The 1,153,433-nt window shown below is 40.8% G+C and overlaps 10 protein-coding genes across 18 annotated transcripts; 7 read left to right on the forward strand and 3 right to left on the reverse strand.

Annotated features, from left to right (window-relative positions):
• Positions 1-30,285: 30,285 nt before the first annotated feature.
• phkb (phosphorylase kinase, beta) lies at positions 30,286-311,461 on the reverse strand. 4 transcript variants are annotated; one of them, XM_063066928.1, is made up of 32 exons: positions 311,232-311,458; positions 310,031-310,117; positions 303,085-303,171; positions 296,265-296,403; positions 257,448-257,547; positions 246,109-246,216; positions 245,889-245,969; positions 223,204-223,319; positions 218,350-218,413; positions 215,116-215,211; positions 213,413-213,610; positions 206,675-206,732; positions 202,091-202,168; positions 182,562-182,720; positions 179,916-180,010; positions 125,077-125,132; positions 124,749-124,842; positions 100,708-100,791; positions 100,124-100,228; positions 98,084-98,166; positions 97,893-97,983; positions 90,276-90,337; positions 90,030-90,192; positions 84,278-84,359; positions 68,521-68,578; positions 50,436-50,526; positions 48,571-48,773; positions 44,890-45,024; positions 36,243-36,372; positions 35,198-35,305; positions 32,856-32,996; positions 30,286-30,774 (listed from the first exon to the last, which is right to left on the reverse strand). In XM_063066928.1, the coding sequence occupies exons 2-32, from the start codon at positions 310,086-310,088 to the stop codon at positions 30,640-30,642; spliced, it is 3,258 nt and encodes a 1,085-aa protein (XP_062922998.1). In that variant the 5' UTR covers positions 310,089-310,117; positions 311,232-311,458; the 3' UTR covers positions 30,286-30,639. The 4 variants fall into 4 exon arrangements, with proteins under 4 accessions (XP_062922998.1, XP_062922999.1, XP_062923000.1 ...); XM_063066929.1 differs by lacking the exon at positions 50,436-50,526 and adding an exon at positions 63,692-63,782; XM_063066930.1 differs by lacking the exon at positions 310,031-310,117 and having other exon boundaries at positions 311,232-311,461.
• A 24-nt stretch (positions 311,462-311,485) lies between these two features.
• itfg1 (integrin alpha FG-GAP repeat containing 1) lies at positions 311,486-577,997 on the forward strand. Its single transcript, XM_063066932.1, has 18 exons — positions 311,486-311,734; positions 345,414-345,492; positions 345,579-345,706; positions 346,320-346,377; positions 349,490-349,570; positions 385,326-385,420; positions 406,034-406,092; positions 412,561-412,651; positions 433,476-433,570; positions 449,309-449,457; positions 472,824-472,974; positions 482,328-482,433; positions 508,138-508,181; positions 538,865-538,943; positions 561,433-561,557; positions 563,615-563,697; positions 566,651-566,768; positions 577,555-577,997. Exons 1-18 carry the CDS (start codon positions 311,551-311,553, stop codon positions 577,612-577,614), a joined length of 1,785 nt encoding a protein of 594 aa, XP_062923002.1. The 5' UTR covers positions 311,486-311,550; the 3' UTR covers positions 577,615-577,997.
• Positions 577,998-580,368: 2,371 nt separating this feature from the next.
• Positions 580,369-626,529, forward strand: LOC134356492 (neuropilin and tolloid-like protein 2). Its single transcript, XM_063067449.1, has 9 exons — positions 580,369-580,955; positions 585,112-585,165; positions 603,907-604,047; positions 604,318-604,566; positions 610,750-610,794; positions 610,902-611,029; positions 616,057-616,285; positions 617,264-617,377; positions 625,383-626,529. The coding sequence occupies exons 1-9, from the start codon at positions 580,919-580,921 to the stop codon at positions 625,964-625,966; spliced, it is 1,581 nt and encodes a 526-aa protein (XP_062923519.1). The 5' UTR covers positions 580,369-580,918; the 3' UTR covers positions 625,967-626,529.
• Positions 626,530-685,318: 58,789 nt separating this feature from the next.
• On the forward strand, positions 685,319-706,032 carry dnaja2a (DnaJ heat shock protein family (Hsp40) member A2a). The gene is made up of 9 exons (XM_063066933.1): positions 685,319-685,450; positions 689,109-689,168; positions 690,999-691,222; positions 691,300-691,380; positions 692,131-692,264; positions 693,505-693,701; positions 701,990-702,134; positions 704,715-704,842; positions 705,006-706,032. Exons 1-9 carry the CDS (start codon positions 685,373-685,375, stop codon positions 705,195-705,197), a joined length of 1,239 nt encoding a protein of 412 aa, XP_062923003.1. The 5' UTR covers positions 685,319-685,372; the 3' UTR covers positions 705,198-706,032.
• A 51,590-nt stretch (positions 706,033-757,622) lies between these two features.
• gpt2 (glutamic pyruvate transaminase (alanine aminotransferase) 2) lies at positions 757,623-847,258 on the reverse strand. 3 transcript variants are annotated; one of them, XM_063066935.1, is made up of 12 exons: positions 847,120-847,258; positions 841,829-841,941; positions 790,679-790,768; positions 777,623-777,731; positions 776,639-776,772; positions 776,242-776,485; positions 770,364-770,443; positions 770,116-770,252; positions 766,003-766,177; positions 763,204-763,359; positions 759,637-759,749; positions 757,623-758,441 (listed from the first exon to the last, which is right to left on the reverse strand). In XM_063066935.1, the coding sequence occupies exons 3-12, from the start codon at positions 790,709-790,711 to the stop codon at positions 758,351-758,353; spliced, it is 1,272 nt and encodes a 423-aa protein (XP_062923005.1). In that variant the 5' UTR covers positions 790,712-790,768; positions 841,829-841,941; positions 847,120-847,258; the 3' UTR covers positions 757,623-758,350. The 3 variants fall into 3 exon arrangements, with proteins under 3 accessions (XP_062923005.1, XP_062923006.1, XP_062923004.1); XM_063066936.1 differs by lacking the exon at positions 841,829-841,941 and having other exon boundaries at positions 847,120-847,253; XM_063066934.1 differs by lacking the exons at positions 841,829-841,941; positions 847,120-847,258 and adding an exon at positions 821,562-821,983 and having other exon boundaries at positions 757,625-758,441.
• A 633-nt stretch (positions 847,259-847,891) lies between these two features.
• On the forward strand, positions 847,892-860,204 carry c14h16orf87 (chromosome 14 C16orf87 homolog). The gene is made up of 4 exons (XM_063066937.1): positions 847,892-848,023; positions 849,223-849,322; positions 857,924-858,106; positions 859,328-860,204. The coding sequence occupies exons 1-4, from the start codon at positions 847,955-847,957 to the stop codon at positions 859,444-859,446; spliced, it is 471 nt and encodes a 156-aa protein (XP_062923007.1). The 5' UTR covers positions 847,892-847,954; the 3' UTR covers positions 859,447-860,204.
• Positions 860,205-905,430: 45,226 nt separating this feature from the next.
• Positions 905,431-1,001,375, forward strand: mylk3 (myosin light chain kinase 3). Of its 2 annotated transcripts, none has more exons than XM_063066940.1 (13): positions 905,431-905,560; positions 955,292-955,385; positions 965,137-965,593; positions 968,392-968,909; positions 969,020-969,125; positions 973,534-973,627; positions 976,653-976,762; positions 979,161-979,302; positions 979,837-979,907; positions 982,874-983,002; positions 990,771-990,923; positions 997,262-997,394; positions 1,001,243-1,001,375. In XM_063066940.1, the coding sequence occupies exons 1-13, from the start codon at positions 905,468-905,470 to the stop codon at positions 1,001,315-1,001,317; spliced, it is 2,175 nt and encodes a 724-aa protein (XP_062923010.1). In that variant the 5' UTR covers positions 905,431-905,467; the 3' UTR covers positions 1,001,318-1,001,375. The 2 variants fall into 2 exon arrangements, with proteins under 2 accessions (XP_062923010.1, XP_062923008.1); XM_063066938.1 differs by lacking the exon at positions 905,431-905,560 and adding an exon at positions 950,748-951,526.
• A 6,033-nt stretch (positions 1,001,376-1,007,408) lies between these two features.
• Positions 1,007,409-1,039,174, reverse strand: orc6 (origin recognition complex, subunit 6). 2 transcript variants are annotated; one of them, XM_063066941.1, is made up of 7 exons: positions 1,039,051-1,039,174; positions 1,032,247-1,032,376; positions 1,029,435-1,029,598; positions 1,013,059-1,013,148; positions 1,010,640-1,010,752; positions 1,010,467-1,010,538; positions 1,007,413-1,009,772 (listed from the first exon to the last, which is right to left on the reverse strand). In XM_063066941.1, the coding sequence occupies exons 1-7, from the start codon at positions 1,039,113-1,039,115 to the stop codon at positions 1,009,645-1,009,647; spliced, it is 762 nt and encodes a 253-aa protein (XP_062923011.1). In that variant the 5' UTR covers positions 1,039,116-1,039,174; the 3' UTR covers positions 1,007,413-1,009,644. The 2 variants fall into 2 exon arrangements, with proteins under 2 accessions (XP_062923012.1, XP_062923011.1); XM_063066942.1 differs by lacking the exon at positions 1,013,059-1,013,148 and having other exon boundaries at positions 1,007,409-1,009,772.
• Positions 1,039,175-1,039,450: 276 nt separating this feature from the next.
• Positions 1,039,451-1,083,843, forward strand: vps35 (VPS35 retromer complex component). The gene is made up of 17 exons (XM_063066943.1): positions 1,039,451-1,039,569; positions 1,052,227-1,052,325; positions 1,054,130-1,054,226; positions 1,054,862-1,054,985; positions 1,055,602-1,055,784; positions 1,057,226-1,057,439; positions 1,060,712-1,060,795; positions 1,061,603-1,061,712; positions 1,062,240-1,062,336; positions 1,066,638-1,066,786; positions 1,066,937-1,067,144; positions 1,068,489-1,068,644; positions 1,069,272-1,069,394; positions 1,075,484-1,075,663; positions 1,075,952-1,076,191; positions 1,077,830-1,077,973; positions 1,080,837-1,083,843. The coding sequence occupies exons 1-17, from the start codon at positions 1,039,567-1,039,569 to the stop codon at positions 1,081,014-1,081,016; spliced, it is 2,391 nt and encodes a 796-aa protein (XP_062923013.1). The 5' UTR covers positions 1,039,451-1,039,566; the 3' UTR covers positions 1,081,017-1,083,843.
• A 12,368-nt stretch (positions 1,083,844-1,096,211) lies between these two features.
• On the forward strand, positions 1,096,212-1,133,695 carry shcbp1 (SHC SH2-domain binding protein 1). Of its 2 annotated transcripts, none has more exons than XM_063067451.1 (13): positions 1,096,212-1,096,438; positions 1,098,931-1,099,098; positions 1,099,715-1,099,830; positions 1,100,163-1,100,371; positions 1,101,332-1,101,427; positions 1,110,722-1,110,955; positions 1,111,326-1,111,500; positions 1,113,961-1,114,081; positions 1,117,966-1,118,097; positions 1,125,449-1,125,567; positions 1,128,689-1,128,775; positions 1,131,643-1,131,787; positions 1,132,277-1,133,695. In XM_063067451.1, the coding sequence occupies exons 1-13, from the start codon at positions 1,096,303-1,096,305 to the stop codon at positions 1,132,630-1,132,632; spliced, it is 2,094 nt and encodes a 697-aa protein (XP_062923521.1). In that variant the 5' UTR covers positions 1,096,212-1,096,302; the 3' UTR covers positions 1,132,633-1,133,695. The 2 variants fall into 2 exon arrangements, with proteins under 2 accessions (XP_062923521.1, XP_062923520.1); XM_063067450.1 differs by lacking the exon at positions 1,096,212-1,096,438 and adding an exon at positions 1,096,776-1,097,037.
• The last annotated feature ends 19,738 nt before the right edge of the window (positions 1,133,696-1,153,433 follow it).

Consider the following 1,153,433-nt stretch of genomic DNA (forward strand, 5'->3'; position numbering starts at 1 on the left):
TAAACCTTCTCCTCTCAATCACTTATTTTAGATAAAGTGGTTTGGCACAGTGTCAAATCTGCAACATGCTCTCCGCAGTGGAGAAACCAAGCACAGAACACCACTGCGTTAATCACTTCTCTTCAGCCTACAAAGAGTGATTACTGATTTTTCAGTTGCTTTCAGCTTTCACCCATTCTGCCTTTGTTAGAACTGGCCACTTCTGATACAAACTGCAAAGGCTAGGTATTTCTGCTTGAAGAACCATCGTAGAAGGCAAATGGTTAAACTTGAGGTAAATGGCCATTGTTGCAGTGGCCTTTGTTGGAATGGACAGATTTAAAGTGGAGATTTGGAGGCTTTAGCTCTCTGAGGCTTCAGTCAGAGAAGGCAAAATAAAATGCTGTAGGCAGAGTTCTCCCCCCACCCCTTACATTTTTTTCCATTAGAACAGCAGAGATGCAGAGATGCTAGGCAGGTTACTGGAATGCTCTTTTTGCAGAAGGACCTCCAGTATCCGTGACCTCTACATTTGTGGGAAGTGCATCTTCTTTCATGCCTCGCAAAGGAATTGGAGCTGGAAATGGATGAACTCCGGATCATTTGGGAGGCCGAGGGTGTGATTGGTAGGACATATAGAGACACCCAAGGTGCAGGACGCTGAAAACTGGGTGACAGTCAGGAAGGGGAAAGGGGTTAAGGAGACAGCGCAGAATACCCCTGTGGCCACCCCCCTCAACAACAGGTACATCACCTTGGGTGATGTTTGGGGCAGATGACCAAGCAGAGTAAAGTCAGGGCTCCGGCACTGAGTCTAACTTTGCAATACAGAATGGAAGTGGGGAGAAGAGGTGAGATGTGGTGATAGGAGATTATTTAGTTAGGGGTACAGAAAGGAGGTTCTGCTGACAAGAATGAGATTCCCAGCTGGTATGGTGCCTCCAGGACACCAGGTTCCATGATATATCAGATCGCATACTCAGCATTCAGAAGTGGATGGTGAACAGCCAGGGGTCTTGCTCCAATTAGGTACCAATGATGTGGGTAGGAAGAGTGATGAGGTTCTGCAAAAAGAGTCCAAGAAGTTGAGACCTTAGAAGCTCCAGTGCTGTGATCTCAGATTGTTACTCTTGCCACATACTAATGAGGCCAGAAATAGATAGGTTATACAATGGTTATAACACGTGTTTAAGGAGTTGGAGTAGGAGGGAAGGCATAAGATTTTTGGATCATTGGGCTCTTCCAGGGAAGGTGGGACCTGTACGGAAGAGATGGATTGCACCTGAACTGGAAGGGAACTAATACCCTAGCAGGAAGGTTTGCTAATTGCTGCACAGTGGGGTTTAAGCTAGAGTAGCAGGGAGATGGGAACAGAGTGTGCAGATGTTGATAAGACCTCAGACAAAAACAGGAATCAAAAGGGTGAACATGGTATGATTTGTGGCCTGAGCAGTGTATATTTCAATGCAAGAACGATTGTTGGAAAGGCAGATGATCTCAGGGCTTGGATCAACACCTAGAATTATAATATTGTGGCCATTAGTGAGACTTGGTTGCAGGAGGAGCAGTTCTGACAGCTCAATGTTCTGGTGTTCTGTTGTTTTAGACGCAACAGAACAGGAGGGATTAAGGGACGGGAAGTGGGATTACTAGTCAAGGAAAATACCACAGCAGTTCTCAGTCAGGACAGACTGGAGAACTCATCTAATGAGGCTTTATGGGTGGCTGAGAAACAAGAAATGTACGACCACGTTAATGGGCTATATTACAGGCTACTGAACGGTCTGTAGGAATTAGAGGAACAAATTTGTTGAGAGATCGCCGAGTGTTCCCAGAAACATAAGGTTGTTATAGTAGGTGATTTTAACTTTCCACATATTGACTGGGACTCCCAAACTGTAAAGGTGGCTAGATAGGATGGAGTTTGTCAAATACATTCAGGGAAGTTTACTTAATCAGTACATAGAAGTCCCAACGATAAGGGTATGTGATACTTGATCTGCTACTAGGGAATAAGACAGGGCAGGTGATAGGAATTTGTGCAGGGAAACACTTTGCATCTAGTGATCACAATGCCACTAGTTTCAAAGTAAATATATAGAAAGTAGGTCTGCTCTGCAGGTTGAGATTCTGAACTGGAGAAAGGCCAGTTTCAAAGGTATCAGAAGTAATCCGGCAAGTGTGGATTAGGACAGGCTGTTTTCCAGCAAAGGAGTACTTGGTAAGTGGGAGGCCTTCAAAAGTAAAATTTTGAGAACACAAAGCTTGTATGTGTCTGTCAGAATACAAGGTAACGATAACAAGTGCAGGGAACTTTGGTTTTCAAGAGATATTGAGGCCCTGGTTAAGGAAAGAAAGGAGATGCATAGCAGGTATAGGCAGGTAGGAACAAATAAGGTGCTTTTGGAGTATAAGAAATGCAAGAGAACACTTAATAGAGAAATCAGGAGGACTAAAAGAAGACATGAGGTTCCCCTAGCAAACAAGGTGAAGGAGAATCCAAAGGGATTCTGCAGATATGTTAACAGCAAAAAGATTGTAAGGGACAAACTTGGTCCTCTGAAAGATCAGATTTGTAAAGTGTAAGGGAAGCCAAAAGAGATGGGGGTGATCTTAAATAATTTTCTTGCATTTGTATTTACTCAGAAGATGGACATAGAGTCTATAAAAGTGAGGCAAAGCAGCATCAACTTCATGGACTCTATACAGAGTAAAGAGGAGGAGGTGATTGGTATTCTGTGGCAAATCAGGGAGGATAAATTCTCAGGGCCTGATGAGGTGTTCTCTCGGACCTGACGGGAGGCAAGTACAGAAACTGCTGGGGCTCTAGCAGAGATATTTAATTCATCCTTAGCAACAAGAGAGATTGGAGGATAGCCAATGTTGTTTGGCTGTCTAAGAAAGGCTCTAAACGTAAACCAGGAAATTATAGACCCGTGATTCTGACATCAGTAGTGGGAAAGTTATTGGAAGGTATTCAGAGAGACTGGACTTATAGGTATTTGCATAGACATAGTCATTTTAAGGATAGTCAGTATGGTTTCGTGTGTGGTTGGTCAAGCCTAACCAATCTTATGGAGTTTTTCGAGGAAGTTACCAGGAAATTGGATGAAGACAAGGCAGTGGATGTTGTCTACGTGGACTTTAGCAAGGCATTTGACAAGGTCCCACATGGAAGGTTGGTCAAGAACTTGCAGTCGCTCGGCATTCAAAATGAAATAGTAAATTGGATTAGCGATTGGCTTTGTGGGAGTAGCCAGAGAGTTGTAGTGGAGTCTTGCCTCTCTGACTGGAGGCCTGTGACTAGTGGAGTGCCACAGGGAATGGTGCTGGGTCCATTTTTGTTTGTCATTTATATTAACGGTCTGGATAACAGTGCAGTTAACTGGATCAGAAAATTTGCGTATGGCACCAGGATTGGGGCAGTAGTGCACAGCAAGGAAGGCTATCATGGCTTGCCGAGGGATCTGGATCAGCTGGAAACATGGGCTGAGAAATGGCAGATGGTATTTAATGCAGACAAGTGCAAAGTGTTCCACTTCGGTAGGACCAGCCAGCGAACAGCAGGGCACTGAGAAGTGTGGTAGAACAAAGGAATCTGGGAGTACAGGGCCATAATTCTTTAAAAGTGGCATAACATTGTAGATAGGGTCATAAAGAAAGCTTTTGGCACATCTGCCTTCGTAAATCAAAGTATTGAGTACAGGAGATGGGATGTTATGTTGAAGTTGTATAAGATATTGGTGAGGTCTAATTTGGAGTATTGTGTGCAGCTTTGGTCACCTACAGGAAATACGTAAACAAGGTTGGAAGAGTACAGAGAAAATTTGCAAGGATGTTGCCAGGTCTGGAGGACCTGAGTTGTAAGAAAAGGTTGAATATGTTAGGACTTTATTCCTTAGAATGTAGAAGATTGAGGGGAGATTAATTATGAGGAATATAGACAGAATAAATGCAAGCATGTAGCGATGTGCTACACACAACGCTAGAATAACCACACGGAGTCGGTGAGTTAGAGTTGCGATGAAAGAGATTTATTCAAACTTCGCGGCCTGCTTTAAAGCCTTCCCGTTCCCGCCCTCCCTGGGCGGGATTACTGTGGGGAATGCATATTCCCAGACCCTTTCTGCGTGCGGGATTTTCCCCCTGCTGGTGAAGATGGCCTGGCGCCCTTTTTGGGGCCGGCCCTCTGCCTGTGCGTGCTGTTGTGAGCCGGTTCGTGTGTGCCAGAGAGTGGGTCGCCACATAACACCCCCCCAGAACCGGTGATACCTCCCCCAATGTCCACAGTCTGGATCGGCCTCTGTTTGGGAGGTCTGTCCCTGCGCCGCAGTGCCTGAGCCTGGACCGGTTGCGCCAAGTCCACATGGGCCAGTTTGAGTCCGTCCACCATGAATACCTCCTCTCTCCCCCCAATGTCCAGCACGAACGTGGACCCGTTGTTCCTGATCAGCTTAAACGGTCCCTCGTAGGGCCACTGTAGCAGTGCCCGGTGTCCGCCCCATCATACAAAAAGAAACTTACAGTTCTGCAGGACTTTGGGTACGCAGGTCGGGCTCTGTCCATGCTGTGAAGTGGGTATGGGGGCCAGGTTACCGAGCCTCTCCCGTAGTCTGTCCAGGACTGCTGTGGGTTCTTCCTCTTGCCCCCTTGGGGCTGGTATGAACTCTCCTGGGACGACCAGGGGCGCGCCGTACACCAACTCAGCCGACGAGGTGTGCAGATCCTCTTTGGGCACCGTGCGGATTCCAAGCAGGACCCAGGGAAGTTCGTCCACCCAGTTAGGCCCCTCCAGGCGGGCCATGAGAGCCGATTTCAGGTGACGGTGGAAGCGCTCCACGAGTCCGTTCGACTGTGGGTGGTAGGCAGTTGTGTGGTGTAGCTGTGTTCCTAAAAGGCTGGCCATAGCCGACCACAGGCTGGAGGTGAACTGGGCGCCCCTGTTGGAGGTAATGTGGGCCGGTACCCCAAAGCGTGCTACCCAGGTTGCGATCAGTACTCGGGCGCAGGATTCGGAGGTGGTGTCGCTGAGCGGGACTGCCTCTGGCCATCTGGTGAACCGGTCTATCATAGTTAGGAGGTACCGCGCTCCTCGTGACACTGGCAGGGGCCCCACGATATCCACATGAATGTGGTCGAACCTCTGGCGGGTGGGTTTGAACCGCTGCGGTGGAGCCTTGGTGTGCCGCTGCACCTTGGCCGTTTGGCACTGCATGCACGTTTTGGCCCATTCACTGACCTGTTTACGAAGTCCATGCCACACGAACCTGTTGGCGACCAGCCGGACGGTTGTCCTGATGGAGGGGTGCACTAAGTTGTGAATGGACTCGAAAACCCGCCAGTGCCAGGCTGCTGGGACGACAGGGCGGGGTTGGCTGGTAGCGACGTCACATAGTAGGGTCCTCTCACCTGGGCCTACGGGGAGGTCTTGAAGCTGCAAACCGGAGACTGCAGTCCTGTAACTAGGGATCTCAGTGTCTGCCTGCTGTGCCTCTGCCAGCGCTGCATAGTCCACCCCCTGGGACAGGGCCTGTATGGTAGGTCTGGAAAGTGCGTCCACCACGACTTTGTCCTTTCCAGAGACATGCCGGATGTCCGTCGTGTACTCGGAGATGTAGGACAGATGCCGCTGCTGGCGGGACGACCAGGGGTCGGACACCTTCATGAACGCAAAGGTAAGCGGTTTGTGGTCTGTGAACGCGGTGAAGGGCCTACCTTCTAAGAAGTACCTGAAATGCCGGATTGCCAGGTATAGTGCCAATAGCTCCCGGTCAAAAGCACTGTATTTGAGTTCGGGTGGTCATAGGTGTTTGCTGAAGAAAGCCAGAGGTTGCCAGCGACCCTCGATGAGTTGTTCCAGCACTCCACCGACCGCTGTGTTGGATGCGTCCACCGTGAGGGCAGTAGGAACGTCCGTTCTGGGGTGCACTAGCATCGCAGCGTTTGCTAAGGCTTCTTTGGTTTTAACGAAAGCGGTTGCGGCCTCTTCATCCCAGGTAATGTCCTTGCCCTTACCTGACATCAGGGTGAACAGGGGGCGCATGGTTCGGGCTGCTGAGGGGAGGAAACGGTGGTAAAAATTCACCATACCCACGAATTCCTGCAAGCCTTTGATTGTGTTGGGTCGGGGGAAGTGGCAGACCGCGTCTACCTTGGCGGGCAGCGGGTTGCCCCGTCTTTAGTAATCCTGTGGCCCAGGAAGTCGATGGTGTCGAGTCCGAACTGGCATTTGGCTGGGTTGATTGTAAGGCCGAATTCGCTCAGGTGGGAGTAGAGCTGGCGGAGGTGGGACAGATGCTCTTGCCGACTACTGCTGGCTATGAGGATGTCGTCCAAATAGATCAATGCAAAGTCCAGGTCGCGTCCCACCGCGTCCATTAGCCGCTGGAAAGTCTGTGCGGCATTCTTTAGACCAAACGGCATTCGGAGGAATTCGAAATGTCCGAACGGGGTGATAAGTGCTGTTTTGGGGATGTCGTCCGGATGTACAGGGATTTGATGGTATCCCCGGATGAGGTCTACCTTGGAAAAGATCCTTGCGCCGTGTAGGTTTGCTGCGAAGTCTTGAATGTGCGGCACAGGGTAGCGGTCTGGCGTTGTAGCCTCATTCAGTCTGCGGTGGTCACCGCATGGTCTCCAGCCCCCCGTTGCCTTGGGCACCATGTGAAGGGGGGAGGCCCATGGGCTGTCGGACTGTCATATGATCCCCAATTCCTCCATCTTCTTGAACTCCTCCTTCGCCAGTCGGAGCTTATCCGGGGGAAGCCTTCGAGCACGGGCGTGGAGGGGTGGTCCCTGGGTCGGGATGTGGTGCTGTACTCCGTGTCTGGGCATGGCTGCCGTGAACTGCGGTGTCAGTACTGATGGGAAATCCACCAGGACCCTGGTGAATTCATCGTCGGACAGCGTGATGGAGTCCAGGTGTGGGGCTGGCAACTGTGCTTCATCCAGGGAGAACGTTTGAAAAGTCTTGGCGTGGGCTAATCGCTTCCCTTGCAGGTCGACCAGCAGGCTGTGGGCTCGTAGAAAATCTGCCCCCAGCAGTGGTTGGGCCACGGCGGCCAGTGTGAAGTCCCACATGAACCGGCTGGAGCTGAACTGTAGCCGCACTGTGCGGGTGCCGTAGGTTCGTATTGTGCTGCCATTTGCGGCCCTCAGGGTGGGTCCCGTTTCTCTGTTGCGGGTGTCGTAACTCGTTGGAGGTAAGACGCTGATCTCCGCTCCGGTGTCGACCAAAAAGCGGCGTCCCGACTGCTTGTCCCAGACGTACAGGAGGCTGTCCTGATGGCCAGCCGCCGTAGCCATCAGCGGCAGCTGGCCCTGGCGTTTCCCGGGAATTTGCAGGGTGGTCTACAGCGGCAGGCCTCTGTGCCCCACCGCTGGTGGTATAAACACCATTGTTCGTTGGGCTCACGGCTTGGTGATCTGTGCGACGGATGCCCCTCTCTCTTTCCTGGCATTCCACAGCACATCTGCTCGGGCCACCACCTCCCGGGGGTTGCTGAAATCTGCGTCGGACAGCAGCAGGCATATGTCCTCGGGCAGTTGCTCTAGGAACGCCTGCTCAAACATGAGGCAGGGTTTGTGTCCTTCAGCCAGGGCCAGCATCTCGTTCATTAATGCTGACGGCGGCCTGTCTCCCAAACCATCCAGGTGCATTAAGCGGGCAGCTCGTTTGCGCCGTGAGAGTCCGAAAGTCCTTATGAGCAGGGCTTTGAATGCTGTGTGTTTGCCGTCCTCCAGGGATGACTGTATAAACTCCTCAACTTGTGCAGCTGTCTCCTGGTCGAGGGAGCTCAGCACGTAGTAGTTGCGAGTGTACTCCGAGGTTATCTGCCGAATGTGGAATTGTGCTTCTGCTTGTTCGAACCATAATTGGAATCGCAGCGTCCAGAAGCTTGGCAGTTTTAACGAAACTGCGTGGACAGATGCAGTGTCGGTCATCTCTGGTCCAAATATCGTTTGGGCCGTCGGGGTCACCAATTGTAGCGGTGTGCTACACACAGCGCTAGAATAACCACACGGAGTCGGTGAGTTAGAGTTGCGATGAAAGAGATTTATTCAAACTTCGCGGCCTGCTTTAAAGCCTTCCCGTTCCCGCCCTCCCTGGGGCTGGACTGCTGTGGGGAATGCATATTCCCAGACCCTTTCTGCGCACGGGATTTTCCCCCTGCTGGTGAAGATGGCCTGGTGCCCTTTTTGGGGCCGGCCCTCTGCCTGCGCGCGCTGTTGTGAGCCGGTTCGTGGGTGCCAGAAAGTGGGTCGCCACAAGCAAACTTTTTCTACTGAGGTTGGGTGGGGCTACAACCAGAAGTTATGGGTTAAGGGTGACAGGTGAAAAGTTTAAGGGGAACAGAGGGGAAACTTCTTCACTCAGAGGGTCGTGAGAGAGTGGAATGAGCTGCCAGCACAAGTGGTGCATGCAGACAAAGTTTGGATAGGTACATGGATGGAGGGCTATGGTCTCAGTGCAGGTTGATGGGAGTAGGCAGTTTAAATGGCTTTGGCACGGACTAGGTGGGACAAAGGGCTGCTTCTGTGCTGTCCTTTTCTATGACTCCATGGCTTATGAAGGGCTACACCAACCTCTGGAATCTTTGCACCTGCGGCTTTGCTTTTTTCATTGGATTAACAATGTTCAGAATGAAGGGTGTGTGAGGGACACAATTTGGAGATGATGGACACATCTCAGCTACTGAAGAAAGGTGATGAGCTCATCTGCTTAAATCGGACGCACCTGCTTTCATCGAGAAGAATTGATCTGGTGATTGATCCTTCATTGTCGTCCCTCCATCACTAGAATTTCCTTGAAAATCAAAAATCCTGCAGATGCTAGATAGCCTCGATAATAAGAAAAAACAATAGATGCTGGAAACAAACAGAACTCAACTCTCCCGGAAGATCTTTGACCTGAAGCATAGGCTCAGTTTCTCTAACCATGGGTCCTACCTGACCTGCTGAATGTTTCCGCCATTTTCTCTTTCTTAACAAGTGCATCCATCCTTAGGTGGGGAGACCAGACACAGCTCATTCTCACCAGGCCCTACACAGCAGCAGTGTAAAGTCTTCACTTTTGTATCCTAAACATCTTGCAATCAAATCCAACATGCTGTTTGCCTTTATTATTGTTCGCTGCACCTACATGTTAACTTTAAAGGTCAAGGAGACCTAGTTCCCTCTAAAAATGACTTTACTTTTCTATTATCTTTATATCAAACACTTCTCATTTCTTGACATTTTAATCCATCTGTCACGTCCTCAACTATTCAGGAATTTGGCTTGTCTGTAATCCCTTGAGGCCTCACTATATCCTCATAACTCACATCACCACAAATGTACGTTTCTGGGTGTACAGAGTGGGATTGAGAGATTGGTAGGCCATATTACTCAAAGGAATGAAGCAATGTGTGCAAGAGGTCTTTGCAGAATGTATAGGTCTACATGTAGGTGATACTAACAGATGATACAGGCCTACATGTAGGTGATACTGGCAGGTTGCTTTTGTTAGAAGCAATATTCTCTGCACTGCTGGCCTGTGTTGCAAAAAAAAACTTCACAAAATTAGTCGGGATGAATCCACACAACTAAAGGTTTCATCACATCTTCAACCCTTAAGCAGTAGGGTTTGGACCTGGGCTAAGAAATCATAACAATGGGAGATGGGTTTACTAGGAATGAAAGGAGGCTATTCCAGCTGCAGCTATGTTGATTCCACAGTGCCCTTCTAGTTCCCAAGTTTTCTTGACAAATGTTTCCACCACCCACCTGTACTCACTTTCTACCACCAGTACTCCATCCTGATTTGTCCTGATTTCTTTCTTAAAACAAATAACAATTGTGACTCCCTTGAGCCTTTTCATCAAGCAGAAAGAAATTCGTTTCTATTTAATAAAAATACAAATACTGAAAATACCCGTCTCACAGAGTACATGTGGGAACTCCTTAATGGCGGCCACAAACTGGCATCTGAATTTAAAACTGACACATTGAATTGAAAATGCCACTGGGACTCATATTCAACCAGCGATATAAACGGAGAGCTTGTAAAACTCAGTGGCAGCTATGAAATGAAAAGTTGCTCCAGAAAAAAAAGAAAAGGTGCTTTCATTTTAGCAATGAAGAAGTGAAAAATTCCTGTGTAAATTGAATTCAGTGAGAATTGTTGCTTTCCTGTATAAGGAAGAGCATATCCCAATCTTTGTTGCATTTACCCTGCTGTTTTTTTAACTTCACATTGTCAGTGAAAATATTGCTGAAAATATTAAGCTTTTATAATACATACTATAAACTATTTTTCATTCTTTCTTTGTAAGAATGGCCTTCATCACTACTTCACATCCCATCACATAATTGTTCCACTTATTCAAATTACCCTCTGTCACAAGTTTAATCTGTACTCGCTTTCTCACGTTCAAATCGCCAGTTATCTATTTATCAGTTCTGTACTCTGTATCGTGCATTATGGTAGCTGTTTACCCTGACGTGGTGGTTTCCGCTTCCTATGACTTAATTTTCAAATGGTCCAGCTCCTCACCTTCATGTGTGGCTTAGTTACCAAGTCCGGCGGAACCGTTTCTACTGACCGGAGAAAGGGCTAAAGCAGGGGACTGGTGCCTTAAAACCACTCGCTTTGGGCAGATGGGGCTCGTCAGCCATGGCTGGAGGCTCATCTAGGAGAAGGAAAACTCTGATCTCAAACCTCCGCTGCCTTGCGGCCATACCCGATCATGGGGAAGGCTTCGGGAATAAACCCAGCCCTGAGGGAAGATTACGGAGCTGCAGCCCCTCAGGCAGACCTACACTGAGTTCAACACTGACTGGCAACTCCTGCGACGAGGCTGGAACCAAACCACATCGGTCTCTTTTGGGTGTATCAGATGCATGGAGACGGGGAGCTTGCTGCATGAGCAACAGCTTGCTCTGCTTATCCATATAAGCCCAGGCTTGTGTATCTAGACACCGAGGACGCAATATCCATCATCACCTCCGACCGATGGAGGCCCTCATTTGAATAAGACCCAGCCCCCCTCTCTCTTGTGTTTTCAGCTGCCGCAGCCAAAGCAACAAAGGGGAAATACCTGCAGCTTCCTAAAAGTTGTATTTTGTGGAATGGGAGCAGGTTCGAGTGGTTGTGTACTACTTGAACCTGCTCAAGTAGAAGCCATCAGTGAGGGGCAGCCGAGCGGGTAAGGGCAGGCAGGGTCTTCCTTACTATTAGTCTCCTTATGAAAGTAGATGTGATGGCATTCGGAGTGTTGGCATGCTCCTCTGGCAGGAGGTCAGTGAGGCTTGCCAATGTCCCTGATGACTTCACCTGTAGGAAGTGTGCCTGCTGCAGCTGCTGGCAGACCATGTGAAGGAACTAGAGCTGGGGCTGGACGTATTTACAATCATTCTAGATGCTGAGAGATTCATTAACAAGAATTTTAGAGAGGTGGCCACTGTTGTGTATTTATTATTTCAGTAGCGTTTGAGTGATATTGTAAATATATTGTTTGATTAAGCATTCTTGTTAGGAAGCTCTCCAAGTACGCAGGACTGGTCAGCAACTGCCAGCAGGCTGGATGGAGAGCGAGGTGTCTCCCAGTGGAGGTTGGTTGTAGGGGATTCGTAGCCTGTTCTTTAGTTAGACCCTTCAGCATTTTGGGCATCGAGAGAGAGAAGAAGAGGAGAGCCATCGGCAGTACCACCGATGCGGCAGAGAGGGCCTCAAGATGGCTGTGGCTCAAAAATGGGGAGCCATGGAGTCATAAGTAGCTAGCCATCTGGACACAAGCTGGGGTCTGATCAGCCCCGGCTGGGTCATCTGGAGGAGGTTGTATGATGTTGAAAGACCCGAAACACCCGATGATTCCAGGAACATCACAGAAGATGTGTCCAGAAGCATCAATAGATGTATGTACACAGTTGTTAGTTTAAATAATTCATTATTGGTTATATGTTAAAATAGGTGAATTGCATATGTCATGACACTACCACATGATATGTGCATACTTCGCTTAGAGTAAACACGGAGTTAGATATGTTATTATAGACTCCCTTGTTTTATTTCAAATAATTTTTTACGTTTTGGAGTTACAAATTGTAACAGTGGTGTCGTGGTTACGTGAAAACAAACCCAAACCGCTCAGAGACTAAACATGGGGTTGACACTGTCTGATATGATATCCACAATAACAAAGTTCCAAAGTTCGAAAGAGCGCATTTGATCCTTTATTGGGAAGCCAGTAAAGATGAACAATCGTGTAGTGATAAAAATCTAACAAAACTAAAATTAGCGATATAACGAAATAATAACAATTTAATGGCAATTCCAATGTGACTTGGTTGTTTGGATTCAGAATTGCCTTGCTCATAGAAGACCGGATGGTCATTGTTAGGATTTATTTAGGCTGGAGATCTGTATTCCATAGGGATCTATACTGAGACCTCTGCTGCTTGTGATATTTTTATATTACCTGAATGAAAATAGAGATGGCTGGGTTAGTCATTTGCAGATGATACAAAAATTAGTGCAATGGATAGTGTAGAAGATTGCCAAAGTATACTATAGGATATATTGTAGGTCAGTTGCAGAAATGGGCAGAGAAATGGCAGATGGAGTTTAATCTAGGTGGGTGTGAGGAGTTGCACTTTGGGAAATCAAAGGGAAAGGGAAAGTATACTGTGAATGGCAAGACCCTTAACATTGTGGATGGACAGAAGGATCTTGGGGGTCAAGACTATAATTCTCTGAAAGTGGCTGCATGGGTTGATAATGGCGGTCAGGCAGGCATATGGCATGCTTGCCATTATTTGTCAAGACATTCAGAGTCGCCAAGTTCTGTTGCAGCTTTATACAACTAGTTAGGCCACATCTGGGGTATTGCATTCAATTCTGACCACTCCATCATAGGAATGATGTCGAAGCTTTGGAATGGGTGAAGAAAACATTTACCAGGATGCTGTCTGGATTAGCAGGCTTGTTAAGGGGAGGCTGCACACAACTGTGTTATTTTCCCGCGAGCAACAGGAGCTGAGGGGAGACCTGTTATTTATAAGATCGTGAGAAGCATAAACTGAGAGCTGGCATGTTCTTTCAAGGAATGAAATGTCTAATACTAGAGGGCATGCACAAGCTGAGAGGGACAAGTTCAATGGAGATGTGCAGGACATTTTTTTCCCCACAGAAAGTAGTGAATGGCTGGAATGTGCTGCCCGGGGTGGTTGTGACGGCAAGTACAACAGAGGTGTTTCTAACGCTTTTACATAGGCACGTGAATGTGCAGAATATAGATATTGTATTGGCAGAAAGGTTTAGTTCAGTTAGACATTTAATCATTTGGGACAACATCATGGACCAAAGGATGTTTCTGTACTGTGAAATTCTATGTCCAACGTTCTACCTCACTCTGTCTCTCTCTCACACACACACACACTCATTCATGAACACACATACATATACCTACACACACAGTTCTCCCTCAACCAACCTTCCTGCCACGCCAATCCAAGCTCTCTCTCATCGCACCAAGTTACACTCCCACACCTGGACTCGGCAGTACATTTTATCCATCACCCCATTAATCCCCTGACAATCTTGACTCCTTTCCTTGGATTCAAAAATGGAAAGCCACAACATCGTATCTATTTAATCCTTTTTCATGGTTATTCTCCATTGAAGGCAAAGACCAGGAACAGACACCTGTCACTCTAGATTGACAGCCGTCTTATCACCCTTTGTTGACAGAATGCTGAAGCTGATGGCAGCAGGAAGGGCAAAGCTACCATGAGCTCCCATTGGTGTGAAATCATTGCACTTAGCGAAACCTCCCTCAGTAGTACATGTTTTGTCACCTGTGGGATGATCCATAATTAAGGGGATTAATTTTTAATCCTCTTAATTGGCAGAGCCTCGTACTGTACATTAGTAGGACATTAAGTTAGTACAATAGCCAGAAGCAAATAATATCCCATATCACACACATCACTGAGGTGTGTTGGATAAGCAGAACTCACAATGGAATAATAAGTTATGCATTGCAAAGTTGGGATATTTGCACTAACTTCTCAATTGAGCTATGTCAGTAGATCATCAATCCTCCATGTTCACTGGAATGATAAGCAAACCAGTGGGCTCAGTTCTCTGGCACAATTAGCAAATGATTTTAAAGTCATTACTTGCAAAAGGCTGCATGCTGACACACACAACCAAGTGTTCTAAACTCAGCTATAAGGCACGGTTGGTGATGGTACATTATCCTTTTGGCTCAACCAGCTGCTGGAGCACAACACACATCAAAGTTGCTGGTGAACGCAGCAGGCCAGGCAGCATCTCTAGGAAGAGGTACAGTCGATGTTTCAGGCCGAGACCCTTCGTCAGGACTAACTGAAGGAAGAGTTAGTAAGAGATTTGAAAGTGAGAGGGGGAGGGGGAGATCCAAAATGATAGGAGAAGACATGGGGGGGGGGAATGGAGCCAAGAGCTGGACAGTTGATTGGTAAAAGGGATATGAGAGGATCATGGGACAGGAGGCCCAGGGAGAAGGAAAAGGGGGAGGGGAGCCCAGAGGATGGGCAAGGGGTATAGTCAGAGGGACAGAGGGAGAAAAAGGAGAGAGAGAAAAGAATGTATGTATATAAATAAATAACGGATGGGGTACGAGGGGGAGGTGGGGCATTAGCGGAAGTTAGAGAAGCTAATGCCCCACCTCCCCCTTGTACCCCATCTGTTATTTATTTATATACACACATTCTTTCTCTCTCTCTCCTTTTCGTCCCTCTGACTATACTCCTTGCCCATCCTCTGGGTTTCCCCCCCTCCCCCTTTTCCTTCTTTCTGGGCCTCCTGTCCCATGATCCTCTCATATCCCTTTTGCCAATCACCTGTCCAGCTCTTGGCTCTATCCCTCCCTCTCCTGTCTTCTCCTATCATTTTGGATCTCCCCCTCCCCCTCCCACTTTCAAATCTTTTACTAGCTCTTCCTTCAGTTAGTCCTGACGAAGGGTCTCGGCCCGAAACGTCGACTGTACCTCTTCCTAGAGATGCTGCCTGGTCTGCTGTGTTCACCAGCAACTTTTATGTGTGTTGCTTGAATTTCCAGCATCTGCAGAATTCCTCGTGTCAACATGTATCACCTTCCTTTTCCAGATTTCCTCAAAGAGGAAGGGGTGGCCTGAGCTACAGCCTGCCTCTCCAAAGGAGCCACCAGAATTAGCTGAAGAGCGGAAGATGTAGTGGGAAAACAATGCTTGCACTCAGCTTGCAGTACATCAGCTCAGGGAATGACAGCAGGGTGGGGTGGTGGGGGGTGGGGAGAGGATAGCCTACAAGAGTTCATCTCACAGGAGCAGTCACAGGAGTATGGCAGAAGGGGAAAGAGAGCAGTTGCTTCTGTTCCATACGGGCATAGTCCAGTCAGTAGTGCTGGTTTTGGAGGGTTGAGTCAATCCTCGAAGAGCCTTGGATAGGGATTCTGATGCAGAATTCAGCTCATCAGGTTGGCAAGACATGAATGGCTAGGAGGGTAAAGAAGTCCCACCTCCCCACACTAGTTTTCTGTCCTTCTGGTATAATGTTTGATCATTCCTCAAAAAATTCGTCAACGAATTATTCAAAGAGAAGGATAGTGTGTTTAGCAGTGTGAGAGCAATTTAGGGTGCCAAACATAACCTCTTGTGAAGTTACCCGGACAATGGAGTTTGTTCAGCAAACAAAGCTCCCTGTGGGGCTGCTATTGTTGGTTTCCCTTACAGCACTATGTTTTTATTACAGCAATTACAGTGGACTTGTGCAGATGGCTCAATGATAATCAACTACAGGAGGCAGGATTTCTTCACATATTTTAAGTATTACAGAGGGAAAGCATGACAAGAATGATTCCAGTGGCACAGCAAGTAGCAGGTGCTCTGATGGAGCCTTTGGATGCCTAACTTCAAGTTAATGGTTCTACTGACCAATAGAAAATCTTATAACATGCCTTTCTCTTGTGAGAATTGTTTACATTGAAAAATTATATTGTTTGTATTGTTTGAGGGTTCATGGAAGGGTGGCAGTAGAGTTATCTGACTGAAACATATTGTGCACGTTTCTTTCAGAGGAGGAGGACCTGAGTGTGCTGTCAAATTCCGAACCTAAGCCTGTAACCAAGGAGACGGATGTTATTGTTGTCACTTCAAGTGAAACTATGAGGCTACTGCCTATACGTTCTGATGAAGTGAAATGATAATCATTTCCATCTGTTGCTCAAGTACTCCAGTGAACAGAAGCAAGATAAGTGCCTTGCGTGTTCGTTCAATACTCTTAATTTGTATCGTTCCAATCGTAAGTGACCATTACTGTATTTGACTGCAGTGCTCTTAAGCAAGCCATTTGGTGAGCAACTACAAGGGTTGCGAAAGTGAAGATCAGTTTGCTATGCGGTTTTTAAACCTCTAAGATTAGTACAAGATGCAGAGTTATTAGGCATGGAAGGTGAATGCGTGGCACAGAATAACATTCATTTTATTTATGAAAGGCTGGATGTTGGGTCACTCAGCCAAGTTAAATAGATCTGGGAAAGCCCAATGTCTGGCTGAGATTGTAAATTGAATTATTGTATGGCTGCAGTGCACGGTGCCACTAACTGATTAAATCACAGTCTCTTAAGGTGCTGTAGAGGCTTAGATAACCCAAGGGTTGTGAAGTAGAGTGAGAGAGGCGAGATGTAGAAGAAGAGAGCAGGATGGAATTAAAGTGAAAGAGATTTTAGCTAAATCCAAGCCAGCCTTGACTTGGCATTTTCACCAGCTCAAGAGAATGAGCAAGAAAAATCCACTGCTAAAATAAAGACCCCCTGGTGCTTCTTAGCCATGTTCAGAATCACAAACAGGTTTAATATCGCTGGCAAATGATGTGAAATTTGTTGTTTTGTGGCAACAGTACAATGCAATATGTAAAGCCCATTAATTCCAAAAAGTATTATATATTGTATGTCTCTCTTTCTTTCTCTCTCTCATATATAAATATGAGGGCTGATTGAGAAGTTCGTGGCCTAAGGTAGAAGGAGTCAATTTTAGAAAACCTAGCACATTTACTTTTCCTACATTTACACACTTAGTCCAGCGGTTGTGGAGCATATGGATCCCTTCATTGCAGAAGTCGGCGTCTTGGACCTCCAGAACGTGGTCCACAGCAGGGGTGATTAATAAGTTCATGGCTTAAGTTAGAAGGAGATGAGTTATTAAAATCAAACTTTGTGCATTTTCACTCAGAGTTGAACTGCACGTGCATGTAATGAGAGCTGTATAACTCATCGCCTTCTATCTTAGGCCACAAACTTATCAATCATCCCTGCTGTGGACCACCTGGTGGTCCAAGACACTCTCGTTACATGCACGTGCAGTTCAACTCTTTGAGTGAAAATGCAGAAAATTTGAAGTTAATAACTCATCTCCTTCTACCTTAGGCCACAAACTTATCAATCACCCCAGCTGTGGACCACTTCTACAAAGGAGGGATCTGTATGCTTCACGACCGCTGGACTAATCACGAACTTATCAATCACCCCTCATATATCATTCTGCACTACGTATTTTGCTTATATAATGCATTAAATAAGTAATGCAAAAAGAGAGCCAAAAAATTAGTGAGACAGTGTTCATTGCCTGTTCAGAAATCTACTGGCAGAGGGGAAGAAGCTGTTCCTAAAACGTTGAGAGTCTCTTCAAGCAGTTGTTCCATCTGTTACAGATTTTATGTCTATCTTATTTATAATCATATTTTATACCTTATACTTTATTGTCGCCAAACAATTGATACCAAAATGTACAATCATCATAGCGATATTTGATTCTGCGCTTCCTGCTTCCTGGATTACAAATCGATAGTAAATATTAAAAATTTAAATTATAAATCATAAATAGAAAAATTAGAAAAGTGGAAAGTAAGGTAGTACAAAAAAACTGAGATGCAGGTCCGGATATTTGGAGGATACGGCCCAGGTCCGGGTCGGGATCCGTTCAGCAGTCTTACCACAGTTGGAAAGAAGCATAATAATAAAATAATCATATTTTAATAATGGTAATTGTGCATTTAAGTTGTGTAGGTTGTGGATGGAAGCAGATGGATGGGAACTCAATTTAGAGTAGTTAGTATGAACATGGCCAGCCGCAGACTGATTGTACTGTTGTGGATTTCTCTTCCTGTATAATGCTGTGACACCCTGCAATATATCAAGGGTGCAAAACTTCTTTAGATCTTAATATTTTGGTTTACACTTTCCGTGTACAAGATTTACAGATTGAATTATATCAGTGATTTCTTTTAAAGCTCATGTATGATTCCTTTACAAGGATGAGCAAGGACGTTGAATGATTCATAGTCGTACTCCATAGTGTCGACCAGCATTCACAGCCACTGTGGCAAAGGTGATGCAATTTGTGGCATGAGATGCCTGCAGTAAGCACATGTCCCCTGAGAGGGGATGTTCAGTTTCGATGACAGGCCTGAAGCAAATCTCTGCATGGTAACATGCTGGAGACATTGACCCTCAGCTTTCTGCGGTCAAAATCAAAAAATAGCTTCTGGAAAGCAATCAAATTTTGAACCAAAACAGGAGGCACAGCTCCTGGCCCAGTGCAAGAAGCTAATGAAGTCAGAGATCAGGACTTGTAATTATAAATTGGCTAGAGAGAGACATGCCAAAACAATCACGTTAATCCATGCAAAGACCACGGGATGTGATCTATTACTTTTCCTAATTATTTAAAAGAAGTTGAATTGAACCAAATTTGATTTATTGATACCTTGTAAATTCACTTACTGTTTGCAAAATGGAAATACTTTCATGGCATGTATCTGGCTTCAACTTAATTCCCAGGTCAGAAATATTTATCTCAAAACATCTGACTGCAACAAAAAAAGAGTTATATTTCCAAAATACAGTGGAATTATCTTGAAAATAATCTTGGAAACCTTTGAAAGTAAGTCAATTAACCAACCTGAACAGCTCACGCATAAAATATCCGATTCACTTTGTTAAAATGAAATACATTCAAAAGATTAGATGTGATTATAGTTTTTCACCATATTTAAACAATCTCATCAACAAATATTATGTCAGAGAAAAATAAGTCAGCCAAGATGACATACTTACTGGTTCTTTCACTTTACTGTACAATTAGTCTTCTATGTTTGCAGCATTATAACAAATACTAATGTGCTTTAGTCAATGGAGGAACAAGTGAAAACGTTTAGTGTATGAAAAGTCAAGCTTTCAAACAACCATATGCCTTGATATTCCATCTAATAAGTATTATCTCTGAAACAGCATGCATGCAAAATTGAATTAGTTAATGGCTTTTTTAATGAGGTGCTGCAAGGGCACCATTCTGGAGCTTTAAAAGCTTGTGTCATGGTGTCATCCACAGTAAGATGCCTAGCTGTTGAAGTGATCAGACTATAAACTCCGAAAGAGAGCAGCCTAGGCATTTCATGACATCAAAGTCTGGTGTTTTGCAATTCAATACTTCAAGTACAAGGGACTGCAAGTGATGGAAACTAGAGCAAAAAAAAACAAACTGCTGGAGGAACTCAGTGGGTCAGGCAGCATCTGGGAAGTGAAATGGACAATCAATGTGTGGGGTCAATACCTGCCAAATGAAGGGACTCAACACAAAATGTTGACTGTTCATTTCCATCCACAGATGCTGCTTGACCTGCTGAGTTCCTCCAGCATTTTGCTTTCTCACTTGAAATATCAACCTGGTCCAAATGTTAATTGGCTGCAAGTTTCAAAGATCATAGCACCATTGCTCTTTAAGTAGGATGGTTGGATGAATTGTTCTGTATGTTGCATTAATCTCACAAACCTCGCTGACTTTCCAAAGTTGGCTGAAGTTTGAGAAGTCCACAAGGTGTTAGGCCATGCTGAAGAAATTTATTTGCAACCACAGTTCCAAATGGTATTGACTACAGGATATTCTTTGCCGTAAGAGTAGATGAATAAGTGCAGGGCATGCAGAAGAGGCTAAACAGCTGGAGGAGGCAGATGGAGCTGCCTTGATATCCCAAAAGCCGTCAAACTAATAAATATTGTCAATAGTAGTAATTGTGGAGAGAAACGGAGTACATGGAGATAGGAAAGAGAAGAAGAGAGAAAGTCTGGGGTGGGTGGGGTCTATGATTATGTTGGCTCCTTCACCGAGGTAGATAATCTGCTTTAATGCTGATCGTCAATAGATAAATTTTGACTACAGTGGATAATCATTGACCAGGACTGGGAATAATTCCACTGCTTTTCTTCATAGTGGCAAGGGATCTCTAATGACCATATAAGTAAACAGACATAGCCACAGTATATCATCTCATCTGAGTGGCAACAATTCCTCTTGTGCAGCGCACTCTCAGTACTATCCTTTCACCTCATCACCTCAGGGAAAAGTTCATAAAAATTCTCCATTCTCAAAGAGATCATATGGCACAATGAAATAACTTGGGTCTCTCATCTCAACATCATTTGGTGTGGATGAGAGCATCATGCTGCTTAAACTGACAGGGAAAATATTAATATGGCAAATGAAGGGAGAAGAAAAATTCTGTTAAGATACATCAAGGCAAACTTCACTTTTCCAGTTTTGCAAGAGTTACATTTCACTTATACGTTTTAATCTTCTGCAATGCAGAATCATGCAACTGTATATTTTGAAAAAAAAAACACCAATAGTTCGGCACTTACTATAAGCTGAATTTGGAAGGCATTGTGCTATCAGGGATAAGGGAACAGGACAAAGTTACCTAGCTCTAGAGAGCACATCTAGTACTCGAGGGAATAATGTTTCAAAATTTATAGCTTAGATAGAAATAGAAATCTTGTGTTAAAGGAATTGCTCAAATCCAATGAAATTTGGAATGAAGGGCTGTTGTAATGTGCTAGGAAACACTGTGAACATAAGGAAGTACATATGTCACTCTATGGAAACAGAAGAGGAACGGAGTAGCAGAAAAATTGTTTGGACAATTCAAATCAGCTCTGATATAAATAAGTAAAATTAAAGTTTTCTGGAGCCAGAGCTTGCAGATTTAATACATGCACAGTTGGAATGATTGAAAAGGCAGAAAAAATTGTGCACATCTTAAGCATTCCCAACAGCAGGGTGATTTCATTAACTGTTATCCAGATTACAGAAATGAGAGCAATCAGATATACAATCTCAAAAAGATTAATATCAAAGAAATGAGACAGCAGAAACAAAAGTAATTTCAATCTGTTCTCATTCATAACATAAAATTGAACTACCGGAGACAAAACATTAACAACCCACCTACAGTGGCCTTTTCTTGTTTTACTTCTGCAGTAGTAAGTGGTTCTAGCTCCATCCAGCTTTTGTCTAAAATTGAATCAAGTTCTTTTGTACCTCACACCCCCTGATTTGCCAGCTGTAAGGTGAGGGATGTTTATGTGATTGTGACGAGGAAAGTCCCAGGAAGTATGGCAGCCGGTGGGATCTGAGCATTGAGAAGACAGTAACTTCAAGACAGCTTATTTGGCTTGCCATTCCTTTGTTTTCATAGCAGATCAAGTTAAAGTCTGTCCTATTGACACAGATTTTAGGAGAGCTTTACATCTTCTGATATTTTTGAAATCATTAAATGGCTTTTAAAAAATCCTTAAGAGATTACTTGGTGCTACAGCTGGTAGAATTCACATCCCCATTGACCCAGGTTCAATGTTCAAAACTAACACTTGAGCTGAGGAGTTTGCAGGGTTGGTAGGTTAAATGACAACTGTGAGTACTCCTAGCATGTAGAACCTGGATGAGTTGATGAGGATGTGGAGACATAGAAATATGATTAATGTGAATGGGTACTTGATGGTTGTCATGGACCCAGGAGGCCAAGGAGCCTGTTTCTATGCTGTATGACTCAATTTTAGATGTAGAGGAAGTAATGTTTAGTTAATGTAGTTTTTAAAAATTTTTCCCTATATTTTTCTTAACTTTTTACACCAACACCATATATTGTGGACAATGTTTTCCATTAATAATCTTGGATCCTCTACTGAATTATTTCCTGTAGACCTGCCCATTTGTTTTGTGTTTTCATGACCTTCAACTTGCCAATAGCTTCAACATTTTGCATGTTTCCTCCATGAAGCAATAAATCCCAGGTTTAGGCAGTTCTAGATCCATCAGCAATAGATCTGGTTGTCACAAAGACTTCAATAGAGGATATCTGAGGTTGAAGCTGCTCTAAAGCTAAAGCTGATATTATTTGCTGTCAAGGAAGAAAGAGTAACCAAAGATGTGTTGCTTACCTGAACCCCGCATTAGGTGGGTTTCAGACCTGATAAGAATTCAGAAAAGGAATTGTGGGCTTCAGCTATTGTGTGGCATATCAGAACAAATGATAAAGAGGAGAGGTTATCAATGAATAATCAATGCGAGTCCACTGCCTTCCACAGCTGCATCAACTACAACTACTTGGATCGAGGAATGACTGCGCAGGCACTTGGACATCAGCCAGTTAGACTGGCAGGAAGAGTTTAAAAAGAAGACAGCTTTAGAGTGGGCGTCAAAGAGTGGGCAACAGAGTAGAGGGAGTCTGAGTAGGATGGCTTTAGCTGAACGGGGCTTCGGCAATAATGCGTCAAGGCAAGGTAACTTACTTGTGAGGAATAGGAATAGGAAGTATGTCTGTGAGGCCGGTGTTCTGTACTGGGTGTCAGATGTGGGATGTCCAGGAGACTCCCAGCATCCCGGACGGCCACATCTGTGCCAGGTGTGCTGAGCTGCAGCTCCTTAGGGACCGGGTTAGGGAAATGGAGATGCAGCTCGATGACCTTCGTCTGGTCAGGGAAAGTGAGGAGGTGATAGAGAGGAGCTATAGGCAAGTAGTCACACTGGGGCCTGGGGAGACAGATAAGTGGGTAGCAGTCAGGAGAGGGAAGGCCAAGAGTCAGATACCAGAGAGCACCCCTGTGGCTGTCCCCCTTAACAATAAGTACTCCTGTTTGAGTACTGTTGTGGGGGGGATGACTTACCTGGGAGAAGCAACTGTGGCAGCACCTCTGGCACGGAGACTGGCCCTGTGGCTCAGAAGGGTAGGGAAAGGAAGAGGATGGCTGCAGTGATAGGGGACTCTATAGTTAGGGGGTCAGACAGGCGATTCTGTGGACGCAGAAAAGAAACACAGATGGCAGATTGCCTCCCAGGTGCCAGGGTCCAGGATGTTTCTGATCGTGTCCACGATATCCTGAAGTGGGATGGTGAACAGCCAGAGGCTGTGGTACATATTGGTACCAACGACATAGGAAGGAGGAAAAGGGAGGAGATCCTGAAAACAGACTACAGGGAGTTAGGAAGGAAGTTGAAAAACAGGACCTCAAAGATAGCGATCTCCGGATTATTGCCTGTGCCACGCGGCAGTGAATATAGGAATAGAGTGAGGTGGAGGATAAATGCGTGGCTGAGAGATTGGAGCAGAGGGCAGGGATTCAGATTTCTGGATCATTGGGACCTCTTTTGCGGCAGGAGCGACCTGTACAAAAAGGATGGGTTGCACTTGAATCCAAAGGGGCCAATATCCTGGCAAGGAGGTTTGCTAAGGCTATTGGGGAGAGTTTAAACTAGAATTGCTGGGGGGTGGGAATCAAACTGAAGAGACGGAGGAAGGGGTGGTTACCTCACAAATAGAGAAAGCTTGGAGACAGTGTGAGAGACAGGATAGGCAGATGATAGAGAAGGGATATGCTCAGACTGATGGTTTGCGATGTGTCTATTTTAATGCAAGGGGTATCATGAACAAAGCGGATAAGCTTAGAGCATGGATCAGTACTTGAAGCTATGATGTTGTGGCCATTACAGAGACTTGGATGGCTCAGGGGCACAAATGGCTACTTTGAGTGCCAGGCTATAGATGTTTCAGAAAGGGCAGGCAGAGAGGCAAAAGAGGTGGGGGTGTGGCACTGCTGATCAGAGATCGTGTCATGGTTGCAGAAAAGGAAGAAGTCATGGAGGGATTGTCTACGAAGTCTCTGGGTGGAAGTTAGGAACAAGAAGGGTTCAATAACTCTACTGGGTGCTTTTTATCGACCACCCAATAGTAATAGGGATGTGGGAGAATGTTTTGGAGACAGTGATCACAATTCTACTTCCTTTACCATACCATTGGAGAGAGATAAGAACAGACAAGTTAGGAAAGCATTTAATTGGAGTAAGGGGAAATATGAAGCTATCAGGCAGGAACTTGGAAGCATAAATTGGGAACAGATGTTCTCAGGGAAATGTATGGAAGAAATGTGGCAAATATTCAGGGAATTTTTGCGTGGTGTTCTGTATAGGTATGTTCCAATGAGACAGGGAAAGGATGGTAGAGTAGAGGAACGATGGAGTACAAAGGCCGTTGAAAATCTAGTTAAGAAGAAAAGCTTACAAAAGGTTCAAAAGACTAGGTAATGATAGAGATCAATCAAGTGTGACAGTGGAAAAGTATGTATAAAACGGAGGAGATAGTAGAGATAATTAATGAATACTTTGCTTCAGTATTCACTATGGAAAAGGATCTTGGCGATTGTAGGGATGGCTTACAGTGGATTGAAAAGCTTGAGCTTATAGACATTAAGAAAGAGGATGTGCTGGAGCTTTTGGAAGGCATCAAGTTGGATAAGTCTTGGGGACCGGATAAGATATACCCTAGGTTACTGTGGAAGGCAAGGGAGGAGGTTGCTGAACTTCTAACAATGATCTCTGCATTATCAATGGGGATGGGAGAGGTTCTGGAGGATTGGAGGGTTACAGATATTGTTCTCTTATTCAAAAAAAGGAGTAGATCTAGCCCAGGAAATTATAGACCAGTGAGTCTTACTTCAGTGGTTGGCAAGTTGTTGGAAGAGATTCTGAGAGGCAGGATTTATGAACATTTGGAGAGGCATAATATGACTAGGAATAGTCAGCATGGCTTTCTGAAAGGTAGGTTGTGTCTTAGGAGCCTGACTGAATTTTTTGAGGATGTGACTAAACACATTGATGAAGGTAGAGTAGTGGATGTAGTGTATATTGTTTTAGCAAGGCATTTGATAAGGTACCCCATGTAAGGCTTATTGAGAAAGTAAGGAACATGGGATCCAAGGGGACCTTGCTTTGTGGATCCAGAATTGGCTTGCTCACAGAAGGCAAAGAGTGGTTGTAGACAGGTCATATTCTGCATGGAGGTTGGTGACCAGTGGTGTACCTCAGGGATCTGTTCTCGGACCCTTACTCTTCGTGATTTTTATAAATAACCTGGATGAGGAAGTGGAGGGATGGGTTGGTAAATTTGCTGATGACACAAAGATTGGGGGTGTTGTGGATAGTGTCAAGGGCTGTCAGAGGTTACAGCGGGACATCAACAGGGTGCAAAAGTGGGCTGAGAAGTGGCAGATGGAGTTCAACCCAGATTAAGTGTGAGGTAGTTCATTTTGGTTGGTCAAATATGATGGCAAAATATAGTATTAATTGTAAGACTCTTGGCAATGTGGAGGATCAGAGAGATCTTAGGGTCCGAGTCCATAGGACACTCAAAGCTGCTGTGCAGGTTGACTCTGTGGTTAAGAACGTATACGGTGCTTTGGCCTTCATCAACCATGGGATTCAGTTTAAGAGCCGAGTGGTAATATTACAGGTATATAGGACACTGGTCAGACTCCACTTGGAGTACTGTGCTCAGTTCTGGTCACCTCGCCACAGGAAGGATGTGGAAACTATAGGAAGGGTGCAGAGGAGGTTTACAAGGATGTTGCCTGGATTGGGGAGCATGCCTTATGAGAATAGGTTGAGTAAACTCGGCCTTTTCTCCTTGGAGCGACAGAGGATGAGAGGTGACCTGATAGAGGTGTATAAGATGATGAGAGGCATTGATCGTGTGGATAGTCAGAGGCTTTTTCCCAGGGCTGAAATGGCTAACACGAGAGGGTGTAGTTTTAAGGTGCTTGGAAGTAGATACAGAGATGTCGGGAGTAAATTTTTTATGCAGAGAGTGGTGAGTGCATTGAATGGGCTGCCAGCAACAGTGATGGAGGCAGATACGATAGAGTCTTTTAAGAGACTCCTGGATAGGTACATGGAGCTGAAAAAAATAGAGGGCTATGGGTAAACCTAGGTAATTTCTAAATTAAGTACGTGTTTGGCACAGCATTGTGGGCTGAAGGGCTGTAGGTTTTCTATGTTTAAGTCCCACCATCTTGTCTCATATATTGGACTCCATACATTCTACCAACTTCTCTAGCTCCTGTTCTCATAATGATTCTTTCCCTGCTGGTGCGCCAGACACACCTTTGTTTCCCCTTAAATATGGTTTCATCTCCACCATCGTTAGCAAGGCATAGTCCCATTTCCAGCTCTCCTGCTTTTTGCCCTTCCACTTGGAGCAAGGGTTCCCACTTACTGATTAACAGATATTTAGATAGGGGCATGAACATATAGAGAATGAAGAGGTGTGGATCATGTGCAGGCAGGTGCAGTTAAATCAATTGAGCTCCAGGGCAGGCACAGACACTGTGGGCTGAAGGGTCTGTTCCTGTGCTGAACTGTTCTTTTTCCTGATAGCCCACCAGCCTCCACATTCATATCAATTCCCAACATAGACATCTGATCTAAATCTTTAACACAGTTTCTCTCTCCATACACACCTCCTGGCCAAAATCTTCAATTTCTCTTTCAGATTTCCAGCATCTCCTGTAATTTTGCTTTCTAACCAAGGATATAGTCAATCGCACTAACGAAGTATTCGGGTTTTGGAACTAAGTTGAAAAGCAGGCCTTTACTTGAATTAAAAGTGATGATTGAGGTCATGTGTAAATTTACATTGAGACAGAAAAAATAAAGAAAACAACGTGTGACTGAAAGAGATGCTTCAGAAGAAGGGGGTATATTTTGTAAAGCATTGCAAAGGGCCCTGGGACAGAAGAAAGTTTTATCATTAAGTATTACAGCAGGCATGGTCCTAGTAGAAAAGAGAAATAGAGCAATAAATAACATTTTAAATTATCAATATAAGGAAGGGCTGCTGTGAGAAGGGAGAGATATTTCATCATAAAAGAATCAGGACGAGGGAATAAAGGAGAAACTAAAGGAAGGTTAATATGAATGGACAGAACTTAGATAAGTTCTTGGTTACATAACGATTAAAAAAATCTAAATGCAAAAATAATAAATATGAACTTGATATAGCAAAGGATGAACCGGAGGCAATAATCTGTAAATGGAAAGGAAGAGTGAAATATGGAATAAAGAGAATGGAACTGGCAACTTGATATTGCAGGATATAACATATTTAAGAAGGAAAGTAAAGGAAGGCAGTTTAGAGATGATCTTGTTAAGGTTTTGATGGATATATATGCAATTGAATTCCAGAGAAACAATAAATCGCTGGAGCAAAGGAGTCTTGATTCAAGTTTAGATGACAAAACAGTTAAGGTACAATTTTATTGTAATAGTTTACCCCGAGACTGCAATCTGATGGAATATATTACCATTGGAATATAAATAGAATTTTACAGTCATAAAAATCGAAGAATACGATAATTAAAGTGCAGTTAGAAGTCTTTATCATTTAAGATTATCTGATGAATGGAATGTTTTTACAGGTCTTCAAATTTTCTGCATTTCCAATGACAACAGGGTACCTGTATGTTGATGGGAAGAATGAGTGGTTTAAAAAAAAATCTACTGATTTAGGATGGATAGTGTGCTTTTCTAGATCTTGGTCAAAATCTCAGAGAGCAAAGAGAGAACAATTCAAATGTCTGTCTAAAATTGGCTGCAGTCTTTTCTTTAATTTTTTCAGCTTAGGGTAATTGACATGAAGGTAGCATTTGCCCAGGTGTGGATTTGAGGATCCCTGATATCAATGAGGATCAAGCAGAAAACATTCCAATAGTTGGAGTCATGCCTTATTTAATGATTGTGGTTGTTAAAGGTCAATCAATGCAGCCTTAGAGCATTACTATAGGAGCTACTCAAGTCAGTATGTCGGAGCAACATCTTGAGCTGCTTCCATCACAAGGTCAGAAGTGGGAACATTCCTTGATGATTGTAAAACATTTCATTCCACTTGCTTGACACATCAACTACCCTAAATATTCAGTCACTCCACACAGTGGAGTCACGCAATGACTGCAGTGCTCCAAATAAAAATTTCATTGCAGTTACTCTTCAGCACCTCAGGATCTGCGTTCACTTACACCAGGTACATAAGATGGTACCTCATGCAGGCATCCTAAGTTGTATGCTATCCTGCAATAGAAATATATCACCAGCATGGCATCATTGTTGGCTCTAAATTATGGAACTCCCTGCCCAACATCAGATGGGAGCCCCTACACCACCTTCAGAAATGCAAATAGGGATAAGCAATGAATGTTTACCTTGCCAGGAAAACATCCTTGAATGCCTTCCATGCGATTTTCTCCAGTCCCACTAGAAGTTCTTCAAATTGTCTGTCATTGATGACCTGTTTGATTTATGGACTAACAAAAGTGTTTTCCTTAATCTTGGCATCATTTATTCTGGGAAACATTTGTCTTAAAATTGAAATCTTTCTCAGAAATTTAAAGCCTTTCTAAAGCCAGTATCCATCCTGCCTAAGCATGCCCAGGCATGCCTGGACAAGATAGAAAACTTTTCTGCTTACATTGCGGGCAACATTTTAATTAACTTGAATTATAAATTGAAATGTATAATTCAAGCCCAGCAGTGTCTCTACTTTCTGCGAAGGCTGAGAAAAGTCCATCTCCCACCCCCCATCCTCACCACATTCTACAGAGGTTGTATTGAGAGCATCCTGAGCAGCTGCATCACTGCCTGGTTTGGAAATTGCACCATCTCGGATCGCAAGACCCTGCAGCGGATAGTGAGGTCAGCTGAGAAGATCATCAGGGTCCCTCTTCCCGCCATCACAGACATTTACACTGCACGCTGCATCCGTTAAGCAAACAGCATTATGAAGGACCCCATGCACCCCTCATACAAACTCTTCTCCCTCCTGCCATCTGGAAAAAGGCACCTAAGCATTCGGGCTCTCACGACCAGACTATGTAACAGTTTCTTCCCCCAAGCCATCAGACTCCTCAATACCCAGAGCCTGGCTTGACACCAACCTAATATACCCTCTACTGTGCCTATTGTCTTGTTTATTATTTATTATTATTTATTGTAGTGCCTGCACTGTTTTGTGCACTTTATGCAGTCCTGGATAGGTCTGTAGTCTAGTGTAGTTTTTGTGTTTTTTCTTACGTAGTTCAGTGTAGTTTTTGTATTGTTTAATGTAGCACCATGGTCCTGGAAAACATTGTCTCATTTTTACTATGTTCTGTACCAGCAGTTATGGTTGAAATGACAATAAGAAGTGACTTGACTTGACTTGATTTGACTTGAAATTGTAAATTTAGGTGATTTTAAAAAATGGTGCGTGAGAAGGAAATTCCCGGTGATTCTCATGATCAGCAACTCAAAATCCATAAGATACACCCAACAGTATTTAGGAAGCAAAATCTTTGTTGTCCAGTGTAATTAGGATGGTTCTACCTTGCACCACACTCACTGATGAGCAAGAGGTGTAGTTTATACCTTTTTCTGCCATTTGACCTTATTCTAGCTCAGTGCACTATGCAAAGATTTGATCTGTATAAACAGTGCAAGACAAGCATTTCACTGTATCCGGGTACCTGTTTCTGCCATTCCGTTCATGTATTCAGATAGTATCCAAGGGCCAGGCTGATTTCGCGCGCTCTTCTGCGACTGTTCATTCCTCTCTCCGTGGGACTGGGGGGCAGTGAACTGATCTAGCTGCTCTGTGTTTTTACCCTGCTGCTGTGATGATCTGGGACCAAAGCTTGGGCTTAATCTGGCTGCTCAGGGAGCGGATCTGGGGACTGAGTCAGGTTTGGAATACTGTTGGCTTGCTTCTATTGTTTACATGATTTGTGTTTTTTTAGGGTTTCAGATTTGGGTTTCTTGCTTTGTGGCTGCCTGTACGCAGACAAATTTCAAGGTGTATAATTTATACATTCCTTTATAATGAATATGCTTTGAATCTTTGGATCTTTTCTAAAGAGGAAGAACCACTGCTTTCCAGCAGGGTGCGCTGTTTAGCTCTGCCATCACAGAGAGCGGGAAACAAACTGAGATTGTGTTGCAATTCTACAGGATGCAGACAGAATCAGAAGAAATTCTGAAAATAAGACCAGTGAATAAAATATTCTGCTTTGTATTTTTGTGAATGAAGCACTTATAAAACACTTCAGATTTTTAAATCAGGGAATGTCATATGACAACAAATCATAAATTGACACACAAGATTTTCAAATATAGATTTACAATATCTAGTTTTAAACACCCCATTTTTATTGAACAATTATAAACATTCTAAACATTTTACAGCAAATAACTTTATATAAAGCAACACACTCACTAAACAGTGTAAATTAATGCTTCATTTATCAAGTATTATTTCTTTCATACACATGCAACATTTAAATTAGCTCACTTTCTTGTCTCTGGAGAACACATCAGCAGTTTAATGAAATCATTCTTATTGCACAAAAACAGCTGAAGCCTGGTAAACTGATGTATGCGTCTCAAATTACTTTGAGAGATATCATGGTATGAGCATGCGTTCATACACATAAATCACCTGTACGTGCATACTCTTCTAGTTCATTTTCTTTAACATATCACACAGGGATCATCTGGGCCTGATCTAACTTCACCCTCAAGTAATGAGTTCATCACAGCCTTCATCAAGTAGCTGGCTGTTCCTCTTATACCCAGTGGAGGAGTATTGTAGAAATTGGTCATGTCCTGTGAATAAATACAAGATAAATAAGGTAACAAGACCCAATAGTACCTTTTCTTTCACCCTAACGGAGATAAGATTCAGAAATGGAGCAACCAATGTTCGGCAGCTCTAGCTTAGACATCTCAGAGACCTTGGAAATAAACAGCACGTGCAGGACTCAAGGAAACAAAAGAAATTCAAAATCTGTCTGATGAACTGAACACTTTACTTTGTTCTTCTCTACCTGCTGACTATAATGAGGTAAAGGGACAGGGTATAATGAGGATCCTTTACCTCATTACACTCACCAGGATGCATGAATATGGACTAAAGAGATGCTGGAGATCCAGTGCAACACACACAAAATGCTGGAGGGACTCAGCAGGTCAGGCAGTATCCATGGAAATGAGTAGATAGTCGACGTTTTGGTACAAGACCATTCGTCAGGACTGGAAATGAAGGGGAAAGATGCCAGTATAAGTTAGTGGGGGACAAGCTAAAAGGTGACAGGTAAATGAAGGTGGGTGGGGGAGGGGAATGAAGAAAGAAGCTGGGAAAGGTAAGAGGAGATGTCTGAGAATTGCCACCTGGCCTCAGCTAGGTAGAAGTCAGTCTGCCATATTATAACAGCACCCCCTTTGTTTGTGGGTTAATGGTGAGGTTGAGACTGGTGTGACAGAATTTGGTCTGAGATTGAAACTAAAATTTGGACAATAAGTGGGGTCACAACCCATGCATAGTGCCTTTTGTTGTCTCTTTTGAAAGAGTATTGAAGGTGTGTAGTCATAACACTCACAACACGCTGGAGGAACTCAGCAGGTTGGGCAGCATCCGTGGAAACGATCAGTCAACGTTTCGGGCCGGAACCCTTCGTCAGGACTGAAGAGGGAGGGGGCAGAGGCCCTATAAAGAAGGTGGGGGGAGGGTGGGAAGGAGAAGGCTGGTAGGTTGCAGATGAAAAACCAGTAAGGGGAAAGATAAAGGGGTGGGGGAGGGGAAGCAGGGAGGTAATAGGCAGGAAAGGTGAAGAAGGAATAGGGGAAAACACAATGGGTAGTAGAAGGAGGTGGAACCATGAGGGAGGTGATAGGCAGCTGGGTGAGGGGGCAGAGTGAAATAGGGATAGGGGAAGGGAGGGGGAGGGAATTACCGGAAGTTGGAGAATTCTATGTTCATTACAAGGGGCTGGAGACTACCTAGATGGTATATGAGGTGTTGCTCCTCCAACCTGAGTTTAGCCTCATCATGGCAGTAGAGGAGGCCATGTATGGACATATCCGAATGGGAATGGGAAGCAGAGTTGAAGTGGGTGGCAACCGGGAGATCCTGTATGTTGCGGCGGACGGAGCGGAGGTGCTCAACGAAGCAGTCCCCCAATCTGCGTCGGGTTTCACCGATATAGAGGAGGCCGCACCGGGTGCAATAGATGCCCCCAACAGACTCACAAGTGAAATGTTCCCTCACTTTGACCCCAGCATCTGAAGAGTATTTTGTGTAGTCATAATTTCTTCTGCATGATATAATTATTTGATCTGTAATAGTAAATTGCTGGTGTACATTTTGTTTGCTCATTAATATTTTCTGCTGAAAACCATAAGTAAATTGAAGTGTCCAAATGTAATCTGTTCTCATTCAACCACCACACAAGCTCAAAGTTCTAGATTGATAAACCGTAGAAGTGGCTGTCTAGACTAAGGCTACTTGCAGGTGTGTCCAGCATTTTGTCCGATGCATTTCTGATTAGGAGAAATAATCAGAGACTAGATGCTCCAATTAAATTTGCTGACTCTTATGTATCTAACTGTGTGGAAGTTTGTGACTCCTGAGTGAAAGTCAACAGCCACTTAACCACTGTTCTCTTGAGCTGAGGAACACATCCATCCTAGACACAGGAGGGTTTGAAGGCAGGTAGTTGGTCGTTTCAGCAACTTGTCAGTAATTGGCATATTTGAGCCCAATGATAACTTCAGCTGTACCAAAAGTAATCTGTCTTCCTTTGTACGGGTTACAAGCTTACTTTAGGCAAATTACACTAACAGAAAAATAGCACAATTTAGCAAAAACTCACATGTGAAGTTCACATTTAAATGTGAAGTTTACTTACTTTAATTTCAACATGCTCCAGCCTTCGTTTGTCATCCTTAAACTCGTCAAAAGCGCTTTTGACCAGATTGTCCAAATTTACTTCAGTGGCAAACTCAAGTTCAGGATTGCGCTCCAACACAGCAGAAACTACCATAAGCAACTGCATCAACAATAACTGAATATTATTTCCAATACACCAATTCAAAATCCTCAAAGAAAATATATATTCAAATTATCTCACTCCAAAATGTGTTATCAAACGTTCTCTGGTGGTGATGGTGGTGGGGCAGAGGGTGGAATGAGGTGGGGAAAAGTACCTGTCCATTTAAGTTGACTGTAATGGCCACACATATTTTCTACATCACTTCCATTGTGTAGCTTTGTGACACCTACCTTTCACAATGAATGGGTGGGATCAGATGGGAACTGGGTGAGGGTTTGGGAAGGATGTCATTAGGTTCAAATACCCCTACTGAATGCTAATTGAATATTCAAAGGGAGAGAACTGACCTTTATTTTCAAACAGAAATGAGGGTATCATGATTGAATCAGATTGGACGTGAGAGTTAGTAAGTCACTAGATACCCAAAAACAAAATACTGCAGAAACGATAAAGCATTTCAAAATCTAGTCCCTGTTTTACATGCAGCACAGAAGGAGGCCGTTTGTGCTGGCTCTTGAGAGGAGCTTTCAGCTACTTCCAGTGCCTGACTATTAAAAGCAGTGGAAGACAGTCAAAAGTGAGACAAGATGACCTACTGATCCAGGCTAGCACAACATGTCCCTTATTTTTTATTATGCCTTCAAAATTGATTGAGTCAGCTAATTATATCATTGGAGCTTATTACTCTACATGCTTACTTTTGTGTGAAATAAAGCCGAGCAATAACTTGCATTTATCTTATGCAATTGTAGAATGGAGTGATTCCTATTTTGTACTATTAGTCAAAGTTTTCATGTGGATTGGATGCTGTTCCTTACACAGTACTGTGGAAAAAATTATCTTAATCATTCATGTCTGGCCTCATTTCATTTCATTAGCAGAGCTGTTGCTAAATCTGATTATGAATAATGAAATTAATCAATTAGATGAGCTTAATGTGGGTGATGCATCAAGTTTATTCTCATGTGGAGTCTTAGCGCGTAGATCCCTTCCAGTAGGCACAGACTGGTTAAATAAACATATGAAATAGCGATGTAATTTTGGTAGGAAGGCAATAGGAAGACAAGGAGACAATAGGAATTAAGTGTTCTATGAGATGAAGGAATAGAAGTAGTTGCGAGTATCTTTGAAGGTATAAGGACAAATGGAGAGGATAGGAAGGATATAAATATACATTATGAGGAGATTTGACAGAAATGCCCAAAATGGAAGAACAGAGATACAGAACCTCAAATGTAGGATAACCTTTTATGAAATTCTGGTTCGGCCTCACTTAGAGTTCAGTCTAGCCACCATATTTCAGGAAGGGAGGTAAACTTTTAGAGAGAGTACAGAAGAGAAAAGCGCCATGAGGAATTATGAATTATGACAGAAGAAGCTAGTGTTGTTCTCCTTACAGCAGGCAAGGTTAAGAGGAGATTTGACAGCGGTGTTCAGAGCCAGGAATGGCTTTGGCTGGGTGGATACAGAAGAACAAAGGCTTGGATTCAATGTGATTACTGACAAAACCAGGGAAACATTTATTTTTACACAATGAGCTGCTGTTATCTCAAATACACTAAAAGGGTGGCGAAACCAGACTCAATAATAACATTTGAAAGAGAACTGAAAAATAAAATACAGGACTACAACTGCTCAATCTATGACTTGGCATATGGATAATAGGCCAAAGAATTTCCTTCTGTGAACTCTGCTGCTATCTAACATTCAATAACACTCAATTCCATACTAAAATTTTCAGCACCCTACCATTATTGTTTAATTTGATCTATAGTAGAGTATGGACTGCTCAGTTTGAGTCTGATGAAACTGTGAGCTGGGGAAGAAAGAAATAAGTTTGTGTTCTTGATTGGACTATGGCAGCGTGGGCTAGCTTAGTGCTGTATTTAAATGCACTCGCCACATTTTAACAAATATTTTTTTCTCTGCCTGATTGCTGGGTCACATGTTTGGAATGGGATTTTTCCAGAACCAGGTATTTACGACAAAGACAAGGTCAGGTGTGGGATAAACAATTAGTCCTCAGGCTTGGTTTGGCTGTGGTCAAGTCAGGTTTCAGATTTACAGCCAAGTAGATCATTCAGGATTTATTTTATAAAATGATGCAAAACATCTTCCCTTGTCACAGCTTAAATATGTATACAGTTGTTGACTTGTTGGCAATTTTGGATAGGCTAAAATAAGACACTGATCAGCACCTCAACAATGATCTGTCGATATTCAGGCTGTACGATGTCTTGCAATGTGTCTTCCACAAGGAGGGAAAAGTTCATCTCGTACATGGCCATATCTGACAAAGTTGGTTGCTGTAGAAAGGAAACAAGAGAGAAACATTTCTCCTGATGGAAAACAACATAATTTATCTAGCATGTATAGAGAGTAATTTTCATTTTTCATTTTGGTAAGCTATCAACTCAGTTTTCACAACTGTACTAAACTTTCACTTAGTTATTTTCCAATTAAAATGATCGCCCATTGCAGTGGAACTACTTCAGTATTTGTGGATTGTTCTAAAAAAAGACAAAATATGGCAGATTTTCCTTTGCAGCTACTTATTTGTCTCAGTGTAAATTCAGCAGACAGGCAATAAGTCAAAGGTTTTAAGCCATCCATTTGATTTCAAACTCTCCACCATGCACTTCCGAGATTCTTCTCAAGAAATGACTAGACAGAGGATAAACATCCCTAAAATATGGAGATGTATTCTAACTGGATGCAAATTACAGCATTAAGTTACATATGTTTCCTGTCATTTGTGCCATAGCAACAAGTAATACGTATTGGAAATGCAGGCATATTTTTGGTGTTCCGTTGCTATGTCTGTAGATAGACTCTTTCAGAATTTAAAGGCTTATTTTACAATTTACCATGGGGTAATGCATATTATACATCAAGCTGACATTTTAGAAACATGTTTGGGGATTGGCACCAATATCACATGAGGTGTGGGTTCTGAGATCTGCTACAGCCCGTATAGTTCGCTCGTTTGTATTCTTCAAATGGAATTGATGACGGAAGTAGAAATCTACTGAAAATGGGCTACATAGTTTGACTCCGCCTGGAAAATAGGCCATCACCAGTAGTGTGGTTGAAAAGCCAAATACATTGATACACATTGTCCTAATTGCAATAATGAAAATTTCCAGCCATGTTATTTGGAACTTGCTTTCTTCATCAATATGCTGCACTTGAAGATGGTTTGAAATTACACGAAAATAACATTTGTTTCATTGAAACAATTACTTGGGGCAGGTGTTTTCCAGTCACTTTGATGCCCTCTGGTGTTCTTTCCAGAATCTGCCATACTCTGTCATAAAAACCCTTTGGAGTACGGTTTAAAGAGCCATCAAGATGACGCCTGTTCAGCCATGACCTAAAGGAGAAAAATGCTCTCTAATTATTATGTACGCCCATTGATATTTAATATCCATATGTGAAATTACTACATAATTCTTAAGAATATGAATTTCATATTTCATTGCATTTTTAATCCAGGATGATTCATAAACACTATGAATGAAATGTATAAAATAAAAAACTCAGGACAGAAAAGCCATTCACAGTGTTAATGTAAAGAAATAACAATTTCTTTCACATGGATCAAAAGAACTGTAACTAAAAGATAACTTTCTATTTGAAACTTTGCACCTTGCTTTCTATAAGTAATTGTTGTATTTGCACATACATCAATTTTATCACAATAGCTGTTTGGTGTATTTTGAAAATCCAACAATGCAAAATAAAATATGTTTGGAACTGACTTTTCTTCGCTTTAACTTGGTATTGCACCTTCTCGAGCTGAGTAGGATGAAGCCTTTTGTTCTTTTCTGGTTGTAAGGGCCCTTCATGATGAGAGTTTTAGCAGTTAGTTTCAGTAGAAATGCACATTACTTAGTAATTTTACTCATGATGGTTAAAGGGCAGTTGGAAAGTAAAACAAAGGAGCAACTCTTTTAAAGATATAGCAAAGATATAAACTTCACTTTCAGTGGTGAAATATCATTACTCAAAATTAAAGAATGCTGCCCATAAAGATCTGCTAATCTCCATGATTCCTTTCCTGGCATCGGTTGCTACCAAATGCCAGCTGAAGGGCATATTTGGCACCCAGGAAGAAAGAAGTCTTTAAGCAGATTGATCAGTTAATGCACAATAGGGTACTTACTGAGCAATCCAAGAATTTTAAACTAACTTGACAGGTATCTTACCAAGGTCAACGTTAAGATTGGACATACATGGCATTAAAATTGATGCTGAAAAGTTAACAATATCATATTTTAAAACTTTTTAAATGAAGGGATTGTGGAATTTTGAAATAAGTTTCTGTAAAAGTCAGACTCCACATATAAAACTAGTACTATAGGGCCAGAAAGGCTGCTGGAGAATAATTATGACTTACAAAGCTGCTGAAACCTCCATTATCAAGACATAATGTTCAGGGAGCTTTCACAGACAAAATATTTCACTTTAATTCTGCAATTTATGTGGAGAGAACTGCAATCCCATGAGGAAAATGGAATCATAATCAGCTACTTCTGGAGTAAGCTGACAGATCAAAGTGACATGTACATCATCATCTGTCACTCATCTGGTCTGTTTTATGGTGGGGCTCTAATCTCCAAGACTCGCATGTCAGCAGCCTTTCAGAATTGCAGGCTGCACCCAGTCCAATATTTGGATAAAATAGAACTTTATTAGTTTTGCTCTCTGAATTGGAAATCCTTCACAAGTTACTTAAAATAGAAAAGGTTCTTTCCTACAATACTTGCTAGATTCATTATTGTTACAAAATATCATAAATGTACAAGTATGAAGTTTGGGTATAATTTCAAACAGCAAGATGTTTAATGATACATATAGTTAATGTATGTTTAAATTTCCATATTTTATTTCTCCTAAATGAAGCAGAACCCAAGTTGAGGAAGCAAGACATCAATGCCTAATTAGAGAGCAGAATGGTCAAATAACAAGCATTCTGACTAAACAATGAACAGACATATAAAGTGTTATTCAGTAGCTGGGAGCACCTAGCTACAGGATTGATGCAAGACTCTAATCTTATTCCTATTCTTTATCAACTGAACCACCAGCCTGGAACAGTAGCTGTAATCTTGGCAAGTATGTCAGTGCTCACTGCCATCCCCCTGTAAATCTGACAGCACCGTTTGGTGTCTGCATATATGTTCAAACAAAAATATCCAGATGTTTCTGTTATCAACTGGCTGCTCCTCTACAGAGTGCATGATTGTAGCTTGCTAGACACAATCAGTCGTGTGAACTACAACTTTTACACAGTATGCTCACAATAAAAACATTTAACATTTTAGGCTGTAGCTGCTGCATGAGTATTGAGTAAAATTCACTTGCAGGATATGAGCAGCACTAACTGGCCATCCATGGGCCCCTTTGAGAAGGTGGTCCTTGAAATACAACAGCCCTTGCATCGACAGAACTAAAGAATAGCTGCTAGGAATGGAATTCCAGTATTTTGATGATGAAATAATGCCAATAATATTCTCAAACCAAGGTGGTATCTAACTTGGACAAATTTATTGTAGCTGATAAGACCATAAAACATTGGAGCAGAATTATGTCATTTGGCCCATTGAGTCTGCTCCGCCATTTCATCATTTTCCCCCTCAGCCCCAATCTCCTGCTTTCTCCCCGTATCCCTTCATGCCCTGACCAATCAAGAATCTATCAAATTCTGCCTTAAATATACATAAAGACCTGGCCTCCAAAGCTGCCTGTGGTAAAGAATTCCACTATCTGGCTAAAGAAATTCCTCCTCATCTCCATTTTAAAAGGACGCTCCTCTGTTTTGAGGCTGTGTCCTCTGGTCTTAGACTCTCCCACCACAGGAAACATCCCCTCCACATCCACTCTATCAAGGCCTTTCAACATTTGATAGCTTTCAATTAGGTCACCCCGCATTCTTCTGAATTCCAATGAGTACAAGCCCAGAGCCATCAAATGCTCTTCATATGATAGACCATTCAATTCTGGAATAATTTTCGTGAAACTCCTTTGAACCCTCTCTAGTATTAGCATTTCTTTCTAAGATAAGGGGCCCAAAACTGCTCACAATACTCCAAGAAAGGCCTCACCAATACTTTATAAATCCTCAACATTACATCCTTGCTTTTATTTTGTAGTCCTCTTGAAATGAATGCTAATATTGCATTTGACTTCCTCACCACAGACTCAACTTGCTAATTAACCTTTAGGGAATCCTGCACATGACTCCCAAGTCCCTTTGCAGATTTTTAAAAATTTTCTCTTCACTTAGAAAATAGTTTATGCCTTTATTTTTTCTACCAGTGCATGATCAGACACTTCTTGACACTGTATTCCATCTGCCACTTCTTTGCCCATTCTCCTAATCTGTCTGTCCTTCTGTAGCTACTCCACTTCCTCAAAACTACCTGTCCCTCCACCTATCTTTGTATCATCTGCAAACTTTGCAACAAAGACAGCAATTCCATCATCCAAGTCATTATAATGTAAAACGAATTAGTCCCAACAGAGACTGTGTGGAACACCACTCATCACCAGCAGCTAGTCAGAAAAGGCTCCCTTTATTCCCACTCTTTGCCTCCTGCCAATCCGCCACTGCTTTATCCATGTTAGTATCTTTCCTGTAATACCATTGGCTCTTAACTTGTTAAGTAGCCTCATGTAGCACCTTGTTAAAGGCCTTTTGAAAATCCAAGTACACGCTATTCACCGATTCTCCTTTGTCTATCCTACTTGTTATTTTGTCAAAGAATTTCAACAGATTTGTCAGGCAAGATTTTTCCTTGAGTAAACTATGCTGACTATAGCCTATTTTATCATGTGCCTCCAAGTACACTGAAACCACATCCTTAACAATTGACTCCAACATCTTCCCAACCAATGAGGTCAGACTAACTGGCCTATAGTTTCCTTCCTTCTGCCATGCTCCTTTCTGAAAGATTAGAGTGACATTTGCAATTTTTCAGTCTTACAGAACCATTCCAGAATCTAGTGATTCTTGAAAGACCATTACTAACGCCTCCACAATCTCTTCGGCCGTCTTTTTTAAAACTCTGCGGTGTACACCAGCTAGTCCAGGTGACTTATCTACCTTCAGATCATTCATTTTCCCAAGAATCTTCTCCCTAGTAATGGCAACTTCACACACTTCTGATGCCTGACATTCTGGATCTTCCACCATACTGCTAGTGTCTTCCACAGTGAAGACTGATGTAAAATACTTATTCACTTCATCTGCCATTTCCTTGTCCCCTATTAGTACCTCTGCAACATCGTTTTCCAGCAGTCTGGTATCCACCCTCGACTCTTGACTCTCTTTTACACTTTTGTTATCCACTTTACTATTGGCTAGCTTACTTGTGTATTCCATCTTTTCTTAATGACTTTTTTAGTTGCCTTCTAATGCTTTTTCAAAGCATCCCAGTTCCCTTACTTCACACTAGTTTTTGCTCTATTGTACGTCCTCTCTTCATCTTTCATGTTGGCTTTGACTTCTCTTGTTAGCCGTGGTTGTGTCATTTTGCCTTTAGAGTACTCATTCCTCAATGGGACGCATACATCCTGTGCCTTCCGAATTGCTTCCAGAAATTCTAGCTATTGCTGCTCTAACTTCATCCTTGCCAGTGTTCTTTTCCAATCAATTTTGGCTAACTCCACTCTCATGTATTCTCTTTACTGCACTGTAAAACTGATACATCTGACTTTAGCTTCTCTTTCTCAAATTTCAGAGTGAATTCTATCATATTATCACTTATGCCTAAGGGTTCTTTTACCTTAAGCTCTTTAATCAATTCTGGTTCATTGCACAACACCCAATACAGAATAGCTAGTCCCCCAGTGGGTTCAACCACGAGCTGTTCTAAAAAGCCATCTCCTAGGCATTCTAGAAAATCCCCTTCTTGGGATCCAGCACCAACCTGATTTTCCCAATCTACCCGCATATTGAAATCCCCCCGCCCCGCCCAATTATTGTAACATTGCCCTTTTGGCATGCATTCTATCTTCTGTTGTAATTTGTAGACCACATCCTTACTATTGTTTGGGGATCTCTATATAACTCCCATCAGGGTCTCTTTACCCTTGCAGTTCGTTAGCTCTACCCACAAAGATTCAACACCTTCTGACCCTATGTCATCTCTTTCTATGATTTGATTTAATTTTTTACCAACAGAGCCACACCACCTCCTCTACCTACCTGCCTGTCCTTTCGATACAATGTGTATCCTTGGTTGTTAAACCCCCAGCTATAATCTTCTTTCAGCCATAACTCAGTGATGCCTGCAACATCATACATGCCAATCTGTAACTGTGCTACAAGTTCATCTACCTGTTCCGTATACTGTGTGCAAGTCATTGCTGTTGCTCTAGTGCTTTCACGTGGTATTAGGTAGATGTTTGGAAGGTGCCAGTGAGAAAAATTTCATTCTTTCACAAGACGTGGATAACACTGGCCATGCAAACATTTATTGTCCAATCCTTCCTGTACTTGAACTGAGAAGACACATTCACAGGTTTTGAGTCAGACATCGGCCAGACCAGGTAATCTCTGATGGATGTTATAAAAGCCCTCCTGGTTCAGTAACAATCTAATAGGTCCATGGTTACCATTAGTTCATGCAGCATTAAAAAAAATAAGCTTGCTTCATTTAAGATAAATTTGCTAGCTGCCATAGTGGAGTTTGCAGTGAAGTCTTTGGATCCAGTTACTCAGGGCTATGCTACCATACTTGTTACATTGCATTAGGTGGACATTATATATATAATGTGGACATGGCATACAGGTAGAAGAAGGTATGAATGGGCTGCTTTCATCCTATGTGTTGTCAGACTTTCTGGAAATTTATCCATCTGAGAAAAGAAAGTGATATTCCACCAACATTATAGATGGTAGAAAGACGGCGGGGGGGGTGGGGGGGTGGAAATCACATGTTTGGTAACCCACCATAGAAAAACATGCCTTGCATGCACAATATTTATCTAGCAATTAAAGTTCTGGTCAAAAGTGACTCCCATATTGCTGGCAGTCACTTTTAAAGTTTTGTTGCTGTGTGAACTTCCAACATAACCTTTTGCATATATCCCAATTAAAAATTAAAGTTTAATTCGTGTTTTTCAGTTGCTGTTTTTCTGGCTCTCAGAACTCTTCAATCTGATTGTCTCTTTAGCTTGCCTGCTGATTTTGCTATCTTTGAGGAACAAGTGCTTAATTCCTGTCATGTAGAAATAGAGGGAATCACTGTTACAGAGCCTACTAAACTAGCTTTTACTAAAGTTAGTGGCAAGTAATCCTTTCAAAGTTGACCACAAAATTTTAGCCAATAATTTCATTTGTCAGAGTATGAATATCTGACTAATCAACATGAAACTGTTGTCAGCACTGTTATTCAAGCAGAAGCTGAGGTACTTTGGTACTTTCTGATTGAATAACTGAGAGGTTTACAGTCTCAGCATAAGCATTTTAAGCTTAAGGGGAGGTTTTTTGTAATAACGTTTGTTATCTTACCTTTCCAGCCACAAAAATCATTCAAGTAAAAGCTTTCAGAAAACAATCTTATGCAGACTTATCTAAAATACCTACATGTTAGTTTACTTTAGTGATCTACATGCTATCAGTTTCAAGGTGTTAAAGTAGTGATTTTTATTTTATATCTCTACAAATCCCAGCATTATTTTCTAACTTCTGAGTTCACTCTTTCACTTAATACTGACATACAAGTTTCCTACAGATTGCCGATATGATCAAAATTAATCTAATTATCTTTGGTAACCAGGTAATTAGTTACTGAACTTAAGTGCCATATACTTGTGTGCGTTTAGGGATATTTGGATAAGTTGAATAAATATGTAGCTAAAGTGATTCTATGGTAGGGAGAGCTTTATATCACTGGGCCACTGGTTCTATTTCTGTGGAAAGTGGATTTATATATGGGAGGTTTGCCATTGCTGCTGGGGTGGGGCTGAGGGGTTTAAACTCATTTGGCAAGGGAATGGGACACGGAGAAGATGCAGACATGATGTGGGGCAAGGGAGAGAGCCTTGATGCATTTGAATATATGAGAAAAACTAAGCCTGTCTAATAAGCCGGAATATTTATTTATTTACGGACATGACATAAAGTGTGGAATAGGTCCTTACAGTCCTTCGAGCCACTCCACCCAGCACTCCCCCAATTTAACCCTAGACTAATCACAGGACAGATGACAATGATCAATTAACTGGCACATCTTTGGACTGTGGGAGGAGACTGGAGGACACGGAGGTCACGGGAAAGACGTACAAACTCCTTACAGACAATGGCAAGAATTGAACCTGGGTCACCAGTACCGTAAAAGTGTTGTGTTAGCCACTATGCTACTGTGCCCCCTCACTAGACATGTATATGTCAAGACACATGGGAGGAACACAAGGTTAAAATGCATCTGTTTCAAAGCAAGAAGTTTGACTGGTAAGGTATGTGAAGTTAAGGATGCTGATCCATACATGAGAAGATGATTTTGTTTCTGTTAAAGACACTTTGTTGAAAGAAGCGCAGGACCAGCATCAACATCGAATATTCAGGTGCTACTTGGGGAGATGTAAAAGAGAGGTGGCATTGCACTATTGATTCGGAAACCATCAATGAGATACTGAAGGGTTCCTGCCACTGCCTGTAAGGAGCGTGGATGTTCTTCTCGTGACCGCATAGGTTTCCTCCGGGTGCTCTGGCTTCCTCCTACAGTCCAAAGATGTACCGGTTGGTAGGTTAACTGGTCATTGTAAACTGTCCTGTGATTAGGCTAGGATTAAATTGGGGGACTGCTGCACAGCACAGCTTAAATGGCTGGGAGGACCAACTCTGCAATGTATCTCAATAAATAAATAAATATCCAAGAATGGTCTTTAAATGAAGCCGTATGGGTAGAGTTAAGAACAATAAAAAAGAGGGTGATCACATTTCTGAGGATATACTACTGGCAGAGAAATTCTAGAAAAGGTTATGATTAAAAAGGAGGACATTTTAGATGCTTTAGTGAAATTAAATGGGGAAATCCCCAGGACTTGATGAGACATCCAAGGAAGCTGATACCACTAGTGGATAGAGGGCTCTGGGCCTTATGTTGATAAATAGATATAGTATAGACAAATACTCTGTAATCACCATGAACATGGTCGATCTTTCTCTGTGCTATGATTCTGTATTCAATTTGCCATTCAATTATTTCCCACATGGATCCAGGACAGCTACATGTCACTCAATGAAGGAAGAGATTGTTAGCTAAAGGTAATTCATATTGATGATAAATTGATAATGTAGCTCTAAAGTGTATTTGGTAGACATTTCTTGCTGATGAACCCAGTAATTATAACCACAATGGACAAAATTAATTTCCTTTTAATTCGAAACTTCATATGAAATAAATAATTTGCATTTGAAATAATGCAATTTTTCAATTTTCATTTAATGTTCTACATTAACCTATCGAGATCTTCTGACCCCTCCAGAAAAAATCACCACCTCCCTGCATCAAAACAGCATTATTCATTCAAGAACAATACTCCTCTGAAGCTGCGAGTGACACCTGTTTTGTGGTATGCCCCATTAAGGGCTGTCTGCAAAGATTTCCTTTGTGAAGCTAAATGCTGACAGCTGCATGAACTTAGAACACACCATTAGGGACTGACAATATCAATTTCAAGACAGCGTTACACAGGGAAACCCAGTAATGTTTTTCTGTGTACCTTGCAAATGGAGATCTTGACTTTCAGTCACTTACAAAAAAATTGCACAATCCTCAATTTTGGCTTAATGTCATTAAAACATAGCAATATAATATTTAGATTAGTATCTCTGATGATATTCAATCTACAATATTACTTTGCTGTTTCAGATTACCTTTCCTTTTCATCAGCCTGCAGAACATCCAGTAAAAGCTTTTTAACATCACTTGGTGACATCTGGTACAGATAATCCGTGGGTAGATCCTCACCTCGAACTTTAAGAGCATGTTTCATGGCGTGGATGATCCATCTGAAATAGATGAGAAAACTCAGACTTATGACATTACTCACCACCATATAGATAAAAGAACATGGCATTGAATTGAGCATCTGTATCTAAACATCAAAGCAAAGCAGATTTTAAAATTCAAAGAACATTGACCTGTGTTACGATTATAGATCAATTCTATGTACTTTCACTGGCAGTTTTGTTAATACCCACTACATTGACCTACTTTGATGTTACCAGAACCTGAAGCGGGAATAATAAAATGATGAGAAATTATGTCATTTGGAATTTATTAAGATCTTTCAATCTTTGACATTATCTTAAATCATCATATATCTTTCTGGCATTATTTGCAAACATTACTTAACAACATATTATTTGACACTACCTTACTTACATATTTAATGCCTGTAATAGTCAACAGGTTTAGTCTTTACTGTTTTATGCCAAGGTCATCATTACCCTAAGTCCTTTAATACTGCCAGGACTTGGCTGGGCATTGGAATAAGGTGGCAAAGTATTGTTGAACGGTTGCTTAAGGCCAGCAAATATGACAATTTTATCATTAACAACATTGCTTAAAGCTACTGAGTGGCCAGGTCTGCTTCACACGGGGACACAGCAGCACTAACTTCATGCATACAGTAGTCTATTCACCCCCCAAAATAAATGAGTACTTGTGAAAAGGAAGGAATTCCTGAAAGGAACCAAAACTTACTTAAAACATATTTCTCAAAGAAACTTTAATGAATACGAATGTACACAACAAAGTAAACTTTTTCTATTACTTCTACACAGCCACAGAAGATATGGAGGGAAGTTACTTTTTTTCAGTGCTCTCACCGCTAAGAAGTTTATTTACTTATTTATTTTACTGACATACAGCATGGAATAGGGTCTTCCAGCCCTTCGAACCCCTCTGTCGAGCAATCCACTGATTTAATCCTAGCCTAATCACAGGACAATTTACAATGACCAATTCAAAATTCTTGGCTGATGTTAGAATTTTAGACACAAGGAGAAACTGTGAAGAGTTGCAGTGGAGCAAGGAAATATTAATGCACCGTGCTTTCATTTCTTTCCACATCATACTACTACTACTACTGTGATGGAGAACATTTTGGACAAATCAGTGATACAAATCAGGCCAGGGCTGAGGTTTTTTGCCAATCTATTAAAGGTGTGCATCAACCACTTTATCTACTTAAAGTGAGTATCACGCCTAGTAACCCTACTATAGAGGCTGTGGGTGGTTGTGCACCAGTTGATATTTTGTATATGGGCATGTGACGATCAAAAGAACTGGCTCTCTTCATTGAAGGACATTATCATCTGATCAATTTGTACCTTCACTTATGGTAAATTAATTTATAAGGCCCGTCAATCCATGTTACACTGTATGGTAATGCTCTTTGTCAATGTTTTAAAATATAGCAACAATGTGCAGCTGAGCAGCTTAGATCAGTCAGTCCCCTTGAATTTATTCATTCGAGGGATGAGTGCTTCATAAGCTCAGCTAGCATTTGAGAAGGTGGTGGTGAGCTCAGTTCTTAAACTGCTGCACTTGTTGACATGTGGGCATACCCATAATACTGTTAGGGAGAGAATTCCAGGATTTTTACCAGTGACAGTGGATGAACAGCAATATATGTCCAAGTCAGATGGCGTGTGGCTTTCAGACATGGTGTGTATGACTACTCCAGTTCAGTTTCTGCTCGATGGTAACACCCTGGATATTGATAGTTGGGAATTCAGTGATGACAATGCCATTGTATGTGAGGGTGACAACTGTTTTCTCAAGTTGGCCATTCGTATTGCCTAGCAGCTGCGTGACATGTGTATTACTTGCTACCCGTCAGTCCAGTTCTGTATACTGACCACCTGGTTTGATGGTGATGGTTGACTGGGGATGTGCGGCTGAGAACAGCTTTGCTGCAGCTGAGGGCCCACAGCACCTCATGGATGCCCAGTCTGAAGTCACTAGATCTGTTTGCAGTATGCCCCATTTAGCATGGCAGTTGTGCCCCCCAACACAATGAAGTGCGTAACGCTATGAAGACAATATCTTGTCTCCATGACTGGGTGGTGGTCACTCCTACAGATACTGTGGATGCATTCATGATAGGTGGATTGGCGAGGATGAGATCAAGAAGGTTTTCCCTCTTGTTGGGTCTCTCACCTCTGCAATATAACAGTAATGTCAGTCATCACTCAGCTAGCTTGATCAGTAGTTGTGCTTCCAAGCCACTCTTGGTGATGGACACTGAAGTTCCCCACCGAGTACATTCACCTCCTCTCCATTCTGAGTGCTTCCACCTTACTCCAGGGGATGCACTGAGGTGGGAAGAAATAGGATAGATGACAGTCAGCAGAAGGTTTTCTTGCTTGCGTTTAACCTGATGCCATGAGATTTTGTGGGATCTAAAAGTCAATGGCGAGGATTCTGAGAACTTTTCCTCCCTACTATATAGCACTGTCCTCAGATGGTGGGACAGGGCACAACCAGGCATGGGGATGGTGGTATCTGGGACACTGACAGTAAGGAATAATTCCACGAGTGTGACTATATCAGGCTGTTGCTTGACATGTTTTTAGATGGATCTCCCAATTTTGGCATAGTTTTGCCAGGGTAAATTTCAGGAGATCCATTTGGTTCCATTTTTTTTTTGTGGCTATCTAGTAGTTTGTTACAACTGAATAACTTTGCAGGCCATTTCAGAGGGCAGTTGAGGGTGAATCACATAGCTGTAGGTTTGGAGTTATGTGTATGCTATACCAGGGAAAGATGGCAGATTGCATTCTCTACAGGACATTAGTGAACCAGATGGATCTTCACAATAAATGGCAGTCATTTTCATGGTCAATTTCAGAAATCAAATTTGAATTCATCACCATCTGCATGGTGAAATCAAACCCATCTGCATTGCCCTGGGTATCTAGATTATTAATCCAGTGATAATACCATGGCACTGCTGCCCTCCCATTAACTCAAATGAGGATTGGCCATGAGTCTCCCTGAAACACTTTCTAGTCTTGGTCTTCCAAAATGAAAGTGTAATCATCTACCTTTATGGTTCCACCATGAGTTACTTTGCTGTTGCAAGTTCTACTTAGAAGGACTCAGCAACTTTGAAAAAATACCAAGCATAACTTCCATTGGGATTGGTTCAATGGGATTTTAAATACATGAATTAGATTTGGCAAGGTAACAGTATAGAGTTTGAAAACAGTAGAGATTAACTACAATAGTCTCAGAAAGTTGAAGTTGATCTCCAGCAATACAAGACGGCTTGCTTGTTTGCACAAAATTAATTAATCCTGAATGATACACCGTTGCTTCCCCTGTACTTTCAGTTCCCAAGTGCCTGTGGTGTTATCAGCCCATATTTTCAACACTGCAAAATATTGAGATTAAGTGACAAACTCGACAAGCTTAACGGTATTCAATCCAAAGCAAACTATAGCCAACTATTGTTCATGAATCTTTGACGCCTACACTTTAAAATAAAACCAGTTTCAGTCTCGAAAGTGATTTGCTTCAAAGATAAATACCACACAATCACATACCCAATTCTAAATTTCAGCATGCCATGGAAGAGTTCTGGAGAATTAGAGATAAGCCAACCAATATGAATGACAAGTTCTTGTTGAAGCACTGCCTCCCTCACATCATGTTTGGCGCATTTATTAAAGACAATGTTCTTTATTTCTGCTGGCGACAAGGGGTTTGAAATAACCTCCTCCTTTTGACCAAATACCCCAATCGTCACCTGTTAGGAACAAAATTAGTGAAGAAAGAAAATGGAGTAGCATGTAGGTATATTAATGTGAACTGAGTTTTAAGATATAATATCTTATAAAATTTTAAAATCTAGTACAATAGCATTTGTAGATCTTTTTTTCAAATGATGCAAGCTCACACCAACTGAAGAAAAATAAGCATTTCTTCTATAATAATATTTATATAGAAAATTCATCTGTAACAGACAGAAAATGAACTACATTTTACACACTTAAAGGCTACAAACACTAAAACTACTAGGGCAAGTTTAAATATACCAAATAATTTCTCATTTTTGTGTTCAGAATCACTTTATGTCTTTAAGAAATTGCGCACATCTTTACGTGTGAAAGTGACTATTTCAGCAGCTAAGTGGTGGCAGCTAGAAGCTTTCAGCACATTGCAGCATACCATGCACAATATCCATTCACTCAAGATGCATTTTGAATGGGATGAAAAAACTTCACAGACTATCGGTTTCCTTTAGGCTTTCATTTTGTTTAAAATATATATTTTGGTATGTATTGGCAAAATATCTCACAGCAGAAACATGAGAATATTTGTGGAAACTAACAATGGTTTCTGTATCTAATACAGTGAAGACCAGTTGTTTAAAGATTAAATAATCAGATTACAACTCCTTTTAAAAATGTTCTAAACCTAATGAAAGCATTTGTTATTTTGCAGTCCAGCTGCACTGGAAAAAATCTTCTTAATTAGTGAGCCTTAACAAGCTAGAAACTTACACAAAAAAATTCTTTGCTTCAAAAGTCTTATTCTTCAATTTTGCATAACTGTCTCCATAAATCATGGGTAATTCAAGCAAAATCATGCAATTTTTTAATATGGGTGATGGTATGTCAATGTGAATTAGAACACATGAGCTTTCATCAATGGGATCCGGGCCTGAATCCAGCTCTTGTAGTTAAAAAGAAATAACTACTTTTGCAATGGACATCTAATTACTCTGGAGGTACTGAACACAATGAATTTTAATCAAATTGCTCTTGTATCCAGTAGATATGAGTGCACAGCAGAAAACTCTCCATAATTTTCTCCTTGATTTGAAAAATTCAGTCAATAAGAGCTGAAAGGATGCACATTTCCTGGGAAGTCAGATGTGCTGTGGATCTGAAGACAAACCACCGTAATAAGTATAGCCTGTGTGTATAGAAACAGCTGCAGCCTATCCATGGGTGACAGGAACATTTCAGACTGTGAATATTTCACAGTTACCTTTTGGACAGCGGACATGATCAAACTTCAAAATAAAAATTGAACATTATCATCTCTAATTTTTACTGGAGAATATAAAACTAAAACAGGAGGCTGTTCCAAACTGAAGATTCCAGTTATTCTTCAAAAGGAAAGACGGTTTCAAACTGTGGAATACTTTGGCTTTCTATTGTTAAGGAATAAGTGACTTCTATGGTGACAATATCAACAAAATTGGGCATGAAATTGATTATGTGTGTGGAATATTTTACAAGGTCAGGAAAAATTATATTTGGTGGTTCAAATTTGAAAACACATTGTGATTTTGCATGACTTACCCAAGATACATAAATTATAATATGAAAGAAGCTTAGAAACAAATTGCAAATAATCAAGTTACATTACTGTTAAACAGTTGAGTAAGGCGTATACTTACTTGTTTACCCTGAACTAAAACCCTAGTAATTGATGGAGCAAGGCTGTCCACTTGTTTACCTAAAACACTTGCTGTGAAGCGTACATTAGACCTGGTAAACAAAAAAACATAATTCTACTAGATATTGGTTGCATAAAGCAATTTATAGGCAACTAATCCTAATGTTTTCAAATATATACTTCATGAGACTATTAGGACTCTCATACAGCATAAACTTTTAAAAAGCTGAACGAATGAACAAACCAATTAAATATTGTAAATGCTACTCTGCAAAGGGTAATCACAACCACATTTTCCAACACTGCATAACCAAATAGCTAAATACTTGTAATCAGAAAAGTGATATCTATTAACCATTGCCCCCCTATGCAGTAAGACCTTACAACACAGGAGCAGAATTCAGCCATTCAGCCCACTGAGTCTGCTCTGCTATTCCATCGTGGCTGATTTATTATCCCTGCCTTCTCCCTGAAACTTTGGACACTCTGACTAATCAAGAATCTATCAAGCTCTACTTTAAATATACACAATGATTTGATCTCCACTGCGACTGTGGCAATGAATTCCACAGATTCACTATCCTCTGTCTAAAGGAATTTCTCATCAACTCTGTTCTAAATGAATATCCTTCTACTCTGAGTCTAGGCCTTCTGGTCCTAGATTTTCTACTATAGGAAACATCTTCACATCTACTCTAGGCCTTACATTATTCTACAGATTTCAATGAGATCTCCCCCCAATTCTTCTAAACTTCAGTGAGTACAGACCTAGAGCCATCAAACACTCCTCATATGGTAACCCTTTTATTCCGAGGATCATTCTCATGAACTTCCTCTGGACGCTCTCCAATGTCAGCATACCTTTTCTTAGATAAGGAGCCCAAAACTACTCATAATACTCCATATGTGGTCTGACCAATGTCTTATAAAGCCTCAGCATTACATCCTTGTTTTATATTCTTGTCCTTTCTGACCAATGTCTGTAGCTCTTCTGATACTTTCTGTTACCTAAGTTTCCTAAATTTTGGTCCTATCCATTTCATTTTTTACTTATAGGCATCCATTAGTCTCATGAGACCATGGATTTGCGCCTTGGAAGGTTTCCAGGAGGCAATTAGGACTCTCATACAGCATAAACTTTTAAAAAGCTGAATGAATGAACAAACCAATTAAATATTGTAAATGCTACTCTGCAAAGGGTATGGAACCTTGCAAGGTTGTATGGAAGATTGTCAGTTGCCCATGCTGCAAATCTCCCCACTCCACGCTACCGATGTTGTCCAAGGGAAGGACATTAGGACCCATACAGCTTGGCACCGGTGTCATCGCAGAGCAATGTGTGGTTAAGTGCCTTGCTCAAGGACATACACGCTGCCTCAGCCAAGACTCGAACTAGCGACCTTCAAATCACTAGACAAACGCCTTAACCACTTAGCCACGCGCCAACACATTTACTATGGTTTACCAAATCCCCCCACATCTCAAGTTTTGATCAAGACAGCCTTTGCTTCTTCTTCGAAGGGAGGCCAATCCAATCTCTACCCATCACCACCACTCTTTGTTCTGACAAGGCGACTCCTTCCTGGATCCTTAACTGTTTCTTTTCCACAGGTGGGGGTCTGAACTGTCCTCAGCATTTTCTGTTTTTGTTTCAGATTTCCTGCATTAGAAGTTTTTTTAATGTTTCCTACCAACAGTCTCCTCTACTTCGCTGACCACTGTCATTTTGAACAACATCATCTACCAAAAAAGGGAATCACATAGGGGTGAGCTGTGCCTGCTTTTCTGTGATATATATCTGAAAGTCTCTTTATTCTATTCCTACCCCAGCATCCCCTCCTTCACTTCCTCTGATAACTGTATCAATGCAATTGCACTCTCTTTATCAGATTTGAAGAAAGTGATCGACTTGTACCATCTTGCACCTTTGGATGGTTAATTTTTGATTGTTTCCTTCTTCTTTTGATCACACCAAGTGAACCACTGGAGTATTACTTTCCTTTCCATGTATGATCAGGAAAGCACTCCGCGTACCTTCACCTTCCCCATCATCACACACGCCGTACACATATATCAGGAGGAACCAATTTACACTCAATTTTGGATAATGCTTCGGAAGCTTGCAATTCTATTTCCCCTAGAATGAATAGGGAAAATAATACAATCACTCCTTCCCTGATTTCTGCAAAGTTTAATAAAGTTCAAAAGCCTTATCTTTCAATCCACCTTCACATGTAAGAGTGAGTTGAGAAAAATGCATTAAACTGCCTATCCCACTTAACACTTCACTATTGTTCATTTTCATTAACACGAGAAGATCTGCAGGTGCTGGAAATCCAAAGCAACACACACAAAGTGCTGGAAGAACTCAAGTGGCAGATGGAATACAGTGTCGGGAAGTGTATGGTCATGCACTATGGTAGAAGAAATAAAGGGTAGACTATTTGTAAAGAGAGAAAATTCAAACATCTGAGGTGCAAAGGGATTTGGGAGTCCTTGTGCAGGATTCCTTTAAGGTTAATTTGCAGATGGGGAATAGAGGAAGTGGGGAGAGGGGGATTTTGTTTACTGAAAGGAGAAATCAGTTCCCCTATCTCCTTCCAGCTAGCCTCCTCCCTCCCCCCCCGCCCACCTTTTATTCTGGCGTCTTTCCCCTTCCTTCTTAGTCTTGGCTTGAAATGTCGACTATCTACACATTTCCACGGATGCTGCCTGACCTGCTGAGTTTCTCCAGCATTGTGTGTGTGAGGTGCATTCATCTTCAGTTTGTTTTCTTGACGGTAACATTCATCTTTTGTCCCTTTTCTCAGTTAATATCCCACCTTCTACTCTATGGTGCTTTTCCTATTTTTTGTTTGTTTTCTTCCCCATCTTCCTTCTACCTGTCACTGGATCTATTTGTACACAAACTTTTCTCAATTATAATGACGGATTAACTTATAACAGTAAGAATGTTTCCTTCTCCATATGTTGTCCTGCCTTTACTTTAGGTTTCTGGTATTTGTAATATCATGCTTTTGAATAAAACAGTTACTGCATACATAATATACAAAAACTAATTTTTAATGAATCTCTTTCAATTTATATCAAGATTAGACAAAAAGACTAGAGATTATTCTAAGAGATCTTTTGGTTTAACGAAGACATCTTTTTAGAAGGATATTTAACTTTGAACTTCTTATCAGGGTACAAAATATCTGAAAAGACACCAACAGCAGCAGTGAAACAAATCAAAATACTGCCTTTGATTATTAGTGAAGGTCAGCAAAGACAAGTGTAAAACTGCAATAGTCAGAGTAGCAATGGAGATACATGAATCCAGAATCCAGAAAATAGAACACTACAGTACAAGGGATCCATGGACACACTGACCAATACAAACCTACGCCACGATCAACCTGAAGTGAAATATAAACCGCTCAAGGAATTCAGCAGGTCAGGCACTATCTTTGGGGTTGGGGTTGGGTGGGGTGGGGTGGGTAATGAGGGAGAAGGCATTATCCTGATGCAGACAATTTGACGCCCCGCCTCACCCTCCACCAGCACAGGTGCTTCTCAGCTCGCTGAGTTTCTCCAGCCGCTTATTTGCTCCAGAATACAAAATGAATATTGCATTCATTTGTTAAGAATAATAAATGTATCCAAGTAACAGCTTATTAAAAATGAAAGCAGTGTAAACTTGCAGTAAAGGACATCAACTGTTCAACCTAAAGGCATTGACAAAGAACATGGAAGGTAAGAGCAGCACTTTGGCTAAAAATAAGAAAAATTGCATTGACATTATTATAATTATGCAGTTCTGGTTGTTACATTAAAGGAAGGCTGTAATTATGCTGGACAGGGTGCAGAGGAGGATACTGCCTGGATTGTAGCATTTTAATTGGAAGGAGAGACCAGATGGGTTGTGTTTGATTCTCCTGGAGTGGAAGGTGCAGAGGGGTGACATGAGGGGGATAGAAAGGATAGAGAGTTGGGGTACATTGCAAAAATTCTTTTCTCAAGCTGGAGATGTCAAAGATAAAAAAGCATAGTTTTAAGGTGAGAGGTAGAAGGTTTCAAGGCAATCTGATGAGAACATTTTTGCACTCAGAGGGTAGTAGGGATCTGAAATGCACTCTCTGAAGGCACAGGATTACTGTAGGCAGGTACAAAAGAATGGTGTGCACATAGTGGGCCAAAGAGCCTACTTCTGGGCTGTAGAACTCGAAGACTACAAGTTTCAGTTTCAATCATGACTAATATTTTCACTTCCCATTACTGGTATCTGACACTTTTTTTTAAGATTCACCGAGTGAAAACTAAACTCACTGTTGTTTATGAAAAAACATGCAGCAATTCTGACAACAAACAGATGCTTAACTAAATGTGACCATCTAGAATTTGCTGTTCAAGTAGTGCCACACCAAAACTAGCCTCGCAAAAGTTGCACCTCACTGTAAATCTTGCTACTGATGTGCATTAAAATTCATGAAGTTTCTTTAATATTCTGATGTAATGTCCTACAAACTGTGCAAGGAGTGCAATCAGATAAGTTCATTTAATGTTGATTTTATCTGAATATAGCAGGAAACATGGACAGCCTTAGAAGAAAAATGGAAAATTAAAAATGAAGTGTTACATGCAAAGTCAACACAAATTAAGGTGAAACTTCAACTAGCATACACTAAAGCTAACAAGAAAGTGAAGAGACTTGTAAGGAAGGATAAAAGAGTCTACGTGAAGATCTTGCAGTGGAGGCTGAAGCAGCAGCCAGTCAAGGTAATCGTGAAACATATACAAGATTTCAAAATTGGTATGTGGGAAGTTCCAGGCCAGATCCAGTGGTCCCGTGAGAGATAACAACAGTCTGCTTTTGACAGCTGAGAAAGAGCAAGAAGCACAATGGACAAGGTACTTCAGGAAACTACTGAATAGACCACCACCAGCTGACATAGAAGAACCTGACATACAAGAGCTAGAAGAAGACCATGACATCAACACCGATCCACACAAGAAAGAAGAGATTGTTGTTGTAATTAAATGATTAGAGAACAGCAAAGATCCAGGACATGACAATTTTAAATGCTGAGCTGTTTAAAGCTGAACCAAAAGTTGTAGCAGCCATTCTGCAACCACTGTTTACTATAATCTGGGAAGGGGGACAAGTATCCAAGAATTGGACAAAGGGAGTTATTGCTAGGATCTCCAGGGAAGGAATGCTAAGTGATTGTAACAACTGGCGTGGCATTGCACTTTTGTTAGTGGCCAGCAAGATTCTCGGCAAAATCACTGCCCGATGGATTACAGATGCTGTCGATGTGTGCTTGAGGGAGGAGCAAGCTGGCTTCAGGAAGAACAGAGGCTGTATTGGCCAGATCTTCCTGCTGTGTAACATCATACAGCAGTGCACAGAGTGGCAGAGACAACTGTATGTGAATTTCGTGGACTTTGAAAAGGCTTTTGATAGCATCCACAGGGGGAGCCTTTGGCAAATTCTCAGATCATAGAGGATCCCTTCCAAAATTGTCCAGCTTATCCAGAATTGCTATGCTAATTTCACCCGCACAGTTGGGGACTGTAATTTGAGCTTCGAAGTCAAGACAGGAGACAGGCAAGGCTGTGTGATGTCAGCAAAGCTGATGATTGACTAGGTTATGAGGCAAACAGCAAAAGGTAAGTAGAGAGGCATGAAGTGAACTTTATTCTCTACTTTAGAAGACCTTGACTTTGTGGATAACCTTGCATTACTATCACATTCACACTAGCACATGCAAGAGAAAATTCAGCGCCTGTGTACCTCTGCTGAACAGAGTGGATTCAGAGTCAGCCAGAGAAATACTGGGACCATGACTCTCCTTCTCCCGTCAAGGCATATGGCGTTGCCTTACCCAGTACTGGTAGTTTTGCCTACGTGGGCAGCATCATTTGGCAGGATGGTGGGACCAAGACTGACACCCAGTGCAGACTCAGCAAAGCTAGCAATGTCTTCAGATCAATGAGCAACATATAGGGATCAACCAAGTGCAGCGTCCACAACAAGGTGAAGCTGTACCAGAGCTGTGTTTTGTTCACACTCCTGTGTGGGTCAGAATGTAGGGGCAGGACAGAGAGTGATGTTGCCAAGTTGTCATCATTCCATACCATGAGCCTCCGGAAGGTCCTCTGTATTTTCTGGCCGAGAATGATCTCCAACCACACCCTATTGCTTCAGTGTCACTAAGAGGACATGGCCACAATCATCATAAGGAAATGTTGAAGATGGATTGGGCATGTCATGAGAAGAAGAGAGGCCAAATCCATCATCACTTCATTGGACCCCTGAGGGCAGAAGAAATGAGGGAGACCAAAACCAACTTGCCACCGTATTATAGAGGCAGAAGTTAGGACCCTGAACCACACTTGGGCACAATAGAGAGGATGGCCAAGGACAGAGAAGGAGGACCTTGATTGTTGCCCTAAACACCTGTGGCATAATGGGGAGTAAGTATTGTATAGATAGTCACATTTCTAAGAAGAGGGCAAAAATACAGGATTGCTCTGCAATCAGCTAACTGCAATCTATGTGTTTGTAATATCCATTATGGTGTTGATGAAGATCAACAAGAGAGCTAAAAGCAAAGGAGAGGGCATATAATATAGCAAAAATTAGTAGGAAGTTGGAGGACTGGGAAGCTTTTAAAAATCAACAGAAGGAAAATAAAAAAGCAATAAGGAGAGAAGAGATGAAGTATGAAGATAAGCTAGCCAATAATATAAAAGAGGATACCAATTTTTTTTTGGATATATACAATGTAAAACAGAAGCAAAAGTGGATATTGAACTGTTGGAAATGACACTAGAGAGGTAGGAATGGAGGGAAAAAAGATGGTGGATTAATTGACTAAGTAGTTTGTGTCAGTCTTCACTGATTATGCCACACATTCAAGACTATCAGAGGACAGGAGTGAGTGTAACTGCTATTACTCAGGAGAAGATACTTGGGAAGCTGAAAGATCTGAAGGTAGATAAATCACTAGACCAGATGAACTACACCCCAAGGTTTTGAAAAAGGTGGCTGAAGAGATTGTGGAGGCATCAGTAATGAACTTTCAAGAATCTAAAATGATTCTAGAGAACTGCAAAATTGTAAATGTCACTCCATATTTTAAGAAGGGAGGGAGGCAAAAGACAGGAAATTATAGGCCAGTTAGCCTGACTTTAGTGGTTGGGAAGATGCTGGTGTCTATTATAAAGAATGAGGTTCCAGGGTGCTTGGAGGCACATGATAAAATAGGCCAAAGTTAACATGGTTTCCTTAAGGGGAAATGTTGCTTGACAAATCTGTTGGAATTTTTTGAGGTATTAAGAGGCAGGATAGACAAAGAAGAGTCAGTGAATGTTGTTTACATGGACCTTCAGAAGACCTTTGAGAAGGTGCTGCACATAAGGCTGCTTAACAAGATAAAAGCCAATGTAATACAGTAAAGATATGAGCATGGACAGAAGTTTGGCTGACTGGTAGGAGTGGGAATAAAGTGTGCCTTTTCTGGTTGGCTGTTGGTAACCAGTGGCATTCTGTAGGGGTCAGTTTTGGGAAAACTACTTTTCATGTTATATGTTGATAATCTGGATAATGGAATTGTTGGCTTTGTGGCAATTTTTTTGGATGATGCCAAAATAGGTGGAGGGACAGGTAGTGTTGTGGAAGCAGGGAATTTGAAGTAGGTCTTGGGACAGATTGGGGAATGGGCAAAGAAGCGGCAAATAGAATATAGTGTAAGTAAATATTTGGTCATGCACTTTGGTAGAAAAAATAAAGGTGCAAACTATTATCTAATTGGGGAGAAAATTTAGAAATCAGAGTTGCAAAGGTACTTGGGAGTTCTCATGCAGAATTCCATTAAGGTTAATTTGCTGTTTGAGTCAGTGGTAAGGAAATTAAATGCAATGTTGGCATTCATTTCGAGAGGACTAGAATATAAAAGTGAAGATATAATGCAGATATAAGGCATTCATAAGACTGCACGGAGTATTGTGGGCAGTTTTGGGCCCCTTATCTATGAATGAATGTGCTGGCATAGGAGAGTGATCCTGGGGATGAAAGGGTAAATGCATGAGGATCGTTTGATGACTCTAGGCCTGTACTCGCTGCAGTTTAGAAGAATGCGGAGGGATCTCATTGAAGGCTATCGAATATTGAAAGGCTGAGATAAAGTAGGTGTGGACAGTATGCTTCTATAGTGGGGGAGTGTAGGACCAGAGGGCACAGCCTCAGAATAGAAGAAGTCCCTCTAGAACAGAAATGGGGTGGAATTTCTTTGGCCAGAGGGTGGTGAATCTGTGGAATTCATTGCCACAGATGGCTGTGGAGGCCGAGTCATTGGGTATACTTAAAATGGAAGTTGATACATTCTTGATTAGTAAGAGTACCAAAGATTATGGAGAAAAGCAGGAGAATGGGGTTGAGGGGGAATAATAAATCAGTCATGATGGAATAGTGAGCAGACTCAATGGGTCAAGTGGCCTAATTCTACTCCTCTGTCTTATGGTCTATGGTCTAAATTATTTTAGCACAGACAATATCTTACAACACCATTTGAAATGTTCTTTAAATTCAATTTTTGGATTTTCAATAAATACTTCTCAGGAGCAACCAGAAAAGCAGAATCAACATTGGATTTATTATTACTGACATATGATGTGAAATTTGTTGTTTTGTGACAGCAGTGCATTGCAAAGCCATAAAAATTACTATAAAGTTCATGGACCCTTCAGAAATCTGATGGTAGAAGGGACAAAGCTGTTCTTAAATCTTTGAATGTGGGCCTTCAGGTTCCTGTACCTCGTTCCTAATGGTAGTAACGACAAGAGGACCTATCTTGAATGTTGAGGGTTCTTAGTGACTGCTGCCACCTTCTTAAAACACCATCTCTATGTACTCGATAGTGGGGGGGCGGGGGTTGTGTCTTTGATGGAGCTCGCTGATTCTATAGCCTTTTGCTGCCTCTTGTGATCCTATGCCTCAGAGCCCGATGCAACCACACAGAATGCTCTCCATTTGTAGAAATTTGAAAGTCTTTGATTATCAAATCTCCTCAAATTCCTAACAGAGCCATCAACTGTGCCGTCTTCCTGATTGCATCAATGTGTAGAGCCCAGGACAGATCCTCTGAGGTATTGAAACCCAGGAACCTGAAGCTGCTCATCCTTTCCATCACTGACCTGTCAATTAAGGACTGCTGTGTGTTCTCCAGACTTCCCTCCCTAAAGTCCGCAATCAGCCCTTGGTCTTGTTGATGTTCAGTGTGAGGTTGTTGTTGCAAAAGTACTCAATCAGCCGATCTATCTTGCTCCTGTAAATCTCATCATTATTTGAGATTATATCAACATCAGTGGGGTCCTTAGTAAACTAATAGATGGTTTTTGAGCTGTGCTCAACCATTCAGTCATGAGTGTAGAGTAGAGAAGTGGGCTACCACACCTCCACAGGTTACACCTGTGCTGCGTGTCAGCGAGGAGATATTATGACTGATTTGTACTGACTGTGGTCTCTAATTGAGGATCCAGCTGCAGAGGGAGGAAGGAGGTACAAAGGCCCAGGTCTTGAAGCTTACTGGTACTGACTGAACGATGGTATTGAATGCCAAGCTGTAATCAATTATCTGTAGCCTGTTCGAAATGGTTAGCACAACGCTTTACAGTACAGAACACCACTGCCTGTAAGGAGTTTGTACGTTCTCTCTGTCACAGGATGCTCCAATTTCCTCCTAGTCCAAAGGCATACTGGTTGATAGGTTAATTGGTCATTGTAAATTGTCCTGTGACCAGGCCAGGATAAAACTGGGGGACTGCTGGGTGATGTGGCTTGAAGGGCCGGAAGGGCCTATTAAGCACTAATTTCAATAAATAAAAGAAATAAATATAATGTTGACTGTTCATTTTCCTCCATAGATACTGCTTGACCTGCTGAGTTCCTCTAGCATTTTGTGTGTGTTGATCCAGATTTCCAGCAGGTGCTGTCTCTCTTGTGTCAGCCTGACATATATTTTGCTGCTGACTAGTTGCTCCAAAGCAGAGTGGAGAACCAGTGAGAATGTATCTGCTGTAGACTTGTGTTGGTAGGCAAATTGCAGCAGGTCCAGTCAGGGAATTAATTCTAGCCATAACCAACTTCTTGAAGCAGTAGTCTGATTCAGATCTTAAAGTACTGCAATTGACAGTATCCTACATGAGCCCTAAGCTACCTGTTGTCAGAGATGCTAAGTTTTCAGACCAAAACAATTTTCCGCCCCAAGATCTTTAACTATTAACTTATAAAATTAGAAGCACAGGTAGGGTATTCGGGATCTCAAATCTGCTTCACCTTGTCTGACCCAAATGAAGCCTGAATTCAACATTCCATATATATACATGGAGAAACCTCTGTATTTATCAATTAGCTATCAACCTCTCCCTTAAAAACTTTCAAAGACACTGCTTCACAGTCCTTTGAGGATGAGGATTTGAAGATTACAGCTCTATAATAAATTATTTCATCTCATCTATCCAAAATAGGTAACCTCTAATCTCTGAACAGTGACCCCTAAGACCTTCCCATAAGAAGATGATCCGATCAAAGCCCTCAGGTATCTCATATCAAGCCACCTATCCCGCTCTGAATCTCTGCAGATAAAAACCTAGCCTATCTTCATAAGACAGCAATTTCATTCCAGGTTGTAATTGAATAAACCTTCACCAAACTGCTTACAAGCGCACATGGAAAATAATACAATGCGCAACACTCCAGATGTGGTCTCACCAATGCCCTATGAAACTGATGGGTATCCTTGTTACTTTTGCATTTAACTCTCCCTGCAATAATTGATAAAATGTATTAACTTTCCAATTCATTTGGATTACCTTCATCATTTAGATAAAATACTTTTGCCAAAATGGACAATTTCATTTTCCCAAAGATCCTTCTTTTGCCAGATCATTCTCCTCTCTGCTAACCCATCTATATTTTTTAATTCTCTTGACAACTTACCTTCCAATCTATCCTTGTGTCATCAGCAAATTTAGAAGCCACACAATCTTTCAACTCATTGAAATCCAAGCACCGAACACTGGAGCAAACCACTTACCAAAAGAAGGCCTATTGATGCTTGTATTCTTTTCATTTTAGCCAGCCAATTTCTTTCTCCATGTTTATGCTAGTCATTACAACAGGAGTTTTTAGTTACTGCAATCCTTAATGAGGCCTCTTATAGGCATTCTAGAAACCTAAATATAGTGATGGATCTCCACCCATAGCACATAGTAGTTCAAGATTTCCCTTTGCCCTTCACTCATTACTTTATTTTTTTTATTAAGTGTCCCACTATGTTATCTTTATTAAGTGCCTCTAACATATGAGAGATGTTATGCTCTGGATGCTTCCGGTGAGGACACAATATTAAGTGATTTGCATTCAATGCGTATGCGCATGAGGGCAGTCAGCAATTAAGATACAAATTTTATTCAAAATTATGTTAGATTACAAAATTTTCATGCAAGTTTTCACCAAAAATTAGTTGCGTAATTGTAATCAAACTACCTCCTATAAGCCAGCAATTTGAAAATAAAATCAGTTCATATCAAAAATATTGCTTGATGCATAAAGTCATTAAACTGTTGAAATTTTATTCATCGACCTGAAAATTGTTTTATCAGAGAAATAAATAATTTTAATTGAAAAATCTAATTTTGAGTTACCCGATTTCAAATAACAATGAAAAAGTACAGAATTATTTACCAATTAACATTAAAATCGCTATTTTCAGTAAACTTTAAAAGATGGTCATTAATGGTCTTGCAGGAGAAGAAAAGTCCTCTCAAGAGGTTACAAACAGATGGCAATTAGCAGAACCACAATATGGCAATCTGTTTTTGTGGCCAGAGACCGTTTCTATCACAAAAAAACATATTAGATACTCGATTTGCAGTCAATTTGATATGTGCGTAACATTTGCTTGTTCTTTTACTGTTTGGACAATTTTAAGAAATGATGTTGGATTACTAAAGTACCCTAACGAAACTCTGCTGCAATATGTCAAGATGCATGGTAAGCTTGGTAGCATACATATTTACTACAAATTACAACTTTTACTACACTGCCCTGGAGCTCAGCTGTAGAATTGGGAACAGTATGCTTGCTTCATGTGCAAACTCTACATATTAGGGACTGCTTTCTTTCACTAACTACCACATGAATAAACCCAACTTACTAGGAACTTTATTTCACCAACTTGAAGGAGAAATATCAGCAAAACTAGTGCAGCTGTACTGGGAACAACAAGCAAAAAAAATGGTTTTTGTATTTGACAACTGGTGCTCTTTAAGGGTTAAAAGGAAGTCAAGCATTAACAGCTTTCAGCTTGGCAAATCAGTTCCATAAATCCCCTCTAGAAGTTAAAATTAGCTCATGACCCACATTTCACAGCATAGAATATGTTACAATACATAACAACTACTGCCAACAAGCTCAGCTCCTCCTTTTCATTATCACACAGTATTACTGTGGAATATGGACTTCAGTGTATATGCATTATAAATGTTCCCACATTTATTTTCAATCAAACATCTAGCAAGTATCTATCCTGGTCTGAAAAAAAGACGTTGACATGAAGTGTCACTTCTATTTTCATCTCCAGAGATACCACCTAACCACTCATTACTTATATTCTTCTTAGTTTTAAATTCAAATTTTCAGCATCACAATACTTTAGCACAAATATATTTCTACTTGACAACTAAATCTCACCATCAGCTATTGTTTTTCTGACATAATACTCATAGAAAATTAAATTCCCAAATTTTTAAATAATGTGCTGGACGAAATAACTTAAAAACAGCTTTGATCAAAAATGCTGACCTATACAGTACATCATGAGACAATGTGACGATGCAAGAGATGTCATGATATGAAGGCAATGAAACATTGACAAAAGATGATGCACACTCACAGCTCACATTTTTGCAAGGCATTTATACATAAGAACCACAACTGGATGTATACTCATTAAAATTAATAAATATTATTAAATGGGAAGATTTTTTCCCAACAAAATCAAGCAGTCAAGATAAACCCATGCATGCTCAAAATCTAGCACAAAACTAGTGAGAAGCTGTTAATAATTTCAGAGTATACATTTCCTGTAGTGGTTGTTAGAAAAGCACTAAAGCCAAATTATGCAGTGCAAGACATCCATTAAACAAATTTGGGTGATACTGTTACAGTCTGACAAAGGCACCAAATCTTACATATGCTGTCCTAATTACCTGCTTCCCATGTACCAGCAGTGAGGTAATATTTGGGGCTATAGAGGCAGCAACCATCTCTAAAATTGCAGCACTGTAACGTACAGTCAACCTAAATATATTGCATAATCATTATATAAGGATATGGGTATTGCAGAAAATATTATCAGATCTGTAAACATGTTACTATGTAAAGATTAGATTTATAGATTTCTGACTAGTTCAGTTTAGCAGCTCTAACATTTAGTTATATACAGTAATAAAGTAGTATTTGCAGAGGACAACAAATCATGAAGTACTGCTCACACATTTGAGATTACAATTAAACATTAAAACATCTATTTGCATTAGTGTGGAGGGACGCCTCAAACTCATCAAAGTTGATCCAGCAGTGGTTAATATCTTGAACAATACAATGAATTTTAATTAACAGAGGAAGATCTTTGAGTTCCTTGTTAATAAAATCATGACTTTAGTGCAAACTGTTAAAGCAGGTTGCCAGTTCATTAATCATTATTTAAATACAAGTAGTAATCAGTAAAACAACTTAAATACAATATAAATAGCAAAAGATAGCTGAAATGTAAACATTTTAACAGGCAACAGTGATTCACTGTAAGGAAAGCAGTGTTAAATAAATAACTGAGAAACAGTAATGACATAAATTAAAACCATTCCAATAATCAGTAAAAGGATATGTCACAGGAAGGAGATGATGAACACTGAGATTAGAACTTGTGATAATTATCAGAGATGAAAATGGGCAAATATCAAAACAATGTTAATAGAAAATCATGAATTACTTTCTGTTTAATATATCCTGACAATTTTAAGGTGATTACTACTGAAAAATAAAAGATTATAAGTATAAGAAAGGAAACGGGGATAAATCTGGAAATTATGGACCAGTGAGTCACATGTCAATGATAGGGAAGATATTGGAGAGGATTCTCAGGAACAGAATGTGGGGCATTTGGAAAAGCATCACCCAATTAGCGTCAGTCGGCAAAATTTTGTGAGGGGCAGGTCAAACTTGATTGAGTTTTTCAAGAAGGTGATGAAGGTGATGAAGATGCCGAGTGTTGTCTACACAGATTTTGGTAAAATATTCAACATAGTCTTTCATGGTATGCTCATCCAGAAGATTAAGATGAATGGGATCCACAGTGAGACAGCCATTTCAATTTGATGGGTCTTATTCTGTGATTAGTAGTGATCCGCAGTGATCCATACCGGGATCTCTGCTGTTTGGGACAGGTGCAACTAACCTGGGTGAAAATGTGGATTGATGGATTTGTAAGTTTGCAGATGACACAAAGATTGATGGTGTTGTGGACTGTTTGGAAGGGTGCCAAAGGATGCAACGGGATATAAATCAGTTTCAGATATGGTGGAAAATTACCAGATGGAGTTAAATCTGGGCAACTATGAGGTTTTTGACTTTGGGAAATCAAAAGTAAAGAAAAATTACACCATCAATAGTTAACAGTTTTTAAGTACAGAAGGGTTTTGGGATGCAACTCCTGAAAAAGGCCACACAATTTGATAGGGCGATAAGTTCAAGAGACAGGAAGTATGATAGAGGCATTTAGGATGCCCTTGGATTAGTATATGAACGTGCAGAGAATAGCAGGATATGGAGTATGATGGCATTAGTTCAATTAGTTTGGTATAATATTGTGGGCCAACGGCCTTGTTCCTGTACTGTACTGTTCGCTGTCTTAAGTAAATATATTTTTAGTCAAAGGGATGTGGCCGTTTGGAGACTAAGGGATCACCTTACATTTGAGAATAAGGAATAGCAAGAAAATGGAAGCAGGAGTAAGCCACCTTGTCCCTCAAACATGCCCTTCATTCAATATTGATCAGCTCCAGGCCACTTATCTTCCATGCCAGCTCTCCATAGTCCTCAATTCCCTAATTTTTCAAAAAATGTATCCAACCTCTTCTTGTAATACACTAGTGGGAAGACCTTGATGTCTTGCCTCCTGAAGAACTTTGATGTTTCCTCATTCTTCTGAACTCCAAGGAATATCGATCCAATTTCTTTGGCTTTTCGTGAATAGAACAACCCTTTCATCTCACAAGTGAGTCTGGAGAATCACTTTTAGTCTACCTCCAATGCTAGTAATAGCCTTCAAATTGTGGAACCAAAACTGAGCTCACAACCATGTACAGATATAACTATAGTTCCCTGTTTTGAAACTCTAACCTTCTTGCAGTAAAGGGTAATTCCTTTCCTGACCACTTACTGCACCTGCCAAATTTTAATCATTTGTACACACTCTTTCATCCCCCTTTAATCTTCCTCTTTTTTCCATTTGAACAGCAGTCACCTTTAAATTCCTCTTATATTAGTGGATGACTTCACTCTTTCTCACATCAAACTTTTTGTCTTTCACTCAACATTTCTATATCTGGTTGCAGAGTTCAAGTGTCTTCACTGCAATGTGCTTGCCCACCTATTTTTGTGTCATTGGCAAACTTGGATACCTGACATTCTGCCTCCTCCCGTTGTTTATCAATAATAGATACCTGAGCTTTGGTGATCTATACTAATTACATTCTTCTAGCCTAAAATGAACTATTTATTCTAACTCTCTGGCTTCTGTGTTTTACCTAGCCTTCAATCTATTCCAAATCAACTCTCCTACCACATGCCTTTTTAGTGCTCCTTGTCAAATGTCTCCAAGAACATCAATTCTACAGACTGAGTTAACTTTATTTATACAAGATAAATTGTAGCTTGGATCCAAAAGTAATTAGAAGCTAACTTTTAAAAGCCACCTACCTCAGACGGTGAGTGCTTAGAATTTTCCAAAGCTATCTGTAAATGGAAATTGCAGCAAAGGACTGGAAGTTTAGGATTGTTATACTTCTGTTAAAGATACTGGAAAGGCACAGATGGAAATTATAATTTGACCTCATTTCTGGGAAGGGAGGCAGCTCTTGGTATCATGCAATCCCAAAATGATATGCACAGACTGAAGCCATACAGTCCATTGAGCCAGTGCCTGCTCTCTGAAACAGTTACCTACATATCCCCAATCACATACTCTTTGCATACAACTAACCAAACCTTATTCCTTTCATGCATTTATCTAATATTTCTTAAAAGTTACTAGGTCACACTTTGATGTTGAAAATTATAGCAAGACAAATGGCTTTCTTTTATTTATGTACAGATATTGTATAAATAGAGCAGATAAACAGTTAAACGGAGCAATTTAAAGTTGTTATGTACAACTCTACTATCTCATAATCATCTTGCAGTCTGCCTCTCCACTGGAATGCACTGATTAGCATGAAGTTGTATTGGTAGAGTAAATTCAAACTTCATTGGCTCTTAGAGTTCAGATTTGTCCATTACAATCAAGATAACATTTTAATATGACAATTCTACAAAGTATCTCTACACCGAAAGCACACTACTTCAAGCAGAGATGCATTACCAGTGGCTTTTTTTGTTATAAATTTGAAGAAGTACTACATTTAATATTAATCCATTGTTATTTTTCCATTATGTCTTTTTTACATAATGGAAATTGCAATTTCAATCCAATATCTCTCTTTCTTTATTTCTCTTTTACTACTGGATTTGACATTGAAAGCATCTATTCAAATCTGGAGTTATTTGTCAATGTTTGTGCTAATAACTGCAATTCATGCCCTGTTCACTCAGTTCCTCGATGACTACTTTACCATACTATGCAATTTCAAAACCTTTGTCACCACATACTATGATTATGCAGTCAGTGGAAAGTCAATGACAGATGCCCTTTTTTCAAACTCTGCTGAAGCAACTCCAGGCTTCTGAGTGGAACAACATCCCCTTATATCATAACAACGTACAGCATTAAAAGAAGGTCATCTCACCTATGGTGCTTTCACCTGTTATCTTAAATTTGTGACCTCTGCTTTCTGGCCATTTTGTCACTGCCAACAATCATAGGCTTCTGATTCTATCAAAATGCTTCAATCAAATTGAATATGACAATAAAAATCTCTTTAACAATCGGCAGGCTAAGGAGAAGAGAGTCAATTTCCCTTGTCTTGTGAGATAACTGAAGTTTATGATAAGATCCCCTTTCTATTCTCTCTCAAGTCTCAACATTCTCCTAAAGGTTCAGTGCCTTGAAATAAGCACCAAGTTTCATATGGAAACCAAGCAGTTCTTGCATTAAGTCCTGGATAGGTTTCCTATGCAACCCAATTCAATAAAAAATAACTGTGTAGGGAACAAAAGAATTTAGCAGCATAGGTTCACAAAGGTTTTCAAAAAAGTAGGCCAGGTCAAATGTGATTTAATAAAAGTTAAATTTATAGACTTTACACAGGTATAAAGAAGCAAATATGCATAAGATTTATTAGACTACACTTAAGATATTCTGTAGACCACCATAGATTGGGCCTAGCAATTTATAAGATTGTGAGAATGAATCGAAGGTTTTACTTCTGTAAAATCAGTAACTGGAGTGATGGTGGGGTGGAGAGTTGATGAACAGGTGCAGAATTATTACTAGTAAAATAAAGGGGAAATGGTAGAAAAAAATCTATTTGCACACTATTGTTTTGCCAAAGATGGAATTGTGGTGGAAATAAAACATAACTGATAAGTTAGATGGATAAGAATTTGACAAGACAAACTGCAAAAGAACATTCAGAAAATAAATGGGAGTTGTATAGTGCAGTTGTCGAATCTAAACAATTTTTGGCAGCATGGTTTAATGCACACAGATCTGTGGTGGTGTGCATGATTCCAGTACTACTGTAAGATTTTTATTCTAATCATCTCCTATGGAAGACATAGACATGTAACATTATGCATAAACACATAGTGCCATACAGACCAGTGTTTCCTGCTGCCTGAGCGTTGATAAATCTTTTCCAAATGATCGATAACAGTACCTGCAAATGAATCACTGGACATCAGAAAAAAATAGAAATATTAAATAAACTATCAAAATCTACAATAATTTATCACCAATTACATTGTTCATGGAACTGATCTGGGATTAAATGACCAGTACTTGGAATAGCATGGTACTCAGGATAGCCTTGCAAGTGCCACTATGGAATTATTGTGCCAGTTAAAAACTAGACAGATCTTTAAATCCCATGCCTGTGCTACTGCTGGCCTTACACCAGGGGACTCGTCATGTCAACAGAACAGCTTAAGCTTTTGCAGAATAGTAGAGCTATCAAACAGATGAGAGGCACTGGTTGTTGGGAATTTCAATGGTTTAATTGTTTTTAAGTGAGTGTTGTTTAAATGTAAAAATATTTGTTTCAATTTTTGTTGGAAACATGCCACAAATATTACTTAATATTTGTGATATTCATCTTGAGTTAACACTGGTGAGTTTGAAACTCCACACAACCCCCCCAAACACTCCTTTCTGAACAGAAAGTACCCCAAAAGGAGTAATAAACCTGCAAAATCTTAATCTTAAATTAATGGGGAGGTTTTCATCAATTTTTCTTTTCTTTCCTTTCCTTTCCTATATATTCAGAATCAGAATCAGGTTTAGTATCACCAGCATGTATCGTATTGTGAAATTTATTAACTTTGCAGCAGCAGTAAAATGCAATACATGATAACAAAGAAAAAATAAATAAGTAGATCAATTGCAGTAAATATATATATATAAAATAGTTAAATTACAAATAGTGCAAAAACAGCAATAATAAAAAAGTGAGGTAGTGTTTACAGGTTCAATGTCCATTTAGGAATCAGGTGGCAGAAGTGAAGAAGCTGTTCCTGAATTGTTGAGTGTGCGCCTTCGGGCTTCTGTACCTCCTTCCCAAAGGTAACAATGAGAAGGGTGCATTGTCCTGGGTGAATGGACGCCGCCTTTCTGAGGCATCGCTCCTTGAAGATAGAGCTCACTAATTTTACAACTTCCTGTAGCTTCGTTCGATCCTGTGCAGCAGCCCCCCCAACCTACCCATACCAGACAGTGATATAGCCTGTCAGAATGCTCTCCACAGTACAAGTAGAAGTGTCTTATGTGCCAAACCAAATCTCCTCAAACTCCTAATGAAATATAGCCACTGTCTTGCCTTCTTTATAGCTGCATCGATATGTTGGGACCAGGTTAGATCCACAGAGATCGTGGCACCCAGGAACTTGAAATGGCTCACTCTCTCCACTTCTGATCCTTTTATGAGGATTGGTTCATGTTCCCTCGTCTTACCCTTCCTGGATTCCACAATCAGCTCTTTGGTCTTGCTGATGTTGTGTGCAAGGTTATTGCTGTGATACCACTCAACCAGATGGTATATCTCACTCCTGTACATCCTCTTGTCTCCAACTAAGATTCTACCAACAATGGTAGATGGAATTTGAACCAAATGTAGCCACACAGTCCCCTTCCCCTCATTATTTTTCATTCAATTAGTTTCTAGTTTGTTCTACTTCCTTCTTTATTATTTCTCCATTTCTTTCTTCATCTTTAATCATAGAACAAAGAACATAAAAAAGTATAGCAGAGAACTGGAACCTTAGCCCATCATATCTGCGGTGACCATTTTGCCATTCTAAGTAATCACATCAGCTTGTTCTGGTCTGGATCACTATTTTCTGTCTTTTAAAATGCCTCTTAAATATTGCAATATTGGTTTCTACTACCTCGCCTGGCTGTGCATTCCAAGCACCTACCACTCTCTGTTAAAAAAAAACGCCACGCAAAGCTTGCCTAAACCTTTCCCCTTTCACCTTAAGCTTATGGCCTGTGGTATTTGACATATTGACCCTAGGAAAAAAGATTCTATGTATGCCTCTCTTAGTCTTACATACATCATTTAGTTTGATTACCATCCTGCAAAGCTCCCGAGAAAACAATCTAAGTTTGTTCAGTCTCTCTTTATAGCTAATACTTTATGAACCAGTCAACATCCTCGTGAATCTCTTAAAAATCTCCATCTTTACCAAACTCAATATTCCAAATCAAAATCAGTTAAGAAAAAACAGACCATTGCTTATAATGCCCATGAAAATCCCGATGAGCTGCAAAAGCAAAAAAAAAACATTTTCATTTCCCAACTCGAAAGTGAAATCTAATGAGAAGGAAGGGCAGTTCAATTGATGCCATTTACAGGGATGGACCTGTTGAATATTTTCTGGGCCAAGGCTTCATCAGTATCAGAAACATACTGTAGTCATGTAAAATAAGAGAACCATACCAGCAGTAAGTAACAAGCAATGAGAAATTTAGACTGACAGACCAATACCATTAAGCCCTAAATGACAAAATACTTTTATTTAATAATGGTAATAATCTATCTTCAGGTAAAAGACATTTCCTCTCTACGTAAAATTCAATTAATTTAAACTACGTTTGTAATTTACATGGGATCTTGCAGAGAGAATCTGGTGCAGTACTGACAATCACAAAGTGATTTTCTCTCCCGGTGCTCCTTTGTATTTTAACAAACTCAAGGAGATAGAAATGGAGGTTTTCAGTGGTGTGGATGATACCTTTCATTGGTAAGGATCTAATGGCATTATATAAACTCTTGTTGAGCTACAAGCTGATGTAAATATACCCTTAATTATGTACGAATACGAACTTTGCTATGTTGCCTGAGACTACGTGACATTAAAATAAATAATTTTTTTGGAACCTGTGCATCACTGGCGAAGCCAGCACTTACCACCCTTCTCTAACTGCTTTAGAGAATGTGTTTGTGAGTTATCTTCTTATACTGCTGCACCCCTTTAGGTGAAGGCATCCCAACTATGCTATTGAATGGAGAAATTTTACAACTTAGACCCAGCTCTCAAAAGAAGTGCCATATGTTTCTAATTCAGGATGGCTTGCAGCTTGGATGAACACGTACTGTAGGTGTCGGTGATTACCTTGTCCTGTTGAGACTAAAGTCTGTAGGTTTAGGAATTGCTGTCAGTGTAGATTCTTTTTTTCTCCCCCAAATAGTATGCACTGCAGCCACTGTGCAATGCTGGAAGATGGAATGAATGACTGCAAGATGGCACTCGTGAAACACAGCAAAACATTGAAATATACTTCTTCTGAACTACTCTCACTGCAATCTGCAGGCTGTAATTTTCCTTTAAGTAACACATTTTTAAACTGTCTTGGCAAACTAGTGATTTCACAATCCTCTGAAGGACTAGATGGAGTTAACTCTCAAGAATGTAGGTATGACATATTTAAGCAGACAAAGGTATATCGCCATGGCCGAAAGGAAGGGAAGAGGGGAGGCTCCAAGCTAGACTAAATCACCAGTGTATGAAACTGGTAGTATCTTACCAGTATCTTGCTAGCAAAGGTACAGTTGCTGGAGAGTAAGACTGAAGACCTACGGGCAAGATTGCTGTATAGGAAGGAAATAAGCGACTGCTGCATTCCCTGTTTCATGGAGACGGCTCACACAGGATGCATTCAGCGATCAGACCTGAGGGCTTCTTGATACCTAGAATGGAGTGGACTGCTGATTCGGAGAAGGCAAAAGGTGGGGATCTGTGATTCATGATAATCTCTTACAGGTTCTCAGATACAACGCTCTTGTTCCCCAGACCTGGAACATCTAATGATTAAGTACCAAGAGAGTTCTCCTCCAGGATCCTGACCATAGTTTACATAGCGCCAGTGGCCAATGTTAAGCAGGCACTTGAGCAACTAAGTCCTGCCATTTACAGACAATAAACAGCCTACCACAATACCTTTCAAATCATTGCCGGGGACTTCAACCAAGCTTGTTTGAAGAAATCTCTGCCCAATTATCATCAACGTTTCACCTGCAGCATCAGGGGTCCCAACACACTTGACCACTATTAAAATACCTATCATTTGATCCTCAGACCAATTTTGGGAAATCTGATCATTTGGCTACCCTCCTCTTACCTGGAGGCAGAGACTAAGCAGCAACTTTAGTCCTTACTTCCAGAGTTAACGACAATGAAGAGGTGATCACGGGAGTCAGAAGAGTGGCTACGGGATTGTTTTGAGTCAGTGGATTTGGCTGTGTTCCAGGATTCGAGGAACGGAATGAATACACCACAGTTGTCACAGACTTCCATAAAAAAAAATGTTGTAGAAACGTGTCCCCACAAAATCATGCAGTTTCCCCCAACCAGAAGCCCAACATCAGCTATGAAATCTCCAATCTGCTGAAGGCTAGATCACTGACTTTCAGGCCTGGCGACAAGAGTTCCAGGTACAATCTTCAGAAAGCCACCTCACATATGAAGTTGCAATTCTAGACCAAACTGAATCTCTGAAGGATGCTTGACAGCTTGTGCAGGGCTTGAATGCTATCACCTCCTGCAAAGTGAAACTAAGTGACATAGGTGACAACCAGGGTTTGCTCCCAGATGAGCTCAAAGCCTTGTATGCTTGCTCTGACCTTCAAAACATGGAGGCATCTTCACAAATTCCCACAGCTCCCAATAACCCTGTGATTTCAGTCTCTGAGGCTGACAAAGACCTTCATTCAGGAGGGTGAACACATGGAAATCATCCGGCTCAGACGAGGTACCTGAAATGAGTACTAAAGATCTGTGCTGATTAATTGGCTGGAGTGCTCATTGATACCTTTAACCTCTTGTTTCAGCAGTCTGAGGTATACAACTGCTTCAAGCAGTCTTCAATTATACCGGAGCCTAAGAAGAACGAGGTCATCAGCATCAATGACTATTGTTCAGTAGCACTTACACCCATTGTGATGAAATGCTTTGAGTGGTTGGCGATGAAACAGATCAGCTCCGGCCTGAGAAGCCACTTGAATCTGCCCTTATTTGCCTTCCTCACAATAGGTCAACAGTAGAAGCCATTTCATTGGCTCTTCATTGAACCCTGGAATATCCGGACAGTGAAGATGCACACATCATGATGCTCTTCATTGACTACAGCTAGCCATTCAATACTATTATTCCCTCAAATAAGCTCCAAGACCTTGGGCTCAGTACTTCCTTATGCAACTGGATTCTCGATTTCCTCACTTGCAGACCTCAGACGGATCAGATTGGCATCATCTTCTTCACAATCACCATCATCACGAGTGCACCATAAGGCTGCGTGCTTAGCTCCTGATATACTTACTTTATACTTATGACTGTGAGGCTAAGTTCAGCTCCAATGCCATACTGAAGTTTGCTGATGACATTACTGTTGTTGGCTGAATCACAGGTGCTGGTGAATCAGTGTATAGGAGGAAGATTCAAAATCTGGCTGAGTGGTGCTCCAACAACGACCTCTTATTCAATGTTAGCAAGACCAATGTCATCAGGAGGAGGAAAAAGGATGTCCATGAGTCAGGTTTCATCAGGGGATCAGAGGTCAGCAACTTTAAGTTTCTCAATGTTATAATTTCAGACAATCTGCCGTGGGTCCAGTACACAAGAGCCATTACAAGGAAAGAATGACAGTTCTTCTACTTTCTTAAAAGTTTGCAAAAATTTGGCATGCCATTTAAAACTTTGAGAAACTTCTATAAATGTGCGCTGGAGACTATATGACTGGTTGCATCATGGCCTGGTATGGAAACACCAATACCCTTAAATGGAAAAGCCTAAAAAAAGTAGTGGATACAGCCAAGTTCATCATGGATAAAGCCCTCCCCATCGTTGAGCACATCCACATGGAGTGCTGTCATCAAGGACCCCTATGTTATAGGTTATGCTCTCTTCTCACTGCTGCCATCGGAAATGAGATATAGCAGCCTCAGGACCTACACCACTGGGTTCAGAAACAGCTATTACCACAACCATCAGGTTGTTGAATCAGAATGGACATCTTTACTCAACTTCACTTACCCCATCACTAAAATGTTCCCACAACTTATGGAGTCACTTTGAAAGACTCTACATCTCATGTTCTCAATATTTAATGTTAATTAATTATCCACTATTTCTGTTTTTCTTTTTGCGTTTGCGGTTCGTTGTCTTTTGAACATTGGTCATTTGTTATATCTGGTATGGTCCTTCATTGATTCTATTGTGTTTCTTGTATTTACTGTGAATTACCACAAGACAATGAATCTCAGGGCTGTATGTGGTGACATACATGTACTTCGATAATAAATTTACTTTGAGCTTTGTTTTGGGTGGCAAGGCTCTGTCAAATGTAGTCTTGATGTCTAGGGCATTACCTTCAGCTCACCCTTTTGTTCATGTCTGAAGCATGGCTGTGATTAGGACTACATCCAAATGGATCTGGTAAAACCGAGACTGGTTATAGTGGCATTTGATTGTGTTGTTGACCGTATCTTCGATCTCTGCTAATGATTGAGAATTTAAGTAGTGACCGGATCTTGCAAACAGGCACACCTGGGCAATTTTTCATATTTTTGGATCAATGTCAGTACCCACTTTTACCTTTACAGCCATGCATTTGAAATAGGAGACTTATAAGAAAGAGGCCAGGCATATTTATGCTTCATGTTGGCTCTCTCTTTAATGGATGCAGTCAAAACCATTTAAGATTTGAGCAACCCAGTGAGTGATAGGACCTCCTAGCTGCCTTTGGTGATGAGAAATTTAAATCCTTCATGTGCCTTATTACTTTTGTTGCTTCTTACAAGTGCTGTCAACAGATCACCAATCATACTATGCATTTTTAAAGCATTTATGGGACCGGTATTAAACGCCTGTCCATGAAAGCCCTCAAGAAATGCCACATCTGGAACAGCTATATTCTATGTAGAGAATCATTCATGAATTTCCATCCAATTCCTGCCTCATGCCTTGTAGATGGTAAAGAGACTCTGCGGGTCAGGGGATAGAACATAGAATAGTATAGCACAGTACAGGCCCTTCGGCCCACAATGTTGTGCCGACCCTCAAACCCTGCCTCCCATATAAGCCCCCACCTTAGATTCCTCCATATACCTGTCTAGCAGTCTCTTCAACTTCACTAGTATATCTGCCTCCATCACTGACTCAGGCAGTGCATTCCACGCACCAACCACTCTCTGAGTAAAAAACCTTCCTCTAATATCCCCCTTGAACTTCCAACCCCTTACCTTAAAGCCATGTCCTCTTGTATTGAGCAGTGGTGCCCTGGGGAAAAGGCACTGGCTATCCACTCTATCTATTCCTCTTATTATCTTGTACACCTCTATCATGTCTCCTCTCATCCTCCTTCTCTCCAAAGAGTAAAGCCCTAGCTCCCTTAATCTCTGATCATAATGCATACTTTCTAAACCAGGCAGCATCCTGGTAAATCTCCTCTGTACCCTTTCCAATGCTTCCACATCCTTCCTATAGTGAGGTGACCAGAACTGGACACAGTACTCCAAGTGTGGCCTAACCAGAGTTTTATAGAGCTGCATCATTACATCGCGACTCTTAAACTCTATCCCTCGACTTATCCAAGCTAACACTCCATAAGCTTTCTTAACTACCCTATCCACCTGTGAGGCAACTTTCAGGGATCTGTGGACATGTACCCTGAGATTCCTCTGCTCCTCCACACTACCAAGTATCCTGCCATTTACTTTGTACTCTGCCTTGGAGTTTGTCCTTCCAAAGTGTACCACCTCACACTTCTCCGGGCTGAACTCCATCTGCCACTTCTCAGCCTACTCCTGCATCCTATCAATGTCTCTCTGCAATCTTTGACAATCCTCTACACTATCTACAACATCACTAACTTTTGTGTCATCTGCAAACTTGCCAACCCACCCTTCTACCCCCACATCCAGGTCGTTAATAAAAATCACGAAAAGTAGAGGTCCCAGAACAAATCCTTGTGGGACACCACTAGTCACAATCCTCCAATCTGAATGTACTCCCTCCACCACCACCTTCTGCCTTCTGCAGGCAAGCCAATTCTGAATCCACCTGGCCAAACTCCCCTGGATCCCATGCCTTCTAACTTTCTGAATAAGCCTACGGTGTGGAACCTTATCAAATGCCTTAGTAAAGTCCATATAGATCACATCCACTGCACTACTCTCATCTATATGCCTGGTCAGCTCCTCAAAGAACTCTATCAGGCTTGTTAGACACGATCTGCCCTTCACAAAGCCATGCTGTCCCTGATCAGACCATGATTCTCTAAATGCCTATAGATCCTAAGAATCTTTTCTAACAGCTTTCCCACCACAGACGTAAGGCTCACTGGTCTATAATTACCCGGACTATCCCTACTACCTTTTTTGAACAAGGGGACAACATTCGCCTCCCTCCAATCCTCCGGTACCATTCCTGTGGACAACGAGGACATAAAGATCCTAGCCAGAGGCTCAGCAATCTCTTCTCTCGCCTCGTGGAGCAGCCTGGGGAACATTCCGTCAGGCTCCGGGGACTTATCTGTCCTAATGTATTTTAACAACTCCAACACCTCCTCTCCCTTAATATCAACATGCTCCAGAACATCAACCTCACTCATATTGTCCTCACCGTCATCAAGTTCCGTCTCATTGGTGAATACTGAAGAGAAGTATTCATTGAGGACCTCGCTCACTTCCACAGCCTCCAGGCACATCTTCCCACCTTTATCTCTAATTGGTCCTACCTTCACTCCTGTCATCCATTTTTTCATCACATAATTGAAGAATGCCTTGGGGTTTTCCTTTACCCTACTCGCCAAGGCCTTCTCATGCCCCCTTCTTGCTCTTCTCAGCCCCTTCTTAAGCTCCTTTCTTGCTTCCCTATATTCCTCAATAGACCCATCTGATCCTTGCTTCCTAAACCTCATGTATGCTGCCTTCTTCCACCTGACTAGATTTTCCACCTCACTTGTCACCCATGGTTCCTTCACCCTACCACTCTTTATCTTCCTCACCGGGACAAATTTATCCCTAACATCCCACAAGAGATCTCTAAACATTGATCACATGTCCATAGTACATTTCCCTGCAAAAACATCATCCCAATTCACACCCGCAAGTTCTAGCCTTATAGCCTCATAATTTGCCTTTCCCCAATTAAAAATTTTCCTGTCCTCTCTAATTCTATCCTTTTCCATGATAATGCTAAAGGCCAGGGAGCGGTGGTCACTGTCCCCCAGATGCTCACCCACTGAGAGATCTGTGACCTGACCCGGTTCATTACCTAGTACTAGATCTAGTATGGCATTCCCCCGGTCGGCCTGTCCACATACTGTGACAGGAGTCCGTCCTGGACACACTTAACAAACTCTGCCCCAGCTAAACCCTTGGAACTAATCAGGTGCCAATCAATATTAGGGAAGTTAAATTCACCCATGATAACAACCCTGTTATTTTTGCACCTTTCCAAAATCTGCCTCCCAATCTGCTCCTCTGTATCTCTGCTGCTACCAGGGGGCCTATAGAATACCCCCAATAGAGTAACTGCTCCCTTCCTGTTCCTGACTTCCACCCATATTGACTCAAAAGAGGATCCTGCTACATTTCCTGCCCTTTCTGCAGCTGTAATAGTATCCCTGACCAATAATGCCACCCCTCCTCTCCTTTTTCCGCCCTCTCTATCCCTTTTAAAGCACTGAAATCCAGGAATATTGAGAATCCATTCCTGCCCTGGTGCCAGCCAAGTCTCCGTAATGGCCACTACATCATAATTCCATGTATGTATCCAAGCTCTCAATTCATCACCTTTGTTCCTGATGCATTGAGGTACACACACTTCAGCCCTTCTACCTTACTGTCTTTACACCGTTTATTCTGCTTCTCTTTCCTCAAAGCCTCTCTGTATGTTAGATCTGGCTTTACTCCATGCACTTCTTTCACTGCTCTATTGCTCTGGGTCCCATCCCCGTCACAAATTAGTTTAAACCCTCCCGAACCATGCTAGCAAACCTACCTGCAAGGATATTGCTCCCCCTCGAGTTCAGGTGCAATCTATCCAATCTGTACAGGTCCCACCTTCCCCAGAAGAGATCCCAATGATCTAAAAATCTAAAACCCTGCTCCCTGCACCAACTCCTCAGCCACGCATTCAACTGCCATCTCCTCCAATTCTTACCATCACTGTCACATAGCACTGGCAGCAATCCTGAGAACGCCACCCTTGAGTCCTGTTCTTCAGCCTTCTGCCTAGTTCCTGAAACTCACATTTCAGGACCTCATCCCTCTTCCTGCCTATGTCGTTGGTCCCAACATGTATCACGACTTCTGGTTGCTTTCCCTCTCGTACCAGGATGTCGTGCACCCGGTCAGAGACATCCCGGACCCTGGCACTCGGGAGGCAACAAACCATGCGGGTATCCTTCTCACGTCCACAAAATCTCCTGTCTGCTCCCCTGACTATAGAGTCTCCAATGACAATAGCTCCCCTCTTCTCCATCCCACCCTTCTGTACCACAGGGTCAGACTCAGTGCTGGAGGCCCTGCCACCGTGGCTCACCCCTGGTCGGTCGTCCTTGCCAACTGTATCCAGGACGGTAAACTTATTATTCAGGGAAATGGCTACAGGGATGCTCTGCACTACCCATCTGCTCACCTTCGCTTTCCCCCAACAACCTGTTTCCGGCAGCCTAAGTGTGACTACCTCCCTGTAGCTCTCATCTATGACTGCCTCATTCTCCCTTATGAGTCGAAGGTCATCCAGCTGCTGCTCCAGATTCCTTACACGGTCTTCCAGATCGCCCAGCCATATGCACTTCTGGCAGATGTGACTCTGCAGGAGAGGGGAGTTCCCCCAAGACTGCCACATCTCACATGAGAAGCACATCACCGTCTCAGGAGACATTGTAAAAACTTTTTTTTACTAAAAAATTTTTTCAAAAATTCTAGCAACTAGGTTAGAGAAGGTGTTACCTCAAATTATTTCCATGGATCAAACCGGATTTATTAAAAATCGCTATTCATCCTTTAATATTAGGAGGTTAATGAATATTGTTTATACCCCCTCACTTACTACCCCGGAATGTATTATCTCATTAGATGCTGAGAAAGCCTTTGACAGAGTTGAATGGCCTTATTTATTTAATGTTCTTGAGAAATTTAATTTTAATTTGACATTTATATCTTGGATTAAATTGTTATATTACTCCCCAGTAGCCTCGGTTTGTACAAATAATTATAGATCTTTTTTTCGTCTTTTTCGTGGTACTAGGCAAGGTTGCCCTCTTAGTCCTTTACTATTCAATATTGCTCTTGAACCTTTAGCAATTGCTATTCGTGACTCGCCAAATATTGTTGGTATTACCCGTGGAAACGAAATACATAAATTATCATTATATGCAGATGATTTGTTGTTATACATCTCTAACCCGGAGAAGTCGATTCCTGCTATTCTAGGTCTGTTGGCTCAGTTTAGTAACTTCTCTGGTTACAAATTGAATCTTAATAAGAGTGAATTATTCCCTTTAAATAAGCAAGTACCTATTTATGGATGTTTACCATTTAAATTGGTTACTGATTCATTTATATATTTAGGGATAACAATTACAAAAAAATATAAAATTTATTTAAAGCTAATTTTTTTACCTTTAATTGATCAGATTAAACTTTTATTTACTAAATGGTCACCAATCTCTTTGTCTTTAATTGGTTGGATTAATGCTATTAAGATGATCATTTTGCCCAAATTTTTGTATATATTTCAATCGGTTCCAATTTTTATCCCAAAATCCTTTTTTTGATAACGTAGATTCAAAAATTTCCTCATATATTTGGCAGAACAAAAATCCTAGGTTAGGTAAAAGGTATCTACAGAAATTTAAAAAGGAGGGGGGCTCGCCCTCCCAAATTTTAGATTCTATTACTGGGCAATTAATATTCGATATTTAAAATTTTGGTTACGAGATTTGGACATATCTTTAAACCCTCATTGGGTAAATCTTGAATCTAATTCATTACAAGGGTTTTCCTTGGGTTCAGTTTTAGGAACTTTACTTCCTTTTACTTCTTTTAAATCGTATAAACAAATGAATAACCCAATAGTTAAGCATACTTTACGTATATGGTTTCAATTCCGAAGATTTTTTGGGTTTAATCAATTTATTCTAGCAAGTCCCATTATATCAAATTTTCTTTTTCAACCTTCCACTTTGGATCAAGCTTACTTTGATTGGAAAACCAAAGGTATAATATCTTTTCGCGATTTATATTTGGATAATTGTTTTATGTCTTTTGATCAACTCTCTAATAAATATAACTTACCCACATCTCACTTTTTTAGATATCTACAGATTAGAAACTTTTTAATTACTGTCTCCCCTAATTTTCCACACCCATATCCAATGGACACTTTGGAAACAATTTTAGATTTAAATCTCTCTCAGAAAAGTGTAGTAGCAATTATATATAATTATGAATTTATGTCCTGATGCTTCTAATAAAATTAAAGCTGACTGGGAAAGAGAACTTGAGATTAATATACCGACTGAGAAATGGGAAAAAATTCTTCAGTTGGTGAATTCATCCTCTGTATGTGCTAAGCATAGGTTGATACAGTTTAAAGTAGTGCACAGGCCTCATATGTCCAAAGATAAACTATCTCGTTATTACTCTTATATTAATCCAATATGTGACAGATGTCATTTCGAGATAGCTTCTTTAACCCACATGTTTTGGTCATGTCCTTTGTTGGAGAAATATTGGAAAGATATTTTTGATATTATTTCAACGGTCCTAAACATAGACTTACAACCTCATCCAATTACTGCTATCTTTGGACTACCAATGATAGATTTAAATAATTTAACCTCTTCATCACGAAGGATGATTGTATTTTTTACTTTAATGGCTAGAAGGTCCATTTTGTTGAATTGGAAAGAGATTAAACCTCCTAATGTACTTCATTGGTTTTCACAAACTATGGTGTGTTTGAATTTGGAGAAAATTAGAAGTGTGGTTTATGACCCTTCCATTAAGTTTGAAAAAACTTGGAGGCCATTCATTCAGCATTTTCATTTGATGTAATTTGATCATTTCCAAACTTGTTTTATCTCCCTGTACTGTTGTTGGAGGGGAATGGAGTCATCGACACTAAGGTTTTCTTCTTTTCCATTTTTAAGCTGTTAGTTTTGCCCAAGTCTTTTAGTTTAGTTTATTAATTCTGTTTTTCTTTGGGGATGGGGTTTATTTTTTTTTTGTTTTGTTTTTTTTTTCTTTTTCATGGTTTTTTTTCCCAGTTTTTTTTTGCTTTGTATTATCCGTTGTTAGTTCTACATGATTGGGAGCTTTGTTAATTTACACTATTTGGTTTTGCAATTACTTTTTTAGGTGTAACAATATATCTCCTACTATTTGTACTACTGCTATGTTTTGTTTCTATATTTTGAAATTAATAAAAAGATTGAAAAAGAAAAGGAGACATTGTAAAAACTAACTGCGAGCTAGCTTGTCCGCCTCTTCTCGTCGAAGCCTCTCGAGTCAAAGCCTCAAAGCTCCACTCCTTCACTGGCCCTGATGAGTCACCGATTGCAGCAATTCCAGCTACAATACGCCACTGTTGTTTAGTGGAAAGGCTTTGGAGTGTCAAAGGTGGTTCAATTGCAGCTGGATATCCAACCTCTGACCGGCTAATGTAGACACAGTGATTCATCCACTTCTAAATGTTACTTTCTGCTTTTGTCGTCATCTGAATATTATTTATTCCTCGCTGTATGCCAGCATTATGCTTCATTTACTAGGAGCTGACAATGAATTGAACACTATGTAATCATCAGTAAACAACATAATTTTTAACATGATGATAGAAGATCATTATAAAATATATGAAGGCAGTTGACCCTTGGGCAATATCTTTAAGATCACCTGCAATTAGATCCTAAAATTGGATGATTGGGTTTCAACAATCAGAAGTATCATACCTTACATAAGTTATGATGCCAGCTAATGGAAAGCAAAAAAAAAATGCCGAAAATACCTAGCTGGGCAGCACTATAAGGAGAGCGTTCATATTGCTAACTGACGATCCTTCATTACAATTGCTAATTCTGTGAACACTGTTACTCACTCCTTAAGCTGATCTATGTAGTCTATCCAGCATTTTTTGTTTGATTTCTCATTGAGTTCAATTTCACCAGTGCGACCCGAAGCCACGCCTGGTTAACTAGCATTCTGAGGTCAAGCGAGTGACTCTCTCCTCATATTTAGAATTCAGTTCTTTAGTTCATGTTTGAAACGAGGTCTGGAGCTGAACGGTCCTGAGAAAATCACACTTAGTATCAGTACGTAGGTTATAGGAGAGTAGAGACCTTGAAACTAATTTACTTATTGACAACACTTCCTACCATTTTTTTTAAGATAGGGTCTAGTATTTATGCTTCCTTTTATAGATACAATATAACTGGGCAATATTCCTTTTTTTTGTGAATGTATTGGCTTTTTTTGTGAACAGTTTGGCTAGTTCAGAACATAATTTCTTGGTGATAACAAGGATGTTTTTTTGAGTCTGTAGCTTTTGTGCATCCAGTGCTTTCAGCCATTTGTTGATGTTATGAGGAGCTTGCAACTTCAGCTAATCAGGAAACACATGAAAAGCATAAATTCATTGTTAATCCTGGAGGTCATGAATGCCTACAACAGCAGAGTATCAGAAAAATGTTCAGTTTGTGAATCATCAGGATGTATCTGATTATGGCTTCTTTGCATCTCTACTTATCCACCATTAACAGAAAAATGCTTAAAACATCTGCCTCCTATCTTATATTTTCTATTTACATCTACTAATAGCATCTCTGAAATCTCTATTTCTGACAAAGCTTTTAGTTTCCTCTCCTAACTTTCTACAATCCATTTATTTATTAATTCCTGATACCAAGTGATTCTTTTTTATTTTTAAAAGCAACACATAAATCAAAAAAAAAAGATAAAAAGGCACTTAAAATTGCTCAGGACCAGGGCTTTATATCAGGATAGGCACGATTGTGACTCAATTTAGCTTGGGAAAAAATTACAGGGAGATTTGCTCCAATATATTTAAAAGTTGAGGGTACTCTTCAAAGGGATTCTAGTCACCGGAGCAACCAGAGTGATTTCTACAGCTGTTAAGCCTTTCACCATCAGACTAAAATCTGGTGTTTTATATACATAAAGCTGAATAAAATCATAAATTTGAAAAAAATAATAAATGTATCAAATGGTCTCAATGTAACAAGGTTCTCAAAGTTTGGTAAAATAACATACCAACTAAACTACCAAGTAAATGATTGCCACTGATTTGATGTGTGCTTCTCAACACTACAGGCTAAGATAGGATATCAGCTGGAAATTGTTTTCCATGGAAGACTGCTGATATGGTGCTTCCCTATTGTAGAACTAGTTCCCTTCACAATATGCAAGGTTATTGAAACTGAAACAACATAATGAAATGCCTAAAATTTTCAACTGTTAACAAAAAATGCTGGAATTATTTTCAAATCTTGACTACTGTACTATTTTAAAAGACTGCATTGCCTCATTGTTATGACTAGACCTAAGTTTTACTTCTTGATATTGTCTGTTGCACATTATTCCTCCTGGTTTTGAACTGATCTGCTCAATGCCAGGTCTGAAGTTCTTTCCCAATAGTCTCAGACCGCTTCCACTCCAAATAAATGCTGCATCAAATAGATCAATCCCTTTCAAAGATATAATTTCTTCATGCAGTTTTAGGATTAGTATTTAGACTGTCAGTAAAATAAATTCAACAGTGTGAAACCTTGCACTGCAAACTATACAAACACATGAAATAAGTGTAATTAATATCATTATATCTGAACAACTCACCTTCTCCAGTTATGAAATTAGGTCCCTCTCGCTTCAGTAAAATACTCAAGAGCATAGCTTGGGAGGCTAGAGAGGTGGATTCCTAAATAAACAGTAAAACTTTGCTGAAACACTGCACCTCTTTGAGTAATCCAGTGATCTAAAATAATTTTAGCTTAATATTTTAAATTATCAACAGTGGAATTTACTTTCAATTCATCAATCCAAGGTCTGAGTAGAATTACATCACTATTGGTTATTAACAATAGTGATAAAAACATATTCAATAGTAATATAAACATGTTAAAATACACTTATTAGTATATTTCTTGGAAATATATATTGACAGTTCTTTTACACAGCACAAGAGAACAAATACAAACTGGTACATTTAAATAGTTCCCATTCAGATAAGCAGGGCAACACTGAGGATCACGTTTTTTGATTTCTCAAGTGCCTTCAATACCATACAGCCCCCATTGCTGGGGGAAAAGCTCCATTCAATGCAGGTTGGCACTTCCATTGTATCCTAGATAATGGACTACTTGACTGGCAGATCACAGCTTGTGCGGTTTCAGAACTGTGTCAGACATGGCTATAAGCAGCACTGGGGTCCCACAGGGGACTTCACTGGCTCTCTTCCTATTTTACCTTGTACACCTTCGACTTTAAATAAAACACTGAGTCATGTCATCTGCAGAAATTCTCTGACGACTCAGCAACAGTTGGGTGTACAAAGGGAGGACAGGAGGATGAATACAGGGCCCTGGTGGGGGACTTTGTCAAATGGTGCAAGCTGAATCATCTGCAGTTCAACATCAGTAAGACAAAGGAGATGGTGAGGGACTCTAGGAAGACTAAGCCTGCACTGACAATAGACAATAGGTGCAGGAGTAGGCCATTCAGCCCTTCGAGCCAGCACCACCATTCACTGTGATCATGGCTGATCATCCACAATCAGTATCCAGTTCCTGCCTTGTCCCCATAACCTTTGATTCCGCTTTCTTTAAGAACTCTATCCATCTCTTTCTTGAAAGCATCCACAGACTTGGCCTCCACAGCCTTCTGGGGCAGAGCATTCCATATATCCACCACTCTCTGGGTGAAAAAGTTTTTCCTCAACTCCGTTCTAAATGGCCTATCCCTTATTCTTAAACTGTGGCCTCTGGTTCTGGACTCACCCATCAGTGGGAATGTGCTTCCTGCCTCCAGCGTGTCCAATCCCTTAATAATCTTATATGTTTCAATAAGATCCTCTCGCAGCCTTCTAAATTCCAGAGTATACAAGCCCAGTCGCTCCAATCTTTCGACATATGACAGTCCCGCCATCCCGGGAATTAACCCAGTGAACCTACGCTGCACTCCCTCAATAGCAAGAATGTCTTTCCTCAAATTTGGAGGCCAAAACTGCACACAGTACTCCAGGTGTGGTCTCACCAGGGCCCTGTACAGCTGAAGAAGGACTTCTTTGTTCTTATATTCAATTCCCCTTGTTATGAAGGCCAGCATGCCATTAGCTTTCTTCACTGCCTGCTGTACTTGCATGCTTGCTTTCAGTGACTGATGTACAAGAACACCTAGATCTCATTGTACTTCCCCTTTTCCTAACTTGACTCCATTTAGATAATAATCTGCCTTCCTGTTCTTACCACCAAAGTGGATAACCTTACATTTATCCACATTAAACTGCATCTGCCCACTCACCCAGCCTGTCCAAGTCACCCCGCATTCTCATAACATCCTCTTCACATTTCACACTGCCACCCAGCTTTGTGTCATCGGCAAATTTGCTAATGTTACTTTTAATTCCCTCATCTAAATCATTAATATATATTGTAAACAGCTGTGGTCCCAGCACTGAACCCTGCGGTACCCCACTGGTCACCGCCTGCCATTCCGAAAGCTCCCTGGTACTATTGATGATGAGGATGTGGACGTGGTGAGGACCTGCAAGCACCTGGATGACAAACTTGAGTGCAGCACCAACATAGAGACTATGTACAAGAAGGGCCAGAGTCGCATCTACTTCCTGAGGAGATTGAAGTCCTTTGGAGTATGAAGGCCTATCCTTCACATGTTCTACTAGTCTGTTATTGCCAGTACAATCTTCTGTGTGGTGGTGTGCTGGGGGGATGACGTCACTCGGGGAATGACATCAACATGGGTGATACCAACAGGCTCAACAGACTGATTAGAAAGTCTGGCTCTGTTATAGGAGTTAAACTGTACACACTGGAGGCTGTGGTAGAACAAAGGACCCTAAGGAAAATCCTGGCAATTCTGAACAATATTTCTCACCCTCTGCATGCAACCTTAGTTGAACAGAGAAGCACTTTCAGTAATAGACTAAGACAACCGCGTTGCTCCAAAGAGCGCTATAGGAGGTCATTCTGACCCTTGACCATGAGGCTCGATAATGAGTTAACCTATAGCTGGGGAAGCGATGACCTCCTCCTGTTAGACTGCTTGAGGTAACTTATTTTTTATTCTTTTTTACTTCTCTTCTAATATTTGTACATCTGTGCACTTGTGATGCTACCGTGACACCGTAATTTCCTTTGGGATGAATAAAGTATCTATCTAATCCAGTCAGATACATCCTGTTAACACATTGCTAAGGTCTAACACTGATAATCTATTTATTTCATGCTGTCATTTTTTTTTTATCATTCTGTTGCTTGCTTCTGGGGGAGGTATAGTCCTGAAGCTTAATATCTAGGCCCTGAGCAGTGGCAGGACTGTGGATGATATAGAAGGGAAGTGTGCATAGGCTTGAATGTACCATACCTCTAAAAGCAGATAAGTGACAGCAAAGCATAGCAACCATCATTGCCGTTGGTTAAAATTATAATGGCTTTTCAATTTAAAAACATGAAAAATTAACAAAAATATAGGATTGTATAAATAAAATCAACTGAAAAACTACCCTTTTAAAATAATCTATGGAAAAGAGTATAGTCAACATTTCGGGCCAAAATCCTTCAGCAGTCCTCTTTTCCATTGATGCTACCTGACCTGCTGAGTTCCTCCGGCATTTTGAGTGTGTTTTGCTTGGATTTCCAGCATTTGCAAATTTTCTCTTCTTTATTTTTAAAATAATTATGGCTGAGTAGCAAAAGGCAAAGAGAGGGAGTAAAGGAGGCCTTTATACGTTCATGATCTGGATGATGGAATTTTGTGGCCAGGTTTGAGGATGATTCAAAGATAGGTGGAGGGCAGATAGCACTGAGGGAGCAGGAAGTCGGCAGAAGGATATGGACAGATTAGGAGAATGAACAAAGAAGTGGTCATGCAAGCTGGTAGAAGGAATAAAGGTGTAGACTATGTTCTAAATGGGGAGTGAATTCAAAAATTAGGGGCGCAAAGCGACTTGGGAGCCCTTGTGCAGGATTCCCTAAGGCTTAACTTGCAGTTTGAGTCAGTAGTAAGGAAGGCGAGGACAAAAATATAAAAGCAAATATGTAATGCTGAAGTTTCATAAGATATTGGTCAGACTGTATTTGGAGTATTGTAAACAGTTTTGGGCCACATACCTAAGATAGGATGTGTAACAGTGGGTCCGAAGGAGGTTTATGCGAATGATCCTGGGAATGAAAAGGTTAACATGTGAGTAATGTTTGATGGCTCTGAGCCTGTACTCACTGGAGTTTAGAAAAATGAGGAAGGGGGGGCGATCTCATTGAAACCTACTGAATATTGAAACTACTAGATACAACAGAGGTAGAAAAGATGTTTTCAACAGTGAGAGTCTAGGATCAGAGGGAAGAGCCTCAGAACAGAAGGACATCTCGCTAGAACAGAGAAGATGAGGAATTTCTTTCGCCAGAGTTTGGTGAATCTGTAGAATTCATTCTCACAGCTGTGGAGGCCAAGTCATTGGGTATTTTTAAAGCTGAGGTTCATAGTTCTTGACTAGTAAGGGTGCCAAGGTTATGAGGAGAAGGCAGGAGAATGGAGGTGAGAGGGAAGATAATTCAACAGAAGTCAAATGGCAGAAAAAACTTGATGGGTTGAATGGCCTAATTCTGCTCCTATATCTTATGGTCTTGTGGTATTTTCTGCTTTTGTTTCAGATTCCAACGCCTGCACTTTTTCTCCTTTTCAATATATGTCCTTTTACTTCTGCAGTCCCTCCACCTCTGGACATTTTACTTATAATGCTTTTCCAATCTATTTCATTTTCCTTCCAAAAGCATTATTTCCTACTGCCTCTGTCCATTAGCAATTCCTTTGGCTAATTCCTTTCCTTATTCATATATGGTGTCGAGTGTTAATGGAATCTTCATCCTCAGCAATTTTAGTTTTCATTTAAATTTTACAATCCACCAATCCACTATTTTTTGCATTCTTTGCAACCCTACCCCCTAACATCTTTGTTCATTGAAAAATGTCCTCACATGATACTCTTTGTCAGCAATAAATCACTGACAGGCACCTCAGGTCATTTCCACTTTTCCCTCTGTGTCTCCTTTGTCCTGCCTTTCTCCAAACTCTCTGAATTTTCTCAGCTCCAGCTCCCTCCCCTATGCTCTTTCCAACATCCATCTGGAAATATAGACTCAGTTGAACAATATCTGGAAATTAAAATGACAATGCCTTCATAAAAACTCAGTGGTTCACAGATTACGTTAGGTCCAGCTGATTCAATTCACATCTCCCAGCCTACAATGATCGAGAAGGTGGCTCTCAGGTACCTGATCAGTAGATTAATTTTAGGCTTATCGAGAACAGCCACTATCATCAGTAGCAACACACACACAAAGAAACTCAGCATGTCAGGCAGCAACTATGGAAAAGAATAAATAGACAACATTTCGGGCCGAGACCCTTCTTCAGGACTTATTATCAGTACTCATTTTGGCTGAAGAACATCTGCTATGCTTCAACTCCCATGTGACTCCGAGGCACAATTTTTAAACTCAGCAACTTCTGCCTCTATTCCATAACCATAATGCTGAACCTCTACCAATGTTCTTTTCACCAGTTTCTTAAATTAGAATCTGGAGAAAATATAGGTGATAAAGAATAATTCCTTATTTTCTTTGCCCCTCTTCCCCAACAAATTTCTGTGCTGCTGTCCTCATGCACATCAAACATACGTACATGTTTCTACCTACCCCTACCTCAGAAACATCCCATCACTTAGATTCACTGAAATTCTCTTTCCCCTTTTGGTCCAACTTTTGTCATCAACGACTTTAGTCTTGTACTTAGTAATATTTTCCCTAAATATATTTGCTCTGCCATCATTCACTTCCTTACAACTGTTCCAGACCTGTCTTAAAATATCCTCATCTACTCCATATTATCTCCTTTCATTGTCTGTTATCTACAAATACTTTTTTTTAACAAGATGAAAATTATATAAATGCAGCCTGTTGATGTGCATTATTTTTTGTATTTTTTGCATGGATTAAAAGATAACTAGATTAAAAAATAAATTTACCTACAAAATATACAGGCAGTTGTAAATAAGAAAAACATTAAAAAGTTTACAGATCTGGAATGACAGATGAATAATACTTTCATAACATGATAAATTAAAACATGACAACTGTTAGACAGAAAACTACCACAAGGTGATAAAAGAATTAATAATTGTTGGGACAAGTAATCAATTAAAAGAGGAGGAGGAAAAGGTGTTTTGTTTGTTTTGATATTCTATAGCAACTCAACAATTCTCAATGGCATAAAGCAGATATGTGATTGTAAGAAGACTACACTGTATATTTCAATATAAAATTTACAGTATTAATGTAACTTATTTCCTTACAGATAGTTTCTGGAGAATGTCTGATGTGGGGGAAAACATCCAATCATTCAGATTTATTTCCATATGTTCCACCAGGTCAGTACCAGCTGCTAAACTTGGCTTACGCTTCACTTTTGAATGCTTTGGGAACTCCAGCTCCTCTAGACTTACAAATTGTGGAATTCTGAAAAATAGTTTTCTTTTGTAAGTCATGCCGAGGAAAGAGAAAACAAAAGAAAATCTTTAAAAGCACTAGTTGGAACATACTCTTCCTCGTCACTTATCCGAAGGAAATCAAGCTGTTCTACCATTGCTCCGGATATTAATGTCTGCAATACAAACATAAAGAACAGTTTGCTAAATGAAAAGTAATGTAATATCAACAATCTGTTTTTATGTTGTGAACATTATGCTATCACAATCTAGTTACAATTAGCAAGGAAATTAAATCAATTCATTTATATCAAAGCTCATCAAAACAAATGCTGTAAAATGCACAATGGGATATTTCTTTATAAATTCTATTACATATAATAGGAACATTGCAGCATACAGAAAAAGGTAACAGTTTAAAATTCAATTGATGATGAAATCCTGAATAGATGTAAGATTTACAAAATATTGTCATTTCTGTATCAACTATACTCGCATGGGAGGGATGGCTACACATGTTTGGCAAAGATTTCTCATGCAATACTTCATTCACCATTATATACTAAATATTATATCACCATTTATTTATGACTAGATAATACAAGAGATTTTATCTTAAAAGATAATTTCCTGGAAGCATTTTGCCTGGAGTAACACCAGATTGTAACACTTCTAGGCTGCATGACACCATTCTGGAAAGTGTACATCAGTCACATACCTAGTGATGGCAATCGTCACGGAGCATCGTTTTGCTCTTCGGTAACAGGCGACATTAGCTGACAGCGAACTGTGGTTAAGCAGTCATAAAGCATAAGGACATTATCACACTCAACTTCATAGACTTGGCTTTCTATCAGGTCACCACAGCTGATACATGCCATACTTTACAGTTTGCCACCCATCAAAAAGGTAAGGTCATTAACGCTCTCTGCTCCAGGAAAGGACCTTTCTTTGATTTCTCTGTTAGCGAAGAAAATGAGCCTGATCCAAAATGAGGATTGCCGGACATTGCCAGCTTCTCCAAAATTCAGGAAGTGATAAACTGCTGTTTTGTGACACTCATTGACTCACAGAACTTTTCACAAATTTTTGGAGTTGTGGTCGATTATGAGAGGAATTTTATCCTGGAAGCTCCTGACTTCTTCATTCAGAATAAATCATCTTTGCCAAACAAATTCTGGGGAACGTTTTCCCTGAGGAGCGAACCTTAGGAAATGAATGATACCTTTTACGTCATTGCCTTCTGTTTCCTGCGTGTGTAGCATCAAATTTTCGTCAGTGTTGCTACAATAACTGCATGGCCTACTCAAAATAAGGTGCACTGACTGTACAGTACAGAACCTGTACAGATCAACAAAGCCTTTATACTTTATGATCATCGGCTACAAATTATGTAGCATACCCAACAGGAGAGGTACTTACTTGTGGGACTACATATAAATTACAGATCAGGAGCAGGAGGAGGTCACTCTGTCTTCTGAGCCAGGTCTGTATTTTTATTCCTGGTAACTTTTTGCTATCTTTGCCTATTCCCTTAAATCACAGCAGGTATTATACATTGAACCAACTGAAAAAAACTGCATGAGAGAAATGTCTGCAGGAAAATTTCGGTCATGTATCTTATATCATTGTATCCTTGATGCCAAAAAAATTCTTTGCAGGTGGAAACAACCAGCAAAGTCTTATAGTTAAAACTCACTATATTGTGTATTTTGGCTGAGGGGGTTCTTTAAAAGAATTATCATAACATCATATCAGCTGACTCATAGCACCTGTGGTTATAGGCACCACATATCAAGTAAGGAGTGTTGCCTCAAAGGAATAAATTACTGTCATTCAGGATCCTTTAGTATTTCAGAAGTTGTGTTAAGTAATCATTCCTGGAGGCACTACACCAGATAAATATCTGCTTTAGGGTAAAGAACCATTACAATCATTCCTAATAGGTCGATCATGACATTCCCTTAACGTAATTGTTTGAGTTAGTGCCAAGTAGAAACATAATGACCAACAACTGACCCAATTAAAGGTCCAACCTCTGCAATGAATACAGTTTTCAAACCAATTAGATGGAATACTGAGTTATGGGGAAAAAAACCTCTGGGAAATTGATCTGTACTTTTCTCATAACCAACATCCCTTCTGGGCACAACTCAGAGCCACCGAGCTCTGTATCAGACAAACCTGCGACAAGAGAAAACCTTCATCAATGCGAAGAGCTCACATTTCTAATATAGAGTCGTTGCTTTGCTTAGAGCACCAAACCATTATCACATCAGCAATTGTGTTTTTTTGTGACTCAAGCTAAGGAGAAGTCTTGATAATGAATTATCTGACTTTGGACCCCATGTATCAATGTAATAAATTGCTGTTATAACATTTTTAAAGGGGTCTGTTTCTGACAAGTAAGATTATTTGCTATCAGTTTATCCACAGTCTGATTAACTTGCTGCAGTTCATCATGGAACAATAACCATAATGGCTAAGTTATGGGGCTCCTCTGTGTCATCCTTGTACATCTGTGGGATGACTGGGTACATCTAAAGAAGAAATATTACCTTACTCTACTTACATATTTCAGAATCAGTGGAAGCTTTGCTAAGCATTAATCTAATCAGTGTTATGAGTTTATGCAATCAAGAAGCAATCATGACCAATAGAATGGCCTCATTTCCCTGGGTGCTCTGAATAATTATTGCATAACTCCATTCAATACTGCAACAGAGGTCACTCAGTTATGAGAAAAGGAACAGTCCATTGGCAGAGACGCCTGAACAATTTAAGAATATCATTTATCCTCTCTAATCTCTCGCTGACCTCAAACATCTAAATGAACAATAAATTTTAAAAAATAACAATGGGAAAGCAGTTAATTCTTCATTCAGTATTCTGCAAACCCTTCAACATAAACATTTTGGTTCCAGTGACCACAATTCTATTAGTTTTAAAATGGTAATGGAAAGTGATAGAACAGGACCACAGGTTAAAGTCCTGAATTGCAGTAGGAATAACATTAGGCAGGATCTAGCTAGGGTCAACTGGGTGACTCTATTGAAAGGCAAAGTAACAGATAGCAAGTGAGAGGATTTTAAAAGGGTCATCTCAAGAGTATAGGGGAAGCATGTTCCAATTAGGATGAAGGGTAGACATACCAAGTTAAGGAACACTGGCTGACAAGAGATATCAAAGCTCTACTCGGAAAAAAGAACAAAGTATAAGATGATGAGAGGCATTGATCGTGTGGATATTCAGAGGCTTTTTCCCAGGGCTGAAATGGCTAACACGAGAGGGCACAGTTTTAAGGTGCTTGGAAGTAGGTACAGAGGAGATGTCAGGGGTAAGTATTTTACACTGAGAGTTGTGAGTGCATGGAATGGGCTGCTGGCGACGGTGATGGAGGCGGATACGATAGGTACATGGAGCTCAGGAAATGGGTGCACAAATAGGCAGGGTGGCATTTAGGACACTGGGCTTCATCAGTCAAGGCATTGGATTTAGGAAAAGGAACATTATGTTGCAGTTATACAAGTCACTGGTGAGATTGCACTTGGGGTATTGTGTACAGTTTTGACCACCCTGTTATAAGAAAGACATTGTCAAATTGAAGAGATTTACAAGGATGCTACCAGGATTAGAGGGCATGAATGAAAGGCAGCAGTTGGCCACGCTGGATCTGTATCCCTTGGAGCAGCAGTCTCCAACCACCGGGCCGTGGACCGGAACCGGGCCGCAAAGCATGCGCTACCGGGCTGCGAGGAAACGATATGATTTGGCGATAGGAGTCAGCTGCACCTTTCCTCATTCCCTGTCACGGCCACTGATTAGCCATTACACATGCGAGGTCAATACCCGCGCGTCATCCATGTCAGCACGGAAAGAAGATCAACTCCTCGAGCTTGCAAATGACGGCGGGCTGAAAAGTACGTTTGACATAACATCTCTGCCGGCATTCTGGATCTCAAAGTCAAGGCTAAATATCCTGAGATAGCCACGAAAGCACTGAAAACGTTGCTTCCATTTCCAACATATCTCTGCAATGAATGCAACAAAAACCAAATTGCAGAATAGACTGGACATAAGGAACCTCCTTCGAGTATCGCTGTCTCCCATCACCCCTCGATGGGACCATCTTCCCTTGATGGGACCATTTTGTTGCAGGGAAACAAGCATTCAGCCCAGGGCTCCCACTGATTCAGCGATATTGGTGTGTTGCAATGATTTTATATGTTCATACGGGGAAAATATGTGCTGTGTGTTTAATATCCAAATGTTACTTAAAATGTTATGATGCTATTGACTTACTAATATAACCATATAACAATTACAGCACGGAAATAGGCGATCTCGGCCCTTCTAGTCCGTGCCGAAAGCTACTCTCACCCACTCCCACTGACCTGCACTCAGCCCATAACCATCCATTCCTTTCCTGTCCATACACCTATCCAATTTTTCTTTAAACAACATCGAACCTGCCTCTACCACTTCTACTGGAAGTTCGTTCAACACTTATTTCAAGCGCCCCTGTCCGTCCCTGATAATTGACTTACCGCTATATTCATGCGAGGAAAATATGCGCTGTGTTTTTAATATTAAATTCGTTAGTTAAACCCTTTTAGAAACGAAATTAAGTGTATTAGCCACTTCTCACCTGTATTCCGGTCGTGATTAACACCATCCCCCACCCCCGTACAGAATCGCCAAAAACGATTTGTAGAAAAAAATCGGCACGTACACGCATGCCCAAATCATGCATGCGCAGTGGTGCCCGCACAAGGCTTCATGGTCATTGTAGTCTCGCGGTGTAAACAACGTATTTGGCTCTACTCTTGTCCGTTGGCAACCCTACCACCCCACCCCCCGGTCAGCCGGTCCGCAAGAATATTGTCAATATGAAACCGGTCCGCAGTGCAAAAAAGGTTGGGGACCTCTGCCTTGGAGCATAGCAGAATGAGAGGTGACTTCAAAGAAACTTTTAAAATCATGAAGTGTATTGATAAGGTGGAGGGTCATAACCTTTTCCATAGGGTGGAGGGCATAGATACAAGATAAGAAGATAGAAGGTTAAAAGAGGTGTGACAGATAACTTCTTTACACAGAGGGCAGTAAGTACATGGAATGCACTGCCAGAGGCAGGTGCAGTTGTAATACTTAAGAGGCATTTGGATAAGAACAAGGAGCTTGGAGGGTTATGAGCTAAATGCAGGGGCTAGCAGGGAGGATGCAGTTGCTGCATGCACCATTTGGCCAAAGAGCCTGTTTCCAGGCTGTATTGTTGAAACAAGAAGATAATTAATCTCCTTGTCACAATGAATAATACCACCTCTACCCTTTTTCTAGTTATCCAGGTCAAACATCCCCAAAATAATCTTCCCATTGCTATAGCAATTTTGCATACTTTTCTGATTTATTTCCTATTTCCTCTCAGTTTATCTTGTTCAAAAGTCACATTTTCTGCCCCTTTTTAATCCTATAACTTACTTCCACTACAACACTATTGAGCAAGTGAAATCAAAACTTGAAGAATTTGCAAATCTGAAATTTAAAAAATGGTGAAAACACCTAGGTCAGGCAAGAGAGAAAGAAACAGAATTAATGTTGCAGATCAGACACAAATAGTTCAGATGAACGATCTCCAACCTGAAATATTAAGTTGTTTCTCTCTCCATGCTGAAAGATTCCAGCATTTTCATTTCAAACTACTGACCAATTTCTTTCCTGTCACCATGTTAGCTGATACTATTATTGACCCTAATGAGATCCATCCTCCTCCCCATTAGGTTGGTCATCATCAACAGTCCTCAGCAAACCAAATCTTGAGCTCTACTGTCTTTGTTAATTGCAAGACCGATCTCCTGTTTCTCTGCAGAGTACGTGTGTACATCACAGCTTCCAAAATACATCTTATTCACTCTCACAACTCCATGTATGAACCTTTAGATGTAGTTTTCACCCATACCAAAGGCTGTGATGCTGATAAACTATCTTTCCCCATACTTCTCAACTTGCCTGAAGCTTTTTGCGCCCCATCCTTGCCAGCTTCTATTATCTTAAACAGTTGCAGTCAGAGTATCATTTACATTACCTTCTTTTCCTGCCATTGTGTCATTATTTATGGGTTCTTCCAGGGATTTATCTTTGGGCTTCCCTCAATTCTCATCTGTTAGAAACTGAACCTTGTCATTTGTTCCCTTTTTGTCACTGAGGTGAGTTTCAACGACACTGACTGTATCAGTGGGTTCAATTATTTTGGTGTGCTAATCATTTCCATCATTTTCTAATTCCAACTCTCCTCTGGTCTTATTTCATCAGCGCTGTAACCATGGCATACATCACTATCCCAATTTTCCCCAGGCTATGTTCCTATGTTACTCTCCAATAAAACTGCACTCATTCAAAACCTTGCAGCCCATTCCCTAATTTACATAAAGTCTCACTCATTGTGCTTGCTAGCCAACACTTGCTCTTGATCCAACAAAAGCGAAGCTTTGCTTTCAAGTTCTTCAAGGTCATGCTCCCTCCCCTCCCCCCATTTTGATAACCTCCTCAAGTCATAGAAACCATTGAGATACCTTTTCACTTCCAGTTCTGCCTTCTTGATTTCATTCTTTCTCCCTGTGTCTAGGCTCTGGAATATTCTCTCTAAACATCTCTCCCTTACTACTTCCAGTTAAGTGGTCTGCCCTGGAATTCTATTCCCAAACTGCGCTGTGGAGGTACTTCATAAAAATGACTTACGCAGTTCAAGAAGTCTGCTCACCACTATTTTCATAGGTGATGAAGGATGGGCAATAAATACTGCCCTTCCCTGTGATACGCTGATCCAAAAAGATGAATAAACAATTGTGAAAATCTGTCATTTTGATCAAGACTTTCAGTTATCTGTCCTAATATGTCCTTACATGATCTGAAGTTAGTAAGTACCTTTGGACATACAAAAGACACAAAAAAATGTATGTTATTGTTATACACAACTGGATGGGCCATTTTTTTTTCTAGGCTCCGCATTTTCTACATCCCTATTTATTCAATGAGGTAGTAAAACAAATCATCTGACCCAACTAGCATAGAAGTAAAAGCTGATTATCTAGAAAATTTCCCATGCTTGGCAATATTTTAGATTCAGGGAGCAAGCAGAAGTACAGAATTTCCCAAGAGGAAAATAAAACAAAATTGTGATACATATGTTCTTTTTTTCATAGTAATATAGGAAACTATTCCGTTAGGACAAATCATTATATTTTTATTTGGATGTTTTCACTTAAAGCACTTACAGCTACAATATCATGAAACAGAAAAAAAGATCTATGTAGCAAATTGAATCACTTCGCATTGCCTGGAAACTGCCTACATACTTAGTTGTAATGTTGGAGACACAGAAGTCAACTTGTGTGCAGAAAATTGCCAAAAGGAAAATAACATTGATTGCAGTATAAATACTAGCCAGGACATAAATATATTTGCTCAATAAAATGTATATAATTTAACAAATCTCAAAATATATTAACAAATTAATTGTGTTTAAGGACCAATAAAGTAATTAAGTCAACTAGATTCCATGATATGTTTCTGAAATGTATTGTTTTTATACCATTTGGATAAACATAAAGTGGGCAGATGTTTTGGTTCAACTATTAATTATTCATTATATGTACATTACCAATAGCCATAGATTTTATTCATGATGATTTAATATACAATACATACAAAGTTTAGATTTTGATCCTAACATACCTGAAGTCTATCAACATGAACTTTTACTCCTCCAACATTGCCATTTTTAAAAGCTGCCAACATATCCAAAATGGGATTGAGTCGACTCCCCCTAAATGAGAAAAGTTTTCAACTAATTTAGATTTCCGAATATCAAATTAATAGACATAAAGGAATGTGACAAAAGTAATCCTAACTGAAGAGCTTCTTACTTTATGTTATCTTCACGGATCAGCACAAGGAATAGAGGACGCCGATTCATTTTCCAATACTGCTTAATAAACAGTAGTAAATTCTGGAGATCAAATTGATAAATATTACAAGGATTAGGTACATTGCAAGGAATACCAATGTATATACATACAATTATTTATTTGTTCTTTAGAGATTAGAACAGCTTAGAACAAGCCTTCCAGCTCAATGAGCCATGCTATCCAGCAAAGCACCTATTCTAACTTTTGCCTAATCACAGGAAAGTTTACGATGACCAATTAACTGGTCTTTGAACTGTGGGAGGGAGCAGGAGCACCTGGGGAAACCCATGCCATCATGGGGAGAACGTAGAAACTCCTTATAGAATACACCAAAATTGAGCTCTGAACTCAGACACAATGAGCTGTAATAGCGTCATGCTAACCGCTTTGCCACCACAGTACCCCCAACTATTTATGAATAGTGAGCATCATATGACCTATGTGATCTGATCACACTGTGGAACTTTTGTACATGCAAAACTGTATTATACAACTATCTCAAATCTCATCACAGAATCATGGAGCTAGACAGCACAGAAACGTGACCTTTGGCCCAACTGACCTAACTGTTGACCTGAGCTAGTCCTATTTGCCTGGTTTTGGCCGGCATCCCTCAAAAACATTTCCATCCGTGTACCAGTCTAAATGTATCATACCCATCTCTACAGCTTCCTCTGACAGCTGATTCCAAATACCCACCTCACTCCTTGCGAAAAAGTTGCCCTCAGGTCCCTTTTACATCTTTCTCCTCTCATCTTAAACCTATACTCTCTAGTTTTACACTCTTCTTCCATAGGGGTTGGCAGGAACTATAAACATGCACCTTAGCTCTGCTTCTCATAATGTTATATATCTTTTATAAAACAGCAAAAACACAACATAACTAAATGTCTATGGAATACCCAATCTACAGAAATCATAAAACTCTAGAAACTACAGGCTATCAACTAAAGTGATTAATTAAATCAAACTGATCATTTTATTTTCTTCAATAGTCTCATGTGCAATCTTATCTTCTTCCCTAATCTAAGTAAATATCATTGGAGGTAATGTTTGTAACATAATAAATTATTAGAGTGTTACATACAATGTTTGAAATATAATAAATTAGTTGTATTTATATGTTCCCTATACCTTTGGCCATGAATTTTATTGGCTATGTAAGAAACCTAAAAACCTTACTGAATCTTGCTGATTTTCAAACCACTCATGCTGAAAGTCCTCAAATTACTACCTATAGACATCACGAGGATGAATGAAACCAAATTTATTTACTATATTTCTAGATTAAACTGGCTGTCAAGCACCTGGGCTATTGTGAATTTTACCCATTTTGAGAAATACACAAAATATTAAAAGTTAAAATATAATAAAAGTTTTCAATCTAAAACACAAATTTACCAGACAACACTTCAAACAATGATCACATTTTAACTAACTCTATCAATTCTACAAATGTAAAATTACTCCCAAAAATTGTCATGATTATTGTTAAACCAAAGCAGTCCATAATTACAACTTGATGAATCACCATAAGTATAAATTGAGAACTGGTTCACAGAGAAAATATACAAGGTGGAGTAATACAAGGTATTATTAATAAACTGACTTTCTTTGCAGCGTAGTTTCATAATTTTGTCTACACCTACAATATAAATTATTGCTGACTTCACACAACTTCCACCAGGAATTTGCTTTCTTGACTTTAATTTAGGTATGACTTAATTTCAATGTCATTGCTACATTTTATGAGCACTCAAAGCCCAGAAAAATAACACACTCAATCTTGATGTCATTGACATTTGTTATTTTCCCCTGGAAGTTAAGCCATTAAACTAATTGATGCAGGATTAAGTACAAATGAACACCATTTGTTTTATTATCCTCATCAGCTGTTTGCATATTGATACATTTGTTGTTTGCACTTTAGGTGAAGCAAACTTTAAGGTGTTTATCCTTGATCTGCAGTTCAGATATCTACAGAGCTTAACACAATACCTTAATGTCATCTATCAGCAGCATAACATCTTGAGCCATGTAAAAGTCACTCAAATCAAAAACAATGGGATAACACACAATCGTTTTTCCCAGAATTCTATAAAGCTGTGGATAAAACAGAATTTAAATGTTATTTGTATTTCAGAACATAGATGAATGAGAAAAATACAGCAAATTTAATACATTTTTGGCATTTGTGTTATATGAATGCTTTCTATGAATGGATTAGTGTTGGATCATAAATCTCAGTGAATATATTAACCATGATGAGTGATTGTTATAAGCTGATACCATACTTTGAAAATTAACATACCATTAAAATTTATTTGAAATTAAGATTGCATTTTAAAATTTATCAAAACATAAGAAATACAATTAATTCACTTACATCATGAAATCTCATCATTAATATTGTTAAGTAATGGATTCTACTACAAAAGTAAATCAAAATATATTCATTTTAACTAAGCTATTTTTCATATCTACCCCTGTCAACTAATTACATTAAAATACACTAAAGTACATTTCATTTTCTGTGATCAATCACTACCTGAACTAGCAAGGAAAATAATTGGATTACTGACCTTTGATGTTCCAATGCATCCAATGGGTCTGTTTGGTCTTCCAGACAATTTAAGTTTTTTATTAACACCCAGATGGAGATAGGCCTGCAAGTACAGTAATGAAGAAATAATATTTTTCTCAAAATATCTTGTACAAAAGTAACAAACGAAAAAATTGTTGAACAACTCCATTTAAAAATTTCGAATCTATTATGTGCAATTCATAGCATTAAAATAAGCAGTCATTATAATTTTAAACTGTGCATAATCAAAATTGAAAATCTAATCATTATATTCATAATAATACACAAAGCCAAAATATACATAATGCTTCATAAGCGACATATAAGTAAGCTAGAATGCACATTATTGTCTGGCAACATTTTAAATATTTATTGTGGTTCCACATAATCTTTCCCTTCCATTTCCGACTGTTCTTAATTTTATTAGGCATTGATAATATTCATTACATTAGTAGTAGTAGTTCATTCATTGTGCAGTGATGATAACCACTCTAGTCATCCGTGATTTGTAGGGGCAGGACTGGTCTGTCGGTACGCAGATAACTGGAGAGTCTAATCCACGCTCAAAATGTTCTTTGGCAGTGTGGACCAAAGATGGCAGCCACGTTGGGTTGGGGGGTTGCTAGCTCAGGCTTTCATGGCCAGCCAACATCTCTCCATTGCAATTGACTTTACAGTCTTGTGTGTCACTGCATCCTCGTGGAGGGAGGACTGCTACTCAACCTGATCATGGGCGTTATATTCCTATTAGTCTGGGTTGATGCCAAAGGCTCTTAGTGAAGTTTTCATCGTGTCTTTATAGCATTTCATTTCGCATTCCCGGGAACACTTCCCTTTCTGTAGTTCGCCATTAAGCAGTTTCTTAGGGAGCCGAAGGTCTGGCATATGAGCTACATAGCCTGTGCAGCGTAACTGGGACTACATCAGGATAGTGTGGATACTGGGCAGGCCCACCTTGGTAAGCACCTCAGGGTCAGGGATTCTGTCGTGCCATTTAATGCTGAGGAACATTCTGAGGCACTGAATGGTTATGGTTCAGTTTTCTGGCATGCTGTTGCTACATTGTCCATGTTTCACAGGAGTAAAGCAGAGAGGGAAATACTATGGCCCTATACATCTTCAGCTTTGTCACCAGACTTTTGCTTCTTCTATTTCAGATGTTGGTATAAAGCCTACCGAAGGTTGCACTTGCTTTGGCGATCCTGGCATTCAACACCATAGACTATGTTCTGGTACAGTATGCTGCCAAGAAATGTGAACCTGTTCAGTGGGTTTAGTCTTTGACCGTTGATTGTGATGTTTGGCTCAATGTATGAATCCCTGGAAATGGCTGATGCATTACTTCAGTCTTCTTGGTGTTGATGGAAAGTTCAAAGTTAGTACACACATCAGAAAACTTGTTGACACAATGCTACATAACTTCTTTTGAACTAGCATTGAGAGCATAGTCTACAGCAAAAAAGAAGTCTCTAATGATGTGTCTCATAATCTTAATCTTTTCTTGGAGCCTCCTGAGGTGGAACAGCTTCTTATCAGCGCAGAGTCTGATGCCGATGCCTACGTCACATCTCTAAAGGCATCAGTTAATATGGCAGAAAACACCAGGGCGAATGGTGCTGGCACCAAGACGGTCTTCCAGAACGTCAACAAAAGACTGTTTTGTGTTCCTGCTTTTCATCTTGGAGATGTACAGCTGTCTTGGGGTTTTCTTTCCATGTGGGCACCACTTGGGCTGGATATGACTGCTCAGTTTAGAAACAATGAGATGGAGGTCTGTCCAGTAGCCAGCACTACACATAGATTTTGTCACTCTTCCATCCTGCCTATCTCTCTTCCTGACGATGACGTCGTCAATTAGATGCCAGTACTGACAGTGAGGATGCATCCACAAAGTTCTGTTATGGGTGGAAAGGCGGAAGATGGTGTTGGTGGAGTAGTAGAAGACCGTTGCTGTTGCCGTGGCCAGTGCCATACTTCTCAAAGACCCAATCTCAGGAGATGTTGTCAGAGCCTACTCTTGCACTGAAGTCACCAGGAATGGCAACTGTCCGCTTTAGGAGCAGTGACAATAATTGAGTGCAGTTCTTCATAGAACTTATCCTTAACATCACCTGTGTTTGCCATGATTGGGGCATAAGTGCTGTCAATGGTGCCATGCTGCCTATCATGCGATGGAAGGAACTTCATAGTCATGAGCCAGTCATTCATGCCCATTGAAGGTCCAGCAAGCTTGTCAGCAATCTCCATTTTCACTGCAAATCCAACCCCAGCCTTACGCTGGTCTTGGTTTTCTCTTCCAATACCCCTCAGAACAGTTACTACCCTCAATGATCAAGCTCTTGAATAAAAGGGGATAACTACACTCAACTTCACGTGCCCCATTACTTAAATGTTCCCACAACCAATGATCTCACTTTCAAGGACTCTTTACTTCATTATCCCTTGTTCTTGTTATTTACTGTTATTTACTTATATTCGTACTATCACATTTTCTCGATTTCTGCACTCTGGTCGATCTTTCATTAATCCTGTTATTGGTACTATTCTGTAGATTTTCTGAGTATGCCTAAAGAAAATGAATCTCAGGGTTGTATATGGTGAAATACATGTACTTATACCTATCAATCTCTGCCTTAAGTACACCCAACGACCTGGCCTCCACAGCTGCATGTGGCAACAAATTCCACAAATTCATCACCCTTTGGCAAAAGAAATTTCTTCGCATCTCTGTTTTGAAAGGGTGCCCCTCTATCCTGAGGCTGTGCCCCCTTGTCCTAGACTCTCCCACCATGGGAAACACCCTTTCCACATCTACTCTAACCTTTCAACATTTCAAAGGTTTCATTGAGAACCCCCCCATCCTTCTGAATTCCAGTGAGTACAGACCCACAGCCATCAAAGGTTCTTCGTATGATAACCCTTTCATTCCTGGAATCATCCTTGTGAACCTCTTCTGGACCCTCTCCAATGCCAGCACATCTTTTCTAAGATGAGGCGCCCAAAACTGTTCACAGTACTCAAGGTGAGGCCTCAGCAGTGTCTTATAAAGCCTCAGCATCACATCCTTGCTCTTGTATTCTAGACCTCTTGAACTGAACGCTAACATGGCATTTGCCTTCCTCACCACGACTCAACCTGAAAGTTAACCTTCAGGGTGTTCTGCACAAGGACTCCCAAGTCCATCTGCATCTCAGATTCCTGGATTTTCTCCTTGTTTAGAAAATAGTCCGCACATTTGTTTCTACTACTAAAGTACATGACCATGCGTTTTCCAACATCGCATTTCATTTACCACTTTCTTGCCCATTCTCATAATCTGTCTTAAGTCCTTCTGTAGCCTACTTGTTTCCTCAACACTACCTGCTCCTCCACTAATCTTCATATCATCTGCAAACTTGGCAACAAGGCCATCTATTCCATCACCTAAATAATTTATAAACAGCATTAAAAAAAAGTGGTCCTAACACTGACCCCTGCGGAACACCACTAGTCACTGACAGCCAACCAGAAAAGGATCCTTTTATTCCCACTTGCTGCTTCCTACCTATCAGCCAATGCTCTATCCATGTTAGTAACTTTCCTGTAATAGCATGGGTTTTTAACTTGGTAAGTAGCCTCATGTGTGGCACCTTGTTAAACGCCTTCTGAAAGTCCAAATATGCAACATCCACTGCATCTCCTTTATCTATCCTATTTATAATCTCAAAGAATTCTGATAGGTTAGTCAGGCAGGATTTTCCCTGAAGGAAACCATGCTGACTTTGTACTATCTTGTCCTATGTCACCAAGTACTCCATAACCTTATCCTTAACAATTAACTCTAACATCTTCCCAACCACTGAGGTCAGGCTAACTGGTCTATAACTTCCTTCCTCTTGCCTTCCTCCTTTCTTAAAGGGTGGAGTAACACTTGCAATTTTCCAGTCCTTTGGCACCATGCCAGAGTCCAATGATTTTTGAAAGATTATCTCTAACGCTACCACAATCTCTAACACTACCTCTTTCAGAACCCTAGGGTATAGTTCCTCTGGTCTGGGTGACTTATATACCTTTTGGTCTTTCAGCTTTTTGAGCACTTTCTCTCTTGTAACAGTAAGTGCACCCACTTCTCTTCCTTCACACACTAAAATATCAGGCATATTGCTAGTGTCTTCCACAGTGAAGACTGATGCAAAATACTCATTTAGTTCATAAGCCATCTCCTTGTCCCTCATTATTATTTCTCCTGCCTCATTTTCTAGCAGTCCTATATACACTCTCATTTCCTTTTTATTTTTAACATAATTGAAAAAACTTTTACTATCCACTTTGATATTATTTGCTAGTTTGCTTTCACATTTCATCTTGTCCCTTCTCATAATTTTTTAAGTTGCTCTCTTAGTCGATGAGCCAGGACCCCAAATTTGGGCCACCGGTACCATCAGGGGGGAATAATTCTTATAGTGATTTTGGCAAGGTATACACCCCTAGTGCTAGAAAATATGTGATAGCGTTTCAGCAGTGGTAGCTTTCTGTGAGGGGGACTGGGAGTTGCATCTCCATGCTATAAGAACCATGATCCCATGGTGCTTTGCCAATGATAAGATGAATTATGCCAGGTACCTGTCCCCTTACTTTGCTCAGATGATGAACCTCCCAGAGAAGAATCCTTCTGTGTATGAGGCCTTCGAGACAGGCCAATTCTCAGTGCAGCTGTCAAGTAACAACCCCTTTGGGCAGATTCCTGTGGACCAGGCCATTGAAGCCACAGTGAACAAAGACACACGGACTCCTGGAGGCACATCACAGTTCAGCATGAATGCTGGAGCTATCAAGCATTACGGCATAACAGCTGAGCACCACAGTACATTCCTGGGACAGTTAAGGGAGATGGTGCAAGGCAACAAATCAGAGCTTTGTCATGCGGAGCTACAGCAGCCAAGAATCCAGAAAGATGAGGAAGCAGTTTTAGCAGTGGTTACCCTCATACATGAATGAATCAACCCATTTGCAGAGAAGCAGGACCTCATTAGCATCTCTACGGCAAAGGCAGTCCCCAAGGACATTGCCTCCGACCTGATGAAGGCATATGAGACTGGTGAGCAATGCTACGCAACCTTCAGGGATGAGAGACTAGAGGAAGACCCACCAGCAAAGAAATTCCATGACCCAAAGAAAACCAACAAGCTGAAAACATTCAGTGATATGTGTAAGAAGGGAGAAGTGAAATCAAATGGGAAGGCGATGATCTTGAAAGCAGACAGGTCTTTGTTTCGGCAACACACACACATTGCTGTTGGAATGCAGGAGGCCAGACAGTATCCATAGGAAGAAGCACAAATGACGTTTCAGGCCGAGACCCTTCAGCAGTACTAACTGAAACGGTTGGGTCTCGCCAATATAAAGAAGGCCGCATCGGGAGCACCGGACACAGTATATCACCCCAGCTGACTCACAGGTGAAGTGTCGCCTCACCTAGAAGGACTGTCTGGGGCCCTGAATAGTGGTAAGGGAGGAAGTATAAGGGCATGTGTAGCACTTGTTCCACTTACAAAGATAAGTGCTGGGAGGGAGATCGGTGGGAAGGGATGGGGGGGATGAATGGACAAGGGAGTCACATAGGGAGCGATCCCTGCGGAAAGCAGAAAGGGGGGGGGAGGGAAAGATGTGCTTGGTGGTGGGGTCCCATGAGGTGACGGAAGTTACAGAGAATTATATGTTGGACCTGGAGGCTGGTGGGGTAGTAGGTGAGGACTAGGGGAACCCTATTCCTAGTGGGGTGGCGGGAGGATGGGTTGAAAGCAGGTGTGCGTGAAATGGGAGAGACGTGTTTGAGAGCAGGCCTTCTATATATTGGTATATACTGCATCCGGTGGTCCCAGTGCGGCCTTCTATATATTGGTGATATGCTGCGTCTGGTGCTCCAGGTGCGGCCTTCTATATATTGGTGAGACCCGACGCAAACTGGGAGACCGTTTCACTGAACACCTACGCTCTGTCCGCCAGAGAAAGCAGGATCTCCCAGTGGCCACACATTTTAATTCCACGTCCCATTCCTATTCTGATATGTCTATCCATGGCCTCCTCTACTGTCAAGATGAAGCCACACTCAGGTTGGAAGAACAACACCTTATATTTTGTCTGGGTAGCCTTCAACCTGGTGGCATGAACATTGACTTCTCTAACTTCCATTAATGCCCCTCCTCCCGTTCTCACCCCATCCCTTCTTTCTTTCTTTCTTTCTTTATTAATTATTTTCCCCCTTTTTTTCTCTCTCTGTCCCTCTCACAATTACTCCTTACCTGCTCTCCATCTTCCTCTGGTGCTCCCCTCTCCCTTTCTTTCTCCCTAGGCTTCCCGTCCCATGATCCTCTCCCTTCTCCAGCCTTGTATCCCTTTTGCCAATTAACTTTCCAGCTCTTAGCTCTATCCCTCCCCCTCCTACTTTCAAATCTCTTACTATCTCTTCTTTCAGTTAGTCCTGACGAAGGGTCTCGGCCTGAAAGATCGACTGTGCTTCTTCCTATAGATGCTGTCTGGCCTGCTGCATTCCACCAGCATTGTGTGCGTGTTGCTTGAATTTCCAGCATCTGCAGATTTCCTCGTGTTTAGGTCTTTATTTGGACGCATCATAGTGATGGCACAAGGGCGCAGTCTATGTATGGAAGGTATCCTTTCTCATCCCCTTGGACCATTGCCCTGGGCCCTGTCCACACCGGAAGGATTGCTGAGAAAGACAAATAGAGCTACTTTAGCCACAACCTTGCAGAAAAATGTAGCAGTAGAAGAGCAACTCCCAGGAAACTCTGCTTCAGTGGTTGATGGAACGAACTTGGTCCAAAGAGTGAAAGGTGATCAAGTTACTTTCAGAGATGTTGCCACAACAATTCTGGGTATGGCTCTGAGGGAAGGCAGTCAGAGTAGCAGAAGAGATGTTGTGTTCGACACATACAAGGAGAACTCTATGACGAATAGTGCAAGATCTCTACAGGGTGAAGAGACTGGTCATGAGTTGCAAGGTATCACAGGCAGACAGATGGTGAGGCAGTGGAGGAGCTTCCTGACCAAAGTCAGTAACAAAAGTAGTCTCATTAGCTTCATAGCCCATGAATGGAGGAAGGCGGAGTACAGAGCAAAGCTACAGGAGAAGATTCTGTATGCAACTATGAATGACAAATGTTACAGAATCACATCTCAAGACAGTGAGGAGGTGTCAGCTCTTCAGTGTCAACAAGAAGAAGCATATGGCCACCTACTTCTCCATGCTGCCCATGCTACAAGAGAGGGATATGAATCTGTAGTGATCTGCTCAGAAAACACAGATGTCTTTATCATGTCTTTAGCATTTTGTGACAAGATTAAGGCCCCATTGTTCCAGAAGTGTGGCACTAGAACCCATACAAGGCTTGTAGACATCAGGAAGGTTGCTGCCACTGTTGGCATAGAGGTTTGTAGGGCTCTCATTGGGTTGCACACATATACAGGATGTGACGCTGTAAGCGCTTTTGCAGGCAAAGGGAAGACAAGCACCCTAAAATTTCTGACCAGCAACAGGGAAACTCAGGACACATTCTCAGAGTTGGGTCGGGAATGGGACCTCTCCCCAGAACTGATGGACAAACTGGAGGCATTTACATGTCTCCTGTATGCCCCAAAAGCATTGACCACCAAGGTCAATGAGCTCAGGTATCACCTTTTCTGTGCCAAAAAAGTGAAATCGAAAGTCATCAACTCCTACCATGCAAGGACTGCTTAACAAAACATGCACAGAGAGCCAACTATCAGGCTGATGTACGGAGAAGATGTTTGGAGAAGGACCCACAAGTGCCAAGTCCTGTTGGCAGAGGATGGAAGATGAAGAGAGAAGAGGAAGCTGAACAGTTGGTGGTGCACTGGATGGAAGGCCAGCCAGCACCTGATGCTATCCTGGATTTATTGGCCTGTAACTGTCCAAAAAAATGTTCACTCCCAAAATGTATGTGTGTTGCAAATGCACATCTCAGGTGTACTGACATGTGTACACTGGCAGACTGAGAACCAGGCATCCACCTCAGAGAGTGTGGAAACTTCAGATGAAGATGTGGAAGACGTGGAAGACTTGGAAAATTATTATGATTATTAATAGGTTATGAAAGTATGGAAAACAAAGTATGGAAAGCAGTCTTTGATTAAATATATTCATTTTCCAACCAAATGGGGCCTAGGTTATGGCTGTGTGGAAACCCACATTTGAACTATTGTACTGTAATTCTATATGCTATGACAAAAGCTTAAGATTGTTTTGATTTGATACAACAATATAGAAAATATTATGGCATTGATAAAACTCCAGAAATCTCTCCAAATGAGTTTTTTTTTTACCTTGGGGGGGGGTAACATTTTCTGCTGTACTGATGTTAATCTACAAAAAGTGATTACTTATTTGAATTCCTGAATAAATTCTATACAAATCCATGTGATTATATGTGTCCTAGGCTTTTATTGACTTTTCCAAAATAAACAACAGACAAATATTTTTCTAAAAATGAAATGATTCACTCTACTGAAATTGGGCACTGTACTGCAAGTGCCACCAAAGACATAGTTTTCAATGTAGAATTTTATAACAACATTTGGCGAAAAGTGCTTGAACTCAGCTATCATTGTGACAAATTTCAATGTTGAGGGATCACTGATGACAAAATACCACTAGGTTGAATACATATGTTGTACTTTATATTGGCCAAGTTTCAGAAATGCTTATATTGGGGTAGTGTTATAAAATGCATGATAGCACACATAAAGCTACCACTGGTGCAATGCTATCACATATTTTCTAACTCTAGAGATCTATACCTTGCCAAAAATCACTATGAGCATTATTCCCCTCAGATGGTACCGACCAACCCTACTGACTCATGGACTATCTGTAGGTTTTTAAAAACTTCCCAGTGCTCTACCCTCCCACTAATTTTTGCTTTGTTGTATGCCCTTTCTTTTGCTTTTACAACAGCTTTGACTTCCCTTGTCAGCCACGGTTGTACTATTTTACCATTTGAGTGTTTCTTCATTTGGAATACACATGTCTGCACCTTCCTCATTTTTCCCAGAAACGCATGCCATTGCTGCTCTGCTGACATCCCTGCCAGCAGCTCCTTCCAATTTACTCTGGCCAACTCCTCTCTCATACCACTGTAATTTCCCTTACTCCACTGAAATACTGCTACATCACACTTTACTTTCTCCCGAACAAATTTCAAGTTGAACACAATCACATTGTGATCACTGGTTCCTTAGGTTCTTTTACCTTAAGCTCCCTAATTGCCTCCAGGGTTGCCAGATTGAAATTTTAATTTAAAAGCCAAACAATACTAGGGAAAAAACCAGAAAAAAGCCGAACAAATTTCAGTATATTTTTCATACTCACATCACATGAAAAATTCCAGATCTAGGTCATTATTATCCTCTTCACTGGAATGAGTGGAACATACGGCATAAACCTTGTCCGGTGTAAAGTTTTTTAGCATTTCTGGAGATGCAGTGAAGTCTTTGCAACATTTGCTTGAAGGCAATAGTTCTGCCCTGATTCTCACAATAACATCAAGAAGATTCAGCTGCATTCTGTTTCTTGCCTTCCTTTTAACGGAGGATACAAGAGAAAATATCCTCTCAACTACAGCATTGCTGACAGGGGTTATTAGGCAAGTAAGGGCAAAGGTGGCGACCTCTTTAAATGCCTGATGGTGAAGTACACCAATCCAAGACTGTTCAGTGTCTGTAGGGAGTCCATCTTTCTTAAATAGAACTTCTTCTTTTGTGTTGGGCACTTGGCCAAGTGGTTAAGGCGTTCGTCTAGTGACCTGAAGGTCGCTAGCTTGAGCCTCAGCTGTGGCAGCGTGTTTGTGTCCCTGAGCAAGGCACCTAACCACACATTGCTCTAGTGTCTGTGCGAGGAGTGGTGCTCCACACAGACTTCCAATCTGCGCCTTGTAAGGCATGAAAATGCCCAAAGCAGGCCTCTTATGGTCTGAGTTGATGTCCTTTCCCCGACTTCTTTCCAATTGACAAAGGGCATTTTTCTGTATTGTTCTTTAATAGTGCTGACGTTGTTTCCTGCAAGATGTATAAAGGGTAACTCGGAAAACATGGGCCTTGAAACTTGATTTAAAATTATCACAGGGCTCATTTTGATAAACTTTCAAATGTCTCTCTCGCCGATGGAAGTCTACCTGTAACTTGACTCAGAGCTTCTCCTAGCATAGACATACATCTTTCTTTGACATTTTTTATTTCTAGATGGGCCTCAGCACTGTTGTTCTGCTGTACGAACTTATTACATGCTGTTAAGAATCTGACACCAAAATCAACTTCATGAATTTTTTTTTTCTGTCTTTTGGCATCATACAGTCTGTTCTGAAGACTCTTCTGGTGTAGGAATATTTGTTGGTACAATTCATGAGGATCAGCTCTGGTTTGCTGAAAAAGGCTGTTCGGTCTTTCAAATTCCTGCACAGCAGGTGTTGCAAACTCAAAGAACGAGTAGTTTTTGTAGTCTGACAACATTTCCTTTAGGAGTCTTGCTTTGAATTTTGTATCAAACTTTGATTGGTCTAGTTCAGCAAAAGTGAAATAAGCCTTTAAACTCTTCCCAGCTCATCAAAATATTAAACATGACTTTTTCACGCACAAGCCACTGAGTAGATGAAGGATTTTCAAAGGGGAGGGGGCAGTTCGGGTTAGCTCAAATTCTGTAGCTGTGTTCATCACTCTAAACAATTCTTTGTACGCTTCTCGTCTTAATTCACTATGGCAAAACCAGCTGGGTATTTCTGACAGCAAAAATCCAATATTTGATGGTAGCTTGGATACTGCATATTGAATGCACAGTGCCAGTGAATGACAGGTACATTTAAGTTGCACACAGAAAGGAGACATATCTTTTAGCCTAGACCACACAGAATTGTTGCACCCAATCATGTTTGATGCACCATCCGATGCAAAACGAAAGCAATTTGCAAGACTCTGGCCATATCTTTTGATTTCCTCAAAAAATTAAATTGAGTATGTTTTCTCCTGTAGCCTCTTGCACCGGAATTAAAACTAGAAATCCAGTTACAATTTCCTTTGTCCTATCACTTAAAAATCGAACTAAAATACACAAGTGTTTTTGTGTTGAAGTGTCAGTAGATTCATCTATAATGATGGCATATTTCTTGTTCTGAAAGTCATCAATGAGATCAGTTTTCAGTGCAGGCAAAATGATGTTTTTGATTAAGCATGCACATTTATTTTTATGTAACTTTATGTGCTCCAGTGTACTCCCATGCCCATGTGCTATCATGATTTCACTCAGGTGGTCAACTGTACGTATTGCAAAATGGCAGGTCATGCTTACAGCAATTTGCAGCTCTACTGCCTTAACTTTATCATTACTCTCTTGCCTTTGTTACATTAAGCTGCGTCTGGCCTGTTGATGGAGTTCTCCGCTTGTGTTTCTCCGATTTTTCATGATTTGAAAGTTTGCTAATTCTTGGTACAATGTTGCAGTGGCACAATTTACAATAAGCTGCCTCCGATCCATCAGCAGCCTTTTGGACCCATACAAATGTTTCTTCCCATTTGCTATTGTACTTATGATAAGAAGCTTTCCACTTCTTTGACGACATGGCCATGGGTGTTGATAATAAATCATTTAAAAAAATAGCCGAAGACGTCACAGTTTCACCACAAAACATTATTACATATAGAAAATACACTCCACGGTCCATTTGTATGATTATAAATCACATCCAAACACTTCGGAGGTCCGAGACAAACTGGACCCAGATGTGACTGTGTTGCCGACTTGCTGGTTGGCGCCTTCTTGCCCAGACTCTTGGTGGCAGAAATATTGCCAAATGTAACTGACCAAAAACCATTTTTCTTAAAGGAAAATGTTTTAGAACAAAGATGTTATGTAATTTTCGTGCAGATAATTTTAGCAAGTCAAAAAACCATAAAGCCAAATGAATTTTCTGACGCCAACCAAATTGGAAAAAAGCCAGATTTCTGGAATTTGGCGCTGAAAAAGTCAATCTGGTAACCCTGATCGCCTCTGATTCATTACATAACACCCAATCCAGTATAGCTGATCCCTAGTAGGCTCAATGACAAACTGCTCTAAAAAGCCATCTCTTTGGCATTCAACAAACACTCTCTTGAGATCCATTACCAACCTGATTTTCCCAATTGACCTGCATGTTAAAATTTCCCATGTCTACTATAACATTGCCCTTTTGACTCACCTTTTCTGTTTCCTGCTCTAACCTACGGACCAGCTCCCAGCCACTGTTGGGAGGCCTGTATATAACTGCCATCAATGTCCTTTTACCCTTGCAGTTTCTTAACTCAACCCACAAGGGTTCAACATCTTCCGATCCTATGTCATATCTTTTTACTGGTTTGATGCCATTCTTTAGCAGTAGAGCCACACCACCCCCTTTGCCTACCTCTCTATCCCTCCAATATAACATGTAACCTTGGACATTTAGCACCCCACTACAATCATCCTTCAGCTACGATTCAGTGATGGCCACAACATCATACCTGGCAATATGTAATATTGCAACAAGATCATCCACCTTATTTCTTATACTAGACGCATTTAACTACAACACCTTGAGTCCTATATTTGCTATACTTTCTGATTCTGCATCCCTAATGACTTGATACTCAGCCTGTTAGCTGAAACTAAGTCCCATCACCTGCCTGCCCTTCCTGACAATCTGACTGCATGCTATCTTTATTTTTTACCATCTGTCCTTTCCTGAGTAAGACAGCAAGACAGCAAGACCATAAGACAGCAAAAAACAGGAGCAGAATTAGGCCATTGCACCCATCAGATCTGCTCTGCCATTACATCATGGTTGATTTATTATCCCTCTCAACTACATTCTCCTGCCTTCTCCTCATAATCTTTGACACCCTGACTAAACAAGAAAATTAGTCTGATTCTGAGTATATATTATCCAGTGACGACTGTACCTGAAACATACCTTCAATCCGGTTCACACCCCGCTGCTAAGTTAGTTTAAACCCTCCCCAACAGCTCTAACAAACCTGCCTGCCAGAGAATTGCTTCCCTTCGGGTTCAGGTGCCACCTGTCACTTTTGAACAGGTCATACCTCACCCAGAAGAGATCCCAATTATCCAAGAACCTGAAGCCCTGCCCCCTGCACCAGCTTCTCAGCCACGCATTGCCAAATCATCCTATTTATACCCTCACTGGCGCGTAGCACAGGTAGCAATCCAGAAATTACTACCCGGGAAGTCCTGCTTCTCAGCTTTCTACCAGCTCTCTAAATTTTCTTTTCAGGATATCACTGATTTTCCTTCCTTTGTCACTGGTACCCATATGTACCAACACATCCGGCTGCTCCCCCTCCCTCTCCAAAATGTTGTTGATGTGATCTGAGACATCCCTGACCCTGGCACCTGGGAGGCAACATACCATCCAGGAGTCCCGTTCACCTCCACAGATTCTCCTGTTTGTTCCCCTTACTGTCGAGTCCCCTACCACTAACACTCCCTTCCTCTCTCTCTTTCCCTTCTGCACCACTGACCCGTGTTCGGTGTCTGTAACCCGGTCGCCGTGGTATTTTCCCGGGAGGTCATACCCCACAAAAGTATCCAAAGCGGTATACTTTTTTTTGAGGGGAATGGCCACAGAGGTGCTCTGCTCTAACTGCATATTTCCATTTCTCCTGCCAGTCACCCAGTTACTTTCCTCCTGCAACTTCAGGGTGACTACTTCCCTGTAACTTTGATCAATTATATCCTCGCTCTCCCGTACAAGCCAAAGATAATCCAGTTGTTGCTCCAGATCCCTAACATGGTCTTCAAGGAGCTGCAGCCGGATGCACTTCACGCAGGTGTAGTTCCCTGGGAGACTCTGGGTTTCCCAAGACTCCAAGTTCTGGCACGAAGAACACCCCACAGCTGTTCAAATGGTACAGTAAGACAGGGCAAAAAGATAAAAAGGAAACCTTAACAGACACTTTACACAGAGTTAATGCCTCCTCCAAACTGAAGACCAGTTTGAGCCAAAGCCTATCGCTCTACTCTCACCACTGGCCTACTCCTGACAATGGCCGCTCCGCTTATCCCTTCTGCACTTTTATTTAATTCGCAGAGCTCTGTTGACGCTGCTGATAGGCCACATACAATGAACAAACACCCTTGAGGCTCCCTTTTTAAATAACCACTGCCAACCTGTGAGAAACGCCTCCTGGTAGAGCTCTGTTGATGCTGCTGATGGGCCATGTACACTGTCGTATATCGTCAGGACTTGATTATTAACTATGGAAGTTTTGTTTTTAAACATTCTGTGTTATGCAAAATCAAAATTATACATTTCATTTAAATATATCTTGCTACATGTGACTCTGGAAAATGGAAACAAATACAAAATACCAGTTTTCACTCAAGACTACTTGGCAGATATATTTCAGCATTAGAATTTTTGCATAGCAAGAAATCCATGAAATTATAAATCACTGAACCATCCAATATACACAATAAGGAAACTAAATTTAAACTGTTGCAATTACTTCAGACAAATAAAACACTTCAGAATTAATTACTGAGTATCTCTGATCTATAAAAGAGTTTAAGCCAATGCTTAATCCATCAAGAACTTTATCTTGGACACTGCTTATAAAAGGCATGCTTAGAGAAACATTTCCAACATTTGTGGCCTCATTTTTGGTTCTTAAAAGAGACATTAAAATGCCCAACATTCTTCCTTTAAGTATTTAGCATGCATCCTTTAATAAATGTTGGCGTGGACCACCATTTCTCCACCGTCTCCATCCTCCCAAGCTGAATTTCCTATAGCTCTATTTTACTCAAATAGGTGAATCTGTCTTCAGGAAGACTGTAGAAAAATAAGTTGCTGACACATTGTATAAAATATGAAACTAGACCGAATGAAAACTAATTTGGCTGAATTCAAAACTGCAAGAAAATAAATGAGAGTTATATTTGAAGTGGGTGAAGCTGAGGAGGATAATGATGCCTAACGGCAACTCCTTTACTTGCATCTTCAGAAACAGCTCTACTTCTATTCTTGATATCTCCTTTATCCCTTTCAAAGTTCTTTTGAAGACCCTGACCTGGAGTTACACGCTGACTTCGGTTCTTTGCGGAAATGGGACCGGCTCTCAGGGCCTCAGGGCCGACTGCTTTTCAATATGCTAAGGACACAGTCTGGAAGAGAAGCACACCTTCAGGGTGCCGGATTTTTAAGGCTCTGGAGACAGGCTGATTCAAGGTCCATGCTGCCGTCTGATGTGTTGTGGAGTACACGGAAGATCAAAAGCAGCAAGCTGGCTACTAGCTGTGTGCCCAGAGACCCGAGTTCTTTGGGCACAAAGTTTGGAAAAAGCGACGCAACAGACCTTTAACACCATAAATCAGCCAGCTGTTTTGTTATGTCTCCCCTTTCGCTGTGAAACGGGGGCATCTCTTTTTCCCTTATTAGGGAGAGAACACGCCTGTGGTATGTCGAATACCAGGTGAACAAGTAGCCTTTGGGGTACTGCAAATCTGTGTCTTTATTGATGCTTTGCTGCATGCTTGAGTGCTCGGTGGGTTTTGCTGGTGGGGAGGGGGGGTCATTGCTTTGCTGCTGCTTGTGCGTGGGAGTTGGGGGGGTCTTTGGAGTTCTAATATTTAACTGTCACTCATTCTGGGGCACTCTTCTGTTTTCAGGGATGTTTGCGAAGACAAAGAATTTCAGAATGTATTCTGTATACATTTCTCTTATATTAAATTAACCTATTGAAAGAGTTCAGATTAAAAAATAAAAGAACTATAAAGAAAATAATGGTCCTAAATATGGACCGTCCAGCTCATTGTTTTCTTGCTATCTGCTTCCTGCTACTTCTGTGTTAGGGGCAAAAGAAGAACTGGACAAGAGAGAGGCCTTTGTGTTATTACAAATTCTTGTGATATGTTTAGAAAATGGTGACTCACAGTGTCAACATTACAAATATATGAAATTCAATAAAGACTGGAATTTCTTCGCTTTAAAAAAGGATCAATAAAGTAGTTCTAATTTGTGCATGAAACAAAAATGATGTTTCATTTCCAATATTGATTTTTTTTTGTATGCAGCCTTCAGCACTGGCGGTTACTGGATATGCAAGCTGATTAATAGCAAGGACAGAGAAACCAGACACTTGGGACCTACAGTATAGTGTACTTCCTAACAAACAAAACTTAAGTATTAAATGACTTTCAGTTACAGAAAACTACTTCAAGTACAATGAATAAAACTAGGTAGGGCAACTGAGGTAAGTCAATTCAGTAAATTTTCTTCATTACCTAATGTGAGGAACCCATCCCAGTCCAGTCAAGCAGTAACCCTGATAGCATTGAATAAAATCTGAAACTACACCGAATGTAAACCAATCTGGCTAAATTCAAAACTGCAAGAAAATAAATGAACCATCAAACATACTCAGTGAATAATAGCTTACAACCAGTACTTCAGATTGCGCTCTCCCATGGGCAGCATTGTCAAATTACTTATATACAGTCAGCAGGAGTCACCCAAGGAGTAGATAATCATTAATTCCAGAACTAATGAATTCTCAAAACTTCAGGTCAGATTCATGCTTATTACCATCTATAGCCTTCGCCTCCTTCAAATCTAAATTCCTCTAAGTTAAGTACCACTGAGGGTAAAACAAAACAGAATATCCTTCACTTTCATAATACCATCAATTCAATAATCCCACCAAAGTTGTTCCTTGACCACAGGTCATTGGCCAATTTGCACCGATCAATACTGCACTTTGTTTAAATGTTTCATTTTAGCATGCTCAAAGTCACCACTCACTCACTATACTAGCACTTATATTTTGAATTTAATAGGATTTGTATAACATTAAACATTTAATCATGCAGATAATTTAATGCCTCCAAAATAAAATGTGGAATTACATTCCAACGATGGCGACTCATTGGTTAGGGGGCACAAACTGCGGCACAAAAGCGATTCCAAAATGGGGTTTTGCCTCCCTGGTGCCAGGGTCCTTGATGTTACAGGGTAGCTGCAGAACATTTTCAAAGGAGAGGAGTAGCTGCCAGAAGTTGTGCATATTGGCACAAATGACAAAGAAAAAGGGTTGAGGTCCTACAGAGTGAACATAGGGAGCTAGGGAAGATGTTAAAAAGCAGGACCTCGATGGTAGTCACCCCTGGACCACATGCTATTAAGGGTAAGAATAGTAGAATATGGAAAATTAATCTGTGGCCGGAAAATTGGTGAAGAGACCAGGGATGAGGATCAGAATTAGATTTATTATCACAAATATATTTTGTGAAATTTTTCATTTTGCAGCAACAGTACAGTGCCATACATAAAACTACTATAAACTACAATAAGACATAGATATAAAAATGAATTCAATAAGTAGTGCAAAAAGCAAAGCATAAGTAGTGACACACATCAAAGTTGCTGGTGAACGCAGCAGGCCAGGCAGCATCTATAGGAAGAGGTGCAGTCGACGTTTCAGGCCGAGACCCTTCGTCAGGACTAACTGAAGGAAGAGTGAGTAAGGGATTTGAAAGCTGGAGGGGGAGGGGGAGATGCAAAATGATAGGAGAAGACAGGAGGGGGAGGGATGGAGCCGAGAGCTGGACAGGTGATAGGCAGAAGGGGATACGAGAGGATCATGGGACAGGAGGTCCGGGAAGAAAGACGGAGGGGGGGGGGTGACCCAGAGGATGGGCAAGAGGTATATTCAGAGGGACAGAGGGAGAAAAAGGAGAGTGAGAGAAAGAATGTGTGCATAAAAAAGAGTAACAGATGGGGTACGAGGGGGAGGTGGGGCCTAGCGGAAGTTAGAGAAGTCAATGTTCATGCCATCAGGTTGGAGGCTACCCATACGGAATATAAGGTGTTGTTCCTCCAACCTGAGTGTGGCTTCATCTTTACAGTAGAGGAGGCCGTGGATAGACATGTCAGAATGGGAATGGGATGTGGAATTAAAATGTGTGGCCACTGGGAGATCCTGCTTTCTCTGGCGGACAGAGCGTAGATGTTCAGCAAAGCGGTCTCCCAGTCTGCGTCGGGTCTCACCAATATATAAAAGGCCACATCGGGAGCACCGGACGCAGTATATCACCCCAGTCGACTCACAGGTGAAGTGATGCCTCACCTGGAAGGACTGTTTGGGGCCCTGAATGGTGGTAAGGGAGGAAGTGTAAGGGCATGTGTAGCACTTGTTCCGCTTACACGGATAAGTGCCAGGAGGGAGATCAGTGGGGAGGGATGGGGGGGACGAATGGACAAGGGAGTTGTGTAGGAAGCGATCCCTGCGGAATGCAGAGAGAGGGGGGGAGGGAAAGATATGCTTAGTGGTGGGATCCCGTTGGAGGTGGCGGAAGTTACGGAGAATAATATGTTGGACCCGGAGGCTGGTGGGGTGGTAGGTGAGAACCAGGGGAACCCTATTCCTAGTGGGGTGGTGGGAGGATGGAGTGAGAGCAGATGTACGTGAAATGGGGGAGATGCGTTTAAGAGCAGAGTTGATAGTGGAGGAAGGGAAGCCCCTTTCTTTAAAAAATGAAGACATCTCCCTCGTCCTAGAATGAAAAGCCTCATCCTGAGAGCAGATGCGGCGGAGACGGAGGAATTGCGAGAAGGGGATGGCGTTTTTGCAAGAGACAGGGTGAGAAGAGGAATAGTCCAGATAGCTGTGAGAGTCAGTAGGCTTATAGTAGACATCAGTGGATAAGCTGTCTCCAGAGACAGAGACAGAAAGATCTAGAAAGGGGAGGGAGGTGTCGGAAATGGACCAGGTAAACTTGAGGGCAGGGTGAAAGTTGGAGGCAAAGTTAATAAAGTCAACGAGTTCTGCATGCGTGCAGGAAGCAGCGCCAATGCAGTCGTCGATGTAGCGAAGGAAAAGTGGGGGACAGATACCAGAATAGGCACGGAACATAGATTGTTCCACAAACCCAACAAAAAGGCAGGCATAGCTAGGACCCATACGGGTGCCCATAGCTACACCTTTAGTTTGGAGGAAATGGGAGGAGCAAAAGGAGAAATTATTAAGAGTAAGGACTAATTCTGCTAGACGGAGCAGAGTGGTGGTAGAGGGGAACTGATTAGGTCTGGAATCCAAAAAGAAGCATAGAGCTTTGAGACCTTCCTGATGGGGGATGGAAGTATATAGGGACTGGACATCCATGGTGAAAATAAAGCGGTGGGGGCCAGGGAACTTAAAATCATCGAAAAGTTTAAGAGCGTGAGAAGTGTCACGAACATAGGTCGGAAGGGATTGAACAAGGGGTGATAAAACAGTGTTGAGGTATGCAGAAACGAGTTCGGTGGGGCAGGAGCAAGCTGAGACAATAGGTCGGCCAGGACAGGCAGGTTTGTGGATCTTGGGTAGGAGGTAGAAACGGGAAGTGCGGGGTGTGGGAACTATAAGGTTGGTAGCAGTGGATGGGAGATCCCCTGAGCGGATAAAGTCGTTGATAGTGTGGGAGACAATGGCCTGGTGCTCCTTAGTGGGGTCACGATCGAGGGGTAAATAAGAGGAGGTATCCGCGAGTTGTCGCTGTGCCTCGGCAAGGTAGAGTAGTGAGGTAGCATTCATGGGTTGATTCATTGCCTGTCCAGAAATCTGATGGCGGAGGAGATTCAAATTTTGGACCATTGTGATTTCATAAAGTCATTAGAGCCATTATGGGCATGTGGCTAAGGGAAAGACAGAGAGGTTGAACTTTGCCCTCTCTTAATGCTCTAGGGTACCGGTTCTTTAGGGTGGATTGAGGCGGAATCCAGTACGGCTAAATAGACGTAACGAGGAAGAAGAAGAGGATGATCACATTGGTGGGATTGTACTATAGGCCCCCAAACTGTCAACGGAAGTTAGAAGAACAAACATGCATGGACATAGGGCAGAGTTGTAATAATAGGGTTGTCACAACAGGGGAGGTTAACTTTCCGAACATAGACAGGGACTTTCCATACTGTTAAGAGCTTAGGTGAGGTGGAAGTGTACTCCCTTGGGCAATAAAGAGAGGGCCCTTCTAGGGAGAGGGCAAAGATCAATCTATTCTTAGGTAATAGGGCAGGGCAAATGACTGAAGTGACAGTGCAGGAGCACTTTGGGACCAGTGACCATAGTTTTATTAGTCGTAAAATAGTTATGGAAAGTGATAAAACTGGTCCACAGGTTCAAGCTCTACACTGGGGAAAGGTAAATCTTGATGGTACGAGAGAGAAACTTGTGAAGTTTTATTGGAGTAGGTTGTTTGTAGGCAAAGGGACCACAGGCAAGAAGGAGGCTTTTACAGATAAGATAGTGAGAGCTTAAGAACTGCATGTTCCTGAGGAGTGAAGAGCAAAACTTGACAGGAGTAGGGAACTTTGGATGACAAAGGATATTGAGGGCCTGGCCAGGAAAAAGGAGGAGTAATGGGTCAGATACAGGCAGCTGTTATCAATTGATTCTCCGGAGCAGTATAAGAGATGCAGGAAAGCAGTCAAGAAAAGAATCAGGCGAGCAGAAAGGTGTGGTGGAAATGGTTAAAACTAGCGTATGATGGGATACTTGACCATTCTGGAACAGCTGGATTTAAGACTGCTGATGCGAGTCGAGAATAACCTTGGACGATAAGTGCAGTACTAGGAACTCGAATAAACAAGATACTAGGCCCTTGGAACCAGGTGGGAGAAAGTGTCTGGGGGTAAATTATGAGTCCCGATAACTTGGAGCAAAGAGAACTGTTAGACTTGCACTCAGAGGTAAATCATGATTCCTGATAACAGGGAACAAAGAGGACTGTTAGACTCGCACTGAAAGATAATTGACATGTCTTTTAAATGATTGATCATGTACTGACTATGGATGCTAAACAAAGTTATGTGAAGTTGTTTGTCTTGCTGTATAAATATGAGCTCTGTGTAATCTAAAAATCAGAGCTCTGGTGGAGGTGGAGACTGCTGCAGACGCTCCATGATATCATGTTAATAAGCTCTTAAAACGAAACTTGAACTCACTCTGGCATTCTTAGTTAGTGTTTCCACAACAAAAGGTGTCATGAGTTAACTTCCGCAGAGAAGCTCAAGGAAAATCCAAAGAGATTTCGTAAGGATGTTAAGGAAGAAAGACTAGCTACAAAGAGAATAGAACCATTCAAAGACCATCTACAGGAGATGGCATCTTCATGAATAGTTCTCTGTTTTTACCATGGAGAAAAACATGAAACCTCTGAACTAAGAAAAGTAAATGGAGAAGTTGTGAAGATATACTGCATTATAGTAGCTGAGCTGCTTGATACATAAAAAACATGAAGGTTGACAAATGTTCAGGGCCTAATCAGGTATGTCAGTGGGAGACTAGAGAAGAAATGGCAGGAGCCCTGGTTACGATATTTGCATCGTCATTGGACAGGGGGAGGTGGTGTTAGACTGGAGGGTAACAAAGGAAAATCTTGGGGACTCTGGGCTGCTATGTCTAATATTTATGGCAGGTAAGTTACTGGAGAGGATTCTAAGGGATAAGATTTGTGTACTTCTGGAAAACGGGTTCATCAGAAGTGGAAACTATGGCTTTGTGCCTTGGAGATCACGTTTTATGAACATGACTGAGCTTTTTGATGAGATGACCAAGAAAGTTGATGAGGGCAAGGTTGTAGATGCAGTTTATACGGACTTCAGTAAAGCCTTTGATAAGGTTCCACACGGTAGGCTGCTCTGGAAGTTTTGATTGCAGGGAATTCAGGGAAATCTGGCTAACTGTAAACACAACTGCATACCAAAAGTTTCTTCTGATATATAAAGTGTAAAAGAGAGGCAAGAGTAGATATTGGACTGCTGCAAAACGATGCTGTAAGGTAGTAATGGGTTCCCTAAAGGTTAACTTACAAGTTGAAACAGGGATGAGGAAGGCAAATGCGATGTTAGCATTTATTTCAAGAGGACTAAAATATAGAAGTAAGGATGTAATGTTGAGACTTTATAAAGCACTGATGAGGCCTCACTTGGAGAACTGTGAGCATTTTTGGTCTCTTTATCTAAGAAAGGATGTGCTGACATTGGAGAAGGTTCAAAGGAGGTTCATAAAAATGATTCCGGGATTGAAAGGCTTATCATATGGGGAGCGTTTGATGGCTCCGATACTCTACTCCCTTGAACTCAGAAGAATGAGAGGTGACCTCATTGAAACTTGATGAACGTTGAACGGCCTCAGTAGAATGGATGTGGACAGGATGCTTCCTATGATGGGGGAAGCTAAGACCAGAGGACACAGCATCAAAATAGAGGGCCATCCTATTAGAATGGAGATGAGGAGAAATTTCTTTAGACAGAAAGTGGTGAATCTGTGGAATTTGTTGCCACAGATGGCTGTGGAGGGAAGTCACTGGGTATATTTAAGGCAGAAGTTGATAGATTCTTGATTAATCAGGGCATGAAGGGATACAGGAAGAAAGCAGGAGATTGGGGCTGAGAAGGAAAATGGATCAGCAATGATGAAATGGCAGAGCAGACTTGATGGGCCAAATGGCCTAATTCTACTTGCATTTTGTGGTCTATGGTCTTAATTCACATAATTACAAGGAAAATCAAATCCAGCTAGGACTTTCACAGTGTACATCAGGACTCTGGGGAGTGTTGTAGAACAGAGGGTTGTTGGGGTACTAGAACATGGTTCATTGAAAGTGGAGTCATGGATAACTTGGTTGGTGAAGGTGACTTTTAGCACACCTGCCTTCATAGATCAGAACACTAAATATAAACAGTGAGAGGTCATCGTGCAGGTAACTTTTTTTTGGACTCAAAGCGTGGTATGTATAAGGAATCAGCTGCCAAAAGAAGTGGTTGAGGCAAGTACAATAATAGATTTTAAAGGACAACTGGGCTGATACGTGTTCTTGAAAGTTTTAGAAATCATCTGTCAAACACTGGCAAATAGGACTAATTTGGATGGCACATCTTGGTCAGCATGGACTATGTACCAAAGGGCTTGCTGCCATGCTGTATAACTTTGATTCTATTCTATGACTCTATGAGTGGACAGCCAGTGCCTTTTACCCAGGGCAGAAATGACTATTACGAGAGGGTATAATTTTAGGAAAGTACAGGGGCATATATGAGAGATAAGTATTTTTTACACAGAGAATAGTAGGTGCATGGATTGAAGGTAGAGTTGGATACATTAGAAACATTTCAGAGACCTGTAGACAGGCACATGATGAAACGAAAATAGAGGGAAGCGTTAGATTGATCTTCGAGTATAATGGTCAGCATAATTTTGTGGGTCGAAGAATCTGTAATGTGCTGTACTATGCTATGTGCTATACTAACTTCCGTTCCTATAATCAGAAAAATCAAAGTATCTATCTTCTCTTCAGGATTTAAGTATTTTGGTCCAGGATAATATCTTTTCATCCTCCAATTCAGTACAACATTTTTCTTGCCTTGAGAGACAGGTCTATATTAAGTCCTTAATTTACTTGTAAGGGAAAGTATACACATACTTTCAGATGCTCACTTTATATATAAGATATCATAACAAACAGAATTGTCTGATGTAATGACCATTTATAATTGTGTTAGATTTTATTCATTCTATAATTTTATACATCACAACATTTAGGCAAATCTTTCTTAGGGGAAAAAAGCTCTGTTACGTAAATTAATTTTACAATGTTGTGACTACATTTTTTTATGCAGGTGGTCATACTGCTCATTGGCATTCAGAGCAGAAAGATGAAACGTTAACACATATATTGGGGAATAGTAGGTCAAACATTTGGAATGATAGAGTATTTGTTGTAATCAACTTTTTATGAAACCGAGAAGCTGTTATTGCAGCATAGTTTTTGCTCAGTCCAAGGACTGCAGCCATTTATCACAATACTTAATAGGTTAGGTTATAAGCACAACATTGGTTGCATAGCAATGTAATCATATGCTATTTACAAAGTATTAACTGAGCATTCTCAGTGAAGCATTTCTGTCTAATAGCTACAAACACTTTGACTGCAACATTCAAAGAGCAGATACTACCATTTACCTTCACAAGCTCCTGTTGAGGCCATATTTGGATGGGCTCCACCTGCTGAGGTGTCTGTGTTTGTATTCCGTATGTGTTGAGAAATACTTGAAGGCTACAAACAGAGCATGATAACTTTCATAATAATATAACACATACTAATGAAAACCTTGTAAAATTCATCAACTGATTTATCAATGCAGGTTATTAATGCCTAAGGGCACAACTTATAACTAAATTAGTATTCACAGTGCGATAGTTGTATAATCATTTGGCTACAGAACAAACAAATACCATAGATAAAGCAGAGGCTTATAATAGCCTATCTCATGGGCTATGCATTACATACCGCTGGCTTTCAGCAATCAGGGACACATGAACAACCACATCATTTTCTGAGAGACCCTGAAAGACAATAATAGTAAATAAATATCAAGTATCAAGCAAATAATAAAATTATTATATTAACTTAGAAACAGAAGCAGAAAAGTAAAAAGGAACAAAATATATTGATTACTCTGCCGCTTTAATGCTGACAGAGCACTGCAAAACTGTAGCTAAAATTTATTAATCTAGCACCACCAAAGGGGTTTATCGTCAATGTTATTTTGTGTGATGCACAATCTGGTGTTTGGTGACATACATTCTCCTATGCTATCAACAGAATGTCATTTCAAAGCTCTGAGTGTAATGGTGCAAAGCATAAACCATTTGTGATACACTGTATATTATTAACCAGTTTATTTCTGTAGTCGTAAATATAAAGCCACGGGATTACAGTACATTGAAAATGCCTTATATTGAAGATATCGTGCTGTAATTGGTTGCCTGAAAATACAAAATTTTACTGATTTATTTACTTCAGCAATATAGCACGAAGTATACCCTTCTGGGTCTTCGAGCCACACTGCCTCAGCAACCCTCAACAAACCCGACTAACCATAACCTGGTCATGGCACAGTTTACACTGACCAATTAACCTATCTTTAGACAGTGGGAAGAAATCAAAGGACCCGGAGAAAACCCATGCACTCCACAGGGAGGACGTGCAGAGACTCCTTACACAATGGTGTCGGAATTGAACACCGAACTCCAGAGTGCTCCAAGCAATTTTATGCTGCCAATAGAGAAAACAGCACTTTAAATTATTTTTGAACTGTTTGCTGTAAAAACTATGTTGGGAACTTCTTGCAACACACATCAACTTTGATGTGTGTTGTTGGGAACTTCTTGTTAGGTCCTTCGAATCCAAACACTGTCTTTCCAAAAAGAAAAGTATTGTAAATTTCTGTCATGTTTATACTTATAACCTCAGCTAATTAAGTTTTAATTGCCCTAATTAGGTACGACTTGTATTTTTGTTTCAGTTAAATTCTGTAAAATGAAAAGCAAAACCTCAGGTGGGAGTTTAGAAATGGCATATTCATGCAAATTCTCTCTTACGTCTCTTTGAATTGTATTCAAAGAATTCAGTATCCTTGAAAATAGCAAATAGATTCACAAACTCTACGTGAACATCTATGACTAAACTTGCTGAAAGACTTTAAATTACTAAGGTCATTTCTGAATAATAACTGAGTCAAAATCCCAAACTCCTCCTCACCACCACAAAGAGAGTAATTCAAGAATGTTGCTCCACAAGGGGAATTAAGATTGAGGATTAGATGCTGGTTTGTTAATAACATCTGCATCATGAATTAAAACATAAAGAGATTGTCTTGCATAAATATAAAAGCTGAGTGAGAAATTCAAAACTGTTACATTGTATACTCTCTAAGCACATCAAAAATAAAGCAGGATAATGAATATAACAGGTGATCTTTGACTTACTGTTCATGTTATACTTATACCAGCTTCATTACATTCTTCATTTGCAGACTGCAATACTAATTCCTGAACTATATACAGCGCCTAAAAAAACATTCACCCCCTTGGAAGTTTTCATGCTTTATTGTTTCACATTACTGAATCACAGTGGCTTTTTTGACATTGTTCAAAAGAAAGAAAAACTTTTTTGTGTCAAAGTGAAAACAGATCTCTACAAAGTGATCTAAATTAATTACAAATGTAAAACACAAAACAAAAACTGATTACATAAGTGTTCACTACCTTTAATACGACACACCAAATTATCACTGGTGCAGTCAATTAGCTTTCAAAGGCACATCATTAGTTAAATGGAGATCACTGTTGTGCAGTCAAGATGCTTCAATTGATTATAGTTAAAAATATGGCTGTATCTGGAAGGTCCACCTGCTGGTGAGTCCCTATCCTGGCAAAAGTCAAGTCACTTTTTATTGTCATTTCGACCATAACTGCTGGTACAGTACACAGTAAAAACGAGACAATGCTTTTCAGGACCATGGTGCTACATGAAACAATACAAAATCTACACTGAACTACGTAAAACAACACTAAAATTTTTACAAGTGACAGGAAGGGAAGAGGTACAAGTCAAGCTGACTGCGAGAGTCAGTAGATTTGCAAAATCTATCAGTAGATATCTGTCTCCAGAGATAGAGACAAAGAGAACGAGAAAGAGAAGAGAGGTATCAGAGATGGAGCAAGTAAATTTAAGGACAGAGTGGAAATCAGAGGCAAAGTTGATGATATTGACAAGCTCAGCATGGATACATGAAGCAGCACTGATGAAGTCATCAATGTAGTGTACATAGTAAGAGTTGGGAGTGTTACCAGCATTAGCTTGGAATATAGACTAACGTAAAGACAGGTATAACAGGAGCTTATAGTTGAGGACCATCTTGGGTTTGGAGAAAGTGGGAGGAGTTGAAATGATATTAAGTATTTTTTCTATTTTTATGTGAGCAACAAAGTTCAAAGTAAATTTATTATCAAAGTACATATGTCACCACATACAACCCTGAGATTCATTTTTTGTGGGCATTCACAATAAATACAAGAAACACAATGAAAGACCATACAAAACAGGTTGGACAGACAACCATATGCAAAAGAAATGTTGGTAGTTGAAGATTTTATTATGAGAATTAAAATCAGAATAAACATTCTTTCATGCACCTGAGCTAAGTTTCAAATCATAGAGTTATATTCATTTACGTCAATAAACTCTTCCTTCTAAAAAAAGGTTCTGAGAAGTGCAATATGAATTATTAATATAGAATGTTGAGAACTTAGGACCATAAGACCATAAGATATAGGAGCAGAATTAGGCTATTTGGCCCATCAAGTCGGCTCCACAGTTCAATCGTGGCTGATCCTTTTTTCCCCTCCTCAGCCCTATTCCCCAGCTTTCACCCTATAACCTTTCATGCCGTGTCCAATCAAGAGCCTATCAAGCTCTGCCTTAAATACACCTGATGACCTGGCCTCCACAGCTGCCTATGGTAACAAATTCCACGAAGTTACCACCCTCTGACTAAAGAAATTTCTCCATATCTCTGCTTTAAATGTATGCCCCTCTATCCTGAAGCTGTGCTTTCTTGTCCTAGATTCCCCCACCATGGGAAACATCCTTTCCACATCTACTCCACCTTTCAACATTCAAAAGGTAGCAATGAGATCCCCCCCCGCCATCCTTCTAAATTCCAGTGAGTACAGACCCAGAGCTATCAAACATTCCTCATATGATAACCCTCTCATTTCCAGAATTATTCTTGTGAACCTCCTCTGAATTCTCTCCAATGTCAGCACATCTTTTCTTAGATGAGGAGCCCAAAACCATTAACAGTACTCAAAGTGAAGTCTCACAAGTGCCTTATAAAGCCTCATCATCACATCCCCACTCTTGTATTAAACTTTGTATTTAAATCTTGTATTTGATTTACAGGTTGCGTCTCTGGTAAAGAAGGCAAATGCAAACCCGGCATTTACAGTGGCATGCAAATGTTTGGGCATCCCTGGTCAAAATTTCTGTTACTCTGAATAGTTAAGTGAGTAGAAGATGAACTGATTTCCAAAATTCATAAAATTAAAGATGAAACATCCTTTTCAACATTTTAAGCCAGAATCTGTTCTATGTTCTATAGACAAGTATATGGAGGAATTTAAGGTGGAGGGTTATATGGGAGGTAGGGTTTAAAGGTCAGCACAATATTGTGGGCCGAAGGGCCTGTACTGTTCTATATTCTATGTTCTATTAGTGTATTGTTTTTGTTTTGTACAATTTTACAGTGGAAAAAAAGGGAAGGAGGACCATGCAAAAGTTTGGGCACCCCAAGAGATTTGAACTCTCAGATAACTTTTATCAAGGTCTCATACCTTAATTAGCTTGTTAGGGCTATGGCTTGTTGACAATAATCATTAGGAAAGGCCAGGTGATGCAAATTTCAAAGCTTTATAAATACCCTGACTCCTCAAACCTTGTCCCCACACTCAGCAGCCATGGGCTGCCTAGCACTCTGAAAATTAAAATAAATGATGCCCACAAAGCAGGACAAGGCTATAAGAATGTAGCAAAGTGTTTTCAGGTAGCTGTTTCCTCAGTTCGTAATGTAATTAAGAAATGGCAGTTAACAGGAACGGTGGAGGTCAAGTTGAGGTCTGCAAAAGACCTTCAGGAAGATTTAGCAGACTCTGGAGTGGTGGTGCACTGTTCTACTGTGCAGCGACACCTGCACAAATATGACCTCATGAAAGAGTCATCAGAAGAAAACCTTCCCTGCGTCCTCAGCACAAAATTCAGCATCAGAGGTTTGCAAAGGAATATCTAAACAAGCCTGATGCATTTTGGAAACAAGTCCTGTGGACTGATGAAGTTAAAATAGAACTATTTGGCCGCAATGAGCAAAGGTATGTTTGGAGAAAAAAGGGTGCCGAATTTCATGAAAAGAACACCTCTCCAACTGTTAAGCACGGGGGTGAATCGATCATGCTTTGGGGTTGTGTTGTAGCCAGTGGCATGGGGAACATTTCACTGGTAGAGGGAAGAATGAATTCAATTAAATACCAGCAAATTCTGGAAGGAAACAACACATCATCTGTAAAAAAAAAAGCTGAAGATGAAAAGAGGATGGCTTCTACAACAGGATAATGATCCTAAACACATCTCAAAATCCACAATGGACTACCTCAAGAGGCGCAAGCTGAAGGTTTTGCCATGGCCCTCACAGTCCTTTGACCTAAACATCATCAGGAATCTGTGGATAGACCTCAAAAGAACAGTGCATGCAAGATGGCCCAAAAATCTCACAGAACTAGAAGCCTTTTGCAAGGAAGAATGGGTGAAAATCCCCCAAACAAGAACTGAAAGACTCTTAGTTGGCTACAGAAAGCGTTTACAAGCTGTGATACTTGCCAAAGAGGGTGTTACTAAGTACTGACCATGCAGGGTGCCCAAACTTTTGCTTCGGGCCCTTTTTTTTTGTTATTTTGAAACTGTGAAAGATAGAAATAAAAAAGTAATCTTGCTTAAAATATTAAAGAAATGTGTCATCTTTAACTTTATGCCTTTTGGAAATCAGGTCATCTCTTACTCGCTTAGCTATTCACAGTAACAGAAATTTTGACCAGGGGTGCCCAAACTTTTGCATGCCACTGTATTTCAAGGGAAATAGAATATAAAAGCAAGGAGATAATGCTGAGCCTTTCTAAAACACTAGTCAGGCCACATTTAGAGTATTTTCAAGAGTTTTGGGCCCCTTATCTCAGAAAGGATGTGTTGTCATTTGAGGGAGGCCAGAGGAGGTTCATGAGGATGATTCCAGGAATGAAGCGGTTAACATTTGAGGAGCATTTGACAGCTTTGGGCCTGTACTCGTGGGAATTTAGAAGAATGTGGAGGGGGTGCGATCTCATTGAAACCTACTGAATGTTGAAAGGACTAGATAGGTTGGATGTGGAGATAATTTTTCCTATGGTGAGGGTAACCAGAATTTGAGGGCACAGCCTCAAAACTGAGGGGCGACCCTTTAGAACAAAGGTAAGAAGGATTTTTTTTAGCCAGACAGTAGTAAATCTGTGGAATGCTCTGCCACAGACTGCGGTGGAGGTCAAGTCCATGAACACAATTAAGGCGAATGTTGATTGTTTTCTGATCGGTCAGGGCATCAAATGATATAGGAAGAAGGCAAGAAGTATAGGGTTTAGTGCAATCTGGGATCAGCCATAATGGAATGGCAGAGCAGACTCAATGGGTTAAATGGCCTGATTCTGCTCCCATGTCTTATGGTATTCTAGACCTCTTGAAATGAATGATAACATTGCATTTGTCTTCCTCACCACTGACTCTACTTGCAAGATAACCTTTAAGGTCTTCTGCACAAGGACTGCTAAGTAATTTTGCATCTCAGATTTCTGGATTTTCTCCCTGTTTAGAAAACGTCTGTAAGTTTATTTCTACTACCAAAGTACATGACCATGCATCTACCACCATAGTATTTCTTTTGCCACTTTCTTGCCTATTCTCCTAATCTGTCTAAGTCCTTCTGCAGCCTTCTTGTTTCCTCAACACTAGCTGCCCCTCCACCAATCTTCGTATCATCTGCAAACTTGGCAATAAAGCCATCTACTCAATCATCCAAATCATTGATATAGACAGCATAAAAAGAAGCGGTCCTAACACCAGTCCCTGCGGAACACCACTAGTCTCTGGCAGCCAACCAGAAAAGGATCCTTTTATTCCCACTTGTTGCCAATGCTCTAACCATACCAGTAACTTTCTTGTAATACCATGGGCTCTTAACTTGGTAAGCAGTCTCATGTGTGGCTCCTTGTCAAAGGCCTTCTGAAAGTCCAAATATACAACATCCACCGCCTCCCCTTTACTCCATAACCTCGTCCTTAACAATTGGCTCCAACATCTTCCCAACCACTGAGGTCAGGCTAACAAGTCTATAATTTCCTTTCTGCTGCCTTCCTCCTTTCTTAAAGAGTGGAGTGACACTTGCAATTTTCCAGTCCTCTGGCACCATGCCAGGGTCCAATGATTTTTTGAAAGATCATTACTAATGCCTCCATAATCTCTACCTCTACCTCTTTTAGAACCCTAGGGTGCAGTTCATCTGATCCGGGTGACTTATGTACCGTTAGGTCTCAGCTTTCTGAGCACCTTCTCCCTTGTAATATTAACTGCACTGTCTTCTCTTCTCTCACACCCTTCAACACCTGGCATGTGGTGAGTGTCTTCCACAGCGAAGACTGAAGCAAAATACTCATTTAGTTCATCTGCCATCTCCTTTTCCCCTGTTACTATTTTCCTGGCCTCATTTTCTAGCAGTCCTATATCCACTCTCTTCTCTCGTTTATTTTGTACATCCTTGAAAGAGCTTTTACTACCCATTGTCATATTTTTGTTAGCTTGCTTTCACATTTCATCTTTTCCCTCCTAATGATTGTTTCAGTTGCTTTCTGTAGGGTTTTAAAAGTTTTGCTTTGTTGTATGCCTTCTCTTTTGCTTTTACAATAGCTTTGACTTCCCTTGTCAGCCATGGTTGTACTATTTTGCCATTTGAATATTTCTTGAATATTTAATATGTTCAAAAAAGGTAGTAGGGATAGTCCGGGTAATTATAGACCAGTGAGCCTTACGTCTGTGGTGGGAAAGCTGTTGGAAAAGATTCTTAGAGATACGATCTATGGGCATTTAGAGAATCATGGTCTGATCAGGGACAGTCAGCATGGCTTTGTGAAGGGCAGATCGTGTCTAACAAGCCTGATAGAGTTTTTTGAGGAGGTGACCAGTCATATAGATGAAGGTAGTGCAGTGGATGTGATCTACATGGATTTTAGTAAGGCATTTGACAAGGTTCCACACGATAGGCTTATTCAGAAAGTCAGAAGGCATGGGATCCAGGGAAGTTTGGCCAGGTGGATTCAGAATTGGCTTGCCTGCAGAAGGCAGAGGGTCATGGTAGAGGGAGTACATTCGGATTGGAGGGTTTTGACTAGTGGTGTCCCATAAGGATCAGTTCTGGGACGTCTACGTTTCGTGATTTTTATTAATGACCGGGTTGTGGGGGTAGAAGGGTGGGTTGGCAAGTTTGCAGACAACACAAAGGTTGGTGGTGTTGTAGATAACGTAAAGGATTGTTGAAGATTCAGAGAGACATTGATAGGTTGCAGAAGTGGGCTGAGAAGTGGCAGACGGAGTTCAACCCAGAGAAGTGTGAGGTGGCACACTTTGGAAGGACAAACTCCAAGGCAGAGTACGAAGTAAATGGCAGGATACTTGGTAGTGTGGAGGAGCAGAGTGATCTGGGGGTACATGTCCACAGATCCTGAAAGTTAACTCACAGGTGGATAGGGTAGTTAAGAACGCTTATGGGGTGTTAGCTTTCATAAGTTGAGGGATAGAGTTTAAGATTCACGAGGTAATGATGCAGTTCTATAAAACTCTGGTTAGGCCACACTTGGAGTACTGTGTCTAGTTCTGGTCGCCTCACTATAGGAAGGATGTGAAAGCATTGGAAAGGGTACAGAGGAGATTTACCAGGATGCTGCCTGGTTTAGAGAGTATGCATTATGATCAGAGATCAAGGGAGCTAGGGCTTTACTCTTTGGAGAGAAGGAGGATGAGAGGAGACATGATAGAGGTGCACAAGATAATAAGAGGAATAGATAGAGTGGATAGCCAGTGCCTCTTCCCCAGGGCACCACTGCTCAATACAAGAGGACATGGCTTTAAGGGAAGGGGTGGGAAGTTCAAGGGGGATATTAGAGGAAGGTTTTTCACTCAGAGAGTGGTTGGTGCGTGGAATGCACTGCCTGAGTCAGTGGCGGAGGCAGATACACTAGTGAAGTTTAAGAGACTACTAGACAGGTATATGGAGGAACTTAAGGTGGGGGGTTATATGGGAGGCAGGGTTTGAGGGTCGGCACAACATTGTGGGTGAAGGGCCTGTAATGTGCTGTACTAGAAACCATAGAAAACTACAGCACAGAAACAGGCCTTTTGACCCTTCTTGGCTGTGCCAAACCATTTTCTGCCTAGTCCCACTGACCTGCACATGGTCCATATCCCTCCATACACCTCCCATCCATGTATCTGTCCAATTGCTTCTTAAATGTTAAAAAAGAACCCGCATTTACCACCTCGTCTGGCAGCTCATTCCATACTCCCACCACTCTCTGTATGAAGAAGCCCCCCTTAATGTTCCCTTTAAACTTTTCCCCCCTCGCCCTTAACCCATGTCCTCTGGTTTTTTTCTCTTCTTGCCTCAGTGGAAAAAGCCTGCTTGCATTCACTCTATCAATACCCATTATAATTTTATATACCTCTATCAAATCTCCCCTCATTCTTCTACGCTCCAGGGAATAAAGTCCTAACCTATTCAACCTTTCTCTGTAACTGAGTTTCTCAAGTCCTGGCAACATCCTTGTAAACCTTCTCTGCACTCTTTCAACCTTATTTATACCCTTGCTGTAATTTGATGACCAAAACTGAACACAACACTCCAGATTCGGCCTCACCAATGCCTTATACAACCTCATCATAACATTCCAGCTCTTATACTCAATACTTTGATTAATCAAGGCCAATGTACCAAAAGCTCTCTTTACGACCCTATCTACCTGTGACGCCACTTGTAGGGAATTTTGTATCTGTATTCTCAGATCCCTCTGTTCCACTGCACTCCTCAGTGCCTTACCATTAACCCTGTATGTTCTACCTTGGTTTGTCCTTCCAACATGCAATACCTCACACTTGTCTGTATTAAACTCATCTGCCATTTTTCAGCCCATTTTTCCAGCTGGTCCAAGTCCCTTTGCAGGCTCTGAAAACCTTCCTCACTGTCTACTACACCTCCAACCTTTGTATCATCAGCAAATTTGCTGATCCAATTTACCACATTATCATCCAGATCATTGATATAGATGACAAATAACAATGGACCCAGCACTGATCCCTGTGGCACACCACTAGTCACAGGCCTCCACTCGGAGAAGCAATTCTCTACTACCACTCTTTGGCTTCTTCCATTGAGCCAATGTCTAATCCAATTTACCACCTCTCTCATGTATACCTAGCGACTGAATTTTCCTAACTAACCTCCCATGCGGGACCTTGTCAAAGGCCTTACTGAAGTCCATGTAGACAATATCCACTGCCTTCCCTTCATCCACTTTCCTGGTAACCTCCTCGAAAAACTCCAATAGATTACATGATCTACCACGCACAAAGTCATGTTGACTCTCCCTATTAAGTCCCCGTCTATCCAAATGCTTGTAGATTCTGTCTCTTAGTACTCCCTCCAATAACTTACCAACTAGCGATGTTAAACTTACTGGCCTATAATTTCCCGGATTACTTTTCGATCCTCTTTTAAACAACGGAACAACATGAGCCACTCTCCAATCCTCTGGCACCTCACCCGTAGACAGCGACATTTTAAATATTTCTGCCAGGGCCCCTGCAATTTCAACACTAGTCTCCTTCAAGGTCCGAGGGAACACCCTGTCAGGTCTCGGGGTATACACTTTAATTTTCCTCAAGACAGCAAGGACCTCCTCCTTTTCGATCTGTACAGTTTCCATGATCTCACTGCTTGTTTCCCTTAATTCCATAGGCTTCATGCCAATTTCCTTAGTAAAAACAGACGCAAAAAACCTATTTAAGATCTCCCCCATTTCCTTTGGTTCCTCACATAGCCAACCACTCTGATCTTCAAGAGGACCAATTTTATCCCTTACAATCCTTTTGCTCTTAATACACCTGTAAAAGCTCTTTGGATTATCCTTCACTTTGACTGCCAAGGCAACCTCATGTCTTCTTTTAGCCCTCCTGATTTCTTTCTTAAGTATTTTCTTGCACTTCTTATACTCCACAAGCACCTTATTTACTCCCTGTTTCCTATACATGTCATACAACTCCCTCTTCTTCTTTATCAGAGTTGCAATATCCCTTGAGAACCAAGGTTCCTTATTCCTATTCACTTTGCCTTTAATCCTGACAGGAACATACAAATTCTGCACTCTCAAAATTTCTCCTTTGAAGGCTTCCCACCTACCGATCACATCCTTGCCAGAGGAAAATCTGTCCTAATCCACGCTTTTTAGATCCTTCCTCATTTCTTCAAATTTGGCCTTCTTTCAGTTAAGAACCTCAACCCTAGGACCAGATCTATCCTTGTCCATGATCAAGCTGAAACTATTGGTGTTATGATCTCTGGAACCAAGGTGCTCCCCTACACAGACTTCCGTCACTTGTCCTAACTCGTTTCCTAACAGGAGATCCAATATTGCATCCCCTCCAGTTGGTCCCTCTATATATTGATTTAGAAAACTTTCCTGAACACATTTTACAAACTCTAAACCATCTAGATCCCTAACAGTATGGGAGACCCAATTAATATATGGAAAATTAAAATCCCCTACCACCACAACTTTATGTTTCCTGCAGTTGCCTGCTATCTCTCTGCAGATTTGCTCTTCCAATTCTCATTGACTATTGGGTGGTCTGTAATACAATCCCACTAATGTGGCCATACCTTTCCTGTTTCTCAGCTCCACCCATAAGGACTCAGTAGACAAGCCCTCTAATCTGTCTGGCCTGAGCACTGCTGTAATATTTTCCCTAACAAGCAAAGCTACCCCCCGCACCCCCACCTTTCATTCCTCTGCCTCGAGCACATCTGAAACATCGGAACCCTGGAATATTAAGCTGCCAGTCCTGCCCCTCCTGTAGCCAAGTTTCACTAATTGCTATAACGTCATAATTCCACGTGTCAATCCACGCCCTCAGCTCATCCGCCTTCCCCGCAATACTCTTAGCATTGAAATATATACACCTCAGAAGATTTTTACCACCACTTACAACCTTTCTATTAGCGGATTTGCTTGAACTTTTAACATCATTTATTTTCACCGCAACAACACTGTCAGCTCTGGCACTCTGGTTCCCATCCCCCTGCAAATCTAGTTTAAAGCCTCCCCAACAGGATTAACAAACCTCCCTGAAAGGATATTGGTCCCCCTGTAGTTCAAGTGTAACCCGTCTCTCTTGTACAGGTCCCACCTGCCCCAGAAGAGGTCCCAATTATCCTGAAATCTGAAACCCTGCTCCCTACACCAGTTCCTCAGCCACTTGTTCATCCTCCAAGGCATCCTATTCCTACCCTCACTGGCATGTAGCACAGGTAGCAATCCTGAGATTACCACCCTCGAGGTCCTGCTTTTCAACTTCCTACCAAGCTCTCTATACTCACTCTCCAGGACCTCCTCACTCTTCCTTGCTATGTCATTGGTACCAATGTGCACCATGACATCTGGCTGATCACCCTCCCACTTCAGAATGTCATGCAAGCGATCAGAGACATCCTTGACCCTGGCACCCGGGAGGGAACAAATCATCCTGGATTCTCTGTCACGACCACAGAACCTCCTATCTGCACCTCTAACTATCGAGTCCCCTATCACTACCGCTCTCCTCTTTCTCTCCCCTCCCTTCTGCACTGCAGAGCCAGACTCAGTGCCAGAGATCCGGCTACTGCAGCTTGTCCCAGATAAGTCATCCCCCCCAACAGTATCCAATGCGGTATTCTTGTTGTTGAGGGGAATGGCCACAGGGGAACCCTGCTCTGCCTGCCCTTTCCTCTTACTATTCTATGTTCTTCATTTTTGGAATACATCTATCCTGCACCTTCCTCATTTTTCCCAGAAACTCATGCCACTGTAATTTCCTTTACTCCTTTATTTCCTTTAATGCTACATCAGACTACTTTCTCCCTATCAAATTTCAAGTTGAACTCAATCACATTGTGATCACTGTCTCCAAAGGGTTCTTTTACTTTAAGCTCCCCAATCACTTCCAGTTTATCACATAACATCCAATCCAGTATAGCTGATTCCCTAGTAGGCTAAATGAGAAATTGCTCTAAAAAGCCATCTTGTAGGCATTCAATAAACTCACTCTCTTGAAATCCATTACCAACCTGATTTTCCCCAATCGACCTGCACATTGGAATCTCCCATGACTATCAAAACATTGCCCTTTTGACACGCCTTTTCTATTTTTGTTGTAATCTGTGGTCCACATCCCAGGTGCTGTTGCAGGCCTGCATATAACTGCTATCAGGGTCCTTTTACCCTTGCACTTCCTTAACTGAACCCACAAGGACCATTCATATGCTGCAGTCAAAAAGATTCTAGGACATCAAAAATTCTATTCTCTCCCTAATAATATTTCAGAAATCTGGATTAGGAATATGGATATTTAAGTAATTTGTATGAGATAGATTTCTGGAATTCTGTTTGATCTCATTTTCCATTCAGAGAACTGCCAGATAAAAAGGATCATCCTTTACCCTTCCTAGCTCCTCAAGTGTGATGCCACTATCAGAACCATCTTTCCCTTCACTTCACAATTGAAATAGCATCAGAATCCACCAAACACACCTCCTCACTCAACTTCAGTAGGCACAGCTATCATCCTATTTCTTCTCTTCCTAATACCTGTATTCCTAACAGCCTTTCTAAGTGAAATATTGAGCCACTTGCACTCCTTCAATTCAGTTTTCTGCATTTGCTGCTCAAGGTCATCTTCACTAGAGAGCACAGCCAAAACAAAAATAACATACTGCTTTAAATATGGAAAAAAACATGCCTCTGCAATACCAATTCATAAATTTTAAGTAAAATATTGTACAGAAACAGGAAGCAAAGTCTGCCCTTCTCTAAAGTATATTTCTCTGCTTCAAAAATACATGTTAATTGTACTCAAAAATTTCTTCATGTTATGAGAAGATGACGATGCCTACAGCTTCTTCTCTTCTACCATTAGATCTAAGAACAATCCATGAACACTACCTCGTTCTTTTGCATTCTTTTTGCACTAGCTTTTAAAAAATATTTCCTAATGTAACTGAGAGAAATTTTTACGTATTGTACTATACTGCTGCTGAAAATCATAAATCTCACAACATACAGTATGTCAGTGATAATAAACCTGATTCTGATTCTGACATGGGGTTGAGAGTTACAGTGGAGCACAAAATAACATATGTTCCATTACATAAAGGGAATACTTCATTCAAAATTAACCATAAGCAAATTAAGATAATGAAACACACATTGGGCGCACCATGTACTTACCAGTCCACAGTAACACATCAAAATGTAGGAGGAACTCAGCAGGCCAGGTGGCATATAAGACCATAAGACATTGGAGCAGAATTAGGCCATTCAGCCCATCGAGTCTGCTCTGTCAATCCATCAATCCATCATGGCTGATCCTGGATCCCACTCAACTACATACTCCCGCCTTCTTGCCATATTCTTTGTTGCCCTGACCAATCAGGAAACTATCAACTTCCACCTGAAATATACCCATGGACTTGGCCTCCACCACAGTCCGTGGCAGAGCATTCCACAGATTCACTACTCTCTGGTTAAAACTTTCCCTCTTACCTTTGTTCTAAAAGGTCACCCCTCAAATTTGAGGCTGTGCTTTCGAGCTCTGGATACCCCCACCATAGAAAACATTCTCTACACATCCACTCTATCTAGTCCTTTCAACATTCGGTAGGTTTCAATAAGATCCCCCTGCATTCTTCTAAATTCCAGTGAGTACAGGCCCAAAGCTGCTAAACACTCTTCATATGTTAACCTCTTCATTCCTGGATTCATCCTCGTGAACCTCCTTTGGATTCTCTCTAATGGCAACACATCCTTTTTGAGATATGGGACCCAAAGCTGTTGACAATACTCCAAGTGCGGCCTTACTTGGAGTAAGGAAAGGAATATTCTTTTATTTCTTTCCAAAGGCGTTGCCTGACATGTTGAGTTCCTCCAGCATTTTGTGTGTGTTACTCTGGCCTTCCAACATCAGTAAAATATCTTGTGTTTATGTACCAGTCTATTTTGTTTTAAAGAGTTGAATTTAGTGAGGCATCCAAGTGAAGTTAAACTGGTAAGTGATTATCTTGAGGTTTTGCCAACTGATATCTTTAGAGATACGTGTCTTCTGCTGTATATACCAACACATAAATTTAAAAATTTAGGCTATAATGATCCGTGTACTTTTAGAGCAGTGTTTTGATGTACTTGGATGCGACTCTATAGATATACTTTAAACTTACTTGATCAGATAGTCTTCAAATTAAGAAGTGATCCACAAATTATATTGCATAACTGCCATCAGCAAAGTACTGTATTTTACTGGAAATACTTGACTTCCATAAACTCACTATTTCTTTTCAAGTTCAGGTGACAGTAGAGGTTGCTGTTGAGTTTTGTTAAAATACAATATTACATTTTGCAGCTGCTATTCTTGACTGTGGGACCTTCATACTTGAAGTTTTGATTTGAACCCGCCCTGCTCTGACTCAGCTTGCTTCTCCCAAAGCACTCATTTTACTATACATTTCATAATAGAAAAACAAGGTAACTTGCAGCTTTTAATACCTCAAGCCTTAATCAAGTTGCTGAGAAAATGGATCATTATAGAACAAACAGCCAAATAAATATGCACTGTTACAACATAAACATTAAGAAAAGTTTCACAGTGACATTGATACAGGTTCCACTTATTTAAATGAGTACCCTAGAGCCTAAATGACTCATATACCATGTAAACAAAAGTAATGTGGTCTATTTTTGGAACGAAGATGAATTCAGCCTACAGATAAATGCCCTATTCTAATTGAAATGCACATCCTTTATTGTCAAAAGTTGCATTAGCAGAAAAATTGAAATGTACGAGAATCGATGGCAAAACGTAAGCATCTGTTTCTATTTTAACTACAATTCTCTTGTATTTTTTGGCAATTTGCTCATTGCAGTAGGTAAGATTTCTTGAATGTTTTTCAATGAATTTTACATGGTCTGTGATTGTCCCAGGCACTGCACGTTGTACAGCTGTAAATGTTGTGTGAAAAAAGAGCAGTGCTAGCAGAAATATAAGTAGATATTGACTAGAGTGCAGCATGTACAAACTAAATATAGGTCTGTACCAGTGAAAAGGTTAAAGTTAATCAGCTGATAACTGCACAAGATCTCAAGGATGTGCCAAAATCAGAATCTCAGTATTCCACTGGGTAAATTAATTCAATGCGATTAGCTACCAAAATGTGCAAGGTGAATGACAATAAATATAAAATTGACATTTCAAAAGACTATATTTAGAATTTGAATGGGTAGTTAGGTTTCCTTCGTGAGACCCAGAGATCTAAATTAGGCATTTCAGTAATAATTGTATTCACAAGTTTCACACTACACAAAATGATTTATTGTGTTACGGCATCACATTTTTCAAGCTTCAGATTTGAACATTGGCTGAACTGCTATCCCACTTGCAGGAATTAAACATTTTTAAAAATTCCCTTGAGAAATGTGGGGAATGCTAGTAAGACCAACGTTATCTCCCGTAAAAATAGCAGTCACCACAAAAACTTCCTGTTAAAATGAGCAATATGATGAAATTATTTAAAACTGGAAATATATTTCTAACATACTCATAAAAAACTATGGCCTAGGATACTTGTATGTCAGGAATAGAAGTACAGCCAGGTGCTTGGACTTGGGAGATGTCATAGACATATGGTCACAGCCAGAGATCGATGCTGCAATGCACAGGATTCTGGACTCAGCCAGCTGCAACACAGCGACAACCCTCCTTACCATCGAGGACATCTTCAAAAGATGGTGCTTCAAGAAGATGGAGTCCATCAGTAAGGATCCTTGCCATCCAGAAGATGCTCTCTTCTTGTTGGCTACATCAGAGAGGAAGCACAGGAGCTTGAAGACCCACGCTCCATGAACCAGAAACAACTTCTTCCTCGCCATCTGATTAGCAATCAGTCTATAAGCAGGAGCTCATTATTCCTTTATTTTGCAATATTTATTTACTTAATAATTTATAATTTTATGTTTGCCGCCACACAACAAATTTTATGTTATATAAGACAATAATAAACCTGATTCTGATTAGACCATAAGACTATAAGACACAGGAGCAGAATTAGGCCATTCAGCGCATCAAATCTTCTCTGCCATTCTGCCCATCAAATCTGCTCTGCCATTACATCATGCAACACACATCAAAGTTGCTGGTGAACGCAGCAGGCCAAGCAGCATCTGTAGGAAGAGGTGCAGTCACCTCTTCCTACAGATGCTGCTTGGCCTGCTGCGTTCACCAGCAACTTTGATGTGTGTTGCTTGAATTTCCAGCATCTGCAGAATTCCTGTTGTTTGCCATTACATCATGGTTGATTTATTATTCCTCTCAACCATATTTTCCTGCCTTCTCCTCATAACCTTTGACACACTGACTAAACAAGAAAATTAGACTGATTCTGAGTATTTATTATCCAGTGATGACTGTACCTGGAACTAACACATTAACAATGGTTGCCAGGGTATCTGTGTCCTAAAGAGAATTTGTTGTGGCACTTCCTGTGTAAATCACACATCCATTATCTATTTTCTATTTGTGGTATACATGTAATGATTTCAATCCTCACACAAAACTGTTTCAGATATTTTATGTTCTACTGTGCCTCTATTGTTCGCATTCTCAACACATTTTGATTTTTATTGTGTTGTCACTTTGTAATATTCACTTTCTGTTCTACCTTCTGCAGTCTGCAGCTTGAGCTTTCAGCTGTCTGAATGTTCATTCTGAATCTTATTTCCATTGATCTGTTGCCTGTTGCTATTCCAAAGCTTGGAACTTCCTTATATGAGTACTGCTAGGGTTTCACCGCGGGCCGTGGTCGAGTGGTCGGCGACTTGAGCTGGCTCCCCCACCGGACTTAGTCTGGTGAGGAGAGTGTGAGGACACCCAGCAGGACTGTAAAAGACAAGATCTGACCAAGGGTGGATGAGCTTCTTGTGAGCCAACGGTCATCTTCCGTGGAAGAGATTAACGCCTCACCACGTATCTACGAATCGTATGCTATGCACCTAGTTAGAAGAGACATGATGAACTTGGGTGCTGCACCGTGTGCCTGTGCCTGCCCAAGGCCTCCACCTAAGGAAGGGCCGAGCTTGAAGAAGTGGCCGCGGCTGGAGGCCGACACGGCCTCGAGCTCGAGTTCAGCGAGGGCGGCAGCGGGCAGTGCCAAGGCGTCCAGCGAGAACAAACTGGAGGAGAGGCTGTACTTGGTGCTGTTGCAAGATTGAAGAAGATAGAGGTGCATAGCTGCCAACCCCGGATTCGGGACGGCACCCACTGACTGACTGACTGACTGAGGGTTTCACCACAGATAGCATCTCCTCCACATGTAATCATGCTAATCTATTGAAGCCCATGGACCATGGATTCAAATGAACAGGAGACAATGCTGCCATGGCCACCACATGAATCAGAGCTGACTGCAAGCAGTAACCAGGACTCAGATGGCTGATCTCAAGATCTACCCTGTTCTGCATAATGATCTGTCTTTGCTCTAATGCCTTTTCAACTGTTTCAAAAAATGAATCTGTAATCAGTAACAGAGCAGTTGCAATAAATTTGAATAATTAAATATTAAAATTCAGTATTTGATGAAGACAAATTAATTAATAAATTTTATACTGTTTATCTTTTCCATCCAAAGTACTGACCTCATTCAAATAAATGGGTCTGTGCTACCTTTGCAAGCTTAAGGGCTAAATACAAGGGATATCCAGCCTGTCAGCATAGAATGGCTAGGCACCATTTTTGTTCTTTCCGGGTGGCTATACCTGATACGGTGGTTTGTTACTCAATGCAGCATTTGGGGGACACTGAAGTTCCATTCTTCAGGAGAAATACCTAAGAGAAAATTGCGTCAATTTTCACAGCAGAGATACAATATTTACCGGATGTATTAGAGAGCCCATTAAGAGTGAGGAGCATAAGGGACAAAGCATCATTCAAGATATAATAATGAAGAAGTTGTTGAGCTTGAAGGCTGACAAATCCAAGATACCTGATTATTTACAATCCAAGTTTTGAAACAAATGGCTTTAAAAGATGTCCTGATAACCTTTTTAAGGTAGTGTAATATCTGGAATTGTAGCAATGTGACCACCCTACAAACAATCCACCACCTCTCCTACACACCAAATCCAGAAAGGAAAGAGAAAGTAAACAGGAAGTTCCTACTTTCTAGTTTAACATCAGTGGTAGGGTAAATCTTCCAATGTGTAATGAAAGGTTTGTTGGGAAGAACAGGATTGAGCAGAGCCGACAAGTTATCTTAACCTTCAGTGAACTTCATACATAGGAACAACACTCACGAGTGTCCAAGAGCTTCAGCTCAGAACCACATAGTATTTGCTGCATTGTTCATGGAACGATAATCCCCAAAAAGTCAGATGCATAATCAGCCAATTTATGTTTATATTCTTTGAAGTTTCAGTGGACTCAACAGTGAAATCTTCTTAAAATAATTTAGCACTATAGCATACTTGCTTTGTAGAATCAGTCAGTTTTAATATCACTGACATTTGCTGTGAAATTCATTGTTTTGTAGTAGCGATACATAGTAATAAAAATCAATATATTACAAAAAGAAATATATACAGTATATACAGTTGCAAGAAAAAGTGTGTGAACCCTTTGCGATTATCTGGTTTTCTGCATTAATTACTAATAAAACCAGCAAAAAGGAATAGTGAAATGGTGTTCATGGGTTCATTGTCCATTCAGATATCTGATGGCAGAGGGGAAAATGTCGCTGAAATGTTGAGTGTGAGCCTTCAGGCTTCTGTATCTCCTCCTTGAAAGCAGCAATGAGAAGAAGACATGTCCTGGGTGAAGGGTGTCTTTGATGATAGATGCTGCTCTTTTGAGGCATCACCTTTTGAATATGTCCTGGTTCTGGAGAGGCCAATGTCCATGATGGAGCTGGCTGAGTTTACAACTTTTTGCAGCTTTTTCCGATGCTGTTTAGTGGGCCCTCCATACCAGAGAGTAATGCAACCAGTTAGAATGCTCTCCATGGTTCACCTGTAGAAATTTACGAGAGTCTTTGGACACATACCAGGTCTCCTCAACCGCTAATGATGTATAGCCACTGCCATGCCTTCTTTGTAATTACATCAATGTGCTGGACCTACAATAGATCTTCAGAAATGTTGACACCCAGGAACTCGAAACTACTCACCCTTTCCACTGTCGATCCCTGGCTGATTCCTGGTGTGTGTAGCCTCGACTTCCTTTTCTTGAGGTCCACAATCAATTCCTTGGTCTTACTGATGTTGAGAACAAGATTGTTGTTGTGACACCACTCAGCCAACTGATCTATCTCAGTCCTGTGCGCCTCCTCGTCACCATCTGAAATTCTGCCAACAACAGTTGTGTCATCGGCAAACTTATAGGTGACATTTGATTTGTGCCTAGCCACACATTCCTGGGTGTAGAGAGAGTAGAGAAGTGGGCTAAGCATGCATCCTTGAGGTGCACCAGTGTTGATTGTCAGCAAGGATGAGATGTTACTTCTGATCTGCACAGACTGTGGTCTCCCATTGAGGGGGTCAAGGATCCAGTTGCAGAGGGAGGTACAGAGGCCCGGGATTTGGAGCTTGTTGATTAGAGGAAGTCACTCTGCTCCTCTTGAGCACAATGATTGTCACCCATTTGAAGTAGGTGGGGACCTCAGTCTGCAGCAGACAGAGATTTAAGATGTCCTTGAACACTCCCGCCAGTTGGTTGGCACAGTTTTTCAATACCCTAGAAGGTACACCATCTTATGCTTGTGAGGGTTCATCCTCTTGGAATATGTTCTGACATTGGCCAATACAGAGATGACAAGGTCACCAGATGCTGCAGGGATTTGTACAGGTGTAGTTTTATTCTCCCATTCAAAGCGTCCACAAGAGGCACGTCTGAGCTTGTCTGGGAGTGAAGCATCACAACCATTCATGATGTTTGGTTTTGCCTTGGAGGAAACAGTGGCCTGCAAACCCTGCCTGAGTTGACATACATCTAAGTCAGTCTCTAACATCAATCGGAATCTTTTTTCTCACGCTTAAAATAGCCTTATGAAGGTCGTACCCGGACTTCTTGTATTGAGTGGGTCACCTGTCTTGAATTTGTCACTGATTTATCAGAAGACTACGAATCTCCAGGTTCATCAGCAGCTTTTGGTTTGGGTATGTCCGGTATGTTCTCAAGGGCACACCCTTATCCACACAGGTTTTGATGAAGTTGGGAACAACTGTGGCGTATTCTTTCAGATTTGAAGATGAGTTCCTGAATATCCTCCAGTCCACTGACTCAAAGCAGTCCTGTCATGCTCCTCCGCCATCCTTGACCATACTTTCTTGATCCTCATCACTGGTGTTGCGGTCTTTACTACCACTACCAACCAACAAGTATTGCATCTCACTTCACTTTAAATAATCCAACAAAGAGCCTGGGAGGTATCTGCTTTGACAAATTTGTCCGCAATAGCATTATAACTGGTAGGTGAATTATAAGATCTCTGTAATACAGTTGTTAGAAGTAATCCCATTAATAACTATAATAGGTAGATGATGAGACATTTATGTGGTCAATTTCTAACTAAATAATTTGTATGGTTACAGGGAAATAATGACAGGGAGAATAGAACAAATGGAGCTGCTACCAATGCTAAGAACGTGGTAATCTGCCTCAATGAATATCATCCAGTAGCACTTACATCCACTGTGATGAAGTGTTTTGAGAGGTTGGTGATAAAACATCAACTACTGCCTGAGAAGCGACTTGGATCCACTTCAATTTTCCTACTAGCACAACAGTTGCATTTCATTGGCTCTTCACTCAACCCTGGAACATCAGTACAGCACCGTGTAAGGAATCTGGAGCAGCAGCTGGATGACCTTCGACTCATAAGGGAGAATGAGGCAGTCATAGATGAGAGCTACAGGGAGGTAGTCACACCTAGGCTGTCGGAAGCAGGTCGTTGGGTGACAGTCAGAGGGGGGAAAGCAAAGGTGAGCAGACAGGTAGTGCAGAGCACCCCTGTAGCCATTCCCCTGAATAATAAGTTTACCGTCCTGGATACTGTTGGCGGGGATGACCGACCAGGTGTGAGCCACAGTGGCAGGGCCTCCGGCACTGAGTCTGACCCTGTGGTGCAGAAGGATGGGACGGAGAAGAGGAGAGCTGTTGTCATTGGAGACTCTATAGTCAGGGGAGCAGACAGGAGATTTTGTGGACGTGAGAAGGACACCTGCATGGTTTGTTGCCTCCCGGATGCCAGGGTCCAGGATGTCTCTGACTGGGTGCACGACACCCTGGAAAGAGAGGGAAAGCAACCAGAAGTCGTGATACATGTTGGGACCAACGACATAGGCAGGAAGAGGGATGAGCTCCTGAAGTGTGAGTTTCGGGAATTAGGCAGAAGGCTGAATAACAGGACCTCAAGGGTGACGTTCTCAGCATTGCTGCCAGTGCTACGTGACAGAGATGGTAAGAATTGGAGGAGATGGCAGTTGAATGCGTGGCTGAGGAGTTGGTGCAAGCAGCAGGGTTTTAGATTTTTAGATCATTGGGATCTCTTCTGGGGAAGGTGGGACCTGTACAGATTGGATGGGTTGCACCTGAACTCAAGGGGGAGCAATATCCTTGCAGGTAGGTTTGCTAGCATGGTTCGGGAGGGTTTAAACTAATTTGCGAGGGGGATGGGACCCAGAGCGATAGAGCAGTGAAAGAAGTGCATGGAGTAAAGCCAGATCTAACATACAGAGAGTCTTTGAGGAAAGAGAAGCAGAATAAACGGTGTAAAGACAGTAAGGTAGAAGAGCCGAAATATGTGTACCTCAATGCAAGAAGCATCAGGAACAAAGGTGATGAACTGAGAGCTTGGATACATACATGGAATTATGATGTAGTGGCCATTACAGAGACTTGGCTGGCACCAGGGCAGGAATGAATTCTCAATATTCCTGGATTTCAGTGCTTTAAAAGGGATAGAGAGGGCGGAAAAAGGGGAGGAGGGGTGGCATTACTGGTCAGGGATACTATTACAGCTATAGAAAGGGTGGAAAATGTAGCAGGATCCTCTTTTGAGTCAATATGGGTGGAAGTCAGGAACAGGAAGGGAGCAGTTACTCTACTGGGGGTATTCTATAGGCCCCCTGGTGGCAGCAGCAGAGATACAGAGGAGCAGATTGGGAGGCAGATTTTGGAAAGGTGCAAAAATAACAGGGTTGTTATCATGGGTGACTTTAACTTCCCTAATATTGATTGGCACCTGATTAGTTCCAAGGGTTTAGATGGGGCAGAATTTGTTAAGTGTGTCCAGGATGGATTCCTGTCACAGTATGTGGACAGGCCGACCAGGGGGAATGCCATACTAGACCTAGTACTAGGTAATGAACAGGGTCAGGTCACAGATCTCTCAGTGGGTGAGCATCTGGGGGACAGTGACCACCGCTCCCTGGTCTTCATAATTATCATGGTAAAGGATAGAATCAAAGAGGACAGGAAAATTTTTAATTGGGGAAAGGCAAATTATGTGGCTATAAGGCTAGAACTTGCGGGTGTGAATTGGGATGATGTTTTTGCAGGGAAATGTACTATGGACATGTGGTCAATGTTTAGAGATCTCTTGCGGGATGTTAGGGATAAATTTGTCCCGGTGAGGAAGATAAAGAATGGTAGGGTGAAGGAACCATGGGTGACAAGTGAGGTGGAAGAAGGCAGCATACATGAGGTTTAGGAAGCAAGGATCAGATGGTTCTATTGAGGAATATAGGGTATCAAGAAAGGAGCTTAAGAAGGGGCTGAGAAGAGCAAGAAGGGGGCATGAAAAGGCCTTGGCGAGTAGGGTAAAGGAAAACCCCAAGGCATTCTTCAATTATGTAAAGAAAAAAAGGATGACAGGAGTGAAGGTAGGACCGATTAGAGATAAAGGTGGGAAGATGTGCCTGGAGGCTGTGGAAGTAAGCGAGGTCCTCAATGAATACTTCTCTTTGGTATTCACCAATGAGAGGGAACTTGATGATGGTGAGGACAATATGAGTGAGGTTGATGTTCTCGAGCATGTTGATATTAAGGGAGAGGAGGTGTTGGAGTTGATAAAATACATTAGGACAGATAAGTCCCCGGGGCCTGACGGAATATTCCCCAGGCTGCTCCACGAGGCGAGAGAAGAGATTGCTGAGCCTCTGGCTAGGATCTTTATGTCCTCGTTGTCCACAGGAATGATACCGGAGGATTGGAGGGAGGCGAATGTTGTTCCCTTGTTCAAAAAAGGTAGTAGGGATAGTCCGGGTAATTATAGACCAGTGAGCCTTACGACTGTGGTGGGAAAGCTGTTGGAAAAGATTCTTAGAGATAGGATCTCTGGGCATTTAGAGAATCATGGTCTGATCAGGGACAGTCAGCATGGCTTTGTGAAGGGCAGATCGTGTCTAACAAGCCTGATAGAGTTCTTTGAGGAGCTGACCAGGCATATAGATGAGGGTAGTTCAGTGGATGTGATCTATATGGATTTTAGTAAGGCATTTGACAAGGTTCCACACAGTAGGCTTATTCAGAAAGTTAGAAGGCATGGGATCCAGGGAAGTTTGGCCAGGTGGATTCAGAATTGGCTTGCCTGCAGAAGGCAGAAGGTGGTGGTGGAGGGAGTACATTCAGATTGGAGGATTGTGACTAGTGGTGTCCCACAAGGATCAGTTCTGGGACCTCTACTTTTCATGATTTTTATTAACGACCTGGATGTGGGGGTAGAAGGGTGGGTTGGCAAGTTTGCAGATGACACAAAGATTGGTGCTGTTGTAGATAGTGTAGAGGATTGTCAAAGATTGCAGACAGACATTGATAGGATGCAGAAGTGGGCTGAGAAGTGGCAGATGGAGTTCAACCCGGAGAAGTGTGAGGTGGTACACTTTGGAAGGACAAACTCCAAGGCAGAGTACAAAGTAAATGGCAGGATACTTGGTAGTGTGGAGGAGCAGAGGGATCTCAGGGTACATGTCCACAGATCCCTGAAAGTTGCCTCACAGGTGGATAGGGTAGTTAAGAAAGCTTATGGGGTGTTAGTTTTCGTAAGTCGAGGGATAGAGTTTAAGAGTCGTGATGTAATGACGCAGCTCTATAAAACTCTGGTTAGGCCACACTTGGAGTACTGTGTCCAGTTCTGGTCACCTCACTGTAGGAAGGATGTGGAAGCATTGGAAAGGGTACAGAGGAGATTTACCAGGATGCTGCCTGGTTTAGAAAGTATGCATTATGATCAGAGATTAAGGGAGCTAGGGCTTTACTCTTTGGAGAGAAGGAGGATGAGAGGAGACATGATAGAGGTGTACAAGATAATAAGAGGAATAGATAGAGTGGATAGCCAGCGCCTCTTCCCCAGGGCACCACTGCTCAATACAAGAGGACATGGCTTTAAGGTAAGGGGTGGGAATTTCAAGGGGGTTTATTAGAGGAAGGTTTTTTACTCAGAGAGTGGTTGGTGAGTGGAATGCACTGCCTGAGTCAGTGGTGGAGGCAAATACACTAGTGAAGTTTAAGAGACTACTAGACAGGTATATGGAAGAATCTAAGGTGGGGGCTTATATGGGAGGCAGGGTTTGAGGGTCGGCACAACATTGTGGGCCGAAGGGCTTGTACTGTGCTGTACTATTCTATGTTCTATGTTCAAAGATGCATACAGCAGGATGCTCTTTATCAACTACAGCTCAGCATTCAATCCTGTTATCTCCTCAAAATTAATCAATAAGCTTTAAGACTTTACTCTCTACATCTCCTTGTACAACTGGATCTTTGATTTCCTCACGTTCAGACCCCAGTCAGTTCAGATTGGCACCATCTCCGCCACAATCTCCATCATCACAGGTTCTCCATCACTGGGGACCCAAGACACCCCAAATACAAACTGTTCCAGCTGCTATCATCTGGGAAATGGTACAGTAGCATAAAAGCCAGGACCAACAGGCTCCGGAACAGCTTCTTCCACCAGGCCGTCAGATGGATTAATCCATGCTGATACAATTGTATTTCTATGTTATATTGACTGTCCTGTTGTACATACTATTTATTATAAATTACTATAAATTGCACATTTCCTATTTAGCTGGAGATGTAACGTAAAGATTTTTACTCCTCATGTATATGAAGGGTGTAAGTAATAAAGTTAATTCAATCCAAAGCTGTGTGCTTAGCCCCGACATACTCGCTTTATACTTATGACTGTGAAGCTAAGCACAGTTCCAATGCTATACTTAAGTTTGTTGATGACACCATTGTTGTTGGCTAAATAAAAGGTGGTGACGAATCAGCATGTAGGACAGAAATTGAAAATCTGGCTGAGTGGTGCACACCAACAACCTCTCACTCAATGTCAGCAAGACCAAGGAGCTGAATACTGATGTCAGGAGGAGGAAACCAGAGGACCATGAGCCAGTCCTCATCAGGGAATCAGAGGTGGAGAGCGTCAGCAACTTTAAATTCCTTCATGTTTTTATTTCAGAGGATCTGTCCTGGGCCCAGCCTGAAGTGCAATTATGAAGAAAGCATGGCAGAGCCTCTACTACCTTAGAAGTTTGTAAAGATTCAGCATGACATATAAAAGTTTGACAAACTTCTATAGATGTGTGGTGGAGAGTATATTGACTGGTTGCATTACGGCCTGGAACGGAAAATCCTACAAAAAGTAGTGGATATGGCCCAGTCCATCACAGGTAAAGCCCTCCATACCATTGAGTACATCCTCACAGAGTACTGTCACAGGAAAACTGCATCCATCCTCAAGGACCCTCACTACCCAGGCTTTGGAATATTTAAATCTGATAAGCCCTTTTCTTCCAAGACCACATCTGTGACACAAGGCCCTCAAGACCAAGCAAGTCGTTGTCATTAAAAGTTGGCTGGACACTCTGCACTACACAAGCCACCATGCTTTTTAGCCTCCAAACTTGAATTTGGTCTCATTTCCAACTGGAACTGTCTCCACAGCCTCAAAGTTTGCTGTTGCTGGCTACTTTGACCATTGATCCAATAATCATATTTTACATCAATTATGGCAGGTCACAGGAATCAGGTACCATTTTTCCATTAACCTTGGTCTCAAAATTAACAGGCTCTGCTAATGGACAGGGAGATGGTACAATAACAACACAGTCCTTATTTATTTATTTAAAGATAGAGTGCGAAGTAGGACCTACCAGCTCTTCGAGCCATACCGCCTCAACAACCCCTAACCCTAGTTTAATCACAGGATAATTCACAATAACCAATTAATTCAAAATAACTGGTACTTCTTTGGACTACAGACATGAAAGAATCTGCAAATGCTGGAAATCCACGGTAAAACTCAAAAAGTGCAGGGAAACTCAGCAGGTCAAGCAGCATTTATGGAAACGAATAAACAGTCAACAGTCATCAGGATTGCTAAAGGGTCTCACCTGAAACATCAAATGTTTATTCATTTCCATAGATGCTGCCTGACCTGCTGAGCTCCTCTAGCTTTTGTGTGTTCTACCTTGGTACATCATTGGACAATGGGAGGAAGCTGGGACACGAGGAGAAAATCATGGGAAGAACATACAGATTTCTTACAGATGACATCGAATTGTACTCTGATGCCCCAAGCTGCAATTGTGTTGTGCAAAGCACTACATAGTAATTTAGGTAATTAGTTGTTTGAAGCAATAGATTATTTTGGCCCCTGTGGTTATGAAGGTAAAAATGCTTAGACTTTACCACATTCATCAATCAATTACCTTGCAATGAATATGCTATTCTGAATTATTTTTCATTGTTTAACACTTCACACCAATTTTAGAATCACTAAACGTATGTTTCCTGAGGAGGTTATGATGGTACAGCTTTATGTGCACTCTGAATATATTGTTACCATTATTCCCTTTAAAACTGTTAGACTACCTTCTCTTTTATTATGGAGAGTGGAAAAGTGAATTGCATCAGTGTCACAATGATTTCTGAATTCCTTCCATGTTACCAAAGTTGATTGACAATTCTAATTGCAATGAGGACTGCAATAAAAGGCACATTCATTTTTCTTAGGCTTTTTTTATTAGATTACTGACAGCCTGTTTGAATCAAAGGATTTTGCCTGAAATAAAGATGAATGAATTAAAATTAGTTAGTTAATAAATATCCTGGTGCTTTCCTTGGTGAGTGCCTTCCTGTTTGACATTGCGGATTCATTTCTTGCTTGCTGTGATTTTCTTGTGGCTGTCACCAGATTATTACCTTCAGATGCCCATGCTGGAAATCCATGATGAGCTTTTCTACTGCGAGTACTCACTTCAAAGCTGTACAGATCCACCCTGGTACGGATGGCTATGGGGATCTGCAAGGGTAATGCCTAAGAGCTAGAGGCAGGAAAAAAAAACATCCTGAGAAAGGGCTGCATATTCAAGGTCTGCACTACCACTGGAACAGCGACCCAGAATATATAAATGCTAGACCTAAGCCAATAGTGGCTGACCAAGAAAATATCATGTGTAAAGTAACAGTCTACCCACCTGGCAGTGATATTTAAAGTCTTTACCATCACCCTCATGATCAATCCCCTGGTGTCATAGCTTCACTTCCATGGACTTTGTCCATACTTCCCACTGCCTTAGTCAAGCAGCCATCAAAGACTCCACCCATTCTAGATATTCTTTTTCTTCCCTATCCCATCAGGTAAAAGATACAAAAGTTTTAAAGCATGCACCACCAGGTTCAAAGACAGCTTCTATCCTGTTGTTTTGCTCCCTAATACAATATAGGCATTTGACGTCACACTCTATCTCATTATCACCTTGCACCTCACTGTCTATATTTAAGGCAGAAGTTAATCGATTCTTGATTGGTCAGGGCATGAAGGGATACAGGGAGAAGGCAGGAGATTAGGGCTGAAAGGAAAATTGGATCAGCAATGATGAAATGGTGGAGCAGACTGGATGGGTAAAATGGCCTAATTCTGCTCCTATATCTTATGGCCTTATGGTCTAAAACACACTAAGAAGGCTAACGTTTGTATTCTTTCAATATTGCAACAGAAGTTAGCTTAAGTTTGCATCTACCTTGTTACTGTCATTCAAGTGCCTCTTTCAGAATGCAACCCCATTTCATCAAAGAAGCAAATACCTCCTAATGATAACCTGATCACCATCCAACAAGAGCCTACAGGCTGGTACGTACCTCTTGCAACATAGGAAAAACTGAAGTCTGGTGTGTTGTAAGGGTTAAAACTAGGCGGCTTGATGTGTTCATATTCACTTATGAGAACAATACAAGGTAAGTTATTAGCTAAATGCCAAATATACAGCTGAATCATCAGAAGTGTTGTGCAAAAGTTGGCTGTCTTTATGGAGGAAACAGATTAAGTAGGGCAGCGAAGAAACTGGGAAGGTATTGCAGTTCAGAACCCTCATAGCCGCAGTAAGTTGGTTTGGCAGAGAACAGCCTAGCTGTGATAAATACGTATTACATAAGACCCAAGAAAGGAGATGATTAGAAATACACATTTTAAAAAGTGCAATATATTGCATAAAATTCTTAAGAACACAAATCAACTTTTGTTAATCCCAACAATACACCTGAAGTGCATATAGACATCATTTACTTTGATGCGAACATTCATGACAGCCATTAATCTTCTGACAGCTTCACTGAACAGAAATATGGACGTCTTATTATGAATTTCACTCAGCAAATTGCTCTTGCAAAACTGCTATCCCTGCCGACTGCTATAATTAACACAAATCAGTTTAAAGAAGTCCCTCTGGAGTACCAAATAATTCATCATTATCACCTTCCGTGCAGCACACTGACAGCTTCTGCACTGATTTTATCTATAATAAAATACAAAATGTAGAAGTAAATGTTGAAGTTACCTTTAATATATTGTATTGCTTTGCACACAGCAGGGTTGCAAATTAATAACATTGCATTGCACATATTTATCTCTGCCCTTTTCATCAATAATTGCTGTTACATTCCATTTGGAAGCATTGAAACTGTTAAGCTGCATTCATAAACTTACAAATTAACTAAATGTACATTAAATTTGGCATGTGGGACATTTGTATCATTGGAAATAAAAGTTGTGCCTTGTCTCTATGGCTAAAATTATGGTACCTACAGTAACAGAAATGAAGATCAGAACTCATGATATAATGCATGACCATAATAATCATGTTTCAAAGAGTTTGGCCTTCTCACCTACTCCTGTTACCTCAGCAACACATTCCCTCATAAATGTCTTACTGCTTCATTCCATTAATATCTAATTCCAAAAGGTTCACTACTGTCCATGTGAAGAACTTAGAATGGTACTACATAGAAGTAGGCTCTTCGGTCCAAAATGCTGTGCTAAACTAATTAAGTTAGTAATCAAACGCTCAACTAAACTAATCCCTACTGTCCATACCCCGACATTTCCTGCACATTTATTTGTCTAACTATCGTATTTGTCTTCACCGCTACCACCCCAGACTGCACAGTCCAGGAACCCACCATTCTCTGTAAAAATATTTTGAAACTTATCCCTCTCACTGTAAATGCATGGCCTGTGGTATTAGACACTTAGAACATAGACCATTACAGCACAATACAGGCCCTTCAGTCCATGATGATGTAATGACCTAATAACCAACTCTAAGGTCAATCTAGCTCTTCCTTTCAACATCTATATACTACTAAAACTCTCATGCTCTGTCTGTCTGTTTGTGACCTCCAATTAGCACAAACGGTGCATTAGAGCGGCACTTTTTTTGGATAAATAAAATTAAAATGCGCTAACTTACAGAATGCAGGCAAAGTTCAGGGTTATATATGCGTATAAAATTGCTTATTCGCCAAAAATCAACAGGCTGCCTTTCACCCGAGACCCGATCGGCCATTATGGAAATTGGGACGCCACAGCCCGACGCAGGCGCATGGCCAGCCTCAGCAGCGTCTCACAATGATCAGAGCTGGTTCCACCTTCCATGGAGACCGCGACACCACAGCCCGATGCAGGCGCACGGCCAGCCTCAGCAGCGCATCACAATGCTCACAGAGCCGGCTCCACCTTCCATGGAGACCGCGACTCTACACCACGACGCATGCGCACAGCCAACCTCAGCAGCGCATCACAATGCTCACAGAGCCTCTTTAATCTTCCATGGAGACCGCGACTCCACACCACGACGCATGCGCACAGCCAGCCTCAGCAGCGCATCACAATGCTCACAGAGCCGGCTCCACCTTCCATGGAGACCGCGACTCCACACCACGACGCATGCGCACAGCCAACCTCAGCAGCGCATCACAATGCTCACAGAGCCTCTTTAACCTTCCATGGAGACCGCGACTCCACACCACGACGCATGCGCACAGCCAGCCTCAGCAGCGCATCACAATGCTCACAGAGCCTCTTTAACCTTCCATGGAGACCACGACACCACACCACAACGCATGCAGATGGCCAGCCTCAGCAGCTTAGAGGCTTTGGTGTTACTGCTTCCTATCTTCTATTAAGCATTAGGGTTAAAATATATGGATAGCCTAATTATGCTGTGTGGAAAGAGAAGGGGGACATTATGGTCAAGAGATGACGCCAAATGTCGTCGGAAAGCGGCAAGGAGAGGGAGAGAACAACAATCGGATGAGGCCATGGCTGCATGACTCCAGGATGAAAGAGTCAGGCCAAAAAAGATGAGAGAAGATGAGACAGAGGAGGATAGGCATGCACATCTCCAAAATGCCAACAATAGGCACAGACGGAGGAGAGAACAAGAATCCGATTAGGCCAGGGCCGCACGACTCCAGGATCAGAGAGAAAGAACAAATGGTAGAAGAGATGAAGAGATAAAGGATGAGAGGGCTGCGTGTCTCCAGAATGACAAAAAAAGGCAGAGGAGGAGGAGAGAGGAAAAGACAGAGGAGAAAAGGAAAGATCAACTCGAGAATATACGGCACAGAGTAATTATTGCGAGAGTTGCTGAAGACGACAATGGCCGCTTTCGACGACAATACCTCGTCAGAGAAAGAGCAAGGCAAAATGCACGACTCGCTTGCCGTCACATTTTTGCTGATGTTGGTTCGATGACCAAAGTATGTCCTCACTGTTGTGCCTTCCTATTCACATTTCTGCTGTATGAAGGGACAGGTCAGGATAGGCAATTTGCAACCTCTACCTAATGAACTCCTCAATTTGTACAGCAATGATGAACCTATTGCAAACGAGGTCAGGAAGAACATCAGACAATACAATTGCCTCTTCCAAATGACATCCTTTGGTGCCAAAGAAGTCATTTCTGTGAAAAAGAATGAGGAGTTGGTGGTAGACCTGAGGAGAGCTAAGGTACCAGTGACCCCTGTTTCCATCCAGGGGAACAGTGTGGACATGGTGGAGGATTACAAATACCTGGGGATACGAATTGACAATAAACTGGACTGGTCAAAGAACACTGAGGCTATCTACAAGAAGGGTCAGAGCCGTCTCTATTTCCTGAGGAGACTGAGGTCCTTTAACATCTGCTGGACGATGCTGAGGATGTTCTACGAGTCTGTGGTGGTCAGTGCTATCATGTTTGCTATTGTGTGCTGGGGCAGCAGGCTGAGGGGAGCAGACACCAACAGAATTAATAAACTCATTCGTAAGGCCAGTGATGTTGTGGGGATAGAACTGGACTCTGTCACGGTGGTGTCTGAAAAGAGGATGCTGTTCAAGTTGCATCCCATCTTGGACAATTTCTCCCATCCACTACATAATGTACTGGGTGGGCACAGGAGTACATTCAGCCAGAGACTCATTCCACCGAGATGCAACACAGAGCGTCATAGGAAGTCATTCCTGCCTGTGGCCATCAAACTTTACAACTCATCCCTTGGAGGGTCAGACACCCTGAACCAATAGGCCGGTCCTGGACTTATTTCCTGGCATAATTTACATTTTACTATTTAACTATTTATGGTTTTATTACTATTTATTGTTTATGGTGCAACTGTAACGAAAACCAATTTCCCCTGGGATCAATAAAGTATGACTATGACCATGACTATGACTATTCCAACTAGGAATCAACAGAATCCTTCTGTGATTATTCAAGGTCAAATCCATCATTACATCGGACATTTAATTCCAGACCCGACCCAGCAAGCCTGATTCCTTCAAATTTATTTCATGGATACTTAATGTTCATTCTGGTTACATATTTATCTTGCTATGCATCTTTATTCTTTAATAAGCTGAGTTTTTCTTCTTTAATTTCCGAATCAAATAGATAGCAATAGCATTCAGGAAAATGTAATGTTCATTCTGGTCACATCTGACTGCACTACCCTTCTCTCAAAGGGTGCCCCAACAGGTCACCCCGCTGTCTAGTATTCCTCTATTATTCGATAACCTTATGCCCATTTTAAATGCTCCTGATGCATCTGCCTCAGCCACCACCCCTGACAAGATGTTCCACGCATTCACCACTGTGTAAAAAACTTATCTCTGACATCTCCTCTATACTTCACTCAAATCAGCAAAATTATGCCCCTTCATAGTAGCCATTTCTACCATGGAAAACGTCTTTAGCCATTGATTACAACCCTGGGAAAAAAAGGTACTGGCTGTCTACTCTGTCTGAGCTTCTCATAATTTTATAACCCTTTATGAAATCTTTCCTTAGCCTCTGCTGTGCCTGGGAAAACAACCTAAGTGTTTCTGAACTCTCTACTTAGCATGTGCCCTCTAATCCATGCAGCAGCCTGGCAAACCCCTTCTACATCCTCTCCAAAAGCTCAACATCCTTCCTGTAACGGGATGACTAGAACTGAATGAGTACCCTAGATGTGGCCTTACTAAAGTTTTATGAAGCTGCAATATGAGTTGCTGACTCCTGAACTCAATTCCTCATCAAACATACCTTGCTTACTACCCTATCAAGACCACTAGACACAGACTTTCAGCTAGAATAAATCCTATTGACCATTATCCTCTGTCTTTTATGGTCAATTCTGAGTCCAAACAGCCAATTCATCATGTATCCCATGCATCTTAATCTCTTGACTGAACCTCCTATAAAAGCACTACTCTTGCCTGGCTCACTCTGTTTATGGGGCTGTGATTATTGGTTCTTGATAGTTCAGTTATAGGAAACACCATTCATTCAAGATCAACAATCTGGCATGTTTTCAAAAAAATGACCTCTTCTTCTGTGGCAACCTTCACTTACAGAAAGAATTTACAATCATGATTCAGATTCTGCTGAGCAGATTTCCTGTGAAGTCTTTTTTTTGCATCCTTCTCCGATTTTCTTTTTACTTTTTATATTGAACTTCCCAAGTTAAATTTTCTAACATCCTCTTGCATCCTTGTCCACTCAATTTACATCATTTTCTGACTTCCACTGAATTTGGTCAAATAAAGTTCCTTAGGTCTAGCTCTGGTGTATCGATACATGCAAATACTATTGAATCCGTGAATATACCAGCACAGGAGATCAGACCAATAAAAATCCGGAAGATCAATTGGTTCATTCAGTTCACCTTATCCCTTGTCACCAGTATCCTCCACTGTGATACTATTTCCACACAAGGTCTCCTTTTACTTTTACTTAAAATTTAGTTTGAAGGTTGAGGTCTAACTAGCATAGCTTAGTTGGGTGGATTCTCCTACATAGTGCTCAGGAACTGTTTCAGTTTGTGCTCTGTCTCTGGACAGTACGAGCGTTCAATGCCTAAGGTGCATCCTTTCCTTTAAAACAAATGCGAACAGCTGACAGCAGCTTAAGGATTTCCATGAGAACACAGAAATCCAAATTTATAGTCACTTAAGCTTGTAAATGACAATTCCATAGTTAGCGGCCAATATTTTCCCATAACCATCTGACCCATGAATTTTATGTGATTTGTATTTCTCGTACTGCTTATTTTTCTAACTTAATTAAATCGTTATTGCAGATTTTCAGCCTGTATGGAAGACTAAACTAGCCATTAGCTTATGTGCAGATCATTTTCTCTGTCTTGACATTCTTTCAACCAAGAATGCTTTTCAATTTTGTATGAAGTTATATCCTCATGTCACATAGAATTTTATTCATGTCAAATAATCAGCCAGAACAGCAGCAATGAATTTCCATGTTTCAGAGAATCAAATTACGGTGCAAGAAATCTGTTACTGAGATGAGGAGAAATTTTCTTCTCTCGGAGCGTGGTGAACCTATGGAACTATTTACCACAGATGGTGTAGAAGCTAAGTTGCTGAAGAGTTTTAAGGAGAAAGATAAATTTCAGGGTAAGAAAAACATCAACGAGCATAAGGAGAGAGCAGGAAAATGATATAAGGTCAAAGACCGATTAGGAATAGTCAGCATGCCTTTGGGCTTAGGAAATCACATCTTGTGGATTTTATTGAGCCTTTTGAAGAGGTGACCAAAAGGATCGACAAAGACAGAGCAAAAAACACATTATCTACGTGGACTTTAGCATTGCCTTTTACAAGGTCCCACATGGTAGGCTGGTCTGGAAAGTTAGAACACAAGGGATCCAGTGTGAGTAAGTAAACTGGATACAAAATTAACTTTGTGGTAGGAAGCTGAGGAAGGTAATGATAGACTGTTTTCCATATTAGAGACCTCTGATTAGTGCAGTGCCACAGGATTGGGTGCTGGGCTCCTCTTGTTTGCCATATATATTAATGATTAGAATCAGAAGGCCAGTGACACTTTAGTGGCATGGGAGCAGCAAGAAAAGCTGTCTAAGATTACAGCAGGAGCTAGCTCAACTGGGACAGTGAGCAAGGAAATGGCAGATAGAATTTAACTCAGATACGTGTGGAGTGATGCATTTAGGGAAGTTATCATAGGGTAGGACACTCACAGTGTATGGCAGGACTCCAGGAAGTGTTGTTGAACAGAGAAAATGAAACACTGGGAGACAGGGTGGTGAGGAAGGCTTGCTTTCATTGGGCGACACACTGAGTACAAGAGTTGGGACATCACACTACAGTTGTACTAAATGATGATTAAGTCGCACGTGGAGCATTGCGTGCACCTCTGTTCACTGCACTCTTGGAAGGCTGCGATTAAGCCAGAGGGTGCAGAAAGGATTCACACAGATTTTATTTGGATCTGGAGGGCTTGGGTTATCAGAGAAGTTTGGATTGACTGGGTCTATTCTCCCTAGAGCATAAGAAACTGAGAGGTGACATATAGATTTATGCGCGGCTCATACAAGATACATAGCGAATGTCTGTTTACCTGGTAGAGGTATTTCAAAGTAGAGTACACAGGCTTAACGTAAGAGACAGGAAATTAAAAGGGAATCTGAGGAGTAAATTTTTCCATACAAAGAGCAGTTAATATCTGGAATGAACTGCCAGAGGAGTTGGTGGATACAGGAACATTAACAACATCAAAGAGGCATCTTGACAGGTACTTGAATGAGGAAGTCACGAGCAGATATAGAAATAAAGCAGACAAGTGGGATTATTCTAAAGAAATACCATGTCATTTTTAATCTTGGCCAAAAAGTCTGTTTCTATGCTGTAGACTCTATGACTCTATGATACTGAGATGGATAAACAAACTGAATGGCAGAACAGGCTTCAAATCATCTTATTTTCTGCTGTGTACATACATCTATTGATGCTTCTGGACACATCTTCAGTGATGTTCCTGGAATCATCAGGTGTTTCGGGTCTTTCAACATCATATAACCTCCTCCAGATGACCCAGCCGGGGCTGATCAGACCCCAGCTTGTGTCCAGATGGCTAGCTACTTATGACTCCATGGCTCCCCTCTTTTGAGCCACAGCCATCTTGAGGCCCTCAAGATGGCTGTGGCTCAAAAGAGGGGAGCCATGGAGTCATAACATTTTTGTGTTATTGTATACAATTGCTACCACTTGACCTTGCTTAAGCTATCACACAGGAAATGAAAACACTTATTGTTAAACATCCATTAGCCCAGAAAAACACTCTGATAATGATTACTGTTGAAGAAAAATATAATTTTAGGAGTATTAGTTTTTCACAAGTCACTAATCGTATTCTATAAATAAATCAAAAGTGCATGTGTATTTCAATGCTGTAAAAAGTTTAATTAGTGCCAAACAACCTTTCTGGCATGAAATTCATTTTAAACAAACATGACATGGTATTTTTTTAGAGTATCATTATTGCCAGAGGCTTTTAAATTTTTAATTAAAGCTGATAATTTTGTTTTATCTTTCATCACTATGAATGTAATCTTTCATTACAGTATACCTATTTATTGGGCTTCTGTGCATTATTTTGCAATTAATTATTCCAATTTGTACATTTCAGTTTAGAAGAGGTGATAGACAGGAGCTACAGGCAGGTAGTCACCTCAAGGCTGCAGGAGACAGATAAATGGATGACTGTCAGGAGAGGGAAGGGAAAGCACCCCAGTAAGAACTTCATTTTGAGTACTGCTGGGGGGGAACAACCTACCTGAGGGAACCCCTGTGGCTCAGAAGGATAGGGAACTGAGGAGGATGGCACAATAATAGGGGACTCTATAGTCAGGGGACAGATAGGCGATTCTGTGGACACAAAAAAGAAACACAGATGGCAGTTTGGCCCCCAGGTACCAGGATCCACAATATTTCTTAACATGTCCACAATATCCTGAAAAGGAGGGTCAGCAGTCATAAGTCATGGTACATATTGGTACCAATGACATAAAAAAAAAAGGGAGGAGGCCCAGAAAACAGAACACAGGGAGTTAGAGAGGAAGCTGAGAAGCAGGAGCTCAGGAGTAGTAATCTCGGGATTGCTGCCAGTGCCACGCAGTGAGAATAGGAATAAAATGAAGTGGCAGATAAATGTGTGACTGAAGAATTGGAGCAGGGGTCAGGGATTCAGATTTCCAGATAATTGTGACCGCTTCTGGGGCAGGTGTGACCTGTACAAAAGGGACCAGTTGCACCTGAATCCAAGGGGGAAAACTATTCTTGTAGGTAGGTTTAGTAGAGCTGCTGGGAATGGTTTAAACTAAAATACGGCAGAGGGGTGGAACCAGTATGATAGAGCTGAGGATGAGCTGACAGGTTTACAAGTAGATGATGGGTGTAACATGAATGTAAGGAAGGATAAGCCAATGACTGGGTACAAATGCAGACAGAGCAAAGTGCTGTGATCACTCTTTCCAAGAGGATCCCTAATTACAAGATCACTAATTTTACCTGTCTCATTGGACAGGACCAGATCTAAGATAGCACGTTCTCTTGTAGGTTCAGTAACATGTTGTTCAAGAAAGTCATCATGATGTATTCTATGAAGTCCTCCTCAAGACTGCCTCAACCAACTTGATTCACCCAATCTATGTGCAAGTTGAAGTCCCCCATGATAACTGCTGTTCCATTCTTACATGCCTCAGAGATTTCTCTGTTTATTGCCCGTGCCACTGTCATGTTGTTTTTCTGTGGCCGATAGACAAATCCCACCACTGACTTCCTTCCTTTACTATTCCTAATCTCTACCCAGATGGATTCAACACTCTGCACCTTAGATTTTATATCGTCTCTCACTATTGCCCTGATGTCATCCTTAATTAAGAACACTACTCCACCTGATATCCTTGGATATTTAATTTCCAATCCTCTCCACCCTGCAACCACATCTCTGTAATGGCCACTAAATCATACCTCTTTGTACTGATTTGTGCCATGAGTTCACTGACCTTGTTTCGAATACTGTGGGCATTCAAATAAAGTGCCCTTACACTCATTGTGCTTTTAAAATCTTGTAGTCTTTTACTCTTTTGCACTTGAGTTTTCTTCACTGCACTCTTACTTTTCTCTTTTTTATCCTCAGATTTTTCTTTATCTTTATCCACACTTTTCTTTTTTACTTTACCCATACTTCTCCAATCTATTGAACCCAACCCCCTACTATTTAGTTTAAAGCTCTAGTTACGTGATTCGCTAGGATCCAGGTCCCATTACAGTTCAGGTGGAGACCGTCCCATTGGTGCAGCTCCCTCCTTCCCCAATATTGGTGCCAATTTCCCATGAATTCAAACCCACTTCTCCCACACCAATCCTTGAGCCGCGCATTAAACTCTCTAATATTCTTGACCCTATGCCAATATGCACATGGCTCAGGTAATAATCCAAATATTACTATCTTTTTGATTCTACTCTTTTAGTCCCTAGCTGCTCAAATTCCCTCAGCAGAACTTCTTTCTTCATTCTACCTGCGTCAGTGGTACCCAGATGGACCATGACAACTGGATCTTTCCCCTCCCACTGCAAGTTTCTCTGCAGCTCAGATAAGATGTCCTGAACCTGGGCACAGGGCAGGCAACGCAGCCTTCGGGATGCTCTATCCTCGTGACAGAGAACTCTGTCTATTCCCCTGACTATACTATCCCCAATTACCACATTTCTCTTTTTTCCCACCTCTTGAATGCCTCCCTGAATTACAGTGCCACAGTTACATAGAACATAGAAGTTTATAGCACATTACAGGCTCCTCGGCCTACCATGTTGTGCTGACCATGTAAACTACTTTAGAAACTCCCTCGAATTTCCCTAGTGCTTAGACCTCTATTTTTCTAAGCTCCGTGTACCTATCTAAGAGGATCTTACAGTACCCTATTGTAGCTGCTTCCACCACCGCTGCCGGCAGTGCATTCCACGCACCCAACACTCTCTGTCTGGAAAAACTTGCCCCTGATACTCCTCGGTACCTATTTCCAAGCACCTTAAAACCATGCCCCCTCATGTTAGCCATTTCAGCCCTGGGAAAAAGCTTCCAGCTATCCACAAGATCAATGCCCCTCATCACCTTGTACACCTCAACCAGGTCATCTCTCATCCTCCGTCACTCCAAATAGAAAAGGCCAAGTACACTCAACCTATTATCATAAGGTATGACCTCCAATTCAGGCAACATCCTCTGCACTCTCTTGATAGTATCCACATCCACATCCTTCCTGTAGTGAAGTGACCAGAACTGAACACATTTACTCCATGTGGGGTCTGACCAAGGTCTCATATAGCTGTAACATTACCTCATGGCTCTTGATCTCATTCCACGGTTGATGAATGCCAACACACCATACGCCTTCTTAACAACACTGTCAACCCGTGCAGCAGCTTTGATGTCCTATCGACATGGACCCCAAGATCTCTCCGATCCTCCACACTGCCAACAGTCTTACCATTTATATTATATTCTGTCTTGAAATTGGACCTACCAAAATGAATTACTTCACACTTATCTGTGTAAGCCCATCTGCTACTTCTCAGCCCAGCTCTGCATCCTATCGTTGTCCCGCTGTAACCTCTGATAGCCCTCCACACTATCCACAACACCCCCAACCTTTGTGTCATCAGCAAATTTACTAACCCACCCTTGCACTTCTTCATCCAGGTCATTTATAAAAATCACAAAGAGGAGGGGTCCCAGAACAGATCCCTGCGGAACACCACTGGTCACTGACCTCCATGCAGAATATGAACCATCTACAACCACCCTTTGCCTTCTGTTGGCAAGCCAGTTCAGGATCCACGAAGCAAGGTGTCCTTGTATCCCATGCCTCCTTACTTTCTGAAGGAGCCTAGCATGGGGAACCTTATCAAATGCCTTACTGAAATCCATGTACACTACATCCACTGCTCTACCTTCATCAATATGTTTTGCTACATCCTCGTAAGACACAACCTGCCCTTGGCAAAGCCATGCTGACTATCCCTAATCAGATTATGTCTCTCCAAATGCTCATAAACTCTGCCTCTCAGGATATTCTTCAACAACTTGCCCACCACTGAAGTAAGACTCACTGGTAAATAATTTCCTGGGTTATCTCTACTCCTTTTCTTGAACAAGGGAACAACATTGACAACCCTCTAATCCTCTGATAGTTCTCCTGTCCCTATTGATGATGCAAGGACCATCACATGATGTTCAGCAATCTCTCCCCTTGCTTCTCACAGTAGCCTGGGGTATATCTCAGACTGTCCCAGTGACTTATTTAATTTAATGCTTTTCAAAAGCTCCAGCACATCCTCTTTCTTAATGTCTACAAGCTCAAGCGTTTCAGTCCACTGTAAGCCATCCCCACAATTGCCACGGTTCTTTCCCCTGGTGAATACTGAAGGAAAGTATTCATTAAGTCCCTCCGCTATCTCCTCTGACTCCATGCACGTTTCCACTATCGCACCTGACTGGTCCTATTCTCACACGGATCATTCTCTTGCCCTTCACATACTTGTAGAATGCCTTGGGGTTTTCCTTAATCATGCTCACCAAGGCCTTCTCATGGCTCCTTCTGACTCTCCTAATTCCATTCTTAAGCTCCTTCCCAGCAACATTATAATTTTCTAGAGCTCTAACAGTACCGAGTACTTGAACCTTTTGTAAGCTTTTCTTTTCTTCTTAACTAGATTTTCTATATACTTTGTACACCATGGTTCTTTAACCCTACCATCCTTTCCCTACCTCAATGGAACATACCTATGCAGAACTCCATGCAAATGTTCCCTGAACATTTGCTGCATTTCTGCTTTATACTTCCCTAAGAACATCTGCTCCCAAGTTCCTGCCTAATAGCATCATATTTCCCCCTATCCATATTAAATGTTTTCCCAAATTGTCTGCTCCTATCCCTCTCCAGTGCTACGGTGAAGGAGATAAGAGTTGTGGTCACTACCTCCAAATGCTCTCCCACTGAGAGACCTGACACCTGACCAGGTTCATTTCCAATAGCTGATCAAGTACAGCCTCGCCTCGATTTGGCTTATCTACATTTTGCGTCAGGACACCTTCCTGAACACATCTAACAAACTCCACCCCATCTAAACCCCTTGCGCTAAGGAGAAGCCAATCAATATTAGGAAAGTTAAAATCACCCATTTGAGGTTGGTTGCTCATCCTTCCTACAGTCGCCACTGTCATCCTCACAAACAGCAAAAATCTCAGACTTGCTGGACAAGCTGAAGGGCTGAGCTTAAGTAAACACTGGAGTTCAGTAGAATGCAAGTGGGGAGGTGGGGTGACCTCACTGAAACCCACTGAATGTTGAAAGGTAGATAAAGTGGATGTGGAGATGATGTTTCCTATAGTAGCAGTATCCAGAACTAGAGGGCACAGCCTCAAAATTGAGGGGTGACCTTTTAGAACGGAAGTAAGGAGGAATTGTTTTAGCCAGGCAGTAGTGTATCTGTGGAATGCCCTGTCACAGACTGTGGTGGAGGCCAAGTTCATGGGTATATTTAAAGTGGAAGCTGACAGTCTCCTGATTGGTCAGGGAATCAAAGGATATGGCAAGAAGTCAGTCGATGGGGTTGAGTGGGATCTGGGATCAGCCATAATGGAACAGCAGAGTAGACTCAATGGCTGAATGGCCTAATTCTGCTCCTTCTGGACTCTGCATATTTGAGGACTTATTAATCTAACTGCTTCTAAAGTCTCTTTTCTATTTTAACTTTTCATGCACACGACTGATTTCCTTTTGAGGCCAGGTGTTTCAGATTTTTTTGAAATTTGGAATATTTGTAACTATATAAGAGATACCCTGGGGATGGGACCAAACTCTAAACACTAAATCCATTTACATTACATATATAGCTTGTACACATATCCTGAAGGTAGTTTTATACAATATTTTTAATAGCTATCACTACCTCAGCCAGCCAGGTGGACTGTCAGTGGCTGTTTGGCATCACCATCAGTACAAACTCTGAATTTATGTACGACTGGTAAGCAGCCTTCATCACACATCTGGCACGTACCGATGCAACCATTCAGTGTGTTAGATTTTCATCAGTGACAACTTTGGCAAACTCATCAATGAATTCCTCTGCTGCTTCGTGATCAACAGATGCTTTATCACCAGAAATCTTTAAAAATTTAATGCTGTGATTTTTCTTAAATTTCTGCAACCAGCCTGCTGAATAATCACAATTAACTTCAATTTTCAATTCACCATGATAGATCTTTGCTTGTTTCATGATCAGCAATTAAGTGACATATGTTCACTCCGACGCTGATAAATACACTCTTTCAATACATGTACAAGATCTTCAGTTTTATCCTTGTGCAGTGTCTGTCTATTTTTCATTAACTTCTGTTCAATGCGTATGTGAGGTCACTTTTCAGAAAGTTCTGTGGAGTACAGAGACCTGTGTCTTGCCTGGGAACATTCCCAGTGTCTTATGGAATTTTCCATTTGTGATGTAACAACCTGGTATGGAAGTTGTCCTGTCCAAGACTGGAAGAAGCTGCAGAAGATCGTGAACACGGTGCAGCACATCACACAAACCAATCTTCCGTCCTTGGACTCACGTTACACCACACGCTGTCGGAGCAGTGCTGCCAGGATAATCAAGGACACGACCCACCCAGCCAACACACTTTTCGTCCCTCTTCCTTCCGGGAGAAGGCTCAGGGCTTGAAGACTCGTACGGCCAGATTTGGGAACAGCTTCTTTCCAACTGTGATAAGACTGCTGAACGGATCCTGACCCGGATCTAGGCCGTACCCTCCAAATATCTGGACCAGCCTCTCTTTTTTTTTTGCACTATCTTACTTTCCATTTTTCTATTTTCTATTTATGATTTATAATTAAAAATTTTAATATTTACTAATTTTAACTATTTTTAATATTTTTAATATTTAATATTTGTAATCCAGGGAGCGGGAAGCGCAGAATCAAATATCGCTGTGATGATTGTACATTCTAGTATCAATTGTTTGGCGACAATAAAGTATAAAGTATGTCAGTGTTCAAAAATATTTTCGATTTCAGAGGTTTTCACATCTTGGAATTTTGGATAAGAGGTGCTCAACCTGTATTAGGCCACTGTTTACTCACCTAAAGCTTCTGAGAGTCAAACAACTCCTTTGTAATTCCATCATTTATAAGGGTATGCTCTTTATCCTTCCTTTTGTAACATAGAAGTCCTTAACTTGTTTTAACGTCACATACAAAATCTTAGAAGTTTAACAAAATCCCTTCTCACTTACTGTACATTAAGCTTTCACTTATGACATAGCATTTGTTTACTGGTCAATGTTAGAATTTTTACAACTCTAAACCATTAATGGTAATAAAAATTTATCAGTGAAAATATTTAACATACACTTTATCATTCATTAGCTGGGCAAGTTGTACTGTGGAATATGAAATGTCTTGATGTTTCCCTGAAGTAAATTTTACCATGTTAAAGAAGGATAGGGCTTTCCCCAGATGGGTAGGCACAAAAGCTTGGAAAAGTATGGTTAAGGAAAAGGGGGTGCAGGGGAGGTTACTGAATTCTCCAGAATAGATAGATAGTTAGATAGATATACTTTATTGATCCCGAGGGAAATTGGGTTTCATTATAGCTGCATCAAACAAGAATAGAGCATAAATATAGCAATACAAAAACCACAAACAATCAAACAACAATATGCAAACTATGCCAGATGGAAATAAGTCCAGGACCAGCCTATTGGCTCAGGGTGTCTGACCCTCCACAGGAGGAGCATAAAGAAAAAATTGAAAAGAAGGGTGGTGAATACAGGGCTGGTGTTATATTTGAATGCCTTCAGCATACAAAATAAAATAGATAACTTTGTAGCACAGTTAGAAATTGGCAGGTGCAATGCTTTGGCCATTACAGAATCGTGGTTGAAAGAAAATCTCAGCTGGAGGCTTAATGTCCAGTATACACATCTTATTCAAAGAACAGGCAGGTGGACAGAGGGAGTGGGGTAGCTTTGTTGGTAAAAAAGGGAAATCAAATACATAGAAAGTAACACATAATCAGATATAGAATCTTTGTGGGAATATTTAAGAAACTGTCAGGGTAGAGAGCCCCTGATGGGATTATATATAGGCCTTCTAAAAGTAGCCAAGATGCCGGATACAAATTACAATGTAAGGAAAGAAATGACTAAAAGGGCAATGTTACGATGGAAATGGGGAATTTCCAAAAAAGCAGATAGACTAGGAAAATCAGCCTGGTGCTGGATCCCAAGAGAAGGAAATTGCACAATTGCCTACAAGATGGCATTTTAGAGCAGCCTCTCAATTAAGCCCACTAGGGGAAAGGCAATTCAGGACTGGATGACGAGTACTATACCAGATTTGATTAGGCAGCTTAAGGTATAGAAATCCCTAGGAGGCATTGATGATAATATGATAACATTTACCCTGCAGTTTGAGACTGAGATGCTATTAACAGATATATTGGTATTACATTTGAATAAAGGTAATTACATGAGAGAGGAGCTCTCAATCAAAGTTGATTGGGAGGGGACACAACTAGGAGGTTTGTAGCACAATAATGCTTGGAGATTTTGGGAGTAATTTGGAAGACACTGGATCAGCATACTCACCAACTGCATCTCAGTGTGGTATGGCAATTGTCCCGTATCGGACCGCAAAGCACTCCAGCGTGTGGTGAAAACTGCCCAGCGGATTATCGGTACCCAATTGCCCACCATTGAGAACATCTACCATAAACGCTGCCTGGGCAGGGCAAAAAGCATTATCAAGGATGTATCTCACCCTAACCATGGACTTTTTACTCTCCTCCCATCCGGTAGGCGCTACAGGAGCCTCTGTTCCTGCACCAGCAGGCACAGGAAGAGCTTCTCCCCTGAGGTTGTGACCGTGATGATCCTCACATCACAGCGCTAAGCAGTATTGCACCCGTATTGTACTGTCTCAGTACTTTTATATTTGTGTGCTGTAGCACTTACTTTTTATTTGCAGTTATTCTGTAAATAACACTATTCTTTGCATTTCTGGTTAGATGGCTTTGTATCAGGGAGGTTGAAGTAGCTGTGACTGACAAAGGAAGTCAAAGACAACAACATAGAAGCAAAACAGAGGGTATACAATATAACCAAAATTAGTGGGCAGCTAGAGGATTTGGAAGCTTTTAAAAACCAACAGAAGGCAACTAAAGAGTAATAAGGAGAGAAAAGATGAAATATAAAGGTAAGCTAGCCAATAATATAAAAAAGGGATACCAAAAGCTTTTTTCAGACATACAAAGAGTAAAAAAGAGGAGTGGACATCAGATTGCTGGAAAATGACATGAGAAAGGAAGTAATGGGGAACACAGGAATGACAGATGAACTCAGTAAGAAGTATTTTACATCAGTCTTCACCATGGAAGACATGCCAGAGGTTTAAGTGTCAGGGGCAGAAATGAGTGCAGTTGCGATTACTAAGGAGTAGGTGCTTGGGAAGCTTAAAGGCTTGAAGTCTTCTGACCAGATGGACTACACCCCAGGGTTCTGAAAGAGGTAGCTGAAGAAATTGTGGAGGCCTTAGTAGTGATCTTTTAAAACCATTCTGAAATGGTTTTAGAGGACTGGAAGATTGCAAATGTCACTCCACCCTTTCAGAAAAGGTGTAAAAGACAGGAAATTATGGGCCACTTAACCAGACTTCAGTGGTTGGGAAGATGTTGAAGACAATTATTAAGGATCAAGTTTTAGGCTCACTTTGAGGCATACAATGAAATAGGCCAAAGTCAGCTTGGATTCCTTAATTGGAAATCTTACCTAACAAATTTGTCGAAATTCTTTGAGGAAGTAATAGGCAGGACAGACAAAGAAGAGTCAGTAGATGTGTACTTGGATTTTCAGAAGGACTATGTAAAGGTGCCACACATGTGGTTGCTCAACAAGAGCACATGGTATCACAGGAAAGATGCTGGCATAGACAGAAGATCAGCTGACAGGCAAAAGGCGAAGAGTGGGAATAAAGGGGGCCTTTACTGGTTGGATGCTGGTGACTAGTGGTGTTCTGCAGGGATTGGTGCTGGGAACACTACTTTTCACTTTATATGTTAATCATCTGGATGATGGAATTGATGGCTTTGTGGCCAAGTTTGGGATGATATAAAGATAAGTGAAGGGGTAGGTAATATTCAGGAAGCAGGGAGTCTGCAGAAGGACTTGAACGGATTGGGATAATGAGCAAAGAAGTGGCAGATAGATTACAGAAATACTCGGGAGTATATGGTCATGCATTTTGATAGAAGGAACAAAAGTAGACTGCTTTTTAAATGGGGAGCAAATTCAGAAATTGAAGGTGCAAAAGAACTTGGGAGTCCTAGTGCAGGATTCCCTAAAGGTTGACTTGCAGGTTAAATGGTAGCAGGGAAGGTAAATATAATGTTAGCATTCATTTTGAGAGGATTAGACCACAAAAGCAAAGATGTAATGCTGAAGCTTTATAAAGAATTGGTCAGACCACTGTACTGATTTTGTTCATTTACAGTCAATCAAAAGAACATGGCAGCATACACTGGATTAATTCCTCCATTAACAAATATTAGGAAGTAATACACAGTTTTATAGTACTGTAGTAGTTTTTATAATGCTCTAAGTTGTTCTGTTTTTCATTTAAATACATAATTTGTTACTCTGTTAAACAGTAATTTGTCTTTTATATATCTTTTAACTATTTCCAGGTAACTTTGACTAATTGAGTCAAAATGTACTGGCCCTGATGTGTTCTAATTAACTGGAATCCACTGTATTTCCAAATCAGGATGTTGTAGGTGAATCTGCATGTGATAGTGTTGCCATGTACCTGCTGCCCTGGTCATCGTAGATGTTGTGGGTTTGGGAGGTGAGAGTCAGATTAGCCTCAGTAAATAAAAAGCATTGTATTAGGTAAATGATGTGCACTGCAGCAAATGTACAGTATAATGGTGGTAGATATAGAGTAGCGAATGGGGTGTCAATTAAGTAAGCAGTCTCAATTTAGTTATTTCACTTCACAACACTCCAATCTTGCATTGTGTTGTGTAAGCCTGAGCTGTAACTTTGTGCCATTAATATTGAACCTAGGAAAGACAGCATTAAAATAAAAACACAAGTTGACAGAAATACTCAGTCGGTCAGGCAGCATCTGCGTAAGGAAAAATGGTTATCGTTTCAGACCGAAGAATTGGTAAAGTGAGAATACAAGTTTGTTTTTATTATAACAAGCATGGGAATGGATGCTTGGGACATAGAAAATGTCCATAGTAGGATTCTGAAAACAGTATTCAGATTCAGATTCATTTAAGCATCATGTGTACATTGAAACTTACATTTAAATGCATTGCTTGCATTAACAACCGACAAAGCTTAAGGGTGTTCTGGGGGCAGCCCAACACAAAACACAACAAAACAGAACATAACAAGCAACAAAACAACAGCAAAATAAGCCCTTCCCTCTCTCCTACCCACCTACGTACATGGACAATCCCAGGGACAAGCTTCCAGGCTTCCAGTCTCCAGTCTCCAAACAAAGGAGAACTGGACTTCCAATTAACATTCAGGCATTGATCGTTGGTATCAACCCCAGGCTACCTAACCACGAGACCCCAAACTCCAGGCTTTGAACACCAGGTTTGATGACTCACTGGCCCTGATGCCTCCTGCTCATATAGACACCTAATTCCAGGATTCATTGACCTGGAAATGTCCTCCATCACACATCCATGTCGCTGACCTTTTGAGTGCGGAACGGAGGCCTGGATTCGAGATGTCTTTTGTACCCCATCCACATCGCTGGTGTTTGAACACAGATGTATAGTGTCGTGTCTAACAGCCATACAAGTTCAAATGACTGACATGAGTTAGAAACTGTTCGGCAACAGTCTCCTGCTCCAATTAAATGGCATAGTATCCCAACTAAATTAAGGGAATCCTGGCTGATTTCTTGATTACTTTTTGTTCTTTAAGAGTTGGCCTAAATAAGCGGCTGCCCTGATTAACTGATGGCCCAATTTACAAGAATCCACTGTATATCTCCAGTCTTTCATCACTGCAGGAGTTCAACAGAGTGACTCACCACTACCATCAGGTCCAATCAAGGATGGGCAATAAATGCTAGCATTCCCACCATTACTCCTGTTTCAGGAAAATTTTACAACCATCAACAGGTCTGGCAGTATTTACCTACATCAGAATCATGGCTGGGCAAGTCAAGGTAGTTGACTGCTGATACTGCATCAAGCAAAAGTTTATTTGACACATAAGCCACCATTCATCATCATCATCAGGTGCCATGCCCAGTTTGAGTTTTGACTGCCACGGCCCACACACTCCTGTTTCGGGTCAAGTGGATCAATTCATTGGTATTCATTTCCAGTTCTCTGGCTGCTGTCTCCATCATCATTTGTCTGTCTTCCTCTTGCTTTCTTCCCTTCAATCTTTCCCATAATTACCATGCATTCTAACTCCTCTTTCCTAATCACATGTCCAATGAAGTTACGTTGCCTTTTCATGATCTCATACATTATTTCTCTTTTTGTGTTTGCTCTGTTCATGACATCCTCGTTAGGTATTCCTTTCATCCATGATATTCTTTGTATCCTCCTCAAAAACCACATCTCTGCTGCTTCAATTTGTTTCCTCATGTTACTAGATATTGTCCAACATTCTAAGCCATATAACGTAACAGGATAACATTTCAGTACTCTGAGGTGGGTTGTCATGCCCAGTTTAGTATTGGTCAGTATACTGTTTATTCTCGTAAAGGTGTCTTTCGCCATCCCTATTCTTCTTTTGATGTCCATGTCGCACCTGCCATCTGATGTCACCCAGCTTCCTAAGTAGCAAAAGTTCTGTACTTGTCTTATGTCCTCCCTGTTTATTCTCAGCCTGCAGATAGGATTCTCCTTCTTTTTGGATATCACCATACAATCTGTCTTTTTGCAATTGTTAGATAGACCCATTTTTGCACTTTCTTCAACAACTATATCAATTAAGTTTTGTAGTTCTCCCTCCGTACTTGCAATTAACACAGTGTCGTCTGCATATCTGAAATTATTGATGTTTTCACCGCCAACTTTGATTCCCAGGATGCCTCTTATTTTTTGTAATAGTGTTTCACTGTACACATTAAATAAATCAGGGGAGGAACGCCTCTCCTGATTTTTGTAAACTGACTCACTTCTCCATTTATTCTTACAGTGGCAGTTTGTTCCCAGTACAGATTTCTGATTAGGAGAAGGTCTTTTGAACCTAGGGCTAGAGTTTTCTGTAATATTTCAAATAACTCATTGTGCTTCACTTTAACAAACAAATCTTTTTGCACTTGAATAGCTCGTTCTGATAGTATTCTTAACATCAATATTGCATTTCTTGTACTTTTGTCTTTCACAAAACCACATTGCTCTTCACCCATTTCAGCTTGTATCTTACTTTTAGCTCTTGTCATCAAAATTCTTAGAAGTACCTTGGTGATATAACTTATTAAACTTATGGTCCTATGTAATTCACATTCTATTGCTCCAGGTTTCTTAGGAAGAGTGAAAAATACTGATTTCTCATATAGAATATAGAATCATATAGAATATAAATCCTTAGATAAAAAAGTTAAAAGCTTATGTCAAAAAGCCAAAGAAGAATGGTTAAACCAGGAATGTGAACAAATAGAAAGAATCCCTATTACTGATCCAAAAAGGTTACATCAACAAATCAAGAATATCACCGGTAAAAAGCTTCTCTGTTCTACAGGTGGATGTTTGAAAGCAAAGGATGGTACCTTTATCATGGAAAAAGATGAAATTATGAATAGATGGACTGAGTATATTCAGGAATTGTTTGAAGACGATCGAAGCGAAAAACCAGAAATTCAGAAAAATATTGAAGGTCCAAGTATTTTAAAATCTGAAGTTCGTAATGCAATAAGTAAGATGAAGAAAGGAAAGGCAGCAGGTCCTGATGAATTAGTAATAGAACAAATTATCGCCCTTGAAGATTATGGAATTGAAAAACTTACTGATTTAATCAATGACATTTATGAGACTGGAATAATACCAGAAGAGATTGAAAAATCAGTACTTATCATTCTTCCTAAGAAACCTGGAGCGATAGAATGTGAATTACACAGGACCATAAGTTTAATGAATCATAAGCCACCGTTGCCCAGGCAAAAAATATTTAGTCCTTTTGCAGTCGGAAGGCAATGCAAAGAGGTTCAGATTGGGAGGTCAGTGGCAGGACTGGAGCAGGGTCTGGCTGTGGTGGACACAGAAGAAACAAGTGTTGGTTTGTGAACAACCTGTTGACTGTGATTGTTATAATACAGCCAGAAATTAGCTTCAGAAGCGGATCTAGATGTCCGCAAACAATAAGAATAATCAATGGAGAGTCAAATGCAGAATAGAATGGGAGGGGGAGGAGGAGGAGAAGATTGGAGGGCGTGGGACAGGGTTCTGAAATAGAGAATGTGAGAGAGTACTGAGGAACAAAGGTGAACAGGGAGGAAATGTATGGAGAAGGTAAGAAATTATGGGCAAAAATTCAAGTGTTCTGCATATTTCTATGTGCCTGAGAAGCAAGTGCGTGTGCTGGTGGATTAGCATATGTGGACTTTTATGCTTATCATCTATTTTGTGCCTATTCTGTCAATTGAGCAGAGCAGGTTTTCCGGTCAGCTTTTACCTCCTTACTATTGCTACAACCAAGTTCAGCCAAGAACGTGTCACAACTGGTATGTGATGGTGTCCCACATTGAACAAATACACATGCATGGACCTTTCATTCTTCAAAAATAATTCCTAGACTTGGAATAACAGACATTTAATTGGAGGAGAGGAGAAGATGGCGGCACGACGCAGTGCGCGTAGCCTTTCCGGTGAAATGATAATCATATTTGTCAGTAGGACGCCGTGCACAATTCTGATTTTATGAAGACAGACGTGAGAAGCAGAGGAACATCTGGAGAAATTTCTGAAATGCCCGGTTCGCTGCTGCTGCTACTGTGTGATCGAGAATCTCCGGAGGGAAGGCCACAAAATCCCCAGTTTTGCCTGCTACTGGCAACCGAGGCTGAGGTCGAAGCGTTTGGATAGAGATGGTGCTCAGTACTCAGTGTCGGAGGGCTGATCAGAGCTCGAAGTTTTCGGACGACTCAGAGTCCGACTGTGGTCGGGCATGGCAGGGAGAGTTTTCTTCCTTCTCTCGTCTGCGTGAGATGCGGGACTTTCGAGAGACTTTGAACTTTTTTACTGTGCCATGGCCTGTTCTTCATCAAGTTATGGTATTGTTGCACTGTTGTAACTATATGTTATAATTATGTGGTTTTGTTAGTTTTTCAGTCTTGGTCTGTCCTGTGTTTCTGTGATATCACACCAGAGGAATATTGTATCATTTCTTAATGCATGCATTACTAAATGACAATAAAAGAGGACCGCATGTCCTCATAATCTAATAATCTAATCTAATCTAATCTCATAGAGAACCTTCACAGTGATATACCTGAACACCGCACCAGAATCAAAGCCAAGGAACTTGGGACACTGAAACAGATTGGCCCATTGTGGGTGAGACACAACACGTATAAGTGGATATACTACCTCTTGGAAGAAGAGAATCCTCTCATAAAAGGTTTTACCATCAAGATCAAGTTTCTGAGGCTGCTTGGTGATTCTTCCTTGGAGTTATTAACAGGTTAATTAGTCATTGTAAGTTGTCCTGTGATTAGGCCAAATGGGTGGGTTGTTGGGTGGTGTGGCTCATTGGGCAGGAAGGGTATGCTCCGTGCTGTATTTGTAAATAAAAATAAAATTGTGACGTTTCAGTTCCCTCTAAGGTGGATTAAATATTATGTTCATCAGTGGATATCCAATTTTTCAAGCAATGGATGAGGCCATTAAGGAATTGGTCTCTAACCTTAAACAATCACTGGCCCTACTTCCAATGACAGACAAGCCAATCTTTCTTGGTAATGCCATTGCCACAGCTACAAAGGATGTGTTGCCCTAGATCTTCCATTGGTTTGAAACAAAACCTATCCAACAAAAGATGCAGTCCTAGTGATGTTCTAAAACCGAATACTAAGCAAAGGAATATATTGTAAGTACTGCTCATTGATGTAACATAGAAATACACAATATTTGGGGAGGACATAAGAGACATAAAGATGCTTCTTCAAAAATAAATTGAATACTTTTAGAAGAGAAAATATACATATATATATATATATTGAAAATAATGAATAAAATAAGGTAAAGTGTTAGAAAATGATACTCAAACACGAGGAACTCTGCAGATGCTGGAAATTCAAGCAACACACATCAAAGTTGCTGGTGAATGCAGCAGGCCAGGCAGCATCTCTAGGAAGAGGTACAGTCAACGTTTCGGGCCGAGACCCTTCGTCAGGACTGAAACGTCGACTGTACCTCTTCCTAGAAAATGATACTGTATGTTTTATAAATAGCACTTTCAAGATCAAAGGGCTTTTCACTAACACATGCAACACGTCATGCCCTGACAAACTAGGAAAGGAATTAACTAAAGATTTACAAAAATGGCAATTTAAAAGTACATAATATATCCTCATTATCTAATATTTTTCTTATTCATACTCATTACACAGTTCCTATTTGTAAGATAATGCCTAAACTTTGAACAGCAGTAATGGATATTTCACTATTTCATTCTACATTGCATTAGATCTAAAAGCCTGCGCATGTTAGCAGTAATATTCATCATATTCATAGTTTATTCTTTTGCTAAATGAACTACCACTGGTAAAATAAATGGGTCTTGAGGAACCCTGCTCATAAAACAATTGAAATAAATGTTAAGAGCTTCCCTAATAAAACACAACTTTTTCATTCTGGTTGAAAGAATTTGTTTTCTACCAATGATACCGACTTATTATATTTTTGCTAAACAGTTTTCTTTATGTTTCTTTCTAACATAATGTTCATATCCAGGTTGTCCCACTTGCTTGAGAATAGGACAGGACTATATAATGGTAATTGGACAGAGCAGATGGTGGCCAGGGAGCCTAATAGATATGTCATAGCAAGTAAATGATTTGTTTGGCATCTAGTTTGGTCTTTGTGATGTATTCCTACTCTGACTGAAGCACAAGTGGTCCTGTAAGGACACCTACTTTGAATTCAGCCTTTCTGCCCTCCTTTGCTTCCGAGAGCCTGTAATTCCCAGGCGCCAGAAGTGAAAAATCAGAAAGTTGGTTAAAATGAAAATGAGACACCTCATTAAAATATGTAGGTGACCATCCTGCTTCCCATGAGCAAAATAGTTGGCTGTTTCTCGTCCAATTTACATTAATGTGTCAACAGGTTTGAGGCAGTTTGGGTTTCTATTGCTGAATGTTTTGGAATGCTAATCTCTGCTCCAGTAATAATCTACTGCCTATTGCAATTCAGTCCATTTTATTCCATCTTATTGCAGCCAATGATGTATACTTCCATATTTACATGTAACCTTCTCACCGTAGGCTCATAATGAGTTAGCTGTTACTCCGAATACAAACTAACAGCAACATGACTCGACAATGCATGGGAATAACGACGAAAAGGCCATTTCCAATAAATAAGCACATCCAGGGTAAATATGATACGGGTAAATACAAACATAAAAGTTTGAATGTTCTTTCCACGAGAAAATGAAGGCAATTACTTGTATGAATACTGATACATCCAAGCAAATTTACCATTCAGCAGGAAGCAATAATTTAACTCACACCAGTATAAACTTAGATCGAAATTGTATTAACAACATATTTTAAGCTATAACAAACAAAATAAAGGAAAAGGGCCCATTACATATATATTAGTCTATAGTGTGCACACAACTGTTGGAGCTCATTGCTGCATAATTAATCCAGTTTGCTTCGCTTCATTTACTCATGGTACCGAAATGGTTCTGCGCTGAAAACCCAGTCCAAGCGAAACATAAATATCCACACAATGCTCAAGAAAAGGTGTTGAACTTTCTACAAGGTTGTATGCTAACTAGCTAACTAAAAGTTATCTGCACATTCTCCGCGAGACCAAAGTCTGCATGCGGATTTTTCCGACCTCTGTATCTGTGTTTCTAAATGGGTTCTGTGAGCATTTCACCATGTTCTTCTACAATGTTTGTTGTCTGTTTCCATTTTCCTTCTTTCCCATCCTTGGATCCTGCACTTTCCCAGAAAAATGGCTACCTTGTCTCTTTTTTTCCCTGCACTCTCTCAATAAAATATATTAACAAGACAAATCCTATTGGCTAATACAACAGGCCTAATTTCATCAACTGAAAAAAAGGAATACACAATTGTATAATGTAATTAAAGGAACACTTCGTGCATTTTGAGAAAATCTGCAGAAAATAAATTACCCTACAGCATAACTGTATTAATAACATCTTAAACCAGGGTAAGATGTACATATTGATCATCTTTTTAATTCTTAACTGGTCCACATAAGATAATTCCAAATTGGATGTTCAATTTCACAGAAGCACCATAGTTGTTTCTTAGACATCAATTTTGTCATGCAAACCAGTTTCAGTATGATTACCAAAATTAATAAACAAAGAATTTGAGAGGCACAATATCTTTCTGAAGCATCTTTTTTTATTCTAAGTTTCATTTTCTTACACCTTTCATCATTTGTAATAAAAAAAAACAAAACTAAAGAATATTGGCATCATTATCTTTGAACTAACCTGGTTGGAATACCTCAAGCTTATATTCCTTTGTTCCTTAGGAGGAATGTAACGCCTACATGGATCCAGGTCCTGTGGGCTGATCAGTTCATCCACTATTAAGGATAACACATAAGAAAGTAGTTTAATTTTTACTAAAACTTAAGAATATTTTATTATGCTAATCCATAATCTATCATCTATTCATTTTGAAAAATAAAGAGTCTTTATCATTGGACACAATTTGTGGGTGTTCAAAGATACAGACTAGATTGTAACTGAGAGTGACTAATTAGAGGCTAGACAACTAGAATCAACAAATTATTGTGTGGATATCATAGCCAAAGTTCATAGTATCTGAGAATTCATAAGTTGCTTGGCAACAACATTACTCAACAAATGATATGCTTTACATTTCTAAAAATGCTACGTTTTCCTACAAATTCAGACCTCATAAAATGGGATGTAAATAATGGTCTGAATCAAGGTCATAGGTAATCTATCCTGTGATCGTAATACATTAAGCCTCCTTATTCATTGGAGTGTTTTAAAGCCTTTGATTAAATCTATCAAGTCAAGCCTCCATACCATCCAACTTTTCAATTACATTCAACATTTTTCACCAATAGTACCTAATTCAACCATAAACCAGCACTTATTATCCCCTCAATCCAAAAATTGACTCCTGACTGGCTCCTCTAATCAGAGACAATATGGGATGGACAAAACATTATGACATTGGCAGCAATGCCCTTGAAATGTGAAAAATAAAAAAAAACTCAATTTCCTTCAACAATCCACTCCTGATTTGCCTCCCTTTTCCTATCTGCATTTACTTGTTTCTTTTTGACATCAACATCTTGCTTCATCAAATTCTCATTTTCCACCATCTTTCTCAACTATTCACTGCTTTTACTCATAGACTAATTACTCAATATCAAGATAGTTACTAAATTCATCCACGAGAAAGAATTTGTCTACATCTTCAGGTCACAGGGATTCCATTCCATTTCCCAGTTTCTGACTTGAACTGAGCCATAATTTTTGCAATTTTGGCATTATGCTCAACACTGCTGTATTCCATGACAAAAGGCCGCATGTAAACAACATTGTGCAATCTAGCCTTGGTTAACTTCCTGTGAAACCATGCCTTTATTAGTTCTACATTTGGTTACTTTGCTCCTTCTTAATTTCTGATACTCTATATTCGAACCTCTTCACATTTCATCCTGCTCTGTGCCAAGTCTGGTTCAGCCATTATTCGTGACCCTACTGACTACATGATCCATCAGTACCTCGCATTTGAAAGTAGCATCCTAGTTGTATTAAAATCTTACCCAAGCCTGTTAGAGAAACTTCTTTGTTTTACAAAACCCCCTCTCTCTATCGGATTCCATCCTTTTGAATAACTCCCCAACTTTTGCTCCATCAGTTATAGCTGTGCTCCAAGTTATTGAAGTCAAATCCTGTTGAAGTTTCTCCATGTTTTGTCCCCTTTACTTTCTATAATAATCTTCTTAAAATATACCTATTAGACTACACTTCGATTACACTTCTTAATCCCTGTCACAGCTTTGGCTTTATTGACAGATATATAATATACACACACATAATTAGATTCATTGTTATAGAATATAACACAGAAACAGGCACTTCAGCCCATCTAGTTCATGCTGAAATATTGATCAGTCTAGTTCTATCAACCTGCACCCGGAACATAGCCCTCCATATCACTTGCAGCCATGTACCTACCCAAATTTCTTTTAAATGTTGTTATTAAACCTGTATCTATCACTTCTGCTGGTAGCTCATTCCACACTCTCATCACTGAATGAAGAAATTCCCCTACATGTTCCCTTTAAACATTTTACCTTCCACCCTTAACGCAGACCTGCAGTTCTAGTCTCACCCAAATTCAGTGCAAAAAGCCTACATGTATTTACACTGTCTATACCCCTCACTATTAAGTTTGTCCTTTTATACCTTTTTAACTACTTCCATGAAACTTCAGCTAATTGGGACAACCGCTTACATGGGCCAAAATGGACTGGTCCCAACATATCCTGATTAACCGAATCAACAGTACCTTAGTTCTATAGAATACCTTCCAATAACTTACTCACTACTGATGTCAGGCTCATAAACAAAAGAAAATCTGCAGATGCTGGAAGTCAAAGTAACACATACAAAATACTGGAAGAACTCAGCAGGCCAGGCGGCATCTATGGAAAAGGGTAAACAGTCGACATTTTGGGCAGAGACCCTTCATCGGGACCCACCACCTTATAGTTTCCTGGCTTATTCTTACAGCCTTTCTTAAACAACAGAACAACATTAGCTATCCTCCAATCCTCCAGCACCTCACGCGAGGCCTAAAGATGTTTTAAATATCTCTGCTAGGGCCACTTGCAATTTCTGCACCAGTCTCTCACAGGGCTTGAGGGAACACCTTGACAGGTGCTGAGGATTTATCCACCTGAATTTGCGGCTAGACAGTTAACGCCTTCTCGTCTGTAATCTATATATGGTCCACAACTTCATTGCTGCATTGCCTCACTTATACAGACTCTGTGTCAGTCTCCCGATGAACATTGGGATGCTTTTGTACTAAAACTTGCTATCATTATAAGTTCAGGATGCTAGCTGCAGACTTAATAAGTTACTTACCAAGCAACTTTGCAATTATGTACAAAGCCTGTCCCCACAAGAAAAGATTTCCATCACGCCCAGAGCTGCTAGGAAAACGCTTTTGACTGCCAGGTGATTCTCTTTCTAATGCAATAAAGTCAGCTGGTACATAATAGTACTTCGGTATGAGAGAAAACCCTATACAAATAAAGAACACATATTAAAGATCAGCACTTCTGAATAAAGTGAAGAAATTTAAATTCAGAATGGAAATAGGTAAGCTAGCTTTGAAGAACTTGGCTTGTGAGAGGGTGATGGCAAAATGTAAACTGATTTCCATATTTATTTTGTCATGCTTCCTGCAATTACCTCTGCTAACAAGGTTGATGCAAATTGTACTCAATTTACAATTACAGTTTCAAAATAGAGTGACACTGAAAACTATTATAATTTAGAATTCTAAATGCTGTTTTCTCCTTAAAATTTTTTGTTAGGTTCAATCCCATTACCCAATCTCATTCAACAACAGTACTGCTGTCTGACAAAGATGTCAAAGTTTTACAATATTTCTTAAAGTCATTGATACTGAGAAACATTTAATTAATTTTATAGATCCTATGATAGGTTTCATCTGGATCATAACACAAGGTACAATCCAGGGTAAATGTCTGGGAATCTCAGCATGCTTTTGCTTTGCTACTACACTAGTCTATGGGGAATAAAAATGGCTGGATGGGCTTGGCCAATCCCAGCAAAACCTGAGGTAGATTTATCAAGAAATCAACATTCAACAGAGATCTGTAGGAAAGAGAGTGTGCTAATCACAGTTTGCCAACTTGTCTGGCAAATAATCAAGCAATGCTCATATTTAAAGTCTTTGTTAGGTACTTTGAAACACATATCGAACGGAACCATGGTAGTGTGCAACAAAGATGCAATGTAATTACAAGCAGATGATATCAGATCATCACTCAAACCAAAGAATCCTGATCATTTTTGTAAAAGTCCTTGGAAACCAAAGACAGAATTATAGCTAGAAATGTACTCAGTGCCTTGTTTTGATTCATTTCAGCTTCTCTTAATTTAAAATCAAAACACATTATGTTTTGGGAATGCATGCTATAAGACATAGTAATACAGGCTCCAGCTTCTTAGTTTAAAAGCCTTAACTATCTGGAACTGTCCTAAAGCAGGTTTTTTCTAAACACTTCCATACTACCACACATCATGAACATTAAAAGATATCGTTGACAGTTATATAGATTAAAATAGGTACAATTTTATTGTTTGAAACACCAGCATAGTGATTATTTAATTATTGCAAATTCAGTGTATTATATAAAGAGTGTGTTACAAGCATCTATATTAATTATGTGAATTACATTAGTAGCATACACGACTAAACTGTCTATTAAAATACACAATTTCTTCACCTCAAAACTGGTACAAAACTCATGAGTTACTTTTTTCAACAACCACCTTTGTAACAAAATTTATATATCTGTCTAGAAGAATTATCAATGCTTTCGTAAGCTACAAATGTTCTCTCAAAATACAGTTTAAAAACTTTTTGTTACATAATACAGGTGATGACCTCATCCATCATCAGCAGAGAAAACAAGGAGATTCCTTCTCATTGGATTCAAGTAATAGTTTGGAAACTACAAAATATTCACAGCTATCAAATGTAATCCCACTAGAAATGCATTTCACATTTTTACTTCACTCTGAAATTGATTTTATTATAGTGTCTTCCAGCAGGTAGAATTTTATATGATTCCCTGCTGACAGCAAGACATGCAAAATCTGTACAGACAGCCGTTAAATACAGGTGGTTAGGTAGAAGTCTGTATGGTTAACTATCCAAGTCAAGACATAATGGTGAGACCATAGCAGCATTATAAGATGACAGTTATACTATTGTAAATTCTGGATTATATGTTTTCCAAAGAATTATGAATCATTTGCAAGAATAAACTGCATATTCATAAGAATATTGACACAAGAGACTACGTGGTTGGAATCTGGATTGAACACAAACACTGCAGATGCTGGAATCTGGATCACAAACAATGTGCTGAGGAATTCAACAGCTCATGCTGCACCTTTGGAAGCAAATTGTAATATTTTGGGTCAACAAGTTTTTTCCTTCTACAGAGGCTGCATGACCCACTGAGTTTCTACAGCACACTGTTATGTAAGAACGCTGTTTGGTGTGAAGCAACACAAACATAATGAGAGACATCAAAAATTGTATCTTTTTAACTGAGGAAATATTTAAAATTGCAAAAGGATCAGACACAGAAGTTATGAAAATCCATAGCCTCTGCTGATGCATAGTTTTGAGTGGAATGATTTAAACATTGAATGGCTAGTCTTCATTCTGACACAAGGTCAAACAGTATTATACTCTCCAGCCAAAATCTACCCTACAAAAACTCTTAGGCCTGGGTCCTAATGTGAGGTACAATCTGCTGTTTGGACCATCTAAATACTGGCTCATATAGACTGGAAAGGCAGGATGTTGAGAGTTGGGCAAGGTTGGATTGCTCTGGGAGCCGAGCCGATTTGGAGAGGTTGAGAACAGCCTCTTCAGCAGCGAAATCTAGGCCTGAAGCAAATTGCTGGGCAGCATATCTAGGCCCAGAATGATTCACGGCGGCATGGCCCAGGCTCTAGCGTGAGGTTCGATCCACTGTTCAGAGAACTTAAAAACCGGCCCAGTTAGACTTTTTTTACAAAATATCTTTATTACAAATTTAGTGCTACAATATGCCCAAATAGACTGGGGGCTCCTCTCTCCGCAATGCTAAGGCAGTGAGACTGCCTCCCGGTTGTCGTACTTTGTGTCTGTGAACTTTGCAGTGATTTGTCCCGCTAATCTGATGAACTGAATACTGAGGCTTTGGGCCTACTCCAGATTGTTCCAGGAATTAGGCTCCAAGGACTCAATTTGTTTCAGAATGATGTTGCTATCGCTTACATGATTTGATTTCTCTCTTTCTCTGTGCGTATTGGGGGTTGGTCTTTATTGTTCTTAATTGGGTTCTTTTAGGTTCCTTGCTTTGCGACTGTAAGCAAACAAATCTCAAGGGAGTATAATTTATACATTCTTTGATTATAAATGTACTTTGAGCTATCTTATGCTTCAATGGGATAACTTCTCATTCTTCCAAATATGGACTTATCTTCCCCAAAAGACAACCTGTTCATCTCAGGAATCTATGTACTTTCTCTCTACTCTCCCCTTAGGTAAGGATATCAAAACTTTATCCTGTACTCTAGAACTAGACTTTTCATTGTTATGTTTTGTAACTCCAGAAACTAATTGAAAGAAAAACACAGGAGCCCAGGAAGCTTGTCTACTAGTTTTTCTTTAGTGAGACATTCACATATGACGTGATGGTGTTACGATGTATACCATTCACAGACTTTTACATATAACCCATAACAAATTATGCAAACAAAGGATGCTTAATCAAACAATATATTTACAATATTACTGAAATATTAAATACACAACACTCCTCCCTGTATAGCTATAAACTCCAACACAATATAGAATACATCGTAACTCGAATAGAATACATAACATATTGCTCTGTCATCTTAGATACACATTATACTATAGAATACAACTACTAAATACACATCCACAGAATAGTAAATTTTAAGTTGTCCTATTCAGGCCTAAAGATTTCATTGCTGTGGAGGATTTCTTACTCTTGTGAGATAACATCTTTCCTGACAAAAGGGGGCCACTCTGCTTGGTAGGTGAGACTTGGGGCAGTGAAACAATCCAAAGTTCTGAGACCTCCTTTGTGATGGTTGTAGGAGTTGATTCTGGGACTGCAAGGAGTTGGTCTGACAGCTCTGGACACCTTTCTTCTCCAACAATTGCACCTGCTCTCCTCAACCGATTGATGTGTCATCTCCAGATGACATTAGATGCAATCTCCACTGTGTAGGAGAGTGGTCCAGTTCTGTCTTTAATACTTGTAAGTATCCACTTTTGATCACCTTGGTAGTCCATCGACAGAACTGCTTGTCCAGGAGTGAAACATTGAACCTCCTTGTTTGAGAAGCCCTCAATTTGTCTCAGCTATTTGTCCTGCATAATCCTTCTGAGATTGGGTTTGAGAAGATCCAAGCTTGAGTGAGTGCAAGTGGTGATGGAGGAGCAGCACTGCTGGTGAATTGTTGGCTATTTAGTGTGTTGCATTGTGATGGGAAAGGGTAATTTGATTGAAAATTTCAAAACATCAAATGAACTGATAACACACATCAAAGTTGCTGGTGAACGCAGCAGGCCAGGCAGCATCTGTAGGAAGAGGTGCAGTCAACGTTTCAGGCCGAGACGTTGACTGCACCTCTTCCTACAGATGCTGCCTGGCCTGCTGCGTTCACCAGCAACTTTGATGTGTGTTGCTTGAATTTCCAGCATCTGCAGAATTCCTGTTGTTTGCGAAATGAACTGATAAGCTATGTAGAGGGAAACTCTTTCAGTTGAATGTAGATGCTATGACTGGAGGGATTTCCTATCAATTAAAACTAGACCCTTGAGGAGCGAAGCTTAGAAACAATTCACTTGTGCATCCAGATCCTCGATTTCCTCACTAGCAGATCCCAGTAGCCAGTTTGAATTGGCATCATCTCATGCTCTTGATATTTATTACTATTATTGCTCATTTATTATTATTTCTTTTTTTTCATTTTGTACTTACACAGGTCGTTGCTTTTATACAATGCACAACTCTCAATCCCCACATAAGGCAACTGGCATCGGGGGCAAGTTCATCCTGGTGCTGGTAAAAAATGGGGTAACTAGAATTTCTGCTGCACATTCCAGCCACTTTGGGTGGACACGTAGGCCTGAAACAGGGTGAGGTGAGTTTTCCTGTGCCACCCTTGAACACTGCTGTGGTACCATCCAGTACCTTTCTTAATACACTTTCAGTTGACTCTTTTGCAGGGGAAGTAGCATGCAAATAATGGATGATCTCCAATCAAGTTGTAGTTGTCTTGGCCGATCAAGGCTCCACAATGCTAGCCCTTCAGTTTTTTTTTCCAACCACACCAAGCCCAATGTGGCTTGTTGGTTGTTGTATTTCACTGCTACAAACTTCATTCCCATACTTTTTTCCAGTATATGTTAATAGTTGGATATCTGCAGGCTTCAGATCAGTATCTTTGAAATGCCGTTCAAACTCATTTTGTGAAATGTCTGAAATAGCCGAGCCAGTGTCCAATTGCATTTTACTTAATTTGCCATTCACTTCAGGTGTAAGCCATATTGCTTGTCTCTTGTTCATTTTCACACTGTAAATCTCAAGGCTACTCAGTCCTGTATCACTCATTATTATCAGACTTTCATCAACAGCATCAGATTAGTACTTTTTGGAAGTGCAACTTAACTCTTTTAGCGTTTTCTCTTTCCTGTGCTGTCCATTTGTTTTTGTCTGCGCAACATGCTCTTTATATGTGTTTTACTTGTTGTATTTTTTGCAATGTTTGCCTTTAAACCTGCTTTGGTCTGATGTATGTGAATCCCTGCCACAATGGGAATACAACTTTTTTGTCCAGGCAGGTTTCCCTTTCGACATTGCATGTTTTTTTACGCACACTTTCATTCCTGACAGCAACTCAGTTGCATCTCTGGCTGCTGTTTCCATTAATACAGCAATTTCAACTGTTCTTTTAAATGTGAGTTATGCTTCAGTTAGGAGCCACTTTTGAATGCTTTGTTGTAAGATTCTACAAACTAAACTATCTTTCAGTGCACCATTAGGCCTATTGACTAAACTGACAATGCTCGGTCAATTTCTTCTATTCAGCCATGTACACTGAAATGTACCCTCTTTCCTTTTGACTCCTAAAGAGTTCTGCAATCAACAACAATGTCAGTTCTAAATGTTCCTGCGTTACATTCGCAATATCAGCAAAGGTAATTTTGGATGGCTTGCTTGGAGCAGTTAATCCTCAAAACAAACTACGATTTTCGGATCATTATCATTTTGGATCTCCCCTTCCTCCTCCCACTTTCAAATCTCTTACTAGCTCTTCTTTCAGTTAGCTCTGATGAAGGGTCTCAGCCTGAAACGTCAACTGTACCTCTTCCTAGAGATGCTGCCTGGCCTGCTGCGTTCACCAGCAACTTTTAGGTGTGTTGCTTGAAATTCCAGCATCTGCAGATTTCCTTGTGTTTGATTTTCCAACTACTGCACTCAGCAAAACTGGCACTCATTTCTTATCGGCTACTCCATTTGTTTTAAAGTACTGCTCAATTACTTCAATATACATCACCCAGTTTTCTGTTGTGTAATTGAATGTCTATTTTTTTTGATACAGCCAGCCACTTCTGCCTTTTATTTATTATTACCCAGTAATCATTGTTCATGAACCTGTAACTTTTTCCATTTTCTGTCTTTATTAAAAAACTCGAACATCTCTATCTCTTTCCAAAAAAAAAACATGATGTGCTTTTTTTTAAAACTTGAATGCCTCTCTCCCCTTCTGAAGAAAAATGTGTTGCACTCCAAATAGACAGGTAGTCGTCTTGGGTTCATTTTCAAACTTCCCCATCGCCACTGTGATATATTGTAATTCCAGAAACTAACTGAAAGAAAACTTGTCTGCTTAGTTTTTCTTTAGTGAGGTGCTCACACATGACATGGTAGCATAATGACGTATGCCATTTATGTACTTTTATATATAACCCATAATGAATTATGTAAACAAAGAATGAAATGAATTGTCTTTATTACTTACATCAGTCACATACATAAAGAGTAAAAACTCTTTACATCTCTAAATGTGCATGTGTAACTTAAATCGTAATTTGTAATAAATAGTATGTACAACCAGTCAGTCAATATAACATAGAAAAACAATTGTATCAGCATGAATTAATCAGTCTGATGGCCTGGTGGAAGAAGCTGTTGGTCCTGGCTTTTATGCTGCAGTACAGTTTCCAAGATAGTAGCAGCTGGAACAGTTTGTGGTTGGGGTGACTCAGGTCCCCAGTGATCCTTCAGGCCTTTTTTACACACCTGTCTTTGTAAATGTCCTGAATAGTGGGAAGTTCACTTCTACATATTCGCTGGGCTATCCAGACCACTCTCTGCAGGGTCCCGCGACTGAGGTAAGTACAGTACAATTCCCATACCAAGCAGTGATACAGCCAGGTAGGATGCTCTTAATTGCCCCCCCCCCCCGTAGAAAGTTCTTAGGATTTGGGAACCCATACCAAACTTCTTCAACCGTCTGAGCTGAAAGAGGCGCTGTTGTGCTTTTTTCATGACAAAGCTGGTGTGTACAGACCATGTGAGATCCTCGTTGATGAGTATGCCGAGAAACTTAAACCTGTTCACTCTCTCAGCCCCAGATCCATTGATGTCAATAGGGGTTAGCTTGCCTCCATTCCTCCTGTAGTCCACAACCAGCTCCTTTCTTTTTGTGACATTGAGGGAGAGGTTGTTTTCTTGACACCACTGTGTCAGGGTAATGACGTCTCTATAGGCTGCCTCACTATTATTTGATATTAGGTCAATCAATGTGGTATCATCAGCAAATTTAATTAGCAGATTGGAGTTGTGGGTGGCAACACAGTCATGGGTATACAGAGAATAATGGAGGGGGCTTAGGACACAGCACTGAAGGGCACCTGGGTTGAGGGCCAGAGGGGCAGAGGTGAGGGAGTCCACTCTTATCACCTGCCAGTGACCTGACAGGAAGTCCAGGATCCAGCTACACAAGGCAGGGGGAAGACCGAGGTCTGTGAGCTTCTTGTCAATTCTGGAGGGTATTATGGTGTTGAATGCTGAACTGTAATCCAAGAACAGCATTCTCACATAAGCATCCTTCTTCTCCAGGTGTGTAAGGATGGTGTGTAGAGCTGTGGCTATTGCTTCATCTGTTGATCGGTTGTGGCGGTAGGGGAATTGTAGTGGGTCCAGTGTGAGAGGTAGCATATTGCAGATGTAGTCCTTGACCAGCCTCTCAAAGCATTTGTTTATTATGAAGGTGAGCACAACAGGACACCAGTCATTCAGACATGTTACCTTGGTCTTATTAGGTACAGGGACAATGTTCTGAATGCAAAAATCAACAAATATATTTACAATGTTACTCAAATATCAAATACTTTACATCCACGGTCTTATAAAAACAAATGGCTCAAGATTGTTCTACTCCAATTCCAGTGCATGGCATACCATGTTTCCCAAATTGTTTATGGAATCTATATGCTAACTTTCAGTAATTCTTTCACAAGGACACACGGATTCCTCTGAATACTAATATTTCCTTGTTACTCACTATCTAAAATACATGGTGGTTTTCTATTTTTCCTACCAAAACACTATGTGATATACAGTGTTCCACATCCTTTTCTCGATGTATCTCATCTCTGGTCCTTTATAACCATGAGGCATTTGCTTAAGAATATACTTTCCCTCTAAACTTCAAACAACTATCAAATTCCCTCTCTTTTAAATCAATGATATACATTATACAGTGTATACCTGAGGTCCAAACACTGCTCCCTGCAACACTCAACTAGTTAGTGTAGTTGCTACAATTTGGACATTAATCAGTGCTAAATGATAGTGATAAACACAAGGGATTCTGCAGATGCTGGAAATCCAGAGTAGTACACACAAAATGGTGAAGGGACTCAGGAGATCAGGCAGGCATCTGGAGAGGGATAAACAGCCAAAGTTTTAAACCCAGATGCTTCATCAGGACTGGAAAGGAGGGGGAAGAAGTGTTGATAATATGTTACTGAAATCCCATTCCTAATTTCGAGCAATAACCTCTCTACTCATACCTTACTGAATATTTTTCACTACCATTTCCCTTTCTGCATGCTTCTGGTGATAAAAGATTTGTCAAACATAATTTCACTTTCAGGACTCTGTTTAATTTATCCAGTCTTATTGTGATTTTATAAATACCATCATGCCATGCCCTAATAATAGGATGTAGCATTTTCCCTATGACAGATGTCAGGCTAATAGGCTTATGATTCACTGTTTTCTCTCTTCCCCTCCTTTCATCCTTGTGAACCTAACAGAGCTTCAATGTAGCACCTCTTTCATATCACCCTTTTACATCATCCAGCAATTTGAACACTCCTTTCAAATGAAGCAGCTATTCATGTGCTCTTCTTCCAGTCTAGTTTACTGCATTAGGTACTGACAATTCGGTTGCCACATTGGAGAAACTAAATGCAGATTGAATTGCAACCTTGCAGAATACTTCTGCTCAGTTCACAAGGGTGATCCTAGCTGTGAAATTAATTATTGCCATATAACAACAGGAATTCTGCAGATGCTGGAAATTCAAGCAACACACATCAAAGTTGCTGGTGAACGCAGCAGGCCAAGCAGCATCTATAGGAAGAGGCGCAGTCGACGTTTCAGGCCGAGACCCTTCGTCAGGAAGGGTCTCGGCCTGAAACGTCGACTGCGCCTCTTCCTATAGATGCTGCTTGGCCTGCTGCGTTCACCAGCAACTTTGATGTGTGTTGCTTCTATTGCCATATATACCAGGTTTGACAAAACTTGTTGCTTATGTGAAGCCAAAGAATAAATAGAGTACATGGTAATAATAAATACAACTGCTGAGCTGACCTATAACAGTGGTTTCCTCAGAGAATGGGAACATTGAGTTGATATTGTATCTGGCTACACAGCCATGGGTGTAGATGGAGTAGAGCAGGGGACTGAGCACACAATCTGGGAGCACCTGTATTAAAAGTCGCTGAAGATGAAATGTTATAGCTAATTCTAAGCATCTGAGGTCTGCCAGCTAGAAAATCCGGAAGCCAATAATAGATGAGGTCCCAAGAAACTGGTTGCAAAAGCTTAATGATATGCATATTAGGTATTATGGTGCAGAAGGCTGAGCTGTAATTAATGCATAATATCCTGGCATGTATTCTGATTATCAAGGTGATGGTAGTGCAAGAAGAATGGTGTCCTCTGGAAAATCATCTTCCTGTATTCTGATTGCAGTGGATTAAAGTATAAGATGACATTTTACTTTCTAAGGGACTGGGATGATGGAAGTTTCTTTGAAGCAGATGGAGACAACAGACTGTTAGAGTGAGAGGTTGAAGATCTTGGTGAGTATAGAGGCTGGCTGATTAGCACATGATTTCCGAACCCAACCAGAGGCTCTATATATGCCAGCTGCTTTCTGAGATTTATATGAAAGACGAGGAAACCCTCAGGCTAATGTGCAGTGTCTACTGCATAATAGAGAAAGAAGCCATCACCGATCTCCCTTTGAAATAGCAGACTGTTTGGAGTTCTTCAAGGATTGAATGTTAGCAGAAGTAGGCTGGTGAGGGGAGCCAAAATCCCCACCCTGCCAGCTGCCATGATTCCGAAGCTTGTTTATACTCTCAGTTGTTTAGGGAGCAGCTACTGTGATAGAGATTGGTAATGCAGATACTTCCTTTGAATCAGCAACAGCTGGCAGAAAACTTTCAGCATCGAATGACTTCCTCAAACTGGATCTGGCTGATATTAGTGAAAAACGATCCTAGGAGGGTGCTTTAAGAGAAACTGCAGCAAAATGTCACTACTCTAACGTTATTTTTCTTTGATAAACGCAGCAATGATAAATACAGATCCCGTGCTTCTATTTGCGTGTCACATAAATTTCCCCTCCCACTCAGTCTTGGTCTCTCAATGCTTGGCATCTTATGCTCCTCCAAAGCAGTATAACACAAGCCCAAGGAACAACTTCTGATCTCCTGATGACAACCTTCAAGACTGCAGAATGAAGTCAACAATTTCAGATAACTAACCTTTTCAGTATCTGTTCTTGTAGATCACCTATCTGTAGTATTAACTGCTTTTCTTTCAATGCCGATGCTGACTGCAATGCTGAGTATTTCCAGAATTCTACTTCAGATTTCCTGCAACTGCAATACTTTGCAAAATAAATTTTTCCTCCTTCTTCTGTTCTCATTGATTTCTCTCAGTAAAAGTCTCCTCCTTCAGGCCACCTGCAATGGACTCGCCTTAATGCCTTCTCTCTGCTGGCAATCCACAATTTTTGTATTTCCATCATTTTCTGTTTTTATTTCAGATTTCCAGCAATTGTTGTTTTTGCTTTTAACTTACTTTCACGTTTTACTTTCGCTCACTCTGTTTCTGAATAGAAAATATGGTGAAAAAGCTAGTAATATTCAGACTTCCACACAGTTTACAAATTCATTAGTCTTTCGTTTAATGAGGGATGGACAGCCCTTCTTGTGGAATCCAGTTCTCAAACCCAGTTTTGTTAAGATTTCAACAATTCCATGTCACCTCCAGCATTAAGTTCCTATACCAAGCTGGAACTGGCACAGAATTGGAGACTCAACTGATTTCAGTGGAGATTTCAGGCCTCTAGATTAGGAGTCAGAGGAGGCAAATAATCTCTTTAATCAGTTGTAATCCTTTTTTAAGATTATTTCATTGTAGTAATAATTTAATATACATTAAACCAATAGTTTATAAAGCTTTTAATTAACTTTAACTTTTTTTAGTTTTTGATAATTTTTTATAGGTCTAAGATCATCTGGTCCATTCCCAAGGGGTTTCTACTGTTAATTTTCTGGTTATCACCTTGATTCAACGACCTTGCTCCGAAATGTGGAGGATTAGCGAACTCAGCTCTCCACATTTGGGCCAGGTGATGGCTGGTCGGTAGAGTTGGTGGGAACTCCAGACCACAGGCCAGTTCCAACACAACTTGATCCGATTTGTTTCTTCCTTTTAACTAATGCCACATTTAACTTATTTTATTAGTAACCATTAGACTATTCTGTACCGTTTCTTTTTTTCGTAAATTAAATATTTTTTTGTAAATTATAACTATCTTTGAATGCCTTTCATAAACTCAACTAAAATCATAATTTTTAACCTTGTGCCCAGATCTACCCTAGCCAATTTTCTCCCTTACACCTACAGAGCTGGCTTTGTTCAGATTTAAGATCCTAGTTGTGAATGTAACAATATCTCTTTCAAACACAGTATAAAATTCAATGCATTTTTCTACCTTGACACATTTTCAGTGAGGTTTCATTAATCTTGATTCACTGCACGTGAGCAAGCTCCCTAGTTTGTTTCATTACATACAAATGTAAAGAACTATGTTTACAGCTGTACACACCCTAACCTCTCTCTTTGAAAAGTCATATACCTAAATTGAGTGTTTCGTTCACGACAATGTCATTATGTACCTTTCTATGTGATGGTTACGATTTTAAAACAATTATTTTTTCAGTGTTATTAATTAATCCATTTTGTTGCTTTGCACAGATATATTGCCTTTAGATTTAACTGAATTCTATTTTTTCCTGAATTTCACTGTTTGAAGCTCACCAGCCTGTAACCATGGCTCTTTAATCAAATTTATACTAATGCATTCATTTTGTTGCAAATGCTTTGTATATTCACACACAGTGCCTTGAAGTTTGATGCTTTCTGCTTTTTCCTGATGCCATATTAGTTATTGATAAACCGTCACTTGTTGACTTTCTCTGCTTATTTTTATTACCCCAAACCATACTCTGTTGTGAGCTTTTAATATTTCTCTTACTAATTTTAAATTTATTCTTTCTTGATTCATATCCCCAATGATCCTCATTATTTCAAAGCCCTGTAAACTACTCTAGGTACTCAGTTTACAAGGACCCTAGTTCAAAACATCTGAAAAGAACAGCATTGGTGCTGACGCAAGTACCCTATGGATCAAAACCCTCCTATCAACACCATTTTGAGCCAGGTATTCAATTTTATAAAAGTTCTTTCCCACAGAACATCCAAGTTCAAAGCAAATTCATTACCACCATATACATTCCTGAGATTCATTTTCTTGCGGGCATTCAGAGTAAATAGAAGAAACACAATAGAATCAACGAAAGAACGCACCCAACGGGATGGACAAGCAACCAATGTGCAAACAACAACAAACAGTGCAAATACAAAAAAAAGAAAATAATAATAATAATAATAATAATAAATAAATTAGCAAAAAATATCGAGAACATGAGATGAAGTGAGCCATAAGATTGTTGGAACAATTTCAGTGATAGGGTCAGTGAAGTTATCCACTCTGATTCATGAGTTTGATGGATGAGGGATAATAATTGCTCCTGAACCTGGTGGTGTGGGTCCTGAGGCTCCTGTACCTCCTTCCTGATGGCAGCAGCAAGAAGGGAGCTTGGCCTACAAGGTGAGGTCCTTGATGATAGATGCTGCTTTCCTGAGACAGTGCTCCATCAGATGTGCTCAATGATGGGAAGGGCTTCACCTGTGATGAAGTGGGCTATATACACTACTTTTCGTAGGTTTTTCCATACAAGGGTATTGGTGTTTACATACCAGACCGTGATGCAGCTAGAGAATATAGTCCCCACCGCATATCTATAGAAGTTTTTTTTAAAAAATTTAAAATGACATGCTGAATCTTTGCAAACATTTAAGAAAGTAGAGATGGTGTGTGCTTTCTTCGTAATGGTACTTGCGTGCTGGATTCAGGACAGATCCTCTGAAATGATAACACCTGAGGAATTTAAAGGTGGCGTGGTATACAGTAGCATAACACTTTATAACAGGGGTCCTCAACATTTTTTGCACCGCGGACCAGTTTAATATTGACAATATTCTTGCGGACCGGCCAATGGGGGTGAGGGGGTGTTCAAGTTCAACAGTGCGTGACAGGGAATGAGGAAAGGTGCAGCTGACTCATATCGTTTCATATCGCCAAATCATATTGTTTCCTCGCAGCCAGTAGCAAATGCTTTGCAGCCCAGTGGTTGAGGACCACTGCTTTACAATACCAATGACCCAGGTTCATTTCCTTCCGCTGCCTGTAAGGAGTATATTCTCCTTGTGACCGCATGGGTTTCCTCCAGGTGCTCAAGTTTCCTCTCACAGTCCAAAGACATACCGATTGGGAGGTTAATTGTTGCGTAACTAGGCTAGGATTAAAATTGGGGATTGCTGTGCTGTAACTCAATACATAAATAAAGTCGTTGACCCTCTCCACTTCTGATCCCCCGATGAGGACTGGCTCATGGACCTTACGTTGCTTCCTCCTGAAGTCAATTATCAACTCCTTGGTCTTGCTGACATTGAGTGAGGTGTTGTTGTGGCAACACTTAACTAGATTTTTAATCTCCCTCCTATATGCTGATTCATCACCATCTTTGATTCAGCCAACGACTGTGGTGTCATCATCAAACTTACAACTGGTATTAGAGCTGTGGTTAGCCTCACAGTCATAAGTTTGCCTTCACTTTCCAGAAGTGGCGGTGTTACCTTGGCTTCACTAGAAGAGAGATCAAGTCAACCAGCAGGGCTGTAGCTGAGGCAGCAGAGAAAGGATCAGCATGGGTATGTCTAGAGGGGCAGATAGTCAGACAGTGTACACATATCTTGTAAACCCTTCAGTAGTTGCTTAGACACCTGAACAGCAGACTGTCTGTTGGATGGAAGTGACCAACAACTCTGATAGAGGCAGATGCCAAGTTTTTAAGCTCACCAGTGGGAGGTGGTGCTTTAGCACTGCTAGCCCACCGCCTCGAGGGAGTCTTGATCATAAGCGGGCCGAAACTCCAGAGGACAGGTGGCATTTCACTGATGATCCCACTGATGATAGCACTAGACAGTTAACATCCTAGTCCGTGTGTATTTTCAATTCTATAAAAAGAGTACAGCAGGAGGCTGAGCCACAGCCTTGTGGTGCATCTGTGCTGATAGTGATTGTGGCGATGCCATTGCCAATCCAAACTGACTGGGTCCTGCAAGTGTGGAAATATGTAGAACAGTATAGCACAGTACAAGCCCTCCAGTCCACGATATTGTGCTGAACCTTTAACCTACTCCGAGATCAATCTAAACCTTTCCTCGCACATAGCCCTCCATTTTCCTTCCATCCATATATTCAAGAGTCTTCTCAGTGTCTCTAATGTATCTGGCTCTAGCACTACCCCCAGCTGTGCATTTTATATTCTTAAAACTCTCTACATAAAAAAGCTACCTCAACATCCCCTCTATACTTTCCTCCAATCTGCTTTAAAGTACGTCTATTCATATTAGTCATTGCCACCCTGGCTGTTCCCTCCATCTATGTCTCTTATTACCTTAAAAACATCTATCAAGTCACTTCTCATTCTCCTTCATTCCAATGGAAAAAGCTCTAGTTCGCATAATCTTTCCTTATAAGTCGTGCTCTTTCATCCAGGCAGCAACGTGATAAAATCTCTTCTGCACTCTTTCTAATGCTTCCACATCCTTCCAATAATGAGGTGACCAGCACTGAACACAACAGGCCAAGTGTGGTTAAACCAGGTACTTTTTATATAAGAGCTGCAACATTACCTTGTGACTCTTGAATTCAATCCCCCAACTAATGAAGGCCAGCATACCACACATCTTCTTAACCAACCTTTCAACATGTACAGCAACCTTTTGGGATATATGGATCTGATCTAAGCCAACCCTGCCCCGGGCGTCTGGGGGTCTCTTTCACAGCCACATAATTTCTGTCTGTTCCCCTAACTACTGAATTCTCTGTCAACACTATTTGCTCTTCTCCCACCCCCCTTCCTTTCTGAGCCATGGAGTCAGACTCAGTACCAGATGCTGAGTTTTCCCCCAGTAGGTTACCACCCCCCCCCACAAAATTATCCAAAGGAGTATATTTGTTATTGGGGGGAATGGCCACAGACTCTACAATGTCTGCCTACTTCCCTTCCCTGTCCTGATAGTCACCCAGCTACCTGCCTCCTGCAACGTAGGTGTGACTGCCTCCCTGTTGCTCCTATCGACTCTTCATTCTCCTGAATGATCTGTAGTTTATTTTGGTCCATTCCCTAACATGGTCCATAAGGAGCTGCAGCCAGATGCTCTTCTCACAGATGTAGTCATCAGGGACCCTGGGAGTTTCCCAGACTTCACGCATCGTGCAAGAGGACAAGACAACCCAACCCATGGTAATTAGTATGCTCTCATTTTTCTATTGTAGGGAACTGGTAAAAGTATTGATGCCTGTGTGGATAAGGGAAAAGTAGCCGGGTGATTTCAAATAAATATTTTAATTGAAATGTATCTCAAACATCATACAAGAAAACATTTTATATGCATTTTCCACTTTCAAAAAGTGGTATTATTTACCATTCAATTGCATACAAAGCATGAGTTATTTTCTGGAATATAAACCATTATTTCCAACTTGCCCATTTGACAGCGAGACAGGAAGCTCTTTCCTCATCATGTTCCAAATTAGGCATTTTAATTGACATTACCAAATACTATTCTTCCCTTTGCTTAGCCATAGCAGTAAAATTCAATAGACCGTATGCTAGCCCAAATATAACCGTTTATAAGGGCAAGACCGGGAAACAACTGTTAACTGAGTAAACAGCATGGAATGACAGGGTAAAAGTTCAGAATGTGATATAGTAGTATACCAGATTACGAGGGGCAAGATAGATCTAACAGCAAGAAACTGGATCCCCATAAAGTGACAGAAGGATTTAATAAATCAATATCATTTTCCATCAAGATTACAAAAAGTAGTGGATACAGCCCAGTCCATCACAGATAAAGCTGTCCAAATCACTGGCATCCATTAGTCTTGCGAGAACATGGATCTGCACCTGGAAAGTCTTCTCTCTCCAGGGCGCAGGCCTGGGCAAGGTTTTATGGAAGACTGGCAGTTGCCCATGCTGCAAGTCTCCCCTCTCCACGCCACCGATGTTGTCCAAGGGAAGGGCAAGGGCCAATACAGCTTGGCACCAGTCTTGTCGCAGAGCACTGTGTGGTTAAATGCCTTGCTCAAGGACACAACACACTACCTCGGCTGGGGCTCGAACTCATGACCTTCAGGTCGCTAGTCGAATGCCTTAACCACTTGGCCACATGCCCACACTGAACGCATATACAAACAGCATTGTCAAATCATTCATCATTAAAGACCCCCACCATCTAGGCCATGCTCTCTTTTCTCTGCTCCCAACAGGAAGGAGCTGCAGAAGTATTAGGTCCCCACACTACCAGGCTCCTGAACCAAAGTGGATAACTTCACTCACCCCAACCCATTACTGATTCCACAACTGATGGACTCACTAGCAAAGACACTACAATTCTTGTTCTCAATATTATTTATTATTATTATTTTGTTTTTTTCTGTTTTACATTTGCCCAATTTGTTGTTGTTTGCAATTTAGTTGTCCGTCTTTGTTTGTGTGCAACTTGTCATTGATTCTTTTGTGTTTCTTCGTACTTACTGCAAATACCATCAGGGTAGCATATGGTGACATATATGTATATTGATAATAAATTTATCTTGAACTTAAATTTATTTTGAACATTGCTTTCTCAATAAATTAAGTTCTAGGAATCAAAGTCAACTTTTATTACTGTACTCATTAATAATTTCTTGTGGGACAAAAGATTTAGACAAATAATGCATTATTAGCTTGATTAAGAAATAATATATTTGCCCTACAATAATCTGTAAAGCTTTTGCCAAAATGAAAACAACTCTTCAAGATAAATGTGATCTTCACATTAAAAATGTAGCATTTTTAAGACATCAAATTATATATGTGTCACTTTTCACCATGTCGTCCTTTGGGATTATCTAACACACACAACAGTTCCAGAGAAATACCCTCAATACTGCACTGGCACTTGGTCAAAAATTAATGTGTGAAATTTTATCACAGCTTTAAGCCAGTTTACTACTAAATAATGCGTCTGCCAAGTCTGTACACGGGAGAATTAAAACATGCTGTATTAATTGCTTCATATTAGTCAGTGGCTGGTTTCTCTTCATCCACTGTGAAAGAGTTGTACAGAATAACCCTGCTGGGTACTCTACGAGAAACATGATACATGAATGCCCTAGCAGAAATGAGCTGGAACACAGAACTGTCAAATCAACTTCTTATATGTCATAATTCTCCCAGCAAGCAAAATTTAAGCGTGACTTGGGTTCTGATAAATACAGTAGAGGAACGGTTGTTTAGACTCTTCTCCTAGTGAGATGGAATGCTTCACTGAGAGTACAATCACTGGCAGAAAGTTTAGGTTTTTGGAATGGTAATTTAGCAAATCATAAGCTGTACAAAAAGAGTTGAACTCCACAGTAGCAGTCTTACTCCATTTGCTTCTTCGGAAGCCTCTTTAACCTAGTTCTGCTAGTAAATGGAACCTAAACATTTGCCTACATTTTTCCTTTGACATTTTCCCTCCGATAGAACAACTTAGTCATGCAAGTAAATTGCTACAAAAAGATAAATCTTTGAAAGAACATTATGGTAACACTAACTCCATCTTGCTTTCTTCTATTTATTCACAGGATGAGGGCATTACTGGCAAGGTCAGTACTTACCGTAAATTCTTAATTTCCCTGCAGAAGATGACTCTGAAACATCCTTCTGCAATCTGGTGAAGGAGCTCAACAGCAACAGCTTTCAGGACTTATACACAGTGACAATTATGGAATAGTGATATACTTCCTGATCAGGATGGTGCATCTCAGCTTGCTGGGGAACCAGCAAGTAATGGTGTTCACGGTCAAAGTCTTTGATTTGGCAGCTGCTTTTCAAAGTGGTCCAAGTGAGCTCTTGTAGTGTGGTTTGCAAGTGATGCACACTCCTGTCACGATGCATAAATTGTAGAGATGATGCCACTCCAGTGGCTGTTTAGTCCTACAATGTGTCACATTGCGTTTTACAGATGATGAGTAGGTTTTGGCAGGAGTAGGGGCGGGGGGTGGGGGGTAGGGTACCGTTGTCAGGAGTGGAATTATTATAATGTGTACCTGACCTGGTCTTATTGCCAGTTTATACGTCTGACCAAATGGTTCAAATGGTTCCATTTATTATTAGAGAATGTATAGTGTACAACCTGAAATACTGGTTACCAGTTAAATTTCTAGTCAATGTTATGAATAGACCATCAAAACCACAGAAGTTATGTCCAAACATATGTTGCATACCACTGTATAGCACTGCATAAGCTAAGGGATATTTATGTGCTGGTGGGTTAGATGTATGGAAGACCCGAAAAGGAACGTGTGGACTTTGCAGCCCCATTTGGCTTTACGGGCCCTACTGAACAAAATCAGATTCCTGTTATTAGGTTATCACTTTTCTACTGAACTCCAATTTGTGCTGATTGGTTTTAGGCTCATATTTTTAAAAATGCACCTCACCGCTCCCCACCCCACCACACAGCGTTCATATTCCATTTATAAATCAGTTGCCCAACTTGTTGAAGATGAAGCTGCAAGGATGAATGCTCAGCTTTAGGTTGGACTTGTAAATGAGCTGTTTTTGCAATGTAACGCGATCCTGCAGTACACAAATTGATATTTTGAATGAACTCCTAAATTCACGGATTACAAATATAACTAATGACTTACTTATAAAGTAATGCAATAAATATATTGGCTCAAAATTTTGCAGAATTGCCACAGTAAATATGCCTGAAAATTACAGGTCTATAACAAAGAACTGTATCTTGCTTCAGTATAATCATGAGAATTTCCTTTACCTTCATATGATTGATGCAGCAATGGCTCAAGGAGCTTCATGTATTTTTTCACTTCATCAGGTTTTCCTCTAAATACACCTAAAAAAAGCCCCAAGCCATTATTACATTTTAAAAACTATTTTTCAAAAATCTCATATTTGCCTCTAAGTTGAATTTACCCTTAAATTTTAGTGGACTAACATTTTAAGAAATCATTAATGTGGTGAGTGCTGTGAGTCAATCAGTTAAGCACTGAATTCAAACATTAGAAAGGGAGGGAGAGTGGGACGTGAAGGCAGGTAATGGACCAAGACCCACCTGAGCACTGAGTGTGCTGAAAGTGCCTCAGAGAAACATGTCCCTGCAATTAGTTGCACCATTGTCTTCATATATCAAGTAATAAATGAACTGCACTATCAGTTTACATTATTCTGTACCAAGACCTGCCAGCATTAGATATTATAATAATAAATATTATAATAATCTTCTACATGCACAAATGGAATCACAAGGAATATATTTTAAATCATGTTTTTCTGCTCCTTATTGAAATGTGAGATAATAACAAGGATCATTAGTAGCAGTAATTTGATCTAATTTATACTGGCAATGTATTGATGACTTTGGAAATAACATTGGCATTAAGTGAATACAGCAGAAACTGCTTGGTCCAATTTCTAGGCCATTTTCTTGTAATATTTACTATTTATAATATTACAATATATTGCAAACTGCATTTATAGAAATTTTATACATTCATAAATATAAACATTAGTTGTGGCAACTACATCTGTTAAATATAGTTCACCATAGTACAGATAATGTGGAAAGATAACAAGTCCCCTATTACTTACCATGTAGCACAGTGAGATTACTCAAATTTTAGTAATTTTATGATAGCATAAAATTTCATCATTGTGGTAGAGAAATTTCACAGAAATGTCACACAGATCAATAAAGACACAATGGTGATAGAAATTGTATTGCATGATGCCAGGGTTTTACTTGATATGTGATAACTTTTAGGGAAGAAAACCATAAAATATTAACTGTTTCTCTCTTCACAGGTGCATCAAGAACTGTGAAAGGGTTTATACAATTTTCTATTTTTATAATTATCCCTTTAAACGGTTTTAGGTGGTCAGGCGTGCTTTTTGCAATGTTTAACCATGCAAAATTAATAGAGGGAATTAGCTGAGTTCCAAGATGACAAGACTGGTGTCAAATCAGAGTTCAATAACAACTAATGTCATGGCTTGCCTGTTCTGCAGGTTTTGGGCATAACACTGTACAAATGTTGAGTACACCTTATCCAAAATGCCTGGGGCCGGAAGAGCTTCAGATTTTGGAATACATAATGAGATAGCTTGGGATCGCCGTAATTTCCTACTGAATTTTATGTGCTACCAGTAAGCAGTCTTTGTCTTATACTACCTCATCACACAGAAGTACTGATGCAGCCATTGAGCGTGTTCGATTTTCATCAGCGCCGATTTTGGCAAACACATGAATGAATTTTCCTGCTGCTTTGTGATCAGCAGATACTTTAACACCACAAATCTTTACAAATTTAATACTGTGCCTTTATTTAAATATCTGCCACCAGCCTAATGAATATTCAATTACCTTCAATTGTCAGTTTGTCATGATGGATATTTGGTTGCTTTATGATCAACACACCAGTAAGCGGCATATGTTCACCCTGACGCTGACAAATCTGCTCTTTCAACAGATGATCGAGATTTTTATTTCTTGCCTTATGCAATGTTTTTCTATTTTTCATTAACTTATGTTCATTACATACGTGAGGTCACATCGCAGAATTGGCTGTGGTATGCACATCACCTGGGAACCTTCCAAGTGCCTTGTGGAATTTTCCATTGTGACATCAAGTCAGTGCTCAAAATAAATTTCAGGGGTTTCGGAGGTCTTCGGATTTTTAAATTGTGGATAAGGGGTACTTAACTGTAACATGGTTGACATCTCTAACATGGTCTATACAGACAAAAAATAAAATTCCTGAGGATACTTGCCAACTCTGTTTCTTGTGTGGTAGAAGTTCATTTCCACCATCTTGTCATTTCAATGAAACGTTCATATCCAAAATGCCCAGGTATGTGGGAAATCAAGAGTACTCAGCTATGAAAATTTAGCCCTCTAGTTCAAAACAGCACGTTGTTTATTTTTGAGTCCGAAAGCTACAAAAGAAGTGCAGGTACAAGTGATGATGAGAGACACTGTAGGATCCTGGCAGCCTGCTAATATACGGAACAGATGCCACCAGTCCCCAGTAATGACTCCGGATCACTGCACTGACGGCAGGGCAGCCCTGAGAATCATGTCACAGCCCGCCCAACAGCAGCCCTCAAAGGCAGCCTTGCCACACTGAGCTGCAGAGCAACTTGTTGTTGGCTTTGTACCAGGTTCTTGTCCGAGTAACAGGCGGCAATAAAAAGGAATGGTGTTAGTACCGAGCTGCTGACGTGGCAACCTGCAGACAGAGTACAAGATTACATACCTATGAATGCTTAGATTGGAGGATTAATGGAGCAGCATTCTGTGGGAAAGGATGAAGTGGGGTCCGAGCGCAACCTTCCATTATAACCTAGGTGGCATCCTATTCCTGACACATATTAGACTAATGATTACTTCCAATTATTTCTCTCCCCCCACCCCCCCCCCCAAGTATTACTTTATAGTGTGTTTTCCCAGTTGCAGTCCAGGCATTTCTCTATGTTAACAGACTCAATAGGACAGGGAGAGATGTGCATCCAAAGAAAAGGGAGGGAATGAGGTGCTGAGGGGGTGCAGGTAGAACAGTAAGTGATGAGAGAGACTAGAGGATCATGCCAACAGTCAGCTCATGGAGCAGTCACTGCCAATCTCTAGCAATGATCCACACTTGTTGCGCTGGCCAAGACGCAGCTCCAAGCCCCACATCTTTGGTGCTAAAGTGGCTAGCGCAACACTATTTCAGCTCAGAGAGGAATTTCAAATTCAATTCTGACACTAACTGTAAGGAGCTTGTATGTCCCTCCTGTGAGTGTGAGTCCCTCCTTTGGGTGCTCTGGTTTCCTCCCACATTCCAAAGATGTACCAGCTAGTAGGCTAATCGGTCGCTGTAAGTTGAACTGTGATTGGGCTACGGTTAAGCAGATAGGTGGTTGAGCAGTGTGGCTCATTGGGCCTGAAGGACCTGTTCCATGCTGTATCTCTAAATAAGTAAATCTTGTTGCTAAGTAGAAGCATCACTTGCCACAGCCTGACCCACACCTACTTAACAGGCAGCCTCTCCACACCTACCCAGTGCTGATTCTATGCTGCAACTGAACCTGTAAGTGTACATTCTTACATCAGGTTCCTATCACAGCAGAACCATCTCTCTCTATATAATAATATTTACAAACATATAAATGACCTCTCTTCAGATTGATTCCACTGCTTGTTCCTGCAGAAGTGCTTTGAGTAACACACCAATGAACTGCTACACTTTATTTTAAACTGTTATTGTTTTACTTTTTTCTACCTCAAGGCACTGTGTAATGATTTGATCTGTATGAACAGTAGGCAAGGCAAGCTTTTCACTGCATTCAAAGTTTTCCACTGTATTTCACTAACTAGTTTTTTGATCATTAAGGATAAAGAATCAACATCAGGTAATGGGGTGGGATTTAATTTTGTCTAAACCAGATGAGTTGCAGACATCAATAAATCAGGGGAATTGTGAGACTAGAAATTTCCAAGTTTAAATCTGATTTCACGGTCAGTCCAAAGTTATGCCACTGATTTACTAACACCACAAACTGCAGTAGCTTAAATACCTTAATAACCAAATACTTATATTGTAATACATAATGACAGCTATGTACAAGGTTTTTTTAAAAAGAGAAATGGTAGGGAATTCTTCTTTTCCCACAAAAATATGAGGTGTATGATGTTTCGTTAGCAGTAAACTAAGAAGTGAGGTGCCCCTTCCAGCACAGACAAGAAAATAAACACCATCTTGACGTAATGGAACCTGTCAGGTAATTTAATAACAGAAATTCACTCTCCTTTCAAGGTGATTGCAGTGCAACCAATTAAATTCAGTGAACCTGAGGATAATAGAATATTACACTTCAGAATGATACCCTAGTAGTTATTGTGCTGATTTTTTTTGGAAGAGTGATTCAGTTAACCTACTTTCTTTTCAAAGTTAATATTAAATACTATTAAATACTATTATCGTATGAGGTGATGCATTCTATATGCTCACCTGGTACAGTGTAGTAATGCTCTTTTTCAATTTAATTTGGTGTTTTTTAGGCTAATCATGGTATATCTGTGCCTTCGAGTTATCAGCACTTTCTCTTTATTAACTCTATTCTCATTCTGCCTTTCAATCCACTTTGAATAAATTGATTTCTGAGAGGATAAATATCACGCACCATGAGAATAATTTTATCACTGAATAATAAATTGAACTCAGCAACTTTGAAAACTAGCCAGGTAATTTGATGTAAATAATATTTGCCTCCAATTCAAAATGAACCCAGAAATAACGCTAATCAATATATCTGAAATAGAATTACTTTACAAATCAAGCAATTTGTACATTTTACTTACCATCAATTGCCAAATAAATGTAAAACAGAGGAAATTCACATTCAATGCCATCAAACAACTAGAAAAGAAACATTAATAAAATTAATAATAATAGTTAATGAAGTATATATTATAGAAAATGCAACAGCAAGTTGACTAAAAGAGACTCTTCTTAAAGCAATTAGAATTTGAAATTCAAATTTGACATAATTTTGAGAATAAAGATATATGAAGTTTTTAATAAAAGCATGGAGAGTTCAATGAAAGCGTTTTCAATGTAATAACATCCAAACCCTTTGGCATCTTGGAGCCAGCAATAGGAAACACCAGTATAACTAACAACTGTATGATGACTATATTTAATAAAGGCATGAGTGACATGAGAAGGAGGGGGCCAATGGTCTGCTCTATTATTCAATAAGAACTTGGTACTTGAAGTAGGTGTTCCAAACCTGCTCTTTATATCGCTTTCCTGCACTCACCTCAGACTCATTCACTCTCTTATAGATTAAATATCTCTCAATTTCCAACTTGACTAAATTTTCAATTACTACACATCTACAGCTTGCTGGAAAACAAATTTCTAAAGAGTCATGAACCACTGAGTGAAGAATTTCTTTTCAAATCTCCATCTGAATTACGTGATTCCTTATGTTGAAACCAAGACCTGTAATTTTGAATACCACCATTAGGGAACATCTCAACCTTCATATATCAGAGACACTTAAGAGCTCTAACATTGTCTTGGTGACTTGGACAACAGTCAAGGTTTTGGCTTCCATTACGAATCATCAGGAGAACCCAAGGATGAAGGGGTGAATGATTTGCCTAATGAGGTCAGGTTACTGCTTCAGAGTGTGGGATTAGAATAGGCAAACTATTGGACATACTGTATGCATTCATGAGAGATTATTGAAAGCTAGGGAAAATATGGTGTCGTGACTACGGACAGCTGGCTAAATTGAGCATGATTTGGTCACTCACACGATACTCTAGGCACTTCAGGATAGAGGGATGTTGTACATGTATTTAAATGAACAACTATTTAGTGGGTGGGAGAGAGATCAAGACACCACAAGTAAACATATATTCTCCAACTCTAATCCAACTTTAATTTCTCTTGTACAAATTGTGGTTGGCCATATTTTAAACAGAGTTCTTCCAGAGGACATATTCCACAATGCTATAAGGCAGGAGTTCTAGGACTTAAGTCAGCGACAATGAAGGAACTGCAATATATTTCCAAGTCAGGATGGTATGCACTTTGGGGTGAAGATAAAGTGGGTGATGTGCCCTAATGTTTATTGTTTATCTCATTCCTGTTGGCAATAGGCTACGGTATGTATGGCAGTTCCTGTTAAAACAAAGTACAATGTAAAATTTATTATCAGAGTACATATATGTCACCACATACAACCCTGAGATTACTTTACCTGCAGGCATACTTAGCTAAACTATAGAACAGTAAATGTAAACAGGATCAATGAAAAACAAACTGTGAAAATGCAAATATAAATAGTAATAAATAACGAGTATGAAATAACAATATAAAGGGTTTTTAAAGTAAGACCATCAGCTGTGCGAACACCAGAAAAAGACAGAACAAGAGAAACTTTTTGTTTACACGATGCATTTTTTTCTCCAATCCTGCCGAAAGATTTAATGGGTTTTCAAAGCAGCAACCATCATTCCAGTGCCAAAGAAGGCAACAGTAACCTGTCTAAATGACTTTCATCGGTGGCATTAACGTCAACCATTTTGAAATGCTTTGAGCTGTTGGTCATGGAGCACATTAAAGCCTTTCTCCCGGCTATACTGGACCCTTTCCAGTTTGCTTATCACTCAAATCGATTCCCTGACGATGCAATAGCCTCTGCCCTCCACTCTGTTCTGTCCCAACTGGAAAATGGCGTCTCATATGCCAGGTTTATAGACTTCAGTTCAACATTCAACACCATCATTCCCCAGAAACTGGTGGGAAACTGTCCTTGCTGGGTCTCAACACCTTCCTCTGCAATTGAATACTGGACTTCTTAACAGAAAGGCTAGCCAGTCCATGGGAAGTAATGTCTCTAGTCCCATTATGCTGAGCACTGGCGCTCCCCAAGGCTGTGTGCTCAGCTCACTGCTGACGCATGACTGTGTCGCAGGATCCAGCTCAAACCGTGTCATCGAGTTTGCGGATGACACAACAGTGGTCATCAAGATGGGGTGGAAAGAGGAAGTGGAGTGGCTGGTGGATTGGTGTGAGAAGAACAACCTAAGCCTGAACAAAGAGAAGACAAAGGAAATCATTGTGGACTTCAGGAAGATGCAGACGAACCAACCCCCTATGTGAATACATGGGTCCACCATAGAGAGTTAAGTGCACCAGGTTCCTGAGAGTTCACATCACGGTTGACTTCACCTGGTCCCTTAATATCACCTCCCTGAACAAGAAGGCACAGCAGTACCTCCACTTCCTAAGAAGATTGAAGCAAGCAAGGCTCCTCTCCCCAACTGTCCCATCTTAACTGCATTTCACAAGAGCACAATTGAGAGTCTCCTGATAAGTTGCATCTCCATCTGGTATGGGAGCAGTCGAGCATTGGGCCAGAAGTCCATACAAAGGCCTGTGAGAACAGCTGAAGGGACCATTCACTGGGGATAATTATCAGGAGCACAGCATATGCAGGGCCCTGAGTATTATTAAGTATCCTACCCATTCATCCAACATCCCCCTTTGACTTTCTACCATGAGGCAGGAGACTATGATGCATAAAAACAAGAACAGTCTGGATGAGAAACAGTTTCTTCCCCCCCAGGCCATCAGGCTTCTGAATTCCCTGCTTCATTATATTTAAAGTGTCATTAGTTAATCTGTTCCAGTACAATACTTCATGTTTATGTTATTTATGTGTGATTCATCTGATCTGTAGATCTCACCTGGTCCCTCAACACCAGCTCCATAGCAAAGAAAGCCCAGCAGCTTCTCTACTTTCTGCGAAGGCTGAGAAAAGTCCATCTCCCACCCCCCATCCTCACCACATTCTACAGAAGTTGTATTGAGTACATCCTGAGCAGCTGCATCACTGTCTGGTTCGGAAATTGCACCATCTCGGATCGCAAGACCCTGCAGCGGATAGTGAGGTCAGCTGAGAAGATCATCGGGGTCTCTCTTCCCGTCATTACAGACATTTACACCATACACTGCATCCGCAAAGCAAACAGCATTATGAAGGACCCCACACACCCCTCATACAAACTCTTCTCCCTCCTGCCATCTGGCAAAAGGCACCAAAGCATTCGGGCTCTCACGACCAGACTATGTAACAGTTTCTTCCCCCAAGCCATCAGACTCCTCAATAACCAGAGCCTGGAATGACACCAACCTACTGCCCTCTACTGTGCCTACTGTCTTGTTTATTATTTATTGTAATGCCTGTACTGTTTTGTGCACTTTACGCAGTCCTGGGTAGGTCTGTAGTCTAGTGTAGTTTTTGTGTTGTTTTACGCAGTTCAGTGTAGATTTTGTATTGTTTAATGTAGCACCATGGTCCTGAAAAACATTGTCTCATTTTTACTGTGTACTGTACCAGCAGCTATGGTCGAAATGACAATAAAAAGTGACTTGACTTGACTTGAATTGACTTGACTTTATCCTTACCTTCATAAGTTATCGTGTGTTATGTGTACTACTGTGTTTTACAACCTGGTTTGGAGAAACGTTGTCTTGTTTCTATACACACTATATGGTTATGCAAGTTATATACATGTATCTGGTTAAATGACAATAAACTTGACTTGGTCAAATGCTACTCTGATGTCAAGAACAATCACTTTCACTTCACCTCTAGAATTCAGCTATTAGGTTGTTAGAGAGATGATTAAGGATTTTATTATGACTGTGATGAGATCTCCCATTAGATTGACTGGGTGGTAGTTAGCTGGATAGGATAATGCTCTTTTATGTATTGGACATACCAAGGCAACTTTCCAAATATTTGAGTGAATTGTTGTAATTGCATTGCAGTAAGTTGGCTAGAGGAGTAGTTAGTTCTGGACTATAAGAGTTCAGCAGTGTAACTGGGAAATGATTTAGGCACAAGGCCATACTCTATCCAGTCCTCTCAGGTATTTCTTGATATCACATGGAGTGAATTGAATTGGTTGAAGACTGACTTCTGCAACAGTGAGGATTTCGGAAGGTAGGCAAGATGGATCATGAACTCAGCACTTTTGGATAAACGGGGTTACAAACACTTTAGCCTTCTCTTTAGTAATAATGTGGAAGGCCTTGACATCATTGATGACAGGATATTCTGGAAGTCCTCCTCCCGTGCACATGCAATTGTCCACTTATAAATAGATGCAGCAGATGTGCAGATCTTAGATCTGATCGATTGTGTGATCACTCGACACTTCCAATTGCTTGTATTTATTGTTTAAACTCATCTAGATCCATATCATTACTTTGCCAATTAGCATTTAAATTTAGGAGGCAGCTTCCTTATTTACATTTGGCTTGAAGCTAGGAGATGTCATGGGGTCTTCAACTGATGCTGAAAACATTCTGGTCACATTTATCCACCTGTGCATTTTTGTACCACCAATTTTGGTGGGTCTACCTTAACACTGGAATGAAACGTACACAGCGATTACTCTTAATGTGTAATGATAATACTATGTAAGCCATCACTAATGGATCACTATCCACACTGACATACCAAATAGATTTATTTCTGGTACAACATAGCTGAAGTTACTTAGAGGCATAAGGATAGGTCACTTCAGACGTGACAATTGAAGCTGCAGACTGGCAAAAAGTGAACTAGAAATACTGATCAGTCTACCTTCCCAATGTATTCCAGTAGCCTCTCTCATCCCAATTATCTAATAAATGTGAAGTTAATCAACTTTGTTTCTGTTCTCAACTTGCATTGTTTATATAGAATTAATGGCACCAGCAATGAATGTATGCCAGGTCAATACATTTAAAGGTATCCTTTCTTTTCTCTGATTTAGCCAAATTTTAGCTTGAATTAAATTGTCCCAGAAGAGACCTTCTAGTCTAATTTATGCTGTGGCATAATATTGTTAAAATATAAATAAATCACCCCCAGGAACATAAGAATAATTGGTCTGTCTTTTCATTCTGCTGGTTTTATAATATTGATAATGCAGTGGCTAATTAATTGTTGCAATCAATTATAACCAATTCATCAAAAAGAAAAATTGTTGCAGTGAAAAAAAAAATCCAGGGTTGCAAATATAATCACTTGTTCCTCGATTATACTATACTTACCCAGTGGCATATCTCAAGTCACCTCTACACAGTATTTTATAGTGTAATTTTCTGAAACAGATCTTCTTAATATCCTTGCAGGCAAGTTTGCTAGAGTTGTTGGGTAGGGATTAAAGGTAATATTCAAAGGGTTGGGAATCGGAGTGACAGAGCTGAAGGTTGGGCAGTTGGTATACAAGTCAATGCAACGTGTAATGAGACTGTGAGGAGGGACAGGCAGCTGACAGGGCAAAATTGCAGTCAGTAGGATGAGTTCAAGTGTAATATGTGTAATAAGTGTAACTGTCAGGATACGTGTAATGAGACTGTGAGGAGACTGTAAAGACAGGCAGATGACAAGGCAAAATTGCAGTCAGTGGGATGAGTTCAAGTGTAATATGGGGGCAAAACCAAAAATGAAGAAGCAAATAGGACTAGAGGTGTTATATTTGAATGCACACAGTTTATGGAGTAAGGTAGATGATCTTGTATGCAGCTAGAGATTGGCAGGTATTGTGGGCATGACTGAGTTGTAGCTGAAAGTAGATCACAGTTGGGAGCTTAACATTCAATATTGCATTGAAAGGACGGGCAGGTAGGCAGGTGTCAAGGGGACTTTGTTGCAGGAAATGAAACTAAATCCTTAGAAAGAGGTGAAATAGGATCAGAAGATATAGAATCCTTGCAAGCTGAGTTTAGAAACTGCAAAGGTAAAAAGACCCTGAGCTATAGACAGGCCTCTGAACAGTAGCCAGGATGTGGGATACCAATTAAGTGGGAGACAGAAAAGGCAAGTAAAAGGGGCAGTGTTATGATAATCATGGGGGATTTCAATCTGCTAGTAGACTGGGAAAATCAGGTTGGTGCTGGATCCCAAGAGAAGGAATTTGTACGATGCCTAAGAGTTGGCTTTTTATAACATCTGATTGAACAGACTAGGGAAAGGCAATTCTAGACTGTGTGTTGTGTAATGAACCAGATTTGATTAGGGAGCTTAAGGTAAAGGAACTCTCCCTGTAGTTTGAGGGAGAAGCTGAAGTCAGATGTATCAGTATTACAATAGAGTAAAGGAATTTACAGGGGCATGAGAGAGCAACTGGACAAAGATGATTGGAAGGGAACAATACCAGGGATGACAGCAGAACAGAAATGGCTGGAGTTTCTGGGGGCAGTTCAGAAGTCACAGGATAGATACATCGCAAAATTGAAGAAGTATTCTAAACGGAGGATGACACAACCATGGCTGACATGGGAAGTCAAAGACAGCATAAATAGAAAAGAGAGAGCATATAATGTAGCAAAAATCAGTGGAAAGTTAGAGGATTGGGAAGCTTTTAAAAACCAATAGAAGGCTACAAAAAAAAGCCATACAGAGAAAAAAATTGTAACATAAAGGTAAGCTATCCAATAATATCAAAGGGGATACAAAAACTTTTTTCAGATACATAAAGAGACGCGAGCGTGGATTTATGAAAATTTAAATCTGCCCAAACTACCTTGATTTCAGCTGGTTTGTAATAACGTCGCGAATGGTCCTCCAATCCAGTTCTGTATCCATCTCTTGAGAAGCGTTTCAATCCATATTTCCCTTTCAGTTTGCGAACAACTTTGTCAAGAGTTTGATCAAACAAGGCATCGTCGTCCACTGCAAATGCAGGGTAACTTATACATGGCAGCAGGGCAGCATCAGTATTCTGAATCAATATTAGAGAATGCAGTTAATCTTCTTACTGCGATTAACAACAAAATGTTTTCATTGCTTTAACTTTCTCATAATTTATGAAATGATATTTAATATTTTGTTCAATATATATTCACAGAAAAATGATTGTATAATAGGAAAAGTGTGTACTTGTACTACTGTATATTAGTCCTTAAACTGCATTTTGCCTTGGGGGGATATTTGTGGATTAAGCTCAGCAGAAGACCCTATGCTCTACCACTAGCACCAAGTCACAATATCAGCTAGTTTAAGTTGCACTCCTTATGGTTAAAAATCCAACGTTTCAGAGCAGTATTGAAAAAATACTACACTGTCAGAAGTTCTGTCTTTTGGATGAGATGATAAACCAAGGATAAATCAGTTGATAAATCCACCAGCCTCTCACCAATACAGTATCTCTCAGATCTGGGTGAGATTTATATCTAGATCAACATTAAATCAGAAAATCAGGACACTATACTTTCCTGCTTATGGCAGCTTGCTATGAATCAGAATCAGGTTTAACGTCACCAGTAGATATTGTGAAATGTGTTGTTTTGTGGCAGCAGTACATTTCCCACAATACCACCGTGACTTCAATCACAGTAATGTGTTTGAAGGGTCACAAAGGAACAAGGAAAGATTCTGTATGAATAAAGTCTGTTGCTTTTATTTAATGTTCCTCTATTAAGAAACAGAGATGGTCGGCAGGTCACATTAAAAAGAGCCAAATGACAAGGAACTGAAGCTGTCTTATTTTCGCCACAGACTTGTTGCTTTATAAAATGAATAAAACTATAGTTTTTGAACCATGTTTCTGTGGGTCTAGCCTGTACAAACAATAAATGCAATTTACAAATAGTAGAACATATATGTGAATGAAAATAATTATATTTAAACATTCACATTTATAACCCCAATAACTAATATTTTTGATCATTCTCATCAGTCTCAAAATAATATAACTCAAGCATTTTAGGTCTTTGAATTGGTCTAATTCAAGTCTTCACTGCAAGATGGCATTTCAAGGTACTCATATTTTATTCACATTGAAGCACTCATTTGAATATTCCCAGAGAATTTAGGGAAAGCTACATATACTTAATATTGCTGTTGACAAGCTCTATATAAATAAAAGACACTGTTGAACTTTCAAATAAGGATTAGCAAATGTTTGCAAACTTTACACAAAAAGCACAAAAAAGTTTGGTGTTGAGATTATCATGGCTTTGTTCACACAGCATAAGACTAAGTAAACTCTTCAAAGGATCTATTATTATGCCAAAATACTAACTCCAGTTGAAAACTGTTGATCCACAGGTACTAGCAGCAGCCAATATATGTTTAAATATGAAAATTAGAAGGTAATTTTGTAAAAATACACTTTCTAGCCCTCTAAACCAATGCATGATTTGAAACAATGAGGTGAGTTCTGCAGAAAAGTGTAAAACAGTTAATTCTTTTCATGAAATGCTTATCACCTTCAGAAATACTTACATGGGATCTAGATTCCCGTGGAAGGAGTGAACAAAACGTTTGTCTGTTTCGATTGTGCGCATCAAAATCAACAAAAATGACAGACCAAGAGCAACCCTAAATAAGGTCAAAAGGATATAAATTTTATGATTAAACACATGCATAGACTGTACATACACAATATATACAAACCAGTAATTATCTCTTTCTCACTTTTATTTTGGAAATAATGATGATTGCAATAACTTGCAATTATATGTTATATTAAACATAATAAAGCATTTCTACTGATTTCACAACACTGATTTACAATCAAAACATTAACACTCGAGATCAAAATTGAGAATTTTACATCAAATAATTGCTTAGGTGTTTCTTAAACCAAAACTTTTTAAGATAATGATGCAGGAGCAAGAACAGTCTTTAAATAATTGGAAAAAAATTTCTAGCACATTTAAAAGAGCATAGCTGATCTCTGGTATTAACCACAATAATTCTGAGGAACGATTCGTAATCCTATCCTCTTCAGCATTGAAGGCATGACTTAATAGGTATCTCTCAGAACTAAATTTTATTTGGCTGCTAGATGAAATAAACTCAAAATGTACTGGTTTATCAAAGTAACAGAATGACATTACACAAGTTTGACGTTATAAATTTCAAATTAGGATTGATATATCACAGAGAAAAGGTTAAAATTGATTTATGCTGCAAAGCAGCATATTTGAGATCTGGACTGTAGATATTTAAGAAATGAAAGTTGAAATAGGAAAATATACCAGTTACAAATATGACAAAGATAACCTTAAACTGAAGAATTTAGTATTTGATGGAACTTGTGGGTCCAATGCTTTCAGTACTATACAGCCAACACTAATGGCCAGAACTGAGTATTAAAAAGCTGTATACCAGAATTACATTCTTAACCTATGAAACTCAAAGAATAATTTTGTAAATCAAGATATATTTATTATTTTCCACTCATCGTGAATTAAAGAAATGCAAGTGATTCTACAGTGCTGCAAATAGCTTGAAATTTCTTTGTACTCCTGAATGTTTATTTCAATGTGCCCCTTCCCTTCACCCCATGGAAGGTATTTATGTCTCTAGACCTTTTACAGCCTTCTTCAGCCAGTACTCCTCCCACCCCTTCTTTAGGTATTTGTTTAAAACATCACGTTTTGACAGGATTCCAGACTGCTCGCTCCTTCTTTGGATAGTATTAACTTTTTATTTTCCCTTTCTACCCACTACAAGCATTTTGGCATCTGATCCATGTAAAATCTACTTAATAGGTCCCAAATAAATACAAAATTCCATTGACTGGTTCACTATTATTTCATACTTTTTTAGTTAAAATGCTCAGAAAGAGGTCTCTTCTATTTGAACATTTTTTTTAAATTATAAAAATTGACTTTTATCTGAATTAGTGTTCCTTCTTTGTTGGTTCATTTCAACCACACTCAGGCCAAACATTTCAAGTTTTACCTCTGCTTTCTGTTAAGTTAGATTGATCCACAGGCATTCAATCCGACACTGATTTAAAAGGTCTCTTTATTGCTCAAGCAACACAAAATGCTGGAGGAACTCAGCAGGACAGCAACTTGCTCCTCCAGCATTTTGTGTGTGTTGCTTAGACTTTCAGCATTGGCAGACTTTCTCTTCTTTATCGATCAAAATGTATTTAGGTAAAGTCAAACAACAGGAATTCTGCAGATGCTGGAAATTCAAGCAACACACATCAAAGTTGCTGGTGAACGCAGCAGGCCAAGCAGCATCTATAGGAAGAGGCGCAGTCGACGTTTCAGGCCAAGACCCTTCGTCAGGACTCCTGACAAAGGGTCTCGGCCTGAAACGTCGACTGCGCCTCTTCCTATAGATGCTGCTTGGCCTGCTGCGTTCACCAGCAACTTTGATGTGTGTTGCTTAGGTAAAGTCAATATAGGAGATTGAATACAACAGTCCTCCAAAATTAATTCAGTAATTGTGATGCACACCTGAAGTAACTTCCTGAAATACTGAAAAAAATGGTACAAAATGAGGGATACAGTGCCCTTTGGAATCTTCTGATGCTGCCCTGAACTAGATATGAAACAAATTTCGGAAGTCAGCTTTCTGATATATTTTCCCCTTCATAAGCTGAAAAATTCTGTATTTATGCAAATCTCTATTGAGATAATCAAAGTACAATTTCAAATCCATTTACAGCAAAATGTTTATGCAAAATCAACCTTGAGGGTCCATAGTTAGCAACTCAACAAAATGAGCACCTATTAAATATTATGTAGAGTTTAATTTAGAAATAGATTTGCTGTTAAATAATAAATATGATTTTAATAAAGTGTCTCTTGATAGTTTATGCATACACTTATTGGTATTTGCATTGGATTTATGTTAATACAATAATAAGTCTCTTTAATAACAATAAACTGTTAAAAGAAGCTTCTGTTGTTTCGTGTATTAAGTGAAATTTTGGTGACATTGATAATGGTCCCATGTTTTCACACCACTTAAGTCAACCAAAGATTATAACTCCTGTTATATTTCATCTCAGTGGTTCTGCATTCTCTAAAAATATATGCATGAGGGTGTCTATTATTCACGTTTTCAACAACTGTGCAACTGTCCACAAATTCTACCCTCAGTTCTGGTTTGAGGTTTCAAGTAGAAATTGTCATCCTTGCTCACTTTACAAAAGTAATGTAAATTTACAGCATCCTTCTAAATTTCATTAGAATCAGGTTAAACAAATATAACATTTAACACAATTATTTCACCATAAATATGTCTATTATTTTATTAAAAGTTTATTACATATCATTCAAAAATATTTTATACACAAGTTAAATTGCCTTTGCAACTAGCAAATTTAATTAGATTTACAAACATACTCAGATAATTATTTAACCATTAAAGGATGAATACATTTCTCTTATGTGTTGGAACAAAGATCTAATTTATATTTTGTACCTTCCTGCAAATCATTTGTAAATTAGATTTCTTCACCAAAGATCACGCAAAACCATGAAAATGCAATTGCTAACTTCAGTAAATTAAGTTTCCATTGCTGGGTGATGTTTACTAATTAGCTCTTCACTTAAATTATAAATAGCATCCTACATAAACATTAGACTGTAGAAAATAATATACTATTATGACCTTGCATGATTTCTTATTTTGCATTTGTAAATGGATAACTAACCGTTACTAATTAAGATATTAAAATTGAAAACTGACAGATCTAATTAAGAATACCTGATTTCCAAAGAGATTAAATCCATTGATTGCTTCCAAAGCAGCTTTGGCCATACCAACTGAACTATTGAAATAAAAAACATGATTGAAATTTCAAAATCAATACAAGCACAAGATCAATATAATACAAACATTTTAGAAATGAATGACACTAGGTAGGTTTTTCTGCTGACATGGCAAATACAGAGGCATTACACAGTGCAGAATGGTTGTGGCAAGGGGGAAGAGTGCAGAAAAATTCAGAGAAATGCTAACAAATCCCAGCGTTATAAATTAATGCATGTTAAGCAGTGGTTCCCAGAGGCCAATAAAGATAAAAGTGGCTGTTGAGGGGAGGGGGAGTGTGTGTGCTTGGTAGCAAGCTGAGAGATTACAGGCTTAATGTAAGAAACGAATTTACATATTATAAGCATTTGATCCTCATAACTGATTATAATGATCAAGTAATCACCTCATTTCTTGCTAGCCCACTGTTCTCTTAAACTTCGCTTGAAACTCATTATAGTTGTTGAAAAGCAATGTACGGTTTCTGTACTTGCCATACCATAGGAAATCTGAACTGCAGAAACCATCCAGGCCTAGCCCGTGCATTATGGCCATTCACTACTGTAGTACAGGGTTACCCAATACTCTAATCATGCAGTGACACAATTCTTGTAAATTACAGCAGCGCATTCAATGGGGTAAAGGTTAGATCTGCTGTTTCAAATGGTCTTGACCATATTTCTCTAGCCCTGTGCCCAGCGGAGATATTGATTCCCTACATTACATATCTGCTATTATTGCTTACTTTATGTGAGTGACTTACAGGACTACTTCAAGTTGCTGGACTGGGCCAGGTTCAAGAAATCATCAGATGATTTGAACAAAGACACCTCGGTTGTCGGGGATTTTCATAAAAGCAGTTGTAGGCGAGTGTCCCCCCACAAAATCATTCAGTCTTCACCGACCAAAAGCACTGGACGAATCATTAGATCCGCAATCTGTTGAGGGCCAAATTGGTGGCGTTCAGGTGTTTGTGACCAAGGAAAATACAAGAGGTCCAGGTACGAAATCTGGAAAGCCATCTCATAAATGACGTGGTAATTCCGGACCAAACGCATCGCTGAAATCTGCTCAGCAGCTGTGGCAGGGCTTGAATGCTATCTCCTCCTACAAAGTGAAACTAAGTGACATAAGTCACAACAAGGTTTCACTCCCAGATGAACTCAAAGCCTTTTATGCTCACTTTGACTGTCAAAACCTGGAAGCACTTTCACGAACTCCCACAGCCCTTAATGACCCAGTGATTTCCGTCTCTGAGGCCAATGTGATAGCATCCTTCAGGAGGGTGAAATCGAAAGCATCCAGCCCAGATGGGCTAACAGGATGTGTACTAAAGCTCTGTGCTGATTAACTGGCTGGAGCTCTCACTGATAGCTTTAACCTCTCGTTTCGGCAGTCTGAAGCAAGCAGGGTTCAATTATCCCAGTGCCTAAGAACAGTGTGGTAACCTGCCTCAGTGACCATCATCCAGTAGCACTTAGATCCACTGTGATGAAGGGCTGTGAGAGGCTGGTGATGAAGCACATCAACTCCTGCCTGAGAAGCAACTTGGATCCATTACAGTTTGCCTACCATTACAACAGGTTGACAGCAGATGTTATCTCATTGGCTCTTCACATTAGAACATCTGGACAGTGAAGATGCATATATCAGGATGCTCTTCATTGATTACAGCTCAACATTCAATGCTATCATCCCCTCAAAACTAAACAATAAGCTCCAAGACCTCAATATCTCCTTATGCAACTGGATCCTCGATTTCCTCACTTGCAAATTCCAGTTAGTTCAGATTGGCAACATCATCTCCTCCACAATCACCATCATCACAGGTGCACCACAAGGCTGTGTGCTTAGCCTCCTGCCCTGTACGCTTTATACTTATGACTATGAGGCTAAGCACAGTTCCAATGCCATATTTAAGTTTGCTAATGACACCAATGTAGGCCAAATCAAAGGTGGTGAGTGCCATTACACAGAAAGCACAACAGCACCTCTACTTTCTTATAAGTTTGTGAAGATTTGGCATGTTTTCTAAAACTTTGACACTTCTATAGATACGTAGTGGAGGGTATATTGACTGGTTGCATCATGGCCTGGTACAGAAACACCAATGCTCGTGAAGGGAAAAGTCTACAAAAAAAGTTGTGGATTCAGCTCAGTTCATCACAAGTAAAGCCATCCCCACCAATAAGGACACCTACATGGAGTGCTGATGCAGGAAAGCAGCATCCATCATCAAGGACTCCACCATTCGGGTCATGTGCCCTTCTCGCTGCTGTCATCAAGGAGGAAGTAACAGGAGCCTCTGGACTCATGCCACCAGGTTCAGGAACAGTTATTACCCCTCAATCAACAGGGTCTTGACCCAGAGTGGATAACATTACTTATCTTCACTCATCCCATCACTGAACAGTTCCCACATCCTATGGACTCACTTTCAAGGACTCTACATCTCACGTTTTCGATATTTCAGCTAGGGGTGTCGGAGTCAGGAGTTCAATTTCAGCATCCTCTGTAAGGAGTTTGTACGTCCTCTGCAGGAATGCGTGGATTTTCTCCGGATGTTTTGGCTTCCTCCCACAGACCAAAGACGTACCAGTTAGTAGGTTAATTGGTCATTCTAAATTGTCCCACGATTAGGCGAGAGTTAAATTGGGGTTTGCTGGGCAATGCGGTTCGAAAGGCCTGAAGGACCCGATGAGTCAGGAAGGGAAGAAAGGAGGGAGTGAGAGGGAAATAGTTAATTGGTCATTGTAAACTCTCCCATGATTAGGTTAGTGTTAATCAGGGTTGTGGGGTTACTGGGGTGCTGTGGCTCAAGGGGCCATTAGGGACTGACTACACAAGACCTGTATCTTTAAATAAAGATAAATGAATAAATATAAAAGCAAGGCTATATAAGACAATAGTCTGACTGCATTTGGAGTACTGTGAGAGTTTTGGGCACCTTATCCAAGAAAAAAAGTGCTGGCATTGGAGAGGGTCCAGAGAAGGTTCACGAGAATGATTCTGGAAATTAGAAGATTAAAGTATGAGGAATGTTTGATGGTTCTGGGCCTGCATTCACTGGAGTTTAGAAGAATGGGGCGGGGGGGGGGGTCTCATTGAAACCTATTGAATATCAAATATTGAACTGTCCAGATAGAGTGGATGTGGGGAGGATGTTTGCTATAGTAGGGGAGTCTAGGACCTGAGGGTACAGCATCAGAATAAAGGGATGTCCATTTAGAACAGAGATATGGAGGCATTTCTCTAGCCAGAGGGTAGTAAACCTTTGGAATTCAATAGAAGTCATTAGGGATCTTTTAAGAGGAAGTTGATAAGTTTCTGAATTAGTCAGAGTATCAAAGGTTATGGGGAGAATGGGGTTGAAAGGGATAATAAATCAGCCATAATGGAATGGTGGAACAGACTCAATGTGCCAACTGACCAACTTCTGCTTCTATGTCCTGTGGTCTTATGCTCTATTGTATGGAGTATAGTATTGTTACAAACGAGAAGACATTTGGCTCATTGAGTCATGTCTTTGCAGCATTAATGCAGTTGACTAAATTGCCTCACTTTTTCACCCCACATCCTGCATTTTTTCTTTTAACCTTGTTTGCCTGTCCAATTTACTTTGAAAGTCAAGATCAACACATTGCAGCTCCTGAACATTGTTGTCCAAGTGGTTGTGTAGCACACGCATGTGCAATAAGTAATTACGTTTTCACCTTAATTTGCATTGAATGTTGTTTTCTCAGCAGAACTTGTTAGTAATGCTACCTTAAAATTCATTGTATTAGGATGTGGGTAATAAAAGAACTCCAATTGTGTTCTTGGGTGAGGAGTTTCAGTATTCGGAGCTAGTAGTAAAGAAGAAATGGCAACACACTTTGAAGTCAGATGGGAGGCAAATTGGAGGGGAAAATGATGGAGGTTTTCTCATGTACCTGCTGTCTCTATCCTTCTGGATAGGTTTAAAAGGTGCTGACAGAGTAGTTCCAGTTACCAACAATGTACTGTGTAGCTGATACATGTTGAGCTTCAGTGCGCAGGTGATGGAAGAAATTAACACCTTTCATGGGGTTTCTGCATGATGTTGAGCTTCTTGAATATTGTTATAGCTGTCCTCACAAACACATATGGACAATATTTCATCTCCCTAATTTGTACCCTTTAGAAAGTGAAAATGATTTGGGAAGTCCATCTTATGAACAGAATTTGTATGTCAGGTACAGTTGAGACTCCAGTTAAGAGTAATTATCCAGGATGTGTTTGTTTTAAAATTTAGTAGTGTCACCATTACTAAGGGCAGGTAATCAGAATCTATTTTCACAGACATGGCTTTTGGCCAGCACCTCCATTGCACGGACTGTGTCATTTTCTGAGAAGTTATGAATGGAAGTGAACATTTTGTGCATTCTCATTTCTGACCTCATGGAGGGAAGCTCATTGATGAAGAAGTTGAAGACAATTTAGTCAATGGCATTGTCCTAAAGAAACCCCACAGTAATATACTGGAGCTGAAATGACTGATTTCTGAAATCATACCTATCTCCAGGTATCTGCATCGATGCCTACAGACTTTGGTTTCACCAGGGCTCCCTAATATTCTTAAAACCACAGGATGAAATTAAGATTTTTACAATAGAAACAAAACGGGAGTTACCAATGAAAACAAAATTGCATATTTTATGCTGCTTCAAGAAGTTGTAATTGTTCATTATAATAGAATCTGAGTAATTTTCTATTTTAGTTTTGCATTTGGTCAACATATTAGAGTTACTAAAAATTATTGTGCAATAGCAATCATGTGCAAAGCCCTACCTTGAGTGTAGTTCAGTGCTCCCATTGTTGTACTTGCTTCCTCTTTCCCACATACCAAAATCTGGTCTACGGTAACTTCTTTCCACACAGAAAACAAGATTTTGAATGAAAGATACCTATTAAAAAAAAAACAACTGAGCAGAGGCTGACAACATTCAATAATTATTTTAGATCTGACTAAACAACAATGCTTCTTGCCCCCCCCCCAATATTTAAGAGAAATCTTCCCTAACTCTCTTGCCTATTTTGCTTAATCAAGCAAACAAAGTTGAATATCATGATACCATAACTTGGATTATTTTTTCCTTCATTTTGTGCTTGATACTGGCACTTTTATGCAAAGTCTTTCCATAAATTGTTTACAGACATTTTTATTTTGTCTCTAGTTTCCATTCAAACACCCATTGAAATTTAAGAGGTAAATCATTCTGCACTTGCCTATATACATCACAACAAAAAAATCTTCAATTGCAAACAGTGTAGAACATCTTATTTTGTCAGACAATTAATACATCTCCCAAACCTGTAACTTCTAGCACCCAGAAGAAGAGAAGCAAGTTCATAAAAACACCAGGATCCCAAACCACATCACCATTTCTTCAGCAGTAGTGAGTTTACGTACTAGAATGACCAACCCAGTATTATAAACTTTACTGGTTCTCGGCAACATCTCATCACTATCTTTCCAAAAGCAATTTACAAATGAACAGTAAATGCTAGCTCCACTCTGATGCCTATATTGCATAAAGTAATAAAAAATTTTGAATTCAAATGTCACTTATAATAGTCAAATACCGAGCTTACTTTTCAGTCAGATGTTAATTTTGAAACATATGATTCAGTAAGCGCCATATTTTTTGCAGTTGTGTTTAATACTGCACATTGGTTGTATTAAGAATTGACAAGTTCACCATGTCCATCATAATTGTATCAACTACCTCTGTTATCAGATGCCAAAAGGCTAATGCCTGTTCAAAGGTGTACATTCAAATTCATTTCACCTCATCTTAGTGCCTTGTATTTCTGGCTACAGACAATTCTGATTTTGATTTGAGATGCTTCATTAGTCCTTCTGATGCCTTTAAATCTTTTTCCCTCTATGTAATTCTCCAGAGCTTATGCCACTTCAGATTTCTCCTATGCATAATTTCCTATTCTATATGTAACACTCAAACAAAATTGAGTCTTCAGCATTGCTAATGAGGTGACTTTGCTAAATGGACAAAAGCCTGTACATTTCCATCTGAGTTAATATCCTATTAAGCATCAATAGAACAAAACATTCGTCTTAGTGTTTAACATGCGATTGAACAATATAAAACCAGGAAATGTAAACCAACCAAACAGCTACTGAATAAGATACAGTCAGCAACTGATCAGTTGATGGTTATCATCTCCTAGCATTGTGAAATAGTATAATTCTTATGTAAGGAAAAATGACATGACTGAGAGCAAAAATCCTTCAGTGTTCATTTGTGATAAAGTGGTAAGTGTAGGACCCAATAAAAAGCAACAACATCAAATCAATCAAGATAAACTGGTAAGGGCAACAGTTCTGAGGAAAGGAGGTGTTCTGTGTTGATGGATGTTACTACTACTGTTTCAGACCAATGACCTACCTAGGTAACTAGCAGTAGACACTGGTTTAAAGTGATAATGAAGGAAGGTTACCACTACTACTACTACATTGACTCAGGCCTAGGGGGCCGGCGTCGAGCACGATGATGGACTCTCCACTTCTCCCTCATCAGTGTGTTCAGTTCATCTACATTAGCCGCGCCGCTGTCTTCTAGGATCCTGTTGACCATAGTCTTGGGAGGGCGCCCAGGGTTCATCCTTCCATGCTTGGGCTCCCATATGATGACTAGGCTAGTAGGTAGCTCGAGGTGGCGTAGACAGTGTCCCACTAGTTGCAGTCTTCTCACCTCAATTTTAGTGGAGAGCATCGGTAGGTTGTTATAGAGCAAACATTCGTCGTGCTGTTGTCAACTCACGTCAAGAGCCATCCGGAGCATTCGTGTATAGCAACCATCTAGAGACTTCCGCATCGTCTTGGTGAGTGTCCACGTCTCGCATCCGTACGTGAGAATGGACTCTATGACTGCTATGAAAATCCTCTTTTTAAGCCCTCGGGTCAGGTTCGACTTCCAGATTTCCTTCATGTCGTTCATAGCCCTCCACGCCAGTGCTTTCCGTATCTTTATGTCCTTCTCCGAACTCATCATTCTTGACCCGAGGTTCAGGGAATGATAACTTTGTGTTTCCATGAAGTATGTAGATTATTGGGTAAAATCAAGCACACTGTGAAAGGAACGATCACAAAGATCAGCAATGGCATTAGAGTTTAACGTCCAAGTTCCACATCGAGGAAACTGTATAAAAAATTAAGGTTCAACATCAGAATTCACCATGTTTTTGTAACAATATATTAATCAGAAGAATTAATTGTACACACAGGAAAAAAACAGGGATATTTGGACCCACAAGCTTGAAATGATGTGGCTGTCTTGAGTCATTGACAAACAGCTACTATGAAGGTAAGCTAGGAAATTATACAAAGATTTAATAGTGGAATAACAATAAACATTGAAATAATTCACAACAAATACACATTCCGTCACAATAAAAACAAATATAATCATGGCTTACGAAAGGAGGCCTGTTATGTCCTTCTTGATTTAGTTTGTTATTTTATTTTAAATTACTAGATCTCACTGTTGTAACCTGCAAAGGAGGGCTCTAACCTCTACGGTCCGTGGTGGGCATGGAACAGCTAACTGACAATGATGATAGATCAAACTCACCAGGTTATTCAGCTGAGAGGGCTCACCAGTCTTATTATGCTTATACCCACCCAACAGCAGACACTGAAGACTTAAGCCAACCAATCAGGACTGAATGGGGGGGGGGGCCTCGTCTTCCCCAAGATAACGCACCACAACTCGACACCTTTTACCCAAATGGGACAGAACAGAGTCTGCATCTCTCACACCCTCGTACTCACACTGAACTGGCAGATATCTTAAAACGTCCAATGACAGCATTCACTTGCCCATAGATATGAAAGAGAAGGACAGCCATGTAGCAGTAGACTCCAAAGCTCATATATACCAATGCATAACTCAGCTGCTCAGCGTTCTGTTAAGGTGCACACACCGCCTATGAAACTTGCGATATTCATAGACCTATCATGATCTGCTGACAGGCAGACTCACCAAATTTGATAAGCCAGAAAATTACTGAGCTTGGGAGACCACATTCTCCAATGGCACTGAAGACCTCAACTTCAAGTCTAGTGAAGAACTCGACACGCTAGGGAAGTGGCCTGGACCCAGATCTGCTAAATATACAAGCAAAATAAGGTCAGTTCACATCAAACACCCCAGTGACACTCTCAGTTTAGTCTGGCAAAGACTGGAAGAGTGCAATGGATCTGCAGAGGCAATGGAGACCACACTCTTCAACAAACTCGAGTCCTTCCCCAAGATTTCTGGCAGGGAATCCCAACGTCTCCTGCAAGAGCTAGGAGACCTGCTATTGGAGTTGGAGGCAGCCAAAGTCAAAGGCAATTTTCCTGGCTTGTCTTACCTCAACACTGCATGAGTCATTAGTCCTATCTTGCAGAAACTCCTCTTTAGTCTACAGGAGAAATGGATGTCACAGGGTACCAGAAACAAACTGGAAAATTGAGTCAGCTTCCCACCCTTATTTTATTTTCTAGTTTCAGCCAGGATGAAGCCAAAATGAGGAACTTTATTGTGCTTTATCAACTATACTGTGACCACCTCTAGCTCAGCATCACTTAAATCAGAGAAATCTGTTAGAGGCCTTGTCATGGTGCACATAACTGAAGTGGACAATGCTGGCAAAAGGATGATTCTAAGATGTCAGAAGATACTAACAAACAGTGCCCTCTACATCGGAAACCACACCTTCTGCGGAAGAATAGAAGCTTCAGGGAGAAACATCTAGAGGAGTGAAGGACCTTCTTTAAAGAGCAAGCTTCAACCACCACTGGGTGCAGGACTGTAATGCTGTCAGCCAGTGCTCTGAAAGTGACAGCGACAAACACACGGCAGCTCTTCATGTTGGCCAGCTCCCTGGTCTGTGAAGAACACAAGTACTTCCTTACAGCATTGTGGGGCAGGGAGTCGAATTCACTTTCTCTCTAGTTGCTAGCTCTTCCTGTACTGAAGCCTGTGGGGAAAACTCCACCAGTAAGCCATGTTCAAAGATCTGTCTCATCAATGTTTACCTAGAAGGCCACTGTGAGGAGAGGATGAGGGTTATATTGTCTTGGATGATCAGAGCAACAAGTCTTTAGCCAGATCATCTTTTTTCAATGTCCTTAACATAAACGATGGTGCGTACCCTTACATACTTAAAATATGTACAGATGTATCATGGATGGTTGGGCAAAGAGTAAGAGGCTTCATTCATGAATCTGTTGATGAAAAGATGTGTTTAGCTCTCCTCACACTCACTGAGTGCAACGAGCTTCCAGACAACATCCCCACTCTAGAAGCAGCGACTCACCACCCTCACGCCAAGTCTCTAGCCAGCAAGATCTGTCACTCGACCCAAAGGCCGCGATCCTGCTCCTGCTGCAAAGAGATATTCGAGCAAGGTAATGGGCTATCAGATGCTCCCATTGCACCGAAGTTACCACAGGGGTGGGTTATAGCAGGAGACGTTTGCCCAGGGAGTGCATACAAACCCTCACCTATAAACATCTTCAGAACTAGCATTCTTGAAAATGGGTCCCCGAAGTCTCATGACTCCCTGCCTTAGCAACATCCACGTCACGGACAGCATTGGCCTGTCCTGCCAGCCTCCAGTCTCTCTCTCCTTAACCTTGCAACAAAGAGCTTTGACAAACAACATAGCAAGTATGGGTGAATCAGTCTTTGTCCATACAAAGGATGACAACAAACCAACTCCTTCACCCTTCCGTCCTGAGGGTGATGGATAATGGGTTCCATAAAGACAGCTCAAATAGCTAGGTGGGACTGACACCCTTCTGTAGCCCCTGACATGGCCTCCCAAACATCCGTGAGCAAGCAAGCAGCCTCTTTCCTTCACTTACACGCATACTCATGGAACATCGTGAAATTACTGTCCCATGGTTCAAACTCTGCGCTGCTGTCCAAGAAGTAGAAGTGGCTGACGTCAGGTCTCACTGATAAACAGGAGGCCACACTAGGAGTACTGGACACAGTATATGACCCTAGCAGTCCACAGGTGAAGTGTTGCCTCACCTGGAAGGACTGTTTAGGGCCCTGAATGGTAGTGAGGGAGGAGGTGTAGGGGTAGGTGTAGCACTTGTTCTGCTTGCAAGGGCAACTGCCAGGAAGGACAACAGCAGGGAGGGACGAATGGACAAGGGAGTCGCATAGGGAGTGACCTCTGCTAAAAGCAAAAAGTGTGTGTGTGGGGGGGGCGTGGAATATAAATGTGTGGTGAGGCCATACTCAGTGGAAGGAACAACACCTTATATTCCGTCTGGGTAGCATCCAACCTGATGCCCTCCCCTACACCATTCCCTATCCCCTTTTCCATCTCTCACCTTATCTCCTTGCCCACTCATTGCCTCCCTCTGGTACTCCTCCCCCCTTTTTTCCTTCCATGGACTTCTGTCCTCTCCTTTTAGATTCCTTCTTCTCCAGCCCCGTATCTCATTCAACAATCTGATTCCCAGCTCTTTACTTCCCCCTCCCCCTCCCAGTTTCACCTATCACCTTGTGTTCCTCCCTCCCCTCCCCCCACATTTTAAATCTGCTCATCTTTTTTTTCCCAGTCATGTTGAAGGGTCTTGGCCCAAAATATTGTCTTTTCCATAGGTGCTGCCTGGCCTGCTAAATTCCAGCAGAATTTTTTGTGTATTGCTTGAATATCCAGTTATCTGTAGATTTTTTCTTGTTTATATATTTCCTGTAATTGATTTACTTTTTGTTTTTTTTTCTTTCTATATTTATCGTGTATTGCTGCTAAGTTAACAAATTTCACGACACATGCCGGTGATAATAAACCTGATTCTGATTCTGATTCTGAATGAGGGAATAACAAAAATGCTAACAGCTATTTTGCAAGTACTTTTACAGTACAACCTATAAAGGAATGAACTAAAAATTCAGACGTCTTGGGAGACCTCAAGTGAGAACTTTTAAATGTGCCTGATAAATCCGAATCAGAATTATTTTCACTGACCTATGTCGTGAAATTTGTTGTTACTGAAAGTATACTGAAAAATATTAATTATACCAATATCTGACTATCTAAATCCTAGAGTTACCACAAAGTGGCTGTGGAAATATTGAATCCATGGATTTAGATACCAGAGCAATCCCATAGGAACGAAGATAGCAAAACTAAGGTAACATTCAAGAATAAGCCGGAGGGAGAACAATGAACTGTAGCAGACATCTGTGGTATGCAAACAGCTAAAGTCTACTGTTATTAATATGCAATTCGGCACAAGGAAAATTTAAAAAATGATTCAGCAGACTTGAGACTGTCCAGTTATAAAAAATTGCGGTATTTATGAACAAGCTTAATTGTAAAATACCCTGAAAATGCTTTGTCCTCTTGAATTATGTCTGGATGACATTTTAATGACACACTAAGTCATAAATACCTTATAGAAAAATCTTTGGTCCTTAAAATTAAATGTTATGAATATGTATTCTTATCCCATCGGATAACTAATAATGTTTATTCATGATATTTCAGCTTCAATATTAATATGTATATGTTCCAATCTATAAACATTTTACAGAGCATGAAATAAAGTACTAATTGGAAATAAGGATTCTTTTTCCTGGTTTGTTGTTTATGATAATCTTTTGAAAAAGCTGCTCAACCAGCTTAATGGTTCACAGCTGTAGAATGTAAGGAATCCCTTTCACTAATGTCTAATAGCTTAAGGGAAAATCCAAAACACAGAGACTGCCATATCCAGTCAAGGTCAGTAGCAAGTACTATTGTTTACTGCTGTCTGCAAAATCCAGTGCATTTTACCATTTTCAAACATATTTGATAGGGAGTCATTTTTTTAAAAAATGACACAAAAATAATAAGTAAAGAAAACTTATTAAGGAGTCAGAAACGAAAAAGGAATAAATAGACAGCAGCATTGTGTAACCAGTGAAAGGATGCCAATATCTGTGCCTTTATTTGCCACATATACATCGAAACGTACAGTGAAACGCGTCATTTGCAGCAAATCATTGGGGACTGTGCAGGGGAGCCCGCAAGTGTCACCACACTTCTGGCACCAACTTAGCATGCCCACAATTCATTAACCCTTACTGTATGCCTTTCAATTGTGGGAGGAAACCAGAGCATCTGGAGGAAACCCAAGTGGTCACAGAGAGAATGTACTAACTCCTTATAGACAACAGCGGGAATCAAACCACGATCTTAGCTGCTGAAAAGCACAGAACTAACTGCTACACTTCTGTACTGCCCCAAAATAGAAAATAATTATTTACTGTCTATTACAATGAAACAAGGACTGTGTAATGTATCCAAGTTTAATGCAGTATAAAGTTGGATTGCCATGTGAGGAGGATGCAGGATATAGAGATGGCACATTGAATACATAACAAAATTTTATATTTCCATAGTACATTGAGTTAAAAAAAGCACCCTAAGACATATCACTTCAAAGTTGCTGGTGAACGTAGCAGGCCAGACAGCATCTCTAGGAAGAGTTACAGTCAACGTTTCGGGCCGAGACCCTTCGTCAGGACTAACTGAAAGAAGAGCTTACTAGATTACTAGCTTACTTTGATGTGTGTTCCTTGAATTTCCAGCATCTGCAGATTTTCTCGTGTTTGCAAAGACATATCACTAGAGCTTTATCAAAAAAGAATTAATGTTGACCCACATAATGTTAGGACAAATATTGAAGTGTTTGGACAAGGAATAGGAAGGGGAGATTTAAAGAATTCGAGAGATTAGATCCTTGGTAAATGAAGGCATAGCCACCAAAGTTGTATCAAATAACTCACAGTATGAGTAAGAAATCAAAATTAGGCAAGGCATTGAGAACTCAGAAAAAAAATACAGCAATCGGTAGTGATTTGAAAACAGTCAAAATATTACAAACAATTAACTAAATGAGGCCTCATACAGATCCACAAGCAGACACCTGATGGGGAATTGGTTTTTCATGGTTGTTGAGATATACTCAAAGGAGTTTTGGATAAACTCAGGGTAACAAAAAATAGAACAAGGCCAGGTCACCTGAAATGCATCAAAACAGATTCTTACAGAAACACCTGCATGATGCTAAGCTAGGGCACATCATCAGTGACGTTACCTGGGGTCGTAAGGTGTTTCGGGTCTTCCAACATCATACACACTCGCCCAGGCGACCCGACAGGGGATGACCAAACCCCGACCTGTGTCCTAGCAGCAACTCACGGATCTGCCCTCTAATTTAGAGTCATTTTGATGCCTTCTCCGCTATGTCTGTGGTGGTAGAAATGGCTCTCCTTCTTTTCTCTCCCATGATTCCAAGTGCAGTGTATATTTTGAAGAGCAACTGGCCTGCAAAGCTACGACACCCGACCTCCACAGGCCAACACTTTGCTCTCCAGCCTCTTCTTTGGCAGTTGTTCTTCAGATCTCCATACTTGGCTCTTTTCCACTCGTAGGTCTCCTCCACGCGTTCTTCCCAAGGCACGGTAAGCTCAAGCATAAGAACGTGCTTCGATGAGTTAAGTATAAAAAAAGAAAATCAAAGAATTGTTGTATGAGCTATTTGGGGGAAGTTTGCAATTACCTACATTGTTACAGCTATATAAGACCTTAGTTAAATCCCACTTGGAGTACTGTGATTGAACCTGACTGAATTCTTTGTGGATGTAACAAAACACACTGATGAACGTAGAGCAGTGGATGTAGTGTATATGGATTTCAGTAACACATTTGATAAGGTTCCCCATGCAAGGCTCATTCAGAAAGTACGAAGGCATGGGATCCAAGGACACCTTGCTTTATGGATCCAGAAGGCAAAGTCATAGTCATACTTCATTGATCCTGAGGGAAATTGGTTTTTGTTACAGTTACACCATAGATAATAAAGTAGTAATGAAACCATAAATAATTAAATAGTAATATGTAAATTATGTCAGGAAATAAGTCCAGGACCAGCCTATTGGCTCAGGGTGTCTGACCCTCCTAGGGAGGAGTTGTAAAGTTTGATGGCCACAGGCAGGAATGACTTCCTATGACGCTCAGTGTTGCATCTCGGTGGAATGAGTCTCTGGCTGAATGTACTCCTGTGCCCAACCAGTACATTATGTAGTGAATGGGTGACATTGTCCAAGATGGCATGCAACTTGGACAGCATCCTCTTTTCAAACACTACCATCAGAGAGTCCAGTTCCATCCCCACAACATCACTGGCCATACGAATGAGTTTGTTGACTCTGTTGGTGTCTGCTACCCTCAGCCTGCTGCCCCAGCACACAACAGCAAACATGATAGCACTGGCCACCACAGACTCGTAGAACATCCTCACTATCGTCTGACAGATGTTAAAGGACCTCAGTCTCCTCAGGAAATGGAGACAGCTCTGACCCTTCTTGTAGACAGCCTCAGTGTTCTTTGACCAGTCCAGTTTATTATCAATTCGTATCCCCAGGTATTTGTAATCCTCCACCATGTCCACACTGTCCCCCTGGATGGAAACAGGGGTCACCGGTGCCTTAGCCCTCCTCAGGTCTACCACCAGCTCCTTAGTCTTTTTCACAGTAAGCTGCAGATAATTCTGCTCACACCATGTGACAGTTTCCTACCGTAGCCCTGTACTCAGCCTCATCTCCCTTGCTCATGCATCCAACTATGATAGAGTCATCAGAAAACTTCTGAAGATGACAAGACTCTGTGCAGTAGTTGAAGTCCGAGGTGTAAGTGGTGAAGAGAAAGGGAGACAAGACAGTCCCCTGTGGAGCCCCAGTGCTGCTGATCACTCTGTCAGACACACAGTGTTGCAAGCACACATACTGTGGTCTGCCAGTCAGGTAATCAATAACCCATGACACCAGGAAAGCATCCACCTCCATCGCTGTCAGCTTCTCCCCCAGCAGAGCAGGGCGGATGGTGTTGAACGCACTGGAGAAGTCAAAAAACATGACCCTCACAGTGCTCGCTGGCTTGTCCAGGTGGGCGTAGACACAGTTCAGCAGGTAGACAATGGCATCCTCAACTCCTAGTCGGGACTGGTAGGCGAACTGGAGGGGATCTAGGTGTGGCCTGACCATAGACCGGAGCAGCTCCAGAACAAGTCTCTCCAGGGTCTTCATGACGTGAGAGGTCAATGCCACCGGTCTGTAGTCATTGAGGCTGCTGGGGCACGGCGTCTTCGGCACAGGGACGAGGCAGGACATCTTCCACAGTACAGGAACCCTCCGGAGCCTCAGGCTCAGGTTGAAGACATGGCAAAGTACTTCACATAGCTGAGGGGCACAGGCTTTGAACACCCTGGTACTGACACCATCCGGGCCTGCAGCCTTGCTACAAAGGGTAGTTGTAGGTGGTTCGTATTCCGCATGAAGGATGGCAACAAGTGGTGTTCCACATGGATCTGTTCTGGGACCCCTCCTCTGTCTGATTTTTATAAACAACCTGAATGAAGAAGTAGAAGGATGGGTTCGTAAGTCTGCTGATGACACAAAAGTTGGGGGTGTTGTGGATAGACTGGAGGGGTGTCAGTGGTTACAGTGGGACACTGATAGGATGCAGAACTGGGCTGAGAAATCACAGATGGAGTTCAACGAAGATAACTGTGAAGTGGTTCATCTTGGTAGGTCAAATTTGAAGACAGAATATAATATTAATGATAAGACCCTTGGCAGCGTGGAGTAACGGAGAGATCTTGGGGTCCATGTCGATAGGGCGCTCAAAGCAGGTTGACAGCGATGTTAGGAAGGCATATATTGTGTTGTCCTTCATCAGCCATGGGACTGAGTTCAAGGGCCGTGAAGTAATGTTACAGCTATGTAAGACATTAGTTAGACCCCATTTGGAGTACTGTGTTCGGTTCTGGTCACCTCATTACAGATAAGAGTGTGGATACTATAGAGAGAGTGCAGAGGAGATATACAAGGATTTTGCCTGGATTTGAGAGCATGCTTTATGGGAATAGGATAAGTGACCTTGGCCTTTTCTCCTTGGAGCGATGGAAGATGAGAGGTGACCTGATAGAGGTGTATAATATGATGAGAGGCATTGACTGTGTGGATACCCATAGGACTTTTGCCAGGGCTGAAATGGCTAACATAAGAGGGCATAGTTTTAAAGTGCTTGGAAGTAGATACAAGGGGGATGTCAGAGGTAAGTTTTTCCACACAGAGAGCGGTGGGTGCCAGGAATGCACTGCCAGTGAAGGTGGTAGAGGCGGATACAATAGGGTCTTTTAAGAGACTCTTAAATAGGTATATAGAGCTTAGAAAAAGAGAAGGCTATGCGGTAGGGACACTGTAGGCAGCCTCTAGAGTAGGATACATGATTGGCACAACACTGTGGCTTGAAGGGCCTGTAATGTGCTGTAGATTTCTATATCTCTATGTAGGAAAATTGGAAAAGCTGCCATCTTTTCTAAAACATAGAAACATAGAAAATAGGTGCAGGAGTAGGCCCTTCGGCCCTTCGAGCATGCACCGCCATTCAGTATGATCATGGCTGATCATCCAACTCAGAACCCTGTACCAGCCTTCCCTCCATACCCCCTGAACCCTTTAGCCACAAGGGTCATATCTAACTCCCTCTTAAATATAGCAAATGAACTGGCCTCAACTGTTTCCTGTGGCAGAGAATTCCACAGATTCACCACTCTCTGTGTGAAGAGGCTTTTCCTAATCTCGGTCCTAAAAGGTTTCCCCTTTATCCTCAAACTGTGACCCCTCGTTCTGGACTTCCTCAACATTAGGAACAAACTTCCTGCATCTAGCCTGTCCAATTCCTTTAGGATTTTATATGTTTCAATAAGATCCCCCCTCAATCTTCTAAATTCCAACGAGTATAAGCCTAGTCAATCCAGTCTTTCATCATATGAAAGTCCTGCCATCCCAGGAATCAATCTGGTGAACCTTCTTTGTACTCCCTCTATGGCAAGGATATCTTTCCTCAGATTAGGGAACCAAAACTGCACACAATACTCCAGGTGTGGTCTCACCAAGGCCTTGTACAACTGCAGTAGTACCTCCCTGCTCCTGTACTCAAATCCTCTTGCTATGAATGCCAGCATACCATTCGCCTTTTTCACCTCCTGCTGTACCTGCATGCCCACTTTCAATGACTGGTGTATAATGACACCCAGGTCTCGTTGCACCTCCCCTTTTCCTAATCGGCCACGATTCAAATAATAATCTGTTTTCCTGTTTTTGCCACCAAAGTGGATAACCTCACATTTATCCACATTAAATTGCATCTGCCATGAATTTGCCCACTCACCTAACCTATCCAAGTCACCCTGCATCCTCTTAGCATCTTCCTCACAGCTAACACTGCCGCCCAGCTTCGTGTCATCCGCAAACTTGGAGATGCTGCATTAATTCCCTCATCTAAGTCATTAATATATATTGTAAACAACTGGGGTCCCAGCACTGAGCCTTGCGGTACCCCACTAGTCACTGCCTGCCATTCTCAAAAGGTCCCGTTTATTCCCACTCTTTGCTTCCTGTCTGCCGACCAATTCTCTATCCACATCAATACCTTACCCCCAATACCGTGTGCTGTAAGTTTGCACACTAATCTCCTGTGTGGGACCTTGTCAAAAGCCTTTTAAAAATCCAAATATACCACATCCACTGGTTCTCCCCTATCCACTCTACTAGTTACATCCTCAAAAAACTCTATGAGAGTTGTCAGACATGATTTTCCTTTCACAAATCCATGCTGACTTTGTCCGATGATTTCACCGCTTTCCAAATGTGCTGTTATCACATCTTTGATAACTGACTCTAGCATTTTCCCCACCACCGATGTCAGGCTAACCGGTCTATAATTCCCCGGTTTCTCTCTTCCTCCTCTTTTAAAAAGTGGGGTTACATTAGCCACCCTCCAATCCTCAGGAACTAGTCCAGAATCTAAAGAGTTTTGAAAAATTATCACTAATGCATCCACTATTTCTTGGGCTACTTCCTTAAGCACTCTGGGATGCAGACCATCTGGCCCTGGGGATTTATCTGTCTTTAATCCCTTCAATTTACCTAACACCACTTCCCTACTAACATGTATTTCCCTCAGTTCCTCCATCTCACTGGACCCTCTGTCCCCTACTATTTCCGGAAGATTATTTATGTCCTCCTTTGTGAAGACAGAACCAAAGTAGTTATTCAATTGGTCTGCCATGTCCTTGTTCCCCATAATCAATCCACCTGTTTCTGTCTGTAGGGGACCTACATTTGTCTTAACCAATCTTTTTCTTTTCTCATATCTATAAAAGCTTTTACAGTCAGTTTTTATGTTCCCTGCCAGTTTTCTCTCATAATCTTTTTTCCCCTTCCTAATTAAGCCCTTTGTCCTCCTCTGCTGGACTCTGAATTTCTCCCAGTCCTCAGGTGAGCCACTTTTTCTGGCTAATTTGTATGCTTCTTCTTTGGAATTGATACGATCTCTAATTTCCCTTGTCAGCCACGGGTGCACTACCTTCCTTGATTTATTCTTCTGCCAAACTGGGATGAACAATTGTTGTAGTTCATCCATGCGATCTTTAAATGCTTGCCATTGCATATCCACTGTCAATCCTTTAAGTGTCATTTGCCAGTCTATCTTAGCTAATTCACGTCTCATACCTTCAAAGTTACCCGTCTTTAAGTTCAGAACCTTTGTTTCTGAATTAATTATGTCACTCTCCATCTTAATAAAGAATTCCACCATATTATGGTCACTCTTACCCAAGGGGCCTCTCACGACAAGATTGCTAATTAACCCTTCCTCATTGATCAATACCCAGTCTAGAAAAGCCTGCTCTCTAGTTGGTTCCTTGACATGCTGGTTCAAAAACCATCCCGCATACATTCCAAGAAATCCTCTTCCTCAGCACCCTTACCAATTTGGTTCACCCAATCTATATATAGATTGAAGTCACCCATTATAACTGCTGTTCCTTTATTGCATACATTTCTAATTTCCTGTTTAATACCATCCCCAACCTCACTACTACTGTTAGGTGGCCTGTACACAACTCCCACCAGCGTTTTTCTACCCCTTAGTGTTATGCAGCTCTACCCATATCGATTCCACATCCTCCCGGCTAATGTCCTTCCTTTCTATTGCGTTAATCTCCTCTCTAACCAGCAACGCCACCCCACCTCCTTTTCTTTCATGTCTATCCCTCCTGAATACTGAATATCCCTGAATGTTGAGCTCCCATCCTTGGTCACCCTGGAGCCATGTCTCTGTGATCCCAACTATATCATATTCTTTAATAACAATCTGCACTTTTAATTCATCCACCTTGTTACAAATGCTCCTTGCATTGACACACAAAGCCTTCAGCCTCGCTTTTACAACACTCTTAGCCCTTGTACAATAATAAGGAGGAGAGTGATTGCTAGTATTCAGAATGAATTGAGAATTCCTGTTTAAAAATAATTGAATGTTAATTCTGGATGCAGGCAAGAAATCAGAAAAGAAAAATAAAGTTTTGTGTCTGAAAGCATGGAATTTTGCTCCAATTATAAATGATTTTTTGGGCTGTTATACCTACATAGTTTTTAAATCTGAACCTAAATCTGTACTCACCATCAGGATCAAAAATTCAGTACATTAACTTGTACATTGAGAACACTAGGAAAACAAACATGAATAGAGTGTACTATTCCTAAAATTATTTTTTTTTTCTGGAGGTGTTAACAGGATAGATAATGGATTTTCTGCTTTCCCTGTCTGAATCATCCAGCACCTACAGTATCCGAATGAAAGGCATCTCATTTGGGACTGAGATGAAGAAATATTTCTCCACTCAAAGAATTCTTATACTTTATTACCTAAAAGAGCTGAAGGGCGTGCGGCCACACAGTAACTGAAATGCTCCAGCGCACATAGCCTTTGTTGTCACGCAGCTGGAATTGGATGCAGCTACAAAAAGTTTACAAAATGTGAACAGATTTTCTATGTGTATTGTAGTCATTATACCCTTCAATTACTAAATAAAATCAAAAGTATGCAATTTTTCAACTTTAATTCTAAATATTCAGTGTATGCATAATAGAAAAAAACACTTAAAGTGCCATGCAGTTTTCAGGAGGTGTAAAAATTTCCTGCTCAGAACGATGGTTGGTTCGTGCAGCTGTGAAATAAAGAGGGAACGTTGGTTCAGTCGTTATATATACACAAACTTGAGATCAGTAATACAGATAATGAAGCAGAAATTCAACTATCTATTAATTAAAATCCAAATAAGGGATCAAGGGTCCATTTAACCTTCTGCTCCTAATTTTGTTATCTATATTTTCACTACTTACAGACTGTTGAATTTTATTAATCACTAGTTATCTGGAACAAGTTAGCATTATGTAACTATAAACTTTTCCATGGTGAATATCCTTTTTCATTTTCTTTTGTACATATTTGCACTTCCACCTCCAAATAGAAAACACCTGAGAAGGTAGTTGAGATCCTGTAGGGCTTCCAAATACAGACTGATCAACAGGTACTGGCCAACCAACCAGACAGCAAAATATTGGACACGGAACAGAAGAAAGCAATAGTAATAGATGTGACAATCCCAAATGACAGTAACATCAGGATGAAAGAATATGAGAAGCTGGAGTAATACCAGGGCTTGAAAGAGCAGATAAAACAGATGTGGAAGGTTAAAGCCAGAGTAATTCCAGTGGTAACAGAAGCTCTTGGAGCTGTGACACCTGGACTGAGAGAGTGACTCCAACAAATTCTGGAACACCATCTGAGATCTCGGTCCAACAATGCACTACTAAGAACAGCAAGGATACTGTACTGAACCCTCAAGCTCCCAGACCATGGTCGAGGACCCGAGATTGAGGGAAAAATACACATATGCACCACCCATACACACACACACACACAAAATATCCAATAATGCTTCTATTTCAAAACTATAATTATTCTGCTTTAATCTGTAGGAAAAAAACTCATCCAATTAGGTACATAGCTCTGCACCACTATATATAATTGATGGAGTTGTTAATGTAAGGAAAGATATCACAGATTTCCTTGAGTCCAGCTCTTAAGGAAGTGAATATGAATATTTCATGGATATGAAAGTACAATGATCTCAGTATTACTGTTCATTTCACCATTGGCACTGGAATACAAGACATGATTTCAAAGTTTTCAGATTTTAGCCTAAACTGGAATATGATGTTCAATACAGTGTTTCATAACTTAGGCTATGCCCACACTAGATTGGATAAATCTGTAACTGAAGCTTTTTCTCTTCATTTTGACCCTCCGTCCATACTGAAACGGTGCTTTCCTCCCCCAAAAACGGAGCTTTTCTAAAACGCTCTCCAGAGTGTGTAAATCTGAAAACGCTGGTTGGGCAGTGTATTGTGTATGGGGTAACTGGAGCTTTTTAAAATCGCTATCATGACGTGCCGGAACAGATGGTGGCGGCAGCACGGTGTTTCATTGTTTTCTTGAACGCAACCTCCAACACCACAACAACAATGGCGGACAGCTTCATGCATGTATTGTTTACTTTATTGTCTACGTTAATAGCTGCTTTTTCCAGCGGAGGTTTTCTTTGTATTCCTCGAAGACATTGTTAAAAATTTTCTTTCACTGTTGTTGTAGGTACTCTAGTTTTTGACCAATGGAATTGGCACAATGCCGCCGCAGAAATGGAAATAGTATACCGTTTCCTCTTCGCTTGTTTTCTGTAGATGTGTCCAAATACCCGTTTTAATGGTGACGGAGGTATTTTCAAAAACGTCTGGTGTGGACGCCTATCGTTTTTACACGAAACCGGCATTTTCAAAATTATCCGGTCTAGTGTGGACGTAGCCTTAGGCAAGTCATGAAGACTTTGGAGAGGATACAGAACTGATTTACTAGGATAGTTCCAGGAATAAGATTAAATCACGGAGACTGAGTAAATTGGAATTGTTCTCAATATACAGGAGAGAAGATTAACAGGACATTAGATGGAATTATTTAAAACAATGAAGAGTTTTAATGGTGTTAACAAGGGAAATTATTTCCACTGGCTTGAATTTCCTTCAAATCTGCAATCAGCTTTCGTCTCAACAAAAATTATATTCTTGATTCCTTTAATCTTGCATACTGCAACCTCCTTTTTCTGTTGGAATTCCTTCAACATTTTGAGGCCTACTTGCTTTTTTCATATTGCATATTCAAGTATCTTCTGCTCCCACCACAATATTGAAACAATTCTCAGACAGCAAGTTATTTGCAATAATTTCCCGTCCCATACCTGCAATAGAGGTCTGATGTCTCCAAGCTTCCTTTCTTGGGCCCCTCTATGTCAGCATTTTTGGTAATATCATCCAACAACATATCAGGGCTCATATTTTTAGAAGACAATTACTGCAGGTGCTGGAAGTCTGCACCTCTCCATAGATGTTGCCTGCCTTGTCTATAATACAAAATCTTTCTGCTTAATTTATGCTTCCAAGTAACACTGATGCCACTTGGCTCCATCTCTCAATACAAAGAAAGAGATGAGTTATACAGCTCTCGTTACGTGCACGTGCAGTTCAACTTCTTGAGTGATTATGCAGAAAGTTTGAAGCTCATTTCCTTCTACCTTAGGCCATGAACTTATCAATCAGCCCTGCTGTGGACCACTTTCTGGAGGTCCAAGACACCAACTCCTACAAAGAAAGGATCCGTATGCTCCACGACTGCTGGACTAAGTGTGTAAATGTAGGAGGGGACTATGTTGAAAAATAAATGTGCTAGGTTTTCTAAAATTGACTCCTTCTACATTAGGCCACAAACTTATTAATCACCCCCCCCCCCCACCCCGTACATTTGACCTTCCACTGCTGGCAGAGATCTAAGACTATAGGAGCAAAATGTTCCTCCAACTGAAATTTTTGACCATTGTCTTTTGACTCTGCAGTAAAATCAATACTCTGACCAATATTTCCATTCCTCTCCCTGCCAGATATCTGAAACTGAGCCAGACTATTTTTAGCCATGGTGTTATGTTTCACCAAGATAAGCTTATGACCACTTTAGGAGCAGGTTTAAATTAGCTTAGTTGGGAATGGGAATCTGAAAAGACAGTCAGAAGAGAGCATTACAAAGAAAGCTCGAAGTGGAAGTCAAAAAAGCAAAATAAATATATAGAGGAAGAAAAGGCAACGTATTTTATTCAATGTGGAAGGAGTAATTTATAACCTTATCATAAAGCAGACTCTTGGAAAAAGCAAAGTGATAGAATGATTGCTCTTTCCTTAAAATTTATATGGCAGTTACAATTGCAAGAAAAAGTTTGTGAACCCTTTACAATTACCTGGTTTTCTGCAGTAATTACACATAAAAAGTGGTCTGATCTTCATCTAAGTTACAATAATAGACAAACACAATCTGCCTAAAATAATAACACACAAACAATTGTATTTTTCATGTCTTTATTGGAATCATTATTTAGTCATTCATAGTCCAGGCTGGAAAAAGTATGTGAACCCTTGTATTTGATAACTGGTAGAACCTCCTATAGCAGCAATAACCTCCACCAAACATTTCATGTGGCTACTGATCAGACTTGCATGATGGTGAGGATGAATTTTAGAGCATTCCTCTAGACAAAACTGTTTCAGTTCATCAATATTTCTGGGATACCTTGCAGGAACAGCCCTCTTCAGGTCCTGTCACAGCATCTCAATTGGGTTAAGGTTCCGGACTCTGACTGAACCATTCCAAAACACAAATTTTCTTCTTTTTAAACCATTCTGTTATTGATTTACTCTTCTATTTCGGATCATTGTCTTTTTGCATCATCTAACTTCTATTAAGCTTCAGGTGACTGAACGCTACCCTGACATTCTCATGTAAAATGTCTTAATAAAATTTTGAATTCATTGTTTCCTTAACAATTGCAAGCTGTCCAGGCCTTGAGGGAGCAAAGCAGCCCAAAAACCATAATGCTCCTTCCACCAGAAAGTTTTACAGTGGGATCAGGTTTTGGTGTCAGTGTGCAGTACCCCTTTTTTCCTCCAAACATAGTGGTGTGCATTTCCGCAAAAAAGTTCAACTTTTGTCTCATCTGTCCATAAAATATTGCCCCAGAAGCATTGTGGAACATCCAGGAGACTTTTGCAAACTTGAGATATGCAACAATGTTTTTTTTTGGAGAGCAGTGGCTTCCACTGTGGTGTCCTTGAGAGAGAGTCCATAGGTTGTGGAAACAGATCAGCGTTGGGCTGAGTGAAGTTGGGTGAAGCTATCCCTTCTGGTTCAAGAGAATGATAGTTGAGGGGTAATAACTGTTCCTGGTGGTGTGGGTCCTGAGGCTCTTGTACTTCTTTCTTGATGGCAGCAGTGAGAAGAGAGCATAGCCTGGATGGTGGGAGTCCTCGATGATGGATGCTGCTTTCCTGTGACAGCAGTCTGTGTGGATGTGCTAAATTGTGGGGAGGGTTTTACCCTTGATGGATTGGGCAGTATCCAGTACTTTTTGTAGATTCTTCCATTCAAGGTCATTGGTGTTTCCATACTAGGCACAGGTGCAACCAGTCAATTAACTCTTCACTGCATATCTATGGAAGTATGTCAAATTTTTAGATGATATTATGAATCTTCACAAACTTCTAAAAAAGTTAGAGGCACTGCCGTGCTTACTTTGCAGTAGCACTCTGTCACTGATCCCAATGAGGAATGGCTCATGAACCTCCAGTTTCCTACTGCTGTAGTCAATAATCAGATCCTTGGTCTTGCTGATATGGGTGAGAAGTTGTTATTGTGGTATCACACAGCCACATTTTCAGTCACCCTTCTATATGCTGATTCCAATGGTGTCGTCAGCAAACTTAAATGCAGCATTAGAGCTGCACTTACCCTCAGAGTCATAAGTATTAAGTGAGTAGAGCAGGGGGCTAAGCATACTGCCCTGTGGTGCACTTGTGCTGATGGTTATTGTGAAGGAAGTGCTATTGTCAATCCAAACTGAATGCAGTTTGTAATAGAAGAGGTCAAGGATCCAGCTACACAAAGGGGTATTGAAGTCTAGGTCCTGGGTAGCCTACTGTATGCAATTTTGGTCTCTCTGCCACAGAGGGAGTGAGTGAAGATTTACGCAACTAGTTTCTAGATGCCAGGTCTGTTAAACAAGGAAATACTGTGTAGGGCTATGAAGCTTAGAGTATGATAAGTGACTTCACTGAAACATTCAAAATTCTAGGAAGACCCATCAAGATAAATTCAGAAATAATAGAAGTATCAAAGCAAGGAAATGACCATCTAAAACTGAAAGAAAAAATGTCTTCATTCAGAGGATAGCAAATCTTTGAAATTCTCTCCCGAGTAGGGAAAATGGTGGTGCATAGATCTGGTATTATCTTGGGCCAAATGAACAATCTCCTGGTCCTATTTTTAAATTTTTAGTTCAGCTCCATTAACAAAATTACGTAGCTCTGTCCCCACAAACTCACCCCATTCCAGCCATGCCTTCAACACTCATATCTTAGTAACCTCTAGAGTTGACTATGCCATTGTTCACCTGGTCAATTTTCAATGTTCTACCGAACATAAGCCCATACCAATCCAAAGTGCTGCTGTCAATATTTTAACTTACAGTAAAATGTATTCCCTAGTCACCTTGCAGTTGTTGGGCTATACTGTCACTTGGTCCCACAACATCTTGTTTTGCTTTATTTAATGACCTCAGTTCTCATTTCTTGGTGTCGGGGCTGGAGGCGAGAGACGGGCCAATTCAGCTCGCTACTCCACAAGGTTTACTTGTCTCTGAACTGAACTGAGGCTGTTCGTTTCTTTGTTTTGTGGCTGCCTGTAGGAGAGCAATCTCAAAGTTGCATATGGTATACATGCTTTGATAATAAATGTACTTTGAACTTTTGAACTTATAATTTCTAGAACCACCTCCAACTCTACAAGCCACAAGAACACTGCATTATTATTCTGTACATTGCTGACGTTAATTACTCTGCTACTGGCTATCATGGGTACAACTATCGAGGCCCTAAACTCTGAAATACCATCTTCCAGATTCTATTCTTCATTAAAACCCATCTAGTTCATCAAGATTGTGGACAAATTGTCCAGATATATTTTTCTGTGAGAAGTACCTTTTGCATCACCCTTTTCAATATACATTTGTTCCACGTTAAAGCTAAAATAAAAATGGAAGGTTTCTCTGTTTAGATGATCACCCAAGCAACATTTTAAGTGATTTGCAAGGTTCAAACAGAAGGAATAACTTTTTTAAATGTAATGAGAGGTTAAAATTTGGAATACATGGCTGACAAGCTGATGCCAACAGGCTTATCAGGCATTTTCAAAAGTGTTACTGTAAATACTTCCTATTTTCCGGATATAACTGCCAAACACTAAGACTGCAGAGAAAGAGAAAAGGAATAGGGTTTGTTACATATGTCAATCAAAGAACACTCAGGCGTAATGAACCAAACATCTTCTATCAGTGCTCTATTTATCCCGCTCAAATTTTTTTACGCAGATACATTCAGTTTAATAACTCTTAAAGGACATTTAATTATCAATAATCAAAACAGATTTTTTACTCATTTAATCCTATTCAATATAATAAAATTGTGAGAAGGGCCATCTTCAAATGCAGCAGTAATCCTTTCTAGGGTAACATTCATTGCAGATCAGGGATTAACTTCAAAGTTGTCAGCTCTATGGTGACACGTTTATGATCTGTGCATTGCTGGAGGGAACCAGAGATCCAACAAACTTTCACACAGCCTTCTTTCTCTCTCTTCATGTTCTTGTCGCTATCTCCAATTCTTAGTGTAGCACTACCCATGACCCGGCCTACGAGACAAATCCTCCTTGTGCAAAGAAAGTGCCCTTATTCAGTTATTTTGAAGTCCCGGCAAAACTCGAAAATAGCTCCTACCCCAGTACCTTCCCATAATAAAGCATTATTTGGTATCCTATATTTCAGCATATATCAAGTAGGAATCACATTTAACTCTTTCCTTATGAAAACACTAGCTCATACCACCAAAAATTCAATCCTGCACCTCCTGGCTTGAGAGTTGTTTGAAAATTTGGAAATTCATAGACAACTCTATAGCATAAATGAAGAAAGTTTCAATTTCCAGTATTACTCTGGAAATCAGATCACAATGACCATTAACGGTTACTGTTGAGGCAACCTTGCTTTTAAAGTGCCAGCTATTCCATGCACACAAGCCATTTAGGCCCATGGACAGTATCTCTCTAATACATTACCTTTCCTTTCCCAACTCTTTGATTTTCCCACAATTTGACCAACCCTGACATCCTGATCATGCTGAGACCCTTAGTGCCTGGCACATTAATGGACCCATATTCCTCTCTCTGCAAGGCTACAACCCCACCGCTTCTTCACATTCCTTCATTCTAACTACTACATAAACCTGCACGTTGGAGCCCCTTAGTGAATATATTTTCAACAGTAATTCAAACTAACTTCAACATTTTTTTGAAAATCAAGTTGCTCGTTTGTCTTAATGTATTTGTCTCTTTAACAATACCTCATCTGTATTGTAGATAATCTGTAATCCTGAGGAAATCATCTCCACCAAGTACAGCAAGAACAAAGATACAGCATCAATCTGGAGGGAAAAGCAACAAACAAGATCTATGAAATTTTAACAAATCAGTCAGTCGACTATCTTACAGCTGGGGCAAATACTCCAACAATATTTACTTATTTGTCAAAAGAATCGGAATTGTGAGCTAGCATCAGTTTACCTGAAGATGCCCGTAGTCATCGTAAGATAGCAGTTCGTCACCTGTGTGGACATTGAACACAGAATGCAGGCAGTTTGATGGACTTGGGTTGTGCTTGAAACTTTCCACCTATTTAAAGCAATTTGATTAAATGAGCACTTGGATTGAATACAAATTGATAAAAGTTGATTAAACTGCCTGACTTTCTCCCCCACACTTCCAAGAAACCAGTGATATGATGGATAAGACAGTACATGTAGATGTTGTATATTGTGATTACCAAAAGTATTTTATAAAGTTGCATATAAGAAATTATTTGAGAAACAACAGTAAAGGATAAAATCTCATAAAACATGCTGACAGGTAATCAAAGGGAAAAGAAAGCTGAAAGGAAGATAATCTGATTGGCATTGTGAAGACAGCATTGTCCAGGGATTTGTAGTGGTGCTCAATCTTTTCAACATATATATCAATAACATGAATGAATAAACTGCATGCCGTATTCACATTGACAGAAGTAACAAGGTAAAAGGAGCAATAAATTGCTGATGAACACACAAAATTACAACAGAACCTAAGACAGTTTGAGTGAGTGATTTACTTTGTGCAACATGCTACAACCTTTAGAACTGAAAATGGAAAATATATTTTATCAAAGGCAGGAAAGAAGAAACCATGGAGAACTAAAAGAGCTTAGGTGCCCAATATAGCAATCAAATGCAAAGTGATCAAAATGCTTATTAATGTCAGAAATCACCTTAAAGAATCTGGAAATTATAGGGAAGTTATATTTCAGTTGTCAACATGTTAATTTAGAATTAAGGAGGAGGAGGAGATAGCGGCATGACGCAGCACGCAGCGGCCACTCTGGTGAATATCTGTTATCTGTCAAGTAGGGTATCGTGCAGACGCGGTGCAGACGCGAGACAGACGCGAGAGCACAGAGGAATATCTGGAGAAAATTCTGAAATGCCTTCTTCGCTGCCGCTACTACTGTGTGATCCAGAATCTCCGGAGGAGAAGGCCGCGAGTCCTCGGCTTTGCTTGTTGCTTGGCGGCCGGGGCAGGATCGAAGCGCTCAGCAGAGGATGGTGCTCGGGAGGCTGTATAGGAGGGGCTGGTCAGAGGCTCGAAGTCTTCGGACGGACTCAGAGTCAGCTGTGGTTGGGTGCTTCCAATGCATCAGCAGTAGTCGGCGCCTGGGGGTTTATGGCAGGGAGAGTTTCTCCCCTTTACCGCCTACTATCGGGACTATCGGGAGTCCATCGAAACTTAGAGACTTTTTTTTTTACTGTGCCCATGGTCTGCTCTTTATCAAATTATGGTATTGCTTTGCACTGCTGTAACTATATGTTATAATTATGTGGTCTTGTCAGTGTTAGTCTTTAGTTTGTCCTGTTTTTTTGTTTATCACTGTGGAGGAACATTGTATCATTTCTTAATGCATGCATTTCTAAATGACAATAAATGAGGACTGAGTGTCCTCATAATCTAATCTAATTTAAATTTTAGATCCTTTCATAAATGCTTGATTTTGTACATTAAGAAGCATACACAGTAGATTCCAGTTAACTGGGACACATCAGGAACAACATCACATCACATTTTGACCCAATTAAGTGGCTGCCCCAATTATTTAGCCAGTTTCATGGAAATAGTTAAAAGGTGATAATAAAGACAAACTACCATTTAACTGAATAACAATGTATGCATTTAAATGAAATACAGAAATAGGAGCACTATTAATACCTTTACTGTAATATTAAACTCTATTAGTTCCTAATAGTTATCTAAATTTCAGCAAGTACAGGTCCAGAGCCATTACACATTCCTCATATGATAACCTTTTCATTCCCAGAATCATCCTTGTAAACCTCCTCTGAACCCTCTCCAACGTCAGCACATCTTTTCTTAGATAAGGAGTCCAAAACTGTTCACAATACTCAAGGTGAGGCCTCACCAGTGCCTTATAAAGCCTCAGCATCACATCCTTGCTCTTGTTTTCTAGACCTTTTGAAATGAATGCTAACGTTGCATTGCCTTCCTCACCACCGACTCTACCTGCAAGTTAATCTTTCAGAGTGTTCTACACAAGGAATCCCAAGTCCTTTGGGAGAAACTATCCTGTTTGGTAACTTGCTTCAAGGAAGGACTTCAAAAGATCCCTCTGTGGCTTTAAAAGTGAATGAGCATCACAGTAAATTTTGCTTTAGGTTTAAAGTGAAAGAAGCCTATTTTATAATAGATGAACAAGTACATAAGTTACTAGGTGAGTTATTTATTTACAAAAGCAACTTTTCACCTACTTCTTTCACTGAGTAAATTATTTATGAATTAAGTTCATCCACTGAACATCATAAAAATTAATTTGGTGCATGTCTTGGTTGCAAAATATCATGACAGGAGGCTTTTTGATATCTTAAGGAAACTACCGTTTTTGACTTCAATCTCTCTCATTGAAAAGCAGCTTCAAGGATTACTGGATTTGGAAAATCTGACCTCTTCAAACTCAAAGCGTAGCAGTCAGTTATATAGAAACTGAACCACTTAGAAGAATGGCAGCCAAAATCTTATAAAAGTCCTCACCATTTCCAGGCTCAAATCTTAAATATTAACTCTCAACATAGTATACTGCCCAGACTACAATCCAAATTTTCAAATCCATACCAATTACTCGAATACTCGCTGCTCGATTTTTGTGAAATGCCATCTACAATATCCTCAATATCCTCAGTCTTTTCAGAGCAAAACTCAACCTTTAAATAGTCATTACAACTCCACATTCGCAATGCTTTCCTCATCCAAACTACTCTCTATTCTTCCCAGCCCTGTAACAGTTGTAAATCACAAATCCTTACAATCCCTAAGGCTTTATTAACGTAACCAACATCATACCAGATCCACCCTCCTACAACTCACATGTGCTAAAATAGCATAAAAATCAAACAAGTGTGTTTTTTATTTAGATCCAAGTATCTATGATGATGAAGGCAAGGCTCCAGATTCAGGCTAATAAAATTGTAAGCAATCGTACTTCACTGCAAAACAAGAGATTATTCAAACAAGAGAAAATCTGAAGATGCTGGAAATCCAAGCAACACACACAAAATGCTGGAGAAACTCAGTAGGCCAGGCAATATCTATGCAAGAGTACAGTCGTTGTTTCGGACCAAGACCCTTCAGCAGGCCTGGAGAGAAAAGGTGAGGAATCAGAGTACAGGTGAAACCTGATGGGGGGGGGGGGGTGCGATGAAGTAAAGACTAGGGAAGTTGATGGTGAAAGAGATACTGGGCTGGAGAAGGGGAAATCTAACAGAAGAGGAAAGAAGGCCATGGAAGAAAGAAAAAAGGGTGAGTTTCCCTCTCACACTATCTCCTTGCCTGACCATCGCATTCCTCTGGTGCCACTTTTCCCTGCTCTTTCTTCCATGGCCTTCTGTCCTCTCCTATTAAACTCCCCCTTCTAAAGCTCTGTATCTCTTTCACCAATCAACTTTGCAGCTCTTTATTTCACCCCTCCACCTCCTAGTTTCACCTATCACTTTGTGTTTCTCTCTCCCCTTTCCCCAGCTTTTAAATCTATTCATCATTTTTCTCCAGTCATGCTGAAGGGTCTCGGCATGAAACGTCGAAGGTACTCTTTTCCATAGATGCTGCCTGGCCTGCTGAGTTCCTCCAGCATTTTATGTGCGTTGGTTGAAGAGGTTATTCATGAAGGCAAAAAGATATAGTTGGTGGCAGCAGCAAGCCATTTGATTATTGAAGAATAGGTGGCATTTCCAGATGTATAACTGTGTTCATAGAATCCTTCGTTTAGGAATGTGACAATGCACGACAAAGGAATTTACAGAAAGAGAAAGCCATAATTTCCAAATGAAGTAGAAGCCATTTAGAAATGAAAGAGCAATGTTATAGCGAAAGCAGAAAAAATCAAGATACAGAACACGCTGAAATTAAAGACCTCGTGTGGTAATTGCAAAATTATCTCTTCTTGGCTATTTTATTACATTGTCTTGCATAATATAATGCAGTAATTTTCTAACAAGTAATCTGCAATTGAACCTTACTGAACTACAGTATTTCTGAAAATGTACATTAATGCAGGATCCCCTTCTTTCAATCTAACTGGTTATAAAATAACATGACAAACTTGTTTTCAATAAATGTATACAGGGACACCCTTCACAAATCTTTCATCATGGTTTTACCTGTAGTAGAATTGATGATAGGCCATCTGGTGTGTCAATATATATTTAAAGCTCTTTCATACTTTATAATTTTTTCTTAAATGAAAAGCATGAATACTACTTTCCATTCCAACAACAGAATTTGCATATCTAAGATAACAATAAAAGCTGTGATTGGAGTATTTACTATCCATTACCTTTTAACATCCAAAATACAATGATGAATCATACACAGCCTTCTGTGGCTGACAGTTCTAAAGACTTCATTTCTGCTCATGTCAGGCACACCTATTCCTTATCTTGATTTTACTTCATCCTTCTTTACTCTCTATCTTTCCATTACTCTTGGCTGTGATTGCTCAACTAATACTCTTAATACTCAATGTACTCTGCACGTAAATTGGCTCTAGCTTGGTTTAGGCTGTTGGCTCTTAGTGTAATCTTCTTGTTCCAGAACTTACTCCAGGATCCCAATAACATTAAACTATAATGATCCCTTTGTCCCTTTCTCACATCTCCATCATGTTTGAACTCCGAGGGAAAACTGGAATGAGCAGTTTTCCAAGCAGCAGTTTGTCCTCACCTTTCTTACTGTAGAAGTCACAGATAAATCTGGCAAGTAACTGCAGTGCATTTTGTTAATTGAGAACTCTGCAACTAGGGTGAACTACTGGTGAAGGGAATGAGTGTTTAGGTGGTTAGGTGTGCCATTTAAGTGGGTTTCCTTATTTTGGATGATCTTCAACTTTAAAAAAAAAAAAAAATTTTTATACACAGAAATGATTGGCCTGGGGTTTTTTTTCAGTGGGAGGTTAGGGTGGATACTAATCTTACATGATATTATTTTGGGTGCTTTTTTTATTGTTATGTATTATATATTGGACTGGTTTGTTTTGGACTGTATAAATCTCCATTTTGTTGATGGGTTTTTTTCTGTAGCTCTATTGTATTTAATAATTTTAAAAAAAGAAAAAAAGAGTGCTGGTGGACAACACTCAAGAAAATGGAGAGTACTCAATACACTCATAATATGTCTTAAGGATGACAAAAAAGTTTTTCTGTGTCAGAAGGCAAGTTAGTTTCTGCTGGATGCTCCTGGAGCCATGATATTAATGCGATTGGGACAAATGAGTTTACTATCCGTAGTGACACCCAGGGTGTAGTTTATGGGAAATTGGCAATGGTAATGCCTTTGAATATCAGGACTAGGTGGTCAGAATTGGTCACTTCCTAACATTCGCACATTCAGAATGTTATAGTTGAAGTTGTCTTGCTTATAACAAAACAATATCTTTACACCTTGCTTGCAGCACCTCCATAGTGAGAGATCTGGCGCTAATTATAACTGTTCAAACAGGTGGAAGAAAGTCTGCTGTGAAAATGAAATTTGACAAAGGAAAGTAAATGCAAACAATATGTACTGTTAACTGTTTTGTAACATTGTAGGTATAGTGACTGCACAAATCTTGGAAGGTGAACCATAATTCAAAAAATAAGACTGTATTTGTCATATGTACATCAAACCATATAGTGAAATGCATCGTTTGTGTCGATGGCCAACACAATCTGAGGATTCCTGGGGCAGCACACAAGTGTCACAAGCTTCTGGTGCCAACATAGTGTAAAGCATTGTAAGGTTTTACTGCTAATGTAATGGCCTCTCTGTAATGTTTCACTGCTAAGGCAATGGCTTCTCTGCAGCAGCAATGTTTGGGTTATGACTAGAGATAATGAGGGCTTTGGAATGTGTGCTATCCAATGAGAGGCATGTTGTTTTTTCTTGTGGGTATGGGAGCAGGGATTTCGCAGTCTTTTGTCGGCAAGAGATGAAGAGAGAAGATGCGAAAGAAAAGAGTTGGTAGACCAGCGGACGCAGTGGACTTGGAGCGTGGGGCTGGCGGCCAGCGATGCTCGGAGACAGTCGATGGGGAATGAATGGACGAATCAGTGAGCTCCAAGGTGCACATCAGACTGTTTCATTAAAATGGGCCTTTTTTCTTTTTATTTTCTTTATTAACCCTATAATCAGATTAAGATTTATAAAGTTCAATCATTTAATTGCATATGGTGTACTGTCTGATATTCTGCGGTTCGGAATTGTAACCAGGCAACATATCACGTAGCATCCACACAAATGAGATTTCTCAGTTTGGCTGGGCCAGAGGCTGTCTTCCCCCTAGACAAACGCATGCTGGCCAAACCTGCGGGTAACAATAACATGCCTACAATTTACTAATCCTGTCCCTTATATCAAAATGTCATTGTTCAGCAAATGACACATCAACAGCAATGAATTATTTTGTGTTAATGGTTTCTGGAGAAACATTTGGCTGTTTCAAGATTAACTCTATATCCTAAAAGTCTCAGACCTCTACAGAATTAATTCCAATACTACTGTACTTAAATGGATTTGAATAGTTTTTATTTCTTACGTCCTTCACATACATGAATAAAAACCTTTATGCTACGTCTCTGTCTAAATGTGCAATATACAATGATAGTAATTTATAATAATTTACAATAAATAGAACAGTCAATGTAATATAGAGTACACACAAATCAGCGTGAGTTCATCAGTCTGATGGCCTGGTGGAAGAAGCTGTCCCAGAGCCTGTTGGTCCTGGCTTTTATGCTGCGGTACTGTTTCCCAGATGGTAGCAGCTGGAACAATTTGTGGTTGGGTTGACTCGGGTGCCCAATGATCCTCCGGGCCCTTTTCACACCTGTCTCTGTAATGTCCTGAATCATGGGAAGTTCACAACTACAGATGCGCTGGGCTGTACGCACCACTCTCTGCAAAATCCTGCAATTAAGGGAGGTACAATTCCCATACCAGGCAGTGATGCAGCCAGTCAGGATGCTCTCAATTGTGCCCCTGTAGAAAGTTCTTAGGATTTGGGGACCCATACCAAATTTCCTCAACCGTCTGAGGTGAAAGAGGCACTGTTGTGCCTTTTTCACCACACAGCTGGTGTGCATACACCACGTGAGGTCCTCGGTGATGTGGATGCCAAGGAATTTAAAGCTGTTTACCCTCTCATACTTGTGCAGGTGTTGCTGCACAGTAGAACAGTGCACCACCACTCCAGAGTCTGCTAAACCTTCCTGAAGATCTTTTGCAGTCAAACGGGGGTTTTGATTTGCCTTTCTAGCAATCCTACGAGCAGTTCTCTCAGAAAGTTTTCTTGGTCTTCCAGACCGCAACTTGACCTCCACTGTTCCTGTTAACTGCCATTTCTTAATTACACTACGAACTGAGGAAACAGCTACCTCAAAACGCTTTGCTATCTTCTTATAGCCTTCTCCTGCTTTGTGGGCATCATTTATTTTAATTTTCAGAGTGCTAGGCAGCTGCTTAGAGGAGCCCATGGCTGCTGATTGTTGGGACAAGGTTTGAGGAGTCAGGGTATTTATAAAGCTTTGAAATTTGAATCACCTGGCCTTTCCTAACGATGACTGTGAACAAACCATAGCCCTAACAAGCTAATTAAGGTCTGAGACCTTGATAAAAGTTATCAGAGAGCTCAAATCTCTTGGGGTGCCCAAACTTTTGCATGCTGCTCCTTTCATTTTTTTCACTCTAAAATTATACAAAACAAAAAAAAATACACCAATCTTGCTTCAAATATTGAAAAGAATGTTTCATCTTTAACTTTATGATTTTTGGAGATCAGTTCACCTTCTACTCATTAACTATTCACAGTAACAGAAATTTTGACCAGGGTGCCCAAACTTTTGCGTGCCACTGTATGCAGCCCTCGCCACAAGTCACGTGTGTTATTCGTTGTGAATCTTGACTCAATCTTTTTATTAGCACCTACGCTCTGTCCGCCAGAGAAAGCAGGATCTCCCAGTGGCCACACATTTTAATTCCACATCCCATTCTGATATGTCTATCCACGGCCTCCTCTGCTGTAAAGACGAAGCCACACTCAGGTTGGAGGAACACCTTATATTCCGTCTGGGTAGTCTCCAACCTGATGGCATGAAAATTGACTTCTTTAACTTCCGCTAATGCCTCACCTCCTCCTCGTACCCCATCCATTATTTATTTATATACACACATTCTTTCTCTCACTCTCCTTTTTTCTCCCTCTGTTCCTCTGACTATACCCATTGCCCATCCGCTGGGTTCCCCCCACCCTTTTCCTTCTCCCTGGGCCTCCTGTCCCATGATCCTCTCATATCCCTTTTGCCAATCACCTGTCCAGCTCTTGGCTCCATCCCTCCCCCTCCTGTCTTCTCCTATCATTTCGGATCTCCCCCTCCCCCTCCCACTTTCAAATCTCTTACTAACTCTTCCTTCAGTTAGTCCTGACGAAGGGTCTCGGCACGAAACGTCGACTGTACCTCTTCCTAGAGATGCTGCCTGGCCTGCTGCGTTCACCAGCAACTTTGATGAGTGTTGCTTGAATTTCCAGCATCTGCACAATTCCTCCTGTTTCAATCTTTTTATTATTTTCTTTATCTTTAATATTACCACTTCCATTATAAACCATTAGATATTAGCCATTTTTTATTATCGCAATCAATATACCTTATATTTCACATTATTAAGCATTTATAGAACTATTATTCACAGGCTGCTTTAGTTTTCATTTCTCTGTGATGGAGTATCTTACTAATTTAATCATACCAAGAACAGACACTACAATAAAGACGTATTTTTTCCTACTCAAAATTATTAGCTTGAGAACGTACCAAGCAATGAATCTGCCTGGAACGAGCAGTGTGTGACTCAATGCCTACAATGGTCACATATATATGTAATTGATTGACACTTATCTCATTCACATTCTTAAGGTGTTTAACAATTAATGAGAGAAAACTACATCTGTAAGCATAGGATGTGTGGTCTATTTGTGAGATATCTATCACATTTGTCGAATTAATTCACAATGACACTGTCCACAGAGCACTGCTGTTCCTCACAAGTTTTGATTAGCTTTATTTCACAACTTCTCTATTTCTTTTTATCTTTCCCTCTTCAGCTTGGTTTCCTTTCTTTCTCGCCTCTATTTTCATTCATCTATTCCTTTCTTTCTGATATCCTCTATTCTTTTTAGATGGAAGATAAGAAATGAAGGATCACAGCCTAATTTGGATACAGTGGTTAAACTGGTTCAGGAAGATATCTGACATAAGTGCAAGTTTGCAGACCAGAAGTGGTTTGGATGGAATGCACGCAGAAAGTATCCAGAGCGTGGGTGTCATTTATCAGATTTGGGTGTGGATCACAGGTTAACACCTGGCAAAATTCCCCACATTATAATTGTGATTACGCATCAAACACTTTACTAACTGAACAGCACTTTGCAAAGACCTGTTATTGTGAAAGACGCTATATAACTAATTTCCTAAATAGGGAAAATAAATGTTTTTTCTATGCTTTCCTCAATTGTTTCCATTAGTTCAGAGGACAGATCTATCTCAGATTTTCCAAGATTGCTACTAATTCCACTTTACTAGGCAGATTTATGGAAAAAAAACATTAATAATACCTGTACATAGTTTAAATGAGGTGCACTTGTTTAGAAAAAAGAAAATCATCAGTTATACATCATACAACATATGCTTTCCAGTATCACCACCCTTTCAAGCAGTAAGTTCGACACCCTAACTTCTCTACAAATTGCTTCCTATCTATGCCCCCTGGCCTTTTCCCTTTCCTCAATGGGCAATGGGTCCTTTTAATTTTGTTTGCTTAAGCGCATCATAATTTTATATATCACAATTAAGTATTGGTATCCAAAGAAAATTACAGTAAGTTATCCAATCATAAATACAATTTGCATTCCCACCAAAATCTATGTAGATGTCCGCAGCCTCATCAGTGCATTCACATCTTTACTGTAACATGATCAGCTGCCATTGCCGATAACTGGACTCTGAAAACTTGCTCTCATTCCTCAAACAAGCTTTATTTACTTGTGCACAAAGTTCAAAGTAAATTTAATTTCAAAGTGCACGTATCTTGCTGTCACCTGCAGCTGTGGAGGCCAGGTTGTTGGGTGTATTTAAGGCAGAGATTGCTAAGTTCTTCATTGGACATGGCATCAAAGGTCGGGAAAGAAGGCTGGGAACTGGGGTTGAGCCATGATTGAATGGCAGATCAGACTTGATGGGCGAGATTGCCTAATTCTGCTCTTATGTCTGCTTACGGTCTTACCTCAACATATACTACCTTGATTCATTTCCTTGCATGTATTTACAGGAACAAAAGAAATACAATAGAATTTCTTTAAAAAGTATGAATAACAAAGACAAACAACAACCAATAAATAACAGACAAATGCAAATAATAAAAAAAGTAAATGTATAACAGAGATCATATAGTTGTAGCGTCCCTGAAAGTGAGTCTATAGGTTGTGGAGTCAGTTTGACCGAGGTGAGTGAAGTTATCTATGTTGGTGCAGGAGCCTGATGGTTGTAGGATAATAACTGTTACTGAACATGCTGATAGAGAACCTGGGGCTCCTGTACCTACAACCACACCCCTGGCCCCAGCGACAGTAGTAGCAAGAACTGAGCATGGTCCAGATGATGGAAGTCCTTCATAATGGATGTTTATTTCTTGTGGTAGAACTCCTTATAAAGGAGAACAACATGGTCCTGGTCCTAGTTCATAGTTGGACAAAGAAATGCCATTTTTCTACAAAAATTGACTAGTGGATATAGATATTGATCAATATATAACCTTGTAAATGTTCAGATTCCTCATGTGTATCATCAAACATCAATCTCACTACAATGATATAGGCATTAATAGCCAATACAAACTACACACTAACAGCCAATGATACAGTAAAACAATTATCCAATAACTGGTGTGTGGCTTGCATCCTTTGTTTGCATCCTTAGCTTGGCTCAGTATCACATGGCTCCAGTCCCCTGTTGTGCAAAAGGAAAGCAAAGTTCTGCAAAGACTTCTTTTTCCTGGGTTGACTGCACTCTATCTGTTCACTATCCCTGCCTGCACATTATCTTAGCCCTTGCCTTGTCACAACACCCACAACCAAAGACTACTCACAGATAGTAAAAGGGAATTCAATTTTACTTTGCAAATTGGTGGGATCTTCTGGATATTACAAGCCTTTAAAAGTATCTGGAAGGACTGCAAATAAATGAAACTTAAGTAAGAGATAAATACTCATGCCCACACATTGGGGTTACCTTATCAGCTTGACGCATGTAGCAGTAAAGAATTCCACGCATGCATTTTATAGCAGAATATTCCAACTCATGAGTCCTTCCCTTATCATCGTCAATACGCCTATGTAAGACAAGACAAAACAGAACAGTTTATTAAAATAAAGATGGATTACAAAGTACACTATATTTGTGAATTATGGGCAGTAATAGCGTTCTAAATCAATATTAAAACTGATATATTTATGTTGACTAAAACAAATCTCTTCTGCATCTCCATATAAACTGAACAGATTATGATGATTTAAAATTTGTACTGTACCATAAATATGACCGAGCAGCAAGACCATGAAAATATAATGAGCAAGCTGGTCTTCACATACATTATCTCATCTGTGCTGATAATTTTCTTTATAACATAAATACAAATGTAATTATTCATGAGATTTAAAACAGCACAAGGTTCCCAAATTTTTAAAAAATGCAAGACAGCAAGTAACTCATGGAACTACATCTTTTTTCCCATTTAAAACAAATTACTGACAGATGTTTTACAAATTTGAAAGAATGGGACAGAATAAATAAATCGAATGTTTATTTGCTTACGTTAAATGAACACTGAGACAGCCAGATGTTTTGTCCATGTTTCTGCTTATATTTTGATTCAGCGCTACAGTAGGTATTAGAAATCAAAAGTTCTTAATACTCAAAGTGATTCACCCATGAAAACCTTGTAAAACAAGATTTTTGTAAAAAAATGAAGAACATAAAGGGGTCATTTAAGCCATTGAGTGTGTGGTTGTCAAATGAATTAGACCTGGAGCTACTAACAATCATAACTAAGAAGGTAATCTTTAAAAATCATCTGTCATATTTTGTCTACTAGCTTCCCTTAGAACTCAACCAAAGTGCTTCTTCATTAATTTGTAGCAAAATTGCCAAATTAACTAACTACTTTAATGGGTAGTTTTTGAACATAGAACAGTACAGCACAGGCCCTTTGGCCCATAATGTTGTGCTGATCATTTAACCCACTGCAAGGATAATGTAACCCATTCCTCCCAAAGAGGCCTCAATTTTTGTTCCAACCATGTATCTTTCTTGTCCTTAATGTATCTACCCATCCCTGGCAGACTATGTCATGCACTTACCACTTTATGTGTAAAAGAAGGCTAGCTACCTCTAATATCCTGCTGGAGGGCTGGAGAAGAAGGAATCTGATAGGAGAGGACAGTGAACCATAGGAGAAGGAAAAGGAGAAAGAGAAAGAGGAGGGGACCCAGGGGGAAGTCATAGGTAGGTGAGAAGAGGTCAAAGGCCACAGTGGGGAACAGATTAAGAGGGGAAAGGAAAGGAATTATTTTTACTGGAAGGAGAAATTGATATTCATGCCATCTGGTTGGAGGCTACCCAGATGGAATAGGGTAGCCTCATCTTGGCACAAGAGGAGGCCATGGAGGTGTTGGAACTGGAATGGGAATCAGAATTAAAATGTTTGGCCATTGGGAGCTGCCAATTTTGGTGGATAGAGTGGAGGTGCTCGACAGAATAGTCTCCCAACTTACTATGGTTCTCACTAGTGTAGAGGAGGCTGCATTGGGAGCACCGGACACAATAAACTACCCCAGCAGATTCGCAGGTGAAGTTTTGTCTCACTTAGAAGGACTGTTTGAGGCCCTGAATGGAGCTGAGGAAGGAGGTGAATGGGCAGGTGTAGCACTTAGTCCTCTGGCAGGACTAAGTGTCAGGAAGAACAAATGGACAAAGGAATCACAGAGGAAGTGATCCCTGCAGAAAGTGGAGAATAGGGGGATATAAAGATATGTCTCATGGTTGGATCCCTTTGGAGATGGCAGAAGTTGCAGAGAACAATATGTTGGATGCAAAGCACATGGGTGGTAGGTAAGGACAAGAGGAACTCGTATCACTGTTAAGGTGGCAGGAAGATGGAGTGAGTGCAATGTTGGGAAAGTGGAGGAGATGCAGGTGAGGACAGCTTCAATAGTGGAGGAAGGGAAACCTGGTTCTTTGAAATAATAGGACATCTCTGATACCTTGGAATGGAAAATCGCATCCTGGGAACAGATACGTTGGAGACGAAGGAACTGAGAGCAGGGAATGGCATTTTTAGAGGAGATAAGGTGGAAAGAGGTATTGTCAAGATAACCATGAAAATTGGTAAGGTTTATAAAGGAGGTTGGTTGGCATTTTGTCTCTAGAAATGGAGACAGGGAGATCGAGAAAGGAGAGGGAAGGGTCAGAATTGGACCAAGTGCATTTAAGGGCAGGGTGGAAGCTAGAGGTGAAAGTGGAAATTGACGAGCTCAGCATGGGTGCATGAAGCAGCACCAATGCAGTTCTCAATGTTGCAGAGGAAAAGCTGGGGAGTATTTTCAGGGAAGGCTTTGAACATGGAGTGTTCTATGCAGCCAGCGAGGTGGCAGGCATAGCCGGGGCCCATGTGGGTGCATGTGGCTACCCTAAGTCTGGAGAAAGTGGGAAAAGACGAAGAAAAAGTTGTTGAGAGTGAGGACCAGTTCTGCCAGACAGAAGAGGGTGGTAGTGGAAGGAAACTGGTTGGTTATTTTGTTAAGAAAGAAGTGCAGATCTTGATGTGGGGGATAGATGTGTATAGGGACTGAACATCCATAGTGAAAATGGAGCAGTCAGGGCCAGGGAATTGAAAGTTACTGCGGAGATCAACAGCATGAGAAGTGTCATGGATGTAGATGAGAAGGGACTGAACCAAGGGGGAGAAAATGGAATCAAGGAATGAGGACACGTGTTCACGTGTTGCAGGAGCAGGCAGAGACAATAGGCCTAGCTAGACGGTCCAGTTTTGGATCTTGGGCAGGAGGTAGATGCGAATAGTGCATGGTAAGGGAACTATGAGTTTGGTGGCAATGGATGGGAGTTCTCCAGAGTTAATGAGGTCAGTGATGGTGTCGGAGACAGCTTACTGATGGTCCGGAGTGGGGTCCTCTTCAAGAGGTGGGTATGAGGAGGTGTTTAAGAGTTGTCGCCTGGCCTCAGCAAGGCAGAGGTTACGGAGCCACACTACAAAAGCACCCCTGTACCGGTAAGGTTGGAATTGGTACGGAAAGATTGGAGGGCAGTGTGATCAAAGGGGGTAAGGAGAAAGGAGTGCTAAAGTCAAGACAGTTGATGTCTTGTCAGCAGTTCGAGATGGAAAGATCCAGAGCAGGCACAGAACCAGAGCGGGGTGTCCAAGAAGAGGAGGAGGGTTAAAGAAATTTTGTAAGTACTTTTCTTTTACAGAATTACACCTATCATTACTATATCAGAAAATATCTGCAGAATACAAGTAACGTTCAGTAATTTCATATCTATGTTTTTTTTCAAGTACAGTACCTTAATTAACTGGTCTGAATAACAATAGAAATGAAAATTTGAGTGACATTTACATTGATTCTGTGACCCTCATACACATAAATCATCTTGATCAAAAGAATACTTTTCACATGCAAACTCAGTAGTAAAACAATATGTCAAGCTTAGTGTTATTTTTAAAATGATTAATGAATTCTGCCATTTGAAACAAGCCATTCAAAATAGAAATATGTAAAATAATGTACAAATTATAAACTGACATCATCTTCAAAAACTTTGTAATAGTTTTAATAGACTTGCTATCTACTTCAGTAGCCAAAATAAAAAAATGTATTTCAACTCTATTTGTTCCCAAAAACAAATACAAGTAAGATTTTCTGCATATTCAAAGGATGTATGAAGACTGCCAAAACACACTTCATGATAGTAAAATCAATTCCTTTGAGCAAAATGCAATATAGTCAGAATCATTTTAATCATTACAGAGTAAAAAGGATCCATGTGACAATGCACCACCAAAAGATGACCTTTGTATTTCACCCACTGGTCTTCCTGCAGTCTTATAAAACTATTTTTGAATCTATACAAGATCCATCATCAAGATCATTTACGATCACTTCGGGTTTTTAACTATAAAAGTTGGTTCATAGCTTCCTAGCATTATCAGGCTCTATATGATTTCTATAATAATATTATGCTCCAATCTGCCAATTAGATTTGCCAATGTCACTACATTGATTGGTCTTACCTCAAACAATAACGAGGTGGCCTACAGGGAAGAAGTCAGCTCTCTAACACAGTGGTGTTAAGAAAACAATCTCTCCCTCAATGTCGTAAAAACAAAGGAGCTGGTTGTGGATTACAGGAGGAATGGAGACGGGCTAATCCCTATTGACATCAATGGATCTGCGATTGAGAGGGTAAACAGTTTCAAGTTCCTCGGCATCCACATCACCGAGGACCTCACGTGGTCTGTACACACCAGCTGTGTGGTGAAAAAGGCACAACAGCGCCTCTTTCACTTCAAACGGTTGAGAAAGTTTGGTATGAGCACCCAAGTCCTAAGATTTTCTACAGGAGCACAACTGAGAGCATCCTGACTGGCTGCATCACTGCCTGGTATGGGAACCGTACCTCCCTTAATCACAGGCCTCTACAGAGAGTGGTGCGGACAGCCCCGCGCATATGTAGTTGTGAACTTCCCATAATTCAGGATATTTACAAGGACAGGTGTGTAAAAAGGGGCCGTAGGATTACTGAGGACCCAAGCCATCCTAACCACAATCTATTACAGCTGCTATAATCCGGGAAGTGGTACTACAGTATAAAAGCCAGACCCAACAGGCGTGGGGACAGCTTCTTCCACCAGGCCATGTCACACTGACTTGAGTGTACTCTGTATTACATTGATTGTTCTTATTATAAATTACTTTGATTGCATATTGCACATTTAGATGGAGCCGCAACGTAAAGATGTTTACTCCTCACGGATGTGAAGGATGAAAGAAATAAAGCCAATTCAATTCAATTTCTAGATACTACTGGAGGAGGAAAAAAAAGAAAAGTAGGCATTGGAACATAATTTTCAGATATTTAACATTTTGATCTCAAATCAGTACACAAAATATACTCAGTTTCAAAAGTTTCCCATTTTCCACAATTCAATCAAAAAAATCTTGGAACATACAATCCAGAATGCTTTAATCATCCTTACTATCTTACAAAATGTACCCAATTTTAGATATTATATCAGTGCTTCGATAAGTTTATTCTTGAAATCAAAGTTCTTTTTTGGAACAAGACTGATTTTCCCTCTTCAAACTTTTTACTAAACTGGGACTTGTTTTTGCCGGTAAACAAATGATTACCTATGCAACCGAATTGTTTAACATAACGCAATTGAACCACAACCTGTACTTGTGTTCAATATATGATAAAGGCATTTTGAAGATTTCAGAAATAAATCCAGTTCAAAGAAGGAAACAAGAAAAAAAATCGGTTTTCCACTGCTTACTTCTATTAACCTCTCTGTTTTATGTTAGTTTTCACGTACACTAACCTAATTATTAAGTAATTTCAATTTTCAGTGGAATAATTAGCATGGAAATCATTGCTGTAGGTTGGAATGAGAAAATTCATGCCTACTGTACATATTTTCTGTATGAGCTCTTAAATATGTTCTTATTTAGATTTTTTTCTTAATTAGGAACGGTTCATGCACGTCCTCTGTGACTTGCTTCTCCAAGCTCAATTAGTAATAAACTGGGGAAGCTAACTGTTAAATAAATTGATGAATATTAGGAAAATTGTTTTAATTTATGGGAAGTTTTAATTTAAAATATTCTCTGTCCAATATTTTTTAAAAATTTACCTTAAAATTATCAAATGAAGCACTTATTTTGAAATACAACCTTTCAGAGAAAGCTTTATATAAAACTTCAATGAATGTTGCCTAATGATCCAGAAAATCAACTTAAGTTCCAAAATTTTAAATGGCTCATCTCACTAATAATCATTAATGAAGCTCTTGATAAGGATAAATTAATTGGAATATATTAAACAAAAACTAAACTAATTTGGAGCATTAACAAACTTTTCAGGTATGCAATGAAGAGTAATCATAAATGAGGGCTAGAAAAAGACATAAAAGCTCAAGGCTTTTAACAAAAGCAATATATTTACTGTCATAGTTAAGTATATACCTACCATCTGTAATTTTAATTATCACAGTCACCCTAATATTTGTTGATATGCTAATGAACTACCATGTACATGGTAAAAATGTAACCACAGCTCATTTCATATACATTGTTTGATATATTTCTATTAGAATAATTTTTAAAAATATCAACACAGTCCTTGTGGGCTTTCAAAAGAATACACATACCCATTAAAATTATGTCATCAGGGAAATTCTAACTTTGAGAAATTTATGGACTTGAGTGCTGGTAGGGCACAAAATTGCAAGTTCCTCAAGAAAATGATTCCAAACCAACCTACATTTATCTCGGGAATGTTAAATTACTTGTTTGTAAACCCTCAAAAGATTCGACCAAAGGGTAACAGGAATAATCCAGGTATTTAAAGGCCAGTAGGCCTTACACCAGTGGTAGAAAAATTATTGGAGAAGGTTTTTCAAGATAGGATTTACTCACGATTGCAAAAATATGTATTTATGAAGAATTGTCAACATGTCTTTGTGCAGGGAAAGTCACATCCATCAAATTTCAAATTTGATTTATTTTCAGATGATGACAGAAGTAATTAATGAAGATTGGACAGTGGATATTATCTACATGGACAGGAGGCAAGTGTTTGATGAAGTCTTTCATGGTAAACTTAATCCAGGAGATTAAGCCACATGTATCACCTGGCCTTTTCTAACGATGACTGCAAACAAGCCATAGCCCTAACAAGCTAATTAAGGTCTGAGATCTTGGTAAAAGTTATCTGAGAGCTCAAATCTCTAGGGGTGCCCAAACTTTTGCAGAGTGTTCCTTTCTTTTTTTCACTCTAAAATTGTATAAAACAAAAATAATACACTAGTCTTGCTTAAAATGTTGAAAAGAATGTTTCATCTTTAACTTTACGACTTTTGGAGATCAGTTCATCTTATACTCACTAACAATTCACAGTAACAGAAATTTTGACTGGGATGCCCAAACTTTTGCATGCCACTGCATATAAAGCTTTAGTTAGACTGTACTTGGAGTACCAAGTGTGTTTCTGGTCATTTCATTACAGGAAGAATGTGGAGACTGTACAGAGAGCGCAAAAGAAGCTTACCAGGTTGCTACCTGAATTACAGGGTCTGAGCTACAAGGAAAGATTGGACAATTTGGGTGGTTCTCTTTAAGAGTGTTGGAGACTAAAGGGACACCAGATAGAAATTTTTAACATTACGAAAGGTATGGATAGGTACAGTCAAAATCTTTCCCTCAGGGTCGAAATGTCAAATATCAGTAGGCATGCTTTTAAGGTTAGAGGGAGGATCTTTAAAAGCAACGTGAGCAACAAGTTTATTTTTGAAAACGGAGATGATAGTAGAGCCTGGAATGGGTCACCATGGTTAGTAGTGGAAGCAGGAAGTTTGGTGGAATTCAAAAGACCTTTAGATATGAGGAAACATGAATATGAAGGGTAGGGAGGGATACAGATGATACCCAAGAGGACATTTAATACAGATTGGTATAATGATCAGCACAACATTATGGAGTGAGTGGTCTGCTCAGTGCTATACCATTCTATGTTCACACAATCACCCCCATATTTTACTTTGCCAGTTGTGTTGCATCCCTGTAACTGATACTGATTCATGGAACATGGAAGTGATTGTTTCTGACAGTTCATACCAGGTCTTCATTCTCAAAGCCAGGACTTATTGTTTAGTTATTTTGTTGTTGCAATTTAGGCCTTCAAATATCTCTTTTCACCAAAAATAACAGTTTCTACTGTTGGGGCTTTATATACCAATGAAGATGACATAAAGTAGACCTGTTCTGTCTCATTACAATCAAATGGAATTCGTGCTGGTTTCATTCATCTGGTGATCAATTCCGGAAATTCATTCCATCAATTAAGTTGTTTTTAATCTCCAAAATTATACTTTCTTAACATTCTTATAGAAGTAAACAGCCCATCAATTACAAATATAGATGGCAATCTCCAACTGTCTGTTAGAGCTGTTCACACTGTATCTTATTCTATTCAATGGTGACCATTTTAACTCTCTGGATACCACAATGCCTTTATAACATTCAAGTGAAAGAAGGGTAAAAATATGTTGACAATTGAGAAGTATTGATTCAAACTCCTGGAAGTAACACAAAATATTTGCAATTCACAAGCATGGTTTAAAAAGTTAAAAAACCTATTATCAGGCTTACGACGCACTTAGCTGTCAAGACATTCTCAGGACTTATTAGACAGGATGTCCAGAACTTTAGTAGATAATAATGCATAGTAGTGAGGCTTATGTGCAGAACATGTAATGTGTATACAATTTCAAGAGACGGAAGCCGGCAAAAGTAAGGATGGTATGCAACATTAATCAAGCACATTACTGCCAGGGATGCCAAAGGACTACTAAGAATGGGCAAGGGACAGCATTCAAAAATAAAAAAGCACCAGAAACAGCAAGATTTACAAGGATGTTGCAAGGGTGAAAGAATGACTAGGCTGGCGTTTTCTTCTTTGGAACAAAAGGGGATTGAAGGAAAGTTTCATTGAAATATTTAAAACAAGGCAAATTAAGATGGAACAGGAAAATCAACTTCCCTTGGCAGAGAGCTCAACGATTTGGGAATAAAAGTTTAAGATTATTACATGTAAGGAATAGAATTAGTTGAGAAAGATACTTTCATCCAAAAACAGAAGTGTGGAACTCGCTGCCTGAAATGAACCAAGGAACTCCTCCCATGGCATAAATTTCCATGATTCTATCATGCAAAACGTGTGATTAAAATGAAAAGAAGACACCAAACATTTTCATGTTCACCAAGACATTATTGCACCCACTTGTCTCCTCCTGGTTCAACTTTATTAAGCCTAGGGTATGTGGACAGTCAGAATATTATCCCTCATGTTTATTGATCTAATTATTGGAGATTTAGTGTCATTGGACTCTGAAACTGAGAGGGGTTTCGGATTTGGGCTTGTTTGAATTATGAATGTGGGGTGGAAGGGGCTGGGAGTCAGGGGGTATCTAGTGGGGTCGATGGTGGTGTATTGGGTTGAGGGGTGCTGATTAGGACGTTTATGCTTAGGGGATGTGCTTAGGTTAAGGTGGTGTTGATTAGGGTTAAGTGATGCTTAGGATTAGGGTTGTAGCACCTGATTGGTTGGGATGGTGCATTGGATTAGTTGGGGTGTATATTTGGGTATGTTAGGGCTGGGATGGAAGGGTGTTGCGGTGAGGATGTGGAATGCATGGAAGTGTATGTGGGGTCACATGGAATGCGTACCGCCTAGTTGGTATAAGAGGAAGGTGCCTGGGAGACAATGTTACTGTATAGTTACATATAGGATGATGGGATGATTGGGGGGTGGGGGCGATATCACTTGAAGTTGTTGTATTGAGGGAGCTACCTGTGGCCCAGGTGTAATGACATAGGGCAATAAAAGGATGACTACACAGAGTAAGAGTCCGAGGGGAGAAGCGCACGGGCGCAAGGGACTGAGCGGAGGAGGGCGCGGGCGCAAGGGACCGAGCGGAGGAGCAGGCAGAGTAAGAAGGTATGTGTGTTGCTTGGCCTGTAGATGCCCAGGAATCCAATATGGGTGTTTACTGTAGTACGCGTGATGTTAGGGGATTTCATCTGTACTGGTCTGTGTTGAGTGATCTGTCTGGGACCAATGTATATGTGTGTAGGAGGAGTGTACAGGGGTCAGAGGAGTGTGTGCCGCTTGGTCTATATGGGGGAAGATGTCTGATGACACCATTTTGTTACATCGGTATGTACAGGATCAGGTGGGCAGCTACCATAGATTCTTACTTGTGGCTCCGGCTAGCATTAGGATTTCCTCCAGGTGCTCTGGTTTCCTCCTACATTCCAAAGACATACTGGTTGAAGTTCACAAGTTGTAGTCATATTATAATATGCCAGAGGCATAGCACCACTTGTGGGCTGCCCCAGCACATCCTTGGACTGTGTTAATCACTGACGCAAATGACACATTTCATTGTGTGTTTCAATGCACGTGTGACAAATAAAGCTAATCCTTATCTTTGCTGAATTGGCAAGGTCATTACAAGAGGTAATTACAATTAGAAAAAAAATGGATTGACATGACTAGCAAAACTCTGAAGGAGGGAGGGAACAGTCAATAGACAATAGGTGCAGGAGTAGGCCCTTCGGGCCAGCACCACCATTCACTGTGATCATGGCTGATCATCCACAATCAGTACCCTGTTCCTGCCTTCTGCCCATATCCCTTGACTCTGCTATCTTTAAGAGCTCTATCTAACTCTTTCTTGAAAGAATCCAGAGAATTGGCCTCCACTGCCTTCTGAGGCAGAGCATTTCACAGATCCACAACCCTCTGTGTGAAAAAGTTTTTCCTCAACTCCGTTCTAAATGGTCTACCCCTTATTCTTAAGCTGTGGCCTCTGGTTCTAGACTCCCCCAATATCGGGAACATGGTTCCTGACTCTAGCGTGTCCAATCCCTTAATAATCTTATATGTTTCAATCAGATCACCTCTCATCCTTCTAAACTCCAGTGTATACAAGCCCAGTAACTCCAATCTTTCAACATATGACATTCCCGCCAGCCCTGGAATTAACCCAGTGAACCAACGCTGCACTCACTCCATAACAAGAATGTCCTTCCTCAAATTTGGAGACCAAAACTGCACACAATACTCCAGGTGGGGTCTCACCAGGGCCTTGTACAACTGGAGAAGGACCTCTTTGCTCCTAAACTCAACTCCCCTTGTTATGAAGGCCAACATGCCATTAGCTTTCTTCACTACCTGCTGTACCTGCATGCTTTCAGTGACTGATGAACAAGGACACCCAGATCTCGTTGTATTTCCCTTTTTCCTAACTTAACACCATTCAGATAGTAATCTGCCTTCCTGTTCTTGCCACCAAAACTGCATCCGCCATGCATCTGCCCACTCACCCAACCTGTCCAAGTCACCCTGCATTTTCATAACATCCTCCTCACATTTCACACTGTCACCCAGCTTTGCGTCATCTGCAAATTTGCTAATGTTACTTTTAATCCCTTCATCTAAATCATTAATGTATATTGTAAACAGCTGCGGTCCCAGCACTGAGCCTTACGGTACCCCACTAGTCACTGCCTGCCATTCTGAAAAGGACCCGTTAATCCCTACTCTTTGTTTCCTACCTGCCTACCAATTTTCTATCCATGTCAGCACCCAACCTCCAATACCATGTGCTCTAATTTTGCCCACTAACCTCCTATGCGGGACCTTATCAAAGGTTTTCTTAAAGTCCAGGTACACTACATCCACTGGCTTTCCCCATGTTCATTTTGATAGTTACATCCTCAAAAAATTCCAGAAGATTAGTCAAGCATGATTTCCCCTTCGTAAATCCACGCTGACTTGGACCGATCCTGTTACTGCTATCCAAATGTGCCGCTATTTCATCTTTTATAATCGACTCCAGCATCTTCTCCCCCCCCCCCACTGATCCCCCACTGATGTCAGACTAACTGGTCTATAATTGCCTGTTTTCTCTCTCCCTCCTTTCTTAAAAAGTGGGATAACATTAGCTACCCTCCAATCCACAGGAACCGATCCTGAATCTATAGAACATTGGAAAATAATTAGCAATGCGTCCACAATTTCTAGAGCCACCTCCTTGAGTACCCTGGGATGCAGACCATCAGGCCCTTAGGATTTATCAGCCTTCAGTCCCTTCAGTTTACCCAACACCATTTTCTGCCTAATGCGAATTTCCTTCAGTTCCTCTGTTACCCTAGGTCCTCTAGCCACTGTTACATCTGGGAGATTGTTTGTGTCTTCCCTAGTGAAGACATATCCAAAGTACCTGTTCAGCTCGTCAGCCAATTCCTTGTTCCCCATAATAATTTCACCCGTTTCTGTCTTCAAGGGCCCAACTTTGGTCTTAACTAATTTTTTCTTCTTCACATACCTAAAGAAGCTTTTACTATCCTCCTTTATATTCTTGGCTAGCTTACCTTCGTACCTCATCTTTTCCCCCCGTATTGCCTTTTTAGTTATCTTTCGTTGCTCCTTAAAAGTCTCCCAATCCTCTGGCTTCCCACTCATCCTTGCTATGTACTTCCTCTCTTATTTTCATACTGTCCTCAACTTCCCTTGTCATCCACGGTCGCCCCTTACTCCCCTTAGAATCTTTCTTCCTCTTTGGAATGAACTGATCCTGTACCTTCTGTATTATTCCCAGAAATACCTGCCATTGTTGTTCCACTATCATCCCTGCTAGGGTATCTTTCCAATCAACTTTGGCCAGCTCCTCCCTCATGGGTCCATAGTCCCCTTTGTTCAACTGTAATACTGACACTTCCGATCTTCCCTTCTCCCTCTCAAATAGTAGATTAAACCTTACCATATTATGGTCACAACCTCCTAATGGCTCCTTTACCTCGAGTTCCCTTATCAAATCTGGCTCATTACACAACACTAAGTCCAGAATTGCCTTCTCCCTGGTAGGCTCTAATACAAGCTGCTCTAAGAATCCATCTCTGAGGCATTCCACAAACTCCCTTTCTTGGGGTTCAGTACCAACCTGATTTTCCCAGTCTACCTGCATGTTGAAATCCCCCCATAACAACCATAGTATTACCTCTGCGACAAGCCAATTTTAACGCTTGATTTAACTTGCACCCTATATCTAGGCTACTGTTTGGGGGCCTGTAGATAACTCCCATTAGGGTCTTTTTGCCCTTACAGTTTCTCAGTTCTATCCATACTGACTCTACATCTCCCGATTCTATGTCCCCCCCTCGCAAATCAATGCTAATACAGTCAAAAACGATGGAATAGGAAGATTTTTCTATTCAGCTCATCCATTTTTCTACTCCTAATACATTCTGCTTCAGTCTGTTTTTAGTTTCCTATATCCTTCCTCTGGTTCCATTTCTCCTTTCCATCTCCCTCCCATACCCTCATTCACTCTCACGTTCCCACCTTCACCCTCTACTTTTCTTCGCTCCTGCACACTTTATTTTCCATCATCCTAGATCTCCTATCCTCCAACCTCTTCTTTTTTCACTCCCCTCACCATTTTTGTCCCTGCAGTTAACCTTGTTCTTCATAACCTGCAACATCCTAAAACTTCTATTTGGGTGTGAAGTGTTATCAGTGATCAAGGAGAAAGGCAACATTGCTGTTGAGCATTGGCAATGTGTTTTAGACTTGCAAAATGATGCCCATATCAAAATGGTGCAACTAAATTAATAAAGCAGCTACGACAGAAAATACAATAAAAAAAATTCAGTGATGCCAGTCAATCTGAAGTCATCAGGATTTGTGGTTCCTAAAGGTTTGAAGTAACTGTTTTTGCCAGCTACAAGCTATAATTTAAGCAGAAGTTTATCTTCTCACAAATCTGGCACTTTATTTGAGAATGATTCCTGTCCAAAAAATCTTGGAACTCTTGGAGAGTAGATGAAGTAACAGTAAAAAGAAATTGGCATAACTTCATAGGTAAGATATTGGAAAATTAGTTAATATCTAATGAGTTCTGCAAATTAATATACCTTACAATGACGTCTTAGGCTCAAAATGTCACTTGCCTGTTGACACTAATATGAACTGTAAGTTCTGACATATTTATCCCCAATTCTTCAGCACTCTTGTAAAGTTGGCAACAGATCAGGCCTAATTTGGAGTGTTGTGTGCAATTTTGGTCACCTAAGGACGAGAAAGATGTGAATAAGATTGAAAGAGTAGAGAGAAAATTTACAAGAATTTGCTGAGACTGGAGGACCTGAGTTATAAGGGAAGATTGAATAGGCTAGTAGTTTATTCCCTAGAACATAGAAGTTTGAGGGGAGATTTGATAGAAGTTTATAAAATTGAGGGGCATAGATAGGGGAAATGCAAGCAGGCTTTTCCCACTATGGTTGGGTGAGAATAGAACTGGAGGTAAGGGTGAAAGGTTAAATACTTAAGGGGTTACAGGAGGAGGAGGAACTACTTCACTCAGAGGGTAATGAGAATGGAACGAGCTGGCTGCCAGTGCAAGTGTTAGATGATGGCTAGATTTCAACATTTAGGAGTGTTACGAGAATACACATAAAATTAAGATGTTTGCTGGCCTGGGTTAGCATCAGTGACATCAGCAAGTGGTCTGCCACCTGCCCTCAGGGGAAGGAGAGATGAGGAACAATGGAGCAGCGTCTGGAGATGTGTAATGAAGGGACGGGGGAGAGAGAGCTGTCTGGAGCGGCTCCCCCTTTGAACCCTGAACTGTTTGAAGTGGTGGACAGGCGATGCCCCAGCAGGGGGATAAAAAGGGACAGGTTCGCTAAGGCTGGACACACGCCACCCGAGGTAACGAGACCCTGGAAGCGGTGCGCCTCTCACGAGTGGGTGAGAAGTACCAGATAACGACAAGGGTGGAAAGGTACGATCAGCGGGAACCCGGTGTGTGTCCGCCCTTGCCTGGGTGCCGGGTTCACTGCAGAGGATCGACCGCATCTGGAGGAGGGGTCACAGTCGGTGACCTCAGGTGACATCACCAAGGACCCGCCCAAAAGTTGCTTGTGAGCAATCTCACTGGTCTGTGAGTGAAGCAGTGTTCTGAATGATCAGTTGTTCCCGTTCTCTCTCTCTCTCCCCCCACGTTGTCCCTCGCCATGGCAACGATTACTGCGAACTGAACTGGACTGAACTTTGAGTCATTTTGAAATTTGGTCATTTACCCCCTAGACAACGATAGAGTTTGATTGATGCTGTTATCTTAATTCTGTGCACATGTGTGGTTATCATTGTTGAACTGTTGCATTTATTATCCTTTCGATTACTGTGTTGCTTGTTTCTTTAATAAAACTTTCTTAGTTCTAGTACTCCAGACTCCAACTGAGTGATCCATTTCTGCTGGTTTGGCAACCCAGTTACGGGGTACGTAACAGGAGAAATTTGGATAGGTAAATAGATGGGAGGGTTATGGAGGGCTATGGTCTTGGTGTAGGTCAATGGGACTAGGCAGATTAATTGTTCGGCATAGACTGGTTGGGACAGAGAGCCTATTTCTGTGCTGCAGTGTTCTGTAACTCTATGATAATTATGGAGATATTAAAGATAAATCATAAGGCTGTACTCCCAGAACTAACCTGGCTGCCCATCACACGTATGCTGACCTTTTTCTCTGTACACAGCAATCCAATTTGCCTGCATTTGGGTCTCTATCCTTCTGTTCCTTACTTAAGTGCTTATCTAAATGTAATGATTTTTACTGACTACTACTTCCTTTGGTGCCAAGTTTCAAACGTTAACCACTCACCATATGAAACAAGAAGTTCCTCTTGAGTGATCTAAACCTCTTTCATCTCTACTTGAAGCTTGGGCATCGTGTTTTTGATTCCAAGAAAAAAACATTTTAATTATCTAGTTTATCTGTGCCATATAAATTTATGTATGCTCACCAAATAACACTCCACTCCAGGAAAACACATCCAGTCTATTCAATCCCTCCCTGTAACTAAGGTTCTCCAATCCAGGCAACACCTTCAGTTCTGACGAAGGGTCTCGGCCCAAAACGTCGACTGTACCTCTTCCTAGAGATGCTGCCTGGCTTGCTGCGTTCACCAGCAACGTTTATGTGTTGCTTGAACATCTTTAGAATCTCTTCTGCAGTGCAGCTATGTGTCTCTTCCAGAAGTGTGGTGACCATACCTGTGCTCAGTGCTCTAACCATTTTTTATAAACTTGCAACATCCTAATTTTTACATTTTATACATAGTAGAGTGAAGACAAGCTAGTCCTATGCTGTCATCACCCTAACTACCTATGTTGTTACTTTCAAGGAACTGTGGACTTGAACTCTAAGGCTCCTCTATCAGTAATTTACAGTATACTTTTCATCATTATTTAGGTTCTCAAAATACATCACCTTGTTGTAGGATTAATTTCCATCTGCTCTCTAACCTGCTGTACCCTTCGGCAACCTTTCCTGCTATCCACTGTGCCCCCAATATTTATGTCATCCGCCAATTTATTAATCATATCTTCTATTTCGTATGCCGGTAGTTAAAATCTATAATAAAAAATAACAAGGGTTTCAATACTAGGAAAGTACGCTTCCACCATTTCCCTCTGCTTATCTACTGACTTCATTTCTGAAAATTAATTTTATAATTTCAGTATCAATTTACATTAATGAAGTACTTTTTAAGTAAAGAATTATTACAGCAAACAGAAGTGACCTTGTATTCCACTGAAATTGTATTGGCTGTTTGTAAGCTTAATCTGGTTAATACCATGTATTTGCTTTCCCACCTTTGGGCTACGGTCAGTGGTATTTGTTTCATGATGCTATAATGTGAAGTAGTAGTTTTATTGCTGGTTGAAAGCCATTCTTACCATGCTAATCTTTGATTGGCCCATCTGAGGGATGCAGCAGCTCTTTCCCATTGATTGCCTTGCAATCTGGGAAGCCTCTGCTTCTGGGCAACTCAAATTAATAATAAAAAAAAAGCACTTGTGAGACTCACAGGGTTTTCCTTTGTCTTCAGGGCTTCTCTTCACACTGAGGTCATGACCAGTGTTGAAGAACCATTAGAAAAGTATGCTGCAAGTATTGAAGGGCCCATACATGCACTTAGCTAGATATCTGTTAATATTTAGTTTTGTAGTTGGGTAACTTGGGTAGACTTAATGAAGTACCTGTTGAGTTTGAAGTGTTACTGAATATTTAGTGTCATAGTTTTTGTAACTTGGGGTAGGATCGGGTGGCAGAAGTGGTCAGGGTCAGGTGAGTGGAACTTAAAGCCTTTGATAGAGTGGGGCACGGTAGAAGAAGGAACTGAAGCTCTTTGCCAGTGGGCTCTAATTATAGGTTTATTCGATGATAGTGATAGCTTGCCAGAGGATTCTGACCTAACCCCTGCTTTAATAGGTCACTTAGTTATGGCAGCGACTCTCCACTTGAAAGGAGTGGTGCTGTCTCTAATGGGACAGGTAGTTGGGCAGTATATACAGCCATTCAGTTGTTGGAGAATCCCCGTAATTTAATTATGCAGCCTGTGGGTGTTGGGGCCTGCTTGACTTGTGAGTCCTGATGAAAGGTCTTGGCCCAAAATGTCAACTGTCTGCTCTTTAACATGGGTGCTGCCTGGCCTGCTGAGTTCATCCAGCATCTTATGTGTGTGACTTGTAAGGAAATGTTTTTGGTGTTGCTCAAAGCCGAGGTTCCCGAAGGAGGAGGTAAACAGGGTTTCCGCTCCCATCCTTTATGCCATATAGAAGGAACACTGCCAGGGGAAAAGAAGACAGAGGCCATTGGTGGGGGAGGGAAGGGACATCTTTGAAGCCCTCTTCCGATAAGGTCTCCTGTCCTGTACTGAATTCCTTCCATTCCATTCATGATTCCCTATATCCCTTGCTGGAGGCTCTGCAATAGGCATTGGCGGACTTTCAGTTGCAGCAGGGGTCGGGGTGCGTGGCATCTTCCCGCCTCATTACCATAGAGAGGGAGTCCTGGCATCCACACCCATGTATAATAAAGTGTGAATGGTTTGAGTTTGGAGGGAAAAATGTTGCATGAGGTGCGGCCACACAGGAGTTTGTGTGTGTGTCTATACGTGCGCAAAGTCTGTCTCGCGTATGCTAGATCTGTATCAGAACAGTATTTGAATTAATCCTATGCTTCAGTGGAAAAGGTGACCGATTGAAATATTTTGCTACTTGAAGTGAATTTGTAGGTGCTCTTGTGTTTTGGAAGGCTTGTGTGAATGCGGTAATCCACCGGCTGCTTCCCATCCAGCAGTCTTCCTGTGTTCTTTGGAAAATGTGTTAGTTTTTCACTGTGGGAATTAACTGCAGTTACTTACGATGGTTCTGAAGGTAAAAAAGTCCAAGCGTTGATTTTTCATTGTCCTATCTGTGTTTTTAGTTTGTTACTTTATCTGTTTTCCATGGAATTGGTTTTAGAGAGAGACCCAGACAGCACACCGGCCATGTGGAATCCAAGTTAAGTTGATGAAACTCTGTGTATCTTTATTGTGGATATGAGATGTCCATATTTCAGAGGGAAATGGGCATTTGGAGAAATTGCGGATTTGTGGACAGTTAAATTAGAAATTTAGAATTCATGTTTTGGATGATTTGGGGACTAATCCTAAAAGTTGTTGTTTTTGCTGACAAAGACTGTTTTGTACCTAAATGCCCAGTGACTAATCAGGAGCGTTTGAGTTTGTGTCTCCCTACATTATAGAATGGCAAAGTGGTAGATGCTGATGTCAGTGGTAATGACGCTGACCTGTGGTGGTGGTGGGGAGGTCTTGTAACACATTCCTGTGGGTTATGTGTATAAATATGCAAACAGTACCAACATGTGGAGTTGGTGGATTTGTATGAGGACTTCTAACCACACTACGAGCAGGATACCATTAATACCAATCCCTTTTGATGACAAAGAAAAGGACTTGGAAATTGGCCAGCTTCTCAGGTTTTGGCATTCTGTTTTGGGGGAAGCTGGGGGGGAGTGGTCTATTCCAGCCAACCTCGCCCCATAGCAGCATTAAGGATCTCGAGCCTTAGTAATCCCTGGTGGAGTATGTTCTTTTAAGGGCTGTTTTTTCCCTATGTAGGATTTGTTAAATTCAAAGGCCCCAATTCTGAAAGTGATTTCCCCATCCAACAGGAAAGGGAAAGGAATGTTGGTGTAGGTGATATGATGAGCACAGGTCCAACCAGTCAGTGGGATACAGTGAGTGTGAGCAGGAACGATGCCCTGGGATAACAGTGTCTATGCCAAATGGTACTTTGTAGGAGGGTTCTCCCTGGGCACTGAATGGCACCTACTGGACATGTGGCTCCTGGTCCTACCCATGGCTCCCCACGAGGTGGTATGGCTGCTGCTGTCTGAGATATGTGGTGCTGTAAGTAGGACTGTTTGAGTATGCAGTATGAATCACAATTTTTATAAGTACGGTGGCTTCTGGTTAATTGGGGCAACTGCTTATTTGGGACAAGTCTTAAAGAACAAAACTGATCAAGAAAATAGCTGGGATTCCCTTTTTTGGGACACTATGCCACTTAATTGGGACAAGAGACTTGTCGAACAGTTTCTGACAAGCATCAGACATGCACTTGTGTGGCCATTAGATGCTGTTACGGAGTATTCTGGAGTTGTGTGAATATAGCAGGTGTTAATTCAAACAAGAACTGGGCTGCAATTCTTATTGTAAATGTAAGTAAGTTCAGAAAGCTTGCAATTAGCCTTAATTTTTTTTTGCTGTTTGCAGGCAGTAAATTGAAGTTTAAAAGCACAGGCTGCTTCATAGATTGAGATTACATATGCAAGAGCTAAATATTAAAGAATGGGTTTGTGTTAATTGGCTTGCCTCAAACCTGACAACATGGCTAAGTTATTTGCACCATTTTGACTTGAGTGCAAGCTGGCAGATCCGATGGATGTTGTCTCTTAGCATATCAAACATGGCCACAGGTATAGGCAATCAATAGCTTTTGTGTACTTAACATATTTGTGTACTCGGAGACAGCCCTGACAACATTAATTTTGTATACCTGGCTCTCTGTTGTTTCAGAATATTTGTGATAATTAGTTTCTCCCAAAGGTGTTTAGACTTTCAGACGTGTCTTATCGGTTACAATGTGCTTCCCGCTGTGTATCTCAAAGGAGCCATTTGTCATTATGATGTCATTGTAACTATTGAAATTGTATTGAATTATCTGTTTTTGGCGATCTTAAGAGTATAAAAATGCAATGTACTTTTGGGTTTGTGAGCCTCTACCAAGAGTGTCTCCAGAATGATGCCTGCATGTTGTGATAAATAAAGACTTCTATATCACCGGCTTCAGTGTCTTCAATGACTTCAATCACATAAGAGTGAATATTCCACCAGGTGTGTGTGCTTGTGTTGAAGAGCAAAGATTTTTGTCACTAGTAGTTGGCGAGAAATAAGCACTAAGACAATTCAGAACTGTTTTGCTCACTGCGGTTTCAAGCATTCAGGCTTGGTGATGCCGTAAACAGGCAGGAGTGAAAATGAAACTATTTCACTACTTCAGCAAGTTAGGAACTACAAAGAAGTTGAAGGTGCAAACAATCATTTTGAATATTACGATGAAAATGAATATTTGGAGGATGTAGTCGTCAAATTGTATTGAGGCAGTCCATTATCTACACTAGGTGTCTGCCCTGGTTTTGTTCATTTGCAGTCAACCAAAAGAACTATACACTTATCTGTCGATAATTGTTTGGAACTAATACAGTTTTATAGCACTGTAGTAGTATTGATAGTGTTCTAATTTATTCTGTATTTCATTTATACACATAATTTGTTACTCAAATGGTAGTGTGTCTTTTTTATACCTTGTTAACTATTTCTTTGAAGCTTTGGCTAATTGGGGTAGTCACTTACATTGGGACCAGTACATTTGGTCCTATTATCTCAATTAACTGGATTCCGCTGTATTTATGCAATTGTTGCAACATTATTAAGATGCAGGTCAAAACAATGTACATTTAAACCCTGAGGAAATGATTGGATGAGCAACTAAACCCACAAGATTAAAATGTCTTGGATTTAATCCATAAATATACAAGTTAATTGGTCTCAGCTGTAATAGTATATAGTACTGGCTGAGAAAGAGAGAAGTCAGTTCACTTTCATTACTGCTGTTTAGAGCTCATTAAAGTGCACAGGTAAATGTATAATCGGATATGGATAGTATCAAGCTACATTGCTTATTTTCATGGCAGTCCTGACCCTCAACCAGCCACAGCACAAGTACATGGCCAAGCTAAAATTTAACTAGAGTCATACAGCATGGAAGCAGGCCCTTCAGCTGCATTTGTCCTTGCCAACTGTGTTAGCCAGTTCCATCTGCCTGCATTGGCCCATACCCCTCTAAACCTCTCTTGTCCATGGACTTAACAGATGGCTTTTAAACGTTGATATTGTGCTTTCTTCAACCCCTGCTTCCCACATCTCATTCCAAATATGCACCGCCCTTTGCTTGAAGAAGCTGCCCTGGACAACTGTGTCAATGCGTCTCATGAACTTGTATACCTATATCAGGTCACCCCTTCATCTCCTTCTATCCTAGTTTAAACAACCCCTCCTTGTAAATCAAAGCCCCCACGTCAAGGCAACAACCTAGTCAATCTTTTCTGCACTATTTCAGGTTTAGTAACATCTTTCCAAGAGCAATGTGACCAAAACTCAATACTCCTCTGACCTTACCGACATCTTGTATACCTGCATCATTACTCTCCAACTCCTCTACTCATTATCTTGGCTGATGAAGTGCAGCATGCCAAATGCTGCCTTTGCTACCTTATCTATATGTGATGCCACTTTCAGTGAACTGTGCGCTTGTACTACACAGGTCCCTCTGTACCATATCACTCCCCAGGGCCGACCATTCACTGTGTAAGTCATCCTGGGTAGATTTCCCCAAATATGTTTGTTTAAATTAAAAGCCCACTGCCAGTCCTCAGCACACGTAGCAGCTGATCTAGATCCCCCTGTAACTATTCATATCTTTGTACACTATCTACAACACCACCTGTCTTAGTGTCATGTACAAACTTACTAACCAAAATTACTGTCCTTAAGTCTGTATGGGAGCAGTTGCAATGTGACAGAGAAATGAATTGTGACCACCATTTTTTTTTTGGAACTAGCACTGGGTTCATATTTAGAATTAGTTTGAAGATTGAGATGAGAAAATCAATATTATATATTGTAAACCATGTCATAGGGTAGCCACATAGCATGTTAAAAAAAGAATATTCTGCTACCTAGATTACCAAATTCCATTATCTGCAGCCAACCAACCATTCCACTTCAAATACATTAAAACTATCGCTATTAAACCGGTCAGCCGGGTGATAACAATGGCATTTTTGGTGTTCTTACAACAAAATCTTAATAAGAGATTGTCACAGTACATAAATTTAAATTGAAAAAAATTTGCAGAAAATAACGATCCTGCTGTATCAAATTTTATAATAATAGTGCAACTTAAGGTGAGCAGCATATTAATTGGATTTTAAAAGTTTTTTTTGAAAAAGGGGTTGGGGAAAACTATCCTTTTGAGGAGTCTTTTCTCATTGAACTGATAATTTTACAACTTTGTCACACTGCAAATTTCCACTGAAACTATTTCATATCATAAATATTAACTCATACACAGGCAACAGTATGGACTTCTTATTTAATGCTTACTTCTGAATATGGCAAGATGGGGAGGGCTGCAAACTCCAATTTGGTTGATTGATTGCAAGCATTTAGCTACTTACAGCTTGCTGCTTCTACTTTTCAGCAAACACATGGTCTTATGGAGCCTAGCAATCCCCGTAGCAAGGCTACAACTAAAATGAAATTAAAATGCAACATCTTTAAAAATATCAGCACAGGCTGGTTGTTCTTGCTCAACTTCATTAAAATCTGAATTGAGAGGCCTTCTTTTGGGATCATGATCAAAAACTTTACATTTTTAGCTGAAGGCTACTCATTTCTGGATGTTCAAATAAGTACAGAAAAATGCAAATAAACTTATACCAACAATCTGTACTTACTGATTATTTCTTATGGCCCAAAATGTACTTGCCTTTTGCTTATGGTTGTATGAGGTGCTCCTCCTGTGTCGGGTCATCTCTGAGTTCCATAATTTGATACAAATCAAACATATGTCTGTACATTGACTCAGAATGGAGTCTAGTGACAGAGAACTAACATCCCGAGAATAGGAGCTGCACTCTGCATCTAGCTACTCACTTTCACAACAGCAATAGCATGACTGCATTTATTTGAATGGAGTCACTGACCTGCATCAAGCATATAAATCTGGATTGAACAAATGACTACAGTGCAACTGGGGAAGCTGCTACCCCACAGTGCCAGAACCCCAGGTTCAATTCTGACCTTGGACACTGTCACGTGGAGTTTGCATGTTCTCCCTGTGTCCAGGAGCTTCAGTTTCCTCCCACATCCAAAGCTGTACAGATTGATAGGACCACTGCGAAATTGCCCCTGGTGAATAGGTAAATGTTAGAATCATGGGGGGGGGGGAGGGAGAGGGAGTGGGAGGTGATGAGAATGTGGGGAGAATATTTTAAAAAATGGATTAACATAGATGTTTAAATGGTTGATAGCTGGCACAGACTTAGTGGACTGACTCTGTAAATTGTTCATTTGGTTTATTTATTTTATTTGATCTTAGTGTTTTTAATTACATTGTAATTTCAGTAATTTTCTTTACCTTATTAAGGTTTTATGTAAAATACTTGAATCTTTCTTAACATGACTTGCTGAGCTACAAAAAAAATCTGGAAAAATAGTGCAGCAGGAAAGTACCAAAGCTAAGCTGGATTTTCATATCTCCCTTGTAAGTGTAATGCTGAATTGTAAAGAAATTTGCCTACCACCTACCCTACCTGAAATTTATTTAAATAATATCAAGAGAAAAGTAGGTTAAAGCTGTTATGTCTTTAAGACAGTGTGAAAGCACATGGTTCAATCCCTGAACAGCAATACAGAAGTTGATCTCAGCCTAATCAGTACTACTAGATGACATCATTATGCTCATCACCAAGAGCATGAAGTGCAAAACAGGCTGGGTCAGTGGGTGGGAGAAAATAATAACTGATCTTCCAGTACCTTCTAAACCAAATTCCCTCCATCATAATCAAACCAAAGATAAATGTTGACTTAAAGGTGTTTTTGAGCTTAGTCACTCATAAGTACTCAAGGGCACATTAATATATGACTATATTAGTCCCCAACTTTAGGATCAAACAAACCTCTTGTACATAAGCACAGCATGAGTCATTGCCTGCAGGCGAGGAGGTGGAGAAAAAAATCCTTCTGCCACCAAAATTGTTGGTTTTGGAAGGAGATATTTAACAAAATAGCTGGGCTGACGCTGATAGCATACACCCACCAACACTTATAAAGCAAGTTATATCGCTGTTCCTGCTGCCATTGATTTAACAATTCAGTAAAAATGCTCATTATTTCTTTTAAAAACCTCAAGCTTAGTTAACAAATAGAAGGCTCACCCCAAGCCATAGGTTGGCAATAACATTTCTAAAAAAAAATAAATTGAGTACTCCAGGAAAATGAGAAATGTGGCAAAAAGTGGAGAAATAATTGGCTATGTTTCTCGGATCTTCTCCACATTACTGATTTTCAAAGAATACGCACTCAATTTAGAGATACAAAGATATAAAATTAGTAAAATACATTAAAAAGATAAAAAAAACATTATTTATCCATTTTCCCTCTGAGAAAGACCAGGTGGAAATACTATAATCTATTCAGGCAAAAAGTTCACAAGCTGCTACATATTCTTTTATGTATGCAGATTTAACAAAGATGGAGAGAGGCAGCTATTGTTGGAGAAGCAGGGTGTTTGCAGAAGTAATACTTGGAATTCATTACCACAGATGGCTGTGAAGGATATGTACGTACACACACACACATTCTTGATGAATAAGGGTGTCAAAGGTTACAGAGAAAAGGCAGCAGAATGCCATTCAACCACGATTGAATGGTGGAGTGACGATGAGCTGGATAGCCTAATTCTGTTCCTTTATCTTGGTCTTATGTAGACAATCACAGATAGCAGTTACTGCCCAAAATGATCCCACCACCACCACCACCAAGACAGGGTGTTTGATCTACTAGTCTTATAAAATCAGCAGCGGCCACCAAACAGTAAATCCATCAGATTTTCTGTACGCTTGGACTCAAAATGCAGCCTTAAAGCAGTAGGATTAACAGTGCTCTTCAACAAATTAGAACCTAACGTAATGTTTTAGCACATGGGTAAGGGGAGCGACAGAGATGGGGCGGGGAAAGAGCGAACAGAGTGGGGGAGAGAGGGTGCGCAAACTGTGCACAGAATCAGAGGTCAGGATCAAACACAAATTGCTGGAGCTACAGTAATATCAACAAACTATTGTAGAAATCTTGGAAAGTTGAAGTAATCCACGTGCCATGACAGTGTAATCAGAGCAACTCATCCAATAATTCAATATAACTGATTTCCCCCCCCCCCCACAGTCCCTTGATTAAGGCATCCCAGAAAATAGCTACTTACTCCTGGGATTATAATATATGGGAGCGAAACAGTGAGCAACTTGCAGAATTAATATGCCAATTTTTCTTCAAATAAATATTGTTTCTAAGTATAATAATTTCCCTGGGAGAACCAGCAAAGGAACAAGACAATACGAAATGTAAAGGCAATTATTACAGGTTGAGTACCCCTTATCCACTATGGCAAAATCCAAAAACCTTCGAAATCAGAACTTTTTTTTAGCGCTAACATCACAAATTAAAATTTCCACAAAATGCTGGGAAGGTTCCCAGGTGATGCACGGTTCTCTGCACACTACAGACAGTTCTGAGAAGTGACCTCACATACGTAATGAACAGAAATTAATGAAAATAGAAAAACAATGCATGAAGCACAAAATAAAGATCTCAATCAAGCACTGAAAGAGTGCATTCATCAGCAGAGTGAACATATATGGCCTAAAGGTATGCTGATCATGAAACAAGCAAAGACCTATCCCAACAAAATGAAAATTGAAAGGTGCACAACATTGTTTTTTTTTGAATACTTTATTTTCAAAATTTTTCCAAAAAAACCCAATAAAATCAACAAGAACATACCAGTTCAGACATGTATAAAAAAGAAATAAGCAAAAAATGGACGTAACATTAGGGGGGTGGCTATTGTACAAAGTGCTCAAAAATACTAAACATTAAATCTCAAATGAGGGCCGTGAGAAATCAGCTGGGGGGAAATTGCTCATCCACCCCCAGCCTCGTCCAGGTAGGCAAGAAATGGATCCCAGATAGCCGAAAATTTTTTAATTGAATTGGTTCTCAAGAACCTAAGTTTCTCCATCTGTATGACTGAGATCGTATCAGTCATCCATCTCCAAAAGGAAGGGGGAGAAGGTGATTTCCAAAAAGTCTTTTGGCAACAATCATCCCCAGCATCAGAGACTGTTGTATGGCTGCAGGGAAACAAATAGTAGATTGCGAGCAGCCAAATATAGCGAGACCAGCTTCCAAGAGGAAGGATCTTTTATAGGCCTTTAAGTACCAGTCGAATATTTTGGACCAAAATCCAGTCAGTAATGGGCAAAACCAAAAGGTGTGTGACAACGTGGCTTCCGTCCCTTGGCATCTATCACACATTGGCGATACAGAAGGGTAAATCCCATGCAATCTAAGCTTAGAATAGTGGACATCTTTAAACTGGATCAGTTGGTGCCTGCTGTTAACAGAGCAAGCCTGTATCATAGACAAATATTTATCCCAGGCAGCTTCAGATAATTCAATGCCCAACTCCTCTCTCCAGGCGTCTCTAATCTTCACAGTAGGTGCTACAGTGCAATTATCAAACAAATGTACAAACTTAGAAACAAGATACCTGGAGTCAGGAGGGTTCTTTAAAATATCAAAAAAAACATGTTTCCCTGGAAGGATTTCAAAATTACAAATCTTAGATTGAATGTAGTGTCTAATTTGTAAGTAATGAAAAAAGTGCAAATGAGGCAGCTCAAATTTCTCTTTTAGCAGACTAAATGTTGCAAACCGTCCCTCTGTGTACAGGTCTTCAATAGAAACTAGACCTCCCTCCCTCCAAGCATAGTAGGTTTTCTCTGACCATGAGGGTAGAAAGGAGTGATTGAAACAGATTGGTGTTTATACAGAGGTCTCTGGTAAATTCAGAACGCTCCTAATCTGATTTAGAATTCTGATGGAATATTTCAAAACAAAACTCAAACTTTTTGATGTCCCAGGCTTCTTTAACTTAGAGAACAGCATGGCTGGCAAGGAGGAATTGACAACAGAGTTAGACTCCATACATAGCCACAAGGGAGCCCCAGGGGCTAGGCTATCTGGAGCCCCCTGTTGCCAAAACATTAAAGCCCTAGAATTGACAGCCCAATAACAATGTCTAAATACAGGTAATCCCAGCCCTCCTTCAGACTTGGGCTTTTGTAAATGAATTTTCGAAATCCTGTGATTCTTATAATTCCAGATATAAGACAATATTATGGAGTGCAATTCTTTAAAGAAAGTTGATGTAAGAAAAATGGGGAGATTTTGACAAAGATAGAGAAACCTAGGAAGGGAAACCATTTTAATTGAATTTATACAACCAATCATGGACCGAGGTAGGGTTTTCCAACTTTCTATATTCTGTTTAAGTTTTGAAATAAACTCCACGAAGTTTAATTTGAATATTAATTTAGGATCTTTGGGGATTGTCAAGCCAAGATAAGTAAAGTGATCTTTAACTACTTTGAATGGGACACTTGCCAAAAAACCCCACGTGTAGTCGTTGGAGAGGGGCACAAAGTCACTTTTTGTCCAATTGATTGAGTATCCCGATGGTCTGCCAAAAGAGGTGAGTAAATCTAGAAGAAGAGGGACTGACTTTTGAGAGTTTTGTAAGTAGAGTATCACATTGTCAGCATATAAACTAATAAAGTGTTTCAATATCTCCCACTTTCAAACCCAGAATATTTGGGTGACTTCTTATTTTTAGGGCAAGGGGCTCTACCATGATGGCAAAAAGGGCCGGCGAGAGAGGGCACCCCGCTGGACTGAACGGTGTAGGGGAAACTGAGTTGAATTGTCACCATTAGTTATAATAGAACACATTGGGCTGGCATATAACAGTTTTACCCAAGGTACAAATAACTCCCCAAACACAAACCTGTAGAGTGACTCAAATGTGTAAGTCCACTCAATCTGGTCAAAAGCCTTCTGTGCATCAAGGGATAAAATTGCTGCCCCACTAGCTTTCCCATGATCAGCATATATAGTATTAAGGAGGCATCTGACATTGGAAAAAGAGAACCTACCCGGGACAAATCCTGTCTGATCAGGATGAATGATAGATGACAAATGCTTATTTAGTCAGTTAGCCAGCATTTTAGTAATTACCTTTCTATCGAAATTCTGAAGTGCAATGGGCCTATAGCTGGCCGGGTCTGTTTCCTCTTTACCTTTCTTTAAATTGAGGGAAATGTTAGCCTCGTACAATGTTCTAGGCAAGGCTTTGTCTCTCTTAGAGCAAGATATCATTCTGAGGAGAAGTGGGGCAAGAGAATCACAGCATTTCTTATGAAGTTCACAGCCAAATCCATCTGGCCTAGCAGCCTTGCAAGATGGAAATGACTTAATGGCAGAAGTTATTTCTTCCAATGTGAAGTCAAAATCTAAGTCCTCCCTAGCAGCGTCACTAAGTTTCGGCATTACAAAAGAATCAAAGAGGTCATTCAAATCAGATTGAGTGGCATTGCATTTAGAAGTTCACAGTAAAATTCTTTAAAACAGTCATTTATCTCCTTGGGGGTTAGCTAACAAGGTACCCGCCCTCGATCTAATGCAATGAATTGATCTTAGGGCCTGGGCGCCCCTAAACTGCCGCGCCAAGAGCTTCTCAGGCTTGTCCCCCATTTCGAAATACTTTTGTCTTAATTTTAAGAGGAGGTTATTTATTTGACTACCCAAAACACAATTGTACTCATATTTAAGCTTCATTATTTTATTATAATCTTCAGAGGATTTCAAAGCCTGGTATGTCGCTTCGAGGGTTGGGAGAGTATTCTCAATCACTAATAATTGCCCTTCTCTCTCCCTCTTAGCAGCGGATTCATATGAAATTGTACATCCATGAATTACAACTTTTAATGTCTCCCAGAGTGCGGAATCTGACACCTCGCCGTTATCGTTAATTTCTATAAAATCTTTTAATCTGGTGGTGATATATTCTACAAATTTCTTATCGGCGAGTAGGGAGGGGTTAAAACGCCAGGAATAGATTTGTTTGGAAAGGGAGAGATTTAGGGACATTGTCAGGGGCTATGGTCAGAAATTAATCTATTATATTTTGTATTGGTAACACGAGATATTAAATGAGTCAACCAAAAAATAGTCTATTCTACTATAAGATTTGTGAACATGAGAATAATAAAGATAGTCCTTGTCGGTGGGATATTGAACTCGCCAAATATCTACTGAATTCCTAGATCTAATCAAATTATTTAGGACCTGCACTGACACGCTATTTGAGGGCGGGCGGGAGGACAACCTATCTAAACATGGATCTAGGTAGCAATTCAAGTCACCGCCAATTATTATATTTGAATTACTGGCATCCGGAAGTAAATCAAAAAAAAACTTTCATAAACAAATTTGGCTCGTCTGTGTTTGGACCATAAATATTAAGGAAGGTTAGCGAAAACGAATTAATGTTGCCAGAGATCATAATAAACCTGCCGAGAGGATCCGTGGTCATGGAAGTGAGATGAAATGGAAAATTTTTCCTAAAGAGGATAGCCACACCACAGGCATGAGAAGTAAATGGTAACTGGTAAACCTGCGATATCCAGCTAGATCTCAATCTACGTTGCTCAGTTACTTTGATACCGGGTTCCTGTAGAAAAATCACATCTGCAGATAGAGATTTGAGGTGTCTAAAAACTTTATCCCTCTTAACAACATGACCAAGGCCCTTAACATTCCACGAGACTATTGTAATATCTTTACCCCCCAGCTGCGTTCTACTGCAAGGCCTCTGCATATGAGAATAAAAAAGGGATTATTAGAGTTAAGGCACAAACATAGCAAACAATGCAAAATAACTGGCAGCCTCATAACAACACAACATACACAAAAAAAAATGTCTGAGCTATAAACAAGAACAACACACACCCGAACCTACCCCCTTCATGTCTCCCTAAACCAGACACATAGTTCCCCATTTCCATCCCAAAAGGAGCTGCTGGGCAGGTAACTAACATTACACAATTATCACAAACCCCCTCTCTGAGAAAATTTATAACACAAATTATATAATACCGTTAAACAAATGCTATTAGGGCTGGGGAGAGTTATCCAATGTCCGTACCTGAAGCTGAACATTCATGACACCAACTCAAATTTAACCCTTATAATAACAAAATTATTTAGAACATTCTTTGCAATTAAATCCCAGTGCGGCATGCAGCATTGCAAAACTACATATAACAATCAGGTCCCTCCCCTTATCCCAACATGGAAACCGGCACAAATATAAACTGAGTAAACAGTGTTAATATATCTACTCCCTTTTGCGTGCATTATTCCTTTCCAAGAATTGTGCTGCTTCTATCGGGTCGTCGTATACTTTAGGCGCTCTTCCATCTTGATGATAAATATAGAGCCTAGCTGGATACTGCAGGGTGTGCTTGATTCCTCCATCACGCAGAGTTTGCAGTGCATCACGAAAGGCACGACGTTGAGTCATCACCTCATTAGTATAGTCCGGGAAGATCAAGACCTTGTTTCCCTTGTACTCCATGGGATGTAGTCTGCTGTGGCGCAGGATCAGCTCTTTCACTTGAAAGCGATGGATACGTGCCAAGATGGTGCACGGTTTAGCTCCGGCAGCCGGCTTTGGCAGGAGAGAGCGATGTGCACAATCGACTTTAACTGGATACGGGAAATGCTCTTCCCTGAGCAACTTGGGAATCAGTATGGAAACAAATTCAGTAGGTTTACCATCCTCCTCACCCTCTTGTATCCCTACAATCTTAATATTATGTCTCTGGGAACGAGCCTCTAGGTCATGCACTTTAGCTTCAAACTGGCTATTTTGTCTCATTAGCTTTGAATACTTAGTTTCAAGCTCTTGCACGTGTGCTTCAAGGTCGCTAGTGGTTAGTTCTTAATTAGCCACACGGGCTTGTAAGTCAGCCTGTGAGGCCACAAGCATCTGAAACTTGGTCTCAAAAACATCAATGCGGTTGTTAATGCCGCACAGAACTGACTCAGAAATCTCGTGACCTAATTCCTTGCAAATGGCCTAAGTTTTATCTGGCGGTATCTCAGACGCGGAGAAGTTCTTTACTTCGGTAGTTTGGCAGTCGGCAGCCTTGGCTTTATTTGCCTTTGGCATTGTCAAACTTTTCCAGACACTTAGTTTAGACATACACTGTTGGCCTATGAATGAATAAAACATGGTATAATAGTAATTTTATCAAGGCCTTGGAGGGCAGCGATGACCAAACACGTCTAATCCATACGCATGTGCACTAGCGCCCCCCACAACATTGTTAGAAATATTACAGAAAACTACCCACCCCCACCCTCCCGCCCCCAATTGTAGTTTCTATGGAACAGGCAGCTGTTTGAAATCGTTGGGGGACATGAAGACAATTGCAGCACTGGAACCTGATTTTAGACGTAGTCGGAGATGTTTATTCAACTCCAACAGTCTGTGGAGGACTCAGCTCCATCATGTCAGACTGTTCCAACTGCGGACTGCTCACTCCAAGCTACGCATAAGTCGTATAAGTAGTGTAAATGGATTTCGTGATTAGACTTGTAATTCCCAAGGTATCTCATCATATAGATGCAATATTCCAACATTTGATAAAACCTGAAATCTAAAACACTTGCAGGCCCAAGCGCTGCAGATAAGGAATGCTGAACCTGAAATAGCAATTAATATACTTCTGGGAAAAAAGTTTCAAGATACATTTACTATCAAAGTAAGCATGCAGTATACAACGCTGAGATTTGGCTTCTCCAGGCAGCCACGAAACAATGAAAACCGTGGAAGCCATCTAAAGAAAAACTTCAATTGCAGTCTAATTGAACTACAGGCTAATCCATAAACTGTAGACCCAGAACTTTGGTACCATCTTCATGAAGCATCGAGGGACAAAGAGAGATTGTCATATGCATACACCTCCCTCCAAAGGCAGCGAGTGAGAGGCTGGTAGACTGAGCTGAACACTTGCTTGCCTTCCGCATTTGCCTCAATGTCTCAAACTTCCTCAATGCTTTAAATTGGAGAGATCAACAAGAAATGGAGTCGATCATGGGCTCGCTAAGCCTCTTTGCCTTGAGCCCACTTGCCTGGCACCTTCTCAGAGACAGCAAAGCACATATCAATTCTGAAAACACACCTTCAAACCATAGATCATAGGCTCCAACAGTATCAGAAATAGATTTAAAGGAAAAAGATGCAAAAGGACTGAAACAGTTTCGTGGACTATCTGGTAGTTGTCACTCGAAGTAGCGTAGTTCACAATTATATTTTTACCACGATAAAGTTGTAGTAGAGACACTATTCGAAGAAGGAAGTCTGAGAGTCGGAGCGGGAGTGCGGAGGAAGACATTTTTGCGGGAGTGCAGAGGAAGACATTTTTGAATTTTTCAGTTTTTTTTCCCATCGGCGTTCAGAGAGGCAGGACTGCGCAGGCGTGTGACGTCAGGCAGCGAAGCGTGGAAGATTTAAAAGGAACAGAGCCTCATACAGCGGGCAGTGTAGTTTGCGGGCAGCGGAGTGAGCCGGGAGCAGAGTGAAGGCTTAAGGGTTTCGGCTCAACGGGCTTAGGCGGAAACGGGCGAGGCGAGGAAGCTTTGGTATTCATTTTTTGTTGTTATTTGAGGAGAGGGGCAGTATGAGTGTGAGGGCAGTTTGTTGTTCTCTGTGCCGGATGTGGGAGGCCCTGGAGTCTCCAAGCCTCCCGGACGTCCACATCTGCGCCAGGTGCGCTGAGATGCAGCTCCTAAGGGACCGCGTTAGGGAACTGGAGTTGCAGCTCGATGACCTTCGTCTGGTCAGGGAGAGTGAGGAGTTGATAGAGAGGAGTTACAGGCAGGTGGTCACACCGGGGCCACGGGAGGCGGACCAGTGGGTCACAGTTAGGAGGGGGAAGGGGAAGAGTAGGTAATAGAGAGTACCCCAATGGCAGTGCCCCTTGACAATAGGTACTCCTGTTTGAGTACTTTTGGGGGGGGGGGGGACAGCTTACCTGGGGGAAGCGACAGTCGCCGTGCCTCTGGCACAGAGTCCAGCCCTGTAGCTCAGAAGGGTAGGGAAAGGAAGAGGAGGGCAGTTGTAATAGGGGACTCGATAGTAAAGGGGTCAGATAGGCGATTCTGTGGACGCAGTCCAGAGACCCGGATGGTAGTTTGCCTCCCTAGTGCTAGGGTCCGGGATATTTCTGATCGTGTCCAAGATATCCTGAAGTGGGAGGGTGAGGAGCCAGAGGTCGTGGTATATATAGGTACCAATGACATAGGTAGGAAAAGGGAAGAGGTCCTGAAAGGAGAATATAGGGAGCTAGGAAGGGAGTTGAGAAAAAGGACCGCAAAGGTAGTAATCTCGGGATTACTGCCTGTGCCACGCGACAGTGAGAGTAGGAATGCAATGAGGTGGAGGATAAATGCGTAGCTGAAGGATTGGAGCAGGGGGCAGGGATTCAAGTTTTTGGATCATTGGGACCTCTTTTGGCACAGGCGTGACCTGTACAAAAAGAACGGGTTACACTTGAATCCTAGGGGGACCAATATCCTGGCAGGGAGATTAGCGAGGGCTACTGAGGTGACCTTAAACTAGAATGGTTGAGGGGTGGGAATCAAATAAAAGAGGCTAGGCAAGAGGAGGTTAGTTCACAACAGGGGACGGGAACCAGTGCAGAGAGACAGAGGGGTGTAAAATGAGGGTAGAAGCAAAAAGTAGTAAGGTGAAAAGTAAAAGTGGCAGGCTGACAAATCCAGGGCAAGCATCAAAAAGGGCCACTTTTCAACATAATCGTATAAGGGCTAAGAGTGTTGTAAAAGCGAGCCTGAAGGCTTTGTGTGTCAATGCAAGGAGCATTCGTAACAAGGTGGATGAATTAAAAGTGCAGATTGTTATTAATGAATATGATATAGTTGGGATCACAGAGATATGGCTCCAGTGTGACCAAGGATGGGAGCTCAACATTCAGGGATATTCAATATTCAGGAGGGATAGACATGAAAGAAAAGGAGGTGGGGTGGCGTTGCTGGTTAGAGAGGAGATTAATGCAATAGAAAGGGAGGGCATAAACCGGGAGGATGTGGAATTGATATGGGTAGAGCTGCATAACACTAAGGGGCAGAAAACGCAGGTGGGAGTTGTGTACAGGCCACCTAACAGTAGTAGTGAGGTTGGGGATGGTATTAAACAGGAAATTAGAAATGTGTGCAATAAAGGAACAGAAGTTATAATGGGTGACTTCAATCTACATGTAGATTGGGTGAATCAAATTGGTAAGGGTGCTGAGGAAGAGGATTTCTTGGAATGTATGCGGGATGGTTTCTTGAACCAACATGTCGAGGAACCAACTAGAGAGCAGGCTATTCTAGACTGGGTATTGAGCAATGAGGAAGGGTTAATTAGCAATCTTGTCGTAAGAGGCCTCTTGGGTAAGAGGGACCATAATATGGTGGAATTCTTCATTAAGATGGAGAGTGACATAGTTAATTCAGAAACAAAGTTTCTGAACTTAAAGAAGGGTAACTTTGAAGGTATGAGACGTGAATTAGCTAAGATAGACTGGCAAATGACACTTAAAGGGTTGACGGTGGATATGCAATGGCAAGCATTTAAAGATCGCATGGATGAACTAAAACAATTGTTCATCCCAGTTTGGCAAAAGAATAAATCACGGAAGGTAGTGCACCCGTGGCTGACAAGGGAAATTAGGGATAATATCAATTCCAGAGAAGAAGCATACAAATTAGCCAGAAAAAGTGGCTCACCTGAGGACTGGGAGAAATTCAGAGTTCAGCAGAGGAGGACAAAGGGCTTAATTAGGAAGGGGAAAAAAAGATTATGAGAGAAAACCGGCAGGGAACATAAAAACTGACTGTAAAAGCTTTTATAGATATGTGAAAAGAAAAAGAATGGTTAAGACAAATGTAGGTCCCCAACAGACAGAAACAGGTGAATTGATTATGGGGAACAAGGACATGGCAGACCAATTGAATAACTACTTTGGTTCTGTCTTCACAAAGGAGGACATAAATAATCTACTGGAAATCGTAGGGGACAGAGGGTCCAGTGAGATGGAGGAACTCAAGGAAATACATGTTAGTAGGGAAGTGGTGTTAGGTAAATTGAAGGGATTAAAGACGGATAAATCCCCAGGGCCAGATGGTCTGCATCCCAGAGTGCTTAAGGAAATAGCCCAAGAAATAGTGGATGCATTAGTGATAATTTTTCAAAACTCTTTAGATTCTGGACTAGTTCCTGAGGATTGGAGGGTGGCTAATGTAACCCCTCTTTTTAAAAAAGGAGGGAGAGAGAAACCAGGGAATTATAGACCGGTTAGCCCAACATCGGTGGTGGGGAAACTGCTAGAGTCAGTTATCAAAGATGTGATAACAGCACATTTGGAAAACGGTGAAATCATCGGACAAAGTCAACATGGATTTGTGAAAGGAAAATCATGTCTGACGAATCTCATAGAATTTTTTGAGGATGTAATTGGTAGAGTGGATAGGGGAGAACCAGTGGATGTGGTATATTTGGATTTTCAAAAGGCTTTTGACAAGGTCCCACACAGGAGATTAGTGTGCAAACTTAAAGCAGACGGTATTGGGGGTAAGGTATTGATGTGGATAGAGAATTGGTTGGCAGACAGGAAGCAAAGAGTGGGAATAAACGGGACCTTTTCAGAATGGCAGGCAGTGACTAGTGGGGTACCGCAAGGCTCAGTGCTGGGACCCCAGTTGTTTACAATATATATTAATGACTTGGATGAGGGAATTAACTGCAGCATCTCCAAGTTTGCGGATGACACGAAGCTGGGCGGCAGTGTTAGCTGTGAGGAGGATGCTAAGAGGATGCAGGGTGACTTGGATAGGTTGGGTGAGTGGGCAAATTCATGGCAGATGCAATTTAATGTGGATAAATGTGAGGTTATCCACTTTGGTGGCAAAAATAGGAAAACAGATTATTATCTGAATGGTGGCCGATTAGGAAAAGGGGAGGTGCAACGAGACCTGGGTGTCATTATACACCAGTCATTGAAAGTGGGCATGCAGGTACAGCAGGCGGTGAAAAAGGCGAATGGTATGCTGGCACTTATAGCAAGAGGATTCGAGTACAGGAGCAGGGAGGTACTACTGCAGTTGTACAAGGCCTTGGTGAGACCACACCTGGAGTATTGTGTGCAGTTTTGGTCCCCTAATCTGAGGAAAGACATCCTTGCCATAGAGGGAGTACAAAGAAGGTTCACCAGATTGATTCCTGGGATGGCAGGACTTTCATATGATGAGATTGGATGAACTAGGCTTATACTCGTTGGAATTTAGAAGATTGAGGGGGGGTCTTATCGAAACGTATAAAATCCTAAAGGGATTGGACAGGCTGGATGCAGGAAGATTGTTCCCAATGTTGGGGAAGTCCAGAACGAGGGGTACAGGGTTCTGAGTTGGATGATCAGCCATGATCATACTGAATGGCGGTGCAGGCTCGAGGGGCCGAATGGCCTACTCCTGCACCTATTTTCTATGTTTCTATGTTTCTATTACCAAGCGTTATGTAAACAATACCAAAATGGACTGACCAAAATGGTGTCACAGCAGGTATTCAACTATAACATTTTATCACAGCAATAACATGAATTTTGTGAGGTGGTAAATCAAGACTTACACATCATCATACTTAAAAGGAGTAGTTGGTTTTGAATTTGCTTTAACTTGAATTTAACTGTTACAAATTAAGCAAAATGCTTGAAATTTACATTTACTTATATCTGACATCCGATTGGACTTCAAGGTGGTAAACTAAATATATGCCTACAAATATTTAAATCTCAACTGGGTGATATGCTCACAGCCTTGGACCTCCAGTCAAGGCAACACGTTATACAACTTCCCAACTACTAACACCAACTTCTGTGGCACACTACCAGTTATGCATCTCCAATATGGTACTACAAATAAATTTATTCATAAATGAATAATGGACCCTCAGCTTTAGTTCAATGGTAACCGGCCTAACTGAGGCAATGATATTGCCACAAGTGTAAATAGATTAACCCTGTCATAGGAAGTGGTCATTTGCACTTCAAAAAGTTAACACTATGTTATTTATTGCTTTTAATCTATGGCTTAATGTTGACTTAAGTTTGACGACATTCAGAACTTGCCAATTTTCATTGGCAGCTCTTCAGAAGATTATGCAACCATCAGCAATCATCCCCATCGTGAATAGACATTTCTGAAGCACACAGAGAATGTCAACCTTACAGTACTGACAAAAGTAGATGTGCCCAATGGAATGGGACCAAATATTTTTTATTAAATCAATACTCAAAAGGGAATATTAATTTCAAATTCCACCTGAGCAAGACCTTTTCAGGCCAATTGCATTGGCGGATGCAGAGTCACGTGTACATGCATCAGATGAACAATAAGATTTTTCAGCAATAAATTGGCTGCAGTACAAGTACTAATAATATCAGGAACACTTGCTTTTACAAAAGAGCACATGAAAATAGAAGCACTTGTAGGCCTCCCCAAGTCTGTGCTGCCATTCAAAATGAACATGGCTGATCAATTCTGACTTCCAACTCCTCTTATGTTCCAATTCCCCATAGCACTTAATTCCTTAAACCTTTCAAATAGTCAACCATCTGCACATCAAATGTATCTAGTCATCTGGCTCCCACCAACCTCAGTGACAGAATTGCAGAGAGTCTCTACAATTCTGTAGCAGAAATTTCTATGCAACTCGGTTTAAAATGACCAGTATATTTTAGTTATGTTCTCTTGTTTGCGATTCATCCATGAGTGAAAATATCAACACCTAACCTGTCAAGTTCCTTAGGATCTTGTATGTTTAAATAAGGTCATCACTCATTCTTGAAAACTCCAAGGACTTTCCAGACTCTCTTGGCAGGACAACAATCTCATCACAAGAATTCACATGGTGAATTTCCTTTCAACTGTTTCCAATGCTACTGTATTCTTTTCATGGGTAAGGGAACTAAAAGCACGCATAGTATTTCAGGTGTGGCTTCAATAACACTGTTACAAACCACTCCCCCCACCATACTTAACTCCAATCCCTTTGCAATAAAGGCCAACATGCTGTCTGCCTTCTAAACCACAATTGGACCTGTAGACTAACCTTTTGTAATTCATAGTCACAAACACCTATGCTCCCTCCAAATTACTCTTAAATCACAGAACCTGACCTTGCACTTTCCACTTTAAACTCCACGTGCCAGATTTTTGTCCAATCACTCAGCTAAGTATAACCCACTGCAAAAATCACAATGCCCACATCAAATATGCCCTTCCAATTAATTTCCTATCAGTGGCAATTCCTACATTTTGTTCCTTCCTTCAGGCCATTAGTGTAAATAAATGAAAGCCAAGAACCAATACCTGGTTTTTTTTGCGTCCAGTTACATCATTCGAGCCTGAAAATAACTCATTTAATCCAACTCTGTTTCATGTAACAGAGAGTTTTCAATCCATGCTAACACACTCCCCCCAGTATACGAGTCCCTTGGACTCAAACACAGTCTCTAATGTGGCATCTTGGAAATCTAAATATATTCCATTAACAAGCTCCATACAATCAACTCTCCCTGTCACATTCTCAAATTCAAGCAAGTTTGACAAATACAATTTACCATTCTTAAACTACATTGACTAAGTTTAATTATATTCAGCTTTACTCAATGACTGGTTAGTTGTCTTTGATCGTTGACTGCAACAGCTTGAAACAATAAAAGTCAAACTGACTTATAGCTTGCCTTCCATTTTTGTCTTTTTAAAGTAATGTTTTTAGCAGATTTAATTAATTACTTCCATTTGGTGTACTGATCCTGGATCTACAATCCACGCTCTAGAAACAGATTACCAATTACTAGGAACTATTTATCTGACATGATGACTGAACTTCAATGACCAAGTCGTACAAAGACAAAACCTATAAAATTTGATATTAAATCAAAAAATACACAAGAAATGCACCTACCTATAAGCTAGTGCAACAGCCCAAATACCAGCAGCACAATAAAGGCAATCTCGAACTTTTGCTTTATTATAATTGCCAACTGTTTTGTTGGGGAATAGGCCTGTGGCAGCACTCTGATAGTTCAATACAGTCGATTTTACTGAAAGAAAGCAGAAAGAGATTCAAAATTAGCTCAGCAAATGCGTGTCTATACTCTGTAGATTATCAAAAAAGTATAATACAAGAATACTGGTTAAAAATTTAAAATATATTATCATCCATTAGCAAACAATAAATTTATCAGCACAAATAAAAATCTGAGAACCATAGCGAGGGGGAAAACAATAATCAGCCTACTGCCTCAAAGCCAAGTTTGATATTTATACAAACTATAATTTTCATGTAAAAAAAACATGTAAATTTCATGTAAAAATAAGACTGGGAGCGACACAAGCCCAGATGAAGTCAATGCTTCTTATGCTCAATTTGACTGTCAAAACAAGAAAGCACCTTCATGAAATCCCAAAGACCCTGTCTCTGAGGTCAACATGAAAGCATCCTTCAAGAGGGTGAATCCATGGAAAGCATCCAGCCCAGATGGGGTTCCTGGCCGAATACTGAACACCTGTGCTGATCAATTGGCTGGGCTGTTCTCTGATATCTTTAACCTCTCGCTTCAGCAGTCTGAGGTACCCACCTGCTTCAATTATACCATTGCCTCAATGACGATCATCCAGTAGCACTTAGATCCACTGTGATGAAGTGCTTTGAGAGGTTGGTGATGAAGCACATCAACTCCTGCCTGAGAAGTGATTTGCTTGCCATTTAACAGCAGATGCCATTTCATTCAGTATTCACTCAACCCCAGAAAATCTGAACGGTGAAGATGCATTCATCAACTTCACTGACTACAGCTCAGCATTCAATACCATCATCCCCTCAAAACTAATCAGTGAGCTCCAAGACCTAGCCCTCAATATCTCCTTGTGCAACTGCATCCTTGAATTCCTCACTTGCAGATCCCAGTCAGTTTGGATTGGCAACAACATCTCCTCCACAATCATCATCAGCACAGGAGCATCACAAGACTGTGTGCTTAGTCCCAGCACTACTCACTTTATACTTACAACAGTGAAGCTAAGCACACTTCTAATGCTATAATGTTTGTTAATAACACCACTGTGGTTGACTGAATTAAAGGTGGTGATAAATCAGCATTTTGGACAGAGAATGAAAATCTGGCAGAGTGGTGCCACAATAACCACCTCTGACTCAATGTGAGAAAGACCAAGGAGCTGATTATTGACTATTGAAGCAGTAAACTAGAAGCCCATGAGTCAGTCCTCATGGGGATCAGAAGTGGAGAGAGGTTATCAAATTAAATTCCTTGGTGTGATCATTTCAGAGGATTTGTCCTGTGTCCAGCATGTAAATGCCATTACAAAAAGAAAAGCACACCAGTACCTCTACTTTCTTAGAAGTTTGCAAAGATTCCGCATGACATCTAAAACTTTGACTATCTTCAATAGATGTGTGGTGAAAAGTATGTTGACTGGCTGCACCACAACCCAGTATGGAAACACAACTGCCCTTGAAAGGGGAAACCTACAAAAAGCAGTGGATATAGCCCAGTCCATCATGGGTAATGCCCTCCCATCACTGAGCAAATCTACATGAACTGCTGTTGCAGGAGTGAACGTTCATCAGCAAGGACCCCCACCATCCAGGCGATGCTCTCTTCTTGCTGCTGCCATCAGGAAAGAGGTACAGGAGCTTTGAGACCCACACTACCAGGTTCAGGAACAATTATTACCCCACAACCATGTTTCAATCTTCACTCAACTTCACACACCAACACTGAACTATTCCTACAACCTATGGACTCACTTTCAAGGACTCTTCATCTCATGTTCTCTCAGGGTTGTATATGCACTCTGACAATGAAATTATTTTGAACTGTGATGTCTGATTTGTTATGTACCTGTACCAAGTGTGTTGCTCTTTCTTTTTCTTTCATTATGTGCTCTTTTAATTCTTATTCTGAATAATTTTATGATAAAGATGCAAACAGCGAATACATTTTAAGTCTAGGCCCTACTAAAATGCAAGGAAAATGTGTAGATCATACATTAACAGTAAAGTCGCAGAAACAACCAAATTATTTACCTCTTTAAAAAAATTTGTTGACTGATTGAGTATTTTATATATCAATGATTGATAGCTTGCTTTTTGCCTCCAAATAATGACATAGCCTGCAGCACTAGTTCAAAACCATGAGGAAAAGGTTTCAACACACAAGATCCAGGGTGAGCCAGCCAACTGATACAAAGAGCATATCGGTGGAGACTTGCTTTCCAGATTTGAAGCTTGTGTCCAATGATGTGCTTCAGGGATCAATGCTAGGTCCTCTGTTGATTATCATATACAGTGGATTCTTGTTGATTGGGACACATTGGGACCAGTACATTTTGGTCCAATTAAGCCGACATTTCATGGAAATAGTTTTTAAAAAAGTATTAAAAAAAGACAGCCATTTAACTGAGTAACAAATTCAAAACAATTTAGAACATTATCAATACTACTACAGTACTATAAAACTGTGAATTAGTTCCTAACAGGTATCGGCAGAGAAATTCAACCTGTGTATGCTGCAATGTATAGGGTGTTACGTACCCTGTAACTGGTTTGCCAAACCAGCAGAAATGGACCACTAGTTGGAGTCTGGATTACTGGAAGCTAATAAAGTTTTATTAAAGAAATAAGTAACACAGTACTCTAATCGTACAGATGTAAATGCAACAGGTTAGCAATTATAAAACACACATGTACACAGAACTAGGGTAATAGGAATCAACCAAGCTCTATCGCAGTCTAGGGGTAAAATGATCAGTCTTAAGTGACGCAGAGTTCAGTTCAGCTTAGTACAGTTCACAGTAATTGCTGTTGGAGAGAGCGAGAGAGCGAGAGAGAAAATGTTGATTCAAACAGACCTTTGATGTTCTTCGCAGTTAGCTTTCAGGCAAACCCTTTTATGTCTTCTGTGGTCACCGACTGTGACCCCTCCGTTCCGGATACGACCGTTCTTCCACGGTGAACCCGGCACCCAGGCAAGGGCGGACACACACACACCAGGTTCCCGCCGATCATCCGTTTTCACCCTGTCAGTCTATGGTCGGTTCCCTCGAAGCAGACCTCCAACTCCCACCAACTTGTGGGGGCACACCGCTCCTCCTGGGTCTCGTTATCTCGTGATCTCATGGTGTGTGTCGTGCCTTAGCGAACCTGTTCTTTTTATCCCCCTGCTGGGGTATCGCCTGTCCATCAAACTTCAAACAGTTCAGGTTCAAAGCAACCAGTCTGTCAATATTCTGAAATGTGTTTCTTTCTCGTTAATCTCTCTCTTCTCCCTTATTAGCATTTTGAATGTTTCTCCATTGTCTCACTTATCTCTCTCTCATTAGCATCAATCTTCTGATAACTTGGTTTTTCATCACAAGGACGTCTAGGGAGAGGTAGCTCTGATGAAGGAGCTTGTTGAGTCCATTCTGGGGCAGCTCACTCACCTTTGGTCTCCACTGACACTAAGCTCTCACCTGCGGTTTCAAGTAGCTGTTTGCATGCGGACAGCAGTCACACACCAGTACACCACTTCGACAGGTGAGCTAAACCAGTGGGCCTCAAACCCTGGTGAAATAGGGGCACGCCTGTCCTAGCACGTGAAGTCAGTTCTGGCAGACTGGGTGGATGAGATCAACAGTGGGGGTTCTGCAACGTTTTGTGGAGAGCAAAGGGCATGAGAAGGCATAGAAGAAGTCATGATTATCCAATGCAACCAAAGAAGACCCCCCCCCCCCAATTTGTGATATCTACTCGTACTGCTGGACCTGGACTCGGACTCTTGAGGTTGAGGGTAGAACTGTCTCAGTGCAACGGCTTTTCCACTTTAAAGCTCTCCCACACTGGTTTCACTGTCATCATCAGATACCATGGACAACCAACACACTGGACAGCCCACGACCAAGCACATCTTTCCCACCCCACTTTCCACAGGGATTGCACACAACGTGATGCCCTTGCCCACTCGACCCTCCGCACTGATCTCCCTCCTAGTACTTATCCTTGGAAGTGGAACAAGGGCCACTTCTGTCTCTACAACTCCTCCCTTACTACCACTCAGGGCCCCAAACAGTTCTCTTAGGTGAAGCAACGCTTCAACTGCAAGTCTATTGGGGTCATCTACTGTTTCTGGTGCTCCCAGTGTGGCCTCCTGTATATTGGGGAGACTAGATGTAAACCGCTTTGCTGAGTGCCTTCACCCATCCACCACAAAAAGCTGGATTTCTCAGTGGCCACCCATTTCAATTCTACCTTCCACTCCCATTCCAACAGGGCAGTACACAGATTTCTCCAGAACAGACGAAGGCTTTGGCACAAAACTTTGACTGTTTGCTCTTTCCCACAGATGCTTCCTGACCCGCTGAGTTCCTTCAGTAGTTTGTGTGTGTTGCTTCGGACTTCCACCATCTGCAGGTTTTCTTGTGTTGTTGTCCAGCAATCACCTACCACCTTATACTTCTTCCTCCCCTCCTCCCACCTTCTTATTCTGACTTTTCCCCTTCTTTTCCAGTCCTAATGAAGGGTCCCGACCTGAAACATCGACTGTTTACTCTTTTCCATAGTTGCTGCCTGAACTGCTGAGGTCCTCCAGCATTTTTGTGTGTGCGTTGCTTCAGATTTCCAACATCTGCAGATTTTCTCGTGTTTGTAATGCACTGCCATGTTTCTTTGATTGACTGTAGATGAACAGAATCAGCCTTATGCAGATAACAGATCGCCTTCATGCAATGCTTTTGATGATATCTTCCAAATCTTCATTTTTATTGTATCATTCAAGATAATTGTCGATATCTTCAAATTCTTCATAGCTCCTAACTTGAAGTAGTGAAAACTTTTCATTTTCACTCCTGACCGTTTCTGGCATCTCCAAGATTGAATGCTTGAAACTGCAGTGAGCAAAACTATTCCAAAATGCCTTACTGCTTATTTCTTACCAACTACCAGTAACAAAAATCACTGTTTTATTGAGCACAAACACATGCAAATTACATTATTTAAAACTGTTCGCTCTAAGCATGGTGCAGCGTCTAACAGCCACACAGGTCCATGAGACTGAAGATAGTTAGAAAACAACCAGCCGTCTCCTATCCCAATTAAGTGACATAGTGTCCCAAATAAACAAGGAGAATCCTGGCTATTTTTTCCGATTAGTTTGTGTTCTTTGAGAGTTGTCCCAAATAAGCAGCTGCCCTGATTAACTGATGGATTAATTAACTGGAAATCACTGTATATTAATGATGGGATGAAAACACTGGTGGATGGTTAGAAAGTACACAGGTGACATAAAGTAGGTGGTATAGTATTCAGTGAAGAATGTTATCCAAGGTTACAAGGGGGTATAGATCGACTGGGGAAGGTAGTTGGAACTAGCTCGGGCTAGTCTGAAGAGGTGCATTTTGAGAAGTTAAACCAGGCTAAGTAGTACACAATGCATGCCAGTGTACTGGGGAATGTTGTTGAACACAGACCTGAAGGTGGCAGCACAGGTATACCAGGCAGTAAAGGAGGTACAAGGCAGGGGTGGCCAACCTTTTACATTCCATGCGTCAATTTTTTCACTCACGAGTGCAGATGCGCCATACAACTCTTGTACCCTCATTCAATTCTTGTAAAAATGTTAATATACAACTCGCGTGTGGAAAAAATCACATCTGAACTCGTGCATGAAAAAATTGATGGATGGAATGTAAAAGGTTGGCCACCCCTGGTATAAGGCATGCTTGCCTTCATCAGCAGAGACACCCAGTACAAGAGATGACAACATCATACTCCAGTTGTACAAGACATTGGTTAGGCACATGTAAGGAAAGATGTAATTAATCTGGTGAAGGTGTAGTAAAGATTCACAAGGATGTTGCCCAAGTTATCAGGAGAGTTTGGATAAACTGGCTCTGAAGCTAAGGAGACAGATGTTACAGGATAAAACTATATAAAATTATGAAGGACAAGGATAGGGCAGCATTGTAAGTTTTAGATGTTAGAAAAGTTACAAATTAATTGAAAAGTAGAATAAACATTTTACCCTAAACAAAACTATCTATATTTAAATAAAGTAATTAATTTGGCATAAAATAAAACTGAATATTTTTTGATAAAAATGTCCAATGGGATTTAAGAATACTGAATAGTGAGATATTCATATTAATAATTATTTTAATCTTCCCTTAGTCCTCAGCATTTGTCATAATAATTCTAAGAAGTCCCATGCCTGGACCTAAAATGCAAACGTATTAATCTGTACAGAGAACAAACGTCTCATGAAAATATTCTACACAAGACTCTTGGGGATTTGGAAGAGGGGCTGGGGGGGTGGGTGGTGGGGAAGAGAAATCAATTTTTTCCATGTTTCAACTGTTGAGATATAATCCTTGACTTCTAGTGCATTGTCATCCCTCAAAACAGCAGAAAACTGCACAGATCTTGTTGGTCTTCTAATTCTACCTTCCTTCATTTTACCAAATTTCAGTTATGAAAGAAACTAAATGAATACTCTTTGTGAAATTCATATTATAAAATAGTAGCAAAGAGAATTAAGTTCTCTAAACATTGAAAACAGAAGTTACAAATCCATTAGGTCTCTTCAGTACTTACACAATCACATTTAACACAACTGTGACAAAATAGACCATTAAGTTTATTCACTAATCACCCACTATTTTGCAGAAATTTATAAATATTACAATTAACAGGCCAGTGGTATAAAATTTGCACTGTAACATCTTACCATAACTGTAATATTTGTCAAGTTTGTCTGAGAAATTTTCAGACTCCAATACCTGGATTACAGTTTTAGCAGGTTCATATACAGAATCTAAAGAGAAACAAAATCATATTAGAGGATAAAATAAATTGTGCCAAAATGTATCAATGCACGTTAGTTTCATATTGCAGAAATAATTTGATGCACATCAAAAAATGACAACTGTTAACATTACACGTCCTTAACTAATCTTGAAAAAAGGAGTGTTTAATTGTCTGGCTAACTAAATTAAATACCCTGGGGTTAAGCAACAAATTCATTGTTGCACCTGTCCAATCCTAACAGCTTGGAGAAAAGGAGGGTACCGAAAATTCTAATTCCAATAACCATGCTTTAAAGTCTCATTTGTCTTCAATATCTACTTCAGAAATAGAATTAGCATTAATCTGTAACGATTCCAATAAAAGAGACCTTTAAATGCAAATTTGTAAAACCCATACAAGTAATGATTCGATGGCAAGCCTAGACAGAGTAATTTGGAAATACCAGAAGTTTTCACCTGTTAATGAGATAATGCTGAGGAACATTATAAGTCTGATGGGAAGTAATCCAAAGGTGCATGAAAATAGTACAAAATTGCAACAGCAAATTTAAGGATGAGGTTTTTGATAGCAAACGGTTAGTAGCAGGACAAGGCCTGGTAACTGTAGACTCCTCCTGAAATCAGAATCTCGGAGCTTACTTTGGAAGCCAAGAGACAAAGGAAATCCATTCAGTGCCTTGTTCCTGCTCCTCCATTCAGTAAGTGTTGGTGCGTGGCCAAGTGGATAAGGCGTTCGTCTAGTGACCTGAAGTTCGAGCTAGTTCGAGCAGAATCTGTGCAGTTCGAGCCAAGGCTAGTTCGAGCCTTGGCTGAGGCAGCGTGTTGTATCCTTGAGCAAGGCACTTAACCACACATTGCTCTGCCGGTGCCAAGCTGTATGGGCCCTAATGCCCTTCCCTTGGACAACATTGGTGGCGTGGAGAGGGGAGACTTGCAGCATGGGCAACTACCGGTCTTCCATACAACCCAGGCGCAAATCCATGGTCTCACGAGATTAACGGATGTCTATTATTATTATTCAGTAAGATCACAGCACTACCTTCTTGCACTTGTTCCATTTCCATTGACTCCATTATTACTCAAAAAAGCTGACATTTTCTATCCTGAACATGGCCATTAAGCCAACCAGATCAACCCTATGTCTACTCTGTAAAGTCCCATTGGAATTCTGGATATTTCAATATGATCATTCAACATTCTTCCAAATTCTAGAAGCTATCAGCAAAGTCTGCCATGGGACAACACATCTAATCTATGAATTATTCTGCTGAACTTTAACTTCTCACCTTGGATCATAAGCATATTTCACCTCAGACCTGTACACAATTTTCCAGAATTCACCAGAGTCCTATACAATTATAGTAAGAAACTTTTCCTCTCCTACTCAAATCCTCTTGAAATACAAGGCAACTGCATACAATTTGTTCTGAACTGTTTACCCTACCAACAAGTTATCTTCCAGTGCTTTGCACACATGGTAACCAAGATCCATCTCAACACCAACAGCTTTGAGTCTCTCACAATTTACAAATTACTGTGCATTTTTTTTTGTTATCAACGTAAATGACTTCACAATTTCCCATGATATATTTCATCTGCTATGTCCTTGGCAATTCAAATAGTTTGCCCATACTTCCATCTCTGAATTGTCTCAAGACCCATCCAGAAAACATGGATACAATTTATCTGGTTACCACATCTAAATCATTGATATATATCGTGAGTGTTAGTAGCAAGCTCTAATCCCACAGTAATACACCAGTCAGAATCTCCCAGTTTATCCCAGCTCTGTTTCTGCTAGCAACACATCTTCATACCACATCAGTACATTACCTCCAATTCCATGGCTCTAATTTTGTTAGCAACCTTGTCAATGGCAGTTTTTGATGACCTTTTAAAACTACAAATACAACAAATTGGTCGCCTCTTATCCACAATGCTTAGAATAATGTCAAAAAACACATCGGTCCCAAGTGATCTCCCACTCATATCAATGTGAACCTCCAACCAACCCTGTTTTCTATGTGTCCAGTTACTGCTAAATTAATTTGGTCCAGTATTTTCCTTACTACTGACGTCAGACTACCCCATCCATGGACTTAAGTCTTCTTCTTTCCCCAAATTGGGGCTCAGGAGCTAATTTCCAACCTGCTGCAATATTTCTAAAATCAGTTTTGAAAAACGATGATTAATGCATGATTCACATTCATAGCCAATTGTTTCAAAACTTTTGAGATGCAGGTTATCAGCTGCATGGAATGTATTAGCTTCTCTGCAATAGATTTTTACACTTTCCTAAGTTTCTTTTCTCTCCTCATTATTGTAGCTCTGTTATCCTCCACCATTTGAGAGAGTTTTTTTTTAATCTTCTTTGTGAAAGATAAATATTTTAGCTCAGCTTTCTTAAAAAAAAGTCACACTTAAAAATTAACTTTCCACCTATATTTCCTCGGATAGTAATCATCGACACATTTACTTTATTCTTTTTATCCCCACACCTCTATTAAAATGGAAGTCTAGTTTGTCTTCTCTCCTAATATGGTTGACAGAGCCAAAACTTCTCAAATATTATTTCAAAATCTAAAATACATGTTTCATATGATTTTCCAAAGGGTGCTTCTTTTCAGTTACAAGTGTGTATTTTGGAAAGTCTTTGCTCAACTCTGAGCAGTAAATGATCACTCTTGTACAAACACATAAGCAGTCTAACAATTGATGGAAGACACTTCTTGAGAAATATTTTAAACCTTGTGTCACTTTCTCAACAGCATCATTGCCACTGGCTTGTCCATCACACTACAAGAAACAATCATTTGTTTTGTGGTGTTCTACAGGCTGAGTGAACTGAATGCCAATCAGGTTTTGAAATGCCTCCATTTCAACATATTTCAATGGTGTGATATACATCATTTATCACTGTAGGGCAATGCATTTAAGAATGAGCTACTCTGTACAAATGATCCATAAATGCCCAGTCCGAAGGCCTATCCTCCCTAGGTTGAGGCAAGGTAAAAGCAGCAGTGGCTGCAATTAATCCAAAGCAGCAAATGAAATTAATCAACCCCATAAGAAAACTAAAGGCAAGAGAGAAGAACAGAGCTTTGATCTTCTGAATTAAATAGGCCTCGAGTTGGAATAGCCTTACTTAGAATTCTCTATAACAAATTTGATTTTCCACAGGGACTAGATGTATTAGTTTTTACATCTGAAAAAATAATCATCAGTTTGGCTGTGCCTGAAGTACACATGGGTTTTGAAAGAAGTAAAAGCAGCCACTTAGTCCTTCAAACTTGTTCACCAATTCACACACACAAAGTACCGGAGGACCTCAGCAGGCCAGACTTTGTTCTCCAATTCAAAGGGATAATGACCCATCTCCCTCTCCCAAAAGCACCAAAACTCCTGCATACTTCCAGCTAAATTATGTTTAAACTTACTAATATAATTTTCATAGCTACATGACAGGCTGCATCATTGTCTAGTATGGGGGGCGGGGGGGCTACAGCACAGGACCGAAAGAAGCTGCAGAGGGTTATAAATCTAGTCAGCTCCATCTTGGGTACTAGCCTACAAAGTACCCAGGACATCTTCAGGGAGGGATGTCTCAGAAAGGCGGTGTCCATTATTAAGGACCTCCAGCACCCAGGACATGCCTTTTCTCACAGTTACCATCAGGTAGGAGGTACAGAAGCTTGAAGGCACACACTCAGCCATTCACGAACAGCTATTTCCCCTCTGCCATGATTCCTAAATGGGCATTTTACCCTTGGACACTACCTCACTTTTTTTTAAATATACAGTATTCTTTTTTTTGCATATTTTTTAAATCTATTCAACATAGGAACTGTAATTTACTTATTATTTTTATTTTAGTTTTTTTTCTCTTCTGTATTATGTATTGCATTGAACTGCTGCTGCTAAGTTAACACATTTCACATCACATGCCGATGATAATAAACCTGATTCTGAGAGAATTCAGGATCACCCTTACCATTAGAGTGAAATCCTCTATAATTAATCCTGTGAAATCCAAGCTTGAGTTGTCAAATGCACATTGGGTGTTCACTTTAAGGAGAACATAAGAAATAAGAGCAGGAGTAGGCCATGCAGCCCATCGAGCCTGCCCCACCATTCAATAAGATCATGGTTGATCTGTCCACAAACTCAGCTCCATCTACCTGCCTTTTCTCCATAACCCTTAAATTCCTTACTATGTAAAAACCTATCTAACTGTTTCTTAAATATATTTAGTGAGGAAGCCTCAACTGCTTCCCTGGGCAGAGAATTCTACCGATTCACCACTCCCTGGGAAAAACAGTTTCTCCTCATCGCTGTTCTAAATCTTTTCACCTGAATCTTGAGGCAATGTCCCCTAGTTCTAGTCTCACCTACCAATGGAAACAACTTTCCTGCCTCTATCTTATCTATCCCTTTCATAATTTTATACGTTTCTATAAGATCTCCTCTCATTCTTCTGAATTCCAGAGAGTATAGTCCCTGGCGACTCAACCTTTCCTCATAGGTTAACCCCTTCATCTCTGGAATCAACCTGGTGAACCTCCTCTGCACTGCCTCCAAAGCCAGTATATCCTTCCTCAAGTATGGAGACCACAACTGCACACGGTACTCCAGGTGCGGCCTCACCAGTACCCTGTATAGTTGCAGCATGGCCTCCTTGCTCTTGAATACAATCCCTCTAGCAATGAAGGCCAACATTCCATTTGCCTTCTTAATAACCCGTTGTACCTGCAAGCCAACATTTTACGATTCATGAACAAGCACCCCCAAGTCCCTCTGCACAACAGCATGCTGCAATCTTTCACCATTTAAATAATAACCTGCTCCTCTATTATTCCTTCCAAAATGGATGATCTCGCATTTACCAATGTTCTATTCCATCTGCCAGGCCCTGACCCACTCACTTAACCCATCTATATCCCTCTGCAGACTCTCCACGTCCACTGTACAATTTGCTTTTCCACTCAGTTTAGTGTCATCAGCAAATTTAGCTCCAATTACCTGCCACATTAATTCTCTACCCTACTGGTGCCTTGGTACTGTCAGAGAGAGACCTAATGTAAGCATAGGGAACAATAACTCACCTTCCATCTAAGAGCATTGCTGCCTTCTGCACTTAAATATAGAATTCTGCAACATCAAGACACTTGATTTCTGTCTGTATTAGTCATCTATCTGTGATTTCAGCTCAACTTGTTTGTTTTTTTTAAACTCCTCAATTTTCCCCCTCATGAAATAAAGGACATACCAAGCCCAAGCTGCTGGGCATTTCTCCTTACTCTGCAGTTCACATCTCCTGTTTCTTATCGAGGTTCTTTTATGTATGTCACTAACTGCTCTCAGTTACTCATTGAACAGATAACATTGTTTATAGGTTATCTTCATGATTACCCTGGCTTTGCCCTATCATGGCTATTCCCCCCAAAGCCACCCTCCCTCGCCGGAGCCTTTGTCTGTCTCCTTCCCAGCACTTTAGCCCAAAATGTTTGCTTTTTCTCTTTCTGCAGATGCAGCCTGAATATTTCCAGCATTTTTTGCTTTTATTTCAGATTTCTAGCATCTGCAGTTCATTTGATTTTGCTGATTTTTTGCCTGGTAGAAACAAATACGGCAGTCAAATACTAAACATCAGACCATCTGTGGATCGTACTTTATAGATCAACTGACACAGATAAAAGAATACCATTATCTTGGTCCCAAAGATCAGTCTTCTCCTTGTACTTGATAATTCATCCTGTGTTTTAATTTCTTTTCCTTTACATGTTCCTAGGTCAAGTTAAGAGTCATACAACTGAAACCAGAAGAGTATGTTCTGACAAATTCTCAAAAGAAGAATACTTCCTCTTGGAAGCATAGCTCAAATTTGTATTAATATAGCATAGAAATGTCATTATTATTTTCTCTCTTCTAGTCCCAGGGCAACAACTATTCTTTACATTTTACATAAAACACATCTGTCCTTGCCAGACACCACTGGTCACAGACCACCACTCAAAATCATACCCCTCCACCATGATCCTCTATCTTCGACAGCCATGTTCATTTATTATTTTTCAATACACTAACAGTATGATGGAAGTCTAAGTACATGCTTCACAATCCTTGTAAAATGAACATTAACTGTCTAGTAGAGAGCTCGTCAAACACTTCTAAGGTAAAAGCAGGTAAATATCCCATCTTTCTTGATGTGATACCTATGACTTGGTACACCAATTATCATGATCAGTTCTCTATCTTCAATAAGACATGCCTAACCTACAAAATAGAATTATTAGAAATACTGCCACTAGTCATGCTTCCTTAGGCTTACAAATGGGAGACAAATGAAAACATATCAAGTTCAAACATGAACTAGAGTTAAGAATTTATCTGGAAAACAGTTCAGTTGTACTATTCGCACAATATGCCTATACAGGAAAGAAGAAAATGGGAAATCTTGAAAGCATCTCTTACAAGGCTGAAATCCATAAGCAACTATACATTAAACATGCAGTGTTTTTTCTCCTCTCAGGGTGATATAAAGCTGGTGCTAATCAATGAGATTCTGTCCAATACTGAGCTTTTTTTTAAATGGAGGAGTCTTCAGGGACTAGAAAAGAAGCAATTTACCATTGTGATCAAAATCCAAATGCTTACTGGGATAAGGAGATGTTAAAGACACTAGGTAAAACATTTCAGACTTACATTCTTGGAAATCGAAGAGGAGTTACTGGAATTTTTAAGCTAATGCTTAATACCAGTAAATGTATTGTTCTTCCAAACAAATTTACAAACATTTGCAGATGACAAGGACATTTCCAGGATGCCCATTGCAAAATAAATATGAATTAAGCTGCAGCAACAACTTACCTAGTGGTGTGTAATTATGAATGTAGGTGGTGTTGTCATCAAAGTTGGTTATCTCCATTTTCAACTTTCAAAAACAGGCTTCTCTTGCTGCAGTACATTACAGCAATTCACACAGGTTAAATAATTAATTTGCACGTGCCAAATTAGTAATTCTTTTGCACTGATATCAATAAACATACATACAATTCCCATTACATTTTGCAACACTCCAACTGATCACAAGTGTACACATTTGTAATTAAAATCAGGCCTTAAATGTGAATTCAAAGTCAACTTGTTCTTTTAACATTATTTTCATATTTTTGAACAATATTGTACAATGTGAAAGCAGCAACGACGTCGTGACTATGGAAAGTGTAGCAAAATGTAAGTTATAGATTGAAATGGAGAGAATTAAATCTGTTTAGTACAAGGGTAGAAGCCATATGCATTTTGTAACAGAATTTGCGATTGCTTCAAATAACTATGTTTAAATATAGTTTGGTTGGTCGAACTAGGAACTGTGTATTTTTAACATATTCAAAGTAAATGTTACTCTATCAATTGTTACATGGCTATGTGAATATTTCAGTTTCCTTTACACATCGCGAATGTTGTACATTCATGCCAATTACATTTTCAGCTTAAATAGTTTTAACAGCAAAGCCTAAACGTTTTAGAAGTTGTGTGGCCCTCTTCGAGGAGGTTATATTTCAGGTAGTAATAGTAGATGTAACTATCACCAAAATAATCTGGTACATTTATATTTAGACTGTTAAAGAAGATTAGTATGCTCAATTATGCTTAATGGCTGCTTCCCGATTTTAGTTAAGGGTTTGATTACGTGAGAATAAAATGTGCATTTAGAAACTGCATGCAAAACCTGAAAATAACAACGGAACTAACATCCACAGCCAATGAGACCAGAACAGTCGTCCTACAATCTAACAGGGGCCTATAATACAAACGTGATTTGCACAATAATGCAAAAACAACGACTTTCCCTAAATGTGTATATGCATAAGCATTCACATACAGGGCATGCTTATATGCATTTGCAATCAAATTGTGTTAAAACGGTAACTAAAACTTAGGCAAGGACAAGACCAAGTGACGTGACAAACCAAACACACATCGTACAAAGCCAAAAACAAGCCCCCAAGCTACAAACGAGGCACCATCGTGAAAATTTTCTCACTCAATCAACTTATTTATTGCAAACCTGAACGTTTTACTCGTTTTCTGAAATCTGTCAATATCCAGCGCATATCACCCATACTGGTTGAAAATTTCTCTCTGACGGCACTATCGCAAAGTGTATACTTAAAGTTTTCTCGAGGATCCGAGTTAAGTTTCGCGTTTAAGTGTGTTCGTACGACATCTTTTGAGTTTTAGTTTCGTGACGCGGCGTTAACCCCGTTTGATTGGGCGACTGTCGTGGTGCAGCCCGGTTCGCAGCAAGGTTGCGGTGGTTTCCGGCCGTAAAGCAGTTTGTGCGTTGCTAGGTGTCTGCGGCGGGGCTGCTCTGCCACTGCCCGGCCATGGGCCCTACATTCATCCTCGGCGTTTTCTTGTCTGCTGTCGCCTTTCTTCTCCGACATCCCGCAGTCTCCGCGTTGCAGGAGGTCACTGATGAGCTTTTCGGGTCGGAGGCAAGAGGAATCGTGGCTGCTTTCGGAGACTTTAACTCAGATAAACAAACCGACATCTTTCTAATCAGACCAAGTGAGTAGCTCTAAGCAGCCTCTGCATCTTATTGTTGTACTAAAGGTAACAGGTTAATAGGGTATACTCAAGTTTATTTATATCCATTGTTACTGTAGCATCTCTTGAGTTCTACAGAAATTCCAAGGCTGATTGTATTTTTTGTTGATTTATTAAGTAACAAGGTGTGGTTTAAACGCAAACAACAGGAATTCTGCAGATGCTGGAAATTCAAGCAACATACATCAAAGTTGCTGGTGAACGCAGCATGCCAGGCAGCATCTATAGGAAGAGGCGCAGTCGACGTTTCAGGCCGAGACCCTTCGTCAGGTAGTCCTGACGAAGGGTCTCGGCCTGAAACGTCGACTGCGCCTCTTCCTATAGATGCTGCCTGGCCTGCTGCGTTCACCAGCAACTTTGAGGTGTGGTTTAAACATTGTCTACGTTACAATATTCAAATAAGTAATGTAGAGGCTACATTATAGTTAAAAGTACTTCTATGAAATAGTTAAAGTATATTTTTGTTTATTTCAATTGTGATAGGTGAATAGTGTAATCATTGTTCAACTCTGAGCCCTGATACTAACTTGTTTTGGTCGTGACCCTGTCCCCCAAAGTGATGGCATCTGATTCCTTTCTGCCTCTGTCAGCTGATCCAAATTTGACTGGCTTGGTAATCCTTTGTTGAATATTTTTTAACTAATATTTCAAAATTATTTACTGTTAGTAGACCTATGGTTATATAGCCAAGCATTTAGATTCAGCAATTTCAGGTAATGAAAAGCATCATGCAATGTCTTGGAGAATCTTTAGCTGGCACATAACTTTAAATCCATACTAAATATGGTATGTTTTAGTACAAACTCTGGAGCAGGGTACTGTACTGAGGTTTGAGTCCATTGTTCTACAGATGCGAGATTGAATCCCACCATAATTTTTTTTTCTCAGGAGGGAATTTGTTATTCTGGCTTCTGAGATTCCTGACTCACCTCTGATATGACCAATGAGCTGCTCATTTCAAGGTGCAACTAGACATTGCAATTAAATTCTGGCTTTAACAACAGTGCACAATCCTGGATAAATAACAGGAAATGTGCATGTCTAAGTGATCCAGGAAGAAATGGGAAAAGATGTTTGCAAATACAAATGTTTGTAAGTATCTGGTTTTGCCAAGGTTACTATGCTGTAATTTTCAGTGTGCTGTTGGACAATATCTAATTTATTATGACAGGAAGAAGTAAATTCTGAAGATGATTCCAAAACTTATGTTTTGGTGTTGTAATTCTGCGGGCATTCTGAACAGAAAGCCAATCTCTTAGCTATAGACTTTGATTCATGCAGAAATATACAGATTATGAGTAGGTTCAATAGTTTGCTTGAAGCCTTAAGCACAAGGGATGACGTAATGGCACAGTGGCTAGAACTGCGGCTTCACAATTACAGCACACTGGATTCAGTTCAGAAACTTGGGTCCTGTTCCTGGAGTTTTTATTTTCTGTCAAACCATGTGAATTCTCTCTAGGTGCTCAAAGATTCCTCTTGTATCTCAAAGACATGGAATTCCCCCTTGTGTATAAACGAATGGTACAATCTATGGGCTGATAGAAACGAGGAGAGAATGAAATGGGATTAGTGTGAGTGCTGAATGTTTGGTATGCACTTGGTGAGCTGAATACTTCCGTGCTTTATGACTATGTGAATATCTGTGATGGTTCAGTTGTCAGTTGTAGATAAGGTCAGGAATCACAGAGTAGTTACAGCACAAGAGCAGGCTAAATGGCCTATTGAGTACATACAGGGCCTGTTTAAGAGTAATTCGTTTCTCCCTCTCTCTATTACTTACTTAATCATTTCTCTTTTGAATGCCACAATTGAATCAATCTCCACAAAGTATCTGTGGCAGTGCATTTGGATCCAAGCTACCTGATGTGTTTCATCTTAAATTATCTTCTTGTCACTTGCAATTCTATTACCTAACACTTAACTTTGTCTTTTGGTTCCTGAACTTTCCTGCAATTATTCTAAGCAGAATTTTAAATATTTCATGGAACAGAGAACAGGCACAGGAGCAGGCTATTTCGCCCACAATGTTGTGCCGAACCAGCCAAAAAGCAAATCAAGAACACCCAAACACTAATCCCTCCTACCTGCACCATGTCCATATCCCTGCATCTTCCTTATATCCATGTGCCATATCCAAAGATCTCTTAAAAGCCTCTAATGTATTTGCCTTCACCACCATACCAGGCAGCACATTCTAGGTATCCACAACTGTACGAATAAAAAAAAACTTACCTCTCACATCCTACTTGAACCTACCATCTCTCACCTTCGATGCATGCCCTCTGGTATTAGACATTTCAACCTTGGGAAACAGATACTCTGTCCACTTTATCTATGCCTCTCATAATCTTGGAAACCTCTATCAGATCTCCCCTCAGCCTCCGATGCTCCAGAGAAAACAATTCAAGTTTATCCAGCCTCTCATGATAGCACATGCCCTCTAAACCAGGCAACATCCTGATAAACCAAATTAAGAGATCCAGCTTGGACTGGGGGACTTCAGTTAAGCAAGGATTGGATAGGCTAGTATTGTTCTTACTGGCGTGTAGGAGGCAGAGATGTGACCTTAAGGAAGTTCATACTATTGCGAGGAGCATGGGGTAGAAAGTTGATCTTTGTCCAAGGGTAGGGGAATTTAAAACTAATATAAAACTTAAATTAGAGAAGAGAAATATTTCAAGAATATCTGGATAAATTTCTCACAAAAAACATAATTGGTATCTAGGATGAGCTATCAGAGGAAGTAGTGGAGGCAAGTATACTCATAGTATTTAAAAGGCATTTCAACAGATACGTAGACAGGGAAGAAATAGAGGGATATGAACCTGATGCAAGAAAATGGGATAGCGTTAAGTAGTTGGTATGAACGAGTCAAGCTGAAGGGCCTGTTTCTGTACTGTTTGACTGAATGATATTCCCCTCACAAGGGGAACAATCTTTTTCTCTCATTTGTCCATATAACTGAAGTCCTTCATCTCTGTAAGTCTTCCAGTAAATTTACATCCCTGTTTTTCTCTAAAGTATGATATCCAGACCTGAATGCAATATTCTGATTTTTAACCAAACCAAGCTCAAGCCTTAAGTTCAAATTTATTATCAAACTTTTTATATCATATATAATGTTAAGGTCCATCTTTTTACACGCACTCACAAAACAAACACAATAGAATACACACATGCATGTGCACGTGTGCCTTCTACATATCCAATTTGCAAATGAGGACAAATTGAGCAAGTAGTGATTTTAAAAATAAGTAAACAAAAACACATGGAACATGAACTGCAGAGTCCACAGCTGTGGAGCCCGTTCAGTATGAGGTGGGTGCAGCCGATCTCGGAGCCTGATGGCTGCAGGGCAACAACTGCTCCCAAACCTAGCAGCGTGGGACCAAGACCCCTGCACCTCCCACCTGACGATAGTAGTGAGAAGAGAGGGAGACAGGTCAAATGCAGGCAGATGGTGCTGATCACCTGTGTGCGTTCCACTCTTGATCGCGCCAATTTTCATCTTGCTTGATGCTTTAATCAGTGTGGAGTAATGGAGCCGACCACTGGTTTGTCTTTCACTATCAGGCCTTGATGCATCGTCCAACCCCAGTAATGGACACCCCAGCCGTACCTGCGCTCTCAAAAGTCTAGTTTGCTGAAACCTCAAGGAGATGGCAAAAGTGCTAGATCATTTTGTTGGTTCTAAAGTACATGTTTAAAATATGAATTATTTATGGTAGATGACAAATGGCACTTGTATCATAAAAATTACTATTCCTGAATATCCACCCTTAACATTAAATGTTGTTATCAACTCCAAATCCTCCAATCAACATCATGTGAGTTACTGTTGACCAGAAATTCAACTGAACCAACCACATAACTATCATGATTTATTTATTTATCTGTTTGTTCATTTTTAATATCTGGCGTCAACTGTCAAGGTTGACCTCTTGGTCTAAGTTCTGGAATTCCTTACCCAACAGTTCTGCAAGTACTTTCACGGAAGAATAAACAGGCATTGAATCACTATTCCTCTCAAGGGCCATTAGTGATGGGAAGTACTGCCAGCCTTGAGAACAATGTGCATATGTTGATAAATAAGCAAGTTTACTGTGAGGCTGGATATCCTGTAGTGAGTGACTCACCTTAAGGTGTTCCACCCTCTACCTGGCACAGCTCTAAGTGGAATATATTGCATATTCTATGATAAGAGCAGATTCAAAAACACTTGAAGCTCAATACAATCCAGGAGAAATAAGTCTGCTATCTATCATTCTGACTGTTCATTTCCTCTAACAATTGCTGTAGTTATAGATAAATAGATACTTTATTGATCCCAAAGGAACTTATTGTCACTAGCATGACAAATGCACAGATATATACATTTAAGAAGAGAAGTAAGAAAAAATTTTAAACAGTTACCTCAAACAGTGTAATAGGAGGGTGTCATTACTTCCCCAGCTCATTGTAGAGCCTAATGGCTGAGGGTAAGAATGACCTCATATAGCACTCTGGAGCAGTGCAGTTGTCTTGGTCTATTACTAAAAGTGCTCCTCTGTTCAACCAAGGTGGCATGCAGAGGGTGAGAAACATTGTTCAGAATTGCCAGGATTTTCTGTACGGTCCCTAGTTCTACCACATCCTCCAGTGACTTCTATAACAGAGCCAGCCTTTCTAATCAGTTTATTGAGCCTGTTGGCATCACCAGCATTGATGCCTTTGCCCCAGAACACCATCGCATAGAAGATTGTACTAGCGACAACAGACTGGTAGAACATATGAAAGAGAGGCCTGCGTACTCCAATGGACCTCAGTCTTATCAGGAAGTAGAGGTAACTCTGGCCCTTCTTGTACACAGCCTCTGTGTTAGTGCTCCACTGAAGTCTGTCATCCAGGTGCACCCTCAGGTACTTGTTTATCAATGTCATGCAAAAGACACCTCCCAAACTAAGAGTCACAGTCACATGGAAGCATCATACCCTACAGTTTTCCCTCCAAGTTGCACACTGAACTGATTTGGAAGTATGTTGCACGTCCTTTTTATTTCTGTTACTAAATTCTGGAACTCCTCACTCGGTAACATTGCACGTGTGCCTCCACCAGAAGAAGCTACTACCTTCTCAAGGCCAAGTAGGAATGGAAACCAATGCCAGCCATGATGGTGATGTTCAGATGATAAGTAAATACAGCTTCTATCTATACCTTGCACAGAATGTTGGAGGAACTTCCTTTCCAATCCTGATGAAGGGTCACAGCCTGAAAAATTGACTGTTTATTTCTCTATTAGATGCTACGTGACCTGCTGAGTTCCTCTAGCAGTTTGTTTGCATTGCTCAATACTTTCAGGATCGTCAGAATTTATTGTATCTCTATTCCAGTATCCTTTTTAAATTCTGCCCACTAGTTTGTATTGTATCTCCTTGGTCAACCTTAGAAAACCATAACTCCACATTTTCCTGTATTAAATTTCATTTGCTATGTATCCCCTCAGCCTCCTCAAAATGGTACTGATAAAGTGGTGACTTTGCATGCAGCTCAGATGGGAATCAGCAGATATTCCCATTTAGGACTAGTATAGCTGAAATCCACAATCACAGTCAAGTGAGCAACATAATTTTATGATATTTAAAAAATCTATCGATATTTAAATCTGGCAATATTGGCAGGATCCCAGACTGCAGGCTTGGCTTGCAAGTGCAGTTCCCCTTTAAGAAAATGGAAGCATGGAAGACAGGCCAGCCTGCAGGTATGACTGAAGTACAGAGGTCGTAGTCTACCACAACCCCCAAGTCCTGACTATACTGCAGGCAAACACAGTGTCTCCGGAGAATGAAATTGAAGACCACTGAGCCAGAGGGACCGCTGTGTGCTTGCTGACTTCTGCCATTTCAGAAGCAGTGTTACAGCCTGATGAGTTCACCATTCTCCGCAAAGGCAGGACATCTCAGTCTTTTAAAGGTAGAGGAGTTGGAGTATGTTTTATGATTAACTCATCACGGCTTTGTCTCACTCGACCTGGAATATCTAGTGGTCAAATGTCGTTCATTTTATCTGCCTAGGGAATTTTCTGCCATCACCCTGGTAGTGGTGTACGTTCCACCTCAGGCCAATATCAGGCAGACGCTGGAGAAACTAAGCAGTCATGAAACAGCGTACCCGGATGCTTTCCCTACCGTTGCGGGGAATTTCAACCAGGCCAGTTTGAAGTAGTTTCTTAACAACTATAACCAACTTTTCGCCTGTGGTACCAGAGGAGCCAACACACTTGACCATTGTTATACGTCCATCCCATACCCACACTTTGGAAAGTCTGATCACCTGGCTTTACTTCTACTCTCAGCGTTTAGGCAGAGAATAAAGACCACAGCTCCAGTGGTGAGAACCAAGAAGGTATGGTCAAGGGAGGTGAAGGAGTGCTTACTGGATTGCTTTGAGTCGGTGAAGTGGACAACATTCAGGGATTCATCTTCAAGTCTGAATGAATATGCCACAGTTGTTACCCACTTCATCAAGACCTGTGTGGATGTGTGTGTGTGTGGCTTCAAGACCATGCCAGATATACCCAAGCCAAAAGCCGTGGATAAAACAGGAGATTCGTTGGCTGCTGCAGGCTAGATCTGTGCCATTCAAGACCAGTGATCCAGAATTGTGGAAGTAGTCCAGGTATGACCTGTGAAAGGCTTTTTTAAGAGCAATAAAACAATTCAGATTGAAGTTAGAGATGACATTGGTGTATACAGCTCCGGCAGGATTTACAGGCCATTACTTCCTACAAAACAAAACCTAACATCATAAATGGCTGTGATGCTTCACTCACAGATGAGTTCAACACTTTTTATGCATACTTTGAATGGGAGAATAAAACATCCCCTATGTGTATCCCTGCAGCATCGGGTGATCCTGTGATCTCTGTTTGGAGGCTGGTGTCAGAGCATTTTTGAAGAGGGCCAACCTTCGCCATCGTGGTCAGGCTGTGATGGTGTACCTGGTAGGGCATTGAAAACTTGTGTCAAGCAATTAGAAGGAATGTTCAAGGACATCTTCAATCTTTCACTGCTGCATTGGTGGTTCCCAGCTGCTTCAAAATGGTGACAATCATACCAATGCCCAGAAAAAGCAAGGTGAGCTGCCTCATCAACAATCACACAGTTATATTCGCGTCTACTTTGATGAAATGTTTTCAGAGTGGTCATAGCCAGAATCAACTCCTGCCCAAGCAAGGACCTGGACAGGCTGCAATTTGCCTATCAGCACAATAGGTCTGTAGCAGATGTAATCTCACTGTCTTGCCACTCAGCCTTGCATCACCTGGCCAAAAGCAATATCTACTTCAGGCTGCTGTTTATTGATTACAACTCAGTGTTCAACACAGTCATACCCTCAGTTCTAATCAACAATATCCAAAACCTGGGCCTGTGTACTTGCCTCTGCAACTGGATCCATGACTTCTTCATTGGGAGACCACAGTCAGTGCGATTCGGAAATAACATCTTCAGTTCACTGACAGTCTACACTGGCACACCTCAAGGATGCTCTCTACACCCATGATGATGTGGCTAGGCACAGCTCAAATGCCAACTATAAATTGACTGATGCCACAACTATTGTTGGGAGAATTTCAGATGGTAATGAGGTGTACAGAACAAGAGAGATCAGCTGGTTGAGTGGTTTTACAACAACTTTGCACTCAATGTCAGTAAGACCAAGGAATTGATTGTGAATTTCAGAAAGGAGCACGCATTAGTCCTCCGTGAGGGATCAGCAGTGTAAAGGGTGAGCAGTGTTAGGTTCCTGGGTGTCAATATTTCTGATTGCAAAGAAGGCATGACAATGGCTATATTTCAGTAGGAGTTTGAGGTTCAAAAGTACAATTTAATGTCAGAGAAATGTATACAATATACATCCTGAAATGCTTTTTTTTTTGCAACCATCCATGAAAACAGACGAGTGCCCTAAAGAATGAATGACAGTTAAATGTTAGAGCCACAAAATCTCCATTTTCCCAGTGAGGGGGAAGACATAACAAACAACTCACTGGTTTACGATGTTAAAAGCCCGTACGTCGCTTTTTTCAAGCTCTGTGCCTGAAGATCGCAAATATCCCGGCTCTCCAGGCATACAGCAGATATTCCGACGACACACGGGTCTCCTGTCATGACACCTATCCTCGATCTGCCTATCTCCAGAGCCCCGAGATCCTAGGCTTCCGAAGTTGAGCAGGACTTTTAGGCCGACCCTTTTGCATGCCGAACAACGGACAGTTATGGAACCCCGAGAGGGGTCCCATTCCTGCAAAGAACCATAGTTAGTGTGTAACTCCAGGTCAGGGTCTTCAAAAGAACCCTGAAAGGGAAAAATAGAGATATCAAAGATGGAAATAGAGCTGTTTCCGAAGATGCAAGCAAAGGAGTCGCCATTAACCCTCCTAAGCTCCGCCTTTTAGTATGTCACCAAAGTATCTCGCAAATTTCTACAGGTGTACATGGAGAGCATTCTAACTGGTTGTATCGTCGTCCGGTGTGGAGGGGCCACTGCTCAGTCAACTCCATCATGGGCACAAGGCTCCCCCAGCATCGTGGACACCTCAAGAAGGTGGCATCCATCATTAAGGACCCTAACACCCATGTCTGATCCAACTGTCTAATTTTAATTGTCATTTCCTTTGCAGTTTAACAATTAATTACCTGCTTGTATTTTAAGTAGTTTTTATATGCATAACAGTTTTATATGCCTCTTGTGGCTATACAAAGTGTAATTCTGAAGCATCTTTGTACTTTCATTAAATGAAGGAATATTTTGGTTAATTTTACTGCAATATTGAATACGTATTTTCTAATTGGTTGTCTCTTGTCTGTGGATTTGAATGGAATTTCCTTATTTCTGAGTATAAAAGTAGCAGCTTTATGCTAGGCATCTTGTTTAGTTTCTCTCTTTTTCAATCAGTAAGATCCTCTGTCAATGTTCTGTTCCCGTTCACTTCGTTCTATGAACTTTTAGTAAAACCATACTGAAGCAACAACTTTTATGCCTCATTCTTGACTTCTAAAAGAACCTTGGATTTAAACACCAGAATCCAAAATCTAGGATATGTCCTCTTTTCATTGCTACCATCAAGAAGAAACAAGAGCCTGAAGATATGCACTCAATGGTTCAGGAGCAGCTTTTTCTCTTCCGCTGTCAGATTTCTGAATGGATAGTGAACCCTTGAACCCTTTTTTGCTCTTTTTGCACTATTTAATTTTTATATACATTTCTTATTGTAATTTATAGTTTTTATTATTATGTATTGCCATGTACTGTGGCCACAAAACAAATTTCATGACATATGCCAGTGATATTAAACCTGATTATGATTCTGATTTTGAACCTACTAGCTAGTTTGTATTATTTAGCATTATTGCTATGTTTACAGTTTACAATATCTCCAGGTTTTCTTGCATACAAATTTGGAACATGTGCCCTGTATATCCAAGTAATTAGTGACAACGATAATCATGGTCCCAATTGCCAGGAAAGAACATTATAAACTTCCCACCAGTCTTATCAAGCAACTATTCATAATTATCCTCTGTTTCATCATTTAGCCAAATTGTTCTGAGCCCTTATCTCCATCGGCTTTAATTTTGATGACAAGTCTTTGATATTTCCCTTTAATAGTTTCATAGAACAGCATCGTACAGGCCCTTTGGCCTACGTATGATATTGTGCTAACCTATATAAACCTGTTCCACGATCAATCTATCCCTTCCCTCCTACACAACCCATAACCCTCCATACCTCCTCCATCTATGCGCCCATCTAAGTAAGGGTCTTTTAAATGTCCTTATTGTATCTATCTCACCCCACAGCAGGCACCTATCACTGTGGTTATTTTTTTTTAAGTACTACCATTGATATCTCCCCTAAACTTTCCTTCACTCATCTTAAACTAATGTCCTTTGTTACTGGTCATTGCCGTCCTGGATAAGAGACACTGGCTGTCCACTCTATCTATGCCTCTGATAATTCTATTGTGTCTCTTTAAAGTGGAGGTTGATAGATTTTTGATTAGCAAAGGTGCCAAAGATTATGAGGGGAAAGCAGGAAAATGGGGTTGGGAAGGAAAATAAATCAGCTGTGATTGAATGCTGGAGCAGACTCAGTGAACTAAATGGCCTAATTCTGCTTCTATGTCTTGTGGTATAATACACCACTATCAAATCATCTTTCACCCTCCTAACTCCAAAAAGAAAACCCTTAGCTTGCTTAACCTTTCTTCATAAGGCTTGCTCTCTAATCCAGGTAGCATCCTGGTGTATTCCATTGTGCCCTATCTAATGCTTCCACATCCTTCCTATAATGAGGTGGAGAGAACGGTTCACGATACTCCAGATATATTCTAAACAGTTCTATATAACTGCAATGTTCCCTTTCAGATTCACATAGATCAAATCAACTAGACTTCTCTATTAACCCCTCATCAAAGAGTCTTATAAAGTTAGACAAACATAATTTGGCAAAAATCGATGCTGTCTTTCCTTAACTAATCTGCATTTGTCCAATTAGTTGATAATCTTATCCCCAATTATCATTTCCAGACATTTCCCCTCTGTGGCAGTTAACTGACTGTTGTAGAGTTACTTGCATCCTTTTTTGAACTGGGGTGCAAGTTTAAAATAATTACAAAAGTGTATTTATAAAAAAAAAGTTAATTGAAAAACTATTGCCATTAGATTTAAAATTTACCTCAGTAAAGGAAATAACAATGGATGGTCCTGGTCTCATGGGTTCCAGCAGAGATTATCTTTGTGTTTGTGGCACACAAAGTGAAATGAGCCAGAAATCTATTGCTGTTGCATTTGCACATGATTCAAGTTCAAATTTAATTGTCATTCAACCAGACACATAAATACAGCCAAACAAAACAGCATTTCTCTGGGGCCAAGGTACAAAACACAGAACCACAGCCACACACAGTGCATATAATTATGATTTCAGAAAAATGTATGGTTACAAAAAATATGTATAAAATAGATAATATAGCCCAAGTCCCTGAGAGTCATGGTCTGTAGATTGATGGTGCGTGGATGTTGTCCTGGTACCACATTCTTGGAAGAACAGCCCACTGCAATTCGTCATATCATTCATTGGAACACAGTCCAGCTTGTTTTCCACCGACCAAACACTGGATGACAACACCGACAGGAGGGGCCAGCCTCCAACCCGGCGCGGAATCCAGCGGCACACAGCCACTTCGGGCATCTCCTTCCTCGGTGGCCACAACAGGTGACACCAAGTCATGAATGAGGCCTGGTCTGCACTACTACTGAGGTCCAGCTCCCCGCCATTGGTCTCGCCAATGCACCAGTGAATCAGACTCAAAGCATTCTACATGACCAATGTCCAAAAGTGTCTTGCAGTCATGACAAAAATTTCTTAAGACAATCACCTCTGTCCAATAGACAGCGCTCCTTGTCCCACTGCTTATACCTTCTTTCCTGGGTTGCTAAGGAACAACCATCTTCAGCTGCTTCATCAATGATCTTCCTGCCATCATAAGGTCAGGTTGTCGCAGGTGACTGCACAACCTTCTGCACCACTCCTCAGATAGTGAAGCAGTTCGTACCCAAATGCAGCAGGACCTGGACAATATCCAGGCTTGGTCTGACAAGTGGCAAATAATTTTCAGGCCACACAAGTTCCATGCAATGACCATCTCCAGCAAGAGGCTCTAACCATTGTCCCTTGACATTCAGTGGCATCACCATCACTGAATCCTCTTGTATCAACATCCTGGGGGTTTCCATTGACAGGAAACTGAACCGGTCTAGCCATATAAACACTGTGGCTACCAGAGCAGGTCAAAAGCAAGGAATCCTGCGGCCTGTAACTCGCCTCCTGACTCCCCAAAGTCTGTCCACCATCTATAAGGCTCAGGTTAGGAGTGTAATGGAATACTCGCCACTCGCCTGGATAAGTGCAGCTCCATCAACACTCAAGAAGCTTGACACCATCCAGAACAAGGCAGCCCACTTGATTGGTACCCCTTCCACAAGCATCCAATCCCTCCACCATTGACAAACAGTTGCAGCAGTGTGTACTATTAACAAGATGCACTGCAACAGCACATCAAAGTTCCTAAGGCAACACCTTCCAGACCCACGACCACTACCATCTAGAAGGACGAGAACAGCAGATACCTGGGAACACCACCACTTGGAAATCCCCCTCCAAATCGCTCACCACCTTGACTTGGAAACATTGCTGTTCCTTCATTGTCACTGGGTCAAAATCATGGAATTCACTCCCTAACAGCACTGTGGGTGTACCTACACCTCAGGGAAGGCAGCGGTTCAAGAAGGCAGCTCATTACCTCCTTCTCAAGGGCAACTAGGGATGGGCAATAAATGCTGGCCTAGCTGGTGATGTCCATATCCCATAAAATGAATAAATAAAAAAAAAGAAGCAGGTGGCAACACGGTATGCAGCCATTCCAGTTCCATCGCCATCCTGCAACTTGCTGGTGGGGTCGACCCACAGTGTTTGATGTCCTTGATAACCAGAAGTGTCTTGTGGTCATGAAAAATATGTAAAGGATGAATGATCACAACTTTGATTGGATCCAGAGAGGCTGTTGCATTTGAGCACATTGCCATCTTACTGGCATATAGTAACTCGTATTGTAAAAAAATTACCAGTAATATAATTTTGAGTATGGGGAATGAACAGTCACAGAAGAAATTGCATCCAGTCAAATCATTATGTACTGTATTAGCCTTGGCTTTGAATAATTTATCAAACATTGTTATTCAGCCAAAAAATGGTGATCAACTTTAAATTTCAAATTCTGATAGTTTTAAACTGCACCCATGTTTGCTACTATATGTCTACTAAGAGTTTTGTCAGATTGAAAGGTTTTTGGTTATTTGTTTAATGGGAAAATAACTACAGCTTCAGTTACCAAAGAGTATATCTGTGTTGCTCATATTCAACATGACCCAATCCTTGTGCATTAGATGCTTTGCAGTACTGTAGACCTTGGTCATAACTTCTTAAGACCATAAGACGTAGGAGCAGAATTAGGCCATTTGGCCCATCGAGTCTGCTCTGCCATTTAATCATGGCTGATCCTTTACTTTTCTCCTCCTCGACCCCATTTCCAGGCCTTCTCCTCGTAACGTGTGATGCCATGTCCAATCAAGGATCTATCAATCTCTGCCTTAAATACACCCAATGACCTGGCCTCCACAGCTGCACGTGGCAACAAATTCCACAAATTCACCACCCTCTGGCTAAAGAAATTTCTCCGCATCTGTTTTGAATGGATACCCCTCTATCCTGAGGCTGTGACCCCTTGTCCTAGACTCTCCCACCATGGGAGACATCCTTCCACATTTACTCTGTATAGGCCTTTCAACATTCAAAAGGTTTCAATGAGATCCCCCCACCCCATCCGTTTGAATTCCAGTGAGTACTAACCCAGAGTCATCACATGTTCCTCATATGATAACCCTTTCATTCCCAGAATCATCCTTGTGAACCTCCTGTGGACCCTCTCCAATGCCAGCACATCTTTTCTTAGATGAGGGACCCAAAACTGTTCACAGTACTCAAGGTGAGGCCTCACCAGTGCCTTATAAAGCCTCAGCATCACATCCCTGTCCTTGTATTCTAGACCTCTTGACATGAATGCTAACATTGCATTTGCCTTCCTCACCACCGACTCAACCTGCAAATTAACCTTTCGGGTGTTCTGCACAAGGACTTTCAAGTCCGTTTACATCTCAGATTTTTGGATTTTCTCCCCGTTTAGAAAATAATCCACAGATTTATTTCTACTACCAAAGTGCATGACCTTGCATTTTCCAACATTATAATTCATTTGCCACTTTCTTGCCATTCTGTTAATCTATCTAAGTCCTTCTGCATCCTACCTGTTTCCTCAACACTGCCTGCCCCTCCACCAATCTTCGTATCATCTGCAAACTTGGTAACAAAGCAGTCAGTTTCATCATCTAAATCATTTTATATACATTATAAAAAGAAGTGGTCCCAACACCGACCCCTGCGGAGCACCACTAGTCACTGGCAGGCAACCAGATGAAGATCCTTTTTATTCCCACTCGCTGCCTTCTTCCAATCAGCCAATGCTCTAACCATGTTAGTAACTTTCCTAGAATATCACGGGCTCTTAACTTGGTAAGCAGCCTCATGTGTGGCACCTTGTCAAAGGCCTTCTGAAAGTCCAACTATACAACATCCGCTGCTTCACCTTTATCTATCATACTTGTAATCTCCTCAGAGAATTCCAACAGGTTTGTCAGGCAGGATTTTCCCTTAAGGAAATCATGCTGACTTTGTCCTATCTTGTCTTGTGTCACCAAGCACTCCATAGCTTAGTCCTTAACAATTGACTCTAACATCTTCCCAACCACTGAGGTTAGGCTAACTGGTCTATAATTTCCTTTCTGCTATCTTCCTCATTTCTTAATGAGTGGAATGATATTTGCAATTTTCCAGTCCTCTGGCACCATGCCAGAGTCCAATGATTTTAGAAAGATCATTGCTAATGCCACCACAATCTCTAATGCTACCTCTTTCAGAACCCTAGAGTGCAGTTCAACTGGTCTGCGTGACTTGTGTACCCCTAGGTCTCGCAGCTTTTTGAACACCTTCTCCCTTACAATAGGAACTGCACCCACTTCTTTTCCTTCACACACTACAACATCTGTCATACTGCTGCTGTCTTCCACAGTGGAAGACTGATGCTAAATACTCATTTAGTTCATCCGCCATCTCCTAGTCCCTCATTATTATTTCTCCTGCCTTATTTTCTAGCAGTCCTATATCCACTCTCATCTCTTATTTCTTTACATACTTGAAAAAAGCTTTTACTATCCACTTTTATATTATTTGCTAGCTTGCTTTGATATTTCACCTTTTCCCTTCTAGTAATTAACCATATAACAATTACAGCACGGAAACAGGCCATCTCAGCCCTTCTAGTCCGTGCTGAACTCCTACTCTCACCTAGTCCCACCGGCCTGCACTCGGTCTGTAACCCTCCATTCCCTTCCTGTCCATATAGCTGTCCAACTTAACTTTAAGCGACAACATCGAACCTACCTCAGCCACTTCTGCTGGAAGCTCATTCCACACAACTACCACTCTCTGAGTAAAGAAGTTCCCCCTCATGTTACCCCTAAACTTTTGCCCCTTAACTCTCAACTCATGTCCTCTTGTTTGAATCTCCCCCACTCTCAATGGAAAAAGCCTATTCACGTCAACTCTATCTATCTCCCTCATAATTTTAAATACTTCTATAAAGTACCCCCTCAACCTTCTATGTTCCAAAGAATAAAGACCTAACTTGTTCGACCTTTCTCTGTAACTTAGGAGATGAAACCCAGGCAACATTTCAGTAAGCCTCCTCTGTACTCTCTCAATTTTATTGACATCTTTCCTATAATTTGGTGACCAGAACTGTACATAATACTCCAAATTTGGCCTTACCAATGCCTTATACAGTTTCAACATTGCATCCCAACTCCTATACTCAATGCTCTGATTGATAAAGGCCAGCATACCAAAAGCTTTCTTCACCATCCTATCCACACGAGATTCCACCTTCAGGGAACTATGCAGCATTATTCCTCAATCCCTATGTTCTACAGCATTCTTCAATGCCCTACCATTTACCATGTATGTCCTATTTTGATTAGTCCTACCAAAATGTAGCACCTCACATTTTTCGGCATTAAACTCCATCTGCCATCTTTCAGCCCACTCTTCTAACTGGCCTGAATCTCTCTGCAAGCTTTGAAAACCTGCTTCACTATCCACAACACCACCTATCTTAGTATCATCTGCATACTTACTAAATGAGTCCGTAGGTTGTGGAATCAGTTTAGTACTGAAGTGAGTGAAGTTATCCACGCTGGTCCAGCAGCCGGATGGTTGAACGGTAATAAGTGGCCTTGATCTGGTGGTGTGACCCTCAGGCTCCTGTACCTCCTGCTCAATGGCAGCAGTGTGAAGAGAGCATGGTCTGGATGGTGGGTTCCTTGATGATGGATGCTGCTTTCTTGTGTCTACACTCCTTGTAAATGTGGCCACTGGTGGGGAGAGTGTCTCTTGAGATTGAGTGGGCAGTATTCATAGATAGATAGATATACTTTATTAATCCCAAGGGAAATTTGGTTTCATTACAGCCGCACCAACCAAGAATAGAGCATAAGTATAGCAATACAAAAACCACCAACAATCAAACAACAAAATGCAAACTATGCCAGATGGAAAATAAGTCCAGGACCAGTCTATTGGCTCAGGGTGTCTGACCCTCCACGGAAGGAGCTGCGCGTTCGATGGCCACAGGCAGGAACAGCCTCCCGCGCCGCCAAGTGTTGTGTGACGGTGGAATGTGGCCGAAGTCCAACAGTAAAAAATTCAATATCCGGTCTGCAAACACGTTCCTCGATCGTAATATGCCCCGGATTGCACCATCCGTTGTTAGCCAGAACAGTAAGCACCCGACTCCTTTACGCTTACCGCTCTCAGTGCACTTCCGATCAGCCGGAATGGTATTACCCACCGAACTCCTCTTCTCCATAAGTCTCTGTTGTCTCAACCCGGTCCTCTTTCCTCAGCTTTGTGATCCCTCTCTGTGTGTTTTCCTCCGGATTTCAGCAGGGGTGTCCGCCGCTCTGCTCGCTAAACCAGCCGGCATTATCTGGTTTCTGGAATACATAATGCGACCTTGTTTCTGTCCCACGTGTCAGGATGTAACCATTTCCAGCGCTAAAAAAGACCCAAATAAAACTCTCTCTTCACCGCTTTTTATAGGCCTCTCCATTCTTGTACATTGGTGTGAGACAGGGACAGATCAACCAGTGAGTGGCAGTCTGGACTTGGGGGTAGGCCAAATTCCTCTTGCTCCTGGTGTGTTGTCCTCTTACAACACGAGATGGAGGGGTCTCAGGAGGTGACTCTAGAGCAGGATGTCCTGGTTTCATTCCACACGCTGATCAGAAGATTAATTGACCACAGAAAACTGCCTCCTGGGAAGGTGGAGACAATAACTTGGGATTAGCATAGGATCAGTGTCAATGGTGTTCGATGGTTGGCATGTACTCAGTGGGTCAAAGAGCCTGTTTCTGTGTTGTGTGACTCTGCGACATTCTCCCTCCTCTCTCACCTCCACTGTCTTTCACTTTCCTACTTTCCCCATCACCCCCTCAACACCTCACATTATACTAATGCTTCACCTTTCACCCTGTGACCTTTCCTCAAATGTTACCTATCTCTATCATGTGAAACTCATTTGTTCTCAGTCTGTTTGCATCCAGTGGCAAACAAGAGAACAGAACAGGGCAGAATTAACCAGAGGGATGTTCCTATTAGATTAGTAATGGCCACAGAAGCAAGAGTGAATAATTTGTAAAGTTTTGCAAGGTATTACGTAACCGGCAACAATGAATATCAATCGAGACAAGTTATATAAAAACAACCAAACATTTATTAAACACGGATAAACGATAAGGAAAAAAACAAACGAAAATTTTAACCGGAAATTAACCGCTATGCAGTCGTTCAACAACTCATCACTGGTTCTTAAAGCGTTAAATGCAAAAACAGTTCTTAAAGCGATAAAGTCAAATATAGTTCTTAAAATGGTAAATTCGAAAGTCCAACAGATTTATACGTTCAATTGAGAGAGACTTCTCTGGAGAAGGATTTCTTCACAGACGCGACTTTCCTGCTGGTTCTATCCGCAGGATTCATGATTCAGTAAATAAACAGTTTAAAACAACTGACCTTAAATTCTTTTAGAGAGAGAGCAAACCTTTGCATGAACTCCTTGTTCTTTTTCACAAGAGTTATCTCGATGCAGGTCACTACTCCTTCAATGAAGACTCAATAAGGTCGATCCTTTGTTAAACTCCTCTCAATCCTTCAGTCCTGTACTGCAATAAATTCTTCACTCTCCCTTCCTTGGTTTTTTACAAACTTTTCAACCCTCTATCTTCCCACAAATTTTTGCTTTGTTGTATGCCCTGTCTTGTGTTTTTACATTAGCTTTGACTTTCCTTGTCAGCCACTGTTGTACTATTTTGCCATTTGAAGATTTCTTCATTTTTGGAATACACATGTCCTGCACCTTCCTCATTTTTCCCCTGAAACCATTGCTGCTCTGCTGTCATCCCTGCCAGCAGCTCCTTCCAATTTACTTTGGCCAACTGCTTTCTCATACCACTGTAATTTCCCTTACTCCACTGAAATACTGCTACATCAGACTTTACTTTCTTCTTGTCAAATTTCAAGTAGAACTCAATCATATTGTGACCACTGCTTCCTAAGGGTTCCTTTACTTTAAGCTCCCTAATCACCTGTAGTTCATTACATAACACCTAATCCAATATAGCTGATCCCTAGTAGGCTTAACGACAAACTGCTCTAAAAAGCCGTTTCTTAGGCATTTAACAAACTCACTCTCATGAGATTCCATTACCAAACTGATTTTCCCAATCGATCTTCATGTTAAAATCTCCCATGACTATCATAATATTACCCTTTTGACATGCCTTTTCTATGTCCTGTTGTGATCTGTAGTCCACATCCCAGCCACGATTGGGAGGCCCATATATAACTGCCAGCAGGGTCCTTTTACCCTTGCATTTTCTTAACTCAACCCACAAGGATTCAGCATCTTCTGTCACATCCTTCTATTGACTTGATGCCATTCTTTACCAGTAGAGCCACACCTCCCCCTCTGCCTACCTTCCTATCCCTCTGATACAACTTCAGTAGTCCCTTCCTATACCTCTCTACTTCAATCTTCAGATTATCATACTCCATAATGTACACTTCATAACTTAATCAAATTGCACATTATCTCCTAAATGTGTGTAATTGGTTCTTGGTAAGATGTAACAATTTTGATTACGTGAGAAGTAATGTCACTTTAAAATTTGTTTCATGCAATGTAAAAAGTTTTATTTAAGGGTTGGAAAAATTTGTACACAAGATGAAAGAATGCAGCGATGGTTGTGATATGCCTTAAAGTGTGTACTGAAAAAACTGCATTGTAACTTGCATTGCACTTTCCATAATCTTTCAAACCTATAGATCAGGTTTCCCAACCCTTATAAGCCATGGGAGAGTACTGTACCAGAAGGCAAGGGGTTTGTGGACCCCTGGTTGGGAACCCCTGTTTAGATTTTAGTGCATTAGAAAGCCATGGTATGATTAGTCTCATTGGTCTTGTGATATGAGGGCAGAGAATATAAAATATTACTTAGAAGTTACCTGATCGTAGAAATTGCATTTGCATATTTTGTCTGGAGGTCGTCCCCAAATTATGAATGCCCAATTTATGGGTACCCCTCCCTGTAACCCCTCACCTCCATCTCTTCCTCTCCATTTGTATTTTTTCTTTCTTTATCAGTCTTATGTGTTTTTATTCTATTCTTTACAATACTGTTGAATGTACGGTTATGATATTAGGCAAGAACAGGCTTGGGCAAGCGCAGCGAAGGTTCTAAGTTTCTAGTAAGTTTTTTTTCTGTTAGTACACGGCTAGTGCACAGAGAATGGGTCCAGAGATTGTGATAGGTTTTTTGTGTGAGGTGTGGGAATATTGGGAGATCTCCAGTCTCCCTGATAACTATGTTTGCCCTAAGTGCACTGAGCTACAACTCCTTAGAAACATGTTGAGGGACTGGAGCTTTGGTAAGGGTAAATGAGGTGATAGGAGCTACAGGGAGGGAATCACCCCTAAATTCCAGGAGGCAGGTACCTGGACGACTGTCAGGAGAGGGAAAGGGAATAGGCAGCCAGTGCAGATTACCTGTGTGGCTATTCCTCTCAATAATAAGTATATTGCTTTGGATACTGTTCAGGGGGACAACCTACCGGGGGAAACCTCAATGACCTGATCTCTGGCACAGAGTCTGTCTGAGCTCAGAAGGGAAGGTGGGAGTAGAGGACTACAGCTACAATAGTGATAGGGGATTCCACAGTTAGAGGAGATTCTGTAGATGTGAAAGAGACACCCCAATGGTAAGTGCCAGAGTCAGGGATGTCTCAGATCGAGTTCACAGCATTCTGAAAGAGGAAGTTGAACAGCTAGAAGTCGTGGTGCATATTGGTATCAACAACATAGGTAGAAAAAGGACGGAGGTCCTGAAGAGGGAATATAGGCAGTTAGGTAGAAAGCTGAAAAACAAGGCCTCTTGGGTAGTAATCTCTGGATTGCTGCCTGTGCCATGCGTTACTGAGGATAAGAATAGGATAATTTAACAGATGAATGCATGGCTGAAGAATTGGTGCAGGGGGCAAGATTTCACATTCTTGGATCATTGTGATTTCCTTTGGGGAAATTATGACCTGTGCAAAAGTGATGGGTTACACCTAAACCCAAGGCGGACCAATATCCTTGTGGGCAAGTTTGCTAGAGCTGTTAGGGAGAGTTTAGACTAATTTGACAAGAAGTTGGGAACCAGTGCTAGAGCTGAGGATGGGGCAGTTGGTATATAACTAGATGCAGTGTGTAGTAAGGCTGTACGGAAGGATAGGCAGATGATAGGCCAAAATTGCAGTCAGTTGCTTGAGTTGAAGAGAAATATGGCAACAAAATTGAAAAGGATGAGAAATACAGAACTGGAGGTGTTATATTTGAATGCACACTGTATACGGAATAAGATGGGTGATCTTGTAGCACAGTTGGAGTTCAGCAGGTAGGATGTGGGCATTGCTGAGTCATGACTGAAAGACGATCTTTTAGTTGGGAGGTTAATATTCAAGGATGCATATTGTATGGAAAGTACAGGCAGGTGGGCAGAGAGGTCAGGGTGGCTCTGTTGGTAAAAAAAAATGAAATCAAATCCTTAGAGATAACATTGGATCGGAACATGTTGAATCCTTGTGTGTAGAGTTAAGGACTGTAAGGGGAAATAGAATGTGATGGAAGTTGTTTACAGGTCTCTGAACAGTAGCCAAGATGTGGGCTACAAATTACACATGGGAGAAAGAAAAGGCATGTAAAAAAGGCAATGTTATGATAGTAATAGGGGATTTCAATATTCAAGCAGATTTGGAAAATCAGGTTGGTGCTGGATCCCAAGAGATGGATGCCTACAGGATGGCTTTTTCGAGCAGTTTGTGATTGAGTTGTATTGAGTGCTATGTAGTGACCTAGATTTGATAATTTAATTTTACCAAGCATAAGGTAAAGAAACCCTTAGGAGGCAGTGATCATCATATGATAGAATTTGTCCTGCATTTTGAATAGGAGAAGCTAAAAGATGTATTAGTATTACAGTGGAATAAAGAGGATTACAGAGGCACGAGAGAGGAACTGGCCGAAGTTGATTGGAAGGGGATACTAGCAGGGATGATGGCATCTTTTTATGGGTTTTTTTTTATGGCTTGATGTGGTTTTTATTCTCTGCTGTTGGGTGTTTAGACAGTCTATTATTGTGATTTAGATGAAGATCAAACCACATTTTATGAGTAATTCATGCAATAACCAGGTAATCGCAAAGGGTTCACAAATTTTTTTCTTGCAGCTGCATGTACTCTACTACAGGTCCACAATCCCTTATCCAAAAAGCTCCGAAAACCTGAAGTTTTTTTGTTGAGTGTGGAGCGTGTCATAACAAGGCTTGTTTGGCGCACCAACAGCTGACGTCACTCAGGTGTTACGTGGCAGCACTAGCAGAGGCCGCCAGACGTCAGTTGTGGCTCAGCGCTCGTACTGGTTACACGTGCATTTGCTGTTCGCTGATATTTTGTGTTTACTGTTGACTTTGTGCTTAATTTCACTGTGAAAATGTCAAAAAAGAACTACAGATACCCCTATGGGTAACAATGAGAAAAAGAGAAAGAAGCACCTATCATTATCAATAATGCAGAAACGAGGGTTGGCTGCAGAAACTTAAGAAGCATCGTGGTGTAAAATATCTGAAAAATTGTGGTGAAAAAACTGCTGATCATGAAGCAGCTGAAAATTACATTGACGAATTTGCCAAGATAATATCTGATGAAAACCTTAGCCCTGAACAAATTTACAATGCTGATGAAACAGCTTTGTACTGGCACTACGTTCCTAGAAAAACATTAACTACGGCTGATGACGATATGGTGAAAATGTGTGATCAGTTAATTGCTGGCCTTGAACAACGTGCATTTATCAGTGAGCAAGAGATTATGGCAGTTTACTCAGTTAAAGAGAGATTGCTTAGACATAAACCTATGTTAACGAGACAGATGACATTTGAAGAAGTCTTTAAAAATGCCGTCTATCGTAATGCTGCTTCATAACTTGAGAATCCTGTGCCTGGCCCATCAGGTACCTGTAGAGTATTTAGCTTTGTTTGCCAGACATAATACAACTTAACTGGAGGTACCTGTACGTATTTAGCTTAGTTTAAACCTATATCTGTCCTAGAGTATTTGCGTTCTACGTTTGAAGCTGTATAAGAAATTTGGCCTGTCCCCTAAAACCCTCACTAATTTTTATAGATGCACCATAGAAAGTATTCTTCCAGGGTGCATCACAACCTGGTATGGAAGTTGTCCTGTCCAAGACTGGAAGAAGCTGCAGAAGATCATGAACACAGCCCAGCACATTACACAAACCAATTTTCCGACGTTGGACTCACTTTACACCACACGCTGTCGGAGCAGTGCTGCCAGGATAATCAAGGACACGACCCACCCAGCCAGCACACTTTTTGCCCCTCTTCCCTCCGGGAGAAGGCTCAGGAGCTTGAAAACTCGTATCGCCAGATTTGGGAACGGCTTCTTTCCAACTGTGATAAGACTGCTGAACGGATCCTGACCCGGATCTGGGCCGTACCCTCCAAACATCCAGACCTGTCTCTTGGTTTTTTTGCACAACCTTACTTTCCCTTTACTATTTATGATTTATAATTTAAGTTTTTAATACTTACTATCGATTTGTACTCCAGGGAGCGCGAAGCGCAGAATCAAATATCGCTGTGATGATTGTACATTCCAGTATCAATTGTTTGGCGACAATAAAGTATAAAGTACAAACGCTTGTATATTTTTATGTTTTATTGAATGTTTTTGTTGGAAATAGAATGTACTAGTGTATTTATGGTTTATAATTATCCCACTATTTCATTTATCAGTATATTACTCTATAAATAAACTGTAATAGTATTTGTAAAAGAGCGTGGATCGGGAAAACCCAGAAGTTCTCTCTCCAGCACTCGTTGTTTAAGAATGTACTAGTTTTTTTTTGAAGGCTCTTATTGGTTTTCATCACAACTTCACCATATTGAACCTTCTTGAATCTGTTTACCCCGCCTTTCACCATAAACTTCTAACAGGAGAAATTCACAACATATTTTTAAAATAGAAACCATAGAAACTACAGCACAGAAACAGGCCTTTTGGCCCTTCTTGGCTGTGCCGAACCATTTTCTACCTAGTCCCACTGACCTGCACACGGGCCATATCCCTCCATACCTCTCCCATCCATGTATCTGTCCAATTTATTCTTAAATGTTAAAAAAGAACCCGCATTTACCACCTCGTCTGGCAGCTCATTCCATACTCCCACTACTCTCTGTGTAAAGAAGCCCCCCAAATGTTCCCTTTAAACTTTTCCCCCCTCACCCTTAACCCATGTCCTCTGGTTTTTTTCTCCTCTTGCCTCAGTGAAAAAAGCCTGCTTGCATTCACTCTATACCCATCATAATTTTATATACCTCTATCAAATCTCCCCTCATTCTTCTACGCTCCAGGGAATAAAGTCCTAACCTATTCAACCTTTCTCTGTAACTCAGTTTCTCAAGTCCCAGCAACATCCTTGTAAACCTTCTCTGCACTCTTTCAACCTTATTTATGTCCTTCCTGTAATTTGGTGACCAAAACTGAACACAATACTCCAGATTCAGCCTCACCAATGCCTTATACAACCTCATCATAACATTCCAGCTCTTATACTCAATACTTTGATTAATAAAGGCCAATGTACCAAAAACTCTCTTTACGACCCTATCTACCTGTGACACCACTTTTAGGGAATTTTGTATCTGTATTCCCAGATCCCTCTGTTCCACTGCACTCCTCAGTGCCTTACCATTAACCCTGTATGTTCTACCTTGGTTTGTCCTTCCAACGTGCAATACCTCACACTTGTCAGTATTAAACTCCATCTGCCATTTTTCAGCCCATTTTTCCAGCTGGTCCAAGTCCCTCTGCAGGCTCTGAAAACTCTGTCTACTATACCTCCAATCTTTGTATCATCAGCAAATTTGCTGATCCAATTTACCACATTATTATCCAGATCATTGATATAGATGACAAATAACAATGGACCCAGCACTGATCCCTGTGGCACACCACTAGTCACAGGCCTCCACTCAGAGAAGCAATTCTCTACTACCACTCTTTGGCTTCTTCCATTGAGCTAATGTCTAATCCAATTTACCACCTCTCCATGTATACCTAGCGACTGAATTTTCCTAACTAACCTCCCACGCGGGACCTTGTCAAAGGCCTTACTGAAGTCCATGTAGACAATATCCACTGCCTTCCCTTCATCCACTTTCCTGGTAACCTCCTCAAAAAACTCCAATAGATTGGTTAAACATGACCTACCACGCACAAAGCCATGTTGACTCTCCCTATTAAGTCCCTGTCTATCCAAATGCTTGTAGATTCTGTCTCTTAGTACTCCCTCCAATAACTTACCTACTACCGACGTTAAACTTACCGGCCTGTACTTTCCCGGATTACTTTTCGATCCTTTTTTAAACAACGGAACAACATGAGCCACTCTCCAATCCTCCGGCACCTCACCTGTAGACAGTGACATTTTAAATACTTCTGCCAGGGCCCCTGCAATTTCAACACTAGTCTCCTTCAAGGTCCAAGGGAACACCCTGTCAGGTCCCGGGGATTTATCCACTTTAATTTTCCTCAAGACAGCAAGGACCTCCTCCTTTTTCGATCTGTACAGTTTCCATGATCTCACTACTTGTTTCCCTTAATTCCATAGACTTCATGCCAGTTTCCTTAGTAAATACAGACGCAAAAAACCTATTTAAGATCTCCCCCATTCCCTTTGGTTCCGCACATAGCCAACCACTCTGATCTTCAAGAGGACCAATTTTATCCCTTACAATCCTTTTGCTCTTAATATACCTGTAAAAGCTCTTTGGATTATCCTTCACTTTGACTGCCAAGGCAACCTCATGTCTTCTTTTAGCCCTCCTGATTTCTTTCTTAAGTATTTTCTTGCACGTCTTATACTCCTCAAGCACCTTATTTACTCCCTGTTTCCTATACATGTCATACAACTCCCTCTTCTTCATCATCAGAGTTGCAATATCCTTTGAGAACCAAGGTTCCTTATTCCTATTCACTTTGCCTTTAATCCTGACAGGAACATACAAATTCTCTACTCTCAAAATTTCTCCTTTGAAGGCTTCCCACCTACCGATCACATCCTTGCCAGAGAACAAAGTGTCCCGATCCACGCTTTTTAGATCCTTTCTCATTTCTTCAAATTTGTCCGCCTTCCAGTTAAGAACCTCAACCCTAGGACCAGATCTATCCTTGTCCATGATCAAGTTGAAACTAATGGTGTCATGATCACTGGAACCAAAGTGCTCCCCCACACAGGCTTCCGTCACTTGTCCTAACTCGTCTCCTAACAGGAGATCCAATATTGCATCCCCTCTAGTTGGTCCCTCTATATATTGATTTAGAAAACTTTCCTGAACACATTTTACAAACTCTAAACCATCTGGATCCCTAACAGTATGGGAGTCCCAATCAATATACGGAAAATTAAAATCCCCTACCACCACAACTTTATGTTTCCTGCAGTTGCCTGCTATCTCTCTGCAGATTTGCTCTTCCAATTCTCGTTGACTATTGGGTGGTCTGTAATACAATCCCACTAATGTGGCCATACCTTTCCTGTTTCTCAGCTCTACCCATAAGGACTCAGTAGACAAGCCCTCTAATCTGTCCTGCCTGAGCACTGCTGTAATATTTTCCCTAACAAGCAATGCTACTCCCCCACCTTTCATTCCTCTGCCTCGATCACATACTTATAAGAATTTGATATTCTTTACACCCCTGGGTTATAGAATAAATGTTGAGAAGTAAGGTAGATCTTTATTGTCTGGTGTGAGCACAATATACCCATGTGCTATAAACTTCCCTTAAATTTTTTACAAATTTGTATTCTGTTCTTTCTTTGACATTTATGAAGTATATAATTGCCTAATCATAGCAGTAAATTTAATTTTCCAACTCCATACCTATCCTGCTGATTTAACTGTCTTCCCGATGACCTTCTGTAGTTCTCCCTGCTGGTTACCAAGCTACCAACTTTTGAGATTGTACTCAGTATACACAAATCAAAATCACCTACATTTACAAAGGCCAAAAATAATACAGCCCTAGCTGATGTAGAAGACTGCATCTTTTGCGTTTTTATTGCCTATGCTACCTAATATGCCAAATGCAGCTAAACATGCAAATTCCATTCATCATTCATTGGTAGGCTAAAGAAGTGGGTGCATAACCATATGGCTGAGGCAAGAGAGAATAATTCATGTTTCTGGGTCATTGGAACAAAAATTAAATTTTAAGAAGAGTAAGATTAAAGGGAGTGGCTTTTAATTTAATCAGTACCATCGAAACAGTATTGCAGAGGGTGAACAGGGTCTTAAGAGTTGATTCAAATAAACATGATATAAAAGTTTTTTGGCAGTCTTAAGTTTGAGAGAGAATACCATTTATATAGAAATATATTTAGGTAAAACAGATTGCTTTGAAGGAAAGAGCAAGGAAGGAATATAAACAAGAAACTTGCCAGGAGTAATTAAAGGGGAGAGAAGATTGTAAATACACATTAAAATAAAAGAAAGAAGTTAGAAATTAATGATTGAGATAACTATAATGCAGATGTGACTTGGAATTGAATAAGAATTGGAATTTAATATAAGGAAAAAATTGGCAAAAGAGGGCTATATTATATGAAAGATGACAGTGGTGACTATATTCAATGAAGAATTCTCCTATTGGATGAAGTCCTAACATTAAGAATCTTTGTGGCTAAAATTAAGAAACAGAAAGGGAAAAGCCATTACTGGCGGCATTAATCATGATGTTAACCTTTTTATTGTGCATTCCTCATTTGGAAGTACTCTTTAGAATAGTATCAGTTACGTTACTGGACAAAAAAGAAAGCATGGATTCATTTAGGGAAATGGATTAGTGGGAAATAATTGAGGTGAGAATAGTTCAGAAATTCTCTTCATATACGAAGGATAAAGTGTATGCAAAGGATAATGGGTAAATAAGGACCCTGAAGTGTAAAAAGAGGAAGATCACTGATGTGATGGAAAAGTTCTGAAATGGATTTAATGGATTAATGGGAATAAACTGAGGCACAAAGGGGCAGCACCACAGAACAGAGCTGTTGTTAAAAAATTAGTTAAAATCATTTGGATCAAGTTACTAATTAAAAAGGTTATGTATTTTCGTTACAAGAAAATATTACAAGTGAGAACGTTTTTTAAATATTTCAGGAAAGGACTGTTCTCACAATGAATGGGGAGGTACATGCAAAAGTTCATTGTGAATGCCTATGAGTTAATACATTTTATGAGTATACAGTGATTGTAAAGATGTTAAATGAAAAATGAGAACATCGATAAGAAAATGAACAGCAAGATATAGGATCTCTAATGAATCATTTGATGCACACATAAATATAATCATAAGTGTTACATAGATTATACAAATTGTGTAAGGGCATACCTATAATGAAGAAATTTGAAATAGTAATATTACTCCCTCTGAAGTAGGTAAATCCTAATTGGAATATTCAAGTTTCAACAATTTTGAAGGCTTTTGATAGACTGTTGTTATTGGACATTGAACTAATGATAAGAGAAATCGTTCATTTTAAACTGTCACCTGGAAAAGTGAGATCTGAAAAAAAATGCAGCTATTGGTGGACCATTGAATCTTTTGGCAATTGTGTATTCCATGCCGAGAATAGTTCAATAGTTCAGCAGTTCCATTTAATATCAGAGAATGTAAACAATATAGAACTTGAAATCCTTGTGCTTAGCAGACATCCACGAAAACAGAGAGTATCCCAAGGGAGGAGTGACAGTAAAAATGTTAGAAACCCAAAGCCCGCTCTACTGCCCCCTCCCATGCTTTGCTGCTGCTTGTGCATCAGGACCCTCCACTCACCAAATAAACAGTAACAAAGCCCCCAAGAAAGGCCAGTACAGTACAACAAAAACTAATAGTTCACCCGAGAATTTGACATACCACAGGCTCTCTCTCTCCCCCTAATAAAGGGGCAGAGAGCGTCACACAATGAGAGGGGTGATTAAAAAGACAAAAAAAACACTTGCTGATTTACAATGTTAAAGTATGCTGCATGGCCTTTTTTTATTCTCGAGTTCTCCAACTTGAGAATCGCCAACAGACTCACCCTCACCAGGGAGGGAGAGGGGGAGATTTGCTGAGGATTGATTGTCAACAATGTTGAGCTGTTATTACCAATCAGGCATCTCCTGATTGAGGAAGTCAAGGATCCAGTTGCAGAGGGAGATATAGAGGCTTGCGTTTTGAAGCTTTTTGATTAGTACTGAGGTGAGAATGGTCTTGAACGCTGAGCTGTAATCAATAAATGGCACCCTGATACATATAATGCTGTTGTCCAGGTGTTCCGAAGCCAAGAGGAGAGCAACGAAGCACAAGTCCACTGTAGACCTGTTGTACTAGGCAAAGTACAGTGTGTTCAGGTCCTTGCTCAGGCAAGAGTTAATTCTAGCCATGACCAACCTCTCAAAGCACTAGTTGTGAGTGCTGCTGGGTGAGAATCATTAAAGGAGCTCACCCTGCTCTTCTTGGGCACCAGTATAATTGATGCCCTTTTGAAGCAAATGAGAACCTCTGACAGTAGTAGAGGCAATGAAAAGAGTCATCCTTTAGTTGTTTTTAAACGCAAACAACAGGAATTCTGCAGATGCTGGAAATTCAAGCAACACACATCAAAGTTGCTAGTGAACGCAGCAGGCCAAGCAGCATCTATAGGAAGAGGCGCAGTCGACGTTTCAGGCAGAGACCCTTCGTCAGGACTAACTGAAGGAAGAGTGAGTAAGGGATTTGAAAGCTGGAAGGGGAGGGGGAGATGCAAAATGATAGGAGAAGACAGGAGGGGGAGGGATAGAGCCGAGAGCTGGACAGGTGATAGGCAAAAGGGGATACGAGAGGATCATGGGACAGGAGGTCCGGGAAGAAAGACGGGGGGGGGGGTGACCCAGAGGATGGGCAAGAGGTATATTCAGAGGGACAGAGGGAGAAAAAGGAGAGTGAGAGAAAGAATGTGTGCATAAAAAAGAGTAACAGATGGGGTACGAGGGGGAGGTGGGGCCTAGCGGAAGTTAGAGAAGTCAATGTTCATGCCATCAGGTTGGAGGCTACCCATACGGAATATAAGGTGTTGTTCCTCCAACCTGAGTGTGGCTTCATCTTTACAGTAGAGGAGGCCGTGGATAGACATGTCAGAATGGGAATGGGATGTGGAATTAAAATGTGTGGCCACTGGGAGATCCTGCTTTCTCTGGCGGACAGAGCGTAGATGTTCAGCAAAGCGGTCTCCCAGTCTGCGTCGGGTCTCACCAATATATAAAAGGCCACATCGGGAGCACCGGACGCAGTATATCACCCCAGTCGACTCACAGGTGAAGTGATGCCTCACCTGGAAGGACTGTTTGGGGCCCTGAATGGTGGTAAGGGAGGAAGTGTAAGGGCATGTGTAGCACTTGTTCCGCTTACACGGATAAGTGCCAGGAGGGAGATCAGTGGGGAGGGATGGGGGGGACGAATGGACAAGGGAGTTGTGTAGGGAGCGATCCCTGCGGAATGCAGAGAGAGGGGGGGAGGGAAAGATGTGCTTAGTGATGGGATCCCGTTGGAGGTGGCGGAAGTTACGGAGAATAATATGTTGGACCCGGAGGCTGGTGGGGTGGTAGGTGAGGACCAGGGGAACCCTATTCCTAGTGGGGTGGTGGGAGGATGGAGTGAGAGCAGATGTACGTGAAATGGGGGAGATGCGTTTAAGAGCAGAGTTGATAGTGGAGGAAGGGAAGCCCCTTTCTTTAAAAAATGAAGACATCTCCCTCGTCCTAGAATGAAAAGCCTCATCCTGAGAGCAGATGCGGCGGAGACGGAGGAATTGCGAGAAGGGGATGGCGTTTTTGCAAGAGACAGGGTGAGAAGAGGAATAGTCCAGATAGCTGTGAGAGTCAGTAGGCTTATAGTAGACATCAGTGGATAAGCTGTCTCCAGAGACAGAGACAGAAAGATCTAGAAAGGGGAGGGAGGTGTCGGAAATGGACCAGGTAAACTTGAGGGCAGGGTGAAAGTTGGAGGCAAAGTTAATAAAGTCAACGAGTTCTGCATGCGTGCAGGAAGCAGCGCCAATGCAGTCGTCGATGTAGCGAAGGAAAAGTGGGGGACAGATACCAGAATAGGCACGGAACATAGATTGTTCCACAAACCCAACAAAAAGGCAGGCATAGCTAGGACCCATACGGGTGCCCATAGCTACACCTTTAGTTTGGAGGAAATGGGAGGAGCAAAAGGAGAAATTATTAAGAGTAAGGACTAATTCTGCTAGACGGAGCAGAGTGGTGGTAGAGGGGAACTGATTAGGTCTGGAATCCAAAAAGAAGCATAGAGCTTTGAGACCTTCCTGATGGGGGATGGAAGTATATAGGGACTGGACATCCATGGTGAAAATAAAGCGGTGGGGGCCAGGGAACTTAAAATCATCGAAAAGTTTAAGAGCGTGAGAAGTGTCACGAACATAGGTCGGAAGGGATTGAACAAGGGGTGATAAAACAGTGTTGAGGTATGCAGAAACGAGTTCGGTGGGGCAGGAGCAAGCTGAGACAATAGGTCGGCCAGGACAGGCAGGTTTGTGGATCTTGGGTAGGAGGTAGAAACGGGAAGTGCGGGGTGTGGGAACTATAAGGTTGGTAGCAGTGGATGGGAGATCCCCTGAGCGGATAAAGTCGTTGATAGTGTGGGAGACAATGGCCTGGTGCTCCTTAGTGGGGTCACGATCGAGGGGTAAATAAGAGGAGGTATCCGCGAGTTGTCGCTGTGCCTCGGCAAGGTAGAGGTCAGTACGCCAGACTACAACAGCACCCCCTTTATCAGCGGGTTTAATAATAATGTTAGGATTAGTGCGGAGGGAGTGGAGAGCAGAGCGTTCCGAAGGAGTGAGGTTGGAATGGGGACAAGGTACGGTGAAGTCGAGACGGTTGATGTCCCGTCGGCAGTTGGCAATAAAGAGATCCAGAGCAGGCAGAAGACCAGAGCGGGGTGTCCATGAAGAAGAGGAGGGTTGAAGACGGGAGAAGGGGTCATCGGTGCGGGTGGAAGAGTCCTTGCCGAAGAAGTAGGCTCGGAGACGGAGATGGCGGAAGAAAAGTTCCGCATCATGGCGAACACGGAACTCGCTGAGGTGTGGGCGAAGGGGGACAAACGTGAGGCCCTTACTGAGAACAGAGCGTTCTGCCTCCGACAGTTGAAGGTCGGAGGGGATGGTAAAGACCCGGCACGGATGAGAGCTGGGATCAGAGGGGGGAGGGGGGAGGCTGGGGGTGTCAATGGAGAGTGGAGGGTTGGGGTGAGAGGAAGATGGAGCCTCTGAGGGCCCAGGAGTTGACGGTGGGATCTGAGGAAGACGGGGCTGCGGAGTGGTGGTGGGGGAAGGGGAGACGGGAGTATGGGTCCTAGCTATGCCTGCCTTTTTGTTGGGTTTGTGGAACAATCTATGTTCCGTGCCTATTCTGGTATCTGTCCCCCACTTTTCCTTCGCTACATCGACAACTGCATTGGCGCTGCTTCCTGCACGCATGCAGAACTCGTTGACTTTATTAACTTTGCCTCCAACTTTCACCCTGCCCTCAAGTTTACCTGGTCCATTTCCGACACCTCCCTCCCCTTTCTAGATCTTTCTGTCTCTGTCTCTGGAGACAGCTTATCCACTGATGTCTACTATAAGCCTACTGACTCTCACAGCTATCTGGACTATTCCTCTTCTCACCCTGTCTCTTGCAAAAACGCCATCTCCTTCTCGCAATTCCTCCGTCTCCGCTGCATCTGCTCTCAGGATGAGGCTTTTCGTTCTAGGATGAGGGAGATGTCTCATTTTTTAAAGAAAGGGGCTTCCCTTCCTCCACTATCAACTCTGCTCTTAAACGCATCTCCCCCATTTCACGTACATCTGCTCTCACTCCATCCTCCCACCACCCCACTAGGAATAGGGTTCCCCTGGTCCTCACCTACCACCCCACCAGCCTCCGGGTCCAACATATTATTCTCCGTAACTTCCGCCACCTCCAACGGGATCCCACCACTAAGCACATCTTTCCCTCCCCCCCCCCTCTGCATTCCGCAGGGATCGCTCCCTACACAACTCCCTTGTCCATTCGTCCCCCCCATCCCTCCCCACTGATCTCCCTCCTGGCACTTATCCGTGTAAGCGGAACAAGTGCTACACATGCCCTTACACTTCCTCCCTTACCACCATTCAGGGCCCCTAACAGTCCTTCCAGGTGAGGCATCACTTCACCTGTGAGTCGACTGGGGTGATATACTGCGTCCGGTGCTCCCGATGTGGCTTTTTATATATTGGTGAGACCCGACGCAGACTGGGAGACCGCTTTGCTGAACATCTACGCTCTGTCCGCCAGAGAAAGCAGGATCTCCCAGTGGCCACACATTTTAATTCCACATCCCATTCCCATTCTGACATGTCTATCCACGGCCTCCTCTACTGTAAAGATGAAGCCACACTCAGGTTGGAGGAACAACACCTTATATTCCGTCTGGGTAGCCTCCAACCTGATGGCATGAACATTGACTTCTCTAACTTCCGCTAGGCCCCACCTCCCCCTCGTACCCCATCTGTTACTCTTTTTTATGCACACATTCTTTCTCTCACTCTCCTTTTTCTCCCTCTGTCCCTCTGAATATACCTCTTGCCCATCCTCTGGGTCACCCCCCCCCCGTCTTTCTTCCCGGACCTCCTGTCCCATGATCCTCTCGTATCCCCTTTTGCCTATCACCTGTCCAGCTCTCGGCTCTATCCCTCCCCCTCCTGTCTTCTCCTATCATTTTGCATCTCCCCCTCCCCCTCCAGCTTTCAAATCCCTTACTCACTCTTCCTTCAGTTAGTCCTGACGAAGGGTCTCGGCCTGAAACGTCGACTGCGCCTCTTCCTATAGATGCTGCTTGGCCTGCTGCGTTCACCAGCAACTTTGATGTGTGATCCTTTAGTTGTTGTTCGAGTTCTGTCTTCAGATATCTTTGCTGGCCCCGGATTCTCAGAGGCAATCAATTTTTCAGTTTGCAATTCTTGGTTGAATTCTCATTCACCACTTTGAGTTGATCTTATACTTTTGAGTTCATTAGAAGGGGAAAAATGATTTATTATTGTCTTCCTATTTTAAACAATTCTTTCAAGATTTTCCCATCATATAGTATTAAAAGAGACAACTTAAATTCTTGATGTATTAAATATTGCATACAATAGAATTCTGTTACTCAATCCTATTTTTTATTTTTGCAATTTTAGAAAATCAATTGGTAATCTTGTTTGCTGATGTAAAGGCGCCCTATTTCAAGCCAAAACCAAAAGTGGTGATACAATTGAAGTGAGTATTGTGTCTCTCTTGCTTTTATATTTTTATGGTGGTGGGGAAAAACAGATTGTCAAATAATTGTACATTTTTTCTTTCAGGGATCAAGTGATTACCAGTGTGGTACCGGGAGACTATGATGGGGATTCACAAATGGATGTCCTCCTCACTCTCAGTTCTGTTCCCACCATCACTGCTGTTATTTTCTGGGGAAATAATCAAACGTTAGGTAAGCTTGGGTTTTCTTTATATTTTAAAAAAACATTCTACCAAGATAGTTCTTTCAAATTTCTGTCACTGAGACAAAAGGTTTTTCCAAAATTGAACTACTTTAGAAATTTTCTCTTGATTGTATTTTAGTATATATATATTAGTGCAAAATTATTCCAATGTTATTTCATGTTAAGTAATGTAAATGTTATCAAGAATTTACTTATTAAAATTTAATTAATCACAATTAGAATTATGTATCTTGATTTTATGGTAGACTTATTTATTTCAAACTGATTTCAGTTTCTCTCAATGTGAAATCTCAGATCTAATTCAATAATTAAAACTTGAAAAAGTGGGAAATATTACGTGGGTCAGGAAAAATATTGGGTTTTAAAATCTTATGGAAGGATCTTTAACCTGAAAATTACCTTTTTTCTCTTTCCACTGTTGCTGCCCTCATTGATTGTTTCTAGCTTTTTTTGCTTTTATTATGATTCAATTCATGGTGAGAGGGAGGAGTACAGAGGAAAAAGGAAAACGTATTTAAAAATTGTTAATTTAATGACAAAACTGTGTACCTAGTGCTATACTAGTTATCATTTACTTGTATGTTATTTATTTTTTCTCAGATCCAAAGCTTTTCACCTCTTTAAGTCAGAAATTTTTGGATGAGCCACTAGTACTGGAGTAAGTACTGTACATATTTTAATCTATACTTGAGCATAAATAACTATTCAGCAGTCAATGTTATTTCATCGCTATAGTTAACTTGTTCAACCCCAAAACTGAGAAAAATTATTTGTTGCTTTAAGTCTTTCTTGCTTCCCTTGTAGGAAAAATAAGAACCAAACACTTTGGGCCATTTAGTATGAGAGTCAAGAAGTCACACTGTAGCTGTATAAACTTTTGTAATGCCAAACTTGGCTTATTGTGTGCAGTTCTGCAACCATTACAGGAAGGGAATGGAGGCTTTGGAAAAGGTGTAAAAGAGGCTTAAAAGAGTGTGCTGCCTTAATAAAGTGTTTTTAGCTTCAACAAGAGATTGGATGAACTTGTATTATTTTCTCTTAAGTGCTGAAGACTGAGGGAAGACCAGATAGAAGTTTATAAAGTTATGAGAGGCAGAAATAAGGTAGAGAGTCAAATCATTTTCCCAGGGTAGAAATGTCAAATACTAGAAGGTATATTTTCCAGTTGAGAGGGGGAAGTTCAAAAGTAGTAATGGCAGATGAACTTAATAAGTACTTTACATCAGTCTTCACTGTGGAAGACATGAGCAGTGCACCAGACGTCTATGAGTGTCAGGGAGCAGGAGTGAGTGCCATTGCTATTACAAAGGAAAAAGTGCTAGGCAAACTGAAAGGTCTTAAATGACTTGGACCAGATGGACTACCTGAAAGAGGTTTCTGAAGAGATAGCAGATACATTGGTTATGATCTTTCAAGAATCATTTGATTTTGGCATGGTTACAGAGGACTGGAAAATTGCAATGTCACTCCACTCTTTAAGAAAGGAGGAAGGCAAATGATAGGGAATTCTAGGCCAGTTAGCCTAACCTCAGTGGTTGGGAAAGTTTTGGAGTCCATTATTAAGGATGAGGTTTCAGGGTACTTGGAGACTAGTGATAAAATAAGTCAAAACCAGCATGGTTTCTGTAAAGGGAAATCTTGCCTGACAAATCTGTTAGGAATACTTTGAGGAAGTAACAAGCTGGGTGGACAAAGGAGAGGCAGTGGAAATAATTTACTTGAATTTTCAGAAGGCATTTGATAAGGTGCTACACATGAAACTGCTTAACAAGATAAAAATCCTATGGTGTTACAGGAAATATACTAGCATGAATAAAGGAATGGCTGACAGGCAGAAGGCAGTGAGCGGGAATTAAAGGGTTCTTTTCTGGTTAGCTGCCAGAGACTAGTGGTGTTCCTCAGGGGTCAGTATTGGGACCGCTACTTTTCACTTTGTTTGTCAGTGATTTAGATAATGGAATTGATGGCTTTGTGGCAATTTATGCAGGTGATACAAAGATAGGTGGAGGGGTTGGTGGTAGTGCTGAGGAAGCAATGTGATTACAGCGGGACTTAGACAAATTGGAAAGTAGGCAAAAAAGTGGCAGATGTAATACAGTGATGGGAAAAGTATGATAATACATTTTGGTAAAAGGAACAAAAGTGCAGATTATTATCTAAATGGGAAGAAAATTCAAACATCAGAGGTGCAAAAGAACTTTGAAGCCCTCATGCAAGACTCCCAGAAAGTTAATTCACAGGTTGACTCTGTGGTAGAGAAGGCAAATGCAATGTTGGCATTTATCTCAAAGGGAATGGAAGACAAAAAGAAGAAGATAATGCTGAGGCTTTATAAGGTACTAGTCAGGCCACACTTGGAGAACTTTCAACAGTTTTGGGCCCCATCTCTCAAAATGGAATGTTGTCATTGGAGAGAGTCCAGACAAGGTTCATGATGATGATTTCAGGAATGAAGGGGTTAATATATGAGTAACGTTTGGCAACTTTGAACCTGGACTCACTGAATTTAGAAGAATGCAGGGGGATCTCATTGAAACCTACCAAATGTTGAAAGGACTAGCTAAGGTGGATGTGGAGAGGATGTTTCCTATGGTGGGCATGTCCATAACCAGAGAGCACAGCCTCAAAATTGAGGGCAACCCTTTAGAACAGAGGTAAGGAAAATCTTTTTTAACCAGAGAGTAGTGAATCTGTAGAGTGCTCTGCCATAGACAGCTTGGATGCCAAGACCATAAGTATATTTAACGTGAAAATTGATTGTTTACTAATTGGTCGGAGCATCAAAGGTTATGGCAAGAAAGCAGGTGTATGGGTTTGAAACGCAAATAACAGGAGTTCTGCAGATGCTGGAAATTCAAGCAACACACATCAAAGTTGCTGGTGAACGCAACAGGCCAGGCAGCATCTCCAGGAAGAGGTACAGTCGACGTTTAAGGCCAAGACCCTTCATTAGTCCTAACGAAGGGTCTCAGCCTGAAAAGTCAACTGTACCTCTTCTGGAGATGCTGCCTGGCCTGCTGCGTTCACCAGCAACTTTGATGTGTGTTGTATGGGTTTGAGTTGGATTTGGGATCAGCCATGATTGAAAGGCAGAGCAGGCTCGATGAACTAAATAGCCTAATTCTGCTCCTGTGTGTTACAGCCTTAAGGCTAAAAGGCTATCCCTTCTAAACATGAACTTTATTTCTTCTGACTTGATTGTTTTTATCTCAAATGCGACAACTGAAATAAATGCTGTAGCACAATCTCAGCAAAAAAGCCAGTGTAGTTGATCTGTTCGTGTGGGGGGAAGAGGGATCTATTAGCTAGATTTATCAATTGAAAAATTATCAAAAAAACTATTTGCTAGTAACTATTGAAAGCAAAACAAAATGGAAGCTTGGGGAGTTGATAAATATCTTAACATCTTTACAGTGAAACAATCAGAATTTTCTATTTGTGCTCTTTCTTTCTTGGCTTTACGTTATCTTTCATTCACCAGCTTATTAATTTGGTATTCTTCATTAGTGAATCTGCATAGTAAATATTGATATAGAATAATTGTAAAGGCTGGAATGCTCAGCAGGTCAGAAATCATCAGCGGAGAAAGAAAATTTACTTTTCAATGTAATAATCTTGGGAATAGAAAAATAATGTTGCGGGTTTAAGGAGTGCAAAGTAGGGAAGGAAGAAGAGGCATAAAAACTTGAAATTGATAGTGCAATTTCATTGCAATTGTTTGCTGATGTTTTAAATCTTTTTCGTCAAAACCTATATTTATTCCATTTCAGTTTTAATGGCGATATGATACCTGATATTTTTGGAACTGTCGAGGGAAATCCAAAGCCACAGATATGTTCCCTGATTGGAAGGTAAGAATATTCATGTTATATGCTGTTGAATAAATTTATGAATCCTAAACCACCTGAAGGAATTTTATTTATCGAATGAAATAACTGGTTTGCATATTTATTGTTCTCTTTATTTGAATAAATATTTAATTACACTCCTGAATATTAAATCAAACAAGCAATTAAATTCCATGTTGAAACATTAATTATTGAATTAAAGAATTTCATTATTGGGACATGTTTTGTACAGATAATACCTATATATTATAAAAGAAATGTACTTTTTCCATTTTAAATCCATCATGATCTAATATATCACAGCAATAGCTATGAGCAGTTTGGTTAGAAAATTAAGTTATTTCTGAGTACTTTGGATGAAAACCTGCTGTAGTGTGTTCTCATTTATCAGTGTATATTGCTTTTGTTAGCAGAACCAATTGTGAGCTTGTCTACAGAGTGCATTTCGCTGTTGGCATTGCTCTCTTCCTCAATATTCGGAACATTGACTATCTGATTACATAACATTGCTTGGAAGGATTGGACAATGACCCAAACTTACATTGCTTCCCATATGGAGATTAGCTACAAGTTGTTTCAGGATATAGATATTGCAAGTTATCCCTGATGTAATTATTGACAAATTGATTATTGCTTGGGTGCATTAGATTTCTGTTAGGTTGTGACATAATCTGCAGGCAAATACAAATGGATTTTTCTGCTTCTGAAATTCTTGTCCACATTTTTGTTATCTTTCAGATTTTACTATTCCACATACTCATAGGTTATTTCTTACTCTGCTCTCCATAAACTTGAAGCCACTCAGATTGCATCTTTATTCCTGAGTTCTGTTCACTCATTATCCTTGTGCTTATTGGTTTCACACTTAAATTAACATTCTTTACAGCCCTCCTAGATATCTGTTCTGTTCAGAATTTTGCCTGTTGCAGAGACCTGGATTAATCTTTGTTTGCTCTTCCTTCTGCTACCAAGATGCTCTACTCTGAATCATCTTCCTTAAGTCTCTCCATTTTGACTTTCCTTTCCAAGCTCATCTTCTGTTCTATGCATTGATCATTTGATCATTTTAGCCCTTGGCCCAATTCATAAAACAGAAGATTGAATCTTAATTTTCACATTATAATGTGGTTGCATCCCACAACTATTTTAGTATGTTTTGAAATGAAGAGGTAATCAAAAAAAAAGTGGTTCTCCTTTAGGGAAGATTATTATGCAGTTTTAATTAACTTACCCTTACTATTAAAATTATCATCAAGCCTTTGCAGTGAAATGGATTACAAATTAAGTTTAAATGTCAGTTTGTAAATGGACATTGAATTAAAACTTAATTTTGAATTCAATGGGAAACTTCTATTTGGAGTATTTGTATATCTGTAGGATTGTACTGAATTAATTATTGTCAACATAGCTTAATCAGCCTCCCATTTTTTTTATTCTTCTTTGAACACCAATCCTTCCTTCCTTGAGAGCATAAGCAGATGAACCATATCACGTTCTGTGCCTAGTACTGAACTACATTGGAATTTTTTTTCCAATCCCTTTCTCAATACTTTTTGTAATTAAATACCAAGTTATACAGTCGGCCCTCCTTATCCACGAGGGATTGGTTCCAGGACCCCTCGCAGATACCAAAAAACGCGGATGCTCAAGTCCCTTATTCAACCTGTCTAAATGCTGTCTGGATCTTCAACCTATCTGGATCTTAGGACCCAGCAGAACCCCAGACCTTATTTAACCTTTCTCAGTGCGGTGGACATTAGGACCCGGCGGTGGAGCTCTGAATCCGCAGTGTTTCTGTTCACGAAAATAATCACGATCGTGATTTAAAATAAAGTGGAAATAATAAAGCGATCGGAAAGAGGTGAAACGCCATCGGTCATTGGAAAAGCGTTAGGCTACAGTCAGTCAACGATCGGAACAATTATAAAGGATAAAGTGAGAAAAACCCTACCCAGATTAAAGCTACAATTATTTTTTAAGCAACGCAGTGGTTTAATTATTGGGTTTTGGGTTTTTGATCCTTCACATCTCTGGAGCGGTCTGTCACTGGATCGAACTCAGGAATTTCCGTTCCCGAGCCCGGCACTGAAACTTAACGTTTCTTAAGTGTTTTATATGCATGGAAAGGTAAAATACATACTATATACTAAGATAAACGTTTGACTAAGTGACGCTAAATAATACCGGATGTACCTGTTCCGACTTACTTAGTAAGATAACTTCTGGTTTTTTTTTTATCCCGATCCACGACAACCTACGCACAGCCTCCCGTATACTTTAAATCATCTCTAGATTACTTATAATACCTAATACAATGTAAATACTATGTAAAATAGTTGTTATACTGCATTGTTTAGGGAATAATGACAAGCAAAAAAAAGTGTACATGTTTGAACAACAGGTGCTGGAAGAGCACTTCCAGGTTTTCTCGATTCTTGGTTGGTTGAATTCGCGCATGTGGAACTTGCGGATAAGGAGGGCCGACTATACTCTGACATCTTTTCAAAAACCTTTCTGAGGTTAGAGCCTCATAATGTTGGAAATAAGGGAGGGATTGATTGCCTTAATATCAGTATTGCTGATTCATTATAAATGGATGCATTTTTAATAGAATATTTCTCTTCTAAGAATCACAAAATAGTGACTATTCCTTTTTCACATACCCCCTTTAAAAGGCAATTAATTCTTATGATTTGACAATTAATTGAACTGTTAGCAGGTTCAATCAACTCGTAATCTCAGCTACTGCATGAAGCAAATTGCTACACCAGGAGATGTGACAATTTGATTACCTCAGTGTTTTCTTTCTTAGTTGAAAATAAAACGTGTAGTTTTTTAACACTGAATTTTTAATGACATGTTGAGTTGGTAAAATAATAATAACAAGGCAAGATGGCGCCAATGAACCACAGCGACATTCTACAGGCTGAGTACAAATGCTTCTATATATACCTCTTTTGAATTACTCTCACTACAATTAGCAGTATGTAATTTCCTTTTAAGTAATCTACTTTTGAATCAACTTAATGAACTACAGATTTCACGTTTTCTGAAGGACAGTGAATTTAACTCTCAAGCAAGCGGGTATGACAGCTTTAAGTGGATGAAAGTTCATCACCATTGATGGAAACGAGGCAGAGACTCCAAGCCAGGCCAAAAAGCAGAGGGATGAGGCCACCTCTATCCAGTATCTGGTTAGAAAATGTGCAATCACGAGAGACCAAAATTGAAGACGTGAGAGCAAGATTGCTGTATTGGAGGGAAATGAGAGTTTGTATATGTAGGGTTCTCAGTAATATTAACTGGACTGTTAACTGTTTATTATAAAATAGCTTCTCTCAAGTGTTATAATGAAATGACTTCTTTGTAATGCTAACTCTGAGGTAATGTTCTCTGTAGCTGAAATGTTTGGGTTATAGTTATAGATAAGAGGAACTAACCAATGGAAGCTATGTTATGCTATCTTGTATGTGTATGCTGAGCTGGGGCTCGGGGGCTTTTTCGGGAGGCGAGCGGAGAGGATGGACGTGTGGGGAACAGACAGCGGTTCCAGGGCGGCAGATAACCGGGCCTCGGCGGTTCGGATGGTGGCCAAAGTCTCGGAAGGACGTTGTGGATGGAATCGGAGGCATGAGCTCCAATGTACTAAAATATTATGTGAACAAGACTGATAAGTTCACTCATGTGGCGCCTTTTCTTTTAGTTGTTTCTACTAACCCATCACCAAGAATTACTATAAAGTATATTTCTTTACTTGCACTTTGTACGTTTGATATTTGTGTCGGGGCTAATATTTGGGTGCCTCACACCGTATCCACACCAAAGCATTTGCACTTTTTGGCGGGGTCGACGGCTATTCACCCTAGGCAACGGCAAGTCAGTTGGGGTTACAGACGGTACGTTGTGGGTTGCTCATCCGCGGTTTGAATTCTGTCGGATACAGTGTAGGTTGCCCAATTTAAATTAGAAGAGATGGACTCGGATAAGATTGAACTTTGGTGTGAGATCAAGGAAGTACTGGTTAATCATGCCTGCGTATTAAGTGGGGTGGATATGCGTACCTCAGAAGATGTGTTAATTCGATATTTGAGTACGGTCAGAGCTGTCGGTAAGGTTGAAATTGTAAGCAGAAAGGTTGGTAAAACGGGGTATTCAGCCTTTGTGCTGGTAAAGACTGGTGCTGACATCAAGGAGTTTGGACTGCCGCCGTGTATCAGTGACCTCGGTGAGGTGGGGCTATGGGGCATGCACACTGTCACAGAGGAAGGGTCTGAAGGGACACCAGAGGAGTTGCCCGAAGCTGGGGGTGGAGATTTTAGAGAGCAAGTCCAATCGTTTTTGAAGGATGAAGGAAGGGAGTGGTCAGATTTGGAGAATGTAATTAGTTCTCATTCCTCACGGAAGGGGGAAGACACTGAGTTGGCCTCAGCCATTAACTCCCTGGTGAACAGGGCGGTGGGTCCGCGTCAGAAGTTAAGAATTTTCTCAGGAAGGACTCCCATCCCCGAGGGGGAAGAGGATTACGAGTCCTGGATAGAACATACCTCTCAGCTGCTCGGTGAGTGGCAGTGTTCTGAGGAGGAATAGCAGCAAAGATTGAGCGAAAGTTTGAGAGGGGTGGCAGCTGAGGTGGTAAAAGGTGTGAAAGCTAACCAGCCCTTGGCTTCTTGGAAGGAGTGTCTAGAAGCTTTAGAGGAGGCTTTTCTGCTAACGGGGGGCACGGTGGAGCTTTTAGGGGGGATTCAGAATCTGCGTCAGGAGAAAGGGGAAAAGCTTTGAGTATCTTTTCCGGCTAGAGCGAAGGCTAAATTGCTTGAGGTGCCGGGGGGGTCATTCAAAGGAATGAGGTGGATCGGATAAGGATCAACCACGTTGTCAGAGGTGCGCAGAGACATGATGTGATTGCTACGAGCCCCCGGCAGTCTCGTAGATCGCATCTCTCCCCCCCCCACCCCACCTGCGTCTTTTGTTCAGTTGCTCAGAGAGGTAAGGGAGGAGGAGGATGCATTGAAAGTGGAAGAGGGCTCCATTCGTACGGTGCAGTCCTCGGCAGTATCTCCTTGTGGTGAAATGACCAGGCCTGCTCTCGTGGGAGATAACAAAAGGGGTCACGGCAGGTGGAGTCCCTCCGTGTGAGGGGACTAGCGGAGAAGGCCCCTCACTGAAGGGAAGGATGGTACTGAGGCCAGGCGGAAGCCGGGGTCTCATGAGACAAGGCGTATTCTATAACTGCGGTGAAGAGCGGCACTTCAGGCAGGTCTGTGAACAGCAGGGAGCCCCTCGCAGGGAGAGCCTATGGGTGTCCCAGCAGGAAGGGGGGTTGGGAAACTTAGAAGAGACTCAGTGAGGGAACGGACTGGCGTCTCTGGGAAAATACGTTCCCAACAATGTGCCGGGGAGCCCTAGAGAGGAAAAGACCCTATCCCAGAAGGATTGGCGGAACCCCGATCCAGCGTGTCGATACAGATAGAGGGGATAGATGCAAAAGTCATACTCGACACCGGGTCTCAGGTCACATTACTGTACCAGTCGTTCTACGATCAGTGTCTGGCGCATTTACCCTTGACGCCTTTTAGTGCAGTGGAAATTTGGGGTATCAGTGATGATGTTTACCCGTACGATGGCTATTTGTCTGTGAAACTAGAGTTCCTGGAAGCTGAGGTGAGGGTGTCTGAGGCTCATGAGACCCTGGTGCTGGTTTGTCCAGACCCCGGTGAGACTGGGGGTGTGACAATTCTGGTGAGGACCAACACCCCTATTGTGCGGAGACTCCTGGGAACCTGTAAGGAGAAGGCAGATGAAGACTTTTTGGAGACCCTGTCAGTGCACCCAGTGTTCCGAGCTGCTTTGGAGGAAGCGTGGGGTCGCCCTGGGTTGGACGAGGCATGTGAACAAGGCACTGTGGTATGCCCAGTCGAAGCCCAGGATGGTGCGGCCAGGTGAAGTAGCGAGAGTGATGGGGATCCCTAGGTTCCCGGGAGTGCCTGAGGGTGAAGCCCTTTTAGTGGACACCCCAGAAGATCTCGAGGGGGAGATGAGATTCCCTGCTAGGGTGCTGGTGAGACCCGAGTTGCAGAAGCCCTCGGTGGTACAGGCACGCAGGCTGGTGGTGATCGTCAGGAACACCACAAAATGGGAGGTCACTTTTAAGCAAGGGATGCCTCTGGTGCATTTGTTACCGGTGATGGTGATATATAGCACCCCTGTGAGGCCAGTTGGGGAAGAGCTGTTGGGAAAAGGGTCTAAGTTGACTGCTGAAGCTTTTGACCTTTGAGGCATCGCCTGTGCCGGGAGGTTGGAAGCAGAGGCTGGTGGAGAAGATGTTGACGTGACGGATGTTTTTTCCATTGACGAATTTGATGTAGGTTGTTCCAGGAGCACTCGCCATACCATACAGGTGACTGAGGATACTCCGTTTAGAGAAAGATCACGGCGAATGGCTCCTGCAGATGTAGAAGACGTGCGGCAGCACTTGTGTAAGTTGGAGGAGGCTGGGATCATCACGGAGTCCCGAACCCCTTATGCATCTCCTATCGTAGTGGCCCGGAAGAAGAATAGGAAGGTTCGTATGTGTGTGGACTATAGAATACTGAACAGGCGCACGGTCCCTGATCAGTACACAGTCCCCCGGGTCGAAGACATGCTGGCCTGCCTAAGTGGGGCGAAGTAGTTTAGTGTGTTGGATTTGAGGAGTGGATATTACCGGATCCTGATGAGTGAGGCCGATAAGAAGACGGCCTTCATATGCCCGCTGAGATTTTACTAGTTTGAAAGGATGCCCCGGGCATATCGGGGGCCCCTGCCACCTTCCAGAGGGTCATGGAGAAGTCAGTGGGGGATATGAACCTGCTCGAAGTGCTAGTGTATTTGGATGATCTCATTGTATTTGGAGTTAAGCCCTGAGGAAGTGGCCGCTGCTCAGCGAGATGACCCGGGCATTGGCCCTGTCTGGCACACCGTGGAAGAGGGAGATGTGACAAGGGCGGAGAAGGCTAAACACATTTCAATGTCTCTGTTCCTGAGAGAATGGCTTCAGTTGAGGTTGAAGAACCAGATGTTATACCGAGTAACGTCACCCCCGGACCAACCTCGGTGTTGGCAGCTGGTCCTGCCTGAGAATTATCGGAAGGTTGTGATGAAATCCGTCCATGATGACTCTGGACGTTTGAGGGTGGAAAAGACCTATGGATTGCTCAAGGACCGGTTTTACTGGCCCCGAATGAGGACGGAGGTCGAAGAGTACTGCAAGTCCTGCATTCGTTGCATACGGTGGAAAACACTGCCGGGGCAGGCTGCCCCTTTGTCCCACTTGCAGAGTGCGGAGCCCCTGGACCTGGTGTGTATGGATTTCCTGGCCATGGAACCCGATGCCAGCAAAACTGGGCTGAGAAGTGGCAGATGGAGTTCAACCCAGATAAGTGTAAAGTGGTTCATTTTGGTAGGTCAAATATGATGGCAGAATATAGTTTTAATGGTAAGACTCTTGAAAGTATGGAGGATCAGAGGGATCTTGGGGTCCGAGTCCGTAAGACACTCAAAGCTGCTACGCAAGTTGACTCTGTGGTTAAGATGGCATGCGGTGCATTGGCCTTCATCAATCGTGGGATTGAGTTTAAGAGCCAAGAGGTAATGTTGCAGCTCTATAGGATCCTGGTCAGAACCCACTTGGAGTACTGTGCTCAGTTCTGGTCGCCTCACTACAGGAAGGATGTGGAAGCCATAGAAAGGGTGCAGAGGAGATTTATAAGGATGTTGCCTGGATTGGGGAGCATGCCTTATGAGAATAGGTTGAGCGAATGCGGCCTTTTCTCCTTGGAGCGACAGAGGCTGAGAGGTGACCTGATAGAGGTGTGTAAGATGATGAGAGGCATTGATCATGTGGATAGTCTGAGGCTTTTTCCCAGGGCGGAAATGGTTGCTACAAGAGGACACAGGTTTAAGGTGCTGGGGAGTAGGTACAGAGGAGATGTCAGGGGTAAGTTTTTTACGCAGAGAGTGGTGAGTGCGTGGAATGGGCTGCCAGCAACAGTGGTGGAGGCGGATACGATAGGATCTTCTAAGAGACTTTTGGATAGGTACATGGAGCTTAGAAAAATAGAGGGCTATGGGTAAGCCTAGTAATTTCTAAGGTAGGGACATGTTTGGCACAACTTTGTGGGCCGAAGGGCCTGTATTGTGTTGTAGGTTTTCTATGTTTCTATGACTTCAACCAGGCTTGTGTGAAGAAATCCCTGCCTAATTACCATCAACAATATAACCTACAGCACCAGCAGTCCCAACGCAGTAGGCCACTGTTATACTAAGATAAGCAATGCCTGCCGTTCCATGCCCGGACCATCTTTTGGGAAACTTGATCACTTGGTTGTCCTGCTACCGGCATACAGGCAGAGGCTAAAGATTAAAGCTCTAGAGATTAAGACAACAAAGAGGTGGTCGGGGAAAGCAGAGGAGCAGCTATGGAATTGCTTTGAGTCAGCGGACTAGGCGGTATTCAAGAAAGCATCAGTGGATCTGAATGAGTACAGCCTGGTTGTCACGGACTTTATAAAAACTGTTGCAGACAAGTATGCCCCAACAAAATTATTCAGAGTCTTCCCCATCCAAAAGCCCTGGATGAACCATGAGATGTGCAATCTGTTGAGGGCCAGATCAGTGGCATTCTGGTCTGGTGACCAAGTAAAATACAAGATCCATGTACTATCTCTGAAAACCCACCTCTCATGTGAAGTGGCAATTCCAGACTAAACCTGTATCAACGAAAGATGCTCATCAGTTGTAGCAGGGCTTGAATAGTATCACCTCTTATAAAGTAAAATCAAGTGACATCGGTGACAACAGGGCTTCACTTTGTGATGAGTCCAATGCCTTCTATGCTTGCTTTGACTGTCAAAACATGGAGGAAACATCACAAACTCCCACAGTCCCCAATGATCCTGTGATTTCAGTCTCTGAGTCCGATGTGCGAGTAACCTTCAGGAGGATGAACCCGCAAAAAACTTCTGGCCCAGACTGGTACGTGGCCAAGTACTAAAGACCTATTCTGATCAACTAAGTGGAATGTTCACTGAGATCTTTAACCTCTTGCTTCGATAATCTGAGGTACCCACCTGTTTCAGGCAGGTTTGGCTTATACCAGTGTGTAAGAAAATGTAGTAACCTGCTTCAATGACTATCATTCAGTAACACTTAATCACAATGATGAAATGTTTAAAGAGGTTGGTGATGAAACATATCAACTCCTGCCTGAGGAGTGACTTGGATCTGCTCCATTTTGCCTACCGATGCAAAAGGCCCACAGCAAATGCCATTTTATTGCCTCTTCAATTAACCCAGGAATATCTGGACAGCAAAGATACATAATCTTTATAAAGTTGCTCTTTATCGGCTACAGCTCAGCATTCAATAGCTTCATCCCCTCAAAACTAATCAACATGCTTCAAGACCTTGGCCTCTACGTCCCGGTGCAATTAGATCCTTGATTTCCTCATCTGCATATGTCAGTCAGTTCAGATTGGCAACCACATCTCCTCCGCAAGCTCAATCAGCACAGGTTCGCCCCCTGCTCTATTCACTTTACAGTTCTGACTTTGTGCCCAAGCATAGGTCCAATGCCATATTCAAGTTTGCTGATGACACCATTGTCATAGCCTGGATGAAAGGTGACGAATCAGCATATAGGAAAGAGATTAAAAATTTGGCTGTGTGGTGCCATACAACAACCTCTTACTCAATGTCAGAGAGACCAAGTAGCTGATTATTGACTTCAGAGGTCCATGAACCAGTCATTATCGGGGGTTTAGAGGTGGAGAGAGTCAGCAGCTTTAAATTCTTTGGTGTTATAATTTCAGAGGACCGGTCCTGGGCCCATCATATTTCAAAGGTACATTTAATGTGTTACATGCCTCAAGGATATCTGTGATTTTTTTTTGTGAGAATGATGTAATGGTCTTTTGGAGGTCACCTGATGTAATTTTCCAGCCGATGTGAGGTCACGTGACGACATGTGCACCACGGGTATATAAGGGTAGACCCCAGATGACGCAGTTAGTTTTTAGTTTGTAGATTTCCAGGTAGAGTATGCTGTGTCTCCGTTCCTGTTGCATGTTTGTTTTTGTGACGCAGTTTCATTTTTGAAACGGTTGTGCATTCTATCGCAAGATACAATATCATTGGACTGGAAATTTTTGGCTAGATGTGCTGATTTACCCTATTCCAGCAGTAGAAGGGGGAGTGAAGACTTTATCGCAGGACCGAAGGATTGAGAGGAGTCGGCATTGTTCAGCAGTTTAACAAAGGATCGACCTTATTGAGTCTTCGTTGAAGGAGTAGCGACCTGTATTGAAGATAACGCTTGCCAAAAGAGCAAAAAGTTCATGCAAAGGTTTGCTCTCTCTAAAAGAATTTAAGGTCAGTTGTTTTAAACTGTTTATTTACTGCATCATGAATCCTTTGGACAGAACCAGCAGGAAAGTCACGTCTATGAAATCCTTCTCCAGAGAAGTCTCTCTCAATTGAACTATAAATCTGTTGGACTCTCGAATTTACCATTTTAAGAACTATATCTGACTTTATCGCTTTAAGAACTGTTTTCGCATTTAACGCTTTAAGAACCAGTGCCAAGTGACGATTTGTTGAACGGCTGCATAACGGTTAACTTCTGGTTAAAGTTTTCGTTTGTTTTTTTTTTACTGTTTATCCGTGTTTAATAAATGTTTGGTTGTTTTTATATAACCTAACTCGATTGATATTCATTGCTGCCGGTTATGTAACAAGTGTCAAAGAAATATATTCAATATACATCCTGAAATTCTTTTTCTTCGCAACCATCCACAAAAACAAAGGAGTGCCCCCAGAGAATGAAGGACAGTTAAATGTTAGAACCTCAAAGTCCCCCCCGCTCCCCCCCACGCGTAAGCAGCTGCCCACCAGCAAAAAAAAGCATTGGCACCCACCACCGATCACTGAAGCGTGCAGCAAAGCAACAGCAAAGACACAGACTTGCAGTACCCCAAAGACTACTCGTTCACCCGGTATTTGACATACTACAGGCTTGCTCTCTCTCCCTAATAAAGGAGAAAGGTGTGTCTCCGTTTCACAGCAAGAGGGGAGACATAACAAACAACTCACTGATTTATGATGTTAAAAGTCCATTGCATTCCTTTTTCCGAGCTCTGTGCCCAAAGATCTCGAGTCTCTGGGCACACAGCCAGAGACCTCCCGTCTTCTGGGACACAGCGTTTTCCTGCCAGGACACCGACCTTTGGTGTGCCTGTCTCCAGGTTCACAAGATCCCTGAACTCCGAAGGAGAGCTAATCTCTTGGGCTGCATCCTTGGCATATCCTATAAAGTCCAGTCATGAAACCCGGAGAATGGGTCCCATTCCTGCAAAGAACCAAAGTGAGCATGTAACTCCAGGTCAGGGTCTTCAAAACAACCCTGAAAGGGAAAAATAGAGATATTAAAGATGGAAATGGAGCTGTTTCCAAAGATGGAAGCAAAAGAGTTGCAGTTAGGTGCCATTGTCCCCTCCTGTAAGTGCAATTGCGAAGAAAGAACAGCAGCACCTCTACTTCCTTAGAAGTTTGCGAAGATTTGGCAGGACATCTAAAACTTTGACAAACTTCTATAGATTTATGGTGGATAGTATATTGACTGGCTGCATCAGAGCCTGGTATGGAAACATCAATGCCTTTGAATGGAAAATCCTACAAAAGTAATGGTTATGACCCAGTCATCACAGGTAAAGCACTTTCCACCATTAAGCACATCTACGCAGAAGCGTTGTCATAGAAAAGCAGCATCCATCATCAGGGACTTCCAGAACCTAGGGTATTTGTTCTTCTCGCTGCTGCCATCAGGAAGCAGGTACAGGAGCATCAGAACTCACACCAACAGGTTCATGAATAGTTATTATCCCTCAACCATCAGGCTTTTGAGCCAAAGGGGATAACTTCACTCAACTTCACTTTCCCCTTCACTGAAATATTCCCACAACCTATGGACTTATTTTCAAGGACTCTTCACCTCATGTTCTCTATTTATTGATTATTTATTTATTATTATTATTTCTCTCTTTTTGTATTTGGAGCTGGTTGTCTTTTGCACACTGGTTGAATGTCCAATTTTGTGTTGTCTTTCATTGATTCTATTATAGTTATTCTATTGTGGATTTGTTGAGTATGCCCACAAGAAAATGAATCTCAGCATAGTGTATGGTGATGTAAAATGTTCTTCGAGAATAAACTTACTTTGAACCTTGAAATGCTTATAACTAAAATTTACATAAGTGAAACTCTTTCTGGTGCATATATTAAGCTGATCACATTCTGGTTATATGCTCCAAAAATGTACACTTGTGTGAATATAGTAGTTATGTTCTTGGATCAGTGATACCAAAGCTTGGAATAACAAAATGGGATGTGTGTTCAAATCCCTGCATTGTATATGGGAAAGCAGACTCCTCAATGCTCAGTCTAGACTGATATCTACATCATTTATGATTATATTGTAATTTGTCCTCTACCGTGCCTGTTGTCCTGTTTATTAAGCATTGTACTGCCCTGCACTGTTTTGTGCGCTTCATGTAGTCCTGTGCAGGTCTGTAGTCTAGTGCCGTTTTTATGTTTGTTTCACATAGTCTAGTGTAGCCTTGTGCTGTCTCACATAGTCTAGTGTAGTTTTGTGTTGTTACATGTAACACCAGGGTCCTGGAGGAACGTTGTTTCGTTTTTACTGTGAACTGTACCAGCAGCTTATGGTTGAAATGATGATAAACTTGACTTGAGTTGTTAAGTGCTTTTGATTATGGTGGCTATCAACTTGCCATCCTCTTCTTCACTCATGCCTTTTAGGGATAGAAAATTCTGCTCCACTTTATCTCTAGAAATGGGATTGATCTTAATTGTGCTCTGAAATGATGTAGCATAGGCTATAATTGCTGCAAAGGAATTAAAATCATATTTTATGATTTGTTGGAAGTGTAGGAAGGATATTGAGACCCATGGTGCTATAAAGAGGAATTGGATGGTCAATTGCAAGAACGTATTGTTATTACACTTTTTTATCCTCCATGTTCCTCCAATAATGTATACTTCAAAAGGTCTTTACTATTTTTGCAAGAATTATCTCAGCTAAAATGTGAAGAGCAAGATTCCAAAAAAACAGCAATGGAATAATGATAAAATCTGTTTTAGTGATGTTGATTGTGTGATAAATATTGACCTTGGCAATCAGGAGGGCAGCTTTCTCCTCAATGAAAACTGGCATGCAATGTGAAATTGACTTAATAGGATGTCAGTCTCTGGGGTTCTATGAAGTTTTTAGAAGTCGGAGATGAGGACCTCCTCTCCATTGCAGCTTTGAACCTTGACAGGAATGAAATAAAGAAAATATTTCACTTCAAAACCTTTCAGAAATACATCAGCAAAATATTCTAATAAAAATGTGACATGGTTGGAAGCTGTAAGATTGTTTTAGTTATATTAGCAACACACACAAAATGCTGAAGGAACTCAGCAGGCCAGGCAGCGTCTATGGAAAAAGTACTGTTGACGTTTTGGGCCAAGACCCTTCAGCAGAACTGCATCAGCAGTAGGCTTTCCATCGATGCTGCCTGGCCTGCTGAGTTCCTTCAGCATTTTGTGTGTGTTGCTTGGATTTCCAGCATCTTCAAATTTTCTCTTGTTTTGTTATACTTGCTCTTTTTTGCTTTTCACAAAGAGTGGGAAAACTGGGTGAAGTTTTTGCTAGGTTTGAAAACTTTTGGAGGTAATTTTAGAGATGAAAATCCAAGAGGAGGTATGAAAATTGTAATACCACTGGTATTACATGTATAGGAACATCAGGAGGTTTTTATGTCTTAGAGTATTAGGGGAGAAGTGAAATGCTTTGGGGATATACAGAGCTACAGTTGCAAGAAAAAGTTTGTGAACCCTTTGCAAGTGCATGGTTTTCTGCATTAATTACCCATAGAATGTGGTCTCATCTTCATTAAAGTCACAATAATAGACAAACACAATCTGCCTAAACTAATAAAAATAACACAATAACAATTGTATTTCTTCTCATCAATACTGAGTACACCATTTAAATAATTACAGTCTAGGCTCAAACAGGTATGTGAACCTCTGGGCTAATGCCTTCTACAAAAATTTGGAGTCAGGTGCTCCAATCAAAAGGATGAGTTGTAGAGGTGCCCTATTTTAAAAGAAGACAAAGCCAGGTTTTTGACAGAGGCTGCTCTTCTCAAGAAGGATCTGTTTATGTGTACCCTGCCTCAATCAAAACAACTTTAAGGGGAAGACAAATTGTAGAGATGCATGAAGCTGGAAAAGGGTACAAAAGCTTTTAAACACCTGAGTGTTCATTAGTCCACGGTAAGAGAAATTGTCCAGAAATGGAGGAAATTCAGTACTGGTGCCGCTTTCCCCAAGAGTGGGTGTCCTGCAAAGATCACACCAAGAGCACAACATGCAATGCTGAAGGAGGTGAGAAAGAACCCAAGGGTAACAGCAAAAGACCTGCAGCAATCTCTAGAACTTGCTAAAGTCTCTGTTCGTGTGTCCACTATCCACTATAAGAAAAACACTGAACAAGAGTGGTGTTCATGGAAGGACACCATGGAGGAAACCACTGACATCCAACAATGCAAAAGACCACCTGGATGTTCCACAACACTTCTGGGACAATATTCTGTGGACACATGAGACAAAATTTGAACTTTTTTTGGCAGAAGTGCACACTACTGTGGTTGGAGGAAAGGGGACACTGCATACCAACAACAAAACTTCATTCCAGCTGTGAAACATGGTGGAAGGAGCATCATGGTTTGGGACTGCTTTGCTGCCTCAGGGCCTGGACAGCTTGCAATTGTTAATGAAACAACGAATTCAAAATTGTATCAGGACATTTTACTGGCAAATGTCTGGGTAGCAGTCTGTCACCTGAAGCTTAATAGTTGGATGATGCAGCAAGACACTGATCTGACACTCTAGAGTCAATCAACAATAGAATAGTTCAAACAGAAGGAAATCCTTGTTTTGGACTGGCCAAGTCAGAGTCCAGACCTTAACCTAATTGAGATGCTGTGGCATGACCTGAAGAGGGCTGTTCATGCAAGGTATCCCAGAAATATTGATGAAATGAAACAGTTTTGTACGGAGGAATGATATAAAATTCCTCCTTGCCAGTGTGCAAGTCTGAGCAGCAGCTACAAGAAATGCCTGGTGAAGGTTATACCAGTTATTAAATACAAGTGTTCACATTTTCCAGCCTGGACTGTGAATGATTTAACAGTGAGTTCAATAAAGACATGAAAAGTATAATTGCCAGTATGTTATTAGTTTAGACAGATTGTATTTGTCTATTATTGTAACTTAGATGAAGATCAGACCACTTTTTATGGCTAATTACTGCAGAAAACCAGGTATTTGCAAAAGGTTCATAAACTTTTTTTGCAACAGTATTTGTTTCAGTATCATGGGAAACAGAAGCAGAAATTCGAATATCTTGAGCAGTTGATGTGTAGAGAGGCTATCTGGCACTCAGTCTGTTGTAGTATTGAATGGTCATGGAACTACTTTTTCCACTTGTGAGGCAGAGTAAAAGAATGAAGTCAGTAAGCCTTCATTTAGTCCATGTGTTTCTAATGAATTTGGTGTATTTGGGTTCTAGTGGTTTCTGAGAGTTCAAGCTGATTGCAGTGCTGGACAACTTCTGATTTAAAATGGACATCAGTTTGGTGTATTTCTCATTTGCTGTGCTCAGTTTCCATTACCGACTACAGGTTTCCCCCGCCATCCGAAGGTAGAGCGTTCCTATGAAACAGTTCATAAGCCGAAATGTCGTAAATCGAAGAAGCAATTAGCATTTATTTATGTGGGAAAAATTTGTGAGCGTTCGCAGACCCAAAAATAACCTACCAAATCATGCCAAATAACACATAAAATCTAAAATAACAGTAACATATAGTAAAAGCAGGAATGATACGATAAATACACAGCCTATATAAAGTAGAAATACTTTTCCACAATCATTACTGAACTGTTCTCCGTAGCGAAAATCTCATGCAAGTGCTGTCGGCAGAAAATCTCACGCAAGTACCGTTGGCAAAAACACGGCGCAAGGGCTCTCCGGTAACATTTAAGCTATGAAGCTGCCAAATCATACCAAATAACACCTAAAAATACACAGCCTATATAAATAGAAATAATGTATGTACAGTGTAGTATCACTTACCGGAATCGGGAAGACAGCGCCGAGCACACGGATAATGGTGTGTTAGACTGAGTCGTCGCAGGTTGGGTGGTGCAGTGGCCCCCACCTTCCAGGCAGCCGAGCGATACATTGCCGCGAAGCATGCAGGGGTGCAGCGGTAGCTGGGAGGCACACAGCACAGCTTTAAGAAAAAAAGCCAAAACAAACATGCTAATTAATTAGGTGCCGCCTAGCATGTAATTGTCAGCCCAGATCAGTGCTGATTTCCAATTGCGTCGTCTCTGATCTGGGCCGACAATTACGTGTCGGCGGCACCTAATTAATTAGCATGTTTATTTCAGCTTTTTTCTTAAAGATGTGCTGTGTGCCTCCCGGCTACCGTTGCGTTCTCCACGAATCGGTATCTGTCCGTGGCCAGGGGGTTGGGGTGGTGTGACACTGGGGTGTCATCTCTTCGTCTGTTTCCATTTCAGCAGGCAGCTCCTCTTCTCCTATGACTAGCAACACACATCAAAGTTGCAGCAGGCCAGGCAGCATCTCTAGGAAGGGGTACAGTTGACGTTTCAGGCCGAGACCCTTCGTCTAGTCCTGACGAAGGGTCTCGGCCTGAAACATCGACTGTACCTCTTCCTAGAGATGCTGCCTGGCCTGCTGCGTTCACCAGCAACTTTGATGTGTGTTGCTTGAATTCCCAGCATCTGCAGAATTCCTGTTGTTTGCGTTCTCCTATGACTGTTCACCTCGGTGTCGAAGGTCGAGGGTCGTCGTCTGCTGTGGCTGATGTGGAAAGCTTGCTTGACTGCTGAGCCTCATGCATTTTTCTATCACACAGTTCTTTGTAAGGACTCAAACCATCTTGCAAATATCCCCTAAACCGACGTACCCTTTCAAAATTAAAGTTTAATTTATCATTACTCATTCGGTTTCGATTTTTATCCTTTCCTCTTCCAATTGCATCAGCTCTTCATCTGTCAGTTCTTGGTATGGGATGCCAAAACCTCTTCAATATCATGTTCGTCAGCTTCCACAAGCCAAGCTCACTTTGTCCTTACTTCGTTCACCACAACTGAAATGCTTAATTATGTCTAGTTTTACGCTAAGTGTAACACCCTTACGAACTCTGTTAGGCTTTTCAAATACCATACCATCTTGCAAACGGCTGCTCACAGGCACGTGTTAAAGCAATGCCGTTCTGAATCTGGGGGGAGCAGCTGCTCGGGGCGCGCACTGCCTTTTATCGCGCTGCCTTTTTTCCGTAACAGTGAAAACACCTTCTGAAAGCGAAAACAGGGTACTAATGTAGGTCTTTCGTAACAGAGAGGTTTCGTAAAGCGAACTTTCGAAAAGCAGGGGACACATGTACTGCGTTTCTGGTCTTCAGCCTTGCCAGTTTCTTTGTGCCTCTTCAGAAAAGCTAGGATGGCATATCTTGAAATTCCTGTCTGCTGCAAAATTTTTGCTTAGGAGATGCAGGGTGACCACTTTGTATCTTGTTGCTATGCCCATTCTTGCCGTGGTGTAAGAATTGATGATTTGAAACTTAAACTGTCACATCTACCAAACCCTCTCTTTTTAGTTTGTTTGTCCTTTGCCCATTTGCTTTATTTAATCAGTTTAGATTATTCAACTCATTATGTTTGTTATCTTTATTTAATCGTGTACCGGGCTATATACCTTCAAAGTAATCAAGTTTTTATTTGAAAAATGGTCTGTCACTTAATATGTTATTTTCTTTAACAAACAAGAAAAAAATCTCTTAACATTTAATTTTTTGGAAAATGAACGTTTGGAAATCTAAAATTTGCTCCCTTCTATTGACTCACTTATGCAGAAGACAAAAAATAAACTTCTAAAACAAAATGTATATTTAAAAAAAAACTAGGGTTCCTAAACTTTTGCACAGTATTGTACATATACAATATACTGTATAATTAATACAACTACCATATACACATTCACAGAAGAGTAAATTTTAAATTGTCATAATCGAACCTAAAGATTTAATCACTATGCAGGATTTCTTACTCTTGTAGGATAACATCTTTCCTGAAGTGGCCGGGGGGGATGTCATTTTCTTAGCAGGTGTGACTTGTGGCTGTGAAACAAACTCAGGTTCTGGGGCCTCTTCCATGGTGGTAATAGGAAATCTCTCAGGGGCTGCAGGAAGTGGTTCTGACAGCTCTGGACACCTTTCTTTTGGACATGTTGGCATCCTGAACAGTGCTTGGCAAGCTGCTCGATCTGTTGATCTATCCTAGAGCACCAGACAAAGCTTTCATTTTGACCACACCTAGATGACTGGCATGAGACTCCTCCAACACTTCAGCTCTCCACTTGGATGGTATAACAACTCTGAATCCCCACATAGAACAATCTCCGTCAAGGACATTTTTACCCAGAGCTGTTAAAAATGGGGGAGCCGTTTCACATTCTAGCCATTTTGAGTGGCCATGTAGACTTGAGATAACATGGAGTCATATCTGCTTTCCTTTTGGATTGTCTCTGGCGTAATAGGCAGACTTTCAATTTGCATTAGGGAGAATACATCCAAAGGAGTGTCCACTTTTGTAAACTTTTCAGCTATTTCCTTTTACAAGGGTAGACATAATCTGGTTGATGGTGACCTGAAAATCACCAGACTCACTCTTGGCTACTGGGACCACTGGCATTGCCCATGGACTTCACTCAGCCTTGGAAAGAATTCCTTCAGTCTCCATGCGATATTTAGATATTTAGAAACATAGAAAACCTACAGCACAATATAGGCCCTTCGGCCCACAGAGCTGTGCCAAACGTGTCCTTACCTTAGAACTACCTAGGCTTACCCATAGCCCTCTATTTTTCTAAGCTCCATGTATCCATCCAGCAGTCCCTTAAAAGACCCTGTTGTTTCCACCTCCACCACTGCCGCCGGCAGCCCATTCCACACACTCACCACTCTGAGTTTTAAAAAAAATCTTACCTCTGACATCTCCTCTGTACCTACTTCCAAGCACCTTAAAACTATGCCCTCTCATTCTAACTATTTCAGCCCTGGGAAAAAGCCTCTGACTATCCACACGATCCAATGCCTCTCATTATCTTGTACACCTCTATCAGGTCACCTCATTCTCCGTTGCTCCAAGGAGAAAAGGCTGAGTTCACTCAACCTATTCTCATAAGGCATGCTCCTCAATCCAGGAAACATCCTTGTAAATCTCCTCTGCATCCTTTCTATAGTTTCCATGTCCTTCCTGTAGTGTGGCGACCAGAATTGAGCACAATACTCCAACTGGGGTCTGACCAGGGTTCTATATAGCTGCAACATTACCTCTCAGCTCTTAAACTCAATCCCACGATTGATGAAGGCCAATGCACCGTGTACCTTTTTAACTATGGAGTCAACCTGCAGAACAGCTTTGAGTGTCCTGTAGACTCAGACCCCAAGATCCCTCTGATCCTCCACACGGCCAAGAGTCTTGCCATTAATACTATATTCTACCATCATATTTGACCTACCAAAATGAACCACCTCACATTTACCTGGGTTGAACTCCATCTGCCATTCTCAGCCCATTTCTGCATCCTATCGATGACCCGCTGTAACCTCTGACAGCCCTCCACACTATCCACAACACCCCCAACCTTTGTGTCATCAGCAAATTTACTAACCCATCCCTCCACTTCCTCATCCAGGTCATTTATAAAAATCACAAAGATCTCACTGGCTACTTTGTCACAGATAGTATAAGGAACCTGGCACCTTTCTAAAACTTGAGTTTGGCATTTTTATTTAACACTATTTACCCCTTGATATGTTTGAGTTTTCCATTGCCATCCTTGAACACTACTGTGGCATTATCCACTACTTTTCTTAATTTGCTTCCAGTTGACTCTATTGCAGGGTGATGTGGCATGCAAATCGTGGATGGATCTCCAATCAAGTTTGAGCTGTCTTCAGCCAGTCACAACCCCACAATACTGGCCTTCCTGTTTTTACCGTATACAAGCACAATGTGGCTTATTGGTTGTTTTATTTTCACTGTTACAAATGCCATTCCCATGGGAGATTTTTTCCTCCATAAGTTTTTAGTTCAATATCTGCAGGCTTCTGTTCAATATCTTTAAAATGCATTCAAACTCATTTTGTGGAATGACTGAAACAGCTGAGACTGTATCCAATTCCACCTTAATTTACTGATCACTTCTGGTGTTAGCCATATTACTTGTCTGTTGTTACTTTTCACTATATAAGTCTAAAGACTACACAGTCCAGAGTCACTCTCATCATTATCATATTTTTGATCAACAGCATAGAGATTAGTGCTCTTTTAGAAACTGCAACTTGACTGAGACTGAGACCGAGACCCTTCGTCTGTAGATGCTGGAAATTCAAGCAGCACACGTCAAAGTTGCTGGTGAATGCATCAGGCCAGGCAGCATCTCTAGGAAGAGGTACAGTCGACGTTTCAGGCCAAGACCCTTCGTCAGGACTAACTGAAGGAAGAGCTAGTAAGAGATTTGAAAGTGGGAGGGGGAGGAGGAGATCCGAAATGATAGGAGAAGACAGGAGGGGGAGGGATGGAGCTAAGAGCTGGAAAGTTGATGGGCAAAAGGGATATGAGAGGACAATAGACAATAGGTGCAGAAGTAGACCATTCGGCCCTTCGAGCCTGCACCGCCATTCTGAGATCATGGCTGATCATCTACTATCAATACCCGGTTCCTGCCTTGTCCCCATAACCCTTGATTCCCCTATCCATAAGATACCTATCTAGCTCCTTCTTGAAACCATCCAGAGAATTGGCCTCCACTGCCTTCTGAGGCAGTGCGTTCCACACCTCCACAACTCTCTGGGAGAAGAAGTTCCTCCTCAACTTGTCCTAAATGACCTACCCCTTATTCTTAAACCATGCCCTCTGGTACTGGACTCTCCCAGCATCTGGAACATATTTCCTGCCTCTATTTTGTCCAATCCTTTAATAATTTTATATGTCTCAATCAGATCCCCCCTCAATCTCCTTAATTCCAGCATGTACAAGCCCAGTCTCTCTAACCTCTCTGCGTAAGACAGTCCGGACATCCCAGGAATTAACCCAGTGAACCTACGCTGCACCTCCTCCACAGCCAGGATGTCCTTCCTTAACCCTGGAGACCAAAACTGCACACAATACTCCAGGTGTGGTCTCACCCGGGCCCTGTTCAAATGCAAAAGGATTTCCTTGCTCTTGTACTCCATTCCCTTTGCAATAAAGGCCAACATTCCATTAGCCTTCTTCACTGACTGCTGCACTTGCTCATTCACCTTCAGAGACTGATGAACAAGTACTCCTAGATCTCTTTGTATTTCTCCCTTACCTAACTCCACACAGTTCAGATAATAATCTGCCTTCCTGCTCTTGCTCCCAAAGTGAATAACCTCACACTTATTCACATTAAACGCCATCTGCCAAGTTTCTGCCCACTCACCCAGCCTATCCAAGTCACCTTGAATTCTCCTAACATCCTCATCATATGTCAAACTGCCACCCAGCTTAGTATCATCAGCAAACTTGCTGATGTTATTCACAATGCCTTCCTCTAAATCGTTGACGTAAATCATAAACAGCTGTGGTCCAAATACCGAGCCTTGTGGCACCCCACTAGTCACCACCTGCCATTCCAAGAAACACCCATTCACTGCTACCCTTTGCTTTCTATCTGCCAACCAGTTTTCTATCCATGTCAATATCCTCCCCCCAATGTCATGAGCTCTGATTTTACCCACCAATCTCCTATGTGGTACCTTATCGAATGCCTTCTGAAAGTCAAGGTACACCACATCCACTGGATCTCCCGCGTCTATCTTCCTGGTTACATCCTCGAAAAACTCCAATAGATTAGTCAAGCATGATTTGCCCTTGGTAAATCCATGCTGGCTCGGCCCAATCCTATCACTCCTATCAAGATATGCCACTATTTCATCTTTAATAATGGACTCTAGCATCTTCCCCACTACTGATGTTAGGCTAACAGGGCAATAGTTCTGTTTTCTCCCTCCCTCCTTTCTTAAAAAGTGGGATAACATTAGCCATTCGCCAATCCTCAGGAACTGGTCCTGAATCTAAGGAACATTGAAAAATGATCACCAATGCATCAGCAATTTCCAGAGCCACCTTCTTTAGTACCCTAGGATGCAGACCATCTGGACCTGGGGATTTGTTAGCCTTCAGTCCCATCAGTCTACTCATCACCATTTCCTTCCTAATTTCAATCTGTTTCAGTTCCTCTGTACCCTATGTCCTTGGCCCATCCATACATCTGGGAGATTGCTTGTGTCTTCCCTAGTGAAGACAGATCCAAAGTACTTATTAAATTCATCTGCCATTTCTCTGTTTCCCATAACAATTTCTCCCAATTCATTCTTCAAGGGCCCAACATTGTTCTTAACTATCTTCCTTCTCTTCACATACCTAAAAAAAAAACTTTTGCTATCCTCCTTTATATTCCTAGCTAGCTTGCGTTCATACCTCATTTTTTCTCCCCATATTGCCTTTTTTGTTAAGTTTTGTTGCTCCTTAAAAATTTCCCAATCATCCGTCTTCCCACTCAACTTAGCTCTGTTATACTTCTTTTTTAATGCTATGCTATCTCTGACTTGTTTTGTCAACCACTGTGGCCACTTTCCCCCCTTTGAATCCTTCCTTCTCCGGGAGATGAACTGATTTTGCACCTTATGCATTATTCCCAAGAATATCTGCCATTGCTGTTCCACTGTCTTTTCTGCTAGGATATCCGACCAGTCAACTTTGGCCAGCTCCTCCCTCATGGCTCCATAGTCTCCTTTGTTCAACTGCAATACTGACACTTCTGATCTGCCCTTATCCCTCTCAACTTGCGGATAAAAACTTATCATATTATGGTCACTACCTCCTAATGGCTCCTTTACTTCAAGATCACTTATCAAATCCTGTTCATTGCACAACACTAAATCCAGAATAGCCTTATCCCTGGTCGGCTCTCGTACAAGCTGCTACAAAAAATGCATCCCATAGGCACTCTACAAACTCCCTATCCTGGGGTCCAGTACCAACCTGAATTTCCCAGTTCACCTGCATGTTGAAATCCCCCGTAACTACTGCGACATTTCCTTTGCCACATGCCATTGTTAACTCCCTATTCAACTTGCACCCAATATCCATGCTACTGTTTGGGGGCCTGTAGATAACACCTATTAGGGTCTTTTTGTCCTTACTGTTCCTCAGTTCTATCCACACTGATTCTACTTCTCCTGATTCTGTGTCCCACCTTGCAATGGACTGAATCTCATTCCTCACCAACAGGGCCACCCCACCCCCTCTGCCCACCTTTCTGTCCCTTCGATTGCATGTATACCCTTGTACATTCAATTCGCAGGCTTGATCCCCCTGCAGCCATGTCTCCGTTATCCCAACAACATCACAGTTACCCATTCGCACCTGAGCTTCAAGCTCATCCACCTTATTTCTGACACTTCGTGCATTCAGATATAGAATTTTTAACCCATTTCTCCTCTCTCTGTTTAAATCGCTGCCTATTGTGCATAACCCAGCTCCCCGAACTCTCACCGGGCTATACGCCCCTTGAATTTTGTCGTCCTTCTTAAATTTACTTACTCTTTCTGCACATTTAACTCCATGCTCCGTCAGACCATCCCTCTGCACATGTATCCTCCTTATCACTCGTTCCGCCTCACCTTTCTCTACTTCACACTTAATATTCCGGAACTGTGTAGTCCCCACCTGTCCTTTATACTTCATCTCGCTATCCTCTCTCACATTCTGGATCCCTGCCCCCTGCAAATTTAGTTTAAACCCCCCCCCCCCCAAGCAGCACTAGCAAACTTTCCTGCAAGAATGTTAGTACCCCTCCAGTTCAGGTGTAAACCGTCCCGTCGGAACAGATCCCACCTTCCCTGGAACAAAGCCCAATTATCTAAAAACCTGAAGCCCTCCCTCCTGCACCATCCTCTCAGCCACGTATTGATCTGTATAATCCTTCTGTTCCTTGCCTCACTCGCACGTGGCACAAGTAGCAATCCCGAGATTGTTACCCTGGAGGTCCTGCCCTTCAGCTTCGCACCTAACTCCCTGAACTCACTACACAGGACCCCCTCACTCTTCCTACCCACGTCGTTGGTCCCTACATGGACCACAACATCTGGATTCTTGCCCTCCCTCTCGAGAATAACCTGCACCCGATCTGAGATGTCCCGGACCCCGGCACCAGGGAGACAACGTACCATCCGAGACTCCCGATCTCCCCCACTAAATCTCCTATCTTCCCCCCTGACTATAGAATCCCCTATCACTACCGCTGTCCTCTCTTCCCTCCTCCCCTTCTGAGTCGAGGGTCCAACCTCAGTGCCAGAGACAGGACCACTGCAACTTGTTCCTGGTAGGTCATCCCCACCAACAGTATCCAAAACGGTATAGTTATTGATGATGGGAATGGCCACAGGGGTGCTCTGCTCTCTCTGCCTGCTCCCCCTCCATCTCCTGACAGTCACCCAGTTGCCTGTCTCCCGTCTTTTCAGTGTGACTACCGCCCGATAACTCTTATCTATCTCTGTCTCTGCCTCCCGAATGATCCGTAGTTCATCCAGCTGCAGCTCCAATTCCCTAACTCGCTCTGATAGGAGCTGCAGCTGGATGCACCTTCTGCAGGTGTGGTCATCAGGGACAACTGCGTTGACCCTGACCTCCCACATACTGCATACGGAGCACACCACTGCTCTAACTATCTCCCCCATTACCTGATCCCAGATTAATCAGAATAAATGAAAAAGTACCTACCGACCTTACCTTTTTTCCGCGGCAAGCACGTACTCAGGCTCACTGATTACCTCTCACCGAAGACCCCCTTACGCTGAAGCCCACTGAGCCAAAGCCCAGCACTCTGCTCCTGCGCACTCAGCTGCCCGCACCTGAAAGTGGGCCTGTTTTTAAACTCCGCGCTCGCCGCTGACGTCACCCACGCCCGCGCAATTTTACCTTCCTCCTTAGGTAATGCCTAGGTCGTCCCGATCTTCCTCGGCCTACCTACAACAGCTGATCCTCCGATCTCCAGTCATCCGTCGACCTCGAGCACTCCTTGCTCCCACACCGACGCTGCCCGCGCCTAAAAGTGAGCCTCTTTTTAAACTCAGCGCTCGCCGCTGATGTCATCCGCGCCTGCGCAGTTTTACCTTCCTCTTCAGGTAATGCCTAGGTAGCCCCGATCTTCCTCGGCCTACCTACAACGGCTGATCCTCCGATCTCCAGTCGTCTGTCGACCTCAAGCACTCCTTGCCCCCGCACTGACGCCAATCATGGGACAGGAGGCCTAGGGAGAAAGAAAAGGGGGAGGGGGAAGCCAAGGGGTTTAGTGAGAGGGACAGAGGGAGAAAAAGGAGAGAGAGAAAAAGAAAGTGTGTATATAAATAAATAAATAATGGATGGGGTATGAGGGGGAGGTGGGGCATTAGCAGAAGTTTGAGGTGGGGCATTAGCAGAAGTGTTCATGCCATCAGCTTGGAGGCTACCCAGACGGAATATAAGGTGTTGTTCCTCCAACCTGAGTGTGGCTTCATCTTTACAGTAAAGGAGGCTGTGGATAGACATATCAGAATGGGAATGGGAATGGGAAGTGGGATTAAAATGTGTGGTCACTGGGAGATCCTGCTTTCCTAATAGGCAGTCTGTTCTTTAGTGCATTCTGTGGCATTAGGCAGGCAAACTAGTCATTGGCATCAGTACTAGAATTTGATATTTTCATATAATTGATTCATGTTCTTGGAAGTCATGTATCAATTACATGTTCTAAGCAATAGACAGAAGTGAAATTGTAATTGTATTCCTGTCTTTCTGTCTTAAATTATATATTAGGATTTAGGATGAGAGTCAGGACAGTTTTTGTAAATTAAGTACTTCAAAACTCATGTGCAAAACAATATCATTACATACTCTAAAATCAATGAAAACTGCAGAATGAAATATTGGCAGAAAATGCAATATATGCTCAGCAGATCATCAGGATCTGTGAAAAGAAAATCTGGTCAGGAACTGTTGTTCGTTACTGAATGTTCATCAATTGACTGACTATGTTCCTTTATCAAAATAGACAACAAATTAGGCGTCCTCATCTTTGGAGTATCTATTTTGAATCCACCTGTTTAAAAATTGGAATAGCAGTGGTAATGAACAAGGGAGAAATATGAAAGATGGTAAGCCAGCATCAAGATTATGTTTGAAAAATTGTACAAACTTGATGAACAGCTGCTAGAGCATTATGAATTTCCCCATTTGAAAAGTTTGGTGCTGTTCTTTTGCCATACTTTGCTATTCTGGCATTGATACTCCCTAAGAAGATTAGGAAGTCAATTTGAGACTCTTGACATTTAGGGTTCCAACTAGATTTCATAGGAGAGGAATATACTTGGAAGTCATAGAGATCTACCATATCCAAGCCAAGCAGAGGGCATCCATTTGAATTAATCCCAAATCCCAACACTTAGCCCATTCTTTTCTATGCCTGAGTAATTTGAAGTGCTCATCCAGAGTTTTAAAAGATGCTGCTCCCATTGTTCTCTTGGGTAGTACACTCCAAGTCCTCCCCACTCTCTGGGTGAACGAGGTATACTTCAGATCCCTTCCCACTTAAGCTAAATCCAGTTCCACCCATTTTCATTTTCTTTTGAATTCTTCCAACTATACAGATTAGATATCTGAAAGTAAATGTTCTTAGTCAGCCTTAGCCAAGCCTTGTCTTATTCTAATGTAATGGCCATTCCCTATTTTAAGATGTTATTTCAATTCCAGCATATCTTTTTCCATAATCATTTTGAAATATATGGAATTATGATCACTACTCGCAAAATGCTTCTTTCGCTGACAGTCTGTCCACTTGACCAGCTTCATTCCCCAACATAAGGTTCAGTAATGCTTCTTCACTTGTTGGCCTATATACTTAGTCAAAAAATTCTCTTCAACACTCCCCTCTGAGCATTTAATACTAAAGCTATCCTGGTTAATAATAAGGAAATTAAATCTCCTTGAACTGTGAATGCTTTTTTTCATTTTCTCTGATATCTGTCCAGATGTCTTCCCCCATGTAAATTACAACTTTTAAGTTCACCTACACACTCCTTGCACTAAAATAAACCCAACTTAGCTTTGAATTCTCCTGACATATACTTGTGCTGTTTTTCTGTTTACTGGTTTTTTTCTCCTCTTACTGATTTACACTCCATCTGAGCATTTACTTTGAGCCCCATTCCCTACCAATTCCAACATCACCGGCAAACCACCACTTAAGGATAGTGGTGCCATTCTGATTAAGGTATGCACCATCCTGCTGGTACAGATCTCATTTTCCCCAGAACTGATATCACTGATCAGGAATGTAAAGCCCAACCCAATGCACCCATCTTATCAGCCACCTATTCATCTGTCTTATCCGTCTATTCCCAACTCCCCTCATTCTGTTCTTATAGTGTCCAACTCAATAAACATAGTCTACCTTAATTTCCACATCTCAGATACTCCATAGGGAGTCTACTAACAGCACCAGCTCTTTTATGCTATCAGCCAGGCGTAGATATACTTCATACAGGGACATTGATCCTGGATCTCCCACATTCTGCAGGAGGAGCATAACACTGCCCCTGCCCTCATTTTTTATTGCAGTCCCTTTTATTAAGAAAGACAGGATTAGAAAATCATTACCCGGTTGCTAGGCTCACTGGTTATCAAAGCTCAGTCTGATCTCAACACTTCAACCCTCTCAACCCTTCACAAGGTGGCTGCTCCTGCTCCAAATTAGTGCTCCTTTTATATCTTGCCTTTTTCAACTTTGCATAATGCAACTTTGCATTGCATTATTTCTGGTCCCATAAATAACTAGGTCTTGCTTCTCTTGTACTTCGTGATCCCTCTCAGGCCAGGACAATGGCTTTTATTATTAGATTTTGCAACATTGTCATACCAAGTTGGAGACTTCCATGGAGAGAAGTGGACAAGTATTAAAACATCCAAATAATGGAGGTGTTCAAAAGAAGCTATTAAGAATTAGATGAGTTCCCCTGAAGATTACATTTCATGAAAGGTTTTGGTATAAAATTCATCGCTACTCCCTGCAGCCGTCTTTTTCAGAAGAAATATTCTTAGTTAGTAATACTTCATCCAGAGAAAAGGCAACACTTCTCAAAGCATTTGAATTGGATTGAACGTTTTCATTATGATGCAGCTGCCAGTGTAATTTTTTGACTTGCTGAACTCACTTCTGAATTCTGTCAAAGGAACATCTTCAAAAGATGGTGCCTCGAGAAAGCAGCATTGTTTATAAAGAATTGTCACCATCCAGGACATGTCAGTAATAATAAAGCTAATTCTGCAAAATTAGATAAATAACTGGTCTAATCTAGGCTGCTTTACCTCAAAGAGCAGTAATGATTCAAACATGGTGCCGAAATTTTCCTGAACCTGACAAATAGATTATTTCATGAATCTGCAAATTCAAAATGGGTGTTAATGCTTTTGATATCTTCCATTTTGAGGCCAAATAGAGAATGGTTTTCAAGCTAGACATGCCCAGCATCTGCAGAATCCCTTGTGTTAACAGTTTTTAAGCAATAAACCTTGAGTAGAAGTTCCTTTCTTTTTGGTCTCTGCCTCTGTTCTGCTTTCTATTTGGAAGGGATAAATGTATTTTTGTGCTGGCCTTGCAGAATTTCTTAATCTTGGCAGAAAAATACTAAATCTAATGAATTCACTTGGTCAAATTAGACAAGGAGTTTAACAGTTGAGTATTCACTTGGCAGTCACCCCCTCTGGCTCCCAGGGTAGAAAACAAAAAAAGAATACAATAGAAGAAAAAGTGGTGGAATTGGGGGAAAATGTTTGAATTCTTAATGTTCTTAACATTTGAGGCTGTGTGGCAGTCAGTTTAAGAGTACAGCATTGTATGGTGTGAACCGAGGGAAAGAGAGAAGGGAAGAGTAATTTAAGAAGTAGATAAGTTCCCTTGAAAGTTACAGTTTATTAGAGATTTCCTTATAAAATTAATTACTACTTTCTGCAGCAGACCTTTTCAGAAGAAATATTCCTATTTAGAAATACTAGATCCAGAGGAAAAAAAGAACACGTTTCAGAGCATTTAAAAATGGATTGAATGTTTTCATTATAATCCAGCTGTCAATGTGATTCTTTTCAGCCTACTGAACACGCTTCTGAGTCATAAGGAAATGTCACCTTAATTGCTTGTGAAATTGAATCCAGGCCCTAAATTAAATTAACATCTGGAATAAAATATTTTAAAATCTGGTTTTCACTTTGGGTATTTGCTGAGAGTGTTAAAGCCTTTTCGAGTTAGCTTTCATCTGGGAAGCAAATACACTTTCCAGCTGTTGATATTGTATACCAATTAAAACACTTTAATCAGCATATGTTACTATAATGCCATAGTATAAACAGTGGAAGGAACATTTTCAAATAAAAGTTAAAATTTATAACATTCAGCTGACAAATTAGTTGAGATGGAAATCAAAATGAAGTAATAAAAACAAACTGATGAATCCATTCACATTAATGAATCCATGCTAACTGCACCATCTTTGGTTTATGTGAAGTTAATAGGCTCTGGCAGAGTAAGTCACAGAATGTCCCAAAATAAAAACAGAAAAGGTTGTAAACACTACTTTAGCAAGAGAAGCAGAGTTAAATTTTTAGATTGAAGATTCACAAGAAGGTCTGCTGAATGTTTCCAGAAATTTCTGTTTTGATTTTCACATGATAAAGTGGTAATTCCAAGGGGAAGTGAGAGATCAGACATGCTTATATTTGGCCTTCATTGCATTCTGTACTATTTTGACAATGGGAAGGTGCAGAAATCTGGAATGTGCTGTCAGGCACATTGCAACAACCAGGAGTGCCTTTTGTAACTGTCAACCAGTCATCACCCTGTTCCCACCAATATCCTGCCTGGTGTTAAATTGTCTGGGAAGGTTCATGATAGCAAAACTCACTGATTTATGAACTAAACTATGTAGTGTCCATCACAATTTCTTCTGCATGGACTATTTTGTAAAGTAGCATATCAAACTGATCTTAGAACAATTACAATGAATTACAATTTACTTCAGAATGTATTATATAGGCCCATGTTGCAAATGTGTAATTTCTGTCATTGCTACTTAAATTCTCTATTGTTGAGGTGTAATTATTGGAAACTATAGTACAATATAATTGTAGCTACAGGAATTTGATAGTTTGCAGATCATTATAAATACAATGCTCATTTACAGTGTTGTTTCTTTTAATTTAGTATTCACTACAAACCACGATTCAAAGACAGCAATTGGAAAACTACTTTTTGCAAACATATAATTGAATTATTGATGATTTATCCTTAGTCCACTATACTTTCACCAATATTTTCTAATGGCCGGAGTTAATCACAGAGGACCTGTTCCATATGTATGGAAAAATCTTCACAATTAATTACTAAATAATGTCAAATAGATTATGTGCTCTACAGCCTCTTTTCACCTTCAGTTCCTGCTGACCAAACTACCAAAAAATCACTTCTTTCAAATGCCTGGACATATCCTGTGGAGCACGCTAATGTTTTAAATCTCTGACAGTTAAATACTGTGAAATAGAGATTTTGGTATACAACTTTCAGCGGATCAGTGGCATGTAAAAAATCCTGTGAGTATTTTTTTCTCTAGTGAGGAAATTCAGCAAATCAATTCTGCCGTTCTTGGATTCTTGGATTTTCTTATATTCACACTTGCATAATGCTAAGTCCCCAGTTTACACCATTGTAAGAAATCCCTTATGTGAAATCCTGAACCGGTTAGCCTGACGTCAGTGGTAGGAAAGATGCTGGAATCAATTATAAAAGATGAAATTACGACACATTTGGATGGCAGTAACAGGATAGGTCCGAGTCAGCATGGATTTACGAAGGGGATATCGTGCTTGACTAATCTCCTGGAATTTTTTGAGGATGTAACTATGAAAATGGACAACGGAGAGCCAGTGGATGTAATGTACCTGGACTTTCAGAACGCCTTTGATAAAGCCCCACATAGGAGATTAGTGGGCAAAATTAGGGCACATGGTATTGGGGGCAGAGTACTGACATGGGTTGAAAATTGGCTGGCTGACAGGAAACAAAGAGTAGCGATTAACGGGTCCCTTTCACAATGGCAGGCGGTGACCAGTGGGGTACGCAGCTGTTTACAATATACATTAATGACTTAGATGAAGAGATTAAAAGTAACATTAGCAAATTTGCAGGTGACGCAAAGCTGGGTGGCAGTGTGAAATGTGAGGAGGATGTTATAATAATGCAGGGTGACTTGGACAGGCTGCGTGAGTGGGCAGATGCATGGCAGATGCAGTTTAATGTGGATAAATGTGAGGTTATCCACTTTGGTGGTAAGAACAGGAAGACAGATTATTATCTAAATGGAGTCAAGTTAGGAAAAGGGGAAGTACAACGAGATCTAGGTGTTCTTATACATCAGTCACTGAAAGCAAGCATGCCAGTACAGCAGGCAGTGAAGAAAGCTCATGGCATGCTGGCCTTCATAACAAGGGGAATTGAGTACAGGAGCAAAGAGATCCTTCTGCAGCTGTACAGGGCCCTGGTGAGACCACACCTGGAGTATTGTGTGCAGTTTTGGTCTCCAAATTTGAGGAAGGACATTCTTGCTATTGAGGGAGTGCAGCGTATGTTCACAAGGTTAATTCCCAGGATGGAGGGACTGTCATATGTTGAAAGATTGGAGCGACTGGGCTTGTATACACTGGAATTTAGAAGGATGAGAGGGGATCTGATTGAAACATATAAGATTATAAAGGGATTGGATATACCGGAGGCAGGAAACCTGTTCCCGCTGATGGGTGAGTCCAGAACCAGAAGCCACAGTTTAAGACTAAGGGGTAGGCCATTTAGAACGGAGTTGAGGAAAAACTTTTTCACCCAGAGAGTGGTGGATATGTGGAATGCTCTGCCCCAGAAGGCAGTAGAGGCCAAGTCTCTGGATGTTTTCAAGAAAGAGAGGGATATAGCTCTTAAATATAGAAGAATCAAAGGTTATGGGGATAAGGCAGGAACTGGATACTGATTGTGGATGATCAGCCATGATCACAGTGAATGGCGGTGCTGGCTCAAAGGGCCGAATAGCCTACTCCTGCACCTATTTTCTGTTGTTTTACAATCTAGAACTATTGTGGTCATGGGCATCTCTTCAATTGGATCCTCAATTTCTTCACTGGGAGATGACCATCAGTACAGACTAGAAACCTTATCTCCTCCTCCCTAGCCATCAACACAGCCACAGCTCAGGGCTGAGTGCTTAACCCTGCTCTACTCTCTATACCTATGATTCTGTGGCTATGCATTGTTGCAATAGCTTCTACAAATTCACCAGAGGTGCTACTGTTGACCCAAGAATCAGGAGGTAAACAAAGGTTAGCTGGTTGAGTGTTGGCATAACGACAGACTTGTGCTCAACATAGGCAAAACTAAGGAACTGATTGTGGAATTTAGGAAGGGGAAATCAGGCAAACCAACACCAGTCCTCATTGAATGGTCTGTGATGAAAGGGTGAGCAACTTAATGTTCCTTGGTACTGACATCTAGGAGGGATCTATCCAGGCCCAGTATGTAGATGCAACTAGGAGGAGGGCTTACCAATGCCTCAGCTTTCTTAGAAATTTAAGACACAGTGAAGACTCTGACAAACTTCTACAACTGTACCATGAAAGGCATTCTGACTAGTTACCTAATGATCTAGTTTAAGAACTGCAACACACATGTTTGAAGAGGCTACAGAGAGCACTGGAATTGGTCAGTTCCAATTTAGGAATAGCTCTCCCCATTATTGAGGACATTTGCAGGATATGATATCTCATTAAGGACCTCAACATCCTGGACAAGCCCTCTTCTCATTGGAGGTATAGGAGCCTACACCCACACCTCAAGGTACAACAACAGTAATTTCCCTAGTGCCATCAGGTTCTCAAACCAACCTGGATAAACTAATTTCTACCTTGGAGTATATTTCCTTCAAATTGCACGTTTTGTTCCTCTCTGCACCTTGTGGTGTATCAGGTGGCAACCTTGCTGTTTCTTTAGCAGTTGTCTGTTTTTTATGAGGCGGAGTCGCTAGCTTGGTGCTCAATCCAGCAAGGATGGAAAACGTGCAAGGAGCTGGCTAGATTTGAACCCAGGGCCATTTGCCTTGACGTCCAATGCAGATGCCACTACACCACCAGCCAGCTAACTTGCATGTATCTCATTAAGATTTTTGTTTATGTCATGTAAATTACTGTATATTCCGGAGTATAAGCCAACCCTCCCCCCCCCCCATTTTCAACGTTAAAAAAGTGACTTTTTCATGTTACCTTTGTATAGGCCTACCCCTTTTGTAGAGGTTTTCGATTTAACCAGAAAAGACCACAAGATCTCACATGCCGGTTCTCAGCTTTGCTGGATCCGGAACCTGGAAATTTTGTGAACCAGTACCTGCTAAGAAAACAGGCCTACACATTGTAGAGCGTTATAAGCGAATTCTTAATAAATAAGTCAGGGAGGGAAATTTTGGATTCGGTCTCCAATGGTAAAGAATCCTCTGGAATGTAACCCCCATGAAACCATTTAGCACCCATCGTAATCTCGTTAAAACATAACATGGGGTGGTGGGATCAGTACGTGTACTCAGTATTGAGTTTGAGACCACCATGTACAAAAGATTAAGACGAATGTGATATGATGCTGGCTTCAAGCTGAAGGTTGTTGATTTTGCTAAAGGAACAAATAATTCTGCAGCTGCTAAGAAGTTTAGTATAAACGAGAAACAAGTGAGAGAGTGGAGAAAGGCAGAGGACACGCTGAGGGAAATGCCAAAGATGAAATGTGCAAACCGCGGGAAAACATGCCAGTGGCCAGGACTGGAAGAAAAACTTTTAGAGTGGGTGAATCACCAGCGATCGTCTGGATACATTGTTACCAGAGAAATGTTTCGAGTTCACGCGTTGAAATGGGACGAAAAACACCGTGGGGTCAGCGAAAATTTCAAAGCTACGCGAAGTTGGTGCACCCGATTTATGAATAGAAGTGATCTTGTGTTGAGACAAAAATCAAAGATTGCTCAGAAAATTCTCACGGGGTGTTGTTGTTTCCATCCAAAAACACTTCTGGATGGACAAAGCGGGTTGCTTGAAGTGGATTAAAGAGGTGTGGCATCCACATCCTGAAGGTTTCGGGAAGGAAAAGTTGCTACTTGTCTGGGACATATTCAAAGCGCACTTGTCAGGTGAGACAAAAGCAGCTGAAAATACAGACATTGCGGTCATCCCCGGTGGTTTGATGTCCGTGCTCCAGCCACTAGATGTGAGTTTAAACAAACCATTCAAAGAATTCATGCATCAACAGTGGAACGAATTTGACTCAAAAACAGCCAATAAATACGTCCTGTCTTCCGTGTATTCATTTTTCCAAAGTTGGCACCCTCTGTATAAGCCGACCCCTTAATTTTAGGACCAAAATTTAGGGCCAAATTCTTGGCTTATACACCGGAATTTACGGTATACCAAATTTAGGTCAATTTATGTTCATATAATTTCTCTTTGTAATGCACTGTTCTGCAAAAAAGGAAATTCTGTGGTATTTGTTGTAGCGTGGATGAAATTACCGGAGAGACAGTCACTGGTAGATACAAAGCAGCTTCTTTATTCGACACAACAAAGTACAGCAGGCATCTCGAGACACTTTCCGCAGAAAGGTCTGCTAGCTAAAATGTGGGCTCGATATTTATATGCTAAACACAAAGGCAATCGCTACTTAAAAAGTTACAGACAATGCTTCCTTTTGAAGTTACATACAAACATCACACCTTCAGATTTCATCCTTTCCTTCTGACACCAACATGTCTGTGCTGGTATCCACAGCCTTTAGTTCAATCCACAATACATTTATTTGGCATTTTACGTGCTAACATAGAAGACAATTAATATTTATAATGTATAGATAATACTGTCTTCGAAACTACGGCATCAGGCACCAGAAGCATCTGGAGTTTACACCTTTTAGGAAGCCCATTGTGGTGGACTCAATCCACAGTCCTTTGTCAAACAGTTAAAAAGAAGTCTGGTGGCCAAAGTCATTTAAGTGTTAACAAATCATCTACCCAAAAAGAAATCCACTCTAACAGTATTTATACTCTGGGTATATATGCCCAAAGCAGTAAACTTAAACCCGAGGTGTGTCCCATTGTCAAAAATGTGTCTTCATTGACTAATTATGTGAAGTTGCTGAATTCTTGCTTTCACTTCAGTGATTTCAGGAGAATTGTCTATTTGGTATCCTTGGCATAGCCATAAAATGTTTTCTCTCTTATTTGCTCCAACTGTATTGAAAATTAAAACTGCCAACTGAAGCTAAAATTTTAATTTACTAACATGGTTTGAACTCTTTGCATACTGGTGATTTTCAAATGTGTTTTAGCTGATGAAGTTGTTGTGACCTTGAATACATTAATATTTTTATTTTCAGGAATCAAACCTGGTTCACTGCCTTGGATTCTGTTGTAAAAATGTACAAACCGCATTCTCATGCTTTCATTGACCTGAACAAAGATTTCACTGCAGGTAAGTTCATTAAATTTTCCAGGTAAACTAAAATAAAATTAATATATGTGTTGTCATTTCATGGCAATAAAGATACTAAGCTTAATGCGTGTCTTTAATGACACGAACATTATCGCTCTGCATGAAATCTTTTAAATAAGTGTATTTATAATACAACAGACATTTTGTATTAGAATTTATGTAATGTTGTCGGTATACCTATGGAAATCTCTAAATTTGCTTCCAACAGATAAAAACATTTGTTTTCTTTTTCTCTCCATCTCTCTGTTCTGATATTCATCCACCCAAGGAGTCAATGAAGCTGAGGCAACTCTGCTCAAAAGAACTGCACTGCATTTCATTCCTAGAGACAAAACTGGATACTTATGCATGTGCATAAAATCATAAAATAATTGTTTATTTTTCTTCTGATCAAAAGTATAGCATTTTGTTTTTTTTTGGGAGGGAGATTGCAGATGGCTGAATTAGATTTTTTTGATCCACTTGGGTTATTCTCTTAAAGTTTTATAAGGCAGAACCAACCCACAGCACAACTCTGTCATCATAAGCATTAGCATTACAAAGGCAAGTGGGGATAGTGAAAAAGTGATACTGGAGATTCCAATTCAAAATACACCATTGTGCCTTTGCAATAGGCTATGTCCACACGAGACCGGATAAATTCCTAACCGAGCTTTTTCTCTTCGTTGTGACCCTCCGTCCACACTGAAACAGTGTTTTCCTTCCCTGAAAACGGAGCTTTTCTAAAACACCCTCCAGAGTGTTTAAATCTGAAAACGCCGGTTGGGCAGTGTAGTGTGTACGGGGTAACGGGAGCTTTTTAAAGTTGCTGTCATGACGTGCCGGAACAGATGGTGGCGGCAGCACGGTGTTTCATTGTTTTCTTAAACACAACTTCCAACACCACAACAACAATATCTGACAATAGATGTGTAACAGCCTAATGTAACATTGTATGCAAATACAAGATAACACTGATGCAGACACGTTTTATACATTCAACAAGGTGCTTTATTAACGCATTGCTTGTGCAAACATTCAATAGATGTAATTGTCACTACTTCCAAAATGTCATTTTTAAGTAGTAGCTTATGTTTGGCATAGACATGAAAAATGTTAAGGCCAAAAAAGGAAAATTGTTAGTTTCACTTTTACTCAGGTAAAAATAAAATCACTTTTGCCCAGTAACTCATTTTATTGCACATGTTAAATATAGCAAAATAATACAGAAAGACGTGGCAAAAGTAAAGGCAAACAAATGAGGTAACAGCAAATTTCACTTTTGCCCAGTAACAAGCCTTATTGCATTTAGTTGTAGCTGTCGTCCCTTTTATCGGTGAGGAGACTATGGCTGTAGGAAATGTTTCCAGGGTGACCCCTCTGTGGGAGTGGAGAAGATGTTGGTGGGGCCACCCAGGGGTCTGTGTGTCCGTATGTGTAACTATTGTAGTGGCTGTGAGGCTGGTATTGTGGCGGTGAAAAGTACTGGGGGAGAGCCATCATATTCCTCATCATTGCAAATCACTCTGCAACAGAGTTAGTCAGTTTTTCAATGTTCGTCATCAGCCAGGTCATACTGTCCGTGAACTCCCTGTCAGTTGCCTCCATACGCTTCAGTATTTGTTTTTTTAGTTTTAAGTCCTCCTGCGTGAGAGCCAACAGCTGTCCATCGTTTGGCAATTTCCAAGTTTTTCTTGTCTGTAACTGGACAAACGCGCACCGTATACCGTTTCCTCTTCGCTTATTTTCTGTAGATGTGTCCTGTGCATGCCCAGTAGGAGGAGATTCGCCCAAATACCCGTTTTAAAACATCTGGTGTGGACACCTATCGTTTTTACGTGAAACTGGCGTTTTCAAAATTATCCAGTCTAGTGTGGACATAGCCATAGTTTGAGTTGGAAGATCCCATATTACTATGGTGTTAAAGAGGAACTAGAGTGGTTGGACTACTTTATACAAATGACATGATACACAATATTGAAAATTTCAGTTAATACAGACCAAATAGCATGTCAATTGCAATATTGTTACATAGATGTGCAGGTTTGTAGCCGTATAGTCGCATAAATCAGTATTAAGCTTGCATGATAACTGTACCACCATATAATACTGTCTTTACTAGATGAAATTTTTTCCTGGTCAGTATCAATTGACACTCATGCACTCTATGTAAAGTTTTATAGTTTGTCATTATTTTTTCATGTTTTGCTTTAATGTCATTTAAAGCACGATGACAAAATCTTAGTCTCTACAGTTGGTTGTAATGCACTGTCTTAGGAAATGGGTAACTAATCAAGCTCCCTGTTCTTGAATGTAATATTTTAATCTTTACAAAATTATTAGATAAAAAGTTAAATAAATTTTGGCTACCTTCAAGTTGAGAGCAGTGTTAGCACTTCATATCAAGTATCTTGATTAAACAAACTTTCTAAAAGCACAACCACTCCCAAAGGAAATGTAAACAGGTAACAATCTAGAAGAGAAAGAGAAAATTAGTAGAAAAGGGATGAAAGACATTTTTGAAAAAGAAACACATACCAACTTTTGTTGTGTTATCTACAGGTAATGGATAATTCCTTTGTTGAGCAAATAGCACTGAATTATTAATACCTGGTTGACTGGATTACTCTGACTTGCTTTTTTCAAACGAAATCAAAAGAATGATCATTTGTTCAAACGAATCAGCAGCAGCAAAACAATTGATTTGCATCTTAATATTTTTATTTTCAAGATAAATCTGATGTGGTTCATATTTATATGAAAGGCACAAAACAAAATATATCATTTAGCAAGAATTTTTTTTTCCAAAGGCCTTGAATTTATATTCACCACAGCTGTTGCCTTTTCCAGATGGTTTTAAAAGCATTTATTTTCCTGTCACTGCATGGTGCTCAACTGGAGTTATTTTAGAGAGATTGAGAGCATGTCACCTTGCTTCAATGTGTTCAGGGAATTAAGTATATCATTGTTATTTAAGTATTAGTATATGTTTGGCTGCAGACAACAATTTTAACATGAATATAATTACACTTAATGGACTCATTATTAGGCCATATGATGGAATAACTGGTTTGCTTCCAAGTCAATGTTGGAAGAAAATACTTTGCACAATATTGCTGTGTCTCCTCGGTTTCCGCTGAACTTATAGCAATAACAGTGCAAAATTGCAAGAATTCTATGTTGTGGTTCATTTACGAAAGGAAATGTTTCTACTTCCTCATCAATAATTGCTAACGTAAGATAAGAAACTAATCTAATTATTCCCAACGCCTTGCACCTCCATTCACCCAAGCACCTTGAGCAAACCTCATCCAGCCTCAACAACAAAGCCCAGTCTTAAGTTCCATCCTGAAATGAGCCTCCAGCTTTCATGCTTGCTCTCTGTCCTCTGCATGATCCCCACCAAAAGTGGGACCTCCATCTGCCTCTTTGATAGACAGTGCAGCCTCTCCCCAAATGTAGGAAATTACTTTTATATAAATATTATTGATCATTAGCGGCTTGAATTCCAGTTGCTTTCGTAGTCCTGTGTTATTGAGATCTAAAGTTTCTGCTCAAACTATTATCTATTAGCAGTTAATTAAAAATAATACAGATCAAGTAGTGGGCATTTGGCATCATCCTTCACAATGAGATACAATCTTTTCTTTAAATTCTGCACTCCAAAATTACCTATGCAGAGACAACCAAGTTATCACACTGTTTTTGTGTAACTGCATGCCGAGCTGGGAAGGTATGTCCTTGAAAATAGTACAGAATCAACAAATGATTACTATTAGCTATTGGTAACTCAATTCTAGATGGAAAAAATTCAATGAGATGGTGTTTTTTCCGATTATAGTAAATTAAACAACCGCTTCAGGAAAGTGTGCCAAAAATTACAGAAGTTGCCAAGATGCATTCAATTTTTTTGACCAGTGTAGATAAAAACTAAAATTGACACTGAATGTTAAGTATTGTTCATTCCAGTCTGTATCTGTATATGATAATTATTGCTGATACATTTCTGCTAAGTGTTGCCCCTCAGAAATGTTATTTTTCACAAATAATCTGTTGACATCCAGTTGCTTTTCACTACCATATTTTTCATTTACTGTTTCTAAATCATAGGCTGTTTGTCTGGCAGCCAATACAGGATGAGAAGAAAATTATTACAGTAACTATTGTGGGCTAACAGCTAGAGGTGATCACTTGTGAAGTTTGGAATCACATTTCCAAGTATTCACTCCTACTGCCCATCTTTAATTTTGCTTAATTCAACTTCACCTCAGCAAATTGCAATCATCATAATTTGGCCTTTTAACACATTTGCAAGTTTGCATCCATATACATGATTTATCAATTCCATGTGGATATTGTTTTCTTAATTGTTTTCAAATAATTATATTCTTTCCATTCTTAGAAATCCAGTTTTAATGGAATTACGATTTTTTAAAACTAAAAATATGTGACTAATTTTGTGAAGAATTGCTAGACTTGAATAGTTTGGCTATTAAGCCTTAAGCATGTTTATTTTACCAGCTCATGTTTCACTCTGGACCAGTGACCAAACTTTGGAGTTGCTTAGTAAATTACTTTGATCCAACCAGCAAAAGTAATCTTTGAATTCATACTAGTTGAGTAGAATAGCAAAGTTTGCTAAGAATTAGGGGTTACGGGTATAGATCAATTTAGCAAATATATTTTGTCAATTTGTAGGTGTGGCTGCAAAACAAGTTAGTTAGCATGTATTTGAAAACCTGGAGTTTTAAAATCACAATAAAGAGCAAAAAGGTAATTGGCAATTGAGATCCTCTATTGGTCAGGGTCTACCATGGAGAGAGTCCAGAGAAAGGTCACAAGGATGATTCCAGGAATGAAATGGTTATCATACGAGGAACATTTGATGGCTCTGCGTCTGTACTCGTTGGAATTTAGAAGGATGGGAGGGTGGGGGGAATCTCACTGAAACCCTTCGAATGTTGAAAGGCCTAGACAGAGTAGATGTGGAAAGGATGTTTCCCATGGTGGGAGAGTCTAGTACAAGAGGGTATAGCCTCAGGATAGAGGGGTGCCCTTTCAAAACAGAGATGCGAAGACATTTCTTTAGCCAGAGGGTGGTGAATTTGTTGAATTTGTTGCCACATGCAGCTGTGGAGGCCAGGTCGTTGGGTGTATTAAAGGCAGGGGTCCCCCCAACCTTTTTTGCACCGCGGACCGGTTTAATATTGACAATATTCTTGCAGACCAGCCGACCGGGGCGGGGGGGGGGGGGCGGTGTTGTTAATCATGACCGGAATATAGATGATAAGTCAACTATAAGTCACTTATCAGTGGCTAATATGCTCAATTTTGTTTCTAAAAGGGATTTTCTAACGAATTTAATATTAAACACACAGCGCATAGTTTTCTCACATGAATATAGTGATAAGTCAATTATAAGTCATAAGGGGGTCCAGTCTATTCCATAATTTAGTTTTCGTTGCATTCATTGCAGAAAACTCCGCTTCGCAGAGATATGATGTTGGAAATGGAAGCAACGTTTTCAATGCTTTCATGGCTATCTCAGGTTATTCAGCCTTGACTTTGATCTAGAATGCCGGCAGAGATGTTATGTCAAACGTACTTCTCAGCCCAACGTCATTTGCAAGCTCGAGAAGTTGATTTTCTTCCCGCGCTGACATGGATGAATCACCAGGGACATTCACAAATGGGTCACGGACCCATTCCTTTGCATGTCTTGGTCATTTGTGGTTGCGGGTAACGCTTGAATTCTGTGGACAGCGAAGATAAGTGTTCGCGCACCAGCTGTGAGCCTCAGTCTCTCCCAAGTTCCCAGCTAATGTTGGGAACATGTCAAATATGCCCCTCTCCACTCGCTGTCCCCACAGTTCCAGTTTGGCTCTGAAAGCAGACACTTTATCTGCCAACTTGAAGACAGTTGTCATTCTCCCCTGAAGTGACAAATTGAGTTCATTGAGCAGGTTGAAGATGTCACACAGATAAGCGAGTTTTGCTATCCGCTTCTCATCACTGAAGTGTGCTGCCAGTGGTGACTTTTTTCCTGAAAGAAATCTTTGTAGCTGCTCTCTTAACTCAAAAACTCTGGCCAGGGCTCTCCCCTTTGATAGCCACCTGACTTCAGTGTGTAAGAGAAAGTGTTTGTGCTCTGCATCCATTTCCTCGCAAAGCTGCTCAAACAGACATGAGTTAAGGGCTTTTGCTTTGATGTGATTGATAACTTCAACAACGTCACTCAATACGCTGTTAACATCAGGTGACATTTTTCGGCTAGCCAGCATTTCCCTGGGTGTGACTCAGTGTGTAGACTGGCCTTTAGGAGCAACCTCTTGGACTCAAGAGGTGAAACCAGACTCGTTAAGTCATTCCAACAGCTGTGCTTCGATGTCCTCCACTATGTCATCGATTTTCTTTGAAACTGGTAGCTGAAAGAGAAACCTGTGCCATCTTGTGACCTGCAGCTTCTCCCAACAGTTCACAGCACATGACCTTGGCAGCAGGCAGAATAAGTTCTTTACCAACAGTAAAGGTTTCTTAGCCTTAGCAATACGGCTAGCCACTAAGTACAACGCTCTCAGAGCAGCAGCATTTGTGGAGGTGGTGGCTCTCAGCACTTGCTTCCGTCCCGCTTGCTCACGTTTTTTCTGCTCAGAAAACTCATCGGGTTTGTCTGTAAGTGCAGGATGCTTGGACTCAAGGTTCCGAAGCAGTTTTGAGGGCTTCATTGCCTCATTAGACAGCTTGTCTCCACATATCACACACAGGAGGCTTGGAGTGTGCGAGTGACCGGTCGCAATAAAGCCATATTTTATGTACGATTCGTATTTTCTGTTGAAGGAAGCTTTTTTTTTTGCAGTCTCTGCCTCAGCCGTCTGTGCATTATCATCATAGTTAGGCCTTTTTTGTCCCCTACCACCTCTTCCAAAGAAACTCAAGCAACGTTTGTTTTTTACTCATCGAGTAGTTGTAGGTTAATAACCGACTGATGTCCTCATATGCGTTCAAGTTCAACAGTGGGTGTGACAGGGAATGAGGAAAGGTGCAGTTGACTCGTATCGTTTCCTCGCGGCCCGGTAGCACATGCTTTGCGGCCCGGTGGTCGGGGACCACTGATTTAAGGCAGAGATTGATAGGTTCTTGATTTGACATGGCAGCAAAGGTTACGAGGAGAAGGCCGAGAAGTGAGGTTGAGGAGGAGATCGAAAAAAAGGATCAGCCATAATTGAATGGTGGAGCAGACTCGATGGGTCCGGTGGCCTCATTCTGTCCCTATGTCTTATGGTCTAAATGAACGCTAGTATCATATTTGCCTTCCTCATCACATACTCAACCTGCAAATTAACCTTCAGGGAATCCTGCACAAGGACTCCCAAATCCCCTTGTGCTTCAAATTTTTGTTTTTTTCTCTCCATTTTGAAAATGGTCAACCCTTTCCTCTACTGAAGTGCATGACCATACCGCTTCCCAACACTGTATTCCATCTGCCACTTTTTGCCCATTCTTCTAAACTGTCTAAGTCCTTCTGTAGCCTCTCTATTGCCCCAAAACTACCTGCCCTTCCACCTAACTTCATGTTGTCTGCAAATTTTGCCACAAAGCCATCAATTCCATCATCCAAATCATTGACATGTAACGTAAAAATAATCGGTCCCAACACAGACCCCTGTGGAACACCACTAGTTACCAGCAGTCAGCCAGAAAAGGCTCCATTTATTCCCACACTTCGTCTGTGCCAATCAGTCAATGCTATATCCATGCTCGAATCTTTCCTGTAATACCATGAGCTCCTAGCTTGTTTAGCAGCCTCATGTGTCAAGCACCTTGTCAAAGGCCTTCAGGAAATCCAAGTACACAACATGACCTGATTCTCCTTTGTCTATCCTATTTGTTATTTCTTCAAAGAATTCCAACAGATTTGTTGGGCAAGATTTTCCCTTGATGAAACCATGCTGACTACGGCTTACTTTATTCAGTTTGGCCCCCATTTCCTTGTCCCCCTTTACTACCTTTCCAGCACCATTTTCCAGCAGTCTAATATCCACTCTCGACTCTTGACCCTGTTTTACACTTTCTGTATCTGAAGAAACTTTTGTTATCCTCTGTAATATTCTTGGGTAGTTTACCTTTGTATTCCATCTTTTCCTTGATGACATTTTTAGTTGCATTCTGTTTATTTTTAAAAGCTTCCCAATCCACTAACTTCCCACTAATTTTTGCATCATTATATGCCCTTTGGCTTTTATATTGACTTTGACTTCTCTTGTTAGCCAAGGTTGTCTTATCTTGCCTTTAGAATACTTCTTCCTCTTTGAGATGTACAGAGCTGTGCAAAAGTTTGGGCACCCCCGGTCAAAATTTCTCCAACTGTGAATAGCTAAGCGAGTAAAAGATGACCTGATTTCCGAAAGGCATAAAGTTAAAGATGACACATTTCTTTAATATTTTAAGCAAGATTATTTTTTTATTTCCATCTTTCACAGTCTCAAAATAACAAAAAAGGAAAAGGGCCCGAGGCAAAAGTTTGGGCACCCGGCATGGCAGTACTTAGTAACACCACCTTTGGCAAGTATCACAGCTTGTAAATGCTTTTTATAGCCAGCTAAGAGTCTTTCAATTCTTGTTTGGGGGATTTTCGCCCATTCTTCCTTGCAAAAGGCTTCTAGTTCTGTGAGATTCTTGGGCCGTCTTGCATGCACTGCTCTTTTGAGGTCTATCCACAGATTCTCGATGATGTTTAGGTCAGGGCCATGGCAAAACCTTCAGCTTGTGCCTCTTGAGGTAGTCCATTGTGGATTTTGAGGTGTGTTAGGATCATTATCCTGTTGTAGAAGCCATCCTCTTTTCATCTTCAGCTTTTATACAGGTGGTGTGATGTTTGCTTCCAGAATTTGCTGGTATTTAATTGAATTCATTCTTCCCTCTACCAGTGAAATGTTCCCTGTGCCACTGGCTGCAACACAAGCCCAAAGCATGATCGATCCACCCCTGTGCTTAACAGTTGGAGAGGTGTTCTTTTCATGAAATTCTGCACCCTTTTTTTCTCCAAACGTACCTTTGCTCATTGTGGCCAAAAAGTTCTATTTTAACTTCATCAGTCCACAGGACTTGTTTCCAAAATGCATCAGGCTTGTTTAGATGTTCCTTTGCAAACTTCTGACGCTGAATTTTGTGGTGATGACGCAGGAAAGGTTTTCTTCTGATGACTCTTCCATGAGGGTCATATTTGTGCAGGTGTCACTGCACAGTAGAACAGTGCACCACCACTCCAGAGTCTGCTAAATCTTCCTGAAGGTCTTTTGCAGTCAAACAGGGGTTTTGATTTGCCTTTCTAGCAATCCTACGAGCAGTTCTCTCAGAAAGTTTTCTTGGTCTTCCAGACCTCAACTTGATCTGCACCGTTCCTGTTAACTGCCATTTCTTAATTACATTATGAACTGAGGAAACGGCTACCTGAAAACACTTTGCTATCTTCTTATGGCCTTGTCCTGCTTTGTGGGCATCATTTATTTGAATTTTCGGAGTGCTAGACAGCTGGTTAGAGGAGCTCGTGGCTGCTGATTGTTGTGATAAAGTTTGAGGAGTCAGGGTATTTATAAAGCTTTGAAATTGGCATCACCTGGCCTTTTCTAACGCTGACTGTGAACAAGCCATTGCCCTAACAAAGCTAATTAAGGTCTGAGACCTTGGTAAAAGTTATCTGAGAGCTCAAATCTTTTGGGGTGCCCAAACTTTTGCATGGTGTTCCTTTCCTTTTTTTCACTCTAAAATAGTACAAAACAAAAATAATACACTAATCTTGCTTACAATATTGAAAAGAATGTTTCATCTTTAACTTTGACTTTTGGAGATCAGTTCCTCTTCTACTCACTTAACTATTCACAGTAACAGAAATTTTGACTGGGGTGCCCAAACTTCTGCCTGCCACTGTATCTTGTATCCTGTGCCTTCCGAATTGCTTCCAGAAATTCCAACAATTCCAGCCATTGCTGTTCTGCCGTCATCCCTGCCAGTGTTCTTTGCCAATCATAAACACAAAATAATCTGCAGATGCTGTGATCAAAGCAACACTTTCAGTACACTGGATGAACTCAGCAGGTCGGGCAGCATCAGTTAGAAACGATGAGTCGACGTTTTGGGCCGGAACCCTTCATCAGGACTGAAGAATGAAAGAAGGGGAAGGATTTGAAGAATGCTTGTAGCTTCAGTTGAAAGACCAGTAATTTGAAAGACAAAGGGGTGGGGGAGGGGAAGCATTGACGTCATAGCCCTGAAAACAATGGGTAGTAGAAGAAGGAGGCAGAATTTGAATTCTTTTCCAATCACTTCTGACCAGCTCCTCTCTCATATCTCTGTAATTCTCTTTACTCCACTGTAATACTGAAACATCTGACTTTAACTTCTCTGTCTCAAATTTCAGGGTAAATTCGATCACCATTATGATCACTTGCCCCTTAAGGTTCTTCTATCCTAAGCTCTGTAATTAATTCTGGTTCACTGCACAACACACAATCCACAATAGCTGATCCCCTCTTGAGATCCAGCACTAATCTGATTATCTCAATCTACCTGCATATTGAAATCCCCTTTGACTATTGTAAGATTGTCCTTTTGGCATGCATTTTCTATCTCCTGTTATAATTTGCTGACTGCATCCTTGCTACTGTTTGGGGTCTGTATACAACTCCCACCAGTGTCTTTTTACCCTTGCAGTTTCTTAGCTCTATATCCACAATGATCCAGCACCTTCCAACCCTATGTCACCTCTTTCATTTTTTACCATTTTGCCCCCTCTGCATTCCTGCCTATCCTTTGGATACAATGTGTATCTTTGGACATTAAGCTCCCAGCTATAATCTTCTTTCAGCTAAGATTCAGTGATGCCTACAACATCATACATGCCATTCTGTAACTGCTACAAGTTCGTCACCCTTATTCTGTACACTGCGTGCATTCAAATATAGCACCTTCAGTCTTGTATTCCCCCTTTTCATTTTTTCTGCCTTTTCATTGCAACTCATCCTATTGACTGCAATTTTGCCTTATCAGCGGCGTCTCTTCACTGCACATTGCCTCTGTTTGTCAACCAGCTCCCTCAGCTTCAGCACTGTCATCCACCTTTCCTACGATACTTGTTGCTTGAATTAGCAGCTCAGGACACTAGTTGCACCATGCTCAACCTTTCAATTTCTCACATTACCAACAACTGCCAGCACAACCTATCCGCTGACTGTTCTGGCACTCTGATTCCCATACCCCTGCTCCTCTAGTTTAAACCCCATCATGCAGCATTAACAAATCTTCCCGTCAGGTTATTAGTCCTCCTCCAGTTCAGATGTAAACTGTCCCTTCTGTACAGGTCCCATCTTACCTGGAAGAGAACCCAATGATCCAAAAATCTAATGTCCTCCCTCCTACACCTGCTCCTTAGCCACATATTAAACTGTACAATCTTCCTTGTTCTGGCCTCAGTAGCACATGGTGCGGGTAGCAATACTGAGATCACAGCTACTGTGCCACCCCAAGCAAGTTCTGTAACAACTACAAGGGAGGTTTTGTTACAGTACTACAAAGTGTTGGGGAGACCATATTAGAATACTGTGCACAAATTTGGTTCCCTTATGTAAAAAGAATAAAGTGGCATTATAGACAGTACAAAACTTCCCTATTCTTGAACTCTAAACCTCTTTGCACTAAAGGTTAACATATATTGTACTTTCTTAATCTCTAGTTGGACCTGCCTGCTAAATTATTGTGATTCATGCACTAGAGCACCTGGCTCCCACTGATCTTCACTAATTTGCAGTGTCTTTCCATTTAGATAATTTGCCTTTTGATCCCTCTTGCCACAGTGTATGACCTCACATTTCTGCACATTAAACCATGTTTACCAGGTTTTTGCCAATGACTCAATCTATTTATAAACCACAGCAGGAAATTCACCTGACTAATATCTGATGGTTGTGCAATGTTGAGAGGCTAGGCAGTTTTAGTCTGCATTCCTTGGAGTTTAGAGGAATAAAGGATGAATTTATTTAAATATGCACTATCCTACAGGGGTTTGACAGGATATATGTTGAAATGCTTTCAGAGGAAGAGAATCAAAACAAGGGAAAACATCTATAGAGTAAAGTGCCAGTCTTCAAGATCAACATATGTAAATGTTTTTTTCTCAAGAAGATATTTAAGACGACGATTTATAAGTATTTGAAAGACCGAGGAATTGATTGTTACAGGGATTTCGTACAGAAGAGGAGTTAAGGCTGGTATTGATTAGTCATGATTATATTGAAAGATAGGGCAGGCCTGAGGAGCATGCTAGTCTGCTCCTATTTATGTAATAGTCTTTTAACTTGTGCAAAATTAACTAAATGATATATTCTATGGCATGAATGACCTGAATAAATAAACGGCAATGCTAACATATTGAATACATTTTTTTCTTTATAGCTATTATCCATTCTGGGCAGTAAGGGAAACATTGTTTATACCACTTAATAAACACTATTCTACGTTTTTGTTTGTTTATAGAAGAGCTTTGGATTCATTTTCATGTTTCTGCCAAGTCTCACAATGTTTATGTAGTTAATGTCAAAGTTTTAAATGGTGTTATCAAAATGTTTTACTGCAACACTGTGAGGAGGCCAACAGGAACATATTCAGTAGCCATGACTTTTTAATACAATAAATCATATGTGATTGCTACAGAATGCTGTGAAACACCCCTTTTTGTTCTTTCGGCCAAAGTGTACAAATTTAATTTCCCAATATTAAATTTCATCTGCTATTTGTCTGCCTTTTCAAGTAGCTTATCTATGTCTCCTTGTTGTGCAAAACTATCCTTCTCGCTTCTGGCAAACTCTGCTCCACAGCCCCATTTGTTATTATATATTTTACTTGTGTACTTGATTGGAATAAAATATCAATGGCCCCAGTGCTGACTCCTGGAGTCTACAAATATCTGACCTCCAGTCTAACAAAATAAAGTACATTTACTCTTAGCTTTAAACCTTTTAAGATAACTTGCTATGCATGCTGGTGACCCTTTCTTTCCACTCTCTCTACTCTGGCACTAAAGTATGTATGTATCTCCAGTTCATCTACTATGTCCCTTATCAATCTGATAAAGTTGTATAGCATAGAAACTGAGCTGATCATCATGCCTATTTATACTAATGTCTCCTGCCTGCATCAGTTTATGTGGCACAATTTGCAGTATTTTAGGTCATTTTTTTCTGAAAGTTAAGGCCAAAGATTCTTTAATTGTAGATGATATTTGATGTTGATTATGCTATAACGTTTGTCATACAGTCTAAGAAGCAAAAAGTCCACTTGGAAGATTATCAAATAATGAGAACTACATGTGTAGTTTGAAAAATTGACATGCTTGTATTTCTTTTGAAACAGCTAACAACATTTTTTCTTAGAATATATTTCCTCAATGGTGTTAAAAGCATAACTTAGTTCTTTAAGAAGAACTTGATACATACATATAGTCTTTCTTACTACCTCCCCAATTAACTTTTCAAATTTCATCACTCTCTTAAGCACAGGGCCATTAAATGATGTTTCCTTTCACTTCGTCCTCCTCCTCATTTTAATATCTTTCTGAGAAAGTGGGAAAATCATCCATCAATGTCACTAGCACAATCAATCTTGTGATCATGCGATAGATATTGTTCTTGTCGCTATATAACAAGCATGCCAAATAAACTGTCTCAGCGGAGATTCAACTGATGTCTTTCCAGATTGACAGTTTGAATGATTGAAAGCCTAAAGCTTTCTAATACCACCATTTGGAAATTGTAAAGTGGAAGTTCTCTTATTCTGTCAATCAGTTCAAATGGAAAAACAAACTAAAATTATTTAGTAGTAATGGATCAGCCAAGCTATCAATTTAGTATGTTGTTTTCTTGTACCTGAGCTTTTAAAAAGTAGAGACTTAATCCTGATATAATTTTTCCTGATCTGATGAAGGGTTTCAATACTAAATGTTGGCAATTCTTTTTTCAATTCCTAAGATGCTCCTTAATCCACTGAGTTGCACTAGCAGGTTGTTTGTTACTCCAATGATTTGTTCGTTTCTCTAGATTCCAACACCTGCAATCTATGAAATCTCCATTAGGTTATTTTCCTTGATAGATTCTAACATTTTGTCAATTATTGATATTGGGCGAACTGATATGACCATATAACCATATAACAATTACAGCACAGAAACAGGCCATCTCAGCCATTCTAGTCCATGCCGAACGCTTACTCTCACCTAGTACCACCAACCTGCACTCAGCCCATAACCCTCCATTCCTTTCCTGTCCATATAGCTATCCAATTTAACTTTAACTAACAATATCGAACCTACCTCAACCACTTCTGCTGGAAGCTCGTTCCACACAGCTACCACTCTCTGAGTAAAGAAGGTCCCCCTCATGTTACCCCTGAACTTTTGCCCTTTAACTCTCAACTCATGTCCTCTTGTTTGAATCTCCCCTACTCTGAATGGAAAAAGCCTATCCACGTCAACTCTATCTATCCCCCTCATAATTTTAAATACCTCTATCAAGTCCCCCCTCAACCTTCTACGCTCCAAAGAATTAAGATCCAACTTGTTCAACCTTCCTCTGTAACTTAGGTGATGAAACCCAGGTAACATTCTAGTAAATCTTCTCTGTACTCTCCCTATTTTGTTGACATCTTTCCTATAATTCGGTGACCAGAACTGTACACAATACTCCAAATTTGGCCTTACCAATGCCCTATACAATTTCAACATTACATCCCAACTCCTATACTCAATGCTCTGATTTATAAAGGCCAGCATACCAAAAGCTTTCTTCACCACCCTATCCACATGAGATTCCACCTTCAGGGAACGATGCACCATTATTCCTAGATCCCTGTGTTCTACTGCATTCTTCAATGCCCAACAATTTACCATGTATGTCCTATTTTGATTAGTCCTACCAAAATGTAGCACCTCACATTTATCAGCATTAAACTCCATCTGCCAACTTTCAGCCCACTTTTCTAACTGGCCTAAATCTCTCTGCAAGCTTTGAAAACCTACTTCATTATCCACAACTCCGCCTATCTTAGTATCATCTGCATACTTACTAATCCAATTTATCAGCCCAACATCCAGATCATTAATGTATATGACAAACAACACTGGATCCAGTACAGATCCCTGAGGCACACCACTAGTCACCGGCCCCCAATCTGACAAACAGTTATCCACCACTACTCTCTGGCGTTTCCCATCCAGCCACTGCTGAATCCATTTTACTACTTCAATATTAAAACCTAACGATTGAACCTTCCTAACTAACCTTCCATGTGGAACCTTGTCAAAGGCCTTATTGAAGTTCATATAGACAACATCCACCGTTTTACCATCATCAACTTTCCTAGTAACCTCTTCAAAAAATTCAATAAGATTTGTCAAACTTGACCATCCACGCACAAATCCATGTTGACTGTTCCGAATCAGACCCTGTCTATCCAGATAATTATATATACCATCTCTAAGAATACTTTCCATCAATTTACCCACCACTGACATCAAACTCACAGGCTGATAATTGCTAGGTTTACTCTGAGAACCCTTTTTAAACAATGGAACAACATGAACCTCTAATCCTCCGGCACCATCCCCGTTTCTAATGACATTTGAAATATTTCTGTCAGAGCCCCTGCTATTTCCACACTAACTTCCCTCAAGATCCTAGGGGATATCCTGTCAAGACCCGGAGACTTATCCACTTCTATATTCCTTAAGAGCGCCAGTACTTGCTCTTCTTTAATCATCACAGTTTCCATAACTTCCCTATCTGTTCCTCTTCCCTTACACAATTCAATATCCTTCTCCTTAGTGAATACCGAAGAAAAGAAATTGTTTAAAATCTCCCCCATCTCTTTTGGCTCCACACATAGCTGTCCACTCTGATTCTCCAAGGAACCAATTTTATCCCTTGCTATCCTTTTGCTATTAGTATAACTGTAAAAACCCTTTGGATTTATTTTCACCTTACTTGCCAAAGCAACCTCGTATCTTCTTTTAGCTTTCCTAATTTCGTTCTTAAGATTCTTTTTACATTCTTTATATTCCTTGAGCACCTCATTTACTCCATGCTGCCTATATTTATTGTAGATATCTCTCTTTTTCCGAACTAAGTTTCCAACATACCTTGAAAACCATGGCTCTCTCAAACTTTTAACCTCTCCTTTCAACCTAACAGGAACGTAAAGATTCTGTACCCTCAAAATTTCACCTTTAAATGACCTCCATTTCTCTATTACATCCTTCTCATAAAACAAATTGTCCCAATCCACTCCTTCTAAATCCTTTCACATCTCCTTAAAGTTAGCCTTTCTCCAATCAAAAATCTCAACTCTGGGTCCAGACCTATCCTTCTCCATAATTATATTGAAACTAACAGCATTGTGATCACTGGACCCGAAGTGCTTCCCAACACAAACCTCCGTCACCTGACCTATCTCATTCCCTAACAGAAGATCCAACACTGCCCCTTCTCGAGTTGGTACCTCTATGTATTGCTGCAAAAAACTATCCTGCACACATTTTACAACTCCAAACCATCCAGCCCTTTTACAGTATGGGCTTCCCAGTCTCTATGTGGAAAGTTAAAATCTCCCACAATCACAAAGTTGTGCTTACTACAAATATCTGCTATCTCCTTACAAATTTGCTCCTCCAATTAGGTGGTCGATAATACACCCCTATAAGTGTTACTACACCTTTCCCATTCCTCAATTCCACCCAAATAGCATCCCTAGACGAGCCCTCTAATCTATCCTGTCAGAGCACTGCTGTAATATTTTCTCTGACAAGCAGTGCAACACCTCCCCCTCTTGCCCCTCCGATTCTATCACACCTGAAGCAATGAAATTCAGGAATATTTAGTTGCCAATCACACCCCTCCTGTAACCATGTTTCACTAATAGCTACCACATCACACTTCCAGGTATCAATCCATGCTTTAAGCTCATCCACCTTTCTTATAATGCTCCTAGCATTAAAATAAATGCACTTATGAAATTTTCCACCTCTTACTCTCTGTTTAATGTTAACGGTGCTAACAACTTTACTGTCTCCTTTTTCTTCCTTCTCCCCTACATCTTTTCCTACACTCTGGTTCCCCTCCCCCTTTGTACTTAGTTTAAATCCACTGGAGCCTCTCTAGCAAACCTATCTGCAAGAATATTTGTCCCCCTCCAGTTCAGATGTAAACCGTCCTGCCGGAACAGGTCCCATCTTCCCTGGAAAACTGCCCAATTATCTATAAATCTGAAGCCCTCCCTCCTGCAACATGTCTTCAGCCACGCGCTGATCTGCACTATCTTGCTATTTCTAAACCTGCCTGCACGTGGCACTGGTAGCAATCCTGAGATTGCTATCCTGGAGGTCCTGTCCTTTAACTTGGCGCTTAACTCCCTAAACTCACCTTTCAGGACCTCCTCACTCTTCCTACCCACGTCATTGGTCCCTACATGGACCATGACATCCAGCTGCTCACCCTCCCTCTTGAAAATACCGAGAACCCGATCCGAGGTATCGTGGACCTTGACACCAGGGAGGCAACAGACCATGCGGGATTCTCGATCTCTTCCACAGAACCTCTTATCTGTCCCCCTAACTATCTAATCCCCTATCACTACTGCTCTCCTCTTTTCCCTCCTTCCCTTCTGAGCTGAGGGTCCCATCTCGGTGCCAGAGACGCAACCACTGCAACTTGTCCCTGGTTGGTTGTCCTCATCAACAGTATCCAAAATGATATACTTATTATTGGTGAACTGTCTTTGAAAATAATTATTATCTCTGGTTAATGAAAATGTCTTTTTGGGCAAGTCAGGAAAAATTTATTTGATAATAACAACCTGAAACCTGGCAGAAAACTTACAGCCTTCTAGGCAGCAGATCTCACAATCCATAAAAGTCACTGTAAAATTCTCTGCAAAATACTTCAAGTTCATTAAAATGGGCAAACAAACCGACATCTCTGTCCTCTGTTCAGGCCAACATTCTCAGCATTGAGTCCCTAAAAGATATTACATCTGTAAATTCCTCCTTATGGACAGTAAATTAAGAGTCAGTTGGAGATGTAAAATGATTTTTGTTTCAATTTGAAAAAGAATATTTTCCAAGATGATATTGTTTTCTTTTCATATTTCTGATCTCCAACTATAAAGGAATTCAGTACTATTTATTTATTTTTCATAGACATGTAGACCTTTATTGTGTGATATTTGGTGCGGATTTTGCTTGCTTTTGCTGGCAGTTCAGCATACAACTGCTGGGTTTTCTACAAGTGCAGAGACGTTTTATGACTCCCACTCAAATACATAAGTCTTCAGCCCATTGGTCAAGCTGCAGCAGCCACTTCCAAACTGCTCTAATCTCTGCTGAGTCTAACAGCAGAGTAGAAGCTTGTTAGCAATGTTCCTTGCTTGCATAGGAGCATCTTCTTTTGGATATGCCATGGGTAATAAACTCACCAATGCCTCTGCTTCCTTGAGAGGCGAAAAGAATTTGGCATATCACCATCTTATCAATTTTTATTTATGCACTTTTGGAGGCATACTGTCTGATTGCATAAGGGCTTGGTATGGTAACTGCTCTGCACATGACTGCAGGAAACCGCGGAGTTGTGGTCATAACTTAGCGCATCATAGGCTCCCCTGGATGGACTCAGCCTATACTTCTCGCTGTTTCAGTAAAGCAATCAGTGTAATCAAAGATTCCGCCCCCCCCCCCAACCTCTCCACAAACATTCTCCCTCTTTCCCTCTCCCATTGGACATAAAATACAGAAGCCCGAATGTACATACCAAAAGGCTCAGGGACAGCTTCTATCCTACTGTTATCAGACTCTTGTACACATGGCTCTCGCATAAGATGAACTCTTGGCCTCAAAATCTTTCTCATTATGATCTTGCACTTTACTGTTTATCTGTACAGCACTTTTTTTTTGCTAGTTTTTACACTTTATTCTGCATTGTTTTTTTTTACCTTATTCCAGATCAATGATTTGATCTGCATGAACAGTGTGCAAAACAAGCTTTTTACTGTATCTTGGTACATGTGACAATTATATAAAAAAAGCAATGTACAATTTACCCCACAAAGACATAGAAGTATAATAACTGGTCAGAATTTAAATGCTGTTGATGGGGATAGATACCTGAGTTGACTACCAAGATTGCTTCAAACATAAGAGTGGCACATACCCAGGATACTCTAATGGTTGTAGACATTTGGTATTACAAAAAGTGTATGAAAGTTTCCATATTAAAGCATGCTTATCTACACTTCAGTGATAGTTCCCCTTGTCCTTGCCTCCAACCCATGAGCCTCCTTATCCAAACATTCTGTGCAACTTCCCCATCTCCAAGGGATCCTACCACAAAATATATTTTAACCTCTTTCACACCCTCCCCCCCCCCCCCCCCGGTCTCTGCAGATTTCCTTGTCCATTTGTCCCTTTGTTCCTCCTGGCACTTAGTGCTACACCTGTCCTTTTATCTCTTCCCTCACTTCCCTTCAGGGCCTCAAGCAGTCCTTCCAGATAAGGGAACACGTCACCTGCGAATCTGCTGGGGTCTTCTTTTGTGTCCAGTGCTCCCAATGCGGCCTCTACATTGGTGAGACCCATCATAAATTGGGGGACTACTTCATTGAGCACCTCTGCTCCATGCGCCACAAGCTGAACTTCCCTGTGGCCAAACGTTTTAAATCCAGTTCTTGTTCTGCCCTGTTCATCCATGGCTGCTGCTTGTTCCCAGATGAGGCTCCTGTCAGGGTGGACGAGTACCTTCTTATATTCCATCTGTGTAGCCTCCAAGCTGATGGCATGAATGCTGATTTCTCTTTCTGGTTCAAAAAAAAAACTTCTCTTTCCCCTACCTTCTTCTTCTATTCCCCACTCTGACCTCTTGCTGCTTCTCACCTACCTATCACTTCCCCCTGGGTCTTCTCCTCCTTCTCTTTCTTCTATGGACCACGCTACTCTCCTTGAGATTCCTTCTCCTGCACTTTGTCTTTCCAACCCACCTGACTTCACCTATCACCTTCGAGCTACCCTCCTTCCCCACCCCCTACCTTTTTATTTTGGCGTCTTTCCCCTTCCTTTCCAGTCCTGAAGAACGGTTTTGGCTCAAAGCGTCAACTGTTTACTCATTTCCATAGGTGTTCCCTGACCTCCTGTTTGGGTATGTTGCTTTGGATTTCCAGCCTGTACGCTTTCTCGTGTTTATGCTTAGCTACATTGCTGCAATACTGCATATTATGGTTATAATGACACCGAAAGAGACCAATCAGTCCAGTGAGTCCATGATGATATCTGGAAAGCCAAGCAAAAAGTCAGATTCACCATTTCCTTATTTTGCTGTACCCCTGCAACTCATTCTCTCTCAGATATGTCCTTCCTTCCCCCATTCAGAACTTTTGTATTTGGTATTGTATCCATTGCAATTTAATAACTAACATTTTTTATATAAAAACTTGATAACTATGTATTTTTAAGTATGTATTGTTCATGTTTGAGTAAGTTAGTAATTGATTTCTGTTTTGTCTAAACATATTTATATTTTATTCTAGATTTGTTTCTTACCACCATGGATGCTGGTGATATTCACTTTGAGATATGGTTAAACAAGGTATTCCATAATGGTTTTGACTCCCTTAATAAATGAAGTGATTGACCAGTGGAATAAGTGACACTTTAAATCATTGGTTCATGACTTGGATGACAAGATTGTCAAATAAACTGGTCAGAATGATAACTGCAAAAGCTATTATTGCAAGATTTTTTAAAAATCGTATGCATTGAATTTAGTATACAAAACATAAGCAGTTTTGTGATTTAGCGTCCTGATGAAGGGTCTTGGCCCAAAACATTGACTGTTTATTCCTCACCATAGATGCTGTCTGACCTGCTGAGTTCCTGCAACATTTTGTATGTGTTGCCTATGATTTAGTTAATTTAAGAGAAGTAATCGTTTAAACAATAAAACAGTATGTAAACTGCTTCTAGCAGCTATTCAAATAAAGTAGCACCGCTTAGAAACTAGGCGAAAGGGAGATTAATCCTGATTGACGCGACTTTTATAGAGTCCAATAATATTAATGTTCTAAGTCAGAGAAATGTATTTGATTCTTTCTTAAGAACTAGCAAAACAATCTTGAAATGATGAAGCTTACAAAACTAAATGTTCTTAACTGGAATAAGTGAAGTTAAGCATTCAACAAAAAAGATATCACACCCAGCAGTGTCTAGCTCTAACTGTCCCAAACAAAGCATGAATGCATAATTAAACTCTGCTTTTACCATGCCCCCACCCATGTGATTAGCTACCGTGGTAAGCATAATAAACGCGCAACCCAGAATATAATAGAAGACAGGATGCATGGCTCCTGCATCCCAGCCCCATAATTATTATACTATAATAATTACAACTACGTATAACCAAAACACAGGAGACATGGAATCTTAACCTTCTCACAAATGTCCTCTTTTTTCTTCCAAACAAGTTATGCAATACTCATCTAGGCCAGAGATTACTAGCACTTAGCCAGGAACTGATTGATCATCTACTTCTCTCTGACAAGATAGAATCGTGAAACTTCTAGAGCTGTAGCTCCTCCAACTTCTGTCTCCTGTAGAAGACAAATCTTCGTTATAAGTTGATCCAAACACCTGGTCTTGGTCTTGATTCATACCAATTGCACAAATCCTTTTCTGTCTGGAAAAACTTGAACTATTCTTCCCCGATCCAGAAGTTTCAAAGTGCTGTGTCATCAACTATAAGAACAATATCTTCATCAACTATAAGAACAATATCTCCAGGGAGGAAATTGTGACTTATACTTGACACCTTCTGACGTTCTTGTAGCTGGGGTAAATATTCCTTGATCCACCATTTCCAAAACAAGTTAGTCCATATATGACAAGCCTAAATGCCTTCCTTTTGGAGCTCTCCTGGTGATAAGGATGGTGAGATTTTCAGAAGCAACAGATGATTCCAAATCATTGGAATCAGATGGTTCTTTAGTAATCAGACAACCATTGATAAGAGCCTCTAATTCACAAAGGAATGTGTGAAGACCCTGTTCATCAAGATTCTGCACCTTCATGGTAGAACTGAGAACCTTCCTTATCGACCTGATCAATCTCTTACATGCCCCTCCATGATTGAGCCAGCTGGAAGGGGGTAAAATTCCACTTAGTTTCTTTCTGAAGAAATGCATCACTGATCTGTAGATGATTCCACTTCCACCAACTCTCAGGATACCATCTTCAAGTACTGGATTAAGCTTGAAAATATGACTGTTCCTTTTCACATCTTCTCCCCTTTGCAAACTCAAGAATTCATCTGGAAATCTCTTTTTTTTGGGACAAAAACTAACGATCTCCAATTCAGGCTTTCTGAGCTCCTCCACTGTGAGAAAATCTCAGCCAATTTGATCTTTGGCCTTCTCCATCTCCTCTCCATAGAATGCCCTTGTTGTTTGCCATCCAAGTCAGACTAAGAAATATTCAATTGCTTCCTCTTCTGACTAAGAAATAAGAGCAAGTTCTTATTCCTAAGAATCTAAGACAGGCCTCTGTCTTCCTCAAACTGGTCCAAGAAGAGAAGTGATGGGTAGTACACATTACTGCTTCCAATTCCTTTTCAATCTGCATGACGTTCTTCTGGATCATCTAGCAGAAGTTCTTCAGAACAATTGGCAGGCAACTGGCATTTCAGTCTCTCTTGTTACTTTAATCTGTGAACAATGGAAGCTTTAATCAACGAAATGGAGTCGAACATCTTGCTATCCCATCACGATGTTCCATATCATCTGCTGGCACTCCTTCAGCATAACCTTTTGGAGATGACGACCTTTATGAAAGCTATGTAGTCTGTGTGAAATGACAAATCTTTCTGGAACCTCTTCCTTAGATTTATGTAACTCAGAAATCTTTCTATTACGTATGTTAATATCCTTCTTTCTCAGAGGTAAACTGATCTGGTAGTGACCATCCACCAGTTTTGCACAACTTGCTACCAGCTCCTTGAACTTGTGATCTTCTCTTGACAAACCAGGTTGTTCAATCTGACTGCATTCAGGGAAATCTACATTGAATTGCTGCTGCCATGGCTGATCCAAGTTCAAAGCTGAAGTCCTGTTAACTGTTAGCTCTGGCAGAGCATAGTCTCTTCCACCACCATGGTCACCACCACTTTCTCCTCTGCCATCCAGTTCCTAAATGGACATTGAACCCATGATCACCACCGCACTTTATTATATTATTTCTGTTTTTGCACTATTTTTAATTTATCTATTTAATATACTTACTGTAATTGACATTTATTTTTTCTATATTATCACGGATTGCATTATACTCCTGCTACAAAGTTAACAAATTAAATTACATATGCCAGTAATATTAAAGCTGATTCTTATTCTGATTCCTTTCAATGGTCCATTTGCACCCCAACCCAATATTATTCTGACTACATAGAGTCCATCATTAACACCGTTAGTCACTGGCAATGGCTTCAGTGCTTTAGGCACATTCTTCCCTATCAGCAGCTCAATTTCTGAATCAATTTCTGGCAAATGAATATGCTTCAGGTGAGACTATTCCTGAAGATCCCTCTGATGAGGAATGTTCCCTTTGTGGACAGGTGTGCTTGTCTGCATATAGATGTTAAGCAGGTCACAGTGGTTTACACTATCTAAGCCAACCACTTCCAATCCTGAAACCACATCAATCCTCACAACCTTCCGTTGACCCATAATGCGTAAGGGAATGCGTGCTCTTTTTCCTGTCAGGTTGAGCTTGTTCATGAGGCTCTCTGTACAGAACAGTGCTATACTTCCTTGATTTAGGAAAGCATAAGTCACCACTGTCTTGTTACCTTTTTTAGACTTCACCTGAACTGGAATTATAAGAAGATTACAATCATGATCGCCAGCCCCCATTTGGTCATTACATACCAGGGTGTTACTCACTGCTGGGTTTAATTCTTTCACAGCTTGTCTTGATTCTGTACCCTTTCCGTTAGAGTGAATATAAAGCACGCTGGGATGCTTGCCACTGTATACCTTGCATGAAAGGCACTTCCTGCAATCCTACCCAAATAACCAAAGCAGATATCATTTACAATCTTCTCATTATGAACCTTTTTCTCCAGCTGAGAACACAAATCCAAAGTATGTTCATCCTAGAAGAATCGACAAACCAATTTGGCTGATGAGACCAATAGTTCTCAGCTCAGTTTTAGCTTTCCTTATCACAGTAGTTACCATGGTGGCAAAGCTGCTTCCTTTAGCTTCAGAATAAATTTGTGACTTAGTTTTGTTTATACCTTTGCATATTGTCGGTGATGTAGCATCTTGTATATTCCAAAATCCTTGGTGTGTAACAATCTTTACTTGCCTTTCAATAAAATCAGCAATGTTAGTGAAAGTAATCTTACAGTTGTGCTTTTTTTTGGCAATTTACAAACCACTATTCTCCATTTATCCCTAACCATATAGGCAATTTCTTTTAGACAATTGACATATTAGCAGGCATATGCAGCTCTCACATATGTACTGCGCTTCTTCCATGGCATTGCAACAGTCTCTAAGGAAAAGACTATGGTCTTGAAGAGCTTTCACATCTTCAGATTTAATACGTGGCCAAGAAAGACAGGCCACTGCAATTTGCTGCTCATTACCAAAATGTTCCTGCAGTAAAGCTTTGGCCTTTAGATATCTTTGCTCTGGGATGGCTAGCTGGCAACTTCTCACAAGCTCTCTAGGGCGACCTCCAGTGAACTGTTCAAGGAAATAGAGCCAGTTGCCGTAATCGCTGGTCTTGCCTTCAATGCTGTTCTTGAAAGCCCTCATAGATGCATGATATTACAATCGATTGCCATCAAAGATTTAAGTTTCTTTTAGGCAGAGGTGCACTAGGTTGCCATTTCCTTTTGCATTCTTATGGCCTCCAGCACACTACTTAAACTGTTATCATCTGACACTTGATTGTTACCATACTGTAAATTGATATCCTCAGAAGCATCTTGTGCTGTTGGATATGACATAGGTTCAGAGTGCTTCCTTACTGCAAGTTGAGAGTGGACACCCTGAACTACCCCTTCGGGTCCCAGCTCATGGCTCATAGACACTTCAAGAACAAATGTATCCACATTGACATCAAGTATGTTGGATTTTCACTGCGCCATGTCAGCATAGGAACTCATGCCATAGAACTGTCCTGCTGGAGCATCTTTAGCACCCACAGCACTTGAAGCTTTCAGCGCTTTCACTTTGGCCAATTTGACTCCAATTTTCTCCTGCAACTTCTACTGCTCTTCCCTTCTTCGTATCTGCTCTTGTTCTTCCAACACGTTTATCCTTCAATATTTGTTGCCTTTGTGCATAACTGGGCTAGATCAGCCTGCATTCTAATGTGCTCCAAGGAGGTATCATGCACATGGTGCTTTGCTTACAATACAATCTTCCTAATGAGACTGCACTTGCAAGACATTTTCCTTTTCTTGCATAAAACTCCTAATTAATCGTATTAAATCTTTAATCTTAACAATTTTATAATATTCCTTTCAAACACTGTCAATTCACCTCACCAAAGCTTTTTCAGTCATTTTTATTTCTCCTTTAGTCCTGATTTCAAGGACATTGCTTTCAGCTTGACTCATGGTGCTTTCCAAGTGCGCGAACAGCTTAAACAACGTTCAGTTCAAATATCAGCAATCAAAATATTTCAGCATTTCAACAAATCCAAGTGACGAACTCTTAAGGCTGATTTATACTTCTGCGTAGTAGCCTACACAAGTGGCCTACGCTGTTGTGAGCATCTATACTTGTGTGCTGGTGTGTCTGTGTCGCTCTGCAATTCACCGCCAAAACGCTAGTTGACGGTGGGGTTTCTATGCCGCTCAACACAAAGAAACTCAAACTTCAAACAATGGCGACTGAAACTGAAGGAGGGTGAATTTTCTGTGCTTGTCCGGCCACTGAGAGACATGGATGAGGAAATGCATTTCAAATATTTTCGGATGTCAGCAGGTAGATTTGACGATTTGGTTCATCGTCGCCAACCATTTATTTCGCATCATTGTACGCACACTATACTCAGAGACTGGCAATCACCATTTGACTTTTAGCTTCAGGTGGAAGTCAACAGGCTGTAGTAGCTAGCTACAAACTGGCGTCAAGCATGGGGTCCTCCATAATTTCGGAGGTCTGTAAAGCTTTATGGAAAGCATTGCAGCCAGAGTTCCTTCCCTGCCCTTCAGCTGCCCAATGGGAAGCTATTGCAGCATAGGAGGAAATGCGATGCTACCAAGCAGACCAATCACAGTTGTTGCGGTCTGCATCGCCGCGACACATAGTTACATTTTTGGGAGGTGCGCGTTAGGCTACAGCGTAGGCAAACGCCACACTATAGAGCATACAGTCAGTGATGACCTTTTCAAACTGTGTCCCAACCTCAAACACGTAGTATGAAATGAACCAAAGTGCATTACTTGAAGCAAGCTGCTCCTGGCTTATCAATGTTGATAATATCAATTCTAATTTCACTGACATGTTCAAATGCTGATTTTCATTTGGTGCAACTGTCAAAATCTCTTAGTTGACAAAACGTAGCGGCTATTCGAACAAACCAACACTGCACAGAGACTAGGCACGGGCGTGGGGGCGGTTAATCCTGATTAATGCATCTTCCATAGAATCCAGTAATAATAATGTTCAAATTCGAAGAAATGTGTTAGATCCTTTATTAAGAAACTAGCAAATCAAACAATCTTGAAATGATAAAACTAATGAGATTAACTGTATTTAAGCGGAATTAAGCAAAGAAAAGCAAAGTTAAGCGGTCAGCAGAAAGATATCACACCCAGCAGTCTCTAGCTCTGAGTGCCCCAGACAAAGCATGAATATGTAACTAAAATCTTTGCTTTTACCACACCCCTACCCACATGGCAAATTACCATAATGCACATAATAAATGCACAACACAGGCTACAGTAGCAAATAGATATGTGACTCCTACACTGCTCATAGATAAATGTTGCTTCAAATCTGTGTCAAGAACTTCAATAATTGTTCAAAAATTTTCCTGCTAACAGGATGGAAATTTTTCCAAAGCTCCTGGTCCATATGCCGTGAATAAACCTCCAAATACCAAGAAAACTGGCCAATCTACTTTTGCGGATTTTGGTATGATTTGCTTTTTTAATGCATTTCAATAAACAATGATTGAACATACAGTATGCTTGTTAAGTATTAAGTGCAGAAAAGTGGAAGTTCTTACACTGCAGTTAATATTTTGCATTTTGTTGCTATAAGAATTGCATTAAATGTTGACCTTCCCTATTGTTCTTGTTATTCAATTACCTTTACTAAACCACTGAAGAATTTTCTGTTTTTTGATCTTGTAATATAATGAAGCTACTTTGATTTTTTTTAAGAGGTTATGTATGTGATGTAATACATTCATATAGGTTTTAGAAGCAAGCTGTTGGGCTTGTAATCAATAAACATAAATTCAGTATATCAAAGTAAATAATGTGAATACTACAAATGGTGGCTAACCGCTGCACTGATGCCCATTTATTTAAAAAAAAAAGTAAATTTCTACCCTTACCCATCCTAGCCCATAATGTGAATATCAGCTGCCTTTTGAAATAATCAGGAAGTTCATTCAGTTCAAGGAAAATGCTGGCCTTGTCAGCAAAGGTTACATCTTGTGACTAAATTTTTTAAAAAAGCGATTTCTAATTGAGATAGCAGATTTTATATTTTTAGCTTGTAAGTTCCTTTTAATAAATATCCCTTTCTTTTATAATATCTCTAAATCTGCTTATTATTCAACCACTCAGTTATGCTGCAGTGAGGTGATTTTTTTTTGAGGTGAAAAGTTGTGTTCTGTTTTATCAGGTCCCTGATGTTTTCTTCAACAAGAGTCATGGTGATCATTATACTGGGCCACTAAACTGAATTCCAAGCTTAAGTGATAATTTATAGTCATGTATGTGTAACACCTGTATAGCGCTTGTCTTATCTTGTGTGAATGGTAGCCGCACTCTTTCTCAGAAAATTCTACTTGTATAGTACTACACTAGGTGCTAGTAGGCCATCAGAAGGTCTAGGTATCGGAAGCAGGCAGTGGATAGAAAACACACACTTCTGGAGGTAAGTTTTTGTAAAAATAGCAATATATACAAAATATTTACATGAGTAAGAACAATTCAAAATTTCAGCATTCTGTTTAGGTTCCAAATCTCAGATATTAAATGAAAACAAAATTCCCATTTATTTAGAATCAGTGAGGTTCATTAGAATAACCTTTATTGCTCCAATTTCTCTCAGTAGATCTCGTGTTATTCCCTATTTAAAGGTTTACAGACTAACCTTTCCTTTTTACTTATCCCTAGTTAGTTACGAAACTAATTGAATTCCTAATCTCAAGTATTATGGTTAGCTTCAGTTTCAGTTCAGATCAGGAGGTCTATAAATTCAAGCCTAAAAGATAAGGTTTCATTGCTAATGTAATGGTTTTTCTGTAGCATCAATGTTTTTGTTCTGACCAGAGATAACAGGGCTTTGGAATGTGGGGCTATCCAATGAGAGGGATGTTGTTCGTTCTTGTGGGTCTGGGCGCAGGGATTACGTGGTCTTTTGCCAGGGAGAGATGAGAGAAGACGCGAATGGAAAGAGTTGGTAGACCGCCGGACAGAGTGGACTTGGAGGGAGGGTCTGAAGGTCAGTGATGCTCGGAGGAGGTCGATGGTAGACAAGCGGCCTTATCAGTGAGCTCCAACGTTGCGCATTAGACTGTTTCATGAGAATGGGCCCTTTTCTTTTTTTTTTCTTTACTAACCATATAGTCAAATTAAGAATTATAAAGCTCAATCGTCTAATTGTATATTGTGTACTGTTCGTTATTTCATGGTACTGATTTGTAACTGGGGACACATCGCACAGCATCCACCCAAACAAGATTTCTTAAGTTTGACAGGGCCAAGGGCTGTCTTTCCCTAGATTAAGCCACAAGCTGAACCAAGAGTATTTTAATTACAGGTTTCCCCAACCATCCGAAGGTAGAGCGTTCCTATGAAACGGTTCGTAAGCCGGAATGTCATAAAGCGAAGAAGCAATTACCATTTATTTATATGGGAAAAATTCGTGAGCGTTCGCAGACCCAAAAATAACCTACCAAATCATGCCAAATAACACATAAAACCTAAAATAACAGTAACATATAGTAAAAGCAGGAATGATATGATAAATACACAGCCAATATAAATTAGAAATACTTCTCTACGATTGCATGCACTGTTCTCCGTAGCGAAAATCTCACGCAAGCGCTTTCGGCAGAAAATTTCACGCAAACGCTGCTGGCAAAACACTCTCTCCGTAACCTTTAGGCTATGAAGTTGCCAAATCATACCAAATAACACGTAAAAATACACAGCCTATATAAAGTAGAAATAATGTATGTTCAGTGTAGTATCACTTACCAGAACTGGGACAGCGCCGAGCACACTGATGATGGTGTGTTAGTCTAAGTTGTCAGAGGTTGGGGTGGTGCAGTGGTCCCCAACCTCCAGGCCGCTGACTGATACCGATCCGCGAAGAATGCAGGGCTACAGCAGTAGCCGGGACGCACCCAGCACATCTTTAAGAAGAAAAGCCGAAATAAACAAGCTAATTAATTAGGTGCCGCCCAACACGTAATTAATTAGCATGTTTATTTCGGCTTTTTTCTTAAAGATGTGCTGTGTGCCTCCTGGCTACCGCTGCATTCTCCGCAAATCGGTATCTGTCTGCGGCCTGGGGGTTGGGGTGGTGGGACACTGGGGTGTCATCTCATCGTCGTCTGTTTCCATTAGGGTGGGCAGGTCATCTTCTATGTCTGCCCGCCTCGAAGTCAAAGGTCAAGGATCGTCGTCTGCTGTGGCTGATGTGGAAGGCTTGCTTGACTGCTTAGCCTCGCGCATTTTTCTATCATACAGTTCTTTGTAAGGACTCAGACCATCTTGTAAATAGCCCCTAAGCCGACATACCCTTTCAAAATTAAAGTCGTACTTTATCATTGCAGCGAAAATCTCACACAGGCACTTTCGGTCCGTTCGCTACTGCATTTGGTTTCGATTGTTATCCTTTCCTCTTCCAATTGCATCCGCTCTTCATCTATCAGTTCTTGCTCGTGGGATGCCAAAACCTCTTCAACATCATCTTCGTCAATGTCCACAAGCCAAACTCACTTCGCTCACCATGATCGAAACGCTTAATTATGTCTAGTTTTACGCTAAGTGTAACACCCTTACGAGCTCTTTTAGGCTTTTCTGATACCTTAGAACTCATCTTGCTAACGGCTGCTCACAGGCATGTGTTTAAGCAATGCCGGCGAGAATGCCGTTCCGAATCCGGGGGAGAGCGGCTACTCGGGGCACGCGCTGATTTTTTCCCGTGCGCTCCCTTTTTTCGTAACAGTGAAAACACCTTCTGTTAGCGAAAACAGGGAACTAATGTAGGTCTTTCGTAACAGTGAGGTTTCGTAAAGCGAACGTTCGAAAGGCGGGGGACACCTGTGTATATATATCTTAACTCCTTTCACGACTAATTCTCCATCATCACAACTTCAAACAACGTAAATCTCATTAAATAATCAGTTCTTGCAGAAAACTAAATTCAGATCCTTCAAATGAAAAATAAATTTATACATCCAACCCTATTAAATTCTCTACGTCTTGAAACATTTTGTTTCCACACTGGTTCTTCGATCTTGGGTGGCTCGCCATCTTGTTTCTTGGGTGGCTCGCCATCTTGTTTCTTGGGTGGCTCGCCATCTTGTTTCTTGGGTGGCTCGCCATCTTGTTTCTTGGGTGGCTCGCCATCTTGTTTCTTGGGTGGCTCGCCATCTTGTTTCTTGGGTGGCTCGCCATCTTGTTTCTTGGGTGGCTCGCCATCTTGTTTCTTGGGTGGCTCGCCATCTTGTTTCTTGGGTGGCTCGCCATCTTGTTTCTTGGGTGGCTCGCCATCTTGTTTCTTGGGTGGCTCGCCATCTTGTTTCTTGGGTGGCTCGCCATCTTGTTTCTTGGGTGGCTCGCCATCTTGTTTCTTGGGTGGCTCGCCATCTTGTTTCTTGGGTGGTTGGATGAAATAGTTGGTCATCCACAGAAAGTTGATTCACAAAACTCATACAAAAAAAAAGACCGATTATACGACAGGATTACAATCTGTAAATTCTTATAAGTATTCTAATGAATTCTGTTTTCTAATTCAAGTAACTCAATATCCCATTGTCAGTTCCAAACATTTCTCAGTTGCAACACTACTGATCATATTTCACACAAAAATTATACACTCGGAACAGTAAAAGTGTTTTAATTCTGCAAATCTTTTGGTATGATTTAACATAACTAATTCTCCGTTACATGGTAGAGATCTCGGACACTCGTTGCTGCCAAAATTGTCTCACTATAGCTGTTTATTATAGCCATAGCGTTAATAAATCTTTTATTGATATCATCTCCCCTCCAGGGGTTTCACCCTGAGGTTTTTAAGTAAGTAGGTAGAGATACTCACTACTAATTCTACTTTTAACAGTTTATACAGTGGCATGCAAAAGTTTGGGCACCCCGGTCAAAATTTCTGTTACTGTGAATAGTTAAGTGAGTAGAAGATGAACTGATCTCCAAAAGTCATAAAGTTAAAGATGAAACATTCTTTTCAACATTTTAAGCAAGATTAGTGTATTATTTTTTTTACATAATTTTAGAGTGGGGAAAAAAGGGAAAGGAGCACAATGCAAAAGTTTGCGCACTCCAAGAGATTTGCAAATTTCAAAGCTTTATAAATACCCTGACTCCTCAAACCTTGTTCCAACAATCAGCAGCCATGGGCTCCTCTAAGCAGCTGCCTAGCACTCTGAAAATTAAAATAAATGATGCCCACAAAGCAGGAGAAGGTTATAAGAAGATAGCAAAGTGTTTTCAGGTAGCCATTTCCTCAGTTCGTAATGTAATTAAGAAATGGCAGTTAACAGGAACGGTGGAGGTCAAGTTGAGGTTTGGAAGACTAAGAAAACTTTCCGAGAGAGCTGCTCGTAGGGACAAATCAAAACCCCAGTTTGACTGCAAAAGATCTTCAGGGAGATTTAGCAGACTCTGGAGTGGTGGTGCACTGTTCTACTGTGCAGCGACACCTGCACAAATATGACCTTCATGGAAGAGTCATCAGAAGAAAACCTTTCCTGCGTCTTCACCACAAAATTCAGTGTCAGAAGTTTGCAAAGGAACATCTAAACAAGCCTGATACGTTTTGGAAACAAGTCCTGTGGACTGATGAAGTTAAAATAAAACTTCTTGGCCGCAATGAGCAAAGGTATGTTTGGAGAAAAAAGGATGCAGAATTTCATGAAAAGGACACCTCTCCAACTGTTAAGCACAGGGTTGGATCAATCATGCTTTGGGCTTGTGTTGCAGCCAGTGGCACGGGGAACATTTCACTGGTAGAGGGAAGAATGGATTCAATTAAATACCAGCAAATTCTGGAAGCAAACATCACACCACCTGTATAAAAGCTGAAGATGAAAAGAGGATGGCTTCTACAACAGGATAATGATCCTAAACACACCTCAAAACCCACAATGGACTACCTCAAGAGGCGCAGGCTGAAGGTTTTGCCATGACCCTCACAGTCCCCTGACCTAAACATCGTTGAAAATCTGTGGATAGACCTCAAAAGAGCAATGCATGCAAGACGGAAGTAGAAGCCGTTTGTAAGGAAGAATGGGCGAAAATACCCCAAACAAGAATTGAAAGACTCTTAGCTGGCTACGGAAAACGTTTACAAGCTGTGATACTTGCCAAAGAGGATGTTACTAAGTACTGACCATGCAGGGTGCCCAAACTTTTGCTTCGGGCCCTTTCCCTGTTTTGTTATTTTGAGACTGTAAAAGATGGAAATGAAAAAGTAATCATGCTTAAAATATTAAAGAAATGTGTCATCTTTAACTTTATGCCTTTTGGAAATCAGGTCATCTTTTACTCACTTAGCTATTCACAGTAACAGAAATTTTGACCAGGGGTGCCCAAACTTTTGCATGCTGCTGTATCTTTAGTTAGTTTCTAATAGTTTGCTGCATTTCTCTTGCTTATCAGTGCCTGCATCAGCCACGCCTCGTTCTCGCATAGCTTTGTTTCCCCAATTTCTCTCTTTTATTTTTAAATTTAATAAACCTCATTTTCATCCCACCACAGGTGGAGCTTTCTAGCATTACATCTTTGGGTTTAATTAACCTGGGTTACATATGCATGTAACCCATTTTTCTCCCAACTAATATGGAATTAAAACTATACTATCTGGAAACTGAAAATATATCCTTCAGTCTTCTATGAAGCTGACAGAAGAGGTTTGACGTAGCGGGCCCAATTTACATTGTATGGAAAACATGTTGACTTGTATGGCAATTTTATTTTAAAGAAAGATATAAGGTCACATTATTTAGTGCAACAGAAGTTGCTCCAAAGCAGCTGAAAAGTAATTGAATAGATTTGTAATTTCAATTTGCAATTTCACCTGGACTCTTTGGGCAAAAGGAACTGTATCCATGCTGTTTTTCTCTATAACTCTAAATACTGTCTCGCATTTTATAATAAATTTTGCACTGAGGAAATCTGGGTCATTCATCTGATTTATTTTGGAAGTATGTCCAATGCATTTTAAGACGTTCAGTGAGCATGTGCAAAATCAGTGAATGAATGCAATTTACCTCTTCAGAAATCACCTGTCATTTTATTTGTCTTTAGTGCTAACTTAGTTTTACTAAATTCCTCTCTCATTCCTGGGTAGGACCAGACATATGTAGAAAGGACATCAAAAGTGAAGCATATGATTAGTCTGACTGTGTTTTTTGTCCCATTTCTGTTGCTTTAGCTGTTATGTTCAGCTGTAAAATTTACACTTTTACTTGTTGGATCCAAGAAAAGATTTCAGCTATTGGGAATTCCCCACAAATTTCTTGTAGCAAAAGCAAGATGTGGGACTAGAGGTGAGAAAAATAAATAACAAGGATTTGAAGATGCATGCAAGTGCTGGAATAGGATAAAAAATGTGGTCTTTGGCAAGCCTTGTTCCATTGAAATAACATGGACATCATAAGTTATGCATGGAACAGCAATTTTATAGTTCTTTTTAACAATGAAGCTATACTGCCTTCTGCTATAGTGATTGAATTCATCACTACATCGCATATTTCATTGCTCAAAACTCTGAAGGCAACGCTAAATTCCAAAATGTGACGTAAAGGAACATTAGACATTTTATGGCGCATGCCTCTTTCAAGCAGAGTATAATGTGCTCTTTGACAGTAAATTATCCCTGAGCCAGGTTATTGATGTAACCCTCAGGTTCAGCCAGCATGCATTTGTTTAGGGGAAGACGGCCTCCAGTCCAGCCAAATTTGAGAAATTTTGTTTGTGTGGATGCTGCGTGATGTGTTGCCCAGTTACAAATCCGTATCACAAAATATCAGACAGTACTCCATGGGCAATTAAACGTTTGAGCTTTATAATTCTTAATTTGACTGTAGGTTTAGTAAAGAAAAAAAAAGAAAAAGGGCCCATTTTAATGGAACAGTCTAATGCGCATGTTGGAGCTCACGATTTTCCGTCCATTCTTTCCCCATCGACCTCCTCCAAGTGTCATCGGCTCCTGGGCCCTCACTCCGTCTACTCCGCCCTACAGTATACTAACTCTCTCCACTCACATCTTCTCCGTCTTCATCTCTCACCGACAAAAGCCTGCGAAATCCCTTCTCTCGGGCACATAAGAAAGAAAAACATCTCCCATCATTGGCCAGCGCACATTCTACAGCCCCTGTTATCTCTAGTCATAACCCAAACACTGCAGCTACAGCGAAACCATTACATTAGCAGTGAGCCCTTTCCTACCATATTTAGTCATGTCCTCATGACTTTGAGATAATTTGCCAACCCTTCCTGCAAAACACAAAGTCCAACCCATAGCTCCCCAAAGCGATAGGGGCCACACACTGTTCTCCCGGTGCTATCGGTGATCTCCTAATTCTCTGAGAACTCCGTTCCCCATCATCTAACTCTTCAGGTTCCGACACTACTGGGGGTACTTCTGGTCTACGGGGCAAGGCCTCCCCCGGCCTATCACTCATGCCTACCTGTATCTCGGACCCCTCTGTCCCTTGGCCAAGCCCTGCTTCATCCCTTGCAGAGTCCCACTGCAACCCAGGCTGTCCACAGATAGCCCCCCCCCGATTTCACCTGACTCAGTGGGAGTCTCTTCCTCAAATGCAGCTCAAGACACCAGGTACACGGACTACGTTCCCAAAAAACTCCCAAGCCTTCTCTTCACAAGAGGGATGTTTCCCCCACCAGAAATGAAACGTTGCCCTTCTCAGCGGGGTCCGGACAAACCAGCACCAATGTATCAGGAACCTCAGACACTCCCACATCAGCCTCCGAGAACTCCAGCGTCACTGACAAATAACCGTCGTTATGGACAATCACCAGCACTAAGACCCCAGATCTCCAGTGCATTGAACGTTGTCAATGGTAAATGCTCCAGATACTTGTTGTGAAATGGATTGTACAACAATGTGACCTGTGACCCATGACCCAGTGTCGAGTGTGGCTTTGGCATAAATACCCTCTAAAGCAATACACGGGAACATGGCCTCACTGAGCCTTCAGGAATACGGTCTTTCGCTCTCAGGGGTTTCTTCGTATATTGATGGGAACGTGTTCCCCCGATGCACCAGGCCATTCCCTCACTAGGTCTCCTCTAAGTTTCCTGACGTCTCTCTCTGCTTGGGTATCCGAGGGCTCACTCTCCCACCTGAAGTATCCCTCTTCATCACAGTTATAACAGACAATACCGGCCACCCCCCTTCTTGCAGAACCCCAGCCACCTGCAACCCTCTGTGTAATCCATCCCCTTAGGGGATCCCCCTCACTATTAGTCCTATCATATGGTGAGTCCACATACGTAGGCAGAAAGCTTCTCCCCCTTCTTCTGCCGCATGATCTGAAACCCTGTCATGAGCTCCATTGGACCCCCTGTTGTACCAAATTACATTTTCCAATGCTTCCAAGGATATCGGCAGTGTTGGCTAGGGGGTATCGAGTTTTCACAGCTCTCACCATGTCAGCAGCCCGCCCCCTCAAACTCTCAACCAATCTCTGTGGCTTTATGTCATCAGAGCACTGCCACTCATCTAGCAACTGAGAGGTCTGCTCTGCCCAAGTCTCATACTCCTCTTCCCCCTCGGGGGTGGGCATTTTTCCAGAGAATATTCTTAGTTTCTGGTGGGGACCCTCTGCCTGTGCACTGGGCCACTCATTCACCAGAGAGGTAAGGTCTGATGCCAACTCAGAACTCTCACTCCTCACTGGGGGATGGGGACTACTTAGACATTCCAAATCCGACCACTCCTCCCCCTCACTCCTCAAACGATAGAACCCTGTCTTTGAAGTCTCCACCCCCAGCTACGAGAAGCTCGACTTTTGACTCAGCCCACTCTGCTACACTCCCCTCCTCCCTGACAGTATGGACAACCATGGCCCCACTTCACCTGGGGCACTAATAAAGTAGCGGGCAGTCCCATTGCTGTTACGTCAACACTAGTCTGAACTAAAACAAGGTCTGTGCCTGCCACTTTATCAAACCTCCGCCCTGCAATCGTAACTTTGCCATCAACTTTAACGGTACTCAAAAGTCGAATTAACAGTTCATCCGGGGTACCCTACTAAACATGTACACATTAGTTACCGGTAACCCCATGGAGGTACACCACCGCTCCACCCCAGCAGCATCCATACCAGTACAGACTTAAACACACAACCCACTGGTTCAGTGTTCAGGGCAATCACGCAGCATCCATCGAAATCCCGAACGATACCCCCGCAATTGTAACCTTCAGGTTCAGCTGGCATGCTTTTGTCTAGGGGAAGACAGCCTCTGGCCCAGCCAGACTTGAGAAATCTTGTTTGTGTGGATGCTGCATGATGTGTTGCCCAGTTACAAATCTGTACCACAAAATATCAGATAGTACAGTATATGCAATTAAAAGATTGACCTTTATAATTCTTAATTTGACTATAGGGTTAGTAAAGAAAAAGGGCCCATTTTAATGAAGCAGTCTAGTGTGCACATTGGAGCTCACGTTTTTCCGTCCATTCGTTCCCCATCGATCTGCTCCAAACGTCATCGACTCCCGGACCCTCACTCCAAGTCCACTCTGTCCTGCAGTCTACCGACTCACTCCACTCGTATCTTCTCACTCTTCATCTCTTGCCGACAAAAGCCATTACATTAGCAGTGAACCCTTTCCCGGGGCGTTACATTGACGTAATCATCTGAAATTAGGCCAATTGCTGAATGTTTGCAAGTGAATTTTGGGATATGTAACTATGGCCAATGATTGCTTTTTTTGGTGATCTGTCAAAGAGCTTGAGTGAAGAAGTTGCTAAGTTTACCCTGTTTAATGGGAATTATGGAAAGAGAAGAGGTGGGAAAATTTAATTTTCTACTCATGCAGACACCTCAATCTGCACTTTAGGGAATGCTGGAAGATGGGTAAAAGATATTTGGGATCTTGCAGTCAGAAGAAAGGGAAGACTAAATGTTTTACTTTCACTAATCGGGCAGACTTCTCCTTTCCAATCTTGCTGTCCTATCATTACAAGGGGTGATTGATAAGTTCGTAGCCTAAGGTAGAAGGAGATGAGTTATCTCTTCAACTTCAAACTTTTTGCATAATCACTCAGAGTTGAACTGCATGTGCATGTAACAGAAGCTGTATAATTCATCTCCTTCTACCTTAGGCCATGAACTTACCAATCACTCCTGCTGTGGGCACTTTCTGGAGGTCCAAGATCCGTATGCTCCACGACCACTGGACTAAGTGTGTACATGTAGGAGGGGACTATGTTGAAAATTAAATGTGCTAGGTTTTCTAAATTTGACTCCTTCTATCTTAGGCCACGAACTTATCAATTACTCCTCGTACGTCATAAATAAAAATGCAGCTGTTCTTTCATGGTCCACAATGCAAGCTGTGCCAAGCCTTTTTAACAAAGATTGTTGTACTTTGCCAGTGCTCACTCCACACTAGACTTTCAGCACATGTAGACTTGCAGGATGGTTCTTGGGAACAAAAAAACCTTAGATCAAATTGCTTACAATACCTGTCAGGAACCCATAGACAGATGTTGAAAAAACATGATGTAATGACAAATTAAAGGCACCACATTAGATTATACTTTATACTTTATTGTCGCCAAACAATTGGTACTAGAACATACAATCATCACAGCGATATTTGATTCTGCGCTTCACACTCCCTGGATTACAAATATTGAATATTAAAAATAGTTTAAATTAGTAAATATTAAAAATTTAAATTATAAATCATAAATAGAAAATAGAGAAAAATGGGAAGTAAGGTAGCGCAAAAAAACCGAGAGCCAGGTCCGAATATTTGGAGGGTACGGCCCAGATCCGGGTTAGGATCCGTTAAGCAGTCTTATCACAGTTGGAAAGAAGCTGTTTCCAAATCTGGCCGTACGAGTTCAAGCTCCTGAACCTTCTCCCGGAGGGAAGAGGGACGAAAAGTCTGTTGGCTGGGTTGGTCGAGTCCTTGATTATCCTGGCAGCAGTGCTCCGACAGCGTGCGGTGTAAAGTGAGTCCACGGACGGAAGATTGGTTTGTGTGATGTGCTGCACCGTGTTCACGATCTTCTGCAGCTTCTTTCGGTCTTGGACAGGACAATTACCATACCAGGTTGTGATGCACCCTTGAAGAATGCTTTCTCCAGTGCATCTATAAAAATTAGTGAGGGTTTTAGGGGACAGGCCAAATTTCTTTAATTTTCTCAGGAAGTAAAGGCGCTGGTGGGCCTTCTTGGCAGTGAACTCTGCTTGGTTGGACCAAGTCAGGTCATTTGTGGTATTGACCCCGAGGAACTTAAAGCTTTTGACCTGTTCCACTTGCGCACCACCAATGTAAATTGGGTCATGCAGTCCGCTACTCCTTCTGAAGTCAACAACCAATTCCTTCGTCTTGCTGACGTTGAGGGATAGGTTATTGCCTTCGCACCATGCCACCAGGTTCTTAATTTCCTCTCTGTACTGAAAGTCATCATTACCCAAGATACGGCCTACAATTGATTAGATTAGATTATGAGGACACGCAGTCCTCTTTTATTGTCATTTAGTAATGCATGCATTAAGAAATGATACAATATTCCTCCGGTGTGATATCACAGAAACACAGGACAGACCAAGACTGAAAAACTAACAAAAATCATATAATTATAACATATAGTTACAACAGTGCAACAATACCATAACTTGATGAAGAACAGGCCATGACACAGTAAAACAGTTCAAAGTTCCTCGAAAGTCCCACATCTCACGCAGACGGGAGAAGGAAGAAAACTCCCTGTCATGCCCGACCACAGTCCAACTCTGCGTCGTCCGAAAACTTCGAGCTCTGATCAGCCCTCTGACACCGAGTACCGAGCACCATCTCTATCCGAACGCTTCGACCTCAGCCTCGGTTGCCAGCAGCAGGCAAAGCCGGGGATTTTGGGGCCTTCCCTCCGGAGATTCTCGATTGCACAGTAGCAGCGGCAGCGAACCGGGCATTTCAGGAATTTCTTCAGATGTTTCTCTGTGCTTCTCACGTCTGTCTCCATCAAATCATAATTGTCCACGGCCCCTATTTAACAGATACGATATTATTTCACCGGAGAGTTGCATGCGCTGCGTCGCGCTGCCACCTTCTCCTCCCACCTCAGGTTAAATGATCAGACCTAGAAGTCAAACTTGAAATTGACTTTTATTGTAAACAGTTAATTAAATTAGTGGTTCTTAACCAATTTATCCAGAAAGAAATTCTACTAATGGGTAATCTTTCATTAATTTACAAATTGTATTTTAATTTCCCAAAAGTAAAATACTGCAAATCATGGAAATCTGAAATGAAAACAAAAAATGCTAGAATATGCAACAATTTAGTTACTGTATGGCAAAAACAACTGCATTCATGTATAAAAATGCTAAGCTAGCTCTTTTAAGCAATGCAGACCCAAGAAGCGGCACTCAGAATTATTTTTGGAAGATGAAACAAACATTCCGCAATTGGAAGTGTGGATTCTGTTCCGGTAATAGATATGGAATTGTAAACCTGCTGTGAAACAGCAAGATGCTGATGAAGACATGTGACTGCTTCTTTTATGTTTTACTAAAGTAGAGATTCTGCTAAAAAAAAAACAACTAAGATTCATAAATGAATACGAATTCAACATTTTGTAGATATATTGTTTTGTTGCTAGCCGGTGAACTTTCTACTCCACTTGCTTATTTAGGCAATTTAAGCATGACATTTTTTGTGCTAATTATTGGTCCCACTGAGCAGGTCTCTGTGCATCTGCAAGTGCTTGTCCCTGAGGCTTTATTTGCATTTAATTAGGAAGCCTAATTTCCTGGGAACAGACTTGGCACAACAACTGCATATTGAATGGCTTAAGCATAATTCTAGATGGTAAATAGCTTTGGAACTCCGGTAACCTGAATGACCAAGTCAGCACAGAAGCTCATCTGAAAATTAACAGAAATGACTTCACAGAAAATAGATAGTTCCTTTGTAAACAAAATAGGACATCAGTTCCTGTTGTTAAGAACAGTCTAAAGTGGTCAGAAAATCATATATTCAGACTGAAGTGATAGTAAACTACAGTCACGGTATTGAGCATATAACAGATCTTTGTGATCTTCCCTAGTGATTGGCTCAATTCAAGTATGTTTATTTTGATGCGAATTAACACTAACTTAACTGTTCAGTATAAGTGTGTATAACCCCCTGGTAAGCCTCAGGTTCGCTCAATTCGCTTTCGTCTAGGGGGAGCAGCCTTCGGCCCCGCCAAACTGGGTAATAAAGTTTGTGTGCATGCTGTGTGATGTACCCCACCCCCCCAAATAACAGACGATACACCATATGTGATTAAATGATTACACTTTATGGATCTTACTGGAACTATGTAATTAATAGAGATAAAATATAAAAGGCGCCGAACTTATCAAAGTTCAACCACTTCGTGCACAACAGTTAGATCTCAATTAACGGAGTCTTCTTTCCACCATTCGATCCCCTCCGATCGCCTGGGATCAACCACGGTGGTCGACCAGATGCTCCACATGAGTCTGTCCTCGTCTCCTCTCCGCGTCGAAGACCCTGGCCCTCGGACTCCCATCGGCCAGCTTACAGCATCGCGTCTCCTCTCTCTGTCCCCATCACGCCTTCTCCCTCAAAGCCCGCGAACTATAGCTTACAGACACACAAGAAAGAATAACATCTATCCCAATTGGTTAGCAAATAAATACAATTCTCTTTTTAACCCAAACAAGCTGCTAGAGAGAGAACTTTCTCAACGTTTATTATTACAGAAAAGCCATTTTAATTATATCATAACAAAGAAGCCATTTTGTCAGCCTTCGCAGTAACATAAAAGAAGAAACCCCTTACATGTGTATATTGTTCTTGGCCATCCCAGTACACCAAAATACCATTTTAATCTATTGTTCTGGTAAATATAAAAATCAACTTTCTAAAAACATTTGCAGGCTTTATTGTTCATTCAATGCTGTCTTTAGAACGGGGTTGCCAACCAGGGGTTGAACCCCTCGGTTAATAGTAGAGGTCCATGGTATAAAAAAGGTTGGGAACCCCTGCTTTAGAATATAGTGAAGAGTCACCTCTTGAACAGCTACATTTCTTAATATAAAGAGCACTGCTCGGATGAGAGTTCCAGACTTTAGATCAGTGAATATGAAGGAGCTCTGATATATTTGCACATTGGAATGATGTGTATTTTGGAAAAGAACAGAAAGATGGTGGTGTTTTCAAACACATGCTACCTTTGTCTTTGGTGGCGGAGCATCTTCAACTGCTGAACAGTTTCAAAAAGTAAAATTAATTATTATAGAATAATGGTGAATACACTACTTCTGACCTAATGATGAAAAGTAGGTAATGACGCAGCTGAGGATGATAAGGTCTAGGAACTCCCCTAAGTAATCTCCGCAGTAATAACAAGGATGATGGACCTCAAAAGCCATCTTCCTTTGTTCAAGGTTTAAGCTAGCCATTGAAGAGATTTCTCCTTGATATACTTAACTAGTGTCCCTTAAAGCCTCATTCAGGTAAATACTATCTTGTCTATAAAATTCAACTGTTGTCTTTGTACTAAGTGGACTGGAGCAGAATGATCGTTGCAAAATTGAAATTGGGCATTTCCCACTGAGATCCAACTCAAAATTTCAAATTTTCATTTTGCATTCTGTTTTCAAATAGAGATTAGTAATAAATAGATGGATAAGAATTGAACAATGGAAAATATGATCCACCCACTTGGATAACTGAATAAGTGTTCAAGGTAAATGGTCATGGATTAGCACAGTGTGAAAACAGGCTTTCAGTCCAGCTAGTCCACACTAATTATTATGTACCCATCTCACTAAACTCATTTGAACCTCCCCATTTTCCCATTGACAACCTCTAGTTTCTAGTGGGCCCTCAGAGAAGCCAATTAACCTGCCGACCCATCATCTTTGTGATGTCGGAGTTAACCCAGGCAGTCACAGGGATAATGTACAAACTCCAGCAGACAGCGTTGGATGTTAGGATTGAGGATGAGTTACTGGCTCTATGAGGCAGCTGGATGTTAGGATTGAGGATGAGTTACTGGCTCTATGAGGCAGCTGGATGTTAGGATTGAGGATGAGTTACTGGCACTATGAGGCAGCTGGATGTTAGGATTGAAGATGAGTTACTGGCTCTATGAGGCAGCTGGATGTTAGGATTGAAGATGAGTTACTGGCTCTATGAGGCAGCTGGATGTTAGGATTGAAGATGAGTTACTGGCACTATGAGGCAGCTGGATGTTAGGATTGAGGATGAGTTACTGGCACTATGAGGCAGCTGGATGTTAGGATTGAAGATGAGTTACTGGCACTATGAGGCAGCTGGATGTTAGGATTGAGGATGAGTTACTGGCACTATGAGGCAGCTGGATGTTAGGATTGAGGATGAGTTACTGGCACTATGAGGCAGCTGGATGTTAGGATTGAGGATGAGTTACTGGCACTATGAGGCAGCTGGATGTTAGGATTGAGGATGAGTTACTGGCACTATGAGGCAGCACCACTGTGCTTACGGCCTGAAGCTCATGCTCTCAACCAAAGCACCAGTTATTGTCAGGTTACAAACAGTCCACTGGAGAAACTCAGCAGATCAAGTAATACTTGTCAGGGTTGCAGGGCTGAGTGGGAGATGAATTAGGACATAGTATAACACAGTACAGGCCTTTGGCCCAAGGTATGGTCGTGACCTTTATCAACCTACTCCCTTGTCAATGTTTTGTGACAACCTGCATCAGGACTGCTCACCACTAACACTTATCAGGCCACTAGCACTTTCCTTACTCTTTGATATGTCCTTCAAGTCTCTTGTGTCAGCCTATTAAAGGAATTTAGAAAGGGACTTGAGCATGGAGAGTGGCAGTATTTTGCAAGGATGGATTATTACATTTGAAATACTTGTTACTTGTGACATACACCTGTTAGGGTGCATTCTCCAGTTACCTTATAAAGTAACCATAGCCTTCAGCCAGGAGCAGATGTCATCAGGTGGTTCCCAACCTTCACTGAGTGTTTCGACCCTTAACCACGACACTCTCCAGTTGGTGGGCCGGCAGTGGTGGCCAAATCACTGCCCATCTGTTCCTGGCTTCCAGCTCCCCTCCTCTCGCCTACTCCAAATCCAAAAAGAGGCTCGTTCTGCTTCTTCCCCCATCCTACGAGCTGCTTGTTTTTTGCTCCTTTCGTCCAGGCCCGGATCTGACAACAACCTCCACGCTGATTTGGCTGGGAAACCTCTGCAGCCGATCTCCACAGGGAACAACCATGCCTGCCATCCCTTGTCTTTACACTCCTGCAGTAAGGGCTGGTACTTCAAGGCCTTTCTCTCGTGGGCCTCTTCCCACCCCTCCTCCCACGGCACAGTCAACTCAACCAGAATTATTTTCTTGTCTTCGGCTGACCACAGTACAATGTCCGGGCGTAGGGTTGTGTGCACCACATCGGGGAACTGCAACCTCCTTCCCACATCCACCCTCATCTCCCAGGACCTGGCCGTTAGCAGCAGATTGGGCTTTGGTTGTTTGATTACGAAAGGCCTAGCTCCCTCTTTGATGAAGGTGATGGCCTTCCTCAAATCTGTGCCAGCCGTCCTCTTGTTGCATCTCTCCCGCTCTGGTGTGTCAGCAAGAGCCAGAAGCACCTTATCATGGCGCCACCTATACTGTCCTTGAGTTAGAGCTGTTTTACACCCGGACAGTAAGCCAGTGTCCCCTTTTGACCACAGGGCTTACAGTTCAGGTCCTCTGTCATCCCCCATGTGTACAGATGTAATGGTGAAGGAAGGGTGTCATACACGGATCGCAAGAGGAAGGAAATACGGAAGGGCTCGAGTCTCCATAACTCTGCCCATGAGATCTTGCGCTTAGGCAGATCCCATTTTGTCCAGGCACCCTGGGACCCTTGTTCCACTGCCTTTGAAATCCACTTCTCTTCCTCACGGATCAGTTCTTCTGCCTGTATCATGTTTCGCCTGTTCCTTATGCTTGCGATTCCCCACTTCTGGAAGTGAACTGAGCCGAGGCCTTGCCGCCTAACGCAGGGGTTGCCGATGATATCTCGCAGCTTCAGAGAACACATTGCCTCCTCCACAGCTGCATTGGCTGCCCACTTGCGCCCAGATCTGGTTGTAACACCTGCTTGCTTTACCAAGACGTCATTAGAATCTCTCAAGCTTAATAAAGCTCTGCATTTTGCCACCTTGAATTCCTCCACAACAGATGACAGGGGAAGCTGCAGTTGCCCAGAACGAATGTGGAGGCCCACTGAAGAGAAGCTTGGGGGAACTCCCAACCATCTCTGCAGGTGCTTGTTGGTTTTCCTCTCGATGCACTCTACGACAGTCATGGGGGACTCATAAAGTGTGAAGAGCCAGAGAAGCCTGGGCAGAATGCCGTATTGGTACAGCCAGGTCTTGAATTTACCCAGAAGTCCTGATTTGTCAATCTTCTTCAGCCATTCCTCTGTCTGCTTCACAGCATTGGTGACATTGGCCCCATCTGTCAGTGACACATTAAACCACTTCCCCAAGCATTTTATCAGGTTATCTTTGATGGAAGGGATGACCTCACCCTGAAACTGGAGGCTAAACTTGCTAGTAACTTTGCCCTTTCTGATCACCATGCACCTGGACTTCTTAGCCTTGAAGGACATCCTCGCCCAAGTGGCTCCATTACCCAGGGTTTCCAATACCCATCTTGCTTGCACTTGTGACACAGTTGTTATAGTGATGTCGTCCATGAACCCTCGTAGAGCCGGCTGAACAATGCCTGACTCCAGCATCGGGCCGCGGGTTACATCTTCTGCTGCTGATAATAGGAGATTCATTCCCATAATAAATAGGATGGGGGAGATGGTGCACCCTGTTGAAATCCCCTTCTGGAGGTCCTGCCAACTAGTTGTGAAATGGGCTGATGTAATTCTGAGTTTGAACGCTCCTAGGTAGCTGGTGATCATGTCTTGAATAGTCACTGGGATATAGTAGTGGTCGAGTCCTTCTAGGATGAGGTCATGTGGAATAGACCCATAGGCGTTCGCGAGGTCTAACCAGATAACTGTTAGTTTGCCTTTTTTCTGCTTGGCCTCAGGGATCAAATGGCCAGTCATTGAGGTGTGCTCCAGACACCCCGAAAAGCCTGGAATACCGCCTTTCTGGATGGATGTGTTGATATAGTGGTTCTGCGTCATGTAAGAAGTCAGTCTTCTTGCGAGCACAGAAAAGAAAATCTTACATTCCACATCCAGGAGAGAAATTGTCCGAAACTGGGCAATTGTGGAAGAAACATCATCCTTTGGAATAAAGCATCCCTCTGCCAATTTCCAACTTGATGGAATAGTACCTTTGGCCCAGATCTTTCTCATGACCTTCCACAGCCTCTGAAGAAGCTTTGGGCATTTCTTATACACCTTATAAGGTATGCCACTTGAGCCTGGGGCAGCTGATGCTTTAGCTTTCCGGAAGATGTCCTGGATTTCCTGCCATGTAGGCTCCTTCACATTCAGCTCAATTGATGGATTTTCCAGTCTACGCACAGTTCCTGGTCCCTCACCCCTCCATGGGTCGCTGTGTGCCTCCCGCAGAAACTCCTCTACCTCTGGCTTCGAGCTAGATGGTATACCAGATTTTTGTTGGCCAAGAAGAGTCCTGGTGAAGCTGAATGGATCTCTCACAAACTGCACTCGCCTTTTCTCTTTCTTCCTTCTTTGCTGTCACAGATGTTCCGCCCTCCGGAGTTTGCACAGCTTTTCCTGCAGCATACTGGTTAAGTCCTTGATACCTTCTTTTTCGGCCAGTGAGCTGGTTTTAAACCTCTTGTTGAGCGCCTTTAATTTGCCTCTTAAGCGACGAATATCCGTTTCCCTCCTATATGGTTGCCACGGTAACTCCGGCTGGCTTTTCCACTCCATTCGGCCAAGTCGTTCCTTAGTTAGATTGTACGCTATGGCTGTGAGTGAGTCGATCTTTCTGTGTACTGGACCTGCTCAGGCAACTTCCAGGATGCCGTCTAGATCATCATCGAACTGCACCCAGGCGACGTTATCTGACGATCTAGGCCATTTGATCCTGTCTTTCCTTAACGAATGGATTGGGGTAGTGGAAGAGGAACTCACTAGGTCTGTTGTTCGGTGCTGAGGCTACTCAAGTGCGGAGAGATCTTCAGCTCTGTGGAGTGCTTCCCGGCTGGAATTCTCCTTTGTCTCACCAGACACTAAGTCTGTGCGCTGCACTTGAGTCCCATTGATCCATGTCTAGACTTGCTCTGGTGTATCTTGAGCCCTCTGATGTTTCTGCAGACTTTCCCGCAATGACTCCTTACCATGAATTCCTCTCCAGTCAGTGTTGTTTGCTTTAGCTTCCTCGTCCTGCCCTCGTCATGTTTCCTGTCCTGGCCGTTGCCGGTATGACCGTCCTTTTGAGTCTCTCATTCCACCGCCCCCCCCCCCCCCGGGAGACTCTGGGGGTATTGCTCTGCGTGTTCAGTTGTAGCTTGAGTGTCTCTCCAGTTTATTTCATTCTTTCTCTTCAGTGATGCTTGGTTACTTAGATAAAGCTTGGTTTCCTCCATTTCGATTGTATCTATTATGTCTTCTGAAGTGATGATAGGTACAAAATATTTAAGTGCCTCAACTGCTTCTTTCTTCTGCATTGTATTCTCTCATGTTACCAACCCTATACAACCCACCTTTTTTGGCTTTTTTTGTTAAAGTGTTCTCCAAATAATTTTTGATCACAATTGCTGTTTCTTCAAAATCTTATACTCCTTAGACTTACTACTTTTTTAATACTCTTTTTGGCAGCATTATAAGCTTCTTTTAATTAAGTGCCATATTTAATCTGCTTAGTAAGCTATTGTGAATTCAATTTTTGCATCACAATATCTACATTCTCCAACAAATGTGAAAGCCATATAATTTAATGAAAAATGTTCAGAAAAACACCTCAAGGGGAGAAATGTGCGGGGAAAAATATATATGATTTCAACAAGTCTATTGCAGTTACTACCTTTTGCTTTTAGAGATTAAGTCTACCTTCCCAGAAACAGTTCAATTCACTTTAAAAGGAACTCAGTGAAACAGTAACTACCAGACAACCCAATAACCTATTTCAGGGTTCCCTTAGTCCCTCTTTGAAGTTCTAAACAAGTTCTGGCATTGCATAAATAAAAATTAATAATATGTACAGGTATTTATTATGCTTTATCATTATGATTGCTTTCCTTGTTTACATTGATATATAATTTACTTTCATGACAATTACTTTCAAGCACTTAAGTAAGTTGAAGATTTATCTCTCTTACAGATGGAGATGGACAGCAGGAACATTTATTGCCTGTATGCACAGACGAGAACTGCCATGAAAGTGCCATTTATCGGACTGTGCCAGGCTCTGAACAGGTATGGCCAGCATATTAATGCCTGACATTAATTTTAAAGAGAAGTAGTATATTTTGGTATTATAATATTGAAACCCCGCTGATTTCCTTGGCTGTGCAAGTCTAGGGAATACACACTCCGGTCCCGCCAAACCAGTGAAATTGAGACTGCACTCCCACCCCAAACTGCGGTTTGTGTGGATGCTATGTAATTTGCTACCCTGTTAAAGCTCAGTGCCAAGAAACAACAGACAGCACACTGCATACGATTAAAGGAATTATATTTGTGGATCTTAACTGAAAGGTTATTTTAAAAAAAAGAAAGGGAAAACAGAAAGGTCCCATTATAATTAAACAGTTAAATGTGCACCAGTTGGAGCTCAATTCACCGATCCTCAGTCAATCTTGGCACCTGGCTCCATCGAAACACGATCTCCCCACCGGGTCATATCCTATGACTGGTTCTCTCCGGTGTCTTCTCTCTTTATCTCCTGCTGAACAGCCCCAACTCACATTCCAAAGCACCCATTATCTTTAACCATAACTCAAACATTGCTTCTACAGAAAGATCATTACATTAGCAGTGAAACCTTTCCCAGGGTGTTAGGGTGTTACAAAATAAAATAGATTTTTTAAATGTGCTTAGGATTTTCTTAATAATTACCGAATGGATTAAGGTACCAATTAGACTAATAACAGAACAAAAAAAAATGTTAGAAGAATTGAATGAGTTAAGCAGCATCTTTGGAGGGAAATGATGCTTACTCTTATAATTGGTTAAAATTTAAATACATCTTTATTAAAAAAATAAGCCATGTTTAATGAAACTCCTTGTACTACAGTGGAAATCAGAAGGTAGTGGTAGAATCTTATAAACTTCCCAATAGTTATGGGATTTAGAGGTCCAAATTTGTAGAGATAGACGTATTGCAGAAATATAAGGTTATGATAGTAGGTGATTTTAACTTTCCACATACTGACTGGGATTGTAAAGGGATTTTAGTGAAATGTGTTCAGAAACTTTTCCTTATTCATTATGTAGAGATACGAACTAGAGAGTGCAGTATTGGACTTCTCTTGGGGAATGAAACAGGGCAGGTAACAGAAGTGTGTGTAGGGGGAACACTTCGGATCAAGCCATCATAATTCCGCTAATTTCAAGATAATTATGAAGAAGGACAGGACTGGTCCTCGGGTTGAGATTCTAAATTGAAGTAATGCCAATTTTGATGGCATCAGTGGTGAATTTTGGATAGGTTTTTTTCGGCAAAAAGATACTGGATAAGTGGAGGCTTTCAAGAGTGAAATATTGTGACTACAGCATCTGTATGCTCCTGTTAAAATAAAAGGCAAGGCTAGAAGGTTTAGGGAGCCTTCGTCATGAGGGATATTAATGCCCTGGTAACAAAATAGAAGGTAGCACATATAGACAGTTATGTTCAAATAAGATGTTGAGGATAAGAAATGCAAGAGAACACTTAAGAGAAACCAGGTGGGCTAAAAGAGGACATGAGGCTGCTCTTGCAGACAAATTGAAAGAGGATCCCAAGGATATCTATAGCTGAATAAGGGATAGCAAGGGACAAAACTGGTCCTTGTGAAGATCAGCATGGTCATCATATACATGTAGCTGAAAGAGAGGGGGAGATCTTAAATGAATTTTTTGCATTGTCTTTACTCTGGAGACAGACACAGAGACTATAAAACTGAGGTAAAAGAGTAGTAAAGTCGCTTGGATTCTGCACTTTGCAGACCTTTAAGTGACCTTTGCAGTCTTCCGTACTCATTTTTAACAGGATATGTCTAATTTAAAAGCCATGTTCTGCTATATTTCCTTATGTAGCAGATGCACTCCAAAGGTAATGACTACAAAAAGAAAGATAATTTAACAACATTCCAGTTCTTTGTTTTCTTGTAATGTGGCAGATCCAACACTGATGGCCAAGTCTACAAGAAATTGGTGAACTGAAGGCACAGCATTGATATCTCAGTCAGAAGCAAGTTTATTTACACTGTCATATATGACAGGAAATTTGTTGTACACTGAATACAAAAACATAAGATTACATATTACAAAATAAATAGTGCAAAAGAAAAGGATTAATGAGTAACACACATTGCTGGAGGAACAAAGCAAGTCAGGCAGCATCTGTGGAGGGGATAATTCGTGGGTTCTTGGACCATTCAGAAATCTGATGGGAAAGGGTGAAAAATTGTTCCTGAATCACTGAGTATGTATCTTCAAGTTCCATGAACTCCTCCCTGATGTTAATACGAAGAGGAGTTCATGTCTCAGATGGTGAAGGTCCTTAATGATAGATGCTGCTTTCTTGAGGCACTGCCTCATGAATATGTCCTCCATTGTGGGGATGGTTACACTCATGATGGAGCTGTCTGAGTCTACAATCCTCTGCAGCCTCTTGTGATCCTGGGCATTGGAGGATTTGTCTCAAGCTGTCATGCAACCAGTTAGAATGGTGTCTATCATACATCTATAGAAATTTGGAAAAGTCTTTGATATGTTACGTACCCCGTATCGGGTTAAAGAACCAGCAGAAATAGAAAGCACCTTGGAGTCTGGTATTGCTGTTAACTAATGCTATTTATTAGTAACTACACAATACAGTAATATAAATTCAGGTAAATCAAACAGGTTAGCAAAGCTCATGCATATATAAGTGTGGAAATATAAAAAACCAAGCTTCTTCAAGCCTAGGGGATAAATGGATACAGTCTTATGATGATGGGTAAATGAAATCAGTTCAGTTCATGATATTGAGTTGTGTAGTGATGGAGAGAGAGAGGTGTTGTGGTTGTCTGAGTAAGCCGATGCTGTCGATTCTTCCCATTGTTTTCCGAAACTTCCAAGTTAGCCAAACTTGACCAACTTAAGAGCGCCGTCTTCAAGTGATAGCCTACCAACCCAGGCAAAGGTTAGGCACACGGGTAGACTCCACAGGGTCGCTCTTTCATGCACTAATTATCACAGATCGATCCCTCACAATCGATCTTCAGTCCCACACTCATGGGCACCTGAACAGGATAGTGGTACTTCACCACACCTTAGTGCGTCTGCCTGTCCTGTGAAACAAGCAATTACGCTGGTTTAAATAGTGTTGTGCTGAACACCAGCTGTCCATCAAGTAGCTCCTCTCTTCTCTCTTTGTAGGAACTCAGAAGCTGGCAGTGTCCTTGCAAACAATCCCAAACAAACTGTAAGCAGTCTTCACCCCTCTCTCTCTCGGTAACAAGCTGTTTGTGCTGTACAGCTGCACACTCTCTCTCTTTTTAAAGGCACAGTCCATAAGAGATAATTCAGGATCTCGTCACAGGTGCTATACCAAATATGTTCAAAATCCTAACACAGTACAGCCAATGGCATGATTTCCATGTGATTGCATCAATGGGCCTAGGACAGATCCTCAGAGATGTTGACACCCAGAAACTTAAAGCTGCTCAACCTTTCCATCACTGACCCTTCAATGAGGCCAGATCCTTGCTCAGACAGGGGTTAATTCTAGCCATAACCAACCTATTGAAGTATTTCTTTACAATAGATGTGAGTGCTACTGGTCAATAATCGTTGTGTCAGCTTGCAGTACTCTTCTTGGTCACCAGTATGATTGTTGCCATTTGAAGCAGGAAAGAATCTCAGATCACAACATTGTTGAAGATGCCCTTGAATACGCCAGCCTTTTGGTTGGCACAGGTTTTCAGTACACTGCCAAATACGCCAACGTTGTGACCTGACATCTTGCACAGGTCCACCCTCTTGAAGGATGCTTGGATATCAGCCTCAGAGATAGAGATCACACAGTCACTGGTGTTTTGCATGAGTGTAGTGTTATTTTCTCTTTCCAAGCTTGTATAAAAAGGCATTGATTTATTGGGGAGTTAAACATAACTGCTGCTTATGTTGTTTGGTTTCACCTTATAGGAAGTAATGGCATGCAAACCCTTGTATAGCCGAATGTCTCTCTAATTTCATATGAAATTGCCTTTTCACTCTCAAGATGGCCTTCCGTAAGTTGAACCTAGACCTCCTGTAGGGTTCTGGATCATCAGAATTGATCACTACAGATCTTTCCCTCAGTAAACTGCAAATCTCCTAGTTCATCCAGGGCTTTTGGTCTGGGAAAACTTGGTATGACCTCAAAAGCGCATACTCAACTATGCAGGTCTTGTAGAAGTCATTGTTGGCCGCTGCATATGCTTTCAGATCCAAAGATTAATCACTGACGTGATCATGTCCACCAATTGAATGCAGTCCGATAAACACTCCTATGCCTCCCTTGACCATACCTTCACAGTCCTCACGGTCCTTGGTCTTTACCTATATGCCTGGAGTAGAAGTACGGCCAAGTGAACTGGACCTGCCAAGGTGCAGGCATGGAATGGTACAGTAAGTGTACTTGATGGAACTGTATCAGTGATAGAGTCTGTTGGCTCCTTGATTCATGTTGGTGACATGTTGGTGTTAGTTCATCAGGGACTTCAGGCTGGGCTAGTTGAAGTCACCTGCGATGATTTTGAAGGCATTATCTCTTTTGAGTGCACTATCTCATAGCTGTTGGTCACGGTGCTGAGATCCTCCAGTTCCAGCTTGACACTTGTCAGGGGTGGAATGTACACCACAGCTAGGATGACAGCAAAAGAACTGCCTTGGAAGATAGAATGTACAACACTCGATCACCAGATGTTCCAGGTCAGAGAGCAGGACTGAGACAGACTGCTACTTCTGAGAACCACTATGAGTTAATCATAAAGCAAACGAAACCAGCTCTGCTTTTACCTGATGCCACCATCCAGTCCATGCATGAGCAGCTCCCAGATTGGAGCATTCTATCTGGAATGCTAGGAGTGACTTACGTCTCCGTGAAGCAGAGTACACAAAGTCACTGATGATCCTCTGGTACTGTAATTTTGCCCTGAGGTCTTCAATTTTATTATACAGAGTCTACATATGAGCCAGGAAAATGGTGGGAAGGGGGTGGGGGAGGAAGTTGGCCCTTGTGTTTCAGTTTTACCTGCAGTGTTCCCCAGCAGCCATGTTTTCTGCACCCGCTCCTAAATGTTCTGCTGTCCCTAATCTGTCAGTTCTGAAGATTGTTAGTTCTTTTAAATGACTTGAAATGATGTACTTACTGTGGTGTCTACAGCTACAGATTTCAGCTGTAATATTTTTAAACAGGTATGATTGATGATTCCCTTGGAAGCTGCATATAAAAAAATCCCCTCTCTAGTACCAACTTTTTTTCTATATTACATTGTTTTCATTTGTTCTTTGTCAAGTACTATTACTCAGGAGATGAAAAGAATGCTCCTACTTCTTACCCCAGATTTAAGCAGTTATGAAACAACCTGTTGTCAGCAATATCTGGTGAATTAAAACATGTTAGATTGCATGTAATCCTGGGTAGCAAAGCCTAGGTATTAAATTGTAACAATTTTTTTCTGCATCTGTCATTAGAATGCTGAATATAATTTCCATAAAACCATATGTCAGTTTAAGGCCCATTCCTTATCGATGTGGTGTGGAGTTTGGCTTGTTTTTAATGCTTTTTGAGGATGTTTTCCAGTTCAAATCTGTTTTCCTAAGCATGACTACACAAGATATAATTAGCTTTTTGCAACAACAAAACAAAACATAAACAAAAGTTAACATGAACTTAAATTAGCATAATGAGATTGGTTTCTCAATATGGACCTGTATGTTCAAGATCAGCTTTAAAGTTAAGGCAAACATTATAACACCAACTTGGTAATAATAACAAGTATTAGAATTCTAAAGCTAAAGAATGTTTTATGGACTGAGCTATAAATATTGTGCAGTGGTTTAGATTCCACCAGCAGCAGAGTAGCAGTGGTACTCACTGCTATCCTCACTAAAAGGGCTTGCCACAAAGATCGGGCAGTCTCTGATGCATGAACTTCCAGTGTTGATTTTTGCCAGGCATCTATTCATTTGGATCTCTGGCATCCGGCAGTGTTGCTATCATGAACATGACAATCAGTTTTGTGAAGGAACTGCCACAGGCAATTAAGAGCTTAAAATATTTTTGATCTAATATTATAAAATATTTTACAAATCAGTAAAAAAATTGGAAGAACTGATTGAGATAGTAAATGAAATATAAATTCTTTGCAAAGTTATTTTATTTTATAATCTATAATTGAAATGTTTATGTGAACAGATTATAATTATGTAAAATAGTTCATATTAAAAGATTACTCTAGGGACCCAAGGAATCTATTAGGAAAAAAATATGTGTTTGTATACCATTAAAATCTCATTCAGAGCTCATGCAACAAAGCACACTATTTTCAGCATATTTTCCTTTGTAAATACCTTAAGCTCGTTTCAAGTTAAGTTGATTTTTCGTGACGCTGTTGAAGGCAGCAATCTATGTTGCATGTGAAAGTAGTTTCATATTATGTTCCTGATACCCTCGTAGTTGGAGGAAATCAAAATCATCGTGGTAAAATACAAGACCAGGATTTTGTATTGGATCATTTTTTTGCTGTTACATGAAGCCCACAGGATCCGTAGTGTTCTCGTGCAGTGTGTTGAAACTCTGACTAAACACCAAGTTAAACCGGAGCCAATGAAGACAGAGTCATAGTAAGGTCAACCATTTACTGTTCACTCTTCCACATTAACATTGTATGGTGAAAACTGTTGATAAAAAAACACATATACAGTGTCCATTTCATTCTGGAGACCACGCGCGCAGTCTTCTTTTAGCGAGTGTCTCCAGCCGCCCCGAGTAGCAGGCGAGGGGGTCGCGTCAAACAGCCATCGGCTCGAGCCAACCCCGCGTTTGAAATTGAAAAGCCGGCACACGCACCGCCCCAGCCGCCGCTTCCTTAACAGAATCCGCGTTAATATTTTTACTACAAATACATTCTTATCAACTTACGGCGTTGCTTCTATAATGTTTCTTTGTGGGTGGACACGGAGCTCTTCACGATCATGCACCCACCTTCACACTTTCCTGAACCAAGACGCCATGAAACCGGAGGTGATGTCATCGCATGCCGCCATATACCGTAGGCAATGGATTTACCTTTGTTATACTGTAACTTAATTATAAACCTTTAACTTTAACTAGAAAATAGTTACAAACACATCATTTAAAACGTAGATCCAACAAAGTCAAATAAATGCCTTAGGGGCAACACGGAATCTGTTCAAGTGGGAAAATTCTGATAGATGAAAGACCATTTCAAGTTCACAAGGCAGATGCAGACTGATAAACTTTGGCATAGCTGACTTATCTAAAGGTAATTAGTGCACATTTGGACCTAAACCTTGGCATAGCTGACTTATCTAAGGTTAATTGGCTCACATTTGAACTAATGTGACATGATAGCAAGGAAGAAATGTGGTGCTGGTGTCCAGAAAACAAGGAAGGCATGGATTCAGTAGCTCAACAGGAACAGATCATGCAGCTGATCAGCACACAATGGTGATAAATAATGGGTTGCTTGGATTTTACAGCTGGAAGATGAACCAGGCTAAAAAGTTAGATTCTAAAACTATACATCTGGCCCAGAATGATTACCAATCTATGTGTAGAGCAATGTACAGGAGATCGGTGCTGAGTCTGTAAGAATGTTAGGGCACTTAGCGGTCAGGGAGGAGGAAGTGTTGGGTCTCCTAATGAGAATTATAGTGGATAAGTCCCTAGGGTCTGATGGGATTTACCACAAATTATTGAAGAAGGCAAGGGATGAGATTGCTGGGGCCTTGACCAGTATCTTCGTGTACTCTCCAGGCACAGACAAGGTCCTGGAGGACTGGCGAGTGGCTGATTTGTACCTCTGTTTAAGAAAGGAACAAGGGAAAATCCTGGGAGCTATAGACTGGAGAGTTTCATGTCAGTTGTAGGGAAATTACTGGAAAAATTCTTAGAGGATATATGAGCATTTAGAAACCCATGGCCTAATTAGGGGGAGCCAGCGTGGCTTTGTGCGGGGCAAGTTGTGTCTTACCAACTTGATTGAGTTTTTTGACAAAGTGACAAGAGAGATTGATGAAGGTAGGGCAGTGGATGTTGTCTATATAGATTTTAGTAAAGTGTTTGACAAAGTCCCTCATGGGAGGTTAATCCAGAAGATTAAGATGCCTGGGGTCCACAGCGAATTGGCTGTTTGGTTTCAGAACTGTCTTGCCCATTAGAAGACAGATGGTAGTGGTTGAAGGACTTACTCGAGCTGGAGGTCTGTAATTAATGGTGTTCCACAGGGATCTGTGCTGGGACCTCTGCTATTTGTGATGTATATAAATTACCTGGATGAAAATATAAATGGATGTGTTAGTAAGTTTGCAGATAATACCAAGATTGGTGGAGTTGTGGATATTGTAGAAGACTGACAAAGAATTTAGAGCGCTATAAATCAGTTGCAAATATGGGCAGAGAAATGGCAGATGGAGTTGAACCCAGATAAGTGTTGCACCTTGGTAGGGGAAATGCAAGTGGACAGTATACTGTTAAGGGCAAGATCCTTAACAGTGTTGCTGAGCAGAGATCTTGGGATCCAAGTTCATAGCTCCATGAAAGTGACTTATACAGGTCAATAAAGTGCTTAAGAAGGCTTGTGGAATGCTTGCTTTTATTAGTCGAGGCAATCAGTTCAAAAATCAGGAGGTTATGTTGCAACTTTATAAAACTCTGGTTAGGCCACGTCTGGAATATTGCATACAGTTCTAGTTACCTCATTACAGGAAGGATGTTGAGGCTTTGGAGAGGGTTCAGTAGAGGTTTACCAGGATGCTGCCTGATTTAGAGGGCATGAGAGGCTGGATAAATTTGGGTTGTTTTCTTTGGAGTGACTGAGAGTGAGAGGAGATCTGATAGATGTTTATAAGATTCTGAGATACATAGATAGAGTAGACAGGGAGTATCTTTTCCCCAGGGTAAAAATGTCTAATACCAGAGTGAATGCAGCGAAGATGAGAGGGGTTAGGTTCAAAAGGATGTGGGGTAAGATTTTACACATAGAGTGGTGGATGCCTGGAAGGCACTGCCTGGTATGGTGGTAGAGGCAAATACATTAGAGGCTTTTAAGTGACGTTTAGATAGAGGAAAATGGACATTGTGTAGGTAGGAGGGATTAGTTTTTGAGGATTTTTTGATTTACTTATTAGCTGGTTCAGCACAACATTGTGGGCCAAAGGATCAGTTCCTGTGTTCCTCTTGTATGTTCTATGTTTTAAGTGATATGCCACAGTGGTAATAATAATTCTAAAAATAATAGTTATGGTTCACAAAGAATCTAATAAGAAAAAAATATGCCTTTGTATGCTATTAAAATCTCATTCAAAAGATTAATCATTCATATTGTGATAAATTACTACAAAGCATAAAAATTGTTGTAGACTTATCCCACTGAAGCACTAACAGCACTTTAGGGCTTCTGCTTTAAATTTCATGCTTGCAGAAATCCAAAAATTATTCTTCTTTATATGGCACAAGGATGGTGATTGCCAATCATTTTACCATCATCATTACTGCAAAAATATAGGCGCGTGGCCAAGTGGTTAAGGCGTTCGTCTGGTGATCTGAAGGTCGCTAGTTCGAGCCTTGGCTGAGGCAGCGTGTTGTATCCTTGAGCAAGGCATTTAACCACAAATTGCTCTGCAACGACACCGGTGCCAAGCTGTATGGGTCCTGGTAGCAGCAGAGATACAGAGGAGCAGATTGGGAGGCAGATTTTGAAAAGGTGCAAAAATAACAGGGTTGTTATCATGGGTGACTTTAACTTCCCTAATATTGATTGGCACCTGATTAGTTCCAAGGGTTTAGATGGGGCAGAGTTTGTTAAGTGTGTCCAGGATGGACTCCTGTCACAGTATGTGGACACGCTGACCAGGGGGAATGCCATACTAGATCTAGTACTAGGTAATGAACCGGGTCAGGTCACAGATCTCTCAGTGGGTGAGCATCTGGGGGACAGTGACCACCGCTCCCTGGCCTTTATAATTATCATGGAAAAGGATAGAATCAAAGAGGACAGAAAATTTTTAATTGGGGAAAGGCAAATTATGAGGCTATAAGGCTAGAACTTGCGGGTGTGAATTGGGATGATGTTTTTGCAGGGAAATGTACTATGGACATGTGGTTGATGTTTAGAGATCTCTTGCGGGATGTAAGGGATAGATTTGTCCCAGTGAGGAAGATAAAGAATGGTAAGGTGAAGGAACCATGGGTGACAAGTGAGGTGGAAAATCTAGTCAGGTGGAAGAAGGCAGCATACATGAGGTTTAGGAAGCAAGGATCAGATGGGTCTATTGAGGAATATAGGGAAGCAAGAAAGGAGCTTAAGAAGGGGCTGAGAAGAGCAAGAAGGGAGCATGAGAAGGCCTTGGCGAGTAGGGTAAAGGAAAACCCCAAGGCATTCTTCAATTATGTGAAGAAAAAAAGGATGACAGGAGTGAAGGTAGGACCGATTAGAGATAAAGGTGGGAAGATGTGCCTGGAGACTGTGGAAGTGAGCGAGGTCCTCAATGAATACTTCTCTTCGGTATTCACCAATGAGAGGGAACTTGATGATGGTGAGGACAATATGAGTGAGGTTGATGTTCTGGAGCATGTTGATATTAAGGGAGAGGAGGTGTTGGAGTTGTTAAAATACATTAGGACAGATAAGTCCCCGGGGCCTGACGGAATATTCCCCAGGCTGCTCCACGAGGCGAGAAAAGAGATTGCTGAGCCTCTGGCTAGGATCTTTATGTCCTCGTTGTCCACGGGAATGGTACCGGAGGATTGGAGGGAGGCGAATGTTGTTCCCTTGTTCAAAAAAGGTAGTAGGGCTAGTCCGGGTAATTATAGACCAGTGAGCCTTATGTCTGTGGTGGGAAAGCTGTTAGAAAAGATTCTTAGAGATAGGATCTATAGGCATTTAGAGAATCATGGTCTGATCAGGGACAGTCAGCATGGCTTTGTGAAGGGCAGATCGTGTCTAACAAGCCTGACAGCGTTCTCTGAGGAGGTGACCAGGCATGTAGATGAGGGTAGTGCAGTGGATGTGATCTATATGGATTTTAGTAAGGCATTTGACAAGGTTCCACATGGTAGGCTTATTCAGAAAGTTAGAAGGCATGGGATCCAGGGAAGTTTGGCCAGGTGGATTCAGAATTGGCTTGCCTGCAGAAGGCAGAGGGTGGTGGTGGAGGGAGTACATTCAGATTGGAGGATTGTGACTAGTGGTGTCCCACAAGAATCTGTTCTGGGACCTCTACTTTTCGTGATTTTTATTAACGACCTGGATGTGGGGGTAGAAGGGTGGGTTGGCAAGTTTGCAGACAACACAAGGGTTGGTGGTGTTGTAGATAGTGTAGAGGATTGTCAAAGATTGCAGAGAAACATTGATAGGATGCAGAAGTGGGCTGAGAAGTGGCAAGATGGAGTTCAACTCGGAGAAGTGTGAGGTGGTACACTTTGGAAGGACAAACTCCAAGGCAGAGTACAAAGTAAATGGCAGGATACTTGGTAGTGTGGAGGAGCAGAGGGATGTCAGGGTACATGTCCACAGATCCCTGAAAGTTGCCTCACAGGTGGATAGGGTAGTTAAGAAAGCTTATGGGGTGTTAGCTTTCATAAGTCGAGGGATAGAGTTTAAGAGTCGCGATGTAATGATGCAGCTCTATAAAACTCTGGTTAGGCCACACTTGGAGTACTGTGTCCAGTTCTGGTCACCTCAATATAGGAAGGATGTGGAAGCAATGGAAAGGGTACAGAGGAGATTTACCAGGATGCTGCCTGGTTTAGGGGAGTATGGATTATGATCAGAGATTAAGAGAGCTAGGGCTTTACTCTTTGGAGAGAAGGAGGATGAGAGGAGACATGATAGAGGTGTACAAGATAATAAGAAGAATAGATAGAGTGGATAGCCAGTGCCTCTTTCCCAGGGCACCACTGCTCAATACAAGAGGACATGGCTTTAAGGTAAGGGGTGGGAAGTTCAAGGGGGTTTATTAGATGAAGGTTTTTTACTCAGAGAGTGGTTGGTGCGTGGAATGCACTGCCTGAGTCAGTGGTGGAGGCAGATACACTAGTGAAGTTTAAGAGACTACTAGACAGGTATATGGAGGAATCTAAGGTGGGGGCTTATATGGGAGGCAGGGTTTGAGGGTCGGCACAACACTGTGGGCCGAAGGGCCTGTACTGTGCTGTACTATTCTATGTTCTATGTAATGCCCTTCCCTTGGAAAACATTGGTGGCTTGGAGAGGGGAGACTTGCAGCATGGACAACTGCCGGTCTTCCATACAACCTTGCCCAGGACTACGCCCTGGAAACTTTCTAAGGGGCAAATCCATGGTCTCACGAGACTAATGGATGCCTATTTTTAAAAAAATAGGCCAATATCTTGTTATGAAGTAATTCATCTGGTCTTATCTACTTAAGAGAGAAACCCTGAACAGAAGGACACTATCAGAAGAAAATGGGTGAAAAGTACTATCACTAAATAATTTAATTTGATTATCACAACTCTATAGCGAGTTACTTTCAATTGTGCATGTGATGGAATCTACATCTAGAGTTTCTGGGGTAGATTGATTTGCACTATGAGTAGATTTGCAATTCAGGAGGAGTTTCTATTCCCTGATATTCATTTACTTTTTTTTACTTCCTATTACAACTTGTTTGTGATTGTTTCTCATATCTTTACCAGACATTACAACCTAATTTATTGCCTTCAGTTTGAAAGTCCATGTTGCAATATAAAATGTGTTGCAGATTCAGTCTATCAGATCAAAACATAAAACGTTGGAAATACTCGGAATGTCAGGCAGGATCTGTGAAAAGGTAAAGAACCTTTCAAGGGATGACCTTTCGTCAATAGGAGGAAAAGTTGAAATGAAGCAAGTTTAAAATAGTCAAGAGAACACAAGTGAGGGTCTGTGGTTAGATTAGTGGATAACTGATCAGTCACACATACCCTAATGTTTGGTGTTCTAGGTAAAGCAGCCCACAGTTGCAACGTATTGATACCTGGTTACCTTGCACATTTTTATTCATATGATTTAGAGAAGATAATTTATTTTGCTGCCAAGTGTTGGTACCTACGGCTTATATAATCTTTATTCAAACCTGATTAAATACAAGAAAATACTTGAGAGAAATTTAAAATAGTAATATATCATTTCTCTAACTATAGAGTACAGAGTTTAGCAGTAGAGCATTGTCTCATTATTTTGTCATTGTGTAATAGAAAAGTAAAATGAAAACAAGAAATGTCAGAAATACTCAGCCAGCAGTGGAAAAAGAAACAGTTGATGTTTTGGTTCAGAAACTCTTCAGCAGAACTTGAAGGGAGACAAAAGAAGTTTCCTTTATTACAGAGAAGTTGGGGGAGGGATATTGTCTGATAGGGTGAAGCCGGGTTTAACTTGGGAGTAAGCTGTTTAACAAGGTTGTCTGTCCAGTGAGTAAATGAGAGCAGCTGGAGAATGAAAACATAGACAAACAAGCATTGATATAACAATGTAGGAGCTGCAAAAGCAGGAAAGACATGCCCAGCTGATGAAAAAACGGAAACAAACTAAACGAGCTCGCGGCAGATGGTCATCTGATGCAGTCAGAGAAATCAAGTTAACTGAAGTTGTAAAATGTTATTAGTATCGAAGTCTAGAAAGTTACAAATTGCCAGACAGAAGATTAGGTGGTATTCCTCAGTCTTCTGTTGGTCCTCATTGTAGCAATGCAGGAAGCCACAGAACAAATAGATCTGAGTGGGATGTCGAACTAGTGGCTGGCAAAGGGAAGCTCAAAGGCACCCCTATGGACCAAATGCAGATGCTCTGCAAAGCAGTCAACCAACCTGAGTTTGGTGTCTCCATTGTCAGAGAGCACTTGGTGAACAGCAAATTTAATACACTACTTTGGAAGTGAACCCCTAGGATTGTGGGAAGGGAAGAATGAACCATGGAGTATCGTGAGAAGAAAGCTGGCTTTAGAGTATGGAAGAATTGACCAGGGAGTTGTGCAGAGGAGTAGGGAAGATGTACCTGCTCACGGTATTTCTTCAAAGGAGGCAGAAATTGCACAGAAAGGTTTGTTGAATGCTTCTGGGTTGGAAGGTGAGGACCAGGATAACTCTATCTTAGTTCTATCCTGGAAGAAATCAGATGAGAATCCTTCTGCAATGGAAATGGATGAGATGTGTACAAAGGCCTTATTAGCAATGGTAAAGGGGAAGTTGTGGTTCAGGAAGAAAGGGATGTCTTGGAAGCAACTTCACTCTCCAGAAGTGGCTGCGTGACCTTGGCTTCACTAGAAGAGAGATCAAGTCAACCAGCAGGGCTGTAACTGAGGCAGCAGAGAAAGGATCAGCATGGGTGTGGACGAACTATGTCCAGAGGGGCAGATAGTCAGACAGTGTATACATATCTTGCAAACCCTTCAGTAGTTGCATAGACACCTGAGGAGTAGACTATCTGTTGGATGGAAGTGACCAACAACTCTGATAGAGGCAGATGCCAAGTTTTTAAGCTCACCAGTGGAAGGTAGTGCTTTAGCACTGCTGGCCCACCACCTCGAGGGAGTCTTGATCATAAGCGGGCCGAAACTCCTGAAGACAGGTGGCAGATCAACTGATGATCCCACTGGTGATAGCACAGGACAGTTAATATCTTAGTCCACGTGTATTTTGTAACTCAGTCTCATCATCAAAGATTTAAAGTACATTTATTACCAAAGTATGTATTGCAGTATACAACCCTGAGATTCATCTTCCACAGACAGCTATGAAACAAGGAAAACCATGGATCCTGTTCAAAGAAAAACATTAAACCCCCAACGCACATAAAAAGGAAGAAATCATGCAAACAGCAAAAAACACAGAATATAAACACACCAAACCATAAAGTCAGCAAAAGTCTCCAAGTTTATTCAACCAGCTCAGTTCAGCCCAACCCAGTGCTGTATCTTTGATATCTGCAAACCACAGAACCAGTCCACCCCGATCAAAATCCCACAAAATGGCAACAAAAAAAAAGGATCGACCAGGAACACAACATAACATAGAGTCCAATTCACAAATCGCGTCTATTAAACTTTGCCCAAGACTCAGGACCCAGGACTCTGGCAGCATCAATTGAGCGAGAGAGAGAGAGAGAGGAGGTTCGTACACTGGCTCCTTCCTCTAGAAACAAAGGAAGGAAGAGACCAGTCATCCGCAAGTAGTTGGCACTGAGCACCCGCCTGCCTTCCATTCTCATCCTTGTTGATTTCAGTCTTCCTCAACGCCTTAATCGGCGAGAAATGTAGTCGATCATGGGCTCACGCCCTGTCTCCAGGCCACACATTTAACTTGAAACTTTATAGAACTCCCTCAGAATCAGCGAAGCACCAGATTGCTCAATTGACCTAAAAGCACACCAAAATGTAGGTCACGGGCTGCAACAGTAGTAGAACCACATTTGAAAGGAAAAGAAGTAGTAAAGGAAGTTGTTTCGCGAACCACCTGGAAGATGTTGCCCTTGGTTGCGTTGTTCGCTGGTGCCATCTTCTTCATTGGATCAAGTACTGTAGTGATGGGAGCTGGGAGAATGGAATAGAGCCTTTACAGGAGGCATAGTGGGATAAAGTTATGTAGTCAATGTAGTGATCTGAGTCAGTGGACATGTAGAGAGTGTTTATGAATTAATTCTTATTTGTGAGAAAGGGGAACAAGAAATGATATGAAGTGTTAATTTATGTTTGGTCTTCGTAGTCTTTTCCTAAAAATATATGTATTTTTAATTTTAACAGTGGATACCTATTTTGTCAAATCTGAAGAATGGGGATACCCTTTGGGGATTTGCCTCACAAGAGCAATTTCCAATCTCAATTCATTTAGGGGACTATAATATGGATGGATTTCCTGATGCATTGGCCATACTGAAGAATACTTCAGGGAGGTAGGCTGATATTTTTTTTCTTCTTTTGAATAAGCTTTCTAAGGGTGGTTAAAGTGCTCTCTGAATAATTAAGTTTATTAAAAGATGCAATGCATGTACAAATACGCAAATCATAAAATACTCGTATTTCAAAACTTCATTGTGCAACAGAAAGATTGCTCTTAATAAATGTACAAGGGAATTACTTCAAAGTGACGTGATAAGTTTAACTCATTTTTAATATATGACACTTCCGGGAATTGCATGTTGTCATTCTGTAATCATGTTTTTCTTTCTGTGCAAACAGAAAAACCCTATAACCTTCCAAGTGTGGCATAGAAATTGCAATCGTACATCAGTGAAAACAGACTTGTCCTGACTTATTACAGTTCTACCTCATATTTCCTTTACTTGCATGAAAAGAGGTTTGGGGGTTCAGAAGAATACAAATGTACAATTTCTCATTGTAAATTTTAAGAGCTGCACTCTAATGCTTCAGAATGTATAGTATATTTATTTTGAGAATTGTCCCGTGGTATGTTTGATTAGTGGTGCTTTCCAGTTTTTTTGATTTGTCTTCTGAGGTTGGGTATCTGATATTATTTCATTCTTTCGTCGGATGGCAAAATCATCCTAAATCTCCCTTGAACCAAGTACCTGTTGGACCAAATCAATGGTCAACCTGGCTGTCACATATAGATAAGAATGAAAAATGCTGCATTTCCTTCTCTGAAGTGAACAAGATAATCTTGACTAACAGCCCTATAGTTTTATGGCCATCATTGCTGATATCCAAGTTTCATGGTATCAACTGAATTTAAATTCCCCAGCTAAAATATGAATTAAGGTTCTGGACGCATTAATCCCGGTAATCCAGGTGACCCAGCTGCTAAACAGACTAGGTAAAAGTTTCATTCAGTATTGACTTAATTCATTAACCAAGTCCACAAATTGTGAATATCATCATGAAGTGGTACTAGTTTGCAAGTATGCAAAGGGCCCGTGTATTCCACATATTCTAAATTCAGATTAGAGTCTTCGATGCTAACTTTAAGTGTGGAATTTGCAGGATCTCCCTGTGATATTAGTTTCCTTTCACCATAAAACCTAAGATACAGACGCAGAATTAGGCCATTTCGGCAACTGCAATCACTTCTGACCCTTGAAGCACTGGAAATTCCACCATACTACCTGTGTTTTCAACAGTGAAGACTGATACAAAATACTTACTCAGTTTGTCTGCCATTTCCCTGTCCCTCATTACTACCTCTCCAGCATCATTTTCCAGTGGTCTGATAGCCAATCTCGCCTCTCCTTTACATTTTATGTATCTGAAAAAATTTTGGTATCCTCTTTAATATTATTGGCTAACTTACTTTCGTGTTCCATCTTTTTCATCTTAATGACTTTTTAAAATGACTTTGGGTACTCAAATTGCTCCCACATTCCAAAGAAAATAAATTGCCTGTTGCGCTGTACTGTATATTATATCTTTTCAGTTATCAAAAAACACTTAAATACTACTGAGCTACTCTTATTTCTAACCACTTCCCTATTTACCTATATGCAGTACCATGCAAAAGTCTTAGGTGCCATAGCTATATATACATGCCTAAGACTTTTGCACAGTACCGTGAATGACAACTTGTGTAGGAGAAGCAGGATGGAGTTAATGAGGTTGGAAGAGAAGATTGGTAAAGAGAAGTAAGGGGAGGATGGGATTATTGTGATTGCTTTGAGAGACAGCTAGCATAAGTCAGTTGGGCTGAATAGTTTTCTATGAGAAGATATAAAATGTGACACATAGAAAGTACAATCTATGTATACAAGCTATCTTGTGCATTTATATTTATTGTGTTTTATATTATTGTGTTTTTTGTACTACATCAGATCTGGAAAAACAATTATTTCGTTCTCCTTCACATTTGTGTACTGGAAAAGACATTAAACAATTTTGAACATGTGCAAATGAGAAGTTGGTTTAGAAAAGACATTTCAAGCCTTCCATTTATTTTAATTGTAATACTAAGCCTTTTAGAATAAGTAGTTTCTTGCCTCCACTACATGAATAAAAATAAACAAAATTACATCTTCCAAACTATCCCATGATTAATAAATTATAAACTAATCGTAATGTTTAGATATTGATTAATGATTATATTGAAACTTTTTAAATTAAAATCTCTAATTTGTGTAGTTTCATTTAAATAATAAGGATTTTTATTATCTAATTTCAGTGTTATATATTTTCTTGCGCCTTGAAATTTGCTTTAATCTAAACTAATACAAAGTATAGCAGTAAATTTTCTGGTGAAATAAATCCTTTTAAAGCAATGTAAAACAAAATTAAAAGTTGATTGCTTTACATTATAATGAAATGTTGATTACCATGGTAACAGATTATAACTATTTCTACCTTTTATAGCTGATACAAACTATAATCCACATTTAATGCATGAAGTAGTTGTTCCAAACCATGTTTTCCATGGCTTCATTTCTTACATGGTAATTGTACAAGAGTAATTAAAATGTCAGGACCTATTGTATATTGACTTTTTTAAAAAAGAAAGTCACTGTCTTCTGTAAATTTTACAGCTGGAGTGTGAAATGAGAAAAAAACAAATTACATGAATTCCCATTGTCAAGCACCCAATTAACTTTATTGATCAGTAGCAGAAAATGACCCTGCCAATTCAAATGCAAGTTGATCCAAGCATTTCTTTCACTTGTAGCAACTTGAATGAAGTGATGTATTTTGACCCAACTCATTGGCAAACAATGTAACTCTGCCAAATTCTTCCTTATTGGCAATACATTTTAATCCATTTCTTGCAACTTACTCTAATTTAAACTCTTTATGGGCGGTTCCACACCATCCTGAATACAACTGATCATAACCAATCAGAGGCAGAAAGAGCAATGATAGGTGTGAATGCCGATTTTATCTGGAGATGTACAAGTTTGTACAAATAGAAGGATAATGACAACACTCTGCCTTTAGCACTCGTTTTACACTCTTGAATGTGCTCAGTCTCTGCTATCTCCCCTCTAAGTAAAACCAGATACTCGAACCACCAGCTACAATATTTCCTCCTACTCTCCCTATGGAACAGTATGTCTGCAGTGTGGGCTAGCTACAAAATGCACTGTTTTTTCTCACCAAACAGCACTGACAGCATCTTGCAAAGATATGGTGTCCATTGAATAGAAGGGCAAGGACACCCAGAAAACACAACTGTGTATCTTGACCTGTAAATATACAATCATACCTGCATGGTTACTGCAACTAAATCAGGAACACCTTATCCGATAATATTTGAGGCATGGCTTTATCTAAGTGTGCTGCATGCTAGCAGCTCATCATTGAATGGAAAATAGATGGTGGCCTTTCCTGCAAAAACCTGGAAATCAGCAGCCGTTTGGCTGGTGTCGAGTTATTGATTTAGAGATATAGTGTGGAGTAGGCCCTTCTGACCCTTTGAGCTGCAGCACCCAGCAATCCCCGACGATCCAGATTTAACCCTAACTTAATCTCGGGACAATTTACAATCATCAATTAACCTACCCGGTATATCTTTGGACTGTGGGAGGAAACCGCAAAGTTTTCTGGTAAAATGGGTGGTGTACTATACTGACACCATCAGGTGATGACGGGTAATCCTACGCACCTGGTAGGATCACTGGTGATAGAAGCGTGAGAGATTAGTGCTGAAAGCAGAGTAGCAAAACAAAAGCCCCCAACAGTGGAGCAGTTAATTTTCAAAACAAGATTTAAATCATCATCTGGAGATGTGAGCGCCAGTGTTGGCTGAGATTTGAACTCATGGACTCATATCATTGGGAAGAATGGTGCTGAAAAGGCCATTTCCTAAGTTATTCTCCAAGTTCGCAAATACTTTGCTTAATTGATGTGTTGACACAAAGCCATAAGACACAGAACAGCATACCTCTTGCCACCTCCCAAAAATCTCCCCCATTGTCAGAAAACTTTGAGATATAAAAGGAATTCAAAGTACACATTTCTTCAGAAAAACGGATGGCTGCTAAACTGGCAATCACGATAATATCATTAGTGGCATCCATCAGAGTTGTAGTAAAACTCAAAAAGCAACCTAAATTGTTTTGAAGGCAGTACAAAAGTAAGTGCTAATACTCGTGAAGGCATCCAAGCACAACTCAGTGGCAAAGTCGTAGAATTTAAAACTATTGAAAAATGCCAGTGAGGCATACACGGAAGCAATAGGCTTTATCTTATTTGCAACTTACACCATCTCCAGCGGGATCCCACCCGTGAGCACATCTTTCCCTCCTCCCCACTTTCTGCTTTCGCAGGAATTGCTTCCTATGCAACTCTCTTCTCCATTTGTCCCTCCCCACTGATCTCCCTCCTAGCACTTAACCTTGCAAGCAGAACAAGTGCTGCACCTGCCCTTACACCTCCTACCTCACTGCCATTCAGGGCCCCAAACATTTGTTCCAGTTGAGGCAATACTTTACCTGTGAGTCTGCTGGGGTCATATACTGCCTCCTGTATTCCTGGTGTGGGCTCCTGTATATCGGTGAGACCCAACGTAGATTGTGAGACCGCTTCACTGAGTACCTATGCTCCGTCTGCCAGGAGAAGTGGAATCTCCCAGTAGCCACCTATTTTAATTTCACTTCCCATTCCCATTCCAATATGTCTATCCATGCCTCCTCTACTGTCGCCACACTCGGATTGGAGGAACAACACCTTGTATTCTGTCTGAATAACCTCCAACCTGATGGCATGAACATCAATTTCTCAAACTTGTGGTAATGCCCCCCCTTCACCATTCCCCCAATCCCTTTTCCTTCTCTCACATTTCTTTGCTTGCCATTGCCTCTCAGTCGTGCTCCTCCCCCTTTTCTTTCTTCCATGGCCTTCTATCCTCTCCTATTAGATTCCCCCTTCTCCAGCTCTGTATCTCTTTCACCAATCAACTTCCCAGCTCTTTACTTCACCCCTCCCGGTTTTACCTATCACCTTGTGCTTCTCCCTCGCTTCCCCCCACCTTTCAACTCTGCTCCTCAGCTTTTTTTCTCCAGTCCTTATTAAAGGTCTCAGCCTGAAACATTAACTGTACTCTTTTCCATATATGCTACCTGGCCTGCTGAGCTCCTTCAGCATTTTGTGCATGTGACTTCATCTTCTGCCATTTTTGGATTAGTTTGATGTAATTGATGCAGGATTAAATGACTTCATGATTTGAAGAAGGAAGTACTCTGTGACTGGCAGAATCACTTTGTATCAAACCAAAAACATGTAACCTATCAAGGGCTTAAAGTTGAAGTCTATGGGTAGTTTTAAGTAATCAGAAGCAAATCATGATCGGATAAGGCAAAAGAATTTCAGCAATTTGCTTAAGTGCAACCAAGATCTCGTGGATTCACCATGTCAAGATCTTTGAAGATGACAGAATGCTGTTGAAAGAGGTGCTTTGAAGAGTGCTGGAAAGAGCACTATCACAAATTTCTGAACCAGGAGGCAGTGGTGACACAGTCTAGTCCATTCACAGCATCGTGTTTGGGATGCTTTATGTAGACCTAAGAAAACTGATGAGCAATAAAGCAGATGACTCACAACAAAGTACTTGGAACTGATAGCTTGCCTGTTGAAGTTTGGCCAACCAATTATATAATTGTTCTTAAAATCTGGAAAACTACAGAAATTGCAATCTCACCAGGAAAGCCAACATTTTCAAGAAAAAAGGAACTAGGTCTGGCTTTGATTGCTATCTAGGTATCGCCATCCTCTGCATTGCTGGAAGGATCTTGTGCAAGTCATTCACAAACAACTTCTCCATATTATTTATTAATTTGCAGAGAACCATTGTTCTTTGCATTGTATAAAGGCATTTCATGGCCAAACAGATGCAGGAAAATTGTAAAAAAACAACATCAGGTGTGACCTTCTGGATAACCATATAGCCCGATGGAAAACCTGACTGAAGTTTAACTGAAGTAGAAATTCAGTACCGTATTTCTTGTTCTCATCAGCATGTCATCAGTATCAAGCACATGATGAATTGAAAACCTTTTAGACTGATTCCTGGGGGCAGTCTACGAGTAACATCTTTCCCATCTGAATATTAGAAATTTATTCCAGCTCTCTGTTTTTTATGTGATAACTAGTCTTTTATCATTGCCAATACATTTATCCCAGCATTATGAACTCTTATGCATTAGCCTTTACAGAGAGGAGAAAAGAAATGATGAAAGACCTGGACAGCCATATTCTGACTTTTTGTAACATCCATTAGACTTTCTGGCTTGAAGACCAGGCATTTGATCAATCAAAACAATCCCCCACAACTTTCAACTGGATCCTTGGAGAAGATTGTCCTCAACTGTGAAAGACCACAGATTACTGTTAATTGCATAGTTGCGAGAAAACTCATACCAGAGGCACATATGTGTGTACTTATGAATTATTCTTGTCTGTTACTGACTTTAGGTTCATCATCTTTTTCATTGCTGTATTCGGTATCCTCCAGATTTGGCTGCTAGGATGAATTTTTAGAAAAAGCAAATTTCTTTTGGAATTAACAAACTAGAAATTGGCTAAATCTTCACCATCCTGGAAACAAAGGCAGGAGGAACTTAATGCAATATATCATTTGCTTCCCTGTTCTTTCTCAATTTATTCCACTCATTCAAAATTATTCATACCCACTAAGTAGGACAACTACCTGGAAAGATGGAAGCACCTTCACTCCAGGATAAAACAGCCTGATTTTTTAATATCTGGTTATCAGATCATAAATTAGGGAAAGTAAATACATTTATTTCCTGAGTATGTAGAAAATCCTGAATATCCAAAGACATAAATCACATACAGCACAGCAGCTGGTGCATGTTCTTGAAACTTCTGAATGATTTTTTTGCCTCCAAAGTCATTGTTTTGGTGTGTGCTGCAATGGTATACTGTATTTAAAAAGTAATTTGGAAGCTTGGTCTTCAATTCCTATGAATTTTGCTGTACTGTGAATGTTAGAGATACAATATGCAATGGACATTATTAGTTTATTAGTTTCCCAGAACAGTTAAATTTTGTCCCCAAATTCAGCGGGTAATTTCTTCTGAAAATGGCAGATTAGTTTTTTGGATTATGGTACTGTGCAAAAGTCTTAGACAGCTATATTGTATAGCTACAGTGAGTAGGACTTTTGCACTGTACCATATATTATGTTTTTCCAGTTATCAAAAAACACTTAATACCACTGAGCTAAGTACTCTAATTTCTGTTTCCCAACTACCTTCCTATTTTAACCAATCTACAGCACTATGCAATAGTGTTAGGCACCCTAGCTGTATATATGTGCCTAAGACATTTGCACAGTGCTGTATGTTCTTTAAATATTCCAATGCTTCTTTACTTTTGTAAACTTTAATTGAAAGCAGGTGTTAGCTTTCACCTCCCCTTTACGCAAAGGCACCACTACAGCTACATGCTTAATTTTAAGTGATTGCTTGGCTAGAATGTCTGCCACCTCATTTCCTTCAATCCCAACATGGGCAAGGACCCATAAGAACTGGATACACAAGCATATACCCTGCAGCCTCAACGGAGGTTGTCCATCAGCAGGTGTTAAATTGCCTGTTGCAAAGATTCAAGTTATTCGTTTTTCTAAAAGAAACATTACAGCTACAATTGACCTTGAGTTTTATAGTGAATATCTTAAATAAGAGTCGGTAGTAACATTTCTAGGTATGTAGATAGACCCAAGGCTAGCATGGAAGGTGCTCGTGAATAAAACTCTAGAGAAGTGTAATTAAAAAACCCTCACTGTGCTCAGGTGCTTAGGTGGGTGTAATTGGGGTGCGAGTAGGAGGTCACTTAAACAAATGTATATTGCTTTAATCAGATCTATTTTTCATTATGGATGTGTTGATTATGGGTTAGCCTCACCAGCAATCTTGAATGAAGCCCCTAGATAAAGTTCAAGCTAAATCATCTCCAATGCAGGCATTACTGGTAGAAATGGATGAAATACCTTTACATCTATGCAGGTGACGGTTAGCAACGGTTCATTGGGTTAATCTAAGAGAACATTAAGTTGGTCATCCAATATTGGCAACATTAGTAGAGTGTTGTGAACACTGTATTTGTAAGATCTTCAGTTTTGGGTAGATGGGAAATGCATGCGCACAAAATCTTGGTTGTTTAATGTGGAATATGATCCCAGTGTACCCCTTTCTGTCACTCCTCTATGGTTTTTCCCTTTGACTGTGGTTGATTTAAGCCTTCAAGAAAAGATCAAGATGAAGGTTTATTGCATATCAGTGGTACAGGTACTTCAGCGATATATGCAAGGCAAATATTATGGTTTCTTGCATCTCCATACAGATGGGTCAAAAGATCCATTGACAGATCTTTCAGGTGTTTCTATTTACGTTCCGAAGTTTCAGATAACTATTAAGAAAAGGTTATCAGTGTTCACATCTGAGATGGTTACCATTATTTTAGCCTTGGAATGAGTCAAAGAAGTGCTCCCTGATTATTAGATTAGATTATGAGGACACGCAGTCCTCTTTTATTGTCATTTAGTAATGCATGCAATAAGAAATGATACAATGTTTTTCCAGAATGATATCACAGAAGCACATGACAAACCGACTTAAAAACTAACAAAACCACATAATTATAACATATAGTTACAACAGTGCAAAGCAATACCGTAATTTGATAAGGTAAAAGTCTCAAAGTCTCTCGAAAGTCCCATCGTCTCATGCAGATGGTGAACCTGCGGCGCCACAAACTTGCTGATGCAGCATACTGGAAGCATCTGTCCATAGTCCAACTCCAAGTCCGTCCGAAAACTCCGAGCCTCCAACCATTTCTCCAGCACCGAGCACCATCTCTGCCGAGCGCTCCGACCCCAGCCCCGGCAACAGGCAATAGGCAAACCCGAGGATTTGGGGCCTTCCCCTCCGGAGATTCTTGATCGCACAGTAGCAGCGGCAACGAAGCCGGCATTTCAGAAGTTATTCCAGGTGTTCCTCTGTGTTTTTCACAGCTGTCTCCATCAAATCCGGATTGTGCACGGCCCCCTAGTTAACACATATGATATTCATTTGGAACGGCCACGCGCACTGCGTCGCGCCGCCATCCTCTCCTCCCTCCTCCTATGTACTTCTGTGCTCCAATTCATTTTTGATTTTCACATCTATTAAAACAGGCATTTTAAATTGTAGATCTGACATTCTTCTTGAGATTGGACAACCTCTGTTGAGGCTGCAGGGTATATGCTTGTGTATCCAGTTCTTATGGGTCCTTGTCCATGTTGAGATTGAAAGAAATGAGGTAGCAGACATTCTAGCCAAGCAATCACTTAAAATTAAGGATGTAGATGTAGAGGTGCCTTTGCATAAAGGGGAGGTGAAAGCCATATTTTAAAAGTCTATTAAATAATGGTACAGTATATATTGTTCAAATGCAGATCCTAGGTGGTGCAAAGGAAACATCTAATTGTCAAATTGACACACCTAGAAAACAAGGACACTTATGTCAGAATGCCACTTCTGGATTTCAGTTTGGCATTCAACACTACTGTCCCACAGACCTTGGTGAGCAAACTCCTACTCTTCAGTCTAAATACACCACTGTGCAACTGGATGTTGGACTTCGTAATCAACAGAACTCATAGTCAGGATGCACAATGCTCCTCCCTCCCCATCATTATCAACACAGGTGCTCCCCAGGGCTATGTGCTGAGCCCATTGCAGTATATTCTGCTCACACATGACTGCATGGCCAAAAATTCGGGTAATCACCTTGTCAAGTTAGCTAATACATAGAAGCATAGAAAATCTACAGCACAATACAGGCCCTTCGGCCCACAGAGTTGTGCTGAACATGTCCCTACCTTAGAAATTACTAGGCTTACCTATAGCCCTCTATTTTACTAAGCTCCATGTACCCATCTAAAAGTCTCTTAAAAGACCCTATCGTGTCCACCTCCACCGCCGTTGCTGGCAGCCCAGTCGACGCACTCATCACTCGCTGAGTAAAAAACTTACCGCTGACATCTCCTCTGTACCTACTCCCCAGCACCTTAAACCTGTGTCCTCTTGTGGCAACCATTTCAGCCCTGGGAAAAAGCCTCTGACTATCCACACAATCAATGCCTCTCATCTTATACACCTCTATCAGGTCACCTCACATCCTCCGTCGCTCCAAGGAGAAAAGGCTGAGTTCACTCAACCTATTCTCATAAGGCATGCTCACGAATCGAGGCAACATCTTTGTATGACACACCAGTGGTGGGACTCGCCACCAACAACGATGAGACGGCCTACAGAGAGGAGCTGGAAAAGCTAGAGGCCTGGTACCAGACAAATAACCTCCTCCTTAATGTCAACAAGACAAAGAAAATGGTTATCGACCTTTATATCAGCTGCACAGCAGAGGAAGCTAGAAGCAGTTTCAAACTCCTGGGAGTGCACTTTACGCAAAACCTCTCATAGTCCCAGAACTCATCCTACAAGATCAGAACAGCTCACCAATGCATCTACTTTATTACGAGGCGGAAGAGAGCTGGACTATGCACATCCCTACTCACATCATTCTACAGATGCACAGTAGAGAGGATCCTAACAAGATGCATCACTGAATGGTACAGAAACCGCACTGCAACTAACAGGAAGGCTCTACAAGTAGTCAAAGCTGCCTTGCACATCTCCAGCAGCAGTCTAACCGCCATCAAGGACATATATACAGAAAGGTGTCTGAAAAGGGCCAGTAACATCATGAAGGATCCCACCCACCCTGCTCATGAACTGTTTGTCCCACTGCCTTCAGGGAGGAGGCTATGTAGCATCCATACCAGGACCACCAGACTCAAAAACAGTTACTTTCTTCAAGCAGTAATGGTTGATCGACACCTCCACTACTAACCCAACCCTCCATATCAGTCACCTTATGTACAGTTATTCCTGTGCCTACCATTACGTTACAGACATACAATTAATCTGTGTAGAGTATATAAACCATCTTATGCATTTATGTTTATTGTGTTTTATTATTGTTATTATTGTGTTCTTTATCTTTTGTGGGGTTTCTTTTGTGCTGTGTCCAACCTGGAGTAACAATTATTTCATTCTCCTTTACATTTGTCTGCAAGAAATGACATTAAACATTCTTGAATCTTGCATCCTGATCTTTCGGATGGTCACAGTTTAACATGGAAATTTAGTTAGGATATCAATGCTGTTGTAATATATAGAGTATTTGACTTTCTGAAATGCATTGGACTTTTTGATATTATTTGAGGTTTTTTTGGGAGGGGGATTTGGTGAGTATACTTCCTGTCTCTTTGCCTGCAACTCAGTAGGTCTATGTTGATCTGCCAACTGCCTTTAAACTTTACAAGAAGAAGAAGAAAAACATTTGGAGTTTTGTGAACAATTTTGGGCTCCATATCCAATAAATGATGTGCTGACATTGGAGAGAGTCCTGAAGAGGTTTATGAGAATGATCTTGTAAATGAAAGAGTTAATATATGAGGAACATTTTATGAGTCTGGGCCTGTATTCGCTGGAGTTTAGAAGAAGGAGAGGAGATGTTATTGAAACCTACCGAATATTGAAAATCTTAGAGTGAACGTAGACATGGTTCCAGTAGTGGAAGACTCAAGGATCAGAGGACACAGCCTCAGAACAGAAGGACATACCTTTAGAACAGAGATAAGGAGGAATTTCTTTAGACAGAAAATCATGAATCTGTGGAATTTGTTACTACAGATGACTGCAGAGGCTAAGTCATTGGGTATCTTTAAAGCACAGGTAGATAGATTCTTGATTAGTCAGGACAGTACGGGTTATGGGGAGTAGACAGGAGAATGGGGTTGAGAGGGAAAATAAATCAACCATGATTGAATGATGGAGCAGACTCAGTAGGCCAAATGGCCTAATTCTTCTGCTATATGTTATAGTCTTAAGCAGATAATTATTTAATAAGGTAGGTTCCATTTTGTATAACAGTTGCAAAAAAAAGTCTGACTTATCTATAGACTTCTTGCAAACTTTTCACTTGATTTATTGCTGATGAGTAGCACAGGCAAAACAAGCATTTGAATTAGGCAAATGCAGCAGGTATGGTTGCAGATATGGCTTTAAACTAATGTGCAGAGTGAAGGCTTTTGGTGAGTTATGGAAGATTCTAAGTATCAGTGAAAGTAGAGGATGTGCGGGAAGTGGGGAGGATGTCGGAGGAAGTTTAAGTGGGAAGGGAGGTTGTGATGAATGGCATCTAAGAAAGATGAAAGGAAAACACAAGTTAGTTGCGCATGACAGTGAAAGAGATTACAATAACTAAACTTGCAGGGAGGGGAGGGAGCTTACACACATAAAATACATCTGAAAATAGAACTCCAAAAGAGGAAAATAGTAAAAGAATAAAATTAAAGCCTCCTTATCAGAAGAAAGTGGCGATTGCAATGAGATGGATGAACTGATGGCAGAAATAGAAATAAATGGTATGATTGTGTAACCTTTTCAGTTAGAGTTGTAAGGTGATCAAAATTGTGAACTAATTATTGATTCTTAACATTTGAGAGGGTTGGCAGAAAGGAGAAGAATTCAGTCACTGTTAAGAGAAATGAGATCTATCTTTAATAGATCAAGATATAAAGATGGAGGTGGTTCAGAGAATGTTCAGTGTACCTCATGAGGAAGATTGTATAGGTGATATTGTAATATAAGATTCTGAGGGGGCTTGACCAGGGAGATACAATGAGAATGTGTCCCTTCATCAGTTATCAGAACTAGGCAGACATTTTCAAAATCAGGGATTACACAGGACGGTGATGAATGGGAATTTTTTTCCCTTAGCTAGTGATGAATATTTAGATTTCTATGCCACAGCAAGATGTTCATCAGGAAGTCAAGATTTGTGGGTTTAAGGAGGGAGATGGAGCTAAAGTCATGACCTTATTGAATGCCAGTACACACTGTGGGGGCCCATATGACTACTACTGCTCCGATTTCTTATGTTTTGATTCTTAGAATCTCCTTTCTTTTGAGTTACGACACTCATTATGAGAATGTTTCTGGGAATGAAAGGGTTAATGTATGAGGAGCATTTAATGGCTCCGGGCTCTTACTTGCTGGAGTTTAGAGGAATGAGGGGGGATCTCATTGAAACCTCTTGTATAGTAAAAGGCCTAGACAGAGTTGATGTGGAGAGGTTGTTTCCTATAGCAGTTGAGTCCAGGACCAGAGGGCACAGCTTCAGAATAGGGAGATGTCCATTTAGAACAGAGATGGTGAGGAATTTCTTTAGCCAGAAGGTGATGAATTTGTGGAATTCATTGCCATGGATGACTGTGGAGACCAAGTTATTTAGTATATTTAAAGCAGAAGTTGATAGATTCATGATTAGTCAGGGCATTAAAGGTTATGAGAAGAAGGCAGGAGAATGGGATTGAGGGAGATAATAAATTAGCCATGATGAAATGCTGGTGCAGAATCGCTGGAGCAAATGGCCTAATTCTGCTTCTATGGCTATGGTCTTATGTACCTAGAAATAGAGTCATAGAAAAGTACAGCATAGAAACAGGCCCTTCAGCCCAGCTAGTCAATCCAAACCATTTAAACTGCCTACTTCCATCAATCTGCATCGATGCCATAGCCCTCCAAACCCGGACCATCCATGTACATATCCAAACTTCTCTTTAACATTGAAATCAAGCTTGCATGCACCACTTCTGTTGGCAGCTCATTCCACACTCTCGTGACCCTCTGAGTGAAGAAGTTTCCCCTCATATTCCCCTTAAACTTTTCACCTTTTACCTTTCACCTTTAACCTATGACCTCTGGTTGTAGTCCTTCCCAACCTCAGCGGAAAAAAATCTGCTAGCATTTACCCTATCTATACCCTCCATAATTTTGTATACCTCTATCAAGTCTCCTCTCACTCCTCTACATTCCAAGGAATAAAGTCCTAACCTATTTGATCTTTCCTTATAACTCAGGTCTTCCAGACCTGGCAACATCCTTGTAAATTTACTCTGTACTCTTTCAACTTTACTTACACCTTTCCTGTAGATAGGTGACCAAAACTGCACACAGTATTCCAAATTAGGCCTCACCAATGTCTTACACAATTTCAACGTAATATTTATGAAGGCCAATGTGCCAAAAGCTTTCTTTATGACCCTATCTACCTGTGAATTATGGGCCTGTGTTCCCATATCCCTTTGTTCTACGTACTCCTCAGTGCCCTACCATTCACTGTGTAAGACCTACCCTGTTTGGTCCTATTGAAGTGCAACTGACGAAGATAGGGTTGAGTGATAGGTGGAAACTTGACAAAGGAAATTAATCTTTGAAAGTGTGAGATTGAGGTCCTGTTCATTGGTGGGAGAAATCAAAAGGAAGACTATTATCTAAACTTGGAGTATTATGTTCAGTTCTGGTTGCCTCATTATAGAAAGGATGTATAGAAAGCATGCGCGTACGTGCCGATTTTTTTCCACTAATCAGTTTTGACTTAATCTTCCCGACTACACTGTATATACATTATTTCTACTTTATATAGGCTGTGTATTTATCATATCATTCCTGCTTTTACTATATGTTAGTGTTATTTTAGGTTTTATGTGTTATTTGAAATGATTTGGTAGGTTATTTTTTGGGTCTGGGAACGCTCATAAAAATTTTTCCCATATAAATTAATAGATTAATGGTAATTGCTTCTGCGCTTTATGCCATTTCTGCATGAAAGGTTTCATAGGAATGCTCTACCTTAGCGGGGGGAAATACGGGACAAGGGCGGTCCCGTATGGGACAAAGCTATTTAGCCCAATATACGGGATGTCCCGGCAATACGGGACAGTTGGCAACCCTGTGTTCAAGTTCAACAGTGCATGATAGGGAATGAGGAAAGGTGCAGCTGATTTATATCGTTTCCTTGCGGCCCGGTAGCACATGCTTTGCAGCCTGGTACCGCGGCCTGGTGGTTGGTGCTTTAGAGAAGATGCAGAGGAGATTTACCTGGATGCTGCTTGGATTAGGGAACATGTCATATGAGGAAAGATTGAGCGAGCTTTTTCATTTGGAGAAAAGGAGGATGAGAGATGAATTGATGGAGGTGCATAAGATTATAAGAGACATGGATAGAATGGACACCCAGGACCTTTTTCTCTGGGTGTCAGTGGTCAATATCTAAAGACATCCTTTCAAGATGAATGGAGGAAAGTTTAGGGGAGATGTCAGTGGTAAGTGCTTAGAATGCACTGCCAAGTGATGATTAGAGACTGATACATTTGGAACATTTAAGTTTTGTTCCAATTGTTAAGGCTACACCTGGAGCACTGCAACAAATTTTGGTGTCCTATTCCAATACAGAAATTAGGAGCATAAAAAGCAATGCAATGCTAAAAGCACAGTGACCCATTCCTTTGCTTGTATGGTCATTCTTGTCTACATTGATCTTCCTGCAGAATAATTGCTAGCAGCAACTGCATTTAGAGCTCACTCCGCTCTTTAAAGATGGTCATCCCTGCTTAATTTTTGCAATTGTGAAATTACTCATGCTTAACATGAAAAATGGAAAACCCAGTATGAATACCACCTCCAAATCGTACATGTCCTTATACAAGGTAGGCTTATAAATGCCACACACCAGGGATATCAGGACAACTGAAGCAAGACTTGATATGGACTCCTATATAGTTCAATTATGCTATGTTAGGGATGAAATGGTTAAGTCAGATATGGTAATAGAATGTGTGTATCTGATATTTGTATGACTTTGAAATAATGTGTTAAAGGATTGGGTTAGGGAGCATGTTAACTGATACAGCTTGGGATTAGTCTTTGTCATTCTTTAATTTTGCCTATAAATCTCAATCCTTTATTTTGTCTCTTTTGCTAGCTTTATATAAATCTGCATACCCAAAATTTTTCCCATTGGTTTCAAAGGGACATTGTCAATGTTAATAATTATAATTTATTCTGAATTATCTACCAGTTAGAAGTGAAAGAATACCTGAGAAAATGTGACATCACTTTATGCAGATTTCTTTAGTAGCTTTCTCACCTTTTGTATAAGTAAAAGCATGGCTACATTCAGAGCAAAATATGTCGGTTGATGAAGCACATCTTCCTCCCTACAATCCAAACTCTTCCTCCCTTCTCCCCAAGGAAGGTGTGCTGTTGACCTTCAATTTTTGACCTGTTTTTAAAAATAAATTGGTGGATTTTTAGCTAGGTATTTGACTTCCTATCTGAATACAAGGTTACATCTTGTTATTAAAGAAGTCACTTAATGATTATAAATTTTATTTGAAAACTGTCTAGAAATTTGAGATTACAGTAGTTTCCAACATTCTACATAACTCAGTAACAAAGTAGTTATGAATTTAATGCTTTGCCTTAATTAAATTAATGTCTTAAGTTTTAGTCACTAGTAACGGAAAGAATTTTCAAAAATAATGTTCTGTTTTTAATTGATCAATTAGATCCAAGTGCATTACAGTTTAATAATGTGGAATCTACTAAAAATGTATTACTGCATTTACCTACTTTTTTTTACTGTGCTGTTGAATTAAAAAGCTTTATATATGATTTAATGTATTCATTGAATTCATAGACTGTGTCTTGAAAGGCACTGAGCTACAATTACCGCTGCCTGTTTCACAAATTTCCAGTGCTTCCTTGCCAGAATAGGAAGCATATCTAAGAAACAGATTGAAGTGAAGATGTTTCTCCCCAGGAATCATAGCAACATGTCAAATGATCATAGCTGAGAACTGGTTAGCTGTTTTTGCAAAGCTTCTATTAATTGAAGCAAGTCATTCAACCTTCTTGCCACAAGCAATATCAATGCAGTAAAATTAATCAACCAGGCTTTTTTTTTTGCATTTGGTTTGGTTCTAATATTTGCAAGGAAAGAAGACTGTAAGCTCTTGTGCTGGGACATATTCGCTTCAGAAATGGTAGCTCTTAAAAATCAGTTCCATTTTGCGTCCTTGGACCTTTTTTTGGTGTTCTCAGATGTCAAAAAGAATCACACATTATAATAATCCATTGCTAAGATGGAAACTAGACACATAGAAAAACTACAGCATAATACAGGCCCTTCGACCCACAATGCTGTGCCAAACATGAACTTACTTTGGAAATTACCTAGCCCTCTATTACTCATAGCCCTCTATTTTTCTAAGCTCATGTGCCTATCCAGGAATCTCTTAAAAGACCCTATCACAAGGAAAATCTTAAATCTTTTCTGTGTCACAGAACAACTTTAAGCTTATTTAGACTTCAAAAATCTCAAAACGATGAAAATTTTCTGCTCCAACCATTCTATATTTATTCATTAGGACTAGGTACATCTGCTCCAAATCTTTCATCATCGTCATTATCATCAGCCCTTGACTCAAAAATCCTTGACCCACATGCCTGAATATCTTTCCTCTCCAAAGTTTTTCAACATTTATGTTCTTGTAAATTCTTGCCTCTCTTACTCTCAACAATGTTTTGAATCTTTCTTGCATGGTTCCAGCCCTAACACAGAAACAAAATTGTTCTGATTGAAGTCACTAATAACTTCTAAGTAATTGTAAAACAAAAGATAAGCTATTTCTCCTGTTTTTGCTGCCTGTATTGAACTACAAGATCTTTCTGCAATGCACCCAACTGTCATTCAGTCAGTGAAAGCATGTTTGCCTTGCTCTGTTCTTACCTTTATGGTCTATACCAGAGAATGAGAAATAATGGCTTCTATTCTAGTGTTTTCATTGTTACATTTGTTCTTCTGAATTTTCATATACGTGCTGCTCCAGGTCGTATCGGGGGATATGGGATTTTGTGTTTAGAGTTCACAATTGCATATCAGAATTTTAAAAATCCACCAACATGCTGAAAATTATTTAGCTCATATGACGCCTATAAATCAATTAAATGCCGATTGTAAAAAACAAAGGAAAAGTGTTGACAGACCATCAACCAGTTCTAATTGGTACTATAACCCTGTGTTTCTATTCCACTGAAATATACGTGAATTGCCTGATACTAGGTCAAGAGTCAGAAAATGGATAAAAATATAGAACCGCAGAAATTGAAAGTTGAATTGAAAGCCTGACTCTGTAGTTCAGCAAATAAGTGTCAGCTTTGCCAGTACTCCTACGTTTTGATTTCATATACATGCTTCATGAGAGGAGGAGAAGGGAAAAGAGTCAATTACTCACCTGGGGTTTAACGACTGTCGTCCTCTAAATACCAGCTTGACGATCCAACTGTCAACAGCTTGGCTAGTTTAACTAGTCAGTTAAATATACATCACACACAAAATACTGGAGGAACTCAGCAGACCAGGCAGCATCTATGGAAAAGAGTACGGTTAGCCCTGCTGAAGGATCTCAGCCTGAAGCATTGACTGTACTCTTTTTCCATATATACTGCCTGACCTGCTGAGTTCCTCCAGCATTTTGTGTGTGTTATTTGATTTCCAGCATCTGCAGATTTCCTCTCATTTGTGAGCTAAATATGCATTTTAGTTCTGTAATATAATTAATATTAAATAAATAGACTTAGTTTGTGCTTTAATAAAAAGTGAATCCGCTGTTAGTTGAAAGGAAGGTTCAGGACTCAAGTCCAATCCAGAGACTTGATTATAGAAATCTAAACTGATGAACCAGTTAGCTATTGAGAAGGTGGTACTTTCTCAGAAGTGCAGTAATTAAGATGAAATGATAAGCCAATGGCACTTCTCCCCCATCTGAGTATTTTAACATTTTGAAGAGAAGAAAAGCTGTCCTTCAATAAACTAAACACAAGATTACGGCATTGCTGTTTACAAGTTCCAGCTGTTTAACTGCTGTAATTTGTCTGTGGCCATTTAGAGTTGGTTGAGGTATTTCAGTGTGAAGTTGCCCAATCTGCACTACTGGAAATTGGTTTGATGGAATTATTTGATTTGTGATTCAGTCATAACAGTAATTTCTAAATTTAGCTGGTAATCAGCCTGAATTGAATGGACTATGGCAAATGGTAATGTTTTGATGTTCTTAATATTGACAGTTGATGATATCAGTAAATCTAGCCTCAGTGATTTAAGAACTGATATTTAGCCAATAAAATTCCTCTTTTTAAAAACACTTTTAGTATCTAACATTAATCACATCTATTTGTCCAAAGTCTCTCAATCAAACATTATGTGCAATCAACTTAATTGTTTGGCTGCATGCCATATTTACTTTTATTTGATCTATAGATGAGAATTCTTGATAAAATAGGGACTCCCAGAATTCCCATTCAAGATATATAAACCCAAGGTATCAGCAGCACAAAAATATGTGGATATCTCTGAGAAAGCAAGTTGGACAAAGACTGTCGGCAGCAAATTTAGGGCAGAATGTGAAGAAACCAAGAAAGGTGATTTATAAAGGTGAGAGCTAGAAATTGTGTTTTGGGTAGAAGAAATACAGGTGATTGTTTTGGTGGAAGAGAAGAGTTCGCTGATTCTTTGAGGTACATGATGATGATGTACATCACAATTGAAAGGATATAGGAAAAAGAAACATCAGATGGAAAAGGAATATGGATTTTGGATCAGTCAGAGTGAATCAGAATGAATTGGGTGGTGAGCACTAAAGGGAAATGCTGGCATAAATTGGCGATGTTATGCTGGTGGTACAGAAGAATAATCTGTTAGGATTGAAAGGAATATTAATGCAGTAGGGGAAGCCAGAGGAAAACACCCTGGTGGAAATAATGAAGAAAAGGAATTGCAAAATTCCTGCACTGTGTTGGGGTAGGGCTTATAAACTAGTTTAAGGGGAAATGGAGAGATTGATTGAATAAAAGTATACATTTCAATGCTGTATTTATTTATTTTTAAAAATCTTTGAAGGGATTTTAGAAAAGTTCATAGAGGTGGTTTAAGCAGAGGAACCATGACTGTTTCAGAGTAATGGAAATGGACAGTATTGCTGTACAGTGTTCTGTAGGGAATCATTTTGTTACTATTATACATGATTGATTTTAACTTGGAAGTACAGTCAAAGTTCGCAGAATTCTGCAAAAAGAGTGGGTCATAAATCATTTGAAGAACCAAAGTAACATCTACGAGGGTTTGATGGAATGACCAAAAATGTAGCAGATAGAGTTCTTTGTCTACAATGTTAAATGTTCCATTTAATTTCAAAATTACCCATAGAGTAAAGGTGGGTGATGCACAGTTTCCAGCCATTGAAGGAGCTTTGAGGAAGAGATGTGTGTTTATAAAATGAAATCCAAGAGATTTCAAGCAATAACCGGGAGAAACTTTTGATTAAATATATAAATGTTGAATAGTGGAAGGGGGTTAAAAGAGATGTGGTATATAACATAGGATAAGGACCAATCATGAATGACTAAAGATTAAAGGAGTGGTTGGGCCAATTGGCATTTCATCGTTACTTGTATAATTCTTATTTTTTTAAAGGTAGTTTGTTACTTTGTGAGGAACTGGATTCAAAGCTAGTAAAAGCTTGCTTCTCCCTCCAACTCCAACCCCTAAGGATTTTTTTGCAAATATCTTGATAGCTTTAAATATTGAAGAATTGGGCTGTGAGAAGTGAATACACCCAAGAAAGGGTTGATTCCATTATCTTTCATTTCATAAGTCTTAGCACTGCAGATGAGAGTCAAATGGGATTGTTTGAGGAGGTAATTTTCATGAAGAAATCATTTAGGTCTAAATCTATAAAATTGATACTTGGACCACTTCAGGAAACTTTTTATTTAAAAAAAAATAACATAAAGGAAAAGTTACTAATATAAATCAAAGATTCAAGAAGCTTCAAAGGTTCATTTATTAACAAAGTATGTATGTAGCATACAACTCTGAGATTCATCTTCTTCAGATAGCCATGAAACTAAGAAAACCATGGAAATCTTCGAGAGCAAACCCTATGCAAAAAAAGAATGGCAACACCTCCCCCCATTCCCACACACACACGCACGCACACCAAGAACATTGGCCCCCAAATCACCCTCCCCCACACAAAATGCATCAAGAATATCGATCCCCCCCTCCCCTACACAAAACTGAACAAGAACATTGACTCCCAAACACCCCTCCCTCGCACAAGCACATCAAGAACATTGACCCCCAAACCACCCCTCCCCCATACAACAAACTTAACAAAATGGCAACAAGAACATCAACTCCCAAACTCTTCTCCCCATTCAAAAAAACTAACAAAAACACAAGAAAAGCAACCCCAAAACCCCACCCTACATGAAATGCATCAAGAACATTGACCCCCCCAACCCCCCCGCGCAAAATGCAACAAGAATATCAACCCCCAAACCTCCCTTCCCCTGCACAAAAAAACGAGAACGAACAGGTGAAAACACAGAATATAAAAACTTTAAGACTGAAAAAGTCTACAGTCCATGTTATAATCATAACAATGTTGCAGTTACATAAATCTTTAATACTGCTGTTTTGAATATAGAGCTTTCTCTACTTCATGTCATAGTTCAGGTGAAATTTTCACAATAAATTATGTTACATTTTTGTTCACCCACTCCCACCCCCCAGTCAGTCTTTTGAAATCTTAAATAATTTAAATTTGCATTCTCTGTTGTGAACTTGTCATTGTCTCAGTCATAATCATGCTATCTTCTGAAAAGCAACATTCAATTCTTGGCAAACTTCAGCTGGGGAAGGAGAGAAATGAGTGAATTGTCACAGGTTGCTGGTGTTACAGCATTTTGTAGAATGCTGAGTACAGTTCTAATGTCTCTAGATTTGGCAAATTAATAATATGGTAAGAAGTTAATAAAATGTACTCTTGCACTAAGTGCTATATAATAGTTTTTTGAAATCAGGTTTAGTTCCATCCTTTTTAAATAAATAGATCTTGGAGAGTAATATAAATGTTGCTGAAAGTATTCATTATTGATGTTCTGTAAATCATATTGTTTTATTTCTAACAAAGTCTAAGCTGGCTTTCTGGGCATCTGGAGTTTATGAAGGGTTAATAACAGTGTTTGTAATTATAGCCCAAACACTTTAATTATTAGGCGTACTGTGTGACATCATCCTGTACCTTGAAGTTGTCACTGACAGAAATGAAAAAGCCAGATGGTGTGTGATTATAGTTAGTCCTCCAAAATGTGTTTTAAAAGCAATTAAAAGGTTAGGACCCCCTCCTAGTGATCTGCTTATCTGTGATGAGATATTTTTGCACATCTTCCATCATGATACAAACTGGTCACTCCTGACAGAAATAAATTATGAAAGCTTAGGAAGGCTGTAATATCAATTTAGATTTTTCAGGAAATTACAGATTTTGGAAGAATTCTGTTTGGAACTATGGCTTATCTGAAAGGAAGTAATAAGTAATCTGTAATCCTTCATTGGAAATGCATTTGCATTTTGAAAGCTTCTGCGATTAGGAACAGATGGATTGTTATCTCTTTGAAATTGTGTAGTAGGTTGTAAACAAGCTTGCATGTATAAAATAACTGCAGCTTTTGATCTGCTTTCTTTATGTTAATCTATTTTTCTTTGAAGAATTTGGTGGCTTAAGAGTTAGCTAGAAGAAACAAAATTGAGAGGTAAAGATGTAATAATCTGCTAAAGTTGCCTCCAAACTTCCAATAATTTCTACACCTGTTATTTAAATCGATGTTCAAAATGGTATTCAACAGGACTGATAACATCCTAGACAAAGAACATACCTGATTCATCATGCTTCAGCCAATATCCAACAGTATTAACAGACTATATTAGATACAAATACAGAAAAAAATTACAGGTGGTATGGGAGTGATGTAAGATTGCTCTTTTTTATTTTGATGGTGGAATCATTATACATTTTTTTTTAAAACAACGCCATCTTTGGGGATGTCATTTCATCTCTGGAGCTGTATTCAAGATAACCCAGAGTAACAAAGTAACTGATTTTGATATTTCATTGGGCAAGGCATCAAACAGTTTGAGCAATCTAAAATTAAATCCTGTTAGGTAGGAATCTACAACAGAAAGCTACCTCAGATTCAGCAAAGCTAGCAAGGTCACTGGGAGAGCAGTGTTTCCGATTTGGGAATGACGAAAAGATGTCACACTGTTCAACAGCTAGTTCTCTTCTGAGATCAACAATGCAAAGGAATTTAACTTCTGGATCACTACCTGATGCTGTATATCAGATAGTTACTTATGGAGCTCACCAGTACAATTTAGATCAAGTTAGAGGGACTGATTTTGCTTTGTCAAGAAAGAAAAATCAGGTGAGTTGTATTTGTAGTTCTCCAACTAATTTAATAATGCTCAATTCAGAGTTACATTGCCTCTGTAAATTCTACATTCAACTAACAAATTGTGCTTTGCTTTAAATAAAAACCTCTAAAGATCTCAATTCTTTTTACAGCAACAAACAAGCTTTTCTTCTGGAAAATGTTCCATGCAGTGATGCAAGTTGCAAGCCGGTAGGCCGAATGTTCAGGGTCCTCTGGGAATTGTCTGATTTAAACCATATCAAGAATGCTGTTATGGCGACCTTCTTTGACATTTATGAAGATGTAAGTTCATTACTGTGTTTATTGAAAAATTTTTACTCATTGTTAATTTGAATTCTCATCAAGCTTTCCACGAGTGCTTGGTTTGGGAATTTCACAGATATTTGGTTCATGTCCCCATTTATTAATGGTTTCTACCGGCTAAAGAAGTGTTTGGATTCAATCCCTGGAGTATGTTTTGTGCAGTTCCTTGCAAGCATAGCCAGATAAAATAAGCTGGCAAATTGGAAAAGTCAGCCAAGCCACAGAGTGTTGTCTGCTGATGCTTGCTAGAAAAGACATATATTTTTCTGCTGGTAAAGACAAAATTAGATTTGGCTTTAATGTTATTTACATCTGATTTACCTGTTCTGGTACTTTAATGTAAAATAATTTTTGAAAAATCCTTATACACATTATTTCCATTTAAATGCGTTCTTTACTAGAGCTTTTACAGAAGATAGAACCAACATCCATGGAACTTGTAGGAGATTAATTGGGGAAATGTGCTATTTCCTGTCATATTTATTTTGTGTTGGTAGCTGACATCTTAACATGGCGCATGAATAAATCTTCTCCTTATATATTGTGCTGTCACCTTGATAATCTTGTATACTTTATGTTCAGTAATGTAGTTTAGTAGTTAATTATTGAGAAAAGAAAGCTAATTTGCGGAAGAATCTTTTAAAGCTTAATTTAGAAACTTACAGCTGAATAAATTTGAAACTTTACTCACTTAGGAAAGGTAACTAATGCTGGAGATATGTCTGAGAGTCATAATTCATTGAGATTGCAGGCAACAATTGATGATTCAGAGATAAGCCATTTTCTTATTCATGAATTCCTTTGAAATATAACGTTAGAAATTTTGGCAATCGCTAATATAACCCATGTGATTTCCACTATTAATAAATGGTGGGAATTGAAACCAACTTTTAAATGCACAAAGCTATCAAAATTTTAAGCAAGCAATAAAAAGACCATTGAAAAGAATGAATGTTTGCTCTGTCAGCAGCACGTAAGCAACCTCTACATATAAAATGTGATGAAAGTTAAGTCTATAGTGATGAAAAAGGATATTTTCAATTTTAGCAATATTTTATTGAATTGTTTATTGATACCTTAAATAGCAACTAGACTTCACAGCCATAGTTTATTAATGTAGTTATTGCAACTGGTAGTCGTGAAGCTAAGAAACAAATACTTCATCTACTATAAAACTTTACATTCTTCCCATTTAAGATGGTTTCAAGCACCTTAGCTATTGATTCAAGTGTTGGTATGAAAATTAGCATTGCTCCAATAATTTTAATTATTGAAGTGTATAATCAACCAAAAAATATTATCCATATGAATATTTAACTCTTCAGTGGCCTAAATTTTCTGGTCTTGTGTAGACCTCATAAATACTTCCCACAAATATTCAATGGGCTCTATGGCCTGGACTACTTATTTTCTGACCCAAGTTACTACCTAGTCAAACAACAGGAATTCTGCAGATGCTGGAAATTCAAGCAACACACATCAAAGTTGCTGGTGAACGCAGCAGGCCAGGCAGCATCTCTAGGAAGAGGTACAGTCGACGTTTCAGGCCGAGACCCTTCGTCAGGACGAAGGGTCTCGGCCTGAAACGTCGACTGTACCTCTTCCTAGAGATGCTGCCTGGCCTGCTACTTACTACCTAGTGTCATCTTTATCAAGATTTGTGACATTCAGTCAATTTGATTACGTGGATTCTGGTTAATTGGCACGCATCAGGACAGTACATTTTGGCCCAATTATGTGGGTTCTCCAATGAAAACGTGTACCAGGGTATGGTTGCTGTCACATGCAGCTACTTGGAGCTGCAGGTGAGTGCTAAGTGTCAGGGTGGAGACTAAAGTTGAGTGAGCTGCCCCAGAATGCTCACGACTAGTCTCGTCACCAGAGATGTTCTCCTCCTTGGATAGATAGTGTACTGTTTTCATACAATGCGTTTGTTTGCATCCTTCAAATTCTTCATAGTTTCTAACTTGTTGAAATAGTGAAATTGTTTCATTTTCACTCCCAGCCATTCCGAGCATGAATGTTTGAAAGCATTGTGAGCAAAATAGTTCTGTATTGTCTTACTACTTACTTCTCACCAACTATCGGTGACAAAAATCACTGCTTTTTGAACACAACCACACACAACTGATGCCATTTTAAAACTGTTCACTCAGAGCACGGTGTAGTGTCTAATGGCCACGGAAGTGCACACGATTGACACCAGTTAGAAGCTGTTTGACAGCAATCTCCTGTCCCAATTAAGTGGCATAGTGTCCCAAATAAACAAAGGAAATCCTGGCTACTTTCACAACTAGTTTTTGTTCTATAAGAGTTTTCCCAACTAAACGGCTGTCCCGATTAGCCAATGGCCCAATTAATTAGAATCCACTGTTTTAGCAAGGTAACCGGTCTGTGGCCAGCAGACTGCCCCTTAAGACAGCAGTGAAAACAAGGACGTCACAGTGGGCTAATGGGGCATTTAAAAAAAACAATGTTTTCGACTCCCTATACCAATTATTTTGCTGGCAAACATGCAGTCCCTGGTAAATAAAATTGAAGATGTCAGAGCTAGGGTATTGTATCAGTGGGACATTAGAACCGCTTGCGTCTTTTGTTTCGTGGGATGTTGTTTAACCTCTTGATGCAGCGATTCTTATTGCTTGCTTCATGATCAATTCCTCATGGTGTAAAAACACGACGGTGCTCTCCCACTCCAGTTCACCAGATTTGGAATACCACGTGATTAAGTGCCGGCCATTTTACCTGCCATGGGTGAATTCAACGATCATTTTGGTAGCAGTGTACATCCCACCAGAGGCCAATGTAAGTCAGGTTCTAGACGAACTGAGCGATGTGATCAATGGGCATGAGACAACACATCCTGATGCCTTCTCCATCATTTGGGGGATTTTAACCAACCAGCTTAAAAAAGTAACTGAATAATTATTACCAACAAATCGCTTGTAGTACTAGAGGAAACATCACACTGGACCACTGTTACACTACCAAGAGCTATAGCACGTTCACACTTTGGAAAGTCTGATCACCTGCTGTACTTCTACTCCCTGAGTACAGGCGAAGACTGAAGTCTGCCACACCAGTAATAAGGACCAAGACGGTATGGACAAGGGAAGCACAGAAGTGCTTACAGGACTGCTTTGAATCAGTGGACTGGACTGTATTCAGCGATTCATCTTTGAGTCTGGATGAGTACACTGCAGTTGTCATCAATTTCATTAAAACCTGTGTGGATGAGTGTGAGTCTACAAAAGTTTGCTGTATGTTCACAAACCAAAAGCCGTGGATGAACCAGAGCATTTGTGGTCTGTTGAGGGTTAGATCTGTGCCATTTAAGTCTGGCGACCCATGGCTGTACAAGAAAACCAAGTATGACTTGCAGAGGGCTATTTCAAGAGCCAAGAAACAATTCCGAGTAAGGTTGGAGGCGACATTCGATACATGTCAATTCTGGCAGGGTTTGCAGGACATTACTTTGTACAAAGCCAAACCCAACATCATGAATGCCAGCAGTGCTTCACCACCAGATGAGCTTAATGCCTTTTCTGCTCACTTTGAGAGGGAGAATAAAACTATAGCTGTGAGGATCCCTGCTGCACCTGGTGACCTTGTAATCTTTGTCTTGGAGACCGACGCCAGGCTGTCTTTTCAGGAGGTGAACCCTTGCAAGGGTAAGGCTCTGAAAACTTGTGCCAACCAACTGGCAGGGGTTTTCAAAAACATTTTCAATCTCTCACTGCTGTGGTCAGAAGTACTCTCCTGCTTCAAAAGGGCAACAATTATACCAGTTCCCAAGAAGAGCACCTCACTACTGGAAGGATGTGGAAACTATAGAACGGGTGCAAAAGAGATTTACAAGGATGTTGCCTGGAGTGGGGAGCATGCCTTATGAGAATAGGTTGAGTGAACTTTTCTCCTTGGAGTGATGGAGGATGAGCGGTCACCTGATAGAGGTGTATAAGATGATGAAAGGCATTGATTGTGTGGATAGCTTTTTCCCAGGGCTGAAATGGTTAACACAAGAGGGCACAGTTTTAAGGTACTTGGAAGTAGGTACAGAAGAGATGTCAGGGGTAAGTTTTTTACGCAGAAAGTGGTGAGTAATTGGAATGGGTTGCCAGCGACACTGGTGGAGGCGGATACGATGAGGTCTTTTAAGAGACTCCTGGATAGGTACATGGAGCTTAGAAAAATAGAGGACTATGCGTAACCCTAGGTAATTTCTAAAGTAAGTACATGTTTGGCACAGAAATGTGGGCCCAAGGGCCTGTATTGTGCTGTAGGTTTTCTATGATTCTTAGAGCTATGTAGCCTGCCTTAACGAATCTTGGCCAGTAGCACTCGCATCTATGATGATGAAATGCTTTGAGAGGTTGGCCATGGCTAGAATCAACTCCTGCTTCAGCAAGGACCTGGACCCACTGCAATTTGCCTGTTGCCCCAATAGGTCTACAGCAAGTGAGATATCAGAACTTCTCCACGGGGCCTAGGATCACTTGGACAATACAAGTACCTATTTCAGGATGCTGTTCATTGACTATAGCTCAGCATTTAACACCATCATTCCTACAGTCTTGATCGAAAAGCTACAGAACTTGGGCCTCTCTACCTCCCTCTGCAACTGGATCCTCAACTTCCTAACTGGAAGAACACAATCTGTGCAGATTAGTAATAACAGCCCCTCCCGCTGATGGTCAACACTGGCGCACCTCAGGGATGTGTGTTTAGCCCATTACTTTACTCTCTTTATACCAACATCGGTGTGGCTAGTCATAGCTCAATTGCCATCTATAAGTATGCTGATGATACAGCCACTGTTGGCAGAAACTCAAATGGTGACAAGAGGGTGTACAGGAGCAAGATATACCAGCTAGTTGAGTGGTGTCACAATAACAACCTTGCACTCAATGTCAGTAAGACCAACGAGCTGATTCAGGACTTCAGCAAGGGTAAGACGAGGGAATACAAACCAATTCTCAAAGAGTGATCAGAAGTAGAGACAGTGAGCAATTTCAACTTCCTGGGTGATAATAATCTCTGAGGATCTAACCCGGTTCCAACATATCCGTGCAGTTATAAAGAAGGCAAGACAGCGGCTATATTTCATCAGGAATTTGAGGAGACTTGGTTTGTCACTTAAAACACCCAAAAACTTCTGCAGTTATACCGTGGAGAGTATTCTGACAGGCTGCATCACCGTCTGGTATTGAAGGACTACTGCATAGAATCATAAAAAGCTGCAGAGTGTTGTAAAATTAGTCAGCTCCATCATGGGTACTAGCCTCCATAGTATCCAAGACATCTTCAAGGAACAGTGCCTCAGAAGAGTGGCTTCCATGATCAAGGACCCCCATCACCAAGGACATGCCCTCTTCTTATTGTTATCATCAGGAAGGAGGTACAGAAGCTTGAAGGCACACACTCAGCAATTCAGGAATATCTTCTTCCCCTTTGCCATCCAATTTCTAAGTGGACATTGAATCCATGAACACTATCTCACTGCTATTTTTTAATTTCTGTTTTTTTCCACTACTTATAATAATTTATCTATTTACTATAGATATATATACTTGCAGTAATTCTTTTTTTTCTGTATTCATCAAATATTGCACTCTACTGCTGCCGCAGAGTTAACAAATTTTACAACATATGCTAGTGATGTTAAATCTGATTCTAGTGCCTAAGCAAACAATCAGATTGCAATCTGATCACAAACCAAAGAAAAAAACAATCTTTCATGTTTTAATGTTATTAAGTTGAAAGTTATTGCAACATGCTCTTGGGTTCAGTAAAAAGTATAAATTAATAGATACTTTTTTCAGAATAACATTAAAAATAATAATTGTGGTAAATTAGACCCATTCCTGCAAGGAGAAGGAGGAGAAGATGGCGGCGCGATGCAGTGCGCGCGGCCTCTCCGGTGAATGATATCTGTAACCTGTCAAGTAGGGTACCTTGCACAATCCTGATTTGATGGAGACAGACGTGAGAGTACGGAGGAACATCTGGAGAAACTTCTGAAATGCCCGCATCGCTGCCGCTGCTACTGTGTGGTAACCAGAATCTCCGGAGCAGAAGGCCCCGAATCCTCGGCTTTGCTTGTTTCGGCGGCCGGGGCAAGGTCAAAGGCGCTTGGCAGAGGATGGCGCTCGGGAGGTTCTATCGGAGGGGCTGGTCGGAGGCTCGAAGTTTTTGGATGGACGGACTCAGTGTCGGCTGCGGTCGGGTGCTTCCAATACATTGGCAAGTTGTCGGTGCCTGGAGGTTTATGGCAGGGAGTTTCTCCCTTTTGCTGCCTACTATCGGGGACTCGGCAGTCGATCGGGACTTGAGACTTTTTTTTACCGTGCCCATGGTCTGTTCTTTATCAAATTATGGTATTGCTTTGCACTGCTGTAACTATATGTTATAATTATGTGGTTCTGTCAGTGTCAGTCTTTGGTTTGTCCTGTTTTTCTGTGATATCACTCTGGAGGAACATTGTATCATTTCTCAATGCATGTATGCATTTCTAAATGACAATAAAAGAGGACTGAGTATTCTCATAATCTAAAAAAGTTGATTTTTCAGGACCAGAAGTATTGTGTAAGCGACATTGGTTTTTTTTTAATATAAGAAAAGTATTGTGTAAAGTTTACATCAAACTTTGCCTCAGTAAGTAATGCAGCAGCATACTTTGAGGAGGAACAGAATCTCACCTTCAGCAGTCTCTGGGTTTATGTGTTTCACTGTACATGTGTGAACATCCGAAGTTGCACTTTTGTAGAATATTAAAAGGTGTTGTGAACAGTTTTCAAGCCCTTGGAACCAGAAAGTTAAGGCCATTATGTTTCTCAGTGAAACATATTTCAGACTCTGTTAGCGCTGATAAAATTAAAGACAGCTGTACCAGGCATTAAGTAATTGTTTTTGATTCCTCATGGTAAAAGATATATTTGTCTTCAGATCACAGAATATTTGTCTTTAATGTTTACAAGTGCTTCAAATGCATTAAAACTGTGTAGCTGTGTTCACAAACGTTTTGAGTTCTATTTCTGTCTTGGGGAAATGGACATTTCAAGACAGAAAAATACCTAGTTTATATTCCACTACAGAAGTATTAATGAAGTTAAATGAAATTGTCAGCAAACCATACCAATAGCAAGCCACTCAGTTGTGCCATTACCACTGCCTTCAAACAGAGAAAGAAAAACAACATGACATACCTGACACAGCACTGTGCTTCACCAAAAGGACTGCAGTGATCCAAGAGGCAGATCACAACCATTACAATAAGGCATGGCCAATGAAAGCAAGTGTTAGTAGAAATAGTACCGAATTTTGAAATATATTCAAATATTTCATTTGAATGGATTGGTTTATTCAGCTTCAAAGTATAAATCTTCATTGTTGAACAAGGATAATTTACAGAAGAATTTGAATATGTATTTTATAAAGTATAATTTCTTTGATCTGAGAGACGTTAGTACCACATTTATACTGGAGGCATTTAGTAACAAGAGAAAGGATGAATTTCATTTACATTGTTCCTCTTGTGTTACTCCTCCTGTGGACTTCTCCAGCACATTTTCAGTCTGAGTCTCGGCCTGAAAAGGATCCTGACTGTTTGGAAAACGTGTGGTCCCAGTATCCAAAAAGGGACAACTGAAAGTCTTGAATGACTTCCGTCCAGAGGCTTTGACCTCAAACATTGAAGACCATAAAGAGATTCGTCCTGGCTCACCTCCGACTCCGGTTCTGATCAGCCTTCGATCCCCTGCAGTTTGCCTACCAGGAGTACGTTGGAATCAATGATGCTGTCATCTACCTGCTGAACAGAGCCTACTCCCATCTGGATAAACAGGACAGCATTGTGAGGATCATGTTTTTGTTTTTCTCAAGTGCCTTCAATATCATACAGCCCTCATTGGGGAAAAAACTCCATTCAATGCAGGTTGGCACTTCCACTGTATCCTGGATAATGAACTACCTGACTGGCAGACCACAGTTTGTGCGGTTTCAGAGCAGTGTGTCAGACATGGCTACAAGCAGCACTGTTCCTGTTTACCATGCATACCTCAGACTTTAGATACAACACTGAGTCATGTCATCTGCAGAAATTCTGTGATGTCTCTGCAATAGTTGGGTGTATAAAGGAAGGACGAGAGGGTGAGTACAGGGCCCTGGTAGCAGATTTTGTCAAATGATGCAAGCTGAATCATCTGCAGCTCAACATCAGTAAGACAAAGGAGATGGTGATGGGCTTTAGGAAGACTAAGCTGCACTGCTCCATACCGTTGATGGTAAGGACTTTCAAGTACCTGGAGGTGCGCCTGGGTGACAGACTTTAGTGGAGCACTAACATAGAGAGTACGTACAAGAAGGGCCAGCGTCTCCTCTGCTTCCTGAGGAGACTGAGGTCCTTTGCAGGCCTCTCCTTCACATGTTCTACCAGTCTGTTGTCACCAGTACAATCTTCAATGTGGTGGTGTGCTGGGGCAATGGCATCAATGTGGTTGATGCCACCTGGCTAAATAAACTGATTAGAAAGGCTGGCTCTGTTATAGCAGTCAAACTGGACACACTGGAGGCTGTGGTAGAATAAAGGACTCGGTGAAAAATCCTGCAATTCTGAACAATGTTTCTCACCCTCTGGTGCATGCCACCTTGGCTGAAGAGGGGAACAATTTTAGTAATAGACTAAGATAACTGTGCTGCTTCAGAGAGCGCTGTATGAGGTCATTCTTACCCTCGGCCATTCAGCTTTATAATGAGTCAACCTATAGCCAGGGAAGTGATGACTCCTTCCTGTTAGACAGTTTGAGGTAACTTATCTCTTATTCTTTCTTACTCCTCTCCTATTATTTGTATACCTGTGCACTTGTAATGCTACTGTGACACTAATTTCCTTTGGGATCAATGAAGTATCTATCTGTCTATCTCTAGTCACATCAGATAAGTCTCAGATATAAAACGGGGAACACCATAGCCACTTTCATTCAGCAACAACCCACAAAAAGCAATGTGAAAATAACCAGATAATCATGTATGTAATGTTAGTTGAATGTAAGCGCTGGCCAAGATATCACTCAAGAAATAATGCAACAGGATATTTTGTGTTCACTTGGGATGGAATTTGGAACTCAGTTCAATGATTCATCCAAATGCAGAAACTTCCAACAAAGCTGCACTTGCTCAGTAGAACATCTAAATGCAGCCTAAATATTTGTCCTCAGGTGTGTACTCAGAGCCCATGGAGATGCTACATGGTGAGCCATGGCTTACACTGTAATCAATAGGGTCAGAAGATACTATTTCTGCAAAACAAATATTTTCTATTTTTTTAATTGCAGGGTATCTTGGATGTGCTTGTATTAAATGAAAAAGAAAATTCAGAATTCACCATCCACGCTTTGCGAAATAACTTTGATGCTGACGCTTACTTTGTTAAGGTCATTGGTAAGTGAGAATGATCACATCAGCACAATTTTGAAATCAAACTGGTTGTTATCAAATTAAAATGAAACTGCTCATAGATAATTAAAGGTTTATTTTAGTATTGTTGATCAATCAGTATTGCAATCAAATGAAACCAAGGAGCATAGAAGTAGTTTTGCTGAAATAATGAAGTTGTTATCTTCAATTCCCAGGACTGCTTTTCACTGAGACTTATTATTGCAATGCTGAAATATAATCATTTTTCTGTTTTCACTTAATATGCAGCACATTGAAATACCATAGTAACATTTTTTGAAAACAGAAAAATGATTATATTTCTAACTCTGTACTTGAAATTAAAAACCCTTTAATAGACCTAAAAATTAAGATATTAACAAATTCTTTGGAAACTTTAAAGTATATTCATTCTAGTAAAATCTTGCCTAATTTCCATAAGTATAAACTATTAGCTGGTGTTACCCTTCTCCAATTCTAATAATGCAGGTGGTCTTTAAGATTCTCTGCCCCCCATTTACATGTGCTGAACAGTATTACTCTATGACAAGTCAGTAAGAGGCAAAACGTTCACAGTAAATAATTTTCCTTGCCACACAAGTTTTTGATCCTCAGAACATCTTGTAGTGAAATAGTATGGACTTTTTTTCAACTCAAAATGTTTGTGATACCTTAACACTCTTGAAGATTTATGTAAATTCACAGTAGTCATTGCATGTATATCAAAGAAACTGCAAAGAAATTGGAGAACAAATTAATTTGTAGTTTCAGGCTGTAACAATTCCTGAATCCTTGATGTGGCCTGATGGGAATGTTATATATGTTATTTTAAACTGCTATTCGTGAAGATCTTGAATATATGCTTTGTGTTTGCATTACTTGTAGGCAGCACTTTGAAAATATCTGATTCAGCTTTGTTGATGATTTCAATTTGATGCAACATAGAAAAATACCATTTGTTCTTTTTTTTTTATTCATTTGTGGTGTCTCCAGCAAGGCCAGCAATTATAGCCCATTCCTAATTATCCTTGACAATGATCTGGTGAGCTGCTGCCTGAAACTGCTACAGTCATTCTAGAGAGGGTGCTCCCATGGTGCTCAAAGGAAGAGAGTTCCACAACTGACTGGTGACAGTGAAGGACCAGTGACATACTTCCAAATCAGAACTTCTAGAAGAGAATCTGCATGTGATAATGTTCATATCTCCCTGCTATCTTTGTCCTTGTTGAGGTAAAGGTTACAGGTTTTGGGAGATGTTGTTTAATTATTGTAGACATATGATTATGGTACTTTATGCAGATGGTACAGTTGCAACTATTGTTTACAGATGGTTGAGGAACTGATTGTCTGTGGTGGTTGATGGAATGTCACTCAAACATGGTCCTTTGTTGTGGATAGTGTCAAGCCTTTTAGAGTGTGATGGCACTGTACTCATTCAGTCAAGAAGAGAGTATTCCATCACACTTCTGGTTTGTTCCTGATAGTGTTCTTGGGTATAAGGAGATTAGTCATTTGCTACTGCATACCCAGCCTCTGGCCTGCCTTAGTTGCCATGATATTTATATGCTTTATGCAGTTGAGTTTCTGGTCAGTGGTGACCCCAGTGCCATTGAATTACAAGGAGTAGTGGTTAGACCCTCCCTAGCATTGCATAGATAGTTAAGGATAAAAGGTGCTTCCCAGGGATATGAATAATCTGAATAAATGGTTAACAATACAGCAAATTTAGTAAAGTGTGAAAATACAAGTTATCTGCTTCAATAGAAAATCCTAAAAAACTCTGCTTTTTTTTGTTTTCAAATGGAGAGTATAAAATATTGATATTCAAAAGGACAAAGGTGTCTTTGTACACATTACTGAAAGCTAACATGCAAGTGTAAATACAGTAAGAAAGATAAATGGTATGTTGCCCTTTATTGCCAGAAGCTTTTAAAACAATTCTGTCGGACCATGGTGAACTTACCTCTTGGGCACTGTGTACAATTTTCATCACTTTAGTTAAAGAGAAATGTACTTGCTACAGAGAAAGTGCGGCAAAGTTTCAATAGAACCATTTCTGGGATGGCAGATATGTTATATAAAAGAGATTGTGTAGGCTATGCTTCTGTTCTCTAAAGTTTAGAAGAATGAACGGTGACTTCTTGAGACAATATAAAATTTTCAGAGTAAAATGTTACACCTGTTTGAGCTTAGAACCAGACAGTTACAGTATCAAAATAAAAGGTATTTTAACTTGTATTTATTTTTCACTCAATGGGACGTGAATCATTGGGATCCTTTTCCCCTGAGTGCTGTGGAGGATCAATTATCGATCATTAATGCTCAATCGTTAAAACAGAGATCAATGCTATTCTGCAAATAAAAAGAATCTGGGGTAGTGCTGAGAAATGGTGTTTGAGGTAGAACAAGGGTCATCTCGTTTAATGGCAGAGTTGGTTCAAATGACTGAACAGCCTACTGCTGGTTTTTTTTATATATTATTATGAGTTATTCGAGTCAACAAAGTTGATTTAATATATTCAGTTTCACTTCCAGAAACATTGAAACATCATGACCCAAGCTTCTTTCTTACCAAGAAGGTTGATGTAGGAAAGGCCGTGGACATTGTCTGCGTGGACTTTAGCAAAGCCTTTGACAAGTCTTGCATGAGAGGCTGCTCCGGCAGGTTAAGTCACTTAGCATTAAGGATGAAGTAGTCATCTGGATCCATTGACTCAGCAGGAGAAATGAGAGAGTGGTACTAGATGGTTGTCTGTCTGACTGGATCCGTTGTTACTTCTGTATTAATGATTTAGATGATAATGTGGTAAACTGGGACAGCAAATTTTCAGATTAAAATTTGCAGTATGATCTTGAATAGCTGGGAAAATGGGCTGAAAAATAACAGATGGAATTTTATGTTGACAAGTGTGAGGTGTTGCACTTTGGGAGGACAAACCAGTGCAAGACTTGCACAGAATCAGAATCAGGTTTATTATCTCCAGCATGTGACAAGAAATTTGTCAAACATAGCAGCAGCAGTTCAATGCAATACATAATCTAGCAGAGAGAAAAAAATAACAATAATAATAAATAAAATTTGAAAAAATAAATAAACAAGTAAATCAATTACGTATATTGAATAGATTTTAAAAACCATGCAAAAACAGAAATACTGTATATTTTTTAAAAAGTGAGGTAGTGTCCAAAGCTTCAATGTCCATTTAGGAATCAGATAGCAGAGGGGAAGAAGCTGTTTATGAATCACTGAGTGTGTGCCTTCAGGCTTTTATACCTCCTACCTGATGGTAACAGTGAGAAAAGGGCATGCCCTGGATGCTGGAGGTTCTTAATAATGGACGCTGCCTTTCTGAGACACTGCTCCCTAAAGGTGGCCTGGGTACTTTGTAGGCTAGTGCCCAAGATGGAGCTGACTAGATTTACAACCTTCTGCAGGTTCTTTTGGTCCTGTGCAGTAGCCCCTCCATACCAGATGGTGATGCAGCCTGTCAGAATGCTCTCCACGGTATGTCTATAGAAGTTTTTGAGTGTGTTTGTTGACATACCTAATCTCTTCAAACTACTAATAAAGTATAGCTGCCGTCTTGCCTTCTTTATGACTACATCAATATATTAGATCCTCAGAGATCTTGACACCCAGGATCTTGAAGCTGCTCACTCTATCCACTTCTGACCCCTCTATGAGGATTGGTATCTGTTCCTACATCTTGCCCTTCCTGAAGTCCACAATCAGCTCTTCAGTCTTACTGACGTTGAGTGTCAGGTTGTTGCTGCAGCACCATTCCACAGTTGGCATATCTCACTCCTGTACGCCCTTTCATCACCACCTGAGATTCTACCAACAGTGGTTGTATTGTCAGCAAATTTATAGATGGTATTTGAGCTATGTCTAGCCACACAGTCATGTGTATATAGAGAGTAGAGCAGTGGGCTGAGCACACACCCCTGAGGTGCGCCAGTGTTGATCATCAGCGAGGAGGATATGTTATTACCAATACGCATAAACTGTGGTCTTCTGGTTAGGAAGTCAAGGATCCAATTGCAGAGGGAGGTACAGAGGCCCAGGTTCTCCAACTTCTCAATCAGGATTGTGGGAATGATGGTACTAAATGTTGTGCTGTTGTCGATGAACAGCATCCTGACGTAGGTGTTTGTGTTGTCTAGGTTGTCTAAAGCTGTGTGGAGAGCCATTGAGATTACATCTGCCGTTGACCTATTCCTAGGTCCAGGTCCTTGCTGAGACAGGAGTTCAATCTATTCATGACCAACCTCTCAAACATTTCATCACTGACGACGTGAGTGCTACCGGGCCATAGACAATAGACAATATGTGCAGGAGTAGGCCATTCAGCCCTTCGAGCCAGCACCGCCATTCACTGTGATCATGGCTGATCATCCACAATCAGTATCCAGTTCCTGCCTTATCCCCATAACCTTTGATTCTGCTATCTTTAAGAGCTCTATCCATCTCTTTCTTGAAAACATCCAGAGACTTGGCCTCCACTGCCTTCTGGAGCAGAGCATTCCACATATCCACCACTCTCTGGGTGAAAAAGTTTTTCCTCAACTCCATTCTAAATGGCCTACACCTTATTCTTAAACTGTGGCCTCTGGTTCTGGACTCACCCATCAGCAGGAACATGTTTCCTGCCTCCAGTGTGTCCAATCCCTTTATAATCTTATATGTTTCAATCAGATCCCCTCTCATCCTTCTAAGTTCCAGAGCATACAAGCCCAGTCGCTCCAATCTTTCAACATATGACAGTCCCGCCATCCCGGGAATTAACCTTGTGAACCTACGCTGCACTCCCTCAATAGCAAGAATGTCCTTCCTCAAATTTGGAGACCAAAACTGCACACAATACTCTAGGTGTGGTCTCACCAGGGCCCTGTACAGCTGCAGAAGGACCTCTTTGCTCCTATACTCAGTTCCTTTGTTATGAAGGCCAGCATGCCATTAGCTTTCTTCACTGCTTGCTGTACCTGCATGCTTGCTTTCAGTGACTGATGTACAAGAATACCTAGATCTCGTTGTACTTCCCCTTTTCCTGACTTGACCATTTAGATAATAATCTGCCTTCCTGTTCTTACGACCAAAGTGGATAACCTCACATTTAACCACATTAAACTGCATCTGCCCACTCACCCAGCCTGTCCAAGTCACCCTGCATTCTCATAACATCCTCCTCACATTTCACACTGCCAACCAGCTTTGTGTCATCTGCAAATTTTCTGATGTTACCTTTCATCCCTTCATCTAAATCATTAATGTATATTGTAAACAGCTGCGGTCCCAGCACTGAACCCTGCAGTACCCCACTGGTCACCGCCTGCCATTCCGAAAGGGACCCGTTAATCGCTACTCTTTGTTTCTTGTCAGCCAGCCAATTTTCAGTCCATGTCAGTACTCTTCCCCCAATACCATATGCCCTAATTTTGCCCACTAATCTCCTATGTGGGACTTTATCAAAGGCTTTCTGAAGGTCCAGGTACACTACATCCACTGGCTCTCCCTTGTCCATTTTCATAATTACATCCTCAAAAAATTCCAGAAGATTAGTAAAGCACGATTTCCCCTTCGTAAATCCATGCTGACTCGGACCTGTCCTGTTACTGCCATCCAAATGTGTCGTAATTTCATCTTTTATAATTGACTCCAGCATCTTTCCCACCACTGACGTCAGGCTCACCGGTCTATAATTCCACCACTATCCCACCACTAAGCAAATCTTTCCCTCCCCACCTCTCTCTGCATTCTACAGGGATCGCTCCCTACGCAACTCCCTTGTCCATTCGTCCCCCCCATCCCTCCCCACTGATCTCCCTCCTGGCACTTAACCGTGTAAGCAGAACAAGTGCTACACATGCCCTTACACTTCCTCCCTTACTACCATTCAGGGCCCCAAACAGTCCTTCCAGGTGAGGCAACACTTCACCTGTGAGTCGACTGGGGTGATATACTGCGTCCGGTGCTCCCGATGTGGCCTTTTATATATTGGCGAGACCCGACACAGACTGGGACACCGCTTTGCTGAACATCTACGCTCTGTCCGCCAGAGAAAGCAGGATCTCCCAGTGGCCACACATTTTAATTCCACATCCCATTCCCATTCTGACATGTCTATCCACGGCCTCCTCTACTGTAAAGATGAAGCCACACTCAGGTTGGAGGAACAACATCTTATATTCCGTCTGGGTAGCCTCCAACCTGATGGCATGAACATCGACTTCTCTAACTTCCGCTAATGCCCCACCTCCCCCTCGTACCCCATCTGTTACTTATTTTTATGCACACATTCTTTCTCTCACTCTCCTTTTTCTCCCTCTGTCCCTCTGAATGTACCTCTTGCCCATCCTCTGGGTCCCCACGCCCCTTGTCTTTCTTCCTGGACCTCCTGTCCCATGATCCTCTCGTATCCCCTTTTGCCTATCACCTGTCCAGCTCTTGGCTCTATCCCTCCCCCTCCTGTCTTCTCCTATCGCTTTGGATCTCCCCCTCCCCCTCCAACTTTCAAATCCCTTACTCACTCTTCCTTCAGTTAGTCCTGACGAAGGGTCTCAGCCTGAAACGTCGACTGCACCTCTTCCTAGAGATGCTGCCTGGCCTGCTGCGTTCACCAGCAACTTTGATGTGTGTTGCTTGAATTTCCAGCATCTGCAGAATTCCTGTTGTTTGCGGTCTATAATTCCCTGTTTTCTCTCTTCCTCCTTTCTTGAAAAGTGGGACAACATTAGCCATCCTCCAATCCACAGGAACTGATTCTGAATCTATAGAACATTGGAAAATGATTACCAATGCGTCCACGATTTCTAAAGCCACCGCCTTAATTACCCTGGGATGCAGACCATCAGGTCCCGGGGACTTATTAGCCTTCAGACCCAACAGTCTATCCAACACCATATCCTGCCCAATACAAATTTCCTTCAGTTCATCCATTACCCTAGGTCCTTTGGCCACTATTATATCTGTGAGATTGTTTTTGTGTTCCCTAGTGAAGACAAATCCAAAGCACCTGTTCAACTCCTCTGCCATTTCCTTGTTCCCCATAATAAATTCACCCGCTTCTGTCTTCAAGGGCCCAATTTTGGTCTTAACTATTTTCTTCCTTTTCGCATACCTGAAGAAGCTTTTACTATCCTCCTTTATATTCTTGGCTAGTTTACCTTCATACCTCATTTTTTCTCCACGTATTACCTAGTAGTCATTAAGGCAGCCCACATTATTCTTCTTAGGCATTGGTATAATTGTTGCCTTTTTGAAGCAAGTTGAACTTCCGCCCATAGCAGTGAGAGGTTGAAAATGTCCTTGAACACTCCTGCTACTTGGTTGGCACAGGTTTTCAGAGCCTTACCAGGTACTCCATCGGGACCTTCTGCCTTGAGAGGGTTCACTCTCTTTAACAACAATCTAACATTGGCCTCTGAGACGGATATCACAGGGTCATCAGGTGCAGCAGGGATTTTCACAGCTGTAGTTGTGTTCTCCCTTTCAAAGCGTGCATAGAAGGTGTTGAGTTCATCTGGTAGTGAAGCATCACTGCCACTCCTACTATTGGTACAGTAAAAGGTGGGGCTCTGTGATGTGCCATGGAACAAACAGACCAGGGATTACAGATTCATAATTCCTTGAAAGCTGAATCATGGGTAGATTGTTGTAAATAATTATTTACAATTATAGCTATTTTTAGCCAGACCATAAAGCAAACTTTAATCAGGGCATTGGCTGCAAGAGTTGGGATTTTAATCTGAAGCTCTACAAGATGTTGATGAGGCCAAATTTAGAGTATGGTTTGCAGTTCTAGCCACATACCTGCAGGAAAGATGTAAATCAGCTTGAAAGAGCACAGGTGGAAATTTGCAGGGTTGTTGCCAGGCCTTGAGGACCTGAGATATAGGGAAATGTTGACTAGGCTAGTACTTGGTTCCCTGGAGCGCAGGAGAATGAGGGAGGATTTCATATAGGTATACAAAATTATGAGGGGTAGAGATAGAATGAATGCATGCAGGGTTTTCCCATCAGGTGGGGTGAGACTAGAAGCAGAGGTGGTAGATTTGGGGTGAAAGAAATGTTCAAAGGAATTAGAGGAGAAACTTCTTCACAGAGGATGGTGCAAGTGTGGAATGAGCTGTCAGCAGAAGTGGTAGAGGCTGGTTCAATTGTAACAAGAGAAGTTTTCATGGGTACATGGATGGGTGGGATTTGGAGGGATATGGCCCAGGTGCAGGTCGATGACACAAGGCAGAATATCAGGTCAGCATGGACTAAGGAGACTGAAGGTCCTGTTTCTGTGCTATAGTATTCTGATTCTATGGCTCTACTAGTTGCACTTGCCAACAGTTTAGGTGCCTTATTAGACAATTTGGATCAAGCTAAGAAACCACAAAGATCAGAGAACATGGATAGTTGTTTTTAGTGGTAAGGCATACACAGGAGATTAGTTGAGCGCATGATAGAATAATACTGTGGGAACTTGAATAAATATGGAAACCTGATCTGCATGTACAAACATTTGTAGACTGATAATTCAAATTAGTTGTAATAAGAGAGAGGATGCATTTATGGAACGTAGCAGAGATGGTTTTCTAGTTGAGTGTTGAGGGATCAGGAAAAGAGCTAAATTGTGCAATGGGAAGACTTACTTATTTACTGCCTCTTATGATGTTGGTATTTAGGGCAGTAATGAAGGTCCTCCATCTCTGGCAGTGTTCAAGGCTTCCTTCACCATGCCAGTAGCCTTCCTCTCAGCTTTCACTACTGTCATTCATGCAGGTCCTGGGTGGAGACTCAGGAACATCATCGCATTCAGATGTAGAAGGATCTTTCATTAACACAAAATACTCTGCAGATGCTGGGGTCAAAGCAACATGCACAACACGCTGGAGGAACTCAGCAGGTCGGGCAGCATCCGTGGAAACGAACAGTCAACGTCTCAGCCCGAAACGTCGACTGTTTGTTTCCACGGATGCTGCCCAACCTGCTGAGTTCCTCCAGAGCATTCTTCATTGCTGTTTCCATAACAGTTTTGTTTTACCAGTCAGGGTTGTTAGCCCTGAGCTGAACCCCAAAACCTGGAGGACCAGTTGACCACTCATAGTCCAGAGTCTGCTCTTTGATCTGTTTGGTATGGATGACCCTTTGCTCAAAGCTCACATTTTGCTTTTCATTTTAGCAATTAATTGAATGAATGTAGTCATTCTCATATTTCATCTTTCTCATTTTTCCTTATGACAAAGGAAGAGGCTAGATGGCTCATTAAGTCTGTGTCAGCTTTGAGTCATCCCATTTCTTCACTTATTTCATTGACCTCTATTGTCTTATTTATCCGTTAACTCCACCCTTCCCCACCCCTCCTTAATTTTTCTGCCACCTCCTTACATTGGGGGTAATTAACAGTTAGAGCATCTTTAGTAACACCCAGGAAAACGTATAGAAATCAGATGGAGACCCTGCAAACCACCCAGATGCTTTGAGGTCAGGTTTGAATCCCTGCCACCAGAGCTATGAGGCAGCAGCTAGTATAGATCGATAGATACTTTGTCAATTCCAAAGCGTCATAGTAACATTACAAGTGCACAGATATACAAATATATAAATTTTAGAAGAGAAGTAAGAAAGAATAAAGAAATAAGTTACCTCAAACAGTCTAACAGGATGAGGTCATCACTTCCTCAGCTATAGGTTGACTCATTATAGAGTTTAATGGTCGAGGGTAAGAATGACCTCACGTAGCGCTCTTTGGAGCAGCGCAGTTGTCTTATTCAACTACTAAAAGTGCTCCTTTGTTAGCATGCAGAGGGTGAGAAACATTGTCCAGAATTTCCAGTATTTTCTGTAGAGTCCTTTTGTTCTACCACAGCCTTCAGTGTGACCAGTTTGGCTCTTATAACAGAGCAGCGTTTCTAATCAGTCTATTGAGCCCATGCTGATGCCATTGCCGTAGCATACCACCCCATAGAAGATAGTACTGGCAACAACAGATTAGTAGAACATGTGAAGGAGAGGTCTGCATACTCCGAAGGACCTCAGTCTCCTCAGGAAGTAGAGCCAACTCTGGCCCTTCTTGTACACAGCCTCTGTGTTGGTGCTCCACTCTGTCATCCAAGTACTTGTTGGTCCTCACCACATCCACATCCTCACATCAGTACTAACAGGAAGCAGTGCAGGCTTAGTTTTCCTAAAGTTCATCAACATCTCCGTTGTCTTAGTGATGTTGAACTGCAGATGATTCCGCTTGCACCATTTGACAACATCCTCCACCAATGCTCTGTATTCATCCTATATCTGATAATATGTGGGACAGCACAGTCTTGTCATGGTTAAATGCTAGCTGTATTTTCACCTGGTTAAAAAGGTCAGGACTTAAAAAGTATTATTAAAGTTTTAAGCATAAATTGTATTCTATCCTTTGCCCAAGATATTAAGACAGAATGAGATATCTACCACTAAACGAAGATAAAAGATCTTGTAACATGATTTTGAAGAGCAGAATTCTTAACTTATTGAGGCCCTTCGAGCCACGCCACCCAGCAATCCCCCAATTTAATCCTAGCCAAAACAAGGGACAATTTACAATGATCAATTAACCTACCAACTGGTACATCTTTAGACTCTGGGAGGAAACTGGAGCATTCAGGGGAAACCCATGCAGTCACAGGGAGAACATACAAACTCCTTGCAGGCAATGGCAGGAATTGAACACCACTCACTTGCACTATAAAGCATTATACTAACCACTGCGCTACTGTTATATTCCTTAATGTCTAAGACAATATTTATGTTTCAACAACTTCAGAAGACAATACATTATTATCAATTTTATTGGTTTATAGAGATTTGCTGAATAAAAATTGATTGCTCCATTTCGTAATTTGCTAATTATAGACCATTTTGGGGCAACCTGATTCTCTTTGAACGCTACATAAACATATATGTGCCTTTCTGTAACATGTATTCATGAAATGTGTGTGTGTGTGTGTGTGTGTGTGTAAATTTATTTAAAAACATGAAAAAATAGTGGATCCAACACTGATTCCTGTAGAACACCACTCTTCAGGACGTAAATTCAGTACTTTGATGAATGTTTAAGTAGCTGTAAGTTGTCCTGTATTCAGTTAATATTATCTTTATAAATTAGGTTCAATTTCTTACTTGCATCAGGCAAACTTTGCTATATATCATTAAGCTTAATAGGTCCAAATTTAATAGAAACATTTAATTCTTAAAGTTAATTTTTTTGAATGGAAAAATACCCATAGTTACAGATGACCTGTCTCTGTGCTATAACACAATATCAGAACTGAGAGATCACAGCTGTTGGGACAGATCTTCATTATTAAGAAAATCTATATTTGGAAGACATAACATTAAATTAAAATAGTTTATTTAATTTCATATCTTCATGTAGGTATAATATGATAGTTTATTTTGTACAACAGAGGACAGTGATTTCTGCAATCGAAGAGGTAGAGGTTTCAAATCTCATTGTAGTATGTTTTGAAAGTGAATTCAGTACAATTTTGGGATCGCAAATGAAAATGAGATAGAAAGTTTTTAAAAACGTAAATGAGGAATTCTGCAGATGCTGGAAATTCAAGCAACACACATCAAATTTGCTAGTGAACGCAACAGGCCAGGTAGCACTATATATTGGCGAGACCCGATGCAGGCTGGGAGATCGTTTTGCTGAACACCTACGCTCTGTCCGCCAGAGAAAGCAGGATCTCCCAGTGCCCACACATTTTAATTCCACATCCCATTCCCATTCTGATATATCTATCCACGGCCTCCTCTACTGTAAAGATGAAGCCACACTCAGGTTGGAGGAGCAACACCTTATATTCCGTCTGGGTAGCCTCCAACCTGATGGCATGAACATTGACTTCTCTAACTTCCGCTAATGCCCCACCTCCCCCCCGTACCCCATCCGTTATTTATTTATATACTCACATTCTTTCTCTCTCTCTCCTTTTTCTCCCTCTATCCCTCTGACTATACCCCTTGCCCATCCTCTGGGTTTTTTTTCCCCCTCTCCCTTTTCCTTCTCCCTGGGCCTCCTGTCCCATGATCCTCTCATATCCCTTTTGCCAATCAACTGTCCAGCTCTTGGCTCCATCCCTCCCCCTCCTGTCTTCTCCTATCATTTTGGATCTCCCCCTCCCCCTCCCACTTTCAAATCTCTCACTAGCTCTTCCTTCAGTTAGTCCTGACGAAGGGTCTCAGCCCGAAACATCAACTGTACCTCTTCCTAGAAATGCGCCTGGCCTGCTGTGTTCACCAGCAACTTTGATGTGTGTTGCTAGAAAGTTTTTAAATTGTTATAAGAATCTAAATAACTTATTAATGCCCTGTAATGTAGAGAATCTACTCTGCATAATTTGCACATTATTTCTTTCCCAAACCATTGCATTCACTGTTAGTACCTTTGAGATAATGTGTCATCATCATCATCATCATCAGGTGCCGTGCCCAGTTTGAGTTTTGACTGCCATGGCCCACACACTCCTGTTTCGAGTCAAGTGGATCAATTCATTGGTATTCATTTCCAGTTCTCTGGCTGCTGTCTGCATCATCATTTGTCTTTGTCTTCCTTTTGCTTTCTTCCCTTCAATCTTTCCCATAATTACCGTGCATTCTAACTCCTCTTTCCTAATCACATGTCCAATGAAGTTATGTTGCCATTTCATGATCTCATACATTATTTCTCTTTTTGTTTGCTCTGTTCATGACATCCTTGCTAGATATTCGTTTCATCCATGATATTCTTTGTATTCTCCTCAAAAACCACATCTCTGCTGCTTCCATTCATTTCCTTATGTTACTAGATATTGTCCAACATTCTGAGCCATATAACATAACTGGATAAACGTAACATTTCAGTACTCTGAGGCGGGTTGTCGTGCCTAGTTTAGTATTGGTCAGTATACCCTTCATTCTCGTAAAGGTGACTTTTGCCATCCCTATTCTTTTTTTGATGTCCATCTCACACCTGCCATCTGATGTCACCCAGCTTCCTAAGTAACAAAAGTTCTGTAGTTGTTTTATGTCTTCCCTGTTTATTCTTAGCCTGCAGATAGGATTCTCCTTCTTTTTGGATATCACCATGCATTCTCTCTTTTTGCAATTGATAGATAGACCCATTTTTGCACTTTCTTCAACAACTACAGGCTTCCCCCGCTATCCGAAGGTAGAGCGTTCCTATGAAACGGTTCGTAAGCCAAAATGTCGTAAAGTGAATAAGCAATTACCATTTATTAATATGGGAAAAAATTTTGAGCGTTCCCAGACCCAAAAAATAACCTACAAAATCATGCCAAATAACACATAAAACCTAAAATAACAGTAACATATAGTAAAAGCAGGAATGATATGATAAACACACAGCCTATATAAAGTAGAAATACTTTTCTGCAGCGCTGTCTAGCGCAGCGAAAATCTTGCAGAAGTGCTCTCGGCAAAAACAGGGCGCAAGCACTATCAGCTGAAACACTCTCTCCAGTAACCTTTAAGCTATGAAGCTGCCAAATCATACCAAACAACACATAAAAATGCACAGCCTACATAAAGTAGGAATAATGTATGTGCAGTGTAGTTTCACTTACCGGAATCAGGAAGACTCCAATAAATTGCAGATTTGTCACAGTTAAACACTTGCTTATATGAATAACCACCCGACGCAATCAGCAATCGCCTCTGATCTGGGCCGACATTTATGTGCTGGGCAGCACCTAATTAATTAGTTTGTTTATTTCGGCTTTTTTCTTAAAGATGTGCTGTGTGCGTTCTGACTACCTCTGCACCACTGCATTCATTGCGGCAATGTATCGGTTGGCGGCCCGGAAGTTTGGGACAACTGCTTAAACCATGAAGCTGCCCTCGCCTCAGAAACCAATCAAACCACCCATGACTACCTTTAAATTCCACTTTCATCACCATCGTCCAGTACTTTCTGTTTCAGCTTATTAAAAAGACTGACTGATTTCTCCTTAAGTAGAAGAAAACTTAACGGAGCACCACGGTTTATGCACCCATCAATCCACTCAAGCAATAGACTTTCCATTTTATCCTTTATTGGATGCTGACTAAGAGAGACCACTTTGCTACGAGCAGAACCAACAGTAACATCGACAACTTTCAAAATTCTTTCTCTCTGCGCATAAATAGTGTGAATGGTGGACACAGGCAAGTTCAACGCGCGGACAGTGTCCTTACTTCGTTCACCACGATCAAAACGCTTAATTATGTCTAATTTTACACTAAGTGTAACACCCTTACGAGTTCTTTTAGGCTTTCCGATACCTTAGAACTCATCTTACTAATGGATGCACAAAATAAATCGAGATAAAGCACGTGTTTAAGCACTGTCGGCTAGAATGCAGTTCCGGGGGAAGAGCTTGGCTGTTTGGGCGCGCTGCCTTTTTTTCGTAACAGTGAAAACACCTTCTGTTAGCGAAAACAGGTAACTAATATAGGTCTTTCATAACAGCGAGGTTTCGTAAAGCGAACGTTCAGAAAACGGGGGCCACCTGTATATCAATTAAGTTTTGTAGTTCTTCCTCCGTACTTGCAATTAACACAGATAACTTAGGATAAGCAATAAACGCTACCATACCGAGTTGCCCACATCCTAAGAACAATGAAGGTTCAATTACTGAATGATCAAAATATGTTTCCAGTAAAATGTAATTGTTAAAGTGGTGCGGTTATTATCTTTACTGGAAATTGTTCTGCAAATTTAATTCTCTTTAATTATCCCACCTATATTATTACTGAGTCAATTTATGTATAACCATTAATCTAAAGGTAAAAGATTAGCTTTATTTGTCACGTGTACATTGAAACATACAGTGAGATGCATCGTTTGCGTCAATGACCAACATAGTCTGAGGATTGCGCTGGAGGCAGCCCACAGGTGTCATTACAATTCCAATGCCAGCACAGAATGACCACAACTCACTAATGTTAACAGCTGGAGCACCCAAAGGAAACACACACAGTCACGGGGAGAGCGTACAAACTCCTCACAGACAGTGGTGGGAATTGGACCCTGATTGGTGGTTGTGGGCACTATGAAGTGTTGCACTAACCACTGCGCTACATGCTGCCTATGGTACGGCTGAGTAGTTATAAACATTAATGTATTTCTTTTTATTATGTTTGCTTCTTATCCATATTCTTAAATTTTCACTAAATTAAATTAGCTTCTGTAAAACAAAGTTGATTGGAATGGGACACTAGTAGAGATGATGGAAGAGAAGTGATGTTGGAGTTTCTGGGAGTAATTAGGAAGATGCAGGATCAGTTCATCCCAAAGAAGAAGAAGCATTCTAAATGGAGGATAAGGTAATTGTGGGTGACAAGAGAAGTCAAAGACAACATAAAAGTCAAAAAAGAGGCTTTCAATATAACAAACATTAGTGGGAAGCCAGAGAATTGGGAAAATTTTAAGGATGTGTTAACGTTGGAGAAGGTCCAGAGGAGGTTTACAAGAATAATCCCAGGAATGAAAGGGTTAATGTGTGAGGAACATTTGATGGCTCTGCCCCTATACTCACTGGAGTTCAGAAGATTCAGTTGGGCTTTCAGTAAAACCTACCAAATATTGAAAGACCTGGATAGAGTGGACTTAAAGAGGAAATGTCTTCAATAGTGAGAAAGTCTAGGACCAGAGAGCAGAGCCTCAGAACAGAAAGGCATCCCATTAGAACAGAGATGAGGAGGAATTTCTTTAGCCAGAGGATAGAGAATCTGAGGAATCCATTGCCACTAATGCCTATGGAGACCAAGTCATTGGGCACTTTTAAAGCCGAAGTTTGATAAGTTCTTGATTAGTAAGGTTGTCAAAGGTTGCAGGGAAAATTCAGATGAATCTGGTTGAGAGGAAAATGAATCGTCCATGATTGAATGGTGGAGCAGACTTGATGGACTGAATGACCTAATTCTGCTCCTACGTCTTATGGTGTAGAACATTTTTTTTTAGAATTTGAAGAATGGACCTTAAATGAAGTCCTAGTTAGGTTGTAGACTTCATGATAATTTCCTTGTTAAAGCCATCAAAATGTATATATTATTTTCACAACTTACCACAATAGTTTGAATCTTTAATCATAAGGCCTCTGTATGTTGTACAGTAGCTTAAGAGATTTTAGGAACTATTTTCTTTATAAGTATATGTGGATAATATGAAAATATGTGTCAAGATTTGCAAATTATGCCAAATTGTGGTGGCCGTGGAATTTGTGGTAGCCGAACGTGCTACTGTTTAAGAATGTTATGAATACAAGACATTAGAAAACTTGTAGAATTGGCAGTTTAACAGAGTTAAACATGAGGTGTGATATATTTTGGCTTAGAAAAATAGTAATACTACCTGTTTAAGTAGGAAGCTTGTGCTGCAGAATAAGTAAAGTGAGTCAGGAATAGACAAATGAATCAGTACTGGCATCGCAAGTCAACAAAACAATTAAAATGCTAATAATGCACAAGGATTTAATCCTTGGCTATAGAAGTCAGAAACAATGAAGATTACTTGAACATGCAGGTACTGAAACCAGTTCTGTTCATTGTTATAGAAAAAGCATAGATGTTCAGAAGAAAGTGAAAAACAAAATTACAAATGCAATACCAGAACTGACAAATCATAACTTTCAGGATAAATCTAGTAGGTTGGAGTTGATGCCTCAAAAAAAGATAAATTAGACATGGCCTGATAGAGCACTTAAAAGTTATAATGTTGGACAAGTATATATGGTGAGAATACAAAAAAAATGATTTCATAAATTGCTACTGATAAATTCAAAACAAAACTAAAGAGTTTCTTCCATCTATGGTTGGAATATAAATATCATCACATCAGGAAATGGTTGAGGCAAATGTCTTAAATAATTTCCTTTAGAGAGCAAATAAGGACCGAAGAGAAAGATGTGAGGAAAGCCTGAAATATGCTAGGCAGAATTAGAGGAGACCATGTAGAGCATAGATACTGTAATGGACTACCTATGACAAATTACCTTCTAAGTGCTTTCTGATAAAAAAAAGAACTACTGAATTTATTTTGAACAGTCAGTTATGATTAATCAAAATTATAGACCAGTGAAAGGCACTGCTCTTAGTGTTTATTCCTGATGTGGATCTGATTTAGAGACCTTTAGTCAAATATTTTGAACAGGCTTTACTTGTTTTATTTCTTTTATAGTTTTAGTTAGACTTCATAATCTGGCGGGTCTTTATATGATTCATTGTATGCCATGTACAACCACCACGTCCTGGATTATGCTTAAGTAGAAATTCTACAATTGGTTTCAACCACTATAGTTTAAGAAGGATCAAATCATCTAGAACTCATACTATACTCTGAAGCTCCCAAGAAGGTGACTTTGATGAAAAGGTCCATCAGCAGACAAAAAGCCACTCAGCCCTTCATTGCTAACAAAGTGGGCAGCTATATGGCACCAGAATGTGTGACAATACTTCCAGGCTATCCCCAGCACACCCTTGGTTATGTTAGTTGTTAATGCAAACCACACATTTCACTGTATGTTTTGATATACATGTGATAAATAAATGAATCTGAGTTGCTAAGAAGATGCCAATGCAAAGGAACAGTTCGTATTCTATAGGTAGCTTTCAACGCAGTGGTATGAGCATTGAAAGTTTCAAACTCAGGGACCCACACCCACTATTGTTCTTCTCCCACACACACTCATCCATCCACTTAGTTTTCTTCTCCTTTTGTTCACCTTTCCCATCCAGTGCCCTCCCCCACCTGGTTTCATTTGCCTCCATTCCCCTCCCCATATGGTTCCACCTATCACCTATCAGTCTGTCCCACCTCAATCCCATTGCCTCATATTGATCATAAAATATGGGAGCAGAATTGGGCCATTCAACCCATCAAGTCTGCTCAACCATTTCATCATGGCTGATCTGGGATCCCACTCAACTCCATACACTTGCCCTCTTGCCATATCCTTTGATTACTCATCAGGAAACATTCAAATTCTGCCTTAAATGTACCCACTGACTTGGCCTCCCACAGTCTGTGGCAGAGCATTCCACAGATTTACTACACTCTGGCTAAAAGAATTCCTCCTTACCTCTGTTCTAAAGGGTCACCCTTCAATTTTGGGGCTGTGCCCTCTAGTTCTGGATATCTTCACCAGAGAAACATCCTCTCCACCTCCACCTTACCCAAGTCCTTTCAGCGTTCAGGAGGATTCAATGAGATCCCCCCACATTCTTCTAAATTCTAGTTAGTACAGGTTCAAAGCTGCCAAACACTCCTCATTGGTTAAGCCCTTCATTCCCGGAATCATCCTTGTGAACCTCCTTGGACTCTCTCCAAGGACAGCACATTCTTTCAGAGATATGGGGCCCAAAACTGTTGACGGTACTCCAGTTGCGGCCTGACTAGTGTCTTATAGAGGTTCAGCATGGCCTCCTTGCTTTTATATTGTATTCCCCTTGAAATAAATGCCAACATTGCATTTGTCTTCTTTACCACAGTCTCAACCTGTAAGTTAACCTTCTGGGAAAGTCCCTTTGTACCCCTGATGTTTGAAGCTTCTCCCCATTTAGATAATAATCCAGATTATTGTTCCTGTTACCAAAATGCATTATCCCACATTTCACAATACTGTATTCCATCTGCCACTTTCTTGTCCTTTCTTCCAATTTGTTTAAATCTTACTGCAATTGCATGCTTCCTCTGCACTACAAACTCCTCCACCTATCTGCATATCATCTGCAAACTTTGCCAGAAAACCATCAATTCTATTATCTAAATCACTGACAAACAATATGAAAAGTAGTGGTCCTAATACTGACCCCTGAGGAACACCACTTGTCACTGGCAGTCAACCAGAAAAGTCCCCTTTACTCCCACTCTCTGCCTCCTGTTTGTCAGCCATTCCGCTATCCATGCCAATATCTTTCCAATAACACCATAGGATTTTATCTTCTTAACCAGCCTCATGTGTGGCACCTTATCAAATGCCTTCTGAAAATCCACGTAAATGACATCCACTGCCTCTCTCATGTCCACCCTGCTTGTTACTTCCTCGAAGAACTCTTTAACAGATTTGTCAGGCAAGATTTCTTAAAGAGTAGAGTGACATTTGCAACCTTCCAGTCCTCCAGGACCATGCCAGAATCAAGTGATTCTTGAATGAGCATGACCAATGCATCCGTTATCTCTTCAACAACTTCTCTCAGGATCCTAGGATGCAGTCCATCAGGCTTATGTGACTTATCCACCTTAAGACCTTTGAGTTTGCCTAACGTGCTTTCCTTTGTAATAGCAATGACACTCATTCCGCTCCCTGACACTCACGGACCTCTGGCACACTGCTAGTGTCTTCTACAACAAAGACAGATATAAAGTGCCTATTAAGTTCATCTACCATTTCTTTGTCCCTCATTACTACCTCACCAGCATAATTTTCCAGTGGTCCAATATCAACTCTCACCTCCCTTTTATTCTTTATATTACTGAAAAACTTTAGGTATCCTGCATTATATTATTGACTGGTCTGCCCTCATATTTCATCTTTTCCCTTCTTATTGTTTTTTTAGTTACTTCTTGTTAAATTTTAAAAGCTTCCCAATCATCCAACTTCCCACTCACTTTTGCTTCCTTATCTGCCCTTTCCTTGGCTTTTATGCAGTCCTTAACTTCCTTTGTCAGCCATGGTTGTCTACCCCTGCCATTTTCAAACTTCTCCCTCTGTGGGACATACCCTGCACATTGTGAACTATTCCAAGAAACTTTATGGATCTCTGCTGTGCCGTCATTCCCGCCAGTATCCTCATCCAGTCCACCTAGGCAAGCGCCTCTCTCATGCCTCTGTAATTCTCTTTATTCCACTGCGATACTGTATGTGCTAGCAATCTTTCCTCTAATCCCCTCAGTCCTGATGCAGCGTCTGGATCTGAAAAAAGTAACTTGAACTGTTTCTTTCTCAGTAAAAGAACCAACCAGTTACCCTCTACCACCAACCTCCTCAATCTAGCAGAATTGGTCCTCACCCTCAACAAATTTTCCTTTCACTCCACCCATTTTCTCCAGACTCAAGGGGTAGCCATGGGCACCTGCATGAGTCCTAACTATGCCTGCCTCTCCATTGGCTGTGCAGACCAGTCCATGGTTCAAACCTTCCCTGGTAATGCTACCCAACTCTCCCTCCATTACATTGACAGCTGTATTACTGTTGCTTCATGCACCCATGCCGATCTTGTCAATTTCATTAACTTCGCCTCTAACTTCCACTCTGACCTTAAATTCACTTGGACCATTTCTGACACCACCCTCTCCTTTCTTGATATCACTGTCTCCGTCTCTGGAGACAAACGGTTGACCAACATCTTTTATAAAACTACTGATCCTTACAGTTATCTTGGCTATACCTTTTACCCAACTTATCTCCTATATAAAAAAAATGCTATTCCCTTTTCTCAGTTCCTTTGTCTCCACCACATCTGCTCCCGGTATGCGACTTTCCTTTCAAGGACATCATAGATGTCCTCCTTCTTCAAAGAACAGGGTTTTCCTTCCTCCACCATTGATACTGCCCTGATCTGCATCTCCTCCATTTCCTGAGCATTTTCCAGCCACCTTAACAGCAATAGTTCCTTTTGTCCTTACCTATCACCCCATGAGCCTAGGCATTCCAAAATATCATGCACCGCAACTTCCTCCATCTCCTAAGGGATCTTACCTCCAAAAATATCTTTACTTCTCCACCCCCCTTTCCACTGGGATCACCACCTCTGTAATTCCCTTGTCCACTTGTCCCTCCCAGCACTTATCCCTGCTAGCAGTCAAAGTGCTACACGTGCCCATTCACCTCCACTCAGAACTCCAAACAGTCCTTCCAGTTGAGACGACGCTTCACTTCACCTGCGAATCCGCTGGGAGTCGTCTTTTATGTCTGGCAGTCCCAGTGCAGCCTCCTCAACATTTGTGTGACCTGTCGAAAATTGGAGGAGCATTTCATCTAGCACCTCTGCCCTATCTGCCAAAAACAGAGCTTCCCAGTGGCCAAACATGTTCCACTGTGTCATTCCATAGCCACCTCTCGTGCCAAGATGAGGCCACCCTTAGCGTAGAGGAGCAACACCTTGCATTCCCTCAGGCCTCCAACCTGATGGCATGAATATCAATTTCTCCTTCCAGTAAAAAAAATACCCTCCCAACTCCCCTCTTCTACTTCCCTTCACTCTAGCCACTTGCCTCTTCTCACCTGCCTATCATCTCATCTTCCCCTTTTGTCTATGGACACTCTCCTCTCCTTTCACAATCTTTTCTCCCCAACCCTTTATCTTTCTTACACACTCCCCACCTGGCTTCACCTATCACCTTCAAGCTATTCTCTGTTCCCTCCCACCACCTTAATCTGCCATCTTCCCCCTTTCCAGTCCTAAAGAAGAGTCTCGGTCTGAAACATCAACTGTTTATTCATTTAAATGGATGCTTCCTGACCTGCTGAGTTTCTCTGGCATTCTGGATATGTTAATTTGATCCTTTTGCCTCCACAGATGCTGCTGAACTTGCTGAATTCTTCCACCTTTCTGTTGATAGATGCACATTGTGACAACTGCAGCCTCTTTTGTCTTTCCACTGCTTAAGGTTATTTTGCCAATGAGTGAGACCACAGCTGATGTACTGTATAGCTTGGTTCCATTCATCTACTTTGACTGTTTTATCTTTTTATGTTCCCAGCATGCAACAAACTACCAGTCTCAGGTTTCAAATTATTAATTATGCAAGCATTTTTTCCATTTTCTATACTTTTGGGTAAAGAATGCTTCTTTTCTCCTGAATGACTAACATCTATTCAGCCCTAAAAGCCTAAAGCAATTCATCCTACAAAATTATTTATTTCAGGAATATGGCCAAGTTTATAAAAACTTACTTCCAAATCCATCCATTCATCACTCAGAGTTTTTCTAATATTCTGGTGAATCTATGCTGTATTCCTTCTAAGGTCCTGTAGATGAGTTTTGCATCATAGCTGCAAACGATTTCCTTTTCTTCACATTCTATTCATCCAATTTATAAGGGTGAACATTTTTAAAGCCTAATAAATGTTGCTGATCTAGTTATAAGGAACCTTTAAATCACATTATATCCTCGATAACAAGAATGCAAGAAAATAAGTGTTGCCCGCCCCCTCAAGCCTCCTGGGTCATTTAGTATCATTATTGCTGATCTATTATGATCCTACCTTATGAATGAGATGTTTAATTATCTTCAAATGAGAAAAATCTGCAGATGCAGGAAATCCAAGCAACACGCACAAAATGCTTCCTTTCTTCCATGGCCTTCTGAACTCTCCTATCAGATTCCCCCTTCTCCAGCCCTGTATCTCTTTCACCAATCAACTTCCCAGCTCTTTACTTCACCCCTTCCCCACCGGATTTCATTTATCACCTTGTGTTTCTTCATCCCCTCCCCCCACCTTCTAACTCTGACTCCTCATCTTTTTTTCTCCAGTCCAGATGATGGGTCTGTACTCTTTTCTGTTCCTCCAGCTTTTGTGCTGTGTTGTTTAATTATCTACCAGTACTCGAATGTCTCTGACAATTCCATCTTCATACCATTGTAATTGCCCTTTTTTAAGTTGAAAACACTGATATGGACCTGGAGAGTTCACCTTCAGACTGTATCTGGAACAGTACCATGCGGTCGTCTCTGCTTCTGAAGGGATTCTTAGCCACAAAATCTCTATTAATCTTCCTCTTTACAAAAGACCAAGTCTAAAATAAAACTTTTCCCAGGTAGGTCATGTATATCAGGGGTCCCCAACCTTTTTTGCACCGCGGACCGGTTTATTATTGACAATATTCTTGCAGACTGGGGGGATGGGCGGCAGAAGGGTTGCCAACAGACAAGAGTAGCAGTCAAATACATTGTGTTTACCCTGAGAAAGACTACCATGACCATGAAGCCTTGTGCGGGCACCTGAGTGCACATGCGTGTACGTGCCAATTTTTTTCTACAAATCGTTTTTGGCTATTCTATTCAGTGAAACTACACTGTACATACATTATTTCTACTTTATATGGGCTGTGTATTTATCATATCATTCCTGCTTTTACTATATGTTAGTGTTACTTTAGGTTTTATGTGTTATTTGGTATGATTTGGTAGGTTACTTTTTGGGTCTGGGAACGCTCAAAAATTTTCCCATATAAATTAATGGTAATTGCTTCTTCACTTTACGCCATTTCGGCACAAAAGGTTTTATAGGAACGCTCTACCTTAGCGGGGGAAATACAGGACAAATCAATTTAGCCCAATATACGGGATATCCGGCTAATATGGGACAGTTGGCAACCCTGGGGTGGGAGGCGGGGGGGTGGTTAATCACGACCGGAATATAGGTGATAAGTCAACTATAAATCACTTATAAGTGGCTAATACACTCAATTTTGTTTCTAAAAGGGTTTATCTAACAAATTTAATCTTAAACACAGCGCATATTTTCCTCGCCTGAATATAATGATGTCAGTTATAAGCCACTTATAAGTCAATAGCATCATAACATTTTAAGTAACGTTTGGATATTAAACACACAACACATATTTTCCCCATATGAACATATAAAATCATTGCAACACACCAGTATCGCTGAATCAGTGGGAGCCCTGAGCTTGTTTTCCTGCAACAAGACGGTCCCATCGAGGGGTGATGGGAGATAGCGATACTCAAAGGGTGTTCCTTATGTCCAGTCTATTCTGCAATTTAGTTTTCGTTGCATTCATTGCAGAAAACTCCACTTCGCAGAGATATGTTGGAAATGGAAACAACGTTTTCAGTGCTTTCATAGAAACATAGAAAATAGTTGCAGGAGTAGGCCATTCGGCCCTTCGAGCCTGCACCGCCATTCAGTATGATCATGGCTGACCAACCAACTCAGAACCCTGTACCTGCCTTCTCTCCATACCCCCGATCCCTTTAGCCACAAGGGCCATATCTAACTCCCATTAAATATAGCCAATGAACTGGCCTCAACTGTTTCCTGTGGCAGAGAATTCCACAGATTCACCACTTTCTGTATGAAGAAGCTTTTCCTAATCTCGGTCCTAAAAGGCTTCCCCTTTATCCTCAAACTGTGACCCCTCGTTCTCGACTTCCCCAACATCGGGAACAATCTTCCTGCATCTAGCCTGTCCAATCCCTTTAGGATTTTATATGTTTCAATAAGATCCCCCCTCAATCTTCTAAATTCCAAAGAGTATAAGCCTAGGATAGCCACCTTTCGTGGCTATCTCAGGATATTTAGCCTCAACTTTGATCCAGAATGCTGGCAGAGATGTTATGTCAAACATACTTTTCAGCCTGCCGTCATTTGCAAGCTCAAGGAGTTGATCTTCTTCCCGCGCTGACATGGATGACATGTGTGTAATGACCTCGCATGCGTTCAAGTTCAACAGTGAGCGTGACAGGGAATGAGGAAAGGTGCAGCTGACTCATATCACCAAATCATATCGTTTCCTCGTAGCACATGCTTTGCGGCCCAGTACCGGTCCGCGGCCCGGTGATTAGGGACCACTGATGTAATATACTGCTCTAAGAAGCAATCACTGGCAGACTCCACAAATTAATTTTCTGTGATACCCTTGCCAGTTTGGTTTGTCAAATCAATATGTTGTTTGAAATCTCCCATGCTAAATTGCTGATCAAAATCTTAATCCTATCTTAAAAAGTTAAATTGAACATTAGTTAATGCACTCAAGATTTTTAGAAGCGACACTCTGGATATTAGGAAGAATTATTAGTAATTTTGCGGCATTTAGATGTAAATGTGCATTTGTTTTTACTGATTGATTAGAGACCTGCAGCAGAATTTCATTGAAAGTTTATTTGTCTGGCAGAATATCAGCTTAATGTTCAGAAAATGTGAGCATTCAGGGTAAAAATATAAAAGGTAATATGCATATTTTAATTCTGTGATAGTGTTGTGGGTGGTAGACAGAAAGAATCTAAATTGAAACCAAAGCAATGTACATTGCTTAAGAAAAAAAAATACTTTTGAAGCTCCATGTGCAATACTAGATGCGGGGAATTTCTTAACAATATAAATCGTCCATACTGGACTACTACATCAACCTAGCATTTACAAACCTTCAGTTATTGGAGCTAATAGTGCAAAATAGTCTTCCATTGGGTAATCTTTAATTTTTTTAAATTAATTTTTGTGTTAATTGAAATTTAAAGAAATATTTTGGAATTGTTTAAGCATTTTGCTATCAAAATACAGAAAATAATATTTCAATTATTATATCCAATATGTCTCTTCTGCCTATAAAACATTACTGGTGTTTTTGTCATTCTTTTATATCAGCTATTTCCATTATTAGTAATTGGATTTATAATGTAGTTGCCCGTGGAGTTTATTGTTGCATGATTTCACTTTCTAGCTCGTAGTGAATTTCAAACTTCGTCAATTTTTACTGCAGAGAAACTTGCACTCTTAGCTTGCTACTTTTGGATTCACTTTGTTTCATTATTTAACTAAATTTAAAACTGCAATTTCCAAACTAAAAATGTAGATCTAATAACTTGTATATCTTACTTGTCCTCTGTCCAGGCTTCGCTGGAAGAACATTTGTACTTCATTCTCCATGTGCAAACTCTTCGTCAAAATCTAGTTCATCAATGTCAATTTTAAGCCTTGCTTTTAACATCAATTATTTCATTTTGTCTTTAGTTCTCAGTGGACTGTGTTCCAGTGATTGTCCTCACAAAGTAACAGTAAGTACTGCTTTGTTACTATATCTAAATAAAGCAATGTTTAATTTCACCGTTATTGCAAGTTCAAAAGCTTGAACAGGATGGAAATGGTTTTTGAAAAATGTTTGATCCATATCATTACTAAGCATTTTGCTTTGCAGCATGTGTTGTTAAAGCTTCCCTTTTACATGACATCATGAAATTACAAAGTTGGTTCGATTAGAAAATAACACAACTCAAGTTCTTAAGTGTTGTTCTTTTGACCACAGCACTAGTGCTTTACATATTAAATTGATAGAGGTCATTTGAACAGTTATTGATTAAAAATAGTTAAAATGAACCCAATATAGAAATGGCCAATAATTACAAAAAAGGGTTATATGTTAAAGTTATTTAATACGATAAGAATAGCCATGCGAAAATAATAAATTGAATAGATTAGATCGTTTTCCCAAATCTGAATTGTTTTTGTTCAAATAATCAAAGTTTACTACACTTGAATATGGAGGAAGAATCTAATATGTTGGTGTCCTTCTCACAATAATGTAATCAAAATAATTTGAGATAGTTTCAAAAATGGATCCATTTCTCATGGATGTTCTACCTATTATATGAGTGACTTTGTTTTCTTGGACTGAAATATGACAATAGCAATCTTTTTCTACTCTGTAGGAGATATGAATTCTTTGTATAATAGTTAAATTACACTTTGAGGGTTAGAATTACAATTACTATCCCATCCTTGTTCCCTGGGATTGCAAAGCTAGTCAGGCATCTTGAAGATTGTATTGTGATGAATATGACCATAAAATTTTTGGCTCACCTTATCATCCTCAAAGGCTTAGGTGTTTTACAATGCACAAGTCTGATTAATGACAGGGGAACATTTAAATCCTGCTTCGCAAGCTTACAGTATGTGAGGAATCTCAGTACATTTCAAAGTCTCCAAGCCTAGACTAAGAGAAATACAATATATTTCTACATTAGAATTGAACCTCTTTATATATTTTATTTGCTGTCTTTATTTTCAAGATATCACAAACTAAAGTGATTCAGTATAGATGTGATCATTTTAGTAGTTCCCAAATGAAATGTAATTTAAGTTTCCAAGCTTGCTGATAGTGTATTACAGGTGTTATGTAATCCGCTCTATTTACTTTCCTCTAACTCACTTCAATGCTTACGTGATATTTAATAAGCTAGTTTTTACTTCTTCCCTGATATATTATTTTCCTTTACTCCAAGCTATTTTTCTTTTATTCATGTTGGTTACATTATAATCTACAATTGATTTCATCTGACAGCCTACACCTAGTAATATGCATTGCATTAAGAGCTTCATTTCTCACTTTGCTATTATGGTTAAATTTTACAAACAAAAAGGACTTAAAGATACAGGCAATTTCTTTACACCTGTTTTATTATGACAGTTTGCAGTTTTTGCACCTATGCCACAGTTGTCTACATGTACTTGTAACTGTTTAGAAATTAACAGTAGCACTGATTGTTTTCAGTTTCTTGTAAAGGGATTTGAGATTGCCACAGCCAGTCTATTCACTTCAGTCAATGTCCTGTGTGTTTCAACATGTTGAAAATACAAGTCTAAAAGGTTTGCAGATGTGTCTGTTTAAATTTGATCCTAATGAATAACTAATGAGAATACAGTTCATTTGGAGTGAAGGAGCCAGTGAATGCATTTGATGGTTTGCTAGAAGTTGCTTACATTAACTCAGTAAATATAAATAATACTTGACAAGAATTGTGGTAAATTGTTTTAGAAATTCCCTTTTTGCTGTACAGCTATATGATAATAAATTTAAAGTAAAGAAAGCATGAATGAGGAGAATTGTACTTCTGTACATAGTGTTCGTGTAGAGAAACATCAGTGTCAGCACTATAAGATATATGTCTCTGTATGATCAATGAAGCAATGTTCTAAATTATCTACAATGATGAAAGTGTGGGTATCAAAGATTCATTTTCACCTGTTTGAAAATAGTGATAAAATGATGTAATTTGAGAGCAGCACAGTGAAAACCAATGTATAAGCGTACAACAGCGTTCATACAGTTTTGTTGAATGAAGTAACAATTGTTTCAGTAATGGATCTTAAGAAGGAACATACTGAAGCAAATTAACTGTAAGACATAAACTCCTTCAAAAATATGAGACAAATAGGCATATAACTGCCAGTTCAGCTCCCCGACTCAAGCTGTCCATCTCCATTGTCTGACACCCAAATAACGCGTATTATTATTATTATGCCAGAACCTGATACACAAGCATCTTTCTTTCATTGGTAACACTTAAAATCTCACCTTCCCAGAAAAGTTAAAAGGAAGTAAGAATTTGGATGGTAGTCATTAGTAATCCCAATAAATAAAAACATCATAGATAATTATATGGAACCTAAAAAATAAAATTGTGTCTGTGAAAATGTTCATTTGCTTTACAAATAGTCTATGATATCTAGCAGCTTTCCTAAATTAATCAAAATGGTAGATGCAGGCTAAGTAGTAATGACATTTTCCACATATTTGATAACTTTTTCCAACCTCATTAATACTGGTATAGTTGTCTGCTGAACTCATATGGTAGTAGCCTTATTTTTGAGCCTGGAAATTCACTTTCAGAAGATGTAATCAAAGCAAAAGATGGATGTGACATTTGACTGCATAAGTGTTTTGCCTATGTGCCTTGAAAATTATGGGAATGACCAGTCTTTGATTGTGTGTTGGAAAGTCATCTTCTCCTCTCACAATTCATTGGATCTTCTTCTTTCATAATTAACCCTTTATTGTGTTTGCCACATTGTACCAACAAAGGTAGCCACGTCATCTTTGATTTGGATTTTGTTCAGGTCAGTCCAGGAGTAATGAAGAAGAGCTATTCTGGGGTGTGATTCTGTAGGGTCAATGATAGACCTTTGTCTGTGACTTTGTACTTCCATTGGTCTTTACTGTTAAAGAAGGTGTATCATTGTAGTTAATCCCATGAGGATTTCTTCAATTTGAAATGTGATCTAAGTATGCTTTTTGACTGACAGTGGATCATGTGTGGTGAGCTTGCAAAAATGCAATTGGCAAAATAGCTAATGGAGGCTTCACTGTCAGGGGAAGTGATATTTACTAGTACCAAAGCCAGTGCAACAAAAACTGACTTAAGTGCTCCAGCAATGAAATAAATTGTCCTCCTTGGTTGTAGATCTAACACCTTGCTGCTATGACTATGATTGAGGAAGGAGCACTGTACTCCATAGTGGAGCTCGTCATGGTCAAATTGGAGGCTTGGAGAATATTTTTGTTTGTCTTGCAGTACTTGTTCTTGGGTTTTCAAAAGTGAGAAAACTCCCAGGAATGACAGGTGCTGCAATCCCCACAAGAGCCTGATACCTTTTCTCTTTTCTTCTGGTGTTTAATGAGTATTGCTTGAAGATAAGGATGTAATGCAGCTACTTCATGGAGAGTACATTTTCCATCATTGCCCCTGTGGAAGCTGCTGTCTGGCTTCTAAGCAGTTTTATGATGGAGATAAAATGCTGTTGTTTTGATTTGGACAAATCAGGGCATAATTTTCAACAAAGGAAGTGCTTCTGCGATTCTCATTTTTATTCAGTGGGGCACTTTCTTGTCCATTATCCATGACCATGCAATTTATTCCGTGTCAGCACGGTGTGTGAATTTGGTGAAGCTGTGTCAAGAATGTCATTCACATAAATAATCAGGAGGGGATGGGGCTGAAAATGATTCTTTTGGGGATCCATGTGGGCACAGTTGATGTACCTCCAAGGTAAACATGAAATTAGCAGAAAAGAACTCCTTTTCCCCGGCTATAAGCATTTTGTTTCCTCATCTTTGAAGTCTGTTTTGTCTTTTGCCTCATGTATTCCTTGTGCTCATTTCAACATCCAAAAATGAATTGAATTCCCATCCTTAATGCTATTCTTACTGAACAATTGTTTTATTTTCATATATAAGCAGACTTAACTTATTCAACCTAACAAATCTTCTCTAGCATTCAATCATGGCTGAGTTTTTCTCCTTAATCCCATTTTCTCACTTTCTCCCTGTAACCCTTAATACCTTTATCAATCAGGAAGTTACCAATCTTTGCTTAAATGCACGCATTGACTTGGCCTCTATAGTTCTCTGTGACAAGCCCCACCAATTTATCACCCACTGGCTGAAAAAAATTACTCTTCATCTCAGTTCTAAACAGGTATCTTTTTATACTGAGGCTGTGCCCTCAGATCCTAGACTCTCCTACTCAGGGAACTATCCTCTCCACATCCACTCTGTTCAGGCCTTTCAGTATGTTCTGATATATCATGAAACGGGATTTTTGTATGCTTCCTGTCGGCCTACTTTAGTACTTTGTTTACTGATGTATATTCAGCTTTTATGGTTTACTTATTTGCCTTGAAACCACTTTACAAATTTGAAGATTAAATTTCATTATCTGCTGTAAACACTGCTACCTTTGTCAGACAGTATATTCTGACTTACCACAAGGAACCAAAAAAGAAATGCAAACTTTAGATCATGAAGTGGCTTGACAACATGTTAAGACATTTTCGCTAGTGGGAAAATCATGAACAAGAGGTTGTAACTACGAAGTAAGGGGCTAGTCAATCAAAACTGAGGTTCATGGAAATTTTTCAAAGTATAGTGAATCTCTGAAATGTTCAGCCACCAAGGTGGCCTGATCGTTTAATGTATTTGAAGAGGACATGGTAATTATTTGAATGAAGAATTAAGGGTTCAGGGGAATGGACATTGAAATGAGTTAGGCCAGCATAGAGCAGCATGATTATGTTGAATGGTGGGACTGGCTTCAGGGTCTGATGGCCTGCCCCTATTTTCTTATGTTCTGTGTAAATAGTTGGTAATTTTTTTTGAAGAAGTGTAAACATTTGACTTACTCTGAATGGATAAGTTGACCTCATTTTGAGTTGAACTGACAGCTGCTCTGTATTCATTTAGCATTTAGTTTCATGCTCACAGAAGTCTTGCACTAGAAAGTGTTGTACATCATGAAAAATCATGTTTTCAGTTCTTGAAAATCTTTTAAATAACAGTGCTAAATTAGTATTAGTATACAATCTGTAAAGTCTTTGAACATTTTTGTTCTACCCCATCTCTCCTTGTAGATTAATATTTACATCAACTGGCAAAGACCAAAGGCCATGTGGAGGGTTTGAATGTTCTATGTAGCATTTAAATTTGTCAACCATATGTACATTTAGCTCAGCCAGTTCTTAGCTTGGCATCATGCAGTACTTTTCAGTTGTTAAAATGTGGTGTTCTGATCATCATGGTTCCTACTGGGTGTACCTTATGTTGGCGGCGTGGCTGCTCATGCATCAAAATGAAAGGACAGCCTATAACTGTTTCCCTTCATGAGCAGAGAAATTACACTTGGTGATCTGTATGTTTCACAGAAGGAAAAAGAAAACAGTAAAGAAGAATGTACTCATATATTAATGTAATAAAATATTTGGCTTTTGATATAAGACAGGAAAGATCAGCAGAGCCAGTTCTCTTCATTTATTGAGTGAGATTATTACCGGACAACAATGCATCTAGAAACCATCATGTAACAGAGAGCAAGGCAACCAGTTTAAAAAATCCAAAGATTATTTCAATAATGTCAGCATAGATTTATAAAGGAAAGTGAAGTAAGATCAATTCATAAATGTTTTAAAGTCATTGAAATGTTGAAAAACACCACAAGCTTAATGTTTAGGAATTATGCTTTGAATGAAATTACCTAAAAGCTGTTTCACTCTTTTTGATATGTTGCATTACAGAAATCGACTTTAATTTGCTTATTTTCCAAACCCTTTGACATATTTAATTTTTTTCTAGTTGATGTGAAATAGTTGGCTCTTTAATGACAATTATTGCCACTCCATTTTTGGTCACTTTTAAATATTTTTGGTGGATGGTAAAGGAATAGCGTATGCTGAATTTCATGTAAATCAAAGTTACAAGACACAGTAAATAATATAGTTGAAAACAAGAAGTTAAGAGATGATCTAGTTGCATCAAGTCAACAAAACAGCAGCAGAGTTTATTTATTCCACACAAAACAGAGAAAATTCAAAATACTTTCTAAATGCTGATAAATTAGGAATCATGTAGCAGGAAAGACATTTTGAGTCTAAGAAATAACAGACAGATGTGAAAAGTATTCTAGAAGACTAATGCAACTTCAGTCTTTCTTTCAAGGAGACTGGAGTGATATGGGACAGTTGAATAGAGCCTTGTTTGGAATACTGCATTGAGTTTTGAGCCCTACAGAATAAGTGAAAGTAGTTCTTGGAGAAGCTCACCAGAGATTCAACAATTTGTAGTTTAATTGTTCTAAGACTGTAAGATATAGGAGCAGAATGAGGCCAGTCAGCCCATCGAGTCTGCTGCGCCATTCCATCATGGCTGAATTATTATCCTTTTCAGTCCCATTCTCCTGCCTTCTCCCCATAACCTTAGATGCCCTGATTAACCAAGAACCTGCATTTTAAACATATTCAATGACTTCGCTCTCACAGGTGTCTATAGCAATGAATTCCACTGATTCACTACCCTGTGGCTAAAGAAATTTCCCTTCATGTCAGTTCTAAATAGACTTCACTCCACTCTGAGGGTGTGTCCTCCGGTCCTAGACTCACTATAGGAAACATTCTCCCCACACCCACTCTGTTCAGGCCTTTCAATATTCAATAGGTTTCAAAGAGATTCCCCTCCTTCCCCCCCCCCCCCCGATTCTTCTAAACCCCAACGAGTTCAGGCCCTGACCCATCAAATGCTTATTATATCTTAACCCTTTCATTCCCAGATTGTTCTTGTGTATCTCCTCTGGACGCTCTCCAGTGCCGATCCTTTCTTAGATAAGAGGCCCAAAGCTGCTCACAGTGTTCTAAGTGCAGTATAAGCAATGCTTATAAAGCCTCAGCATTACATCCTTGCTCTTGTATTCTAATCCACTTGAAATCCCAAGGCTCTTTGCAGCTCTGATTTTTTTAATTTTCTCCCTATTTAGAAAATAGTCTATGCATTTATTCCTTGACCAAAGTGCAAGACCATACACTTCCCTACACTATGTTCCATCTGCCACTTCTTTGCCCATTCTTCCAGTCCTGGGCAGACTACCTGCCCCTCCACCTATCTTCATATCATCAGCAAACTTGGCTACAGAGCCATCAATTCTGTCATCCAAATTACTGATGTATAATGTGAAAAGAAGCAGCCCCAACACTGATCCCTGCAGAACACCATTATTCACCGGCAGCCAAACTGAAAAGGCCCCCTTTATTCCCACTCTTTGCTTCCTGCCAGTCACTCAAACTTCTATCTATCACAACAGGAGATAATCTGCAGTTGCTGGAAATCCAAGCGACGCACATAAAATGCTGGAGGAACTCAGCAAACCAGACAGCATCCATGAAAAAAAGTACAGTTGGCGTTTTGATCCGAAACCCTTCAGTATCTTTCCTGTAATACCGTGGGCTCTTATCTTGTTAAACAGCCTCACATACAGCACCTTGTCAAAGGCTTTCTGAAAATCCAAGTAAACAATATCCACTAACTCTCCTTTGCCTATCCTGCCTGTTATTTCTTCAACGAATTCCAACAGATTTGTCAAGCAAGATTACCCTTTAAGGCAATTATGCTGACTTTGGCCTACTTTATCATGTGCCTGAAAGTAACCCAAAAATTCATCCTTAATAATGGACTGCAACATCTTCGCAATTACTGAAGTCAGGCTAACAGGCCTATAATTTCCTTTCTTCTGCCTCCCTCCATTCTTAAAGAGTGCAGTGACATTTGCAATTTTCCAGACCTCTGGACTTAACTACCTTCAGACCTTTCAGTTTCCCAAGCACCACCTTCATAGTAATAGTAACTACATTCATTTCTGCTCTCTGACGCAAATTTCTGACATACTGCTAGTGTCATCCACAGTGAACACTGAAACAGAATATATTAAATTCATCTGCCATTTTTTGTCCCCCATTGCTTCTTCTCCAGTGTCATTTTCCAGCAGTCCAATATCTACTCCCAACTCTCTTTTTACTCTTTATATATCTGAAAAAAGTTTTGTTATTCTCTTTTCTGTATTGGCTAGCTTGCCTTCATATTTCATCTTCTCTCTTCTTAGGGCTTCTTTAGTTGCCCTCTGTTGGTTTTTAAAAGCTTCACAATTCTCTAACTTCCCTCTAATTTTTGCTATATTATATGCCCTCTTTTGTTTTTATGCTCTTAGACTTCCCTTCTCAGCCATGGTTGCCTCATCCTCCCTTTAGAATACTTCTTCATCTTTGGGATGTATCTGTCCTGCGCCTTCTGAATTTCCCCCCTGTAACTCCAGCCGTTGCTGTTCTGCTGTCATCCCGAACAATGTCCCCTTCCAATCAACTTTGGCCGGCTGCCCTTTCATACCCTTGTAATTCTTTTTACTCCACTGTAATACTGATACATCTGACTTTAGCTTCTCCCTCAAACTACAGGGGGAATTCTATTATTTTATCATCACTGTTTCCTAAGGATTCCTTTACCGAAAGCTCCCTAATCAAATTTGGTTCATTGCACAACACCCAAACCAGAATTGCCTTTCTCCTATTGGGCTCAACCACAAGCTGTTCTAAAGAGCTATTTCGTAGGCATTCCCTCTCTTGGGATGCAGCACCAATCTGATTTTCCCAATCAACCTGCATATTGAAATCCCCCACAGGTGCTCTTCTTGCATGCTTTTTCTATCTCACATTTTAATTGGTGCCCCACATACTGTCTACTATTCCAGAGGCCTGTATATAACCCCCATCAGGGTGTTTTCACCCTTGCAATTATTTAACTCAACCTTCAAGGATTCTGCATCTTCTGATCCTATGTCACCTCCTTCTAAGGATTTGATTTCAGTTTTTACCAATTGAGCCACCCCAGCCCTTCTGCCTACCTGTCTGTCCTTTCAAAACAAGGTATGTCCTTTGATGTTAAGCTCCCAGCTATGATCTGCTTTCAGGCACGACTCAGTGATGCCAATGTTGTACTTGCCAGTCTCTAACTTCTACAAGAACATCTACCTCATTCTATATACTGCATGTATTCAAATATAACAACTTCAGTCAAGCATTCATCGCCTTTTTTAATTTTGCCTGCGTGGTGCACCTCAACTCATGCCACTAACTACGATTTTGGCCTTTCATTTGCCTGTCCTTCCATACAATCACACTACGCACTGCATCAACTTGTATACCAACTGCCTCATCCCCAGCCCTATCATTCCAGTTCCCATCCATCTGCCAAAGGTAGTGTAAACCCTCCCCAACAGCTCTAGCATGCCCACCTGCAAGGATGTTAGAACCTTCGAGTTCGGGTGTAACCATCCTTTTTGTACAGGTCATACCTTCCCTAAAGAGATCCCATTGATCCAGAAACCTGAAGCCTTCCCCCTATACCAACTAACTCCTCAGTCATACTTTGTCGCTCAGTTACTCAATGTGTGGCTAAAGAATTGGTGCAGGGAGACTATGAAGAATCAAACTTATGAAGAAGACTACATACGTATTCCCTTGACCAGAAAATAGACGAGATTTTAAAAATGTTCAGAGAATTTCATGTCTAAATATACCCTGTGAATGGATGAAGAATGCAATATAATAAACTGTGAGTTACCCATTCAGGAACTTTTATACAAAGTTTAATGGACATTTATCAATCTTCTTAAGACACTTGACAATTAATTACTTTTTTAAAAAATCTTTGATGATTTTTCTTCCTTCTGCATAATACTGTATTGCTCTATCTTAGTCCAGTAAGTCAGGGGTCCCCAACCTTTTTCGCACTGCGGACCGGTTTCATATTGACAATATTCTTGTGGACCGGCCGACCAAGGGGGGTGGGGGGAAGGGGGCAGGGGAGAGGTGGTGGTGGTAGGGTTGCCAACAGCCAAGAGTAGCAGTCAAATACGCTGGGTTTACCCCGATAAAGACTACAATGACCATGAAGCCTTGCGCGGGCACCAGCGCGCATGCATAACTTGCGCATGCGTGTACGTTTTTTACTACAAATCATTTTTGGCGATTCTGTTCGGGGGGGGGGAGGTGTTAATCACGACCGGAATATTGGTGATAATTAGCTAATACACTCAATTTCGTTTCTAAAAGGGTTTATCTAACGAATTTAATACTAAACACACAGCGCATATTTTCTTCGCATGAATATAGTGATGTCAATTATCAGGGGAGGACAGGGGAGCTTGAAGTAAGTATTGAACAAACTTCCAGTAGAAGTGGTAGAGGCAGGTTCGATATTATCATTTAAAGAAAAATTGGATAGGTATATGGACAGGAAAGGAATGGAGGGTTATGAGTTGAGTGCAGGTCGGTGGGACTAGGTGAGAGTAGCGTTCGGCATGGACTAGAAGGGCAGAGATCGCCTGTTTCCATGCTGTAATTGTTATATGGTTATATAAGTCAATAGCATCGTAACGTTTGGATATTAAAGACACAGCGCATATTTTCCCCGTATGAACATATAAAATCATTGCAACACACCAATATCGCTGAATCAGTGGGAGCCCTGGGCTTGTTTTCCTGCAACAAGACGGTCTTATAGAAGGGTGATGGGAGACAGCGATACTCGAGGGGGTTCCTTATGTCCAGTCTATTCTGCAATTTAGTTTTCATTGCATTCATTGCAGAGATATGTTGGAAATGGAAGCAACGTTTTCAGTGCTTTCGTGGCTATCTCAGGATTTTTTGCTTTGACTTTTGATCCAGAATGCCGGCAGAGATGTTATGTCAAACATACTTTTCAGCCTGCTGTCATTTACAAGCTCAAGGAGTTGATCTCCTTCCCGTGCTGAAAAGCATGACACGTGCGTAATGGCTCAACAGTGGGCGTGACAGGGAACGAGGAAAGGTGCAGCTGACTCCTATCGCCAAATCATATCGTTTCCTCGCGGCCCGGTAGCACCTGCTTTGCGGCCCGGTGGTTGGGGACCACTGCAGTAAGTCATCATGATCAATACTGTTAGTTGAATTAATGCCTAATTACGAATCAAATTTATAGAGAATCAAATTACATCTTTTTAAAACATTATAGTAACAACCGCTCAGTGGAAAATCTGTAGAAGTTATGCTGCTCTTTGTTGTTTTTCTTTCACTCCAATCCAAGTTGCTATCTGGTACAACTGTTGCCTAAGGGGGTCATACAGCTGTATGACGGGAATTTTTTGATGTTGCAGTAATTGTGCATGATCAAGAATTCCCATCTGCAGTGTGCAACAGCAACACAAGATTGGAGTGGGAGCTGGAGCTGCAGTACAGGAGAGAATTATCACTGGTTCAGTGAACATGAGAAATGAGAAGAAGGGGGAAAAAACTGCATGAGCTAGAAGAATTGTGCAGTACGATATGGATAAGGAGAAATAGAGTGGCTTTTTAAATTGGAAAAGGCAGCAGGGATTTAATGAACAATTGTAAAACACAGTAATCAGATTGAACAGCAGAGAGTGATGGTACATGTCCTTGATAGCCTGCTATTTCTCCGAAATAAATTAAACTATTTGCCAACATCTTCAGTTTTCATACTAGCTCTGCTCATAACTTGTTATTGGCACAGATTTCGTAAGGAAAACAAAAGGATGATTGCACAGTTTAACACGTGGCTGAGGAGTTGGTGTAGGAGGGAGAGCATCAGATTTTGGATCATTGGGCTCTCTTCCAGGGAAGGTGGGACTTGTACAGAAGAGACATTTTGCACCTGAACTGGAGGGGCACTAATATCCTAGTGGGTAGGTTTACTAGTGCTCACTAGGGTGGTTTAAACTAGAGATGCACATAGATGGCAACCAGGGTGCAGGGACAGATAATGGAGAGGTTGTAGAGATTGATGTTGTTAAGGTCTGAGACAAAGTCAGGAATCGGAAGGTTGAGCATGGTGCAACTAATGTCCTGAGCTGCGTATATTTCAGTGCAAGAAGTATCAGAGGAAAGGCAGATGATGAGCTCAGGGCACAAGAAAACACATAGAAGTATGATATTGTAGCCAGTTGTGAGACTTGGTTTCAGGACTGGCAGCTCATTGTTCCGGGATTCTGTTATTTTAGACGAGACAGAGCAGGAGGGATTAAAGGGGAAGGGCTGGCATTACTAGTCATGGCAGTGCTCGTTCAGGGCAGACTTGGGAGGCTTTATGGGTGGAATTGAGACAGTAGCTTCCCTGTCGGACTAGAGATTTTGAACCACCTGTATGACCTGGCATTTTTACGGTGGGAACTGAAGTCTCAAAAGTGTAGAACGGTTGCGGTGCGGCGTGTACAAGCTGAATCGAGGCGGTAGGGTCCAGATTGGAGAGCAGGGAATGAGCCAATGTTCAGCTGATGCGGACTTGGAGTCAATTCGATTCGGCAGATCTGAGGCGACGAGAGTGGAGGCAATGCAGAGTCAAAGCAGTGGGGCCCAAACCTGCACCTGAGAGTGAGGAAAGATCCATGGTTTGATCGATTTGAGCGCCAAGCCAAATTGGAAAAGTTGGGTACGGGCTGAATAGAGGTGGCAGGGCACTGGCCCAAGAGCATATCAAAGCGCCATGGTCTGGGTCCAAGAACAAGGCCTGGATGACTTAAGCACCATACCAGATCGAAAAGGATGAAGAGTCCGGAGGCGATGGGCGGGCCGGTTCAAATCACTGCTCCACAAGGTTTACTCATCTCTGCACCGAATTGTGATTGTGGCCTGTAACTATCACAGTGTGGACTCCCTTTTGTGAACTTCAGTCCAGAATGCTATTTGCTTACTTTTATTGTTCGCACGTTTTTTTCATTTTTTTTCTCTGCACGTTGGGTGTTTGACGTTCTTCTTTTGTTTTTAATGGGTCCTATTGGATTTCACTGTTTTGCAGCTGCCTGTAAGAAGGCGAATTTCAAGGTTGTGTAAAGTATGCATACTTTGATAATAAATATACTTTGACTTTGAATAAGAAAGGTGTGACCATGTTAATGGGGCTATATTACAGACCATACAATAGTCTGTGGGATTTAGAGCAACAAATTTATAAGGAGATCACAGACTTTTGCAAGAAACAAGGTTGTTATAGTAGGTGGTTTTAGCTTTCTACATAATGACGATACGTAAGGACTGGATGGGATAGAGTTTGTCAAATGTGTTCAAGAAGGTTTTTTTAATCATTACATGGAAGTCCCAGTGAGAGAGTGCGTGATACTTTGATCAGGGCAGGTGACAGAAGTTTGTGTAGGGAAGCACAAACTTCTAGTGATTGTAACGCCATTAGTTTAAAAGTGAGTAGGGAAAAAGATAGGTCTGGCCTGTAGGTTGAGACTCTTAATTGGAGAAAAGCCAATTTTGATGGTATCAGAAAGGGTCTTGCAAATGTGAAATGGGATAGGCTGTTTTTCTGGCAAGTGGGAGGTCTTCAAAAGTGAAATTGTGAGAGTACAAAGCTTGTATGTGCCTGTTAGAATAAAAGGTAAAGATAACAGGTTTAGGGAACCTTGGTTTTCAGGAGATATTAAGGTCCTGGTTAGGAAAAAAAGAGGAGGGGCATAGCAGGTATAGACAGGTAGAAGCAAATGAGGTCCTTATGGAGTGTAAGAAATGCAAAAGAACACAAGAAGGAAATCAGGAGGGCTAAAAGGAGGCATGAGGTTTTTCTTGCAGACAAGGTGAAGGAGAATCCCAAGGGATTCTACAGATATGTTAAGAGCAAAAGAATTGCAAGGGAAGATCAAAATGGTAATCTATGTGTATAGCTAAAAGGGATGAGGGGGGTCTTAAATAGATTTTTTGCATTTGTATTTACTCCCGAGGCGGACACGGAGTCTATAAAATAGAGGCAAAGCAGCAGTGAGGTCATGGACCCTATACACATTACAGAGGAGTAGACGTTTGCTGTCTTGAAGCAAATTAGGGTAGGTAAATCCCCAGGGCCTGACGAGGTGTTCTCTCAGACCTGTGGGTGGCAAGTGCAGAAATTGCATGGGCCCTAGCAGAGCATTTAAGTCATCCTTAACAACATGTGAGGTATCGGAGTATTGGAAAATAGCTAATGTTGTTCTGCTGTTTAAGAAAGGCTCTAACAATAAGCAGGAAATTATAGGCTGGTGCGCCTGACATCAGTAGTGCGAAAGATTGGAAGGTATTCTATGGGACTGGATATATGAGTACTTGGATAGACTGATTACAGAGAGTTAGCATGGGGCTTTGTGCATGGTAGGTCATGTGTAACCAATCTTATAGAGTTTTTTGAGGACTTTACTAGGAAAACTGATAAAAGCAAGGCAACAGATGTTGTCTACATGGACTTTAGCAATGCATTTGATAAGGTCTTGCATGGGAGGTTAATCAGGGAAGTTCAGTCGCTCGACATTCAAGATGAGGTAGTAAATTGGGTTAGATATTGGCTTTGTGGGAGAAGCCAGCTAGTGGTAGCAAATAGTTGCCTCTCTGGCTGGTGGCCTGTGACTAGTGGAGTTCCACAGGAATCGGTGCTGGGCCCATTATTGTTTGTCATCTGGATGATGATGCAGTTAACTAATTCGGCAAATTTGCAGATGACACCAAGATTGGGGATATAGTGGATAGCGAGGAAGACTTTCAGAGCTAGCAGAGGAATCTGAACCAGCTGGGAAAATGGACTGAAAAATGGCAGATGGAATTCAACACAGACAATTGCAAGGTGTCGCACGTTGGTAGGACCAAGCAGGGTAAGTCTTACACATTGAATGATCGGGCAGTGAGGAGTGCAGCAGACTAAAGAGATCTGGGAATGCAAGTCCATAATTCATTGAAAGTGGCAGCACAGGTAGATAGAGTTGTGAAGTTTTTGGCACATTGGCGTTCATAAATCAAAGTAATTAGTACAGGAGATGGGATGTTATATTGAAGTTGTATAAGACCTAATTTGGTTAGCCCTAATTTGAAGTATTGCACGCAGTTTTGGCCACCTACCTATAGGAAACATATAAATAAGCTTGAAAGAGTATAAAGAAAATTTATAAGGATGTTGCCAGGACTGGAGGACTTGTGTTAGAAGGAAAGATTGAATAGGTTAGGACTTTATTCCTTGGAATGTAGAAGATTCAGGGGAGATTTGATACAGGTAGACAGTATTATGAGCGATATTGATGGGTAAATGCAAGTAGGTCTTTTCCACTGAGGTTGGGTAGGACTACAAATAAAGACTGAGGTAGGTCCCTCAATGTCGCAAAACAAAGGAACTGGTTGTGGACTGCAGGAGGAATGGATCTGGGGTTGAGAGGTTGAACAGCTTTAAGTTCCTTGGCATAAACATCACCGAGGATCTCACGTGGTCTGTACATACTGGCTATGTGGTGAAAAAGGCACAACAGCGCCTCTTTCACTTCAGACAGTTGAAGAAGTTTGGTATGGGCCCCCAAAATCCTAAGAACTTTCGATAGGGGCACAATTGAGAGCATCCTGACTGGCTGTATCACCGCCTGGTATGGGAACTGTACTTCCCTCAATCACAGGACTCTGCAGAGAGTGGTGCGGACAGCCCAGTACAGCTGTAGATGTGAACTTCCCACTATTCAGGACATTTACAAAGACAGGTGTATAAAAAGGGCTCAAAGGATCACTGGGGAATCAAGTCATGCCAACCACAAACTGTTCTAGCTGGTACCATCCGGGAAGTGGTACTGCAGCATAAAAGCCAGAACCAACAGCCTCCGGGATAGCTTCTTCCACCAGGCCATCAGACTACTTAATTCATGCTGACACAATTGTATTTCTATGTTATATTGACTGTCCTGTTGTACACACTATTTTTTATAAATTACTATAAATTGCATATTGCACATTTAGATGGAGATATAACGTAAAGATTTTTGCTCCTTGTGTATATGAAGGATCTAAGTAATAATTCAATTCAAGAGTGAAAGGTGAAAAGTTTAAAGGGAACATGAGGGGAAATCTACAAGGAGTGCAGCTATGATCTCCAAAAAGGCAAGGAAGACAAAGAGACCAGGCACATAGGAACACCCTGAAAATTGCTCTCCAAGTTACATCCAATCCTAACTTGGAAACACATTGGTTGTCTTTCATCATTGCTGTATCTAAATTGTGGAACTCCCTTTCCAACCTCGTTGTGGAAGTGCCTTCACCAAAGTGATTACAGTGGTCAAGATGACAGTAATTAGAGATGGGCAATAAATGGCAGTCTTGCCAGTGACTCCCAGATCCTAATAATTAATAATAAAATAAACATTAGTTCATCACAAAGATTGGGTCACATGTTCTCTTAAACCTTCTGTTCTAGGCATTTTGTATCATTAGAAATCTTGTACCTCACAGCCTTCTACTTGTGACCTAGATTTTTAGGCAATTAGATTAAAGATGACTTTTTGAATTGAACAGGATTTGAACCAAGCAATTCTATCTGGCTGTTCTATGTCAGGACTAGATCATGTAAAAAAAATGAATATTAAAACAGATTTTAAAGAAGTTTCAAGATAGAAAGAAAAATAGGAGTAGGACTGCCATAGTGGAATTTGTTAAGTGTGTTCAGGAGCATTTCCTTGGGCAATATATGGAAGACCCTGCAAGGAGGGGGCAAAGATTAACCTTCTGTTGGGAAGTAGGGCAGGACAAGTGACTGTTCTGTTAGAGTGAAGGGAAAAGCTGGCAGGAGCAGGGAACCCCCTGCATGATGAGGGGTATTGAGGGTCTGGTATGTTAAAAGAAGGAAGCATGGGCCAAGTACAGGCAGCTGAAATCAAGCGAATCCCAGGAGAAGTATTGGGGCTTTAGATATATACTTAAGAAGGAAATCAGAAGGGCAAAAAGGACACATGATCTAGGTTTAGGTTTAGTAAAGAAGATTAAGCAGAATCCTAAGCACTTATATTAAGTACAAAAGAGTAACTAGAGAGTGAACAGGGTCCTTCAAAGACCAAAGTGGACTTCTTTATGTGGAGACGCAGGAGACGGGCAAGATCTTCAATGAATACTTCTGCTTAGAGTTTGTAGGAAAGATGCCATTAAGCTGGAAAGAATGCAAAGGAGATTTACTAGGATGTAGTTGAGATCAAGGGACTGAGTTATGCAAAGAGGTTGAGAACAGTCAAAGATATTTCATGACATATGTGACTGATGATAAACCTAATTCTAATATGAATATGAATATTGTGGACTGAAAGTGGGAAGGGGGCAGGAGAGGAGGGGAAGCAGGAAGCACTAGAGAAAAATTCCATGAAAATCAATAAACCAATTGTTTGGAATCAAATGACCTTGCCTGGTATCTCAGTTGTGTGTGTCTCTGCACCCACACCTCCACCCCTCCCACAGCGCTCTACTCTCACCATTCCCAGTATACTTTGCTCCCGGTAGATTTACAAACTTGCTCTCCACTCCACGTTGACAAATACAGTACTGTGCACTTGTGTGACAAACAAGGGAAAATCTGCAGATACTGGAAATTCAAAGGAAAACACAAAATGCTGGAGGAACTCAACAGGCCAGGCAGCATTTAAGGAAAAGAGTAAACAGGAGGGTGTCTGCCCAAAACATTAACTGTTTACTCTTTTCCATAGATGCTGCCTGGCCTGCTGAGTTCCTCCAGCATTTTGTGTGTGACACACTTGTACAACACTTGTATCCGTATGCCATTTTTCCAGCTCCTGCTGTAAGCTTTGATGGCCTTCCTCTTTGTCCACTGTACCCTCAATCTTGGTGTCATCCGCAAATATATTGATCCAGTTTACTAGATTATCATCCAAACTGGTGATATAACTGATGAACAACAATGGACCCAGCACCAATCCCTGCAGCACACTACAAGTCACAGGCCACCAGTTAAGGAAGCAACCGTCTACTGCCACCCTCTGGCTTCTCTCACGAAACCGTGTCAGATCCAATTTAGTACTTCATTTGAATGCCAAGCGACTGAACTCTCTTGACCAACCTCCATGTGAGTCCTTGTCGAAGGCCTTGCTACTATCTAGGTAGACAACATCCACCGCCTTTTCTTCATCATGCACATGGCCAGGTTGACTATCCCTAATCATTCCCTGAGCCGAAGGGCCTATTTCTATGCTCCTTGACAATCAAGGATGATAGTCTATCTCAGTACTTCCATATTCCTGCTCTTTTGCTCATATACTCAGAAGTATGTTTGTGTCTAGAACTTTCAAAATTAATTTTTAAGATATAGAAAAATATAAATAATCTCAGCACAAGAATGGTTGTTTGGCAATAATTAATACCACGCTGTTTGAAATTTTATTTACACTTTGTGGCACACACCCTAGCATTCCTTGGTCACATCTTGCAAATTCCTGTGTTAAGTATATTTTTTGCTGAGTCGTTTGGTAATACAAAGCTTCCAGATGAGTAAGGACACTTGGACAGCAACATCCATCTAACTCAATAAAGGCTACTTGTTTTGCCCTGCATCATTGAGCACTGAGCTTTTAACCACAAAATTCTGGATTGAAAACATAATCCCAAAATGTTGCAGGATTTTTTTACAGTATCTTACATTTATTATAAAATATTATAAATAATCATAAATATTAATAAGCTGGAAGATCGCACTCTACTAGATTTCTTATAACTGTTGAGTGTCAGACTATTAAAACAATAGACACCAAAGCAGAGGAGTCCCCAGCAGCACACTATTCATCATCCAGACAGCAGTGCTCTCACTGAAATCAAGTCTACAGCTATTGTCAGCCTCCTAGCAGAAAAAAAGGATTTGGAAATTATTCTTCATATGAAAAAAAATCATCTCACACTCTATTGTTACATTGCATAATTCAGCAGTGGATACTTTCTCAATGCAGGGCACCTAGTTGCAATACATTTTGGTGTGAAAATTGCCTGCACTAGAGGACTTCAGCTATGAGGAGAGACTGGGTAGGCTGGGCATGCTTTTCCCTGGAAGGAGGAAAGCTGAGGAATGACCTGTTAGACTTCTATAAAATTATTAGTGGGGTAGACATCAGAATCTTTTTCCCATGGTAAAGGTATGATAAACAAGAGGACTCAACGAATAAACTCTTCTCAGGCTTCAAACTGGGTACTGGTATCAATTATCACCAACATTTCAACGACAAACTCTGCCATCTTCTTCAAGGATGATGCCTGGGTAAATCTAGTCCAGTGGTAGTTATACTCCCACAGTCCATCCCTCCTGTTTGGTTAGTCCTCATCTAGCAAGGTTTCTGCTCTTCCAGTTTGTTTACAATCAAATTCCATTTCTTACTTAGAGTGAGACCCTCGCCTTTGTTAAAATTCTTTTCCTCTAGTTTTATTTCAATGGCTTCCTTTACCCAGGTGGTCCCAAAGCCATTGGCACAGGCATCATCCCTGAAAAAGGTGACAGGGTTTGTCATCGAAACATCAGTTATAATCAATACCTGTGCCTAGCTTGAAGCCCGAGATGAGTTTATTCATCATATAAACTGCTGGAGTCAGTTATCAAAGATGTGATAACAGCACATTTGGAAAGCAGTGAAATCATCGGACAAAGTCAGTATGGATTTGTGAAAGGAAAATTATGTCTGACGAATCTCATAGAATTTTTTGAGGATGTAACTAGTAGAGTGGATAGGGGAGAACCAGTGGATGTGGTATATTTGGATTTTCAACAGGCTTTTGACAAGGTCCCACACAGGAGATTAGTGTGCAAACTTAAAGCACACGGTATTGGGGGTAAGGTATTGATGTGGATGGAGAATTGGTTAGCAGACAGGAAGCAAAGAGTGGGAATAAACGGGACCTTTTCAGAATGGCAGGCGGTGACTAGTGGGGTACCGCAAGGCTCAGTGCTGGGACCCCAGTTGTTTACAATATATATTAATGACTTGGTTGAGGGAATTAAATGCAGCATCTCCAAGTTTGCGGATGACACGAAGCTGGGTGGCAGTGTTAGCTGTGAGGAGGATGCTAAGAGGATGCAGGGTGACTTGGATAGGTTGGGTGAGTGGGCAAATTCATGGCAGATGCAATTTAATGTGGATAAATGTGAAGTTATCCACTTTGGTGGCAAAAATAGGAAAACAGATTATTATCTGAATGGTGGCCGATTAGGAAAAGGGGAGGTGCAACGACACCTGGGTGTCATTATACACCAGTCATTGAAAGTGGGCATGCAGGTACAGCAGGCGGTGAAAAAGGCGAATGGTATGCTGGCATTTATAGCGAGAGGATTCGAGTACAGGAGCAGGGAGGTACTACTGCAGTTGTACAAGGCCTTGGTGAGACCACACCTGGAGTATTGTGTGCAGTTTTGGTCTCCTAATCTGAGGAAAGACATCCTTGCCATAGAGGGAGTACAAAGAAGGTTCACCAGATTGATTCCTGGGATGGCAGGACTTTCATATGAAGAAAGACTGGATGAACTGGGCTTGTACTCGTTGGAATTTAGAAGATTGAGGGGGGATCTGATTGAAACGTATAAAATCCTAAAGGGATTGGACAGGCTAGATGCAGGAAGATTGTTCCCGATGTTGGGGAAGTCCAGAACGAGGGGTCACAGTTTGAGGATAAAGGGGAAGCCTTTTAGGACCGAGATTAGGAAAAACTTCTTCACACAGTGATTGGTGAATCTGTGGAATTCTCTGCCACAGGAAACAGTTGAGGCCAGTTCATTGGCTATATTTAAGAGGGAGTTAGATATGGCCCTTGTGGCTACGAGGATCAGGGGGTATGGAGGGAAGGCTGGGGCGGGGTTCTGAGTTGGATGATCAGCCATGATCATAATAAATGGCGGTGCAGGCTCGAAGGGCTGAATGGCCTACTCCTGCACCTATTTTCTATGTTTCTATATATGTCGGGAAAGCACTAGATCCTTTTTCAAGAGGGCATAAGTTTAAGTTGGGAGGAAGAGGGTTTGAGGAGAAAGTTTTTTTTTCTGGAGTAATCAGTACCTGGAACTCAGAGGAAAAGAAATCACATGCAGTCATTATATTTGAAAGTGGTGGGACGGAGATACATCTCTACCAAAGGGGGTGTAAGGTGCTCCTTCCCCACTAGCCTGCAGGTCATCTTTAGGCAAGGTGTAGCACCTGCTTAGCCCCTCCCCCAAAAAAAATCAGGGTCATGTGAAGCCATGGGAGCAGGTGGTGGATGGTCGTAAGAGCAGCTCGTACATATCACAATTCCTGGTTATGCAACCACGGACGCCAGGCAGATGATGTTTGAAGAGTATTGATAATGGCTGGGGTCACCTGTCTTGTAAAGGTGCTGCCCAGAAGAAGGCAATCGCAAACCACTTCTGCAGAAAAATTTGCCAGGAACAATCATGGTCATGGAGATCATGATCTCCTATATCATATGACACGGCACATGACAAACAAATGAATGTTATACTTAAGTAATATTAGGTATTTGAATAAAAGGATACAGATAATACTGGCAAATGGAATTCGTGTAGATGGGCTAAAAGAACAAAAGGGCCTATTTCTGTGCCATTCTGATTATAATTAACAAGAAGGGCCCTTCACACATTGCCTTTTAGGAGTGGTTTAATTTATTAAATTCTATTTGTTTTGACTTTATTGAACAGAAGTAATAAATAGATTTCAAAAATGTTTTGAAGCAGTGAAAAACATTTTCAAAAAGTAAGGAGTAGATTTCTGCTGCTGTCTGATGTAGTTTGGCTCCAGAAATACAACCTGGATGTGACAGGTTGCTAAAATAAATAGCACATTGTAACAAAAAGCAAGTATTATTCAATTTCTACTTGAAGTGGTAATTTGAAAGCCAGCCAGACTTTATTGTGAAGACACGCTGTCATTCTATAAGCAGAAAATTGTCTCTAGTTCAAGTAAAGATCTTGAAATAGAATAAAATGATTATTGGATGTTACTTTTCAAAAAATTGAGAGGAAGATGAAAAAGGAAATTTTCCTGGATCTACAGCTAACTGCTCTGGATTCCCTGATCAAATGCTGTAAAATCAGGCAAGGCAGAGTGCACTATAGTTAAAGGAGCCGATCATTTTTCTCTTTATTTATCTAACTGGGGTAGCATCAAGTAAGTTCCTCAGCAGGTGTGTGTTTCATCTCCCCTTATCTTTGAGTGTTCACTGCATCAGATGATTTAAAGAGTACAATCAAGGAAATTCTTTTTATATGACCATATTAAACCTCTGTGAAGCAGATTTTTCATAATTCCTGGCATGGAGGCCATTTGACCCATCGAGACTGCCATTTACAATGCAATTTATAGTATTAAGGTGGAAACAGCATTTAATTCTGCATTATTACTCCAACTAGCTGTAACCATGAGGGAAGCAAACTGTGAAAAATGCAGAAACAAAATACTATTTCTGTGGGTTGTACTCTCAGTTAAAAGCTAAAAAATAATTATTTTATCTTCCATTATTAACTAACGGTAGACTCTCACAAGATTTAGTCTGTGTTCAAATTTTTTCATGTGTAAAGAGTAAATTCTCAAAATAATTTTTTTCATTTATCAATGATTATGGCTGGCTGAGCATGCTTTTTTCCCCCTTAATATAAAACTCTCTGAAGCATAAACACTTTTAAGTATTTTGCTAGCAAAGACTTCCTCTGCCTGGTGATAGTCCCCCTACTTTGATACCAATCTCTAATTTTCATTGTCCCTTTTACTCAGAGTCTGAACCCTTCAGGCTCTAAACATGGAGCAGAGTCCCAGAAAATCTTGGGTGCTGGACCTTCAAAGACATTGAGGGGACGCATCACAGGTCATATTGTTCTGTGGTGGCTTCCAGGAAGAGTGGTTTGGCTGTCAACCAGACTACACTAAATGCTGGCATGGTCCTTCTGGTTGCATAAATGTACGTATATGTTTAATGAGGATAATAGTAAGTCAAGCAGCTTTCAGAAGTGACAACAGGGTGGATGTTACACTATAATAAAAATGCTGTACTTCACCATTTTTGAATTATACTTGGGCATCCAAATGATTTGCAGTTTGATCTTTTGTCATCATAGCGCTATAAATTTCTGCATTGCATGCTGCCAGCTGAAGCACTTGCTCTTCAATCGTAATAAATTCAGAAATGCAGACTTGTGGCTAAATCAGCACATTTTAAGCAGTTTAATCCTGTCAAGATCTTAATTTCTTTGAAAGATGAACACGCTTAGATTCGTCTTTGTATTTATAAATAATAAACTGCTGTGCAGTTTGTTCAGAGTACAGGAAAGAAATGACAGAACATGCAAAAGAGATTTAGAAAGACACTGCCAAAGGAAAAGAAATGTGGCTGTGAAGAAAGATAAGCCAGAGCAGTTTCCTGAACAGCTTAACATGATTAGAGCCAACATAAGCATGATTCCAAGAATGAATGGGTTAACATATGAGGAGTATTTGGAAGCTTTGGTCCTATACTCAGCAGAATTTAGAAGAATGCAGGTGGATCTGATTGAAATGTAACGAATGTTGAAAGGACTCACTCAGGTGGATGTAGAGAGGATGATCCCTATTGTAGGGGTATCCAGAACTAGAGGACACAGCCTCAAAACTGAGGGACAACCCTTTATAACAGAGGTAAGGAGGATTTTTTTTTTAGCCAGAAAGTAGTGAATCCGGGGAATGCTCTGCCACAGACTGCGGTGGAAGCCAAGTCCATGTGTATATTTAAAGCTGAAGTTGATAGTTTCCCGACTGGTCAGAGCATCAAAATTATGGCAAGAAGGCAGGTATATGGGGTTGAGTGGGAACTGGGATAGAATAGTAAGCAGATTCGATGGACTGAATTCCCTAATACTACTGCTCCTATGTCTTGTGGTCTGTGAAAGGGAAATTACGTTAGATTTTTTTTGTTTGGGAATGTAAGTAAATATAAATAATTTTCTCATAATATATTTATATTTTTCTATAGAGCTTTAACAAGATTTTGCATAACCTACAGTCTCATGGAAATGTGTGTATTAGCAAGGGAAGGATTGGTTAATGGGCAGAAAAAGATGTGCCACAAAAGTTGGTTCTTAAGTCTCAGCTGTTTGTAATCTGATGGCCAGTTATAATATATTCAAGTTTTCTTATAATACAAAAGTTAAATGGAGACAGTAAGCTTGGAGGTGGTGGGGCGAGGGTACTTGAAGTATTAAATGAATGGGCAAGAGGTGCATGCAAATCTAAGATACACTTTTATTAAAAAGTTTAAAAATGGTAAACAGTTATTAAATTTTCTTGTTCTGTCTGAGAAATGTGGATATCCTTGTACAAGCAACAAAAGATAAGTATCTAGGTACAGCAAGCAAGCCATCAGGAAAGCAAGCAGTATGTTCTTTTTTATGAGGGGTTTGCGGTGCTTGATACTAAAGGTCTTGCTTGAGATCATAGGATGTAGCTGTTTTAGCCTCTTTATTTTGGGAGACGTACAGGTCGAAATTCTCTTGTCCGTCACCCTCGGGACCTGAATGGTAAGTGGCCACAGAAAATTCAGTTCAAAGTTCAAAGTAAGTCATTATCAAAGTACATGCTGGATATGTCACCATATACAACCCCGAAATCCATTTTCTTGCAGACACACTCAGTAAATCCATTAACCATAACAGAATCAACGGGCGTACATCCTGTGTGCAAAAGACTACAAACTGTTCAAATAGAAAAGGAAAGAAATAATTAATCAATCAATTAATTAATTAATTAATTAATGGGTAAATAAATAACTAAATAGATAGACAAACAAGTATGCAATAAGCATTGAGAATGTAAGATGAAGAGTCCTTGAAAGTTAGCCCATAGGTTGTGGGATCATTTCAACAATGGGGCAAGTAAAGTTATCCACTTTGGTTCTTGAGCCTGATGAATGAGGGGTAATAACTGTTTCCGAACCTGATTTTGAGTCCTGAGGCTCCAGTACCTTCTTCCTGATGGCAGCAACAGGAAGAGAGCATGACCTGGGTGGCAGGGTTCCCTGAAGATGGATGCGGCTTTCCTACAATAGCACTCCATATAGATGTACTCAGTGGTGGAAAGGGCTTTACCTGTGATGAACTAGGCCACATCCACTACTTCTATAGGATTTTCCATTCAAGGACATTGGTGTTTCCATACTATGCTGGAGTGCAGCCAGTCAATATACTCTCCACCACACATCTATAGAAGTTTGTGAGTTTTAGATGTCGTACCAAATCTTCATAAACTTCGAAGGAAGTTGACACACTGCCGTGCTTTCCTCATAATTGCACTTGCGTTGGGCCCAGAACAGATCCTCCAAGATAATACACCAAGGAATTTAAAGTTGCTGTCACTCTCCACCCCTGATCCCCCAGTGAGGACTGGCTCATGGACCTCTGGTTTCCTCCTCTGGAAGTCAATAATCATCTCCTTGGTCTTGCTGGCATTGATTAAGAGGTTGTTGTTGTAGCACCACTCCGCCAGATTTTCAATCTCCCTCCTATATGCTGATTCATCAGCAAACTTGAATATGGCATTGGAGCTCTGCGTAGCCACACAGTCATAAGTGTAAAGTGGGTAGAACAAAGGTCTAAGCACACACACTTGTGATGCCCCTGTGCTGATGGAGATGCTGTTGCCAGTCTGAACAGACTGAGGTCTGCCAGTGAAGAAATCGAGATCCAATTACACAAGGAGGTATTGAGGCCAAGGTCTTAAAGCTTATTTATTAGTTTTGAGGGAATGATAGTATTGAATGATGAGCTGGAGTTGATAAGCAGCATCCTGGCGTATGCGTCTTTGCTGTCTAGGTATTCCAGGGTTGAGTGAAGGCCAATGAGATGTCATTTGTTGTAATGGTTGGCAAACTGGAGTGGATCCAAGTCCCTTCTTAAGCAGGAGCTGATATGTTTCATCGCCATCCTCTCAAAACACATCATCACTACTGGACAATAATCATTGAGACAAGCTACCGTATTCTTCTTAGATACTGTTATGACTGAAGCTTGCTTGAAGCATTTGAGTACCTCAGACTGCCAAAGCCAGAAGTTAAAAATTTCAGTGAACACTCTAGCAAGTTGATCAGCACAGGTCTTTAATACTCGGCCAGGTACCCCATGTGGGCTGGATGCTTTCTGTGGGTTCACTCTCGTGAAGGATGTTCACAAGTTGGTCTCAGAGACTGAGATCACAGGATCGTCGGGGGCTTTGGAATTTGTGATGGATCCTCCATGTTTTGACAGTCGAAGCAAGCATAGAAGGTATTGAGCTGATTTGGAAGCAAAGCCTTGTTGTCACCTAATTTAGCATTTAAGCCCTGCCACAACTGTCGTGCATCTTTCATTGATTCAAGTTTTGACCAGATTTGTTACTTCACGTGTGAGATGATTTTCCGGAGATTGTATCTGGACCTCTTGTAACTTTCCTGGTTGCCAGACTTGAATGCTTCTGATCTGGTCCTCAGCAAATTGCGGATCTCATGGTTCATCCAGGGGAAGGTGTTGAATGATTTTGCAGGGCACCCTCGTCTACAACCGTTTTTATAAAGTGATGACTATGGTGTATTCATTTAGATCCACAGATGAGTTCTTGAACATGGCCCAGTCCACCAACTCGAAGAAATCCCATAACTGCTCCTCTGCCTCCAGTGACCACCTCTTTCTTGGCCTTTTCTTGAACCATGCTCTTTAGCCTCAACTAGTATGCAGGTAGGACAGCCGAGTGATCAGATTTCTCAAGATGCGATCTGGGCATGGAAATTGCCGTTGTCACATTCCTCTGAGGAGGAACACTATTCTTTTAAAGAGTAGACCCTCCCTGGGTCACATAACAGCTCTGAGTACTGTCTGTAACCACTGTTAATTTAGATCACTGTTGACTGAGATTAAAAGAATTGTAGGTTAATTGCTACAGAATAGTACAGATCTTAGTTAATTTAGATTTTAGATTTTCATTATAATTACTTAATTAGTATGGATTCAAAGCATGCTGAACCATAGGCCTTCCTCAATCACAGGAAGTGGGAGTTTCAGCCTGATGGTTCCACAGCCCTATACCGCCCATTTCTACCTTTTACCCACGATTCGCAGACCATTAGTGTCTTGGTGGAGCCATTGTTTCTGCCTGCTCTTGCATCATTGAACTTATCTCCACATAATGCGACTCTGCCTTGTTACCTTTCCGTGGACTCTGTATTACAGACGTACTTTGCCAACACTCCCCAGTTTTTATTCTCCACCACATCGATGACTGCATTGTTATTACCTCCTGCACCCATGTGGAATGGCACTTTCATGACTTTCACTACCTACTTACAGAAAATCATTCTTTGTCATATCTGCAACAGGATCCTACCAGCAGCCACACCTTGTCTTAACCCAACCTTTTCTGCTTTTCTCTGGGGCCACTCTCTCCGTGACAACCTATATCAGTCATCCTTCCCCACCCACCCACCCCTCTACTTCCCCAGGCACTTTCCCCTGAAACGGTGGGGGTGTAACACCCTCCTCCCTCACCACCGTCCAGGGACCGGAACAACCCTTCCAGGTGAGGCAGAGGTTTGCATGTACCTACCTCAATCTTGATTACTGTGTCTGGTGCTCCTGATTTGTCCTCTTCTAATCAGTGAGACCAAGTGAAGACTGAGCCACTGTTTTATCGAGCACCTGCATGTCCGCCCTAACCATTTGGAGCTCCTAGTTGCAAACCACGTTAATCCCCCTCCCCACTCCCAAATGAATCTGTCTGTTGTTGCCTTCCTCCACTACCAGGATAAGACCAAATGCAAATTGGGAGGAATAGCTGCTCATGCTACATCAGCGTATCCTATAATCCCAGTGGCATGAACATGACCTGCTCCCTATCTGTCCAGTTTTTTCTCTCATGTTCATCTATTCAGTTCCTCCTGCACTCAGCCAATTCCCTCCAGTCCCCACTCACACTGATACTTTTCCCCTTCACTTACTCCAATCAGTTAGATATTCCATCTGCCCACCCCATCTCCCTATTTGCTTCACTTTCCTTTCCTACCAGTTTCCATCATCTGCAGCCCATTGTTGCCTCCATCTTTGTCCTCCCAGCCTCTGTTGCTATTTCACTTCTTTTTGCTATTTGTCCTCCTTACCTGAATCCATCTATCATTGTTCTGTCCCTTCTCATCAGCTCTTTATACTGGCTACCTCCCCTGTATTCTTTCAATCCAGATGAAGAACCTTGATCTGAAATGTCAACTGTTCATTTCTTTCCAGACATGCTGGGTGAACCGTTGGGTTCCTCCAGCAATTTTTTTTACTCCAGATTTCAGCAGTCTTGTATGCTTCGAGATTGAGCTTGTATTTGCCGAAGATTCACTGATTTGACTGGTTTAATTCCTAGGAAGCAGCCTGCCCTATGAGGATAGATTGTGCAGAATGGACTAAGATTTTCTGGCATTCAAAAAAATGACACATGAGTTAGAAAGATCATCACAGGACGAACCTGTCAGGGTTGGCATAAGCGATTGGCTGGAGGGTTAAAAGATGGAGCATTGTCTCAAAATAAGACTTCCATTCAGGAATGAGATGGGAAGAAATGCCTTTACCTAGAGAACAGTGAATATTTGGACTACTCTACCCCAGATCACCATTTATTGCAGATTTTTGGATATCATGCCCCTCTGTCTCGGGGAATTGAAGGATATGAGGATCAGACAGGAGGATGGTGTCGAGGTGGAAAAGCAACTTTCCTCTTGTTGAATGACGGAGCAGCTCAAAAGGATGCTTAGCTTACTCCTTCTCCAATATCACGTGTTCTCGTACCCCAAGAAGACTATTTTAGTCTTTCCTATAAGTGAATACCCCTCATTGCTGGTAACATTTTTGTGATTTCTCTTTGCCTTTACTCCAGAACTTTTCTTTTTTTTTGAATAGGGAAATGAAAGCTATTCCTAAGTGTGGTCTAACAGACTTTCTATATGAATTTAATATTGATCTTCTCTTTTCCTATTTCCAAATCTTTGCTTCTCTGTCACATTTAGCTTTTTCTCTTCCATTGGTGAGGGACCATTCCATTACTCTAGCCAAAATAAACCACACTTTGTTGGATTGAATTACCTATGTCATTTATGTGTCCATAGCCAGCTGGTGGCGTAGTGGTATCAACGCCAGACTTCGGAGCGAAGGCTCCTGAGTTCAAATCCAGCAAGCTCCCTTGGCACACTTTCCATCTGTGCTGGGTTGAGCGTCGAGCTAGCAACTCTGCCTCGTAAAAGTAAGAAAGCCTGCTAAAAGAACGCCGTCATGACGGCGTCCCAATGACTCCACTTGGACTTAAGGGCTTTCTTCTTCTTCATTGATGTGTCCATTCTTCAGGTTTGCTTATGTCTTCCTCTTTTTTTTAGTGTAATCCTCTTCATTATCAGTTACTCCCCACTCCCCATTACCATCAATCTCAAAGTTTGCTGTTATTTCCTAATTTCAACACTAAAGTTTGCTCAGATTTCCAGCATCTGCAGATTTTCTCTTCTTTGTGGTTTGATCAACACTAAAGCGTTTGATTTCTGAGTTTAGATTACTTGTGTAATTAACACATTGATGTTGATGGAAAGCTTCTTCATAACTTTTGCCAGCTAGGGAAGTTTATCTTACTCACTAGCCTCTGTTTTTGTGCAGATAGTCTAGACTGGAATCTCGGCATTACTGAATTATGTATTTTAAGACTGTAATGTAATGAGGTTAAATAGATTTTTATTTTGGGGGTTCTACTTAGTGATCTTTGTTCCAAAAATATTGAACCCATATTGACTTTATTGTACTGTATTTTAAGATAACAAATTTCAATTTAAGATCAATTAAACGTGATTGTTTTTTCTAACTCTGCTTGGCACACAACCCTAAGCCACATCGAGCTGGGAGCTTCCAGCACAGCTAGAATGCAGACTATGCATTGTCAATGTGTTACCAAGGATGCAGCTGATATTATCTTCATCTCAGATAGGATACTGCCAGAGCTAGTTCCCATGGAAGAGTTAATACACGATAGTGGAAGATTGAAAGATTATCAGTACTGGCTGGTTCTCTTAATGGGTGGATAATTCCTCTTGTAGTTTATTTTAAAAGTAATTTTCTACCTGAATTTAAGTTTCAATTCAGTGTAAATTCACTTAAACTGTGAAACAGTGATTATGCTAAGACATTGAAACAATGGAAAGGGAGAACATAAGAACATGAGAAATTGGAGCAGGAGTAGGCCATATGGCTCATCGAGCCTGCAGCACTTTTCATTAAGATCTTGGCTGACCTGGCCATAGACTCATCTCCACCTGCCTGCCTTTTCCCCATAACCCTTCATTCCCATACTATGCAACTACTTGGGAGTTGAGATGGTGTCATTGTGTTTTTCATTAGAACAATGAATTCTTAGAAGATATTTAGTAATTTCAGAATTGTGTTATCAAAAAGAAGTACTCCGGCTGAAATAAAGGTGGTCTGCAAATTTCGAAACTATTGAAAATAAATTGCAAGTAGAAGGTGAAGGCCACTACAGCAAATAAAAGAAAAATTATGAAAATATTTGAAGCAGTCTATATAGGAACTTAAAATCATAAGATATGGGAGAAAAATTAGGCCATTAACCCCATTGAGTCTGCTCTGCCATTTGATCATTGCTCAGTTTTATTTCAATCCCATCTCCCCACTCTCCCCACCTGATTGAACACTTACAGGCAAATGAGTGCAAATTGCTTTAACTTCAGTTGCAGGTAAAATAAAACCTCACTTTAAAAACCTTCTTTAATGACTTTGTTTTGCTCAGTTCATTGTTATGTAATCAAATCTTCTCTCTTCCTATAGCCATTTGGTGTGAACCAGCCTGGGCCTTATATCATGTACACAACAGCAGATGCCAATGGATATCTGAAGAATGCATCAGGTGGGTACTTGAAGCTCAAACCTAATGTAACTTAAATTATGAGCGTAGTTTGAAGTAATTTTAATAATACAAATTAGTGAGAAAACAAAAAGAAATGAGTAAGGGTGAATTGAACACAGTGAATGGCAGTGCTGGCTCGAAGGGCCGAATGGCCTACTCCTGCACCTATTGTCTATTGAACCAATATACCAGGTGATAACTCCGTAAGAGGATTCTAGATATAGGTCTTATAACATCCTGGCTGTTGTAATGTCAGGACTTGTTGCTACTCTAAGCCAGCCTGTTCCGAAACTATAATGACATTTGCCAAAAAATATAAAAATGACCTAAGTACTACCTGCAAAGAAAAAGCAAGGCAAGTCCAATCCAGCTCAATACTGCTCCATTATTCTATTCTTACCCATAAGCAAAATGGCAAAGGTACTGTTGGCAATGCTCAGTTTTGTTTCTTTAGATTATGAAGACACGCAGTCCTCTTTTATTGTCATTTAGTAATGTATGCACAAGAAATGATACAATACAATATTTCCTCCGGTGTGATATCACAAAACACAAGACAGACCAAGACTGAAAAAACTAACAAAACCACGTAATTATAACATATAGTTACAACAGTGTAACAATATCATAACTTGATGAAGAACAGTCCATGAGCACAGTAAAGAGTTCAAAGTCTCTCAAATGTCCCACATCTCACGCAGACGGGAGAAGGAAGAAAAACTCTCCCTGCCATGCCCGACCACAGTCCGACTCTGAGTCGTCCGAAAACTTCGAGTCTCCGACACCAAGTACCGAGCACCATCTCTATCCGAACGATTCAACCTCAATCTCAGTCACCCACAGCAAGTAAAGCTGGGGATTTTGAGGCCTTCCCTCCGGAAGATTCTCGATCGCGCAGTAACCACAGCAGCGAACGGGCGTTTCAGAAATTTCTCCAGATGTTCCTCTGTGCTTTCACGTCTGTCTCCATCAAATCAGAATAGTCTACGGCCCCTACTTAACGGATACGATATCATTTTCACCGGAGGGCTGCACACTCGCGGCGCGTTGCTGTCTTTCTAGCAGAACCATCAAGTTCAAGCATTGATTCAGACTTGGATAAAAAAGCTGAATCCCAGAAATGAGGTTGAAGTAATTCCTTTTGCTGTAGAGGTAGTGTTTGAATAACTGTGACATCAAAGAACCTTGGTAAAATTGTTACATAGCGAATAAGGGAAAGATACATGAATGTTGAAGTTATACCAAGTATAAAGAAAGATGTTCGTAATTACTAGAGATCAATCTTATCAGCCCAAAACATTGCTACAAAAATTCTTCGACGAAGAGCTGCAACAGTGTGTACTATCTACAAGATATACTGCAACAACACACCAAAGTTCCTAAGGCAGCACCTTCCAGACCTTCAACCACTACCATTTAGAAGGACAAGAACAGCAGATACCTGGGAACACCACCACTTGGAAATCCCCCTCCAAGTCACTCATCATCCTGACTTGGAAATGTATCACTGTTCCTTCATTGTCACTGGGTCAAAGTCATGGAATTCCCTCCCTAACAGCACTGTGGGTATACCTACACCTCAGGGACTGCAGCTGTTCAAGAAGGCAGCTCATCACCACCTTCTCAAGGGCAACTATGGACGGGCAAAAAAAACACTGGCTTAGCTGGTGACGCCCACATCCCATTACTGAATAAATTTTAGAAAATCATCCTGCATTTCTTAGTAATTTTCTGCAATACTTTTGTTTCTGTAGGAAACCAGTCCCCCTTACATATCATAAATTTAAGTCATATGATTCAATTTGAGTCTGTTGTCTATCTGTATACAGTTAATTTCTTCCTAATTGCCTGTGTCAGCCTGCACATTTCACCAAGTACTTTAATCATTTGATGTTCAATGAACTAAACCACAATGCTTTCAGCTCACATCATATTGTTCAGTTCTTTTTAACTGCTATCTCTGAAACCTATGCTCAGTGGTGTATCAATCCATCTGCTTCAAAACAACATTTATATTCTTAAGCTCAGTGATAATATTGACATGTTTAAGTTTGCATTTTTCACACTTTGATCATAAATGTTCATTGGTAAGCTAGAGAAAGTTGTAAAATTGGTCAGCTCCATCATGGGTATTAGCCTCCATAGTACCCAAGACGTCTTCAAGGAGTGTTGCCTTAGGAAGGCAATGCCTGTCATTAAGGACTCCCATTATCCAGGACATGTCCTCTTGTCATTGTTACTATAGTGAAGGAGGTACTGAAGCTTGAAGGCACACACTCAGTGATTCAGGAACAGTTTCTTCCCCTCTGCCATCTGCTTTCCAAATGGACAATAAACTAATGAATACTTCCTTACTTTTATTATTTATGTTTTTGCACTGTTGTTAAATTAACTGTTTAATATACATATATATACTTACTGTAATTGATTTACTTAATTATTTTTTCTATATTATCGTGTATTGCATTATCTTGCTGCCACTAAATTAACAAATTTCATGACATATATTGATGATATTAAACCTGATTCTGATTCTGATATAATGAAAATGTTACAGGACAAATGTACATCAATATACAGCATTGTTAGGCATCTAACCTAATTTAAATTAAGGCTAACAACACATATTACAATGCCACCTTAATTGTTTACACACACAGTACTTAATGGCATGAATAATTATGGTGATGATAATATGGATGTCATCGGTGCTTACTGCTATTGGGGCATAAATGAGGTACCAATTTGTGGCATTCACCTATGCTGGGGTAAATCCAGACATCCAGAAGCTGACTACCCAATTTGTTGTGCTTCTCCTGAAACGTTGCCACACTTGCACAGCACTAACTACTTTGTCATTGAAATAAATGTAAGAATATGATAGTTCAGTTAATAGCTTACTACGTACTGAACATCTACAAAATTTTTGGTCTTTCCCAACTTAAGTACAAGGAATCTTCCTTCTCTGTTCCTTAGATAATAATTATTGTTGGAGATGTATAAAGTTTAACTTAGTCTCTAATGTTTCTCTTAACCCCATTTTATTTCTCTTTCTATTTCTTTAATTTTATTTTATGATTTTGATTTAAATGATTTTAAATATTGTAGCTTAGGATTTCAAGGTCAGTCTCTACTCATCATAGAACTTTATAGCGTAGGAATGGGTCTTTTTCACTCACCACTGCCGACCATGATGCCAATCTACACTGAGCCTATTTTCCTGTATTAGGCTTCTATCCCTCAACATCTCTCCCATGTACGTGCCTGTCCAAATGTCTTTTAAATATTGTAATTGTATTGTCCTCTGCCACCTCCTCTGGCTGCTTGTTCCTGATAACTACCATCTTCTGTATGGAAAAAGTTGCCCCTCAAGTGTCCTTTAAATTTCCCCCTTTCAGGTGAAAACTGTGCCATCCATTTCTAGACTCCCTTCTCCGGGAAAAGGCTCTGACTATCCACTATGTCTATGACTGTCATAATTTTATAGACCTTTAAGGGCATTTGACAGCCTCCTACATTCTGGTGAAACTAAACTCAGCCTATCCAGTTTCTACTTATATCTACAGCCCTCCATCTTGGTGAATCTCTTATGTACCTTCTCAATAGCAGGAGTTCCCAACTAACTTGAGGTCCATGGACCCCTCTGTTAATGGTAGGGGTACGTGGCATAAAAAATGGTTGAGAACCCGTGCTCTATAGCTACCACATTCTTACTGTAGTGTGGCAAGTAATCGTGAGAGTTAAAACTTAATTGGTTAAGAAGACAAGCAGTAGCATGCATGAATATCTGCTGTGCTCTGCTTTTCTAATTTACAATAATAAGTTGCTCATAAATTCACAGAAGTTCTGTGGACTGCTGTAAATATGAATAAAGAAATGTTCAGTTGCCAGTGACTATAAAATTTCAGCAATTATCATTCTCTGTCAGTACCTTAGGGATAGTTAAATTAGTTTTAAACTAAAAGAAGTATTGAGGTGAGCAGTGAATATCCAATTTTTATTTCATCTTCATGAATGATGAAAACGTCAATGTAGTCATAAAGTACCTATCACATAAGTGTCACAACCATATTCGATAGTTGAGGTGAAAAGATTTGATGCATTCAAAAGCAGCTCAATAAATATGAGAGAGAAAGATTAGAAATATATGCTGATATGATGGTGTGGAACATAATTAAATTGAGCCAAATGACTTATTGATCCATTATTCCATGCAGCTTCAAATATTTAATAATTACTATTATTTAGTGAAAAATACTTCGACCGTACTGGTACTTAATTTACTCAGTGGTGAAAGGGCTCAGCCAGTTGAACTTTCACTAAAATGATTGAATTGAAAATTCTGCTACCTTTGTGAATAAATTTGATATAATTGCCTACATGTCTCATCTGTGAAAAATCCAGGATGAGTAAAAGGACATGTGGCAACATTGTTCTAAAATATATTACCTACATTATGATTCCATATAGAAAGTGTCCTAAATTATTTCTTGCACATTTTAATTGTGTCATTTGTAGTTATCACAAGTTTGGCAGTACGGTAAGTTATAGTTTGCCACTTTGAAGTCCGAGTTTCTCCAAATCATGTATAACCTGAATAACACTAACTTGTTGAGGGAATAGGTATCAAGTTCCTACATTGTGAGCTGCAGGGCTTAGCAAGTTGTCAAATACTCTGTCAATATAGCTGTAGGCTAAAATGCAAGATAAACTAATTGTGCCAACTATTGAAGCTCTGCAGTTTAGAGATATCATAAGCATTCGGAATACCAGACACCAGAATCTAAATTATCAGGGTTCAAGTTACTTTGGAGTATCTGGCCTCACCAAACAACTTGGAATCATTTCTTTCTTCTGGATTTTTGGAACACCGTTTGTTCAGTCAAATTTATCCAATTTTCCTGAACTTGAGTGATCCCCAAATAACAGTCTATTCATGGATTTGGCCAAAGCTACCACTCATTGGATAATAATGTGTGATATCCATGTGGGATAAGGTGGGATGGGGTTTGGTTTTAACTAGGAAGAGGCATTGAGAAATAGCTATACTCATCACTAGTTGTAACGTATTTTGGGACACATAGTGAACTGATTGACAAGTAGACAAACCTACTATATAGTCCATTGGGCACCAAGACCTTCAAGATAATGTTCACTTACCGGTTGCCCATACCCAAAACTGTAGTCACGACTGGTCAGTGGTAATAGTTCAGAGCAAAATTTGGTGCTGGGCTCAGAAGTCCCCTACCTGGAATACATACCATGCCCTTTCTAATGTATGCTTCTTCCAAGCACCTTCAACATGGAGAAATAAGACATTGTTGAAGGACAATATTCAGAATCATCCAAAGGCTTTCTTACATGTATTTGAGCTAGATGTAAAACAATCTGAGATAAAGAGTAAATGTTTCAATACTCAGCACCACTTCTTCTTGCCTATATATATCACTATGCTGCTAATTCTAGTAGGTCCGTGTTATCAAGACGTATGCAAGCGTTGTGATGAAGTAGTTCAGGATGTTGGCTGAAAGTTATTATTCTGTTAGTATGACTATTGTCAGTTACTTGCAGTGCCATAGGAGTAAAGGTGGTTTTCACTCCACGCACCTGTTTTCTGGTTTTTGGCAGTCATCTGGGGTCTAAACATTTCTAACTAACTGCCCAATCTCAAGCTTCAATGCTGGTGCATCAGGAAATTGCACATAACGTAGATTGCAAAGTAAGTTTGGGTAGGTTTGCGGATTAGATATTAAGGGACTGTCAATATTTAATCAAAATTTATTTGCATCTCTGGCCCAGGAGTAGAATTGTACTCGACAGAGAAGATCTTTTAAAAGGATTGAAATTTGCAGTTTTGTTGCTTGTACTGTACCCTCTGTCACCACTGAGTCAGACATGTGGATTCTCTGGTAGATAGATCCTCTTTTTAGGTTTTTACTTAATGCTTGCTCCCATGTCATTATCCCTGGTTACTAACATCATTCAGATCACTGTTAATAGCAGCAGGCACTCAGATTAATAACCGATCTGAGTATTCTCCTGAACCAGTTACTTTTTCAATCCCTTCTCTTTAATCCAGCTCTTCCCTGATTCTCTGGATATCACAGGAAAAATTCCTTGAGAAAATTAACAGGGTATAGAATTCAGAGAAAGTTAAATTTAGTTAGAAAAGAGAATACATGAGATTAATAGAGTGGTTGTGAAAACTCTTTACTTCCATTTCAGTTACTAGCTCGAACATCACACCAGATAACAATATCGACAACACTACTATTCAAATAGGTGAAAATCTAATGATAGTAAATGCCTTTAAACCTCTAAATAAGGAATGACCAAATCCACTGTTACCAAAGATTAAAGACCCAGCAATATTCCTTGGAGACTTCAACAGCCATCATTAAGATTGGGGATACTCAGAAAACAACACAGCCAGAGAAGCGATCAATCATTGGGCATCTAATAACGACTTCCAACTACTTACTATACAATCCTAAAGATAAAGGAACATTCTTCTCAGCTAGATGGCAACAAAATTACATACCAGACCTCTGTTTTGTAACAATAAACAATCAGCTATCCGAGAAATCCTTGCTGATTTTCCTCATGGTCAGAACAGATCCATGCTAATAATGGTTGGATCCCAAATACCCACTCATCTCTCTATCCCAAAAACCAGATGGAACTTCAGAAAAGCAAACTGGGAAAATTTCACCTCGCAAGTCAACAATACATAGAAGAATACCACTCACCATCGAAAATTTCTACCGATTTCATAGACTCGTGCTAGAATGCGCGAAAGAGGCAATACAGAGGAGCCATCAACAAGAATATATTCCTTGTTGGTCTGAAGAAGGCAAAGAACTATTTCAAGAGTTTAAAACAACAGCCGAAATGACTACAGCTAATGATCTCCTCAAATCGCTCCACAACGCCAGGCAAAATAGAAGGGTGGAAACTGTCAAAAACATGGACTTCACTCATTCCAGCAAATCAGCATGGACCCTCCCCAAAAAAACTAGATCCCAACACAGCACCAAAGCAACAAGTCACTCAGTGCAGACACAGTAGCAAAACACATCAGACAAAGAGGAATGCATACTCCTAATCATAAATTTAAAACACGTCAGACACGAATACCAGAAACTTTACAATAGTGCGCCAGAAGCTGATGACAGACTTACACTTCCAATAACATAATAACATCAGCCGAAGAGTAAGTCCGCCTTGCAAAGTACTAAATCAGCAAAATCAACCAGCATCAAAGATATCTATCTAGAAATGTTGAAACATCTCAGAGAGGAGGGTATCAAGTGGTATCACTGACACGTCGTAATAGAAGTAAAATACCCCGACACTTGGGAACGTGCCAAAGTCATTGCAATAGCTAAACCAGGAAAGCCTGCAAATAATCCATCAAGTTACTGCCCAATTTCTCTCCTCTGCTGTACCTACAAACTTCTAGAGCATGTTATTTTACCCAGAATATTACCTCCAATAGGTCCTTACATACCGATCGAACAAGCTGGCTTCAGACAACACCACAATACCAGTGAAGGAGTTCTCATTCACATCGTACATCAAATCAGGCTTTGAACTCAGAAGGAAAACTGAAGCATTTTTTATCGATTTATCGGCTGCATATGACACCATTTGGAGCCAAGGCTTAATGTTAAAACTAGTTCAGACCATCCCATGTCAAATGATCCTGCGTCTCGTCCACAGAATGACAGGCGCCCGTTCTTTCTTCACCTGCCTAGGAATTGACACCAGTCACATTATGAAATTTCGCAATGGTGTCCCCACAGGGTTAGTCTGGCTCCAACCTTGTTCGGTCTGTATCTCACTGACCTCCCTGAAACCAAATCTAATGTGTTGGTGACTGGGCCAAAGCCTTCCAATTGAACAACGTCAAATCCATTGAAAGAAAACCTTACCCAAGTTATCAACTCCCTATCCAACTACCTCTCAAAGTGGTACCTAAATATAAATGTCAACAAAACAGTAACTTCCATATTTCAACTGAACAACTGACTAACCAAACTTAAACTTAATGACAAACTGCTACCCAACGATCCACACCCAAAGTACTTAGGAGTCACACTAGATCGAACTCTCTTATACAAGATACACCTTCTCATACAAATGTTGCAAAGAAACTAAAATCCAGAATGGCCATGATCAGGAATATAGCAGGAAACAAATGGGGTGTTAACCAATAAGTCCTACAAACATCTCGCCTATCACTATATTTCTCAGTCGCCGAATATTGCACACCCACCTAGGAGAGAAGTGCTCACACAAACATCATCAGTACACAGCTTCATACTTCTATGAGAATAATCTCAGGAGCCCTAAGATCCACACCTGTCCAATGGCTCCCAACAATGAGTGGAATAGCACCCCCGGAGATCTGTAGAAGAGCAGCTTCAGCAAAATTCTACAGACATATCCAAGCTACGTCCAACATTCCAGTTCATAAACTCATTAAAAATGCTCATCCACCTTCCCAACTCAAAACCCGAAAACCTTTCTACAACTTGAAAAAACCTCAACTCCTATGACAACACACTGAAGGGCGCCAGTACTGGCACACTAACACATCCCACCCCCCTACCCAACGGAGATCTGATTGACGGCTCCACCTCGCTCCTCCCGGGGTTTCCTACAGCTACCAGAAAAGGCTGGAGAGCTGCAAATAGACTCGTAAGTCAACATGCCAAAACAGCACAAACACTACATCACTGGGGCACCCAGCAAACCCCAGCACGCCGCTGTGATGCCCCAACCCAGGGAGTCCTCCACTTGGTCCAAACATGCCCTCTCACCAAGGTCCGAGACAGTTTTGCTGCAGTTCATTGGGGCAGCCAGGAGCTGGAGGAGTGGCTTGACAAAAACCAATTAGAAGTGTGAAGAGAAAAATACCTGCCATATGAAACAACATAATCCTTCCAGATATAAGCTAAGGAAGAGCTGTAAGGAATTAGCTGTACCCTTACTCTGCCTAATCTGCAATGTAAAAATTGCAGATTATGGCAGAGTAAGGGTACAGCTAATTTTTCAGAAGTCAAAAGTAAGCTGCAAAATAAATTGTGGCATGATAGGCCAATGGGCCGAAGGGTGGTATTGTTAGAGTAATTGCAATATGGTGGCAGAACTAGCAGCCACACTGATGTACTATGAATAGATAGAAGCTTGGTGCTGTAGAAAGCACAGATGGACTTGGGGGAGAGATATGCAAATCAGTAAAGACAGCATCTATGAGAAATGTTTAGTTTAAAAGTACTATAGGACTTCTAGGTCGGATCATGCAGCAAACAAACTCTGAAAATTTTTTATGGAACTTAATATGACTTGGTATTCAGTTCTACACCAGAGGAAGCATTGAGTTCTGCACACAGTAGAATGTTATTTGGTATTAAAATATAGAAATGTACATGAATTATAAGAAAACATAATAAAGTTGTTTAAAATTAAGAAATGATTGATCAGAGTAATGGAAGCCAGCTGTCTTCTATATTTGAGCATCAGAAATAAAGAGCATTGATGCAGATTTGCAATGAAGTATAAGACAATCTTCTTTTGACAGAGAATCGTGAGACTATGCAATTCGCTGCTGGGGTTTGTGATTGAGGCAGAAAGTCGGTCAGCCTTAAAAATGACAGTGAAGGAGAAGTGAGAGAAGGGTGTGAAAATGTGTAATTACATAAATATGATTAACCATTTGTTTTTGTGGAGCACAAGCATCAAACTGAATCATGTGAGCTAAATTAACTATTTTTGTGTTGTAAATACTTCGCATTTCTTTGCTAAAAGTGACAAACTGGTATGGAGAGATGAAAAGGGTTGAATCTGTTATTGTCACCATACTCATGAAATTGGATACACCTTCAGCAATTGCAAGATATTGTTGGGTTTCCAATTTAAAAGTAGTGGATAAACCAGTACAACATGTGCGCAAAGGTATTTTCTTTGGCCAGTGAATGTGGCTGGTGAGATTTGAGGTTAATAGCTGCTTCTTCTGAAACCTTTTCTATGTTGCTGTCAAAATATGCCATTTACCCCTAGAAATGAACAGTCGATGTATTGGGCCAAAATGTCAACTGTTTGTTCACTTCCTTGGATGGTATCCGACCTGCTGAACTCCTTAGCATTTTGTGTGTGTTGCTTTGGATTTCCAACATCTGCAGGTTTTATCATGTTTGTTATTTACCTCTAGAGTTGTGCAGTATTTAAGAATGTGTTTCTAATTTCTGCATTAAGAACAAAATCTACCACATATCGAAAGGTGGAATTCTGGTAGAATTTTATTAGTAGCTAAAAATTCTAGCCGCACCTGATTCTAGAAAGAGGTGCATTTTTGACAATATTTGGTACGCTCTCTATGCATACGCTGATTTTAAATAAAGGGCATGCCTTTAAACATTTATATATTCATCAGTTTCATCACTAAAATACTTCTGGTTGGTTCCAAAGCCAAAAGAGATAAAACTTCTTGATAAACTTGGGGACTTGGCTTCCCTTGTAAAATCAGAAATAACTAGCCTGGGCATTATCCCTGATTCAGATTTGAATTTAAAACCCACATAAAGACCAGAGCAGCAATTCTACACTTAAGGAATATTGCAAATGTATGTACGTTTCTGTCATGTAGTGATGCTGAAAAACTAATTCACGTCTTTCTATCGAAAAGACTACATTCCTGCAGTGAATTTTTTATTGACCTTCCAAAGCAATCTATTGACAGACTTCAACTCATTCAGAAAGCTGCTGCTAGACTTTTAACCAAAACCAGGATGAGGGAACATATCACTCCCACCCCAGCTACTTTGCATTGGCTTCCTCTATCTTGATTTTAACATCCTCTTACTTATTTAAAAAGCTCTTAATGGTCTGGGACTGGAATACATCACAGAATTGTTTGCATTTTATAATCCAGCTCAAGCTCTCAGATATTCTTCCGCTGGTCTCTTAAATTTAAACAACGTCCCTCAAAACATAAACAACAGGAATTCTGCAGATGCTGGAAATTCAAGCAACACACATCAAAGTTGCTGGTGAACGCAGCAGGCCAGGCAGCATCTCTAGGAAGAGGTGCAGTCGACGTTTCAGGCCGAGACCCTTCGTCAGGACTAACTGAAGGAAGAGTGAGTAAGAGATTTGAAAGTTGGAGGGGGAGGGGGAGATCCAAAATGATAGGAGAAGACAGGAGGGGGAGGGATAGAGCCAAGAGCTGGACAGGTGATAGGCAAAAGGGGATACGAGAGGATCATGGGACAGGAGGTCCGGGAAGAAAGACAAGGGGCGTGGGGACCCAGAGGATGGGCAAGAGGTATATTCAGAGGGACAGAGGGAGAAAAAGGAGAGTGAGAGAAAGAATGTGTGCATAAAAACAAGTAACAGATGGGGTATGAGGGGGAGGTGGGGCCTTAGCGGAAGTTAGAGAAGTCGATGTTCATGCCATCAGGTTGGAGGCTACCGAGACGGATATAAGGTGTTGTTCCTCCAACCTGAGTGTGGCTTCATCTTTACAGTAGAGGAGGCCGTGGATAGATATGTCAGAATGGGAATGGGATGTGGAATTAAAATGTGTGGCCACTGGGAGATCCTGCTTTCTCTGGCGGACAGAGCGTAGATGTTCAGAAAAGCGGTCTCCCAGTCTGCGTCGGGTCTCGCCAATATATAAAAGGCCACATCGGGAGCACCGGACGCAGTGTATCACCCCAGTCGACTCACAGGTGAAGTGTTGCCTCACCTAGAAGGACTGTTTGGGGCCCTGAATGGTGGTAAGGGAGGAAGTGTAAGAGCATGTGTAGCACTTGTTCCGCTTACACAGATAAGTGTCAGGAGGGAGATCAGTGGGGAGGGATGGGGGCGACGAATGGACAAGGGAGTTGCGTAGGGAGCGATCCCTGCGGAATGCAGAGGGGGGAGGAGGGAAAGATGTGCTTAGCGGTGGGATCCCGTTGGAGGTGGCGGAAGTTACGGAGAATAATATGTTGGACCCAGAGGCTGGTGGGGTGGTAGGTGAGGACCAGGGGAACCCTATTCCTAATGGGGTGGCAGGAGGATGGAGTGAGAGCAGGTGTACATGAAATGGGGGAGGTGCGTTTAAGAGCAGAGTTGATAGTGGAGGAAGGGAAGCCCCTTTCTTTAAAAAAGGAAGACATCTCCCTCGTCCTAGAATGAAAAGCCTCATCCTGAGAGCAGATGCGGCGGAGACGGAGGAATTGCGAGAAGGGGATGGCGTTTTTGCAAGAGACAGGGTGAGAAGAGGAATAGTCCAGATAGCTGTGAGAGTCAGTAGGCTTATAGTAGACATCAGTGGAGAAGCTGTCTCCAGAGACAGAGACAGAAAGATCTAGAAAGGGGAGGGAGGTGTTGGAAATGGACCAGGTAAACTTGAGGGCAGGGTGAAAGTTGGAAGCAAAGTTATATTCCGTCTGGGTAGCCTCCAACCTGATGGCATGAACATCGACTTCTCTAACTTCCGCTAAGGCCCCACCTCCCCCTCGTACCCCATCTGTTACTTATTTTTATGCACACATTCTTTCTCTCACTCTCCTTTTTCTCCCTCTGTCCCTCTGAATATACCTCTTGCCCGTCCTCTGGGTCCCCACCCCCCCCCCCCCGTCTTTCTTCCCGGACCTCCTGTCCCATGATCCTCTCGTATCCCCTTTTGCCTATCACCTGTCCAGCTCTTGGCTCTATCCCTCCCCCTCCTGTCTTCTCCTATCATTTTGGATCTCCCCCTCCCCCTCCAACTTTCAAATCCCTTACTCACTCTTCCTTCAGTTAGTCCTGACAAAGGGTCTCGGCCTGAAACGTCGACTGCACCTCTTCCTACAGATGCCGCCTGGCCTGCTGCGTTCACCAGCAACTTTGATGTGTGTTCCCTCAAAAGATAATTAGCAGGTCAGCTTTTTTTTCAACTATGCACCTAAACTGTGGATTTCAGTACCCAAACTATAATTAATGCAGACTCAGTTGACACTTTAAAATGCCAGATCGAAACCTATTTATTTAATCTTCCTTTTAACTCACATCTTTTTGTCCTTTATTTTCATTTTTTTTTATTTTCATGTTTGCACTTTTGCTGCATTGTAAAGCATAATGAGCCACATTGTCAAGAAACGTGCTTGATAAATAAAGTTGTTGTTATTATTTTAGAGTGCAGTGGACAATAAATTTAAGAAAGTAATATTTAAAAGCTTAGTGTTGGTAAAAATGCATGCTTAGTTTTATGATTCTTTAAACATCCAGTGTTGGTGGAAGCGCAAGGTGATGATAAATTCATTCTAGGACACAGTTAGTTTGTAGGCTGCGTTAACTTGGTTTCTTGAAGTTTCTTAAACTGGTACAAAGGCTCTCAGTTGCTCATCCTTACCACACCTGTTTTCCATCATGATCCAACTATCATTCTCTCATAGTTTCCTCCCAGTTCTGTATGTTTTCTTGCCCAACCCCTGAGGATGCTATCCTATTTCTTAACTCCCTACTGATTGTACTATTCTGTCACCTAAGACACAAGTGTTTGGGTAAGTCAGTGAATTATTTAATAGCCAAAGTTACTCTATATAATCGTAGAAAAAAGGAATAAACTTACTTCATGAATAACTTTGAAATGACAAGTCATTTGGTAACTATTTAACAATATGGAATAGAAAAAATCAGTGAATAAAACTGTTGAATATGAGCAAAAGGTTTAATTCTGATATTGAAATCCAGACTTTTTGTAGCTGTATTCATCCCGTCTAGTTAGGAATATTCCCATATACTTCTGATTAATACCTTGTAGATAATGGAAAGATTTTGGAGAATAGGAGTGTGAGTTAGCCTTCTGCTAAAAGATGAATCAGGATATTGATGGAGGGATATTCAAAACCTGAAAATTTGTAGTTGACTATTATAGTGGAGATGCTTAGTGTCTCTTTCATTTGCACTTTCGTATTGCAAGTTTTATTTGCCAATTACCAGCCTGTTTCTGTTTATTGCCGTAGTCTTCGGCAGGTAAGTTTATGAAGTACATTATCTAAGGAGAAACAGTGCAATTATCTGGAACATGTGAAGATGCCCTTAAGCATACTCACGGTGATGTCCGGGCTGAGATAACTAATTTCCAATAACTAAAACTGTCCTCTTTCTGCTAGTTACTAGTGGAGAATTTTCCCTGATTGCCATTAAATTTAATATTAATCAAGTGTGAATAATCTAGAACAGCTGTCCCTTGGATGTTACTGGTGATGTTTTTGTAAGGTTAAACAGAGCACTTTGAACTTTGTCATGATAGATCAATGTAAGTGATCTAATTGGCTTTACAGTTATGTTTAGGTAACAGAGTGACTTACTGGACCAATTAAGAGTCCTCCACATAAATTTAGTGTCACATTTAAAGCAGACTCGGTAAGGAAGGCTGGTTATCTTTCCAAAAGGACAACAGTGAACTAGCTAAATTTTATAATAACTCTATAGTTTCATGGTCGCAGTGCCAACACAAGCTTCTTTTTGTTCCAAGTTGATTTAATTATCTGAATTTAAATTCACCAGATGCTTTGTTAGAGTTTGAACTCAAGCTCCAAGTCCTTCATCCAGGTCTTTAGATTACTAGTTATGTAACTAGAATCTTACAGCACCATGTAATGTGTAGGTTTTTATCAGACTGCCTATGACCACAAGGTGTACAAGATGTATATATCAGTATCATAGAGGATTAGGGGGAAGTATTAGCTCAATAAGTAAAACTAAATGTATATCTGTAGTGTAACAATTGTCTGCCTTCCCTCCGATCTATAGTATACAATGCTGTTAGTTTGTGTCACCAGCTCTGGAGATGAACACGCTGTATTTTCAAAATCTAGGATTGCTGTGTGATGATTCATTCTGCAGAGCAGTCGTTGATCTCCAATTGTGCACAAAAGCTGCTGCAGTAAAGCTGCACCGGCAGGGATAACTGTAGAGTTTCAGATGAGGCTGGGTTGTAAGAACACCTACACAAAGCTATTTGTCAGACAGAAACTGCATAACAGAGACGGCAGCACCAACATGTAAAACATGAGATGGTGAATACTGAAAAAAAATGCAGCTGATCCAGACAGTCTTTCCATTGTTTATTTAAGAATTTTCATGGGAGTTCAATTAAAACTTTGCAATAAGAGACTAATCCTTTTTACATCTATCAAAACACATTTGTTAAAAATTTTCAAAATAGTTAAATAGACTTGCATAAAAGATTTATTCTACTGGAGTCTTCTTAGAATACTGTTCTTTATAAAGCTCATTATCTCCTGTTCACTAACCATTGACAATACTGCAGTGTTTTACTGCAACAAGCTGTCTTCTTTATTTATATCAGTAGTAGCTGCAGACTTGACAATAACAATTCCTCAATACTTAATATATACTGCAATGTCAAAAAATTTAGTTGTGAATAACGATAAAATGAAATAAGGTTGCTTTTATGTACAGAAATTCTGTAAAAGGACTCCTCTGTAATTTGTTAGACAACATATCCTTCATTAAAATATGAAATTCAGTTGTTTAACATTTAAATGATGCCATAGTCTATTATCACTATCTACTGCAAGCTAGAGCACTTCTCCGGTAGACTCTTCTGCAGATCCTCATGAGTCAGAATGTCTTGAAGGGAGTACTGTTATACTTCTTTCACATTGAATTTGCCTGTTGACAACACCTCACGGCAATCAGGACATTCATGAAGTATCTAATATGATGGAGAATTGCTGGAAGCATTTAAAACTTGCTATTCTCATGGCATATGCTGAATCCATATGCTAAATGTTCTGCCATACCAAGATTGATTTTGAAGGAAGAAAATAATAAAGGTATAAGAACAAATTAGCAGAATGTTAAATTCTGCAGGCATATGACAGCTGTGGCATGTGCCTGCTGTTTTTAATCTATTAAATCTTTCAGGATGTGTAGTAAGAGTGAGTGGTGTCATCGATTGGAGAATGGGAGGACAAATGAGTCTTCCAATACACTTGGGACAGATGGGTTTTTGGCTGGTGCTAACCACAACTGAGGTTAGTGTATATTGTCCAAGATCATCAGAAAACAGTGAGCAATAATAGTAATGCCTGAGATTGTGAGGAATTACAGCAGCAAGCACCAAGTACCTGGATAGAATGATAGTGTGGAGAAAGTTCTTGGTATATGTCTCGGTTATGACTGTTCAGGGTATTCGATTAACCCAGCACAGCATGATCAGGTAGGGCTATAAGGGGTCAATAATATCAGCAATGGCTGACCATAAGTCATCTTCATGTGATTGGCTCTGAGCTGATAACAGATTGATAATCTTCATTGGATGAAGATGTCATCTGATATTGTGTCATGTCTAGCAATTGTGTATATAAAATAAAGCCATGCTTTCTATTATCAGGGCAAGAGTAAGGACCTTACTGAGTAATATGAAAGGGCCTTTCATCCACTTGTAAGTTTAAAATTGATCATCATAAACATACTTTTGTTTAACCTTGAAGGGAAAGTGTGAGTAATTTTTTGCTCTATCATAGTATGATGAGAATTGCACTGATATTTGGGGCACATTCAAACAGAGAAGCAAAGCCCATCACAAATGGGCAAAATGACAGTTCTTTCCCGCAAAAGTAACAGTATTACCAGCCACTCAGGAATGAAGCCAAAAGGAAGCTTTGTCATGGAAGGTAAGTAGTGGCAAGTAAAGGCCAAGGAGATTGGGTTGTATGCTTATAAATAAAATGTTTAGGAGTTTTTCCACATACTATAATATCAAATCTCTCATGGTGCCACACTCCTCTGAGCACATCTTTAAGAAAAACCAGATGAAAGGAATATTTTGACTCCCTCCCAAACCTTGAGTCATCTTGATAGATACTGCTATCAAATCCATTTATCTAATTCCCACTAATCCCAGGCACTGCCCACCACATCCATGAAGAAGTCAGATGCACTACCATGCAAACCAAGAACCACAAGGGAGCAGAGCCAGATTACGTAACAACTGAAGTGTGCAAAGTCAGAGTTAAAGAATCATTACAGAAATAGTACACTTTCCTCATTTGTGGTGCAATGAGAAGATTCTGAACGATGAGAATAAAACGTTTGCAATCTTTAAGTTAGTAATTAAATCAGAATCTGGAAATTACTGAATCATTACTTCACTTTCTACAAAAGTCTTGCCTGTGTCTTCTTTAGTGGAATTCTCCTTGCCACAGTAAAGATGCTGGAATATCATTGTTGATTTAAACCGTTTTCAAGATAACTGTTGTCTGTCACATGTCCTTCATTGCTTTGACAACATTTTTTATTCCTTCAGTTGCAAAGCTTTCTGGAAAATTCTGGTCAGATATGGGTGCCCTTTAAAATTTATAAATTTAAGGCTTCTTTCCAATTAGATGTTTACCACCAACGTTTGGGGTTGTGCGGTTTTACCATTGCCCAAAGACCAACATTGCTCCATCACTTTGTCAGTCATCCTTACTCTGAAGAATTCCTCTGTACTGGAATTGATTTCCACTACGGCTTTTAAATCTTTGTTCTCTTTGCCCAATGACAAGCACCTCTAAATAATCCATTACTAATCTTTTAATGACCTCATTGTGCACAATGCGAATGATCTTCAGTGTAACTCTTGCTTCGGCTAGCGGCTTAATATAGGGGGTGATAGCCCCTGGCCCAGCCAAAATTAAGAAATCTCGTTTGGGTGGATGCTACATGATGTGTCTCCTGTTACAAATCAGTACCCCAAAATAACAAACAGTACACCATATGCAATTAAATGATTAAGGTTTTATAATTCTTACTTTGACTATATGGTTAGTAAAGAAAACAAAGAAAAAAAGAAAAAGGGCCTAATCTTGTGAAACAGTCTAATGCGCAATGGTGGAGCTCACTGATAAGCCGATTGTCTACCATCGACCTCCTCCGATCGTCACTGCTCTTCAGACCCTCGCTCCAAGTCCACCCTGTCCGGCGGTCTACCAACTCTCTCCATTTGCGTCTTCTCTCCGCATCTCTCCCCAGCAAAAAACCGCAAAAATCTCCCTTCCAGACTCTCAAGAAAGAACAGCATTCCAAACCCCATTATCTCTAGTCATAACCCAAACATTGTTGCTACAGAGAAACCATTACATTATCAGTGAAACCCTACAGCATGTTACATCAGTCAAACTGAATTCTTTTCACAGAGTTACCCTAGCCTAAGATTCCTACTTAACACAGCACATAGCCTGCCTCAGGACTTAATCATGTCCCATCACAAATCATTACCAAGTGAAGAGCTTGGAGGCAATTGGGCATGACCAATATCCCTGATAGACCCATTTTTCAGAGTGATGATGCTGACATTGAGATTCCACACAAAATCTGGTGCACAAAACTTCTGGTGTTTGCTGAACATAAAGTGCTAAAGCACACCAGTTTCCAGGTCTGTAATTCAGTTGTCATTCCTACATTACTCTATGGATGTGAGACCTCAGCGAGCTATCAACCAGAGCACAAGAAGCTGGAACAATGCCACCACCCATCCCTGTCAATGCTCCTGCAATTATGGGTAGATTGCCACAATGTTGCTAACATGTAGATGCTAGGTTTTCATCTTCCCAAAGAAGCCCAATTTGCCCAAAGATTCTTGGATGGTCAGAGGATATGGTTACTTTTGGAATGAATACTGAAAAAAAGCAGATGTAGATATTGTGCGAGTCCCGTCCTCAGTGGTTCCAGTACCATAAGCTACATTAAGCAATAGAGGGGAAGAATTGTTGCTAGCAGATCCCTGGCTTATGAGAAAATGTTTGTACCTTCTGTAAATATGTTTGTGAGTTCATGATTAGACTCTTGTGACATCTCAGGACTCAATTATAATAGAGGTCTTCCTTAAATCATGCTGACAGTAATAAAGAGGAAAGTTACAGCTTTAGGCCAAGTAAAATCTTTAGTGCATCTTCTAACATGTTTCACATCTCACATTAATTTCATGTTTTCTCATAACATAGAAGAAAGCTATTCTGCCATCAAATCTGTGCCACCTCTTGGAGCAACCATCAATCCCATTCTCCCCACTTTACTCCCTTTTCATTCAATACCCCTAATTCTCCTGGAAACCACCTCAACTCTTTTGAGTTGCATCATCTCTTTGACGATAAGACCTGTGGTAAATGGTTCACAAAAGAAAAGCTCAGAACGGAGGAAGAATTAAGAATCATAATTAAATGCATTAAGTAGGAATAAGGAGATGATCACAAGGATAAGGTTGATGAGCAAACAGAACAGGATAAAGTTTTAGAGTTGAGAGGGAATTATATATTATAGGCTCAAAGCTAAGAGTGCACCAAAGGTGGGCAGGTAAATCATGTTGGTGGTGACAAAGGCATGACTGAGAAATTGAGGGAAGTTCAAGTTGGGAAGGTGAGGGTAATGTGCAGAGGTTACTTCAATCTCTGTGAGACCAATATATTAGTTGCTGCTGGCAGGAGAATCCCTTTTAAGGCAGTAACTTTATAACTTTATAAGATCGAGAAGTTATTTTGAAACAAGATAATAAACTCATGTGGTTTGAAGCTGTAAACTGCAAATTATTTAATTTTTCAAATTTATTTGAGTAAAGAGTAAAATAATTTACTTTTACTTTGCTAGTTTTGGTTTTTAGCAGTGAATTCAAATAGCTGTATAATTTCTATGAGATTGTACACCATCCCCTTGAACGGGTTAAGAAGTCAAGATCAGGCTCAACTTTATTATTATCTGACAGTACATACTGTATAACCAAACGAAACATCGTACTTCCGAACCACAGTGCACCCGCAAAACATATCAGACCCAGCACATCATACAAAATATTACCATAAATAAGTTAATAAAATATAATTCAAAGTGCATGTAATAAATACACAACACAGGTAAACAGTAAATGATACAGTAAGCAGCTTGCTGTCCTGGTGGCAAGACCTCGGTGGTGGCCGGGTGTTCATTAGTCTCACAGCCTGAGGGAGGAAGCTGTTACCCAGTTGGCAGCCCTAGTCCTGATGCTCCTCTACCTCCTTCCTGGTGGTGGTAGGTTAAAGAGATTGTGGGATGGGCATTAGGGATCATCAACAATATTCCCAATAAATGTCTCAAATGTGGACGGGGGCCAGGGGAGGAAAATCCCAGTGATCCTCTCGGCGGTTTTTCCTATACTCTGTAGGTCTTGCGATCTGATGTCTTGCAGCTTCCGTACCGTACAATGATTCATTGATCAGGATACTCTTGAATATTCAGGTACTCTGTTAGAATGGGGGCAGGCCTTGTATGCCTCAATCTCTTCAGAACGTGTAGACCCCTTGACTAATGAAGAGGTGATATGGATCCAGGTTAGATCATCCATGATGTGCACACCAAGGAACGGCAGAACCATTGATGAGCAATGGAGTGCGATCAACCTGTGCTTTCCTGTAGTCCGTAATCGTCTCTTTTATTTTGTCCATGTTGAGATTCTGGTTGTTGTTCTCACACCATTTGATAAGCCTTTCTACCTCCTCTCTGTATGCCAACTCATCATTGTTGCTGATGAGGTCAATCACCATTGTATCCTCAGCAAACTTGATGATGCAGTTTGAGCAATTTGGTATCTCTTTGAACAAATCTGATCAAAGAATTGTAAATGAAAGGTGCAGAATCTGAAGCAGTAGTATCACGGAAAATATTTAATTCATTTTCAAATCAGCTACAGGAAGAAAAATCAATGGAATGTGGGAAATGAAATGTGAATTTGAGAGAAAAGCAGATAAAAGGGACTGAAGACAAAGTTACAAAATTGTAACCTCAACACCCATGAAAATTAATTTCCAAGGCAAGAAGTTGTTTGGTAATTAAGACTTACATGCATTTTAAAAAGTTGCTTACATTGGAATAAATTATGCCTAATATTTCCTGGTGAGTTCAATGGGCACATGCTGTTTTGTCTAAGTGAACACGTTCATACTTTCTAATATATTTAAATATGACATCTATCAGCAGAGTAATGTTATAGTTTTTAAAGAAGCAGTACAAAGTGGACAGCAGATTTTCGCATTTAACTAGGCCAGAAATCCCTGATCTACTTAAACTTTAATGATTGATCACTGTCAATCTCATCGCTATTTCTACAGCAAAATCTGATCTATTAGCTGTACATCCATGACTGACAGAAAACTTTAAGATCATATTAAATCCACAGAAGAGGCATATAAAACGGCCAGAAATTGCTGTGGGGCTGATGATTCAAAGCATTTTGAGAATCAGCAAAGGATCAGGAAACTGGTAAAGAAAACCAAGATAGAATATTAGGATAAATTATAGAAGTATGTACCAAATAAAATATGAGTTTATTGTAAATATATGGATCTCCTATAGACAGAAATAGGAAAATATATAATAGGAAAACAAGGAAATGTCAGAGGAATTAAACCTATCTTCACAGAGCAAGGCCCAAAACACTTAGCAGTATCAGAGACTCAAGGGACTAATAAGAACAAGAAATCAAAGAAAATTCAGTATATACTAGTAAACAAAATTTAAAAATTGGTGAGCATTAAGGCCAACTGATCCACAGATCAGTATCCCAGAGGTTTGAAAGAGGTGGCTACAGAAACAGTGAAAGCTCTGGTTGTCATCTTCTAAAATGTCATAGATCGAAGATTGAAAGGAAGCAAATGTGAATTCTCACAATTCCCTGGAATCCCAACATTCAAATACAGCAAGCAATAATTAAGGCAATTTCTATTAAGGCCTTTATTACATGGGAATTTAAGTATAGAAGTAAAGATTTCTTTATTAGCTAGTGACACAATTTAGGTCTCCTTATCTAAAAATGATAGTCTAGCCATAGAGAGCGTGCAGCAATGGTTCAATAATCTGGGTGCGGGAATGCCAGATTTGCTGTCTGAGGAGTGATTGAGTCGACTAGACCTCTATCCTCGAGAATTTAATTTTTTATAGGGCTTTAAGGAGCTTGTTTCCCCTGGTTGAGCGACCTAAATCCAGGGATTGCAATCTCAGTAAAGGGGTAGGTTATTTAGGAATGAGTGTCACAGAGAAGCTGGTAAATATTTAGGCTTTTTTGCACTAGAGGACAACAGAGACTCAATTATTGGTTAAATCAAAACAGAAACTGGTAGATTTCTGCATATCAAAGGAATTGGGGGATGTGGGAATACTGTAGGAAGACAGAGTGTTGAGGTGGAAAATCATGACATTGATAAATAATTGAGCCAACATAAAGCATGATATGGTTAACTCTTGCTCTTATTTTTATGCATGAGTTATTTAATTTACAACCTTGAAGATTTGTGCTTACGACAGGAAAAGAAATACAGGGAAAACTTCAGTTTTTAAAGTCATAGTTGACCTAAGCTGAAATATGAAACAATTATGTGAGGCACCTATATCTAGACCCTTTGAAATTTCACTTCCATCATGTATCCCTGTCTTCTTGTATTTTTATGCTTTTATTATTGATCTGATCTCTCTGCAGCTGGACAGCTTAGCCAGTCAGCACATTTTGCTCTTCAGCTTCCCTATGTAGTCCTTGGTCTAGGACGTAGTGCAAACTTTCTCGACCATCTTTTTGTTGGGATTCCTCGTCCTATTGGAGAAAAGGTAATATCACAGCTGGAAACTGTTGTTATTATTTTCATTCTGATATATGCACACGCAGTGGCCACTTTATTTGGTACACCTGTATACCTGCTCATTAATGTGAATAATCACCTAATCATGTGGCGGCAACTCAATGCATAAAAGCATGCAAGTATGGTCAGTTGTTGTTCAGACTAAACATCAGAATGGGGAACAAATGTGAGCAAAGTACTTTTACCATGGAATGATTGCTTTTGCCAGACAAGGCCGTTTGAGTAACTCAGAAACTATTGATCTCTTGAGATTTTCACACACAGCAGTCACTAGAGTTTACTGAGAATAGTGCAAAAAAAAAAGTCCAATGATCAGCAGTTCTGTGGGTGAAAACCATGAGAGAGGTCAGAGGAGAATGGCCAGCTGGTTTATGCTGACAGGAAGGTGACAGTGACTCAGATAACCACACATTATAACAGTGGTGTGCAGAAGAGCATCTCTGAACCCACAACAGATCAAACCTTGAAATGGATGGGCTACAGCAGCAGAAGACCATGAAGTTCCTAATAAAGTGGCCACTGAATGTATATTACTGAATTATTTGAATTGAATGCAAATTCAAATGTGTTAGCAGCTTCAAAGACTCTTAGTACAAAGTGATAAGAATGAAAAAAATTGAGTAAATTTTCTTCTCTAGTTGCTTTCCTCAGCCAGTGATGCATCCCCTCAGTCATTGAGTTGGAGATGTCAGTGGGCTTCTGTTTGACATAAATTCAGAAACAGTTTCTTTCAGAGTTCGAGTAAATTTATTATCAAAGTGCATGTACTACCTTGAGAATTAATTTCCTTGAAGTAATTTAAAGGAAAAAAAAGAAATAGGTTATAAATATAGGAAAAGCTATGCGTAAACAAAGACTGACAAACGCCAATGAAATTAATACTGAGAACATTTAATCAGAGCTTCAGTAAACTGCAACAAACAGAAATCATGATTAAGTTGCAGCAAAATAAAACCAGAGCTCTTTCCTTATAGAAAAGCAAGAATGAGGAATAGTTTAGTACTACAGATCGAGAGTAAAATCAACCCTATGCACCAGGGCAGTGCAGACTTCAGACATGATTCATGGTACCCAATCATTTCTAAGCTTTCTAGAATGATCACTGCATTATATTAGCTTTACAATGAAAGGCCTTTACAGTTTAAAATGTTAAGTCATTGATTTTTTTTTAGTTCTATTGCTTTAGGCATAAATCTGGTGCTGGGAGAATGTGTGGTGCTTTTTTCCTCAAGCCTTTGTCAATTCTATATTGCAGTTGACAACTGTTTGGAAGCCCAGAAATGTAGGTTATCTTGCACCCCCTTTGTTTAGGGAAGTAACTCAGTAGGACGTACTGTAGATAGAAAGCCACTATATTGTAACAAAAGACAGGCTGTTTAAATATTTACAGTTAGTTTTTTACACAGTCATAATCTGTCAAATAATAGTAGATAATGACTGATACTTAGTATTAGGTGCTCGGTTTTAAAAAGCTTAATTTCTTTGTTCACCTGAAGTCTGTGTCACTGGCAAGAGCTGCCTTTATTGCCTTTGAACTTCTGGACAGTTAAGAGTTAATCACATTGTGGTGGGTCTGTTGTCATACATAGACTAGACCAGATATTCTTCCCCAAATATCTAGTAGCTCCCAGTGTAATTTTTTTTTGGACATAATTATTTACTTAAATTTAAACTCCCACCTCTAGAGGTGGCATTCGGATCCATTGTCCAGGGTTCTGATTAAAGTCCAGTAACTTCAGCAGTCTTTTTTTCTCTACCACTCTCCATTTCCTTTAAAATGCTTGCACTTCACCTGTGTTTGCAGTTTGAATATAATTGTCCATAGACTTCAAAGTTTTAGGGACATATCAGCCTTGTATTACTAACATTACTGTAAAGCTGTCAGCAAAAAATCATGTTACTGTTAGTGCTGCATCGGTGTAATGTGCCATACTGTCTAATGATTTCACTTATTTTAAATATTTAACGCCATTTTGAAGTGATATTCTGCCTAATTATTTTCTGCTCTGTTTTCACTTTTAACAGTCTGTAAGAAAACAAGAATGGACAGCTATCATTCCAAATTCTCAGCTTATAGTAATTCCATATCCTCATAATTCACCAAAAAGGTAAAAGTAATTTTATTTCTCTGCAGTAGTAGTCAATCTGATGGTGCGTGTGAAAATAAGTTGTTCACCTGACCAAGCTCCCAAAATATCGGGTTATTCCTCCTAATAACTGTACATATTACTTTAAAATTACTGTGCAATAATCCAATTTTAAATTAATATCCATGTAGTCATTAATGCTAAGATTCTTTGAATCTTATTTCATAACAATGGTAATTTCTGTGTCAGCAAGTACATTGCCTAATTTACCAGACAACGATTTTGTATGTGGAACTTTGCTGAATATTGTACACAGTGTTTCTCTTTTAATTCTGCACAAGGAAGAGCTCTAATATATTTCATGGAGAATCTCATCAAGTGCATTTGCAATTAGAGTATTAAGAAGAAATACCAAAATACGTCCCTGTATTCTAACTTTAAATGTTATCACTCAAACCTTTGCTCTGATTGAGCAACAGTTACCTGGTCCATTTGAAAGTCATTCTTGAGACCCAAGGCAGCTGTCTTATGTTGGTCTAACTTTTAGCAGTAGGCTTAAAGTAAGTCTATTTGTTAAAGGAATAAACCAAAGAGGAGCTTTCTGTGTCCTGTACATTCACAGCAAATGGTTGACTTGTAGAGCTCTTCCCCGGGCTGCTCATTCTATTTTGTAACTTTCTGACAGCAATAGTGTTATCTGAGGTAAATTAATTAAGTACTAAAGCTGGAGTTTATCAAGCATTCTCTCTTTTAAAGTGCTAATTATTTCTTATCATGTTGTACACCTCTATCAAGCCACCTCGCATCTTTGTTCACTCTAAAGAGAAAAGCCCTAGCTCGCTCAACCTACCCTCCAATCCAGGCAGCTCAGTTGTACCCAAAAACTGAGATTGTCATTCTAAGCGCGGAGCATTTATTGTCGAGACCCAATGCCTTCTATATATTGGCGAGACCCGACGCAGACTGGGAGACCGCTTTGCTGAACACCTATGCTCTGTCCGCCAGAGAAAGCAGGATCTCCCAGTGGCCACATATTTTAATTCCACATCCCATTCCCATTCTGACATATCTATCCACGGCCTCCTCTACTGTAAAGGTGAAGCCACACTCAGGTTGGAGGAACAACACCTTATTATCCGTCTGGGTAGCCTCCAACCTGATGGCATGAACATCGACTTCTCTAACTTCCACTAATGCCCCACCTCCCCCTCGTACCCCATCCGTTATTTATTTTTATACACACATTCTTTCTCTCACTCTCCTTTTACTCCCTCTGTCCCTCTTGCCCATCCTCTGGGTTTTTTCTCCCCTCCCCTTTTTCTTTCTCCCTGGGCCTCCTGTCCCATGATCCTCTCATATCCCTTTCGCCAATCACCTGTCCAGCTCTTGGCTCCATCCCTCTCCCTCCTGTCTTCTCCTATGATTTTGGATCTCCCCCTCCCCCTCCCACTTTCAAATCTCTTACTAACTCTTCCTTCAGTTAGTCCTGACGAAGGGTCTCGGCCCGAAACGTCAACTGTACCTCTTCCTAGAGATGCTGCCTGGCCTGCTGCGTTCACCAGCAACTTTGATGTGTGTTGCTTGAGCAATTGTTGTATAGATTTACAATACTTTTGCTTTAGTGCATTACATAAACTGGTTCTAGGGTAGGATTTTAACACCTTAAAAATTATTCTCTCTGAAGAATATTGTATTTCAGTCACTAAATTATTTTACTAGTGTGTATTGTCATCCTTTCTTACCCTATAATGCCTTATTATTTTAGCATTTTCATTAGACTATTGTCTTTGCAGCCTACTTTCCCCAAGTCTTCCTGAAGTCACCTCACGTTGCTCACCCTGTGTATCCATGCTAGGTAACATACTGAGAGCAGGACAAAGAAACAAAGTGGTTTAAAACCCAAAATGGGGTGATGATGGGAGCTACTAACCAGGCATCTTGCAGATTTATTCTGGGTTCTATGCTGAGTTAGATGTGATAGATCTAAAGGATAGTGATAGAACCTTTAGACAGTTTTGTCAACCATATTAGGGGGGGGATGAGAAAGTGTTGTTACTTTGCTGTCTAAAATCCAGTGACACATCTTGATATGAATGAAAAGGTTCTGCTATTGTCAGAGAGCACAGGAAATATAGCCACTGAAGTATGAAAAGGGAGATACTGACCATGTCATCTTATGAGTTGGTACCTTCAAGGAAGAAAAAACAAGCCTGGCACAATCTTTATAACTAACACATATGATAAACATTCTTGGTAATTTACGGTCCTGATTGATGACAAAACCTAACACTAAATCTATACAAATATTATTTAAGCTTTATCTGCATATGGTCCCCAATTTTCATGAACCAATGAAATGGGTCATGTACTTGCATTCTGTGCAGAGTCTATTTAAGAGAATTGGTTAGAAGATGGAGGATTTCAGTTGTGTAAAGTAACATAAGAAATTGAGGATGTTCTCTCAGAATAAACAGGGTTGAGAGGAGCTGTAATAGAAAACGTCAATATCATGCCAAATTTTGATAAATAAGGAAGGATTTTTTTTCATCAAAGAATCGCAGAGTGGTTAGAATTTTGATTTTCACAGTGTTATTGCTTTTATGATCTATAATGTGTTGCTTGAGAGGATAACAAGTGGATTCAACAGAACTTTAAATGGAATTTAGTATGTTCGTGAAAAGAAACGATGTGAGTGTTGTATGAAAAGAACAAGAGATTGCAGCTAATTGGAGAGCAATTTCTGAGTCAGTACACCATGATCAAATGGCCTCCAAATAAATCATATGATAATATGATACTGATTTTCTTAGATTACACTTAAAATGTAAATATTTAGAACACTTTCTATTATGAGGTATTTATTTATTGAAGGAAATATCAGCCATAAATTATTTGAAATAAGAGGATAGTATTGAGCACAAAATAGTTACTGAACTATAAACTTTATTAATTTTTTCTGCTTTTCTTTTCACAGCTGGAGTGCCAAATTATATCTTACTCCCAGTAACATTGTACTGCTCACCGCCATAGCCTTAATTGGAGTCTGCCTTTTCATTTTGGCTATAATCGGTATTTTACACTGGCAGGAAAAGGTACTTCTCTCAGATTTCAGTTGGTAGTTCTGCAATATGCACAAGTAGTAAGATTTTGTGTCTTATTAAACAATATTGGAACAAATATCAAAACTATTCAAATATTATATTTACAGTGGCATGCAAAAGTTTGGGCACCCCTGGTCAAAATTGCTGTTACTGGGAATAGCTAAGCGAGTAAAAGATTTAACTGATTTCCAAAAGGCGTAAAGTTAAAGATGACACATTTCTTTAATATCTTAAGCAAGAAAACTTTTTTATTTCCATCTTTTACAGTTTCAAAATAACAAAAACGGAAAAGGGCCCGAAGCAAAAGTTTGGGCACCCTGCATGGCAGTACTTAGTAGCACCCCCTTTGGCAAATATCACAGCTTGTAAATGCTTTCTACAGCCAGCTAAGAGACTTTCAATTCTTGTTTGGGGGATTTTTGCCCATTCTTCCTTGCAAAAGGCTCCTAGTTCTGTGAAATTCTTGGGTCGTCTTGCATGCACTGCTCTTTTGAGGTCTATCCACAGATTCTCAATGATGTTTAGGTCAGGGGACTGTGAGGGCCATGGCAAAACCTTCAGCTTGCGCCTCTTGAGGTAGTCCATTGTGGATTTTGAGGTGTGTTTAGGTTCATTATCCTGTTGTAGAAGCCATCCTCTTTTCATCTTCGGCTTTTTTACAGACAGTGTGATGTTTGCTTCTAGAATTTGCTGGTATTTAATTGAATTCATTCTTCCCTCCACCAGTAAATGTTCCCCGTGCCACTGGCTGCAACACAAGCCCAAAGCGTGATCGATCCACCCCTGTGCTTAACAGTTGGAGAGGTGTTCTTTTCATGAAATTCTGCACCCTTTTTTCTCCAAACATACCTTTGCTCATTGCGGCCAAAAAGTTGTATTCAAAAGGTTCAAAGGAACATCTAAACAAGCCTGATGCATTTTGGAAGCAAGTCCTGTGGGCTGATGAAGTTAAAATAGAACTTTTTGGCCGCAATGAGCAAAGGTATGTTTGGAGAAAAAAGGGTACAGAATTTCATGAAAAGAACACCTCTCCAACTGTTAAGCACAGGGGTGAATCGATCATGCTTTGGGGTTGTGTTGCAGCTAGTGGCATGAGCAACGTTTCACTGGTGGAGGAAAGGATGAATTCAATTAAATACCAGCAAATTCTGGAAGCAAACATCACACCGTCTGTAAAAAAGCCGAAGATGAAAAGAGGATGGCTTCTACAACAGGATAATGAACCTAAACACACCTCAAAATCCACAATGGACTACCTCAAGAGGCGCAAGCTGAGGGTTTTGCCATGGCCTTCACAGTCCCCTGACCTAAACATCATTGAGAATCTGTGGTTAGACCTCAAAAGAGCAATGCATGCAAGACGACCCAAGAATCTCACAGAACTAGAAGCCTTTTGCAAGGAAGAATGGGCGAAAATCCCCCAAACAAGAATTGAAAGACTCTTAGCTAGCTACAAAAAGCATTTACAAGCTGTGATACTTACCAAAGGGGCGTTACTAAGTACTGCCATGCAGGGTGCCCAAACTTTTGCCTTGGGCCCTTTTTTGTTATTTTGAAACTGTAAAAGATGGAAATAAAAAAGTTTTCTTGCTTAATATATTAAAGAAATGTGTCATCTCTAACTTTATGCCTTTTGGAAATCAGTTCATCTTTTACTATCTATCCACGGCCTCCTCTACTGTAAAGATGAAGCCACACTCAGGTTGGAGGAACAACACCTTATATTCCGTCTGGGTAGCCTGCAACCTGATGGCATGAACATCGACTTCTCTAACTTCCGCTAATGCCCCACCACCCCCTCGTACCTCATCTGTTACTCATTTTTATGCACACATTCTTTCTCTCACTCTCCTTTTTCTCCCTCTGTCCCTCTGAATATACCTCTTGCCCATCCTCTGGGCCCCCCCCACCTTGTCTTTCTTCCCGGACCTCCTGTCCCATGATCCTCTCGTATCCCCTTTTGCCTATCATCCGTCCAGCTCTTGGCTCTATCCCTCCCCCTCCTGTCTTCTCCTATCATTTTGGATCTCCCCCTCCCCCTCCAACTTTCAAATCCCTTACTCACTCTTCCTTCAGTTAGTCCTGACGAAGGGTCTCGGCCTGAAACGTCGACCGTACCTCTTCCTAGAGATGCTGCCTGGCCTGCTGCGTTCACCAGCAACTTTGATGTGTGTTGCTTGAATTTCCAGCATCTGCAGAATTCCTGTTGTTCACCTTTTACTTGCTTAGCTATCACAGTAACAGAAATTTTGACCAGGGGTGCCCAAACTTTTGCATGCCACTGTATATATGAATCAATGCCTTTAGCAAATTGATATATATGGATGTAAGGAATATGGTCCTTTCTCATCCTCAGCATGTCCAAGAGGCTTTAACAACCAGTTAAATATCTTTCTTAAATCAGCTCACTTTTGTAATCTAGAAACTATTGCAGCTAAATTTTGTCCATGAAGCACCCGTGATCAGGAACATAATAATGACCATGGTATCTCTTTTAGTGTATTAATTGAGGGAGGGGTAAGTATTGACCAAGACATCAGGAGTATCTTCTTTGCTGTTCTTAGAAAAGTGGCATCGTAGGCAAAAACTGTGAAGACACACAGTAACTACGCAAGTAACTATTTACAAAAAAAAATCATAGAAAGATTGGAAGTAAGGGTTTTTATCATGTGGTGTGTGAAAGAAGCTTGCAGGGTAGATAATTGTACCTCAATTATTGATTACACAAATTTATATTTTTACAAATCTGAAAAAGTTGTACCTAGAACAAGTCTAAGCATATCACTGTGGGTCAGAAGTTCCCACAAAAGCACAGAAAGTTATTTTAATGTTTAAAATGATCACATAAATGTTTAATTGAAGACTTGGAAATATCTATTGTAACCTTTTATACCTTCCCTTAATAACTACAGAATCTTCCAAGTAGTATTGGAAGGAGGTAGCACTAACTAAGTGGTACAATTTACAACCATGAAGGAGCAGCAACTGCAACAAGTGTCCCAGTGCCCTGACATCATTAAAAGTGGCAATGTTGCGGTTTTGTGGATAGGTTGGAGGAAAGGGGAGAAAGTTAAACTTGTCGAAAAGTTGAAATTCATTGTGTTTTAATGAAGTGACAATGAATTGATAACCAGAAGTACTAGATAGGGATGGTGATAAATGCAGCAGATACAAAGTGAGAATTTTTGTTAGGTACGGTGAATTATCGCAATGTGGAAATACAGTGTTTATTTACTGATTCTAAAATTTGGAGGTTCTCTGTTTACAAGTGATAATGGAAGTGTAAAATACCTTCAGTTAGGTATTTGTGTTAACTACATGTCTTTCAATGGTATTTTGGTTAAATTTCACAGTTCTAATTTGGCCAAGATAAATGCATCATGATGAAAGACAATTCAATAAGATCTCTGTAAAGTCTTAACAGTGTTGAATTGATCAATGTTGGGAAGTATAAAAATACCAAAAAGGGACTAGTAAACAATTGAAAAAAGCACAAATCATTGAAATAACCATTAAAAGCTATGGCAGCTTGGGTAATATCAGACAGGCCACATATATCCTTGGGTTAGCCATGAGTACAAATGACAATTTACAATGCCTATGTCACAAAGAATAGATTGCAGGAGAACAAAAGTTATCTCCACCAATATAGTAGTGGGGCTTAGCTATGAATATCAGAAGTGGTTGCTGAGGTAGCCTCTGCCCAATGCTTAACTAGGTAATCTACAAAGAAGGCAACAGGTTCCTCCCCAAATTCCTGCCCACCCAACAGCAATAAAGGTAAAAAGCTTCTGGGACTGCTGCCACAGAGGTCTCTTCTAGAGCTCCAGATGAAAACAACCAGCTTTACAGAAACATCCTTTAAATCAATGGGACCAGATTAATTGAATTAAATTTTACAACTTGCCATAGTGAGATTTGAGCCCTGATCATTGGATTATTGGTCCAGTATCCAAGTTATTAGGTTACAACCTACTGTTGTGTCTCTACGTATGTGTTTGTTCATCTTTGTGAAGTAATTTTCTATTTTAAGTGTGATGCATGGAACTGATGTAATGCTCTGCTGCTTTCAGTGCCTGGAATCCAATCTTATGAAGGTATTAAACACAGGCACCCCACAAGCTCAACTATCCAAATGAACTCTTATTAATCTGTGTTCAAAGTCATAAACTTGTCTAGACTTATATTTCCCTAGTAGGGTATTAGAATTCACCCATGAGATTGTTCCAAGATCTAAGTCCATGCAGCAACATAGGCTGATTGTATTTGACATTCCTGCTCTCACAAACTTCACATCAGTCAAAGTACCTCCTCCTGAGCCCACATTGAGTTTTGTCTTTGTGTATTGCCCGAGGAACCCTTTACATTATCATTAGACATATCCATGTGGAATCACTATTTAGAAGAGGTACTGGGAACTACTAGTGTCAGTAAAACTGCATTTCGTTCTTCAGGGATAAAATGGGACATTTTTTCAAAATGGTTCATTGCTAGTCTGATGATGCAGTCTGTTTTTCTGCACATCACACTGACAACACAGTGTAATCCCTCCAGAAGCAATGCCCTTCAGAACATTTAAGGAAATTCATATCGTCAAAACAATGAAGGCAGATGAATATTAAACTGTTAGCTTTGGTGTTTCAACGAGTTAACAGACTGTATTTTCTCATAGGTTGAAGCAATGTGTCTTGTTTATTGATTTACAGTTTTTAGGAATCATACGTTTTGGGCAGTTTTAATTTTTTTTGTGATAGTTATTTGAAATGAAAATGATGATTGATTTAGTGCAACACTGTGTAGAACAGTCAGGAAAACGTTCTGGTTAGCAAAGTGATTAGTCCCAGCATAGCACAAGCAAGTGGGGACTGAGATTGGGCAAAGATTTATGTTGTTACTACTCCACCCAAATCATGCAGTACTTAATCCTCTCGCCAATCTGAAATGTATTCTTAAATTCATGAGCTCAGTGAACCCATATGAAATCAGCAGTGAAGGGAAGTATGTTCTGAACGGTTGAGAGTTTTTAAAGATGTATTGTTTTTTCACTGCTGCAACTTAAATTCTTCAAATAAATACTGATAGAGAGACAGATGAAGGGTGTGGTAAGCATACTTACTTCACACAGAAGCTGCTGTCTGGATCAGTTTTTGCCAGATCTATAATTACCAGAAGATCTTCAGAGATTTCAGATCACAGAAAAAGCAATAGCCATGTTTTATCACCTGCTGGAATCTGTCAAACAATCTCTGCCTCTGCTTCAGGTTCATTCCACCATCAGCAATATAATTATAATTCTCAGCGTAAAGACAAACTAAGCAAATTATTCACGCTCTCACTATGAAATGTGGAATTTTATTGAGAAAGTAACGTGCAGATATTTCAGCACTACAGTATTTCAAAGTACATAACTGTTACCATAAACAACCCTGAGGTTTGTTTCCTTGCGGGCATACTCAGTAAAATCCAAGAATCATAATAGAGTCAATGAAAGACTGCACCCAACAGGGCAGACAAACAACCAATGTGCAAAAGTCAACAAAATTGTGCAAATACAAAAGAAAAAAGAAATAATAATAAGTAAGTAAGTAATAAATACCAAGAACATGAGTGAAGAGTCCTTGGAAGTGAGTCCATAGGTTATGGGAACAGTTCAATGATGGGGCGAGTGAAGTGATCCACAGTGGTTCAAGAACCTGATGCTTCATGCATAATAACTGTTCCTGAACCTGGTGGTGTGAGTCCTGACGCTCCTATACCTTCTACCTGATGGCAGCAGTGAGAAGAGAGGATAACCTGGGTGGGGGAGTCCCTGATGATGGATGCTTCTTTCCTGCAAAAGCACTCAGTGTAGATGTGCTCAGTGGTATGGAAAGTTTTACCCGTGATGGACTGGGCTGTAACCACTACTTTTTGAAGGATTTTCTGTTAACAGGCATTGGTGTTTCCATACCAGGCTATGATGCAGCTAGTCAATATACTCTTCACCACACATCTGTAAAAGTCTGTCAGAGTTTTAGATGTCATGCCAAATCTTTGCAAACTCCTAAGTATGTAGAGCCACTGCATGCTTTCTTCAAAATTGCACTTACATGCTGGGCCAGGACAGATGCTCTGCAATGATAGCACCAAGGAACTTAAAGCTGCTGACCCTCTCCACCTCTGATCCCCCAATGAGGACTAGCTCATGGACCTCCAGTTTCCTCCTCCTGAAGTCAATAATCAGCTCTTTGGTCTTGCTGACATTGAGTGAGATGTTGACTTCCTGAAGTCAAGGCTTTTTTAAAATTTGGAACCCTTTAGGCCCATCACAGAAGCTGATATATTTCTTCCACATCATCATTACCAGGTGAGCTGCTAGTGAAGAGCAGGATCTTGCAAGTGTTTGTCCTTTCCTAGGCAGATCATTCCACTGTAGAGAAATTAGAATCAAGAGATTTGATTTTTGGACACTGCTTATAATCCTAGAGTTCCAAGGTAGTTCACTGTTCTGGAGTGAATTGTGCAGTATGGCATATTGGTGAAGACATCCATTGCAAATAGATGGATCATGCTGTGCATAATATAATAATGCTACATCAATAATCTATGTCATTTTAGATCCTGATATTTAATCTGATATCCCATTCTAATTTAAAATGTCTGTAAATGTGGCCAGCGCCATTCTTTGTGTTCCCCTCTGTCTTGGTCCTTACCTAAATTTGGTTTACACATATACGAATGCTTCACTCAGTGTGTAAAACATTCAAATTATGTGACAATCAGTATGTGGAAAGTGTAAGCTATGATCTGAGATTGTAGCAATTCTTCCAGTGCGAGAATGCAGTAAGAACAAGGATTTTTAAATTTCAGATTTATATAGAGTATTGATAAGTTGTTGGTGTTGTTACGTTGAGCACAGCTTGAGCTCTCGTTGCAGTAAAATAAGGTATTTGAAGATTCATTCACTAGCCTTGACCACTCATGAGACTTTACTGAACCCCTTTTGACACAGCATCGCGATCTGCTGAGCTTTATTTCTTAAATTCGTAATGTGGTTCTCTGTATCTACTACCATCGAAGCATGCATTTGAAAAATTTCGGGACCTGTGCAAATAGAAGACATCTCTGCTATCTTCCATCTTCTGTGCAATGTTTCCCTAAACCTTGGCACTTACTTGCTCTCACAACATCCCACACATCATTTTTTCTCAGGTAAAACATATTTGCTGAAAAACTGTCAGCATGCAGTCCCACTCCCTCTGAGAAGTGCACAATAGTTTTAACTAGAGCTTACCACCATTGTTGTATCCAGACATCCAGCTAATCAGTTAGTGCTGGCTGGGTAGTGAAATCATTGTAATGAGCACACAATGCCAAGCTGGTGTACTGCCTGCATTGCAATTGATCGACATGGGTTCATTGGCCACGTACCTGCATCTATTTTCAGGAGCCATCAAAGTTTGCTTCTCAAGTCAAGCCAAGTCACTTTTTATTGTCATTTCGACCATAACTGCTGGTACAGTACACAGTAAAAACGAGACAACGTTTTTCAGGACCATGGTGCTACATGAAACAATACAAAAACTACACTGAACTACATAAAGCAACGCAAAAACTATGCTAGGCTACAGACCTACCCAGGACTGCGTAAAGTGCACAAAACAGTGCAGGCATTACAATAAATAATAAACAAGACAATATGCACAGTAGAGGGCAGTAGGTTGGTGTCAGTCCAGGCTTTGGGTGTTGAGGAGTCTGATGGCTTGGGGGAAGAAACTGTTACATAGTCTGGTCGAGAGAGCCCGAAAACTTTGGTACCTTTTGCCAGATGGCAGGAGGGAGAAGAGTTTGTATGAGGGGTGCGTGGGGTCCTTTATAATGCTGTTTGCTTTACGGATGCAGCGTGTGGTGTAAATATCTGTAATGGCGGGAGAGAGACCCCAATGATCTTCTCAGCTGCCCTCAGTATCTGCTTCAGGGTCTTGTGATCCGAAATGGTGCAATTTCCGAACGAGGCAGTGATGCAGCTGCTCAGGATGCTCTCAATACAACCTCTGTAGAATGTGGTGAGAATGAGGGGTGGGAGATGGACTTTTCTCAGCCTTCGCAGAAAGTAGAGACGCTGCTGGGCTTTCTTTCCTATGGAGCTGGTGTTGAGGGACCAGGTGAGATTCTCCGCTAGGTGAACACCAAGAAATGTGGTGCTCTTAACGATCTCTATGAAGGAGTCGTCGATGCTCAGCGGAGAGTGATCACTCCGTGTCCTCCTGAAATCAACAACCATCTCTTTTGTTCACATTCAAAGACAGGTTGTTGGCTCTGCACCAGTCCGTTAGCCGCTGCACCTCTCCTCTGTGTGCTGAGCCATCATTCTTGCTGATGAGACCCACCACGGTTGTGTCATCGGCAAACTTGATGATGTGGTTCAAGCTGTGTGTTGCAGCACAGTCATGGGTCAGCAGAGTGAACAGCAGTGGACTGAGCACACAGCCCTGGGGGGGCCCCCGTGCTCAGTGTGATGGTGTTGGAGATGCTGCTTCCAATCCGGACTGACTGAGGTCTCCCAGTCAGGAAGTCTAGGATCCAGTTGCAGAGGGAGGTGTTCAGGCCCAGTAGGCTCAGCTTTCCAATCAATTTCTGAGGAATGATTGTGTTGAATGCTGAACTGAAGTCTATGAACAGCAGTCGAATGTACCTGTCTTTTTTGTGTGCTTCCTTAGTTTAACGGACAAAGTAGTTAAGAAGAATACTTTGTGGAATTGGGGGCTTGTACGGTTCAGCGCTGCCTCATGACAGAAAATGGTGGCACATAAAATGAGGCTTGGCATAGAGATCTTTGTGCAACACCCCCAATACTTGGTCAGATCTGGGACTTTATACGACACAGAGGTGTAGAGATTATCTTTCTCTCTGTTCTCCATGTCAAGGACTTTATTTTATGTCCTGGTGTAGTTAAAGGGAGGGATCTCCAAGGCCTTTCCCCTTGTGAATTCTATTTGATGCTGTGTGTTGTTCTGCCAATAGCATTGAGATGTTGCAAATGAAGGAATACCAACAGTGACACCAAGTGTCGGTTGGTGAAGATAGATTTTAACAGAAGTTTACTTTGGCTCTGTCAGATTGCATGGGGATCATGACTGAACAGCCCTTTTCAAGTCCAGCCCCAAATTCTCAATTGGATTGAGGTCTGGACTCTGATTTAGCCACTCCAGGGCATTAAGTTTGTTGTTTTTAAGCCATTCCTGTGTAGCTTCAGCTTTATGCTTGGGGTTATTGTCTCGCAGGAAAACAAATCTCCTAACTTGCAGTTCTCTTGCAGACTGCATCAGGTTTTCCTCCAGGATTTCCCTGTATTTTGCTGCATTCATTTTACCCTCTACCTTCAGAAGCCTTCCAGGGCCAGCTGCAGTGAAGCATCCCCACAGCATCATGCAGCCACCACATTGCTTCGCGGTAGGGATGGTGTGTTTTTGGTGATGTGGAGTGTTTAGTCTGATGGCCAAAAAGCTCAATTTTGCTTTCATCAGACTATAGAACCTTTCAGCTGACTTCGGAATCTCCCCCGTGCCTTCTGACAAACTTTAGCTGAGATTTCATGTGAAATTTTTTTCAACAGTGGCTTTCTCTTTGCCACTCTCTCATAAAGCTGCAACTGACGAAGCACCCATGGCACCAGTTGTTGTATGCGCAGTCTCTCCCATCTCAGCCACTGAAGCTTGTAACTCCTCCAAAGTTGTCATAGATCTCTTGGTGGCCTCCCTTACTAGTCCCCTCCTTGCATTGTCACTCAGTTTTTGAGGACGGCTTGCTCTCAGCAATTTTTTTCCATTTTCTTTCCATTTCTTGATGATTAACAATGTGTATTCCAAGGGATATTCTCTGACTTGGAAATTTCCTTGTATCCATCTCCTGACTTGTGCTTTTCAATAACCTTTTCGCGGAGTTGCTTGGAGCGTTCTTTTGGAGTGAACCAGGATACTGACTCACCAGCAGTTGGACCTTCCAGATATAGGTGTATTTTTACTACAATCAATTGAAACACCTTGACTGCACACAGGTCTCCAAAAACAGATCGTCATTTAACTAATTATGTGACTTCTGAATCCAGTCGGCTGCACCAGTGATGCTTTAGTGTGTCATATTAAAGGGGATGAATACTTATGCAAACAATTATTTTGTGTTTTATACTTGTCATTAATTTAGATCACTTTGTAGAGGTCTGTTTTCACTTTGACACAGAAGAGGCTTTTTCTGTTGATCAGTGTCAAAAGAGCCAAATTACGTCCACTGTGATTCAAAGTAGTAAAACAATAAAACATTAAAACTTCCAAGAGGGTGAATACTTTCTATAGGCGGTGTACTTCCAGTCTGAGTTGCCTTCATTGTCTTGGTTATCTAAATGAGCACCATCATGTTAGCCTTTTGAAGCACTTCTTGCTTAATATGACGGATTCTCCTCTGTGGAAAGATATTCTCCTGTGTTCAAGAGGACATTCTCCCTTTAATCCACGTGTAATCTCATTGCATTATCATTTAATGCTCTAGTTATTTTTTTAACTTGCATTTAGCTGTTAGAGATTTTGCAGAGAAAGACCAAAACCCTGTCTCCTTTCATGTATTCTCATTGTTTAATTACAGCACAGGTCTTTATTCAAAAATTTGCTTCAGCCTGGTTAAGTACCTACAGAGCAAGTTCAATCTAGGATTAAAAAAATAAGTTAGAGCAAACTATTATACTCATACTATGCTGTGTGATAAATGATATTTGTTTTTAATCATCATTTTCCTTTAATTCCAGAAAGCAGACGACCGGGAAAAGCGCCAGGAAGCACACAGATTCCATTTTGATGCCATGTGAAATACAATGGCTCCTGAGGAACAATTGTTACAATGCTAGATCTAAAATATTACTTCCAATCAGCAGTAAATGGTGAATGTTTAATGTTGAATTGTACATAGTTTAATTGCTTCCTCATTTTTATTAATTAAAATCATTTTTTCTGGTTTTCTGGGCAGGGGTTGCAAATAACTCAAGATGTATATTTTGGGAATTAAGAATAATTTAAAGCTAAATTATGCATTTTGTTGTAATACTGAATATTTGAAAATGTGTGTTTGTGTTGTTCGAATATGGTGAATTGTTCTGTTATTAATGTCTTCAAATGTTTACTTAAATGGTCTTTGTGGAATGCATGTTTATTAATTCTGGTTGCTAAAAATCATACATTAAACTTTAATGATTTAAAATTAATGTTTCAAATTCTTTTTTATACTACTGTAATACAACACTCAGACTGATACCTTTCTGTGAGACTGGATGACCCTTGAGTTCCACTAATTAAATACATACACTGCTAACTATTTTCTGGCAAGATCCATAACTTTAAATTATGCATGCATATGGATGGCTAACGTACTTCACAATAAATAGACAGCAGGTTGATTGAACCGCAAACAACAGGAATTCTGCAGATGCTGGAAATTCAAGCAACACACATCAAAGTTGCTGGTGAACACAGCAGGCCAGGCAGCATCTCTAGGAAGAGGTGCCGTCGACGTTTCAGGCCGAGACCCTTCGTCAGGACTAACGGAAGGAAGAGTGAGTAAGGGATTTGAAAGTTGGAGGGGGAGGGGGAGATCCAAAATGGTAGGAGAAGACAGGAGGGAGAGGGATGGAGCCAAGAGCTGGACAGGTGATAGGCAAAAGGGATACGAGAGGATCATGGGACAGGAGGTCTGGGAAGAAAGACAAGGAGGTGGGGGGGGGGGACCCAGAGGATGGGCAAGGGGTATATTCAGAGGGACAGAGGGAGAAAAAGGAGAGTGAGAGAAAGAATGTGTGTATAAAAATAAGTAACAGATGGGGTACAAGGGGAAGGTGGGGCATTAGCGGAAGTTAGAGAAGTCGATGTTCATGCCATCAGGTTGGAGGCTACCCAGACGGAATATAAGGTGTTGCTCCTCCAACCTGAGTGTGGCTTCATCTTTACAGTAGAGGAGGCCGTGGATGTGACTACAACTAGTTTTATTTCAGAATGTTACAAAGCTTTTATAAAAAGCAATAAACCTGCATCCCTTGTTTCATTTAGTATCAACTGGTGTCCAAGTCTAACAATTTTGTACATTTCATTGACACGTTATACCTTTCTTCAAAAGACAAGTAATTTCTGCATAATTTCACTTTCTGAGGCAATCCTTCCCCAGTACATCCTAGGATTCAATCTGAAGAACCTTCACTGCACTCTCTCCATTGCAGTTATACAAAAGAACTCAGTTGAAGTTAGTATAGGAAGGTAACACAAAGAGAAAAGCCATGAGCTTATTAAATGGCAAAGTCAACACAGGAGCTGAATGACTTCTTCCTGCTATTTTTCATGTTATTTTCCTCAGAAACAGAGAGCAGACAGACAGTCACACAATATTCCAGGTGTCAGTTTATCGGGGCCCTACACAACTGGAGCAAGATACCTGTACTTTTCCTAATTGTTCACTGTTAACTTTCACTGATTCATATAAATAAATTCCTTGATCCCTTTGGATACCTTTCAGTCTCTTATTTCTTAAAGATATCCTGCCTTTTGAGGGGTTTTATGTACTAAAATGGACACTTTGGTGTTGATGGCCTTATGTTTGTTACACATTATATTCTGTTTGTCATGTTATCGCCATTTGCTTAACCCTTATTATTTGTTAGATTAATCTTGGAGTAGGTTAAAAGGTCAGCACAACATTGTGGGCCGAAGGGCCTGTACTGTGCTCTATTGTTCTATGTTTATGCTGCTGAAGTCAGCGCCCCTCCCTCACCCTGTACAGTCACTTAGCTTCGTACCGTCAGCATACGTGTGTGTTACTACATTTGATTCTCATCCAAAGGATGTAAATTGTGGATAGCTTTAACCCCAGCAGCACCCCACTGCTCACAGCCTCCTAATACAAAGGTGTCCCATTTATTCTTGCACTTTTTGTTGATCGATTTTCAGTCCTTGTCCATATGTTGTCCCTAATGCCATGAGTCGTTTTAATAACCTCTTGTATGGTACTCTGCCGAAGTTCAAATTCATCACTCTTGTCTGTTCTGCTTATTATAACCTCAAATATTCTAGCAAATTTATCTTTCATAAATCTGTAGTATATTAACATTTTTTCCTAAGGATCTATGTTGACACCTCAACATATAAATATACGGTAAAAATGAATGAACGGCATGTGTTTTTCAAGTACCTATCCTTCCCGATCAATAGTTTCTCTGAAAACACTTGGACACTCAACACTGCTCACTGTAAAGCAAAATCTAATGGATGCACTGATTTGTATATATTATATATCTGCCCCGCAAGATCCGCCAAACCACCACGGAGTTCAGAACTCTGAAATGTTTTAAATAGTCTTCATTATTGTGACCCTCAAAACAATAGAGAACTTGTAGCGGCTTCATTAACGATCTGTTCTTGGTTGCTGCCGTCGTGTTTGAAGGTGTGTGTGTGGAATTGGAAACAGCAGGCTGCAGCTTGGTGTGTAATGTGGAGTTGGGTGCATGCGTACAAGCTGCTTGCTGAAGCATAGCACGTCGATCCGAAAATGAGACTCATTCATTCGCTAAACAGTTCTTCCATCCAGCGGGGAGCTGGAGTGGCTCTTGCAGGCTCTCTAAAGATCGATAGACCCTTCCTGCTGCTTTGCACCCTGGAACGGACTTTGGCATCTTCAGAAACAATTCATATTTTCCTAGATGCCCTGTCCTGCGTTAAAAGCACTTGAAAAGTCATTGTAAAAATACAGCTACTGAACATTTCTGAAGGACTATCGCGGTCTCCGTGGAGGAATTACTCGAGGGACAAAAGATGGGATTAACCCAGTGTGGAAAGTTTGTTTTCCAGGAGAGAAGTCCATCCTCCAGCAGGGGAAAGGGATGGTTTGTGTAATGAACATCAAGAAATTGGATGTGAAATTGATCAATGAATGTAGGTAAGTATCGGGGGAGAAAAGCAACCGAATAGAAATCTCGTTTCCTTAATTCGGATAACGTGGATTCTTTGAGCACACAACGCCGACTAGGAAATGCTGTGAACCTAGCGACTGAGTCCACTGGGCTTTGCAGACTGCCTCCTTAATAGACCCGAAGAGGCATCGAGGAAAACCGGCATCTTCCTGATCGAGAGAGAATGGTGCTGGAAAGACGCTTTTTCCTCATGTTCAAAGGTGAGTCACAAATAAAACATAAAATAACGTCGCCATCTACAGGACTGTTGTGCTTCGTAAAACAACCAGTCTTGGCGAAAATAACAGCTCTTGAAAACTTGCCTGCCTTTCTGTTTCATTGTAAAAGCTTTTGTTTCAGTGCATTAGCGTTAATATTGGTTTTCCCACGGGCCGTGTATATCCGTTTTAAACTGACTGAGAACGAGTGTATTTCGGCTCGGTTGTGTTCAAACTATTTGAAACAAATCCATACAAGATCATGCCCGACATGGTTGTTTTCCCGAACGATTTAAACTCACAAGTTTACACAAATATGTATAACGGTGTAGAAGCGTAAACATCAGAAAGCCTTTTAAATTCGATAAAACAATGCGGGCACAGGGAAAGTGAAGCGGATTATAAAATGGAGCGATTCGACCGCTCATGAGCAAAGATCTCGGTCCCACGGGGATGTAATTGTGGAACCGCCGGAACTCAGATACTAGAGGTTTGGAAAAACATGGCAAAACGGGAGAGGCGAGTCCAAACGCGGCTGTCTTAATTAGTGGCGGATAAGATTGGAAAGGAACTGCCTGTATCTGTTACTGAAGATGAGTGAGGGTTTAAATGGAAACCGGCTGATGTTTCTTTCCCGATGTCTGCAGCTTTGCGGGAAGTGCTGAACAGCTCCACGTGGTGCTGCGGCTTGGTCCGAGCACCTCGAGGACAGCGAGCCCAGCCTTCGATCCCTCCGCACGCTGCCCGCCGCAGCTTTCTCGCCCAATGTCTGCCCCCAGCTGAAAAGCGCCGTCTTAAGTATCTACTTTTCCCTGTCACCAACCCCATTCTCGTTCTACCGATATCAAATGTCTTCGTATACAACGCATTCAGAAAATTGTACGATCTATGCTATTGGAGCAGGTGTACTAGTAACGACGGAGAGGAGAAGGCGCTGAATTCACGCTCGACCTAATACCCTACGGCGTATTGCCGAGGTTCAAATGCAATCGCTTACACTTCATTGGCAGCTTTTATGAACAAAATGTCAGAGGCGTTCACCACGATTTCTACATTAGTAGTGCCTCATTTCTTGGCTGGATTAAATGGTCAATATTGGAGAATATTGCTGAGCACTAAACATAAAGCACGGTAACTCCCGCCATCGGCTCAAGTGTTGGAGTGTATTTTTTGCGCGGTCCCCGAACATTTTAAAAATGGACGAATGCACTTCCATGTTCTCCTTGGTAAATAATTAATGGATTGAATGTGTGTACACGTTACAGGCTTGAAGTCGCCCATATTAAAATTGGGCAAATTCCAAACGAAATAGACTCAAATTAGGGGAAATCAGTTGTTTTGGAAGTTGTTTCCTCATACGATCTCAGAAAATGTTTCCGAATCGTCAGGAAGGGCCATGAAGTCAACACTTCAGCCAGGAATCTCTGTGAATCTTGAGGAGTCAGTACTCCAAACGGTTGCCTAAGCTGAGTATATCCAAGGCTAGTAGTTCTAAAGGAATAAAGGGACCTGGGGACTGGCTAGGAAGCTGCTGAATGTGGACGGTGCTCCCAGCGCCAGAGCCTGTATGGTCCTCTCCATCCTCATACTGTCCACAACGTCCTCGCGTCCATTGACTCCATTTGCACCGAACGTCTGCGCTTGTCTTGTGCAAGTCAATCAGTCGCTTAACATTGGAACAGATATAGTGCATTTCCCTCCGATTTATGCAGCGTCCACCTGCTGCCACGTAACATTCACTTCTGCCCGAAAATAGGGAACTTTTCCTGCTGACCCAGCTGCTGCCACCGGATTTCCAGCCAGATCCCAGGACAGCAGGGAATTGCGCAGTAAATTAGAATGTACTGATGATTTCATGTATTGGACACAAACTTTTAATACAGGCGAGCTGATGACTAATGAAGCTCACCACACAGCGAAGTGTTCCTAATTCTGAAAACCACGCATCCAGCCCCGGTTCAAACCAAGGCTTTCAACTTTAATGGAAAGAACTACGTAGTTCTGGCACAATCTCAGTTCCAATATCTCAAGAATGTAGCTAAATTTTATCATTTATTCAGAAAGTTCAGCCAGCTCTTTCAGTAAGATATTCCGTTTATGTATCGGAATTAAAGGCGTATTTAGCGGTGTCCAATCTGATATTTGGAACCAGCGAAGCTAGACCCAAGCATATCCATCCGTGCGAAAACGGGTAAATATTAATTTAAATTGGCATTAAATATTTTAAGATCTTAATTATTGGAGGATCAAGTAGAATTTCTAAGTTGTCTGAACTTCGTTTCTGGTGTCATGGAGTCTGTTAATATAATTACATGCTGTAACTTCTCTTGGCTCGCAATTATTCGCTGTTTATGCTGTAATATGCTTATTCTCTCGGACATCTTATGAATCTCAAGCTCTAAACATAACAATCGCGATTTTATTATTTGTGTCCGCAATTCTTTAAAATAGGTGTCAAATGGAAATCTGTGACACTGACAATTGGCTCTGATAAAATAAACCTTCGTTTATGGGGCAAATATGCAAAGACTTTTCTCATTATTCAACAGTGGTTTTATAATCTCCTTACAATGGTTTTAGAGTGTCTGATAATCTCTGTAATAATACATGCCCCAATACATAATCCTTAACCAATCGTTTCATGCAGGAAATGTGGCCGGCCGCGCATTTATCGTGTGGTAGCCACGTTAATCAGAACCACTTTATTGCCAGTATGTGAAACATATCAGAATTGAGTATGGTTCGTTACCAAGCATTAAACACGAGACAATATCATAACATTCAACACAACAGCAACCAACAATTTACTAGACAATAGTGCAAACGGCCAAGAGCAATCAGCAATTAGCGGAACGATCATACGTGCAAACGTCAATAATCAAATTTAAATAAATATGCACATATGAACATTCTCAATAGTTATCAACAGATAAAAAAGTAGAGCAGGAAAGGCCATTTAATGGATGTGTGCAGGGACAGTGAGGGTTTGCTGAGAAGCTGGAAAGCTACATATGTGCAGCCCTGTTGGTGATGGACTCCCAGATGGCAATTTGGTGAATAGGTGACTGCTGGGATAGGTGGAGTCAGCATTAATGTTTTTTTTCCCAGTTCTCTTCTTCGCTCTGGCGATGAACAGGGTCATTCAATGTCAGCAGCTGACGGACAATGAATGATCTTCCCCTCGAAGTGGACCGTTCGCAGCATCGTAGACTTGGGGGGTGGGGGGCGGGGAGCGGGAAACCAAAAGGTGATAGAGGTGGTGACAAGACTGAGTGAAAATTCGACAGGATACCTCCTGAGATGTTGAATTTCCTAAGGTGGTGTGGGAAGGCCAATCTCTGCTGGGCTTTCCCAGCGACCAGTGTAACATGTTTCTCCCACTTCCATGTATTGGTAATTGGAATTTGAATGACTCGACCACAGCCTGACCATTCATTTCCAAGCAGGGGGCAGGTGGGGGCGGCGGAATTATTTAAACACCTATCGATCATCCATTGAAAACGTTCTCTAACTATACCGTATTTAGTTCCTCACCATAATTCCAACTATTTCCTGAAAAAAAAGTTGGGGTCCAGACAATGGCACGGTTTCTAATTGCACCTTATTGAAGAAGCGAGATAAACCTCACTCTTGGCTGACACAGAATCCTAATTTTAAGAATTCTTACAGACACTCAATTATAAAACTACTATTTGACCAAACATAACCTCTTTTTCTTACACTCTAGATAAGAAATAAAATCACGTTAAGTTGTTCAGTGCATGCAGTGAGTTCAGGGAGACATTGTATAAGTATCCCGGGGCTGACTACTTCACCACCGGTTCCAGGCACAATGTAGCACATACTTATCGACGGCAAGAGGCAAACTACCCTGAAACATTTTCCCGCAACCCTTCTTATTTACTGCTGAGGAAGAGTACTTCATAAGAGTACCTTTACTGCTGTACGGCGTATCTAGAGCACAGATCCTGCATGTTAGATTTCTTCTTTGTTTAATATTTATTGGGAATACTTTATGCAATAAATACCTTATTTTGTATCCCATGTTTTCAAATTTAAGATTACACTTCATATTCTCTGTAAATTCTGCCCAGTTTTCTACGTTTGAGTGGCAGTGTTATGTGACATCCACACACTGAAACCTAATTCTCTTTTCCAGTGTGGTCGATCATTGTTCTCACCGGAGGGATCGCTTCTATACAAAAGGCAGAAGGTGAGTTTCTAATTCTGTTTTTTTGCTAGTAATTCACTTGATCGCATTGATCTGGTTAGAATCCTTTGGCGAGTATACCGGCAGCCATCTGATTAATAAAAGGCAAAATAAGAGGCGCCTCTTATTCCCCGGTTGGCGAGAACAATTCAATTTGACTGGAGCAGCCGGAAATATATCGGCACTCCGATTATTGCCGTCCAGCATTAGAACCCAGTTATATATCGATCTGGCGTTTACCACCTTAATGTTAGCACTGTCTTACCGCGCCTACACTTACGCACATTATTACCCTAATATATTCAGAAATATACATGCCGCTACTAAATACGTGTATGTTAGTGCCAGGAGGAGAACATGACAGCCACTTATTGTCTGTGCATCAGCCATTAACCATTTACTCGCCGCATTATTTTTCACTCAAGCGCCATCAGAGATACATTTATTATCTGCGACCGCCTGTCGTGAGTCCGGAGACCCCCAAGCCCCTCCACTGCGCGCTGGCGTCCACGCCAGTTCCGTGTCCCCAATCCCTTTCGGAGTGGTACTGTTGTAAGAAGCCATCTGAGGCAGGCAGTTGTGTAAATGACTTTCAAATTTCAGTTTTGTGGAAACTGAAACTATGGCAATTTAAATCCTTTAAATAATAACTGACGGCGGGAAGTATTTACACCGAAAACAATGATTAAAGTTACAAAGACCTTTTTGCCTTTTAAAATGTGTCCAATGGCCCATAAAATCTTGAACCCAATGCAATCTAAGGGGGGGAGGGGGAAGTTTTCCATGAATACAATCATGCGATGTAGTTTTTAAAATATAATTATTGCTTCTGGAAAACCTTGTGGATGAAATGTCATTTCCAGAGTTCTGAAAAACAAGGGGCAGTGGATTCTATCAATTTTCCATTCTTTTCTCTAAATAAAAGCTTGTTTCTAAGTAAAATAATCCCTGCAGTGAATTGAAATGTTTCTGAATGTACATTTATTGACAAGTATTTAAGAGAAATCTAACCTAAAATTATTTGTTAGAATTAATCTTGTGCTTTGGAAACCATTTATTTAAAAAGTAATTCTTTAACTTCACTTGAAGTGTTGAACATCCTGGAACACAGCAACAGGGAATCCATGGTGCTCGCAGAAAATTATGACTTTTATCTGCATTTGTAGAATATTTGTTGATGCAAGTCAAAGTTTTCAAATGAAGGAAAGGTAAATAATCACCAAATGGGCAGCACCATGAAGTTTTCAGTAAGTCTGTACTGAAATTTAAGCAGAAATGATGCAGGTTTTGTAGCATCTGTGTGTGCCATCGGTTCAAGTAGTCCGATACATCTGCATCTCCATTCGGAATAATTACGTTGATTAAAATTTGAAGCGTTGCCAAGACATCTGCTGTAAAGTGCAGAGTAAACCCTGTCCACTATTCATACGGCATGTAACAAGAATCAGACGGCTCACCTGCTAGATTCTTCAGCATTGAGAGCTCCCACTTCTCACAAGCCAGACATTAGACTGGTTAGAATGAAGCTGATTTATTTACACGTAGTGGTCACTTGTTAAGTACATCTGTACACCTGCTTGTTAATGCAAGTATCTAATCAGCCAATCATGTGGCAGCAACTCAATGCATAAAAGCACACAGACGTAGTCAGGAGGTTCAGTTGCTATTCAGAGCAAATATCAGAATAGGGAAGAAATGTGGTCTAAGCGGCTTTGTCCGTGGTATGATTGCTGGTGCCAGATGGGGTGGTTTGAGTATCTCAGAATCTGCTGACCTCCTGGGATTTTCATGCACAACAGTCTCTAGAGTTTATAGAGAATGGTGCAAAAACAAAGAAAAAATCCAGTGAGTAACAGTTATGTTGGTGAAAATGCCTTGTTAATGAGAGAGGTCAGAGGAGAATGGCCAGACTGGTTCAAGCTGACCGGAAGGTGACAATAACTCAAGTAACCGTGTGTTACAACAGTGATGTGCAGAAGAGCATTTCTGAATGCACAGCACGTCAAACCTTGAAGTGGGTGGGTTCCAGCAGCAGACAACCAGAAACATACACTCAGTGGCTGCTTTATTAGGAACAAAAGGTACCTTTTATGTCTGAAATTGTGATGGTTCTAAATGATTTGTTTATTACAGGTGTCAATGTTCCATGGTCAAAGTAGTGTGTTGGTAATTTGCTGATGTTCATGTTGCATATGTTTACACAGTAAATGAAGCTTTTCAAGACCAAACACAAATATATATTCTGGTTTCGACCATGGGCATATTAGGTAAAATACATATTAGTTTGTTACTGGAGAATTATTACAAGAATCACATGAAGATATGTAGAAATTGAGTTCATTATTCATTGAGCATCTTTATAACATCTCTGGCTTCACATCAATATCTTGCAATCACAGATAATGGATTATTTTCTGCACCCTGTACTTTAACAGCTCTGGAATTGCAAATTTCCTTCAACATGATATGCAGAGCCAGAGAATTCACATTCAAAATATAACCGCCTCATTCTAAGGCAGAATGTTTTGTTTTGCCATTTTAGGCATTTATTCAAAATAGTGCTTGAGTTAGTTTTCTTAACAAATGATAAGACTACAGTGATATCCCATGTTAATGATTTGGATAGTACACAAACATTCGAATGGGGAACAGGATACAGCTGCTCAGTTTCTCTGAAATAATGTCATGTTGGATATGATCGTATACCGAGCTTCATATTCTTTCCTACTCTAGGTAGCCTTTCACCCTGCATTTCGGCAGGACAAAAGGGTCTTGGCCCAAAACTTCAACTGTTTACTGTTTTCCATAGATGCAGCCTGGTCTGCTGAGTTCCTCCAGCATTTTGTGTGTGTTGCTTTGGATTTCCAGCATCTGCAAATTTTCTCTTGTTTGTGATTCTACTCATCTTCAAGTTGTTTCAGAGTACTGCATAATCACAGGCTTTCTATGCACATGTCAATTCATAATGGAAGTGTCCTCTTGCTTTTATTTAAGTTTCAGATGATGTGGCCTTGCTCAGTGGCTTGGGGTATTTCTCACCGTTGTTTTATACACAATGAGGAGATAGGTTCTGCAGTGCACAATGAATGCCTTGCTCTGGAATGGCCGCATTAGACTATGTTCCTCTGCCCTTTACATCTGAGCAACTCAAAGAACTAACATTCTTGCATCACAATGTACTGTTGCCCCTTCTTCTCATCAAATTACAGAGGAACTAAATGATTTAAATTCACTTACAGGTTATGAGGCTGAAATCACCACCATTCCATGAATTGATATAAAGATAAACAGATCAACAAAGTGGTAAAAAAAAATCAAAGACAGATCATATTCTCATATGAATTAATATTTTAGTGGATTTAGTATAAATATAATTTTCATTTTAGTGGGGTTTCCGTTCCAAAAACTTGTGCTTAAGTAAGCCTCAATTTAATTATATATTTGTTTCTTTTCTGCAAACTATCCCTGTGATCTGTTCCAAGGAAGGGTTTCAATGATTGTGGTTGTAATATGTGGCAACATTTTAAATTTTTGTTTACAAAAGCACATTTGCGCCTAATTCTGATCCCCAGTAGTCTGATCATTTTATTCATAAACTATTGCTACAACTCTGGTGCAAAACAGACATCATGCATGCCCTCTGAAACACACTTGGAAGAGCGGCCTTTGTAATCCGGCCCTATTTGCCCCTGAGAAAGTAGAGACGAAATGGTTCCATCTGTCTGGTGAAGCGATGCCCATGCTGCTGTCAAGTAGAGCATTCCAAGGTACTGAGCCTGCAAAAATAGAGGAAAGGCGTGAGTTATAAGAAAAACTTGTAGACAGTGAATGGTGTGCATCTGGTTTCCTTGCCTTCTAGAGATTGATGGCTTGGAAATTGCCAACAAAGAATTTTACAACAGTTTGTTTAACCACTGACCTTAGTGATAGGACCACTTTCTGCATGCATGGCGTGCAGTCCTTGGGCTTATATAATGACCTTAAGTTAATCAGCAGCTTTCTTATGAAGCTTCTTCAATCCAGTAGGATACTTACGTTGGCAACTTCACCACTAATTTTACCCAAATGACTTTTTAGTGTGTACTATAGGCAGCTTAGATCTAATATTTCATTATTGCACACAGTACTGTGCAAAAGTCTCAGGCACACTGTGCTGCTGTCACAAAGGAAAAAAAAATTTCATGATTTATGCGAAGAAGCGTGATTCTGATATGGGTCTCTATTGTGGACTGGGAGTGGGAAGGGGTCAGGGAAAGGGGAATCATGGTTGGGAAAAGGGGGGAGGGGGGGCAGGAAGCACCAGAAAGACAGTTTGTAATGACTAATAATCCAATTGTTTGGAATCAAATGACCTTGCCTGGTGTATCAGGGCTGGGTGTGTCTGCACCCATGCCAACCCCCTCCCCTGGCACGCCTTCTCTGCCACCTGTCCTACATCCCTCTTGCGGTGCTCCACCCTCGCCATTCCTGACATCCTTTGTTCCCGCCAGATTTACAAACTCGCTCTCCGCTCCATGTTGACAAATACAGTACAGCAAAAATGTCTTAGGCACCCCCTTGCTACATATATATCTGCTGTAGATCTACAGTAATGTAAGTTTATAATGTCTCAAGTCAGTAGTTTGAGTTAACTGTGTATGTATTGCCTAAACCACAAAGTAACTGCATGTATATTCTGCAGTATGCATAGAATCAAAGAGCGTTGCATAATGAAGTTCCAGACTGGGTGTGATTCTTTCTCTAGTGAAGCATTTTCTACTGTCTCTATCAGGCTATCTGACCCAGTATGATACATTTGGAGATGATGGATATTTTTCTATTTCCCATCACAAAGATAAGTTTTATGTTGGGAGGTAGATTTATGATTGAACAGCAGGTGAACATTAACTTGTACATTTGAAATAGACCTTTTTCAATTTTCTGCTGCACCACTCATCGCTGTGTCTTCCATCATTTCAATGTATGATAAACATGCACAACCAAAAGGGCCAAGGGTAAAGAAATTAGATAATCAATGCACTGAAGTATATCAGGCAGAAACATTGGTGTGGACATGGTGAGCTGAGAGGGTCCGGTCTCTCTATGCTAGAACATAGAACAGTACAGCACAGTACAGGCCCTTCAGCCCACAATGTTGAGCCAACCCTTAAACCCTGCCTCCCATATAACCCCCCCCACCTTAAATTCCTCCATATACCTGTCAGTAGTCTCTTAAATTTCACTAGTGCATCTGCCTCCACCACTGACTCAGGCAGTGCATTCCACGCACCAACCACTCTCTGAGTAAAAAACCTTCCTCTGATATCCCCCTTGAACTTCTCACCCCTTACCTTAAAGCCATGTCCACTTATATTGAGTAGTGATGCCCTGGGGAAGAGGCGCTGGCTATCCACTCTATCTATTCCTCTTAATATCTTGTATACCTCTATCATGTCTCCTCTCATCCTCCTTCTCTCCAAAGAGTAAAGCCCTAACTTTCTTAATCTCTGATCATAATGCATACTCTCTAAACCAGGCAGCATCCTGGTAAATCTCCTCTGTACCCCTTCCAATGCTTCCACATCCTTCCTATAGTGAGGCGACCAGAACTGGACATAGTACTCCAGGTGTGGCCTAACCAGAGTTTTATAGAGCTGCATCATTACAACGCGACTCTTAAACTCTATCCCTCGACTTATGAAAGCTAACACCCTATAAGCTTTCTTAACTACCCTATCTACCTGTGAGGCAACTTTCAGGGATCTGTGGACATGTACCCCGATTCCCTCTGCTCCTCCACACTACCAAGTATCCTGCCATTTACTTTGTATTCTGCCTTGGAGTTTGTCCTTCCAAAGTGTACCACCTCACACTTCTCCGGGTTGAACTCCATCTGCCACTTCTCAGCCCACTTCTGCATCCTATCAATGTCTCTCTGCAATCTTCGACAATCCTCTTCCGCGGGTAAGGCATCCGTTAGTCTTGCGAGACCATGGATCTGCACCTGGAAAGTCTTCACTCTCCAGGGTGCAGGCCTGGGCAAGGTTGTATGGAAGACCGGCAGTTGCCCATGCTACAAGTCTCCCCTCTCCATGACACCGATGTTGTCCAAGGGAACGGCAAGGGCCAATACAGCTTGGCACCAGTGTCGTCGCAGAGCAATGTGTGGTTAAGTGCCTTGCTCACGGACACAACACGCTGCCTCAGCTGGGGCTCGAACTCATAACCTTCAGGTCGCTGGTTGAATGCCTTAACCACTTGGCCACGTGCCCACGACCCTATCTACAACATATGTTGGACTCTATGACTTTGAGTGATTCTCTTCCCAGATATGAGATAATTGATTCATTCCTAGACAACTGGGACTTGTATTTACCAACTTTTGTTGGAGGTATTCTACGGGCCCTAAATGCTGATCATGCTGGTGACATTGACATCTGGGAATGAGTAAATAAAAAATAGTTGCACCACTTTGACTCAGTATACATGGACTTTGACCATCTATCTGATGGTTGAAGAATGGTCTTCCAATCTTCCAGTTCATCTGCCCTAACTCCAAGCACAAACATACCTCAATCAGTGAGAATTGGTAACAACATCTCCTCCTCTCTGATTATCAACACAGGTGCACCTTAAGGCTGCATGCAAAGCCCCCTGCTCTACTCCCTACCCACACAAGACTGTGTGGATAAGCACAGCTTCGATGCCATCTTCAAATTTGCTGGCAAGGCTGTTGCTGTCGGGCAACTCATAGCTGGTGAGGAGTCAGCTTACCCGAGTGAGATAGGATACCTGGTTGAGTGGTGCTACACCACTCTGTCGCTCAAAGTCTGCCAAACTAAAGAGCGGATTGTTGACTTTGAAAGGAGAAGGAGGGTGAAAATGTGCCAGTCTACATTGGCAGTGGAAATAATCAGAAACTTTAAATTTCTGAGTATTATCAGGTGACCTGTCCTGGGCGCAGCACATAGATGTAATCACAAATATTTTCTTGGAAGCTGAAAGAGGTCCGTCTTGTTATTGTACACTCTGACAAATTTCTACAGATGTACTGTTGGACATATACCTGATGGGTTGCAGTATGGTCTGGTATGGCAATTCAAATGCACAGGAATGTAAGAAGCTCAGAGAGAAGTGGTCTCTGCTCAATAAATCAAGGGGACGTCCCTCCCCATTACTGGTAGCCTCTACAGATAGTGCCACTTCAAGAAGGCAACTTCGAACACCTAACCTCCCAATCATCTGAGCTATGCCATCTTTTCCCAGCGATCATTGGGCAGGGGGTACGGAAGCCTACAATTCCATGCCATCAGGTTCAAGAACAGCTACTTCTGTTCAGCCTGAACCAACCAAAGCAATACTGATCTTTACAGTTTAGCAACACTATGACTTCTTTAACCATTTTGCACTAAAAGGGACTTCAGTTTTTTTTTGTTCTAATTGTGTTTTCTTGTAAAATTTGGGTGTCAGTTTTTTTTTTCTTGTGAATGTTGCTTATATGATGCCATGTGCTTGTGATACTCCTGAAAGTTAGTTTTTGGTTGCACTCATGCTTATATGTACTTGTGCTTATGACAATATTTCGTGACTTTACCACAAAACTGTAGTTCCTATTCTTCCCCGAATTAGGCTGTGCAGGATCGTTTTCAGTTACGGGCTGGTCAGTCAATCACATTTTACAATTTCTCAAATTGAAAATATTGTTTATAAATCCAGTATTCCTTTTTAACTAGCAGAGATTAATGGACATTCTATCATGTTGTGTACTTGCATTATCCACCGTGCCAACAGAAACAGGTAATGTAAGTAAGAGATTTGACAACCGTTAAATCCCTTAATACTTCTAGCTGGTTCATAATTCACCTCCCTTTGCATAATCCTCTTTCAAATATTAGCTGAATTTCACTTGAAGTGTTACCATTGTCAAGGCAGTGATTTCGGACTTTTTTTTAATGCTCCGAAGGAAGCTTTAGATTTGCATATTATTTCCAGTCAATTTCTTTTGAACGGAGAATATCAGAGTAGACAATCATGCAAGGTCCTTTTACAACCAACTTTGCTTTTTATCACAATCAATATAACAAATGCAACACTGGCACTTAAATCCTTGTGAATTTTTATTGAAAATTATTATGTTTTTGCCTATTATCCCAGAACTGTTCCAATAAAATCTCCTAATTGAACTATTTATTAAAAAAAGAGAATAAGTAGAGGAATGCCAGGAAGGTCAGGCTGCATTGGATGCACTTATGGCTCACTGTCAGTTTTGATAAACCTTTATCTTTGGATAGAAATGACCATTAGCCAGAAGTTATTAGGTAATTCTGGCAGTTTCAGCAGTTTCAACAGTCCAATCAAACATGGGTGTCTCAAACAATCACAGACTTGCTGGTTGTTTTCCACTGGCACTTTTCCAACTGCATTCCAGTGCTGAACTCTGATGTTACACTGAGAAGTCTGCAAACTGTGTCTGCATCAGACTCACTGCAGGAACAGTAAGTCCATTCATTTGAATAGAAAGCAATGGTTGCCAAGAGTCTTGGTAAGTACAAGGTTACTTACGTAATTGTTTGGATTAATTGAATCTTCCATAATGTTTTGATGGTTTAAAAGTGTTTTTTAAGTTTTTTATACTTTCATTTGCTAACTTATTCATTGCTTTTTTTGTGTAAGTTAGTTCGTGCTTCAGTTTGGCTTGATATGTTGTTCATGTAAGATGGCATTATGTTGTTCAATGTCACACTGCTGTACAGAGCCATGCTCTGGGTTGGTGCACATGGGTTGGTACAAATTCAGGAAGTAAGTAGATACCAAAGGATTCAGAAACTCAGTGGATGTGTCTTCGAGAGCAGATCAGAGGCGATGCATTCTGCAGGGAGTGACTAACTCACCTCCTAACTTCCCAACACCTGTCCACACCAGACAGGAATGTGATGAAATATCTGACGGTTTGAATGCAGCTTCAGTAACAGTCCAGAAGTGTGACACCATACAGAACAGCGCACCCACTCACAACTGTTCAGATACTCACCGCCAATACACAGTAAATGTTGTTTGTACCAGCTACAGTATGCACTGCAGCATCTCACCAGCACTCTTAAGGCAGCACCTTACAAGCCCATGGCCTCTGCCAGCTAGAAGAGCAAAGCACGAGAACACCACCACCAGGAACACAAACCACACACCATCCTGACATAGAAGTACAGTATATTGCTGTCGGTTGTCGCTGGGTCATAATCCTGGAATCCCCTCCCCACATCTCAAGGACTGCAACAATTCAGGGAGGCAAATGACCTTCACCTGCTCAAGGGGAGTTAGGGATGGACAATTAAATGCCATCTCAATCTGGAAAGCACACATCCACTTGCATCAATAGGAAAGAAACTAGGTCACCCCGTAACCCATGGGTCAGTAGTGAATGTGAACAGCTTATATATCACTTCATTCTGAAAGCTTCTATTCCAAAAATTGATAGTAGGAAAATCTGGATGACCTGGTGGTGTAACTAGTAGACTAGCTGCCTCACAGTTCCAGGGGACCTAAGTTTATTCCTTATCTCTGGTGCTGTCCATGGGGAGTTTGCACTAACTCCCTATAACCACGTTGGTTCCTCCAGCTCTACCGATTTCCTGCTAAATCAAAAGAAATTGTGGGTGCAAGTTAATTGTTCTGTCTAAATTATCCCTAGTGTGTAGATGAGTGGTATAATCTAGTGAGGAGTTGAAGGGAATGTGAGAGGCTATTAAGGGGTTAGGGTAGAATTTGTGTAACCAGAGTGATTGGTGGTCAACACCAATTCAGTGGGTCAACAGGCCTTTTTCTATGTTGTATCTGTCTGTGACTTTGTGACTCTAGATAATGACAAGCTATTTTAAAAAATGACATCACTTGATGTAGAAAGTCACTCTTTCCAACGAGTCTAGAATGCTGAAGAAAGTAGGAGTAGGATAATATTTGTTCATGACAAATTATTATCATCTATTGGAACGGGAGAGGTAGTTAAAGGTCAAAAACAAATGCGTTGGTTTAAATTTTGTGATCGACTACTTAAGTCAAAATTAATTTACACTTAGAAAAATATGGATTTCATATATCATTTCTTAAGCAAAATTGTGTTTTCATTGATTTGTTTGAGATTCTCAATAAAGTCAGAGGAAGGATCTATTAGGATTGTCATTTTTTGTGTATGCATGTTCAATTTTTCTTAATCATTTAATGATTTGTGTTTAAGTACACAGGGCACGATTTCAAAATTTACAGATATCAGCAAACCCTGAAAAATAGCGAAGGGCAGTGACAGGAATAGTTTTCAGGATGACAGACTAAGTGATGATATTGCACCAATGTATCAGATGAGCTTTTGCCTCATTCTACCAAAATGTTGCCTTCTAGGAGAATGAGAGACTCAATATGAACTAAAAGGTCCAGGAACAAAGAGAAATTGGGAATTAATGTACCTAATTTTTCAAAAGATGTGAAAGCTTAGAGAGGATATCTAAGATATTTATTGAAATTATGCCAAAACTGAAAGACATTAGTTGTGTAGAGCAACAGGATATAAAACTAATTGAAACAGCCTTTCTGCTAATCTCGCCTGTTGTGCTTTTTTATTGAATCATAGATCTATCAGTCTGTTTCCTATAATCGTTGATACAATTCAATAAAAAACTACCACCCTCATAGTTAAAATTGTCTGAGCATTAATTGCCACTTGTGCTCAGGCAATGGCAGTGTTGTCCAGCATCACTTCTGACATCCCTGGCTCTGAAGTAAGGTAATACTTTGTATCTTAGATTTCCCCAACTACCTAATAGATTCTTCCTACTTACCATATCACTTTTCATTAATGGCTTGCAAGTTTCTTCATAATAACTTGAAACATTGGGACCATGTTTCTTACAATGAACATGTTATGAGCAACTTCTTTAAGACAATAAGACCATAAGACATAGGAGTAGAATGAGGCCATTTGACCCATCGAGTCTGCTCCACCATTCAATCATAGCTCATCCTTTTCTCCCCCTCCTCAACCCCACTTTCCGGCATTCCCCCCCACCCCCGTAAACTTTGATGCCTAGTCCCATCAAGAACCTATCATGTTCTCCCTTAAATACACCCAGCGACCTGGCCTCCACTGCTTCATGTGGTAACAAGTTCCACAAATTCACCACCCTCTGGCTAAAGAAATTTCTCTGCATCTCTGTTTTAAATGGATACCCGTTTACACTGAGGCTGTGCCCTCTTGTCCTGGACTCCCAAACCATGGGAAACGCCTTTTCCACATGTTCTCTGTCTATGCCTTTTAACATTCAAAGGATTTCAATCAGATCCCCTCTCTTCCTTCTAAATTCCAGTGAGTACAGACCCAGAGCCATCAAACGTTCCTCGTATGGTAACCCTCTCATTCCCAAAATCATCTTTGTGAACCTCCTCTGGACTCTCTTCAATGCCAGCACCTCTTTTCTTGGATGAGGAGCCCAAAACTGTTCACAATACTCAAGGTGAGGCCTCACCAGTGCCTTATAAAGCCTCAGCATCACATCCCTGCTTTTATATTCTAGACCTCTTGACATGAATACCCTCATTGCATTTGCCTTCCTCACCACTGACTCAAACTGTGAGTTAACCTTCAGGGTGTTCTGCACAAGGAATCCCAAGTCACTTTGCATCTCAGATTTTTGGATTTTCTCCTCGTTTAGAAAATAGTCCGCACTTTTATTTCTACTACAATAGTGCATGACTGTGCATTTTCCAACATTGTATTTCATTTGCCACTTTCTTTCCCAGTCTCTTAATCTATCTAAGTCCTCCTGCAGTCTACCCTGTTTCATCAACACTACCTGTCCCTCCACTAATCTTAGTATCATCTGCAAAATTGGCAACAAAACCATCTATTTCATTGTCTAAATCATTTATATGCAGCATATAAAGAAGTGGTCCCAACACCGACCCGTGTAGAACACCACTAGTCACTGGCAGCCAACCAGACAAGGATCCTTTTATTCCCATTCGCTGCCTCCTACCAATCAGCCAATGCTCTAACCATGTTAGTAACTTTCCTGTAAGACCATGGGTTCTTAACTTTGTAAGCAGCCCCATGTGTGGCACCTTGTCAAAGGGTTTTTGAAAGTCCAAATATACCACTGTATAGCATCCCCTTTATCGATCCTACTTGTAATCTCCTTAAAGCATTCCAACAGGTTTGTCCAGCAAGGTTTTCACTTAAGGAAACCATGCTGACTTTGTCCTATCTTGTCCTGTGTCACCAAGTACTCCATAACCTCATCCTTAACAATTGACTCCAACATCTTCCCAAACATTGATGTCAGGCTAACTGGTCTGTAATTTCCTTCCTGCTGCTTTCATCCTTTCTTAAAGAGTGGAGTGACATTTGCAATTTTCCAGACCTCTAGCTCCATGCCAGAGTCCTGTCATCTGCCTGCCCTTCCTGACAGTCTGACTGCAGGCTATCTTTACTTTTTTACCATCAGTCACATCCTGCGTCCCTTCACTCTGGTTCCCACACCCTGCCAAATTAGTTTAAACCCTCCCCAACAGCTCAAACAAACCTGCCCGCCAGAATGTTGGTCCCCCTCAGGTTCACGTGCAACCTGTCCCTTTTGTACAGGTCAAACCTCCCCCAGAAGAGATCCCAATGATCCAAGAACCTGAAACCCTGCCCCCTACACCAGCTTCTCAGCCATGCATTTATCTGCCAAATCATCCTGTTTCTACGCTCACTAGCACATGGCACAGGTAGCAATCCAGAATTTACTATCCTGGACGTCCTGCTTCTGCCTAGCTCACTAAATTCTCCCTTCAGGGCCCCTTTACTTTTCCTTCCTATGTCATTGGCACCAATATGTACCAAGTCATCTGGCTGCTCACCCTCCCTCTCTAAAATGCTGTGGACGCGATCCACGACGTTCCTGACCCTGGCACCTCTGGGAAACAACATACCATCCGGGTGGCTCATTCATGTCCACAGAATCTCCTGTCTGTTCCTCTGACTACTTAGTCCCCTATCACTACCACTCCCCACTTCTCCCTCTTTCCCTTCTGCACCACAGACCCCTGCTCAGTCATTAATCGTGAATGGTTTCGATAGAGTAAGTCATGAGCAATTGTTTTTGTGGCAGAGTGGACAGAAACCGGAGAACACAGATTAATGTAACTGATAAAATGTTGAGAGTGGACATCCAAGAAAGTATATGCAGGAAATTGTTGTGACTTGGGATGCATTCTTTGAAATTATGGTAGGAAGCAAATTCAAAGGAGACATTTAAAAGGAAATCAGATGATTATTTGAAGTGAAAAATAAGAGTAGAGGAATAATTAGATGTTTTATTTAAAGACAGGATGAGTCATAAGTTCTCCTGGATTGAATCATTCTATTGGATGGATTGGCACCAGTATAATAGCTGAACGCCTGACTAACCACAACTCTGAATGCATGCCCAGCCCCTGTATCTTACACTCTGGAGTAGAGCTGCATGAGAGGAAGTAACCCCCATGATGAACAGCCTGGATAACCTCACAGCCTACACTCAGCATGATATTGTCAGTCAGAAGGAAAAGCCTAGGCGTATCTATCTGACAGTGGACGTGCTGACTCATTTTCACAGACTCCAGCACCAGAGCTATGCCATCCCTGCACATAGAGATGGCACCCCCTGATGGTAATGGTAAGCTGTATTCTGGACTTGGTTCCTTCTCCTTACCGGCATGCTTCAGTGCTGACTAGGGAGAATCTCCTAGTTAACCAGTACAAATAGTTGGCCGGTGGTGCAGCGGCTTCCCCCCAGATTTCAATGCAAGTGGTCCTGGGTTCGAATCCGGCCAGTTCCTTTCCATCCACGCTGGGTTGAGTGTCGAGCTAGCAACTCGGCTTCGTTAAAAAAAACAGACAAATGCTAAGAAAATGGCAAAGGTTGCTGTCTGATGCTCCAGAAGGCACAGAGAAGAACAACATCAGCCAGTACAAAGGGATAAGCTATCCCTTGCCTGCTTACACATACATTCACCTGGGCTTTTCACTCCCATTCCTTGTTTTTCTGGCATGCCATTCTGCACTAATAAATGGCCAAGATCTCCTAAATGTTTTCAGTAATTGTTTACAGCCTGTTAGCAAATGGATCGGACATTAAACAAATGTTGCTTATATGAAGCTATGTGGCTCTGCTGCAAAAAAAAATTCATTGCATCTGTGCATACATGTACATGTGTACATGACATTAAACTTGATGTTGACTAATAATATTGTCATTGGTAGCACATGTTAGTCAATAAACATCAAGTCCCCTAATGCAGATACTGGTCTTATGTTCTCAATCCATTTCACAGAGAAAAAGAATTGCTAGTGAGTTCGACACCAATTTAAATTGATCTTAACAATGCACTGCATAAAAAAAGTCAGTGCAGGTCAGTTAAATTTCTAGTCTGTTGACTTTTGAAGTTTATACCTTGGACTGCTTATTGCTGCAAAGTATAAATACCACGTTACTCTACTCTCCAATGAGATCATAGTTGGTCCCTGCATCTAGATACACTCAGCTACTATTTTTTTTTTAATCTGTACCTTTTTACATTTACTTTGATGAGTCCATTCCTTACAAGATAGACAATAACAAAAAAAAATCAATATAGAAATTTTGCGTAATTAAAAGACATCCGTTTTAAATAAAACTCATCTATTGATTGCCTTTGAAGTCTTCCAGATCTCCTTACAAGTTTTGGTATCATATTAACCATTCAACTGGCTTGGATTTGCACTATAAGATAGTCCTGCTTCTTCGTCAGGCTTGCTTAGATTTCATAGTTCATTCCCAGAAATGACTAAGTGGTTCAACTCTCACATCATCTCTGGCTCAGATCATTTGATCCATATTAACGTTCTGGTCATACTTGGTTCTGCAAACCACTGCTAGACCTGTTACCTACCACTTGTATGAGTCTGATCTGGTGACGAGGCTGGGAAAATTAATGCAATTGTTCATGAAACAGTATTTCTCTGATAAGTGTCATAGCAGCATCTCTGACTCAATCACTTCTGTTCTTGAAACCAAATTTGGCAATACCTAAAAAATTTTGTTCAATAAAGCTACATTTGGTGGAACAAAGTTCATGCATATTACCAATCTGCATCTCATCGATAGTTTTGCAGAAGGTACCTCGTGGTATTGTCAAGAGTTGTCCTGATCTTAACGGAGCACTGACCAAGCAATGTATTATGCTGATATAAATATCCTTACTTGAATCCTTATTTAGCTATTTTGATTATCCTGTCTTGTGCTCTATCTAAATGATATGAAGAAACAAGAAGATGTTTGATAGCATTCAATTTCATAAGATTTTAAGGGTATTTCGAAGCTGTGAGATCATAAGAAAAAGACTCCACCAGTAAGCAATAACATTCAATTATTACGTCAGTACTCATACACAAAAACTCAGTTTTTTCTTTACTTGACTTCATTTTGACTGACTAGCAGGTCAGCACCAGGAAATAGTCATTTTTTATACACAAAAGTCTGCATACCATTCCTTGTATACAAAAGTGTGAAAAGATTTGGTAGGGCATGACCATGACTATAAAACAGCTCTGGTTGGTTTGTTACCAGATTTTTGGCAATTTCTGCACTTGGCTATCAATGATTTGGGGTCATTGTCCAAATGATGCCAGTAAGCAATAATTCTTGCAGCCGCATCATGCTTGCATGTGTTCAGTATGAAGTATGACCAAGCTGGCTCCCTGATGTATTGGGACTTTCCGGGCTTGGCTGTGATTTCAGACAGTTACTAGAAAATCCTCAAGATTTCCAACATTAACATTCTCAAATGGTAGACATGACTAAGTATTTACAATGACAATTCACTTGAGATTCATTGTCATTGTCATTGAAGGATTTCCTCATCTTCATAGTCTTGATTTCATCACACTATGTTTCATTGCTTTGGAGTTTAATATTTCTAATTGTGGCTTATGATCTGTTGCCGGCATAAAGGATCTCCCTAGTAAACAGTGACAGAATTTCTTGATTCCAAACTTAATTCAAAGTGCTTCTTTCTCAAGTTGTGCATGATTTATCTTACGTCTTGTGAGGGAATAAGAACAAAAGTAATGGGTGTCTTCTGCCCATCAAAAAAACTTATTTGTACACCTACCTCATAATAAGCATCACATGCCAATTTCAACACACACAGAATATCAGTGAAAAAAGAACTTCACTTGCTAAGACTTCCTTGAACTCTTCTTGTTTCTGGCTCCACCTTCATTTTGCATCTGTGTTAGTGTGAGCACTGTCATAAGATCAGGAAGGATCAGAACTCCTGTTGTGTGATTTAATGGCATCCCAGGGCAGGTACTCAAGATGTGCACGGCACAACTGGCAGGTGTGTTTACAGACATTTTTAATCTCTCCCTCTCCCATTGTAGTGCTCTCTTGCTTCAAAACATCCACCATTGTTCCTGTACCTAAAAAGGCCAAGGTAACATGTCTGAATGACTGGCGCCCTGTCGCACTCACCTCTATAACAAGCAAATGTTTGGGAGGCTGGTCAAGGATTACGTCTGCGGCTTGGTACCACCCACAGTGGATCCCCTACAATTCGCCTACTGACACAACCGATTGACAGATGATACAATAGTCACAGCTCTACACACCATCCTTACACATCTGGAGAAGAAGGATGCTTATGTGAGAATGCTGTTCTTGGGCTACAGTTCAGCATTCAACACCATATTTCCCTCCAGACTTGACAAGAAGCTCAGAGACCTTGGCCTTGACCCTGCCTTGTGCAGCTGGATCCTGGACTTCCTGTCAGATCACCGGCAGGTGATAAGAATGGGCTTCCTCACCTCTGCCCCTCTGACCCTCAACACAGTAGCCCCCCCAGAGCTGTGTCCTAAGCCCCCTCCTTTACTCTCTGTATACCCATCTCTGTGACACCACCCACAGCAGCAATCTGCTAATTAAATTTACTACATAGATTGGTCTTATCTCAAATAATAATGAGCGAGCCTATAGAGAAGAAGTCATCACCCTGACACAGTGGTGTTAAGAAAACAACCTCTCCCTCAATGTCGTAAAAACAAAGGAGCTGGTTGTGGACTACAGGAGGAATGGAGACAGGCTAACCCCTATAGACATCAATGGATCTGGGGTTGAGAGGGTGAACAGCTTTAAGTTCCTTGGCATACACATCACTGAGGATCTCACGTGGTCTGTACATACTGGCTGTGCGGTGAAAAAGCACAACAGCGCCTCTTTCACTCAGACGGTTGAAGAAGTTTGTCATCAGTCCCCAGATCCTAAGAACTTTCTATAGGGGCACAACTGAGAGCATCCTGACTGGCTGCATCACAGCCTGGTATGGGAACTGTACTTCCCTCAATCACAGGACTCTGCTGAGAGTGGTGCAGACAGCCCAGTACATCTGTGGATGTGAACTTCCCACTGTTCAGGACGTTTACAGAGACAGGTATGTAAAAAGGGCCTGAAGGATCATTGGGGACCCAAGTCACCCCAACCACAAGCTGTTCCAGCTGCTACCATCTGGGAAACAGTATGCAGCATTAAAGCCAGGACCAACAGGCTCCGGGACAGCTTCTTCCACCAGGCCATCAGACTGATTAATTCACACTGATACAACTGTATTTCTATGCTATATTGACTGTCCTGTTGTACACACTATTTATTACAAATTACTATAAATTGCACATTGCACACTTAGACGGAGCCATAACGTAAAGATTTTTACTCCTCAAGTATGTAAAGGATGTAAGTAATAAAGTCAGTTCAATTCAAAGACATGTTTCCTTTGCTTTGACTTCACATGGGTACTCAGGACGTCTCCTGACAATCAGCACATCAATTACAACACAAACAATGACCCGCTCATTGAAGTATTTTAACCAAGGTGACTAGAAAACCTTTGATAAAGACATGATTCCATTGGAAAACCTAATATATGAGAAGAATCCTTATATCAAGGTTAAAGGATAGTGTGTGTTGCTGGTTAGCATTGTTGACATCTAATTGTATGTAGCTGCAAAAGAGGTCCACATCTATGATTTCTTATGACTGTGATAAAACAATGTACTTTTCCAAGGTGGGTGGCAGATACTGTTCATCATCTTCAGCCTTGTAATAGCCACACTGATCTGACTGTCTTAGTCATGTACACATTTTGCCCTGCATGGGCTGTGAGCCCTAAGTGTGTGTGCCCTGCTATATTGCTGAATCTTGGAGAGTGGAGTGAATCACAGAAGTTAGAATTGAGCCCTGACTGGTCAGCTAATATGGAAATTGGACAAATATGACCGTTGCAATGGCTGTTGCATTTGACATTGTGTTCCCTGACAACTGCATGAATGAATTGATTGATTCTCTGGATCACTACAGTAATGTCCTTGAAGCTTAAGTCCTAGCATTGACTAACATAATTATCTGGTCTAATGGCTTTTGAGAGTTTATTAAGATGGTCGTCAGTGAGTAGAACACATCTCTCCTTGTTTCTACAGCTAGTGTAGTCGTTGCTGGGTACATGCAGCTGTCACGTTAATCGTAAGGTTGGTATTTTGACTGCAATGTATTCAGCACTGTGTTTCAAACACATTGTTATATCAGCTATCAAACTAGTGCATCAATCTCTATTCAATGCATTTTACTTTCAGCATTTAGCAACAGCCATGTCCCAAGCATATACCAACCTGCCACACACTGAGCTTTGAGTTTAAAACAAAGTGTATTTGCTTCATTTTTACAGAAGGACAGAACTTCATACCGCATCATAAGTCAGGAAAACAATGCGGAATTTGGGTCCGGAATGACAATGGCGGATATTTTGCTTCACCAAACTACCCAAATGCCTACCCTCCCAACAGAGAATGCATCTATATTCTGGAAGGTAATGAAATTTCCACTTACTCGAAGCCTGGTGTCAGCGCCCTACAAAGATGTTTTCACAGTATATAAGGGATTAACTACAGTATTTAGTTGAAGAATGACTCCGTATAATTTGATACACCTACTAAACTGTAATTGGTTTTTTCCACCCTTGTTCAAAATGTTCCAGAAAATGACAAGATTACTTCGTCCACTGATAACCTTGATATCTGAGGTAATCCTAGCCTTGTTAGAACTATGTACATTTACTAGCATTTTGTTGTATCTGCAGCGGCCCCTCGTCAAAGAATTGAACTCACGTTCGACGAACCCTATAGCATTGAACCTTCCTGGGACTGTCGATTTGACAACTTGGAAGTCAGGGATGGACCATTTGGATTCTCTCATCTCATAAACCATTACTGTGGTCAGCAAGCTCCGTCACTCATTAAATCATCTGGAAGATTCTTATGGGTAAAATTTACCTCAGATGAAGAATTAGAAGGCTTCGGATTTCGAGCAAAATACACTTTTGTACCAGGTAACTAATTTACCACAATGTGCACTGTGGTCTAAGTAAATATGTATAATATCTCATTGGATGACACATTTGGTTAAACGTGTATCATTATACACATCTGAGAAAGACCTTAAGTAACCAGATACACCTTTTGGAGCTCTCTGTGTTTTCCACCTGTAATTTCTACAAAATTGCTTTTCCATAAATATATCATAAATTCCACACATTGCTTATGCCTTACACAAGTGATGAGGATGTGACAGAGAGAAAAGAATGAAACTTTTGAAATATTCTTGAATGTATCAAGTTTCTGTATCGTCATGGAAAATGGGCAAACCTAAACCCTTCAGCAGGGGTGGTGAACCTTTTTGAGAGTATGTGCCCGAATTGGTGCTAACCTTCTAAAAAATTTCTTGTGCACCATGGTAATTAGTACAGGCTGAGTACACCTTATCTGAAATTCCAAAATCTGAAAAGATCTGAAATCCAATATTTTTTGAGCGCCGACATGACATTACAAATGGAAAATTCCACGAAGCGCTGGTTAGGTTCCCAGGCGATGTGTGGGTCTCTGGGCATCGCAGACATTTCTGGGATACCACCTCACATATGTAAAGAACAGAAGTTAATGAATTTTTTTAAAAAACACTGCATAAAGTGAGAAATTAAGATCTCAGTGGTGTATCGAAAAAATGGATTTGTCAGCGTTGGAGTGAACACATGCTGCTTAACGGTATGCTGATTATGAAACAAGCAAAGAACTATCACGACAAACTGAAAATTGAAGGCAATCATGAATGTTCAGCAGACAGATTGCAGAAATTTCAGAAAAGGCACACACATTGAATTTTTAAGGATCATCACTGATGAAAATCTAACACCAGAGCAAGTCTACAATGTCAATTGTTTTTATACTTTACATAAACACCCCAAAAAAAGGCAAAATATAAATACAGTGTGCTGTAACCTTTTAATCAAATCATGGCATCTTAGGTGGAGACTGAAAGCTTGTCGTTGTTTGTTGTTGATCAACAGCTGATTCAGGTATTCTCTCCCGATGCTGCTGAGCTGCTTTTGTTACCCTGTCCCTGCACACATTTATTTTCATTTTATTAATGGTATGCAATAATTTGACTGTTCAGTACACATGTGTGCTGAACAAGTGTAAGATAAAGATTGTTTACTGCTAGCACATAAATTCAGAGTCAGAAATGATGGTGATCCCAAGCTATCCCGTTATATATTCCAAAATCCAAAAAAATCCAAAATCCAAAGCACTTCTGGCCCCAAGCATTTAGGATAAGGGGTACTCAACCTGTAACAATAGTTATGGGCTTTTTTTAAGGAAAAAGGATGAGTCCTGTGGCATATTTGCATGTATTTATTGTTTTACTATTAATAAAAATATAATAGAGACAGATTGAAATAAATGAAGTATTTTAGAAAACATTAAAAAATATTAATATATAATCTTTTTAAATGACAATTGAAAAATAACATCATTTCCGAATTGCATTGTTGTATCTCATATGTAACATAAGAAATGTGAATGTGAAATTATCAGCTTTGGTGCACATTCATGAAAGATCAAGGAAAGAATCATAAGCGCTCATTACTCTCAATGAGACTTTTGTTGGCGCACTAATGATGACAAATGTTTTATATCTGGTATATATTTGGTTGTTCTGAGAGTTGTGCACTAGTTTCATCAGTAAGTCTACTCCTATAATTCAACTTGACCTAGTTTATCATTGAAAATAATGACTCACGGACATATGTTGATGAAAATACCGGTAACATTGCCATTGCAAAACAAATGGAAGCGCTAAACTACATGCAGTACTTACCATGATCATCACTGAATAACTAGTGTTCACTCACAAATGACAAAAGGAAAGCATATAAGCAGAGTGAAGTCAATGCCATCTAGCCCAACTGTTTTACTATCCAAATACTGATGTGTACACCAGATCTGTGAGGATTTCAAAATGTATCATCCAATGTCACACGTTTTTGCAACAGTCTAGCTTGTGCCAAACCAGCTCGAGATATTTCCTGTGAAAACATCTCACTGCTGTCAAAAAAACATTCACTTCTTCTTTTGGGAGTAAAGATAATCATTGTGCATTATTTTTTACGGGTGGAGCTTATAGAATTGAGGGGCTGCATCCCAACATATTTCTTGTGCGTGCCATAGGTTCGCCACTGCTGACAGACCAGAAATGACAAGACTTGGCCTCATACTCAAGCATAGGAGGAATAAGGGGCAGGGCATACTGATTGTTAAGTGTAAGCTTTGTAACTATTAAAACAGGAATAAACTGAGGCCGGAGCTCACCACCCAACCCAGGAATTCTGGTGTTTATCAGACTTAAGTAGAAGAGATGGAGATGTTCTTCAGGATAAGTAATACTGGTGAAAGTGACAAAGAGGGTGAAGGTAACTACTTAAAGCATTTCTATATGAGAACAGGAGAGAGTATTTTTTCTGACTGAAGAATGAGAAATCCACTACAGCAGGCTTCTGATGACAAACAACACGAAAGTCTTTTAGCTCAATGATGTGATTGTAGACTATAGAATTCCAGTAAACTGACACCACTGGTGGCTGCAGAAATTCATAAGCAGTGAGACCATTGATTATACTACTGCTGTGCTGAAGAACTAGCCTTTTCGCTGTCATTTTTCACCTGCATTGACGACTGCTGGCAAATTTGTGTCCCCTTTTACAGCAAGCAAGTTCAGGCTAAGTAATTAAATGCACAAGAATTATAGTTTAAACATGCATATAAAATCACCACATTGATAGACATTTTGCCAAACATGCTAAAGCATTTCAGCCATGGTGAAGTGTTAATGATGTGAGTGATTTTGGTGCAAATGACAGGTCTCATAGTGAAAGTGCTTACTAATATGCTGGAGGTCATCCATGATGGGTATGTCACTTTACAGCAGTGAAGTAGTCCAACTTAACAAGAAATATAACTCAGCACGTGTAAGACCAGACCCAAGCCTGCAAGCCAGAGTAATGTCTGTCCCCAAGTAGGTTCTTAATTTGAAGGGGGGGGGGGTGAGACGCCACAAAAGAGAGACTTAGTGTTATAAGACTCATTGAGAGATATAGCATGAGTACAGGCCCCTCAGCCCAACAACTGCATGTCAACCAGGGTGCTCACCCAGCTAGTCCCAATTTCCTGTGTTTAGGCCATGTCCGCCCCTTCACCTACCTGCTCAAGTGCTTCTTAAATAATACTATTGTACCTGCCTCAACCACTGCTTCTGACAGCTCGTTCCAGGTACTCACTAACCTCTGCATGGAAGGGTTGACCCTCAGGTCCCTTTTACATCTTTCCCCTCTCAACCTAAATTGATGCCCTTTGATTTTGGAGTCTCCTCTCCTGGGGAATACATTGTTACCATCTGTTTTACCTGCACCTCTCATAATTTTAAACATTTCCCTAAGGTAGTGTAGTGTAGTGCGGAGGAGCAGAGGGATCTCAGGGTACATGTCCACAGGTCCCTGAAAGTTGCCTCACAGGTGGATAGGGTAGTGAAGAAAGCTTATGGAGTGTTAGCTTTCATAAGTCGAGGGATAGTGTTTAAGAGTCGCGATGTAATGACGCAGCTCTATAAAACTCTGGTTAGGCCACACTTGGAGTACTGTGTCCAGTTTTGGTCACCTCACTATAGGAAGGATGTGGAAGCATTGGAAAGGGTACAGAGGAGATTTACCAGGATGCTGCCTGGTTTAGGGGAGTATGGATTATGATCAGAGATTAAGGGAGCTAGGGCTTTACTCTTTGGAGAGAAGGAGGATGAGAGGAGACATGATAGAGGTGTACAAGATTTTAAGAGGGATAGATAGAATGGATAGCCAGCGCCTCTTCCCCAGGGCACCACTGCTCAATACAAGAGGACATGGCTTTAAGGTAAGGGGTGGGAAGTTCAAGGGGGATATTAGAGGAAGGTTTTTTACCCAGAGAGTGGTTGGTGCGTGGAATGCACTGCCTGAGTCAGTGATGGAGGCAGATACACTAGTGAAGTTTAAGAGACTACTAGACAGGTATATGGAGGGATTTAGGGTGGGGGGTTATATGGGAGGCAGGGTTTGAGGGTCGGCACAACATTGTGGGCCGAAGGGCCTGTACTGTGCTGTACTATTCTATGTTCTATGTTCACCCCCTCATTCTCCTATGTTCCAAGGAATAAGGATCTAGCCTCTCTTACTATAACTCGGGGCAACATCCTTGTAATTTTTTTCTGCATTCTTCAGTCTAACCACTTCCTTTCTATAAAAGGGTGACCAATACTGAACATGGTATTCCAAGTGCAGCTCACCTTCTGCTTGTACAACTGCAACATAATGTCCCAACTCCTGTACTCAGTGTCCTGACAGGCACTCGGACTTGTCCATTATTAAGCTGATTAAAGAGACATAAAACCTAAATAGCATAGATACTATATTAGAGAGAAATGCGGTAATTTTAATATTAAAGTAAAGTTAACGATCAGCCAATCTATATGAACATTGATCCAGCTAGTGACAGCTCAGTTACTGGTAGTCCGACATACATCAACGATGAAAGCAAAATTCCATTCACAAAAAGCAGGCTAAATCTGGAGATGTTTTCTGGCAAAAGATTTAGATTTTTCTACGTCAAATGTGATGTGCAGCTACTCATAATTGTCAAAGGGTGAAGGTACCAATTATATTCTCGTCATCGCCTTATAAATCTCCTTCACCTCTATGTCTACATTTCATTGAAGTGTAGAATCCCAGCCATTCCAGCCCTCAGGGGGAGTTTATGCACCAACAATAAAACAAAACTAAAATCACGCAGATGATGGAAATATGAAATAAAAACAGGAAATGTTGAAATCCTCAGCAGGTTAGGCAGCATGATGAGAAGAGAAACAGATTTAGTATTTCCAAAATGTTCAAAATTAAGGATGCTTTCAGATCCAGAAACAGGAAAGAAGAAAAGAGAGAGGAAAAGAAAAAGACGCTATGATCTAGTGAAATGCAGGAGATTTTAAGTGACAAAAGGGTGACAGTACAAGATGAATTAGTGTAGTAAAGAGATTAGTGGATAATAAAGAGTTATTCTTTTCTGGATGTGTCAGCCACCAACAATGATGTCGAGTAACTAGTTCCAGCAAAAAGAAGGAGCTCTCAGTTGTTCCTTCCATGATGCAATCTAACTTAAAGGGGAGCTTGGAGATGCCTGTATTTTCACAATATTGCAACAGGGATTTGTAGAGAAGGGAGATATTTTAGAGGAATCTTTCTCAAGATGAAGTGATGTATGCTAGGATATCGGTAACTGAATAGTGAGTGCAGAGCACCAACAACAATCAAGTGTATTGCTGAGACCTGGATGGTTGCAAGTCTTTTTTATGTGGTTAAAGCCCGTCCATTCAAGCAAGAAGTCAATATTGCTTTGCAATGCTGACTTGATGGAGGAGGATCTTTTGAGAGATAATGAGCAAGTTACTTGTTAAGTTTACCCCTTATGAAATCTGCTCTTATAGATTAAACGTCGGGCTGTTTAATCGAAAATGACCCCAAAATGTTATTGCAAGAATATATATTGATATTCTGTATACATTGATCATCTGAATGTTGACCAATTATCCCTGTAGCCAATTCTGTTCTCAAGAAACCAGAATAACCATGTCCCAGGAATGTGGTGACTGGTCTTTTAGAACCATGACCACTTCCCTTCTTTAGATATTGCCTTCTGCTGACTTTCTCTAGCACTTTGTGTGTGTTGCTCTAGATTTCCAGCAACTGCAGAATCCCTTATGTTTATGATTTCTTGCTCCACTGCAAGGTCTCTTTGAGGTATGCATCAAGCAGAAGATTAAATCTTCCATTTCATAGTTCAGCGAGACCCTCTCTCACTGCTGCCCGTCTGTAATCTCTGCTACTATCACCTGCCAGCTTGTACTCCTTCCCTTCCCTCCATCTTCTTATTTTGAGTTCCGCCCCCTTCATTTCTCATCCTGATGAGAGTCTTGGCCCAAAACACTACCTGTTTATTCCCTTCCACAGATCACTCGCTGAGTTCCTCCAACATTTTGCATGTGTTGCTCTATCATATCACTTAGTGTCATGTTCCTTCAAACAAAATAAAGCAAAATATTTTAAATTTGAATGTTAGTTGTAAGACGACAAAACAATCAAATGGTCCTATTTTTGCAGATCCTGACTTTATCTATCTTGGTGGAATCTTGAATCCTATTCCAGGTATGATAACCCTTACATATTCAAAATGACTCTTTAACATTAGCCTAATTGAATAAAATCTCAATGTTTTCTTTTTTCTAACCACTCTTACCAATATGTCTCTCCAGATTGCCAGTTTCAGTTATCAGGGTCTGATGGGATCATATACTCCAGTCAAGTGGAAAAGGAGGGGAAAATAAAACCAGGAGAAGCCATTGACTGCATCTGGACAATTAGAGCCCCTGCAAAATCTAAAGTATGTTACACTTCCTCTTTACACAGGGCAATGTTCAATGAGAGACCTGTATGCTAGAACATTTGTTATAAGATGTTTAGACTAAAAAAATCATAGCAATTCTTGGCCAGGCTAGTTCAAAATGAAGAGGACACTGTTTATGAGTAGATTTGTTAGTCTTGTTATAAGTATGGAGAGGCATAGATTATACTGAAATCATTGCTGATTTATCCACATTGTTTCGAGTTCTGCAATAAATTCAAATCTCAAAGGATAGAAAGTCGATAGCAAGGAAGCTTAACTTACTCTTATTGATCTTTCTTGGAAATAATTTTAAACTCTTCACAAATGGTACATAAAGAAAATCCAATGAAACTTCCTCTGTTAATACCAGAAAAAATATCGAAGATAGAATAAAATTTGTAGGTCTCTCTCATGTGCACACTTCTTAAAATAGTGAATGCTAACAGGAAAATTACATTCTGGAAGTAACATTTCCTTCATTTTAAGCTATTAATTGGTGGATAATTCAGTTTTATGGGTTGTTCTACAATTGTATGTTGTGACTATGGCATTATAGCAATCCACGCACTATGCCACTGTTCTTCTTAAGAAACAATTGAAATTAATCTCAATCTGTTATTAAAACTTTTTCTTCAATTAAAATGCAATATTGGAAGCAGTGTATTAGTGCACTTTCTCTTGTACTTTCCAGACTGATTTTCTTTAGTGAAAATGTGTGGGAATGTTAGTTAATTTCACAGCTCAAAATATAGCTATGCATTTTACTTTGATTATAAAGAAATTTCATCAAATGTTAATAGTTAATATTAAAATATTTACAGCCTCAGCTTAATGAATACCAATAACATCCCGACATATTACAGACTGAAACCTATTATAGAAAAATGATATTACATAAATAGCATTAAGAACCATGCTGCCAGAGAGAAAAATTCCTACCTGGCTAATATACATTTGCAACCATACATTGCTATAATTTTGAAAAGATTGCTTACTCTACTAAAAGTCGTTTGTTTTCATTACTGATTAATAGGAATTGTCCCCGAGGCAGGGAAATTGGAATTTGCAAGTCAACTGTCATTTGACCTCCAACCACTATTTAAAAATTATATTCAATCATTCTACTTCCTTATTTGGCAGGTAGCCATTTGATATTTTCTTCAAGTATGCTCGTCATGTCCTGCAGAATAATACAATCAGTACCAAAGTTTCTAGTTTGAACAACTAATTATACCTTGGGCATTATAGTAACTTCCATGAATTACTTTAATTGTCATTGACATTGAAAGCTCTGCTGTTTCTAAGTATGATAAACAATTTACTGCATCACGCATGATAGATACAATTCATTACTCGGTAGCACTGGGATCCCATGAGACTAAGCTAGTTCATTTAGACTTAGTATTGAACGATTAAGTTTATCCACAAGTCAACATTGATTACTGGAATTTGTCTTATGCAGATTAGCATTAGATAAGACTCAGAGGCTAACACTAAGAAAAGTTTTCAATTAATGCTAGAAGAAATAATTAAAATGCTAAACTATTCTTTGTAATCAACAGACATGTTGCAGAATATAAATGTGTTTTCTAACAGTTTCATTGGGGTTTCTTCGTGCTTTGCTTTACTGGAAAATATATCTACATATAAGACAATCAAGTGCATGTAATAGTGTGTATTATATGTAATTTGAGATGACTCCATAGTCTTACATAGTAAGGCCATTTAATGCTATATATATATTTAACATTAGTGTTCAAACTTCTTTTATATAAAAAATCAAAATTAAATATTATTGTGTATTGATAATTATATTGCCAACCCTTTAAATGAATGGGTATGAATCTTTCTTAACTCAGTTGCTCTTTAATTCTGTGTCCCAAAGGAACCGAAAAGAACATAACCACAATGGCATCATAGATTTGTACGCAAATGGTCTCCCTTAATGTCAATATACAGTATACACTGTCAACCTCTGATAGTAAAAGAACAGGAAGGATGTAGATACAATTGAGAGCGTGCAGAGGAGATTTACAAGGATGTTGCCTGGATTGGAGAGCGTGCCTTATAAGAATAGGTTGTGAACTTGGAGCGATGGAGGATGAGAGGTGACCTGATGAAAGGCATTGATTGTGTGGATAGTCAAAGGCTTTTTCCCAGGGCTGAAATAGCTAACACGAGGGGGCATAGTTTTAAGGTGCTTGGAAGTAGGTACAGGGGGGATGTCAGAGGTAAGTTTTTCACACAGAGTGGTGAGTGTGTGGAATGTACTGCCAGCAAAGGTGGTAGAGGTGGATACAATCGGGTCTTTTAAGAGACTATTAGATAGGTGTACGTGGAGCTTAGAAAAATAGAGGGCTATGCAGTAGAGAAATTCTAGGCAGTTCCTAGAGTAGGTTACATGGTCGGCACTACATTGTTGGCCAAAGGGCCTGTAATGTGCTGTAGATTTCTATGGTTTATGTTCTATGTAACTCAACTACCCTAATATTGCAAAGCTACACAAGATAATCGATGTTGATAAATTATACTTTGTCAGCTTCATTTTCATATACCAATTTTGGATGGCGGTAATAATTTCTGCGGCACACAAGAAACAGTGCAGAGACTCTGGCCTAGAAATTAGATTGGCACAAAAGGGAATGTCTTAAGTAATGTTGTGGAGAGATGGGAATAGGGATTGCCCTAGTTTTATAGGAGATACCCCTGCTACAAAATTTTGCTATGGATGAGGCTTAAAGTATTTTGTGATTTAGAATACCATCTGATGCAGAATATGCCTTGCACACTTGCTTTGGTTACTTCGTGAAGGACATTAGATAGGCTCCAGGTTGAGTGTATAAAAGGTTTATACCAGTGCTGGATGTCAGGACAAGATGGAGAGATGATTTGAGGCTGAGGTTCAGCTCCAGGTGACCAGGAAGTTGGGCAGATAGGCGATTATTGATGGAGGTCAGGCAGAAAGGGTTGATCAAACAGAAATCTGACTGTGATGTAATTTGGTTAAAGAGCTGAGCTGCAATCTTTAAGACATCAGCAGAAAGTTGGGGGTGGGGGGAGATGCCTTCACCTGGAAGGTATCTTGCACTCTTAAACAGTGGACTAGGCAAGTTTGGAACCTTCTAACCAATTCAGGTCTCAATTACCCATTTCAGTCTGCTTTGGTGTGAAGGAATCATGTTCAAGTGTCATTACAGTCAAATTGTACTACTACTGGCATGGTAGCTCAGTTAGCAGAACTGCTAAGCAATAGCACCGGAGACCCAAGTTCAATTCAGTGCTGCCTAAGTGGAGTTTGCATGCTCTACCTGTGACTGCATGGATATCCTTCAGATGCTTTCTTTTCCTCCCATACCGCAAAGATGTGTGGGTTGGTGTGTTAATTGGCCACTGTAAAATGTGTAGGTGAATGCTCTGTGTGTGAGTCTGAGGGGGGAGATGAAGAAAGTGTGCGGAGATTAAAACCTAAGCTTAACATAGGATCAGTGGAAATGAGTGGTTGCTAATATGTATGGACTCACAGGGCAGAGGAGTCGTTTGCCATGCTGATTTCCTTACGACTCCACGACCAATGATGTCACCGAGATTTCTGTAAATCTCTCTTCATACTGACATCAAACATACAGATGCTCATCACACTTTCTCAAAGTGTGCAGCCAATGCATCAGGTAGCTGCCTGCATTTAGTGATAGACATTCTCAAACATTCCAAGCATGTAATAAACAAAATCTTTATATTTCAATCTTAAAAAAAGTCCATCACTTGACAATGAATTTATTTTCTACTTAATGAAGCTCAGGTTCAATGTTCAGTACATACTAAGTCCTTGTATCTGTACATTTCTGTGTAAATCGGTGAATAAGTTGGTTTAATGTGGGAAACTGGTGGCTTACTGGCACAAGAGGGATTATTCCCCAGACACAGAATAAAAGAAGCATCGTGTTTGATCTGAGAGATACCAGTTTGACCATGAACCTCCAGGTCTAATATGCCCACATTGATACACGTGAAATCTAAAATTTAAAATGTCTAAAAATTCAGTCAAAATCTAAAATACTGTGGATTCTGCTAAATAGGGACACATTGGGGCTAGTAGATTTTGGCCCAATTAGCTGAAGTTTCATGGAAATAGTTTAAAAGGTATAAAAAAAGACAAACTACTGTTTAACAAATTATGTATTTAAATGAAATACAGAATAAATTAGAACATTACCAAAACTATGACAGTACTATAAAACAGTATATTAGTTCCTAATATCTATTGACAGAGGAATTCATTCAACGTATGCTGAGAATTCTTTTGATTAACTGTAGATGGACAAAATCAGTGCAGAACCTAGTGCAGGTAGTGGACTGCCTTCAAACAGTGCTTTCAACAATTGCATCCTCCAAATCTTTACTTTAATTGTAATATTCAAAATGATTGTCGATACCTTCACGTTCTTCATAGTCCCTAACTTGTTGAAATAGTGAAATCATTTCATTTTAACTCCCAGCTATTTCTGGCATCTCTAAGACTCAATGCTTGAAACTACAGTGAGCAAAACAGTTCTGAATTGTCTTACAGTTTATTGCTCGCCAACGATCGGTGACAAAAATCACGGATATTTCAACACCAACACAAAAACTGTTCACTGTAAGCACAGTGTATTGTGTAAAGGCCACACAAGTGCACATGACTGACACTAGTTAGAAAATGTTCAGCAGGAGTCTCCTCCCCAGTTAAGCAGCGTAGTGCCCCAAATAAACAAAGGGCTGTTTTCTCAATTAGTTTTTGTTCTTTAAGAGTTGACCTAAATAAGCAGCTGTTCCGGTTAACCAATGGCCCAATTAACCGGAATCCACTGTATTTATTAATGGTTAACCCTTGGAGAAGTGATATCACCAGCCTCCTTGATACATGGTTGTGATGGGCCTGCTGTTTGCCGACTCTTTCTTTAGCTGTGAAAATATGAAATAATAACCTTGAAAGAACAGCGAAGAGAAAAATCTGTTACTGAAATTCAACGTCTTTCTGTTGGCAGATTTATTTACGTTTTATCGACTATCAAATGGATCACTCCAACGAATGCAAGAGAAATTTTGTCGCTGTGTATGATGGGAGCAGTGCCATTGAAAACTTAAAGGCCAAGTTCTGTAGCACTGTAGCCAATGACGTAATGCTGCAAACTGGGGTGGGCGTGGTTCGCATGTGGGCCGACGAGGGCAGTAGGCGCAGCAGATTCCAAATGCTCTTTACTTCATTTGTGGATCGTAAGTGAATGCAGCCTGCTGATGTTAGCACGATTCCGTTTCTTGCGAGATTCTCACACAATAGATTGCCTCAGGTGGTAATGCTTTTACAAAATATCCGCCACATTCTAATATGGCAGCAGAATTTTAATATCAATATCAAAAATGCAAGATTGGAAATTATGCAGTGCAATACTTGCGCGATTGGGTTCAATGTGATTCCCCAGCCATCGCAAACCAGAAGCAGTCAAGTGAATGCAAAAATACTTATTAAACCACATTTATAAATATTTTCAGTGATATTTATAGAGTTATATCATCTCTTCCAGTTTTAGATTAGGTATATAAAAATGCATACTTCAATAGGGCTTTTTCATTAATAATGAAGAGCACATCTGAGCCCATAAACCCTTTCATGTTATGTTCCTGTCTCGTGTATTTTACAACATACCTGTAGACACTAATGTTGTAAATTATTCATAGTAGATGCCGCATGCATGAAGATAAATCTGTACTTTTAACTCTGGCAACTTAACACCTGCAGAGTAATCAACAATTCCAGGTAGTCTGACACATGCACTTACTTTCTGTCCGAGCATTCTAAAAAAGCAATTGATCCACATAAATTCCTGAAAAGATCACCATGAAAAATTGGATCTCTGGGTACAAAATATTCCGCATCATAACACATTTTAATGGTGCATCACTCCATTATAGTTTTGTTGTTTTCTGATTCATTTCCCCTATTTAAGAATGCTGGTAACTGAAGTGTTGTGAGGGAGATTCGGTTAATAAATCTCCCTCAGTGAATAATGAAGCCATGACCAGTTTACCTAAATGGGACATAAAAGTCACGACCTTTTCAAAGTGCCCATTTACTGTGTTTACTTGTTCATGGTTAAATGGCCATACATAATACTATGCCACATCGCTTGTATAAGATTCTAAAAGACAGTCGCTGTGCTATAATTTATAGTGACACTAACCTTTGCTTCACAGCTCCCTGCCAAGACAACACATTTTTTTGCCACAGCAACATGTGCATCAATAATTCGTTGGTTTGTAATGGAGTCCAGAACTGCGTGTACCCATGGGACGAAAATCATTGCAAAGGTAACATTGTTTCTCTTGCATTGTGAGAGCATTTGTAAAGAAGAAAAGTCTTCCCTTCATCAGACCTGACAAAGGCCATTTCTCGCCGACAGTTGTATTTATGGATTAAATCAGTATATTTATCTCATTCAAAGATTCCATTAAGCACTGGTTTGCCAGCCCTAACAGATCTTAACCAGTTTTGACACTTCCACAGCCATTATATAGAAGTCTGATTTAATAGCTCATTTCATTCCCTAATAAAATCTGAAAAGTTCAGTTCAGTTACAAAATGGTGGTCTGTCACCAAGTAAAAATGGGCAGGACATTTGGCTTACTTAGAATGTGATATAAGATTTGATAAATAATATTCTACTCTTGCAAGTTGTAACCTATGCTGCTCCCCTTCTGTGATAGTGGTGTAACTGCTGATGTTAAGAGTTAACGGTGAAGATATTTAGCTTTTCCTTGTTCTTTGTCATTGTTGGTCAGTTAATAACATTGGTGTATCTATACAGTCAGCATTTTGTTCCTTCTTCTTGTCACAAATATGAAGTGACAAACGTATCACCAACACGGAGGTTTGTGGGGTCAGAGGAGGTATATACAGGCTGGAGGAGGGGTGGGGGGAGCGCGTCAAAATGTAAACTCAGTGTTGTTATCTTCCGGCACCTTCATTACGTGGAAGCACAGACTGCTGAAAACAACTCTGCAATGTTAAAGGTGTTGTCAGTTCCCAAGATACTGGTTAGTTTAATTGTAGATCAGAGGACACGGTGGGTGATATTATCCTGATTCAGTGCATCGAATAAACATGTAAAATGAACAAATAGCAATATAGACATACTGCCATTGAGCAAACAGTATATTTTCCTTTATGATGGAATATAGACAGAAAGTAACTAAACACTGTACTAAGAGATGGCCCTTGCCAAACTCCGAGGTTGACTTGAACCGATATCAGCTGTGAAGTGAAGAAAAATTAACCACTTTGCAGGCTCCTTGGGGAGCTATTACACCATCATCCTTACACTAGTTGTGCTAAGAGCATTCAATTCAAAAGCAAATCAGCTCTGTGCATAGAGATCTAATTATTAACTAAATTAACTATTGTATCCTAATGGACGCTACATATGCAGTAAATTGCTGTCAAAGATTGGATATAGAGCTTTCATTTAAAACTGCAGATTGTCCTCCTATCCCTAAAGGCCTGTAGGATGATGTTTCTGAATGTTTAGGTGCCCTATAAAACGTCGCCATTAAAAGCTTAGCAAAAACATTCATGTTAACCATGCTATATCAACACAAACCCACACCAATTCTGAATTTAATGTTTTAATTTCATGGCAAGATTAAACTAACTCTTTAGTAGAAGTAAACCATATACTGTATATTGTTTTAAATAGGTAGCTCACCCTGACAATAGGCTTTATTGATACACAACCCCATCAACATCTATCGAATGTTGGAATACTAGAAATTCTGTTGCTTGTCTACATTGTTAGTGCCTGAAATTGAAGTTACTTTAAAAAAATTGGAGACTTAATGCATGAATTGCAAAGTTCCTGATTTTTCACTTGAGTCCTGAGTTCATCTAGCTCTCCTCCTAGCAAAGTTCTCCTAGTTCTTCTTCTGTGATGTTCACACTTCTGCGGAGACAAGTGAAATCCATTTCCTGGTAGTTTAAAGGATACCTTTCTGAGCAGATACTAGATTGTAGAGTCAGGCTATAGATTAGTTCACATTAACATAGAAACTTACACTTTGCATTGGTTCCTACTCAAGTCTAATCCTCATTAACCAATTGCAACACTTACCTCCAAACCCAGTCATGCTCCAACAACCCTTCAGCAGCCATTCACCACTTTGGAATACACCCAACAACCTGTTCACACCTTCTTACACACCTGAACCTCCAGCAGTCACGGGCAGCCTTGCCTACTCACCACACCAAACCCATGACAACCCTCAAGTTTCCAACTTCATTCACTTTAGCTCACATCCCGCCCTGGAATCTGACTTGCTTTATCCCACAGGCCATTCGGCAGAGTTTGTAGAGAAAGGGATATGAGATTGATTCTTTTTCTGCAATAGAAATTTGTAGTATTGGTCTGACTGCATTTCTGTTTTCAATGCCAGACTTCTATTGAAAAGGGAAAGGAAATATTTCAAGTCCTCAAAACAACTGGGCTTCCAAAGTATACTCACTTACAACAACTTGGTTCAGGGCAGCAGCACCTTTAACCTAAAAGTTGAGGCAATGCTCAACTCAAAGCTGCCGCGCAGGTTGACTCTGTGGTTAAGAAGGCATATGGGGCATTGGCCTTCATCAATCGTGGGATTGAGTTTAAGAGCCGAGAGGTAATGTTGTAGCTATATAGGACCCTGATCAGACCCCACTTGGAGTACTGTGCTCGGTTCTGGTCATCTCACTACAGGAAGGATGTGGAAACTATAGAAAGGGTGCAGAGGAGATTTACAAGGATGTTGCCTGGTTTGGGGAGCATGCCTTATGAAAACAGGTTGGGTGAACTCAGCCTATTCTTGGAGCGACGGAGGATGAGAGGTGACCTGATAGAGGTGTATAAGATGATGAGAGGTACTGATCGTGTGGACAGTCAGAGACTTTTTCCCAGGGCTGAAATGGCTAATACGAGAGGGCACAGTTTTAAGGTGCTTGGAAGTAGGTACAGAGGAGATGTCAGGGGTAAGTTTTTTATGTAGAGTGGTGAGTGCGTGGAATAGGCTGCCGGCGATAGTGGTGGAGGCGGATATGATAGGATCTTTTAAGATACTCCTGGATAGGTACATGAAGCATAGAAAAATAGAGGGCTATGGGTAACACCAGGTAATTTCTAAGGTAAGGACATGTTCGGCACAGCTTTGTGGGCTGAAGGGCCTGTATTGTGCTGTAGGTTTTCTATATTTCTATGTTTCTAAAATTAGCCATGGAAATAAAAGTTAAGAGTCTCGTGCCAGTACAAGTGGTTATTGCCATCCTGGCCTTTGAGTTATTCTCTAAACACCACAGGTAAAGAACCACAAAAGCCAAAGGAACCAGTAAGCTTCCACTTACCTTTTTAGTCATTTGTAACTTTGCCGCCTGCTACCATGGGAGTCAATGGTAGTGAATAAGCATATAGGAGAATAACTTGTCCTAGACACAAACACTCCATCCCAGTCTCCAAGTAAATCTTGGGACAACACAAACAGGGTAAAAACCTGGCTTCATAGGTCCCAGTTGTTCTTCCACTTGGTTTTCCTTGTCATAGTGACATCAGGTTTAAAAAATACTGGTAATTGTTACCAGAATAAAGCGTTTATAATCTGCAATCTGTCATTCCCAGGACTTTCATTATATTCTTGTGATTGATTAAATAATTAAGAAAGGCATAGACATTCATGTGAGTCATACCAATTTAAGTGTGTACCTGCGAAAAGCACTGAGAGTTATTTGCTGAGGACGTATTGCCTCAACTCAGAAAACGTATATTGGAGGAACTATTAAGGTTTATCCAACTCCATTATTTTACATTACTTCGATTTTCTAAAATCTCTTTATAAACTGGGGCAGTGCAGATGCGAGTGCATCAGAATAAATTGCATTTGATGGGTTTTCCAATAATGGATGCGGTTTTTCTCTGAAGAATGGCAATCGCTTGCCGTCACTCTGCACACTCGACTACGTGCACGGCTTTATTGCTGATTCATTAAACTCAAGCTGATGAATGTTCATTCTGCATCGATAAAGTCTATGGACACTCAATTTTTTAAAAAAGGAAAAGAATTGTAATTTTGTCCTAGATTTCTTCGTTGTATTGTGAGATAATAAATACCTTCTCTTTGTATGTAGATCAACTATTTTGGTAAAAAATGAAAGTTATCCTGGTGATGTATTTAGTTTATCCATGTTTAATTTCACCAGTTAATTTTCACACTTTATGGTAAAATTCATGCATTTAGAAAGACTTTTAGTTGCAACTGTCAAGCTGAGAGACTGAGGTGCTCTTATAATATTTGCAATTTTAACATTAAATGTTATGTAGGTCAGTGCATGTTAAAAAATTGGATGTGTGAATGCCATGCCTTTTAAAAGATTTGCCTGAATTTAATCTAAATAATGTAAACCAGGGCAGGTGGGTTCTGTAGTTCTTGGGCTAGAGTTGCCATGAAGATAACACTGTCTATTTTTATTCATTTAAATTAGGGAAAGAAAATAAAAGCTCTAGTTCTCTAATAGTTTGGAAAATTCTCAGGAAATTAAGTCAGAGCAATGAGATGGTTGTTACATTTTTCAGACCTGTAGAAGGTAGAGCGGTTCTCACAGCTCCTATGCCTTCTAATCCTGTCAAACACTATTCGCCAATTGATCTTCAGTTTCCTGTGCACTGGGACTCGTCCACAGTTTCTCTCTCAGGGAATCAAGATGCCAGCCAATAACATACATGAATTAAGTAGACCATCTCTCCATTTATATGCAGTCACTCTGTGGTTACTGAAGCACATTTATCAAAGCTACCCAGATGCAGATCTGTGTGCCTGGACCTTATCACTTCAGTTGGTTTAGGGAATGCAGAAAATGAGACACGTGGAATAGCACAACACCTTGTGCTTGATCTGCCGTTCAGTAAGTTCATGCCTAATCTCTTACAACAGCACCACCTTCCTTCAATGATCCCATATTCAATGATTCCCTTAATCATTAAATCATCGAATAATTTCTACTCAGTAACTGCAGATCTCCAGGTCTCTTGTGTAGGGAATTCATTTCAATGCAAGTCTTTCATTTTTCACAATCTTAGATCCTACACACAGTTCATTTCCTGAAGTGGCTTTTGGGCTATTGGTAGATAGTGTTGCATACTTTCTTTAATATGATAGAAGTAAAATAAAATGGCAGAAGAATACATGTTTATGGACATATTAACTAAAACCAGAACTAGGCAGCTTTGTCCCTAAAGCCTGGTCTACCATTTTACAAAATCATGACTGATTTGATTGTAACCTCAGTTCTACATTTGCATCTACCTGCATTAACTTTTCACTCTCTTCCTTATAAGGTATCCACCTATTTCTTTATTAAATGGTTGACCACTCCCCCCCCCATCCCCCTCCCACACGTGTTTTTAAACAGTAACTTCTGGTTCTAGATTCTCCCACAAGCAGAAATATCCTTCCTACATTTCGCAAGACCTCGCAAGAACCCGCCTGTTTAAATCAAGTGCTCTCTCACCAGCCAATACAAGAAACACAAGGAGACTGCCGATGCTGGAATCTGGAACAACACACAAAACACTGGAGTTCAGGCAGCATCTATGGTGAGAAATGGTCAATGGATGCTTCAAGGTCAAGACCCTTCATCTGGAGTTTCCAAACTTGACACAGGTAGTGCCGGAAGTCAGGATCGAACCTGTGAGGCAGCAGCTCTCCCAGCTGTGCCACGTACCACCCAACCTCAACACAGTGCTGTCTGTGTATCAACAAGTGAAGATTGATGCTGGATCCTCAGATGTTGTTGCTGAAGCACTCCCACCAAGATGCCGAGCTCCTCTTCTGTCACTAACACTGCCACGCCTACTTCTTCAGCAAGGATTTCTCAACCCCTACTGAGCAGCTCCAACTCTTCTAAAGTGAAGAGCAATGCAGATGAAGGGTCTCAATGGGAAACATTGACTCTTAGATGCTACCTGACCCACTGATTTCCATCAACGGTTAGCATGTTGCTCTAGCCAATTCAAGTTTATCCTCTCCAACCTTCCCTCCTGAGCCAACCCACCCATACAAGGTATTAGTCTATTAAACCTATTCAATAAAAAGTTTCCATATTTCCGCTGATGCATTAAGGGATGAAGTATGTGGTGGTGCAAAACATAAACAGTTTCCACTTATACAATAGCAAAGTACCTTAAAGCATTTACATTATTAAAGAAAGTTTGATACTGACCTATGCAAGTTTAAATAAGGACAGATAAAATAAGAAGTAAGTTTTGAGGAGAGTATAAAAGGTGGAACAAAAGATACTGTATTTCAGAAACTAAGGCTATGAAGAGCAAAGTTAGTTTCCTCTCTCTCTCACCACTTTAAGTAATTGTTATTCTTTATCAGTCTTATGGGCTATTGATGTCATCCATTACAAAACTGTAGGTATAGTTACCAGGTCGATATTTTCTGACCTGCAGATAAAATTGATTACAGAGGTTTATAAAATTGGAACCCATTTGTTACCCAGGACAACCTGTAATAGCATGGAGTGACAATGAAGTTCATGAATGATCAAGAGACAATACTGGATCAACAAAGACGTCTCAGGGCTGGAGCTGACTAAAGTCATGTAGATGTTTAAAAACAAGAATAAGATGTTAATAAAGGTGCCTTTTCCGAACAGGAGCCAACGCTGGTCAGCGAGTGGAAGGGTATTGGATAGGCCCGATAATGCCGTAGAGTTTGGAATTGCTTGAAGATTACTGGGAACAATGCAAAGAAAGCTAGGCAGGCGTGCTTTGGGGAAATCAAGTCCAGAAAAAACAAATGAATGGATGAAAATTGTAGCAGCAGAAGCTGTGACGCAGTCTCTCAGGCAGTGTTTTGGAGGTGGAAAGTGTGGATATGTAATTAAAATGCACCCTGGATTAAACAAGACTCTGAGTTTCTATATTGTTAGTTTCAGATGCCAGGGAGAGGGACGGAATTAGTGACAAGGGAGCAGAGGTTATGATGGGGACTAAAGATGGTACATTTATTCTTCCAAATATTAATTTATGGAACTTTTCTTCATTCAGTCGAGGAAGTCAAGCAAGCTGACAATTTAAGGGCAGTGGAAGGGCCAAAAGAAGTGCTATGTTGCTGAGGGTGGCGTGAAGAAGAATAAAAAAAACAGAGTCAAGGAGAGAACTTTGGTGGTGATAGTGTAAACAGAAGAGGGACCTTTGAAGATGATTCGCTGGTTTCAACTAACTTGATAAATATATTCTGCACTTTGTTATTGTTGTTCCCTGTTTGCTACCTTGAATTACTTATGTTTTGAAATGATCTTCACGGAATGCATGCAAGACAGAATCTTCCACTGTATCCTGGTACTTGTGACACTAATAAGCAGGCAAGTGCAGTTCCTCCCATTGAACCATACACAGAGGCATTGGGTGAGGATGGTATGGTCAACTACTGTACATTAAAGTTTGCAGACACCAGGAAGGATAAGGATGGTTAGCTGACGTTTGTCGTCATAACATGGTATGTCAGTCGTGACTTTGATCAGATCCTTCTTGGTAATAAGATGGGAACAAAAAGAATCAATTAAAATTTTGAGGAAAAATGAGCATGAGTTTTCCAATCCACAACTTTGGAGAAGGAAGAGATTGGGAATCAAATGGCTCTTTCAAGGAAGGAGTAGTGAAGTGTTAGTTTTTTTTGAGAAAAGTGCAAACTCCACATAAATTCTTTTCTAAGATTATTTCTTTTGTAGGACCCAGGAACTGAGGACAACATGGATAAAATAAAATAAAATCATTCATGAGAATGTTCATAATACAGCTTCAGATTGGGGAAGTTTCTGAATATTGCTGATGTAATTAAAGGTTTACACATATAAGTGGACACTTTACTTCAATGTTATATCCTCAAAGAGAAGTAAATCCACATATTTTCAAATCACAATTTACAATAGAATTGTAAATTAAGTAAATTAGAAGATAGCAATGATATCATTGTAGAAAATTGGAAACATCGCATTGAAATGGAACAATTATGTGAGGTCGGTCTAGCTTATAAACTCATCAGAATTCATTTGAAGCTTTGAGATTTTGATAACACATTCATTTTAAAACGACTGTGAAAGTGGAAGCCAAGATTTCTCTTATAGCCAAGAGATACGATTGTTACAATTATATGATTCATATGCTGAGCTGTAGTTAAAGCAAGAACAGTTGTCTAATTTTTTTCCAGATGATTCATTTTTCTTTAATATGGTACAAGTTTGAATGTGTCTAGGTTACTGATGTTTTCACCTTGGGATACTTGTACTTCACAGAAAAGAAGACGCCTGGCCTCTTTCACCAGATCACCAAGACTCATGGAACAGTCATCGGCATTTCATCAGGAATTGTTCTAGTTCTTCTTGTCATTTCAGTGCTGGTCCAAGTCAAACAACCTCGCAAGAAGGTTTTAGCTCGCAAAACGACAATAAACAAATCGGGATTTCAAGAAGTATTCGATCCCCCTCATTATGAACTCTTTTCCCTGAGAGACAAAGAAATAACAGCAGATTTGGCTGATTTATCCGAGGACTTTGAAAACTATCATAAACTGAGGCGTTCCTCCTCCAGTGCCTCCAGGTGCATTCACGACCACCACTGTGGCTCCCAGCCACCAAGCATCAAGCAAAGCAGGACTAATTTAAGCACAATGGATCTCCCATTTCGAAATGATTTCTCTCAGCCTCAGCCAATGAAAACATTTAACAGCACCTTCAAGAAAAGCTGCTACACTTTAAAGCACTCACAGGATAGTCCAGAGCGAGTCATGGAAGACAGGGTGATGGAGGAGATTCCATCTGAGATTTACGTACGTGGCAGAAATGACACTGTTCAGCGTTCGATGTCCATTGACTTTTGAAACGGAACTGCCGTGTCATTACTGAGCACTTTGGTTTGGTCTGCTATCTCTTGAAACTGCTGCTCTGTTACTTTGATATTTTAATATACCCTGAGTATCAGCCCACAGATGAGGAATTATGCTCACCTGACTCTTATTGACTTTCTGTGAGGTGAACTGTCAAGAACAATTCTAAATATCAGAATTATAATTGTGTTCTGAAGCTTGTTAATGTTGTATCGCTGGTTTATAATTACTTACTGTAAATAAGCTAAAGGTTTAATTCTTTGATCTCCTGCTGTTAGCCCATTAATTGCTCCAGTTCACTGGAGAGAAGTTTTTCAATTTAAGTATGAAAACAGCATTACAGTAACATCAAAATTCCTTTAAAATAGCCTTTTTTTACTTAAAAGGAAAGAATAAAATTTTTGATCTTGCTAGTCTATGGTCTTGAATGGCAACATTATCCCTTTGTAATGGCTAGTTTTTTTAACAAATTAACCAGATTATTTAGATCATTTAATCCATGTGAATAAAGTTATCGTTAGCGAACTCACGGAATTGTGTCAGTACCAGTTCAAATAAAAAAGCTTGTTGAAATGTAAAATTATTTCTCTGTGTATACTATTGACAACATGGTTATCCATTTTCATGTAAATATTCGGCACTTTCGTTTAACATTTAAAATTCCACTTCTGTGACCTTACTGCGATAAAGAAGAGATATATTTTAAAAGCTCTGTGGTACGCAAGCGATGGCTGGAGAGAAGGTGAAATGTGAATCTAAGTGGTAAAAGTAAGTGGTCAATCAACAGTCCCAGATGTTTGTGTGGGTAACAAGGCAGGGGGACGGACATGATCCCAACACAGCTCGGGTCCGATGCACACCTCACTGGGTTATAAACTTAAACTTGAACAGTAACTTCACCGTCTGGGTTGTAAATACCGTAAATCTTCTGTGAACTCTCTATAGTGGGAACAATCGAGTCCTGATTCCAGATGATTGGAGAGAGGTGCCGAGGGAATAGCCGCTGGAGACAGAATAGGACCACTTTTAAACTTTGTTCTGAGAACCTGGCAAAGATCTGTTAAAACTCAATGCTTTGCCCAGAACGGCCAAATTAAGAGCTCCACTCAATTATCAAGATTGGAGGATATGTTCTGCCATGACGTTTGGTTGCCATATTTCTCATTTCACCTCCCTTCCACACATTTGTGGCTCAGCGGTACAGCAGGCGGCAGAGTGGTGCTGCAGCTAGGGATCTGGATTCCATCCTGACCTCAGGTCTTGTCTATATTGAATTTGCATGTTTGTTCCATTACTGCATGGGATTTCTCTGGGAACGGTGGTCGCTAGGTTTACTGGCTACTGAAAATAATCCCTAGTGTGAGTTGGTGGCCATGGGATTGGAGGGAATTGATGGACAAGCGAGAGAGACTAGGTTGCAGGGAAATAAATGGGAGAATAAGACAAATTGGAATACACTAAGAGCCAGTACTGGCTCGATGGACTGAGTGGCCTCCTATTTTATATGAAAACATACAAAACTGATTTGCACAGAATCCTGGTACTATGTAGAATTATTACTTACCATCATGTTTTCATTCGCTCTACAACACAGAGGCAGGCCATTTGATCCATTGAGTCTGTACTGGCCCTAAGCATAATTTTATCGATCTCATTAGACCGCTTATTTCCCTGTAACATGCTTTCTCATATTTGTCCATAATCGTCTACAGTGGACAATTAACCTAACAACCAGCAAATCTTGCAATGTGAGGATTGGAGGGGAAGTCACACAGTCACAGGGGGAGCACACAAGCTCTACAAAGACACCCGAATCAAAAGAGGTCTACACTGGGAGGATCTCCAAGCTTGAGTTCAAAGCAACATGGGCAGGCCAAAGGATGAATTCACCACAGGGTAATTTGTGACCTGATACCTATTTCAGGTACGAATGAAGCTATTTGGAGCAATGGCTATAAAAGATCGGGGAAGGGAAAGGCAAAGCATCGTGTATCATTTTCATAAAGCATGCGATCACCTTTCTGTACAGCACGATGAATCATTGCAAAAAATGAACCTCAGGGTCTTATATGGTGACATATATGTACTTCAATAATAAATTATTTTGAACTTTAAACCATTTCCATGGGCTCTAGCATTCCCCATATATTGAATCCAGAATCTCCAAATCATCTAATCATTCCCATTTGATTTGCACAGAAAGTGTGGTGCTGACAGCCAGCCTCGAGTGAATATCAGTAACTCCGTAGGAGTGGCACACAATTTACCTTTTCAGGTTGACAGGATCCTAACACTGCTGTAATTGGTGCGAGTGCTGGCACCATGAAGCAAGGTAGATTAAAGAATGTTCGACCACAGTCCAGCAGCTGTGGTCTGTGGCCCATGCTCACAGCTTTGTGATCAGAATCAGAATCAGGATTAACATCACCGCCATATGACATGAAACTTGTTATGCGATGGCAGTACGTTGCAACACATAATAATAAAAGCTGTAAATTACTGTAAATATATATATATTTAAAAAGTTAAATTAAATAAGCAGTGTAAAAAGAGAAAAAAAAGTAATACTGAGGTAGTGCTCATGGGTTCAATGTCCATTCAGAAATCTGATAGCAGTGGGGAAGAAGCCATTCCTGAATCACTGAGTGTGTGTCTTCAGCCTCCCGTACCTCCTCCCTGATGGCAGCAATGAGAAGAGGCCATGTCCTGGGTGATGAATGTCACCTTTTTGAGGCATCGCTCCTTGACCATGTCCTGGATGCCGGGGGAGGCTAGTGCCCATGCTGGAGCTGACTGAGTTTACAACTTCCTGCAGCTTACAGTACAGGTATTTCAATCCTGTGCAGTGGTCCCCTCACACCAGCAGACAGTTAGAATGTTCTCCACTGTACATCTGCAGAAGTTTGCAAGTGGTCTTTGGTGACATACCAAATTTCCTCAAACACCTCATGAAATATAGCCACTGTCATGCCTTCTTTGGAACTGCTTCGATATGTTGGACCCAGAATGCTGACACCCAGGAACATGAAATTGCTCACTCTTTCCACTTTTGATCCCTCAATGAAGACTGGCGTGTATTCCCTCGTCTTACCCTTTCTGAAGTCCACAATCAATTCTCTGGTCTTATTGACGTTGAGTGCAAGGTTGTTGCAGCGACACCACTCAACCAGCTGATCTATCTTACACCTTCTCATCACCATCTGAAATTCTGCCAACATAGTTGTGTCATCAGCAAATTTATAGGTGGCATTTGGGCTGTGCCTAGCCACACAGTCAGGGGTGTAGAGAGAGCAGAGCAGTGGGATAAGCACACATCCTTGATGTGCACCAGTGCTGATTGTCAGCGAGATGGAGATGTTACTTCTGATCTGCACAGACTGTGGTCTTCCATTGAGGGGCTCAAGGATCCACTTGCAGAGGGAGGTACAGAGGCCCGGGTTTTGGAGCATTTTGATCAGATCTGTGGGAATGATTATGTTAAAAGCTGAGCTGTAGTTAATAAACAATAGCCCACTAACACTTAAAATCGGCTAACAAATTCATATTTAACTGCCGCTGAGGATCCGCTGAAGTACTACTAGGATATGATCCCCGTCAACTGTTCCTACTTTGTATTTGGAAGAAGGTTTTGAATCAGAAGCCAAGGAAGTTGCAAATGCTGGCATAGTATGCTGGACTGTGTGTATTATGAATCAGATTTGTCCCTGTATACCAAAAAAAATGTACCAAATGCAAAATGGCACTGCACATGCTTTTGTAGAAATTTGGCAAGTAAACTTGCCGCTCAAAATTAGGACGTCTAATACTCATTTGTATGAAAACTTGGAGGAAATTTAAGCCATTCTGATGAAAGGTTATCAACTTCAAATGTCAACTCGACATTCATGTTCACTGATATTTCTAGACCTGATGAGTATCTCAAGCTTTGTCCATTAGTGAATGATTTGAAAATCCCCTTCTTAAAAATTTGAGCAGGAAGAGCTTGCAAGAAAGCAAATAATGTATTCTCTGGCCTTTTGCCTCCAGATAGATCATGGTCTTTGGCAAGGAGAAGGTGGAAGTGTCAAAGACGTGTAGTGAAGACTGATAAATTTTCCTTTATTAGCTGAGGTATAAGATGTAAGAGCAAGGGGTTATGCCAGAACTGTGTACAATAATAACCAAATCACAGTTTGAGCACTGCATGCAGTTCTGGGCAATACATTGCAAGAAGAATGTGAATCACTGGAAAAGGGTGCAGTGAAAATCTAAAAGAATATTGCCAGGAATGGAAAATTGTGACTGTAGAGAAAGGGTTGTGTTCTCAGAGAAAATTAAGGCTGAAGTGGATATTTCTGTGTGCCTAATTAAAGGGACCTGGATAGAGTAACAAGGGATAATTTGCTTAGCAAAAAAAACAGAATGTGTCAGTTTAATTAATTGTTGGAAGGATTAAAGCAGAGCTGGAGAAATATTATGTCACTCAGAGGATGGTAGAGATGTGGAATTCACTGCGGTGAAAGAATGGTAGAGGGAGAAACACACATCACATTTAAAGGGTATCTAAATGTGTACTTAAAGAGCAATGACCCGCAGAGCTCGGGACCAAACAACTGGGATTAAGATGGCCAAATCTTTGTCTACTAATATAGACACAAAGGACCAAATGGCCTCCTTTTGCATTCTAACTTTCCTATGGTTTTTATGACACACTGCAAGTAACCATGCAGCATTGGAAAATAATGATTAAAAAAGGGAAAAGGGATTGTCATCAATATTCTTTGTGTATGAGATGGGCAGTGCTGGATTTGAGCTCCCCTATGGTGGCACAGGGTGAGGACCCATGCAGAAATTTAGAGGAAATAGCAGGCGGAATAGACTAAGAAGAGTCAGTGAATGCTGTTTACTTGGGTTTTCAGAAGGCCTTTGTCAAGGTGCCACACATTAGACTGCTCTACAGGATAAGAGACCGTGGTATTACAGTAAAGATATAGCATGGATAGAAGTTGGGCAGAGTGGGAATAAAGGAGGTCTTTTCTGTGTGGCTGTCGGTAATTAATGGTGTTCGGCAGGTGTTGGTGTTTGGACTGCTTCTTTGCATGTTATATGTCTATGATTTGGGTGATGGAACTGATAGCTTTGTGGTCAAGTTTGCAGACAATACAAATAAAGGCGGAGGTACAGTTAGTATTGAGGAAGCAGGGAGTCTGCAGAAGGGTTTAGGCAGATTAGGAGAATGGGCAAGGATGGTTCGGGTGGAATACATTGTGAGGAATTGTATGGCCATGCATTTTGGTAGAAGGAATAAAAGATTAGATTATTTTCTACACAGGGAGAATATTCAGAATTCAGCGGTGCAAAGGGACTTGGGAGACTTTGTGCAGGATTTCCTAAGGGTTGACTTGCAAGTTGAGTTGGTGGTAAGGAAAGCAAATGTAATGTTAGCATTCATTTTAGGACTAGAATATAAAAACAAGGTTGCAATGCTGAGGCTTTATGAGGCATTGGTTTGGCTGCATATGAAGTATTGTCAGCAGTTTTGGGCCCCTTATCTAAGAAAAGATTTGCTGGCATTGGAGAGGGTCCAGAGGAGATTAATTTTGTAGCCTGAGGAAAAGTGCACACTCAGGACAACAAATACTTTCTCGGGTTTTAATTCCTTTATCTGTTTTAGATGTTTTAGTGCCGGAGGAGGGTCTCAAAACAAAACGAATGAATTTACAACCAGTTCCTGCCGTTACAATCTCAGTTTAACTTTCGATCCACACCCTTGTGCATCGACGAATTGCGTATGTAGTATAAAAATACATAAAGCAAACCGCACAAAACTAATACGGCAGTGGCATTTCTGAAGGAACGCAATACAAACAACATCAGAATCCCACCAACTCTGTACCTTATACATAGCGGTGAAAATGTAAGTGAATACATCTCATCTAAGATGCTACTCCCTTTTAGTATGCACGTGCTTAACTTCCAAACAGAGACTAAACATACACGTTACGCTGTTACATTCACAATCAGTCATGATACAATAAAGTTGGACGAAAGGTACACTTTGGCACAACTTTTACAAGATATTGTCTGGTAGTTAAATTACAGGAAGACTGACCTATTTGGCCGATCAGGAACTTTGCACAAGCCACACTACCCAGCGCCGACGCCTTCACTCGTGAAAATCTAAAGCACCCACATGGAAAACATGTCAAATTACTGATATTCTCGAGTCGCCAACAAGCATAAACAAATTCACATGGATATCGTCAATTAATACTCATCGTTCCTCACCATGCCCAGTATCTCTGGGAGGAACTTAATCCCAAAGCCCCACCAGCTTCTTCTGCAGAAAACAAAAATGGTCTCCCCACTATCCCGCGCATGTGTAATGACATCACCGTCTCCACTTAAAGGCACAGACAACTATTCTAGCATTACCCAGATGAATGCCTAAGTACACTTTTAACGATAATGAATAAGATTTGACGGTCACCCGGTTACATTCGCCCCTGCATTCGAGTAATCGTCCTCGATTACTCGCTCACTACAAGGGCACTTTTAACCTCCTTAACTGCTTCTCTAAAGGGAACTGAACTGAGACTAGCCAGTATCTCAGACACAGCTGCCGGACTTATGGAGGCCTCATCAAAGACTGAGCTTGGTTCGCGATGTGGGTTAGGGTGCTTTCCAGCATTTACTCATTTAAATGCAGGAGGGAACCGACCTCCGCCCCTGCATTAGCAGTCGTCGGCTCCCCAGTCTCAGTTCCAGAAGGTGTCATATTTTCGGAAGATACGCTGTCTAGGCTAGGGTCAAGACTCTGTACACCCTGTTCTGACATATCTCCTACCACTATCACACCATTCTCTGAATCCTCAGAATCTGATTCATGCCCCAGGGGTGAGCTGGCCTGAGTTACTGGAGTTTGCAGTCTACTTCGGGTAGCTGGAGTGGGATGGTTCTCACAGGGCCTGATGTCTACGCTGTTCACCCTCTTGCTGGGCCCACCCTCCCAAGGTTCCACAGTGTATGTGTTGCCCAGTTCTCTACCAACCTGTAGACGGTTGAGTGCCAAGCATCCTGGATCTTATTACGGCCTAGTGGTCTGTTCCTCAAGTAAACCAGCGCATTCACATCAACTTTGGGACAGTAAACTTTGTCCTCCTGCCAGGCAATGCGTTCTGCTGCCTTCTGTTCAGAGTATTCTTTTGCTCTGGCATGCGCATCCCTCAGCCGGCTCTGGTGTACAGCTAGCCAGTCATGTTTCCGGTCCACCGTCTGTTCCTGCCCCAGCAGAGCAACCACAGGCAAGTGGGAATCCACCCCAAACAACAGATAGTAAGGTGAATACCCGGTGGTTGCGTGAGGTGTCGCATTATATGCATACACCAACTCGGGTAGATGTTCTGGCCATCTGCGCTTCTTTTCTGGAGGCAACGTACGCAACAAATCATGCATCGTCCTGTTGAAACGCTCACACTGTGCGTTTCCAGTAGGATGATGAGGTGCGGCACGGCTTTTCTTTACCCCGTATAGTTTGCAAAGCTCAGCTATGACCTCACTTTCGAAGTTACGGCCCTGGTCAGAATGCAATCTCTCAGGGACACCCTACTTCATGAACCATTCCCTCAAGAGCACCCTTGCTGTGGTATCCGCCTTTTGATGCCGAGTCGGAAATGCTTGGGTGAATTTAGTGAAAACGTCCGTGACCACTAAGACATTCTCACGCCCGTCACTTGCCGGCTCCAACTCAGTGAAATCTACCGCTACAACTTCAAGTGGCCTTGAAGCCAGAAATGACTTCATGGGGGGGATCCTAGGCTGTGGGATCTTAGTTAGTACACAACGTGGACAATTTTTGACCCACCGTGCCACATCCTTGTGTATGCCCACCCAAAAACATCGGCTTCGCAACAACTGCAGGGTACGTTCTACGCCTTGATGGCCCATAGAGTCATGTACATACTCTAACACTTTGCTCCTCAAGTTGATAGGTACCAGAAGCTGGTAACACTCCCCAAGCTTCTCATCCTCAACTACCCTATGCAGTAACCTTTACGCTCCTTGATACTGTCCCAGTGCTTTAACAGAGACAAAACGGGGTTAGGCAGAGTTTTACACTCCTGGCCACTCAGCTTCCTTTTCTGATCCCATAAGTCTCTCAGGACACCTAACACCGGGTCTTGCTGCTGAAAAGTATGCAAGTACTCATTAGAATAACCTGGGAGGGTTGGAGTGTCCCCTTGAATCAGACCACTTACCTCACTAGTACCAGCTTCCCAGGCTCGAATCTGCTTAACCCTACAGCTGTTGTAACCAGTGCTGGGTCAAGGGCAGTGCAGCGATTGATCAAACTACCGATCGCCACAGACCTATCAAACTCCGCATCCTCTGAGACAGGCTCAGGCTCCCCTGCAAATGGCTGCCTAGAGAGTGCATCAGCCACAGTATTGCTCCGACCTGGACGATACTGGACATCGAAGTCAAACACTGACAGCTGTGAGATCCATCTCTGCTCCACTGCTCCCAACTTGGCAGTTTTCAAGTGGGATAGGGGGTTATTGTCAGTGATTACAGTGAATTTGGAACCCAACTAGTATCCACGAAACTTCTCTACTACAGCCCACTTAAGTGCAAGCAGCTCCAATTTCATGCTGCTATAATTCCTATCATTCTTTTCGGCATTTCTTAATTGCCGGCTTGCATAGGCAATAACCCTCTTTCCCCCTCCCTGCTGTTGGTATAACACAGCTCCTAGCCCATGATTGCTGGCATCGGTCTCCACTATAAAAGGCTGGGAGAAATCAGCAAAGCCAAGGATCAGGGAATTGGTGAGTTTCTCTTTGAGCAAGTCAAAGGTAGTTTGACAGTCTTCCATCCAAGACTGTTGTATCAGCCAGTTTGTTTTACTTGGACTCCCTACATTAGTACACAAATTCACTACTTCATGCAGTGGATCTGCAACCTTTGAGAATCCGTGAATGAATCGCCAATAATAACTGCAAAAGCCAAGGAATGATCTTAAGTCCTTAACTGTCAATGGTGCTGGCCACTGCTGATCAGCTGAGACCTTCTCAGGATCGGTGCCTATCCCCTTGGCTGATATCTGGTGTCCTAAGAACTTGACCGCTGACTGCAGAAAATGACACTTCTCCAGTTTTACCTTCAGACCAGTCTTCTGGAGGCACTTAAGCACAGTGTCGAGCCTCTCCAAGTGTTCCTGGAAAGTCTGTGAATACACCAGAATATCATCCGAGTACATAAGCATGATTTGGAAGGCTATGTCATTCATGGTTGCCTGCATGAGCCTTTGACAAGTCGCCGGTCCATTGCAGATCCCAAACGGCATGCGAAGATATTCACACAGACCAAACGGGGTCGAGAAAGCAGCCTTATGCCTATCACGCTCCTCTACCACCACTTGGTGATAACCACTCGCGAGGTCTATTGTCGAGAAAAATTGCGCTCCCCGCAGGGCATCAAAGTTCGCATCAATACGTGGGAGCGGGAACGTGTCCTTTCTGGTCTTAGGATTCAGTCTCAGATAACCTACACACAGTCTTATGCTACCGTCAGCCTTCTGGACCAACACCACAGGTGAGGCATACGCACTATTTCTCTCCTGAATCACACCCTTCTTCAACAACTTTGAGATGTGCTCTTTCATTTCATTGTACTGATTCGGCAGAACGTGACTGTATGGCTGTGAAACAGGCTTGTCATCAATTAACAGAATTTCATGCTCGACCTTGTCAGTGTACCCAAGGTCTTCCTCTTCAATTGCAAAGATATCCAGGTACTTAACCAGTAAAAGCTCTTAGCTGAGCTTGTTGTCCTTCACTACCCCCAGTATCGAGCTTGTCTAGAATTGACTTTAACTTGTGATTACTACACTCCTCCTTTACACCCACGGTCACGTGATCAATGCTAGCATGTGGCAGGGTGGGAAGAGGTATAGTTGAGTTAGTTATGAGAGTCAGTGGGCTTGTAGAAGATGTCAGTGGACAGTCTGTCTCCAGAGATGGAGACCGAGAGATCAAGGAAGGGGAGAGAATTGTCCGAGATAGACCAAGTGAATTTGAGGGCTGGGTGGAAGTTAGAAGTAAAGTCGATGAAATTGACGAGCTCAGCATGGGTGCAGAAAGCAGCACCAATGTAGTCGTCAATGTACTGAAGGAAAAGTTGGGGAGCAGTACCAGAACAGGTTTGGAGCACAGACTGTTCCACATAACCAACGAAGAGGCAGGCATAGCTAGGGCCAATGCAAGTTCCCATAGCTACACCCTTAGTCTGAAGAAAGTGGGAAGAGCCGAAAGAGAAGTTATTGAGTGTGAGAACCAGTTCTGCCAACTGGAGGAGGGTAGTGGTGGTGGGGAACTGGTGAGGTCTATTATCCAGAAAGTAGCGGAGGGCTTTGAGGCCTTCTTGATGGGGAATAGAGGTATATAGGGATTGGACATCCATAGTGAAAATGAAGCGGTCGGGACTGGGGAACTGTAAGTTATTGAAGAGGTGGAGGGCATGGGATGTATCGCGGATGTAGGTGGGGAGGGACTGAACTATGGGTGACAAAATGGAGTCCAGGTAGGCAGATACAAGTTCGGTGGGACAGGAGCAGGCAGAAGCTATGGGTCTACTGGGACAGTCAGGCTTGTGTATCTTTGGGAGGAGGTAAAACCGAGCGGTACGGGATGTGGGAATAATGAGTTTAGCGGCTGAGGATGGAACATCTCCGGAGTTGATAAGGGTGGTGATTGTGCGGGAGACAATGGTTTGATGTTTTTTGGTGGGGTCCTGTTCCAGGGGTAAGTAAGAGGAGGTGTCAGAGAGCTGCCGTTTGGCCTCAGTGAGGTAGAGGTCCGTCCGCCAGACTACTACGGCACCACCTTTGTCAGCAGGTTTGATGGTGAGGTTGGGATTAGTGTGGAGAGAGTGGAGGGCAGTGCGTTCAGAGGGAGTGAGGTTGGAACAGGAGAGAGGAGTGATGAAGTTGAGACAGTTGATGTCTCGGCGACAGTTGGAGATAAAAAGATCGAGTGCAGGTACAAGGCCCAGGCGGGGTGTCCAGGAGGAGGAGGAGGGTTGAAGATGGGAGAAGGGGTCCTCAGTAGGGGGAAGGGAATCCTTGCCAAAGAAGTAGGCTCGGAGACGTAGGCGACGGAAGAAGAGTTCAACGTCATGGCGGGCACGGAACTCTCTGAGGTGTGGACGGAGGGGGACAACGGTGAGGCCCTTGCTCAAAACAGAACGTTCTGCCTCAGAGAGGGGAAGGTCAGATTGGAGGGACCGCTTCGTCGAGCACCTCCAATCCGTCCGCCAAAACAGACAGGATCTCCCAGTAACCACCCACTTCAACTCTGCTTCCCACTCCCGTTCAGATATGTCCATACATGGCCTCCTCTACTGCCATGATGAAGCTAAGCTCAGGTTGGAGGAGCAACACCTCATGTACCGTCTAGGTAGCCTCCAGCCCCTTGGTATGAACATAGAATTCTCCAGCTTCCGGTAATTCCCTCCCCCTCCCTTCCCCTATCCCTATGTCACTCTGCCCCCTCACCCAGCTGCCTATCACCTGCCTCATGGTTCCGCCTCCTTCTACTACCCATTGTGCTTTCCCCTATTCCTTCTTCACCTTTCCTGCCTATCACCTCCCTGCCTCCCTTCCCCCACCCCTTTATCTTTCCCCTTACTGGTTTTTCACCTGGAACCTACCAGCCTTCTCCTTCCCACCCTCCCCCCACCTTCTTTATAGGGCCTCTGCCCCTTCCCTCTACAGTCCTGACTAGGGGTTCCGGCCCGAAACATCGACTGATCTTTTCCACGGATGCTGCCCGACCTGCTGAGTTCCTCCAGCGTATTGTGAGTGTTGCTTTGACCCCAGCATCTGCAGATTATTTTGTGTTTACGTACCTCTATCTCTAGATACCCAAGGTAGGGAATATCAAGACTGTTTGCAGCTGTTAGCCTAAGCCAGCCAGCAGTGGACAATATATCCTCGTCCTCTCCATTCAAGTGTTCTCGAAAGAACTGCTCGGTCAGGGTGCTTACTTGACTACCTGTGTCCAACAGACAACAGTCAGTGACACCTGATATTTCAAGCTCAACAACTGGACATGTTCCTATGGCGACCTGCAGCAACTGGTCACGGGATAGCTGTACATTATCCATATCTATGAGGTTCCGCCGAATTGCCCGACTCCCAACCTCTTGAGGGCAGGAGAATGCAGACTCCACTTCCCTTGTACCCCGCTTCTGTGGGAAATCCTTGGCCAAATGCCCTCCCACCTGACAATGGAAACATATTGCTTGCCCATCTTCTGTGAACCTAGGCTGTGAATTACATCTGTCACTAGTAGAGCGTGTGAAATCCCTCCACACAGTGAGATCTTTCACTGCTTGAGTCAATTCACAAAGGGCTTTGCCCTGCTCTGCGACCACTTTAAGGACATCATCTAGTGTGACAGACTCAGATTCCTGAGCTTTAACAATCGAGCACTGTGCCTGGCCACTGCTACACTTTGACTTTCCAGACCTTGTATTTCCCAGGGGCTCCTCTACGAGCCACAGACGAGCCTCCTCCCTCACTTCTATCATTGAGGACTCAGGGTGAAATCCCGCACGAATCTGTGGAGCTCCCTTCTGAGGGAAGGATCCCTGATCCCCTCTATAAATTGATCTCTTAGCACCACCCTCTTATCGGTCACGGCATTAGGGAAGTGCTTCGGTATCAAGTTAAGAGCTTGGGCTAGGGCGTGTGAAAACTCTCTGACATCTTCACCCTCACACTGTTTGCGACTGTAGAAGCCATGCCACAGCTGGGGTGCACTATGCTTGTCTCTGAAAGCTTCCCTGAGATAGGTGAACAAGTCATTAGCATGGTCTTCCTCAGCATACATGCTTCCTCTAAGGCTGCACCCCTGAGCAGGGACATAACAAAGTCATACTGATCCTGGTCAGACTGATTTCTACCATGAAGTGCACGTTGTACTTCTTCAATAAAGTCATCAACAGACCTCCCATCTTTCTCAATGTCCCCCGTAAATGGAACAATGTGTCTTTCCCTTGCGACATATACATAGGACCTTCTGCTTAATTTATCTATGGTTGCCATGGCTTCATCATACCTACAATGCAATTCCCTAATTTGTTCATTCAAATCAGGTTCAACTGGTGTGTCCTCTGAGTGTAACATAGTAAAAGCTCAAGTCTTTAAAGTTTTCACAACAAGTCTGCAAAAGGAGTTGCTATTTTCCTTTGCTGCAAACACGATGGCTTCACGGCCCGCAGCTCCCTGGATTAACATCTCCGTTCTGCATCCTGACGTCCCAGCCCATTCCCGAGGCTCTACCACGCTCTCCACGAGGCAACAGGCGCTCCCTCCTTCCACCCGACGGGAACAGCGGTCCTGGTCTTCACCACTACCGTATTAGGTATTGTATATTATACTGCATACAACAATCAGAGACCCTCTAAACTGGCTTGGAATTATCCCCAATCCTGGTACCAAATTTCGTAGCCTGGGGAAAAGTACACACTCAGGACAACAAATACTTTTTCGGGTTTTAATTCCTTTATCTGTTTCAGATGTTTTAGTGCCAGAGGAGGGTCTCAAAACAAAACGAATGAATTTACAACCAGTTCCTGCCGTTACAATCTCAGTTTAACTTTCGATCCACACCCTTGTGCATCGACGAATTGCGTATGTAGTATAAAAATACATAAAGCAAACCGCACAAAACTAATACGGCAGTGGCATTTCTGAAGGAACATTAGAATCCCACCAACTCTGTACCTTATACATAGCAGTGAAAATGTAAGTGAATACATCTCATCTAAGATGCTACTCCCTTTTAGTACACCCATGCTTAACTTCCAAACAGAGACTAAACATACACGTTACGCTGTTACATTCACAATCAGTCATGATACAATAAAGTTAGACAAAAAGTACACTTTGGCACAACTTTTACAAGATATTGCCTGGTAGTTAAATTACAGGAAGACTGACCTACTTGGCCGATAAGGAACTTTGCACAAGCCACGTTGTCCAGCGCCGATGCCTTCACTCGTGAAAATCTAAAGCACCCACATGTAAAACATGTCAAATTACTGATATTCTCGATTCGCCAACAAGCATAAACAAATTCACATGGATATCGTCAATTAATACTCACCATTCCTCACCATGCCCAGTATCTCTGGGAGGAACTTATTCCCAAAGCCCCACCAGCTTCTTCTGCAGAAAACAAAAATGGTCTCCCCACTATCCCGCACATGTGTAATGACATCACCGTCTCCACTTAAAGGCACAGACAACTATTCTAGCATTTTCCGGATAGATGCCTAAGTACACTTTTAACGATAATGAATAAGATTCGACGGTCACCCGGTTACATTCATGAGAATTATTTAGATGTATGTGGGTGGGCGGGGGGAGTCTCTAGTGAAAGGCTTAGAAAGAGTAGACGTGGAGACTTGCCCCTCTCCTATGGTGGGTGAGTCTAAGACCGGAGGGCACAGGCTCAGAATGCAAGGATATCCATTTAGAACAGAGATGAGGAGGAACTCCTTTACCCAGAGAGTGGTGAATCTGAGGAATTCATTATAACAGAGGGCTGTGCAGGCCAAGTCACTCAGCATAGTTAGAGTGGAAGTTGACAAGTTCTTGGTGAGTGAGGGCATCAGAGGTTACGGAGAGAAGGTAGGAGAACAGGATTGAGAGAGATAGTATAGCAGCAATGATGGAACAACAGAGCAGACTCGATGGTCCCAGAGTCCTAGTTCTGCTCCTTACTGTCTAAGCCTAACAGGAAAATGGTGATAGTTTTCAGAGCATGAAAAGGCAAGAAGGCATCAGCAAGGGTCTCAGACAGGAAACTATCACTTCCTCTTATACTTAGTATCTAATCTCAACTATGTTTTCTTTATCGCAACACACATAACAGTTGCTGGTGAACGCAGCAGGCCAGGCAGCATCTATAAGAAGAAGTACAGTCGATGTTTCGGGCTGAGACCCTTCATGAGGACGAACTGAAAGAAGAGATAGTAAGAGATTTCCTTACACACTTTCTTATCCCAGGATGTCAGTGAACTCTTATATCCTGTAATAATTGCTGTCAATGTGAAAAATAGTAACAACTCAAGTGCTATCAATAACACAAACTTCAAATGTATTGCTATATTTTGTGAAGAGTGAGTTATGTTACAGAAATCTTAAATGCCTCCATAGCTTTTTAACCATTAGCATTATCTTCTTTGTTTAATAAATTCTTAGATTGCTGGATCTCCTGCTAGGGCATCAAGGTGAACCTGGAAGAGAAACAAAGGAAATTACACAACATGTATTTATGCAACAGAAATCTTTGCAAGGTGTAATCAATATCATTTCTGAGCTGTCAGATCTGCAGAAAACTGAGTGTACTCTTCAGACTTCATCCATTCCTCTCTGCTTTCCCAAAAATGACATGTTTGTTAATTTTATTGACGGATATGATAAGTGACTTTTAGCCTCTAAAATGCATCCTGTTACAGCAGGTAATTATCCCAAGCCTATGGAAAATAAGTGAAAATTGTAAAATGTGCTGAATATGAATTATTTGAATATAAGAAGTTCATTTACCCAGAGTAGGAATAGTAGGTACTGAAGCCTGTACTCAGCATTTTGCTTTATTCTCATCCACAGCGCCAAGTAATACCTTCAGTTGACAAATTAATATTAATTGCCTAATTTAGCTGCTTTTTTCAGTACCAATCTAGAACTCCAGAGGATTATCAAAGAGGAAGTCAATTTTCACAAATATTTCCGTCACTTCTACGTCTTCTTAATTCCTTTCATTTATTTAATGTTTTATATACTAAAACATATGACCTTGCAATATAAGCTAAAAATCAAAATTGCTTTCTCCTCAATGGAGTACTGCAAAGGGAATAAATACAATAAGTTCAAAATTACTAAATTATGTGCTCCACATAACTATGCATTTATTTAAAGAAATCTGAGTCAAGAAGCACTACCTATACTTATATGCAGCCTCTCAGCTTCCTAGATATTCTTAAAGTACTTCAGAGACATTGAATTATCTTTTGAAGCAGAACGACTGTTTTGCAGACAGATGGATGTCTAATATATGCATCCCAAGCTCTCACAAACAGTAATGCTCTGAATGTACAAACACTCTGCTTTTGACAGTGTTGATTGAAAGCTCACAAGCACACAAAAAAAACCTCATCTTTTCTTTACACTTCTCCTTCCGTATGTGCAGATTTCACATTTCATCCAACAGGTGTACGTCTGGCAGTGCAGCATTTCTGCAGTATCCCGTTGAAATGTTGGCCAAGGTTTCATGACCATCACATTCCAACACAAGAGTGGGAGGAAAGGACCATAATGTAGGGTCTTTCTGGTCCTGAAGGCTTCTCTTTATTGATTACAACTCAGCATTTAATATCATCATCCCCTCAAAACTAACCAATAAACTCCAACACCTTGGCCTCAATAGCTCCTTGTGCAATTGGATCCTGGATTTCCTCACTTGTAGACCACAGTCAGTTCAGATTGGCAACAGCATCTCCTCCACAATCTCCACCAGCAGAGGTGCACCACAGGGATGTGTGCTTAGCCTCCCTCTCGACTCGCTTTACACCTATGACTGTGTGGCTGAGCACAGATCCAATGCCATATTCAAATTTGCAGATAACATCACTGTTCTGGGCCGAATCAAAGGTGCTGATGAATCAGCGTACGTGAAGAAGATTGAAATTTTGGCTGAGTGGTGTCAGAACAACAAACTCACACAATGGCAGCAAGACTAGGGAATTGATTGCAGACTCAAGAGAGGGAAACAAGAGGTCCATGAGCCAGTTCTCGTCAGAAGATCAGAGGTGCAGAGGGGGTTGTTGTTGTTGAATGCCATTGGGTCGAGGAGAGGGATTAGCAACTTTAAATTTCTGGGTTGTTCTATTTCAGAGGATCTGTCCTGAACCCAGCACCTCAGTGCAATTGTGATGAAAGCATAGCAGCGTCTCTACTTCCTTAGGAGTCTGCGGAGATAAGGCACGATATCTGAAACTTCTATAGATGTGCTGTGGAGACTGTATTGACTGGCTGCATCACAGCCTTGTATGGAAACACCAATGCCTTTGAATGGAAAATCCAACAAAAGGTAGTGGATTTGGCCCAGTACCTCACAGATGAAGCCCTTCCAAACACTGGCCACAGGTAAAGCCCTTCCAAACATTGAGCTGTCGTAGGAAAGAAGCATCCGTCATCAGAGATGCTCACCGCCCAGGCCATGCTTTTTTCTTGCTGCTGCCATCAGGTCGAAGGTACAAGAGCCTCAGGACTCGCACCACCAGGTTCAAGGCAGTTACTACCCCGCAACCCTCAAGCTCTTGAACAAAGAGAATGACTACACTCACTTGCCCATCCATTGAGATGTTCCCACAACCAATGATCTCACTTTAAGGACTCTTTACCTTGTTCTTGTTATTTATTGCTATTTACTTGTATCTGCATTTGCACAGCTTGTTGTCTTCTGCACTCCAGTTGATCCTGTTAGAGTTATAATTCTATAGATTTGCTGAGTCTGCCCACAGGAAAAGAAGAATCTCTGAGTTGTATATAGTGTAATTTATGTACCTTGATAATAAAATGTACTTTGAACATTGAACTTCTGAACTACTGGAGAGGGAGGGGCCAGTCTGGGGGAAGAAGCCTCTCAATGCGATGATGTCACTAAGTGGCAACTCTTCGTGTGCGGCTCCAATGGGCATCATCAAGTATTCCAGTTTAAGATTACTACAGCTGAAATCCCAGTCAAAGCCGTGGGTACTTCAGTAAGCAGCTTTGTTTTAAGATGTTTAAAAACTCAATTGATAGTCAAAATTGATGAACTTTGGACTGTAGACTTGTGGGGGGGGGGCGAGTGCAGTTCCCCTTTAAGAAATTGGAAGCGGAAATACCACGCTGATCTACAAGTGCAATTGAAACACAGAAGCTTTAGGCTTCCACTTCCAACTATCTGGCTGGCAAATAAAATCGATGACATCAGGAAAATAAAATTGAAGACCTCAGAGTTGTACGAGACGGACATCAGGGACTGATGTGTACTCTGCTTTACAGAAACATAGCTCATGCCATTAACTTTGGGCACAACAATGAAGCCCGATGGCTACAGCATTCTCTGCAAAGACAGGACTGCTCAATCTTTTAAACACAGAGGAGGTGGAGCATGCTTTATGATTAACTCATCATGGTTCTTTCTTACCTGACTTGAAACATCCAGCAGTCAAATGTTGTCCACTTTATCTGCTGAGGGAGTTTTCTGCCATCATCCTGGTAGTGGTGTGCATTCAGGCCAATATCAGTCCGGCACTGCAGGTGCTGAGCAACGTAATCTGCTAGCACAAAACCGCGAACTCCAATGCCTTCCCGATCATTGCAGGAGATTTCAACCAGGCCACCTTGAAGAAGTTTCTGAACAACAACCGCCAATATCCCATCTGTGGAACCAAAGCCAACACACCTGACCACTGTTGTACAACAATCAAGAACGTTTGCCGTGCCATCCCACAGCCACACTTTGGAAAGTCCACTCACCTGGTTGTACTTCTACTTCCAGTGTGCAGGCAGAGACTAAAGACCAGTGGTGAGGGCCAAGAAGGTATGGTCAAGGGAGGCAGGGGAGAGCCTACAGCACTGTTTTGACTCAGCGGACTGGAAAATATTCAAGGATTTGTCTTCAAATCCGAATGAATATGCCACAGTTGTCATTGATTTCGCCAAGACCTGTATGGATGAGTGTGTGCTTTTGAGACCATTTCAGGCATACATAAGACAAAAGGAAATGGACAAACCAGGAGATTTGTAGTCTGCTGAGGGCTAGATCTGGGGCAATCAAGACTGATGACCTAAAACTAAACAAGAATTCCAAGTACGACTTACAAAGGGCTAGCTTAAGGGTGAAAAAAAAATAATTCCAATGATGTTAGAGATGGAATCAGATGCATGGCAGTACTGGCAGGGTTTACAGGCCATCACTTCCTACAAGTGAAGCCTAACATCATGAATGGCTGTGTTGCTTCACTCCCAGACGAGCTCAATGCTTTCTATGCTCGTTTTCAATGGGAGAATAAAACTACAGCTTCGAGGATCCCTGCAGCACTGGTGACTCTGTGATCTCTGTCCCAGAGGCCGACATCAGAACATCTTTCAAGAGAGCCAACCTTCGCAAGGCGTCAGGCCCTGATGGTGTACCTGGTAGGGCTCTGAGAACCCCTGACAACCAATTGTCAGGACTGTTCAAGGACATGTCCAATCTCTCACTGCTGCAGTCGGAGGCTCCCACCTGCTTCAAAAGGGCGACAATCATATCCTCAGTTCTCATCAGCGAGCTCCAAAACTTGGGCCTCTGGACCTCCCTCTGCAACAAGATCCCTGTCAGTCTGTGTGGATTGGAAATAGCATCTTCTCCTCGCTGAAAATCAATACTGGTGCGTCTCAAGGATGCATGCTTACTCACTCAACACCCAAAATTGTGTGATTGTGTGACTCAGCACACCTCAAATGCCATCTATAAATATGCCAACAACACAACTATTGTTGGCAGAATTTCAGACGGTGACAAGAAGACATACAGGAGCAGGATAGATCAGCTGGATGAGTGTAATGCAGCAACAACTTTGCACTCAATATCATTAAGACCAAGGAATTGATTGCGGACTTCAGGAAGAGGAAGTCGAGGGAACACACACCAGTCCTCATCAATGAATCAGAAGTGGATAAGGTGAGCAGTTTCAAATTCCTGGATGTCAGCATCTCTGAGGATCTATCCTGGGCCCAACATATTGATGCAATTACAAAGAAGTTACAACAGCGGCTATATTTCATGAGGAGATTGAAGAGTATTGCAATGTCACCAAAGACACTCGCAAATTTCTAGGTGATCGTACGGAGCATTCTGACTGGTTGCATCACCCTCTGATAGGCAGGGGCCCCTGCACAAAATCAGAAAAAGCTGCAGAAAGTTGTGAACTCAGCCAGCTCCATCATGGGCACCAGCCTCCCCAGGATCCAGGACACCTTCAGAAGGCAATACCTCAAAAAGGCGACCTCCATCACCCAGGACATGTCTTCTTCACATTGCTGCCATCAGGGAGGAGGTACAGGAGTTCTTCCACCACTGGAGAGAGAGAGACCATGTTGGGTGAGGTATGCAGTAGGACACCACCCTGGAGTGGCAGCAATGCTATTGATGTGTAGGAATGCAATAGAGCAGGACTGAAAGCATTGACTATGAACGTAAAGAGCGAAAAGGCATTGCACAGTTCACTATTGTAATATTTTATTACAAATAAAGATTATTTTGATTTTTAAAAAGCGATGGTTATACCACTTCATTAACAAATTAACAGTTGGTAATGTAATCAAATAGCTTGCTCTGTAGATATAGAGACTTGGCCGAACAATTATCAATTTTTATATTAGGTGCCTGTGAACAACACTTAATACATTCTCATATCTGAATGAATAAGCAGATTTCTGACGTCTTTATGAGAAACTTCCATTTTAAAGAATAAAAGGTTTGCATTCATACCCTGATGGAGAAGTACTTGACTGGTGTCCTAATAGATGAATGGTCAGCTGGAGGCCGCATCTGCTCTCTGAAGTGAATACAAAAGATCCGATGGCACAATTCAAAGAGATTGGGCATCCTTGCACTATCACAGCTGACGTCTGTTCCTCGGCCAACATTACAAAGAAAGATTAACTTGCCATCACCGCCTTGTTATTTGTTGAAATTTGTGGTGCTTAGATTTTCTGTGATCTCTGGATATACCAAAGTGCTTTACAGTTAATTAAGTATATTTAGAATGTGATCACTAATACAGTGTAGGAAATGTTGCAGCTAATTTCTACATCACAAAATCCAGCAAATGGCAAAACCATGATGGCAAATTATTCTTTCTTCATGATGCTGGCTGAGAGACAAATGGCAGCTGATGCATTGTGAGAATACCCACCTCTTTGGGACTGGGTCCAGTATGTAAGCACCATTGCAAAGAAAGTGTGGCAGCACATTACTTGCTTAGACGTTTGCAAAGATTCAGCATGTCATTTAAAACTTTGACAAATTTCTATAAATGTGTGGCGGAAAGTACTTTGACTGGTTGCATCTTCACCTGGTATGGAAACACCTATGCTCTTGAACAGAAAAACCTACAAAAAGTAGTGGATACAGCCCAGTCCATCACAGGTAAAGCCCTCCCACCATTCAGCACGTCTATATGAAGTATTGTCTCAGGAAAGAGGCATCCATCATCAAAGAACCCCACCATTCAGGCCATGCTCTATTCCCACTGCTGCCAGCAGGAAGAAGGTACAGGAGCCTTAGGTTCCACACCTTCAAGTTAAGGAACAGTTATTACTCCTAGCCTTCAAGCTCTTGAACCAGAGGGGATAACTTCACTCAACTTCATTTGCCCCATCATTGAACTGTTCCCACACCTGTGGACTCACTTTCAAATCTTCATCTCATATTCTTGGTATTTATTTATTATATCATTATTTTTCTTTTGGTATTTGCACAATTTGTTGTCTTTTGCACATGGGTTGTTTGCCCATCTTGCTGGGTGCAGCCTTTCGTTGATTCTACTGAGCTTCTTGTGAATGCCCACAAGAAAATGAATCTCAGGGTTCTATTATGTGACATACAGTAAATGTACTTTGATAATAAATTTGCTTACACTAGGCTTCTGAGCGCTCCTGATGCGCAGAAACGAGATACTCAATGTCACCACAAATACTCCAACTTGACCTATCATGGGCCAAGGATTCCCAGGAGCTAATGGGATGTTCACAAAACCTCCCTGAAAATAGACAGAAATTTAACAAATTCATGAGCCAGTACCTCTTTCTTTTCAACATGAAGGTTCAAAGCCCACTTTCCTAATTTACATCAGAGTAACAACTACAAGGAGCTATTTTTTTCTTGAATAAAATTGGGAAGAATGTCTGTGCCTTGTTTTTAGACTTCATTGAGAATTGTGCTACCGGCAGAGATTAATCACTTAATTAGAGCATACACGTTACATGAGCAGATCTACTTCAATGTTTTAGGAAGGGCAATTTGGAATATAGCGGAATCTGAAAGAAAAGAGAAAGTGTGGGACCAATATGAGAATCATATGCTTATTTTCATGTTTATCGATTTGCCCAGTATGGTAAATTAGCTCGCCAGACACAGGAACATATTAACTCTCTGGATTTCTCTTCTTTAAAAATGGTCGAAGTAGTCCATAAATATCCTTGTGGGCATTTGTAGAGAAATATTTGATAAACAGGAGAGTGAAAGGTTACTATTGATAGAGAGAATGCAGAGTTGGGGTTGCAGTCAGGTTAGCCCTGACGTTATTAAATGGAGTAGCAGGCTGTAGGGGCTGAGTAGTGTTCCTCTGCTTCTAATTTATTAATTCATATGCATATTCATGTGTACATATGATTGTTATTGTATGCCCATGTACACATATTCATGTGTACATGGGCATACAATAACAATCATGATATAACACCTAGATGTATTTGTACATTTATTTTACTGATAAATACCAAACTTCAGAGAAAAAAAGGAGGTAACATTATCTCGCAAGGTGACCCAAACAATGTCAACCACCGGTGCATTAACTGTTATCAATCACATTTGAACCTGAACCTAATGCGGAATTACCCACAAGAGAAGATTATTGATTCTGAGGAAGGACGTGAGCTATAAAGAACATTTGATGAAACCACACTCTGAATTCATGTCCAAAGCCCTAAATTGTGGTACTTCTGTATCACCTCACAGATGCCCAATTTAAGTACTTGCTAATTTCTATCATGACAATGTGCTCATTAAAAGTGTCATGGTGATTCTGGTTTCAGAATGAGCAGTTTCCAGAGTGTTATGAAGATCAATCTGGTTTGTGAATGGCCAGCAATCGGTAACCATTGGAAAAATATGATCGAATTTCACCAACATTGAAAAAGCTTTGCATTAGGATTAAGCCAACATGTGCATGCCTGGAAAAAGCATCACTCATGCAACCTCTGTTGATTTTCCAGAAAGAATTGGAAAAGGCAGCTTATGCTGAAAATACCATGTCACATGCTTAAATTTCTCAGTCATAACCTGTGCAATATGTTCTTCATCCCACACTTTTCAGTCCCAAGGAACCTCAATCTCCTGTCCCTTTCCCAAAATTAATAGGGAGGAAAATTGAGTCCTCTTCACAAATCACTTTTTTTTCAACTGGTGGTATAGGTCCAAAACTACCCCTGTGTTACTCAGATCCATTCTTGAGAAAATTCTTTACTTTTTATAGGTGACTCTACGGCCGCAGAATTTTTTTAAAGATTCATTTGGTGAGCAAAATGAGAGTATTCACAGACCTTTCGCAGATGTTAGTTAGGTAATTTTTGTAATACACAAACCACCTTTTGTAGTAGTGCCATCACTCAAGTCAAGTACGATGTTCTCCTAAGGGGTTGTCTATTGCTGGGGCTTCAGGTGGCTGCAGAGGCGATCAGGGACCCATATATTCCGGTGCAGTGCGGGCAACAGTGTGTGCCTGTGGTTAGTGGTTGGTCTTTTAGTTGTTCAGTCCCTGCGTTTGGAGCTGCCACTGGTTCTCTGCGGCACAGCAGAGGTCAATCTCAAGTAGCACAGCTCAGGCTTGAGCAGATTTCCTCCAGGTGTATCTATCAAGTGTAATGTCTTCTCAGTTTTTAGATGTGATGTTGAATTTCTTCAGGCTGATTTTGATGTCTGTCTTTGCAACATTTCATTTGCCTACCAGGGGCTCACTGACCTTCCTTCATTTGGGAATAAAGGATTACAGGCATTAGTACTAGATTTACTGCCTCTTTATTCCACACAAGGCGTCAGAAGAGAAACATATTGTTAGTTGCCTTTTTTCTGATTGGCCACACAGTGCTGCATTAGCTACATGTATACATTCAGCAAGTACAGCTACAGTGCTCTGGTGACACCATGTGGTTATCATTTTAAGTGGCACAGAGGAATAATGAAAATGTCCAAATGTATATTCCTTTCAATTATTATCAAAAATTGTGCACTGAATGTACAGTATATATATTATATGAATGTCAAAATCCCATCACCCCTTGTATATGGCTAAAAGATGGAAATAAAAAGGAATGAAAAACAAATAACTGAACAAAGCTGCAACCACTCCCTCACCTTCCATGGTTGCTATTCATTTTAAACACTCACCCTCCCTTCCACCACCCACCAAATACCTAAACTTCAAACTCATAATATTTAATGTCGAATGGCTTCAGCTTCTGACATAGTGGCTTCTATTTTATGCATCTTTACATACATGTTCTCCCTTTCTTCTGGTCAAATCCAATGAAGAGTGGAAATGTTACATAATCTCAAGCATAATTCACTGTCAGGACCATTAACTTAGGGTGAGACCATTGGGAAGGCATATATTTTAAAACTGTATTTTTGCCAAACGTTTTACAGATAAAATTTTAGAAATGACTATTTAGTGCGAAAGCTGTAAACAGGTCCTACATGGTATCGTAGCAGTCAGAACGATGCTATTACAGCGAAGGGCATTCCAGATTCAGAGTTCAATTCTAGTACTGTTCTGTAAGGAGTCTCTGTAAATCCTTCCCGTGGAATGTGTGGGTTTCCTCCGGGTGCTCTGGTTTCCTCCCACAGTCCAAAGACGTACTGGGTAGTTAATTGGTCAGTTAATTGTCCTGTGGTTAGGTTAGGGTTAATCAGAATTGTGGGGTTGCCGGGGCAACATGGCCCAATGGCCCAGAAGGGCCTACCCCGTGCTGTAACGCTAGATAAAGTAGCCTGACTCCTTCATGGCTTTGACTTGAGGATCTTCAAACCATATAATAGCATTAACTTAATCAAAATTTATGTCAGTAAGAACTCCTGCAATTTCTATGTCTTGACAGACTGGAAGCTTACATACCACATAACAACCAAAGGGAATGGTCACAGTGTGTCTCTGGTCACAAGAAACAAGAAATTAAAAGTCATAACAATTGAAATGTTTCTAGCTTTTTTATTGCAGATGTTACGATATTACAAACACTGATTTATCTTTCACTGCTTTATGTTTCTTTGTGGTCCATCTGATCCTGTTTCATTATTTCACTTTTGCAATTTCAAATCTAAATTACATGTGCTCAAATAACTCTATTTATGTTATCTTCTCTAGTGTAAAGTGGCAATTTCAGTCAGTTGTTCTTTTCAAAAATTTGCTTTTTGGATTGTGCAATTTTGTTCTAAATGTATGCATTTGTTTTGCCAGGTGTTTACTTACAACCATCCCATTAAGATTTACACTTACTTGCTGTCACAAAATAACAAATTTTATGACATGTCAGTGAAAATAATCCTGGTTCTAATTTGATTCTGAGATTTGTAGTTTTACTGTAACGTCATAGTTATTTAACATTTTTCCTGATAATATACAGGAACTAAGTGATTATCTACTGAGCATATATATTATCTATAGTTGTTAGGAAACATAAATGTAAATTTATCAAAGTAAATTTATTATCAACAGACTTATGTTGCCGTATGCTACCCTGAGATTCATTTTCTCGCAGGCATTCACAGTAGAACAAAGAAATACAATAGATTCAATGAAAATTACACACAAATAAATACTGACAACTAATGTGCAAAAGAAGACAAACTGAACAAATACAAAAATGGATAAATAAATAATACTGAGAACATGGGCTGTAGAGTCCTTGAAATTATCCATGCTGATTCTGGGGCCTGATGGTAGAAGGATAATCACCGTTCCTAAACTCGGCGGTAAAAGGCTCCTGTACCTCCTTTCCGATGACAGCAGTGAGAAGAGGGTACAGCCTGGGTGGTGGGGTCCTGGATGATGGATGCTGCTACAGGAATGTTGTATCAATATAGTTGTCAGTGGCAAATAAACTGATTCTAACAAATGATATATTTCAAATTAAAGAGATGTCAATGGTTAGTTAAAATACTTTTTAGCCTTCCAGCACTAACATCAATAAAGAATAATAAGTAATCAAAACTGTACAATATGAGAATGCCATTGATGTGAAATGTAAGGCACTTTGTCTATTTCCTTTCAAGTAGTAAATGGTTTAATGGGGGGTTTAATTTATCAACAGGAGGATGAAGAGACTTTTTTAGGATGACGAATCACTGAAAAGGGGATCTTAAATTTTAAACACAAAATAATCTGCAGATGCTGGGGTCAAAGCAACACTCACAACACGCTGGAGGAACTCAGCAGGTTGGGCAGCATCCGTGGAAATGATCAGTCAATGTTTCGGGCCGGAACCCTTCGTCAGGACTGAAGAGGGAGGGGGCAGAGGCCCTATAAAGAAGGTAGGGGGAGGGTGGGAAGGAGAAGGCTGGTAGGTTCCAGGTGAAAAACCAGTAAGGGGAAAGATAAAGGGGTGGGGGAGGGGAGGCAGGGAGGGTATAGGCAGGAAAGGTGAAGAAGGAATAGGGGAAAGCACAATAGGTAGTAGAAGGAGGCGGAAACATGAGGGAGGTAGTAAGCAGCTCAAATGTCCTCTTTAAGGATCGTAGTTTCCCTTCTGCCATCATCAATTATGCCCTCACCCGCATCTCCTCCATTTCCCGCACTTCAGCCCTCACCCCATCCTCCCGTCACCACAACAGGGACAGAGTTCCCCTTGTCCTCACCTACCACCCCACCAGCCTCCGGATCCAGCAGATTATCCTCCGCAACTTCCGCCACCTCCAACAGGACCCCACCACTGAGCACATCTTTCCCTCTCCACCCCTCTCCGCTTTCCACAGGGATCAGTCCCTCCGCGACTCTCTGGTCCACACATCCCTCCCCACGGATCTCCCAACCGGCACTTATCCCTGTAAGCGTAAGTGCTACACCTGTCCCTACACCTCCTCTCTTGCCGCCATTCAGGGCCCCAAACAGTCCTTCCAGGTGAGGCAACACTTGCGAATCTGTTGGGGTCACCTATTGCATCTGGTGCTCCCAGTGTGGCCTCTTCTACATTGGTGAAACCCGATGCAGATTGGGGGACCGCTTCGTCGAGCACCTCCGCTCCGTCCGCCAAAACAGACAGAATCTCCCAGTAGCCACCCACTTCAACTCTGCTTCTCACTCCCTTTCAGATACCTCCATACATGGCCTCCTCTACTGCCATGATGAGGCTAAACTCAGGTTGGAGGAGCAACACCTCATATACCGTCTAGGTAGTCCCCAGCCCCTTGGTATGAACATCGAATTCTCCAACTTCCGGTAATTCCCTCCCCCTCCCTTCCCCAATCCCTATTTCACTCTGCCCCCTCCCCCAGCTGCCTATCACCTCCCTCATGGTTCCGCCTCCTTCTACTACCCATTGTGCTTTCCCCTATTCCTTCTTCACCTTTCCTGCCTATCACCTCCCTGCCTCCCCTCCCCCACCCCTTTACCTTTCCCCTTACTGGTTTTTCACCTGGAACCTACCAGCCTTCTCCTTCCCACCCTCCCCCCACCTTCTTTATAGGGCCTCTGCCCCTTCCCCCTACAGTCCCGACGAAGGGTTCTGGCCCGAAACATCGACTGATCGTTTCCACGGATGCTGCCCGACCTGCTGAGTTCCTCCAGCGTGTTGTGATCATAAATTTTAAATTGTTGCAAAGTGAGATGAGAGGCAGGAAGAAAAGGCCTTACGGCGAGGATAGACAGGGGAATGCTTTTCCACTGGGGGTGGTTAAAATAACTAATATTAGATCTTTTAAGAGAAAGGTAGGTGTGGTGATAAGAACACAACAGTTGAAGGAGAAGCAAGCAAATTGATTAATGCTGCAAAAAGGTGTCAAAAAACAGATGACCTCTGCATGCTTTGAACACTTCCTGGATTCTCTGAATATTCTATGAAAAATGAACACATAGAATTTTGGCAGTTGTCTTTAGACTACTTGCAGATTTATTTTATTCATATGTAGGAGATATGACCCATTTAATATGCATTTATATTTGTTTTCTTTAAATTATATTTTGAAGGTTTTGTTTCATTTCATATGCTGCTTGGGAAATAGTGGTTGGGAGCTGGAGCTTTGCCTCCTTACTTCCAAAATAAATAAATACATATATACTTTTTAAATTCATTTTTGGGTGATTTAAACACTAATAGCAAGGTCAACACTTACAGCCAACTCCTAATTGCTCCTGAGGATGTTGTGGTGAGCCACCCACTTGAACCACAGCTGCTCTTCTGGTGAACGTACTGTAAAGTGTTCCAGCAATTTGACCCAATAAACATAAAGGACCAAAAACATGTTTCCGAGTCTGGATGCTGTCCAACACGGAGAGGAGTCTGCAGATAGTATTCCAAAGTGCCTGCTGTCCTTGTCCTTCTTCGCCGAACACCTTTGCTCCATCTGCCACAAAAAGTGGGATCTCCCAGTGGCCACCCATTTCAATTCTACTTCCCATTCCCATTCCGACATGTCAGTCTATGGCCTCCTCTATTGCTGTGTTGGAGGAGCAACAGCTTATATTCCATTTGGGTAGCCTCCAACCTGATGGCATGAAGATTGATTTCTTGAACTTCTCCCCGCGCCCCCCCCCCACCATTCCCCATTCCTGATTCCCTCCCTCATCTTATTTCCTTACCTGCCCATCACCTCCTCCTGGTGCTCCTCCCCCTCCCTTTCTTCCATGACCTTCAGTATCTCCTATCAGACTCCCCCTTCTCTAGCCCTGTATCTCTTTCACCAATCAACTTCCCAGCTCCTTACCTCACCCCCTCCCCATCTCCCGGTTTCACCTAGCACCTTGAGTTTTTTCCTCCTCTCCCCCACCTTCTTGTTCTGACTTCTCCTCTTCCTTTCCTGTCCTGATGAAGGGTCTCAGCCCGAAATGTCAACTGTTTATTCTTTTCCATAGATGCAACTTGGCCTGCTGAGTTCCTCCAGCATTTTGTGTGTGTTGCTTTAGACTTGCAGCATCTGCAGATTTTCTTGTGTCTATGAGCTATTGTATTCTGCCACGAACACAAGAGTCCAGTAATTGCCTAAACATGTAAACCAGCAGTCCATTGACAAAACAAGGAGGGGGAGAAACCTTGGGAGCAGGGGACAAGGGACTGGAAAGTACAGGCTTGAGGTGAGAGTCATGAAAGATGGGATGGATACGTAAGGATCGGGATAATTATAAGCAATATGTCACTGGACTGATTCTTCAGAGAAGCTTAAAAGGGCCATCGTACTTGGGAGCCAAATTCCAAAATTCCAGCCACACGGAAAGGTCCCGGCTGGAAATGAAGGATCTGGTCATTTTCGCTGGTCAGCCTGTTGCTGCTGCTGCTGAGAGTTGGCCGTTAAAGTCAATCTTGCCTTAGACCATGTCTGCCTGCATCTCTTAACCAATTACTCAGCATCAGGGATACCCTCCTCAGATTCCTGCTCTGAGAACTGCAGCCAAACTAATATTTGAAAGGGGCCATCCCAACGGAGGAGTGAAAAAGTTTATTGTGCTCAAATTCTGCCGAAATCACTCCGTGGAACTCCAGTTGGGTCGTCCCGAGAACAGGCAGCTTCGGGATCTCTCTATATCCTGGTTCACCCTTTCTGTCTGCCCGTTGGTTTGTGGGTAGAATCCTAAAGGTAAACCAACAGTTGCCCCTCTGCGAAGACAAAAGGCCCTCCAGAATTTGGAAGTTGGAAGTGAATCGCAGGCCACGGTCTGAGGTGATATCCTGGGGGAAGCGGTGAATTTGGAAGATATTTTGCATCATTAGTTTGGCTGGCTCTGCCGTCATGGGTAGTGTGGGGAGAGAAACAAAGTGTCAGGCCTTCGAGAACTGGTCCACCTCAACCATAGCGACAGTATTCCCTTGGGATGGAGGAAGGCGAGTGATAAAGTCCATTGAAATCTGTGCCCAGGGATGAGTGGGAATAGGGAGAGGCTATAAAAGCCCTTGGGCATTGCTCTGGGCAGTCACATTGCATGATGAAGCATAGTTTTTTCTATCTTTAGTCATGCCTGGACACCAGAATCACCTCCTTATAAACGCCAGAGTACATGAAACTGACCATGCCCCCGATTCAATACCTCAGTGCAGACAACCTCAAAGATGAAGATATGACCAGGTGGCTCATTGTCAGGATCAGCCTTATGTTGTTGCTGGGCCTTCCACACCGTGGAATCCATCCCCCACCTAATGGGGCCACCAGCCTTGAATTGAGGCGTCCGCCTTACCTCCTTCTCTGGGACGTCCTCCTTACCTGCGTTTCAAGCTGCCTAGAGAGAGTGTCCGGTTTCTGATTCTTGGAAACAGGTTTGTATGTAAGATAAATTTGAACCTATTGAAGAAAAATGACCAGCTTGCCTGATGAGAGCTCAGTCTCTTAGCATCCTGGATATAAGCTGGGTTCTTATGATCAGTCCAAACCAAAAAGGGGTGTTTGGCTCCCTCCAGCCATTGCCCTCATTCTTCAAGTGCCAACGTGACAGCAAGCAACTCTGTTGCCAACATCATAGTTCATCTGGGTGGGAGAGAGACATCTGGAGAAGAAAGCACATGGGTGTAGCTTCTGACCTGAGATGGTTCATTGAAATAGCACAGCTCCTTCTCCGATGTTTGAGGCACCAACCTCCACTACAAAAGGTAGATCTACATCAGGGGAAACAAGTACAGCAGCCTCAGTAAATATGTTCTTAACATCTGTTTCTGGAGTCCAATATTGCCCAGTAGCTCTTTCAGGGAGGTTGGTAAGTGGAGCTGCAATTGCATTTCAATTGTGAATGAAATTCTAATAGAAATTGGGAAACCCTAAAAAGCATTGGAGCTGTTTGACTGATGTAGGTTGTGGCCAATTTTGTACCGCTTGGGTCTTATTAGGGTCCATTTATAAATTCCTTTTGGAATTGACAAAACCCAAAAAAGAAACTTTAGGGATTTGAAATTCACTATTTTCAAGTTTAACAAAAAGTTGGTTCTTGAGTAGGTGTTCAAGAACACGCCATACATAGTGGACATGTTCCTGAAGCAACTGAGAAAAAGTAAGAATATTGCCCAAATAAACACAAAGTGGTTAAGTATCTCCCAGTGTGCATCATTGATGAAGTTCTGAAAGATTGCTGGAGAATTAACTAAACTGAATGACATCACCAGGCACTCATAAAATCCGGCGGGAATATTGAAGGCTGTCTTCCAATCATCTCCCTCTCAAATCGGTATCAGGCTGTAGGTATTCTGGAGGTCTAGTTAGTGAAGACCATGGTTCTTTGTAATAGTCAAATGCATATTCATTAGATATGCAAAAAGACCAATTAATCCAAGGATTATGAAATGTAAGCGTGTACCAGCTCTTAATTTTAATTCTATTTAGATCTCTGTAATTGATACATGGTCTCAATTCACTGTCCTTCTTGGATACGAAAAAGAATCCCCCTCCACAGGCAAAGTAGACCGTCAGATAACCCCAGATGTCAAAGCCTCCTTAATGTAATCCTCCATTATATTTGCTCCATGGGATTTCCCTAGGGAGGACATGTACCAAGTAGTAAATTGATGGCACAATCGTAATCCTTATATGGGGGAAGTGTAGTGGCCCTCCTCTTACTGAACACCTCCAACAAGTCCAAATACTATGAAGGCACTCCAGACAACTCCATTGAGTTCAAGTCCAGTCTTCGGGAATCAGGAAGCAACTCAACTGACGACTCGACATCATTCACTGAAGATCATTTGGAAACTCGGGCAGGCACCTTGGAACCTTGGGAAGGCTTCTCAGGACCTCTAGGAAGGTACTTATCCCGGTATAGGGTCAACCAACCCTGAATGGTGAAAAAAGACCAATTAATCCAAGGATTATGAAGATGTAACCATGGATTAAGGGAATGTCTGGAGAATGAGTAAGATGGAAATGAACCATCTCTTCGTGCCTTCCAACAGCCAACTTGAGAACAACGGAAAGATAAAAGATTTGTCCAGGTCCCTATAGTCTACCATCCAGAGCTGTAGCTAAGATAGGCTGGTCAAGGTGTACCTTAGGAATTTGGATTCTCTCTGGACATTGACATCTCTCAATGTCCAAAAAAATTCCCCGCCAAACCAGAATCTACCAAGGCTGTCACAGAATGTTGATGTCTTACCCAAGACAATAGGGATAGTAAAACTGCTCTGGGACTCGACGAAGCAGGAGTGAGACTCGATACCATTACAGTTCTCCCCTCACTAGACAGTCCTCGGAGTTTTCCCGACAAATTGAGGCGGGTGACTTGGAAGTGACCAGCCTTACCACAGTAGAGGCAACACCTCTGCCTCATATGTCTCTCTAGGGCTGCTGGGGGAATCCGGGCCCTTCCAATTTGCATGGGTTATTCTTAACTATGAAGATTTATATGGAGAATAATGCGAGGAATAATCCAACTAAGAGCTCACTTACTTGGGACATGAGCACACAGAATGGTGGCTCACACAGAATGCGAGTCCAGGACTCATCGATGAGCGCTTGTCCAGAAGAACATAAACCACAGCAAATCCCTGCAGTTCAAAATAAGAAGCTAAAAACGAGAAGCTTAAGGAAACTATATTCACATAACAAGTGTCATGAAAAACACAGTGACAGCTTAATGATAAAGAAGTCATTAAGCAACTCGAAAAAAACTCAAATAAATGAAAGTCAGGTGCACAAAACCTGCTGCTATCTGGCAACCTCTCTCAAAAGCAGAGGTGGTGGAGTATGCCTCATGATCAATTCTTCTCGGTGCACAAATATATCAGTGCTGTCCCAATTCTGCTCACCAGACCTGGAATATCTAGCAGTTCTGTCCTTCCTACCTACCACGGGAATTCTCCAGGGTCATTTTCATAGCAGTACACATTTCACCTCAGGCCAATGTCAATCAGGCTTTCGATGATCTGAGCAATGGGATAGAAACATTGAAACATAGAAAACCTACAGCACAATACAGGCCCTTCGATCCACGAAGTTGTGCCAAACATGTCCCTACCTTAGAAATTTCTAGGCTTACCTATAGCCCTCTATTGTCCTAAGCTCCATGTACCTATCCAAAGGTCTCTTAAAAGACCCTATGGAATCCGCCTCCACCACCGTTGCTGGCAGCCCATTCCACGCACTCACCACTCTCTGAGTAAAAAACTTACCCCTGACATCTCCTCTGTGCCTACTCCCCAGCAGCTTAAACCTGTGTCCTCTTGTGGCAACCATTTCAGCCCTGGGAAAAGCCTCTGACTATCCACATGATCAATCCCTCTCATCATCTTATATACCTCTATCAGGTCACCTCTCATCCTCCGTCGCTCCAAGGCGAAAAGGCCGTGTTCACTCAACCTATTCTCATAAGGCATGCTCCCCAATCCAGGTGATATCCTTGTAAATCTCCTCTGCACCCTTTCTATGGCTTCCACATCCTTCCTGTAGTGAGGCGACCAGAACTGAGCACAGTACTCCACGTGGCGTCTGACCAGGGTCCTATATAGCTGCAACATTACCTCTCAGCTCCTAAATTCAATTCCATGACTGATGAAGGCTAATACACCATATGCCTTCTTAACCACAGTGTCAACCTGTGCAGCTGCTTTGAACGTCCTATGGACTCGGACCTCAAGATCCCTCTGATCCTCCACACTGCCAAGTATTACCATTAATACTATATTCTGTCATCATATTTGACCTACCAAAATGAACCACTTCACACTTATCTGGGTTGAACTCCATCTGTCACTTCTCAGCCCAGTTTAGCATCCTATCAATGTCCTGCTGTAACCCCTGACATCCCTCCACACTATCCACAACACCTCCAACCTTTGTGTCATCAGCAAACTTACTAACCCATCCCTCCACTTCCTCATCCAGGTCATTTATAAAAATCACGAAGAGTAGGGGTCCCAGAACAGATCCCTGAGGCACACCACTGGTGACCGACCTCCATGCAGAATATGACCCATCTACAACCACTTTTTGCCTTCTGTGGGCAAGCCAGTTCTGGATCCACAAAGCAATGTTCCCTTGGATCCCATGCCTCCTTACTTTCTCAATAAGCCTTGCATGGGGTACCTTATCAAATGCCTTGCTGAAATCCATATACACTACATCTACTGCTCTTCCTTCATCAACGTGTTCAGTCACATCCTCAAAAAATTCAGTCAGGCTTGTAGGGCACAACCTGCCCTTGACAAAGCCATGCTGACTATTCCTAATCATATATCCAAATGTTCATAAATCCTGCCTCTCAGGATTTCCTCCATCAAATTCTTCTTCTTGGGTTGTCCATCGATCTTTGCTGTTGACAGAGGCCCGGACAAGGTTGTATGGAAGACTGGCAGTTGCCCATGCCGCAAGTCTCCCCTCTCTATGCCACCGATGTTGTCCAAGGGAAGGGCACTAGGACCCATACAGCTTGGCACCGGTGTTGTCGCAGAGCAATGTGTGGTTAAGTGCCTTGCTCAAGGACACAACACACTGCCTCAGCTGAGGCTCGAACTAGCGGCCTTCAGATCACTAGACTGATGCCTTAACCACCTAGCCACGCGCCACACACTGGTAAGACTCACTGGTCTATAACTTCCTGGGCTATCTCTACTCCCTTTCTTGAATAAAGGAACAACATCCGCAACCCTCCAATCCTCTGGAACCTCTCCCATCCCCATTGATGATGCAAAGACAATCATCAGAGGCTCAGCAATCCTCTCCCTCGCCTCCCACAGTACCTTTGGGGTACATCTCATCCGGTCCCGGCGACTTATCCAACTTGATGCTTTCCGAAAGTTCCAGCACATCCTCTTTCTTAATATCTACATGCTCAAGCTTTTCAGTCTGCTGCAGGTCATCCCTACAATCACCAAGGTCCTTTTCCATAGTGAATACTGAAGTAAAGTATTCATTAAGTACCTCTGCTATTTCCTCCGGTTCCATACTTATTTTCCCACTGTCACGCTTGATAGGTTCTATTATTTCACGTCTTGCTCTTCACATTCTTTTAGAATGCCTTGGGGTTTTCCTTAATCCTGCCCACCAAGGCCTTCTCATGGTCCCTTCTGGCTCTCCTAATTTCCTTCTTAAGCTCCTTCCTATTAGCCTTATAATCTTCTAGATCTCTGACATTACCTAGCTCTCTGAACCTTTTGTAAGCTTTTCTTTTCTTCTTGACTAGATTTATTACAGCCTTTGTATATCACGGTTCCTGTACCCTACCATAACTTCCCTGTCTCATTGGAACGTACCTATGCAGAACTCCACACAAATATCCCCTGAACATTCGCCACAATTCTTCCATACTTTTCCCTGAGAATATCTGTTTCTAGTTTAAGCTTCCAATTTCCTACCTGATAGCCTCATAATTCCCCTCACTCCAATTAAACACTTTTCCAACTTGTCTGTTCTTACCTCTCTCCAATGCTATTGTAAAGGAGATAGAATTATGATCACTATCTCCAAAATGCTCTCCCACTGAGAGATCTGACACCTGACCAGGTTCATTTCCCAATACCAGATGATGTACAGCCTCTCCTCTTGTAGGCTTATAGAAACATAGAAACATAGAAAATAGGTGCAGGAGTAGGCCATTCGGCCCTTCGAGCCTGCACCGCCATTTATTATGATCATGGTTGATCATCCAACTCAGAACCCTGTACCAGCCTTCCCTCCATACCCCCTGATCCCCGTAGCCACAAGGGCCATATCTAACTCCCTCTTAAATATAGCCAATGAACTGGCCTCAACTGTTTCCTGTGGCAGAGAATTCCACAGATTCACCACTCTCTGTGTGAAGAAGTTTTTCCTAATCTCGGTCCTAAAAGGCTTCCCCTCTATCCTCAGTGAACCAGTGGATGAACCAGTGGTATATTTGGATTTTCAAAAGGCTTTTGACAAGGTCCCACACAGGAGATTAGTGCGCAAACTTAAAGCACACGGTATTGGGGGTAAGGTATTGATGTGGATGGAGAATTGGTTAGTAGACAGGAAGCAAAGAGTGGGAATAAACGGGACCTTTTCAGAATGGCAGGCAGTGACTAGTGGGGTACCGCAAGGCTCAGTGCTGGGACCCCAGTTGTTTACAATATATATTAATGACTTGGATGAGGGAATTAAATGCAGCATCTCCAAGTTTGCGGATGACACGAAGCTGGGTGGCAGTGTTAGCTGTGAGGAGGATGCTAAGAGGATGCAGAGTGACTTGGATAGGTTGGGTGAGTGGGCAAATTCATGGCAGATGCAATTTAATGTGGATAAATGTGAAGTTATCCACTTTGGTGGCAAAAACAGGAAAACAGATTATTATCTGAATGGTGGCCGATTAGGAAAAGGGGAGGTGCAACGGGACCTGGGTGTCATTATACACCAGTCATTGAAAGTGGGCATGCAGGTACAGCAGGCGGTGAAAAAGGCGAATGGTATGCTGGCATTTATAGCGAGAGGATTCGAGTACAGGAGCAGAGAGGTACTACTGCAGTTGTACAAGGCCTTGGTGAGACCACACCTGGAGTATTGTGTGCAGTTTTGGTCCCCTAATCTGAGGAAAGACATCCTTGCCATAGAGGGAGTACAAAGAAGGTTCACCAGATTGATTCCTGGGATGGCAGGACTTTCATATGAAGAAAGATTGGATGAACTGGGCTTGTACTCGTTGGAATTTAGAAGATTGAGGGGGGATCTGATTGAAACGTATAAAATCCTAAAGGGATTGGACAGGCTAGATGCAGGAAGATTGTTTCCGATGTTGGGGAAGTCCAGAACGAGGGGTCACAGTTTGAGGATAAAGGGGAGGCCTTTTAGGACCGAGATTAGGAAAAACTTCTTCACACAGAGAGTGGTGAATCTGTGGAATTCTCTGCCACAGGAAACAGTTGAGGCCAGTTCATTGGCTATATTTAAGAGGGAGTTAGATATGGCCCTTGTGGCTACGGGGATCAGGGGATATGGAGGGAAGGCTGGTGCAGGGTTCTGAGTTGGATGATCAGCCATGATCATAATAAATGGCGGTGCAGGCTCAAAGGGCCGAATGGCCTACTCCTGCACCTATTTTCTATGTTTCTATGTTTCTATGTGACCCCTTGTTCTGGACTTCCCAACATCGGGAACAATCTTCGTGCATCTAGCCTGTCCAATCCCTTTAGGATTTTATACGTTTCAATCAGATCCCCCCTCAATCTTCTAAATTCCAATGAGTACAACCCCAGTTCATCCAGTCTTTCTTCATATGAAAGTCCTGCCATCCCAGGAATCAATCTGGTGAACCTTCTTTGTACTCCCTCTATGGCAGGGATGTCTTTCCTCAGATTAGGGGACCAAAACTGCACACAATACTCCAGGTGTGGTCTCACCAAGGCCTTGTACAACTGCAGTAGTACCCCCCTGCTCCTGTACTCGAATCCTCTCGCTATAAATGCCAGCATACCATTCGCCTTTTTCACCGCCTGCTGTACCTGCATATTGTGTCAAGAAACCTTCCTGAACACACCTAACAAACTCCACCTCATCTAAACTCTTTGCTCTAGGGAGATGTCAATTGATATTTGGGAAATTAAAATCTCCCATCACGACAACTCTGTTATTATTAAACCTTTCCAGGATCTGTTTCCCTATCTGCTTCTCCATATCCCTGTCACTATGGGCGGCCTATAAAAAACACCCAGTAAAGTTATTGACCCCTTCCTGTTCCTAACCTTCACCCAGAGACTCAGTAGACAATCCCTCCACGGCGTCCACCTTTTCAGCAGCTGTGACACTATCTCTGATCAACAGTGCCACACCCCCACCCCTTTTGCCTCCCTCCCTGTCCTTTCTGAAACATCTAAAACCCGGCACTTGAAGTAACCATTCCTGTCCCTGAGCCATTCAAGTCTCCACATGGCCACCACATCATATCTCCAAGTACTGATCTACGCCCTAAGCTCATCCGCTTTGTTCACAACACACCTTGCGTTAAAATAGCCGCATCTCAAACCTTCAGTCTGAGCGTGTCTCTTCTCTATCACCTGCCTATCCTACCTCTCACACTGTCTACAAGTTTTCTCTATTTGTGAATCAACCGCCTCTTCGCAGTCTCTTCAGTTCCCAAAAGGGAATAGTTAGGATGATTGTTGGGGACTTCAAACAATTGGGCTGCTTTGTCCTGTATGGTGTTGAGTTTCTTAAGAGTTGTTGGAGCCGCTTTCCTCCAGGTAAGTAAAGAGTATTCCATCGTGCTTCTGATACGTAACTTGAAGACAGTGGAAAGGCTCTGGGTTGTCAGGAGGTGACAGGATACAGAAACTCCAGCTACTCCAGTTGCCACAGTGAGAGGTCCAGCTGAGTTTCTGTTCAATGAAATCAGCAAGATATTAGTGACAGTGAACTCCAATAATGACAATACCATTGGTTGTCAACTATAAATAGTTAGACCAATCATGGTGGAGGTGAACATTGCCTTCTATTTTTGTGACACAAGTAGTTCTTGCCATTTTATCAGGCCAGGCCTAAATATTTTCTAGGCCCTGCTGTATGAAAACTTGGCTTGCTTCATTTGCTAAGGGGTTGTGAATGGGATTAACTACAGTGCAATTATTACCAAACATTTACACTTCTGTCTTTAGGATGGAAAGCAGATCATTGATAAAACAGTTGAAGATCTTTGCACCCAGGACAGCAAGGAACTGCTGACGTGCCTAACAGTACATGACATTTTAACAATTAGTACCATAAGACCATATAACATAAGAACATTCAGCACATTGAGTCTGCTCTGCCATTCCACCATGGCTGATTTTTTATTCCTCTCAGCCTCATTCTCTTGCCTTTATATAGGCTGTGTATTTATCATATCATTCCTGATTTTACTATATGTCAATGTTATTTATTTTAGGTTTTATGTGTTATGTGGTACGATTTGTTCGGTTATTTTTTGAGTCTGGGAATGCTCAAAATTTTTTCCCATATAAATTAATGGTAATTGCTTCTTCACTTCACGGCATTTCGGCACAAAAGGTTTCATAGAAATGCTCTACTTTAGCGGGGGGAAACGGTACAAACCAATTTAGCCCAATATACGGGATGTCCCGGCAAATATGGGACAGTTGCCAACCCTATGTTCAAGTTCAACAGTGCGTGACAGGGAATGAGGAAAGGTGCAGCTGACTCATATCGTTTCCTCACGGCCCGGTAGCACATGCTTTGCGGCCCGGTACCGATCCGCGGCCCGGCGGTTGGGGACCGCTGCCTTATAAAGCCTCAGCATCACATCCTTGCTCTTACATTCTAGTCCTCTTGAAATGTATGCTAACATTGCATTTGCTTTCCTTACCGCTGACTCAACCTGCAAATTAAACTCCAGGGAATCCCGCACAAGGATTCCCCAGTCCCTTTGCACCTCTGATTTTAAAATTTTCTCCACGTTTAGAAAATATTCTATGCCTTTATTCCTTCTATCAAAGTGCATGACTATACACTTCCCTACACTATATTCTATCTGCCACTTCTTTGTCCATTCTCCCAATCTGTCTAAGTCCTTCTGTCTAAGCCCTGCTTCCTCAGCACTACAGTATCTGCCCCTCTACCTATTTTTGTATCATCAGCAAGCTTAGTCACAAAGCCATCAATTCCATTAACCAAATCATTGCCATATAACATGAAAAGAAGTGGTTCCAATACTGACCCCTGTGGAACACCATTAGTCACCAGCAGCTATCCAAATAAGACCTCTTTTGTGTATTATATTTCAGTAATATTTGAGTAATACTGTAAATATATTGTTTGAGTCCTCACTGAGTCGTGGCTGAAAGAAGGCCATAGTTGAGAGGTTAACATCAAAGTATATACTTTGTATCATAGAAACATAGAGAATCGGTGCAGGAGTAGGCCATTTGGCCCTTGGAGCCTGCACCGCCATTCAGTACAATCATGGCTGATCATTCAACTCAGAACCCTGTACCTGCCTTCTCTCCATACCCCCTGATCCCTTTAGCCACAAGGGCCACATCTAACTCCCTCTTAAATATAGCCAATGAACTGGCTTCAACTGTTTCCTGTGGCAGAGAATTCCACAGATTCACCACTCTGTGTGAAGAAGTTTTTCCTCATCTTGGTCCTAAAAGGCTTCCCCTTTATCCTCAAACTGTGACCCCTCATTCTGGACTTCCCCAACATTGGGAACAATCTTCCTGCATCTAGCCTGTCCAATCCCTTTAGAATTTTATACGTTTCAATCAGATCCCCCCTCAATCTTCTAAATTCCAGAGAGTATAAGCCTAGTCAATCCAGTCTTTCATCATATGAAAGTCCTGCCATCTCAGGAATCAATCTGGTGAACCTTCTTTGTACTCCCTCTATGGCAAGGATGTCTTTCCTCAGATTAGGGGACCAAAACTGCACTCAAAGGAAGACACAGGCTCTGTTGATAAGAGATGGAATTACACCTTTAGAAAGAGGTGAATCATTGTGGCTGGAGTTAGGAAACTGCAAGCGTTAAAAAACTATTATGGGAATTATATATAGGCCTCCAAATAGTAGCCATGATGTGGGGTTGAGATTGCAAAGGGAGCTGGAAAAGGCATGTAATAAGGGTAATGTCACAATTGTACTGGGGGACTTCAATATGCAAGGGGATTGGGAAAATCAGGTTTATATCAGATTGCAAGAGAGGGAATTTGTTGAACACCTGTGAGATGGCTTTTCTTTCCCTTTTTCCAATATTTTTATTAAATTTATTAAATTTCATATATATAAATACAGAATTCATAAGGATACTTATTATATATCAAAATAAGGTAGCACATAATGCACTATATATAAATCAGGCTGATACGATCACGGTATCCCATATTAATGATCAATCAAATAAAATAAATTGAATTATGAAATACAATAATATGGTTAATTATATTATTAAAAAACATCTACACCCACCACCAAGACAAAGCTTGTTGGTAAAAAAAAACCCAAAAAAAGAGTATTTTACCATATAGTGTTTTATAATAATAGCCCAGATCTATACTTTAATAACGATAACAATTCAACGATTTTCAAAATAGTTCAGAAAGGGTCCCCATAACGTTTGAAAATCTTGATTAGAATCAGAAATCAAGCAACGAATCAGCTCTAAATTTAAACATGACATAACATCGCATAACCATTGAGCATGTGTGGGGGGGGCAACCTCCTTCCATTTAAGCAAGATCGCCCTCCTAGCCTTAAGAGAAATAAAAGCCAGTACCCGCAAATGAGAAGGCTCCTAAATTATAGCTCTTTCCTCAACAATACCAAATAAGGCAGTCAGAGGATTGGGTTTAAAATTAACTTTAAAAAGTACAGAAAAAGTTTGGGATACATCTTTCCAATATTTTTCAAGGCTCGAACATGACCAAAACATATGAATTAATGAAGCCTCTCCATTATTACATCTGTCACAATAAGGAGATATATCTGCAAAAAAACCAGAGAGCTTGTCTTTAGACATATGAGACCTATGTTCCACTTTAAATTGTAGGAGGGAATGACGAGCACATAATGATGAAGAATTAACCATTTTGAAAATAGCCCTCCAGGTTTCAACAGATAACGAAGTCTGTAAATGCTTTTCCCAATCTTTTTAAATTTTGTCTGAAGGAGCCATTCTCACTCCCAACAACAGACCATAAATATAAGATATTGAGCCATTATCAAAAGGTTTCAAATTAAAGATTACATCTATTATGTTCTTTTCCAGGCTGGTAGGAAATATATGTAGTTTAGATCTTAAAAAATCTCTAATCTGTAGATATCGAAGGTGGGTATTTGGTAAGTTATATTTCACTGAAAGCTGCTCAGAAGAAGAAAGATGCCCTCCAACAAACAGATCCTGAAATAGTTTAATGCCTAATCTATCCCATTCTCTAAAAAAACAGATCGGTCGTAGATAGTTTAAAAAGAACTAGAAAAAATAGGACTAGAAAGAGAAAATCTCAATAAACCAAAATGTTTTCTAAACTGTAGCCAGATCCTCAAAATGTGTTTAACCACATAACTGTCAGATAATTTATTTAAAGATAAAGGAAGAGAGGTTCTGAGAAGAGAGATAATAGAAAATGTCGTAACAGAGTTTGCTTCCAAAAAGACCCATATTGGACAATCCTCACGATTAATATAATATAACCAGAACGTGAGATTTCATATGTTAATTGCCCAATAATATAACCTAAAATTGGGTAGAGTATCACCCCCATTCTTTTTAATTTTTTGAAGGTGGGCTTTATTTAATCGGGGTTTTCTGTTCTTCCATATATAGGAAGAAAGACTCGAATCTAAAGAATCAAAAAAAGACTTAGGAATAAAAACAGGTACAGCTTGAAAAAGGTATATAAATTTAGGTAAAATATTCATTTTAATAGAATTAATTCCACCAATCATTGATAAAGAGAGAGGTGACCAATTAGAAAGTGTCTTTTTCATGGCTTTTTAGAGCAGCTTGTGCATGAGCCTACTAGGGGAAAGGTTATCTTAGATTGGGTGTTGTGTAATAACCCAGATATTATTAGGGAGCTTAACGTAAAGGAACCCTTTGGAGGCAATGATCATAAAATGACTGAATTCATACTGCAATTTGAGAGGGAGAAGCACAAGTCACATGTATCAGTACCACAATGGAATAAAGTGAATTACAGAGGCATGAGACAGGAGCTTGCCCAGGTGGATTGGAGGAGGATTCTGGCGGGGATGACAGCAGAATAGAGGTGGCTGAAGTTTCTGGGAATAGTTCACAAGGCGCAGGATAGATATGTCCCACAGAAGAAAAAGTTCTCAAAGGCAGGGTAGGCAACTATCGCTGACAAGAGAAGTTAAGGACTGCACAAAAGCCAAAGAAAGGGCATATAAGAGTGGGAAGTTGGATGAATGGGAAGCTTTTAAAGTCCAACAAAAGGCAAATAAAAAAGCTATAAGAAGGGAAAAGGTGAAAGTGTTGGCGCGTGGCCAAGTGGTTAAGGTGTTCGTCTGGTGATCTGAAGGTCGCTAGTTCGAGCCTTGGCTGAGGCAGCGTGTGTGTCCTTGAGTGAGGCACTTAACCACACATTGCTCTGCGATTACACTGGTGCCAAACTGTGTGGGTCCTAATGCCCTTCCCTTGGACAACATCGGTGGCGTGGAGAGGGGAGACTTGCAGCATTGGCAACTGCCGGTCTTCCATACAACCTTGCCCAGGCCTGCGCTCTGGAAACCTTCCAAGGCGCAAATCCATGGTCTCAAGAGTCTAACGGATGCCTATAAAAAGAAGGGAAAAGATAAAATACGAGGGCAAACTAGCCAATAATATAAAGCAGGATACTAAAATGTTTTCAGTTATATAAAGAGTAAAAGGGAGGTGAGAGTTGATATTGGACCATTGGAATTTTTGTTTTATTATCAACATATACCTTATTCACAATAAAATTATTTACAATAAACTATTCAATAACTCTAAATTCTTTACAGACATTACCATTACATTCCATACAGTTTAAAAATTTCAGCCACTCATATTATACAATACACCCATAGTTGAGTGATATACTCCCAACCATTCCAACCCTCCCACTCCCACAGGAGAAGAACCCTAAACTGTGGTCCTTCCCTACCGGGTCCTTGCAGTGGCTGCACCAAGTTTCAGTGCATCCCTCAGTACGTACTCCTGCAGCTGAGAATGTGCCAGTCAGCAGCCATTCTGCCACGGACATCTCAATATGCTGGAAGACCATCAAGTTTCAGACTGACCAAAGAGCGTCCTTCACCGAATTGATGATCTGCCAGCAACACCAGATGCTTGTCTGTGTATGTGTCCCCGGGAAGAGCCCGTAGATCAGAGAGTCCTCTGTTATGCAGCTACTGGTGGTGGAGAAGACGCTAGCCCTTTCATCCTCCTCCACACCTTCTCCATGAACCCACATTGTGCAAAGAGCTGGGCTACTGATTCCTCCTCACTGAGGTCCTCCCGTGGACAGCAGAATGTGGAGACGATGATCCAGGCATACAGGAGGGATCTGACTGGGAGGGCCCCTCTCACCGCCAGCCAGGCGAGGTCCTGGTGCCTGTTGGTGAGGTCTGGTGATGAGGCATTTTGCCAGATGAACTGGAAGGTCTGCTCAGGGAACCACCCCACTGTGTCCATCACGTCCTTCTCCTGCAGTGCCTGCAGGACATTCCGTGTCGACCACTGCCTGATAGCCCTGTGGTGAAAGGCGTTGTTTTGGAAGAACTTCTCCACGAAGGACAGATAATGCAGCAATGTCCAGTTGACTGGGGCATTGCACGGCAACGGGGCCAGACCCATCCTTCATAAGCAGGAAATGTTTTTGCCCCCATTGTCCAGGGGCTTGTGCATGGCAGCCCGTCTGACCCGCTCCATCTTAGATCACCAGATGAACCTGAAGACGGCTCAGGTGATTTCCAAGCTTCAGGAGCAGGGGATGGACCACATTTGTGCCAAGTACAGCAGCCCTGAGAGCACCTCACACCTGATGACCAGGCTCTTGCCCGTTATCGACAGGGAGCACCCTCCCCACAGTCCTAGTTTCTGTTTCACCTTGGCAGTCCATTCCAGCCAATTCTCATTACTCACCTCGGCCCCCCGAACAGGATCACCAACACCTTCACGTAATCAGACCTGATAGTGAAGGGGACACTGGATTGGTCGGGCCAGTTGCCAAAGAGCACGGCTTCGCTCTTCGTGCGGTTGACCCTGGCCACTGACGCCAGCTCAAACTGCTTGCAGTTGCTAATTAGCCTGCAAACAGACCTCAGATCAGATCCAAAGATGGTGACATCGTCCATGTACAGAGAGGTTTGCACTTGGTTCCCTCCACTGCCTGGCAGCATCACCCCTCTTATGCCCTCATCCCTCCTGATGGCTTTGGCAAAGGGTTCTATACAGCACACAAACATGACCGGAGAGAGGCAGCCCTGCCTGACTCTAGATTTGATGAGGAAGCTGTCTGTTTCCCACCCATTAACCTGGATTGCACTACAGATGTCTGTGTAGAGCAGTTTGATCCAATTCCTGATTCCCTCCCCAAATCCCATTTTGGAGAGTTCATCCATCACGTACGTGTATGATATCCTGTCGAAGGCTTTTTCCTGGTCCAAGGTGGCCAGACAGGGGTCCACCCCCTGTCCTACACATAGGCAGGACCTCACGCTGTCCCTCTACAGCGTGAGGATAACTGAGATCTTCCTGCCTGGTATAGCACAGGTTTGGTCCGGGTGGATCACCTGACCCAGAACAGACTTGGCCACGTTGCCGATACCCTTGGACAGCATCTTATTGTCCACATTCAGGACCTCCAATGTTTAATGTCATCCCTTTCCCCCTTCTGCTTGTAGATGAGGGTAATGATGCTCTTCCTCATTGATTCCAACATGTTGCCCCGGCTAGAAGCATAGCGTGAAAATGATGCTGCTGAGGCAGTAATGGGGGACAAAGAAATGGCAGATGAACTTAATGAGTACTTTGCATCTGTCTTCACTGTGGAAAACACTAGCAGTGTGCCAGAGGTCAGTGAGTGTCAGGGAGCAGGAGTGAGTGCCATTGCTATTACAGAGGGAAAAGTGCTAGGCAAACTGAAAGGTCTTAAGGTGGACAAGTCACCTGGACCAGATGGACTACATCCCAGAGTCTAGAGAAAGGTTGCTGAAGAGGTAACGGATGCACTGGTCATGATATTTCAAGAATCACTTGATTATGGCATGGTCCCGGGGGACTGGAAGACTGCAAATGTTACTCCACTCTTTAAGAAGGGAGAAAGGCAAAAGAAAGGAAATTTTTAGGCCAGTTAGCCTAACCTTAGTGGTTGGGGAAGTGTTGGAGTCTAATATTAAGGATGAGGTTTCGGGGTACTTGGTGACTAAAGATAAAATAAGTCAAAGTCAGCATGGTTTCTGTGAAGGGAAATCTTGCCTGACAAATCTGTTAAGAGTTCTTTGAGGAAGTAACAAGCAGGGTGGACAAAGGACAGGCAATGGATGTCATTTACTTGGATTTTCAGAAGGCACTTGATAAGGTGCCACACATGAGGCTGCTTAACAAGATAAAATCCTATGCCGTTACAAGAAAGATACTGGAATGAATAGAGAAATGGCAGGTTTCTGGTTGGCTGCCAGTGACTAGTGGTGCTCCTCAGGGGTCATTCCAAGGACCGCTACTTTGCACATTGTTTGTCAATGATTTAGATAATAGAATTGACGGCTTTGTGGCAAAGTTTGTGGATGATATGAAGACAGGTGAAGGGGTAGGCAGTGCTGAGGAAGTAATGTGATTGCAGCAGGACTTAGACAAGTTGGAAGAATGGGCAAAAAAGTGGCAGATGGGTACAGTGTTAGGAAATGTATGATAATGCATTTTGGTAAATGGAATAGTGTGGACTATTATCTAAATGGGGAGAAAATTCAAACATCATAGGTGTAGAGGAATTTAGGAGTCTTCATGCAAGACTCCCAGAAGGGTAATTTACAGGTTGAGTCTGTGGTAAAGAAGGCAAATACAACATTGGCATTCATTTAAAGTGGAATAGAATACAAAAGCAAGGAGAAAATGCTGAGGCTTCATAAGACTAATTTAAGCCACACCTGGAGCATTGTCAACAATTTTGGTCCTGAGCATCCTAACTGGCTGCATCACTGTCTGGTATGAGAGCTGTACCTCCCTTAATTGCAGGACTATGCAGAGAGTGGTGCAGACAGCCCAGCACATCTGTAGTTGTGAACTTCCTATGATTCAGGTCGTTTACAAATACAAGTGTGAAGGATCATTGGGGACCCGAGTCACCTCAACCATTGTCTATTCCAGTTGCTACCATCGGGAAGTGGTACAAAGCCAGGACCAACAGGCTCCGGGACAGTTTCTTCCACCTGCCCATCAGACTGATTAATTCATGCTGATACAGTTGTATTTCTATGTTATATTGACTGTTCTATTTATTATAAATTATCATGATTGCACATTGCACATTTAGACAGAGATGTAATGTAAAGATTTTTATTCCTTATGTATGTGAAGGATATAAGAAATAAAATCAATTCAATTGTCATTGGAGAGAGCCCAGATGAGGTTCACGGGGATGATTCTGGGAATTAAGGGGTTAACAAATGAGAAGTGTTGGTAGCTTTGGGCCTGTACTCACTGAAATTTAGAATAATGTGGAAGGATCTCATTGAAACCTACTGAATCTTGAAAGGACTAGATAAGGTGGATGCGGAGAGGATGTTTCTGCTGGTGGGGTATCCAGAACTAGAGGGCATAGCCTCAAAATCGAAGGGTGACCTTTTAGAACAAAGATAAGGAAGAATTTTTTTAGCCAGATGGGTGAATCTGTGGAATACTCTGTCACAGACTAAGGTGGAGGCCAAGTCCTTGGGTATATTTAAAGCGGAAGTTGATAGTTTCCTGATTGGTTAGGGCAACAAAAGATATGGCGAGAAGGCAAGTGTATGGGGTTGAGTGGGATCCAGGATCAGCCATGATGGAATGACGATGCAGACTTGATGGGCTGAATGGCCTAGTTCTGCTCCTATGTCTTATGGTCTTTTTACGGATTATATGTAAAAATACATGAATTGCGCACCTTACTTAAAAGTAAAAATGAATGTACACAATTTATCTCTTTCTCTATGTTTTCCTTTCAATTAGTTTCATGCAAATGAATTACAAAACATAACAGTGGTGACGAGGTACTTTTGGAACAAACCTGAAACAACTACTTACCCATTGAAGTGCAGCAAGACATTCGAGTTAAAACAAAAGTGCAGCAAGAAATGGTCAAGTTTTAAAAAAAGCAGCATGTTCTTTTTCTTCAAGCAGCATGTTTTCTTCGCCAAAAGAAGAACAATCAAGTAAAGAAAAGGTAGAAAATGGAAGAATTCACAGGTTCATAAACAGTGAGTACCGGGTGATGATAAACATAACAAAAGAACAGAAATGGCTGGCTGCATCGGAAAGATTCATGCATTTGATTACGAAACAGATAATTGGAATAAGTATATTGAATGGATTCAGCAGTATTTTAAAGCAAACGTAATGTTGTGGAATATTACAAACATTCAAAAATGGCTCCTAATTGAAGCACAACTTACATTGAAAAAAGCAGTTGAAATAGCTGTATCTATGGAAACAGCAGACAGAGAAACATTTGAGTTGCAGTCAGGAATGAAAGTTAGCATGAAAAAAATTACAATGTCTAAACAGAAACTGGCCTGGCCAAACAAATTGTGTCACCATTGTGGTCGAGACTCACATACACCAGACCAATACAGGTTTAAAGGTGAAACTTGCAGAAAATGCAACAAAGTAGGACACATACAAGAGTATGCTAGGCAGACAAAATAAATGAACTAAACATGGAAAAGAAAAAAAAAATCAAGTTGCAGTCTCAAAAAGAGCACTAATCTGCATACTGTTGATGAAAGACATTAAGAAAACCATGCTGATTTCAGTCTGTTTTATCATGTGCTTCCAGGTACCCCGAAAACTCTTTCTTAATAATGCACTCCAACATTTTCCAAAGCATTGAAGTAGGGCTAATTGGCCTATAGTTTCCTTTCATCCACCTAAATCGCTTCTTAAAGAGTGCAGTAACATTTACAATTTTCCAGTGCTCTGGAACCATTCCAGAAACTAGTGATTTCTGAAGAGATTATGGAGGCATCATTACAAATGCCTTCACAATTTCTTCAGTTACCTCTTCCAGAACCCTAGGGTATAATCCACCTGGTCCAAGTAACTTATCTACCTTTAGGTCTTGTAGCTTCCCGAGCACATTCCCCTTAGTAATAGCAACTACATTCACTTCTGCCCCCTGACACTCTCGAATTTCTGGCAATGTAGTTGTTGTCTTTCACAAAATACTTACTAAATTCGTCTGCTATTTCTTTGTCCCCCATTACTACCCCTGCAGTGTCACTTTCCAGTGGTCCAATATCCACTCGTGCCTTTCTTTTACTCTTTATATATCTGAAAATCTTTTGGTATCCTATTTTATAATGTTGGTGAGCTTCCCTTCATATTTCATCTTTTTTCTCCTTACAGCTTTTTCAGTTGCCTTCTGTTGATTTTTCAAAGCTTCCCAATCCTCTAACTTCCCACTAATATCTGTTTGATTTTATGCCTTCTCTTTTCTTTTTATGTTCCTTCACTTCCCCTGTCAGCTACAGTTATGTCATCCTCCCTTTAGAATATTTCTTCTTCTTTGGGATGAACAGTAGCTAGCCTGCACCTTCCAAATTGCCCCAGAAGCTTTGCCTTATTCCATGTGCTGTGTGAATTTAAGTACAGCGTCTTCAGTCCTGTATCCATTACCCTTTTCAATTTTACCCCCATGTTACACTTCAACTCACCCCACTGATTGCAATTTTGCCCTGTCATCTGCCTGTCCTTCCTTACAGTCTCATTATACAATGCATGAACATGTAATTCAACTCCCCATCCTCAGCCCTATCACTCCAGTTCCCATCCCCCCGCTAAGTTAATTTATACCTCCCAACAGCCCTAACAAACTTGACTGCGGGGATATTAGTTCCCCTTGTGTTCAGGTGTAATCTGTCTTTTTGTACCAGTCATATTTTCCTCAGAAGAGGAAACCCTGCATCCTGCACCACTCCCTCAGTCACCCATTCATCCTGTTCCAGCCCTGATTAGCACATGGTACAGGGAGTAATCGAGAGATCACCACCTTGAAGGTCCTCTCTTCAGCCTTTTCCTTAAATCCCTATACTCACCGAACAGGACCCCTCACCCCTTTCTACCTACTGTACATCATTGGTGCCAATGTACACTATGGCCTCTGGCTGACCTTGAGAATCTTCTGCAGTCGGTCTGAGACATCCTGGACTCTAGCACCTGGGAGGCAACACAACAATCCTGGCATCGCTTTCGTGACCACAGGATCTCCTGTCTGTTCCCCCAATTATCGAGTCTCCTATCGCTATTGCTGTGCCTGACTTTTCCTTTCCCAGCTGATCCTCAGAGTGGGCCATAGTGTCACTGGCCTGGCTGTTGCTGCTGTGCCCTGATAGGTCACACCCCCCCCCCCCCCACCGCCGTATCCAAATGGGTTTACTTGTTGCTGAGGGGAATGGCCATAGGGGAACCCTGCACTAATTGCTTACTCCCCTTACTTCTCCTGGTGATCGCCCATCTACTATCTGAAGCCTGCACTCTGGATGTGACCACCTCAATAAATGTCCCACCTGTTCTTGAGTCCATCCAGCACCAGCCCAACTTGTCAGACAGGAGTTAAATTTGAATGCACTTTCTGCAGATGTAATTCGTTATTAGGAAGACTGGCAGGTACCCAGAAATCCTACATCTCACAGGGTGATCTTTCCATTGTCTTAACTACCATTCTGCCTACCCTTGTTACACCTCTAACTTCTCAAGCTTAAGTTCTAGCCTGTGCCTGTTCTCGCCGAAGCCTGTTGAGCCAAAGCCTGGCCGCTCTGTCTACTCACACAATGGCTGCTCTGCTCACACCTCACTTCTTTTCATTGGCTCCTACCGAGTGCCTAAGAGATCATTATGATTGCAGCCCATGGAAAAGTTCTGAAAAGGCCGAGCTCTTTTTGAACTTTGCACTGCCTCACCAGCAAATAACTTCTCGTGATGTTTGCAACCTGTCATAAAGTTTTGAAAGGCCCTGAGCTCTTTTAAGCCTCGCTCTGCCTCACCAGTAATCAACTTCGCATGAAGATTGCAGTCCACTGAAAAATGACTCAGTTACTTCAATGTTACGGCAATGATTCTGATTTTATTTTGCATGGAACTTTTGTGCGATCTATATAATTGACAATTTAAGTGTACACACTGAATTAACTTAATGAAGGGTTGTTTTCTTCAATTTCACAAAAACATGCTACATTTTAATTAGTATATTTTTAAGCTGCAGATCAATTCTGTGCAAGCCAAATAATCCTTAATAAATCTTAAATCATGGTAGAGATTAAACTGAAATCAACTAGAGTCTAGACAAATAGAGACAGTATTGCCAGTTTTAGAGTTGCCAGGATTAAAAAGACATCAGTTCATAGGGTGATAAATTTAGCAAACATTGAAGCAAACGGATTGTCCCTTTTCATGCACCTTTCTAAAGATTTATACACATTGTGTAATGGAAATCTAAATGCCTGATTTGCAAAAGAAGGCAAAACAATATTAGAATTCCAATAAAGCCCTTCTTTTAAACTTTACCATAAGAGATAGGAGCAGAATGTGATCCATTGAGTCTGCTGCACCATTCCATCATGGCTGATTTACTATCCCTCTCATTCTGACTTTTCCTCATAACCTTTGATACACTGACTAATCAAGAAACCTATCAACCTCTGTTTTGAATATACTCAATTCTTGGTCTCCACTGCCACTATGGCGATAAATTCAACTGATTCACTATCCTCTGGCTAAAGAAATTCCTCCTCATCTCTGTTCTAAATGGACACCCCTCTTATTATGAGGCTGTGCTCTCTGGCCCTAGATTCACCCACTATAAGAAACATCCTCACCACATCCACTCGATCCAGGCCTTTCAATATTCAATAGGTTTCAATAAGACTCCGCCCCCGCCCCCCCACCATTCCACTAAACCCCAGCAAGTACAGCAAGTATAGCTATCAAATGCTTATCATACATTTATGCTTTTATTCCTGGATTTATTCTTGTGAACCTCCTCTAGAACTTCTCCAAAGCCAACCTTTTCCTAGATAAGGGGTTGAAAACTGTTCACAGTTCTCCAAATGCAGTCTGACCAATGCCTTATAAAGCCTCAGCATTACATCCTTGCTCTTACATTCTAGTTCACTTGAAATCAACGTGAATATTGCATTTGCCTTCCTTACCAATGACCATTGTGTTTTGTGCAATGAGCCAGAATTGATTAGAGAGCTTAAGGTAAAAGAAACCCTTGGGGACAAATGATCATAATATGATCAAATTCACCTTCTCATCACCCTGAGAAGGAGATTCTCTGAAATTTGTATCAGTATTACAGTGCGGAAAAGGGAATTACAGAGGCATGAGAAAAAGGTTGGCAAGAATTGATTGGAAAAGAACACTGGCAGGGATGATGGCAGAGCATCATTGGCTGGAATTTCTGGAAGCAATTCAGGCTACGTCCACACTACGCCAGATAATTTTGAAAACAAAGCTTTTTCTCTTCGTTTTGACCCTCTGTCCACACTGAAATGGCGTTTTCATCCCCCGGAAACAGAGATTTTCGAAAACACTCTCCAGCATGTGTAAATTTGAAAACGGTTGTTTCGCGTTGTAGTGTGGATGGGGTAAACATAGAGATTTTAAAATGTTGTCATGACAACACCACAACAACAATGCTTTTTCTGCTTCTGCTTAGTATTACGCAAACGCTGCCGGACGGCTGTTATAACGCGCAGTCGGTGTGAACAGCATGAGAGTTAAATTGTAAAGTGAGTTTTTTTGACTAGATCCCCTAAATTGATTTGATTGAGTCTATCTTTAAAAATATTAATGTCAGAAATACTGTGCAGGTCTGGCGGCAGAAGATTCCACTCTCTTGTTGATCTTGGGTAGAGGACGGCTTCATGCGTGTGTTGTTTACTTTATTGTCTACGTTAATAGCTTGTTTGGAATTAAACATCTCCACTGCTTTGCTGACTTTGTAGTCATTTGTAACTCGCAGAAACAGCTCGACTTCATTGTCTGTCTAAACGAAGAAGTCCGGTCTGCTTTATCCAGCGGAGGTTTTCTTTGTATTCCTCGAAGACATTGTTGAAAACTCTCTTTCACTGTTGTTGTTGGTACTCTAGTTTTATTCTATGGAAATAGCACAACGCCGCTGCGGAAACATAAATATTATACCGTTTCCTCTTCGCTTGTTTTCTGTAGATGTATCTGCGCATGCCCAGTAGGAGTAGATTCACCCAAATATCCATTTTGGTGTGGACAGAGATATTTTGAAAAACGCATAGTATGGACGCCTGTCGTTTTTACTCGAAACTGACATTTTCAAAATTATCCGGTCCAGTGTGGACATAGCCTCAGAAGACACAGGAAATATACATCCCAAAAAGGAATAAGTATTCTAAAGGAAAGATGACATAACTGTGGCTAACAACAGAAACCAAAGCCAACATAAGAGCCAAAGGAAGGGCATATAATAGAGCAAAAATTAGTGGGAACTTAGAGGACTAGGAAACTTTTAAAAACCAACAGAAGGCAACTAAAAAAGTAATTAAGAAGGTAAAGATGGAATATGAAAGTAAGCTAGCCAATAACATGAAAGAGGATACCAAAAGTTTCTTCAGATACATAAAACGTACAAGAGAGTCAAGAGTTGAGACTGGATATCGGACCATTCGAAACAATGCTGGAGAGGTAGTAATGGGGGACAACGAAATGGTGGATGAACTGAATTTGTATTTTGCGTCAAACTTCACTGTGGAAGATAGTAGCAGTTTGATTGAAGTTCCAATTGTCAGGGGTCATGAAGTGTGAGACGTTACCATAACTAGAGAGAAGGTTCTTGGGAAACCGAAAAGTCTGAAGGTGGATAAGTGGACCAAATTGTGTACACCCCAGCATTCTGAAAGAGGTGGCTAAAGAGATCATGAAGTCATTAGTAATGAACTTTCAAGAATCACTAGATTCTGGAATGGTTCTGGAAAACTGGAAAATTGCAGATGTCACTTCACTCTTCAAGAAGGGGGAGAGGCAGAAGAAAGGAAAGTATAGGCCAGTTAGTCTGACCTTAGTGGTTGGGAAGATGTTGGAATCGACTGCCAAGAATATGGTTTCAGGTTACTTGGAGGGACATGATAAAATAGGCAATAACCAGCATGGTTTCCTCAGTGGAAAATCTTGCTTGACAAATCTGTTGGAATTCTTTGAAGAAATAACGAGCCAGATTGACAAAAGAGAATCAGCTAATTTTGTATACTTGGATTTTCAGTAGGCCTTTGACAAGGTGCCACACATGATGCTACTTAACAAGCTATGAGCCCATGGTACTACATGAAAGATTCTAGCATGGATAAAGCAGTGGCTGATTGGCAGGATGCAAAGAATGGGAATAAAGGGAGCCTTTCCTGTTTGGCTACCAGTGACTATTGGTGTTCCACCGGGGTTTGTGTTGGGATCGATTCTTTTAATGTTGTATGTCAATGATTTAGATGATGGAATTCATGGCTTTGTTGCAAAGTTTGCAGATGATATGAAGATAGGTAGAGGGGAAGGTAGTTTTGAGGAAGTAGTGAGGCTACAGAAGGACTTAGACAGCTTAGGAAGATGGGCAAATAAATGGCAGATGGAATACAGTGTCGGAAAATGTATGGCCATGCACTTTGGTAGAAGAAATGAAAGGGTAGACCATTTTCTAAATGGAGAGAAAATACAAATAACTGAGGTTCAAAGGGACTTGGAGTCCTTGTGCAGGATTTCCTAAAGGTTAATTTGCGGATGAATGTCTGGTGAGGAAGGCAAATGCAATATTAGCATTCATTTCAAGAGGACTAAAATATTAAAGCAAGGAGGCACTGGTGAAGCCTCACTTGGAGTATTGTGAGCAGCTGTGGGCCCCTTATGTTCAAAAGGATGTGCTGAAACTGGAGAGGGTTCAAAGGAGGTTCACGAAAATGATTCCAGGATTGAATGGCGTCATATGAAGAGTGTTTAGTGGCTTTGGCCTGTATTCACTAGAATTCAGTGCTAACTTCATTGAAACCTATCAAATGGTGAAAGGCCTTGATAGAGTGGATGTGGAGAGGATGTTTCCTATAGTGGGGGAGTCTAAGACCAGAGGACACAGCTTTAGAATACAGGGACGTGCTTTTAGAACAGAGATGAGGAGGAATTTATTTAGCCAGAGAGTGGTGAACCTGTGGAACTCTCTGCCACAGGCAGCTGTGTAGGCCAAGCCTTTATGTATACTTAAGGCAGAGGTTGATAGATTCTTGATTGGTCAGGGCATGAAAGAATACAGGGAGAACACAGGAGATTGGGGCAGAGAGAAAGTTTGGATCAGCCATGATAAAATGGTGGAATAGACTTGATGGGTCAAATGGCCTAATTCTGCTCCTATATCTTGTGGTCTTATGGATTCAACCTGCAAGTTAACTTTTAGAGAATACTACACAAGGACTCCTAAGTCCCTTGGTATCTCTGATTTTTGAATTTTCTCCCCATTTAGAAAATAGGCTACACCTTTATTCCTTTAACCAAAGTCTATGACCATACACTTCCCTACACTATATTTGATCTTCCACTTCTCTGTCCATTCTTCCAGTCTGTCCCAAGTCCTCTGCAAACTTCCTGCCTCTCTACCTTTCATGCCCTGACTAATCAAGAACCTACCAACCTCTGCCTTAAATACACCCAATGAGCTGGCCTCCACAGCTGTTTGTGGCAATGAATTCCATCGATTCACCATCATCTGGTTAAAGAAATTCCTCCAATTCTCAATGGGCATCCCTCTATTCTGAGACTGTGCCCTCTGATCCTAGATTCCCCTACTAGAGAAAACATCCTTTTCACATTCACTTTATCTAGGCCTTTCAACATGCGATAGGTTTCAATGAGATCCCCCCTCATTCTTTTAAATTCCAGTGAGTATGGGCCCAGTCCCATCAAACGCTCCCCATTCGACAATCCCTTCATTCCCAGAATCATTCTCATGAACCTCCATTGAAACCTCCCCAAAGTCAGCACAATCTTTCTTAGATATGGGCCCGAAACAGCCCACAATATTCCAGGTGAGGCCTCACCAATGTCTTCTAAAGCCTCAGCATTACATCCTTGCTTTTATTTTCTAGTCCTCTCAAAAGGAATGCTAACATTGCATTTGCCTTCCTCACCACTGACTCAACCTGCAAGGTAACCTTCAGGGAATCCTGCACGAGGTCGCTCAAGTGCCTTTGCACCTCATTCTTCAAAAATTTCTGCCAGTTTAAAAAATAGTCTGTGCTTTTGTTCCTTCTACCAAAATGCATGACCATACACTTGTCAGCACTGTATTCCATCTGCCACTTCTTTGTCCATTCTTCTAATCTGTCTAAGTCCTTCTGCAGAGTCCCTGCTTCTGCAAAACTACCTGCCCCTCTACCTATCTTCAAAGTCATCAATTCCATTATCCAAATCATTAATAGATAACCTGAAAAGAAGTGATCCCCACACTAACCTTTGCAGAATACCACTAGTCACCAGCAGCCAACAGAAAAGGCTCCCTTTATTCCCACAAACACGAGGAGATCTGCAGATACTGGAATTTCAAGCAATACACATCAAAGTTGCTGGTGAACGCAGCAGGCCAGGCAGCATCTCTAGGAAGAGGTACAGTCGACGTTTTGGGCCGAGACCCTTCATCAGGACTAACTGAAGGAAGAGCTAGTAAGGGATTTGAAAGTGGGAGGGGGAGGGGGAGATCCGAAATGATAGGAGAAGACAGGAGAGGGAGGGATGGAGCCAAGAGCTGGACAGGTGATTGGCAAAAGGGATATGAGAGGATCATGGGACAGGAGGCCCAGAAAGAAGGAAAAGGGGGAGGGGGGGAAACCCAGAGGATGGGCAAGGGGTGTAGTGAGAAGGACAGAGGGAGAAAAAGGAGAGAGAGAAAAAGAATGTGTGTATATAAATAAATAACGGATGGGGTACGAGGGGGAGGTGGGGCATTAGCGGAAGTTTGAGAAGTCAATGTTCATGCCATCAGGTTGGAGGCTACCCAGACGGAATATAAGGTGTTGTTCCTCCAACCTGAGTGTGGCTTCATCTTTACAGTAGAGGAGGCCATGGATAGACATATCAGAATGGGAGTGGGACGTGGAATTAAAATGTGTGGCCACTGGGAGATCCTGCTTTCTCTGGCGGACAGAGCGTAGGTGTTCAGCAAAACGATCTCCCAGTCTGCGTTGGGTCTCCCCAATATATAGAAGGCCGCATCGGGAGCACCGGACGCAGTATATCACCCCAGCCGTCTCACAAGTGAAGTGTCGCCTCACCTGGAAGGACTGTCTGGGGCCCTGAATGGTAGTGAGGGAGGAAGTGTAAGGGCATGTAACCCTTTATTCCCACTCAGATTAGGTCATCTTGCCTTTAGAATATTTCTAATTCTTTGGGATGTATCTATCCTGCACCTTCTGAAATGCTCCCAGAAATTCTACCCATTGCTGTTCTGCTGTCTTCCCTGCTAGTGTCCCCTTCGAATCAACTTTGGCCAGCCAGCTCCTCTCTCATGCCTTCATAATTCATTCTATTCCATTGTAATACTGATACATTTGACTTTAGTTTCTCCTTCCCAAATTGCAGGGTGAAGTCTACCAGGGTTCCTTTACCTTAAGTTTCCTCATGAAATCCAGTTCATTACATAACAACCAACCCAGAATAGTCTTTTCCTTACATCACCCACAAGCTGCTCTAAAAAGACATCTTGTATGCATTCTACAAATTCTTTCTCTTTGTATCCAGCACCAGCCTGATTTTCCCAGTCCACCTGCATACTGACATCCCCCATGACTATCGGAACATTGCCCTTTTAACATGTGTTTTCCATCACCCATTGCAATTTGTAGCCCACATCCTTGCTACTGTTCAGAGGCCTTTATATAACTCCCATTAGGGTCTTTTTACATTTGCATTTCCTTAAATCTACCCACAAAGGTTCTATATCTTCCTTTTTCTACATCTACATCTATGTCACCTCTTTTTAAGGATTTGTTTTTCATTTGTTACCAACAACCAACAGTGTCACCCTGTTGCCTCTGTCTACCTGCCTGAACTCCAGATAAAAGGTGTATCCATGGATGTTAAGCTCCCAACTATGATCTTTCCGCCACGAAGCAGTGATGCCCACAAGACCTGGTAAGTTGATTGGTGAAAGAGATACAGGGCTGGAGAAGGGGGAATCTAATAGGAGAGGACAGAAGGCCATGGAAGAAAGAAAAGGGGGAAGCACCAGAGGGAGTGGGTATAGTATTTTGTTATTTCAATGCTAATTACTTTTACTCTTTCATTTAATTTGTTCATAAGGACTAGGTCACCATCCATTGGGTTCACCAGCTCCTCTGACATGTGCTAAAACTGAAATTGCCAGTCCTGGCTTGATTGCCAGACCTTCGCCATCACAGATTATAAGAGATTCTGTAAGTATATAAAATGGAAACGGCTAGAGAGGACAAATGTAGTCCGGATGCTAGAACACAACACTCTGGGAATATACTTCAAGAAGGCAGTTCACCACCATCCTTCAAAGAGGGATGGACAGTAAGTGCTGGTCTGCCAGGCAACATCTAGAAAATAAACAGATAATAAAAAAGTAGAAGATAATCTTAGCAAGTGTGTGTGATATTGCGGTGCTCCTGGGGAGCCGTGATCGACAACTCGCCCCAGCATTCCTGGCAGCCGGCACTGTTGTTCTTTTTTAAAAATGCTTTTGTGGGATTATGGTGGGATGTTCAAGTTTATTTGTTGTTACATTTAGCTTGGGTTATACAGTTATTGGCTTGAGTGTTTGAGGGTCAGCCTGACTGTAACCAGGGTGTGTCGTAATCAACTCCTCTGTCTGTATGAAACTGAGCAGTTCTCTCCCCGGGTCATCGCGCCCGGATTGGTTTTGTTGCTCTTCACAACAAAACCGGCACTTGAGTTAAACGAGCTTTTCTCGTCTGTCATCATGGACCAAATGCTTGCCACAATATTTTAGGTGCAATAGATGTACGACTTTAATTGTCAAGGCATGGAAAGCCAATCCCGATGAAAGGTGCTGACCAAAGTATCAACCATCCGTTTCTTTCCTCGGATGCTGCCTGATCCCCAGTTTCTCCAGCATGTTTGGTTCTTGCTGCAGACCTGCCGTTTTATGTATCTCCAGCGAAGGTCATGTTGGTAAATGGCAGCAACAGACACAAAAATCTGAAGGAGCTCAGCAGCTCAGGCAGTATCTATGGAGGGAAATGTACAGTCAACATTTTGAGTTAGTACCTTCAGCTGGTCTCTTATATGGGATTATTAGTATAGAGGGTACTTCATGGTCAGATGGACACGGTGGGTTGAAGGACCTGTTTCTCTGCTGTGAACTCCATAACTTTTTTTGTATTATCCATTTGCACCTATATCTGTATGCAATATTTGTGTATAATTATATAAAATAACTTTGCATGATATTTTTCATTACACATACAGGATTTGCATCATAATAAACGTGAGTGCCTACTCATCTATTATAATACGCATATCTGCCACTTTTCTGTGATCCATTTGCAGGAGTCCATACCAGGTATGACCACCGTTCAGCCCCTCTGCAGAGACCTGCCTCTACTCACAATGAAGCCACTCCCCTCCCCTCCCCCAAGCCACGCCGATCCACGATGACGTAAACGCGCTCTATGTGAGGAAAGGGGCCGACGTCACTTCCGCAGCCTGTCTCCTTGCGACCGGTGCTCGAGCTCCTTCCTCTCTGTCACGATGGCGTCGGTAGCTGACACAAAGCTCTATGATATTCTCGGGGTTCAGCCTGGCGCCACGGAGAACGAGCTCAAGAAGGTCGGTAACCATCAGGGTGGAGGGGAAGTCAGAGAAAGCGGAGAGGATGCAGCGCTCTGGGCGGCCGACTGAGCCGGCGCCGGTCAGTTAGTGGGGGTGGGGAGGGGGAGGCGATGACTGGCCGGGAGGGGGGGGGGTTGGGCGACGGGAGGGAGGGAACAAGTTGAAGCCTCGCCGGCTAGGCCGCGTTAGAGGCCCCGGCGTCAGGTAGACGGGCTGCCCGCTCTGGAGAGACTTTCCTCTGGGTGTGATAAATCCGTCGCTGTCGGCGGGAGGAGCGAGGTGCTCCCGCCGACAGTCGCGGCCATCATGGGGGTTTGACGGAGTAGTGAGGGGTAGAAGTGGCAGCTCTCTGCCTGGCCTCGCAGTGGGGCGCTTGGTGCGGATTTGGAAGGCCGCCGGGCTCGCTGGTGAACCCGACACCACGACACCATTTTGTTCATGTCGTTGTCGCCGCAGAGGTTGAATCCTGTTGGCTCCCCCTCTGAAATACCGGTGACTGCGGAGGCCATTTGCAGAGGTGCCGTGATCACCAGACCTGACACAATTGGTCGCTGGAGCTAAGTTACGCCTGTTCTGGAAGGACACAAGGAAACTGGAATTACATTCTACTGGCGTTATGTTTTAAGTCTGATGCGATGACAAACAGTATGAACATTACGTCTGGCATTGTATTTTCAATTTCATGTTTGCTGAAAAGCAACCTACAGCTGAATGACACGCAAGGCAACTATGTAGCGTAATTTCTGCTTATAAAATGTATGCTATTTAGTAAACGTAGTTGGAGCTACAATCCATTGAAATCTAAACACTGGTGTTTGCCCACCACTGCGCCTTACCCTGAAGTTTTTAGTCCAATCATTGAATGTTCTCTACAGAACTGATCTATTGCTAGATAACTGAAAGAAAGTGTAATAAGGGTTCCCTTGTTACCCCTCCTGATTGTGAGGACATAATTTACTGCTTCAGTCACTATCCTTTGCTGAGTTAGCTGATCTTCAACATCTCTTTTGAACCTGAAATTTGTGGCGTGAAATTATTTTTTGATGATCCTGGATATCCATGCGTGGAAACGTTTGTTGAAGCTTCCATTCTGTTGGCATTTGTTGGTGCAGTTCTTATTTATCAACTGCAGTCTTGTCAATAATGAATTAGCAATTTTGGTAAGGCAGACAATTGGGAGAAGCACCATGTAGTTTATTTTTTTAATTGGTGTTTTAACATACTTTTGCACTAAATATGAACGAAGTGTACTTTCTGATAGAAGAGTGGGAAAGAAATATATATTTTTTTTCTGAGAAGGAGATCTGAGACCACTAAAATGTCTGGTTTGGTTTGAAGGTTCACTGTGTGTGAGCTGAAATTAATGAGAAATAAACTTATCTGTTGGAAATACAAGTCCTAACACATTCAACTTGCTTAATTTATTGATGGAATGTAGGTGCTACTGTCAAGCCTAGTATTCATTGCCCTGACTTGGTGAGCTAATATTTTCAGCTGATATAGTCCTTCAGGTGAAGAGATTTTTGCTGTTTTGTAGTGATTCAGGGGTTTGACATTCCTTCCCACACTATCCCTCTGGTATTCAGTGTCCTTTCTCCATCAGATAGAACATTTTTTTCTACCAAAACATTGTTTCTCTCCTTGTCACCTGTAATTCTCCTGTTTGTTGCTGATTATTGCAGTAGAATTGGGCAACCTCCATCTTCAATGTACTCTGAACTTTGGTTAATTAATCCAAAATTGCACATATCCTACCCCGCTCCAAGTGTTTCTCCCTCATAACCATTGACCTCATAGATCCAGGTGTCTTATCACTTGGGTTCTTTACCTACTTTATTGCCCAAGGTATTCTTTACTGTTAATTTACTGGTCTGTAATCTTTGTCTTGGTGATTCAAAAGCTCATCTGAGATATCTTTAATGTTTTTTTAATATATATTTATATATTTGTAGTAAGAGTCCCAGCACCAATATCTGTGATATATCACTAGTCAAAACCTTCCAATTACAAAAAAAAAGAAATCTGCTTCCTGTTCCCAAGTCATTTTTGGAATTTTGGATCCAATCTGTCATCTTCCTTTGGATCCCATTCTTGGGTTCTTTACCTACTTTATTACCCAAGGTATTCTTTAGGTATTTCCCGTGTGACATCTTGTCATATCCCTTTCTGGAGTTCAGGAATTACCTCAGAGAAAATTCCATCCTCTGACAAAATCTACCATGCATTTCCAGTTTTTTTTAGTTTGCCTGCTGCTATTTAGTCTGAATGACTGCTGCTGTCAGTCAGTCATCTGTTAACTTATCCTGTAGTTAACAAATGAGAAGGTACAAATATGATCCAATGATATCTTCATTTGACCACAAAATATATGAGCAGGATTAGGCCATTTCTCTCATTGAGTCTGATCTGCCATTTAGTTGTTGCTGATTTTCTTCTACCTGTAACCACTAATCCTTTACCAATCAAGGACCCATCAGTCTCTGATTTGTATACACTCAATAGCTTAGCCTTCACAATACTTCGTAGAAATTAATTCTGCGGGTGTACCACCCTCTGGCCAAACAACTTCCTCCTCCTCTGAGTTTTAAAGGGGCATCCTTTTATTCCAAGCTGTGCATCTAGGCATCTGGTAGGGTATTTTCTGATTATTTGTATTAATTCACTTGCATTGAATTGACAGTCAAGCTACTTGATCACTTTGAAGGGGACATTGTACTTTTTATCATGGTGCAGTAGATAAGTTATAATAGGAAATATTTTCCACTGTTATTGTTGCATCCCAGAACAATTAAAACTTAGTTCTACATGTCCTATTAAAGCTTTAGGCTTTACTTCCCCTTAGACAAATTGTGCTTCAGTATCTTCAATTTAATGACATCAGCCCACCCCACCACTACCAATAGCTTTTCGAAGGGGCCATTCGCTCTTCCTTCTCCATCACTCTCTTCACACACAGGACATCTGCTATCTCTTCCTTTCCAGCCAAGGTCCAAACTTTCAGTTGTCGTTTTGTGGTGTATGTTGTATGAAGTGGAGTTGGAAGCATTGAGTTTGCATTGGAAGCAAAAAAAAAAGTGTTTAGCAGGCTGAGATGGCAGAATCATTTAAGCAGAATCTGTGGCAGAAGGACCTGAGTGGATAACTTGGAGTGTCTGTCCTTTGGCTTGAAAGTTTACTGCAGCAACCAGGCCTGATTCAATGTTCCTTGCCTTGTAGATGTTCTTTCAAGGTTGAATTTGGTCTTGACTCTATCTCAACAAGATGTGATTATCCATCATACAGTATCCTAATGTGACCTGTATACCTTTGGGAGTAGTATGCAGAAGGGAAAGAGATGCTCATTGATGTATAATTTTAATTTTTAGAGAACACCATTTTGTTGCTTTAGTATATGATTGCACTGATATGTATGTATTGTTGCGGTATGGTCTTAAATCGTAATTCCTTTTAATACTCTATTTGACACATACTTTGGGATTTTTTTGTGAGTTGGATTTTTCCAATATTGCAGTATTTGTCAATATTATTAATATACAATGAACATTAAGAGCACAATTTCTTATGCAAGTTTTTAAACAAGCAAGTTAATGTGCAAGGTACTGGCCAAATTGAATATTTTTGTACCAATTCATTTGTTCTGTACTTTATTTTTAAGGCATACCGCAAGTTGGCTAAGGAATACCATCCAGATAAAAACCCAAATGCTGGTGATAAGGTAAAGATGAGCATTATTTATTTTTTAACTGAAGATAAGGTAAGATGAGAAATATTAGCCATTTGGCCCATGGAGTCTTCTACCATTTCATCATAACTGATCCATTTCCCTATCAACCCCAATTTCCCACCTTTTTCCTGTACCCCTCCATGCCCTGACTAATCAAGAATCTGTCAACCTCTGCCTTAAATATACCCAATAACTTGGCCTTGACAGCCACCTGTGGCACAGATTCACCCCTCTGGCTAAAGAAACTCACATCTATCCTAAAGGTTAGCCCCTCTATTTAGAGGCTATGCCTTCTGGTAATGGACTCTCTCACCATAGGAAATATCCTCTCCACCCTCCCCCTTCTGAATTCCAGTGAGTACAGGTCCAGAGCCACAAATGCTTGTCATATGATAAGGCTTTCGATCTCAGAATCATTTTTGTGAATCTCCTTTGAACTCTTCCTTAGATAAGAGGCCCAAAACTGTTCGCAATACTCCAAGTAAGGTCCTTGTTTTCATATTCTAGTCCTCTTGAAGTGAATGCTAATATTGCACTTGCCTTTATCACCACCAACTCAACCTGCACATCAATCTTCAGGGAATCCTGCACGAGGACTCCCAAGTCCCTTCACACTTAAAATTTTTGAATAGTCCCTCTTTAGAAAATAGTCACCCCTTTCATTTCTTTTACCAAAGTGCATGCCCATACACTACTTGATACTAATCCATATGCCACTTCTTTGACCATTCTCCTAATCTGTCCCAAGTCCTTCTGTAACCTCACTTTTTCCTTAAAACTACCTGCCCTTCCACCTACCTTTGTATATTCCGCAAATCCATCAATTTCATCATCCAAACCATTGATGTAATTAATATAAAGCAAAGTGGTTCCAGCGCAGACCCCTGTGGAACACCAGTCACTGGCAGCCAACTAGAAAAGGTTCCCTGTCTTTCTACTCTTTGCCTCCTGCCAATCAGTCACTGCTTTATCCATGCTACTGTCTTTCTTGTAATGTAACTTGTTAAGCAGCCTCGTGTGTGGCACCTTTTCAAAGGTCTTCTGAAAATCCAAGTACCCAGTATCTACCGATGCCTGTGTCTATCCTGCTTGTTATTTCTTCAGAGTTCCAACAGATCTGTCAGGCGAGATCTTCCCTCAAGAAAACCGTACTGATGTCGGCTTGCTTTGTCATGTGCCTCCGAATACCCCAATACTACATCCTTAACAATTAAATCCAACGTCTGCCCAGCTCCTGAGGGTGCATTAGGTGTCTGCGCTGATTTTTAGAGTCAGTTAAAAGAACGTGAGCGAAGGCTGGATGTCTATAACTATTAAGGAACTAGTACAGTTTTATATTACTGTTGTAATTTTGATAGTGTTCTGATTTTTTTCTACGTTTCATTTAACTACATAATTTGTTACTCAGTTAAACAGTAGCTTTTTATACCTTTTTTGTTTATTTTCATTAAACTTTGGCTAATTGGGACAGGTTTAATTTGGCCAAGATTTACTGGTCCTGATGTGTCCCAATTAACCAAAATCTACTGTACCTTCCTGTGTATTCACTTTGAAGTTAATTTTTACTGTAGCTCTTCAGTGCCATTAGGTAAAAATGTGCTGAACAAAATGCTGTTGGTGTTAGCTTCATGGTTTATATAGAGCAGGTTTTTATATTCTGTAAAACTTAATGTTTTCATAGTGAAAGGCTTATTATGGTGTGAAATGATTTTGGTGTTCCTTGTATTTTCCTGCTACTGTTATACAGGTGTCCAATGTTTTATTTTGGGAATGGGAATTGCTTTAGCTCTAAGATTACTCAAACGTTTTTGTCATCTACAGTTTAAAGAAATAAGCTTTGCTTATGAAGTTTTATCGAATCCAGAGAAACGGGAACTTTATGATCGCTATGGTGAACAAGGTCTACGTGAGAGTGGTGGCGGCGGAGGTGGAATGGATGATATTTTCTCACATATCTTTGGTGGAGGTCTCTTCGGGTTCATGGGCGGTCAAGGTAGAAACCGCAACAGCAGACGAAGGGGAGAGGATATGGTGCATCCCCTCAAGTGAGTGGATTTTTAATTTATTTCTAAAGCTCTCTTAGTGTCTCTATTACTATGCTAATTTTTTTCCAATTCAACAGGGTTTCTTTAGAAGACTTGTATAATGCAAAGACAACAAAACTACAGCTGAGCAAAAATGTCCTATGCAGTTCATGTAGTGGGTAAGTTGTACATTATTTAAGAATATGCAAGTTTAAACTAGAACTGTTTTAAATCTTTGATTTTTAAAGTCTGTTTTTGATTAGAATAAGACAGAAAATCTACTTCATTTATGCAGAGCCTTACCACAAACTGCAATTGGCCAGTTTTAGGGCTGGGGTACAGTATTGTCAAGGTGTCAGAGCTTGGTGCTCTTTATTTAATATGCTGGGAACGAGAAGGTAAATACCTTGACAATTTTGAATTTGAATGAAGTCTATATTGCATGTCTTTACTATGTAAACACCAGAACATGAGGCAGTGTGATGAAGTTTGTAAGGAGATTTTTAATTGCTGCTCTGAATTTCAGCAATAAACTTCCCATTTATACTTTTCAAAAAAAATTTAATATGTTTTAAGATGAAGTATTCCCATTAAAATGTACTGGTGATGAGGTGTATTTCTAAGGTTGTAGTTTTCAACTAATTAGTAAAAGTGGCCATGTGTTGATTACATACAAGCACAAATGTTGATGTGGTGTTTATTTTTCAGCAAGGTTTCTGTTGTGGTTCAACAAAATGTTATGAAAAGGGTAATCTTTTATGCCCAAGTATTCTTCGTATCCTTTTTTAGATCTTAATTGCCGTGGGTTATTTCTTCATGATTGAGCTGGAATACATTTGCCTACATTTTTGTGAATTTCTTTGTCAATAAGTGCATTATCTAAATCAGACACAGAACATTTATTTGCTGATGTATTTTGTTTTAAACAGTCAAGGAGGCAAGGCAGGAGCTGTTCAGAAGTGTAATGTTTGCAGGGGTCGAGGTATACGGATCATGATCAGACAGTTAGCACCAGGAATGGTTCAGCAGATGCAGTCTGTGTGTACCGATTGTAATGGAGAAGGTAAGTCCATTTTTAGTGTTTACAGATACCACATAGAGATTATGCTTTCACTTTTTCTTAATGTGATATATTTGCCAGACTGAAAACATCTGAATTTGATATTTGAGGAGACAACAATTTTAATTAATTTATTACATATATGTTGGGTCATGAGAATTTGGTCTTGGCTGTACTTCCGTGAATGTGAAGGTAATTTGTTGTGCTGGATTGTCTCGTCCATAATGACTAACAGGAAAAACACTAGGCTGATGGAGAGACTCTTTGCTAATGTAGTTAAATGGTCAAACAATCAAAGTGCAGGTCACAGGAGGATACTGTTAGAGTTACTTATCTGAATTATTTTGTTTTTACTATCTTGTGTCCAGTGCTTATAAATTCAACAACAACTAAAGTTTTCAGATAAGAATGCATAATAATGAAGCTTACTCTAGTATTTGTGACTGAGGAGCCTAATAACCATAAGTTGGAGCAGATCATAAGACATCTGAGCCTCAGTGATGGGTTCTGTGGATCTGTCTCCCAATCACTAGCTTTACAGCATACTTAATGCTGTTAAAGATCTTTGACGTTTTCTTGATGACTGATCAATGTCATTTAGCAGCAATTGGAATTAGCTTTATTACTTTTAAATTGATCTCCTTTGACTTGCGACAAGATATTACTTATAACCATGAAGATAAAGGAAACAGTCTACATTTCCATTTTTTTTTTAGTCAAGTTGAGTGATTTTCAAGTGAATAGGCTTGAGCTCATGGCTGCAGAGTTCTGTCTGGCCCTCCACACAGTATGGGTACTCTGTTGAACCAGTAGCCAGAGGCTGGCGTATTTGGCCTTGTGAATGCATCTAGATTTGGAATTATTTTAAAGTTACTTCATTTCTAATAGTTTGTAAACGTGTGTGGAAGCACTTGAGAATTGTTGGTTAATCCTCGTAGTTTCATAACTATCAAAGTTAATGCTGGCTTTCAGAGATCTTCTGAGGACAGCTTCAGTGTGCCATTGGAACCATGCCACCACTCAAGGTGCTTTGAACTGTCCGCACACAGCAAGCTTAGTTTGTTAGAGTTCTTTGAAATAGTTTATATGCATGTATATGTGGCTTATCCTTTATATTGCAAAGTCTAATTTTCAATATTTTCTTAATGTAAACAGAGTTAACTGATGACATGATTTGAATCCTTTGAAAGTTTGCTTTGTGAGACTGTTTCCTAACTTGTGCTATATTTTGGGAATATTACAGGTGAAGTTATCAATGAAAAGGATCGATGCAAAAAATGTGAGGGGAAGAAGGTGGTGAAGGAAGTGAAGATTCTAGAAGTTCATATAGACAAAGGCATGAAGCATGGACAACGTATTACATTTAGTGGAGAAGCAGACCAATCTCCTGGTGTAGAACCTGGTGACATTATCCTTATACTGCAAGAGAAAGAACATGAGGTGTGTGACTGCAAGTTGAAAGATTTGATGCTACTTTTTATTTGTGTCAAAACTTAAAGTTATGTTGTGGTCAGATGATTTTGAAAGAGTTGACCTAATGTCTCAAGAAATCCTGATGCTATTTACAGCTGATTCATTATTGGGATCAGGGAGAAATCAGTTGATTCCATATTCTATAGTATATTGGAGAGTGTAATAGAGGTTCTCTTGAATTTTGCATGGATTGGGGTGTTGGTCCATGATGGGTGTTAGTCAAAATTGGATTGCTTTGAGGCGGAGGAGTGACCTAATGAAAGTTTATAAAATTATGAGAGGTATAGATAGGAAAAAATTATGTGGAAGTGTCATTATTATTCAAACTGTTTCAATACTTGGCTGGCCTAAGACCAAATTGAGAACTAAATTCTTTTTTCTACCTGTATCAAGTGATCAAATAAGAATTTTCTTCCCTCTGCAAAGTACCACAACCTGAAGATACAAGGCAAAAGAACACATTTGTGTGCTTTGAATAACTAATTCACCCTTGATAGTTTTTCGAAAACTTTTAAATGATTTGTGCTTCAAACTCACAAAGTTGTAATTTCTGAAAGAAATCCACAGTGCAGGAATTAAAGGACTAGTTACACAAAAAAAAAATCGAATTCATAAACTACTGGAAGAGAAATGTGCCCATTTGCATGGCATACTTTCTAAATCAGTTTGCAGTCCAAAATTTGAACATGCTTTTTTTTCCAAATTCTTATGCGGAGTTAAAAGTCTAATGTAGACAAAGCCCTCAAATCATTGAGGTACTTTGTCTCATGAGTTCCAAGCAGTTAACATCTGTCAGCCACGTTTATTATCTCACTCTTCTCCAGCTTTAGGTTATTTAGGAAATGGAAAGCAGCATTTTCAGAGTTTACTTATAATATTTTTACATCCTTTGTAACAAATTCCAAATTCCTGTCCCTAATATGACATCATGGAGTGGAGCATATTTTGGTTGGATGGAATCTGGTACACAGATCAGCTATTCCGTTGGAAATTTCAGCAACATTACCAATATTTTATCTCCAACTCCAACTGAATGGCTACATTTAAATCCTGGTGTATTTTGAAGAATTTAGCATGAAGCAATTTGTGAATATATGACCCTTCTTTCATGGGTCTGGCTTCCATGAAACATAGAACAGTACAGGCACTTCAGTTGACGATGTTGTGCCAATATTTAAACTATTCCAAGATCAATCTAACACTTTTCCTCCCACGTAGTTCTCCATTTTTCTTTCATCACCTATTTCTGACCATTTCCCAATACTTTCCCCTGATCACCTTAAAATTATACCCTCTTTTATTAGCCATTTCTGTTTTGGGAAAAGGCGTGGACTATCAATGTCTCTTGTATACCTCAATCAAGTCACCTCTCATTGTTTAAAAGAGAAGCCCAAACTTTCTGAGCCCTTCCTCGTAAGTCATCAGTCTAATCCAAGCAGCATCCTGGTAAATCTCCTCTGGACCCCCTTGAAGGCTTCCGCATCCTTCCTACGAGATAACCAGAAATAAAATACTCCAAGTGTAGTCTAACCAGAGTTTTGTCAAGCTGCAGCATTGCCTTGCAGCTCTTGAACTCAATCTCCTGACCAATGAAGGCGAACACTCCATATGCCTTCTTTCAAACCTATCAATTTGTTTAACAACTTTGAGGGATCTATGGAAGTGGATGCCGTGATCTCTGTTCATCCACACTGCTAAGAATCCTACCATTAACCTGTATTAGAAACATAGAAACATAGAAAATAGGTGCAGGAGTAGGCCATTCGGCCCCTCGAGCCTGCACCGCCATTTATTATGATCATGGCTGATCATCCAACTCAGAACCCAGCCGTCCCTCCATACCCCCTGACCCCTGTAGCCACAAGGGCCATATCTAACTCCCTCTTAAACATAGCCAATGAACTGGCCTCAACAGTTTGCTGTGGCAGAGAATTCCACAGATTCACCACTCTCTGTGTGAAGAAGTTTTTCCTAATCTCGGTCCTAAAAGGCTTCCCCTCTATCCTCAAACTGTGACCCCTCGTTCTGGACCTCCCCAACATCGGGAACAATCTTCCCGCATCTAGCCTGTCCAATCCCTTTAGAATCTTATACGTTTCAATCAGATCCCCCCTCAATCTTCTAAATTCCAACGAGTACAAGCCCAGTTCATCCAGTCTTTCTTCATATGAAAGACCTGCCATCCCAGGAATCAATCTGGTGAACCTTCTTTGTACTCCCTCTATGGCAAAGATGTCTTTCCTCAGATTAGGAGACCAAAACTGCACACAATACTCCAGGTGTGGTCTCACCAAGGCCTTGTACAACTGCAGTAGTACCTCCCTGCTCCTGTACTCGAATCCTCTCGCTATAAATGCCAGCATACCGTTCGCCTTTTTCACCGCCTGCTGTACCTGCATGCCCACTTTCAATGACTGGTGTATAATGACACCCAGGTCTCGTTGCACCTCCCCTTTTCCTAATCGGCCACCATTCAGATAATAATCTGTTTTCCTATTTTTGCCACCAAAGTGGATAACTTCACATTTATCCACATTAAATTGCATCTGCCATGAGTTTGCCCACTCACCCAACCTATCCAAGTCACCCTGCATCCTCTTAGCATCCTCCTCACTGCTAACACTGCCACCCAGCTTCGTGTCATCCGCAAACTTGGAGATGCTGCATTTAATTCCCTCATCCAAGTCATTAATATATATTGTAAACAACTGGGGTCCCAGCACTGAGCCTTGCGGTACCCCACTAGTCACCGCCTGCCATTCTGAAAAGGTCCCGTTTATTCCCACTCTTTGCTTCCTGTCTGCTAACCAATTCTCCACCCACACCAATACCTTACCCCCAATACCGTGTGCTTTAAGTTTGCACACTAATCTCCTGTGTGGTACCTTGTCAAAAGCCTTTTGAAAATCCAAATATACCACATCCACTGGTTCTCCCCTATCCACTCTACTAGTTACATCCTCAAAAAATTCTATGAGATTCGTCAGACATGATTTTCCTTTCACAAATCCATGCTGACTTTGTCCGATCATTTCACCGCTTTCCAAATGTGCTGTTATCACATCCTTGATAACTGACTCCAGCAGTTTCCCCACCACCGACGTTAGGCTAACCGGCCTATAATTCCCCGGTTTCTCTCTCCCTCCTTTTTTAAAAAGTGGGGTTACATTAGCCACCCTCCAAGCCTCAGGAACTAGTCCAGAATCTAACGAGTTTTGAAAAATTATCACTAATGCATCCACTATTTCTTGGGCTACTTCCTTAAGCACTCTGGGATGCAGACCATCTGGCCCTGGGGATTTATCTGCCTTCAATTCCTTCAATTTACCTAACACCACTTCCCTACTAACATGTATTTCACTCAGTTCCTCCATCTCACTGGACCCTCTGTCCCTTACTATTTCTGGAAGATTATTTATGTCCTCCTTAGTGAAGACAGAACCAAAGTAATTATTCAATTGGTCTGCCATGTCCTTGCTCCCCATAATCAATTCACCTGTTTCTGTCTGCAGGGGACCTACATTTGTCTTTATCAGTCTTTTCCTTTTTACATATCTATAAAAGCTTTTACAGTCCGTTTTTATGTTCTCTGCCAGTTTTCTCTCATAATCTTTTTTCCCCTTCCTAATTAAGCCCTTTGTCCTCCTCTGCTGAACTCTGAATTTCTCCCAGTCCTCAGGTGAGCCACTTTCTCTGGCTAATTTGTATGCTACTTCTTTGGAATTGATACTATCCCTAATTTCTCTTGTCAGCCTTCTGCCTTTGTGTTTGACCTTCCAAAGTGTATCACTTCACATTTTTCCAGATTGAACTCCATTTGCCTCTTCTCAGCCCAGCTCTACATCCTATCAATCTCCTAATGTAACATAACCTTTACTTCCCCATTTAAGTCATTTACAGTGCCTATAAAAAGTATTTCCCCCATTCCCTGGAAGCTTTCATGTGTTACTGTTTTACAACATTGAATCACAGTAGATTTAGTTTGGCTTTTTTAAACTGATCAACAAGAAAAGACTTGTGTCAAAGTGAAAACAGATCTCTACAAAGTGATCTAAATTATTTACAAATATAAAACACAAAATGATGGCAAAAGTGTTCACCCCCCCCCCCCAACAATAATATGACACACCAAATCATCACTGGTGCCGCCACTTGGTTTCCGAATTCACACAATTAGTTAAGTGGAGATCTGTTTTTGAGACTTGGTGCAGTCAAGGTGTTTCAATTGATTGTAGTAAAAATATACCTGTATCTGGAAGGTCCAACTGCTAGTGAGTCAGTATCCTGGCAAAAACTACACCTTGAAGACAAAATAACACTCTAAGCAACTCCAAAAAAAGGTTACTGAAAAGCACAAGTCTGGAGATGGATACAAGAAAATTTCCAAGACATTGAATATCCCTTGGAGTAGAGTTATATCAATCATCAAGAAATAAAAAGAATATGGCACAGCTGTAAATCTGCATAGAGCAGGCCGTACTCAAAAACTGAGTGGCCTTGCGAGAAGGTGAGTAGTGAGGGAGGCCACCTAGAGACCTATGACAACACAGGAGGGGTTACAAGTTTTAGTGGCTGAGATGGGAGAGGCTGTGCATATAACAACTGCTGCTCAGGCGGGAGAGTGGCAAAGAGAAAGCCACTGTTGAAATAAACTATCATGAAATCTTGGCTCGAGTTTGCCAGAAGGGATACTCCAAAGTCAGTTGGAAGAAAGTGCTATGGTCTGATGAAACCAAAATTGGGTTTTTTGGCCATCAGACTAAATGCTATATTTGACATAAGCCAAACACCACACATCATCCAAAACACATCATCCCTACCGTGAAGCAGTGTGGTTGCATCATGTTGTGGGGATGCTTCACTGCAGCTGACCCTGGAAGTCTTGTGAAGGTAGAGGGTAAAATGAATGCAGCAAAATACAGGGAAATCCTGGAGGAAAACCTGGTGCAGTCTGCAAGAGAACTGCAACTTGGGAGAAGATTTGTTTTCCTGCGAGACAATAACCCCAAGCATAAAGCCAAAGCTACACAGTAATGGCTTAAAAACAAGAAAGTCGATGTCCTGGAGTGGCCAAGTCAGAGTCCAGATCTCAATCCCATTGAGGATTTGTGGCTGGACTTGAAAAGGGCTGGTCACTCACTGTCTCCCATGCAGTCGGACAGAGTTTGAGCAGTTTTGTAAAGAAGAATGGGGAAAAATTGCAGTGTCCAGATGTCCAAAGCTGAGAGAGACCTATCCACACTGACTTAAGTCTGCAATTGCTGCCAAAAATGCATCTACTAAGTACTAACTTGAAGGAGGTGAATACTTAAGCAATCAATTATTTTTTGTTATATTTGTAACTCATTTAGATCACTTTGTAGAGGTCTGCTTTCACTTTGACATGAAAGAGTCTTTTTCTGTTGATCAGTGTCAAAAAAGCCAAATTAAATCCACTGCGGTTCAATGTTGTAAAACAATAAAATATAAAAACTTCAAGAGGGATGAATACTTTTTATAGGCACTGTATGGAAAAACACAGTGGGTCCTGGAACAGATCCCTGCAGGACACCAGTAGTTGCCAATCTCCAGGCAGAATACTGTCCAACTACTACCACACTTTGCCTTCTGTGGGCAAGCTAATTCTGAATCCACAGTCAAGTTTCCTTGGATCCCTGTCTCCGACCTAATATGGAGAACCTTGTTGAATGCCCTACTAAAATAAATACTCGGTGGCCACTTTATTAGGTACACCTTATTAATGCAATATTTATTCAGCCAATCATGTGGCTGTAAGTTCAGTTGTTCAGACCAAACATCAGAGTGAAAGAGATATGTGATTCAAGATTGTCAAGAAGTCATTTTCCGTATAAAATGTAAAGGAGAATGAATTAATTTTACTCTGGATTTGATGCAGCGCGAAGAACATAATAAATCTAAATGCATGAGATAACATATGCATCGATTGTATGTCCATAAAGTGATGCTGGGTACACCAGTGTCTATACATAGGGTGACAGATTGGAAATGATAAAAGTAGTGGTGGGTGGAGGTGTTGATCACTGCTTAGGGAGATTTATTGCTTTTCATTCTTGTGGTTCCGGTGTAGCCTCATCCCTGACGGGACTCAGATAGGCAGGGCAAGTGGGATCCTTCACTTCTCTGGCATCTCTGAACGCACAACACGTCAAACAAACCTTGAAGTGGATGGGCTCAGCAGCGAAAGACCGTGGACGTACACGCAGTTGCCACTTTATTATGTACAGGAGGTACGTAATAAAGTGGCCACTCGCCCACTGCTTTACCTTCGTCAGTTTGTTTAGTCACTACCTTCGATCATGCTCATGAGGTGATCTCTCCTCTCATAAGGCCATGCTAACTATCCCTAATGAGATTATGCTTCTCCAAATTGTTCTTGTATCCTATCTCTGAGGATCCTTTCCAAAAGTTTGCCCACCACTAAAACTTGCTGGTTTATAATTCCCCGGTTTATCCTTATTATTTATTTTGAACAAAAGAATAAATTTGCCACCCTTCAGTCTTTTTGTACTACTGTGCCTAGTGAGGATACAAAGGTTATCACCAAAAGTACAGCAATCTCTTCCCTTCTATTAACAATGGTATAGCCTATTCAACCCTGGGGATTTATCTGTCCTACTGTTTTCCCAAAAGTTCCAGCCTCTTAATGTTGACATGTTCCAGCATATTAACCTCTTCTTCACTGTTCTCACATTCGTCAAGGTCCCTCTCACTAGTGAAGAATGAAGCTAAGTATTCTATAAGGACCTCTCCTATCTGCTTTGACTACAGCCAGATTTGCTCTTTTATCCCTTTGGATTGGTCCTACCCTCATCATAGTCATCCTCCTATTCTTCACATATGTGTAGAATGCCTTGGAGTTTCCCTTAATCCTACTCAACCAAGTCCTCATTTCCTCTTCTAACTCCCAAGTCCCTGGCTACCTTGTAACAAAGGAGCCCTGTCTGATCTTGCTTCCTAGATGTTAAGTGAGATTCCTTCTTCCTCTACTAAATTTTCGTCATCTCATGTCAACCATGGTTCCTTCACCATTCCATCCTTTCCTTGCATCAGTGGGGACAAACTTATCCAGAACCCCATGCAAGTGCTCCCTAAACAATATCCATGTTTCTGTAGTACATTTATGCGTACATCTGTTCCCAAGTTCCTGCATAATAGCATCATAGCTTGTTATTACTGGCTCCATAACCAGCTGATAGGCATTTGCCCCATCTAGACATTCTGCCTATTTTAATATTTTTTGATGGGTGGTGTTGGGCCTCTGGCTTGATGCAAATCTTGAAAACTAAGTCAGAACACTTTTAGAAGGGAATTTAGTCAGTTATGCTGCCTTTATGCAAGGCCCTTCTTTGCAGATTCCATGCTGGGGGAAAAAATCCAGAATCATGTTGAAATGCTTTACTCATTCTTGTCCCAGTGTTCTCATCCAGAACTTGTGTTGTGGATATGCAGTCTGCCATAACTTGCTTATTTCCCATCAATTTTGTGTTGTATTTAAAGCAAAAGTAAAAATATTGATGCAATTCACTTCCGATTACTATTGATACATGAACTCAGGTTTTACTTGAGCACAATTCAATTAGTGACCAAGTATAATTGTCATGAATAATTGCTTTATATTTTTTGTTTATGGAGGAATCAAGAAAATGCTGAAAAAACTTGGTGGTTCACGTAGCTGTTGTAACATTAGTTTTGCATGTAACGATGCATTTCCCTTAATACAATTTTCAAAGAAAAGTAAATAATCTTGCAATGTCAGTGTTGTAAACTGATTTAACTGATTTAAGCCAAGGCAATTGAATTATATCTCAAAAGTAGTGATACGTGCAGTGGTTGTTTTTCAAATGAAATTAAATCCTATATTTGTTTCTTTTATAATGAATTGAAATTTGAAATTGTCCACAAAAATACATGAAGCACAGCTGTGGTGCACTGATGAAAAGCAAACAGTTACAAATGTTGGAGATATGAAATAAAATAAGTGGGCTGGAAATATTCAGGTCGGGAGGTTTCTGTAAAGAAAGGGAGAACAGCATTAATATTCTGTCAACTTTGAATATATTGTCTGCTTCTCTGCCCATAGATGCTATCTGCCAGTTGAGTATACCCAGCATTTCACTTTTATTCTGGAGTCTGTCTATCAGACTGTATCATACCCAAGCTGTTACCATTTACTTCACTCTTAAACTGGTCATGCTTCTTTATAGGACCACTAAGGAGAGTTATTGTTTTTCTAGGTGTTTCAGAGAGAGGGAAATGACTTGCACATGACCCACAAAATTGGTCTTGTTGAAGCACTCTGTGGTTTTCAATTCACATTCCAACATTTGGATGGTCGGCATATTGTTGTGAAGTATCCTCCAGGAAAAGTTATTGAACCAGGTACCAGTGCAAAAGTTATTGATGTTTTATATTTACTGATGTTCAACTGGTATATTTTTAAGCTGGTACATGAGTTTTTATTGAATGATTTGTGAAGTGACAATTGTAAGTATTCTTGTGTTAAAGTTGCAATATAAATAGTCACTTTTACACCACCTTATCTGTGGAGATAACCACATCTAAGGAGAAATCATGCAAGTTTTCAAAGGTTCAATTTAATGTCAGAGAAATGTATACAATATACATCCTGAAATGCTTTTTTTTTGCAAATCATCCACGAAAACAGAAGTGCCCCAAAGAATGAACAACAGTTAAACGTGAGAACCCCAAAGTTCCCCCCCGCTTCCCCCTCACGCATGTAAGCGGTAGCGAGCAACAATCACCCCCCTCCCCCCACCAGCAATACAAACAGTGCACCCGCTACCAAGCACAAGCGTGAGCTAAGCCATAGCAAAGACACAGACCTTGCAGTTACCCCAAAGACTATCACAATTCATCCAGCATTTGGCAACCCACAGGTTTTCTCTCTCTCCCTAATTAGGGAGAGGGAGGTGTCCCCCATTTTCACAGCGAGCAGGAGACAGAACAACAACCCGCTGGTTTACAATGTTAAAAGTCCGTTTCATTGCTTTTTTACAAGCTCTGTGCCTAAAATATTGCAAAGATCTCAGGTTTTCAGGCCCACAGCAAAAGATTTTCTGGCCTCCCCGATGACACACAAGTCTCCTGCTGTGACACTGACCTTCGATCTGCCTGTCTCCAGAGCCCCGAGATCTTAGGCTTCCAAACACTAGGCCAACTCCTTAGCATACTGAACATTGTCCAGTCCTGAAACCCCGAGAATGGGTCCCATTCCCGCAAAGAACCAAGTCAGCGTGTAACTCCAGGTCAGGGTCTTCAAAAGAACCCTGACAGGGAAAAATAAAGATAATAAAGATGGAAATGGAGCTGTTTCCAGAGATGCAAGTAAAGGAGTCGCCGTTCAGCGCTCTCTTAACTCACTTCCGTCCTGATAGTTCCTATATTCCCATAACACTGGAGGCCACTTAGCCTCTCGGGTCTCTGTGGCACTTAGCTTGCCCGTCAGTCCAATCTTTCCCATTTTTCTGCCTGCACCTTGTTCTCTCTCAATGTGCTCATCAGCTGTCCTCAAATTATCCTATCATCCACCTACACAAGGAGCTATTTACAGTCACAATTTAACCTATCGCTATGAAGTCAAATTAAAAATGTATAACCTGCTTCACTGAGGCTCTGATGCAGTAGCAAAAATAGCTGGATCACTGGTCTACCTTGGGTTCATGGGGGTATGGTATAATGCTTTGTTTCATTAGTCATCTGGACTGTGCTGAAAGTACTAAGTATGCAGTGACATCAATGGCTCGGTTTGTGCTATGATAAAATTCAGAATAATGGTATTTGGGATTTCCTTGTTTCTTGATGCCAACATGTTTAGTTTCTCTGGGGATACTCGCTACTGGTATATTTGTCTTTCCTTAGTTTTACCATTTACTCATAACTCAATACATTTGCAGAAGAAATCATTTCATTTCATTTCTTTCAATCATATTCAGTCTTCATGTTGTGCAACATAAACATGAAGCCCTTAGTGTCCATAAAGTGTGTACTGACGATCAGGCACCTAATTACACTAATCTACTCCATCAGATAGCTGTGGATTCTAACTCTTCCACCACATTCCCCTTTGCAGATTTGAAAGCATGTAATCTCTACCAGTGGTCAGGTGTAGGTTACTGGATCTATGAAGCAACAGCTCTACCAACTGTGCCATTGTGCAGTCCTTAAAATCTTAGCATAAAATCAGAACTGTTCGTCTGAATAAGCATGAGGAATGGATACAGGGTGGTGGAATTTGAATTAGATAAAATTGAATGACCAACAGGACCACAGCTAAGAGAGTTTGCAAGGTGTCTTTAAATACCGTCAACTCCATTTTAGTGGCCAATTGTGCAAAGTGGAATATGACACAATCCTCGTCCTTGATGAGGTACCATTAAATAATTAAAACTGATCTTGAACTACGTTAATGAATCTAGATTCTGTTAAATCACCCTGTCTGAATGTTGTGTTTTTGGCTAGATTTTTTTTATGTTGGGGGTGCTGTTGCTGATGGGAGAGTGGTAATTTAAGGGCAGTTGTAAGCTTTAGAAGTATGTCTTCAGTTACTGTTTGACCAGTGGCATGTAAAGAAAAAAAAACGGTTTTGGTATTAATTGTGCTGTATAGTAGGGTTCAGCCTTAAAGATGAATTGATTCATGGTTGAGTGGGAAAACTGAACTCTTGGGGAAAAATCATAAATTGGCTCTAGTATCCAAATGGGATTGGGACCAATAGGTTTTCTTTTCTGTGTTCTTGATAATGGACACCTTGCCACCAAATTGCCTTAAATCTGTGTACAAGTGTTTGCAGGACTGAATGATTTGTTTTCACTGATCTTTCGACGTGTTTAGTTATTCATTGTAGTTTTTAACACTTAGTGGTATCCCATTCGTGATACAAATAAATTTCTTATGTCTTTTATACCATTCTGTTAAACTTGGTTGTTCTTTCGACCATAGGTTGTGTTCGTGTTGTTAAAGGGGAAGGAATGCCGCAGTATCGTAATCCGTTTGAAAAAGGAGACTTGTTTGTCAAATTTGATGTTCAGTTCCCTGAGCATAATTGGATTAACCCTGACAAGATAGCTGTAAGTAGGGAAGTTTGAAAATTAATTTGTTGGTTTCATTCCGTGATTCAGTCAGATTTTCTGCATCTAATATTGTACAACTTTGTAAGTTTTATTTTGAGAAGCTTTTTTAAACCACTTATTAGCAAAAATGAAGTGTAAAATTAATACTTTTTGTTTCCAGGAACTGGAATATCTACTCCCAGCCAGGCCGGATGTCCCTGAGATGATTGGTGACATTGAGGAGGTTGACCTGCAGGAGTTTGACAATACACGTGGCTCGGCCGGAGGGCACCGGCGGGAGGCCTACAATGATAGTTCTGATGAGGAAAGTGGCCACCACACTGGCCCTGGTGTACAGTGTGCTCACCAGTAAACTTTGATAGAACACTTGCAAAACATGTTCTGTTCAGTTTTGGATATTTTCAGGTTTCATCTGATTTTGCTAAGCCAAACTGGACTTTGTCACAACTCAATCCAGAGGAACTCTGATGGACATCTCTTCGCTGTATATGTAACTTTTAATTATATTTACTGAATGTATAATTTAAAGTCAACTAACCATGGCACAGTGTGAGGTGCTCAATTCTTTTGAGGCCCATGCAGGGGAGCAGCTGGTGAGAATTAAACGTATATCACAAATTTGTCCTTGTATCTCTGCTTTTTTTTAAAGGAACAAATTTCTGTACATTTGCTTTCTGCTGCCATTTAAAAAAAAAAAGTTTTGATGTTTTAAGGCCCTTATTTGTGTACACTTGATGTATGGGCTGTAATCACATGAGCTGCTAACATAGTAAAAGAATTTAGTGATGCACATTTCTCCAAATAGCTGCATGTCAACCCAAGTGGAACCTCATCCATAAGTTTAAGAGCTTCAAAAAAACAATGTGGTAATAAGATTCTTTTCTAGAATCTTAGTTCTGTGGTTAAGTAATAAATTTAAATGGCAACAGTGGAACATTTTTTATTCTGAATCTGTGCTTGTGAGCAAGGCCCATTCTGTTTGCTTTATAAAGCTTGGGCAGTGTTTATTTTGCTTTCTTTTTCCTTTCCCTCCCATTGCCTTAAATTCTGGCAAAGCCTTTGGACCATTCTATATTGTAACACTGACAATGTTTTATTTCCATTTTCAAGCTGTTATTTCTGAAGTCCAAGATTGAGTCATTTGTTAAACTGTTTGTTCAAATTAAAAGGTTTTGGAAAAGTTACAATCATTTGTATGCACTGTTAAATATATGGCTGGTTTAACTATTTTGAAGCAGGCATGTTAAACATGTAAACATTTACTGGAAATGCTGTGAGGTCTGATTTAAAAACGAATATATATATATAGCAAATTATAAACTTGAAACAGGGCCTGCAACAAGAGAAATAGGTGGAATTGATTAAAGATAATGATTGGGGATTTATTTTGGTATCATTGTGCACAGACTGTGAATATATCATTTGAACTCTGATGTTGCTCGGAATCTATTCTTTTTAAACTTGAATGAAACACTGCTGGGTCTCTGTAAATATTGTCTGCGTCACCTATTTCTGCTCACAAGCAAGCTGCCTGCATTGTTTTAAAATGTTTTACTGTGTTCAAGTAGCTTAAAGAAAAGCAAAATTAACACCAAGTCAAAGGAGTTGCCAAAGGATCTTGGAGACCTCGAGTGAAATTGTAGAGGAGTGGTATGACCTACCCTGGTTGAAAATTTTGAAAGCTTGCCTTATGAAAGTGTTTAAATGTGAGATTTTCAATCTCAAGTTTATTGTATATATCTGTTGCCACTAGGCTTGTACTTTTGCATACCTGTGCAGAAGGCAAAGAAAGGGAATTTGGTCCATAAGTTTCTGCTGCAGTCACCCAGTTTTCCTGTCACCAAGTATTGATTGTGTTTAGTTACTGAATGCAACCTGTTTTGGAGAGTAATCCAAAAGCAAAATACACGAGATGCTGGAAATCTGAAATAAAAACAATGTGCTGGAAATTACTTAGCTGTTTCTCTCGATAAATGATGCCCCACTAGGCTTTCAGGTTGCTAAATTGGGGAAAACTTTTTTTTTAAACAGTTTAGAAGTTGAAGTGTAAATTCAAGATTGTTTGAAAGTGTAAAGGAGAAGGAAGTAGTTGTTACTCTGGATCCAATGCAGCACAAAAAAACACTTCAGCTCAGGTAGAGAACACAATAAAAAAACACAAATATAAGTACATACACTGGCTTATATATGTAGAATGATCGAACTTAGAATGCTTGATACAGGAGTGCACATTCATTGGTGGGATGGGTTAGTAGGTGGAGGTGATTGTCAAAATTGCTGCTTGGGGAAAGGAACTAGAGTCTGGTGGTCCTGATGTTGATGCTATGTAGCCTCCTTCCTAAAGGGAGTGGGACAAACAGTCCACGAGCAGGGTGGGTGGGATCCTTAATGGTATTGCTAGCCTTTTAACAGTATTTTTATGTCCATGTCGGCAGGTAGTCTGGTGCCAGTGATGCTTTGGTCAGTTTTGACTACCCGTTGTGGTGCCTTCCTGTCTGCCACGTTAGTTTCCATGCCGTGCATTACTGTGTTTCTGTAGAAGGTCATGAGTGCTTGGTCTAGTTCTCTTCAGCCTACTCAAAGTAGCTTTTTTGATCTGTGAGATGAGATGTCCCAGAGTAAAGGGAGGATGTGCTGAGGGGACATTATTCCATCTGAAAGGCTGGCAAATTCATCAAGCAACAAAAGATGGGTTGAAGTGGTGTTATACAGAAACCAGTGAATGAAATCTGAAACTGACGGGAGAGAAAAGGGCTAGGATAATTGCATGAATCAGCATTATTGTGTCAGTGAAAGCTGAGACTGATCTTGAGCTTTATTCAAACAGCAAGAGATTGGACCAGTGGGATTAGTGGTGTGCAGGTTGATGCATAAAGTATTCATCCAAGCTGGATTTGGTCTCTACTGAGCAACAAACACACTATACTAAATTAAAGGTAGTACATGTAAACACTGCTTCTGTGGAAAATAGCCTCAGGAAAGGAAAGAAGTTGAACAACCTCATAGCAAAAAAAAACCTTTGAACAGATGCCGGGAAATCAAAAAAATCTTATGACATTGGTAATGGAAGATCCAGATCCTCTAGCTTTATCTTGTTATTCACTACCCATCCATTCAATTACAAATCTTCCCTCCACTCTCCAGCTGCTCTCTTTCTGCAGCTTCAACTCTTAGTTCTGATGATAGTTCAGCAACTTGAAATGCAAGCAGTTTGTCTCCAAGGTTTCTGCTTGATATTTTGAATATTTCTATTATTCTGTATTCTTGTAGGATATTGAGAATTACAAACAAAAATTATTTGCATTGGGTAGTTGACATTCCTCCATTTGTAACTGTTGGGTATAGCTTGCTTCTCGCTTTACTGAAAACTTACCAGTGTTGGATAAATCAGTGCATTAGCATTTTCTTCACTTCTGTTTTGAAACATTGTGTTTTCTGTTCTCATTGGATGTTTATATTCAGAGCCTCAATACGTTGCATTAAGTGGATAGTATCTCCATATATGACACAGAATGATGGTGACCGCTTGAATTCCTGACTGGCTCCAATGTGCTGTAGCATGTTTTTACATTTTAGAACTGCTCCACCATGTGGCTGTAGCATGTTGTACATTTTAGAATTGCACCAATTCCCAAAACAAAAGGTCAGCGTTATGGTATTTTACAAAAATAAATACTTGGCAAAGACTAAATGGAGAAAGGATGCAAAATGAGGTTAATGATTTAAAAATAACATTGACCCTGAAGGTCTTTGCAGATGTTCACTGTACATTGTGTGACGACCAGCAATGTAAACAAACTATATACCAACATTATTTAAATAACAAATGTAAAATAAGTAAATTAGAAATGTCAATGTGTTTACTAAATTATCTAATATTCTTAAATGCCTGTATGTGACTAATAGTATTCATGTGATTCTTGCTATTTGAAAGCACTTTGTTGGAGTCGGAGCAACCTCTCAGTAACACCCGAACCCGAGGGGGACCAATATCCTTGCAGGCAGGTTTGCTGCAGATTCTGGGGCGGGTATAAATTAAGTTGGTAGGGGAATTGGAACACGAATGAGAAGGCAGTTGGTATACAAGTCGATGCAGTGTATATTGAGACTGATGATAGATTCACTCGGTTGAATTCTCATTCATCCGAATGAATTCACGGATAGTCAGATGGAGTTTCATTGCTGCCATCAAGCAGGTGGTACACGAGCAGCAAGACACTCAACGTTTCAGGAACCGCTTCTGCCCCTCCGTCATCAGATTTCTGAGTGGACAAGAACACTACCTTACTTTTTTTGCAGCACTTATTTAATTTTCTTTGTACAGTACATACCTATTGTAATTTAGTTTTCATTACTATATATTGCAATGTTCTGCTGCCGCAAAACAACAAATTTCATGATTTCAATGCCAGTGATATTAAGCCTATTCCTAATTCTGACAGGTAGCTGATGGGGCAAAATGTAGTCAGAGGGATGTGCTGAACTGTAACCCGATGGCAAAATTGAAAAATTGACAAAAGGTTGATGAATACAGTACTGGTGCTATATTTGAATGCACGCAGTATACGCAATAAGGCAGATGATCTTGTAGCACAGTCAAAGGTCGGCAGGTGTGACATTGTGGCATCACTAAGACGTTGCTGAAAGAAGATCATAGTTGAGAGTTTAACATCCAAGGCTACACATTGTATTGAAAGGACAGACAGGTCGGTACAGGTGGTGGGTTTTGGTTTTTTAAAAATCAAATCCATAGAATCAGAAGATAGAAACATAGAAAATAGGTGCAGGAGTAGGCCATTCGGCCCTTCGAGCCTGCACCGCCATTCAGTATGATCATGGCTGATCATCCAACTCAGAACCCTGTACCAGCCTTCCCTCCACACCCCCTGATCCCTTTAGCCACAAGGCCCATATCTAACTCCCTCTTAAATATAGCCAATGAACTGGCCTCAACTGTTTCCTGTGGTAGAGAATACCACAGATTCACCAATCTCTGTGTGAAGAAGTTTTTCCTAATCTTGGTCCTAAAAGGCTTCCCCTCTATTCTCAAACTGTGACCCCTCGTTCTGGACTTCCCCAACATCAGGAACAATCTTCCTGCATCTAGCCTGTCCAATCCCTTTAGGATTTTATACGTTTCAATAAGATCCCCCCTCAATCTTCTAAATTCCAACGAGTACAAGCCCAGTTCATCCAGTCTTTCTTCATATGAAAGTCCTGCCAACCCAGGAATCAATCTGGTGAACCTTCTTTGTACTCCCTCTATGGCAAGGATGTCTTTCCTCATATTAGGGGACCAAAACTGCATACAATACTCCAGGTGTGGTCTCACCAAGGCCTTGTACAACTGCAATAGTACCTCCCTGCTCCTGTACTCGAATCCTCTTGCTATAAATGCCAGCATACCATTCGCCTTTTTCACCACCTGCTGTACCTGCATGCCCACTTTCAATAACTGTGTATAATGACGCCCAGGTCTCGTTGCACCTCCCCTTTTCCTAATCGGCCACCATTCAGATGATAATCTGTTTTCCTGTTTTTGCCACCAAGGTGGATAACCTCACATTTATCCACATTAAATTGCATCTGCCATGAATTTGCCCACTCACCTAACCTATCCAAGTTACCCTGCATCCTCCTCACAGCTAACACTGCCGCCCAGCTTAGTGTCATCCGCAAACTTGGAGATGCTGCATTTAATTCCCTCATCTAAGTCATTAATATACATCGTAAACAACTGGGGTCCCAGCACTGAGCCTTGCGGTACCCCACTAGTCACTGCCTGCCATTCTGAAAAGGTCCCGTTTATTCCCACTCTTTGCTTCCTGCCTGCCAACCAATTCTCTATCCACATCAATACTATACCCCCAATACTGTCTGCTTTAAGTTTGCACACCAATCTCCCGTGTGGGACCTTGTCAAAAGCCTTTTGAAAATCCAAATATACCACATCTACTGGTTCTCCCCTATCCACTCTACTAGTTACATCCTCAAAAAATTCTATGAGATTCATCAGACATGATTTTCCTTTCACAAATCCATGCTGACTTTGTAGGTAGATGTAGGTAGAATCCTTGTGGGGGGAGTTAAGAAACTGCAAGAGTAAAAAGTCCCTAATAGTTTTATATAGGTCCCTGAACAGTAGCCTGGAAGTGGGATATAATTTTCAATGGGAAATAGAAAAGGCATGTAAATAAGTGCTATGATAGTTATGGGTGGGGTGGCGGGGGTGGCTCCAATATGCAGGTAGATTGGGAAAATCAGGTTGGTGCTGGATACCAAGAGAGGGAATTTGTAGAATGCCTACAGGATGGCTTTTTAGAGCAGCTGGGGATTGAGGCCACTAGGGGAAAGATAGTTCTGGATTGGATGTTGTGCTCTTAACCTGATTTGATTAGGCAGTTTAAGGTATAGGAGCTCTTGGGAAGCAATTTTTCACAATGTGATAAAATTCATGCTGCGGATTGAGAGGGAGAAGATAAAGTCAGGTATATTTGTATTACGTTGAAGTAAAAGGAATTACAGAGGCATGAGACAGTGGGGGGGAGCAAAGCTGATTAGAAGGGGAAATAACAGGGCAGAATAGTGATGGCTGGAATTTCTGGCAGCAATTCAGAAGGCAAAGGGTCGATACATACCAAAGATGAAGTGTTCTAAAGGGAGGATGAGGCAACCGTGGAATGCACAGGAAGTCAAAGACAGCATTAAAACAAAAGAAAGCGCATATGAGATAGCAAAAATTACTGGGTAGTTAGAGGACTGGGAAGCTTATAAAAACCAAAAGAAAGCAACAAAAAATTGAGAGAGAAAATATGAAATATGAAGGCAAGCTAGCTAATAATATAAAAGAGGTCAGCTTTTCGCACACCACTGTTCCGTGGAAACATCAGATTGTGTAGAGGAAGAAAGTTTAAAAAGGCGAGTGGGGACCATCGGCACACTTGGTATGCCACAGTTCCCAAAAGGTTCAAAGTGTGTATACTGTATAGAACTCTGGGATTCTTCATCTCCTGATAGCAACGAAAAGAAAACCACGGCTGTTAGTTCAAGGAGAAAAAGCAAACTTATCCCCTCCCCACTGCACGAAAAAATGCAATACAATCATCAACTCCCCTCCCCTGCACTGAACACAACTAGAACATCAGCCCACCAAGTACCCTCTCGCCCCCCCGCCCACCAAATGCAACAGGAATATTGGCTTCCCAAATCCCCCTCCCTCAGGAAAAAAAACTAACAAAAATGCAACAAAAACATAGCCCCCAAGCCCCCACCCCGACACAGAATATAAAAACTATCAGCTGAAAAAGTCCTGAAGGGACTTTGGATAATGAATAATTAGACACTTGGCAGGAGCCAATAAAAATAAGCTACGTTTAAGTGGAGCACCCATAGTGTGAGTGGGCCAGTGTTGGAGTAGGGAGTCAAGGCTTTGGCAAGGAGAAGCAAAGGCCAAATGAGATTTTGTTTCATTATTAATTCTTTATTTCTTTCTTATTGAACAGCCAGAGCAGTGGAGATGCCAGACAGGATCCTCAAATACTCCTCTTGTGGGATGTGGGAAGACACGGAGACATCTACTGTCCATGATAACTTCACCTGCAGGCAGTGCATTCAGCTGCATCTTCTAACTGATCACAATGAGGAGATGGAGCTGGAACAAGATGAACACTGGCTCATTCAGGAGGCGGCTGAATAATTAATAGACAGGACATATGGGGAGCTAACACCCAAGGTGCAGGACACATATCTGGGTGACCGTCTGATAAGCAACCCATGGCTGTTCCCCTCAACAGTGGGTATTCAGTTTGAAGGGGTTTGGGGAAAGAGGGAATGACCTACCAGAAGAAAACTACAGCAGTCAGATCTTTGGCAATCTGAATCTTTGTGACTCAGAAGCAAAGGGGGAAGAGAAAGCAATCTGTAGTGAAAGGTGATTTGTAGGTTAGGAGAACAGAAAGGAGGTTCTGCAGATGGGAATGAGATTGCCAGATGGTTTGTTGCCTCCCAGCTGTCAGGGTCATCTTGAATCGAATCCTCAGCTTTCTTGTGAGAGGGTGAGCAGCCAGAGGTTACGGTTCACACCAGAACCAATGACATGGGTGGGATGGGTGATAAGCTCCTGCAAACTGCGTTCCAGGAATTAAGTTGAAAGACAGAACTTCGAGAATAGTGATCTCAGGATTGCTATCCGTGCCTCATGCTAGTGAGGCCAGAAACAGGAAGATTAAACAGCTTGACACGTGGCCTAGGAGTTGGTGCAGGAGGGAAGGCTTCAGGTTTTTGGATCATTGGGCTTTCTTTTGGGGAAGGTGGGACCTGTACAGAAGGGACAATTTGCACCTGAACCGGAGGGAGACTAATTTCCTTTGGGGTGGGGGGGGGGGGGAAGAAGAGAGGAGAGAAGGTTTGCAAGTGCTGCATTGGGGAGTTTAAACTAGTGTTGCAGGGGGATGGAAGCCAGAGTACCTGATCAAATAAACAAATAGTGGAGTGGTTATGGACAAAGATGTTCTTAAGTCCACATATAAAGTCAGGAATCAAAAGGTTGAGCAGGGTGGGCCTAATGTTCTGAGCTGCGTATATTTCAATACAAGGAGTATTGTAGGAAAGCCAGTGAGGTTAAGACATGGATCAACATGTGGAATTATGACTAGCCATTCATGAGACTTGGTTGCAGGAGCAGCACGACTGGGTTCTGTTTTCTTAGACATGGTAGAGCAGGTAGGATTAAAGGAGGAGGGGTGGCTTTACTAGTCAGGGAAAATGTCACGGCAGTGCTCAGTCAGGATAGACTGGAGAGTTTGGCTAGTGAGGTTTTATGGGTGGGACAGCTATTCTGGATTGGGCGTTGTGCAATTAACCAGAATTGATTAGAAAGCTCGAGGCAAAGGAGCCCTTACGAAACAGTGATCATAATATGATGGAATTCACCCTGCAATTTGAGAAGAACAACCCAAAGACAGGGGAGTAAAGGGAAATACAGAAGCATGACAGAGGAGCTGGCCGAAGTTGAAGTACAAACAGAGCAGCAATGGCTGGAATTTCTGGGAGCAGAAATATTCTAATGTATTCTAAAGGCAGCATGACACAACTACAGCCGAGAAGAAAAGACAAAACTTACCTAAAAGCTAAAGAGAGGGCATATAATTGAGCAAAAATTACTGATAAGGTAGAGTACTGGGAAGCTTTTCAAAACTAACTGAAAGCAACAACAACAAAAAAGACAAAGAAGGAAAAGATAGATACAAAGGTAAGCCGGCCAATAATATTAAAGAGGATACCAAAAGTTTCTTCAGATATATAAAGTGCAAATAGAGGTGAGAGTAGGTATCAGACTGCTGGAAAATGTTGCTAGAGACAGTAACAGTGACAAGAAAAAGGAGGATGAACTGAATAAGCATTTTTGCATCAGTCTTCTCTGTGGAATATACTCGAAGCATGCCGGATGTTCAAGTGTGTCGGGGCAGAAGTATGTATGTTACCATAAATAGGTAGAAGGTTCTTGGGAAACCAAAAGGTCTGAAGGTAGGCAAGTCACTTGGACCGGATGTTCTACACTCCAGGGTTCTGAAAGTGGTGGCTGAAGAGATTGTGGAGGCGTTAGTAATGATCTTTCAAGAATCAGTTGATTGTTCCAGAGAATGGAAAGTTGCAAATGTCACTCCACTCTTCAAAAAGGGAGAGGCAAAAGAAAGGAGAGGCCAGTTAGTCGGAGCTCAGTGGTTGGGAAGATGCTGGAGTCAATTGTGAAGGATATGGTTTTGGGGTACTTGGAGGCACTTGATAAAATAGGCTGTAGTCAGCATGGTTTCCTTAAGGAAAAATCTTGTCTGACAACTATGTTGGAAGTCTTTGAAGGAATAATAAGCAGGATAAACAAAGGAGAATCAGTTGATGTTGGGTACTTGGATTTTCAGAAGGCCTTTGACAAGGTGTCACGCATGAGGCTGCTAAACAAGTTAAGAGCCCATGGTATTACAGGGAAGATACTAGCACAGATAGAGCATTGGATGATTGGCAGGAGGCAAAGAGTAGGAATAAAGGGAGCCTTTTCTGGCTGGCTGCCGGTGACTAGTGGTGTTCCACAAAGTTCTGTGTTGGGAGCCGCTTCTGTTTACGTTACATGTCAATGTAGGGATTGATGGCTTTGTGGCCAGATTTGTGGATGGTACAAAGATAGGTTCAGGGGCAAGTAGTTTTGAAGCAGTAAAGGCTACAAATTGGGAAAATGGGCAAAGTACCAGACGGACTAGAATGTTGGGAAGTGTATGGTCCTGCATTTTTGGTAGAAGAAATAAAAGCTTAAGAGTATTTTCTAAATGGAGAGAGAAAAAGAAATTTTTTTTAAAAAGGTGCAAAGGGGCTTGGGAGACCTCGAGCAGAATTTCTTGAAGGTTAATTTGTAGGTTGAGTCAGTGGTGAAAGTGGCAAATGCAATGTTAGCATTCATTTTTAAAGGATTAGAATATAAAGACAAGGATGCAGTATCAAGGCTTTATAAAGTACTGGTGAGGCCTCGTGTGGAGTATTGTGAGCAGTTTGGGCCACTTATCTTGGAAAGGATGTGCTGAAACTGAAGGGGATTCAAAGGTTCACAAGAATGATTCCAGGATTGAATGGCTTGTCATAGGAAGGGTTTCTGATGGCTCTGGGCCTGTATTCACAAGAATTTAGAAGAATGAGTGTGACCTCACTGAAACCAATCAAATGGCGAAAGACCCCAATAGAGTGGGTGTGGAGAGGATGTTTCCTATGGTGGGGGAAGTCCAAGATCAGAGGACACAGGCTCAGAATAGAGGGACTTACTTTTGGATCGGAGATGAAGAGGAATTTCTTTCATGAGAGTGGTGAATGTGTGGAATTCGTTGCCACAGGAGGCTGTGGAGGCCAAGTCATCAGGTATTTTTCAGGCAGAGGTTGATAGATTCTTGATTAGTCAGGGAGAAAGCAGGAGATTGGGACCAAAAGGAAAAATGGATCGGGTACGATGAAATGGCAGGGCAAACTCAATGGGCCAAATGGCCTAATTCTGCTCCTATATCTATGGTCATTTGCTTATTCTGATACACACATTGTATTGGTACCTGCTCAACTTGAGCTATCCTCTCATTGTCCACTTATGGAGGATACATACAACATGTGAAAGCAGAAGCAGGAGACCTTACCATGTTTTACAACTCAGTTTGGTAACATGAATGCAACTCAGTCATTGAATATCACAGATATCTTCAGGTCATTTTAATTTTGTACTTGTGCTCAGATGGGAATCAAATGTCCAAAACAAACCTTTGATTAAATTTCTATGCCATGAACACACAAAAGCATGTCAGAGAAGGATTTTCCTGAAGACATACAAGCCACCGCACTGTCAAAAATACAAATGGAATTAAGTACTCTTCCCACCTTTTAAATCAAACAAGACTAAATGAACTGGTTTTAAGCTGTGCTTTAAAATTAATAATTATTGAGTGATTATTTGAAATACTGATTGAACATTAAATTTGTGGTTACTGTTCTAACCAGGTAAAAGAAAGCAAACTATTGATATTATTGACATATGAAATTGCACTCGCTGAAGAATAATCCAAATATTTGACTATAGCCCAGTACCAAAATATATTTTTCCATTTTCTGTACACTCAGAATAAACCCCAGTTCATAATAATATTTCAATTATTTTTTCACTACACTCCTCACTAAAATGCCTAGCAATTCATTTTAAAAATACTCTCATCCATCAATCACAGTCATCAGTCTTGTAAACATCTGAATTGCAGCCAATGAGTTCCATCAATCTTTAAACAAGGACAGTAACACTGTACATATAGTCATGCTTTAAATGTACCTTGGCTCTATAGGGTACTGGAAAGGGTACATCCCTAGCACCATATGACTAATAAATATCTATTAGCTTTCTCCTTTGGTAATTAGTTAGATCAAGTCAAAGTTCATAATCACATCTAAGAATCTTGGAAAACTTAATTAACTAAGGAATGTTGTAGCTCATACAAACCTCCTGCATGGAACAAAATTTCTGTTTTCTAAATACATTTTGGTGGATTTTGGCTGCTGATCATGGGAATCAGCATAAAATTTCCTTATCAGGCACATTTTTTTTTTGAAATTGCCAGTATGTGTTATTTCAATTCATAATTCAAGTCAGAATAACTGATGCCAAGATTAAGGAAGACATTTTGTTGATCCACAAATCAAACAGGTTTTTCCAAATGACAGGCAATACAAAGAGCTGCTAGTGGAGCTGGAGAAAAATCATATGGAAGACATGCAAGGATGTTGTTGAAGATTTTCTCGGCAACTACAGAACACTAAACTACGTGCAGCTGGTCAACAACATGCTTCAAGAAACAAAACCACTAAGTACAACATGTCACTAAAGATTCATTCTCTGCACTCCCATTTAGACTTCTTCCCTGCCAACATTGGCACTGTCAATGACAAGCATAGTGAAAGGTTTCACAGGACTTTGCGGTCATGGAGAAACCGTATCAAGGCAACCAGAATGTATTAATGCTGGCTGGGTATTGTAGCAAGAAGCCTCATATACTGAGTGCAAATGAAAATTATCAACAAAATGCTTTAAGCATAGTTGAACTATTGCAAAGTGCCAGCACCATTATGCAATGAAATGCATTATATTCAATGAAAGTTAATTTAATTCCTATGTGACACAAGTAGTTTGAAATTATATTTCTGTTCAGCTTCAAGCAGTTTATTATAAACAATAAATTAAGGAGCAACACATTCAAAAAAATTGTCATCCAGTGTTAGCAGTGCCTAGATAATTTCACTTTAATTTTTTGCAGAACATTTGTATTTTTAGCTAGGACAGTATGTGTTACTTAGTCCTTATTGCCATTGTGAAGGCAATGGTGAGCTGCATCAGACTCGTTTTCGTACTTAGATTATTCTCCCTCTCCCAGCTGAGCATCTTATATTAATCACTGCACTATTGCCTGGGGCTTCAGCTGCCTGCTGGAATTCCCACCACTATGCTGTTGCAGAGATTGATAGTATAAAATTGTTTCTACAGAAATTGGCTCAAGAGATTGAAGAAAGCCTACACAATAGCTTTTTATAGCAGACTGTGGTTTAGCACACCAGCAAAAAAAAAGCGCAATTAGGGAGCTTAAGGTAAAGGGACTCCTATGAGACAGTGATCACAGAATGTTGAATTCACCCTGTCATTTGAGAGAGAGAAGTCAAGTCAGATGTATTTGTATTACACTGGAGAATCACAGAGGCACGGGGGGGTTGGGGGGAGAAAGAGATCTGGCCAAAGTTGAATGGAAGGGGACAATATCAGGGAAAAACAGGTGAACAGCAATGGCTGGATTTTTAAAAAAAATATAAATAAAAAGAGCATTTGGGAAGGCACAGGCTAGATTAATCACAAGGAAGTATTTTAAAGAATGGGGCAACCGTGGCTGACAAGTCAAGGACAGCATAAAAGAGAGGGCATATCATATAGCAAAAATTAGTTGGAAGTTAGTGGATTGGGAAGCTTTTAAAAGATAACAGAACTAGAAAAAGCAATGAGGAGAGAAAAAAATTAAATATAAAGGTAAGTAAGCCAATAATAAAGAGGGTACCAAGAGTTTTTCCAGATATACAAATAGAAAACGAGATGCAAGAGTGGATATCAGACCGCTGGAAAATAAAACTGGAGAGGTAGTAATGGGGAACAAACTAAGTATTTTGTGTCAGTCTTCACTGTGGAAAACACTAGCAATACGTCAGAGATTCAAGAGTGTCAGGGACAGAAGTGAGCATCATTGCTGTTACTAAGGAGGTGGTGCTTGGGAAACAAGGATCTGAAGGTAGATAAGTCACCTGGACCAGATTAACACCCCAGATGTCCCTTTAGAACAGATGAAGAGGAATTTATTTAGAGGATAGTGAATCTGTGGAATTCATCGCCACAGTTGCTGCGGAGGCCAAGCCACTGGGTATATTTAACGTGGAGGTTGATAAGTAAGGGCATCCAAGGTTTCAGGAAGCAGGCAGGAGAATGGAGATGAGGGATCATATACCAACCATGACAGAATGGCCGAGCAGACTTGATGGGCCAAATGCTCCAATCCTGCTTCTATGTATTATGGTCTTATGGACATTTTACTACAATAAAAGTATTATAGAAAGGGACACGACATTAAGTAAGATGAATTGAAAATATCATCTGATGGACTATTTAAGTACTGGGAATAGTTAACTTGAATAGTGACTGCTCAGGCACATATTGACATCGCAAGGAATCTGCGCATATTTCCCACAGCAAAGCTACTTGGAGATCAAGAACACAGATTTAGTAAGATACTGGCTTCATGCACAACTCCAACCCAATGAACAGGGGTCATTCACAAAAAAGGGCAGAGAATGAAATCCTCCAGGCTGTATGCCGAGGATGAAAAGTAGCAGCAACAACACAAGGGATTTATGGCAGACCCTTCATCTACTTGGATTGGGTTCTCAGGAGATTAGGTCACCATCTCATACAACTTCCAAGTCACAACATCATTCCCCAGTACAGCAGGTGATCAATATTAGATTTCAGCTTGATGTTTATCGCAATATTGAAAGGACAAGGTCCAAAATGGAAATAAACCAAAACACCGTTAATTTTATTTGCCACATTTGCTCAATTCCTTCCCAAGTCTAAAAAATTTAAAAAAGTTTTCTAATAACACAATTACTTAAATATAATAGAACAAAAGTCCATCCAAATTTATTGGAGGAATGCAAATTTTAAAAAGTCACGGATGCATATACTCATATGCTGCTGGCATGCTTGGTACTGTTTTGAGCCTTTTCACACAAGGCTGATAGTCGCGTCTGCAGGGAAGAAAGAAAATAGTTCAACATCAAGTTATCCAACTTAAAAAAAAATCTTCTCCAGTTCAGGGATTAAATCTCTATTTTAGATAAAAAAAAAAGTCATACTTGTAATTAGGGTCAAATGCAAGCAGGGATACACTGTTTTGTTCTAATTGAAGCCTTAGTAGATTAGTAGATGAGCAACAACTCTTTGTTTACAAATCCAGAGTATTGGTCCAAATCATTTATGGAAAAACGAACAGATTCAGCATAAAAAGAGATTGGTTTTTGAGTTAGGCAGGAATTAATTCTGTGTCCAATTCTCCATTTCTGATTTGGAGAGGCAGCAAGTCTAGAAAAGTATTAAAATAAAGGGCTGTATGTTGAAAACCCTGTTACCCACAATTGGTTAGAATTTCAATCTTTGTGGATAGATTTGGAATGATTGGTTTGGGGGTATCTGGAGGAGATTTTCAGATTATCCAGGCTTTGCTGGGGGTCTTCCTTTCCAAAAAGATCTAAAATAATTGATCTGTGCAGTGGACAATATGCCACAGTTGTGAGTTCCAAGACCCGTGAACAAACGGGTTGACAAGATTGCTCATCTTTTACAATCAGTTTTTGATTGCCTTTAGTTAGACATCAGAAGGCAGTTTTCTGATTCCAGGGTCTCTTTGCCTCTGAGGTTTATAGCAAAGAGAGAATATCTGTTTCATACAGTATGACAAGTTCTTTGAATAATTGATCCTTAACCTTACACGTCTTTCATCACAGGATTTGATTGCAAGTAATCATTGATCAGGCACTCACTGGAATAATAGAGCAAATTTTCAAACAAATGTGTTGTTCTTTTATATCTGATTTAAATTTGCCCTTGAACCAAACATCCTTCCCACAAATTGCATGATCCCTCACTGCTTTTGGATTAATCTGTGTTCCTACACTTCTTACCCAACTGCAGCATTGGAATTAGAAATATGATGTAGCGACCCTTGCAACATTTCCAGAAACTTTACTTACTGTGCCCAATATTTCCTGCATGATTTAAACAGATCCAACTTGTAAATGGATCAATTATATAGCAAATCTGGAAGTTCTTTTCCCTTCAGAAGGATTTCCATCACCAGCACCACCTTTGTTCCTTTACACAACTCATTGTCATTCAATTGACATTAGTCCTCAACTATTGGCAATACAATTGAACTTCTAGCCAAACTCTCAATCAGTAATAATTCTGGAATTGTTCATACCACCTTCCAGACCAATGACAATGTAGAATTACTAGATAAGCTAAAATTTCAGCCTAATTGTATTTTTTGCAATTTTTCCTTAAGGAAAAATCCATGTTCTGGCCTACTTTCAGTTGAGACTTTCCCACCACCCCCAAAATATTTTCTACTCCCAGACACCCTTTTATGCAAACAAGTGCTGAAGTCAAAACTTTGCCCCCAATATTCAGAAACATTGAAATCTATTATAATGATGTTCATCACAAAATAGCTTCATCTTAAAAATACTAAAAATTTTCTATGAACCCCATTCAGGAATGGGAGCTCTTATAACTGACCCTTTTTTTGAATTCATTTCATTGATTTCAAGGTGCCTACAAGGACACTACAATGACAGGGCTGCCCTGCCATACTTGTTGGACTCCTACCCAAAGTCTGGCTATGAAGCCGACATGACAGATGCACCATCAAGTCCCAGACATTGCACATCCAACTGCAGTGAAGCAAGGCTCCAAAACTTAATGTAGTTTTAAATAGTTGAAATCAAAGGCTCTAATTGGAACTATTGACTCCAGTCAGCATGGAATTATCATCACCCTTGTTTACCCCATGTTGAGAGGACATTTCTGCCTTTCCTGCAAATCACTACCAGACAAGCTAACAATTTAGAGGCAGTAGGAACTGAAAGATGGATGGGACCAAGTGCTGTCAGCTGTTATTAGTGGAAGCCAACTTTACTGATCACCACTACGAGACAGCATGTAAATCAATACTCAAACTGCATTGATTCGGTCAAAAGCTTCAAGTGAAAGATTTAATCATTCAAAGAGTTGGTGAAAATGATCCTTGCCGTCTTATTTGAAAGCTGTGTGAGCAAGTTAAATTTTTTTTTTTAAAAAAAAGATTTAAAACAATCCTTTCAGAGCTTTAGCAGGGCATCAATTTTCACAAAATAGTTTGAAGCAAAGAAAGACGCTTACCACTAGCAACTGAATCCCCTGAAGGGCTTGCGGATCAAGTGACTGCACATCAATATTATTTACTTCCTCGCCAGCAGCACTAATTGCCTTGGTAGTAAAGTTTGAAACATCACAACTGTCAGTAAATCCATTTGCACATCCAGAGTAATTAAATAACCCGAGTAGCTGCTTTAGACATGCAAAAAAAAACAAATAAATAATCCACCAGCTTTCACCTTTCCAAAGTACCAAGGTCTTTTCCCTAAATTATGTACAGGAAAATACAAGACGTTCCTAGTTCTGGAAATCTCAGAAGCAAAATTACTGGTTATACCACCAGTGGAGAGGGGGAACAGGGAAATCATCCTCACTCTCAGATGTGAGGTTGTCAAATCTCAAACAGAAGAGGGGAGAAAAAGAATGCTTTTCTTAAAATGAAAAGCACTCCCAAAACAAGTTCCATTTTACAGCACATGCCCCAAAACAGAGCCTTCGGCATGGATTTTATTCCAGCACTTGCTCATGTGTCCAGAGCCAAAAAAAAATACTTTTGTCATCCATATTCTGATTGGAAGAGTCTCAAATGCATGCATTTACATCCATAGCAAAAAAAAGTTTTAAAAACAGGGAATTCACTGGCAAGTATTCAGTGGACTCAAGTTCATTAGTTTATAGATGTTAATCGGAGAGATCTCAGAAGAAACTTATGTGCAGGACTAATACAGCATGCAGAAAGAATTATAATACCTCGTAACAAGGTCAAGAATGACCCGTCCAGCTGCAGAAACAAAGCCAAAGTTTGTCTGAATAAATGAAAGCATGGAGTATTTGGACAGACAAAGGTGCAAAGAAAAAAAACATGCTGATTTTAATTACTAAAATGGATAGTCTTTTTGATAAATTATCCATCACTTAAGGTCTCACAACAAAACATTCGACTGGAAGATGGAAGAGAATTATTAAAAAGCTAACCTCAAGGGCCATTCCAATAATAGAAAGCATCGATTCACATTCCTGATTCGTCTTGTAGATGTTTAGATGAATTGCTTGCCACAGAAAAGCCTCTCTCAGAGCCACAGTATGTGGCTGGTCTATTTAAAAACCTTTGCTGATAAAAGCCCAGAATATCAAGAGTAGGAGATTTTGAAAATGCTGGTTGTCAAAAGGGTTGGGTTTTGATGGAAGTAATTAAGCCCTGGAACCTGGAGCTACTCATTCATGGAATGAACTTTTAGGTACAATACTGGCTGAGAGAGTGTGCAGGTAAACAGACGGGAGGAATGAGGAATAGAGGTCAGGTTATTGAAATAACACAAGGACAAATTGTAGAGTCCTTGAAGGGGTTTATAGCCGAAACATTCTGCAGAGTTGAAGCACCAAATCAAGATTGCAGATATAGATTTCAATCATTACAGGAAAAAATGATATTCAATAAACTTGGCATTCAAGAATTCAAATTTGTAGTAGATTTTGGGGCTACATGCAGTAACATCTGCATTTCTAGGTATCGTACAGTAGATTAGAGCTACTCGATAAAATTAGCCAAAGTGAAATTGGGAATTAAATAATGGTCTTGTTCAAGAATTGGGAATGGAATAGAAAATTCCAGAACATTCCCGAATTTTGAAAGCTCAAGGCCAAACATTTCTGAAGAGATGATGCATAAAGCATGAGTATAATTAAAGACATCTTTAAAAATTAACCCAACCTACACTTGAAAGACACTTACCTGTCCATCAGCCAAATGTATTTTGATAATTGGCAGTGACCTATTCACACGTGAAGGATACGAACATTTACTTGTTTTTGGTCCACTTCTGATTTAAAAAAAAAATAGGATCAGAAGTTTCTACAAATATTTTTACACAACAGCTAAAGTTATAAATGTTCTGATTGATCTCAAAAAGCTAAATGAGTGTTTCCACCATGACCCTGACGTGTATTATCCACACAGTTAAAATACAAAATGGAAAGAGCAATCAAGTTGAAATCCAAAAGAATCTCAAGAAAGACACTTTAATATACTGCAGACACTGTGGGACAGGGTACTGATGGATTCTGTCAGTTTTCTCCCTGAACAAATGGTCCAAGCCATATGACACAATGCTTTACCACCAGATCGGACAACAAGCTAGACTGCATTTTGCTCGTATGAGAGGTACCCACCCAGTCAGAGTTTTCCTAAACAAACATATCCCACCCACCCCCCCCACAAGTATACGCTGCCCTCAGGACAGTGTGATGGGAAAGAAGTGGCCACCCACTTATTTGCTGTGGGTGTGGAGACAGATGCAAGGGACTGTGTCCCAGTTCACCCCCAACAGCTGTCTAACAGACTCTCAGATCTACAGGCTGTGCCCAGGGATGTATATTAAGACAGAGAACAACAAAGGTCAACAACTCATTTAGGGATAGCTTTTGGTCTTCACGAAAAATGCTGGTCTTCCAGCACAGCGAGATTTTTGCAAGGGAAAGCTGCCGACTGGCACAGTCCAGGCTTCAGGACTGAGTGCTGAGGAATGCACGGAAGCTTGAAGCAGCCAGTGCCAAAGCTCTTTGAGGAGGGAGCATAGTTCAGTTCCTTCCACTACTGCACACAGAGAGACAGAGCTGGAATGGGGAAAATCACTTGAACAATGAAAGGGACATCAGTTCAAGGAGCCACATGACAAGCAATGATGCTATACTTGTTTTATCTCCTTTAAATTTTATACTGCGGAATGCAATGTCTGTGAATGTAAAGGTTAAAAAATACTTTACTCCTTTGTGCATATTTTAATCATGAACAAATTTATTTTCTGAAATAAAAAAGACTGCAAATATTGGAATCTGCACACACACACACACACACACACACACACACACACACACACACACACACACACACACACACAGTTCTTCCAGCATCGGTAAGAGGAAAGAAATTGTTGATGTTTCAGGCCAAAACCCTGCCTCAAAACCGAGTAGAAAGGTGAGATGGTCAGCTCAGAGGGGAGAGGGGGACAAAAGAAAGGACCCGAGGCAATTGGTGGACTGAGGAGATGAGACGCAGATGGTGCCAGGTAGAGGTGGTGAGCGGGACTGGAGATGGAAGATTCAGGCAGACAAGTAAAAGTTAAAAAGCAGCAGGTTGAGCAGAGTGAGGTCAGTGGGGAGGGGATTGCAAAGATGTGATACAGCTGTGGAGGGAGATGAGCAGCAACACCAATGCTGGATCCTGATAAGTAAAGAAGGTGAAGAAGAGAACCCGAGGAGAAGGGAGAGGTGAACAACTATCAGAACCTGGAGGCCAGAAACTGTGAACGAGAAATTAGTGGATGGAGAAGGGGAAAGGGCAACAAAAATGGCAGCACCAGATGAGAAGGAGAAATACAGGAGAAAGGAAAAAAAAGAGTAAAATTGAAAAAGTCAATATTTGTGCTACAGTGTTGTAAATTACTCAGGCAAAGATTAGGTGCTGCTCCTCCAGATCTGTTGGGCTTCATCCTGGCAGCAGAGAAAACCAAAGATGGACAGGTCAGAGGGGGAGTGGAGAGGGAAGTTGAAACGGTCAGCAAATGGGAGTTCCAGATGGCCATTGTGGACTGAGTGTAGGTGTTCTGCAAAACTTTGAAATCTAAATTACTTTACTATCTTAAATAAAAGGGGAAGTAGGGAGGGGGGAGAGAAAACAAGTAGCTGGGTTTATTTGGTTGTCAGGGGCCCACATTTGACCAGTTTCGTAAAAACATTCCAAAGTTGCACCAAAACAGTAAATCAATTCAGAAAATAAGCTTGGCCCTTTGTTAAACATCAGGACTTAAGAAATCATTAAACATCAATTTGTTAAAGGTCACTTCTAAAATGGTCTTAAAAATATGCTAAACATGGGTTCTCACCTTCTGTCGCTCAAAGGGTTCTTTGTTGAGGCTCCTTGATGAATGCAAGTCTTTTTGTTGCCTGGTTTTGGACTACTGCGTATACGGGAGAAAAAAAAAGGATATTGAATAGACAAAAAAAAAGTTGGCAAACATATGTTCGGTATTTATGTTTGACATTGAAGACAGACATTTAAAGTGTTGTACTTCTCAATTAGATACCAGTACCTTCTAATGCACATTTCCTTGTCGTGGTTGAAGAATGAACTTTTGGTTTGCTGTACCTGCAATAAAGTTTAGATGCAGTGTTTAGTGTAGATCATACTGCAAACCATGGCAATGGCAAGCAACATGTGGTTTCTCAGTCGCAAACAAATACTCTTCCTAAATTTTGTTCCACTCTTCTCTTTTTGTTACCATACAAAAACAAGTTCCTGCAAAGTGAAAACCATGAACATTTGGGATGAGGTGTAGTGTCCTTTTAAGCTAGGCCAAGGAAAACTAAATAATAGGTTTAATTCAAGGGCTCTCATCTTGCCACGATAACTTCACAAGGCTACAGCTTAAAACCTCGAGATGTTAGCAATCTTTGAACAAAAAAGAAAGTTTTTTGGCAGAAAACTTCAATCACCACCCTTTCATTCTCTATACAACCATTTAGAAGTCAATGTGGATAGCAAATCCAAACTCAGAAACCAAAGAATCAGAAAGTCTCAAAACAATGAAAGAAACCAAGAATCTCACATCAAGCTACTAATTCAATAAATTATCATAAGGCAAATTAGCACATTCCTTATTAACAGGTTATTTGAGATAAACATGCTCCAAGACTTGTACATGGGGACTTACTTTTGGAACTGAGAGAGATTTTGCACTTGATGCCTTTGTTCCACCTTTCAGTTCTGTAGTACTTGAAATCACTGGAGCTTTATCTGAAAAAGATACCTTTTGTTGGCATTAAACTATCTATAATTATACATAAACTGCCTGTCTTTGCACTGCGAACATACCTCTTTTCTTTGCCTTTTTGGCAAGCGTGGCAATTATTCCTTCATCTGGAAGATCAGCCTTTGAACACAAAAATACTTCCTGTTACCCTCAAAAGATGGGTTTTAGATTACTGATTTAAATATTTAAAAAATCTAGTGCTTGCATTTGATTATCAAACCAAAAAAACCTCCAACAGGCAGTCTTTCCCATCTTGGTTCCTGGATCCACAATGCTCAAGAGAAAGGCTGAACACCCAGTCCAACTGATTCAATGCTTCTCCACTTCACATGATGAAATTAGGAGCATTCCATTTCTGTTGCTCCCTGAACATGTCCAAATTATCCTTCAACTGCAGGTCAACGTTCTTGCTTGTGGAAAGTATCAATGGCACAGACACAATTAGCACTCAAGGGATTAAGAGGATTTTTGCATCGTGCAATTTGACTGCTTATCCTCTGTTCTCATCTTCCAGCTAACAGTTACACTCAGTGGCCACTTGATTTGGTATACCTGCTTGTTAATGCAAACATTTAATCAACCAGTTGTGTTGTCGCAACTCAGAGCACTTAAGCACGCAGGCATGGACAAGAGGTTCAGCTGTTGTTCAGGCCAAGCATCAGAATGGGGAAGAAATGTGATCCAGCTGACTTTGACTGTGGAATGATTATTGGTGCCAGACAGGGTGGCTCAAGTACCTCAGAACTGTTGATCTCCTGGGATTTTCATGCACAAGTCTCTAGAGCAGTGGTTTCCAAGCTGGGGTCCATGGAGCCCTTAGTTAATGGTAGGCACCCATGGCATAAAAAAGATTGGAAACCCCCGCTCCAGAGTTCACAGAGAAAAGTGTGGAAAAACAAAGTCAGTAAGTGATGGTTCTGTGGGCAGAAACAACTCGTATGGGAATGGTTAGAGGAGAATGGCCAGATTGACTCAAGCTATCAGGAAGGAGACAGAAACACAAATTACCATGTGTTACAGTTTTGTGCAGAGGCGCATCTCTGAATGCACAACACACCAATCTTTGAAGTGGATGGGCTACAGCATCAGAAGACACAAACATACACTCAGTGGCTGCTTCGTTAGCTGCAGGAGGTACCCAAATACAGTAGCCACTATATCGCAAGTTACTTTCTCCACCCAACATTTCAGAGCCATACAACACGGAAACAGGCCATCATGTCCACACTCTACTCTGCACATTTATACTGATTCAATTAGATTACATTTAATCCATAGCCTTCTATGCCATGGCAAGTCAAATGCTTGTCCAGAAAATTCTAGAATGTCATGGCCATTATTGCTTCTACCAATTCAGGCAGCATATCCACTCTGAACAAATTCCCTCTCAGATCCCATCGAAACAAATTATCTGTCATTTTACACCTTGCTGTATGCCATCTTGTCTTAAACAGAAAAATTTTACTATCTTCCCATTCCTCCCCCAATTTTATAGATATTTCTAACACCTCCTTATGCTCCTCCGCTCCAGGGTAAACCAACAAATTTCTCCTTGTCACTCCTTATCTGCCCATCCCTCCCTCTGGTGTCTTCCCGCTTTTCTTTCTCCCATGGCCTTCTGTCCTCCATCAGATTCCCCCCCCCCCACAGCCCTGTATCTCTTTCAACAATGGGAGGGGGAGGTGCACATGTGGGGGGGGTGATGGGTGAATTGAGGCGAGGTGGAAGATACTGGAGGTAGATGGGGAAGGGGGAAGCGTGAAGGAAGTGATCCAAGAAGCTGGCAAGTGATAGGCAGAAGAGCTGAAGAAATCTAATAGAAGATGATAGATTACAGAAATAAAGAGGTGGGGGAGCCAGATGAAGGTGACTGACAGGCCTCGTGAGGGTTAGGGGTGGGGAAAGAGAAGGTTTAAAGGTGCCAGAGGGGTTAGGGAAAATACAGTAAAGGGACAAAGACGGCAGGGAGTTACTAGAAGTTAGAGAAATTGATGTTGATGGAGACTACCAAGATGAAAATATGAAGTGTAAATATGAAGTGTTGCTCCTCCAGTCTGTGGCTGGCCTCAATGTGGCCATGGACAGATATGTCAGTGTGAGAGTGGGAAGTGCTTAGCCACCTACATTCCGTGCCTCACCGAGTTTCCCAACATGGAAGCAATCCAAACCACAGCATACACTTCCTTAACAAAATATAGATTTGACCTTGGGTTAAAGATTCATGGCCAGCTCACACACACTGCCCTCTTCTGTAGCAGATCACCCAGTTCTTCACCCTCCACACACATCGTGTTTCCTCAAGATATGACTTCTTTAATCATCTGTTCTTCATTTTGACCACTTTTCCGCCAGTTTATTTTGGATTATTTTCCTCAGTGAAAATGATAAACCAGAAAGCCCAAACCTGGCTTCTCTCCTTGGATACCACTGGATCAAAAACATTCCTCTTTCAGGGAGTGTATGTGTTGACTTCCTGTGAGACGTCTCATCCCCACATCACCCTGCCCTTGATTATTACAGACACAATAGCTAACGTAGTTGGATACTACATTGCTATAATTAGATCCCTCAGCATTAATGAGGGCTGTAAAAGGCATGCCTAGAATAACAGTCAAGATCTTCTGACTCGTTAAATGCACCATCACCCTGGAGTTGGCACTTATGGAGGAAATAAAATCTGGTAGCAAAGTTCTACAAGTGCCCAGGACAGAGTAAAATGTAATCAAGAGCAAATATGCATTTTAAACTAAATGGCAGAGCACTGGTAGTTTCGGGTGCACAAGTAATCTTCTTACCATCACTGCAGCAACCGGAACCTGATCTGTTCCTCCGGTAACTAAAATATAACAAGGAAGGAAGAGCAAAGCAAATGCATTACAGATCAAAGACATGAAAGTCCAGTCACCTGGGCACCTTCACTGCTATTGCACAAATCAAACTGCATTAATTATCTTCCTGAATCAACCCTCGCCTCTGACCATTTGTCTGTAAGCTGACTAGCATGAAGGGGTTTTACTTGGATCATATCCTGTATTCTTTATCCAAAACACCACTCAGATCGATTATTATTTTACTTTGGTATTTTTCCTCCTGTTCAGCTTCTGCCATGGATTGATTCATACCTGGAGGGGGTACACGGCTCCGCAGTCCTCGACACAGATCCTATTGATACTTCTGTCCAAATCAACAATTCAGGTGAACTAAAATGACAACTGGAGATCCCGAATTAAACAGCAAGACCAGAAGTGATTACAACCATGGCTGCTTGGCAACATTTAGCATATTAATTGTTGGGGAAAAGAATCTTTCCCCAACTTCAAGGGCGCAGAGGCTAATTGTGGAGCTGAACTCAGTTGTGATCAGTTAACTTAGAACTGAGGAAACCCCATCGGTGTGACATTGCTGCTCACAATCATGCTAAAGCAATTCAACTAATATCTAAAATGCATTTTTGGTAGAGCAAGAGTGATAAATGGGCTGGAATGAACTATTTCATATACAGATACACAAATGATGACAGCTTAATGTGAGCGACAAAACTCTATTGATTTCCATGACGAAAGAAATGTAGAGATTAAATGCATAAAAGACTAAACTGAATGGGAAGACATCTCAATCATTCCTGGTTAGCACAAGAGCTTGGAAGAGACAAGGTAGAGGGACGACGGAGGATCTTTTCACTTGCAGGGAGAAAAACAGAATTAACAGATAGATATCTTTACTGCAAAGCTTCTAGAATGTGAAATTGCCATCACAAGTGTACTTATAGTCACAGCAAGGAAAAGCAGAATAAACACTTCCAACTTCCCTCACCAAGAGGATCTGTCCTGGGATTAGTACACGAGTGCCTCTTCAAAGAGGGTGTGGTAGAACCTCTACTTTCTTAAAGGTCTGAGCAAATTCAGCACGTCATCCAAAACTTGGACAGGTTCTATGGATGCACAGTGCAGTGTTTCACAGTCTGGTATGGAAACAATAAAGCCCATGAACAGAAAAGCCCAAGTAGTAGTGTATACAGCCAATAGAGAAAAAAGCCCTCCCCACCATTGAGCACATCTACAAGGAGCGCTGCCATAAAGAGCAGCATCCATCATCTAGTACCTCCACCATCCAGGCCAGGCTCTCTTCTCACTGCTGCCATCAGGAAAGAGGTACAGGAACCTCAAGTCCTACAGCACAAGATTCAGGAAAAGTTATTACTGTCCAGCCATCAGGCTCCTGAACCAGCATAGATAACATCACTTACTTCACAGAGCAGATTCCACAACCTATTGACTCACTTTCAAGGAATCGACAACTCGTTCTCAACATTATTTATAATTACAGTTTCTTTACTTTTGCACATTGACTGTTAATGTTTGCTTATGTGTAGTTTTTCATTAATTCTATTATATTTCTTTGGTCTACTGTGAATGCCCACAAGAAATTCTGCAGCTGCTGGAAACCCAGAGCAACACAGAATGCTGGAGAAACTCAGCAGGTCAAGAGCATCTATGAAAATGAATAAACACTTGCAAGTTCTCAGCCAAGACCCTTCATCGGGACTGGAAAGGAAGAGGGAAGATGCCAGAATAAAAAGGCGGGGAAGGGGAAGGAGGACAAGCTGGATGATGGGTGAAGCCAGTTTGATGAGGGAGTGGGGATGAAGTTAGAAGCTGGGAGGTGATAGGTGGAAAAGACAGCTGGAGAAGATGGATTCTGATAGGAGGAGAGTAGATCACGGGAGAGAAAGGGAAGAAGGGTCACCAAGGGGAGGTGAAAGGTCAGTGAGAACAGGCAAGTCCAGAGTGGAAAAGCAGAGTGAAGGGGGAGGGGGAAATTGCCAGAAGTTGGAGAAATCGATGTTCATGCCATCAGGTTGGATACAGATGGAATATGAGGTGTTGTTTCTCCATCCAGAGAGCGGCCTCATTGTTGTAAAAGAGAAGGCCACAGACCAACACATCAGAATGGGACTAGGAATTAAAATAGTTGGCCATCAGGAAATTCTGTTCTTTGCGGATAGAGCAGAGGTGCTCAACAAAGCTGTATCTCAATGTACATTGGGTCTCACCAATGAAGAGGAGACCGCTTTGGGAAGATCAGATACACCTGTATGACCCCAACAGATTCACAGGTGAAGTGTTGCCTCATGTTTGGGGCCCTGAAAGGAGACGAGGGAGGAGGTGAATGGCCAGGTGTATGATATAGTCAAAAAGAATGAGACTGATGCACTGAGTAACTTATGTGATGCACACATCACCATGCACCTGTCTGGGGAGGGCTTTCTTTCTACAATGCAGTTTCTAAAATTGGCATTAAATAAAAGTGTTACCAAGGAAATCTTTCAGCTTTATTCTTTTGATTGCTGCTGGCATCTTCAGCAGGTAAACAGCCGAGACACTCCCAACCATGTCTATTAGCTTTCCAAAAGTTTGTTCCATTTCCCTTATTTTCTCGTTTGCTGCAATTGAGAAAAGTAATTAATTGCATCAAAGATGGTACGGTACTGCTGCCACAAAACAAGCTTCCCGACACAAGACAGCGGTAATGAAACAGATTAAAACAACTAAAAGCTCAAACTCAAAGTACGATCAGCCCAAATACAGTATTGAAAGTGCTCAGATAGATTCAACTTAAATAACAGAATGCTGATCTGTACGATCAGGAAGGGTCAAAGGGAGGACAGAGCTGGAAGAATATGCATCCTGCACCTTCCTTGGCACTCAGAACGGAAGCTGTCTCATCAGCAGATTAACTTCGCGATTAGACTCTGGTCATTTCTAGAAGTGAACACCATGTTCTTGCTATATCCCTAATCAGTCAATGAACTGTGAAATCTGAAGTCATTAATATTAAGTAATCTTACAGCATAAATATTCCAATAAGTCTTATTTTTTTTTTTAAATGTTGCAGCAATTCTTTTGGGTTTGGAGGAAACAAGTATTTTGACCTGATTTGACCTATTGAGTTTGCCTGCAGATACTAGAATGACCCAAATAGGATGGCGTTTCTAAATGAAGTTAAAATTAATAGTATTCTATTAACTCCATTGGCAAATGCCTTTGATCACATGCTGTGAAGTGTTGGACATAGAAACATTCACTGCACCAAAGCCTCCCAGATGAAGCAGCAAATCTTACGGAATAATTCTATTTCATAGATAATGTTGCCCTGGATAAAGATGGGCAAATCAGTGAATTATCCAGGTTTAAAGAAACCAACCACAGACCGAAGGGTGTTCTTTTAAAACAATATTATTTAAGCACTGCCAACTTAACATTGGCATTGGCTTGCAGGATTGGATTCGGATATCAGATATAGTGCCGTCAGAAGCCACTCGTGGGTGACTTCATGTCCAGAGAACAACAGCTGCTCCCTTATGTTACAAAGGGGACATTGCAGACAATTGGAAGAACCCCAATGCAAGTGTCATGGGATTGGGACTGAGAGCAGCAGAGGATGCAAAGGCTCCAGAGACAGATTGATTATTTTTTTGTGCAAGTACAATAACATGAGGTGGTTAAATGAGTTAAAGTAACATGGGGGTGGGGGAGGGATGGTCGATGCTTTTGCTGCTGGTGTGTGGGAGGGGGTGCTTGGGGGGTTCTAATGACTTTCTGTCATTCACTCTGTTTTCTCTGCTTTATGGATGTCTGCAAAGAGTAAGAACTTCAGATTGTATACATTCTCTGATATTAAATTGAACAATTGTCAAATAAATGAGGTTAGCTACTTTGGTGGCAAAACAGGAAAGTGGGCTATTTGAATGCAAGAAATGCTGCAGGCAAGCACACCAGCCAAATAAAGCGAGCGTGCAGATGGTGGAGGTGCAAATATTGAAATGAAATACACAGACAGGGTTGTCTTTCTGAAAATAGAATAGTACAGCACAGTACAGGCCCTTCGGCCCACAATGTTGTGCTGACCCTCAAACCTTGCCTCCCATATAAGCCCCCACCTTAGATTCCTCCATATACCTGTCCAGTAGTCTCTTAAACTTCACTAGTGTATCTGCCTCCACCACTGACTCAGGAAGTGCATTCCACGCACCAACCACTCTCTGAGTAAAAAACCTTCCTCTAATATCCCCCTTGAACTTCCCACCCCTTACCTTAAAGCCATGTCCTCTTGTATTGAGCAGTGGCGTCCTGGGGAAGAGGCGCTGGCTAGCCACTCTATCTATTCCTCTTATTATCTTGTACACCTCTATCATGTCTCCTCTCATCCTCCTCCTCTCCAAAGGGTAAAGCCCTAGCTCCCTTAATCTCTGATCATAATGCATACTTTCTAAACCAGGCAGCATCCTGGTAAATCTCCTCTGTACCCTTTCCAATGCTTCCACATCCTTCCTATAGTGAGGTGACCAGAACTGGACACAATACTCCAAGTGTGGCCTAACCAGAGTTTTATAGAGCTGCATCATTACATCGCGACTCTTAAACTCTATCCCTCGACTTATCCAAGCTAACACTCCATAAGCTTTCCTAACTACCCTATCCACCTGTGAGGCAACTTTCAGGGATCTGTGGACATGTACCCCCAAATCCCTCTGCTCCTCCACACTACCAAGTATCCTGCCATTTACTTTGTACTCTGCCCTGGAGTTTGTCCTTCCAAAGTGTACCACCTCACACTTCTCCGGGTTGATCTCCATCTGCCACTTCTCAGCCCACTCCTGCATCCTATCAATGTCTCTCTGCAATCTTTGACAATCCTCTACACTATCTACAACACCACCAACCTTTGTGTCATCTGCAAACTTGCCAACCCACCCTTCTACCCCCACATCCAGGTCGTTAATAAAAATCACGAAAAGTAGAGGTCCCAGAACAGATCCTTGTGGGACACCACTAGTCACAATCCTCCAATCTGAATGTACTCCCTCCACCACCACCCTCTGCCTTCTGCAGGCAAGCCAATTCTGAATCTACCTGGCCAAACTTCCCTGGATCCCATGCCTTCTAACTTTCTGAATAAGCCTACCGTGTGGAACCTTGTCAAATGCCTTACTAAAATCCATGTAGATCACATCCACTGCACTACCCTCATCTATATGCCTGGTCACCTCCTCAAAGAACTCTATCAGGCTTGTTCGATACGATCTGCCCTTCACAAAGTCATGCTGACTGTCCGATCAGACCATGATTCTCTAAATGCCTATAGATCCTATCTCCAAGAATCTTTTCCAACAGCTTTCCCACCACAGACGTAAGGCTCACTGGTCTATAATTACCCGGGCTATCCCTACTACCTTTCTGCAGTTGTGATGAGATTTTGTGAAACCACACCTCGTGTATTGTGTGTCATTTTGCATCCCTTATCAGAGAGAATATGTTCTTGCAATGAAAGAAGTCCAGTGTGTACCAGACCAACTCCTCCACACAGCAGGACAGATGATAGGATTGTGATTATAGTCACTGGGCTTTAGAAGAGTGAAATAAAACATCACTGAATGTTACAATCGTGATAAAACTCTACAGCAAGCTGCAACAAAGATGCTGTGGATGTCTGGGAAGCCGAGGCTCAGAATGGGCTGAGCTTTAGAGTACAGACATGGGAGGGACTGGCATTTTTCACTCCAGAGTGGAGAACCTGTGCAATTTTATACCACAGGAAGCAGTTGAGGAAAAAAAAATCACTAAATATGTTGAAGTTCAATATTGCACTAACTTCTTGCAAAATCAAAAAATGTGAGGAGGAAGAACAGGGCCCAGAATTAAATGTCAGAGCAGGTTTGCCCTACTCCTCATTTCTATGTTGTTCTGAGGGAAATCAATTTCAGTAATCAAATACATACAAAACAGGAGGATCCCAGTCTGGGAGGTTTAAATTCCAGTGGGCAAAATAAATGGAACTCAGTCTTGCATGTTTTGAAAATGTCACTTTCGTTATTGAAAATTCATACGTGGATTTCAGATGCAACTCCGGGTTTATTCGCTTGTCAATCGAGACAAATAATCGGGAATGGCTACAGTTCTCTATGCCACGTTCGCCTCCTTCCTCCATAACCTATTACCCCGGTTCATTATTACTTATAATCGAATGCGTTTAATTACAGCCGTTCCATTAGGGAATAAAGGAGCAACCAGACAGGGGCAGAAAGCCGCCAGTAGCCCCTGCTTAAAAATAATCGTGCAGTTAGTGAGAAAGCAAGCTCTCACTCTTTGGTGAGATGCCTGGGTATAACACGTCAGTAGATACATTAGCAGCTCCCAATACCAAGGTTGCCACTCCGAAATTAGAGATACCAAGTGCAAATAAAACGGACGGAAAAAGGGGGAAAATGGAGACGAACCAAACATACCTTTTGCATCGAAATACTTCATAAACAGTTGTATTTTTTCATCCTTTGCCTCTTGGGAGAGGACGGTTTGCTCCGAGGCCGCATCATCCAAACTGTGGACTTGTTCCGCTCTGGTCCCCGAGGCCATCATCCGTACCTTCTAAAATTCAGATTGGGGCGTGAAAATAGAACCGAGCCACATTCATATTTAATGCACTTCCAGTTTGTAATAATTGTTTAATTGACGATATCAAACTTAATCCATCTAATATCGATAATGTGACATATCTTAGTGCTCCGTTACGAGTGAGAGGTCACAATACGCTGGGTTGTCGCGTCAGCTGCTCTTTTTTAGTGTTAATTGGCACCATGTATCTATCTGTACAATTGCGTGGGACTTCGGCACCGGCCACTGATCAGTTTATGATTGCTGATTCGTCTGGTAACCAGAGAAGTATTAGGGAACGTGTGTCATTTCAAACGAAAATGGGCTTTGTTGCTGAATATGTGTGTGAGAATTACTCTCCTGCACGATTTCCCTCTCGGACTAATGTAATTGGCGGTAATTATCGCGAAGGGAACATCTCTAGCGCAGTGTTGCTCTGAACTGCCAGTCAAGCCTCCAAACCCAGTCTGACGGTGTTAGAGGTACCAACTTTAAAATGGAAGCTTCTGTTTTCATATTCATCTCTCAAACTAATTCAGATTATTGCCACCGGATTAGTTAAGATTCTCTGCAGAATGGCTGCAGAGAAATTTGATGTTCAATATCGGCCCCGTGCAGAATGCAATCCTGAAAAAAAAAAGTTCCCAAAATCTTTAACATTACGCCGAATAATATTTTTTTTCAAAACTGGCTTGACTCGCAGGATTAGGAAAGACCTGTGTGTCTTTATTTTCTGGAGCGCGGGAGAATGAGGGGAGATCTCAGAGGTGTACAGAATTATCATGAGGCGTGTGGAGATAGAGCGAATACACACGGGCTTTGCCCACTCAGGTCGGGCGAGACCAGAACTGGAGGCCAAAGGCTGAGGGTGTAGGGTGAACTATTTAAGGAGAATTTGAGGGGTGGTGCGAGTGTGGAAAGAGCTGCCAACGGCAGGTGTAGATACTGGTTCAGTCGAGAAATTTGGATAGATACATAGATGGAAAGGGTTTGGAGCGATATGCTCCATGCGCAGGTAGATCTGTCCAAGCAGAAGATCAGGTCAGCATAGCAGAACGGTCTATCATACTTTACGCTCCGTCAAGGCCGTCAACTTTTGAAGAAGAGTGACTGATGAGTGCATATTAAAGCGATTAGCTAATTGTTATTTAGATTTTCTTCTTAACGTCTAATTACTTTTGTGGGTATAACGGCTTGCGGCTAATAGCCTTGTATCATATAAAACCCTATAGTAATAAAAGTAAACAGGGAGCAGTTCTGTATTTTTATTCCTCGTCGATTGTCTTCCCGGCCCACAGCAGTGAACGACAACAGTCTCTATTGGAGTCCTTCACTGATTTTAAAAGGTCCGGAGTGGTATTGAGGGAAGCCGCCCAATTTAATTGCTTGGATAATGATTACCACATCGTTTGGTTATTGCCAAGAGGAAGTTAGAGGTTGACACATTCGTTTGACTATGTTCGTCGAGCAAAAAAAAATTATTAAAAATAAAGAACTATTTACAATTGTCTATCCTAAGAGCACCCAAAGGCTGGGGCTGGGAGGCCACCTCGAGTAAAATTTATCTGGAAGCTGACTTAGAGTCATAGAAAACCTACAGCGCAATACAGGCCTTTCGGCCCACAAAGCTCTGCTGAACACGTCCTTACCTCAGGAATTACCTAGGGTTACCCATAGCCCTCTATTTTACTGAACTCCTTGTACCCATCCAGGAGTCTCTTAAAAGACCCTATCAACTTCTCTGGTATCAGTTAAGATTTCACTCTGTCTAGAGCACAAAAATATGTTACTATTCGGCTATTTTCATTTTTCAGTACAAACTGGCATGGTAGCGTAGTGGCTAGCACAACGCTTTACGGTACCAGCGACTCAGGTCCAATTCCCGTCGCTGTCTGTAAGGTCCTCCCCGTGACCATGTGGGGGTCCTCTCACGTTCCAAAGTCGCTTAATTGATTGTTGTAAACTGTCCCGTGATTAGGCTCGGATTAAATCGGGGGATTGATAGGGGGCAGGGCCTAAACGGCCGGAAGTCCTACTCCATGCTGTAGCCAATACATGTCTTGGGTTTATACATAAACTGTCCAATTTGAATGCAAGGCAACAGCGCTTAAGATTTTAAAATGGGAGCCAAGTAGCTTTTTAAAAAAATGCTATGTATTAGTAACTTCTGAAAGAAATGTAACAAATATACTGCAATGTGAAATTAAAAATCTGCCACAATTTAGTGTGTTAACCATGTAAATAGTAGATTTAAAGTTGCATCCTCTCGTGCGGTGATGGTCTGTATGTTTTGACCACTAAGGCGGCTGAAAGCAGTGAGACGGTGGCTGTGACTGCAGGGAGTTGGGCTGGTTGATTGGTTGAGTGAGTGGGTGGGGACTTTGGTGTGGAGGAGCCTAGTAGTTTGGAAAGGGTTAGTTTGTAGCCTATGGCTGCAAAAGGGGGGGGGGGGGGCTAGAGACTGTGGAATACTCCAGAAGTAAGGGTAGCCAAAAAAGGGGTGCATCAAATGAAAGACCTGAAGTAATGGGGGACAACAAATTGAGGAAAATGGGTGAATTGGAGGAATTTATAGTTCTGTATAAAATTAAAGGTCAGAAGGAAGGAGAAGGAGGATTTAGAGCCCTTAATCCTTTGAAAGTGGCAGCAGCATTACAGAACCAAATAGGTAAAGGATTCCAGGAACACACATCAAAGTTGCTGGTGAATGCAGCAGGCCAGGCAGCATCTCTAGGAAGAGCTACAGTCGACGTTTCAGGCTGAGACCCTTCGTCAGGACTTGACGAATTGATTCACTTGATTCGTAAGTCCTGACGAAGGGTCTGGGCCTGAAACGTCGACTGTACCTCTTCCTAGAGATGCTGCCTGGCCTGCTGCGTTCACCAACAACTTTGATGTGTGTTGCTTGAATTTCCAGCATCTGCAGAATTCCTATTGTTTGCATTTTTTTAAAGGATTCCAGGCCAAGATTTCGTCTAATGGATTGCTGAAAGTTTGTTGCAAACATATTGACCAATATAACAGTGCTAAAATGGCGGGAAAATTGGTTGTGAAAGTGGAGTGTATTACTCTGAAAGAAGGGAAGGGAGTTAAGGAGGTAGTGTATGGTATCTGGTCTGGCATGACTGAAAAGGAAATTTTGGACAATATTAAAGGTGGTCGAGTGATTGAAGCCAAACGATTAAAATCAAGAGAAGGTGGTAATTGGGATTCCCCTGTTCTTCTGGTTTTTGCAGGTGATGTTCTTCCAACTAGAGTCTATCTTGGGTGCATGTCTTATCAAGTTAGAGAATATATTAGGCCTCCCTTACGCTGTTATAATTGCCAGAGATTTGGACATGTTGCTGGTTCATGTCGAGGTAAAAGAAGATGTATGAAATGAGGAGAGGATCATGATATTAAAGCATGTAAGGCAGCGGTGCCTAAATGCAGTAACTGTGGAGGGGACCATATAGTGGCGTTCAGAGGATGTGAGTATTTTAGTCAGGCAAAGCAGATTCAGGATGTTAGTATCCAACAAAAACTATCATATGCTGAAGCAGTAAAGAAAGTTGACAGAGAGCAAAGGATAAGTAAAGAAAAGATTGGAATGATGGGGAGTCAGTTCATTCCAAGTTCTCCAACTATGGTTCCTTCAGGCATGTTGTTGATGACTGAAGAGTCTTTTTTGGTGTTTGTTTTTGATGTACTAGTCGGGGCTAAGACTACAGCCAAGAGGACGTTTATGATAAAAGTAGTTGTTGGAGCTGCAGAGAGATTCCTTGATATAAAACAGATTTCACCAGAAAAATTACATGAGCATATGACAGACAATCACTGAATACTTCCTAGTTGTCAGGATCAGAGAGTACGAGGAGCTTTATGTGGATGAAGAGCCCAATAAGTATTTCAATGTTTTTGATATTACAATGGATTGCAAGAAGTTATCTGCAAATGGTCAAGAATTAAAAAGTTTGTTGGAACTTTTAAAGACAAGCCTGATTTGATCTGTATACAGGAGACGTAGTTAAAGCCTCATTTAGATTTTGTGATCCCTGGATATGATAGTTTGAGAGCTGCCAGAACAGGTAAATCTGGTGGAGGGTGTGCAACCTTCATAAAAACAGGACTCCAGTTTGGAAGACTTGATATTAAATCTAACGTTGAAATTGTGGCTGTGGAGGTTTGGAGCTCTTGTGGTCAAAAAACTTTGATCAACTTTTATAATCCAGGTAATATGATGTTATCAGATTTGGATGAAATTATGAATAAGGTAAGATCCCCAGTGATCTGGGTTGGAGATTTCAATGCCCATAATCCTATATGGGGTAGTGAAAGTAAAGATAGTAATGGAGTGGTAATAGAGGAGTTTCTAGATAAATACAACATGGTACTGCTAAATGACGGAAGGCCTACAAGATTTAATATTGTGAAGGATACTTGTAGTCACTTAGACTTATCTATCACTTCCTCAAACTTAGCTAGGGTTGGGGAATGGGATGTTATGGACACATACATACTAGGAAGTGATCACTATCCTATATTATGTCGATTTGGTAGAAATTTGATAGTAGAAGTTGAGGAGAGGTCTGCTAGGTATAATTTTTCTTTGGCCCATTGGGATGAGTACCAGGAGAAGGCTGTGGATATAATAGAAGAGATTAATAGCGAGGGCTCCATAGATTTTTGGAATGAATCCCTCTGTTCTATAATTCATAAAGTTGCTCAGTTGACTATTCCGCTACAGAATGTATTTAAGGCTCAAGCATTAGTTCCGTGGTGGAATAAAAATTGTGATATAGCAGTAAGAAACAGAAATAGAGCTTACAGGAAATTAAGAAAGTACCCAGTGTTAGATAATGTTATGGAGTATAAAAAGGAAAGAGCAGTAGCAAGGAGAGTAATTAAAAATGCAAAGAGGGATAGTTGGAGAAGATTTTGTGGAACCCTGGGCCCTGAGACACCTATAGAGCAGCTATGGATGATCATTCACAGAACGTCAGGGATATATAGGAAACCATCTATCCCTGCTTTGCTGGATGGAGATATTGAAGCGGTAGCCAATAAGGAAAAGGCTGATATGTTTGTAGAGGTGTTCCAAGCGTTACACAGTTCTGGAGAGTTAGGTGATTTGAGAAAGGAAATTATGTTAAAGGAAAGTTGGAAATTGGACAGGAGTTTGGATGATAATAGCTCAATAAATTTGTTTTTCTCCCTTCAGGAATTGCAGGAAGCTGTCCAATCAGGTTTAAACACTTCTTCTGGTAGGGACGGACTGTGTTATGAATTGCTTAAGCATTTAGATGACTCTGTATTAATAGAAATTCTAGCATTGTTTAATTCAGTGTGGAAAGAAGGAAAATTACCAGTAGAATGGAAGCATACGGTGGTAGTTCCAGTTTTAAAGCCAGGTAAGGATGCGTCTAGGCCTAGTTCGTATCGGCCTATAGCTTTAACGTCAGTGCTTTGTAAAACTATGGAATGAATGGTCACCAACAGACTTGTTTATTTTTTGGAAAATAAGGGACATTTTGCTGCCTATCAATATGGTTTTAGAACTGGAAGATCAACAATGGAATCTATTACCCTTTTAGATCATGATATTAAAAAAGCATTTCAAAATAGAGAAGTAATGGTAAGTGTATTTCTAGATATTGAAGGAGCATATGACTCACTATGGAAGGATGGCTTATTAATTAAACTCGATGATGCGGGAATTAGAGGTAGAATGTTTAATTGGATCAAAGATTTCCTTAAGGAGAGGACAATTCAAGTAAGAATAGGTGGAACAAGCTCCAAATCAGTTAAAATAGGTAATGGTACCCCTCAAGGAAGTGTCATTAGTCCACTTCTCTTTCATGTCATGATAAATGTTATCATTGATCAGGTAGGGACAGGATTTGACAAATCATTGTTTGCGGACAATGGTGCAATCTGGAAAAGAGGAAGAAACATCAGGTATATATTAAGGCAGGTACAAAAGGCTTTAAGATCAGTTGAAAACTGAGCTAATAAATGGGGTTTCAGGATTTCTGCTTCTAAGTCCAAATACATGACTTTTGGCTTTAGAAGAAAGATTCCTGATTGTGAATTGTGTCTATATGATTCTCCACTAGAAAGAGTCAAAGTATTCAAGTTTTTAGGTGTCTGGTTTGATGAAAGACTTACTTGGAGGGTTCATATAGATAAAACAATTGGAAAGTGTGAGAAAGTTTTAAATATTATGAGGAGTATTGCTGGATGCGACGGGGGGGTGGGAAACTATGTACTTAATATATCTAGCTATGATTAGATCAGTTATAGATTATGGTTGTATTGTTTATGGTTCAGCTGCTACGGCAGTGGTTGGAAAACTAGACACTGTGCAGTCCAAAGCACTTAGACTCTGTTGTGGAGTTTTTAGAGCAACATCAGTCCTGGCATTATGTGTGGAGATGGGGGAAGTGCCTCTGCATTTAAGACGAGTTCAGTTGGGCCTGCAGTATTGGGTAAAACTAAATGGATTCAATCACAGCTGTCCATCAAAGTGTCTTTTGCAGGGGAAGTCGGAGTGCCAAAGTAAAATTAAAAGATACCCGTTTTTAGATTTGGTCAATAACTGGGCTGTGAAATTGAAACTGACTGAGGAAGACATAGTTGGCCAAATTTGCCTGCCACCCATCCCTTTTTGGCTCTTTCCAGAACCAGAAGTAGACCTATTCCTCCTTTTTCAGCTTAAAGGAAGCAGTGCAATTTCATCAGCGCTGATCACAAATGAATATTTAAATAATAAATGGGGATCTTATCTGAAGATTTTTACTGATGGCTCAGTGGACCCAGAGAGCAGTAGGGCAGGATTTGGGATGTGTGTGTCTCAACTTGGAGTTAAGATTGGTCACCGGGTTTCAGATGGTGTTTCTGTCTTTGCAACAGAATTATTAGCAATCCTCTGGGCCTTATGATGGATAGGAGACTCTCGACCACGTAGGGTTATCATCTGTTCGGATTCTGCTGTGGCCTTAGAGTCTATAAAAGGGAGTAAATCAAAAGCTCGTCCTGACATAGTTATTGAGATTCTCTTAGTGTTGTTTAGAGTAGGGAAGATGGGTTGTGCAGTTAGATTTTCATGGATACCTGGGGATGCTGGGGTGGAGGGAAATGAAATTGTGGATGGCATTGCAAAGTCTTCTTTACAGAGCAGGCAAGTAGAAATTAGAGTTCCTCTAGGCAGAGCAGAATTGAGAAGTAGGATTAAAAAAGGTATAGAGAAGAAGTGGCAGGAGGATTAGAAAAATGAATTGAGGGGCAGGCATTATTTTTCTAGTCACCCACTAGTTAAAAAGGTCTCAGACAGTTACCTTTTAAGTCATAGAGATATGGTGAAATTTACAAGACTTAGGTTGGGGCATTGTGGGCTAAACTATTACTTAAAGATAGTAGGAAAACATCCTACTAGATTATGTGACTGTGGTAGTCCAGAGACAGTCCAGCATGTTTTGCTGAGCTGTAATCGATACAAAATTGAAAGAAGCATGCTGTTCAAGAGGCTATCTGGCTTAAATTTATTTTGGTTTTCTATTCAATCTTTGTTTGGCCATCAAGAGAATCAACATCTGATTGAAGAGTCTATCATTCAGTTTATACGTGAGACTAGGTTGTATTCGAGAATTTGAGTTCCTTGAAGTTCTGTAATTAATTATACATCCTGCAGAGGGCTGTAATATGCCAAGATGCATCTAAACAGCCGGAAATAGAAGAAGAAGAAGTCCTCATTGGCTCGAGAGGTAGCAGCTGTAAATTTCGTTAATTTTGGGCAGCTGAACCTCAATGCTTTTAAACATGGTGTTCATTAAGATTAAAATTAATACAAGGACGAAAAACTTGACCAGTGACAAGGAACGATCTTTCTCTAACCACTACTGCCTCATATGCAGAAATTCTATTTGTCGTTTTCTTTTTCGACTTTAATGTGGGGATCAAAATCAGTTTCATTATAACCACTTTATAAAGATCCTTCCGGAGACACAAGCCGGTTTTAGACCATGTGGAGCAATCGACATGATCTTCACAATGCGACAACTACAAGAAAAATGTCGTCAACAGCTTCAACCTTTGTACATGGCATGCATCGACCTCACCAAAGCCTTTGACTCAGTATCAGGGGAACTCCTATGGGATGTCCTCTCCTCCTAAGGATGCCCTGAAAAGTACATTCCAGTCCTGAGACTCCTCCACGATGGCATGCTTGCCACAGTCATGGTCAGCAACAGTAACTGTGAGTCTTTTCAAGTTAGATCAGGAGTAAAGCAGGGATGCGTGATTGCCCCAACTTTGTTCACCACCTTCATTGCGACAATCATCCACATTATCAAGGACGACCTACCCCCAGGAATCAAAATTGTTTACAGAACAGATGGCAGACTTTTCAATCTTGCCCATCTCAGATCCAAAACGAAGACATCCACGAGTTCCCTCATCAAGTTCCAATATGCAGATGACAACAATGTTGCAGCTCTTTCAGAAAACCACCTACAACAGATTCTGACTGCCTTCAACCATGCATACACGAAACTTGGACTTACCATCAATTCCAAGAAGACTCAGATCATCTACCAACCATCACCAACTGAGGCAAATCGGATGGAACCATCAATTCAACTTGGCGATATAACCCTGGAAAATGTGGACCACTTTCCGTATCTTGGAAGTCACCTCTTCTCCAATGTCAACCTTCATGACGAGATCCAACATCGTCTTAAATGCATTGGAACAGCTTTTGGACGTCTCTGAACAAGAGTCTTTCATGATCATGACATCCGAACAGACACCAAAATGTTAGTGTACAAAGCAGTGGTAATCCCAACGCTCCTGTATGCATCAGAAACCTGGACAACATACCGATGACATCTGAAGGCTCTCGAAAAGTTTAATCAACGCTGTCTTTGAAACATCTTAAATATCAGCAGGGAAGGTAGAAGAACCAACGTCAGCATACTAAATGAAGCAAAAACAACAAGCATTAAAGCCTACGTCATCAAGAACCAACTAAGATGGAGCGGTCATGTTGTTTGGATGAAAGACAAACGTCTGCCGGAACAAATCTTCTGCTCCCAGCTTAAAGAAGGCAAATGTAAAAGGCACAGACAACAGAAGAGATCCAAAGACGTCTTAAAAGCCAACATGAAGGAATGTAGCATTGACATCAACAATTGGGAATCCAATGCCAAGGACAGGAAACTCTGGCAAGCCATCATCCGAGAAGGAACAACAACTTCCGAAGCCAACAGATGTGCAGAATTAGAAGAAAAGAGAAGAAAATGGAAAGAGAGGCAGCAACAACCAAAGCCCGATCAGCCATCTGGAACTACCTGTCCTGAATGCAGAAGAACTTTCAAAGCCAGGATTGGACTCATAAGCCACTTGAGAGCCCATAAATAGATCAACAGAACGAAGGCCATCATCCTTGACCTCGAGGGATAGCCACGACGACGGCGACAACTTATATGACCAGTAATTTGTTGTTTTGGAAAAACAAAATTACTATATTTTACAAAATTACCACCATCTGTTTCAGAGTCTTTGTGTATTAGAACATAAGACAAAAAAGGTGAATTAGGCCATTCAGTCTATCGTGCTTTTTCCACTGTTTAATCATGGCTGTTTCATTTTCCCTCTCAACCCCATTTTCTGCCTTCTCCCCATAACCTTTGACATTAATACCCATCAACTCCTGCTTAAATATTCTGATTCTGAAGCAGATATCTAATTTCCTTTTGAGTAGAGCCTCTAATTATTAATTTATGGAAGTTTTTTTCTCTACTTAATTAAATTTAAATTACTTTGTTCCCCCCCCCACCCCCCAATCTGGACCTTTAATTTAATATCTCGCCAACCAACAGGATCTATACATTTAGTACTTTATGATAAATCTGACTCCTGAAGGCCAATGTGAAGTTACTACTTACCAGGCAGCAAATGTCACTCCACTCTTTAAGAAAGGAGGAAGGCAACAGAAAGGAAATTATAGACCAATTAGCCTGACTTCACTAGTTGGGAAGATATTGGAGTCAATTGTTAAGAATGAGGTACTTGGTGACACAGGGCAAGATAGGACAAAGTCAGCATGGTTTCCTTAAGGGAAAATCTTGCCTGATGAACCTGTTGGAATTCTTTGAGATGACAAGTAGGATAGATGAGGTGAAGGGGTTGTCGTGGATGTTGTATATCTGGACTTTCAGAAGGCCTTTGACAAGGTGCCACACATGAGGCTGCTAACCCATTTAAGAGCCCATGGTATTACAGGAAAGTTACTGGCATGGTTAGAGCATCGGCTGATTGGTGCGAGGCAGCAAGTGGGAATAAAAGGATCCTTTTCTGGTTGGCTGCCAGTGACTAGTAGTGTTCCGCAGGGGTTGGTGTTGGGATCACTCCTTTTTATACTGTGTATTAATGATTTAGATGATGGAATAGATGGCTTTGTTGGCAAGTTTACAGATGATACGAAGCTTGGTGGAGGGGCAGGTAGTGTTGAGGGAACGGGTAGGATGCAGAAGGACTTAGACAGATTAGGAAGATGGGCAAGAGAGTGGAAAATGAAATACAATGTTGGAAAATGCATAGTCATGCACCTCGGTAGTAGAAATAAATGTGCGGACTATTTTCTAAAAGGGGAGAAGATCCAAAAAATCTGAGATGCAAAGGTTCTTGTGCAGAACACCCTAAAGCTTAACTTGCAGGTTAAGTTGCTGGTGAGGAAGGCAAATGCCATGTTAGCATTCATTTCGAGAGGTCTAGAATACGAGAGCAGGGATGTGATGCTGAGGATTTATAAGGTACTGGTGTGACCTCACTTTGAGTATTGTGAACAGTTTTGGTCTCCTCATCTAAGAAAAGATGTGCTAGCATTGGAGGGGGTCCAGAGGAGATTCACAAGGATGATTCCGGGAATGAAAGGGTTGTCATATGGGGAATATTTGATAGCTCTGGGCCTGTGCTCACTGGAATTTAGGACGAGGGGGGGATTTCAATGAAACATTTCAAATGTTAAAAGCCCTAGACAGAGTAGATGTGGAAAGGATGTTTCCCATGGTGGGGGAGCCTACCTGAGGCTGTGCCCTCTTGTCCTAGAGAGGCGTCAATTTTAAACAGATGCAGAGAAATGTCTTTAGCTAAAAGGTGGTAAATTTGTGGAATTTGTTACCACAGGAAGCTGTGGAGGTCAGGGCATTGGGTGTACCTAAGGCAGAGATTGATAGGTTCTTGATTCGCCACAGCGTTAAAGGTTATGGGGAGAAGGCCGGGAGTGTTGAAAGGTCTAAATGGAGTAGTTGTGGAAAGGATATTTCCCATGGTGGGAGTGTTTAGGACAAGAGGGCCCAGCCTCAGGATAGAGGGGTGTCCATTTTAAACAGATGCAGAGAAATTTCTTTAGCTAAAAGGGGGTAAATTTATGGAATTTGTTACTACAGGAAACTGTGGAGACCAGGTCATTGGGTGTATTTAAGGGAGAGATTATAAGATTCTTGATTGGACATGGCATCACAGGTTACGGGGACAAGGCTGGGAAGGGGAAGAAAGGATCAGCCATGAATGGTAGCACAGTCTCGATGGGCCAAATGGCCTAATTCTGCTCCTATGTCTTATGGTCTTACCCAACTCTCAGGTCTTCGTTGGCAGTAAAATGCCAGTAAATCTATGTTTGAATCTGCCAACAGGTGACATTGGACTTCTGCTCGTTCTCTGTCAAGGCATCAACTAGGGAGCTGTTTATACCGGGTGAAATTGATATGCGTGTCATAGGATGAAGGAGCAGATATACTTTGCTAATGACGTTCTTTTGCTGGAGCTATCAAGTTTAAACTCCCCTTCACCGTCCCCTGCATGGTAAAAAAAAAAAATCCCTTACAGCACTTATCCAATTATTATCATACTTCTGCTGCTATCTGGTTGAAGGTAAGTTGTTTCCATCTAACCGTTCAGGCCATTAGGTTACCTGCAGCCTCTTCTACAAGTTTTGACAGAAACTGCTTGAAGGGGTAGAGATCAGAATCCATGAAAAAATGGTGTTATTACTTAACCACATTTCAAGACTAGCAAGAGATCAATAATTGGTGGCCCATCTTACTGCTTAATGTGTCTCTACCAATTGAATCAGTTCTGTTCTGGAGCTGGCAAATCACTTGAATCTAACCTGCTCTGATCTTTGATGCCACGTAATACTCAGGGGCACGACTGCTTGTGTGACAGTGGGGGTGTAAACTGGGCATTTTAGCCTGATGTGCTCTCCATCTGGTCTACACATACACAGAAGAGGAAGCTCAACAATAGGAAACTAAAAGCTTCCTGGTCAGACTTAAGAGTTGGACTAAGGTGCTCTCTCTCTCTCTCTCTCGTCTTGTGCATGGCACAGTCCATTGGGAAGAATGTGAGTTTAAGAGGGATGATGATTCCGGGCAGCAACAACAGTCTAATCAGATGGACATCTCTGTCCACTGTTTGAATCTATTGTCCACCCAGAGCTGTACTGAGTTTGTGCTATTCCCTGGGGCCAGAGTGAATTGAAGGAAAAACGAACCCTGATTCTATGGCAGCATCCAGCTCTTTCATGGTCCAGCCCAATTACCTGAACGTGCTGGGAATCCAGCTTAAAGGAGTTGGGACATGGACCAAGAACTGGGTGAAGCACACAGCTAAGCTGAAACAGAAACTTGGATTGTGGGGAAGGACGTTACCTCTTAATCGCAGGAAGGAAACCGATCATCAACTGCAAGGTGTGTTTTTGTGTGTGTGTGTATGGCTGATGCCCACCGCTGAGCTGCAGCAGTCGTCCATGCCATCTTCCCCTCCTTCTAGAGATATTATGCACGGATCTTCAGAGGGAAGAGGCTTGATGTAGACATGGCTCCCTCCCAATATCTACATCAAGCTGTGCATAGACACTGCCTGCACAAACATCAAGCATCAGCATGCTAGAGTCTAGCTGTCCCTGATGTGGTCCAGGTTGTCACTTGTTACTGGCCATTAGGGAATGGTACAAGAGGAATAGACAATAGCAGATGTTATTCCCTTACTGGTTTAGCTTATTCTTTAAAGTAAATCATATTTAATGAATGCATTTTGATGAGGTAGTAGTTGATGTTGTGTACACGAACTTACAGAAAGCTTTTGTTGTTGTTCCTTTTCGCATCTTGTGGCGCATCAGGCGGCTTTTTTTGCCGTTTCCCTTCTATTTGTCTGTTTTTACGAGGCTGAGTTGCTAGGTTGAAGCTATCCAGCACGGATAGAAAGTGTGCAAGGAGCTGGCCGGATTTGAACCTGGGACCTTTCGGTTCCAAGTCTAATGTTGATGCCACCACACCACCAGCCGGCATAAAAAGCTTTTAGGTACCACATAACAAGACTATCGGTAAAGTTGAATTAGATGGTATAAAAGGGACAGCGGGAGCATGGTAGCAGGCAACAAAGTTAAGATGAATATTTTGATTTGAGAGCTGTGACTGAAAGAAGGTGAACAATGGTATTTCTCGGGTATTGGTCATTCTCTAAGATCTAAACTATTGACCAAGACATCAGGGGTGTAAGCCATAATTTCTAAATTTGCAGATAACACAAACCTGGCGTTAATGTGAACAGCAAAGAAATTAAAGCAATTTATGAACGCAAACATGAGGAGATCTGCAGATCCTGGAATTTCAAGCAACACACATAAAAATTGCTGATGAACACAGCAGGCCAGGCAGCATCTATAGGAAGAGGTACAGTCAACGTTTTGGGCTGAGACCCTTCGTCAGGACTAATTGAAAGAATAGATAGTAAGAGATTTGAAACCCTGCGTTCACCAGCAATTTTTGTGTGTGTTGACAGCAATTTATAAATTGACTGGAATGGGAAGATGTATGACAGATAATTTTTAACACAGAGAAATGTTAAGTAATATATTTGAATAGGAAGAATGGGGAGAGATAATATGGTATAAAGGATACTGTTTCAAGGAGGTGCAGGAACAGAGGGACTGGAGATATGTTTGTGCAAATCATTGGAAGTGTAAATGAAATAGTTAACAAAGAATACAAAATTCTGGGCGTTATTGATTAGAGGCATGGAGTATAAAAATAACACAATTATGCTCAATCTTTATCAAATGCTGGCCTAGCCTCAACTTAAGCATTGTTGCCACATTATAGAAGAATGTAAATTAAAGGGTCCAGAAAAAAAAATGGAATGCTTCCTGGGATGAGATATTAGTTACAGGGACAGATTAAAAGGCTGAGGGGAGACATCATAGAAGCATGTAAAACGAGGACAGAAGAGATAGTGGGAGGCCGTTATCTATGGCAGAGGACTGGAGAACAAAGTATAAAGGGGTAGGGAATTAAGAGTGAAATGAGCAAAACATTTTTAAAAGTATCTGTGATTGGAATCAGGAGTATATTGTGTCACATGACCGGCAACAATGAATATAGAATAGAATTGAGTCAGGTTTTATAAAAACAATTCAACATTTATTAAACACTGCTCAATATATAAAAAAAAACAAACTAAAAATCTTAACCAGAAGTAAACTGCTATGCAGCCATTTAACAAACCGCCACTCAGTACTAGTTCTTAAAGCGATAAATGCAAAAACAGTTTTTAAAGCGGTAAATTCAAACACAGTTCTTAGAATGGTAAATTGGAAAGTCCAAGAGATTTATACAGTCGATTAGGAGAGACTTTCCTGAAGTAAAGAATTCCTCGAAGACACGATGTCACGTCAATCCCAGCCGGATCATGCCTTGTCTGCAGAATTCACGACGCTGGAAATAAAATGGTTTATAGGCACTGACCTTTCCCTCTGGATACTAGATCCTGCACAGCCTTTTCTGCAACTTTTAGCAGAGGCTATCTCATGCAGATCACTCTTTCTTGAACGAATTCAATAATGGTCGATTCTCTCCAAAACCGTCGAACGACTCCTTCAGGTTCCTGTTTTCACTCTCTAATGTTACTGAAAAGATACACCAACAAACCTGGCAGAAATTGGTTAAACTGCCGGTCCAGCACTTTTGTACCTTACAATAGAACGTAACACTCCATTTTAAATCAAAACTGCATCATAAGGCAAATATGCAGCAGAGCGGAGTCTCTGGCTGACGTTCTAACTGGAAAACTAACTGCGTCACCCCAAGGGTCTCCTTTTATATCCGTGGTGAACATGTCATCACGTGACCTCACATCGGCGGGAAAATTACATCATGTGACCACCGCAAGACCATTACATCATCCTCATAGGACAGTCACAAGATATCCATGAGGTATGTAACAATTGCCTGCATATGTGGAGAGGGCAGGTTCAATTATGGCCTTCAAGAGGGGATTGGAGGGGTAAAATTTGCAAGGCTGCAGAAAGGGCCAGGGGATGGAGCAACAGAATTGCTGTGGTAGAGAACATGCATAGACATGATGCTCCAAATGACCCTGTGCATTATCATCATTTATGTGATTCTTTCTATCACTCCCTGGCTTATGCTGAATCAGATTCTTGGCAGCCTGAGTGTTCTATTAGACTACCACCCCACTGCCAAGCTGTTTTCTATCTATACGACTGCCTCATCTCACCACCTGTTAAAACTATCACCCATCCCTCTATTACCTCTATACTCATTCCAAACCATTCCTGAATAGGCTCCAGTTTTCTACTCATGGCCTCCATTGTTGTTGTAAGTATTCTGAATCTTTGAATTCAAGAGTCAGGAAGTTATGCAGCACTTGGTGAAACTCTGGTTAGGCCACATCTGGAATATTGTATTCAGTTTTGGTCAGCCCATTAGAGGACTGATGTGGAAGCTTTGGAAAGGACAGAAGAGGTTTACCAGGATTAGAGTGCATGTGCTACAAGTAGAGATGGGATAAATTTAGATTTTTTTTTCTCTGGAGTAGCAGACTGAGGGGAGACACAATAAAAAGAATTATAAAAATATCTGTTACAAAGTTAGCCAGCCAGTATCTCTTTCCAAGATCTAATACTAGAGGCATACATTTAAGGTTGGAGCAGGCATGTTCAAAGGGGGTGTGCAGAACAAGGTTTTTTTTTTACACAATGGGAGGTACCTGGAATGCAATGCTGGGGTGGTAATGAAGGCAAATAAGAGAGGTATTTAAAATGCTTTTAGATAAGCACATTTGTGGATACTATAGAGAGAGTGCAGAGGAGATTTATAAAGATGTTGCCTGGATTAGAGAGCTTGCCTTATGAGAATAGGTGGAGTGAACTTGTCCTTGGAGCGATAGAGGGTGAAAGGTAGCCTGGTAGAGGTGTAGAAGATGATGACAAGCATTGATTATGTGTGCTAATTCTGGTCTCTACCGTTTAGATTTTAATCTAACCACCACCAGTAACCCTTGGCTCCTACAGACAACTTACTAAGATTTTGCTGGTCTTCGTAAATATCTTTTCTCTTCCAACATTTTTGAGAAACTATGCCCTAGTGAACATTAATGTGAAGTATTTTACAATAAGGGCTAGTTATGTTGCATGTTAATGTTGCTTTAAAGATAAATAGTTGTTTAAATGGAGTTACTTGTGGTGCTAAGCTGCAAGATGCATCAGGGTTTCTCTTAGATGACTGAGGATCATGAAGAATATGTTGATATCTTTGCTATCCAATATTTAGGTACACAATAATATAGTCTATTGAACTTGATTGGTGTTCTACTGCATGCAAAGATAACAATCTTGCCAGTGATCCATATGCATATTTCATCTTCTAAGGCAAATACAAAAACTTGAGACGATCTCAATTCCTGATACAAAAACACTTAAACACGAAAGATAATTGATCAAAATTATACACTGATTTTAAGAACACAGGTGAGATTAACCAATTTTGCAGTCACCCTCATACTGAAAATTTGTTATGTAAACTTTGAATCTTTTCTAATTATATCATGGGGTTATAACTCAATTTAACATACTGAAAACTGTTAGCTAGATCCAGGAATTACGTTTAAAAAGAATCTCTGCTTTCCAGTAGAGATTCACATAAAAAAGCCTATTATATCATCTAGACTGCAATGGAACTGTTATGTTTCATTAGGCATACCGAGAAAAATAATCAATAGACTCAGCATAATCTACAACTTTTTGTATTGGAATAATTACTCCTCTATTGTTTCAAACAAATACAGCACATTGTAATAGAGCACTCATTTTCCTTCAAGGTGGGTCGTTATTACCTTTGGCACCTGTGGTGTATCCATCTCTTGACTTGATGGCAAAAATCTGACGAACTAGAACTCTGGAAATTAACTACTTAAAACTGAGCCTCTAATGACTGCATTATGCAAACAATACTTGAAGTAGGTGATATGAAGTAAATGTGATAAGTCTTCCATGCATTTTCTTTGTAAGTGTATTGAATGAATATATTTCATGCTCTGCTCTGCTGTGTTGATATGTTTATCTCTTGGTTATTATTTTAAAGTTATTCACTAATAAAATGACAAATCAAATAAAATTAAAAATTTAGTGACTCTATTTAACAGCCCTGAAAGAAAAAAAAGACTGCATTGTATAGATTTCTTATATATTCCTTATCAAGCTCCATGCTCCACTCATTTACAAATTGTTTCATACTAGGGACTAAAAGGAAATTTCTCTAAAATATAATTTGAAGAAGTTCCTGGATTTGAATAATCAACCCACAGTGAAGAAAATCAGTTGTTTCTCCATCTGCCCCTGCAGAAAGAAAGCTAATTCTTTAAGTTTTACAAAGCATCATTCAAACTTGTAACATTTAAATTGTGATTAGCCAGATCTTTCTTTGAAATCAAGAGAATCAATTTTGTCTCTACAACACTACAACTTTCGTTCTGTTCTCTTATTCTTCCATAAGTTAATAACCCAGCCCTCATTACTACCATCCGGGAGGAGATTGAAAAACCACACTCAAAAAGTTCAGAACTGATTCTTCCTCTTTGCCCTCAGATTTCTAAATGATCCATGAACATTACGTACTTCATGTTTTTTGTAATTTATAGTAACTTTGTACTAGAAACATAGAAAACCTGCAGCACAATACAGGCCCTTCGGCCCACAAAGCTGTGCCGAACATGTCTTTACCTTAGAAATTACCTAGGGTTACCCATAGCCCTCTATTTTACTAAGCTCCATGTACCCATCCAGGAGTCTCTTAAAAGACCCTATTGTATCCGCGGCTGCGAAACCACTAATTTCACATCATAAGATAGTGATAATAAATCTGATTCTTTGTGCATTAATTGAAGCTGATTTGCTGGTACAATGCTGTGCCACTTCTTATGACATTCAAAAGGATGGTCAAAATGCACAGGCTCGCCTAGTAGCTTAACCAACATAAGGAGCAGTTTTGCTAGAGCTGTTGAGGCATTGATCGTGTGGATAGTCAGAGGCTTTTTCCCAGGGCTGAAATGGCTAGCATGAGAGGGCACAGTTTTAAGGTGCTTGGAAATAAGTACAGAGGCGATGTCAGGGGTGAGTTTTTTTATGCAGAGAGTGGTGAGAGTGTGGAATAGGCTGCTGGCGACTGTGGTGGAGGTGAAAACGATAGGGTCTCTTATCTTGCTAAGCAGCCTCATGTGCGGCACCTTGTCAAAGGCCTTCTGAAAATCCAAGTACACCACATCTACTGCATCTCCTTGGTCTACCCTGCTTGTAACTTCCTGCAGTAGGTTATTCAGGCACAATTTTCCTTTCAGGAAACCATGCTGACTTTGGCCTATCTTGTCATGTGCCTCCAGGTATTCCGTAATCTCATCCCTAACAATCGATTCCAACAACTTCCCAACCGCTGATGTCAGGCTAGCAGGTCTATAGTTTCCTTTCTGCTGCCTCCCACCCTTCTTAAATAGCAGTGTAACATTTGCAATTTTCCAGTCATCCGGTACAATGCCAGAATCTATCGATTCTAGAAAGATCATTGTTAATGCCTTCTCAATTTCTCCAGCTACTTCCTTCAGAACCTGGGGGTGCATTCCATCAGTTTCAGGAGATTTATCCACCCTCAGACCATTAAGCTTCCTAAGCACCTTCTCAGTCATAATTTTCACTGCACATACTTCACTTCCCTGACACTCTTGAATGTCCGGTATACTACAGATGTCTTCCACTGTGAGACTGATGCAAAATACACATTAAGTTCCTCTGCAATCTCTGCATCTCTCATTACAATATCTCCAGCATCTTTTTCTATTGGTCCTATATCTATCCTCAACTCTTTTTTACCCTTTATATACTTAAAAAGGCTTTTAGTATCTTCTTTGATATTAGTCACCAGCTTCCTTTCACAATTCATAGTTTCCTTCTGCAAGTTTTAAAAAAGTTTCCCAATCCTCTATCTTCCCACTCACTTTGGCTTCCTTGTATGCCCTCTCTTTTGCTTTTACTTTAGCTCTGACTTCACTTGTCAGCCACGGTAGTGTCCTTCTTTCATTTGAAAATTTCTTATTTGGAATATGTGTCTTGCACTTCCCTCATTTCTCACAGAAACTCCAGCCTTTGCTGCTCTGCTGTCCTTCCTGCCAGTTCCCCTCTCATGCCATTGTAGTTTCCTTTATTCCACTGAAAAATTGACACATTGAAATTTAATTTCTCCTTCTCAAATTTCAAAGTGAACTCTATCATATTGTGATCACTATTCCCTAAGGGTTCCTTAACCTTAAGCTCTCTTATCACCTCTGGATCATTGCTCAACACCCAATCCAGCAGAGCCGATCCCCAAGTGGGCTCAACAACAAGCTGTTCTAAAAAGCCATCCCTTAGACATTCTACAAGTTCTCTCTGGAGGTCCAGTACTGGGTGGTTTTCCCAATCCACTTGCATGTTAAAATCCCCAACAATTATTGTGACATTGCCCTTCTGACACACTTTTTCTATTTCCTGCTGTAATTTGTAATCCACATCCCAGCTGCTGTTTGGAGGCCTGTATTCAGCTGCCATTAGGGTCCTTTTACCCTTGCCACTTCTTAACCCATAGAGACTACATCTTCCGATCCAATGTCATCCGTTTCCAATGATTTAATATTATTTCTTATACACAGGGCCACACCACCCCCCTCTGCCTGCTAACCTATCTTTCCGATACACTGTATGTCCTTGGACATTCAGCTCCCAATGGCAGCCATCCTTTAGCCAAGTTTCAGAGATGGCCATGACGTCATACTTGCCAATCTGTAGCTGAATTTCAAGATTGTCCATTTTATTTCTTATGCTGTGTGCATTCAAATACAACACTCTCAGTCCAGATTTTATTGCTTTCTTTTTTTTAAACTACACCACACCCTCTATTGTCATGTAACTCATCCCACTGGCTGTGATTATGCCTCATGTTCTGCCTGTCCTTTCCATCATCTCTGTTGCATGCTATCTTTGATTTATTTCTGTTTTCCCGTTCCTCAGACCTATCATTCCAGTTCCCATCCCCCTGCCAAATTAGTTTAAATTCTCCCTAACAGCTCTATTAATCCTGCCTGCTAGGATATTGGACCCCTTTGGGTTCACATATGAGGAGTGTTTGGCAGCTTTGTGCCTGTATTCACTGGAATTTAGAAGAATGTGGGGGGTGGATCTCATTGAAACTACTGAATGTTGAAAGGACTAGATGAGGTGGATGTGGAGAGGATGTTTCCTCTGATAGGGATATCCAGAACTGAAGGGCACAGCCTCAAAATTGATGAGTGAACTTTTACAACAGAGATGAGGAGGAATTTTTTAGCCAAAGAGTCACAAATCTGTGGAATGCTCTGCCACAGACTGCGGTGGAAGCCAAGTCCGTCAGTATATTCAAAGCGGAAGTTGATGGATTCCTGATTGGTCAGGGCATCAAAGGATATGGTGAGAGGGCAGGTGTATGGGGTTGAATGGGATCCGGGATCAGCCATGAAATGGCAGAGTGGATTTGATGGGCCGAATGGCCTAATTCTGCTCCTATGTCTTATGGTCTTAATTTCTTGCCTTGGGTTTGTTAATGAATGTTTATCTTTTTAATCGAAGTAGCTGTTACATTATCCATAGTACAATCAACTAATTCAGCAAGGATCATTTGACACTGTGACCTCTCCCAAGTGTTCTTATCCACTGAAGACTTGAGGGAACAATTGCTTATTCTTCAGACTTGCAGTTGCATGCTGGTAACTGAACTAACTTTTCATTGAAGAAACATGAAGTTTGACTACTGTATAACTGTATTGAGCATACAGATATTTTCCTGGTTTCTCTGGAGTTTCTGAAGTTTTGTCAGATGATCAGGAGCCAGATCCAGCCTCCCTCCTATCAATGGGGAATTTTCAGGGCTCCAGTTAACTTATATAATCATTACACATTGACAGATGAGAATGACTAATACAATATAATGTGTCTTACATTAAATCAAAGACAGAACTTTAGATATTTAACAGCTTGGAAAGTCAACTTTGCTTAAATAGGAAGCACAGCACATATGCAGCTCATTTTGACCCCTACATTAACTGAAGCAAATAGAAAGTATTTCCATAGTGGGGAGAAAGCCATATGAAAATCACTTTTCAAAAAAAGAGAATCTTAGCAGTCATATTTGGGAAACCAATCTTTATTTTCTATTTCTAAATCTATCTACATGAAAGGTCATGAAAAGAAATAAGTTTAGTTTCATAACTTACAAAGTCTGGCCACTTATAAATACTCATCCCTGTAAACATTACATCTTGATTATTCAAGGGGGTTGTGACAGAATCTTCTGCCATATGTTTTCAATTATGATAAAATCCATTTGCATGGCAGTGTTAAAGTTAACATTCTGTTAGACAATCCGGAGCGAGTTTTTATTAGCTAATATTTTGCTGAACATCCAACAGCATACACAGTAAAAAGTTCACATATGGTGAGGATACAGATGTTATACAAATGCAAATCTGTTTATGAGTCAACTTAATGCATTGCGATATGAGAATGACAAAATAAGGCACTACCAGTAAATTTTTCTGGCAATTTGAGATTAGAGGCTTGAATTTCTGCAACATTTCTAGTACCAGATATGAGGATGTTAGTCTGTTCAATAAGAAAACTACCAAAAAGTACCAAAGAATTCCAGCATTACTATTTCACTGTAAACAGAAGTGTTCTCAAAAATGCAAAAGAGTTATACAAAATAATGGTATTCACAATACCAAACTGACAAACAGTTGCAGCTATTGTTTCTCCATTTCTTCTTAGCAAATGTCAATTTGACATTTTGGTAGGACTGACGGATGGATTAACATTAATAATGTGGATTTCTCCAGTAAACAATATCAACAGTGTTCATGCATATTTCTGAAGAAATTTACCATGAAAATCCTTTACGTTCTGCAATAGCACTTTTAGCTTCTCAATTGGAAGAAGAATAGTCATTCTAGAAGGGGACAAGATGCAAATATCAATACACATTTGATAAAAACTATAACTGCCAAATTTAAAACTCCAACCACTAACATTGCTATATTAATTCCTTTGGTTTTACACTCATGTATTATACTTTTTAATTTATTCCCCTACTTCTTTAAATCAAGTGTTTAAAGTGATTGATCATATATAGATTCTGAATCAGTAGTAAAATTGTAGGATTGTGGATGATTAATGGGGAAATCTTACTTGCAAGTTAAAAGGAAAAATAAAAAAAAATCAAGATTAAAGAGACAGTAAATAAACAGCCAAGATTTATGCAATTAAATTCCTCTTAAAATAGAAGAGCTGTGCTGTATTGGAGGTAATCATAGCACTATTTCTTCACTGAGCAGAATGGGCAAAATTCTGGCAATTTTTTTTTCCTACAACAACATTTCCGGGGGTTAGAAAGCAGATTTATATTCACAAATGCAAGGAAGGCATGGATAGAATTAACTGTGCTGACAAGCAGCTTCTTGAATTTTTAAAAATTCTATTAATTTTTGTATTATTTTAAATATATACCACAAGCATGGGTCACTTAGCTCAAATGATCTCTGCAAGTGTTTATGTTCCTCAAACCTCACTCCATCCTACAAGATCTCTTTACCAGCATATCCTTCAATTTCCTTCTCCCTCCCGATCATCTGGAATTTAATTTTTTTTAAAACTACACCCATGCCTTTGCCTGAACTCCTTTTGGAAGTATCTTCCAAAACTCCCTATCTCATCTAAACTGATCTCTCCTTGGACTCTAGTTTTACTCTCCCAGACAACTGGAAATATCTTCTGTCTCAAACTCTTAAACTATGTGTGTGTGTGTGTGTGTATATAGTAGAAATCAATACTGCTGCAAGTAAACTTTTCATTAGATCTGTGCAAATGTATTATTGTGCATCTGACAATGAAATTAACTTTAAATTTTGAACTGTTAATCTGACACATTTAGGACTTTAACAGTGCAGGACTAGCAGATTTTAAAGATGTTACTTACTAAATACTCTCACATTTTTTACTCTTGTTTTAGAGAGATGTTACACAGTCACATTTTAGTGAACAGAGGAAGTATTAGGGGAATATGTGGAGAGGGTATAAAATTCAATTATACATAAAATCTATTTACAAACCAATTTTTACTATGCTTGCCAAGACTTGGGAATTACCTGAAATGGTAAGTTTCTTCCTTTTGCCCAAATCCACTGCCAGGTACCACACAGATTCCAGTTTCCTCCAAGAGCTTCATGCAGTAAAACATATCTGGAGCCATGCCATTGGCCTAAACAAGAATAATTTAAGACAGGTAAAACAAACTTATGTAAATATTAATAAATCTCTATTTTTTTGTAAGCCAGTTGTAAAGGTTGTTGCAATTACACTTGTAATAACAAGTCAAGATGTTTACAATGCAACCCATCTAGAAATTCACTGGCAATTTTGCTAAGATTAAGTGTCCATGCCAGATTTAAAAAAAACAAAACTAGGCTGCTAGTCAAAGACTCTTTATTCCTGGTGTGAAATGGTCACGGTTTATTTCCCTTCACAGGTGCTGCCTAAACTTCCCAGTTATTCCAGCATTTTGCATATGTTATGTTGCTCCTGGTTTCCAGCATTTGCAGTTTCTCTTTTTGCCTCTGAAGCTTTCGAAAGTCTACTTCACTCTTGGACAAAATTCCTGAATTCACTTATTCCACAAGACCAATGTATAATATGGGATTATAGCAACACCTATGCTCTTTGAAATATATGCTGTGACAAGAATACATCCCAGTCTTTTGATTTTAAGAGAAGATGGACCCTCTCTGTTTAATCCCAATTATACAAGAACCAGACCACTACAGGAATCGTCTGGTGAACCTTCGCAACACTATCACATTTTAAGTAGGGAGACTAGACCTGTATATAATATTATAGAGATTATCTCAATAGGCCTCATAATTGCAGCAATACCTCTCTACCTATGACTCAAATCTTTTTGTAATTAAAAAAAATTGTCTGACTTGTTTTCCAAAATGCTTGCCATACCTGCATTTAACTTTCACATACAAGGTCATCCCAGTGCCTCTGAACACCTACAACATTCAACTTCTCAGCATTTAAAAAACCTCCCTTTCTATTCTCCATACACAAAGTAACCTGACATTTTTCCACATTATATATCGAAATGTATGCCATGTCCTTGTTGATGCACAATTCATATCCCTCCTAAAACTTCATGCATCCTACTCACAGCTCACATTACCATCTAACTTTGATATCATGCTTTTAATCTCCTTCACTGAAATCACTTAAACAGATTGTACACAGGTCAGTGAGGCATCTCACTGGCCACATTCCCTCCCCCACCCCCCGGCCAAAAATGATTCATTTACACTTTCTCTATTTTTTGGTTGCTACCTTAATCAATGCCAATTAACCCCCAATATTGAACCGTGTAATTTTGTATATTTTCTTGTAGGTAACCATAACATGACTTCTCCCAAAGTTCAAATACACCAGCTGATTCATCCTCAGAGTTATCAAGCCCCAAACTCTAAACACTAACAAATTTGTCACGCACATTTTTCCTTTCAAAAATCCAGACTGCCCAGTCTTGATATAATTTTCTTAGAGACGTGTCACCATTTGGTTAACAATGGATTCTAGCAATTTCCCTACAAGTGTTGCCGTGCCCCTTTTCTTTCTCTTACACTCCTTTCTTAATTAGTGGTGTTACCTGTGCTACTTTCTGATCGAAGAGAACCATTCTAGAGTCTAATGAACTTTGGAAGATGACAGCCACTGCATCCACCACTTACAGATTCCTAAAATGCAGGAACTTAGATCTGGAAATAGAATTGCTTTTCAATCTTGTTCACTTCTCCAATTCTATTTCTTTTTAAACTAATCCTGTTTCTTTCAATTCCTCATTCATTCTAAATGTAGTTTATAATAGTTCTAGGAGGATATTTTTTGGTACTCTCTTCAGAACATAGGAAATAACTGTTTATTTTCTCTGCTACTTACTTATTTCCCAATATAATTTCACGTCTCAGTCTGCAATGCTCATTTTAATTAATCATTTTCTTTCTACTTATCTTTAGAAACTCTTAGCCTGTTTCTTCATTGATCTCAATTTATCAGAATCAGATTTAGTGTCACTAGTATATGTCATGAAATTTGTTAACTTTGTAGCAGCAGTATAATGCAATCCATGATAACAGCGAGGGAAACGTGTATTACAGTGAGTAATGCAAAAAAAAAAGTAGTAATGTAGTGTTCATGTGTTCAATGTCCATTCAGAGGGGTAGAAGCTGTTCCTGAATCATTGAGTGTGTGCCTTCAGGATTCTGGACCTCCTTCCTGAAGGTAGCAATGAGAAGAGTGAATGTCCTGGGTGGTGGGGGTCCTTAATAATGAATACCACTTTTTTGAAGCACCGCTCCTTGAGGATGTCCTGGATACTACAGAGGCTAGTACCTTTGATGGAGCTCAATAAATTAAGAACTGTCTGCAGCTTATATTGATTATGTGCAGTAGCCACCCCCCACCCCCATACCAGTTAGAATGCTGTCCACAGTACATCTGTAGAAATTTGAGTGTTTTTGATGACATGCCAAATCTCCTCAAATTCCTAATGAAATATAGCCTTGGTCTTGTCTTCTTGTTGCATCGATATGTTGGGTTCAGATTAGGTCCTTGGAGATATTGACAGGAACTTCAAATTGCTCCCTCTCTCCTTTTCTGATCCCTCTGTGAGGACTGCTGTGTGACTAGCTGGTATATCTCGCTCCTATATGCCATCTTGTCACCATCTGAGATTCTGCCAACAATGATTGTATCGTCAGCAAATTTACAGATGACATTTCAGCAATGTCTAGCCACACAGTCATGGGTATAGAGAGAGAGTAGAGCAGTGGGCTAAGCTCACCTCCTTGAGGTGTGCCAGTGTTGGTTGTCAGTGAGGTGGAGATGTTATTTCCAATCTGCACAGAATGTGGTCTTCCGGTTAGGAAGTCAAGGATCCAGCTGCAGAAGGAGGTGCATAAGCCCAGGTTCTGGAGCTTCTTGATCAGAACTGTAGGAATGATGGTGTTAATGCTGAGCTGTAGTCAACAAACTGCAGCCTAATATACTGTAGATATTTGTATGGTCCTGGTTATCCAAGGCCGCATTTGTTTATCCCTTGTTCTTAAAAGAAAAATGGATCAAATTTCTGCCAAAACTTATCAATCTTCAGATGAGCATTGTCATTAAACATCATTTCCAGTAGGTTAAATGCTTATTCTTTCATAAGAAGCACCACAACAGTAAAGTGAAGAGAAACTTTGCATGTTATCAAATGGGACAAACGAATGCCAAGGCTGAAAAGAAAGACATAAATGTACAGGTAATAGCAAAGAAGAAACATCAAATTACTAAGCTCCTGAAAACAGCAAATCTATAATTGTGGCAACTGATTTCAACCTCTCTTGTAAATAATTTGACAAGGATATTTGATAAATAGTGTAATGGCATTTAGCATGGATGACTGCAAGTTCAACCCTGTTCTAAAGCTCAGTAAAGTCAATGGAATTTCATCTTTGTAAATTATACCGGAATGTGATAGGAATTTGTAATCTTGTGGGGGCTACTGTAGGTCATGTTTTACCATATTCCTTTTAAAAATGTAAAGCAATAATCCACCCCAAAATTATATGAGACACTTAGCCATTCAAGTACAGTAATTACACATTATTGCCAGAATCACAAACCTGGGCTTCTCTGATAGCTTTGGCAGGAATAAAAATTCTTGGAAATGCATACATTGCACCTTGCAAAGGGTTGCAGTGCATTCCAGGAATGGTATTCAAGACTTCTTCCGTTAGCTTGGCTTTCTCAGCAAGATTTTGCAATACCATCATCTTCTCCTATGTAGTAAACAAATACACATAATTAATAGCTGAAGTAAGTTGTTACATTTTAATTCAATCAACACAAAAAGAATAGCCTTGACCTCTGCAAATATTAAACGGGAATAAATAAATATATATAAATATATACCCCTCGAAAACCAATTTTCCCCGGGATCAATAAAATATGACTATGACTTAAAGGAAAAGCTATACAGATCAATTACTTAGATTCTACATCCTATACGAAGTTCATTTTGCCCAATATTTATAGCAGCTATTTTAGTATGGATCTATTAGCTTAATCTAAAGAAATATTATTCATTTTTTGTGCACTAAATGTGTGCAGATTGTCTGACAGATGCCTTGGAGAGCACACACATCTTCCTTGTGATAGAAGAATTCAAATCCCTGATTAACTCAAGAACCTAGGGTTCTGAAAGAGGTAGCTGAAGAGAATGTGGAGACATTAGTAATCATCTTTCAAAAATCACTAGATTCTGGAACAATTCCAGAGGACTGGAAAATTGCAAATGTCACTCCACTCTTTAAGAAGGGAGGGAGACAGAAGAAAGGAAATTATAGACCAGTTTGCCTGACTTCAGTGCTTGGGAAAACGTTGAGTCCATTATTAAAGGATGAAGTTTTATGGTACTTGGAGGCACTTGATAAAGTAGGCCAAAATAAGCAAGGTTTCCCTTGTGGGAGAAATCTTGCCTGACAAATATCTGTTGGAATTCTTTGAGGAAGTAACAGGCAGGATAGACAAAGGAGAGTCAAGAGATGCTGTTTATTTGGATTTATGTTGTTGTTCCTTTTCATGCTTTGTGATGCATTGGGTGGTATTTTTTGCCGTTTCCTTAGCATTTGTCTCTCCTTTTTTTTAAGACAAGGCCGAGTTGCCAACTCGATACTCAACATGGATGAATAATGTGTAAGTGTGCCAGATTCGAACCTGGGACCATTCACCTCAAAGTCCAGTGCTGATGCCACTATACCACTGCATTTTTTTAAGAGAAGGCTTTTGACAAGGTACTGCACATGGCTGCCAAACAAGGTAAAAGCCCATGCTATTACAGGACAGATACTAGCATGGATAGAAAATTTGCTGACTGGCAGGAGGCAAAATATGGGAATAAATAGGACCCTTTTCTAGTTGGCTGTTGGTGACTAGTGGTGTCCTGTAGGGGTTGAAATTGGGACCTCTTCTTTTCACATTGTATGTCAATGGTTGGGATGATGGAATTGATGGCATTGTGACCAAGTTTGTAGATGATACAAAGGTAGGTGGAGGGGCAGGTATGCTGAGGAAGCAGGGAGTCTGCAAAAGGACTTAGGTTAGAAGAATATGCAAGTAAGTGGTAGATGGAATATACAGTAGGAAATGTATGGTCATGTATTTGGTAGAAGGAATAAAGTCATAATTTTTTAAATGGGAAGAAAATTCAAAAGTCAGAGATGCAAAGGGACTTGGAAGTCCCTGTGCAGGATTCCCTAAAGGCCACCTTGCACGTCGAATAGGTGGTAAGGAAGACAAATGCAATGTAGGCATTCATTTCGAGACGACTAGAATACAAGAGCAAGGATGTGATGCTGAGGTTTCATAATGCATTGGTCAGACTGCACTTGAGTAACTCTGGGCCCCTTACCTAAGAAACGATGTGCTGGCGTTGGAGAGGGTCTGTAGGAGGTTTATGAGAATGATTTTGGGAATGAAACAGTTAACATATGAGGAGTGTTTGATGGCTCTGAGCCTGTACTCACTGAAGTTTAGAAGAACTAGTGGGGATCTCATTGAAACCTATCCAATATTGAAAGGCTTCAATAGAATGGATGTGGAAAGGATATTTTCCTATAGTGGATGAGACCAGGACCAGAAGGCACAGCCTCAGAATAGAGGAGCATCCATTTAGAACAGAGATGAGAAGGAATTTCTTTAGCCAGAGGATGGTGAATCTGTGGAATTCATTGCAATGGATGACAGTGGAAGCCAAGTCATTGAGTATTTCAGGCGGAGGTTGCTAGGTTCATAACTGGTAGGGTGTCAAAGGTTATGGGGAGAAGGTAGGAGAACGTGGTTGTGAAGGATAATAAATCAGCCACAATGAAATGGTGGAGCACACTCGATGGGCCAAATGGCCCAATTCTGCTCCTATGTCTTATGGTCTTAAAATTCTAACTGATAATGCATTGACTCAGTCAAAATGCTACCATACCCTGGCATCTTTGGATAGTTTTCTGACAGAACAATCAATTTTATGAAAAGAAAGAAAAACTTGAAATAATTGTTTTTCTACTTTGCAGTTTAAGATGCTGAAGCACATTGTGACTAGAAATTGTTTAAGATCTATGGATTCTAGTAAAGTCTCATTTATCGTGGAGCATATCCTTAAAAGAATACTGCCAATTCAACAAGATCTACTTGCATCTTGCTAAGTGATTGAAAAATTACATAGATAAACATAGATAAAAGCCTGCATAGTATTATGTTAAAGGATGATAGCTAATAGGTGTCCAAATTTATTGGCAGATTTTCTCATTTTCAACTTGTAGTGATTTCTTCAACATTTTGAAATAGAAAAAATGCATGTTATTCTAAGCAAATGACTAGTAATAGAAAAGAACAGAGGCAGTGCAAGGATAGGCATAAAGCAGACGAACCATTTTAAATGTCTTGTAAGATTCCTCTCCAGGCTTTGGAGGATTTACCACAACATCCATGGCTACTTGCCCTGGAACAGGGGCACACAGACGAACCGAGAGCAGTTTTTCAAAATGAGCCTTAACCTCAGGGTCCATGTTGATAACTTCCAAATAGCCACCTCTAAATCCACACCTAAAAAATAAAAAAGTTTGGTAAGAAGCTTACTTGAAGGAGAAATAATATAAACACCTAAGCAGTCACAAAACAAAAAATTAACTTCCTTGACACAAATGATATTAGTCATACCGTAAAACATATTTTGATACCAAATCTTCAGGATAAATCAGCAACAAACATTTCAAAACCTTGGAAGGCAAAATATTTTTAAAAAGAATATTTAAGTCCAAAACAGAAGATAAATTCTTCATAAGAACAACAAAGCTTGGTGGTGCAACGTGAAAGTGAGTCAGATATCAGACACCACTAATTCAATCATCAGTTTATGCTGAGTTAGAATGAGTACTAAAGTCACATCATTTTCAGGGTTCTGGAGGGTCAAATCAATTAACTTTTCACTTTTGTGCATTTTATTATGTTTCACAGGCTAAGTATCATGCAAATGTCTGGCAAGATTAGGATAATGTAATGTGTCTATATCCCTGTAAGTTCAGTGACTCCTAGGTATTGTCATGTTTTTCGTGTTCGTCCATCGTTGCCGATGACGACTTCGACACTGATTGATGGTGTTGAGACTAGCGTGTGATTTGGATTTAAGTGAGGGAGAGTTGCGCAGCGTCAGCCTCACTTTCTCTTCTCAATTCCCATCTGGATCCAGTGGCAAGACAAGAGTCGAGGTGGCTGGAGATGGGACTAGGCGCAGTGGATGACCAGGACGTCTTCTGTGTCTAGTCGTGCTCTACGCGTTCCACAACACTTGCAGAGACCGACTTCTTGACCGTTGGACCTTCCATTGGTCTCGTCCGCTCAATCCGCCGGAGTCTTCACATGCTGGGATAGACAACTCCCTATCTCACCGAGTGTTTGAGACCCGTCGGCTACCCTCACCTGGTTTAGCCGGCTTGTCGAAGCCACTGCCTGGGGTGTGGCCGCTTGTCACATGCAAACAGCTACGGGGAGCCACAGGAGAGAGCCTCCAGGTGGGGACCAAAGGTGGACAAACCGCCTTGAAAAGGACGCGACGTGTTCCCCCACTGGAGGTGCTACCCCTCCCTGACATCCCATACACCCTTTTATTGAATTATACAAAACATAAATGAGTGAGTACAAGGGATCTACAAATATGTTACTCTTAGTTTCCCATAGAATCTTTGCTAATTATTAGGAAAATGAATTAGGACATTTGCTCTAAATATGTACGCTAGCCAATTATTTTAATGACAAAGTTCAAATCAAGGTGGGGAAAGCCCGGTTGTTATGAAGCAGAATTGTAAAAGTTCGTTAATTGGTTTATTATTGTCATTTGTACCAAAGCGCAGTGAAAAACTGTTTTTTCATTTGGTCCATTCAGATCATTTCATTACAACAGTGCAATGAGATAGTTTATGCCAAAGCAATAATGAAGTGCAGAATAAAGTGTACAGTTACAGAGAAAGTGTAGCGAAAGTAGACAATAAGGTGGAAGGCCATAAAGTAAATTGTGAAGTCAAGACCCCAGAGCACCATTCCATCCTCTTACAACAGTGGGGTAGAAGCTTGAGTCTGGTGGTAGGTTCTTTTGTATCTTCTACCTAATGGGAAGAGGGAGAACATGGAACAGTACAGCATAGCACAATACAGGCCCTTTGGCCCATAATGGGGTGCCAACCTTTAAACCTACTCCCAAGATCAATCTTGCAAACACGAGGAAATCTGCAGATGCTGGAATTTCAAGCAACACACATAAAAGTTGCCCACCACGAACACCTACACTCTGTCCACCAGAGAAAGCAGGATCTCCCAGTGGCCACACATTTTAATTCCACATCCCATTCCCATTCTGACATGTCTATCCACGGCCTCCTCTACTGTAAAGATGAAGCCACACTCAGGTTGGAGGAACAACACCTTATATTCCGTCTGGGTAGCCTCCAACCTGATGGCATGAACACTGACTTCTCTAACTTCCGCTAATGCCCCACCTCCCCCTCATACCCCATCCATTATTTATTTATATACACACATTCTTTTTCTCCCTCTGTCCCCCTCACTATACTCCTTGCCCATCCTCTGGTTCCCCCCCCCCTTTTCTTTCTCCCTGGGCCTCCTGTCCCATGATCCTCTCATATCCCTTTCGCCAATCACCTGTCCAGCTCTTGGCTCCATCCCTCCCCCTCCTGTCTTCTCCTATCATTTTAGATCTCCCCCTCCCCCTCCCCCTCCCACTTTCAAATCTCTTACTAGCTCTTCTTTCAGTTTGTCCTGACGAAGGGTCTCGGCCCGAAACGTCGACTGTACCTCTTCCTAGAGATGCTGCCTGGCTTGCTGCGTTCACCAGCAACTTTTAAGTGTGTTGCCCAAGATCAATCTAATGCTTCTCTCCTTCCTAGTCCTCCAATTTTCTTTTATCCATGTGCCCACCTAAGAGTCCCTAATGTATCTGCTTCTACCACTACCCCTGGCAGGGCATTCCATGTACCTACAACTAATTGTGTAAAAACCAACATTTGACATTCTCCCTACACTTTCCTCCAATCACCTTAAAATGATGCCCTCTCGTATTAGCCATTTCTGCCCTGGGAAAAGGGTACTGACTGTCAACTCAATGTACACTCAGTGGCCACTTTATTAGGGGCACTTGCTCACTAATGTAAATATCTAATCAGTCAAATAATGTAGCAGCAACTCAATGCATAAAAGCAAGCAGATATTGTCGAGGTTCATCTGTTCAGATCAAATATCAGGATGGGGAAGAAATGTGATCTAAATGACTTTGATCATGGAATGATTGCTGGTGTCAGATGGGGTGGTCTGAGCATCTCAGAAACTGCTGATTCCCTGGGATTTTCACATACAATTTTCGAGTTTACAGAGAATGATGTGGAAAACAAAATACATCCAGTGAGTGGTAGCTCTGTGGGTGAAAATACTTTGATAATGAGAGAGGTCAGAGGAGAATGGACAGACTGATTCAAGCTGACAGGAAGCGACAGAAGCTCGAATAACCACGCATTCAAACAGTGGTGTGCAGAACAGCATTTCTGAATATACAATATTTTGAACCTTGAAATGGATGGGCTACAGCAGCAGATGACCACACTGAGTTCCACTGCTGTACGTAATAAAGTGGCTACTGATTGCATAAAATTGTACCCCCTTATTCTTGATTGCCTTGCCACTAAATTTGTTTAAATAAATGGAATTCCTTTTATTTGGAATACTATGCTGCTTAACTGGAATGGGAGACTATAGCTGAAGAGTTTCTAATTAGCATCAGTCATGTGCACTTGTGTAGCTATTAGAAACTACACCGTGCTTGGAGTGAACAGTTTTTAAATAGTGCAATTTGCATATGTTCATGTTATCCATTTGGGCCAAAAGACCACCAATTCTAGAAGAAGTGATTTTTCTTTTCAATTTTTAAAATTTTCTTTTCAATATTTTTATTAATTTTCTACATAGGAGAACACAGAGTTCAAGAAAAAGAAATATACCAAACACATTATACTGAATCGCACATACAAACTCCTTACTCTATATTCATAAAGGTGATTTTTGATCATTTTGAACCAGAAATTTTTTGTTGGAATACAACACTACTCATGAAGCAAGGCAATGAAGGCTGTCCACTATCTGCACTAGGTGGCTGTGCTGGTTTTGTTCATTTACAGTCAATAAAAAGTCAGTGTAGACTGGATGAATTCCTCCATCAAAAACAATTAGGAAGTAATACAGTTTTCAACTACTGTAAAAGTATTGGTAATGTTCTAATTCATTTTGTATTTAATTTAATTACATAATTTGGGACTCAGTTAAACGGTAGTTTGTAATTTTTAGACCTTTTTAACTATTTGTATGAAACTTCAGCTATTCGGGGCAGTACACCAAAATGTACTGGTCCCCATGTATCCCAATTAACCCCAATCCACTGTAGTTTGTTTTGAAAATTCAAAGTCAGTTTATGATATACTTACTCTCCTGTGTATCCTTTAGATGTGGAATGAAAAGAGGCCAATTCCACTGTGTTGAAGTACTCAGCACCCATCTCATACAGTACTTTCTTGAATGAGTAAAATGTACATTCTTCTGAATATATATTTTCCTGATAAACCTGAAATACAGAAAATAAAGCATACAATTTTACTGTTGAACAATATACTGAGAATATGCCAGGCTCTCAAAATTATGCTACATTTAATTAATTTCCATAAGTAAACCTCACCTCATCAGCTAGAAGGAAGAGTTTTTCTTCATAAGCGAAACGAATCACATCCTCAATACATTTTTTGCTTTGTACTTGGCCTGTGTGATTATTTAAAAAAAGGGTTGTTTAAAAATTCAAATTTCTTTGAACAATTTCAATTCAGAATTTTCTTACACCCTTTTGGTAAATTCACCCATCCATCTCCAGCTAATTTTTAAAACAGCGGTACTGTATAAATAGCCAATTGATCATTTAATTGGAGAGGTTTTCTGAATTTGTTTACTTCCCTAAAACACTTACAGCGGCTGATATAGAAGTCTCTAGATGGACTTTTGTGCAATAACATGCATAATTACATGGAGTAAGAACAGGGACTGGGCTAAATCCAGAAAATCTGTGTTGTGCTTACATTTAACAACAGGACATCAATCAATTTCCAATTCTGTTTTCCAACCAGATTTGACAGACTGACTGTAAGATAACTGCGGGATGGAATGCTGGTAATGGGGGGAAGAAAGTATGACAGATTGGTTGGAGGATGAAGGAGGAGTGGGAACATCAATTAGGTCATCCTAGGAGTCACTCTTCCAAATTCACGAAGAATTCCAGAGTGCTTCAGACCTAGACCGGTGCTGTGAATTACTGATGGTATACTACATTTCTGAAAGTGCAGCCTTTTAGAAGGGATGTCATCTCATAAGCTTGGAGAAGTGCTTATCATTATGGCCTGGAACATGCTTATCATTAAATCATTATCACTAAACAAATTGCAGCAGTATTACCTTGTCTTTTACCAGACCTTGCTGTGCACAAATTGTCTGCCATATTTTAGACTTCAGTCAATGTCACAAACATTGTAATAAACACCTACCTTTTGTTGGAGGAAGGACAGCTAGGACAAGACAGTCAGAAACATGACCAACATTTTCAATAAGAGTGGCAACAAAGCATCAACCACTAATTTAAAGGGAGCCCATTAACTCTCAGGGTCTGGAGTTTGCTTGGAATAATAGTATTGAAGGCAGAACTGTAGTCAATTACAAAAGGGCAGATGAACTTAGTAAGTACTTTGCTTCAGTTTATACCGTGGAATACACTAGCTGTATACCAGAGGTCCGTGAGCAGGAGTGATTGTCAATGCTATTACAAAGGAACAATATGCTATGCAAACTGAAAGGTGTTAAGGTAGATAAGTCACCTGAACCAGATGGACTACATCCTAAAGTCCTGAAAGAGGTTGCTGAAGAGAAAACGGATGCTTTGGTCATGATTTTTCAAGAATCATTTAATTCTGGCATGGTTCCAGAAGACTGGAAAATTGGAAATGTCACTCCACTCTTTAAGAAGGGAGGAAGACAAAAGAGGGGAAGTTATAGGCCAGGTAGCCTAACTTCAGTGGTTGAAAAAGTGTTGGAGTCCATTACTAAGGACAAGGTTTCAGGGTACTTGGAGACTAATGATAAACTAAGTCAAAGTCAGCATAGTGTCTGTAAAGGGAATTCTCACCTGCCAAATCTGTTAGAGTTCTTTGAGGAAGTAACAAGTAGGGTGGACAAAGGAGAAGCAGTGGGTGTCGTTTACTTAGATTTTCAGAAGGCATTTGATAAATGGCCTCACATGAGGTTGCTTAACAAGATAAAATCCTATGCCGTTACAGGAAAGTTACTAGCATGGGTAGAGGAATGGCTGACAGGCTGGAGGCAGTGAGTGGGAATAAAAGGGGCCTTTTCTGGTCGGCTACCAGTGACTAGTGGTGTTCCTCAGGGGGTCAGTATTGGGACCCCTACTTTTCACATTGTTTGTCAATGATTTAAATAATCGAAATGATGGCTTTGTGGCAAAGTTTGTGGATGATATGTAGATGGGTGGCGGTGTAGGTAGTGCTGAGGAAGCAATGCAATTGCAGCAGGGCTTACACAAATTGGAAGAATGGGCAAAAAATGGCAGATGGAATATAGTGTTGGGAAATGTATGATAATGCGTTTTGGTATAAAAGGAGTAATAGTGTAGACTATTATCTAAATGGGGAGAAAATTCAAACATCAGAAGTACTAAGGGACTTAAAGGTCCTCGTGCAAGACTCCCAGGTGGTCAATTCACAGGATGAGTCTTTGGTAAAGGCGGCAAATGCAATGTTGGCATTTATTTCAAGGGGAATAGTCAAACCACACTTGGAGTATTGTCAACAGTTTTGGGCCTCATCTCTGAAAGGATGTGTTATCATGGGAGAGAGTCCAGAGGAGGTTCACGAGGATTATTCTGGAAATGAAGGGGTTAACATATGAGGAGCATTTGGCAGCTTTGGGCCTGTACTCACTGGAATTTAGAAGAACACATGGAGATCTCATTGAAGCCTACCGAATGTTGAAAGGACTAGATAAGGTGGATGTGGAGAGGATGTTTCACTTGCTGGGGGTATCCAGAACTAGAGGGCACAGCCTCAAAATTGAGGGGTGGCCTTTTCAAACAGAAGGAAGGAGGAATTTTTTTTTTAAGCCAGTGTCATGAATCTGTCGAATGCTGTGCCACAGACTGTGGTGGAGGACGAGTCTGTGGGTATATTTAAAGTGGAAGTTGATAGATTCCTGATTGGTCGGAGCATCATGGATATGGTGAGAGGGCAGGTGTACGGGGCTAAATGGGATCCGGGATCAGCCATGATGAAATGATGGAGTGGACTCGGTGGGCTGAATGGCCTAATTTTGCTCTTGCGTCTTATGGTCTTATGCCACACCTAAGAAAGCTCACCAACACCTCTACATCCACAGGCTTCAGAAATTTGGCATGTTCCTATTGGCACTTGCCAATTTTTATCAATGCACCACAGAAACCATTCCCTGGATGCATAATGGCTTTGTATGGCAACTGCTCTTCATGTGACTACAAGAAACAACAAAAGGTTTTTGGACACAGCTCAGCATATCACAGGAACCATCCTCTTCTCTATGAACTCTGTCTATACTTCTCACTGCTTCAGTACAGTAGCCAGCTTAATCAAAGACCCTACCCACCCTGAATATCCTCTCTTCTCCCCTTTCTCACTGGGCAGATGATACAAATCCTGAGGCACACACCACCAGGCATAAGGAGAGCTTCCATCTAGAGCAACACACACAAAATAGTGGATGAACGCAGTTCAGGCTACATCTATGGAAATGAATGAACAGTTGATGTTTCGGGCCGAGACTATTCAACTCTTATCAGACTCTTTAATGGACCTTTTGTATGATAAGTGGACTCTACCTCAATCTAAAAAATGCTGGTGAATGCAGCAGGCCAGGCAGCATCTATAGGGAGAGGTACAGTCAACGTTTCGGGCCAAGACCCTTCGTCAGGACTAACTGAAAGAAGAGATAGAAAGAGATTTGAAGGTGGGAGGGGGAGGGGGAGATCCGAAATGTAGGAGAAGACAGGAGGGGGAGGGATGGAGCTAAGTGCTGGGAAGTTGATTGGCAAAAGGGACACGAGGCTAGAGAAGGGAGAGGATCATGGGATGGGAGGCCTAGGGAGAAAGAAAGGGGGAGGGGAGCCCGGAGGATGGGCAAGGAGTTCTAGTGAGAGATGCATTTGAGAGCAGAGTTGATGGTGGAGGAAGGGAAGCCCCTTTCTTTAAAAAAGGAGGACATCTCCTTTGTCCTGAAATGAAAAGCCTCATCCTGAGAGCAGATGCAGCAGAGACAGAGGAATTGCGAGAAGGGGATGGCATTTTTGCAAGAGACAGGGTAGGAAGAGAAATAGTCCAGGTAGCTGTGAGCGTCCGTAGGCTTATAGTAGACATCAGTAGATAAGTTGTCTCCAGAGACAGAAAGATCAAGAAAGGGTCCAGAAGCTTCCCTTCCTCCACCATCAACTCTGCTCTCAATCGCATCTCTCCCATTTCACGCACATCTGCTCTCACCCCATCCTCCTGCCACCCAACTAGGAATAGGGTTCCCCTTGTCCTCACCTACCACCTCACCAGCCTCCGTTTCAACATATAATTCTCCATAACTTCCACCACCTCTAACAGGATCCCACCACCAAGCACATCTTTCCCTCCCCCTCCTGCTTTCTCCAGGGATCGCTCCCTAAGTGACTCCCTTGTCCATTCGTTCCCCCCATCCCTTCCCACCGATCTCCCTCCTGGCACTTATCCTTGTAAGCGGAACAAGTGCTACGCATGCCTTTACACTTCCTCCCTCACCACCATTCAGGGCCCCAGACAGTCCTTCCAGGTGAGGCGACACTTCACCTGTGAGTCGACTGGGGTGATATACTGCGTCCAGTGCTCTCGATGTGGCGAGACCTGACGCAGGCTGGGATACCGTTTCACTGAACACCTACGCTCTGTCCGCCAGAGAAAGCAGGATCTCCCAGTGGCCACACATTTTAATTCCACGTCCCATTCCCATTCTGATATGTCTATCCATGGCCTCCTCTACTGTCAAGATGAAGCCACACTCAGGTTGGAGGAACAACACCTTATATTCCGTCTGGGTAGCCTCCAACCTGATGGCATGAACATTGACTTCTCTAACTTCCGTTAATGCCCCACCTCCCCTTCGTACCCCATCCCTTATTTATTTATTTTTCTTTCCTTTTTCTTCCTCTGTCCCTCTCATTATAAGTCCTTGCCCATCCTCTGGGCTGCCCTCCCCCTTTCTTTCCCCCAGGCCTCCCATCACATGATCCTCTCCCTTCTCCAGCTTTGTATCCCTTTTGCCAATCACCTGTCCAGCTCTTAGCTCCATCCCTCCCCCTCCTGTCTTCTCCTATCATTTTGGATCTCCCCCTCCCCCTCCAACTTTCAAATCTCTTTCTATCTCTTCTTTCAGTTAGTCCTGACGAAGGGTCTCGGCCCGAAATGTCGACTGTACTTCTTCCTAGAGATGCTGCCTGGCCTGCTGCATTCACCAGCGTTTTTTATGTGTGTTGCTTGAATTTCCAGCATCTGCAGATTTCCTCGTGTCTACCTCAACCTACCCAGTTATGGTTCTGCACTTTATTTTATTTTTAATCTGACCGCACTTTATCAGCAGCTTTTACACTTTATTCTGCATTGTTATTGTTTTCCTTTATTCTAGCTCAATGCACTGTGTAAATGAGTTGATTTGTATAAACACTATGACAAGCTTTTCATTGTATTTTGGTACATGTGACAATAATAAAACAATACCAGTATTTGCAATGACACAGGAGGAGACATCAACTCCATGCTGGCCATTAACCACACCTAATTTAAAGACACACATGGATTGGCTCTCCTTTGATTCCTTTCCTCATTAATCTATTCCAAGATGCAGCTGGTAAAGCACTTAACCTACCAGCCTACCTTTAGGGTAGGTGAGGAAGCAGAGCACCCAGGAGAAATCCACACAATCATGGAAAGATGCAAACTGCACCAGGAATCAGGAGTGAACCCAAGTGCTTGCAGCTGTGAGACAACAGCACTAACGGCTGCACCACTACGCTGCTCTACATAAATCTCATTCACAACAGCATGGTCACTAAACTAGACCAGATGAAATCTCTCTTCTGTCCTAGAAGTAAACAGCATCATCATTATATACAGTCTCTCATTAACGTGGGATGTATTTATAAATGTACATGTGAATGGCTTGAATAAATATTTATTTCAAGTGTCATTTAAAAAGCGCAAACTGCTGAGTTGCAGCACCCTAGGTACAACTCAGAAGTGACCTCCTAGATTAGGTGCTCCAGTTTTGAAACTGAACTTCAACCCACAGACTTCTCTCATGAAGTACAGGAGCTACAACTGACCAAACACCATGAATAAAATATGACCAACTTAAAAACAAGTAGGCTCTTTTAATGTCATTCTTCATTATTAGTGAAGCATCTAAGTGTATTCAAACATAAGCATGCATTTTATTTTTGAAATAGTTAAGTAAAGTACCAGTAGGGTTTCCGGGGTTAATAATGCAAAGAACTTTAGGGAAGCAATATTCTTTGGCCTTGTTCAAGCTTCGCTTCAATTCACTTTTATCCAGAGCCCAATTATTTTCTTCATCCAGGTAATAGTTGACTTGGGCAGCACCTAGCTCTGAGATGGCTGCAGAGTACAGGGGATACTGTGGAATTGGAATCATTACCCCAGTTCGCATTCTGCCTTCTCCAGACAAAAGGAGTTTCAAAACAGACTGGGAAAAAAAAAGACATACAATTCAGAAAATCTAAAACTACACTGATTTATATATAGTTTACTTGAAGAACAGTTCCAAAATTAGTTACAAAAATTTAGTGTTGCTTTTAGTGAATAAAGAAGTTGGTCATTAAAACGCTGATATACATACCATTATTCCATCACTTGCTCCAGTGGTAATGTAAATATTATCAGGATCTACAGGAACTCCTCCATCTCTTGACTCTATATATTTTGCAATATCTTGTCTTATACAATTCAGACCCTGGCTTGCACTGTAGGAACCTGAAATTATTTTTTTACAAAAAAATTTCATGTGATCAATGTTGGTGTTTAATATTACATCATAAATTTAATTAGATAAAATTTAAGGAAGCTCAGACCCCAAGACTATTCCCTCGCTACCTGTGCCCACAGATCAAATACAAATAACATCTAAGATACTTACAATGTACAGTAGCAGCTTGTTTTGGAACATAATGTACCATCCTAGTTGATTGCTTTTCTCTGCATTTTCAAAGGTCAACCGAAGGATGTTATATGAATACAAGTGCTTACTTAGCTCTGATCTGTTTGTCAATTGGCCAGAATTTCAAAAAAATATCTGTTTAATTGTCCATTCATTAATGGGTTGGCTGTAGACTCCAACGTGCTGCTCACTCATTTGTGAGAGGTTGTCAAAGTCTAGGTAAATTATAGCTGAGTGATGATTATCTGCAGAAATCACTGATCTTGTTTTAGCATTTTATCTGTTAGCTTTCATTCTAATTGATAACCATAGCTATGGTAAACTATTCATCCACACAATCCAAGGTGTGCCAGTATCTGCCCAGTTTACAATTTGAGGAAGTTTAGTACTCATAAAAAATAATTCAGGAAAATGCTTCCTGGTTTATCAAACTCATGTAGCATACACTGAAAGCCGGACACAGCCATTATCAGAATTGTTCCTTGTTCCATCAATAGATCTTTGGAATAAATTAGACTCTGAATTGGATCTTTAATAGCACACGAAGTTCCACTACAGATTTGCCATAGATCTTCATACTCATTATTCACTGATGACCTCAAGGTTCCTGAACAACACTTGCCTAAATGTGAATACAGTAGCACAAATAGGGATAAGCAGATGTACCTAGACTATGTCCTCCACAATCCTGTAAGATACGTTGGGCTCTCTCTTTTGCATCAGCAGGAAAGTCAGGACTATCAATCAGTTCAGGACAAGTACAAAGAGCAACAACCTGAATTGGGAAAGAAACATAAGTGAACATTCAAATGGATTTTGTGTTAGTATTTTTCCTACTTCCAAAAATGTTAATAACCAATCAGCTACAAATCTAATCACTGGTTTCAAAACAATCACTCATTTCAGTCATTGCTTATGAATACTTATCAGGAACTACAAAATAATTTACTGAAGACTAAACTGATTTAGAATTTCTGTGTGGCATTCAAAGGCCTCAGTGTTATTTTTTTGTTGGACAAAATGATGCTTTTGATATTCCTTCAACTTTACATAAGCAGAACATCAAACACATTTTTTCTGGCATGCTTAAACTTGGTCTTCTATTCCCATTTGTTACCCTTGTCTCTTTGATTATTGCAGTCATTAATTTATCTGTTAGCTGAGTTTAGTGGCACTGTTGTAACCAAATTTATATCCTTTAAAACAAATTAACTATTTTTCAAGTTTTATATTTATAACATGCACAAGATTTTGAAATAGCTCTAAATTAATTCTGGCGGCCCAATCAGCGGCGGGAGCAGCACAGACAGGAAGCTTCTCACAGGTCGGCAGCGCTTCTTTAAAAGGTGAGCTTTGTGGGTGATCGGTGTCATTCCGATGGCCCAATCAGTGGCAGGAGCAGCATAGAGAGGAGTAAATAAAAGCACAGAAGGGTTGGGAGTGGGCCAGTGGTGAGAGTGGGAGTATCAAACTTTGGCTCATAGAAAGCATTGCCTTGGTGTAGGTTGTCTGGGCAAGTTTCTGTTAAGTTTCCCTTTTTAAAAAAAAAATGTCAGAGGTACTTAGTGTAGTTTAAATGGCTGTCGTGTGTTCTTCATGCTGGATGTTGGAGTCCTGGGAGACCTAGAGTCTCCCAGGGAACTACGTCTGCGTGAAGTGCATCCAGCCGCAGCTCCTTGAAGACTGTGTTAGGGATCTGGAGCAGCTGCTAGATGACCCTCAGGAGAGTGAGGAGATCATCGACTGGAGTTACAGGGAAGTGGTCACCCCTAAGTTGCAGGAGGCGGGTAGCTGGGTGACTGTCAGGAGAAGGAATGTGAAGGTCAATAGGCAGTTAGCGCAGAGCACTCCTGTGGCCATTCCCCTCGATATTAAGTACACCATTTTGGATACTTTTGTTGGGGGGGGGGGAATGACCTCCCAGGGGAATGCCATGGAGATGAGGTTACTGGCACAGACCATGGGTCCGTGATGCAGAAGGGAAAGAGAAAGTAAAGGGGAGCAGTAGTGATATGGGACTCAATAGTCAGAGGAACTGACAGGAGATTCTGTGGATGTGAGCAGGACACCTGGATGGTATGTTACCTCCCAGGTGCCAGTGTAAGGGACGTCTTGGATCGCGTCCACAGCATTTTGGAGGGGGAGGGAGCGCAGCCAGTTGTCTTGGTACATATTGATACCAATGACATAGGAAGGAAAAGCAAAGAGGTCCTGAAGAGAGAATTTACAGAGCTAGGCAGAAAGCTGAGAAACAGGACCTCCAGGGTAGTAATTTCTGGATTGCTCCCTGTGTCATGCACCAGTGAGGGTAGAAACAGGATGGTCTTGTAGATAAATGTGTGGCTGAGAAGCAGGTGGAGGGGACAGGGCTTCAAGTTCTTGGATCATTAGGATCTCTTCTGGGGGAGTTTAACCTGTCCAAAAGGGACGAGTTGCACCTGAACCTGAGGAGGGTCAATATTCTCGCAGGCAGGTTTGTTAGCGTTGTGGGCGGGGGGTGGAAACTGGAGTGAAGAGACTCAGGGTATGATGGATGGTTAAAAAAAAGAAAATGTGCAGTCAGACTGCCAAGAAGGGCAGAGAGATGACAGGACAAAATTGTAGGAATGCAGAATCAAAAAGGGTAGCAAATACAGCACTCAAAATGTCGTATCTCAATGCACAGAGTACAAGAAATAAGGTGGATGATCTTGTTGCACTTTTACAGATTGTTGGGTATGATGCTGTGGCCATCACTGAATCGTGGCTGAAGAATGGTTGTAGTTGGGAGCTGAATGTCCAAGGCTATACACTGTATTGGAGGAATAGGAAGGTAGGCAGAGGAGGTGACATGGCGTGGCTCGTCTGGTAAAGAATGGCATCAAATCATGAGAAATATGTGACATAGGATTGGAAGATGTGGAATCCTTACGGGTTGAGTTAAGAAACTACAAGGGTATAAGAACCCCAACAATGACAGTTACATACAGGCCTCCAAACAGTAGTTGGGACGTGTACTACAGATTAGGTACTAGAAAAGGCACATCAAAAGGGCACTGTTAAGGTAGTCATAGGAGGTTTTAGCAAACAGGTACAGTAGACTGGGAAAATCAGGTTGTTAATGGATCTCAATAGAGTGAACAGCTGTACTGGATTGGATGTTATGTAATGAACTGGAGGCGACTATACTTTATACTTTATTAGGGAGATTAAAGTAAAGGCACCCTTATGAGGCTGTGATCACAATATGATTGAGTTCTACTTGAAATTTATAGACAATAGACAATAGGTGCAGGAGTAGGCCATTCAGCCCTTCGAGCCAGCACCACCATTCACTGTGATCATGGCTGATCATCCACAATCAGTATCCAGTTCCTGCCTTATCCCCATAACCTTTGATTCCGCTATCTTTAAGAGCTCTATCCATCTCTTTCTTGAAAACATCCAGAGACTTGGCCTCTACTGCCTTCTGGGGCAGAGCATTCCACATATCCACCACTCTCTGGGTGAAAAAGTTTTTCCTCAGCTCCGTTCTAAATGGCCTACCCCTTATTCTTAAACTGTGGCCTCTGGTTCTGGACTCACCCATCAGCCGGAACATGCTTCCTGCCTCCAGCGTGTCCAATCCCTTAATAATCTTATATGTTTCAATCAGATCCCCTCTCATCCTTCTAAATTCCAGTGTATACAAGCCCAGTCACTCCAATCTTTCGACATATGACAGTCCCGCCATCCCGGGAATTAACCTTATGAACCTGCGCTGCACTCCCTCAATAGCAAGAATATCCTTCCTCAAATTTGGAGACCAAGACAGCACACAATACTCCAGGTGTGGTCTCACCAGGGCCCTGTACAGCTGCAGAAGGACCTCTTTGCTCTTATACTCAATTTCCCTTGTTATGAAGGCCAGCATGCCATTAGCTTTCTTCACTGCCTGCTGTACCTGCATGCTTGCTTTCAGTGACTGATGTATAAGAACACCTAGATCTCGTGGTACTTCCCCTTTTCCTAACTTGACTCCATTTAGATAATAATCTGCCTTCCTGTTCTTACCACCAAAGTGAATAACCTAACATTTATCCATATTAAACTGCATCTGCCATGCATTCGCCCACTCAACCAGCCTGTCCAAGTCACCCTGCATTCTCATAACATCCTCCTCACATTTCACACTGCCATCCAGCTTTGTGTCATCTGCAAATTTGCTAATGTTACTTTTAATCCCTCCATCTAAATCATTAATGTATATTGTAAACAGTTGCGGTCCCAGCACTGAACCCTGCAGTACCCCACTGGTCACCGCCTACCATTCCGAAAGGGACCCACTAATCGCTACTCTTGTTTCCTGTCAGCCAGCCAATTTTCAATAAACGTCAGTACTCTGCCCCCAATACCACGTGCCCTAATTTTGCCCACTAATCTCCTATGTGGGACTTTATCAAAGGCTTTCTAAAAGTCCAGGTACACTACATCCACTGGCTCTCCCTTGTCCATTTTCATAGTTACATCCTCAAAAAATTCCAAAAGATTAGTCAAGCTCGATTTCCCCTTCGTAAATCCGTGCTGACTCGGACCTATCCTGTTACTGCCATCCAAATGTGTTGTAATTTCATCTTTTATAATTGACTCCAGCATCTTTCCCACCACTGACGTCCAGGCTAACCCGTCTATAACCGGTCTCCCTGTTTTCTCTCTCCCTCCTTTCTTGAAAAGTGGGACAACATTAGCCACCCTCCAATCCACAGGAACTGATCCTGAACCTACAGAACATTGGAAAATGATTACCAATGCATCCACGATTTCTAAAGCCACCTCAAGTACCCTGGGATGCAGACCATCAGGTCTCAGGGACGTATCAGCCTTCAGACCCAACAGTCTATCCAACACCATTTCCTGCCTAATATAAATTTCCTTCAGTTCATCCATTACCCTAGATCCTTTGGCCACTATTATATCTGGGAGATTGTTTGTGTCTTCCCTAGTGAAGACAGATCCAAAGTACCTGTTCAACTCCTCTGCCATTTGCTTGTTCCCATAATAAATTCACCCTTTTCTGTCTTCAAGGGCCCAATTTTGGTCTTAACTATTTTTTTCCTTGTCGCATACCTAAAGAAGCTTTTACTTTCCTCCTTTATATTCTTGGCTAGTTTACCTTGGTACCTCATTTTTTCTCCGCGTATTACCTTTTAGTTACCTTCTGTTGCTCTTTAAAAGTTTTCCAATCCTCTGGCTTCCCACTCATCTTTGCTATGTTATACTTCTTTTTATCATTATACTGTCCTTTACTTCCCTTGTCAGCCACAGCCTCCCCTTACTCCCCTGAGGATCTTTCTTCCTCTTTGGACTGAACTGATCCTGCACCTTCTGCATTATTCCCAGAAATACCTGCCATTGTTGTTCTACTGTCATCCTTGCTAGGATATTGTTCCATTGAACTTTGGCCAGCTCCTCCCTCATGTGTCCATAGTCCCCTTTGTTCAACTGTAATACTGACACTTCCGATCTTCCCTTCTCCCTCTCAAATTGTAGATTAAAACTTATATTATGGTCACTACCTCCTAATGGCTCCTTTACCTCGAGGTCCCTGTTCAAATCCGGTTCATTGCACAACACTAAATCTAGAATTGGCTTCTCTCTGGTAGGCTCCAGTACAGCTGTTCTAAGGATCCATCTCGGAGGGACTCTACAAACTCCCTTTCTTGGGGTCCAGTACCAACCTGATTCTTCCAGTCTACCTGCATGTTGAAATCCCCCATAACAACTGTAGCATTACCTTCGCTACATGCCAATTTTAACTCTTGATTCAACTTACACCCTACATCCAGACTACTGTATGGGGGCCTGCAGATAACTCCCATTAGGGTCTTTCTACCCTTAGAATTTCTCAGTTCTATCCATACTGACTCTACGTCTCCTGATTCTACGTCCCCCTCGCAAGGGACTGAATATCATTCCTCACTAACAGAGCCACCTCACCCCCTCTGCCCATCAGTCTGTCCTTTCGATAGGATGTATACCCTTGAATATTCATTTCCTAGGCCCTGTCCACTTGAAGCCATGTCTCTGTTATTCCCACAACATCATACTTACCAATTTCCAACTGTGCCTCAAGCTCATCTACTTTATTTCTTATACTCCGTGCATTCATATACAATACTTTTAATTCATTACTCCCCTCACCTCCCATATCAATTCCTATTTCACTTGGCCATACTGTACAATCCCTTCTTGAGCTTTCTGCTCCGTTGATTCTGCTGTCTTTCTTAACTTTTCTTATTCTCACTTTCCCTTTATCTCCATCCTTATATTTTCAGTTCGTCCCCTCCCCCCCACTACTTAGTTTAAACACACCCGTGTTGCAGAGGCAAACCTGCCTGCCAGAATGCTGGTGCCCTGCTTATTAGGGTGCAACCCATCCCTTTTGTACAATTCATCCTTACCACAAAACATACCCCAGTGGTCCAAGAATGTAAACCCTTGCTTCCTGCACCAGTTCCTCAGCCACACATTCAGATCCATTATCTCCCTGTTCCTGCCCTCTCCAGCACGAAGAACTGGAAGCAAACTGGATAACCACCCTGGAAGTCCTGCTTTTCAGCCTTCTTCCGAGTTCTCTGAAGTCACGCTGTAGAATGCCTTTCCTCTTCTTCCCCACATCATTTGTGCCGACATGCACCACCAGTTCCGGATGTTCACCTTCACTCTTGAGGATTCCCTGCACCTGGTCTGTGACGTCCCGGATCCTGGCACCAGGGAGGCCTCTCACTATGGAGTCCCCTACTACCACAGCTCTGCCTGACGTCTGTCTCCTTGGCTTTGCTTCAGAGCCAATTTTCCACTCGCAGACCTGACCGCCTCTTAGGCTGGCAGTGTCTTCTGTCCCGACAGCTTCCAAGAGGGTGAACCTGTTTACAAGAGGTACATCCCCCGGGATGTCCAGTACTTCAAGCATCCTTTCGTTCCTCATCGTCACCCCCCCTTCTCTCTTCCGGTATCCTCGATGTAACGACCTCACTGTAGGTCCTGTCCAGAAAACTCTCGTTTTCCTGGATGAACCTAAGGTCATCCAGTTGCTTCTCCAGTGCTGCAACATGGTCCTTCAGAAGCTGAATCTGGACACATTTTCCACAGTTGTAGGAGCCAGAGGCACCATCAGTGTCCCTGACCTCCCACATCATGCACGCAGCACACTGAATCAGCCTAGCGGTCATTTCTTCACTACTTCTCCCCCTCTCCAACTGTGGTGTAGTCTCCTCTCTCAGCCTCCTCGCCAAAGACTCGCACTTTTCTACAAGGCACTTCCACGATAAGGCCGCTCCCCGACATTTGATAATTTGATAAAGAGAAAGTAAAACCTGATGTAGCAGTATTTCAGTGGTGTAAATGCATTTACAGTGGTATGAGAGAGGCGTTGGCCAAAGTAAATTGAAAGGAGATGCTGGCAGGGATGACAGCAAACAGCAGTGGCTTGAGTTTCTGGGAAAAATGAGGAAGGTGCAGGATAGATGTATTCCAAAAACAAAGAAATACTCACAATAGTACAACTGTGGCTCACATGTGAAGTCGAAGCTGATGTAAAAGCAAAAGAGGGGGTATACAACAAAGCAAAAATCAGCGGGAAGATAGAGGACTGGGAAGCTTTTAAAAATTTACAGAAAGCAACTAAAATAATCATTAGGAGGGGAAAAGATTAAATATGAAAGCAAGCTAGCAGACAATATCAAGGTGGACAGAAAAAGCTTTTCCAAGTATATAAAAAAAGAGATAAAATTTAGGACTGCTTGAAATGAGGCCGGAGAAATACTAACAACGGGGGACAAGGTGATCGTAGATGAACTAAATCAGTGGTCCCCAACCACCGGGCCGCGGACTGGTACCGGACCGCAAAGCATTTGCTATCGGGCCGCGAGGAAACGATATGATTTGGTGATAGGAGTCAGCTGCACCTTTCCTCATTCCCTGTCACGCCCACTGTTGAGCTTGAACACACGCGAGGTCATTACGCACTCGTCATCCATGTCAGCGCAGGAAGGAGATCAACTTCTCGAGCTCGCAAATGATGGTGGGCTGAAAAGCATGTTTGACATAATACGTCTGCCAGCATCCTGGATCAAAGTCAAGGCTAAATATCCTGAGATAGCCACGAAAGCACTGAAAGCGTTGCTTCCATTTCCAACATATCTCTGCAATGAATGCAATGAGACTTCCGGTAGCGCTCATGGAGTGAAGTCGCGTTCTTGACTCGCTCCATTACCTCTGAGTTTTTTTTCTCTATGGTCAGCTATACTTTAATTAACCATTAAGGCATCAATTTTTACAATACTTTGAATTAAACTGAATTCTCTGACAATTGGAAGATACTTAGATCTGCTATGTCTAAGAACGGGAAAAATGGCAAGGATGGTAAACCTCCGGTTAAACCGAAAGCTACGGATCTCCCTCCGACTGAATCACCGGTGACTTTGAAAGCGATATCGGAGTTAATTCAGAGGGAAATTTCAACCTCTGTTAGGGAGATGATTCGTACGGAAATTGCACGCTTTGTTAAAGACCTGATTCATACGGAGATCTCAACTAATTTCCAGAAAATTGCCGATTTAATTGATAAGATGCAAACATGTATTGCGGAACATCAGTCGGCTATATCTGATCTTCAAAAATTCGCGCAACAAAGTGAGCTTAAGATGGGGAAAATCGAAGAAACAATTAATGTAATGAAGAAGAAACTTGACTTTTTGACTTTTAAAAACTCTGACTTGGAATCTAGAAAGCGACGGCAGAATTTACGAATGATTGGCGTGAGGGAAGCCGTTGAAGCTAACAACCCCATGAAATATTTCTCTCAGCTTTTAAAAGATGCATTCCCTACTGTATTTCCTGACCAACCACCGCTACTGGATCGTGTTCACAGAATCCCATCATACTCGTCTAGGTCAGATAGACCTAGGCATGTTATCTTACGTTTTCATTACTTTCAAGACAAGGAGAGACTGTTTCGATTCGCTCGATCTGCCATTTCTACTGGAAGTTCGTTCAACACTTACTTCACGCTCCCCTGATAATTGACTTATCGCTTTATTCATGCGAGGAAAATATGCGCTGTGTGTTTAATATTAAATTCATTAGATAAACCCTTTTAGAAATGAAATTGAGTGTATTAGCCACTTATCACCTATATTGTGTTTGTGATTAACACCCCCCCACCGAACAGAATCGCCAAAAACGATTTGTAGAAAAAAATCGGCACGTACACGCGTGCGCACTGGTGCCCACGCAAGGCTTCATGGTCATTGTAGTCTTTCTCGGGGTCAACCCAACGTATTTGACTGCTGCTCTTGTTCGTTGGCAACCCTACTACCCCCCTCAGCCCCGGTCTGCAAGAATATTGTCAATATGAAACCGGTCCGCAGTGCGAGAAATGTTGGGGACCCCTGAACTAAATGAGTATTTTGTATTAGTCTTCAATGAGGAAGATACTAGCAGTGTGCCAGGTGTTGAAGGGTGTGAGGGAAGAGGAGTGAGTGCAGTTACTATTACAAGGGAGGTGGTACTAAAAAAGCTGAAAGACCTAAAGGTACACAAGTCACCTGGACCAAATGAACTGCACCATAGGGTTCTGATATATGTAGCGGTGGAGATTATGGAGGCATTAGTAATGACCTTTCAAGAATCACTGGACTCTGGCATAGTTCAGGACAACTGGAAAATTGCAAATGTCGCTCCACTCTTTAGGAAAGGAGGGAGGCAACAGAAAGGAAATTATAGACCAGTTTGCTTGACCTCAGTGACTGGGAAGATGTTGGACTCAATTCTTATGGATGAGGTTATGGAGTACTTGCTGACACAGGGCAAGATAGGACATATTCAACATGGTTTTCTTAAGCGAAAATCTTTCCTAACAAACCTGATGGAATTTTTTGAGGAGATTGCAAGTAGGATAGATAAAGAGGATGCTTTGTTGCTAAGTTTGCAGATGATATGAAGATTGGTGGAGGGGCAGGTAGTGTTGAGGAAACAGGTAGGCTGCAGAAGGACTTAGATTAGGAGAATGGGCAAGAAAGTGGCAAATGAAATACAATGTTGGAAAATACATTGTCATGCACATTGGTAGTGGAAATAAATGTGCTATTTTAAGAAAATCCAAAAATCTGAGTTGCAAAGGGACTTAGGAATCCTTGTCAAAAACATCCAAAAGGTTAACTTGCAGGTAAAGCCAGTGGTGAGGAATGCAAATGCAATGTTAGCATTCATTTCAAGAGGTCTAGAACACAAGAGCAGGGACGTTTTATAAAGCACTAGTGAGGCCTCACCTGAGTATTTTGAACAGCTTTGGGCTCCTCATCTAAAAGATGCGCTGGCACTGGAGAGGGTTCAGAGGAGGTTCATAAGGATGATTGCAGGAATGAATGGGTTATCATATGAGGAATGTTTGAAGGCTCTGGGCCTGTACTCACTGGAATTTAGAATAGATGGGCGGGAGGGCGGGGTGGGATCTCTATGAAACCTTTCAAATGTTAAAAGGCCTAGACAGAGTAGAAGTGGAAAGGATGTTTCCCATGGTGGGGCAGTCTATCTGAGGCTGTGCCCTCTTGTCCTAGAGAGGCATCCATTTAAAACAGAAATGCAGAGAAATTTCTTTAGTCAGAAGGTGGTGAATTTGTGGAATTTGTTACCACAGGCAGCTGTGGAGGCCAGGTCGTTGGGTGTATTTAAGGCAGAGATTGATAGGTTATTGATTCACCACAGCATCAAAGGTTATGGGGAGAAGGCTGGGAGTGGGAAAAAAAGTTTCAGTCGTGACTGAATGGCGGAGCAGACTCGATAGGCCAACTGGCCTAATTCCGCTACGTCTTAGGGTCTTAACTTTGGTTAGTCCTCTTTGTTTAATGATACAGCAACTTTAACTTATTGCTTTGAAGTGCGAAAGGAGAATAGCGAGAACAGCAGCAATAAATAGAAAACATCGATTTACCACTTTTTAGGCAAGAGGATGCCAGTTAAGAGCTGGGCAATTTGAAACACTGGAAATACTAGATGTCACTTAACATCTATGGAAAAAGAAAAATCAAAGCAGATTTTTCTCATGCTATCTGTGGCTCTCGGTAACAAAGGGAGCCACCAACTTTCAGCTGCTCCCAGCTAAGTTCAAAGGTTCATTTTATTGTCAAAGTATGCATTATGATACAACTTTTGATATTTGTCTACTCCAGATAGTTATTAAATACAGAAAGACCGCAGGTGTGGATTAAGGACATCAACTCCCCTCCCCCAATCAGCATGAAAAAGAAACAGAACTTGCGGACCCTAAGATTCCCCCCTTACCCGCAGCAAAAAAGCCACGATATCAATGGCCGTCTACACATAACTATCCCTGACCCCCTCACTTGCAGAAGCGACAGTAGCACCAACCACCCCCAACCCTACCTCTTACACACAAAAAAAATTAACAAATCACCCACCCGCTAATCATCCACAAGAAAACACCAAAAAAACTAAAGGAAACTAACAAAAAGTACAGTTCGATAATCACATGAATCTCATAATATGGGGAAATGCCATTTTGCTCCATATGTGGAGAGCAGCCGTGCAAACTCAGTCCTTCCGTATACTGACCGCCGACCTGGATACGAATGCCACCGACTCCAGTCCAAACGCTGCCGACCATCTTGAGCCGAGCCTTTGCTGACCCCTCCGCATTCACCTCGATGCTTCAATCTTCCTTGCTGAGATGGAGTCTCCAGCCTTTTCTACAAGCCAGCTTGTGTTCTCAGACATTTATTGGCCACCAACCCCCCCACCCCGTCTCTGATCTGCGCGAGGCAACTCTTCGGACACAGCACAGTGCTGAATCATTTGATCGAGATTCAAACTGTACATCACAGGCTCCATCAGTTTCCATGGCAGAAAGAACAAGCAGAAGGCTTCCAGATAGCAATTCTTGGACAGGTACTAACTCACAACAAATCTAGAACTTACTGAGTGACAGAAACCAACACAATTCTGACCTCAGCTTGATACTGGGCTCCACCATGGGTCCATAACAAAACCCAATTGTACGGCCAGCATTATATTACGGAATTAGCTTTAGGACACTATAGCAGCCAGTCATAGAACACTACAGCACAGTAAAGGCTCTTCAGTTCATAAGTTGTGTTGACACCTTAGCCTATTCTAAGATCAATCTAACCCTTTCCTCCTACATAGCCCTCATTTTTCTATCATCCATATGCCCACCTAAGAGTTTCTTAAATGGCCGTAACATACCTGCCTCAACTGCCATCCCTTCTTAACAATCCAATCACCTTGCACTGCATTCACCCCAAGATCCCTCTGTTCTTCCACACTGCTAGGAATCCTGCCATTAGCCCTGTATTTTGCCTTTAAGTTCAACCTTCCAAAGTGAATCACTTCATAATTGTGTCACAAGAAATGGAATTTTGGCCTGAAGACCAAGGAAAATTAGTATAATTTATTTTATTATTAAGTTGTATTTTCATTATTTAAAAAAATATTTGCAAGGATTAAATCTGGCCCTTCAACTATTTACAATCTTAGATCCAGAGTTTACAACATGTTCCTCCGGAACCTCTTGTGGTGCTTTAAGGAGTTGTGTGACTCCCTGTCCTTGATTGATCAAATGCCTTTTGTCTCCCAACTCCATGGTGCAAAAGGTATGTCATCTCTACAACGCTATGACTCACAGATTCAGCTCCCATCTCTACTCACCAATTACCTTACCATCCATTTTGGCCATGGGATTGCTGATAACACCCAAAATTCCTCAGAACAGCCCAATTTCTTTAAAGGAGTACCTTGTAGATGTTCATACAGCATGTATGTACCAAGAAGAGTGGCAAGGCAGCCCGAAACTGGCCAGTAGGACTTAGCTCTTTCCCACACTCCACTGTCCACCTGGATTGCAGTTGAACCCAGGGTCATGATCCAAGATGGTCTAAGGCTGCATGAGTGCACACAGTTTGTATAACATTGGAAGTTCAATACAGGCAGAGCTAGGTCTGCCACTGTTGAACAGTGGGCACTGGACTACCCCGGAATCACACTGTGGACTGGCATAATCTAATTCTGAGTTATAATACTTGGAGACAGGACAATGTTCTGACTGCTATTTTATGGTGGTGGTGCAGCCATGGTTCAAGAGAATGTGAAGAGCCTTCATGATTTAATACAAACAGTTTTTTTTTGCATTTTCCTGATGGCTTGTGTGTTCTACATGTAGAGAAGATGATGGGGGTTGAGGGAGGGCAAGCGCTTTAAGATATATTATTCATTGGTTCACAGAGGGAGGGGCTAATTGGCTGTAAGTTGAACCGCCAGGAAGTAAGGGTGGAAAAGTTATGCACATCTCTAAAATTAAAAATAAATCTTATGAATGACTGTCAAAATTGGTTTGGAATCCAAATCTGACCCTCCTGAAAAACATTTTGCATCACGAATCAATGAAATACTAAATATCAGTCCGTTCATTCAACTATTGAAAGTGGGGTTACACATATTGCATCTCTTAATACAATACTACAAAATTGTTACCACAAATAAAACTATAATAGTGGAATGTAGTTAATCAAAAGACAATGGGACACCAAGAGACCGCAGATCTGGAATCAGAAGCAAAAGAAGGCAATCATTCGTAAAACCTACTTGGTATTAACTTTCTCTTTGAAGACAAGACAGATTAAAATTCCCTTCACAAAGTACTGCAGAATATGTCATGCCCACACCTACCTGTCTCAGAAATGTGATTGGTTGCTGTCCCATAGCATGAGCATCACCTATATTAGCTTTGATTATTTCTGTGAAAGGCTTCTGAGCTCCCTGGGTAAAAGGAAAACAGGAGAATGTAATTATAGTCATGTGTAGCTATTTAGTGTTATACATTCCTGAAGAGAAACCGATTATGTTAGCAATTTAATTTAACTATCACCCAAGGGAAATAAATTGAACAGATGGTTCAACCAAAAGTTTGCCAAGGAAATATGCTACTAGAATGAGTAAAAGAGATTGCAGCTATATAGAATCCTTAAGTACCCCAGTTAAACCCACTACAGATGTATCTCTTTATGAGGTAAATACTTGTTCCAAAAAATATAATCCTGAGCAGTCAATCCAAGTTGCTTAAGACCATACCCTCAAATCTCAAATACATGCTTGTATCTGATAATATTTGGAACAAAGGGCAAGAGAAAGAAAACTATTAAGCCAATTCACTAAAACCAAACAATTTGAATGAACAAATGAATAGTTTACACGAAAGAAGAGTAAACTCTTCTTTCCCAATGTTAACATCTAGAGACAAACATCAATAATCTTTTAAGCATTTTCCTTTGCACACATGCACAGAATAAGCAAAATACACATGCTCTTTCATCCAGGATCCCAACTGGATATTTCCTCCAGAACCCACTGTGCACGAAAGAGGTACTGCACACCAAATTCCAGTTTTAACTGTACAGTACTCCTCTGGACCACAGCATCTACAAAGCATCACCGTGTGCCAAGTCACGTTAACGTTCAAGTTTAATTATTATTCAACCATACAGTGGCATGCAAAAGCTTGGGCACCCGTGGTCAAAATTTCTGTTACTGTGAATAGCTAAGCGAGAAAAAGATGAACTGATTTCCAAAAGGCATAAAGTTAAAGATGACAAATTTCTTTAATATTTTAAGCAAGAAAACTTGTTTATTTCCATCTTTTAAAGTTTCAAAATAACAAAAAAGGAGAAGTGAGCAAAAGTTTGGGCACCCTGCATTGCAGTACTTAGTAACACCCCCTTTGGCAAGTATTACAGCTTGTAAATGCTTTTTGAAGCCAGCTAAGCGTCTTTCAATTCTTGTTTGGGGGATTTTTGCCCATTCTCCCTGACAAAAGGCTTCCACTTCTGTGAGATTCTTGGGCCGTCTTGCATGCACTGCTCTTTTGAGGTCTATCCACAGATTCCTGATGATGTTTAGGTCAAAGGACTGTGAGGGCCATGGCAAAACCTTCAGCTTGCGCCTCTTGAGGTAGTCCATTGTGGATTTTGAGGTGTGTTTAGGTTCATTATCCTGTTGTAGGAGCCATCCTCTTTTCATCTTCGGCTTTTTTACAGACAGAGTGATGTTTGCTTCCAGAATTTGCTGGTATTTAATTGAATTCATTCTTCCCTCTACCTGTAAATGTTCCCCGTGCCACTAGCTGCAACACAATCCTAAAGCATGATCGATTCACCCCCATGCTTAACAGTTGGAGAGGTGTTCTTTTCATGAAATTCTGCACCCTTCTTTTCTCCAAACATATCTTTGCTCATTGCAGCCAAAAAGTTCTATTTTAACTTCATCAGTCCACAGGACTTGTTTCAAAAATGCATCAGGCTCGTTTAGATGTTCCTTTGAACCTTTTGAATACAACTTTTGCCAAATGTGGAGCACATATGGAATGAGCTGTCAGAAAAAGTAGTTGAGACAGGTAGAATCATGACATTTAAGAGACATTTGCAGAAATATATGGATTGGAGTTTAACGAATACGAGCCAAACTCAGGCAAAAGGAACTATTTAGGTAAGCAGACACCTTGGTCAATATGGATGAGTTGGACCTAAGGGACTGCTTCCGTGTTGCATTATCCTAACAAGGAATTGATTTTCCTTATTTTCCTCATTTGACACACCTTTGTTTGGCACAAATGAAAAGCCTCTACTATAACTTCTGCCACTTCTTTCAGTACCCTGGGATGCATTCCATCAGAACCAGGGGACTTGTCTATTTTTAGGCCCACAAGTTAGCTCAGCACTACCTCTTTAGAAACATATAAAAACTACAGGTCCTTCGGCCCTCAATGCTGTGCCGAATATGTACTTACTTTAGAAATTATCTAGGGTTACCCATAGCCCTCTATTTTTCTATTTTTAGTGATAGCTATTATATCAAGGTCCTCACCTCCCACTGCATCCATAACATCTCTCTTTGGCATGTTAAATGTGAAGACCGACACAAACTAGTCATTCAAAGCCTCGGCCACTTCCTCATTACCCAATATCAATTCCCCCTTCACGTCCTCCAAGGGACCTACAAGCATTTTAGCTACCCTTTTCTGCTTTATATAATTATAAAAACTTTCACTATCCATTTTTATATTTTGTGCTAGTTTATTTTCATAATCTAGCTAATATTCACTTAATGGTACTTTGTTGCTTTTTAAAGTTTTCCCAATCTTCCAGTTTCCCACTACTCTTGGCAATTTTGTATGAACAAGTTTTTAGTCTGATGCCTTCTTTTATTTCCTTAGTTATCCTAGGCTTGTTCCCCCCATACTTATTGGCCTTGCTTTTAACTGGAATATACTATTGTTGAGCACCATGAAAAATCTGTTTGAAAGTCTTCCACTGTTTCTCACCATATAGTCTGTGTTCCCAGTCTACCCTATCCAACTCCTCCCTCAGCTCATTGTAGTCTCCCTTGTTTCGGCATAATACACTGGTTTTAGATCGAATGATTGCACTCTCCATTTATATGAGAAACTCAATCATGCTGTGATCACTCTTTCCAAGAGGCTCTCTAACTACAAGATCACTAATTTTACCTGTCTCATTGCACAGGACCATATCTGAGATAGCACGTTCCCTTGTAGATTCAGTAGCATGTTGTTCAAGAAAGCCATCACAGATGCATTCTATGAAGCCCTCCTCAAGACTGCCTTGACCAGTTTGATTCACCCAATCTATGTGGAAATTAAAGACCTCCACGACAACTGCTGTTCTATTCTTACATGCCTCAGATATTCCTCTGTTTATTGCCTGTGCCACTGTAATGTTATAATTCAGTAGGCGATAGACAACTCCCAGCAGTGATTTTTCTTCCCTTTACTATTTCTAATCACTACCCAGATGGATTCAACATTCTGCTCCTTAGATCTTATATCGCCTTGCACTACTGCCCTGATCTCATCTTTAATTAAGAGCGCTACTCCACCTCCCTGCCTATCCTTCTGTATTACCTGATATCCTTGGATATTTAAATCCCATCATATCCACCCTGTAGCCACGTCTCTGTAATGGCCATTAAATTATGCCTCTTTGTACTGATTTGAGCCACAAGTTCACTGACCTTGTTTCGAAAACCAAGGGCATTCAAGTAAAGTGCCCTTACACTCATTGTGCTTTTAAAATCCCGCCCTGTATCTTTTTCACCAATCAACTTCCCAGATCTTTACTTCACCCTCCTCCCTCCTGGTTTCACCTTTCACCTCATGTTTCTTCCTCCCTTCCCCCCAGCCTCTAACTCTAACTCCTCATCTTTTTTTCTCCCGTCCTGATGAAGGGTTTTGGCCCGAAACATCAACTACATTATACATTTTTCCCCATAGATGCTGCCTGGCCTGCTGAGTTTGTACAGCATTTTGTGTGATATTTGTGTTCAAATTTTGTTTCACTATGCCTTATATTGTTAAAGCACTCTCCAAAAGCTTTAACAGAGATTACAATAGACTAGGCAGCAGAGAGTTTAGAACAGGTGGCTGAACTTACAGATAACAAGCATTTACACACACAAAAAAAACAAAGGAACAAGGAAGAAGATAATTAACTTAAAAAACTCCACATATTAAAACTAGAAATTGCCAAAAAACACCTTAAGGCAAGGGAACTATACAGGAATTTACAGATTGAGCAATGCAGCATGTATAATTTGCAAGAGGTTAAGTTACGGATATTGTGTTATGTGACAAAGAAGCCGATTGCGTGACAGGCATCTATATATCACTCAAGCAAGGCACAGATTGATAGTTAAAAGGTTGAAATCATGCAATACCTAGGAAATGACTGCAGTTAGGAGGAACAGTGAGGAGAAACATATCGCTTGGTTGATTTCAAAAATGAACTAGCTCAGAGTGTTCCTAAAAAAAACTTGATGGCACATTCAACTGTGCTAAAAAATGCAGATGTTCAGCAGAAAAAAAACAAGAGCATTATCATTTATTCTAGTGTGCTTCACGGGAAGAAACTAGATGAAATAGTCGGATGCATCAGCAAGGGAGATGAGGCTGTGTACAGGGCTACAGTAGGAAACTTTGTCACATGGTGTGAGCAGAATTATCTGCAGCTTAATGTGAAAAAGACTGAGGAGAGCTAAGGTACCGGTGACCCCTGTTTCCATCCAGGGGGTCAGTGTGGACATGGTGGAGGATTACAAATACCTGGGGATACGAATTGACAATAAACTGGACTGGTCAATGAACACTGAGGCTGCCTACAAGAAGGGTCAGAGCTGTCTCTATTTCCTGAGGAGACTGAAATCCTTTAACATCTGCCAGACGATGCTGAGGATGTTCTACGAGTCTGTGGTGGCAGTACTATCATGTTTGCTGTTGTGTGCTGGGGCAGCAGGCTGAGGGTAGCAGACACCAACAGAATCAACAAATTCATTCGTAAGGCCAGTGATGTTGTGGGGATGGAACTGGACTCTCTGACGGAGGTGTCTGAAAAGAGGATGCTGTCCAAGTTGCATGCCATCTTGGACAATGTCTCCCATCCACTACATAATGTACTGGTTGGGCACAGGAGTACATTCAGCCAGAGACTCATTCCACCGAAATACAACACAGAGCGTCATAGGAAGTCATTCCTGCCTGTGGCCATCAAACTTTACAACTCCTCCCTTGGAGGGTCAGACACCCTGAGCCAATAGGCTGGTCCTGGACTTATTTCCTGGCATAATTTACATATTACTATTTAACTATTTATGGTTTTAATATTATTTATTATTTATGGTGCAACTGTAACGAAAACCAATTTCCCCCGGGATCAATAAAGTATGACTATGAAAGTTTCTGGAATTATTTAAGTACTTAGGTACTTAAGTATAGAATTTATACTAGTTTAGTAAATTATTCCATAAAGTTACTTAAAGAATATAGGATAGGAAAGGAAGGTTGGATAAGCAGAAGTAATTAAATGGATGAAGAGCCAAGAAATATCATTAAGGCGGGCCCAAAAGTAAGAGAAATGTAATAAATCAATAATATTAAAAATTGCAACATATCACAATCTCAGCATACTAGTTTGAAGGCATAAGAATGGGGAAATATTAGAGAAGAGACTAGGCAATTGAGAGTGATAGCCTAGAATACTTTTGTAGTGAAGGAATATTTGCCCATGATGATGAGACACACTATCGATATGGATGGTTAGAAGAGGTTCAGACTGCCAGTACTACTTACGACAGCACAAAACACATTTGAGTTTACAAAAATGAGAGAAAATGGAAGTTAGTTTGGACCAGAGCACCAAGCAGTTAAGACACACAATACTCACATTATGGTCAATGACAAATGCAAACTAAAGAACTTGGGCAATGAAGATTTTGCAATCACAGTGGTTGATAAGCAACATCAGTTCTTTGAAAGGGTATAACACAAATGAACACAACAGCTGAGATATTGGTGGATCTATGACATTCCTTTCCCATTCTACTCTGAATTCTTTGTTTCCTCAACTATCAGTGTCTTGAACAAGTGGGAATAACTTTACTTGCCCCCATCTCTGAACTGTTCCCACAACCTATGGACTCACTTTCAAGGGCTCCTCATCTCATGTTCTCGATATTCATTGTTTATTTATTTATTTGCATATTCATTGTCTTTTGCACATTAGGTGTTGGTCCACTCATTGGGTGCAGTCTTTCATTGATTCTATTAGGTTTCTTGGATTTACTGAGCAAGCCTGCAAGAAGATTAATCTCCCCGCTGTATATGGTAACTGTATGTACTTTGATAATAAATTTACTTTGAACTGGAGAATGGGAGGGAGCTGAAGAGAAGGTGTAGGCTGCAGAGTAACAGAAACTACTTATTCCCACAGTTGTTTATGGCTTGGCATAAGGAAGAAGGAGAAAGAAGGGAGAAAAATAAAGAAATTAATGGTACTTTTCCTTCTGAATCAGATGGATGCAAGTATATTGTGGCTTCTAACTAAATCAAATTAAGCCTGACAATGATTTCAAAGTGCTTTAAAATTCCTGCTTATAAAAAGGAATTCTGCAGGTATAAATGGACCCATAATATGTGCCCAGAGTGGAAGGAGAGACAAGGTGAGGCATGGAGTGGGGTAAGGGGGCTAAACAGAGAAGGACCATTGAAAAAGTGACAGAGCAAGGGTGAAAGGCAATTAAGCATCAACTTAGGCTGCGTCCACACTACGCCGGATAATTTTGAAAACAAAGCTTTTTCTCTTCATTTTGACCTTCCATCCACACTGAAACGGCGTTTTCAGCCCCCGAAAATGGAGATTTTCAGAAACGGTCTCCAGAGTGAATAAATCTGGACACGCCTAATATCCGTGGCAGTGTGTACGGGGTAACCGGAACTTTTTAAAACCGCTGTCATGACGTGCAGGAACAGATGGTGACAAGCGGCATTTCATTGTTTTGTTCTTCTTATTATTACTACTTTATTGTCGCCAAAGAATTGATACTAGAGCGTACAATCATCACAGCGGTATTCGATTCTGCGCTTCGCAGAACCTAACAATTTCAGAACAGACGGCAATGAGACTGAAGCCAGAAGAGTTAGCAATGTACTCACCAAATACTTTGCCCATAGCTTACTGAACAAATAAGTATACCCACTTTGCCCTGTTTTCTGTCCTTGCTTGTATGAAGGTGGTTTACCTATTTATGCAAGTACTTCTCTGACAATAGATATGTAACACCTAATGTAACATTGTATGGAAATACAAGATAACACCGATGCAGACATGTTTTATACATTTAACAAGATGCTTTATTAATGCAACAGAGTTAGTCAGTTTTTCAATGTTCATCGTCAGCCGGGTCATACTGTCCGTGAACTCCCTGTCGGTTGCCTCCATACGCTCCAGTATTTGTTTTTTTTAAGTTTTAAGTCCTCCTGCGCGAGAGCCAAGAGTAATTCCTTTTAAGTTTTTCTACTTTGTAACTGGACAAACGCGCACCAAGTATATCGTTTCCTCTTCGCTTGTTTTCTGTGTGTCCTGCGCATGCCCAGTAGGAGGAGATTCGCCCAAATATCCATCTAATGTGGACAGAGAAATTTTGAAAAATGCTTAGTGTGGACACCTATTGTTTTTACTCGAAACCGGCGTTTTCAAAATTATCCGGAGTAGTGTAGACATAGCCTTAAAGTGGTGAGATTACATATTTGGAAAACTGAGAATGACAGCAGCAGTAGATAACTGCATGACATAGAAACATAGAAAATAGGTGCAGGAGTAGGCCATTTGGCCCTTCGAGCCTGCACCGCCATTTATTATGATCATGGCTGATCATCCAACTCAGAACCCCGCCCCAGCCTTCCCTCCATACCCCCTGACCCCCGTAGCCACAAGGGCCATATCTAACTCCCTCTTAAATATAGCCAATGAACTGGCCTCAACAGTTTCCTGTGGCAGAGAATTCCACAGATTCACCACTCTCTGTGTGAAGAAGTTTTTCCTAATCTCGGTCCTAAAAGGCTTCCCCTCTATCCTCAAACTGTGACCCCTCGTTCTGGACTTCCCAACATCGGGAACAATCTTCCTGCATCTAGCCTGTCCAATCCCTTTAGGATCTTATACGTTTCAATCAGATCCCCCCTCAATCTTCTAAATTCCAACGAGTACAAGCCCAATTCATCCAGTCTTTCTTCATATGAAAGTCCCGCCATCCCAGGAATCAATCTGGTGAACCTTCTTTGTACACCCTCTATGGCAAAGATGTCTTTCCTTAGATTAGGGGACCAAAACTGCACACAGTACTCCAGGTGTGGTCTCACCAAGGCCTTGTACAACTGTAGTAGTACGTCCCTGCTCCTGTACTCGAATCCTCTCGCTATAAATGCCAGCATACCATTCGCCTTTTTCACCGCCTGCTGTACCTGCATGCCCACTTTCAATGACTGGTGTATAATGACACCCAGGTCTCGTTGCACCTCCCCTTTTCCTAATCGGCCACCATTTAGATAATAATCTGTTTTCCTATTTTTGCCACCAAAGTGGATAACTTCACATTTATCCACATTAAATTGCATCTGCCATGAATTTGCCCACTCACCCAACCTATCCAAGTCACCCTGCATCCTCTCAGCATCCTCCTCACTGCTAACACTGCCACCCAGCTTCGTGTCATCCGCAAACTTGGAGATGCTGCATTTAATTCCCTCATCCAAGTCATTAATATATATTGTAAACAACTGGGGTCCCAGCACTGAGCCTTGCGGTACCCCACTAGTCACCGCCTGCCATTCTGAAAAGGTCCCGTTTATTCCCACTCTTTGCTTCCTGTCTGCTAACCAATTCTCCACCCACACCAATACCTTACCCCAAATACCGTGTGCTTTAAGTTTGCACACTAATCTCCTGTGTGGGACCTTGTCAAAAGCCTTTTGAAAATCCAAATATACCACATCCACTGGTTCTCCCCTATCCACTCTACTAGTTACATCCTCAAAAAATTCTATGAGATTCGTCAGACATGATTTTCCTTTCACAAATCCATGCTGACTTTGTCCGATCATTTCACCGCTTTCCAAATGTGCTGTTATCACATCCTTGATAACTGACTCCAGCAGTTTCCCCACCACCGACGTTAGGCTAACCGGTCTATAATTCCCTGGTTTCTCTCTCCCTCCTTTTTTAAAAAGTGGGGTTACATTAGCCACCCTCCAATCCTCAGGAACTAGTCCAGAATCTAACGAGTTTTGAAAAATTATCACTAATGCATCCACTATTTCTTGGGCTACTTCTTTAAGCACTCTAGGATGCAGACCATCTGGCCCTGGGGATTTATCTGCCTTCAATCCCTTCAATTTACCTAACACCACTTCCCTACTAACATGTATTTCGCTGAGTTCCTCCATCCCACTGGACCCTCTGTCCCTTACTATTTCTGGAAGATTATTTATGTCCTCCTTAGTGAAGACAGAACCAAAGTAACTATTCAATTGGTCTGCCATGTCCTTGCTCCCCATAATCAATTCACCTGTTTCTGTCTGCAGGGGACCTACATTTGTCTTTACCAGTCTTTTCCTTTTTACATATCTATAAAAGCTTTTACAGTCCGTTTTTATGTTCCCTGCCAGTTTTCTCTCATAATCTTTTTTCCCCTTCCCAATTAAGCCCTTTGTCCTCCTCTGCTGAACTCTGAATTTCTCCCAGTCCTCAGGTGAGCCACTTTCTCTGGCTAATTTGTATGCTTCTTCTTTGGAATTGATACTATCCCCAATTTCTCTTGTCAGCCACGGGTGCACTACCTTCCTTGATTTATTCTTTTGCCAAACTGGGATGAACAATTGTTGTAGTTCATCCATGCAACCTTTAACTGCTTGCCATTGCATATCCACCGTCAATCCTTTAAGTGTCATTTGCCAGTCTATCTTAGCTAATTCACGTCTCATACCTTCAAAGTTACCCCTCTTTAAGTTCAGAACCTTTGTTTCTGAATTAACTATGTCACTCTCCATCTTAATGAAGAATTCCAACATATTATGGTCACTCTTACCCAAGGGGCCTCTCACGACAAGATCGCTAACTAACCCTTCCTCATTGCTCAAAACCCAGTCCAGAATAGCCTGCTCTCTAGTTGGTTCCTCGACATGTTGGTTCAAAAAACCATCCCGCATACATTCCAAGAAATCCTCTTCCTCAGCACCTTTACCAATTTGGTTCACCCAGTCTACATGTAGATTGAAGCCACCCATTATAACTGACTAACAACAAAGTCTGATGACAGGTAGTGTGTGTGTGTGTGGGGGGGTGAGGTGGTAGAGAAATAAATATAGGGGTTTGGTTCTACCATTTTGTTTCGGATTCATACCATCTGCATTAATTTTGATTTTCATTTAGATTTAATGTGATACAATGTCAGAAATGCATATTAAAATGAAGTTACAAAGCCTCTTTAAAGTGCTCACTAAAGTCAGATAGTCTAATACAATAAGTGTCCACTGATTGGAAATGGAATGAAAGCACCACTCATTAATCTTGGCTTTATTCAAGTTATTAAAAACAAACCAACAGTACCTGAAGCTACACAAATCTTTCTGAAACACACATTTGAAACATGATATACATAATAAGATTGCCTCAATAATTTCAAAAACAAATTCTTGTAAGGTAGAGAAGCCTTGTTTACCTTGGGACCAAATTACAGAAAGGAGATTAAAAGGGAAAAACATTAAACCTGGAAGTGTATTTTAAAATCAGAGGTAATGGTTCTTAATTCTGATGGTGTTAATTCACTGAAGAACAATTGAATTATATTCCTGAGCATTATGGAATGAAAAGCTTATTCTCACAAGATTGGCAAATGAGTCAGTTTTTGGCAACATGAATGATTCAAGACTGCTTCTGGTTGAAGAACATTTCTGTTAACAAGTTAAAACATTATATAATGAGGTGACTTGCTCCTCTGTGTGACACAGACAAACATAAGAGCAAAAAACCTTGCAGATACTTCAAGTGTGAAATTAAAACAGAAAATGCCGCAGACACTCAGGCAACATTAGAGTAGTTCTGTAGAAAGGTCACTGACCGAAGATGTTATTTCTGTTCTCCTTCCACAGATGCCACCAAATCTGCGGTAATACAAAGATTACAGCCTCATCCTCAGTAAACTGTTTTCCAAGCCATATATTTCACTTAAGATGGAATTAAAATTAAATCAGTAGTTTTTTTTGTGCTCGCTCTCATAAATCAGGTAAAAAAAACTCACAATCTATGTTTCGAGTTTCAAAGTTGAAGCCTTTACTTCATCCAACGTGTCAAGCTTCTAGGCTTTAACCTCCAAATCCAGTGCATTACTCTTCTAGTTACACATAGTAGTTTTAATAATGCCATTTTATTTATACCTTTCTCCTCTAATATTTCAGCAGGTAATTAGTTTAAAATGTTAAATTACTATCTTGTAATTCCTTACTTTAGACCATCGAAGGTGGATTTCATTGAGCCATTAAAAAAGATTCAGGGATTTAGAGGACAGATATGGAGAAGCATTTCTCTGATAACAGCAACTGAAACTAGATTAAACAATCTAAAAATTAAAGCTACTGTATGTCATTCAGGGATGAAACCAGGAAATATTGTTTACAAGATATTAGTCAAATTCTGGTACACTCTCACTTCTTAAATACTGTGGATGTGGAGTTGACTAAAATTTTAAAGATTGGAATCTTTGTTTTATAGATGAGAATTCTGGGGCACATCTGCTTTTCAGATGAGAATTTTTGGGGATGGGAACCAGGATGATATAGCTGAAGGTGAGCCAGCAGGTTTACAAGTAGATGATGGGTGTAAAATAATTGTAAGGTAGGACAAGCCAATGATTGGGTACAAATGCAGACAGAGCAAAGAGTTAAGTTGTACCAGAGAGGCAAAATTCAGCAGGGCAAAGAATGCAGGACAGAAGGTGATGTATTCAGAATAAGCTGGACGAATTTGTGAAATTAAACGTTCTTCAGTATGACATTGTGGACTGAAAGAAGGTCATATTTGGGAGTTTAACATTAAAGCATATAATTCGTATCGAAAGGACAAGCAGGAAGGCATAAGCAGTGGTGTGGCTCTGTTGGTAAGAGATGGAATTACATCTTCGGAAAGAGGTAACATAGGTCAGAGAATGTCAAATCTTTGTGGGTGGTGTTAAGAAACTGCAAGGGTAAAAGAACCATTATGGGAATCATATATAGGCCTCCAAGATGTGGGGCTGAGATTGCAAAGGGAGCTGGAAAAGGCATGTAAATAAAGGTAATGTCACAATTGTAATGGGGGACTTCAATATGCAAGGGGATTGGGAAAATCAGGTTGGTGTTGGATCGCAAGAGAGGGCATTTGTTGAATGCCTATGAGATGGCTTTTTAGAGCACCTTGTGCTTGAGGCTACTTGGGGAAAGCCCATCTTAGATTAGGTTTTGTGTAATAATCCAGATCTCATTAGGAAGCTTAACATAAAGGAACCCTTAGGAGGCAGTGATCATAAAATGACTGAATTCATACTGCAATTTGAGAGGGAGAAGCACAAGTCACATGTATCAGTATCACAACGGAATAAGGGGAACTACAGAGGCATGAGACAGGAGCTTGCTCAGGTGGATTGGAAAAGGATACTGTTGGGGATTAGATTAGATTATGAGGACACAGTCCTCTTTTATTGTCATTTAGTAATGCATGCATTAAGAAATGATGCAATGTTCCTCCAGAATGATATCACAGAAAACACAAGACAAACTCACTGAAAAACTGATAAAAACCACATAATTATAACATATAGTTACAACAGTGCAAAGCAATACCATTATTTGATGAAGAACAGACCATGGGCACGGTAAAAAAAAGTCTCAAAGTCTCTCAAAAGTCCCATCATCTCACGCAGACGGTAGAAGGAAGAAAAAAAACTCTTCCTGCCATGAGCTTCCAGTGCCGCAAACTTGCCGATGCAGCATCCTGGAAGCACCCAACCACAGTCCAACTCTGAGTCCATCAAAAAACTTCGAGCCTCCGACCAGCCCTCCGACACAGAGCACCATCTCTGCCGAGTGCTTCGGCCCCGGCAACAGGCAATAGGCAAAGCTGAGGATTTGGGGCCTTCCCTTCCGGAGATTCTCGATCGCACCATAGCAGCAGCAGCGAAGCGGGCATTTCAGAAGTTTCTCCAGGTGTTCCTCCGTGCTTCTCACGTCTGTCTCCATCAAATCAGGATTGTGCACGGCCCCTACTTAACACATACAATATCATTTCGGAGCGGCCGCACGCACTGCGTCGCGTGGCCATCTTCTCCTCCCCCCTGATGGCAGAAGTTTCTGGGAATAGTTCACAAGGCGCAAGATAGGTATGTCCCACAGAGGAAGTAGTTCTCAAATGGCAGGGCTAAACAACTGTGGCTGACAAGGGAAGTTAAGGACTACATAAAAGCCAAGGAAAGGGCATACAAGGAGCAAAAGTGAGTGGGAAGTTGGATGATTGGGAAGCTTTTAAAATCCAACAAAAGGCAACTAAAAAAAACTACAAGGAGGGAAAGGATGAAATATGAGGGCAGACTAGCCAATAATATAAAGCAGGACACCAAAAGGTTTTTCCAGTTATATAAAGAGTAAAAGGGAGGTGAGGGTTGATATCGGACCATTGGAAAATGGTGCTGGTGAAGTACTAATGGGGGACAAAGAAACGGCAGATGAACTTAATGGGTACTTTGCAGCTGTCTTCACTTTGGAACACACTAGCAGTATGCCAGTGGCCCATGAGTGTCAGGTAGCAGGAGTGTGTGCCATTCAAGGTCTTAAGGTGGACAAGTCACATGGGCCAGATGGACAACATCTCACAGTCCTGAGAGAGATTGCTGAAGAGATAACGGATGCATTGGTCATGATCTTTCAAGAATTACTTGATTCTGGTATGGTCCTGGAGGACTGGAAGATTGCAAATGTTACTCCACTCTTTTAGAGGGAGGAAGGCAAAAGAACAGATATTATAGGCCAGTTAGCCTGTCCTCAGTGGTTGGGAAAGTGTTGGAGTCTATTATGAAGGATGAGGTTTCGGGGTACTTGGAGACAAATATTAAAATAAGTCAATGTCAGGATGGTTTCAGTAAAGGGTAATCTTGCCTGACAAAACGGTCAGAATTCCTCAACAAAGTAACAAGCAGGTGGACAAAGGAGAGGCAGTGGATGTCAGTTACCTGGATTTTCAGAAGGCGTTTGATAAGCTGCCACACGAGGCTGCTTAACAAGATAAAATCCTATGATTTTACAGGAAAGTTACTGGCATGGATAGCAGAATGGCTGACAGGCAGGAGTCAGCGAGTGCGAATAAAAAGGGCCTTTTCTAGTTGGCTGCCAATGACTAGTGGTCAGTATTGGGACTGCTGCTTTTCACATTGTTAATGATTTAGATAATGGAATGGGCGGCTTTGTGGCACAGTTTGCATATGATATGTAGATAGATGGAGGGGTATGTAGTGCTGAGGAAGCAATGAGATTGTAGCAGGACTTACACAAATTGGAAGAATGGGCAAAAAAGTGGCTGATGGAATACAGTCAGTGTTGGGGAAATGTATGATAATGCATTATAATGCATTTTGGTAAAATGAATAATAGTGCAGATTATTATCTAAATGGGGAGTAGGTTCAAACAGCAAAGGTGCAGAGGGACTTCGGAGTCCTCGTGTAAGACTCCCAGAAGGTCAATTTACAGGTTGAGTCTGTGGTAAAGGTGGTAAATGCGATGTTGGCATTTAATTCAAGGGGAATAGAATATAAAAGCAAGGAGATTAAGCTGAGCTGTTACAAGACACTAGCTAGACGCACCTGGAGTACTGTCAATAGTTTTGGGCCCCATATCTCAGAAAGGATGTGTTGTCATTGGAGAGAGTCCAGAGGAAGTTCACCAGGAGGATTCTGGGAATGAAGGAGCATTTGACAGCTTTGGGCCTGTACTCACTGGAATTTTGAAGGATGTGTGTGTGTGTGTGTGTGTGTGTGTGTGTGTGTGTGTGTGTGTGTGTGTGTGTGTGTGTGTGTGTGTGTGGGGGGGGGGCAGGAATCTCATTAAACCTACAGAATTGTGAAAGGACTAGATAGGAAACATCCTCTCCACATCCACCCTATGGTGGGGGTATTCAGAACTAGAAGGCATAGCCTCAAAATTGAGGGGCAACCCTTTGGAACAGAGGTAAACAGGAATTTTTTTTAGCCAGAGATGAGTAAATCTGTGGAATGCTCTGTCACAGACTGCGGTAGAGGCAAAGTCCATGCGTATATCTAAGGCAGAAGTTGATTGTTTCCTGATCGGTCAGGGCATCGAAGGATATAGTGAAAAGGCAGGTGTATGTGGTTGAGTGGGATCTGGGATCAGCCATGATGGCATGGCGGAACAGACTCGATAGGCTGTATGTACTAATTCGGCTCCTATGTCTTGTGGTCTCATAATCAAAGAGAGTTTGAATTGAGGTGCAGATCACTCATGACTATATTAGAACAGGGTTCAAGGGCATAATGCTCTTCTATTACTATGTTGGATATGCTTGAATGGAAACCTGACAAAATCAGAATCAGAACCAGATTTAGTACCACAAGTATAGATTGTGAAATTCGTTAACTTAGCAGCAGCAGTACAATGCAATACATGAGAATATAGAAAAAATACGAAGTGTCTATAAAAAATATTCATCCACCCTTTGAAATTTTAACGTTTTATTGTTTTACAACATTAAATCACAGTGGATTTAAATTAGCCTTTTTGACACTGATCAACAGAAAAAGACATTTTTGTGTCAAAGTGAAACAGATCTCTACAACTTAATTACAAATATAGAACAGTGTAGGAGCCTAGACAAAAATCAACACGAGTGTAATTACTTCTAACCTACACTTTGTTATCCCAGCAAACAAATGACAATGTCATATTTTATACCCCCACCCCCTGGAATTCACGCTAACAGACAAAGTCAAACGAGTAAAACATGGGTAGCTGCCAGAGAGGAAGAACAGTCAATGTCAGAAGGTCTGGAGGTGGGAGGCTGGCCCCTCTGCTGGGGTTGTGCCACTACCACCAGAGAGTCCATATCCAAATGGGCAGGCTCGAGACGATCCGCAGAAACACTGTCCGGGATACCTCCAAAGTCCAGCGTAAAAAACTTATCCCCTACTTCCAATGCATGGAGCGGGCCATCACAAGGTGGCCGCAGGGGACCCTGATGTCCATCATGATGCTCAAACACATAATTTGCCTCCCGCAGACCCGGCAACTGGAGCAAAAAGTTTTGGCGCTGTTCACAAAAGCTGACCGCTGCTGTGAAGCGGACTATGGGACCGTGGATATTGTGAGAAAACACTCGCAGCACCCTCAAGGGTTGCCCGAAAACAAGCTCCACAGAAGAGGACTGAAGGTCTGCTTTAGGGGCCATCCTCAGGCCCAACATGACCCACAGCAATCTGTCCACCCAACAACCATCATTGAGGCCTGCACGGAGAGCGGCTTTCATTGAATGGTGGAACCGCTTGCACAGACCATTGGCCCGAGAGTGATAAGCCGTGGTCTAGTGCAGTCTGACCCCCAGATCACGGCAACTGGACACCAAAGCTAGGATGTAAACTGCATTTCTTGGTCTGAAGAGATATCTGACCGACACTGAACTGAGTGATCCATGAGCCAACGAACGCTCGCACCACCTCCGCAGCTGAAATGGACGACAGCAGCACTGCCTCCGGCCAACGTGTGGTCCTATCAACAATGGTGAGGAGGTGAGTAAACCCGCAAGACGGGAGCAATGGGACAACCAAATCCACATTCACGTGGTTGAAACGACGCTCAGAGACCACGAAAGGAGACAAAGGAGCCTTGGCGTGTCAATGCACCTACGCGCATTAACACGTCAAACAAGCACTAGCCCAATCCCTGACATCCTTTTAAGCCTGTGCCACACAAACTATTGTCACCGGTTTCTGCAATGCCACCTAGCCTGGGTGAGAAAGCTCGTGGACAGCATCGCAACGCACTGCCGCCAGCTCACTGGCATAACCAGCCTGGGTTGCCCCGTTGACAAATCACACAGTAGTGAAGCACCGCTGTCACCAAAAACAACGTCCACCAATTTCAACCCTGTGTCTGCCAAACGCAGTGCCTGCACGGTCAGGTCCGAAACCTGGTCTGCCGCCATCTGAGCATAGTCCATGCCCGAATGGACAGCAATAGTGAAGGACTGGGAAAGGCAGTCAGCCACAAGGTTACGCTTCCCCGTGACATGCTGGATGTCCGTGGTGAACTCTGAAATAAAAGAAAGATAGCACTGCTGTCAAGCAGACCAAGAATCAGAGACCAAGGGCTTATGATCCACAAAAGCCCTTGAGGAGTAATCGAAAATGTCACACTGCCAAAGTACAGGCCGGGAAGCTCATGGTCGAACATGCCGTACTTGCGCTCACAGGTGCGAAGCTGATGGCTAAAATAGGCGAGAGGCTGCCAAATGCCATTAACCAACTGCTCATGCACCATACAATCCGACGTGTCCATGGTGAGAACAAGCAGTGAGTCTGGGATGGGGGGATGTTGCGCCAGCAGAGTTGCATCTGACAATGTCTGCTGCTTTGTCCTTTAAGGGCCTCGTAGAGGGGAGGCATGAGCTAAGCTGCTTTAGGGACAAAATGATGATAAAAGTTCACCACGCTCAAAAATTCCTGCAGGGCCTGAACAGTGACTGGCCAAGGGAAGCACTCAACGGCCTCAACTTTAGCCGGCAGAGGAACTGCCCCTGCTGCATTGATGCGGTGTCCGAGGAAATCGACCACAGTCAGTCCAAACTGGTACTTCGCTGGGTTGACTAGGCTGTACTCACGAAGGCGTTTGAAAGGGATCTCGTGTAAAAGCTGTTCATCTCTAGAAGAGCTGGCTACCAAAACATCATCTAGGTAAACAAACAGGAATGGCAAATCCCCGAGAACACTGTCCATGAAGCGCTGAAAGGTTTGGCTGCATTCTTCAGCCCAAATGGCATTCGAAGGAACTCAAACAAACCAAATGGTGTAATAACAGCAGAATATCACTCAGGTGGATAGGGACCTGGTGAAAATCGTGAACGAGGTCTACCTTTGAGAAAGTAATTTCCCCTGCCAGGCAGGCAGAGAGTACATGGGGGTGTGGAATTGGGTATCGGTCAGTGGTCGTGGCATCATCGAGGCGATGGTAATCACCACATGGACGCCCACCCCCGGTTTTCACACGATTTGGAGAGGGGAAGCCCATGGACTGCTGGACTGCCTGACAATGCCCAGGCACTCCATGGCATTAAACTCAGTCTTGGTGACAGCTAGCTTCGCCAGGTTGAAGCAGCTGGCATGGGCATGAATGGGCAGGCTGGTGGTGAGGATGTGGTTCTCCACCTCATGTTTAGCGGTGGAGGAGGAGAAGGTGGGCTCGATCAGGCCCAGGAACTCACCAAGGAGGTGGAGGCAGACAGGGTGCAGACAACTTCGAAGTGCTGGTAGCACTGAGTGTGCTGGAGAGGGAGTAGAAAGTCTCCGTGTTGACAAGGCGCTGGTTCTGGACATCAATGAGAAGGCTGCTGGCGCAGAGGAAGTTGATCCCCAGCAGGGGTGTAGACACCGCCGCCAACACAACTTCTGCCGCCGAAGCACAATGCCATCTCACGCTTATCAAAAGTCTGGATGGCGCTGCCGTTATCAGCCTCAAGGGATGGTCCACATTCCCCAATTCATATGTCCAATTTAGACGTGTGCAGGACACTCACCTGAGCGCCTGTGTCACAGAGGAACAGGGCCCAGAAACAGAGTCTGGAACAAACAACAAACTGCCTGACCTGCCAATGCCCCTAGCAGCTAACGGCACCAGCTGTTCCATCTTCTGACTCCTTGGCCAAGTAATAAATTATATCAGAATACACTATGTCAGCCTCTCTCACTAGAGCCCGGAGGTCTTTGAGGGGGTGCCAGCAGAGCTGACCGCACCTCGCCAGGTAGTTGTTCTAAGAAAAGTTCTCTGAAGATGAAATGTGGCTGATGTCTGCCAAGGAGGGACAACATGTCCAACGGCTTGGAGCCGCCTAAGCTGTCTGGTGAGAGGAGCCGATGGATGCATTCAGACTTGGAAAGTTTGAAGGTCTCTAGAAGGAGTAGCTTAAGAGTCTCTAACCTGCCGACTTACAGCAGATGCTGCAGGGCACTCATTACCCTGGTTGCTGAAGAGCTGTCTAGTGCTGTGACGACATAGTAATATTTTGTGCCATCTTGCGAGATTCCCCACACTGTGAACTGGGACTCTGCCTGAGCAAACCAAACAGCTGCATGTTCCTGCCAGAATTCAGAGAGCTTGAGAGCAATGGTGTTTGCAGTCATGATTATAAAACAAACAAAATCACTCCAGATTCATCCGGCGGAACGTTGGGATCACCAATGTAGGAGTTTCGACAAAAATCGACACGCGTATAATTGTTTCTAACGTACACTTTAGATTAGGTTACATTATGAAGACACGCAGTCCTCTTTTATTGTCATTTAGTAATGCATGCATTAAGAAATGATACAATTTCCTCCAGTGTGATATCACAACACAGGACAGACCAAGACTGAAAAAACTAACAAAAGCACATAATTATGACATATAGTTACAACAGTGCAACAATACCATAATTTGATGAAGAACAGTCCATGAGCACAGTAAAAAGTTCAAAGTCTCTCTAATGTCCCACATCTCACGCAGACGGGAGAAGGAAGAAAAACTCTCCCTGCCATGCCCGACCACAGTCCGACTCTGAGTCATCCGAAAACTTCGGGCCTCCAATCAGCTCTCCGACACCGAGCACCAAGCACCATCTCTATCCGAACGATTCGACCTCAATTTCGGTCGCCAACAGCAGGCAAAGCCGAGGATTTTGAGGCCTTCCCTCTGGAAGATTCTCCATCGCACAGTAACAGCAGCCAACTTGCGTTTCAGAAATTTCTCCAGATGTTCCTCTGTGCTTTCACGTCTGTCTCCATCAAATCAGAATTGTCCACGGCCCCTATTTAACGGATACGATATCATTTTCACCGGAGCGCTGCGCACGCATGGCGCGCTGCTATCTCTTCCTCCCGCCAATTGTTTACTTTATTATCCCAGTAAACAATAACCTACCAAATCATGCCAAATAACACACAAAACCTAAAATAACAGTAACATATAGTAAAAGGAGGAATGATATGATAAATACACAGCCTATATAAATTAGAAATACTTCTCCACAACGATTGCCTGCACTGTTCTCTGCAGCGAAAATCTCACGCAAGCGCCGTCGGCAGAAAATCTCACGCAAGCACTCTCCAGTAACCCTTAAGCTATGAAGCTGCCAAATCATACCAAATAACACATAAAAATACACAGCCTATATAAAGTAGAAATAATGTATGTACAGTGTAGTATCACTTACCGGAATTGGGACAGCACCGAGCACACTGATAATGGTGTGTTAGGCTGAGTCGGAGTTTGGGTGGTGCAGTAGCCCCCACCTTCCGGGCAGCAAACTGATATCGATCCGCGAAGCGTGCAGTGGTGTAGCGGTAGCCGGGAGGCACACAGCACATCTTTAAGAAAAAAGCCGAAATAAACATGCTAATTAATTAGGTGCCGCCCGGCACGTAAATGTCAGGCGGCACCTAATTAATTAGCTTATTTATTTCGGCTTTTTTCTTAAATATGTGCTGTGTGCCTCCCAGCTACTGCTGCGTTCTCCGTGAATTGGTATCTGTCCGCGGCCCGGGGTTTGGGGTGGTGGGATACTGAGGTTTCGATTGTTATCCTTTCCTCTTCCAATTGTGTCAGTTCTTCATCTATCAGTTCTTGATCATGGGATGCCAAAACCTCTTCAACATCATCTTCGTCAACTTCCACAAGCCAAACTCACTTTGTCCTTACTTCGTTCACCATGATTGAAACGCTTAATTATGTCTAGTTTTACGCTAAGTGTAACACCCTTAGGAGCTCTTTCAGGCTTTTCCGATACCTTAGAACTCATCTTGCAAATGGCTGCTCACAGACACATGTTTAAGCAATGCCGGCAAGAATGCCGTTCCAAATCCGAGGGAGAGCGGCTGCTCGGGGCGCGCGCTGCCTTTTCCATAACAGTGAAAACACCTTCTGTTAGTGAAAACAGGGAACTAATGTAAGTCTTTCGTAACAGTGAGGTTTCGTAAAGTGAACGTTTGAAAAGTGGGGGACACCTGTACTGATTTGAATGGAGGGGAGGGGGTGGGTGAATACTTATGTAATCAATTATTTTGTGTTTTATATTTGTAATTAATTTAGATCACTTTGTAGAGATCCATTTTCACTTTGACACAAAATAGTCTTTTTCTGTTGGTTGATGTAAAAAAAAGCCAAATTAAATCCACTGTGAAACAATAAAACATGAAAACTGCCGAAGGGATGAATACTTTTTAATAGGCACTGTAAGTAAATCAATTGCACTGTCAAATATGCCCCTGTCCACTCGCCGTCCCCACAGTTCCAGTTTGGCTTTGAAAGCAGACACATTATCTGCCAACTTGAAGACAGTTGTCATTCTCCCCTGAAGTGACATATTGAGTTCATTGAGCAGGTTGAAGATGTCACACAGATAAGCGAGTTTTGCTATCCACTCCTCGTCACTGAAGTGTGCTGCCAGTGGTGTCTTTCTTCCTGAAAGAAATCTCTGTAGCTGTTCTTTTAACTCAAAAACCCTGGCCAGGGCTCTCACCCTTGATAGTCACCTGACTTCAGTGTATAACAGAAGGCGTTTGTGCTCTGCATCCATTTCCTCGCAAAGCTGCTCAAACAGACGTGAGTTCAGGGCTTTTGCTTTGATGTGATTGATAATTTCAACAACGTCACTCAATACGCTGTTAAGATCAGGTGACATTTTTCGGCTAGCCAGCATTTCTCTGTGTATGACACAGTGCGTAGACTGGCATTCAGGAGCAACCTCTTTGACTCGATTAGTGAAACCTGACAGCCGTCCAGTCATAGCTGCAGCCCCATCTGTGCATATTCCAACACAGAATGACCAGTCCAGTTTGCCTGACATGTAGACATTCAAAGACTTGAATAGTTCTGCCCCAATTGTGTTAGTTGGAAGCAGCAGTGCACACAACATATCCTTGTGCACATCGTCTTGAAATATATATCGCACACAAACCAGCAGTATTGCCTTGTTGTCGACACTGGTAGACTCGTCGACCTGGATAGCATACCATGGTGACTCGTTAAGCTGTTCCAACAGCTGTGCTTCGATGTTTTCCGCTATGTCATCGCTTCTCCTTGAAACTGTGGCAGCTGAAAGAGAAACCTGTGCCATCTTGATAGCTGCAGCTTCTCCCAACAGTTCATGGCACACGTCCTTGGCAGCAGGCAGAATCAATTCTCCACCAACAGTGAAAGGATTCTTAGCCTTAGCAATACGGCTCGACAGTAAGTATGATGCTCTCAGAGCAGCAGCATTTGTGGAGGTGGTTGCTCTCAGCACTTGCTTCTGTCCCGCTTGCTCACGTTTTTTTCCACTCAAAAAACTCAACGGGGTTGTCTGTAAGTGCAGGATGCTTGGACTCAAGGTGCCGAAGCAGTTTTGAGGGCTTCATTGCCTGATTAGACAGCTTATCTCCACATATCACACACAGGGGTCTTGGGAGCATGTGAGTCACCGGTCACAATAAAGCCATATTTTATGTATGACTCATCGTATTTACTGTTGAAGGAAGCTTTCTCTTTTTTTTGCAGTCTCGGCCTCAGTTATCTCTGCGTTATCATCATCGTTAGGCCTTTTATGTCCACTACCACCTCTTCCAAAGAAACTCTCAAGCAACGTTTGCTTTTTGCTCATCGAGTAGTTGTAGGTTAATGACTGACTGATGATCTCGCGTGGGTAATGACCTCGCATGCGTTCAAGTTCAACAGTGGGTGTGATAGGGAATGAGGAAAGGTGCAGCTGAGACATATCGTTTCATATTGCCAAATCATATTCTGTCTTCGCGGCCCGGTACTGGTCAATGGCCCGGTGGTTGGGGACCACTGATTTACAGTAAATGTGTATATATATTTATTAAAGAGTTAAATTAAAAATAGTGCAAAAACAGAAATAATAAAAGAGTGAGGTGGTGTTTATGGGTTCAATGTCCATTTTAGAATCATATGGCAGAGGGGAAGAAGTTGTTCCTGAATCTGAGTGTGTGCCTTCAGGCTTCTGTACCTCCTTCCTGATGGTAACAATGAGGAAAGGACATGCCCTGGGTGATGGGGGTCCTTAATGATGGACTGCCTTCCTGAAGCACTGCTCCTTCAATGCGTCTTCGATACTATGGAGGCTACTACCCAAGATGGAGCTGACTAATTTTACAACTTTCTGTAGCTTCTTTCGATCCTGTACAGTAGCCCCCTTCCCTGTACCAGACAGTGAAGCAGCCTGTCCTTGAGTGTTTTAGATGACAAACCAAATCTCCTCAAACTCCTAATGAAATACACCTGCTTGCTGCCTTGCCTTCTTTATAGCTGCATTGATGCGTTGGGACCAGGTGAGATCTTCAGTGATCTTGACACCCAGGAACTTGAAATTGCTCACTCTCTCCACTTCTGATCCCTCTGAGGATTTGTTCGTGTTCCCTCATCTTACTCTTTTTGAAGTCTACAATCAGTTCTTTTGTCTTACTGATGTTGAGTGCAAGGTTATTGCTGTGACACCACTCAACTAGCTGGTATATCTCACTCCTGTATGCCCTCTTGTCTCCATCTGCCAACAACGTGGCTGAAACAGCCACAGTAATAAATACCTCAACAACAGGACCCTCCAGGCTCTTCTCACACCACCTCCCCCAAATTATCTACCAAAACAGTGAATCTTTCCAGCAAATGACTGCCGTGGTTAAAAAGTTAATCCTCAACCTATACTCAGTGAATTAAGTTCTTGTTCAACCAATTTTTCCCTCTGCAATATATATAAGAAAGAGAAGCAGGGTTTGTCAATTCAGTCCCTTCAACCTGCTTTGCCGTTCAACAAAATCATGAATAATTTTCTACCTCAGGAGTTGGGGGCAATGTATTAGTGGGGATAGAGGGGGGAAATTAATGTTCTTCTGGTTGCAATCAGTGGTGAGCGGAGTGCCAGGGGTAAGTGCTGAGCCGGCAACTGTTTACAATACACATTAATTTAGAAGGGGGAAATCAAGCGTAGCATATCTAAGTTTGCCAATGACACTAAATTGTGTGGAAAAGCCTGTTGGTGTTATGATGGTCTATAGATCATTGTCTCCGTGGGCTTGCTATTGCTTGAGGAGCTGATGCTTTCTGCTGGAACAAGTAGGGGGAGGATTGATGCCTTGCTGCTGTTTATAGGTGGGAGGGGGTCTTTGGGGTTACATTTTTCTGACATTCATTGGGGTTTTTTTCTCAGTTTTGTGGATGTCTGTGAAGAGTAAGAATTTCAGGTATACTGTATACATTCTCTTGCATTAAATCAAACCATTGAAATTAAGTAGTGGATGTGGAAAGTAGTGGAGATATATATATGTTAAATGGGTCTGGCAGATAGCATACGTGAGGTCAATCATTTTGAAGAAATATAGTAGCTCAGATTATTATTTAAATGGTGAAAGCTTGCAGCATGTTGTTCTTCACAGGGACTTGTAAGTGCATGGATCACAAAAAGTTGGTTTGCAGCTGCAGCAGGTTATCAAGCAGCCAAGTAGAATGTTCTCCTTTGCTGGAGGGATTGAATTTAAGAGCAGAGAAATTGCGCTGCCACTGTACAAATTACTGGTGAAGCAGCACCTGGAGTACTATGTGCAGTTTTGGCTTTTTTACTTGAGAAAAGATATACTGGCTTTAGAGGCAATGCAGAAGAGATTCACCAGGTTGATTCTGGAGATGAGGGTTATTGGAATATAGAAAAATGACAGGGGATCTTATAGAAACATATTCATTTTATAAGGTAGAGGCAGAAAAGTTGTTTTTACTGGTAGGTGAGACTAAAAGGGACATAACCTCAAATTTTGGAAAAGTAGATTAAGGATGGAGATGAAGAGGAACTGCTTTTCCCAAAGAGTCACAAATTTGGAATTCTCTGCCCAGAGAAGCATTAGAGATCGTCTCATTAAATATATTTTAAGACACCGATAGATTTTCACATGGTTAGAGGAATTAAGGATTGGGGAAAAGGCAGATAGGTGGAGCTGAGTCAGATCAGCCATCTTATTGAACGGCAGAGCAGACTAAACAGGCCAGTGACTATCCTATTTCTTATGTTCTTAAACTTCATGCGATTACAAACATATCTAATCTCAATTTGTAATTAAAGAGATATAAATTTTTGTATGGCTGATTTTTAAAAAATTAATCTTGAGTTTTAGACAGGAAGGTTCTACAGTGGGTGGTCAAAACTGCCCAACACATCACTGGCATTAGTTTACCTGCCATCAAGGACATGTGTACAGAAAGGTGCTAAAAAAGGGTCAGGAACATCACAAAGGATCCCATCCAGCCTGCTCATGGACTGTTTGTCCCACACGTATCAGGGAGGAGGCTACATAACATCCATGCCAGAACCACTAGCCTCAAAAACAGTTACTTCCCCCACCCAGTAAGTCTGATCAGCACCTCTGCACATGAACCCACCCCTCCATTCCCTCCAACCTCTCACCACAACTACTTTATCATTTCCTGTCAGCCACCTTATATACAGGCACTCCTGTGCTTAGCATCACTTTATGGACATATAATCAATGTATATAAGCTATCTTATGCATTTATATTCATGGTGGTTTTTATTATTATTGTGTTTTTTATCTTGTCTTTATTTTTGTGCTGCATCGGATCTGAAGTAACAATTATTTCATTCTCCTCTACAGTTATGTACTGGAAATGACATTAAACAATTTTGAATCTTAACAGTTTTGTTTGGCCATTTTTTATTTTTATGTATTTTTAAATTAGTTTAAGATTGAAAGAATAATCACATTATCTTCCAACAGAAAATTAATTTGGGCGTTTTGTAGAATAATTGTCAATTGTCAGATTATAGGAGAGAGTGCACAAATTCTTTGGCAGTGGCAGGAATTGAACCCAGATCGCTAGAACTGTAAAGTGTTGTACTAACCACTACTGTGCTACACCCAATTATGGAAGACTCTGTCTTCAAGAAAGATATCTTGGCGATTATGTAAACAAATAATCAGTAGAAGTGTGTTGGGTGAAATTATGGGCCGTATGAGAGATTCTCAACCCCAGGGAGCTATGGAGATGAAGTCACTGAATATATTTAAACTGCAAAAGAGCGAAGATATCACACCTTGAGTACCGTATTTGCTGTTGTTTTTGACTCTGCATCCTTATGAATTGATACTTAACCTATTGGCTGCAACTAAGTCCCATCACCTGCCTGCCCTTCCTGTCAATCTGACTGCATGTTATCTTTACTTTTTCACTATCTGTCCTTTCCTGAGTCCCTTCACTCCAGTTCCCACCACCCCTGCCAAGTTAGTTTAAACCAGGGGTCCCCAACCACCAGGCCACGGACCGGTACCGGGCCGCAAAGCATGCGCTACCGGGCCGTGAGGAAACGATATGATTTGGCGATATGAGTCAGCTGCACCTTTCCTCATTCCCTGTCACGCCCACTGTTGAGCTTGAACGCATGCGAGGTCATTACCCGCGTGTCATCCATGTCAGCGCGGGAAGGAGATCAACTCCTCGAGCTTGCAAATGACGACGGGCTGAAAAGTATGTTTGACATAACATCTCTACTGGCATTCTAGATCAAAGTCAAGGCTAAATATCCTGAGATAGCCACGAAAGCACTGAAAACGTTACTTCCATTTCCAACATATCTCTGCAATGAATGCAACGAAAACTAAATTGCAGAATAGACTGGACATAAGGAACCCCCTTCGAGTATTGCTGTCTCCCATCACCCCTTGTTAGGACCATCTTGTTGCAGGGAACAAGTATTCAGCCCAGGGCTCCCACTGATTCAGCGATATTGTTGTGTTGCAATGATTTTATATGTTCATACGGGGAAAATATGTGCTGTGTGTTTAATATCCAAACGTTACTTAAAATGTTATGATGCTATTGACATAAGTGACTTAACAATTACAGCACAGAAACAGGCCATCTCTGCCCTTCTATTCCATGCCGAACACTACTCTCAACTAGTCCCAACGACCGGCACTCAGCCACAACCCTCCATTCCTTTCCTGTCCATATATCTATCCATTTTTTTCTTTAAATGATAATATCGAACCTGCCTCTACCACTTTTACTGGAAGTTCGTTCAACACTTACTTCAAGCTCCCCTGTCCTCCCCTGATAATTGACTTATCACTATATTCATGCGAGGAAAATATGCGCTGTGTGTTTAATATTAAATTTGTTAGAGAAACCTTTTAGAAACGAAATTGAGTGTATTAGCCACTTATCACCTATATTCCGGTCGTGATTAACACCCCCCCCCGCCCCCGCCGAACAGAATCGCCAAAAACCACTTGTAGAAAAAAAACTGGCATGTACACGCATGTGCAAGTCACGTATGCGCACTGGTGCCTGCGCAAGGCTTCATGGTCATTGTAGTCTTTCTTGGGATAAACCCAACGTATTTGACTGCTACTCTTGTCCGTTGGCAACCCTCCCCCCGCCCCCTCGGGTCAGCCGGTCCGCAAAAACATTGTCCGCAGTGCAAAAAAGGTTGGGGACCCCTGGTTTAAACCCTCTCCAACAGTTCTAACAAACCTACCCGCGAGAATATTGGTCCCCTTCCGGTTCAGGTGCAACCCATCACTTTTGAACAGGTCATACCTCCCCCAGAAGAGATCCCAATTATCCGAAAACCTGAAGCCCTGCCCCCTGCACCAGCCTCTCAGTCACACATTTATCTACAAAATCATCCTTTTTCTACCCTCACTGGTGCGTGGCATGGGTAGCATTCCAGAAATTACTACCTGGGAGGTATGCTTCTCAGCTTTCTACCTAGCTCTCTAAATTCTCTTTTCAGAACCTCACTGCTTTCTCTTCCCGTTGTCATTGTTACCAATATGTACAAAGACATGTGGCTGCTCCCCCCTCTCTCCAAAATGTTGTTGACGTGACCTGAGACATCCCTGACCCTGGCACCTGGGAGGCAACATACCATCCAGGGGTCCAGTGCACGTCCACAGAATCTCCTGTCTGTTCCTCTTACTATCGAATCCCCTATTACTATCACTCCCTTCTTCTCTCTCTTTCCGTTCTGCACCACGAACCCATGCTCAGTGCCTTGTAACCAGGTGCTGTGGCATTTTCCCAGGAAGTCATCCCCCACAAAAGTATCCAAAGCAGTATACTTATTTTGAGGGGAATGGCCACAGGGGTGCTCTGCTCTAATTGCCTATTTCTAATTCTCCATAGAACCACAGAACATTACAGCACAGAAACAGGCCTTTTGGCCCTTCTTGGCTGTGCCGAACCATTTTTCTGCCTAGTCCCACTGACATGTACCTGGACCATATCCCTCCATACACCTCTCATCCATGTACCTGTCCAAGTTTTCCTTAAATGTTAAAAGTGAGCCCGCATTTACCACTTCATCTGGCAGCTTATTCCACACTCCCACCACTCTCTGTGTGAAGAAACCCCCCCAATGTTCCCTTTAAACTTTCCCCCCTTCACCCTTAGCCCATGTCCTCAGGATTTTTTTCTCCCCTAGCCTCAGTGGAAAAAGCCTGCTTGCATTCACTCTATCCATACCCATCATAATTTTATATACCTCTATCAAATCTCTCCTCATTCTTCTACGCTCCAGGGAATAAAGTCCTAACCTATTCAACCTTTCTCTGTAACTCAGTTTTTCAAGTCCTGGCAACATCCTTGTAAACCTTCTCTGCACTCTTTCAACCTTATTAATATCCTTCCTGTAATTTGGTGACCAAAACTGAACACAATACCCCAAATTCAGCCTCACCAATGCCTTATACAACCTCACCATAACATTTCAACTCTTATACTCAACACTTTGATTAATAAAGGCCAATGTACCAAAAGCTCTCTTTACGACCCTATCTACCTGTGACACCACTTTTAGGGAATTTTGTACCTGTATTCCCAGACTCCTCTGTTCTATTGCACTCTTCAGTGCCCTAACATTTACCTTGTATGTTCTACCTTGGTTTGTCCTTCCAAACTGCAATACCTCAGACTTGTCTGTATTAAACTCCATCTGCCATTTTTCAGCTCATTTTTCCAGCTGGTCCAAATCCCTCTGCAAGCTTTGAAATCCTTCCTCACTGTTCACTACACCTCCAATCTTTGTATCATCAGCAAATTTGCTGATCCAATTTACCACATTATCATCCAGATCATTGATAATAGATGACAAATAACAATGGACCCAGTCCTGATCCCTGTGGCACATCACTAGTCACAGGCCTCCGCTCAGAGAAGCAATCCTCCACTACCAATCTCTGGCTTCTTCCATTGAGCCAATGCTAATCCAATTTACTACCTCACCATGTATACCTAGTGACTGAATTTTCCTAACCAACCTCCTATGCGGGACCTTGTCAAAGGTCTTACTGAAGTCTATGTAGACAACACCCACTGCCTTCCCTTCATCCACTTTCCTGGTAACCTCCTCGAAAAACTCTAATAGATTGGTTAAACATGACCTACCACACACAAAGCCATGTTGACTCTCCCTAATAAGTCCCTGTCTATCCAAATACTTGTAGATCCTATCTCTCAGTACTCCTTCCAATAATTTACCTACTACTGACGTCAAACTTACCGGCCTATAATTTCCCAGATTACTTTTAGAGTCTTTTTTAAACAACGGAACAACATAAGCCACTCTCCAATCCTCCAGCACCTCACCCGTAGATACCGACATTTTAAATATATCTGCCAGGGCCCCTGCAATTTCAACACTAGTCTCCTTCAAGGTCCGAGGGAATACCCTGTCAGGTCCTGGAGATTTAGCTACTCTGATTTGCCTCAAGATAACAAGCACCTCCTCCTCCTCAATCTGTATAGGTTCCATGACCTCACTACTTGTTTGCCTTATTTCCATTGACTCCATGCCAGTTTCCTTAGTAAATACAGACACAAAAAACCCATTTAAGATCTCCCCCATTTCTTTTGGTTCCATACATAGCCGACCACTCTTATCTTCAAGAGGACCAATTTTATCCCTTACTATATCTGTAGAAGCTCTTTAGATTATCCTTCACTTTGACTGCCGAAGCAACCTCATGTCTTCTTTTAGACCTCCTGATTTCTTTCTTGTATTTTTTTGCACTTTTCACACTCCTCAAGCACCTTATTTGCTCCCTGTTTCCTATACATGTCATACATCTCTCTCTCTTCTTTATCAGAGTTCCAATATCCCTTGAGAACCAAGGTTCCTTATTCTTATTCACTTTGCCTTTAATCCTGACGGTAACATACAAACTCTGCACTCTCAACCAGCTACTCGCCTCCTGCAACGTCCGGGTGACTACCTCCCAATAACTTTGATCTCTCTCCCGTACCTCTCCCGTACAAGCCGAAGGTCATCTAGTTGCTGCTCCAGATCCTTAACACGGTCTTGAAGGAGCTGCAGCCGGATGCACTTCACGCAGATGTAGTTCCCCTGGAGACTCTGGGTCTTCCAGTTCTCCAACATCCAGGACGAAGAGCACACCACAGCCATTTACATGGTACAGTAAGAGAGGGGGGAAAAAAACAAAAAGGACACCTTAACAGACGCTTTACACAGAACCGACGCCTCTTCCTAGCCGAAGCCTACTGAGCTAGCCCCAATATTAGTAAGGTGTTGTCAAGATCACAGATCATTTTCTACATTCGTAACCCTCACAAAAAATCATACTGTCAAAGAGCTGCTCTCAGTTATCTTTCTGCCGATGACCACTGGAAGGGGGACTGATCGGCACCTGTCTTAATCAAACAAGAAATGGATTGTTTCCAAAGAAATGCGGCCACGGTATGTGAAGATCAATTGTAAAGGCTACGAGGAAAGGATAGGGACTAATGAGACGCCTCTTTGAAGGTGTTAGTATGGAGACGATGGGCTGAACAAGCTCCCCGAGCTGTTTCTTTATTTTCAAACACAACTTCCTCACAATTGTACCATTGCCAGTCGCTGTCACACTCACCTGTTGCAGCTCCTTCTCGATTTCTCCTGCTTTAATGACGATGGGTCCCCGGACCGCGTACTCGGTTGCGCGGACCTGCGGGTTCAGGCTGCCCATGTTCAGGACCCGCTCACCATTCCTGACCGGAGCGACTAGGCTGTCCCGCAAAGCCGAGGCCGTGCCCACCGTTGTCAGCCTGGCAGGGAAGCCGCTACTGCCCGGCTCCAGCCGCCAGCTCAGCAGCACCTTGGCTCCCACATGCCGCGCACAGCCGGCGGCTGCTGCCCGCCTCCCCACCGAACTCAATAGGTACATGGCTGCTCAAACGCCGGGAAGCCACTTGGCCACCGTGTCACAGCTGCCCTTACATCGGCGCATCGAGCACAGAACCGCTGGTTTCAGTCCAACCGCCAAAGCCTTGCGCAAGCCACTCTGGGTATCGTAGTCCACCCTCTCGGGCCAGCACAGCGCGCCTATTGTAAAAGACTACTACTCCCAGAGGTCATCTGGCGGATAGACATGCGCAGAAGCTGTTTAGTAAAGGAACCAAGGTAGTCGGGAAGAAGCAAGTGGCAATACCAGGAAGGTTATTTATAGTTGTGTGTATAAAAAATTGGAACAGTGGCTCTGATCTGAAATTCGATTACTATAATTTGGTTTCCTGACGTTTGAAAAGAGAAATGAGCGACTCCCTTCAAGTTTTCGCTGTGTCATAGGCGTATAGTAGCCACCACGAGAGGTCAACGTGGCTGAGATTTAAGGTGGCCTGAAATCTCTGGATGCTTCACAAACTGTAGAGAAGATAAAGCCACATGCAAAAAGTAGCATACTTTAAATTGATAGAAGTTAAATAAATCGCTTCCCTAATTGGGTCCTTGTGGGTGATGAGAAAAGATCTTTCCATTGAAGGGCATTGGTTGATGGATTTTATTCTATATCCAACCTAGCTTATCTCAGAAGGAACACTTTCTCTGGAATGCTTAAAAGGAAGACAAAGGTGGATTTAGAACTGAAAATAACGTATGAAGATCTATTGCAAGTTAAGATTGACAAAATTGATTAGAACAACCCTACTGTAGTTCTGAGAGGAAGGGGGCAATGGTAGCACTTGGCCCATTAATCTTAGCTGAGGATAAGTGATATTAGATGTATCAAGTCTGAAGGTGTCATAAGATCAGAAACAATAGAGGGTAAGAAACTGGGTGGATAGAACCACATTCTTACAGAAGACTGGTTTGGAGAAGGGTAGTTCTATAAAGGAATTATTGACTTTTGATAATGTACTTAAATCTCAGAGGAAAAAAATGAGTAAGTTCAATAGCAAGTCCAGAAGGCTAATATTAAACAATACAGCTTCACGTAAGTTGACACTGTATCAGTCATCCATCTGTGATATTGCTCTGTTTGTTTGTTGTTCTTCTCACCCCTGGAAGTGGACAACATGTTTACACTGAATTACCTGGTAGCCTTACTGCTCTGCTTTTCACAAGTCCCATATTTCTTTAGTCCATGTTCTTGCTCCCATCCACTCGTTGAGTATATAACCTTGTTTACAGCTTCTTCCCCCAAGCCATCAGACTCCTTAATACCCAGAGTCTAGACTGACATCTACATCCTTTATCATGTTGTAATTTGTCCTCTACTGTGCCTATTGTGTTGTTTATCATTTATTGTACTGCCCTGCACTGTTTTGTGCATTTTATGTAGTCCTGTGTAGGTCTGCAGTCTAGTGTACTTTTTGTGTTGTCTTACGTAGCCTAGTGTAGCCTTAGTCATAGTCATAGTCATACTTTATTGATCCCGGGGGAAATTAGTTTTCATTACAGTTGCACCATAAATAATAAATAGTAATAAAACCATAAATAGTTAAATAGTAATATGTAAATTATGCCAGGAAATAAGTCCAGGACCAGCCTATTGGCTCAGGGTTTCTGACCCTCCAACGGAGGAGTTGTAAAGTTTGATGGCCACAGGCAGGAATGACTTCCTATGACGCTCAGTGTTTTATCTCGATGGAATGAGTCTCTGGCTGAATGTACTCCTGTGCCCAACCAGTACATTATGTAGTGGATGGGAGACATTGTCCAAGATGGCATGCAACTTGGACAGCATCCTCTTTTCAGACACCACCGTGAGAGAGTCCAGTTCCATCCCCACAACATCACTGGCCTTACGAATGAGTTTGTTGATTCTATTGGTGGCTGCTACCCTTGTGTTGTCTCACTTAGTCCAGTGTAGTTTTGTGTTGTTCATGTAGCAGCATGGTCCTGGAGGAATGTTGTTTCGTTTTTACTGTGTACTGTACCAGCAGTTTATAGTCGAAATGACAATAAAAAGCGACTTAACTTGACTTGATCTATAGTTACATAGCTTTTGTTTTATCAGAAATATCCCTCCCTCCTCCGACTTCCCCACCTCTTAACAAGTTTCTTTAGAAGTCTGATGAAGAGGCTTCACACTGGAAAAAAAAACATTTCTCTTCCCACCCATGCAGCCTGGCCTACAGGGTATTTCTAGAATTTTCTGTTTTATTTTAGACTTCCTGCATCTTGCAGGTTTTTAACTTTTTTTAAATTTTCCATATTGATTTTTTAAAAATGTTTTCTTTTGAACACATTAATGATAAAACATTTGTCTCAGTTGTATTTCATTATGAGTTTGAGAAGATTTGGAATGTCACCAAAAACTAGCAAAGACTAACAGATGTCAGATTTGTCAAATCCTGACAAATCTTTTGGAATTCTTTGAGGAACCGGCAGGATAGACAAAGGAGAGTCATTGGATGTTGTTACTTGGATTTTCAAAAGGCCGTTGGCAAGGTGCTGCACATGAGGCTGCTAAACAAGAGCCCAAGGTGTTACAGAAGGATACAGAAAGCATGGACAGAAGATTTGCTGATTGGCAGGAGGCAAAGAGCGGAATAAAGGGGGCTTTTTCTGTGGCTGCCAGTGACTAGTCGCGTTCTGCAGGGATTGGTGTTGAGGTTGTTTCTTTTCGCCTTATATTCAATGATCTGGATGATGGAATTGATGGCTTTCTCGCTATGTTTGTGGGCAGTACAATACATGAAGGGCAAGTAGTGTTGAGGAAGCAGGGAGTCTGCAGAAGGACTTAGACTGGGAGAATGGGCAAAGAAGTGGCAGATGCAATACAGTGAGGGGAAATATATGGTCATACACTTTGATAGAAGGAATAAAGGCATAGACTATTCTAAACGGAATGCAAATTCAGAAATCAGAGGTGCAAAGGGACTTGGTAGTCATAATACAGGATCCCCTATAAGTTAACTTGCAGGTTGATTTGGTGGTAAGGAAGGCAAATGCAGTGATAAGGTATTTATTAAGGTACCCCATGCAAGGCTTATTGAGAAAGTAAGGAGGCATCGTAGGGGACATTGCTTTGTGGATCCAGAACTGGCTTGCCCACAGAAGGCAAAGAGTGGTTGTAGACGGATCATATTCTGCATGGAGGTCGGTGACCAGTGGTGTGCCTCAGGGATCTGTTCTGAGACCCCTACTCGAAGTGATTTTTATAAGTGACCTGGATGAGGAAGTGCAGGGATGGGTTAGTAAGTTTGCTGAAGACACAAAGGTTGGAGGTGTTGTGGATAGTGTGGAGGGCTGTCAGAAGTTACAGTTGGTCATGATAGGATGCAAAACTGGGCTGAGAAGTGGCAGATGGAGTTCAACCCAGATATTGTGAGGTGGTTCATTTTGGTAGGTCAAATATGGTGGCAGAATATAGCATTAATGGTAAGACTCTTGGCAGTGTGGAGGATCAGAGGGATCTTGGGGTCCGAGTCCATAGGACACTCAAAGCTGCTGTGCACGTTGACTCTATGGTTAAGAAGGCATACGGGGCATCGGCCTTCATCAATTGTGGGATTGAGTTTAGGAGCCGAGAGGTAATGTTGCAGCTATATAGGACCCTGGTCAGACCCCACTTGGAGTACTGTGCTTAGATCTGGTTGCCTCACTACGGGAAGGATGTGGAAGCCATAGAAAGGATGCAGAGGAGATTTACAAGGATGTTGCCTGGATTGGGAGCATGCCTTATGAGAATAGGTTGAGTGAACTCGGCCTTTTTTCCTTGGAGCGACGGAGGATGAGAGGTGACCTGACAGAGGTGTATAAGATGATGAGAAGCACTGATTGTGTGGATAGTCAGAGGCTTTTTCCCAGGGCGAAAATGGCTAGCATGAGAGGGCACAGTTTTCAGGTGCTTGGAAGTAGGTACAGAGGAGATGTCAGGGGTAAGTTTTTTTACGCAGAGAGTCGTGAGCGCATAGAATGGGCTGCCGGAGATGATGGTGGAGGCGGATATGATAGGGTCTTTTAGGAGACTCCTGGATAGGTACATGGAGCTTAGAAAAATAGAGGGCAATGGGTAACCCTAGGTAATTTCTAAGTTAAGGACATGTTCGGCACAGCTTTGTGGGCCGAAGGGCCTGTATTGTGCTGTAGGTTTTCTATGTTTCTATTTCTATGTTTCAGTGTTGGCATTCATTTCCAGAAAACTGGAATATAAAAGCAAGGATGTGACACTGAGGCATTGGTCAGACCGCATGGAGTATTGTGAGCACTTTTTGGCCCCTTATCGAATAAAGGATGTGCTGACATTGAATGGGGTTCAGAAGAGGTTCATGACAATGATCCCAGGAATGAAAAGGTTAGAGTATGAGGAGTGTTTGATGTCTCTGGGCTTGTACTTGCTGCAATTTATAAGAATGAGGGGGAAATCTCATTAAAACCTATTGAATATTGAAAGGCCTAGATAGAGTGGACGTAGAGAGTATGCTTCCAATACTGGAGGAGTTTAGGACCAGAGAGCACAGCCTCATAATACAAGGACGTTCCTTTAGAACAGAGATGATGAGGAATATCTTTTACCAGAGGGTGTGAGTCTAAGGATGGCTGTGGAGGCCAAGTTATTGAGTATATTTAAAGCTGCGGTTGATAGGTTCCTGGGTTCCTGATTAGGAAGGATGTCAAACATTATGGGAAGAAGGCCGGAGAGTTGGGAGGGATAATAAATCAGCCAAGATTGAACTGAGGAGCAGATTCAATGGGCTGAATGACCTTTGTACTATGGTTTTATGGTACCATGGAAAGCATTTTAGCTGGTATGAAGGTGCCAATGCATAGGATCGAAAAAAGCTGCAGAGGGTTTTAAACCCAGACAGCTCCATCATCACGTTAGCTTCCCCACCGTGGTGGACATCTTTAAAAGTTAATGTCTCCAAAATGAAGTGTCATCATTAAGAACCACTACTACCCAGGATATGCCCTCTTCTGATTACTACCATCAGGGAGGAGGTACAGCAGCCCGAAGGCACACATTCAACACTTGAGGAACAGCTTCTTCCCCTCTGCCATCACATTTCTGAATGATCTATGAACCCCTGAACACTACCTAATTATTTTGCTCTCTTTGGGCACTTTATTTATTTATTTTACATTTCTTATTGTAACATGGTAATCTTTAATGTACAGTCTGCACTGTACTGCTGCTACAAAAGAACAAATTTCACAGTATGTCAGTGAGAACGTACCTGATGTACTTGTATTCCTGAAGCTACAATTCCTCTGACGTTTCACTAGATCATTCTGTATTGCCAGCAAAAGTGGAAAATTTCTGGGTTAAGGAAGAGGAAGACTATTGATGATTACTGCAGGTAAGATAGAAATATTGCCTTTAGTATTGAAATTGTACCAAAGAGTTTTGTAGAAAAGGATGGAAACAAATTAAAATGAAAATGAGGAATATGTTACGGTTATAATAAAAACTTAAGATGGTTGATTACAATAAAAATTTAGATGAACAAAAATAAAAAAATGCAGATGTGGAGGTGCAGAACAAGAGCAATTGGTAGGCAAGATAATAAATACATTATGGAAGGGCTGCAGTGATAAGAGATGTAGGCTGCAGAGTTTTGAGTGGACTGGACTGGAATAAGGCTAAAGCAAACAGGAGGAAAATTAACTACAGGTCAACCTTCACTAATCCGTCACCATTGGGACCTGAGGAGTGCCGGATTAGTGAAAATGCCGAATTACAGAAGGATCACATTAAGCATCATCAGTGCCGGATTATCGAAGGAACCAGATTACAGGTAGTCCGATTAGTGAAGGTCGACCTGTGTAACCTAAATAGTACAACTCAAGGGTGGTAAATCCTGGGCTATTAGAGCAAAATTTTTGCAGGACAAGTTCAGAAATGTTTAACTTTGTTTTTATAAGCACAGAACGCAAAAGCATTATCCTAAGGTATTCTACCATACTTGGTATATTTCATCTACATTATTATGCTTAATTTGAGCCCTTGTCACAGTCACAAGGAGTTTGCTCGAGGGAGTTTGCTCAGATGGCACCAAGATTGAGGTATTGCAATTATATGAGAAGAATGAAGCAGCTGAGAGCAGACGAAGTTAAGAGATGGTCATGTTAAGGGTGTTACCAACTTATCTATCACAACACAGGATGTTTCTTGTTAGATATGTCTTGAAAAGTATGTAATTACAAGATAACTCAAACCAAAGTGATGAATGTGCAACATGAGCATTACACAGTTGAATAAGGGGCCATGGTTTGGAAAGTTCTTTTATGGCACTGCAACATGGAAAACATATTTGAATGAAATTTTATACATATTGCATAAGTGTATTACAGAATATATCGATTTATTAGTAATAATTATTTAATAGATCAATTAAAGCTCAGCAAAAAAAGCCCATCATATCCATGCCAGCTGCCAGCAGATCAGTCTCATTCTTCGTTTTCATTTCATTGTAACCCTGCAACTTATATTCTCTCATATGCCCCATCAACTCCCCCTTTGACTCTTTGGTTACATATGTAGACCAGCTGCAACTGACAGATTAACTACCAGCATGTTTGGGATGTGGGAGGAAGACACATGGAGTGAACTGCAATTCTCCACAAACAACACCTGGGATCAGGACCGAACCCAGGACCCTGGAGCTGGGAGACTGCAGTTATAACTGTTGTGTAACCATGACATACCTTTCTTAGAGAAACATTTCCCCATGGCAAATGGATTGGGGCTCAAGGTAAGTTTTTGTTACCTCGAATGTGCTCCGCTGTAAATCCAATGGCATATTTCAAAAAACTGATAAAAACTTGAAGGTTAAATATTTGCAAAATGCATTGGATAGTTCTACAAAGATACTGCACAGGTACAATTAATAGAATAAGATACTGAATTCTGCATTTTATAGATGTATATAGAAACAATCTGATGATACGTTAAAAATCAAGAATAATTTATTAAACTTATCAGTACCTTTAGAGCTGCAGTTACACTTCAAACGTACATTTGCTTTTTCCAGTTCTGATGAAAGGTGGAAAGGATGAGCAGCTTCCTGATGTTGGATGCCAACATCTCCATCCTGGACCCAGCATTTAGACGGAACCATGAAGAAGGCAGAGCAGTGTCTCTACGTTCTTAGAAGTTTAGGTTGATTTGGCCTGTCTTCAAAGACACTACCAAACTTCGACAGATGTACAGTGGAAAGCATTCTGACTGGTTGTGTCTTTGTCTGGTACAGAAACTCCAATGCACAGGAACACAAGAGACCATAGAGAATGGTGAATCAGCCAGTTCCATCATGGGAACAGCTTTTCCCACCATTGAAGATAATTACAAGAGCCAATATTTAGGAAGGTGACAGTGATCATCAAGAAATCCCACCATCCCGGCCGTGCCCTCTTCTTAATGCTGTTATCAGGCAGAAGATACAGAAACCCAAATACTCACACCTCAGGGTTCAACAACAACTTTTTCCTCCACTGCCATCAGGTACTTGAACTAACTGGAAAATTCCATCACTATCTCAAGTTATATGTTTATTTTTCTCTCAACTTGCACTAATGTCATTGTGTTAATTTGTTACACAAATTACATGCAAGTTAATTTAAGTCTACTGTATTGTTTGTGTTTGTAATGTACTGTTGCTGCTTCAAAAAGCTAATTTGCAGAGCTGTTTAGAAATGTTACTTCTAAATTTGCTTTTTAAAAGATTAACGTTAATAATTTTTGAACAGGTTTTCTAAAATGCTTCATTTGTTTTAATGTCTGTTATACTTCTATTCATAGTAAAACAATGAATTCACATAAATAAGCAGCATGGTGAGGGATCTAATTTGCCAGATGCTGTAGAAAGATCACTGAAGTGCTGCACTGACCTGCCCTCATTATAACCTGAGGTAACCGCTGAACAGACAATTATTGCAACAACTCCCTGTCTGCTTATTGGAAGAACTGGCCCATTCAATAGATGTTGGCGGAAGACTGAGTTCCTGTCTTGTTGGTGCCCTCTTTTGCTCACTACTAGCATAGCAGTATAAAGAGTAAACATAATATTGATGAATTTTATTTTTAATTGGTAACTATTACCACAGGTACATTCAAATAAGGGAAATTATTGGGCCCCTTTTATTTAATCTATTAATACATTATCCAACTCCCTCTTCAAAGAATCTTAAATTTCAGTTGCCATTTTCAATTAAGAATATCCCAGGTATTAATCACACTTTTGTTAACAACTTGTTAACAACCATCTTAAATTACGCTTCCTTCAGTTTTTGATGATAACCTGTTTCTCTTTATCTTACATTAGGGCTAGAATTTCACTATATTCTTTTATCCTATTCCAGAACCTCAATATTTAATCCACATTAATCCATACTAGAATGCAGCTTCGTCAAATATGTTGTCTTTGTTTAATAATGCACCTGAAAGACATGTTCAGTAGAAATAAAAGTGCTTTTTTTTTGAAGATTTAGGGAACTTTCCTGACATACTGAAGTTCATCCATCAGACAACAAGAGAAAATACCTGTGTTGTGTATTTAATATTTCAATAATCTTGTATATGTATTGCTTGATTAAGGATTTTTGTTTAAATAATTCATTTTGGGTTATATTTAAAAATGTTACAGTAATTGCACACAACATACATGTGCACCTTGCTGAAAGTAAAGATGAAGCCAGACCCGTATTCCCGGACTCTTGTGTCTTCCTTGAATTAATTTAATGTTTTGAAGTTACAAAACATAGCAACCTGCTTTTTAATCTTGGTACTATTCATAGCTTTAACCGTATGTAAATTGTTTACTGCAATTGCCTATTTAAAAAAAACAATAACCTCATTTAAACACAATTAAAATACTTTGTTACATTATGCGGAGAAATGCATAGAAATAGAAAGATATACATATTCTTCTTAATATTGTCATTACTATGAGATTCATTCTTGGTTGGTTCTCTCTCAGGTTATTCCAGAGCACTCACCGTTTGCCATGTTTCATGATTTCTAAGTGTTTTTGAAGGAAACGATTTGAAATAAATACTAAATTTTGCATTTTAGAAATAAAATATTATTGCATTTAACAGAAAAGAGGTCTAAGATCATCATCATCATCATCAGGTGCCATGCCCAGTTTGAGCTTTGAATACCATGGCCCACACACTCCTGTTTCAGGTCAAGTGGATCAGTTCATTGGTATTCATTTCCAGTTCTCTGGCTGCTGTCTCCATCATCATTTGTCTTTGTCTTCCTCTTGCTTTCTTCCCTTCAATATTTCCCATAATTACCGTGCATTCTAACTCTTCTTTCCTAATCACATGTCCAATGAAGTTACGTTGCCTTTTCATGATCTCATACATTATTTCTCTTTTTGTGTTTGCTCTGTTCATGACATCCTTGTTAGATATTCGTTTCGTCCATGATATTCTTTGCATCCTCCTCAAAAACCACATCTCTGCTGCTACAATTCGTTTCCTCATATTACTAGATGTTGTCCAACATTCTGAGCCATATAACATAACTGGATAACGTAACATTTCAGTACTCTGAGGCGGGTTGTCATGCCTAGTTTAGTATTGGTCAGTATACTCTTCGTTCTCATAAAGGTGTCTTTTGCCATCCCTATTCTTCTTTTGATGTCCAAGTCGCACCTGCCATCTGATGTCACCCAGCTTCCTAAGTAGCAAAAGTTCTGTACTTGTTTTATGTCTTCCCCGTTTATTCTCAGCCTGCAGATAGGATTCTCCTTCTTTTTGGATATCACCATATATTGTTTTTTTGCAATTGACAGATAGACCCATTTTTGCACTTTCTTCAACAATTATATCAATTAAGTTTTGTAGTTCTTCCTCTGTACTTGCAATTAACACAGTGTCATCTGCGTATCTGAAATTATTGATGTTTTCACTGCCAACTTTGATTCCCAAGATGTCTCTTATTTTTTGTAATATTGTTTCACTGTACACATTAAATAAATCAGGGGAGAAAACACACCCTTGTCTAACGCCTCACTTGATTTTCATAAACTGACTCACTTCTCCATCTATTCCTACAGCGGCTGTTTGTTGCCAGTACAGATTTCTGATTAGGCGGAGCCCTTTCAAATCTAGATCTAGAGTTTTCTGTAATATTTCAAATAATTTATTGTGCTTCACTTTATCAAATGCTTTTGTGTAGTCGATAAAACAAACAAATCTTTTTGCACTTGAATAGCTCGTTCTGATAGTATCCTTAACATCAATATTGCGTTTCTTGTACCTTTGTCTTTCACAAAACCACATTGTTCTTTGCCTATTTCAGCTTGTAACTTACTTTTAGCTCTTGTCATCAAAATTCTTAGAAGTATCTTGGTGATATGACTCATTAAATTTATGGTCCTATGTAATTCACATTCTATTGCTCCAGCTTTCTTAGGAAGAGTGATAAATACTGATCTCTTCTGGTATTATTCTAGTCTCATAAATGTTATTGATTAAATCAGAAAGTTTTTCAATTCCATAGTCTTCAAGGGCCATAATTTGTTCTATTACTAATTCATCAGGACCTGCTGCCTTTCCTTTCTTCATCTTATTTATTGTACAACGAACTTCAGATTTTAAAATACTTGGACCTTCAATGTTTTTCTTAATTTCTGGTTTTTCGCCTCGATCGTCCTCAAACAATTCCTGAATATACTCAGTCTATCTGCTCATAATCTCATCTTTTTCCCTGATAATGGTACCGTCCTTTGTTTTCAAACACCCACCTGAAGAACAGAGGAGCTTTTTACCAGTGATATTCTTGATTTGTTGATGTAACCTTTTTGGATCAGTAATAGGGATTCTTTCTATTTGCTCACATTCCTGGTTTAACCATTCTTCTTTGGCTTTTTGACATAAGCTTTTAACTTTTTTATCTAAGGACTTATATTCTATAGGATTTGCTTTCTTCCGTCTCCTTTCCTCCATTAGATTTTTGATTTCATCTGTCATCCATTTATTCTTTGTGCTTTTTTCTTTTTTAGGAATTACTGACTTTGCTGATTCTACCAAGGCATCCTTTAGAGAGTTAAATTTCATTTCTACATGATTGCTATCATCTTCAACAGATTGTATTTCTAGACTTCCTTACTTGAACTGTAAATTTTTGTCTTAAGTTTTCTTCTTTAATTAATTGCAAGTAGTCAAGGGATTGTTCAGGTATTAGCTTCTTTAGTTTTTTAAGTTTTACTTTCACATGACATACTACTGGGTTATGGTCACTATTACAGTCTGCACCTGGATATGTTTTGCATTGAGTCACTGAGTTTCTAAATCCTTGGTTTATAGTAATAAAGTCAATTTGATTTCTAGTGTTATCACCTGGACTGTTCCAGGCCCACAAGCGTCTTGGATGGTTTTTAAAGTAGGTATTCATAATGACCTGATTATTCATCTTGCACCATTCTACCCATTTCTCACCTCTTCCATTTCTTTCCTAGTCCAAGTCCTCCTGTGGTATTTCCATCAGCACCTTGTCCTACTTTAGCATTTAGATCTTCCATGACAATAACAATATCTTGAGATTTGCATTCATTCTTTGCTTGTTCAAGCTCTTCATAGAATTTATCTATATCTTCATTTGTTACATCTGTTGTTGGTGCATATACCTGTATAATTGCTAAATCAAATGGTTGTCCTCTGAATCTAACAAGGAGCACTCTTTCTGATATGTCCTATGTCCTAAAACTCTTTTTGCCATGTTTTCATCCAAAGAATTCCTACTCCATTAGTATGGGATGTTCCACAAGAATAAACTAGTGTTTTATTTCTAATCTGACATGTTCCAGCACCTATCCAACGAATTTCGCTAATTCCCATGATATTAATCTTTAGTCTTTCCATTTCATTTATCACATTGTCCAATCTTCCTGCTTGATATAGGGTTCTTACATTCCAAGTGGCAATAATTTTCTTTTGTGTTACTTGAATTTTATGAGCAGTAGCTTGATGACAGTTGGGGATCTCCTGCTGACCAGAATCAACCCTACCGAGCGAAGCATCTTCAGAATTGTCTTGAAGATCCTCTTGATGCTGTTGTTGTGTGATACATTTTGTGAGTTTGACCATGGTCTCCTTAGCAAATAGCAATGGTGGTTTGCTATCGCCTACCGTTGGGCGAACTAAAGAAATCGCCATTTCTCTTCCCAAATGTTCATCCGCCTATACTGTAGCCGTTGACATTTGAGGTCCTAGCTCATCTGCCTTCTCCGTCATAAGTTCAGTTACTGAACCTGCCGGATCAGCCGTTGGCCTTTGCTTGTATCCTGAGCAGGAACCCTTGCAGATGCTACCGTTCCGGGTCAGAGCGACCCTGGGAGCAATGAATCACTAAGGGGTAACTCCACTTTCCCCCAAGCTCTGAAAGTCCCCAATCAGAGCCTCATCACCAGTTGCAGTTTAGAGTCATACCCAGGATCAAGATATATGTAGAAATTAAATTCGGAAAATATATGGTTTGTTTGTTTCTACACCAATTGTTTGGAGGTTTTTTTTAAAGACAGTAAATCGGCATTAAATAAAGAAAGCTGAATGCCACAAACAGTAAGCTTTCCTTTAGAAAGGGAATGTGATACAGACATTTTGACAGTAAAAGACGGGGATTTAAAGAATTGCAACAATCTGCCTTAGGCTGTTGGACAGGATGTGGAGGAGTTAATTTGATTAAGTCAAGCAAGTTGACCCACTTAAACAGAACAGATTATAAATCTGATCACAACTATTTCAACCATGTGTTCATATTTTTCTGGAATAAAACTGAAGCCTTATTTCATGAAGTTTTGATTTGGTCTTATAAAGAAAAGATGGAAGTGCATGTGTGATGTGCCTACCACCCCAAAGCCCAACTACTGTATAAATATTTCCCAGTGTAATTCAACTCCTATAAAGATCGGCACTTCTACAACTCTTGCCACAATTTAAGAATGTACCAAAGTGCTAAGTACTTCTGAAATCTAGCTATATTTGCTATGTAAGAATAACATAAGTGACACAGCCAGTTTATAAGAGTAACTGATCATCCCAAACACAGATCAAAATGCTTGATGCCTTAAATCTCAGTTGTATTTTCCCTGGTTATTATTTCATCAGTATTTCATACAGCAGTGTGTTTTTGGATATGGACTTTTGAATTACTTTACCAGTTCACTGGAATTCTGCAATTCATTTCTTGTTTCAGCCTTGCCCATGTGGAGTATAAAACTTCTTAATAATTATTATAAAGAAATAAAAGCAGACATTTGTTTTGACATGCGAAAAGTACTTGTATGCAGAACTATAACCCAAAGACTTGGATTCTTAGAGTATTGTTTTCTTTTTGTCCCACCATCTTTCTCACACTTGCTCTGAAGCCTGACTATTCATGCTGGGAGGGGCAGAGAGGGGGGGAGCAACACTGAATATAATAGTCTCTAGGTCAGTGTTTCTCAACAACCTGGTGGATTCGTACTGGCATGCAACAGCACCTAGTTTAGATAAAACATATACTTTTCCCAAGAAATTAATTAACTAGTTCTTAGATTTATGAATGGAGCTGAATTTTCCATTACCATCAACTCCTCATTCTAATTCTGCATTCCAGTGCATCGCGGCTTCAGATCTTCCATGAATCATTGGACAGAAGCACCAAGGTGCGAACGTGGACCAGGAGTGGGGCTGGAGCCAGGGTGATAAACAGTGAGGCTGGAGTTGGGAGCTGGGAACTGGACCTGCTATGTGGCTGGAGCTACAATCAGTATAGTATTGTGGGACAGTTTTAAGCCCAGGATCAGTAGCTAGAGACCAAAGGATAGTTGTCAGAGTGAGTGAATGGGATAAGAAACAAAAAGGGAACGAGCAAGGGCTCCTGGGTAGAGTGTGAGTCGTGTGTGAAAGAGTGCCTGCATGGTGGATGGTACCTCTGTGTGTCCTCCAACATGTGAGCATGAGGCACATGAAGCAGAAACTTGTCTCCAGGGATTTTCCACCCTCCTTGCCACTGGATCAAGGTCTCAATGTGTCAGGTACTTGGAGTACCTAATGTTAAAATGAACTACGCAGAGACAACTTCCAACAACTCAGAACAGGGAGTATCAGCAAGTTAAACAAGGCTTTACATTTTCTCCTGCAGTATTTCAAAGCAGGCACTGTTGGATTACATTTCTGGAACAAGTAAAGGTTTGGAGAAACCTAACAAGTATGTGATGAACAATGCAATAAACAGAAGCTGGAAAAGTCAAAAAAGGATTTGGCTTTCAACAAAAATATGATGTTGCAATCATAAAGCATGAATTTATTCCAAGCGGAGAGGAAGAATTCCCCTAAACCTGAATATATTACGTATGGTGTGATTCTAAGCAACAGTTGTGAAAACTTCCAAAGTGATTCATCATGAATAAACTTTCCTTTGGCTTCTAGCCGGGTACAGGAAGCCCAAGAAGAGTTTATTCAGCATACATGTCGGGAAAGCACTATATCCTGATTCATCACCTTCAGACTACATACCTGAGCTTCAAATAATTCAGTGAATGCTTTCCATTAGAAGGGGGATAAAACAAAATGTACTATCTACAATGTCAAAAGCATTGCATCTCCTAGTTCACTGCATACCAAATGCAAATCACCATTTTGTGAAGACTTTCATTGTCATTCACTTTTGATAAATCCAGCTGACAAGAAAATTAGCAGCATTCCTTTATCAAATGATACAGTCTCATGTGGAATTATTGACATTGCAGAAGACATTGAATCTCAATTGGTTGAGAGTGAAAATGTCAACCTGGTTTGTGATGATTCGGGTGACTTTTTAATGCTGAGGTTCTTATTGTTTACATGTACCAAGCTACGGAGCCTTCCACGAAGATTTACTTGACTTTTAAGAATTGCCACAAAATATAACCGATGCTGATTCGATCTGTGCAAGTACATGATAGGGCATAACATTGATACTTGCACTGCCTAAATAGGCAGCCACTTAGGTGTAGCAAAATAAGAGTGATGGAAGTTGCAGCAAATACTCAATTAACACATTGTTTGATCCACTGGTGTTGGCAGCCAGGAAGTTGTTAACAGAGCTTAACAATGTCCTCATTATTAATAACTAAAATAGTAAATTTTCTAAAGCTAAATGCCCGCAACTCTCACACCTTTATCACTGTATGAAGAAATGGGGGCAGATCACCATGATCTCCTTTTATATACTTAAGTGTAATGGTGGCACTGTTATAGTTCTAAACATAGAATATGGACTGCAGCGCAAACTTTAAGCAAATCTCCTTTGATAGAATATTTTCAGGATTCACAATGGCTTGTCAAGTTTGCATCTCAGACAGATACATTTGATCCCTTCATTCTACTAAATATGTCTTCCAGTGATGTATAATCAGCACATTTGAATTGGCAAACAAAAATCACAGCACTTCAAATGCTCAAAGTCTAGAAAGAAAGAATTCCAAGAAATAAAGTCTAGACTTGTTCCCATCCTTTGAATAGATGACTATTAATAACAACAAAGACATCAATCTCACTCTGATCTAAAGGAAAAATAACATCATTTTATTTGAAATCAACTCTTCAAAAGTTCAGAGTATTTCTTGCCTCTTTCTAATCCATGGAATAAAAAGCATTGAATTCATGTCCTATTCCTAACTGGTAGATCCTGAAACCTTGCCAATATTAGAAGACAAGTTGCTGCAGTTGCTAAGTAATGAGATCCTGATGTCACAATTTCAAAACCTGACTCCTTGTTTTCCGGATTAAAGACAATTAAATATATTTAAAATTTAATGCAATTGCAGTCAAAATATTATTATCATTCTCATCCACTTCTCCAGAATTTCAATAATGAATACAACTAAAACTACTGGAAGATGGAACACTGAAAAAATTCTCTGTGTATCCCACTCTTAACATTCATATCCTGATTGAAATGCTAGTAGTACATGCCAAGCTCAGAAATTTCAATAGGAAATGGTGACTGAATCATTTTTTAAACTAGGTTATTTGTAATGTGGAAATATTAAACAATTTGAAGAGAAGCTGATCTTGCTTTAATGTCTTTAATCATGTTTTATGAAAATGATATACACTATTTACATCTAAAGTTTACTTTCCGAATGGAATATGTGCCAAAATTAAAGTGCTCTCCCCAATTCAACTCAAGTGATAAGACTTAAATTTTAAAAATGCATAAGCATGTTCATTCCAAAATGTCATATTTCAAAATTAAAAATTGTTATCTCTAATAAATAGATTGAATTTCAGATTACTCAATGTAAATTCACCCCAGTGGATGTATTTCATTTAACTTCAACATATGGGCAAAAGTGGCTGGGATACAAGACAGCCCCATATCAGCTTAGGAACATAGCCAGCCAGTTCCTGGCATCAAAAGGATTGGGAAATACCACAGAAGATTATTTTCCACATGCGAGCCTACACAGTGAATGTTGACAGGCCAATAAAATTGTACATTGCATCATACCTTAATCCAATATTATTCTCACTCAGTAAACAAACCATGTAATCCTTTCAGCACATAACATTCTATAAACCATCTGCTAACATTTTGAGCGCTTCCATTTCAAACATCAATATCAGCCTTACAGCCACAGAATACAGCATTGATACAATACGTGCTCTTTGGCCAATTGTCCATGTTAACATGATGCCGAACAAGGTAGCCCCATTTGCTCATGTTTGCCCCATATCCCTCTGAAACCCTTCTATCCATGTAGTTATCAAATTGTCTTTTGAATGCTATTATTGTATTTGTCTTAATCACTTTATCTGACAGCTCATTCCACATATGCACCACCCTCTGCATGAGGATGTTGCCCCTCTGATTCCTTTTACATCTTTCCCCCTCACCTTAAACCTGTGCCCTCTAGTTTTTAGCTGTCTTCACTGGGAAAAGAACTATGTGTGTTCACCGTATCTGTGCTACTCACGATGTTTTACACCTCTGTAAGGTCACCCCTCAATCTGCTGTATTCCAAGGAATAAAGTCCTAGCCTGCCAGCCGTTCCCTATAAGTCAGTCCTTGATTTGTGGCATTATCCTTTTAAATCTTCTCTGCACTTTTTCCAGTTTAATTACGTTTTTCCTATAACAGGCCAACCAAAATTGTACATTCAAAATTGTGTACTTCAAGTGTGGTCTCACCAATGTCTTTTACATCTGCAATATAATACTCTTAATTCCTATACACAATGCTCTACTTGATGAAGGCTAGTGTACCAAACAACTTCTTCACCATCCTGTTTACCTATGATGCTGCTTTCAGCAACTACTCTATGCACTTGTACTCCTTGGCCCCTCTGTTCAACAACATTCACTATATAACTCCTACCTTGGTCTGAGTTCCCAAAATGCAACACTATACTGACCCAAATTGAAAGCTAATCTACCAATCTACCAATCAAAGATGGTGCCACCGAACGCGTGTGACAGCTCACCGGCAGTTCAAAAGCCAGGGAATTTGACTAAAAATATTACTAAAACACCTTTTCTGAAGTAAATTGTAGTAATTTATCACTGCAAACAATGAAGAGGCGAACGAAGGCGAAGCAAAATCGAGGGATGAACCATGCTGATATGTTGCAGAATCGACGCATATGGAGTGAGCCATTTGGAGAGGAGATGTTAAGGCACAGGAGTTTTGAGGCCTGTACAGCTGGCCTGGTGTAAGATCGCTCTGGGCACCAAGCCAATTTGGAGAAATCAAGAATGGCTTCAGGCCGAGCGGGAAAATCTGGCCCTGGAGCAAGTCACTAGGTGGCGTGTTCTAGGGCCGGAGCCTTTCGCTGTAGAGGTGCCCGGGTCCTACAGTGAGGTACCATACACTGTTTGGATAATTTAAAACGATATACGGGAAAGACATAGCATCAGGATCAGAGGCGAGAGCCAATTTTGTTTGCTCTCCCAAAATGTTCATTCCATCTCTCTCCCTATGGCACTGAGGCTATAAAGACTGCCCCTGGCTGCTGTGCACCATGCCCGCTAACATGATGGACTGATACTGAGGCTTGGGCCTACTCCGGGGTTTGGATCCAAGGACTCATTTTGGTCTGGAATGTGGTTGTTCACTTCTATTGTTCGCATGATTTGTGCTTTTCCCCCTTTCTCTGCGTTTCAGGTGTTGGGCTTTATTTTCATTTATTTTTAATTGGGCTCTTTCCGGTTACTTGCTTTGTGGCTGCCTGTAAGCAGACAAATCTCAAGATTGTATAATTTATACATTCTTTGATAATAAACGTGCTTTGAATCTTGAATCTTCGGCCCACTTACCTAGCTTATCAAGACACCCCTATAATTTTCGAGAACCTTTATGAAGCCTATTTTAGTGCCATCTACAAAACTAATAACCATGCCTTGTATATTTACATCCTAATTGTTTATAGGATGTAAATATACAAGGTTCCAGCACCAACCCTGTGGCACACCAATTATCATGGGCCTCCACTCTGAGAAACAACCTTTGACAATCTCTTTCTGCTTCCTACTATTATGCCAATTATGAATCCAATCAAGTATTTCTCTCTGGATGCTGCACAATCTAATCTTCCAGGCCAACCTGCCACCTGAGACCTTATTAACGGCCTTGTTAAAGTCCATATTAACAATATCCACTAGTCTATCATCATCACCTATCCCCTTGATTACCTCTTCGAAAAACTCCTAAGAGAGTTGTTAATCATGATTTAAGGTAGTGAAATGTCCTAAATGACCTTAACAAAAAAAAGTTATGAGAGTAAATGACTAAAGACTTGGTCAAGAAAGAAAGTAATGAGGAAATAGTCAAAGCAGACAGATGGAAACTTATAAACATCTCATGGAAACATATAAAATTCTGACACACTGGACGTAGGAAGGAAGTTTCCTCCAGTCGGTGCTCTAAAACAAGCTTGATAGTCTCAGAATATAGGGTAAAGCATTAAGGACCTAGATGAGGAGTAATTTCTTCATTCAGAAAGTGGTAAAAATCAAATGTTGTACCTCAGAAAGCTGTAGAGGCTATATTGCTGAATATATTTAAAAAGGAAATCAATTTTCTAGATATGAAATATATCAAGAGGTGATCAAGAGGAAAGGGACGTAATATTAAGGTAGAAGATCACCATTCTCAAATTTTTCTGTTGACATGCAAGAATAGATAGGGACTAAGTATAGGTTCTTAGGGGAATGAGAGAGATCGTGGTGTGGTGTGAGAAGAGAAGAGAAACCCTTCACAGTTTGAGGATAGAGGGGAAGCCTTTTAGGACCGAGGTTAGGAAAAACTTCTTCACACAGAGAGTGGTGAATCTGTGGAATTCTCTGCCACAGCAAACTGTTGAGGCCAGTTCATTAGCTATGTTTAAAAGGAAGTTAGATATGGCCCTTGTGGCTTCAGGGGTCAGGGGGTATGGAGGGAAGGCTGGGTTCTGAGTTGGATGATCAGCCATGATCATAATAAATGGCGGTGCAGGCTCGAAGGGCCGAATGGCCTACTCCTGCACCTATTTTCTATGTTTCTATGTTTCTATATAGTTCTGCAACTGTGACCAGAAGATTAAGTGTAGAGCTAGGCTAGTGCAATCCCATCCTGATGGAATGTTGAAAGAGGATGTCAACCATATCAAAGACTGCGCAAGTGTCAAGAAGAACAAGGAGAAATAGATTATCTTTGTCTTCGTGGACATGCACAATTATTACTGATATTCCTCGATGGCATCCATAGTGCTAACAATCGGAGATGCTTTGGTATTGCTGAAGGTTAGAAATCCAACTTAACAATTATCCTATTTAGAATATAGAAATATTCAAATAACCAAGGAAGCTTCACTGCACAGTAGTGGGTTACTCACAAGAATTCTTTTAAGGTCAGTGGATTCCCCACTCTACCTTTGGAAAGTACAATCAGGAATTAGACTGCACATACGTTTGCAAGAACCGAAACATTAATTCAATCTATTAGTTTGGTAATCTTACCCCAATCAAGAAAATGAGGCCATCAACCTGTGGATAGACACCTTGTCCTTTGGATATAGGAATGGACTAATTAAATAACACAACAAATGATCTGCTGGAGGAGCAAGCGGTATCTGTGGGAAGAAAGAAACAGTCGATGAAACCCCGCATCAGCACTGTGTGTGGAGAGGTAAGTATAACGAGGAGAGGGGGAAGTGGTTTCACCATTTCCCTTCTCCTTTTTATGAGGCTCCTTTTTGCTGAGTTCCTCCAGCAGACTGCCTGTGGCTCCAGATTCCCAGCATCTGCAGTCCCTCGTGCCTTCAAGTAAACAACACAGCCTTGTTTGGCAGCATGAAGTCTGAGATGTCGAAATAGAATGTAGCACTTTATGGCACAGTCTTAATCAGGCACAAATTAACATGTTAAGACATGAATTTCAGTGCTTAGTCTGAACAAAGGGAATGTTACAGCTCAGTCTAATGAGCATTGCAATATTTTTTTTAGTGGCCCATGTCCTATGCAAACTTGTCCAAGAAGAGGAATAGCCAATGGAGAATTATTGCAAGACAGTGACAGTCTCTAAAGCAGAGCTTCCCACCTAGAGATGGGCAATGGAGAGGGTTAAATTAATCAGATATCTAATACAGGTGTCCCCTGCTTTACGAAAGTTCACTTTACGCCACTTCGGTTTTACAAAAGACCTACATTAGTACCCTGTTTTCGCTAACCGAAGAGGATTTTCGCTTTTACTTGGGATGTTTACTTTGGTACTTCTTTGCACAAATGGAGATTTAATTGTGAGGTACAAAAATGAAGGGAGACTTATGCACAGTGAACAAAAAGGACTTAATCAGCCACATCATTTCAAAAGGAAACACATTTAAAGTGATTGATAGAAGGACGTGAGGGATGACAGGGACAGAAACCCGCAGTGAGTTTATCAAACATCTTGGTAAATATTTGGTCTGTTGTTCCTTAAAAATAATAAGTTTTAAAGCCAGATTATCATAATTGCTTTTTCTGTACAGCATAGACTTGAAGAACATAATGGTTTCCTTCTGTGGTCTCACTTTATAGGGTTGTGTGATTTTATGCACAGTTTTCATCCATTAAAACTAATAACTGGGAAATCATGTGAACCATGAATTAGGCTTGATGACATCAGTGCCTGAATTCCAGATACATATCCTTGTTAGAAGAAACTCTACAAAAATAACAAAATCTATCCCACATTCTATTTAAAAGCATAACTGAAATCTTTTCTCCAGAGAATCCTACTGTCAGAGAATTATTAATTTGGTTTCTCTAGGCTTTTGCCAAATATGCAACCAATGCTTACTGTGTTCTGCAACTGAAGTTAAATTAATAATATGTTTCATACTGAGTTACTACTAGGAAATATTTCAAAGTGCTTCAGAAACAATAAATTATTAACCTTGGAGTGCTGTTGTTATGGAGACAAAATCTATTAGTGGTAACAACATTATTTTGCAAAAACATGAGACTGGAGAGAGATGTCATTGGTAATGTGTTTGTTTAAAAATTCAGAAGGAATAAATTTCACTGGATAAATTTTTTTTAATTAACATTAAATCGTAAACTTTCAATTTTATTGTTGCTTACTTAAACTGGGCATAAACTTGCCAGTCCCGAAATTGTGTACTTTAAAAAAAAATTCATTTATATGCTGCTTGATAAACTCGCACTGCTTTAGATTAATAAGCTAATTAAAATTTCATAAAATAGAGGTCTGACTGGATTTTGTAAAATTACTTAGAGCCACAATAACATGTGGTTATAAAAACCTGACTTTGTTTCAGTTGATAACATGAGATTTTTGCCTTCTATTAATTTATCTAGACAGGTTGAGAAGGGCACTTGGGTGAGGTTCATTTTATTGAGTCAAGTATTATCAAAGGTGAGAGGTAATGAGTGATAGTTCTATCATTAATACCATGTTGACACTGGGCACTAGTAACATTAACATGCTGCTATTGCAAGACAGCGGCTATACTTTATTAGGAGTTTGAAGAGATTTGGTATGTCAACAAATACACTTAAAAACTTCTATCGGTGTACTGTGGAGAGCATTCTGACAGGCTGCATCACTGTCTGGTATGGAGGGGCTATTGCACAGGACCAAAAGAAGCTGCAGAAGGTTGTAAATTTAGTCAGCTCCATCTTGGGTACTAGCCTACAAAGTACCCAGGGCATCTTCAAGGAGTGGTGTCTCAGAAAGGCAGCATCCATTATTAAGGACCTCCAGCACCCAGGGCATGCCTTTTTCTCACTGTTACCATCAGGTAGGAGATACAGAATTTTGAAGGTACACACTCAGCGATTCAGGAACAGCTTCATCCCCTCTGCCATCTGATTCCTAAATGGACATTGAACCTCTGAACACTACCTCACTTATTAACATATTATTTTTGTTTTTTGCATCATTTTTAGTCTATTCAGTATACGTATACTGTAACTGATTTATGATTATTATTTTATTATTTTTTTCCTCTTTGATATTATGTATTGCATTGAACTGCTGCTGCTAAGTTAACAAATTTCACAACACATGCCAGTGATAATAAACCTGATTCTAATCTATTCCACTTTCAACGTGCTTAGAAAGAAATCTGTGATCATTACTGAAGTATCTGAAATAACTTGCAAAGATTGATACCGGCAACAAAGCAAATATATGTAATTATCTCTGCCTGAAGAATGAAAATCCCAGATTGTTTCAAAATAATGCAAATATTTAAAACAATACAAGTCCTAAAAGCATATCTATAATGTTGTCAGGTATTTAACAAACTCAGCTAAAGATATGACCTTGGCAGTTAATTTCAACATTATGGCTACTCAACAGTATCAACTCTAACGTATGATACTTAAAACTTGTTCAAAGATTCTTATTAATAGATGAGCTACATGCAAGTCATGAAATCAGGTGATAATAATGAATATAAATATTCATTTTACAATGTATAAATTTAAAATTCCCAATAATTTTAAATGTGGAAATTCACCAAATTCCAACTTAATTAATGTCAGGGATAGAGTGCTTATTTTCCTTGTTCTCCTCAGATGCACAGCACCAAATCATCACTCATTTGCTCAGTTTCTTTTAACAACAACGAAGCAACTTTCCTCCCTCAGTTTCTTCCAATGCAGTCAAGTACTTTTTGTTTTGGTAAGTAATTACTGCTATAATGTAGCATGTGTTAATTTGCACGCAGCAACCTCCCACAAATAACAACATGATATTGAACAATTTTCAGTCATTGATTACTAAAGTTCCACACAATTCCAAAGATCACTTGCCAAATCTATTTTATCAATAAAACATATACTGAGAGAAATTGAGATCTCATTTTGCCATCGTATCTAAAGTCAATGCAAAGTCCAACCAATCCTACTGAGTTTTTCGAGGAGGTTACCAGGAATGTTGATCAAGGAAAGGTGGTGGATGTTGTCTACATAGATGTTAGCAAGGCCTTTGACAAAGTCCAACATGGGAGGCTGGTCCAGAAGATTCAGTTGCTTGAGATTCAGGATGAAGTGATAAATTGGATTCAACAACGGCTTAGCAGGAGAAGCCAGAGAGGTGGTGGTCTGTGACTTGTGGTGTGCCACAGGGATCGATGCTGGGTTCGTTGTTTGTCATCCATATTAAAGATTTAAATGGTAATGTGGTAAACTGGTTCAGCAAATCTGTGGATGACACCAAGATTGGGGAGTAATGGACAGTGAGGAAGGCTTGCAGTGGAATCTGGACCAGCTGGAAAAAATGGCAGATGAAATTTAATGCAGACAAGAGTGAGGTGCTGCACATAGAGAAGACAAGGCAAGGTAAGACTTGCACATGAATAGTAGAGTGCTGAGGAGTGCGATAGAACAAAGGGATCCGGGAGTACAGATATATGATTCCTTGGAAGTGGTTTCACAAGTATAAAGAGAGGATTGAGTACATTAAGTATAAAGAGGGCTGTAAAGAGAGCATTTGGTACCAACACACATCAAAGTTGCTTTCAAATCTCTTACTAGCTCTTCCTTCAGTTAGTCCTGACGAAGGGTCTTGGCCTGAAATGTCGACTGTACCTCTCCCTAGGGATGCTGCCTGGCCTGCTGCGTTCACCAGCAACTTTGATGTGTGTTGCTTGAATTTCCAGCATCTGCAGAATTCCTCGTGTGAGCATTTGGTACATTAGCTTTTATAAATCAGAGTATTGAATACAAGAGTTGGGATGTTATGTTGTAATTGTATAAGACATTGGTGAGGCCGTATTTTGAGCATTGTGTGTGATTCTGGTCACCTATCTACAGGAACAGTATCAGTAAGATCTAATCAAATTCTCTGTACTTTTTCAATAAGATTGAATGTGCACATAGAAAATTTACAAGGATATTGCTGGGAGTCGAGGACCTAAGTTAAATGGGAAGGTTGAATAGGTCGGCACTTTATTCCCAGGGTGTTGGAGTGCGACGGGAGATTTAATAGAGGTACACAAAATTCTACACAGGGTAAATGCAACAAGCTTCTTACCTCAGGGGTTAGATGAGACATAGATTGAAGATGAAAGGTGAAAGGTGAAATATTTAAGGGGGAACTTCTCTCAAAGGGTGGCGAAGAGTATGGAATGAGCCGCCAGTGGAGGTGGTAGATGCAGGTTTGATTATAACGTTTATGAGAAGTTTGGATAGGTACGTGGATAGGAAAGGTATGCAGAACTATGCTACAGGTGCGGGTTGACAGAACTAAGCAGAATCGGCACAGACGAGATTGGCTGAAGGGCCTGTTTCTGTCCTGTAATGTTCTAATTCTCTATCATGCCTTCAACAATATACAGTATTCCTGAAATATACATGGGAGTGTTGCTAAGTCTCTGGTAGAACTTGAATCCATAATCTGTGAGGAGATGTTCAACAGTCTGATCTGGATGACACATTGCATCTCTGGGAGTACCTTACGAAGAACTTTCTCATTACGCACTTCTGGGAATTGACAAATTTTGACACTTAGCTGCCTGATTAACATTACCTCATAATAAATTTCTCCAGGTCTGCATCCTCGAACAGCATATTATCTCTTGAGACTGAATTAAATTGCCATTTTCTGCCAATCAAACTAGTCTATTCATTGTTTCTACTGTTCCCACCCCCACTTCATTTTGAACCATATGACCCATTTCCGGGTTATTTGAAAACTTCCTAATCAAATGTTTACGTGGGTACAATCATTTATATACTCCGCAATTGGTATTCGACTTGGTATTGAGTCCTTCAGAATGCTATTAAAGAACTTCACTCACTTTTTAAAAAAACTTGACCCAGCCTTCGAACCAATGCACCTCGCCCTTGGATCCCGTGGGCTTTGACTTTGCTGCTCAGTCTGTCGTCTAGGAGCTTATCACGTGCTTGGATGTCTTCCCCAGCAGAAGCCAGGCTGGCTCGGCCATGCAAAGATGAAATCTCCATATCACAGGAACTGCAAGATCTTCGGAAGGACTTTTGAGTTCAGCGTCAAGCGCCATCGCTTCAGTTGTGATGCAAAATCTGGGTCACTATTAATCTTCGAATGAGGAGGAAAATGCGAGGATTTGAGGTACGAGAAGTAGGGTTTATTGGTTAGTTCCACCAGAAGCAGTTGTGAGCTCAATGAGCACCTTCCGTGACATATCATTTCCATGACTATAAGGGCTTTAAATCTGCATCCTCAACGCCTTATTCTCTCCACTGATTTTTGCAGCAGATGCAGTATAGTTTTGATACTTATCGTTCATGCATCAGGAGCAACTTGAGTAGAAAACCAGCGCCTTCAACAGGAAAGGAAGAATCACAGAAGAAATTTGTTCCCGAAGAAAACAACTGGGGTTGCAAGATACTTCCCGGAGTCTGCGCGGAATGCGCGCGCACGCGGAGGAGCCGCGTTACGAGCCCGTGCATGCGGAGGGCATTACGTCCTGGTGTCACTGAGCACGGGGTTACGTGCTCTTGCCCGCAGTGTGGGGCGCGCGCAGGTCGCTGCAGGGCTCGTGGGCGATGGCAGCCGGATACATTGTTACTCTGAAGTTGTAATGAAGTTCCATTCGAACTTTTTATCACCGACGGTCCTTGTGGATCAGAAACTGCAACAAAACTGGGAAAATGGCTGCTAATAAGGCGAAGAAAGTTACAAAAATGGCTACGAAAGCCTGTCCAGATTGTGACCAACAGGTGGGAAATATCAGACTATAAATATTTGTGCATTTCATATTCATTTCAGGTTTATCAGCAAGGATCGAGTCTTTCTTTGTGCGGTTTTGACAGGGTATATTATTGAGGTTACATATTTAAAACATTGCTCAGAACCGTTGCCATGATATTTTTGGTTATTGTATGACCTCGCAGTTGACAAAAATGATTTTTTTTTAATTTTTGAAATTTCATCCAGGATGATTATTGTTGGCTTTTAAGCGTGGGGAATATTGTATGATATCAGATTCCACTGCCTTAACTACGATCTAGTTACGAATTCTATCTGGGTTTGTAAGACAATAAAAGGATAGTATTTAGACAGTTAATGACTAGAATACAGCCCTTACAGAAATGTCTTTCATCTGAAAGTGATTAAATTGTTCTGGCGTCAGCCGAATACCGCACATTTGCAAAATTATATATTACTTCCTCGTTGATTTAGCAGCCGTATTTTAAGTCTCCTATTCGACAAAGAAGTAAATAACTTTTAGTGAAGAAATTAAACACTTTAAGATATTTTTGAATTTAGAATTTAAGCTTTGTCATGTGGCGTATGCATTGCGGGCAGTTCTAACAAATATGAATGCTGGTGAAGTGATACCGAGTTGCCAAAAGCTTAATCACAATCAATACATTCATGGGCTTACGCCTGTACTTTCAAAATACACATTTGTCCTTTTTTTAAGCTTTGAGTTCATGCTGCAAATCACGCAGCCATTTATATTGAAATTGAATTGCCCGTGAATTTCTGCTTTAACTCGGTGCTATTAAAGCAGTTCGATTATGTCGACATTGTACAGTAGTTTCATGTAGGACGGACGCCAATTCTTAAAAATATTTGCATAAGCTATGTCAGTTCATCGTTGAAACGGAAAATATAAAATACTGCAATCTTGGCAAACTGCCTTGCCTGATGTATAATCTTTCAAACAATGGAAATTTTGATTTTAAAAAATATTTTATTCGGCACTATGCAATCCTATAAGTGCCACCTGGATATTAAAAATGAGCCACAATTTATAATGATTTCCGCTGGCCTGCGTGTTTACAATTCAAATATATATTTTATAGAGTAAAGACTTTACATATGTGAACTTAATCATATCCTTTGATTAAAATGTTTACGGAGACGTAGGGCAGAAAAAACGTCATCCAATTTTAAATGTTTAATTTTTCAGATTCCTGTTGCCTGTAAATCATGTCCTTGTGGATTCATTTTTATAAGTAGAAGACTGCTGAATGCTAAACAGACTGAAAAATCACCGCCACCTAATTTAGGTAAATAATGATAAAATCTGCCAAGCTGGAGCAAAATAATCATAGTGGGGAGAAATGAAATGAGTAAGCAATACAAATTTATAATCCATTTTTAGAATACAAATTGGTATCCGTATTGCTGGCAATTTTACTTTGTGTATAGGTTGAAAATCTTTAGCAGAGGTTTTATGAGGATACATTTTCTCTCCTTTAATTTTCCTCCTTTAATGATTCTTGAGCTGAATGAGCTAATTATTGTATAATTATTGGTTGACGATTTTGCATATTAGACCACATCTGAATTTTTAGTTGTGAATTAAAATGAGTACTTAATGTGAAAGTCATTTTAATTTTCTTGTATTAACGAAGCAATATTGTAAATTGATCTCCTGTCGTGTTTCTCTCACTGTATTGTTTTGTAATGGCATAACTTAGCATATAATGAAGAATATATTATCAATTAAACATCAAGGGCCAATAAAGCACAAGAATTTTTTTCTCATTGTCCAATTGTTGTCTGATCTATGTGCTCCCTCAGCAATACCAATCACATGTAGACACATACAGGCCATGTGTGCTATTAAGAATGCCCACATTATGGATATCCTCCTGAGTTCCCATAATGTTATTAAATTCGATAGTATGATGTACGTACATTTGGTCTAGTTTCCTCACTCCACTTTTAGTAATTGTTCTCATCAGGCCTAAATGTTTTTGATGGCATTAGAAGTATGGATACCATATTGAGTGATTTTTTTTTTGTGTGTGTGTATTTTCCAACATGGGTAAAATCGACTTATGGATGTTAGTAAAAGTGGAACACATTTCTTTCCTCGGGATGGCTTGTACATAGTTATATTTTTCAATGTTCTTCCGCATTCCATTCCTTCCAATCTGGCTAAAACTTAGTTATGAATTAGGCAAAGTTTCCTTTAACTAAACATTGGAAAGATCAAGACTGACATCTTTAGCTCCCATCACAATCATTCGTCTGCTTTTACTTACAGGCTCGGGTTGAACTGGACCTTCTGAAACTCCCAAAAAGTTACTTGACCACAAGCTGAGTTTTCAGTCAAATATTCTCATCGTCAAAAGGTCCACTTCCGCTTGTCTTACCACCTTTTCTGTCAAATTGTCAACTGTCCATTTCACTCCGTAACTGCTGCTTGACTTAGAGTTTCTCTAGAACAAAGTGCTGCTCTAGGACACAGTATCTGCATTCTCTTGTGTCTCCAAGCTTCTAGTATATGGCTATTTCAATCTACCAGTCAAACTTCCACATACTGACTCCCTTTGCAAATGCAGTTCCATTTTGTCTTGCCATTGGAATCCATGCCTTTGTCCAGTGAAGATCTACATGCTGAACATCTTAAATTTTGCTATCCTCATTTTCCTCAAGACTTTCCTTTCCAGCTGCTCTGTTTAACCAAGATTTTAGTCACCAAGTGTATTATCTGTTTTGGCTTGGTATCAGTTTCCATCTGATTATCCTGCCTGGCAGCACTATTGAATATTATTTGCATTAAAGGTTTTATGTAAATGACTTGTCAGGGAAGAATTACTCAGTTTCCATGTGTGTGGTATTTATCAGGCATTTGTTTTCTTTTGAACTTTTTTTTCAGTTATTTAGCGAGACAGTATGGCATAGGCCCTTCTGGTGCTTCAAGCCGTGTAGCCCCAGCAACTCCCAACAAACCCGATTGACCCTAACCTAATCACGGGACAAGTTCCAATGACCAATTAACCTACCCGGTGCGTTTTAGGACTGTGGGAGGAAAACGGAGCACCCAGGGGAAACCCACCCATTCCACGGGGAGGACATACCTACTTCTTAAAGACGGCACCAGAACTGAACTTTGAAACACCCCGAGCTGCAGTAGCATTGTGCTAACCGCTGGGTTACCATAGTGCCTTACTTTGATACACAGTGGATTCTGGTTAATTGGGGCACATTGGGACCAGTACATTTTGGCCCAATTAAGCGGCTGCCCCAATTAGACAAAGTTTAATGGAAATAGTTAAAAAGATCTATTAAAAAAACGAACTACAATTTAACTGAGTAACAAATAATGTATTTAATTGAAACCTAGTACAAATTAGAACACTACCAAAACTACTACAGTACAATAAAACAGTGTAATTAGTTCCTAATAGTTATTGGCAGAGGAATTCATTCAGTGCATGCTGATAAGTTCCTGTGATTGACTGTAAATGACAAAACTAGTGCAGGCACCTAGTGGAGATGGTAGACTGCCTTCATACAATCCTTTCGATGATTGCATCTTCCAAATCTTCATTTTCATTGTAACATTCAAGATAATTTGTGATACTTTCAAATTCTTTGTAGGTCCTAACTTGTTGAAGTAGTGAAATAGTTTCATTTTCACTCCTGGTTGTTTCTGGAATCTCCAAGCCCAAATGCCTGAAACCACAGTGAGCAAAACAGTTCTGAATCATCTTACTGCTTATGTCTCGCCAACTATCACTGCTTTTTGAACACAAGTACTGACACTATTTTAAAAACTGTTCTCTATCAGTGTGGCGTAGTAGCTAATGGCCACACAAGTGCACAGATCTGATGCTAGCTAGAAACTGTTGAATGACAGTCTCCTATCCCAGTTAAGTAGCAGAGTGACCCAAATGAACAACAGGAATCCTGACTATTGATTAATTTTTGCTCTATAAGAGTTGTCTCAAATAAGCAGATGGCACAATAAATCGATTGCCCAATTAACTGGAATCCACTGTAATTGTGAAGTAAGTTTGATTATGCACTGTGAGGGTACACTCATTTTTAATAATGGATCTTTTCCAGTATTACTCATGGTGAAAAGAATGGTGACTTGTCTGAAACTTGTTATGTGCATATTATTCTATGGCCAAGGTGGAAGTGTTTCAAATAGTTTCCCTTTTACAAAATTCTTGGTTCTTTTAAAGTCAGTTTGTTGTGTAATCATCAAACTTTGCAAATGATTTCTGGTAGGTTTTAGTTCCAGATTAGATGCACTAATCAGCTTTTCCCCTTTTCTGGGAAAAAATAGCTTTATCTTTATAATGAAGTGTAACATCATGCATGTGTTTATTCACATGCATGAACTTGTGCCTGCATATTCTTCTATTTCAGTAGCATACTGCTTTTCATTTCCTCGGTATCTTTCTTCTCTCTAATCACGAATGGAAATTAAGGCAGATGGTGTACAAGGTTGACCAACAACACTTTGAAAGTAAATATTCTAATTTTCCTCCTGGTGGCAATGGAGGTTCATTTCCAACTGTAGACCTGACTTATGGCTGGTACAATAGAGCACCAAGTAAAAGGTAAACAGATAGCAGTGGGAAGCTGCTGCACCATGTATTACTTAGTGTAGCAAGAATTTTTATAATAAATGCTTATTAAGGACTAATAAAATAAAACTAGAAGGTGCTTGTCTTGGTCAAAGGCTGTTTGGTGTATTGACACATCTTCCACACAGCAGTAAATCTAATCCTATGTTCCTTTCATTCAACCACATGTGTGACTTGTTTTCATAAACCGAGTCTTCAACTGCCAGATCTTGTCATGCTTTCCAGTTTCACAAACCTCCGTGCAAAATAAATTCTCCTGGCTGCTTTAAATCTCTTACTCAGTCGCTTGGAGAAAAAAATGTGCAGCAGCATGCAAAAGTTTGGGCACCACGGTCAAAATTTCTGTTACTAGGAATAGCTAAGTGAGTAAAAGATGACCTGATTTCCAAAATGCATCAAGTTAAAGATGACGCATTTCTTTAATATGTTAAGCAAGATTACTTCTTTATTTCCATCTTTTACAGTTTCAAAATAACAAAAACGGAAAAGGGCCCGAAGCAAAGGTTTGGGCACCCTGCATGATAGTACTTACTAACACCCCCTTTGGCAAGTATCACAGCTTGTAAACGCTTTCTGTAGCCAGCTAAGAGTCTTTCAATTCTTGTTTGGGGGATTTTCACCCATTCTTCCTTGCAAAAGGCTTCTAGTTCTGTGAGATTCTGGGGCCGTCTTGCATGCACTGTTCTTTTGAGGTCTATCCGCAGATTTTTGATGATGTTTAGGTCGGGGAACTGTGAGGGCCATGGCAAAACCTTCAGCTTGCGCCTCTTGAGGTAGTCCATTGTGGATTTTGAGGTGTGTTTAGGATCATTATCCTGTTGTAGAAGCCATCCTCTTTTCATCTTCAGCTTTTTTACAGACAGTGTGATGTTTGTTTCCAGAATTTGCTGGTATATAATTGAATTCATTCTTCCCTCTACCAGTGAAATGTTCCCCGTGCCACTGGCTACAACACAACCCCAAAGCGTGATCGATCCACCCCTGTGCTTAACAGTTGGAGAGGTGTTCTTTTCATGAAATTCTGCACCCTTTTTTCTCCAAACATACCTTTGCTCATTGCAACCAAAACGTTCTATTTTAACTTCAGTCCACAGGACTTGTTTCCAAAGTGCATCAGGCTTGTCTAGATGTTCCTTTGCAAACTTCTGATGCTGAATTTTGTGGTGAGGACACAGGAAAGGTTTTCTTCTGATTACTCTTCCATGAAGGTCATATTTGTGCAGGTGTCGCTGCACAGTAGAACAGTGCACCACCACACCAGAGTCTGCTAAATCTTCCTGAAGGTCTTTTGCAGTCAAACGGGGGTTTTGATTTGCTTTTCTAGCAATCCTATGAGCAGTTCTCTCGGAAAGTTTTCTTGGTCTTCCAGACCTCAACTTGACCTCCACCATTCCTGTTAACTGCCATTTCTTAATTACATTACGAACTGAGGAAACGGCTACCTGAAAACATTTTGCTATCTTCTTATAGCCTTCTGCTTTGTGGGCATCATTTATTTTAAGTTTGAGTGCTAGGCAGCTGCTTAGAGGAGCCCATGGCTGCTGATTGTTGGGACAAGGTTTGAGGAGTCGGGGTATTTATAAAGCTTTGAAATTGGCATCACCTGGCCTTTCCTTACGATGACTGTGAACAAGCCATAGCCCTAACAATCTAATTAAGGTCTGAGACCTTGGTAAAAGTTATCTGACAGCTCAAATCTCTTGGGATGCCTAAACTTTTGCATGGTGCTCCTTTCCTTTTTTTCACTCTACAACTGTACAAACAAAAATAATACACTAATCTTGCTTAAAATGTTGAAAAGAATGTTTCATCTTTAACTTTATGACTTTTGGAGATCAGTTCATCTTCTACTTACTTAACTATTCACAGTAACAGAAATTTTGACCGGGGTGCCCGAACTTTTGCATGTCACTGTAATTACCCATTTCCCATTTGACACTGAGCACGTCCTATCAAATACCTTTTGATCCTCTGGTCCAACTGAAGCGTTTCTAATTTTTAACACTTTCTCGGTATTTCCTCTCGTCATCTGTATCTTGCTGCACTGGCAATGTCTCATCTCTTGCCTTCGCATTCTTCTCGAACTATATATGTGCACCATGTTGGCATTTGAATTAACGATTTTTGGGTTGCTAAGTCATACCATGAAGGCTATATCAAAATTTATTATCAATGTACATATCTGCCAACATATACAACCTTACGATCCATTTTCTTGTGCGCATTGTCAATAAATCCATTCTAGAATAATAACCATAATAGAATCAAAGAGCGACTGCACCTATTCCTATTACAAAATAATGAAAAAAAAGGTAATCTAACTTGCTATATAAGAGTCTTTTTCTCTTTTCATCCTTTTTTTGTTACTGTAAGTAGGCCATGTAGGGAGACTGCAAATGAATGCAGAGGGATCTAGCATTTCTAGTGTTTGAATCACAAAAGAAAACATGCAAGTGGTTAGGAAGGTAACTGTCATGATGACCTTGATTGCAAGCAGGTTGGAGTTTGGAAGTGGGGAAGTTATGTAACAATTGTGCAGGGTGCTTCTGAATTACACCTAGAGTGCGGGGCAGATTTTGGGTCAAATATTTAAGAAAAGATTTGCTAACCTTATTCCTGGCATATGAGTAGCTAAAAAAGCTGGATCTGTATTCTTCAGAGTTCCGACAGCTGAGGGATCATATTACTGAAACGATAGTAATGGGACAGGGTAGGAAAGTCAAGACATTAAATGAGGAGACATAGTTGCAATATAAGGGACAGATATCCAACTCAAATGCTCAAAAATCTCCTCTTCAAAGTGTGGTTCTCTGTTTATTTCATTGTACTGCTGCAGTGAAGTCACAACATATGCCGGCGATATTAAAACTGATTCTGAACCTTTGATGTTCAGAGATTTGTGGAAGTTAGATCTTTGGATGTGTTTAAAGAGAGGTGGATTTGAGGGCTATGAAAAACTAGGACAGTTGATGCCTGGGGCAGATCAGCCTAGATCATATTCAATGGTGAGGTAGAGCTGAGGGGCCAGGAGGCTCAGTTGTTCTGTTTTCATTTCACCATCGTGCTTGAATAGACTTGCTAAGATTTTCTCTTTACACTATGTCTGTACACTTGCATTTTATGGTGTTGGATTGAAAGAATTTCTAATTCCTTATGAGTCTGTAAACGATGAAACATGATAAGCAAATCTGCTATTCTACCGCCAAAGTTGCTATAACTCATAGTTGAGATCTGATCAGAAAATAAATGAGGATTGTTTCAAGATTTGATAATTTCCAAACTTCATAATTAGAATCAAAATTATGTAAATGGATGTGATTTGTCAGTCTTGGATTAGAGAGCTTGCATCTGGGTTGGAGGGTTTGCCTTGTATGGAGGGATTGGATAGTTTGGATATGTTTTTTCTTGCAGAAGGGAGGTTGAGGGATGATGTGATACTGGAACATAAAATTATACAAAGTATAGATAGGAAAGGTAACCAGCACATGGTAGTGGTGTCTAAAACTGTAGGTTTGGGGTGAGAGGGAGGAGGTTTTGAAGGGATCTGAGAAGTAAATCTTTTCCTTGCACAAAGAGGAATTGGTATCAGGTATGAGCTCCCAGGAGGAGGTGGCAAAGACCTCTGGACAGGTTCTTGAATAAGCAAGGCATACTGGCAAGTGGGATTGATATAGATAAGCATGATGGTCCACATAGACTGGATGGGCCGAAAGACCTGATATGATGCTGCCCAATTCTGTAAGCCTATGATGTCTTTGTTTCAGTAGCACAACAATCAGTAATTTGTTCTATATTGAGATTCAGCAGGTGACTATTGACATAGCATTTGGATGGTGGTAAAGTATTACCAAATCAGATGCCAGTGTTTACCAGCTAATTTGTAGTTCCCACCAGGCAATGTTCAGAAAATTATATTCACCGTTCCATTTGTTGCATGCACAGGCTATTCGTTCTACACGATATTTACTATTTGTATTACTCAGGATGATGACAAGAAGCCATAAATTCAAACTGAACTTGATTAGTTAAGGTCAGTGAGCCAAAACAATGTTTTGTAATTTCCTCTGGTCTAAGTTGTTGACTGCAGACGGTCTGGCCCTCAAGTCTTTGCTGGTTTTCTATTTTCACTATGCTCTCTAACATCCTTTCACATGACAATACAAATGTGCTTATTCCTTACGGAAATATTTTATTATAGATTGAAATGCTTTAAGATCCTTGTGTTCTTGTGTGTCTTTTGCCTTTTTGGAGATTTTTTTTGTGAGCCTGTAAGATGTAGCACACGATTCATGACTTGGTTCTCTTGAAGTGAAATGAGGTTAGAGGACGTTGTATATTTGGACCACTTTTGTAATTATTATTAATTGTATTTGAAAGATAAGGGTTTCTTTCAGTTTTTGCATGCACATGTGTAATGGAAGCTGACATGCAATTACAAGCTCCAAGCAGTGTTAGTGTTCAGCATTTTCTATACGAAAATTTGATCTTGATGGACATGCACGGGGAACTCAACAATTCAGGCAGCATCTTTGGAGGGGAATAAACTTTATTTATTAACATTTATCACATAATTTATGTGAATAAACTGATTTTCCCTCCCCTATGGAGGGGAATAGACTGTTTATTCTCTTCCAAAGATTCTACCTGACCTGCTGAGCTCCTCCATAATTTTGTGTGTGTTACTGAAGTGTGCGCTACATCTGCAGAATCTCTTCTAACTTGACAGGTTTGTAAAGGTTGTGCCACCAAGAATTTGTCTGTGATTATATTTAGGAGAGGGAGCAGGAATTGAGCATTGAAATTTTCATTTATACAGACGATGTTTTAAAATCATTTTAATGAAAAACCTCCACTAAATATAAGTCATTCAACAAGGGAAGATGGTGCTTACTGTTTTAAATTTGACAAAAGGTAAAGATTCCCAAAAAACCCAACAGAGTTTAAATAATCTTTCCTCCTGTCTTCACCAATTTTCTTCTTTGTTATTACAAGATGATAGCGAGTGAACTTCTATTCCAAATCTGCACTTGAACTCCTGGGGGAATTTTGTTTTAATCACATCTACTTTGAAACAAAAATCAACCCCAGTTTAGTTGCATTTCCAAAGTATGGGCATGGGTTCCAGATTGACATTAACAGGACACTTTGGGTTTGGGAAAGACTTTGGGTTATTATTCATGATGGACTGTTTCCTTTTGTGTACCACTTGAGTGGAATGTGATCATAGACTTGATTTATATGCCTTATAGGAATAACAAACTCTTATTTTGTGGATAGACAACAAGTCGGCAGCTAAGAGACGGAGAACAGAGAGAGCACGTCGAGAGAAAGCCAATTCTCCTCTAACCAAAGATTTGGAAAACAGGAAGCGCTCTAGGTCAGAGAGCCATTCTGAGCAGATTCGACGGCGGCGAGGGCGTCCAAAAACTGGCCCAAGCAAAAAGCACGATGACGATAAAGGTAAAATACTGGAGTGGCTCTGACTCGATGGTGAGGGCTGGGATTGAAGTTTCACGCTTTTTTAAATTCATTGCCAATTGCGGTTAGCGAGGGAAATGGGTTCAAGCTGGGCTCTCCCTACTCTCATGCAGAAAACCAGCACTAACAGAGGAATCGTAATATTCTTCGAATTGTCATTCGGTATATTTTTACCAATAGTGCATCTGCGTTTTGTGAATAGTACTTTATTTTTGCTTTTGTTTAACCATTCTCCTTTCTTGAAGTGGCTCGTTTCATCTACAACATGCACACAGAAACTGAGCGCTAGTAATGAGAAATAGGAGGCTAGAGGTATTGGAGCAAGTGATCACCTTCATGTGTCCCCAAACTTGTATTTTGCTGCAACATAAAACTCAATCAGAGTGATAACCTTGGTTGACAATTTTTGTTTCCATCTTGAGGCATATCTTTTATTAATCAGGTAATTATCAGCTAGCTAGAGATTACATTTTCCTTATTCTTGAATGTTGATCCAATCAGTGAAGTGATTAACAAGTGGGCAACAAAAAGGTTACGTTTTATAAAAATAACCTTTGCCCTTTTGGCCTATGTGTAACACAACACTCTCGTGTTTTCAGATTTAAAACGTTGAATTTCTTTGGGGGTTCGGGATTTCAGCCGGTCAGTAAAATGGGCAAGAATGCATATAGAATAGAAAGGATCTAGTTCTCATATTGCCATGTGTTAGCCATTCTTCTAAAGATTCCAGGGTACATTCAATAGCTTTGTAGCTTAAATGTAAGGAAAACATTATTAAACAAAACCAGAATTCCACTGGTATGAATAGTTCAGTAAACCCTAAGATTGTGCAATGTTGCAACAAAGTATTGTTTTTCTTCGAATAATGCCACGAAAATGTACAATTCTAACCACATGCAAATCGTATCTTTTCTCTTTTTTAAAAAATATCCACGTATTAAAATCGGGGAGATTATTTCAAATGGGTATTTCTTTGCAAGTTCCCACAATTTTTGAATTCTCCATCGACAACCTTTGGTCCCACGGTTGTTATGAAAGGAAATGCAATGAGCTCTGAGGTGTGTGTTTCTTCATGTGATTCTGAATCATTTCTTTGGGAGACTGTGGGGTTAAGTGATAAAGTTGATGTGTAAGCTTTTGACCTTGGGGAGACTGCACTTTTTGGAACTGGTTCATCATAGCTCTCTCCTTTTTGCTTTACAGAAAGGCAAGAAAAAGAAGTTGATGTGTATGCCACTCTTTCAGATGAAAGAGCTTTTGTATTTTCAGTGGCGTTGGCAGAAATAAACAGAAAAATAATCAATCAGAAATTAATTCTTTGACGAAGCATGCAAAAGTGAGATATAACCGCAACTCAGGACCCACTCTTGCTCAGTTTATTTCACCAATATGGACCTTGCATTTTCTAGCAATATTGGAGAAGCCTGGACATTGCTGTCAAGTTAACTCTTGTTAACTTGCTTAATTGTCAGATGACTGCACCTAACAGCAGAACTTTCAGAGGCCGTGGACGTGGACATGCAGTAGTTTGAACTTGTGCACCAAAGAAGAAGGCAATTCTTTAAATTCCAATTTCACTTTGTACAAAAAATAATGCCACATTGAATTTAGAAGAGTAATGTGGTTTGATGCATTGACCAAGAAACGGGTGAACTATGGAAAATATTATCTTCCTCAATCAGATTCAGCAGGCGTTAGGTTAAGCCAAGAAAGGAAATATAAGTTGTTCCTGTAGTATATTTCAAAGGTTCCAGAACTGATTAATTCTTGTTTCAGATGCACGTTTCTATCTGTATTTTATCTTATTTATGACATTGAGTGCATGGATGCATGGATGTAATAATCTCTGTTCTAATCGGTGTAATTAGTCTAAACACTGCAAAGAATCATAAAATACTATAATAAAAAGTCTTAAGTTTCATACATCTTTTGATCCTTTTCAATTTTAAATGTTAACTTTCTGAATTTTAACTTTTGTGGTTTGACACTAGCATAAATTAATCCCAGGAATGTATTGCATACAATTTTTGGAGTTATTTTGATAATTTTCTCTGTAATAAATGCATTTATATATAATAATGTGTGGTATAAATGGACTTTTGACTTAAGGCTGAATTAAGAAGCTGTACTTGTGAACTTGATGTCGATTTACCATCTGATGTTTAATTTTTGCATATCCTTTCACATCACAGATATGAGGATATTGCTAGTGGGGGAAGTAGACATCTAGTGGGATTCTAAGAGCATAAAACAGGGCCCAACCAAATGGTTTTCAAGAGGTGGTACAACTATAACAGGGCTCCCTGTCTTGGAGTCCACAAACCTCTTGTTTAATGGTAGGGGTCCTTGGCATGGAAAAGGTTGGGATTTCCTGAACTACAGGATCATTATAAAACAGAAAGAGGTTATCCAAATCATACATATGCAGAGAAATCCATCAGTTTCATTACCCTGCTCTTAATTTACCCTGCAAGTTATCCTCTTCAAATCAATTTTAAAAGCCCTGATTGACCTGCTTTCATCTCCCACTGTAGACACAAGTGTATTGTCACAATAACTTTGTCTTTACAAAAAACCTTATTGCTCAAATTTGTCTTGTAACCTTGCTTCCTTCTGCCCACCCCATGCCCTGACTTGTCTTTTCTCTGTCGCTTCAAATCTACATTCCCCAAAATACCTGATGGGAACAGCTTCCCTTTATTTGAACCTGTCACGATTTTGTACAATGCCCAACCTATTGGAAGAACTCAGCAGGTGGAGCAGCATTGTCAGGAGGAAAGGAATAGTTGACATTTTCCGCTGAACCCCCCGTGCATCTGAACTGAGAATGGAGAAGTGAGGTGGCCTGCATTGAGGGGAGATGGGGAGTGACAAGTAAGGACTTGGAGGTGTTTGGTGGACTGAGGAGGAGTGTAAGATGACAGGAAGATATTGGCAGATAGGGCAGGTGAGTGGGACTGGAGGTGGAAGACTGTGGCAGGTGGATGGTAGATGGAGGCAGATGAATAAAGTGGAAGAAGAAAGGAACAGATGGAGCAAGGTGGAGGGAGGAACTGTGAAGATAGAGACAGCCGCTCATGGGAGATGACCAGGAGGCTTGGGGGGAAGAAACTGTGAAGTTGGTAGATAGAGCAGTGGGAGGGGGACTGTTGGATCAAAAGGAGAAATGTGGGTGGGGGTGGTAGAGAGGAAAAATGTTGGGTCATTAACTAAAATTAGAAAATACAGTATTCATATTGAGTTGTAGATTAGCCAGGCAGTATTTAAGATGATGCTCCTCCATCCTGCGTTGAGCTTCATCCGGGCAGAAGAGAAGAAGCATGGAGCAGCCAGTGTGGGATTGGGAAGGGGAATTGAGATGGTTGACAGCGGGGAGCATGGAATGTCCACTGTGGACTGAAAGTCGGTGTTCTGTAAAATGGTCACAAAGTTTGTGCTTGATCTTGTACACCTAGAAGTTTTAATTCCAAGGAGAACATTTCTAGCTTTCTGGGTGTAAATCCCTTATCCTAGCAACTAAAATTTTCTCCAATCCATCTGAACTTCTGCCTGATTTCTAAAGTTAGCAGAGCCTTACTGTTGCCTAAGGTTCAATATTCATTAACTTGTTTTTGTCCGCCTGTTTATAAAGCCCTGAATCCCACATACGTTAGTAGCTGCACACTCAACATGTTATAAATGTGCATCATAGGCACTAATTAAAGAAAAAGAAATTTTAAGATTTTATTTCTTACTTCCATCCCATAATATCAGGGAGTAAAAATCTTCATGTTGCATCTCCGTCGCTGTGTACAAGCAATTAGGAAGGGAAGTGTGGGAGGATATTGCCCAAACACTAAGATTGTATACAGAATTGTTTTGTATACATGTATGTACAGTCAGATACAAAGTACAGTCAGCTATGCAATCAGATCAATGTGTATTGATAAATCCGATGGCCTGGTGAAAGAAGCTGTCCCAGAGACTGTTGGTTCTGGCCTTAATGCTGTGGTACCGTTTGCCAGACAGAAGCAGCTGGAACAGCTTGTGGTTGGGGTGGCTGGTGTCTCTAGTGATCCTCCCGGTCCTTTTTATGCAGCTGCTGCAGTAAGTGTCCGGAATGGAGGGAAGTTCACATCCACAGATTTCCTGGGCTGTCCGCACCACTCCCTGCAGTGCCCTGTGACAGAGGGTAGTACAGTTCCCATACCAGGTGATGACACAGCCAGTCAGGATGCTTAGGTTGTGTGGGTATCGCTTTTATCTGGCCTTTTCTTCTATGTTCTCGCATAGTTGAGAGTATAGATTTTTTTTGTATTAACTCTAAAATTTGCCTATTGCAACGGAGTTAGTGTGGGGAACTGAGCCTTTGGCTCAAGTTATTTTGTCAAGGAGAGGCAGAGGCTACATTGAGGTTTCCGTCAAGTTTCTTTTTCTTTAATTAGTGCCTAGCTAGTGTAGTGAGAATGCATCCCAGGCCAGTGATAAACTCCTTATGTAAGATGTGGGAGATCAGGGCGACGTCTGGCCCCTCTGATTGCTGTATTTGGGAGAAGTGCAGCTTCCTGCAGACCGTGATAGGGCGCCAAGCTTGGATGACCTTCGGCTCATCTGGGAGGCTGAGGAGGTGATTGGTGCTGCCTGGAGGGTGTCACATGCAAGTTGCAGGAGCCAGGTAGCAGAGAGATTGTTAGGGAAGAGAATGGGAGTAATCAGTGCAGAGTACCCTGTGGCCGTTAACCTCAATAGCAAGTATACCGCTCTCGATACTGTTGGGGAGTAAGACCTATAAGGTTCTTGGTGCAGCGACCAGGTCTATGGTACTGAGTCTGGCTCTGTGGCTCAGAAGGGAAGGAAGGAAAAGAGGAGAGTGGAGATAATAGGGAATATAACAGGAGAACGGACAGGAGATTCTGTGGTTGTGAAATAGACTCCCAGCCTATGCTGCCTCCCAAGTGTCAGTGTCAGGGATGTCACAGATCAGGACAACAGCATTCTTAAGGAAGAAGGTGAGCAGCCAGAATTTGTGGTACACACTGGTACCAATGACTTAGGTAGGAAAAGAGTGGAGGTCTTGAAGAGAGAATGTGGAGAGCTAGGCAGGAAGTTGAAAAGTGAGAATTCAAGGGTAGTAATCTCTGGATGTGCCAGTGAGTGTAAGGACAGAATGATTTGCAGTTGACTGTATGGCTGAAGTATTGGTGCAGGGAACAGGGTTTCATATTCGTGTATCACTGGGATCTCTTCTGGGGAAAGTATGACCTGTATATGGGGCAATGGATGTGATGGTAAATGCAATGCATAAAGAGACTGTGAGGAAGGATAGATAGTGGATAAAGCACAACTGTAGTCACGTTGGATGGGTCGAAATGTGTTTATTTTGCTGGAAGGAGTATCACAACAAGGGTGCTGAATGCAGAGGGTCACTATATGGAACTCTGACATTGTGGGCATTACAGAAGTTTGGCTAACAAAAGGCTGGAATGGCTACTGAATGTTCTGGGGTTTAGATATTTCAAAAGGGACAGGGAGGGAGGTAAATAGAGTAACATTACTCATCTGGGATAGTTTCAAAGCTGCAGAAAGGGAGAGCATCATGGTGGGAGCATCTACTGAGTCAGAGTGGGTGGATGTCAGAGATGGGAAGGGAGCACTCACTCTATTGGGAGTATTCCGTAGTGTTCCCCTCTCCCAGCCCTGCCCCAAAATATAACTGAGATGCTAGGAGCAGATTTTGAAAAAGTGCAAAAATAACAGAGCTGTTGTCAAGGGTTATATCAACATCCCTAGCATTGATTGGCACCTCCCTAGTGCGAAAGGTTCAGATGGGGTGGAATTTGTTACGTGCGTCCAGGAAGGATTCCTGACCCATGACATAGACAGGCTGCCCAGAGGAGAGGTCATGTAGGATCTGGTGTTCAGCAATCAACCTGGTCAGGTGACAGATCTCTCAATGGGTGGGCATTTCACAGACAGTGACCACAACTCCTTGACCTTTGCCATAGCCTCGGACAGGGATAAAACCAGAGAGCGTGGGAAAGTATTTAGTTGGGAGTGGGTGAATTATATTCATTAGGCAGGAACTTGGGAGTGTAAATTGGGAAACGATGTACTCAGGAATGCACAACGGAAATGTGGAGGTTGTTTGTATGGGTTTCTGGATAGGTTTGCCTTGTTGAAGCAGGGAGAAGAGCTTCAGGAACCATGGTTGACAGGCAATGTGTAACACCTGCAGTAACACACACACACAATGCTGGAGGAACTCAGCAGTTCAGGCCATATCTATGGAAATGAATAAACAGTCAATGTCTTGGGCTGAGACCCTTCATCAGAACTGGAAAGGAAGGGGAAAGAAGCCAGAATCAGAAGGTAGCAAAAGGCAAAGGAGTACAAGCCAGAAGGTGATAGGTGAAGCCAGGTGTTTGGGGGAGGAGGATGAAGCAAGAAGTTGGGAGGTGAGAGGTGGAAAAGGTAAAGGGCTGGAGAAGAAATAATGTAAGAGAGGAGAGTGGACCATGTGAGAAAGGGAAAGAGGAGGGCCACCGGGGGAAGTGATAGGCAAGTGAGAAGAGGTGAGAGGCCAGAATGAAGAATTGAAGAGGGGAGGGGTGAAAAAATTACTGGAAGATGGAGAAATCGATGCTCATGCCTTTAAGTTGGAGGCTACCTAGATGGAATGTGAGGTGTTGCTCCTCCAGTGTGAGATCTGCCTCATCGTAGGAGGCCATGGACAGACATGTGAGACAGGAATATGGATGGGAACTAAAATGTTTGACCACCGGGAAATTCTGAGTTTTGCAGATGGAGTGGAGGTATCTGACAAAGCAGTATCCCAAGTTATGTCAGGTCTCACCAATGCAGACGACTCCAACAGATTCACAGATGAAGTGTTGTTTCATCTGGAAGGATTGGTGGGGCCCTGGATGAAGGTGAAGGACGAGGTGAATGGGCGGGTAAGGCACTTCTGCCACTTGTGGAGATGTGTGCCGGGTGGGATGTATAGACAAGGGAAAATAGGAGCGAGAGATCCTTGCAGAAAGCAGAGAGTTGGAGAAATTAAAGATGTAGGGTACTGCTGAAGATAGCTGATGTTGTGGAGAATAATACGTGGCATGAGGACGCTCATGAGGTGGTAGGTGCGGATAGTGAAGATATCCATGGGAATTGGTAGATTAAAAATTAGAACATCTAGTCAAGACAAAGAAAGAAGCATACTTAAGACTCAAGGATTAGATATGCCTCTATTTAATTACAAAGTAGCCAAGAAGGAACTTGAGAAGGTCTTGGCATGTAGGATTTAAGGAAAACCCCAAGGCATTCTACATGTACGTAAAAGACAGGAGGATGACTAAAGTGATGGTAGGATCAATCAGGGATAGGAAAGGAAACGTCTGCCTCGAGTAAGGGCAGATAGGAGGTAAGGGAGAGGAACCATGACGAATGTGAGGACAGCATAAAACATGCTAAGAAAGAGGAATTGCTGAAAATTTTGAAAAACATTAGAATAGCTATCCTTGGGACCAGATGGGAGATGCCTTAGAAAATTAAAGAAGAGGTTGCTTCATTTTTGGTGGTGATCTTTGTATTTGCATTGGCCCCAGGAGCAGCACCAGAAGACTGGAGGGTGGCAAATGTTATTCTTTTGTTCAAAAAGGTAATAGGGATACCCCTGTGAATTATAGACCCAAGTGGGCAAACTATTGGAGAGGATTCTTGGAGACAGGACGTATCGACTTTTGGAGAAGCAAAGTCTGATTAGGGATATTCAGCATGGCTTTGTGAGGGGCAGGTCATGCTTCACAAGCCTGATTGTATTGTTTGAGGAAGTGACTGAATAAATTGATGCAGGAAAAGCACTTGATGGGGTGTACATGGATTTTAGTCAGGAATTTGACAAGGTAGGGTCATTCAGAAATTCAGGAGTCATGGAATCTGGGGAAGCTCGACTGTGTAGATTTGAAATTGGCTTGCTCATTGAAGCCAGAAGGTGGTAGCAGAGGGTGGTGGTATTCTGCCTGGAGGTCAGTGACCAGTGATGTTCTGCAGGGATCTGATCTGTTCTGTTCTTTGTGATTTTTAGAAATGACTTGGATGAAGAAGTGGAAGGGTGAGTTAATAAGTTTGCAGATGACACAAAGATTGGTGACGTTGTGGATTGTGTTGAAGGTTATCATAGGTTACAGCAGGGAATTAATAGGATGCAGAGCTAGACTGAGAAGTGGCAGATGAAAAGTATGAAGTGATATGCTTTAGAAGGTTGAACTTGAAGGAAGAGTACCAGAGTTAAAGGCAGAATTCTTAACAGTGGGGAGGGACAGAACGACATTGGAGTCTGTATACATCGATCCCTCACAGTTGACACACAAGTTGTTAGGATGGTGTGTTGGTTTCTTTAGTTGGGAGATTAAGTTCAAGAGCCACGGTGTAATGTTGTAGCTCAATAAAACTCTCCTTAGACCACCCTTGGAATATCAGATTTAATGTCACCAGCAAATGTCATGAAATTTGTTGTTTTGCAGTAGCAGTACATTTCAATACACAGTTATAAAAACTATAAATTACAGTAAGTAGGTGTACATAATAAATTAGTCATGCAAAAATAGTGGGTGAAATACTGAGCTAGTGTTCATGGGTTCATTGTCCATTCAGAAATCTGGTAGTGGAGGGGAAGAAGCTGTTCCTGAAATGTTGAGTGTGTGTCTTCAGGCTCCTGTATCACCACCTTGATGGTAGCAATGAGAAGAGGGCACGTCCTGGGTGATGGGGTTCCTTAATGAGGGATGCTGCCTTTTTGAGGCATCGCCTTTTGGAGGTGTCCTGGATGCTGGGGACCCACTGCCCATGATGGAGCTGACTGAGTTTACAACTTTCTGCAGCTTTTCCCGATTCTGTGTAGCCACCCCCCCCCCCCTTCGCCCAATACCAGTTGGTGATGCAACCAGTTAGAATGCTCTCCACAGTAAGTCTGTAGAAATTTGTGAGAATCTTTGGTGACATACCAATTCTCCTCAAAGTCCTTATGAAATACAGCTGCCTTCATGCCTTGGTTGTAATTACATCAATATGTTCGGCTCAGGATCGATCCTCAGAGACGCTGACACCTAGGAACTTGAAACTGCTTACCCTATCCACGTGATTACTTGATGAGGATTCCCCATTCCTGAAGTCTGCAATCAATTCCTTGATCTTACTGATGTTGAGAGCAAGGTTGATGCTGCATCACTGCTCAACCAGCTGATCTATCTCATTCCTGTACACCACCTCATCAGCACCTGAAATTCTGCCAGCAGTAGTTGTGTCGTTGGTGAATTTGTAGATGGTGCTTTAGCTGTGCCTAGCCACACGGTTGTTATGTTACTTCTGTTTAAACGTACCATGGATTAACAGTAAAGAATCATATCCTGGAAGAATTAGAGAACTTTTATTTACAGTAGTAAACAAGCACGTCTTAACCCAGCCACGTGCTGGAACATTCTGGCAATCCTGCGCATGCCCAGTGCTCTGTCCAATCATGTACTGGCACATCATTGCACATGATATCACCACAACAGTCGTGGGTGTAGAGAGAGTAGAGCAGTGGACTAAGTACACATCTTTGAGGTCCAGCAGTGTTGATTATCAGTGAGGAGGAGATTTTATTTCCATTCTGCACAGACTGTGGTCTCCCGGTGAGGAAGTCAAAGATCCAATTGTAGAGGGAGGTACAGAGACCCAGGTTTTGGAGTTTGTTGATTAGAACTGAGGGTAAGATTGTGTTTAACGCTGAGCTGTAGTCAATAAGCAGCAGCCTGACATAAATTCGCCTATCTTCCAGGTGATCCCAGGCTGAGTGCAGAGCCAGTGCGAATGCATACACTGTAGACCTATTGTGGCGATAGGCAAATTGCAGTGTGTCCAGGTCCTTGGTTAGGCAGGCGTTGATTGTAGCCATGGCCAACCCCTCAAAGCACTTCTGTTAGAGTGAGTTTTTCAGTAGATGATTCATTTACACTTAAATGACTCTGGCCACCAGGCTTCTATTTGACAAAGTACTGTAGATTGAGTTCACAACAATGCATTTCCTAAAAGCTGTAAATATTGGGATACTAGCCAGAGGCTGCGGATGGAAGTGTGAAGTTTACAGGTAGTTTCGAAGACAGTATTATCCATACTTCATAGATATGAATTGTCTTCTATGTTAGCACGTAAAATGCCAAATAAATGTATTCTGGATTTAACTTGCATTCCTAAAGGCTGTGGATACCAACTCAGACATGTTGGTGTTGGAAGGAAAGGATGAAGTTAGAAGGTGTGATGTTTTGTATGTAGCTTCAAAAGGAAGCATTGTCTATGCATTGTCTATAACTTCTTAAGTAGCGATTGCCTTTGTGTTTAGCATATAAATATCGAGCCCACACTGGGCTAGCAGGCCTTTCTACCGAAAGCGTCTCTGTCCGTATGATGCCTACTGTACTTTGTTGTGTCGAATAAAGAAGCTGCTTTGTATCTCCCAGTGACTCTGTCTCTCCGGTAATTTCATCCACACCACAACACTTCATCATATGAATGCCACTGGGTGGTAGTCATTGAGGCAGTCTCCCTGCTCTTCTTGGGCACTGGTATGATTGCCGTCCTTTTGAAGCAGGCTCTGACTGCAGCAATGAGAGTTTGAAAATGTCCTTGAACAGTCCCATTAGTTGGTTGGCACAGCTTTCAGAGTCCTACCAGGTACACCATTAGGGCCTGATGCCTTGCAAGAGTTCACCCTCTTAAAAAGATTTTCTGACATAGGCCTCTGAGACAGAGATCACAGAGTCACCGGATGCTCCAGGGATTCGGATGGATGTGATTTTATTCTCCCTTTCAAAGCGTGCATGTAAGACGTTGAGCTCCTCTGGAAGTGAAGCATCGTGATCATTCATGATATTAGGTTTTGATTTGTAGGAAGTAAGGGCCTGCAAACTCTGCCAGAGCTAACGTGCATCCGATTCCATCTCTAACTTCAATCGGAATTGTTTTTTTGCTCTTATGATAGCCTTCTGTAGGTCATGCCCAGACTTATATATAGTTCCGGTTCACTGGTCTTGAATGCCACAGATGTTGCCCTCAGCAGACTATGAAAATCCTGGCTCATCCATGAGTTTTGATTTGGGTATGTCCGGTAAGTTCTCAAGTCCGGTCACACTCATCCACACAGGTTTTGATGAAGTTGGTGGCAACTGTGGCGTATTCACTGAGACTTGAAAATGATTCCCTGAATATTGTCCAGTCCTGTAAGCACTCCTCCACCTCTCTTGTCCATACCTTCTTGGTCCTCTGGTGCTGCAGAGGGTATCCTGTTCAGTTTTGGTTGCCTCATTATAGGAAGAATTTGGGAGCTTTAGAGAAGGTGTGCAGGATATTTACCGGGATGCTGCTTGGATTGGAGACCATCGCTTATGGGGATGCAATGGGTGAGTTAAGGCCTTTGTCTTCGGTTGAAGGAGGATGAGGGATGACTTGATAGAGTTGTAGAAGATGATAAGAGGCATAGATAGAGTGGACAGCCTGAGACATTTTCTCAGTGCAGAAATGGCTAATACGAAGAGGCACAATTTTACGGTGACTGAAGGAACATACGTTATAGGGGGAACGTCGGTGGTAGTTTTTCCATACAGAGAATGGTAGGTGCTGTGAGGGGTGGTGGTAGAGGCAGAAACATTAAAAAGAGATTTGAGAGGCTCTTAGATAGACACATGGATGAAAGGAAAATGAAGGGCCACTGTATGTGGGGGGGTGGGGGGGGAGGTTAGATTGATCTTAGAGTATATTGTCGGCTGAAGGGTTACTCTGTGCTGTACTTTCTATGTTCTATATTTCAAAGATAAGTTTTCTGACTTACGGGTGTAAATTTAAGGATTGGTGAGCGTTTGAATTTATATTTATGAATACATTTATGAACTGTGGGCGTGCTTCCCAGTTCTTCCTCGTCTCAGGGAAGGCAGTGATGTGTTGCTGTCATTGATCTTGGGAGATCAAAATGGAACTCAGCATTGTGCTATCATCAGCAAACATCCATACTTCTTACCTTTTAATGACGGAGATGAAGGTCGTTCATGAAGCAGCTGAAGGCATTGGAGCCTAGGGCATCACTCCGAGGAACTGCCGCACTCATATCCAGGAGCAAAGACATCAAGGCTGTTTGTCAACCTACCTCAATCACTCTCTATACTAAGAATTAATTTAACCAGTGGGGACTTTTCCAATTGAATCCTATTAGCAGCCAGAGTTATGTGCTGTTGACCTAGAGGCACAAGTTTGAAACCCGCTATGATAGATTTAGAATTAAATAGGTTTGGAGTTTAACATTTGGTCCTGGTAACAATAACTACAAAACTTAGATTTCTTTCAACTGGAAAACATCAGGCTCATTAATGTTCTGTTGAGAAAGAAATCTGTTCATGATCAGTGTGACCAAATGTGATTCAAGGCCCATCAATGTGGGTTGCGTTTAATTACGCCTGACCTTAACAGGACTTTAGGAATGGACAATAAATGTGGCAATTACCAGTGACATTTACATTCCATGATCAAATACAAAAAACTAGAAGTTAGTTTGTGCATATAGGAGACATTCTCTGGACAGTTTACCACATTGTTGCGTAGATTATCCATCTGACTCACTTATATAACCTTCATGGTCTTGTCTACGTGAGACTCCAGCCTCACAGCAATGTGATTAACTCTTAAAATTTCCTCTGTGCGTATAAGATCAGGCTGTAATGTTGTTGCAGTGATATTGGAACAGTTGGCTTAATGAGGAGTTGTTTCTACAGTACAATCTTCAGCTCCATATCTTGGCAATGAGACGATTTAATCTCTTTCTCTGCATCCATATTAAATTGCGAAACAGGCTGAAGAGAATGATGGCTTATTCCTGTTCCAGATGAGTTTCTTAAGTTCAGTGATCTCAGCGATTTCATAACTTAATATGGGAGGGAATTGATTGCAGACTGGCCTCTGATGGTGAGAACTTTGGGGAGCGGCAACGAAGGATCATTCTTTCAGCATTTCTGACTGAAGGTGATTGCAGCTAATTCATCTAGGTCTTCGGTATTCCTGTGCCAGAATTGGTGAGAAGGGAATACTGTTGCAGTTTTTCTTAGCTAATGCATTGGGGATTAGGGACTGCAAACTGTAAGACTAGGGTCTGAATTGTTGGCTTTGGAAATTTTTTCCTTGCCACTTTGGCTGCTTAGAGCACATGTGAAACTCTGTGTTTAAACCATTCGTTGTATGTAATTTATTCTGAATTTTCTTCTGATGTTTGTGCCCAGTTTACTAATCTGCAGGCTGGAGCTGCTTATAGTTACAGTATATATCATATATGCCAATTTGCAAAAAGTAAACAGCTGTTAGATCCTCTAAATCAGACAACTGGAAAAGAAAAGTTGATCCTGTGGTCTAGGGGCTTGTGACGGAACCAAGATTTAGAAGTAACTGAACAAGTTACATTACGTTATTGGTTTGGATCTTGTCTGTCTTTGGTCAGAATTTTTGTGGAGAACTGCCGACATCTTTGTCTATATGTTGTAAACTGGAGGTGCCACAACATCAGCCACTCCAATGGGCTCACCAATAAGCCTGGTAACAGAGCATGGGTACTTAGCATAGGGGCAGGGTTCATTCTGTATCTTGCCCCTTTAGTTTTGTGCCAACAGTGGTTGATAGATGAATCAGACCTCACAGATTTGAATAATCACTGGTCTAGAGTTAAGTGGTAAGTCCAGATAAATATTCTATTTTATTATGATTTTAAATGATCTCTTAAAACACTTTTAATATTTTTGTCATTTTAAAAAGAAAGTTAGAGTCATTTAAAAACAGTTCAAATGCCAATGACAGAGGTGATTTGTCTAAAAACCATTCTGTTGGTGGAGCTTATAGGAGCTTATAGGATATGCTACTGAGGCTATTTTGTGTCAGGCATGTGGTATAGATGGTGTACTCAGTATTCATTAATGGTTGGTGCTGGTGGGCATTAAAGGCAACAATTTTAGCCAGTGGGCATTATAATAACATGTTGGGAGTGTTCACAGTTACTTAGATCTCCCAAAAATCATGAGCACAACATGGAATTAGTTGCAAATAAAGGCAGAAAATGCTGGAAATGCTTAGTAAATCAGGCAGCAGATATGAAGAAACAACACAGCTGCAGATTGACTTGCATTTTTGGAGTATTTTCTGTTTTATTTCAGATTGCTGACAGTCGTAATTTTGTTTATCCAAAGATAACTTGGAATGTGAATTTAATACGCCAAGCTGTAAACATGATTTTAGCACAGATATACGGTGCAGAAGAAAGAAGTTTTGTTCGAGCATTTATTTAATCCGGAAAATGAGCTCTGGTAACTTAGTTTCTTGTGGAGGGAGCAATTTCCTTTGATTTTTTTCAAAAATGGTTTTTGTGGTTTTTCCAGCATTTTGCTGTGGCTGTAAGCAGTTTACAAACACCATCTCTCTGAGGGTATAGTTATGCTTAACCCCATAGTTTCTTATGCTTGTTAATTTATAACAGAATTCCTAGTTTATTGAGACAGCTATGTTGTTGAATATTGTTTTGAAGTGCATTTGAACAATTGTATGACAACAGTATGTTAACTTTGACACAATGTATTGCAATAGTTTAAGCTCACTTGCTGTTGCCTGCTATTATATAATAGTTTATTTTGTATTCTCAATATAGCTGATTTCATGTAAATGTCTACGTTATGCAAAAAAGAGGCAACACAATGTAACAAATTGCATAAATACAGAATTATCCCAATGGCAGTCTAATTGCATTACACTTAAAAACCTTTTAAATAGGATTTAACCTGTTTTAAAATCCATCAAAAATAATAGCATTAATGGTTTAATAAGATCTGTATAACAAGTCTATTTGGGAAATCTTTAATTCATTGTCCTAACATGATTCCAGGAATCTTAGCAATTTCCTGGTTCAACGTCGAATCAGCTGAAATCATTCTTAACAATTTCAAGTCAGTACAGCACTGGGGCCCAGTCCTGGCAGAATTTCTGAAGTTATTTTATTTAGAGGTACAGTGTGGAATAGGCCCTTCTGGCCTTGCTAGCTGCACTGCCCAACAACCCCTGACAACCTCGACCCTGACCTAATCATAGGACAATTTACAGTGACCAGTTAACCTACCCAGTACGCCTTTGGTCTGTGGGATCCGGAGAAAACCTACATATTCCATGGGAAGAATGTACAGACTCCTCACAGAGGATGCCGGGATTGAACTCCAATGTCCCGAGCTGTAATAACGCGCTATGCTGCCATGGTGTTTACAAGGTAACAATGGTGCATGCAAAGGCAGCATTTATTATATATCCTTAATAGTCCACTGAACTGCTGGCAGTTCAGATTCACAAGTGTGAATAGGTCTGGGAATACATGCAGGTCAATCCAAGTGCGAATATGATATTTCCTTTCCCAAGGGAGATTAGTGCAATGGATGGGTTTTTAATGACAATCTAGTCGTTTCATGTTCACTTAAGTCACAGCTCACTTACAAAATAAACTGTTAGCAACTATAAACCACATTCCTAGTTTGTGATCTTTGGTATTGTATCCTTATACATGAGCTAAGTTCCTTTTAATTTTGTTTTCTTTTGTACTTACCTATTGTCACAAACTAAAGGACTTCTCCCAACACACAAATTACCTTGAGATATCTGAAGACTATATCCAACTACTGCATCATTTGCAAGATCAAATATTTTTATAGTTTGAGAAGAGAATGTTGGATATATTTTAAAACAGATAACATTACCTCTATTAGATAAACAACTCTACAACTGGTTAGAACAGAATGTAATTTAGCTAGGATTTGTGCCATTACCAGTTTCACATTGCAACATTATGACTTGGTTAATGATTACACTTCATTTACCAACTGGAAATCATCTCAAACTAGAATGAGTTTTACAAAGAATGAAAACAAAAAACAATCATGAGCATTGTGTAAGCTTAGTTTGTATCTCTAGGGAAAGGGAATTTTGCATTAAAATTACAGGGCTTATTATGGGGGCCCTAATTCTTGAAAACAGATTAACAATGTCTCCTCCAGCAATTTATACAGTTGCTGGTGCTGCTGTAAACTTTTAGCCCTGGCCAACAAAGAACTTCAGTGTCCATATGTGGCTGGGCTCCTCTCACATTCACAGTATATTTTTGAAAAAATCTTTCAATGGAACATTTTGAATTGCAGGGAGATTATATATATATAAGGATAAAACTTGCAGCGGAGAAGAAAATTAAATCCGCACCATTTTTTTCCAGTGGTGGGGAAAGTAAACTTTTGAAAGTCAAATGTAAAGTTCTGGAATTCTGTTAATAATTCAAATTGCTTGTTTTTGCTACCAAAAAAAACCTTGTTTCTGTGAGGTTGTGGAAATATTGCCCAATAATGGACAAAGTAACTGATTTTAATTTTCTGTCCTGCAAATATTTGAAGCTGTTTGATCTTGCTTTTTTTGAACAAGTCACAAAATGATTAACCCTTGCTAATTGCATGTAATTAACATACAGTGAACTCCCTATAATACATTTTTAAAAGTATTAGCTCATTGAAGCTTTGCGGTCTATTAAAGCAAGGTCATTAATGCCGATAGATCATTGAACACACATTAATCTTCACAGATTGCAATAGATAAGAAATTGTCTTCATTCTGAAGCTTTGTTTGCCAGTTATTTCCTCCACAGGGTCAATGTTTTGCCCTGTTCCCATTTCCCCCTCTGGGCTTCATTTACTTGGCCACCTCAATGGAACCACTTCCTTGATGCCAAATTCATTTTTTTTTGCGTCCAAAGCAGACATTCCACCCTGCAAAAACTCATTTCAGGGAGGTAGCACCATTAATTTGTGGGAGACTCTCGGAACTTGCGGGAGAGGTGGGATGTCTGCAATAGAGTAGCTCCTTAGCAGCTAGCCAGCTAGTTTAAATAACGTTAGCTATGCTAATGAACCAATGACACCTGTTAAACTCACCTCAACATGTCTTTTACAGTCTTAACCCACCATGGGCAATAGAAAAGTCACTGTTGCAAACAGTGCAGCGAGCAACACTGTCATTATTTTTGACCCCTATTAGGCAGGGGTACACTTTAGTGCAGTCTGGGGTGACGTACGTTTTATATTTTCTTTTTTTGGAACATTTTTCTCCCTCTCCCTCTCCCCCTCCCTCTCCCCTCCCTCCCCACCCTCAAAAAAAATTGATTTCTGGGACATGGTATATAATTTGCGGGCATCAGGGAGCCACTATTAACATGCGGGAGACTCCTGGAACTTCCGGGAGAGGTGGGATGTCGGCCAAAGGGGCTGCACAGGTTGTGGTGTGGCCTACCTCCCGAGTTCTTTAGAGCTGCATCCAGCCACAATGAATGGTCCATGATCAGTGTTCTTAAAAGCCATCAATCTCTGGACTTGAGTCCATCAGATAAAATCTTCATTTAAAAATCGTGTGTGCTAATCTAACATCATTTTTAATTCTTTACTTATTTTTACCGTTGGGATTTTTCAGGTTTGGCTTGTAGTGCATTTTATCTCCTTATCTGTTTTAATTTTTTATGTGTTAAGGCATGCAGCAATTTTACTTTCTTGTATACTGATTGTTGCTACCCTGTGTTCAACATTACTAAATCTAATTCTCAGACAGGCTTGCATTATTCTCCGCAGGTTTAAGCTTGCAGCCTGCGCGCAACTTCAGATTGAAACTGGGCTGAGTTTGTACAATCTATTAAAAAGGCAGATTAATTTATGAAAGGGCAGGAACTACATAAGATTTTCAATCCCCCCCCGCCATCACTGAATTAATCATTGACAAATGATTTGATATCTTGTGGAAGAATAGGCTGCATTGGATTCTCTCAATAATGGGTGGGAACCAGAAACATTTTAGTCTGTTATTGAAACTAGTTGTTCTCCCTTGGTTAATAACCACCTATTACTGTTAAAAATATATAAATATTAGTTGCAGGGAAGCACATTAAAATCTGGAGAAACATCACTAAGGGAAAGGGAACTTGAAGAAACATTATGGTTTTATCAGTAATTGCACAGGTTTGATTAATTTCCAAATTATTAAAGGCTGCCTGGTGGTGCAGTGGCATCTGCACTGGACTTTGATGTGAGTGGTCCCAGGTTCAAATCCGGTCGGCTCCTTGCTGACTTTCCATCTGTGCTGGGCTGACAATTCAGCCTTGCAAAAATTGCTAAAGAAACGGTAAGGTTGCCACCCAATGCGCCACAAGGCCCGGAGAGGAACAGCAAATTATTAAAATAAGCAAAGACGTGAGCCCTCACCACAATGTCATGCTCATACGCGAGTGGTCAGCTTCTGATGGGGATAAAAAATGGACAACATATAAAAATTCCTCCAAAGTAACCTAAACTAAAAATGATTAAAAGCTGCAATACCTCATGGTTGTAAATTGTAAATTTCTCTTGCTCTTGGTTTAGAAAGTCTTCAGCGAGTGATAATGTATAATCAAGAGGAGGATTAGGTTTCATGTTCTTGTGCCGTGGACCTGCTTTCAACCCAAGAGAGATGCTGCCTTTGCAAAACCCGATTGCTTATCTCCTCTGGCACATGATACATCCTGAAAGGTATATTTGTTGCATGGGATTTTTGTTTGGAAAGAAATATTAGGAGAAATTGAATGATGTATTTATTCTTTCAAACCTCTCAATGACTCATACACAAAGTACATTTTGTGGCCTTGTTTGTATTGGTATTTTCAGTACTTTATGATTTATAGTTAGAATTCCACAAAGACAGTTCAATTACTTTTGGAGTACTGAATGCTGAACAAACACATTTCTGATAAAATTACCTGCTCTTCTTGAATAAAAGCCTTTCATTGCCAAACCTGGAATAGCAGTGCTCATTGTTTGGCTCTGTGGGTGTGTTTTGGCTGGAAAGGAGCACGTGCCGCATGCTCACGTTCGTGGGACGATGTGCTGCGTTGGTGAAGCTGATCACACATGCACGCTGGAATTTCCGTGGTGGTACACAGGTCAGGCAAACCTTGAAGTAAATCAGTAGGCCAGCTCAACACCCCAGCTAATATCCACCCAACCCTAAATGCCTGTGTTAATTTGAAAGGCTTATACATCAATAATGGATTAGTTGGTTAATTGCTAAATAATTTCCTCAGGCTAAGACCATGAATTTATAGGTGTCGGGTTTCTTGAGCTATTTCATGCCATAAAAAGACTGGCGTGACAGGTGCTGAAGGATATTGAATCACTCACGCAAACCATAGCTTCCAGTAGGCTCCCTCTTTAAGACCATAAGACATAGGAGCAGAATTTGGCCATTCAATCCAACAATTCTGCTCCGCCATTCCATCATGGCTGATCCCGGACCCCACTCGACCCCACACACCTGCCTTCTCGCCATATCCTTTGATGCCCTGACCGATCAGGAGATGATCATCTTCTGCCATAAGTATCCGCATGGACTTGGCTTCCACCACAGTCTGTGGTAGAGCGTTCCACAGATTTACTATTCTCTGGCTAAAAAATTTCCTCCTTACCTGTCTAAAGGGTCGCCTCTCAATTTTGAGGCTGCCCTCTAATTCTGGGTACCCCCACCACAGGAAACATCTTCTCCACATTTACCCTGTCTAGTCCTTTCTACATTCAGTAGGTTTCAATGAGATCCACACCCACCCCCCCAGCACTCTTCTAAATTCTAGCGAGTACAAGCCCAAAGCTGCGAAATGCTCCTCATACATAAACCCCTTCATTTCTGGAGTCATCCTCGTGAACCTCCTCTGGACTCTTTCCAATGACAACTCACCCTTTCAACATTCAGCAGGTTTCAATGAGATCCCCCCGCATTCTTTTTTGCACCAAAGCTTGACTGGTTGAATAATTAAACGTAAGCAGAGTAAGATGAAATATTGAGAGAGAGAGTTAGTGGGAAGGGGAATAAGGGTTCTTGTTGTTACAAGAATCACCCCTGTAATAATGATCAGAGATGCACAGAGAGATCTGTATTTACTGGCAAGTACTTTTATTGTCTCAACTAACAAGTACGTGAATTAATACACGGAATACCTTGTGTGCACATCAACAATGTTTTCCTGACTTTCCAAGAACAGTCAAAGAACAGAAAAGATATTACCAGTTAAAAAGGAGTCTCTGCTGCTGGTACTCCTGACCTGAATCTCCACATGTCCCTGGGGCACCTCACGTCCGTGATAGTTGTTCTCATACAGAGTTACCGCTGCTAGCACAATTGGAGCATCTGCTTTTATATTCATTCCTTACCAATTCAGATATTGCATTCCAGCGTCATTGGCTGTAGGTCATCTGTCTGACCTTTAACATCTTTTTATTGGCTCTGCATCCATTTATTGCCCTCTTCCCAGCAAGTGACAATCGGTAATTTATGGCTCCTTTTTCCTCAGTCAGGCACCAGCTTGAGTCACAGACCAGCATTCACAAACTTGCATGTTATATCCAACCAAAGAACACTTCACAAAAAACTTCTGATTTGGAAATGATCCCTAGTCCAGCAGATTACCTGGAGCATCATTGTGTCTACTTTCAAAACACTGATCAAGCAAAGCAACGGACTCACAAAATGGAGAACCCAGTCTTCTTCATAAAATGGCAGCTTCCATCTCATCCTTTATAGCAAGAACAAAGGCCATTGGTCGGTCTGCTTCCACTGTCCCTGATTCATTTGATTCGCTGATTTTCTCTGTGGCCAACATTGTATTTGTCTATGATATTAGAGTTTATTTCTCCTACCTAAACAACAAGGGGCAATGTGTAAGAAAAGATGTCCTAACTGAAATCTTGCAAACTAGCAGAGGAAGGAGTGGACTGTTGGCCACCAGAAGTGAATTTTATGGCCTAGAACTGTCGACTCTATGCCAGTGACAATGCAGGGACCTGCTTCGAAATCACGGTGGAAATCAGTTTCCTGTTCCTCACTGGTGGACCCAGAGCCTGATGTGGCAAATTGAACAGCACTGGCTCCCAATCCCAGGTTGGGGCATTGAGCAGAAGGTTGTACCAGAAATCATGCCCGTGAGAATGGTTTGAGGCAACGCAGGTGGACAATAAGCTCAAGGCAATTGAAGATTTGCTCAGTTGTGGAAGGTTCCTTTGGGGGTCGAGCTGGAGATATTTGCAATATTTCAGTTCCTGTCCACTGTTGAACACGGGGAGCCATGGTGCTTTCTAAACAGAGAAGTAACTTCTCAGTATCTCCTGCAGACAGGTAGGGGATAGTACAGAGCTTTGCATGGATTGTAAGTCTGCATGAAGAGTGTGGGAGTCACTTGTCAAATCTTCCTACATTGGGACTACTGGGGATCCTGTTCCCTGAACATTCAGGCTTGGACTCATGATCGTTTGCAACTAGCACGTCTCAGCATATCATGTGCTCTTCTCACCCATGGACAGACAGAACAGACCATTGGTGTGTTGAAACAGTGCATATGCTGCCTGGACCATCTCAGTGAGCCCATACATTAGAAACCTTAGAAACCATAGAAAAACTACAGAACAGAAACAGGCCTTTTGGCCCTTCTTGAACCATTTTCTGCCTAGTTCCACTGACCTGTACACGGACCATATCCCTCCATACACCTCCCGTCCATGTATCTGTCCAATTTATTCTTAAATGTTAAAAAAGAACCCGCATTTACCACCTCGTCTGGCAGCTCATTCCACACTCCCACCACTCTCTGTGTGAAGAAGCCCCCCCCCCAATGTTCCCTTTAAACTTTTCCCCCCTCACCCTTAACTCATTTCCACTGGTTTTTTTCTCCCCTTGCCTCAGTGGAAAAAGCCTGCTTGCATTCACTGTATCTATACCCGTCATAATTTTATATACCTCTATCAAATCTCCCCTCATTCTTCTACGCTCCAGGGAATAAAGTCCTAACCTATTCAACCTTTCTCTGTAACTGAGTTTCTCAAGTCCCGGCAACATCCTTGTAAACCTTCTCTGCACTCTTTCAACCTTATTTATATCCTTCCTGTAATTTGGTGACCAAAACTGAACACAATACTCCAGATTCGGCCTCACCAATGCCTTATACAACCTCATCAGAACATTCCAACTCTTATACTCAATACTTTGATTAACCTGCAAAAAGGCCCGATCAGCAAACTTCCCATGTTAGCACAGTCCACGGGCACGATTGCAGCTACCTAGGAGCTCTGTATGTCAGATTTCCTGTCTTCTCTTTCCTTAGGTACTGACCATATTCAAAAATAAAAGCCAGCATGAAAGGAAGACTTTGGGTCTCTGTATCTTTTCCAGTCCCAGTCATCCTGGGCAGTGCCATCCTAGTGATCGGCGACGGATAATGAAAGCCTGACAGTGTTGAGCAGAGGAGATGGCAAGTGCTTTTGAGTAGCTTGGAGCCCTAGACCTGGCTCTGAACTGATCCATTTGGGTCTAGGTGGCATTGTTAGGGCAGTGGATAACAGTGGAGGTCTTCTGGGAGGGCTGGTTTGTTGGACGTAATTTTTGAGATTGTATATTTACTATATTTAATAAGGCGTAAATATATAGAATGCTGTCACCCTCTCTGCCCACCCACCCTAATAATGGACAACAGAGGTTTCCTCATTGCCTCTTACAGATCTCCAGCTTTCACTGATTTTCTGTCAGGTTTTACATTGGGTGTTCCCTCCTACTAGGATCAGCACAGATGGGCCACAGATAAGCAGAGGCTATCGTATTACTTTCCACTCAGCTGACTGTATCCTCACTGCACTGCCGGGCTTGCCATAGAGTTAAATAAGGAATTTCTTTACCCAGACGGTGGTGAATATGTGGAATTCATTGCCACAGGTAGCAGTGAAGGCCAAGTCATTGGGTATATTTAAAGTAGAGGTTGATAGGTTCTTGATTTGTCAGGGCATCAAAGTTTGTGGGTAGCAGGCAGTAGAATGGGACTGAGGGGAAAATTAAGTCAACCATGATAGAATGGTGGAGCAGACTGGATGGTCTTGATGGTGTGGACCTCCCTGGGTCTCTCATTTTATCATGCTGAGAATTCCACCAAGTGATTGGATGCCAGGTGGATTTTCCAGCCCGGTAACTGAGGATGTAACTACAGTGGCTGACTGTACTCAATGGGTAGATTGATCACTAGTAAAAGATAAGAAAATGCATTTAGGTTAGTTTTAAAGTGAAATTTTATGTTTTTAACTCAACTGACATTGAACAATTTTGTTTAAAAAAATAAAAGGTCTTGTGTGTTTATAAATGTACAAGTATTCACATTAAAGGGCAGTTTTGACGGCTGGTGAGTTTTTAGATGGGAATGTACTGACTATCAGAGCTGTTCTGCCAATGTAGCAGGTGAGGTCTCTTGCCTTGACAGAGACTCTATGCTGCCCTGAGTTTAAGCTTCACTGACCACCATCCTCCACCAGAGGGCAGCACCTGAAACCACATGGGAAGAAACTGCATTTTCCTGTATGCAGGTATCTCGGAGCAGCGGAAGATATGGGTCAATGTATCTTTGCTGTGTACCAAACTTTGAGAAATATCAGATGAATGCAGGGCAATGGGAGCATAAACAGAGTCTGGAAACTTGAGATTATATACAAAACCTGTTGGAAATACTTGGGATCTCAGGTAGTGCCCGTGGAGCACGAAAGAGTTAAAAAAAACAGAGTTTCGAGAATGGGAGCCATACTTGCATGTTACTTTGCCCTAACCATGCAATGTGAAACTAAGAATAGAGGTGCAGTGGATAGTAAGGATGGCTATCAAAGCTTGCAGTAGTATCTGGACCAGCTGGAAAAATGGGCTGAAAAATGACAGATGGAATTCAATTCAGACAAGTGTGAGGTGTTGAACTTTAAGAGGACAAACCAGAGTAGGACTTAAACAGTGAAAGGTAGAGTACTGGGGAGTTTGGTAGAACAAAAAAGATCTGGGAAATACAGATCCATAATTCTTTGAACGTGGTGTCACAGATAGATAGGGTCATAGAGAGCTTATGTCACATTGGCCATCATAGATCAGAATACTGAGTACAGGAGTTGGAATGGTATGTTGAAGCTGTATAAGATGTTGGAGTATTGTGTGCGGATCTGGTCACTGACCTACCGGAAAGATATCAATAAAATTGTAAGAATACAGAGAAAGTTTACTAGGATGTTGCCAGGACTTGAAGATCTAAGTTACAGGAAAAAGTTCAGTAAGTTAGGACTTTATTCCTTGGATCATAGGAGAATGACGGGAGATTTGATAGAGGTATACAAAATTATAACGATATAGATAGGGCTAATGTAAGCAGGCTTTTTCCACTGAGGCTGGGTGAGACCAGAACTAGAGATCATAGGTTAAGGATAAAAGGTGAAATAATCAAGGGGTACCTGATGGGAAGCTTCTTCACTCAGAGGGGTAGCGCGAGTGTGAAACGAGCTGCCAGTGGAAGTGGTGGGTGTGGATTCAATGTCAACATTTAAGAACAATTCAGATAAGTACGTGAATGGGAAGGGTAAGGAAGCCTACGGCTCAGGTGTGGGTCGATGGGTCAGTCAGAATAACAGTTTAGCATGGACTAGATGGACTGTAAGGCCTGGTTCTGTGGTGCAGTGCTTTATAACCCAATGACTATGTGGGTGTGCTGGAACAAGTCCCACTCAATAAATTCTGAAAGCCTTTCACCACCAGCAGAGCCATGTCCCAACATTGCCGTCTATCAAAGGTGTCGAGTTTTTCAGGGCTTCCCTATGTCCCATCTCTTTATAAACGTTTGAAAACTAGTAATGAGTTAACTAAATTCAAAATACTTCAAAATTAATTTTGAAAATACTTTATTATTGCCAACACTGTTAAAATGCAGCTCACTTCCGCACCACTCTTCCTCAGTGATCAAACCCACATTGAGATGATTCAGCAATGTTATAACAGTGACTACACTTCAAAAGTCTTTCATTGCTGCAAGTGCCTTGTGATGGCCTGAGGCCAATGAAGGAACTGTGCAAGAAATAATTTATTTTAGTAATATGTTCCTGTTTTCTCATAAAATCTTGCCTGAATTTTCTCAATATTAATTCACTGGATTTGGAATATTTCTTTTGACTGGTGTCCATACATTAATTACAAAGCATTTTTCAGCAGTATTCAATCTTAACTGTTTTGCCTTAAAGAAGGAATTGCAAGAGAGAGAGGCCTTGTAAGGGGGAGTCAGAAAAGGAGCATAAATCTATTTGCCGTGCCTCAACCTTGGATCCTTGTGCCTTTGACTTAAAAATAATCAAAGATAATCATTTCTAACAAGGGTATATCAAATTTATTATGAAATATGTACTCATCCTTTTCCCAGTAAAGATGATTGCAAGCTACAGCTATTTTTTATATGCAGAGGAATGGAGTCAAGAGATATTTAAACCATTTACGGATGATTACAAAGTACAAGGGTGAACAGCACCCTGGTAATGAATAATCGCAATGATGGTAAATGTTAATGTAAATTATAAGTGAATAATTATAATACACCTTATATTCCATCTGGGTAGCCTCCAATCTGATGGCATGAACATCGATTCTCGAGCTTCCGCTTATTGCACCCCCATTTCCCTCTCTCACCTCATCCCCTTGCCTGCATATCACCTCCCTCTGGTGCTCCTCTCTTTCCCTTTCTTCCATAGTTTTCTACCCTTTCCTATCAGATTCCCACTTCTCCGACCCTTTATCTTTTTCACCTTTCAGCTTCCCAGCTCTTTCCGTCACCACTCCCCCCTCCCGGTTTCACCTATCACCTACCATCTTGTACTTCTTCCTCCCCCCCCCCCACCACCTTCTTGCTCTGACTGCTCATCTTTTTTGTTCCACTCCTGATGAAGGGTCTCAGCCCGAAACGTCATCTGTTTATTCTTTTCCGTAGATGCTACCTGACCTGCTCAGTTCCTCCAGCATTTTGAGTGTGTTGCTTGAATGAATAGTTGTTGATGTTTAAAAAACTTTACTTTTTATGGTTTGTTATTAACACACATCCTTTGACCTTGATGGTACGTCACTGCACCATAGATTGATTTGTAACTCAATCTAATAGACAAGGCGGAAGTGAGACAATGATTTAGTTAATTAAGTGAGACGTTAATTTACATAACAACCACTTTCTAATATAACACAAAGTAGCTTTCCAGCCAATTAGCTGACCTTGCAGTTATATTGATAAAGCAGAGAAGGGTTACAGTGGGCAAAGAGAGACCAGAGATATAATTAATTTTAGATATTAAAGGAATAAAATTGAATGGGTTAACACTAGAAAAAGGAGGATAGAGAAAAAAAAGCAATGGTTTTACTGAATAGTGGTAGGATTAAATGGCCTAATACATTTTATATTCCTTACTTAGGCAACCTTCACATTATGGTTGTCCAAATAATGGAAAATTTTCCTCACAGAATTCACAAATCATATTCAGAAAATCTGAGATACATAGTAAAATTCACTCAAAAAAAAACTTGCCTCAATTTCTATTTTGTTTGCAGCTCACATTTCTTTATACATGATCAATGATGATGCGGATTTGTATTCTGGGAAATAGAGATGCAAATGGTTTTCTGGGAGTGAAACCCTCTGCCATCTGTACTCCCGGTTGTCCTGGGAAGCCAGTTCTAAGCAGCTGTAATTCAACCAGTCCCACTCTCTCAACCTCTTTCTGTAGCACTGCGGTTTTGTTTTCACATTTAAGCATTTATCCAGGTCTTTCTTAGAATTGAATCCCCAACTTTCCCTGGTCATGAATTACAGACACTAACCATTTTCCCTCTTTAAAAAAAAACGTGTAATTTTTATTTCTTTACCCAATCATTTTTCAGTGAGGGGAACTGTCTCTCTGTCTACTCTGTTTAGCTCTTGCATGATTTTAAATGACTATCAGTTTTCTTCTTAGCTTCCTCCATTCCAAGAAGAAAAATCCAAGCCATCCATATAACTGATGTCCCTCATGCCTGGAATTACTCTGATAAATCTACATGCACTTTAAGCCTTTCACATCTTTGCCAAATAGCGAAGCCTTAAGCTAACTGTGTCACACTGTTGGGGCTGAACCAAAGTTTTATGAAGGTTCATTATCTCCACTATTTATAAAGTCCAGAATTCCACATGTTTTTATTTAACAACTTTCTCAATCTGTCATGCCACTTTCTATTATGTGTGTACACGTACCTCCAGTCACTTTGTTCCTGTATCCTTTTATAATTATCCTCTAATTATTCTTCCTACTGAAATGTAACACTTCGTCTTTTTCTGCTCGGTTTTACTTGCCATATGACCATCTATTTCACAAATCTCTCCATATTATTATTGAAGTCTATTATTAACTTCCTGACCTTGCTTCCAACGTTTGTCATCTGCAGTTTGGAAATTTGCCCTGGTAACCCAAATCCATGCCCTTAAAATATACATTAATCTAAATATTAGTTTTAATACTGATCCTGGGGGGTTGGGGAAGCTGCCCAAAGCTTTCTTCCATTTCAAAACAAGGCCCTACAGTATGATTCTTTCTATCGATGCAGTTTGTGTCTTTTATTCCTTAAGTTCCTACGTCCCACACCACCAGGTTCAGGGACAGTTATTACCCTTCAACCATCAGGCTCCTGAACCAGCGTGGATAACTGCACTCACCTCAACACTGAACTGATCACTGAATACAACCTATGGACTCGCTTTCAAGGACTTTGTGACTCATGTTCTCAGTATTATTTATTTTTTTATTTGCATATTTTGTCTCCATTTGCACGCTGGTTGCTTGTCAGCCTTTGTGTGTATCTTTTTCATTGATTCTATTGTACTTTGTTCTACTGTGAATGCCTGCAAAAATTGAATCTCAGCGTAGTATACGGTGATTTTGATAATAAATTTACTTTGAAATTTAGGTCTGAATATTGCTAATATGTCTATTATAGGTTTCTTTATCAACTGGACAAGCCAAGTAACCTGTGCACATGCGAAGAATTCAATTGGCATTAAAAGATTCTTAGGGACCTCCAGACGTGGATGAAGGTGAATTGCTGGGCTCCATAATTGGGAAGGGAAGTAAGGTTGAGTTTTGTTAAGCATTGTTGAATTAACATTTATAATTTGCATAATTAGTGTGCTCTTGCTGCTGGTTCTTGTGACAGGTCTATAAACAAACGCTTTCAGGCTAATGGAAAATGAATTTGCTTTAACAAATCTTTGCTGGATCTTCCAGATCAATCCAGACGGGCTCAAGTGACTGCTAATTATGTACTTGATTACCATCTCTAGAGGTTTCTCTTTCACCAGTGTTAAATGAGGTGGGTTGCAGTTATTCAGCAACCTTTTTTGTGGTGTGAAGATATAACACTGGCAGTGTACCAGTCCTCCGACACTAACCAACATCTGGATTACAGGCAGTACCACTGGCCACATGTCTGGTGGTGACTGGTGGAAATTCTGATCAGAAGTTAGGGTTGACACCAATTGTAGGATTAGCAGGGGTAAGAGGTGTGTGTTGATTGGCATTGGAGGATTGTGAAAGCTCAGGTAAACAGACATTCTGTGGAATTTGGATACTTGAGCATTTGGAGAAGATGGGCTTGGACAATATGGGCAATTGGGGCTGAGCTAATAGCCAATAAAAGGCTTCGGTCAAAAGGGGGTTTGGAAATTAAAGTTATGAGTGACAGAAGAGCTAGTGGTGGGACATAGCCTCAAGATTTGGGGGAGTAGATTTAGGATGGAGATGAGGAGGAACTGCTTTTCCCAGAGAGTGGTGAATCCGTGGAATTCTTTGCCCAATGAAGCAGTGGAGGCTACCTCAGTAAATATATTTAAGACAAAGTTAGATGGATTTTTGTATAGTAGAGGAATTAAAGGTTATGGGGAAAAGGCAGGCAGGTGGAGATGAGTCCATGGCCAGTTGAGCCATGATTTTATTGAATGGTGGAGCAGGCTCGATGGGCCGGATGGCCTACTCCTGCTCCTATTTCTTATGTTCCTTTGAGTGAGGAAATGAACTGATCGGTTGAATGGGGGAAGCATTACCCACAGTATGTAGAGGGATTGGCTTCCTGGCATTGAGGACTAGTGTTATGCAATAAAAATAAGGTTTTCCTCCAAGTGACAAACGGCGATCACCCTTTGGAGTAATACTAACCATTTCCTGGCAATTGCACAGGGAATGATGTCATTTGATGCAAGCCTGATGCTCAGCTTGCTTCAGATGCACAGATGTCAGGGATTACCCAGCTGAATTTCCAGAGGGGTGTGAAATGACTAGGAAATAGTCAGTAGCATTTCGTCCAAAATGCATTTTAAGATCAGGTCGTTCTGAAATAAAGAGAACTACATGAGTGAATTTTCAGTCCTAAATGTTCTGTTGCAGCAGAACTGAATAGAGTCATGCAGCAGTACAGCACAAAAACAGGCCCTTTGGCCCATCTGTCTTGTGCTGAACCATTGATCCTCCTGGTCCCATCGACCTGCACCCGGACCATAGCCCTCCATATCTCTCCCATCCATGTACCTATCCAAATTTCTCCTAAATATTGAAGTGGATCGCTCATCCGCCACTTGCGCCAGCAGAATACAGTTTCAAGCTGCTTGGAATGAATTTAACTTGTCCAACTGTAGGCCAGCAGGTGGTGCCTTTTGTAATACCAAATCCTTGGCACTGGCGAAAAGGAAGAATGAATATATCGCCTGTTTAAAGAAAGATATGAAGGAACACTCAGTTTAACAGCTTTTAAATACTGTATATGGCTAATCAGCTTTGAATATTTTGTTCCAGATAACTAACCACTTCATGATATTTTCTCAATTTAAGTTTATTCTCTCAATTGTATTAATTGAAATCTGCTCCAATTCCAAGAATTAGTGCGGCAGGACTAAAGAGAATTGTGGAAAAACATGGAAATAGATTTAAATGCAGCTATTTATAATATTTTTCCATATTAGGCTGCAAGGAACTGGCGATTTTTGGGAATAGTCTAAATAGGTGCAGGTTTAGGAATATTTGTAAGGGTCATTGTTGTTATGTACGTATTAGTTTTACAAACTACATAGTTTAGAATTTATTTTTGGCAACATAAGTTAAAAACATGTGGAGCTTTGGTACTGATGTGGCAGCATCTTCAAGTTTATCCCTTTGGGATGAACCCTTTGCACTTATGTTTTTGGAAAGTTTATCACTTGATAGTGTTTGTACTGGAACACAGTTTACTGGGACTATAATGCACTATGTCAAGAGAATGTGGTAAAAAATGACAGAAGATTTGCCTTGGCAATCCTTTTAAACATGCCTGTCTTAGCTCTTTAACACTGGAACAATCTGGTGACTAACTGATTATTTCAAGTCATTAAAATCTCTCCGGTTCTATGGAGAAATAAGGTTCAAGTATGTCTCTGGCAGTGAACGATATTGTTAATATGCTGCAGGACAATCTTCATGAGCAACTTCATGTTCTCAGTAATGCATAGATCAGTAATGCTACCTGGCTCTGAACACGGCAGTCAGCTGCACCATCAGAATAAACATTGCTAAGTAACTTATCACTTGATAGCTTGTCTTCATTGTGATTTAAGACAGCAATGTGGCTCAGTTCATATGCTGGACATGTGCCAGATTGCTTTAACTGACACTGTGTAGTAGCGATGTTCTGTATTTAAGGTCAAATTTTAAGGACATATTCCATTCCATCTATTTTAAGCTGTATTGGAAAATAAAGCAAAAGGCCAATTGTGACGTACTGCCTTTGGATGAAACAATAAGACTGCAGCATATAACAATATAAAGTGTCACTAAAAGACCATTTATAAATAAACTGCGTTAACGTATATGGACCTAAGCAAAAGGCCTGCTGCTTCATTAGAAGATGTCAATTCACACTGAAGGGATTGCTGATACAAAGAAGACGGATAATTCACTTCTGGGCGCCAGTACTGAATGAAGGTGGATATATCAGCTATCACTTGTGTCCATCTCTGAACATTCAGTTCCATTGTCTCCAATAACTTATAAATATCCTGATATTGCATTTCAACAGTCAAGGGTCAAAATCACAACCAGCCCCATAAATTCCGAAAGGTCTATTGTAAAGATGTCAGTGCATATTTTATAAACAACAGCCTTAAGAAATATATCTGCTTCAGGCTTTGGATTGTAAAACTTGCATTATCTAAACAAGATCTCTGTTATATAATGCAATCACACAGTGCCAGTGATTTATATTTATCTTTAATCTGCCTGTCATCTTGTTCCATTATATCAGCAATCCCTTCAGCGTCTGAGCAAAGGTTTTGGAAATAGAAGCTATCGACACACAAGCCGGTGAAAATATTCATGGGTCCAGCATTTTAAATTCTATTTTTTTAAGTTAACATAGAAAACCTACAGCACAATACAGGCCTTTCGGCTTCAAAGTTGTGCCGAACATGTCCCTACCTTAGAAATTACTAGGCTTACCCATAGCCCTCTATTTTTCTAAGCTCCATGTACCTATCCAAAAGTCTCTTAAAAGACCCTATCGTATCCGCCTCCACCACCGTTGCCAGCAGCCCATTCCACGCACTTACCACTCTCTGAGTAAAAAACTTACCCTTGACGTCTCCTCTGTACCTACCCCCCAGCACCTTAAACCTGTGTCCTCTTGTGGCAACCATTTCAGCCCTGGGAAAAAGCCTCTGACTATCCACACGATCAATGCCTCTCATCATCTTATACACCTCTATCAGGTCACCTCTCATCCTCCGTCGCTCCAAGGAGAAAAGGCCGAGTTCACTCAACCTGTTTTCATAAGGCATACTCCCCAATCCAGGCAACATTCTTGTAAATCTCCTCTGCACTCTTTCAATGGCTTCCACATCCTTCCTGTACTGAGGCGACCAGAACTGAGCACAGTACTCCACGTGGGGTCTGACCAGGATCCTATATAGCTGCAACATTACCTCTCAGCTCCTAAATTCAATTCCACGATTAACGAAGGCCAATACACCATATGCCTTCTTAACCACAGAGTCAACCCGCGCAGCTGCTTTGAGCGTCCTATGGACTCGGACCCCAAGATCCCTCTGATCCTCCACACTGCCAAGAGTCTTACCATTAATATTATATTCTGCCATCATATTTGACCTACCAAAATGAACCACTTCACACTTATCTGGGTTGAACTCCATCTGCCACTTCTCAGCCCAGTTTTGCATCCTATCAGCGTCCCACTGTAACTTCTGACAGCCCTCCACACTATCCACAACACCTCCAACCTTTGTGTCATCAGCAAACTTACTAACCCATCCCTCCACTTCCTCATCCAGGTCATTTATAAAAATCACAAAGAGTAAGGGCCCTGAGGCACACCACTGGTGACCGACCTCCATGCAGAATATGACCTGTCTACAACCACTCTTTGCCTTTTGTGGGCAAGCCAGTTCTGGATCCACAAAGCAAGGTTCCCTTGGATCCCATGCCTCCTTACTTTCTCAATAAGCCTTTCATGGGGTACCTTATCAAATGCCTTGCTAAAATCCATATACACTACATCTACTGCTCTTCCGTCATCAACGTGTTTAGTCATCCTCAAAAAGTTCAATCAGGCTTGTAAGGCAGGATCTGCCCTTGACAAAGCCATGCTGACTATTCCTAATCATACTATACCTCTCCAAATGTTCATAAATCCTGCCTGTCAGGATCTTCTCCATCAACTTACCAACCACTGAAGTAAGACTCATTGGTCTATAATTTCCTGGGCTAAATTGAAGCTAAGTTAAATTGAAGATGAATTTATGAAACACTTACAAAGTGCCATGGGATTTTGCCCATTGTTACAGATACAGCAAAAAAAATACATTAGCTGAAATTTTCTTGCCCAGAATTCCCTCCCATAGATGATACATATGGCCAGTCCAGCCTAAACGTACCAGCTTTAGATGCAAGGGACATATCGTGTTGCCTGGCATGTTGCAGAGACCAATGGGGTTGCCTGAGCAACTGTTTGACTTTGACAGTGCAGTGAAACTCTGCCCAAAGCTGTGATAGCCAAAGAAGTCTGTTCCTCATCTTTTCTAACAGTCAAATTTGTAAGGTTTTGTTAAATGTCTTTTAGAAGGCCTTTCATTATTGTAGTCTAAGCCTGGATATATTGTCCAAGTCTTGCCACACATAGTTAAGGACTGCCTCCCTTCCTTAGGATGTATGAATGAGGCAATTATAAACGGTTCAATATCAGACATCATGAAAAGGAGATCACTGCAGAAGCAGCTGAACATAGATAGAACAAGCAGCTTGCAGGTGACACTCCTAGGCTGAGATGACTGCTCTCTTATGAGCATAGCCATTCTCCAATTTGCCAGCTCAAGATCATTCCTCCTGATTTCTGTTAACTTCAGCTTTATGCTGGCTGTTTGGCATTTTAGCAAGCTCCAGTGGTTTTTTTCTCATGTATGATATGACCTGTTTTTGCTAACTGGTTAGGATGCAGTAAACTTCTGAAAGCTTGCTTGGTATATTTCTTCAAAGAGTTGTTGAAGGGTTATTCGACCTTTTCAAACAGATCATTATCTGGTAGTAATGGTTGCTGACAAATTTATAAATCAGCAATAACTACTTGCCTTGAGAAATCCAGGTATAAAGGCTTTTATATGGCTCAGCGGTGATTCCAACACCTTTGACAGTGTATGAGGTAATTGTTTAATTGCACATAAAGATTGAATATGTGTTTTTGGATTCATCAGTTTATCATTATTGCTCCTACTTCACGCTGGTGAAGTAGGTGTGTTGAAAGAGAATGCTCTCCTGCTTTTCCCATTAACGTTCATACTCTTTGGCATAGTGGACTCTGGCCATTATGTAAACACTACTTAAGCTGTTCACATTATTTTCAAATCATGACCCTCTCCTGTACTGTGGATTTTGTGCAACACTATATGATTTACAAATTATGAAAGTATATCATTAAACTTGCTTCCACTTCCAGCTGAAGTAATTATTTATGTCTGAAGATGTGACATTAAATACTGATGCAGAACCCATCCTGGGATTCTTCCAGTGTGCCCACTCTTGACATTCAACAGCATGCTCTTGAGTTTAATTACCTTCCTGTAGCTATAATTATCTGTGTAGACGGAAATCTGGAAGGTCTCAGATGGTGTTCTTCTGGCCATTATTTTCAAACGTATTTCTCCTGTCAAAGGGCCACCTGCTTCATTTCTCCCTGAGTAATGTGCAACATTAATAGACCAGACTGCACAATGTCCTTCATGTCATCTTCCCTATACTTAGATTTGGGTGAACAACCCTGGTATATTTATTATTGATATACTAATTGGGTGCTTGTCCACTTATAATGGAAGTATTATGTTCGTAAATGTGTTCAGGAATTTTCTGCTTATGAAAGCAAGACAAATCCAATCCAATGAATTACTTCTCAATTGCCAGCCAAGTGATGGAAGCTGACATTGACAGTACTATCAAGTGACATTTACTTATCAAAACCTGCTCACCAATGCTGAGTTTGAAATTCACTCCACACTTCATTCAGGGAGAGAAATCATTTGTTCAAAGTCTGATCCAGTGGTTGCTGCCCCTTTATTTTCCAGCAAGGCTACTGCACTGGTGCTGGTGATGTGTAAAATTTAATGAAAATGGGAGCTAGACATCTGTCTTCCATATGTTTTGCTGGCATAGAGAACAGGGAGTCAGAAACTACTACAGTACTTGGTCTTCAGAACTGAATTTAAGCAGTTATCTTTACTGGGGCCTCTTCTAAAGTAAATACAAGTTTCTATTAATTTTACATTGCATTTTGTCTTTGTTGGATTCTGAATCCTAGAGATGTATTTTTAATTTTCTTTTGCCATCACCATTGGAGAAAATTCACCATCAGTTGAAAAGGCCTCACTGAATGTTACTCCTGGGAATTCTTTTCATCTTTGTCACATTAGAGGAGGAGATTGACTGTAAGGAAAAGCCTATTTACACTTGAACAATCTGCACGGACCAGTTGTTGCTCAGTTTCTCCCGAGCCACTTTGGTATATTGTTTGCCACCCACACATGCCAATGCCAGGAATGGTGAGAAGGCTGGCCAGAAGATTCACCACCTCACAACTTCAGATCCATATACAGTAATCAAACAGCGTCAGGTGATGCACTGATATCTCATCCCATGGGACTTCCTCTCCATTTCATTTTGCTTGGCTCTCTTGTCATAAATCTTCCTTTTTACTCAGCTTTTAAAAGTCCACCAAAGTGTTGAAGTTAAATCTGTAACTTTATAATGGTAAGAATATTGTTTGAAATTTCCTGCAATCAACACATGCTTTATCTCCACCCAATTCCCTGGCAGCAGGCATTTCATACCTCAATGGCTCACCAGTTCTGCACAGTGTCAGAATTGGAGCTGGTGACTAGGAGAAAGCTATGTTAACATTTCTCCCCACTGACAATTCTTTAGATGTGACATTTGACAGTGAGTTTTGGGAGTTGGTTATACTTTTGCACTGTGGGAGTTATGGATTAAGTGCACTCCAGAGCCTTGCTAAGTGTTTTTGTGGAACATTGGTGTTAACTCTCTTCAAATCCTCAACATACAGTTGCAAGAAAGCATTTGTGAACTTCTTGCAATTATCTGATTTTCTGTATTAATTATTCATAAAATATGGTCTGATCTTCATCTAAGTCACAATAATAGACAAACACAATCTGCTTAGACTAATAACACACATAAAATTGTACATTTCATGTCTTTATTGAACACATTGTTTAATCATTCACAGTTCAAGCTGGAAGAAGTATGTGAACCTTTGTATTTAATAACTAGCAGAAACTCCTTTAGCAGCAATAACCTCCACCAAATGTTTCCTATAGCTGTTGATCAGACTTGCACAATGGCGAGGAGGACTTTTAGGCTGTTCCTCCATACGAAACTGTTTCGGTTCATCAATATTTCTGCGATACCTCTTCAGGTCATGCCTCAGCACTTCAATTAGGTTAGGGTCTGGACTCTGACTTGGCCATTCCAAAACACGGATTTCCTCCTTTTAAATCATTCTGTTGTCGATTTACTCTTGTGTTTGGGATCATTGTCTTGCTGCATCATCTAACTTCTGTTAAGCTTTAGATGATGGACTGCTACCCTGACATTCTCCTGTAAAATGCCCTGACACGATTTTGAATTCATTGTTCCCTCAACAATTGCAAGCTGTCCAGACGCTGGGGCAGCAAAGCAGCACCAAACCATGATGCTCTTTCCACCATGCCTCACAATTGAGATGAGGTTTTGGTGTTGGTGTGCAGTGCCCTTTTTCCTCCAAACATAGCGGTGTGCATTTTTGCCAAAAAGTTCAACTTTTGTCTCATCTGTCCACAGAACATTGTTCTGAAACATCCAGGTGGTCTTTTGCAAACTTTAGATGTGCAGCAATTTTTTTTTGGAGATCAGTGGTTTCCTCCATGGTGTCCTTTCTTTCAGGAACACCATTCTTGTTCAGTGTTTTTCTTATAGTGAACACATGAACAGCGACTTTAGCAAGTTCTAGAGATTTCTGCAGGTCTTTTCCTGTTATCCTTGGATTCTTTTTCACCCCCTTGAGTACTGCACATTGTGCTCTTGGTGTGATCTTTGTAGGATGCCCACTCCTAGGGAGAGTAGCAACAGTACTGAATTTCCTCCATTTAGAGGAAGTTTCTCTTACTGTGGACTGACAAACACTCAGGTGTTTAAAAATGCTTTAGTAGCCTTTTCCAGCTTCATGCATCTCTACAATTCTTCTAGGGTCGGCTGAAAGTTGTTTTGATTGAGACATGGTACACATAAACAGATCCTTTTAAGAAGAGCAGGCTCTGTTGGCAACCTGACTTTGTGTGTCCTTATTATAGGCAAGGCATCTCTATAACCCACACCTCCAATCTCATCTCAGTGATTGGATTACCTGACTCCATTTAGCTTTTGTAGAAGGTATTACCCTACAGGGTTGCATGCTTTTTTGATCCTGGAGGTGGCTGAAGTTTCTGGGAATAGTTCACAAGGCACAGCATAGATATGTCCCACAGAATAAGTTCTCAAATGGCAGTGCTAGACAACTGTGGCTGACAAGGGAAGTTAAGGACTGCATAAAAGCCAAGGAAAGGGCTTATAAGGTAGCAAAAGTAAGTGGGAAGTTGGATAATTGGGAAGTTTATAAAATCCAACAAAAGGAAATTAAGAAAGCTATTAGAAGGGAAAAGATGAAATATGAGGGCAAACTAGCCAATAATATAATGCAGGATGCTAAAAGTTTTTTCAGTTATATAAAGAGTAAAAGGGAGGTGAGAGTTGATATTGAACCACCCGAAAATGATGCTCATGAGGTAGTAATGGGGAACAAAGAAATGCCAGATGAACTTAATGGATACTTTACATCTGTCTTCACCGTGGAAGACACTAGCAGTGTGCCAGAGGTCCATGAACGTCAGGGAGCAGGAGTGAGTGCCATTGCTATTACAAAGAAAAAAGTGTTACGTAAACTCAAAGGTCTTAAGGTGGATAAGTCATCTGGACCAGATGGCCTACATCCCAGAGTCTAGAGAGAGGTTGCTGAAGAGATAACAGATGCATGAGTCATGATCTTTCAAGAATCATTTGATTCTGGCATGGTCCTGGAAGACTGTAAGATTATCACTCCACTCTTTAAGAAGGGAGGAAGGCAAAAGTAAGGAAATTATAGACCAGTTAGCCGAATCTCAGTGGTTGGGAAAGTGTTGGAGTCTATTATTAAGGATGAGATTTCAAGGTGCTTGGAGACTAATGATAAAATAAGTCAAAGTCAGCATGGTTTCTGTAAAGGAAAATCTTGTCTTTCAAGTCTGTTAGAATTCTTTGAAGAAGTAACAAACAGGGTGGACAAAGGAGCGACAGTGGATGCCATTTACTTGGATTTTCAGAAGATGTTTGATACGGTGCCACACATGAGGTTGCTTAGCAAGATAAAATCCTATAGCATTACAGGAAAGATACTGGCATGGATAGAGGAATGGCTGCTGGGCAGGAGGCAGCGAGTGGGAATAAAAGAGGCCTTTTCTGGTTGGCTTCCAATGACAAGTGGTGTTCTTCAGGGGTCAGTATTGGGGCTGCTGCTTTTCACATTGTTTGTCAATGATTTAGATAATGGAATTGGTGGCTTTGTGGCAAAGTTTGCGGATAGTACAAAGATAAGTGGAAGGGTGGATAGCGCTGAGGAAGCAATGTGATTGTAGCAGGACTTCGACAAATTGGAAGAATGGGCAAAAAAGTGCAGATGGAATACAGTGTTAGGAAATGTATGATCATGCATTTTGGTAAAAGGAACAATAATGCAGATTATTATCTAAATGGGGAAAAGGTTCAAACATCAGAGGTGCAGAGGGACTTAGGAGTCCTCGTGCAATACTCCCAGAAGGGTAATTTACAGGTTGAATCTGTGGTAAAGAAGGCAAAGGAAAATCATTTCACTGTGTATATTGTATACATTTCTCTGACATTAAATTGAACCTTTGAAATGCAATGTTGGCATTTATTTCAAGGGAAATAGAAATAAAAGCAAGGAGATAATGTTGAGTCTTTATAAGACACAAGTCAGGCTGCACTCAAGACTATTGTCAACAGTCTTGGGCCCCTTATCTCAGAAAGGATGTGCTGTCATTGGAGAGAATCCAGAGGAGGTTCACAAGAATGATTCCAGGAATGAAGGGGTTAACATATGAGGAGTGTTTGGCTGCTTTGGGCCTGTACTCACTGGAATTTAGGAGAATGCAGAGGGGGATCTCAGTGAAACCTACCGACTATTGAGAGGACTAGATAGGGTGGATGTTCAGAGGATGTTTCCTGTGGTGGGGGTATCCGAAACAAGAGGGCACAGCCTCAAAATTGGGGGGAGACCCTTTAGAACAGAGGTAAGGAGAATTTTTTCTGCCACAGGGGGGAGGCCAAAGTCCGTGCGTATATTTAAGGCGGAAGTTGCTAATTTCCTGATAGGTCAGGGCATGAAGGATATAGTGTGAAGGCAGATGCATGGGGTTGAGTGGGATCCAGGATCAGCCATGATGGAATGTTGGAACAGACTCGATGGGCTGAATGGCCTAATTCTACTCCTATATCTTATGGTTTTCTTATGGTCTTATAGACAGTGATTGTTTGAATGGTGTATTCAGTACTGACGCGAAGAAGTACAATTTTTTGTGTGTTATTAATTTAGGCAGATTGTGTTTGTCTATTATTGTGAAAATCAAACCATATTTTATGAGTAATTAATGCAGAAAACTAGGTAATTGCAAAGGGTTCACAAACTTTTTCTTGCGACAGGTAACAGGAGATGGGAAATGAATTCTAACTTATCAATGTTGCCCTCATCTTAAGAATTTTTTAGTTAAAAAAGCCCACTACCAAATGTCCTTGTAAACAGAAAATTAAAAGTACATATCTGAATATGTCTTAGTTAGCTTTTTTGACACCAGGAGGGCAGAGGAGCCTCATTCTAAAAGCCCAAAGGAGAGAACTATCAGATATCCCGGTTCTAGGAGTGCCAATGGATTTCTAACTAATGAAATCTTTGAAACTGATAATAAAATAAATATTATTGTAAAACTTATATCACATTTTGTGAAATATGTGTATGCATTTGGTGGTGTTGCTTCACAGTGCCGGCGATCAGCGACCAGAAGGCAATTACTGCCACTGCCTGTATGTTTCAACGGACGTATGACAAATAAAGCTCATCGATATCTTTATGTTGTTGAACATTTCCAAGTCTGTAAACTGGCTATATTTTTTCAGCTACATTATACCTTTTTCCACAGAGAGTGGTGAATCTGTGGAATTCTCTGCCACAGCAAACTGTTGAGGCCAGTTCATTGGCTATATTTAAGAGGGAGTTAGATATGGCCCTTGTGGCTACGGGGGTCAGGGGGTATGGAGGGAAGGCTGGTGCAGGGTTCTGAGTTGGATGATCAGTCATGATCATAATAAATGGCGGTGCAGGCTCGAAGGGCTGAATGGCCTACTCCTGCACCTATTTTCTATGTTTCTATGTTTCTATGTTTCTATATCAATGGGAATCAATTTTTTTTCTCCATGTCCCCAATGTCGACTTTGCTTGGGTAAGTGGTTCCAGATTCTGCTCCCAGTTTTCAGGTGAGCATTCTTCATTCAAAGTCCAAAGTAAATTTATTATCAAAGTACACATACATTACCATATACTACCTTGCGGTTCATTTTTCTTGCAGGCATTTACAGAAAAAGATAAAGAAGTACAAAAGAACTTATGAAAAGCCATGCTTCTTGAAAATTTAAAAAATGATGATAAGTGATGAAAACAAAGACTGACAGGCACCCATCGTGTAAAGGAAGGCAAATTGCGCAAATAAAAGAAAATAACACTGATAACAGGAGTTGTAAAGCGTCCTTCAAAGTGAGTAGTAGAAATAGTTCAGAATTGTAGTGTGTGAAGTTAGCCATGCCAGTTCAGGAATCTGTTGGTCGTAGGGTATTTAAGTTCCCGACACCACTGTTTTTGGCTAAATCAAAGGGGGTAAAGCATTGCCATATAGGAGGGAGAGTGAAAATCTAGTTGAGTGCTGCCATAAGAATTTAATGAAATAGACCAAAAACAGAGCAGAAATATATTAAAATGCAATAGATTCAGCTCATTGACCTGTTTCTTTCTACAAAAATGCATTCTGACCTCTGATTATGTACAGCAATGTTGTTTCTCTCGGTACATACTTTTGCGTTTGATTTTGCCAGGATGAGTTTTTAAAGCCATTTATTTTTTATACATCGTAAAAATCTGGTTAAATATTAGAGCAGCACAGTAACATAGCAGTTAGTGTAATGCTATTGTGATGCTAGTGACCTGGGTTCACTACCTGCCCTGTCTGTAATGAGTTTGTATGTTCTCTGTAACCACGTGGGTTTCCTCTGGGGTCTCCACTACCCCCCACCCCCCACGTTGCAAGGAACTATGGTTTAGTAGGTTAAATGATCACATGAGTGTAATAGGCAGTACAGGCTCTTTGGCCAAGGAGGGCCTGTTACTGGGCTTTATCTCTAAATAAAAAACAATGTGTTTGAAATCAGGTTATAATCAGCTTATTGATTATTCATAGCTGACTGATGAATAATATAGTCACAATTCATTGGTTCATAGAGTTATACAGCATGGAAAAAGGCTCTTCAACCCATCTGGTCTATGCTGACCAAGATGTCCCATCCATGCTAGTCCCATTTGCCAGAATTTGGTACATAACCTTCTAAACTTCTCCAATCCATTTACCTATCAATCTTTTAAAAATTGTTGTTGTACCTGCCTCAGTCACTTCCTCTGACAGCTCATTCCACATACATCCAAATCCTTCCCCTAATTCTCATTCACGATGAAGTTCTCTCACTCTACCATTAGGAGCGGCCACACTGAATAGCAGATTGTCTGACAGATCAGTTTGTTAAAGGCAGGGATCTGCTAATTGTGCACATGTTTAAACTAGACAATACACAAACAATTTCATTATTAGCTTCCCGTTGATATGCTCCTATCACAATGATTTTGTTGACATATTAGTTGTGCTATATTTGAAGAAGGTGTTAGGTTACACAGAGCTCTGATTTATATTTACACTAGCTTTGAAATATGTTCTGCTAGCAATGCAGTTTATTAATATTTGCTTGCTCACTGTTTAATGACCTTATATTCGTTAGAGGACACTGAAACTGTGACAGTAACTGAGGAGGAGGGAAAGATCTGGGAAAACCAAAACCAGTCAAAAGCATCTGGCTGGGGTCATTATTTTATTCCTTTCCTGGTAAACTGCGGAGGGATGGATCAACAGCAATGTTGGACTGGCTGGTGGGCAGTGAACACCAGCTGTATTGGGCTAGTGGTGGTGTTAGGCAGTGAACATTGGCAATGTTGGACTGGCTAGTGGGCAGTGAACACTGGTAGTGTTGGACTGGCTAGTGGGCAGTGAACACTGGTAGTGTTGGACTGGCTAATGGGCAGTGAACACTGGTAGTGTTGGACTGGCTAGTGGGCAGTGAACACTGGTAGTGTTGGACTGGCTAATGGGCAGTGAACACTGGTAGTGTTGGACTGGCTGGTGGCAGTGAACACTGGTAGTGTTGGACTGGCTGGTGGCAGTGAACACTGGTAGTGTTGGACTGGCTGGTGGCAGTGAACACTGGTAGTGTTGGACTGGCTAATGGGCAGTGAACACTGGTAGTGTTGGACTGGCTGGTGGCAGTGAACACTGGTAGTGTTGGACTGGCTAGTGGGCGGTGAACATTGGCAATGTTGGACTGGCTAGTGGGCGGTGAACACTGGCAATGTTGGACTGGCTAATGGGCAGTGAACACTGGTAGTGTTGGACTGGCTGGTGGCAGTGAACACTGGCTGTGCTGGGCTGGCTAATGGGCAGTGAACATTGGCAATGTTGGACTGGCTAGTGGGCGGTGAACACTGGTAGTGTTGGACTGGCTAATGGGCAGTGAACACTGGTAGTGTTGGACTGGCTGGTGGCAGTGAACACTGGCTGTGCTGGGCTGGCTAATGGGCAGTGAACATTGGCAATGTTGGACTGGCTAGTGGGCGGTGAACACTGGTAGTGTTGGACTGGCTGGTGGCAGTGAACACTGGTAGTGTTGGACTGGCTATTGGGCAGTGAACACTGGTAGTGTTGGACTGGCTGGTGGCAGTGAACACTGGTAGTGTTGGACTGGCTGGTGGCAGTGAACACTGGTAGTGTTGGACTGGCTGGTGGCAGTGAACACCAGCTGTATTGGGCTAGTGGTGGTGTTAGGCAGTGAACATTGGCAATGTTGGACTGGCTAGTGGGCGGTGAACACTGGTAGTGTTGGACTGGCTGGTGGCAGTGAACACCAGCTGTATTGGGCTAGTGGTGGTGTTAGGCAGTGAACATTGGCAATGTTGGACTGGCTAGTGGGCGGTGAACACTGGTAGTGTTGGACTGGCTGGTGGCAGTGAACACTGGTAGTGTTGGACTGGCTAGTGGGCGGTGAACACTGGTAGTGTTGGACTGGCTGGTGGCAGTGAACACTGGTAGTGTTGGACTGGCTATTGGGCAGTGAACACTGGTAGTGTTGGACTGGCTATTGGGCAGTGAACACTGGCTGTGCTGGGCTGGTGGTGAAGGGGAATACCCACTGGCAATATTAGGCTGGTGGGGGTGCAGGGAGGGGTGCCAACTGGTAGTAGTGGACTGTTGGTGGTGAGGAGGGTCCACCGGCAGTCGAGGGGCTGGTGATTGTGGTGTGTGTCCACCTGTAGTAGGAGAGTTGTGCTGGTGGGAGGGACCACCAACAGTGGGGGGGGGCGCTGATGGGGGTGAATGCATATTCATCTGTCCAGTGATAGATTGATGTGTTTCTGATTATAGGGGTAAATTGAGCGAAATGGGGTCAGGCCCAATAAATCCCAAAATTTTATTGAAAGGCAGAGTGGGCCTGAGGAGGCAAAGGACTTGTTCTTGCTCCTAGGTCAATGATGGGTGGTCAATTCTGCATTCATGTAACAGTCATGGTCTGTCTGAGGGTCATTTCAGGGTCCTTAGATCAGATCCTGAGTCATGCATAAGCTTGACTGGATAGGGACGGCAAAGTTTTTTACATAAAGGACAATATGTGTTCTTAGTGACGTCACAGAATTATTCTCATTTCATTTACAAATAAATAAATAATTATATTTCTTTGTTAATTGAAATCAGCAATCATGCATGTTTCTTTGACTATTAAGCATTAATCCACTTTGGCTGAATTTCCTCTGGTGTGAGGTTGAAGTTTTCCTCCAAGCTGTGCATAAGTCTTCTCTATCAACAGTATCTCAGCGGTAGCCTGTGGACTCAGTAATGTTTAACAGCTATCCAAATTTTCTTCCAGTGAATGTCACATTTCTCTCCACCAGTATTCTGTTCCTCTGTTTTATTCCCTCTTTTGGGATCTGGATGATGTTATTCACTCTCAGAAACAACTGCACGTGTTTGATATACAGGGCAAAAGGCAGGGTTCTCTCATACACCCTGAGCTCCTTATTGTAGCTGGTGTAACTGCCTGCTATCATTGTAGCTCCACATAGAGAATCCTGTTCTCTACTTTCCACCAAGCACCAAGACCTCAACTGAATGTGAATGCAGTTTCTGTAGATTTCTTATCAGGTTGCTGATCCGAATGAGGTGATCGGAAGAGCTGAGTATCTTTTATTGGCAGTAGTAATTCCCAACTAAACATCAATGCAGAATATAGTAACAGATACTCTGTGTGATTCAAAACTGTTCTACACACTTTGATATGAAGACCACAACTATGTTGCCGAGAAATTGAGAAAAAAGGCTAAAAATTAAAGCAACACACATAAAAGTTGCAGGTGGACACAGCAGGCCAGGCAGCATCTCTAGGAAGAGGTACAGTAGACGTTTCGGGCCGAGACCCTTTCTCAGGACTAACCAAAAAAAGAGCTAGTAAGAGATTTGAAAGTAAAGTTTCTTTCATGAAAAGTTGCATTCCATGGGCTGGCACTATGAACAGATTACAGTAGGCTGAATGTGCTGATACTTTTTATTTCATTCACCTGAATGTGTCTGGGACAGGCCAACACTAGGCAGCCTGAACTGAGCAAAGATGTGGTAGTGTCCTATAATATTCCTTTGGAGACCAGCTGAGTTTTCCTCCTTGTCATCACAAAAACAATTTTACCACGTTAAATCAAGTTGAGTCTATTGTCATGTGCACAAGTTTTGTGAGGTACAGTACATTGAAACACTTGCTTGCAGTAGCATCATGACCATCTAGGTACAAAAACCATATTTACTCTATATATTGACATACAGAAGAAATACATCATACTGTGAAACAAAATACAGACACAATTGAAGATAATTTAGCTCTCACCATTTAAGTTTTTGAGGCTTTTTGTATCTTGGCTAGATTTTATGAAGCAATGTGTCCACTCCTTAAGAAGTTAAGTGATATCAGGTCCCAGAAATGTCAGAGGATCCCCAGTTTGCATTGATTAATGAAGCCCTAGTCTGATTGGAGCAGATGTGGCAAGGGCTTTAACACTGAAAGGTTGGGGAAGAGATCTACAAGAAATGACATAAGCCAAGGTGTGAATTGAACAGGGCAGGAGAGTTTAGCACCAATTAAACTGAGGAAGGATATTAGTAGCCAGAGAACAAATTAAGTTATAGAACAGGAATGTTAAGATGATTGGAAATCATCTGAGATGCAGTGCTAGTAATAAATATTTAAATTTTCTGACAATTATACATTGCAGGAAAGCAATCTTTTTTTTCTGAGATTATTAAGACATGGCTGGCAAATGTTTCAGTACCCAGAGCAGGGATTTGAGCATTGCAGAACACGATAGAAAAGGTGGAGTGAGAGGGAAATGAAATGGGAGTGTTCACTGATCTGCGGTAATATAATGTCTGTAGAAAAAAGTAACCCACTCATTACTAAGACAGAAAATGGAATCCACTTTGATAGAGATAAAAGATAATAAAGGAAAATGAGTGGGGCAAGGAGGTGGAGGAAGAAATTTAGAAACATATTTGGAATATGAGCAAAAGTTATAGAAAAATATTCACAGTGGATCTCAACTTCCCCAAAGCTAATTGACCAGAAAAGTTGAGTGAAAAAGATAAGTATCTCACAAGGGAAGACCTACTCTTAATCCAGTATTAGTGTTGGGGGTAGTACTCGATAGAAAAACAAGAGCATTATCATTAAGATTATAATTGAAAAGGAAACAAGGATGATATGAACAAGATAATAAATAAAGAAAGCTTATTTTTTATTGGTTGAGAATAGATCTGGGGAAAATGAAATGTACAGTTATTCACGGCCAGGTTAGATGACCACAGGAAGGAAGCAGAAGGGTCAGGCTGAGGAAGTTTGATGGAGAAAGGTAAAGGAGCATTAATGCAGATATCATGTTGTGAAGAGTTAAATTTTTGCTTCTTCCCTTTTTCCACTGGATGGAAAGAATTAAAACAGCCCCTGATGTGTGGTTAATATAGCAATTTGAAAAAAATATTTAGATTAATAAATTCTTCTTGGGCTTCCAGCTGGGAACAGGTATCAATTTTAGTCAATGTTTCAATGACAATCTGCCATTTTCATCAGGGATGATGGGAGAGTTTGTCATCGAAAAGTTGTTTAAAATGATTTCCTGTACCTGCCTGGAAGCCCGAGAAGAGTTTATTTGTCATATACGCTGGGAAAGCACTAGATCTTTTTTCAATATTTAGATTGTTAAACATTTTTTTTTACTGAACAGTTCATGTGATCTCGATAATAGATTGTAGGTTAATCTGAAACTGAGACCAAGCTCACTTTATAAAACTGCCCTTCTCTGTTTCCTTGTTTCCAGCCTGATGAATCGAGGCAAATCTCCAGTAAGTTTCTTCTTTAGTTTCTAGCTTCAGATTTTTATTTTCACAGTTTATTCTGGAAGATAATCTGGAGACTAGTCCTGATGAAGGGTCTCGGCTCAAAACATCAACTGTTTATTCCCCTCCATAGATGCTGCCTGACCTGCTGAGTTCCACCAGCATTTTGTGTCTGTTGCTCTATATCAGCAGAATCTCTTGTGTGTCTGGAGACTAGTCTGAAGGTCACAGATTAATTAAACTCTTCTTCATCTTCTCTGGGTGTTCTTTGATGTCAATGAGGGCGTATATTCACTGTAGTTCTGAGTATTAGAAAATGCCAGTGTATGAATTGTTTTGATATGTGGTGTCACACACTTGCTACCAAAGGGACTTGACAGAGTGAAGTCTTGGACCGAGGGATGGAGAATATGCAACTTTGTAAATACTTACCATACACTCACACAAAACCATGCCACGATTTCTTTGCTACTTTCGTAAGATAAGAAAGTGCGGACGGGTGGATTTAGTGAATGCTATGATTGTTAATTCCTATACTAACAAACTGGGAAGACAATACTAAATCTCTGCCTTGGCTATTATTCATGACATAGCAAGGCCCTGCCCAACAGCATTGTATAATCATAATATGATCAGAAAGAGAGGAATTCTTTAAATGTCATGTGTAAAGACCACAAATTAACCCTACTATTTGTGCTCGCATTTCACAAGGTGCTTTCTGATGGCAAAAAGGAAGCCCCATCAGTCTCACAGGAAGGAAATAACAGAGCTGTAGATATGAGCTGTCGCACTTTACCCTGTCAATATTAAAGCAGGATTTTTGAAATGCCATAAGAAGTGGCTGATAAGATGAAATACTTGGCACATCACTTTACTGCCTATCAAGTAAACACCCATCGTGTCCTCACAGGGGGACTCTTTATTGTAGCTCGCTATTTGTTCTACAGAGATTTATAAATACAAAAGGGATAATGGAAATGCTGTATAAAGACTCACATTTGTGCAGATCTGTACGTCTTACTACTGGAGGATTTAGCGTCTCCGACTATATAAAGAGATTTGCGGTAAGATTATTGACATTTACACTTACTAAAAATAATAACAGAATAGGCCTGTTAAAGATGATCTAGTCTTTTAAGGTAAATAGAAATAATTTACAGGTGCTGATGAATACAATAGTTAAATTGATTAATCATTTTCTGCTTTGTTTAACATTAAGAATCCCTTCTTTGCATTGTAAGTGGCCGACTGCAGTATTATGCCACAGTTCTATCTTTAATAAAATTATGTCACTACTTTGACTTTAGTAGGAATAGTTCATTCAAGAAAAGCTGTAGTAATGCCCAATAAATTACTAATTTACTTGGAAAGGTATGATTTGTGTGTTAACTAGAGCCATTATTAAATGGGTCCTTAGATGGTGTTTAAAGAAACTCAGCATTGCCTTTAAACTTCACAATTAAGACCCTCCATCTGAACAAGAACTAGTTTACTAAATTTGTGCATGAACACATCCGATTCTCTGGATTTTAATATCAAACAGGATTTTATTGCTTTAGCTGACAAGATGATTGTACAGAATCAAACTTTAAATGGATACTGATCTCCATTAGTTTGTTAACTTGATAAGCTTATTTCAGAGTTTTTTGGTAATTTTCTTTGAAATATCTGGCACTCCCAAGGCTCTGCATGAGAGTAAAGTACTCTCACTCCCCTTATAAATACCTTTATGCTCAAAGAATCTCAGATGGCAAGGAAAGGGCATACAGGAGCAAGATATACCAGTTAGTTGAGTGGTGTCGCAGTAACAACCTTGCACGAAACATCAGCAAGACTAAAAAACTGATTGTGAACTTCAGGAAGGGTAAGACGAGGGAACACAAACCAATCCTCAGAGAGGGGTCAGAGGTGGAGAGAATGAACTATTTCAAGTTCCTCGGTGTCAATATCTCTGAGAAACTAACCTGGATGCAACATATCGATGCAGCTGTAAGGAAGGCAAGACAGCGGCTATATTTCACTAGGAGTTTGAGGAGATTTGGTTTGTCAACTAAAACACTCAAACATTTCTACAAATGTACCGTGGAGACCATTCTGACTGGCTGCATCACCATCTGGTATGGGGGAGGGATGCGGTGGGGTATTACTGCTGAAGATCAAAATAAGTTGCAGAAATTTGTAAAATTAGTCAGCTCCGTCATGGGTACCAGCTTCCATAGTATCCAAGACATCTTCAAGGAGCAATATCTTAGGAGGGCGGAGTCCATCATTAAGGACCCCCACCACTGCCTACACTGTGACTGCAGTGAAGGAGGTACAGAAGCCAGAAGGCACACGCTCAGCGATTCAGGAACAACTTCTTCCCCTCTGCCATCTGATTTTTAAATGGACATTGAACCCATGAACACTACCTCACTACTTTATTATTTCTGTTGTTCTGCACTACTTATATTAACTCAACTATTTAATAGACTTACATATACTTAATGTAACTCAGTCTTTTTTCTCTGCATTTATTTATCATGTACTTCATTGTGCTGCTGCCATAAAGTTAACAAATTTCACGACAAATGCGAGGTATATTAAATCTGATTCTGTAATGAGTTGGAAATTAGGGCTAAACTGAATAATCTGACATTCTATAAAAGCTGTTAGAGCTACCATCAATTGCTTCATAATTATACGTCCACGTAAAAGTTAAACATCCCATGTTAACTGGCATGCACAAACCCACTATGCAGTTGCCATTGACAAAAAAGGGATTCATTATCTTTCAGGTTGATACATCTTCACTCTCTGCCGCTGTTGTTCTTAGAACTCTTTCTGAGAGGGTTCAAAGGAGGTGCATGAAAATGATTCCAGGATTGAATGGCTTGTCATATGAAGAGTGTTTGATGGCTCTGGGCCTGTATTCACTAGAATTCAGAAAAATGAGGGGTGACCTCATTGAAACCTATCAAATGGTGAAAGGCCTTGTTAGAGTGGATGTGGAGAGCCTAAGACCAGAGGACTCAGCCTCAGAGTAGAGGGGCGTCCTTTTAGAATGGAGATGAGGAGGAATTTCTTTAGCTAGAGAGTGGTGAATCTGTGGAATTCTTTGCCACAGGCAGCTGCGGAGGTCAAGTCTTTATGTATATTTAAGGCAGAGGTTGATAGATTCTTGATTAGTCAGGGCAGGAAGGCAGGAAATTGGGGCTGAGAGGAAAATTGGAATAGCCGCGATGACATGGTAGTGCAGACTCAATGGGCCAAATGACCTAATTCTGCTCCTATATTTTATGGTCTTATGGTTTTATAGTCTTTTTGCATTCTCATTTGACTCCACCATGCCACCATGCAGTCATTTCCATGGCTAAGTCTGACCTTCTACCAATGCTGTTTGCTTCTCTCACCATCTGTGACACCCCATTCTGACTATTGCCCCAAACGATCCCAACACTTTCCAACCCTTTTGTCTAATCCATTCCCCAATCGTCTTCCTAAGAGATTCCAACTCCCACTTTCAAATCTTCCCCCGCCCCCCAAACTCCAGACTGGTCCCCAGCATGATTCTCCTATCATCAACACATCCCCCAATATGATCCTTTCAGCTGCATCCTGCTGAAGGTGGTAATATGCTGCTGAATATTTTAAAAATCCATTGAACAGAAAGTATGAATATGTTTATTTATGCAAATTACAATTAAGATAAAAACATAAACGTCCAGAACCACTGGAAAGATTAAATAAAAGGAAAAACCTTATACCTATTGGGTGAATTACCTTAGCATTCCTTGGCTTTATTGCTATAACTTTGGTGGAAACCACATTTATCTATGTAAGTTTATTTTTTCTAAAGTAAAGGGAATACATTTGAATATATTTGGGAAGTCCAAAAAAAACTGTACCCTAGCCTCCAGCTAATCCTCAAACCTCATTTTATTCTCTCAAAATAAAAAGATTTAGAAATCATTTCAAAATACGTAGTAGGTAAAGGGAATGAATTTTCATTGTGCAGTTCCCTCCTGCCCTCTATTTCCCCTTCACCTGCAGACCCATGGGAAATTGACTACTTAATTATTAAGAATATTACAGCAAACTTCATATCCATCATCTGTTACTATGATCCTTGGGTATGCTATTCACATTTTGAACATGTACTATAGTAAATTGCAAGTCAAAGTTTTCAATTTGGTTTTATTGTTCCAATTGTTATACAGGTGTCCCCTGCTTTTCGAACGTTCGTGTTACGAAACCTTGCTGTTACGAAAGACCTACATTGGTTACCTGTTTTCTCTAACAGAAGGTGTTTTCACTGTTATGAAAAAAGGCAGTGCGCGATAAAAGGCAGTGCGCGATAGAAGGCAGTGCGCGCCCCGAGCAGCCGCTCCTCCCCCGGAACTGCATTCTAGCCAGCATTGTTTAAACACGTGCCTGTGAGCAGCCGTTAGCAAGATGAGTTCTAAGGTATCGGAAAAGCCTAACACCTCGTATGGGTGTTACACTTAGCGTAAAACTAGACATAATTAAGCATTTCGATCGTGGTGAACGAAGTAAGGACAAAGTGATTTTGGCTTGTGGAAGCTGACGAAGATGATGTTGAAGAGGTTTTGGCATCCCATGACCAAGAACTGATAGATGAAGAGCTGATGCAATTGGAAGAGGAAAGGATAACAATCGAAACCGGATGCAGTAGCGAACGGACCAAAAGTGGAGTAGTCCAGGAACTGAATATGAAGCAAATGCGTGAGATTTTCACTGCAATGATTGCAGAAAAGTACTTTAATTTTGAAAGGGTGCGTAGTTTTAGGGCATATTTGCAGGATGGTTTGAGTGCTTACAAAGAACCGTATGATAGAAAAATGCGTGAGGCTAAGCAGTCAAGCATACTGTTGTTTTTCAAGCCTTCCACATCAGCCATAGCAGACGACGAACCTCGACCTTTGACATTGAGGCAGGCAGGCATAGAAGAAGATGACCTGCCTGCCCTGATGGAAACAGATGGCGATGAGATGACACCCCAGCGACCCACCACCCCAGCCCCCAGGCCGTGGACCGATACCGATCCGCGAAGAATGCAGCGGTAGCCGGGACACACCCAAAACATCTTTAAGAAAAAAGCCGAAATAAACAAGCTAATTAATTAGGTGCCGCCCGGCACGTAAATGTCGGCCTGGATCAGAGGCGACACAATTGGCAATTGCCTCTGATCTGGGCCGACATTTATGTGCCAGGTGGCACCTAATTAATTAGCTTGTTTATTTCGGCTTTTTCCTTAAAGATGTGCTGGGTGCGTCCCAGCTACCACTGGACCCCTGCATGCTTTGCAGTCCGGTTTCGGTCTGCGGCCTGGAGGGTGGGGACCACTGCACCACCCCAAACTCCAATGACTCAGCCTAACACACCATCATCAGCGTGCTCGGCGCTGTCTTCCTGATTCTGGTAAGTGATACTATTATTTCTACTTTATATAGGCTGTGTATTTTTACGTGTTATTTGGTATGATTTGGCAGCTTCATAGCTTAAAGGTTACTGGAGAGAGTGTTTCTGCCGACGGCGCTTGCGTGAGATTTTCGCTACGGAGAACAGTGCGGCAATGATTGTGGAAAAGTATTTCTACTTTATATAGGCTGTGTATTTATCATATCATTCCTGCTTTTACTATATGTTACTGTTATTTTAGGTTTTATGTGTTATTTGGCATGATTTAGTAAGTTATTTTCTGGGTCTGCGAATGCTCACAAATTTTTCCCATATAAATAAATGGTAATTGCTTCTTCACTTTACGACATTCCAGTTTACGAACCGTTTCATGGGAACGCTCTACTTTCGGACGGCGGGGGAAACCTGTAATGTAATCTTTGCTCTGCCTGACTATTGCCTCTACAAAGACAACTTGTCCCATGCCCATGAACTTCTTGTTTATATAAAAAAATGATTTTCATCAACTGACCATGGGGAATGTTACAGGGAGATATCCTGCAATATAAAAGGTTCAAAAGGTCAAAGTTCAGAGTAAATTCATTATCAAAGTATGTATATACTGTATCATCAACCTTGAGATTTGTTTTCTTGCGGGCATACTCAGTAAATCTATGAAACATAATAGAATTAATGCACTGGACAGGACAGACAACTAACCAATGTGCAAAAGGCAACAAACTGCAAATCCAATGGAAGAAAAAACAGAAATAATAATAATAAATAAATAAGCAATAGATATCAAGAACATGCAATGAGTCCTTGGAAGTGAGTTCATCGGTTCAGTGATGGGGCGAGTGAAGGTGAGTGAAGTTATTCCCTTTGGTTCAGTAGCCTGATGGTTGAGGGGTAATAACTGTCCCTGAACCAGGTGCTGTGAGTCCTGAGGCTCCTCTACCTTCTTCCTGATGGCAGCAGTGAGAAGAAAACATCTGGGCATAGGAATATGCTTAACCTATTACCTATAATCACCTCAGGCCGGTAATGCTGCACTGCTTTACCATGTAATAAATGGTACATTTATACTTTACCAAAATAATGCTAAAGATTGGATGGATCAGAAGATTTCTGACAAAACCAAGCCTTAACATTCTCGTCATCTTGCAGTATCAACCAACTAACAACCAGATTAAATAACTCTTGTGGCTCAGAAGAAAGTACATGGTTCAAACTTCAAAGTAAATTTATTATCAAAGTACACGCATCACCACGTACAACTCTGAGATTCATTTTCTTACAGGCATGGTCTGTAATCCAGAATAGGATAATTATCAATGAAAGACCACACCAACTTGGGCATTCAATCAGTGTGCAAGAGACAACAAACTGTGCAAATACAAAAAGAAAGAAATAATAATAATCAATAAATATCAGGAACATGAGATGAAGAGTCCTTGAAAGTGAGTCCATGCATTGTGGGAACATTTCAGTGAGGAATTAAAGTTGAGTAAAGTTATTCCCTTTGGTTCAAGAGGATTGAGGGGTAATATCTGTTCCTGAACCTGGTGGTGTGAGTCCTGAGGCTCCTGTACCTTCTTCCTGATGGCAGCAGAGAGAAGAGAGCATGGCCTGGGTGCTGGGGCTCCCCGATGATGGATGCTGCTTTCCTGCGACAATGTTTCACGTAGATGTGCTCAGTGGTGGAGAGGGCTTTACTCGTGATGGGAAAGCATTAATAAAAATCTGACTCTGAGCTCTGCATTTTTAGAAAATAATTCTTTAAAATGAAGATCAGCAAGTGGCGACGGAAAAGGGTATGAGGCATAGAAATGAGTGAAATCCCATAGGGCATGCCCGAAAAAATGTACCACTTGAAATACGGACATGACAAGGCCTCCCACTGTCAATGTGAAATTCTGAAACCCATAGTGCTGCCGTGATAAAAACCTACTCAGACTAGAATGTCTTTCTTAAAAAAAGAAAGGAGAGAGTTTCATGATTTAGCTCACCTTGACACAACTCAAGCTGACACCAGGCTGCTGTTGCCAGGGACGTGAAGAGGATTGCAGTGTGTGTGTGTGTGTGTGTGTGTGTGTGTGTGTGTGTGTGTGTGTGTGTGTGTGTGTGTGTGTGTGTGGTTTACAGGTTGTAATTTTCCAAAGCAAGTGTTGATATTATAAATCTGGCAGAAAAATTCTGCTTCATACTTCTGTATTTTGAATGCTGTAGATGCCATTATGGGTCCAAGTTTGCCTAAGTATATTTATTGTGCCCTTTGCTTTGGACGCCATATTAGGAAGGGTGATGTTCTTGCCAGTAGTGAGGTTGTGACAATACTCAGTGTGGAGTGCTGATCTAACATTTCTGTCAACTAGGACATCAATAGTACATCTCAGGGCATTTGTTTAACTCACACAGAGGATCAAACACATAGCAGCAGGAGTACTGTGTTTTAAGCAATTTAACCTGTTTACAGTGATCATCAGTTACATGCAGATTGGTGGCTGATTTGCAGTTAAGTTGGATTACAGCGCCATTTGCTCTTTCCAGATCTCACTTTGGATGGGGAAAGGGGATAGTCATTTTGGTAGGATTGAACTGCAGACCTCCAAGTCACAAGCAGGAATTAGAGGAGCAACTATATAGGAAGATGACAGATAGATGCAGGAGTAATAGGGTTTTAGTAATACAATGGACTGGGACAGACACATGTCCAGGAAAGTTTTCTCAATTACGTTAAAATGTAGATGGCCCTACTAGAGAGGGAGCAACACTCCGCCTCTTACAGGGAAATAAGGATGAGCTAGCGGCTGAGGCGCATAGGGGGTTTGGGCCCGGTGACTATAATTCTATTAATTTTTAAACAGTTTTGGGAAAAAGATAGGACAGCTCTACAAGTTAAATTTTTACATTGGAGTAAAGCTAATTCTGATGGCATTAGACAGGAGCTTGCAAAGGTTGATTATGAGAGACTGTTAGCAGTTAAAGGGACACCTGGCAAGCAGGAGGCATTTAACATTTAGATAGGGAACATTTAGGGGCAGCATATTCCTGTGGGAGTGAAGGGCAAGGCTGGATTAGGAAATCACAGCTGATGAGCGGTATTGAGTCTCTAGTCAGAAAAAGAGCAAGGCACATGTCAGGTATAGGCAGGTGGGATTTAACAAATGTCTTGAGGAGAAAGTGAGATTTAGGATGTAGGCAAAAAAGGTACATGAGATAGCTTTGGTAGATAAGTAACTGAGAATCCTAAGAGATTCTGTAAGTAAATTCAGAGTTAAAAGGTAAATATTGGAAGAGCGGATCCCCTTAAGGATCAGTGTGATTGTCTATGTGTGGAGCCATGAAGAAGGATGAGGTCCAAAATCAATACTCCTCATCTTGGAGACGATCGTGAAAGATAGGGAATTTAGGGAAGAGTGTGGTCCTGGAATGTATTGACATTACAAAAGTGGAAATGTTGGCGGCCTTGATGTGAATAAAGGTGAATAAGATCCTGGGCACTAACCTAGGGCATTGTGGGAAGCATGACAAGATATCGCAAAATCCTCAGCAGAGATTCCTGGATCTTCTGTAGCCATGAGCGTGTTGCCAGAAGACTGGAGGGTGATTATTTAATCAGTGATGCAAGGAAGAACCAGAGCGCTAGAGGTCGGTGAGCCCAGCATCAGTGGGAAAGTTATTGGTGGATAGGGGTGAATTACGAGAGACAAAATCTAACTGCATTTAGAAAGTCAAGAACTGATCAGGGACAGTCAGGATGGATTTCTAGGTGGGAAATCGTGTTGCATGAATTTGAAGAATAGCAAATGGAACTGAGCTTACACAAATGTAAAATGATATAATTTGGGAAATTAAAACAAGGCAGAACATACACAGTGAATGTCAGGTCCATGGGAGGAGGAATGGTGGTTAGACTTGTTGTTGAACAGAGATACCAAGTGATACAACTACGTGGTTCCTTGAGAATGGCAACACCAAATCAATTCAAATCTAGTTTAATTATCATTCAGAACAAATTTAATTATCATTCAAACCAGCTGAATGAGACAGTGTTCCTCTTTGACACATTGCCAGAGGTGGTAGAGAAGGCTATGGAATATTTGTCCTTATCAAATGGAGTAATGGGTACAATATTGGAACATCATGTTGCAGTGGTTCAAGATGTCACTCTGTTGTGTGCAGTTCTGGTTGCTAGTTGCTGTATTATAAGAAGGAAGTAATTAAGCTCAAGATGGTACAGCCCTCTCAAGTACTTTGCTGGATCTGAAGGGCTTGAATTATAAGGAGAGACTGTATAGGCTGGGGATGACTTCCCTGGAAGCTGAGGTGTGGCCACCCACGGGTTTACAAAATCATGAGGGGCATAGAAAAGTTGGGTGGTCACCATCCTCTTCTCAGGGTAGGATATTCCAAAACTAATCACAAAGTGTAAAGAAGCACTAAATCAACATTCCATGCAATGTAAATGTTTACTCCTTCTTCTTTGTCCTCTGTGTTCCTTTTCCTGGTGCTCCTACACAGTACAGAATTTTTGCATAATGTCTGATGGAAGACTGCAGTACAGTCTAGACGTTGAATGGCACATTGTCAGCAGACTGCAGTACAGTCTAGACGTTGAATGGCACATTGTCAGCAGACTGCAGTACAGTCTAGACATTGAATGGCACATTGTCAGCAGACTGCAGTACAGTCTAGACGTTGAATGGCACATTGTCAGCAGACTGCAGTACAGTCTAGACGTTGAATGGCACATTGTCAGCAGACTGCAGTACAGTCTAGACGTTGAATGGCACATTGTCAGCAGACTGCAGTACAGTCTAGACGTTGAATGGCACATTGTCAGCAGACTGCAGTACAGTCTAGACGATGAATGGCACATTGTCAGCAGACTGCAGTACAGTCTAGACGTTGAATGGCACATTGTCAGCAGACTGCAGTACAGTCTAGACGTTGAATGGCACATTGTCAGCAGACTGCAGTACAGTCTAGACGTTGAATGGCACATTGTCAGCAGACTGCAGTACAGTCTAGACGTTGAATGGCACATTGTCAGCAGACTGCAGTACAGTCTAGACGTTGAATGGCACATTGTCAGCAGAAGCAGCAGCAATCTTCAATAACAGCCTGCTAAGGCCACAGCAAAGCTCCAGTGAGCAGCAGTGGCAAGGCTATGTACTCTATCATCCTTAGAAAAGGCAGCAGATTCAGCCACCATTACAATCCTAGTAATCTGCAGAGATTCTGCAGATGCTGGAAATTTTGAGCAGTACACCCATAGTGCTGGAGGAACTCACCAAGTCAGGCAGCATCTATGAAAGGGAATAAACAGTCAACGTTTTGGGCCAAGGTCCTTCATCAGGACTGGAAAGGAAGGGGGAAAAAGCCAAAATAAGAGGTGGGGAGAGGAGAAGGCGCACCAGCTGGCAGGTAATTGGTGAGACCAGGTGAGGGGCAATGAGGTAAGAAGTTGGAAGGTGATACTTGGAAGAGGTAAACAGTTGAAGAAGGAAGAATCTAATAAGAGAGGACGGTGGGCCATGGAAGAAAGGCAAGGAGGAGATGGACCAGAGGGAGTAATCCTCGTAATCATTTGGGAGACTATTCATCCTCAAGGCCCCTTCCAGCCCCAGTACACAGAGACGTGATGACAACACTATGAGTTTATGTTGCAGCTGTCTCGGCTCAATTTCCAACGAACTGGAAACATCTGAGCTGACTACCATCACTGCTTCCAGTTGCAACAAAAATCACATTCAAGGCGTTGGTCATCAGAAGCTAGTTTGGAGTAATGCTGGCTGTTAACAAATTGGGTTGCTTGGTGATATGCAAAGGAAATCAGCAGAGCTATTATTACTGCTCAGACATTGAAATAGAGAAAATTGGAAAACGATAGATCTCACAGGTGGTCTGTGTGGACATCGACTGAAACTGAGCCACGCAGAAGGTGTAACCGGGAAATATGAAAGGCAACAATTATACCAGCGCCTAAGAAGAATAATGTGTTCTGTATTGATGTCTATTGCCCAGTAGCACTCACATCTACAGTGATGAAAAGCTTTGAGAGGTTGGTCATGACTAGACTGAACTCCTGCCTCAGCAAGGACCTGGACCCATTGCAGTTTGCCCATCACCACAATGGGTCAATGGCAGATGCAATCGCAGTGGCTCTTCACATGGCCTTAGACCACCTGGACAACACAAACATCTATGTCAGGATGCTGTTCATCAACTATAGCTCAGCATTTAATACCATCATTCCCACAATCCAGATTGAGAAGTTACAGCCTCTGTAACTCCCTCTGCAATTGGATCCTCAACTTCCTAACCAGAAGACCATAACCTGTGCGGATTGGGGATAATATCTCCTCCTCGCTGATGATCAACACTGGTGCATCCCAGAGGTGTGTGCTTAGCACACTGCTCTACTCTCTCTATACCCTTGGCTGTGTGGCTAGGCATAGCTCAAATACCATCTATAAATTTACTGCTGATACAACCATAGTTGGTAGAACCTCAGATGGAGATGAGAGGGCGTACAGGAGTGAGATATGCCAACTAGTGGAGTGGTGTCGCAGCAACAACCTGGCACTCAATGTCTTACTGATTGTGGACTTCAGGAAGGATAAGACAAAGGAACACATACCAATCCTCATAGAGGGATCAGAAGTGGAGAGAGTGAGCAGTTTCAAGTTCCTGGGTGTCAAGATCTCTGAGGATCTAACCTGGTCCCAACATATTGATGCAGTTATAAAGCAGGCAAGACTGCAACTATACTTCATTAGGGGTTTGAAGAGATTAGGTATGTCAACAAATACACTCAAAAACTTCTATAGATGTACCATGGAGAGCATTCTGACAGGCTGCATCACTGTCTGGTATGGGGGGGGCTACTGCACTGGACTGAAAGAAGCTGCAGAGGTTTGTAAATTTAGTTGGCTCCATCTTGGGCACTAGCCAACAAAGTACCCAGGACATCTTCAAGGAGTGGTGTCTGAGAAAGGCAGCGTCCATTATTAAGGACCTCCAGCACCCAGGGCATGCCCTTTTCTCACTGTTACCAGCTGGTAGGAGGTACAGAAGCCTGAAGGCACACACTCAGCGATTCAGGAACAGCTCCTTCCCCTCTGCCATCTGATTCCTAAATGAACTTTGAACCCGTGAACACTACCTCACTTTATTAATATATATTATTTCTGTTTTTTGCATAATTTTTAATCTATTCAATATACATATACTGTAATTGATTTACTTATTTATTTATTATTATTTCTTCTTCTTTTTCTTCTTCTATATTATGTATTGAATTGTACTGCTGCTGCTACGTTAACAAATTTCGTGACACATGCCGGTGATAATAAGCCCTTCTGATTCTGTTATTTATTCATGCAGTGATCCTCCTGGAGAGAATCCAAGAGAATCTCATTCGCTTGACACAGTCTTCTTCAACATAAAGATAACAATTAACTACCAATTCAATTGCTATATTTGCCTACTTAACGTTAACGTTTGGAATACAATCAGATAAATTTGCAGAATTAATTATTTACAATGATAGTACATTCCAAATAGCAGAGCCTCCTTGAATATTCAATACTGGTGTCTGTTCTAAGAACCTCCAGACACCCAAAGTGTATCAAGGATGGCTCCATGGATATACAACTAACCAGAAAATTAAGTGACAAAACAGATCTGTCCTGAACTGTGCATTTAATAGCAGGGATATACCTTCAACAATGCACTAACAACGGGAACTTACATCGATGGTATTCCCCTATGTATTTTCAGTGGGACAGAGAATGGTTATACCTCATTGTTGGTTGTCCGTCGATTTCAACGATGACGATTGCATTTGTGCAGTTCATCTGATGTGTGTTTATAGGTGACTGTAGAGACCAGTTCTTGAATGGCAAAGACATTCACCGTGGGGACAAGAGAGTTGTCCTGATTCCGTAGGTCTGACTGTTGCTCTGGTGTCCTCTTCTGTTGGGTGGTCTTCAGGTCTACGTGATGCCTATCTTCTAAGTTGCTGTGAGCAAGTTTAATCAAGATGCGCCAACTAGTTCTGTCTCATGCCCTGTGTTCCAGATGCTGATGAGCAGGCCCACTATAAACATTGCTGGCTTTCGCACAGTTCCTTACACCTCTTATGAGGTCTACCACGGTTTCTACTTCCCTGTGATAACTGGCCAGAGAGCAGCTGCTTAGGGAGCCTGTAATCCTCCATGAATACAGTTTAACATGTCCGGTCCAACAAAGTTGTGCTTTCAGGACCGTGGCTTCAGTACTGGAAGTCTTTGCCTCAATGGAAACTTACAGGTTTGTGATATGGTCATGCCAGCAGATACCCAGAATGGATATTAGGTTGTATGGGGTGTCCAGACAGGGGTAGCACTTCTGGTGAAAGGGCTTGATGTGTCTTCCTCGGGACAGCTCATTCACCTTTGGTCCTCACCTGACTCTCAGCTCTCACTGGTGGCTCCCAGTAACTGTTTGCATGCGACAGCGACCACACCCTGGTACATGCTTCAAGAGGTGGGCTGATCCAGGCAAGGATAGCCGGTTTGCCTCAAACAGCAGTGAGATAGGAATATGTCCATCCTAGCACGCAGAGTCAGTTCAGGTGGACTAAACAGATGAGAGCACCAGTGAGGTCCAAGGCAGTTTTGCAGTGCTCCGTGGGTAGTGAAGGGCACAGAAGACGTCATGGCCATTCCACTGTAACCAACGAGGTCTCCAGTTGTCATTATCACTTGTACCACTGGAACAGGGTTTCTGAGGTAGAAAGAATGAAATTGCCCCAGTGCAACGGCTTTTCCACACAGCTTCCTTCCTGCAGCTCATCACTATCAAACTTACTAATTCCCGCAGCGATGAGGGAGGGACAAAGCGGCAGCAGGCAGGCGTAGTTCCAAACCTCCACGCACTGTAAGTGACCTGCGGACGCAGGTCGTTCGACTCTGACCCAGGGACAGCAGAAGAGTTCAGCGCATCCCAGGAGACAGATTAGCACTGCTCACCCTCAGGTGAAGGAGGGAACTAGAAATGATGTCCCAAACATTGCTTGTCCCAAAATTACTGGTCAGCATGTCAGTTTTACCCCTACGGTAGTTGAAAACTCATGAAAATGAAAGTGATCTTTGGAGCTTGGAATATCTGAACTCAAAGTTCAGAGTTCAAAGCATATTTATTCTCCAGGTATGTATACTATGTACAACATTGAAATTCATCTCCTTACAGGCAGCCACAAAACAAAGAAACCCAATAGAACCCATTAAAAAAAAGACTGCCAAGCATCCAATGTGCAGAAAAAAGAGCAAATCATGCAAGCAATAAAAGTAAGCAAGTAAGATTCGGAACAGAAGTTCACGGAAGTGAATCCACAGCCAAGATGCCAGTCACAGCTGATCCAGGAGACCGATAGCTGCAGGCCGCAGCCTCAGTTCAGCACAGAGATGAGCAAACTTTGGGAGTGATGAGCTGAACATTGGCCCATCCCACACCTCCAGCTCCGACACCTGACCTTTGCAACCAGGCCCTGTGCTTACATCGACCAAACAGCAGGCTGTTCCTCGCTCTTTGACCTGGGCTCTGCTGCTTTGATTTGGCTCATCTCCGACCTTTCCGGTATGGCCTGGTGCTTAAACCGGCTCAACGCTATTGGACAATGATAACAGCGATCAGCTTGAGCTAAGCCTAGCCCTCCTAGCACGAGAGCTGGCACGTTACACCATCGACATCGCCACGTTGCCTGATACTGGGGTCGCAGATGAAGGCTCTATTTCTGAGTCTAAATGCAGTTACACCTTCTTCTGAAAAGGCAAACTTGAAAACGAAAATTGAACACATGGAGTAGGACTAGCCATCAAGACTTTGTTCCTACCTCAGCTACCAATGCTGAAAGCATGCATCAATTTACGATTAACCACACTTTGCTTTCTGCTCATTGGCTCTCGCCAAGTCACAGTTACCAGTGCTGACTACGACAGGCAGTGATGAGCTTCTACGCCGACCTCGGTCAAATTGTGCAAGAATCACCTCTTGGTGATAAGCTCATCCCAACGAGCGACTTGAAAGCCAGAGTGAGCAACGCCAGCAACAACTGGAAGTGGGTACTAGACATCACGGTGTTGGTAAACTTAACACCAATGGCTGATTGCAGCTCAGTTTCTGTGCTGAAAACGATTTGGTTATCACTAACACCCTATCTAGATAGACCGACAAATACAAAACAATGTGGACGCATCCCGGATCCAAGCAATGGCACTTGATCGATTACATCACTTGTCGCAGATGGGACACTCTTGATTTCAAGAGCACTGGGGGCACATGTGGCGCAGACTAATGGACTGACCTTCATCTGGTTAGATCAATCCCCTCACTGCACAGTAAGAAACGAAAAGTAATCCGGCAACCTCTCGTTACCGACAGGTTGCAGCACCAGAAACTGAGAGCAATTTGCATACAGTCTCAATGATGCACTGCTGATGCACTAGGCCCCGAATAGAATCATAGCACAGTAGTGGGATCAATACAAGGTGCTAGTGATGACGTCAGCAAAGTCAGCCCTCAGGTTAAAGAGAGGATTGGTTTGACGAAAATGATGAAGCAGAAGGCATTTCTCACACGGCGGAACAATGTCTCTTCCATCCCGAAACATGAGCACTTCAAACATCTTCAGAGGCAAGTACAGACTGAACTGCGCAGAATACGGACTGAATGGTGAGGGTGCTACTCTGGTAAATCCAGTTACACTGATACCAAAAGACTCTCAGATGCTCTTAAGTGCCACCAAAGCAATCTATGGACTACATAAGCCATGCATCACACCCCTTCTCTCAGGAGACGGCACCGTCCTGCTCAGAGAGAAAAAGAGCATTAATGACAGGTGGAAAGAGCACTTCAGCAACGTATTCAACAAACCCTCTACTATAAACCAGGCTGCACTCAGTTAGATCCCCCAGAAATCTACAGCTGACAGCCCCGACCTCCCTTCTACAATAGTTGAGGTCAAACAAGCCATTGCTTGTTTACATTCTGGAAAAGCCACTGAGAAGATGGAATCCCTGCTGAGATCTTCAAGTCAATGGGTCCAGTTGCACGAAGGACCTTCCATGATATTCTGATGAACATCTGGGAAGATGAAGACGTGCCCGATGAATTCAGAGACATGTTGATTGTATCTCTTTTCGGGAACAAAGGCAGCAAAGCTGACGGCGGTAACTACTGCAACACCTCGCTGCTGTCATTCACCAGGAGGATCCTAGACTGCATCATTCTCAGTGGCTTAGTCACCACCAAATCGGAGAAGAACCTGCCCGAGACATAGAGCAGGTTTCACCAGGTTCAAGAAAAACGTATCGAGCAAAATCTGGATCCGTACATTGTCTTCATAGATTTAACCAAGGCCTTTGACATGATTAACAGAGAAGCTCTCTGGACAACTTTGACAAAGTTAGGATGCCCACGCAAGTATGTCAATCTTACTCGCCTCTTTCATGATGTTATGACTGGCCTTGTCCTCTCAGGTGGGGAAGCTTCAGAGATGTTTAATATCCCAGATAGTGTGAGGCAAGAATGTGTACTGGCCCCTCATGCTGTTTAACCTCTGTTTTACTTGCGTACTCAACTACATGGTCAGGGACTTTAAACATGGGGTGTACTTACAGAACAGGTTTGATGGATCTTTGATCTGTGTTATCTAAAATCCAAATCTGAGATGATTAATAGAGTCATCCTCGAAGCACTCTATGCTGATGACTGCATTCTCGCAGCCCACATGGAGTCTGATCTGCAACTGGTCATTGACTGGTTCGTAGAAGCCTGACATCTATTTGGCCTCACCATCAGTCTGGTCAAAACAGAGACCTTATTTAAGCCTGCTCCTGTGCTGCCTTCCATCACCGTCAAAGGCACAACACCGAGGGTAGCAAAGAGATTGAAATACATCAGCAGGGTCATTTCCTGTGATGGTCCCTTGGATAAAGAAATCAACACCAGTATTTGCATGGCTAGACAGAGCTTAGCACAATATCCAGATGTCCACTAAGATCAGCTTGTACAAGACTGTTGTCCTCACTGGCCTCCCATGTGGTTGTGGAACGTTGACTGTATCCAATAAGCAACTCAAACCGCTCGAGCACTTCCACATGTGCTGTCTAAGGTCCCACACACAACAGCTGGTTTTACTAGCCACAGAGTTTCAGGTGAAGTTAAATTGTGTGGGGGTTTTATTTCCTGAAGACTGGTTCTCAGTTTAGTTAATCCACAATTATGCTATCCAACACCATTCACTCTCCAAATAATGCTCCCTAACAATATTGCACTGGTTCAAACAAGCAAGGATTTACCCACGCATTGTGATCCTGTTACTTTTTCCATTGCCGTCTAATTTCAAAGGTTTTTCTGTCATTAATAAAGACTTCAAAGTTTTGAAAACTAACAAAGGAAAACACTCTTCCTTCAGTTAGTCCTGACGAAGGGTCTTGGCCTGAAACGTCGACTGCACCTCTTCCTAGAGATGCTGCCTGGCCTGCTGCGTTCACCAGCAATTTTTATGTGTGTTGCTTGAATTTCCAGCATCTGCAGAATTCCTGTTGTTTGCATTTAAAGGAAAACAATATAATGAGGTTAATTTATACAAAGTAAAGCACACCAAGAAACTCATCCTGGGTTGCTCTATTAAACACACAAAGTAGTACAAATGCATATTCTCTTCTGGTCCTGTAGTTCAGTTCTTTTGAAATTAATGGAATATAAATTTAGAAGACTTCATTCACAATTTGAATTAATCAGAGCCGTTGTTTAAAAATTCCATGGTCTTCCAGATGCTGACTATAAGAGGCACAATGAAGTTAAGGAGATTTTAGGCAGCAGAAAACAACTGCATATTTGTGACAATATTTTCATGAATGAAAGCCCTATTTCCAGTAGGCAATGCTTACACGCAGCATTGGAAATTTATTGCCAACTGAATACACAGCAGTGGCTTACAGTACAAAAATGGTCCTTGTTTGAATTTTACTGCCTAAAATAATGACTTACTTTACTATTTTATATATGTAAATACATATTCTCAGTTGTAAGGACTGTTCATTTGCTTGCCTCTGTACAGCTGTAAACCTGGCCTTTAATAATTAAAAGTACAGTATTTTAAACAAAATATGAACTGATTACATTTTGTTTCTGCATCCATAATTCACTATTACATTTACAAAAGCAAGTCAAATGCTTTTAAAGATTTCTTTAGTCTATTTGCTTCAGACTTTAAAGAAATTTGTATTCCTGTGAGCCCAGCAGGGTGGGCATTCTATACACATTGTGCAGGCCAGCGACATGAAAGACAGGCTTGTGACAACGTGGCTCTGAAAGCAGATGCTACAGATGTGGAGAATTTAGTTCTTAGTGGAAGAATGCATGATATTTCTGGAGAGGTGTGATAAAGTTATTAGGCAAGACTTTCACTGTAATCTGCATTTAAAAGCAAATATTGCAAACCTATAGTTTAAAAAAAACATTCTAGCAAAGACCGTCTCCAACCAAAGCTCCACATTGAAAATCAGAGTCAGCCCATCATATCCATGAACGACGATTCCTTTCTGATCTATTCCCAATGACCAGAATTTGTTTGTAGCTTTCTCTGTCTTGGTGATTCAAATGTGCTTCCAGATGCTTAAATCCAGTGAAGGTAACTGGCTCTATCACCCATACAAGGTTGTGCATTCCAGCCTCTAGTCACCATCAGTATGTATAATTTGGAAGTAACAGTAATACTATAAATTTAGGTTAGATTAGATTATGATTAGATTATGAGGACACACAGTCCTCTTTTATTGTCATTTAGTAATGCATGCATTAAGAAATGATACATTGTTCCTCCAGAATGATATCACAGAAGCACAGGACAAAACAAGACTAAAAAAACTGACAAAAACCACATAATTATAACATATAGTTACAACAGTGCAAAACAATACCGTAATTTGATAAAGAACAGACCATGGGTACGGTAAAAAAAAGTCTCAAAGTCTCTCGAAAGTCCCATCATCTCACGCAGACGGTAGAAGGGAGAAACTCTCCCTGCCATAAACCTCTAGCACAGCAAACTTTCCGATGCAGCACCCTGGAAGCACCTGACCACAGCCGACTCTTGAGTCCGTCCAAAAACTTCGAGCCTTCGAGCCTCCGACCAGCCCTCCGACACCGTGCACCGAGCACCATCTCTGCCGAGCGCTTCGATCCCGGTCCTGGCAACAGGCAATAGGCAAAGCCAAGGATTTGGGGCCTTCCCTCCGGAGATTCTTGATTGCACAGTAGCAGCGGCAGCGAAGCGGGCATTTCAGAAGTTTCTCCAGACATTCCTCCATGTTTCTCACATCTGCCTCCTTCAAATCAGGATTGTGCACGGACCCTACTTAACAAATATGATATCATTTCGGAGTGGCCACGCGCGCCGCGTCGCGTCGCCATCTTCTCCTCCCCTCTCTGTGGCTACATCTGGATTTTGTGGGATGTACTTACATTGTAAATACATATTTTGTTGGCCCAAAACCTCTTAAATTTCTTACTAGAGTCACAGAGCAATACAGCACAGATACAGGCCCTTTGGCTCAATGAGTCCATATGAACCACACCCACCCAGTTTGTCCCAAGCTCCTGAGTTTAACCCCACCCCTCTATGTACCTATCCAAGTGCTTCTTGAATGATACTATCATCTCAGCTCCTCCACAATCTCCATCAGCACAGGGGTACCACAAGGCTGTGTGTTTAGCACTTGCTTTACTCACTTTACACTTACCACCATGAGGCTAAGCACGGCTCCGATGCCATTTTCAAGTTCCCTGACAACACCATTGTCGTAGGCAGAATCAAAGGCCGTGATGAATCTGCATACGGGAGGAAGACTGAAAATACAGCTGAGTTGTACAACCACCTTTTACTCAATGTCAGCAAGAGCTGATGATTGACTTCAAGAGGAGAAAACCACAGGTCCATAAGCCAGTCCTCCTCTGAGGATCAGAGGTGGAGAGGGTCAGCTACTTTAAATTCCTCAGTGTTTTTATTTAGGAGGAACTGTCCTGGACCCAGCAAGTAAATGCAATCATGAAGAAAGCAAGGCAGCGCCTCTATTTCCTCAGGAGTTTTCAAGTTGGTGCAGCCTTTCATTGTTTATGTTATGGTCATTATTCTGTGGATTTATTGAGTATGCCCACAAGATAATGAATGTCAAGGTTGTATATGGTGATGTACTTTGATAATAAATTTAGTTTGAACTTTGCATTTTACTCCAGATACTATCTCAACAACTTCCTCCAGCAGATCTGTCCACGTGTATCACTGTCCCCTGTGTGCTGAAGTTAACGTTCAGGACCTTTCCAATCTTTCCCATTTCACCCTAGTTTTGGATTCCCCTACCCTGCGGTAAAGACCATTATATTGTTATAATGAAGTTGATTTATCTAAGTATGCATGGGCCAGGCTCCACAGATGGCATTAAACCTCTACAATATGCGTACATTATAAAAGTCAGAAACTGTTCGTAAACTCTCACAAATTGCATAAGACAACATTGGAGACAATAGAAAGCACCTAGAGCTATTTTACTGGTGATTAATTTTGAGTTACCTAGGATATCTTGGCTCCACAGCAAGCTTTAGGTGGAATAATTAAATAAAGTTCACACCAAGGTCACCGTCAGCTCACAAGCCATGAATCAATTCGGCTTTAACTATTAAAAAGAATTTCTTTCAGGTCACTCAGAAATGATTCAATAGAGGATTCTTTAATTCCAGTTTGCAAAGTGCAGGTGTGAGAGTGATTTAAAACTGACATTAACAATTCATTCCCTGCTATTAAATTTTCTCGCCAGTAACTGGGAATTCTCTATAAAAGTGCCTGCTCACAGTTACAGTGTCTCAGAGACTGTGCCGATGGCCCTGCTTCAGTGATCCAGATGTGTCCTGACTTCAGCTGCTGTCTGGGTGGCGTTTTCACATTTTCCTATTGACTAAGTGGATTTTTTTCCTCTGGTACTCTGTCTTCCTCCACATGGAGTCATGGAGTACTGCAGCACAGAAACAGGCCCTTTGGCCCATCTAGTCCATACCAGACCATCATTCTGCCCAGTCCCATCAACCTGCACCTGGACCACAGACATCCATACCCTTCCCATCCACAGACATCCCACCTCTCCCCGAAGTTCTGGGAGTCTCCTGCATATTGATGCGGCTCCCTGATGCCCGGAAATTATCCCGGAAATCAATTTTTTTGAGAGGGAGAGCGAGAGCGGGAGTGAGAGCGAGCATCCTGATTGGTCTCTCTTTGTGCTAAGTAAACCTATCAGTTTTCTCTGTGGGCGGGCTTTACAATCCACCTCAAAATAATGACAGTGTTGCTCACTGCACTGTTTGCAAGTGACTTTTCTATTGCCCTTGGTGGGTTAAAATGTAAAAGACATGTTGAGGTGAGTTTAACAGGTGTCATTCATTCATTAGCATAGCTAACGTCATTCAAACTAGCTGGCGAGCTGCTAAGTAGCTACTCTATTGATGTCTTACATGATGAGAAAGGTTGAACAAGTTGGGTCTTTATTCTTTGGAACGTAGAAGGTTGAGGGGGGACTTGATAGAGGTATTTAAAAATATGAGGGGGATAGATAGAGTTGACGTGGATAGGCTTTTTCCATTGAGAGTGGGGGAGATTCAAACAAGAGGACATGAGTTGAGAGTTAAAGGGCAAATGTTCAGGGGCAACATGAGGAGGAACTTCTTTACTCAGAGAGTGGTAGCTGTGTGGGACGAGCTTCCAGCAGAAGTAGTTGAGGCAGGTTCGATGTTGTCATTTGAAGTTAAATTGGACAGCTATATGGACAGGAAAGGAATGGAGGGTTATGGGCTGAGTGCAGGTCAGTGGGACTAGGTGAGAATAAGAGTTTGGCACGGATTAGAAGGGCTGAGATGGCCTGTTTCCGTGCTGTAATTGTTATATGGTTATATGGTTATGAGGCCAAACTCCCTGTAGACTTGCCTAAAGTTGTAATAGTATAAACATGATAATATAATATAAGTACATAGTTTAATGTCACATTTTCTGCATATACCCAACTTGCTTTACAGATTAGACAAAATCACTAAACAAAGTATTACATACACCCTTGGAGGTCGACCGGGGGTAGGGAGTATATGGGTTTGCAGGGGGTGGGGGTGCTACCTCCCTGAAATGAGTTTTTGCGGGGTGGGATGTCTGTATCCAGATACCGACCAAAATTTCTCTTAAATGATGAAATTGAACCCACATTGACCATTTCTGCTGGAAGCTCGTTCCACACTTGCGCCACCCCTCTGAGTGAAAAAGCACCCCTTTAAATAGTTCACCTTTCACCCTTAACCTATGACCATCCCAAAGCAGTGCTGGTTGCTCATTAGTTTGCCCCTATATAAGACTTCTAGTGTAGGTAGGGGTGTTAGGAGAATCAGGGTGATGTTGAAAGGCATGTGAGACAGCATAAATTACAAGGGAATGCTGGGAGAAAAGCAGTGAGAGCAGGCATAAACCCAATGGGCTGAATAGCCTAGATATGGAAATCTAAAATTACGCTTACTGATCCATTGCAGCGATCTTCAGCTGTGTTCCGGTAGAACCACATCAGATTTTGAAATCTACAGCTGCTCTTCATGAATTAAAAAAAAAGATTACTTATTTCTACAAAGAGGATCGTTCTATTAAAATAACAAAAGGAGTTGATTTCCTGCCGAGTTACAATGCCATGAGTCATGGTTTCTTTAAAATGGGTTAAAAAGCTGATGGAAGCAGTAACCATCCCGTACTGGCAAGGCTCACAAAGGGGGTTTTGTTCTTACAGAGGATTTGTGAGAATCATTAATAAAGTATATTAATTGTTTGCTTTGCAATACAAGACATTTTTCAGGAAAGAAGCCTTAAATATTTTAATTTGTATCAGAGAAGGCAATCTCTCTTTACTTAAGAATCAGCAAAGAATATTCAGTTTGACGACGAACGGTAAACATTTTGGCTCCTTTACACAGTTTCTCCATCAGGAGAGCTATTCCACAGGGAAAGTTCCAGTGTTGTTGTCTCTGCTGTTCGGAGTTTTGTGTTAGAGTCTCTATACATGCAGGAATTAAGCATTTTCAGCAATGCCACACTATGCAAACTACTTAGTGTAGAATATGACACTGGACACAATCGGTTGGCAGCTGTTTTTTGTGGATACTGTATAATAACTTTCAGTCTTTTTGAAATTTGAAGATTAATATATTCAAATTAATTGCAATAACCCTAGTAGCTGGTGAAATGAAACAAAGTTCAGGAACTTAATCTGAGTCATGAAGCTGTTAAAATTGTGACAATGTTTTACTGATCCACTCTCCCAGCACAGAAGCTGTAGTTAATGCTTGTGCTTTTGCATAGTGAAAGCTTTGTGCAGCTTAGGAGGTCAATTGGCTTTTGATATATTGCTATAATTCCTCCAATTTTCCTAAAATCTGGTTTTGACTTGTGGAAACATATGTAATATTTTCCCCTCTGTAATATATCAAAAATATGTACATTCCTAAGGGTAGCACAGCTGAAAACCAGACCCTTTGTAAGAAAAATGATCTAATCTAAACAGAATTTGAAACTAATCATGTACATCACAGCATCCATCCTTCAGTGTTGTTTTTTTTAGAAGTCTGCTTTTAAATTAAGTATATCTGGAGTTTGATAAAAGGCCATGGAGTGTTAAAGGCTGCAGAGAGACCAAGCAGGCTGAGGCAGGTTGTATTCCTGATCTTTCCATCCCTACAAACCGCAATCTCATCATCATTCACAGCTTCCCTCCAAAGTGGTTTGCTGTCAAGAAAGTTTGTCAGGCTTCAAAGCCTCTCTCCAACTTTGTCAGTCATCAAAGATGTCGAAGATTTGTTTCAGAACAAACAAGATGAACAATTTAAAAGGAAATAAGTAATTCTGGGCTTTTTGCATTTAGGCACAAAAGTCTCAAACTTGATGTCTTTTTCCGAAGGTAAATGTCAGTGGCCTAATGCAGGATTGTCAGCATTTCCTAGGAAATTACAGCCCATGAGCTTAATCGAAGAGCACTGTTTCCAGCTCCATCTTTGCAGCCTGTTTTGCAAACGCTGTAGTATTAGAATTTTTAAAAATTATTTAAATCTGCATCTGTCCCACAACATGAGGGAGCAGAAATCTTTGCGTTACGACTGTCGCAATGGACAGACATCTGCATTTAAAAGTTTAATGGCTTGTAGAAAGAAGCTGTCTCGTAGCCTGTTGGTCCTGGCTTTAGTGCTGCGGTACTGTTTGCCAGACAAAAGCAGCTGAAAGAATTTACGGTTTATAACAGTTTGGTACAGAATCTACCTATTCACACTGTCAAGTTAATGCATAATGTTCAAAATCTGTTTCCTGTTGACTGTCAAGCTAACCATCTGACTGGACATACTATTCATCTTCCTCCTCCTGTCCAGTGATGCTTGTCTCAAGCCACTGATTCTTCAACTATGTCTTTTACATCAAGTTTGAACTGTCATATCATTCTTTCCCAACATTCTGCCACTTTTCTCCTATCCTGCATATTTCCAGCCACTGTCCAGTACGTGCACTGCCTCGGAAATTATGGCCTTGCCCTCAGTACTCAGACCTCACATATGGAATCTGCTCCAGTGACACCTGTCTCCAAGAAGCACTGAGATAGAGTGAATGTTTTGGGCACAGGCTCAGAACAGGAGGCCATTCCTTAGAACAGAAATTATGTCATCGCCATTTGTTGTTGCTGTGGTAGTCCTTTGGATTCGAAGAAGACACGCTGTTGTGCAGTTCATCGGAGGTGGCTCCGCAGTCCCAGTCTGGAAGCGCAGAGTCTGGCACAATGGGGGCACTGGAAGTCCGTTGTTGTCATGATTGTGGCTGCTGTTCTGTGACGCCGCTCAAGGTTTTCCATCAGTTTTTGGCAGCACCTGTCTTCAAATCTGGTGTAGGCTTCATAGCACAGGGCTCGCCAGTGGGTTCTGTCAGCAGCCGCAGCTTCTAGTTCCCTTGGCTGGATGTCACAGTGGCGTAGGGTTTCCTTCACAGCGTCTTTGCAGTGCTTGCATGGATGACCTTGGGGTATCTTTCTGGTCTCCAGTTCACCACAGAGCAGCTGGCGAGGCATACGGTGGTCGTCCATTCTGATGATGTGTCCCACCCACTGTAACTGGACTCCGATGATCAGGGACTCAATGCTGGTGGACTCCGCGCGATCCAAGACCTCCAGGCTGGAGATGTGGTCTTGCCAACGAATGCCAAGGATGGAGCGGAGGGCGTGCATGTGAAAATTCTCCAATCGTTTGATGTGTCGTTTGGTACAGAGTCCACGTCTCACATCCATATAGGAGAGAAGGGATGACCACAGCTCTGTAGACTTTCAGCTTTGTGGAGATGCAGATGTTGTGTTGACTGAGCACTCTGGTACGCAGCCTCCCCAGAGCCTGGCTGGCCTTGCTGATCCTGGAGTCAATTTCTTTGTCCAAAGACCCATCACTCAAGATGATGCTTCCCAGGTATTTGAAGCTGTTTACATTTGTCAGCTGGGCGTCATCAACAGTGATTTTTGGTTCTATGGGGTTGGTGTTTGGAAGGGCTGGTGAAGTACTTCAGTCTTGTTCAGGCTGATAGTCAGGCCAGGAGCGCACAGTCATCAGCAAAGAGGGTTTCTTGAATGACTGCATGGAGGCACACTGGCAACTGTGATATACCTGGACTTGCTGAGAGGAAAGCTGAACTTCATGAAGTGTTCATTTATTCCAGTGGATAGAGTAGGGATGTTCTTCAGCAGAGCAGTTTTGATTGCAAAATGGATCTGTGGATCCTGTCGTCAGTCTGTGGTTTCCCTTTCCAAAAGACCGTATATCCACTCACTGCTTCCTGTAATGAACCCTCGTCTGCAAGCCTGGTCTCACTGAACACAGCGATGTCAATGTGATTAATGGCGAAGTTCGGCCGCTATGAGTGCTGTTGGTCTTGCAGGCCTTGCCACCTTGTCTCTATCCAGCAAGGTGCGGACGTTCCAGGGTCCAAAGATGAGTTCTCTTTGATTTGTTTCTCTTGATGCACGTTGATGCAGCTAAGGAGATGATCGGCCAGCCGCGGTTAGCTAGCCAGATGTTGTGGGGCAGGCAATGTTTAGGGGACCTTTTCTAACCCCCTCCCTCATGCGAGAGTGGGCAGTGCTGTCCTAAAAAGGGCTACCCAGTCGCCCTGGATGCTGCTAGATATCTCTGCTGCCCCGGGTACAGAGACGAATGACCACTGGTCGAAAGGCCGCCTACGTGCAGGTTTGTGACTACAACTGCCAGTGGTCATCTCCACCTGTTGCTTCGCCACTCTCCCATCGCCGCAGGGCTTGACGAGTTGAGTTTGGACTGAGATGAATCGCACAACAGAAACCTGGGCGTGATGGAGGTTTAACAGGCGTTGCACAGGGGCAGTCCCACTGTCTCAGCAAAAGAGACCTTGATCCAGTGGCACGGACAACCATTACGGCTGGAGACCTCTCCTGCTGCAGTGGATGACCAGGACGTCAAAGTGTCTTGTCATGCTCTTAGCGCTCCACAATGCCTGCTGGGCCTGCCTTCTTGACTGTTGGACCGTTAATCGGTCTCCTCTGCTCAATCTGCCGAGACGGTTTAGTGGGGTGTGGCTGCTGCACAAGCTACAGCTACTTGGAGCCACAGGTGAGAGCTGAGCGCCAGGCGGGGACCAAAGGTGGACGAACTGCCCTGAAAAGGGCACGGCAGGCCCCCCCACCAGAGGTGCTACCCCTCCCTAGACACCCCATACACCCCATTGCCACTAACAAAATAACTAAAATAAGTGGGCCCAGAACACAAGCAACACACACAAGATGCTGGAGGAACTCAGCAGGCCAGGCCGCATCTATGGTAAAGAGTACAGTTGACATTTTAGGCTGAGACCCTGCTGCAGGGCTGGATGAAGAAAGATGAAGAGTAGACTTAAAAGATGGGGGAAGGGGAGAGAGAAACACAAAGTGATAGGTGAAACTGGGAGGGGAGAGGGGTGAAATAAAGAGCTGGAAAGTTGATTGGTGAAAGAGATACAGGGCTGGAGAAGGGGGAGTCTAATAGGACAGAACTGAAGGCTGTGGAAGAAAGAAAAGGGGTGAGGAGAACCGGGGGGAGGAGAACCAGAGGGAGGCGATGGACAAGCAAGGAAATAAGGTGAGACAAGGGGATGGAGAATGGTGAAGGGGAGGGGGCATTACCGGAAGTTCGAGAAATCAAGGTTCATACCATTAGGTTGGAGGCTACCCAGACGGAATATAAGATGTTGCTCCTCCAACCTGAGTGTGGCCTCATCTCGATAGAAGAGGAAGCCATGAATTGACATGTCAGAACGCGAATGGGAAGTGAAATTAAAATGGGTGGCTACTGGAAGATCTTGCTTCGTATGGTGGACGGAGCGTAGGTGCTCAGTGAAGCAGTATCCCAATCTATGTCAGGTCTCACCAATATATAGGAGGCCACGTCGGGAGCACCGGACAAAGTAGATGACCCCAGCAGACTCACAGGTGAAGTGTCGCCTCACCTAGATGGACTGTTTGGGGCCCTGAATGGTGTGGAGGAAGGAAGTGTAGGGACAGGTGTAGCACTTGCTCCACTTGCGAGGGTAAGTGTCAGGAGGGAGATGAGTGGGGACGGATGAATGGACAAGGGAGTCGCATAGGGAGCGATCCCTGTGGAAAGCAGAAGGTGGTAGGGAGGGAAAAATGCGCTTGGTGGTGGGATCCCATTGGAGATGGCGGAAGTTCCAGCGAATTATGTGTACTCTTATGACTCAAACTTTATTTGTGCACAAACAGAACAACACGGGCCCCTGTCACCCACACTGTTCTGAAGCCAGGAGAGGAAAACTGCGATACTTACACTTATACCTCCCTCACCACCATTCAGGGCCCCAGACAGTCCTTCCAGGTGAGGCGACACTTCACCTGTGGGTCTGCTGGGGTGATATACTGCGTCCGGTGCTCCCGATGTGGCCTTCTATATATTGGTGAGACCCAACACAGACTGGGAGACCGCTTCGCTGAACACCTACGCTCTGTCCGCCAGAGAAAGCAGGATCTCCCAATGGCCACACATTTTAATTCCACATCCCATTCCCATTCTGACATGTCTATCCACGGCCTCCTCTACTGTAAAGATGAAGCCACACTCAGGTTGGAGGAACAACACCTTATATTCCGTCTGGGTAGCCTCCAACCTGATGGTATGAACATTGATTTCTCTAACTTCTGTTAATGCCCCTCGTCCCCTTCTTACCCCATCCCTTATTTAATTATTTATTATTCCCACTTTTTTTTCCTTTCTCTGTCCCTCTCACAATCACTCCTTGCCTGCTCTCCATCTTCCTCTGGGCTCCCCTCCCCCTTTCTTTCTCCCTAGGCCTCCTGTCCCATGATCCTCTCCTTCTCCAGCCTTGTATCCCTTTTGTCAATCAACTTCCCAGCTCTTGGCTCCATCGCTCCCCCTCCTGTCTTCTCCTATCATTTCGAGTTTCCCCCTCCCCCTCCCACTTTCAATCTCCTTACTATCTCTTTTTTCCGTTAGTCCTGACGAAGGGTATCGACCCGAAACGTCGACTGTACTTCTTCCTACAGATGATGCCTGGCCTGCTGCGTTCACCAGCATTTTGTGTGTGATACTTACACGAAATTAATTTATCAGTTACGGATAAGCTAATTTGGTAAATTGTATATTTTGAATTCCTTACTTGCAGGATCAATCACCATTCACAATAGAGATTCTAAAATTCAATAGAAACTACAAGCCGACACTTTGAAGATAGTAAAGCAATTTTCCCATAGTTGTTGGGTGTGTTTCACATCCTTCCATTATTCCCATCTTGTCTGTCTCTAGAACTCCCTATTGTGTAAAGGGGCACAGTATTTTGTAGTGAAAAGTCTCACCACAGAGGCCTCACTCATCTGGTTTGAATACACTGTCACCACTCCTCCCTCCACCCATCTTGTCTGTAGTAAGCAGAGGTGTCTCCGGCAGTCTCACCTTCAAAAGCCTCAAACAACAGGAATTCTGCAGATGCTGGAAATTCAAGCAACACACATCAAAGTTGCTGGTGAACGCAGCAGGCCAGGCAGCATCTATAGGAAGAGGTGCAGTCGACGTTTCAGGCCGAGACCCTTCGTCAGCACTAACTGAAGGAAGAGTGAGTAAGGGATTTGAAAGTTGGAGGGGGAGGGGGAGATCCAAAATGATAGGAGAAGACAGGAGGGGGAAGGATAGAGCCAAGAGCTGGACAGGTGATAGGCAAAAGGGATACGAGAGGATCATGGGACAGGAGGTCCGGGAAGAAAGACAAGGAGGGCGGGGGGGGTGGGGACCCAGAGGATGGGCAAGGGGTATAATCAGAGGGACAGAGGGAGAAAAAGGAGAGTGAGAGAAAGAATATGTGTATAAAAGTAAGTAACAGATGGGGTACGTGGGGGAGGTGGGGCATTAGCGGAAGTTAGAGAAGTCGATATTCATGCCATCAGGTTGGAGGGTACCCAGACGGAATATAAGGTGTTGTTCCTCCAACTTGAGTGTGGCTTCATCTTTACAGTAGAGGAGGCCGTGGATAGACATGTCAGAATGGGAATGGGATGTGGAATTAAAATGTGTGGCCACTGGGAGATCCTGCTTTCTCTGGCGGACAGAATGTAGGTGTTCAGCAAAGCGGTCTCCCAGTCTGCGTCGGGTCTCGCCAATATATAAAAGGCCACATCGGGAGCACCGGACGCAGTATATCACCCCAGCCGACTCACAGGTGAAGTGTTGCCTCAGCTGGAAGGACTGTTTGGGGCCCTGAATGGTGGTAAGGGAGGAAGTGTAAGGGCATGTGTAGCACTTGTTCCGCTTACACGGATAAGTGCCAAGAGGGAGATCAGTGGGGAGGGATGGGGGGACGAATGGACAAGGGAGTCGTGTAGGGAGCGATCCCTGCGGAATGCAGGGGGGGGAGGGAAAGATGTGCTTAGTGGTGGGATCCCGTTGGAGGTGGCGGAAGTTACGGAGAATAATATGTTGGACCCGGATGCTGGTGGGGCGGTAGGTGAGGACTAGGGTAACCCTATTCCTAGTGGGGTGGTGGGAGGATGGAGTGAGAGCAGATGTACGTGAAATGGGGGAGATGCGTTTAAGAGCAGAGTTGATAGTGGAGGAAGGGAAGCTCCTTTCTTTAAAAAAGGAAGACATCTCCCTCGTCCTAGAATGAAAAGCCTTATCCTGAGAGCAGGACGAGGGAGATGTCCTTATAATTGACTTATCACTATATTCATGCAAGGAAGATATGCACTGTGTGTTTAATATTAAATTCGTTAGATAAACCCTTTTAGAAACAAAATTGAGTGTATTAGCCACTGATAAGTGACTTATAGTTGACTTATCACCTATATTCCGGTCGTGATTAACACCCCCCCCCCCCAGTCGGCTGGTCTGCAAGAATATTGTCAATATTAAACTGGTCTGCAGTGCAAAAAGAGGGTGGGGACCCCTGTGCTAGATGGTGGTGAATTTGTGGAATTCATTGTCACTGATGACTGTGGAGGCCAAGTATTTGGGTATATTTAAAGAGGAGATTGATAGGTTATTGATTAGTACGGATGTTAAAGGTTACAGGGGGAAGGCAGGAGAATGGGGTTGAGAGGGAAAATAAATCAGTCACAACGAAATAGTGGAGAAGACTCAATGTGCCGAATGGCCCGGTTCAGTCTTATGGTTTTAAGGTCTTTGTAGGAACCAGTTTCTTTGAAATAGGTTTCAAACAATTTCTCCCAAAACAATTCATTGGCCATTTTATGATTTTTGCCTCTATGAACTGCTATTGGACAACTAAATGAAACACATTCCTCATCCTTCTCTTCTTCCCTTTCTAATAGAAGAAGATAGCATTTGTCTTCAAATTTAGCTTATATTCACGAGGAAATCTGCAGATGCTGGAAATTCAAGCAACACACATCAAAGTTACTGGTGAACACAGCAGGCCAGGCAGAATCTCTAGGAAGAGGTACAGTTGACGTTTCGGGCCGAGACCCTTCGTCAGGACTAACTGAAGGAAGAGCTAGTAAGAGATTTGAAAGTGGGAGGGGGAGGGGGAGATCCAAAATGATAGGAGAAGACAGGAGGAGGAGGGATTGGAACCAAGAGCTGGACAGTTGATTGGCAAAGGGGATACGAGAGGATCATGGGACAGGAGGCCCAGGGAGAAAGAAAAGGGGGAGGGGGGGGAAAGGAAAAACCCAGTCCCTCTGACTATACCCCTTGCCCATCCTCTGGCTTTTTTCTCCCCCTCCCCCTTTTCCTTCTCCCTGGGCCTCCTTCCCATGATCCTCTCATATCCCTTTTGTCAATCACCTGTCCAGCTCCCTCCCCCTCCTGTCTTCTCCTATCATTTTTCTAATGGAAGAAGATAGCGTTTGTCTACAAATTTAGCCTATATTCCTTTGTTAATACATTAAATTAGTGCAGTTCTGTTCTACTGTCGAGTTACTGAAAATGACCCTAGTGAGCTCCATATAATTATCATTATGTGATCAGAGGTCTTGGCATTTATCTACTACCTGTAATTCTTTTGGTTAAAAAATGTTCACAAGGACAAAGAAACCAGTCAAGCATTCTGTACTTGTGTAAAGAAAAAATAAATTTAAATCTAACGATTTGGTTTTTAGGGTTTTTCTAAGGTCATGTTCTCAGCACACAGCCCCAGGTGCTCCCTCCCCCAGCGCTGTGGCTGTGTGCTGGGCCCATCGCCATACGCTCTGTTCACACATGACTGCACCGCTAAACACTCGAGCAATCTTACTTGTCAAGTTTGCCAATGGAACAACAGTGGTGGGACTCGTCACCAACTACAATGAGATGGTCTACAGAGAGGCGGGTGGAAGAGTTTGAGGCCTGGTGCCAGGCAAATAATCTCTTCCTTAATGTCAACAAGACAAAGGAGATAGTTATCGACTTCAGGAGAACTCTGACCACTCACATTCCCCTTCACATTGGCGGCATAGCAGTGGACACTGCAAGCAGTTTCAATCTCCTGGGAGTTCACATCACACACAACCTCTCATGGCCCCAGAATACATCCTACAGTCTAGAAATCTCACCGATGCCTCTGCTTTCTGATGAGTCTGATGAGAGCTGGACTTCGCACATTCATACTCATGTCATGAGCATTAGAGAGCATTCTAACAAGCTACATCACTGCTTGGCATGGAAACTGCACTGCAGTAGACAGGAAGGCTCCACAACGGGGAGTCAGAACTGTCCAACGCATCACTGGCACCATCAAGGACATATATACAGAAAGGTGCCAGAAAAAGACCAGTTACATCCCAAACTTCCTGTTCGTATACTGTTTGTCCCTCTGTCATCAGAGACCACCAGACTTAAAAACACCTACTTTCCTCAAGCAGTAAGGCTGATCAACAACTCCAACGACTAACTCCACCACTACTTTATTATTTCCTGTCAGTCACCTAATGTGGAGCCTAGCTTCACTTTATGGACATACAATCAATCTGTGTATATAAGCTTGTTATTGAATTTTTGGGTAGATGATTCATTTACACTTAAATGACTCTGGCCACCAGTCTTCTGCTTGACAAAGTACAGTGGATTGAGTTCACAACAATGCATTTCCTAAAAGCTGTGAATACCAGACGCTGCTGACGCTGTAGTTTGACCAGATGCTGTAGTTTTGAAGACAGTATCTATACTTCATAGATATGAATTGTCCTCTATGTTAGCATGTAAAATACCAAATAATTGTATTGTGGATTTAACTTGCACTCCTAAAGGCAGAGAGTACCAACCCAGACATGCGGGTGTCAGGAGGCGAGGGTGAAGTCAGAAGGAGTGATGTTTTGTAGGTAGCTTCAAAAGAAAGCATCGTCTATGCATTGTCCATACTTTTGTAAATAGGGATTGCTCTTTGCGTTTAGCAAATAAATATCGAGCCCACATTGGGCTAGCAGACCTTTCTACCGAAAGCGTCTCCGTCTGTATGATGCCTGCTGTACCTTGTTTTGTCGAATAAAGAAGCAGCTTTGTATCCACCAATAACTCTGTCTCTCTGGCAATTTCATCCACGCCACAACAAGCTATCTTATGTATTTAAATTTATTGTGTGTTTTATTATTATTATTATTACTGTGTTCTTTAACTTGCGTGGGATTTTTTGTGCTGTATTGGCTCTGGAGTGTTTGGACTTCGGTAAGATGGCAGTTTGCGTGAATGCAGCAACCTCTCGGGCATCAACCAGAGGTGCTTTTCTCATTGTAAAATTTGCTTTTTATGTTCCAAAGACAATTTTACTCCAAGAACATTGGGTACTGCAGGGCTACTTCATCAGTGAGCCGCTCGTTGACCGGAGTAGCTGGACCTTTGTTGGTGGTGGGGCCAGCTGAGGTGTCAAAGGGGCCGGCCAGGATGTTGGAGAAGGAGCCCACCGGGATATCAGAGGAACCCGCCGGGATGTAGGAGGTGCTGTTCGGGATAGCGGAAGAGTCCGTAGGGATGTCGGAGGAGCACGTTGTGATGTTGGAGGAATCTGTCAATGTGTTGTAGGAGCCGATTTGGGTGCCGAGAAGCTGTCTGGCCTGCAGACCGTGTTGCTGCCCACTACTGGAAAGCATCACAGTTGGTGCAGTTTAACCATGGGAGATTGTCTCGGACATCTCACTTGCGATCTCAAGACTCTGTTGGACAGTGATAATGTAAGTTGCTGCAGGCCTGTTACCCTTGTCTGGTGGATGGGACAGTCGACGTGGGAGCCGTGTAGCCTCAGCTGTAGTGCGGATTAGGCTTCAAGCCTCAGTTGTAGTGAAGATTAGGCTTCAATCCTCAGGCTTGCCTGCTGCTAAAGACCAGGTGAGTAGACGGGGAAGCATTATAGCACGGTGTCAGCGCTCGGCTGGGGCCTGGCTTCTCCCAGTGGTGCTCCCCTCACGTGTTCGAGCACTGGAATGGCAGGCTGGATTGTGTGCATCTGTGCACTGCTGGGAGCCTGTACCATCGATTGCCAGACGTTGTCGCTCTGGGTCTTGGACTATGTATATTTTTTTCAAGTGAATATACTGCTTTGCTCACTAATTTGAATGATGTTACTCACTGTTTTGAATGCTTGCTTGCTATTTTGAATGTTTTGCACCTTGGTCCCAGAGGGACGCTGTCTTGTTCAGCTGAATCTCTGTGTGGTTTGAATGATAATTAAACTTAATTTGATTTGATTTGATTATTTTGCTCTCCTTTACACTTGTGTACAGGAAATGACATGAAACAATCTTGAATCTTAAATTATGTAAGTAGATCTAAAAACTGCATCTTAATCACAAGAATCCATATTCTTAAAGCAGCAATGGAGCAACTTTTGTTCTTTACACAAAAAATTAGATGTAAACTGATTCCTGTGTTTGTGGAGAGAAGATAGGAAGTTGCATAGTCTCATTTCATCGTTATAATTAGTTTGATCAATTCAGAATAATCTGCACCTACAGTGACATGAAATACTCCCAAAGTTAAAAGTTAAATTTGCACTAAGCCTCCTAATTGGGTTGCTGAAATGCTACCCGAAATGCATTGTATCTCATGGGGAGAAAAATGAGTTGAGCAATGATTTTTCTCAGTGACATGTGTGTTCAAAGGGGAACTCCGAGGGAGAAATTATAGGCCAGATAATTCTAACTTTCCATTTGCTGAAGTAGGCTCTATAAGGCTATATTTACCAACCATTAGCAATACCTTCTGGAATTTCTAATATCCCCCAGCCCCCAACTGGGTGAGCACAAGTTACGAAATGACTCCTCCAATGTCCAGTACTTAGAGAAATATAAATGATTCAAAATGATTCCAAAACAGAGAAGCTGAAACATCACAGTCTCACAGATTGCTGAGGGGTGGGCACGCAGAGGGGCTATGCATAGGGTTTAACTCACTAGATCAGAAGGAAATACTGCATTACACGCGTAAAGGCTCTTAATGTCTGGAAAATTTGGCTTCATTACACTAAAATAAAAAAATACAGTCACTATGGTGGCATATTGCTTACTGCAAGGATCTTTTTAACTTTCCCACCTCAGTGGAGTAGTATAGCCCTCCACTTTATTGCCCTGTCTTTATTTAGGAACTGGTGGGTTAAAGAAGTGTGATTGGCATGAGAACATCAAAACTTTACATTTTCACCTATCTACAACTTGCTAAACCTCGGCAGAGAAAAAAAATCCCAGTTAATTTTGTTCAAAATTCAAAGTTCAAAGTAAATTTATTATTAGAGTTACTGTATACTGCCTTGAGATTCATTTTCTTGCAGGCATTTACAGGAAAAAGAAATACAATAGAATTTACAGAAACCACACATAAACGAAGGCTGACAAACAAACAATGTACAAAAGAAGGCAAACAGTGCAATTAAAAACAGTGCATGCATTTCTAAATGACAATAAACGAGGACTGACTGTCCTCATAATCTAAAATAATGAGACTAAAGGGTTCTTGAAAGTGAGGCTGTAGGTCGTAGAATCAGTTCAGAGTCGCGGGCAATGAAGTTATCCGTGCTGGTTCAGGAGCTTGACGTAGGGCAATTGCTCCTCCTGAACCTGATGGTGTGAGACCTCCTGCCTGATGGTAGTACATAAGAGGACAGCATGGCCTGAATGGTGGGAGCCTTTGATGGTGGATGCTGCTTTCTTGTGGCAGTGCTCTGTGTAAATGTATTAAGTGGTGGGGGGGGGCTTCACCTGTGATAGATTGGGCTATGCCCACCACCTTTTGTAGTCTTTACCATTCCAGAGCACTCGTGTTTCACCCAGCCGTCAGGCAACCATTTATAGCAGTCCGCCAAAGATTTTGGTGACCTGCTGATTCTACGCGATCCTTTGTGATGGCACTCATGTGCTGGTCCCAGGACAGATCCTCTGATATGTGAACGCCCAGGAATTTAAAGATACTGACCCTTTCCACCCCTCGTTCACTGATGAGGACTTGCAGTTGCTTAACCTCCCGTGGTCAGTAATCAGCTCTTTGGGTTTGCCGAGTTGTTGTGGCACAGCTCAGCCGGATTTCCAATCTCTCTCCTATATGCCGATTTGTCACCACAATTGATTCAGCCAGCAACAGCAATCTTAAATAAATACGGCATTGGAGCTATACTGAGCCATGCAATAGGTACCAAGTGAGTTGAACAGGAGGCTAAGCACACAGCCTTGTGGTGCACCCGTGCTGTATTGATACAATTCAGCTGGAGGTAAAAAAAGGGATTTGATGAAAAACTGCTTTTGCCTATTTAATATTATATCCTGAACACCTGAACACCTATGCTCTGTCCGCCAGAGAAAGCAGGATCTCCCAGTGGCCACACATTTTAATTCCACATCCCATTCCCATTCTGATATGTCTAGCCACGGCCTCCTCTACTGTAAAGATGAAGCCACACTCAGGTTGGAGGAACAGCACCTTATATTCCGTCTGGGTAGCCTCCAACCTGATGGCATGAACATTGACTTCTCAAACTTCTGCTAATGCCCCACCTCCCCCTCGTACCCCATCCGTTATTTATTTATTTATATACACACATTCTTTTTCTCTCTCTCCTATTTCACCCCCCCCCCGTCCCTCTCACTATACCCCTTGCCCATCCTCTGGGTTTTCCCCCCTCCCTCTTTTCTTTCTCCTTGGGCCTCCTTTCCCATGATTCTCTCATATCCCTTTTGCCTATCACCTATCCAGCTCTTGGCTCCATCCCTCCCCCTCCTGTCTTCTCCTATCATTTCGGATCTCCCCCTCCCCCTCCCATTTTCAAATCTCTTACTAGCTCTTCTTTCATTTAGTCCTGACGAAGGGTCTCGGCCTGAAACGTCGACTGTACCTCTTCCTAGAGATGCTGCCTGGTCTGCTGCGTTCACCAGCAACTTTGATGTGTGTTGCTTGAATTTCCAGCATCTGCAGATTTCCTTGTGTTCGCGTAATATTATGTCCACTGGCTTTAGTGGAGTGCAAAATCAGGCAGGGTGCACAACCAACATTTTACTGGCAGCTGTTCAGGTTACAGTTATCTTTCTTTGGGGGCAATCCTGAAATTTGGCTCCAACATAAAGTGAACAAAGGTTAGTTCATCTTAGGTTAGGTTGCAGAGTCATGTTTACGCCAATTTCCCTAAAAAAATTAATTTGTAATGTTGACTGTTCACTACTTCCTCGTGAAAACACATTACCTGTGTTTGAAAACAGAATTCGTTGCTGTCATCTCTTCCATGAATAAGTAGCCTCTGTTGAGCAAATATATTGGAGAAAAATATGGGGATGATTATCCAGTTAGAAAATATACAGGCTATAATTTTTCTGCTTGCTTGACTTAGTAATGTTCACTATATTAAGTTCAGTTAATAATTTTAAAAAGTATTGCAATGATTTCTGAGTAAAAATAAATGGACTCAGTCGATCACTAATACAGGAGTTGAATCTTGATGGTTCCCCTTAATCGCCTGGGACCTTTCAAGGGATTTGCCTGTCGTGATAACATTCAGATCACTCAGGCTGGAATGCAAAAGTCACGTCAATGCAAATGGTTTGGATTCTGCATTCCCCAAGCATTTCTCCAGTAAGATAAGAATGTTGATCTCTGGCATTTGACTAATTGAAGAACTACATATATTGAATAGTCCCATTTTGAATATGCTTGCTTGTGTAACAGTTCTAACCTTGTAACGGTTAGGTGTGAAATTCTTTGACATCACTAATGCCTCCTTTGGAAACAACAGAGAGGCTGGGTTGACTGTCCATGCACAGTGCAGCTCATAACAAAACAGGTTAACTTGCAATATTGTATGGTAGTAATTCTTCCCATGGAAGACTGATATTGCAGGGCAGTGATGTATGGACAAGGCCAGTCTGTCAACAAATTCCCGTTGGCTTTTCATGCAATTTAACTCCAGTCAGAATTTCTACTTGTTTGTGCCTGTATATGCTGACACATTCAGTCAATTAGGGAAATATATGTTTCCTCTTTCAAGTAGGAATAACCGATGGCATGAATCAAAATAATTCATAAAAATAGAGGATGAGTTGAACTGTGAGACAGAAATATTCCTGCTTCTGTTGGATCCTTTTTCTTTCAAATCCCAATAAATTCATGTTGGTACTTTGTCATTTTCCATCCAATGAATTTCTGGTACTCACGATGGCATCTAGAATCAGAGGGTTATATAGCACAGAAACAAACCCTTTGGCTCACCATTTATCTTGGATCACCAATGTTGTGCCTGCGCTTTTTAAGCTGTGAGCGAAAGTTATTAAGTGCTTTTTCTCATTGTACAGAGCTGTGCTAAGGGAACATAGATGTACCCAGTAGTCAGCATGGACTCCTTGGGCCTTAATCCGTTCTATATTGCAAGTTCCAATATCCAAGTTGACCTTCTGGCCCATGTACACTGATCCCACTTGCCCATATTAGAACTGTGAGCTTTTACGTATTGCCTATCTATATGTCTGCCTAAACACCCCTGGCATCCAGGAGGCAACATACCATCCAGGAGTCATCCTCTTCCACACAGCCTCCTTTCTGCTCCCCTAACGAATCCCCTATTGCCACAGCTTGCCCCTCCTCACGCCTTGGCTTCTGAGCCGCACAGCCAGACTCAGTTCCAGAGACCTGATTGCTGTGACTTTCCTCTGCTAGATCTTTCCCTCCCCCCCAACAGTATCGGAAGTGGTATACCAGTTGTTGAGGTGATGCCCATAGGGGTGTTCTGCACTGGCTGTTTAACCCCTTTCACCTTCCTGACTTGTCACCCAGTTTCCTCTGTCCTGCCTCTGTAGTGCCTCTGTAACTACCTCTGTATGTGTCCTGTCTATCACCCCTTCAGCCTCCCAAATGATCCAGAGTTCATCCAGTTCCAGCTCCAGCTCCTTAATACAGATTGTTAGAAACTGCAGCTGGATGCTCTTCTGACCTGGAAAGTCGTCATGGACACTGGAGGTCTCCCTGCCTTCCTACATCCCACAAGAGGAGCGTTCTACCGTTCTGCCTGGCATCACTACTGCTCTAACCGTGCAATTATAAAGAAGGAAACAATAAATAAACTTCAAAAAATATACCTCCAGCTTGTCACCATTTCTCACTCAAGCCTCTACTTGCTGAAGCTTCGACAAGCTAGAGGTTCAAATCCCCACTCTCACACTGTCCCATTGTAACTTATGACAACTTTTGACACTATCCACAATATCGCCAACCTTTGTGTCATCTGCAAACTTACTACCTCACCATATCACTTCCTCATCCAGATCATTCATAAAAACCACAAGGAGCAGGGCTCCCAAAACAGATCCCTGAGAAACACTACTAGTCACCGACCTCCAGGCAGAATACACTCCATCTACTACTATAGTAAACTTCTATCAGTTCACCCCTCAGCCTTTTTCACTCCAAGGGTAACAAACCCAGCCTATCCAGTTTCCCGCTCATAACTAAATTCCTCTAATCCAGCTAACATTATCGTGAATCTCCTCTGGACATAGGCCAGTGCAATCATGTCTTTCCTATAATGTGGCAGCCAGTTTTGCAAACAACACAGTTGTAGCTAACTTCTCACTTATCTGTAGGGGTGACACAGTAGCACAGCAGTTGGTGCAATGCTATTACAGCTCGGGGCTTTGGAGCTCGGAGTTCAAATCTAACGCCGTCTGTAAGAAGTTTGTATGCCCTTCCCATGAGCATGTGGGTTTCCTTTGGGTGTTCCGGTTTCCTCCTCCATTCCAAAGATGTATCGGTTAGTTGGTGAATTGGTCATTGGAAAGTGTCCTCTGATTAGGCTAGGGTTACATTGGTAGGTTGCCAGCCAGTGTGACGTGCTATAAATATAATGAAATAAATTATATTCTCGGCCTTTTCCTATGAAGGCAAGCATGCCACGTGCCATGTACACCACCCTATCTTCCTATAATACCACTTTCTGGGATCAGTGGACTTGAACCCCAAGGCAGACATCCCACCCTGCAAAAACTCATTTCAGGTAGGTAGCATCATCAATTTGCGGGAGACTCCCGAACTTGCGGGAGAGGTGGGATGTCCCAGCTAGTTTAAATAACGTTAGCTATGCTAATGAACGAATGACACCTGTTAAACTCACCTCAACATGTCTTTTACAGTCTTAACCCACCATGGGCAATAGAAAACTCACTGTTGCAAACAGTGCAGTGAGCAACACTGTCATTATTTTTGACCCCTATTAGGCAGGGGTACACTTTAGTGTAGTCTGGGTGACGTATGTTTTATATTTTCTTTTTTTGGAACACTCCGCCATGGCGCGCTCTCGCTTGCTCTCTCTCTTGCTCTCTCTCTCTCTCTCTCACTCGCCCTCAAAAAAAGCAATTTCCAGGATATTGTATATAATTTGCAGGCATCAGGGAGCCACTATCAATATGCAGGAGACTCCCAAAACTTCCGGGAGAGGTGGGATGTCTGCCAAGGTCTCTCTATTCATCAGCATTCTGGCCATTTACTATATACTACATATCCAACCCCTATCTGACTTTCCAAAATGCAGCACCTCACACTTGTCAAGATTAAATTCCATCTGCAAAGCTCCACCCAAATCCTATTGGCCATCTCTCTATTGCTTGACATCCGTGCTTACCGAGTATGGAGAACATGTGTCAAGTGCAGCAAATTCTATTATACTTATTTGTAGCTGTTGTGATCACCGTGCTGATAGAAATATAAATTAGTGGCCCTAATGTAATAAGATAAAACATGATTTACATATCCAAGTGGAAGGGAAATACCATGACAAAATATGGCTCTCCAATGGTTTAGTAGAATTGCAGTTCATATGCTTGTTGGACAGTAAGTAATAGGAATACCAAAGCCTACTGAGAGTGGGAGGAGGTTGCCATGGTTACTGCAAAACTTAATGTCCAATAATGGAGACTCAGAACAAAACTCTTGGCATTAAGAGATTCTGCAAATGCTAAAAAGCTTGAGAAACACACACAAAATGCTGGAGAAACTCAGCAAGTCAGGCAGCATCTTATCCTGAAGAATTGTCTCTGCCTGAAACATTGACTGCTCGTTCCTCTCCATAGACGCTACCTGGTTTGCTGAGTTCCTCCAACATTATCTGTGTGTTGCTCTCCTGGATATTAAGGAAGACCCTTTGAGGGAACGAATCACAAACAATACTCAAAGCTGTTCCGAATGATTGAATGGAGCGCTGTGAAATCAAGCTAACATTTCTTCATTGGCCCATTTTCCATTCAGAACAATTGGGGAAAGTATTACTTTGTTTTTTAATCTTGGGCCCATTAAGAAGAAATGGGGAATGTAAGAAAATAGATGAAAAATAAGTTAGCCTTGGTGTCATTTTATTGACAGTAAATATAATTTTTCTTCTTTCTTTCTTCTTCTTACAGAAACTTTTGAATAACAATTAATCAATCTACTCACAACTTTCATGTTGCTAGTTTTTGATCCAACAGAGTCATAAAGCAGACAGATTTTTAGAATCAGAAACTGCCCAGCTCTGAGGGTCAGCAGCACACCCAAAATGCTGGAGGAACTCAGCAGGCCAGGCAGCATCTATGGAAGAGAGTAAACGGTTGATGTTTCGGGCCGAGACCCTTCTTCAAGACTCTTTTCCATAGATACTGCCCGGTCTGCTGAGTTGCTCCAGCAAGTTGTGTGTGTTGCTTTGGATTTCCAGTATCTGCAGATTTTATTAACTGAGGGTCAAAACTGGCTACATGAAGGATACAGTGTATGCAGAGTTAGGAATTGGTTAGCACAAGCCAAGCAAGGCAACAAATGTAAGGTGGATAGTCTGTTCTGACTTGTCTTATTCTTTGAATATAACCAATACTTATTGATTCAACAAAGTGAATTTTCTCATAGCTATGGCTCACTATGTTTACTTGTTCTCAGATGGGGTAGTTTGAGTGAACTTGTATGAAACTAAGGTACTAAGATCACTTAAGGGAGTGACATTGAAGCAAATAAGTTAAGTAACACAGAACCCAAAGTTTAATATTATAAGTTTTAAAAGAATTAGAAATGAATCCTTTGAAACTAACGGTTCAGAAGTATTTCTCTCATACTCAGAAATAGCACAATAAGTAACTTTTCTAGAAGTCTCTCTAGAAAGACTGTGATCGAGGACCAAAACAGAAATCTTTGCATTTGGTTTATTAGATAAATGACAAATGCATCACCATCTTAAAACACTAATTGCCAAATTTTAAAGAATAATTGATTCTTTAAGAACCCATGTTTGGATTGATGTGGTAGTATTCATTTCATAAGGTAGTATAATAAAAGAAAAAGATAAGCAATAGCAATTTACAATGAAGCTACAATATAATAAAAGTTGACCTTTTTTTTTGCCAAAATTTTTATATATATTTCAGGCATTACTAATTTTTGTTCCAAAATCTTTTTTTGATAAAGTTGACTCCAAAATTTCTTCATTTATTTGGCAAAATAAAAACCCGAGACTGGGTAAAATACATTTACAGAAAGCTAAGAGAGATGGAGGCTTAGCATTACCTAACTTTAGATTTTATTATTGGGCAATTAATATTCGACATATGAAATTTTGGTTACTTGACCAGGATATACTATCCATTCCTAAATGGGTAGCATTGGAATTACAATCTGTTCAGGGCTATACACTTGGCTCTATTTTAGGTTCCTCTCTTCCTTTTGATTTGAAACGCCTTAAACAGGTGTCTAACCCGATAGTTAAATATACCTTACGTATTTGGTTTCAATTCAGAAAATTTTTTGATCTTAACCAATTTGGGCTAGCGATTCCTATTTTAGGTAACATATTTTTTCCTCCCTCTTTTACGGATCGTGCTTTTCAAATTTGGAAGACTAAGGGTATTTCACGGTTTTTGGATTTATTTTTAGATGGTTCCCTTATGTCTTTTGAACAATTATCTAATAAATATAATTTATCAAGAATACATTTTTTTAGATATCTACAAGTTAGAAATTTCCTAAGTACTATACTTTCTTCCTTTCCAATGCTTCCTCCTACATACATTTTAGATACTGTAATTAACCTTAATCCATGTCAGAAAGGTGCATCGGCTATTATTTATAATATTATTATGAAACTTAGGAAAGCTCCATTTGATAAGATTAGGTCAGATTGGGAACAAGAATTGGGATCTATTATTTCCGTGGATGATTGGGGGCAGATTTTACAATTAGTCAATACTTCCTCTATCTGTGCTAAACATTCCCTAATTCAATTTAAAGTTGTTCATAGAGCACATATGTCCAAAGATAAATTAGCACGCTTTTATTCTCATATTAATCCTTTTTGTGATAGATGTCCGGGGCAGATAGCCTCTTTAACTCATATGTTTTGGTCTTGTCCTACTCTGGAAACTTTTTGGAGAGACATTTTTAATATTATCTCCAAGGTATTGAATATAGATATCTCTCCTCACCCTATTACTGCTATCTTTGGACTACCTAAAATTTCCAGTAACCTTTCTCCTTCAGCCCGTAGAATGATTGCATTTCTTACTTTAATGGCGAAAAGATGTATCTTACAACATTGGAAAGAGCTTAATGCTCCAACTACCTTTTTTTGGTTTTCTCAGACGATATTATGCTTGAATTTGGAGAAAATTAGAAGCAATCTTTATGACTCCTCATTTAAATTTGAACAGACCTGGAGGTCTTTTATTCAATATTTTCATCTAATGTAAAATATACCCCCCTTGTTTTTTTTTACTGTTTTTAATGGAGGTCGGGATTGAGGACGTGATTTTAAGTTTTTTTAACTCTGTTTGGTTTCAAGTTAGCCCATTGCCTTGCTTTGCTTTTAGTTAGTTGCACGGTGGGTTTTTTTTTGGGTTTTTTTTTCCTTTTCTCTATTGATATATATATAAAAATTAGTATTCTATTATGTTACCTTGGTACGTTATGTTTAAATTACATTGTTTGTATCATTTTTTTTGTATTAATATCTCCTGTAATTTTATTATATTCTAACAGTGTATTAGTGCCTATATGGCTTACCTTTTTGTATACTTATTCAATAAAAAGATTTAAAAAGAAAAGAAAGAAAAGTTGATCAAGTACGTGTATCCATCGATGAACATAACAATTAATAAAAGGATATTGCATTCACTATTTTTCATTGATTGGAACTGTAATACAAGTTCCTTACACTAAGTTTAAATAATGTTGAATGCTTTCTTGTGTCCATTGAAATTTGTTCAAAGAGAAAGTTTGTATTTACATAGCTTTCTTCATAATTTCAGGATGATCCAAAAATCTTTACACCAGTCATTATTGTTAAAATGTAGGGATCCCAGCCATAAATTTGTACTCTGAGAAACAGGATATCATGACCAAACAAATAAAAAAGTTCAAAAGTAAATTTTATTATCAAAGTACATATGTGTCACCATATACGACCCTGAGATTTGTTTTCTTGTGGGCATACTCAGCTAATCAAAAGAGCAGTAACTATAAACAGGGTCAATGAAAGATCAACCAGATTACAGAAGACAGCAAACTGCAAAAGCAGATATAAATAAATAGCAATAAATAATGAGAACATGAGATAAAGAGATAAATAGTCTTTAAATTGAGATAATTGGTTGTGGAAACATTTCAATGATGGGCCAGGTAAACCCTTTTATTCAAAAGCCTGATGGTTGAGGGGTATACCTGTAGAACTGATTAAACAATGTATCTGCTCCCTCTGTTTTTCTCTTCAAGAAGACCTTGATACTTGTAATCTATATGCATTCTAGGTGCAACCTAGATTCTTTCTAAGTGAGCATTGCTAGGATCTTGTAAAATACGAGCTGGATAAGCTGTATTATCAGTTAAACGGTTTATAGGTAATTTTGATACTTAGGAAACATCAAGCCTTCTAATTACCCCCACCCCTCACACATCTCTCTATCTATTATCTCAGTCACTGCACTTTAAACCACTTTTTATAGTGTTGGTACATATTTCTGCACATTTTATTCCATATCTGCACTTCTAACTTTATTTGTACATCATTCTTTATTCTGTATAATTTATTGAATGTAGCTGTTTTTGTTGTATGTAACTCCAACACATCACAGGAATTTAACTTGTAAATGTATGCAACAAATAAAGTTGGTCCTTACAAGAATACTGGTACCGTGGTCGTTCCTCAGAATGTGAGAGAAATGGAAAATTGCAAACCATTCAAAACGGTTTTGGATATTACATTACATTGTGTCTGAGATAACATTCAAATGGAAGTTTGCACCTTGTGTTAGTTCAGGGGAGTTTAAAGCAATACTCAGAATGCTCCTTAATATAAATTTATCCTACAACCAAGTCTGAAGTATTAGAGGCATGTGACAGTGAAAAAAAATAATGCAATTGTCATCACCATCTATTTCTGTCTCATCTGGCAGCAGGCATCAGGTCACTAGATACATTACCATTTGAGAACATATATCCTTCATCACTTGTAAATTGTTGCATATATGAATCAGCTAATCCTTTGTACTTCATCTTAAGGTTGTAATTGTGAATAGTGCAACATTTTAAAACAAATTACTTCAAATGTATAGGTCTTTATGGTTTTTATAAATAAAAGACCCATGATTCGTTACTTCGACAGATGACATGCTTATCATCAGATTCTCAAGCAAAAATATGCTAATCACCCAGAAACATTTCAGTGACGTCAAAGGGCAAAGAAGAATTCAGATTACATAAAGCAGGCCAGGTTATTTAAGACTCTGTGAGGGGTAGTAGTGACAGAGAACTGTGGAGCTCAAAGACAAAGTTAAAGCAGATACCAATATTCTCTTCTGACAACATAATCAAGCCAGAGACTAGTAGACAAAAAACAAAACTTTATGAACTCAGTGGATCGTTTTGATTTGGAAATTATTTATTGAGGAGGCAATGTCATAAAGTGTGAGCTGATTTGTTTTGGAAATCTCTTTTCTTTCATCTTTGTTTTTGCAAACATGAGTGCGCAAGTCTCCCTGACCACTTGTTTGGCCAGAATGTATGAAGGAAGTAATCCTGACTCTCAGAATAAAAGTGAGTCTATTGTTCAAGTAAAGAAACCATCTAGTGCAAATCAAAGCAGTGTTGCCAATAATCTAAGCACAATGGATGGGAAACTGAATCTTCTTAATGAAAAGGTAGATCAAATAGCAAACTTCCAAAGACAAGTTCTTAGGAAATTGGAGGATATGTCTCAGGAAATGTGTGACTTGGAAAAGAACATTGTTATACTAAAAACATTAAAAGGCACCAATGAAGTGGTGGGTGAGAAGAAAGGTAACATTAATTTCTTGCAACATGCTGACTGCCTCAGTCAATCAGAGGTGAAGCCTTTATTCATGGAACTGCTCAAGCTGGTTACATCGGTACAGGAAGGCACAACAAAGCAAAAGGAGAAGTTAGAAGGCATTGAGAAAATGGTGTCAGCTGTTGATAAAGCCATTCATTTTGTGGGTGAAACCTTCAAAAATTCTCACATAATACAGTTTATTCTTAAAGGAACAGTACCTTGGAAAAAAGGAAACCTAACAGAATTTTCAGAGGTCAGTCACTTTATTAAAAACAATTGTAAAATAAAGATAACTTAATGAACAAGCAATGTGTAGAATGAAAATTCTTTATAATATCTACTCATTAACTGTGCACTTATGACTGAAGAATTTATCACTTATATTATGTAAAGTAATACGAGTTAAGTAAATGACTTTGACTTTGGCTAGAAAAAGGGACTGTTTTACATTTCTCCAACAAAATCAAAATTATCCCCACAGTTGCCTTTGTTTCAACAGAAATGGGGAAGTCATGGGTATTTCCTTGTGTGAAATGGTGTTATTTATACCATACTATATTCTTTTCTGTACCAAAATTAATAACTTGAATACACGGTTTCTGTACTGGCCCAATCCTGTTGTGATCAAGGTCCTTACTATTTGTAAACCAATGACTGAAGACAAAATCAGAACTTTATAGCATGTCCCCAAAATTTAAAGAATTAGTGCAGAAAGAAATTATCTAGAGAGAGATTATTTTTAACATGTAAAAATTATGATGTGTGCTCAAGAGGAGTTTTGTTACATGATAACTTTGAGACTGTATTCAAATTATACTATAGGTCTAAAAAAAGTAATTAGTGAAGTCGTTGATTAAAGTATTGCAATGCACCTGGCTTTGTTGTACGTATACTAGAACAGACAAATCACTGAAAATTGTGGACATCTGAAGTAAAACAAAATGTTCAGAATACTCAGCAGGCCAGAAAGCATTTATACAGAGAAATAAAAGTTAACAAATCTGCATCTTCTCACTGTGACTGAGTAGCCTTCCCTTGGGTGCTCAGATTTCCTTCTATTTCTGGAAGATATCATGGTACTGTATATTGTAAAATGACAATTATAAATTAGCTTTCAATGTATATTAATGTTTTAAAAAATCACAGCAGAATTGATAGGTATGGGTGAAAGAGAGTAAGTTACAGGGGTACGGAAAGTACAGAGAAGGACTGATAGGATTGCTCAATTGGGGCTGGGATTGTCATGATATGCTAAATGACCTCCCCTCATTAATTAAATTAAGCACAGAATTGTAAGATGTGACTACTGTATGTACTTTTAATGACCAGTTAACATATTCTGCATTCTTACCCCATCTAATATGGAAACTGGTCTAATTTTTTCTTTGATGTACATTGTCTTTGTCTGAAGCTTCATTTTAGTTCATCAAGTATAACCTGAACCAAAGAAGCTGTGGATCTAGTGATTTATATAACTTATTGGCCTAGATTAGTGGGGAATGTTAGCAGTTCTATGCACATTTTTTTTCCATTTCCATATGTAAATGTCATCAATTTTTAGAATTCATAACTGTGTCTGTGTATACAAATGTATAATCCTTCACATTACTGGCCAGCGTTTTCCTGACTGTGTGCCAGTGCTGGATTCATTTGAATCCATCGGTGAAACATTAATACAGGAAACATTGAAACACGAAATACTGTAGCAGGTTTGACCCAGTGAAGAAATCACCTCTTCACTCCTTTGAATGGTGAAGAATGACTGTGACAGACAGAGACAAATATTTGTTTACATTTTTAAATTGATTATGTTCATTTAAAATCTTTAATTGCTATTAAGTTTTTTGAGGCTTCAGTTTTATTTTTCAGAAAATGTTAGTCATTGAATATTTTAATTATCTGTTTACTTTATACATTTTGAATGTTTTTGACTATCAGAGGCATTTAGATGAAGTCCAGTTTTTATGGCTTTGGTAACCAGCAAGCCAGAGGATGTGGCTTAGGTTGGCTGTGAAAGTGATTTTGTTTTGTGATTGGAACTTATTCAACCCTCCAAGACCCTTCTTCTTCTTAAACCCATCAGCCCTACTGGGGCATAGACCACTGACAGCAGATCGCCAGAGTCCTCTGTCCTGGCCAGTCTTTCAAGTATTCCCAGGTGTAGCCCATCTTTCTGGTGTATCCTTCTTTTCCCAGGGATGAGGTCTGTGGAGGTTCTGTTGGCACTTCTGTAGCACCAGGGCTTTATGGGATGGAGTGGTTAGTGACTCTTCTTTTACAGCCGGGCTTCGGACTGTCCATGGGGGAGTTTCCCCACCCCTACATGAAGATATTTACGTGTCTGAGGTCTGGTTGCCTACGATGTCTTCCTACTGATGATTAGGCTGGAACTTCATAGCAAGTTGGTACAGAAACCACTAAAGATAAATTTGGACTGAGCACATAGACAACGGTAAGCCCATGTGACTTCACATTGGTTGGAAATTCTGGACTATCATGTTACAGCCTTTGTAGAAGGACTGAATATCTCTCTCCATTTTGATGTGATGCAGACGTCTACCAAGAGTAGGGGGACAAAGATCATGAATCTTTCATTTTGTACCAGCCCTGGCAAGTTCCAATGTGTCACTTACAGTCTTTTGTTACTTGCCTGTCTTGGGATATTTGGTGAACAGGCCAGTGCTGCGACTCTTTAAAAGCAAGATGTTCTCATACAAAATGACTGGTTTCTGATCCTGCATTGTATGTCACAAAGGTACCCCAGCTACTGAGTGAAGAAATTTCCTTTCATCTCAGTGTCATATAGCCTACCCCTGATTCTCACACTGTGACCCCTGGTTCTATACTCATCAGCTGGGGAAAGACCCATTTTTAAAGAATTTTATTTCAAAGTTCGAAGTAAATTTATTATTAAAGTACTCAGTAAATCCAATAACCATAATAGAACCAGTGAAAGACAGATAACAGGGCAGATAACAAATGTGCAGAAAATAACAAACTGTGCAAATACATAAGAAAAAAATTAATAATTAAGCAATAAATATCAAGAACATGAGATGTAGAGTCCTAGAAAGTGAGTTCATAGGTTGTGGGAATGGTTCACTGATGAGGCAAGTGAAGTTATCCCCACCGGTTCAAGAGTTTCAATGAGATCTTTCATCCTTCTAAGCTCTGAACAATACAGCTCCTTAGACAAAATCTCCTTTTACAGCCCCTGCAGAAAGTGGCCTACTAAAATCTTCACTACATTCCCACAATGGCAAGTACATCTCCCTTAGTTTTGAGTCTGCAAGGCTGTGAATTACAGCATTCTGGAAATTTGGGCTGGTAACACCTGCTCCTCAATTGTTAAATAACCTTCAAAGAGGCAGTGCATGTCTATTGTGAGCCATACAGGCATGGCACGCCATACAGATAAAGGTCAAAAAATTGGACAGCTGTGCTTATGCCAGGAATAGACCTTTGGCTGTGTATAGACCCAGTTTTTTGGTGCACATTGTATGTAATGGGATCTAAAGGGTGCTAGCTGTAATATGCACCCATGTAGATGAAAAGTGTCCCATTCAGTCTCATAGTCAAAGAATACAGGTCTCGACCAGACCATTTCCAACAGTACTCCCCAATCACAGCTGCCGTCCTCTCCAATTAACAACAGTCTCCTGATCGTTAGCTGGCAGGTGGTGCAGTGGCAACAGACTTTGAGGCAAATGGTCATGGGTTCGAATCTGGCCAGCTCCTCGCACGCTTTCCTTTGCTGGGTTGAGCATCGAGTTAGCAAATGTATAAAAAAACATTTAAATGCTATAGAAATGGCAAAAAAAATGCTGCTCTATGAGCTTCAAGGTGTGAAAAGGAACAACAACTTGATCCAGCAATTTAACCCAGCTTCACCATTCCTCCACACTCACTTAATGTTACCACCTTCCAGACCAACCAGGAACACAAAGAAAAGCTAGAGGTTTTCTCATTTCATCTTCTGCTTGTTGTAGTATCATGTTGTAAAACTTTTTCTTAACAGGCAAAGACTAAAGTTGAAGAAAAAGATGCCAAAGCCAAATGTGGATTTAGCAACAGAGGAATCCAAGTACAGATAAGCAGAGAAGTGTTTGAAGGTACAGACACAGCACATACGTTATGAGAATTAGTGAACAGGTTTAAGTTTGGCGTTATAGTTGTACACTTACAGCCTGGTGCATGTATGTATTAAATTGAAGTCATCATGTGCCAAGTCCATATAATTCAATGTACTAAATCTTTAAATGAATGTGGCATACTTAGTCAGAACTGATTTGTATATTAACCTGGATTTACTATGAAAATTAACTGGTCATAGCACAATTTCTCAGCAAAGTAATGCACTTGAGCTATCTCTTTACTTATTTACAGTAGAATACATTTTAGCCTGATTCTGTTTGTGGTCTTCTGCTGCTGTAGCCCCTCCACTGCAAGGTTTGTTGAGATGTGCATTCAGAGATGCTCTTCTACACACCACCGTTGTAACATGTGGTCTCCTGAGTTACTGTCACTTTCCTTGTCAGCTTGAAACAGCCTGGCCACTCTCCTCTGATCTCTCTCATTAACAAGGCATCTTCGCCCACAGAATGCTACTCACTGTATGTTTTTTTGGTTTTTCATACTATTCTCTGGACACTCTGGAGTCTGTTGTGCATGAAAATCCCAGGAGATCAGCAGTTTCTGAGATGCTCCAACCACCCTGTCTGACAACAATACTTCCATGGTCAAAGTCACTTAGATCACATACCTTCCCCATTCTGATGTTTGGCCTGAACAGCAATTGAATGTCTTGACTATGTCTGCATGCTTTTATGCATTGAGTTGCTGCCATATGATTGGCTGATTAGATATTTGTATTTACGAACAGGTGCAGAAGTGTACCTAAAGAACTGGCCACTGAGTATGCGTATGTGTTAGAGAAAGACAACTTTTAAAGTATTTTGCCAACAAGGTATTAACTATCAATAATTACCACAACTAGGAATCTACAACCAATATAGTAACTGCTGTTTTAGGAAGTTTTAAGTTTGCCTTTGGACAAACCATTTTATACCTTCAGAAAATCCTTGTAAAACCTATGGGCCTAAAAATTCATCAAAGTATCTTCAGCAGAAGTATACTTTAGATGAAAATCATATTAATGTGGAATCAGCCGATTTTGCAGATGTTACTAGAAGAGTCAGATCTAATTATTATTGTTGTATGGTGAGCTTTGTGTGCCCCAGCATTGATTTTCTGGCATCCAACTCACCGAATGACATTAACAGCTGTACAAGCTTAAACTTCATCTTCTGTGAAATTTTCTAACACTATTGGCTGGAACCCTACCATTCACTCACAAAATAGCATATTTTAATAATGAAAAAACTCCATGTGAATATCATTTAAAGGGACAGTCACATCTCCTGCAGTCCTGGGCCGATTGATGTATGACGGTCAATCTAAATTCAGCCTAGACTGGAATCACAGTCTTGAACTCCAAAGGAATTTCAGCAGGCTTCCCTAAGATCTTAATGGCCAGAAGAAATCATGCAAAAATAGAGGCTATTTAATGTTTGTTGAATCAGAAATAAGAAAGATATCTGAGGCGTGATGTGCCTTCTCTGCATTATCTCACAGCTCTCTTGTCAGGAAGCAGTTCTTAGATATAATTGTAATTATTGGAAAGAAAATTGACTTTTTGAGAACAGTGCAGGAGCTAGCATGAGCTTATATGTATGTTCTCTGAGATCACAGAGAAATGTTCAGTACCGAACAACTGCAACATATCTGTAAAAAGGGAAAAACTGCAGATGCTGGAAACCCGAGCAACACACAAAAAGTGCTGGAGGAAATCTTATTAGAGCTGTTGGGGAGGGTTCAAACTAATTTGGCAGGGAATGGGACCAGAGTGAAGGGACTCAGGATAGGACAGATGGTAAAAAAAGCAAAGATAGCATGCAGTCAGACTGTCAGGAAGGGCAGGCAGATGACAGGACAAAATTGCAGCCAGCAGGGTGAGTATCAGTGAATTAGGGATGCAGAATCAAAGAGGGTAGCAAAAGCAGTACTCAAGATGTTATACATCAATGCACAGAGTATAAGAAATGAAGTGGATGATCTTGTTGCACTTTTACAGATTGTCAGGTATGATGTTGTGGCCATCACTGAATCATGGCTGAAGGATGGTTGTAGTTGGGAGTTGAATGTCCAAGGTTACACGGGTTGTACTAGAGGGATAGGAAGGTAGGCAGAGGGGGTAGCGTGGCTCTGCTGGTAAAGAATGGCATCAAATCATTAGAAAGATGTGACATAAGATCGGAAGATGTTGAATCCTTGTGGATTGAGTTAAGAAACTGCAAGGGTTGCAAGAAACTAGATTTGCAGGGGGATGGGAACCAGAGTGCCAGAGCAGATAGTGGAGCAGAGGTGAAAGTAAATGATGGTAAAAGTTCATGCAAAGTCACAAATAGAAAGGTTGTGTGTGGTGGTAATAATCTTCTGAGGTGTGTCTATTTCAATACAAGGAGTATTGTGGGGAAGGCTGATGAGCTGAGGACGTGGATTGACACATGGAATTACGAGATTATAACCATTAGTGAAACTTGGCTACAGGAGGGGCAGGACTGGCAGCTTAATGTTCCAGGGTTCCGATGTTTCAGATGTGATAGAGGCAGAGGAACGAAGGGTCGGGGGGGTGCTGGTGGTGGCATTGCTAGTCAGAGAAAATGTTTCAGCAGTGCTCAGGCAAGACAGATTTGAGGGCTTGTCTACCTAGGCCATATAGGTGGAGCTGAGAAACAGGAAAGGTATGACCACATCAATCGGGTTGTATTATAGACCACCCAATAGTCAATGAGAATTGGAGGAGCAAATCTGCAGAGACATAGCAAACAACTGCAGGAAATATCAAGTTGTGATAGTAGGGGATTTTAATTCTCCGCATATTGATTGGGACTCCCATACTGTTAAAAGTCTAGACGGGTTAGAGTTTGTAAAATATGTTCAGGAAAGTTTTCAAAATCAATATATAGAGGTACCAACTAGAGAGGATGCAATATTAAATCTCCTATTAGGAAACGAGTTAGGACAGGTGATGGAAGTGTGTGTAGGGGAACACTTTGGTTCCAGTGATCATAACACCATTAGTTTCAACTTGATCATGGATAAAGATAGATCTGGTCCTAGGGTTGAGGTTCTAGACTGGAAAAAGGCCAAATTTGAAGAAATGAGAAAGGATCTAAAAAGAGTGGATTGGGACTGGTTGTTCTCTGGCAAGGATGTGCTTGGTAAGTGGAAGGCATTCAAAGGAGAAATTTTGAGAGTGCAGAGTATGTATGTTCCTGTAAGGATTAAAGGTAAAGTGAAAAAGAATAAGGAACCTTGGTTCTCAAGGGATATTGGAGCTCTGATAAAGAAGAAGAGAGAGATGTATGACATGTATAGGAAACAGGGAGCAAATAAGGTGCTTGAGGAGTATAAAAAGTGCAAAAAAAAACTTGAGAAAGAAATCAGGAGGGCTAAAAGAAGACATGAGGTTGCTTTGGCAGTCAAGGTGAAGGATAATCCAAAGAGCTTCTACAGGTAGATTAAGAGCAAAAGGATAGTAAGGGATAAAATTGGTCCTCTTGAAGATCAGAGTGGTCAGCTATGTATGGAACCAAACGAAATTGGGGAGATCTTAAATGGGATTTTTGCGTCTGTATTTACTAAGGAAACTGGCATGGAGTCAATGGAAATAAGGCAAGCAAGTAGTGAGGTCATGGAACCTATACAGATTGAGGAGGAGGAGGTGCTTGCTATCTTGAGGCAAATCAGAGTAGATAAATCTCCAGGACCTGACAGGGTATTCCCTCGGACCTTGAAGGAGACTAGTGTGAAATTGCAGGGGCCCTGGCAGATATATTTAAAATGTCGGTATCTACGGGTGAGGTGCTGGAGGATTGGAGAGTGGCTCATGTTGTTTCGTTGTTTAAAAAAGACTCTAAAATTAATCTGGGAAATTATAGGCCGGTAAGTTTGACGTCGGTAGTAGGTAAATTATTGGAAGGAGTACTAAGAGATAGGATCTACAAGTATTTGGATAGACAGGGACTTATTAGGGAGAGTCAACATGGCTTTGTGCGTGGTAGGTCATGTTCAACCAATCTATTAGAGTTTTTTGAGGTGGTTACAAGGAAAGTGAATGAAGGGAAGGCAGTGGATGTTGTCCACATGGACTTCAGTAAGGCCTTTGACAAGGTCCCGCATGGGAGGTTGGCTAGGAAAATTCAGTCGCTAGGTATACATGGAGAGGCAGTAAATTGGATTAGACATTGGCTCAATGGAAAAAGCCAGAGAGTGGTAGTGGAGGATTGCTTCTCTGAGTGGTGTGCCATGAGGATCAGTGCTGGGTCCATTGTTATTTGTCATCTATTATCAATGATCTGGATGATAATGTGGTAAATTGGATCAGCAAATTTGCTGATGACACAAAGATTGGAGGTGTAGTGGACAGTGAGGAAGGATTTCAAAGCTTGCAGAGGGATTTAGACCAGCTGGAAAAATGGGCTGAAAAATGGCAGATGGAGTTTATTACAGACAAGTGTGAGGTATTGCACTTTGGAAGGACAAACCAAGGTAGAACATACAAGGTAAATGGTAGGGCATTGAGGAATGCAGTAGAACAGAGGGATCTGGAAATACAGATACAAAATTCCCTAAAAGTGGTGTCACAGGTAGATAGGGTCGTAAAGAGAGCTTTTGGTACATTGGTCTTTATAGATCAAAGTATTGAGTATAAGAGTTGGAATGTTATGGCGAGGTTGTATAAGGCATTGGTGAGGCTGAATTTGGGGTATTGTGTTCAGTTTTGGTCACCAAATTACAGGAAGGATATTAATAAGGTTGAAAGAGTGCAGAGAAGGTTTACAAGGATATTGCCAGGACTTGGAAAACTGAGTTACAGAGAAAGGTTGAATAGGTTAGGACTTTATTCCCTGGACCTTAGAAGAATGAGGGGAGATTTGACAGAGGTATATAAAGTTATGACTGGTATACATAGAGTGAATGCAAGCAGGCTTTTTCCACTGAGGCTAGGGGAGAAAAAAAACAGAGGACATGGGTTAAGGGTGAAGGGGGAAAAGTTTAAAGGGAACATAAGGGGGGGCTTCTTCACACAGAGAATGGTGGGAGTGTGGAATGAGCTGCCAGATGAAGTGGTAAATGTGGGCTCACTTTTAACATTTAAGAAAAACTTGGACAGGTACATGGATGAGAGGTGTATGGAGGGATATGGTCTGTGTGCAGGTTAGTGGGACTAGGCAGAAAAATAGTTTGGCACAGCCAAGAAGGGCCAAGTGGCCTGTTTCTGTGCTGTAATGTTCTATGGTTCTAGGGTAAAAGGACCCTGATGGCAGTTATATACAGGCCTCCCAATAGTAGCTGGGATGTGGACTACAGATTACAACGGAAAATAGAAAAGGCGTGTCAAAAGGGCAGTGTTATGATAGTCATGGGAGATTTTAACAAGCAGGTACAGTAGATTGGGAGAATCAGGTTGGTAATAGATCCTAAGAGAGTGTATTTGATGAATGTCTATGAGATGGCTTTGTTGACCAGTTTGTCATTGAGCCTACTGAGGGATCAGCTATGCTGGATTGGGTGTTGTGTATTGAACCGGAGGCAATTGGGGAGTTTAAAGTAAAGGAACCCTTAGGAGACATGATCACAAATATAACTGAGTTCAACTTGAAACTTGATAGGAAGAAAGTGAAGTCTGACGGAGCAGTATTTCAGAGGAGTGAAGGAAATTACCATGGTACGAGAGAGTAGATTGGAAGGAGATGCTGGCAGGGATAGCAGGGTTTCTGGGAAAAATGAGGAAGGTGCAGGATAGATGTATTCCAAAATCAAAGAAATACTCAAATGGCAAAATCGAACAACCGTGGCTGACAAGGGTAGTCAAAACTAATGTCAAAGCAAAAGAAAGAGCGTATAACAAAACAAAAATCAGTGGGAAGATAGAGGATTGGAAAGCTTTTAAAATCCTACTGAAAGCAAGTAAAAGAATCATTAGGAGAGAAAAATTGAAACATGGAAGCTAGTTAGCAAACAATACCAAGGAGGAGAAAAAAGGTTTTTCAAGTATATAAAAGATAAAAAAGAGATGAGAGTGGATATAGGACTGCCAGAAAATGAGCCCAGAGGAATAATAACGGGGGACAAGGAGATGGAATATGAACTGAGTAAGTATTTAGTATCAGTCTTCACTATGGAAGACACTAGCAGTGTGCCAGATGTTGAAAGGCATGAGGAAAGAGGATTAAGTGCAGTTACTATTACAAGGGAGAAGGTATTCAAAAAGCTGAAAGACTGAAATGTACATTTGTCACTCGGACCAAATAAACTGCTCTCTAGGGCTTTGAAAGAGGTAGCAGTAGAGATTGAGCAGGCATTAGTAATCATCTTACAAAAATCATTGGACTCTGGCATGATTCCAGAGGACTGGAAAACTGCAAACGTCACTCCACTAAGAAAGGAAGGAGGCAGCAGAAAAGGAGTTATAGACCAGCTAGTCTGACCTCAGTGGATGGGAAGATGCTGGAGTCTATTGTTAAGGATAAGGTTATGGAGTACTTGGTGACATAGGGCAAGACAGGATTAAGTCAGCATGGTTTCCTTAAGGGAAAATCCTGCCTGATGAGCCTGTTGGAATTCTTTGAGGAGATTCCAAGTAGGGTATATAGATGGGATGCAGTGAATGTTGTATATTTGCGATTTTGACAGGGTGTCACACATGAGGCTGCTTACTAAGTTAAGAGTCCATGGTATTACAGGAAAGTTCCTGACATGGTTAGAATATTGGCTGATTGGTAGGAGGTAGCAAGTGGGAATAAAAGGATATTTTTTGGTCGGCTGCCGGTGACAAGTGGTGCTCCGCAGGGGTAGTGTTGGGACCGCTTCTTTTTATGCTAGATGATGTTAGTTGCCAAGCTTGCAGATGATATGAAGATTGGTGGAGGGGCAGGTAATGTTGAGGAAACAGGAAGGCCACAGAAGGACTTAGACAGATTAGGAGAATGGGCAAGATAGTGGCAAGTAAATACAATGTCGGAAAATGCATAGTCATGCACTTTGGTAGAAGAAATAAATGTGTGGACTATTTTCTAAATGGGGTGAAAATCCAAAAATCTGAGATGCAGAGGGACTTGAGAGTTTTTGTACAGAACACCCTAAAGGTTAACATGCAGGTAGAGTTGATGGTGAGGAAAGAAAATGCAATGTTAGCATTCATTTCAAGAGGTCTAGAATACAAGGACAGGGATGTGATGTTGAGGCTTTATAAGGCACTGGTGAGCCCTCACCTTGAGAAGTATAAACAGTTTTGGGTTCCTTATCTCAGAAAAGATGCACTGACATTAGAGAGGGTTCAGTGGCGGTTGTGGGAATGAAAGGGTTATCATGTGAGGAACAGTTGATGGCTCTGGGTCTGTACTCACTAGAAGGATGATGGGGGATCTCATTGAATGTTGAAAGACCTAGACAGAGTAAATGTAGAAAGGATGTCTCCCATGATGGGGGAGTCTAGGACAAGAGAGCAGAGACTCAGGATAGAGGGGTGTTCACTTAAAACAGAAATGCAGAGAAATTTTTTTAGCCAGAGGGTGGTGAATTTGAGGAATTTGTTACCACAGGCAGATGTGGAGGCTGGGTCGTTGGGTTTACTTAAGGCAGAGTTTGATATGTTCATGATTGGACATGGCATCAAATGTTATGGAGAGAAGGCCAGGGAGTGGGGCTGAGGAGGGAGAGAAAAGGATCAACCATGATTGAATGATGGAGCAGACACGATGGGCCAGATGGCCCAAAAGTGCTCCTACGTCTTAGGGTCAGCAGGCCAGGTAGCATCTATGGAAAAAAGTAAACAGTAAATGCTTCAGGCTGAGACCCAAAGCGTCGACTGTTTGCCCTTTTCCATTGATGCTGCCTGGCCGGCTGAGTTTCTCCAGCATTTTATGTGTGTTGCAAAGGATCTGTAATGTTCTCAGGGACAGCATCAGCCTTGTCTTGGGATCCCTGAAGTTAGCTCTCCTGAAATGAGCAAAATCTGCTATTTTACCACTTACAATTGCCTTGCAGAAATCAAGAATGTAGGAAATCCGTGAGTTTTGATCGTCCTGACTTTGACATTTATACATAGAAGGTGCGTGCGGATACAGTATAGGGCTCCAAAAGTGCAGGCATTTACACAGTCAATGTACATGATGAAGTCTACCAATACTCTTTTGAAATTGCCATGAATGTTCAAAATGGCATTAGGGAAATTGCTAACTTCGTTGTAATGTTGGAAAACAGCATAGATGAATATTCCTATTCCTTCCTGTTAATCGCTGTGTCATGGCAATGTAGTGATAAGCGCAATGCGTGGGGTGCCAGAGTTCAGAGTTCAACTCCCAAGTCTTCTGTAAGGAATCAGCATGCCCTTCCTGTGGAATGCGTGAGTTTTCTCTGGGTCCTCTAGTTTCCTCCCAAAGTCCAAAGACAGACTGGTTAGTAGGTTAATTGATCATCGTAACTTGTCCCATGATTAAGCTAGGGTTAAAAATTGGGGTTGTTGGGTGGTGTGGTTTGAAGGGTTGGAAGGTCCTGTTCCGCACTCCATCTCTAAATAAATTAAACACATAAAAATTACAGACAAGACTTAAGATCAGGTTTGTTTGTCTCCAAATGCAAAAGCCTAACCACGACTCCCTAGAGTTCATCATGGCCACAGCTGAGATCCCCTTACCATTACAATTTGGGGTCTATCCTAGAGGGGAAATTCATCTCTTTAAACCATACATACATTCTTACACAACTGTTTTCCCATCTTTTATTAATTTTATCTGAAATTTATTAACCATTGTATACTGAATTAAGATAAATCTTTAAATCAGGTCTTGTGCTTCATCTTGAAACTGAGATTGTAGACAGTGGTGCTTTAAATTGACCAGCACTTCTCTGTCCAAGTCATAAATCAAAGGAGTTATATTATGACAAGGAAATAAATGGAGTTGTGGAGTGGATGCACGGACTTGATTGGTTGAATGGCTTCCTTGTAAGTCCTGAGAAATATAAAGTATGAAATAAGTGTCTGTGCAACTCTAGAAGTCAATGTAAATGCCCAGCTCTTAGACCAGGTCAGAGACTCGTCTCTGCAATGAATGGCTCATCTCCCCATTCGACAAAGTCTTTATGGTACTGAGCAAGTGCAGGTCACTAGAATGAGAGAGTAGACTCCTCTTCCCTTATAACTTTCACTGATCTCATGTGGAAGAAATACACCATCCCTACTCAGATTCGCCCTTGTGTGATTCCAGAACCTCAGCAACATGATTGACTCCGAAAATGATTTCTAAAATGTTCTAGAAAGCTGCGCTGTTCAGGGGCAAAGGGGGATGTGCAATAAATACTGAGCTTGTCAGCCATGTACCTAAGTGCTCAGAAATGCATAAAAATATATAACCTGCCTATAAATATTCCAAGCCCCAGTTAAATCCTGTACCCTTTATCCATTGTTTAATACAAAACTCTCAGTGAAATTGATTTTGATAAAGCTGCCAAGTCAGCATAGCCCACTTTCACCAGATATACAGTATGTTTCAACTTTTCTGCCGTCTCTTTCATTTCCTTAGATTACATTCCAAAATATGTTTCTTTAATTTCACCTTTAAAATCGTTGCAGAATTGAATGGAAATCCAACTAGTGATGTTGAAACCATATATCCACATTGAAGCCAATTATCCACATTGGATAACAATCTCTCTGTATAATCTTAAATAACCGTAATATGATCATATTGTTTATTAACGAAATGAAGTATATTTTGTTGAACATTTCTTACTCAGGGAGCAATGAATGTGAAGACAGCCAGAAACTAAAAGATGCAGAGAGCATTGTCCTAACTGAAGGACAGGCAAGGCTTCATTGTAAAGAAGGAACCCCCCCACATCAGCCCTCAGAGACTACAGCCAAGCACAAGGATTTGGGATGCGTTGACCCACAAGGAGCTCCTGTGACGACAAATAATTCTGGGGTCGCCGGCAAGAAAAAGGCATGTCTTGCGTCAAGGGGAGTGAAGGAAAGTAAAGAATGCACACAGAGTCAGAAATCAACAGAAGACCACCGGAAAGAAATGACTAAAACAAGCACAAAGAATGAGGAATATCAAGTGCAGAGAACTGAGGGAAGTGAGGGAAAGGAAAAGGATAAGACAAAGGCTGCAATCACGACAGAAGCTCCAGAGATCATTTTGGAAACTGACCAGTCAAAGTTTGTTGAAAGCTCTACATTGCTTCCAGAGAGGTAACAATTAAATCATCATAACTTGTCAATCTGGTTTATGTCCTTGGCTCTTTTATGTTTGTTTCTCGAGTTAACCCTAAACTAAGGTATCTAAAAAAAATTGGATGGAACAGGTCAGATGCAATAAAAATGACTATAATCTAAATGAACAATAGCCCTGATAAAGGGTTTCAGCCTGAAATGTTGACTGTATTTTTTTCCATAATGCTATCTGGCCTGCTGAGTTCCTCCATCATTTTGTGTGTGTAGCATTGTGCTTCTTATTATTGGGACTTCTGTTACCTACAAAAGATACTGTCATAACCAAGTCCCTTTTTGATTTTTTAAAACAGATTGTTCATAACAAGTCATCTTTACTTAATTAGTCTGGAGATACTATCGGGCCACATTTTTTTTCTTTTATTGCAAAATTCAGAAAATTCCCTGATTGTAGCATCCTTTAAAGATTCTTGGATTTCTGTCTGCACAATTTTCTAATTAATCTATTCCATCTGTTTACCATTCCCAGTGTAGCAAAAAAAATAGGACGTGAAATATAATTTTGACAATCTTAATCTATGTCTTCATGTTCAATTCTTATCAACAAAATTACGATATTCCACTTCACCCTTTTCATTCGCTGAACTACCGCGACCCTCTATAAGACATTAGAACTGGTTTGCTGCACACTTCCATCATCTACAACACCTACTGATATTATTGTGTTTGCCTTCCTGGAAAATTCCAAAGCAACACACACTCAAAATGCTGGAGAAGTCAGCAGGTCAGGCAGCCTCTGTGGAAATGAACAGATAGTCGACGTTTCGGGCTGACTTTGCTCATTATGATCACGATGACATAATTTGTTTATAGTAATAATAGGCATCCGTTAGTCTCATGAGACCATGGATTTGCGCCTTTGAAGGTTTCCAGGGCGCAGGCCTGGGCAAGGTTGTATGGAAGACCAGCAGTTGCCCATGCTGCAGGTCTCCCCTCTCCACGACACCAATGTTGTCCAAGGGAAGGGCATTAGGACCCATACAGCTTGGCACCGGTGTCGTCACAGAGCACTGTGTGATTAAGTGCCTTGCTCAAGGACACACACACTGCCTCAGCCAAGGCTTGAACTAGCGACCTTCAAATCACTAGATGAGCGCCTTAACCACTTGGCCATGCGCCAGCACAATTTGCTTATAGTTAAGTGTGATTCCACCAAGATCCAATGAAAATATAAATAGCTTAAATTAAGTAGATGATTGTAGCACTGCATCTCGTTAAGATACGAAGGGAGTTTGACTCTGCTGAATGGGCACTACTACTGCTGCCGCATTTAGAGTTAATGTAGCAAGCCCTAGATGGCCTGGGTCAGTATTTAGTTGCACAGCAGGCTGTCTAGGATTAATAATTTTAATAAGTTATTCTAGGAGTTTCACTGAAACCTTTAAACTTAATGAAGTAATATATGCAGAGGTTTTGATTTCCAAGCATGATCCAATTTTCTTCTAATTGATGGCATATTAATATTTATTGAACTTGAGTACTCGTGTGAATACTGAAGATGAATAATGAATGGCTAAGCAATTGCATGTTATTCTGGAAGTGACCCTATGAATTGAAAACTGTTATATATAATTATGATGCAGTAGAAACACTTTAATCAATTAAAACCTGCCTATCTATTCTCCATGTGTTACGACCTATGCCCACCTTATCAGAATGGGGTCATGACTCATAAATTTGAAGCTAATTAACCAGATATTAGTATGATAGAAGCATTGATATGTGGACAGAGACCACTCAAACCACTGAACTTGCTTGAGTTCTCTACAAGGATAATCTAGTTAGATCCATTCCCTGGCTCATTTCCTTAGTGTCTTTAGTTTTACTCCGTGAACAATTCCCTTCTGAATGGGACAATTGAATCGGCTTCCAACCATCTTTCAGGTAGTGAATTCCAGATCAAGAGGAAAGCCCCAATAAATTAGATGTGTTTCAGCCACTAGCTCTCTGGGTCCTGGCCTCTCATTTATCTTTCTTCTTCATCTGCTAATTGCCTTGATTGCTAATTGTGGTGTGATTTCACCAATTGAAGATGAGGAATTCCACTGACTCATCAGCAATATTGCCAGAGCAACACGTTTCAGGCCAATCTCTTTGATATCTCGTTTGCAAGACACAGCTTCCTGTTTATTCAACCTTTTGTCATTTACTGATATCCTTAGTTTGGTGGCTCTTTTCTGTGCCACCTCCAATATAGAGTCCTAGAGGAATACAGCATGGATACAGGCTATTTGTGCCAACCAGTCCATGCTGGCCACTGTGTCTACCTGGCTTGTCCCAATTCCATAGGTTCAACCCACATCCCTCTAAGCACCACCCTTCTATGTACTGACCCAAGTGCATTAAATTGCCTATTGCATCCCCCTCAGCCGCTTTCTCTGACATCTTTCATATATCTCAGCAACCAGAAATAAAACAGGCAAGTCTAAGCAATACTGTTACCATATTCTAATGCTTCGTTATGCATTTTATACTCTACTGTTCAAAAAGGCATATACAGGTTGTGTTGGTATCAAAGAATTTTAATTTTGTTAAAAAAACATTTCTAATATATGAAAAAGTGACTAAGGGTGTTTATTAAGAGAGAAATTGTCTTCAAATGAGGTAATTCTATTACCCCCCCCCACCCCCGCCTGCATACATGCTTTCTTTTATGTATTATTTCAGGACCTCTTGAATAGAGAAAGAAAATCAGGATTTACTTCTGTGTAAATCATTGGAAACACTGCTCTTTATGCTGTGCTGCAACTATTTTACAGGACTTCTGGCTCAATAAAGGGAAGGCCATCCAAGCCTACTGAGGCAGTGAATCTGGGCATTAAGGTCACCAAAGAAAATGAGCCTATAAATTTTAAAGTACCGAAGGAATCCCTCGAAAAGCTCGATGAACAGCAAAAGCCCACAGACATCACAAAACCTGATTTATGGCAAAAGTCGGCAAAGGGAACAAAACCCATCACGGCAGCAGCAGATGTAAGAGTCAGCAAACCTTCCAAACAGTCTGAAAACCAGGAAAAAGCTTCACAAGGCATCAAAACCCAATCAGGTCAGAAAAGTGAGGGAAACATTCAGGGTTGTCAGAATAAAACAGAAAACTACTGTGATCCACAAAAAGGTAGTGAATCAAAAGGTTCTGAAGAGTCCCAGACAGCCAGCAAAGAACCTGACAAAGTGAATGATTTGGCAAAGGGAGAAACAGATTCCACAGACACCACATCCAAAGCAGAGAAAACAAAAGAAGATGTTGAAAAGTCAGAAGATTTCAAAACCATTATTGGTGAGTTGACTTGTCAGAAACTAGCTATCACTTCCAACGCACTTCACTTTCAATATTATTTCTGAAACCACTTGTAATGCCTGTTCTGAAGTTTTGATTTTCTTTTTCAGATGATAGTCCATCACCACCAGCCCCTTTCAGTCATCGCATTGTGACCACCAGACAAATTCAAGTAGCCTCCATATACACTGTTCACCAGGAAGAGGTGTTAGGAGGGTAGGTGTTCCTCGATTTTTCAGATAACTTTTTTCAGAGTTTGGTCAACTACTGATGAATACGTTGCTGAAGAAGACATGACTATGAAGCGGTTTGATAGCAATGTAATTATTAAATAACAATTTACCATTGAGGAATGTAATCCCAGAAATCACTGTTTAAAAATATATGTAGAAGGATTATTAAATTGCACAATATTTTTTACATCCATTGTGTCAAGTACAGATATGTTAAATGATTTTGTTATTGATCGAGAACAGAATTGTTTTTTTCAGTCTTGTTTCCCATCACACCACATTCAGTCACTTCTCAGGAATTCATGGTAAAATATTAATAATCGTTTTACAATTATATTGAACTTTTTCAATCCCTGAGTTAAGAAGGAGTCAAGGAGGCCCGGAACTAAGTAGTAACTTCTGTTAATATGTAGATATTAATTGAAGAAAAAATCTTTCGCCACCTCCCTCACCTACTGGAACCTAAAATAGTCTGCTAGATCTCAGTTTTAGAATAGCAAGCTGGGAGAGTTGACACTACTAACTGAACCTCATTCCACCAAGAAAAGTTGCTCCAACTGAAGAGGACAAGAAACTAAATTTCCATAGATACTGCCTGACCTGTTGAGTTCATCCAGCATTTTGTGTGTGTTGCTCTGGATCTGTAGCATCTGCTGAATCTCCTGTGTTAATAAACTACTAATAACCGGGAGTAAGATGTTACCAGATACATTTATTTTTAAAATGTTTTTAAATAATATTATGCAACACAGGTTGTATCCACTAGGCTATTCAACAGAACAGAAATTTTAATTAAGTAGCAGTTTTGTATTCCACTGTTCCGCGCCTACCCCAGCTTTTCCAATGGTATTTTTCAACATTGGCCAATTTCTACCAAATTTACAATAATGTAATTCAATGGTTCTCAACCTTTTTCTGCTTGTGACCCACTTCTGACTTTTATTTACCTTTGTTTCAAAGTTTCAAAGGTACATTTAATGTCAGAAAAATATATGCAATATACATCCTGAAATGCTTTTTCTTCGCAATCATCCACGAAAATAGAGGAGTGCCTCCAAAGAATGAATACCAGTTAAATGTTAGAGCCCCAAAGTGCCCCCCCCAGCTCCCCTCCCTCCCATGTGTAAGCGGCAGCAAGCAACAATCCCCCCTCCCCGTCACCGGCGAAAAAAAGCATCAGAACCCGCCACCGAGCACTCAAGGGTGAGCAAGGCAACAGCAAAGACACAGACTCACAGTACTCCAAAGACTACTTGTTCGCCTGGCATTCGACATACCACAGCCTCTCTCTCTCTCCCTAATAAGAGAGAAAGGGGTGTCTCCGTTTCACAGCGAGAGGGGAAACATAATGAACAACTCACTGGTTTACGATGTTAAAAGTCCGTTGCATCGCTTTTTCCGAGCTCAGTGCCCAAAGATCTCAGGTCTCTGGGCACACAGCCTTAGGTCTTCCATCTCCCATGACAGACCAGTCTTCTGCTCGGATTCCCCCCGTCTCCAGAGCCACGAAGACTCGGTCCTCCGAAGATGAGTAGAGCTCTTAGGCCAAGCCCTTGGCATGCCGAACAACGGCCAGTTATGAAATCCTGAGTGCAGGTCCCATTCCTGCAAAGAACCGTAGCCAGCGTGTATCTCCAGGTTTCCTGAAAGGGAAAAATAGAGATATTAAAGATGGAAATAGAGCTGTTTCCGAAGATGCAAGAAAGGAGTCGCCGTTAGGCACCATAATCCCTCCTAAGCTCCGCCTTTGTGGCCCCCATCCTCCCCCATCTCTGTTGCTTTTTGGTGAGCTGTACCAATTATTCTAAATTACAGTCAATATTTCTGTTTTAACAGGTTATAGGTATTATATGCTAAATATAATGTTACAGGTGTCTATGAAAAATATAACTATTTCAGAGCTCTGAATAGGATATTTTATTTATATTATACACTGTATAATATTCTTCCAACCAGCAATGAAAAAAACACTTAATATTGTTACTTTGGGTACTTAGTGAGATCCTTGCTACTGATACAAACTAGCAAACATTTGAAAAACTAACTTGACGAAAGATAATTGAAGATCTCTTTTCACAACATCAAGATGAGTAGGGGCTTTTGATAGCAAGTAAAGAGCTTGACTAAAACCACATTCAACGAGCTAAGGACTGGGAAATCCAATTAAAAATAACTTTGCTTTCTTCCTGAGCTGTGGAAACTCATTTTGAATATCACTAGTAATCCAGAAACTTTTGCCTGCTGTGTTTGAATTTTGCTTGAGCTGTTATATCACTCTGCAGCTCAATAAGACGTTCTTGCAATGTGATGTCAACATCATTCACATTCACCCCAAAAATGGATCCACCACCCAATCTGGAACATGCATCTCCAGAAGGTCTCTGACCTGAAATTTCATATCAGAGTGCGGTTGCTTCAAATGATGAAGATACACAATCAGATCGTCATCTTGCATTTCTATTTTAAGGGTGGCCAGAGAGGGAAATTGCAGCAACTTGCAGCATCCAACATTTGAGCTGAAAAGTTTGAGATTTCCAAGAAAAGTGGCAATAATAGTCTCCTTGCTTGATGTGAGATTGCAATTTTTTCCTTGTAACACACACAAAAGGCTAGAGGAACTCAACAGGCCAAGCAGCATCTATGGAAAAAAGTACAGTTGATGGCTCGGGCTGAGAGCATTTTGTGTGTGTTGCTTGGATTTCCAGTATCTGCAGATTTTCTCTTGCTTGTGAGTTTATTTCTTGTAACTGGTTACTAAATTCAGTTTTTCAAATATATTTGATGGGGTAAAATAAGTCAGACTTTGCAGCAACAATTTGTTTTCCAAACTGCTAATCACTTAGAAAAGCTACAATACTATCCCAAAAGGCAACAAAATGATGAAGGCAATTACATTTTGATAAACATTGGACGTCTGTAAGCATTAGTAGCCATTCAAAATCTTTGTTTTCCTCACAAAGTTGTTGAAAAAAGGCAATTTTGAAGTGCATTTGATTTGATGAAGTTGACAGCCATTATTCCAGCAGCAAGAGTGTCATGCAAACATACACCCCCAATTTTTCTGCAAACAAGCGCTGACATTGGACGACACAGTGTATGCAAGAAACCAGTCTGGCACAGCATTTTTAAAAATGAGCAATGAATTAGGGATGTTATGGAAATTGTAGTGGGAGATAGTGAAGAAGTGGTAGACTTCATGTGTTCTTGCCTCTCTGCAGCTCAGCTATTTCTGGCGGATGATCCTATGGCACCAACTGCAGCCTTCGTGTCATGTTTTATAATTTATTATTACACACACGGATCAGTGGAAGACAAACAAACCCAGCCTCCTGCTGCATACTCGTTGATTGGCCTTGCTGCAGACAGCCCTGCCCAATCAGCAGTTTGTCTGTGATACTAATAAACATTTTAATTAGATTTCTGCAACATGGGCCATGCCAGCCTTTCCATGTTAATTTCCTTCTAGTCATCCAGAAACTTTGCTTGCTGTGTTTGAATTTTGCTTGAGCTGTTATATCAGTCTGCAGCTCAATAAGACATTCTTGCAATGTGATGTCAACATCATTCACATTCACCCCAAAAATGGATCCACCACCCAATCTAGAACATGCATCTCCAGAAGGTCTCTGACCTGGAATTCTATAATCAGAGTGCGGTTGCTTCAAATGATGAAGATACACAATCAGATCGTCATCTTGCATTTCTATTTTAAGGGTGGCCAGAGAGGGAAATTGTAGCAACTCGCAGCATCCAACATTTGAGCTGAAAAGTTTGAGATTTCCAAGAAAAGTGGCAATAATAGTCTCCTTGCATGATGCGAGATTGCAGTTTTTTCCTTGTAAGGGTTTTGGTAGAGAGTCACACCCGCCTCCTCACTGTATAATCAGTGATTTGTGGCTGGATGTGGAACAGGGCTCAACAGGTTGCCTTGCAGGGTGTGAATAGTGATTTGTGTACGGTCAAGCAAGAGCAGAGATAACAACTGATGTGTGGCAACTCCCCCACAAACTGCCTTCCTGCCTCATTTGCATCATCTAGCATGTTTTCCATTAAGTTCATTCAGGTTTTTAATTAAATTACACATGTTCATTTCTTTTTCATTCATATATTTTAGTAATATTTCATTTAAACAGTAAACTTATCAAGGCCCAATGCGTTAAAATCTCCTGTGGCCCCTACAAAATCTGGCATTGTCCTGGGGGTGGGCGTGCATATGGCCCATGTTGACAACCACTGACGTCGTCCTCTGTGCAGTGTTAAATTCTCTTTGTGGGCCTGGAAACATTGTCCTAACCATATAATAACGATGCTGTTAACAAAGATCAAGTTAGCAAATGGTACAAAGATTTCCCATTGTATGTAAATTCATTTTTATTTCTTTATATTGGCAGGGGTCGATTTGGCCAGGTTCATAAATGTGCAGAAACCTCAACAGGCCTCGAACTTGCTGCCAAAATAATAAAAGTTAAAGGAGCAAAGGAGAGGGTAAATTCCATGCTTCAAATAATTTTCATTCCTGCTTATCATTTCTTTCATCCAATTTAATTGCAGAAACCTGGTGGTATTTGGTGCTGTAAGTTTGGTGGATGATATAGATTCTGATTTACATGTCTGTGCTTCATCACTTGCTTGGTTTTCTTAATTGGCCTACTCCAACATTAATGTAATGAGCTACATTATCTGAGTGTAAATCCCAGCATCACATCCACCCTAACGTTGCTAATAATGTTGTTTCCTCTTGGAAAACTCAGAACTATTTACAGGTCAGTTTTCTTATCGTTTTGACATTTTTATCATGCTTCAGCCTTATGGAGAAAGAGCACACCCAGTGCTCCTTTAGTCCAGTGTTAGGTCACTCAGCTTGCTGTCTGCTCTTCCATATTCGGCTAGAGGTAGAAGCATAAAAGTAAATGGTGTAACCCTTCCGTATGTTTTCTCCCCCTCTCCTTGGAGAACTGCCTAGCCTCAACTTGTTGGCACAGGTGAGAGTAAATATTGACAAAGTGCAAGGCTATTACAGCCCGGAGCATTCTGGAGTTCCGAGTTTAAATCCATTGCCACCTGTAAGGTGTTTGTACGTTCTCCCTGTGACTGAGTGGGTTTCTTCCAGGTGCCCTGGTTTCCTTCCACAGTCCAAAGATGTGCCGGTTGGTAGGTTAATTGGTCATTGTAAATTGTCCTCTGATTAGGCTAGTGTTAAATAGGTGGGCTTCCGTACAGTGCCGCTCGCTGGGCGGGAAGGGTGTGCGTATCTCTGAGTATATAAATAATAAATCAAAGAGCCATCCTACCTTTTACCTGGTGTTTGCCGTCAATGGCATCGTACGGCCAGGCCCACTGTTGCAGTTTTTACTGTGAATTGTGGCTGAGTGATTTCTTTCCTGTGTAGTCTTTTCATCCCTTACTCTCTTCAAGGGATTTTGCTTGGAATCAGTTGCCGATTCCTGACATAATCCTCCTTCATTTTGCTGACCAGTGCCTCAATATCCCAATTCTGCTAGGGTTCTCTAATCCTGTCAGCCTTGCCCTTCACTGTAACAGGAACATGTTGGCCCTGAACTCTGCCTATCTGACTTTCATAAACTTCCTGCTTGCCAGACATCCCTTTACCTGCTAACTGCCTCTTCCAATCAACTTTTGCAAGTTCCTGTTCCATTAAAATTAGCGTTGCCTCAGTTTAAGACTTCAACTTATGGACTAATCCTATCTTTTTCCATAATTATTTTTAAAATAATAGAATGATGGTACTGGTCCCAACGTGATCCCCTACTGACACTCCACACCCTGTGTCACTTCCCATTCAGGGGTGAAGTGTTGCCCACTCACTTGTAGGGCCATATTTCTTAAGAAAATTGACTTGGATACACTTAAACAAAATTTCCGCCATCCAAGCCCTTGAGACTATGGGCATGAGGAACGTGAAGATTCTGTCAGCTGGGCTTGACAAGTACTCCAAAGTGTTTTGTGACTTTGGAAAACAATAGTGTATTGAACCCATAATTAACAGAGGAATTGGTAGATTTTTGCTCTTCAGAACTTTCTGAAGATAAGGAAGGAGAAGATCACTGGAAGCAGCAACATTGGACCAGATGAGTTTTCTGAATGGACTGGACTACAGTAATTTCTGTAGTGAAGGCAGATGGTATCATTCAGATCTCTGGAGATTGTAAGCTCTTCCATTGGAGCATGTTCTTGACCTAGGTGATTTCTCACTGCATTTCATTTGACATTGGGAAAGAGGGCATGCCTTGTATCAACCATCTTTTGGTGATGTTCCAAAGTGACCAGGGTAGTGTCATTATCAATGAGTGAGAAAACCACCAGAAAGGTCAACATAAACATTGTTCCTCCCTCCTCCACAAATCCAGGACTGCAACTTGGCCACAGTAAGAACAGCAACTAACATTCAATTCATTTCACGCTTTCTGACAGCAGCTTGGATGTTAACATTGTGCATTGCTCAGAGGACTGGACTGCAGTGAGACTTGCATGCAGTGACACAGGCATAAGCTACCAGCAGCCACTCTGTTCAGTAGTGGGGCCATTGGAAATGGCTGGGAGGCACATACAGTGAAGTGCTTGGTATATCAACAGGGCTGCATTAAAGGTCAAGAAGAATGAGGAACCTGACACCTGAGTTTCAAACAGAAGTTGGATCCTAACTTTTCCAATGTGAATCTGGTGACCAATCTCCTTTACATACTCATAATACGGTATCTGACGGCTGACACTTTGGTCACTTACACCTACCCAGTGCTGCACTGGAGCAGAGAGTTGCTGCAGGCTGCCAAAATCAGAGCCTCAGTGGCCCCATGCTGTTCTCTCTCACAGGGATGACGTTTGTCCTCCTACCCCTGTCACGTTACAAACTGTTGCATGTCATCCATCCACACATTTCTTGCCTCCCCTCAGGCATGGGTGCAGCTGGCAGCAGGATTTACTAAGGGAAATCCTGGAGGAGGCATTGAAGCTTCATTGACATCCAGGTAGGAGAATTGCTCCCTGAGCATCTTGGGAGACACCAACACTCTCATTCCCTCTCCCTCTTCCAGCACCTTGTCCTGCCCCAAGCTGATTTTCAAGAAGTATTTCCAGAAATGCATCCATTATCGACAAGTCTTCCCAAGTCCCAAGTCTTGAGGTTAGCAAGAAGTCCGTTAGCACTTTCCAAGCCTTTCTGAAGGCTTCTGAATCTTGAAACATCTGTCAAGACCACAAAAACTTGTGTGCATTTGTACCAACAAACTTGGGAAGCCAATCAGAAAAAAAACCTGAAGATAGTAATGACCGGTTTAACAACCAAACAGAGGTTCAACCATGTTAACTCAATAAGGATTTAGGTGGAGCATCACCCTCTGTTAAAGTATTCTGCAAAATGTATCAGATGATTTGCCCTATAAATGTACATCTACATACTGAAAAATAGGCACCATTGAAACTACCATTTCTAGAATAAGTGTCACTTATTACTAAACATCTTGTTCTTAATCTGATTTATCTTCTGGCTTAGGAAGAAGTTAAAAATGAAATATCTGTCATGAATCAGTTAAGTCATGTCAACTTGATCCAGCTTTATGATGCCTTTGAAGCCAAGAACAACGTCACCTTGATTATGGAATAGTAAGTGGTTTTAATAGTTGCACTGAAAATTACTTTACAATTCTGACATTGTTTGTGCTTCGCACTTTGAAGTCATTCACGCCAACCTCCTGAAATTGTTTGCCATGTAAATAGAACAGAAATATTGACTTGGGGAACAACTTATCTTCTAATATCGCAATTGATAATTGTTTATGAATTCATGCCTTAGCATCTGGGTGTGGGGTAGAACTCCTAGAATGGTCTGGGATGGTTGTTTCTTCACTTTACAGGAATTTTGAATGCATTTTTTTACTGCTTGAAATGCGTGAAGCTTTGATACTATTTACTGTTTCACTGGTGGCAATTTGATGGGAATATGATTCAACCTTCATAGGTTGGATCTTTGCCTCATCTCCAGGGAAAGATGAACAGTTGTTCCAATGAATCTTAGCAGAAGCAATCAGAAGCCTGAAGAACTGCCCACAGAATGATTCATGTAGTTACAAAAATAAAAATGGGAGGTTGCTGGGTGTATATTTGCTAATAGTCTGTTACTAACCTTTGTGAGAAACTGAATCAAATGAGTACTAAGGTTTATGGCCTAAAAATTCTACTGCAGCCTTAGGAGTGGGGATCGGCAGCTGCGGGCCCACAAATGTATGTGCTGATCACTGATTCTTCCCTTAAAACTAGTTTATTAGGCTGGTGGCCACAGTCATAATTGAGTTTATTATGCATATTTTTGGGGCTAAAGTGTGTTTACTCCTTTCAAATATCAGGTCCAGGATGGCTGTTGGTTACCAATCTCTTGAGGGAGTGGTGGGATGGAGACTGGAATTTTCAGTGTTGTTGGATGATGGCAGGGTTGGAGAACTGTGATCAACATTAGGGTGGATGAAGATAGGGTTGGTGCAGTACAGGGTACCAATGATACTGATTATCAACACAAGGAAGTGTTGAGAATCTGGAAATCCTGGAAAAGCGTCTCAGCCCAATATTTCAGCTATCTATTCATTTCCATGGAAGCAGCCTGACCTGCTGAGTTCCTCCAGCATTTTATGTGTGTTATCAAGGATACTAGTAAAGAATATACTTACCTAGAACATGTTCTAGTCCAGTTCTTCACTGAAGTGACCATGTTATGTATAGATGTCAAACAGGAGCACGCTGAGGACAATATTGTCCATGTTGCTCTGCATTTGCACAGGGATGATACCATCCATCCCTTGTGCCCCAGATACGGAAATCATGTCAGTAGGTTAATTCAGTAAAGCCTCATTACATTTTCAGAATGAATTGAACCATCCTGGAAGTGGTAATTGAGCCCCAGTTGACTTTGTTACATAGCCCTGGCCATAATGACATACTGGAGTAGAATGCCTAGGCACAACCACCTATTCCATGTGCTGAGCACTTGATTCTCCAAGTCTTGCCTAACATTTTTTAATTCATGTACAGAGCTCAGTGGGGTTATTTTAATGATAAGATTAAGCTGGGTGCCCTGTGAGTACTGTGCATTATCCTCACCAGCACCCTTTCAATGATACGAGAGAGTTTATTTTAAATTGTTTTCGTGATAAGGATACTTATGAATAAGACTCTACTTATGACTAAGTCCCTAGGCTGCATACCATTCAAATCTCTCAGTATTTAGTCATAGTTGCATCAGGGAGTGAAGAGCAAAACTCCAGTCAGTACTCCATTGTGTGGATGTACACAAATGCTGATAGCAGAGCACTTCATACATGGTTAATGGATACCTGCAATTAACTTTTTGCATATGTTCTATCTCAGGCATCAAAATTGCCTGAAACAGTTGTCAACATTAGGACAGAGATAGCAGCCTGCGTCAAGCCTATTCAAGAGACTTGGAGCTACAACTTCAATTGACATTTCACTGCAGTACTGAAAGCGCATGATAATAATGGATGAGAAATTAAATTAAGGCCCTATCTTCTCTCTCAGATGTACGTAAAAGGCACTTTACCCCCGAGGATAAGAATAAATGACTAAACTCTGAACCTTAATATATAGTTACTAATCTGGAATTAAACTAGTCATTAGTACCAATAGTTAAAGTGCATTAACGCCCTACAGGAAGGAAATTTACCACCCTACCCCATTCTGTGCTATACGTGACTCCAGGTCTAACAACGCAGCTGAATCAAGGCATACAGTTCGAAGAGCAGTTAGGAATAGGTGATAAATTCTGTCAGCATCCAAAAATTTAAATTAAGAAGTTCTCAAGAAAATCATTAGGAAAGAGGAATGGAAAACCAGTGTGAGTGTTTTACAACCACAACTCAAGACTAAATTCTAACAACAAAACTCTGAATAAGTTTGCTTTTATTTCAAAATTCTGTTTTCTTTGCAATATATCTGTTTAATTGAAAGTGTTGTTAACTTAACTTACATCAGAACATTATATTGATTGTAGTGTTGGAGGTGGAGAACTATTTGATCGAATCATTGATGAAAACTATAAGCTCACGGAATTGGACACCATCATCTTTGTGAAGCAGATCTGTGAAGGAATCCAATACATACATCAACAGTATGTGCTGCATTTAGACCTGAAGGTATATTTTTAAAATTGCATCTCTCCATTTAGCAATAAAATATTGAAATTTAAAAAAAAATCCCTTTGTGGTTCATGATTGCATTTTTATTTTCAGTTTTTGATCTTTGGCTGTAATCTGGTTATGGTTCATTGGTAACCAACAGTAATTTTACTAAGTTAAACGAAGTGTAACTTTATAAAAATTCTCTTCAACCATCAAGTTTTAAATCACATTTATTCATTTGAGATGTAATAATAAGATTGTTGGTCACTGCAGGCCTCCACAGAGACACAGGTCCTTGGAGGTAGGGAGAATGGTTGCTTGATTGGTAATGGAATGGTGGAGATGAAGTCAACAAATACAAAGGATAAAATAACCTCTAAATATATAAGTACTTTTAAAAATTGAATTAAAGTTCTTGTAAAAGATTGGAGTACATTTTGATCATTTTAACCTTGCTCGTCTATGATTTATGAGTATGTGGTCTGGACTGAGGCACTTACATGTACCAGAAGCTGTGACTTTACAAAAATACCTTTCTTTTGTCTACAGCCAGAGAATATTTTGTGTGTAAACACCACAGGAAATCAAATCAAGATTATTGACTTTGGTCTGGCCAGAAGGTAAAGCTAGTTATAATTCATTATAAATTATTTGATTTCAAGCATTCTAAATTAAAACAATTGCAATAAAGCCCAGTTCATTGGTAAATAATAAGGTGCATTTTAAAAATAAAGTACAATTACAGATTTTGCAAACACCTGTGTAGTTTATATGTGTATTGGCAAATCTAGAAATGACCACCAGAGTCTGACATTTAATGAATATTGAAGTTGGCATCAGTGCTTCTATTTAGAGAAGCAAAATTAGGCTAATTTCCTGGTCATTGACGCCATCTAGGGGCTATAATTGGAAATAGTGCAAAAATGCAGGACTGAGGTTGAATTCTGCTTTGAAAGTGGAACCCTCTGTGTGCCTACAGATGAACACCAGTAGAGGAAAGGAAAATTAAGATATCCAGAGAGATGTCCAACGATCAGAAGTATTTTAAATTTCAGCATCCTTAAAATTTCTACTTGATATGTTTTGCTGCTTATGTGTACTTCCTGGCCTCCAATTGAAACTCCCACTGACAATAAATATAAGTACAATTTTCTTTTATTAGTGTTCCCAATTTTATTCTGACTTTGGGAAGATTAAGCACCCATTGAAGCACTTACAGTATTGTTGGTCTGTAGTGGGGAAAGTCCCTTATACATGTTGTAAAGGTTCAAAGGGGTGACATAACAGAAAGAAAATCTGCACATTTGACTGAACGGGAATGTTTCAGTAGCATAAAGCAGTGTCTAGAGGTTAGGTTCTTATATTATGATTATCCATATTTGGCAATTATTTTAGAATTTGCATGCAAACAATAACACAAACTATAAATTATGTACTCATGCTGTTGAAAATCTTGAGCAGCGCACGCAAAGTGCTGGAGGAACTCAGAGTAGGTCAGGTACTATCTATGCGGGGTAATAGACAGTTGACGTTTCAGGCTGAGACTCATAATCAGGACTGGAAACAAAGGAAACGCACCACCCCACAAGCCTCTGTAGCCAGCACAACATGACTTCCACTATCTACAATGGGATCCTACCACTGAACAACACATTTCCCCCCCCCACCACCTTCCGCTAGGGATTGCTCCCTATGTGACTCGCTTGTCCACTCCACCCTCCCCACTGGCACTTCTCCCTGCAATGGGGACAGATGCTACATCTGCCCCTAAAACTCCTCCCTCACCAGCATTCAGGGCACCAGACAGTCCCTCCTGGTGAGGCGACACTTCACCTGCAAGTCTGACTGGTGCTCCCAGTGAGACATGACATAGATTGGGTGGGGGGGTGGAGGGGACCCACTTTGGCAAGGACCTCCATTCTGTCTGCTGCAAAAGGTGGGATTTCCCAGTGGCCAACTATTTCAATGTGAATTCCCGTTCCCATTCTGACATGTGCTCCTCTACTGCCATGATGAGGAGCTCAAGGTGGAGGAGTTACACCTCATATTCCATCAGGCTAGCCTCCAACCTGATGGCCTGAACATTGATTTCTCTAACTTTCAGTAATTTCTAATTCACTCCCTCTTCTTTCTTTCTCCATTCCCATTCTGGATCCTCTTTCACCACCCCCCCCTCCCTTACCTGCCCATCATGTCCCTCTGATGACCCTCCTCCTTCCCTTTCTCCTATGGTCTACTATCCTCTCCTGTCAGATTTCTCCTTCACTGAACCCTTTACCTCTTCCACCTATCACCTCCCAGCTTTTACTTCATCTCCCCTCCACCCTCCACTAACCTTCCCACTCACCCTGATTTCACTTGCCTGCTTATACTCCCTCCCCTCCCCTCACCTGGGGGCATTTCTTATTCTGGGTTCTTCTCCCTTCCTTTTCAGTCCTGCCGAAGGGTCTTGACCAGGGACATCAACTGCTTTTCACTCTTCATAGATGCTGCCTGACCTCCTGAGTTCCTCGGCACTTTGTGTGTGTTGGTATAAATTATGTGAAAACACAACTGTAAGATTGCTGTGAAGGTAATTACATTTATCAATCTGAAATATACGGTAAGAAGAAACTAAAATACTGCCCCTTTAAATTCAGAGGTATTATTCAGTAGGAAGGAATTGAAACCTTAACCCAGGTAATCCTGCACCATTACCAAATGCAATACCAGCTGTTTCAGGATCTGTTACACATGATGTGCTAGAAAAAGTGCAAACCAAGACTATAGCTCTTCTTTCTGTTAGTCCTTACGAAGGGTCTCGGCCCGAAACATCGACTGTACCTCTTCCTAGAGATGCTGCCTGGCCTGCTGTGTTCACCAGCAACTTTGATGTGTGTTGCCTGTGACTATTTTAACATCTTTTACATCTAAGTGTGGAGATAATACACTGATTAACTGAATCAGATATTCTTATGATATGGACCCAGCTGTAATGATATTTTTAGCTGTAAAGCAATTTCCAATTCAATCTGAGAGCACGTTTCAGCAATGCTTGCTGTTCACTTTACTTGCCTTGTTTATTGTGCTAAGTTCCAGAATATATTATGTCTGTACTGGATCACTTCTCTGTTTTCTCTAACTGCACTCCTTTACTGCACCACTCAACTGTTTAAGGAAAGTTACAGCATTAAGAAAACTTGAAAAATGTGGAACAGATCTAACATCTTACTATAGAGAAAGTGGATAGCCAGAGTCTTCTTCCCAGGGCAGAAATGGCTAACACAAGGTTGATAATTTTATGATGATTGGAGTATAGGGGGAATGTCAGGGGTAAGTTCTTTACACAGAGAGTGGTGGGTGCACAGAATGCCTGCCTGGGGTGGTGGTAGAGGCAGATACGTTAGAGACATGTAACAAACTCTTAGATAAGCACATAGTTGATACAAAATTGAAGGGTTATGCAGGAGGGAAGGGTTAGATTGATTTTAGAATTGGTTAAAAGGTCATCGTAATATCCAGGGGCTGAAGGGCTTGTACTATGTTCTAATGTTCTATATTTTATGTTCTATGTTCTTAACTGAAGACAGATTGTTTCTTTCTTCAGGTATAAGCCAAGAGAAAAACTAAAAGTTAATTTTGGTACCCCGGAATTCCTTGCTCCAGAAGTGGTGAATTATGATTATGTTTCGTTCTCCACTGACATGTGGAGTGTGGGAGTTATCACCTATATGTTGTGAGTATCAAATACGTTGCGAGGTACCTTCTATCCCAGGTGGAGCATGTGAAGGAGTGACTTAAGATTAAAATGAATGAGAGTCGATTTTATACAGGAGTAGGGAAAGAACCACATTATGTGGGTTGTTAGGATGGTCACGTTCTTGCTATTGGCCTGCATTTTTTAATAAGGGTGAAAGAACGGCGCTGGTTGCTGATGTTAAACAAAATTATCTGTGAAGATCTGACAATGAATGTGGCATGAATTTTCCCTGTCCTAATATTGGTTGGTCACAAATGAATTAATGGAATCCCTGATATCTAGTATCGACAATGCTACCAAACTAGCTGAGCAGCAAAACACACTGGAGAAGGTTCAAAGTCTGCAACCTAGGAGATGGAAAAACTTTTTTTTATCTAATGCTTTCAACATGTTGCAGACCACAAAACTAGTTGGAATATACTGTATGTATAAGATTAAGAAGGGAGTCGAAATAGCAAAGTAACATTTCAATAAATAAAATGTAATATTTATTATTCATTTGAAGATCCAAAGAACTTTGAAATCGTGTGTTTGAGTGAAGTGAACTATGGACATAAAAGTAACATATGATTGGGAGTTTGCTGGCAATCAAGCACAGCAATCAAAGGACATTTGCAGTATAGTTCGTAAAATTTTAAAGTTTGTATAATTTTTAACATTGATTTTGCTGATTATACAAGGGAATACCCAAAGCAATGGAACAGGGGTTACTGATATCCTCTAAAGGATTTCTGTGCTAACCTAATCATAAGCATTCTCAGGAATTTGCTGTCAGTTTGAAGAAAAATGTTGACAATATCCCTATCATTACAATGGGGATATCCGGATCAATATAACCTTTAGCTCTCTGTTTTTAGCTAACAGACAAATAACATCAGGAATACTAATTGAACAAAGTCTTTGTTTTGTAAGACCTGTACCAAGAGCCTCATGATCAATAAGCTCACTGATATGCATTATTCAGAAGCGGGGGAAACGAATGTGCTTGTGCCCAGTGGCCCATCTTATTTGATGTCTATATCCATGTTAGATAACTTCATAAGGAGCCCAGCTGCTGTCTGCCCGGACAGTTCTGAAGAACGGAAGTCCTTCCCACTCAGTCGATAAGGGTCAATGTATTCAATTTACTTTTTATTCAGGATAAAACTTCAATCAAACAACATCAACGATTGACAGAGCAGTGTACAAAAACATTGATTGATGTTGTATTGACACTTAATCTTCCCTCCATGCTAAACATTCTCCCTCTCCCCCCCCCACCACCACCAGTATACCATAGTAACAGTATCCATCACAAAGTGCACTGCTTCAATCTCCCAAGGCTTGTTCAACAGTACCTTCCAAGCCAACAACCTCTGTCTGTAGAAGGGGATGGACAATGGTTCCATAAGAAAGCCACTATTCGCAACTCATAGAGTCATACATCATGTAGATAGGCCTTTCATGTCAACAAGAGCGCACATCCAAACTCGTCTCATTTGCCAGTGTTTCACCTTAACCTTCTGAAGCTCTGCTATGTTTGAAGTGCCAATTTTTTTCATATACTACCCTGATTTAGATACACATTACCATTCCTTTGTTGATACTGGGTCAACTTTGTTGTGTATTTACTATGTCAGTAATACTGAAAATACATTGTTTGATTAAGTATTCTTTGTCATTTACATAATTGATCATGGGTTATAAGTAAGAGTACATGAATGGCACACTGTATGTCATCACACCACCACGACATAAGCGCACGCCTCACTAAAGTAAGAGAAAAGTAGACACGGTTTTCCCAACTCCATGTTTTTCTTTTGATTAGTTTGTGTTTTAGAGTTATACAACATATTAGTGGTGACGGGTAAGATTGAAAATGAACCACAGGTCTAAACCTGTTGAACTGCAGCGTGCATTTCTTTGCAAGAGGAGGGAGATGGTCAAGTTAAAAAAACAGGATAACAGTCACAGGTTCATAAACAGTGAGGATATGATAATGATAACAAATTTTAAAAAAACAGAAGTGGCTGACTAAGTTGGAAAGATAGACACATTTGTTTGCCTAATACATAACTGGAATATATATATGTACTGAACTAACTGAGCAGTATTTTGAAACAAATGAAATAGCCAGTGCAAGGAGTTTTGCTGAGTTTAATAGGTGAAAAAACTTAGAAGTTTGACTGCTCCTTCTAAACCAGCCAAAATGAGTTTTGCTAATATCGTGAGAGTAATATTTAGAACTGAAACTATTGTTGATTGCAGACTGCTTTAGGTTTCATAAGCAGAATCAAAAAGAAGGGGAGTCCATTTCACCTTACATAGCTGCATTGAAGAGATTGAGCATTGTCAATTCAGTAATGGGTTTAATGATGCAATCAAAGATCATTTAGTTGGTGGGATCTTACAAGAAAGCATTCAAAAATGGGTCCTAACTGAAGCACAATCCACATTTATAAGTGCAGTTGAAATCACTATCAATGGAAACAGCAGCCAAAGGTGCAACTGATTTGTAGTCAGGAATGAAAGTGGGTGTGAACAAAATTGTAATATCTAAAAAGAAACCTGACTGGCCAAACAAATTGTGCCCAGGGCTTACATACACCAAACCAATGCAGAGGTGAAATTTAGAGGTGAAACTTGTGAAGTAGAACACATACAAAGACCATGTTGGGCAGACAAAAATTAAACAGGGAAAAGAAAAAGATTAAAAATTCAAGTTGCAGTTTCAAAAGAACACTAATCTGCATGCTGTTGATGAAAAATCTGATACTGATGAGAGTGACACAGGACTGAGTAACCTTGAGATTTACAATGTAAAAACTAACTGGAGACCAGCGGTATGGCTTACCCCAGAAGTGAACAGAAAATTAATTAAAATGGAATTGGACACCGCCTCAGCTGATTCAGTCATTCTACAAAATGACTTTGAATGACATTTCAAAGATACTGAACTGAAGCTTGCAGATATCCAACTGAGAACCTACACTGCAGAAGATAACGCCAGTGGGAATGACATTATTTACAGTGAAATACAACAACCAACAAGCCACATTGGGCTTGGATATGGTAAAAACAGAAGGGCCGGTATTGTGGGAGGGTGAGTGACTGAGACAATGACAAATTGATTGGAGATCTATCCACCATTTGCATTTGCCTTGCAATAGAATCAACTGAAAGCAAATTAAGAAAGGTAGTGGATGATGCCTCAGCAGTGTTCAAGGATGGCTCAAACATATCAAGGGTCAAATAGTGTTAAATGAAGATGCCACACCAAGGTTTTTCCAATTCCCATCCAGTTCTTTATACCATGATAAAGTAGCTAGTGAACTAGATCACATGGAGGTGGAATGAATTCTTTCTAAGGTTGAGTAGAGCCCATGGTCAATGTCAGTGGTTTCAGTAGCCAAAAACGATAGGTCTGTCAGGACCTGTGGTGATTTTAAGATCACCATCAACCCAGTACTAAAAGTAAATCAATATCCTCTACCCAGGAGAGAGGATATCTTTGCAAACTTTTCTGGAGGGAAACACTTTAGCAAAGCATACTAAGCTGTGGTCTACTCACGGACGGAGATGGAAGAAGAGTCCAAAGTGTTTCTCACTGTAAACACAAAAGACTTTATCGTTTATATGCTTATTTTTAGAGTAGCATCTGTACCTGCACTCTGGCAGAAAGCTATGGACCAGGTGTTGAAAGGCTGTCTAGGCACTTGGTGTTACCTAGCACAAATCATTGTTACCAGTAAGGATGACAAGGAACATCTCCGAAATCTCAAGATAGTGTTAAAAAGACCAGAGTTGATGGGCTCAGAACAAGATGCAGCAAGTGTGAATTATTTAAACCAAGCATCACTTACTGTGGTCATACTATTGACAAATGAGGTTTACACAAGTGCGCTGAGAAAATTTCTTGATAATAGTGGATGCAGCTACAAAGTGGCCAGAAATGTTCCCAATGGCCCCCACTACAGCCTTGCACAGTTGATGTGGTGAAAAGCCTCTTCTTAAGGACTGCAGTTCCAGAACACTTAGTCGGTGATAATGGACCACTGTTTGTTGTGGAACAGTTTCAGTCATTCCTGAAAATGAATTTGGAACTAAGACATATTATATCTGCACCATACAACCAAGCTGCTTGGCGGAAAGGTTTATCCAGCGTCTAAGGAACACACTGTGAGCAATGTCAGCAGAACACACTACACTGACACCGAATCAGACTCTCGCCAATTTCCTACTTGCACTCCACAACCAACAATGCAACTGCCTTGTGGTTCCTGGGACGTCCCTTGTGCTCACACTGGATATCCTCAAACCCAAACTCAGGAGGAGCATGCAGGACAAATTGAGGGCTCCTCCAACAAGGAGGTTTGGTGTTTCACTCCTGGACAAGTAGTCTTGGCGAGGGATGACAGAGGTGATTAAAAATGGGTACTTGGGTGTCCAGAGATGTTGGAACCACTTCCTACAGACCCAGAGTCACTTCCTACAACCACCACAGAGGAGGCCCCAGAACCTGAGATTGTTTCACAGCCACAAGTCTCACCTGCCAAGGAGAGTGACCCTCCCCACCTCCCCTTGTCAAGAAAGATGTTATCCCACAAGGGTAAGAAATCCTCCATATAGTGATTAAGTCTTTAGGACAATTTTAAATTTTCTATGCTGCAGATGTCCATATAGTAGTTATATTATATAGTATACTGTGTATATAAGATGACTAGAGAGCAAAATGTTACATATTTGAGATAGCATGTATTCTATATTAACTTGTTTAGAGCTAAACTGAGAGGATTGTCGTGTACTTAATATTTCAGTAATATTTGAGTAATATTGTAAGTATATCCTTTGATTAAGCATTAGAGAGAGAGAGAGAGAGCCTGTGGTATGTAAAAATACTGGGTGAACGAGTAGTTTTTGGGGTACTGCTAGTCTGTGTCTTTATTGATGCTTTGCTGCACGTTTGAGCGGTTGGCGGAGGGTGCTGGGGGTTCATTTCCTTGCTGCCATTTGTGTGTATGAGGGGGGAGTTGGGGGGGGCTTTGGGATTCTAACGTTTTAACTGTCATTCATTCTCTGGGGCACTCCTCTGTTTTTGAGAATGTCTGCGAAGAAAAAAAATTTTGGGATGTATATTGTATACATTTCTCTGACATTAAATGTACCTATTGAAACCTTTGTTTGTTTAAATAATTCATTATGCGTTATATATAAAAGTATGTGAATGGCATACCACATCATAAGCACACACCTCACTAAAAATAAAAATGTAACATACTTGTTCTCTTGGACTCCCATGTTTTTCATTTAATTATTTTCTGGAGTTACAAAACATAACAAACTTCACCACAGAGACTGTAGCAGTTGAAGAAAGAGGTCCATTATGACCTTCCCAAGCACAATTAAGGATGAATAATAAGAGTAAGATCCCTGGTCATTCTATCACTGGAAACAGAATCTATAAATGCAAAAATTGTGCATGCCACATTTACGTACTGACAACAGTATAAGAAAAGAATTCTCCTTGTGAAACATGAATAACCATCCATTTATAAAAGTATTTATAAGTAAGGGCCTCCTATTCTGTTCACTTTATACTGGTTGAGTACCCCTTATCCAAAATTTCCAAAATCCAAACCTGTTTTGAACGCTGACTTGACATCATAAATGGAATATTCCACACTGCGCTGAAGTTCCCACATGAACCTTGGGAACATCACAAGTTCTCGGATGCTGTACGGGTCACTGTACATTACAAACAGTTCTGAGAAGTGATCTCATATATGTGATGAACAGGCTTAATGAAAAGTAGAAAAATTCTGCATGAAGTGAAAAATGGAGATCTCGAATGTGTATTTAAAGAGTGGATTGGTCAGTGTTGGAGTGAACATTTGCTGCTTAACAGTATGCTAATTATGAAACAAGCCAAGATCTATCATGACGAACTGAAAATTGAAGGTAGCTGTGAATATTCATTAGGCTGTTTGCAGAAATTTCAGAAGTGACACAGCATTAAATTTTTAAAGATTTAAAGCATTTTAAAGATAAGGCATCTGATCACAAAGCAGCAGAGAGATTCATTGAGTTTGCAAAAATCATTGCTGATGAAAATCTAACACCAGAACAAATCACAATGCTGATTATTTTTATACCTTACACAAAACCTAAAAAGAAGTAAAATACAAATACAGTGTAAACACGAGAAAATCTGCAGATGCTGGAAATTCAAGCAACACACACAAAATGCTGGTGAACGCAGCAGGCCAGGCAGCATCTATAGGAAGAAGTACAGTCGACGTTTTGGATCGAGATCCTTCGTCAGGACTAATGGAAAAAAGAGATAATAAGAGATTTGAAAGTGGGAGGGGAGGGGGAGACCCGAAATGATAGGAGAAGGCAGGAGGGGGAGGGATGAAGCCAAGAGCTGGGAAGTTGATTGGCAAAAGGGATAAGGCTGGAGAAGGGGGAGTATAATGGGATGGAAGGCCTTGGAAGAAAGAAAGGGGGAGGGGAGCACCAGAGGAAGAAGGAGAACAGGCAAGGAGTTATTGTGAGAGGGAAAGAGAGAAAAAAATAGGGATGGGGTAAGAAGGGGAGGAGGCGTGTTCATGGAAGTTAGAGAAATCAATGATCATGCCATCAGGTTGGAGGCTACCCAGACGGAATATAAGATGCTGTTCTTCCAACCTGAGTGTGGAACCTGACAGTACACTGTATAACACCTTATATACAGTGTACTGTCTTTTAATCTAAATGCAACATCATAGGCGGAGACTGAAAGCTTGTCGTTGTTTGTTGGTGTTCAACAGCTGATTCAGGTATTCTCCTGATGCTGCTGTGCTGCTTTTGTTAATCTGCACATTATATTTTCAGTATATTAATGGTATGTAATAATTTTTACTGTTAAGGGCATATATGTTATGAACAAGAGTAAGAGAAAGACTGGCGCATAAATTCAGAGTCAGAAATGATGACGATCCCAAACTATCTCATTAAATATTTTGAATTCTGAAAAAATCCTAAATCTGAAACATTTCTGGCCCCAAGCATTTTCGATAAGGTGTACTCAAACTGTACTAATGATGGTGTGGCTAAGCACAGTCCATTACTGTGTTTAAGTCTGCAGGTGACACCCCTGTTGTTGGCCGAATCCAAGGTGGTGACGAATTGACATGTGGGAGGGTGATTGAAAATCTGCTTTAGTTGTGTCATAACAACCTCTTACTCATTGTCTGCAAAACCAAAGAGCTGGTTATTGACTATAGAACGAAGAAGCTGGAGGCCTGTGAGTAAGTTCTCATTAGAGGATCAAAGGTAGAGAGGATCAGTAGTGCAAACACGTACGCTATCTCGTTGAAGAATTCACAGATCTTCCCAGGATGTTTCCCTGTAGGGCCTGCATATTGTGGTAAATAGGCTCCCACCATACAGGATGTCAACACTTGTGCAAATGGCCATGTGTGTCTTCTCCAGGAGGAAAGAGGATAAAATGGGCAGAAGAAGGAAAAGTAGATTTATATTTGAGTAATGTTTGTCAGGATTGGTGTATGCTGTTGACTGTGATCCTTTGTGAGCAATGTAGATTATTTCAGCCCTTAGCTGTCTACTGTTAAACTCCTGAGTTTCCCATGCACTGAATGTATTATGCAGAAATCATGGGCTAGGAAAAGGCTTTCTACCCCATTAAGTCATTCCTTTCAGAGACACTCTTAGCAGTAGTTATTGTTCCATTACAGTGAGTGATGATGGATGTTTGCTTTTCCAGGCTGAGTGGCTTATCCCCTTTCCTGGGTGAGCATGACACTGAAACCATGAACAATATTATCAATTCAGACTGGGAATTTGATGAAGAAGGATTTGAAAATGTTTCCGAGGAAGCAAAAGAATTTGTTTCAAACCTACTAGTGAAAGAAAAATGGTAAGATATAAAACATAGTTTTCTTTGCAGTGATTCTTCTTTTTGTAACATTTATGAAGGCCTAAATTTTAATTAGTCTTGTGCCAGTACTGATATGCTTTAGCCTTTAGTAGTTCTTTAGCTTCCATGGGCAAATTTCTTTCATTTCCTACATCTGCAGGTTTCCTGTGCACATGTGGTTCAAAAAATGAGTTATTAAATAAACAAAATCTACTAAAGAAAATAGAAGAACGCCTGGGAGCAAAGAAAATTTTGTCATTTGGTCTTTGGGAATGATCTGAAGAATTATTCTTTCCTATAAATGATGGTGAGAAGAAAACGACAGAAAGTTGTGGAAACTTGATAACTAACAGAAGTCTTCTGATAGGTATTGAGGAGAAATCCTCTGGTAGAAGCCAGGGATTTATGCACAAGACAAGAAAGAACAACGTCCTTTTCCCGCTTTGCTTCTATTACAATGGAACCAATAAGCACCCCCCCCCCTTTCACAAAATATATATAGAAACATAGAAACATAGAAAATAGGTGCAGGAGTAGGCCATTCGGCCCTTCGAGCCTGCACCGCCATTTATTATGATCATGGCTGATCATCCAACTCAGAACCCCGCCCCAGCCTTCCCTCCATACCCCCTGATCCCTGTAGCCACAAGGGCCATATCTAACTCCCTCTTAAATATAGCCAATGAACTGGCCTCAACTGTTTCCTGTGGCAGAGAATTCCACAGATTCACCACTCTCTGTGTGAAGAAGTTTTTCCTAATCTCGGTCCTAAAAGGCTTCCCCTTTATCCTCAAACTGTGACCCCTTGTTCTGGACTTCCCTGGAATGCATTTTACAAATTTCAATATTCCACTCTTCTACAAAGTGTTTATTATAGAACTTTGCAGAATAGCAAAACCTTAAAGGGAAAGACATCAAAATTATTTAGCTCCACTTTGTTGAGTCCCCAGTTTTGAAAGCTGTCAAGATTCCAGACAGAGAGCCTTACTAAAAATTGCACCTATGGGTCCTATAAAGGGAACTGCCATTAATGGTATCCTTGAGAATGGAAGGCACCCTCCATTTTCTAAATCAGTGAGGACATTAAAAATAAATAAAAATAAATTTAACTTGCCAATTCTCCTGATACGGTACTATGAGTAAACCATGGGCCTTTGCTCTTCCCTTCCATCTCAGCCATGATATCGTCAATACCGTCTCCCACTGCTGAATTTACCTGAGCATCAACAGCCTTTTCTTGGCGCTAGTGAGTGGATCTGTGAGCATCTTGTCTTTACACTTAAAATGAATAACAGCTGATCAATAGCACCCAGTCGAGGACTGGTATTTGAAATCTTACCTATGCTCAAACCCAACTGCATTTGCAGGAAATTAAATTGTGCCTCTAATCATTCCATAATTAACAGTCCAGAGAATTTTATGGATTCATGACTCAGAGATTTAAAAAAATATTTAAAGGTCTTTCTGCTCTCAAAATTCAAAATTGAGCATATTGGTTGATTGTGGTTGACACAGAGTACTTCACCACATGCTTAATGTCAACCAGAATTAAAAGGTAGTGTGCTCTTGTGAAATATGAAAACGGATACTTAGAGTTTGTTTAAAAACCATAATGTAAAAAATACACATCAGTTTATAATCGCAGTACCCACCTATTTTGAAAAAAAGGCATAATACTGTTCTGGCTTCAGAATATGTTGCACATACTTACTGGTTTAGAGTTTACAGTAATCTGTGTTTATATGGATTCACACTGTTGTGAAGAAACTTGCAAGGATTGCTTTGAAGGCTCTCAGACTTTGCATAATTTTACATCATTCATAGCTAGTCCTATTAAAGACATATTTGACTGCAGCACCTATCATCAAACCAACAATATTTAGACCTGTTCTAAAGTTTAATGATTAGCTATACCTTCAAGCAAGAACTCTTAAACCAATTTTACGGAGGACAGATGCAATTTTCCAATCTACCTTGCCTGTAAAAAGGAGCTTTTTAACCGAAAGCTAAACTTTCCATCTAAAAATGAGTCAGCTAAACTCTGTGTGGGGCTGTTTGGTAGCAAGTGGTTAGCATAATGGTAGTGCCAGCTCTAAGGTCGGAGCTCAAATCCTGCAGTTGTCTGCAAGGAGTTTGTACAATCTCCCTGTGACCATGTGGGTTTCCTCCAGGTGCTCCAGTTTCTTCCCACATTCCTAAGACGTACGCGTTAGGGTTAGTAGGTTGTGGGCATGCTACGTTGGTGCTGGAAGCATGGTGGGACTTCTGGGCTGCCCTCAACACACCCTTGATTCAAATACACATTTCATTGTATGCTTCAACGTACATGCCCTGTTAGATCCAGCTCAAACCACGTCATCAAGTTCACTGATGATATAACAGTGGCTGACCTCTTTGGCAACAATGATGAATCGAGATAAGAGAGACTTGTCAAGCGGTGTGAGAACAGTGATCTGAGTCTCAAGGTAGACAAGACAAAAGAGATGATTGTGGACTTCGGGAAATTGAAGGTCGACCACTCTCCATTGCACATCAATGCCTCTGCTGTGGAGAGAGTAAGGAGTGCAAAGTTCCTTGGAATGCACATAACAGACAATCTAAGCTGGACCCATAACACCTCCTCAATAGTCAAGAGGACACAGCACTTCCTGAGGAGATTGAGGTGTGCAATGCTCCCTGTCCCCCATTGAAGACATTTCTACAGAGCGTCCCGTCTGGCTGCACCATTGTGTGGTATGGAAGCTGCAAGGCATCGGACTGCAAAACCCTACAGAGGATGGGAAAAGCTGCCGAGAACTCCGGGGTCTCCCTCCCCCCCCCCCCCCATTTGTGATAGTTACTGGTAACATTGTATCTGAAGGGCCAGAAACGTTGTTGAGCATCCTTACCGCCCATCCTACTATCTCTTTGACCCACTAACATCAAGGAAGGAGGTACAGGAGCATCAGGACTAGGACAGCTGGAGTGGGGAACAGCTCCTACACTGCCCGCCCCCAGCAGTGAGGCTAATGAATACCCTGCCATCACCAAGGTCCTGTCACCAGGACAGTGAGCTGTTCATTGTGCAACACACACAAAATGCTGGAGGAACTCAACAGGCCAGGCAGCATCTATGGAAAAGAGTACAGTTGATGTTTTGGGCCAAAAGCCTTCATCGACTGTACTCTTTTCCTAGATGCTGCCTGGTCTACTGAGTTCCTCCAGCATTTCGTGTGTGTTGCTTGGATTTCCAGCATCTGCAGATTTTCTCTTGTTTGTGAGCTGTTTACTGTTTACCTGTGCTGCACGCTTCACGTGCATTTTGGATTATACTTTATGAACTTATTTATAGTGATATTTTGTTTTATGTGCTGTGTGTGATATAAGTATTGTGGGTTGACCGTGGTCTGGAGGAACTTTGTTCCGTTTGGTTATATCTACGTTCAGCAGAGTGATTATAAACTTGAACTTGAACTTGTGACGAATAAAGCTAATCTTTAATCTCCAATCTTCAATGTTTTTAAATTGTTGATAACCAAATTGTTGGAACTAGCTTCAAGAAGTTGCTGGCTAATATAAAGTGACAATCCATAAATGGCCCAGATCAGTTCATTGGCAGTTTTAAACTGTGCACAATGTGGTAAAAAATCAGTCTGACACATGCTAATATCACTAGATCATGCATAAATTATTTATGGAAATACATTTTCACATGCAGGTAATGTAAATTTTTCTCAGAAGCAACGCACACAAAATGCTGGAGGAACTCAGCAGGGCAGGCAGCATCAATGGAAAAGAGTGAACAGTCAATGTTTGGGCTGAGACCCTACATCAGGACAGTTTAGACTTTCCCATAGATGCTGCATGGCCTGCTGAGTTCCTCCAGCATTTTGTATGTGTTGATTTGGATTTCCAGCATCTGCAGACTTTCTTGTGTTTGTAAACTTCACTCTGCCCAGTTGTATATAGTGGATCCTGGTTAACTGGACCATTAATCAGGCAGCCATTTTGTTTGGGGCAACACTTAAAGAACAAAACTAATTGAGAAGATGGCCTGGATTCCCTTTGTTTATTTGGGCTGCTTAATTGGGACAGGGGACTGTTGCTGAAAACCCTAACCAGCTTCAATCACATGCCCATGGCTGTTAAGGTGCTATGTCATATTTAGAGCGAAATCTTTAAATACCATCAGCTGTGTGTGGTTCTGTTCCAAAAGCAGTGATTTTTGTCATTGATAGTTGGTGAGGAATAAGCAGTAAGACAACTTAGAACTGCTTTGCTCACTACAGATTTGGGAATTGCGGCATTGACGCCAGAAACGACCAGGAGTAAAAATGAAACAATTTCACTACTTCAACAAGTTAGGACCTACAAAAAATTTTAATGTATCAACAATCATCTTGAATATAACAATGAAAATAAAGATTTGAAAGATGCAGTTTTTGAAAGCATTTTATGAAGGCAGTCCATTACCTGCACTAGGTGTCTGAGCTGGTTTTGTTCCTTTACAGTCCATCGATGGCCGAATTTCTCCATCGACAACTATTAGGAACCACAATTTTAAAGTACGCGATTAACTGATGGCCCAGTTGTATACAACTGAGTAGAGTGAAGTAAACAAACATGAGAAAATCTGAAGATGCTGGAAATCCAAAGCAACACACACAAAATGCTGGAGGAACACAGCAGATCAGGCAGCATCTGTGGGAAAGAGTAAACAGTCCTGATTAAGGGTCTTGGCCCAAAATATTATACTATGGTTTTATAATACTATAGTACTGTAGTAGTATTGGCAGTGTTCGAATTTGTTCTGTATTTCATTTAGATACGTAATTTGTTACTCGGTTAAATGGTAGTTTGTCATTTTTGTACATTTTTAGCTTTTTCATGAAACTTTGACCAAATGGGACAGCCATTTAATTGGGCCAAAATGTACTGGTCTCAATGTGTCTCAATTAACTGGAATCCACCGTATTTAATTTTGTGTAGGTGGACATCTCCTTCCCAATTATAGCAAAAGTCCGGCAAAGCACATTTGGCCGTTATGTTACAGTTCACAGCTAATCATAAATTACTGTGTGCCTTGGGGCACAGAACCAGCTTCCCCTCTGTTGTCTCATTGCTTCAGTAAAGCAGCCAGCAAAATCGAAGACCCCACTCAGCCTGGACATTCTCTCTTCTCCCCTCTCCCACTTAGCACTAGAGACAAAAGCCTGAAAGCACATACCACTCGACTCAAGTTCAGCTTCTACCCCACTGCTATCAGACTTATGGCCTTATAGTTCACCTTGTTACGATCTTGCACTTTATCATTTACCTGCACTGCACCTTTTCGGTAGCTTTTACACTTCATTCTTCATTATTGCTATCTTATTCTAGCTTAATGCACTGTGTACTGCATGAACAGTATGCAAGGCAAGCGTTTCATTTAATCTTGGTATAACTAAACCAAACGACACATTTGATCAATGTCCTGTATTTTTCAATGAGCCTGCCTCTCATTCCTCTAAACTATAGACAGTATTGATCCACACTACTTTTCTCTTTGAAAAGTACTTCCTCTTCCGCCCACCACCACCGCAACCAGTCCAATAAACCAATCTGGCACATCCTCTATTCCAAATAGTAAACATCATGAATGTGGGGACCAGACCTGTATTCAATATTCCAACTGGTGTCCCATCAGACCCTATATAATGAGAAGGAAAATGTCTTTATTCTTGTACACAAATCCTCTTGCAATAAAGGCTAGCCTGACAATTACCTTTCCAATTGCTTACTCTATTTGCACCTTAACTTTCACTGATTTATTTACAAACGTGATCTGCACAACAACACTTTTCGGTTTTTTCACAATTCACATGTTTTGCACATTATATTTCCATCAGTCCTCAGCTATTCTCTTAATCTGCTTCTGCAACCGCTTTGCATCTCTTCACAAGTCACAATGATGAGCTCACTATGGGACTTCTTAAGCTGGTGTTAAGAATTCTGAAATTAATTGAATTCTCCATTGTGTTAATTCTAACCCAGCTGGAAAAGGCTTTGCTGATGCTGGACCCAGATGGATGGTATTAGATGAAAGCCGCAACTTAATTTTCTCAATAATGAGAATGATGTAAATACCCATCAAGTCACCATGGAATTGATGGGCCAAATACGCAGTTTCTGTGCTGTAGTGTTCTATGACTTCTATCACAGCATTTGTAGAACAAGACTGATTTTTCTGGTCAATTCCCTTTCAAAAGAAATCAGAACCAAGAACTGGTTTTTGGATTTTAAGAAAATTGTGCCGACATTATCTAATGACTTGTGTTAATTTGCTTCCAGCACTAACACCATGTTTCCAATATTACCAGTGGCAGGTTCAGTGCGTCACAGTGCCTGAAACACAAATGGCTGAACAACTTAACAGAGAAAGCAAACAAATATAGGGTTCGTCTCAGATCTCAAGTGATGTTACAGAAGTACATGTTACAGCGCCTATGGAAGGTAATACCTGGTTCACTTTCGTTTAATTGATTTTGACCATGTGAGTAAATCCTGTGCACATGCTCATAAAAGTTAATAAAAATCCACTTTAAGGTTTAAATCTGAATTAAGGAACTCACTGCTTATAAGAACAGACCGAAGTCAATCCTAAACATGCGCATTTGAGTGCTGGATTCATGCTCAACATATTGGGCCTTATCGTGCTTACAGTTACTGACTGTTCTGCACAAGATCAGCTGCTAATGTGTGACAGAATTCTTGACGTCTGTGTCTGCACTTTATAGCGCCAAAACTCAAATGTACTGAAGTTCAGATGCGGGTGAACCTGTGTTAGTCCAGCACTGAGTCGATAGCTGCTTAACAGAAATTGAATATGGCTTTAAATGAACTTAAAAATAAAATTGTTCAAAAAGTCTTGATTGACTATTTAAATGGTTTCCAACTGCCATCCCTCTGATCATCAGAGGCAGAAACAATACAACAGGTCTTTAATTCTGGGTTGTCAGAATGATATCAGGGTGGTTCCTTAAGGTTGTCATAGCTGGTAGAGGTAGTAGTGCTAAATTCTCACTACCTATTTAATGCTCCCAATGCCATGCACCTCAAATAGCCACTGACAATCAAGTCTAGCTGCAGGCCTTCATGCGTGGCTTAGCTACTAAGTCTGGTGGAACCATTTCTACTGACAGAAAGGGCAAAGGTGGGTTACTGGCCTTCAGGCAGATGGGGTTCATTTGCCGTGGTTGGCAGCACATCTAGGAGAAGTATCCCAAGCCTCCGCTGCCTTGCGGCTACATCCATCCATGGGGAAGATTTCAGGAGTAAACCTTGAGGAAAAAATCCTGGAGCTGGGGTCCCTAAGGCAGTCCTACCTTAAGTTCAAAGCCGACTGGCAACTCCTGTGATGCTGCTGGTGCCAAACTGCATCAGTCTCTGCTGTTCCTTGGGCATGGATAACATCCATGTCCGACCCTGATTAACAGAGGTCCTCACATCACATCAGGGTGGTTTTGTGGGTCAGGCCTTACTCTCTGCTGTCAGTAACCTAGTTAGTAGTAGTAGTAGTAATAGTAAACATAGAAAACATAGAAAATAGGTGCAGGAGTAGGCCATTCGGCAGTTCGAGCCTGCACCGCCATTCAGTATGATCACGGCTGATCATCCAACTCAGAACCCTGCACCAGCCTTCCCTCCATACCCCCTGATCCCTTTAGCCACAAGGGCAATATCTAACTCCCTCTTAAATATAGCCAATGAACTGGCCTCAACTGTTTCCTGTGACAGAGAATTCCACAGATTCACCACTCTCTGTGTGAAGAAGTTTTTCCTAATCTCGGTCCTAAAAGGCTTCCCCTTTATCCTCAAACTGTGACCCCTCGTTCTGGACTTCCCCAACATTGGGAACAATCTTCCTGCATCTAGCCTGTCCAATCCCTTTAGGATTTTATACATTTCAATCAGATCCCCCCTCAATCTTCTAAATTCCAACGAGTATAAACCTAGTTCAATCAGTCTTTCATCATATGAAAATCCTGCCATCCCAGGAATCAATCTGGTGAACCTTCTTTGTACTCCCTCTATGGCAAGGATGTCTTTCCTCAGATTAGGGGACCAAAACTGCACACATTACTCCAGGTGTGGTCTCACCAAGGCCTTGTACAACTGCAGTAGTACTTCCCTGCTCCTGTACTCGAATCCTCTTGCTATGAATGCCAGCATACCATTTGCCTTTTTCACCGCCTGCTGTACCTGCATGCCCACTTTCAATGACTGGTGTATAATGACACCCAGGTCTCGTTGCACCTCCCCTTTTCCTAATTGGCCACCATTCAGATAATAATCTGTTTTCCTGTTTTTGCCACCAAAGTGGATAACTTCACATTTATCCACATTAAATTGCATCTGCCATGAATTTGCCCACTCACCTAACCTATCCAAGTCACCCTGCATCCTCTTAGCATCCTCCTCACAGCTAACACTGCCACCCAGCTTTGTGTCATCTGCAAACTTGGAGATGCTGCATTTAATTCCCTCATCCAAGTCATTAATATATATTGTAAACAACTGGGGTCCCAGCACTGAGCCTTGCGGTACCCCACTAGTCACTGCCTGCCATTCTGAAAAGGTCCCGTTTATTCCCACTCTTTGCTTCCTGTCTGCCAACCAATTCTCTATCCACATCAATACATTACCCCCAATACCGTGTGCTTTAAGTTTGCACACTAATCTCCTGTGTGGGACCTTGTCAAAAGCCTTTTGAAAATCCAAATATACCATATCCACTGGTTCTCCCCTATCCACTCTACTAGTTACATCCTCAAAAAATTCTATGAGATTCGTCAGACATGATTTTCCTTTCACAAATCCATGCTGACTTTGTCCGATGATTTCACCGCTTTCCAATTGTGCTGTTATCACATCTTTGATAACTGACTCTAGCAGTTTCCCCACCACCGATGTTAGGCTAACTGGTCTATAATTCCCTGGTTTCTCTCTCCCTCCTTTTTTAAAAAGTGGGGTTACATTAGCCACCCTCCAAGCCTCAGGAACTAGTCCAGAATCTAAAGTGTTTTGAAAAATTATCACTAATTTCTTGGGCTACTTCCTTAAGCACTCTGGGATGCAGGCCATCTGGCCCTGGGGATTTATCTGCCTTTAATCCCTTCAATTTACCTAACACCACTTCCCTACTAACATGTATTTCCCTCAGTTCCTCCATCTCACTGGACCCTCTGTCCCCTATTTCCGGAAGATTATTTATGTCCTCCTTAGTGAAGACAGAACCAAAGTAATTATTCAATTGGTCTGCCATGTCCTTGCTCCCCATAATCAATTCACCTGTTTCTGTCTGTAGGGGACCTACATTTGTCTTAACCAATCTTTTTCTTTTCACATATCTATAAAAGCTTTTAGTAGTCATACTTTATTAATCCCGGGGGAAATTGGTTTTCGTTACACTCAATGATCTGTGAGATGTAGTCTATTGAGAGTCGAATGTCTGTAGAAGTACAAATGTGGACATCCTGTGAGAAGTGAATGTGAAGTGTTGGCTGGGCTCAGACTGATCCTGTCTTTTTGGGAAATTAACCTAAATTAATCTGTAATAATGAGCATATTCCACTTCATGCACAATTTACTATAATAATCTATACTTTTGGGCACAGTGGAATACTATAGTAAAAGATGTTGTGTTAACATTCTATGCTTTCTGGCCAACTCTTTCTGTGACATTTGTGCACTTCCACATATGCTGTTAATCCATTGTGATCCCAATTTGCTTTGACTTCTGTGTGCATTCTGCACTAAGTCTTGAGGAGGTGGAAAAGCAAGCCCTATATTAATCCTGTCTTCAGTTGATGTCAACTTTCCAACAAGGATCACAAGTTGTTTCCCTTCCCTTCATTAAGTTGGGACATTCACTGAGATAAACTGAATAACCCCACACTCTCGATCAGACCGTGACTGTATCATGCTAAGTGTATTGTACCTACCAGAATAGTTAAACATGTACAGTTAAATTTTTCCTGCAGGCTTTTGTAAAGTATACCAGCTTGAATCAAACGACCCAATTATACCACAATCCCAGAAGAATATAGTGAAGGTATTTTTCTAAAGCATTGTTTCAATACCTTGCGTGGCTCCATTATTTCTACCACCCATATGTAACTCCTGATTACAATGGTGATACTAATAAGAGGAAAAAGCAAAGTTAGATTTATACCAAGTATACGTAGTGTTGTCATGGGATATTATTGCATATAATGAAAGGTCACATAGCAGAGGAATAAATTGCTAACACTTTTAGACTGCAGGCAAGCCTAATGATTAATTTTCATTTGTGCTTACAGAAAAATTATTACGCAGTTGCTGCAGCAAACAGGTTCAAAAAGATCACTCAACAGAATTTGTGCAAGAACACTTAACCTGTGATTTGGGATACAACAGAAGAAATGGTACAGCCTGGTAAATAGCAAATCAGGCACTTTATCATCACAGGATTGGAGGATTTATGAATTATCTTCCTTTTATATGGACTACATTCAGATGCTATATTTTAAACATTTTTGCAGCTGTTCATAAAAATTTGGCCAAACCGAATGATGAAATTCATATGACCTTTAACAGCAGAAATATGGAAAATACTCTTTTTCCCCAAGGATTTACCAGATCTGGTAGCATCCTTACCTCTCTAATGAAAAGTCATCTCTCAATAGGTGCCTCTTTGAATGCTACGCAAAATTATATTTGAGAATTATGTAAAGTCAACTTACTAACCAATGACTAGAATGCAATTTGACATGTTGACAATATGAGAATCTGATAAGAATGAATAAAAAGAATGCTTCATCCTACAATGAAGCAGACTGAAAATTGTTATAGTTTAGATACTAGCAAATTGTACTAGACGTTGAATAGAAAGTGAAATGAAATCCCTCGAGGGATGAATCACTAGCAACGTAATTCTTCAGTAATCTTTTTGATTTTTTTCAAAACACCTTGAGCTTTATTATTAATGTTAATTTAGGTGTAGGGTGTTTTATACCTGACAATCAAAATGTTACTACAGTCAAGGATAAATCATAGGATTAACCAAAGCAACTATATAGATTGGCGTTAACAATGTCATAGATTTTTTCCAGGTAAAATTTGCTTTATTGCTAACATTATATCATGTATTAACATTTTGGAAAACATTAATATCTAGTTTCTGAGGAACATTCAAAAGAAATTGCCAGTAGCTTCGCATTGTGATCAGTACGTCATTTTTTTAACCTGTATATTGTTTTCTAGATATTACTGTGTTTTCAGTAATGTTGGGATGGCAAAGAAAATGAATGCAACCAAGTAGCCTCTTAAAAATAATACTGGGCATTGTTCCCCACCCTATCTTCTCAACACAATTAAATTATATCCTTAATTAGCCTGAATTCATCATTGGGGGAAATTATAATAAGTGTGCTTTTTAAGTCTATTAAGTCAATAGCAATTTTTTAACTTATTTAACATCAGTAATATCAATATTGAAACTATTTACTAGAAACTTAACACAATTGCAAAGACAATTGTAATTAATTTTTCAAATATTAAACCAAATAGATGCTGCTCTAGATAATTCTATGCATTAATTTTTGCTGTAAAAGATGTATAGTGCTATAAATAGAAGTATTCCAAGAGGCACAATAATGTCATATCCAAAAACTCTCAGCAGTGTTAACCTTCAGCTGACAGCTGATGAAAGAAATGGGCTATTAGTCACTATGGCAATGCAAGACGTATGGTCAGGTACCAGTCTTGTGTAAACCAATTGATTCTAACATTACTACATTAACCTCCCTGCCCTTTCCCATTCCTCCTATGCAGCCCCACATTATTTTCTGTGTTAGTTATGAAAATATAAGCAGACTTAGGCAATCCTGGTATTCATGCTTAATTTGAGATCTGAGATTAGAGAGGTTTTGCTGGTGTTTTGCATGAACAGTGTCTCTTCCACTGGAGAGTTTATAATGTGAGTACCAAAATGGCAATGGAAGAGACTTCCCGATCACCCAAATGCTTATAATATAGGACAAGTTAATATCAAACATTTTTCTTTTAAAATTCATTTGAATGCTCCGAATAGAAGTTATCTGAAATGCATTTTCGAAGCATATAGAAGAAAGAAACACCCAAAGCTTTCACATCCGCTTTAATCCAATTTTCATGTCTCAGAACCCTAACTAAAGTCGATGTGGTTACTGACAAGTTCACAGATGTTTTGTGTGATATATGCCAGCTTCTGCATTCAGGTTTTGGTCAGCACCAAAATGATGGTTCTGGTCCTGAAGGCAAGGTTCCTTGAGAAACCCAAAGAGCAAAGCAGTCTGAGAGTTTCCTGACTGATTTGCTCTACACAATTCAACAGTTCAGAAGGCCAAGTAGAAAATCCTGGCCAAAATGGATACAGGATTCAACATTGTAGTATTCGTAATTCAATAGAAGGACACAAGCATTTATTGAATTATCGTCACTGCTCTGCATACATACCCTTAACAATATCCTCAACACTCATGGCTCCTTCCTTTCCTACAAGAAAACGAATGCCTCTATGTTTCAGAAACTAACCAGGCCATTTTATCTCGAAACCTGATCTCAAGAAAACTAACAACCTCTGTGCTATTTCGGTATGTCTCTTTAGGCTTTGTTAAGAGGACTGGTATGTAGTAACATTTAACATTCTAAGGAAATAAAAACCTTATTTCACAAATGCACAGTGATTATTGCAGGGGTTTAATAATGGTCTTAGGATCTAAAAAATCTCAGCAACTGGCCCCTGAATATTGCAATAAATCATTCTCCCAGCTTTATCCTCCAGAACCTGAAAGCTTGAGTAAGAAGTAAGATAGGACCATCAAAGCATGTCCCAGGTTCCAATAGACTGGCCTACTGAGTTTAATCCTAATCCCTGGTACTGTCTGTATGAAGTTCACCTTGTAACCGAATGGAACAGTAGGCTTATCAGGCACTGTGAATTAGCAATAGGTGAGAGGAAGAATCTAGGGGAGAGACAAGGGGAGTGTGGGAAGAACAAAATTTTGATGAGTATAGGATTAGATTAACAAGTGACCAGTTCATATTTGGTTGACTACAAGCCAGCTGTTTCCATGCTCCATGGCTATGCTACCCCAAGGCGAGTTTCTGGAAGGGGAACACCTTGCTGTGCCTCACTCTAAAGTCCCTAAAGTTATGTAATATGTATTGGCATCAATTTTTGGGGTTGAAGCTGTGAAATCGGTATTCATTGCCTGCTGTAGAAAAGAGTTATCACTGTTACATTTAAACACAATATTTTTGGATTATACAGTGAGGACTTCATAGCTTTCCTGAGGAAAGTGGAGATGCTTTGTGTATCATTCTTTAGGAAAATAGGAAATCTGAATTTCTTTATATACAACTAGCACAACATTTTACATAGAAACATAGAAAATAGGTGCAGGAGTAGGCCATTCGGCCCTTCGAGCCTGCACCACCATTTATTATGATCATGGCTGATCATCCAACTCAGAACTCCGCCCCAGCCTTCCCTCCACACCCCCTGACCCCTGTAGCCACAAGGGCCATATCTAACTCCCTCTTAAACATAGCCAATGAACTGGCCTCAACAGTTTCCTGTGGCAGAGAATTCCACAGATTCACCACTCTCTGTGTGAAGAAGTTTTTCCTAATCTCGGTCCTAAAAGGCTTTCCCTCTATCCTCAAACTGTGACCCCTCGTTCTGGACTTCCCCAACATCGGGAACAATCTTCCTGCGTCTAGCCTGTCCAATCCCTTTAGGATCTTATACATTTCAATCAGATCCCCCCTCAATCTTCTAAATTCCAACGAGTACAAGCCCAGTTCATCCAGTCTTTCTTCATATGAAAGTCCTGCCATCCCAGGAATCTATCTGGTGAACCTTCTTTGTACTCCCTCTATGGCAAAGATGTCTTTCCTCAGATTAGAGGACCAAAACTGCACACAATACTCCAGGTGTGGTCTCACCAAGGCCTTGTACAACTGCAGTAGTACCTCCCTGCTCCTGTAGTCGAATCCTCTCGCTATAAATGCCAGCATACCATTCGCCTTTTTCACCGCCTGCTGTACCTGCATGCCCACTTTCAATGACTGGTGTATAATGACACCCAGGTCTCGTTGCACCTCCCCTTTTCCTAATTGGCCACCATTCAGATAATAATCTGTTTTCCTATTTTTGCCACCAAAGTGGATAACTTCACATTTATCCACATTAAATTGCATCTGCCATGAATTTGCCCACTCACCCAACCTATCCAAGTCACCCTGCATCCTCTTAGCATCCTCCTCACAGCTAACACTGCCACCCAGCTTCGTGTCATCCGCAAACTTGGAGATGCTGCATTTAATTCCCTCATCCAAGTCATTAATATATATTGTAAACAACTGGGGTCCCAGCACTGAGCCTTGCGGTACCCCACTAGTCACCGCCTGCCATTCTGAAAGGGTCCCGTTTATTCCCACTCTTTGCTTCCTGTCTGCTAACCAATTCTCCACCCACACCAATACCTTACCCCCAATACCGTGTGCTTTAAGTTTGCACACTAATCTCCTGTGTGGGACCTTGTCAAAAGCCTTTTGAAAATCCGAATATACCACATCCACTGGTTCTCCCCTATCCACTCTACTAGTTACATCCTCAAAAAATTCTATGAGATTCGTCAGACATGATTTTCCTTTCACAAATCCATGCTGACTTTGTCCGATCATTTCACCGCTTTCCAAATGTGCTGTTATCACATCCTTGATAACTGACTCCAGCAGTTTCCCCACCACCAACGTTAGGCTAACCGGTCTATAATTCCCCGGTTTCTCTCTCCCTCCTTTTTTAAAAAGTGGGGTTACATTAGCCACCCTCCAATCCTCAGGAACTAGTCCAGAATCCAACGAGTTTTGAAAAATTATCACTAATGCATCCACTATTTCTTGGGCTACTTCCTTAAGCACTCTAGGATGCAGACCATCTGGCCCTGGGGATTTATCTACCTTCAATTTACCTAACACCACTTCCCTACTAACATGTATTTCACTCAGTTCCTCCATCTCACTGGACCCTCTGTCCCTTACTATTTCTGGAAGATTATTTATGTCCTCCTTAGTGAAGACAGAACCAAAGTAATTATTCAATTGGTCTGCCATGTCCTTGCTCCCCATAATCAATTCACCTGTTTCTGTCTGCAGGGGACCTACATTTGTCTTTACCAGTCTTTTCCTTTTTACATATCTATAAAAGCTTTTACAGTCCATTTTTATGTTCCCCACCAGTTTTCTCTCATAATCTTTTTTCCCCTTCCTAATTAAGCCCTTTGTCCTCCTCTGCTGAACTCTGAATTTCTCCCAGTCCTCAGGTGAGCCACTTTCTCTGGCTAATTTGTATGCTACTTCTTTGGAATTGATACTATCCCTAATTTCTCTTGTCAGCCACGGGTGCACTACCTTCCTTGATTTATTCTTTTGCCAAACTGGGATGAACAATTGTCGTAGTTCATCCATGCAACCTTTAAATGCTTGCCATTGCATATCCACCGTCAATCCTTTAAGTGTCATTTGCCAGTGTATCTTAGCTAATTCACGTCTCGTACCTTCAAAGTTACCCCTCTTTAAGTTCAGAACCTTTGTTTCTGAATTAACTATGTCACTTTCCATATTAATGAAGAATTCCACCATATTATGGTCACTCTTACCCAAGGGGCCTCTCACGACAAGATTGCTAATTAACCCTTCCTCATTGCTCAAAACCCAGTCCAGAATAGCCTGGTCTCTAGTCTTTTGAAAGTTGTACTGTGATAAATTCAAGGATTTCAAAGCTTAGGAAAAAATAATTCACCCTTTCACTGGTTGCCCAGCAGTATCTTTTGGACTGTGATAGCAGTTGCTTTGTATAACTGAATGTAACAGTGGTATACTATGAAAAATGACATCCTCTAACAGAGCTGGATGGCCCGTAGTTAAAATGCTCAAAATTAATACATCAGTTAACAATGCAGCCACGTATGCACCTCACTGAGCCAATAGTTTCAAGAGGAGCAAGGGACTTGGTTTATGTTCCTGTGGTCTATACAGTATTTCAGAATAGTAAGGTCATAATGCAAAGCTGGGGAACGACAGCAATATTGAAACTGCATGTTTTAACTTCAAGTTTTATATAAAACTAGATCGGAGAAAGTTTTGCCTGCATGCATATTTAAGAAACTGAATTAAGAATATGTATTGCTGCTCTTTTTTTTGGGGAATTAAAAATGTGAACTGCATGAAATTTATACCTATGAATATGGAACTTTATTTTAGTTTTCAGCCATCACAGCTTTCCGTGATACAGTAAGTGTATGCATGACCTTCCATGAAGGCAAACTTAAGAAAGTAAGGTTAATTTTATAGTTAAAATGTGTTGAATTTTTGCAATGTCTAACTTTGAAATATATCACAACATTCAAAAATAAAACACCTCAAAAATTTAATTGTTTTAATTATTTGTCTCTTAAAAACACATTTTATCGAAAGGGAACAAACAGGACAGCCATTATATCCCAAAAATTACAACTCTGGGAATATCCCCAAGCTCTGTTACATGTAGAATTCTAGAAGCTGCTGTCAGTGATTACCTGATCCTTCACAGAGAGAACTATCTTGCAACTTTATCAAGTCTGATCTTGGGAAATTAGTAAACTGACAAGAGCTTCAGGTATTTCTGAACTACTTCATAGCAAATTAAGTCCCTAAAACACCCCACTTTTATTACATAAAGTGTGAATAAGACCTTAATGGTGCATTGGGCATAATTACTATGCACCAACCTCTCTGGCTCTAAAAAAAAATCTAACCACACATCATTACTTAAAAATACTGCTCTTTTAAACTACATAGATATTAAATGAATTTCTTTATTACTTCAGCCTTGACCTTAATTTCATTGGTATCTTCCAATATTTTCTTTGTATTTGATAGAATGCTAGTTTAAAAAAGTGCTTTTTCACTTCATGTTCTGTTGATTGGCTGATCAGTTACTTGATGCAACTTAGCAACAAGCACTCATTTAAACAAATCCCACATAAAAACAGAAAACGATCAGCAGGTCAGCCCATATCTGATGGAAGAGAAAGAATTAATATTTCAAGGGCTGAAAACTCCATTAGAACTGGAAAAGAGAAAAGATGATTAAACACCGTGAACGGAGGATGCCCATTTTATTTGGGATTCGCCCTTCCAGTCCTTTGAGCCGCAAGCCCAGCAACCCCCTATATAACCCGAGCCTAATCATGGGACAATTTACAGGGACCAGTTAACCTACACACCGGTACGCCTTTGGACTGTGGGAGCCAAGGAAACCCACACCGTCACAGGAAGAACATACAAATTCCTTACAGACAGTGGCAGGAATTGACCCTGGTCATAGGCACCGTAAAGCAGTGTGCTAATCACTACATCATTGTGCTGTCCATGCTAGGATGAAACCAAAGTAACTATGAGGATAAACTATATAATGGGAGATACACGTCTGTTTCTGGAGATTCAAATTCATGAGCCCATATCTCTCCTTATGCATAAAAGCAATCTAATCAAGTATAGCACTTCCCTATTTACATAGAATCCCAATCTGCCCATTAATGACACCTCGTCACTCACAGACCATGATGTGCTCACAAGCTTCTCCTCCGCTCAGCGGGAACAACAAAGTACGACTCGGCAGCACATTGCTATTCCTGGGTGTTTTATAGCTTCTCCCACATGGCAGAGACAAGAATTATGTCAGGAAAAGAACGAGCTGTCACCCATCTCAGCTGATGTGAGAAAAGTTTGTTGCAGAACACTTGTAAAAGTTCGCAGCATCTCCAGAAGTGAAGTCATGACCTCCTAACTCTGCACAACCTTTTGCAAAACCATAGAAATCAACTCCTCCACACTGCTCCAGTTCGGTCTAACAATGCTCATGTTAGTCTGCTGTGCAGTCACACCCACCTTGTTGTGAAAGCATTGCAGTCACACTCAGAGTACTATGGGTCAGGTGAATGCATGGAGACATGCACCACAACCCCGATCAGCCTCCGCACCCCATTCCAAAACCAAGACTCTACAGGTTGCCGGAATCTGCAGCATCACAAAAAATTGGGAGTAACTGAGCAAAAACCAGTGTGGATGACAGCTGACTATCCATTTCCCTTTGTAAACCGCCAGATCTGCTGAGTTTCTGAAGCTGCTTGAATCGTGTGACAGACCGTCCAGTGAGCATGCTGCACTCCAGAATTTCAGCATGTTTTGTTTTACAAACGTATCCCAAACACTGGAAGGATAACCCAATTTTTGTTTTTTGAAAATGTTAAAGTTAAAACAAATTCTACTTCAAATATCAATAAAGAACAAATAACAATTCAAAAACAGACAAGCTCTTAAAATGTACACAAAATGCATTAAAATTGTATTGTATTTTACAAAAGGGGATCTGAAGCCTTCCATACACTGGTTATTTTAGTAGTAAGATCACAATTAATCACAAAGTTTGCCAAGTGCATTTATGCATCCCCCTGTAGTTAAAGTGAGTCATCATATTGATAGACTGGATTGTACAAATCAAGGCATGTCATAATTTGAAAACTTGGTTTCTAAAATGAAGTCAGCAGTTATAAAATAATAGGTCTCTCCCTCATCCCCCAATAAATTATACCACATTAGGTTGCTTCACTGGCAGTTAACACAATGTAAGAAACTAAGAATTTATCATCTTGGCTTTGGCTGCATTTTCTAGAATTCGTCTTTTCCAGTCTTCATAATCCTGATGCTTTGTCTTGTTGGGTTCAGCCTTTTCTCGTTTGGGTTCTGTTGGAATCTCTTCGTCTGTTGATAATTAGAACAGATTTAATTATTTTACACAAAAATGTGATGAATTTTACCATATCTATTTTCAATAGATTAATAGAAAGTGGAGTATCACCACTGCTCTGTACCATGACAAGTCTGTTTGAAGAAAATATATTCCGAATAAAGTAATGATTGGTTTCTTCAAAATTGTTATCCCTGTGGCCTAAAATTCCATTTGAACCAGGCTAGACTAGTAAATCATAATGCTCATAGAAATTAATACAGATCAGCGATCCTCTTCATATCGATGTACAAAGAAAAACACAACAGTAATCCACAAGAACACAGCAAAAGTCAGGCTTTACATTACTTAGTATTATGACACTATCCATAACTCATCTCATAAAGATACATGCATTTTCCCTTCATACCTCCATTTTTGGGAGATTTGGGATGAGGAAGTAGCTTTGGAAAATTACCTCCATCATGAAAATGCCAGGACGTTGCTTGTACTGGCTGGTTACTTGATTTTATTTATTGTTTATTTATTTTATTTGTTGTTTTATAGCATTAAGTACGAGAGTTGCAAACTCATTTTTTGCTGTATTGGTGCATGACAAATTGTACTATGCAATAACAATAAAGATATTTTATTTCATATAAATAGTGGTAAGTTGATTCATTAAATGCATTTAGTGTTTACAGTGTTTAAAAAAACCTAATTTCCTACCTTCCACCTTTTCTAATAATTCCATGAATGTCCTTTGCCTTTTAGTCCCTTTAGATTTTTCATCAAGTTCATCTATGAAGAATTAGGCATATATAATTATTGTAATAGCATTATAGTTCTGTTCCGATTGACTGCACTTAAATTAATTTAACAAAATAGCTTCCAAAACTCACAGCAAACAACTTTTCCAAAAGTTTCCATCTGAGAGCAGAGGCGATCAAAGATGGTCTTCTTCACCCCAGATGAAGTAATAAACTTTGTCTTATCAACCTTTATTTTCAAACATCTGAAGTGCAGCAGAAAAATCCATAATATAATTAGAAATCAAAATACCACATACTGAAAATCTGAAATAAAAACAAAATATACTGGATGCATTCAACAGACCAGGCAGCATTTGTGGAAAGTCAACACTTCATGTCAAAAACCCTTCGTAGAACCGGTGAAGAGCTTCCGTTGAAGGGTGTTGTCTGTGTTTCTTTCTTCCCCCACCTGATCCTGCTGGGTGAATCCGGTATTTTTTGTTTTCAACCTACAATGCATCTTGGTATCAGTGACAAAACTATGAAAAGTGAAATATAGTATTTCTGACAATCCCAATTTGACGCAACTTAAAACTTAATTGATTTGGCTTTGGTCTCAATTAAGTGAGCAGGTCGATAAAACAAAAAGCTTTTATGACATGCATAGATCACTGTCCCATTCCATGCAGTCTGAACCCAACTTCCCTTATATCTGTAGGACCCAAATAAATGGAACCTACAGATGGTCATTAGCCCCAAAATGCTCGTTAACTTTAAGTTCACCCATAGCCTACAGCTCATTGTCTACAGCCAGCCATCAAAGTACACTTCACCTGCTACCAGAATCACTGTGCTGCATTGATTTTTCCTGTGAGTGGAAAATTCACAGCAAAATCGAAAAGCCATCTGTTAAAGGCAAACGTTAATGATAGCCGTTTGAGTGAATCAATATTCGAGGAATACTATCTTAACCTACCTATAATAGGCCACAGTGATCCCTGCCCAAGCATTTACTTCTGAGACTTGGACTACCTACAGCAGACATCTCAAGGCAGTGGAGAAATACCATCAACACTGTCTTCACAAATTTCTCCAAATCCACTCGCAGAAAAAGCCAAACAACAAGAGTGTTTTCTCCCAAACCAATATATCCCCAGTGGTGAGACTCTAATTCCCTTTAATCATCTGTTCTGCCAGATCTTTTGCATATTTCACGCAGTGTAATCAATTCCAAGATGACCAGGTAGACATCAAAAAATAAAATCTCACTCCCGTGCCTCCCTCCCCCACCCAAACCCCAGGAGAGTCTCTGGCCCAAAAGGAGCATTCAGACTAATATGAAGAGCTGGAGCACACAGAAAATTAGTGTAAACAGAGGTAGCTAGTCACTGCCCAAACTGTCCTGTCAACCAGCTTCTGGCCCACCTGTGGCAAAATCCTTAAATTTCAAAATGGCCTCACCTGTCACCTCAAAAGCCACATAACTGGAGGGGAGATATGTTATTCTAAATCCACTTAAGAAATGCTATGCACTTGGAGTCATAGTTATAAATTTCACTTATGAGAAGCATATTTGAGAGTGTAATAGTTGAAGCTCTCATGAGCATGTAAACCTAGATTAGTTAAATTTGCAAATATTACAGTTGTATGGATTATTAATAACAACTACTCTGCTACTAAACTACATTTGCAGTTTCTGCACATGCTGTGCAAACTGACAAAAATGATTTGAAACTGCATTTTGCTCCTCCAAAAACTTCTACACAATTAACATAAAGAGGACAGTATAGCACAGGAACAGGCCCTTCTGCCGACACTATTACGCAGAACTAATTAAGCCAATGACTCCTAATTACACCACCTCTTCTGCCTACACATGGTCCATATGACCCATTCTCTGGATACATGCACTCAAGGACCTTTTAATTGCCTCTGTTGTATCTGCTTCCACTACAACACCTGGTAGCACACTCTGGGCACCCACCACTGTGTTTAAAAAACACTTGCCTTGCACATCTTGCTTGAACTTGCCTCCTCTTATCTTAAATGCATGCCCTCCAGTACGAGACATGTTGATGCTGGGAAACAGATACTGGCTGCTTACTCCATCCATGTGTCTCACAATGTATTAAAATTTTTACCTGTCACTCAGCCCTCTTTGTTCCAGACAAAGCACCTCTAGTCTGTTCAACATCTCCTCATAACACTTGCCCTCTAACTCAGGTAGACTTCTTCTGAACCTTTGCTGAAGCCTCCTCATCCTTCCTATAATGGGGTGACCAGAACTGGATACACAATTGCAGATGAGCCTGACAAGAGTTCTACAAATCTGCAACATAACTTCCTGACTCTTGAAATCAATTCCTTGACTAATAAAGGCTAAGTGCAATATGCCTTCATTACCATCCCAACATCCCTTGGTAAAGGGCATTGTTAAGAGCATTAACTGTGCATTTTCCCTTCATATTTAACTTTCAAAATGTCCGATTATCCATTTTAAGCTGAAATTGCTAAAAAAATATATTGAGAAATTCATAGGTATTGGGGTAATTAAACCTCAGATACTCACTTGCATGCAGTATACAGAGCTGCAGTGGTGAAGAGAGGCTTTGTGAAATCAAGATCACCTTGCTGTGCTTCTGATAGACTGGTTTCGTATCTGAAGGAGCACAAGTACAAGAAACATAAGGATAAGGCCATTAGCCTCCATTGTTTGCTGTATCTTTCAATAAACCAGTGCCATTTTTGTGCACTGATTTAAACCCAGATTCTCTTAATATCTACAAACTTAGCAGTAGTTAAAAACGGTACCTCCCAGGGTAGCGATTTCAAAAAGTTTATTTAATTTCTTTTCATCTCCATCCTGAATGGCTGACCCTTTGTTCTGTGCAACACACACAAAATGCTGGAGAAACTCAGTGGGTCAGGCAGCGTCTATGGAAATGAATAAACGGCCAACGTTTTGGGCTGAGACTCGCTGAGGCGGGGGGGGGGGAGAGAATAAAAAGGCAGAGGGAGAGAAAGGAGGAGTAACTAGAAGGTGAAAAGTAAAGTCAGGTGGGTGGGAAAGATAAATGGTTGAAGAAGGAGGAATGTGACCATGGAAGAAAGGGAAGGAGGGGCACTAGTGGGAGGTGATAGGCAAGTGAGGAGAAGAGGTACTGTCAGACGCCAGATTGGAGAATAGAAGGAGAAAATTAGAGAGAAAAAAAATTAACAGAAGGAGAAATCGATGTTCATGGCATTCTTTGGAGTGATGCTCCTCTACCCAGAGAGTGGCCTCATCATGGCAAAAGAGGAGGCTCTGGACCGACATGTTGGAAAGGGACTGGGGATAGGAATTAAAATGGTTGGCTATTTGGGAAATTCAGCTTTAGACAGACAGAGCAGAAATGCTCAACAAAGTAGTCCCCAAACTGACATTGGCTCTCACCAAGATAGGGGCCACATCGGGAGCACTGGATGAAATTGTTGCCTCATTTGGAAGGACTGCTTGGGGCCCTGAATGGAGGCAAGGGAGGAGATTAATGGGCAGATGTAGCACTTTGGCCACTTGGAGGGGTAAGTGCTAAGAGGGAGATTAGTGGGAAGGGAATTATGAAGGGAGTGATCCCTGTAGAAAATAGAGAGCCAGGGAAGTAAAGATGTATTTGGTGATAGGATCCCGTTGAAGGTGGCAGATGTTACAGAGAATGATGTGTTGGATGCTGAGGCTCTTGTGAGGACTTGAGGAAACATTATTCTATGACTACTTTGAAGCTACTTTCAGATTTACTACATTCTAATCATTGAAAAAAAACTTCATTTTCTCAATCTTTCAAACATTAGTCTATCTCCTCTTTCAATATCTAATGCTCTGGGGTCCACCACCAAGGGCAGAGAATTCTAGACATTCACGACCTGCAGTGAAACAATTTCTGTGCACCTCCATTTTTGGAGTTACCTCCTTTTCAATGTGACTCTACTTGTGAAAGCACCTGAACTTCTACCTGGCCAAGCCCCTTAGTATGTTTTCGAATAAGCTCACGCCTTGTTCTTTTAAACTCCAAAGAATATAGACTCAAACTCATAGCCTTTCTTGACAACCCCCCCCCCATCCCACAAATACTTTAATAGTTCAGATCAAGGATTCTTCATCTGTCTCCAGTACTTCGTTTTTATTTCTGGTATATATTTAGTTTGTTTTTTAAAGCATTGTCAGTACACAGCACCATAGTAAAAATCTGACACCAACCTATTACAGGAACTAAAATGGCAATTTTATAATAGTCACTCATTCAGCAGGAGCACGAAAAGCAAAAGGCCAACTGCTATTCTTCCTCAAGACAACGTTGTTGATATTGTCACGTATGCATGATAATTGAACCTGGGTTCAAATTAATTTAGGTGTCTTCAAATGTTTTGACATTTTCTTCCAAGGCACAGCATCAAACAGTTCCCTACATTTGAAACCATATTAATTGACCTTTAATTTTCTGATGCTTGCTTTCATGAATAAATTTGGCAGAGTTGAGTTAGAGCTGAGTGGGTCATACAGCACAAATGGGGCCTTTAGTTCACTATGTCCATGCTGACCTTTTCTCCCCATCTACACTAATCCTGTTTGCCTGCATTGAAATATCCTTCTACGCACTAATTTATTGCTCAAGTACCCGAAACATACAAATGTTAGCATGCATACCACCTTAATACAAACACATGCCATCTTAAGTAAAACACAGAAGATTTTTGGTTGCCCAGCAACTATGTACTGGCTGCAAAAGAATGAAAGGAAGCTGGTGGATTTTAACAGTGGGCATCACATCAAGTACTCCGGTTAGAGGTTGACAGTGATGCACTTTGGGTTGCTGTGGCTTGACAATCATATTTTAAAAAAAAGGTAAGCAAAATGAGGTCTATTTAAAAAAAAATTAACACTGAACTAAGCCCAAGTTGGAAAAAATGAAGTCGATGTTGATTTAGAAAGGAGCTGAGTTTGGAAATAGTTCAAGGAAAGAAATTGAAGAGAAGTTTGACATACCTTAAAGTATCTACGGTCCTGTGTTGTCATGGAGTCCGGTGGAGGAGTGCCAACTTCCTAGAGTTGGGTTACAGAACTGATCTGCCCACTGACCCCATTCTGGATACGACCCAGAGGAGTTTCAATGACCCCAGACTCATTTCAGTGTTGGGGCAATCTCCAGGGAGTTGGTGGAGTCTGCAGACATCATTGTTCACCAATTAGTGGGATAAATTAATGTTTGCCATGGTAACACAGCAGTTTGTGAGTCGCTATTACAGCTCGGGGCATCAAAGTTCAGAGTTCAATTCCAGCGTCATCTGTAAGGAGTCTCTGTCTGTCCTCCCCATGGAATGCATGGGTTTTTCTCCAGGTTCTCCGGTTTCCTCCCACAGTCCAAAGACGTACCGGCTGGGTTCATCGGTCATTGTAAATTGTCTCATGATGACAATCGGCTTTTTCAGGATTGCTGAGGGTTGCAGAGGCAGTGTGGCTCAAAAGGTCAGAAGGCCCTACTCCGTGTTTTATTGCCAAATAGATAAATAAATAAATAAAACAGATTTAAACTTCTGTTGAAACGTGGAGAAAATGTCGGGAAACAGGAGTAATCCTGGAAACCACAGTGTGGAACGAGCTGCCTGAGCAAGTGTGGATGCCATTTTGATTTCAATGTGTAAGAGAAGTTTGGTTGGTACATGGATGGGAGAGATGGACGGCTATGGTCCGGGTGCAGGTTGATGGGACAAGGCAGTTTAAATGGTTCAGCATGGACTGGATGGGCCAAAGGGCCTGTTTCTGTGCTGTAGCTTTCTGTGACTCTCTGTAACTACCTTTAGCTCCAAGTACTTGAAAACGAAGCAGTGGGATATTTTCCTGGCTGTAACTATGAACATCGGGAGAAAAATCTATTGCAGAAGTTACTACTGGAATCCCTAATGCAGTGGCTTCATTGAGGGTCTACACCGGAAGATAACTCTTCAAAATTCTGATTCTGCCAAACAATACTGTATATCCCATTCGTTGATGCAACAATGAGAATGGCAACACAAGAAGTGACATTGAAGAATCTTCTGCAACAACAATTACTTTGTCCAGTTTTGCAGGGTCTTCTGAAACTATTTCCCCTCCTCCCCCTCCACCCCCAAACACTTACAGCTTAGCTGTTCTGGTTTGCACATAAGCACTGCATTTGGACACAGCAAATTTCAGAACTTAAACAAATCACCCTCCTCCCACAAAGCTAAGCAGGAGCATACTGATTATTAAATCGGCAATTTTCCTCCAACGAGAAACATCATGTTGATGACTGCTTGAGGTAAATGCAGCAACAGAAAAGTTGAATTACATTGAATTCCAGGTGCCCAAGTAAGGCTACTCCACAAATCCATAACCTGATTTTATATCTAAAGAAATAATATTGACGTTTGTGAATAGCACCAACTTTGGAATGTGGCAAACATAGAGCTCAAGGTGCTTTTTAATCTGAAAATACCTATCTATTTTCTAAGTTAGTAGGTATAAGCACCAGAAAGGACCTTAAGTGGATGGATTCTGAATACAAGATAAATATATGGATATAATGGAAAAAGATGTAATATGGATTTATGAGGAATTGGCGGGGGGGGGGGGTGTAATCAGACAGTACAGGAATTTTCCAGGTTTGCACAAGGGTTCCATTCTGTCTGTGAGCAAATTTCTGTATAAGTCAGAAATGTCTGCTTTCTGTCAAATCACCTTAAATACACTTGCCATAATCCTTTCATTTCTTAAATAATCACCCAAACACTGCCCATAATTAAATTAATTTAATATATACTATAACTAGTCATTAATTTCTGTTATGCCCAATCTTCCTTACCAGAATCAAGGCATTTATAGGGTCATCTAAAGAGGCCCTCCAAATTTATGTGCTGTACTGCATCAACTCTCATTTGTCCATTCAACATCAACAGGAATAGTAAAGAATAAACTTGCATTTCTCCAAGTGAGTTTGCATCATCTCACAAAATGCCACAATCTCAATATTCAGAAGATATAATGCTAACATTTTGACATGGCAGGATACTATTTTGCTGGACTTTGATAATAAATGCACTTTGATGCTTTCCTGGTTTCAAAAAAATTATATAAATTACATAACCTTCAGATTTGTTTGCTTACAGGCAGTCACAAAGCAAGGAACCCGAAAGAACCCAATATTAAAAAATGTAAGACCAACCCCCAGTATCCACAGAGAAAGAAAGACAAATCATATAGACAATAGAAGCGAGCAACAACAGCATTCTGAACCAAATTGAGTCTTTGGAGCCACAGACATAAAGCACAGCAGCCGGGGGCAGTCTCACAACCATAGCGTTGCGGGGTGAGAAGCCTCCAGACTATCTGGGCTGGCATTTAAGTTGTCTGAACCTTGCACTAGGAAAGGACGCCACCGCCGGTGAATTGCCTCGGACCTGGATTTTGCTGCCAGGGAAGCCGTTCTCGATCTCTCCAACTGAGCTCGGCGTCCAGAGCAGTCCAACCTTGCTCGACTCTCAACACCCTGCCTTTCCAGTCCATATGACCCAGCATTTAGTTTGTCCAAACAGCGTATTGTACCTCACACTAGAATCCACATCAACAGTTCAGTTGCACCACATTAAACCAGAAGTTCCAGGGATTTGGACCTAAGGACTCAAATTGGTTCGAAGACCTTGGAACTAGGAAAGTATTGCTACCAAATGACAAATTTGGATTTAATCAGGTAATCTTGTTATTGTTGACTCGCAGAACAGTATTGCATCAGAACAGGCCCTTCAGCCAGTGATGTCTGTGCCAATCATGACATCACATTAAACTAATCCCCCCCCCCATTCCCTGCATGCTCACATGCCTGTCTAAATGCCATCATCATCACTGCTTCCCAAAGCTTGCCTCACAGCTCCTTTAAATTTGTCACCCCTCATCTTAAAAGTATGCCCTCTAGCAGTGGTCATTTTTATCCTGAGAAAAAGATTCCAAACGGCTATCCTCTGAGCATCTCAATTTCATAAACTTCTGTCAGGTCTCCACTCCATCCTTCAAGGCGCTGGAGAAAATTATCCAAGTTTGTCTCACTTCTTGGCTTTACTTAATACATACAGGCACTGCTTCACATTAGTTAAAGCAACAATTATTGAGAGATTACTAATGCCATTTCAAAAAGGTTTTGTAATTACTTGATAAGAATCCTAAACAACAGATACTAAATTCCTATGTAATAGATGGTATCAATGGACATAATAAAACACTCATTGAATGCAATGAACTTTATTAGCGTAATGTGACAACATGGAATTGTCCATTTGAACATTAAACAATTATTAGGTATGTTGCATGATCACACCTGCACAATAGTTTGGAATCAGATTACTCATGATTCAAATTTGTTTAACTAGCAAAAGCACGTCTTTCTTGTGATCAGACAGTACAAACTAAGCAATGTGATAAATTATCAATTCAGAGATATTAGAATTACACTGAAGGCAACTGTAGTCTGCAGCAGATTTCATTTAAATGAAATTAATGCTGCTTCTTTGTAAAGAAAACTATAGAAATTGCAATGTTTTTGCAAAGCTTAATAACAAACAGCAGAAATAAAACAAAACCTAGGGGATAGGCATCATTGGCTACCATGAAAACACCAGACCCCATTTCAAAAGATTGAAAAACGAGAAGGCCACCTTTTTCCTCTACAGAATCAGCAGCCTTTGGCTGTATAAGTATTCATTAGCAAACTTCAAAAGTGCTACATTCTCTTTCAAAGCTCTTTCATCAAATTTCAGGGGAGAAAAAGACAAACAGTGAAATCCTAGCTAGGGGATTTATGGTCTCATATACCTGGATAGGAAAGGTAAGGTATGTCGCATCCGGAGTTTTTCCGGTTAGCGGATAATTTCCCTCCACGCCTCTCTGACGTAGTGGGGAACCGTGTACGAGGCAAGTTACAGCAGTGGTTTGCCATTGCCTTCTGCCGGGTGAGTTCCCAGAGATCACCAGCTCGTAACCCAGCACGGATGGAAACCTGCAGAGGAGTCGACTGGATTTGAACTCGGGACCTTTCGTCCCCAAGTCTGATGCTGGTGCCACTACGCCACCAGCCATGTCATACCTGGACAAACAACAGAAGATAATTGCTAAAAATGCCCATTAAGTCAATTATAAGCTTGTAAGCCATAGAAGTAGAATTAGGCCACTTGGCCCATTGAATCTGCTCTGCTAGTCCATCATGCTGATTTATTATCCTTCTCAACCTCATTCTCCTGCCTTCTCCCTGTAACCTTTAATGGCTTGACTAACAAAAAACCTATTAATCTCCCTTTTAAACATACTCAATAACTTGGCTGCCATAGCTGTCCACAGCAATGAATTCCACAGAATCACCACCCTCTGGCTAAATAAATTCCTTCTCCTCTCTGTTCCAAATAACTGTCCCTCTATTGTTAGGCTGTGCCCTCCAGTCCTTGACACACCCATTATAACAAACATCCACTCCACAGCAACCTTTCAACATTAGCTAGGTTACAAAGAGATTCCCCCCCCCCACCCCCAACTCTTCTAAACTTCAGTGAGTACAGGCCCTGAGCCATCAAAACTTCACATACATTAACCCTTTCGTTACTGGAATCATCCTCACGAATCTCCCCAGGACCCTCTCCAATGCGAGCTTAGGTAAGGGGTTCCAAAACTGCTCACAACACTCCAGTGTGGTCTGACCAATCTTATAAAGCCTCAGCGTCACATCCTTGCTCTTGTGTTCTAGTCCTCTTGAAATAAATGCTGAACATTGCATTTGCCTTCCTCACCATCAACTCAACCTGCAAATTAACTATTAGGGAATCCTGCACAAGGACTCCAAAGTCCCTTTGCACCTTGGATTTTTGAATTTTTTCCTCATTTAGAAAATAGTTTATGCCTTTATTCCTTCTACAGAAGTGCATGACCAAACACTTCCCTATACTATGTTCCACCTGCAGCTTATTTGCCCATTCTCCCAATCTGTACAATTCCTTCTGCAGAATCTGTGCTTCCTCCCATCATAGGATTGTCTGCAAACTTGGCCACAAACCCATCAATATCATCATCCAAAATCACTGAAATATATGAAAAGAAGCGGTCCCAATACCAACCCCTGCAGACCACCACTTTATCACTGGCAGCCAACCAGAAAAGGCCCCCTTTATTCCAACTCTTTGGTTCCTGCCTATCAGCCAATCTTCCATCCATGCTAGTATCTTTCCTGTAATACGATGGGCTCTTTCCTTGTTAAACAGCCTCATGTGTGGCACCTTGTCAAAGGCCTTCTGAAAATCCAAGTAAACACCATTCACTGACGTTCCTTTGTCTATCCTGCTCGTTACTTCCTCAAAGAATTCCAACAGATTTGTCAGGCAACTTTTCTCCCGAGAAAATCATGCACCTCTCAGTACCCTGAAAGATCATCCTTAATAATGGACTCCAATACCTTCCCAACCATTGAAGTCGGGCATGGTTGCCTCATCCTCCTATTAGAATACTTCATCTTCAGGATGTATCTATTCTGCACCTTCTGAGTTGCCCCCAGAAACTCCACTCATTGCTGCTCTGCCATCATCCCTGCTAGTGTCCCCTTCCAATAAACTTATGCCAACTCACCTCTCATGCCTTTGTTTCCATTTATTTCACTGGAATACTGATACATAATGCAGAGTGAATTCTATCACATCATGATCACTGCCTCCCAAAGGTTTCTTTACCTTAAGCGCCATAATCAAGTCTGGTTCATTACACGATACCCGATTCAAAATTGTCTTTCCCTTGGGAGGGGGTTCAACTGCAAGCTGCTTTAAAAAGCCATCTCATAGATACTCTACGAATTCCCTTTCTTGGGATTCCGCACCAACCTGATTTTCCCCAATCTAACTGCATATCGTAGCACGCCCTTTTCCAAGGTTTTTCTATCTTCTACTGTAATTTGTAGCCGACAACCCAGCTACAGCTCTATATATAACTATCATCAGGGTATTTTTACCCTTGCAGTTTTTAACTCTATCCACAAGCATTCTACAACTCCAATCCCCTTTCTAAGCATTTGATTTCATTTTTCCCAACAGAACCACCCCACCCTCTGCCTGACTGCCTGTCCAGTTGATACAATGTGTATCCTTAGATGTTAACCTCCCGGCTATGATCATCTTTCAGTCACATCTCAGTGATGCCCACAACATCATACCTGCCAATCTCTAACTGCGCTACAAGATCATCTACCTTAATCCGTATACTGTGTGCATTTAAATACAACATCTTCAATCCTGTATTCATAACCCTTTTCGATTTTGCCCTCACTATTACACTTCACCTTCTACCACTGACTGCATTTTTGCCCAATCATTTGCTTGCCCATTCTCACAGCCTCACTACATCTGCTTGTAACCCAACTGGCCCACCCTCAGCCCTATCACTCCAGTTCCTATTCCCCTGCCAAATTAGTTTAACCCTCCCAAACAGCTCTAGCAAACCTGCAAGGATATTGGTCCTTTTAAAAACGCAAACAACAGGAATTCTGCAGATGCTGGAAATTCAAGCAACACACATCAAAGTTGCTGGTGAACGCAGCAGGCCAGGCAGCATCTCTAGGAAGAGGTGCAGTCGACGTTTCAGGCCGAGACCCTTCGTCAGGACAGTCCTGACGAAGGGTGTCGGCCTGAAACGTCGACGGCACCTCTTCCTAGAGATGCTGCCTGGCCTGCTGCGTTCACCAGCAACTTTGATGTGTGTTGCTAGGATATTGGTCCTTCTCAAATTTAGGTGTAAACCAGTCCTTTTTGTACAGGTAAGACTTTCCCCAGAAGAGCTCCCAATGATCCAGAAATCCGAAACCCTGCCCCCTGCACCACTTCCTCAGTCACTCATTCATCTGTACCATCATCCTATTCCAGCCCTGACTAGCATGTGGTATAGGGAGTAATCCAGAGATCGTACCTTGAAGGACCTGTCCTTTCCCTGACACCCTACACTCACTGTGCAGGACATCTTCCCCCTTTCTACCTACGTCATCGGTGTTCTTTGAAGAAATAAAAAATTTCTGTGACACCCCTAGCACCTGGGAGGCAACACACCATCCTAGCTTCTCCTGTGAATCCCTCCACCGCCTCCCCCCCCACCCCCCAAACTATTGAGTCTCCTATCACCATCTGACTTTACCCTTCCATGCGAAGTCTCAGAGCCAGCCACAGTTCCACTGGCCTGGCTGCTGTTGCTGTGTCCTGATAGGTCATTTCTTCCCCCCCCCCACCCCCATCCCACCTCCAGCAGTATCCTAAGGGGTATACTTGTTGCTGAGAGGAATGGCCACAGGGAAACCTTGCACTGACTGCTTACTACCCTTACTTTTACTGGTGATCATCTATCTGAAGCCTGCATTCTGGGTGTGACCACCTCAGTAAAAGACTCATCTATGAATTTTTCAGCCTCCTGGATGGACCTATATGCATCAAGCTCCAGTTAGTTCCTTGACCCTGTCAATCAGAAGCTGAAGTTGGGTACATTTCCTGCTGATGCAGCCATCAGGGTGACTATCAGATACCTTGAAATCTCACATCTCACAGGAGGAGCATTCCATCCTGTCTACACTTGTTATGTCTCTAACTTTCAAACTTCAATTCTAGTCTGCCCCTGTTCCTGCCCAAGTTCGTTGAATCAAAGCCTGACCATTCTAACACTGTCCACTCACACAATACCTGCTTCGCTCAAACCTTACTTCTTTTTATTGGCTCTTGCTAATAGAGACCATAAGATACACGAGCAAAATTAGGCCATTTGGCCCATCGAGTCTGCTCTGCCATTTCATAATGGCTGACCATAATGTGGAGAGGGTGTTTCCTCTGGTGGGAGAGTCTAGGACCAGAGGACACAGAATCTGAATAGAATGGCATCCTTTTAGAATGGAGACAAGGAGGAATTTCTTTAGCCCGAGAGTGATGCATCTGTGGTATTCATTGCCACAGGCAGCTGTGGAGGCCAAGTTTTTATGTACATTTAAGGCAGAGGTTGATAGATTTTTTTTATTGGTTAGGGCATGGAAGGATATGGGAAGAAAGCAGGAGATTGAGGATGAGAGGAAAAATGGATCAGCCATTATTGTTACTTCCTCAAAACTACCAGCCCCTCCATCTATCTTTGTATCGTCCACAAACTTTACAACAAGGTCATCACTTCTGTGAAAGCCATCCAAGTCACTGCCATATAACATAAAAAGGATCGGTTCCAACGCAGACCCGTGGAACACCTCTAGTTCCTGGCAGCCAACCAGAAAAGTCTCCCTTTGTTCCCACACTTTTGGCCGTCTACGCTAGTATCTTTTCTGTAATACCTGTAATAAATCCTGTTAAGCAGGTTTATTTGTGGAACTTTGTCAAAGGCCTTCTGTAAATCCAGGTACACAAAATCAACCAATTCTCCTTTGTCTATCCTGCTTTTTATTTCCTCAAAGAATTCCCACAGATTTGTCAGGCAAGATTTTCCCTTAAGGAAACCATGCTGACTTTGGCCGGTTTTATCATGTAGAAACATAGAAAATAGGTGCAGGAGTAGGCCAATCGGCCCTTGGAGCCTGCACCGCCATTTATTATGATCATGGCTGATCATCCAACTCACAACCCCGCCCCAGCCTTCCCTCCATACCCCCTGACCCCCGTAGCCACAAGGGCCATATCTAACTCCCTCTTAAATATAGCCAATAAACTGGCCTCAACTGTTTCCTGTGGCAGAGAATTCCACAGATTCACCACTCTCTGTGTGAAGAAGTTTTCCCTAATCTCGGTCCTAAAAGGCTTCCCCTTTATCCTCAAACCGTGACCCCTCGTTCTGGACTTCCCCAACATCGGGAACAATCTTCCTGCATCTAGCCTGTCCAATCCCTTTAGGATCTTATACGTTTCAATCAGATCCCCCCTCAATCTTCTAAATTCCAACGAGTACAAGCCTAGTTCATCCAGTCTTTCTTCATATGAAAGTCCTGCCATCCCAGGAATCTATCTGGTGAACCTTCTTTGTACTCCCTCTATGGCAAGGATGTCTTTCCTCAGATTAGGGGACCAAAACTGCACACAATACTCCAGGTGTGGTCTCACCAAGGCCCTGTACAACTGCAGTAGTACCTCCCTGCTCCTGTACTCAAATTCTCTCGCTATAAATGCCAGCATACCATTCGCCTTTTTCACTGCCTGCTGTACCTGCATGCCCACTTTCAATGACTGGTGTATAATGACACCCAGGTCTCGTTGCACCTCCCCTTTTCCTAATTGGCCACCATTCAGATAATAATCTGTTTTCCTATTTTTGCCACCAAAGTGGATAACTTCACATTTATCCACATTAAATTGCATCTGCCATGAATTTGCCCACTCACCCAACCTATCCAAGTCACCCTGCATCCTCTTAGCATCCTCCTCACAGCTAACACTGCCACCCAGCTTCGTGTCATCCGCAAACTTGGAGATGCTGCATTTAATTCCCTCATCCAAGTCATTAATATATATTGTAAACAACTGGGGTCCCAGCACTGAGCCTTGCGGTACCCCACTAGTCACCGCCTGCCATTCTGAAAAGGTCCCGTTTATTCCCACTCTTTGCTTCCTGTCTGCTAACCAATTCTCCATCCACACCAATACCTTACCCCCAATACCGTGTGCTTTAAGTTTGCACACTAATCTCCTGTGTGGGACCTTGTCAAAAGCCTTTTGAAAATCCAAATATACCACATCCACTGGTTCTCCCCTATCCACTCTACTAGTTACATGCTCAAAAAATTCTATGAGATTCGTCAGACATCCTTTCACAAATCCATGCTGACTTTGTCCGATGATTTCACCGCTTTCCAAATGTGCTGTTATCACATCCTTGATAACTGACTCCAGCAGTTTCCCCACCACCAACGTTAGGCTAACCGGTCTATAATTCCCCGGTTTCTCTCTCCCTCCTTTTTTAAAAAGTGGAGTTACATTAGCCACCCTCCAATCCTCAGGAACTAGTCCAGAATCTAACGAGTTTTGAAAGATTATCACTAATGCATCCACTATTTCTTGGGCTACTTCCCTAAGCATTCTAGGATGCAGACCATCTGGCCCTGGGGATTTATCTGCCTTCAATCCCTTCAATTTACCTAACACCACTTCCCTACTAACATGTATTTCACTCAGTTCCTCCATCTCACTGGACCCTCTGTCCCCTACTATTTCTGGAAGATTATTTATGTCCTCCTTAGTGAAGACAGAACCAAAGTAATTATTCAATTGGTCTGTCATGTCCTTGCTCCCCATAATCAATTCACCTGTTTCTGTCTGCAGGGGACCTACATTTGTCTTTACCAGTCTTTTCCTTTTTACATATCTATGAAAGCTTTTACAGTCCATTTTTATGTTCCCTGCCAGTTTTCTCTCATAATCTTTTTTCCCCTTCCTAATTAAGCCCTTTGTCCTCCTCTGCTGAACTTTGAATTTCTCCCAGTCCTCAGGTGAGCCACTTTCTCTGGCTAATTTGTATGCTTCTTCTTTGGAATTGATACTATCCCTAATTTCTCTTGTCAGCCACAGGTGCACTACTTTCCTTGATTTATTCTTTTGCCAAACTGGGATGAACAATTGTTGTAGTTCATCCATGCAACCTTTAAATGCTTGCCATTGCATATCCACCATCAACCCTTTAAGTGTCATTTGCCAGTGTATCTTAGCTAATTCACATCTCATACCTTCAAAGTTACCCCCTTTAAGTTCAGAACCTTTGTTTCTGAATTAACTATGTCACTCTCCATCGTAATGAAGAATTCCACCATATTATGGTCACTCTTACCCAAGGGGCCTCTCACGACAAGATCGCCAATTAACCCTTCTTCATTGCTCAAAACCCAGTCCAGAATAACTAATTTGGTTCACCCAGTCTACATGTAGATTGAAGTCACCCATTATAACTGCTGTTCCTTTATTGCACACATTTCTAATTTCCTGTTTAATACCATCTCCGACCTCACTACTACTGTTAGGTGGCCTGTACACAACTCCCACCAGCGTCTTCTGCCCCTTAGTGTTACGCAGCTCTACCCATATCGATTCCACATCTTCCCGGCTTATGTCCTTCCTTTCTATTACGTTAATCTCTTCTTTAACCAGCAACGCCACCCCACCTCCCCTTCCTTCATGTCTATCCCTCCTGAATATTGAATATCCCTGAACTTTGAGCTCCCATCCCTGGTCACCCCGGAGCCATGTCTCTGTGATCCCAACTATATCATAATCATTAATAACAATCTGCACTTTCAATTCATCCACCTTATTACGAATGCTCCTTGCATTGACACACAAAGCCTTCAGGCGCTCTTTTACAACTCTCTTAGCCCTTATATAATTATGTTGAAAAGTGGCCCTTTTTAATGCTTGCCCTGGATTTGTCAGCCTGCCACTTTTACTTTTCTCCTTAGTACTTTTTGCTTCTATCCTCACTTTACACCCCTCTGTCTCTCTGCACTGGTTCCCATCCCTCTGTTGTGAACTAACCTCCTCACGCCTAGCCTCTTTAATTTGATTCCCACCCCCCAACCATTCTAGTTTAAAGTCACCTCAATAGCCCTCGATAATCTCCCTGCCAGGATATTGGTCCCCCTAGCATTCAAATGTAACTCGTCCTTTTTGTACAGGTCACGCCTGCGCCAAAAGAGGTCCCAATGATCCAAAAACTTGAATCCCTGCCCCCTGCTCCAATCCCTCAGCCACGCATTTATCCTCCACCTCATCGCATTCCTACTCTCACTGTCGCATGGCACAGGCAGTAATCCCGAGATTACTACCTTTGCGGTCCTTTTTCTCAACTCCCTACCTAGCTCCCTATATTCTCCTTTCAGGACCTCATCCCTTCTCCTACCTATGTCATTGGTACCTATATGTACCACGACCTGTGGCTCCTCACCCTCCCACTTCAGGATATCTTGGACACGATCAGAAATATCCCGGACCCTGGCACCAGGGAGGCAAACTACCATCCGGGTCTCTGGACTGCGTCCACAGAATCGCCTATCTGATCCCCTTACTATTGAGTCCCCTATCACAACTGCCCTCCTCTTCCTTGCCCTACCCTTCTGAGCTACAGGGCCAGACTCTGTGCCGGAGGCACGGCCACTGTCGCTTCCCCTGGGTAAGCTGTCCCCCACAACAGTACTCAAACAGGAGTACCTGTTGTTAAGGGGCACAGCCACCGGGGTACTCCCTATTACCTGACTTTTCCCCTTCCCCCTCCTAACCGTGACCCACTTGTCTGCCTCCCGTGGCCCTGGCGTGATCACCTGCCTGCAACTCCTCTCTATCACCTCCTCACTCTCCCTGACCAGATGAAGGTCATCGAGCTGCAGCTCCAGTTCTGTAACGCAGTCCCTTAGGAGCTGCATCTCGATGCACTTGGCGCAGATGTAGACGTCCGGGAGGCTTGGAGACTCCAGGGCCTCCCACATCCGACACCAAGTATCCCAAAAACACATTCATAACAACTCCAACATCTGGCCACTGAGGCCAGACTAACTGGCCTATAAATTTCCTTTCTTCTGCCTCTCTCCCTTCTTGAAGAGTGGAGAGACATTTGCAGTTTTCCAGTCTTCTGGAACCATTCCAGAATCTAGTGATTCTTGAAAGAGCATTACTAATGCCTGCACAATCTCTTCAGCCACCTCTAACAGAACCCTTGGATGTACACCATGTTGCCCAGGTGACTTACCTACCTTTAGACCTTTTGGTTTTACAAGAACCTTCACCCTAGTAATGGCAACTTCAGACCGCTAACACTCTGGAACTTCCACCATACAGCTAGTGTCTTCCACAGTGAAGACTGATGCAAAATACTTATTCAGTTCATTTGCCATTTTCTTGTCCCCTATTACTACCTCTCCAGCTTAGCTTCCAGCAGTCCAATATCCACTCTCACCTTCCTTTTACATATTATGTATCTGAAGAAACTTCTGCAATCCTCTGTAATATTCTTGGGTAGTTTACCATCTTTTCCTTCTTAATGACTTTTTTAGTTGCCTTTTGTTGGTTTTTAAAAGCTTCCCAATCCTCTAACTTCCCATTAATTTTTGCTCCATTATATGCCTGTATTCACCCTTTTCGATTTTGTCCACCTTTTGTGTTGTAGCTCACCCTGTTGACTGCAATTTAGCCCTGTCATCAGTCTCTCCCTGCTAGGAGTCCCACTGCGCATTACCTTTGTTTGTAAACCAACAAACTCACCCTCAGCACTATCACGCCGGTTCCCATCCCCTGGGTAAATGAATTTAAACTGCTCTGAACAACTCTAGCAAACCTACCTGCAAAGACATTGGACCCCCTCGTGTTCAGGTGTAACCTGCCCCTTTTGTACATGTCGTACCTTCCCCAGAAGTTATCCCATAATCTGAAACCCTGCCCCTGCTCCAGTTCCTCAGCCACGCAATCACCTGCCAAATCATCCTATTCTTTCTCTGACTGGAGCGTGGCACAGGCAGCAATCTGGAGATTACTACCCTGGAAGTCCAGTTTTTAAGCTCTCTACCTTGCCTTGATACTATTAACCCATGCAGTTCCCCACTCCATACACAAGTCCTGAAAGGCCCTGGTTGCTTCTCAAAACTGGAGCATAACTATCTCCAAGTTACTCCGCAATCTCCTGCTCTGCAGCCACCTGTCACAGGTGCAAGCTAAATAATCTTGAAGATTTTATTTAAAATAAAAAGACAAGCTGATTGGCTCTCAACAAACTGTAATCAAGTATTACGAGACAAGCTCATTTCAGGTAGATACTACATAATTTGAATAAACAAGGCCAAATAACACAAGTTTTAAACTGTCCAAGAAATTACTTAAAAAGGCCATTAATCAATTGGTTTAGAAAGTTGTGCAAAGGATGTATTTAAACAAAAGGGAAACTTTTACCTCTGCAGTATCTTGCTTGACGCATTAACTGCTTCTATACAGCCAAACTGAACCGCTAGATCTCGGATTCCTAGTGGAGTGTGTACACCAAGGATACTTTCCAAAGCTTTCAGGTGGGTCTGGTAAACTTTTTTGTTCAATCCAGATAGTCTTACGACAAAATCCTTAACAAAGAACATAAAATTAAATTAAAACTTATTTTCTGCATGGTGACAAAAAAAAATAACCACACTGTTATGGAATGCTTTTGCAAATTTGATAAAACATCAAAAAAATATTCAAAAGGCAGAACCATGCAACCATAGCTGACAAGGAAGTCAAAGCCAACATAAAAGCAAAAGAGAGGGCATATTATATAGTAAAAATTAGTAGGAAGTTAGACGATTGGGAAACTTCTAAAAACCAACAGAAGGCAATTAAAATAAACCAAAAGAAAGAGGATATCAAATTTTTTTCCAGATATATAATGAGGATAACAGAGGTGAGAGTGGAGATCAGACCACTGGAGAAGTACTAATAGGGGACATAAAAATGTTGTTCAAATTTAGTAAGTATTTTTCCGTCAGTCTTCACTGTGGAACATACTTGCAGTACGTCAGAAATATGTGTCAAGGGCTAGCTGTGGATGTAGTTGCTATTACAAAAGTGAAGGAGTTCAGGAAGCTGAAAGGTCTGAAGGTAGATAAGTCACCCAGACCAGATGGACTACATCCCAGGGTCCTGAAAGAAGGTGTCTGAAAAAATTGTAGAGGCATTAGTAATAATCTTCCAAGAATCGATAGATTCTGGGTTTGCGCCGAAGAACTTGAAAATTGCAAATGTCATTCTACTCTTCAAGAAGGGGGGACGAAACAGAAGAAACAAAATTATAGACCAGTCATCTTGACCTCAGTGGTTGGGAAGATGCTGGAGTCAATTTTTAAGGATGTGGTTTCAAGGTACCTGGTAGCTCATGATAAAATAGGCTGAAGTCAGCATGGTTTCCTTCAGGGAAAATGTTGTAATTCGTTGAAGAATAAGAAGCAGGATAGACAAAGGAGAATCGGTGGATGTTGTGCACTTGGAGGCTTTTAACAAGGTGCCGCACATGAAGCTGCTTAACAAGATAAGAGCCCATAGTATTACAGGAAATGTACTAGCATGGATACAGCATTAGTTGATTGGCTGGAGGCAAAGAGTGGGAATGAAGGGAACCTTTTATGATCGGCTGTCTGTGACTAGAGGGGGTCAGTGTTGGGACCATTTATTTTTACTTTGCATGTCAAAGATCTGGATGACAGGATTGATGATACTGTGGCCACGTTTGCAGATGATACGGAGATAGGTGGAAAGGCAGATAGTGCTGAGGAAGTAAAGAGGCTAAAGAAAGACAGACAGATTAGAATGGACAAAGAATTGGAAAATGGAATACAGTGTTGGGAAGTGTATGGTCATGCAATTTGGTAGAAGGAATAAAAGCATAGACTATTTTTTAAACTGAGAGAGAGAATTCAAAAATCCGAGGTGCACAGGGATTTGAGAGTTCTCATGTTGGATTCCCGAGAGGTTATCTTGCAGGTTGATTTGGTGGCAAGCAGGGCAAATACAATGTTAGCATTCATTTCAAGACTAGAATATAAAAGCAAGGATGTAATGCTGAAGCTTTAGAAGGCACAGGTGAGGCCTCCCTTGGAGTACTGCGAGCAGATTTGAACCCCTTATTTAAGAGAGGATGTGCTGCCATTGGAGAGGGGTCAGAGGAGGCTCACGAGAATGAAAGGTTCATCATATGAGCAGTTCATGGCTCTGGGCTGGTATTTGCAGGAATTCAGAAGAATGAGAGGGAATCTCATTCAAACCTATCAAATTGTTGAAAAGCCTAGATAAAGTGAATGTGTCCTATGGTGGGGGAATCTAGGACCAGAGGCCTCAGAATAGGGCAATGTCCAATTAGAACAGAGATGAGGAAGAATTTCTTTAACCAGAGGGTAGTGAATCTGTGGAATTTGCTGCCAAAGTCAGTTGCGGAGGCCAGGACATTGGGTGTATTTAAGGTGGAGGTTGATAGGTTCTTGGTTAGTCAGGGCATGAAATGTCATGGGGAGAAGGCAGAAGAATCTGATTGAGAGGGAAATGGATCAGCCATGACGAAATGGCGGAGCAGACTCTAAGAGCCAAATGGCCTAATACTGCACCTGTGTGTTACGGTCAAACAATTGAAATGAAAGGAATTTTTGGATTAATTAAAATATTAACCTTTTATAGACCATCTAACATGCTTGTAACCTATAACTTATTATATTGATTAAGTAGAGAATTACATTCTTTCTTTCTACCACTTAAACTTCAAGGTTTCTTCGAATACTGAAGGTTCCTTTGCAAGGGAATTTATCCTTCAACCATTGCTGAAAACTGGTAATTATTTATTTTATTACAACTCATGGAGTTCTGGCTTCTCATTTGCAAATACTGTACCAATAGCTATACCTTATATATTCTGAGGCTGTGCATTGTTTTGGGATAGTGAGGTTATGAAAGTTACCAAACACATTTTTCTACATTAGTCTCCACTGAAATACATCTTGCAAAATGCTTAATGTTTACAAAATATTAACTTGCTGAATGCTGCAATAAGCTAGTGTGGGGACACAAGATAATGGTAGGTGAGATCTCCACACAAGGTCAGAAGTAGGGACAAACAATAGAAAAGGCAAGAACATGCTACAAACAACTGAATTTCACCAATTACTGAGTAGCCAACGGACACAGCATGAATTTGATATCCCCGGAGATGTAGAAATCTTTGTCTACGGTTTAACTGTTTTTGACTTACTTTGTCAAATGGATGTTTAAGTGAAGTTGCTGCAAGATCAAGACACATCACGGCACTGCTTGTTGCTGTCACATGCGCAGAAAACCCCGTGCACTTCACTTCAGACAACCGCATATATTCCTCTGCTTTCCTGAGGAATAAGACACGAAAGAGATTTATTTCACATGACTTGAATAAAGAATCAATAACCCGTTCGTGCAAACTAAATACAAACCAAAGTCAGTTGTACTTTCAAACAAATCAAACTGCTTAGAGACTAAGCACAGGGGAGTTGATACTGTATGATGTGCTATACACCGCAACAATGTCCCAAAGTTTTGATCTTTTATTAACAAACCAGCAGAACAATCTTGAAATGATAAAACTAATGAAACTAAAACTAATGATCTAACAAAATAAACAGTCTTAGTGTATTAAACATACTTAAGCTAAGTGTTCTTAAATGTATTCAAGAATATTCAAGTGATTTTAAGGAGGCAACAAAAAATTATTACCCCCAGCCCACTCTCTAGCTCTACGCAAACTAGACTGACCCAAAGATGAAGCATGAATATGTAACTAAACTCTTTGCTTCTATCACGCCCCAAACCAATGTGACTACTCTTTAACAAACACGCATCACAAAATGCAGTACAATACAAATAGAAAATAGACCAATCTCCTACACCAATCTTTCATGGCAGTGTCCATGATACATAGAGAACTTCTTTAAATTATAAACAACACCAAGTTATAGAAGGAGAATACGTCTTTACACTCTGGAGTTTAGATGAATAACAGATGATCTCACAAACACCTCAAAATTCTTAGAGTTGGACTGGTTAGATCCAGTGCCACTCTTCTCAACTAGAACTGGTAATAGTTAAGTGAATGGCTAATAGGAGCAGAAATGCTGTAACGGAATGAGATGTGGCTCTTTCGCATTTACACCAATAGAGCTGTGTATGTGGAAAGTCTTTGATATAGTCATAGTTCAGATTGAGACTCTCAATCTGATCATAAATAGTGAAATGAAAAATCAGAGCTATCTCAGTGTCATTTAATAAATGACATGGGCAATGAAGACGCTGCCCTTAATTATATTTCCACCAAGTGTATTGTACTCACTGATAAGGGGCAACATATTTCAGGCACTGTTAGTCTATTATTGTTTCAAGACCTCCCACAGATATGTTTTTGAAACTGAACTGTGGTGTGCAAGTTGGGTATATCTGAGCACTGAACCACATGTTAGAGTCACCATCAACAGTCCCACCTGCTAATGAAGCTTTTTTTGTGTCTTGGTTACCCCACAACTTGGTAATTATGATATAATCCTGGTTAGCTTTTGAAGCAGACAAGTTAGCCAAAGATTTGTTACTCATGTCAGAAATTAAGACTGCTTTATTATCAAAACAATCCTGCTAATTATCTCCACCAACTCTGCCTTTCTTGCTGTATGATTTTGTCTGGACCAGGCGTTCCCAACCTTGGGCTCACGAACCTCTTGCTTAATGGTACTGGTCTATGACGTTTAAAAAAAATGGTTGGGAACCCCTGGTCTAGACCTAGGTACCAGACTTAATGGAGACCTCCAACTTTAGCTTTGACATAATTTCCAAATTTAATTGCTGCACTATGGACCACGATGATACTAACCCCAAAAAATAAAAGTGGAAATGAAAATGTGAAGGATTGAGAAGCAGAGTGAAACTTCAACAGTCCAGCTTACTCAGGTCCTTTGTGGCGCCAGATTAGATGTTCCAGAGTATATCTCTGTCATATGAAGAGTGTTTCACGTCTCTGGGCCTGCATTCACTAACATTCAGAAGATCTAAGGAGCAGACTGTTGAATCCATTTGGGTAGAGATTAGGAATAGTAAAGGGGGGGTTGAAATCAGTGGTGGGAGTTGTCCATAGGCCACTGAATAACGTTACAGTGGCACAGGCAATAAACATAGAAATATCTGAGGCATGTAAGAATGGAACAGCAGTTATTGTGGGGGATTTTAACTTGCACGTAGATTGAGTGAATCAAGTTGGTCGAGGCAGTCTTGAGGAGGACTTCATCGAGTGCATCTGTGATGGCTTTCTTGAACAACATGTTACTGAAGCTACAAGGGAATGCACTATCTTGGATCTGGTCCTGCGCAATGAGACAGGTAGAATTAGTGATCTTGTAGTTAGAGATCCTTTTGGAAAGAGTGATCACAGCATGATTGAGTTTCTCATACAAATGGAGAGTGCAATCGTTCAATCTAAAACCAGCGTATGATGCCTAAACAAGGGAGAGTACAATGGGCTGAGGGAGGAGTTGGAAAGGGTAGACTGGGAACACAGGCTATATGGTGAGAAACAGTGAAAGACTTTCAGACTGATTTTTCACAGTGCTCAACAAAAGTATATTCCAATTAAAAGCAAGGATAGTAAGGGTGGGGAGAGCCAGACTTGAATTACTGAGAAAATAAAAGAAGGCATCAAACTAAAAGCTCATGCATACAAAGTCGCCAAGAGTAGTGGGAAACTGAAAGATTGGGAAAACTTTAAAAAGCAACAAAGCACCACTAAGCGAGCTACAAAGAAAGGAAATCTAGATTATGAAAATAAACTAGTAGAAAATATTAAAATATACTGTAAAAGCTTTATAATTATACGAAGTGGAAAAGGGTGGCCAAAGTGAACATAGATCTCTTGGAAGATGAAAAGGGGGTATTGATATTAGGTAATGAGGAAATGGCCGAGGCTTTGAATGACTATTCTGTGTTGGTTTTCACTGTGGAGGACATGTCTAACATGCCAAAGAGAGATGATATGGATGTGAAGAGAGGTGACGACCTCAATATAATAGCTAGCATTAAAGATGAACAAACTTGTGGGCCTAAAGATAGACAAGGCCCCTGGTCCTGATGGAATGCATCTCAGGGTACTGAAAGAAGGCTTTGCTGATAATTTACCAAATTTCCCTGAACTCTGGGCAGGTCTCGGCAGATTGGAAGAAGGTGAATGTTCAAAAGAGAATGGAGGCGAAAGGAAGTAACTATAGGCCAGTTAGTTTAACATCTGTAGTTGGGAAAATGCTTGAAGCTATCATTAAAAAGAAATAGCAAGGCATCTGGAAAGAAATGGATCCATCAGGCAGAGGTGAGGCTGCATCTGGAGTACTGCATGCATTTCTGGTCTCATTACTTTGAGGAATTATATGCAGAATTAAGAGTGCCAAAACCTAACTGACTTATTGGCAGCTTGACAAGTCGTGCTGTGAGAATAATGTATGAACAAATAAGTGTTTATTGCATGAGGACTACACTGTGCACCCCTTATCAGAATATGAATGTGATAACAATGTATATCAGTAGCTCCAAACAGTATTCTGGGCTCGTTTGGCTGCAGATTTTCTCAATCTCAGGGAGTAGAGACTCTGTGTTGCCAACTGAGACGCAAGCTTGCTAATAAACAGTATGTACTTTTAATTGAACTGTGTTTGACAGTTATTCCCTGGGTCTGAACCTAAAGGCCTCTGGTAGAGAGGCAGATCGACAATTTGAGGAAGGATATACTGGCTTTGGAGGCGGTGCAGAGGAAGTTCATCACGTTGATTCCAGAGATGAGGGGGTTAGACTCATCATCATCATCATGTGCCATGCCCAGTTTCAGCTTTGACTGCCAAGGCCCACACACTCCTGTTTTGGGTCAAGTGGATCAATTCATTTCCAGTTCTCTGGCTGCTGTCTCCATCATCATTTGTCTTTGTCTTCCTCTTGCTTTCTTCCCTTCAATCTTTCCCATAATTACTGCGCATTCTAACTCCTCTTTCCTAATCACATGTCCAATGAAGTTACGTTGCCTTTTCATTATCTCATACATTATTTCTTTTTGTGTTTGCTCTGTTCATGCAATCCTTGTTAGATATTCGTTTCCTCCATGATATTCTTTGCATCCTCCTCAAAAACCACATCTCTGCTGCTACAATTCATTTCCTCATGTTACTAGATATTGTCCAACATTCTGAGCCATATAACATAACTGGATAAACGTAACATTTCAGTACTCTGAGGCGGGTTGTCATGCCTAGTTCATTCTCGTAAAGGTGTCTTTTGCCATCCTTATTCTTCTTTTGATGTCCATGTCGCACCTGCCATCTGATGTCACCCAGCTTCCTAAGTAGCAAAAGTTCTGTAGTTGTTTTGTCTTCCCCGGTTATTCTCAGCCTGCAGATAGGATTCTCCTTCTTTTTGGATATCACCATACATTCTGTCTTTTTGCAATTTATAGTTAGACCCATTTTTGCACTTTCTTCAACAATTATATCAATTAAGTTTTGCAGTTCTTCCTTTGTACTTGCAATTAACACAGTGTCATCTGCATATCTGAAATTCTTGATGTTTTCACCACCAACTTTGATTCCCAAGATGTCTCTTAATTTTTGTAATATTGTTTCACTGTACACATTAAATAAATCAGGGGAGAAAACACACCCTTGTGTGACGTCTCTCTTGATTTTCGTAAATCGACTCACTTCTCCATCTATTCTTACAGCGGCAATTTATTCCCAGTACAGATTTCTGATTAGGTGGAGGTCTTTCGAATCTAGATCTAGAGTTTTCCGTAATATTTCAAATAACTTATTATTCTTCACTTTACCAAATATTTTTGTGACTATGAGGAGAGGTTGAGTCACCTGGGACTGTACTTGCTGGAATTCAGAAGGATGAGAGGAGATCTTATAGAAACATATAAAATTATGAAAGGGGTAGATAAGGTAGAGGCTGGAAAGTTGTTTTCACTGGTAGGTGAGACTAGAACTAGGGGACATAGCCTCAAGATTCAAGGGAGTAAATTTAGGATGGAGACAGGGAGCAACTACTTTTCTCAAAGAGTGGTGAATCTGTGAGATTCTTTGCCCACTGAAGCAATGGAGACTACCTCAGTAAATATATTTAGGACAAGGTTGGATAGATTTTTGTATAGTAGGGGAATTAAGGGTTATGGAGAAAAGCCAGCTAAGTGGAGATGAATCCAGTCAGATCAGCCATGATCTTACTGAAAAGCAGAGCAGGCTGGGTGGGCCAGATGACCTACTCCTGCTCCTGGTTCTTATGTTAATGAGGGGTGACATCACAGAAATCTATCGAATGGTGAAAGACCTTGATAGAATGGATGTGAAGAGGATGTTTCCTATGGTGGGAGAGTCTAAGACCAGGGGACATAGGATACAAGGGGCATCCTTTTAGAACAGAGATGAAGAGGAATTTCTTTAGCCAGAGAGTGGTGAACCCGTGGAATTCTTTGCCACAGATGGCTGTGGAGGCCAAGATTTTATGTATAATTAAGTCAGAGGTAGACAGATTCTTGATTGTTCGGGGCATGAAGGGATATGGGGAGAAGGCAGGAGATTGGGGCTGTGGGGAAAATTGGATCAGCCCTGAAGAAATGGCAGAGCAGATGTGATGAGCCAAATGGCCTAGTTCTGCTCCCAGGTCTTATTACATGCTTCTCTATTGATACCCAAATACATCTTATTTCAGTTTTATGATCTTTTTCCTAGTGCTCAGCTGCAAGTTCAAAAAGCAGGGTAACCTTTATGAGTTGAATAGAAATAGACACCCAGCTAGTGTGAAACAGTGCAGGAACTGGGGCACTCGCAAGAAAGGAGCGTGTGAGAAGCAGGTCAGAAGTTTGAGAAGCAGAGCCCCAGTAAGGCAGAATGGCACATGGCAAACAGTAACTCGTGAGCTACACACCAAACTATCAGGATTTGCAAATGGTTAAGATAGCAGATTATTGGCGTTTTGTTGAGATGCTTTTACCTTGCAGCTCCAGAGACCCAGGTTTGATCTAAACCTGTATGCAATGTTCTTCCCTTGAAAATTCTCCACACATCTCAATGAGGTGCTGGTGAATAGATTAATTGGATTCTGAAAATCACCCTTACTGCAGGTAGGTTAGGAAATTGGGTGGATTAAGTGAATGTGGGACAAAATAGTTAGTGAAATGAATGAGGTAATGGGTATTGCTCCAAGAGCTGGCATTAGCTCAATGTGTAAAATAACCTTAGTTCACCGGAGAAACAAGAAATCCCCCATTCCTTAAAAAAAAGTTGATTTGCAAGTCGAGTTGCTTGCAACATTACAGACCCATAGATACAAAAATATAAATTATATTACTGAACCATACATTGAAAAAGACCAGAATAAAAGAAAAGAGGATGCTGTCCAAGTTGCATGCCATCTTGGACAATGTCTCCCATTCACTACATAATGTACTGGTTGGGCACAGGAATACATTCAGCCAGAGACTCATTCCAGCCAGATACAACACAGAGCGTCATAGGAAGTCATTCCTGCCTGTGGCCATCAAACTTTACAACTCCTCCCTTGGAGGGTCAGACACCCTGAGCCAATAGGCTGGTCCTGGACTTATTTCCTTGCATTTACATATTACTATTTAATTATTTATGGTTTTATATTGCTTTATTTATACTCTATTCTTGGTTAGTGCAACTGTAACGAAAACCAATTTCCCTCGGGATCAATAAAGTATGACTATGACTATGAAAAGCGAGACCTTAGTGGGAAATCAACAAAGACACCACTGAAGATGTCAGTGGAGGTGCATGTGGTCCATTGCAGAGGGAGGATTAGGGCAGATGGGTTCAAGACGCGGTAGCTGCTGGAAAGCAAATATTGTTGCTCACATTTAGAGTGAGAGGCAACTTTACTGGACTGGGGGTTATGACAAAGCCAAGGACTGAAACGCCATGTTGTGCCCCCTACATGTTAGCCCACCTCTCGAACTGTGAGGGTGCTTTAAAGGTCAGTCACTCACCAGATGACCTTCTTTGACTCGATTCCGAGTTTCCCGGCCAACCTCACCACCACGTCCTGCTCCATCTCCGCCGTTCCCACCGCTCGCTGAGGTCCGAACGCAAAACCGCGCGCGATTCGGTAGACCCGCCCACGTTTGTCGCCAATAGGCTGCAGCTCCGAGCGAACCCCGGCAGCTGGAAATGCTGTTTGGTTGCGCTCGGTATCAATCATCTAACGCGCAAGCAGCAGCTTTTTGCGTATTGGTTCAATCAATTACACCGGAACTTATCATCTTTTGCTCAGGGTAACCAATCAAAGCCAGGAGCGTTTCCCCCACCCACTCTGCTGATTGGTGTAAAATCGTTGTCGTGTTAGAATTTGCGGCTTGTCAATGGCCAATCCGGTTATCAATCACTTGACGCATGGGTCCTCCTGGTTGTACAGTTAAGCTAATTATTCTGGTTGTTCCTGAAGGGCCTGAAGTAGTGAGTGTCAGGTGACTGGGGCCGCGTTTGCTGGCTTGAGCCTCTAAATCATGGTGAGTGCTCGCGCATTAAGTCTGGGATCTAATGTAGTCTATCGTTAAATGCAATGTGTCTGCTTGTGGGTAGCGCCGGCGATTGTGTTCTTGGAATTCAACGTTACGGAGAGACTGGTGTGAATGGGCGTTGCTGGGCCGGGCCTGGCCTTGGCCTGCCTTCGTTATGGTTCAGGGACAGCTTGGTTACTCCTGACAGGAGCTGGTGGTGTTTGGAAAAGGACCGTGCATGATTACAGAGATAAGTTATAAAAGACGAGCCAGTGAGTGCGAATGGCAGGGAATTCGAAGCTGCTGCGGTGATGGTAAAATAAAAGAAGGCCTTGAGGCTGATGTGCTTTTTGTGTTACATTTAAATTATTTTTCATTCTAGACTGAAGTAAGCAACGCAGTTCAGTACCGTGTTGCCTTTATAGTTAGCCGTCTACTTGATTGTCATCAACTGCTATGGAAAAATATTAAGGATGACCTACAAATCGTTTATCTCCCTATAAAAATGTCTCCCTCGTTGAAGCACAATATCCTGGAGTACTGGTTCATGGCGAAAATACAATTTGTCTCAAAATGATCAATAATTTAATTCTGATGCTTATCAACACAGAATATTGACAAGAATCGTAAACATAGTTAAGCAACCTAATGTCTGGATTGTCTTGAGCGTTTTGGGGTGTTATTAATTCACAAGCAGTAGAAGTATGTCATGCTTGAAGCTTTATTTCTGTCATGTCTGGTAAATGATCCCAACCAGTTTCAGCTTGATAGTCACTTACCTGTGTTATAAGTGAATCTTGCAGAAAGTAGCAAACTCAGCCAACTCCATCAAGGGCACTAGCCGCCCTAGCAAAAGAGGTCATCTTCAAAAGGTGGCGTCCATCATAAAGGACCCCCATAAGCCAGGGTGCCCTCTTCTCATTGCTACAATCAAGGAGAAGGTACAGGAGCCTGAAGATGTACACTGAACGCTTTAGGAACAGCTTCTTTCCCTCTGACATCAGATTTTTGAATGAGCAATGAATACATGTACACTACCTTACTTATTTTTTGCTTTTATTTTGCACTACTTTAGTTTATTTGTGTGTGTGTATACATATATAATATATCTTATTGTAACTCATAGCTTTTTAAAAACAATTATGTATTGCAATGTACTGCTGCCACAAAATGTCAAATTTCACGACATATGCCAGTGATAGTAAGCCTGATTCTGAAGTTACTGTCCACCCATGACATTCTTACTGTATAATATATTTCTGTGTACAATGTAAATTGCTCAGAATACATGCTTAGAATCGATACATCCTGTATAATTTGCACGTATACATTCTCAAGTAATGAATGCCATTTATTTTTCAAAGGCAACTCTAGGTAGGTAATTGCATTAGACCCAACATGAGAAGAAAGCTCAAAGAATATTTGCTTTTGTGAACTTTCCTCTATATTATTGTTTTAAAAATTGTTCTCTTTTTGATATGAACATTTACTTAAACTACTATTGAGGTCAATATTTTGTAGTTTGGAGAGTTTGAAAACCAAATTATTTGCATCAAATTTTCTGGACTCCAGAGTTTATCCTTGGATTCTGACAAACAAAGATAAACATTTCCAAAACAATTTTAATTTTTAAAAAGAGCTTCAATAATTTATTTTAAATTGGAACTGTTTTCATTTTCATAAATTGCAAGTCAAGTTGCACTCAGCTTAACTATTTTATTAAATCTGTTTTGAATGTGCACAATAATCTAAAAAATTATTAAGCATGGGTGTAAAGAGTAAGAGAACTTGAAACAGAAGGTTTGACACTTTAGCCATTCTGGTAGAAGATATTATCTTTTTCATTTGTTCTCCTTGCAGCATCGTACAGTTGAACTAGAGAGCTGCTATTGCATCAAGTGCTCGTTTGCAGACATTTCATCATTCTAAATGTAAACTTAAGAGTTTGATTATAAACCTGCATGCTTCATATCTTGTGCATGATTCTTCAAAGTTTACTTTCAGCCTCATTAACAGTGACTAATATCTTAACATTTTTTCGTAAAACGGTACCTTTTCTAAACAAAATATGTTGCATGTTCATTTGCAAAATATACCAGTCCTCAGTGCTGTCCAGTTGTTGAGAGTGTGTGTGCCTTGTTTAGCATACATCAGTTATAGAAACATAGAAAATAGGTGCAGGAGTAGGCCATTCGGCCCTTCGAGCCTGCACCGCCATTTATTATCATGGCTGATCATCCAACTCAGAACCCCGCCCCAGCCTTCCCTCCATACCCCCTGATCCCCGTAGCCGCAAGGGCCATATCTAACTCCCTCTTAAATATAGCCAATGAACTGGCCTCAACTGTTTCCTGTGGCAGAGAATTCCACAGATTCACCACTCTCTGTGTGAAGAAGTTTTTCCTAATCTCAGTCCTAAAAGGCTTCCCCTTTATCCTCAAACTGTGACCCCTTGTTCTGGACTTCCCCAACATCGGGAACAATCTTCCTGCATCTAGCCTGTCCAATCCCTTTAGGATTTTATACGTTTCAATCAGATCCCCCCTCAATCTTCTAAATTCCAACGAGTACAAGCCCAGTTCATCCAGTCTTTCTTCATATGAAAGTCCTGCCATCCCAGGAATCCATGCCAACACTTTCATCACACTTCAGATTACTGAGAGCAGGGCAAAATAGGAAAAAGATACCCACTCTGGAGCCAGACATTAGCAGTTTCTTTGACCTTGATGAAGTTGGCCAATTTTAGTAATTTTAGCTTGAAAGTACTTGTAGGTAGATAATAACGGCGAAATAACCTATATAATTTGTAGATTCCTTTTCTAATGAAAGTGCATCTAACAATTAACATCAGTATTGATGAGTGCTGCTCTTTCCTGGCCAATAAATAAGTCTAACAGTGTGCAGCTGTTTGTTCCATTTTGAATTATTGATGTTAGTGAGTAGAGTTGGTATGTAATCTGTTCAAAGGAGATTCTTTTGCTTTGTTCTGATGTCCTTTCAGTCATGAGCCCTAAAATATTTAAAGTGCTTTGTCTGGTACACTCGAAGGAAAGTTAAAAAAAATTTTCAAATGTTATAAGCGGGCAAGATCATGCTGCTTTTGGCGATGATAACTTCGCAATGTAGGATATCATCGCCAACAGTAATACCTTCCATGGTGGTTTTCAGTTGAATTTTGCATTTCTAGAAGTTGGGAAGCTGGCTGTAATTACAAAACTTTAGGCTTCCTCCTGCACCACTTTTGAAATGAAATGAGCATATTATGGTTCGATTGATTCGACTGTTGTTATTGGATTTATAAAATTTCTGGCAATTATCAATTGATAGCAGATGGTATGAAAAAATTTTGAGCTTTCCTTAATACCAGACTTCTAGGAGAAAATGCAACTAATTTGATGAAATACATCTTTTGACAAATAACAATGGGTGAAGTTGATTTGTAACTTTGTGTAAATCTGGTTGATACCCAAGCAAAGACTTGTTGCCATGTATCATGCATGGTAGTTACTTTGCCCCAACCACCCCCACAATAAAAAAAATCGTAAATCTGCTGTCTTGTTATCTGCAGCTCTGAGTTGAAATGTAATATTCTTTAAAATATTATGGAACCCACACTTACCAAGGAATTTCAGAAATGTAATCAAATGAATGACAGTCATGGAGTCATTGAAATTTAAAGCACTGAATAAAGAAATTTGACCTTTTTTTCCCCCCCCACTGGTCTCCATGGAGGAGTCAACACAACAGCTTGGTCACAGACATGGCCTTCAGTGAGGGTTGAAGGATGAGTGGCAGGTTGAGGGTGAGGATGAGTTGCAGGTTGAGGGTGAGGATGAGTTGCAGGTTGAGGGTGAGGATGAGTTGCAGGTTGAGGGTGAGGATGAGTTGCAGGTTGAGGGTGAGGATGAGTTGAAGGTTGAGGGTGAGGATGAGTTGAAGGTTGAGGGCCTTCAGTGAGGGTTGAAGGATGAGTGGCAGCTTTAATTGTTGGATTGTTGAACCCGATAGTTGGAAAACAAACTGTATTTAATCCAAACTCTCGAATGGTTAGATAAAAAGGGAAATGGTGAAGATGGTGGGGGTGGTTACACAAGAACTTGTTATAAAACTGTTTTTGGAAATAAGGGTTGGGTACAGCAATGAACTGATCTTAAATGTGAAGATCAATTTATTAAATTTGATATTAGACCATAGTCAATATAGGCCAACAGAGATGAAAGTGTTACATGGTCAAAGTTCAAAGTAAATTTATAATCAAGGTGGCAAATATTTGGATAGATGAGTGTGTGATGGCACAGGAGACTAGTAGGGAAAGCACTGGAAAAGTCAAATGCAATCCCCCATTGGGTAGTTCACTGGTAAGGGTATTGGATAAAGTAAGGCCGAAGAAATTATGGTGAATCCAACAGTAAGACTGGGAAAGATCTCACTTAGAATGTGACTTTGTTTCGGGGTGAGGTGGAATGAATGATAATGTGCTTGTATCGGTGGTCTAGGGCAATTCCTATCATCGGCTAGTGAAAATGGTAGCTAGTCCAAAACTGGATGTTTGACAAGTTGGAGCAACATGGAGTTGGTGGAATGTAGAATGGGATGTAATGGTACCATAGTTTACAAAAGCAAAATATTGCATATGTTAGACATCTTAAATAAGAATAGAAAGTAATAGAAATATACAGAGGCACCACCTATCCTCTAGGTTTTTCCATTACACTTCAATGTATCTGTTTGTCCTCCCTTTGTATTCGGGAGCCCAAAGTACGTTTGAGAAACAGTACTTCTGTATGGATAGATTGTGGCCTTTTGGTTTCTCTCAACTTCTTAAGCTGACTCACTTGTTCAGTCTCTAGCAGAATTCACCACTTCTGCTATATCTGATATTGGCTCATCCTGCTGATTATTTCCAGCATCTCTGCTTTTATTTCAGATACCTTGCACCAGCCTGTTTTTGTTCTGGCTTTTTGATTACTCCAGTATGTTATTTGGTCGTGTTGGTGTTGCTGAGGTGTTGAGGCCAATTGGTCAGAATGCTTGGGAACTGGTGATGATAAATTTGTTATTTATCAATCATTGCCTGAATGTCATTCCATGATGCATGAGGACTCGGATTGCTTAATTATCTGCTTGGAGCTAAACACTTAATCTTTACTGAACACATGCAATTGACTTTCTTGTGGGAAGGTCATTGAGGAAGCTGCTAGCTAAAAAAGTATTTAGAGGAACTCCTGTATTTATATCCTGGGCTAAGTGGAGTAAAACCTTTTTTCTTTTTGTCCCAAGTGTGATGCCAACCAGAATTGCATTGACTTCTAAGGTTTCTCAATGCTAGACTCTGTTGAATAAAGGCCTGATTTCAAGGGTAGTACTTTTTCCTCACCTTTTAAAAATTCTTAATTTTGTTCATTGTTGGACCAAGACTTTAATGAAATCTGGTCTCCTGTGATGTTGGCAGAATCTAAACAAGCACTAGTGTGTAGATCTTTGGTGAGTAAATGCCTTTTAATGGTTCTGTCCACTCCATTTTGCTCATTCAGTAGACTGATGGGCGATAATTGCATGGGCTTTCATTTATTCTGCTTTTTGTGGACAGCGCTAAGCAATTTTTCATGTAGATGGATTCTTGCATTTTAGTTTTCTTTGAATGAAGTATTAAATTGCATGCTGACAAATTGGCATGAAATTCAATAGAATTACATTGAGAAAATTCGCCTTAGTTATAGCAGAGAAGGCTATTTGGCCCATCAAGTTCACACTAGCTCCAAATAAAGAAATCCCATCAGTAAAGTTCTTTTGTATTAGCCTCGTGCAGTCCTAAGCGGATCAATATACCACCTAACTCCAAAAAAAATTGTAAAAAAATGTTTTATGATCGTTCGTTGTACTATTTGATGTGGAGAACAACATATCAAAAGTTGGACAATTTTGACACATGGGAAAGTCTCTAAAAATGACATCAAAAAACAAGATGGCTGCCAGCAGAAAAACATCAAAAATCTGACTGATAACCATCAAATTGCAAGTTTTTAAAACCTGATGTTTTAATGAATGCTCTTTTCACCAATGTTCTTCAAATAACAGTAGTTCCTTGAATGAAAGTTCCATTTGTACGAATGTCATGACGTAGTCAAGGGACAACTCTGGTATTAAGTACTGACGTCATGACACCTTATGGCTTCTCAGATGTAGTCTTGTTCATCATCCTCTTCTATCACTGACTCATTTGTCATATTGTCACAGCTGCCATCTTGGCAATGCCCACACGCATTGGTGCATTCCAGCTCATGCTTTCTGCAGGTACACTTTAGTGTATTGCACCCTCCCGAACAGTTGCAGTGAATCATCTGAATAAATACCTCTGGAGCAGACCTTTTGTCTGTCATCACTGGAGCGAGTTTTTCCCCTTCTACCCTCCTACCCAGATGGTTCCATTTCATCACTACAGCCCATCCACTCTATAACCTGGTAGTAAGTCCGCAGGAAGTGAAATTTACAAACCAGGGTGGTTGGTGGCAGTCTTTCAGGTGTGACCAAAGTCTTAGCTCTCGCAACTTTCTTGCAGAGCATATTGTAACTGATAGATGCCAGGGAGTTGTTCTGATTTCCGTTGAACAACGCCACCATTACCCTACAGCCATTGGTTTCCACAGCATCCTGACTTTGCTTTGGTGAACAGAACGCTTTCGAACAGTCTCTGATTCCTTTTTCTTTCTTGATGATTCTTTGGAACACTGACTTCTTTCCGATCCCAAATACTCTGGACATTGAGTTGCATCCGGTAAAGGCATGGAGAAACAATAGATCATTGCAAGCTGCTTCTCCGAGTATCTACTTAAGGACCTTGATATTATAGGCGTTTGATTTTGCCTTGTCCGAGTGGAAATAGAGTTCAGTGCAATTTGTTACCACTGCATGGTAGAGCAAGAGTATGAAGAGATCTGTGTCTTCTCCAACGAGGGTGGTAGATTTGAAAGCAGACATAGTGACGGCTGCTTTTGCGATCTCAACGTTGGCATCTCCTTCAGCTTGAATCACTTCGCAGCCTCTCTGCTGCAAACATTCCATGATGAGCTAGATAATTACCTGCTTGTTTGCCTCATTCCACAAGAAGTCCTCCTTTTTTCCGACAAATTTTGTCACCCCTGTAATGTTCACCTTGTTCGCATTCAAATTTCTACTTCGCTGATGAGTACAGTCCTTTTTGTTTGGCCCAACCCCGTAACCATCAAACACTACAGTGGCTCTGGCATAGTGTTTGACACTGAATGAGGCATTGTCATCTGCAATTGAACTGTAGGTGCACCCCTCTGTCCATTTTAAGCGGTGCAGAAGTAATCCCCCATCTAGAACATAGTGATCTGTCACTGGGACCGTCGGTGTGACAGCAAGATGGCTCTTGGACTCTGGCCGTATTCTACCGAGATACAACACTGGGCGTCACGGGAGGTGAACTTTGCAGCTCCTCCCGTGGAGGGTCAGACACCCTGAGCCAATAGGCTGGTCCTGGACTTATTTCCATCTGGCACAGTTTGCATTTTGTTGTTTGATTGTTTGTGGTTTTTTATACTGCTATATTTATGCTCTATTCTTGGTTGGTGCGGCTGTAGCGAAACCCAATTTCCCTCGGGATCAATAAAGTATGTCTATCTATCTATTTATCTATCTATCTATCTATCTATTGTCCGATTTGGAGGTGACATAGTTCTTTATCACTTCTACCAGTTGTGGCTTATCCGGCTGGCGCAAGATGTTCTTTGCTTCAAACAAAGACATCAGATATGGAGATCACCTGTCTGTGACACAACTAGGAACCTCTGGAATAACAACGCTGGATCTATGGTACGGTCTTCAGCAACTTTGACTGCCCTGCTGGATGCTAGTGTCTTGACCTTCGAACTCCTTTTGTGCGAATATGAGAAAACAGAGTGTCCATCCATCTTCCTAACTATGTCATTTCCTAATGCAAACAGGTCATGTACGTTGACATCCTCATTTGCATAAACCCCTGTGATGATGTTGCGCAATGATTTATCATCTGAAAATGGCATGAAACAGTCAAGTTTTGCTGCGACTTTTTCAAGGTCAGCCTCATCTACTCACTCTGGAGGTGTTCAACTTATGTTGTTCACCTGTTGTGTAACTATTTGTGGTCAGTTCTTGCACGGCAAGGTTGTAAGAGGATTACACAGTGGAAGGCCTAGTCCAAACTGCTCTCTGGTGCTCTGGCATCCCACTTCCTCGCGTTAGACCCCCTTGGCTTTTTAGTGAGCGCATTAGTGTCTGTTCTATCACAAGATCAGAGCCAAGGCCAGCCCAGTATTGGCTGCTGCGTCTGATTACATGGAACCCAGACTGGAACTTCTGATGAACCTCAGGGTTGTCATCCTGCAATGCATGAATCTTCTAGAGATAGAGACGAGCCGACTTCAGATAATTCGGATGGCCAGCGGCCACGAATATCAGCAAGCAAGCTGAGATGCATCTCCCATGACCCCATTCAACAAGTGCCCTAGCAATCCTACCATGTGCTGGTAGTTGACCCACAGTGTGCTGGTTTTGGAAGTCCCTGCCAGTTCATCCTTTTTGAGAGTCACAGTTTTGTCAATCCTGCGAATGCAATCTGATTTCAACAATGACTCTAAGTCACTTGTGCCAGTTTCCATCAGTGTGTACAGTCTCTCAAGTTCCTCCACTTGGTCTTGAAAACCAGGGTCACCCTCCATGATTTTAGCAACATCTGATGTGTAAGATACTGATTCACCAGCAGGTGCCCACGAAAACACTCGTTGCACCACCTTTCCGCTCATAATGTGTACAATGGCATTTTCACCGTACACTGTCTCTAAGATCTCCTGAAGTCCACTGCCATCCGTCAAAGTTCCGATGGCATCCAACAAATTCATGAAGGTATGGAAGCTCCCAAGCAATAACACCACATTTCTGATTGGGCTATCATCTGGAACAGCATTCGCTATCTCAGAAGCCTTCCAAAACAGCGGTTGATGATAATGATAGCTTGCATGTTGTGTTTTGACGCAAGTTTGCATAGGTAGTCTAGGGTGGACAAGATACAGGTTTTGTCCCCTGGATTCATTTCGATCATTGGGAGAAACAGTACCGAGGATTTCCCCGGATGCTCACACTCCTTGTGCAGTAAAAGCATCATGCCTTGCCAACTAGGTGTACTCTCGAAGTGAAGGGACATTTCCCAGAAAACGTCAACTGTGCGGTCACAGGCGGACGAGAATGGGAGGGGCTGAAATTCAATGTTGCGGTTGACATGCTTTGCGTAGCGGTAATCTATTATATCAATCTTTGTCAGTTCAACAAGTTTCAAGTCAGCCATTTTCTCTCTCGAAATGATGCGACTAACTTGCTTCCCGGGTGTGATGGTGGCTATCATGCCCATCCCATGGAAGGTACCTTTTCCATCCAAGGTTATAATGTTATGGTCCACGTTGTCTCTAGCAAATAACAGGTACATATCAAGAATGTCCATGTCCCTACCCAACACATCCGGAGCAAGTGAACAAGCTGCATTCACTGCGAACCTTTACACTTCTGGGTAAGATGAAGAAAACCCCATGGTTGCTGCATCAGATCAAGAACCATGACCCATACAAGTGGTGCATTTGCACCACCACACCAAGCTGTAATGGTGCAATTACAGCCCTTGGTCGCACTGCTTGCCCAATACCAGCAACCTTTCTGGACATATCCTTCCCAACAAACAAATGCTGCAGCAAGAATCGCAAACTTGCTGGGACATAATCCAATGCAGCCGCAAGTTGTAGTTCTGCCGGAGTTGGATATGTATCCCCCAGTGATGCAATTGACGTCATGAAATAATAGTTCATAGTTCTGGCGATAAAACACACCTGGTGGGTATTCCCATTCACATTTTATACCACAATTATGGCACTACCTTTGTTAGAAACAGTGAAACATAGCAAAATAAGACAGGTATGGGTGCGATTCTTTTCATTGGTGGCCATTATTTTAACGTCAGATTTTTTTACTTTCCCATGCTCCATTTCTGCCAAAACTTTTGATATGTTGTTCAGTATGTCTGAAAGTACAAAAAATGACCATAAAACTTTTTTTGCAATTTTTTTTGGGGTGGGGTATTTTGGAGCTATATTGACAGCATTATCCTGCATGTACTTCTCTTAGACATTTCCGTCACCCTTCCTTGTTAATTTGTTACAATTTACCTTCAACAGAGCAGTTAACCTACCAGTCCATCCCTGAAGACAGTACCCATGCATTCAGCCATTTCTTAATATCACAGTTCAGTTAATTAAATTGGCAACATTTTATGTTGGAGAACTTGGGAGGTATGACGTTTCATTTGCTCATTACTTCTGATTTAAAAGTTGTTGCAAACGCTTACCTTGTATTTTACATTTGTATATTGAGTTCCATTAAGTAACTTGTCGTTATGTATTCTAATTCACAACTAACTGGCAGAACTGCAGTTCATGATTTAATCCATTCATTATAGGTTTAGTGCTGTATAAAGTGTACTGGTTCCAGTGTTTAAATGCATATTGTAATTTTTGTACTTGAATACCTCGTGTTTGGGTCCATCTAAGATTACAAACTAAAAGTGAATTGTTTCTCTAGAGATGTTGCCTGACCCGTGTATTTCTACAGATTTCTGATATTTTTGAATGTTTTGTTAGGTCTTTGTTCTAAATTGCCTGCTGGTATCATGAAGAGAGTCTACAATTGAGCGAGAATGGGATTCATGGTTTGATAGTGGGAAATGTGCTGTATTGTGAGAAGATGCCCTGCTACTGCAAGCCCACAGCAATTCATAGACAACCAGAAACGGGTCCTTTGGTCCACTGAGTACCCATCTACACTGATCCTGTTTATTTAGTTATTTAGCGATATAGCATGGAGTAGGCCCTTCTGGCCTTTCAAGCCACTCCACTCCAGCAACCCCGCAATCCCATTTAGCCCTAACATAATCACGGGACAATTTGCAATGGCCAGTTAACCTACCCAGTACGTCTTTGGACTGTGGAGGAAACGGGAGCATCTGGGGGGAAACCAGAGGGAGGATGTACAGATTCTCCTTGTAGAGTGGTGCTGGAATTGCACTCTGAACTCTGGAACACTCTGAGCAGTAATAGTGCCACGCTAACAGCTATGCTGCTTTGGCACCCATTACCCATTAGCTCTCCTAAATTTTGCCACTTTACAATATCCAATGAATTTGCCAACACATCTTTTCTGAATCTAATTCATTTAGCATATCAGTTGTGATGTGGTGGAGGGCATCATCGATATGAAGATTACCTCACTTGATAGATGCCCCTAGCCATTTCAGTCAAGGGTGTGGAAAATCTTTGTTACCCTAAGGTTGTTTCATATGGCAATGATTGCAGATGATTATTAAATTGTTATCTAACTTCCTTGTCCCTGTTTGACTCAAAGCCATGAATCATTGTTGTGGTCAGAGGACACTTGCGCACTCCCTCTAAACTGTATGAATCTATACTTCTGGGAGGGAAAGGTTAGCATGCTGACAGAAATGTATTCCTTCAGATTTCTGCAAGCACCTTTCATTCTTTGAAACTCCTGTAAGCAAAAGCCTGATTGGCTTAATATTTCTTCCACCTGTATCTGCTTTATATCAGTCTAGTAAACTTTGCAGTCTTGAAGGCAAATATTTAATTTAAGCTGATTGAAATTGTGTGCAGATATTGCTTATGTACATGTGATCTATACTGTAGGTCCTGTGCTGTTGTATAAAACTTACATTATTTTTGTACTTCCCCCTTGCAATAAAGCCAACATCACACTTTTATAATTACTTACTGTAACTGATGCTGTCTGTGTGCTTCCTATCTGAGCATCAGAATAATTTTCTGTTCTTCATTCTTACAACAAACGTGAATAACTTTGCATTTCTCTATATTTTATTCCATCTGTTAACTTATTTTAATTTGTTTCAGTGATTTTAATTCTGTACTTTGAAAGTTTTTACATTTAATTTATATTTTATTTTGAAGCTTTTGAAAGTTTGTGAATTAAAGTGGCTCTTGGAAAGAGCAAGGAACCTTGAAAACAATACTGTTGATACTGGAAATCTGAAATAAATTAAATATTCAGCAAGTTGAGCATCCTTACTTTTTAATAAGTTTTAGTTTAACTACTTTTAACTATAACAAATAGTGAAATTAAGTCTGGGACTTTGGTATAGTAGGTTTCCAGTAGAATTTGTGATGAGGCTGGTTCTGTTCTGATATTGTCTGATTATCTGCCATGTTACTGCTGCTACCCAAGATCTTGTCACTTGCTTCCTGTTGTTTGTCGGCAAAAGTCAGCCAAACAGATCTGGAATATTGTTTGGTTTGCTGAGTGGGATTCTGAGTTTTGGCAATGGGCTACATGTTTATATGAGGGGACAAGCATAAAAAGGTGACATAACTGGTGGAAGTGTTAGGACTTTCCTGTAAGATTTTATGCATAATTTTTTCCTATAAAGCTATCAAAATTTTGAAGAGTGCTATTTTGCCAGATTTATTTGCTGGGCTGAACTTGTTGAATGTAATTTATTAAAAGTTGCATCAAAAAAACAAACTGGCTATATGGTTAGTGAATCTGCATCAATATTTACTCCATGAAAATAATGTTCACTCTCCCATTTTTCTGCAGCCTACAACTCAGCAGTCACCTCAAGATGAGCAGGAAAAGTTGCTTGATGAAGCTGTTCAGACTGTTAAGGTTCAGTCTTTTCAAATGAAAAGATGCTTGGTAAGTTTGCTTTTCTTATGCACTGTACAATACGGTTGTGGAATGGAAGAAAAATGTGTGGGGTTTCTGAATAGGTTTTATCCTTTGAATAGAGTGGCATGGGAAATTTTTAAAAATGTCTCTTGGGTACAATGATGTAAAATTGGATGTTGATGGACTGCGCAGGAAGGAAAGGTTAGATTGACAGTGGAGTAGGTTTATATAGGATAGCTTAACATTGTGGGCTCATGAACAGAACTTCTGTTCTACTGAGCTGGTGGACTGTTGTTGAGATGATGCATGTTTTTATAATACTTTAATATCTTTGGGTTGAGTAGACAAAAAATGCTCCAGTTTCAGCTTTGATCCTTGTCCTGTGGCTCCCTTGTAAGTGTTTTGAGGGTAAGGTCTGTTGAGCCTAATTTAAGATCTTCAAAATCATTAAAAAATCATTTATGGGACTCATTTTGATTTGATTCAATGCCATATCAAAGGAAAAAAATTCAGGCTGCTTTGTTCTTATGAAATATAGACGCCTATTTTCAAAGGCATTACTGACATAGATTGGAGGAAAAAAGAATTGCCATAGCTTGAAGTGGATTCTTTACTGACTTCTAAGCTTGGACTGTTCATTCCTGTTTTTATTTTGAAAGAGTAAACATTACATTGATGACTGTAGTATACATATTTTCAAAAGGCTACAGGAAATCTAATTATGTTCTCAGGAACTTGGGTGTACTTTTATCTAAATAACAAAATCAGAGATGGGTTGAGTTAAATTGCTGCCAAAGGTAATGGTTAATGCATATGCATTTCCTCTTTTTTTAAAAAAAAGCCAGTGTTTTTTTTTGAGCACTGTTCCTTTCAGAGTGAAATATTTCTAGACTCTTCAGTTACATTTCAGCACAATGGAAGTTTCCGGTAGTGGATAACCTTATTTAGCAAACAGGAAATCAGTGTACGTGCATTGAAGTGGAAAAATAGTTAAACCTTTTGCTTACTGCTTTACATTAATTCAGCTTTTGCTGTGATTGGAAGTCAAAAATATAAAGATTTTTAAAGAATACATTTTCATCTGTTCTGTAGCAGTTCCTTTTTTTATATATATAAACATGTGGGAATTGTGGTAGCTGTGCTTCTGTTACGTTGCCAATAGTTATGTGTGTCTGTGATCTAAAATTATATACTAGGTTTATCCAGTCTATAAATTTTTGATACTGAAAGAGATCCATTTTGCGGGGGGGGGGGGTGGAGATGTAGTTTGTCTAAAGCTGAATTCTGAAGTGAGGGAGGGTGAAATAATTCTGGATAATCAGTGCCTTTTAAATGCCTTTTACATTTGTCCAAAATCCCAAAGCAAACCTTTGGTTGAACAATGAATCATTTTGATTAATGAAGTCTTTCAAGAGGATGTCTCAAGAGGATGTCTCAGTACAAGTCTTGTAAAATATAATAGTGCTGCATGTAAGTTGTAAAATAAAATCCTCGCTGTTGTTGGAATTTCAGTAAAATTCTTTGGATGATAATTTTAGGTCTGCCTTGAATTGACAGGAACATTCAGGTGTTCTATCAACAGTGGAATTGCTTTGGATTTGTATGTATGTAGCCTGATTATCAATTCATTGTGCAAATTTAGGTTTGCATAGCCAGAGCAATTTTATTCATAACTTCATGCAGATTGTGTGGTTAGCTTGTCATGACAATGATTAGATATTACCACTTTATTCTGTTTGAAATTAAAGGAATGACTTCCATTTAATAAGCTTAGATTTTATTTGGAAATAATTAAATTATATTAACATCTCTAACCATTTTTTTTATTTAGGACAAGAATAAGTTGATGGATGCATTAAAACATGCTTCAAATATGCTAGGTGAACTGCGAACTTCCATGTTGTCACCAAAGAGTTATTATGAACTCTGTATCCTTTAAAGTTTTTGTATAGAATAGTAGTGTTTTGTTTAAAATGTAATTAAAATTCTTTTTGTATTGAAGTTTATAAGGATTTGATAATAGATTCACTTTTCATAATTCGGAAGAGGGGAGAAAGTAGAGAAGGAAGTGATGATGTAAACTTTAGCCTTACCCCTTGAGCTGTGGGCTGCATAGCTACCTGTTCATGCTACCTTGCCAACATTAAAAAATGTACATTTATTGGCCTTTAGTGCTTTTTAAACTGTATATGGTCAAGAAAAGTTCTATATGAAATCAAATTACTAGTTTTTATCTTGACCACATGTGACTTTGATAGAATTTCAATTCATTAAATTCCCAAATGCGTGGTAAGAAATTATTTCATGTTATGTAAACAATGGAGTCATTGCTCATGGAGAACAATTTCATATTTTTATTCTTTTCTCCCCACCCCTAAATGATATTTTTTCCAGGAAAACTGTTGAGTTCCTGTGTATTAAATATTGTATAATTTAATCAGGACAGTTTTCAGTTTTGATGAATAATTTTGTTTTAAGAGTTTAAAAAAAAATTAGTTTTTCCAGTTTATTTTTTTTTCTGGGAGATGTTTTGGATGTATATTGATCCTTAATGCAAGGCTAGACATGGCAATTTCAGATGAATTGCATTATTTGGAAGTTTATCTGACTGATGAATTTGCCAAAGGGAGAAAGGTGGCTGACCTGTATGAACTTGTTCAGTACGCTGGCAATATTATTCCTAGGCTGTAAGTATACTCCACTTTACAGGTCAGTGGCAACTGGATTGCCTAGTTTCACAGTAAATAACCGCAGTGCATAGTGTTTCCACATCTGGTATTAACCTGTGACTATGAATCAACATCTGACTGGCTTAGGAATGTAATTGAAAATCTGTACTTAACTAAGTACCCATTTTTTAAAAAAAAATTTTCATCTTGCTTCCAAGCTACTACCAAGTCAATAGTAAAAGGAATTTTCTACAAGGTTTTTAGAACTTGTGTATTATAAGTAGTATTCTATTTTCATATTTTTTTTAAAAGCAAATACGTATTTTCTTCAAGTGGGACTGCAGGATAAATATCCTCTGCTTTTACTAGTTGGAATTCCTATCAAATAGTTCGTTGGTATGCATATGAAATTGTTTCTGGGAGCTTTAAAGTTGGTTGATATGTTGCACTTGTATTTAATATCAGTGTTTAGAATTTATTGCCATTAAATTAATTAATGTGAACTTTTTTTTAACATGCTAATGATTCTAAAACTTGGGTGTAATAGTTTGTGGCCATTATTTTCAAAGTAAAGCATCGAATTAGATTTGCAACCATGCTGAATGTGTGTTTATTTTTTTTGCAACTTGTTCAGCTATTTGCTCATCACTGTCGGAGTTGTCTACATCAAGTCATTTTCACAGTCCAGGAAGGATATTCTTAAGGATCTGGTAGAAATGTGTCGTGGAGTACAGCATCCCTTACGAGGGCTGTTCTTGAGGAACTATTTGCTTCAATGTACCAGAAATATTTTGCCCGATGAAGGGGAAGAGACAGAGTAAGTAATTTTTGTTTAAAAATATGGTTCATTACAAAATTATAATGCTCATTCCTTTTTTAGATCTTGTGTTTGAAAGGAAATAGAATTTTTTAATTAGTGATACAGTACGGAGTAGGCTTTTCCAGCCTTTCGAGCCTAGCTGCCCCAGCAACCCCACAAACCCGATTAACCCTAACCTAATCACAGGAAAATTTACAATGACCAATTGACCCAACCGGTATGACTTTGGTCTGTGACAGGAAACCAGAGCACCCAGGGAAATCCCGTGTATTCCAAGGGGAGGACGTACACTGACACCTTGCAGAACAATGTTGAATTTGAACTCTGATCTCTGGCTCGTCCCGAGCTTAAATAGCATTGCGCTAACCACTGCGTTACCACGATTCATATGTGCTTGATTGTTTATATAGAGAAGAACAAAGTTAACATTTTTTTTTACTTAAAACTCTACACATTATATTAAGTACTTCCTACCTAGTGGCAAGGTCAAGGATGTCTTTGAATGACTGCAGAAATTCTGGAGAGTTAGTGTAAAAAGCCCAAAGTGTATAGTCCTTATTGGCATCACTGAATAGGTGGAAGGATGAGGTCTTTCAAGCAGACTTTTTAAGCTATTCCAGGTTACTTTGCATTTGGGAGGGACTTGCTGAAAAGTAAAGGTGGAAATAATGGAGGGATTCCATTGTAATAGGCAAGTCTGAAAGTACGAGGGACAGGTGGATGGTGGCGGATTTAAAAAAAACATAGGTTTGAGAGTAGGTTACCATTTAAATAATAAAAATATTATCTGCAAACAACATAGATATAAAATACACCACTGGTACAACCATGGATTACGGAAAAAAATAAACATGCTGTTAGTTATGATGGAAAAAGCAAATAAAGCTGCTGGAAGAAAAATAAGCCTGAGGATCGGAAGTGTTTCAAATTTAATAAATGATAACAAGAAATTGATTTTTTTTAAAAAGATAGAATAACAGAGTAGAGCAAGATCTTCTCCTTGTATGGTGGGGTGTGAACAGAAACAGCCTGTGGCCCTGAAAGATCCTTTCATTTCTATTAATTTTGTCCGATTAACCAATTCTAGATCCATATTAGTAGGTTACCTCCAATTCTTAGTCTTCTACCATTGCTGCCAAACTTAAGATTTGTCAACAGTGGTACACATCCCAACATAGTTGATGTAGGATTTTATCAAAGTATCTTCTACAATCCAAATGCAAACATCCATTAGCTCCCCTTATCCATTCTATTGAATTCATGCACTAATCTTTGATCATTGCAAATTATTACTGCTTGTAAATGTACTTTATTCATTGATCTATAATATGAAATGTTTAAATCCTTAAATTCATTTTGAAAACTAATTGCAGGCTGAAAATTTAATCGTATTTAATTATATCACAGCTTTCAACTTCTTTGTGCTTTTGAATTTCAGAGAAGTTGTAACTGGAGACATCAATGATTCTATGGACTTTGTGCTACTGAACTTTGCAGAAATGAACAAACTCTGGGTCCGAATGCAGCACCAGGGTCATAGCAGAGACCGAGAAAAACGGGAACGTGAGCGTCAAGAACTAAGAATTCTTGTTGGTACAAATCTAGTCCGACTTAGCCAGCTAGAAGGGGTTAACGTGGAGCGCTACAAACAGGTATGAGTTCTGGCCCTGCAGTTAAATTTGGCATTTTTCTTGATATCTGCTTTAGGTCAGAGAGATATAATTTACCAGAATTTAATAATAAACAAGTGCTAATAACCAGGTTTTCACTTGGAATAGAATTTTCAATAAGCAAAGCCCTTTGTAGTTTCTCTGTAAATGAAAAGTTAAAAAGAGCTGAAAATACAGGAAATCTGAAAGACTGGTTGAAATGGCTTAATAGCAGTAAGTTCCATCAGGCTATTTCAACACATTCCATCACAGATGTTCTCTTTGTACATGTCCTTCCCCAATTTCTCTCCTACAGAAAACTATCACTTCATTGGTTTTGAGGGGTCATAGATCAGAAACATTGACTGTTTGTATCCACAGATTCTCCACAGTGTTTCCAGCACGTTTTTGGTCATATCATTTCCCAAGTTGGTTCATGCCAGTAGGAGAACTGAAACAGCAATAATAGCAATGTTAAAGGGGCATTTAGACGAGCAGGGAACTTGCGTGAAATCTCGGCTAGAGTTTGCCGGAGGGCATTGTGATAAACTCTGAAGTCAGGTGGAAGAAGGTTCTATGGTCTGATGAAACCAAAATTGAGCTATTTGGCTATCAGACTAAACACTATATTTAGCATAAGCCAAACACAGCACATCACTAAAAACACACCATCCATACCGTGAAGCATGGTGGTGGCTGTATCGTGCTGTGGGGATGCTTCACTGTAGCAGGCCCTAGAAGGCTGTGAAGGTAAGGGTAAAATGAATGCAGCAAAGTACAGGGAAATCGTGGGGGGAAACCTGATGCAGTTTACAGGAGAACTGTGACTGGGAGAAGATTTGTTATCCAGTAAGACAATGACCCCAAGCATAAATCCAAAGGTATACGGGAATGGCTATAAAGCAACAAATTTAATGCCATGGAGTGGCCAAGTCAGAGTCCAGACCTCAATCCAATTGTGAATTTGTGTCTGGACTTGAAAGGGCTGTTCACTTACGATCCCCATGCTATCTGACAGAGCTTGAGCAGTTTTCTAAAGAAGACTGGGGGAAAATTGCAGTGTCCAGATGTGCAAAGCTAATAGACCTATCCATACAGACTGAAGGCTGTAATTGCTGCCAAAGGTGCATTTACTAAATACTGCCTTGAAGAGGGTGAGTAATTATGCAATCAATTATTTTGTGTTTAATATTTATAATAAATTTAGACCAATTTGTAGATATTTGTTTTCACTTTGACACAAAAGTCTTTTCTGTTGATCAGTGTCAAAAAGCCAAATTAAATCCACTGTGATTCAATGTTGTAGAACAATAATACATGAAAACTTCCAAGGAGGGTGAATACTTTTCATAAGCACAGTAAGAGGAGGCATAACTCTTAAGATGTTTGGTGGAAAGTATCAGGGGAGGCTAGAACTGGGTTGTTTTTTTAAACAGAGTGGTAGGTATGTGGAATGTGCTGCCAGAGGTGTGGAAGAGGCAGATATTTTAGATTTTACAGTTTTGCATGTTCTGGAGTGTGTGAGAATATATTTCTTTTGAATGTGCTATCTTTATAAAAATATTGTGTTTGTAATCATGGGTTGTGTTTTTAAGCTTTTAAATGCTGTGTACTGTTTAAATGCGGAAAGCATTTTGAGGAATGTTGACAGAATAACAAATAGAATATAGAATAAGCTTTAGGACCTTAGCCTTAAAACCTCCTTGTACAATTGAATCTTCGATTTCCTCACTTGCAGACCCCAGTCAGTTCAGATTGGCAACAACATCCCTCCACAATTTCCATCAGCACAGGTACACCACAAGGCTGTGTGATTAGCCCCTGCTTTGCTTGGTTTGCACTATGACTGTGTGGCTAAGCACAGCTCCTATGGCATATTCAAGTTTGCTGATGACACTGCTGTTATAGGCCGAATCAAAGGTGGTGATGAATCTGCATATAGGAGGGAAATTGAAAAATTTGTCTAAGTGGTGCCACAACAACAACCTCTTATTGACTTCAGGAGGAGGAAACTAGAGGTTTATGAGCCAGTCCGCATTGGAAAATTAGAGGTGGAAAAGGTCAGCATCTTTAAAGTCCTTGGTGGTTTTGTTTCAAAGGACCTGTCCTGGGTCCAGCTCGTAAGTGCAAGTATGAAGAAAGCACAGCAGTGTCTCTACTTCCTTAGGAGTTTGCAAAGATTCAGCGTGACGTCTATAACTTTGACAAACTTCTGTGGATGTGTGGTGGACGGTATATGTCACAACCTAGTATGGAAACACCAATGCCCTTGAACAGAAAATCTTACAAAAAGTAGTGGATACAGTCCAGTTCATCGTCTCCCTACCACTGAGCACATCCACATGGATCGTTGTCGCAGAAAAGCAACATCCAACCTCAACGAACCCCTACTACTTAGGACATAGTCTCTTCTCTCTGCTGCCATTGGAAAGAAGGTACAACAGTCTCAGTACTCACAAGACTGGGTTCAGGAACAGTCATTGCCCCTCAACTGTCAGGTTCTTGTTATCCCTTTTGGCTGTTCATTGAACTTCACTTGCCCCATCACTGAAATGTTCCCACGACCTATGGCTCACTTTCAAGGACTCTTCATCTTGTGTTTCCAATATTTATTGCTTATTTATTATTATTTCTTTATTTTTGTTTTGCGTTTTTTTTCACGTTGATTGAACTCCAGTTAGTGTAATCTTTCATTGATTCTGTTATGATTATTATTATATTGTGGATTTATTGAGTATGCCTGCAAGAAAATGAAACTGCTGTATATAGTGACAAAGATTTACTTTGATTATAAATTTACTTTGAACTTTGAGAATACATTGAACCCAATTCCTAATGAAGTTGGAATTTGATTCCTATTTAGAAATGTTATAGAAGGGAATAATTTACCATGATAGTTGCAATTTCGTTCTCTAAACCACTATATAGCTCTTTATGTGGCATTGATCAGTTTCAAGTGCAGTCATCTCAATAGGCAATGATGGAGCTACTTTCCCATTTGTGAGATTTTATAAGTAAATGTGTTAAACATGTCTTTCTTCTTGGTAGTAAAGATGGTGAGGAAAATTATTCCAGCACTGGAACTAATATTAAATCTGACCTGTCAGATGAAATGGAATTTGTTTCCGTTTAAAATTTCCTGTACATCTGAATGCATGGGACTTTGGAATGTCAGGCTGTTATGATTTTTGAATGCTTATTTGGATTAAACTCAGTGTTTGAGGTGAGAATATTCTAATTGACCTATGTATCTAATTTTCATTTTTTGTCCCTAGATTGTGTTAACTGGAATTTTAGAGCAGGTTGTAAACTGCAGGGATGGTTTGGCTCAGGAATATCTCATGGAATGTATTATTCAGGTAAAGTTTCTTTTCTTTTTTTTCCCAATTATACTGAACTTTGTTTAATAAAAGTTCAGGAACCATATTTTAAAGTGCCCCAATTTCTGTACGTTTCAAGTTTACAGATGTGCTGAAAAATAGTGGTAGACAGCAGAGTTTAAAGGGGTAGAATACTGCCTTGCTCCTTAATGTAGCACTTTAGTCATGTAGTTTGTGCTGGTCACTGGGTTTGGGAGCAAATGCAACCAGTAGGCTGAAATAGAAACAAATTCTGAAAATCTGTTAAATAGGATAATTATTAAAATACAATATACAAAGAATTAAGATAAAGTTAAGTTCTGGAAGCTATAATTTGTAGCAAGGTGTTAAATGTAGGGATAATTGTAATACGACTAAGGACCTAGAGTATCAGTTAAATACTGTATCGGTAAAACACCAAGAAGGTGAAAAGAATCTAGCAGTTGAAGAGCAAGTGACCAATGGAAGAATACGGTTGTAAGTATTTCAGGTTGATTGAATTAAAAGTCAAGAAAGGACTGATCAAAATGTTGCCAAACCCTCACCTAGCCGTCAGAGCAGGATCTCAGATGTGCACCCCTTTTTGAATCTGCGAAGTATAATGCCATTGAATTGTAGTTATGTTTTGAGATGCCATTCCTGCTGTAGGGATTAGGGTATTTTTTGTTTGCAAAAGCATCCTTTGAATTAAGACTCCCAGTCAGTGTATGACATCTTTCATTACTGAAATGATAAAGTCTTCACTGTTGACATTTTATGAAGTGCAACTCTTTTGAATGTTCAAGCAGATTATTATGTTTTTAACAGGTGTTCCCTGATGAGTTTCATTTGCAGACACTGAATCCATTCCTCCGTTCTTGTGCAGAGCTCCACCAAAGTGTTAATGTTAAAAACATTATCATTGCATTAATTGACAGGTAAGACTGATTAAGTGAATTGAAACCAAGTGTGTTTCTTTGCATTACAATTTCATTAAATGATACCATTGAACATTTTCAGGGCAATTTTTTAAAAAAATCAAATGGTTTAAAACTAGGTTTTTCTTTTTTTGCATTGTTGTATGTTGGAACTTGTTTGTGAAGTTGGCACCAGCATTTCCTGCAGGTCAGCTGTTGCTAAGTTGTCTTGAATCAATACATTTCAGGTTCAAGTTCCACGTCAAAGATAATCACACAAATCTAGGCTGATTTAATATGCAACATTGCGAGAGTGCTGCAATGTTGGATAGGTTATCTTTGGCGGTGGCTGTAAAAGATACCATGTCGCACCTCAAGGGAAGGGAGCAGGAGAGTTGCTGTCTTGGTTAACATGTCCTCTGATCACAATTGTTTTTGCCAAATTAGACTGCAATGTTAACAGGTTTTAACAGTATCCACGCATTGTGAAAAATGTAGTTCCAAAGCTTTATTTCACTTAATTTTTAATATTACCTTGCCATTTTTAGGTTGGCATTGTTTGCGCATCGTGAAGATGGTCCTGGAATCCCTGCCGATATAAAGTTGTTTGATATATTTTCTCAACAAGTAGCTACAGTAATCCAGGTAAGGCTGCAGACTGGACTTGCATCCTTCATTAGAAGAGCTGTTCCTAGTCTTAGGATCCTTATTTCAATTCATCACTTAATTTTGCCATTTTGAAAACTTGATAACTACACTAATAGTGTGAGCACGCGGCCAAGTGGTTAAGGCATTGGACTAGCTACCTGAAGGTCATGAGTTCGAGCCCCAGCCGAGGGAACGTGTTGTGTCCTTGAGCAAGGCATTTAATCACACAGTGCTCTGCGACGACACTGGTGCCAAGCTGTATGGGTCCTAATGCCCTTCCCTTGGACAACATTGGTGTCGTGGAGAGGGGAGACTTGCAGCATGGGCAACTGCTGGTCTTCCATACAACCTTGCCCAGGCCTGTGCCCTGGAGAGTGAAGACTTTCCAGGCGCAGATCCATGGTCTCGCAAGACTAACGGATGCCTTTATTTATTATACACTAATATTGATAACTTGGACAAAACCTTGCCATTTTTGCCAGGGTTTGTTTTGTGTGCACAATGAAACTATTCAGTAAATTAATGCATTACTGGAATGTCAGTCATTTCAACCAAAGCTTCTGTAATGCTTTATAAGGATGAGCAAGTTGATTTAGCCATAATTATAATAGCAAGATGTACTTCTGTGTCAGTACTTGCAGTAGCAGTCTAGAAAGCTGCTTGCAGCTGGCTGGACAGTCCACTGCATCCTTCAACACAAATACGTTTTGCCCACAGGGTCATTTAATGGTCACCATGATAACCATTCAGTGAAGGAAACTGGTAATCTAGGCCCAGCAAAAATAAGGCAATCAATAGGGTGTCTCATTGCCTACTTAAAGGTAAAGATTGGAAAGTAAATGGGAGGACAGATGAAGCATGAAAATGTGGGTGAATTCAGTGTTAACTTGTGTATAGAATGAAAAGTGAAGTAAATTTGAATGAAGAAAAACACAGGTGTAAAGGAAAAAAATGAGAAAACATAGGTACAATTTGCTATTTTAAAAATCATCTTAGGAAAAGAAATGTGATACGAAATTTCATACTTCTGTTGCCATAAAAGTTCAGTTCATCAGTAAGATTTATCACAGCGTTAAAATGTACTTGCATTGGTAATAGTTTTGTGACAGGTTTAATGGGCAATTAATTGACAGAAAAAGAAGTTCTTAAATAAAGCTTGACAGTGGAGTGTCATTTTCATAAGCGTCAAACTTGAGGGAACGACTTAAGGATGTTCATACTTAAACATGAATCTGCTGCACATCTGTGGCTACCATGTCATTTACCAATTAAATAAGTGAACATAATTTGCCTTTGTCTAATCACAGAAGGTTACGACATCTTAGATATTTGGAATGCATACCAAATTGCAAGTAAGAATTTGGAACAATTATCTGCAAGCACTAAACATTAATTTCAAAAGCAAGCAAAAAGCCAGTCATTGGGCTCTGCCACCTTCATTTTCAGAAGGTGATCTCAATTATTTTTTCACTCTTTTTGTTCAGGAAAAATATGATGTGGTTGAAAATTAGGCTGCAAACATTCTAATAATTTGGTTGTTCAGAATGAAGGGCAGAAAGTGAACTACTCAAGGTATTAGTTTTGATCTATGCTCTGGCTTTGAGTATGGAGAATCCAGACTGAAAAGCTGTTCATTCAGAACTACAGGGAGACTAAAAGACTTGAGGGTGCAGGACAATGTAATGGTGACTACCTGACAGGAAAGAAAACTGACGTTGCATAACCAATTCCCCTTCAACACCACCCTACTCCACCTAGCAGACTCAACCAGTTCTTCCACCCCTCGCCCCCCCCCCCCCAGCCCACCTACTCAATTTGGCAGAATTACTCCTCGCCCTCACCAATCTCTCCTTTGGCTCCTCACTTTCTCCAAACTCAAGGTGTAACCAGAGACCTCTGTTTGGGCCCCAGGTATGCCTGCCCTTTTTTTAGGCTATATGGAGCAGGCCATGTTCCAAGCCTTCCTTGGTCATAGCCCCCCAACTCTTCTTGCACTATATTAACCACTGCATCGGTGTTGCTTCGCGCACCCATTCTGAGCTCATCAATTTAATCAACTTTGCTTCCAGCTTCCACCCTGCCCTTAAGTTCATTAGGTCCTTTCAGTGGTTCGATTTATTATCAAGAGAATGTAAACAGTTTACAACCTGAAGTCTTTACTCCTTGCAGACATCCATGAAACAGGAAAAAAAACACAAAGAATGATGACAGAAAAATGTTAGAACCCCAAAGCTCGCCCTCCTCCCATGCACAAGCAACAGCAAAAGCATCAACCCTCCCCTTCCCCCCAAACTTACTCCAGCAAAAGTATCAGCACCCCCACCACCCACCATGCAATAGAAAATCCCCAAATACCATGATCTAGAGTCCATCAAAAACTACTGTCCATCCTAACATCTCAACAGGCTCTCACAGATATTGCTCCTGCCACAGCAAGAGGAGAGGCCAACAGCTCGCTGTTTCTAATACAATCTGCAACGTCATTTATTTGAGTTCCCTGACTTGAGAATCAGCAAACTCTCTCACCATAGAGAGAGAATGCGCGAGTGTGGAGGCCTCTGGCATTTTGATGTCAGTCCATGGCTGCCTCTTCTGCCACAATGAGGCCAATCTCAGGGTGGAGAAGCAACACCTCATGGATGTCTAGGTAGACTTCAACCTAATGTCATGAACAATGATTTCACCTTTGAGTATTTTTTCCCCTCCTCCTTCCTCTTCTATTCCCCATTCTGGCCTCTTACTTCTTCTCCTCACCTGCCTATCATGCCGCCCAGTGCCCTACCTTCTTCCCTTTCTCCCATGGTCCACTCCCCCTCTCCTTTCAGATTACTACTTCTCCAGCCCTTTACTTTTCCCACTTACCAGTCCTTTACATATCACCTTCTAGAGTTCTCCCTCCTCTCCCTGCGCCCTTCATTTCTGGTGTCTTCCCCTTTCCTTTCCAGCCTGAAACACTTCTATTGATGTTGCCTGACTTGAGTTCTCCAGCATTTTGACTATGTTGTACTTCCAGCATCTGCAGAATCCCTTGTGTTTATACAAGAATATTTGCTTGGATATCAAGAGATTCTTGATCAACAGAATCTAGAGTTGGAATAGTACTGAACATGAGAGCAAATAAGGATGTAGATGTAGGACCTTGCTGAGGTTGATAGAATTTGTGGTGGGAAAAATTAGTACTAACTTCATACATAATGCTAGTAATTTACTTTTAAAGAAATGTACATTGGTTAGGGCACCTACTACATAAAGGATATTGCATGTTTTTAGTGTAAATTTGTCCCAGAATTAAATTATGGTGACAGAATGAAATTTAAGATTCTGGCACTAACTACTCTGAAGCAAGGAAGGCTGAGAAATTTCTTGGGGATTTTGGTTAGGTAGCCAATAGGTTGTCACAAAATTATCTACACAGATTGGGGATTTTTTAAATGCATGTTTGTCTCATTCTGTTTTATCAATTTTTTTGTTTTCAATCTCTGCCTTTCCCTCTATAATCTTATCTCTCGATAAGGACTGGTGTGTGTTCTCCCGACTTCCCCTTCCTAAAGTCACTATCAGTACTTTGGTCTTACTGACATTGAATGAAAGGCTGTTGTTGCAGCAGCCAATCTACAACAGTTATGTCATCAGCGAATTTATAGATTATGTTTGGGCTATGCCTAGCCACACAGTGAGGGTAGAGAGAGTAGAACAGTGGGCAAAGCCCACATCCTTGGGGTGCACTTGTGTTGATTGTCACTGAGAAGATGTTATTTCTGCTCTCTATTTTGTGTTACCAATGGCTGAAGTGCTTCTGGAGACTAAGCACAACTTTTTTCCCCCTATATCTCTGCTATTGTATCATTTAAAACCTATTTCTGATCTTACTTCATCACCTTGTTAATACTAGATTGAAGATAAATGTTGACTGTTTTCCTGTAGAGTGCATTAACATATTTGTGCTTTATGTGAGTTATTTTTTGAAGGATGGGTGACTTTCCTTTTAGCTCTGACTGCAGGCAATCCCCTTATATCATGAATGAGAAAGTTAGCTTTTGCTACTTCAAATAAATATCTAAAAGATGTAAAGATTTGTTTTCAGATGCGCTACTATGCGCTAGAATTGGTGTAGAATTAGCAAACGTGGTCAGTGTTTGTACTATGAATGTTAAATATTACCTGCACAATAGAAGTAACTGCCATCAGATTTCATATTGATCTTTCTGTGACATTCTTCAGTTGACTAAAAAAAATAGTCATTAGAGCTATTTGGAGGGAAAAGAGTTGTTTTAGTCAAATGATTTTGTTTGTTTTAGTCAAGACAGGATATGCCATCTGAAGATGTGGTATCATTACAAGTGTCTCTTATCAACTTGGCCATGAAGTGTTATCCTGAACGGGTGGACTATGTTGATAAGGTTCTTGAAACTACTGTGGAAATTTTCAACAAACTTAATCTTGAACAGTATGTATTTCTATATGTGCTTTAATTGTAATTAATAATTTAATTGTTACATTATAGTCAGAAAACTATTTTCCATTCAATTAGAATATTTTGAGATTCATAAAATGAATGAATTATCAAATTTCCTGTTTCTTTCCCCTCTGCAAATAGTATTGCTACTAGCAGTGCAGTTTCTAAAGAGTTAACGCGACTTCTAAAGATTCCCATCGACACCTACAACAATATACTTACTGTCCTGAAGTTGAAGCACTTCCATCCTTTGTTTGAATACTTTGACTATGAATCACGCAAAAATATGAGCTGTTACATATTGAGCAATGCTCTTGAGTACAATACAGAAATAGTTGGTCAGGAACAGGTAAGATCATTTCATGCATTTATTATCTTATGAGAGGAAAATCTTAACTTGGATAATTAAAGTGATAACAAAGGGAAATAATTTAAGATTACTGTTTTGAAATACTTCCTGGCTCTTATGAAGTATGGAATTATTTTCTGCTTTGTGTCAATTTCTGAGATTTGTTTTGCCAAGTAGGATATTTTGAAGGTATTGTTAGGAATACTTCAGGGCTGCTTAATTTTTCTTTTTGGAATCCAAGTTAAATTTATGCTGACACCAGACCTATAAAGGTAAGGGAAAAGGGTTTCTTTTTTGGCATTGGTTTAGAAAAACTAATGGACACCATTTACTTTGTATATATTTTCATTAACTGTGGGTCTGGTATTGTTGGAATGAAGCAATTTGGACATCAGTGTGACTTGTGTACTGTTGTATTCATTTCGTAAATTTTATTTGGCAAAATTGAACACTTCTATTCATATTTTACAAATTGCTTCAAATTTAGTAATGCATTTTGCACTGTATTATTAATGAACTAAACAGGGTTTCAAACTTTGTTTTATTATTGATGTAAAGTTTGTTGGAAAAAGCCAAATATATTTCAGATCCAACAGGGTCAGTAGAAAGATGAAACCTGTACAATGTACCAACTCTACTTTTGCTTTTTCCTTGAGTAACTTAGTACTTGAGTTAGAATCTCAGTTGCTATAGCTTGCTCATGATTTTTACCCAAAGAATGCCTGCTACTTTACTGTAGTGAAATGGATTTAACTCTGAGTAGATAACGGGTTGTTTTAGCTTTAATTTTGAGGTTTAAGCAAAAAAAATGGATCTTGTGTGTACATTTACAAAAATGTGGAAATGGGAGAGGTTTAAATAGCTCATTTAAAATCTACATTTTTTTTCAAATGTGCTAAGTAAGGAGATATGGCTAACACAGCACAAAATTGCCTTTGAATTGGTGCCAAAATATAGTTATTTTTGTGTTTTTGATCTTCAATATACTTGTTAAATCCTTTCACATCTATTGCAAATGAATATTTTCTTTGTTAATTTATTCCCTGCCAAGTATGTTTTTCTTTCTAAGATAAAATAGAAATATTATCACTGTATCAATTTTTTTTGACTGATGTTGAATATTGGGGATGCTGGAAGTCAAAAATTAAAACAAAATACTGGAAATAGCCCCCATTCAGCATCTATGGAGAGAGAAGCCATGGTCACATTTAGTTGATGAATTTCATCAACTTGGACACCTGTTTAGTTCAGAGGATTTTCTGTATTAACTTTGCACAATGTTTATGGTATATAGCCAGGGAGGAACTTGATGTGTGCTTTTATGCATGTTTTCTTTATAAATAGGTGGATGCCATTCTGAACTTGGTATCGACATTGATTCAAGATCAGCCCGATCAGCCAGCAGAAGATCCTGACCCAGAAGATTTTGCTGAGGAACAAAGCCTTGTTGGTAGATTCATCCATTTATTTCAATCTGAGGATCCTGACCAGCAATATCTGGTATGCTAATTTACCAATTTCAATGTTCTCTTGTTGAAAAAAATTAACAGATTGATGCTAAGTTATGCCTGTTTATTTATAGAAAGCTTCATATTACTTTTTGTGCTTCCCTATTGTTTTTGACTGATGTGGACTGTGTGTTCTGAAGTTTAATACTGGCGATTATTTATGAGTTGAGATTTGTTTTAAAAATCCTTATCTGTTCTTGACTAGAAGTTAGCTATTACAAATGAATAAAATTAACTACCAACTAACCTGATATCAATGACCAGAAGATGCTCTTTTTACTTCTCAAGTTCATGTTTATAGTTCATTAATTCCAACTTGAACTTCTTAGAGCAGTGGATTCTCAGAATTTCATTAACTTCCCATACGTATATGTAGTTAACATATAAAACTTGCACATTAATCTAAACTTAACTGTTTAGATGTTAAAGTTGGCAGTGGGAGTTATAATTCTACTTAATCACTATAGAAGTCTCTATTCAAAGATTTTAGTTGATTTTCTATTTCCAGAATTATCTGTATATAAGATATCAGAAAATATATTGTAGGCATTAAGAACCTGTTTTACATCTTTGCCTAAATGTATTTCATCCTAATTTTTATAATTTGATCTTCAATTAGATTTTAAACAGTGCCAGAAAACACTTTGGTGCTGGTGGAAATCAACGTATTCGCTTTACTTTACCACCGTTGGTTTTTGCTGCTTATCAGTTGGCATTCTGCTATAAAGAGAATTCAAAAGTGGTAAGGCGGAGTCTCCTAAAACTTTTAAAAACTTTACTTTGAATGAACAAAGAAATTGAATGTAATTTGGTGTGCTGTCTTGATAATTTTCATTTTTATTTCCCAAGGCCATTGGTTCAATGCTTATCGTAAAAGGAAGATTGTTTCCTCAATTTATTTTAACCCAATGTAATTTCAGGACAGAATTCTAAATGGTTAGTGAATGTATGTGGAAATTCGAGTTTCAGCCTCAGTTTACCGGAAGTGAAAAATAAATTTCATCCAACAGTGAAGAGGGCCGTGAATGACTAAGTTATTGGATTTGAATAGACAAGGTCAATTTAGTACTGATGAGGAAAATACAATTTCAAGTGTACACTTAAAACACTTTAGCATCTAGCATCAATCACTTTTGCACACCATTCTAGTCAAATTTCTTAGATGAGGAGGCCATCTGTGTTCACAATAAGCAATGTTTTTATCCACTATGCTATATAATTGCAGCAAGAGGTTGCCACTTTGTGCTGTAATCCCTTGCAGTAGAGACAAATGTGCTAGTCACCTTACCCAATGATTATTGGACTTGCATGTTAATTTTGTGATTTGCATACTAGAGTACATGGTAGTTTAAATTCTAATATTTACCATTGTTCCATTCTTATGTTATTTGTTCTCTTAGTTTATAATTACCATGGGTACTGAGATACAGTGAAAAGCTGTTTTGCATGTCATCTATACAGATGATTTCAAAACAAGTATAAAGGGAAAAACAATAACAATGCAGAATGTAGTGTTAGTTACAGAGAAAGTGCAGTAACACAATAAATTGCAAGGGGCGTGATGAGGTAAGTAGTGAGGTCAAAAGTTCATCTTTATTGTACAAGAGGCCCATTTGTGAGTCTTGCAGCAGTGGGAATGGGAGGTGTTCTTGAGTCTGGCTGTGTAAGTTTTCCAGCTTGTGTATCTTCTGCTTGATAGAATGGAGATGAAGAGAAAACATCCAGGCGGGGTTGGGTTTTTGATTATGATGGCTGCTTTTGAGACGGCAGGAATTGGTAGAGAGAATTTCTGCCAATCAGTGTTTGGTCTATGTCAGTTTTCAGCTGTCACTTCCCCCTTGTTGCTTCCTTTCTATCTATCTATCTATCTTTCTGTATCATATTGCGTGCATAGCTGTTTTTCATCAAAGTGAAAGATTGAGTTGTTAGTATAGATTTCAGTTAGTTACAATGGTCTGTGTGATGTTTCTTGTATTCAGCCATTCTGATAATGGGCTGCTTTTTCCCCTGCATTTGTTTGTTAATCATTATCTGTATTACCCAAATTTTATAAGCCCTGAGTTTGGGCAAGATGCTTTCTGATATCTTTTAAATATGGAAGAGGTGGATTTTGGAAAGAAGGAAAGGTAGATGAGTTCATTTAAATGATCTGATTCAAAGTCAAAGTAAATTTATTATTAAAGTATGCTCTGTGTATGTCACTATATACTACCCTCAGAATCGACTGATTCACTTAAATTCACTTGATCCATTTCTGACACCTCCCTCCACTTTCTCAGTCTCTGTCTCCATCTCTGGAGATAAACTGTCTACCTACCGACTCCCATGGCTATCTTATCCATACCTCTTCCCACCCTGTCTCTTGTAAGAATGCAGCACATACAAATTGCTGGAGGAACTCAGCAGGCCAGGCAGCACCTATGGAAAAGAGTGCAGTCGACATTTTGGGCCGAGACCCTTCTGCAGGACTGGAGAAATAAAAAGATGAGAGACTGTGGTGGAGAGGGCTTTTCCTGTGATGGATTGGGCTGTATCCACCACTTTTTGTAGGTTTTTCTATTCTTGGGCATTAGTATTTCCATACTTGATTTTGTGTCTATAGAAGTTTGTCAAAGTTTCAGATGAAATGCTGAATCTGCACAAATTTCTAAAAGTAGAAGCACTGCCGTGCCTTTGAAATGGCCCTTGTCCTCTGGACCTAGAACCAATCCTCTGATCTAATAATCCCTAAGGATTTAAAGTTATTGGTCCCTCTACCTCTGATCCCCTAATGAGCACTGTCTCATGGACCTTGATCTCTTCCTCCTGTAGTCAATAATCAGCTCTCTGGTTTTGCTGATGTTGAGTGAGAGATTGTTGTGGCACCGTTCAACTAGGTTTTCAGTCTCTCTCCTTTATGATGCTTCTTTACCACCTTTGACAGGCTGTCTCCTGCCCTATATCTCCACTGATTGTTTGACAGTTCTATTCTTCCTTTCAACAGTGGCGGCACCAGAGATTTTTTTCTTGCTGGTGCTACCGTGGGGCTGAATTATTCAGTGATGGTGCTGAGGGATGTACCCTATGGTAATACGTATTCGCAAGGCCAGATGTGTGGCGTTCAAGAGTCAGCTTCAAGCATTACGTGCCTACTATAAATATGTCTGTTGATTCACAAGCAACAGCAATTGATAAATATAATATAGAAGTGAACTGCGACAGTGTCAACAGAATCGGACACAATCCGGACTACACAGAGCATAAACAAACAAACCAACAGAGCATCCGACCCACAGCGCACAACGTGAATCACGCACCAATCCCGCAATCAGCGTCAAATTCGTGCTTTTCAACTGAAAAACACAACACTAACCCACAATGTCCACTGCTATTCGCATTACGTAGACAGACAATGCCAAAAGATACACCGTTATTAAAGTCAAATAAGGCAAACAAGCAGATGCAAGGCTTTACCAGGAGTTGGACAAATCGTACTCTGAACATGCAATACCTCAATTAATTTGGCTACTGAATTTAAAACAAAAATCAACAGAATCACCGCTTGGAAGTCTGAGCAAAACCAGTGGGCTTAATAGCAGTAAATGTAATAGTTTAGGATTTGCAGGAAACATAAGGACTATGGGGGTATTCACCACAAAATAATAATAATCAGCATTAGTCTTGGACCAAATTTAAAAAAAAAAGTCAACTGCACTCACCATTGATGTTTTCAGAGAAGCACATTCCATCTGTTGTTGTGATTGGTGGTGAAAGCATCAATGATTTTCTGGATGTCAAGTGCTTTGATCCTCCGGCTGTTTACGGCCAACAGGGCCAAGTTGCTGTTCTGAGCATCGCTGCTGCTATTCCTTAGGTAGTTTTTGAGGCGTCTGAGGCAAGAGAAACTCCGTTTGCATGAGGCAGATGTCACAGGTAGAGTCAGTGATATGCAGATTAGTTTGTATAAATCTATAAATGCATCGCAGTAGGGTCTCATTAGAGCTAGAAATTTCACTGTGTCATTCACTGTCTGTTCTTGCTGGAGACTCAACCACTGCTCTCATATACTCATGATTTTCTTGGACAATCTTTGCATGTCCTTTGTCAAGCATATTTCCCAATCTTGAACTGTTTTTTTTCTCTCAATCTGAATTTGGCCTGTGCCTCCATAGCAAACGTATGAGCTGCACTTACATGGTGGGTTTTGAAAGCTGTTGTAGCTGTCTGCCAGTTGCAGTAACCGGTGACAGTGAAGGTAGACTCAGAATGGAACCCATGTCCTCCACACAGGAAATGCCTGCATGCGAAGCAGAACGTAGTATCTTTCGTGATCGAATATTCCAGTCAGTCAAACCAGCCACAAATAAAACTCCTTTGCTGATTGCCAAACTGTTGCGAGTAGCAAAGGGTACTTTTTCAATGCTGGCCGACGGGGTCCTTCCTTAGGCAGCTGGCTAACATCGCTAACAGTATTCCCACTAACACTAAGAGCAGCTTCATCCATGTTCTCTTCTGAATCCTGCTCCATTTCTTGTTCCTCTACTTCACCCTCACACTCCTTCGATGAACTGCTGTCATCCTCATCCCCACTTACTTCTTTCTGCATGTCACTTTCAATTAAGACAGGCTCAGGCTGAGACACCAGTGATTCCTCTAGACAAGGTTGTTTTCTCACTAAAAATCGATCCATTTTTCACGCCGGCCAAAATAATGCACGTGCTAGGCCCACGCTAGCTTGTAAAAGCACAATGTGTGTGTGGCATCCGTCAGTCTCGCAGGACTATGAATCTGCACTGGATGTATACTATCAATCTCTCACGTGAGTGAGAGTGACTGACATCACCACCTGAAGTGATCTTGGATCAGCTTAACTGATCTGAGGACAGCAATGGCAAGGCATTGACAACGAATGAATAAGCAGAAGTGTAGAATGGATTTGACAGAGTTTATAACTTTATTGCTGCGTGGGTGCTATGGTAATTGGGGGCGCTGGTTCACTAGATCAACTGGAGAAACAAGCTGTATTCAAAACTATACAGAGAAAGCAAAGCAGCTGCAATTTGTGAAATTTCAGTTAACTTCTTGGTGGTGCTACACTGGTGCTATTGCAATTTCTGCTGGCACCACCTTAATGCCACCCCTGCCTTTCAATAATCGTCTGTTACCACTTTCAATTTCTCTTTTGAATTGCTGTGTCTGCTGATCATCCTCCATGATAACAAAAATTACTAGGTCAGATTAAACAGGAATCTTTTATAGAATTTGAACTAGTAATTCAAATACCAATGGAGCAGAGAAAATGTACTTTGTTTCCTCATGCCTTGTGTTTGCCTCTATTGCCTTTTTCTACAGCTGTTAATGATGTTAACAGTGACTGGCTAAGTACTAATATAATTTAATGGAAGAATGCATCGTTTTACCTATTTTACACAACTTAACAGTACTTGATTGGTGGTATGTTTTGCAAGTGCAAATTTGTTTCACCTGAGCAGATAGTTGATCAGATTAATTTAACCTTTTTAATTTGTATTTTAACTGGATGAATTCAAGTTTGATGATAGCTCTATCCCATTGAATTGAGATCAACAAATGACTTCCATAACTTGGTGATAGCTGGGTATATGAGGTGGCTTTTAACATGCCTTGTTTGCATCCACTGGGTTGTGATCAGGCATTCCTGAGATTAAAATTTAAGGAAACAAGTGCAACCTACCTGACCAGAATATCTGCATTGAATTAACCAGTTTAAATTGAGTAGCATTTGTACTGATGTTACCAGTTAGTCTGCAAGAGTACTGTACTGATGTACTGGATTTTGATAAGATGCAACACAGATTTAAAAAAAAAGTTGAAATGCATGGTATTGGGGAATATTGGCATGGATTGATGAATGGGTAATCACTATTCTATTATTTAGGGTAAGGGATCAAATGCAATGTATTCAAGTTTGCTATGAGACCAAGCTCAGTGGCACTGCAGACTGTGGAAAAGATTGCAAAGATTTTAGGGTGATATCATAATTGAGATGTGGTTTGGAAGAAAATTTAAGAAGTGGAATATTTTAAAACAGTGAGATGTGGGGCCCTTGTACATCAGTTACTGATAGCATACAGGTTCAGCAAATTATTATGAATACGAACAGTACATCAGCCTTCATTGCAACAAAATTTGATTACGTCTTGCTGCATTTATGTAGAATATATGTAATATTATGTACAGGTTTGGCCTCTTCCTGCCAGCCTCCTTACTATTCATAAGTTCCTTAAACACCACAGTTTGCTCAGTTTTATATTGACTTACAGTCTGTCAACACAATATATTTGAAATCTTGCTCCCTATTGATTTTCTCCACTGTACACCCCATTCTGAGATTGCACAATGCATTAAATTATCTCTCCTCTTCCCACATAACTTGGGCAACTTTTTGGCAATGAATTTTAGAGTGAGGGTCTTCCTGTCTGGAGTTTCATTGAACATTCATTTTAAACTTACAGCTTGTCCAGAAGCCTCTGCTTTCATTATTGGATCTTGTATGCGTGAAGTCTACTGCATGGAGACAGTTTATACACATGGTGATATCTTTAGGAATTTAAGTAGTTTTAACTTGTTAGGATGCTTGTGCCTTTTTTGTGGTTTACAAAAGCAAGTTCTGCAATGTTTTGAAGTGCTCAAATGTTCTGAACTTTTCCAATTATATTGACCATTTAATATGTATTTCTAAACCAGGTTTTTCCATAATTATGACCAGAGTTAAATGCAAACACCATTCAGAAAATAATTTGATTGTAGATTTTGAATACAAGGCATAATTCCTCAAGTAACTGAAACTTATTTTCCATTGATCTTTGCCAGGATGAAAAATGGGAAAAGAAGTGCCAGAAGATATTTTCTTTTGCCCATCAGACCATCAGTGCCCTGATCAAAGCAGAGCTTGCTGAATTACCCCTTCGCCTATTTCTGCAGGGAGCACTTGCAGCTGGAGATATTGGATTTGAGAATCATGAAACTGTGGCTTATGAGTTTATGTCACAGGCAAGTATTGGCAGTTGCTCGTCCATGTTACAAATATTAAAAGGATGAAAATTAACTAAGTGATAAAGGTTGAGATTTGAAGGAGTCACTTTATACTAATATGACTGCTGGATCTTTGCAAGTCAATCACAGTAGTTCCAATTAAATAAGATTTAGTATGATACATTATTGAGGTGCAGTGATTTATAATTGTTATATGTAAATTCATGATAAACTCTATGTTGTGAATGAAATGATAAGCCAGTTTGAAAACCAATTCTACATTTTTTTCAAATTGTACTGTTACAGGCATTCTCCTTGTATGAAGATGAAATCAGTGATTCTAAGGCACAGCTGGCAGCAATCACATTAATAATTGGAACATTTGAGAGAATGAAATGTTTTAGTGAAGAGAACCATGAACCTTTGAGGACACAATGTGCGCTGGCTGCTTCAAAGTTGCTAAAAAAGCCAGATCAGTGTCGTGCTGTCAGCATCTGTGCTCATTTATTTTGGTCTGGACGAAACACAGATAAGAATGGCGAAGAGGTATAAGTCAAGTCAAATTTATTTATAAAGCACATTTTAAAAACAACCCATGTTGGCCAAAGTGCTGTACAAACCATAACAGGTAGCTAAAATCACAAATATAAGAAACATGGATATAAACAACAAGGCACACAGCTTATAAGCACAAAATAAATAACACATGAGCCTAGGCACAAGCCAAAAATCAAATGTGTGATATTACATTTGTATGGCATTTAAATTTTTCTGGTTATTCATTAAATTTAATTAAAATATTGTATTCATAGTTAAGTCTTAATAATGAAGGAACTCAGTAGGTCAAGCAGCATCTATGGAAAAGAGTAAACAGTCGATGTTTTGGGTCAAGACCCTTCATCAGAGTCCTGATGAAGGGCTTTGACCAGAAACGTCGTCTGCTTACTCTTTCTCCATAGACGCTGCCTGGCCTGCTGAGTTCATCTAGCAGTTTGTGTGTGTTGCTCTGGATCTCCAGCATCTGCAGATTTGCTTGTGCTTTTAAGTTTTAATAATGTAGTTTCATAGCTTGGTGCAGAAATATTTTAATCTATGGAATTTTATTGGAAACCCTATTTAAGAAGTTGTTTGAATACAACAAGAACATTTCAATTTGAACATTAAAACAGAAATAGCAATTTATCAAGCCTGCTCTACTAAAAAATAAATCACTATTCCTTGATTCAACTTTCCTTTCACTATTACTAGTTCCCTTAGATTAAATACTTTTCTGTTTCTGCTGGATGCACTTAAATGTGAAACTTTAATATGCATTTTGGTAAATAATTCCACAGGATTTAAACCCTATGGACTTTATTCATAATCTGAGAATCAGCTTCTTTGGTTAGCATCTCCAGTCTTGCTCCTAAAAATCAAAAACACTGCAGAATCTGGAAGACTGAAATGAAAATAGAAAATGCTGGATATACTCAAATTGGGTTACATCTGTAGGAAGTGAAAGAGGTTGTTTCAGGTTGAAGATTCTTCAGGAGGGTAGAACTATTTCAGGTTAAGCATTCCTGGAAGAGAAGTGGCGATCTTCAACCTGAAACATGAGCTCGGTTCCAATTAAATCTTAACATGTCTGGAAATATTTTGTGCATCCACTTACCCAGTAAAATAAATTTTAAATATTGGTTATTAGCTTACTCTGCATTATAATTTCTCTCTGCTGTTTTCAAATTCTTGTGGTTATAAGCATTATTATTACTGATATTTTGGTCATATTTTTACTTCTAAAGCTCTTCAGTTGTTCACACTGTTTACCCTGTCAATATTGTAAGATTTATATTATTATAATAGCATTGAAGTTTTTTTATTAGTTCAGGATAAATCACTTTTCTAGTCTATTCTTAGAATGTTTGTTCATAGTTACAAAATATTTCAAGTTTGTCATAATCTTTCCATATTAATTTCTTAAGATGCATTAGCCATTTTTATCAGTTTCTGGTATATGGATATTACTTGGAATTTCAGTACTTGTATTGAAGTTTCCTGTAGTGATGAGTTGATATTTAAGTACTGTTGAATATTCCAAGAATTATACTAAATGTTTATAGTATAAATTGTTATGCTGTGAGCTAACACTGAATTATTACATTGGTTTTCTCCACCCCCCTGCCCCCCCCCATTTCCCCATTAAAGATCCATGATGGCAAGAGAGTAATGGAGTGCCTTAAGAAGGCCTTGAAGATAGCTAATCAGTGTATGGATCCCTCATTACAAGTACAGCTATTCACTGAAATCCTTAATCGATATATATATTTTTATGAGAAAGAAAATGAGGCGGTAAGGTTAAATTTATATTTAAATTCTTATTTGTATAATTTTAATGTTCCTTTATATAAAATATTCTGACAAGTCTTCTGGATCACTGCTGTGGTGAGTCACCCTGACTTAAGATGCCACCTATGCATATTAGCATTCTACTCAATTGATCTAATTTATCTTATTGAGTGATGTTGCATTTGTTGGAATAAACGAAGTGGCAGGAAATTTGGAAACTGGCTTATCAATGTTTTAAAGAGAATGTGGGCTGTGATTCATTTGAGCTGGAGGAAAAGCAGATAAACCCTGAAATAATTAAAGAAGGAAAAGCAAGCAAAGTCAGATGGGTAATTTCTAATACAATAGACAATAAATGTTTTGTGATTATAGGTGCTCTATTTTTAATGATTATACAGCTTTAGTTTTGCAATTGCCCTAATTCTAGATGCACCTAAAATCTAAAGATTTGAGAATTCACTAAGTCCAAAGATACTACTTGGATAAGCAGGGTGGCACTAGCCATTGGGAAGAAGGAACTGAGAAATGATCACAGGTGTGTTTAGTGGTTTTTGAGAAGGCTCTTTTAAAGCCGAATATATATTTAGAGGGTAATTTCCAAAAGCTGCAATTTAGGGAGCTGAAGACACTTGAGTTTCATAAGAGTGGTGTGATTAAAATGTGATGCAAGCCTGGAAAAGACTAGTAATGCCATACAATTAATTGTAGTGTGTGCCAGTTTTGTAGAATGCATTGGAAAATGTGTTGGATTGAGGAGCTGGTGTTAGACGGGGAAAACGTGATGGTACTTTGGACAAGTAAAGAATTACTGAAGCAGAGCTATCAGAAAAGAATTCAAACAATCAAATATCAGTTTCACTCACAACACGCTGGAGGAACTCAGCAGGTCGGGCAGCATCCGTGGAAACGATCAGTCGACGTTTCGGGCTGGAACCCTTCATCAGGACTGTAGGGGGAAGGGGCAGAGGCCCTATAAAGAAAGTGGGGGGAGGGTGGGAAGGAGAACGCTGGTAGGTTCCAGGTGGAAAAACCAGTAAGGGGAAAGATAAAGGGGTGGGGGAAGGGAGGCAGGGAGGTGATAGGCAGGAAAAGTGAGGAAAGAATAGGGGAAAGCACAATGGGTAGTAGAAGGAGGCAGAACCAAGAGGGAGGTGGTAGGCAGCTGGGGGAGGAGACTGAGTGACATAGGGATAGGGGAAGGGGAGGGAATTACCGGAAGTTGGAGAATTCTGTGTTCATACCAAGGGGCTGGAGACTACCTAGACGGTATATGAGGTGTTGCTCCTCCAACCTGAGTTTAGCCTCATCATGGCAGTCGACGAGGCCATGTATGGACATATCTGAATGGGAGTGGGAAGCAGAGTTGAAGTGGGTGGCTACTGGGAGATCCTTTTGGCGGACAGAGCGGAGGTGTTCGACGAAGTGGTCCCCTAATCTGCGTCGGGTTTCACCGATTTAGAGGAGGCCGCACCGGGAGCACCGGATGCAATAGATGACTCCAACAGACTCACAAGTGAAGTGTTGCCTCACTTGGAAGTACTGTTTGGGGCCCTGAATGGTGGCAAGAGAGGAGGTGTAGGGACAAGTGTAGCACTTGCGCTTACAGGGATAAGTGCCAGGTGGGAGATCCGTGGGGAGGGATATGTGGACCAGGGAGTCGCGGAGGGACCGATCCCTGCGGAAGGTGGAGAGGGAAAGATGTGCTTAGTGGTGGGGTCCTTTTGAAGGTGGCAGAAGTTGCGGAGGATAATGTGCCAGATCCGGAGGCTGGTGGGGTGGTAGGTGAGGACAAGGGGAACTCTGTCCCTGTTGTGGTGGAGGGAGGATGGGGTGAGAGCCGAAGTGTGGGAAATGGAGGAGATATGGGTGAGGGCATCATTGATGACAGCAGAAGGGAAACCACGATCCTTAAAGAGATGTCCTGGAACGGAAAATCTCATCCTCGGAGCAGATGCGGCGAAGACGGAGGAACTGGGAATAAGGAATGGCATTTTTGCATGTGGCAGGTGGGAAGAGGTATAGTTCAGGTCGTTATGAGAGTCAGTGGGCTTGTAGAAGATGTCAGTGGACGGTCTGTCTCCAGAGATGGAGACCGAGAGTTCGAGAAATATCAGTTTCAGTAGCATTCTAAAAGCAAAGTAAGCCTGATGCTGGAAATCTGAAATAAAACCAAAATGTTGGAAATATTCAACATGTCTTAGCATCTTCAGAGAGAGTTAATATTTTGGATGGCCGACCTGGTTTAGATTCTTGGGTCACTGCTCTGATGTATTAACGCTGTCTATTCTCAGACACTGCTTGACCTACAGAGCATTTCATGTTGGTAGTTATATAGAAGCACATGGCTAGTATGTGGGTCTGGTTGAGGTTAAGTGGGCAGATGTGAAATAGGAAATAGAGTTTGTACTTGACCAACCCAGTGTTGAGCTTAAGCAGCACTGATCACGAAGGGAATACAAAATAGTGATTAGTTGATATTTATGCCAGATTTTCTGTGGTTATGGGCATCCAACTTATACATTCGCATAAGCATGTGAAAGAACTTTGGGAGGATTTGTTAGCTGCTTTAGAGCAATAGGCATTTTCTGCTGGTGGAAGCTTGGTTTGCAGCAATATCTGAATAGCTGGTTGAGTTAAATGCCTTGGTTAGCTACACTTTACCCTTTGTTCGCTTATGTTTTTATTTAAATATATTACCAGGCAGTGAATTGTTTAGTTTACACATAGTTGTCAACAACGGTACCCTGCTGTAACCTGGGGAGATTCTGCACTTGGTGCTTAACAATATCGTTTGGACTTGAGTTCTGTATTGTTTATTAATAAACATTATTCAAGTTGACTTTTTCCAACAAACTTTTTATTGCAGGTGACAATTCAAGTCTTAAATCAGCTTATTCAAAAAATAAGAGAAGATCTTCCGAACTTAGAATCCAGTGAAGAAACTGAGCAAATTAACAAACACTTTCACAACACACTGGAGCACCTGCGTCTGCGGAGAGAATCACCTGAAGCTGATGGACCAATTTATGAAGGTCTTGTGTTGTAACTTAGCATCCCGTAAAATTATAGATTCCAGAAAACAAATTAAAATCTCTATCACACCACCTTCTCTGTTGTAGATGGTTATGGAATGTGCCTTTTAGACATGCCAAGACAATAGGATTGCCATTGAATTGTATCATATTATTTTCTATCTGTTGACCAGTACTATCAAGGAAGACATTCCTTTGAATTTAGCAAGTGAAACTAAAAATATCTCAAGATGTGATTAAAGGACATTTTATCTTTCACAGCACAATTAATTCATGTCCATTTCAAGCTGAGCAAAGACTAATCACAATGACCAAATTGATCATTTTAAATTTTTATTACAGTTTAGTTGTAAATCATTGATTGAATTCCTGAACTTGTGTAGCTCATTTAAGTAAATTTCTGCAGTGGTTCACTAAGTTTTGTCACTTTATTTAAAAGCCAATGCTTTATTTACGTGGATTAGCCACATGTGCAAAATGTTTCTTCATGATTCAGATTATTAAATATCCCATTGGATGGAATGGTAAACGTTTGTGAAGGAATTAAGTTTATGGGTTAGATCATATGGATGTAGTTAATGGTTCCAGTCACCCCTGAGAAGTGTAAATTGTAACTACATCTTCTACAAAATGCAGAAATCTCACCTGTATAATTTGAAAGCAAAGGAATTACATTGTATTTATGAGTATTATAAACAAGTTTCTTGAATCAATTAGTAATTAATCTTTCATAATATATTGATGTCGCAGTTTTCTTTAGAAACAAAGTTTATTATTCACCACACTAAACTAAACTAGATTGATACTTGTTTCTCTTCCATGGGCATAATCTTTTAACACAATTGTTACATTTTCCACTATACAAATATACTGTAGTGAATAGAACAAGTTAGTCAATTGAGTGTATACTGGAACTAGGATAAAATTCTTAAACTATCATTAAATGAACTAAAACAGGTTGCATTTGTGTTCCATTTTGTAAATGCAGGTAAATATATTCACAAAGTAATAAGCTTTTTAAATATTGGACAAGTAGGTACACTTTCCATATTGAAATTTTCAGACCTGTACATTGCACTACATTTCTTGGCTCATCCACTTTACAGGACTCAAACAAAGCAATCATAATCTGAAAATGGAGAATTCCAAAGTTCAGCATGTTTATCCAATGAATAATTTCATCATATAGACAAGGAAAGTTTTATTGATGGTCATATTTTCTTAACTGGAATGCAAGTCAAGTTCTGCTTTTTACTGTGGCTCCCTTGGTTAAGAAAAATACTGGTTAAGTTTTCAGCTTTAGTTTGCAATCCACCCACTCTGCTGGGAGTAAAAAAAATTGGACTTTGAGAAAGGATTGTTTGATTGCAATGCCTCAGGTTTCATATTCAGCTGATTGTTCATAATCTATGACCTTTGGTGCTATTTGCATCACAGTTTATTCAGGACCAGATTTCTCAAAGTGGTGATGGGAAGGGAAACAATGCATTATTTTCTTTATTCAAATTGTTTGGAAACCAGTAAAGTTTTATGTTATGGAGTCATTATATAATGTTCATTACCTGGATATTGTTGACTATTTTACTTAAATTTCAAGTTTCTATTATTGTTTCTATAACACCCGCAGAACAAGAGAACCTAACAATTCTTTTCAAGAGCCATGTGAATTATGTCCTTTTATCGATCTCATTAAAGATATATAACAGTTCTACATGCCTTGGAGATTGAACTATGCTACATGTAACATCAAACTGTCCAAATTATACAAAACCCAAATGCATTTCTTTTGATTGATATTTTTGCCATCAGGTATTAAAATTATCGTGATAACTTTGATTATAGGTAGGCAGTTATTTTGTATATGGTGGTGCCTAATACCATGTTATTCTCTTATCGGCATCTTTCTTTGTAGAAATTCATAAATACAATTATTTCTGTTTGCCCTTGTGCTTTACCATCTAATTAGACAAGGGCAAATTATATAAAGCAAGCTCCGCTCAACTGTAACAAAAAGGCAAAAGTAAAGCAAAATTTATTACGCTGAATGTGCTGTGTTCTAGAAGCAATGAATTAATTTACAAAATGTAGATAAGAAATGTGTTTTAGCATTTTGCATCTTTAAGAAATTGCCTCAAATTGAACAAAGAAAAACATCCATGAAGATTGGAAGCCAAGTTCTCAAAACAGGGTAATTTACATGTTTGAACATTTAAAGAACTTTTTTTTCTTTTAAAGCTTTCCAATTGTCTGTCCAAGTCTACAAATGGCACACTTTTTAAAGTATCTGCCTTGTAATGTACAGCAGTTAAGCAGGTGACATAGGGTGAAAGACTTCATGCATTTTAAGGGTAGAGATGGCTTGTTTAGCAGATGAGGATTACTCCATGAATTGCACTGCTTTTGGTGAGTTCATGACCTAATTTGTGTTTTTCTTCCTAAATTGGTTGGTCAGTTTTCTTAATCTTTGTTGAAACTATTGCATTGTCTATTTTAGATATTGATATTGCTTCCCTAGAATGCTTACTCTCTTTATATTCTGCTATAGGTATAGTTGTAGTGTTGAATTCTATAATAGTTATGAGAATCTATTCTAAAATTAGGTACATTGCATACTTCATAAAATCTTGAGCTGCTAAATTGATTAAAAAGGTTGTGTTCCCTGTATTCAGATGTATTTGTATACATGTATCCTTGCAACTGAGCATGTATTCATTTCCCTCTTGAGAAATGAAATATACTTTTGGAAATCACTGTAACATACTTGTAAGCTTTATAATTCCTTTGTAAATTAACTGAAGTATTATGGTCAATGTATTCAACAAAAGCTATTAAAATGCTTGACCAAGTGCTGAGTGTGTAGTTTGTTTTAAAAACATAAAATATAGACTGAGTACTGTTTAAAATCTAACAGGGATATTGCAAACATTTTCGTCGATTACAGTTGAGGAATTGGGATGCAAGAAGTGTAATTAGCATTTTATGATTAGAACCACAGAATTCTATTTTTTTTGAATATGCTGTATAAAAGTTCAATATCAACATTAACCCTGAAAAACTAGAAGCAATACTACAAGACAGGTACAACTTTGTAATCTGCTATTTCAACTGGTATTAGAGTCAGAATCTGAAATGTTGATACTGAGAAGAATTTTGTCTGGTAGGGCAGCTGTTGAAAAAATTAGGGAGTGAATGTAAAAATCATGCTGTTAATGGCTTGTAAAATCAAAAATTGCAGTTGCTTACAGTGTAAGCATTAATTATTATAAGGTACAAAAATAATGCAAGTGAGGACTAATGTGATAGTGTTCATGGACTAGGAAATCTAATGGCAGAGAGGAAGAAGCTATTTCTAAATTGTTGAGTGTGGATCTTCAGGCTCCTTTACCTCTTCTTTTATGGTGATGACAAGAGGTGGACATGTCCCACGTGGTGAGGGTCCTCAGTGATGACTGCTGCCTTCTTGAGGCACTGACTCTTGATGTTGTCCTCAGTGGCAAAGAGGGTTGTGTCCATGTTGGAGCTGGCTGATTCTACAACCCTCCGCAGGGTCTTCTGACCCTGCATGTTGGAGCCTCCATACCAGAGTCAGAATACTCTCCACTGCACATCTGAAAGAGTCTTGGGTCATATACTAAGTCACCTAAAATAGAGCTGCCTACGTGGCCTCATGGTTACATCAACTTGGAGGTCTCCTTACAAATTCTTAAGTCCTCTTTGTGTAATGATGTGGAAAATATGTTTAACTAGTAGTTTCTCAAGAGCTGGTATGGCAGTGTTATTTTAGAAACTTAGAATAGCCAATGTGGTTGATAAATTCCTTGTGTAAGTAACAATGATACTGTGTCAATGTGCAGCCAGAGGGGAAAATCACAAGGACATTCATGGAAGGCACTGGAAATCAATGTTGAAATCAAAGTCTGTATTTTATCTGTTTCAGTATCCTCAAACTATCAAGAGAGTTGGCATGAATTTCTGGAGTATCTCTGTCTAACTATTGTTAGATTCCAGCACCATCTTAAATGAGAACAAAATGAAGTGTATATTTGCAAACTTGGCCGTTGCAATGAAACTTCTGGCTGTTACGTTTTAAATATTTCAATAAACAGTTTGAGATTGGTGCTTTTTTTTTATTCTCCGCAAATCCTGAAAGTTGACATGTAGTGCAGCAGTTCAAAGCATCCTTTGGAGGATGCTGCCTCATAGGTTCTACATGTGATTCCAACCTTGGGTGCTGTATTGGGCTTGTGCGTTTGCCCAGCCTCTGGGGTGAATTCTGATTTCTTTACACTTTCCAAAGGTGATCCAATAGGTTAATTGGCTATTGTATGTAGCCCCCGGCCAACATCCGGGTCGCTCGGCTCGCTGTTGTCTAGGGAAACAGCCCTCGGCCCCGCCAAACTGGGTAATTAGTTTGTGTGGATGCTGTGTGATGTACCCCATCCCACCCAAATAACAGACAATACACCAGATACGATTAAATGATTTACAGTTTATAGATATTACTGGAACTATATAATTAAGAGAATAAAATATAAAAGGAAAATAAAAGGTGCCACATTTATCAAAGTTCAATCTCTTCGTGCACAAACAGTTGGAGCTCAGGACTCTTCTTCACCCTGCGACCCCTTGGACCACCTCGACCAGCCGCCTGGGACCAACAATGGTGGTCGACCAGACGCTCCACAGGAGTCAGTCTCCGTCTCCTCGCCGAATGCCCTCCTCAGGTCCGACCCTGTTAGTGGACATCACAGCACCTGGTCCATCCTCTGTCTCTCTCTCTCCCCCCCCCCCGCAAAACCCCGCGCATACAGTATCTTCAAATACACCAAAAACATAACAACTATCCTAATTGGTTTGTAACATTCTTATCACACTCTAAACTAAAACAAGCTGCTAGCGCAAAAACTTTCTCAGCGTTTAACATAACAAAGAAGCATTCCCTATTATAACATAACAAAGAAGCCATTTTAATGAGCCTATGCAGTAATATAAGAGACAAAACCCCCTTACATGTAAATTAACAATTGCATGAGGTAAGTGATTAGAAAAAATCAAGGGGGTGTTGACAGTCATAAGAATTGCAGGACACAGTAAAATGGGAAGAGGATATGTGACTGGTGGAATTGCACTGCTGGAAGTCAGCATATGCTAAATAGTGCTACAGTATAATAAGCCTTCATCTGTCATTCAGTGCAGAACAAAGAGTGCTTGCCCTGTAGTGAAAGTTAAAGATGCTCACGTATCTTTCATCTTGTGCAGATATGTCTAGGTAACTTTATAGCTTATGCAATGTACCAATGTTCTAAAAATGTATCTGCAAAAGGATTGTTGCTCTTAGTTCTATTGTACTGTCATGATTTAATTAAATTTGAGAAAAAGAGAAACAAAAAAATAAGTTGTAAAAGGGGAAGTTACAGAGGATCATAAAATGATCCATAGAATGCAGATCAAAGTTGCTAAACTTCTGTCTTATACTGAGTTGAATGAAGAGGTTGAAATAAAATTGCAGCCAATATGCTTGTGTGCCTCTGGCCTCTGTCTGAATTCATGTAGTGTGTATATTGGGGGAGGGGGGGAATAGTGGCGGGATATCCTATGGGTATTGTGACATAATATTGTATAATTTAACACCTCAATTCTATTGCCTCAGAATGATTATCATACTCCGGAAATGTATTGTGAGTAGCATTTTGTCTCAAAGAGAATTAAGTTGATACCCTTTGTTCTTGGTTGAAATATTTACAAGTTTGTCTAGAACAAATGAATTATGAAAAGACACATTGAATTGGTTGACACTGGCATAAAATAGTAATATAACCCTATTACTACTTACCCTGAGCTGATTGGCATTTTTATTTGTTAAAAGGTAATATAAATAGAGATGGTAAGACCTGGCCAGAACTGATGATTTGAACTTTTCTCATGAGTGCTAGTATTCACACTGATCTCTGCACAGATCACCAACCAATACAAGTTGGTGTAGTCATGCAGGAGTTGACAAGAACACAGCTTTTTATAATTCCTAAGTAGCCTGTTGAAAATGCATCAGCCAATATAAAAAGTTGTAATTGTATCCAGAGCCTTGAAGCAAACAATCTTGCAACTAGTTTTATTACTTTGTCCTGACGAAGGGTCTCGGCCTGAAACGTCGACTGTGCCTCTTCCTATAGATGCTGCTTGGCCTGCTGCGTTCACCAGCAACTTTGATGTATGTTGCTTGAATTTCCAGCATCTGCAGAATTCCTGTTGTTTATTACTTTGTTTTATTCATTAATGAAAATGTTACATTAATAATGTTCAAGCTTTACAATTAATTGGGGGGGGGGAGAAGAAAGGATGGTGTTGAGCTTTTGGATGCTGCATGAATGGAGTAAAATCCTTGACAGAGTAGACTCAACTAAATCCTTGCAACCTTTAGATTTTTTAGTGACCGTGTATTTTAATTACAACAGTGTTTTTGGAAAACTGCATATGTACTTGGATTAAATATTGCATATATAGTGAATCCTTAATTACTGGACAGTATTCTGGTAATAATGATCAAACAGTCCAAGCAAGACATAGGAAAAGAAAATTCCATTTATAGAGTGCTTCATCTCTCAAAGTGCCAACTTTCAACCAATTATTTTTAACCTTAATTGCTATTATCACTTAGCAAAATGAACCAGATTTTTTTCATGATAGGGTACTATTACAAAGAGATATAATTAGCTGATCTGTAGTGGCCTCAGCAGATAGCATGTAAACTCTCCCATACTGAGAGCAGAATTTCCCATCTCTGGGTCAAACCTATTAACAAACCTGTTTCAGTCTTACAAACAGGATTTTTGATTTTCACAATTCCAAAGATTGGCAGTAGACCAAACTAATTTGCTATCTGTTCAAATTTGTGAGTACAGGCATTGTTTTCAGGCAGATAATATGAAAATATGAGCCTTTAATCCCAAGCCCGACCTGTCTTCAGCTGTAATTTGCAGTAGTGTGAATTATGTGTGTATATGTAAAATTACGATTGCCCCATTGCCGATGATAATAAATTGGATGTCTAGCTTATTGCCTCCTATGAGACCGAGTTTCCTTCAACTGGGTGAGGAGTTTGTTTCCAGCCTTCGCTCCGCTTACCAACCAACACACACACAATGCTGGAGGAACGCAGCAGGTCAGAAAACAACTACAGAAAAGAGTAAACAGTTGATGGCTTGGGCCGAGACTTTTCATCACCCCATTTCATGGGAGTACTCGTCTTTGTAAGAAGTATCACAGTTACTTACAAAGACATAACACTTTCTTTGTAGTACAGTATTCTCTTGTCTATGCGGCAAAAGGCTGTGGATTTGACATGCAGGAAGATAATTTAAAGATAATCTAGAGTAATTCTTCAGGAAGTACGACACTATCTGGTGACCTGTCTTTCAGGTGACATGTTAAACTGAAGGCCATCAGCTGCTTCAGATAGATGAAAAATATCCATGGAAGTTTGGTAAGTAAGGCAATTACACTAAAATATAGCGTAATTTGTCTTTCAATGATAAACAAGAGGAGATCCAAGCAACACCCACAAAATGCTGGAGGAACTCAGCTGGCCAGGCAGCATCTATGGAGAAAAGTACTGTCGACATTTCGGGCCGAGACCCTACTGCAGGACTGGAGGGAAAAAAAAGAGTAGATTTAAAAGGTGGGGGAGGGGAGAGAAAGAAACTCAAGATGATAAGTGAAACGGGGGGGGGGGGAGGCTGATGAAGGAAAGAGCTGGGAAGTTGGTGAAAGCGATACAGGGCTGGAGAAGGGGGAATCTAATAGGACAGAACAGAAGACCATGGTAGAAAGAAAAGGGGGGAGGAGCATCGGGGAGGCGATAGGCAGGCAAGGAGGTAAGGTGAGAGAGGGAAAGTGCATGCGACTGGGCGATAAGGAAGACCGTGTAAGGAATCTGGAGCAGCAGCTGGATGACCTTCGACTAATAAGGGAGAATGAGGCAGTCATACATGAGAGCTGCAGAGAGGTCGTCACGCCTAGGCTGCTGGAAGCAGGTCGTTGGGGGAAAGCGAAGGTGAGCAGACAGGTAGTGCAGAGCATCCCTGTAGCCATTTCCCTGAATAATAAGTTTACCGTCCTGGATACAGTTGGCGGGGACGACCGACCAGGGGTGAGCCACGGTGGCAGGGCCTCCAGCACTGAGTCTGACCCTGTGGTACAGAAGGGTGGGACGGAGAAGAGGGGAACTATTGTCATTGGGGACTCTATAGTCAGGGGAGCAGACAGGAGATTGTGTGGACTTGAGAAGGACACCCACGTGGTTTGTTGCCTCCCGGGTGCCAGGGTCCAGGCTGTCTCTGACCGGGTGCACGACATCCTGGTACGAGAGGGAAAGCAACCAGAAGTCGTGATAAATGGTGGCACCAACGACATAGGCAGGAAGAGGGATGAGGTCCTGAAGTGTGAGTTTCGGGAACTAGGCGGAATGATGAAGAACAGGACCTCAAGGGTGACGTTCTCAGGATTGCTGCCAGTGCTACGTGACAATGATGGTAAGAATTGAAGGAGACGGCAGTTGAATGCGTAGCTGAGGAGTTGGGGTAGGGAGCAGGGTTTTAGAATTTTGCATCATTGGGATCTCTTCTGGGGAAGGTGGGACCTGTACAGATTGGGTGGGTTGCACCTGAACTCGAGGGGGAGCAATATCCTTGCAGGTAGGTTTGTTAGCATAGTTCGGGAGGGTTTAAACCAATTTGCAAGGGGGATGGGACTCGGAACGATAGAGCAGTGGAAGAAGTGTATGGAGTAAAGCCAGATCTAACATATAGAGAGGCTTTGAGGAAAGAGAAACAGAATAAAGGGTGTAAAGGTAGTAAGGTAGAAGGGCTAAAGTGCGTGTACTTCAATGCAAGAAGCATCAGGAACAAAGGTGATGAACAGAGAGCTTGGATACATACATGGGATTATGATGTAGTGGCCATTACAGAGACTTGGCTGGCACCAGGGCAGGAATGGATTCTCAATATTCCTGGATTTCAGTGCTTTAAAAGGGATGGGGGGGAGGGAGGGCAGGAGGGGTGGCATTACTGCTCAGGGATACTATTACAGCCACAGAAAGGGTGCGTATGTAGCAGGTTCCTCTTTTGAGTCAGTATGGGTGGAAGTCAGGAATAGGAAGGGAGCAGTTACTCTGTTGGGAGTATTCTATAGGTCCTCTGGTAGCAACAGAGATACCGAGGAGAAGATTGGGAGGCAGATTTTGGAAAGGTGCAAAAATAACAGTGTTGTTATCATGGGTGACTTTAAGTTCGCTATTATTGATTGGCACCTGATTAGTTCCAAGGGTTTAGATGGGGTACAGTTTGTTAAGTGTGTCCAGGATGGATTCCTGTTACAGTATGTTGACAGGCCGACTGGGGGAATGCCATACTAGATCTAGTATTAGGTAACGAACCGGGTCAGGTAACAGATCTCTCAGTGGGTGAGCATCTGGGGGACAGTGACCACCGCTCCCTGGCCTTTAGCATTATCATGGAAAAGGATAGAATTAGAGAGGACAGGAAATTTTTTAACTGGAGAAGGGCAAGTTATGAGGCTATAAGGCTAGAACTTGTGGGTGTGAATTGGGATGATGCTTTTGCAGGGAAAATGTACTATGGACATATGATCAATGTTCAGGGATATCTTGTAGGATGTTAGGGATAAATTTGTCCCAGTGAGGAAGATAAAGAATGGTAGGGTGAAGGAACCATGGGTGACAAGTGAGGTGGAAAGTCTAGTCAGGTGGAAGAAGACAGCATACATGAGGTTTAGGAAGCAAGGATCAAATGGGTCTATTGAGGAATATAGGGTAGCAAGAAAGGAGCTTAAGAAGGGGCTGAGGAGAGCAAGAAGGGGGCATGAGAAGGCCTTGGCAAGTAGGGTAAAGGAAAACCCCAAGGCATTCTTCAATTATGTGAAGAACAAAAGGATGACAGGAGTGAAAGTAGGACCCATTAGAGATAAAGGTGGGAAGATGTGCCTGGAGGCTATGGAAGTGAGTGAGGCCCTCAATGAATACTTCTCTTTGGTATTCACCAATGAGAGGGAACTTGATGATGGTGAGGACAATATGAGTGAGGTTGATGTTCTGGAGCATGTTGATATTAAGGGAGAGGAGGTGTTGGAATTGTTAAAATACATTAGGATGGATAAATCCCCAGGGCCTGAAGGAATATTCCCCAGGCTGCTCCACGAGGCGAGGGAAGAGTTTGCTGAGCTTCTGGCTAGGATCTTTATGTCCTCGTCATCCACAGGAATGGTACCGGAGGATCGAAGGGAGGTGAATGTTGTCCCCTTGTTCAAAAAAGGTAGTAAGGATAGTCTGGGTAATTATAGACCAGTGAGCCTTATGTCTGTGGTGGGAAAGCTGTTGGAAAAGATTCTTAGAAATAGGATCTATGGACATTTAAAGAATCATGGTCTGATCAGAGACAGTCAGCATGGATTTGTGGAGGGCAGATCGTGTCTAACGAGCCTGATAGAGTTCTTTGAGAAGATGGCCAGACATATAGATGAGGGTAGTGCAGTGGATGTGATCTACATGGATTTTAGTAAGGTATTTGACAAGGTTCCGTACGGTAGGCTTATTCAGAAAGTCAGAAGGCATGGGATCCAGGGAAGTTTGGCCAGGTGGACTCAGAATTGGCTAGCCTGCAGAAAGCAGAGGGTCGTGGTGGATGGAGTGCATTCGGATTGGAGGGTTGTGACTAGCGGTGTCCCACAAGGATCAGTTCTGGGACCTCCACTTTTCATGATTTTTATTAACGACCTGGATGTGGGGGTAGAAGGGTGGGTTGGCAAGTTTGCAGATGACACAAAGGTTGGTGGTGTTGTGGATAATGTAGAGGATTGTCGAAGATTGCAGAGAGACATTGATAGGATGCAGAAGTGGGCTGAGAAGTGGCAGATGGAGTTCAGCCCGGAGGAGTGTGAGGTAGTACACCTTGGAAGGACAAACTCCAAGGCAGAGTACAAAGTAAATGGTAGGATACTTGGTAGTGTGGAGGAGCAGAGGGATCTCGGGGTACATGTCCATAGATCCCTGAAAGTTGCCTTACAGGTAGACAGGGTAGTTAAGAATGCTTATGGGGTGTTAGCCTTCATAAGTCAAGGGATGGAGTTTAAGAGTCGCGAAGTAATGATGCAGCTCTATAAAACTCTGGTTAGGCTGCACTTGCAGTACTGTGTCCAGTTCTGATCACCTCACTATAGGAAGGATGTGGAAGCATTGGAAAGGGTACAGAGGAGATTTACCAGGATGCTGCCTGGTTTAGAGAGTATGTATTATGATCAGAGATTAAGGGAGCTAGGGTTTTACTCTTTGGAGAGAAGGAGGATGAGAGAAGACCTGATAGAGGTGTACAAGATAATAAGAGGAATAGATAGAGTGGATAGCCAGCGCCTCTTCCCCAGGGCACCACTGCTCAATACAAGAGGACGTGGCTTTAAGGTAAGGGGTGGGAAGTTCAAGGGGGATATTAGAGGAAGGTTTTTTACTCAGAGAGTGGTTGGTGCGTGGAATGCACTTCCTGAGTCAGTGGTGGAGGCAGATACACTAGTGAAATTTAAGAGACTACTAGACAGGTATATGGAGGAATTTAAGGTGGGGGGTAGTATATGGGAGGCAGGGTTTGAGTGTTGGCACATTGTGGGCTGAAGGGCCTGTACTGAGCTGTACTATTCTATGTTCTATATTCTATGAAAATGGGATGGGAAATGATTGGAGGGGGGGTTTACTGGAAGTTCGAGAAATCGATGTTCATGCCATCAGGTTGGGGGCTACACAGACGGAATATAATGTATTGTTCCTCCAACCTGAACGTGGCCTCATCGCGACCGTTTCTCTCTCCTGCTCTCCCCACCCTTTAAATCTACTACTCATCTTTTTGTTTTAGAAACATAGAAAACTTACAGCACAATACAGGCCCTTCGGCCCACAAAGCTGTGCCGAACATGTCCTTACCTTATAAATTACCTAGAATTATCTATAGCCCTCTATTTTTCTGAGCTCCATGTACCTGTCCAGGAGTCTCTTAAAAGACCCTATTGTATCCACCTCCACCACCGTTGCCAGCAGCCCATTCCACGCACTCACCAGTCTCTGCGTAACAAACTTACCCCTGACAGCTCCTCTGTACATACTTCCAAGCACCTTAAAACTGTGCTCTCTCGTTCTAGTCATTCCAGTCCTGGGGGGAAAAAGCCTCTGACTATCCACACGATCAATGCCTCTCATCATCTTATACACCTCTATCAGGTCACCTCTCATCCTCCATCGCTCCAAGGGAAAAAGGCCGAGTTCACTCAACCTGTTCTCATAAGGCATGCTCCCCAATCCAGGCAACAACCTTCTAAATCTCCTCTGCACCCTTTCTATGGTTTCCACATCCTTCCTGTAGTGAGGCGACCAAAACTGAGCACAGTAATATACTGTGATGGTCCTATATAGCTGCAACATTACCTCTCGGCTCCTAAACTCAATCCTACGATGGATGAAGGACAATGCACCGTATGCTTTCTTCAGTACCAAAGGGTCTCGGCCCGAATGAGTTCCTCCAGCATTTTGTGCTTTTCTGTTAATGGGTGCTTGCTGTCTAAAAACTGCTAGAACATCTCCAGTGTTACACGGTGCATTTTTTTTTGTGTTCCATACTCTGCTAAAGCCTCGGCGACCACTTTTTCAAGTGGTTGTCTTGGAGGAAAGACTCTGTGAGTGATCCCCCACGTCCTTAACAGCGCAGCCTCGACACTCAGCCCGACACGGGTGGAAAGCGTGCTCGGGAGCGGCATGACTGGATTCGAACTCAGGAACCTTCGCTCCGGAGACCGGAGCTGATGTCATTGCGCCACCAGCCGTGCATTTAGAGTGTGACAATGTCTTTGGAAATCCAAAGATTACAGGTCTTTGTGTAGATAGAGAGAAAGAAAAAGCTTTTCACAAGGCTCATTAACTGTTTCTATCCGAATGTTATCAGACTCTTGAACGGATCTCTCACACGTTAAAAGACAAACTCTTTTAACCTATATAGCACTTTCTTAGTAATATCAACAATTGCTCCAGAATTATGTCTACTATTAACTACACTGATGCAATTAAATACAGCATAAATCTGACTGGATGGCATGCAATAGAAGAGCTTTTCACTGTACATTTGACAATAATAAACTAATTCACCAGTTTTACATTAATAGTAATAACGGGGAGAGAACTATACAATATCAACTTGGTGCAATATAAGTTACACTCTATAAAGTTGTGCCCGTTTTCTTCCATTACATTGCTTGAATTTGGCTATGAAACTGAAGGAAAATACAGAATTATGAGACTAATCATTTGTCATTTGCCTTGAGTGAAATTATGGAATAAGAATTGACAGGTCAAATCTGCCATTGATTGAGTTTTTGAGCAGCTATCGTAGCGATTAAATAACAATTAAATCAACCATCCCATTCTTGTGACATAATTTGATTAAGAACAATTTTGACTTTAAACTTTTCATACTGGCCGTCGTTTTTACTCCTTTAAGACTTAATCATGTTTATAACCTCTGTCTAAACAGCATCAGGAACCCAAGGACCCAGTTACTATTTCTAACATATTTAACTACTTATTTACCAACAGCATCTTTTGCTCAGCTGGATATGGTAAGCAGTGTGCTATTTCAAATCTTCAAATTATTTTATTTACTATCACCTGAGCCAAGAGCTAGCGTTGCAATTTTAAATTTCAGTGGATTAATTTAACTGTTTCCATTTGGAGAATATTTAAGATATTGAGTAAAGAAAATGTCATTCCAATGACATTCACTATTTTACAATGGTGTAAAACGTAACAAGTACTTGAAAAGATTAGTCGTGTCCCATATCAAGGACCATAATCCCGGCTACCTTGGACCGGCAACGGTTTACGTATAAAGTGAATAGATCAACTGACGACGCCATTTCTATCGCCCTTCACTGTCTTGGAATACTTGGAGCACAAAGACACCCAGGTCAGGATGCTTTTCATTGATTACAGCTCGACCTTTAACACCAAACTATCGAACAAGCTGACTGTCAAGCTCCACAATCTAGGTTTCGGCACAATAACCTGTAATTGGATCTTGGACTTCCTCACTAATCGGAACTAGGCAAGTGCACAATAAACCCCCTAACCCTGAACACCGGTGACTCGCAATGGTGTGTACTGAGCCCACTTTCTCTACTTGCTCTTCAGCTGTGACTGCACTCCTGTTCATGCTACAAACTCGACCATCAACTTTGGAGACGACTCAGCTGTGGCCTAATACAAACAAAAATGAGTCTGTATGTGGACAGGAGGTGCCGAAACTGTCCGATTGGTGCAGGGACCACTACCTGTCACTCAACGTCAAGGAGACAAAAGAAATGATAATTTACTTCAGGAAGACAAGAGCTCCCAAAAAAGCCTCACTATTCATAAATGGTGAGGTAGTGGGAAGGGTCTCCAGTTTCAAGTTTTTTGGTTGAACATCACCGAAGAACTCTCTTGGTCCGTCGACACACAACCTCGATAGTAGGAAAAGCAAGACAGCGACTATACAACCTGAGGTGCTCAAGAAGAGCAAATCTGCCCCCCCCCCAATTGCTGGCTAACTTTCCTGATGTGCATTAGAGAGCAGACTGACATGCGGAATGACAGCGCGGTACTCTAGCTGCAGCAAGACAGATCATAAAGCACTCTATCGGGTGATCAGGACGGCTCGGCACATCATTGGGACTCAACTACCGGGTCTGGAGACAATCTACAACTCTCCACGCGCGCTTGTAACAGCATTAAAGACCCATCCCATCCCAAACTCCCTTAAACGTCTCTCTCTTTAATTTTTATGAAATAACTATTACGTGCAAAAGCTTGATTTGATTTATTATAATTACAGTTCTGAAGAGAAATGTTACTTCTACCCAGATAAATGAACTGCATTTTCAAACCACCGGGGTTGTATTAACAGATTCTCTATATTGCTTATGTTCCCGATGGTACCATTCAGCCTATCGGCAGCAAAACTAAAGGTTCGTCGATCAAAATGAATAGACTTTAATTTATAATTGCTGACAGTTTTAACAACACTTCATCCCTAAATACAGTATCTGGACGAAGGGCTCCCGGGGTACGCCTATTGGCTGGATTCGATTGGCTGCTTGTTTAACCAATCGGAGCGGCCGAGCGGGGAGCCGTCAACGGGTTCCAGCGGCAAAATTTTGAATCAGGAGTGAGGTTTAACGGCTGCGGTAGGGCGTGAGCGGTTTCCCAGCCGGCCCGTCATGTCCGAACAGCAGTGTCACGGTCCGCTGGCTGCAGCGTCCGCGGAAAACGCGGGGGAGCAGCCGGAGTCGGCCAGCCTCGGCGGCAGGGAGAGGGAGGAGGCTGCCGCGGCAGCGTTGACAGCGGAAGCTGGAGGTGAGTGTGAAAGGAGCCCAGCCTGGATACCGCTGACAGACTCGCCCGCCCGAATCACCCTCACTCTCGATACGGCCTGTCGGCTGAACGCCTTCCCGAAACGTCCGTTTCTCCCCCCGGCCCGCCGAGTTCCTCCAGCATCTTAGTTTTTTTGAACTCTGGTTTGTCCTAATTACCATCCCCGGGCAACGCCATCAAGTTCCTTACACAGACCGCATGACCCAGCTGATAAAGCAGGTGCCCTGGGTATAGCAACGCAATAAATAACTCAGGAGACGTGACTTCATCGCAGTGGGAACTTGCCACTTAGTCCAGTCTGGGCTGAGGGAAGTGACAGAAGGGCGAACCTCGCCCACAGGTTTCATAAATTGCTCCGTGAACCGACGGGAGAAAATATTTATTTTTGCGAGCTGATCAGATACTGGAGCCGAAAATAAAATCTCACAAGTTCATGAAGCTGAGGGTAAATAAGATGAAAACGATCTTCAATGTTTTTAAGGTTGGAGGAAAGATTAGATTTATTTCGAGCACGAATGCTTTGATGTGGCAGTCTGCCTGCCTTGATCCGGACATTAATGACCAGGTGGATTCTCGTCCAGGTCTGAATATTGAATGTTTCAAAAAAGAGACTGTTTGATTTAAAAAAAATGTTTATCTTGAGTTCTTTTTCATTGCCTCAGTATAACCTGAACTGTTTCCCAGTTTCATTGTTTGATTTTACTTGAAATCCTATTCTACCCTTTATTTCTTCCATTGACACTTTTGTTTGTCTCTCCAGAACTTTTTTTTTTCAAGAATCTTGTTGTCTTGCCTCTAACACTTCCTCTTTGTTTTGGCATTAACAAATATTGCTCACCGGTGACAAAATCAGTACATTTGTCATGTCTCTGTAGTTACCTTTAATTAACTGTAATACTGGCACATCCAATTTTAGCCTTTCCCTTTGAACTGCAGGATGAATTCTATGTCTCCCAAGGGTTTCTTTACTCTAAGCACCCTTTTTACTCCAGAGATGTACATAAATAACTAAAGCTACATTAAAGTAAACATTTGTGATTAAAAATGTTAATTAAATGTTCTGATTTAATACGTTTTCTATTTTTAGAAATAATGCCTTTTTGGAATGTATAAAGCCACAATTATCTTTGACAGCTTGTTACTGTATAAGGCTTTTTAAAAATATTACATGAGACATTTTAAAGCAATTCAAGTGGTTATGCATAAAAATAATAATGATGTCAAAAATACATTTTAGGACAAATTAAAGCTACTGACAAATAATTGAATATTAAAATAAAGTAAGACCTACTTGCAACTAATCTTTTCCACACTGTCTTCAAGTCATTTAAATGAAGTGGGTTGTCCTTAACACACCAACCACCCAGGGATAAAATAGAAGGTAAATGCAACATACATCCAACCACTCCCAGCACATCAGTTGATCTGCCCTTGGACTCAGTAACAAGTCCATTGGTGGAGCAGAAGTTCAGATCTATCAGCTATCAATAAGATCAATTGGCCCAGCAGATTACAATATCATTGCATTAACAGAATGTACCTGCACTGTCTGCTAATAATCATGTAAAGGGAATAACAGTTATTCATGACCAATGGACCCATATCTTAAAAAATGAATAGGGTCCAGAAGAGGTTTACAAGAATGATCCCAAAAGTTAAAGTGTTTAACATATGAGGAGTGTCTGATGGTTCTGGATGTGTACTCGCTGGAGTTTAGAATGGGGGCGGTAATCTCATTGAAACCTACTGAATTTTGAAAAGTCTAGATAGTGTGGATATGGAGAGGATGCTTCAACGAGTGGGGGACGTTTAGGTTCAGAGAGCACCGCCTCACAAATAGAAGGATGTCCTTTTAGAACAGAGATGAAGAGCTTTAACCAGAGGGAGGCGAATCTGTGAGAATTTATTGCTAGAGAGGGCTGTGAGGTGAAGCCTTTGATTTAAAACAGATGTTGATCAGTTGATTAATAAGGACATTAAAGGTTATGGGGGAGAAAGCAGTGGAATGAAGTTGAGAGGGTTAATAAAGCGGCCATGATTGAGTGGCAGAGCAGTCTCAATGGGCTGATGACTAATTTTGTTCCTATGTCTTCTGGTCTTGTAAATAGTTCATGGAGATTTAACACAGATTTCAGTCAAAGGTGTATATTTTTCTTTCCCGTAGACCCTTTGAAGTAACTGCATTTAGCTCCAGCATGTAATCTAAGGCTTTAGAATACTCAAGCCTGTTTGCAACTCCGAGCTCGTTCTGCATTAAAGGTCACCTTGATATCTCAATATAGCTGTTTATGGAGAGTTGGCTTGGCTTGCATTTAGCATCCAGAAAAATCAAGTCACGGAGGGCATTATGGATGATGGGTTAGTTTTGTAATGTTCTGGTCCGTAATCTTAAAAAGAACTAGTCACACTGTGTTTATTTTAGCTGTTTAAGAATATGCTGAGTAGTAAATAATGCATTTCTAAATTACTTTCAGCTCTTTCTCAAGATGAAAAGGAAAGTAATGTAAATTGCAATAGCTCCAACAAAGGCATCACTTTGAAAAAAGGTTTCCATGGAAGAACTACCACGTTTCCAGAAGTTGTTGAGACAACACAGTTATCATACTATGAAAGATATAAGGCTTACCAGGACTACATCTTGGGTATGTAATTTAAATCAATGATATTTGAAATATTTTTTTAAATTCTAAAAATGGTTAAATAACATTGTGATCTAGATCTTTGAAACTTGATCTAGACAGGTACTGGGAAGTTTTTTAACTCAATAATGAGTTTCTTTTAAAAAGAAGTAGGTATGTAAGCAAGGCTAGAGAAGGAAAAATGTTTCCTGCATTAGTATTTAAAAGCACTTAAATATTTTAACAATTAAATAGATGGATAGCTGGTCCTGAAAGAAATTGCAAGTGTTGACTTAAGTGTGCATCTAAGTACTATAAAATTCTGCGGGATGTTGTTGCTTCTAGGCTGATGAAATGTGGTTGCCAAGGTTGCAAAGAAGGCTTGAAAATAATGTGTAATGTTTTGAAAAACCAGAAGAAATTTTACATTTGATAATTTTTTAAAATAGTTGGGTAATATCCACTATAAAGTGCATTTTCTAAAACCTGTGGGACAAATTTAAAATTTGATATGGTTACCTTTTATAATTATTTATCTATTATTCTTATGATGCAGAATGTTAGATAAAGTTCTTGAATAATAATTTTGAATCAAGAATGTAAATCATTGAGAATGGTTTGATTTTTTTTAAATTAATAGGTGACACAAAACCATCAGAAGTGCAGGATTTCTTTGCAGAATATTTGGAGAAGGTCCTAGAACCATATGGATGGCAAGCGATCTGGTCCAATGATATATTTGAGGTGCTGGTTGAGGTAAGTAATCTGCTCAGAGCATTTATAGTGATGTTAACTACTGTATTTGATATTTGTTTTTACTGCCATATCAGAATCCAACTGTGGTGAGTAATTACCAATAAGTTTAGTATGTATATTCTCTGAGATATTGTGGGCTTTGGATCCTTGTTATTCCAATAAGAGAAACTTATTTGTTTGGTTGATCCAAATTGTATTATAATGCTTTTATTTTCTATTGTACTATTAAAAAAAACATGTTATATTTGCATTTTAAATCATACAAGTTAAACATAATTAAGGAATAAAATGCTGTTTTTTTTTCACTAGTTTTGTTTTGAAAACAATTTTAGGTGACTGATGTGGAGACGTCAAGCCTCAGGGCAGTGGTAAAGCTGACAGAACCATTCCTTTATGAGTCTGAAACATGTTCTCTGAACCTGGAAGCAATGGAAAATTTTCTTGTGGCAAAAGATCACCTTGTGCCTCTACAAGAATTATACGTGGTTTTTGAAGAGTCTGGAGAGTTTGATCAAACAGCACTTGCTATCGAACATCTCAGGTAATAATTTAATTAAAAATACTTTTGACATTTTCTAAAAAGTACAGACCGCACTTGTATATTAGAAGTAAATAAAAACTGTAAACAGTTTAGGCTCTAGACCAGTCAGAGCTATGTATTTTTTTAACAACAAATACTTATTATACATGTTGACTATGGTGCATGGGTCATTGCTCACGTATAAAGTCTTCATAAGTTGACCCAAGGAGAATAGCCAAGGATGGAACAGAGTAATGGGGTACATCAGATTTAAGTAGCAAATGATAAAGAAGATGGATGGATGATGATAAGATGCCCAGAAAATAGGTACACTGGTGGCAAAATATTGTAAAGTATTTTGCAGGTGTGATGTTATTCATCTCCTTTTGCATTTTTACTTGGAGACAAGTCAGAATTCTGGTAGGTGTACAAAACTGAACTTATTTCTCACAGTGGGGGGGGGGAAGAAATGACATTTTATGAAATCAGCAGGAGCAAGGAAACATATTACAAAAAATTGAGCACGAGCTTAGTTTCTAAATTTCATTACTTATATATAAAAGAAAACTGGGATATGCAAAAAAAAAGAGAAATCAAAGGGTCTTCTATCTATTTTTTAGTTTTTGGACTTTATTGGCAATAGTTTTGTTATTTTATGAACCTGACTTGGGTCAATAACTCTTACTAAGATATTTTTTGAATTACCTGGGTGGGGGGTGGGTGAGGTGGAAAACCACTCTTTTACATTAAAGCTGTAAATTTAAAACTTCATTTTGCAATGGGTTTATTTTGGTATCAACATTGAAATTCCTCAATAATTTAGTGGTAGCTTTCAGATTGCAGCTTGTTCAGACTAGGAGTCTCCAGGTTATATGGTCAAGTTGATGTTTACAGCCTATGAATAATTCAGTTTATTTATGTATTTAACTTTTAAGGTAAGTTGCTGTTAGTGTAAATTGCTTAATATTGAATATGTTGCAGGTTTTTCTACCAACATATTTGGAGAATCTGGGATGAAGATGACGAGGATGATGATTTTGATTACTTTGTCAGATGTTGTGAACCAAGACTGAAGCTGTAGGTATATGTTGTTGAAACTTACTATTAGCTGCACTCTATGGCCATTTTATTAGGTAGAGCTGTACGCCTGCTTGTTAATGCAAATATTTAATCAGCTAATCATGTGGCAGCAATTCAATGCATAAAAAACAAGCAGATATGGTTAACAGATTCAGTTGTTTTTGAAACCAAACATCAGAACGGGGAAGAAATGTGATCTGAATGATTTTGACCATGCAATGATAGTAGTCTTCTCACTATTACTGTCAAGAAGGAGGTATAAAAGCCTGAAGGTGCACGTTCAGCAATTTAGGAACAGCTTCTCCACCCCCCCCCCCCGCAATCCTATTTTCTAAGTGAATATTGAACCCATGAACACCACCTCACTTTTTAAATTATTTCTGTTTTTGCACTACTATTTTTAAATTTAACTACTTATTATACATATACTTATTTTTTCTATATTTATCATGCATTGCATCGTACAGCTGACACTGTTAACAAATTTCAAGACGCATGCTGGTGATATCAAACCTAATTCTGATTTTGGTGCTAGACAAGGTGGTTTAAGTACTACAGAAACTGCTGAGTTTACAGAGGATGCTGCAAAAAACAAACAAACAAACAAAAAATCGCAAATTTGCCTTGATAATGAGTGAGGCCAGAGGAGAACAGCCAGACTGGTGCAAGCTGACAGGAAGGTGACCAGTAATGCTGGAAGGCAGCACCTCCTACGTGGCCAATCAAAGGTGTTATTGTCTTTTTTAAACATTCTTCATGATTGCAAGCCCCTGCTGGACATTAAGAACTTAAAGGAGGGCAGGTCTATCCCATCAGAGAGTTGCTGAGTGGCAGAGAAACTGAAGGAGCTGGACTTGGTGCGGACTGTGCTGCTGCCTGTGACGGAAAGGAGTCAGTGTGTGAAGGCAGTGTACAGTCTAATGGTGAGTGATCAACGTAGTCTGTTTTTTTTATGATTGCAAGACCCTGTTGGGGACTGATAACGTGGAATGCTGCAAGTCTGATTCACAGTTTTATTGGTGAATGGTGGGTGCAGACGGCAGGGGAGCTGCATGGTCTCAGTTGTAGTGAGGACCGGGCCTCAAACCAGGGTGTCGCCTGGTTGCAGCCACCCAGGAGTGAGGCGTCGGAGTCGGTGTGCTCCACTGGAGTGCCTGAGGTGGCATCCGCGCTGAAATCGGTGCTGCTCTCCAGTGTTCACTTGGCAAAGGACAAGATGTATTATGACTGCAGACTGTTGCAACATTCATGAACTAGAAGGAGGTAGGAGGAGGCAGGTGAGTGGGTGACTGTCAGAAGAGGGAAGGGAAATAAGCAGTTGATACAGTGTTCTCCTGTGCCCCGTTCTTTTCAACTACAAGTATACTGTGGGGGAGGGGTCGACCTACAAGCAGGGAGCCACGGCGACCATGTTTCTGGCGCTATTGCTCAGAAGGGAGGGGACCAGGGGAGAAAGGCAGTGGTGATAGGAGATCCTATAGTTAGAGGAGTAGGTTGGAGAGACTATGGACGCAATAGAGAGACCCAGATGGTATGTTGCCTCCCATGTGCCAGGGTCTGGGATGTCTTGGATCTCGTCCACGACATTCTAAAGGGGGAGAGTGAGCAGTCAGACACCATGGTACATATTGGTACCAAGGCATAGTAGTGAGAAGAGAAGAGGTCCTAAAGAGAGAATTTAGAAAGCTGAAAAACAGGACATCTGGGATAACAAACTACATGTGAGTTAAACAGTAAAATACAATTAAGCTTTCACCACAGGGCTAGAAGTGAATCAAATATATATGAGTCAACAGAGCCAATGTCTCACTTATCAAGCATCCTCAGGGTGATGGTCACTGATCCTTGAGAGCTGGTGTTTAAAGTCATGCTGACACATACTCACTGTCATCTGAAAAGTTCACGGACTTCAGTAGAAGCAACACATCGGAGAGCAACACCTCAGCCTGTGAAATACAATTATTATTCACAATTATGCCTGTACTGACCCACATGACAATTGTTGTCTGCCCAATTTCCCACTTCCACCCTTCTGTACCCAATAAAGTGTGTTGTCAAAATACTGAAAATTCATTCATCTGTTTTCATATTAATAAACATCAAGTCATGAATTTTTATGATGATCTATTAGCACACAGTTACTTTTACCAATACTAACTTTCTGTGCCAGATTTCATGGGTTATTTGAATAAAATTCCAACTGACATGCTGGGATTCACTCTTACTTTTCCAAATCAATAGTCCAGTTTTCTTGGATGCTAGCCTTATAACTTGATGACTAAGCTATTGTAACCGTAAAATTATAACTATTGAGTTGCTCTGATTTGTAATGGGTCAGAACTCAATTAAATAGGATGTGAGAATCTGGTGATCTTAATTGTAAAGGTCCTGTGATATACCACTAGAGCTGAAATAATATAACGTAGTTAAGTTAAAAATGTAATGTATTGTATAAATAATTTTTAAAAGAAAATTTAAAGGAAGTTGGACCATGATCGATTAATTATTAAAAACATTTTCAAATTTAGTTATTTTCACTTAATAAATATTTTAAATGTTAACCAGAATGAAATAAAGGTTGCGAATTTTGCCTTGCATAAGCTTCATAATTTATTCAAAGTCCAAAGTTGAGTTATTGGCTTATGCAGAAGTACATATGTGTCCAAGTGCAATGAAAAGCTTACTTGCAACAGGATCACAGGCACATTGCATCATATAAACAGCTTTCACAAGAAGAAATTGACAGTAAGTTATACCCTTCAACTCTGTCTAAATCTCATTCCACTCAGGGTCCTCTACATTACTTGTTTCTCAGCACCACTGTGAGCTTTGCTATTAATTTGCTGTCTTTATAATTTGACTGATTCTTGACACCAGATGGTGCTCTAAGCAAACTGACATTGTATCTGCTTTTGAGTTTGCTATCTTTTAAACTCTGATTTAACAAATAAAGTTTCAGGGTTTCAGCACTTTTTCTGCAGTAATGTTATTGGAATACCTGTTTTATTTAGTCAATCACCAACTTTCGTCACTTCTTTCTTCTGATGAAAATGGTCATAATATATTTTTCCAGTGCCATATACTATCAATGTTTTGGTCCTTTTATTCTTACTTAAAAATTGACATTGAATTTTTAACAGGTTTTTTACATTATGGATTTCTTGGAATGGTTTTGTCTTGCCATATACTGATATCGAACAGCTGATGTTGGTAGACTTCATGATCTTGCGTTTCCAATGAGATTCTGAAAGCAATTGTTGGACTACTCAAAGTTGGCAGACTTAGAAGGAAGGTTGAATTTAGTTTTGTTTGAATGGCTTATATCCTTACCGTACCAAATAGCCTACTGTATAATATGGGACTATTTTATGTCATAGTAACACGTTATTGAGCATGCGCTATTAGGCGCGTATTGATCTATATATATGTGTTTAGTTTGGGTTGCGTAAGTGAAAGCCCCTGTTAATTTTGCTCCAGTCTCTAAAGCTCTAGTCTCTAGTGTTTTTTGTTAATGATATTGTTGTGTAAACAGCCACATACACAACAAATTGATGAGGTTAATGAACCTGCATCGTATTGGAACGCCGTGTTTTAATTGATAACGGCACTCAGAAGAGGCAGAGTAAGGCCGCGAGTCTGAAAAGAAATGGGAGTTCAGCCAGAGTTGGGAACGTTGGGATACCGAAAGACACAGTCGGAGCCGCGGCACGTCCAGGCGAGACCACAGCCGGCTCTGAACCCCAGGGCTGAGGGTCTGCCTGCCTCAGAAGGGATATTTCAAAAAAAAAAGATGCGGCACAAGCATCTAGCCAGAGTATGCTCGTGATGCTAGCCAAAAAAGCCCATGTGAGTCAAAAAGTAATCAAAGGACCGGGGTTAAATTAACAAGGGACCGGGGCTAAATTCACATAACAAGGATAAATTAACCCAACAAGGATGGCGTTAATTGGAACCATTACAGTATTTGATAGTGGCATTGAACACTGGGCAATTTATAATGAAAGTATGGAGTTATATTGTGATGCTAACGATGTTAATGCAGGAAAGACAGCCAGCGTTTCACTTAGTGTAATGGGCGCGAAACCATATGGCCTACTATGGAGCTTGTTAACCCCTGAAAAGCCAGCTGACAAAACTTTCAAGGAAATAGTAGACACTCTCCAACAGCATTTAAACCCCAAACCGCTGGTTATTGCTGAAAGATTTAAATTCCATAAACGGAATCAGAGCAAAAATGAAAGCATTTCTGAATATTGTGCTGAATTGTGTAAATTATCAGAACATTGTCAATTTGGAGCTGGTCTATCAGACGCATTTTGGGGTATAGGTTAGTGTGTAGCATGTCCTGTGAAACCATACAGAAAAAGCTCCTGTGTGAAAAAGACCTTACATTCGAGAAAGCGCTAAACATCTCAGTATCATTAGAAACAGCGGCACGGGGTGCTTCAGAGATACAACAAAAATCTCTGGAATATGCTACGAATAAAATGTCACTGCACAGAAATGAAGGAAAGAAATGTTATCGTTGTGGGAACAGGTCACATGACCATGATAGTTGTTGGTTTAAAGATAAAGAATGCCAAAACTGTGGCAAACAGGGCCACATTGGCAGAGTATGCAAAGCTTGTAAACAGCAGGAAAAGGGCAAAATACAGAGAAACAAGAAACTCCAGAAAGGAAAATACAACAATGCACAAAATGAAAGAAAGCAATTCTGATGAAAATAACTCAGACAAAAGTGAATTGTCTTGTCTGCCATTTCACAGCGTGGAAGAGACAGATAATTGAAGAGTAATCTGGATCACTCCACAAGTGGCAGGTGTGAGACTGAAAATGGAGTTGGACACAGGCTCAGCCTTAACAGTGATCTCGGTACGCGACTACAAACGACTGTTTTTGCACATACCTCTGAAACAAACTAAACTACTGCTGAAGACTTACACAGGACAGAAAGTGCACCTGGAAGGCAAAATTGAAGTGACAGTGACCCATGGAGGTAAAACACAGCAACTGAACCTCTATGTACTGAAAAATGGAGGAGCACTATTGCTGGGTTGTGAATGGCTCAGTAAAATTCAGTTGGATTGGCACACCATCAAGGCACTAAATGTGTCAGCAAAGAAGGGCAGCAAGGCTACATCTCAAAGACGGTCGCAAATACTTGCTGACTCTGAGGAAGTGTTCATGAAAGGAAAGATTGAGATTGAGGAAATTGCATGTCCAAAATTTCACAAAGCCAGGCCAGTGTCATATGCAATCTGTCCTACAGTAGAGGCAGAGCTGAAAAATCTGGAGCAGACTGGGGTCCTGTCAAAGGTGGATTGGAGTGAATGGGCCACGCCTATTATTCCAGTGATGAAGAAAACCTCCAACACAAAACCAGGAAAACCAAGCAAGGTGCGCATATGTGGTGACTTTAAAGTGACTGTTAACCCAGTTCTCCACATAGTACAGTATCCTCTACCTCGTATTGAGGATACTTTTGCTTCCCTGTCAGGAGGGGAAAATTTCATAAAAATTAATTTGACCCAGGCTTACCTTCAGATGGAAATCGAGGAAGTATCCAAGAAATACCTGACAATAAATACACACAAAGGACTTCACTGGTACAACAGGTTGGTGTTTGGGATAGCATCAGCTCCCGCAATCTGGCAAAGGGCAATGGACCAGGTTCTGCAGGGGATTCCAGGGACTCAGTGTTACCTGGATGACATCATTGTCACCGGCAAAGATGATGATGAACATCTTTCTAACCTAAAGCAAGTGCTCACCAGGTTAGGAGAATATGGGCTCAGAGCTACTCGACAGAAATGTGAGTTTTTCAAAAAGGAAATTTCATACTGTGGGAATGTGATCAACCAGGATGGCTTACCCATGTCTCAAGACAAGATAGAAGTGGTGCTTAAGGCACCACCACCTGAAAATGTGTCTCAGCTGAGAGCATATCTTGGTCTAGTGAACTATTACCACAAGTTCTTGCCTAACCTATCCACAGTTCTACACCCACTAAATGCATTATTACAGGCAGAGACACAATGGAAGTGGACTGAGAGCTGTGAGAAAGCGTTTCAAGAAACTAAAAGACTCATAACTTCAGACGGATTGCTCGCGCACTTTGACCCCTCCTTACTTATCCGACTAGCTTGTGATGCCTCGCCCCATGGGATAGGAGCTGTGTTATCGCACAAGTTTCCTGATGGCTCCGAAAGACCAATAGCTTTTGCCTCAAGATCGCGAACTTCAGCTGAACGCAACTACGCACAGATTGACAGAGAGGCCCTAAGCCTCGTGTGGGGAGTCAAGAAATTTAGTCACTACCTGTATGGCCAAAAGTTTACTCTGACTGACCATCAGCCGCTCGTGTCAATCTGCAACTACAGCGATGGTCCCTGTTCTTAGGAGGTCACAGGTATGACATTGAACACAAGGGACCAAGCAACACGGCAACGCAGATGGTTTGTCACGTTTACCACTGCCCACTTCTGAGGTAACTATGCAAATAGATTCAACAGAGATCTTTCACACAACAATAGTTGAACAATTACCAGCAACAAACAGCCTCATTGAAAGGGAAACACGCAATGACCCTACATTGTCAAAAGTGTATGACATCACGGTAAAGGGATGGCCAGTGCAGGGTAACGCACTGTTTCCAACCTTCTCAGTGAGGAAGGAGCAGTTGTCAATGTGTCAAGGAACTCTAATCTGTGGCTCACGAGTTATGATTCTTCCCAAGTTACGCACCAGAGTGCTGGAGGAACCGCATGAGGGGCACCTGGGTACCGTGAAGATGAAAGGTCTTGCCCGTGCCTATGTGTGGTGGCCAGGAATCAATAAACATATTGAGGACGTGACCAAGAACTGCTCTGGATGTCAAAAGATCCAGAACACACCACCACAAGCCCCTCTCCATCCGTGGGAGTGGCCCTCATCACCATGGCAGCAAGTGCACATCGACTTTGCTGAACCATTCATGGGCTCTATCTTTTTAATTGCCGTTGATGCACATTCCAAATGGCCAGAGGTCATCAAAATGAAGCCAACCACATCGGAAAAGACCATTACAGTGCTGAGGACCATGTTCGTCAGGAATGGCATAGCACAGCAAATCTGCACAGACAATGGACGACAATTTGTCTCTGAAGAATTCCAAAGTTTTTGTGAAGAGCAATGGAATCAAACACTTTACATCGGCTCCTTACCATCCATCCACAAGTGGCTTGGCGGAAAGATTTGTACAGACATTCAAGAAAACCCTCAAGGCAAGGGACAGCGAAAATCGACCACTACAGCACAAGATTAACAGCTTCCTCCTTGCCTATTGTAATGCAGTACATGCAACCACTAACCAGACTCCAGCAATGATGTTTCTGAGCAGGAACCTGAGGTCCCGCATGGGTCTTCTCAAACCAAATGTACGGTGTGATGTAGAGAACAGACAGTTCAAGCACTTGAATGCTAAGTCAACATGGAGCTTCAATGTGGGACAGTCAGTTCTTGCACGGGATTACTGGACTGAAAAGTGGCAGCCGGGTATAATTTCCACCATAGACGGGCCATTGAAGTGTAGAGTACAGGCGGGAGAGAATGTATGGAGACGTCATGTGGATCAAATCCTGAATGCTCAGGTGGAAAACACAACAACATCTTGCCCCGACTCCGTGGACATAGAAGCAAACACTCCTGATGTGACCACATCATCCTTGCCCACAGATAAGCCTGTCATCAGTGCTGAGGACCCACCTGATGTACCTGTGGAGACTAATTTCCCAAGTCAAACGTTGCAGGGCAGACATTACCCGGAGAGGCAGAGAAGGCCCCCCCCGAGACTTCCGTTGTAATTATAATAATTATTATTATTACATTGTTATAATTTCATATTAATTAAACAGTTGGTGGGTGTTTGTATATTAAGGGTACACATACAGTAGTTGTTTAACGTAGTTCTCCCCAAAAAAAAGTTGATACACTTTTAAAATAAAAGGAGAGGAGTGTACCATATAGCCTACTGTATAATATGGGACTATTTTATGTCGTAGTAACATGTTATTGAGCATGCGCTATTAGGTGCGTATTGATCTGTATATGTGTTCAGTTCGGGTTCTGTAAGTAAAAGACCCTGTTAACTTAGCTCCAGTCTCCAGCATTTTTATTAATGATAATGTTGTGTAAATGGCCACATACACAACAGTTACTAAATCAATTGCATAAAATCCTGTCTTTATATGTAAACATGATTGTTGAAGTCGGCATCTATATTTTCTTGATCAACCAATATACACTTAGTGACCACTATATTAGGTACATGAGGTATCTAATAAAGGGGCTACTGAATGTGTGCGAGATTTTCTGCTGCTGTAGCCCATCCACTTCAAGATTTGATATGCTGTGCATTCAGAGAAGCTCTTTTGCACACCACTATTGAAATGTGTAGTTACTTGAGTTACTGTCACCTTCCTGTCAGCTTGAAACAGCCTCACCATTCTCCTCTGATCTCTCTCATTAACAAGGTATTTTCAGCCACATAATTGCTACTCACTGGATGTTTGTTTGTTTTTGTTTATCACACCATACTCTGCAAACTCTGGAGACGATTGTGCATGAAAATCCCAGAAAATCAGCAGTCTGAGATATTCAAACCATCCCACCTGGCACCAACAATTATTCCGCACTCAGTCACTTGGATCGCATCTCTTCCCCATTCTAAGCTTAGTCTGAACAACAACTGAACCTCTTGACCATGATTGAATGCTTTTATGCATTGAGTTGCTACCAAATGATTGATGATTATAAATTTAATGTGCATGTATACTTAATAAGGACCAGCCGGTGGTGTAGTGGCATCATCACTGGACTTGGAGGTGTTTAGTCCTGAGTTTGAATCCGGCCAGGGTCCCAACCTGGGCAGCAGCAGAGTGTGTGCAGAAGAAAGGCCTGGCAATCTACTTCTGTATTGGATTGGATTGCATTGGATTAATTAAATTTGCATTACGTGCAGTAAAAGTATTATAATCTGGCACAATGGGGACTTTAATCTACCACAATTTCCAGACTATTGGAGGTTACTTCTGTTATTATGTAATGCATTTTTAGCTCACTTTTTAAGCCCTTCAGCATTTCTTAATAGTCTGATGGTGAATTATTGAAGTTTGCTATATATTCCAAGAGTAATCTGATAAAGTAACAGTATTTGCTACTACAGCAGTAACGTGCAGAAAAGGCAAATGGGTGTTTTTTTTTTAAGGTAACAAATATCTACTAATGGAGAATATTTATTTATTTCCATTTCAGGTATTATGATATTCTTGAAGATCGTGTTCCTGCTGATCTTATTGCTGAATACAATCACCTGTTATCAAAGTGTGAGGAGATATATAAAGAATTTATAAAAGTGAGAAATAATATCTCTGCAAGTGATTCTGAATCTGAATTGAGTAATGTTTCCATGGTGGAAGGTGTTAAACTTTGTGAAGAGTTGGATAAGCTTAAATATAAGCTTCGCATAATGGAGTCCCCACTTTACAGGTAATCTATCTTTAGGTTTGCACTTTTCTATAATTGATATTATGCTTTTCCTGTTAACATAGAAAGTTGTGAAAATTTAGAATGATTACAGATTTGTAACTGCTACCATGACAAAATTACTCTTTAACAATTTTAAGCAATGTCTTGCGTTCTTTGAACTCACATTTCATTTAGATAATTTAGTGCATACAGTATTCCACAAAAGGAGCAAAATAAAATTACTGACTGGAGGATATTCAGTTTTAAAGTATTGAAATCATGGGAGTTAGAATGAAATGAAGATGAAATGGTTGGGAAAATATAACCGATAGGAATAAAGCTTTATATAGCTGAAACATCAGTTCCTAAAAACCAATAACTTTATCTTTAGGTATGTTCTGCGCCAGGAAGGCTATGGCTTGCCAGGAAAGCAGGCCAAAGGAATTCGCTCTTCGGGGGAAAAAGTTATTCATGTTGTTTCAAGCTCCCTGACCATTAATCTACTGCAATCTTTGTTGAAGGAAAAACTAAACCCAGATTCTTTTATTCAGGAACAACCAATGGAGGTAATAATTTTCACTGACCATTTAGGAAGTGCAATATTAGTTGAATAAACATCAGCCAGTTTAGTCAAAAATATAATGAAAAATATAGTCTTAAGAAAATGGTAAATCTTTTAATATGTTGCCATCACAAGGGCATCAAATATTTGCAATACTTTGTTTTCTTTCGCAGTAATTATGTCGATGCAAATATCATGTAAATTGTTTTTACTCAGCTAACTTGTGATGGAACACTAAGATTGAGGGGAAAGCTTGAGTGAACTGAGTGTAGCAATTCTCTAGCAGAACATGATGGCAAGTTTATAATTGCCTTCCATGATTTCCTAATTGCTGAGTTGTTAAGTTAAATCATTATCTAAAATCGCATTGCCCTGTACAGTAGTATAGCATTGTGTAAGATAATTAGGTCAGAGCCAAAATTGCCTACAAAGTAGTTGAGAAATAAAATGACAAGGCTGCTTCTCCAATTTTGTTCCTGACACTCAGGGATATTCAAAATCACTCAATTGAGGAAAATGAAACTTTTTTTTAAGTTGCTTTACATTTAAATAATGAAAAACATCAAAACGAACATGCCTTCCATCTTAAAACCATTTGTCAAATGGGGTCACTGCTGCTGCACCAAATATAACCTGATGTTATATAAATGATGGAGACTTCAGCCAGATTGTTGGTCTCTGGAAGCTTTTAGTACATGGAATGGTACAGTGCAGCAAAAAGGCCCTTTGGTTCATGATGCTGTGCAAACTAATTAACCTAATGATGCCTAATTACATTGATTCCTTCTGCCTGCATATAGCCCTCCATTCTCTGCATATTCATGTGCCTATCTAAGAGCTCCTTGGACACCTCTACCGTGTCTGCTTCTGGCAATGCATTCTGGGCACCCACCCCTCCTTTTTAAATTTTAATGCAGTACTCTAGATGTAGCCTAAAGGCCAATTTATACTTCTGTGTCAAATCGATGCCATTGGTACGGCGTAGCTGCATACCCTACGCTGTAGCCTAACGCGCACCTCCCCAAAAATGTAACGATGTGTTGCGGTGTTGTAGACCGCAACAACTGTGATTGGTTGGCTCGGTAGCATCGCATTTCCTCCTACGCTGCAATAGCTTCCCATTGGGCAGCTGAAGGGCAGGGAAGGAACTCTGGCTGCAATGCTTTCCATAAAGCTTTACAGACCTCCGAAATTATGGAGGACCCTGTGCTTGACGCCAGTTTGTAGCTAGCTGCTACAGCCTGTTGGCTTTCACCTGAAGCTAAAACTTGAATGGTGATTGCCAGTCTCTGAGTATACTGTGTGTACACCGATGCAAAATAAATGGTTGGAGACGATGAACCAAGTCGTCAAATCTACCTGCCAACATCCAAAAATATTTGAAATGCATTTCCTCGTCCATATCTCTCAGTGGCCGGACAAGCACAGAAAATTCACCCTCCTTCAGTTTCAGTCACCATTGTTTGAAGTTTGAGTTCCTTTGTGTTGAGTTTCAACACAAAGAAACTCAACACAGTGGCATAGAAACCCCACCGCCAACTAGCGTTTTGGTGGTGAATTGCAGAGCGATGCAGACACACCAATGCACAAGTATAAATGTTCACAATGGCGGAGGCTACTACGCAGAAGTATAAATCAGCGTTAACTAGTGTGATATAAAGCTGCAACATAACTTCCTAACTCGCGAATTGACTGGTTGCATCACACTAATAAAGGCAAGTATGCCATATGCTTTCTTTACCACCCCACTAACTTGCGTGGCCACTTTCAGGAAGCTATGGACTTGGGCCTTAAGATCCCTTTGTATATCAGTACTGTTAAGGTGCTGCTGTTGACTGTGTACTTTCTCTTTACAGTACATTTGATCTCACTGTTGCTCTTGATCATGTGCATTCTAAAGACGCCAGTTATAATTGGGGTTTAATGTTGGCAGCTCATTGTGGATCTTTTGGTGTTTCCCAGCAGCCTTTAGTGCAACTGGGCAGCACAAGCAGCTTGTTGGTAAAGTGTCTGATGCTGCTTTCACTTGTGGCTTTTCTAATCATTAAACAAATATATAACAGCTTGGACTGGCTGGTGGTTTAGGGGTGTCAGCACTGCACTTCGAGGTGAGTGGTCCTGAATTTGAATCTAGCCGACTCCTCGCTCTCTTTGCATCCATGCTGGGTTGAGTGTCGAGCTAGCAACTTGGCCTCGTTTTTTTTAAATGAAAAAACAGACAAAAAGCTAAGGAAACAGCAAGGTTGCCAACTGATGTGCCACAAGGCACAGAGAGGAATAACAATAACACCCTGGGGCCTAAAGAAAACATGAATATTGCTTGGGATTAGTATAAATAATTTTGATAGAAACAAAGAACTGCACTCTCATGATGCTTTCAAACTGATGAGTATCTAAAGATTGGTGGTTAGGAAATGTTCTTTATATGTGAAATTTGTTTTCAAAGCAGTTTTCCCTTTGTTAGTTTCATAGTGATCCGCTTGCAGCAATAAATGGCTGTTATGAAGGAGATGTTGTTATCATCTGTCCTGGCCGTTACAGTGTAAATGGCTATTTCAGAATTGCTGATTCCATTCAAGTGGAAGGTAAGCACCAGAGGAAATATATTTTTATGCACAACGGGTCTTATTAATGTGTTTGAGGAAACGGAGTGTTGGGTTCTGACTCAGGAAAAAGGCACAAAACTTGTTGCTTAGTGATAATTTTATTAAGAGTCGATATAACAAAGGAAAGTTGAATGGACAGTAATAGAGGTCAACTAAGCAAAGAGAGACAAAGGAACTAAGATTAATATGGTGCTGTTTTGTGTTTAGTTATTTTATACCCATAGATAAAACATTCCATTCAAATTTATAGGTAAGAGTTAACCAATAAGAAATAATACAATAATTCAAATAATACAATATGAAGAAGCTTCCAGAGCTTTCCAGAATTATACTTTGTATAACCACTAGAGGCATATTAAACTTGCTGATACATACTATAGCCACTAAGAAGCATAGTAAGCAATTAGTTGTGTGTAAGTAATTATATAAAATACAAGCAGATAATTAATTGAACTGTAAAGAAAATATCAATTTGAATGTCTAATTTAAAAGTTAAACAGTTGGATCCAACAGGGATCAAAGAGCACAGAAATAATTAAACTTTGAGGTGATTGGAAAGCTAGAATTGAAGGAGAACAGATTTCAGAATCAGGTTTATTATCACCATCTTAGATGACACTAGTTTGTTTTGTGGCAGCAGTACAGTGCAAAGACATCAATTTTTCATAACTTACAAAATAGTGCAAAGCAAGTTGAATAACAAGTTAGTATTTATGGACCATTAGAAAGCAAATGACAGAGGGGAAGAAGCTGTTCCTTAGTTGAGTGTGGGTGTTGAGGCTTCTGTACCCCTCCTTGATGGTAGAAGTGTGCTTAGCTGATGTTCTGAGGGCTGAGGGTTCTTAATGATGGGTGCTGCTTTTTGAGGCACTCCTCTTAAAGATGTCCTTAATATGGGGTGGGTTGTGCCCACGATCGAGCTGGCTGAGTCTACAGTCTCTTATGATCACATGCATTGGAGCCTCCATGCAGGGCCGTGATGCAACCAGTCAGAATGCTCTCCACTCTTCATCTATAGAAGTAGCAAGAGTCCTTGGTGACATTACCAAATCTTTTCAAACTAACAAAGTGGAGCCACTAGAGTGCCACCTTCAGATTTGCATCTGAGATGTTCACACGCAGGAACTTGAAGCTGCTCACACTTTACACCACTGACCTATCAATGAGGACTGATTTGTGTTCTCCTCACTTTGCCTTCCTGATACTTACAATCAATTCCTTCATCTTGTTGATGTTATTGATATGACACAACTCAATCAGCTGATGTCTTATTCCTGTAGGTTTCTTTGTCACCATCTGAGATTTTACCAACAATGGAGTTGTCGTCTGTGAAGTTATAGATAGCATTTCAACTGTCCTTAACCATATTCACAAGTGTAGAATGAATCAAGGAACAGGCTAAGTATGCATCCTTGAGGTGTACCTGTGTAGACTGTCAACAAAGAGGAGATGCTATCAATGATTTGTACTTGCTGTGATCTCTCGATGTGGACATTAAAAATCTAGTTCCAGAGGGAGCTGTAATCGATAAACAGCAGCCAGACATATGTTTTGCTGTTGTCTAGGTGCTCCAAAGCTGAATAAAATTCATGCTTTTGAAGGATGTTCTGACATTGTCCTCTCAGGCAGAGATCACAGGGTTGCTGGATGCTGTGGAGATTCACAAGAACAGAAGAACATTAAAAATATGAGCCAGAGTGGGACATTAGGCCTATAGAGCCTGCTCTGCTATTCAGTAAGATCTGGCTGTGGACAAGTGTACTGTTATTTTCCCTTTCAAAGCATGTAATAGCACCACTGAGCTCATCAAGGAGTTGAGCATCACTGCAATTTATGTTGTTAGTCTATTCTTATAGGACATAATTGCATGCAAATTAGGCCACAGCTATCTGCATCTAATTCTGTCTCTAGCTTCACTCGGAATTGCACATTTTTGGATGGACTAACCAGATAAGGAGAGAGGAATTTAGTTGTGTAAAGAAGGGAAAAAATTTAAAACCCTGAGAACTTGTTCAACTTGGAGACCAAGTAGTTCAGCAAGCAGAGACAGGAGTTCAGACAAATCAGTTTTCTGAATGGTAGCTCATAAATTGCAGAGAGCAGAATAGCATAAACTGGAAACTTCTAATATTTTCAGCAACACTTTGCTACTCCACAAAGTGATGCTACATCTCGAATTTTGTGATATCTTGTCTTTTAAGAACTGTTCCTATTTTACAAATACATTGACATGTTATTCCACTAAATTACAAAAATATTTTCAAAGTTCAAATAAAATTTATTATCAGAGTACATGCAAATCACCACATACAACCCTGAGATTCAATTTATGTGGGCATACTTAACAAATCTATACAACAGTAACTGTAAACAGGATCAATAAACAACAAACTGCAAATGCAGATATAAATAAATAGCAATAAATAATGTACATGAACTAACATGATAAAGGAGTCCTTAAATGAGTGTAGTTATCCCCTTTTGTTCAAGAGCTTGATGATTGAGAGGTAGTAATTGTTCTTGAACCTGGTGGTGTGAATCCTGAGGCACTTGTGCCTCCTACATGATGGCAGCGGCAAGAAAAGAGCATGACCTGGATGGTGAGAATCTTTGATAATGGAATCTGTTTTCCTACCACAATGTTTTGTGTAGATGTGCTTAATGGTTGGGAGGGTTTTGCCCGTGATGTACTGGGCCGAATCTGCTACCTTTTGTAGGAATTGCCACTCAAAGGCATTGGTGTTCCCATACCAGGCCGTAATGCAGCCAGTCAGCACACTTTCCACCACACTTCTATAGAAGTTTGCTAAGGTTTTTGATGACATGCCAAATCTCCACAGACTCCTGAGGACATAGATGTCCTGTCGTGCTTTCTTTGCAATTACATTTATATGATGGGTCCAGAACAAGTCTTCTGAGATGGTGACATCCAGGAATTTAAAGTTACTGACCCTCTCCAGCTCTGATCCTCTGATAATTACTGGCTCATGGACCTCTGGTTTCCCTCTCCTGGTCTACAATCAGTTCCTTGGACTTATTGACATTGAGTGAGGGGTTGTTGTTATTATACCACTCAGCCAAATTGAATTGAATTGACTTTATTACTTGCATCCTTCATATAATGTTATGGCTCCGTTCAAATGTGCAATTATAGTAATTTATAATAAATATTATGTACAACAGGATAGTCAATATAACATAGAAATACAGTTGCGTCAGCATGAATTAAGCAGTCTGACGGCCTGGTGGAAGAAGCTGTCCCAGAGCCTGTTGGTCCTGGCTTTTATGCTGTGGTACCATTTCCTGGATAGTAGCAGCTGGAACAGTTTGTGGTTGGGGTGATTCGGGTCTCCAATGATCCTTCGGGCTCTTTTTACACACCTGCTTTGTAAATGTCCTGAATAGTGGGAAGTTCACATCTACAGATGCGCTGGGCTGTCCGTACCACTCTCTGCAGAGTCCTGCAATTGAGGGAAGTACAGTTCTCATAGCAGGCAGTGATGCAACCAGTCAGGATGTTCTCAATCATGCCCCTATAGAAAGCTCTTAAAATCTGGGGGACCATACCAAACTACTTCAATCTCCCTCCTGTATGCTCATTCATCATCACCTTTGATACAGCCCACAACAGTGGTGTCATCGGCAAACTTGTATATGATGTTGGAGCTATACTTAACCACACAGTCAATGGTGTAAAGTGAGTGGAGCAGGGGCTAATGGAGATTGTGGAGGAGATGTTGTTGCCAATTGGGACTGACTAGGGTCTACAAGTGAGAAAATCCATGATCCAATAGCACAAGGGGCTATTGAGGCCCAGGTCTTGGAGTTTTACTGATTAGTTTGTTTTCTTTCCCAATCCCTAGGGTATGGACTTCCTGATGATATTGTTCTAGTGAAAGAAGGTAAAGGAGACACCTTTATTGATTGCACAGCCACTTGCGTAAAAATATCCAATTTGAAATTGATTCAGTATGATGCTACAGAGGGTATTTTATGTAAGTATAGTATTTTGCATTCTGTTTAAAAGGGTAGAAGAATATGGGCCTATATTTTTATATAAAATAATTATTAGGAGTCACTATTTCAATTCTGCTCAGTTGAGTTTTATTTGTTATTAACACTTCAATTTGCTTCATGATAGATGTACACTGGTTCCTCTAATGTCTTCAACATCTTCACACTTGCATTGTTATCACTGAACAAAGGCTCCTTGGGTTATAGATAGCTTGATAAATGGAAGATAGACCTTATGTAAATTCTCAGTAAAATTTTAGTGATGTCCATCAAGTAATATTAGTGTTTCCTTGGTTCCTTAAGGTTGTCACAGTCAGGTGAGGTAGTGGGAATAACATCCAATTACTTATTAAATGCTCCCAATGACATGTGTCTCAAATAGCCTTTGACAACAAAGTCCAGCTCCTGGCCTTCACATGTGGTTTAGTTACTAAGCCCGGTGGAATAGTTTCCACTGACAGTAAAATGGGCAAAAGTGGGTTATGGTGCCTTAAAACCAGTCGCTTCAGGCAGATGGGGCTCATCAGCCATGGTTGGCAGCTCATTAGGAGAAGGAAAACTCTGATCTCAAAGCTCTGCCTTGCGGCTATACCCACTCATGGGGAGGGCTTCGGGAGTAAACCCTGAAGAATTATCTGGAGCCTAAGGCATTCCTACATTAAGTTCAACGTTGACTGGCAATTCCTGCAATGTCATTGGTGCCAAACTGTATCGGTCTATGCTGTTTCTTTGGATTCGTCAGCTACATGGAGAGGGGGAGCCTATTACATGGGCAACAGCTTTCTCTTCATATTGTACTGCCCTAGCTTGCATACTGGCATGGGTATCATGTAGATAGGATGCAATATTCATGGTCGACCCTGAGGGCCTCACATAGTATTAATTAATTCTGGACAGTATGGCGCTACAGTAGCAGTTAGTATGACACTATCACAGCTCGGGGCATCAGAATTCAATTCTGTTGGCAACTGTAAGAAGTCTGTATGTCAATTAGTTGAATTGCATGGGGTTTTCCTGGGGCTCTGGTTTCCTCCAACAGTCCAAACCACAGTTGGTAGTTTAATTAGTAATTGTAAATTGTCTTGTGATTAGGCTAGGTTTGAATTTGGAGTTACGGGGGCAGCACATCTCAAAGAACTGCAAGGGTCTTCTCTGCGCTGTATCTCTAAATAAGTATGTGTTCCATTAGTTTAATTATGAATAGTATAAAGGCAAATGTACAGATATTTGGTGAAATGATATGAAGTGTATGCAGTGTATATGGGGGAAATTGTTACTCATTTATGGAAAGTTCAAAGTAAATTTATTGTCAAAGTATATATGTCACTATATACAACCTTGTGATTCATCTTCTTGTGGGCATACTCTGTAAATCCAAGAACCATAATAGAATCAGTAAAAGACCCCACCCAATAGGAGGGCCAAACAACCACCGTGCGACCGACAACAAACTGCAAATGCAAAAGAAATAATAAATAAATAAGCAATAAATATCAAGAACATGAGATGAGGAGTCCTTGCAAGTGAGTCCAGAGGTTGTGGGAACAGTTTAGTGACATGGCGAGTGAAGTTTTCCTACTGGTTCAAGAGCCTGATGTTTGAGGGGTAATAACAGTTCCTAAACCTGGTGGTGTGAGTCCTGAGACTCCTGTACCACCTTCTTGATAGCAGCAGCGAGAAGAGAGGATGACCTGGATGGTGGGGGTTCCTGAAGATGGATGCTGCTTTCCTGTGACAGTACTCCATTTAGATGTGCTCAGTGGTGGGGATGGCTTTACCTGTAATGGCCTGGGTTGTATCCACTAATTTTGTAGGATTTTCTGTTCAAGGGTATTGGTGTTTCCATAGCAAACTGTGATGCAACCAGTCAATATACTCTCCACCATACATCTATAGAAGTTTGTCAACATTTTAGATGTCATGCCAAATCTTCGCATGACATCTAAAACTACAAAGGAAATAGAGATGCTGCTTTCCATGTAATTGCAGTTGAGTGCTGGGCGGAGGAGAGGTCCTCTGAAATGATAACACTGAGGAATTTGAAGTTGCTAACGCTTTCAACATCTGATCCCCCAATGAGAACTGGCTCACATACCTCTGGTTTCCTCCCCCTGAAGTTAATAATCAGCTCGTTGGTTTTGCTGACGTTGAGTGAGAAGTTGTTGAAAGATCAATTTATGTACAGTTCTTAGGAAAGGAACCTATGTGTAACCTGGAGGCAGCCTGTAATCAGCTTTATTTTGAGCACTAGTTCATCTAAATGTGTTCTTAAATAACCATTAATACTCACTACCTCCCTCACCAATGTGAACTAGGAACAAATTATTTATTTTCCCTATTAGCATACGATGTCAGAAGTGCGGCAATGATGAAGAATGGGGTTAGTCAACAATCAAACAGCCTTCCATATGACCCAAAATATTTAATCATGTTTTACTTTCAACAAATGCTATCTCTTCTGAGTATTTCCTGCATTTTCTGTTTTTATTTCAGATTGCAATAACTGCAGTATTTTTAAAAACATTTCTTCTTGATCTGACTTGGCTATAATAGACTTTTTTGAGTAAATAAATTAGTTGTTTTCTCCTAAATATACAATAGAAACTTGTTGGCTGTCAGTTAGTTGGGTAGCATTAGTTCTAGATTAGTTCTAGTTTCACCTTTTTGAAAAACAGGTTTTTAGCACAGTTAAGGCAATTGGATTGTTAATCATTGTTGCTAACTAATACAGGTGTCCCCCGCTTTTCGAACGTTCACTTTACAAAACCTCGCTGTTACGAAAGACCTACATTAGTACCCTGTTTTCGCTTTCAGAAGGTGTTTTCACTGTTACGAAAAAAAAAATTCAGTGCGCGAAAAAATCAGTGCACAATAAAAGGCAGCGCGCCCCGAGCAGCCACTTTCCCCTGGATTCGGAACTGCTTTGCTTTAACACGTGTCTGTGAGCAGCCGTTTGCAAGATGAGTTCTATGGTATCGGAAAAGCCTGAAAGAGCTCGTAAGGGTGTTACACTTACGGTAAAACTAGACATAATTAAGTGTTTTGATCCTGGTGAATGAAGTAAGAACAACGTGAGTTTGGCTTGTGGAAGTTGATGAAGATGATGTTGAAGAGTTTTGGCATCCCATCACCAAGAACTGACAGATGAAGAGCTGATGCAATTGGAAGAAAAAAGGATAACAATGGAAACTGAATGAGTAATGATAAAGTACGACTTTAATTTTGAAAGGGTACGTCAGTTTAGTGGATATTTGCAGGATGGTTTGTGTCCTTATTAAAGAACTGTGTGATAGAAAAATGCGCAAGGCTCAGCAGTCAAGCAAGCCTTCCACATCAGTCACAGCAGATGACGAACCTCGACCTTCGACATCGAGGCAGGCAGAGACAGAAGAAGATGAGCTGCCTGCTCTGATGGAAACAGGCAACAAGATGACATCCCAGATGTCCCACCACCCCAGGCCACGGACAGATACCGATTCGCGGAGAGTGCAAAGGTAGCCGGGAGGCACACAGAACATCTTTAAGAAAAAAGCCGAAATAAACATGCTAATTAATTAGGTGCCGCCGACGTGTAATTGTCAGCCCAGATCAGAGACAATGCAATGGGAAATCAGCACTGATCTGGGCCGACAATTACGGGCGGCACCTAATTAATTAGCATGTTTGTTTCTGCTTTTTTCTTAAAGATGTGCTGTGTACCTCCCGGCTACCGCTGGACCCCTGCGTTCTTCGTGGCAATGTATCGCTCAGCGGCCCAGAGGGTGAGGACCACTGCACCACCCAAACTCCGACAAGTCTAACACACCATCATCAGTGTGCTCTGCGCTGTCTTCCCGATTCCCGTAAGTGATACTCTGTACATACATTATTACTACTTTATATAGGCTGTGTATTTATATGTGTTATTTGGTAGATTTGGCAGCTTCATAGTTTAAAGGTTACTGGAGAGAGTGTTCTTGCCAACAGCGCTTGCATGAGATTTTCGCTTCGGCGAACAGTTCAGTAATGATTGTGGAAAAGTATTTCTACTTAATATAGGCTGTGTATTTATCATATCATTCCTGCTTTTACTATATGTTACCGTTATTTTAGGTTTTATGTGTTATTTGGCATGATTTGGTAGGGTATTTTTGGATCTGCGAACGCTCACCAATTTTTCCCATATAAATAAATAGTAATTGCTTCTTCGCTTTACGACATTCCGGCTTACGAACTGTTTCATAGGAATGCTCTACCTTCGGATGGTGGGGGAAACCTGTACTGACTTGCTGTTAATTCACAAAATCAGAAATTAAAACTGAAATACTTAATGTTTCTCTATGTAGAGAGAAAAAGTGGATAGTTAAGAGATGAATCTCAAGGTTGTATAATGTATTGAATCAAATCAAGTTTAATCGTCATTCAAGCTATACATGGAGACAGCCGAATGAGACAGCGTTCCTCTGGGGCCAAGGTGCAAAAACATACACGTGCATTCAAAATAATGAGAAGGGAACCAAAGAACATACTCACATAAGAAAACAAATTTTAGACCAAGTTCCTGAGCGACAAGTCCCGCAAATTGATGGCTCCCGGCAGTCCAGCCTGTAATTCCACTGATCCACCACTGGAGGGAAACATTGATGGAGAGGCCACCCCTAACCAAGCCCAGACGCCACTCTACAACACAAGCCTGAGGAATGAGGCCTAGTCCCAGCGACAGCCAAGGCAACACTGCTGCCTCACCACCTGTCTCCCACCAAGTAAGGAATGCAGTCTGTGGCAATCATTGTTCAACAGGTTATTGCAAGCACAAAAGAAATGTTCAAAACAGCCACTGAATTTCACTGCATGCTGCCTTAGTGCCAACTTCAAGTCACTAACTCCAGTGCCTTCGAGTAGCAAGCAGCAGCAGCATGGTCTCCACCCAGGTCAGTTCTTCTGAAACCAGTCTGGCTTCTCCCGTCAGGCCATCAGGCCACATACTTTGATAATGAATGTACTTTGAAATTTGAAAAATCTTACAGGATGTTATAATTATTTGTCGAATGATTGGGTTGTTTTTAAAAAAAAGAATTATTTTCTCCTCTGAATTGGATCCAAGTAAACTATGACTGGTACTGATTTGCTTGACATTTGTGAAATTGTCACAACCACAGATTCGGCAGCGCAGTAGATACGGCAATTGTGCTTGAGAATTTGCACATGTCAGCTAATAATTATTTAATCGTGATGGTATTTAACTCCATACTTGTCGTTGTAGTGCTTGTTGAGACTTGGATAGAACATAGCAACACTATGCTGCCTGTTTGCATTCGGCCTTCCCTGAGAAATTAGACTTTCGAGTCAACTGACTCTGAAGACTAGCAGTATTTGTTTAATGTTTAGATGTTCTTTTCAGCTGCAGTGTAGGCTTTGTTTTCCTTTTGAGAGTTTTAGTTAACGGCTCTGTTTGGCCTAGCATTTATTGTTTTATTTTCCCTTTAACACTGTCCGTATTAAAGTCTGTGAATATCGATCTGCTTCAGTGTCTCTCACTCCGCACTTGGGCCATATCCGAACCTGGTAACAGAAAAAAATGTTTTTAAAATTTTCAATTTAAAATAAGAGATGAAAGGTGTGATGCTTAATAAAAATAATACAGCTATCATATCAAGTTCAAGTAAAGTCAATGGTATAATGAAATGTCCTTTGATTTCAAGATTTGTAGAGCAATAAGAAGATGCAACTGTAACGTGCGGAAATTATCTAGGTAACAAATTATAAAAGACCAAAAATACATTGGGAGAGAAAATGAAAGAGTGGGATAGAGATAATCTGAGGTTGCAAATTGAATACAAGTTATGAAAAAAAGGAGGAATAAACACAATGGAATCAATGAGACTTTATAAAGGACGAACAACAAGTGAACAGGAATATTTGAGACAAAGTGAATAGACAATCTAAAATTAAACATGGATGTGGTGGATTGAAGAGCCTGCTTCAGTGTTGCATTGTTCCTTAACACTTTCTCTAATATATTTGAATATTAAGGTCTGAATTTTATTCCTCATTCCTGTACTTTGAATAGTTGATCATCTTTAATTAGGACATACAAATTCCCCATTTGTTTCTGCACACTGAATGCCTTTTACTTGTTTACCTGCACACTTTCCTGGTTTTACACAGTGATAATACACACTGATGGTTATATGGGGATTTGCTAATGTTTAATCTGAAGTTTCAGGCCAATTAAGGTGTAGCTTTTGAACCAGATCTCAATCAGCTGACAGTACATGACCATGTTATGCGATTTCTGTTGCCTTTCATGAATAACACAATGAAGCTCTAGAAGAAGAAAGCCCTTAACTCTGAGTGGAGTCATCGGGACACCGTTATGATGGCGTTTTCTTAGCAGGCTTTCTTATTTTTACAAGGCCGAGTTGCTGGCTCGATGCTCAACTCAGCACAGATGGAAAGCGTGCAAGGGAGCCGGCTGGATTCTAACTCGGGAGCCTTCGCTCCGAAGTCTGGTGCTGATGCCACTACGCCACCAGCCGGCTTAGTGAATCACTACCTTTGTTAATATTTTGGAATTTGAATTAATCTTGCATTAAATTACCACATTAATGATTAGTGTGTAAGATATATAAAATGTAATAGTAGATGGTTCAAATAATAACAGTATGTTGAGATCTTTATCTAATGATGTAATACAAATGATCTATGGCTGTTTTATTCTAAAGGTGGAATATGTAATGTACAGGAATACAAAATAGGCCAAAAAAGTCATTGTGCTCTGCTCTGAAATTTTGTCTGTGGTTAACTGTACAATTATCATTTTTGCAGTCTAAGATAGGTCTGTGAGGGAAAACAAAGGCTTGTTCATTAGTTATGCAGATTTCATTTATAGATTTTGGTTAATTATTTCTTTCCTGAAAATGTTAATGGCAGAGTATTGAAATATATTATTGATATAGATATTGAGTACTGATATAAAATACTGAGATAGGCACTAAACTAAACTACTCTTTCAATTGGGCATAGCATGCTGAATTTCTTATTCCTTTAAGATTCTATTACTCTGTGTAAGTCAAAATTGATAGGAATTTTGCACTTACTGCACCACAAAACTTCGAAATTTATTGTTCAGTAACATATTACAATGCAATCTTTTCTATTTGTTTAAAGTTTCTCAATTCATTATCTGTTTGATAATTTTGACCATAATTCCCTAATTATTTCATGTAAATAATACTTAAAACTGATTATTCTATCCAATATGAAGTATACAGGTGTTTTTATTTTGAACTTTTGAAAGCTTTGGACTAACATTCAGTGAACTTAGCTAAATATTTTATTTTAATTATATAGGTGTCCGCAAAGGCCAGACTATTCTAGAAGGCTGTGTTTTACAATGTGACTGTACAGGGGTTGTGCTGAAAACAGGAGCAGAACTGCATATGAAGAATTGTGACCTATATGGAGCAAAGGTATAGCCTAATAAAGTATTCAGAATTGTAACTAGTTGAAAAGTGTGATAACCCCTCAAGGTATGGCTTTTAGCAAAGTGTGCTACCATAGGAGGTTTTGATTAAAACATAAAATTGCATTTTACTTTTGATCAATGGAATCAATTATGCTCATGCAATTATTTTGTATTCAACATCATATTCTGTGAAGAGGTAGGATGCATGTAGCTTAAATATTGAGAGTAATGTAGATTAACCCGAGTTGCTTTTCTATCCCTCTGGTCATGCATGCTCTCTTAATCTTAGAATTATATTCCCAAGCACAAGTGTTAATTTCCTCTGTATATCTTTACAAAAATATGGATTTAAATGTTAAATATTTTATAAAGCAGGCTCAAAGTGTGTAGTTTTTGCTTTGTGAAGTGTGCAATTATAGATTTTTATGCAATATGTTTTCATACAATATAACAGTATCTAAACCAAGGATACAAGATATGAATAACTGTTATAACTGGAGAGGGTTCAAAGGAGGTTCATGAAAATGATTCCAGGATTGAATGGTTTGTCATATGAAAAGTGTTTGATGTCTCTGGGCCTATATTCACTAGAATTCAGAAGAATGCGGGGTGACCTTGGTGAAACACCTTGATAGAGTAGATGTGGAGAGGATGTTTCCTGTGGTGGGAGAGTCTGAGACCAGAGGACACAGCCTCAGAATAGAGGGGTGTCCTTTCAGAACGGAGATGATGATGAATTTCTTTAGCCAGAGAGTGGTGAATCCGTCGAAATCTTTTCCACAGGCAGCTATGGAGGCCAAGTCTTTATGTATATTTAAGGGACAGGTTGATAGATTCTTGATTGATCAAAGCATGAAGGGATATGAGGAGAAGGCAAGTGATGAAATGGTGAAGCAGACTCAATGGGCCAAGTGGCCTAATTCTGCTCCTATATTTTTATGGTCTTATAAGAACAGACAATGCTGGGAACTTGCACAGTGTTACACAGCACATGTGGGAAGTGAAACATTTCAGGCTGAAAAGATTTCAGCTCTGACAAAAGATTTTTGTCCTGAAGTATTTCTTACTGCAGATGAAGAGAGATTTTTCTTCAGTGATTTGCAGGAACATTCCATAATCCATTTAACCATATATTTCTAGAAGTGTAGATCACTCCAAAAACATTCCTTAATTAGTTAACTCCTTAAATCAGTAATTCTGTTATTTTCACTCCAGCTCCCTTGTCCTCTGGCTCTGCTTCCTGCACTTCTTTTTAATACACCAGCACTGTTCCTTGCTCTTTCTTTAAATAAACTTGGACACCGTTTCTACACTCCTTTAAATCACCAGGTTCACTGATGGATTTATTACACCACTATGTAACAGTTTAAAAAAAAAGTAAATTAAAAATGTTTAAATTAATTCAAGTACTGTCCAATGCTGTAGAAAACTTACCAGTTTGGCACCTGCAAAATCTAAAGTGGCAGAGTTTTAGTGTACTTAAGCTAAATACACCAAAAAGTTAAGGAAATCTATTTAAGTTGTTATTTTTACCTAGCAAATACTGTGCCACTGGATAATTTATAATTAAAAATCAGCTTAGCAATATTTATCAAGCAATATTAAGCTGCCTTTTGTGTTTTTTAAGATCTTAGTCAATTAGAATTTGCTATGCAGTATATGTAATTGTTGGTGGGTTAAAACAGATTATCACATTAAGTTTTGAAAATATCATAAATAGGATTTCCTTGCTTCCTTCTGTCAGTCTGGCACTTTGTCCTGTGACAAAACAAAAGCTTTAAAAGTAACACGTTTTTTGCCTCTAAAAATTTATTCAGCTGTTTTAATAATGGGCTTTTTCATTCACTGTTGTTATTGTTGTTCTTGAACAGGTGAAAGTTAATTACCATAAACTGCTGCATTTTGTCTGGGAAAGTTCATAGTTGCTCGAGCGATTTAATGCAATGATGATTTAGAAACATTGACAAATTTCTAAGTTGGGATAGTGTGTGATAAGGAAGGAAGATAGCAGGTGATTTTGTTCCTATCTCCTACTCAAAGTTCTCCTTGTTAGAGATGGTGGTTGGAGAATTATTGATGTGCCTCATTTCATTTTGCAGATGCTATGCAAAAAGTTAAGCCATAGGTGCAATGACTGATTCAAAATGTATTTTTCTGAGATTGTTAACCGGATGAAATTAGAAACTTAATCCACTATTAATCAAATATATTCCAATGAGATTTAATTTTTGCTAACATTTATTATTGATTACAACATAGGAAATACTGGTTTGAGAAGATTTTATTTTTAAATTGCAAACTGTTCATACTTTCTTTTCTATTAAGTAATTTAATTGAATTTTGCTGAAGTAACATTGCATACTTTGAAAGATTGTCACATAGTTACTGTATCATTTTTTATAAACTAAAGTAAACCAATTTACTCACATTCTAAAAGAAAATGGAAGTGAGAGGTTAATTTTAAACTTGTGAGAAGGACTTCCATGGTCTTTTAAAATTGCATCAACATTTTTTTATAAAAACAATTCCACTTTGAGGAAGGAGTGAGATATTATAGCACTAGTTAACATTAATGTATCCGCCACTACTTTTAATTCCAATGGGTAAAGAACAAGACTAATAGATTAGGAAAATTTATTCTTGTCTTTTTTTTTTATAAAAAGCCTCCAAGATTAGGTGCATCGACACACATTTATGTACAATACATAAGGCGGGGTTTATAAAGACTGCAAATTATCAAGTAATCTTTAGATCAATTTTCTACACTGTATATTTTCTGAATGCTTGGTAAATAAGTTTGATTTTTGGCATAATTTACTGAGCACTTTCTCAGTGCCAAGTTGATTTCAGTACTTATTTAACTTGTTTATAGAGCATTTTTCATACAAACAAATTTTAAGCTTTATTTCAATAACACTTGCCCTTAAGAAAAAAAATTCTGAATCTGTTATTAAAGTTTTAAAAAAAAGACTCTTACACTGCAATATATTGTACATAAATGTGTGTCAGTGCACTCAGTCTTGGAGGGTTTTGGCACTGCCTTGGGGAAATCAATGAAAGCATTTAAAATAGTAATTTATATAGAATATCCTTAGAAAAATGACCAATGTTTGCACTTTCAACAGGGAGCAGGCATTGAAATTTATCCTAGCAGTACATGTGAGCTGTTTGGCAATGATATACATCACTGCAAGGAGGGAATACTTGTTAAGGTAAGTTCAATGATAATTGGGGATGTAAGTAGTACAACAACAGAAACTTGTATTTATATACCAACTTAAATATAAAGAAACAATTCAGTCACAAAATAGGAACAGATAAGAGATTTAAGAAAGAATACAAGACAACAAGATTGACCAGATATTTGGCTAAAAGCTATACTTACAACAGCTAGTTAATGGTAAGAGGGGGAATAAATAATAAGGGATATTTATAGGATTTAGAAGTAAAAATAAATGGAAATGGTTTTGTGCATAATGAGGCAGACTTTATTTAAAAAAAAAGAAAGAAATAAAGCAATACCTCTGCCATGGATAGTCTCAAACCCAGCTGTTAAAGGAGGGTTGGGTAAGAGATTAGCAACTCCATCCCCTAAAAATCCAGTGCTAAAGAAATGCCAACAGAAGCTCCAAAGACCTCATCCCTGGAAAAGGAAGAATCTTTGAAGATGGACTACAGCTGGGGACGGTTTGAAAGACTGGCCCAGGACAGAACACTCTGGTGAATTGCTGTCAGTGGCCTATGCCTCAGTAGGGGCGATGGGCTTAAGAAGAAAAGAATGATAATTTAAAAGATGCTGAAGTTAACATATGATAAAGTGTCAATATTAAGTGTACTGTTCTCAGTTAATGATTTTACAGTAGTTACACTTCTGTATTCTGTTATAATTTTACCTTGTACTACCTCAAAGCACTGTATGAGCAGTATGCTAAGCAGGCTTTTCACTGTAACTTGGTACATGTGACAATAATAAGCCAATCCAATTCCAGATTGTACAGTATGTTCAAGCAATTTATTAGTGATGAAAAGTTTGCATTTTTGTTAAATACAGTTTAGTGTAAAAGCCTTAGGCATACTATATTTTTGTTTTAGATGTTGATTTTTTTTCTTTGTCTTCTGCTTTAGTGTGTCAGTACAGAAAAGGAAATTTTAGATTTCCAAGCATTCATTTTCAAAACATTAGGAGTGAGAGAAATTTTTGTATTTCATTAAAGAAAAGAATATGAAGTAACAGGCCACTTCAAGTAAAAACTTGATTATTTTTAGGTATATAGCCCTGTGCATGATTAAACCAAGTTAACAAACAGGATGTTAAAAATCAAAGCTCAAAGTACATTTATTATCAAAGTATGTATACTTTATACAACCTTGAGATTTGTTTCCTTACAGCCAGCTACAAAATGAAGAAACCCAATAGAACCCATTTTAAAAAAGAAAGACTATAAGACATCCAACGTGCAGAGAAAAAAAAGTGCAAACAAGAAAAGTAAGCAAATAATATTCAGAACTGAAGTTCACAGAAGTGAGTCCACACTGATAGTTGCAGGCCGCAGCCACAGTCCGGTGCAGAGGTGAGTAAACCTCATGGAGCAGCGAGCTGAAGTTCAGTGCAGAGCAGTGATTGAGCCGGATACAAACAACGTAATTGAATGCACTAAACTGATGAACTGAAACAGAAATGGGTATAGAAGGAATCAAACTGGGCGAAGAACAACCAAACTAAAAGATGATGGTGTGCTAGGTGCAACAGTTTAACTTCCAAGTCATCAATTTTTACACCATGGCAAGAGTGAGAATAGCAACAAGACACAATGTGTCATCCTGCATAGGCAAGGTCTCTTTGAAGAAGAAATTTGTGGCAGGCAGGAGTTTCAAGGTGAGCTGTAGAAGTGCAAATAAATGGGAAGGTTGAACACCAGAAGCATAGTAGGTGGCCATGGATACTGAGTGCAACAGACAAGAGATGCCCCTGCTAAATTGGAAGATGTTCAGCACTCTTATCAGCTCTGTACTCGCAGAAACCACTTGAACCCGAGTACACCCCTTTACAATTCTAAGAAGTCTTATCAGAAGTATCTTCATGGAAGAGTTGCTGCCAAAAAGCCATTCCTCTGAAGTAGAAACAAAGCCAAGAGGCTCACCTACTGTACACCAAGGACTGGGTTGCTAAACAATGGCAGCAAGTAATCTGGACTGATGAATCAAAATTAGAATTTTTTTTTGGCTCAAACAGGAGGCAGTTTATCTGTAGAAGAGCTGGAGAGTACTATATGGAACAGTGCCTGTAACCAACATGGAAACATGGCAAAGGTTCCCTGCAGATTTGGGGCTGCATTTCTACAAATGGAGTTGGTGATCTGGTCACAAATAATGGAATTCTCAATGCAGAGAAGTAAAAGCAGATTTTCATCCAACACCCAATACCGTCATTGAGGCATCTGATCAGACTCAAATACATTCAGCCTTAAGCTAATGACCCCCAAACATATGGCCAAGGTCATAAAGAACTATCTTCAGCAAAAAGAAGAACAAGGAGTTCTGCAACAGATGGAATGACCTCTACAGAGCCCTGATCTCAACATCATCAAGGCTGCCTGGACCTACCTGGAGAGGTAGAAGCAAGTTAAACAGCCAAAGTCTGCAGGCAAACTGTGGCAAGTTCTCCCAAAACGCTTGGAACAACCTCCCAGCCAATTTTCATATAAAACTGTAAGAAAATGTCCCCAAGAGAAGTGATGCAGTTTTAAAGGCAAAGAGTGATCACACCAAATATTGATTGATTTAGTTTCTACAGTTTACTGCTCTTTATTGTAATTTTTTGATATTTAAAAACTTTATTTCATTATTTTTGAAAGCATCTTTGCTTTACATTTTTTTACATGTGATTATATTTCCAGGCTCTCAAACAGAGCATATCAAATTCAGGTTAATGAAGGAATAGTACATACTATGCTTAAAAAATGTTTTGGCATGTGTTGGAAAGTATCCTATAATTAGGTGTCATGTATAACTGGTTGTGACTAGTATGTGTGGTATAAATTGTATGAATCCCAATGAAATTTGTTTGAACTCATTGCAGAATTTCATGGAGCAACTATATGACATGCCAAAAATAACAATGATGAATAATCTGATCCATAATCATGAAGGCTATGGCATTACAATGTCCAAATTTGCAATTAACTTCACAAAAATGAAACCATTTTTCGTACAGCAGCTTACAAGTAAGTGGAAAAGAAAGCTTGTGAACTGATTGATTCTTTGTCAGATTTCTTGCATGCAGAATGTAGTCAGAATTGGGGGAAAACAATAGAAAGAACTGTTGGTTTCATAAGGTGAAGTTTATAAAGACTGCAATTTATCAAGAAATCTTGAGATTAATTTTCTACACTGGTATATTTTCTGAATGCTTGGTCAATAAAAGTTTGATATTTGGCATAATTAACCTGGCACTGAGAAAGTGCTAAATAGATTTCAGTATTTATTTATTTATTTAACTTATTTATAGAGCATTTTTCATACAATCAGTGTAATTCAAAAGATAGATTTGTTGTCAGGAAGTGAAGTTCACACATCCTCACATCCTTGTCTACCATCTGGAAAATGAATTAAACTAGTTACTTGTTGAAAAATGATATTGGCTATCCTGAGTGGTAAGAACAGTATTTGCAACAAGATAAATCTGAAGATTTATTTGTGTTTCTGTTCTGTAGGTGACACGGAGGTAAAGAAGAATTTGCAAAATGATTTCAATGAACAAAATTTGGAATTAAATTCTGGTTGTGGTATAACACAGCATGTACCAGATTTATTAATTGACGACTGTAGTCCTACTGCATGTGAAGAAATAGTTGTCTTGCACCCCACTGATGCAGCTGAATGTGATGAAGCAATAACAAATGAATTAATTTCTACTTCTGCAACAAAGAGGGAACAGTCCAGAAGCAGATTAAATGAAACAGTGGACAGTGAGATGAATAACTTAATATCACAAGAAATATTCCCATCCATTGTAGGTAATCATTTTAAGAAAAATGGAAAAGGAAGTTTTGGAATTGTGTACTGCTAATTTCATTTTTTGTGTACAGAAAACATTGTATATGAAATACATTTGTAGTCAAGTTGTACAGCTGCTTTGAAGATTTATATATGTAAAATGACAAGAGCAAGCAAATAAGAAAATGTAATTCTTGATAATACTGCAGTCCAAGGGTCTTCTCAATAGTAGGTATATATACTCAGGTTTATGATGTTTTAGGCTATGAACTGTTCGATGAAATAAGGGTATTTGTGTTGAATTATAACCAGTTAATTTATCTTGTATCTAAGGTAATTTAGAAAGACATTTTCTTAAACTGCAATTTTGTCACAATTCATTTAGTAGTGTAAAATTGAATTTGTTAAGTTTATAGTGGGTTAGTCTCAGAATTTTTCACATGCCATTGCTGAAAGCATTTAAGTCCCAAAAATGAAAACTACTTGTGAACTCTGGGGCTTACTTTACAGTCATACTTCCTTTGTACACATCCAGTAATTTCTGAAGAGTTTAAAAGAAACACTGCTGGAGGAACTCAATGTGTCAGAACACACTAATAAAGGCAGAGGGATGGGTAACATTTTTGGTTAAGACGCTACATTAGTCCTGCTTTTGGGTCTTGACTCAAGATGTCGACTACCCCTATGCCTCCACAAAGGCTACTTGGTTTGTTGAGTTCCTTCAGCTTTATGCTCCCTGTTACAGCACCCACAGTCTATTTTGTATTCCTTAATTTATAATCTGTTTATTTTCAACACTTTTTTAAAAACTTTATTCCTGCTTTTTTTTGCTTTTAGTTTTGGTTTGGGGCTGGTATTATATGAACAAATAGTTTAGCACCTAATCAGTATGGCTAGATATAGGTCCTGTCAATTGGTTATTTTTCCATTATTAACATTGAACAATTCTATATTTATATGTACTGTGGATGAATTTGGGAACTTGTGTTGTATTGAATGAAGGAAGATTCTTGATAACCAGGTGAAACCATGTAACTGTATTAATACTGAGTTAATACTCTGTCACACTGTTAATATAAACATTATAATGAGAGATGAAGTTGAATAAAGATGAGAATACATTCTACTGTATTTATTTTCCAAACGTGACTAGTTTACTTTGTCAACATTCATTTCATTTACTTCATGTTTTTATTGTGCAATTAATGACTTTTATTCCTTTAGTTAGAGATCCATATTTCAAAAAAAAAAATTTAGTTAAGAACTCAATTAGCTTTCTTTTGGAACCAATGATTTTATTTTATATTGATTTGTAGTTAATTTAGATTTTCCTTGAATACTAATTCCAGTACGCAACCAGCTATTATTCAATGAAAATACCAAGTATGTTGGAATTAATATAGAATCTAGTTACTTTGTACTGAATAAATAAGACAGTAATAGATAGAGGCAGAATTAGGTCACTTGACCCATCGAATCTGCCCCATCCTTTCGTCATGGCTCATTCATTTGCCTCTCAACCCCATTCTCATGCCTTATCCCCGTAGCCTTTCACACCTTGCCTGATCGAAAACGGCTTAACCTCCTCTTTAAACACAACCAATCACCTGGCCTCCATAGCCACCTGTCACTACCCTCTGGCTAAAGAAATTCCTCCTCATCTCCTGCATTCTAAATGGATATCCCTCTATTCTGAGGCTGTTCCTTCTGGTCCTAGACTTCCTCTCCATATCTGCCGTATTCAACATTTGGTATGTTTCAATGGGATTCCCCCCCACATTCTTCTAAATTCCAATGAATAAAGATCTAGAGTGATCAGTTGCTCATATGATAAGCACTTCATTCTTGGAATGCAAGTCCACTGGAGCTGGCTTCACATGCTAGCACAGGCATATCCCTATCTCAACGGAGTTTGAGGCCGCCACCCAGCCTCAACCTGTTTAGCCCGCCTGTTGGAGTGGTGTACTGGGGTGTGGTGGCATCGCATGCAAACAGCTACTTGGAGCCACAGGTGAGAGCTGAGTGTCTAGTGGGGACCAAAGATGAGTGAGCTGCCCCCGAATGGACACGCCTAGTCCCTTCACCAGCAGTACTACCCCTCCCTGGAAACCGCATACACCCCCATTTCCAATGACAGGTGTAAAGGAGAATGAAATAATTGTTGGGGTCAGGTGAGGATAGATGGTAGCCTCGTACCCTATTGAGATGGGGACATACTTGTCCTAGCATGCAAATCAGTACTGGCGTACTGGGCAGATGAGATCTAGTGAGATCCAAAGGCCAGGAAGGTGATACCGCAACACTCCATGGACAAGGAAGGGCAAGACAAGGCACAGAAGTCATTATTGTCATCTATTGCAACCAAACTAGACCCAATTTGAGGTGCTTGTTTGTACCGCTGGACCCAGACTTCTGAGGTCGATAGAATGAAACTGCCCAATGCAATGGCTTTTCCACTTAAAAATCTGCACAGGTTTCCTGTCATCGTCAGATACGATGAACAGCCACCATTGGAAATTACATAAAATGAAGTAGACATTACAACAGGGAAGGAAGCTTTTTCTGAGCTTCATGACTACTAACAATTCTGAGTTGCTACTTAACCAAGTGCCTCTTCCCTGCTATTTTCTTCTTTTATATATATTTTAAAACTGATGCAAGTCCAATTTAATTATATTTTCTGTTTAAAAAAGAGATTAACGCAATAGAAAGGAAGGACATAAGCCGGGAAGATGTGGAATCGATATGGGTAGAGCTGCGTAACACTAAGGGGCAGAAGACGCTGCTGGGAGTTGTGTACAGGCCACCTAACAGTAGTAGTGAGGTCGGAGATGGTATTAAACAGGAAATTAGAAATGTGTGCAATAAAGGAACAGCAGTTATAATGGGTGACTTCAATCTACATGTAGACTGGGTGAACCAAATTGGTAAAGGTGCTGAGGAAGAGGATTTCTTGGAATGTATGCGGGATGGTTTTTTGAACCAACATGTCGAGGAACCGACTAGAGAGCAGGCTATTCTGGACTGGGTTTTGAGCAATGAGGAAGGGTTAATTAGCGATCTTGTCGTGAGAGGCCCCTTGGGTAAGAGTGACCATAATATGGTGGAATTCTTCATTAACATGGAGAGTGACGTAGTTAATTCAGAAACAAAGGTTCTGAACTTAAAGAGGGGTAACTTTGAAGGTATGAGACATGAATTAGCTAAGATAGACTGGCAAATGACACTTCAAGGATTGACGGTGGATATGCAATGGCAGGCATTTAAAGGTTGCATGGATGAACTACAACAATTGTTCATCCCAGTTTGGCAAAAGAATAAATCAAGGAAGGTAGTGCACCCGTGGCTGACAAGAGAAATTAGGGATAGTATCAATTCCAAAGAAGTAGCATACAAATTAGCCAGAGAAAGTGGCTCACCTGAGGACTGGGAGAAATTCAGAGTTCAGCAGAGGAGGACAAAGGGCTTAATTAGGAAGGGGAAAAAAGATTATGAGAGAAAACTGGCAGAGAACATAAAAACGGACTGTAAAAGCTTTTATAGATATGTAAAAAGGAAAAGACTGATAAAGACAAATGTAGGTCCCCTGCAAACAGAAACAGGTGAATTGATTATGGGGAGCAAGGACATGGCAGACCAATTGAATAATTACTTTGGTTCTGTCTTCACTAAGGAGGACATAAATAATCTTCCAGAAATAGTAAGGGACAGAGGGTCCAGTGAGATGGAGGAACTGAGCGAAATACATGTTAGTAGGGAAGTGGTGTTAGGTAAATTGAAGGGATTGAAGGCAGATAAATCCCCAGGGCCAGATGGTCTGCATCCCAGAGTGCTTAAGGAAGTGGCCCAAGAAATAGTGGATGCATTAGTGATAATTTTTCAAAACTCGTTAGATTCTGGACTAGTTCCTGAGGATTGGAGGGTGGCTAATGTAACCCCACTTTTTAAAAAAGGAGGGAGAGAGAAACCGGGGAATTATAGGCCGGTTAGCCTAACGTCGGTGGTGGGGAAACTGCTGGAGTCAGTTATCAAGGATGTGATAACAGCACATTTGGAAAGCGGTGAAATGATCGGACAAAGTCAGCATGGATTTGTGGAAGGAAAATCATGTCTGACGAATCTCATAGAATTTTTTGAGGATGTAACTAGTAGAGTGGATAGGGGAGAACCAGTGGATGTGGTATATTTGGATTTTCAAAAGGCTTTTGACAAGGTCCCACACAGGAGATTAGTGTGCAAACTTAAAGCACATGGTATTGGGGGTAAGGTATTGGTGTGGGTGGAGAATTGGTTAGCAGACAGGAAGCAAAGAGTGGGAATAAACGGGACCTTTTCAGAATGGCAGGCGGTGACTAGTGGGGTACCGCAAGGCTCAGTGCTGGGACCCCAGTTGTTTACAATATATATTAATGACTTGGATGAGGGAATTAAATGCAGCATCTCCAAGTTTGCGGATGACACGAAGCTGGGTGGCAGTGTTAGCAGTGAGGAGGATGCTAAGAGGATGCAGGGTGACTTGGATAGGTTGGGTGAGTGGGCAAACTCATGGCAGATGCAATTTAATGTGGATAAATGTGAAGTTATCCACTTTGGTGGCAAAAATAGGAAAACAGATTATTATCTGAATGGTGGCCGATTAGGAAAAGGGGAGGTGCAACGAGACCTGGGTGTCATTATACACCAGTCATTGAAAGTGGGCATGCAGGTACAGCAGGCGGTGAAAAAGGCGAACGGTATGCTGGCATTTATAGCGAGAGGATTCGAGTACAGGAGCAGGGAGGTACTACTGCAGTTGTACAAGGCCTTGGTGAGACCACACCTGGAGTATTGTGTGCAGTTTTGGTCCCCTAATCTGAGGAAAGACATCCTTGCCATAGAGGGAGTACAAAGAAGGTTCACCAGATTGATTCCTGGGATGGCAGGTCTTTCATATGAAGAAAGACTGGATGAACTGGGCTTGTACTCGTTGGAATTTAGAAGATTGAGGGGGGATCTGATTGAAACGTATAAGATCCTAAAGGGATTGGACAGGCTAGATGCGGGAAGATTGTTCCCGATGTTGGGGAGGTCCAGAACGAGGGGTCACAGTTTGAGGATAGAGGGGAAGCCTTTTAGGACCGAGGTTAGGAAAAACTTCTTCACACAGAGAGTGGTGAATCTGTGGAATTCTCTGCCACAGCAAACTGTTGAGGCCAGTTCATTAGCTATGTTTAAAAGGAAGTTAGATATGGCCCTTGTGGCTACAGGGGTCACGGGGTATGGAGGGAAGGCTGGGTTCTGAGTTGGATGATCAGCCATGATCATAATAAATGGCGGTGCAGGCTCGAAGGGCCGAATGGCCTACTCCTGCACCTATTTTCTATGTTTCTATGTTTCTATGTTTCTAAAAAGCTCTCTGTGGTTTAAAAATTGACTGAAATTTTAATTACTTGTTTTTATTTTCCAACTTCCCCTTTGGTAATCATCAGACAATAATGCCTTGCTTTTAGTTCATCAACCAGCAGAAACATTTGCGAGTGCACCATAATTAACCCTTAGTTCCACAGTAACCTCTACTGAATCTATGAAAAATTCTTACATAATTACAACCTCTCATTCCTCAATCTGATAAATTTTCAGTGATTTTTTATTTTAATCTTCCTCTAAAAAGCCTCACTTACTGCAATTTTTGGACTACCAATGATAGACTTTAGTCATTTATCCCCTTCAGCTTGTCGTTTGATTGCATTTGTTACATTAATAGCCAGAAGATCAATTTTATTTAAATAGAAAGATTCTAATCCCCTATTACATTTCAATGGTTTTCCCAAACTATAACATGCTTAAACTTGGAAAAAATTAGGAGTGGTACCACCGATCCTTCAGTTAAATTTGAACAAACTTGGAGGCCATTTATTCAACATTTTCATATGATGTAAGCTGAACTTTTCTGAATCCTTTTTAATAACTTATTGTTTGTGTATAGAGGAGCAGAGTTAATGACAAATAATGATCTTAACCGATGAAATATGGCAGCCCAGTCTTTGTTTTGTTTTGTTTTAGTGTAGGGGGTAAAGACTTATTTTTTGAATCTTTTTCATATTCAGTTATTAAGAGATTGGGAAGCTTAAATTAAATATGTTACTCGGAGTCTGTGTCTGTGTACATTAACCGTTGTTAATGTAATCCCAATCTCTTTGTATCATTATCATTGTTATGCTTATCAATTTGAAACTCAATAAAAAACATTGAAAAAGTAAAAGGCCTCATATAATGGTATCACTGCTCCCTCCTTTATATTGTCACTGCTTGGTTCAATTTATTATTGAAGTGCATCTATGTCACCATATACAATGTTGAGATTCGTTTCCTTGTGGGCATACTCAGTTAATCCAAGAACCATAATAGAATTAATTCCATAATAGAATTAATAAAATAGTGACCCAAACAAGCCAGACAAAAACCCAATGTATAAAATTCAATAAACTGCAAATAAAAAAAAGAAACAATAATAATAAATAAATAAGCAAAAAAAAGAAAACATGAGATGATGAGTCCTTGAAAGACAGCAGGATGTTGAAACAGTTCAGTGATAGGGCAAGTGAAGTTGAGTGATGTTGCCTCCTCTGTTTCAGGAACAGATGGTTGAGAGCTAATAACTGATCCTGAACATGGTGGTGTGAGCCCTAAGGTTTTTGTACGTTCTTCCTGATGGCATGAGTGAGCAGAAAGCATCACCTGGGTGGTGGTGTTCCCTGATGATGGACGATGCTTTCCTTCGTATGTATAGTCCGGATCTAGAATAATATTTATTACCTTTTCCAGAATGGTTCCCCTACTCTGCGTTTATCAACAGACACAACCCATTCAGATTAAATATCTATATCTTCCTGTATCATTAGTGGTCTGCCACCATTTGCCATAAACTAATTTGAGTAGGGACATAGAATACCTTTTAATACTCTGGACAAGGTGAGTACACAGACAATACTGTAAATTTCTGTGGAAGACAAAAGGACAAGCTGATGGATCATATAATTTCAGTATTAGAACGAGATCAATGGTAAGTATGAAATAATAAAAGAATCACAAGCATTATTTTCATATGATAAGTTTATATCTCAATATAAAACAATGCAAATCTGTGACAACAATAACAAATTTATAAAATTGAAAATGACATTTTATATTTGTATATGTGTATTCCTACTCATTGGTGCTGTGTTTATTTCACTTAAGTTTATTTGAGTATTGGCTCATTTAATTATTTACATTGATATTTCCACCTTTCCTCCCTAAAAAAGAAAGAAGTAAACTGTTTTGACATCTCAAGTTGATGAGATCAGTTTATCATTTCTGCACACTGTTCTGAGATTTGGAAGAAAATTAATCTTGTCTTGTGGTCTAATTCATAGCTGTACTCTTTAACTTCTGCTTTTCCAAAATAATATTATAACAGGATATTGAAGCAGAAAAATGGTAACATTTAGAATGAAATTATTCAGCCAATTTATCTTGTTCCATTCTTACAAGTTTTTATAGATAAATCGATATACAGTGCTTATAAATAGTATTCATCCCCACCCCCCCAGCAGTTTTCATGTTTTATTGTTTTACAACATTGAATCATAGTGGATTTAATTAATTTAGATTTTTTGACATTGATCAACAGAAAAAGACTTCTGTGTCAAAGTGAAAAAAGATCTCTACAAAGTGATCTAAATTAATTATAAGTATAAAGCACAAAATTATTGATTTATATGTATTCGCTCTCTTCAAGTCAGTATTTATTAGATGCATCTTTGGCAGCAATTACAGATTTGAGTCTGTGCGGATAGGTCTTTATCAGCTTTGCACAACTGAACTCTGCAATTTTTCCCGTTCTTATTTACAAAACTGCTCAAGCTCTGTCAGAATGCATGGGGATTGTGAGTGAACAGTCCTTTTCAAGTCCAGTCACAAATTCTCAATTGAATTGAGGTTTGGACACTGACTTGGCCACTCCAGGACATTAAATTTGTTGGTTTTAAGCAACTTCTGTGTCGCTTTGGCTTCATGCTTGGGGTCATTGTCTTGCTGGAAAACATATCTCCCAAGTTGCAGTTCTCTTGCAGACTACATCAGGTTTTCCTCTGGGATTTCCCTATATTTTGCTGCAATCATTTTACCCTCTACCTTCTCAAGCCTTTCAGGGTCTGCAGCAGTGAAACATCCCCACAGCATGATGCAGCCACCACCATGCTTCACGGTAGGGATGGTGTGTTTTTGATGATGTGCGGTCATAGTGTTTAGTCTGATGGCCAAAAAGCTCAATTTTGATTTCATAGACCATAGAACCTTCTTCCAGCTGACTTCAGAGTATCCCACATTCCTTCTGGCAAACTCTAGGCTGAGATTTCATGTGAGTTTTTTTTTCTCTTTGCCGCTTTTAAGGGTGTCCTGCCCTTTAAAAAATGCCAGGTTACTGACAGAGCTTGTGGTTCTCGAGAAAGATCTGTTTATGTGCACCATGCTTCAACCAAAACAACTTTCAAAGGACCTTAGAAGAAGAAATGTAGAGGTGCATGAAGCTGGAAAAGGCTACAAAAGCATTTCTAAAGACCTGAATGTTCATCAGTCCACAATATGAAAAATTATCTACAAATGGAGGAAAGTCAGTACTGTTGCTACTCTCCCTATTACTGTGCTACTCTCCCTAAGAAGTGGGCATCCTACAAAGATCACAACAAGGGCAATGCTGAAGGAGGTGAAAAAGAACCCAAGGGCAACAACAAAAGACCTGCAGAAATCTCTAGATCTTGTTAAAGTCTATGTTCATGGAAGGACACCACGGAGGAAACCACTGCTCTCCAAACAAAAATATTGCCTCATGTCTCATGTTTGCAAAAGACCACCTGGATATTACAATACTTCTGGGACACTGTTCTGTGAACAGATGAAACAAAAGTTGAACTTCTTGGCAGAAATGCACATTGCTATGTTTGGAAGAAAAAGGGCACTGCACACCAACACCAAAACCTCATCTCAATTGTGAAGCATGGTGGAAGGAGCATCATGGTTTGGGGCTGATTTGCTGTCTCAGGGCTTGGACACCTTGCAATCACTGAGGGAACAATGAATTCAAAATTGTGTCAAGACATTTAACAGGAGAATGTCAAGGTAGCGGTCCGTTACCCGAAGCTTAATAAAAGTTGGATAATGCAACAAGACAATGATCCTAAACATGAGTAAATCAACAACAGAATAGTTTTAAAGAAAAGAAAATTTGCGTTTTGGAATGGCCAAGTCAGAGTCCTGATCCTAACCTAATTGAGATGCTGTGGCATGACCTGAAGAGGGCTGTTCACGTAAGGTATCCCCGAAAGACTGATGGACTGAAACAGAGGAATAATCTACAATGTACAATCCCTCCAAGCCGATGTGCAGGACTGATCAACAATTACCGGAAACGTTTGTCTGAAGTTATTGCTGCACAAGGAGTCACACCAGTTCCTTTTTCCAACAAATACATGTAATGTTGGATCATTTTGCTCAATAAATAAGTGAACAAGAATAATGTTTTTGCGCTATTTATTTAATTGGGTTCTCTTTATCTACTTTTAGGACTTACATGAAGATATGGCCACATTTTAAATCATATTTATGCAGAAATAGAGAATATTCTACAGGGTTCACAACCTCTCTAGAACCACTGTAAATCCACTGTGATTCAATGCTGTAAAACAATAAAATTTCCAAGGGGAGGGGGGTGAATTCTTTTTATACGCACTGTAGTATAACCTTTCCATGTTAAGCCACAGCATTAAGATGAATTCCTCATTGACAGTTAAATTCAAGTTAATTTCCTCTGAAAGAATCCATTCTTCAAATTAAACTACTGAGAAACCATTTACAGACAAAAAATTACATCCACTCCCTTATAACCAAATTTAAATAAAGCTAACCTTTTTCACTTCTGCTTTCTCAATTATTTTAATTTATAATGTTTAAAATAAAGACAAAGGAAATAGAGAACTTTTAATCAGAATCAGGTTTATTATCATTGGTACATGTCATGAAATTTGTTAACTTTTGTTTAAATTATGTATTTCATTATTACATGGATTAATTTATGCATGATCTCTTTTGTTTTAAAACCCTTAAGTTTTACTTGAAGACTTCAGCCTTTCTTACGAACCTGGACCTGATGATTTTGTCCAGAGCTGTCACTCTGTGAGCCGAAAGTGAACTGCTCTGAGAAACTCCGAGAATCAGGCAGCTTCTGTGGAGAATGGTCAGCATATTACTAGACTGTTGTCCTTTGGATTCCAATCATTCTTGTTTATCTTTTGTGTAAAATTAACATCAGTTTAAAACGTAAAAAAAAATTCCAAAGCTGTTACTGTCTACCTGATGTTCAGTTAAATAAGTGGCATTGGAAAGGGCAGCCAGCGTCCCAGTCCAACGCAGACAGGAGCTTTATTGGATCATAGAAAATAGTTGAAGTTCAGACAGATGCAGTCTGTATCAGACAGTATTTGCTGTAGGGAGAGGTTAGACAGACTGGAGTATTAGAGGCTGACAGGATACTCGATAGAGGTTTATAAAATTATGACAGATAGGGTAGGGAGTCTGTTTCTCAGGATATTGTATCAAATACGATAATACATAGATTTAAGGTGAGAGGAAGAAAGTTTAAAGATGTGCTGGGTGAGTTTTTTTCCAGAACAGAGAGTAGTAGGTGGCTGGAATGCATTGCTTGGGTGGTTGTGGAAGCAGACATAGTAATGGCATTTAAGAGGCATTCAGACAGGCACATGAACACACAGGGACTGAAGGACTAAGGATCATGTGCAAACAGAGAGGCTTAGTTTAATCTGGCAGCATGGTTTTCACAGACATTGAGGGCTGAAGGACCTATAACTTGCTGTAGTGATCTATGTAAACCTGGTTCCTATGCAGTCAATGGGGTCTTCCTGGCAATTTTCAAGTGTAAAAAGGTGGAATGAAATAAAGTGGCTTAACCTCTGTTCTCAATGGGGCAACAACATATTGCTCAAAGAAAAAAATCATAATATTACCACCTACAATAAAATTCGTTCTTAAACCATATATTTTTACATACTGCTAACTGCATAATAACCTTGACCGTAACCTCATTTCATGGGAACACTTATGGCTTGCTTCATAAAAGCAGGGGTCCCCAACATCTTTTGCACCACGGACCGGTTTAATATTGACAATATTCTTGCGGACTGGCTGACCGGTGGGGGGGAGGGGGTGGGTTTGTTAATTACGACCGGAATATAGGTGATAAGTCAACTAAGTCACTTATAATTGGCCAATACACTCAATTTCTTTTCTAAAAGGGTTTGTCTAACGATTTTAATATTAAACACACAGGGCATATTTTCCCTGTATGAACATATAAAATCATTGCAACACACCAATATTGCTGAATCAGTGGGAGCCCTGGGCTTGTTTCCCTGCGACAAGACGTTCCCATCGAGGGGTGATGGGGGACAGCGATACTCGAAGGGGGTTCCTTGTGTCCAGTCTATTCTGCAATTTAGTTTTCGTTGCATTCATTGCAGAAAAGCCCACTTCGCAGAGATATGTTGGAAATGGAAGCAACATTTTCAGTGCTTTCGTGGCTATCTCAGGATATTCAGCCTTGACTTTGATTCAGAATGCCGGCAGAGATGTTATGTCAAACATACTTTTCAGCCCGCCGTCATTTGCAAGCTCGAAGAGTTGATCTTCTTCCCACGCTGACATGGATGGCATGTGGGTAATGACCTCGCGTGCGTTGAAGTTCCAACAGTGGACGTGACAGGGAATGAGGAAAGGTGCAGCTAACTCATATTGTTTCATATCACCAAATCATACCAGTAGCACATGCTTTGTGACCCGGTACAGGTCCGTGGCCTGGTGGTTGGGGACCACTGCATAAAAAGCATCAGGGTTACCTCCTCTGACACCACTTATGAATGTTTATTGAGTTCAAATAGGTTACTAAAGTCCAATGATAAAAGGACTTGCACCTTCATGCCTACCTCACTGTTGCAACCCAATATGCAGACAACAGAATAATAAATCAAAACATACATCAATTGCTAGATATCTGCAATGTAAAAAATATACTGGAAATACTCAGCAGATCATGCAGCATTTGGAGGACTGGAAGGTTGCAGATGTTGTTCCTTTATTCAAGAAAGGGAATAGAGACAGCCCAGGAAACTATAGACCAGTGAACCTTACTTCAGCGGTTGGTAAGTTGATGGAAAAGATCTTGAGAGGCAGGATTTATGAACATTTGGAGAGGCATATAATGATTAGGAATAGGCAGCATAGCTTTGTCAAAGGCAGGTCGTGCTTTACGAGCCTGATTGAATTTTTTGAGGATGTGACTAAACACGTTGATGAAGGAAGAACAGTAGATGTAGTGTATATGAATTTCAGCAAGGCATTTGATAAGGTACCCCATGCAAGGCTTATTGAGAAAGTAAGGAGGCATGGGATCCAAGGGTCATTGCTTTGTGGATAGAACTGGCTTGCCCACAGAAGGCAAAGAACAGTTGTAGACGGGTCATATTCTGCATGGAGGCCGGTGACCAGTGGTGTGCCTCAGGGCTCTGTTCTGGGACCTCTACTCTTTGTGATTTTTATAAGTGACCTGGAAGAGGAAGTGGAGGGATAGGTTAGTAAATTTGCTGATGACACAAAGGTTGGCGGTGTTGTGGATAGGGTGGAGGGCTGTCAGAGGTTACAGCAGGACATTGTAAAACTGGGCAGAGAAGTGACAGATGGAGTTCAACCCAGGTAAGTGTGAGGTGGCTCATCAACCGTGGCATTGAGTTTAAGAGCCGAGAGGTAATGTTACAGCTATATAGGGCCCATGTCAGACTCCACTTGGAGTACTGGGCTCAGTTCTGGTCACTTCACTGCAGGAAGGATGTGGAAACTATAGAAAGGGTGCAGAGGAGATTTACAAGGATGTTGCCTGGATTTGAGAGCATACTTTATGGGAATAGGTTGAGTGAACTCGGCCTTTTCTCCTTGGAGCGGCGGAGGATGAGAGGTGACCTGATAGAGGTGTATAAGATGATGAGAGGCATTGATTGTGTGGATAGTCAGAGGCTTTTTCCCAGGGCTGAAATGGCTGACATGAGAGGGCACAGTTTTAAGGTGTTTGGAAGCAGGTACAGAGCAGATTTCAAGGGTATGTACTTTACGCAGAGGGTGGTGAGTGCGTGGAATGGGCTGCTGGCAATGGTGGTAGAGGCAGATACGATAGGGTCTTTTAAGAGACTCTTGGATAGGTACATGGAGCTTAGAAAAACAGAGGGCCAAGGGTAACCCGGGGTAATTTCTAAAGTAAGTACATGTTCGGCACAGCATTATGGGCTGAAGGGCCTGTTTTGTGCTGTAGATTTTCTATGTTTCTATGTTTCTGTTTGTAGTGGAAGAAACAGAATTAATACTTTTGTTGATTGGCTTTCAATCAGAAATGATTATGAAAACCTTATACAATTAGAATTTTCATTAAATGGTAAAAACAACTTTATTCAAACCTTTTTGGACAAGTATTTCAAAAATGTCATTAAACCCGTAAATTCGCCCTCCTGGTTCTCTATTTCATACTATATTTAGGTATTTACTCAAGGACATGTCTGATTGTGTTTTGTTCTGTGTGTGAGATGTGGAAATCGTGGGACCACCAGCCTCCCAGGTAAGCACACCTGCACCAGGTGCATCGAGCTGCAGCTGCTCAGAGAACATGTTAAGGAACTGGAGCCGCAGCTGGATGACCTTCAGCTCATGCAGACCGAGGAAGTGATGGACAGAAGCTACAGGGGAGTGGTCACCTCTGGTTTTCAGGAGGTGTGTAACTGGGTGACTGTCAGAAGGAAGGGAGATGGGCAGTCAGTACAAGACACCCTTGTGGCCATTCCCCTAGATAATAAGTACACCACTTTGAATACTGTTGAGGGGGACGATCTACCAGGGAGAAGACACAGCAGCCAGGTCTCTGGCCCTGAGTCTACCGCTGTGGCTCAGATGAAAATGGAGGTGAAGAGGACTATAGTAGAGATTCCACAGTTAGGGGAAAAGAAATGAGATTCTGTGGACACGATAGAGACACCTGGATGGTTCGTTGCCTCCCTGGTGCCAGGACCAGGGTCTTGGATCGAGTCCATGGCATTCTAAAAATTGAATCACAGTTTGTTGTTTTTAAGCCATTCCTGTGTAGCTTCGGCTTTATGCTTGGGGTCAATGACTTGCTGGAAAACAAATCCCCGAACTTGCAGTTCTCTTGCAAACTACATCAGGTTTTCCTCCAGGATTTCCCTGTATTTTGCTGCATTCATTTTTCCCTCTACCTTCACAAGCCTTCCAGGGCCTGCTGCAGTGAAGCATCCCCACAACATGATGCAGCCACCACCATGCTTCACGGTAGGGATGGTGTGTTTTTGATGATGTGCGATGTTTGGCTTACACTAAACATAGTGTTTAGTCTGATAGCCAAAGACCTTAATTTTGGTTTCATTACACCATAGAACTTTCTTCCAGCTGACTTCAGAGCCTCCCACATGCCTTCTGGCAAACTCTAGCTGAGATTTCATGTGAGTTTTTTTCAACAGTGGCTTTCTCTTTGCCATTCTTCCAGAAAGCACCCAGGCAACGGTTGTTGTATGTGCAGACTATCCCATCTCAGCTAATAAAGCTTGTAACTCCTCCAGAGTTGTCATAGCTCTCTTGGTGGACTCCCTCACTTGTCCCCTTCTTGCACTGTCATTCAGTTTTTGAGGACAGCCTGCTCTCGGCAGATTTACAGCTGTGTCATATTCTTTCCATTTCTTGATGATTGACTTAACTGTACTCCGAGGGATATTCAGTGACTTGGAAATGCTCTCGTATCCACCTCCTAACTTGTGCTTTTTAATAAGCATTTCGCGGAGTTGCTTGGAGTGTTCTTTTGTCTTCATGGTGTAGTTTTTGCCAGGATACAGACTCACCAGCAGTTGGACCTTCCAGATTTACAGGTGTATTTTTATTACAATCAGTTGAATCACCTTGACTGCACGCAGGTCTCCAAAAGTAGATCTCCATTTAACTAATGACGTGACTTCTGAATTCAGTTGGGTGCACCAGTGATGATTTGGTTTGTCATATTAAAGGGGGATGAATATTTATGCAATCTTCTTTACAAAACTTCTCAAGCTCTGTCAGACTACATGGGGGTCATGAGAGAACAGCCCTTTTCAAGTCCAGCCACAACTTTGCAATTGGATTGTGGTCTGGACTCTGATTTGGCCACTCCAGGGAATTAAATTTGTTGGTTTTAAGCCATTCCTGTGTAGCTTTGGCTTTATGTTTGGGGTCAATGACTTGCTGGAAAACAATTCTTCTCCAAAGTTGCAGTTCTCTTGAAAACTACATCAGGTTTTCCTCCAGGATTTCCATATATTTTGCTGCATTCATTTTACCCTCTACCTTCACAAGCCTTCCAGGGCCTGCTGCAATGAAACATCCCCACAGCATGATACAGCCGCCACCATGCTTCACAGTAGGGATGGTGTGTTTTTGATGATGTGCGATTCCAGCATCTGCAGATTCCCTCATGCAAGTGTTACTTCACTCTTTAAGAAGGGAAAGAGGCAGAAGAAAGGAAATTATAGGCTAGCTAGTCTAATCTCGGTGGATGGGAAGGTGTTGGAGTCAATTGTTAAGGATGTGGTTTTGGAGTAGCTGAAGGATCATGATAAAACAAGCTGAAGTCAGCAAGGTTTCCTTAAGGGAAAGACTTGCCTGACAAATCTTTTGGAATTCTTTGAGGAAATAACAAGCAGGATTGATAAAGGAGAATTGGTGGATGCTGTGTCCTTGAATTTTCAGAAGGCCTTTGATAAGGTGCCACACACAAGGCTGCGTAACAAGTTAAGAGCCTATGGCATTACAGGAAAGATTCTAGCACAGATAGAACAGTGATTGATTGGCAGGAAGCAAATACTGGAATAAAGGGAGCTTTTTCTGCTTGGCTGCTGGTGACTAGTGGAGTTTCATAGGAGTCTGTGTTGGCACCACTTCTTTTTACTTTATATGACAGTGATTTTGATGATGAAATTGATGGCTTTGTGGCCAAGTTTGTGGACAATGCAAAGAAAGGTGGAGAGGTAGGTAGTGTTGAGGAAACTGAAAGGCTACAGAAGGACTTAGACAGATTAGAAGAATGGGCAAAGAAGTGGCAGATGGAATAGTGTTGGAAGTGTATGGTCATGCACTTTGGTAGAAGAATTAAAAATGTGGACTATTTTCAAAAAGGAGAGAAAATTCAAACATTTGAGATACAAAGGAACCTGGGAATCCTTCCGCAGGATTCTCTAAAGGTTAATTTGTGTATTGAATTGGTGATGAGGAATGCAAATATAATGCAGGCCTGACTCAAGTAGCAGCAGTACTCTCAATGGATACAATTAAATGTTTGCATTTCAGCCTGATATAGCTAAAAAGCACAACTGTTTCCAAGGTCAGTACAGTCAACAAAGATGTCTTAATGTGTTTAAACGAACTATCGCTGCTTAAAACGGACAGAAACGGCACCGACTGTGGTTGGAAGTGGCCAAGGAGGACACCTTGGAGGAGATATGGGGTGTAGATTGGGGCTACAAGTGCGTTTAAGGAAACAGCGTTTGAAACTCCCTATACTGACTATCTCCCTGAGTATAGGCAGAGACTGAAGACTGCAGCACCCGCAATGAGGACCAAGAAGGTATGGGCAAGGGAAGCACAAGAGTGCCTACAGGACCGCTTTAAATTGGTGGACTGGACTGTATTCAGGGATTCATCTTCAAATCTGGATGAGTATGCTGGCAAACCTGCAGTCTCTGGTGAATAAGATCGATGATCTAATAGTTAGGGTGCTGAATCAGAGGGACATTAGGACCACGTGTGTCCTTTGTTTCACAGAATCCTAGTTAACCCCTTCCGTACCGGATGGAGCAATCCAGATTGACGGGTTTACTATACACTGTCAGGACAGATCTATAGAGTCTCTCAAAGGCAGAGGGGGAGGAGTATGCCTTATGATCAACTCTTCTTGATGCACAAATATATCAATGCTGTTCCAATTCTGCTCATCAGACCTGGAATATCTAGCAGTAAAGTACCATCCTTTTTACCTACCATGAGAGTTCTCTAGGGTCATTTTGGTAGCAGTTTACATTCCACTTCAGGCCAATGTCAAGCAGGCTTTAGATGATCCGAGCAATGGGATCAACATGCACGAAACAGCGTACCCTAATGCCTTCACCATCATTTTGAGAGATTATAACCAGGTCAGTCTGAAAAAAATCACTAAGCAACTACCATCAACAGATCACTTGCAATACCAGAGGAAACAACACACTGGACCATTGCTACACCACCATCAAGAATGCCTACCGTGCTATTCCATGCCCTCACTTCGGGAAGTCTGATCACCTGGCTGTACTTCTAAACCCTGACTATAGGCAGAGACTGAAGACTGCAGCACCAGTAGTGAGGACCAAGAAGGTATGGACAAGGGAAGCACAGGACCACCTACAAGACTGCTTTGAATTGGTGGACTGGACTGTTTTCAGGGATTTATTTTTGAACCTGGATGAGTATGCTGCAGTTGTTACCAACTTCATTAAAACCTGTGTGGATGAGTGTGTGCCCACAAAGACTTACTGTACATTCCCAAACCAAAAGCCGTGGATGAACCAGGAGATCAGTCATTTGCTGAAGGCTAGATCTGTGGCATTCAAGTCTGGCGACACAGGCTTATACCAGAAAGCCAGGTATGATTTGCAGAGGGGAATTTCAAGGCTGAAGAGACAATTCTGAACAAGGTTGGAGGCAACATCAGATGCACGGCAACTCTGGCAGGGTCTGTAGTACATTACTTTCTACAAAGTGAAATCCAATCGCATGAATGGCAGCGATGCTTCACTATGAGATGAACTCAACGCCTTCTATGCACGCTTTGAAAGGGAGAACACAACTACAGCTGTGAAGATCCCTGCTGCACCTGATGATCCTGTGATCTCCATCTCAGAGGCCAATGTTAGGCTGTTTTTAAAGAGAATGAACTCTCACAAGGCGGAAGGTCCCGATGGAGTACCTGGTAAGGCTCTGAAAACCTGTGCCAACCAACTAGTGGGAGTATTCAAGGACATTTTCAACTTCTCACTGCTATGGGCAGAAGTTCCCACTTGCTTCAAAAAGGCAACAATTATACCAGTACCTAAGAATAATAATGTGGGCTGCCTTAATGACTATCGCCTGGTAGCACTCACATCAACACTGATGAAATGCTTTGAGAGGTTGGTCATGACAAGACTGAACTCCTGCCTCAACAAGGGCCTGGACCCATTGTAATTTGCCTATTGTTACAATAGATCAATGGCAGATGCAATCTCAATGGCTCTCCACATGGCTTTAGATCACCTGGACAACACAGACACCTACGCCAGGATGCTGTTCATCGACTATAGCTCAGCATTAAATACCATCATTCCCACAATCGTGATTGAGAAGTTGCAGAACCTGGGCCTCTGTACCTCCCTCTGCAAGTGGATCCTTGACTTCCTAACTGGAAGACCACAGTCTGTGCAGATTGGTGATAACATCTCTTCCTCGCTGACGATCAATACTGGCGCACCTCAGGGATGTGTGCTTAGCCCACTGCTCTACTCTGTATATACACATAACTGTGTGGCTAGGCATAGCTCAAACACAATCTACAGATTTGCTGATGATAGAACTATTGTTGGTAGAATCTCAGGTGGTGACGAGAGGGCGTACATGAGTGAGATATACCAACTAGTGGAATGATGCTGCAGCAACAACCTGGCACTCAACGTCAGTAAGACAAAAGAGCTGATTGTGGACTTCAGGAAGGGTAAGATGAAGGAACACATACCAATCCTCATAGAGGGATCAGAAGTGGAGAGAGGTGAGCAGCTTCAAGTTCCTGGGTGTCAAGATCTCTGAGGATCTAACCTGGTCCCAACATATTGATGTAGTCATAAAGAAGGCAAGACAGTGGCTATACTTTATTAGGAGTTTGAAGAGATTTGGCATGTTAACAAATACACTTAAAAACTTCTATAGATGTTCAGTGGAGAGCATTCTGACAGGCTGCATCAGCGTCTGGTATGGAGGGGCTACTGCACAGGACCGGAAGAAGCTGCAGAAGGTTGTAAATCTAGTCAGCTCCATCTTGGGTACTAGCCTACAAAGTACCCAGGACATCTTTAGGGAGTGGTGTCTCAGAAAGGCAGCGTCCATTATTAAGGACCTCCAGCACCCAGGGCATGCCCTTTTCTCACTGTTACCATCAGGTAGGAGGTACAGAAACCTGAAGGCACACACCTAGCAATTCAGGAACAGCTTCTTCCCCTCTGCCATCCGATTCCTAAATGGACATTGGATCTTTGGAAACTACCTCACTTTTTTTTAATATATGGTATTTCTGTTTTTGCACATGTTTTTAAATCTATTCAATATATGTAATTGATTTACTTGTCTATTTATCATTATTTTTATTTTTTTAATTTTTTTTTCTCTCTGCTAGATTATGTATTGCATTGAGCTGCTGCTGCTAAGTTAACAAATTTCACGTCTCATGCCAGTCATATCCGATTCTGATTTTGACGTGAGCAGTCATTTTGAGAGGACTAGAATATCAAAGCAAATGTGTAATGTTGAGGCTTTATAAGACAGTGATGAGGCCCTAGTTGGAGTATTTTGAGCAGTTTTGGGTCCCGTATCTAAGACATGATGTGCTGACATTAGAGAGGGTTCAAAGGAGGTTCACGAAAATGATTCCAGGATTGAAAGGCTTATCATATGAGGAGTGTTTTATGGCTCTGGGCCTATATTCACTGGAATTCAGAAGAATCGGGGGGGTGGGAATCTATTGATTGATGAAAAGCTGCAATAGAGTGGATATGAAGAGGATGTTTAAAACATAGAAACATAGCACAATACAGGCCCTTCGACCCACATTGCTGTGCCGAACGTGTCCTTGGTTTACTATGGTGGGGGAGTTTAAGTCTAGGGGACACAGTCCATTTGAAATAGAAATTCCATTTGGAATGGAGATGAGAAAGAATTTCTTTAGCTAGATAGTGTTGAATCTGTGGAATTCATTGCCACAGGCCGCTGTGGGGCCAAGTCTTTAAGTATATTTAAGGCAGAGGGTGATAGATTCTGATTAGTCAGGACATGAAGGGAGATGGGGAGAAGGCAGGAGATTCAGGCTGAGGGGGAAGTGGATCAGACATGGTGAAATGGTGAAGCAGACTCGATGGGCCAAATGGCCTAATTCTGATCCTATATCTCATGGTCTCATTACATTCAAATTTCAGAAAAATGAAGTGTTCATTCAGGTAAACCCCATCTCTAAAACTATAGACAATAGACAATAGATAATAGGTGCAGGGGAGGCCATTTGGCCCTTCGAGCCAGCACCACCATTCACTGTGATCTGATCATCCACAATCAGTACCCTGTTCCTGCTTTCTCCCCATATCCCTTGACTCCGCTATCATTAAGGGCTCTATCTAACTCACTCTTGAAAGTATCCAGAGAATTGGCCTCCACTGTCTTCTGAGGCAGAGCATTCCACAGATCCACGACTCTCTGGGTGAAAAAGTTTTTCCTCAACTCCGTTCTAAATAGCCTACCCTTTATTCTTAAACTGTGGCCTCTGGTTCTGGACTCTCCCAACATCAGGAACATGTTTCCTGCCTCTAGCATGTTCAATCCCTGAATAAACTTATATGTTTCAATCAGATCCCCTCTTATCCTTCCAAATTCCAGTGTATACAAGCCCAGTCGCTCCAATCTTTCAACATATGACAGTCCCGCCATCCTGGGAATTAA

Source organism: Mobula hypostoma, chromosome 14 (assembly GCF_963921235.1).
Source record: "Mobula hypostoma chromosome 14, sMobHyp1.1, whole genome shotgun sequence".
Taxonomy (NCBI): domain Eukaryota; kingdom Metazoa; phylum Chordata; class Chondrichthyes; order Myliobatiformes; family Myliobatidae; genus Mobula; species Mobula hypostoma.

Excerpts from the sequence above, each read along its gene's own strand:
- shcbp1 (XM_063067450.1), top strand. The coding sequence starts at position 1,096,890 with ATGAAGCTGAGGGTAAATAAGATGAAAACGATCTTCAATGTTTTTAAG. Across the intron at positions 1,099,099-1,099,714 it reads TTACCAGGACTACATCTTGG|GTGACACAAAACCATCAGAA; the intron begins GTATGTAATTTA and ends TTAAATTAATAG. Across the intron at positions 1,118,098-1,125,448 it reads TGCTACAGAGGGTATTTTAT|GTGTCCGCAAAGGCCAGACT; the intron begins GTAAGTATAGTA and ends TTAATTATATAG.
- itfg1 (XM_063066932.1), top strand. The coding sequence starts at position 311,551 with ATGGGCCCTACATTCATCCTCGGCGTTTTCTTGTCTGCTGTCGCCTTT. Across the intron at positions 345,493-345,578 it reads AAAGTGGTGATACAATTGAA|GGATCAAGTGATTACCAGTG; the intron begins GTGAGTATTGTG and ends TTTTTCTTTCAG. Across the intron at positions 349,571-385,325 it reads ATATGTTCCCTGATTGGAAG|GAATCAAACCTGGTTCACTG; the intron begins GTAAGAATATTC and ends TTTTATTTTCAG.
- mylk3 (XM_063066938.1), top strand. The coding sequence starts at position 950,942 with ATGAGTGCGCAAGTCTCCCTGACCACTTGTTTGGCCAGAATGTATGAA. Across the intron at positions 965,594-968,391 it reads TCTACATTGCTTCCAGAGAG|GACTTCTGGCTCAATAAAGG; the intron begins GTAACAATTAAA and ends ACTATTTTACAG. Across the intron at positions 968,910-969,019 it reads AGATTTCAAAACCATTATTG|ATGATAGTCCATCACCACCA; the intron begins GTGAGTTGACTT and ends TTTCTTTTTCAG.
- c14h16orf87 (XM_063066937.1), top strand. The coding sequence starts at position 847,955 with ATGGCTGCTAATAAGGCGAAGAAAGTTACAAAAATGGCTACGAAAGCC. Across the intron at positions 848,024-849,222 it reads GTCCAGATTGTGACCAACAG|ATTCCTGTTGCCTGTAAATC; the intron begins GTGGGAAATATC and ends TTAATTTTTCAG. Across the intron at positions 849,323-857,923 it reads ATCACCGCCACCTAATTTAG|ACAACAAGTCGGCAGCTAAG; the intron begins GTAAATAATGAT and ends TTTTGTGGATAG.
- LOC134356492 (XM_063067449.1), top strand. The coding sequence starts at position 580,919 with ATGGTGCTGGAAAGACGCTTTTTCCTCATGTTCAAAG. Across the intron at positions 580,956-585,111 it reads CTTTTTCCTCATGTTCAAAG|TGTGGTCGATCATTGTTCTC; the intron begins GTGAGTCACAAA and ends TCTCTTTTCCAG. Across the intron at positions 611,030-616,056 it reads GAGCCCCTGCAAAATCTAAA|ATTTATTTACGTTTTATCGA; the intron begins GTATGTTACACT and ends TTCTGTTGGCAG.
- dnaja2a (XM_063066933.1), top strand. The coding sequence starts at position 685,373 with ATGGCGTCGGTAGCTGACACAAAGCTCTATGATATTCTCGGGGTTCAG. Across the intron at positions 702,135-704,714 it reads AGGAAAAGTTATTGAACCAG|GTTGTGTTCGTGTTGTTAAA; the intron begins GTACCAGTGCAA and ends TTTCGACCATAG. Across the intron at positions 704,843-705,005 it reads TTAACCCTGACAAGATAGCT|GAACTGGAATATCTACTCCC; the intron begins GTAAGTAGGGAA and ends TTTTGTTTCCAG.
- phkb (XM_063066928.1), bottom strand. The coding sequence starts at position 310,088 with ATGGAGATAACCAACTTTGATGACAACACCACCTACATTCATAATTAC. Across the intron at positions 245,970-246,108 it reads ATGACTACGGGCATCTTCAG|ATTGATGCTGTATCTTTGTT; the intron begins GTAAACTGATGC and ends TTTTCCCTCCAG. Across the intron at positions 180,011-182,561 it reads CATAATTGCAAAGTTGCTTG|TGGATGAACTGATCAGCCCA; the intron begins GTAAGTAACTTA and ends TATCCTTAATAG.
- gpt2 (XM_063066934.1), bottom strand. The coding sequence starts at position 821,855 with ATGTACCTATTGAGTTCGGTGGGGAGGCGGGCAGCAGCCGCCGGCTGT. Across the intron at positions 770,253-770,363 it reads TCTTCCTTCTAGCTGATGAG|GTTTATCAGGAAAATATATA; the intron begins GTGAGGTTTACT and ends TCTGTATTTCAG. Across the intron at positions 758,442-759,636 it reads GAAGAAACTTACCATTTCAG|AATGACTATTCTTCTTCCAA; the intron begins GTAATTCCCAAG and ends GTCCCCTTCTAG.
- vps35 (XM_063066943.1), top strand. Across the intron at positions 1,060,796-1,061,602 it reads TCATGGAATGTATTATTCAG|GTGTTCCCTGATGAGTTTCA; the intron begins GTAAAGTTTCTT and ends TGTTTTTAACAG. Across the intron at positions 1,061,713-1,062,239 it reads ATCATTGCATTAATTGACAG|GTTGGCATTGTTTGCGCATC; the intron begins GTAAGACTGATT and ends TGCCATTTTTAG.
- orc6 (XM_063066941.1), bottom strand. The coding sequence starts at position 1,039,115 with ATGGAGCAGGACGTGGTGGTGAGGTTGGCCGGGAAACTCGGAATCGAG. Across the intron at positions 1,029,599-1,032,246 it reads TTAAACATCCATTTGACAAA|GATTTTGTCGTAAGACTATC; the intron begins GTAAGTCAAAAA and ends TTCTTTGTTAAG. Across the intron at positions 1,010,753-1,013,058 it reads GCTCTGTATACTGCATGCAA|ATGTTTGAAAATAAAGGTTG; the intron begins GTGAGTATCTGA and ends GCTGCACTTCAG.